Source organism: Acipenser ruthenus, chromosome 21, assembly GCF_902713425.1.
Source record: "Acipenser ruthenus chromosome 21, fAciRut3.2 maternal haplotype, whole genome shotgun sequence".
In the NCBI taxonomy this organism is placed as follows: Eukaryota; Metazoa; Chordata; class Actinopteri; order Acipenseriformes; family Acipenseridae; genus Acipenser; species Acipenser ruthenus.
In genome coordinates, this window is record NC_081209.1 from 9,816,372 (window position 1) to 10,969,804 (window position 1,153,433).

The 1,153,433-nt window shown below is 40.7% G+C and overlaps 26 protein-coding genes, 2 long non-coding RNA genes and 8 pseudogenes across 51 annotated transcripts; 15 read left to right on the forward strand and 21 right to left on the reverse strand.

Moving 5' to 3' along the window:
* Positions 1 to 34,327: 34,327 nt before the first annotated feature.
* LOC131699071 (transcriptional activator MN1-like) lies at positions 34,328 to 60,917 on the reverse strand. 2 transcript variants are annotated; one of them, XR_009308010.1, is made up of 3 exons: positions 56,210 to 60,917; positions 41,887 to 42,055; positions 35,312 to 35,426 (listed from the first exon to the last, which is right to left on the reverse strand). XR_009308010.1 is itself a non-coding variant. In XM_058994782.1 (2 exons), exons 1-2 carry the CDS (start codon positions 59,706 to 59,708, stop codon positions 35,242 to 35,244), a joined length of 3,684 nt encoding a protein of 1,227 aa, XP_058850765.1. In that variant the 5' UTR covers positions 59,709 to 60,916; the 3' UTR covers positions 34,328 to 35,241. The 2 variants fall into 2 exon arrangements, 1 of the variants encoding a protein (XP_058850765.1); XM_058994782.1 differs by lacking the exon at positions 41,887 to 42,055 and having other exon boundaries at positions 34,328 to 35,426; positions 56,210 to 60,916.
* A 36,171-nt stretch (positions 60,918 to 97,088) lies between these two features.
* Positions 97,089 to 167,761, reverse strand: LOC117428239 (phosphatidylinositol transfer protein beta isoform). The gene is made up of 11 exons (XM_058994783.1): positions 167,526 to 167,761; positions 155,851 to 155,881; positions 142,963 to 143,108; positions 139,146 to 139,237; positions 137,781 to 137,788; positions 136,498 to 136,572; positions 133,911 to 133,994; positions 123,346 to 123,423; positions 108,982 to 109,092; positions 108,293 to 108,415; positions 97,089 to 98,890 (listed from the first exon to the last, which is right to left on the reverse strand). The coding sequence occupies exons 1-11, from the start codon at positions 167,747 to 167,749 to the stop codon at positions 98,840 to 98,842; spliced, it is 1,023 nt and encodes a 340-aa protein (XP_058850766.1). The 5' UTR covers positions 167,750 to 167,761; the 3' UTR covers positions 97,089 to 98,839.
* A 17,630-nt stretch (positions 167,762 to 185,391) lies between these two features.
* LOC117428232 (tetratricopeptide repeat protein 28) lies at positions 185,392 to 630,817 on the reverse strand. 3 transcript variants are annotated; one of them, XM_058994784.1, is made up of 23 exons: positions 630,386 to 630,817; positions 598,423 to 598,701; positions 335,544 to 335,691; positions 329,587 to 329,859; positions 326,964 to 327,094; positions 280,742 to 281,249; positions 263,398 to 264,739; positions 261,629 to 262,152; positions 252,235 to 252,344; positions 250,920 to 251,049; positions 250,215 to 250,433; positions 246,939 to 247,104; positions 235,015 to 235,155; positions 216,528 to 216,669; positions 210,184 to 210,363; positions 207,420 to 208,146; positions 206,572 to 206,696; positions 197,326 to 197,557; positions 194,606 to 194,682; positions 193,219 to 193,242; positions 191,752 to 191,881; positions 188,682 to 188,789; positions 185,392 to 187,794 (listed from the first exon to the last, which is right to left on the reverse strand). In XM_058994784.1, exons 1-23 carry the CDS (start codon positions 630,413 to 630,415, stop codon positions 186,179 to 186,181), a joined length of 7,362 nt encoding a protein of 2,453 aa, XP_058850767.1. In that variant the 5' UTR covers positions 630,416 to 630,817; the 3' UTR covers positions 185,392 to 186,178. The 3 variants fall into 3 exon arrangements, with proteins under 3 accessions (XP_058850767.1, XP_058850768.1, XP_058850769.1); XM_058994785.1 differs by lacking the exon at positions 193,219 to 193,242; XM_058994786.1 differs by lacking the exons at positions 598,423 to 598,701; positions 630,386 to 630,817 and adding an exon at positions 449,124 to 449,940 and having other exon boundaries at positions 185,393 to 187,794.
* A 600-nt stretch (positions 630,818 to 631,417) lies between these two features.
* Positions 631,418 to 646,291, reverse strand: LOC117426121 (mitotic-spindle organizing protein 2). 4 transcript variants are annotated; one of them, XM_034925483.2, is made up of 5 exons: positions 645,976 to 646,125; positions 644,903 to 645,093; positions 644,274 to 644,422; positions 638,544 to 638,729; positions 631,418 to 633,629 (listed from the first exon to the last, which is right to left on the reverse strand). In XM_034925483.2, the coding sequence occupies exons 1-5, from the start codon at positions 646,018 to 646,020 to the stop codon at positions 633,466 to 633,468; spliced, it is 735 nt and encodes a 244-aa protein (XP_034781374.2). In that variant the 5' UTR covers positions 646,021 to 646,125; the 3' UTR covers positions 631,418 to 633,465. The 4 variants fall into 4 exon arrangements, with proteins under 4 accessions (XP_034781374.2, XP_034781373.2, XP_033899330.2 ...); XM_034925482.2 differs by having other exon boundaries at positions 638,544 to 638,732; XM_034043439.3 differs by lacking the exon at positions 645,976 to 646,125 and adding an exon at positions 646,132 to 646,291 and having other exon boundaries at positions 631,419 to 633,629; positions 638,544 to 638,732.
* Positions 646,292 to 648,169: 1,878 nt separating this feature from the next.
* Positions 648,170 to 674,784, reverse strand: LOC117427729 (uncharacterized). 3 transcript variants are annotated; one of them, XR_009308011.1, is made up of 9 exons: positions 674,449 to 674,774; positions 667,258 to 667,456; positions 662,578 to 662,768; positions 661,013 to 661,189; positions 659,670 to 659,825; positions 655,446 to 655,583; positions 654,054 to 654,146; positions 651,429 to 652,262; positions 648,170 to 648,560 (listed from the first exon to the last, which is right to left on the reverse strand). XR_009308011.1 is itself a non-coding variant. In XM_058994789.1 (8 exons), the coding sequence occupies exons 1-8, from the start codon at positions 674,461 to 674,463 to the stop codon at positions 651,864 to 651,866; spliced, it is 1,368 nt and encodes a 455-aa protein (XP_058850772.1). In that variant the 5' UTR covers positions 674,464 to 674,784; the 3' UTR covers positions 648,170 to 651,863. The 3 variants fall into 3 exon arrangements, 2 of the variants coding, with proteins under 2 accessions (XP_058850772.1, XP_058850771.1); XM_058994789.1 differs by having other exon boundaries at positions 648,170 to 652,262; positions 659,670 to 659,820; positions 661,008 to 661,189; positions 674,449 to 674,784; XM_058994788.1 differs by having other exon boundaries at positions 648,170 to 652,262.
* A 5,146-nt stretch (positions 674,785 to 679,930) lies between these two features.
* LOC117428396 (neurofilament heavy polypeptide-like) lies at positions 679,931 to 691,252 on the forward strand. Its single transcript, XM_034047358.3, has 4 exons — positions 679,931 to 680,784; positions 686,615 to 686,814; positions 688,076 to 688,200; positions 689,105 to 691,252. Exons 1-4 carry the CDS (start codon positions 679,971 to 679,973, stop codon positions 690,687 to 690,689), a joined length of 2,724 nt encoding a protein of 907 aa, XP_033903249.3. The 5' UTR covers positions 679,931 to 679,970; the 3' UTR covers positions 690,690 to 691,252.
* Positions 691,253 to 699,612: 8,360 nt separating this feature from the next.
* On the reverse strand, positions 699,613 to 719,712 carry LOC117428397 (THO complex subunit 5 homolog). Of its 5 annotated transcripts, none has more exons than XM_058994795.1 (20): positions 719,645 to 719,712; positions 718,829 to 718,995; positions 717,904 to 718,047; positions 716,259 to 716,372; positions 715,590 to 715,687; positions 715,142 to 715,288; positions 713,604 to 713,718; positions 712,756 to 712,888; positions 712,374 to 712,451; positions 711,881 to 711,921; positions 710,293 to 710,392; positions 708,262 to 708,370; positions 706,550 to 706,651; positions 705,850 to 705,946; positions 705,064 to 705,178; positions 704,271 to 704,374; positions 702,671 to 702,758; positions 701,162 to 701,277; positions 700,359 to 700,549; positions 699,613 to 699,946 (listed from the first exon to the last, which is right to left on the reverse strand). In XM_058994795.1, exons 2-20 carry the CDS (start codon positions 718,922 to 718,924, stop codon positions 699,883 to 699,885), a joined length of 2,052 nt encoding a protein of 683 aa, XP_058850778.1. In that variant the 5' UTR covers positions 718,925 to 718,995; positions 719,645 to 719,712; the 3' UTR covers positions 699,613 to 699,882. The 5 variants fall into 5 exon arrangements, with proteins under 5 accessions (XP_058850778.1, XP_058850779.1, XP_034758084.2 ...); XM_058994796.1 differs by having other exon boundaries at positions 705,064 to 705,175; positions 718,829 to 718,953; positions 719,517 to 719,670; XM_034902193.2 differs by having other exon boundaries at positions 718,829 to 718,953; positions 719,517 to 719,670.
* LOC117427795 (acyl-CoA dehydrogenase family member 11-like) lies at positions 719,694 to 732,364 on the forward strand. 2 transcript variants are annotated; one of them, XM_058994800.1, is made up of 15 exons: positions 719,694 to 719,759; positions 721,312 to 721,616; positions 722,670 to 722,902; positions 723,543 to 723,642; positions 723,725 to 723,842; positions 724,756 to 724,898; positions 725,464 to 725,613; positions 725,700 to 725,794; positions 726,884 to 726,983; positions 727,700 to 727,840; positions 728,139 to 728,231; positions 730,210 to 730,317; positions 730,751 to 730,922; positions 731,139 to 731,205; positions 731,604 to 732,364. In XM_058994800.1, the coding sequence occupies exons 2-15, from the start codon at positions 721,329 to 721,331 to the stop codon at positions 731,728 to 731,730; spliced, it is 1,935 nt and encodes a 644-aa protein (XP_058850783.1). In that variant the 5' UTR covers positions 719,694 to 719,759; positions 721,312 to 721,328; the 3' UTR covers positions 731,731 to 732,364. The 2 variants fall into 2 exon arrangements, with proteins under 2 accessions (XP_058850783.1, XP_058850784.1); XM_058994801.1 differs by lacking the exon at positions 719,694 to 719,759 and adding an exon at positions 719,766 to 719,862.
* Positions 732,365 to 733,596: 1,232 nt separating this feature from the next.
* On the reverse strand, positions 733,597 to 778,531 carry LOC117428094 (myotubularin-related protein 3-like). Of its 3 annotated transcripts, none has more exons than XM_058994790.1 (20): positions 778,333 to 778,531; positions 764,339 to 764,411; positions 759,768 to 759,857; positions 758,924 to 759,040; positions 757,436 to 757,518; positions 755,855 to 756,021; positions 755,379 to 755,475; positions 754,612 to 754,725; positions 753,883 to 754,085; positions 752,946 to 753,077; positions 752,477 to 752,588; positions 751,912 to 752,107; positions 751,515 to 751,700; positions 750,741 to 750,911; positions 749,878 to 750,023; positions 745,444 to 746,905; positions 744,537 to 744,647; positions 742,099 to 742,187; positions 739,969 to 739,995; positions 733,597 to 737,660 (listed from the first exon to the last, which is right to left on the reverse strand). In XM_058994790.1, exons 2-20 carry the CDS (start codon positions 764,339 to 764,341, stop codon positions 737,489 to 737,491), a joined length of 3,678 nt encoding a protein of 1,225 aa, XP_058850773.1. In that variant the 5' UTR covers positions 764,342 to 764,411; positions 778,333 to 778,531; the 3' UTR covers positions 733,597 to 737,488. The 3 variants fall into 3 exon arrangements, with proteins under 3 accessions (XP_058850773.1, XP_058850774.1, XP_058850775.1); XM_058994791.1 differs by lacking the exon at positions 778,333 to 778,531 and adding an exon at positions 766,960 to 766,980; XM_058994792.1 differs by lacking the exon at positions 739,969 to 739,995.
* Positions 778,294 to 797,544, forward strand: ascc2 (activating signal cointegrator 1 complex subunit 2). Of its 4 annotated transcripts, none has more exons than XM_034046686.3 (19): positions 778,294 to 778,314; positions 780,914 to 781,012; positions 781,566 to 781,724; positions 782,296 to 782,466; positions 784,295 to 784,424; positions 784,976 to 785,043; positions 785,704 to 785,817; positions 786,541 to 786,653; positions 787,013 to 787,087; positions 787,421 to 787,528; positions 787,808 to 787,879; positions 788,961 to 789,035; positions 789,458 to 789,656; positions 791,362 to 791,567; positions 792,001 to 792,120; positions 792,243 to 792,473; positions 793,917 to 794,007; positions 796,037 to 796,131; positions 796,811 to 797,544. In XM_034046686.3, exons 2-19 carry the CDS (start codon positions 780,932 to 780,934, stop codon positions 796,980 to 796,982), a joined length of 2,280 nt encoding a protein of 759 aa, XP_033902577.3. In that variant the 5' UTR covers positions 778,294 to 778,314; positions 780,914 to 780,931; the 3' UTR covers positions 796,983 to 797,544. The 4 variants fall into 4 exon arrangements, with proteins under 4 accessions (XP_033902577.3, XP_033902576.3, XP_033902578.3 ...); XM_034046685.3 differs by lacking the exon at positions 778,294 to 778,314 and adding an exon at positions 778,994 to 779,121; XM_034046687.3 differs by lacking the exon at positions 778,294 to 778,314 and adding an exon at positions 778,996 to 779,121 and having other exon boundaries at positions 787,811 to 787,879.
* A 147-nt stretch (positions 797,545 to 797,691) lies between these two features.
* Positions 797,692 to 808,457, reverse strand: LOC117428096 (RING finger protein 215-like). Its single transcript, XM_034046688.3, has 10 exons — positions 808,083 to 808,457; positions 807,083 to 807,226; positions 806,101 to 806,172; positions 805,482 to 805,567; positions 804,550 to 804,604; positions 802,753 to 802,857; positions 802,382 to 802,498; positions 801,707 to 801,841; positions 801,279 to 801,381; positions 797,692 to 800,771 (listed from the first exon to the last, which is right to left on the reverse strand). The coding sequence occupies exons 1-10, from the start codon at positions 808,344 to 808,346 to the stop codon at positions 800,749 to 800,751; spliced, it is 1,104 nt and encodes a 367-aa protein (XP_033902579.1). The 5' UTR covers positions 808,347 to 808,457; the 3' UTR covers positions 797,692 to 800,748.
* A 6,463-nt stretch (positions 808,458 to 814,920) lies between these two features.
* LOC117428238 (SEC14-like protein 2) lies at positions 814,921 to 859,422 on the forward strand. Of its 2 annotated transcripts, XM_058994802.1 has the most exons (13): positions 814,922 to 815,167; positions 818,832 to 818,960; positions 821,989 to 822,064; positions 830,423 to 830,466; positions 839,508 to 839,570; positions 839,989 to 840,177; positions 840,988 to 841,083; positions 841,632 to 841,692; positions 842,533 to 842,616; positions 843,797 to 843,903; positions 852,677 to 852,816; positions 853,716 to 853,885; positions 854,501 to 859,422. In XM_058994802.1, exons 4-13 carry the CDS (start codon positions 830,455 to 830,457, stop codon positions 854,650 to 854,652), a joined length of 1,074 nt encoding a protein of 357 aa, XP_058850785.1. In that variant the 5' UTR covers positions 814,922 to 815,167; positions 818,832 to 818,960; positions 821,989 to 822,064; positions 830,423 to 830,454; the 3' UTR covers positions 854,653 to 859,422. The 2 variants fall into 2 exon arrangements, with proteins under 2 accessions (XP_033902984.2, XP_058850785.1); XM_034047093.3 differs by lacking the exon at positions 818,832 to 818,960 and having other exon boundaries at positions 814,921 to 815,167.
* A 2,188-nt stretch (positions 859,423 to 861,610) lies between these two features.
* Positions 861,611 to 868,059, forward strand: LOC117427911 (mitochondrial fission process protein 1-like). Its single transcript, XM_034046299.3, has 4 exons — positions 861,611 to 861,792; positions 864,264 to 864,391; positions 865,517 to 865,749; positions 866,690 to 868,059. Exons 1-4 carry the CDS (start codon positions 861,726 to 861,728, stop codon positions 866,763 to 866,765), a joined length of 504 nt encoding a protein of 167 aa, XP_033902190.2. The 5' UTR covers positions 861,611 to 861,725; the 3' UTR covers positions 866,766 to 868,059.
* Positions 868,060 to 868,876: 817 nt separating this feature from the next.
* LOC117428285 (zona pellucida sperm-binding protein 3-like) lies at positions 868,877 to 872,541 on the reverse strand. The gene is made up of 9 exons (XM_058995634.1): positions 872,437 to 872,541; positions 871,881 to 871,987; positions 871,361 to 871,452; positions 870,952 to 871,120; positions 870,555 to 870,630; positions 870,287 to 870,353; positions 869,922 to 870,041; positions 869,449 to 869,562; positions 868,877 to 869,094 (listed from the first exon to the last, which is right to left on the reverse strand). The coding sequence occupies exons 1-9, from the start codon at positions 872,539 to 872,541 to the stop codon at positions 868,877 to 868,879; spliced, it is 1,068 nt and encodes a 355-aa protein (XP_058851617.1).
* A 2,883-nt stretch (positions 872,542 to 875,424) lies between these two features.
* LOC117422813 (zona pellucida sperm-binding protein 3-like) lies at positions 875,425 to 880,185 on the forward strand. Its single transcript, XM_058994803.1, has 10 exons — positions 875,425 to 875,530; positions 875,793 to 875,977; positions 876,385 to 876,491; positions 876,862 to 876,953; positions 877,177 to 877,357; positions 877,819 to 877,927; positions 878,121 to 878,212; positions 879,032 to 879,117; positions 879,444 to 879,557; positions 879,949 to 880,185. Exons 1-10 carry the CDS (start codon positions 875,461 to 875,463, stop codon positions 880,107 to 880,109), a joined length of 1,197 nt encoding a protein of 398 aa, XP_058850786.1. The 5' UTR covers positions 875,425 to 875,460; the 3' UTR covers positions 880,110 to 880,185.
* A 17,220-nt stretch (positions 880,186 to 897,405) lies between these two features.
* On the reverse strand, positions 897,406 to 901,939 carry LOC131699072 (zona pellucida sperm-binding protein 3-like). Its single transcript, XM_058994805.1, has 10 exons — positions 901,792 to 901,939; positions 901,346 to 901,530; positions 900,669 to 900,775; positions 900,155 to 900,246; positions 899,746 to 899,926; positions 899,252 to 899,360; positions 898,959 to 899,050; positions 898,494 to 898,579; positions 898,019 to 898,132; positions 897,406 to 897,661 (listed from the first exon to the last, which is right to left on the reverse strand). Exons 1-10 carry the CDS (start codon positions 901,859 to 901,861, stop codon positions 897,444 to 897,446), a joined length of 1,254 nt encoding a protein of 417 aa, XP_058850788.1. The 5' UTR covers positions 901,862 to 901,939; the 3' UTR covers positions 897,406 to 897,443.
* A 7,942-nt stretch (positions 901,940 to 909,881) lies between these two features.
* Positions 909,882 to 914,732, reverse strand: LOC117428286 (zona pellucida sperm-binding protein 3-like; annotated as a pseudogene).
* Positions 914,733 to 919,823: 5,091 nt separating this feature from the next.
* LOC117428289 (uncharacterized) lies at positions 919,824 to 923,210 on the reverse strand (annotated as a pseudogene).
* Positions 923,211 to 926,133: 2,923 nt separating this feature from the next.
* On the forward strand, positions 926,134 to 930,901 carry LOC131699073 (zona pellucida sperm-binding protein 3-like). Of its 2 annotated transcripts, none has more exons than XM_058994806.1 (10): positions 926,134 to 926,241; positions 926,498 to 926,682; positions 927,056 to 927,189; positions 927,585 to 927,676; positions 927,900 to 928,080; positions 928,543 to 928,651; positions 928,845 to 928,936; positions 929,756 to 929,841; positions 930,158 to 930,271; positions 930,665 to 930,901. In XM_058994806.1, exons 1-10 carry the CDS (start codon positions 926,172 to 926,174, stop codon positions 930,823 to 930,825), a joined length of 1,224 nt encoding a protein of 407 aa, XP_058850789.1. In that variant the 5' UTR covers positions 926,134 to 926,171; the 3' UTR covers positions 930,826 to 930,901. The 2 variants fall into 2 exon arrangements, with proteins under 2 accessions (XP_058850789.1, XP_058850790.1); XM_058994807.1 differs by having other exon boundaries at positions 927,083 to 927,189.
* A 1,497-nt stretch (positions 930,902 to 932,398) lies between these two features.
* Positions 932,399 to 936,513, forward strand: LOC131699177 (zona pellucida sperm-binding protein 3-like). Its single transcript, XM_058995635.1, has 9 exons — positions 932,399 to 932,653; positions 933,503 to 933,609; positions 934,054 to 934,145; positions 934,369 to 934,558; positions 934,830 to 934,938; positions 935,035 to 935,126; positions 935,389 to 935,474; positions 935,838 to 935,951; positions 936,296 to 936,513. The coding sequence occupies exons 1-9, from the start codon at positions 932,399 to 932,401 to the stop codon at positions 936,511 to 936,513; spliced, it is 1,263 nt and encodes a 420-aa protein (XP_058851618.1).
* Positions 936,514 to 946,813: 10,300 nt separating this feature from the next.
* LOC131699074 (zona pellucida sperm-binding protein 3-like) lies at positions 946,814 to 951,348 on the reverse strand. Of its 2 annotated transcripts, none has more exons than XM_058994808.1 (10): positions 951,135 to 951,348; positions 950,710 to 950,894; positions 950,070 to 950,176; positions 949,557 to 949,648; positions 949,150 to 949,330; positions 948,656 to 948,764; positions 948,364 to 948,455; positions 947,903 to 947,988; positions 947,429 to 947,542; positions 946,814 to 947,069 (listed from the first exon to the last, which is right to left on the reverse strand). In XM_058994808.1, the coding sequence occupies exons 1-10, from the start codon at positions 951,223 to 951,225 to the stop codon at positions 946,852 to 946,854; spliced, it is 1,275 nt and encodes a 424-aa protein (XP_058850791.1). In that variant the 5' UTR covers positions 951,226 to 951,348; the 3' UTR covers positions 946,814 to 946,851. The 2 variants fall into 2 exon arrangements, with proteins under 2 accessions (XP_058850791.1, XP_058850792.1); XM_058994809.1 differs by having other exon boundaries at positions 951,156 to 951,342.
* A 7,849-nt stretch (positions 951,349 to 959,197) lies between these two features.
* On the reverse strand, positions 959,198 to 963,851 carry LOC131699178 (zona pellucida sperm-binding protein 3-like; annotated as a pseudogene).
* Positions 963,852 to 968,941: 5,090 nt separating this feature from the next.
* LOC117428294 (uncharacterized) lies at positions 968,942 to 972,357 on the reverse strand (annotated as a pseudogene).
* A 2,919-nt stretch (positions 972,358 to 975,276) lies between these two features.
* On the forward strand, positions 975,277 to 980,053 carry LOC117427704 (zona pellucida sperm-binding protein 3-like). Of its 2 annotated transcripts, none has more exons than XM_058994810.1 (10): positions 975,277 to 975,384; positions 975,648 to 975,832; positions 976,206 to 976,339; positions 976,735 to 976,826; positions 977,050 to 977,230; positions 977,693 to 977,801; positions 977,995 to 978,086; positions 978,909 to 978,994; positions 979,311 to 979,424; positions 979,817 to 980,053. In XM_058994810.1, the coding sequence occupies exons 1-10, from the start codon at positions 975,315 to 975,317 to the stop codon at positions 979,975 to 979,977; spliced, it is 1,224 nt and encodes a 407-aa protein (XP_058850793.1). In that variant the 5' UTR covers positions 975,277 to 975,314; the 3' UTR covers positions 979,978 to 980,053. The 2 variants fall into 2 exon arrangements, with proteins under 2 accessions (XP_058850793.1, XP_058850794.1); XM_058994811.1 differs by having other exon boundaries at positions 976,233 to 976,339.
* A 1,331-nt stretch (positions 980,054 to 981,384) lies between these two features.
* On the forward strand, positions 981,385 to 985,764 carry LOC131699179 (zona pellucida sperm-binding protein 3-like). Its single transcript, XM_058995636.1, has 9 exons — positions 981,385 to 981,447; positions 982,643 to 982,749; positions 983,197 to 983,288; positions 983,512 to 983,692; positions 983,984 to 984,092; positions 984,286 to 984,377; positions 984,640 to 984,725; positions 985,089 to 985,202; positions 985,547 to 985,764. Exons 1-9 carry the CDS (start codon positions 981,385 to 981,387, stop codon positions 985,762 to 985,764), a joined length of 1,062 nt encoding a protein of 353 aa, XP_058851619.1.
* Positions 985,765 to 996,908: 11,144 nt separating this feature from the next.
* On the reverse strand, positions 996,909 to 1,001,675 carry LOC131699075 (zona pellucida sperm-binding protein 3-like). Of its 2 annotated transcripts, none has more exons than XM_058994813.1 (10): positions 1,001,570 to 1,001,675; positions 1,001,125 to 1,001,309; positions 1,000,168 to 1,000,274; positions 999,654 to 999,745; positions 999,245 to 999,425; positions 998,751 to 998,859; positions 998,459 to 998,550; positions 997,997 to 998,082; positions 997,522 to 997,635; positions 996,909 to 997,164 (listed from the first exon to the last, which is right to left on the reverse strand). In XM_058994813.1, the coding sequence occupies exons 1-10, from the start codon at positions 1,001,637 to 1,001,639 to the stop codon at positions 996,947 to 996,949; spliced, it is 1,254 nt and encodes a 417-aa protein (XP_058850796.1). In that variant the 5' UTR covers positions 1,001,640 to 1,001,675; the 3' UTR covers positions 996,909 to 996,946. The 2 variants fall into 2 exon arrangements, with proteins under 2 accessions (XP_058850796.1, XP_058850795.1); XM_058994812.1 differs by having other exon boundaries at positions 1,001,549 to 1,001,675.
* A 10,505-nt stretch (positions 1,001,676 to 1,012,180) lies between these two features.
* Positions 1,012,181 to 1,048,345, reverse strand: LOC131699180 (uncharacterized; annotated as a pseudogene).
* Positions 1,018,498 to 1,023,263, forward strand: LOC117963195 (zona pellucida sperm-binding protein 3-like). Its single transcript, XM_034902304.2, has 10 exons — positions 1,018,498 to 1,018,604; positions 1,018,861 to 1,019,045; positions 1,019,446 to 1,019,552; positions 1,019,948 to 1,020,039; positions 1,020,263 to 1,020,443; positions 1,020,906 to 1,021,014; positions 1,021,208 to 1,021,299; positions 1,022,119 to 1,022,204; positions 1,022,521 to 1,022,634; positions 1,023,027 to 1,023,263. The coding sequence occupies exons 1-10, from the start codon at positions 1,018,535 to 1,018,537 to the stop codon at positions 1,023,185 to 1,023,187; spliced, it is 1,197 nt and encodes a 398-aa protein (XP_034758195.2). The 5' UTR covers positions 1,018,498 to 1,018,534; the 3' UTR covers positions 1,023,188 to 1,023,263.
* LOC117963172 (uncharacterized) lies at positions 1,026,444 to 1,029,510 on the forward strand. Its single transcript, XR_009308012.1, has 5 exons — positions 1,026,444 to 1,026,920; positions 1,027,121 to 1,027,212; positions 1,027,965 to 1,028,050; positions 1,028,853 to 1,028,966; positions 1,029,254 to 1,029,510. It is a non-coding gene; the product is annotated as an uncharacterized LOC117963172 (long non-coding RNA).
* LOC117969388 (zona pellucida sperm-binding protein 3-like) lies at positions 1,037,551 to 1,042,046 on the forward strand. The gene is made up of 10 exons (XM_058994814.1): positions 1,037,551 to 1,037,665; positions 1,037,926 to 1,038,110; positions 1,038,680 to 1,038,786; positions 1,039,208 to 1,039,299; positions 1,039,526 to 1,039,706; positions 1,040,092 to 1,040,200; positions 1,040,401 to 1,040,492; positions 1,040,872 to 1,040,957; positions 1,041,320 to 1,041,433; positions 1,041,791 to 1,042,046. The coding sequence occupies exons 1-10, from the start codon at positions 1,037,596 to 1,037,598 to the stop codon at positions 1,042,006 to 1,042,008; spliced, it is 1,254 nt and encodes a 417-aa protein (XP_058850797.1). The 5' UTR covers positions 1,037,551 to 1,037,595; the 3' UTR covers positions 1,042,009 to 1,042,046.
* A 9,629-nt stretch (positions 1,048,346 to 1,057,974) lies between the features above and the next one.
* LOC131699076 (zona pellucida sperm-binding protein 3-like) lies at positions 1,057,975 to 1,062,737 on the reverse strand. Its single transcript, XM_058994816.1, has 10 exons — positions 1,062,631 to 1,062,737; positions 1,062,190 to 1,062,374; positions 1,061,685 to 1,061,791; positions 1,061,197 to 1,061,288; positions 1,060,793 to 1,060,973; positions 1,060,222 to 1,060,330; positions 1,059,937 to 1,060,028; positions 1,059,032 to 1,059,117; positions 1,058,600 to 1,058,713; positions 1,057,975 to 1,058,211 (listed from the first exon to the last, which is right to left on the reverse strand). The coding sequence occupies exons 1-10, from the start codon at positions 1,062,698 to 1,062,700 to the stop codon at positions 1,058,051 to 1,058,053; spliced, it is 1,197 nt and encodes a 398-aa protein (XP_058850799.1). The 5' UTR covers positions 1,062,701 to 1,062,737; the 3' UTR covers positions 1,057,975 to 1,058,050.
* Positions 1,062,738 to 1,083,194: 20,457 nt separating this feature from the next.
* Positions 1,083,195 to 1,087,904, forward strand: LOC131696708 (zona pellucida sperm-binding protein 3-like; annotated as a pseudogene).
* A 9,538-nt stretch (positions 1,087,905 to 1,097,442) lies between these two features.
* Positions 1,097,443 to 1,101,932, forward strand: LOC117428293 (zona pellucida sperm-binding protein 3-like; annotated as a pseudogene).
* Positions 1,101,933 to 1,117,619: 15,687 nt separating this feature from the next.
* LOC117427611 (zona pellucida sperm-binding protein 3-like) lies at positions 1,117,620 to 1,122,389 on the reverse strand (annotated as a pseudogene).
* A 16,636-nt stretch (positions 1,122,390 to 1,139,025) lies between these two features.
* On the reverse strand, positions 1,139,026 to 1,143,521 carry LOC131699181 (zona pellucida sperm-binding protein 3-like; the record flags this gene model as incomplete). Its single annotated transcript, XM_058995638.1, has 10 exons — positions 1,139,026 to 1,139,281; positions 1,139,569 to 1,139,682; positions 1,140,047 to 1,140,132; positions 1,140,646 to 1,140,737; positions 1,140,931 to 1,141,039; positions 1,141,425 to 1,141,605; positions 1,141,838 to 1,141,929; positions 1,142,350 to 1,142,456; positions 1,143,018 to 1,143,202; positions 1,143,461 to 1,143,521. Coding segments are annotated over 10 exons (1,245 nt in total), but the record flags the coding sequence as incomplete, so codon positions are not given.
* An 8,036-nt stretch (positions 1,143,522 to 1,151,557) lies between these two features.
* LOC117422810 (uncharacterized) lies at positions 1,151,558 to 1,152,657 on the reverse strand. The gene is made up of 3 exons (XR_009308076.1): positions 1,152,576 to 1,152,657; positions 1,152,091 to 1,152,204; positions 1,151,558 to 1,151,813 (listed from the first exon to the last, which is right to left on the reverse strand). It is a non-coding gene; the product is annotated as an uncharacterized LOC117422810 (long non-coding RNA).
* Between the last annotated feature and the right edge of the window lie 776 nt (positions 1,152,658 to 1,153,433).

Genomic DNA, 1,153,433 nt, shown 5'->3' on the forward strand with positions numbered 1-1,153,433 from the left:
TTAGGAAGTGGGAATACCAAAAACAGTAACCACATTTTTATTCGAACTATGAAGCCCAATAACTGTGAACTATATTTGTTAGGCTCAAAATATCACAATATAAGATTCAATCAATTATTGTTATTATTATTATTTATTTCTTAGCAGACGCCCTTATCCAGGGCGACTTACAATTGTTACAAGATATCACATTATACATTATTTCACATTATACAGATATCACATTATTTTACATACAATTACCCATTTTTACAGTTGGGTTTATACTGGAGCAATCTAGGTAAAGTACCTTGCTCAAGGGTACAACAGCAGTGTCCCCCACTGGGGATTGAACCCACAACCCTCCGGTCAAGAGTCCAGAGCCCTAACCACTACTCCACACTGCTGCCCTTGTTGTTCAAAGTACAGTAAGTTTAATTCCTACCTTACCTGTATCTCAACTGTTACCAGCATCTCTCAGATCAAAGATCAATCATATCAGACATTTCTTAGATCATTGTGTAGTTACCTACCCTCTGGATCTGTTCGTGAGATTGCTTTACAAAGAGCAATGGTTCTTGAGGAAATTGGATCATTTTAATGTATAAAAACATGACAATACTGATATAGTGTGTATGCTGCTTCCTTGTCTGTTGAGATCTAAACAGACAAACCATGCTGGGTACAAAATAAAGCACTTTTACAATGTACCAAAAACAAAAAAGAGACATAATATTTCTCAGAATATAAACAGCATTGAATGCAACTCAAACGTCCTACTTATTATGTATTTACATTAATTTACAGTGCTGATAGTTTCAATACGTCTCATTTATATATATAAAAAAATGAATATAAACCATTTTTAAAACCATATAGGACACAACATGAATTGGCATTACTTACACATGTAGTTGGGTAATGCAGTGTAGTACTGGGAGGTACATTTTAAGTGTTCATTGGTTATAGATGTAGCTTTGTAGATATATTTTATCTTCCATTTCAAGCATTAAAATGGAAAAAAAACCATTAAAACTTTTAGGTTTCATTTCAGCATTATTCACAGGATCCAAATAGCTTATAGTTCTGAGGTTACTGTAAGGAAAAGCATCTTCCTCAATGCAACAGCACGTTGATCCATGCTCATACATTAGCAAGCTGGTATATATAGAGCAGTCCTATGCATTTCCAAGCACTCTATGTGAATACAGAGTGCTGACTGCACTGGAGCTCTGGTCTAGTGCAGTGGAACCTTTTTAAACATGATTAAAACAGCGGTCAGATTCTGGGGAGAGTGACCCAGCAGTGACCCAGCACTGTCGAAATACATCAAACAAAGCAAAGGTGTGTGGGTGTGTGTAACATCTTGATTTAGACTTGAATTAGCTGTGGGAAGTCTTTTAAGAGAAAGCTCCTCATGTCAAGAGTATAGATGTGGGTGTGTAAGAGGACACTTCTTAACAAAGGTGGGGGAGGCATGTTATTATATAAACAAATTTAAAAACTCCTTATAGCCTGCTAGTTACAACACTGAGAAGACATCCACACAAAAAGACTCTTAGAAACATTTGTCTAAATGTATAACTAATTCTATGTCTTTTAATTGTTTAGAGTTTTGGCTGGAATATAGGTAGAGTTTATGATTTACTTAAAAAACACAAAGATCACTCCTTATTTTGACTTCTGTTTCCCCTGTTCATGTTGCTGTTTATTGTATTTTGTAGCAATAAAGGTACTGCTTCAAAACGGCAGAACTTTTGGGCAGTACCAGAAAGAACTGGTCAATTCTCTTTTCACACGGTATAATGAACAAATGCCCTGCCAAACACCTATTTTAGTCTGTCTACAAAAAGCATGAAAATAAAAAAAAAAACACCCAACAAACCGAATCACTACAATCATTGCATAGGTATTATATAACATGTTGTTTTTACACTAAACTGTGCATTTCTTAAATATATATATATATATATATATATATATATATATATATATATATATATATATATATATATATATATATATAAATAAAAAAATGAGTGAACCAATAGTACAGCACTTCACCAGTCAGGGACATGACATAAATGACGTAAAGTTTGTAGTATTAGAACAGCTCAAATTAGACAATGCAACATATAGAAGAATAAAAGAAAGTAAATGGATAAATAGACTGAACACGATTATGCCAGTGGGACTCAACAGAAAAGAATGAACTAATTAACTTCAATAAATATATAACATTTAAATAAATAAACAAAATTCATTCAAAAGTTGTGCATGCTGATGCGCTGGGAAGGCCAAATCTAGACTGATCCTCAGAGCCAGCATTGCATGATATAATAAAAATATAAGTTTATATAAAGTAGTGTTAATTAGAATTAATACAGATTCAAAGATAGAAGTAACAATGATGTCACAAAATATAGAACACCATTACATCATGTAAGAATAAATCATTGATTTGAATGTAAACAATAGCAAATAGTTGTCATGCCGTCAAAAACCTATAAATACCTCCAATGTTTTGATTCAAACACAGGCTCCCTTGAGAAAGATATGTACAACATATCGAAACGTTGGGCAGCTGGCTTTTGAGCTAAATATATATATATATATATATATATATATATATATATATATATATATATATATATATATATATATATATATCCACATCTGTATTTGAGAGAGAGATAGTCAGATGAAAGTTGCCTTTCACCAAAAAAAAAAGAAAAAAAGGCAAACGAACAAAATGAGTCCAATAATGGCAATAAAAACATTACTTCCACCGGAATAAAAATAGGAACTCTATGACTTCCAAATATGAAAACCATTGAGCCATAGTTTAAATGGGAAAAACAAGCCCAAAAATGTCTAATGCAGCCAAGGAAAATGTTCCTTCACCCTGACGGAGTCGGGCCCTTTTTTAAACAGTGTTTCCTGTCAGACTCCCTCCTGGAGACAGTGCCTCACGCTCTCAGTCTGTTCTCAGGACTTAACCCTCAACTTGACTAACTGGGAAGACAAAGCACCACACATAATATTTATAAAGACAAAGACTTTTACATCACGTCAAAAAGACTGAGCTCAGTAAGCTGAGGTGGCTTTATCAGGACTCCACCAACAACCTGGCAAAATAAATTCAACAACAGTGTTTCAACAGCTAGGCCTGTGTTCATTAATAGCATGTATTTCAATCTGTGTGGTCTACTATATTGCATGTGTATAACACATTGTAATAAATACATGCATAAGAAAGCTGTAAACATCCACAATGTAGTGTTCTGTGTGTATTGGGCTTTATGTTTTGGAATTTCATTATTGTTCAGCAACTTACATGTACACCTTATCTTATGCTTCTGTTTTTCAAATTGATAATAAGTGGTGTGCAAATCATTTATAAATTAATAAATGTGAGACACATTAACCAAAATGATTTTATCAGGGGCTTATACTAACCGACTCCCATTATATTCTGTCACGGACATTTCAATGTGGTGATTATAAGCAGAGGGTGACATTAAGAGGGGTGATATTAAGCGGTTTTAATAGAAAAATGTTTTTAGAGTCACTAGCACATAACGATCATTACACGTTCATTCAACAAGTATCTACAAAGCTGTGTGTATACTGGCTATGATTTTCTGAACCAGTCTCTTATGGCAAGACATTACCTGCCACTAGTTTCTTACCCACTTCTCAATGAAAACAACGAGATGAACCTTGTTTTTAATGCTGCCGTCCACAATGAAACAACCCACTATTACTTTTTGTAACTCTTATGATGTCATCAATAGCCACTGTATGTCGTGCTATGAATCACAACCTTGATGCTGGAGCTCAAGAGCCAATAGTCCCTAATTAGACCCCTTCAAAGATTTCCACCACTTCATTAGTTAATGTAGTCTGCGCGTCAGAGGAGGGGACGTCTGTCTCTGCAGTGCGTGGAAGGAGCATGTCAGTGAAAGAAGAGCGTGCCTTGTATATCAAGACATTGAAAAAGATGACAGAACATGGCAGAAATGCTTACCTAAAGGATGGAACATTTCCAGGATTTGTTTGCTATCAGAAGGAAAGAGTGTAAAGTGATTAATTACATGAGGCAGCTTGGTGAGTGTGCAGGGAATCCAGGTTTGGCAGACACAAATTACCCGGGTGATATTTCTTGATTTTAGTTTTAAACTGCTTTATACATTTCTAATTTTCAAATATAAAAAAAGCTTCCAGTTAATTATACAGCTTTTTTTTTTTTAAATTAAATCGCCAATTATTTTTCTTATTTTTTTCTCCCCAATTTGGTAAGCTCAATTATTGTTTTTATTTCACCCAGCTCACCGCGCTGACTCGGGAGGGACGAAGACGGACACACGCGTCCTCCGAAACGTGTGCCGTCAGCTGTCCACTTCTTTTCACTCTGGAGACCCGCCATGCAGCCACCACAGAGCGACAGCATCGGAGGACCACACAGCTCTGGGCAACTTACGAGCAGGTCCGCAGGCACCCGGACAGTCTACAGGGCTCGCTGGTGCGCGGTGAGCTGAGGACATCCTGGCCGACCTAAGCCCTCCCCCCCCCCCCCCCGGGCAGGATCCGGCCAATTGTGCGCCGCACCCTGGGAACTCCCATCCACGTTCAGCAGTGGAATTGACCTTCAGGCTATAGGGAGCTTCCTGCACTCCATGCAAAGTGCCTTTTACTGGATGCGCCACTCGGGCGCCCTTATACCAGCTTTCTAATTTAAAAAATAAATAAATAAATAAATAAATAAATAAAATACTTGTGGTATAAATATGAAAGCAAATTTGTTCCATCATCTTTGGCATACCCCTACTCAGAGGTCCAGATAAGCTGCGTACCTGCCGTTTTTACACACTAAATTTAAATTTAATACGTAAAAATATGCACGGCAATTTTGCAGCACAGCTTGTCTGCCTCCCTCCCACCTCCCCTAAAACTTCCACTAACAACTACATCTCCCAGAATACAATGTCTTGAGTTACTAGGAAACTGTGCACAAGAAAAGCCAACCCAACAAACATTATCCAATCTCTGGCTAGCCCTGTTGTAGCCAATCAGAATAAGAAAAATTCAAAGCTACACAGGTTGAAGCGTAAACACCCCAGTCCAGCTACAAATCCATCTGGAACCATCTTCAGAGGAAACCGCTAAAAAGAAAAAAAGGTGCCTATAATATTAAACAAACCGTTTTATAACTTACGAATGCATTACATTATTTTATTTATCTGTATGGCTTTATATTAAAGTTTAACATGTTCACTGAGTTTAAGAATTTAAGCCTTTGTAAAACCTATGAACACACATGCCTTTAAAAGAAGTGATCACCTAGGCTTTAAAACATTTTCTTATTAGCAGTTTAAGATCGTTTGGCTCTTTGCTTGTAAATTCTACTCCAATTTGGAATATGCAGATAGATAATTGCTCCTCCTTCCTGGAACCTCATCACATGAATTCCTGTGTCGTAGTTCACAAATCTTTAGGGACATTTTATAAAGACAGTTTAATGACTGTTTTTAAATGTTTATTAATATTCACTTTTGTTAAACAGAGTTTTGAAAAATGAGACTAATAAACTCTCTCAAAGTAGAAACTTTTGGGGATAGTAAATATGTTTTGCACCTTTAAAAGAGCAATAAACAAGCCTTTAAAATAACTCAGGCTTCTTACTTCTATTCAGAGAAGGTACTTTATCACTGGCTGGAACTCATTTGTGGAGAAACAGTTCAAGAGTTCTCTCTTAGACCTTTAACAGTTTCAATCTTGACACCTTTTCAAAGGGTGATGTGTGGTGGCTGCGGTCAGAGCTGTTGAAATGTCTGACCACTGGATGATGAATTATTTGAGTGGTGAGTACCGAGCTGTGATTCTTAAATATTGTGCAGAGATCCTTGCTGCTCTTGGATGCATAGTGTATTTTTGCAATCAAGATAGTGTTTGTAATACATACAAATACAGTTTACTTCTGCATCCAAGTCACTTGATTTATCATACACTACCATAAATGTTTTATGGGGATATACAGGAAAGAACATTGACAAAGTAATAAGCCAATACTTTTCTATTACAGATCTGGTTACAGCCAGTGGTGTTGCTAGGATTCATACAACACAACTCAGCCGTCACCACCCACCAAGTGTAATGTATGCATTATTATACAACCAACAACCGGACACTGCTCTCACACTGTTATTTTTCAATAACAGAATGGAAAATAAAAGCACGTCTGAGAGATGAAATCTATTCTAAAACCACTGTAATTTAATTATTTCAGTGGACCACAAGTCAAACAAAGGTAAATAAATAAATAAATCAAAGTAATAATGGCATTGCTGTGGCATTTTCCTTGGTAATAATGGAACTCCCCTCTCAAAATTTATTTACTGGGGAGTTCCTTATTACCTCGTAACATGCCACAGAAATGCAATTATGTCTTACTTTTATAAATATATCATGTCTGATGTAATAATGTATCAATAAACAAAATTGAGAAAGTTATAAACTAGCAGGGCCACACAAGATCCGAATGGTACTACAGTGTAGAAAATTGTCCTTCTGAAAAGAAAAAGAATAGTGGTAAGCATTTCAAACTGGCCATGAAATTTGGTAGATTATTTTATTAGTCTTTAAAATCTTAAAATGAATTGACAAAGTCAACCCTAACCAATTATTTAAGCGCAGCATAGAAACCAGGACCAAAGGACCCAGTTAGAAATTAAATGGGGATAGACTTGCATGTGAAGTTGCATGCCAGCAGAAAGAGGAAAAGGTAAACCTTGTAACTACCCTATAAAAAACAATCACCCAAGAGACTATCTCTGTTCACCATCCATCCATCAATCCTTTACTGTACATCCACCACCCCCAACACACCCATGGATACAGCAATATTGGTGGTGTTCAAAAACAATGCATTTTAATAAAAATGAATTCAGTACTCCAAGAAGCTGATATGTCGTTCATTCTAGCTCCGTTATACAACATTAGCAAATCCCCCAATTCAGCATAGGAAATCCTGAGACCATCCTCTCTTCAGCACCTTAGCCGTGACCGCGACTCGAGTTAGACGAGAGACGGTGCTCAGCCACAAATCCACTAATGTAGCATGCCTAATCACACAGGCCCTGGCTGCCCAGAGCCTCCCCCAGGTACGCTTCATTGGGGTTACAATAAGACATTAAAGCTGCTGTTTAATGCAGCGACACAAATCTGTTCTGAATCATTACTGAGGGAAGCCCCTCTGAGCCCACACTGTGAAGAATCTGTCTGGGAGATTACTGTCTTACAACTCGTTTGACATTTCCAAAGACTGAGGATTGCGCTATAATTACTGGGCTCTCTGAAGGGTAGGAAAGCTCTCCCTCATGGAAATGCAGCATGAACCGGTGTGTTAAATAGGCCCCTGTTCCCTTAAGTTATAGCATAAGGAACTTCATTAATAGTTGAGTTCATTACTGACGGAAGTTTGGCCTACTCTTAGATTTTCTAATTCTGAAAAAGCCAAAACAATTGAAAAGTAGATAACTGCATTTAATTGTGTGAAAGTTGACTACACTGATGTAATGCACGTCTACAAGTCTTATCAACAGAAATGACACATTTCAAAAGTTCACTTCAGGTATCCATGCCCACTGCTGGGTTTCAGAGCATTTTGCCCATGACAAGAATGAGATTGCTTGTGTTTTAGTTTGGTGACCACACAAAAAGCACATAGTAAGTGCTACCTATAAACAATGTGCATGTGTATTGTTTCTCACATATACTGTACAAATAGCATACCTTGTGGAGTCTATGCTACGTCACGTCAAAGCTGTGATCAGCTAAAATTATCTTTACGAGGAACAATGTCTTTACTGCCAGTTGGCCCACATTTTGGTAGTTTCCCCATCTGCTCTGTGTTTGCTACATGCCTAGGGTCACAGTCATGAGCATCCATTTATTTAATTATTATTATTATTATTTATTTCTTAGCAGACGCCCTTATCCAGGGCGACTTACAATCGTAAGCAAATGATTCGCAAACAGCATTTGGATTTGTGAGAAGAACCCAAATATCCTTTAACCTAGCAAACTGTTTTCATTTACAGCATTTTTTAAAAAAGTGTTTAGCAGGAAAAATAAATGGTGTTAAATGACTCCACTTGAGTTTGTTAGTCACACTGCACTCTTGAGTAAACTTTGAGCAGGCCCAGCATAATTCAAACATCCCAGCTAACTGCTAACAGATCACCAGGGACCTCTCAGAAACGCAACTCCAGTAAAACTCGTCAAAACACATTGTCGCACATGATTGCAGGCAAACAGAATCGGCCTGTCTGAAAAACATCAAAAAAGACTGAACACTGAGTCTAATGCAAATTACATTTTCTATTGCGTTCAGTAATGTTGGAACATTAACAATGCATCAAAGCTTTGCGAAATTTGATCAAAATTATTATTATTATTATTTTTTTTTAAATACAGTGAAACATTGCTGCAAGGCCAATCAAGGGTCCAAAAAATAAAAAATTGTTATAATTTACTGTTTTGGTTTCTAATACTTATTTTATAACATAAATCAAGCATGCTAATGAGTTACATCATGTTGCAACCAAGTATTGAGAAGAGTTTGGTAGTTTACAGCATGTGAGAGGTGAGTTAACAGTGGTTTGGGAAGGCTGTTGGAGGTCTTAATATTGAAGGTGGCCATAAAACAAGGTTTTGTAATTACTTTATTGTCAATGCAATTTCTCTGATTCCCAAGTTATTGTTTTACCTTTAAAAAATACAAAAAACAAGTTTGTTTGCTTTCTGGTTACATCCTGTGATGTAAGCCACTCCAGACCACGTGACTTGGATGTTGCTGCTTTGGTTCTCAATCCTTTATAAAGTCTGTACATTACACCTTGTTGGTTTTCAAACACATGCATACTGCACAAAAGGTTTCAATTCAGAAACTCATATACCTGTCACTTTTTTCCGTATGTTTATTGGTTTTGTAGTTTGGGCATATTCACAAATTAGTGAATGCAAGCAATTATTGATCAACAGTAATTTACATATTAAAGTAATAAAATGCATTCCTGAGTATTATAGGGTTATTAACTATCAGCCATGCAGTCAAAATGTGAAAAGGGATCGTGTCGCTAAAAACATGATTAAACAAATTACATAAAGAATCGTCTACTAGGAATGGGAAGAGAGAGAGGGAGAGAGAGGGAGAGAGAGAGAGAGGGAGAGAGAGAGAGGGAGAGAGAGGGAGAGGGAGAGAGAGAGAGAGAGGGAGAGAGAGAGAGAGAGAGAAAGAGAGAGAGAGAGAGAGAGAGAGAGAGAGAGAGAGAGAGAGAGAGAGGAGGAATACAAGTGGTCGGCATGTGGGTGTAGGAAAAAAAATACTAAATAAATAAATAAATAAAATAATTAAAAACTAAAGTTGGTTGATAGGATGAGAGGTCAGGGGATATGTGGAAGTTTAAATTCCCGAATATATAAGAAAAAGGCATGCCAGAATGAGTGACGTTTTTCATCTACCTGTCACTTTTTAATCAATTATTATTATTATTATTATTATTATTATTATTATTATTATTATTATTATTATAGTGCCTTTCAAAATTGCATAATCTGTTTCCATCCAGCAGACGGACAGTAATATTTTGGATATGATGCAATATTTGGATAGGAGATTAAAGTATATTTTGAGCCAGAATCATATTGTCATTTTTTGTTAACACTCATAACGCTCCGAACAGTTATGAAAATCGTTTCACGTTGAGCATTTCAGAAGATCTTAGGAGCCCATGGTAAGAAATGAGAAAGCTTTTAGGTTTTTCTTGTAAAATTCTAGCAGTGTAACAAAGAAAACCAAATCCTTTTTAAAAAAAATAAGTAACCTTATGTTGCTACAAGAGAAGTAACGGTTTGTCTTCTAGGAAGACACAGTGGCAAGCCAGTTTCAAAGGGGAGATGAAGCTGGAGTCCCTGCAGCTACAACTTAATTTGAGAAATGGACAACAAACTATGCCTTCTATTTAAAGAAAACTGTGAAGGGAATCAGACACACTTTCAAGCTGTGCTGGTATGGTGACATATCTGCACAGGTTGGAACACTTGAGATTGCTCCTTCTATTCTTGCCATTATAGAACTGTGTGGTATGAATCATTGATATATGCAGATGTTAAAACAAAGCTTTGCTGGAACTGGTGAGCAGTGTGGAGTAGTGGTTAGGACTCTGGACTCTTGACCGGAGGGTTGTGGGTTCAATCCTAGGTGGGGGACACTGCTGCTGTACCCTTGAGCAAGGTACTTTACCTAGATTGCTCCAGTAAAAACCCAACTGTATAAATGGGTAATTGTATGTAAAAATAATGTGTAAAAATAATGTAATTGTATGTAAAAAATAATGTGATATCTTGTAACAATTGTAAGTCGCCCTGGATAAGGCAGGGAACCAAATATAGCAGGGAACCAAACATGAAGACAACAACTGAAACTGTGTCTATACAACAGCATCTTAAAGTCACATGACAGGTCAAAGTGAAGGGTGCCGTTCGATTATGCCCAAGGATTTTCCATGACTGATGAAGTCACTGGTTTAAATGGTTTATGGGATATTAGCACTAGTAGGTGTGGTGGATTTGCAGACTCATAAGCTCCACTCACAGGGATTCTTAATTAAGACTATATTGAAAACAGACAGCAAACAATTACACTTTAATATTTCAGCAAAGTGATGCAGGACTTTATGCAAGAGAAAAACAACTGATGTGCTGAATCTGTGAAAATTTAAGATTTGAACACCGATTCAACACTTTGAGTTGTTTGTTCCTAATTAAATATTAAAAGACTTTGGATACAGTATATCTGTTTTTTTTAGGCTTATACGCTTATGTTGTCTTAAATGACTTCCGATTCTGTGCAATCACTCAGTGGTGACTCTGAAGTAGCTCAGACCCCTGTACCCAAAGCCTATAAAAGTGTTTGTTGTTGGTATTACCAGCTAACTGGCTTAGTGGTTAGCAGACGTGCCTTTCGAATGGAAGGCGGAGGGTCTGATTCCCAGCCAGCAGCCAATGAGCCAATAAATACATTTTAAATAGCAGTGTGCTGTTGGCCGCCTGCTTGTATAGAGGGGAGGAAAATCTTACTTGCTCGCTTCAAAAAAGAAAGAATCACAATGTTGACATGAACTCCAAGCACTGAAACTGAAAAGAATATTGTTACAGTTATATAGGTTTGATTATGATTTACACATAACCTGCAAGACTATAATATCTACATTATATATAGATATCTAATGTGAAATAACTAATCTGAAATCTCAACATGCTGCTGGTCATACAAGTTGAGCTACTGTATTGCTGTTAAGGTAACAAACTGCAGGAATCGGTACTCTGAATAAACATTTAGTTTGAGTGTGAGAACATAAGATTTATTGCAGATTTTCAAAACAATTCTAGACAACATAATTGCTGTTATCCAATGCCTCAACACCCCCTGTGCATCAAGACTACTAGACCACAGGAGTAATGTTGTCAATAGCATTGTGTTTGAAATAATTCTATATCCTGAATTAAGGTTAAAAAAAGAAAGCAAGTGAAGAAACATTCTCTGCACAACAAACATGGGACATATTACCAGGGTTGGGGTCAATTCGAATTATATTGCCATTTCCGATGTTTGTTTGTTTGTTTGTTTGTTTTTTTATTCAGTTTCCAATTCCAATTTCTTTCGAAGGAATCAGAATTGGAATTTATATAATTGTTGTGATTGTTCAATTGCTTTCATTTGAAGCCAATTTAATTGACTAACAGTGACTTCAATTTAAGTAGTGTGAATACTGCTAATTGCAATTTTGATCAATGGTGTGTTGGAATTGATTAATAGGGAAATGGAACTGGAATAAAAAAAAAAACAGGAATTGACCCCAACCCTGGTTATATAGTTTATACAGCTAGAAATAAAGTAGAGTTTGACGCATTGGTTAGCACTCCATTAACGAAATAGGCTTCTTACTTGTTAGTATAATCTAGTTTATCACTGGCTTTCATGTGACAAAGGATCAAGAACACTTTAACTGCTGCTTCCTGGCACACCAACACCACCTGTGCAACACATGGTAAGACTGCAGCTACACCACTGGAGTATAGTTGACCTACAGCTCAGCGAGTTTTAAGCTACCATCAGCAGCTTCTAATTTGCAGTTGCAACTCCCTATTTAATTACACACACCGACCTGCATCTGCATCATACGCAAGTGTAGGACCCTGGTTTTGCACAAGCAGAATACATGCAGATTCTCAGAGAATGGGTATTTCATCAGTTCTTTCTAATATAAACAAGAGTTTGGGATCTGTCTCCCCCTCCCATTTGCCCCGGAGATAACAATAATTACAGTTTTCTTTGTCAACAAATAAAACTAAATTCAACATTATCTAAGGCACAGATGTCAAAGTTCACTGGTCAACTTCCAGAAAAAACAATGGCTATGTCTTTCTTATCTAAGTGCTCTTGTTTTCTTTGTTCAGTGTGGAGGTTCTGTTGAAGGATATGGGATCTCTTTGTCAATGGGCCAAAGAAGAATTAAAACTCAAACTTTCTCAGGGAGATGAAAACGTTGAAAACACTTGTAAGAAGAGACATAACAATTGCGAACCTTAATGGAACATAATGGGGTCTATTATAATTATCTAAACAGTAATGGTCCCAAATGCCGGCGCCTTCAAATTCTATAAACCTGTTTTTAGGATCCTCATCCACACATTTGGCTGTAATCTGATAAACTCTCAGTTTTATAAAGAATATTTTTAATCACTTTGCACAGGCATGCACTGGTCACTGTATTTTTTATTGTTATTATTAATGTTAAACAGCAGGTTAGCTAGCTGAGCTAGGTGCATCTGAAAAACACATTTCCTTAATCTCATGTGTCTGTTTCTTACCTCAAACAAGTTGACGGATCAAGCCTCAATAGTATGCAAGATATGTTGGCTCAAACAGGACTGCAAATATAACATCACAAAAACAGACTCTTGTTAATTTGCCGTGCTTTTGATGAAGTTGTCTTCCAATGTCAACATTCAATCTATACACCATTCTGCAAGGTATTAATAAATGCATTCCTGGTTGATAAGCTACTGTCAACTGCTGTTTCTGAGGATTGCTTTGTAGAAACTAAAACAGCGGGATGCCATTCACCATATCAAAGTCCTTTTCCTTGTACCAAGTCCTAGTGAGGGGAAGCTGGCTGGGGTAGCCACAGGCTCCCCCAGAGTACACTACACTCTTGTTAATCCAGCCTGCTCACCCCATCCCTGCACACAATGGCCTTCAAAACTGACCCCTCCTGTATCTAGCTCTCAGATGCTGCCTTGCTCTACAGTGCCCCCATCCCCTGGTACTTGATTTCATAAAGAACAGGGTTGCTTTTTTCCCTACCATGTGGAGCGGCACACAAATAAATCTTTTGTAGATGCTTTCTGTAAGCCTTGGGCTGTAACTGATGACCCACCAGGAGCATTGGATCAAACACCAGAGAGTGTAGCAGGAGCGAAGTTCAGACCCTGACTTGTCTCTTTCATATTTATTTATAAGGCGGTATTATGTCAACCACATTTACAAGTAGGCTCTGTTGATGGCATATAGAAAGCTGCTTAACTTAACTCCAGTACAGTGTCCAAATCTCTACATAAGAGATCAGATATATGGAGCGCTTACAATTCCTCCAATGTGGCTTAAACTCTTATCGTTTTTTGAAGAATAAAGTAAAGGTAGCTGAATCTGCTGATCTATAAGTGATATTATTTAGTGCGGTTAAAGGCTGCTTACATTGGCAGACCTAAAATCTATAGAATATCTAAACAATGGGTCCCGATTAGAGGGCATTACCGTCTGACAGCTGACCACGGTGGGAAGGTAAGATCTTAGGCCGCAAGGGAGGGCACTACCATACATACAAGGTAATGCTCCACAATTAGGGTTTTATTGGCGCTTAGAAAATGGTATACAGTGTCTTTAAGTTTTTTTCAGTTTTTTTTTTTTACATTTTAAATATCTAATTTACAGATTTATTGACCTTGTTTAGCTTTCCATCCTTTTTATAAAACTAGATGTTATAGTTCCACAGTCCACCATCATATGGTGCAGTTTCCCAAGTTCTGATGTTTCTAATATATATTTTTATATCATATCTTTGGCTATTATTGGCGGTTTTAAGATCCAAAGCTGTTCAGATTAAAATGTTCAATTGGGGCTTTGTCCAAGGTGGCCTTGGGTAACGTATTGGAAAACAGTGGCCTGTATTCTAACTTGGGTCCACTGACCTCCAGCAGTGGCTCCACAAGAGTTTTCATTCTCAGAAGCTTTTCAGGCTTAACAGCCTTCCAGTATATGGACAAGGGTTACCACCACTCTGACCCAATGGCTCTTGGCCACAGAGCATACTGCATAAGACATTAAGGGGCTGATGTAAGTAAGGATAGGCGTAGTGAAAATAACTGTGGCTGCAAAATCGAAATTGCCAAGCAGGCAAGGCAATTAGATTGCACTGCGGCCGATGTAAGCTTAAGAGCAATGCAAATTACTCAACACACACAAATAATGAGCTGCAATCATGATAATGAGGGTCACATGAGTGGTGCTTGTGCATTGGGCTATTTAGTGGCCACACTTACAACCCAGAGATGAGGTGAGTTAAGAGTACAGAGAGCAGTAGGCGTCGTATGAGATTTGTGGAGCATGAAAATCAAACCAAACCAAAAAATATGTCAGAGGAAGGGCAGCAAAGTCCTCTTGGTGCAGGGAAATGAAAAGAAAAGTTTTCTGAGGCACTGAGAGTCCTTATGGCTGAGGTCACTCAGCATGAAATTGAGTTGTGTTGTTTTATACAGCTCTTAATTACTTACTCGCTTCTACAATAGTTTGCACCTTGTAAGGTGAGGTGTAAAGTTTTTGGAGGGTCAGCAATTGCCCAAGTGCAAGGCAAAATCCTTACATCTCATTATAATGTTTGCACCCGATTAGTACTCCCTGCCCAATTCCATGCTCTTCTCTTCATTTGAATACATTTCAATATAATTTAAATGGATTAATGATGACAAAGTGCTAATTTGACAGCGGGTGCAGAACGGCTGGTGAAAACCATTCTTTACATATGCATCATTTTTAGTGGCTGCTAAAATCCCACTTTACATCCACTAAACACGGTTTGCATGTGCAAAACGTCACTTTTGGCCGTAATATAGGTGCTTTGCAGCCGCAAATCATTATGCACATATCCTTACATCTGCCCCTAAAACTCTATCCACCAACAATCAACCATAAGCAAAATGTGTGTGACATAAATCAACAGTATGAACAAAATAGTATTGAATACAACATGCCTATGGATGTTTTAATACAAATTGTTTGCATTTAAGACTGTCATTAAGTGTCATTAAGTGTGACATACAGATTAAGAAACATATGGAGAGAAAGATAGCCCTGCATAGCCCCAAAATCTAAAACGCTCAATAACGTATGCTAAATAATGTTAATGCCAAGTTTAAGCAAAACTGCAAAAGCGGATTTTCAGATATATATAAAATGTGAATTAAGGACGTCCGACTTCCTCCACTACAGTATATCCCTGTCGCCGGGTTTTTCATCCCCAATAACAAAACAGTAAATTTAGAGTTTCTGTTACTGTAATAAAAAATCCACAGCCAATTGACTGTTGCTACAGTGAAATCCATTGTTACAATGTTCAGTTTGTTTTGGCAGAAACCTGCAAATACAGTATGTGTTCCAGTTCACATAAACTGCCGAGTACCAGATAAACGACCCTAGTCAACTGTGTGACTATACCCTGTCATATCTGGGTATCGTATTTTTTAAAAATTGAATGCAGTGGTTCAGAGATCAACTGGTTTGTCTGATGTAAGATCAAATTCCCCATCAAAGGCGATCGTTTTATCACTGTGAAAAATCAGTAATTCTAGGAGTTTTAGCTGTCCGACAGCGTCAGACTGTGTGCGTGAGGGGGAGATTGGTAGACATTCGGAAGCTGGATTGAATTTGCTACGCATCAGCCAATTAAAGCCAAACAGAAAACATTGCAGAGGGAAAAAAAAGGCAGCCAGTGTTGTTGTGAAACAGGCCCAGCGGGGTCCATCCAGCAGGATCCGGCGACCTAATCTTTGGTAGGCTGCTAGCCTTCATCGTTGAGCTATAAATCACAATGAAGGATACTTCTTAACAGCTCAAATCAAGATAAAATGCCTTAATTATCACCTTAACAGCCACTTGCACTGTCCCCAGGCTGTATTTCACACAGAAGATAGCCCTGCTCTCTGCGACATGTTTTATTGCTCTGTGACAGTATGGCACTCCAGAGTCTGACTTCTTGTGTGTGTTTTCACAAGGAGGAAGGTGACTTTCATTGCGCTGTCACTCAACATGTCTCAAAAAAGGGAAACAGGAACTACCGGCCTGGTCAGGTCACAAATTAAGAGTGAGAGGTTCTCCTCCCAACTCCCCTTTTCCTACACCCCACACACTGACGCCTAAAGGCCCAATGATCATGCCAATTATCAGCACTTAATGACTTTTCAATACCCCTCTTTTGAAAAGGAGAGCAAAGAAAGAAAAAAACCCTCACCACAAAGCCACCGGCAGCCCTTGTACTCCCATTCAGAAACCTCTAATGCCCGCAGAACTGAAAACCTAAATCTGGAACTTTTCATCAAGTGTTGACAAGATGGGGAAAAGTTAGGTTCATAACCACGGCTGGGGGTAAAGGGAGTCTCCTTTGTGGAGGGTATTTGGCACTCATTTCAGGCAGGGCCTCTGTCATTTTGGCAGCCTGGATGTGCATTTCTTTCTTCTAGAATACTATTGATTATGTATTTGGCCTGGCCAGCTGGGTAGCTTTTTCTTTTCTTTCCTTTCTTTTTTACAAAGCAAAAAAAAAACAAAAAAACATCCCCTGGGCTTAATCCCAGAATCTCTGCCTGTGAATGTGAATAGGCCTTTGGGCCTCCCCCCTGCCTCCCCGGCCTAGCCTTAGCACCTGGGCTACTGTCCAGCCAGTGAAGCCAGGGCCTTGGGGCTCTTTTCAGAGCGGCTCGCGGGAGACCCCCCTTCCTCCCCTCCCTCTTGAAGAGAGCAGCACGGGCTGAATGGGAAACAAACAGGGTCTTAAAGACCAAAGGAGATAAAGGCATTTCCTACATGAAACAATAGGTATCTGTTTGAATAGAGGGAAACATTTATGAGGACACCTGCTTCAGAGTGGAGGGGGAGGCAGTTTGAGGGAAGGGAGTATGCAGAGCGGCACAGTTTGTGCTTTAGGACCTTTTAGTGTCAAGGGCTGAATGTCTTTCTCAAAGTACCGATAGTAAAACTTATTTAAGCTCTCTGCTACACTGAAGAATAAATGTCTGTCCTTTCTTTTAAATTAAACAATTTTTCAATGTGAAAAAAAGAATATATATTTGGCTGGTTTCACAGACCCTGGTTTGCTCTAAATTTGGACTACCTTACCTAAGAGAAAGTATGCCAAAGATGTGTGTGAATTTTAAACCGATCATTTTCTTTACTTGAAATGTAAGTAATATAAAATAGAATAGGCTGCAATTTTTGCATCACCCTGTAGAATTAATACATTCACAGCAAAGCAAAGGATTTATTGGCTACAGAGGCTACAATGAATCAGGTGTCACAGTCCAAATGGACTATTATGAAGACATGGGCCATACTTTAATTAAGACCGCTACGGTTAATAGACATTTTCGTAGGGAGGGTATATTACATATGTAAAATATATTCTGTATGTGTTATGTATAGCTTCTTTACCGCCATTTTTAGTTTTTTAAAATGACTGTTCGTGGTTAGTGCAATTTTTTTGCTCATCATCGTTGTTTGAATTCCATTCATTTTCAATCCTTAGTTAAACAATTTGGGCCCTTTTCACAAAACTTTAAGGACTGTTTTAAGGTATGTTTTGTTTTAAATCCAATTTTGATTAATTCAGTCAAGTTTGCAGTTCATGAAAACGTGTTATACTGTTTTAGAGAGGGTTTCTTAGTTTCTACCCATTTTCAAAGAATTAACCTAAGAGTGTTTATAACACTATTAAAAAAATAGTTCATAAAACGGTCCTTAAACAGTCCTAAATGAGCCCAATTTATGCACTTCCAACATCCACCAACAAACTACCAAGGTTAAAAACCTGTACTCCCAGTGGCAGCAGTTTTTATATTCAGGTGGCCACTTTACCTGTTCAAATATTTACTTATTTTTTATTAAAGTTGAATTATTGAAGAGGAATCAATTTCACAAAAAAAAGAAAGAAATTAGAATGTATTCTCATGTCTCAAATAACTGTTACTTAAAATACAAACACTCATGAACTGTCCCCACTATACAGTATAAGGCAAAGATGTGCATTCCTCAGAGCCTCTTGTTTCTTTGTCCTGATACACTTATCCAGGTAGAAGTCACAGGCAGAGGTATAGCCACTGGTGCTTTATACTTTGACTGTTCTCACACCAAATCAATGTTATCACACAGCTCGGTCTCAAGGCTTTTTCAGAATGCTGGTGTAATTAGTCATAAACCTTGTCTACATACATCTCAGCTGGTTGTGTCTGCAGTAGATCCTCACTATAGCGCTACCCCAGGCACAGCTCTCTTTTCCTAGAAACCACACCCTGCATTAATACCCACACCACATGTTCAGAAACACAAAATGAAAGCCATGCACACATTGTAATGAAACTCATCACAAAATCACTGGGTTTCTTTAAGACACAACTTGAGGTGAATCAGCTACTTCGGATCGGAAAAGCAAGGTGGGTTGAATGACCTCCTATGTTTCTTCAACAAAAGGAGTATCTGCCAACATTGAAGAACATTCACCATCAAACCATCAACAGTTTCATCTGGATAACCTGAAGTGTGGCTATATACATTAAAGAACCTACTATGTTATTTTTTTAAAAAAATCTTTTTTTCTATTCATTAAACAGTACAGCTGAATAGTAATTTATTCAAATATTGTGACAATGTGACCTTTCAACTCTGCCAGCCGTGCCCTTTCTGTTTCTCTAGATAGATAGATAGATAGATAGAGAGAGAGAGATAGAAAGAGCAGGGTTGAAAGGTCACATTGTCACAATATTTGAATAAATGAGGTGGACTATTTGGCTGTACTGTTTAATGAATAGAAAAAAAGATTTTAAAAAAATTACACAGATTTAGAGAATACTGATAACTCAGTATTGGAGCAACATAACCCAGAACCACTCTCAAGGATTGCACACACCATTAAATATTAAGAGACAAGTCATTCAAATGACATTTGAAGTTTTTTTAAAAGACCTTATCCACCAGAGAATAAGAATGTTTTATTAACTCAAAATGAACTGTACTGCTTCAGTTGACAAAACGAGGCCTAGATGCCTATTGGTCCTAGCTTTGGTCCTCCTTTAAACAACCATTATTTCTATTAGTTGTTAATAGTTAGCCAATTAGTTGAGATAACAATCAAAGAAACTACAAAATGGGGCAATTAAAGTGTTGTAAATTGCCTCCCATGTAATTAAAAATGTGCTACTTGTAATGCTGATCCAATTGTGAGGGCCTGCCTGTTAGCACATCACTCTTCACACATAAACACAATGCGAGAACACTGTACATTGAATAATCACTAGAAAGTGTAGCACTGCGCCAAACATCTGTCAAAAACCCACAACACAGATGAGCTGGATAGCATCAACAACATGACTAGGCAACCCAATCTACAACCTCACCACTGTGTGAAGAAGTGTCTACTTCCCTCTCCACTTAATTCCCAAGTCCTGGTTTCTGTGCTGTGCTTAAAGTATTGTTTAGGGTTAACTTTGTCAACTCCATTTAAGATTTTAAAGATGTAAAATTATCCCCCACCCCACCCCACCCCACCCCATCCACATCTAATTCTTTGTTGTAAGCTAAGTAGAGTCAGTTCTTTCAGCCTACTTTAGGAGCTCATTCCTTTAAGCCCTGGGATGAATCTGGTTGCTCTCCATTGGACACTCTCTAGGGCCACAATGTCCCTTTGGAACTATGGTGACCATAATTGGACACAGTACTCTAAGTGCGGACTCACCAGTGCACTATTCAATGTCATCATTACTTCTTTTGATTGTGTACACTTATAGCTATACACCCAAGCATTCTGTATATGAATACCCTGTAGTGATTGGGGAGTAGGTCACGTGACCAAGTACTTTCTAGAATCTGGCTGAAATAAAGGTTTACGACAGCAGTGCAGTTTATTATAAATCATGTATAAGAAACCAATCACTGCATGCAATGATACAAAAAGTGACACCCTTCACACAACATATATTATTGCTGAGAATCACATGGTATGTGTTTACTATTTAATTAGAGCTGTTTTTGCATTATAGTAGAGAATCTATCAAATCAAACACTTGGTCACAAATCCGAAGGTAAAAGGTATAAGCTGCAATGTTGACTTGGTTTCTTGTAGTTTTACCACAGCACCGACACACTTGTTTAATTAGACTTACTGCAGGGTCTGATTTCCAAATCAGTGTGTACTTCAGCATGTGTATTTTAATCATATATTTGAAAACCATAAAATAACTTGCTGTCCAATTGTAAATATGCCCCTTTACAGTTTTACTGAAGCATACTATAGTATTTGTTCTTACAGGCATTTTTTCTGCTTCTGGTTTTGAACAGATCAGCTGTTGTTTTTTTTCACATCTCTTGCAACCTTTCTCCTTCAGGGGGTAGGCCTCAGTCCCACGGGGAAACTAACAAAACATCTCTGTGTGTTTGGGTAGGCTGGTGGGGGGTTAATGAAAAGCCCTACCCCAGGGACACTTCCACCTTATCTGAGAATCATACATGTATTGAAGAATCTGCTAATGTACTCCATCTAGATTCGCTGAGGTCAAGACTTTTCAAATTCTTTCCCTCAAAATCCTCCTCGCCAACCGCAAACACACAATGCTGTTCAAACAATGGGCTCCGCACAAAGAACAAATTTACACAGTAAAGTTTTCTTGAAAGAAAAAAGGAACAGTCTGGAAGAATTCCAAGTTTTTTTTTCTTTTCTTTTAAGAATGCCACTGTGAAATGGCTTGAGAATGGAGCTTGGAGAATAAAAATCATGAGCGACCAAACCAACCCCCTGCCCCCCTCCCAAAAAGAATACAACTTTTATAATTAAAAACTCAGTTCATTCACATTTCATTGTACGCCGGGAATGAGGAATCTCCATGCTTTTACAAGCTTGTTTATAGTTATGTCATTATAAGAGAGGGCATAGTACGTAATGTAAATCTCTATCACACAATCTCCAGAGTAAAATATACATTAAAGTCTGTGTCGTTCAACCATCACTCATTATCAATGTTTTTTTTTTTTTTTTTTTAAATCAACACATCAATATGTGACATGACCTTATATATATACTGATGATCTTATAAAAATATATATAAAATTGAAAATTAAAAATACAGGAGAAATGGGGGGTTGGGGGGGGAGAGGGCTTCAGTTGCTAAATTCTGTTTCCGTCAGCTAGCTCTGAGGTTTTTCACATTTAGACTGCAGGTCCCACGGTAGTGTCACTGCCTCCCTGAACAACTTAGTTTTGTCAGCGCCTTGCTGTTTCATTTAAGCCCTGTCCACACTGTGCCTTTAAACCATATTTGTTGCCTTTAAACCGTCTTAAAGGTCGATCTCTTTGCCTTGGCAGAGACGATGCATTGCCCCCTGTGGTATCTCCTACACCACTTCGGCGGTCCACTCGGCGTTGACGCCCTCCCAGGATGGCTGTTCTCCCCGTGGAGCGTTGATGTTGTACTGGAGGCTCTCACGAAGGCCCCGTTTGAGCCTATACACTCCATAGAGTTGAAGCATCTGTCTATGAAGACAGCCTTCCTCTTGGCTATCACCTCCGCTAAGCGGGTCAGTGAGTTGCTGGCGCTGTCAGTGCACAGCTCCTGTATGCGTATTTGAGATGATGGCAGCAGGGTGTCACTTGGTACAAACCCTGCTTTCCTCCCCAAGGTGATTACATCCTTCCACATGAATCAGTCTGTGGAATTTGAGTCTTTCCATCCACCTCCGTTTGCTTCGGAGGAGGAGAGGAGATTGAATTTCCTCTGCCCAGTGCGGGCATTGAGGTGTTACGTGGATAGGACAAGAGCTCTGCATCATACTGATCAGCTCTTTGTCTGTCACGGTATACGGATCTTAGGACAGCCTCTCTCAAAGCAGCAACTGTCGCATCGGACAGCAGACATAGTCTACGCCAAATACATTCTCCAGGGTCTACCACTTGAATTTGGTAGATCCTTCCTTGCCTTCAATAGGCACGAGGGTCCTTGAGGTTGCACGCTTGCACCGCTAACCTTGGGTTACACGGTTCTGATGCATCCCTCGTATGCTGCCGTTCCTTCTCCCTCATGATGGCTCTGGTATACATTTCCCATACCATATGTTGTTGGTGGTCGACTAAACATGAAACAGTACTTTAGTGTGGACGCTTTGAACTGGATTAATTCAAACATTTTGAGTACGGTTCTCGAGATTGGTTATGTAGTGTGGACAGGGCTTGCATGAGCTGCTTACAAAATTCTAGGAAAAAACACTCTGACTCTACTAAATCTGAGACACAGTTCTGAATATACTAAATCATATGATACTTGCAATTTGGAAGTGTTTTTGTTTATTTTAGCAACATTTACAATAAGAACCACCTCAAAAAAGTATGTGTATTATTTTGGGCACAGTAACTTTGGAGCTGGAATACATTTTAAGGTATATTGCATTATTTTATTTAAAGCACTACTGGAAGTAGGTAACAAACTACTATAGTTATCTTCAAGCTTGTTTACGACATATTAACTAATATGCTTGTCAAAACAGCTTTTTTTTTGTTTTGTTTCCCCAGAATTGTTACACCCATTCCCGTAGTATATGGAGATTATTATTACAAGAGGTCTCAGCTGCTCAAACTGTGCAAAATGATTTCTGTTATAATACGAGATGGCCTGCACACAATGTAATAACTTTTTATAAATCCCAAAACGATTCTACTCATGAACTACTATACATTAATATCACAATATAGTATGTATCTATGCACTATTCAGGCTGCGATACGATATGCATAACGATACATGGTCCTGACGGGCTACTTGTATGATGCATAAGAAATTCAAATGGCTATTTAATGACTATTCAGCATCAAAAACATGAGAAGATAACCAATGTAATTATGATTTTATAATACTGCCATTTCCCCCTTTCTATACACCTCAAAAGTCCTGTACTTGCTTATTCCTAGTTCTGCAGCTAATTTAAGAATCAGATCAATTCCCTACTCTGAGCTTTTGACACTGTACTGGTAGCTGGTTTTGTCTCACATATTGATTACCAATAGCTCCCTGCACATACTGGCATTGCAGAGGAGGCCCCAGCTGTCTGTGATGGCTACAACAGCTGACACTCCAATCAACCAATAAGGATCCATTAACCCTTTCCTTACAGGGGGCACTGTTTTAATGAACGGCACAATGGCAGCCATTTATACAGCTATCAATTAGGTGATTCCTTTAAATATACCAGTACTTCTCATCACTGTTTCATCTCTCTTTCAGAAACTCTTTAGTGGAATTTTATAAAGTGGGGGACATTTTGAGAATTTCTCTTTTGTGTCGTTTGTCTTACATGTTGCACAAATGTATCTTTTGCTGCTCAAGTTCCCGAAATATGGTATTAGTTTTACCATGTGTTACTTAGGTAGTGGTTTTCGAAAAAAAAAAGTTTGAGTTATATATCAGATTCGATTGAGAAGAAAATGAGCTTCTGAAACATTGTTATGAGCAGTACAACTGTGACTTCAACAGCCACAGTTTCCCAGTCCAGATCTTTGTGTACCAAGTTCCTCATCACAAACGGGTCAAAATGGCCGGAAAGAACAATGACGTTTCAATCTAGGTTGCTTAGGTCATTAAAATGCAACAGACCTTAATTGCTATGTTACTTCATTCCAGTTTCAAGCACGCATTTGTCTATAACATGATAATTCCTGCTATAACAGCTTTGATTGAGCGTTGTATGGGATGAGTCAGGAACGCAGTAATAGCCAATACATTCACATCAAGGTTTTCCTGTTTACACCACAATGCTAATTTTTCACGTGTAAAAAAAAAACTAACTGGGTGTCTGAGAATCTAATAAAACGGTACCTTTTCCATTCATACACAAAGCAACTCTAAAATCATAAATAGTTAGCATAAATTAATCGAGAATAGGAAAAAAATTCAAACAAAGCGCTATAAATATCCTGCGTTTGGGGAATGTTAGTAGAATGCTTATGTTTTCCAAATACACTGACAACTACAAACATATTACAAATATACACTTGTTTCTATAATAAAACCTGTATCTCGCTAGTGCATGTTTAGCAACGACAACAAAAATGTTTTTTTGTTGTTTTTTTTTTTTTTTGCAAACTGCTATGTGCGTAAATATCGGATTTATTGGGTTTTAAATTCACCTGTGTGTAACTGTAAACGCTTCATGTTTCTTCTTTTTTCCATTCCTAGGGATGCCAACTTATTTTCTGATATTGAGAGTTGGGGTTGGGCATTCCACAATTAACTCCCAAATAAGTGTCAGGTGTATTTGCTTTAATATTCATCAAATGAAATATAAATACGTTTGATAGGATGTAAAATACGTGCAAATGAATGTTTACGTGGTCAAAGTAGATAATGTGTTTATATCATTATTAGTAGAACCCTCAAATGTATAACTGTTACAAAGTTCACAATTTTTACTAAAAGAATTGAGTTTTTAAAAAATCATTTTACATATTTAATATTCTAAGTCTTTAAATCATATCATATCACAGCGCACTCACACACACACAAACCTTTACTTTCTTGTCAACAGCTTCGACATGGATTAATTTTGAACCTAGTATATGGCCTCTTCACAACCATCTTTTTTGAAACATGTAGAACAATACCTGGAGCTCGAGCTGTCAATTTGCAGCCTCTCAGTGGTTTCCGGCAGATGACAGGTGTTCATGACGAGATGATAGTCTTGGAATAGTCAAACGCAGGCAGGTTGGTAAAAACACTAACAATTTTAAATAATTTCAGACATTTTAAAGTTGTTATAAAACACATATCGGTGGTGGTTTTGTTTGAACTACGGAAGCGCATCTTGGTCCTGAAATTAATTTCAGCAGTAGCCCTACACGAATCGTGTTTATGTGGATGAAAACCGTGTTGGTTAAAACAGTTTCTGAACCCCCCCATACGGAAGAAAAATATATGTTTAATATATTATTTAAAATATATTGAATGACAAAATAATATATTCAAATGTTAAGTGGATAATATATGTAAAAAAATATTAAATACATTTTTAATATATAGAAATTGGCCGGATTTCATATATGTAACAATACAATAACAATATATGAAAAATATGTAGTTAAATTATAGTTTTCATACTTTTATAATATATTTATAATATATTGATCACATATGAAACATACATTTAAAATGTATGTATTATATAGTATGAATACATGGCATATTGCATGTTTTAATACTACTCATATATGGAAAAATGTGAATTTACATATGTAAACATGTGATGCAGGAAAAGAGTAATACAAATTGATCACTTCACATGCAATAACAGTTTGCAAAGTTTTGTGGACTGCTACAGTAGTACGATAAATAAAATGCACCCATTTTATAAATTTATAAAACTTTATTGAACAGTTATCAGTTTGAGCCCTCATCTGAGCGACTGCAAAAGTGTACACACAAATCTTGTTTACATCTTGTTATAAACAGAGTTGGAGTTTCACTGAATTACTTAAAAAAAAAAAAAACATTACTTTCATCCCCTAATATTTCTCGGATATACACATGTACATTATCACTATAGATACAATAACACTACTGTAAATTAACACTATTTCTTACGGCAAGCCGAATCATCATTTAGAGATACCTTTAAATATTTGAAGGTATCTCTAACTGGCAGTTTGGCCCTGTAGCTCGCCAAACAGACATATTGAAATATTTGAAGATATCTTAAAATAATTGAAAACCATAGGAAACCATGGTAAAAGTAAGGTAAATCAATGGTAAAAGTAAGGTAAATCAATGGTAAAAGTGCAAAAACATTACAATAAAGTCAACAGGGAAAACTTCAATAAGGGATGTTTCATTTGTTTTCGAAATTAAACATCTAAATAAAATACAGGGGAAACCTAAAACAGAACTAGAACTACCACGCAGTTTATGACTTTTAAACCCAGTACCAGTATCAGTTAGTATCATTAAAGCCTTGTGTATTTTTGTGTGCGTTTTTCTTTATTGCATACCTAAGTTCAGCTATTTTCCCATTAATTACAGAATCAATCTGTGATTTGGTGGCAAGTGGAAATTTCATCAGAGTTGCAGCTGAAAAGGAAAAGAAAGTTTTTAAAAAATGCATACTTGAGATATAACATTCAAAAGCACTATATGAATCACCATTTTTTGCAAGTTAAAAAAAAAACAACAATTGTACACTCTTACTACTGACCAACTCAGTTTGTTTCGATGTTTGAATGCTAAGAAACCCATTTTTATTGAGAACTAAATGTAATTCTTTAGTGTTAACCTATCCATATTCAATTGTCAACCATTAAAGTAGTGAGTGCAGGACAAAGCCTGTTCATAGTACCATACATTTATTTCTTAATTCTTTAGTTAATGCTGAATAACAGCGCAATGTGAAGTAGTGGTTAGGGATCTGGACTCTTGACCAGACGGTCGTGGATTCAATCTCAGGTGGGGGACACTTCTGTTGTACCTTTGAGCAAGGTGCTATACCTAGATTGCTACAGTAATTATAGTATATATATATATATATATATATATATATATATATATATATATATATATATATATACAGCTCTGGAAAAAATTAAGAGACCACTGCAAAATTATCAGTTTCTCTGGTTTTACTATTTATAGGTATCTGTTTGGGTAAAATGAATATTTTTGTTTTATTCTATAAACTATTGACAACATTTCTCCCAAATTCCAAATAAAAATATTGTCATTTAGAGCATTTATTTGCAGAAAATGACAACTGGTCAAAATAGCAAAAAAGATGCAGTGTTGTCAGACCTCAAATAATGCAAAGAAAATAAGTTCATATTCATTTTTAAACAACACAATACTAATGTTTTAACTTAGGAAGAGTTTAGAAATCAATATTTTGTGGAATAACCCTAATTTTCAAGCACAGCTTTCATGCGTCTTGACATGCTCTCCACCAGTCTTTCACATTGATGTTGAGTGACTTTATGCCACTCCTGGCGCAAAAATTCAAGCAGCTCGGCTTTGTTTGATGGCTTGTGACCATCCATCTTCCTCTTGATCACATTCCAGAGGTTTTCAATGGGGTTCAGGTCTGGAGATTGGGCTGGCCATGACAGGGTCTTGATCTGGTGGTCCTCCATCCACACCTTGATTGACCAGGCTGTGTGGCATGGAGCATTGTCCTGCTGGAAAAACCAATCCTCAGAGTTGGGGAACATTGTCAGAGCAGAAGGAAGCAAGTTTTCTTCCAGGACAACCTTGTACTTGGCTTGATTCATGCATCCTTCACAAAGACAAATCTGCCCGATTCCAGCCTTGCTGAAGCACCCCCAGATGAGTCCAATTTTCAGCTTTGCCCAACACCTGGTCGTCTAATGGTTAGATGGAGACCTGGAGAGGTACAAGCCACAGTGTCTCGCACCCACTGTGAAATGTGGTGGAGGATCGGTGATGATCTGGGGGTGCTTCAGCAAGGCTGGAATCGGGCAGCTTTGCTCTGACAATGTTCCCCAACTCTGAGGATTGTTTTTTCCAGCAGGACAATGCTCCATGCCACACAGATGGAAAAGGATAAAGCAAGTAGCTTAGTGTTTAATTTATTAAAGCTGTTCAGTCATAATACGATAGTATATATTCTAAACCTTTATTTTTATTTTATAGGAACAAGGAACAATCAAGTCATGCAGAAACAACGGTGAGTAAAGTATTTTAACCTAGGCTGTTCATAATATAGGGACAGTTAAAACCTGTTAACATGATGGGAAAACAAGTAAAATAACGGGAACTACTCTTTGTTTTGTACAAAATAGATTTACAAATGATTTAGGATTAATTCTGAAGGAAGTAGTTAATTTTCAAACAGCCTTGTTTGGTAGTTGATTGCACATTACTGTGTGGCTATATTTGTACTTTGTTAAATGCAATTGATTTACTGTTTATGTGTGGGTGTGCATCTGTAGGGTTCTTTAACACATGACGAGATTCGTACTGTAAGCAACACTGAAGATGATGACAGTCTAGAAACTGATGAAGACGTTGATGTACCAGAATCCAGTAATCTAGTAGAAGAACGGGAACCTGAAATAACCCCAAGTGAACAGGAGAATGCAGATCTTGAGTCAATTACCACGGTAAAGTGCTAGTAATTTTTGTTATTATGTGCTAATGTAGTATAATGTGTAATGCTATATAAAGTAATATATCTAATAGAAACTTTTTTTTTTAATTTAAATTTTACCTTTTTGCTGTTTCCGTTAAAATAAATGTGACCATTTAAAGCTATAAACTTCTGTATACAGGCACAAATGCAGGAATATGTTAATCTAATAGTTGCTCATGAATTATAATAATTTATCTGTTCAATACTATCATGTTTATTTTAGAGCTTTTACAAAACACTAAATAGAAACAATATAATCGCAATACATGTATATTTGTAATACTATAAATGTAGATTTAATTATAGCCTTACCAAACGTTTAATTGTTAAAATACATAAATATGTTAATGGAAAAATAGGAATCAATCATGATAGCTTTGAAATTGAGTTTGATGGTGCTATGATATGAGACAAGTATGATGGCATAGTGTAATTTTCCCATTGCTTGGGGAGAGCCACAAACTGTATAGGATGTAAATGTGCATATTTTTAAATTACAGGAACAGGACATTGAGAATCCTGGCAGTGAACCTTTTCATTCTCTCGATGAATCTACACAAGAAAAGTACCTGCAAGAGGTTTGTTTATATTATTGTGTCTTACCCTATAGTACCCACGGCATAGTGTGTTTTAAATCAGCATTCTTTTTAGTGGTAATGAAGGACACTTTCCTCTTTCTTCAAAAGAAAAGGATCATAGAAAGTTGGCTAAGGGTAAATTTGTTTTGGGTGTAATGTAGATTTAAAGATGTGGACTTGTATAAAAACACTGTACTGTAATCTCATTATAATAATGTAGCCTTACAGAACTGCACACAAAACCAAGCTTGTAATGTGACTTTTTGTATTTCAGTACTGTGGATATAATTATAGGATGAATATGTGCATGATATAAAATACATTTCCTAAAATATATAATAAATAATAACACTTTCCCTGTTTCAGGATGACAAAGTGTATTCGTCTCAACAACAGAATGGCCTGCTGCTCATGGCATTGAAAATGAAGCACAAGCTTACCAAGGAAGCAGTCTCTGACATGCTGGACATTATTAATCTATTGGCTGGTAAAGACACTGTACCACAATCTTGGTACCACTAAGAAAAACAGTTTGAAGGTTTAAAAGATTTTCTAGAAATACATCATGTTTGAAATTTCTGTGAATCTTACTTAGGTAAAGAAACCTCTGAGAAATGCACTTACTGTGAGAAAGAGTGGATAGAGCAAAGGAGTCTGAAAGAAGGAAACTTTTTCTTTCATTTGCCTTTACATGCACAGATCAAAGCATTTTTAGAGGACCCTGAATTGTCACAAAAGGTAGTAAGAAATAGACATGGCTTCCAGTCACAGACATTCTGTGACATAACATCAGGTAAAAAGTATCAGGATCTGTCATCACACTGAGGAGACTCTGTCAGTAATGTTCAGCTGTGATGGCTTGCCTGTGTTCAAGTCCTCATCTTTTTGTGTGTGGCCAATACTGTGTGTAATTAATGAGCTTCCAGCAGCAGAGAGATTTAACCACATTTTCTTAGCATCTCTGTGGTTTGGATGTAAAAAACCTGACATGTTGGTCTATCTCCAGCCCTTTGTGTTTGAATGTAGAGATTTGGCAACAGAGGGACTATTGTGGGTGAACCCCACAACAGGTGAGAACACTATTACAAAGGTAATCACAACTGTAGCAGTTTGTGACACTGTGGCCCGTCCAATGCTCCAAAACATGACTCAATTTAATGGAAAACATGGCTGCGGCTTTTCCTTAGACAGTGGAGATGTGGTTCCCAAGAATAGAGGAACTGTTCGTGCCTACCCATATAAAACAAATAGTATACTGAGGAATGCCCAGGCAACCTTACTTAATGCTGAAGGTGCTGTTCAGTCTGGAAAATCAGTGAATGGAGTAAAAGGGCCAAGCTTGCTAGGTCTGATCCCACACTTTGACATTATCTCCAACTTTGTACCTGACTATATGCACTGTATTTTGCTTGGTGTCTGCAGGCAAATGGCAACTTAGTGGTTTGATTCTCAGTACCATCAATATCAATTTTATATTGGATTGCAGATAAATAAAATTGACAGCAGACTTCTTGATATTAAACCACCAAGCACCATTTCAAGAGTTCCTCGTTCAGTTACTTTAAGAAAGTACTGGAAGGCACACGAATGGTATGCCTGGTTAATGTTTTATAGCATACCAGTTTTAAAAGGGATTCTGCAGGGAAGATTTTTTTATCACTGGTGTCAACTAGCAGAGGGTGTTGCCACCCTTCTACGTGAGGAGGTAACATCAGAGGATATTGAACATTGTGAGAAGATTTTTACTCACTTTGTTGTTCTGATGGAAGACTTGTATGGCATTGAACATGTTACTTACAATTTTCATTTAACACTGCATCTGGCCAAGAGTGTCTGTGATTGGGGACCACTTTGGGCTCATTCAGCATTTGCATTTGAATCATATAATTCCGCCTTGCTTGATTTTGTAAGGGGATGCAAGGTGTACCACAGCAAATGTGCAAAAAGTTTCTATTGGAGAAGACTTTGCCATTGTATGGAAGAAGAGCTATTGTGTCTGGGGCACCCATAGAACCACTTTTCAAGTCACTAATATCAAACAAGAAAAATGTTTCTGAATGTGAAAGGTTTGGAAATATTGTAGCATTAGGTAGGCCAATTGTCTCTATCGTGGGGCAGGAAATGTTGGCTTTGTACTCCGTGACAGATGCTGTTCTCACAAAAATGCTAGCAAGGTACTATTTGCGTGTCATTGTGAATGGGGAGATAATACATTCCAAAGACAATACAAAAGTAGAAAAACGTAACAGCTACACTGTTCAGCCCCTTGATGGTGAAATCTTTGTCATTAAAACTTTTGTGGCACTTGACTTCAATGAAGGACCAAAGTGTTTTGCTGTTGGATGGTTTCTAAAAAGGAGAATGTATCATTTTTGCAGTGACCACCCAATAAAATTGTCTCTATTGCATGTCATTGCAGTTGATAAAGAGACAAGTCATCTTTCTGCAGTTAAGTGTGAGGAAATTTGAAGAAAGTTTAAGCTGAGAATTTGAATAAAAACCTTGTCAAGTAACTTGTTAAATACCTTTTGGCAATTTGCAAAAGCTAAACCAAACCGATTTGTCAGTACATGAATACTTTTTACAGTCCACAGTGGTTAACTTTTCTTTTTAAGTGTTTGCTGATAACTTGTGACATGTACTTTACATATAACAAAAATGAATGTGTCAATGTGAAAAAAACAAGTTAGCCTCAGTGCCCAGCCGTTTAAAGAGGAGTTATCAAACAGAAGCTAAAGTTAGAAGAAATCATTGGGGCAACCTTGGGACACATGAAGCAAGTAGGCACAACTGTTACAGTGGTCGGGGCCAAGGTTGCCATAATTTTCTTTGAACTTGGCTTCTGTTTTTAATAACAGAAGAATGCAAAAGGGAGATAACAAAAACAGAAGCCAAGTTTTACAGAAGCAAAGAAAATTTTGGCAAAACCATTAAAACATTATGCTGACTTTATCATTGCAGACCACTGCAAAATGTTGCTGTGTTAACGTTGTCCTCGTGAGACCAGGCTTTCTAGTTACAAAGTGCAATGCCCTTAACAATACTCCACACAGGCGCAATATGTAAAATGTAAGTTTACTAACAATTAATCTCGATTGTCCATTTCTAAAGATAATTTACCTGTAATACAGAATGGGGTTGCTTTGTGCTATTCAAAGAGCATCCTAATGGAAAGAAAAAAAATCTAAATAACGGCAAGGCACTTTTTTACAGTTCTTATTCCTGCTTGCCCCTTTTGAAAGCAATAAATGTGATTATTTGTATAAGAGGTCCGGCTTGCTGACTGCTTGTTTATGCCAACTGGTACACAGATAGTGACCAGGCATCCTGCATTCCTTTTGCTATGAAAATGTTCTTTCAGATCTTACACTGTATAGATAGGAACTCCCGTTCTCTCACCACGGCTAACTTGGTTCGAGGAACTACCGTTCCTCTCGATTTATGCTTATAAAAACGCCACAGGTACAATAATTGTAATAATGTTGTAGATAAAAGGCAGTTGTTAAAATTCTTGTTAAATTTTAGCCTCTGCTTATACATGTTTCAAACTACCATGTGTTTTTTCTGTGCAATGTATTTGACCTACAAATGTACAATAAACAGTAAGAAAGTCTAATGTTTTTCATGTTGTTTTTTTTAAAGCTATTATTTGCTTTTTTATTTTATTTTTTAAGTGATATGCAGTTAAAATTCTAGCTCTGGCCCACATGCAGTATAGTATGTAGTTTTTAACTGGCTACTAAGGTTTTTTTAATTATTACTTTGTAATATATAATGAAAATCCCATATTGCTTGGAAGATGCCATCATTGTTACCCTACGTAATTTACATCAGACTTTAATCGCAAAAGAACTTGACCAAACTGTCTTTGTTTTAGGGTGAGGTACAGTATTCCACTGAGAATTTTTAGAATTGATATATTACACAGTACAACATGCATGTTGTTTCTCATACCCAGCATAACCAGTCAGCACAAAAGCATGCATACAAATCAATGTATTTGGCCATATATTTTGTAAAAGGTATTTTGACATATATGATGAATGCGTATGCCAAATATATGGACATTAAAGCAATATATTTAAAATATATGAACCAGTACTTCAATATACATTTCCATGTATTATAAATATATGGTTCTTCCGTATGGGCCAACACGGTTTGACTAGACTATGTAGACAAGTCTTTCTAAGAAGACATTACTTGTAGTCCAAACGTCTGTCAATGAATTGAGTTATTTTAGTATTTTTAAATTAAGCACTAACTTAGTGTTTAATGGTTATGGATCATTTTAACAATTAATTGCCCAGTTTGTGACATGAAAATAAACACCATCTTATTATGGAAGCCCAATTTTATTTTTTGGGGGAAAACAGTATATTAAATATAAAGACATCAGCAAAGCCACAAAGATATACAATAGCCACCATTAACATCATATTTATTGTTATTTAGTTGCTCAATGAAACATATACAGATATATACAATATGCGTGAATACAGAAGACTGCACTTTACGTATTATTTAAAAAAAAGAAAAAGAAAAAATAACACTCAATTTTATGAGTTATTGTCACAGTCTTCCAAACAATCATTTCAGAATTCAAATTCAACAAAAAGAAAATGTAAAGATTACAAGATTGCCTAACACACAGCAAATTTTATTTCTTATTTTACATGTGCAATACCGATACCTTTTTTGAAGAGAGTTATCTAGCCAGTATTGATTACCAGTGTTTGATCGGTTTTCTATGTGAACAACGTCAATATGTTTTTGGGTTACACAGACGGCAATAAGAACATAATTTGAAAAAAAAAAAAAAAAACTATTATCCTATTCCAAAGAAACCCCAAATTAACTAAATCCAACAACTACTGACTGGTACATTTCAGTGAGCTACAGTGGTTGTCTAAGTAGCAGGTGCACAACTAAGGGTATACATGTCTTGAACTCACGTGAACCCTGAAGCCACCAAATCAGATTGATTATTCATTTCAAAGAGCCATGCATTTTGAAAGGCAAGCAATCTATGAAGAGGTTGAAAGTGAGTATTGCTGTTCTACCCCCATGAACATGGGAATATGTTCTTCAGATCCATACAGGACTGTAAACTTTTAGGGCCATATTTTAATTTCCTCTATTCTTTAATTCCTGTAACTCCTGTTATATATATATATATATATATATATATATATATATATATATATATATTTTTTTTTTTTTTTTAAGAAGAAACAAATCACATTAATGTAACAAGATGAAAAACAAAACACCTTGAAAGTGCTTCAGAGAACTTTAAATATATTACTTAGTTGTTTGGTTCTAGTTTTGGAAAATTAACAGGTGTTTTAGATATTTAAAAAAAGGAGTAAATGCTTAATATGCCCCTTAAAGTCATAATCAAAATGTTTCTGCATACGCAAAATGAAAACTGATATGTACAGCTGATAGATGTTTTATTAAGTCCAATGGTTAATTCATTTTGGCCAACACTCCCTTTTAATAGGGCTATAATGTACCCAACACAACTCTATAAATATCATGTCATATAAATTTGTATAATTAAAAGGTTGGGCAATTTTACAGTTGGCCAACAAATACTTTATGTAACCCGATAGTGTATTTAAGTGATAGATCTTGGGGAGCAAACATATGTATATATAAAAAAAGAAATAATTAAAAATGTTTTAAAAATCCCCCAATGCAACTTTGCTCAATCGATAATTAAATCCGATAATTAAATACATGAATATAATTCTTTATTTCCACCAGCGGACATCCATCTTTTACACTTGCACCTATTGACATTAACCATTATTAATGCCACCCTTTGACAATAACATTGATGTACATCAAGTGCCAAGAACCATAATAAGGGGTTTATTAGTCCAGCTATCCCAAGAAAAAATTGAAAACGTAACACTGGTAACATACTGTGGTAGAAGTTTTTTTTGTTTGTTTGTTTTATATATAAAAAAAAAATGTTGAGGTTAACGGGTCTGAATGCCACTCTGCAGTTAGAAAAGTCCACCTGACTGTAGCGTCCATCTTCTTATTATTTGTATTGATTTGCTTTTCTTTCTTTTTTTATTTTTATTTTTTTAGAAAAAAAAAGAGTCATTTTAGTCAGGTCAGCGCTGCCACAAAGGTCCCGAAGCGGTTGGAGATGTCTGAGTGCAGTGACCTCCAGGGTGGCACTGGTGTCCGGCCCTTCGACTCGCCCATGTCTTCGTTACAGTGGACCGACAGACACTGAACATGGCTTCCATTCTGGCCCGCTGCAGAGGGTTTGTTCTGGGGTAGGTCTTGGGCTGCACAGAGAAAAAAAAAAGAAATGGAAAATTAGTAATGAGTACAACACAGTTCATGAAAACCTTTTTGATTGTTTAAAGCTGTATCCACACTGGACGCGAGTGAATAATTTAGAAGTCACTGCAGTCAAATGGGAGTATCCACACCAGCAGCAAGCGATGTCGCTTTGAAAATTTTCCATGTCACTAAAATAGAGCCTGTTTCTATTTTTTTTTTGTGCGACTGGAATAAAACTGACCAATCAGAAGCAAGGCTAACACCCTTGACACACGTCAAAACACACGCCTCAAAACATGTCACGCCTCAAAACAAGTCACGCCAAGTTAATCATGGACGACAAAAAATTAATTTATGAGGTGCAGCAGTATCCAGTATTATATGATTGCAAATTGAACGACTACAAAGACACCCAGAAGTAAGACAATGTCTGGGTGGCTTGCAGGCGGTGCATTTAGAGACATTTTCTTTCTGATTATGCATGTTGCATAAAATTAAGTTTATTAATAAGCAAAAATAAACCAGATCATACATGCAGTCTACATATTCAGCATTTAAATAAAAAAGTGCACTTTTGCTGGCTTTTAAAAATGACACAAACAGTCCCACATTCACATAACTTGAACATGTGACCCAATTTTAAGATGTGGCTTTTTTTTTTTGGTTTGTTTGTTTTAATGATAAATAATGTTTTGTTCATAAATTGTTCTGTGGCACAAATCCGTGACAAGAAGAAGGTCTTTACATACGCACAAAGTGAAGTTTTGTGGAGATTCACCAAACAAACAAAAATATTATCGTGGTCATACTGTTCTATGTGTTGTAAAACATTACCAAGCTCATACATAGTTTTGAAGATTATGAGCCGTATTTATAAAGCATTTTCTATCAAGTTCACCGGACTGTTTTAAAAGGAAAAACTAAATAAAAGTAAATAATAATACAAGGTAAGTGCATAATAACACAGATTATAATAATAATAATAATAATAATAATAATAATAATGTTGCACTTTAAAATACTTTAAAAACAAAACAAAAAATACTACGACTACAACTGTACAATTACTACTAATAATAATGATGATAACAATAAAACTGTTGGCTATATAGGGATGTTCAATAACTCATCTATAGATTTTACAAGTCCAACCTTTATTTTACAACAGAGCTGCCGGAAGTCAGGGTGGTAACCTTTTATCAAAACAAGACCTGTTTTGGAATGGGACAGCCCATCTCTAGTATGTCCAATAGGAATGCATGTGTTTATTTCCAGTCTTTTGGATCGTTTCCAAGTCCCATCTTGTGTGGATTGACATTCAGCGACTTCGCTCGCATCACTCTGTCCAGTGTGGATGCAGCTTAAGAGATTAGTTTATAGTCAAGTGTTGTTTAACATAAGAGAATGCTTATAAAAAGTCCCTAAAAAAAATTCCTTATTATTTTTGGAATAAAGCCCTTAATTTTCTAATACCATTAGAAAACTCAAGTCTATTTCAATATAACTGAGGGCCAATTCTATAACTTTTTAGAAAAAATATTTTGATTATAAATTCATGCAATAAATAGATGATTAATGATGATGCGTTTATCGAATCCACATAAAAAAAAACAATCCACAATTGAACTTAGATACTTTAAAATAAGTTTCAATTCACATGTTTGTAAAAATAAATGATCATCATACATCTGGCATTACTTCAGTGGAATTTCATAGGAAATAATATTTGATAATTCTGTATATCATTTAATCTGAATTTCCACTACTTATAACCCAATATTCAGTTGATATCCTTTTTATTGTACAAATGCAACATGAAAAGCACCAAAAGTATGACTTGAATGATACAAGTGAGTCCTGCAATACTTTCCAACATATGTTGTGTGTGCTGTTCTTTAGAAACACAGGCACATTGGCAGCAGGTGACACACAGAAGACACACCTGTTGAAAGAGGCATGCTGAGACTGGTAGTACTGAATATATACAAGCCAATGTAAGGAACTGGCACCAGACATGTGGCAGGTTACCAGTTGCTTTGTGTATGAAGGACCCCAAGCCACTCAACATAATATTACCATTTCTTAAGCCATCAGCTCAAAGGAAGGTGCCCTTATTAACTCTTGCATAACACTGGCCACTTCTCTAGCTGTGAAGTATTTATGCAAACCTAAGGACCCATCTGGGCCTTCAGGTTGAAGCCTACTGTGACATAATTGTCAAACTCTGATGCTTAGAAGTCAAAACCATTGATCTCTGCTGGGGTTAAACAATGTTTCAACCCCCATTAATGTGCCAGCATTATAAAAGGCTTACTGAACATACAAATCCAAGAGCAACCTCCCATTTATTGAGCACTTAATGTATTGCAAAGTGAAATCCACTTATTTGTTTGCTTGTTGGTATTATTGCTATCCTGTTCTTTCTTCTACTGCATATCTTACTGCACTTCCAGTTAAACCTGGGCATACTGTATTTATCTACTAGCATCAACGTTACTATAACAGTTTAAAATCTCCTACCATTGCATGCAGTTACAAAACAAAATACAACTGGAGACTAGAAACAAAATGGACTGTAAACAAAGTGCAACTATGTAGCAGTGTATAGATGGATTACATTTTGGTGTAAAATCATGATTGTGTGACACTGCAGCTTTAAGAAAAATAAATGTATAGCCATCTGGCTTCAAAAATCCTAGTTGTCAGTGAAGAAAAGGACAACTAAACGCAATTCTCTTGTGAGACTTAACGTTCCACCCAACATGGGGATTCTTTCTTTGTTTCAGCCACACATAGCCAATGTTGTATAAATACTTTAGGTCCAACCACAAGAGCATCTGTGGTATTCAAAGAGAACTGTGTTTTTGCATGCAAGCACTGCTGTGCAAGTACTGCTAGAGAGACATGCAGCTCCTTCTCACTGGGGCTTAGAAGAGCCACATAGGCCATGCTGAATGGTTTCTATAGGGACTTTTTCACCAGCAACTAAAATGCTATTCAAGCCAATGTGTGGTTTTATCTATTTGTATTGCTTTTCAAGTTGTCAGCAACTATGACTTACCCACTTGGGCTATCCATTTTCCACTTTTCTGCGTTCTAAGATAAAACACAGTCCTACCAGGTATCAAAAATGCATACAGTGGCATCTTTCTGAACTGCTAAAGAAATCAAAAGATTGCCAAAGTGTAATGGAGATTGATGCCATTAACAGCCTGTGTCTATGACTAAAAACTGCTGGTACGAGGTGAAAATTAATACACGCAGTATCTTCGCAAGATCGATGACTAGAAATTGCTAGCATAAACTATATATACAAATATAACTTGTCATATATACTTTTCTTCAGAATTAAGGCTGCAGAATTAAGGCTGCAGTAAGCAGGCTAAAGAATGCTGAGGCTCATTCTAGTTTAATAAAATATAAAGCAAACTTGTTTAGGTGCATTGATATATTAATATAGTATATACTCTCTGTAAGTCGCCTTGGATAAAGGCATCTGCTAAATAAACAAATAATAATAATAATAATAATACTGCATGGAAGATGATGTTTTATTACTTATCTTTACTAATTTTATTCAATGGAATTTGTGTTTCAAAAAATGTAAACACTGATAACCTCCTACTGCTGCAGGGTCACACAGTACCTTTGGCTCGATATCAATACATGTGTAAAAATGCAGAGAGAAGCAGAGGGAACTACAATTCATTTCACAGTTCCTCAAACACAAGGCATTAGCTCAGTTAATCTGTTATCAGGAGACATTTGGAAGGAAAGCCTACAGCTTCATGTGCCAAAGTGCAGAATCCCCTTGTACTTTCCTGGTTCAAATACACACTGCTGCAATTGCACTGCAACAGATTACAATGTTGCTAAGTATTCATGAAAATATTCAGGGTCAATACTGATGCCAAATATACTGTTAAACCCTCTAATTGAAAACAGTGGTCCACAAACCAATTACAGACAGTGTTTAAAAAGTGTTGTTTTTAAGACTGATTCACAATGTATGAACGGACATGGTGTGCAATCTTTTTTTAAGCATTTTCTCTTATGTTTACAAAATAAGAGAAAAACGGATTACATTTAGACCAAAATATAAAGACATTACCAGTTTAAGTCTAATATATCCATCCATAACTTCACTCAATCATTCTGCAGTAAAATGATAAGAACTCAAGTGTACACTGATGAAGGCATGTTTTGGCTACTTGTCTTAGTCTTACCTTGTAAAAATACACTGGTAAACAATAACGGATTGTAGAATGTCCTACACTATTACCATTTCCCAAGACATGTAATGAAGAACAGATATTTGTAACAAATATAAACCAACTCCCAAAGCACAATACAATACACATGTTATTCGGCTGAAGCCTGTTAGCAATCCCAACAACCTAGAATTTACAGTCAGGTATCCTTTTAAAAAAAAAAACCCTTAGTGTACTTTGCAGTCTAGTTATTTACAGCAGTTTGGCCTCTAACATCAACACGGCTACAAAATTGAGCCTGGGGATCCTTCTAAAAACGTCCTACTACCAGGCCTCCTACAGGAGTGTTAAACCAAGGATTATTTTGTTGGGGTTGTAATGCATGTGCAGCTGGCTTCTGCACTTTAGTACTATCAGTTTGAGTTCCTGTAGATTTTAGCTTGTGCATTTAGGGCAGTGCTGAGCTGTGAAAGGGCAGCGTTAAAGTATCGTCTGTACGTGCCTTTGTCCTGTCACAGCTAGTGCTGGCCAGGGCATAACTAGACACTGGTGTCAGCGAAGCGCTATCCAGGGAAAGCAATAGGAAATGCATGACTAGGCCTCTGCTATTATTTATTTTTTAGAGGATTGCTTTACAGTAAATAAGTCAGTTAGTCGCAGTTAATTAAAACAGCTTGATTTAAAAAGCCTGAATGAGGTTTTTTTTTTTGGTTTTTTTTTTAAAGATTTTTTTTTTATTGAATACTACTACAACTACAGGACAACTGATAACTATGCTGACTTCAATAACCATCTTTATTATTGTTGTTGTTATAAGGATTATTATTATTATTATTATTATTATTATTATTATTATTATTATTATTATTATTATTATTATTATTAATCATAACTACATATTCATAATTATCAAACATATAACTGGAATATTTTCAGAAATTCAGTGACAAACATTTTGACTTTCTTTTTTTAGTATTTCTAAATTCAGCACTATTTGAGTGTTTAACAATTACGGATGAGAATTTCTGTAATTCAAATTCTGCAATTAATAATACGCTCCTCACTTATTTACAAAGACGGATTCACTTAGACTCTTATTAAACTGCCACCAGTAACACCAAGCCAACAACGACAACATCAACATGGCTTTGGTTGTGCTGCATCTGCTCACACACAGCCCTGCTCTGGTAAAGGTCAGAGCCCAGACTGTTTCGACTCCTCTAGATTTCAGCCGGCCCGAGGAGATTGGAAGTGACGGGCAGGAGGTGAAGATCTCTGGAAAGCCTGTGAGCCGGGGGGCTCGTCCCTTACACTTCCCTGAGTGGCCTGACAAAGCGCCAGCCCCTGCTCTGCGCCGCGCCCTGGCCTATTCATTGAGCACAGCATGGGCCCAGCAGGCAGCGGCCCATCCTCAATAGCTAGCCATGCGTTCAGCAGAGCCCCTGACTGCCAGCCACTGAGCCAGCAGCTTGCAGCCAACCAGGGCCAACGTATTTCCTTTATCCTTAGAATTATTATTAGTTGTAGACTACTACAACTAATACGACTACTACTAATAATAATATTACAAATAATTAAACTACTAAGACTACTTTTCTGTGGTACATTTGTTTTATACCTCCAGCACAGTTTTTTGTATCCTTATTGTATACCCAGTTAGCAGGCTAATTTACAGTATATTTCACATACACTATATTCAATATACAGTATATGTAGCCGTCTTTAAACAGGTTCTCTGGACTGGCACAAGCTGCGCCCTCCACTATATAGCAATAGTCTACGATAGTGAAAGACTAGAGGTTTAAAAACTGCAATAGGAGTTTCCCCGCTGCTTCAATAACTATCTTGAAAAACACTGTACTTACTTACTGTATCTTTCATATACACTATACTGAATATACACCCCCCTCTCCTTCTAATACATTATCTGGACTGAGACAAGCTGTGCCCTGCATAATCACAGTTAGCCAACTATTAAAAATAGGAAATTACGTCCTTTGATAACATCCTATCCAAAAAGGTGATCTGAATAGAGGGCATCTCATAAATGGGGTCAACTTTTATATTTAAAATGCTCGACTGTTGCTTTCTACACCTTCCCATTTACTGCTGTGTCAATTACTATATTCAAAATAAAACTTCAATGTTCCATACAGTGGGCGATTGCGCTTGTGCATTAAACTCAGCTCCTACACAAAGAAGTTAGAAGCAGAGAGTGGTGGAAATGTATCAATTGAACTCTACTACTAACTTTAATAGCTGTGGTGTTGTTTTTCTTTTCTTTTTTTCTCCGTTGTTAACTTGAAATATCCTCCCAATCCTCTTTGGGGTCTCCAATGTAATCTTGTTTTGTTTTTCCCCCAGAAGTTGCAAACTCCAGCTAGCAGCATTTACTGTGACTCCCTAGCAAATTTTCTTCCCTAAAATCAAAAGGAGTGCAGTCAATCGCACCGCTCCACACAGCGAAAGACATACTACAAAATAAAGAAGCAATTTACATGTCAGCATGCTTCATTTACACTGCAGCTACAGGCAGGCAATTCCTATTACAAGCTCAAAGCTAAATCTCTATTATTTGGACTGCATTTGGAGATGTAAATGTGACTGGTGCTCTCCCATGTGGAATGGGACAGATTGCATGTCTCATACCGTTTATGATATATTCACTCTAAATAACTCATTAGCTACATTTCTGTGAATAAAGACGGTTTTGTTGAATTAAAGTTTAATAGTCATGGAACTGCCAACAACTATTGTTTGGTTTCTTTACCAACTGTCTAGAAATATTTCATCAATAGCAAACCGTAATTAATCTGATGTTTTTAAATCAAGTCAAAGCTGTGTGTGCAGGGCCCAGTATTCAATAAAGAACAAACTGTGGATTATCGGTCTAGCTAGCTGTCAGTATTAGCAATAGACAAACAAATAGCATGTACTTTTTCTTGCTATTCTGAACTATTTACAGTTTTATGTATATGGCCATGTATAGTATATGTCAGTATATATGTGACACAGCTACATGCAATTTACATGCTTTAAATACAATTGAGAAATACTAAAAGCACGGTTCTTCACACTGAAAAATGTATTACATTTATTTTAATATTTCTGAATTTAACACTGTTGAGTGTTTAATAGTTGTATTTTATATGCAATAGGCTTTATTTTTAACTAAAGATACATCAATCCTCACATGGCAAGGAATTAGCCAAAATGTTAGTCTCCTTTGTCTTGTAGTTTTAGTATGAATTTAGTTTGAAACTCAGTAATCCAGTAAGTGCTGCGACTGTTGACTACCAGGACATACTGAACAACTGGAACTCCTTTTTAATATTAGTCTGCCTCATTTGCTTATTTGCAAAGGATATTATTACACAACCAAAGCTGTGGTTCTTTATTTTAACGCCTTAATTGTCATTCTGTAAATATATATACTGTATATATATATATATCATTTTTAGTCAGTATGAATGTGAATGATAACAATTTTCTAAAATATTAAATATTGACACTAGATTTAAAAGGCTGGGTTTACTATTGAAATGTGACTATAAAATCATTCCATAAAATTAAATAAATATATACATAGCTTTAGTTTTAGGTGTAAACTGAGTTTTTTTGTTACTGCATATCATAAGAGTCTGCATTTATTATTTTTTGTATTCTGTGAACGTCAGCAGAAATCTGTACATCTGAAATTAATCAAAGTGTAGTAAGTATAAGAAATCAGCTGGAATCGTAATATGTCTGATAAATATCTAATTCCAATGATCCTGCAAGTAAATAATATCTTGAGTGGAAAATGAAAACATGTCTGGGTACTATAAGCAATTTTACCACGACCAAAATACCTTTACTACCTTTTTAGAAAATAACACTGGTGAACATTCAGTCTAGGCGTTAACACTGTAAATCCTTATAGTTTTAATGATTCAGTTTAGGTTCAGGGAAAAATCAATATCATTTTTATTAAGGTTTAGCTTTTAATCTTTTTATACAGGAAGTTAATGTACTACCCCAATCCCAATAAAGACTATGTCCATATCAAGCACACGCACATGTAATTTGAAGTATACTTATGTCAACCTAATTTCTAGTGTTTTCTTAACACAATGCATTTGTTTGTGACTGAATGCTACTGTAGAATTATAAATAGTACTTCATAACACATGACAGTATTTACTGTGCTTTTACTGAAAGGCTCAAATACAACATTTAAATAAAGCAGAAAAATAAAAAAAATCTCAACAACTTCAAGCCCATAAATTATTTTTTAAAGCTTTGAAGAGCAAGCCATTACCTTAGCAAAACTAAAAAAAAAATGTAATGATTTGAATAAAACAGCGCACACTTGAGCAAAAACCTCAATAATCTCATTGTGAATCGTTGTAAAGACAGTCGCCCTCTAACGGTTTCAGTACTTTCATAACACAGTTCGAATTTCTCTCGGGATAGTCTTTTGACATAACAATTTGAGACTCACAACTTCCAACAGGTGATAGCTTTTCCATGCACAGTGCTGAAAAACAACAAACAAACAAACTTATCAGAGACGAGGGAATGATTTCGTTTTTGTCTCCTCTCCCCTTTTTAAGCCCCCCAGAGTGTTAGGTGTCAGCCCAGGGCTTGTCGGGTAAGCCTGTGGGTATGACAACTAGCCTTTCTGCCTGAACGCTCCCTGAAAGGGGCCCTCTTCCCCATCCCTATTCCCAGGCTCAGCGGTCCTGACGTGAGGTTACAGCCTTTTTGTGTGCGTTTCTTTTTAAGACACAGTTAACCCATTCAACTCCCTCTCCAGTCTGGAATGCAAAGCATTGTTTAACCCAGCTTCCATTGAATATCTCACCACTTGCGGTCTCAGGTGCCTAGCGAATAGACACAGTTAATGCATTCAGCTGTAGAGATTATCGAGGGGGGGGGGGGGGGGATAAAGTCAGCCATCAATTTAACTTTCCTTTTAAATATTGTTGTATAACAATTGTCTTCTTTTTTTATTGTTACTATTACCATCTTAAGAAAAAAAGCAACAATTAGATAATGATAACCAAACCAATAAGATGAGTGACATATTGCTATGCTTATACCTGACAGGCACCAAAGAATTTTTCCAAGGTAAATCTCCATGCTGCTTTTTACTCACTCTTGAGTTTCTCATACAGTAACATTATATAAAACTAAAAAGTGTTTCTGTAACCATTGTGCACATATTGCTGCCTTGCAGATTGTATTCCAAGGATTGTGCAACAGGCTGCGATATAAAAAGCAAAGGTACAGGGGCGCGTCTTTGTATATGAATGTCAAAGAAGCAAGTTGATACATGTGGTCAGTATATATATATTTATATGGGCTTATTTTGCATTTTAAAGTATCATTTTATCATGCCCTTCTGATCACTACAATAGTTACATGACAACTTTTCAAATAACCACCAACACCATTTGTATCACTTTTCATAACACCATAACAAATAATAACTTTGAAAAGTTGCCAATTCCAGCCAGGGTTGTCACCACGAATTAAACAATTGCGGTTGTCTTCAGTACTACATAAGATTCATTATCACACAGGTTTTGCCTAAAATCTGTTAAATTATCACTGCAATACAACTACCTTACTCCAGAGCCTGACAATTCAGGAAGCTTACTAAAGACCCTCTCCTTTGTGCAGGGTCTGGCCATTCAGGAACAGCTTTGCTTGTTTATTTTTAGATTTGTATATACTCTTCTATGTAACATCAATATGTTTAACTGACTGATTTTCAGTTTTTTTTTTAAAGCCTGTGCTATTTAAGATTCAAATATCGTGCAAAACTTTACTCTCAGACTCTTGTGATGTGAAAGTACTGCCACACAGCGGGGACGAGTCTTTGTGAGTAAACAAGGGTATATATATATTTTTTTTCTTTTATGTGAAAAAAGATGGGCATCGTCTATAATGAAAAACAGTTGAGAGCTAGGGCTCAACGTGCACCGAGTGCCTCAGGCATTAATTCAAATAGGTCTTCTGATAGAGGGGGCTTTAAAACTTCACCATGCAGGAGCCAATCAGTATGAAGAAGTGGAAAAATATGTATCAACTTTATATAGTTTTTTTTTTTTTTTTACTGGGACAGTACTGGGAAAAATTACCATGTTTTTGTTCATATAAGAAATTCTAAATTTCAAAAGGAAACCAATGCACAAATTACATCTGAAATAAATCTATATTATCTAATGTTATGGGGTTTACTCCCAATAGATTATTTTAATGTAATATGGTAAGGATTATACTTTTGTTTTCCAGATAATTCCAAAATAAATATATTTATTTATAGCCATATATATTTTATTCATTCTTTAAAATACAACAAATTCTTCCACAAATATTGAGAATGACTTCTACTTGAAAAGCTGGTGTAAAAACAGTAATATTTGCATATCAGAACTTAAATAAATTAACCCTTTTCAAACGTATTATTGTTTTCCCTTTTCACATGAGAGCAAACAAAACCTACAATTGACTTACTGACTCATTAAACAAGTACTCAATAGAAAGAAAAATAAATCTAATCTGAGATTGCAGGTAGGAAAACACCTGCCTAAAACCTACAGTATGTAGCTGGATCAAAATCTTTCTTAAACCAACATCTAGCAAATTCTTAAGCCACGTTTGAGTATGTGTTTACAGTGCAAGCTACTCGATTGAATTGTTAAACTACTTAGAATTTCCTGCGGTAAAAAAAAGCCCAATAGCTACAGAATTTGCAAGTCAGTGAACTGTCAAACAGAAGTATAATCTAGTTTACACATTAGAAAGCTCAAAATGATGTACAACCCCCTTAATAAAACCATGTGCAGTCACTGCTCTTGTGTATGATATAATTATGATTTTTAAACTTAACTCATTAACTCTTCAAGATACACAGACCACTGGGAATCTCAACACATTTTGTGAACACGCAGACACACTCTGAAATTAATTAGAGGGAGGTGGGTGGGTATAAGACCCACAAAACTGTGTCCTTTGTATGTTCTAGAACTAACATGCTGGAGATATTTTTATATCAGATCAAGATAATATCATAAGATTATGTTTAAAAAAAGCTTACAAACCCTAACATGGGTGTTTTAATAAAATCACAATTGATAAAACATGCAGTTATATTAGGAAAAACCACAGTAGAGCAACAACAAGATGGAGATGTAAGCCAAAACTATAAGAAGTCAAGCAGACACACTTTCCTTTCATCAGACTTACAAGGACTTACATTTCTTTAATAAAGTGTATTGTGCCGTTACATATCTATTAAACTCTCATAACAGCCAGGGTAATAACACTACTTATAACACTGCCACAATAAATCCCATATAATATCCTTCATTAAAGACAACTAAAAACTAAGACAGCTAAAAGTGTGTTACTTAAATACTTGCCAAACAGCTGTCAACATATTGCACAATACACCACAATTTATAATCCATAAACCATAAGAGTAAAATACAAAAGCTAGCATCTATTGTAATCCACTTTCCACTAAAACACTAATATATGATATAAACTTAGCGAAATGCTTAGAGCCCAAAATTTAAATAAGAATTTAGTAGCTTTTAGCTATTAAGATATGGACTGACAGACACAGATTTGCTACTGTAATTCAAATAATGTTAAACATAATCCAAGCACTTTACCAATAGCCTTTTTTCATACAGACTCTCCTACATAACTAGAATATGAAAGAGAAACAGTATTCACTAAAGGAAATTTTGCATCGCAACCCAATAAAACAATCAGTAGTTTACTAATGAACAAGTAAAAATCTTACCAGATTATCAAATCGTAGCCTAACACACTGCCTTGTGAGTCCAACTACTAAATATTTTTCTTAAAAAAAACAAACACTAAAAGTATGCTACCAAAACTGTGGACGCCACTTCAAAAATCTCCTGGAGCTATTTTGTACATCACATAACAAGGTGAACATAAAAGATGAAGGTGATTCTTACATCACACTACAATTCACTGACACTGTAATTGAGTATTTATATTCAGAATAAAAGAGCAATTTAAATGTGGCGCTGTCTTACTGGGTATATCAAGGGCATTAAAACAGGTGGCTTTTCACTAGTAAATGACCTACTACTGTTCTTTAATCCTGATTATTTAAAGGATCACAAAAGCTGGCTCATGATGTGTTTAAAGCCGGAAGCCACAGGTGTCTATAAATTTAAAGCCCCATTTTCCAGGAGCGAACACTGACAAAGGTTAGATCTTTTCCTCTGCTGGCTCTTTGAGTTTGATGTCCATTGCAGTCCCCTCCGGACAATTACTAGGAAATCTTAATTAAGTTCTAAAAAAACAAAAGGCAATTTTCTTCAGGAGCAAGTCAATAGTCTGCATGGATAAAGCCTTTCATCCATTAATTGAAGTGAGTTGTATTGTAGTCTTCTAAGGCTTGGCTGCTGCTGTAAATAGTCCTTCCTTGACACCAGGCCACCCCCAGTTCTCACTTTAATATTGATGAGAATATTAATGACATTTTTAATGCAATATCTATCATTTTTTGCAGAAAAAGTATTATTACATTATTGTTTTTGTTGACTGACAGTAAAAACGCCATATGTGCTGTTTAATTGTTGCTATCAGTTTTCATATCTCAATGGCTTACAGGCATTTTAAAATTCAAACTGTGCTTAATAATATAAATGAAGTAATGATATTTAGGTTCAAAGAAAATTGTTATTAATTAAGAAAACTGAAATTGTTCACTTTGTTGCAATAATAATAACACTAATAGTATTATTTGAGTATACAGTATGCATCTAGCCAACTGGGGTGGTATTAATACAACCAGTAACACACTTTAATTTACAGGAACATGTATGCACGCCAAAGGCTGTTTCATTTTTAAAATGTCAAATCACATTTCTTTAGAAATCTAAATGCTAACATGCTTACAAGTTGTCAGCACAAAATATCAATAAAACAAATGTGATTTCAATACATTCCCTAACCCAATATATTTCTTTGTTGTCATCCGCTCCCACACAAAGGAACAATTCTGATTACTTCATCTACCTAACAAGCAAGACCAGTGGGACTTTTCAGTCAATAAAAATGTTACAGTCCTATGAAATTATCTCCAAATCAGTTTATTTAAAATACCTTGCCCCATTGCTTACCAGACAGCTACAAATAATAATCTACAATAATTTCAAATATGTCTGACACAAAATATATGTCATGCTGTGCACATCTGTTCCAAGTTCCAACTTTATTAACCTAAACCCATGTTTGACTCATTAATAAACAAACCTACTACCTTAATAAACAAAAACAGAACACCATTGTCTTGTTAACATACTCTTCATGAGGCTAACTTCACGTTAAACTAAGCTGTGTTACAAAATAACAGTTAATATAATTCTACTTCTACATAACGCTGGGTTTCAATTAAGATGTCTTATCTTAGCCGGGATCCACTTTTTATTATTATTTTATTTTAAAGAATAATAATTAAAAGCTGAAAATCGATATTCAGCTCCCGATGTTCGAAGCTGTCGGGGTTTCAGAGCACTTTCAGCAGCCTGTTCGTTATACTTCCATCCCCACGGGTGACTGAATTTGGACTATACCTGTAGGTGAGTGTTAACCTTGATGTAAACCATTCCTAAACACTCCACACAGGCAAAACATCATGCCTCCTGCACACACACCCAGAAGCCTTCTCCACTAATCCTCTGCCCTGGGCTTATTTAAACAGACAGCCAAGTGGTCTTCTTATTAGTTTGAAAAGCAAAATGTAGTATTGTGCCAAGAACTTTATGTAACAAATGCACGGGGGAGCTGAAGGAACATGTTTGATACGGTTGCAACTGAAATCGCAGGAGGTTTTTTGGTATGTCTAGTTTGCAGTAATAAGGGTTCATGATAAGAGGTTTAGGGGATGACAGTGGATGTTCGCTTAATAAATTAGTAAAACAACTTCCTAAGAGGCAGTGACCCCATATTGTGTTAAACGGGGGGGAGGGTTACATTGTTTAAAAGATCATTTGTTAAATGTTATCAGTATAATGACAACAAAAAAAAACACAATTTGGGGAAGTGTTGGTAATGTTTTGCTTCCTAACCTATGACAGAAAATTGATAACCTCCTACTGCTGCAATTTGTTACATGACTGGAGAATGTCTTTTTGGCTCACAGATTGGCATTGTGGCAAGCAGGTTTTAAGGAACACGCCCCTACATATAAAATATCTGTGGGAATGTAAACAAATAGGACTGCCAACAAGGCTTAGAAAAGAACGTTGTCTACGTTTTTAGTTCTTATATCATGTGGTTTGATGTTTAATCTTCTGAATGAGTGTAGGCTAAACTATGGACGGATATAGTAAGCAGACACTGAGGAATTATCATTTAGTGTCGTTGTTGTGTGATTTTGACAAGCAGCAGGGTGTTTTAACGGGTCATCAGAAAGCAATTGAAAATGTTTTGATTACTATAATATATTATACACGCTCTTGTGGTAGTTGGGCAAGACTGGCCAAAAAAAGGTCTGTTTGGAGGACCACAACTCATTAACGAACTGTGTATAACACTAAAAAGAGTTTTATACGTTATCCCCATTGTATTCTGCACTGGGAGTATTGCATGCTAATCTGTCCTCATAAATAAATCCACAGGATTAGTCCATTTGTCTTGGATGTACAGTTCAAATCAATGGAGAATATCGCATAGCTTATTTGGCAATTGTCGTGACTTCTACGGTTATTGTGAAATGTCCTTAAGCAGTCTAAAGTAGTGCCTTTTCTATATTAGGTAAATGTAATATCAATCATGTATAACTCAACGAGGAAATTAGCATTATGCTGGCACGAAAAATAATGAAAAACAGACTTCAGTATGTTTGTATACATTACACAAGCCGTTTGGTTTTAAGTTATAACTTAAATTAAATGTTCAGCTTTGCTCCGTTTAAAATATAGAAATCAAACAACAGGTAAAAGCTGTGTTCGTAATTCTTCAACCAAATTCTAGTGTTGTTTTTGGATTTAAAAAAAAAAGGTTTAGCCAGTGAATACGTGGACAGCGCACACTGAATGACTGCTATAGAAATTCTCTTCTTACCGAGTGACTTGGATGAAATATATAATTCCACACTTGCATAGACTTGTTGGTATAGTTTGTTTTTCAGCAACCACACCTATCGACGTTTTCTGACAGGTGCAGTCTTGGTTAAAACGGCAATGTGTTGATTTCCCTTTAAAATATAAAGTTTCCTTTCAGTTGCAGCAGGATACAACCCTAAGCAGCCATAACGTAACATATGTATTGTCCTTACAAAAATCATTCAGTAGTACCCAAATGCACATTATTCAAGACATCTGCATTGTAGCCTAGTATATATTATCTAAAAATGTAGTTATGTAACTTCTCCTTTTTGTATCTTATAATCCATACTGATATTATTATTATTATTATTATTATTATTATTATTATTATTATTATTATTAATAAACCAAACGCCAATGAATAAGAAATATAAACCTGTAGGAATGGTTTAAAGCATGATTCTTGATTTGACACATTTTCGAATTCATAGATTTACACCAAAAGTATGAAGTGTAAAATCGATTTGAAGAGTTACTACTCTTAACTAAATCGATTTTAATTGTCACGTCGAATCTTTAACTTTCGTAGTGAAAAAACTGATCTGATTTACGAAAACGCACATTTTATTTGCCAGCTCCGATATATTTTCAGTAAACAGTAAACATTTCCAGTAAACACATACAGATATTTATTTAATATACAGAGTTCATATATTCTATTAAATTAACATTTATTTTAGTTACTGATAATAGTATTAATCACCTTTAATTTACAGTTATGGTTGTATTTCAGCAGTCGAATGAACAAACTAAACGTTAATGTATTACCTGTAGGAAAACAATTATAGAGCATCTAATAAATAAAGTATGAAGTGTTGATGTGCGTGGTAAACAAACACCAATTCCGCTGGAAGGGGGCAGATCCCTTAAATGCTAAACGATTACTGCACCTTGAAAAAAAAAATCCATTCCCACCTGGGAAGCGTTAAATTACTTTTTTTTTTTTCTTAACCATTTTGTTGCCGGGTCCTTGAACCCTTAACAAGAAGTATTTCACACTAAAATAAATTATATTAATGGTTCACAATACAATTATATAAAATTATATAATCTTACTGAACCTATTTATCAAACAATTGATTACTGTAGTTTGTGTTTGTTTTAGGATTTAAATAGCATTACCAATTGCTGATGCGGCTTCCCGATCGTTTCCAGATGAAGGAGAACGCCGTGCAGGTATTTACATTCCGCTCGCCCCTTCTTAAAAAATGCCAGGAATCTCTCTGTCATTCTCCTAAAATGCTTCGACTGGTTCCGGCTTGAGGTGAACTCTTACATCTGACGGCAAACCAAGCTATTACACACACACACACACACACACACACACACACACACACACACACACACACATATATATATATATATATATATATATATATATATATATATATATATATATATATATATATGACATCGTATTTATTAACTAAAAATAAAAAGTTACCGTTAAATCAGTTATAATTTATGAAATAAACACTACCAAATGATAAAGAATGCGACCTTTAAGTTGCTACACAATTTGTGACTTAAGTTTCATATAAATACACAGGAGCTATTGGTCATAAAATGGTGCAAAAAGAAACATCGAATGTTCCAGTAAATTAAAGCAGGTGTAAAAAGGCGTAATACATAGACCTAGTTAATTGTATAGCTTACTTAGGGCCTAAGTAAATTATGCGATTTGACTGTATCAAATTGTTTGATACCTTAAATAAGCGGTTTCCATAAATATTGGAATACTTTTCCGTGTACCTTTCAGTGAAAAAACAGTGCTATGGGCTTGACTTCGCATGCATGAACTTTAAATATTGATATTATATTATTAATTTTTTCAGTTTTCACGAAAATTCTCTCCTGCCTGTATTGACGTACCTACTCCAACCTACCAAGACTAGATTGCTACCAGCAAAAGTGGCACATGGATAACAAGTTGGGTTAATTGACAGAAATCAACTGCCCCTTCTATCTTCGCCAATTTTAACTGTTGATAAAACACCACACAAGCCCTCGTGAAAAGAGAGGCGTTTTCAGGCAGTGCAATTTGCTTATTTATTTGGTAAGATTTGTTATCCTCTGTGTAATCTTGCAGGTCGTTTACTGGGAGGCCCTGTCAATAGGCAGCAGTGCATTGAGCAAAATAAACGAGATTACCCACTAATGATAGCAGTTGATACTACCCAGCATATTGTTAAACGCGGGTTTCTAAACAAACACGAGCAAGCAGTAATTGTGCTTGTGCTATTTATCCCAAACCATAGTGTGTGTGTGTGTGTGTGTGTGTATATATATAATGAATGAGTGTACTGTAAACTTCCCATGACAATCTTGCACCTTTTTAAGATAGGTAAAAAAAAAAAAAACCCTTTGCTATGTGCGGCACTTAGAGGCGAATCTGACAGGAACTGTGATTTGTGCTAACAAGCTATCGATCGCGCCAGCCCGAGATGTTGTACACAAGAATTTAAAAAGAAAGGGGGAATGCGAACAGTGCAAAAGGGATGCTGTGCTGCTCCATTTAAAAATGGAAAAGAAGAGAACAAACCAATGCATGTCCTTGCACCAGGGCGAAGCGGCGAGAATGCTGATGCGCTGCACACGGTCTGTACTGCATGTTAAACACTCCGGCATTAATTCTGAACCCTTCTCTCCCCCCAGAGCAGAGCGTTAAACAGAACAAAGGAACAAGCAGCGGGGGCTACCTAAAATAGCATATCAAGAGCCAAATTATGTATGTCTACCCCCCCCCCCCCCGTTTTTCTACTGTACTCTCCTATCCCTCTCCACTTCTGTTTCACCGTTTTTAAATTAAAGGGAAGTTACAGCCTTAAAAATAAATCACCGTGATATCGAATAGAAAATAAATACAGGGAAAAACGTCGAATTATGTTGGCGCGCTTAAGTGTAAGCTATGATGCGCGGTACACAAATGTGATGTGCACTAACTCTGAAGAATTAAAAACACCGTTTGCGTTATCAAGCTTTACATAGTCATATATTGGAATAGCTAAACTTATACATTTACCATTTATAAAGATGAGCTATAGGAACCGCCAAAAACTGCACCGGCAAGAATTCTTAGTTACAAGCAATATTATTCCTAATGCTGTTTTTCAAGGCGAAATGAACAATAAAATTAAGGATTCATTTTAATGTGCCTGTTGTTTTATTAATGTGAAGCTATTTCCCAAAATATCACATATAATCTTTTTTTACTATTATTATTTTACAGTGGGCTACATCATGTGCATTGATAAAAGTACCTTACGTTTAAAGGGTTTGTTTTTATTTTGATACCCCGTTCCTTAACAGAAATCACGCATTTCAAATTTAATGTGCAAGGAAACCCAGTGAATGAATCATGACCACGAATCCTGTTTAGCAGATTGATCCCATTATGTTCAGGTAATTTACAGTACTGTTTACTGCTATAAACAAGAAGCCGATTTAGGTCTGTGTTATCCCTTTTTACACCCAGACAAGAAAGCACTGTACAACCAACACTAAAAAAGAGGTCGTGTCCCCATGTGCCTTGTTGAGAAATTAGTAACATCTATTACAAAAACAAAAACCCCAAATCATTATATATATATATATATATATATATATATATATATATATATATATATATATATATATATATATATATATATATTCTAAAATGTTATTTACATCTTCTAACGTATTTTTTAAATACAGTCCAGGATAATAATAATAATAATAATAATAATAATAATAATAATAATAATCAGATGTGAACTGTTAATTGCTTTCTAGGAGCCTGACCTGGGTAACGATAATTTGTTTCACTCCCTCGGTTTCTGCTTAATATACAAGTACCTTTTAAGGTCGTGTGCAGTGCTGACATGATTTCAGACACTGTTGATTCCAGTGTTATCTAGTGCTGTATATAGCCTGGTATCTTAAGAGCTGTTTTACACCAGGAATAATAATATTAATAATAATAATAATAATAATAATAATAATAATAATAATAATAATAATAATAATAAAGTAGTCGTAGTAGTAGTAAATATGAATCATGCTATGCTGTAATTTACTTACAATAGAACTAGAATTGATGTATATTTTAAAAACATGTAAAACGCAAACTCCTCTAAATTGTACCATAATCAAACTAGTAAGAAAAAAAAAGTATATGTTTAAACTTGGACAAATTAATACATTCAATTAGTGATATCTTAACTGCACGAGTGCGTATTTGGGGTATTCACTTTTAATTTAACATTGACAAAGGGGGGTGAGGGGCTAAACATTGATGGTTTTATTAAATACCTTAATCGCCAACAATGTGGTCGTTAGAGGTAAACTAATCCTGTTCTATTTAAACTGTTTCAAGCAATGCACGTTATCCAATTAGATTATCTGGAGTAATAACAAATACAAACCGAGATGCCAAAATGGCAACAGGAAAAGCAAACACCCCGCTGAGGAATTACATTTTCAATGCATTGGTTCTAAATGTTGCTTCTTTTTTTTTGGATCCTGAGATCAGCAGGTCTGCTGATTAATTAAGGTCTGACATACTGAATAAACTTTTTTTGTTGTAATTAATAGTTTTGTTTCTAACGTTTTTGTGAAGACAAGTAATTGTTCTCTAACCTAAAAACCATTGTTTACATCCAAACTAGTTCTCTGCAAATAAAAAGTAATTCCCACTAAAAATGCTGGTTAAGTCCCCTGACCTTCAGTCCCAGCGTTCAGCGAGGTTCACACCAGCATTTCAGACAATGATTATCCTACCTAACCTGCAGATAAACTCCTGTTAATTTACTGATAAAATACCCCCCTCTCCCCCCCCCCATCTCACACTCACTCTCTCTCTCTCTCTCTCTCTCTCTCTCTCTCTCTCTTATGAGAACAATTGCTGCTTTCTTTAGGAACGGGGCCCCACTCATATAAGCTAACTGCAGTCTGCATCGCTTTATTCCCGTCTGTCTGTTCAACAGAGAAATTACTAATACGCAAAACCTTTCCCAATTACTCAATAGAGAGCAGTATAATGTGCACAGGCCGCTCAAAAAGCTATGATTCCAAGAAGTCACAATTAAAGTATTTACCACCGACGAACTGTCCAGAAAAATAAACTATTAACAAACTTTATTCTTATTTACATATCTTGCAAAACAATGCCGTGAGCAGTAAAACTGTAAAAATGCGGTATGTAGGTTCCTATCAGAAAATTGTTTAGAATATATTTTACACAATTACCAGAACCATTGCTTCCAATTGCTTGTACACAAAAACGATGATTTTTTTTTAAATTATTATTTCAGTTGTTACTGTTTTAAGTAAGTCGACTTTATCATTTAGAACCGTCATTGCCTGCGGAAGGCATTGCATACAACCGTCACGAGTTAAAAAAAAAAAAAAAAGCCTCTTATCTATTAAAAGGAACACAGCATTTACCTTCTTTGTTGTTATTCTGAGGTTTTGTCTTTTCCCATGGTGCCATGGATTTGTCATCCTCCTGGCCCTCCATCAAGGACTTATCATTGGGAATATACCAGGTAGCATGTTGCTCTGCCATCAGTGAGTCAAGGTCAATAGTGCTCATTGCGTTTTTGCCACCGTCCGTGACACAATTGACCAACTCATTATCCCCGTTCTGGCTGGGGCAGTCTGGCTTTTTGTTCTTCATAGCAAGAGGCTGGTCTTCCGATATGCTGAACTGTTGCCTCTGGAGTTGGATCTGTGCTTGGAGGATCTCTAAAGGGTGAATCTCATCCTGCGTCGATGTGCTAGACGGGGTGCGGACCTGCTCCATGCCCGGTGTACCAGGGTGGCCGCCCCCAGTGCTACTGAGCCCATAGCTGTCTGGGGTAGAGGTAGTGTTATTTAGCATACCAAGACCCATTTGTTTCTGCCCGTTAAGCAGTCCATGGTCACCTCTCTGTATTTTTGGGGAGCTGGTGACCAAAGGGCTCCTGTTAGGTTTGGATATGTTGTTGTCTGAGCTAGAAGACACCTCATCTTCATTGCCATAATTTGTGCTCACATCATCTGGAAAATCAACATGAGGTGAGCTACTGTCCGATTTTGTTACACTTTGAATCCCACTGTCCAAAGAGGACATGAGGTCCGGCTGGTCGCTAAGCAGCAAGTCACTTCCCTTTCCCCAGGAGGGGGATGTGAGGGGCTTATCATGGGGGGTTCCACCACCCCGCTCTACAGCACTTGTTGGTGGGCCCTGCTGCCCCGGACTTACTACCGGGTTCCCGCAGTCAGAGGAAAATTTGTCAAAAAAAATTCCTGGGCTCACATGCCCACTGTCCCTTTTTCTTCTCCCCCTCCCCCTCCCACTCCCACTCCCTGTCACCGACTTCCCTTCGTTCGCTGGGGTTGCGTCCATATTGTAGTTTGGGGAGAGGTTAGCTTCGCCTTGGGTAGGCTGATTTGTGCCACTTTGACCTGAGGGCTTGCTGTTACTATTCCCAGCGCCAGGCATCTGACTGTTCTGAGAGGCACCGCTCTGGAAATATTCAGGCCCACTGCTACTGTTGCCAGTGGCTCCAGCATTCGTGCTATTTATGTCCTGCTCAGTTTGACTCAGCTTTCGCTTGCCTTCATTTTGGCTTTTCTTATTAAATGTAACATTGAGGTTAGGGGCACCCAGGCTGGCAATCATATTCTGGCAGGCTGTCGAAAGGGCAGCCAAGCAGCTCTGTCCAAACATGTTATCTTTTGCATTGGTCTTACTAAATGACCCCAGTGAAAGTGCCCCCAACTTACTAACAGAGGAGCGCTGGCCTTGCTGAAACTCAGATTGGGGAGGATAGTTGCCTGGGGAAGCATTCACACCTGGGGGGTTGTTGTGGGGAGCTCCTGGTCTGTTTGCCCCACTGAAAGGGAAACCCGACTGTGCCCCCATAGGGGGCGTGGGGAAGTCCGGGGGTCTTCGGTCTAATGGTGCATTTGGGAGCCCAACCCCAGCCCCGGGAGACTGCATCTGGGAGAGGTTGCCCATATTATTTCCAAACTGCATGCCAGGGGAATGCAAAGCCTGTACATGTCCATCTCCTGGCATCCTCATAGGTTCTTGCATGCCCATTCCATTGACCCCAGGCCGAAAGAGCATATTTGAGCCATTCTGCTGCATATTAATTTCATGTGGGCTGGCCTCCCCCGGTACATTGGAGGTGCCCATCCTGCGCTGCAGCATTTCTCCAGGAGGGTGGGGGCCTGGAAACCAGGTATTCTCCTGAGCCATGTGTGGGTTCTGGGAATCAAAGTTCGCCATCCTTCCCCCACTTTCCCTTTCAAAATTTGGCTGAGGCATATTTCCCACTTGGCCTCCGTGCACCATGCTGTTTTGACTGACATCTCCATGGTGACCCAACTGCTGGAGACTAGGCTGCCTCATTCTTTGCTGTTGGTTTCTGGAAGCCATTTGTTTAATCATCATTGCTGCATTTTGGCGTTGCTGCAAAGACTGCTGATCGGGGCCTGCATGCTGCAGAGGGGGACCTGGTGGGAACCCCTCTGGAACAGGAGGGGTAAACTCCCCAGGAAGACCAGGGTAGGCAGATGGAGATAAGTGGTTTTCCATGCCCGGCGGGTTGTGCATGTTGCTGTTCCAAGTAGCACAGTTCTCAGGGTTGTGGTTATTTGGAAAATCAAACCTCGGTCTCTTTGCCACATTCAAATAGGGAGTGTCAAAGTGTTGCAGTCTCTGGTTTGGTGGATGCTGAGGTGGCTGCTGCTGCATATTAAACATAGGATCACTGTAAGGATGCATACTTCTGTTCTCCAGTCTGTGAATGGGGTATTCAAACTGGTTATGTTGGCCTGGCATCATCACCCCGTTGTCTTGCAGGTTAGGGTTAGGAGCACTGGCCTCGGTAGGCGGTTGCCTAGGGATGGCTGGAGGACAAGAGTTTTGCCTGGCCAGCAAGCCCCCCTGCTGCTGCTGCATCAATGGATGCCTTGCGTTGATGCCAGGCTCCATTCCCACAGACATCTTTCGAGTGTTTCCAAACCTCTCAAAGAAAACGCCATGCTGCTGCTGGTGGTGGACTTTAGAGATGCCTGGCATGCCTGGTGCTCTTGGCATAGCTGGATTGCCAGGAAAGTTGCCACCGGGTACCTGCCTGCCAGCCCCGTAGTGAGGAAGCTGTGCATCAGATTCTGATGGGGAAAACACTGGCATATCAAAGTGTCCTGAAGGGGTCTCGCTGGGGTAACTGTATTCCAAGGTTTCCACACCAGCTTGAGCAGGCATTCTCCGCTGCTCAAGACTGTGGGCATCCGATGAAGTGGTGGACGGAACGCCATGGAATGAGGCAGCCCGGTTTGGTGATTGATCTAACGGGAGGCAAGGAGCCGGGACTGCGTGGTTGGTGGCTTGGGAGTTATGGTGCTGAAACTCAGGCATATTACTCGGCCGCTGGTGCCCAAACCCCTCACCTCCTGCTCCTTGATTTTCTGCCATGGGGTCAAAACCCTCCGCAAAGCCCTGCTGGGGCCCCATGCTGCTGCTGTTGTAGCCCATAAGTCGACCTCCATGCAGGCAAGATGCACTGGGATCAGGTCCACTGAAATTGCCCCCGAAGTGGGGGTGGTGTTGGTGGCCATGAGGGTGGTGGCCATGAGGGTGCCCGTGATGAGGTTGCTGGTTGTTAAAAAAGCTGTGCATGGGTTGCTGCTGCAGCCCCCCTGCGTGTATTTCATTATGTCCCCTAGGGTGAAAGCCGTACTGCTCCCCGTTTAGGTTCATGTTCAGTCCCAGCATTGGGGGCTCGTTTAAAGTGCCCATGCCTTGTTCCACGGCTCCAGGCGGACCTGAAGGGTGGAAAGTCGGGTTCTTGTAGTGGGCGCTCATGTTCAGTCCAGGCTGGTTAAAGTTTCTCTCTCCGTGGCCAACGTTTCTGCTATTGATCTGATGCTCAAACTGTTCAAGCCCAAACATACTTCTCCGGGTTCAATACCGCATGACAGCCAGCTTGCCCTGCAATAGCTGGTCTCGCAGAATATATCTCTCCCCCCGTGGGCAATTATTTAAAAAATACACAGTTTAGAAAAAAATCTAAAAAGGGGAAGGGAGAGATTTATAATAATAGAAAATAAATCCAAATATTAATAGTCGTTTTAAACGAATTCTTAAATGTAAAGTGTCTGTAAACAACTCACCATGCCGATTACATTTTGCGGCGCTGCAAACGTCTGTATCTCTCAATTGTATGTAAGCATTGATTTGTAATATTCTTATTGAAAAAAAAAAATTAAAATATGTACTTATACGCAAACACCACCAGTGCAGTACTCCCGTGTAACAAAGTTACAGTTCAGAAGGAATAGGATCCCGCTTTCGGTGAATAAATTCAACTTTGTAAAATCATGAAAACAAACAGCCTCTTTTTATGCATTTATTTATTTTTAAGTATTCCTGTAATTTCGTATTTTCCAGTATTACTCTTCGTTGCCCTTAGTAAAAGATAAAGTTTATTTATTTTTGTTGTTGTTGTTTTTTGTAATATGCGCTCATCTTAGTCCAAATTTGTATTTCAAAACACAGTGCATGGATGTGTAGTAAAACTTCAATGCATGAATACACTTTTGCAATGCTTCTGCTGTAGCCCAGATTTTCAGTCTTTATTCCAGGTGATCCGAGTTGTCAAAAGCCCCGTTGTCCGTACCTTGGGGTCTCAGTCAAAGCGTCCTTGTTACTTTCCACCCAGTCTTTCCGAAGCTGCACCTCTGGTGCAAAACGTTCTTATTAAATCTCAAAACGCTTGACCAGTTGTTTCCATTTTGCAACTGATCAATTGGAACAGTCATTTACACATATGACTTGCCAGTCTTTTAATTGGCGATATTTCTGTTTGATCGGCAAAAAACAAACACACACACAAAATATCCCTGTGTCAAAAAGACCAAGCAGCCGCTTTTATTTTTCCACTGCTGTGTAGATAGAGCCTTGATCATATTATCCGTGCTATTCTGGTGCCGGTCAGCTGCCGCTTATGTGCTCATGATCACTTGCAGAGCTCTTGTGTTCAGTGTCTCTTTTCCTCTTGACTCTTACTGATGTGCCCCCTCCAGTAGGAGGAATTCTGTGTGAGATCAGACTCTCCCTCGCTCTCACTGTGAGACCATCGTGCAGGATAAGCAGCAACAAGTTTTACATTTCTGCAATCAATTTCAACCATTAGCTTTTCACCAATCGTAGCCCGCATGTCCCTTGTTTAGGGCGGGACCAGCTCTTAAGGTGGTCTAACGAAGCTAACGCACTGAATTAAAACATCTTTTTACAAATCAGCTTAAAAAACTAAACTTCCCCCTCTTTCGCGTGTGCATGTCAGGTGTTTTTTATTCTCAGTTTTTCCTCATATGTTCATGGCTTCCTTACCGACTTTTTTTGAACCTCTTTACTAACTTTATATTGTATGTTTTATAACGTTGTATATTCATTTTTTTTTTTACTTTAATGCAGAATCTTATTTATGAAAATAATGTGCGGTTGACAAGAAGCCTTTCAGTAATTTAGCCAACATTTATTTTCAGAAAAAAAGCTAAACTGTGTTTCTTTTAAACGACACCGATCTACCACAGAAAGGAAATGCATTGCCATTAAGCATAACAATTGCTTTGATTAAACTAATGTTCAGAGCCAGTGCCTTAGCTTTTACATTGCTAATGTACTTTAAACACTGCATTAGCATTTTCCATTTAGTTTAATTAAGACATTTGCATAATTCTGTTTACCTTTTAAATGAAACGCTTTCAGTGTGATTTATCTAAAAGCATACAGCAGGACGGGAGCTGCCCCACTATGAACGATTGCACTATGTACATGATCTTTATAGAAACTTGTCTTTTTTTTTTTTTTAATACATTCATTGATTACAAACACTTTTCTATTCTTTGGCGAAAAAAACAAAAATGTTTACCATTCGCTTCTTTTGCCGAGCCGAATGGAAGGGATATTTTAGCGTGTCGATGACTTAATAATTGTTTATTTTAAAACGCAATATATGAATAGATAAGGACTGTGATTAGATCACACATCACATGCTTTAACACCGATGCAAGCCAAGCTTAAATAGAAGCAACAGACGCATGTAATGTGCTAAAAACAAGACCAGTCTGTATTTAGATAAATATAAAATGATACCGCAGGAGCACATCAGTATTTTAAATCAGCACGCTTGTGTCGGAAATAAATATATACTGTGTACATTTTACGTGGCTACATATCTGCAAGATGAGACGAGCTCCCTTTCTCCTCTGTACACTGAGGGTCATTTGCCAAACTGCAGCCTGCTTAAGCTTGGCGAGTAACGGTTACCCCCAACCTCCTTAGGACATCAATTAGTCTGCAGGGGCCAAGGAGTGGAATTGTGTTGTGATAGCAGAATCAATCGATGTAATTTAATATCTGCTCTGCACTTTATGAAATATTTATCACAATAATCTTAGTTAAAATGTTTAGACCTTTCTGAACTCCACTGGGGTTGAAATCTATCCTGCAATTAAGGAGGAGAGACTTTGAAATTAAATAGTGCAATGAACTCTTTAAGTGTGATCGCAAAGAAAAAACAAGAACAACGTAGACTACTTAGGGGAAAATGCCTTTTACAGTGCCACAATGTAAAACAAATCAACGCGATAAATAAACCACGCAACATTTTACAGTTGGTTAAGACCGGTTTATTTTGCCTATTGTATTATTTGAACATTGTCATCATTGTTAAACGTTTCTTTTAATAATGCCAAACCCAATAATTTGAAAATGAAAAGGTGACTATTTTATGTTGAAACACGTGTAGAATAATATGGAAATAAATACGTGTCAATTTGAATTATATGTGTTCTGTATCAAAAGTAAAAACGGGATTTTTAAAAACATTTTACGATACAAAATCCTCAGAGCAGAGCTCTCTCATTCACAGAGAGAGAGAGAGAGAGAGAGAGAGAGAGAGAGAGAGAGAGAGAGAGAGAAAGAGAGAGAGAGAGACCTTTAAAACGGGTGCCTTGGTGCATATCATAATAAAATATACAAAATCCAAGAATGAGAACCGTGAAATACATCAGGGTGTTTGAAATACGACCACAGTGACATCGAAAAATGGCAGAACGGTTGAATAAAAGTGTGTAAGAGTAGGCTTCTATCACAGGAGGTGAAGGGGGTTATTTGTGTATTGCGCTTGGTTTTTTTAAAGGGGTTTTTTTTTTCCTACAGGATCAGGATGCTGGGCTGTGATTAAATATTGATTTTATGTAATTAGTTTTCAAGTGAACTATCCTCCTTTCTGATGGCTCAGAGATTTCAGAACCACAAAAGAAATGGAATTGGACATGGAAATTATTACTTAGCAAAGTGACAGTGTTACGCTGGCTTTCTCTGGTGGATAGAGTTAAATGGTTATATATATATATATATATATATATATATATATATATATATATATATATATATATATATATATATATATATATAGTATTTAAGCCTACTCAAAATATTTGCAAAAACGAATACAAACAATTAATATTAAACCGTAACATTGACATGGAGTAAAATAGCATCCATTCCAATCCCATATATTCGTTTATTTTTTATTTCTTTTTGCTTCAAATGAGGTTTTTAAAACTGAGCAACACGAATGAATAGATCTTTTAAGCAACAATACAGTCCCAAATTATATAGCTCATTATCAGTTCTGTAAGTCGATTTCTTTGTTTCTCTTTGCATGCATTAATGATTTCTTCTTCCTTACATTTTTGTTAGAAGTCAATTGAAAAGAACCCCCTTTCACTCGAGTGCCTGACACTCTGACTGTGTGCTGCTGCAAAGGGATTTCTGCGAGATGATTTTTTTTATGAAACAGACACAGTGCCACCTAGCGACCAATAATAAAACTCACATTTAGTGCCTTGTTGAAGTGGCAAGACACACACACACACACACACAAAAATGCAGAAACCTAAATGTTAACTAACCGATGTACCAGTCTAACTAAGTGTTAACTTTTTTCCAGCAATACGCTTATGTTCTGTTTGTGAAACAGTCAACAGATATTGGATACTCGCTCCATACAGTGCTACTGCATTACATGTGTAGGAAAAGTACGCTAGTTAAGCGCAACGTCGCATTATTCAATTTTACAACCTAATGTAAAACAGCTGCGCATTTTACCATTCAGAGTATAGATGTACATTTCAGAAAGAAATGAATTCAATAAAATCTATGACGAATACGTTTCTTTGGCTAACTCTGCTAACCAATCTGAAGATGACTGTGTACTGTATTGGGACATACAAAACGACTTAATGAATACCACATATACGTTTCAGAATGACAGGGGGTGCGAGGAACTTCAAAGTAATTGCTATAAAATAAGGACGCTGGTAATAGTAAGCAGGATTTTGCCATGTATCCATTTGTACATAATTTTCAACATATCCATTTAAGAATCAGAACAGAATTTTATGTAAGGCTATGTGGTTCTCTATCGAACAATAAACCATTCCCATACTATTAAAAAAAAAAAGAAACAATAGGCCTACTTCATGTTTTATGGAGAGGATACCAAATAAACGCGCTACATAGCCTACATCTATGTGCGAGTCCTATTCGGCTGAACTGAAAAGTGCCCTCCCAAATCAGCACCTTGAACTCTTTGGTATTTTTACATCTCTGCAACACAATTCGCTCACCGTTTTCAACTATGACAGGTTAAAAACGCGATATTATTTAAATTTGCCAACAGTATTTTAATTAAGTGTAAATATTTTATGAAAGGAAGTTTTTCCTTTAGGGATTTATAATTCCGAATTACAGTTCGGTTAATATGGAAACGTAAAGCAATTCCAATCAATCAATCAATCTATAAATAGGTAAATATTCACTGTTAACACACTAGTGATTAAAATAGCTGTATATTAATACCATCTTTATATCTTACTCTTTACTGAGCAAAGACTGCAAATGATGCAGTAAAATAAAATATAAACTGATATAACCTACACATTAAATAAATAAATAAATAAATGTAGTCCTAATTATTGAAAGAGGAAATTTCGTTATATTTTGAATACAATTATAAAAGTATTATTGGGAAATTAATTCACTGCTACCAAGAACGGCTTTATTTATTTATTTATTTATTTATTTATTTATTTATTTATTGAGTGGTAACTAATTAATACCAAATGTTCTGACATTTTTAAAAACCATTAACACTTCTTTAATACTTTCATAAATGCTACAATATTTATGTTATTAGACGTTAAGGATCAAATTCCAACTTAGTGTGGGAAACGGTTTAAGAAATGAAAATGTACCTACAACTGAGAATTTGAATACTTTTATATTTTTGATTAATTTAAGATGGTGTTGATAAAATAAATGTAAAATATATATATATATGAAACTCAAAAGTGTAGTACCCAGTGTTATGTAAAGCTAAAGTAATTGCTTAATTTGCCTTTTAAAAATAAAAGCAATCATTGTGCTGCAGCACCCATATGACAGATACTGCAAGTTTCATTCTCAACAGTAGATGTAGAATTCTGTGTAAGTTTAGGATTTTGACCCTTGACATCTTCTCCTGTTTTGAGCCATGCTGTGTGCTCACTCAACCTGTCCTGAGAATGCTTTACTACCCAATTCTCCACACAGACCCGAATGAACCTGCTTTACTGCTCATTCTCCACACAGACCTGGATGAACCTGCTTTACTGCTCATTCTCCACACAGACCTGGATGAAGCTGCTTTACTACCCATTCTCCACACAGACCTGGATGAAGCTGCTTTACTACCCATTCTCCACACAGACCTGGATGAACCTGCTTTACTACCCATTCTCCACACAGACCTGGATGAAGCTGCTTTACTACCCATTCTCCACACAGACCTGGATGAAGCTGCTTTACTACCCATTCTCCACACAGACCTGGATGAACCTGCTTTACTACCCATTCTCCACTCTGAGACCTGGATGAAGCTGCTTTACTGTCCATTCTCCACACAGACCTGGGTGACGCTGCTTTACTACCCATTCTCCACACAGACCTGGATGAACCTGCTTTACCACCTATTCTCCACTCTGAGACCTGGATGAAGCTGCTTTACTGTCCATTCTCCACACAGACCTGGGTGACGCTGCTTTACTACCCATTCTCCACTCTGAGACTTGGATAAAGCTGCTTTACTGTCCATTCTCCACTCTGAGACCTGGATGAAGCTGCTTTACTGCCCATTCTCAACACAGACCTGGATGAATCTGCTTTACTACCCATTCTCCACTCTGAGACCTGGATGAAGCTGCTTTACTGTCCATTCTCCACACAGACCTGGGTGACGCTGCTTTACTACCCATTCTCCACACAGACCTGGATGAAGCTGCTTTACTACCCATTCTCCACTCTGAGACCTGGATGAAGCTGCTTTACTGCCCATTCTCAACACAGACCTGGATGAATCTGCTTTACTACCCATTCTCCACTCTGAGACCTGGATGAAGCTGCTTTACTGCCCATTCTCCACACAGACCTGGATGACGCTGCTTTACTACCCATTCTCCACACAGACCTGGATGAACCTGCTTTACTGCCCATTCTCCACACAGACCTGGATGAACCTGCTTTACTGCCCATTCTCCACACAGACGTGGATGAAGCTGCTTTACTACCCATTCTCCACACAGACCTGAATGAACCTGCTTTACTGCCCATTCTCCACACAGATCTGAATGAACCTGCTTTACTGCCCATTCTCCACACAGACCTGGATGACGCTGCTTTACTACCCATTCTCCACACAGACCTGGATGAAGCTGCTTTACTGCCCATTCTCCACACAGACCTGAATGAACCTGCTTTACTGCCCATTCTCCACACAGACCTGGATGAACCTGCTTTACTGCCCATTCTCCACACAGACCTGGATGAAGCTGCTTTACTGCCCATTCTCCACACAGACCTGGATGAAGCTGCTTTACTGCCCATTCTCCACACAGATCTGAATGAACCTGCTTTACTACCCGAGTGTTTAAAAGGTTGGGCACCCTGTTCTAAAGTATAACAACTAATGATATTCTAATACATGATCTCTCTGTGCCAGCTGGGGTTAAGGAGTGGTTCTGCTAGCTGAGAAAGCAATGGTACCTGAGAAGCGTTACATCTGACCCTGGCCATTCAAATGCAAACCATGCTCTAACTGAGTTCCTCAAGAGGATTTCACACTTACACACGAGTGTAACTAACATTGCCTGCACAGCATTGTATTTAGAGTGACTTTCTTATAAGACTTATATAAGTGACTCCTCTAAAGAAAAGAGAACAGGAAGAATTTGATTAATTAATAGGGTCTGCCGTACTGTCACAGCCATTTGTAGTGTGGCAAAATACAGGCAAAGCTTCAGTGAACCGTTTGCAGAGTGGCAAACTACATACAGAGTTTGAGCCACCATTTGTTGTGTGTTAAAATAGATACAGAACCATTTCAATTTGGAAAGATAAGTTTAGTTGCGGCAGCAGCAAAAAATATGTCCATCCATTGGCTTACAGAAAAGAAAACCTTACAAAGAGTTTAACTGAAAAAAAGTGATTTAAATAAATAAATAAATAAATAAATAAATAAATAAATAAATAAAAACTACTATGTACGGTTGATTAAATTTGAGTAAATCTGTTAAATAAATCTACAAAAAATATATTTATAAAGCCAACATTTAAAAAAGCAGAAGATAAGAAAATGACCACTGTATTTGTTTAGAAATAAAACACTGTTTAATTAAAAAAATAAAAAATAAAGTTGTTTGCTGAAAATAAATAGATGGTGCTTTCAAGTTTAATTTTAGACATATTTGGTGTTTGATCTTCTGGTCAACTTTTTGTGTTGGGGGAAAAATGTCTAAAAGCAATTTAATAATAATAATAATAATAATAATAATAATTATTATTATTATTATTATTATTATTATTATTATTATTATTATTATTATTATTATTATTATTATTATTATTATTAATAATGATTTTTGTCAGCACATCTAGGTTTAGATTCAGATTCAGGTCACTCCCACAAATATTTACATAAGATCATAAGAAAAGGAACAAACAAGGGGCCATTCAGCCCATCAGTGCTCATCTGGTTCCTAGCAGCTGATTGATCCCAAAACATTGTCAAGTCTTGTCTTAAAGTGATTCAGCATCAACCACATATCTTTATACGCACCCCATTATCTGTGTAAAGAGGTTTTTCATCCGCATCATTTCCAAATGCGTCCTCTGGTTCTGGTTTCTATGCTACACTTAAAGCATTGACTAGGTCTAACTTTCTTTTGATCTGTACTGCATAATGAAACAGCAGGCTTCCATCCAAAACATATCAAATCAAGAACTTCAACCTCCATCACAATTAGGGAGCAGTGAAAACACTAACAAATGTAAAAGGGGTGTGTCCAATAAGGCAGAGACAGGAATGGAGGAACCCCATATTCCAGAGAATAAATATATGGTGGTAGATCTTTAGAGCTTTAATTTCTTTGGTATAATTATTGTATAACCCCTTTGGTCACTACATGCACCATTGTATCATGTTAAGTTTTCTATATATGTATCTATTTTACAATGCATATAGGTTTTTTTAAAAGTTTTGGCAGGGCAACACCATAGAGTTCACACACACACTGATAAAACTCTAAAAACTTAACAAAAAAATGTGACTAAAGTGGACAAGGAGAACAAACATTTGTACTAACCTGATACTCCCATAACTACACTGTGTAACACAATTTTTGTTCCTGGGTAGTAAGTGTTATTTCCTAATTGCTTATGCCTCAAAAGTATAGAAAATGGCTATTATTCCCCACAAACTTTGCTTTTGTGACCAGGACAGTGATATTTTTAAATTCACCTATTTCCAGTGAGAAAACAGGCGAATTTGTGTCTTTTCGTTCACATAAAGTCAGAAAAAAACAACATATGAATCCAAATTAACATGTATTTATACTAAAGTAATACAAAAATGACTACAAAAGATTTAGAAGTGAGTAGTTTTTCGAGATTTACGATTATATTGTAAATCACTTTCACGAATCAGCCCCCAAATGTAGTCTCCCATCATGTTCTCGTTATACTGTCCTTGGTAGCGGCGTTCAAAGTCCAGTATATCCTGGTGGAAGCGCTCGCCATGCTCCTCTGAGTACGCTCCCATGTTCTCCTTGAATTTATCAAGATGAGCATCAAGGATATGGACTTTGAGGGACATCCTACAGCCCATTGTGCCGTAGTTCTTCACCAGAGTCTCAACCAGCTCCACATAGTTTTCGGCCTTGTGATTGCCCAGGAAGCCCCGAACCACTGCGACAAAGCTGTTCCAAGCCGCTTTCTCCTTACTAGTGAGCTTCTTGGGGAATTCATTGCACTCCAGGATCTTCTTTATCTGTGGTCCGACGAAGACACCGGCTTTGACCTTTGCCTCAGGCAGCTTAGGGAAGAAGTCTTGAAGGTACTTGAAGGCTGCGGACTCCTTATCTAGAGCTCTGACCAATTGTTTCATAAAGCCCAATTTGATGTGCAGTGGTGGCATCAGCACCTTCCGGGGTTCCACCAGTGGCTCCCACTTGACGTTGTTCCTCCCCACAGAGAACTCGGTCCGCTGTGGCCAGTCCCGCCTGTGGTAGTGCGCCTTGGTGTCCCTGCTGTCCCAAAGGCAAAGATAGCAGGGAAACTTGGTAAAACCGCCTTGGAGACCCATCGGGAATGCCACCATTTTGAAGTCTCCTATGACCTTGATGCCATCTCAGAAAAATGCAGATATGTATCCACTTAGGCAGCTGGAACTAAACTGAACTGGTGGGCTTAAGGCCCCTGTATTTATACTACTATTTATATTACTGGAAAGTTCTACCGGAAGTTACTCCAAGTTTACTCAGCACTGAATCTATCTGGAATGTTCTGGAAAATAGGTAAATCTCAAAATATCACTGTCCTGGTCACAAAAGCAAAGTTTGTGGGGAATAATAGCCATTTTCTATACTTTTGAGGCATAAGCAATTAGGAAATAACACTTACTACCCAGGAACAAAAAAAAAATAAAAAATTTGTTACACGGTGCTATCAAAGGCTTCTCTCTAAATGAAGTCTTGTTGCATCCCATAATTTACCAAGGTATAGTACATCATGGTAAAAGCAAACTGTAAATACTGCTAACAAAATATCAACTGTGCTATTCAAGGAGGACATGAGCATGTTCAACCACAGTGAAGTAATTGTAACTAACACAATTCCATACATCTTTGCATTTCCATTAGCTGCATAACTCTCAAATGTGCAGTTTTTAAAAGAAACGAGCGTTATAGAAAACATGCATTGCATTTTAAACCATGAGATTTCATACTACTCTCAGTTAAGGAAATCTTGGTTTGCAAGACATGTCTTACAGGAAGATGCTGCTTTATTTCCTTGGTTATTTCACCCAAGCAGTGTCTTCTGGGTCAAAGCATGTTGCTGGCTGAAAGCATGTCAGTCAATTGGGGAAGCAGTTGATTGGTTACTGACATGAAATTAGCCAGTGAAGGGGTGGGGACAATTTTACCCTCCAGGTGAGATGACCGAGGAAGTGCAACACAGTCTGAAAGCATGGCTTGCAAACATGTTTTAAAATGAAAACACATGTTTGCTAAAACATGTGTTTCTTTCAGCACATATGAGACTTATATAATAAATGGATGTGCACGGCTGGGAATTTTTTTGGAACTATTTTGTTAGCTTCAGTTACTTTAAAGCCAGATGGCCCAGTCAAGTTCAATACTACAGAAAAGAGATTTAGATGAGCATTAAGTTATTATTTTCTATGAAAGGCATCTTGTTCAGCTATCAATGGGGGAGTTTCCATATGTGTTCTAATTTTTCTCCAGACATTGTGCTTGAGCCAAATGAAAAATGCCTATACGTTTCGGGTTTCCATTGGCTCAGTTTATTTTACTCAAGAAGACCCTCTTTTCACCTGATGTCATGCAAATGAAGGGGAAAGGAGGAGGTCGATATGCAAATTAGCCATGCGTAGCGTTCTCCTGCTGTTTTCACAGACAGCTCAAGAAAATGTGGTTTTCAGCCATGGTGATCTGCAATAGCTGGGTTGGACAGTTTCATTATATACCTCAGGTTCGTTATTTTCTTTTTTCTTTAATTAGTCGTGTGATAAATTAGTTGATATATTATTCATTACTAACGACATGCCACTCCACCAATGGGCATTTGAAAAACAATTTGGGCAAGAGCAGTAAAACACATTCTTAAACAACCAGGCATGAGGCATTTACAAATCACAGCTTTATTACATGAGCTTAACAATGTGCTTTAAAGTTTCACTCAAACAAGATGCCACCTGACAACCATGGATTTCCAGGTGAGATTCTCTCAGTGCGTGCAAACCGGCGGAGACATAGGATTATAGAGATCTGTGCCAGCCACCTTCCATGTATGCTCCCAAGGCTGTCTGGATTGGGAGCAGTTGACGTTTTCACGTGAAATGTGGGTTTCCATGTGAGAATGGGCGTGGATTTCCTGTGTTTTACGTCATGCTCACGAGTAAATGACATTTAGCCTATCCCTCTCTGTGGTCGTTATTTTTGGCCACAAACCTGATCCTCTCGAGCGGTTCTCTGAAGCATTGACGCGCATCGCCACTTCATGTGTAAATAACCACACATGATGGCAGCATATCCAGATCACACTCTCTCCTGCAGTGTATCCAGATCACACTCTCTCCTGCAGTGTATCCAGATCACACTCTCTCCTGCAGCATATCCAGATCACACTCTCTCCTGCAGCGTATCCAGATCACACTCTCTCCTGCAGCGTATCCAGATCACACTCCCTCCTGCAGCGTATCCAGATCACACTCCCTCCTGCAGCGTATCCAGATCACACTCCCTCCTGCAGCGTATCCAGATCACACTCCCTCCTGCAGTGTATCCAGATCACACTCCCTCCTGCAGTGTATCCAGATCACACTCCCTCCTGCAGTGTATCCAGATCACACTCCCTCCTGCAGTGTATCCAGATCACACTCCCTCCTGCAGTGTATCCAGATCACACTCCCTCCTGCAGTGTATCCAGATCACACTCCCTCCTTCAGTGTGTCCAGATCACACTCCCTCCTGCAGTGTATCCAGATCACACTCCCTCCTGCAGCAATGCTGGTTTTCTGTTCCCACAATACACCACTCATTTCAATCAGAGCACCAGCATTGTTGCAGAAGAAAAGTTCAGTTTCTCCTCGCGAACATGAAAAATGTAATTTTATTTTTTTTTTTTTTATGTTGTAATACATTTATACAGCAAAGATAAATGAATGTGTTTATTGTAAACACTTTGGGGGGTTTTGTAACACTTTAAATGTTTAAGGGCTGTAATGATAAGAGTTGTTTCTCTTATTCATCAGATTGAATAGCGCTTTGAAATATGAGAATTAACATCTAACCCTCTCTAAAACAATTGAACAAACTACAAACTTCATTTGATTAATGCAAATGAGCTGTAAAAAACAGTCTAACAAAAAAAGATACATAACAAATAGTCCTTAAAGTGTCAGTTAGGAACACAGAAATGAAATTAAGAGCAGAGAAGTTAAAGAAATAAGAAAAAACGAATGGTAAAACACAGTAATGTAACTCCATATTTTGACACGGGAAACGGCAAAATTACATTCCAAATTAACCACAGGGAACTTCCACAGGGGCCTCACAACTGTCATCTTTTAGGGATCTTTATATAAACTTGTACATTACAGAAATATTATTTGGTTATCTTTCCTCCATGGCAGATAATATTTCTTGATTGCTTTCCATATGCGGTTCTTGTTTCTCCATTTTTATGGATTACAACAGAAATGTAAACTCAAATCTTATAGTATAATAGTATACAATTACCTTGTTAAAAATATATATATATTTTTGTAAAGTAGAATGGGAGGTACAGTGTAAGTAATAGACACCTAGATAAACAGATATTTAGACAGCAGTGTGCTATTTAATGGTTTTGGAGCGGTGGAGTCGTGTGTGTGTATAATCTGGTAATTGTCAAAGGGGGATTTTTTGCTGGTGTAATATCTCTTGTCCTGTTATTACTGTGATTTATATACATGTTATTGAATGAATCTGTTCTTTGTTCACCAGCAGCAATTATTAGTTAATTCCGAAAGGCTGTTGAGTCAAGCAGGAGTTCAGTATCGCTCACTGTGAACAAGGATTCATTCAGCTCCGGGCAATTAGTGTCTTTTCAGCAGTTTATAGAGACTGCAGCCAACTTTATTATTATCATCATTATCATTACTATTCAAAAACTGAAAACGAGAAGTAAAGTATATGGAGATAATCCCTCAGTTTCAAGTATAAATGTGCACCAATGTTACTAGGTTGGTCACTTAGTGATTTTGTACAATGCTGTGATAAAGCAAACAAAATATAGATCCTATGCATAAGACCCATAAATGCCCATCCGGTTCCTAGTAGCTGATTGATCTCAACACTTTGTACAGTTGGGTCTTAAAGGATCCCAATGATTCAGTATCAACATCGTGGCGAGGTAACCCCTTCCATACCCTCACCGCTCTGTGAAGAAGCGTCTCCTACCCTCTGTCCCAAGTCTGTCGCCACTTCATTTCCAACAGTGTCCTCTTGTCCTGGTTTTTGTACCGTGCTTAAAGTATTAGTTAACTCTTTTTAAGATTATAAAGACTTCAATTAAGTATTAACTCTGAATTCTTCTTGGTTCTAGGCTAACTATTATACTATATTATGGTGTGTGTAATCATTCTGAGTGGTTCTTAAAATCATGTGAATTTTAAGCTCTTATAGTCGCATTATTTTAATGGAATGAGGTATTAGTCCCAGCATTTAGGATTCTCCAGACAAGCTCAAAGCCAGGTGAAGGCAGGTTTAAAGAAACATGATAACTCAATATTGGAGGAGCAACACACAGAACAATTGCAAACATCAGAAAGTAGTACGGATAATTAAAAAAAGCAAAATAAATTACAATTATATATATATATATATATATATATATATATATATATATATATATATATATATATATAAACACAAGCTGGCACACAAAAGGTTTTTTTTCATAACTTTTGTTTGCATTGCATATTCAGTTTCAGAATGACTGTCAAATCTTAATCCGCTACCAAATAAGTATATAGCAATTTAACCAGAATGAGGACCATTTCTAAAAATATAAAAATCTCCAAACAACCGTAAACAAAGGCATCTCTGTTTTAAAACTGAATGCAAACTGGATTACTTCCAACATTCATAAGACTACAATTACCAGAAAAGGGCAGTTTTGCAAAAACAAAAATATTTCACACACCCAGAGAGGTACAGTACATTTTACAAATGTAACTTCTTTTGCAGTTCGTTATTGCAAAGTCTTGCTTCCAGTTCTCCTTTAGCCAGTGCACCTCGACTCCTCAATGTCCTTATCTAGCTGTGCCAGGCGCAGTGCTGTGTGAAAAAGCCTCTAGGTTCGAAAGAGCTCTTCAAGATCCGTGTTAAAGTAGCTAAATAGCTAAATACCTAAACATCCACATGGTGTTTGATCAGCAATGAAACAGGTGTCAATCATACCTGATGCTTCCCTATTGTATACCAGCATCTCCTCCCCAATCAGTCATGGCATGCCATCATCTCAGCTGGTCAGAAACAACCGAGAGTGATTTATTACAGTATTTTGTGAGCCCCTGAAAAAAAAAACACTGTGAAAAGGAACATACCAAATTATAAAATCACTTGTCACTTTGCATCTCTGTTGCAAGAAAACCATTCGCACATGGTAAGCAGGCTACAAATAATGAGTAACAACACATGGCCGATTAGCATTATAATGGTCACAATTTGTCACAAAAGGGATTCCCACCCAATACACAGTTGTCACAGAACACTTTCTGGCATTTTGTTCATCATTGTTTTTCTATAGCAGCAACACAAGACAAAGACTTTTTAAGACAAGTAGATAAGTGCTACCTTCAACTTTATAACAACCCTGTATAGTGTGTAGTATAAATGTGTGTGTTTTGGTTGCATGCTGGTTTAGCCAAGAAATACATTGGAAACCACTGCTCCCGTATAACAGAATCTTGACATTACTTGTAAAAGATACCCGCTATGCCAAATTAAAGTCTTTAAATGACCCTATTATTGTAATGGCTTGGCATCTTAGCCTATTGAATGGAAAGGCAAAGGCTCCAGCTGATGTTATTAACACTAACCCTAACCCTATCTATCTAGCCGGTCTGCTATCTTTCCAGACCCAGGGACTCTCCGGGTGAATGCCCGTCTCCTGCTGCATGGTCATGGGGGAGATTCATTACACAATACCTAGTCACACCTGTTCTGTGAGACAGCTTTATTTACATTAGGTGGGCAGTTAAAACAGGGTTAAAAATAAGAAATTCTGTTACAAAGTCAGGGATCTCCCATTAAAGAAAAACAAAAAAACGTTTCTTTAATCCCCTGAGCAGACGGTGACTCGTATGGTACTGCATTCTCCTCTCAATGTCAGGCGATCAGGTTTCCAGTTCATTTGAAATGCACAGACCAGGAACAAAGTCCTCTTTGTCAAACAAGAATAAACTCCCCACAGATCTGAACAATACAGCAGAGTTCAAATTGTTAAATGATTTAAGTATTATTTAATGAATACATTTTCACAAAGTTATTAAAACACAGAATACTTGTTACCTTTTTTTACCCTGGGAAGTCCCATATTGAATTTTAGCTTGATAAGGTTTCCAGAATCAAGCTCAAGTTCAGGCAATAGGAGAATCTATAAGACAACAAAAGCAACTGCAATATAATCTGAAACCTGCAATTACAACAGTGACATCACTTCATTTTAAGTTGTTTTTTTATATTCATAAATAGCATTTAAAAAAGAACAGGTACAATAATTATTATTTGTGTTCAAAAGAATTGGGATCAAATTAAAATGGGGCAGCAGTGTGGAGTAGTGGTTAGGGCTCTGGACTCTTGACCGGAGGGTTGTGGGTTCAATCCCCAGTGGGGGACACTGCTGTTGTACCCTTGAGCAAGGTACTTTACCTAGATTGCTCCAGTAAAAACCCAACTGTATAAATGGGTAATTGTATGTAAAATAATGTGATATCTGTATAATGTAAAATAATGTATAATGTGATATCTTGTAACAGTTGTAAGTCGCCCTGGATAAGGGTGTCTGCTAAGAAATAAATAATAATAATAATAATAATAATAAAATACAGACAGAACCTAAGTAGTTTTAAATTGAGATGTTTGTTTCTACCACACTAGATGGCGTACAGTAAAACCCATCGTATACAAATCTTTCATGCAATGTTTTTTGTCGAGTCAATCAAAATTAGTAGCCGTATCTCTAAAATACCCAAATTCTTGACTTTGCAAAATTGCTGTTTCAATTTAAATCATAATAAAGCATTTAAAAACTGCCTTGCAATACAAAGCAAGGCCCCAAAAATGGACATACTACTTCATCTGATTCGGACTATGGAGTGTTATTTGCCCAGGTGAGCATGGAATTGAATGAACCAGCAACACAGCCTCAAAAGGATTTCTAGGTGCTGTAAACGGGTTGCTGGGCAACACAAGGTCCCTGCCAGTTTTGCCTCTCTAGCCAGTGGCAGAAATAGGTTACTGCCTGAAATCTTGTGTGGTATCACAATATATAACTTCCCTCAGTACGCATTATCATTACTCTCTCTGTAAATAAAGTGGCTCCATTATGTTCTAAACGTTTACTTCAATTTGTGCCCTCTTGTCCTACACTGTGCTAAGTTTGACATAGCGACTTGGGTTCATTTATAAATTAAGAACACTTAATGGTAGTACAGGATTAACTCTTGTTAAACCAAAGCATTTGTGGCACAGTTGTAACTCTAAGTAACAGAATACTGTGATTGAAGCAAACCATGAATACAAAGTTATAAAATATTATAACATTGCATGTTAAATCAGAGGTGTACTGTGGACATTAAATAATATTATTTTGTATTAAGGCAATATACAGAGAAGTATATTGAAATACATTTCTATTATGAATGATTTCCACCCTAGGTAGGGATTGTTACAATATCATAATATATAAATGCCAATGAAAATTGTTTTGCAGGCATACAATTATTGTGGAAAATTAGTGTCACTTGCTGGCTGCAGCAAACAGAGAAGGAGGACAACCCCCACCAAAAAAATAACTCAGAAGTAATTGAGGAAATAAAGTAATGTCTTATCTGCTCCTTAGCTTCCCTGCTGCTACCCTCCAGTATAAACCAAATAGCTAATTGGCTGCAGCTCCATTTATTTAAGTGGGAATTTAATCAGTAGAAGTCAAGTCATATCTCAGCACAGAGGCAATAAGGAGAGAGGGAGAGAGCCAGGCTGAGAGATTTACACAGGATTAATCAGTGCTCTGCTTATAAAGGCAGCCCCTCAAATCTCATTTCCATCCCCCAGGAAAGATAGCTGCAGCTGGGCCTGGACTGGCTCGTGGGTGGGAACCACTGGAGACAGAGCAAGAGAAGTGGTACGATACACGTTCAGAACATCTGTATTCATCCAATAAGTTAGCCGTTGGCAGTCAATTGCTACCATTGCATTAGTATTATACATTAATTTAAATAATGTAAACCCAGGATATTTTTGTGTCCCAGAAAAACTATGCCAAACTCAAATCAGTGGGTATTTGGACTTCAGTTTAGGTCACTTCATGGTTTTACATGATATCTACAAACAACGTTACCTGCTTATTTTACATATTAAACTAGAAAGAAAATACAATTGTATGCATTTCCAACATGATACACTAATAGTACGTAAATGTTGACACCCTAACTCATTTTCCCAACGGTGTACTAATGTCTAACATCATTAATGTGGTATGCATTGATCATAGCCTGTAATTTCAATAGATAAAACGCAATGCACCTATCAGACAGTTTGCTTTATGTATTTGGAAAGCATCTCATAAAAATGCTAAACTTGTATTTTCTTCTCCAAAGTTGTAGGGGTAGAACGACTACTGATTTGAAACAGTAGAAGGTCGACTATTTTGTGCTACCCTGAATAAGTAGTAAATAGTAAAGTGAAGATAATGTATTTTGAAGCACATTAATAATGATTGAACAAAGAAATGCGGCTTGCCAACTTTAAGACATTCATGTAAAAACAAGTATAAAAACAAGAGAGATTGAGCACTGTAAAGTAATGGTTAAACTCAGATAACCAATATGTTTTTAACACCCAAACGGTTGGTTTACAAGAACCTCCAGGCAAAGGGTGGAGTGAACAAAAAAAATAAAACTTCTTGGTTAAGTAGACTTATTTCTTCAGGGAAGTTTTTCACATACTGTAACTGTCAGATGTTGTGCATCCAGCAGGTGCACATGTATGCTCTACTGGTGCTTCAAGTTGAGGGAATTGCTAGTTCCTGTTTAAGCTTTAGAATGCATGCATGGCTCCCTTAAGAACAAATTAATCACTGTGCGATTCACTCCCATGCTGCCAAGGGAGTTAAGTGCAAGTTTCCTCAGCACAAACTGCTGCTTCATGGCCATAATTACAATAACCTTTTGGAATTCAACCAGCAATTTGTTCATTTTGATTGCATAAGAATGGGTTCACCACTCACCTGCACCACTCCTACTGCTAATTATCTTCCCTAAGAAAGAGAATATTGGCACTTACTAATTACTCACTAATTTGAGCTTTTCTAAAAAAAAAAAAAAAACTTAATGTGTCCATTGTGCAGGAACAGTAGTTATTTTTCATAATTGAAAGCCGTTAGGGCAATTATTTAAGCAATTAGGCAAGGCGGGGCAAGTTCAGCCACTTCCCAATATCCCACAGCACAAAATACTCAGGAAGGTCTTATTATGATTGTAAAATTGGCCGATACGGTCATCAGTTATTTAAAAATATATAGTTTGATTTACACTATGCTTGTGTGTGTTCCAAAAGTGTATTTCTTTATATTTCAATGGCCAGCTTGTTGCTATGACCATAACCGTTTCATTAACAAAGATTCATTTGGCTAATTACACCTGGAATGAACAGGAAACATCATTGTTCTTTGTGGGCAACTCAGAAACAATTTGTATAAAGACTTTGTTCTTCTGTGTTTGTGTATTCCCTCACTCATTGACTCCTTTCTGCGTTTCCCACTTAGAAACATTATATATCCTCTATGTTTTCTTTTTTTTTTTGCTAATTGTAGAAACATATTTACATATTTATTATTACCGTAAACACAAACATGCAGCAAAACCTCGTTTCACACACGCGCACACACACCGACATACCCACTGGTATTGCAATTCCAAACAGACGCTTGGCATTACCAGTAACCTTGCACAACTTTCCATCATTCAGCCCAGGTCTCAGTGCTCACTTTTTGGCTGCATTTATAACTATAAGGGCTTTGTGGACAGCCTGACATGGCATATAACACTTTACATTTGTTGACATTAAGTTTGATTTCCCGTGTTTCTGCCCAGTTCTGTACGCAGGCTAAAAATAAACTTGCTCCTATTTTGATTAGCTTAGCATTACCCACATTTAATGTAGCAACTTTAAGCATGTTCCGATATAATCTTAGATGAAGTCGTATATCCTCAATATATTACCAGCTAATCAAACAGAGTTTATTATCAAATTATAAAGTCAAAATAAAATAAATCTACTTGACAAGTACTCTGTACCTAATTGAGTCGGGCCATGCTTAATTGCATTGAGAGCCAGGGATTGTGGTGGCCATGGAAGATGCCTTAAGTTTTTGTCACCCTGATCAAACCATTTAGACATTGTTCTTGCACAGTGAAGGGGTGCATTCTTATTTTGAAAGTAGCCATCGCTACCAGGGTACAGGTGCAGCACTGTTGGGTGGACTGGATCCTCAACAATGCTTCAGTAAACTATTGCATTGGTTTGGTCATTGAACGTAATCAAGGGACCACCCAGGGTATACCAGGAGAACATGCACCACACCATCCAGTCAGGTAGATGGGTCCTGAAAAAGCACCCAGGCAGTGCAATTAGATGTCCATGTACATTGAAATCAAACTAAAAGGTACTTTTCAACTAAACAAAGACACGATTGCGCCACTGTGTGTAAGGGAGCACAGCTTTAATAAAACAAACAGTCTGACTAAAATAAAGTTTCATAAATTCCAGAACCCATTCAGGACTCCTCATTGTAAAAACATTTCAAGCTACTTCTTATTTTTGGAAGTCGTTGCTCAGCTGCCTTTGAAATGTTTGGAGATTTCAAATTTTCAAAAAGGCAAAAATAGACGTGGAATCCGAACACTTAATTGGGCCTTGAGCTCCCTTTCGATGTGCTGCTGTTGAAAAGATCCAAATTGCTATTGACTGTCCCTCAGGCCTCCTATATGGAAGAGATGGAGAAGCTTGATAAAGTGCGTTGGCTTGGCAGGATCACTTTGAGTTGCCCAAAGCTTTCATCAATGACAGCTGAACCCTGGTAGATTGAGAGACGCTCCTATCTGAAGCTTTAGCCCTGGTGAGGAAACATGGGGCGACACTAAGCTAACACTAAGATAAAATACACAATAGCTAATAAATAGTTTAAATTAGAAAACAGCACAAAAGTTAACACATCTATGCATGAATACATTAAATAGAGCATGAACAGAGATGAATTAGGATTGACTATGCCAGCAGATCAATTGATGTAATGGCAGGATCTCAGAGCTTTATATTATTAGACAATTATACATGTTAATATGATGTTTAAAGACTGTCTTTTATTGCTATAAGCAGTTTGGGTAAGAGGATAGCAAAGTTGCACAAACGCTGCAAAATTATTTCTGTTATAAGAGACACACAGCACATATTAAAGTCGTTGCAGCCAACAAAATAATTGTACAAATCTTACCTGTTGTGAACTTCCATTCACTATAGGGTGTGTCTCAAATCTATTGTCATTAAAGAAATATAAGTTATAGCAAACATGTATTTTAATTTTAAAACATGATCTGTGGTACACTTGGTTGAATGCAACTGTTTGAAAACCATGCCTTACCAGCTGGTGTTGCAATTCCTTGGTCATTCCACCTGGAGAGTTAAACTATCCCCACCCCTTCTTGTCATAAACCAACCAGCTGCTTCCCGTATTGACTGAAATACTTTGCAGCCAGGAACTTGCTCTGATCCTGAAGACAACATCTTAATGACCTTGGAAGTCCAAGACAAGGCAAGGCAAGGAAAAAACTTTTATTAAGCTAATGAAGTACCAGACGACATGCTTTAAAACTAAAATACATGTTTGCACATTTGAGTGCATACCAGAAAGATTGTACTCTTGAACTTCTATTAAACATAAAAAAGGATTGGTTTTTTTTACTTCAGAACTATGTTTCTTGCATGTGATGGGACAACACCAAAGAGCTTTGTGGCCCTGGGATCCAATGAACAGCGACCAGACTAATCCCAGGATTTAAAAGGACTGAGCTACAAAGAAAGACTAAAATAATGGAATCTATTTAGCCTGGAACAAAGAAGAATCAGGGGGACATGATTGAAATCTTTAAAATGTTGTAAAAGGAGTTAACATAGTTAACCCAAACTGATACTTTAATACGCAGTACAAAAACCAAGACCAGACGACACAGCTGGAAAGAAGTTGGGTAGACTTGGGACAGAGGGAAGGAGACCATTCTTCACACAGTGTTGAGGAGATGAAATGGACATGTTGTTGAGACAGAAACATTTGGATCCTTTAAGACCCAACTAGACAAAGTTCTGAGATCAATCAGCTAATAGGAAGCAGACAAGCTTTGATGAGCTGAATGACTTCCTCTCATTCAAAAATGTTCTTATGTTCTTCTATACACAGGATAAGATGTACTGGAATTGTGATAAACAAGGATTTGATGTGAAGACTTGATACTGAAGATTGTATTCCATACAAATACAGAGTTGTTTAATTCAGTTAACCAATGGGTTCTGTATTGGGTAAAGCACAGAGGGATCGGGAATGCAGTTCTTCATTACGTTTCAAGCCACACCACCACCTCCCCACCCCACATTACTGAACAAACATATGGTACAAACACAAGAATTTCATATACCATTCAATTACTGACAAAATTGGCAATTGCCTATAAGAAAATGCTGCCAGTGAAATGTAGAAAAGCTTAACCAAAGCCACATATAAACACAAGGCTTAATATTCTTTACAAAGAGTAATGGTCAAACTGTATCTAGCATTTTCCAGAAGGGTTCTGCATTAGTGACTGCAGTAGGGTCTTCTTATTAACAATGAGAGGCTGGAATGAGATAATATACCACTCATCGCATCCCAAACACTATTATATTTCAGTATTATATATCATGAAATAAATGTGACAAGCTAAGCCACCAAGTCTTGGGGGTTTGTTTTGGCTGACTGTTTACTGGAAATGCAAGAGCTAGTTAGATACATGAGTGACACTGTTGTTGTACTAAGCTTTCAAGCCAGCTTAAGTGGATGGAACATACATTTACAATGATAAATATTTACTGCATCTCAGAATACCTGGAAATATGATAAAGATAAACACAAACTATGGTATGCAATTGTCAACCATTTGGCATCTTCTGAGTGGGGATTGGGTTGTTTAAATACATGCAATATAAAATAATATCCAGATTTCCTTTTTGTTTGTTTTGATTTACAAAGCAGGACCAGTTTAACAGGAGTAATTTGATGTTGTGTCCTAAATGCATTCAATATAGTAAGTATACAGTGGCTTTTTACCTTCAGATAAACTGGGAACTGTTACTTAACCACCAGCTGCTGAACAATATCATTAGTAAATGTTTCTTCTGTAATCTTTGTACACAGTAAGTGCTGTATTTCTATTTTGTACTGCAACATTGACCAATCATCTCCAGAAACACTGGCATGTTTATTTGTAATTATTAACATCAAAGCCCAACATAAACATTTACTAAGCTATAACAAAATAAATAATAGCACCAATAAACATCCTTACATTGTAATCACATTTCTTACATTTCCCAGAAATACTATTATTTACAGGGCACTGGGTCCCCAAGAGTATGGAGCCAGGTTAACCAATGGCCATCACAGGTTTTCTAAATTTCTAACTACAAGGCCAATGGGCTCACCCATGCGTGGGGACAGAGAAAGAGAAATATTTGGAATAATGGTGCTTACATGAACTAATATTCCACAAGATAGCTCAATATTTCACACATCTTATTCGGAATACTGCTTACCTCATTCTGAATATGCTGTTTACATGAGTGGAATGCTTACTGCAAACACTCAGAATAATGGAATATTAGCCTGCCTGTAAACGTGCTAACCACCTAAATCAAACTTCTCTTCACTAATCTGAAGCTCCTAAAGTTAGGTTAGGTAGATTACTCAAGACATATCATGGTCTATGAAACCAACCAAATACAATAGCAAAACACAGCCTCTACCTTTAACCATCTAATTATTGAATAGAGGTCTTTGGTGTCTATTGAAGCTACTATTTCTAGACACATTTGTTAACACCTGAGAGCAAAACTTTTATCCCATTAATTGACCTTTTCAGGATGGCACCTGATCTGATAGTCACATCACATTCCGCTCCAGGGCCCGTAGCTGCCATGCAAATAGAGCACTTTGCGTCGAAACGAAATTGCTGATTTTATTCTAGTGGTTAACAGTGTGCCGGTGCAGGTGATCAATAAACAGACAGACAATGATAATCCAGGTGCAATGGTGTTTTATTTTATAATCCAATTGCCTGATGGCGAAACAGCAGTAAATAATAACAATGAGAAGCAGTACAGCTGTGTGTTGCTTTACTGTATTCCGCGGGTTGGTCCCGAAATAATAAACAGTCCCTATCTTTTACACCCACAGGTAACACAAAACACAAACACAAGTCCACAGTACGTGCTCTTAGTGCAATTACAGTTTATTGTGCAAACACAGTGAAGTGTTGTCCAGGATTAGTGCTGACCTTTGGCGACAGCTCCGGATCGTGTTTCAGCCATCTGAAAATACTGTTTGTTATTATTTTGACAAGACAAGAAACAAACAAAACACTCACAATAACAACACAGGTTTCTCCTTCCGGTTCACGTTTAACCATTACAAAGGAACAGATTACATCACTCCGTCCCCTTTGGTACCATCTATCATGACCTCTTGGTTAACGAATGCATCCAATCCGCGGCCGATGATTGCCCTTCCTGGTCGATGATTTAGTGTACTGGAGCTCCGCCCCCTTTCTAGATGACCAACTTCCGCCTAACCCTGGAAATGAATTGTCTGCCCATCCAGTCCAGGGTACTCTGTTCCCTTTACACAGTGCCCTCACAGGTCAGGAGGGAGATGTATCACCAAGAATCACTTTGTCTCTGTCACAATTCTTAATGCCCAATTACTCCCTACCTGTCAATTGTGATTTGCTGATCTGCTGAAATGTCAACCATGCAAACCATCTACACAAAGAAATGTAAAGGGAAGGTATACTTAGTAAAATGGCATTTTAATAAATGGTTCTCCAGGTAATGTGAAGTGTGACATACAGATGGCCATCTCCACTATATCCCCTTTGCAGAGGATTTCATCCCCAGTGGGTTTCACAGTTTCCACTGTCAGTAAATGACAGTACAATTACAGGGAACTTAAAGGTAAAAAGATAACTAAGCATCAGAGGCTAAGAGTGTAGTGGAGCAGGATTTCAGGTCAGGGTTGAGATGTTCTCTCTCTGACACCAAGTTCACATGCTCAGAAATAATTTTAAGACAGCAATACACTACGATATATTTTAAAACACAAATGTACCTCATAGTTTGGGCTCTGCAGTGCTTTTCCAGGAGTTTGTTTGGGTGTGTTGGGGTGGGAGGGTTCAGTCAGCAAGGCAGTTTGAGACACTCAGGGAGGGGCGGAGAGATCGGAGCAATGGGGAGACACCCAGAGCTGAAGTTTTTTGTTCACTAATTTCCTGCCCACCCTTAACTTGGAAGAATCAAAACAGAACACTTGTTTGTTTGTTTTCATGCTGCACACCCTTAAAAATACATGAAAACGTAAGCAAGCACTGTCAGGTTTACAGTTTGCTTTCTCCAACGACTTGTTCAGACAGTGAGCACTCTGGCCTGTCTGCTGTCTTCCAAAAAAGGACAGTAAAATATCCTGATGTACTGGCGCCTCAGTGTACCAGGATGTTATTCTGGTTACAAAAACAGAAAGTACATACTGTACCGGAGAATTGGAGTTTCACAGTTTGCAAATTTGCCAATCGTTGTACATAACGACTAACAGTAAAAGAAAGTAAAATCTCTATTGTCCGAACTAACTGGTACTAGTGTTCAGATAATCAAATTGCCTGGATAATTGAATTACTTTCCTAATCAAGAAACCTCAAAAGATATAATTCAACCCTAATGTAATATAGTACTGAACTGTTCTGTAAATAGTAGAGATTGAGGACTTAAAGTTACAGAACACCCTGCAAAGTTTACAAGGAACACATTCTGTTACCTTTGCCATGTTTCAGCATTATATTTTTAAACATATTGGTTAAACACAGATTTTATTCTTTGTACATCATTCAAGTTTAGTCCAAGCCATGCTTGATTGGAATGAGATCTGCAGAGTGTGGTGGCCAAGGAAGAGGTCATGCTCCTCAAACCATTAACACGCACAGTTCTGGAAAGCAGTGATTAAAAACTCAGATCTCTTTGTATCTTCATCAGTAAGTCAGTAACACAACCAGCAGTTAACTTAAGACTGCTAACAGCTGCCTATAATCCTTAAAAATTATAGACAGAGGCCGACGAAGCAGTTTAGCAAAGGAGTCATGTTGCTTTTAATGGCTGTTTTTACACCGGGTTGTGTAGCAGGATCAAGGTATCAAGGAAATCAAGCACAGTATGAAAATTGTAATGAAAGATGTGATTTAACACTGATTGCATCTGCCACTGATTAGCTTATCATTGTATATACATTACACACAAGTAATTTTTAGCTAGAATCGTGAGTTTTGTTTAACTTTTTGGAGGTAGATGAGTGTTGATTTGTAACCCTACTGTGACATATTACAGTGTAATACATATAGTCAGTGCTTAATTTGTAAATAAAGAGGTGCCGGGGCGCAAGCAATGACAATATTACCGTCCTTAAGAGCCGCACATTTAAAATCACAACACGTTTATTCGAAAGGAGTATTGTACGTACTAGTGTTAGATGTTTACATTCATGTATTCTACATCATATACAAAGTAGTAGCACGTGCAGAAAAATTAATTAAAGGCAACTGCAGGACAAATTATATATATATATATATATATATATATATATATATATATATATATATATATAAAGCCTGTATACATGTTTTGTTATGGTTTTGCATTTAAAGGATTTAAAAAACAAATAAATTAAAAGGCATTCAGAGGACTCCAGTAGGACGACATTGATTAAAAAATACGCACCCCAACACAAACATTGGTTAGACCCACGGTCTGCACTATTATCAGCGATGTGTATGCAACATTACAAAAACGATTAATGAAACTTAGGCTAAGTAGTTGCTCTCTTATTATGTTTTTATTCTCTATTAATTAAATTATATTCATTGAAAAAGGCAAGAGAGAATTAGATCGTTATTATTTTTATTGTTTTGGTTTAATATAATATATTGAATACATGGGCACTTCATTGTACTGGTCAATAGTTTGAATTAGAGCCAACAGCATTATCACCATGACTTGTATACTGTATGTTCCAGTTAAAATAGAAGTCTAACATGCAACATTATATGTATATAGTAAATATGGAGTGGAGAGGAGGGCTATAGTAGAAAATTATTGACCCAAGGGAAGCCTATTGTTACCCACAGGGGGCTATAATGCCTGAAGCCGCACCCTGGAGGTAACAATAGTCTTCCCAAGGGGCATTTATTTTTCCACTATGGCTGAGTCTGCAGTACATATTTAATATATGAATCAGTCAAGAAAAGTAGTGTGGAGTAGTGGTTAGGGCTCTGGACTCTTGACCGGAGGGTCGTGGATTCAATCCCAGGTGAGGGACACTGCTGCTGTACCCTTGAGCAAGGTACTTTACCTAGATTGCTCCTGTATAAATGGGTAATTGTATGTAAAAATAATGTGATATCTTGTAACAATTGTAAGTCGCCCTGGAAAAGGGCATCTGCTAATAAATAATAATAATATATATTTTGTTTAAATATTTTTTATCTTTTGTCACATTTCAGGCTTCAAACATAAAGATATGAAACTGTAATTTTTTGTGAAGAATCAACAACAAGTGGGACACAATCATGAAGTGGAACGAAATTTATTGGATATTTCAAACTTTTTTAACAAATAAAAAACTGAAAAATTGGGCGTGCAAAATTATTCAGCCCCTTTACTTTCAGTGCAGCAAACTCTCTCCAGAAGTTCAGTGAGGATCTCTGAATGATCCAATGTTGACCTAAATGACTAATGATGATAAATAGAATCCACCTGTGTGTAATCAAGTCTCCGTATAAATGCACCTGCACTGTGATAGTCTCAGAGGTCCGTTTAAAGCGCAGAGAGCATCATGAAGAACAAGGAACACACCAGGCAGGTCCGAGATACTGTTGTGGAGAAGTTTAAAGCCGGATTTGGATACAAAAAGATTTCCCAAGCTTTAAACATCCCAAGGAGCACTGTGCAAGCGATAATATTGAAATGGAAGGAGTATCAGACCACTGCAAATCTACCAAGACCTGGCCGTCCCTCTAAACTTTCAGCTCATACAAGGAGAAGACTGATCAGAGATGCAGCCAAGAGGCCCATGATCACTCTGGATGAACTGCAGAGATCTACAGCGGAGGTGGGAGACTCTGTCCATAGGACAACAATCAGTCGTATACTGCACAAATCTGGCCTTTATGGAAGAGTGGCAAGAAGAAAGCCATTTCTTAAAGATATCCATAAAAAGTGTCGTTTACAGTTTGCCACAAGCCACCTGGGAGACACACCAAACATGTGGAAGAAGGTGCTCTGGTCAGATGAAACCAAAATCGAACTTTTTGGCAACAATGCAAAACGTTATGTTTGGCGTAAAAGCAACACAGCTCATCACCCTGAACACACCATCCCCACTGTCAAACATGGTGGTGGCAGCATCATGGTTTGGGCCTGCTTTTCTTCAGCAGGGACAGGGAAGATGGTAAAAATGATGGGAAGATGGATGGAGCCAAATACAGGACCATTCTGGAAGAAAACCTGATGGAGTCTGCAAAAGACCCGAGACTGGGACGGAGATTTGTCTTCCAACAAGACAATGATCCAAAACATAAAGCAAAATCTACAATGGAATGGTTCACAAATAAACATATCCAGGTGTTAGAATGGCCAAGTCAAAGTCCAGACCTGAATCCAATCGAGAATCTGTGGAAAGAACTGAAAACTGCTGTTCACAAATGCTCTCCATCCAACCTCACTGAGCTCGAGCTGTTTTGCAAGGAGGAATGGGCAAAAATTTCAGTCTCTCGATGTGCAAAACTGATAGAGACATACCCCAAGCGACTTACAGCTGTAATCGCAGGAAAAGGTGGCGCTACAAAGTATTAACTTAAGGGGGCTGAATAATTTTGCACGCCCAATTTTTCAGTTTTTTATTTGTTAAAAAAGTTTGAAATATCCAATAAATTTCGTTCCACTTCATGATTGTGTCCCACTTGTTGTTGATTCTTCACAAAAAATTACAGTTTCATATCTTTATGTTTGAAGCCTGAAATGTGGCAAAAGGTCGCAAAGTTCAAGGGGGCCGAATACTTTCGCAAGGCACTGTAGCTGATACAGCATATGTAAATAAATAAATAAATAACAGAACATGTTTTTGAAGTTCATACCCTATAACTAGCAAAGTTTTTCTTCATCTCCGCCTGGTTTGCCGACTGCTGCATAATCCAGTTTATATCCCGCCCGTCATATTTGTTTTTGTCGAATTGCATTTGTTTGAATTTCAGAAAGTCAGAAAACAGTGACAGTGACGTTTTAATCACCATTTTAATGTTCGGAGCATCTTTCTTTTGCAGTTTTGTAATTCATTTTCTGTTAACTCACTGAATCAGTGTTCAGCCATTTTCTCTTATGAAGAGTGCAGGGGAGACAGGCAATCCATTTAAAAGGGGCGGGACTGACAGCGATGTTAACCAATCACATGACAGACAGAGACTATTGACTAGTGGTGTAAGGCTATTAGGGCAATAGTTCAATCTATTTTTCCTCCTGTGGTGAGATTTTAACCAATCACAGGCCAGGATTTCCAATCAATGATTTATTTATCTATATATCATATTATGATACTTTCAATAAGTTGGCAGGCACAGAATCCTGACCTTCTCATCCAGCAGTTTTCGTGGGTTCTTTGCAGAGATCCAAAAAGTCCTAGAATACCACAATAGCCAAGGTCAAGGCGCCTATCTGCAATGCATTAGTCCTGATGACCTGGGAACCCAACAACACAGGAAGCAACACAGATGTTGTCTGAGACTCCTGAAACTCCCTGTAGTCGAAGGTGTTCTGACATGAATTTCAAAGGCCAGAGAGCCATTAGTTCTGCTCTACAGACTTTCGAGAAGACAGTATGTTGAGGTCACAAGGGTCATTGCATTGTGCCAGTTATAACAGGTCTCAAATGTTTAAAAAAATAAATACGTCATGCAAACATTTTCATTTTTAAGCATGATGTCTGGTATTACACGAGGAGAAATCTCTGTTTGCATGCTTTTCCAGTAATCTTTCACCTCCCAGGAGACCCAGGAAGTGTGATCGTGCTTAATCCTTGAACGTCTTCTTTCCTGTCACTATCGCCCAACCTGCTTTACAACCTCTTCAGTGGGCCTGCGGGTCTGTTTGTGCTTTTGTATTTCAATTTGATCAAAACCGTTTAAATGAAAGTTAGATTTTTAACCTTTATTACTGTATGCGATTCTACTGCTGATATTGAACCTTTATTACTGATAGTGCTCATCAGAAACACTCGGCTGTTTGTTGGGCCTGCTGAGCTTCAGTTATTCAAGCTCGGAATGTTGCGCTTAATTCCACTTCCTGTTTCGTAGTTCAGAGTCCAATGGTCTAGCTGCAATCTGTAATGGATTTCCTCCTACAGGCTGATGAGTTAATAACACTTAGGCCTCGAATACAGAGCTTGCTCTTTAATTGAATGGTAAGATGTTCGTCTTTGTACTGTGAGGTTAGCAGTTCACGTCCCGCCATCACCTTTCCATTCAATTCAATGGAGTAGTGGTTAGGACTCTGGACTCTTGTCCAGAGGCTTGTGGGTTCAATCCCCAGTGGGGCACTGCTGCTGTAACCCAACTGTATAAATGGGTAATTGTATGTAAAAATAATGTGTAAAAAAATAATAATGTAATTGTGTGATATCTTGTAACAGTTGTAAGTCGCCCTCGCTAAGGGTGTCTGCAAATAAATAATAACAACTTATCTAAAAGATTTGACTTATTCACAGTGTTGTATTTGAAGTAATAAAAGAGGGAACCATTAATAACATTCGTGAAGTTAATAAGAGGTAATATGAGCATTGGTTGGCACTTCTTTAAAGTAGAAGTCTGACAGTGGGTAAACTGAATTTTATTATTAAAACAAATAAACCACCTTGGCTGGAGGAATATTAGGAGCTTGATAATCAGCAAGAAGGACCAATTAAATGATAGCTGGGAGCTCCAAATACAACCACACTGCCTTCTTTTATCAAACTCCCAGCTTTCTTTGGTCTTTGCTTTTCAGCATTCAAACCATCGTCAAGCTGAGACCACTTAGAATATCCGAGAATCTGATGCACTGGATCCTTTCCTTTTATTAAAGCTTTTTCTTTTAAAATTACCAATAAGAAGATTGTTAACTGCTTAAGAAACCTATACATTATCATGCACTGTGCTGTACTTTATAACATATTGGCTCTGGGACACACTTGATTTCAAGGAGAACTTTCTGTTTATTAACTTAAAAGAGCACTTACTAACACGCTGTTATAAATTTACAAAACAAGACATCACTTGTCCAGTTCCTACTAGCTGGTTTATCATATAATTTTCCCCTCAATAATAGTTCTACTATGTTATTATTATTATTATTATTATTATTATTAATTTCTTAGGAGACGCCCTTATCCAGGGCGACTTACAATCGTAAGCAAATACATTTCAAGTTGTAGTTGTAGATGGTTGTTACATTATAAATACTGTCAGTTATTGAAACTATTTCACAATAGGTCAAAAGGTTTAGCAGCATCTGTCATCCAAAGGAACAAAATACCATAGCAACCGGGCCTTCACTTGGGGCCTGTACTGCTGACCCTGCCCTACGAAGACAGGAAACTGTTCTGTGAATCGCTGTGGCACAATGCAGAGAGAAGGAAGCGGATTTACATCATCCGTCAACCCAAAATAACTTTAGGAGAAATTATCCTGGCGATTACAGTGCGCATTTCCAGGCCAGCATGTGTCACGAAGCTGGCCTGCACATCCTCCCATGAAAATGTACCAGTACACCCAAGACACTCTTTATTTTAGTCCTATTTAAAAAGGGGCCACATAATACTGAAGGCTGGCTTTCTTTGTCTTTAAATCTTAATTTCGCTGAAATTAATACTTAACTATTTACTAACATATTAACAAATGTGCATAAGAGCAGCAGTTAATAAAGTACCCTCTTATAAACTAGTTAAAGTTCAGCTGAAACTGATCAGCCAACATTAGATCCCTACTTCTTTGCAGTCATGTGGTTGCTGAATCACTTGGATCTATTAACACAAAATGAACAACATTTGTTAACAGTTAATAAACATGTGACCCATTTTTCTTATGAAGAAAGTCCTTAAAGACAATAGCCTTGTCATGGAACACACTTGAGAACTCTTTAGACACCGATCACTGTGCAGCACACATAACATTCCTCCAGGGCCTTGCACCAGCGCTTCTTTTTTTGTTTTCTTGACCTTCCCTCTGAGAAACACAAGCTGTCTCTGAGCTGTACACACAGGCTTGTCCAGCCGTTAGTAATCCCCTCTCTGCTGAAACAGCATGCTCTGCTTAACTTGGGCTTGTCTTTAATTCCACAGAATAGAATTATATGAACTGACTTGACAAAAGTAGATCAAATGACACTTTATAAATAAAATATAATTCAAAAAAAGATACAGTACAAAAAAAATAAATCTTAAATGTATTTGCCCTTGTTTGGGTCTCAGCTGTTTTATAGTTAAATCGTGGAAAAACAAACAAGGTGGTGCTCTTGTGAGACACTGGAGTAGAGAATTTATGAATGAGAGGTCATTCGGCCCATCAGTGCCCATACAGTTCCGAGTCACCGTTTGATCCCAAAACTTTGTCAAGTACTAAAGGACCTCGGTGATTGAGCACAACATGACTAGGTAACCGATTCCAGAGCCTCACCACACTCTCCCCCCCACTTCATTTCTAACCTAACCCCCTGGTACTGGTTTCTGTACTGGGCTTGAAGTACTAGCTAGGGTTAAGTTAGTCAACTTTTAAGATATTAAAGGTTGTGTCAAACAAATAGACATATTATATATCTATCTATTGTGCCAATCCCTGCCCCCCTGCCAAGAAAAACAAATCCCAGGTTAACTATTTTGATGTTCTTTTTGATGTAATTTAAGCATTTCGCAGAAGATTTATGCGTTTCAATTATGTTTTGTGAAGCATTTCTTTTATATTTAAAATGAATTACTTTTAGCTCGAGGCTGATTGCTAAATATTATGCCATGTGTGTACAAGCATTTTCAGTTAAGCATCTGTATTTTATATTCATGTCCAATATGAAAAATGTAAATGCACTTCAAAATCACAGCCATGTATCTTATTAGCCACACAGTCAAATGAGGAAGTACAATACAGGATATGTATATATAGGATATTGGGTGGTTTGATAAACTAAAGTGTTACAGAAACGCATTACGTTACCTTTGCTGTGTCCCGTGTTGTCCGAATCGCAGGATTATATTTTTTAAACATATTGCACATCATGGGTCATAAATCAACTGGGCAATACATGTCTCAAGATTTACTTGGGAGCGCTCGCCAGGAGAAAATAAAGTTCCGTCCAAGGATCACAGTGTATCCAGACCACCCTCCTTCCTGCAACAATGCTGCTTTTCTGTTCCAACAATATGCCATTCATTTCAATCAGAGTGCCAAGTAGTTCACTAGTTTATTTAGCTATGATCCATGAATATAACCCAATTGGGAATATGTTAAAAAAATATATCATAACCATATTAAAGTAGCTTACAATGTATTTTTTCACCTTTCCCTTACAATCACTGCGAGTCATTTTACTCTGCCTGTAGAATTCCTAGCTTCCGACTCCTTTCAAGTACTTTCTGATTCCAAAGAAATCCCATGGCGATGTGACGTTTAAACTGTCCTCATAGTACTGTGGAATCACGCCAAGACACACAGGGTTACAATTAGGTACTGTGTACCAGTTTACAGTGAAATGTGTCCTTACTCTTTGTTTCATATATTTTCTCTAAGGGAAAGATGGAAAAATAAAAATGACATTTGAAGAGTCTTAATTGCAGATTATAATTAGATTGTTTTCTTGAAATAATGCATAAAAAGTTGCATCGGTTAGTAAAACCACTTTTACAGTAGAGTACACTAGATCTCGGGGAAATGTAAACCAGTTTGAATATAAGCAAGATCTGTCAACCGCTAAAGCTACATGTACAAAAGAAACATATTGTCCAAAATTACTGAGGGCTTTAAAAGGACTAAAATGCATTTGTGTATGTGTGCCCTGTGCACACAAACCATGTAATCCACCCTAATCCTTTAGCATTGATCTCCTAAACTTTGAGCAGCCACCCACTATTTTGTCATTTGAAAGTCATTCTAAAAAGAGACACCATGCAAGGTCTTTCAGTTATGACATAGTGTGCATGCCCCACTAGTTTCTTAACTACGCAGATTCAGGGATCTCAGTCTGGTTTTCCAAGACTGCTTACAGCAGGGACCGTTCCACAAGTCTGCACAGCACAGCACCAGGATCACACAACAGACTGGCCTGGAAATGGGAGGAGCCTTTCATTGACTAAAACGATGCTACAGAAAACAGTGTTACCTCTACAATATTTTAAGATTATGTTACTTAATCACCTAAACAAGGATTGGATTTCTCCTGTTTCTAAATGCTTACTTGTGCGATCCAGTTAGTCAGTTGAGACTGGAAAAAAATATATATTTGAAACAGTTTGTTCTGAAAACAAAATAAACTGAAACGTCAAACTGAAAACAAGCTAGTCACTGAGATACACCCCATGCCACGGCTGTCAATACAAAACTAGAGGCATCAGGAATATAAGATTAGATCCCATTGACCTAGAACCACAGTATGCACATGTAACAATGTACATCTGACAGATGCCTCCATATTCTGTGCTGAAGAATGACCTTACCAAGTTCAAAAGCAATTGGATAAGTGGTCAATTTAAATAAGTCCAGCATATGAATTGGATGGATTTCAATCATTCCCCAGCTTGGATCTTCTGTATTACATGCATATAGTGGCACACATTCAGTCAGTTACCAAAAGATTCAAGTCAAACTTTTATGGTTCAGTTGTGTTAAAAATAAAATACAAAAATAAAAAAGGAGGTCACCCTCTCACACTACCTTCGTTCTGCATAAAGTTATTCCTTATAGATGGCATGAAAGATTATTTAATTGACAGCAATTAAATTTGTTAAATTGTTTGTTTTTCTCTAAGACATTCGTACAATTAAAATAATTTTTTGGGAACCTATTATAAAAGTGACATCCAAAATAAATAAACATACTTAAGGTATTTTTGATGGAATTAACTTGTCTATTGTCACATTGCAAATATACCCTTTGGCAAAATTCCCCATCTTTTAGACCTCTGTCCTTTACTTTCTGAATATTTTTGGTGCCACTATCAATACAATGTGGGACCTGGAACTGGATATTGTATATGGATATTGTTTTTGTTAGTTTGATAAGGTTAGTTTCCAAAAATACCAGAGGTAAACTTTGTTCAAAATAAATCCCAAACATGAAGCTTACTCATTTTCTTTCTAGTTATGTAAACTTTCTATTCAGCTAGAAAACTTTCAAAAGACTCTTCGGGTTTCTCTGTTTCACTGACAGAAATAGTTTCTGTTGAAACTTTTTTGGGGGTTTGTTTTTGTCTCTCTTGGAAAAGGCAGTGTTGCGTGAGAAAGCAGAGATGTGGAATCGGCATTCTGAAGTGTTGTGAGCCAGCTTGCACTGTGATGCCCGCAGGCAAAGCTTTTGTTTTGAAGCTGCATTAATAAACAGTGCAAGCCACTCTCCCGGTTTCACTTGCCGATCCATGCCTCGGCCTGTTGCAGAAGCCAGATGTGCCAGTGGCTGTGATTATCACCTTTGTCAGAACGCATTACATACAGATCAATGGACAAAAGGGTGGGGGTTCAGCTAAGCTGTGCGAGTATCTCCAGCCAGCCATTTCTGGATTAACAGGCACAAGGAGATGAGACAGGAAGAGCTTTTTTTCTTTTGGAGATACCACAACGCTGCACTTCTTTTAAAAAAAAAAAAAAAAAAAAAACTGCAAATGTTACTTAAAAAATTGGTTATTTTGAATTTCGTGATTTATTAGCATTAAAAATAAAACCTGCTTCATGACCATATTTCATGAAGAGATCATTATCATAAGTTATTGATATTATTAATCCAGTTAATCAGACATTTCAATTAACACAGAAACTAATTTTAGAAACTGGTGTCCAATTTCTACATCTTGGATCTCACCGTTTCTAAATGTTTAGATTCTTCTTTGATTTCAAGGTGGGCTGTGGGTACAAAAACAATATTATGATATTATGCTGTAAAATCTACATTCACTTGTGTATTAATATTATTTAAAAAAAAATGTCTAGAATAAAAATCTGAAATCTGGGGTAAAGCAACTTTTTGTTTTGACAGTGGGCACAATTTGTAGCTGTTACAATGGTCTTTTACCAGATTTTCAAAACTCTGAAACACACTTACCTCACTGTAGTCTTCCTAAAATATGATTCCAGAAAGTGTCATTGTGCAGCCACTATCCAAATTGTTTTGAGAATATGCAAACAGAATGTACTTTTCTTGCTTACGACACACCACCAAAAACAGTAGCAGGCTTTAAGTGTGCTTAAACAGAGCTTGTTTCTTCTGAAAACAATTTAGATTCATCAAGAACAAGATCAGCTGGCATGGTAACCATTCATTCTCTCTGCTGTCGTAAAGATTTACAATGCAAAGCGATGGATATTGCACTTGATTTGTTAACGTTGTCTTCACAACAATCAGAGTTGTGGCACAGCAGGCTGATTTCACAAGCCTATTATGCCTCTGCCTACCTGTGTTAAAGGCTGCCACCTTTAAATGTGTAAAATCCTCTTTAGTTTACTACCAATACACGTTTAGAATAATTAACTATATTAACTATAAATATATATCTACCCTCATTGTCTTCCGGTCCATTATTAAACAACCTAGCCGTTCTCCATGCAAAAGTGAATTTCTTTACATATTTGCCACACCAACACTGGTACACAAGACTTACTGATAATTAGATGACAGGAAAAGCAGAAGTTTCAATATTTTTCCTTACCAGATTTCTTTTTTTTGTAAACCTTACTAAAGTGTATAATGCACCGATTAGCAGTGAATGTTTAAGGTTAACATTTGTAAGGCGATTTCATTTTTTTAAATTTAACATACCATTTTTTCTTTTTGAGATGACCTTGCTGCCAATGTGCAAATGTGAATGTGAAAAACTTACCTGTGTTTCAATGCAGATTGGGTCTCCCTAAGTGAAAGGAGTTTCACAAACTAGCCTCAGTGTAAACCAGTACAAAACCACCAGTGGGGCCCAAGCCTAATTAAGAAGTGTTAGGATTGCAGTCCATTGGAGTACGATTGCAGGCAGCTCCTTCGTGTTGCCCATACAATCTCCCTAAATTCCCTTGTTGGAAGCTCAATGTAGTCTCAAACTGGAACACAAACTATGACTGTTCTTTGATTTGTGGCAAAGGAATAATTTTTAATCATATGTACGGTGGGCTGTCATTAAACTAAGGCATGAAGGAATGAATACGGTAATTGCTAGGTTATATTTCGTAGTTATTTATGGGTGCAATGTTTAAAAAAAATAACCGGCAAACAAATAACCTACAGTTCTGAAGCAGGACAAAGTAAGGAAAACAGGCAAAAAAAAGTGTACTTTGTGTTCAAATTTATTAGATATTCAGTTTAGTTCCATTGCCTATATCTCTTACAGCTCACAAGTGAAACCGCAAAAAAGAAAGTGTGACATTTTACAGTCGCTACAAATTTCCCCTGAATTTCCACAGATGATTGAAAAAAACAAAAAAAAAAACATTTAAAATTATCCACAGTTCAGAAAATTAACAGTAGTCAATTTTGCAAGTAAGGTATTTTTTAATCATGATTATACTGTACATTTGCCACCCCCCCACCCCCAGAAAATGATGCTGTACAGAAAGTAAACTCCGTTTTTCAATGAGGTCAAGAAAAGGCGATGCCCTGCATATCTCATATTCCAGGGATAGACATACCTCTGATACTGATGAATTGGAAGTTAGTGAACATTAATACACCACTTTTATTACTGCTCACAGAGCTAGCTGTATCATCTGCATGGTAACAGGTATGACCCAGTGAGTGGCACAACTTTAGAACACCAACTGGACATCACTGCAGCTTGTAAATGTGCCACAGAAATTAAAATAAAAAACATCCGAGAAAAAAGACGTGCAAGTGCCTATAGCAATTATCAAATGCATGTTAAATTGAGATAAACTGCTACTAGATTTATAAAGAACAAATAAAATGTCTATCCCTAGACTCTCTCCCTTGTTGCGGCACATTGTAAATGAGCAAGGAAGAAACAGCAGGCTAGGTTTGAACAAGCAGCAGATTTCTGTCCCACATATTGGTTTCCTCATTAGATCCTTTCATAAAAGAGGATAGCAAGGAAGGTATGAAAAGATTAAATGTATAAGTCAAGCACTGCCCTGCCACGAAGCATGTCTCCTTTCAATTTATTGAAATAATAATGTTATTAAAAGCTGGAGGATCTTAATTACAAAAAAGTTTCAGAATATTTGCCCGAATAAATATGTAAAATTCAGCTCTAATGAACTTGATCCCACAGGGGGGCAGAATTACAACGCCTGGAGTCATCAGCAGCAGCATTTTGTAAGCAAAGCGCCTGTGAAATTTCTTATTCCATCATATGAAAAAATAATACAGCTTTCAAGAATATTTTGAGGGCAAGTGCTTGAGATAAAGTCCAGCAAAGAGAAATACAAACAAGCAAAGGCTAACCCTGAGCGCTTCAAACCTCGTTAACTAGGCTTCACTCGTCGCAGTACTTTCACGGTTTCCTGACCCAGCAATCATTTAACTGGACTCTCTCTGGCTGCCCAAGGCTACTACACGAGTGAAGACTCAAAGCTTCAGGCCATCGTCGGCCTTAACTTGCATCCAAAGGCAGAATAAACAGAAATACTTTCTAAGCTAGAGAGCACAACCTAACAAAAAGTCAGGTCTTCAGTATAACTGTAAAGCTGACATTTAAAACCTGGATTCAAAACAGAGATGGTGATAATATAAGGGGGGGGGGGGTTAAAAACAGAAATTAAACATGAAAACTGATGACATAGCAGACAAAAACAAGAAATAAAACATCAAAAAGGGGGGAAAAAATTGGTCCAAAACCTGGATGAGAAGATCTTACCAATTAGTATTTTTTGTTGCTAAGTGCATTTTATTTCTCTTAACGGGAGTCGTTGGATTGTTTTGAATTTAAAATGCTGCCCCTGGTATTTACAGTGAGTATTTTTTTCTATAGCTTTCCGCATTGTGAGGTCAGGTACAGTACTGTCGATCTCCTGTAACAAACCCCTAAATAATGTGAGAAGGCAACCGCCGTGAGCGATTGTCCTCATTCTGCGTTTGCTGCACTGGTTCCTCGCACTTGACCTTGTTTCCGAAGCTGTGGAGGGAAAAAAGGGAAAGAGAAAAAGGGAGAAGTGAGTTCAACATCAATCTTCCTAATGTTCTGTACTGAAAAAGACCGTCTGTGATCGAGCTCTTGGTGTGCTATATTGTTAGCAACTGGCAAGGTACATTTAAGCCTTGGTCACCAAAATGAGGCCCCGCCTTCCACATGAATAGCTGTCTGTGGGGCAACATGAAAAGCCAATAGAAGTATCAGAACCTAGAACTACAGTTTTATTTATATCCTTTAAACGTCGTCCTTATGGTGCCACCTGGTGAGGTCAAAGCTTCAGCAAGAGGGATCGTATGGTTAATTGCTTGAAGAATGAACATGTAAAGGTGGGCCCAATTAATCCTTACTGACTCTCCCCCAGGACACTCCTGCCTCCCACTTACAAGAAGGCCTTGAGTGAAAATGATAGCCTTGTGTAGCAGAGACTCTGACTACGCAGGAAAGTGTTATGATATAGGCCTTAGGACAGAAACAAAATGTGGGACTGAATTTTTGAAAATCTTTGTAATAAAACAAAATGTCTCAAGCAAAGGGCCTCATTTATTAAGACTTGCTCCAGTGAAATATTTTCTCTTTTTCATAGAATTTATCTCAGAATTTAACTTTGCATTGGAGCAATGTGGTGCAGATGGAGGCTGAGCACTCTCACACAGTACAGACTCTTTTCAAGAACAGAATTCCATTTGCATGTTAATCAGTGTCATTTGTAAAATCTGGAGCTTTTACTGTTGAGAACCAAACATGGGCTAGCAAGCCTCCACAACATGTCAAGCTTTGCAAGGAGACTGTAAGCATGAGTGAGTGCTGTCAACTGGGTCTATTTAAAACATAAATAGCATCAAATGCTATTTTAATGTGTATTTTTCTTGTTCCATTTTATACATGAAATCCTTCAGAGTTGTTCCGAGTTCTGCTCCTAAAATTCTGAGATTTAATTAGTACCCTATTGAGGTAGCTTTCAGCTATATTCACTACACGTTGAGGACAGCAGTCTTCCCATTTCACAATACTATGTGCTGATGTCTGCCTTCTCTATGCTGAAATGAGGAAATCAAAAATTAGCAGTCAGTCAGCAGTGCATTTAGCAGCAATCTACAGATTAACACTCCACAGTTTAACACTCCATTTGAGAGCTACCTAACCTTTCAGCACGTTCAAAAATAAAACATTAAAATGGCATTTGAAGCTATTGACTCAAACAAATTCTGCCGAAATAAATAATTATTAAATGTGAGCAGAAAGTAGTTGTGGGATTACACTCTCGTTATTTGACAGTAGCTTAACTAAATACATTTATGTTCTCTTTCATCTCAAAATAGCAGTCTGTCGAAATGAAATGTGTCATATGTAGCATAACAAATTGCCCGTAGCATATTACAAGCCAATTTGATGAAAAATCCTGACATAGCCTCCTTTAATGAGTGCCATTAGTACAAGGACAGGCTCTCTAGATAACTGCAGTTAGATATATTATTTGTAGGCTCCAAAGATACTTTTGAAACCAGAATATCTCCCCCCCCCCCCCCCCTGCATCAAAGGGTTTATGATCTGTTAGATTAGAACATAACAAAATTACCAATTCAGCCCATTTATGCTTCTCTTTTTCCTAGTAGCCAATTATCTCACAACTTGAAGGTCGGGTCTTAAAGGATCCCAATGATTCAGCATCAACAACATGGCTAGGTAACCCATTCCATACCCTCACCACTCTGAAGGAGTATCTCTTACCCTCCATCCCAAGTCACACCTCCACTTCATTTCTAACTGTGTCCTCTGGTCCTGGTTTCTATGCCGAGCTTAAAGTATTGGTTAGGATTAACTTTTTCAACTTATTACGATTTGGATGCATATAAGCATTTTACCCACTAAGGGCAGCAGTGTGGCGTAGTGGTTAGGGCTCTGGACTCTTGACTGGAGGGTTGTGGGTTCAATTCCTGGTAGGGGACACTGCTGCTGTACCCTTGAGCAAGGTACTTTACCTAGATTGCTCCAGTAAAAACCCATCTGTATAAATGGGTAATTGTATGTAAAAATAATGTGATATCTTGTAACAATTGTAAGTCGCCCTGGATAAGGGTGTCTGCTAAGAAATAAATAATAATAATAATAATAATAATAATAATAATAATAATAATAATAATAATGCATCTTAATTATGTTCTTCATTGCCCAAAAACACTACATATCAAATTTGTATTTAAATCAGAATATATCCTTGCTAGTTAGAAATTATTTTAAAAGGACTAAAGAGTTAATTCTAACCTGGGTCAGAATTGACCCCAAGTTTAATATGGGTTAAAAAAAAAACTCCTATTAAAAAAAAAATACAAGCAAGGAGAATAAATCAAGTTTTACAAAGTTGAACAGGCTAAATGAAGCAGTCAACATTTCTGAAAAATAATTCAGCAGAAAGTAACACCCACTATATTGGGAATCATCCAAAACAGCCCACCTTTCAAATGAATGGAAACATTGTCAAAAATAAAAAGGCAGGTAGCTTTGTCAGAATTATACCAGAAGGCATCCAGATAGTATAGCATTCATGTCTTTAAAAGGAACAATACTGTTTATAAAAGTGGTCATGCTTAATTTCATTTCTTGACAGGTGAATAAGGTGAGCAAATTATGAAATGAGGCAAACAGAAGGGAAGATGGCCACCACCTGGCAGTGACACTGAACTGCACTCGGTGACAACCATGGCAGCATGAAATGGGCAAAAACAATACGCCGCAATAAGACAGGAAATCGCCATGTTGTGCATGAGCAGGTATAAGAGGAGAAGTGGAGTCAACAGTAAGGGAGAATTCTGAAATAAATAATCAAATAAAGCATGACTTTTAAATACTAATAAAAATGTGGACACATACACTGGAGCTAAATGATAAATATGTAGTCATGCTACATATAGAACTTTGTATAAGTTGCTGCACCAGCAGATATCTGCTCCGAGAGGTCAGAGTGGGCTTACTGGCTGCTGTGACCCAGAGCGGGAGAAAAACTATGCTGAAACAGCACCTTATACTATATGCTTTAATAATATATAGTGAGGCAAGTACACCTGATTAATGTGAAGTCATACCCACCTGATACAAAGAGCCATCTCATACAAAGAAACATCAGATGGCTGTATCACATCAATATCAAGCTCTATTATACATTATATTACTATAACCCCTGAACATGGTATTAGTTAACTATAATTGAATTAATTTAAATGGGCCAGCTGCATCTGATTTAAGAATCTTGCCTCAGTTATCAATATTTTCCCAGATACTTCTTCCTGTACCTAGAATGTATTTATTTAATTATTACATTTATTGGTAATAAACACTGAAATTCCCAGGAAATTGTATATAAAACAGGGGTCTACCTAAATCGCGATTTCGTGGAAAATCGGTAAATTAAGGGGTCACCGTGAAATTCATTCAATTCTTTTAGGGGTCAATGCATACCAGACAAGTACGGAGAGAGAAGAAAAAAAAGAAACCTTGTTTAAATGAACTACTGCACAACGCAAGCGACGCAAACTACGTATCTTCCTTCTGTAGATCGGCTTTTTTTTTTATTCCTTTGCCACCCTGTGTGCATTGCACTTAGGCAAAATACTCTGTTAATACAAAAAATACTCTGTTAACGTTCAAATGACAACGATGTTTTAATCGGCCTATTAGTGCGTCTGTACTGGCTTTTCTGTGACCTGTACTGTACAGTAGGGGGTGGGACAAAGTCAGTGCTGCATTGTTTTGATTTTGGTTGCTAAAATCTAGTTTTCAGCATTGGAGGTAAAATACCAGAAATGGACGACAAAGCAAAAAAAAAAAAAAGTATATTTCGATTGATGATCGTGTCAAGATATTTCCCAAATAAACTGTACATGCAGATGGAGGTAATTGGCTTGCACATCTTGTAATGTGTCTTTGGAGAAAATACGATCAATCGCTATTTAGCTTCAGAATCACACATTAAACAAAAGGCTACTACAGAGGCTGCTGGACAGAACGTAAAATAAACAGCTTTCAGAAAACAAACTGGATAGTCAGCGCAGACAAAGTTTTCCTGACGGTTGTAGCCAAGTTAAATCAGTACTACAGGTACGATCCAGCACAGCCACCTCGCTTCAAACAACCTGCTGCTTACTTAGTAAGAATTTTAGACCAGAATAGGCACGTTTTCTTTGTTTTGACTCAGTACTAATAAAATAAATTATTGGATGGGACAAATAACATGATAAAGAACGTGCTGCATATATTGCCTTTATTAAAGTATGCCAGATGCACTTGGGTAACCGAGTTTCTAATCGATTTCCACATCTGTATAACTTGGCAAAGCTTTGCCTTACACTTCCAACCAATTCAGTCGATGCAAAACGTGCAGTCTCAGTGTATGGGCAAGTCCACGCCAGACACAGAATGTCGGCAGCAACTGCTGGGGGACGTTGCATGCTTGCCTTTTTTTTTTTTTTATAAATTTAGTCATCGCCAATTATTTTTACCCCGGTTTTCACCCCAATTTAGCATGCCCAATTATTATCTGTATCCCCGGCTCACCGCTCGCAACCCCCCCGCCGACTCAGGAAACGGAGGCTGAAACACGCGTCCTCCGAAACGTGCTCCTTCCAAGCCGTCATTTTTCGCACTGCAGATCCACAGCAATGCTACCAGACCTATAGTGCCGGAGGACAACACAGATCTGGCGGCTCCACTGCAGAGCCACAGGCGCCCTATCGGCCACAGGGGTCGCTGGTGCGCGGTGAGCCGTGGATTCCCCTGCCGACCTAAGCCCTCCCTACCCGGGCAGCGCTCAGCCAATTGTGCGCCGCCCCCTAGGAACTCTCGGTCACGGTCAGCTGTGACATAGCCTGGATTCGAACCAGCGATCTCCAGGCTATAGGGCACATTCTGCGAGGAGCGCCTTTACTGGATGCGCCACTCGGGAGCCCACTGCATGCTTGCCTTTAACAAATGACAGCACTCTGTTCCAGTAAGGAAGCAAGTACCACTATTTTTATATTGTTTACTTAGATTTATTTCATGTTTAAAAAAATATTAACTATGCAAATAAAATGTTTGCTATATATAGATAGATAGATATATATATATATATATATATATAGATATATATATATAGATAGATATAGATATAGATATAGATAGATATAGATATATAGATAGATAGATATATAGATATAGATATAGATATATATGAGAGAGAGAGAGAGAGAGAGAGAGAGAGAGAGAGAGAGAGAGAGAGAGAGAGAGAGAGAGGTACCACCTCCACACACTTCCATGTATTAGGGTCCAGCTCATGAACCTATGCGGACAGACAGAGAGAGAGAGAGAGAGAGAGAGAGAGAGAGAGAGAGAGAGAGAGAGAGAGAGAGAGAGAGAGAGAGAGATTAACATAAGGAAATGTACAAACAAGAGGAAACCATTTCGGGCCCATCCATGCTTGAACGCTTCATGGTAGCCGATTGATATCACAACATTTGTCAAAACGGGGTCTTAAAGGATCCAAGTGATTCAGCATCAAGATACCTCTAGTTGCTACTCAGAGGGTACTCCTACCAGAACACAATTGAAATCAAGAAAGCAGAGGACTGTCCCCATAAAGTTGACAGTACAACTTGACATGAAAAAACAATGTGGACCCTTATACACAAAGTGTCCATCCATCCCACTCTTGAACGCTATACCTATACCGATTTTCACCAAACTATCACCATATACTCACTCCTAACATCTTCAAGTATAATACTGCATTTGTATAGAACTTAAGAGTTCAAGTGAAAAAGATTAAGGACTTGTCTCCCAGTGCATTACTAGTTCAGGCTTTAAAATCTATTTTCTTAATAGTATTCACAACATTGAGCCCGATTTTGAACTGCAAGACAAAGCATGGCTTTCTATTTAGTACCCAATCACGCCCTGCGCTGTAGGTCACATGGTAACAGATCGCAGGGACCACTATAATTCTACTAATGCTAATAAGAGGCAATACAGTGGATTCAAACTATTGGTTAAAACTCCTTCAAAATTACAATTCATAGAAAAAATGTGATCTGTTTGATTTGCAGTCTGAAAACTGAACGGCTTTACATAGAAATACTGTAACCATCATTACTTTGAGCAGGATTTCTAAGGTTACTTGAATCTATCATGTTGCTTGTAACCTGTTTTTTTTTTTTTTTTAAAACTGCTTGACCCAGCATTGACCCAATATGACAGTACACCACACCATTTAGTGCCCAACATGAAAAAGCCCGAGATGATACAAGATTGCAAACATATGATTCAACTTGAATTGAAAACTGCAGGACCAGCCGGGGTTCCAGCCTCAGCAAGAAAACACATACATGTGGAAATCGGCACAACGTGAAGAAACACAATTCAGAATCATCTGAAACGTCACGCATACTGCTTCCACTCCTTTCACAGGGATCAAAAGGTTCACAGGTCGAACAATTAAGCCCCTGTAAACATTTCACAGGGGCATGTTACTTGTGTTAACCATGAGGCTGTGGCATGTAAACCTGCCTCGAGAGAGCAAGCATATTGCTTTCCCAGACCAGTTATTCTCCCATTTCCCTGGCCTGGGTTAGGAGGAGTTTCCTTATAGCGTTCCAATTTAAATTGTTCAGTTTCCAAAAGTGTAAATGCATCATGCTCTCATAGTTGAATGTACTGTAGACTTTTTCTAGTGTAATGTACTAATCCAAACCACAGTAAATCAGAACAGATATATAACCTGAACCATGCTATCATAATGAAATGCATGCCTTTAGCAGCTGTAGAAACCAAGCTAAAACTATCCTAGTCCTACCATATGTATGTAAAATATTTACAGCTTTTAAATATATATATTTTTAAAGGTGTATTACTGTAGATGACCTAGTATTAAAACATTAAAATATAGATTTTTAGTACTCCAAACAAATTATAATTTGAACAGGGTTTGAATTAGTGAGACTCGAGTGTACTTATTTTAAAATGTATCAGTAATTCAATTATATCTTAGCTAGGTAATTGGCCAGATTTGTATTGGAATACAGGTCAGAAGTTGCCAGCTAAACAGCCAGGAAGGACACACATATGAATAATGTTAATGAACATTAACAAAATCAACTAATGCTTTTCAGACTGTAGTCAATCCTTACAAATGCTGGCCTGCAGTACTTTTTTTTATTTAAAGCGTTGTTCTACATTGCATCAATATTTGGCTTTACAACAGTTTAAACTTGTGCTGTGCATTATTTTCTATTGTTTTCTATATCAATAGCACAAAGACGATTTAAAAAATATATACCTTATACTAGAAATGTATACCATTAAGTTAAAATACATTTACTTTAATAAATAAAAATCTATCTATAAAGCAATTAGTGTGATCACACAGCTGACTACAGCATTCTCCTAAAGCATTTCTTAGGAGAATTTCTAAGGATAACAGTAATAACATACCATTTTGTCTCGCCACTATTTAAAATCCCAGTGACAGAAATGGAAGCAAAATACCTGCGCTTGCAGAGTAGGGATAATTGTGATTGTTTGAAATGAAATGCTCATCACCAATGCGTTGCGTTCTGATCTCCCTCCTCCTTCCATAAACTTACACAGCCTGCCTCTGAACCTACAGAGGACTCTCCTAATCATCCGCTGCCGACGTTCCTCGAACAGAACCCTTCTTACGCATCTAGACGTAAAATAAAACTGTCAGCTAGCAATCACAAGCCTTGAAGTGTAGCTGGGTTAGTATGGACAGAGAAGAGAACTGGAGCGACGAATGCCTGTGGAGAACTCATCCCCACTGGTGCCGGAGCCCAGTTCATTCATGGGTTAGTACAGTTTCTATTGTGGCAACACAATGTGGAAGGAAAGCAGCTGGTAAAATAACATGCATCTGCAATGGCTGGATTAAATATTTCAAATGAGTTGGCAAAATGATTAATAGAATGCTGTGATACAGGCACCATGAGACAGCGCAAGATAATGTCATGCGTTTCTTGTAAACTTTGCAGGGTGTTCTGGAACACTAAGAGTCTCACACACACACAGATAGAGTGACAATGTTGAATGTTGGTAGTCTTGGAATGTTGTGGCCCAATATACCTCCATCAATTTCACTGCAATGTTGAAAAGTGACTTCTTTCTAACCACAGCATTTGCTAGGCTAAATTAAATGTTCTAATGCTTTCCTTTCACTTTTGTGGTGACACAAGTCAAAATCTAATAACCGGAATAGCATATTCATTCCACCTTTAGGTTTACTTGTACCAATGTCAGTGGTACGCTGTGTGGCCTAGCTCCTTTGTGGAATGAATAGACTTCTGCATACATAGATCTAACCATACACTTGATTCAAAGGGAAACAATATATTTATCATAGCAATTACTTTTGTAGAAAACCCAAAGACATGGGGGACTTTTATAAACTACACAAAACATTTCTTAATGTAAAAACCAAAAGTTAAGAGGAGGAACTATAGGACTAATTTGACAGAATTGAAATTGGAAATTGAGAGAAATGCTTCAGAAATATTGTTCCCCTTTAGTTTAACATCAGTATTATTATATTAAAAAGTATTATTAGCGTAACAAAATTAAAGTCTACCAAAAGTGCACTCTGCAAAGGTGTTGGTAAATGTAACATCACGCCACTAAATCCATCTCTAAGTAAAGCCGGTCTTCCTAGTACTATGTCGAAAGGTGGTTCTACACTGGACAGGAGCAAAACATTCCGAAGCGACTGGGATAGATGAGTGTGACTACACCACCACCAGCGATGCCAGCAGCCAGTCTTGGTGGCGTGAGTGTGCCCACATGAACAGAAATAAATGTCAACAAATTCGACACAGGTCAAAACACAAATCCATGTGGCACATGGATGACGAGAGACTGATTCATGAAGTGCAGCGGTATCCTCTGCTCTATGATTGCTCATTAAATGCAAATCAAGACAAAAAAGGGCAATACCTGGCAGAACATCGCAGGCATTATTGGTGTGTCTCGTAAGAGCATTTAATATATCTACTGCAATTAAATCAGGAAGCCTTTCTAGAACCCCCAGATCCACCAGTGTATAAAAACCTAAATATATTCTTTGTCATATCATAACATTAATACCAATATTTTATTAATCATGTGTACACTTTGGACTCTCCTTTTTGGCACTAAAGAGATGCATGGAATCATACAGAAATAAATATGGACAGGCTCACGTGAAAGATTCCCGCCTTGGAGCGTTCGCGTTTGATAAAAACTCACTCACATCCAGTGCAGAACCGCATTAACTGAAGTCTTTCTTCCTAGCTCCAAGTGACTGACACCTGAGCAGAGTTGTTACTGTCTTAGCCAGCTAATAAAAAGGGCCTTTCAGGAATTCTGTACCTCTTCAAGCTCTTTTTGTGTCTCGTCCTCCATTCTCCGGATATCCGCCATCGTCAGCTCAACCCATCTGTCAATCCAGCAGAAGAGCTGGCGATGGAAGTTGGTGAAAATCCTCTTCTCTTGCTGAAAGTAACAACATGAAGGAAACGCAACATTACACATGGGTTCCATTTACCAGAACAAAGCAGAATTCAAATGAAATACCTCGAGTTAAAATAACTCAAATACGACCCTCACTAGCAGAATCAAGAAAGACAGACGAGGAGAACAACAGCTCTGATCTCTGTGGTCAAGCAGACGCAACTGTGTAACCCGCAGCTCTGTATTCTGACAGTGATAGACTGCATGCCCATACCAGAGGAAAACCAGTGCACATACAGAAGTCTCTCAATTGTACCACAGCACAGTACCTCAAAGATTAAAACTGTGTGTATACAAATGTAGTTTATAGAGAAATGCAATTATGAAACATGAAGAGGAGTCTGATACAAGTCTGGTTAAGAATGGTGCAAAATCAAGATTGGTACCGTGTTCACACTGTAGAGTGTGACAGACAGACGTATTGAATAAGGATCCTTAAAACTCAACTGCGTGCATCAGTACCATGCCGTAAAAAAATAATAACCAGAAACAGATTTTGTGTGTGAGGTGTAGAAAAGAAAAAGGAGCAGCTCTTCAAGAGACATTACCTTGTGGATGAAGTGCTCAATTTTGTTCTGCAGGCCCCACCACTTGAACTTGACAGTCACCAGCTTGTAAGCACACATTCGAGGACAGTCCTGGTTGCCAGCTAATTCTTTCTGTTAACAGGGAAAGAAAACTACAGTTTAAATGTTACAGAAAATGTTACAGCCCATGACGTATGCTGGTCAGAGCTGAGGGTTTACTGATTTGCAGCTGGACTTGCTGGTTCTTGTGTGAGAAGCAGGCTCAATAAAAAAATAGGTCCATTAATTCCTTTACCGTAAAGTTCTAAAAAGTAACTGTTTGTACATCTTGATTGAATCTATTGTGCACAAATCTTGTGCAGGTTTTATATGCCTGCTGGGTGCCCAGTAAGTGTAAATAAGTGTTCCAATAGCTGGCTTCAGCAGCGATAACATTTGTAATCCTGTTCTCTCGGACAGTTTGGTGTCAGTAGCATGATAAGCTAGATCACCATGACCAACATTCACAGTACTGTAGAAAAACAGCTTGTAACACATGATTATGCGTAGCTTATCAAATTCAGAGAACTAGTTCTCAAGATACAGCTTTCAACAGGCCAACCAAACAAATCTGTAAAAGTAGGTTTTGACAACACATTCAAATACCTGTGCCAAATTCCACAACAATTGTGGTCCTCAAGACTGGGAAAAATGCAAGCGTGAAACACATGCCTCCATTATATCCAAATGCACCATATATTGTCTCGTGTGTATACATATCACTGTATATTGTGAAGTGGGGTGATCATATTGGACTTTTAAATGACTACATCAGACATGAGGGGTGTTTCATTCAGAATGAAGTTATGGAACGGGCTACCTAGTCATGTTCTTGAGACAGAATCACTTGAATCTTTTAAGACTCAACTTGACAAAGTTTTGATAACAAATCAGCTACTAGAAACCAGATCAGCTTATAAAGGCTGACTGGCCTCTCATTCATACATTTTCAAATGTTCTTACATTAACACCAAATCCCCTTCATTTTGACTAAAAGGAGGGCAAAAAGGAGACATAAAAGGAGGGCAAAAAGTGTTGAAGATCTTTTGCTACTTTTTAAAACAATGTTTCAGATTTAAAACATTGGACCATTTCTTCTAGGTATCTAATTTTCTCTACAGAATCTTGAGCCCGATTGCAGCTAGACTGTTGGAGGGAACCTGGTAGTTATTTGATACCAGGAAGCAACAGATGCAACTATCTTTCAAATAACTTAAATGAACAAAATACAAGCTAAAGACCAAATCAATATTCAAAACAGAGGAAAAATGAGGGCCAAAGTGCTAATAAAAGTAAGAAAGTGGATTTAAGCCCCCAGATTGTTTCAGTCTCACTGTCGAAGAGGTCTTGGTAAAACATGAATTTAACAATTCATCTTATTCAAATGCCCTTCGATTTTCCCTCGAGCAGCAAGATGATTGGAGGTTAACACTGTGAGATGGCTCAGACATTGTAAACCTATTTGTGTTGCATTTCTCTCTTTGCTCAGGAAAAAACTATCAAAAAAGCTATGAAATGTGGAAAATGAAAGCTGTAATGGGATTTACCTGAAAAGTCATATGATCAGAGCTACTTTTCGGATGGCTTTGAATTGTTTTGCTACATTGTACAGACTTCTAACAAAACCAATAAAAAACACAAGTTAGATTTTGAGCATGTTAATGGCATAACAGTGCACATAACTTTGATGAGCTGCCCTGCTTAAAACTTTAAAAATGTATCTTGTTTTTTCTTCAGGTTTCATTTACACCTTGCCCCCACGTGTCAATGAATGGTTGTATAAACAATCTTAATAATCTCTAGACAGCCCTTCATTGTAACAGGATATCATTTTATACATAGCTGGTTCCACAAGCCCCTATTAGCACTAACCAAGTGAACATTAGATAGTCCAAGATCAGTGTTAATCGGAGTCTGTAAAGGCAGCTCATAAGAGTATCATATAGGGTTGTTGTATGTATATTTCTGTAGTGGGGTGAAAATCAGCTTGTATCTTAAAGCACCCTATACTGTATTCATTTTTTTTTATAATAGTTCAATCGATACAGAAAAGAGACTAAAGCCCCCCGTAAATATAAATGAGCCAATGACCTTTTATAACTATTTTATTTAAGATCAGAATTAACTTGACTGCTTCGGAAAACTGTCTGGGGCACAACGAACAGTATTCATCCTGTCGCCCCCACCTCCCAGTAATAATTTCTCTTTCTTTATTTAAGTGAATCTGTCAGCTCAACACTGAGATTCCACCTTGAGGAGAAGGAACTGCATCTTTTCTTTTACAAATAAAAACAACTGACATGACCTCTGTAGGCCTCAGAGGTACTGTCTAGAAGACAAAGTAAAGTTGTCGGAGTGATCTTTTACCCTGCAGTGACTTCTGTTGAGTAACTGCCTGTATTTGATGGCAGCAGAGGATCCTAACAGGGCAGAGAAGCACAGATGAAAAGAGACAGTTACGAGTGATGACATTTCCTCCTCCAACACTGCCCCAGACTGCCGAATGTCTGTTTCCTTTCCGGGTAGCTGGCTTGTTGCCGGTGAATATGTTTTATTTTTTTCTCCCTCTCTCTGTCCCCCCTTCCTTAGATAATTTTGGTAATTATTTAAGTGGGTTTGCTTTGGCAGAAAATGACCAAGAGCAATGTTAAACACCGCTGGCACTGTAGTGTTAGAATTTAAAGATGTATGGTGGATACACTAGTGATTTTCTGTCAAGGGTTTATTCTACCATTCTCTGATCTCTAGATTAGATTTTTCCAGGCGGTTTTGTCAATGAATGATTATTTCCAAGCCGTTAAACAATCGGAAAAGGTGGCAAACCTGGCACAACTGGCTTTGGGTTATCTCATTTTGAAATGTCCAATTAGTTTTAAAACAGTTGAAATATTTAAGGCTGCTTGAAAGGCGTCCTGCAGTTCAATTTATTTTTAAACTGAAAAAATGTGTGCGATTGTGTGTTGAAACTATCAGTTCTGTAGATACTGCCTATGTAAAGTGATCAGGAAAACAAAACCACCACCCAGAGAAAAGGTGATCCACATTTTCTGTTTTGCAATCCTCAGCTTTGACCATGCTTTCAGAGGACATTCAGACCCCTTTGACAGCTGCAGTTGTAGCAGGGTGAAATGCATCAGTTTAGCTACTAGAATACTAAAAGAGACTAACTGTACACATCCCTCTGTAGAAACACCTCTGACATGCATCTTTGAATACACTCGAATAGCTGGTTTTACCTTACCCAAGATAACATTAGGAAGTTCAAGATTAGTGCTAATCAACGTATGTGAAACCAGCCGTAAGCATTTAACACTTGGAACATGTTTAAATATTTTACTACTGTGTTGCTATCCAGAGCTGCAATTTTCAGTTTGGTAGTGGCTAGTTGCATTAACATAATAACTGTTATCCATACAAAATTGGACTGTGCTTTTCCAGTTACTTCATACAAAACAAAAAGAGTTCAATTACTTCAGATTGATATACCCATCTGCACTTCATAGCAAATTCAAAAGGATAAAATGTCCAGCAAATAAGAAGCCACTTTGTGTGTATAATACCTCTTTTCTACCAGTCATTTCATTACCCTGCAGCCAGTCAGACCTTATCTTATACCAATTGTCAGGGTATCAATCTGCTCATTTCATAATGTCTAAATTACAGGCTGACCTCTAACCAGAGGCTACCTGAACAAAACCATACATCTGAATCATTGCAGGAACGATTGGGAAGACCAGGTATCCATTTGTGAGCCAGGCTGATCATATTAAAAAACGTTAGTCAAAAACAAAATTTGAACAATAATAGAAATTATGAGTAAGAAAATAACCTTGTCTAGCAAACTTTTTAGCCTACAATGTCTGTAGTCAGTCAATGTAGCTCTTATTTCTACATTGGATAAAAGGTATGGTCTGCATTTGCAGCCATTACAGTGAGATTATAACTAGGGGTGTTAGAGTTTAAATGATTGCCAAGTGTTAAACGTTTAGAAATATGCCTAAACTTTTAACCGTTGTCAAAAATATGCAGGCCAAATGCAAGTGTTAGCCTTAGTATACACAGTAGTATGTGTAAGGCAATTTATTTCATATTCAATATTTATTTACAATCTTTTCAATATACAATGAAATGCTTACACAATTTTGCAGTCATAAAAAGGGATGGGCGCTTTTTCTGATGGCTTTTTTGATTACAAACATTCACAATAAATGTAAATGTGTTTCATCCTGAAGTTTAAATGTACTATACCCCCATTTATTAGCCAGCTTTAGTGGGAATTTGTGTGTTTAAAAGAATCAAAAACTTCCACTAGGGAGTCTTTTTCTTGACATGTTGCGATTTGGCACTGAGGCTGAGCTAGCCACTTAGCACTAACTCGAAGTACTGGAGATGATACAATTGTCCCCATATGTGCTTTCATTGTCTCAGCCTTTGCTCTGCAGTTTGGGATACTACACCTTGTTTTATTTTCGCAGCATTGAGCCAGATTGATAAGGAATGGTGTAAAATGGTCCTTGCTAACAAAACACCGATTCCAGTCTCAGTAACCTTGAAGCTATTGGCTATTTCCAGTCTTGCTTGCATTGTTTATGCATTCTTTAAATATGGAAATGTAATTTGAAACTTTGTTTAAAGCATTCAATATAAAGACCAAAATTAAATACACTTTTAGAACACTGAAATCAGCAAGAGCAGCTTTTTATCCTTTTAGAAGTGTGCAAGAGAGCTTTTCTAAAGCTTACTCTTATACCCTACCGAATTAATTCTATACATCTTTTTACCAACTGGGCCCGGTGGGGAAATGCAGCCAGTGTTATCACAATGACCTGTCTTGAGGGACAGCCGCCTGGAGCAGTAAGATAATACCTGTAGGAGACTGAGAAAACACATTGGCCGGTGCTCATAGACGTCTCTGCTTCCTATCCCACTATTCTCAAAGAATGCGCCTCCCTTGTTTGAGTTTTCTTTTTTTTTTTTTCTTTTTTTTTTTTAATTAAATGCCATTTGAAAAAGCACACAAGGCGGACTGCTCCTGGGCTAAACAGAGGCGAGTACCCAGAGGAATGAGGGAGCCAGTTAGAGCAGGTTTCTTTTACACCTGGTTCCACAATGAACCAAAGGGCTCCACAGTTGCCCTTTGGTCAATGCTGTTCACTGGAGTCCTGCTGCATGCATCAAGCTAGAGAATAATACGTAATTCCCAAGCCTAGGAGGGTGTTGCTCGTAAGCCATCTACAGACAGAGCATATCATTTCAACCTGACTCAAATTTAAATAGTTTCTCTCTCTCACTCTGGCTGGCTGTGTGTCACCACAGAAAAACAGCGATAGTGAATCTGTGCTTATGAAGTCCAGTCACATATCAGAGTGTGTGTGTGCTCAAATGCAAAGCATGTAACTGGTGCAGCTTAATTATTAAGATACACAAAGTGCAACTTTCCTGCTCTAATTGAGCGATACACTATAAACTGCAGTACATTTACAATGAAGATAAACTTTTTTCATGTCCAGCAGTAAACTGTGAAACATCAATGAAAATGTTCATGTACATTAAAAAAATATATACAGTATAATATTTCTCATTACCTTTGCAGCACCTATTGTAGATTATGTACAAAAATTAAAAGATGATTGATTGATTGATTTTATGGCCGGGGGTGCAAGAAATTGCTCAGCGCTTTCATTGAAGAAAAAAAAGCAACTAGTTAACAGGGATTTAGATGAAAAAAACAAAAGGTGCACCAAAACGCTCAACACCTCTGCCCTATTTAAAACCTAGCCCATAATTAACACTCATTTTAAATGCATTTAAATCCTTCGGTATGTAGGCTAGTACTTTCATGACCCTCAGCTTCTGCTCAAAAATGTGCCAGTATCTTCATATGGTTCCCTGCACAATTCTGGTGACTTGGTGCCTCTGAAAGGTCAGCTGATGCAATTGTTTTCCTTGGCTTTCATGTTTCTTATTTTAAATGGAATTCAAAAGGTCCAAATCATGTTTTCATTTAAAAATGGTGATCGTGTTACTCCAAAGATATGTGAAAAGGGGCCCGGAGGAAAGTAATGCATTTTTGACTATGTTTGGTTACATTACCAGGCAACCTGCCTTCCCAACCCATGGATCTAGTTTGCCTTTTGTATTTGCAGCAATAACCTATTTTTCAGCTGTAAATCTTTCTGGTTGATGTGGAAGACAACTATATGTAATTTAATCTAGGTTTTTATTCCATAGGGGCTTAAGCCAAGACTCCCCTCAAGCCTATTTGAGTGCTTTGTCTTTTATGTGGTTTGAGTGAGGCTAGGTGTCAAGGATTACATGCAAAAAGTCAAATGAGTTGCATTACAAATGAATAAAAAACCCACTCCTTATGAGTGCACAGAATGTGTAGCAAGCACACCTCAATCGATCAGATTTATAGATTATTCCCTCAATCCCAGTTCAAATGTATGCAGCATGGTTAATTATTCCATTCCCAGCTTCCCGAGAATTAGCCTAAAAAGGTGCCAAGTAGCAAACAACTAGCCCCGCTCATCCACCACAATATAAAACATTAGCTTAGAGGCTCTCATCAGCCTGGCCAGTGCAGCAAGTTACCAATGGTCTTGAATACTAAGAACATTTAAGAATGAGAGGATTGGCCAATGCTCGTCTGATTATTAGTAGATAACTGATCGCAAAACTTTGTCAAGTCTGGACATAAAGAACCCCAATGATTCAGCATCAACAATGTGGGGTAACCCATTCCATACACTCATCGCTCTCTGTGTAAAAAGTGTACCCTGCCCTGTGTTCCAAATAAATACTGTATTTATGATAACATTTGAAGCATTGCCCTTTTATTCCCCACTAAATGGCCCCTATCGGCCTCCAGCCAAGATCAGTAACTGCACCATAAGGACTGGAATCAGCACGCCCATGATCCTTTGATTGACCCTGCATGCAATAGTACCGTTACTGCATGAGCCACTAAAGAGCCCTTTAAATAAAATACAATAAATGAACCACAGTACGTCATGAAGTGGTCTGCTAACGAACTATTTTGTTAGTGACAAAAGCTCGGCAAGGGGCATTCCTGGAGATATAAGAGTCAATGTGGAATTTAACTTACCACCAGCTGACATTAATGACTTCAAACTAGCTATCATGTATAGCGATTAACATGCAAGATATCCTTAAGACACCCAACCTAAACCTTGAGCCATAATTTGGTTTAGTAGGCGTCTACATCCTTTGAAATTGATGTTAAGATTTGCATTATGCTTTAACACTAGAAGCACTAGGTCGGTCCATTTGACCGTTTTGGGTTTTAAAATTTAAATTACTCTGCGTTCTGGAATGTAATGGAGTGGAATACTACAATGCCACAAAGCTCGGTGTGGATGTGCTGTACCAGATGGCATGACAGTATTCAGTCAAAGGCGGATCTCGTCGGGGGCCTGTGGCTGTATTTTAGAACAACATTTTGGACCCGGCAGCCATCAAGGCGCATGTTTTGTACAAGGAATGTACCGGGGAAAACTGCAACAGGAGGGACTTCATCTTGCAGTTAGCCATGGAGCTTCGGCAAGCACATATGGATCAGAAAAGGGCAGAGACAGATGCCCCTTCTGGCAGTGCTGCAGCCGCTGCTCCCACATGCAAGAGGAAACAATGCCAGGTTGCAAAATGCAACGACAACAGAACTTTGGATGTCTGTGCCAGTTGTGGAAGGGCAGTGTGCAGTAAATGCTCAGGGAAAGTGGAGGAGCGTGTATTGTGTGTGGACTGTACAGGTTAGAAAGCTACCAGGTATGTAGGCTAAATAAATGTTAAATAGTTTATTGTATTATAGTTATTTATGTTTTGAAGTAGTGCATTACATACTATTTTCGAAAAAAAAAGACCTTTATGTTATTTTTACAAACAAATGAAATGTTTATACAATTTCGTATGTACAGAGACACGTTACAAAATAGTTACTAGTGAAATGTTTATTTTATTTATGTTTTATGCAAGTTTTTCTTCTTGTGTACTGTTCCTTTTGAAAAAAATATTTTGTTTTGTTGTTCGTTTAAATATGGTGTTTCTGCTATGCAAATGTTTGATTTGATGTTCATAAATAAAACTTTTGCCGTTTTATACAATCGTTTGTCTTTCATTATATTACAGCCGTTTAAAAAGCTACCGGTTAAAATGACCGGTTTGGCGCTTCTAGTGTTAAGTAGAGGTATTACGAGAAAGGCACCAGCAGCTACAGACTAGACGGACATTCATGGTTCCAAGGTTCTCAAACTGCCTGGAGGTGCCCCTGTACTATAAAGGTTTAATGTAAGTTTATACATTGTGTGCAGGGTCATCTTGTGCAGCTCAAACTAATCCTTTGTTTTAGAATTAGACTATTCTGTGTTCTATGCACAGAAGGACGTAGGATAAAATATACTGGAACTTTGACAAATCCTTAGCAGTGATTGATTTCTTTCTTCTCATAGAGGACTTCTAATGGATAGCGTTTGTATCACAAGGGCTCTCTCTCACCACAACCGTGAAAGGCGACCTTAAAATCAGTGTTTTACAAATTATGGCCAACTTTGTGGACCTCTGTTCTAGAACCACTGATGCACAATTTCTAATCCCCAACATCCATTTAAATAGATAAACATTAGGGCTGTCGCTGAATCACACAATGCGGAAATCCCTGCCTAAAACATCACCATAATAATACAAATAAATTGATTTACTTATCACAATTGATCGTTTATTTTAAAAACATTTTAACGTTATCGAATATTGTTAAATATTCGATAGCAGCAGTGTGGAGTAGTGGTTAGGGCTCTGGACTCTTGACCGGAGGGTTGTGGGTTCAATCCCCAGTGGGGGACACTGCTGTTGTACCCTTGAGCAAGGTACTTTACCTAGACTGCTCCAGTAAAAACCCAACTGTATAAATGGGTCATTGTATGTAAAAATAATGTGATATCTGTATAATGTGAAATAATGTATAATGTGATATCTTGTAACAATTGTAAGTCACCCTGGATAAGGGCGTCTGCTAAGAAATAAATAATAATAATAATAATAATAATAATAATAATTATATAACAGTTCAGCAAAGCTTAAGTTATTGCAGTAGGTAGAAAGTGATTTTAAAACGTAAAACCACTGTATGTTGGACCCGAGGAGCTATTTGTATTTGCATATGCATATGAACAAAGGAACACATTAGCTACTCAAGTAAACCAAAACAGCTAACCCAAGTGGGTGGTCATCAGATGTGTCTGCAATGTGCAAAAAAGTAACTGTTGTAAAAGATTATTTATTTTAAACTGCAACAGTAAACAGCTTAAAACTTTTAAATCCTGGACATTGGCTTCAAAGTGAAAATACTTCAGTGTTTACCTAAAGGCTTTCTCAGTAAATAGCCTTTCTAGGGTCAAAAAGGCCTTTAACAAAACCAGCTTCTTTTGTGTCTGAGGTAGGTAGGTAGGTACGTACGTTTGGGTGTGGTATCAATTACTTCAACTCGCAGCCCCTCCAGGGAAATCAATGAATATAATATCCGTGTGCATCAGCCCAGAGTTCCATGTAACCTAATCCTGCTGCTTGGAGAACGGGTTGCCTCGACAGCAGAATTGTGCTGAATGCAAGCTTTGCCAGTCTTGTAATTTGTGGTTGCATGGCTGGTTTTAACTTGTGTTTACTGCTCGCTGCCAAGCAGAAAACACACATGCTTGCTTGATCACAGCTATCCCTCAAATCTGTTTACAAAACATCTCCACTTCTGTATAAGGCTTACAATTTGAAGTGCTTTGGGAGGAACCACACAAGTGCTAAGTGGAAATATACAGAATACAGTTTTTATGCTTGAAAACTGAACAAAACCTTTAGTTAAATTAGGTACTAAGGTCAGTATCAACCCTGCACAGAGGGAGTGATCACATATGAATAATATTTTACACCAAACAAGTCTATAATGAGGCTTATTCCTCATTGCTATTATGTCAATGTAAATATGGAATGCACATTTATTACTTTTTTTTTTGGTTCCACTGGCATAAACAGTGGAACCTCTTGGCTTTCTTTGATATGAACTGTTATATCAAACTGTCCATAACAGTTTCAGGAATGTCAACACGGCAATATAAATTCTGTTTAATTTCCTAAATGTTTAAACAAATTTTAGTAACTTTAATAACTAATCATAAAAGCCATCATGAGAAGCCTCCATCAGAGTGCTGTTACATTCTATGATACACTGCAACACTAATGTGGATGAGACTACACGTGTACAACATTAGTGTGTATATGGAAAAGACTTAACACTCACTTGGAAGAAGTTTGGACTTTCATCTATGAACATATTTCAAACTATTTAATTATTTAAAATCTGACCCCCTACTCTACAGCACATTACCGAAGTAGCCTATATCCCTGGTGCCAACGTATGTACAGTACAATATATTATGTGTGCTAAACGTTTGGAGGCTGCCGGCATGTTCAGATTACATTTTAAAAATGTACATATTTGCCTACAAAACCTCAGTACTGCTTCCATTTTAATGCTGTTTCTGTCCAGTAACGTCTTCACTTCATAAATCCATCTCTGCACTTGCTATTAAATTGGGATTGCTGTCAGCAGTTTTGAGAAACACATGTCAATCTGAGAAGATGTCCCTCCAAGGGGCCACAGTGCAGCTTCAACAAAGGCAACATATCTTAAACTGAAGGCAACCCAACAAGCACACTGGCAACTGTTTGACATGCCCTGGAATTGAAACCCCAGAGTCACTGGGTATATTCAAACCAGGCTAACAATTCAAAAGTTAAAGCTCAGCACATGAGAAATACTCAGCACTTGTTTCAACACAGCCTTGGAAAAATGTTGGATTACTATTTTTCAGTAATCCCAGACAAGGTAGGGTTCCGAGTCCGTACATGCAAAAAGGAACGAGGAGTGGAAAAATCTCAAAAAAAGGAAAGGTTACCAGGTCACTCTTAAGAAATGCTAGCTTGCAGTAAACCTGCATGTTTTTTTTTTCCTTTTTGGGTAGGATTTCTTTGGTAAATGTTTGCTTTTGATTTCCGATTTCGGTTTCTGGATCATGTAATGACAGTGTTTCATTTGTTTTTGCTCATTTTAATAGAAATGGCTTAGCTCATAGAAACAATAAAACTTATAATTAGGGCTTCTATTTTTCGGGTTTTATTAATTGTATTTCAGTGCTTTCGTTTTTGATATACTGTATGAAATTAGTGTTTTCGGTTACTTTCAAAAATACTAGAGCGTTTTAATTTTTTCTGTCAAAATATGTATAGCAGTAACTCAACAATACTTGCACACTTAAGTCGTACCTTCTTTCCTTTGATGTCTTTCACAACGAAATCCCCTATGGTCACGGGCACATTCTTCTAGGGTTTTTGTGTGTAGGCATTTTTGTACATTTCAACACAATTCTGCTTTAAATCCTCTGTATCTTAACTGTAATACAGCTTTAAATCCAGCTAACAAGCCTCCATCCTAATTGTAATCTCGTTTTAAATTTTGCAAGTGGAGTCTCCAATAGAAATGTAGGAATGTGCCGTCACTCAGTAGTTGGGGTGGGTTTAAAGTATTCAGAACGAATCAATGATAGATGAAAGTCAGGAAGGCAAGACATTGCCCAGCAGCACTGGGAAATGTATTTATTATTATTTTTGTAGTAGGTTTTATTTATTTTTTTAAATGGGAAAAGGGTAAAGTCAACATGAATTGATTAACCATTTCCACAGTTTTTCCAATTTTTATTGGCTATCCACTGATTTCATTTATTTTTTTGTATCGGGGATGTTTCTGTATCGGGTTTCATTGGTTAAATACAAAAATATGGATTCATAATGCAAATTGGAGTTTATAATAATGTTCTAATGCAAAGTGCTATGATTTCATGCAATGCTATACATTTTGTTTCTGTAAAATAAATCTGGATTCTACCTCTGGGGTGCACTCTAGGGACTTGGCTAAACTTGGTATTTGATGTTTAGATACAAATGAACACAAGTCTAGACTTAGTCTGGTGCTAAAATGGAAAAGAGCTGTATATTTCAAAAGCCATTTAATCCAATGCACCATCCATCATTTCTTACCTCTTTGTATCGCAGTTCAAGTGATTATTTCACACAGGACACTAAATCCAGCCAGTGGCAAAGAACGTCTTCAATGTTATTACTAAAGATTTTTTTTTAAAAAAGGCACTACAGATTAGCAGGAAGAATAAGGTTATCAAAGAGTTCTGCAACTTGAGGGAAAAATAAAAAATGTAAAAATAATGTGATATCTGAATAATGTATAATGTGATATCTTGTAACAATTGTAAGTCGCCCTGGATAAGGGCGTCTGCTAAGAAATAAATAATAATAATAATAATAATAATAATAAAAACAGCCATAAAAAGGTAATTGCTTTTACTATGGTTTGTCTGATTGAACCCAAAGATGCCTCAGCAAACCTTTATCAAAAGCTGAGTGTTGGTGTCTGTATAATTTGTATGTTTTAAATTTGAAGGGCGAAATATGCTCCAACTTATCTGGGGAAAATGAAATCGTCTTAAAGTTACAGAATCACAAGCAGAGATCTGTTTTAAGATGGTTTATCTTTGTTTTTTTGAGTCAAAGGGCGTCAAATGCAGTTGAAAGATTTGAAGGTCCTTTTTATTCAGTTCTGTGTTTTATAGTTAAAATCCCTCTGCTGTGTATTCTTATTTCTTAGTTATAGCTTAAATCATTTTTTACTTGGAATACATTAGATGCGACTGGTCACAGTTATGAGTAATCAGAGGTTGAGTATTCTTATTTATTCTTGGTATATTTGAATATCTTATTATTCGAAATTCCCACCACTTTATATATCACACACAACTCCCATCTAGCCTGTCAAGTACAAAGTGTGAAAATCAATAGAGCATACTAAAATGTTTAAATCTAGCACTTACATTTTTTATATTTCATTATTAACATAACGGGATCTCAAGAACCCATAGCCTCAAAGGTACAATTAATTAATCATTTAATTTTCAACAAGGCTCGGGGAGAATGCCAGCGCTCTCCATTTCACTTGACAAGGACATTGTTTGATGTTTCGATCAGAAAATTTGAATTTCCAGCGTGTGAAAAGTTATCAGCACTAAAAGGGGAACTTTACATTAAACAAATCCAACATCAAAACACTAAGGATGACATTTTTATTCAAAAAAGGAATATTTCAGCAATTCAAAGTATACAGATTTTCTCTGAACATCTGGGGCATCTCGATAGACAGGGACGTCATTTAAAATAGGAGGAGGTGCCGTGCAAGAGGAAGACGGTTCCAATGAAACTTAGCATTTTCAAACTACTGTTTTGAAAATGTAAGGTTGAATTTAGGACAAGGTTTCAGTTGCTTTATTCTAGAACGCATGGGGAAAAGACTGCAAAGCCACTGTAAAATCCTGATGTAACTATCTGTAAAGGGGACTAGCCATGTATACCAGTCATTGAATAAATTGTGTGTACAATGCATTTTGTGTCTATTGTATGTAATCCCATCATATGATCTGAACACTGGCTAACCATTTCCTTTTACAGTTGATGCTACATGTATTGGCAATTTTTTTGCGGAGTATAAATAAATAAATAAATAAATAAATAAATAAATAAATAAATAAATAAACAAACAAACACCAGAATGCCTGGCTTCTAGAGTGCCTAGTCCTTTGGTTTTCGGAGGGCTAGGCAACCCCAAGCCAATTTATTTTTAACTCCTGGGCAGAGCCCTTGCTTTGTAAACCCAATGTAAAATGTATGTGGAAAAATAAAATGAACCATCACAGAGATTTAAACATGCAGCCTGGAAACAATAGGCCCTATTCACAAAACTCTGAAGACAGTTATACGGAATAGTTAAGGACTGTTTTCGTAAATATGGCACTTAATTTTTTTGTAGATAACCCTGATAATGCAACTCGACTGAAAGAATCATAGAAAACAGCTGTGTTTTAAAGAAATGTGGCAGTGAAACGGTTACTTTTTACAGTGTGCATGCTCTGCTAACGCTATAACAGCTCGTAAACCAGCAGTTCAAACCAAAGGAGTCTCCAAGCAGGCACTTATTCCAGCACTCGGCTGGGGTTGACAGTGCAGATCTTCTTGTGTGCTAATCTAGCCTCCTCTCTATTAAACCAAATTAGCAGTGAAAAAGAGGCAATTTGTCTTCATCAAACCAGAGTGTATAGCTCTGCCATTCACACTCTCCACCTCCCTACCCCCCCACCGCCCCACATCCAAGAGCTGTCTAAACTCCAGCACGTTTTAGCGGTGAGGATTTCAGATTAAGGCTGCAAGGTTTGTTCACAATACCTTCCAGTCCGGCCCCAGGGGTCCTCTGCCAGTCTTGACTGACTGAAATAATGCTGGGTCCTCGTCAGTTTTGTAATCCTGCAAAATAAACAAAGTAGTGATTGAGAGCAGTTTAAATACAGGCCTACCAGGGCACCACCATATTCCATTATTTCACTTCATAAATGTTTAATAAGTAAAAGCAATGCTGAAAAATAAACAAGTCCCCCCTTTTTAAATTCTAGCATTTTAGGAAAACAGTAACACACACATTCTTTATCAAGACAATCTTAATAGTGATTCATTCTTGGTGGTCACGAGACAAATCCCACCTTCAAATTAAACAAGTTGAAGAAAAACAGAGAAGCATTCTTACTGGTGTGCCGTAAACAAGTGTTTAGTCTGCAGCAGCTATTAGAAATCCATGCTATTTATTATTAACTGCCTCTGTATGAAAAGTCCACAATATATTCCGAGCTGGGAACAGGGCTGCTTCAGAACAGTCATTACCATGAACCCTGGTTTCATATCCACAGGGCACTGTCCACCCATGTTCAACACACAATGACATGAATAATGACAGATCACACAAACAAATGCGTGCATATATTACACAGAGAATTGCTGCAGCATAGTCAAACAGGGCAGCAGGGTGCAGGGCAAGCCTTAATGAGAATCATGCCACCATCTATGCCTTTCATTATGCTGCAGAAAAAAAACAAAAAATTTAGCAAATGTCTATCAAAAAGATCCTGCGGTGTTCGAACAGAAAATGAGCTCCTGAAGCTCAGAGTACTTATAAAAGACACAAAAACCAAGGCTTTTAAACACAAACAAGAAATGACATTACCTTTCATTAGCCAAACATTCTCACAGTCTTAGTGTTTGGCTGCTTGCTTTTTTTTTCCCCCCAGTTTGACTCCAGTAAAGCTGTTTATTCTGCTACAGTCATGTAAAGCTACGTTTCCACTGCCCAATGTTACCTTGAGACGAGTAATCGTTTTCACCGACAGTGAGGCTCAAATATTAAGGATTACAAGTTATGTTACACATATTAACCCTTTGCAGTCCATTTATTAAGTGCGTGTCAGGTGCGTAAGGTCTAATTTATTTTCACACGCGCAGTTAATTTTAGACGTGCTGTTTAAAAGTATTTTTTTTTCCCCACAGTCAAACGGGTTTAAAAGGCCCTGCATATCAACAAAGCACTCACTAGGCATCTCCAGCCCCGCCCCACCCTTTAGTTCGCTATAGCTTTCACATATGCTAAGAAATAAATAATAATAATAATAATAATAATAATAATAATAATAATAATAATAGTCGTACATACCGATCAATCATCTCCTGATCACTCATTTTATCACCAAACGCTTCAATAATGCGATCCAAGTCATTATTTTATTACTATAACATCTGAAAAAAGCTCTGCAAATGTCCGTGATATTCTCTGAGCGCTGATGCAGTCACAGCCAGCTTGTTTCCTTATGGCTGCCGTTATCTGATGCCAGGGGCAAGTATGACTATTCATGAGATACGACCTTATTTTTTTCCCCTGCTTGGCTAGGCTCCTGTCGCTCCCACTCGGCCACTGAATGGTTTTCTTTTTCTGGAGAAAAAACGACTAGAAACCCATTTTTTGCGTCTTTTTGATGATATCGGACAGGGTCCGACATTGGACCGGATAGGAATAATTGCAATGTCGGACCAGGTCCGACATAGGACCACAAAGGGTTAATGATAAATAATTAAGACTTCTCTTTTTTGTAAATCAGCTTTTTGAAAGTTGTTTAGGATTTTGACCCTCAGCCCCATGACGACATCTCCTGTTTTGAGCCGTACTGTGTGCTCACTCAACCTGCCCTGAGAATGCTTTACTACCCATTCTCCACACAGACCTGGATGAACCTGCTTTACTACCCATTCTCCACACAGACCTGGATGAACCTGCTTTACTGCTCATTCTCCACACAGACCTGGATGAAGCTGCTTTACTACCCATTCTCCACACAGACCTGGATGAACCTGCTTTACTACCCATTCTCCACACAGACCTGGATGAACCTGCTTTACTGCCCATTCTCCACACAGACCTGGATGAAGCTGCTTTACTACCCATTCTTCACACAGACCTGGATGAACCTGCTTTACTGCCCATTCTCCACACAGACCTGGATTAACCTGCTTCACTACCCATTCTCCACACAGACCTGAATGAACCTGCTTGCAGAGGGAGGGGAAGGCAGTCAACAGAACAGGACATGCTCATGAAGAATGGGGTTGATAACGGGGCTCTTGGCAGTGGAAACAGCTTAAGTCAGCTGGAAGACCTTGATAACCTCTCCCCATTCACTTCCTGTGTTACAGGTATAAGAGCCCCATCTGAACACACATAGATTCCTATACAGCCTTTAAAAGATGCTACGATGCTACAATATGACGGTACCAGACATGTTCTCTGGGTTGATTGGGGCCTGCCACCTTTTGTTGGATACCCAATTTCACTTTAGATAAAATAATTTACATTCTAGTCAATTTGAAATACAAGCAGACTTAACTTAGTGGAACATCTGAGATATTCCTTTTATCTACTCGTTGTATCAGTGAGACTCTAGTAATAGAATAAGGGAGATTTAAAAGCCTCAAACACAAGTGACCCAGAAGTTGTTGGCATAAAAGTTTTTTTTTTGGTTTGTTTTGCTTTGTTTAAAACAGCCATGCGCTTCCAAAAAAAATAGGGCATCTGCCCAGGTTTCTAGGCAACAAATGTGCATTTTGAAAATATTTTGGCCTTTTTATGGAAATTGGACAATTTTCCTGCCTTTTCCTTAGCAATTTAAAAAAAAAAATGTTCAGATAGTTGCCACTAGCTGCAATCAACAAACAAAAACTACTATTTTTCCAGCTAAAACTAACAAAAAAACAGGCAAAGTCAACCGAACACACCATGAAGATGACAAGCATGAACAGGTGAACTGTGGATAACATCTGGACAGTTGCATAAGGGTAGCAGAATTCCTGTAAATTGTGACAATTTACAGGAATGTTATTTGGCCATCAAAACTTTTTAAAGACATGCACTTTTGAGACCAAGTTTGGGGTGGGGGTGGGTGTTTAGTAAATGTTTTATGTAAAGCAATGTTGAATTTGTTCATGGCGAGGGGCCTTGTTATTTTATAATGTCAACATACTGAGAGATTACACCAATAACTTTTTTTTTTTTTTTTTTTTAAAGGAGTTTGCTACAGAAAACAAATGTAAAAATATATACAAATCATTTTTTACAATATAATATGCTAGATAAGTATTTGCTAGCGATTGCTATTTTGATGGCTGTTTTCTAGAAACAGACAATGGTATGAAAACTATCAAAAAATGTGTGACATCCCTCCCAAAAAGTGCATTTTTTTGCTAATGTTTTGGCTAGAAAATGCTTGAACAAATATACAACACACCAGGGGGAGTATCATTAACATACCCTGAAGTGTGGTTGGGATATTCATCCTTTGGCAGAGTTGCCTTAGATTAGAACCTTTGATCCGAATGAATAACATATTCCACATTCATATTCCACAGATGTACTTAATTGAGAATCAAAATTAAATATTTCCTCCGTGTTGTGCTTGTTGTATAATATAAAAGAAACCAAATCAAAAACTACAAAACTAAAAGAACATCATACTAAGTGCTGAATCGCAATACAATGCAAGTCTTCTGAAACGCACACTTGTTCCTAGCTGCAATGAGAATCACTTAGCAGCTCTAGACGTGACATGACCCCTCCAGACAAAGTGCACCATTTTTACCTGTGTTAGATGAAGGCAGACTGGCACACATTTTTATTATTCCAGTATTTACTGCAAAAGAGCAGTAGTGTGGAAGAAGACAGCCTGCTGGCTTAGTTAATATTCCGTCTTGGTCAGGGGCCGGAGGGGGCCCTGGCTCCTGGTTCATCGTGCTTGCCACCAGCTGTAGACTTCTCCTCTCATTAGCTCTGTTGGAACTGGGCTTAATATTTTAGAGACACTGCTAATTGCAATGCTGATCAATGATTTGTTGGAATTGATTAAAGGGAATTGGAATTGAAAAAGAGGAATTGAACCCTGGTTAAAACAGGTTAGAATACAACCCACTGAGGGGTTAACAGCTCATTAAAGGTTGTGGTGAATTGTAAATAATTACAAACTAAGCTTTTCTCACCCTAATAACTATTAAAATGCATTAAATACTGTATAAATGTCCTATGCACAGCATTTTGAAGCATATCATGCTATTTCTCCCTGCACCAAAACACTACCCTTCAAACAAGAATGTATATGCCAGGATTAAGATTTCTACTGTTAATAAAATGGCCACGCTACATGTAGTTCTGTTAGTACCACCCCTGCTGTTACTACAGACCATAACGCTCTTTCAAATGTAAGGGAGGGTTCCAGTTATGAAACAGCAGCCCATTTCAAAAGAAACAAGGTGAAGTAGAAAAGCAGTAATTCCACCATGTAGATCTACACATGCATGATAACACCATGCAAAGCAGCTGTATAAACTAGCTTCCATTAACAATCAGGTATGTTTCATCCTTCACCTAAGCGCCAGTATTGCAAGCCCTTCATTATCATCCCCAGTTGAGCTCCCACATGGGTTTCTTATGGGCTTGTTTTTTTTTTTGGCCACATTATTCATTTTTTATAGGCTAGGGGAAAAAGAGTCTTTAAAATGAACTGTTACTCCAGGGCACCTATTTTTAAATAAATCATGATATGCCTCAAGCAAAATTGTTTTTCAGGGCTACTTGACAGGGGGGGGGGGGGGGGCAAAAGAACACAAAAAACAACCCAATATTCTGTTAATAAATATTGTTTATGGTTGGCAAGCTGGCTTTATAAGAAAGACAATTTGTTATAGGTATGGCGTATCCAATGATTAACTAAGAATCTGCTAGTTCGTGCATCATATGCATACAGACAATTTGCCCTTTAATTGTGATAATAAACTCATTGCTGGCATAGCTCAGTTTTAGCCTGTGGCATTGCCTTTGGCTGAAATTTATCAGCACACTATAGTAATGAACACCCCCATTCACCTGCATTACTGCTCTCTTAAACACCTAGCTACACAGATCGGGGTATATTTATTCCAAGTATAGTAGACCCCAGTGTTATATTAAAACAAATCCCAACAAATCAGAAAAAAAATATCCATTACTTCTATTCCTTAGTGAATGTTTCTTTGTTTGAATGTTAGATACACCAGCATACTTTTTATTTTTTTTTTAAATTGGCAGTCATACTAAAAGAAACAAAGATTCTGACAAACTTTTCAACTAGAAGTCTCTCAATTGTTTTAAAATGAGAGAGTATTACTCGTCAAAACATCACAGAAGTGTAATTTAGTCTTACTACAGCTTTTTAAAAGTGTATAAACGGGTTTAAATTTCAAGAACACAAAGGTCTCTTCAGGTGAGGATAAGAATATCCAGAGATATTTAGAGTGCAGATACTGAGCCTACTTCTCTGATCTCAACTACCTGTCACACTATGTGGTGAAAACGACAACCACCTTGATTTTTCACAGATCCCCAGCTGGATTAAGAGAGGGTGAAAGCTGTGGCATTTATAACTGCCACCATTTATATTCGGGGGGTTCAACTTTAGCAAAGTGTTAAATGTTTAGAATTTTGCCCAAACATTTCATCGCCAAATATATCAAGTCAAATATAGGTGTTAGTCTTGGTGTTTGCATAGCTGTAAGGTTACAGAGTAGACCCATTAATTTCATATTCCATATTTCTTCATAGATTTCCCAGATACAATTAAATGCTGTGCACACGCAGTCTTAGAGAAATACATCATACAGTCATTTATAAAATAGTGACGGAGCATTTGAGATATACTGCTCAAGGTGTGTTTTCAGACAATATTAGCTGACTTGTAAAACAACTATAAGAAAAGTAAATATTTGGAGAAAAGTCACAGCTGCATTCTTAATAGGGTTTAAAATCAGGTGAAAATATTGTCCTCTACAATAGAAAACCACACACAGGCTTCTAAGAATCTGAAATGTTAAATATTTGTATAAAAAGCTAATTTATCAAATTATATCCAAATGCATTTCAAAATAGGAGGCTCGGAAAGTATAAGTTTAGTTATAAGTCTAGTTAAGTTTGGTGCAGTGTGACAGAGACAGACAGACAAATTAGCAATTGACAAAATACTGCGCCTCATAAACTACACTTGTGTCTCGTCAACATTTCACCTCTGAAAAAGGACCACAAGAAAAGGACTCAATTCAGTAACATGAATGTAATAGTAGTAATTCAATGCAAAAAACAGTTTTTCATTTGGCAAAAAAAAAAAAAAAATCTGTGACAAAGATAAACATGATGGTGTTTTATTGCAGTATACCAAAAAGCTTGTATGCCGTTTCCAACATGATTTCAATAATATATGTTTGTACTGGGCTCATTTGCTTGAAAATTATTTCCAAACTTTGACCTCTCTGATGTTAATTGCATGCACATCTTTGCATGCACAGTAAATTGCACCCTTCCCAAGGGAAGCTCTCTGTACACAAATCATGCAAAACTAGTACAATCCGAGTGCTGGAGCTCATTAAAAAAAAAAGGTTCAGGTTTAAATTTGCGGGTCTGAATCCAACGGATATGAACTGAATCTTGTGTACAATAGACGTTTTGTTTTATATATATATATATATATATATATATATATATATATATATATATATATATATATATATATATATATATATATATTATATAAAGGGGAGCAGATGGATTTCATTATGTTTTTGAAGGACTAAGGAAGGATTTCTCAAGTTTTCAGTGGCAAAGTACGAGAACAAAAACTAGATTATAGGATTGATCTACTGTGTTTGCTTCAGACAACAGACAATATGGGAGAAAAACATTTGAGTCACATATTTTCTCATATATCTGTAGAACCGCTTCTCCAAATCACCATGAAAAGGTGGTAGTATCATTATTAGCTAATCAGGAATATCAGATTTCAGGGATATTTGTATGTCCATTCATCTGTCAGTCTGTATGTCACACTTATATTTTTGCATACATCTGCAGAATTGCTTCTCAAATTGCAATTAAACATGGAATTGCCAATTCTCATCCTGTACTATTCTGTATAGGACTGCTAATGTGTCATGGTCCTCAATTATCATACTGATAGCTAATCTAGAATTTACAGCCATGTTACATACATTTTTTGTATTTTGTAAAGATATCTGATTAGATAACAAAGAAACTGGTTGCAGATGTCACCTCTAGAATGACCAACACAAAAAGAAATACACTACCCTGCAACTACTATTGAGACAGATTACACTGTAATGCCCCCAAAACATATTTTACACTAACCCAGAACGACTGTGTGGAACAATTTTAAAACAGGTTTCTTGGGCTCCCAAGTGGCGCATCCAGTAAAGGCGCTCCGTTTGAAGTGCAGGATGCACCCTATAGCCTTGAGATCGCAGGTTCGAATCCAGGCTAAGTCACTGCCGACCGAGACCGGGGGTTCCTAGGGGGCGGCGCACAATTGGCCAAGCACCGCCCGGGTAAGGAGGGCTTAGGTCAGCAGGGGAATCCATGGTTCACCGTGCACCAGCAACCCCTGTGGCCTATAAGGCGCCTGCGGTTCTGCAGTGGAGCCATCAGATCTGTGTTGTCCTCCGGCACTATAGGTCTGGTGGCCTCGTTTTAAATGGGGACGGCCAAGACGATCTGCATCGTTATCATTGTGTATTTTGGAGCATTACTGCAATAGCATGTACAGCCAAAAATATGAATGTGACACTTTTCTATTCGTTTACTCTGTGCCTTTACTGCACAAGTGAACTCAACCAACATATACGTCTGCTTATGCAGACAGGCAACAAGTAGTCATAACCAGTAACATCTCCGAACAGATACAAAGTAATACTGTACTGATGCCATTTCTCCAGGCAGTTTCACCTGGAACAGAACAGCATTTTAAGACAGCAATCTGGCATTTTTAAAACAGATGAGCAATGTGCTTTTAAGAGCTAAACATTCTCCAACATTATGTAACACGGAAGGCAACTAGGCAAAGCAAACAGCTAAAAGTTCTTGGTTTTGTAAAACGTACACTTAAGTGACAACCAAGGTTTTAAAATCAATTGTCGTACCTAGCAGCAATCACTTGCCAAAAACCTTTCAATTGGATATTTTGGTTCTAGCTTGTTTTTTTAAAAAACTTCAAGAAATGACATGCCTTTATATTTTACTGCAAGGGGGTACTGTTATTAGGTAGCTCACCTTAAGTACAGTAGACATTTACCAACTGGGACCCTGTTCAGATTAAGAAACACTGAATGGAAATTGTACAATACTAACGCCTTGCCTAGTCTTTGTTTTCAGTTTTTGGTAAATGTATTTATTTAAAATTTGGAATCGCCACTTATTTTCTCCCCAGTTTCGAAAGCCCAATTATTATTTTTATTTATTTATTTCAACCCAGGTCACCGCTGTTGATGAAGACGGACACAAGCATCCTCCAAAACGTGTGCCGTCAGCTTCTTTTAACTCTGCAGGCCCTCCATGCAGCCACCTCTGAGCTACAGCGTCGGAGGACCACGCAGCTCTAGGCAGCCCGATATGTATGAGCCAGAACATTTACAGAATGACTGTCCTTTTGGCACAACTCAGTTCAAGGTGTAAAAAAAGTATTTTGTTACTTCTCATGACATTAACGGCGCTCTCAGAAGGCATGTTTTAAATTTTTTTCTCATTTAAGACCACTAATCCTACCACACTTCTTGTTTAAAAGTGAACAGACCATCACCCGAGTAATATGCAGCATTATATTCTGAACATCTTGTTTCTTTGCAAAATCTGTAGCAGTTAATTCTCTTAATTCAGGATCTAATGAATATGTATATAAAACACACTAGCTTTCAAAGGCCCTTTATCAAGTGTGAAGTGGAAACTAAAGGTAACTAAAGTTTCTCTTACAGGTAAGTAAAAAACAAAAAGTGATCTCTGTATATATGGACAAGCACAGCTTCTCTTACTCTGCCATTTATTGTATGGATATTATATATTTTCATAAACCTATAAAGTTAATAAAAAAAAAAAGGTTAAGAATTTGTGGTACTTTATTTATTTATTTTTTTTAAGTTTAGTCGTTGCCAATTAGTTTTTATTATTTTCTCCCCAATTTGAAATGCCCATTTATTTTTAGGCTCAGCTCACCGCTACCACCCCTGCGCTGACTCGGGAGGGGCGAAGATGAACAGTCGCTGTCCTCCGAAGCGTGTGCCGTCAGCCGCCCGCTTCTTTACACTCTGCAGACTCACCGTGCAGCCACCTCAGAGCTACAGCGTCGGAGGACAACGCAGTTCTGGGCAGCTTACAGGCAGGCCCGCAGGCGCCCGGCCAGTCTACAGGGGTTGCTGCTGCGCGGTGAGCTGAGGACACCCTGGCCGACCTAACCCTCCAACCCGGACGACGCTCGGCCAATTGAGCGCCGCCCCCTGGGAGCTCCCGTCCACGGTCGGCTGTGGAATAGCCTGGACTCGAACCGGCGACATCCAGGCTATAGAGCGCATCCTGCACTCTAGCGAGTGGTTTTACTGGATGCGCCACTCGGGAGCCCCCCGTGGTACTTTATTTTTTAATCTAACTTTCAATATCATGTATACATTACCAACTGGTCTGCCCAGATGGTGCTCTTTCTGCATTGAAATCATTTCGGATTGCAAAATATATTCCAAGAGGCCAAGACCCAGGTCAATTATTTTTTTGCACATTTGAAACCCTTTATTTTGTAATTTTTTGATAATTTCAGTGGAACAAAAACTATTTTGGTTAAATAATAATAATAATAATAATAATAATAATAAAATTATTTTAACTTAATACATTTAGCAAATTAGCTAAAATACAAGCTAATATTTCTGAATAAGTAAATCTTATGATAAACCCTTTTTTCACTGATCGTACACTAAACAGAGTACAGTTCAGCACAAACCTGCCTGTCGATACAGACTTTACTTTTGTGCAATACATCCTAGATTATAGATAACAGCCTAAATTAATATGAAAATGTAATACCCATAAAGCAATAAATAAAGTTCTTTGTTGCCATACAGCATTAGCTATATCGTTGTAGTGAATCTTATAACAAAAAGGTTTGTAAGGAGCTTCCTGGCCTGAAAACCAGTGTAGTAGAATGGATACAAGGCAAACACTGTGCCAAGTGCATTGCTTGTGGTCAATTAAAAGTATTTGGTTTGCTAACTCAGTGCTTTGTATTGTGCCTGGGTAGGGATCATATTGACTTAAAAAAACAATACCTATTATAAAAAAAGAGACAGCCTGGAGAATGGGCATTATCTTGAATCGGACTAAATCACTGCACTAGATACAACATGCCACAAGGTGGCATCAGAACATGCTATCATTCTTACTGCACTAGGCCTGCTGTGTGAACAAAACTGCTGTTACATATAAATATTAATATTTATATGTGTGCGAAAATAAATTGTAAAAATATTTGTCTATAACAGACTAACAAACATTTTATTATACTTACTGAATGTTCGACTTGACTTCTGTCTGCAATATCAATAGGTACCACCTCCACACACTTCCATGTATTAGGGTCCAGCTCATGAACCTATGCGGACAGACAGAGAGAGAGAGAGAGAGAGAGAGAGAGAGAGAGAGAGAGAAAGATTAACATAAGGAAATGTACAAACAAGAGGAAACCATTTCGGGCCCATCCATGCTTGAACGCTTCATGGTAGCCGATTGATATCACAACATTTGTCAAAACGGGGTCTTAAAGGATCCAAGTGATTCAGCATCAAGATACCTCTAGTTGCTACTCAGAGGGTACTCCTACCAGAACACAATTGAAATCAAGAAAGCAGAGGACTGTCCCCATAAAGTTGACAGTACAACTTGACATGAAAAAACAATGTGGACCCTTATACACAAAGTGTCCATCCATCCCACTCTTGAACGCTATACCTATACCGATTTTCACCAAACTATCACCATATACTCACTCCTAACATCTTCAAGTATAATACTGCATTTGGATAAAATCTGATACATTGTATACACTTTTTTTAAAAATACACTGATCATTCTGTCCTACCAAGAGCCAAATTTACTGTTTTAGACATACAAAAAAGTACAATAGGATAGGTTTCGCTGCATTTTTATTTTACTGTATTTATTTCCATTTAAAATGGTAAACCAGTTCAATATTTTCTAAATTATGCTCATTCCTATTACCACGATACCTCCGGCTATACAACTGGAATGTAAATTTCTAACCTGCTTATACCATACTTGAAGATAAAACATACAACATTTAAAATACAACTCGCATCATGCGGTTATATGTTTTTATCTTCTGCAACACAGAAGAAATTCCAATAAGAAAGAAATTCCAAAGGGATGCCTAGGGATCACAAGATTGTTACCGCGAGTCTTGGGGATTTCTAATAGTATTATATGCAGTGATCAGTGTCAACCTTGAGCTAACATTCAACCTTGCTGAGATGCTAAATGTTCACATCATGTCCAGATTACTTGGAAACTATTGTAAATGGGGCAAAATATATAGTTACATTTTATAATACTGACTGGCTTAAGGTAGGGGAACTGAAGAGTATGTATTTAGAGTATGCTCTAAATGAATGTATTGTTTGTTGAGGTACATTTTCCATCATTGCATAACCAGGAAGAACACATGTATATGAAATGATAGGGCCATCACACTCTGCATGGTGAACCACTACCTTTATCATAGACATCAAGCCTACAACAGACATTTTTCCTTGTTCAAACAAAAAAAAAAAAAACACGATCAGGTTTAAAAGTTGTGTGTGTTATTGCTTACGATTGTAAGTCGCCCTGGATAAGGGCGTCTGCTAAGAAATAAATAAATAAATAAATAAATAAATAAATAAATAAATAAATAATAATAATAATAATAATAATAATAATAATAATAATAATAATAATAATAATAATAATAATAATAATAATAATAATAAGGGGCTCCCGAGTGGCGCATCCAGTAAAGGCGCTCCTCGCAGGATGTGCCCTATAGCCTGGAGATCGCTGGTTCGAATCCAGGCTATGTCACAGCTGACCGTGACCGAGAGTTCCTAGGGGGCGGCGCACAATTGGCTGAGCGCTGCCCGGGTAGGGAGGGCTTAGGTCGGCAGGGGAATCCACGGCTCACCGCGCATCAGCGACCCCTGTGGCCGATAGGGCGCCTGTGGCTCTGCAGTGGAGCCGCCAGATCTGTGTTGTCCTCCGGCACTATAGGTCTGGTAGCATTGCTGTGGATCTGCAGTGCGAAAAATGACGGCTTGGAAGGAGCACGTTTCGGAGGACGCGTGTTTCAGCCTCCGTTTCCTGAGTCGGCGGGGGGGTTGCGAGCGGTGAGCCGGGGATACAGATAATAATTGGGCATGCTAAATTGGGGTGAAAACCGGGGTAAAAATAATTGGCAACGACTAAATTTATAAAAAAAAAAAAAAAAAAAAAAAGAGAAAGAGAAATAAAAAAAAATAAATAAATAAATAAATAAAAAAATAATAATAATAATAATAATAATAATAATAATAATAATAATAATTATGATAATAATAATAAAAGGACATTGGAGCCAGATTGGGAAACTTTATCAGGGCAATGGCACACAGATAGATTTTTGTCTTCGAATTCACATGCATCTATGTTCTTTCAAATATTCTTTCAAATATTCTGATATTTGTCCTCAGCACTAAAGAAAATAACATTTCTTCACACCACTACTTTCCCATCGCACTACAAACGCCTCCTGCCCAACCAATAAGCACAGACAAAGTATAACATGCCAAAATCTGATCAGAATGAAATGTCGGCCAATCAACATGAAGTGGTTATAATGACATTAATGCTGGCCAATAGCAGAAATAGAAGCAGTATGAGGAATCAGAATGCAAGCAGCATCAACTGCGCTGAATGAAAGATGAACATATTTCTCATTATGTATCCTCATTAGCATAACAATGCCCCACTACACTTCTCATTTTCAGTGTTTGGAAAAGCAATGACCAAGCCCATATACACACACTTAACCTGGGAAGCAAGAAACAGGAAATGAAGGTACTTACATTTTCTACTGTGCCCATGTCAGGTTTGTGCCATGTTTCAATCTTAATAAAGAAGTCATCTTTCATATACTCATTCTGAAACACAACACAATAAATGTTGAATATTAAACAAGACATACTTTGCATGTAATGGATGAATCACAAACTTAATGTTTTGAAATCCTCTCATGTTGTAGTAGTTCCACTAGATTTCCCCCCACCCCCACCCCCACCCACCCATGCAGGAAATCTGAAATTATCCAGGTTAAAAATATAGTAGCACTACATATTTATAGTAGCAATACAAAATCAAGAATGGGGTGTAAACAAAATAAAAAGGTTGGTTACTTAGAGAGGTACTGTATTACTACATAATATTGATCTTTCGTTTATTTTCATCCTGTTTTTGGTGTCAGAATATAGCTGTTTTTTCAGTATCTCTTTGGATCATGCAATTTACAGTGAACTTTTCAAAACAGAAGTCTTTCAGTGTCACTGAACCTAATGTTAATTTTATATTTTCTAGAAGTCTGAGATGGAGACAAAGTAAACTATTGAAATCAACTGTTCTTTACACTGGTTATAATGAAACAAAATATTAAGACATATATGCCAAGCGACTTCATGATAGACCAGTATACTAAAACAATTAAGATGGAGTAAATATATTTATTTCAGTAGGGCTTTGTGTGTGCTGTCGCAGCAACTTTCACAAGCCTCATAAAAAATATTAAGACTTAACAGTGCATGTAAGAATTGTATTTGTGTTTTTCCAACCTCAAATGAATGCAACAGACCGAAGGAAGGCTATTTGTCCATACATTTAGTGATGGAACCCTTAGAGACCATTACAGCTGTGCTTTTCATTCTTGAAGGGGGCCAGGCTTATGCCAACCTCACACATTAGTTTGACACTGAAATGTTCACAAAACGGAAAGTAATTGTGAAGTATATGGTTTCAGGTGGATGGAAGTGCAGCAACATGTAAAAACTGTAGGTACACCAATAGAGCACCAGGCACTTAGGACTATTTTTACCTTGACTACAAATAAAAGTAGTCATTCTACCCTTACAATACAGATTTATTAATTATTTTATTGGTGCAAGATAGAGGCATGGCATTTATTGCGTGAATTACACACACATCAGACCAGTCTGATTGTTTAACCTTTGCGCTATGATCTCTCACACCTACACCTGCGCATGGAGGCAGCACAGTTCTAAAAAGGTAATGGTTTGGAGAAGTTCTTTAAATATTATTTATTTTTTTAAAGAAAGACTAAGTTAGTTATCAGGCTACTCACCGTCACAACTGAAGTGAATGGAACAAGCATGCAATAAAAAAAATAAAAAAAGACAAAAAAAAACAACCATTAGGTATACATCATACATGAAACAAATATCAGAATACATACACAATAAATCTGCTTGTTATTTTAAACTGGGCAGCATAAACAAGTATCTTTGATTACAAATACATTCTGTGGTTTCAAACCATCAAGCCTTAGTGTTACAGAGCACCCTGCAAAGTTTACAAGAGACACATTACTTGACCTCTGCTGTGCCCCGTGTTGTTTCTATCGCAGCATTATATTTGCAAACGTATTGCCGAATCTTTTTGAAATTATTAATCCCACATCATGGGACATAAAATCAACTGGGCAAAACATTTCTCAACAACAAAAAAAAAAATTTGAGAATCATAGTGTATCCAGATCATGCTCCCTCCTGCAACAATGCTGAGCATGAACTGGAATATGTTGAATAAATAACTAAATAAAATGCTGCAATATAGACAACATGGGATACAGCAACATTGCAGGGGTTCTGTAACACCTAAAAGTATTGCATTATAATAATGAATGCAACATGTTAGTTTCTAAAAGAACTGGTAATAGTAAAACTCAAATTCAGTAACAGTGCTTTGCAAACCCCAGCAATTAACATGGTGCAGACTGAAAGCCGGACAGTGTTTAATAATAAGTTCTTCTAAAACACTGCAGCATGTCAGTGGTCTCAATAATCAGAGACATGTAAAGCTAAAACAGCAGCTATACAACCACAAGCCAAAGGAGTTTGAAGACAGTACCTGTGGACTGACTATTCTGTTGAAACCACATTAACTTTGTTCTGCTATCTTACAGCATCTACGATTACAAAAAAAATTCTAACCCACATAGTGCATCTCTAGAGAGACCAAGATGTAAATTCTGCACCTCCCAAGACAAGTTAAAGGCTCTCTTGGTTTCAAGGTGATAAATCTCAAATCTGCCTCAAAATTCCCTCAACAGGCATCACATTACCAGTTTATAAGAACAGAGGACACTTCGGCAGTTCAGTACAATATTTTTAAAAAGTACTATTTTCATGTTGCTTTACAGAACTAAAAATTCTAGAGCTCTGTTCAGCCTTGATTGGGGAGAACTCCAATCACAATGCAAAGAACTTCCAGGTGCATACTTTAAGCAAGGACTGTCACATGTGCCAACCATACAGCCAATCATATTAGTACTGATGGCTCTAGATAAAACGATGTAGAGCCTCCTCCATGAAATCCTTGTTACCAGGAATATGTATCCACAGGAGGAAGGAAGACCTACTCTTGTATGACCTGGCTTAAAACATTACACACTGATAACTAACATGAAGAATGGTTCTGAAGAACCTACTTGTTCTGCAATAGGGATATGCATTCCAGGCCTTCTCATGGAACACCAAGGCGCCTTCCGGTGCAATCATCTTGACAAACCCGGGGACTTTACTGCGAGGAACACAAATAAAAACACAACACTTACAGTTACTAATACCAGGATTCACGCAAACATGGGCACCTCTGCTACATCTCCATAGCCTGGGCTATGCATACCCAGATATTTGAATTGGTCACCTGAATGAGTGAGGGGAAGTTTGTTACACAGGACTGGGTCTAACTGTACAGTGCCATTATATATCCCATTAGTACTAGTATTCACAAAAAAAAAAAATCATAAACGTGTAAATTACTATTACTGTACCTATACCTCCTTTCAATCAACCTACGAGGAGATAAACATTAAGAATTACAGGCAGTCCTTGCACAAAAAGAACAGATTTATATAAGATCTGAATGAGGTACACAGATAGGCTTTCACATTCACTATTACAAAACAATAAAATCACATCACTGCTGCAATGACTTACACCCTCCTCCCTTCAAAAGATTAGCTTCAAATTACATTTTTTTTTATCACACCCCCCCCCCCCCCCCTTTTTATGAAGCTTACATTCATTCCAAGAGGTTCTTATTTGTTTATTTAGCAGACGCCTTTATCCAAGGCGACTTACAGAGACTAGGGTGTGTGAAATATGCATCAGCTGCAGTCACTTACAACTATGTCTCACCCGAAAGACAGAGCACAAGGAGGTTAAGTGACTTGCTCAGGGTCACACAATGATTCAGTGGCTGTGGTGGGATTTGAACCGGGGACCTCCTGGTTACAAGCCCTTTTCTTTAACCACTGGACCACACAGCCTCCTTATTGTAATTACTTAGATATAGAGGTGTAACAGTACACCAAGTTATAATGAGAGCAAGAATATAAGACCATGAAAAATAAATTACCAACAAGAGGAGGTCATTCGACCCATCTACCCTTGTGTGGTCCCTAGTAACTGATTGACCTCTTAAAGATCCAAGGGATTCATTATCAACAGGACTAGGTAACCCATAACCTGGTCCTAGTTTCTGTGCTGCGCTTAAAGTAAAGGATAGTGTGAACCTCACTTCCATTTAAGATTCCAATTAAGTCCCCCCCACCCCCAATGTCTTTCTTTCTATACTATTTAAAAAAAACAAAAAACAAAAACAAAAACACACATTTCTTTAAGAACCACCTTTTGAACTACAAGTTGCTAGTAGTGCTTTTGGTCCCGTTTCACAATATAAAGTGATATATGTAAAGAAAGTCACTATTCATCGATAGACAAATAAGGTGCTTTGACCCGAGCTCGGGAGCTGCTCTACTTTTCTTGTTGCCTGTTGTAGACATATCAGGCTAGATCAGTCAAAGTGTCTTTATTAAAAAAGCAAGACATTTTCTGGCTTTTCACTCTATAGTGGCTGGGCATGCTGAATTAGGGTTAATTGGATTTCTCTGAAAACAGAAAACCACAGAGGTCATCATCTGCCTGACAAAGCAGATCACTTATCAAACAGTCTCCTGCAATTCAACTGTATCCTAAAGAAAAAGGGGGGGGCTCAACACTGCACAGAAGATGCTTCACTTGAGGTGCACTATTGTAGGATTTACATACATTTGCTCTTCAAATGCGACACGTGGCACATCAGTATTCACCCTGCTGGGGAAGAGGATCAGGATGGAGAGCAATCAGAGCAGCATCACTCCTGGAGTAAGACTCGCCCTTAGCAAAGTTCAGCACTAGCTGGAGGATTTTAATTCCACTGGAAGTCATTTTTTGGAGTGTCTGGTTCTCCAAAAAAAACTTTACAAGTGGAAACTTTCTAGTTATGCAGGACTAAAAGTTATTATACGATAATGGTCACATCTAGAGCCATACTAAAAAAAATACTTTGCGTAATTGCAAAATGCGATTTCACAGTCAACATTTTGTATATGTTAAAAATAAATAAATACATATTCAAGCACATACAGGGTCCTCATAATTGTGTAATACGCACACAGTACCTGTTAATTTAAAAATACATTCTGCATTTATCAGATTATAGCTAAATACAATCCAAAACGTTTACTGGAGGCTAAGAGAGTATGATAAAGCTTGATGATCACAATGATTCCATACACTCACTACTCTGTGTAAATAAGTGTCTCCTACACTCTGTCTCCATTAACACCTTTCTATTGTACAATTGAATTTAAAGAATTGCTAATAGTCTGTGCACTTAACAAGAATAGACTACACACTGGTGTGGGTACTTGGTATCTATTCCTGGTATACAGAAATCCCTGAAGAATCAAAGCAAGACTAAAAAATGTTGTTCAGATTAAAGAGATTCCCGATTGGTGTTTAAAAATTGATACATTCTATCACATTATCCAGAACCTCAAAAAACACAAAAAGAGGTGAATTTAAGACACGAGACAAATGTTTTGGATAGTGACTTCAGCACTGCTACTGCATTACCTTGGGATGTACAGCAGAGGACATTGTGTTCCAAGATTCCTTCAAGCCCAAGGAGTGTGAAGTCAGAAAAATGTGCAGAAATATTTTTTCTGGTGGGGCTGGGTAACAAAGCACTATACACTACCCTTCAACATGTATTGGGAAAGCTGAATAAATGCAGAATGACTGGGTGGGGCATTTGTTGCCCATTTTATCCAACTCACACCATTTATAACTAACGTGTCATGGAATATCTGCTACGACATGAAACGTGGAACCAGTCCTGTCTGTCACCATTGCAGAATTTTCTGGGGAATAAAATGAGAAACAAATGTCCCACCCATTCTGCAAACGAAAAAGAAATATTGTGAAAACTTAAAAACATTGCATACACATACAGAGGGTCCTCTGAAATGGCACACTCCTTGAAAGATAACAAATATTTGCATAAAAATCAAAACGTTTTATTTATAAGGTTATATCCAAATGCAATCTGAAACATCTGTAAAGGTTGGTAAAGATTGATGCAAAATGAAGGTCGTGTTCACAGAACTATATAAAAATACATCAGAACAGTGCAACTCTGTTAAAGGGATACTGCATCTTCAAAGGGAAGATCATTCCTCCACACTTTCTCCAGTTTTTTAATGACAACTTCATTTAAATTAGAAGCTCAGTTTACTCATGTATATTTCCCTTTCATTTCCAGTACTTCGAGTTCAAACTCTGACTCACTCCTATACACTGAATCACCATATGAATCACAAACATTTTCCAAAAGGGCAACATTTAAAGAGACACCCATTAGGCAGCCTACATACTGGCGTGATAATACAAGCCCTGCAGACCTCAAAGGATTATTCACAACAGGCTGGCGCCATCAGAATAATATTTACATTTTATATGCGGATATCATTTTTGTTGTACGAAAAAGCATCTTTATGTGGCTACTTCATTGCTCTTGTTGAAAGAACATTATTGCACATTGGCTACCGAAACTTTTCAACTGCAAATTCAGGAGCACAAAAGCACAGTACTCTTTACTGCCGTGCCCCTCTGAATACTTCTCCATCAAAGTCTTCAGATTCTGAAACTCGCCAGACAGTTCTGACCATATTTCTTCATAACAGGATTGGCAGTGCTCTGAGATAACAAAGTTAACCCTAACCAATAATTTAAGCGCAGCACGGCAACCAGCACGAGAGGACAGTTGGAAATTAAGTGGATCATTTGGCTTGCCATAGATTTCTATACATTTTAGGTAAGACTTTGTGGAACTGTTTTGCTAACTATGTACTTTAAGGACTTGCTCTGCCTTTAGTATATGTGCACACCAAACTGCATTTTAAATAAAAGAAAAATTACCTCTTTAGATGATAGATTTTGTGCGTATACTGTCCCTTCTCGCCTTCCTTTTCGTAGGGTTCATTTTTTAAAACTTCAATGCCTTCGCCGCCTCCAGTCTCATTTTTACTTGCCTCCGCCACAGAAAACAGCTGCCCAACTTGATACTGAGAGAGGAGATAAGGGAAGAACGTTACTGACTGTGAAACACAAAAGGTATTGAAAAATGCCCAGGCTGTGGGCTGATTCTGTAGTTAATAGGGGTGTAACTCTTCATTGTATAGCGATAAATTATGATACTTTCTTTAAATTTTATGTCATAACAGAGGTATGTATTGTTTGTATTGTGATACAAAACCAAAAGCACAGCATAGCTCATTGTAGTTAACCAAGTGGTTCTTGAACTAATAAATGTATTTTACAGTGTGTATAAATACATACAGTTCTTAATTCACCGACTGCATCTTTTATCAAAATAGCCCATAAATAAAATGATCATAAGATCTTATTATGCATCATACAAATAACCCTTCAGGACCATCACATGTATCGTGATACATGTTGTATCACAACCTGAATATCACGATACACCTAGGAGTGTCAGATAATTTTATTTTAGCCTACAGCGGAATACTTGGGGGGGGGGGGATAAAACCTCATTAAAAGTAAACAAGCAAATAATTTAAATGACCTTCAACACAAGTAAAACTAAGTCAAGTATTACCTTCTTCAGTGTACTAATTACACTGAAGACGGCACAAGCCAAAACATTTGCGTACTTGACTTCTTACAGTTCAACCTTAGAGTGTTTAAGTTATGGAGGACCAATGAGAATGCTGCTAATACTTCAGCATTTGAAAAGCCTTGGTTAGTGCAACCCTGGTTATGGGTCAGAACAGACTAATTGGGCATGGCACACTACATGCCAAACAGGAACATGTACTGCTTTTGTCCACACATTCTGTATAGTGCAATAATATAAATCAACAAGTAGCAATGATGAGAAGCGCTCAATTTCTTAATCGTGACGGACAATCAGACAGGAACTGCCATCACTTCCTCAGTTTCCAATTGCGATTTTGATGAGTCAGCCCTGAAGTGCAGCTTCAGCATCACACCCGACTTCACAAAAAGAACACTTTCCTGACCAGTTCAAGCTACAAGCTGCTCCTGAAACGTATAGCACTTTCCCACAGGTTCAACTCTGTGTGATGCCGAGACGGGATCCAATCCCCCTGCTAGGTACAGAGTCCATCAGAGACACAGAGAATACTGCAGAAGCTGCTAAGATGCTCCTACTGGGACGAGCTAAGCAGTTTATTTTGCTGACGATTTAGGTTTAAGAAACATCGGGATTGGCATAGTGATTTCATATCATAACTCAACACTGTGATGACCTTGGGAGAGATTTAGGTAAGGAATCTGTTATTCTTGCAGCAACTTTGACTGTACAGTATTTCTGTACATTCACATGCAGAGCAAGAAACTGCAACATAGCCAAATGTATGGCATGACAGTGTCTAATAGCAAGGGACTAGCGTTTCAACACACCCCTATTAAAACCTGAAAGTCACACACTATTTTCTTGTTGCCTGTGTTAATGTATGCAGCAGCGATAAGTTATTATTTTTCCTGAATAAAATAAGCAAATTGCCTACACATTTTCGACAAAGAATATTCGACTCTGCTGTTTTGAGTAGAGTTTTCTATAGTACTAATGCAGTCGGCAGTTTTTAATTATCTTTCCTAGATCCGTACACAGCTATACATGCTTCAGATGGTATAAGCCTGTGTTGAAAAAAATCTGTACAGGTGTTTCCTTAACAATGCTGTCGACAATACAATATTTAATTTCGGTTCTGCTTCCCAAGCTGTAAAGCTTCAATGCGTAATTTAAAACCAACTACTGCTATAGTAGTAGTTCCAGGAGCTTGTGATCTGGATTTCAGACATGGGGCAAACAGGTCTCAATAAGAAGAAAGCACAAATGTGTCTGCAGCAAAGACTTCTCTTGAATTAAACAACATTTGGGAAAGAGATGATGTAATTCTATTTTAGTGTAAAACTGAAGAGTGCATCTTCGCACCAAAAGTATAGTAAAAAATGACCTCCCTTACAAAAAGAAACACACACTTGCAGTAGTCTAAACATTTGGTTTACTGTAGAAATACATACTGTGACATATGAAGAGTTTTTCCTCCATCCCCATATTCTGATACTCTCAACAGCTAGGTAACATAGAAAATTACAAACATATAATTAGAGGATATTTTTCAATTATCTAATGTAGGCTATGTGTACTGTACTAATAAAAGGACTACATCTTTGATATTAGGATTATTAATAAAACAAACTACATTTCATTCATCAATGGACACAGTCACACACAGCGACAGGAACACACATTCATACTGGATAACGAACAGAACTTAAAGCATCTTAACGAACAAACTGTTTCCAACTCATTTTTATTGTTTAAAATGTTATTAGCTCCTATAGAAAATCAGACAGGTATAATTTAAAGTTTTCTACCTGTAGTCTATGAAACAAAGTTAATCTTTTGTTCTGCTATCAATAATCGATGTAGTTAACACAAACACCATTTTAACTGAAGATAAAGCAGCATTTTAAATTTACAAGAGTAATCTGGTTAAAAAGCTTAACACTGGGCTTACCCTGCACAAAGCATTGTATTGTACACATCAGAACAAGCACACATACAGTATTGATACAGTAAATAGGCTTTCAAGAACCTGATTACTTCAGGAAATTTTGTTGTTGTTTAAAACACAGCAAATTAAATCCCAATCACCCATTCCCCAATTACAAAGCACTCCGTTTGCAGCAAGCCCGTCGTCCCGTCAAAACTGCTGAATATAATTCCTCCCAGAGCAGTTTTAAAGGGACTGCACAGTACTCTCTCAGGCTAGATTTGACACAAACATGTTCAGTCTGGCAGAGGGAGGTCTACAACCTTCCAATGGGGCCCCATCGTCTACAACCACAGTTTAGAATTAAATAAAATCATACCCTTCAAGACTACAGCCTCATCAAGAAACAAACAAACCCTCTAGTAGGGGTGGAACGGTACACTAATGTCAGTACAGTAATACGATACAATGCCTACTGTATCATGATAGGTGCGACGGTCCTGATAGGCTACATGTAAGACGTGAAATCAGATCAAATAGGTCGTTTACTGTAACACTGGGCCATTTTGTTAGACAAAAATGAAACGGAATTGGGAGAGTATGTATTCATACCAGCGATAACATACACATTCTTCAAAGAATCACTTGGTGAATTACAAGGAGTTATGTTGTGCTTTTGGTCTTGTATCATGATAGAAGTGAAGCAACCTCTGTTACAGCGTGGCAGCGCTCCAGATAAGGCTTTGGGTGTGGGAGTAACTTACCCTCTAATTTGAACACAGAGAGTAAAATGTATTTTCAGGGGGTAAAATGCAACATTACCTTGAAGTCAGCCTTGAAGTAATCACCATAGAAACTGTACAATCTAATGGTAATGGAGTAGGCATTAAAAAAGAGCCTTCCATTTTAAGTGCAATGTTACTTTGAACTACTGTAAAACCACGCGTGTGTTCTACAAGGTTCTTTATCGCCTCAGCGCATTTCTTTCAAGGCATCACCCTGACTGCAAATTAATTAAGTTACTTATATTTTAACATTAAATTCTTATCAGTGAACATGTTAAAACTTCAATATAAAGCCATACAGATAAATAAAGGCACCTTTTTTCTTTTTAGCGGTTGCCTATGACGATGGTTCCAGTTGGTTTTGTAGCTGGACTGGGGTGTTTACGCTTCAACCTGTGTAGCTTCGAATTTTTCTTATTCTTTCTGTGATTGGCTGCAAAGACAACAGGGCTAGCCAGAGATTGGATAATGTTTGTTGGGTTGATTTTTCTTGTGTACAGTTTCCTAGTAACTGAAGACATTGTATTCTGGGAAATGTAGTTGTTAGTGGAAGTTTTAGGGGAGGTGGGAGGGGAGGCAGACAAGCTGTGCAGAAAAATTTTATGCGTATTTCAGATTTTTAATGTTTAAAAACAGCAGTACCTGTACACAGCTTATCTGGACCGCTGCGGTACGGTATATCATGGAACGGAATTATTATGATTCAACAATACACAATAAATCGTTACACTCCAACATCTTGGTGCTGATAGGCATTATGATTGATGAAGCCCACACTGCTGTTCAGTCAAGCAAGAATAAAAACCAGAACGTTTTTAAAGCATGCCCAAGGACAACATGTAAGGGGAATGGTATATCAGATCATTTATTTTATTTCATTTTAACCTGGAACTAAAATCATCTGAGAATCACAGAATACAGCTGTTCACCAAATACTAAGACACTCATCTACCAACTGCCAATCCCTTTGCTGTTTATGCACATCTTCAGTTACCTACAGTAGTTGTTTTTATCTTTCCTTAACACAATATTGTTCTGCATCTTCAGCTATTTGCAGCTGCTGCCTCTCATTATTATTACTGACCATGCAGTTTCTTGTGGTACTGTAGAAGCAACAACTAAAAGGTGCGGATCCTGTTTTTCTTTACTTCTAAAATAAAATGAATTGTGGGGGAAATGTATTTACAGTTGGGTGGGGAGCATTTCAGATGCTAGAAGAATATTTGCTTGAGTGCTACATTTTCAATCAAAAATAACTATGTTTAGATTACTTCATATAACAGTGTTCACAAATGATTGTATCAAAGATATGCAAAGGAAACCAACACAAATGACATCTGAAATAAAAAATGAGCATTCTACTGCACAGATTACATGTTCTTCTACTTTCTCTAATAGGTCACTTGATGCAGCATTATGTTTATTTTACTTCACTGTAATATGGTATGAATTATACTATTGTTTTCCAGCTAGTTCAAAAAGGATTTTTTTTTTTTTTATATATTTTTCAACGTGTGTCCCAGCTCAGATGCACATTAAATGTTACATTTTAATCACTGCATTTAACAGAAGTTTAAACTCCCATTTCATTTTTACCCACACAGTGTTCCGCGTTTCCGGTTTATTCCGAATTAACAAAAAATTACAGTATTTTTTTTTTTTTTAACTAGACTAATTTTTTACTGATTTATACACAATATTTGTCTATTATTCAGTATTTTCCCGGTACTATTTTCTAGGAAATAAACAATATTTTGATTAAAATGCTGTTTTATTTTGACTCTGACATTGTAACAAGCAGCCCTACACTGTATCCTAGGATACAGCAGACGTTTAGATGTCAGAGGATCAAATAACATTCAGTCGTGGTTCTGACACTTAACAAACACACTATCACCTGATTATGTTGTCCAATCAAAGTCTGATTATTGTGGCAATTGCTGGGCGTAGCAACTACAAGCTTGATCAAAAACTAAATTGAAATACTTGCATGAAAATATATTATTTTCAGTGGATAAAGAATGGGGATTATGAATATTCAAAAATGAATGTTTCAAAGTATACAAAAGCAAAAATAGCAGTAGTGGGTCAGATGAGACAGAGCATGCATAGCACTGCAAATACTGCTGCATTGAGGTACATGTTCGCACTGACAATAAAAGAACATACTGAAAAATAAGCAACACATTAAACTAAAACAAGAAAGTGAACCGAGAGACAAGCAATCCATTTATGCGGCTTTTACATGCACTTTAATCAAAAGAGAGCGCAGAATGACTGTTGATGAGTTTGTCAGAGCGTTGTGCTTTGGTGGACAGCCACTGTTTATTGCAGAGGTGTGTATTGGTGACTTCATGCAACAGTACTGTCCATTAAATAAAACACTACCTAACGCCGACAATCTTAATCGTAAATATCTAACAGAAAATGGTGATGCTTTAGTTTAAGCTAAATGGAAAGCACTGATGTAAATATCCAGTGTGATTTTGGACACGTCTCCCGATGGCTTGCACTGCCCAGTTCTGTCAATTTTCTTTTTATGATTTCAAGGCAAATAAGCGAATATACCTGGCTTGTTTTGTGCTTATGTCAAGTGCATACCTTCTGTAGATACTATTTCTGTCAGCATAGCAATTTCCCAAACGTATCAGCTAAATTGGGAAAGTGTGGCTTTGACTTGCACAGATTGTGCTTCAGCAGACATGCCAGGGACATTAAACCTAATGAGAAACCAGAACTGCTACGCATCATATTCCACATGTAAAGTGTGTATACCAAGATTTTTTTCCACCGTTTTTTTAAATTAGAAAGTTTTACTGATTTTATCCCCATTTTAATATATATTTTTTAAAAAAAATCCCGGGATTTTTTTTAAAGATAAAAATAAAAAATGCGGAACACTACCCATATTGTACTTTCTAAACATCTGTCCACCCAATGTAAATAGAAGGCACACCCAAGCAGCTTAGCTTTTCTGGCAGGACTCCTGCACCTGCTAATAGGATCACTCATTTTAAAACAGCTGTAAACAGTCTTGCCATTGGGCAAGGTACTACTGCACTGTATGTACACTGCAACCTGCCTGCTTATGAACTCGATACAGGGTCAACTCAAAGCATGCAAAACAAAAAACACAGCACACCTGTCGACCACTCATAACTCAACTGTACTACAGAATTGATAGGACACTCTATAGAATTGAGTGGCTACTGGGGTAGCACCGAATAGTCAACTAGACGAATAGTAAAGTGACAGTCAACCTCAGACAACGGTAATCGACTAATCACAAATATCGGGATTGTTAATAGTAGGGCTGTGTCCAAAGGTTCGAAGGTACGTTCACTAGCCAGGGATTCTAAGATTATTATTATTTTTTTTTTTATTATTTATTTATATTTATATAGCACCTTTGACCAAGGCGCTTTACAATTATTAAACTAAACGGTACAATCAAGAGAAATGGCTGAAGGAAGAAGGTATGTTTATTGGGCAAGGGTGAGGAAGTAGAGAGTGGTGCTACTGTGAGAACAGAGGCTAGGGCAGGGTTGGGCAAGCAAGCAGGGTCCTGACCGGGGGTTAGGGGCTAGGGCACGCAGTGGGATAGGCTAGGGTGAAAAGATTTTAAGGGAGGAGCGAAAACTGCGTAGTGTAGGTGACTGTTTTATATTGAGTGGGAGTTTATTCCAGTGAAGGGGAGCCAGGAGGGAGAAGGAACAGAAACAGGACTGGGCACAGGGCGAGGGTGGGACCGAGAGGGATAACAGAGTTTGAGAGCGTAAGGGACGGGAGGGAGCAGAGGAAGTGATAAGTGCAGCCAGGTAGGGTGGGGCGAGACCATGGAGGGATTTGTAGACTAGAGTAAGGAATTTAAATAAGCAGCGATAGTAAACAGGGAGCCAGTGTAGCTAGAGGAGAAGAGGGGAGGTATGAGAGGAGCAGGGGAGGTTGAATATGATACGGGCAGAGGCGTTTTGAATTTGCTGTAGTGGTGTTAAGGTGAAGGAGGGAAGGCCAAGGAGGGGGGAATTGCAGTAATCGAGACAGGTGAAGATGAGAGCATGAACCAGGAGTTTAGCGGCAGAGAAACCATTTTAAACCTTCGAAGGTTCGTCAGACAGGTTCACACACTATATATTTATTTTATTTTTTTCTGTTAACAGAAACTGTTTGACAATGTGTGAATACTATAAATCACACATTAAATGTCACTCGGATGCAAAATTCAATCTTTTGATTTGTCTAATGCATATTACATAAACAAAAGTTGTTATTAAAATCCGCTACCAAATCGTTACGTAGCGACTTTACATGGCACTGCTGCAGTGTATGGAGCAGGGTATAAAGTATCCAAAGCAGTGGGCTCGTACCTCTAGGCTGTATTGCTTCAGTAAAATATGCACTGAATACCTACTGTACAAGATAGTGTAAGAGAAGTGCTATGGTAGAATATGTTTGAAACATACAAAATATATGCAAACACTAATAATTTTAATTTCGAAAACAGAGCCCCGTCCACCCCTCCCCGCTCCAGCTCGTGTTATCCAGAAGCAAACCTTTAATTTCTTCATTGGCCGTCTTGATAGCAAAGCGTTGTAGTGTGCGTAAGGCATAAGCTGTATTGAAAGAAATGCCCAGATGACCAAAACAAAAAAGTTGAATCAGCATAACCAATCACTGAGGTCACTCGACAAGCGTAAGTTCATATTATTTAGTATTATTCATATTTTTAGTAGTAGTAAAATGTGACTGATAACCTGCTTGGAACGATGACTGTTAAATAAAGCTTTGTCCGCTGCAGTTGGTGCTGGTCCAATGCTTACTGTATATATCACAAGCAGGCTCAATTACGTGTAAATAATAGGATTTTCAATCAAATAAACTAGTACCAAAAAACTACAGCCTTCTCCTCAAAAAGACCCAGTAATATCTGGATGACACGGTTTAAACTAGGATTTAAAATGTTTACATATTCAAAAATAGGGCATGTTTGTAACCCATCAAGAAAGCCATTTAAGGAAACTATCACTTTTTACAAATTACTGCAATCTGCATTTGTGTACAAGACTATGAAAAAACACTGAACATTAAATGAATTGGCTTGCACTAACACAATGGGTCAAAACCTACACTCTGCCTGCATATTTTTGACAACCATTTATTTCAACAGCTCAGAGAAGCTGAATCTTAGGTTTTAGAATAGCCACATAGCAGGTGTGCATGATTCCACTGCAGTGAATCTGATTGGCTTATTAGCAACACCTGGTTTGTGGTGGTTACAAAAATAAAACACAAGCGAAGAGAAGAAGTGTCTTCAGTAAGAACAGAAAAAGAAAGTTGATAACGAGGTAATTGTATATATAAAAAAAGACTGCATTTAATTGCTTTGAATGAATAACTAACTGACACATTCTCAGCACTTACTGAACTTAAATGCCCTTGGATTTGAAGAGTAGAGCTGTTTAAAAGTACAGCAATGTTCAAGGTTCTTCTAAAGCTACTGTACTAGAAGAGCTGGAAAGTTAACTTGGTGTAACAGTTTGTGTGAGGAGCTGTATTAGCAGGCTTATCACCAGCCTCATTATACTGTACATCGGCAATCTTATTATACAGAGGTCTCGTGCCACCATCTGATCTTATACACGGGTCTCACGCCACAGCCATGTACGTTAATTAACATCTGGAACAAAGCCCTAGACTGGGAGAACCTTTTCAAGTATCCCAACTTGCTTGACTACAGCATGCTAACTGTAACTAGGTGGTGTGCTTAAACTAAAAACAAAAAAAAGGTGTGCCAATACCGAAATGTAGTTCAACCACATGGAGATGGTTCCAGTTTATGAGTAGGCTGAGCAAAGTTCAAAATCACAGTGAAGAGATACTGAGGGAGGTTAATACTCAGACACCACTATGCACACAGGTTTCAATATGTGCAGTAACAAACTCCTTAAATGCTGTAATACTGATCAACAGTGCAATGAGATAATTGCCATGTATAATCCATTAATTGGTGCTGTTAATACATGTCTTGAGAATGACCCATATTGAAGTGAATACCACTGTCAGCCTAACTACAATTGATGGTACATTATATCAATTTAACAGTCATTTTATCATTAACATTATGGTAATTATTTCCCCCATTGTTGTCTATGTAAAAATATCAAAATGTGTGTATTCATGTATATTCCACAACAAAACACATTCAAATCCCAAGTTATTCAGAAGACACACTTTATGAATCCCAGCAATAAAACACTAAGCAGCACAGTATGGCGTGTGTAGTGCTATGTAGCTTTATTACCCTTGCCTTCACCTTTAAACAGCTCTACGTACAGTACTGCAGCTGTCCTTTATCACTGCTAACACAAAGGTCGTCTCTGATAATACAGCACAGCAAACTCATTCCAGCTCTGGAGGTAGACTCTCAAACTCAGCAAGTCCATGGCACGAACTCCTAGTCAAGCTCTTTTCCAAGATTACTTTGTAGAGCTGATCAAAGTACAAAGCACCCATTTATTTTTTGTCCAAGGCAATTAGGACTGGGTGTGAGTTGCATCACCTTGGTTTATTCTCCTCTTTGCTAAATCAGAGGTGAGAAGCTTGGGCCAGCTGAGCCATTCAAAACATCCAGTGTATGAGGAGCCTCCTTTCTGAAATCTAATTTACACCTTTGATATGAAAAAATACAACAATCCAACAGACATTTTGGAGCAGAAGGCAGATTGGATATTTCAGAAGAATTCAGTAGGTAGGTTTTCAGTGCGTCAGTATTAGCCAAGAAAAGATACATGGCAGCGGTAAGGCACAAAGTCATTGCATAACACAGCAGACTACAGTTTGAGAGTGGCCAGATATGGATATTGCAACTCAATGTTTGGTGCCACTGTATGCAATTAAATTTGGAACATGCCCAAAAGCAGATACATTTGCCATCAATACTCCGATCGACAACTTTTCTTCTATAAAATAGTATTTAATGGCTCGAGTGACAGTCAATCGTCCATTGTTCTGTATATACAGACATGCTCAAATTTGTTGGTACCCCTCCACAAAAAACGAAGAATTCACAATTTTCTCTGAAATAACTTGAAACTGACAAAAGTAATTGGCATTCACCATTGTTTATTCCATATTTAATAGAAATCAGACTTTGCTTTTAATTTTTTATTCAACATAAAATTGTAAATAATAAAACAAATGAAAATGGCATGGACAAAAATGATGGGACCACTAACCTAATATTTTGGTGCACAACCTTTAGAGGCAATCACTGCAATCAAACATTTTCTGTAGCTCTCAATGAGACTTCTGCACCTGTTAACAGGCCCACTCTTCCTGAGCAAACTGCTCCAGCTGTCTCAGGTTTGATGGGTGCCTTCTCCAGACTGCAAGTTTCAGCTCTTTCCATAGATGTTCGATAGGATTCAGATCAGGACTCATAGAAGGCCACTTCAGAATAGTCCAATGTTCTGTTCTTATCCATTCTTGGGTGCTTTTAGCTGTGTGTTTTGGGTCATTATCCTGTTGGAGGACCCATGACCTGCGACTGAGACAGAGCTTTCTGACACTGGGCAGTACGTTTCGCTCCAGAATGCCTTGATAGTCTTGAGATTTCATTGTGCCCTGCACAGATTCAAGGCACCTTGTGCCAGGCACAGCAAAGCAGCCCCAAAACATAACCGAGCCTCCTCCATGTTTCACTGTAGGTATGGTGTTCTTTTCTTTGAAAGCTTCATTTTTTTTGTCTGTGAACATAGAGCTGATGTGACTTGCCAAAAAGCTCCAGTTTTGACTCATCTGTCCAAAGGACATTCTCCCAGAAGGATTGTGGCTTGCCAATATGCATTTTAGCAAATTCCAGTCTGGCTTTTTTATGTTTTTCTTTCAAAAGTGGAGTCCTCCTGGATCTTCTTCCATGGGGCCCACTTTCGCTCAAAAAGCGACAGATGGTGCGATCAGAAACTGACGTACCTTCACCTTGGAGTTCAGCTTGTATCTCTTTGGCAGTTATCCTTGGTTCTTTTTCTACCATTCGCACTATCCTTCTGTTCAATCTGGGGTCGATTTTCCTCTTGCGGCCGCACCCAGGGAGGTTGGCTACAGTTCCATGGACCTTAAACTTCTTAATAATATTTGCAACTGTTGTCACAGGAACATCAAGCTGCTTAGAGATGGTCTTGTAGCCTTTACCTTTACCATGCTTGTCTATTATTTTCTTTCTGATCTCCTCAGACAACTCTCGCCTTTGCTTTCTCTGGTCCATGTTCAGTGTGGTGCACACAATGATACCAAACAGCACAGTGACTACTTTTCTCCATTTAAATAGGCTGAATGACTGATTACAAGATTGGAGACATGTGTGATACTAACTAAAGAAACAAATTAGTTTGAAATATCACTATGACCCAATTATTTATTATCTTTTCTAAGCGGTACCAACAAATGTGTCCAGGCCATTTTAGAATATCTTTGTAGAATAAGCAATAATTAATCTCTTTTCACAGCTTCTTTGCTTTATTCTATGACATACCAAAGGCATGCAAGTATACATGATAAAATAGCTTTTAATTTCATCACTTTTCAGGAGGAATGAAGCATTATTTCAATGAGCTGTAAGGGTACCAACAAATTTGAGCACGTCTGTATAAGAAGGCTGTTATCCTTACATAAGGCAATTTGTCTCAGAGTAACACAGTAGTCACCAGTTTTCATCCCTATAGCTAAATATTATACAAAGAACAACAAAATATGTAGAACAACTCAGACTCTGAGGGTGCTAGAGCATTAAAACTAAGACATTAAAAACTGACAAAGTTTTTTGTTTCAACATTACTGGAAATATTCACATGAAATATAGATGCTGACCTTAGTAACTATACAATGTGAAGTCACTTATTTAATATTCAGTGTATTCCATATACACATTCATATTGTGGTTATTTATTTAAACTATCAGAGTACTTCTTGAAATAAACCAATCTAATGTTAGCCTCTCCTCAGTAAAGTATTATTATGGAAGGTCTGTACTGTATGTATGTAATTGACAGATTTCTTTATTTTTGTGATAGGTATACCAGCTGGAATCAGACTTTATGGACTTATTCAATAGAAAAATAGGCAGCATTTGAAGTTTGCACAGTAAAATAAATGGAGATAAAACAGCATAGAGGGTTTACCACTTACCAAAAAGTTCAGTTAAACTGGTTTAATGTAAAATACCTTTGATCACCTCACACTAGACTATTAATACATCTTTCTGCTAAACAAGCACAATGTTAATTACTTTTTTTGTTTGCCATTTCTCTACTATATTCATAAGGGTACTTCATACATAAGGGTTGAGTATATGTTGGCACCAACTTTGACTAATGAACAAAACTTAATCATGAAAAGCTTCTCTTTGGATGAGAAGAAAGAATATAAAATCAAAATCAAGTACAATTTAAAAAACTCCATAGAAAGAAACAACTCACCTCCTCCACTGAGCAGGGCAAAATTACACGGCTGGAAGGGAAAAAGAAAAATATGTTAGTTACATGAACAAAAATACCTAAAGTGCCACAATGTGAATGTTATTTTAAAATATTGTATTTTCAAGGAAAATAGGGGTGTGCATAAATGTGTTATGGCAGGTAAATTACTAGGGATGCAACATTACACTACTGTCACGATACTTCTGATATGCAGGTCACGATATGATATGTATCGCGATACATGTGATAGTCTTGATGGGCTACTTGTATGATGCACAATATGATCAAATGATCATTCAATGATGGACTATTTTGTTAAAAGACTAAATAAATTGCATATGGCGAGTTTGTATTACCAACTATAAAAACACACATACTCTTCAAGAACCACTTCGTGATCTCCAATGATTTTTGTTATGTTTTTGGTCTTGTATCAAAGTATCATGATTCATGGACACACTCAATAGTGCCACATTTTGAAATACATTGAACAATCCAAACACTGTCAAATTGTCACAGGTGCTTTTAAAACTCTGATATGAAGACTATCTCAAATGGGTTTGAAATGTCATCATGGAATCATGGAATACCACTGATGTACCAAATGTAGACAAAGTCTGAGTCGTGGGCATCACATCATCCAGAATTAACTACAGTAACATGTAATTACATCATGTGCACAACTGCTGGTCATGTGACCACTTGGTGTCTAGAACAGCGACAGCGACCCTATGGCACGCGTGCCCAGAGTGGCACGCCGAGTGAGCAGTTATCTGCTTTATTTATTTATTTTTTTTTTTTTTTGCACGCCCTCTGAGTGGCACTTTGGAAAGGCAGTCAGTTTGATTTGCAAGGACGGCCCCGCCCCCAGTAATTAAGCAGCGCTATCTGTAGCCGTTATTATCTACACGTTCATGGTTGGCTGTTTATGCTGCTGAGCTGCTTTATTCAAGTACCCTGGGAACAGAAAGCTGATCAAAAACAGCAAGTCTGTCCTATGGAGGATCAAATGTAATTGTGGTCAGCTATGGATGTGTCAGCGGGACACGCGGGGAGGAAGGCATCGTTAGCCTGATGGTCGTAGCATTTTACTGACCGTCATCTGCTGTACTAAATGGAGAAATGACCACAATCTTTCATACTTTACACTAGGGGTCGCGGGTCTGCGAGCCTAAAATAGGTTGAAATTACATAACCAAGCACATTCGGGCTTACGTCTTTTTTAAAAAGATGTACAGCTTTTCGCACACGTGTTAATGTGCAGTGCAAGGTCTTTTGCAGGTGTCACTGGCGGCAACACGTGCATTGAACTTTAAAGCAAATGTCCCACGCAGTTTTGATTGTCAAACCTTTCCCTTGTCATAAGTACCGAAAATATATTTCACTGTCACATACTCGTATCTCAAACTATGTAATCTTTGTTTGATGCACTGTTTTTTTTTTTTTTTTGTTTGTTTTTTAATACTATTTTAATCTTAATTACGGGTCATACTGTGGTATGTTACCCCTCTTCATACAGTGGGGAAAAAGCAGGTTGTAAATTCTCAAAAATCAATCGTCTCAAAATAAATTATGCCTCTGATATGTAGAGTACATTTGTGGATACTCCTTTTTTTTCAAGGTAGTTTGACACCACAGAAATCTTTTTCTAATAAGTATGTTATCTGCTACTCGCCTTTTAAATAGTTATTTTACAAAATGTAAAAGCAGTAGATATGTTTTATGTAAGTAAATATACAGTTGGAAAAAAATGACGGTACAGCGGTAATGGCTGCCACTGTGTGCAACTGCAAACAAAAAAACAAAACAATTATGGCCAGGGTTACTGGTGCAGCGTGCCAATTGAGCAAACGTCTTATATTTATTGTATGATGCACTGTGATTGTTGCTTTTACTGATGTTTAGCATTGTAATTCTAAACTTAATGCGTCATGAAATGTGATTTATGTATTTTACGGTAGTTTAGCAATATAATATTCAAATTATGTATTTATTGTATGATGCACTGTTATTCTTTTACATGCTGTGAAGTGCTTTGAGATGATGTTCTACTATGAAAGGTGCTATATAAAATTAAGATTGATCTTACTTGAATAAGGATTAAAGAGTCATTGTCCAAAATATATAGAGGGGCATATGCAAAGGTTGATGGGTCCCTGTGAGGAGCACTATCACTATTGCTTTTTATGTCTGTAAATTTACAAAAAAAAGAATGTGCAGTGTACTTAGGGACAGGGAATGGGGAATGTAAGGGAATTGCTTAGGACAGGGCTCCCGAGTGGCGCATCCAGTAAAGGCGCTCCTCGCAGGATGTGCCCTATAGCCTGGAGATCGCTGGTTCGAATCCAGGCTATGTCACAGCTGACCGTGACCGAGAGTTCCTAGGGGGCGGCGCACAATTGGCTGAGCGCTGCCCGGGGAGGGAGGGCTTAGGTCGGCAGGGGAATCCACGGCTCACCGCGCATCAGCGACCTCTGTGGCCGATAGGGCGCCTGTGGCTCTGCAGCGGAGCCGCCAGATCTGTGTTGTCCTCCGGCACTATAGGTCTGGTAGCATTGCTGTGGATCTGCAGTGCGAAAAATGACGGCTTGGAAGGAGCACGTTTCGGAGGACGCGTGTTTCAGCCTCCGTTTCCTGAGTCGGCGGGGGGGTTGCGAGCGGTGAGCCGGGGATACAGATAATAATTGGGCATGCTAAATTGGGGTGAAAACCGGGGTAAAAATAATTGGCGACGACTAAATTTACAAAAAAATATAAAAAAAAAAAAAAAGGAATTGCTTAGGACAGATTGCAAGTTCTCAGGGACAAGCGGAAATTATGGGAGGTGAGGGGAGACCAGCATTAAGTGCCCAGTGAAGTATACAGGGGAACAGGAGTGGGATGGGGTTGAAGAGAGAGGGAGTGTATGTTTGGTCTGGCAGTTATGATGGGGATGGGGATATGGATGGGATGGGGGAGGGGATGTGGTGGGCAATATTAACTGTGGACATTTTTTGTTAGGTATGGCACCCAGCAAATATCTGCAATAGTGGGATAGCTGTTCATGCTGAAAGCTGCTGTTGTATAGAGATCTCTTCTGGGGAGATAGTAAGACAACCTGTTTCAGTGTGCTTCTATGAACCACGGGTTGAAAAAATGTCAGCAGATATTCAGCAGCAGAAGTCCCATTAGTCATAGGAATGTAAATATTGTTCCCCCACACCTGCTCTCCAGACAACAGAGGGGGGGGGGGGGTTCAGGGTTTGGGGAGGTTGCGAGGGGATGAGGGCTGAAGGAAGGGTTCTGTCCTAGTTCATGTAATGTTCTTGATTATTTTGTATCGTGGATTGCTGTTTTTTTGGTATGTTTGCTTAATAAAAACTTAATTACAAAAAAAGGAAAGTAAATATTATTTTAAAAAGTTACCGTTTAGCCGCCGGATAACCTTTTACACCCCTAATTAATCATTGGCACCCTTGGCACTTAGTGATGTATATTTAAAAAAAAAATCCAACTTTGGGCACTCCAGCTAAAAAAGGTTCGCCATCCCTGGTCTAGAACATCTATTCTTACCAAACTGAGTACACCTCAGGAGGTGAAAACATGTCCAGTCCCTGGTATTACAGTATCAAATCTCTATTCTAATCCGGGTACTCCTTTCCCTTTTAACTCCAAGTCTTACTGCAATAGCTTACCAGCAGCCAAGCTTGGCGAACATCCATTTTCCAGAATTTCATAAGACGTTTAGAGACAAAAACCAGACCTCTGCCCCCTGGGAAGTTCCAGTACCAAGAAGGCAGGGATTCATTAGCTGACAAACCCTGGGAAAAGCAAATGACTCCATAGTGAATGAAAAAAGGCTGAGCTTACTCACTACTCCACAGTGGTGTGTAATCAACAATTTAACCAAATCCCAACCCATCCATACATACATACATAATTTCAACTCTCACCGTCTTGCAAAAGTCACATGATTAAACAATCTATCTTGATGGCCAAATGTTCTGTTTCTCAAAGTTAGATGCCAGGTCTATTTTTGGAAAGCGTTTTCCTTGTTTCTGAAAATACAAACATCCAAACAAATGATGCCAACCTTTTTGTAAATACAACATGCATGATCTGTAAGGCAGCCCTTCATACAGCAGAACTGGTCATAAGGCAGTAAGGTAGCACAGCAACATTTTTATGGGTTTCAGAAATAGGACGGATCAATTGTGCGCATTTTATCAGTATAAGCAAGCAACCCTTCCTTAATTTCACCCTCTTAATTTTAATCTATATTTTATTAACACAAGGACATGGCCACATTTGGCAAAATAGAGTGCCAGCAGCAAGACTTTACTTAAATCCCTTTCAGTATCACCTCTGTATGAACAGAATGGTCCTGCCTTCTCCAAACAACCACCAGTGAAAAGTATGTGGCACAGGGCCAAAGGCAAGCCTTTATAATCTGGACCCAGCTTTCAGTTTCCGTCTTTTCAGTTTGATGAATGTGTGATGAAATTCAAGTACAGATGTGACTCTTAGGACACCAGTAACAAACCCTTACAACTGTGCTTTTAAGTTCAATAGCACAGTGCCAGAACAAATCAATGGTTCTGTACAACCTGCAATGTTTCATTGGATCACATACATCAAGCTACGATCCAGCGGCACTTAGACTCAGACAGCAATTAAAAACGAAAAAGGTTGCGGATAGTGCATTCTTTCAAAACGGAAAAATTAAAAATAACTTTCTGAAACAGAAGCACGTGACAACGTAGTAATGTTAAACATTATTAGTTTCACTCAAGACCGACAGCTACAGTTGGGACTGATTTATACATTAAAATACATTAACATAGCAGATTACTCTTGATCTCCGCATCACCATCCTGTATTTGTTCACAAACGCATACTCTAACTTTAAGAAGCACAACCACAGACTACATTCTTGACAGTAAGTTAATATATATAAGACACATTTTTTATTTCATTAAAATATTATCATTTTGTTATCGTGGGGTCCCAATCAATACATAAGTTGATTATTATTGCTATTGTTACAAGCCTATTTATTTATTTAATTGTTTTAATTAAAAAAAGGTCTGAACGAGAAACATTTTAAAAAGCTGTAAGGAGAGGCTCATCACAGCTAGTCTGTATTCACGTGTTTTCTATTTATTCATTTTCATATGCTTAATTACTGGTACTGCGGTAAAACTTAGGGCAGGCTGATGTGACCAGCTCCATTCAGAGATGCGTTTAACCCAAGTACCAGTGTAGCTATTGGATTTGTGAATAAGACATTTAACATCCTAAAAATTAGACTAACAATTATGATAAACACCCAAACTAATCATGTTAAATACAAAACCCATATTGTGACATCCCTAATCACATAATAAACAAATGTACAGCTTTATTTCATGGATCACAATAATGATAAGGTTCAAAGGCATCACACAACTAGGGCACAATCAGAAGAGAGAAGTGCATTCTAGAGGGTAGAAAGCTAGAATCACACTAGGGTGTCCATCAGACTTGATTACAAGTCTAAAAACAAGTTTCTGGCACCACACAAGAATGAAGGCATTCCCCGACTGCTGAATCAGCAAACTCACAAGTTTTAATAAGACATTTGTTTTATTATATTCTACTCCTCCTATGTCTTTCAGAGGATAAAAGATCAACAGTTAATCAACCTGACAATTGAATCACAGAGGCTGTAGTTTTAAACAAAGCCGGTTTGCTATGATCCTGCACCAGTACTGCAAGTGATGCACTGTTGGCCTTTAATATGTAATGCAGTTAAGCTTTTAAATTTAAGGACAGTTTTATATTTAGGGTTATTCTGATATGGAAAAGATGGAAAGATAACACTAAAAACACTATTGTACATCCTCAGCAATAGTTTAAACCCAGCTCCGGTCATGAGTGAAATGAGTTTGGTGATGCAAAACCATCACAAATTTTAGCACATTTGTCCTACTTTAAATGACGGAGTTGTCAGTTCAGAACGGAGGTGCTATCTTGTGGTACCTGCGGGTTCAGCCCGACTGCAGCCAGTCTCACGCCTTTCAACACCATGAAATCCACAGCAACCAAAAAGACAGACAGTTACACAAGGCTGCAAGCAATCGGTTGTACATGAAGCGCATGTGCTTTGGATCTGTGTGCCATACACTGGAAGTACTGTAGTAACACAATTCTGTTGGTTTGTTTTTATTGGCATTTTTATAGAGTCATTCTCTGCAAGACTATGCAACATACTAAAAATTGTCTTTGGCAAATTGAATCATCTTTAAAATAAAGTTAAGAGCATCAATAACAAACAAACATTTAGAAAAAACATGTTATAACCAATATCTGTTGTATGGTGTGCTGTATAAGGTTAGTTTTCTTAATAAACATCAGCTTGTAAGTTGGTCACTTCAGGTAGGTCTATACACTGAGAATACACCATCTCACTGCAAAGATGAAGAGGCAAAGCAATTAAAACTATTGTGTTCAGAATTTAAACAGTAGTAATTAATACAGTAGGTATACTCATTTGCAATGCTAGGCCTGAAAGACCTTTAGACCTCCAAAACAAAAAAACTGGCAGAGTAGTTTTAAAGGGGGGCTGGTCTCAAGAGGAGCTTAACTATTGTATTGTATTTGGAAGTTTTGGGCTGATTAGACTGGATCTTGAAAATAAGTTGTCCACAAGTTGAGAGGTTGACCACAGACTGAAATCAAGCATGGTTCCTGCACACTTAAACCACATTACTGTTTTATGTTGCAAGCTGTGCATGGCAACTGATTTAAAAGAACACAGAGTATGATGACAAAGATTTCAGCAATAGTAGTTTAAAAAACGGAAACACAAATAATTGACTGCTGTTGTACTCAACTCTGTGCTTGTTCTAATTTTGGTGATTAAAGAACAGTTAATCATGGCATTTATTGAATTTCTGGGGAGTAGTAGCGCTCTGCTACTCCCACCACACATGCAAAATCCAGTGCGAGTGCTGCGATCAGACATTAATTAAAGAAAGCAGGGCGCTTTATAGCAGGGCACACATGCAGCGAAGAATTTGGTAGGGACCGGAAAAAGTTCCTAGCTATACTTTTTTGAATCATCTTTTTAAATCACTGCACCACAGACACTGCTTTATTTAAACTAAGTATAAATGTAAAAAGAAAAATTAAAAAAATTAAAATCCCAAACGGCACAAACATTTAATCCCCTCCCCCCAAAAAAGCATGTATAGTTTCTTGATGCATTGTATACCACTATATTTGAATACAATATGTACAATTTGAAATAAGTACATTTTAAAAATGATTATACTGTACATACTAAATCAAGTGAATTTTCATTAACAATGTGTATGACAGTGAAGAGCACTGTTCCCCCAGCCGGGATCACACATACAGAGTACTTAACGTTTGTATTGTCTCTATCCTAAAAATCGAGACAAACAAAATAAAAATAAAAAAGCAGCTATGGAAAGATACCATCATTTCTTGAATAGAGAGCTCAGTATGTTTATTTATTCTTGTTCTCCAGCGTTATTTCCACAGGAAATCCTTGTTCTGAACAGCCGTCTGTATCCCAGGACAATGAGCATATTTTTAAAATGAACTGCCGCACAGAGCAACCACACACAAACAGTGGGTGGAGATTTGCAGTTGCAGTAGTTTAGACTTGTTTATTGCACAATAAATAAATTGGTAAACTGTGACACAGACAGTAGAGTTAGTTTAAAGAAGAATTATGAAAACAGCTCCAGGGGTGTGGAATTCACATCGCCCGATGCCTGGGGCAACATGATTTGTCTGAGGAATAAAGTTTTTTTTTCTCTTACTATGTACTTTCTGTTGCTAGAAAAACACTCTCGAGTAGATTTCTAGAGAGCCACACAGGTTTCTGAAAACTTAGAGTAAATAATGGGGTTCCAAAAAATGTTGCGTTACATGTCCCCACATGTTGCTACAACTGTTTAAATAATTCACCTGTCATTTTTCTTTTCATTGTTAACATCCTGACAACTTTTTACACTTATAAAACATTTTCAAAAGGTCCGCTGTAGTGCACGGATAGTGTAAGGATTATTGCCCACATTGTCAAACAGGTATCCCCTCAATAACAATCCATGATGTGGTACGGAACAGAAAAGCCAGAGCACTTATGATAGAAATAAATGGTGATTTAGAGAACAGATCTCAAACCCCAGTGCACTAGATTGCACATTTTGAAGAGAGCTTTGAAAACAAACTTTAGTTTTAAGTTTTAAGTTAGAAGTGTAAAGTTGTCTGGATGTTAACAATGAAAAGAAATTACAGGTAAGTTATATAAACAGTTGTAGCAACATGTGGGGGTGTATATCACTATTTTCCAGAACCCCACTACTTACTCTCTAATTGCAATTCTCCATTGGACAAGAATTTATTTATTTATTTTTAATTCCACACCCCCGAGCTCATAATTTTATACTTTCATAGCATAATGCCCATATTGGATTTGAACACACAAATTAAACAGAGGTTGATATTTGTCACTGCCCTTTAATTGTGTATAATTCTGCTACCTCCCACCACTAAGGCTGAAGATGGTCTTGAGCAGACTGTGTAAAAGTTTTAGAGCAGAGTATAAAATCTAGTGCAGATCACATTAAAATAAAAGTAATGTTAGATACTGTTTAATTTTCTAAATGTTGAAAAAACTTTACAATTTAACACATTTAAACTTATTGGCAATTTTTGGAACCAATCAAAAAAGCCATCATGAGAAGCCCTCCATTGGAGCGAGATTACATGTTGTGTATGAAAAAGATGAAGCACTGAATAAACCTTACACTTCACACATGCTACACTAACCCTAAAGCTGACCTCTATTTGACAGGCATGTCTTTGATAATAGTTAAATGTTTAGGAACAATTCTAAACATTTAACCTCTAAACTATTAGCATCCCAAAAATAAATCCCATATAATTTTATAGAGAATTTCCAGACACCCCTACTGCGAGTGAAAGCCCTTCAAACACAACAATCAGAAGCAATATAAAAAAAAAAAAACCTTGGGGAATGAAGAGGCCATTCACCCCATCAAGCATTAAAACGTCAACTGATAAGAGTTTAATTAGGGAATATTTCAAATGTACATTTTATTAGAATAGTCAGTGCGTGGATATAAATGTGAGTAATATACCATACCGCATTATTTAGTCATGCTTTTTCACAATGGGACAGATTTATTTTTATTTGCAACAACTTAGGCACACTATTATAGGACAAATATAATTGAGTTGCAGGTTATTTGGCACCTTAAGGACCATTTCAGATTGCGCCCTGCTGTGTCCTAAATGATTTCACTGCACTTACAGTACAATCCTTATACTGTAGGCAATTATTAGATCTATTCAATTATTGAACCTGGACTGGACCTTTAAAGCTGGCTCTACACCTGCAGTCATTTTGTTGTGCAACTCGTTCCCTAAAAGTTGCAAGAAACAGCAGTCCAGCCATCTGCCACCTGCACCTGATTCAACTGAAACAGCAGACAACCTATAACTGGACACATGCAGCTTGTTGAGAGGATTGCTCAAAAGCAGACCCTGGATCTGTATTGTACAACCAGTACCATACCTGCCATCCAACTACCACATTGACATCCACTACTCAACAAATACAAAGAACCTGCTTCAGCTTACACTGCAAACCCAGAGCACATTTGTAACACAAGAAAAACACCTGACACTGTCAAAAAAAAAGTATAATGCCCAGGAACCAAGATTTTAGAGTTTAAATATTCTTTCAATAGTAAAATAAATATCATAATTTAATTTTAATCAGCTAATAATGTTCAATACTATTCCATATTAGATGGAAGGTTAAAAAAGTAACACACCACAGGGGGGTGCAATTCATATCGCCAAACGCTCCGGACAACAAGTTTTGCTGTTATACTGTGCCCGAATGTTGCCCTCCCAAAAAAAAAAAACATCAGGGTATGAAACCAGGATCACCTTGCTGCAGCAGTGTTCCAGTTAGCCATCATGGGACAAGATGTTAGACAAGGAAAAATAGCTGTAAAATGTTGTACACTGTTTTAAAAAAGTTTATAATAAACAAAAGAAAAACTAAAAAAAATGCAGAGGAACTTGACAGGTTATACATACAACCTTTAAAAATCTGTGGCACAGCAGTTACAAAACTGAAAGAACATCAAGAAAAACCTGAATGTACTCACTTACTAGCAAATATGTTCCGAACTGCACTGAAAGGAACATTTCCTTTAAGTATGTTATACATTTGTTGAGGTGGGGGTCACAGGAACATTGTGTTTCTTCAAGAATTTAGTGAACCAGAAGCTACAAGGTTAGATCAGTCCCTGTTAATCACTAATTGATCGACTGATTGAGTTCACTGTTAAAACCAAAATCATACAAGTTATATTCTACTTTTTTGTGTGCGTCTTATGCGATGGAGGGGGCAAGTAGATTTTTAAAGGATAAGTAGATTGACATCTTAAACACAGACATTTTAATATAAGGAATCTGGTTTGACACAACGTTTAAATAAAATTCAACACAAATAAATAAAATAAAAAGTAATAATTAATAAATAAATAAATAAATAAATAAATAAATAAATAAAATCACTGAAAACCAGTTCCTTTTTTAACAGCTAAAACCAGGTCGATAAATTAATCTTAACTGTATCTGGATCTAAACCGATTCAAAAGCAGTGAAAGGCATCAGTATTTCATTCAAGGTAATTTTCAGTGGCTTCCTCAAACCTCTTCTTACACAAGTTCTGATCAAAGTACAGACTCTGACGGTACCAAGTAACTTAGTCATAAACACAAACAGCAGTATTAAGAAATATCTTTGCTTTTTATCTTTGTAATTTCCTTCAAACAAGATCAACTCGTAACTAAACAGGACAGAAATTAAACCACGTTACATTCGTTGTCTACAGATACAAAGTTAATATATAATGTTCTACCCCCAGAGGTTATGTTTAAATCATCGAACTACATTCTTTCAACAATACTGGTCAGTGGTGCTAGGCTTTTCAGCAATTCTGTACTGTAGTACAAACGAGGATTAATCACGGTAAACAACCACGACCTTATCCGTATATATCGTGGTTTAATCCTGATAAAACAAACTATTAACCAGGCTAATGACCCAAGCAGTCCGCCAACAGGCTTCAGTCTGGGTGTCCCCTAAATGTCAATTACAAACTTTGGAATCAAGATAATGCGCAACTTGTTTATTGTAATGTTCATTAATAATAACGTTAGTTATTTAATTCAAAATGGGCATTAATGGTATTTTGGAGGGTTTACATGTCCTAGCTTACTGACAGCTCCACTTTATCGTTTATTAAATACTGATTCTCAATACTTCACATTGTTTCTTGGTATTGAAATGCCGTAGATCGTTTTCTCTCAACTATCTACCTATACAAAACCCCAAAGAGAATTTTAACAAGGTGCATTCAATCCCTGTCACTAGTACAGACCAGGCCCAAGAAACCGGTAAAATATACACCCAAGCTACACCCTGGTCATTTTACACCAGTTAAATCGTCTGCAACAAACTAAGGACGCCGGAAACGTAACAATCACGAATATAAATAACATACACTTTTTTCTTTTTTTTTAATTAAGAAAAAAACTAAGACTTTAAAAGCATTAAAAACCGTAAAACATTACACTCACTATTCCTTAATCAGCACCATCTTCTCTTCAGCGACTGCGGCTGCGCGGACCCTGACGTCACCGTGCTTTATCAACAACCGCTTTATTCCGCCCCCTGTCCCTGCGGATTGGTCAGGCGAGGAGCTGCTCAGCGGGAATTCTCCAGTGAGAATTGGGGGGAACACAATTCCCAGTGGGTGCCACCTTTGTCTGTCAAAGCTTCGTGTCTCATCTCGTTGCATCATGTGAAACTGGCTCCATTTTGGCTCTAACTATTCACTATTCTGTAGAAAATGAAAGCAATTTGAGCCAACATGGCAAACACAGTAATTCAGTTTCTCAACATTTATTTTTATCACCCCTTGCCTCCCACTGTTGACAGTCACGGCTATCCAATCGAATGAATGGCAGCTCGGTTTTATAAGAAGGCGTGGCCACACTGTGATTGGACAGCTGAGATTGAATAGGAAAACGTTTTTGCGTAGACCACTCAAACCGCATTTGAAACATAAAAATTGGTATCTGGATTTTTAGTTCTAAAGTGTTTGTGTGTGTTTTTTTTTTAAATTAATATGCATTTTTTTATATTTTAAAAATATACAAATATTATTTTTCGCCCTCCTACGGTAATTTGTTTAAACACCCATCTGCATAACCTGAACTATCAATTCATAAGCCTCTATATTAATAATAAAGTTATATGTGTAAATGGTATCAGAAATAGATATGCAAAATAAGGCAGTTAGGCTTCGTGTTTTGCACTGTGCTAGTAACTATACATTTAACGTTATTTTGTGCAGTTTCATTTGTTTCAGTTGACACACATAAGAACATAAGAACATAAGAAAGTTTACAAACGAGAGGAGGCCATTCAGCCCATCTTGCTCGTTTGGTTGTTAGTAGCTTATTGATCCCAGAATCTCATCAAGCAGCTTCTTGAAGGATCCCAGGGTGTCAGCTTCAACAACATTACTGGGGAGTTGGTTCCAGACCCTCACAATTCTCTGTGTAAAAAAGTGCCTCCTATTTTCTGTTCTGAATGCCCCTTTATCTAATCTCCATTTATGACCCCTGGTCCTTTTTTCTTTTTTCAAGTCAAAGAAGTCCCCCGGGTTGACATTGTCTATACCTTTTAGGATTTTGAATGTTTGAATCAGATCGCCGCGTAGTCTTCTTTGTTCAAGACTGAATAGATTCAATTCTTTTAGCCTGTCTGCATACGACATGCCTTTTAAACCCGGGATAATTCTGGTTGCTCTTCTTTGCACTCTTTCTAGAGCAGCAATATCCTTTTTGTAACGAGGTGACCAGAACTGAACACAATATTCTAGGTGAGGTCTTACTAATGCATTGTAGAGTTTTAACATTACTTCCCTTGATTTAAATTCAACACTTCTCACAATATATCCAAGCATCTTGTTAGCCTTTTTTATAGCTTCCCCACATTGTCTAGATGAAGACATTTCTGAGTCAACATAAACTCCTAGGTCTTTTTCATAGTTCCCTTCTTCAATTTCACTATCTCCCATATGATATTTATAATGAACGTTTTTATTGCCCGCATGCAATACTTTACACCTTTCTCTATTAAATTTCATTTGCCATGTGTCTGCCCAATTTTGAATGCGGTCTAGATCATTTTGAATGACCTTTGCTGCTTCAACAGTGTCTGCCACTCCTCCTATTTTTGTGTCGTCTGCAAATTTAACGAGTTTGCTTACTATATCAGAGTCTAAATCATTAATGTAGATTAGGAATAGCAGAGGACCTAATACTGATCCCTGTGGTACACCACTGGTTACCTCACTCCATTTCGAGGTTTCTCCTCTAATCAGTACTTTCTGTTTTCTACATGTTAACCACTCCCTAATCCATGTGCATGCATTTCCTTGAATCCCTATTGCGTTCAGTTTGAGAATCAATCTTTTATGCGGGACTTTGTCAAAAGCTTTCTGGAAATCTAAATAGACCATGTCGTATGCTTTGCAGTTGTCCATTTTCAATGTTGCATCCTCAAAAAAGTCAAGTAGGTTAGTTAGACATGATCTCCCTTTCCTAAAACCATGCTGGCTGTCTCCCAGGATATTGTTACCATATAGGTAATTTTCCATTTTGGATCTTATTATAGTTTCCATAAGTTTACATATAGTAGAAGTCAGGCTTATTGGTCTGTAGTTACCTGGTTCAGTTTTGTCTCCCTTTTTTTGGATCGGTATTACGTTTGCTATTTGGTAGTCATTATGATAATCTATTGCTTGTTATGGGTTATCAAACATTTTAAAGTTTAAGTGTTTAGTCATTTGTAAATAAGTCAAGTCAAAAAAGCATCATGTTTCTTTTTTTAGATTATTTTTATTAGTGTATTTGTTAAGTCCATCCCAACATGTTTGCAATGTGTGCTTCGAGTCTTGCAGTGCACGTGTATTGCAGTCTCGTCCACTTCATTATTCTGAGAATGTAAAACTAAAGCCAATGGCAGCGACCCTGCGCCTAGCTCAATTGTTAAAAAGAGCTCAGCCACAGCCATAATGAATACGTACTGGAACTGTATATAAAAAATAATTTAAAAAAAGATCAACGGCAAAATCCTGTCATTTTTATTGAGAAAAATAAAACAGATGCTTTTTGCAAACGTGCTAAGTAATTTACTTTGTATTCAAACGTATTATACTTTTTTTCCAGTGATCCTCTCAAAAAAAAAAAAAACGTGGAGAGCCACATAAGTAACTACAAAATCATCAAAGGCCACAGGTTATATTCACTGTGATTCCCATATAAAGTATTTTTCTCTCCTCTCTTACAAAATCACAGGGTCTTGCCTTAAACCACCTCTTCAACAGTCCTGTAGGTCACAATAGCCTCGGCTGTAAGTCTAAAGTCTCACTAGGAAGTATCCAGTTTACTTGGAGACAGAAGGAGGCCACACTGAGGGTTGTGATAGGGTTTACTCAATGGCATTTTAGTCATAATACCGCACTTCTGCCTGGTAAAATATGCAGTGTTTGACACCCAAGATTAGACAGGTATACAGTTCAAAGATGTTCTGGGAGAAGACAAACCCCTGGGTTATTTATTTACTAGTTTTGCACTCTCTAGTGTGCAATTTGCATCATTTTTGTCAAATGAAAGAAGTCGCTATAACTAGGGGCACATTCCTTTGTCTCCTCTAGAACAGCAACACAGTGTTCTCCCTCACACCACTGACCTCCACCACTCCCACTGGCATTTACCCTGGAAGAGCAGAGGAGAACAGGTCTTTTTCATATTCATCACCTCTCAATGCTAAACACCATACTGGAGACTGAAATTGTTCAAAGATGGCACTCACATTAACCCTTTGAGTCGTAAATTATTTTTGTTGCACTGAAGAACAGGAACTCCTTTATTGAGTATACAGGAGAACAGGTCAACTCATTTTTGTTTTGCATATATTTCTACACTAGCTCAGACAGGGACCCAGGAGTCCCGTCCGGTTCCAACGTGATTTCCGATGGCATGTGTTAACATATGGCTCTAAGATAAGGGAGCTTGAGGTCATGCCACCACTGAAAGGGTTAAAAAAAAAATCTTGGAAAAATGACCTTAAAAACTAACAAGATTGCACAAGTGGTCCTACATAGTATCAAATATACTATATTAAAAAATAATGTGGAAATAGACTAGTTAATTTCAGGAAATCTACACCATGGTTGTTCCATTTTAAGTGATACAACTTCCATAGTAAATATTTATAACTCAACCAAGGTGTTGTTTTGATCAGTCTATACCCTACCAGGAAAAGGCACAGCTGGATGTCAGTGGATCAGTATGATGGAAACAGTTGATGACCATGACATATGTTAACAGTATGCACAGAATGGCATAGAATAAGAATTACCAAGTCTCATGACAATTGGTAAGTGATCATCCAGATAATAAAATGTGTGTGGGATGGAGGTGAGGACAGACACCCCAATATATCCCCCAAATCTAATAACTTTTCAACAACGTGTGCAACGTAGTTTTAATAGTAAGTTTCATGATGACTTGAGAAGTTATTCTCCAGAGAAATTGAAAAATGTGTGAAGTGTGATGTACTGTACCTCCTCATGTCCTGGGTCTACAGGGAGTGGTGCAGTGTCTCTAATGCCCCTGATGGTTATAGGGAGGCAAAATCTGCAGGGAAGGTTTCTCCTCATCGCATTACAGCAGGCTATTGGCCAGGCGCCCAGTGAACTCAAGCAGACACCTGCAGGTCTCTCCTTAGACATCGGTAGCTTACTGACATCCTCTTTCAAGATCCTGGGTGTAGAAGCAATTAGCTTGGTCATGGGATCAGAGGACACCTACTGACCTTCAGTTCTCCTGAGCAGTTGTGGGGAATTTCTGTGGCGAGAGAGGATAATCAGACATTCTAAACTGGGGTGAAAGTAAAGGAAAAAATAAATGTGCTACTCTTACAAAAAAAAAGAAAAACGGGGATTACTTAGGTTGTAAAGCCACGCTGTATTTTTGATTCAATCTTCCCCTTGATGAGCAGTAGATTCATTGCTTAACATTACCCAGTAATGCATTCAGTTCAAAGGCTGCTGTAGGAATTACCTTGAGGAACAACTGAAGCAACAGCCATCTGCTTTTTAATGTTAGCTTGCGAGGTTCGGGGGGCGTGAAGCTGGGGGGGCTGCTAATCTCTAATCTTTCAATTTTCTAATCTCCAGTTAATTAGTTCTATTTACTATTTAAGACCTGATCACCTGCACCTTTTCTGTCTAGTGTTTCGTTTTTCCTCCTCCTCCCCTCCTCCACCTTCTACATGCCTTCGCATCGGTCATCTCTGGGGGGCAAGTGAGGCTCACTTCCCCGACCTCAGGGCTAGGCAGCCGCCTCCCTTACCTTCAGGGGTTCTCACCGCGTGAGTCAGAGCGGACCCCCGGCCAAACTCTGTCCTGTCGCAGCTCCTGCGCTCATCTCACTCGAGGCTCTCTTCTATTCTGCCTCTCTTCAGGACGTGGTCACTCGTGCCGAGTCCTATACTAACCTCAATGCTCTGTCCTTATTTTCAGGTCCCAGGCAGCGTGATGTCTCGGCCAATCAGGGGTTTTACGAGCGCCCCTTACATAAGCCTCAAATGCTGGGTACCTCTCTCATCTCCTCCCGAGGGGTGGCTTTTCAAGTCTAACCCTCATATGTGTTTTCAGGTTGCCGGGTCTTCCGCCCCTGGGATGTCGACAGCGTCGGCCCCAGTCGACGACCTCTTTTCTATCCCGTTTCCGGTTGCCGGGTCCTCCGCCCCTGGGATGTCGACAGCGTCGGCCCCAGTCGACGACCTCTTTTCTATCCTTTCCGGTTGCCGGGTCCTCCGCCCCTGGGATGTCGACAGCGTCGGCCCCAGTCGGTGACCACATTCTGTCCTACTAACTGCTCCTTGCTGCTTCTTCTGCCTTATCTTTCCCCCCAGCTCACGCCCAGTGAACCACAGAGTTAGATCTGATTTGTAGACATCCTGTCGACACGTTACAACCAAAGCTGCAGGCAGTAGTCTGTGAAATCACTGGAATCTGATGATAAGAGAGATGAACTATTACTTATTACTCTGTTTCAGTAGGATTCTGGTAATTACACAGCTGACTGCAGTACTGATGTTATGTTACTACGAGATACATGAATTTAGATGTGCTTGGGTGCGTTGGTGAATACTGAACACCACTATGGTGGCAAGAATGAATATTTATTAAGTTATCTCTGACTTCTTTGCCCCCTGCAGATTCCTCCAGATTTAGGATACCAGTAGATGCAGTAGTAAGTGTCAGCAGTCTTGCCTGTCTCCACTCTCCCCTCCAGCCATACACTGCGGCTAATTATATATCAAGGAAAGAAACAGTATGTGGCAACAATCAGAAACCAAACAGAGTTTATCTTGGGTTTTGTAACTTGCGTGTTCATTATATATGGCAATTGACCCCTTACACATACGAGCATTACAGTTCCTAATCCATATGTAATTGACATATGTACAACAATGTCTTCTACATACATGTGGGCTATTGTCGATCAGTTTTATTTGAGTTCACATAAGATAAAATATATGACTTAGATTAATTACATATATAAAAATAGGCAACATTTTTCTTTACTGTTTAAGTATCCACTGTTCTATATAAGTGTACACTACAATTGTGAAAAAAAAAACAAGAACGTTTCCCCCAGTAAAGCTTTACACTTTAAATTCTATTTTTAACGAAAATATCTAATTAAGGACGTAGCTTCCATTCTTAGTGGTACTCGAGTGAAAGCTCCTTAACACTGACAACAGTAAAAAACAAAGAAAACGACATTTAAATGTGTCTCTTTATCTACAGTACAAAAAAAATCAACCCACCTGCCAAATAATAAGCCACGAATCAGCCTGCCTTTCTAAGAAGTGTCATCCCTCAACACAATTTGAAAGAGATTAATAAACTTCTTTGATGTTTCTTTTTTATGTTCTGTGTTTAATATGGCTGTCTGGAAAGCAACAACTTACGAACGAGAGGAGGCCATTCGGCCCACCAAGCTCAATCGGGTCCTGATAACTGTTCGATTCCGGAACTAGTCTGTTCTTAATGGATCCAGCATCAACAACATGACTAGATTATAAATGGATTATTCTAGTTGTGCCTTGCTGGCCTCTAAATTTCCCATTGGTGTTTTTCACACCTTCAAAGTTTCAAGTCAGTACAAGTAGTCCAGGAGATATTGTATTGTATTAGGCATCGGTCAGACAGACTGCTCTTTGGGCTGTTCCCCTGGAAACCCTTCTTGTGTTGGTTGTTGCTTTTTTCTTTTCTTTTGGTGCTTAGATTTGTTTTTAGAAATTAAGCATTTATACTGCTCCTTCCTGGTATCTAATAACTTCCTGTGCTGCAACCAAGCCATGTGACCACACAGGAAGTCATTAGATAACAGCTTTCAACAGCAACTTGGTCATTTATCCTGTTGTAAAATAGACAAGGAAATAACCAATATATTTCTCCTTGAAATAGGTGACAAGCACCTTCCATACAAGCACCTTACATTCCTTCCCCTCAATGTATACATTTATTTGCATCTAGCGACAGCTAACTAACAGTATCACAAAAGACAATACTTGCCTCAAACAATTCCACCTCCATTCTCATCTGATTTTAGATTCCTGGGGGAACACATTTAGTTGTTAAAATATAATGATGAGAATTAAATAGGTCCCTGCCGCTGTTTATAAATTTATCCATATGAGGGAAGAACTCATTTATAGTTTGCCCCCAGGTAAAGAACAGCAATTTAGAAGGAGCACTCTGTTTCAAAGTCTGTGTTTTTTATTGTACAGTAACATTTTATTTACTTAATTTATGCTGGATACTGCATATATTGCTTTTTCTCAATTCAAGATGCAAAACATGACAACAACTAACGGAGTCCCTTTTTAACATTATTGTACAGAGTGCTACATTTATTACATATATTTTATCCTTTTAAATTTTGCTGGTACAAATATTTTAATATTCTAACAAATACTGCTTGAAATGTCCATTTTCATTCATAACAATTTCTAAATGAATGAAAAATATATCATGCAAAGTAAACCAATGCATAAATGATGTCTGAAATAAAGTATACATTCTTCTGTACAGATTTTTTTTTTAAAAACTGTAATATGGTTCGAAATATACTTTTGTTTTCTAGTTAAAAAAGCTGCTTACTCTTAATTCAAAACAGTTCTGAGATCAACCACCCACTAGGAACCAGACGAGCTTAGATGGGCTGAATGGGCTCCTCTCGTTCGAATTTGTTTTCTTATGCATGTCAAAACATCAGTGCAATCAGGATGCAGAGGGTGGTGTAGGTGCAGTTCAAACAAAACAAAAAGAGTCTCAAATGGTGTCTTTAACCCGCAGGGCCTTTTGATATTTCAGGCAAATCATTTACACAATGATGTACATTGAAATCAAAGAGACCATATCAACAGGTAAGTAAATACAAATACTAAGTGTGTATCCAGACATGGTGCGTGATGGGGTGGTGCAGTAGGGTTGGGCTGTCAGGGTGTTTTTGCTTCATGGGCTCCCACCGCTGTCTGTGCACAAGAAAATAAACAAACAGCTAACAGCTCATTACTTACCAAGAACCAAAAACAAGGGGAAGTATACTACCAGACTATTCTCTCAGTGTGTCGCCGCCTCCAGTCGCTGCAAACTACACAGCTGATCACAGTAAAGAAGTCCGGGTTCTCCACAGATTTGCCCCGCAGCAAGATGGCCAACTTCTTGTCTAACGTCCGCCCCTACGGTGACCCTTGAGCCGGTGTGTCTCCTGTTGGAGATACTTCTAGCCTTGCCTAGCACCTTCTCAGGTCAGGAGGGAGATTTGCAGCTCAGATTCATTCTCTTCCTGTCACATAACCCACCCCTTAGAATGGAGCCGCAGGCACACTCAGCTAACCGTAACATCCCCAACTGCACCCCTCCCCCGGAAACAAAAAGTATTTTGATGTTTCTTACCTACACAATGCTTCACTTGGAAGGTGGCGGGCTGGAGCACCAGGTACCACCATGTTATACAGGCATTCGTGTCCTTCATCGTGTTAAGCCATTTTAAAGGGATGTGGTCTGTAACTAGGAGGTCAAGTGAGATGTTGTTGTAAAACTCTGCAGCTGATGCATAATTCACACACCCTAGTCTCTGTAAGTCACCTTGGATAAAGGTGTAAATAAACAAAGAATAATGAACGACCTAATAACCTGTCCATCACTGAAAGGATGCCCCTGCCCCATGCAGGCCAAACGGTCCTGAAATGAAATAATCCATCTGGGGTGGAGAAAGCTGTTTTTTCTTGAGACTCCAGAGTCAGAGGAATCTACCAGTACCCTTTCGTCAGGTCTAGGGTTGAGATGAACTGTGCTTGTCCCAATTTGTCGAAGAGCTTGTCTATGCGAGACATAGGGTAAGCATCAAATTTAGAGATTACATTCACCTTTCTGAAGTCTACACATAATCGAATGGTGCCATCCTTCTTGGGCACAGGCGCAATTGTTCCCTGATCTCAATCTTAGGTGTGATAGCTGGCTCAATTCCAGGGCCGAAATCCTCCTGTGTTTGAACCGGGGAAATGAACAAGATTTCTCGTTCCCGCCACGGTTTGAGGAGGTTGATATGATAAATTTGTCTTTCATTTTGGCAACCGGGTGGTCTGATTTCATAATTTACCTTACCTATGGCCCTGATCAGTCCCTGCCATTTAGCACACAACTTAGACTCAGATGAGGGAAGCAACAACAGTACTTTGTCTCCAGGTCGGATGTTCTGAATTCTTGCATTTTTGTTGTACAGTTGCTGTTGACAATGTTGAGCCAGTTTTAAATTCTCATGGGCAAGTCGCCCCACTAATTCCAATCGGTCTCTGAGGAGTATTACATACTTGATTGCACTTTTGGAGACATTTTTAAATCTCCCCCCCCCCCTCTCTCACAAGATCAACAATACCTCAGGGCTGTCTCCCATACAGCAGCTTGAAGGGTGAAAACCCCATAGAGCTCTGCAGTGTTACTCTGTATAGCAGGTGCCCGGTTATGATGTAGTGAGGATATGTGAACAGCCGATTGCTGTCAACTTCCTTCTCCTCAATATACCAAACCTGCCCCCCAATGTGCACCAGAGTGAGGCTGTTGCTTTGTGTCCACTCCAGGTCCACATTCTGGTTCCAAAAAGATTCATTCTCTCCCTGTCACACTGACTGTCTAGAATTTAGCCATTGGCTAAACTGATTGTAAATAAACTAGAACATAAGGCCATAAGAAAAATTACAAGCGAGAGGAGGCCATTCTACCCATCTAATCTTGTCCGGACTTTGGTAGCACTTTGATCTCAGAGCTTTGTCAAGTTGGGTCTTAAAGGATCCAAGTGATTCTGCCTCAACACCATGACTAGGTAGCCATCTCTGTGTGAAGAAGAGTCTCCTTCCCTCTGTCTATCTTCATTTTCCAATTAATATAAGACCATGAAACTAAATATGAATGAGACCAATCTAAATGACCAGTTATAACATATTTGTTTCAGTTGCCACGGTACCCAGTCCTGTGTACGCTATTATTCTGGAAGGGTCTTTAGAATACTGATTGCTCAGCGTATGAATATTGAGGAGCTGCTCTTTAGTTCAAATTGCTTGCCATGTACAGTATGTAACACAGGCTAGATAAAAGAGCTAACATCTTCTAGTGATCAGACACTTCCTTTTAAAAGGATCAGGTTTCCTTTTATTTTGCTGGCAACAAACTGCTGTGAACTAGACAGTGCCATCGCTTACTAATATAAATACACTTGGGCTGATCTGTCCTACATTATGTCTATGGCAGGAAACAAAAGAGCAACCCCTGAACAACACTAAAAATGATTGCATCATATACCCTGTGTAAAAGTATGACAAACGGTATATGTAAGGTTGTAAATACAAACCTGGGAGTCCTGACAGTACTTTACCTTTTAATATTATAAGCACTAATGCGATTTTGCCATACCTCTGATTACCTGGGATTTTTCATTACGCTTGCGGTTAGTCTGTATTTGCTGTTGCTACTGTGAAACCATCTTTACCAACGGAACATACTGTGAATTAGACAACCTAAGGAGGGGAAACTGCTTTTCAAAAGAACTCACTCAAGAAATAAGGATTAACATTGCCCTCTAGTGTCTGATAAAATGTGAATTCCTGTGTTTAAAAATAAGACATTTGTGGTAAATGTATTCAGCATTTAACGTGTCCCACACTGAAATGTACAATAAAATATAATCCATTCTTGTTTGTCTATGTATTCTACCACAGTTCATCTATGAACTCTGCAAGTTCACAGTCAAGTTTCTTTATGTTCCCTCAAGTGCAGCTTTTGTGATACAGACTTCTTCATTGCAACCTGTTTGCCACTAAGTAACCAAAAGTAGTTTGTTCTCTACATGTACATCTTTAAAGAGACACTTTGTATCTACATCTTCATGACACTTTATATTACATGTTTAATATCCTGTGTGTTCTCTATATTCTCCATGCTTGTTTCTGTTCACATTAGCAGGTATACAATCTATTCCAGCAAAAGCAACATCTATAAACAGCTGAATTTCTCAGTTGGTTTAAAGGCAGTTACCACAAAGGTTGTGCAACTGTAATTATTGTCCCCTTAACAACTGTGTTTTTGTATAAAGATTTTCCATGTAATAAATCCCATTTGCACAGGTGACAGATATTGCAGTTACACACTCCTATGGTCAGTTTCTTAAATCACCTCACTCCAGAAATGCAGCTTTTTCAGATGGTTGAAAAGGGTATTGTTGGAGAAGTTACAATCTAGTTACAAATAGTTACTTCTCAGGCACAGTTTATATTTTACAGAGATATTTTCTTTTCAGTTTGGTTATGCTGCAGCTTGAAATATTCTTTGAAGGTCTACCTATTGAACCCACTCAATCCCTCCTCGGATGCCATTTTCTATCAAGAAAATAGAAACAGTACAGTCAGGTGACTTGTAAGGTTTGACTTGCACTGTTGAAGCGCTTTCTGATTTCCACGTTATGCATTAGCCATAGTCCCTTTTTAAATGTAATTTAAAGGACCTACATTGTTTTTTTCACATCAAATGTAATCTATTTCCTGTCTGACAAAGGAACCATTACTGTTACAAGTTACTGAACAATATAATCGGATTACAATGATGGATTAATGTAATGCATTACTCCCCAACATTGGAAAAGGGATATTTTTGCTGTAATAGTTAGCAAGCATGGTAATTAATGAAGCAGAAACAACACTAGATAATTACAGAGGACACAGACAGTAGGCTAGCCTATTATAGAAGTATTAAATGGTGTATCCCTCAGATCAAGAGGAGATGTTGGTCAGAGCTTCCACACACTGTTGGTTGACACAAAATAACCAAAAGTAGTCTTGTGGCTCTTTTAAAGGGAAGCAATCGTACCGTCAAGTAGCATTTCTGTCAAATACTGAAACTACACATTGTTATGCAGATGGACCTCAATGTAACTGTTTAATTGATTGGTGAATTGTCCAACCAATCAGCTCCTGTTTCCGACTATTCCAGACACATTCTTGCATGGCTGGAATAGAGGGAGATAGAGAATATTAACCATATCCCTGCCAAACTACAACAAAACCAAAATAATAAAAACAGAAACAGTAAGCCCTGTCACAAATCCTTAAAAGGTGTACTTCAATTCTCTAAATAAAAAGAAATGGGGAAGCCTGAATCCAAATCCTACAGTATAGGTCTTCAAAGTGATTTATTTTACCATTACCGACCTCACAGAGATTAGTATTTTGAGAATAAGCCAAGGTAGACCCTTCCATTTTACCTGTATGCAGACCCCTAGAGTAAAAATACTTAGCTAATAAAATAGTTTCATACAGTTCCTCTGCCATGCACATACATTCTTTATATAGGTCTGAAATGTGCAGTTTTGAAAGAAACACATGTTTTTTTCATTTTAAAACATAATATCTGATACTCTAGGTTAAAGAAATCTCTGTTTGCAAGCCATGCTTTTAGACTGTCTTGCACTTCCTGGGTCATTTCACCTTGAGGGTACAATTGCCCAGACTCCTTCACTGGCTTCTTTCCTGTCAATAACCAATCAGCTACTTCCCCTAATGACTGACATGCTTTCAGCCAGTAACATGACCCAGAAAACACTGCTGGGTTGATTGGATGGCATTGCTTGTAAACAGAGGTTCCTTTAACCTAGAGTAGTACCAGCTGTTTTAAAATTAAATACGTTTGCTCTATCATGTGTATCTTTATAAACTGCACATTGAGACCTCAGTAGTGTGCAAACGTAGTAGAACACCTTAAGATGTGTCATTTATATCCTTTATAGATCTACCTGCATGAAAACCTCTGAGTGTGAGAATTTTGGTCAGTAATCAGTGAGTGATATAGAAACAATAGGCACATGTGTGAAAATGTCAGTCCACTTTGTGCTTTAATTAGGAATCTTAAACAACATCTAAAAAATGTCTCATGCATTTTATCATTTGTGCCTATGTGTTCCTTTTTTTCTTAATATTTTTAATGAATTGCACATGTGGCCTATAAAGTCATCAATTAAATTAGACAATAACTAATTTTGCCCATTTTCAGTTAGAGTTAGAACTAATCAAAACTACAGAAGCAACGGGGTGTCTAATACATTTGCACACTGTGGTATCTATTGGAAGTTCAACATGGGAAAGATGTATGGAATTCTTTTGTTAGCACTTTATACACGACTACTCTTCTTTGGAAGAACTGATGTCTTCCACTGGAACAGCCGACTGCGGGACCCTGTCTAGTTAGTCTTGAAAATCTTAACACAGTGGTTGACAAAACAGGCTTGAACACAGGCTGCTGATTTGCTAGTTTTCAACAATACACAGAGCTGTGCATTTAAAAAATATATATATACAGTAAATAATGTGAACAGTTGGTGGTTTGTTAGTCAAACTTTCCTTTTAGTCTGCAGTTAAGTGTTTGTGCTTTTGATAGCTGTGGTAATATTGACCCTTGGGCATGCCGTGAAATCTAGTCTGGTGCATCTCCTGTTTCTGTTATCAGTTCACCTGTGTCATAGATTGTGAAAGCGCATTGACCTTGCCTGCAGTGCTCTTAACTACACCCATAAGGAGGTATAACCTGGGCTGGTTCATCTTATTCAAGCAATTGATCTATTCTAAAGAAGGAGTTACAAAAGGGCATTTCCTAAAGAAAAGGCATGCCAATGATACATAGCTGCAAACAGCTATTCATGATTCGGATTGGGGCATGTGCAATGTGTTTATTTATAAAACATTGTTTACCAGGTTAAAAGGGAGAGTTTTCCAGTGTTATATTTTCTTAATTAAAAATCAGGGTTTTTAAACTAGACTTATACTACATTAGATAAATATTTAGCAGAGTATTCTGTGGCAGGAAACATTGAAGAACATGGAATTTGTTGGAAAGTCCTAAAATACAATGTTCTACAGCACAGTGATCTGAAATTGTAACCTCCGAGACACGAGACTGATGGATTCTAGATGAAAGTTGCTTATGTTCAAAATAAACATGAGCAATTAATGCACCAGATTGAGTACATGCTTTTCAAAAATAACACGCTGCAGCATGTGTGCGTTTCAATAGCCATAGAGGGTAAAATAGCAAAAGAAATATTCTAACTTGCTCATTTTAAAGCATACATAACCTCCAGCTAAGATGATTTCGCCCCTCATTGAGGGAGGTGCAGGGTCCTTTTATGGTCATACAGAACACATATCGAAGTACCACAATGTACTGTAGTAATGAAAGGAGAGGATGAAAGCCATAATGGGGTCTATGGACAGAATAGTTAATCAGAGGAGAATTTAGATACTGCCCCTGGGCTGACTGTGAGCCAGCAAGGGACCAACCGCCCCAACATTCCTGATGTTTAAACAGTCTTTCTACATTTTTTTTTTGGATATTTTGGAATCCACAAAATGAGTGTATTAAAGTAATGGTTCGTAAGTTGAGTAAATCAGTGTTTTATTTTGTTTTATTTAAATTAAATAATTTGTTTTAAATACACCTGCTTTTAAAACCTTTTATTTGAACCCAAGGGTATACAAAAGGAGTTTGTATTTGCAAAGCTGGAAAGTGCCTTAAACACATTTTTTGAAGATGATTCTAGTTTTTTTAAACTTCAAACTTTTGGAATATAGGTTGGAGATTTGATGCCTTCCCTGGGGGGCGACCAGGTAATGTAGATTGTAAATATGCTGCCTGTCGTCTAGCAAATCTCTCTGCAAGACCCTGAAGCACATCCCTGTGGGTGGTGTCGTCTGATATTGCAAGATCCAAGCATAGGAGGATTTTAAATATCCTTTTCATTTGAAAAATAACCCTTTTTATAAATTCTTTCATGTATGCATATTTTTTGGGGGGATAATTACCTTATTTGATTTGCTCTGTTATCGAGTCATCATTTTTCTTTAAATCTGCCTTTACCAGCTTTTAAGCTGCTTTGAGCTAGTCTGGAGAACCCTAAGTTCTGGAACTAAACAGCCTTCCTCATTCCATTTACAAGGCGACCTTTCAACTGGCAGCCCCACCTACTTTCTGTCTATTTATGGAGGCTGGCAGAGTTGAATGGTCACATTGTCTCCTGATTAGAATGGAATGAGGAAAGCTGTTCAGTCCAGGCACTTCAGATTATCCAGACAAGTTAAATGCAGCTCAAAGGCATGTAAAGGCAGATTTAGATATAAATGAGACTAACTTAATATTGGAGCAACAGGACCCAGAACTACAGCCTTGCTACCCGGCCCAAGCCCGAAGGGACCCGACAATAAGTGCCAGGTTCGGGTCTGGTCGGGTCGGGTGTAGTTTGTATATTGTAGTTTGGGCTCGGGTGGGGTCGGTGTGTTATCAGTGAGTGAATTATGGCATTTTTAATTTGAAGTGAGTATTTTTTTTCTTACTCTGTGTGCAAGTGGTTCCTAAAACATCACTTCCTAAGTTTTTTGCCTGTCTAAAAATATCTTGAGTGAGTGAAGCGCTGCCGTGAGTGGCAAGGACTTCTAGTGTGCACGTCAGTTAACCAAAAATTTGTATGAAGGAGAGATTTTCTACATAAAAAATAGGGAGGCTAATGGAGTAAAAAAAAAAAACAACAACCAGTCAACAGGAGAATGTGTAGCAGTAAACTGTTATCGCAAATCAAAAAGACTAGATATGATTAATTTAGAGTGATTTTTTCAGTATTTATTTACGTTTTAAATGGAAATCGTGAATAGACTCTACACGGAAGGTATTTAGTTTCAATAGCGTATGTTTGGAATTATGATATTTGTGGAGCTGGCCGGGTTGGGTTGTGTTCGGATTTGTTTGGTCAGGTCAGGTTTGGATCGGGTTTTAAATTTAGGCCTGAGCAGATCTCTACCCAGAACCACTCAGAATGATTACACACACACACACACACACACCATAGAATTAAGGGAAATATAAAATGGCACTTCATGACATTTGAAGCTAGTACTAATAAAAAGTAAAGACCTTGGTCACTCCAACACTACATTGTTTGTGAAAAGCGTTTGATAATCATTTTCTATTTTACCATCATTTACATAATTGACTAATATAGTTTAATGAACACACCTCTCCTGCAGCTTCTATAACAATCCCTATTACAGTTTTCAAATGAAATGGGATTTTAATTAATCATCTTTTGAATGCATCCTTGCTAACTCCTAAATGCCATTCTCAATATGTAAATTATAATAACATTCCCCTTTAGGTCACCTATTGCTTCTCGCCAAGTGTTTAATTACAGTAAACCAAACTATTTATGCATGTGCTCAGTGTTTTGTTTTATTTGCTTTTTTTGCAAATTAACTAATCACAATTCAAACTTTTAAAATCACCTTGCATAATCATGTCCTCTAATCTAGATGGATGTAATAAACATTTGTTTCCAATTTATTTCATGTTTCAACATTAGAATGGAAACATCCTTCAAGTAATAATTTGTCTATATGTAGACTGCTTATGAATACTAATCAACACAATCTAGTATTTGTAAATGTTTAACTTTAAGGAGCACAAAATACTGAAAACAACACTCCTTTTTTACTATTGAGCAGACTTGTGTTCATTGAAACACTGTGAAACCTGTTCATTGTCGCTTTAATCACTATACCATAACATGAGGAAAGCCAATGAGTTGGATGAAAAGCAGACCTATCTGGTTACACTTTCTCTTCGATATCTCACTTATGGAGAGGTTGACAGCAAGATTGCGCCAGGCCAGTGCTAATACCTTAACTACATGGTCTACTGCTATCATTCTTATTAAAGACCTTCATTTAAGTTTGGGACCAACAACTCACTAGAATATATATATATATATATATATATATATATATATATATATATATATATATATATATATATATAATTTGTTTTGTATAATGGTTTATTATGATTTTTAATGTATTTTTATATTGCGCTTTATTTATGTTTTTATATATGGTATGTTTTTTTTACATATTTACATATTCAACTTTTTCTCCCCCCCCCCCCTCCATTGTAAAGATTAAAAATAAAAAATTGTTTAAAAAAAAAAAAAAAAGAAAAGCAGACCTATCAACTGGCATACAGAGAGACAGGGGGTGTCCATATACCCATTGATTCTGATACCCTTAATAACTAACGAACTTCCTGAGGTGACTCACCCTGATAACTCTGCCCTCCTAATCCTCGGGAGTGCCAGAGCCAATGCAGCCGTGCCTCTACCTGATGAGCAAGGCACCCCTTCAAACTCAAACCCTAAACATGCTTGCTAATTAGAAATATCCCGACCCCCAGAAACATGAAGAGGGGGACTGGCAGTGGATCGCTCATGTGGCAAGTATTTAAACATTTAGGCTTTGTGCACTCATGTAAAATCTTTCTTTGACACAGCAACGTTGAAGAGACCATACAACCTAGAGGAGCTCCAGGCTGTTTCTGTTTCTCTTTACAAAGTTGACTAGTCGAGCTTTAATGGTACTTTTGATGGTTAAGCTTTCAAACAGCCAGTTTTGTCAAGCGTTTGAAGGAATTAAAGTTAGGTACAGTAGTACTGAAGTGAGATTTTCAGTGTTTACTTTGAAGGGTGAAAAACACATGGTCATTTTAGAAACGTGAAGTAAATGTCTCTTTTGTAAATGTAACATACTTTTTCTTCTTTTATAAACCAGAACATTGGTTGATTAGTTTGATATGTAGTCTTAATATTGTGTCCAATTTTAGCATTATAATGTAAAATTGTACCATCCTGAACTGCTTTGATAACAGTTCCAGTGTGTATGGTAATATATAGAAACAGACCTCCATATACAAGAGGGTTTACTGTGAGCACCGGTACACAGCTAAAGTCTATCAAAAATACAGCTTCCAAAATTAATGAACACAAATATAATAGAGCAAACGAATTCAATTTTATTTAAAACATTTCTGATAAATGACTGAGAGATGTAGATGTTGTTGTTGTTTTTTTGTTTTTTTTTAGGAAAGTCAACATGTTTGCAAAAATGTGTGCTAGAAAGTCATACATAGTAATTTTAACATTTAATAACAGGAGAATCCATGCTTTTATATAGACACTTAAATCACAAGAAATCAGGCCAAGTGCCCTTTGCAATTTCAATAAAAATATGAAATCCTTTTTTTTTTTTTTTTACATGATACAGTTTTTTTTTTAATAATATAAAAAAGTGTAATACTGCTTGGGAAACACAGAATTTTAAATTACAAAAACCAAAAACAAAATAACAAAACAATAAAATAAACAGAGCCAAGTATTGTAAACTTGGTCTGCACAAACATACATGTTGTGAAGAAATACTGATCAGTATGTAGGTCTTCATATTAACATAAGTGGCTTCTGGCCACAGCATGGTCACAGATGACAAAGACCAGATTTAAAATGTGTGTATGCTGTCCGTAAGACCTGATAGGGTTAAATACCCTTTAAATACACGTGCTGAGTTCTGCTTTGCTTAAATACCAAGGTCTTTTATCAGCTTGTCCACTCTTAAATTTCCTGGTTTCAAATGTGTGAAGAAAAGTTCTATTATTAAAAGAAACATGGAAAAACTTTTGTGATCGTCCATGTACAAGAGTCTCATTGGTCCACACAGGATCTCAACATTTGGAAGATGGGAAAAACCTTCCGGGTGAGAGGAACTTGTAGCCATTTCCCGATGGGAGTCTGAGAGGCCTCCCTCCTGGACTGCTGCTTGCAGGTGCAGAGGGTGAGGGAGCGACCACCTTATTAGTTTCCGGCCTCTTGTGGCCATTTGGAGGATTCTTCTGCGGTGAGGTAAGCTCCACCTGCTGTATGGCTAGTTCTCTGAGTTCAAGGTTGTTCGTCCCTTTCTCCCTCTTGCTGTGCCTGGGAGAAAGGTTCAGCAGACTCAGAACATCTCTTTTGGAGGCGCCAATATTCCCTCGCAATGCTCTCACTGGCCCTGAGGGGTGCTGAGAAGTGTTGGTCCAAAATGTTTTGAGATTGTGAATGGCCTGCACCTTCTCGTCGAGGGCTGCCAGTTTGAGCCTGTCCAGGTCAGGAGCGTCCGCCGGACTGGAGCGTGCTGAGCCAGTGGAGGAATACGACAGATCTGGAGACGGGTTGCTTACGGAAGGGGACTGGTGACCTGAGCTGGGGGATATGTTGCTGGGTGACCTCGATATGTGGGTGCTGTATGGAGAAGTTGGATATTTCAGCTTGAACTGGGCTAAGGAGTGGGGATCAGTCGTCGGTGATGGTTGACTTGATCCGTCTTTGAGGGACGTTTCAGAGGTGGCTGGGCTGTTGTATCCTGAACTCACCTTCTGAAGGGAGGAGGTTCTCGACGGGGGTTTGGGCCTCACTGTGACCGGAGACGACTGACTTTTCAGGCTGGCGCTATGCGGCCTGCTGAAAGCACTCATTTCTGAGGACCTGAAAGCAGAGCCACCTGTGGGTGTGGAAGCACCACCAATGGGTTCACTGACACAACTTGTCTGGCTCCCACTCCTCTGAAGACACTCGACAGCAATGAGGTGGCTCTGAGTTTCTTCCAAAATTTTCTGAGCTAGCTCTTGAGGGTCCAGCTTGGTGGTTTTCTCTTCCTGGGACTTGACTGTGCTATCCGTTTCAGTGCTGGATTGGTCTGACTCCCCAGTATCTGAACTGGGCAGCTTCCCGACCTTCTGGAAGGGCGAGTTCTGACTGGGAATCAGAGTCATTTTAATGGGAGAGGTGGGAGTGCTGACACTCCCTCTGGAAGACACGGACGCGCCATAGCAAGCTCTGGCCATTTCTGACATCCTTTCATTCCCTTTCAGCAGCTTGTGGCTGGCTGGCAACGGCAAGGAGTCTGAATTGCCAGCCAAAGGTTCATTGCTGATGATGGAGAACCCTTCATACTCCTCGTCGTCTTTGTTGGCTGTAATGTTGGCGTGGGGAGAGGATCTGCTTCGTGGCACTGATGTTTTCTGAGAATAAAACATTTTACCCCGTTCATAGTCTTGCCTTCCCCTGTGGCTCATGTACTCAGAAGTGCTCTCAGCCTTGGACACAAAACTCATTGAGGAGGCGATGGAGCTCAGGCTGTAGACAGAGATAGCGTCTGAAGCCATGCTGTCAGGGCAGGTCGGTGAGAAGGGCGGATTGGGGTACCCCAGGGGCATGGGGTTGGAAACAGACTGAGCTGAGGCCAGGGACTCCAGAGACGAGGAGCTATCAAGGCTGAGGCGTTTGGGCAGCTCTGTAGAATCTAAATGAGAAGAAAGTAAGATCAGTACAGCAAACACATGTTTTTCTTTATGAAAGTAAAGTCTGGTAGTTCTACTGCTGGTTTATAAAGATGAATGCAGGGTAACTCACACACAGTCCTGGATTTCAGAGCTCAATCAAATGAGCCCTTGTCCACACTACCCAAATAATGTACCATCAACACACCTTGAAACCACGTGATTGCCATTTACTTTATTCACAATCGCATTTTCAAAATGTGACGATTGCTCCTGATGGTGCACAAATTCCTGACACCTGGTCATTTCAATACTTAAAAAGGACTGGCTTCAGAACTAGTAATACAAGTCATGTTTTCAGACTTGCCTTTGTCAATATTCAGACTATAATTTCACACACTGACATAATTTACACATTATATAATATGAGCTTTACTGAAATCCAACGGACACTTAAACCAGACGAAGAAGTTTGATGGATTTATCATCATCTGCAGAAATGACATTTTTGCGCTAGAAGAAATTCCAGCACTGACATCAGAAATCAATACAATTATTTTGCATGTTACACAGGCATGTTATTATTTATTTCTTAGCAGACGCCCTTATCCAGGGCGACTTACAATTGTTACAAGATATCACATTATACATTATTTCACATTATACAGATTTCACATTATTTTTACATACAATTACCCATTTATACAATTGTTTTTTTTTTACTGGAGCAATCTAGGTAAAGTACCTTGCTCAAGGGTACAACAGCAGTGTCCCCCACTGGGGATTGAACCCATAACCCTCCGGTCTAGAGTCCAGAGCCCTAACCACTACTCCACACTGCTGTTACACTGCCAGTGAAGCATGCATTGACGACTTAGGTGAAATTATTTTCAGTAGTTTGTTGCCTTACCGAAGAGAGCCAAGAGCGACTGCAGAGCGAAATGCATGGTCCTGCGGTTAGCTTGTTTCCCGGTTTTCAGTACAACTTCCTCCTGTCCAACCTCACACAGGTCAAAGCCTACAAAGCAGACGGGAACGTTAGTCTGAGGGTAACTGGCAGGCATTCATAGCACCGCCTCACTCTTCATTAAAACACAGCTCTGCAAGAGAAATCAGAGAAGCCACGCTATTGATCTTGTGGAATATGATACACTAGCTTTTTACCTACTGTTAAGCTGCAGCATTTCCTATAACAATTGAATTCAATTTTACATTTATAGTTCATCCTTTACATCTCAAAGCCCTAGTTGATCACATGTAAAACCTTTTAACAAATGGTACAAAATTGCTATTTTTACGGTGGGAATAAAACGCTAATTAATAACAATTACATTTTTTTCAAAAAGATGAAAGTGCAGATTTACACTCTGGGATAAGGAATCTGCACCATCAGATAAACAGGCATTCGCCAGAAAAAATGTCAGTGCTGTACAATGCTTACCTATGCTTACCATGCTTTCACTATGCATTACAATGGTAAAGATTTATAAGGGTAACTACAGTAAACCCGGGATTAATCAAAGCAATCCTGAAAGACTGGGGTGCGTCTGGGTATTTTTGGTGGTTAGCCCACTCTTCCATCACATCCTTTGGTTTTGCTGAGATTCTGACTGTCCATTTCGCCTATTAGCAGCAGCAGACAGATCTTGACACACAGGACAGGTCCCTCTTCATATTTCTCACACTTAAACAAAAGTTGACATGCACCCCAACAGCAAGATTGCAGTGAAGTCACACCACCACACGGCACCATTTCAACATCAATGCTGTCACGTGTGGCTAATTGTGGTCTCATACTGCCCCCTTTTACACAGCAAGCTGGCAGGGTACTACACTTTTCTCAGCATTGTGTTTTAAGGCACTGTTGTGAATTTCTAGTTAAATCAGATCACACTACATGACGGGCCAAATCCTTTTAAACCAAGGTAATTAATGTTCTCCTCAAAATGCAAAATGTTTTTTTTTTGTCTAAGCAAGACTATTGCAGTTTTTTAAGGGAAAAGGAAACTGACCATAGTTTGGGAATTGTACAAAATCTTTCCTGTCTCATATTTCATATTAAAAATAGCTGAACCACTAAAAATAGCTGAACCAATTCATAGGCTTTTCAGATATCCCTTAGATATTGAGATATCTGAAGTCATATACATGTGTACATAACAGTACATGTACATTTTTAAAACCACCAAAAAGGATAAAACACCAATAAAACCAGCCCCCAGATTGCACATTCATTTAGGCAGTGTATATTTGAATTTTACTGCTTTTCTTCCTGTGAAAGCCCCCCCTTTCCCTGTTCTGTCCTGAAACTCCCGATGTAATCGACTGGACAGGCCAGCTGTGCCGTATAGGTTAAACAGCAGCTGCTCGAGTCATGGAGAAGACTCAGCAGTGACTGCACCAAACGGGAGAGACTGACAAATCCAATCTCCTTCCTGTCGCTACTGATTTAGGACTTGAGAAGTTCATTTGGAACGGCCATCATTCTAATCATTTTACTGAGTACCGATTGATGCCACTTGCGTCACACAGTGTATTCTTTCAACACAAATTAAACTGGGTTCATTATCTCCAAGCACATGACAATTTGGCCCCTTTTGAGTCATTTCCTGTGCCGTTATTGGAGTGGAAGGAGGTAATTGCTGCTTTTTCTGGCTGTTTGTCATATTTTACAATCACATATATAGCTGGGTTTGGTGGCACAGCTGGCCAATTGACTAGACTTTTAAGCATGGTGGTTTGGATTCATATCTGGCCACAGGGGTTAATTTGTAAACAAAAAGGTACTGGATCTTAGAATTATAGAAGCAGAATATCATTTTTGTTTCTAGACCTAATGTACTGACCTTGGTTTACAGCAGCTCCCATATATACTTCAAGTTCTCATCTGCTTGGGTTTCGTGCCTTATTGTTTGAACAATACCAGCGGCGGCAGACTAATGTGAGGAACCGGAGCAACGATACTGTTGTTTTTAAGAACACTAGATTGCCGTTTGGGGTGTAAACATTTTTTATCCTAAAATATTCCATTACAGTACACTTTTGTCATTCAATTCACAGAACAACAACAAAAGTTTCTGGGGGGTTTTTTGTCATCATTTTATTTTATCATTTGAAAACTGTTTCATTGTTACCTGTCAGACAAAAAAGTACTGGATCTGGGACAAATGAACCCCTGGTTAGAAGTACATTTGGTGGTCTCCACTAAGCCCCAGTGGACATTAGTATACCCACATCACAAACATTAATACATTCCTGAATGTGTATTCTGTAGGATTTACTGTTGTTGTTTATGTTTATCGTTAGCCACTGTGAGAACTACCTTGGTGTTGTAATAGACTCTGTTAGCAACCAGACAGTATAGGTAGAAAGGAAACAGAATGCTTGGTTATGTAGTCAAAAGTGTAGAATACAAATCAAATGAGGTTATGATGTGGTTGTATAATGCCATAGGGAGGCTGTACTTAGAATGCTCCAATACAATCCACCCATAACTATTAAACACTCAATAATGCTGAATTTAGAAATGACAAAGAAACTTAATAAATGTAATGACAAACGCTTAAGTATATAAGACTATACGTTGTTCTCAATGCTCCAGTTTACATGGGTTTTTACAGCTATTCTTATCGTAAGAAAGCGAATGACCCTGCCTTAAAGTCACGCTGACCAAAGGATGTTCTTTTACTGTTTGACGATGTATTCGCGTGTCATGACTGTAGAGTCGATTTTCCTGTGCATGTAAACCCAGTCAATGTCTTCAATTTAAGGAAATTTAAAGACATCCAGAAAGACTTCATATTGTTTTTCCCTCAAAAGGACAACTTGAAAACTAAATGTACTATATACAAATTACCATCAGTGAAAGTTGGCCACCTTTGTTTAGCAAAAGGACAGTCTATTTATGAGAATGCCCATAGACACAGTACACCATTGGTTGATCGCCTATAAAAGCTCTATTGTAGAGAAGGCCACTGTACCTAGAGCTGCGAGAAACTCGTGACAGCCCGGCAGCCTCCAGAGCTGTACACTGATGGACACCTGGATAGGAGTGGAGGTGAAATCGTGCTCCTTGTCCCCGGCTTGCAGCTGAACCAGGACCTGATGAAGCTGGAGAAGAGAAGAGAGGGGCTGTCATTGACCTGGAACAACACACCATTCTAAATGCAGGGCTCTCCCTACAGCAAAGCATAGTGACCCACTGCCCAACAGCCCAAAACCAGCAGTGGATCATAGGCTAGTCATCTGGTATGTTTCTGTTACAGATTTCAAGTGGATCACACAGTTAAGACATATATATATATATATATATATATATATATATATATATATATATATATATATTTGTACAAGTGCAGTGAATAATTGTATCATCCCCATAACTATTAAAGACAGCTGAATTTAGAAATACTAAAAGAAACTCAGAACAAGACTTATAGTGGAAATGTTTGTTATTGAATTACCAGATCATAAAACCAAAGATTGGTAAGAAAAAAATGGTTCCATTCATAACCATTGGGTATTGAATAATATATCTTATCCAATACCACCTTCTTGTTTAGATTCCCTTTCTAAATCACTTTCTGTTTCAGTCATCACATCCTGATGACTTTTTAAAACTCATACGTTTAGATGACTTTAGTAAGGCTATCCATGGTCTTAGTAATTCCAAGAACCTGATTAAAAAGGTGTGAGGGCATTTAGTTCTCGAGCTCCTTCACTTTGGAACTCACTTCCAGGTTCTAATTTGAATTCTGAGTCAATCAATACTTGACCACTTATTAGCAAGCAGTTTAGAGCTGTTTTGTTGTTGTTATACTATAGGATGCTTGTACATGAAGAACATAAGTACATAAGAAAATTATCGAATGAGAGGAGGCCATTCAGCCCATCTAAGCTTGTCCGGTTCCTAGTAGCTGATTGATCTCACAACTTTGTGAAGTTGGGTCTTAAAGGATCCAAGTAATTCTGCCTCAACAACATGACTAGGTAACCCATTCCATACCCTCTCTGTGTGAAGAAGTTTCTCCTACCCTTTATCTAAGTCTATCTCCACTTCATTTCGAACTGCGTGTTCTAGCCTTGAGTTTCTGTCCATTACATAGTGTTTGTCAACTCCTTTTAAGATTTTAAGACATGTCCCCCTTATTTTTTCTTGGATAAATTCAGTTCTTTCAGCGTAGCAAATTCCTTTAAGCCCTGGGATCAGGCTGCTTTGTTGGACTCTCTCCAGGGTCACAATGTCCGTTTGGTACTGTGGTAACCAGAATTGGACACAGAACTCTCAGCACACTATAGAAATAAAACTGGTTTGGTATGGTACTGTATATCTAATATATTTCATACCTGTGCACATTTGCTGATTAATTGTGCTGTTAAAAGAGATACATTTGTAGCAAATTCAGTTTTAGCAAAAGGTCAATCATGTTTTAGTTAATGAAACTTACCATTCCCACCATATCTTTAACAGCCTTCAGATGGCAGGTTAGGAAAGAAAAAGAGAAGAGGCTTTAGATTCATGCGCTGGTTATTCACAGCAAGATTAGCAAATGAAAGCAACAGTGCATGCATACACTCCAAGCTCCTACACTCCGAGCTCTTACACTCCGAGCTCCTACACTCCGAGCTCTTACACTCCAAGCTCATACACTCCGAGCTCCTACACTCCTACACTCCGAGCTCCTACACTCTGAACTCTTACACTCCGAGCTCCTACACTCCGAGCTCCAACACTCCGAGCTCTTACACTCCGAGTTCCTACACTCCGAGCTCCTACACCCCGAGCTCCTACACTCCGAGCTCCAACACTCCGAGCTCCTACACTCCGAGACACTGCAAATTATTATACATATTATATCAGCTCCTGTCTATGTTCTTATCTTCTCTAAAGGGTGGATACAATAACAAATACAGCACCCCTGTTTTATGGTGAAATTCAATCATACTTTTCAGAGGTGTGGTATATATTAAATAGCATATAGGGTGACTATAAAAGCTGAAGCACCCTATACTATATTTTTTATAATATATAGTTACATTATTAAGACTAACCTTCATGTGACTACAGTTCTATCTGATATATACTACCTGATATAAAAACATTTCAGATGGCTGAATCCCATCAATATCAGGGTCTACGGTACCTATTTGATATACTGGCTTCACTGGTGTGGTGAGAGACTAGCCTTGCGACACAGACAATATACATTTAAAAATGCAGCATAGTTTATCTTTCTTGTGATTTGCCGTTTCCTCAGTTTTCAGCTGCATCGTGTTTAAGACGGTTGCTTGTGGCTGCCGGGTCTGCACCCACCCTCTGTCCAGTTACCCTACAGCAGTGTAACTGCAACCTGGACTGAATTTGCCCCTCAGTAATATACAAGTGTGGATGTATCCATGCACAGTAGAGTTTCTCTCTTAATACTGCAGTCTGACTCTACCTATGTTTAACAATAAAACTGAACACGACAGTTGAAACTGTAACTATTTCTTCTTGTATGTTTGCTAAGCTTTATTTTGACTAATTATTTTATATGCCAGTTTAAAACAAGCAGGCAGGCTGATTATCAGGGTCTTTCTTAATGGTCTTTTGATAAACACTTTCTGTAACTGAATAACACCATTCAAGTTAAAATTAGTAGCATGATTAAGATTTTTAAAGTCAGAAATACATAGTTTAAAAGGTAAGTGGTTTACAGTTTTGCAGATGGAGAGGTTTAGTCAAGCTAAAGTAAACTGAGGGTTTTTATTAAGGGAACCATACGATATATTATCAACGTGACAGTAGAAAAAGAGGGGCTTTGAAAGCAGCAGCATCTGATTCGGGGCTCTTACCCGATTGATTAGCTGTTCTCCAGTTTCTGAGGCGCTGATTAGCTTACACAGTGCCTGAAAGGCAGGGTGTGGCAAACCTGAGGAATCAGAAAAACACATTGTAAAACAGGAACTGCATACTGCTACAGCAACATCAATCAGAAAAACAGCAGTGTAAAATAGAAACACTACTGCTATAGCAACATCAATCAGAAAAACACATTGTAAAACAGGAACAGCATACTGCTACAGCAACATCAATCAGAAAAACAGCAGTGTAAAATAGGAACACTATCGCTATAGCAACATCACATATTGTCTGCAGCATCTCAAGCTGCCAGTCATTCATAACGTGTGTGTCTCAACCAAATATTCACATCTTGTATCACCTATGACGGAAGATAGATAAGAAACTAAGACATCACAGACAACCCATTTCAAAGGCTTGCTACCAAAGTCCGTAATATGTGGCTCTTGGAGCATAAATGTAAACAGATGCGTCTTTTCCAGGGCTGGAGGTTTCTGTGATTTGTCTGTTGCTTGTTTTTCCAGGGCTGGAGGTTTCTGTGATTTGTCTGTTGCTTGTTTTTCCAGGACTGGAGGTTTCTGTGATTTGTTTGTTGCTTGTTTTTCCAGGGCTGGAGGTTTCTGTGATTTGTCTGTTGCTTGTTTTTCCAGGGCTGGAGGTTTCTGTGATTTGTCTGTTCCTTGTTTTTCCAGGGCTGGAGGTTTCTGTGATTTGTATGTTGCTTGTTTTTCCAGGGCTGGAGGTTTCTGTGATTTGTCTGTTGCTTGTTTTTCCAGGGCTGGAGGTTTCTGTGATTTGTTTGTTGCTTGTTTTTCCAGGGCTGGAGGTTTCTGTGATTTGTCTGTTGCTTGTTTTTCCAGGGCTGGAGGTTTCTGTGATTTGTCTGTTCCTTGTTTTTCCAGGGCTGGAGGTTTCTGTGATTTGTCTGTTGCTTGTTTTTCCAGGGCTGGAGGTTTCTGTGATTTGTCTGTTGCTTGTTTTTTCCAGGGCTGGAGGTTTCTGTGATTTGTCTGTTGCTTGTTTTTCCAGGGCTGGAGGTTTCTGTGATTTGTCTGTTCCTTGTTTTTCCAGGGCTGGAGGTTTCTGTGATTTGTCTGTTGCTTGTTTTTCCAGGGCTGGAGGTTTCTGTGATTTGTTTGTTGCTTGTTTTTCCAGGGCTGGAGGTTTCTGTGATTTGTCTGTTGCTTGTTTTTCCAGGGCTGGAGGTTTCTGTGATTTGTCTGTTGCTTGTTTTTCCAGGGCTGGAGGTTTCTGTGATTTGTCTGTTCCTTGTTTTTCCAGGGCTGGAGGTTTCTGTGATTTGTCTGTTGCTTGTTTTTCCAGGGCTGGAGGTTTCTGTGATTTGTCTGTTGCTTGTTTTTCCAGGGCTGGAGGTTTCTGTGATTTGTCTGTTGCTTGTTTTTCCAGGGCTGGAGGTTTCTGTGATTTGTCTGTTGCTTGTTTTTCCAGGGCTGGAGGTTTCTGTGATTTGTCTGTTGCTTGTTTTTCCAGGGCTGGAGGTTTCTGTGATTTGTCTGTTGCTTGTTTTTCCAGGGCTGGAGGTTTCTGTGATTTGTCTGTTCCTTGTTTTTCCAGGGCTGGAGGTTTCTGTGATTTGTCTGTTGCTTGTTTTTCCAGGGCTGGAGGTTTCTGTGATTTGTCAGTTGCTTGCCACAACTGTTTGCAGTTGTAAACATTGTCATTTCAGGACCACACAGGATGCTTTGGGCAATGCAGCAACTGCGCTTCACTATCATGATGAAGTCATTGAGAGCCTTCTGCTTTCCAATGATTGTTTCTTAATAGTTTTTCACAGCTCTCTCCCAGCTTATACACTATAGCTCAAACATCATGTAACCACATACAAGGAGATTCTCATTTTATTTACAGTACATTCTAAAAGATAATGTAAAATATTCGAAGTCCAGAATACAAACATTATATACAAACAGTGCTATGATGAATGCACTTTTTTTTTTGTATTCTTGATTTCAGTGTTAAAATGTATAGATGCATTACCTACAGTATTAGCCAAAAAGCTGGTCATTACACCTGAAGAGTTTGGTATGGGTATGGAATATCCTAGCCATCTTGACTGATTCATTCTTGTTTAGATTCACTTTGTATATCACTTTCTGTTTAGTCATCCTGGTGACGATTTAAAACTCAAAAAGTTTAAACGCCTCAATACAGCTCTTGAACACGCCTTTCCTCCGAGTACAGCTGCTATACTTGAGTGTAACTGTTAACCTGTCCCCCTGCAAACAATCTGCCCCAAGTTGATGTAAGAAATCCATCAGTAAGAAATACCACTCAGAACAAATGTATTTCAACTGGAGGTGTAGCAGGGGAAATGTTAATGGTTACACCCTGGTGTACCAATTGTACGTAGAGAGAAGAACTACATTTGAACCTAAGAAAATGAAGAGTAGGCTAATTAGCCCATCTATCCTCCTCCAGTTCCTAGTAGCTGATTGATCTCCAAACTTTGTCAAGCTGGGTCTCAAAAAAATCAAAGTAATGCAGCATCAACAACATGACTAGGTGAAGATGCATTTGAGAGCTCTATAGAGGCCATAGGGGTCCTTTTCCAGTTAAAAAATATGACCAGGATGTGACCTGAAACAGAAAATTATATACAAATTGATTCTAAACAATTCTAAATAACCATGCAAACTGTGCTATGAGAGTGCTCCCCCTGGCTGGGGCAGGTACTGCAGGCCGGGGCAGTTACCTAGCAGGGACTGCAGGGTGGTGCTGCACTGCTGCAGGCGGTCCCCGGGGTCGGCGATGGGGAAGAAGACGGCGGCGGGCAGGCCGGTAGCTGTGGGGTCCAGGCGGAAGCCCACTGCGGTCAGGAGAGCCTGCCAGCCAGGCACCCCGCCCACCTTGTTCTCCACACTCTGTTGGGACGTGTACATGGAATTGCGCTGGCCATTCTGGATGCGCTGCAAAGACTTCTCCACCTGTGAACATCAGACAGGTAAGCAACCCACACTGCTGCAAATACCATCCACTAAACCACATGAATGTGTTTAAAGAAACACCCTTTAGCCACAGGTTTTCATTACCATTGACACAGTACTGTTTATCTATTTAGAGGTCTTGTCATTTCACTGTTAAAAAATATACATACGTGTGGTCTCATATCCTCTTCACAGGGGATTTCATCCCCACCAGAGGGTAATTCATGTCAAAACTAAAGATCATTTTAGCAATGTGCCACCTACAAAATAATATGTGTGTTCTTTTAACCCTTTAAGGACCGGGATCGTGTTAACACGATCATAGTGAAATGGGCTTCTAGGACCGCGATTGTGTAAACATGATAAAAAAGCACTTCGTTTTGACTTGATTTGGACTTTGACTTACAGGGCCACCGTACTTTGCAGTACAGGCTTGAAACACATATCATTGGATAGGGGAGGGACTGACGTTCACTTGCTGAGAGGGGCATTTAGTGTCTAAGGGGCAGAGACAGTTTACAGCAGCACGGCAGAGGCAAGAGCAGAAAAAAAAACATCACAGAAACTTGTTTAGAGCTAAAAGCGGAAAACACTGTAAATCTGATGTATTTGACTTATAATTATATTTGAACATGTATTCTGTCTCATGTGTTTTAATATATATGTTTTTACAACATTTATAAATATCAAGAAACAAGCTGATATAAGCACATACTATTTCATGAACTATAAATGTATCAGGTATGTTTTTTTTACTTATTATAATAATGGAATGAATAACTATTATTTTATTTATAAATATTTATTTTGAGAAAATAAATCGAGAGTCGTGTCCATTATTGCTTACTTTCAGGAAGTATTGTAAGGTCCCTCGGGTCATAGAATAACGTGTTGTATACATGTATCTCTAAGCAGAATACATAATAAAAAATAAGTGTTCTGAAAAAAAGGACACCATTTACAAGATGCTAATGTAAAAAAGAGATTTTTTAGATATAGGAAGAGAGTCAACTACAGCCAAACAATGCCTGGTCCTGGGGGAGCATCCCACTGAAAAATGCTTGGTCCTGAAAGGGTTAAAAACACACCCAAACCTGGTCACATTTTGATGTTGGAGCCAACCAAGTTTGATGGGAACGTATGAAAAAAAAAAATCTCCTAGCTAGGAGAAAAAAAGTCCTACGTAGGAGGGATGGGGTAAAAGCCGGAACGTGCAGGAACGGTAATTTAATGAATTCAATTGCTTTAAAAAACAGCATAGAAAGTTACACACACGTGAGGAGAATATTTTAACAATCAGAACCGATTAGTAACGCGCTGTCATTAACCCGTTCCAGGCCAGAACCCTCTTTTTATCACCAAAAACCTCCCGGAACACTGGGTTCCGAAGCTTCAAAGACGACGAAAATTATACACACAATACAACTAAGTGAGGACATCATAATACTGTAGCGTGCACGGGGGAAGGCAGCAGTAGTGCTGGTAGGTGACGTAATCACACACAGAGACATAAGCCCGATATACGCTCCCCGTACTGGAGCCGGCTCTTTTGTACAGCGGTATCGGCGCTATGCTTCAGTGCGAGAGGTCCCGGGTTCGCGCCCGCCCTCCGCCTGTGTGTGGATTTCCTCGCTCTGTGTGATGCGCCTGCCTGCGGGAACCGAGAACGCTACATTGGTGTCAGAAGTGGACGCAGGTACCCCAGCACGCACTCGTCGGACTGTAGCCTGGTTAGCAAGTCCAGGGCGGACTTGAGGCTGGCAGGGGAGAGTGTAGCGTGCACGGGGGAAGGCAGCAGTAGTGCTGGTAGGTGACGTAATCACACACAGAGACATAAGCCCGATATACGCTCCCCGTACTGGAGCCGGCTCTTTTGTACAGCGGTATCGGCGCTATGCTTCAGTGCAAGAGGTCCCGGGTTCGCGCCCGCCCTCTGCCTGTGTGTGGATTTCCTCGCCCTGTGTGATGCGCCTGCCTGCGGGAACCGAGAACGCTACAATACTATTGAAAAAACCCACCAAACCGACCTTTAACTGCCCATTCCGGGTAATAAAACAGTGTATTTATTTTGTTTGTATATGATCTCTCTCTCTCTCTCTCTCTCTCTCTCTCTCTCTCTCTCTCTCTCTCTCTCTGATTAATCTGATTAAGTTAAAGATTTGAGGTTGTTAGCACCAGGTTCTTTCATTTGGGCCAGAGGATAAGGTCTTGACCAAGTACAACACAAACACATAATAAAAATGCCAGGGATGTAAAATAGTCAAATTTATTTAAAACACAATTTCGTTTCAATTCTCATATTGCACAAACTAGTGTTATCTGTTAGTTCCCTTTCAAGTCGAAAATAACCATCAAGGTATGGGATATTGCCATCAGGCAGTAGGGATTGGCTGAGCTTTATAGCAAAGCTGCCGATAGTCCTCCGCGCGAGCTGCCATGTAAGCCCGCCCCCCTGGGAGCTTACTACACGCAACGCGCGGAGAGTCACTTCCTCTTTTGTCTTCAGCATCGGTAGCGGTAGGTACTAGAGCTTGTAACTGTCTGTACTCATTGAGCTTAGGCTTGAGAAGCTGGTTTTTGCCCCTTCTCCGAGTTTATTTCAGTTGCATTTATTGCTGGTAAATTGGTTATATAATTGTGTATATATATATTTTATATATTACTTTATATATCCTTCCACGCTTTGCTTCGGCATCGCGTTTTTGTTTAACCTCGTGGTCTTCGTCTTTTCTTTATTAGTATATTTCTAATATGTAATTGTGTGTTTTTTGGGTTTTGTATATATATTATATATTTGTTATATATATATATATATTTTATATTGCAGCCTCGGTCTTGCCTGGCTAGACCGCGTGTGTATGTGGAGTCTGCTCTGCAGCCCTCTATAAATCTTCCACTGCTGTGTGTTCCCCACCGCATGGTAGGTGTATGGTTTGCCCTACAGTCATTCATACAGTACACTAAGCACTTGCTGCAGCGTCCCAAAAAAAAAAAAACCCTTTTCACCATTAAGCACCAAGGTAAGTATTTCACCAAATAAGACACTGTACCAGCACTAGCGTCTCCGATCTGCGGGTCAGCTGACGCTTAGGCGTCTCGTGCTAGCGTGAGACAGTGTCGACGCCGACACTGTCTGGGCTTACTAAAGACCCAGCTTGCCCCAATAAGCAGTGCAGGACCACAGAGATGCACCTGAAAAAAGGGTACTCTGCGGCCACGGAGACAGTCAGACTGTCTAATATAGCCAGTCTACTGACGGTTTACCAGGCGGCACTCCTTCGAGACCTACCTGAGTGCCCTTCTGCAGCCCTCAGAAGCGAGCTAGGCACACTCAGTCAGCTGATGGTGAAGCTAGCCCAGCTCAACGCGCGGGCTCAGGGCAGGAGCATCGCGTCTATGGTGGCCAGAAGACAGCTCTGGCTCTCGCAGGCGAGAGTGCAGGAGCCTGACAAGGCCCCTTTGCTGGATGCTCCGATTACACCCGGACACACATTTGGTCCGGCGGTGGAGGAGATGTTGCAATGCTCCGTCAAGGCGTGGGAGGTGTCGTTGCAAATGGCTAAGATGTGGCCAAATAAACAGTTCCAGCCAAAGCGGCCTCAGGAACAGCCATGGTGTAAGATACCGCCACAGCAGCAGGTGCAACCACGGGGTAGTAGGACCTCCCCCGTAGGTCCATCAGCGTGCGGCCAGCCTGGGTTTGCAAGACCGCGGCGTGTAGAATGGCGCCCTAGAGGAGGTGGCAGGTCACATCCTCGTGGCTCTGGCCAGGCCCCTCGTGAGCGAGCACAGCCAAAGCAGCCCTGAGGCATCCAGGCAGCTGTTAGCCCACCCTTACACTGTTCCAGTTCTGGCAACAATGCACCAACGATATCTGGGTGCGCAAAACTACATCCACTGGGTACACCCTTCAGTTCCAGTTAAAGCCTCCCCACTTCAGGAGGGTGGTCGTAACTGCAGTGAAGGACCCGGTTCAGTCCTCAGCTCTGAATGTGGAAATACAGGCATTGCTCAGGAAGCGTGCCATTCAACAAGTAGACCCTGCTCTGATCGACCAGGGGTTCTATTCCAAATACTTCCTAGTGCCCAAAAAGGACGGCGGGTTCCGCCCTATTTTAGATCTGCGAGTACTGAACAAATACCTACGGCGGTTATCGTTCAGGATGCTTACGCACAGGCACATCATCCAGTCAGTCCGACACGGCGACTGGTTCACCACCGTGGACCTGACAGATGCGTACGTTCCCATCTGCCCGGGTCACAGGAAGTATCTGCGTTTCGCATTCCAGAGCAGGGTGTACGAGTTTTGTGTCCTCCCATTCGGCCTGTCACTAGCTCCTCGAACCTTTTCCAAATGTATGGATGCCATTTTAGCTCCCTTGCGGGCTCAAGGCATCCGACTGCTGAACTATCTGGATGACTGGCTCGTCTGCGCGCAGTCGAAGGAGCAGTTGGCACAGCACACAGTGATGGTCTGTAACTAGGTCTGAAGGTCAATTCAGAAAAGAGCCGCCTCGTGCCGAGCCAACAGACCGAATTCTTGGGTCTGCATCTGGACTCAGTGTCCATGGAAGCGACCCTGTCGACACAAAGAGTTGCCTTGCTGGAGCGGTGCCTCTCCCTATTCAGGTTGAGAGAAACAGTCAGCATGGAGCTGTGTCAGCGCATGCTGGGGTTGATGGCTGCCGCCTCGCAAGCCCTTCCTTTGGGCTTACTACACCAGAGACCTCTGCAGGCCTGGTTCAATGCCTTCGCGTTGCATCCGCGGAGGGACAAACACCGCAGGTTGAGGGTATCCCGAACCTGCCGGGAAGCACTGCGCTGGTGGAAAGTTCCGTCGAACATCCGCCAGGGCGTACGCTTGGGTCCCATCTTCCGAAGGTAAGTCATCACAACCGACGCTTCCAACCAGGGTTGGGGAGCAGTCTGGAACAGGACAGGGACACGTGGAGTGTGGTCAGGACCCTGGAGGTCAGCCCACATCAATGCTCTGGAACTCAGAGCGGTGGACCTCGCCCTTCGGCACTTCTTGCCAGTGCTTCTAGGCAAGCACATGTTAGTGCGGTCAGACAACACCACGGTAGTGGCGTATATCAACCGCCAGGGCGGCTTGCGGTCTCCCGGTCTTCACCAGATGGTAACACGGCTGTTCTTTGGGCACAACCGCTTTTAGCCTCTCTGCGTGCGGTTCACCTACTGGGCAGAGTCAATTACGCAGCGGATCTCCTGTCCAGAGGAGGTCCTCTTGCAGGCGAATGGCGTCTTCACCCTCGGGTGGTAGAGCGCATTTGGGAATGGTTCGGCACAGCGCAAGTCGATCTCTTCGCTTCGCGAGAGACCACACACTGTCCCCTATGGTTCTCGGTGAAGGACCTCGACAGCCCCCTAGGAGTCGATGCACTGGCTCACGAATGGCCACCAGGGCTCCTGTATGCATTTCCACCGATTCCGATGCTCCCCGCCTTCTTGGAGAAGGTCAGGGTAGAACAAGCGACAGTGATTCTGATCGCTCCTTGGTGGCCTCGGAGAATATGGTTCCCGAGTCTGGTGCAGTTGTTGCACGGTCGCCCGAGGGAGCTCCCTCTGCGAGCGGACCTGTTGTCCCAGGCCCAAGGAGGGCTATGGCACCCAAACCCCAAACTCATGCAGTTATGGGCTTGGCCCCTGAGCGGGAGCGCCTGTCAGCCTTAGGGCTTTCGACGGCGGTTATATCGACCATTCAGAGTGAGAGAGCGCCCTCTACTAGGTCGCAGTATGCGTATAAGTGGCAATTGTTTCAAAGTTGGTGTCTGGCTGAGGGCCATGACCTGGTCTCCTGCCCTATGGCAGTGATATTACAGTTTCTGCAGAAGCTGCTAGATGAAGGGAAATCTCCCTCTACACTTAAAGTGTATTTAGCCGCCATATCGGCTTGCCATGTACGCATTGACGGGTTATCACCAGGTTGCCATTTTCTGGCATCTCAGTTTCTGAAAGGCGCAAGATGCTTGCGGCCTCCATGGACAACCAGTTTACCGTCATGGAGCCTTGATGTGGTTTTAGAAGCCCTTACCAAGGCACCGTTCGAGCCTCTCCACAGTGTGGATATGAAGCTCGTGTCTATGAAGACTGTGTTTTTGCTATCAGTGGTATCAGCAAAAAGCGTGGGCGAGTTACATGCACTTTCGGTGCATTCATCATGTACTCGTTTCGCAGGAGACGGTTCTAAGGTCTCCATGCGTCCAAATCCAGTCTTTTTACCCAAGGTCATATCCCCGTTTCATATGAACCAACCAGTCGAGTTGATATCGTTCCATCCTCCTCCTTTATCTTCCCTGTGCGGGCATTGAGGTGTTATATTGACCGCACAAGGACTGTGAGGCAAACAGAACAGCTGTTCATATGCCATGGTTCTAAGACTTTGGGTCAGCAGTTGTCTAAGCAACGCCTTTCCCATTGGATAGTGGATGCTATTAAGTTAGCATATGATTCTATGGGCCTTCCGCCACCAGGGCAGTTGAAGGCACATTCCACTAGGCGTATGGCAACATCCTGGGCCCTCTTTAGAGGGGTGCCGGTGTCTGACATTTGCGCTGCAGCCAGTTGGGTTACACCGCATACTTTTACGAGGTTCTACCGGTTGAATGTACTGGAATCCTCTGCTCCACTATTTGGAGCATCTGTGCTACACTCTATGATGCCTCAGGATGCGGACATATAGAGTGGTTGATTAGATGGTGTGACTATTCCACCTTAGGACAGGTGTCATTGCGAGCATAGACGCTGAGGCGCAGCTCCGCATATGCGTAGATGTACTGCCTACGCAGTTGCGTTATGACGTAAGTCTGTCCTACTGCCAAGAATCCTCCCTCGCGACGGCTTGGGTACACTGTTCCCATACCTTGATGGTTATTTTCGACTTGAAAGGGAACGATAGGTTGCGGATGCAACCCCGGTTCCCTGAAAGAGACAATAACCATCAAGCCGCGTGGTCGCTCCGGAAGCCTTCACAGCCTGAAGAGCAAAAGAGGAAGTGACTCTCCGCGCGTTGCGTGTAGTAAGCTCCCAGGGGGGCGGGCTTACACGGCAGCTCGCGCGGAGGCCTATCGGCAGCTTTGCTATAAAGCTCAGCCAATCTCTACTGCCTGACGGCAATATCCCATACCTTGATGGTTATTTTCTCTTTCAGGGAACAACTGGGGTTGCATCCGCACCTATCGTTACAGAGTTTCAGCCAAATACTTCAATTCGATACATTGTTTCAAGGGTTCAGTCGTGCTTTCTCAGGCATTACACTGCTACATAGTTTAATATAGCAGCAACTCATTTAGAGCAAGAATACATGGTTTCATTTCTCTCTCGTATTCAGACAGTAGGTTCCCAAATTAAACACAAACATGTTAGGTTTATTTTATTTATTTATTTATGCATATGACACACAATGTAAAAACGAATTAATTTTTTTGAAGAAGAAAATGGAGAATGCATCAAGGTTTCTGTATTTGAAGTAACCCTGCATAATATTAAAATCTAAACTGTTTTGCTTTGTTTGCTCGTTTTTCCTTACATGTTGTAAACTACCTAATTGTAAGATAGTGTGTTTGCTTGCCTTTGCACTGAATTGCATTGTATCCATTTTGTATCAAATATAGCCTATGTACATATATGAATGTGTTAAATACATTTAAATACTTTTTTTTATCATTGTAAGTAAGAAAAACAAAAAAATTGTGCAAAAAATAAATGTTGTTTTACTGTTGCAGCTATATATATGTGTTATTTTTATTTTTTAATCACATATAACTGTTACAGTTAGGGGCTACCAGCAATTCTAAACAATTCTAGAGAGAGAGAGAGAGAGAGAGAGAGAGAGAGAGAGAGAGAGAGAGAGAGAGATCATATACAAACAAAATAAATACACTGTTTTATTACCCGGAATGGGCAGTTAAAGGTCGGTTCGGTGGGTTTTCTCAATAGTGTTACGATGTCCTCACTTAGTTGTATTGTGTGTATAATTTTCGTCGTCTTTGAAGCTTCGGAACCCAGTGTTCCGGGAGGTTTTTGGTGATAAAAAGAGGGTTCTGGCCCGGAACGGGTTAATGACAGCGTGTTACTAATCGGTTCTGATTGTTAAAATATTCTCCTTGCGTGTGTGTAACTTTCTATGCTGTTTTTTAAAGCAATTGAATTCATTAAATTACCGTTCCGGCTCGTTCCGGCTTTTACCCCATCCCTCCTACGTAGGACTTTTATCTCCTAGCTATGACTTTTTTTTTTCTCATAGCTAGGAGATAAAAAGTCCTAGCTAGGACTCACCGTGCAGCCGTCTCAGAGCTACAGCGTCGGAGGACAACGCAGCTCTGGGCAGCTTACAGGCAAGCCCGCAGGTGCCGGGCCAGACTACAGGGGTCGCTGCTGCGCGGTGAGCTGAGGACACCCTGGCCGACCTAACCCTCCCTCCCCCCGGGCGACGCTCGGCCAATTGAGCGCCACCCCCTGGGAGCTCCCGTCCACGGTCGGCTGTGGAATAGCCTGGACTCGAACCGATGACGTCCAGGCTATAGAGCGCATCCTGCACTCTAGCGAGTGCTTTTACTGGATGCGCCACTCGGGAGCCCGACAATGGGAACATGTTTAAAGTAAAGGTGTGCAGGGTAACTACAATGGCTCATATGAGAATTATTTTCCAGTGATCTACTTAAGAAAATACTAAAACACTACGTAGGACCCTTATATATGTAAAAGTCACATTAGAAATCATCTAAATCATCGTTCTTCGATTGTATTAACATATTGTTGTGTGTATTTGTAAAACATGATTGATGTAAAAGTGCCATTTTTACCGTGGTATATAAACGCTCTATTTAAGTGGCAGTCATGTTAACTGAACTGTACTGTACTGTACTGTGGGTCTCTCACGTTACCTAGCTTCTATTCTGTGGAAATAGTAAGCCTGAGCAAGCATGTAGTGAATGAATTACACAGCAGTACAGTGGACAGGATGAGTCAGCACACGATGGGAGTGGCTCTCTTACCAGGTGCAGCAGCACTCTCAGAGAGTCTCGGGCTCGCTCGGGGTGCTGTAGGATCTCACTAAGAGCCTGGCCAATCAGAGAGGAGGGGCTGTTCAGCTTCACGTCACTCCCAATGAGCATGAACCCTGCAGAGCGAGCGAGAGGGAGGGAGGGAGACTCTGTCATCAGACACACCCTAGCAGCAGCTTAACGTTAGAACACCTAACCTCAATGTAGCAATAAATACATACATGAAATGTTTGACATCTATCCCCCGCCACAGCTGTATGTACATGAGAGCCATCAGTTTTAAAAATCACCATGACCTACATCCACAGTATGTAAAAATGTGACATACAAACAGATGCGCTATCGATATATCCAAGAATGTCCAAGTTTCATTAAAATAAGCCTCCATATACCCCCCAGATTCTGACACAACCAAAAACTTGTGTTAAAGACTGCCCTTTGCAAGTTTCATCACACTTGGACAAGCGTTTGTGTAGATATATGTATTATTGTAGCCACCTCCACTATGCCCCCTTCATCAGGGACATGCACACCCAGATGGGAGTGTTACATAAGAAATGTTGGGAAAGGGAGGAGGCAGTTTTACCTGTCACTGGCAAGTACACTCATTTTAACTGATGCGACTTCATATAGTAAATGAAGCATCTGACTCAGTGTAAAACAGTGCAGCTAATCTAATGATTTATACTGACGATTCTGAAAGAGTGTCTGGTTAAATAAGCTGAGGGAAACCATTCAAGTTCTTCATAATACATAATACATAGTCCATAATACAACTTGGCCTATGGGCACCTGGACAGGTGTCAATAAACAGTATTGCAAAGGAAAAATGGCCCTACCTGCCCAGTTGGAAGGGTGCGAGAACTGCTTGCTGCTCTGGACAGTCTTCATGGCGTCAGCTAAGGCAGCACTGGCCTTCATTCCATTGAGGAGGGCCGAATAAAAAGAATGGACGAACATCTTGGAGGCAGCCACAGGGACCGACCACAGAGACACCAAGACACACTGCGCCCCAGCAGCCAAGAAGGCCCGAGTCAGACCGATAACCCCGTCGGCGGTCACTTTGCTGTTGGATTCTTGGTAGGAGCCCAACACCACCAGCTTGACCGGGAGCCGGAGGTCCAGAATATCGGCCGCTGTGAGCAGGAACTCCTGAAGTGGAGGGCTATCTGTGATGCTCTCCACATCGCTGGCATCGTCCTGCATCCTGAGCGATTCCGGGATGGTGTAGCTGTTCCCGTACGAGCCTTTACCACCTCCCCCACCCGAGGAACTGTCGCTGTTTGGCGTCAAGACCAGCGCTGCCAGCTTCCAGGACATGTGCGTGGCAAAGTGAACGCACTCTGCCTGACTGAGCGCGCTCATCACCCTCTCCTTGGTTGCTGCTGGACCCACGAGAGGCTGGCACCCGAGCAGCTCCGACACCATGTAGGCCTCTTCCTCGGCCGAGGGCATCGGGCCCCACAGCCAGCGGTCCATTATGGAGGAGGGCAGCTTGGGGTTTCCAATGACAGCAGCCATGGAGGTAGGGCTGGAGTAGGTGGGGGCATTCTTCTTGGAATGTGACTGGGAGAGAGAGAGAGAGGGGAAAGCAGTTTATAAAACTGTAACTTCTTACCTGTTGAAAGACCTTGTTGGAGGCATGCAACTAATGTATTCTTCTACTTGTTTCAGATCCAGTTTCACATTCTTGGTGACTTTTAAAAGAAGCTTAAAGGACCCCTGCTTCAAACATGTCCCATCTCTATGTACATCTGGTGCAGGATGACAGGCTTTGGATAGTGGTATGGATTCTGATTTATTTCAGTTAATTTTACAGCCTGATATTTCGCTATAAACATTTAACAGGTATTGAAGACAGGATTTTTCATTAAAACTAGAATATCATCTGCATACAAAAGTAATTTAGCAGGTGCACTAAATTGAATGTAGTTTAGTCGGTGAATATATTATTTCTTCCATCCACTAGGGGAAGAGTGTGGCACTGTGACATGTTTCCAAGGCCAGGATGTGATGAATGAAACAAAAAGAAAACATTATTCAAGATAAATGTGATATTTCAAACCCATACCAAGCTCTTTACCACACTTTTACACACATACACATCAGTCACTTTTTACCGCCCTTGTATTTAAAAAAAAAATCAATCCCCATTATATATATACAGACGTGCTCAAATTTGTTGGTACCCTTACAGCTCATTGAAATAATGCTTCATTCCTCCTCAAAAGTGATGAAATTAAAAGCTATTTTATCATGTATATTTGCATGCCTTTGGTATGTCATAGAATAAAGCAAAGAAGCTGTGAAAAGAGATGAATTATTGCTTATTCTGCAAAGATATTCTAAAATGGCCTGGACACATTTGTTGGTACGCCTTAGAAAAGATAATAAATAATTGGATTATAGTGATATTTCAAACTAATTAGTTTCTTTAATTAGTATCACACATGTCTCCAATCTTGTAATCAGTCATTCAGCCTATTTAAATGGAGAAAAGTAGTCACTGTGCTGTTTGGTATCATTGTGTGCACCACACTAAACATGGACCAGAGAAAGCAAAGGAGAGAGTTGTCTGAGGAGATCAGAAAGAAAATAATAGACAAGCATGGTAAAGGTAAAGGCTACAAGACCATCTCCAAGCAGCTTGATGTTCCTGTGACAACAGTTGCAAATATTATTAAGAAGTTTAAGGTCCATGGAACTGTAGCCAACCTCCCTGGGCGCGGCCGCAAGAGGAAAATCGACCCCAGAGTGAACAGAAGGATAGTGCGAATGGTAGAAAATGAACCAAGGATAACTGCCAAAGAGATACAAGCTGAACTCCAAGGTGAAGGTATGTCAGTTTCTGATCGCACCATCCGTCGCTTTTTGAGTGAAAGTGTACTGCCCAGTGTCAGAAAGCTCTGTCTCAGTCGCAGGTCATGGGTCCTCCAACAGGATAATGACCCAAAACACACAGCTAAAAGCACCCAAGAATGGATAAGAACAAAACATTGGACTATTCTGAAGTGGCCTTCTATGAGTCCTGATCTGAATCCTATCGAACATCTATGGAAAAAGCTGAAACTTGCAGTCTGGAGAAGGCACCCATCAAACCTGAGACAGCTGGAGCAGTTTGCTCAGGAAGAGTGGGCCAAACTACCTGTTAACAGGTGCAGAAGTCTCATTGAGAGCTACAGAAAACGTTTGATTGCAGCGATTGTCTCTAAAGGTTGTGCAACAAAATAATCGGTTAGCGGTCCCATCATTTTTGTCCATGCCATTTTCATTTGTTTTCTTATTTACAATATTATGTTGAATAAAAAATCAAAAGCAAAGTCTGATTTCTATTAAATATGGAATAAACAATGGTGGATGCCAATTACTTTTGTCAGTTTCAAGTTATTTCAGAGAAAATTGTGCATTCTTCGTTTTTTGTGGAGGGGTACCAACAAATTTGAGCACGTCTGTATATATATATATATATATGTAACTGTGTCTGGGGGTCTGTGGTCATTGCATTCTTACCTTGTAACATAACACAACAATACCATGAACCCTGAATTATTACATCTGGGTCATTTGTAAACTATGAAGAGCGGGCCTGAGCGACGGGCCTACCTTGGCGGTGCTGCTGAGGGATTGGATGGAGGGGATGGCGATCAGACTGAACCGCTCGTACAGATACTCATTGGAGGAGCTCCCCTTGAGCAGAGCGAAGGGGATGAGGTACAGCTCTCCCTCCAGGACCAGGATGAGCTGCCGGTGGCGACCCACAGGCCCACTGGAGTGCATCAGACCCTGGGGAGAGGAAACACACAGCTTACTGTGCGTCAACATCGAGAGCAAACCCTAACAAACAAGTTAACAATGCACAAGAACAAACTATTAATAAAACTACACCCAGTCACTGTGCAACGTTGTTATGCTTAAGATGACAAGTTGGCATCATGGGAGGTCCTGGCAACTGCCCTTATCCTGTAAGAAGTACTGATTGCAATTGTTCTGTTGCACCCATATTAATTGGTTTCCCCAAAACTGTAACTAGATTTCAGTTAAATTCAGTGTTGGTGTATTTTAAGAAAGTCATGTGTGACTGTCAACTCTAGAACGTTGTAGTACAGTATAGTATAGAGCAGCAGAGGCTGTGTGGTCCAGTGGTTAAAGAAAAGGGCTTGTAACCAGGAGGTCCCCGGTTCAAATCCCACCTCAGCCACTGACTCATTGTGTGACCCTGAGCAAGTCACTTAACCTCCTTGTGCTCCGTCTTTCAGGTGAGACGTAGTTGTAAGTGACTCTGCAGCTGATGCGTAGTTCACACACCATAGTCTCTGTAAGTCGCCTTGGATAAAGGCGTCTGCTAAATAAACAAATAATAATATAATAATGACAGACTTGTATATCAGCAATGAATAACGACTAAACTAGGTTAAAAGCAAAACTTCAGTAACAAACAATAAAATGAAGTGAATAAAATGAAGTGAATACATGAATGGTATGGTGAATGGTACAGTGAGGAAATAAGAGCCATTTACAAAAGAAGTCGTAGTCTTTAGACTGTGGATATACAGTACCCTGGGAAGTGGGCCAATATCACGAATCTGCTTTTACACAGGTCCCCAACAGCCATCAGATAAACAGAGTTTTGCAGTAAGTAACCAGGATGTGAATTTGCATCTGTTCAGCTGCACTGGGCCTGTGTGTGGCTGCATGGCCTACCTTCTAAATTAAATCCAGGTGACATTCTGTTAAGCCAGAAGAATCCGTCCTAATCAAACACCTGTTATTTATTACCATGCCTGTCTTCCTCTGGTCTCTTTCTATTATCTTCTACCTGTCTGGGCACCTGTGTTGAAATTCTACTGCAGCCAAACCATGACACACAGTTGCTACAGGAGTTCACATGATTGGTATGCTTGAGAACCAATAAAGAAAAATGCAGAGTAACACTATTCACATCTCAGCTCTTCAGATCCCACTGTCAAACCCATGACCTCCTTGAAGCAGAGGGGTCACCACACTGGCCCATTTCCTGTATTGCCTTTCACATGCAGTCAGTTTACAGATCAAGTCATTTGTCAGGGCGTGAGCAGAATCTCCTAACTCGCCATGGCGGGGAAAGAGGATCTGGGACCAGCACTATTTCTTTCTATCCCAGAAACCCCCTCAGGAGATGGTATGATTATGCCAGCTCTGGTGTGACAGGGGAGATAGGAGCAATGACACCACCAAGCCTTGGGAGTCTTTTCTCAGAGCGAGCCTCGTTCCGTCCTGACATATTGTTTACAAGCAGGATGTCTCCTCGAGGATCTCAGTATCTCAGTCTTGCCCAGGGTGAACCAGCTTGCGTGCACCGCAGCTAAATTCACCATTGCCAGCTCAGATCTGAGTGGGCTCTGCAGGCAGCAAGCTGACATGTTCCAGCGGCATGCCAGGGGCGCTAAGCCTAGCTGTTTTGGAGAAGTCGTTTTTTTTAACAAATTCAGTCCCGACTTCCTCCCACTGGCAGCAAAAGCCGGGGGGCATGTGGCCAGTCTAGACCTGAGCAGAACTGACATGTGCCAAGGATGGTTGATTTTTCTCCCGTCGCAGCTTAATCCACCCCAGAGATTCACATTTTGTTTATTATCTGGTGTGCTGACAATATGCACTTAATTAAATACAAACTATCAAATACAAACTATAGGAAATTAAGTCAAGCAGACCTTTTTCAGGGTTCAATTAATTCGGCATTAGTTTAACTTCTGTCTACCCGTTGAAAATAAACCCACAGTGTCTTAAGTTTCTTACTGTTTTACCCTGTGTATATTTCATTTGTACTGTATGATACTGGATTGCAGAATACACTAACCATGCATTGCCAACTATACTGTCTCCAGCATGTGGAGTAGTGGTTAGGACTCTGGACTCTTGACCGGAGGGTCGTGGGTTCAGTCCCAAGTGGGGACACTGCTGCTGTACCCTTGAGCAAGGTACTTTACTTAGATTGCTCCAGTAAAAACCCAACTGTATAAATGGGTAATTGTACATGAAAATAATGTAATTGTATGTTAAAATAATGTGATATCTTGTAACAATTGTAAGTCGCCCTGGGTAAGGGCGTCTACTAAGAAATAAATAATAATAATGTATGTTTGCCCTTGACAATGCTCTCCCAAACACTGTTGTGTGTACTCTCCCCTAATTTAACCAAATCTAACAGTTTATTATTATCTGTTCATATATCAGATCCCCTTTATCATGCTTTTACCATGGCAGTAAACCATTATAAGGAGACTGCCTATGAACTAATTGAACGTCCTTGTATTTAAAGCACTGACAGTCATTGCTCTCCGAGATAGGAGACCATGCGATCCTTTGTGTGTCTGTCCTCGTTTTCCCAAACGCATACAGACGAGATAGTGGTGAAGGAGCAATCTGTTTCTATTAAAACATGTGCAGGAAAGACACCAAAGAGAAATCCATCTCTAAATGAATAAAGCAGGATGGCTATTTGAAATCCGAGGCTTGTTCCTGTTAATAGCTGCTCTGCGGGAGGCCCTGGCTCTTCAAGTCTACGCTGAGCCCTGATGAGTTATTTGATTTGCTAATTTTGTTCTCTTTTTATTCACCAGAGCGACAGTTAATTCCAGTAAGGACCCGCAGCGCTGCTCTGGGCGAGACTAGGATGCTGCTTTCTTCCCTCTCCCCAGGTGACGGAGCTGCAGGGGGGACGACCGCTCCAGCTTTGTCTCCTTTCCTTGGCTCCCAACTATGACAAGGTGTCTGCCTTTCCAGATATAACACATCCTGCACCGCAGGCTTCAGACTGCTTCGTATGCACACCGGCTGTTTGCTTGTGTTTCACTGAGTTCACCCTTAGATAATAACATCATGTATATGTGTTCCTTTTTTAAAAAAGGACAACAGAGATAGTTGCCTGAACCATGGTAATGAAAATGAAACTGGTTAAAATGGATATAAGATTATTTATTCAGTTTCCAGAACTCAACAACAAGTGCAGGATAATATCAGTAATGTTTGGAGTCATGGGTAGCCACAAGCACCTAATATCAACACTAAGATCTAGAATCTTGCCCAACCTGACAAACTGAATCACAACAGCATGCAGCTGGTACATGTTACAACAGAAATGAAATTACTGTACATAACAATTAATCAGTCTTGTGAGAGACAACATAATGTACTACATATTCCAATTTATATGTTTCTGGGTTGCATTTTATTTCAGTTTTCTAACAATGTAATTTTGCAGAGCAATTATATTAGCAACTACAAAGAACACATTTTATATTTATACATTTTAGTTTCTTGATAACATACCATAACGATGCTTACGCACATCTTGAATTTCATTATTTGAAAGGGGTTATACGAAGTTCAGTGATGTTTTTAAAAAAAGAATAATCCTCTATACCCATAAAAAACGGAGTGCTGTTTTGGAATAGAAAGCAATAGGAAACCACAGTGAAATGCAGCCATCTAGTGGCCTCTCTCTCTCACTGCATCTGGTAACTGAAACAATGGTCTGGCCACGCAAATGTGCAGATGTTACATTAAGAGTATTATTAAAACAGGAGGGGTGGCGTGTAAACACTTTTACTCATAGGTGTGTTCTGAGAAATAAGACTTTTACTAGAAGTCTGTCAAATGTGTTCCTACACAGGTGTATTTTATTCACCTGCACTGGGTTGCAGCTGTAACGAAGCTAAGTTTGAACTGAGGCCTTGCATGTGCACCTGAGCCCTGCTGTTTAGGCTAGTGCTTGTGTTGGGCTATCTAACCTTCATTTTCTTCTGACCTGCTGTCTGTTTATGCACCTTAGTGTCCTTTATGTTCTACCGTTGTAAAGTAGGCTATTGACCATTTTTGACCAAAAGATTCTGAATCTCTTGATAAAATACAATAAACAGTAACCTGTCCCCCTGCAACATTCGCCCCCACTGGATGAACTGAACACCACATGTGTTCTATGTGGTATTTCTTCCATCCAACAGAAGCAGAGGGTTAAAGGGGGGCAGGTTAATGGTTACACTCTGTTGTACCAGCTGTACTTAGAGTTAAGACACGTTTCAGAGCTCTATAGAGGCCACAGGGGTTATTATTTACAAAATTAATGAAACAGAAAGCTGATATGTAAAGTGACTCCGAACAAGAAGTAGTTCTGGGATTTCCCATAACCACATCAAGTTGCTTTTTATTGCGTGAGCAAACTAGGTTTCAGCTTCTTCTTAAGACAATTTCCACCAAAGACACGACATCTATATTGCATTGCCTTGAGGAAATGTTTAGAAGAATTTCAATGGCAAATCAAATTGTAACCGCTCAGATAAATGCAACAGTGACTTTGTTTCTCAGCTTCGTTCAGTGGCTGTTTAAATGATACGTGCTCAAAAGCTGGAAACTAATTTGTTCAAATTGTATTTTAATAAAATGCAACAGTCATGACCCAGAAATGGCTTGTTACGTATTATGTGATTCAAAAGCAATGAATTATTAATATATAGTACAGTACAATGTATTCAGAAAGGATAATTATTAAATGGTAAAGCAATTACTCTGAAATGACTACTCAGCTATGCAATTAATTGCATTTATTATGAAGTGTGTTTTGAACTTTATTACAAATACAGAATACACTATAGAGCAGTCCTTATTTTTCTGCCAGTTATCAAGTAGGTAAATGTAAGGATATTACCTGTCTGTATAACCCTCTATACAAGTAAACACATCACATGTAAGGTGTTGAATACAGTGTTTGCTGACAGGCTTGCTCATGGTACACACCAGCAGTTTTTTTTTTTCTGACGATACAATACTCCCTCAATCGCACCATTGTAATGTATCAGTCTGTTTGCACCACTGAATCATTCAGAAATTGGAAATCATGATGAGAGGTATTTGTTGTGAATTTTCAAAGTTACTGATGGGGAACCAAAGCAACCACTCCGTGTTGTTGATTGTGGTGAACTCTTGCCAAATACTTAGATAATGCCGTCACATTCTCAGTGAGAAACCCAGTCATAATGGTGTAGGTCTCTGTTTTACAACAGCCGTTTAACATTGCACATAGTTACTGGTACACCTGGTCCTTGCTGGAAACACTGGTAATGGAGATGAAAAGGCTGAAAACCACTGGTCTAACATATTTGGTATAGTTTGGGCAGGAGGATCGTAAAGCAAAGTTCAGCTGCTCAAACTGTGTAAAATAATTTCTGTTGAAATAAAAGACCCTACAAACAACTTATGAATTCATAAAAACTACTACTAAACTCTGTAAAGTGTTTTTTAACTGTAGAATTGTGGAGTCTATGTTCTATGCAAGGTATTTACATCTCCACAGAATAACATGTACAGGATTTGTTGATTTCTCATACATGATTTATATTAATGTTGCAAATAATGTAGCACACTTTGATAGAGGAAGCCGTGAACATAGAACTGAATCTACTGAGGGAAGACAAACAGATCTTATAACTACAAATTTTGGTCAATATGAGATTTTATTATTTATTATTTCATTTTACACATATAAACAGTAACATGGAAATCCTAAACGGTATATTTTAAAACGCAACTTGTTGAAAATGTGTTTGTTATATTTTCATCATATAATATCTACCTATATTCCTATTAAATTAGGGGTTTTCGGAACAAGGCCCAGATTTTTATAGCCCCCAAAGCTGCAATCACTCCACAAGAGGGAGCTGTAGTGTGGGATCTGACACAGAGCGAGAACTGGACTGCTTAGCATCTTTGTCAATATGTACAATTAGTATAAGGGTGATTAGGGCACTAAAGAGTTAAACAGGATTACTGTTTAACTCTTTCAGCAATGCTGGCTACAGTGACACCTGGTGGTGAACAGCTGAACTACAAACCTTATACAGCCAGGTCCAGAAACTAAAAACCCCAGGGGGACCTGAACCACTGTGGTGGTACAGACGAGCATGGGCTGGACTTACCCCTTCCATGGGTGCGATGAGGAGATCGTAGAGGGCTCTCAGAGGGGGCTTGTTCAGGGAGCTCTGGCTTCGAGGGAGAGAGGAAGTGTCTTTCACTGGGGACATGGTGTTACTGAACAGACTGGTCATGCTCTGACAGCTCCTGGAATACAGCAAGGGAGACAGAACAGGAGGAATGAAACAAAGTGTACATGTTCACTGGAATAAACTAGAGGAAAAAAAGAGGTGTGACATACATCCCCCTGCCACTGCTGTACATTCAAAATGAGAGCTGTCATTATCACAGAAGAGTGGATTCCCAGGACGTACAACAGTATGTATGGAACAGCACAATACGATGCTCCCAATCATGCAAAATAATGCTCACTTTCATCATCAATTTAATAAGCAGTGAAGAATGACCGCCTCCACTATAGCCCCCTCTGGGGGATAATGATTGTAATACGGGGTTGTTTCCTGTTAAATTAGATTAATGCAAAACAACAAACATCATTTGGACAATGCTCTCCACTTTTTAAATTACTGTTTTGCTTCTTGAGCTATAACAAGGACTGAAGACAGTGTTATAACCCCCCACTGGTGCAAGCAGACCAGTACAGTACTATTGAGTGGCAATGACAAGCAGGTTTTAAGAGAGAAGGAAGAGATGACTGCCAAAGTACAATTGTACCTTGTTTTAGCATTTTGAAGTTATGGATGTCAGAAATGATTACGAATAATGGCCAGAATCTCATTTGCAGCACTCCATTGTGGTGAATTTCAAAGTTTACAAAATACTTCACGGTGTTACTGAAGCATGGCAATAAGATGCAATATATTATTTTGTAAAGTTGCATTTCAAGTGAGGCTTGGTCCCTCTTCACTGAGCGACGTTAAATACACTGTTTGAGCATTGTAAAGAAAAAAGATCTAAAGTCTACAATGAGATTAGTCAGTCGCACATTAAACCTGATTGAAGTATTCCTTCCCATTACCCACAGAAAATAGAAGAAACAACTGGGAAATGATTTTCAGAGCCTTATTAAATTACACCTAATCTCTGAATCAGTTGCCAATGTGTTACAGGCTTTATCCAGCCACACACAGTGCCGCTTTGTTTCAAGACTGGGTGCCTCTGTCAGCCCCATGGGACCTGCAAAGCTGCTTAACCAGCTAAACAGCTGAGCGCTCTGCACATAGCACTGAGCTGCAATCTGGTATACAATGTGCTGCAAAACAAGGAGAAGTAGTGTCTTGGAACTAGGACAGGTTGGAAGAATATAGCAGGGATTCCACTCTCCCAATCTCAATGCAGGCCAAATCCCATATGTTTCACTGCAGTCAGCCGACCGCTTTTTTTCACACTGCAGACTCACCGTACAGCTACCTCAGAGCCACAGCATTGGAGGACAACGCAGCTCTGGGCAGCTTACAGGCAAGCTCGGAGGCACCCGGCCAGGCTACAGGGGTTGTTGGTGCGCGTTGAGCCGAGGACACCCTGGCCGACCTAAGCCCCACCCCCCTCCCCCGGGTGGCGCTTGGGCAATTGTGCGCTGCTCCCTGGGAGCTCCCATCTACGGTCAGCAATAGAATAGCCTGGACTCGCACTGGCGACCTCCAGGCTATAGGGCGCATCCTGCACTCCACGCGGAGTGCCTTTACCAGATGCGCCACTCAGGAGCCCAACACTAAATTAATTATTGGCCATAAATATTTTCATAAATCTGCACATACTGTCCGTTCACTATATAGGTCTCACAGGAACAGTTATGGAAGAAACAGACCATAATGCAAACACGTCTTCATTTTAAAACATAACCTCTGATACTTAATTAGGTAAGTTCTTCCCTTCCAGGAAATGTGTCACAACTGCACTTCCTAGGCTATTTCACCACAGCAGCGTTGTCAGGGTCAAGCATCTTAGTCTAAATGTCAGTCATTAGGGGACGCAGCTGGTTGGTTACTGACAGGAACGAAGGCTCTCAAGAGGTGGGGACAGTTTCAATCTCCAGAAAAAATGACCAAGAAAGTGTAAGACATTCTGAAAGCAAGGCCTGTCAAACAGAGATTTCTTTCAAAGCTACACATTTAAAACCAATATAGGGACCCATAGTATATAGCGTGCGTTTCAAACTTATGAAATAATTTTGTTAGTTACAAATACTTTATCAGCCCACAATGCGCAGCTCTCAGCTGAATGTTCAGGTGTGTCTTGTCCAGTGTTTAAAGCTCCTATAATTTGGGCCACTGTCACACTGTTTTCTTTCCATTCCTGGAACACCATGCTGGTCAATGCAGCCACTGCTTTGAGAGAGGGATACACAGACACCCACGACTATGCACCTAATAAAGTGACTGAGCTGTACCAGAATTGCTGCTGAACTTGTTTATTTAGGGCTAATCAATATCACATACAATTGCAGACATTAAAAGAGACTTCTAGTCGAAACGTTTGACATTGATTTAAAGTTTATTTTAGTATTTCTAAATTCAGTCTGAAAGCAACTGAAAGCAACTGTCCTTTTGGATGTGACATTAAGAGAATTGCTTATCCAACAGTGACGAACATTAGCTAGGGTATGAGAATCTGGGTTTACATTTTAAACAGGAATACAAATGAAGCAGTATAGTATGTCACTTGCTCCAACTCAATTACATACAGTAATCCTTTATAAGGACCTTATACAATGAATTATTTTCTGTTTCTCCCGTCACTGCTTCACACACACACAGACATAGACAGACACACACACACACACATACACACACACACACACACACACACACACACACACACACACACACACTTCACACTGTGTCAGTTTGTTGAATGACAGATCGTCAGACTGCAAGACACTGCGTCATGCTGCTACAGCAGCATTTGGCAGGCCCGCTTAGAATCTGACGCCATGCTACCAGACACAGTAATAAAACCCACTGTCAGGACAGATGTAGCTCAGTTTAACTAAATTCTTTATTGTTTTGCATGGATGGGAAGTCATTGAGACTTTTATTTCCCAAGGGGGTGAGATAGCAGGAGCACGCATTCACACTCCTGCACAGTGTCAATAGCACTGTCAGTCACAGAATAAATATTATAAATAACAGAAAATAGAAAACAATTCAAATGGCAGAACAGTCGGCCCTTTGTTTACCCTTGCGCGCCACCCTGGGTCATGTTTGATTGGGCCCCCCTCTCCCTATATGTTTTAAATGGAAAAAAAATATTTAAATATATATGTCAGAACCTAATTAGATTAAACCAGAATGATGTTTTAGCAGCAGTTTTAGTTGTAGTGATTGTAGCTACAAAATAATTTCATAAATGTTACCAGTTGTGCACATCAATTTGGTCCAGGTTTGATGACATACCTGCTGTTGTTAAACATGATATCTGGTACTACACTTGGGTAAAGAAACTTCTGTTTGATATCAGTGCTTTCAGATAGATTTGCACTTCCTTGGTCATTCTGGACGGTGACATTTTCCCCACCATTCCAACAGCTTTGTTCCTGTCAATAACCAATCAGCTGCTTCCACTGTGCCACTATGCCAAGCTATGCCACTGCCGACCGTGGACGGGAGTTCCCAGGGAACGGCACACAACTGGCCAAGCGCTGCCCGGGTGGGATAGGGGTTAGGTCGGCTGGGGAGTCACACCAGCGACCCCTGTTGCTGGCCTGGCGCCTGCAGGCCGGCCTGTACGCAGTTCAGTATTGCGTGGTTCTCTGACCTGTAAGTTCTTAATATGGCTGCATGGCAGGCTTGGAGAGCAAAAAAAAGCGGACGGCTGACGTCTTCGTCTCTCCCAAGTTCTGGGATTGCAGCGGTTAGCCAGGTTGAATAATAATTGGACGTTCCAAATTGGGAGAAAATTGGAAAATAAAAATAATTGTTAAAAAATTTGAGACCTATATAGTGAAGGAAGATTTATGAGTTTATTTTGTGAGCTACAATTACTTTGAACGCCTGTCTCTCTGGGCCGTTGAGAAATAATTAGAAGTCAGTGAAGTGGACAGGTGATAATTATTAGGGGCTGTACCATACAATAAGGCAGGGGTGGCTGACATGCTGTGTGTGCATTATACTGCATTAATTGCTGGAGGACACTGATTAATATAACAAACGATGCATTCACAAGGATATAACAATGCATTTCAACCACTTTTGCGATATACAATATGCTATGATGTTATCTGAATGAACGGAAAAACTAAATCTATGGAAATGGGGGAGGATTTGGTGTCTTAATATGACGCAAGAAAAAATTCTCCTTAAACACAAATTTACGAACAATGCTGATCCAGTTCCTAGAAGCTAATTGATCTCAAAACTTTGTGAAGTTGGGTCTTAAAAGGATCCCTGCATCAACCACATGACTAGCTAGCTCATTCCATCCCCTTCCCACTCTCTGTGTGAAGAAGGGTCTCATGCCCTCTGTCTTAAGCCTCCACTTCATTTCTAACTGTGTTCTCTGGTCCTGGTTTCTGTACTGTGCTTATAATATTGATTAGGGTTAGCTTTGTCGCCTCTTTTAAAATGTGAAGACTTTGATCAAATCCCTCCTAATCCTTCTTTCTTCAAGGCTAAATACATAGCAATTGCCCCACAATAGTTGCAGTTTCTTGAAATATTTTGAGCAATTTTAAAGTGTAATTACTAATTTTCCAAATCTTACATAATGTGCAAACCTGTATCTATTCTTTAGATGGAAATAAGATCAACGTTGTAAAAACAATGCTACGAAACAACATGGGTGGTTGGTACATAATAATAGAACAACAGCAACCAAACTTAAACACTTTAGTGGTTTTTTAAGCCAAGGCAGGCAGTTGTTATGACTGTATTGAGGTTTTGCAATGCTGAAAAAAAATCTAGAAGCAGCATCACTGTTCATTTCCTTTGACACTAAAGTCTAAGTTGAGCCACAGTCTGAAGTGAAAGGCAGGGTTTTATGAAACCACCATCCAATGGGCCAGTGTAGTCTGTTTTATTAAATTGCAAGAAAATTAATTCTATTGCCATCTCTTTTAAGGCGCCTATCCTTCTCACACAGTGTTAGACAGACTACCACAGCACACGTTCTGATCTCCAACACTCCACATGTCTTGTATAAATTAGTCATCTTCTGGTGTTTCTCTTACTATAAATTTGCTCAAGCTGAATGAACAGCTGAAGCAATGCTGCCCTTGTCTGCCCCTTTCATGTATCATTACAAAACGACAGCATGCCTTCATGGTTTCTATCAACTCTTGTTGCCAGCTTTTTTGCTTTCTCCAAAGAAAATATGAGCTTCTCTTTGAAACCCGCTTTCCAGTTCGCCCTTCTGTGCGTCAAACACACATTCAGCTGTAGGAGGTTATGATTTATATTCTCAAGACTCTTCTAAGACAGCAATAACATCAGAAATTAATCACGTTTTCCCCGTACTAAAAACATTATAACAAAAGAAAGCTATAGAGCTGATGTTTTCCACACAATGTTGTAATATATGTAATCAAATACAGTATATGTGAACTATTTTTAAACTATTCAACCTTACACACCCTCCAAGTGTAACAATCTGTTCCTCTTGCAAGTAGTGGCTCTAAGGTGGTCCCTGAAAATGATGCCTCTTGTCACGGATAGCTTGGGTGGTAACGTCAGACCCAAAAGAAAGAACACAACAGGCAGTACTGAGAGGAATAAATGCACTGCGGTGTGTTTTAATTATAAATAAAAAGTTCATACAAAACAAAACACTGAACAAACAAAATGGCACGTTGGCCAAAATAAACAGACAGACAAAACAGACAGTGGACAAACCCCAAATAAGTATCGTGCAGATCCTCCCGTATGAGTAGCAACTGTTATGATACCCTTCGTTTTTATTTCTCCTCTCTCCTGTTCTCCACTGTGAACACACCAACCCCGAGTGAGTGATTCGTGCATCTATATATACAGCTGTGCTAATTAATCATTCACTTGAAACCCAGCACGTGAACTAATTTGTGAAATCCTCGTAGCCACATAATAATATACATTTTATCTGCACGTGAAGTGATTGTGCAATCCCCGTGCCTAAATACAACTATATTTTTTAAATCACTCGTGCTACACAGCCCACCTTATACTCTGTGCACCAATACATACACACCAACAATAACACACCACATAAAACATAAAACACAAAAATACACACAGGGATGGGGCACCCCGCCACACTGCCGAACGCAAAACCTTGGGGACCACGCGGTTAAGTGCCTTTGACTTTCGTTACATTCCATGTTTTATTTCAGAAACTAAGTTTGCTCCTCATAATGAAAAATAAAAAAAAAATTGCCATTGAAGAATAATATACAAACTAACAACAACCAAAATAGTGGTAAAGATAACTGAGGTTTCAAGAAATTCTGGTGAACAGAATTGCAACTATCTTCACAGTGTTTGTTGTTTTGGTATCTATTATAAACCCTTATAAGGAAAAGAAACACCATTTCAATATTGAATCCTATTAATGTAATGGAAAGCAAGCACTAGTCACCAGATACATGGGTATAATTGTATGTAAACATTAGAAGTAAAAAAACATGAAACTTGGATCAGAACCCAGTGCAACCCCACACTAGAGCAATATTAAGCAGCACAGAGACGTGGCAGACATCTATAGCCCAATGTGGGATTGGCAAGGTGGATATCTTCTGAGACAGGGGGCTAAGCACTTTATAATCCACACACCCTAATGGTTTTCAAAGTGTCTGGCAGCTACCATAAATACTTAAAATGTCACTGCAGCCAAAAACAACTTCCCTTTCATGCCACGTTAATCCAGCTGCCTGGAACGATGACAATTAACTTTTTTTATTTTACAGGAACCCTCCTATCCTCATCATAAAAATCAGTGTATTTAAAAAAACAAAAAATGCTACTAAACTACAAATGTACTTCCTGTGCAACAGGTATTAGGACACCACCTGACCCATCATCCAATCTTTGTTTTCAATATCAATTTATTTCTTGAGGAATTTTTTTAACCTTTGCATTTCACAGCAAAATGGATCTGGCTGGCTGCTACAGTCTGACATTAGGTCAATCAGAGTTATTGACAAATGGCATTTACGGCACAGACATCACAAAGGAGAATTCAAAAGGGTAACTCTGGCGATTTTTTCCAAAAAAAAACAAAAAACATTTCAATGAAATCTATGGAATTTAGATTCAATTCTGATTATTTAGTTAACAAACTATATTGAAAATACACTTATAATATATCAGCAAAGAAGACATTTTCATCCTTCTGACTGGGTCCTTTTGCAGTTACTCAAATGCAACACACAATTTCAACAGGAATAAAAATACATTTGACTTTATTATAATGACAAAACATACAACGCTATAGAACCCTTGCCTCCTGGTACCTCAGCACACATAGTCTGACTGCAGTGAAGTGGGGAAGCAGCTGATTGGTTATTGACAGGAAAGCCATTGAAAGGATGGGGACAATGTTACCCTCCAGGTGAGATAACCCAGGAAGTACAGGATAGTCTAAAAGCACAAGACTATCAGAATGCATTGCTATTAAACAGGTTTCTTTAACCTACAGTAGTACCGTATTTTCAAAGCATTTCCTCTATTCCATAATTAACTCCACTATTTTTAAAATAAGAAACAATTAGTGCTCAAGAGAACTTGAAACCTATAACTTTATAGATTTGGTTCTAGTTTTGTAAAACAAATGGGTGTTTTACCTCTCAAAGAATAGGAGTTAATTAAAGACTGACGTAAACGCAATGTGACCCATCGTTTTAAAATAAAAATACATGTTTAATACTGTATACCATTTCTTTCAAAACTGCACATTTGAGATGTATAATGAGCTGAAATGCAGGTAAGAATTATGGAATTATTGTGTTCGCTACAATCATTATGTTTTCTAAATTAACCGGTTTACTTTATTGTGGTGCGAATTACAGTTTGGAATAAAGAACGCAACTCATCTATCCCACTGTCTAATTGCCTTTGTAATTCCCAGCCTTCCATTCTCCCCTCAGCTCTGCCCTGATATGTACACAGCGGGCAATTAGGTTTAAGAGTCTAAGGATTACACACCACGGAGGAGTGGCAGTTTCCATGGCGACACACACACTGACTACACCAGCAGAGACTGGAGCCACACAGCTTAACCCCTCTACCCCCTGTCATTCCTCAATATTAAAATGCCATCAATCTGCAAGGCCTCCTGCTTCCTTCTCCCACACACTTTGTCCCGATTATTGACGGTAAGCTTTGAAAGGTAATTCATAACAATATCTGAGATTTCAGAAGTTAATACTAAATTATCAGGTTAATATTCATATTATTATTATTATTATTATTATTATTATTATTATTATTATTATTATTATTATTATTATTATTAATTTCTTAGCAGACGCCCTTATCCAGGGCGACTTACAATTGTTACAAGATATCACATTATTTTTACATACAATTACATTATTTTTTTACACATTATTTTTACATACAATTACCCATTTATACAGTTGGGTTTTTACCTGAGCAATCTAGGTAAAGTACCTTGCTCAAGGGTACAGCAGCAGTGTCCCCCACCTGGGATTGAACCCACAACCCTCCGGTCAAGAGTACAGAGCCACTGCTGCCCTAGGTCATCGGTTTTAGGGGGTGGTGGGAATATGAGAACAATACACATTCTGAGGTAAAATAATAATAAAAAAATGCCTATTATTTGAGAGTTTATGATTGAGTTTCAATTTATGTATTAAATTAAGATTACAATTTTATTTTTAAATATCTTTTTTTTTTTGGTTTGGTTTTTACACAGAACACAGTACCTGTCAAAATAACATGTGTACACCCCTGTTTCATCAATTTTAATATTTCAAAAGTTAAAAGTCACCCACTAGTAAATATTTCTGAAAATGTAATAGTTACGGGCAGAAAAGGATCTTGTCTGAAATTCGCTCTCCTGATGCAAGGGGCTGCTGAAACCAAGTAAGAGCTCTGCTTCACCAGGATTGGGGAGCGTGACTTTAACGGCTGACATCTTGGTAAGGGAAAGCAGCATGAGTCTTTCAGGCTCCGTAACTCTAACCAGCCCTATTGTAAGCACCTGAACAGGTAGCACTGGTGCTTGGAGTACTTCAGGGAAGTGCTGCTTCAGGGCTCAGAGTTGGGAAGGAGACCTGAACAAGGGTGAACGGCTTATTTTTAAAATCCTGTGCTGTCTTACAGAACTCTGTTATTTGGATACAAACCACTACAAAGGGGACTCCTCTGTGCTGTGATCAGGAAAACCACGGAAGGACCACAGTGTTGTGAGCAACCTGGGAAAGAACCTTTGAAAGATGGGCTGTATAAATATCTTTAATAACGTGCTGCATTTCGACAGCGAAAACAGGATTGAGAAAAACTCACTGTAAATATGCGTGCGCTCATTTGCTTACCCTGTGCATTGTTGTTGAGGTCACATTATTTCCACGATACCCAGCCAGTAATATCCAACAGTTTCCCACCAAAAATAATATACTGCAACGACTGGCAGGCTGTCACTTCATTAGGTTTAATATTAAAAGCAGAATGGTTACACTTGTTACACCACTAGATGGCACAGGTGAACTTTGCGTGAATAAAGAACAAAGCATGTGTTAAGAGCTGGAGAGGACGCTGCTGCTGTAGGACAGGTCACACATCGGCCTTTTCTACCTGTCTTGATAAATTCTACAGAGTCTCTCAGTCTGGGATTACATTGACGCAGGCCGGTTTGCAAATCTTTTCTCTGTGTTTTAAAGATTTGTGAAGCTCTGGTAGGCAACACGCCCCAAGATAGCTTCTTATATCAGCAGAGCTTGTTAAATTCCAGCTAAAGTCATTATGTCTATATTAAAATCATGATTAAAACATCTAACTTATCAGCCAAAGCGTCTTGAGACACTTGGGCTCAAGTTTCCTTTTGTTTAAAAGTTGATCCTGGTAAATCTGCGCAGTCATTTTCCTGTGCCCCCCCTGGTTATACTATATATTTGCCACAGTTTATTTGGATTTGCCATGATCTTTTAACATGTTTTACAGTGCTTACCTCTGCTTTACCATGTTTACACTTTGCAAAGCTGGTAAACTTTTATAAGGGGCAGCAGTAAAATGACTGATATAAAGACATTTTAACTGAGCTAGCCTACATTACATACAGTTGTAGTCAAAAGTTTACATACCCCAGTGGAAATTTATAATTTCTAGAAATTTCTCGAAAACAAAGAATATTAGTAAAAATCTTTTGTAGCAAAAGTTTTACTTTTGTGGATGAGGATAAAAAGTTACATGAAATAGATGTCTACAATTATTTAGTTCAGCAATTTTTTTTTTTTGCAAAATTCCAAAAATGCTAATTCAAAAGTATCCATACCCTTTGATGCTATGATAGTATTGTCTCTTTGTTAGTCCGCAGCTTAGGTGTTCAACTTGACTCGGAGCTTTTGTTTGAAAAACATCTCTCTTCAGAGGTAAACAGTGTTTTATTATTTAAAGAACATTACCAGAGTGTGTCGTTTTCTGCCCCCTAGGGATGCTGAGATTCTTGTCATGCATGTGTTACGTCTCGGTTGGATTTTTGTAATGCTCTTCATGTTAATCTTCCTGCTCACTCTTTACATCGATTGCAGACTGTGCAAAATGCAGCAGCAAGGGTTCATACCGGTACCAAGTGGACAGAACACATTACTCCGGTCCTTAAGCGTTTCCTTTAACATATTGCTGTTGACCTACAAGAATTTGCACAGTCAGGGTCCTAGTTATATAATGGATCTTCTTCGCCCTTACATCCCTGGGAGGCAGCTTAGATCCTCTAACTCTGGATTGTTAAAATGCATGCTTCCAAAACGTGTTATGCTCAGAGGGCGTAGTTTTAGCTGTGTTGCTCCTTTTTTTTGGAACTCACTATCAACTTTCATTAGAGAATCCACAACAGTAGGCACATTTAAAAATACCCTTAAGACACACTTATTCTCTGCTGTTTTTTTTTTTTTTTTAACTATTTGACTCTACTGCAGTCTGCACTGTTTATTATAACATACTGTACTTTTATGATGATCGATTTTGCCTCTATATTTACCCATTGTATTGTATTTTATTTATTTAGGTATCTATATACTTTTTTAACTTATTAAATGTTATTCATTGTGTTTTGTAATGTGGCTTTGTGTTTGAGTGTCTGAGATTGACTGCCAAAAATATTCAAAGTGAATTGGCTGTAAGTGGGACTGGGGTTTTCATTTCAACCATAGGTTGAGTATTGCATGGTGACAGTCTCAATGGTCGCAGGGAAAGGAAAAAGCCACTCTTAGGAAAACGACACAAGGGCAGTCACTTAATGATTTCAAAACATCTTTTGAATGATGGATATGAGTTCTGGTGAAAGGCTTTGTGGCGTGATGAAACAAAAATCGAGCTATTTGGTCACGTTGAGTGATTACGTTTGGAGAAAGTCAGATGAGGTGTACAAAGAAAAGAACACCATACCCACTGTCAAGCATGGAGGTAGTAATATCCTTCCATGGGTCTGTTTTTCCTCTAATGGCACAGGAAATTTAGTGGTGAAATGGATTCCATAGCATACCAGAGCATGGCCAATCACCGGAAACGCTCTACAAAACTTGGTTTAAAGCACAACTGGATGTTCCAACATGACAACGATCCAAAGCACACATTAAAATTTACTTCAGAATGGTTAAAGAAGAATAAAATCAAGGATCTGGAATAGCCTAGTCAAAGTCCCGATCTAAATCTGATTGAGAATGTTTGGTATGCGTTGAAGAAGGCTGTGCACAAGAGAAGTCCTCGGAATTTGAATGAACTGGAACAATTTTGTGTTGAAAAATGTTCAAAATTACTAAAGAATCATGCCAAAAGCTCATTGACAAATACCCTAATCGTTTAAAAGAGGTTATTATTGCTAAAGGTGCCTCAACTAGCTATCAATTTAATTGTCCTTCTCTGTCTTTTCAGTGTCTGTATACAATATGCATAACATTAAGGTACAGGGTGTTTAGAGTTCTTTTAAAACAAGGGACAGTTTACTTGCTTCCATTCTTAGTCATTCTCTCGCACCCTACAAAAGTAACAGACTCTTTTAATGGTTAATATTACTGGTTATTGCCTTTGGTGGCAGCATATGATTCAGCAGTCTACATAACAAAAAGCGGCACCCATCTATAATCATTCTGGGTATTTGTTGTTGAGTGAAAGTTAACACACTTCCGGAGTCAGCTTTTAATTCAATCAGTAATACATCCAAAGGGAATGCAGAATGAGTCGGTACTTCTGGGTGAACAGATACAAAATGATTCCCATGTGTACATGGTGTAGTGCTTCACAAATTCTGCTTTGCCTTGTCTTGCCTTGTCTGGTTTTCCTTAAATGTAAACTAATTAAAAACTGGTGTGCATTGTTTTGCATACGACAGATGCATAGAGTGAAATATGGAATAAGTGGAGTCCTGCATTCGATTAGCAAAGAAAGTTCCTTATAATATAGGAATGTTGGCAACCTTAGATACAGATTCAAAATGAATAAGTGACACTTAAAAAATGTGTTAACGGTTTTCTTATTCTGCATGGGACAGCTTTCAAGCAACAGTCCTTTGTTTTGGGTTCTCACCACTTCTTCCTCTGCTTTGTGTTTTGTCTATAGTTGGGCCCAGTTTGCCTGAGCCAGCGAAATCCCCAAAACCCTCCCTCTACCCTCTGTACGGAGAAGAAAATGATGTGTGAAAAGGGATCATTGACATGTTTCACACCATCATATATCTGAGCAGCGACAGCAGCAGTCACCAGAAGTCCAAAACGGATGGCTCTGTTCCCGCTAATCCAGTCCCAGGACTTGGCTTGGATAACAGGCCTCCATGGGAAAGCAAACAGACGTTAGTCAGCTTGACAGGCACAGAATGAGAGGAAATTAGGGCTCTCTGTTGAAAAAGGGAAGAAGAAAAGGCAAGAAGGAACTGCGAGTTCAAGAATGTTTTTAAGATTTCATTTTTTTTTAGCTGAACAACAAATTCAGGTAAGTAAACACGTAGGCGGCACACTGCGCTCCAGCTTTTCAAAAGAGAAGTGGCTCCTTCTCTATTATACTGATTCAGTGCCCCACAGAGGACATTACAAGGTCATAATTGGTACATCCTAAAGGGAGGCCCTTTGGTCAGGACCTCACAAGTGTAGCCAGCTGCCCTCATCTTATCAAGATAGTCTTGTACATCTGACTGTGTTCAAAGCTTACTTGAAAGCCAATTTAACTGCTTCTTACAATGATAATGGTTCCTGAAATTAGTTAACCAAAATATACTAGGACTTTTTCTGCATTGTGAAACTGGTATTGAGGTGTTCAGCACTGATACTGATCATAAATCATGTATAGCTGTGCATTGGTCATACGCAACAATCATTTTTGAATTGCATTTTTCAATTACATCAATCCCTACAACAGGTCAGTGGGCATCTCCCGATCCCACAACTCAATTGCCTCTTTACTCCCAGGAGCTCTACAGAGGATGTCACCGAGCTACCAGCCTATGGAAGACAAAGGCCAGCCCTGCAGGTGTCTGCTTTGAGTTTACCGGGTGTCTGGTCAGCAGGGCCTGCTGCAGTGAGATGAGGAGAAACAAACCCTGGCAGTTTTGCCTCCCTAACAGACGGCAGCCCCACAGCCAATGCAACACTCCCTCTGGAATCCCCAGCGAAGACTGGTGAGTTCGCACAGCCGGACAGGAACCCACGCTCCCCGGCTGTATAACTTACCCCCCACACCACACCGCCGTGTCTACCAGGTGAGCCGCTCTGGGACGCAAGTACACCACAATTCAACTGAGGCGTTTAAAAAAAAAAATAACTAGATTAAGTTAATACGCTGTGTGTAGGGTGCCTAAACTGCATAAGAATTGGTTATAAATAGTTATGAATGAACATAGACCTTCTACAGAGAGTATAAACTGTACAAGCTCCTGTTACTGCCTGTGATTCACTGAAAGGAGAAAATTAACAGGCAACATGAAATAAACAAATCCTCTGCCTAGGGGCAGACAATATAGAAAGGCTGAATTACCATCACAAGCCATGCAGAACCAAGATCTCTTAAATGTTCCCATTCCCTGCATTACCAATGTAAATGATGCTTTGTTTCCTATTTTAATTTCCTCCTGAGTGTATGTCCGGAGTTTTAATCACTTTACTTTACATTATCACACTAAGGTAGCAGACTACTCCCGGGTATACCTGTGAAAGTGCCTTGACGAATGGTATTAAAAAATATGGGCTTGGGGGCTCCCGAGTGGCGCATCCAGTAAAGGCGCTCCGCACGGAGTGCAGGATGTGCCCTATAGCCTGGAGATCGCAGGTTCAAATCCAGGCTATGTCACAGCTGACCGTGACCGGGAGTTCCTAGGGGGCGGCGCACAATTGGCTGAGCGCTGCCCGGGTAGGGAGGGCTTAGGTCGGCAGGGGAATCCACGGCTCCCCGCGCATCAGCGACCCCTGTGGCCGATAGGGCGCCTGTGGCTCTGCAGCGGAGCCGCCAGATCTGTGTTGTCCTCCGGCACTATAGGTCTGGTGGCATTGCTGTGGATCTGCAGTGCGAAAAATGACGGCTTGGCAGGAGCACTTTTCGGAGGACGCGTGTTCCAGCCTCCGTTTCCCGAGTCGGCGCGGGGGTTGTGAGCGGTGAGCCGGGGATACAGATAATAATTGGGCATGCTAAATTGGGGTGAAAATCGGGGTAAAATAATTGGCGACGACTAAATTAAAAAAAATAAATAAATAAAAAATATGGGCTTATTAAAAAACATTTTAATAAGCACATAAACTCAATTACTAGCTGAATTAACCTCTCACCAAACCATGGGAATGCTAGAGCAGTGTATAGGGAAATGTTGGTGGGTCTATCTCGATTCTAAGCTGTGGGTAATACAAAGACATGAGAACTTGAAGAAAGTATGCCATTTTGTGACACTACAATCATATGAGTGACATTCATCTCCCTGATGGCTGTAAATACTTTGACATCCAGACAGACTGAGTCTGATACTCTAAATGGATTGTGCTTAAGGATGTTACAAGTTTCATCACATTTAGACAAGCAGCTCTCTAGATATATGTAAAAACGTAAGCATGAAAGACCGTCTGACAGGTAGACGGCCTCCATTTACCGCCAGATTATGATACACTCAATGATGTTTGGACAAGCCGTTCTTTAGTTATGGGCAAAACCCTGAAGTGTGACATAGGTACACATGCATGCCTGTCCAGCCATTGACCTGGCACATGGTAATTTAAACAGGACTGGCTTTCCACTGGCTTTGGTCTGACTAGATATCTATCATAGAAGGTGTATGCTACACTACAAGCTTTTTGCATTGCATACATCAATCCACAAACTCATCAGCGCTGTAGCTGTCCACCATGACTGTCTTACTAACAAACCTGAAACAAAACCAAAAAGAGATGTTCCGTAAACTGTTTCCTCTAATGGTACTGTTTATAAATCCCCCTAATGACTCATTAAAGTGTTCCCTTAATGAAATCTGCAGATGAAAAATATCCATCTGGAGTGTACTCATCAGTACTGGAGACTCTGCACGCAGGTAATGAGAAATCAGAGCAGGATGAATAGCAACAAAGCCGTTTCTCAATGAGGCTCTAACCATCCATTTATATATGATCGAGCACCCGTAGCTGTTTGGAAATGATCCTTTGCTTAGGTTTGAAACAGCTAATGGGACATTTACCAGCGTTCATTTAGAAAGCCCTCTTGATTTAATTCACTGGCCTTTCTTTAACCACAAACCCTGGGTTCAAAAATATGGAACACAAGTGAAGTGAGTGCAATTTAGCGTTCAGATTAATCACACAAGCAATACACAATCTAGTTCACAGGTAGAGACTTTCTGATATTAAGTGCCAGCTCTGAAATACATTCACATTGCATAGTTACGCTTTTTTAAGGTTCTGACACCACTGTTAACAACAGCAGCAGTGCACTAAGTGTCTGTCCAACTCCATTTTCTATAATAACGCACCCACAATGCATTTTCTCCCTTGGGGTTGAGGTAAGACATCACTTTCCAAAATGCTTAACCCTTAAAAGCTGTATTGGAAGAATATATATATATATATATATATATATATATATATATATATATATATATATATATATATATATACAGTATAAGAGATCATTACACAGCCCCCAATTACGGTGTCAGAATGTTTCTCATCACAATAAAGAATGTCCTAACCAAGTTTCATCCTAATTGGGTAAACTGTTGATAAAGTGTGCAAAACATTTGTACGGTCGCCTCCACTGCATCACAGTTGGGACATGCATTCCCAGCGGGGGATAAAAAGAAGTAAGAGAATATATTTGATTCAATATGTAAAAATTGGTTTCATGCAAATAAAATGTTAGAAGGAATTCTGTAAATGACTGTACTCTTCTAAATGACATCTAAATGCAATTGAAAATAACTTCAACCCTTTTTTGTACATTACCAAGGAACTACAGAAAAAACGTTTAAATTTCAGGACAAAAATCTCAACCTACTGTAGGTATACCCTAAATTACTTAAATAAACTAATGTTACCTCCTTCCTGGATTCAAAGTCATTCTAGCTTATTAGTTCAATACATTTTCTCTGCCATGAACATCCATTCATTATATAGGTCTCAAGTGAGCAGTGTTGAAAGAAACACATGTTTTAACAAACACGCAGCTTTATTTTAAATCATGATATCTGCCACTACACCAAGTTAAAAAACAATCTCTGTTTGCAAGTCATACTTTTATACTGTCCTGGGTCATTTCACCTGGAGGTTGAAATTGTCCCCACCCCTTCAATGGCTTATTCCTGTCAATAGCCAATCAGCTGCTTCCCATATTGACTGACGTGCTTTCAGCCAGTAGTATGACTCAGAAGACACTGCTGAGGTTAAAACGAACAAGGAAGTCAAGCCGTAACAGACTTCATGGGGCCAGGCAGGCAGACTGGGATTTTTCTAGCTCCTATGTAGCTAATGGTATTGCAAAATGGGTAAGATTTATAGAATCCTTTTGGTAGCTACTTTAATCAGTTAATGATTTGAAACCTGAAGGATTCTGTATCTCGACTGCAGGATTTGTGAACCTCTGTAAAGCAGTTCCTGCATGTGACATGACCCCCTCACAGCGCATTGTAAAAGAGACTATTAGTATTCATGATGCCTTCACTCTGTTTTGATTGTACTTGTCTACCAAGTGCACTCACTACTCGAGTGACTAGGCACAGCCACCCACATAACAATGGGAGACAAAGCTTTGCATGTGATCCACTCTGAGAGAGACTCGACCGTACCTGACACAGTGACTGATAGACTGCAGCCTCAAGTGCCACCATTTCTTATTGTCATTACTTCTATATTTATCTCTAAAAAGCAGGTGACTGCCAGCTGTAATATGGAAGGATGAGGATGACATCTAAACGTATTATCATCCCTATGAATTTGGTACCTAGATTTAATATTCTATTAGCTGCTGTTTGACAATCACAGTGCTGCTCAATGTGTGCTTTGCTACCCCTGTTTTTTGCTGGCTATATTAGTGATGTTGTTCTCTGTTGAAGAAGGAGTGGGAAGGTCGCTTGACTGACTGCTGATGCATGGTTCCTCTGTCTATCATAAAGTGTCAGCAATCAAATAATAAGCAAGTCTTGGATCTGACTGTTTACAGTTAGTGTGCGTGTTCATTGAGACTTTTTTAAATAAAGAGTGCCAATCCTATCCAAATTACTACCTCTGAACGCATAACCCTGATAAAGGCTGTTTGTCAACTCCTAGTTTTACGTTGAGTGTTTGAATTTATAACTTCACTCCAGTGTTATCACAAAAGAATATACCATTCATTCCTCTTAACCAGGAATCACTCAGGAACAAGCCAATGTGTGTTCATAGCAAATTAAATTGCTCATACCAACTTAATGGAATCTGACAGTACACTAGGTTAAATATCTCTCTGTTTGCAAGCCATGCAGTCCAGCACTTCCTGGGTCATGTCACGTTTCCCCAGCCCTTCTTTCCTGTCAGTAAACAACTAGTTGCTTCCCCTAATGACAGACATGCTTTTCAGCTTTGACCCCAAATACACTGCTGGAGTTAATGACCAAGGAATTAAAGCAGTAACAGACTTTATTGAAGGCAAAGCAAGTAAACTGAGACATTTCTTTAACCTAATGTAGTGCCAAATGCCATGTTTTAAAATAAAATAAAAACAAATGCTATAACATGCGTTTCTTTCCAAACTATACACAGGAGACCTATAAAGTGAATGGAAGTGCATGACAAGTACGATTTATGGAATTCTGTATGCTACAATTACAGTAGCCGAGTTTAATCACAAGTGTTTTCTACATGTCAAAGCCCAATTAAATCCACTCTGCTGGTTGCCTAATCCCACAGTAGCAGTGGCTGGATGCTCCTACTCTCACTTTCCTGTGTACCTGTTGAAAAGGTTGTTCCTGCTGACCATTCTGAGGAAGCCGGTGGGGTCGGTCACAGAGTTCAGCTTGTTGTGAAGCTCCTCAAACTGCTGGTCCAGCAGGTCTCCTGCCTCACTCTCTGTCTCACTGCTGGAGCAGGGCCTAGTGAAGACACAAGCCAAGGGACAGAGTGAGGAACAGACTTCAGCATACCTGAATCACACCACCCTCACTGCATCCCTGAATCACACCACCCTCACTGCATCCCTGAATCACACCATCCTCACTGCATCCCTGAATCACACCATCCTCACTGCATACCTGAATCACACCACCCTCACTGCATCCCTGAATCACACCACCCTCACTGCATCCCTGAATCACACCATCCTCACTGCATACCTGAATCACACCACCCTTACTGTATATCTGAATCACTGACTGCTGTGTCTAGCTGTGGTCCTTGTTGACTACAGTGGTGTGGTGTGATATCAACGGAAAGTCATTCTATGGATAATATTGTTTCTGGAAATCAAGACAAACACACCTTAGTAGAACATGATTTAATGAATAGATTTGTAAGACAATTGATCAATACATATTTTCGGTGATCGTAGACCCCCACATATACATATGCCTAGGGGCAGCTGTAAAATCGTAGAAGAGGAAGGTTGAGGGATGGAGATGCTAGCACAAGCGCTGTTGGCTGGCTGGATTACTGGGAATGTATACCCTGAGGGAAGTGACACAGCTTTGAGTCTGTCTCTCCCCCAAACTATTCTTAAGATTCAGTGGAGATTAGGTACTGTGGGATAAAGAAGCTAACGCATTCAGAGCTAACAAAATAATTCCAATAAATTTGACTTATTATGAATTACTGTAATTGCGTAGAGCTCACATTTTCCTGTATAAAATATTCACATATTCAGATATTCACATATACATGCACATTTTTCAATGGTGTTTCTCAACTGGTAGAAAATAATCCAATTGCAGACTCGAAGATATTTAATTGTTGTTGATGATTGTTCGTATTCGTTCATACAACAGAATATTAATATTAAAAATTAATTAAAAATTAATATTTAAAAAAAAACACACACACACATTACAATAGGTAATTTCATGGGGTAGCAAGTTTATTTTACTTTTGATTTTTTACTGGAATGTGATACGAATTATACTTCTAAGCTAATTAAAAATACAAAAATATTTGCATATTAATTTAATTTTATATCCAGCTTCTGGAACTGCCTGGAAAAAAAAGTGTGTCTGGCTCCTTTGTGCAGTGGTTAGTGCTATGAACAAAGTACTAGCGCTGTGGGTGGAACACATTCAGCCAGGGACTGCTTTTAATAATGCACACACAGAAAGAGAAAGACAGAATACAAGAACCTGAATAAACAGTGAATAAGAAATGACATGACAGGGTGGCCTATGTGTGAGTTCTAGTGCGAGCTGAGGAGCTCAGGAAACCACTTGAAACAGACAAGGAGTTTAAACACACAACAAGGGAAAGCTTTGTTGCCATCTGTTCCCCATCACCCCTCAAGAACTCCAGTTCTTTAGCTTTTATAATATGATCCCATGGAAGTTTGTTTTATTGTTTAGTTTACATTGTGGGTTTCTAAACTGACACCACAGTGAACCTGAGTTGGCTTGGGTTTGGGCTTTGAGGAAAACCGCTTTGACAGAATAGCACAACCAACTGTGTGGTATGGCTCATCTTCATCAGCTGTGCTTTTATGTTTACTTGTAACAAGGGAAAACATTTTCCCAAGCTGTGAAAAGGGTGTGGGTAATCCACTGACAAACAGAGAGATACAGGAACATACAGAGCCAAACCTGACAGATAACTGGGGAATCATAGTATTAGTAATAAAAGTGTATGACCTCAACATTACTGCAGGCCAAACTAAGCTGGAAAGAGCCTGTTTGATCTGTGTTCAATTGTTTTAGTGTCGTTCAGAACAAAAACAAAGCTTTATTGTCAAAATGAGGAGAGCTGCTGAGATGGCAATTCACAGGAGCGCATGCAAACTGGTTTGAGATTCAGTCCAACAGCAAACTAAAGCAAGTATGGCCACCAAATGCTTACTCACAATACAGGAGGTCGAGTAGAAGGGTTAGGAAACTGATCCGTGTTGGATATTTTCTACGAAAACAAAGCACCAATTTGTAAAAGTGCAGTGGTCTGGATATTAAAATTCATTAACTGAACATGCAGGCTTTCCTTTGATACACTGACAATATAACATAAAGAACCCAAATACAAAGGACTACAGCTAGTGGTTAAGCATGGAAAGAATCAGAATGGTCTGAGGGCTCTAGGGAACATGCTTTATTCATTTCATTTAATGGGAGCTGGAAAGAACGTTTTAGGAACTTGGAAGCAATTTACATCTAATTCCCTATAAGTGAGATTTCTTTTGTTACATTGGGAAATTCCAAAATTTAAATACCCACAGCTTGCCCCCATACAGTTTGCTTCAATTATGTTAAAAACAAATTCTTAGTCATTTTAGCTGACAGCATAGCTCCATAAAAGTTTTCTGCCACGCGCATCCATTCATTATACAGGTCTCAAATATGCAGTGTTGAAAGAAACCATATTATAACAAACATGTATTTTCATTTTTAAAAATCTGGTACTACATTAGGTTAAATACATCTCTGTTTGCAAGCCAGGTTTTTAGACGGTCTTGTACTTCCTGTGTCATTTTACCTGGAGGGTAATACTGTCCCCTGATTTAGGTGTTGTGAGTGGAAGCTTTAATGAGCCTTCCATTCTCACAAGCACCAAACTTGGCATGGAGTGGCTTTTTTATTTAAACAAGCATTTCATGTAACATTATAGCCTATTTATTTGTTATGTTAAAATGAATACACAGGCTGTAGCTGCATAACATCATTATGTTAATAACCCTGCTGGTTTGTGTGATTTGTGACAGCAGGCATATTTACCCTGCAGAGAACCACTGGATTTGATGCCAAATCTTGGCATGGCTCCCCCGCTGCCAGTTTCTGCCCAGGGGGAAGCTGAGTAAAAATGAAGACCCTGGTCTTTCTCAGCAGGAGATAAGGCTTGTTTGAGACACAGATAATCTCTTTTCCATAGTCCCCTGGTGCGTTTGGAGACTGCATGTTTATCAATGCAGCACACATGGCAGAGTGCTGCTAATCCATACACATTCCTCTAATGACTGCACTGGATGGAGCCCATGCCGCACTCATCTTCCATCTATTAGAGAACCTCAGGTTTTGTGATGTGGTTCCTGTCTCTTAGTAATTACACACATTTCATAGGCCCCTGACAAAAATAAGATGGGTTTGAGATGCAGACCATTGGGACCACCAAACAAATTTCACGTGTGAACTGAGCTGTATTGAAACACAGGCCTCCATAGGGAAAAGGCATAGGGGTAGTGAATTAGCCTTATATCAGAGTTAAAATGTCATTCAAATTGCTTTTTGTTACATTCCCCTGATTATTTTATGGGGTTCTTAATGTGAGCGGTTCTGAGTCCTGTCGCTCCCACATCGTGTTCTTATCGTTCTTCTCTAAATCTATGTTTACCCAACTCTGAGATTGCACCGGGACTGAACAGCCTTCCTGTTCCATTCAAGTCATGTGCCAATGTGACTGATCCGCTCACCCCAACTACTATATCAAGACAGAGAGAGTAGGGGGCTGACAGAGTTGAAAGATTACATTGTCACATGATAGGAATGGAATGACTGTTAGTCCCAGCACTCTGGATTCTCCAGACAAGGTAATAACTCAGTATGGGAGAAACAGAACCCAGAGGCACTCAGAATAATCACAAACACCATACTATAGACACGGAAGTATAAAAAACTCAATTCAAATCACATTTCCAACGACTTACTCTTTGTACTCAATAATGTATATTTTGACTACAAATCAGCTGCAAATGCATGGTACTAAACATATAAAAGCGCACTTATGAAAATACATTGAATAATGATTGTGACAGAGACAGAATGATTCTTGGTGATAAATCTCCCTCCTGACCTGTGAGGGCGCTGTGTAAAGGGAACACATTGCCCTGGACTGGATGGCCAGACAATTCATTCCCAGGGCTAGGTGGAAGTCAGGCATCTAAAAAGGGGGTGGAGCTTCGGCAGCTGCGGATTGGAGGAGCGGTTGCAATCATTAACCAAGGGGCCGTGATTGATGGTACATAAGAGGATGTAGAAAGGTGACCTGTTCCTTTGTATGGTTAACGCTGAACCGGAAGGAGAAAGTAATTGTTATCGTGAGTGTTTTGTTTGTTTTGTCTTGTCTAAAATCTACTTGTTTGTTGTTAATAGACGGCTAACACGATCCAGAGCTGTCACTACAGGCCAGCACAAAACCCAGACAACACTGCACTTGTTCGTGATAAATTGTATTTTCACCACGAGCACTACAGCACTCACTTTGGACTTGTGTTGGCAATGTGTTAATAACCCAAAAAAAGATTCTTCAGCTAATAGATACATTTCCCCCCAAATCCAATTTAAATGCAATAAATATTCAATCAGAAATGGTATGGTTTTTTTTCCCACAGTAAAGGACTTAACATCTGTTCTGTGATAGCAGATTTGGCAAGATGGAGAGAGAGAGAGAGAGAGAGAGAGAGAGAGAGAGAGAGAGAGAGAGAGAGAGAGAGAGAGCTAGCGAAGAAAAGAATAAAAGGAACAAGAAAAATGTTTAAAACTAGCATTGTTTTTATCAGAAATTGAAGTGTTTTCTAAAGAGGTCGTTAATTAAGATAACATGGGATTTAAGAAAGGGTAGGCACTAATCAGGTTTGTCCCACTCAAGCCTGAGGAGTTGAGATGTTGAGGGGTTGAGGTGCTCAGTACACAAGAACACTCCTACAAGCATCGCTACACCAGATTCCAGAGCCTGAATCCCTACTAACTCACATTCCAAGATGCTTAGGATCCAATATTGCCACCGCTAGTGGTTTGAGGTTTGGTGATTCACACTGGGAATGTTACCATATAACCTATATTTAGGGGCCTCATTCAAAACTGGGGACCCTTATGCATTGATCGTGTCTGTATGTCTGTCACATTCTAGAAGCACAAAAATGGCCTTGATTTTGCACCAGCCTTCATCAAACATTTATCATGCACTCCTAGCCTATACATACTTCAGACTGAATTTGACTATAATTGGTCTAGTATACATGCAAACATTACACCTTGCAATTTGGTCTTGGCTAACTGGAATAAAGAAATGAATGTACTGAGCTGAGGGTGGTGCTCAATTCAAACGGTCTGGGTTGTTCAGATTCTCCAGGCTCACCAAGATAAAGACCTTGGTGTTGTAACACACTCATCGCTGCCAGCAACCACACAGTGTGGGGAAGCAATCAAAAAGGCAAACAGAATGCTTGGGTATACAGCCAAAAGTGTAGAGTACAAATCAAATGAGGTTATGATGAGGTTGTATAAAGCAATTGTGAGACCCTACTTAGAGTAATGTGTCCATTCTGGTCACCACAGCACAAAAGGGACACTGTGGCCCTGGACAGAGTCCAATGAAGAGCAACCTACGCTTAATGGACCGAACTACGAAGATAGGCTGAAAGAACTGAATCTATTTAGCCTGTAACAAAGACGAATCGAGGAAGACTTGATTGAAGTCTTTAAAATCATAAAAGGAGTTGGAAAAGCGAATCCTAAACAATACTAAAAACCAGGGCCATAGGACACAATTGAACATTAAGTGGAGACAGACTAAGGACGAAGGGTAGGAGACACTACATCACACAGGGAGGGGTGAGGGTTTGGAATGGGCTACCTAGTCATGTTGAGGCAGAATCACTTGGATCCTTTTAAGACCAATTTTACAAAGTTCTGCAATACATCAGCTACTAAGAACCGGGGCTTAGATGGGCCGAATGACGTCTTGTTCATAAATATTCTTATTTTCTTATGTTAACCATCCCTCATATGAAACACACAATACAGTAAAACACAGCCACAAACCAAAGTGATAACAATCTGACATTCAAAATAGGTCATTCAACATCCTATTAAAAGCAATTGTTTGCTGAAAGAAACACACATATGTACTTAGTTACTAAGGTTACAGAATGGTCTTTCATTTCATCACATGACCTGAGCTGGATGAACACATTTGTTTCAACAAAACTGCCTATTTAAATTTAGATGACAAGGTAAACTTATTTCTCTATTTTTAGGTCAAGAATGTGCAAAATGCTCTTCTGACTCAACAGGGTAAATAAATCACATTGTTTTACTGGTTGAACTTGAGTGCTGCTCCACAGAGCCCCAGCTGTTCATTAACTGAATCAGACTTGAATCTCCTGAGGTCCCTGGAATGATACATTTCAACCTCTGGACAGACTGCACTCAACAAAATGGTTCCTGCTGCTGGCTTTGGCCTAAGATTCTTTTAGGTCTTTTCATCAAGACTGCCATAACATGCAGATATGTAAAAACGATGCAGTGTTCTACGGTGTTGTTCATGTAAATATGCGAAGGTATACATATGAAAATGTGTCTACAAATATTCCCGAAAGAGTAGTATATCCTGTTTGACTTCTATATGTTAAACATATTTAAAAATAGGAGCGTGGTTTAGGACTGCCAATAAAAAGTTGTAATGTACAGAATCGTATCAATATGAGACTAGAATAGTCCAAACACAAAGATAGTCAAGTTCGAAAACAAAGATTGTTCAAAAATGTGTCTAATTTCATCAACTGCATTTTATTGGAATTTTGTATAAATGGAAATCAGTTGAAATTATAGTAACCTTGGTGTGTGGTTCTGCCCCATCTCTCAACCTCCCTATTTACACCCAGGTCACACCCGTATTCCCCTTTTTGTTTAAGAAGCACAGTACTGTGTTTCTTTTTTGTTTTTAAAACATTCGCTCCAAACAAGCCCGATCGAGACCCTTACAATACAAACAGAAACCATCAGAATGAAAATAGGGGAGCAACTGAGTCAATTTGAGAAGGACACCAAACCAATGAATGTGGAACAGGAACCGACAAGTAGTACAGCTCTGAAAGCAGACGGCACATGTAACAATCACAGGGGGGCAGAGTCCATCACTTCAAACAGGACATGTTGCCACCTCAACCGCCACAGCTCAACCGAGCTTCAAAAACACACCATACCCACGAGTCCCGCCCCCGGGATACAAAGAACCAAAGAAATTAAAGTTCCTTCGGTCATACAACCAATCTCAAGACACTGACGTACCAACAGATCACTGCAGACTGCGGAAGGACACGACACAATTTAAAAAACAGGAAAAAAAGAAATAAGAAAATAAAAAAATAACATAAAACAACTCAATGAAGCACTGTATATAAATCTAATATGCCACAGCCTAAGTGAAAATATCGGATTTATTTTTTCCTTTTTAGCCTAACAAGGCTAACTTGTAAAATAAATTAAATATTGTCATTTGGGAAATGTCATATCCTCTCTATCTATGTTAAACAGATCCAGAAAACACACACACAGATTTCAGAAAGAATGCATAATGAATGCAAAGACAAGCTTTATAATTTGGTGCGTGTATAAGGTGATCTGTGTAGTGAACTCTGCACTGAATGCTTAACATTCCACTGATGCTCTTTGTTCAATTTGTGCGGCGAAATGAATACTAAAGCTTTAAATCCAAATCTCATGAATACAGTGCCGCTGAATATAAGTGATGAGGTCCCGTCGTTCCCTGGCACACTGATCTCATGATGTATTTCAGTGAATAATGAAGGATCTCTCTTGTGGGTTTCAGAGGTGGCATATTGCACCCGGTGAAGTGGAAAAGAGCTCCCGGCATCCTATCGAACCACTCAATGATCCTTTAATACAGCAGGATTAAGCCAGCCAACTCTCACAATCTCATCCCTCCTGATTAATGAACTTGGAGCGTGAAGAACCATTTTTGAAATATTAATCAAATAAATCAGTTTTCCGACAATTCCGTGCGGAAATCCCTTTCATTGCTTGTTATATTTGCAAAAGATCCCTTAAGAATGACTTGTTCTCAAATTAAAACTGCTATCTGTTCTGTGTTGATGTGAAAACGATGTCATTATGTGTCGATCGCTTTCACTTCAATGGTACAATCAGACCGTGTGATCTACGGCACAGAAGATTACTTCTTTCTTTTTAGCAACCGGATAGATTATCTCTATGTCCCAAAATCAATACACAAACAAACTGTTTTTATCTGCTTTGTCTGGAGAATCATAAATGCTGGGACTGACAAGCCATTCAAAATCACTCCCTCTCCCTGTCTTTATGTATGTAGAGTAGGTAAGTGGGGCTAAGAGGGTTGAAAAGTCACATTGTCACATGGTTTGAATGGAATTAGGAAGGCTGTTCAGTCCTGGCTCTTAGGATTCTCCAGACAAGCTCAAAGCAGCTCATAGAAGCTCAAAGGAGGGCAGACTTAGAGAAACATGTCAAGGCAATATGGGGACAGCATAACACAAAACCACTCAGAATGAGGCAAACACCATCAAATAGTAAGGGAAATGTTAAAAAAAAAAAAAAGCACTTAAATTCACATTTGAAGCTACTACTATATATAATGTAATTTCACGGGACAGGAGCAAGGGCTGTGAGAGGTAAGCCCTGGGACTTGAAAAAGGAATTCTGTGCTTGTGACTTTAGGAAGATGACAGGTTTTTCCTTTGGCTCGCGGAGAGCCGTCCTCACGGAGGTGAGACCAAACCGATCGGCCTCCATGGCTGGGAAGCAAGAGTTACTTCCCCCAAGGTGAAAATGAAGAGGAGGATAGAGGATACATTTGTGAAGACTAGAAGTCGCTCCGACTAACAAGGAATGCCTACGCTTAGGGAGATCGGCCTTCCTCTCGGCGGTTGAGGCCAGTTCGGCTGCGCCTAAGGTTGGGAAGTGAACGTCACTTACCCCCAGAGGGAGACCGTGCAGAGGTGGCACAGCGTTTTGGAAGAGGAGGGGAAGAAGGTGGAAAATGCAAAAAGCAAGACAGAGAATGAGTGTTTGACCCAGGGCTTAAATAGGTAGGTTAATTGATAGATTGGCTGGATGGACTAGGTAGGAGCACCTGCTCCTGCCCCCCAAACCACACTCAATGGTTACAATAACATTGTTTAGTGTCTAACATTTTTTTTATTCTCAATTAATGTATTACTTATTGCAGCTTTACTGTTATCATCCATCGATTATTATAATAACTACTATACTACAATTTTGCATGTGACTTGGGTCAGCTTACAAATATCTGGCATGTGACCTAGGAAAGAGGCCCTCAGCAACAGTGCCAGTGTTTGTTCTGTACTAATTAAAAACAGTAATAGATTACAAAGCAGGAAGTGAGGCACAATACCCGCGCCAACAGAATTAGCAACAGTTGTCTATTGTTTATGTCACGCTCCATCTTATGCTAATTTCAATTTCTACCTCTTCAAGACTGGTTTAAAATATTATATTAGCGTTGCTTTTTTCCGGTGAAGCATATGAATAACATTTAGTTTCCAAAATTCGTTTCTTCACCGTCCAACACTCTTCTTAAAAAAAATGCCACAACTGCGTTTTCCACATACCTAGCAGTCAATTCAGTGTAAATGCACATTATTTACTCTTAGCCTCAAATACAGCTGCGTTATTTCATTTACATGGTACAATATTACTCATTTGACACCACCAGTTTTAAGCAAAGTAACTTTATAACTAATGACTTTAAGTTTTCTGTTTACAGGGACTTGATATTGCATTGACTTTTTACATCATGTAAAACGCAACTCCAGATTAATAAGAGACCTTTAGTTTCCAACAGGGAATATCACAGCATGAAAAACAAGATACCAGCATCAGAAAAGGGGGTCCAGTCGCTCTCAGGGAACAATGCTAATTCCTTTTGCAATACATAAAGACAATAATTCCACACAGCTGGGAACCTACAGTGGCACATTCATACCACACCATAAAGAAATGAAATTGCTGCCGGTGTTATAATTGGTGTATTGGGCTTGGCTTCTAATATGACAGTAATATACAACAGGACAGGCTCTGAATATCAATCCCTGTGGACCTGAGGTAGGTTCAGCTTACAGTTTCCAACTGGACACAATACCCCAGGGACCGTGACCGCCTCTTTCTAATACTGTCTCTCAGCGCCTGGTCCCTTCCCTTGGCATGCTCTGCTGTAAATACACGCTCGGTGCCTGAGGGCTATTGGAACAAACTGACTGAAGCAGATTATCCCACTTCTAACAGTGGCAAATAAAGCATGTGCAATGCTTAACTTGAGAATTGGCTCAAGAGAAGAATGGCTTTCATTTTCCTTTGCTAGCAAAAACCTTATGAGAGTATGTCAGCGACAGGCATATAGCCACTTGTGTAAATGCAAGCCTGTAGATAAAAAATCAGAGCTATCAATTAGATCACTATCCACTGATTGCGAGGGGTAGTTAACTGTAATATAGCTTTGTGCGTGATACTATAGGAGTACCCGCATAAAAATGTTTTAGCAGCTGTCGCGGCCATGATTGTACTTACATCAACTATATGTGGTCATCAATCAGGAAACCCGGACGGAGCACGCAGCCCGGTTTGAAAAATACATTGTAAAAAAACATAACAAACTGGATTATTCCCCGGTTTAGCAGTTCATTTTGAAATTCCAAAGAAGCGCAAACTATATACAGTCAGTTTTCTTCAATGTGCACAACTTATTTACATGTTGTTTGCCAGGAATACAAGCTTGTCTATGGCTGAACAACTACGATTGCAAGTATTTAATTAAAGTATTTTTTGTATAAACCTCCTGTGATAGAGAGAGAAAGGATCGATGCTGTAAATCTCCCTCCTGATTAGAAAAGGCGCTGTGTAAGGGGGAAGGTATGCTGCCTCCTAGATCTACCACCTCGGTGGTAGGTGGAAACCAGAAGGTGACCATATTAGGAGGGGCGCGTAGCTGCAAGTACTCAGGACGATTCCATTGCAGTCAGCTGCGGGGCAGCCCTCTATTGGAGAAACCATGGCGACGCGTTGACTGCAGGGAGGAGTTTGCTGGGTACAAAGGGGAAGCAACTACGTCAAAACCTCCCCTGTATTGTTTTATGGTTTTTGGATTACATGTGTTTTGTGTTGCAGAGGAGGAGTGAGCCGCGGACCGGCAATATATAGAGCACGTCCCTGCACTGCACAGCACCGCACCATGCTTCTCAGGACCGAGAGTGTGTGGACGGACAAAGTCCCGTTTTTGTTTACTTTTTGTTTTTGCCGTGTATAGGGGGTGGACTTATTTGAGTTATTGTTATTATTTTTATTATTATTAAAACATGCAGACTGTTTTGGGAGAAAGACAGTGTGGACCTGATTTATTCACTGCACCGCTGCACCTGACCACACCTCCCCATTTTCGTTTTATATGTTGCATTTCACGGGGCTCTATATATAACTAAACTCCAAAACAACTGTTTATCATTTTAAAAAAGCCAATTTGTTAATACATCTAGTAAAACTAAAGCAATTAACCAAAATATATAGTATATACATATATATATATATATATATATATATATATATATATATATATATATATATATATATATATATATATATATATATATATACAGTATATATATTTCTTTGCTTGTGTAAGTGTGGTAGAGTAGGTGTTCCCGACCTTAATTTAGAGTCTTTAGGACCCTGGGTGGGGGGTGTGGGGTTGGGAGACATCTACTACTCCATCTTGGTGAGGGTGGCTTAATTATTATTATTATTATTATTATTATTATTATTATTATTATTATTATTATTATTATTATTATTACTGTACATCCTTAATTGCATCTCCTTATCTCTTCAGATTCTGATACTTTCAAACCCCAGTCCGTTTGCACTGCACACTACTCCCAGCTCTCATGCTTGAGATGTCTGCCCACACTGACCTGGTGTAGTGGGACTCAATGCCCAGAGCCTCCCTCACATTGCTGATGTACTGTTCCAGCGTGGAGCTGCTCACACTCTGCAGGCTCATGCTGCTGCTCTCGTGGGGGTCGGCACTGCTCTCCACCAGCCCCTCTCCCAGGTACACCTCGTGGAACTTCAGGATCCCTGAGGGAACAAACACAACAGGGAGCTACTGTCACACTTCAGTGTCCGAGACATGACTCAATCCACATCCGGGGCAGGCAAGTGGGAGCCAGAGCCAAGCATTCTCTGAATTGTGCTCAAGGCTCCTAAGAGCACTAACAAAGAGATAAGTCGAATGAATAGGCTTGGCAGGAGGTTTTCTTATGCTCGGAGACCAGTGGACAGACCTGTCTCAATATTACTGAAGTCAGATGCCGGCACATTCTAAAGGGACAGATTTGTGTAACACTTTACATTAAGTGTATCTATTTACTCTGTATTTAAATAGTAGTTATGTAGTAAAATACATGTGCACTTGCACATAGTTACAATGTCATTATGCATCGTTACAATGTACTTAATGTATATTTTAACTCTAAACCCAACCCTAACCCTTTTCTGATACAATTGTGTACTTACTTATATAGGGGAAAACCAACTTGACAAAATTTGGAGCTCAATCAGCTACCAGGTACAGGACAAGCATAGATGGGCCACATGGCCTCCTCTTGTTCGTAAATGTTCTTATGTTAATTATTAGTACAGTCTTCAGAGGTTTGGGGTAATCAAAGTTTTTACTATATAGGGCTCCACTCACTTTGTTAAGTTTAAAATAAACATGTTTGGGATAATTTACTTTATTATGCTACTTTCAAAAATACCTCTGATCTCTGTTATGAAAACATATGGCACAGGTTGCAGTACTATATAATGTAGTCTTCAGCACTTGAAATGGGCTGCTACTTACTACAATATCCCAAGAGACGTTCCAGACGCTCTTTTGTGAAATGTGGTAGCTTTATTTTCATTTGGTGAGAGTGATTACACTGATAGTCTTAAAACAGCATGGCACTGTTTACAGTGCGCACCTGTTTCTTGTTTGCTTTACTAAACCAGAAAATCTCCACGGAGATCAAAATGTTTTGCCTCCAGGTGGTTCTTTAATTAATTAAATGGCAGGTTTGTAATAAAAACAAATGCTAATTTTCTTTTATTTTTACCTAAAGGATTATATTACCTGGCTGACTAAACATTAAGTTTAAGTACATTTTCCCATACCCAGGCCATTTGGTTAATATTACACAGGGAGCAATGAGAATTAACATTAGCAGTAATGCAACTTTTAAGCTGAGGGAACACAAAGCCACTGTGTGCCTTGGAACATGGTTCAGGAGACTAGGTTTCAGGCCACTGCATGGCACACCAGGGGAGACTTGGGGTTTGATACAGCACAGTTGCCTCAAACTAGGTGCCCTAGAACCAAGTTACAAGCTACTGTTCCTGAGAAAGTGTCTTTGTGTTCCCTTAGTTTATAAGTTAATTGGTACAGTTGACCCTGTCTCTTATTCTATAAGAGTGTCTTCTTGTTAGCAAAAGTGAGAAGTGTGAAACAAGATGACACACTTATACCATAAGAGTACAGGGTCAACTGCACATATGAACTTCTATTCAAAAAAAGAATACAATACATAGTTCATGCCTTAACTGGCATACTGTATGGAAAAATCATTTTGATGTTTTTTTTTTGGTTTACAATGATAATGTAAACAACTTTGCTGTTGTAGAACATATGTCTAAAATTAAAGACAGCAAAGCAATGTGGTGTTCCATTGGAAATGCACCACAAGACTGGCACTAGACACTTCCAGAGGATGTTGCAGGGTTTTATTAAAGATATTTGCAATCTAGCCTAATAAACGCTTATTTAGTCTGTAGCATCTCCAATAAATTTTAACCAGAGCTAAAGAGGGTTCTGTAGTATGGTACACAGTGTCCCTTCTTGTGTTCTTCATCTCCTACACTGCATCATGCAGGCATAAAGTTGGACACAGAAAAAGGATAAAGTTCTATGAAGATTTTCCCTACAAGTAATAAGTCTGTTTGCTATCAGAGTTGTTTTACCTTTAATGAAATTACCAGACGGTATATTTGCAATAATGAACTTCTCTGTTGCCACTTGCTTATTGTTTCCATGTGTATTGAATCCTATGTAAGTCATTTGTCCTACATTGCATTTTTTTTTAACAACTTCATCTTTAAAAAGTTGTATGAGTTAAAAAGTTCTTATAAGAGGTTCTTCTAATTGATGTCCCTCCTGTAATAATCAATGGTTTCTTTAGTAATTACCAAACACCTTCAGGGTAAATGAAGCAAGTAGACCCTGACTTTCCATTCCTAACACAGTTCAATGCCTTCTTCTCCTATGGAGAAAATTACGCAGGACTGTCACTCACATCTGTAATGCTAAATTACCCTAAGAGCTTTTGCATTATACATAATACATCTCCGGCTGTGAATGCAAAATTAGAGCTTGAAAGTTGCACCAGCGCTGCAACCAGTCCTGGGTTTCAGAACTCCACTTGTTAGGTATTGAAATGAGCACATGCCAGGAGTTTAAACAATCAGACTCCTGGTAAATCTGCTCTCAACGGATCACACTTCTTATCACAGCTTGAATCAGTCCGTAGGTTTACTGACAGAAGTTGTTCATGCAGCTATAGGGAGGGACCATTTGCTTAGCATCAAACTACTGGATCTTTAAACTACTGATTATTTAAATAATATACTTAGTTGAAGTTCTGAAACCCAGAGTTTCCAGCCATGGTTTCAGAACCATAACAGTAACACCCTGACCTACATCCACTGAATGCACAAGACAAACAGACAGAGATGACTCCATCAACCCCAGATACTCTCATAGCTAAACAATGTTCTAAACACATTTCATCAGAATTGGCTATGCGCTTCTCTAGATATATGTAAACATTAATGTGTGACATAAAGACAGACAAGCACTTCTCTAGATATACTTTAAGATGTATGTGGATTATACAGACAGGCTCCGATATACTCCCAATATCTTGTGCATCTCTCTAAATAAACGCTCTTAAGTATGACATACTTGTGGCTGTCTGCTCTATATTCCAGTCGCCATGGATAATAATTGTCCAGATTAAAAAACAAAACATATAAATGTTTTCCATGAAAAAGGCCCATTTTCTAAGCTGTCTCGAGTGTGTCTGCATCCACACTGTAAACACAGCAGCACACAAAGGACCCAAGAGAGTGGAGAGGATGAGGCCCTTGCTTACCTGCCCCAGGCGCCAGGAGCCAGCTGTAGAGATAGCCGGCTGCCAGAGAGTAGTAGAGCACCAGCCCCCGCTGGCTGTTGACCGTCTCCAAGATCTGGTCGATGGTCACTGGGGAGTAGGGGTCCGAGTCCTGCTGACCGGTCTGCCGTTCTACCAGCAGGTCAACGAAGGCCCGAGTGCGGCCTCTCTCGGCCACCGCCAGCGCTTCGTCATGGTGACCTAGTCAAAAACAAAACCATTCAATACAGAGGCATAAACAAACCAACACTCGGCCAATTACCCAGGATAGGATGCTAAACAGAGGTCCTGTTCAAATAAACTCCCACCATTTTTGTATTTGTTATTATTATAAATATTTCTGATGTAGAATAAGATTTTAAAAACACAAACAGTTTCCGAGAAGGCAACGCTGTTTATGTCCTATCACAATACTGTACATTAACTTCCTGTATTACTTGTAGCATCAACAACATGGCTTGATAATCCATTCTATACCCTTTAAAGATGTGTCTCCTGCTCACTGTCCTACTGTAAGTCTATCTCCATCATGTCATTTCCAGCTCTGGTCCTGGTTACTGTGATGCACTTAAAGTACTGGTTAGGTTAACTTTGTAGAAGGAATTCTTTCTTAGAGTAAAACTGAACCTGGGACACAGTGCTAAAGCATGACTTTGGATTGTACTGGAAGAAAGAAGCCGTGCATACCGAGGGTCACAAGAACACGCTGCAGTGCTTGATAGCAGGATGTTTGAAGATCAAAGAGGGACAGCTTGTAGTCAGTGCTGTGCTGGGCTTCATGGCGAATCGTTTCAAATAATGCTGATGCTCGATAAAGCTACACAAAAAAAAAGAACAACAGGGTTAGGCTTTACATATTATATGCCCTAGGCAAGGAGGAGAATACTTTCAGTAATCCCATGCAGACACAAAGGCATGCAAAAGTTGTGCAAGAATAAGATAAGCAGTTCTGCAGTTTCTCCACCAGAGGGTAACATCTCTCCTCTGGAAATTACTAATGTTGTGGGAGATCAAGATTTCAAAAATGGCTGCAGTTTCTCAGAAGTCCAGCCCAGCTGTGAACTCTTGATGCCGAGGGCACTTTTGTGTATGTAAACACTGACTTATGACGTTGGCTATTGGTGAACTCCTCTTTTCAAAGCCAGGCTAAGAGTTAACTTTCTGGGAGCAAAATTAACTCTGATGGTTTGTAATTTGAAAGGATGGCTAAGAGGCTAGTTGGCTTAACTCAGATTCATTGGCAGTTCTTCACTGTTGCAATGTGTCATTTTTTTCTAGCAGTGTTGCAGGTATAGCAGACGCAGTATATATCTTTAAGATACTGCCAAATCTAGATGACCTGTACAGAACAGGGTAACATGAACTTGTGATGTCCTGTGATTGACTGTGCAGTATATCAGACCTATTGTAGTTAGCTGTCAGTTAGCTAGCCATTAATAGGAGCATCCTTGTGGACCACTGTGTTACCCACATTAAGGGATGACAGAAGACAGCTGCTGATTGATCTATGCATGGTCAGAAGTGTCGTTGATCAGGGATGATGACTGATCAATGCGTGTCCGGTTCCTAGGACTGATTGATCCCAATGACTCAGCAGCAATGAGGTTTGGCACCCCATCCCAGACACAAGTGTCTCCTGCCCTCCACTGTCCTAATTCTGACTCAATTTACAACCATGTCCCCTCTAGTCCTTGATTAAAGTCTTGAAAATCTTAAAAAGAGATGACAAAGTTAACCCTAGCCAATACTTTAGCACAGGAACCAGCACCAGAGGACACAGTTGGAAATGAAGTGAAGATAGACTTAAGACTTAGGACCAAAAACACATCTTGTATAAGGACCATGTGCTTACACGTGTAGTCACATGTTATTGTTCTAGGCTAAGTTTCAGTTCAGTAAGGTTCAGTTTCCTTGTAAGAATAGTGGATTTGTTCTGCAGGATAACGACAAGAGCAGAAGTACAGTTGTAGCATATGGCAGCGTGCATGCAGCTGGCTGTTACCTGGTGCTGGGCTTCCTCAAGGTTCCTGCTGGCCCACAGCGAGAGCCCCAGGCGGTGTCGGATTTTGGCCTCATCTTCCCTCCGGCCCAGCTGCTCCGCCAGCCTCAAGCCTGTTGGAGAGGAACCATTCCGCTTAATGATGAGACTAAAGACAAAGCATTTTAAAGGGCCGTTTGTCAAGGCAATGGCTACCTTCACATATCATTGCTACTGAATACTGCAGACTTTCAAAGCCCACCCCCTTCTCATAATGAAATGTCATATTTCCTTTTGTGAGGTTGAGATCCTGTAGCTAATGGGGATTTTATAATATTGATGCAGGTCTTTATTCGAGGGGAGGAAAAGAATCGCCTGCCAAAAAATGTAAAAGAAAAAATTCCTTTCTGAGGAATTATTCTGATGACTTTTTTGACAGCTCTGTGTATTAAAATGCATTGACTGGAACAGCTGTACCAGACACTTAAACTGCTGGTTTGTTTGAGTCGCGTTCGCTTCAGAAGCAGTGTGGGATTGTTTCTGGTATAAATGCTTTCTGCTAACATGTATCCAAGTCAAAAGGGTTTAAATTAAAAATACATTCATTTAAGATCATCTTTTAATTCAAACTAGACTGGAAATCCAACAGGACTCGACACTGTACAGAATGCTTCCTATTCAATATTTAATGTAAATGGATTCATCAACTATATCCAACAGAAAATACTGTACTTTGAATAAGGGTCTATGATATGGGAACTGTGCCTACAAGTGCCAAAAATAAAATATATACTATGGAAGTTGTTTCATCTTCAGTTAAACTAACACAGGTTATATTTACAGAAATTAACTTAATATTGCCATATTTTTTATTTTGCCCCAATGTAATCTGAATCTTATGTGGGCAACTTGTGAAATTTCGGCCATTTTAAGGTCATTTTTCCTACCTGGCATTCATTTGTTAATGTGAGCACCATCTTTGGATAACTTCAGATAAATATTTTAAATTATTTTGCTTAAAGATTATTATTATTTATTTCTTAGCTGACGCCCTTATCCAGGGCGACAATTGTTACAAGACATCACATTATACATTATTTCACATTATACAGATATCACATTATTTTACATACAATTACCCATTTATACAGTTGGGTTTTTACTGGAGCAATCTAGGTAAAGTACCTTGCTCAAGGGTACAACAGCAGTGTCCTCCACTGGCGGATTGAACCCACAACCCTCCGGTCAAGAGTCCAGAGCCCTAACCACTACTCCACACTGCTGCCCACCTTTAAAATTGATGCAACTGGAAAAACAACCTTAAAATAAGCACAATTGCACAAGTGAGCCTACATTCAATGCACATGTAGAAACATAAGAATGTGGAAATAGTCAACATCATTTCTGCAAAAATACCCCTATGGTAGTTCCATTAAAAGTGAAACAAATTCCATAGTAAATGTTTCATTTCTGTCAGTAAAAATTCCCTTCTTATAGACTAAATAAACGCTTTTAGTCCATTTTGATTATTGATGACAATGGTAGCTGATTGTGCTCCTTTAAATCTCTCAACTCTAAATAAAGACAACGGAGCATGTCCTTGCAGACTGGCTTCCTATGTAATCTCAGGGAATGCGTTCATGTTACCCACACACGCACGCACACACACACACACTCACACACACACAAAGACAGACCTTGTGAAACCTTGTCATCATTAATACCTTTCAAAGAAATCTGCTGCCGCTGCATGTGGGGCAAATTATAAAAACAAAACAGGGAGCACCAATCCTGATTTTATACTTATAATGTAGTGTGTGTGAAATAGTGAAACTCGAGAAGAAAGCATTTGAGTTTCAATCAATAGAAAACCATCAAGCTGGATCAAGGTGGCTGTGTGGTCCAGCGGTTAAAGAAAAGGGCTTGTAACCAGGAGGTCCCCGGTTCAAATCCCACTGCTAAACTGCTAAACTACTTCACCTCAGAACAGCTGTGCAAGCCAAACGGCAAAACTGGCAGATACAAATATTCATTTACAAGGACGAAGACACCCCCTATATCCACAGAATCTGATATACTCAATAACACATGCTAAATAATGTTAATACCAAGTTTAATGATAAGTGGGTTTCCAGATATATGGAGAAATGTGACTTGTGTACCACAGTACTCTCTCTCTCCCCCCTGAAGGATTATACGCTTTTTATAATATAGCTGTGACACTGGTCTTACCATAGAAGAGGGGAGACTGAATTCAAGTCACTACCTCTATCCCAATTTAAAAGAAATGGAATTATTATTTATTATAACCTGCAATTACCTTGTTCTAACCTTTGTACATACACATTGTACATTAATAAAACCTAGTCACCAAGAAAGAAAAACAATCCTAGTGTCAGGTTCTCCTGCATTGCTGCTGTTTATGATCAAAGAAAATCCACACAAACTAAAAAAAAGGTTCACTTACTATAGCTTCCAAAATATGATATCTTCGCTTCAGCAGAATTTTAAAAGCACCCTTGTCGATTTAACTGTCCAGAATGCTGACATATAAACCCTTTTGTATTTATGAGAACAGCATCGCGGTCAAATTCACTTGAAATGAACTAGGTTGAAGAAATTCTACTCTTGATAAATCTGCTTTTTTGTATCCGTGAAAATCATGACATAAGCGTATGGCTCTGTTTCAATCTACTGTTTTCTCCTCAGTAAGTACAGTAAGGTACAGCATATAACTATTCTTGACATCTTACTATAATAGAAGATTTATAAGACTTCTTTGGAAGATCAGAGATCAATCAATTTTGAGTAACTCTATAAAAACTACTAATATGAGATATGAAATCCATATTTTTTTTTGCTTAAAACAAAATGAATTATCTTATCAAGCTATTCTATTAGGTGTTCTTCCTAAAACAGCACAGGCATTAAACCCCTGTGCAGAATACTTACTAGCTTTCAAATTATACAACAAACAGACACTGTTCTCCCATTGCTTTCTGTGGAGGTCAGCTGTTCTGTTATTGCTCAATAACGGAACAGCAAATAAAGCACGGCTGAGACGTACTGTAACACTAAGTCGTGACACCTGTTATAAAACCAGCGTCTCGTTGTATAGTACCAGCCGAAGGCAGAGCAAAGTGAACATGAGCTGCTCAAACTGTGCAAAATGATGTCTCTTTCAGCTGGACAACAAAAAATAAGACACCATATACACACACACAAAATATTATAAATCCCCCAAACAACGTTGTTGTATTTTAATTTTAGGAATTGTATGTCTATCCCCGTGGTGAAGTCTATACACAGATGGCCTGGAATTTGAGCACATCTTTAATGGCAGATGGTTGCTTTCTTATGCTTTATATACTCACTACAGTATTAGTATTAGTAGTAAACATGTATTTTAAACCATTTTCAAAAAGCTGCAAAAGAACAAAAGCCCTTGACACTCAAAGTGTCCCTCAGAAAAGCTGCCCACACAACGATGAAGGAGCCAATGTAGAGCTGGAACTCTATTCCTCTACACCTCTGAGTCCAGCCTTCCAAATGCAGCGCTGATTAGCTCTGGTTTCATTGTGTGGGCTCCTATTGAACACAAGAACATTGCTCCCAGTTACTTAACTTGACATTGGGTTCTGTATCGATGGTCCCTCCATTTCTAAGTGCTGAGTTCATCTAAATAACAAAATTTGAGAATATATATTCATCAGGGAAGGAAGTGATAAGGAAAGCCAAGGAAAACAAATACCAGGCGTGACTGTGCTGTGTTCCAAGCACAGGCTTGACCAGCTGGTAGCCTACAAGAAACACTCCCTCAGGTTTATGGCCAACCGAAGTCAGCAACACCAAATGCTGACTGCTGCTAAACACAATGTTTGGTATGTGTCACTGAGGGTAATGCATAATTTTGACTGCCAGCAATTTAAATGTAATTGCATATGAAATAAACATGATCTCATGTTGCATTAATCTGAACCAATGGTGAGTTGGACAGACAATCCTTATGCAGTAATAAGATATGATCTAGTACACATGGTGACTCAATTCAAGGCCGCATGCACTTTTCCCCACTGTGTAAAACTAGATCTTTAAAAAGATGGCAAATAAAATGCTTGAGAAAGTTACTACGATAAATGTTATTATCCATACCTACAGCTATGGCCAAAAGGTTTGCATCACCCTATAGAATTAACACATTTTGCTTCATAAAATCAAATGAAACCTGCTGAATAATGTTACGTTAACATATTGAATTACATACTGCTTTGTAGTTTTCCATCTACTTAGAGGAACATTGAAAAATGTGACTGTGGCAGGGACAGGGTTAATGTCTTTGCCAGCAACCACAGGTGTGGCCTCTCTCCAGTTAGTGCAGATTGGTACTAACTGGGGAGTGGCCATCTGCATAAATGCATGCAGAAATCCTTTGTCTGGGAGAGGGAGTCTGGTGTGCGTGCGTGCGTGCGTGCGTTTAGCTCTGTTCAGTGAAGGCGAATGCCCAGCCTGACAGCAGTTTTTTGTGTACATTTGTGTATTTTGTTTAAACCTTTTTGTCTTGGCTCGTGTGCCAATTTATTTGTTCCTGTGTTTTGTTTGTGTTATTTTGTTTATTAAATGTGTGCTTTAGCACTTACACTGCAGCTTTCTTGCCTCGGAGTCTCATTCTTGTCGCTACCCTGCCGCTACATTTCGAAACCTAACATGAAATACTGTACTACTATTATGGCTTCCGGTAGACTTTTGCGATATAATGTAGTAGTTTCTTTGATTGCATGATGTTAAATAAAAAATCTTAATTATGTTCATATAGTGTTTTTTTCTTTTTTTAAATAATGTCTTTAGCCACAGCTGTATTTCTCACTCAGTAGTGCTGAATTTAGAAATACTAAAAGAAACGTCAAAGACAAACCTTTTGACTGGAAGTCTTTTTCAGTGTTTTTAAATACATTGAAAAAGACGATGCATCTGTTGTATTTATTAAGTCTCTTTTACTATGAAAAATCTAAGTGCAAAACTTCAGCTTCATTTTTCAGTAGGTGAGGGCCTTCATGTTAGGATAATATACCTGGGCACATCCCATTGGTCAAATTGGTAGATTATCTGTTTACAAATTAACCTTTAGTTTCTCTTTCCTGTTTCACAAAACCTGTGCTTTTAGACTCCTGCTTCAGCAAGCAAGCTGGCCGTCGAGCGTATGGCCCTTTGAGGGTTAAGAGTCTTGTATTGCGACACATTTTGCACTCCGGTAAGAGACAATGCGGTAGTCATCAGTCATAAAGGAAATAGACTTGATCTCTACTGTACGTATGAATGTCGACTACATTTTTATATTACAATAAAGGCTCTTTTGAATTGTTTATTAAACAGATATTAGTAGTTTGATCCACTCATGAGCACCTCAGTTTATAATGAGCTAAGACATTTGAATAAATTATGACATCAAAAAAATATAAAAATGTAATTTAAATAATTCTTTATTGAACTGAAATTATACCCTGATAAAAGTTTACCACGGTAAATTTGGACAACACCTTTCCCAGGCTTTATTTTTATATTATGCATTTGAGCTAGTTTGTCTTGTTTTTCTTTGTTTTACTATTCCTCTGTGCTTTACAATGTTTACCCATGCTTTAACTGTGCTACACCAGTGTAACTGCACGACAGTAATGCATTTTCTGTGTTCTTTGAATAACCAGGAGGTCAAGGACTACTCAGGTCCGCAAAGGAATCAGGTCTTAGTGATAGGGGTGTGTGTACAAAAAGGCAGACATGGGCACAAGTGAGTGTGTGGAGACTACTGTAAATTCCAAGAGAATACCTTAATGTTACTGAACCCCTTGCAGTGCTGACAAGAAACACAATACTTTACCTTTGCTGCATCCCACGTTCTTCGTATTGCAGAAATAACATTTTTCAACAAATCCGATTTTTATTCGTATATCATGGGCAACCAAGGCATTCATTTTTTTTCTTCACATTTTTACTCGGGAACATTTGCCAAGTTAAAGATATTTTTTATTCTCTGATTTAAATTAGTTGTTGCATTGTGGGAACAGAAAACCAACACTGTTGCAGGAGGGAGCATGATCAGGATACACGACAATGCTTAGCACAGAAATTCTCTCTCACCCGGCAAGTACAAATTGAAAAATATATTGATTTATCAAAACTATCAGGATTATGTTTAAAAATAAAACGCTGCTGTATGGACAACACTGATCACAGTAAAGCAATGTGTGTCTCGTAAACACGTAGGGGGTTCTGGAACACTCAAACAAGAACCACGTTCCTTTACACAAGCACTTCATCTCACCAGCAGGGGTCAGAATTAGGACGTCTGATTTTTGTGTTTTACCTGATTTAACCCGATTCCCCCCCCGCCCCGCCCTTTTTTTCTGCATTCGGGTTAAACCAGAAAACTCCCCGAATAGGCACATACTGTATATGAATACAGTTGTCACAGTTGTCTGTGATTCAAATGCAACAGAGCAGAACTGGCACCGATAATGGTAAGCTGATTTACCTATTACAAAAATGTGGCTTCTTTGTTAATTTTTTGCTTTTTCAATATTACAGCAATACAGCTTTAAGGTTTTTCTTTTTTTGTGCACTTTTCTTCCCAGTTATTTGTTTTATGAGTGTGTGTTTAAGCCAAGAGCATTTAGATGTAACAGTCGGTCATTTCTCTTTGTAAAACAGCATGGAGTAAAGTTGTTTAGTTTTCCTGTATGTTCTGTGTGCAATTATACTTGCAACTCCACTACAAAATAAAACTTGATTGGAATGAAGAAATGCCTCCATATACAGTATGTGTGTTTGTGTGAGATAGAAAGAGAGAGAGAGAGAAGGGGGAAGAGATAGATGTCGTCAAAAGTTTCCATATGTGGGAATACACATATGTTGGGGATTTAAACTGTTGACGACAACTTTGTTGTCAACACTTGGTGCTTAAGCATTTGTTTATTTCTTTCCAAATAAAACCTGAATATTTATTCTTTCTTGATTATATATAAAAAATATCCACCCGATTTTTTCATTAAATAATTCTACCCGATTTTTCAAAAAAGCATTCACCCGAATTTGGAAAAAAATGTCACCCGAAAATCAGACGCCCTACTCATAATCCATAACAGCAATGCATTACACACCCCTGCCCACTACACACAGTTAGGAAGAATTAATGAGGAGCATTAAAAATGGTACACTGCCCTATTGCAACATCTATCATTGAAATGTGATGACCTTTAATATGTTTAGTAATTTCATTTCTGATTCCAGGCATCTTTAAAAAGTAATCGCAATCCAGCTGCTGCCAAGGCAGTCATTGTGAAATGTGTAGACTCCGGAGTGATAAACGACTAAGGGCTCCCTGTCCCCCAAGGTCACATGCAATAGATGGATCAAAACCTGACAGCCTGCTGTACTCCAATGCCAATCTACAACAAGTACCGCAATCGGCTGCCCAATGCACTCAATGGACGGGGAAAGGAGGATAACAACCGCTTTGAAAATGATCAGATAATATCTAGAGGAAATCGGAGAAGCCATGGTGAGTTGCTACACATTTTAATGATCTCACTAATTATTATAATTATCTTATTTAATTGAATTAAATGTTTCTAATCTCAGTAATTAGTGTAGCTGGAATTACATTTTTGTGGTGTTTTGTTACGACGTTTTTTCAATTTTCTTAAACGGGTTACAGCTAACAAAATGAAGCAAATCTTACTTGGCATTCACAAATGTTTTCTTATAGATATCAAATGTGCAGCTTTGAAAGAAACACATGTTATAGCATTGCAGTAGAAATCTGGTACTACACTAGGTTAAAGACATTTCAGACATGCACTTCCTTGAGAGTGAAAGTGTCCCCTCCCCTTCACTGTCGTCTTTCCTGTCAATAACCAATCCGCTGCTTCCCTCATTGACTGACGCGATTTCAGCCAGTAACATACTTTGACCCAGAAGACACTGCTGAGGTGAAGTGAACCAGTAACAGATTTCCTCAAAGTAAGGTAAGTAAACTGGGAACTTTCTTTTACCTGGTGTATTATCATGTTTTTCAATTGAAATACAGTTTTGGTAGATGTGTTTCTTTCAGAACTGCACATTTGTGACTCATCCAATAGAAAACAGGTAAGATGTGTGGAATTATTTTATTAGCTTTAATGGTTAATTCGTTTGTGGTTCAAATCATGTGTCCAAAATGATCGAGTGTTGAGAATTTGTTCACACCGCTGGGAGACGGGAGACGTCAGATACAATTCGATGTGTTCAGGCTAAAGGAAAACAGAAGGTGTGCTCCAATCTCCCAGCTACCTGAATACATTCTCAGCAAATTCCCCATCTCAACACAGCTGTTGCTGCAGAATCCATTTCTACACGATAAATCAGAGTTTACAACCTCTGACATTTTTCAAGGCAATTTACACTACAGACACACAAAACAATGCTATGCCTGGGGCTTGTAATGCTATGCCTGGGGCTGGTAATGTTTTATTCAGTCCGTGGAACTCCCCTCTGTCCTGCTACTCCAGTATTAAATTGAGGAATGGCTTGTGATGGGAATGTTAGCTTTAAATCAGGGTGCAACTCTCATAACCCTCGTTATTACAGGACTGATTGAACCGAGGGCACTGGGGGTCAATATACTGTAGTACAGCACTCCAGTGAATTAAACTACAAGGCTGGGGCTGGTTAGTGCAGTAAATTGAGCAAGTTAAGAGTCTCCATCAATATTTCAGTTATTTAATTTTGACTTGGATAAAACCACATAAGTTCAAATATATGTAAATTATATGTGCAAATCATCTCACAAGTGCAGTTTTATGCCAAAAAGAATCACAGGAATGATGAACAACTGTGTGGATATCAGTTCTTTATTTTACCCCCAAAATGTATTTTTATTTGACTATATTACTCCATTATAGAAAACAACAACTACTCTTAATAACCAGTAGAACATGACTGGAGATTTTGTTAACCAAGAACCCTGTCATTTGAGCTGTAGTGTAAAGTATCTGGAAAAACTACTGCCCATGCAAAACAACACATTCCTTTAAAGTGCATTGAGCTCACAAAATAATTCCAGTCAATCCTACCTAATTAGCACACATTGTTAACATCATATCATTGTAATGTTTGTTTTTCTGCACACCTTTCCGTTGTACTTCATGAGGTTAAATGAAGGAACACAGAGACATTGAAAACACACAAGTCATTCGAAAGGAAGTGATCGATTACTGTGAATGAAAGCAGTAATTTTACCTAAGTTTTATTTTTATCTTATACAGGAAAATGTGAGACCTACACAGTAATGGTAATGCATTGGTAATGGATTTTTTTTGGCAATCGACCACTAATATTTGTGGATATAAAGTATTGCACAGTATATATATGCATATATTAAACGTACCTTCTTGTAAGTACATCACTGCTTGGGAGTAGTTTTGCAAAGCATGGTGGGTCCTTCCTAGACTGCTGTAGGCCACGGTTTTGGCCACCAAATCGTTCATTTGGGCTGCAATGCTCAAGTGCTGCTCCTGGTAAACCACGGCCCTCTCAAAATTCCCCAGCGACTCGTAGGTGAGCCCCAGGTTCCCGTAGGCCCGTCCCTGGCAGGTGGGGTTATTGGTCTCCTCTGAGATCTCCAGGTCAAGCTGGTGGTACTGCAGGGCTGTGTCGTACTCGCCCATGTGCTGATAGACCCCGCCCAGGCCACAGGCGGCGGCGCTCTCCAGGATGCGGTCTTTTACCTCGCGAGCGATGTTCAGTTGCCTCTCCAGGCAGGAGATGGCCTGCTCGTAGTTTCCCAGTTGGCTATGCAGACTCCCCAGCTCCCCGTAGGCCTGCGCCTTGTTAAAAGATTCTCCAAGCTCATGAGCCACCACCAGCCGCTTCTCAAAACACACCAGAGCCTGCTGCAGACTTCCCATCGCCCTGCCGAGACAACACGGCAGGTATGTATATTTCCAATGTGTTTGCAATCATTTCAGTAGTTCTGTGTAATGTTGCTCCAATACTGAGTGTTTCTCTAAATCTGCCTTCACCTGGCTTTGAGCTGCTTTGAGCTTGTCTGGAGAATGCCAAGTACCGACACATTGTCATTATAGGACCTTTGAACTCGGCTAGTCTCACTAACTCTACGTTTATAAAGACACAGAGTAGGTGGAGCCAAGTTGAGAGATCACATTGTCACGTGATTTGAATGGAATGAGGAAGGCTGTTCAGTCCCAGCACTTAGGATTCTCCAGACAAAAGGTCGATTTTGAGGAAGAAAAACTCAGTATTTGAGAAAGAGAAGACAGAACCACTCTGAATGATTCTACACACCATAACATAGTAAGGGAAATGTAAAAAAGAAATACAAATGATATCTGAAGCTTCCGACTCTTTAAAACTAGCAGGAAAAGGCACAGTTGTGCATTTTAGAAATGTGCTAAATACTAAAACACATTGAATTACTCCCACATGGATGTTGAGTAATGCACGAACAATTATTAATAAACAAACAGCATTTTCTGTGCAACACACTTGAAAATTGATGAGTCCATTGTTTCAGTTAAATTAAAAGTATCAGAAATAAACAACATCAAAATACCAAATTACTGGTACAAGTATTAATGTTATTTTTAGTATTTAAATAATGCCTAATGTGGTTACCTCTCAGTTCAATGGTCAGATGTAGTTGTGTAAAGTGTTAATAAAACCATTGGCTGTTTGTACATCTTTCAATACTATTTTCATGCATAACTAATACAGTTTAATGAACAAAAAGAAACATCTGCAACATCTGCATTGTCAATATTGGAGTATGGTCACCATAGGCAACAGTACAGCACTGATCTGAAGTCTACAGTGGGCTACACTCTTCTGGGTGGTCACCATTCCTCAATGAATACCAGCTTTTATTTATTCAGCAAAGTGGAAATCTGCTATTAAGACCAATAGTCATAACTTACACAATCAGATCTGCTGTCTTGCCCATTGTGACTGAAACTGAGATGCAGCTGTTATATATTGCAGAATAGTTGGAGCCAAAAAACGGTTCTCACAATTTTAAGCTTCATATTTGGCAGTCAATCTAATTCTTGGAATTTCAGCAGCTGCTACCCACCATTGCGTTTTTGTTTAAAACAGAATTATTATTTTACAAAAAAGCGCGTATCATTGGAAGTCACTTACCTGTGTCCATTTCCAAGCCCCCGGTAAGCCTTTGCTTGATCTTGCATGCGGTTCAGGCTTTGTGCCACAGACAGATATTGTTCATAGTACTTAATGGCTTCCTCATAATCACCCAAGGCCTCGTAGCAATCCCCAAGATTCCCATAGCCCCTCCCTCGGTCCAGCACAGCCTCATTCCCGTTCAACTGCTGTAGCATCGCCAACTGCTGCTCAAAATACCCAATGGCTTCTTCCATGACATTCATGTTCATTTTGGTGATGCCCATGTTCCCGTAGACCTGGGCCTCTATACTCGGATCCTTCAACTTCTGCCCCAGTTCTAGTTGCTCTTCATAGCATTTAAAGGCCATAGTGTACTTCCCCAATGACATATACACAGCGGCAAGATGCCCATGTGCTTTGCATTCCCCCTGTATGTCACTCAGTTCTTGATAGACCTCCAGCTCTTGTGTGTGGTATCCCAAGGCCTTATCGTATTTCTGGATCAACCTGTAGGCGGCACCCAAGGCTGCATAAGCACTAGCCTCAAGCTTCCGTTCCTTGACCTGATGGGCCAAAGCCAGCTGCTGCTCATAAAACTTAATTGCGCCATTCACATCTTTCTTACACACAAAGATATCCCCCAGGTTGCCAAGTGCCCGAAACCTAGCCTGTGAGTTGTTTAAGGACTGGGCCAGGGAGAGGAGGTATTTCTGGCATTCTTCTGCTTTGTTGTAGTTCCCAAGAGCCTTGAACGCTAGGCCCAAGTTGCAGTAGGCCTTTGCCTGGCTCAGTTTGTCATGCAAGTCCTTAGCTAAAGCCAGATCCTGCTCGTAGAACTTCACAGCCTCTTGGTAGTTCCTGAGGCAATAATGGGCATAGCCAAGGTTATGACAGACCTTTCCTTCGCTTTCCATGTCCTGTAGTTCAGCAGGCAGCCGTAGGTACTGCTCATAGTAGGGCACAGCCTGAAGAAACTCCCCTCTGGAGCAGTGGAAGTTGCCCAGGTTGCTAAGGGCCCGGGCCTCGCTCTGAATGTCACGCAGCTCTCTGGCAATGTTGAGGTGGTTTTGGTAGTGCTGTAAGGCTCTGTCATGGGCTCCTAAGGCCTGGTAGGCTACTGCTAGATTCCCATGCGTAGAGGCTTGCGACGCCCGGTCATTCACCTCCATGGAGATCTGCAGCTCCTGACGATGGTACTTGACAGCTTGGTCGAAGATTCCCAAAGCGTTAAAGGCATTCCCCATGTTGCCATATGCCCTACCTTGGGCGGCATAGTCACTGAGCTCCTGAGCGATGGAGAGATGAGTTTTGTGGAGTTTCAGTGCAGTCTCATAATCTCCTTTCATCTGGTGGATGATACCTGTACAAAGAGACAACACAACAGTGTTATATGAAGGTAAACACTCAAACCAATCACTCAGTAGACAAGTCAGTTGGCTGTCATTGACAGCTAAAAACTCAGTATTTTGTAAAACAGTATCAAAGTAATATGCATTTATTCTGTACTTCTTAACCTTACTATATGTTAAGGTTTATCCAGTGTTGTTGTATAAAAGGAAATACTAGCTGACTTTAATCTTATATAATGCATCCTTGGAGAAAACCAGATGAGAATATCACGTAACTAATAAAATACAACGAATGACTAAAATCCAATACAATATTTCTCATAGCAGTTACTCTTCAAAATCAACCCCTCAAAACTGTTACATTATTTTATATGCTTTGCAGCATTGTGGTTATTTTTGAAAAACAACTTTCGAACAAACTAATTAATACAAAGAGGACTGTGCTATACACATACTCGAGTTAAACATTAAGACTTACAGCATGCTGATAATTAATAAAGTTTTCTCTGTGCAATTTTGTCTTTCAAATGGCACATCACATGGATACTCCACAGTTTAAAAGCTTATGGAGACGAACTCACAAAGCTAAACAACCTTTAAATAAAAGAAAAATGAATACTGTACAACTAATGGATACTTATTATGGAAAATGTTTTGAGGCAACAGTGGTTGAAACATTAATCTTGGTTACTGCCATTGAGCCACTGACTCCCCTGTAATCTCCTTTCCTCCTCCCTTGCAGCAAAATGGTATGTTTAAAATAATGTGGATCAGCAATTTGCTGGCATCTGCAAATAAAAAAATGACCCAATTGCTGAATTCCAGATCCATTTAGTGGGCACTAATGTGTTGGTAAAGTAAAATATCTACAGATATCTGCTTTGACCAAAATGTGTGTTTTGTACCTTTGTTAGTTCTTTTAAAACAAGTGTAATGTTTGTCTTTTTTAGCAACGGCTTGGTCAGCAACCATTAGAAACATGCTAGAAATAGCCTGAAGTGCTAGGAAGCTGTCCAGATCAAGTACCCATTCATAGCTGCAAGCACAGGGTGGGGTTTACACACAACTGTGTTCATTTTAATTATCTAAACAGATCTTAAAGGAACACCCTCTTATTGTCCTATTATCTCTGCTGCTGTTTCTGCTTAGATCATTATGTACCAGGCTTATTAACTAGCGGGATTACTGAGTTTTACAAATAACCAAGGGGTTTGCAATGATAATTTCTGGAGCCCGCCCAGACTACAGGAGTCGCTGGTGCGCGGTGAGCCGAGGACACCCTGGCCGACCTAACCCTCCCTCCCCGCGGGCGGTGCTCGGCCAATTGAGTGCCGCCCCCTGGAAGCTCCCGTCCTCGGTCGGCAAAGGAATAGCCTGGACTCGAACTCGCGACGTCCAGACTATAGGGCATACCCTGCACTCCACACGGAGCGGCTTTACTGGATGCGCCACTCGGAAGCCTTTCGATCCCATCTGCAACTGTGAGTGATGTTAGTAATGTAAAATATACATCATAAAAAGGACAGAAAATACTGTATTTTGCAAACCACCTGAGAAATTCTAAACAGATCTTGAGGCTAGAAATGTACATTTTAGCTGGAATAACTGAGACTGATAGAGAACACTTATAACAGGATATTAACAAGATAATGCTTAAATACTCTCACCCTTTAACTCCCCCTTATAACTAAAACAATATAAATGTAATGGTGCTGATATTAAGATCTGCAGCTGTTTATAACATTACAATAGAGCCCATCTGTATATGAACAGTCAGTCATCTACAGACATTACCAGCTGGTGGAAAATTCAATTCATTGTTGTTGCCAACTTTCACACTGATCAGCCCATGTTGTGAGCCTGTTTTCATTGGTCATTTATTTAATACTTGTAGAAAACTGGGGAGAACCTGAAAATGGAGATATCTACCTCATATGAACATCATAAAATTTACGAACAAGAAGAGGCCATTCAGCCCATCTGTGCTTTCCTAGCAGCTGACTGAGCTCCAGACTTAGTCAAGCTTGGTCAATGATCCCAATGATTCAGCACTTCACTAGGCAGTCCATTCCATACCATCACCACTCTGTGTGAAGAACTATTTCCTACCCTCTGTCCTAAATCTATCTCTACTTAATTTCCAACTTTCCTCTGCTTCTACAATGAAGTCTTCCCTAATTCTTCTTTGTTGTAGGCCAAGTAGAATCAGTTCACAGTGAATTCCTTTAAGCCCTGGGATTAGTCTGGTTGCTCTTTTCTGGACTCTCTCCTTGGCCACAATGTCCCTTTGGTAATGTGGTGACCAGAAGCAATTCTCTAAATAAGATCTACATTACCGTCCAACAGGGACTTGAACCCTGGACCCTCACATTAAAAGTCTGATGCTCAAACCCTTATAAAAGTTTACCACTGTACATTTCCACATTTCCAATGCTTTTCCCACGATGTTCCATGTATATTATGCTTTACCATACCTTGCTGGGACTTACAATGCTTTTACTATGGGAAACTTTTATAAGGGACTGAGCTATCAGGGCTGTGGCTGAGCTGTCCTCGTCACTGGGGATATGGTGCCCAGAAGCAGCATGTAGTCTCCTAGTTTCACCAATAAAAGATTGGGAAAAAGTGATGGAGTCAGTCCTATAGATATGCTTGTAAACAGCAGCATGCTGGTGTGCCGCAAGAGCGCATGGCAGCTGTATTCCCATCCCGCGAGGCAGCATGATTACACAATGACACCGAACCACAGGAATTCTGCTCAGACCCCAGTGACAGCCCCGCAAGGAAAGAGGGAATACACAGCCCATCCTCCAGAGAACAAAACACATTTACTGAGCTCTGCAGAGATGCATCACTTACTGGGTGGTTTAAAACAAGGAAATAAAGCAATTTAACACAGATTTTTGTTCCACACGGGTTTAAATAATTTATACACTTCCTATTTGGCTAGCTGTCCATATTTGTTTTGGTGTCTGGGGCCCTAGAAACCCATGCTAAAAACTCACGGCTGTTGTGTGTGTGTGTGTGTGTGTGTTTGTGTAATGGAATGATATTTCAATGTGTTAAAATGTGTATAACAGAAAATATATCCTGCTCTGTAGGTTAGTACATCTAAAGTTAATAAAAAGTAATGAGTAAGGTAAAGCATTTCTCTTTATATTTTTGGTCCCACGCAGGTCACATGACACATTCAAAGATCTTGAAAAAAACTTTTTTTCTTTACATTTATACCGTAACTTCAGTTCACTCAACCAAAGGTTAAACTGATACAGTAGACAAACATTTCAGCTAGTGCCTTCATCATTTCAGTTTTGCCTCACATTTACATACATACTGTATTAACTAATTTCTTTACTTAGAGGTGAAACTTTTTCTTTAAACAAGCATATTCAAATAAAGTCTCTTGGGGCCTAAAATACTCAATGTTGGCAGAGCTTGCAAAACCAACCAAGCTTTAAGAAACATGGGTTCATTTGCAGGTTGCTGACAAACTTTGGTTCAGTACATAATTTCCTTTAATATAAACATAAACGTGTCATACAAACTTTCTTCCTGTTTGGTGCCCTGACCCAGAATTGTGGTAATCGAAAAGCTCTTCAGACAGTTATGTTAGATGCCCTGTGACACCACCACCGATCACAGCCAATTCTAATGCCACTTTTGCTGGGATCTCAGCCAAGGTCCCTGCACGTCTTAATCACAGCCAGACAATACAACCTTATCTATCAGTCATTTTATGAGCTCGCAGAGCCTCCACCACTTTCTGCATCTGCAAAGGTTTTGGCATGTTTACAAATCAGATTCACAGGCAATCAGAATAATGACTCATCCCTGCAGAGTTCCAGCTTCAAAAGAAAAACAGATTAATGGACCATGGACAGCTTTAGTAGAGATGCATATGCAAAGTACATTAAGATGAACCGAATTAAACTTCAGGCGTCTGAGGTAAGGATTGAGTTTTGATCTGATACTCTCAATAACTAGTGCTAAAGAATCCCCTAACCAGGTTTCATGACAACTGGCTACACGTCTCTCTAGATAGATGTAAAACTTGAAGTGTGATGCACAGGACACACAGACAGCCTGCACGATTTCCCTGTTGCCGGGGACTTGAGTCAACTTTGAGTCTGTAATGCAAATGCAAAAAAAAAAAATACAAATGGTGTTTTTGAGGAAGCGCATTGTGTACCTGTGAACTGTGACACATGCAATTAATTTTAAATTGTCAAAGAAAAGGAACACAACCACAAATGGTAAAATACATTAGACATTTTAGAAGTTGTTTAAGCTGCCTAATTAAAGCACAAAGCAGTCTCACATTTTCACACAAGAGTGCCTATTGTTTCTATATCACTGATTCCTGAGCGGAAATTGAAATTCTCACACCCTGAGGTTTTCATGCAGGTAGGTATATAAATGATATACGTGACAAATCTTGAGGTGTTCTAATACATTTGCACACAACTGTACATGTCACAAAAAATAAAAACAAACTGTGGTCTCCTGTGGCTCCACTCGAGAAAACACTGCAGCCTGGAGGCCAGGGTGAGTCACGGGAGCATGGTTCGAAGTTCTGATCTTGGAGGGGACCCACAAGGTGGACTGCTTTTGCCACCAGGGTTTGGCAGGGACCAGAGGTCACCCAGTGATCACCACACCTCCTCATTTAAGTGGGTTGCAGTGGTGAGGCGTCATTCTAATTGAGCAGTTCAGATTGGGTAGATAAAATTGAAAAGTACATTGAACCAATCATTGGATCGACATGGTGTCATGAACCCTTATTAAGGTGCGTCTCTTTCAGAAAGCAGCGTGTGGAATCATGTGCGCAGTGTACTGATTTGACCAGCAGTGGGACATGGGTAGAAGTTGGAGTTTGGTGTAGCAATGATTTACACAACAGTGCTAATATAATTTTGCTATTGCTGTTTGTTTCGGAGTTTGAAGGAAATACTGTGTTTTGCCTGTTACTACTATTGAGTTGTGAATAAAGAGAAGTCTAATTTCATTTTAAATCAGGACTTGACTGAGAAGGGCTGAGTTTGCCTAGCTGGACTGACTGCTCTGTTTACTGCAGATCTCGAGGAGCTGGACAAAGATCGCCTAACTTAATCCATGCATGAGGTTTTAAATCCTCAGCTTCCCAGTGATTTATGTCTGCATGGGCTGCATTTAATCTCAAACTAATTAAAACCATGTCCATTAAGCAAATCAATGAACCCGCCTATCGGTGTCGTAAAAGGCTTCCAATCTCCAAAATAATAGTGAAACTTACTTATAACCATTAAAAAAGTGCTTATCGACCGGTGGTCTTTAAAAGCAAGTGATAAAATGTGGGAAATATACACTATTAGTAGAGAGATTGTATGCTAAAGTGCAAGACTTCGTGTGAAAGTAAAAACAAACATACATCTAGCACTGAGGCATATTTTTGAGTCCTGAAATTAATCTTATAGGCTGATTGCGAACAGTTTTGTAACACAGTTGTAATGTCCCAATACTTGTTGGAGACACCAGGTGACAATGTATGCTATTCAAAATTGTCACAAATGGGTGGGGGGTGTACTAGTTCCCTACTCTATCTTCCTAGCAGGCTGCAAAACTGAGCACCAGTCGTTATGACACCAGCGTTGATCCTCTTCACAACCAAGCCTCCTGTTTGGCTTTGCAACTCCTCTGATCTCCCCCTTCTTAATTCCAGACGTCATGGCCCAACCACCAACGGCATTCTGTACTATATCTTCCAGAAAACACTGTAAACCACGGGGAGATATTTAGCAAGGGCCCCTTCACAACTAGGCAAGTACAGCTAGCTGGGGATTCCTAAACAGGCCAGGCCAAAAACTAGTGCAGAAACTACAGGGGCTGGCATGACTGGACACTCCTAAAATCTGCCATGTAGTTCTGTTGGGGCTACCTTCCCAAGACTGCTACAAAACATTAAAGGAAAATATTAAACAAAATGCAAGTACTACATTTAGCTAATGCGTGCTATTCAAAAAAAACTTCAGACTTCCAACAGCCATCAAGGCCTGTCGCCTTACCTCAAAACAGACTCAGCAAAGATCAAACACAGAGATCTGGAGCTGAGTTATACTTAAGCAAAACATGTCAGAGTTATCGCTTAGAGAAAATCTCTACTAGATATGCAGGCAACTCAACATGCCCATTAGGACTCGGAGTTTCAGCCACTTTTCGACAGCTGCTATCAATTCCGATCCCTCTCTGCAACCTCACGATTACATTTTACATCAGACTGGAGACGGAACTTTCACTAGCTTTCCTTTCTTCCTCCATCCCGAGGCATGCTGATGTCTTCCCCTTAAAAGACTGGAATTTCATTTTCCTTAGAGGAGTAAGAAACATGAGCTATTTCTTATTTATTCACAAATTCCTCCAGACAACCCTTCTTGAGTTCCAGTTACTTACACGGAAACAATGAAAATACTTTTAGTGTTGGATTGCCTTGATTTATGGGTGGAGGGAGATTTCGTAACTGAAACAAGCTTTTTCTTCCAGGGTTACAGCTTTGAATTCATTGTTCTGACAGGATCATGCCAGCTCTGTCTGAAACTGGAGAAAACTGCAGCGCTTCAGAAGAAATCCATTTACATGGACAGATACAGATAGACTGGCAGCAATTCCTGGCAGATTCAAGTATACTCAATGTGCTGCTGTACAAGAGTCCTAGTCATTTCTCTGAAGAGAGGGCTACAGCATGTACCCAGAACAAATCTGGACCAGCTCCATATAAAACACAGCTTATCATTTAAACTGTCAGTCTCAATTTGAAGACTATCTGCATATCACTTTATTGTGATCGTCTCTCAGCATTGTATCCAGTCCAATACTGTGTATTACAGCTGAGGGATTCATCTGTGATGAAAGTATTAAAATGAAACTTACTACCACCTCCATTTTCACAATAATTAATGAGCAAGCAGGCATTTTATGATAAATGCAATTGTAATGAATAATTCTGAGTGACGTAGCTCTAATTTGTACTGATGTTTCATATGAGCTGGGAATGTGTTTTGAACTGTTTTGAAAAGCCCAGCTCCTTATCCAAGTTACCTGCATTTCTAACAAGCGTTCGCAATAAAGACAATGCTTTGCAGTACTTTACTGCACTGTACTTGCCTTCACATTCAAAATGCTTGTTCTGTTTTAAGTGAGTTGATTAATTTCGTATCTAAATGACCTCTGAGGGGAGGCTTAGCAAATTGAGGAGTTAGGTGAACTCATGCTCTGATTCCTCTCTGGTGTGAAGGGGAGCCACACTCTCATTATAAAGTCCAGTCTGAAAATGGTATTACTATGCATGGGAAATACCCATTTAAGCAGGAGCGACTACATAGTATCTTTTAGAATACACTAAGACTAGTATGAAATGTAACATTAGGAAAATATAAATTAATCTTTTAAAGTGTTACAGAACCCACATATTACTTAACCTTTGCTGTATCCTCCAATATGTTTTTTTTCCCAACATATCCTAGTCTGTTTTCATATCTTTATTCACACATCACAGGTAAATCAACTAGGGAATTGCTTTTCTTCAGCTCTTACTCAGGAACTTTCGACATCGCAGTGTCTCCAGATCATGCTCCCTCCTTCAACAATGCTGGTGCTCTGGTGCCTCTAATACAGTAAATTGGCTTCTAACCAGACGCAGTGAAATCTCATTAAACTGGCCTTCATTAAAATGCACAATGTGTTGCATCTGATGGGATGTATGGGTCCCAAGGGCAGCGTGTAAGAAGACTATAATTCTATAATCACAAAATGCATTTAATGAGCTCAGACATATCATAAACATATATTATTATATGCACTGTTACTGTGTATTGAGACACAGGTCTTGCTCTTATGCTGAAGAGGGAAACAAAAATGAAAGCTGCATTTACAGTACTGTATCTGGAACGAACAGAGTTGTGGATGATGTCATGGAATCTTTGAGTACCATCTGCTTCTAAGAGGTCAACATGCTGTAAAAAAAACACACACATGTCCTGTCCCACATCCAGCATGTTCTTGAGGCACATATATTGCTGGCAAACTTCCCTTCGTCCATATAACTACACTTGCCAAGGAAGCTTAGTTATCCCCCCTCAATCATACAGTATCATTCAAGGAGCAGCTGGCTATTGTTGCACTTAGGATTTGCTGCTCAGCACTTTTTAGTGAACATTTTGTCTTAAAAAAAAGATAAATGTAGGGCTGAAGTTACTGTTGACTCACCACTGAGTGGCTGCCGTCGAACTCAGTAGTCTCCATAGCAGGTCACATTTCGCAGAAACGGCTGAACTGAAAACTACCTTTTAATAAAAGATGAGTGGATAAGTAAATACTATTGATGTCTCTGGTGTTTTTTTTCTCCTTACCCCCATTGGGATTACTAGTTAAATCAGAATAGATTATGTTTGACAACAGGTACTGTAGTACCAAATACAAAATCCTGTTCTCAATTACAAGGTCTTGTGTCCTTCATGAAACAATAATGTAGCTCTTTACATAAGAACATTTATGAACAAGCGGAGGCCATTTGACCCATCTTTGCTTGTCCAGTTATAGTAGCGGATTGATCTCAAAATAAGATAACAAGAGGTAGTAACAAAAAGTCGGGTCTTAAAGGATCCCAGTGATTCAACATTGTCTCTGTCCCCTATCCTCTTTCCTAAGTCTCCACTTCCAACTGTTATACCAGTACATTGCTTAAAATGCATATTTGGTTGCAATTTGGACACACAGCATCACAGCAATACAACTGAGAGTGAAATAGTTTAACAATGGTTTCCATATTCCATTCTGCAATCCATAAACATAACTATTTCAGACAGTGTGGTTTGAGTGGGGAAGCAAAAATACATAAACTATGTATTCTGACACTTATGCTAACTGTAATATTTGTGTGCCACTGTATAGTTCAACGATTTCCTGGAGACATGCACTAAAAACAAAGCTATGACAGGAATGTAAATATTTGTAAACCAATATATACAAGCAGTATAGTCTTTAGGGGCCTTTGGCAAAACATGATCCTGACACAGCGCTCACAAACAGCAAAGCGATCAATACAATCTCATCCGAGGTGCTAAAGGTCAACCCTCACCTCCACATGAAAAAGCAATACAATACCATCACACTTACTCATCCTCCTTTTGAGACAGCTACATGGTTATTTTATAAATATATATGAAAGACACTCTCTAGATAAATGTATCCTTTAACCTATAATTTGCTTCCCTGTCGCTGATATTGACAACAAGACCACCCTCATAATGCATGATGAAGATGTGCCCTTAAGTTATGTTTTAGTATCTGCCATGCATACTGTTTGTATGTCTCCACACAGTGTCAGTTGGTTGAAACCCATCACAACCCCTCCTATAAGCAGACATTGCTTCCTACTGCACTTCTCTACAGTCCTTATGTAAGGGTATTGCAGAATCTTAGAGTCCTAATATAGATGGCTTTTTCACTGTCTTTGTTAGAAATCATTATTAATAAGGGGGAAAGTAAAACTTAAATCCATACAACGAGTCATACTGTACATGAGTGGGCTTATTGAAACTCATTGAGCGGATATCAACTGACATTTTTGCAGGGCGAGAACCAGATAACTGATTGACACGATTTTTATTCTGCGGACCTCTGTTAAATATGAACTGATTCATTACATCACCCTAGTGCCTTGCTTGGAGCCTTATGTCTGTAGCTGGCTACCCAGTAATGTTTCTTGACTAAAGCGTTTCTGTTTGTATTTGTTCTGAGAAATGGCAGAATTCAATGTCTTACTGCTTTTTAATAATAACATTTTCTCATTGTATGTTATGGTAAATGTCTGAACATTGGCAAATCTCAAGATTTACTGGTAAATGTCGACATTTAACATGAGGTAAAAATGTCGGAAATCGGTTGCTGATTGCTCCTCAACAACATGATACTGTTTATGCCATATTCACAAAAGAAAGCAAAACGCTAATGTTACAAATCCTTAAATAAATGCAACTGGAAGCATTATTTCAGAGTTCCAACAAGCACTGGAGTTGTGTTACAAAACACCACCTTCATGCAATTACTGTTTAATGATGCTGAGTCGACAACATTTAAAAATAAAATATTATCAATCTGAACATCAATACTATTAACACTCAGTCTTGTTTTATTTGCTTGTGTAAAAAACAAAGCAAGAACAACAACTAGCCAGTAATTAAAAGAATGGTGCGGCCGCCACCCCTCGCCATCCTGCTTTATCTTCATTATTCAGCAGCTGACGAATCAGCTATTAAAAGTAATTAAGCAATTCATCAAGTCTGTTTCAATTACAGGCTCATGACAGAACCAGATTCCAATCATGAGATGAGAATACCACAACCACAATTGCTCAAATACAGTACAGACAGTATCCTCGAACACTGTCACATCATTAGAACAACAATGTTCATGCTGCCAATGAAGGCATTTGCCAACATGTCTATTCATGCGGCTTTCATGTACTTTCAAATAGCGGCCCAGAAATATTTAGCTTTTTTTCAAACGTTTCCCTCTGGGGTCAAGTAATATATGAAAAAGAAAATGTTGGCAGCATCAACCTTACCATATTAATTAATTAAGATGGTGGCATAGAAAGCATTTGCTGTAGAAATTATTGGGAACAAATATTCAAATAAACGCTGCTTGAAACGGATTTGGCTACAAAGATGCTCGTATCCGTTTATATAAGAGAATTCACAAATGAATGTATGAAAATACATCACGCAAGGAAACTAATAAACAACGTACTGTGAGAAGAGTTTCTCTTCTTTCACAGGCAGTGAGGTGCCAGGTTTATTTTACTCCAGAGTTTAGTTTTTTTTATAACTTACTATGGTATGAATTATACTTTTGTTTTCCAGCTAATTCAGAATTTCGAAAGAATATTTGAACATGAAAAACAGATGTTCATTTGAACACAAGAAATATGAGCACATTTATGAGCCTCAAAAAACACGCACATTGTTAAATAACCTAAAAGCACAGCCGTTGTAACCAGTGGTGTAGTCCTAATTCCAAAAGTACCGGAACGCCAACAAAATATAGATTTCTTAAACAAAAATGATACAAATTCCTGTTTTATTGGTTCATTGAGCTTGAGGTAACATTTAATAGGTAATGCATGCATCTCGCATGCGACTTTTATAGGCTACTCCCCTAGTCACTGCTGCCAGATTGGCAGTTTTCCAGCATGTTTTGAAAGCATCTTGCGGGTAAATATTGATGGTCTAGTTATTTTTATCGTGCATGTTCTTTTTCTATTCCTTTCGATTATGAGGTTATCACCAGTGCTGAACTTCAATCACCACAACGTCCTGTATAGTATATCACGTCCTCCCCATCATGTCTTTTTTCTGGAGCTCTGCATCCAATAAAATTATGAATCACACAAACGCTGTTATTTTTTATTCATCACCAATTTCAGAACTGTACAATGCCACTTGTTTTTTATTTATTTTTAAATAATGTATCCACCGACAGTTCTAGACAATTAAATTTTACACGACATTCTGAATACATGTTTTTTCCTGGACCTACCGCATTTCTGGTCACCTCGTTACAAAAAGGATATTGCTGCTCTAGAAAGAGTGCAAAGAAGAGCGACCAGAATTATCCCGGGTTTAAAAGGCATGTCGTATGCAGGCAGGCTAAAATAACTGAATCCATTCAGTCTTGAACAAAGAAGACTATGCACTGATCTGATTGAAGCATTCAAAATCCTAAAAGGTATTGACAGTGTCGACCCAGGGGACTTTTTTGACCTGAAAAAAGAAACAAGGACCAGGGGTCACAAATGGAGATTAGATAAAGGGGCATTCAGAACAGAAAATAGGAGGCACTTTTTTACACAGAGAATTGTGAGGGTCTGGAACCAGCTCCCCAGTAATGTTGTTGAAGCCGACACCCTGGGATCCTTCAAGAAGCTGCTTGATGAGATTCTGGGATCAATAAGCTACTAATAACCAAACGAGCAAGATGGACCAAATGTTCTTTTTATGTTCTATTTGATCTCATCAGTTAAGAAAAAAGACAGCGTTTCTGGTACTGTAAATTGTGAGAAAAAAAACAAGCAAAGCAGATAAATAAATACATAGTTTATCACATTACTGTGTTTTTTTAAAATAAATGTGTAGAACTTGTTTATGTTTTTGTAATATATATTAAATCTTAAATGTAAGTGCGGTTTTTGGCTGCTTTAAAAAAAAAAAAAACACAATTTGGCTACTTCATCAGCATTTTTACTAAAAAACACTGTTAGCCCTATTCAATTTTAGTACTGTAGTTTGTAATAGTACTGTAGTTTGTAATTCCTAATGTTCTCTTCATTGCATCACAAGGACAACTGACTGAATCGTACAATTGTGCGGGAATCAGCTGTGTGACTCTCCAAACATTTAAAATACGTGCTGGTTATGGGAGACGGAGACTCCGATTCGTGTACCATCAGTAGTGGCACATAGGGAATCTGGTTCCTAATGCCTATTCAATGGCATGGTACAGAAAGACTATTTTGATTCAGAGATTGCATCGACTGTACCACTGGTTGTATTTCATTAGGCTTGTGACTCTGCTTTGGTTTTCTACACTGTGCTGCTAGCGTTGTTTTCCAATGTGTCTGCTGCATTTCTTACACAGGAATGCCATCTTCAGTCTCGTGTCATTAGAACAACACAAAAAAAGATTTCAATAATGGAAATCAATCAGGCGTAAGACTGAAGGTGCTCTGTGCTTCCCTCAGCCCATTAGATACACACTTGTGTACTTAACACTTGACAGCACTGTTATTCTCTACATCAATAGACTCTCCCTATTCTATACTACTTGGTCAACAACAGCTTTTATTATGACCACACTGCAGTCAATTTTCTCAAACAAATATCACGCACATCCAATTAAAACAACTGTAGGCTTTTCAGTCAAATGGCAATTCTCATGTCAAATGTGATCTCTTCACTGCCATAATAGTATTGTACATCATCAAACCATTCAACTCATCCAAGTAGCCAGTTGTTCTCAAAACTTATTCAGGGTTGAACTCCAGTGATTCAGCATCAATGACATTGCTGGGTAACCCATTCCACACCCTCACCGCTCTCTGTGTAGAAAAAGTGTCTCCTTCCCTCTGTCTTAATTCCCAACTATGTTCCAGATCCAGGTTTTTGTGCTGCATTTAAATTATTGGCTAGGTTAACTTTGTCCTTTAAAGATTTTAAAGACTTCAATCAAGTGCCAGCCTTGCGTGTTGTATTCCACCACACATCACAAACAAACCCCTTTCATGCCATTAACCATACCATATTGAGCTTCTGCTGTACTTTATGATAAGTTGTACAGTTGTCATATGACATGTAACATATATAAGAGAACTGGAAAGAGGTTCCAAGCTGCTCAAACTGTTTGTTTGTATGATATCTGTACACAGGATGAGCTGCACTAAAATTGTGTCGAATCTGTAACAATGATTGGTTGATTTCTTATACGTGATTTATAATCTCTCAGAACTCAGAACTCCTTCAGAACTCCCCGGTCCCATATCTCAGACACTGAATGGAATTCCATGTATCAACCTTGTCCCTCTTTTGTATGGAAGTGAAGATGGAGGGTTATGATTAGAAACCCTTCTAGATGGATTTTGTAATTTGGATACCCAGCGTTAACTACAGTATACTTACACTTTTCTTACACCATGTGATACTGTGTGTTATGTACAGTAGTCAATATTGGTACATTGCAACTACAGTGTAAATAGGTACCTACATACTGTATATTTTAAAGTTTATTGACAGCAGTATATATTATATTCAAATATGTGTGTAACTTCTACTCGTTGTCAATATCATTCTCAGTCTAAAACCCTGTATAAATTCTATGCATTTATAGATCCCCAGCCTCAACAGCTTCTCCATTGATGAGCACTAAATCACTGCACCAAATTTTAATTACAAATACTCTTAAAGTATGATTAAGTTAAACATAATTGCTTCTCTGAAATCCCACGTGTTGCCTGTGGGGGGGGGGGGGGGGGGGGGGGGGGGAGTCATTTAAAGCTCACTGATGAAGTTCTTCACAGCTGAATCCCAGTTTAATGGACTCCAATTAGAGAAGTCCACAAGAAGAATGGCCGGATCCAGAATGCAGCATTTCACGACTAAACACTTTTCAAAGCAGATTTACATATTGCTGGCTGAAGGCACTGGCCTCTTGCTTCAACCGGAACAATAACAATTCATTATATTTGAATAATTTTGGGGTTATGCAGTTCTGTATTCTTTTTTTAATGACCACCCAGAATTATTAACTATGAGTAATGAAATGATGTCTGCAGAAAATCATGTTTCAAGAGGTATTGGAAAAATAACCCCATTCAACTAAACCGAGCAGTTGACCAGTCTTGTTCTTAGGAATGCCTTTTATGATGTATTACAGTGTTATAGGACACTGAACGTGTGTGAGGGAATGATGGCACAAGTAGAAGTGAACCGACCAAGGCAGGAGGTCTGTTTGCACACTATGACTGTCTACAGTCATACAAGTGACAAAACCCAACTATAATTCTCTTCATAAGAAACTGTATTTAGTACATCAGCATTGTCACTGGAAAGAGGGGAAAGGTTTGTGAAAAGAACAGTGGCAGAGATACAAGGTCAGTTTTGAAGACTTTGAAGTTGATCCCTGAGTGGTACCTCGGGTAAGATTTCTCAAGCAGGTGATGTCAACCGTACCGATATCGAGAATAAAGAGGAAACTATGAAAGTATTGAGAATAAAAAAGTCAATATGATACGGTTGATGTCATGAATGCGGTCTGTCGTGTGTTGTTGTGATAAAGCACACAGAACTGACACTCCGATTTGCTAGATGAGAATATTTAACAGCTTTTAATAATGACCGTTCAGCTTTGCTTTCACCATCAAGCAGCTGAAGTGAAGGATGTTGAAAGCTCTTGAGGAAGAGCGATATGCATTATTAATAACAGCCATCTGAGCTCTCCACCAAAAGACACTTACAGATAAACGAGGTCATGTGAACAATAAGCCCAGCCATGTATTAATCTACTAGAAGCTGTTTTAATGCCTAATGTACATTGTTCATGCTTTTCTGAGTGAAGGAAAATGTTGTTGTATCCTCACACAATACATTAAACAATGCAGTGCTATGCGGTTTACCGCAATAAATAAAATGAATAGGTAAATGCAATTTAGACATGGGTTTTAGAAACTAGAAATATATGTTATTTAAAAATTATTACTACAGTTGAAATGGCATATGGTGTTAAAGGACACATTACGGAAAACTAATATTCATGAACGAATTTACAGGGGTGTCAGTAAAAAGTAATGGGCAAGAAAAGAGTATATTGCAACAAAAAGACAACGCTTAAAGGGGTTGGTATCTAGTAGCATACAAGGCTGAAAACAGCACTTAGCGTGCATGTGTGGCACTACAATACTTGCAGGTAGTCTGCTACACCCACACTTACTTCAAAGGTTATTTTACCTGGAGAGCAAAATTCTCTCCACCCCTTCAACACCTTCTTTCCTGCAATTAACCACCCAGCTGTTGCCCCTAATAACTGACTAGTCATATCCTTTGACCCCAAAGATATTAGAAACTACCTAGGAAGTACTGGTGCAACTCTATCTGATACTAAGGTTTGCAAACTGAGAGCTTTCTGTAACTTATTATATACATTTTCTTTAAAAAACTACAAAAATAAAACTACAAAACTTTCAAAAACTGCACATATGAAACCTAACAAATAGAGGTGCACAACATTTATAAGATTCTTTCATTACCTATTAGCTTTTTAATGCAGAAGAAAGATTTTTTTTGTCGCACACAATCAAACCTATGAATACTGAAACCTATCTGATAGAGGTGTACACCCCTGGTAAATGTCTTTCAGTGCCACTGTATTTCTAGTCCATATGAGTGTCTAATGTGCAGTAAGGCTGAGGGTGTGGATTTGCTTCAGCTCACCCAAGTTGGAGGATGCCCTTCCCTCTGCGGCGCGGTCCTTCAGGCTTTCTGCAATGCCCAGCTGCTGCTCGTGGTATTGCTTGGCTCGCTCCAGGTCCTGCATGCAGCGGGCAGCGTGGCCCAGGCCGGCATAGGCCCGCATCTCAATGGGCTGCTCCCCGAGCTCCTGGGCCAGCTCCAGCACGTGGTTGTGGTAGGACATGGCCTTGTCAAAGTTGCGGCGGTAGTGATAAGCGCTGCCCAGGTTGCTGTAGGCCCGTGCCTCCTCCCGCTTGTTCCCCAGCTCCTTGGCGATTTTCAGGTGCTGCTCGTGGCACTGCACGGCGTTGTCGAAGTCACCCATGGCAATGTACACCGCTCCCATGTTGCCCAGCTCCCGCGCCTCCGAGAGCTCATCTTTGGATTGCTTGGCGAGGAGGACGCACTGCTTGTGGCTGGCCAGGGCGTTGGGGTAGTCCCCGATGGCTGTGTAAACATGGCCCAAGCTGCTCAGCGCCGAAGAGGCTGCCTGTGAGCAACAAAACAAAATGCCCAGTTAGTTTCAAGACCATACACACTCATATTGCCTTAATGGAATGATGTTATAATAATTTATTCATCAGAAAAGCCAAACTTGGTCCATTGTTGTCAATTTAACTTGGTACCAAACTTAGTTATCACAGAAATAAAACACCAAAAACACAATCATCAGTGTGTTTATCACAGGGGCGCATGTTGCATTGTCAGGATCTTGTAATATCTCTGGTGACAGATGTGGTAACCCAGTAACAGCATGCTGCCCAAGTGCACAATAAAAGGAATGCTGAATGCATACAGGGTGATTGGTGGCTATATACACCACCTACGGTTTTTCACTTTCCAATTGCTTCGGTTGTACCCTGCCGTTGTACATTTACCTGATCATTACATTTCCTACTAAGTGGACCATTTTATAATCACCATGTACAGCTATGGTCAAATGTTTTGCATCACCTAGAATTTTAGGATTGAGACATAATTAAAAAAACAAAAAAAAAACAAACTATATGAACATAATTTTTGTACAGTATTTCCAAATGTCACATTTTTATTTTTTTGTAAGTATATGGAAAACTATAAAGCGGTGTGTAATGCAACATGTTAACGTAACATTATTCAACTGGTTTTAATTTGACTTTAGAAAGCAAAATGAGTTAATGCTATAGGGTGATGCCAAACTTTTGGCTGTAGCTGCACATGAACCATCAGACTGCTCCAGGGCGTTCATACTGGGTGGCCAATCCACAGTGAGAGGGAGCACTGACCACGACAAAGCAAACACTGCATCAGACAAACTCTTTCCATTCATTTATTCTTTGTTGATGTCTAAATGGTTGTATCAGCAGTCAAGTCTACTACAGCAGACAGTCGTGATGTGGAGACGGGGAATATAAACAGGGGTCGCCCTCTTAATTCACAAGTCTGTCTAGGTCCAGATATGGTACAGAGCGGATATATCTGTATACATTCACGTTTACACAGCAATTACAAACTGCAGTACTGTTAGAAGGTATTGTTTGTTTTTAAAGGGGGTTTTATTTAAAAAGAGACACATTCTTAAAATATTTAAGCTAGATAGCATATAAGGTTAATACAATCTACTGTGGCCTGGCTTTGAAGTCACAAAACCTACACACAATTCTCAACAAATTCCAGTGCCAGGCTGTCTCAAAAAGGGAGGCCATGGATTGGGTGGGCAAGGAAACTTAGCTGTTCCCTGGCCCCCTAAGAGGAGGGTTCCTCAGGGGCTGGTTTGAAAAATGCAAAAGCTTTCAAAATAAGGATGTTTACTACAATCAGCAATATAAAGCAGCAATGTCAACAGAATCAGTCAGCAGCAGCCCCACGTCTGTTATTCAATGTATAGAAGTTGTTTACGGGATACATTTTGGTTTTTTTTCTATGATAAATGGATATGCTTTCCCTTCTACATGACATTTATAAACCTTTATATTGGAATCCTTACAGATTATCCTGTTAGTCATCTGTTCCAAATACTAACCAAGAGTCCCATTAAAACCAATGTAGCTAATGCAATCCGTCAATGCTTGATGTGGTAGATGCATGGGGCTGTACATTTTACGACTTTACAAACTGTGTCAAATACAGGCCCATTGTGTTTGGTTTTGATTGTATATAACATTTTCTGGGAGTTTATCTGTGTTTATTAACAACAGGTAAAAAAAAAAAAAAAAAACAGTGAAAATGATTTCCTCGATTCCAGGTAAACGTCAGGGGTAATACAGGGGGTTGTCAGAAAAGCAGCTCTATGCTTCTATTCCTTGTGAGTGCAAACTGTATCGGAATTGAAGTTCAGTATACTAAACAGACACTTATTACACTAAAAACACATTCTGTATTTACATACATGTATCTACGAACGTAAAGTCATAGATTATCTTCGTGTAAACACGTATTTTCACTTGAATGCGCCAAATTTTAGGTAAAAATCGATAAATACCGAGCTACAGTTTGTAAAACCTAGGAATTGTTGGGTAAAAATCTGTAGAATAAAGGCCTTAGGTATGGGGTGTTTCAGGTTCACATAACTATTACCCTAAACTATCAGTTCAAGATATTTGCTAGCAAGAGTGCTGTTTAACAAAGCTTGAAACTGGGTGCCACTTTGATCTTGTACAGTCAATGACAACTTTGATACATCATTTGTCAATAACTAATCAGCTTTCCCATCTCACACGAGGATTGGTATGTTATATCTGCTGGCGTGATTAGTTACTTTTATAATGTCAATAAAACGTAATTACTCGTACATTGATTAGTTAACAGCAACTGCACAGGGGCGAAAACAGAAACATAAATAATAATACTAATAAAAAACAAACAGATGTGTCCTGGAGATACATTGACCTGCAAGGAGCGGGTTCATTTGTGTGTCGTATTATTAAGGTAATCGTATTATTAAGGTAATCTTGACAATAGATTGAAAGATCCTGTTCAGTAGATTACATGCACACACAAAATGCAAGACATAAAATACAATACCAAAAAAGTGAAATGCAGATTTATCAAATGGTGCAACAGCAGAGATTAAGAGCACAGGCTAGTTGAATGTAATGACTTCCTTAGTAATATATTGCTTCAGCTGACGTTTTTGGCACAGTTTTGAGGATCACTGCGCTAGTGCCTCTGACACTAATACACAAAAATGACATATTAATGTGCCAGTATGACTGGTGATTGAAAAACTTGGAATATATTAGTGAACCACATCTCTATTAAATAAAAGCTCAATTTTGATGTACCACAAAAAAAAAAAAACATAAAACCCACTTTAATTTCCAATTTCTCCAAATGCTAAAGATTCCATAAGATATTTCATGCATTCCCCACACAATCAAACTGATTATGCACCATGGGACAGCACACCTGCCAAGATCATTCATTGTCTCCTGACCGTCTCCTTGACTGCTGTGCTGGTGGCCATTTTTCACCTTGGACATCCCTGCATTTCTTAAACTTCTTGTTATGGGCCTTAACCTAAATTGCCACAATTCCCAAAACTAATCAGTCACATATTCCTTTGGGGTTTTGGGACTGGCAGCTGTTTAACATTTCTCCAAAACATATTTCTTTTGTTATTGTTTGTTCCTTAATCCTATAGTTTTTATAATTGTTTTAAGATGCTGCAGAAGGTTCAATGCAAGAGCCAGATATTTGGAAAACGCTAAAATGAAAGCTGGGTTCAGTCTTCCCTGGAATATCTCCACCACAAACACAGGAGGCCTTCTCTCATAATCACAGATTACACTACGTTGTTTATTGTCCTTCAACAGTCACTGTATGTGTTGTGGTTGTAGGCAGCACATCTAAATCAGTCATGGTGGGATACCAGCCGAATCCCTACCAGTAGCAAATAAACAGGACTGTAGTGCTCATTGTACGTGGAAAATATTCTGAATTGGGCAATGTAAACAGGGTGTATTTCTTTTCTCTTTCTTTCCAAATCACATGGAGACACGACTTTAAAACTGATTGTGTTTACAAAGTTAGGTTTCCGGTGAAGTGATAATTTCATTGATTTGAAAGTCAAGTTTCATAAACTGCTTTAGAAACACTAAAGTTTATCAGCCAAAAGCTTCCACAAATCATTGGGAAATAACGTTAAAATTGTGTTCTAATCACATTTCCTATTTTGAACTGTTCTTCTTAACTAGCGTTGGTTCGCTAAATATATATTATTAAAGAATACAATTGTTTACTTATTATTCTATAATGGGTGTAATACATATGTGATGTGTGTAGCATTCTTGTACAATAGTCAATTGTATTCAATATTTGTTGTAATTTTCACACATATTTGGTATGTTTTTATATAATGTATTCCAGGTAAAACAAAGTTTTTTTTTCTTGGTGATACTTAAGAGGCATGGATGATACATACACTATCAAATAGTGAATAGTGCTACATTTAGAAATACTAAAAGAGACTTCATTAATTCAATGACAAAGGCTTCTGCTGTAAATGTTTGTCTTAAAACATTTATATGTATTAAACTTTTTAGTATTTCTAAACTTATGTGGACTGACATAGTCCTATAAATTCTAATTTTTAGGCAAATATTTTAAACATTCCCTTAAAAATCTGACATTTTATTTTATTCAAAATGACGGTTTGCAATGCTGCACATATTGTACATTGACAAACACTGAACATAAATAGCAGCATTTCTACCACCTTGTTCTTATAGAATGTGACATCTCAGATACATTTTGTCCGGGCCTATGGCAACTTTCTCCTGCCTTGGGAGCTGTTTCAGTAGGGCCTTAATTTAATGCTGGTCTTTAAAGTTCCAGGATGTATAGCACCTGGAGCCCCTACTCTATCTACCAAACAGACACTGCTTCTTTTAACACAATGCTGCTCATTTACAACAGTTATGCCCAGGGGGACCCGACTCCGCAAAACTGAGAAGCTAGTTCAGTTCCCACTGCTCTGCATGACTCATTCCAGGGCATATTTTAAGCATTGACAACCAGCTGAGGTTGTAGCGTGTGCCTGTATTGTGATGTCATTCCAGCCCCAGGCTTGTTGTGAACTGGATCTGCAAAGGATACATCTGATTGCTTTTTAGGTTCCAGATGAACCAAGTTCAGGTGAATGAAACCCTGTGGAGAGCACTTGCCAAAACCATCAAAGCTACTGACATCAAACATCAACTAATTGGTTTGTTTGAGGCCAGACAGAGATAATTGGAAGGGTTTTTGCTGCAGAATATTGAAGTTGGAGAGAAGTCCCATAACAGCCATTATTGACCTGCAAAATACCTTATTAAAAGAGCATTGAACATCAACCTCCTTTTCTTAGTATACTGTACATACACTTATTGTATCTGTGCCCTGCCTGTAGTTCTTTTAAGATTTTAAAATAAGTTTTCTTTTAGCATTTTTATTGTTCTACTGTAAATAGGCCTTTGCTTTTTTAAATTTACTTTTTCAATTTAATTTTTAATTATGGATAAACAGATTTTTTTTCAAGAACTACTCTGTAGCAAAATATAGTTAATACTTCCTTCTTTCTGGTATTATATCACTTCCTGTGGTAAGAGCCAATTTCCATGGTGTGGCCAATTGGCTTCACTCCTATTGTCCCAGCCTTACTCTGGTATGTCATTTACATTCGGTATACAGCAAAACCTCACTATGGCCAGTCAGGGGCAAATCAGGACTGTAAAAAAGTCTTGCGAGGTGTTCTTATATTAAGATGGCCTCAAAGCTGCATCCCTGCCTTAAAGCGAGGTTTTACTGTAAATATGGCAGACTGGTTCAGGGAATGCATTATGATCAACACATCTCCTGCTAAGTAACGGCCAGTAATTCTGCCATTTATTTCAGAGACCGTGAAACCAGTGAGCACATCTTGTGTTAACAGGAAGTGATTTGTGGCTTGTACAATGCTGCTCATAATGGCCAACCTTTAGCTCAGTGTATTTGGCCGAAATGAAGCTGAACACCTTAACATTTGAGAATATTGTGTTTACCGTGAAGCAGTTCAAGAACTGAGGAACAAGGATGTATACAGTTGTGGGGAAGCATTAAACCCTGATTCCAAGCTCTTGTGGTAGTTGCCCTGCGATGCTCAGCAGTATCAGTCAATAGCATGGACGCAGAACAAGCCTTCTCATCTTTTCATAATGTGCTGCTCGGGGATAACAGACTTTGCATCAAAAGTGGCAATCTCTCAATGTATAACTTGTTCCAAAATCACAACTGTGTATAAAAGGGAATTGGTCAAAAAGGATCGCCAAGTTATTTATTTTTATAAAGTTTAAAGATAAACACTCACCCGTTATGTTTGTTTTAAAAAGTATCTTAATAAAATAAATAATTCAAAAGATAGTTTACTTGTGCAAGGAAAAGAAAACTATATTCCATTAAACGTTTTTTGTTTAGTGGTGATATTACACTGTTATAATATACTGTGTTAAATAAATGTATATTTCCGTTCACATTCTGTTGTCGTTACACAATTCTTTTTTAGCGTGACTGTGCCGTGAAATATGTATACTTTTACCATGACAAAATCGTATCCCTAACAATAGTAGTTAAGGACTTGTAACAATATTAGTGAGCCTGCACATCCTGTTTGTTCACTCAGTTGACATCTGTCATAAAATCAATATTAAAAAAACGACTTGCTGCTGCTATCTGGAGAAACCAGGAGGCCACGTCACTGACTTGCAGATATCTGTAATCAATATGTTTAATCAAAATGAAATGCAGTTAATTACTCTGCAAATATTTTACCCAGGGAAGCCTTCGAAATAGTTTGTGACTTCCACCAGCTGGTCCTGTGTCACATTCACAATGTAATACCAAGACACTCATTATTGGATTAGTGTTTACTTGGTGCTTCTACATCGATCACTTCTACATCTAGGTTTTATAATACACCTTCAGTCAGGTACAGAAATATAAAACAACAAAACGTACACTGTAATTAACATCAGCGCTTATTAGAAAATATATCCAGACGTGGTCACAAAAGATCAGTAAATAGTGGGTTTTTTATGCTGTTCAATTTACTATTGTCAACTTGACTTTTAACATTGTTTTGTGTTTTGAATCAAAACTCATTACCTGGGTTGCAGTGGTTATTTCACCTTGGGGTCAAGGTTCAAATCTGGCTTCACAATAAGCATGACTAGTCAAAACTGGTCATTCTCTGGAAACAATGCTGGCAGCTTTCGTGACCACCAAACTGATGTACAAGTTTACTGTGGTATTCCGTGGCATAAGCATGTAAAGTATACATGCTAGTACAATAAAACAAGCATCGTTTAACAGAAAAGCTTTGTTCTTCAAACAAATGAAAACCATGACAAAAACATTTTAAATGTGTGTTATTGTAAGGCTGGATAATCAATAACTGCTGAATTAGAAATACTAAAATAAACTAAAATTCAATGCCATACAGCGACATCTGAAAAAGACTTCCAGTTGAAATGTTTGACATGGAATTGCAGTTTCTTTTAGTATTTCTCAATAGTATGGAGGAGAATGCACTGTAACCAGAAACATGTCCACACAAATTTGCTATGATAAAAATTACAATATGCTTTTTTTGGGATCATGGAGGTTGTTCAGAGAAGAGTAAGGTTGTAATAATGCACAGCGTCTGTTTTTTTCTGAGTGTTCATTTTTTATTTTAAAGAAATTAAATCCACATAATAAACACAACACTGGGCTGACAGCTGCAGGAAATGGAAAAAGAACAGCAGGCCTTGTTTCTGAACAATTTCATAACAGAGTCCCACCAAAAACCAGTCCAGCCACTAATCATTGGATCTGCTCTTTTTATACAAGCGACACAGAGACAACTGCAGCGGTTGCAGAGCCGTTTTGACATTTTCACAGATTGGAGAAAATGAAATGTCAGAAATGAAATGTACAGGATTGCAAAGAGGTCAAAGTTAAGGTCCGCGTCACATTTTGCCAGATCAGGGTCTTTAAACCTGTCTGCATCGCAAACAGTTTCTATAGGGAAATCACTGCATTAGCTTAGTGTGAATGTATGTGTTCCTTGGAGGAAGCCTATTTTCAAAGACAGGAAAAACAAACATTCTCATACTCTGCAGCCCAATTTCCTTAGCTAACTAAAGTTGCAGCCAATATCGTTATACACCTTATTTTTATCATGGGAGTTTCACACTGCACAGTGCAGAAAGCAATGTCTTTCAATGCCTCAATGTATCATTCAGAAGCTCAGTCTGAGGCCTCCAGTTTGCTTTCAAATTAGAATTCTTGCCACGCGGTTACGACTTACTGCCACACATACATGTCGGAATTGAAAATGTCCCGGGGTGTCCTTAGGGTGTCTATACCGTTCGATTGCTTGTGTCTGGATAGACACACACACACACACACACACACACACACACACACGCACACACACACACACGCACACACACACGCACGCACACACAGCAGAATATTTAGCTAACTCCTTCCTCATGCCCAGCACCACTGGGAACCCTAAAAGGCCAGCACGTACAGCTAATGCATTAAGTAAATAGAGGGCAGCCTCTTTGGAGCTAGAGCATCGCTCAGATTGCTGGCAGGCGTCTTGTTTTTCCTGGGAAAATATCAAACAAAATGAATGCTCGTCAAAAACCCAGTGCAGCTACTGGCAAAGATATAACTTTTGGAGGTGAGAAGAAGGGGGGTGAAGGAAGCTATACACCTATAATTATGTCATTTATCTCACTAACTAGAAACAGATTCCTGTGCAAGGTTAAGCCATGGTAATAAAATATTTGAAAATAACAGCAAATTGGATGCTCCACAGAGTTCTTTGTGTTTTCCTAGCTTTTGACCAAGTAAGACGGGTAGCTGCTACCTTATTTGTTTCAAAAGGCCAAGCAAACTTAGAAGGGAGGAGATTTTGGAAGGGAGGAGAGTGCTTTTCTCAACCCATTGAACCTCCTTGAAGACCAAGGGCATTGCTTGGTGGCTAAGAAAGGCTCCTATAAATACCGTACAATAACAAATTCAGATAGCTTTAAAAAGCAGCCAAGTAAAGCAGCCTACAACTGACAATGACATGCAACTTTTAACAGCTGTGGAATTTAAGTAAGCAGATTAGAGGGGAACTGTCTAAATCAGTGGTCTAATATTAAACAAACTCACAGCGAATTAGCATACAACCGGTTTGTCATTCCTTTGGGAATAACGGTATTTATAATGCTGCTGTTGTGTTGGCACTATCACAAAACAGCATGTCCTGGAATCCAGCACTTGTAAGAGCACTATTCCATATGTGAAATTCAATCATTCTCATTTCACAGGAGCTTAGTCTAAAGTGGGGTTTGCCAGTCCACAAAACACATCCTACATGAGCCAGTGGGAACACACATTTCAAAAACAAAGTATAATTTACCAGAAAGAGGGATACTGGCTTTCAGCTGCGCCATGGGGCCAGGTGCGTTCAATTAAAAAAGATATTGAGTGATATTATTTAAAGCAGGTATGATATTATCTGCGTGATCAAGGTATTTGCTTGCTACTGTATTGATTAAACATAATTAGAATGTATTCTGAAATACAGAACAGTACAAAAATAGAGATTCAGAGAATCCAAACTTTGGGTTTTTAGGGACGAACACCACAAATCTGACAATTGTTAAAACCGAAGTGAAGGGAGTGAAGATTTAATCAAAATCTGCTTTAAAGAGATTTCATGATGGAAAATATCCACCAACACATATTTAATGTGCAGTAACATAAGCTTTTACTATGTTGCCAACTAATTAACTCCCAGCAATGCAATGAGGAATAACTATTCAGAGTTTAAACAGAAGGTTGATACCAAGGTTGCCACATTTCATCATTATGGATTGCTTGCAACCTAGTAACATGGTAAGAACATAAGCACATGTACAAACAAGAGGCCATTCAATTTGGTCCTCGTATCGGATTAATCTCCCATATGATTGATGGGAGGCCTTCAAGACCTGCTAGCATCATGTTAGTCCTTCAAGACCTAGCATCATGTGAGGCCTTCAAGACCTAGCATCATGTGAGGCCTTCAAGATCTGGCAATATGGGAGGTCTTCAAGACCTAGCATTATGGGAGGCCTTCAGACCTAGCATTATGTGAGGCCTTCAAGACCTAGCATCATGTGAGGCCTTCAAGACCTAGCATCATGTGAGGCCTTCAAGATCTGGCAATATGGGAGGTCTTCAAGACCTAGCATTATGGGAGGTCTTCAAGACCTAGCATCATGTGAGGCCTTCAGACCTAGCATTATGGGAGGCCTTCAGACTTAGCATTATGGGAGGCCTTCAAGACCTTCTACATAGGAAGTCTTACAATCCACTTAAAAAGTGAGGCCAGGACTAAGGTGATAAGTTCACATTCTCAAAAGGAGTTGACAAAGTTAACCAATACTTTAAGCGCAGCACAGTAACCAGGACCAGGGGACACAGATGGAAATTGAGTGGAGACACTTCTTCACACAGAAAGTGATGAGGTTATGGAATGAGTTACCTAGCCATGCCATTGATGCAGAATCAATGGGATTTGACAAAGTTTTGAGTTCAGCTATTAGGAACCCGACAAGCACAGATGGGCCTGATGGCCAATCGTTAGTAAATTCTCTTATATTCTTATAACCAAACTACTACTCAGCTAGTCTTACATGGAGCTGCTGTGTGCACCAAAACCAAACATTTCCTATCTCCAACCTTGTCTGGCCTAAATGGCCACTTGTATCTAAAATATTGTTTTTCTGTTCAGTAGTGAACAGCAGTTTCAATAAGAACTACATTCACCTTTCCCCTTTTTCAACCTGTCTCTGCAACACGTTGTTTATCGGACCCCTGCTGCTTCACACTGGCTTGTACTGTTTCAGTGTGAACCCTGAGAGAGAGAGAGAGGTTGGAGTTGACAGGCTTACACAGACAGAAAGCATCTCAAACCAGAAGCGTTCCATTATACTCATTACAGGCTACAAAGCTGATATAAAACCATGGGTAACGACAGTTTGTTGGGATTCATCAGAATCACATGGAGGTGCTTTTGCCTTTGGGTTTCTATTTAGCTTTACGCAGTAATAAATCAGTCTTATCATTTGCAACCCGCCCACCAATCCATGAATCGCACATTGCACACACTGCACACATACAGGAATCTTACAATGCACAAAGTTTAGTAATTTATGGATCTGTAAGCCTTTCATCAAGTTAGTATTCGTGTAACTTATGAAGCTGTGACAGGGAATGTGATAATGCACACGATTCTAACAAAGTTAACCCTAGCTAATACTTTAAGAAAAGCACAGAGACCAGGACCAGAGGACGCAACTGGACATTTAATGGACTTAGAACAGAGTGTATGAAACACTAAAGCAGAGAGCAGGAGCCACGCTGTTGACACTAGAACAGAGAGCAGGAGACACTTCTTTACCCATAGCGTGGTGAGTCATGCTGTTGACACTAGAACAGAAAGCAGGAGACACTACGCTGTTGACACTAGAACAGAGAGCAGGAGACACTTCTTTACCCATAGAGTGGTGAGCCACGCTGTTGACACTAGAACAGAAAGCAGGAGACACTTCTTTACTCACGAAATGGTGTGCCACATTGCTGATGCTGAATCATTGGGATCTTCTAACAACAGACCAAGTTTGGATCTCAATCAGAAACTATGAAATGGAAGAGCACTGAATTGCTTCATATCGTTCATAAAATGATCTTATGTAAAATGACAGTGTTTTGTGACGATGAGTCAGGCTGAAATTATAAGTACATCCATGTATTATATATCGGAGAGATCAAACCACAAGACAAATGATCACTCTACATTCATCAGAATCCTTGAGCTTTTACAACATGTATCTACATAACATATAGTAGAAAGCAAGCATATTTCTATAAATCTCGCATTGCATTAGAAATGATTCTCTGAAGACGGTATAAGAATGTGTAAAGAGAGAAGCGAGCTGGTAATACTCTTGACATTCAATCTATGTACAACAAGTCCCTTAAGTAAGATCAGATTGGATTGCAGGTTTCATGCAATGTGTTCTAGCTAGCTGTCTCTGTTAATTAGAAACATGGAAAGAAAGGGCATGGAAATTGCCCAGTGTCTAATAGCCTGTGAGCTGTACAATCATCCTGGCACTTTTAATTTTATTTCAACTTGCCCCTTTAGGTTGGTGGGTTAAAGGATTCACTAAGATTGGAGCATTAACCTGATTATTTAGTGCCATCTCCAGCTAACAGCTCAGAAACGCTTGTAGCAGAGACATGCATTTAATTATCATGATGGGAAAAGTTGTATTTTAACAGAGGCAGCATACTAATACCAGTTTTCAAAGGCGTGTTTTTGTGGGGGAATTACCCTACCAGCTTTTTAGTGCAAGATCAGTCAATCTAGAATAGTGTTTCCAGCCTTTTCTGAGTTCTGTTATGGGGTTTCCACACAGACCAGCGTTGTATTAAAAACAATTGCAAACTGCAGTCACAGTAGAAAATACATCTTTAAAACTCTTCAAACTATTTGGATAAATAACAACTATGATTAAACGATTACTGATTGCCATGTTATTTTTGGTAGCCTCAGTTAAACATTCATTAATAGATTAAATCGCTCTGTGACCTATTTGGAGCATCTTGAGCTACCCAGTAACATGTGCTTCCTGTTTATTTTCTAAATGCATACATGATATTACTATGTATAATGATATTAACATGCACGTTGTCAGTTATATTCAAAGGCATGTGTGAATATACTGGTTGCTGATTGCACCTGTACAAAAACATTGTAGTTAAGCGGCATACAGATGTGTTTGTTGAGATGGGCAGCAGATAATTTAAAAGCACATAAATAATGTGTTTACACTCTAAACCTGTCAATATGCAATATAACAACCTCCAGTGACCACCCCTATCGATTTGCAGCACTAGAATGTTAGTCAGCTAGTATGAAACCCTTTCACTTCTAAAGCTGGCTTGTGAGGCACATTGAATAAAACTACTGGCACCGCTGTGTTTAAGGAACAAACACCCGTATTTCATTAAGTCAACTTTGCCTGTTTGTGTTTCTTCCGCTCAACATTACCGGGCATTAGCTTTTGTGTGTCATATTAAACACAACAAGAAAAGCGAATGCTGGCTGGCAAATGCATTTTAATCAGTTTAATTACTTTACTTTTCATCATCTCTGTTTAGTTTTGTGAACTGTTGTTTCGCTGAGCCTTGATTAAAGAAAAAAATGGAAATACAATTCATTGTTCATGTTCAATATTTACATTAAAATACGTCTGCAGTAACAAAACGCAGAATTTGAAATGGCCACAAAATGGCAGGTCTGTTGACTGCAGCCAACTCCTCGGAGAGAGATCATGCCCTACAAAAAAAAAATATCTCATTTGATTTCCCACAAAGCAGCTGTTATTGTGTTTTATTTTGTGGCTTTTTAAACTAAATTGCTAGTTAATCACTTTTCACAGTCTAAATGAGCATGGGAGGGAAATGTTTATTGAGTAGTTTACCAGAATAATTGATGTCACCACCCACTCCTCCCCACGCCTCCCAGTGCATGCAGAGTGGCTCCATTGCCTCTTCGCATTGTACAGTCTGGGGAATCTGAAAGGGTTAGGGACAGGTCATTACAAACCTGTGAGGTTTTTTACTTCGCTGTTTATTAATAGTACTGCGTCTTTTCAAAATCCACCTTTACTCCCCTTTCTATATGAAATGCCCAATTCAAAAAGCCTCCTAAACGCTACAACCCTATTCCCACACAGGAAGACTAAAGATCGTTGTGTAACCTCCGTACCCACTTCCCTGCCAAGCTACTGAACCCTGAAGGCAGCCTGGGAAATCTCCAGCTGGTCTTGTTGGGTGTCTGACCAGTAGTGGGCACTGGAGCGTGATAAAACAAACATTTCTCATCTCATTTTCCCACTCTAACACCATAGGACTGCAAAAGCCAAGGCAGAGCCACGTGGGTCCACAACAAAGACACAGGACAGTTCAAATCCACGCTTCCATGACTCATCCTGCAAACCTCAGTGCTGTTCTTAGTGGAGCCAGTAGAGACCCCTTCTTTTGGTCAATTCATACTGTATGCTGTAACGTTGTCTTCCATACTGACCTTTGCTGCAGTTCAGGACTACAGAATGATATGCAATATTCTTGGCTCTACTAGCTGTTACCTCTCTGCTCTAGAAAATAATTGAGACTCCCACCACGGACATGCGTCTCTTATTACGTATGCAAATTTGCCAAGGCAGGTCATTTATAAAGAGAATGGTGGTGTATAAAGTTCACAGCCTGGTTAAAAATAAACTGGTTACCATTGCAGTCATCCAGCAGCAATGGGCTCCGGTTTGATAAGCTAATAGCTCACTTTAAGCTTTCAGCCATTTTTCCTTGATGGGAGCATAACATTTTAAAATGTATTTGCAAAGCAGTCTCATTACACACATGTTGCTCTGAATACACAAGAAGGCTTTACTGTACTTGAGGAATGGGCTGGTGGGCAGTAAGAAAATGTTTCTTCACAGTAATCAGCCCAGCCTGGCTGCTCCTCTTCATTAAGTTCAATAAGACGAGAAACTTACTCAATTATTAATCTCTGCAGGTCTGAACCGCTTGTTGTGTGAATTTCAGCTCCATATTTAATTTCATTTTGAGATGTTTTCAGAATGTAACCACTTGACGTTCACTGAATGTATCACATACTGTATGTCCTCCTTGAATAATGCAAAAACATTTTCTTCACTCTTTTAAGATGCAAATATTTCCCTTGAATTAACCTTGATTGTTTTAATTAACTGGTAAATGGACTTGCAATTGTGCAAGGGACTATTGAAATGATTAAAATCCTTATCATCTACCATTACTGAGCAGCTTTGCTTTGTTAACATTGTAAATCCCAGTCCCATAAGGAAGCAAGCAGCTTGAACTGAAAGGAGATAATGATGGTGATTAACTTTATGAACACAGGTGAATCGCTTTGACAATTATAGCCATTAGTTATGTAGCAATCAAAAATAAAATAAATCCGCTTTAAGACCTTCCAGGAAAAATATGTATAACGGGTAGCAAATAAAGCTAACATGGAGCAATATTACTGTAAACTTTCTTGACAAGTCCCTAACACTCTTGATAAGCACCCATCTCCACCAATCTTGACCTAAAGTCCTTTCATTACATTAACATTTACAATACTGATATAACCCTTAACCCTTATAACCCCTATTCTTGTCCAAGACCCATCTCCAGTTTTGGTCAAAATCTGATTGAGTGCACCAGGAAATGTTGCTATGCTAACTGTGGATCATATTGTTATTGCATTATCAATGGTGTGGTAACTGAATCGAGAAGTACAGTACATACAATACAAGGCTGCATTAGTTTCCCAAAATGCTTTCTGCTAATAAGTTAATGAACTAGAACCTTCCTATCTTGTCTTTGATAATTGTGGGGCTTGTGAATTGAAGGCACAGGCTAGAGTCAGGCACAGTACAGGCAAGCACCTTGAGAAAGACATCTCACAACTCTAGTGTGCAAGGTTAAGGTAAATTCCAATTTCATTTCCAATTCCTTTTTAAAATCAATTCCCAATTCCAATTCCCATTCCCTTTTAATCAATTGCAATTCTAATTCCAAATTCTAAATCAATTGATGACATAAGTTTTATTATTAATATGACATAAGCTTTATTAAGCAAACATATATAACTTGTTAAACACATGTACAGCTTGTCAACAACACATGCAATTCCACAATTACAATACAAGAAACGATCAAATCAATTCAACTTGCTGTTACAACGAATCATTATGTGCTGCTCAAATTTAGTGTCAGGTGACACCTTTCTGGACGGAAGATGCTAAAAAGCTTCTCAACAGGCGCTGATGAAGCAGGTATCACCAGGTGCTTGGTACGGCTACAGTACCTGTGTTTGTGCATGCGTTTACAAGTTCTATATACTGTATGTTTAATCAATAAAGCCTATGTCGTAAAAGGATATGGAATTGATTCAAAGGGAATGGGAATTGGATTTGAAATTGGGAATTGATTTTAAAAAAGAATTGGAAACGAAACTGGAACTGACCCCAACCCTGCAAGTGTGCACACCTCAATCTTGACCTGAGCCCCACCATTCAGTCCAGAGCTTATCCCAAGCAGACACATCCCATTGTGCACAATTATATCAGCTTGCTATTTATTGAATTAGCCTCATGTTCCACTGTCCCTTGGGGATTGGTGGACTTCAATGGATCATGGATAAAAGCAACAGGAAGGACAACTCTTGTAACCTACAAGAACTGTACAGTCCTTTGTTAAATAAATAAATAAATAAATAAATAAACATCCAGAGTATGGTAGTCTATCCATTGTCAGTGTGACTTAAAAACTGTAAAAGAATGACAAATAAACAGTGTTAAGTAAATATTCCTCCAGAATACATACAGCCAGAACAAGATGCCTTGGTCATGTAGTACAATTCCACCTGTCATTGAAATACCACTGCAATGCATCTGGAGGTTCCCAAAGGAGTTCAGTGGGACTGCAGTACCAGCCCCTGTATTTACAAATGAAAAATAATCACGTTTCATAGCAGCTTACTGTAGATCCTACCAGCCCCCAAAAATCCATAACAGAGCCACTCCATCCCCAACCCCCTCTTTGCAAGTACTGTGAATCATAAATGGCTAATTAGTTGGACACCTTGCGTTTAATTACTGTGTAATTAACGTCGTGCCAGGGCAGTGGTGTAACTTCCAGATGTCAGGTCCTATTATTAAACTGGGCCAATTCTGAACCTGATGAAAGGATTAGACACAAACTGGGATGAGGATCAGAAACACAACAGACAGGCAGATTAACAGATAAAAACAGACAAACAGAAACGCAAGAGTCTAGTAACACACCGATTAAAAGATTACAACCCATTTGTCATGTTTCTGAAATCAATACATTGCTAAATAATCTATCAAATAAATTCCGGGCTTCTGCAACAACAGAGATGACCCATTGCTACACAGAAGCAGTTCACCTTACTGTATTTGTAACCGTTACCAGTTGTCAGCTCAAATTGATTTTAGGTCAGCGTTACCTTGGCTGGATTTCATGGCAGGCCGCAGAAATGAGAGAATGGTGCACTGGCTTGGAAAGATACCTCCTTGATTAACAGAACTTCTACTGAAATGTTACATGTCTGACCTGACAGGAGATAACTGCTCAACATTTCAAACCTTTTCCAGAGCACGCTGGTAAATCAATAAATGCCCCCCAGAGCTCTGAACTCTGGACGAACCTATCACTACACTATGGTTTATATAGGAGATAGGAGGTAAAGTGTGCAAGGAAATGACTACTGAATAGTTCAACCTTGCGACCATTAGAGCAGGTTGAAAGAGGCCATGAGAAATAAAAAATACCCTTCTAGGTGTATTTAATTGTGGCTTGCTAAAGTAACAGGTACAAAGGGCCATTCCATTTCTTACTAACACAGATACATCGTTGATATCTTAATACAAAAAATGTTGATCCTCTAAAAGTCTTGGGTTTACCAGGGATCTGATATTGATGAGATAAATCCAATGTCACACATAATATGTTTTCACTGAACAGAGAACCAGCTGATAAATCCATATGATAACATACTGTATGGTTTATTAGGGCTTAGTTGAAAGATAAAAGAAAATAAAGCCCTTACTCTCAACTGCCCTGCTCTCTGTTTTGGCAGTTATTTATTTTCATTAAAATGGTTCAACCAGGATGAAACCATTTCATTTCAAGAGGGTCCTGGGGAGAAAGCAGCAAGACACAACATAAAAAACATGACTTGGTATTTAGAGGTGTAATGATACGCTAATGTTGTGATTCCCTATCACAATATGCAGGTCACAACATGATATGTATCACGATACATGTGATGGTCCTGAAGGGTTACTTGCATGATGCATAGAAGATCAAATGATCATTTAATAATGGACTATTTCATTAAAAGACAAATATTTAATGAGATAAGGAGAGTATGCATCCATACCAACCATAAAACATATGTATTCTTCATTTAAGAAACATTTGGTAAACTACAATAAGGTAGGTCATGCTTTTGGTCTTGTATTACAATACAAGCGATGCTATTACTTTACGATAAATTGTGTAATGAGTGTATCATGATTCATTGATACAGAAAAAATCATGACACCCCTAATGGTAAAAAGAGTATGCAAGACAACACAGAAACAATACATCATTAAAAACGCAGAGAATTTGGTCTTATTCTTCCAACATAGAACCTGAATGGTAAAAGGTAGAGAAACAAACATCCACTCTTTATATTTAAAGTCAGTTTTGAGAACTGAATGACAAGACTTAATTGTTTTAAATACACTTGTTATTGCTTGTAGCACACAGTACATTACAATACTGTATCAACCAACTGTGCCACCAACAGCAGTATCATCAGACAATGGCAGTGCACAAGCAGGCTGTGTTCCAGCTCCCTTACTCATTCATTAGATTCACTGAACCATCTCAAAAGGGCTTGATGCTGCTACATTGCAAACAGCTGCCTTGCAATAATACACTCGGGGCTTCATTAGAGAAGGAAAAGGAGCCAAGCATAGGGGGAGCTCTGTCTAACACTCACAATAACCATTATACTCGATAGACATTTTACAATAGGAGGATGTTTGTGTGTGTAATCATTTATGCCAATGCTGTGTGACAAAAAGACAATATGCGTTTCCCCACTGGTAAATGCTTAATATTTCATACCTCGCTGTCATTAAGTAGACAAAACAAAGACATTGACAGTGCTTACTGTGGGTAATGGTAACAGAAGTAGGCACTTTGAACTAAACTGGATCTCACCATGCTTATGCACATAAGGAGAATGCACTGTCCAGTGCTGGTCTTCACAGACACTACTCCAGGATTTGTTTTTTAGACTGACTGGAGAAAGTACATTATGGAGTAGGATTGGTTACTTTGGGTGTGTCAAGTGGACTGACTTCTCCAGAGTGAAGAGAAAGACAGCAGGTCCACCATTCAGTAACATCAGACCGGACTCCTTTAAGCATTGCTATCTTGCTATGAGGCTGCTGCTTTCTTACAGTCTTCGTTTGTTATCATCCTTTAACACTGAACCCATACAGACAGATCTGTATTAAGTACACCACTTCAGACACCTGATGTTGCCTCACATGGAGCAATCATTGTACACTTGACTTCTAAGAAATTATTTTAAAGCATATGGAACCTAACCTAGGACTGCATTTCAATTATGGCAGCGCTATCCTTATAGTACCACATAACAAAACAAACAGCATGTGTGCAAGATGGGTTTTTACCTTCTATGCAGTGTTGGCATTGAGTAATTGCACCGCAGCTGTTGTACTATAAGAATAGCAGTGTCATCACTAAAACGTAATCTCAGCAGTGTTTTAGTCTCTATAAATAGTACTGTATTTAACTACACATACTATACTTCAACACTATTGTTTAATACATTTCCCTTTAGCAAAACAATAGGATCATCAGTTCTGTGTCCTTTTTAAGGAACTAACTTCCTTTATTGAGTATCCTTCCCTAGACGCAAGGTGGGGGTTCCTATCAAAGGATGGTAGATTAAAATACAATGGAAAAAATGAGATTGTCCATTTTACAATTCGGGTCAAGGGAGTTCATTCTGTAGCTCAGCATGGCAACAGGTGGAGTCCTACTGTTAGCCTTATGTCTCAATGTCTGTGTCATTAGAGTTCTATTGCCAAGCTTACAGCTATGGCGAAAGGTTTTGCATCACCCTCTATGTAGAATGAACTAATTCTGCTTCATAAAGTCGAATGAAGCCTAATGAACAATGTTACGTTAACATAATGAATTACACAACTCTTTGTAGTTTTCCATATACTTAACAAAAAACTGATAAAAAAGTGACATTTTGAAATTTAACATGAAATACTGTACTACTATTATGGCTTCCGGTAGACTTTTTCTGATATCATTTGTAGTTTCTTTGATTACATGATGTTAAATAAAAGATCTAAATTATGTTCATATCGTTGTTTTTTTTTTTTTTTCAATTATGTCACAATCCTAAAATTCTAGGTGATGCAAAACTTTTGTCCAAACTGTAGGACATCAAAGTCTGTTCTTAATACAATTCCCCACGTCTCCTCCATTAGCCTATTTCCTGCTTGTGTGGTGCCTGGGCTAACTTGTTAGAATACAGTTGCTCTGAGCCTTTCAAATTAATAAACCAATTCAGAGGTACAGTCAGCTGTGGTCTCAGTGGAAACCTTTAGAATCAATGCATGACGAATCTCGCTCTGTCCGCCGAGTCTGTGGGACGCAGTCAGCTTGCTGTCCAGTATGCAATGTTAGAAGTCCCAATTATGCTGCATTGGTAATACATTGGTAAACAAATGCAGAGTTTCTCTGAATTCAGCTGTTTAAATTAGGTTTATTTTCCATAAACTGTGCTTGTCGCATAAACAGAATACTGCATGAAAGCTGATGGAGTGATGTGGTTATTTCACTCAGGAGGATGTCTGGAGGCATCATCCCACCGGACCCCTCTGAGGGCTGCACGGTTATTCACCCATCCTCCTCATTGGTGGAATTACAGTGTTCCATGCAACTTCATGAGGGATCTTAAAACATTTGTAATTCGGATGATAATTGAAAACGCCATTGCCTAATGTCAACATGCTCAGTCCACAAATTCTTAGCAAATAAACCCAGGACAAGCTTGGCGTTCCTGAAATTGGGTAGGTAGACAGAAGATTATGATCTGTTTCTGGTTTATTAGGTTGTTTCTTTGATTGTAATAAACATTTAGTATAGCTTATTATTAATAATTTAACCGAGATTCAGATAGAAAAAGGAGCAATTGACCACTGTGGGTATCTTCTTTCTTTGACCAATTCACAATTTTCAGCTGAACTGGAAAATGAATCAGTTAAAAGATATAACGGATGACATCATAGAAATGTTTAAACAAATATAAAATGTTGTGAAAAAATCCTAGATAGCTCTCAGAGCAAAAATAGGGTTGTAAAAATACACAGGATTTGAAGAAAACAAAATGGGAATACAAAAAGCTCTTTCGGGGCGCTGTATGGGTGACCGCAACATTACGGGTCATTCATCTTTTACAAGAAAAAAAGACTTGAGACTTGAACCTAAACTAGTGAGTCGGATGCACTTTGCACGTGCGATTAAATGAATTAATGACGGACTCGGGAAGGTATTCATTAACTGTGTCAGAACTCTGTTTCAGGTGAGTGCTCAACAGAACTCTATGTACACATCCACACTACTTGTGACTGATCTCTTTAAACACTTCATTGGTGCTTTTAATAGAAAAAATAGTCCATGTTGTATCATGTGATTTACGATGCTCAAACATTATAGCCGTGTTCATTAAAACGATGCAGTTTCTGATTAAATGAGCTGGGGAAGATGGATAGGAGACAAGGACATTACTGGGTAAGTTTGTATTTTAAATACATGTTTATCATGATTATTATTATTAGGAAAAATATACATTCAGCATTAGCAGCCTGACTTGGTAACCCATTCCATACCCCTTGCTGTTTAAAAAAAAGCCTCCTCAGCACCCTCTATCCTAAGCCTGAGGTCCTGGTCTCTGTGCTTAAAGTATAGGCTAGGGTTAACATTGTCAACTCCTGTTTCATAGCTCATTCATCTCCATAACTCATTGCTTTCAGCCCTGGGACTCGTCTGGGAGCTCTTCGTTGCACTCTCTACAAGGCTGCAATGTCCTTCTTGCAGTGCAGTGACCAGAATTAAACATAGTATTCTAAGGGTGGTCTTCCCAGTGCATTTAACAGCCCAGTCATAATCAAGCATTCTGTTTGCCTTTATAATTTCTTCCCAACACCAAGGTCTTTCTGGTGGCAGGTCTGTTCTATTTCCATCCATTTGAATCCTACATTTCTGTGACGTGTAACACATTTATTAACATACAATTTAACCCGTACAAACAGATGCCTCCATTACGGGGAAAATAATACTTTGGGATTTCAAGTACCGGATTGGAAACCACGGGATGACTTCAGCCAGAAATTCATACATATTGATTACAAAAAAAAAAAAAAACTGATTAACACATTTTGCTAGGAGAGTAAACATAAGGACTACAAATATCTTCTGGTTGGAAGCTTGGGGGCAGGGGCATAACTCCACTGAGGATCATATCTAGCTTCCTTAACAGGCGGGAAATAATAGGAGCCTTAAGAATTAGTGAGCCAGAAGATGTGTGCCACTTTCTGACAGATTGCAGCACTATGCATATTTTATGACTTCTATTAAAAAATGGTTTCAGTGGTGTAGAGGAGGTAAATCCTCTTGAGATCTGACTGGATAGCTCTAAACTGATGTATGACTTCATTTAAATCCTCTACTAAATCTTAATTATATTATAGGAGGCTGTGTGGTCCAGTGGTTAAAGAAAAAGGGCTTATAACCAGGAGGTCCCCGGTTCAAATCCCACCTCAGCCACTGACTCATTGTGTGACCCTGAGCAAGTCACTTAACCTCCTTGTGCTCAGTCTTTCGGGTAAGACGTAGTTGTAAGTGACTCTGCAGCTGATGCATAGTTCACACACCCTAGTCTCTGTAAGTCTGCTAAATAAACAAATAATAATAATAATAATAATAATAATAATAATAATAATAATAATAATAATAATAATAATAATAATAATAATAATTGCAACTGCTTTACATACACTTGATGACGTTCCAATATGCCGTATAGGCTGGACTGAATACAGCAAAGTAAGAGGCTGTCTACAAAACCCTCAGTATTGAACGGACTAACACATCTTTAGTAAGCAGGCCATTGCAGTTAAAGCAGATGGGCCTCAATCTTGGAAACATACAGATAACACAATTACAATACAGGGGAGGCCTAAACGGTCAGGACAGGCCTAAGAGAAATGTCAACTCTATCGATAAAGCCGTTTTGTATTTGTCTGTCAATGAAAAACAAGAAAATGCAGTCCCTTGTATTTGAAAAACACAGAACACAACTATCCTCTTCTCAGCCAAAAAAATCATCTAATTTAGTTTTACTTTGACGCGTTACAAATATTATACACAGTATAATACAAATCACAGTATAATACAAATATTTGTTTCTGTTATATTAAAACTGACTAAAAATCAGCTCAGCTACCTCTGTGCTCAAATGTTCCAGAAACACAAGTGAGATTTGGGATTGTTTCTGTCACATTTTTTCATGTTATTCTGAATTTAGTCTGAAAAGCTAATCATGGTTAACATAAATTCAAGTGTCTGGCTAGTCTTTAAATACTACATATTTACTCTTACATTAAAGTGTGTGACAAACAGCACGGCAAAGACGTTGTCTAATAATGAACCGGAATGCCATTCCGTAAGTATGCGATTGCAACGTAATAGAAAAATGCATTGGGGTTAAAATGCTGCCTGATGTTTCTAGTTCATGGATTTTACACACGTTTATTACTAGTTTACTAAACAGCGGCATTTACCCGGTTAAAGGTGCCAGCCTTCATAGTATGTGAGTTGGTCACGGGGTTGTGGTTCGTTGTGAATTCGGCATAATTAAGAGTAAACAGTAGTTTAGTTTCGTGCAGTTAATGTAAATATTTACAGAGGCCCTACTCTGAAGTGTGAGTACAGCACAGGCTTACACTGAGGATCATTTGTGAAGCTGTAAACAGGTTTAGTCACTGTTGTTATCATGTAAATAAAGACACACAGAGTAAATATACACTACCGGTCAAAAGTTTTAGAACACCCCCATTTTTCCAGTTTTTATTGAAATTTAAGCAGTTCAAGTCCAGTGAATAACCTGAAATGGTACAAAGCTAAGCGGTAAACAGCCAGAGGTTAAAAAAAAAAGTTTAGGTTACCAAAAACTGAAAAATAATGTACATTTCAGAGTTATACAAAAAGACCTTTTTCAGGGAACAAGTAATGGGTTAACAACTTACAGCTGTTCTGCAGCAATGGAAGTAAATTAAGCCTTGAAAGTTGATGCTAACAATTCCTACAGGTGTCCCAACTTTTGTGGATTACTTACAAACCCTCTGTCTGTATAAAAGCAGTGTTGGAACACCTCTTAAGCATTATTTGGACAGTATTGTACTGCAGGAAGTAGTATATTGCTCTCATAATGGCGAGAAAAAGGCAATTAACAAAGGAAGACAGACAGACCATTATAACCCTTAAAAGTGTAGGTCTTTCCTTTAGAGAAATTGCAAAGAAAGCCACGGTGTCAGTGAGTACAGTTTCCTACACCATCAAAAGGCACTTGGAAACTGGAGGAAACTCTGACAGGAAGAGGTCTGGCAGACCCAAAGCCACAACAGAATCAGAAGACAAGTTTCTGAGAGTCAACAGCTTGCGTGATAGGCGGATCACAGGACAACAGCTTCAAGCACAGCTTAACACTGGTCGAAGTAAGCAAGTCTCAGTTTCAACTGTGAAGAGAAGACTTCGAGCTGCAGGTTTGACAGGTCAAGTGGCAGTAAGAAAGCCATTGCTAAGATGGCAAAATAAGAAAAAGAGGCTTGCCTGGGCCATGAAGCACCGCCAGTGGACTACTGAAGACTGGAAGAAGGTCTTATGGACCGATGAATCAAAATTTGAAATCTTCGGTTCATCACGCAGGGTTTTTGTACGCAGTCAAGTAGGCGAAAGGATGGTTCCTCGGTGTGTGACACCAACTGTCAAACATGGAGGAGGAAGCATGATGGTCTGGGGCTCTTTTGCTGGATCCAGAGTCGGCAACTTGCACAGAGTGAGTGGCACCCTGAACCAAAACTGCTACCTCAGCATTTTGCAGCGCCATGCAATACCCTCTGGTATACGCCTAGTTGGTCAGGGGTTCATCCTACAGCAAAATAATGACCCAAAACATACCTCCAGGCTATGTCAGAACTACCTTAGAAGAAAAGAACAAGACGGTAGGCTTCAAATCATGGAATGGCCAGTACAGTCTCCAGACTTAAACCATCGAGCTGGTTTGGGATGAACTGGACAGAAGGGTGAAAGCAAAGCAACCTACAAGTGCAATACATTTGTGGGAACTTCTGCAACAGTGTTGGGAAGAACTTTCCAAACAATATTTGATTTCCATTGTAGAAAGAATGCCATGAGTGTGTTCGGCTGTTATATCTGCAAAAGGTGGCTACTTTGATGAGTCAAAAATTTAGATTAAATTTTGTTAAACAAAACGATTCCATGATTTCTTTTTTATCTCCAATTGTTTATTTGTTCTATGCTTTAATTTCAGAGTACATTGAGACATTAAACTGCGTAAATTTCAATAAAAACTGGAAAAATGGAGGTGTTCTAAAACTTTTGATCAGTAGTGTATATGCTATAGTCCAATGACTATTGCCCAAGCAGCTAACATTTAAATAAACTGCATGCAATATACCTCAGCTAGTATACAATACCTAGTGCAGAACAGCTGTCACTATGCCATTTACAGCAGGACTAGTCTTAGCATTTGCTACAGCAACTTTAACTGACTGACTCTACACATTTCCACACTCAGTTCCAAAACCCAATTGATTCTTGTTCTACTTAATAATCCAATGCTTCCCACTGTGTGTCATCTTCCCAACCACCCGGTATTAAATCCCAGGCATCCTGATGATTACATGTGGGCGTCGTGATGGAAACTCGGAATGAGGCTCGCAGAAGGCTCCTGGCCAGCGACAAGCCTGTCATTGGTTTCTATGAAGTCGCAAATATTGCAAAATTCGCAATAGCGTGACCACTGAAACCAAGTCTGGGACCTGGGAACAGTTTTTTTTTTTTTTTGCTGGCTTATTATATATTACTATAATGCTTTATCTAGCAGTCTAAAACCTTGACCTATATCTATTTATGAAATGTGAGGGGGAGTAGCAGTGGCTACAGTCAGGCATAGGATACGCTTCCCCGCACTGCTCTACAATGACACCTCTATCCTGTCCTGAACACACCCTGCCATTCAGTCCTGAGCCCCTCTGAACAACACAGACAAGAGGAAGATGGCACTCATAACGCGCCCGAAAAAAACGAATAATTTTATGATAAGCTTCGAGGCATAATGGAATACAGACAACACAGTGTAGTTTTCCTATTATTACGCACACCTTTTCACAACCTTTAGAAGCATCGAGGCATTCATAGGATGCATGTTATATACAAGGTGTAGTGTACTTGAACGCAATTTACATGGGTATCATAAGTCACAACCTACATGAATACTAACCTGTTTTTCTTGCTTCAGCAAAAGCTGATGTTACAGTTCAGCATTTATTTATATTTCAGACAAAATATAAAACAAGGGTACATGCTTACATTGTTAATATAGCGCATATATATATATATATATATATATATATATATATATATATATATATATATATATATATATATATATGATTGATGCTACTAACTATTATTTCTTTGCTTTACCCCTTATACCAGGGGTGAGCATAGTCAAGGTGTGCACGTTATACAAGGAATGTTAAATGAAGCCACTCAGTCATGTGCACAATGAATGGGATGTGCACTATACACGTGGTGTGTGTTATAATTGGAAGAGTACGGTACATAAGTTAGAGATACTCTTTCAAACTGATCTGTCTTCAAGTATGACTTGATGACTGGGAAAACCCAGCACATCCAACTGAGGGCGATAGAGACTGACAGTTTCCACTTGTAAGTATGACTGAAACCCTGGTGATGGGTATGAATGAGAAGTGAATTAGCCCTGCAACAAAACTAATTTACAACCCTCAGAAACCAAAAACCTGGGAGTTTGAAATAGCATGTAAATTAGAGATTGAAATCTGCACTTGTATGAAAGCAATTTTCATTACTTCGGGTCACTGAGCTCTCAGTTACCTTTCCACACTCCACCTTCATTAAAAGGCCCTTTTCATCGCTGTGCTAGTGATACAAACCAGCACACTACATGCAATCCTATTATAATTACTGACACTGTAACAAGCACCTGATCAAACAGACAACCGCCAGGCTCCAGCGGGCACATTTTAATGAGGAGGAAGAATACCTGCGAGGAAAACAATTTGAACAACACACATCTTTATTAGAACTGGGGGATCTGAGTAATTTCCTGCCCTTCAAGTCTGCGTTTAGTGTATTTAAGACTATTTAACAGTAATATTCCAGAGCAGTTTAACATCAGCAGTAAAGTCACGCCGTTTCCGAGTAAGCAAAATCAGAGCTGAGTCGCATTTCTGCTTACAGAGATTGAGATGCTTACACTTCCTGCTGACGGTGTTTAAATGTCCACTGGGAAGGGCCCCACACTATCTCAAACTCAGTAGTGTTGCTTGCATTTAGGTCTTAGATCAGGTCTGTTTGTCCTTCATATGCCTGCTAACAAACTACCAAATTATTTGAAGTACAAGAGAGCTGGGAGACTTTACGTGGAGGCAATTCCATCACAAGACTTGTATAATCTGTTTCATTCTGGATACCCAGCAGCGATCAAACTACCAAAGGGGAATCAATAACACAAACCAAAAAATGGATACAAAAATTAATTTAAAAAAAAGCATGCACATACAGAAAGTTGTAATCGCAAGTATCTGAAAGATTAAAAATAAAACCAGGACTAGGAGTATAAGATAAAAGTTTGCAAAAGGTGCAAAATCAAGGCTGTTATCGTACTCACCATGTCGAGTGTGACAGACAGACAGACAGACACCATCAGCGTATACCGGTCCCCATTTTTTTAATGAGGACCCTAAAAATCCATGACAAACAATCCTATCTTGCTACTAAAAAGTTGTACATTTGTAGGTGTCTTCCACAGAGGCATATCCTGGATATGTAAGATGTTCATATACTTGTATGATTGCAGATGTTGGTATTGTGTTTTATGTAACTTGCTTTGTCCCTCTTCACAATGGGATGCATGTTGGACTGCAGCTTGACAATATAATCAGCCAAGACAGGTCAACAGTTGCACAGATTGGTAAAGCTGTTCAGCAGACAGGCTGGCATATTGGTCAGGCTAACACCTCCCAGAACTTAAATCTTCATCAAGGTGCAAGTCAGGGGAGCAATAAACTCAGATTAGACCTAGGTTCTAGACACCACACAAGCTGGCTCCAATTGACATGTGCATCGCTTCAACTGTAATGCATATCCAATACTAGAGAGGAGGCTCAGATGGTGCTGCATCCCACCCATCTATACACAGCCCTACACAGCCAGTCTCTACAAGACAACTGTCGGTCATGGATGCAAAAACAGGGCAAGCAAAACTAAATCCATAAAGGACATCTTCAAATATCTGAACTACCGTATCCTGTGTATCCCATAAAACTATGTTGAAGCCAGGTTGCCCTATAGACAAGTTTCAATTCTACAGAAAAAAGCTCTGCACAAGAATCAAATTATTTATTTTCTCTGATGGGCATATTGTTTTACATTTAACGTGCAGCTGGTTTATTTCTCTCTATCTGCAGGTTAACCTCTTGCTCTGGGTATCATGGTCCACTGCTGGTAACCAGCAAGGGTTGGAGATCCACAGATAAACCAGTGCTTGTCACTGCTGGAATTCACAAAAAGGCTGAGTAGATTTTAGTTTATATTAAGACAAACCATTACAAGGGGTAGGCCCTGATTCTGTTCTTGCATTCAGGACTGTGTTCTGGTTGAGTCTTCTCCCTCACTTAAAGTGTCACGATACAGTGACTGGAGACCCAATTATGAAAGGTAAATATAAGCCTTCTTTTGAGAGAGTGTCATAGACACTACAGTATAACCTTTGGAAATACCATTCTGCCTCAGAGGCAATCCATCTTCCTGCAATACTGGGGTATTCACTAGATATCTTAAACCTGTTTGTTAAATGTAATTACAAACTTGTGAGAAAATACAAAATGGGATTTTGAGAGAAGCCCGTAAAATAATCGAGGCCCTCTCTCAGAACCAAGGACAAGCACCAGGGCTTTCTGCAGCAGGCACTTTTAACCCAGTACTTATTGTCAGTCTGAAACCTGTGGGGGATGTTGATGCTCGAAATCTGGCAGTGCTTCCCGTTGTGAGGAAGAAGCTAAACACTAGACTAGCAGACTGTAAATCCACTGTGAGGAGAAAACTGACAAACTGCTCAAACTGTGCAATCTCAGAAACTGCCTCAGTAAGCGTAAATGGTGCCAACACCATGTACTGTATACATATTAATGGGATCTTGTGCAGCTTTTTTAGAAATGAGCAGACACAAATATGAATGGGTATCATGCAGAATACCCTAGGCATTTAGCACAATGTTATTCTTCTGGATTATAGCTCAAAAAAAAAAAAAAACACACTTCCTGCCATAGCTGTAAATTCAACATGAGAGCCATCAGTTTGATGAAGAAGCCGATGACCATGCAACAGTATGTACAGAATAGTATAGAATAAGACAAGCCAATAATATTGTTATCACAGTTTGCTAAGCGGTATGAAATACAGACGGTTGGCTTGAGAGACAGACGCTTCACATATTCCCACAATCTGATACTTATGCAAAATAATGTTAATACCAAGTTTCATAACAATTGGATACGTGGTTCTCCCGATATATAAAACATGTGTCATTGAATACATGTATTAACCAACCATCAGCTTCCCCTAATAACTGACCTGCGTTTTTACCCAGAAGACATTGCTGCACTGTCTATCCATAACTTAAAACACTCAATCTGAAAAAAAAATGTGTTTACTTCGCTCAGTTCTTCCAAGTTTGACCTGAAAATAAGTGTCCCACAATAATGTTCAGTTTTATTAAAACAGGCTTTCTGGGTTGACTGGTTATTTTGTCATGTACTTTATTTCAAAAGAAACCAGACCTTGAAGGCTGTCCAGTCTGTATCCATACCCTAAAGGCAGTTTAAATGCTTACCTCAAGCTTACTCAAAGACTCTTTGAAACCATCTTGTCACTAAACAAAACTGGCAGATTCCCTCCCATGTTTTCTACAGTGCCGAAACACATTATCAATGGAAGAGAGAAGCAATAGAAGGTGGAGGTGCAGACACCACTGCTTGCTTAACCATTAAAGTTAGATAAAGGTACTACCGGATTATTGGAGAAGTTGCTTGGTACACAAAGACAAATCTGGAGTATGGAAGGTGACATTATTGTATAGATTTCAAAGCGTACATAAGCTTTTTGAATCTATTAGATTGCACTGAATAAATAAACTAAACCCTGCACCTTTCAAACACTTTCTTTATTACTTAAAATAAACGTGTGCTGTCAGCTGCCATCATTACTAGAACGCATAGGTAATTGTATGGGTAATGTGGACCGTAAGTCTTTACGACTAAGCTGCAATGGGAAATTCTGAAGAGTTACTACCTCAAGTAGACTGAATCCAATCATGTTATTTCTTTGAGGTTAGTGGAGATACAATCCCAAGCCACACTGATGTTGATTTATTTTCCTGCCGCTCACGCGAAGCGCATGGGCTAACTGCAGGAAACACTCTTTGATGGTTCTGGGGAGGTTATGCTGCCAAGATGAGATGCTGTGTTCTGGGTTAAAGGACAAGCCAAAGTATAGTGTTGAAAATTATTTTCAGAGGAGTGGGGAGAAACAAATAAAACAGTTAAATGAAGCATATAAAAAAAAACATTACGGAAAACGTGATGAAAAACCTAAAGTCTTTGGTGGGAATGCAGAAGTAGAATATGGGACAAGAGAGCTGGGAAGGAAATATGCAGTGCAGTCCATGCACTACCTCAAAATAACCCATTTATTATTAGTAGGGCTTTATTTGTTTCACTGTAAAAAATGGCTTACTTCACGGTCTCAAAACCAGTATTTCAAGATATTTCACGATTCAGCATAATATTTATTAAAGCAGAAAAAAAATTGCGTTGTCACATTCAAAATGTATTCTTTTCTCTAGAGTTATTATACAGCAAATGTTCCTAAATATTTAAATGCTTACCTGAAAAACTAAATTTTAGAATATTTAATTTTTTTATTCTATTTCTTTCAGAAATGGGAATTTAACTGGAAAACTATGTTACACGGCACTGGGTTCATTTCACATGATAACTGTGAAAACACATCTAGCCCTAATTATTACAGGTACCTTGTGCATTTCAGATCCCTGTGCATTTCAGATACAGTAGGCCTCTGCTCAGCACATTACAGGCTCCTTTAACGCAGCAGTTATCTATAGTTAGTGCTTCCAGCAGTGTAGTGCAAACAATACATACATGGGGAACCAACATAATAATACAGTAACATCCCTTAGAAAACTTAACCACAGTAAATCTGCATGGAATTTTAAAGTTCCCCCTTGCATTTACTATGGTTTACTATAAATTTACCATTTTTGTATATGTTTTACCATACCTTGCTGTTCTTTACAATGCTTACATATGCTGTACCATGCTTTCGCTATGCTTTACTACACGGTGTTATGCTTTTACTGTGGGAAACCTTCCACAGTACATATAATAACGCTGTCAATGAGGAAGAGCAAAGCTCACCAGAATCTTGTTGAGGTGCATTTTATGTATTATAATATATGGTAACAGAAACATTTCTTCCTCAGAGAAAATGGAGAACCTAGACCAGCGGTTGTGTATAGACACCTGCTTGATGTACTCGTATATGATATGAAAGCTTCTTTGTCTGTCGACACTGGCAGTAAAGTGGCTGTGAAATGTGAAATTAATTTAAAATCAGATCCGGGAAATGTGTGAATCCCCACCAGTGTGAGATTGTAGAAGTGGTACCTGTGGAACACTGTTAATGGTTAACGCAGACAATATTGCATCGAGGGTCGCAGATACAATCCCCAGGGAGTTCTGACTCAACCTCAGTGAAGATCTAAAATGAGAATTGATACGAGTAAAATATGATCAGAAAAAAAAAAAGATTAATGATTTTAGAGATACCGTCAGGAAGATGCCTGTTTTTACACAAACATAAAAACTAGTGTGACATTTCCTGCTTTTTTAAGATCATATTTCTTTTCTAAACCCTCAAACTGAGGATTTACACTGTGCGAAGCGGCTGTTTCTTGGTACCATTCACTTCAGCTCCATGGTCTAGCCTCATTCTGATAGACACAGGCACAGAAAAGCAGCTTAAACATTCGAAAGCTACTACATGGTATTGTTACTCAAATAATCTGCCAAACCATCAAGAATCAAACAAATTTTCAGAAAAAAAAATAGTGGTAGTGTTGCTAATGCTAAAATAAAGGTTTGAAAAGGAGTTTAAAGACTCCTCTAACTGTTTTTGACACTGCCTTTAGTTAGAAGGACCACTGTTCTTTATCTGAACACTGGTCAATTTGTCATTGAATTTAGTATGTCATATTTCCACCAGCACCATGAACTCAATCTCATCTGGTTCCAATACCAAACCGGTTCCATCTGCAGTCTACAATCCAATCTGCAACTGGACAGTAGACAAAAGCCTGCAATCCTAACTGGGCTGACAGAGTCCCAACTGAAACGGATTTGATCTTGATCTGCTTCTGATGGAAGTGAACACGTCTGATTACAGATCACTTTCAAGTCCCGGTAGCAGTTGGAAACGTTTCAGTTTCTTGTAATGTTTAAAACTATATTAAAAAATGTTTTATTCATAAAGCACTGTGATACATTTCCAGCTGGTAAAATAAGTTACAAAAGTACTATACATTTAAACAAGTTAAAAGTGTAACTTCTGTATAAAAAAATCAATGAACATGAAGTAAATCAAAGTCTCTTAACAGATCATTATTATTAATCTTACACCAGTTCATAAAGTACAAATTAATAGAGATAATAAAAAGCATGCACTGTACTTCCTGCAACGTTGTTCAAAATGGTATTTAGGTAATTTAAGGCTGATAGAAAGGTGTTTTTATTGCCAAGATACTGAAGTGCCAGACACTAATCCTCTAACGAAATGGCTCTGCTGTCAGACATTCCAACACAAGCCAAGGGCTACAATCTTCCTTTATTTTAAAGATTGTAACAGCGCCACAAAGCCAACAAAATCATTTTGTAGGTCAAAAAACTTTTCTTCCTGGCAGTCAAACTACAGCAATACCATTGGATTAAAACTCAGGTAAATCACAGGAAGTGATTTAATACCAGGAAGCAGCAGCAACTTTCATTTCTATAGCATTGTTTTTGTAATGTCTGCATATTCCAAACTGGGGAATCAATGATAAGTAAAGCTGGCATTAGATCATTAATATAGACCCCGCTGTATTGTGATATATTGAGACTTCAACTGTGACATGATACATAACCAAACCCACACTTCAATGGTTAAGACAATTATATTTGATATGAATAAATGTCCCACAATATCTCAATTATTGCATCCCAGTATATAGGCCATTGTGGCAGGATAGCAGCAGAGGGAAGACTCAGAGACAGAAAATGCAGTGAAACCAAAATATTTTAATAAACAAAACACAAATAAAAAGACAAACACAAAAACAGGCTTGAAACAAACTTTATAAAGAAAACACTCACCCACTAACATACCCAACCACTCCCTTTTATACAGGTGCCTGGGCTAATTGGGCAATTTGCACCTCATTAGCCCAGGCACATTCCACACATTCGTCACACAAACTCACTCACTGAACCACACCCCAAACTCACTCATATCCACTCTAAACAATACAAAAAACACAAAACCACCACAAAATAGGCTGCACCCCATCACAGCCATACAAAGAAGTCCACTGATACACTAACGTCGCAATATCATGCTGTTATACCTCTTGCACAAATGGGAGTCATCCTGCTGTTAATGATTACAGTAGATCCATGTTAATTGCAGTTGCAGTTTGATACAATTAAGTACCGGTATGTATCAAAAACAAAGATGTGCATTTTGATAACGCTGTTCTTATGCTTCATTACAGTGTGCAATTATTAACATCCTTGTAATTGTAGCTAACAAAATACTTCCCTAATGTGCTCTGCCATGAACATCAATTCATTATACAGGTTTCAAATGTGCAGTTTTAAAAGCAACTATATTTTTATTTTAAGACAGGATATCTGCTACAACTCTAGGTTAAAGAAATCTTTAACTGCAAGACATGCTTTTAGACTGTCATTTCAACTAGAGGTTGATATTGTCCCCACCCCTTCACTGGCTTCTTTCCTGTCTGTAACCAATAAGCTGCTTCCCCTACTGACTGACATGCTAACATGACCCAAGACACTGCTAAAATGACCCAGGATCCGCAAGAGCAAACAAAAATACGGCACAGAAACTAAGAGCTTCCTTTAACCTAAAGCAGTACCACATATTATGTTTAAAAATTAAATTAGAAGTGTGCTATAACATATGCTTCCTCTAAAACTGTGCATTTGAGACATCTTTAGGTAATGGAAGGGCAAAACAGGATATTGGTATTATTTTGTAAAACCCATGCAAAGCAACAGTGAATACAAAGGAAAGCAAACTGGAGAAACAGAACTATCGAATCGTGTGACATTTGTATGCAGTGATGGACTGTCATCCCCAAGCAGTATAGTGGTTTGATAATAACAGAAGCTTGGCTTATTAAAGTGCTGCTCCAGTGCACAGTAACGAATTGGAAACGCAGTCATTATAAACATATAAACCTATGAGATGCAGCAATTATAAACATCTTCAGTATGGTAGTTGATATCAAGTGCCAATCAGTCTCCATTGCCTGCCAGCTGCTCATTAACTTTCACCAAACACTTCAGTACACAGACCCAGTCTGCTGTTGATTGACTAATCACTCATATATGTGTTCATTTCATTTGCAAAGAAGACTTCCATAAGTGTTACTCATTATTCCAGGAAAACCATGGAAACCATAGAAATCCGTTTCCATATCCTGGTACAAGCAAATTAATGTGTCAATACAGGTTTATGTATTTGTATTTATTTATTTATCTATTTTTTTATTTGGGGTGGGGGTAAAAATAATAAATATACCCTTCTCCATTGACAGTAATTTGGATTAAAACAACAACAACGGCAACAACACATTACAACTTGTGTCAAAGATACTTCATCTGAGTGCTGTACACATACAGTACTGGACACAAAACTGCTGGTTAAAACACAGGCCCAAACAATTGGCTGAAACATACTATATTGCAGGGGTAACATAAATAAACAACTTTTTGAGTCAAAGGTATCTCAGTGTGCTGTAATATCGTACACAAAACGACTGTTATAAAAGACTGACCCAAACAGTTGCTTAGGCCAGATACAAACACATCAATAAACCTTTATTCTACGCAGGTCACAATAGCTGCTGTAACCATAGACAACAGCTATCTGCAACAACACAATAACACATGTTGGGGAAAATGTACTAAGCTATACTAGGGAAAGAGGCCATCAACTTCATTAAGGTATAAGTGAACCAGATGCTTAATAACTGGGAGGGTATGCCTCTATATTTGAATAAACTGTGATGGATGGAAGCTAGATGGAAGGATGGACGGCTAAATCACACACAAACCTGGCGATATAAATTGATATCACTCTTCATTTTAGACAGATAATAAGTTGCTGTCTAAAGGGAAAAGCAGTATATTAAAATGATAAGCATGTCACCTTGAGAAACGGGTACTTCAGATTAAAGGAAAATGTGCATAAATATATCATTTTGAGAGCCCAGATTTGTACGATGGTATAATGTATTTCTTTTGACGTGGAAAAAATTGCAAGTGCTTCTTCACATTTTCAGCTGTGTAGATATTCTGATTCATAGTTGAATATAAGGCTCCTGTTGCTTTGTAGTTGAGTAGAATGTACAATGAGCTCAAAATGTAGCCTAAAGTGCCTACGGAATAAAAATTAAAATCACTCATAGGATAAGATTCTTTCTCTTTTATTTCAGTTCAACTAATTATTCTTTTTTTTAATACAAGTTTACCACTGAATTTGCTTGATTATTTTGCAATTCTCCCATATTTTTTCCATGATTATACTATGTATGTACCATAGTTTATCATGGCTTGCCATGTTTCTTAATATGCTTTACCATACCTCTCTGGATTTTACAATGCTTACACTTTCACAATGCTTTATTATATTATATAGTTCTAGAAATAAACAGCCTACCTTCTAGACTCTACCTTCTACCTATGTCCCAGTTGTTAAGTGCAGCCATGTGAAGCAAGGCACAGTATACTAAAATGATTCTTTCAATCTGTTCATCTGTCAAGGTCAGATAATAACAGTAAAAACAGAGTTGGGTGTAAACTGTGTCTGACTATCCATGAGTCCTCGACGGGCATCAGAACGCCAACCAGTTTTTGTTTTTTTTCACAGATTTAGAAATGATCTACAATAATTTTGAATTGGGTGCAATTGCATAGTTATGGTCATCAGAAGAACAGAAGTTACGATCGAGAGGAGGCCATTCACTCCATGAATGTCCACTCTCTCCACTCTCTGTGCCTCCTGACCTGTCTGTCTCCACTTCACATTCTCTGGTCCTGGTCAACAACATGAGTTACTAAATGAACAAGAAATTGCCTGCGATCATCCAGGTATTAAACAGAACTTAAAAAAAGAGAACAGGTTGTAAAAAAGAAAGAACAATATAAGAAACACTACAAAACAATAATAGCAGAAACACTCAAGATGATGAAGAAATTGCATCTGCGAGACAATCCCAGGGCTACCACTTTATACAAAGAAGCACATCCACGGTGTTCTCAATAGCCCGTTCAAGTAGAACCATTTGACTGTACCTGAACTGCTGAGCATTTACTGGGTTTAAATGCATCCCTTTAATGAAAACCTTATCCACACCTATATCACCTGATGTCGCTATCTGACAACCCCAGGGTATACAATTAACATGGACTTCCTAACCCCCCCCCTCCCATTTGTCTAAGTGACAGCTAGCTATCGATCTGCCAAGAACAGGATGCAATTCCAACCTTTAAACTACTCCTACGCTACAGGCACTGCTAAACAGATCTGGAAACCAGTCACTTAGGAACTCAATACACACGGAATATGTAATGCGCTTTGATCTGCTCTGTTTCAGTGCCAGCCTATGCAAATGCTCCAGTGCAGCTCCCCATGCTAGGTCTTTGAACAACTGAATACTGTGGGGGTCAAAGTGAAGTGAAGTCTTGCTATCTACAAAAATCAAATACATCTATGTTTAAAGAGGAACTACCTTAAAGAAGTATTTCAAAATACAAAAGCATACATTTTTTTACACATTTTAGTTTTTGTTATGTGAATAAAAAAAATGATAGGTGTCTCTTTATGAAAGAAATGATCTAAGACAATGCACTATAAAGACAGCAAGTGAAACACTTGTTAGAATTGTGTTACCAACTGTTAAGTCAATGAATTGCAGCTATTATAGAAGTATCTTTTTTTGCTGTAAAGCACATCTGCTTTTTGAACGTTTTGTTGTTTGTATTTATCTGTGTAAGAGTGTGACTGTTGAGAAGTTGATTTAAAAATGTGGTGGGGGAACAAAACATGCACAGTAGCAGATTGTTAGAATAGATTGTTCCCTATTACGAGATCTATGAGGATAATAATTTCCCAGCGCACATGGGTGTGATTTGCTGGTACCTGCCTGCATAATTGCTCATAAAAATCAACTAATTTAACCAGCCTAAAAACCTGAAGCATGTGTGATCTACATTACATAAGAACATAAGAAAATGTATTAACGAGAGGCGGCCATTCAGCCCATCTATGCTCATCCAGTTCCTAGTAGCTGATTGATCTTAAAACTTTGTCAAGTTGGGTCTTAAAGGATCCCACTGATTCAGCCTCAGCAACAAAGAAGTAACCCATTCCATATCCTCCCCCTCTATGTGAAAAAGTGTCTCTGTCCTATGTGCACTTCACTTCCAACTGCATCTTCTGGTCCTGGTTTCTGTGCTGCTCTTGGAAGTATTGGTTAAATCCTCATTGCAGAGGAGTCAGGATTCAAAGACTGGCATAGAAAACTGTGAAAAACTGTTTGATTTGAAATGCTAGGAAGAAAATTAAAGCATCATGTGACCCCAAATGATATTTTTACAACTGTGGCCCTTCTCAGATGTTTAGGATCACTTGTCCAGTAAAGAGAAACATCAAGACACGTACACGTTTGTGTTCTGTAAGTAGATTCTGTGTATCATGTGTAAGCATGTGTATCATTCCTGTTCGTTATAAGACCTTTTTCACTCACGGAATACCAATGTTATCTCGCTGGCTGCCTTTGCAGACTGCATCGACTATGACAGCCAAGGTGCCAAACTGCAATACTTGTTAACCGTCACCAGTGCCTGCCATAACTATCACTCTTTTGTGAAAAACCATTTCTGAGCAGGAAGATTGGTTTGCCCCTGTGTATCTGTAATGGCTCTCAAATGGTTGGAGCTGTCTCTTCAGAGCTCACTAGCTCAAGGATAAACGTGTCATAAAATCCCTAAATGCTTTTTGTAAGAATACTATTTTCATTTCTAGGACCTCCTACACATTTTTAAGAACTGTCCCTGGGTATCGTAAGTGCCACGTTTCCATCGGCACCACGAAACCAGTCTGTAAAACTCAATCTCATCTTGTTCCAATATCCAACTGGGGCTGCAGCCGGTTCCATCTGCAGTCTACAATCCAATCTGCAACCTGACATTACACAAAAATTAACATGTATCTCGTATTTCTAATGGAGTTATTTCTAAATGAATTCACCAGTCTCCAATATTTATTTGTCAGTAAAATATATTCACAGCCCTCATGTCCTATCTACTGTACATATTGTTTTTCTGCAGTCAGAGAATTCAAACTAGCCTCTTACTGTATGTCTATTAGACTCATGTTAGGTAGCTTCCACCATCTGTGCTGGAAAGATCTGCCAGCCTGCAATTCTATCTGGGGCTGACAGAGTCCCAATTGAAATGGATTTGATCTCAATATCTGCTACTGATGGAAACAAAGCATTAGAACATAGAAAATGTACAGACAAGAGCAGGCTATTCAGCCCATTGAAGCTCGTTACTTAGCAGCTGACTTAGTAGTAGAACTTAGTCAAGTTGGGTCTCAAAAGATCCAAGTGATTCTGCCTCAACAACATGACTAGGTTGCCCATTCCATACCCTCACCACTCTGTGTGAAAAAGTGTCTCCTTCGCTCTGTCTTTCTCAGCCTAATTTCCAACTGTGTCCTCTAGTCCCGGTTTCTGTACTGCGCTTGAAGTACTGGTTAGGGTTAACTATGACTATTTTAAGATTTTAAAGACTTCAGTCATGTTCTCCACACTTCTTATTTGCTTAGAGCACTAAAGGAAGCCAACAACATTCAAGAATGCTTTCATAAATATAAAGCTGTTAACTTGTGAGTTAAAGCTTTGTAAATAGGACCAAATATGCTATGCTGCATTTGTTTAATGTCAAGAAGGCTCACATATTCTGCACATAAGACTATAGAGAATGTAGGAATGTACAGGAATTGCTTTTTAGCGTGGGGCAGGTTGGACTCCTCCCTCAAGTGCAGTAAGCTGAGAGGTTCAGCTACAGTCTTCAGGGAGCTTTCAACTGCCCTGTTGCGTTAACACTCCCACATCGACCGTGGGTGTTCAACTGTGATCTTCTAATGGCAGCCCTGGTTTCATGTCAGTTGATGCTGCCGTAAGATTCATTCTTGTGTCAAAATCCCTTTGAAAGTGTGGAGACGTGAAGGCGGCGGGGATGTGCCTGCCTTGCCTCTCTAATGGCTTGGTATGTGTGTGAGTGCGCTGTAGCTGTCAGGTGGATGTGAGGCTCCACAGGGAGCCTCTTGAAGCCTCCGCTGTCAGAGAAGCCATCCACCTCACTGACAGTGTCTCCTTGATCAGCCCATGTGCACAGGAGCCGATTCCTGGCTGTGAGGTAATACCATAGTGCACTTCAGTACACTCACACAGCACTGCTCACTCACTGTTACATACTGGGAACAAGGAACCGGATAAGTGGAAGTCACCACGCCAACATATAAAGGAATGATAACCCTTTAGAATTGTCTAACCTATTATTAGCACAACATCTTTCCCTTTTCTTGTGCTGAGGTGGTTCTTTGTATTAAGAATCTGGGACTGTAAGTTTTATTGCTTCCTAGTCATGTTGTTAAATCACTTGGATTATTTAAGACCCAACTTGACAAAGTTTTGAGATCAAAACCGGACGAGCATACATACATTTTGTTCTATTACTGAAGCTATACAACCCAGATTTGAGGCCATTCCCACCTGGTAGTTGACTGCGTGGGAAAGAGAAAGTCTGCATTGCAGGCGAGGTGGCTACTGCAGAGACAACTACAAGGTAACCCCCCATAATTAGGGTTTAATGCAATTAGAATTGACAGGTTCATTTATCTGTTAAGAGTTTTGCTTTCTTTCTGGTTTTCTATCTGAAAGTTATGAGGTAATCTGCTGTGTGGTAGTGCCTTGCAATAGAGCTTCTTGATTGGTGGATGAAAGTTCTGAGGATTCAGATATCAAATAACAATGCACACACGTGTATTACTATTGACAATTCTGATGCAGCAGTTACCAAAGTACAGATATGAACTTGGTAAGTTATCTATTTTTATGACCTAAACTGTGGTGGATCCTAATACAGTATACTCTTTGACTTTATATTAATCCTGCTGATCCATTTTAACAGAACATTCTGTGAGGTCCAGGTAAAATCGTGTTTAGAAATTTTAGGGAGGCAGTACAGTATTTAGATCTGCCATGGCTCAGATTATTAAAATAGATTTATTTGTTTCACTGCTAAATCATAAATACTGTTGTGGGTTCCTTACGTTGTTCTACATGGTACGTTTATTTATTTATTTTTATTGCTACTTTGCTGCATACTGTATTCCTATTAAACAAACTTGTTTTAGTTCACTTTCACCTTGTGCCTTTCACAGAATAACACATTTGAACAAAACTCTTTGAAAAATACTAAGCTATTGCAACTGTAATAAAAGTGTAAGTCATCTTTGAATTAAACATTGTAGTTGTTTTGTTCTAGTGTTGTAAAATAAACTGTAGTTTACATTGTAGTTGTTCTCCTTTTTGCTAGTAAAGACTAAGACTAAAGAATAGGATTTTGATGCCTGTAAAGTATATTTAGGTAACCTGGTTGATGTCTGCCTACAGTAACAGTGACCCATTATAACGACTGTTTCACTGGTTTCTCTGATGTCTTTCTAAAACCTCTACAAGTACATGCATTAGAAGTCCCTAGTCACAAAGACACCAAACACTGGAAAAAAACAGTGGTTTTCAACTACCAGTGTTTCCAGCAGGGACCGCCAGGTGTACCAGTAACTATCTGCAATCTAAATCCCGATTGGCACAGGACCTAAAAATCACCACAAACAGGTGGTTTCGGAATTTGTAGTGATATCTGTGAAATTTAGTCCTGTGAGAACCGTCCATTTCAGTGTTATGTTACAATTGATATAGCATTTCCGAGGTATTCACCTCAAAGCAATACCAGCCTTCGCAATAATAAACCACAATATAATATTAAAATTGATACGATCTGTCCTGAGATTCTACAGTTCAGTAAAACACAATGATTGGGCATAACCAAATTAGGGACGGGCGAAAATAGAAACCGTAATTGGTGACTGAATGTTTTTAACGGTGCATTTGAAGATATGTATGGAAATACATCTCACCCAAAGGACGAATGGTTATTGTAGCCTTTGGATAAGAAGGTACAAAGAAATGAGTTATTTACACCTGATTCATTCTTTACAAATCATGAACAAAAGCGCCCTCTCTGGCCCCAACATTGCATTTCATTTTAAATATACCGACTTTCGTTGATAAAAACTAATCCATGTCTGGGAGGTTACTTGATGTCCTCTGCTTTTGACCAACTCTGAGGACACCTGCTTTTTAGCCCCATGCAAATCATGCTTTAAACGGCTGTTGTAAAACCGAGACCTATAAGTACTCGACATGTTTGCAATGAAAAACAGGAGGATGGCCTTGGGAATTCTAACTGTTATTTTATTTAACTGCATAGTAGTGTTTCTAAATGTGATTGTGAGATGAAACAGCACAGTTCCTAATAGGGTGATTTCAAGTTCATTGCAAGAGTGTAGTTCATTTCTACTTACAGAAACATTTTTATAAATTATTACCCATCTGCAAAAAAACTCCATCCCCCAACGAAACAAAATCCTGGCTATGCCACTGGACACGCATTAAAAGTAGAAGTACCAAAGGGAGCTTAATAAACTCAATGACTGACATTTCAACTAGAAGTTTTTTTTCAATGTTTTTGTCTCTACATCCACAGTATGGTTCACAAATAATGTTTGTCAATGCAAATACAATTCAACCACACAGCAGTGAATACAAACTGTGAGTACAACTAAATCAATAAGGCTGCGTCAAGCTAAATGAAGTCCTTGTAAAAATATAACAGCCAAATGGACAAACACATTATGGTAATGAATATCATGCCCTAAAATGTCCTTATCAAGTTTCAGTTTCAGCTGGATCAGCAGCTCTTTGTCCTTACCAGGTGTCTTAGACTAGCAGCTCCATGGGGGCCTGCTTTGAAAGTGTTTACAATGAACTCCAGTAAATTAAAGGGTTTAAGCAAATTTTATCACAGTTACTTATGGCCTAGGCATGCACAAGAGCTACAATGGACACACTCTGTAATGAACCCACTGGCAATCCACAGACGCTTGTAGCTAACTGCTTTGGTACACAAACCATATCCACATCTTTAAAAAAAATAAACAAGTTAATGAGACATGCAGAAGGGTTTTAAAACTCCAGTGAAACCTAATTAAACCTGTGCTTCGGGTTACACGGCCGTGCCAGACCCCTGCAGCCCCTTGGCTGGTGCCGCTGCCTCCCGACGACGTCGTTCTCTGGCAAAGGCCTTTCACACAAGCTCTCAAATTATTATAGCTAGTTTATGATTTTCCATCATTTGTCTGCTATTTTTAAAATCCAGGGCTGTAATCGACGGCGTCTGAAGGCCTCAGAGACAGGAGAACCATTACACTGTCGAGTTTCTGTGGTAGTGATGGTATTTGGAAGTCAGGGATTAAAGACGCAGTAAAGTCTGTTAGAGTGCACAAGAGAGGGGGAGGGGAGGGAGAGTGAGGCTGGCAGGAGGGACCGTCTTACTGTCAAACGAGAAACACACTGCTTTACTTTCCTTCAGAACATTTCTTCCTCCCTACAACTTGTCTTTATCTGTGGATATCTTCTTAAAACATTTAATATGAAACTTAAATGCATGTTCATCTAGGAAGCACCACAGAGATAGAATTTACCGACAGGAGGCCCACACAGTTTTACTGGTTAGCACTGCAGTGGTAGTTATCTACGCAACACTCAGATTTGACAGTTTGTTTTACAGGAGGCCCTGTGTGTTATGGTGTAGGATTTCAATATTAGGTTCAAATTCTTAAAAAGACACTTTGCTGATATAGCCTGCGTTATATAGGCCTATGGTGGCAGACTCTGGCAAAGAATTGCTCCTGAATTCAAGGCCAAAGCTTATTTACACAGCGTAGAACAGAAATTGAATTAAACACCATGTTGAGTAACTGGACCAGAATGATTGAAAACATAACGTTTGAAGAGGACAGGAAAAAAACATTTTTGATAAAGTAATTTAATGCTACTGATGCTTCAATTACATACTATAGTAAACATTAGGATTTGGTTTCACTAGTTTTGAACTTCCTTACCTAAAATAACTTTAGATAGTACAAGATTAGTGCCAATCGTAAAAATCTACATATGCATGCTTCTGAAAATGAGAACATAGCAAAACAGAAATTACGTCCGTGTAAAACACTATATAATCTGCTGATTCTTAAAATATATATTGTTTTCACTGTACAATTCAATTAAAATCTTTCCAATCTTAAAAAAAGTACGATTTGGTTGTAAAATATTTTCCAAAAAATGTATGTTCTGTTGCAGTTCAATTCATTGTGGTAGTGACAGGGTTAAAGTTCTTTGCTGGTAATCGCTAGCCTAGTGCAGCAGGACTGCCAAGCGCAGGCCCCAACACTCACTCACAGCCACTGCCTCCTCACGCTGCTCACAGGATTGCTTTTCACAAGGATACTTCTCCAATGATGGTTTTAATAAAGTATTTACCACTCTCAGCCTTGAATTTTAACAAGAGCAACTCCTAACAACCTTTCAAATCTCCGCACTGCCAAGGAACACAATGCTGCCCACTTCAAACAGCCAGAAATAACTTATATCGGAAATTACCTCACTGCAATAAAATATGAATTTAGGTTTAAAAAATTATATTAATATTTACTAATGCAACTATATAATAATAATCAGCTATCTGCATTAAAAAAATAACTGGCCACACTTGACGCCAATATATTTATATTTTCCCCACGTTAAGAGAGAACGGTGACAGTGTGGTCAGGATGATGATATCAGGAAGCACTAAATGATTTTCTTGTGGTACACATTCAAGAAGGACATCCAGGGATCTCAGTTTTTACACAAACCATTTGGTGGCTTCTTGCCACTTTAACATTTAATTATATCAGTTGTCTGGATAATACATTTAGAGAGCTTGAAATAAATAGAAGAAGATTATTATTATTATTATTATTACAATGATTTCTGCCTTTTATAGTAATTGACATAAAGGAAGGGGATTTGCACTTTTTTGTTTTTTACAGGTTTTTAGGTTAAAGAAACAGTTTTTACAATTTTAATAAAATGGGGTTTAACCTGGCACTGTTTCCAGGTGTACATAAACAGTAGCGGAGAATCAGGGAAAACTGGGACCTAACTTAGCAACTAACAATAAAACATGAATATGCTTCCATTTAATTCAAGAACAAGTTTCATTTCAGATTGCTTTCAAGTCAGTCCTAGTGACAGACTGAAATGTGGCATTAGGCAAATATAGAATTACAATTTAATGAAGTACTGAATACAAAAGCAAACAAAAACTGAGAAAAGAGAATGGTTTGCTATTATTTGGAAGCCTAAAAGCCTCTAACAGCCATCCTTAAAATTGAATCCCGGTCAAACATTAAGGCTAATGATAAGGACCGTATATCACTGCAAAAAGCCAAAATGTTTATCAACTTGACTTTTTATTTGTTTAACCACATCACAAGTGATATCCTATGAAAAAAAATGACTGCTGCTTAGTACAGGAGTCGTTTCTAAGAGTATTTCGTTTGCTGTGGTTCTCTATTCTGTACTTCAAAGACAAACGGCATAAAACAGCAATTGTCAGATCAGTTACAGCCTCACGGTAGAACTGTCTTTGTCATTCCCCGAGTACAAGTAGTAGGAACTCAGTATCTCAACTTTGCTGTGATAGTGCATGTGTATTAACACCCCTGAAACTGACCCTTGCTTGAGTCTTACTTGCTCCAAGCATATTTTACCTGGGCCTGGAATAGCAAGCCATTAAAGACCATTTTAAAAGCCACTGTCTACAGTGTGTTAGCTTTACAGATACAGTATTATAGTATAAAGATAATACACTCTAGACTATTTAGCTGGGAACAAAGAAGAATTAGGTGGGGCATGATTGAAGTCTTAAAATCTTAAAAGGAGTTGACCTAGTTAACCTGAACCAATACCAAGCATACTACAGAAACCAGGAACACAAGTGGAAATTAAGTGGAGATAGACGTATTGTAAGACAGAGGGAAGGAGACACTTCTTTACACAGACAGTGGTGAGGGGGGTATGGAATGGGCTACCTGGTCTTGTCATTGAGGCAGAATCACTTGGATCCTTTACCTACTACAAACTGAGAAAGCTTGGATAGGCCAAATGGCCTCCCCTCATTCGAAAATGTTCTTATGCTCTTCTGTACATATACCCGAGAGTTATATAACTATATAAGTTATTATATAACTTGTCCTAAAGGATGTCCTCAGCAAGTTATCTAGATATATGTCAAAGTGTGACAGACTCTGTATGAAAGATCAGGGAATTACTTTCAAATGTATTTCTGCCAATGTATTTTTTCGAGGCAAGTAAAACATCCATATCTTCAAACCCTAAGATAAAAGTATAAAGTCAGTGCAGACAAGCAGTTTGGTTAAAGCCTTCATCAATGAAGGCATTAGCTGGCCAAATAAGCTGCCGAGTTCTCATTGTCAGTCAATGCACGTGGCACTGTGGATGATTAATTCAGTAACAGCACTGCGAGGTTGAACCCGGCAGGCCTACCTCTCTGTCCTTCAGCTTCATGGCCAGGACCAGCTGGTGCCGGTGGTTGGTCAGCGCCTCGCGGTAGTTGCTTTTGGAGAAGAATGCCGATCCCAGGTTACCGTGGGCCCGACATTCGCCCGTCTGGTCACCTGAAACAATCACAAAACACAGTGAGCTCCCCTCTACACCTGTGCAGGTCAACCGGTCACACAAGGAACACAAAGAAACAAGGAGAAACAACATGCAGACGATTCCTTTCGGAGAGTTCATCTTGTACAGCTTAGAGAGAAACTTTGAATATGGGTTTTGTGAAAAAAATAAACTCCAGTGTATTCCTCCCAATTACTTTGTTCACTGCTGTCAAGCACAAAAGTCAAGAAACTGATTTCTTGAATGTTTAAATTTTAATATTAAACTTTAACATAGTTTGAATATTGGTACCCACTCAAATAACCTACAAAAAGACCCACTCTAGCAGAGTACATGTGTACAACACTACTGTGTATATAATACAGATATGGGCAAAAGTTTAGCATCACCTGATTAAATTAATTAATACTGCTTCATAAAGTCAAACGAAACCAGATGAATAATGTTACATTAACATATTGAATTACATACCGCTTTGTAGTTTTCCATATACTTAACGAAAAACTGACACAAATTTTAAAAATGAGATGTGACATTATGTTCATATAGATACTGTGCAAGTGTCTTCTCTAGTGTGCTGCTATATGTGAGAGAAGTCTACTTATATTAGTTTCTTCAGGTAATATTTCCAAGCATTTCCTCCACTCTTTATAGCTCTAATTTTTAAAAAGGAGAAAAATGATGTTACTGTTACAACCTTGAGATAACATGGAATAAATAACTTAGTTGTATGGTTATAACCGAGAATAGGATACACTACAGACTGGAGTAAACGCGTTGAAAATATGCCCCATTTAAGAAGCACCTGATAGTCGACTAGAAAAGCGACAGTCGACCTCAGAAACTGGTAGCCGACTAATCACACACTTCAATTTCAAAGCAGCCGCAGCACCAACACAAAAATGCTACTGATGTATGGCAAACTATCAATATTTTAATTGTATTTGAATTATTATTATTATTTTATTATTATTATAATTGTGAAGGGTGCGGTTTCACATCCATGCAGTGCAGTTGCAATCCATTAACGTAAAAATGACATTTTAGAACAGTAAAAAAAAAATTCAAAGCAGTTTTAAAATATAGTTCACAAAACCGTATGTAGACAAACAGAGCACCAGACATTATCAATTACATGTTTTTTTTAAAGTGGCGACTAGCAGACGATTCGTATCTTGACTATTCTACTCAAATATGTACTCGTTCTAGCCAGCAGAATGACTACTTCTGCATTGGGCAATAGCTATGAAATATGTATTCAAGAAGATCACTGTTGTTATAAATGGAATTGTATATTTAAAGGTTTCATTAGGAAGGCTATGATGATATTCGATCTGGTCTGTAATGAGACACGGGTTTGCGTTGAATCAATGCTGCACATAATCAGCACACTGCTTCCACTGTATAAGTCATTCAGTGAAAGAGAAAATATCACTGGTGCTAACCTTTAACACCATCGTGAAAACAGCCTTCGTGAAGTGAGTGTGTAGGATCCTGGGGAAGAAATGACTTCAAATTGCACTGTGTTTTCAAATCACTAACAGGCCAGCACTTATAAACCTGCTATTATGGTGTTTAAATCCTCAGTTACATGTATATTTTAGGAAACGCCTTAACCTACCAGAAATAACACACTCTAAGCCACATGAAATCCGAGCTCAAACAACTCCTTTAAAAACGGCTTTAGATGTCAAATCCTGGCTTTGTAGCTTCTTCATAGAGTCATATGTTGAGGTACTTTATGTTTTTTTAAAAAGATTCACCATCTGGTATTTTCTAGTAAACTAGTGAAGCCTATTTATTCGGTCTCTTCTGGTCAAGAAGGTATTTGAACCCCAGCTCTCAAACCAAAGCATAGTAAGAGAGTGTGAGTTTCAAATGAGGTCCTAATACTATATTGCTGCCCAGGAAATGGATTTGAGTGTGGCAACATAATCTTAAAGAGCAACTTGACATGGGTATGAAATATCACTCACAATTTATTTTAAGTGGCAATTAATCAAGTTTAGTTTATTTATGCCACTCAAAATAAAGAGTCTTATGTATTCTTCTTGTATCATTTTCTGTTTCAGTCATCACATCCTGGTTACTTTTTAAAAAGTTTAAAGCAGCCCTGTGGCCTCAATAGAGTTCTCCAACATGTCCTACCTCTAAAAACACCAGAGTGTAACCATTAACCTGTCGCCCTGCAAACACTCTTTCTCTAGTCTACACAAAAAATGCATATGTGAGAAATGCATCATATGACACATGTTGTACTTCATATATGAACAGCAGCATGTTAATGGCGGCAGGTCCTATTGAGGACACAAGGGTGCTTTAAGCGTTTTTAAAATGTCACCAATATGGGACGACTGAAACAATACATGATATACAAAGCGATTCTAAACAAGAAGAAGAGTGAACTAGTCAACCTGTCATTAAATAATACAATTAAACTAACAGAAAGCACAAGTCAGGTTCCAAGGTTGCAACCGACCATTTAGCTTACCTAAAGTCTTTGCTACTTCCAAGTCCTGCTGCATGTAGCCAGTGCTCTTCTCTGTGTTTCCCAGCGACCAGTACGCGCTGCTCAGGGCTGAGAAGACAGACCCGCGCAGCTTCAGGCTGCAGGTCCCGATCTTGAGCGCCGCCTCCAGGACGACAACAGAAGCGCCGTGGTGGGCGGCTGTCAGGAGCTCCTGGCCAATCACAGACACCACCACGAAGGGGCTCTTGTCCAGCTTCATCTTCTGGAGCTGCTGGTACGTGGGCTCCAAAGAGTCTGCAATCAGGAGACAAAAGAGATGGAGTCATGCTTCAGAAGAATGCAAGAACATCATGACATTTATGAACCAGAGGAGGCCATTCGGACCATCTATGCTTGTCCTTAAAGCCGACTGATCTCAAAAAGTTTTCAGGTTAAAGAATCCTAATGATTCTGCATCAACTGCAGGGCTATGGAACCCATTCCATACACTCAGCACTCTGTGTGTGAAGTAGTGTCTCCTAGCCTCTGTCTAATCACCTCAATACAGGGTGTTAATTAGACTGTGCTCCCAATTAAAGGGGTCCCTTCATTTGGTAGCTATCTATGAAAAGTTCTTTAAAATACAATGTTTAGTGTTGGTGTGTAGTTTCATCACATTGGAGGGAGCGGAAAACCTGAAGAGTAAAACAATGAACAGCACAAAAAGAAAATGACCTTACATTTCAAAACCATTTCAGCAGAACTGCACAAAAAGTCACATACAGTACAGTAGCTGCATAATTCAACTGTCAGAATGTATCACCTGTTCATGTTTTAGCTGTACCTTATTCACTGTACTTAATGTGCTTTCAGAAAAGCTCTAGGTGTCTGAGTAGTAAAGTGAGGGTTTCTGTGTCTACTATTCCAATACGAGTATTTCTGACAGCATCAAATTGAAGAATGTATTGGGCAAATGATTGGAGTGCCATGGCCTGCTACAGTCATTCTGCATGGTGAAAGCTATGCAGCAGTGTGCCTCTGAGTGTGCTTTTTAAGTGCTGGGGGCCTACCAGTAAATAATCAATCTTACTCAATTGGATGCTTTAAGTCAATTACGAACTGTTTAGTCCAGGCTTCCTAATTTTGTCAATTCACCTATAATTTATTCTGGTAAATAGTCAGACATTATTGATTTAAATAATACACAGCATGAAGTTTCCTAAATATTTTAAAATTTAGAAAAAACAAACACTACATGGATTTTTGGACAGTAAGACTCTGTTAGCAAACAGATATTTTATCAGGGCTAGACCACCAAGGACTTTGCATATATGTGTGATTTCAGCACACTACATTGTACATTGAGTTACGTTGCAGTGAATGTATCAGTAACCTTCAACAGGGGTATTTTGTTGTTTCTGCCTTTAGGCTACAAAAGGCTTCCAACTGTGCCACAGTACAGTATGTTGCACTGCTGCCCACTGTTGACTCAAACTGCAGTTAACCTTGACTCTTCAAACCTCCCGACATGCATTCAAAATGTGTTAAATGGGTTCAACCATAACCCCCCTTCCACTTGCCCTTGTATGTAAAGTCTGGGTGGAATTGTCTCCCCCTGTGAAACACTATGCCCCATTTAGTTTAGGTTACAAACCTTGGTTTGTGTTAAAATTGAAAATTGCCCATTTACAAAGCCTTGGTCAGTCTCCCAAAGTATGGTTCAAGCCTACAAGGTACCTTGTTTGTGTAACTGTCCTTTGGAGGAGGAGCTGAGAGAGACAAAGATGGAGGAGTCGTGAGGGAATGTCTGTGCTATATGTAGTTGTATGCCTAAACAGCTTGTAATGGGGCTCTACATGACACTTAAAATAACACCATAAATCAAATGGAAACACTTCAAACGCATAACAGCACCCAGCCTCCTAAGCATGTACTAAACCAACCTTACAACGAGACGACAGGCGTTCAAATACCAGAGACAAATAAGAGGGCTCTCAAAACCACGTTATAGGTTGAGGCAGAGTCTGTATAATGAGCAGTTCAAATGTGTTACTAGCTTCTTCACAAGAACGAGGCCTGGTGGTGATAACTATAACACCTAACTTATGGCGCCTCTTCCAGGGTGCTAAATGATTACTTGCTTCCCTGCAGCCTGTGAAAATAATATTTACCAGGGAGAAAACTGAACTCAGGCATCATTTCCTCTGTTATGTGGGTCAGCTCCAGTCTTTCAATTCACACGTTAGTCATTTGGTTCAGAAATTCATTTTTAATTTCAATTTTACACCACTGGACTGGAACTTGGCAGATTTTTCAGTTGACAACAATTCATTTCATGAGCACAAAGCTTCTTTTGTTCACGGTTTTAGGCATGCCATCTAAAAAGTGTCAGTATCTTTTGAAGTTCAGGAAGTAAATTGTATAATTATTTATTTTATTTATCATTATCTTCAATATTGGCTAAATGTGTTTTTATTCTGCTACCAAAATGTAAAGCTGGGGGGCGCTGTGGCACAAGGAGGAGCTTGCCTTGCCTGAGTGCCATTGAGTCAGAGGCTGAGCTCAGACTTTTCGGACAGTGCTGGGGAAGTTACTTTTAAAAAGTAATCCTTTACAGTTACAAGTTACTTGAAGAAAAATGTAACTAGTTAAAAATAGTTATTTCTCAGGCACGTTTACATTTTATAGAGATTTTTTTTTTCGGTTTGGTCAGGCTGAAGCTCTAATAAATTATTTGAAGATCCAGTTATGTGACATGTAGGGTTTGACTTGCACCATTCAAGCCCTTTCTGATTTCCATTTGTTTTAAATGTAACTAAAAGTAACTACGTTGTTTTTTTCACATGCAATGCATTACCACATTTTGTTACCTGTCTGAAAAAGGAACCATTACAAGTTATTGAAAAATGTAATCAGATTACAGTAATGTGTTACTCATCACCACTGAACTTAAAATCAGGTTCATCAACTCTAATCATGTTCACTTTGTGGCATTGAAGTTTATACAGTAGGTGTTGAAATATAGGAGAACTAAATTAACACAAGCCATAAAAAGAGACTTTCAATTCCTGGGAGGTAATCCTAGGTTAACTTGAAGTGTACTGCACTAACACAAGTGTGTAATCAGCATACACTCGGCCATGCCTGTGAAAACAAAAGCTACTGTATCAGAATCATCACCATGACCTACATCCACTGCAGGTGCATATACAAATGCATCACAAACACATGGACCATTGCCTTCATATAGCACCAGATTCTGATTCTCTCAGTAACCTGTCCTAACCAAGGTTCTTCAGGATAAGCGTTTCTCTGGGGAAAAAAAGGAGTGACATATGCACCTATGGGAGCTTCCACTATAACCCAGTCATGGAATTATAAATGGTTAAGTGAAAACGAACACTAATACTGTAAATTCTAATAATATGGTGCCAAAATAATACACACCACCAGTAAATTCATACAGCACAGACAGCTTGGACTAGTGGTGCAGCGAGCTAACCTCACTAGTATCTTACTTTCACCTCTGGAGGCCTGGGTTCAAGGTCTATTGACTTGATACAGATCCTTAATGAAGTATATACCACAGTATCTATTAAATGTTTATAGCCTTCGTAGTTATATGGAATTTATGATCCTGCTGCTCATTATCCTTGCACTGAATGTGAATCCTGGTTTTGCACGGATAATGAGTTCTGGATTCCTTATACAGTAGGGCAGTTAAAGTAACTTGAAGAACAGCAATGGTGGGGCAAGGGCATCAGTCACGCGGCAGGGCAATGAAGCAGGTAGAGCTGGCACAAAATGTTTAAACAGCCATTATCCTGTTAAAATGGAGGGTCGTGGGTTCAATCCCAGGTGGGGGGACACTGCTGTGGTACCCTTGAGCAAGGTACTTTACCTAGGTTGCGCCAGTAAAAACCCAACTGTATAAATGGGTAATTGTATGTAAAAATAATGTGATATCTTGTAACAATTATAAGTTGCCCTGGATAAGGGCGTCTGCTAAGAAATAAATAATAATAAATAATAATAAAATAATTATTAAATTATTAAACAGTTCCATACATTTTCTCCAACATGCATATCCATTTATTATATCGGTTGCAAATGTGCAGTTTTGAAAGAAACACATGTTACAGCAAGCATGTATTTTCATTTTAAAACATGAGGTTAAACGAGGTTAAAGGTTAAAGACATCTCTGTTTACAAGCCATGCTTTAAGACTTCCTGGGTCACCTGGAGGATGACATTTTCCCCACCCCTTCACTGGCTTCTTTCCTGTCATTAACCAACCAGCTGCTTCCCCTATTGACTGATATGCTTTCCGCCAGTAACATGCTTTGACTCAAGAGACATGGCTCAAGAGAAAGTGAAGAAGTAACAGACTTCCTGGAAGGCAAGGTAAGCAAACTGAGAACTTATTTTAACCTCATCTAGTACAAGATTTTTGTTTTAAAATGAAAACACAGTGCTGTAACATGTTTTTTCTTTAAAAAAACTGCGCAATTGAGACCTATGTAGCTAATGGAAGTGCAAAATGGGTACAAAATATGGAATTATTTTGTTTGCTACAATTACTTTAACAGATTTTGCGTTATCAGCTTATATTTAGGCTTGCTACTTTTCGATATCAATTGGTAAAGCTCGTTAAATGTCGAATTCCCAAAAAATATCAGTTAGACTGAAATAAATTTATATATTATTATTATTTGTTTATTTAGCAGACACCTTTATCCAAGGTGACTTACAGAGACTAGGGTGTGTGAACTATGCATCAGCTGCAGAGTCACTACGTCTCACTACGTCTCACCCGAAAGACGGAGCACAAGGAGGTTAAGTGACTTGCTCAGGGTCACACAATGAGTCACTGGCTGAGATGGGATTTGAACTGGGGACCTCCTGGTTGTAAGCCCTTTTCTTTAACCACTGGACCACACAGCCTCCTATATGATAAACGTCAGTAAAACCACTCGCTATTTTTTATTTTCTTTACCAATAATCATCATTTAAGAATGCGCTCTAGTTTGTGTAGTTTTTATACTTGCTGTTTGTCCCGTCTCCGTTCCACTCTGAATGGCTGGGGGTCGCTTTCAGTCATCTGAGTGGTCCGTTAGTACTGTAGTTTCACCTTGTCCTGACAGATCTCATTGACTGAAGCAGTGCTAGAATGCTCTCATTTGCCAGCTACAGCATCCGTCATTCAAAGCGCCTACTTTGAAATTAGCGGGTTAAGGTGTACGTAAGCTTTTGCTTTAGGTATTCGGTGACAGTTATTAGTTTGATTTAAAAGGGGGTGCAAGAGAAAAACATTTAATGAATATTGTGCACAATACCCTAGCCGACGGCTGAAGTCTCTGCGGCAGGATGAAGCGGGCCCGTCTGCCTTGCCTTCCAGTGACTCTGAGTCTGGCTATGGTGAAGTAGGAAAGGGGGAGCTCAGACTCAGAATAATAAGTGCAAGTTAGTTCCGTTCAACTAGCTAATGTTTTGTTCTGTGCATATTATTTTTACTCATAAATTTATGCTATAAAGGTCTGTGTAATACACTTTTATATGCTGCGTTTACTACGGTTTATTTGAGACCATTTTTAAATGCATAGCTCAGCTGTGATCAAACTTTACTTCAATTAGAATGTTGGTAACCATGGTTTTGTTGCATGTTGAATATGATAAAGGGCTTTCGCTAAATGAGATGTTTTTCAGATGTTTTTTTTTTTTTGAAAGCACAAAGGTCGACTTCACCCATTCTCTGCTTGAATTGAAAAATAAAGATCGAAAAAAATGGTAAATTCTTTATAAAATAAATGTTGATATTAAACGTTGATTTGGCAAAAAAATGAAAATCAAACAGTAGCAAGCCTACTTATGTTATACACTTTCAGGCATTTTCACTTTGAGTACAAAAATGAATTATAATGAATGTTTTTTTTTTAATTTGTCTGGTTCTTGAACACAAAAACTGAAATACCCCAGCTCTGGGTGCCCATGCCACCTACCTCGTAAAGGGGACTTCATGGCAGCCTCCACCATGCCAACCAACAGCTGCAGACTCTTGGGGTCCTGAGCCAGGCCCGAGGCAAACGCTGCCAGCGCGTCTGCATGGCGCCCGAGGTACTGGAGGGCAACACCCTGTCGGAAATATGCCTGAAAACAAAGGGAGAAAACTCAGTGTTAGTCATTAGTAAAGCTTAAGCTTGGCTATTGTTGGGAGCATTAATACAGGCATAATACAGTTGTTTTGGCTTGTGAGCAAAATCCACACGGATTAATTAAAAACAGTCCAGTCGGGGTCTGTGCCAACAGTCGGACAATCAGGCCTTCCTCTTCCGCTCTATTTCTAATTAAGCATCTACAGGTTACCCTATGTGTACATTAAAACTCAGAAAAGGAATACATGCCACCTAAAGATGCAGCGCAGTAAATACAAAGCCAAGACTTCACTGTTCTGATGTCATAGTGTGGTAATTCACTGTTCTGATGTCAGATCTATGAATTATTAACTTCACTGTCAATTGAGCCAACATAAGTTGATTCGTTCAGAACCAAATGCGCCATGCATCTACTCATAAACCTACAGTAATCCTAACCTAAAATAAAATTTTACCCCAAATCTTTAACGTAATGTCTAACCTTAAAAACACTATTAGTTTGCTAAATTGCTTGGAATATTATTCTCTATACAACACATGCTAGTAAAAGTGTGGATGCTCCCACATTTTGCACTGGATGAATCAACAACATGCTGATAGCACAGTATGAGCTGCTGTTGAATGCTTACAGGCAGTAAAACAGTCAGCAAATGTTTATTAATTATTAATTAACACATCTTTATCAAACTTTTTCCTTCCATCTATAAAAAAATAATAATAATCTTTCCAATCCAGCTCAGTCGTTCTCCTTCTAATGTAAAAAACAAACAGGGGCAGCGGTTTTTACAGAATACCTCAATTAGTTATTTTAAATCACTAGAGCAGATTGCAAATGCAGTATATATACAATACATGGCAAAGTTTTATTTTTCTACAACATAACAGTTGAGTTAGTAGTCTTGTAATAACTGCCATTCACACATTTATAACAAATAATTGACTGATGCAATGTCCATCTGGCTGCCAAAGACAACAACTCTAACTTGCTTAAGATGTCACAATTAGGCTTTTTTTTAAAGGCAAACACAGGCCTTCATGTTGTTTTATGCTACAGAGCATACAGTTTTGAGCAGTTACCATATGTTACCAAGATCATAAACCACATAAAAGGTTAAACGCACAACATCTTAAATTCCTGTGAAGTACAGAGATCAACTATAGATTCACAGGCTTGTTTTGGGCCTAAATTCCCTGTACCTCTAACACCATCACCTCCCTCCAGTAAAACAAGACTGTATTCTGACCTTAAAGGAGTGCCAATCCATATTTACTGTATTACTTCTCATCAGCATTAGCAATTTTATACTTCTGTTTAAGATCTTTTTGTATTTTATACTTCAGTATTTCAGACCATGTTATATGAAAAGTACTGTATTCCTTCGAATTTAAGACACGCTTTTTTAACAATTTTTTGCTTCTCAAAAATTGCCTGCGTCTTAAATTCGAGTACAGTGTAGTGATGCGTGTATTAAAATCACCAACAAAAGACGTGACTACCCGAGTACACAAACAGCAACGTGACTGACTGCTGAGAAAAGACAACAAAGACATCACTGCCCGAATACACAAGCAACAACGTGACACTGCTGGGAAAAAACAAACCAAGCTTCCTGAGGAATTCCAAGAGAAATGTTTACAATTTCAGCATTTCTAACAAACAATACCAGCTTGGACAGATCGGAAATGCTGATCAGACCCCATATTTTTCGACATGCTAAGCAATGTTCAGTGTTGTTGTGGTTGCTGGGTTACATGTTGTCTGATGCTGTGGAGTGTTGTGTCATGCTTGCTGTTGCCAGGATGTGTGATGTCGTGAGTGAGTGGTGGTGTGTGTACGACAGAGACACCATCTTAAGTATTATACAGAGCGCAGCACAATAAAGGAGCTCCATGGTTAATCTAAAACAACACTGTTTTGTGTCAGTTTTGTACAATACAGCAGTGTAATTCAGGTTGTAAATGCATATTTATTTGATGTTTTATTTTTTCCTCAAATTGAGGGTGGTAAATTTGGGCTGCGTCTTAAATTTGAGGGCGTTTTAAATTCGAAGGAATACAGTAACTGCTGCTTGACACCAAAAGTATCAGGATGCAGCCGTTTATCTATAGCATTGTATTAATGTTATATCTTGATAAAGTGATTAACTAAAATATTCCCAATAAAAAGGGAGCAGTGATAATGTAGCTAATAAAGGGAAAGGAAATTGATTTCAAAGCACTGGTTTAGTAGAGTACTCTAATAAAATGTCCCTGCAGTCTCATAGTAACAGGCGAAAATCTACCTTTCTGATCAAAAAGAGCTCTGAATGAGAGCACACAATTTACACACAGTTTGATCCCAATAACAGAAAACTAACCACAAATGAGCCAATAATCAAGGTACATTAACTTGATATTATTGAAACTGTTTTCAAATGAAATGCAACTTATCTGTAATTAGCATCTAACAGTTTTTCATTAGACCTTTCAACCCCCACCCCCACCCCCCCGCTGAGAAGAGATTAGGCAAAATCAGACATAGCACAGAGAATTTATGAACATGTATAATTAATTTCCCTTCCATTAGGGCCAGACTTGATAAATTGGATTGGAATTGGATTGCGATCAAATTCATTTCATTAACCTTTGCTCTAACCGTGTTATTATTGAACCATGCAGGCCACCATACTGGCATACCCAGTTCAATATTAATTAGATTCCAGGTGGTCTGAATCCAAACCAGAACAAAACGAAGCCAAGGGTGTAATGCCCCAGGGAGAAAGACATTTCAAACCACTTCTCTCCTTGATTAGATTGATTGTATGACTGCTCAAAAAAAAAGGGGGGGGGGGGGGGAATAAATGCAATGGTTTTAATTGACACATTCAGAGCCTGTTTACAAGCTACACCACAAGACTGTTTAATATTCAACAGTGTTAAACTGACAGATTCCTCCACAGATTATAATAAAGTTCTATTAAAAAAGAATGTTGTAAGTACATTTCATCACAATTGGATAAGTACATCCATTATATCTCCATCACTGGATAAACATACCTTGTCATGTAAGAATTTAGTTTAAGAGAGGTTATTACTCTTTTAACAACCCATTGGAGCCTGAGAGGAAAACGTGACGATAGGATATCTAGAAATGCATGGTGCGAATTCCATTCACCTGCAGTAATGTTTCATGTGGTGGTGTGCCATCATCATTTCACCTGACAGGCATCCTTTGTGATAAGATGAATATCTGAGTTGACTTATTGGAGCATCCACCCTGTTAAAGGAATGGAATACTGCAACAGGGATCCAGTAGATATGTTTTTAGAACATGCTTTTTCAACAGCAGTCTGTTTTTTACCTCCCCAAGACACTGGGAAGCTGGTATTTATTCCTAGTTACTGTCATGTGAAAACTGCTTCAGCTATAAATGTGTCAGAAGAACTCAGAAATATTACCTTATATTTAAACTTCAGCAATGGTGGCTATATCGTGGGGTGAAGCTCAATAACATTTGTGCGCATGACATAACTGTTCATAACTGTGTGTTTGTTTGTGTGTGTGCTGTATTGAGAGCATCACTCATACTGAACTTCTCCAAGGCCTAACTTTGATAGGAAAGAATGAAAACATCTAGAAAGAGCTTGCTGAGCTGAAACCTGTACTTCTCAGGCAGGTTGTGGCAGTGTGGCAGTGTGAAAGCCACGTAATACATGATTACATGATTAAGCAGGCTCCAACCACAGGTGTATAAAAAGGGCGATCACGGGTGTTAGGTTGGAATTAGTGGAGACATAATGTTGGTGATAGAGGCGGAGGTTTGTGTTTTGTGTTGCTGTGCTGTGTTTATGTCTGTGAGTTTTGCAGACCTTTTGTTTTGGCCCTTGTGCCATTTGTTTTGTTAATGTGTTTTGTTTAGTGTACTGTCTTTGTTTGCCATTATAACTGTTATTAAACGTGTGCATTCACGCTTAACCTGCAGCTTCTGTGTCTGAGTCTCGTGTCCTGGTAGTAACAGCTTTGCCAGAGATGCTGTTCTCTTCACACAGATATTACAGTTTATACAGTTACATAAAACTAGGCAGATTAGAAACTCCTTCACAGATCCTATTGCCAAGCGTTGCCTTGACAGATGAATGACATGTTGTGCGTTTCCATTAGGAATTCCTGCGTTTTCTCAAGGGGCTAACGGCTGTGACTGTATGACGTCGATATGATTCCATTGTTTTGTGAGGCATTACACTAGGCTCCTAGATGCCTGGATCATTCTGAGTATAAAAATAGTGAAGGCACAAATATTCACACAAACACTGCTTGAAATGTATCTGGTAGCAAAAATGTCATAATCATTCATAATTTATAAATGACTGGAAAGGAAATCAATGCATACATGTCTGAAATAAGTAACACGCATTATACTGCATAGAACAGTGCTTCTCTCTTTTGAATCCACCTTTTTGTCCTTTAACTGTGTAACTTTATTGAATTGCAGACGAGGCTACAGTCAGGCACAGTGCTCAGGAAGCGAGTGCACCTCAATCCCAACTTGAACCCTTTCACTGCAACTGAAATAAATCATCTGTACAACATTGATGGGCGGTTAAATTGTAAAGCTGAGACAACCAAACTGATTTTTCTAAAGGTATTTTTACCAGTAGAAAAGATCAATATTCAATGGAAATTAAACATTTCTGCAAACCTTACTTCTCAAGCTTCATCATAATAATTAAACTGTGTTTTGCACAAGTCATTCAAACTTTTACTAAAATAACATAATGCTGTGATTGGGATGTGACAACGCATTTTGAATAAAGGTTGCTGTATTTCAATGAGACCCCACTGTCTGGAAATAAATCACTTAACTGTTAAAACTGGAGCCTTTCCAAAACACTACAGAAAACAAATGGACAGTGTGATGATCAGCAGATCAGGCACAGTGTTGAGTGAGAATGCCCAAGAGCTGAGTAAAAGCTAATATCTAATTATTAAAAACACTTGATAACTACCGGGACTGAAAATGCAGCTCTCCCAGAAAGTACATTCCAGGGAGGAAATGTTTTCCTAAGCTGTAGAATCAATAAGTACAGTTCTTCTGCATTTTCAATAATGACAAACATGTCTAGTCAGACAAGCCCTGAAATACTACTTAACGCAACAGAAATGAAGCTGCTATGGCTCTGGGTATGTCTGTGCTTGCAGGGCAATAAACAAAATGCTGGAACTGGAGTCAGGGCACACATGTCACCTCCTCTTAATGAAAGTAAGCAGATCAGCTCCCTAGTACGGCCATACTTCTCTGCCACACCTCCACACATGTTTTGAAAAAGGCCTACCTCAAGCCTTTAAATGTCCTCCTATATTTACATCGTGTGGTTCACGGTACTGGATAACTGTGCAAGGGGAAACAGACAAAGACTTCTAAAAGCCAACTGTTAGCGCTAACTTTTCAGCAGGTCTGGTTACCAACACTGACTGGCACCTGTCAGCATTTGTAGTAGCTGTGGGACGCTGACAGCATGCCACTCATTCCGATAGCCTACTCAGAATCCACACTTGTGCCACCAGTTAAAGAATCTTGTTAGCAAAGTGTAGACAGATTTATAGCCAGCTGCTGGGCAACACTTTGTGCACTGTGTGGTTCCTCTACTTTGCATGCATTCTTCCCCTTTCTTTGGCTTCTTAATGTTGTTATGCGTTTGGAGGATGGCCTGTTCCTCCCAACATGACCTTACAAACAATCTTCCAATACTGTGGACGTCCATGACAATGCAATGGTTTGGTACTGGAACAATGGTAGCACAAGGGCAGCTGCAATAGTGGCATCACTGTGTTGAACTTGGGCGCACATGTATGGATGGTCTTTATATGAAATAACTTCATCTCTAGGCTACATGTTGTATTTAAATCAACAATGTACTTGATTATACCCAATCCCAAGGGTCTATAGAAGTCTCTGATAACCCTTTGGAGAAGTAGGTACAGTAGTTAGAGTGGGGTAGATCCAGACAGACTTGGTCAGTAAATAAGGGCCCTGCTTATACTTTTCACAAGAAAAACAGCTAAAATATCAAAAGGATATTTGTTATGGGAAAGGTTCATAGAACCCTACTCTAACTTCTGTATAGAACAGTACTGTATCACTTACTCACTAAAGCATTGCTCAAATAAAGAACATTCCACCATAGTTGATTCATGCTATTCTACCCTATAAAAGGTTGTATTATTATTATTATTATTATTATTATTATTATTATTATTATTATTATTATTATTAATAATAATAATAATAATAATAATAATAATAATAATAATAATAATAATAATAATAATAATACAATCTACAGTACACATTCCCAGTGGCATTCGACAAATGGCCCAGCCAGTCACATTAAAAGCACCAATCTTTCACAAACAATCAATTTGCAGCAGCAGGAGCCAAAGATAATTCAACACACGATCCCCTGTGCTGCATGAAAATGCTTCGATGCTTGTCAAGTCAAGGGGGGGGGGATGTGACTCGTTCACAATTTAATTATTTCCACATGACTGGTGCAGTCACCTACCTAAAGCACTCACTAACCAAAGTAGCATTCTTTTGTATAATTATTTCCATTTCGGTTACCTCAGGTCAGTTTGCAATAGGGCAGGAACCTTGAAGGAATCTGTTTATTGGCAGATATTCACATAATTAAAGAACCACATAGGTCACGATACAGTACAACAGGACACTTTTAGCTTGGGACTACTACAATTAGCACCCAGTTAATCCACAGTTACAGAGGATGGGTTATTCCTAATAAAAATCAAACATCTGACTAAAGACAATGAAATCAGATACTCCTCAGCAGAAATTAAAGGACCCGGAACGGTCACTTTAAAACAACAAAATGGATGCAACAAAACACAAAGCTACAATCCCCTCTCATTTAATGTATTGTTGTTTAAACTAAGTGTAAAGAGCATAATTGTTAAATACATTTTCTCTGCCATGCACATCCATTCAATATATCGGACTTAAATGTTCTGTTTTCAAAGAAACACATGTTATAACATTTTAATTAGATCTCTATTTGCAAGCCTTGCTTTTAGAACCACCCCGTCAGTGGCTTCTTTCCCCTTGACTGACATGCTTTCAGCCAGTCACATGAAATGACCAAGGAAGTAAAGCAGTAACTTCCTGGAAAGCAAAGCAAGCAAACTGAGAACTACTTTAACTTAGTGTAGTACCAGACGCCTGTCTTAAAATGAGAACACATGTTTACTATAAAACGGGTTTCTTTGCAAACTGCATATTTGAGACCTATGAAGCTAATGGAAGTGCAACATTATTTTGGTAGATACCATTTTTTTTAATACATATATTGTAAAGAAAATGTGTATACATTGCAAGTATAAATTCACATTAAATACAGGCATACAATGGCTCAGATTAAGACTAATCAAGTAGCCTAAAAATGAACTTAAAAAAAACAAAAACTTGAAGCCAAACTTCTCTGCAATCCTCCATACAGACTGACATTACACTGATGATGCCCAGATATATATAAAAAAGGCCACAATTTCAGGTTGGTTACTGTGGTAACCCTCTCAGGCACCAGCAAGCTCTCTAAATGTCCTCACTACACAGAAAGGGGCAGTGTTGTTGCACAAGCAGATTGGAAATGCCATTGTGACCGCGCTCTGCATTACAGGACTGTCATTCCACATTGTCCATCAGATATCAACTGCGATGAAGCAAGAGCAATGGAGGCTCATTTCAACCCTCAGACACTCAGAGCTTCACTGATTCCCTACATTACATCTCTGAGAAAATGGGAGACACACTGGCAGGTACAGAATGTATTTTATATATTGTTTTTTAAGATTTGGTCATGAAAGTAAAGAGACACTGGTGCTGGCCACAGTCAGGCATAGTGCCCGGTGTCACAGGAAATTGGTTGACCGGGAAATACGTTGAGATCATCTATACTGCGCATGCGCAAATTTCTGAATTTAAAGGGAGGGTTTGTCTCTGAATTCAGCCAGTCATTGATTAGCTTTTTTTGTTAATGGAGCAGATAAACGTACAGCTTAGTTTTACTTTTCCATTGCATCAGCTTTTTTGCAAATTGAGCACATCCAATTAGTGTGTCTGTGTGTGTAAACAGAGCCATTTAGTTCTTCAGCTGGTGTACAAGTTTACAAATATTTATAAATGTGGAAACACTAGGCCAGGTTGGCAATTGTAAAATAACAGATATCAAAGCGGAGTACAGCCTGCGCCGCTTTATCGGGACGCCTTCTCGGGAGAAGTAAAAATATCCTGAATAAGCGACTGTCCCAATTAAACAAGAGGCATTAGAGATGACATTAGTCACACTTTGTTTCTAAATGAAAAGAAATAAAATAAAATCACAGTATGATTAAATGTTAAATACATAATAAAAAATCTGAGTCAATTGTTTTTTTTATTCCTAAAATTAATCGCTGTTTTTTATTTCTACATGAAGAATTAAATCACATCTTATCACAATGCGAGTCATCTGTGATGTTGACACGCCAACTTTCTTTGCAACAGCAGCCTGAGAAACCACAGGAGACTCCAGCTCCTTCAAGAGTTCAACGTGGTCTAAAACTATGCAAAACGCCTGGGAAGGTCTTATTTCAATGGATATGGTTCTCAAACGCAACCCATTTTAAATCAATTGAATATATATTCAATATCTATTATCTGGCAGGTATAAAACATGCTTCAGGCTTTAAAAAGTTTTTTTTTGTACTGGACGACATATGCATGTTAGCATCTCCCATTGTGATAATGGCCTCTTGGCTGAAATCTGTGAGGTTCGTAAGCATTATTTTAGCTTTTCCCAAACTTCTGATACTGCTTTGAAAACCTCAGAACAGTAGAGTGGCCACATGGCTGGAGGTTCCAACAAATAAGTTCCTTTGGTTCTACTCAAATGTTGTTTCAAAATAGCCAAATGTTCTGTCAGTGCTCTACAGCCCTACAATAACCAACACTTGGGCAACAAGCTAACCATGAACACAATCTGAGTGTCTTTGAAGGCAGCTTCTGCAGCAGAGAGTCTCTGGCACATACACACCAATAGTGATCTGTCTTTTGCAGCTGCTCGAAGCAGACAACCAGGCATAATGGATCTTTTCATGGGCAACTCAGTGCGAGTAAAACGCTAAAAGAAACATTTTATAAACAGGACAGCTTCCTCTGTGTTGGGGCTCACTCCTCATTAATTCAGATTATTATTCTTCAATTGACTTCCAAGGTCAAATGCAACAGGGATGTATTGCCTTTCTATGGCTCTTCGAGATCTGTTTTTGTTCCTGCAGGAAGTTTTTGAATGGAATTAGATATCAGGTCTTGGGATTTGCTGCCATGCTAAAAGAGAAGGTCACCAGCTATTAATCTAATTGAAAAGCATTTGTCTTCTCTTTGAACAGCAATTCAAAGAAGCCAAAGTCCAAAAAAGGCTGTGATGTCGTGCTAAGCATCCAGAACTTTCAACATTCATTCATAAATTCCCCCAGAAATGGTGTTGTAATACAGGGACTTAGAAGGCCACGTCAGGAAGGTAAGAGTCTGAGATAGGCTAGGACGTTACTGTAGAGAGACAAGGCCAGCTACTAAGGTAATGCCCGATAACCAGGGTTTTATTGAGGTATGAAACTGACAAACAGTGGCTTTATTGTTATTCTTCCCATTTTCCAATCTCTACGTTTATTTGCCTTTTTTTCCTTCCATTTTGCTTTTTTAAAGCTAGACGTTCAATCAGAAAGTTCTGCAGCCAACTACCGTGTGGTAGTGCCCTGCTACGATTGCTGGATGACCGAGTTTCAGATAAGTTAATATGCCCGGTTGGTGCTGTATTTTACAGGTAGCTCTTCTCTACTCACTGAACCTAATCTATAGGCTGCGATTATTAGGGACATAAGGATTGTTTACATTATATATCATATTGTAATTGAGGTTTGTATAGTGATCACAACATAGCTCATTGTAGTTAATTATAAAAAGTGTGTTTTATAATTATATTATTATTTGATCATATAATGCATTATAGTAGGACCAGCACGTGTACTGTGATACTGATACTATCGTGACACTAGTGTGTCAGCACCCACACAGTGATTTTCAGATCATTTATTTACTACTGTATATCAAATGTCATTATCCAAAACATAATAAGGATAAATTATTAATTTATTTTAAATTACATCAGGAAGCTGATTGCAGACATTTGAGGACAATTAACTCTTTCACACTCACAGCATTGCCTGCAAGCTTCAAAGAAAATACACACTCCCCTAATAGCTCAAACGACTGAAAGAAACTGTAGCTGAAACCAAGAAACTCGGCATTGTTTGCACCTTTTGGCAAAATCAATACGAACTACAAATCAAATCGGATGTAAGCCTTTTCTTTGGTGCACAAAGGTCATACACCTTTAGGCATAATCAATTTAGTGTATTAGTCATCATAGCTCCTAGGTTTGTAAAAAGAACAGTTGCTACAGTAGACATGATCATTAAGACGGATACAGCATAGATATATTTCAATAGAAAGGTTGTGGGTATAATGAACAGAAGCATAGCCACAGGCTATTCAGGAGGAAACCATGGTGGGTGCTGGAAGATTCCATTGTCATTTAAAGATCATAACAGCCCAGAAACTGAAGGCCAATGGAAGGAACGGCTCACTGTTCTTTTATTATTGTCCCTTGGTGACCCAATTGTAAAAAATAACAATATTCCCATTTCAGACAGTGAGTCGTATGAGATTTGACATGAAACCAAAGTGATTTTTATAAACCAATACGTTTACCTTTGGTGAGTCGACATGTTGTTCAGATCGCAGCAATATATTTTTCAACATAATTGTTTTGATATCATTATTCACACATCACAGGTAAATCAACTAGGGAATTACTTTTTCTTACAACTTTTACTCAGGAACATTAGCCAGGAGAAAGGTCATTTTTCTTTTAAATGTTGCAGTGTATCCAGATCATGCAGGAGGGAGCTTGACCCTGATACACTGCGATCCTTATAAGAGAAATTCTCCTTAACCATGTTGAGAAATGTACTGTATTCTATTCTGCAGTGGATTTAAGACTCATGATATGAGAGTAAAGATTTCAAAAGAGATGACAATATGTTTAAAAATGTAACGCTGCAATACGGACAACACAGGACACAACAGAGGTAAAAGGCATAGGTTACTACCCCCCATTTGCTTTGACCCATAGCTTTTCTCTAATTTGCAGATTGTAGGAATTAAGGGAGACGAACAATAATGTGACCAAAGGGAACGTCATGTGACCTCCATGATTCCTATGGCAATTTTATATAAAGAAAGTTACGAAAAAGACTTGCATTGTTAGAGGTTTGTGAGACATTTAGATAAATTGCCCTTTACATATCTTAAAAGATCACAAAGAGAAGCTAGGCTATAGGAAAGCTGCATAGGGAAAGATCTATATCCACACGTGATCAAGGACAAAGGCCTGTGGGCTGTCTTACTGTATGCCATTGCTGCTGGAGAGAAATGCTGAGGTAAAGCCGTGTGAAAGACAGGTTTAGGAGCAGGGGGCTTGGTGCCAGGGCTCTCAATTTCCCCTAGCTTGCAGATGCAGCAGCTTTGCCTTATAAGGAACTCTGACCCTGAAACACCAGATGCTGTAATGATAAAAAAAAAAAAAAAAAAAAAAAAACAGCTGAGCAGCACTGAACACGAGGCGGGCGAACATTAATTAAGTCCTGCATTAATTAGTAATTACTAATTACTACATTAATTGGCACCAAAGTATAGGCTATCATTGATATTCGTCAAAATGTACAATTCCACAGCTAATGCAATTCTCAAAGTGCAATTCTCAAAGTAAATGTACTCATTCACTCAGCGGGTTCTCTGTATCCTTGTTAATGACTCTAAGCATTCAGCAAGCTGACTATGGCAATACAAAATGTACAGAATCTGTGATCAGGTCCCCTTAATCATTACTGTACACTAAAACAGAATTGTGCACTTCAGTTATATAGGTCTCATGCGTGCAGTTCTAAAAGAAGCAAGTTATAGCAAGCATATTGTAATTGCTTTAAGAAATGATACCTGGTACTATATTTAGGTTAAAGAAAGCTCTCTATTTGCATGTCTTACTGTCATGTAGTCCGTTACATCAGCACTTCCAGGTCATTTCACATCAGCAGGTCAAAGGATGCTGCTGACTGCAAAGCATACCAGTCAGTTGGCTAACAGCAGCAAAGAGCTTTCCTTAATGGGTCCTGTATGCATACCCGTATGATACCTGTATGATACATCTTTTAAAATGAATACATATTTGCTAAACACATTCTTCTATAGAAAACTGCAAACGTGAGACCTGCATAGTGAGTGGAACGCATCATTTGTAAGATTTATGGATTGATTTCATCTGCTGTAACCCTTTTAAATACCAGGCTAGCACTTGGTACAAACAAAAATGGCATTCATCTTCCAAGGTTGTGAGCTGCTGTGGGCAGGAGTTCTGTCAGGTCCTCATAGCTGTTATTAGGGTAGGTGAATCTCAAATCTCACAGAGCTAATTGAACCATAAAGAACAGAGACAGAGGCTGATTAAAACGGTGCGTTAGAGTGATTAACCTTCCTACGACTGTAAGTCGCCCTAGATAATGGCGTCTGCTAAGAAATAAATATTAATAATAATAATTCTCGAACAGCTATCAAGGCAATCCTGGGACCTTGGGATTTTTATAAAAGCAATTGTAGAAGCCAGAAAAACAAAACAAAGTTGTTGTTTCTTCTCCAGCTCCTTCCAAGCTTTAGGTTATTGTAGCTCCACAGCAGGGTCGCTGGAATGCAGAAACACAGATCCAAACCGTGATTACAAGAGAAATGCATTTTAATTCAGAACACGTGTGTACTGCCCTGTAGGTCTATAAATACTCAGATCAGTCCTCACATATTGTACTGCAGTGCTAATTAAGCATCTGACTTCAGATCCAAAACTTTCTGTTTCAAAGCCTAAAGTCCCTTGGCAGTGGGCAAACCAGAGAATGCATCTGAATCTCAACAAACAATTTCAAACAAACTGCAGACCAAGAGGGGAGAAAACTGACATCATAACTAAAGGACACAGCTGGAAATAGACTTACAGTAGAGGGTAGGAGCCCCTGTTTTTACACAGAGGGTGGTAAGAGTATTAAATTGGTTACCAAGCCATGTAGTTGAGGCTGTATAAACCCAACTTGATGAAGTTTGGAGATCAATCAGTTACTAGGAGCAAGACGAGCATTGATATTCTGAATTGCTATGACGTATGCAAGTGTTCTCGTGTTCTTTGAGAGTAACACAGATGTGCTAAGGTAGACTTTTACTACTGCTGTAATACCCTGTGGGTCTGCCCTGACTCCCTGTGCAAAAAAAACATGACTAGTGTATTACTGAACAATAGAGGTTTGCACTATAAATAGGAATTACTGTACATGGAAAACAAAGATATTGGGACACACCAGAAAACTTGAGATCAACAGCAATAGGCCAAATTGAAATTCAGTGTTCTTTAAAATCCACAAATGTTGTAAAATATCTGTATCTATGACAACACCTTTCAAAAGGCCAGTTTCACACCAACACCCGCGACTCCAGGTACTGTATATATCTGCAGTCTGCCAGCCTTAAGAAATAGTATTTTGCATTCAGGTAACATATATTGTACTGCCAAGAGATTCAATGACTAACACGCTATTCCATTACATCTAGTACACAGTGGTTTTATTTGACCAGTATTTCCTGATCTCAGAATTATTCTCCATGCTGCACATTCCTGGGAAATAAAACTCTTGTCTCAGCAAAACCGTTGCTGGAAAGCCTTGAAACAGCTGACAACACCTTGACACCGAGTCTGCCACTGTCTTTCCGCAGGGCAGGTTTGTTTTGCTGTGGTACTGTTGAGAATTGAATCTTTCATGGTGCTGTAAAATGAACATGTAAAATGTATTTGTCTTCAACATGTCACTTCCTGACTGGATAGTAGTTATTCTTGTTGTACTTGGGAAGGGAGAAGTACAAGGACTAAGCATAGATCTAAAGGGGTTATAGTTAATAACACAATGCCATACACCCTACTGCTGTGCACTTCCATTTACTAGGTCTCACATGTGCAGTTTTGAACTTGTACGTTCATTTTATTAAATTAATTTGGAATTGTACGAGTTTTTACTTTCAGGTATGCTGTTAAATTTCCTAGACCTTCTTTAGAGTCATTAACCAACCAGCTGCATGCTTTAAACCCAGACACACTGCTGAATGATCTAGGACAGGAGTCTCCAACCCTGGTCCTGGAGAGCCCCTATCCAGCAGGTTTTATAGGTGTCTTTACATCATCAGTGGCTGAAGATCTGGAACACATGTTAATCTAGACTAATTAAGCCAATAATTGGTTCAATTAAGTAACTGAGAGATTGGTTGAAATGAAAACCAGCAGCCACAGTACCAGGGTTGGAGACCCCTGACCGAGGAAGCACAAGTGTAACAGACTGCCTGAAAGTAGACTACAGACTGGTGCTGTGCCAGGTATCACTTTTCAAAATGAAAACACGTTTGCTTTAACAAGTGCTTCATTCAAATTGTACATCGTGAATGTAATTATTTCAATAGCCAAATCACTTAAAAAAAAAAAAACATTCTCTCACAGGTCACACATTGCTTTGCTAGTGATGCTTTTGTATTTCAGACTGTTTTCATTGTGACTTGGGTGAAGCATATTTTCATGCCCTTCCTGCTCACTTCCTGTGTTGCAGTGTAATAATTGCCTTCCTGAGCCTCACAGTCACGCTCTGTGCTGCTCATAGGAAACTAGAATTTGGGGTCAGATGGGGTCAGTAACACAGAAAGCGAAGAGGAAAACAAGACCTTCCGACTACCCCTCACAGTCTTGTGGAAAGATAAACTATGTCGACGTGTAGATAAAATCTGGATTACACAAACTCGCTGATTTATGTTGCTATGGTACTGACCCACTATAACGCACGCTACAATAAAACAGATTCATCTGTTAAACAAAACATTTTCATAACAATGGTTAACATTTCTACAGTACACAGTCAAGAAAAGAACTAGGTTCCCTCTGTGCAATTCCCATCAGTATATTGTAGTTCAATGATGTTCCATTTTGTTGCCTTTTCAGTTGTAGACGCAAGAGTCATTTTAAAATGCATCGGTGGAAGCCAAAAGCCTCTTAAACTACCAGGTGGGTTGGAAAAACAAACACGTAACCATTTGACTTTTATATACAGACCAACTTCTGGTACTCTGTTCTCAAACCTCAGGTTTGTCTCATTTCACAAATTTGACATTTTTACTTTTGTGAAAAATGTGCACCTCTTTTTGCAAATGGAAATACATGTCTGTTTACACTTTATAACATTGTAACACAACTTGAATTAAACACCTCAGGGTATTCTTTTAAGTCCTCAGAGCTGTTTCCTGTTCACCAAAGGGCCTGAAGCTGTGTCATTGTGCCTCATCTTTCAAGAGCTCCGCATTTACAAGCACAGAAAGTAAAAGTGTTCGCTCAGCCAACTGAAGCAGGAACGCCACAGCGCTGCTGGTATAATGTGTTGAGGACTGCAGCTACGTTTGTCAGGTAACCTGCTGCGTCATTACACCACAGAAAGAAACCTTAATTAAAACTCCCATGTTATCATAAAAGCCATCCATTCAATATCAACGTTCGTCCTCATGAATATTAATTGGAGCTACAGTAGCAAGCTAATCAAACACTATTCATCTATTTGTAGTTCTGTTTTCAAAGCCAGTTAATTTCAACATACAGCCTGGTGGCTGTCACTTTATCACCACTCACCAGTTGTCAGAAACTAAATTATTCCGTACAAGCGGAAGTAGATTTCTCTCTACGGAATATGCAAATTAAGGCTCAAAGATAACCTGAAATAGAGAACAGTAAGAAGCAGGAGATTGTGGTGCATTCAAAACTGAAGGAGTTAAGTGCTTTGATCATACATACAGTAAGAACATAAGAACAATGATGTTCATTTCCTATTGGCCAATTATTCATTTCATACCCTCAAAAAGTACCCTCTCCTAAGTCTTTTAATCACGTTAATCTCCGCCTAATAATGTATAACTACCAGCAGCACAACGCAGCCAGCCATTGCCCTTCATCACAGCTCCAGGTCTGTATCATCAGCAAGGCCTCAGTTTACAAAACTCAATCTACAGTGCACTGTGAGATCAATGTTCAAGGTTTAATTGCTTAAACAGACAGATCTAGCTGTGTTTTGATCCTAGAGGATCCCAGTACTGAAATATTTAAAACGAAGGATCATTATTTGAAATAAAATATTCATGTTAAAACTTTCTAGTGACTGGTAAACAGGCGCTTTCAGCTGCAGATCACTGCAGTGGGGCTTCATCTTTCCATGTGTTATATTCATACATTTGTAAAGGCTATTCTTCAGCTCAGCTACTGCTAACAGGCACACTGTCCTGTTTTATTAAATCATGATGGGTAATGAAGTAATAAAGCAATACAGTAATGAAGTAATAAAGCATCTGTTTAACTTGCATCAATCTACAGAGAAACTCAAACTGGCACCACAAAATGTTTCACACACTGTTAGTTTTAATATGCATAGTACTATATTACAAGTTTAATTGTGTAAATTATATATATATATATATATATATATATATATATATATATATATATATATATATCTATATATATATATATATATATATATCTATATATATATATATATATATATAATTTACACAATTAAACTAGAACTCCTCTGTTTGTATCCTGGGACACTATCACCCTTCATTTAAATGTGCTTTATTTTGCTCTTATCTGCCCCCTATTTTACTGCATTTAATCCTGTACTTCAGAATACTGTAATCTGCCAAGTGTTTAACCTGTAGTATTTTGTATTTAATCATATCCTGATGTAACTATCACTATTATCTGCTGTATTATTGAATTGTGGTTTGTCACACTTGTACTTTGCTTGAACAATAGTTATTGTATTTCTTGCTCTTATTGTATTACTTGTATTGTAACACTTAATGTATTTGCGTATGATTGTAAGTCGCCCTGGATAAGGGCGTCTGCTTAGAAATAAATAAATAATATATATATATATATATATACACTACCGGTCAAAAGTTTTAGAACACCCCCATTTTTCCAGTTTTTATTGAAATTTAAGCAGTTCAAGTCCAGTGAATAACCTGAAATGGTACTAAGGCAAGCGATAAACTGCCAGAGGTTAAAAAAAAAAGTTTAGGTTACCAAAAACTGAAAAATAATGTACATTTCAGAGTTATACAAAAAGGCCTTTTTCAGGGAACAAGTAATGGGTTAACAACTTACAGCTGTTCTGCAGCAAAAGAAGTAAATTAAGCCTTGAAAGTTGATGCTAACAATTCCTACAGGTGTCCCAACTTTTGTTGATTACTTACAAACCCTCTGTCTGTATAAAAGCAATGTTGGAACAGACTGTGTTACTACACCCTATGAAGCATTATTTGGACAGTATTGTACTGCAGGAAGTAGTATATTGCTCTCATAATGGTGAGAAAAAGACAATTAACAGAGGAAGACAGACAGACCATTGTAACCCTTAAAAGTGTAGGTCTTTCCTTTAGAGAAATTGCAAAGAAAGCCAAGGTGTCAGTGAGTACAGTTTCCTACACCATCAAAAGGCACTTGGAAACTGGAGGAAACTCTGACAGGAAGAGGTCTGGCAGACCCAAAGCCACAACAGAATCAGAAGACAAGTTTCTGAGAGTCAACAGCTTGCGTGATAGGCGGTTCACAGGACAACAGCTTCAAGCACAGCTTAACACTGGTCGAAGTAAGCAAGTCTCAGTTTCAACTGTGAAGGGAAGACTTCGAGCTGCAGGTTTGACAGGTCGAGTGGCAGTAAGAAAGCCATTGCTAAGATGGCAAAATAAGAAAGAGGCTTGCCTGGGCCATGAAGCACCACCAGTGGACTACTGAAGACTGGAAGAAGGTCTTATGGACCGATAAATCAAAATTTGAAATCTTTGGTTCATCACGCAGGGTTTTTGTACGCCGTCGAGTAGGCGAAAGGATGGTTCCTCGGTGTGTGACACCAACTGTCAAACATGGAGGAGGAAGCGTGATGGTCTGGGGCTCTTTTGCTGGATCCAGAGTCGGCGACTTGCACAGAGTGAGTGGCACCCTGAACCAAAACTGCTACCACAGCATTTTGCAGCGCCATGCAATACCCTCTGGTATACGCCTAGTTGGTCAGGGGTTCATCCTACAGCAAGATAATGACCCAAAACATACCTCCAGGCTATGTCAGAACTACCTTAGAAGAAAAGAACAAGACGGTAGGCTTCAAATCATGGAATGGCCAGCACAGTCTCCAGACTTAAACCCCATCGAGCTGGTTTGGGATGAACTGGACAGAAGGGTGAAAGCAAAGCGACCTACAAGTGCAACACATTTGTGGGAACTTCTGCAACAGTGTTGGGAAGAACTTTCCGAACAATATTTGATTTCCATTGTAGAAAGAATGTCACGAGTGTGTTCGGCTGTTATATCTGCAAAGGTGGCTACTTTGATGAGTCAAAAATTTAGATTCAATTTTGTTAAACAAAACGATTCCATGATTTCTTTTTTATCTCCAATTGTTTATTTGTTCTATGCTTTAATTTCAGAGTACATTGAGACATTAAACTGCGTAAATTTCAATAAAAACTGGAAAAATGGAGGTGTTCTAAAACTTTTGACCGGTAGTGTATATATATATATATATATATATATATATATATATATATATATATATATATATATATATATTCCCATACCTAAATTGAAATAAATGTAATATCTGAAGAAGAAAAATAAACAAATATCATTTACACATGGCTTGCCAAACTAAAAATTATCCAGACAGTTTGGAGACAGACCCAAACTGATGTTAAAGCCATTGATATGCAAGTGTTAATGCTGTACTAGTAAGAAAAAGTAGAAGAAAAATTACACCTATAGGTGTAACCCAAGTAAAAGTTATCAAGAACTGATTTCATACAATCAGGACAGAATTCACGTTGTAAAGTATTTTTAAACTGTATTTCCATCTACTTAGTGACGGAAGAATAATTAATTGACCTTACTGGTATAGAAAAACCAAAAGAAACAACAATTCATTGACAATGACTAAAACTGAAAGACACTGATAACAAAAGGTTATTGAATTTTCGTTTCTTTTAGCATTTCTAAATTCAGCACTGTTCAGCTCGCAGTGTCAGGGTGCAAGAATCGAAAAGGGTCTGCTTTTAGTTCTGTGATCCCTTTCCAACTTCTTCAAGCAAGCTGTTAAATAGAGCTGTTTTTTTTTTTTGTTTTTTTTTTTACAGTAAATTTCACCCACTTAGAAACTTGAGCCTTACTTCTATCTAACGTTCTACAAAGCTTCAGGCTGTTTTGTGAACATGTAAGATAAGAAAATGTACCACTAGAGGACGCCGTTCAGCCCCTCGAAGCTCATCTAATTCCTAGTAGCTTATTGTTCTCAAAACTCAAAAAGTTGGGTCTTAAAAGGATCCAAGTGATTCTGCCTCAACAACATGACTAGGTAGCCCATTCCATACCCTTCCATACCATTCCATACCCTCACCACTCTGTGTGAACAATGTCACAGTCAGATGACACAGTGATCACTATATAAACACTCAGTAGTATGAATTAAAAGGAAATTAGTCGATCTGAGCACAGCATAGTAACACTGCATATAAGCCCACATGCACTGTGAAATCAATTGCTTTATGGGTCAGTCACTAAGTTGATGAAAATGAAAGAATAAAAACACTTTGGATGAATCAAACATGAATATATTGGACTTTATGTTTAATCTATTTACAGGTATTTCATAATTACACTGAACAAATCCCCTAATGCAGAAAACTTAAGGGATGAGACTTTGTACAGGAAGATGTATTTTTAACTTGCAAACTAGTTTAAAACAAATCTGGCTTCTGAATGAACCTGATAGCAACTGAGTTAACCCTTCCTGTGGTTGTCTCGTGGTTGCTAAGCAACATAAAGGAATATAGCCTTATGACTTACAGCAATTTTGTTCTTCAAGCTCAACTGTGAACCAATACCCCTGATACCTTCATACAATAAAGGTTTGCAATTGTTTCGATATTTAGTTAATTAAACTGTGTTCGGAGAATTACAATTGTATAACAGCTTGCAACATAATTTACCAACTGTAGGCAAATAGTACTGTGTGTTAAATTAAATGGGGACTGTGATAGAGAAAGGATCGATGCTGTAAATCTCCCTCCCGATTAGAAAGGGCGCTGTGTAAGGGGGAAGGTAAGCTGCCTCCTAGATCTGCCACCACGGTGGTAGGTGGAAACCGGAAGGTGACCATATTAGGAGGGGCGCGTAGCTGCAAGTACTCAGGACGATTCCATTGCAGTCAGCTGCGGGGCAGCCCTCTATTGGAGAAACCATGGCGACGCGTTGACTGCAGGGAGGAGTTTGCTGGGTACAAAGAGGAAGCAGCTACGTCAATTCCTCCTCTTGCGCTGAGAAACTAAGCCACCAGCTGGAGCGTTGTGTTTTTTGGATTACGTGTTGTTTGTTGTGTGTTTTCAGAGGCGGAGTAGGAGCGCGGGACTGCAGCCACGGAGTCATCACAGAGCACTACCTTCCCTTCACCAACATCAGCACACCCCGTGTGGATTGCAGAGCACTTTCATGTGGGGCAGCCCCCTATTGGAGAAACCATGGCGACGCGTTGACTGCAGGGAGGAGTTTGCTGGGTCCACATTGTGGACACTTTCTGTTTGTTTTTGTATTTTTGTTTATCAGCCAGCTGTGTTCCCCCCAGTACCCTCGCTGGTAAAGGGGAGGTTTATTTTAATAAACACAGACATTTAACATTAGTATGTTGCAATAAATAGACTATGAAGAACTTCGCTTGAAAAGTCGTGTTGTTGGACAGAACATCTTCCAGAGTCATATGAACGAGAGGAGACCATTCAGCTCATCTACTCGTCCAGCTCTTAGTAACTGATTGATCTCAAAACCTAAAGGATTCAAGTGATTCTGCCTCAACAACATGGCTGGGTTGCCCATTCCACACCCTCACCACTCTCTGTGTGAAGCAGTGTCTCCATTTAATTTCCAACTGTGTCCTCTGGTCCTGGTTTCTGTACTGCACATAAAGTACTGGTTAGTGTTAGCTATGTCAACTCCTTTTAAGATTTTAAAGACTTCAATCGTGTCCCCACTAATTCTCCATGATAAAGTTCAGAAATTGGGTCAGCTACTAGGAACCTGATAAGCACTGTTGGGCCGATAGGCCTCATCTCTTCGTAAATGTTCTTATGTTCCTTAATTCCATTCATTCATCACCACACTGATTCAAACAAAGGTATCTAAAGACTGATTTATAGAGAAATTGTTCTGCCATGGTGTGGTGATTTAATCAGTTTCTATGATAAATAGGCTGGAGATAAACTATCCATGTATGTCATGCTTTCACATCTTCATCAAAGACAAATGACTATGGGTCAGGAACTGATATAATGAGTACAGCAGGCAACTGAAATTGAAACTCACAAAAGTTGAACAGAGTGCAATGCTTTTGTCCTCACAGTGAACATGAAAAGCCAGAGCTTTCAGTAACTCATTGAATTATTAAACTATGGACCACGCAGACAAAGCCCATAGCATGGCCATTCTTTTCTTACCACACTGTATTTCTGCCCTATAATGTCAGTTGTCCAAATGTTTTAGGTCTTTACTATTTAAAAATGCTCTTCTATTTTGTGCTCTCCCTTACTGGTCACAGAGGCTTTCATTACAATCCAATCTCAGATCTACAGTGTATTATAAATAACAACATGTTTCTTCCATTATGAAAAGAATAATTAAAAGATCTAAAAAAGTGTGTTTTTTTTCAAAGCCAGGTGTTTTTTGAAATACCACTGTATGCAGAATTATCAGTCTCTGCTTATAAGAGGCCCCGGACTGAATGGCAAACTCTGGAGCCCGCTGGCACTGTGTCTGCACTACATTTAAATTAAGAACATGAATAATATACACATTTATATATAAACCTAGTTTGAGCATGCACTTGAAAATCCCTTGTCAGAATTTGAACCAGATCTCAGAGGTGAAGGCCAATGGTATGCTAAACAAGGGCATTCCCAGTGCTGCTGCAGCAGCCACACAGTCCAGACCGTGCAGAGCAGTGCCGGTTTCAGAGAGAGGTGCTGTCACACACGGCAAGCACGCTGCAGAGATTTGACAGGAACAACACCATGATGTATGGAGCCATTTACTGAAAGACAACTCGGCTTCCAACGGGGTCAATGCAATAGACCAGACTATCTTCCAACACAGGATATTATTGTATTGGCCCAATACACTTTTTCAGATCCCAGTTTTATTAACTATTACACCATTTGCGCTACAAAGACAATCAAAGCTCTTGGTTATAAACCACGCCTGACTACCATGTAAACGCTGACTGGCAAAGCAGGAATTCTCACTTGAGCCTGGTTACCATAGGGGTGGGAATTTCGAATAATAAGATATTCGAGTATACTAAGAATATATGTTTAGAATACCCAAATACTCTAATTACTCATAACAGTGACAGGTCCTTAGAACCTATCAGCAGCAACCACACATAGGGATGCATAGATAAATACTGTACATCAACAGTAACAGAGAAGAAACATCTAAGGCATCTAATGTATTCAAAGTAGAAAATGATATAAACTATAAGTAAGAAATAAGAATATACAGCAGAGGCATTGCATGATGTGCTATTATTGAGCCAGCCCAGGGCTTCTTTGGCATCTTTGCTAATGCCTGCCTACGTTGATGCAGGATTGAATTTGTGCAGTCAAAACAAATGCACTTGGTCACCTCATTGCTTATCCTGGAAAATGACGGGGAATAATTGCAGTGGGTTCAGGAGAAATAGAGCTTCAATTCTTCTTATTAAACCTTCATAGCTGCTGCCTAAATGACAAACCTGCAGCATAAGAATAATTTCAGAGCTGCAGAGAGACACAGAAACCTTTATTTATACAATAACCTCGGGTTTTAATTAGGCAGCTAACAAAATCACCTGCACTCGTTAAAGAAACAGGATGTTTTACAACCACCCTTGTGGTTTACTGTCCTAAACAATTGTTTCGTGTTTTTCATTATGATACAGTTTACTTTGCTACAAGCAAATTTCCATTTCATTAAGAAGATGTTGGCAAAGGAAGAGGGCACAGCATAATATTTAACAGGGAAATTAACACGCTAACTTACACTATAGTAACGTAGCCAGCTAGGAGGCACACTAGTAATGATTTATTTAGGCCTTTTACACGCTGTTTTGCCACAAATAAAAACACATTTCATCCCTGGTTGTGTGCGCACATTAATTCCTAAGGCCCGTTGATATCTCTGGGCTCTTCAAAGTCTTTACTGTCATTGCAGACTACAGTGACACAAAGTCTGTTTTTATTAAAAAGGTGCAAATGCCTCTGTGATTTTTCAAGGCTGGCTATGGCCCTGCTGTGTACGAGTCGAATCACTTCATCAAAATTGTAAGTATTACATATTTAAGCATCAATATATCCAGATGCCTCCTTTCCACCTCACAGCAAGATTGTAATACAAATGGCTTTGACCAAACAGCTAGCCCAGTGCATTCCCTGTGTGCTGTGAGTGCATTGCCCTCTACTGCAATATTCATTACATTTAGTTATCCCCCCTCCTGAGGCCGCACTTAAATCATGTATCCACATACGTTTGAATTACCATAATCTCCTTTACCAGAATGAGCCTCTTAATGGTACAGAAAAAATATAGAACTCTGATCCACTGAAACATAAAACAGCAGCTGACCAAACGTCATTATCGTCCTAACAGAGGCCGCCTCCTTACAATATTCACAGCGAAGCAACACAAAACAGCTTCAAAACTGCAGTTCAAGGAATATCTAAAAGCAGGTTTGTAACCTGTAGTAATTTGCCTGTCCTCTGGGACAACTTTGTCGACACAATGTTGCATCTCCACTTCTCCCTGTTAACAAACTCAATAAATAAATAAGTGGTCTTGAATAATATATTGCTATACTGTTTTAAAGCTATTCCCTGCCAGTACTGCTCCCACTGTGAGAGCCAACAAACAGTGTCTCTGGTTTAAGTGGATACAGCTCCTGCTATCTGAGATGAGAACTTGCACTGACCCTCAGTAATTCTGACAAGCTTTACTGTCAATGCACTTTGGCTTTCGTTTTCTCTTTTCTCAATACAGAACATTGAGGATTAATGCTACCCAGCAGGATTCCGAGCAGTTCTGGGCATTCTTTCTTTCATCCCTGCAATCAGTGTGTTGTGAGATAAGGGTTGTAAGCTCTGCTCTTTAGTCTTCTCACAAGATTGGTGTCTTTGTCAAAGCCTCATTACCAGCCTTATGGAGATCAACACCAGCTAATCTAGGAAGAACTATAGCTATTACTATAGTCTCTATGCACACCACCTAGAAATGTAACGTTGCACACCAATTATACAATGTGCACACCATCTAGAAACAATGATACACACCAATCATACATCATACAATGTACATACAAGCAGCCACTGTAGGTACAAACACTGGGTACACTTTGACCATTTTCTAGATCTTGTTTCTACTATATATATGCTATTAGGGTGAGCAATGTAATCTCTATCACACTCATTTTCAGAAGCTAGAAATAACTCGAGTCACAGAGAGAAAACAAAACAGAAGTTGTGTTTGGCTAAACTTATATTTTCCTAAATCTCTGCTCTCTTTCCAACCATGTCTATCAAAATCATATCATTTAAAGACACGCTGAGTTATGATCAAAAGGCAATACAACACAACACTGTTATTCATAACTAGACACTGCGGTTTCTGTGAACCCCAGCTCAAAGAGATGGGTGATGTTACATTTCGCCTGTTTTCACAACACTCGCACTCTGAATGTTTGAGATATGAGCTGCTGAAAACATGGCCCTGGCAGATTTCTGTGTTCAGCTCACTACAGAGATAATAACAATTCACACAGGGCCTCATGTAGGTCACTTTGTGCAGTTTAACGTTAAACACTCAATCAAGAAACAAGACAAACATTTCGATTTACCGTGTTGTACATGATTGATCGTTTTCATTGTGTGGTTATATGCTATTTCACACACTGACAATGAATTCTCATCAGGAATGTCATGCCATTGTATTAGTACTATAAGTTTCTTTTTTAGTACCAATGCATTCACACTTAGCATCTACAATGAAACATTGATTGATTATTCTGTATGATATGACAAGTTACAAAATGATTCCAATGCCATTTACCTTAAAAGTCTCTGATTTTCTACTTTGGGCAATGTTTCCTATCTAATACATTTAGTAAGGAGGGGGGCAATTTATCTGAGATATTGTCCAAAGACAGCCTTCCACTGTCTGAAACCTTTCCAAAGCCAATAGAAACAGTAAAAGTGTAAAGCTAGACTGCCAAGGTTTGCCCTAAGCCGACACTGACTGACCTGTGGTGTCTCTGCCTGCATTAATTTCTACCTGACCTTTAACACACTTCATTCTCAGCTCTCCCGCATGACCAACCTGCCAGGCCTTCCACACAGCCTACCGTACACTTCAGGTGTCTTCACATCTGCCTGTACCGCTCTATCTCACAAAAGGTCACACGATCAACTTTTAAATCTTCACCAGATAACATTCCTGCTGACAGATACCTTTTTCTTAAATTGGGTGTCGGGGTAACCCTTCATTTTATGATTTGGTGACACCAGCGTACTGTTACATTCACTGGGAGGTAAGCAGCCATTCGTGAAGTTTTGTTTTTTGAAGGGATGGGAGAGGTTTAGCCATGTGCAATTTAACACCTGGAATGCTAGGGATTGGGAGTCTTATTTCCATCCCTGTTCTCTGGACCCTTTCAAGCCAGGTAAGTGGATAATGCAGTAATTGTTCATGTCAAGATGTATCACACCTTCATTATTTAAATTATCTTTTTTTTTTACATACTGTAAGATAGCGGGTTGTGAGAGACAGCAGGGAGGGGGTTAAAACCTCCCTGCGAGAGAAATGCACCGTTTTGATTTGTGTTGCTTTATTGTTTCATTTAATTTTCTAATTGATTTCTTAATTGTATTATTGTTTAGTTTAATTGTTTTATTATTAACTATCAACCGCACCTGGGCGTTATGGGAATTAGACCCAGGTGCGGGGTTTAAAAGGAGAGCAGGCAGCCTGCTCGAGGCTGCTGAGTAGAAGGAGGCAGAAGAGGTGCGCTGTCTCCGAGTAGCCAGAGGAAGAAGAAAAAAAGTAAGTGCGGTGTCAAACCGGTGGTTTTGAAAGGACGGGAAAACAGCTTAGCTGTCCCGTGTTAGGAAGGGTGTTCCTGAAAGTTGAGTTAGTGCTCCAAGAGGAGTTAGGTGTTTGTTTTGCTTTTGTATTTGTTTTGATTTTGTGTTTATTAAAATATAGCACGTCAGCGCTTGAAAACGCCATTTCTGTGTGCTGGGTCGTATTCTTAAAGGGGCAACGAACCCGAGCAAGGGCCGTACGTTTACAATACATACATATATATCAATACATGGGCTTTTTATGGAGGGTCCTACAGTATGTACTTAAGAAGTATAGTTTTTTTATTTTAAACTGCTAGAATCTTAAAATGATTTTAACACCTATATTGTTAACAACTTGTTTAAAAGACATTCCAAAACAAATACCCAGTATTTCAAATTGATTTTAAAAGGAAGAACCACCTGTATGTGTGTCAGCTTTTCACTTAGAAATGGACTAGCAATAAAAGCCAACTGATATACAGTAGTATGTATATGTACATCACAACCAAGCCAATACACCGTAAAGTATTATGTGAAGAGCTGACAAAAGATGTACTTAAATTCTGACTGGTCAACTCCTAAGTGAGCTGGATTGACTGCACAAATGGTGCAAAGTACTGTACTAGCATGCATTCAGCGTGGGGGGTTATTAAAAAGTAATCCGCTACAGTTACAAATGACTTAAACAAAATTGTAACTCTTCAAGTAACTTATTACTTCGAAAAACATGTAACTAGTTACAAATGCTTCTCAAGGGTGGCCAATTTCTGTCCTGGCAGATAACAATCGAGAAGGCTGATCCCAGTGAGATCTGCACAGAAGTAGCAGTGGTATCATTCAAACACTCTGCTTTCTTCTATTTGTTTTCCCTTTGTGTTGTTGTTGTTGTTGTTTTTAACCCTGAGAGAGCTGAAGGCCCTTGCTGGCTTCCATACAATGGGAAGTCTTGTTAAAAGCTCTTTTGTCACTTGTTAACAAAGGTTAAAACCACCATTTTTCCCCACTGGATTTCTGTCAGTTTAAGATAGAAAATAAAACAAAAATCTATAAAGCGCCAAGGAAAGAACAGGTTGAGGTAACCCAAGATGTTCAGCCAGCTTATTAAATTCACAAGGCTCCATATCCCAGTAATTAAAGGAAACCCTTGGTAACCCTGAAGAAACCTGATCTGGTTTAATAAATGTCACCCAACACCTGCCAATTAATAGCACTCTAACAGTCTTCAAAATGGTATCTACTGGTAAACCTGGATGATTTATACAGCAGTCGCTGAAGTAGGTCACCAGTTTCAAACTAGACTTTTTTTGTGAAAAAATAAAGCATCCCCAGGGATTCTTAGGGTAAGGTAAACATGAAGTCAGATGTAATTGAATGGGAAAAACAAGTAGTAAATTGAATGGGAAAAATAAGTAAATATACCTTACAGTACTTTAGAGTAGCAAGATAATACTAACACAGTACCATGGGCCTGTAAGATAATATTAACAACAACCCAGCACTAGTAGAACGATCAACTTCAATGGAAACGACTCTCCCACATTACTAGGGTACGCTAAATCAAAGAGTAAGCATTTATTATTATTATTATTTATTTATTAGCAGATGCCCTTATCCAGGGCGACTTACAATTGTTACAAGTTATCACATTATTTTTACATACAATTACCCACTTATACAGTTGGGTTTTTACTGGAGCAATCTAGGTAAAGTACCATGCTCAAGGGTACAGCCTATTTATTGGCCGGTAAAAACTGCGCCGGCCGCCTATTGGCAGCCGGTGCACCAGCTGCCTAATGGCAGCCGGTGAAAAAATACAGTATGGCGCCCCCTAATCAAAAGGGGGTGCCAACAAAAAACTGTAAATTAAATTTTCAAAACAAAGGGGGGGGTGGTGCAGAGCACGCCACCCAGAGCCCACTGGTCGACAAAAGCCGTCATGTCGCCAGTGGACTCCGCGTCGGCGTGCTCCAGCGCCACCCGGGAACGAAGGAGGGCCCTGAACATGGCCCCACAGTCAAAGAGACCCTCCCCGGTGATCTTACGCTTCCTGGTCTTGTAGATGGTAAGTTTGCCAAGAGCCAGGAGCAGATTCACCAGGAGGTCCCTCTTCCTGGTGGAGCCACGAACAGGGTGCCCAAAAATAAAAAGGGTAGGGGAAAAATGCAGCCAGAACTGCAGCAGGAGGTTCTTCAAGAACAAAAAGAACGGCTGCAGCCTGGCGCAAAGAAAATAAATGTGGAAAACCGACTCGGACTCGCCGCAGAAAGGGCATGCGGGGTCCGAGTCGGTGAAGTGACGCAGGACCTCTCCTGACGCGAGCGCTCCGTGTAGCACCCTCCAGCCCAGGTCCCCAGCGCCTCTGGGGACCAGCGGGGAGTACAAAGCCTCCCACTGGGGCCTCTCGCCCTCCGGGGGTTGGAGGGGCTCCCGCCAAGCGGTGTCTTGGCGGGAGACGAGGGCGAGGAAGTGGAGGGTGTGGAGCGCCATCGCGTACAGGGTCCTCCTCGACACGGAACGAAGGGGGGTCGAGGAGAACTGCGAGGTCCTGCTCAGGTGATTCTCGAGGGGAGGCTGAGGGGGAGCCCGATCCTTTGGTTTGATCAGCAGGACCGGAGAGCCGGGGGTAGGGAGGGACGATGGCTCCCCGGTCCTGAGGACCCCCTCGAGATACCCGACAGAGTCTGGGTGCAAAGCTGCTTTGCACTCCCGGATCGCTCGGCGGGCCGTTCTGAGGGTCCCCCGAGTCGCCCTGGCGACCAGCGACCCGGGAGTCAGCCACGCCGAGCGTTGGTGGTCCAGGAGATCCCAGACTCTGGTCACCTTGGCCGAGATCAACAGGCTCCGCACCGCGGGGGATTCCAACGCCTGCGCACCTAGATGGGGGTTGTGCAGCAGGGGCTCCAGAAGGAATTCCTCCACCTCGGTCGGAACCGCGTCTCGGCCGATGTCAAACATGCTCCGGGTCCTGAGCAGGTCCTGGTAAAAGACCGGCAGCTCGGGGAGACGGATTCCCCGGAGATCGATCCAAAAGAGCTGCCGGTCGTAGCCCAGGTCGTGCAGCTGGCGCAACAGGAGGGACGCCAGCGTGCACCACTGCGGGGCCGGGTCTGCGTACAGGAATCTCTGCAGCGTCTGGAGGCGGAAGGTGTGCACCTGGCTCTTGATGCACACCAACCCTTGCCCTCCCTCGGCCAGAGGGAGGCTCAGAACCGCCACAGAGACCCAGTGCTTTCCGGCCCAGAAGAAGTCCGTCAGCTTCCTCTGGACCCTGGACACAAACTCAGGGGGCGGGCTCAGGACGGTGAGTCGATGCCAAAGCATCGACGCCACCAGTTGGTTTATCACTAAAGCCCGTCCCCTGAAGGAAAGCAGTTTCAGCAAACCCGACCACGACCTCAGCCTCGCAGCCACCTTGTCCTCCAACTCCACCCAGTTGGCTGCGACCGAGGTCTCCGCGGGGCTCAGGTGGACTCCCAGGTATTTGAAGCTGTCCGCGCTCCACTGGAACTGCTGGAGCGCGGCAGGGAGGGAGTCCACCCGCCAGGGACCTACTAGTAACCCGGAGCACTTGTCCCAGTTGATCCTGGCAGAGGAAGCGGCAGAGTATACACTCTGGCAGCTCCGCATCCTCTCCAGGTCAACCGGGTCGGAGGCCACCAGGAGCACGTCGTCGGCGTATGCCGACAGGACCACCCTCGTGTCCGGCGCGCCGAGCGCCAACCCCGTGAGCCTCCTGCGAAGGAGGCAGAGGAAGGGCTCGATGCACAGCGCGTACAGTTGTCCGGACAGAGGGCAGCCCTGACGTACTCCTCTCCTGAACGCGAGGGGCGCGGTCAGGGACCAGTTGACCTTCAACAGGCACTCGGCAGAGGCGTACAGCATCCGGAACAGGCCGACAAAACGCGGCCCGAATCCGAACGCTCGCAGGGTTCCGAAGAGATACTCGTGATCCACCCGGTCGAACGCCTTCTCTTGGTCGAGAGATAAGAAGGCGACCGACCGACCGGTCCTCCTGCAGTAGTGCAGGAGGTCCCGAACCAGAAAGATGTTATCGAAAATCGTCCGGTTCGGGACCGTGTAGGACTGGTCGGGGTGGATCACGTCTGCCAGCACGGACTTGAGCCTCAAGGAGGCGGCCTTGGCCACGATTTTATAGTCCGTGCATAGCAGCGAGACCGGGCGCCAGTTCTTCAGGCAGCGGAGATCCCCTTTCTTGGGCAGCAGCGTAATCACCGCTCGCCTCATCGAAAGGGGCATCTCCCCGGTCTCGTAGGCTTCCGCCAGGACCCGCGCAAAGGCGGGCCCCAGCAAGTCCCAAAACTTTTTGAAGAACTCCACGGTCAGCCCGTCGATGCCCGGCGATTTGTTATAGGGCATCCGACTGAGGGCGTCGGAGAGCTCGGCCAGGGTCAGCTGGCCCTCGAACTCGTCCCTGACGCCCTCGCCGACCGTGGGAAGCCCATCCCACAGAACCCTGCACGCGTCGGAGTCGACGGGATCCGGAGAGAAGAGGTCAGAGTAAAAGGCTCTGGCCCTCTCGTTCACGCTCTCCGGATCCGTCAGAAGGGAGCCGTCGTCTGCCAGAAGGCAGGTGATGTTCCTGCAGTCTCCCTTCTTTTTCTCCAACGCGTAGAAGAAGTGTGAGCCGCGGTCCATCTCCCGAAGGAACTGGATCCGCGAGCGCACAAACGCCCCCCGGGACCGCTGGAGCTGCAGGTCCCGCAGGGTGCTCTTCTTCTCTACGTACGCGCTCTGCTCGAGTGGGTCCCCGCGAGCCAGGCGGCTCTCCAGACCGAGCAGCTCCCTTTCCAGCCGCTCGATCCGTGAGTCCCTCCGCCTGCTCGCGCCCCTCGTGTACTCCTGACAGAAGATCTTGATCTGCGCTTTCCCCACGTCCCACCACTGACGCCACGTGGGGAAGCGAGATCGTCTGCCGTGCCAGACCGTCCAAAAGTCCCGGAAAGACCGCTCAAAGCGCTCGTCCTCCAACAAGGCGTTGTTGATGTGCCAGTAGGCGGAGGCGTGCCCGACTGGCACCAGGGCCACCGCCACGGCCACCAGGTTGTGGTCCGTGAACGGCGCCGGCCTGATGTCGGAGGAGCGAACGCAGTGAGCGTGGTTCCTGGTGACATAGAACCTGTCGATCCGGGACTGAGACACCCGCCCCTCCCTCACCCTGGTGAAGGTGAAGGCGGGGACGTCCGGATGCTGCCAACGCCAGATGTCGACCAGAGAGAGCTGAGCGGTCAGCTCTCTCAGGGCTGCCGACGAGAGAGGGTAGTGCTCTTGCGCCCCCACCCTGTCCGCGGCCTCGAGGGTGCAGTTGAAATCACCCCCGAGGACCACGCACTCGTCGGCGCCGATGTTGCTCATGTAGGTCGACATCCGGCGAAAGAACTGGACCCTCGCCGGACCCGTGGACGGCGCGTACACGTTCACCAGGTGAACGATACTGTCGCCGTCCCGGATCCGGTGGTGTAACAGACGGCCCGGCTCGACGTCTACCACATCGAGTACCGTGGGAAGAAAGGACCCGGAGAAGAGCGTCGCCACCCCACAGGAGGTGCCGGTGAGATGGCTGAACGACACTCTCCCCCCCCACTCCAGAAGCCAGCTGGCTTCCGTCTCTGGAGTCGTGTGGGTTTCCTGCAGGAAGCACACAGAGTAACCCCCTTTTTTCAGGAAGGAGATTACCTGGGCCCTGCGGAAAGGGTCCCTACACCCGTTGACGTTCACGGTACCGATGTGATACATGATCCTCTGTCAGGAGTTGTCGGTGACGCTCACGGGAGATCCTGAGTTCTCCCGAAGCTCACCAACTGGTCGTGTAACTTTCGGGCCCGAATGTGCACGTTCGAGCCCGAAGTTTTGTTGGCGTGGCCGGCCCTGAGGAAGGACCTCACAGAGGTTAGGACCCTCTGGAAGTCCCCCCATTTGTCCAGGGCCAGCTGTACCTTGTCCCTGCGGTGGATGGTGGCCTCCAAGAACTCCAGGAGATCCGCCGCAGGGATGTCAGGGAGAGAGACGGACGGAACCTCCGAGCCCACGCTGCCCGTGGACTCGGTATCCTCCTCCCTCTCCCTCAGCTCTCCATCGCCCCCCTCGCGATGGTAAAGCACAACGCACTCACGTTGGTGGGTGAGCGCGTTGCGCCTTATCTTGAGCTTCACCGGTCCTCCCTGCGCCCCACCCCCAGGGGACGCGACGGGAGAGACCGGCGGAGGGACCCTCGCGGGGACCGTCTGCACCCTCGATTTCGGGGGCGCAGACGGGCGCTCGGCATACGCCGCCGAGCCAGATGGTTTGGTCCCCACTCTGGGTCCCTCCTTTGAGGTCCGAGGCACGGTCTCAGGCCCGTCCTCTTCCCTCGAAGGAAGGGGATCCACCCTCTCGGGTCCTTCCCCTCCCTCCCCTAGAGAAAGGGGATACACCCTTTCGGGTCCTTCCCCTTCCTCCGCATCAGTCACCGGGACCGCCTCGGACGATGTTTCCCCCCCGACGGCCGCACGAGGGCCAGAGCCCTCGTCGCCGCCGGAAAGGGAAGCCCGAGGCGGTTGTTGTTGTTTCAGGGGCTCCTCCCGCGCCCCCTCGGTGACTGGAACCGGTCCCTCGATGCTGGGTTGGGGACCGGTTTCTTGGCCCCGTTGCACTTCGGGGAGGGGATCTACCGTGAGGGCACCACCTTCTGCCCTCTCTGGTTCTTCCCCTCCCTTCCGCGCTCCGGAGACCAATGTAAGCGCGGGCTCCGCAGAGCCCGCCGCTGCCTCAGGGGGTGTTTCCTTCTCCCCCTCCGCGGCAGCACGAGGGCCAAAACCCCCGTCGCCGCAAGAGAGGGAAACCTGAGGCAGCTCTTCTTCTTGGGGGGGCTGTTCTTCCCCCCTATCCGACCCCTCAGCGGGGGTCGTTTGCATGGGCTCCGCGTTGTTTGCGGAGCCCACGCTTGCCTCGGGGGCCGGATCCGCCTCCTCCCCGGAGACGGGAGCCAGAGGCAGTTCTTGTAGTGGGAGGGGTGGTTCTTCCCCCCCCTCCGGCCCCTCGGCAGAGGTCGCCTGCATGGGCTCCGCGTTATCCACGGAGCCCATGCCTGCCTCGGGAGCTGGTTCCGCCGCCCCCACCTCGGCAACACAGGTTTCAGGACCCGTGTCGCCGTCGGAGGAAGGCGGTGCCCGAGGCAGGTGTTCTTTCGGGGGCCCCTCCTGCGCCCCCTCGGCGACCTCCTCTGCGGCCGGCCCCTCGATGGTAGAGTCGGGGTCGGCTTCCGAGGTCTCTTTTGTGACTGGGAGGGGATCTGCCCGAAGGGCTTCTTTTGCCCTCACGGGTTCCTCCCTCCCCTTTGGCCTCACGGCGGGGGCCTCTTCCATGGGCTCCGCTGCTTCTACGGAGCCCCGGACCGCCTCGGGGGATGGATCCTTCTCCCCCTCTGTGGCATTACGAGGGCCGGGGCCCTCATTGCCGGTAGAGGGGGGACGCCGAGGCGGTCGCTTTGGTTTTGGGGGGCCCTCTTTTGCCCCCCCGGGGACCCCCACCATGAGGACGAGACGTGTGCACTTGCGTGCACACGTGGGAAGACGCGCTTGCGCCCGTCTTTTCCCCCTGAGGCTGCCGGAGGCGGTCCCCTGCCCTGCCACGGCGACGGGGAGTCCACCTCCGGCAGTGCTTCTCTCCTCGCCCTCTGGGGGGAGGAGGTGTTTGGTTTTACGGGCGGCTTTGCCGCCCTGCCTCGCGGGGGGTGCCGTGGGGGGAGTCTCCTTATCAGGGACTCCCCCTGACCCACCGCCAGATGGTGCGGCGGTGGGCTTCGTCTCCCCCCGCTTGGCCTCCCCGGTGGACCTGGCCGCCACCTTCTTTTTGCGGCGGGCGACCGCGGTCCACTCGGCGGCCTTCTCCCCCGGCGCGCTTTCAGGAGGCGCGGAGGGTCTGGCCACCTCTCCCTTTCCCCCCTGAGATGTTCCTGGGAGGGGGGAGGGTGCTTTTTTGCCCCCCTCTGTGGGCCTTTTTGAGGGCCCCGGGGGCGAGGTGGACTCGGAGGGGCGCGGTGCGGGCGCGGGTGGCTTTGCGCCCTGCTGGAGCTTGGGGCACCTCTTTTTCTGGTGCCCCAGCTCCTTGCAGTGATAGCACCGCACCTCCTCCGAGGAATAAAAGATTACATAATTGGTCCCCTGAAAGGGGACCACAAAGTTGCCCTCCACGGCGTCCCTCCCCGCCAGGTGGATGGTCACCTGGCGTCGGAAGGACAGCACGTGGCGGAGGGGTTGGTCCTTGCACCCTAGGGGGATGGGGTGGATGCCCGTTTTTAACTCCCCTAGGGCCTGAAGATGGGGCTTCAGGAGGTCGTCCTTCAAAAAAGGCGGGACGTTAGAAAGGACGACCCTGCTGCCCAACCCCTCCAAGGGTTCAATGGGGACGTATATCCCCCCGACCGCGAGACCCCTCTCGATAGCTGTGTGCGTGGCGGCCTCAGATTTTAAAAAGAAGACGGCCTTGCCGTACATCTTTGAGGCCGCCACGATGGTCGATGGCCCGACCACCTTGGCCATGGCTTTCACCATGGCCTCTATCGAGAGGGTATCTCGGAGGAGGCACCTGACCCCGTGCCTCCTCGTCATATTTTTAAAGGGGGCTGCAGCCTCCCCTGCAGCCACCTGTGCCCATTTTTTTGGGGCCTGTGGAGCTTGCCCACTCATTGTTTAAATTTTTTTTTTTTTTTTTTTTTTTTTTTTTTTTTTTTTATTTAAAAAATAAACAAACAATAAATCAAAATAAAACAGAATTGCACACCCCTGCACTCCAATAGTGCAGGGGCACACAGAACACAAAGGTTTTTTTTTTTTTTTTTTTTTTTAATAATTAAATAAACCAAAAAAAGTAAAACAAACAAACAAAAAATTATTTATTTAGTTTTAAAACAACAAAAATAAAAATTCACACACACACAAAAATAAAAATAAAACAAAAAGCACAAAGGTTTTTTTTTTTTTTTTTTTTTTTTTTTTTTTTTTTATAACAAACAAACGTATTTGTTTATTTTTTAAATAAATAAACAAATACAAATCACACACCCCTGCACTCCAATAGTGCAGGGGTAAAAGAAAAATTCAGAAATAAATCAAAGTTTAAAACTAAACAATAGTTTTAAACTTAAAAGAAAATCAAAAATCAAACAAAGGGCAAACAAAGGAGCACATGGCCTGTGCTCCCTGCCTGCCCTTCCCCCACTCTGCACAAGGCAGAAGCAGGGGATTAAAACAAAATGATTTTTAAAACAAAAACTAAAACAGTGTAGTGATTAAAAATGATTTTAAAATAAACTTAAGAAAGTGCTCTTTAATAAAAAATTAAAAAGCAAAGAAATGAAACTAATTTAAATGGAGTAAAAATTAAAAGAACAAAACAAACAAAGGAAAAAACAAGCCAAAATGGCTGCCCTCCTACACTTGCAAACAAAGCAAGTGTAGGAGAACCAAAGAAAAAAGAAATAAAATGTGTTTTTAAAACACTAAATAAAAGTTTTGATTAACAAAAAAGGTGCCCTGCTGCTTTAGAAATAAGAGAAAATCAAAAGATTGTGAAAATAAAAAGATGAAAACACTGTTTTACAGACTTTTATCAGGAGCTCTCCTTACACAGGTCTGCTCTCGCTCAAGGGTACAGCAGCAGTGTCCCCCACCTGGGATTGAACCAATGACCCAATGACTACTCAACACTGCTGTACTCCACATTTAAATGCCCGTTAAACATTTTAACAAAGGTTTTTTGAGTCTTATAAGATACAAGAACGCAGGTACCTAGTTTTCAATCTAAGATGCCAATTAGCTACATATAAACAGCGGTGGCAGCTACATTTAAATTGTCTTTGTAGAAATCAATAGTAGGTGTCGCTACATTAGCTAACAATATGGTCAATTTCATTATGTGCACTAATTAGGGAAGGTAAAATACAGTCCAAGTATTGGGACAGAGTGACTAATAAATGCATTTTCTTGTTCCTATCTCTCAGTATAATTATGCTTGAGTTCAATTAGGTATTACAATCTTAAACCAATTTCATACCACTTTGAAAAATATATTCATTCTGCAATCTGTAATACAGCACGTATCCATCTGTCCCAATAGTTTTTGGAGGGCAGTGTACGGTTCTGTTCTTAAATACACAGGATGGAGTCATCACTGAAGGAATCTCTCCAGTTTAAGTGCTCCGTACCTGTTTTCTATTAAACAGCTGAACAAACTTGTGGTTGAATTCACAAAATACTGCAGCTGCAGCACATAATGGTTAAATCACTGGCTCTGACTTTAACTGCCAAAAGCTAATGCTTAACCATGGAAGTACTTTCTCACGGACTAGTGGGAAGGCTTATGCCAGTCAATTAGCATTAAGAAGACTGGATAACTAGCCTGCCGCATGTGAAGGGGTTGACAATCCCACACCGACCTAACCCTTCAAGTACATCTCTGCACAGCTTGAGCCAATTAAAAACTAAAACCAAGGCTCAGTACCTTGTCATCTTCATTCCTTAGCTCATACAGAATCGGGTACCAGTACAGATGAGCCAGCCAGTCATTCTCACTGACAGCTGACGGTCATCGGAGAATTTCAGAGATATAAAATTGCTAAAACGTTTAGATTATTCTGTACTAGCAACATCCTTTTAGAATCATTGTCAGTCCTTTTAGAATCATTGTCAGTCCTTTTAGAATCATTGTCAGGGTAATTAAAATGAAATCCAATTTGAAAGTCAATGCGTCATTTGCTTAGCAACAGGCTTAACAACCACGAACCTGGTTCTAAACAAACCAGCAACATGGCGTCGCCAGTGGTAAAGTTGGTTTGTTCGATATTCATTTGATATTTGCAACAGTATCGCCTAGACGTTTCAGACCAACTTTAAATGTGAAGCTGAGCGGTTAACCTTTCCTTTAACTGTACATGCTGTAAATAATTTGACTTATGACTTCTTTAAGAAGGCTAAAAATATTGTTCTCCTCTCCTCCTTCTCCTCTACTCTCTCCTCTGCTAAATGTGCTTATTTCCAATCTGTAATCCAAGCCTCCACTAACAACCCACGTAAACTATTCTCTACCTTCTCCTCCCTCCTAACCCCCCCTCCTCCTCCCTCCTCTATCTCCCCTGATGACTTTGCCTCCTTCTTCTCTTCTAAAATCTCAGATATCCGCAAACTCTTTAACACCTCTCCCTCCCCCGCACCCCCTCCTGCTCCAACCCCTACACCCACTACATCCCCTACTTACTCGCCCTCCTTCTCCACCTTCTTGCCCCTCTCAGACTCTGACCTCTCCTCCCTGCTCCAGGGTCACAAACCCACCACGTGTGCCTTGGACCCCCTCCCCACTCACCTCTTTCAAACTGCTGCTCCTGCTCTACTCCCCTTCATCTCCTCCCTCCTCAACACCTCTCTACTTTCTGGTATCTTTCCCTCTGCCTTCAAAAAAGCCTCCATCACTCCCCTCCTCAAAAAATCTACCCTCGACCCCACCTCCCTCCAGAGCTACCGTCCTTTCTCCCTCTTACCCTTCCTCTCCAAAACCCTCGAGCGGACTGTACACCGCCAGCTCTCTGCTTTCCTGTCCAACCACTCTCTGCTTGACCCTCTCCAATCTGGCTTCCGCTCTGCTCACTCCACTGAAACCGCCCTCCTGTCTGTCACCAACTCACTTAAGTGTGCCCGAGCTGCCTCTTTCTCATCTGTCCTAATTCTCCTCGACCTCTCTGCTGCCTTTGACACTGTTGATCACTCTCTGGCACTGCTCTGGCCTGGTTCTCCGCCTACCTCTCCAACCGCACTTACCAGGTAACCTGGCGTGGAGCAACCTCCACACCTCACCCTCTCTTAACTGGAGTCCCCCAAGGGTCAGTCTTGGGTCCTCTCCTGTTCTCTCTCTACACCCGCTCCCTGGGCCCCCTCATCGCATCCTATGGTTTCTCATACCATTTCTATGCTGATGATGCACAGATTTTCCTCTCCTTCCCCACCTCTGACTCCACCATCTCCTCCCGTATCTCTACCTGTCTGTCTGCTATTTCCTCCTGGATGCACTCGCATCACCTCAAACTCAGCCTCTCCAAATCTGACCTCCTTTTCTTTCCCTCCTCCTCCCCCTCCTCTGATCTCTCTATCTCTGTTCCTCTGGAATCTACCACACTCTCTCCCTCTTCCTCAGCTAAGAACCTTGGAGTCACCCTGGACCCCTGCCTCTCTTATTCCCAGCACATCTCCACTCTGGCACGCACTTGCCGATTCTTCCTGAGCAACATCCGAAGAATCCGACCCTTCCTCACCAACTATGCTACCCAGCTCCTGGTCCAGGCCCTGGTACTCTCCCGCCTAGACTACTGCAACTCCCTCCTGGCTGGCCTCCCTGCGTCCGCCACCCGTCCACTCCAGCTCATCCAGAACTCTGCTGCCCGCCTGGTGTTCTCTCTGCCTCGCTTCGCCCACGCTACTCCACTACTCCGCTCGCTCCACTGGCTCCCGATCACCGCTCGCATCCAGTTCAAGACTCTTCTACTAGCCTACAGATGCCTTGACCAGACTGCACCCAGCTACCTCCAGACCCTCATCTCTCCCTACACCCCCACTCGACCTCTCCGCTTCGCCTGCACTAGAAGACTAGCTCTACCTCCGCTACGCTCCCCTGCCTCCAGAGCCCGCTCCTTCTCCACCCTTGCTCCGCAGTGGTGGAATGACCTTCCTACAGATGTCAGGACTGCCCAGTCCTTGACCACATTCCGGCGCCTCCTTAAGACTCACCTCTTCAAACAGCACCTGTAGAACTCCCCTGTTTGTATCCTGGGACACTATCGCCCTTCATGTAAATGTGCTTTATTTTGCTCTTATCTGCCCCCTATTTTACTGCATTTAATCCTGTACTTCAGAATACTGTAATCTGCCAAGTGTTTAACCTGTAGTACTTTGTATTTAATCACATCCTGATGTAACTATCACTATTTAATCATATCCTGATGTAACTATCACTATTATCTGCTGTATTATTGAATTTTGGTTTGTCACACTTGTACTTTGCTTGCACAAAAGTTATTGTATTTCTTGCTCTTATTGTATTACTTGTATTGTAACACTTGAAATGTATTTGCTTACGATTGTAAGTCGCCTTGGATAAGGGCGTCTGCTAAGAAATAAATAATAATAATAATAATAATTGTTGTTTGTTGTTGTCTTTCATGTTAAGACTATAAATATATGCTTCAATATTTGACGTAGTTGTGATATTGTATGAACTTATCTGTGTTTCTGCTGTCAGGATTTTTATTGTGACTCAATAAAGACATTTTTAGTTGGAAATAGTGTGTGGTTGTTTTATTTTGAAGTTTTGTTTTTGGGGGAACCATTTTCGCGTGACACCGGCACGCTCGCTCTTCTATCACCCCCCCTAGCGTTCCGGTACTTCTAGATTCAGGACTCCACCACTGCATTACTATGTGTAGTTGTTGGTGTGTCTATGTACTATGATTGTTTGGCGACTTTTGCTTTAAAATAGCGACTTTCTGAGGTCGATCTAGCAACTTTCAGATCTGGCTGGTACACACACACATGCTGCTTGGTCCCGTAACTGAACACAGCAGGCAGGCTGCTACACACCAGAGCATCAGGTTCCCCATTAAAACCAATCCCGTTCTTATTTATACAATCACAACACTCATATTTACAATATACAAATCACAAAAGCCCCCTCCATATCCCCAGCCTTGCTACAAACCGTTATTAAAATCATATTAAATACAATACTGGTATTAAAAATACTACATTTACATTTATAACTTGCATTTTACTAAAAATGTAAATATAAAAATAACGAACTACAGTATTGAGCAAATAACGAAAAATTACAGTCCACAGGTTGAGGGTTTGGGGCTTCAAAAATGTTCTTTTAAAATGGTACAATGTTCTTCATTATATTTAGTGAAAGACTGGTGACAGCTGTGACAGCTATGCTGCGGGGGGGGACAGGGACTGAAATGAAATATCTGCTATGTTTTGCCTCAGCTTGTGTACCTATAAACGGTTGACCTAAGAAGTCATACTTACAATGAACCAGTTGTTTAAGCCCAATACATAGCTGATTCTTTCTAATCTCTTATGGTCTACATTTGCTCCTTTTTTCAATTTTCCTTGTTTCTACCCACTTTGAAAAGCTCAAATGTTGGCTCACCGCTGACACCCACTTACTAATCAGGAAGACTGGAGATCAACTCTCTTCCTGGTGTTAAGTCATTGTTTCACCAGCTGAACCAACAACCAACAGTACAAGATGTCCTGTACCCCACAGTAGTGTTCCACTGGGGAGCGCTCAAAGCGCAGAATCAATGAGTGACCCTGACTACCCACGACCTTACTGCTGGAGCTAACTCTGTATAACTGTACATATCCTCACCACAACTGTAAATTCCAAATGTGTAATACCAGCATAATGACAAAGCAGAGCACCATGAGTGTACAGTACTTACATATGATGGACAGCTTCCCCATATTCTGATACAACCTAAATAATGTCCTTAGCAAGATTCATTGCAATTGGATAAGTGAGTCTCTCGATATATGTAAAAATGTAATAGTGACATCCCTGTGGTGGTGTGGCGGAGTGTCCCGCCCCTATTATTATTATTTGTGTTATTTTTTGCGGTGCGGATAAAAGCGCAGCATCTTTTATTATTATATTTAAAAACCCTGTGAGGATGCATGGCTGATCAGCTACTGATTATTTAACTAGCTGACAGTCATGCATCCTTACCAAACGCGTGCAGACTCTGGCCGAGGGATAATAAGATAATTACCAACTAGTTAATCCCTCGGCCAGAGTATATAAACCTATAGCTCTCTGCACTCGGGGTTGAGTGTAGAGAGGAGAGTACGGGAGAGCGGAGAGAGAGAGCGCGAGAACATATAAAATTAACAATTGCTATATTTAAACAAATATACTTGTTTCTATTTTTTTGGCCATCGCGCCTTTTTGTTTTGTGTTTTGTTCATTGTTTAAATCTTTTGTTTTTGTTTATTTGATTAATTAAATACGCTGAACGCAATAGCATTCAGCTTCACCCGCCCATCCACTGTTGTTTGATTTCTGTACTTCCTGGTCCGTGACATCATCACACATCACCACTGCGAGCCAGACTGTCACAGGTGGATAATATTAGTTGTCCGGCCAATACTTTTTTGCAGGCGGAGCGTATTGCACGTGATTTATAACATGTATTCACAGGCATACAGAGCTCTGGTTTTAGACAGGGAGATCAGTGTCAGGTACAGAAGCACTATCTGAAACCCCCTTAAAATCTCTCTGAGACAAGAGACAGAATAAAGCATTGGGACTTTCCAAGATTTATCGTAATGGAATCTCTTGCTATCTCTTTGAACTTCCTCCCACACAGTCCCTCCGATATCATTTGAGCGCTGGGACCCGAGTGGTTCTGCTAAATAATTGATGATCAACTAATGAAATTCTGGAACCTCAGAGATATAATATTGCTTTTGTGGAATCCATCACAGAGCTTGTAACTTCACAAATAGGACGTGATTACTTATTGACACGCCCGTCAATACTTTAATGTGGGGAGGAGGCACCAGCTGTGCATTTGCAAGATATTTTAACCCCCGCAGTCTAACCAATCTGCAGATGCAATGCACAGTAAGGGCTGTGGCAGCTCACATTATCTACAATGAAGGACAGCAGTCCATGTTAAGGTTATCTTTCAAAGCAGGTTTTACAGACTGAATGTCATTAAAACACTGCGCCACACCAACACACCTCAGTTTAACATTCTGAACAGGATAGAGTAGTCTTTTTGTTTAAAACATAAACAACAACAACGATCTTTCCAACTAGGATATTATACCACGAACAAACAATTGAAAAACAACCAGCTTTCACACCGAGCAGTCTGAAACAGCTTGTAATTGAAATGAAGAAACATTACATTGAGGGTACTGCTTTCGTACACAATTTTAGCAAAAAATAAATACTGTCAAACCCGGAAAGAAAACCTGCCTTAGGTAGGCCACTGAGACACACTTAATACAAGCTATTTTTAAAAAGGCATATACACTAAAGCTTTGTTTGAAATTGTCACTCATTTTTTTGTTTACATGATTGCTTTCCTAGCTTAGCTGTATACTGTGTGAAATGGGCCAGGTGGTTTATAAAATGAATGGAATAGCTCCCTGACTCTGTGTATAAAGGCAATGTCTATGAAATACTCGTCAGTCATGCCACATCATCTGTAAGTACCTCTGCACTACAGAAACAGGATCCGGACAGTACAATATACTGTACAGATGGAGAGCAGTGTTCTGGTTCAAAGGACTATACCCACCTTCGTTTTTCTTTGTTTCCACTATTCCTTGTAAATACTGGACTGTGCCTGTTAAATCAGCCATTCAGCACTGGTTTATCATTGCACTGGTGATCAATATACTGGTTTTAAACTGGTCATACTGGATCGAAAGTGCAATTTGCACAATCGTGAAAAGACATTTAAGATATTGTGGCTATTTTAAGATATTAACCATTTTTCCCAAATGGAAGCATGTATTACACCATGCAGTGGTGTGTGAGTGTGTGTGCGTGTGTAACACTGATTCCCCAGCCAAGCAAGCTTCCATCACGACTGAGCTGGAGAAGTGTCAGCCGCAGCAGATTTTACAGGGTCGTCATTGTTAAACCATCGGAGTTCCGCCATTGTGCCCAAAAACATGTCATTCTGACATCTGCATTTCTCCCAGGAAGCACTGGGAGAGCTGAACTTTCACCCGGGCTGTTCATCCAGAAAACATCTGACCAAAGTGGGACCCACCAGCTGAATATAGATTCAAATAGCACAATCTCACAGCTCAATAGAGCAAGAACCTCCATATAATAGACTGGTCACAGACAGTACCACCAGTGTGCCAGTTTGAGCTTTCAGACTGTCACAGCTAATTTGAATAGACAGTGCGCACTTTCCTGACAGACCGCAGTACACGGCTTGCTGGCTTTGAAGTGGTAGACTCACAGCTCACCAGCCTGTGTCAGTATTCCCTTCGGAGTCTCCATATCCACTCTGACAACCATTCCTCTGTCAAAGTTAATGCCACTGTGGGCATGTTGACTGGCGACAGACAAGCTTGTTTTGACACGTGTGGGCAGAAGGTAGTGAAATAAGAGTCTTCGTAAGATACACAATGTAAATTACCAATCTTCTTTTAACCATCTTCTAGTCCCTGAGGCATAATTCAACAACAATAAGAAAAAGGACTTCAATCTCAACCAAGAATCTCTTGTGCTTAACAAATGGCATCACAATTCGATCAGTAGTTCTCTATACATGTAAAACTGTAAGGGCAACACATGTACAGGACAGACGGATGTATTTTGTATAGCTGCCTCCACTGTATCCCTGTTGTCTCTTTCTGTATGCTTTGTTTTCTCACCAGCATATTAACTGTTGCTACTTTTACTCTGAGTGCTATGTGCTTACTATGTGTTAGGGAGGCAACATTCCATTCAATTATTCATCAGGATCTCTAACAAAGGGTGAGATAACAGTTATCTGTTAATATAAACAGCTCAGACACACTTTTGAATTCTTAACCCCACGTATATATTTATGTAACTCAACCATGTTCCTGGTACCAAAAACGAAATGAAAGATCTGTCCAGCAATACATAATGAATTGGATATATGACATGTTAGCTTTGAGTCTGGATCGTGTACACAACATGCTGCAGAACATTGCAAACGTATCGTATCATAAGTGATACACTGATGGGCATTACAGAGCTGAATTTTGTTCTTGTTAGATTTGTAACCAGAGATACAAAATGTACTGTGGCACACACACTTTTGTAAATCTGGCCTAAATTGTCGTTTTTATTTCCACTGTGTGCAGCAGCAGGGCAGCACAGAGGAAGAAAAAGAAAAGGAGAAATGTGTTCCTCGCATCATGTGTCGCTGCCCGTCACGACTCAGCAGTATTAATTTCAAGCCTTTTAGTTAGAAATAAAGTAAGAAAGCACACAAGGCTGAATAATTGAACCTGCCTTGTATTTAATCCCCAATGTAAATTGCCTACTGTTTTACAAGGCATAATGGTAAGAAAATTAAACAGGACCTCAACTGCATTTCAGAGAGTCTCAACTGCTCATGCTTGAGGCATCAGACATGGAAAGCAATGACTGTTGTAATTCTACAAGATGTGTTTAAAACCCATGAACATACAAAGAAAAATCCACACGCTCATGATTTAAACAAGGAACAACCCTCTAAGGTTAAACTACAAAATGGAATAAAATCAGTTTAGAAAATGAGCACAAGACAAGGCTGTATTTTGAATGGAATATGAGAATGAAAGTAAAAAATAAGAAGCAACATAATTTTCCCCATTGTCTAGCAGTTTGATTCCTGGTTCCAAAAACCACCAAACTAAAATCTTATCTGTGTATAATTCAGCTCCTAGAAAGCCTGAAACGGCTTAAACTGCAATGGGGAGTTTTATCTCCATCCCTGACATAAAGACATGAATAACTGCACTGGCTGTATACTAGAACTGGAAGCAGGCTTATTCAGCCCTATTGCAGACCAGTTTACTGTCAATAACAACCTTCCTAGCTTGACAATCCATCTGTAGTGACCACCATTCCCAGTCTCCAATAGGAACCCTAGTCACATTTCTCTTGTCCTAGTTGCAGACAGATGCCTTTGTTTTCCTCTGTCTCCTCTTCCATTTATTTCTGATTACCTCTGCAAGGTATCGTTCTGTTCAAACCATTTCAAATCTGTAAATACATTCAGCTGGGCCCTCTGTGCCTTTTGTGCTGCAAAGACATTGGCAAAGAAGCCCAGGGAGCCCCAGTTGTACCAATCTAATTACCTCTCGTTACAGAGAAGAATAGGAAGAGCTTTACTGGCTAATTAAATTGTCAATCAAGCCCTGTTTTGTGACCTTATGCGTTCTGGAGAATGAAAACATGCATCCGACGCTGTACTGCAATATGTTTCATGTACACAAAAAGCTTGAACTCAAAGCCCACAGGCTTTCACATTAGAGATAACTTGATTTGTGCACAGGAGATAAATAGATCGCTGTACATGCAGGTCATAACATGCAAGACAGGGAGGGCTAGGAGTTTGAATGTAATGTGGTTAAAATATAGTGATGCTGGGAGGCCAATGTCACATGCATTCTCCAGACCTAAACTTAGAATATTCCATTTCCACCAATCAGGGGTGCCCAGTTCCGGCCCCTACAGAGGTTAAATTGGTTCAATTAAAACATTAAGAACATGTTGGTGCAAACAGCTGGAATTGAAGAGCTGAGTTTGCCCACCCCTGGGTTACAGTTCCAATAATCGTGCCATAATAATCATAAATGTGCTGTGCTGATGATGCGAAAACGGCTAACTCCCATTATGTGGGCTTCATGGTACCTTAGAAAAAAAATACACTCGGCAGAGCAGAAGCCAACACCCTGCCACAGTGTTAGTCAGCTTTGCACATCAAACGAGGATAAGGTAGCAAAACAGTAAGTTGTAAAATGGGTTGATTAAAGATACTGCCACAGTTCATTAAAGATTGAACTTTCTTTGAACGTACGTAGCCATGTGCCAATGTCTAAAAGAATGGTGTACATTAGTTGGCCGCAGTCACATTTAATCTTTTCCAAGGTTGGAAAATTGCATTGTTTCATGTATTTTCTTCATCACAGGGAAATGCAGAGAAACAGTCATAGTTGTGAAATTATTTACCCAGGAACTAACATGCAACATCACATTTCCATCTCGTTTTCCCCACTCTTTACAGACAGGAGAACTGAAGGACAAGGAGATGCAGGTACTTGCACAAGGTCACCCAGGAGCCAGTCCTTCAAACCACTCGACCAAACTGCTTCCTGCAGCCCACACTGCCTCCCTGATTAATAGCCCCACCATGATTAATGGACTCGTATCCCTGAAATGCCCGATAGCCACCGAATGAGGTATGGATTTAAAGGGAAGGTTGTGGCAGGAACCCATGTGGTGTATTGCTATTAGTATTCATAAAATCCCATTACATTTTGTGTGTGTCCTACACATGGCTGGCAGTGGCATTAGTGGCACAATGTCCTTAGGATCAAAGATCATCACATGTTCAATCCTCGTAGGTAAACGCTATATACTCCACCAATCAAAGTGCATCAATAACAAGCAGACCCCCTGCCACGGCTGTCAAAATGAGAGCTATCGGTATCAGGAGTAGATCACCATGACTGACAGCCCCAGTGTGTGGAAACAGATGTGTGACATGCATGTGTGCACAGACAGGTACCTCCATTCAACACAAGAGTCTGATTCTCTCAATTCTCTCAAGAAATAACTTTACCAGGGACATTGGAATTAGTTACATATGTCATCTCCTTGGTTCCACAGAGGGAGTGGTTTCTAGATATATGAGAAAATTAGGCATGGCATATTTACAGATGGATGAACAGGAGCCTCTATCCTGAAGGCCTCCACTATATCCCTGTCACTGCTGACATGCACCCCCCTTTGGGTATAAGAAAATATAATAGTGCGTTGTGTGTGGTGGGGGGAGTGGGAGTACTGCTTTGTTCGAGGTGCAGTCCCTGTTGGAAGTTAATCTATCAATTGCAAAGGTGCTGACTCCAGTTTCCCCCAATGGCTTGTCCCTATATCAGTACTGGTTCTATATCTTCAAGCTGTCACTTGAGTTTGCATCAAATAAGCTATGCGTCGGAGAAATACAAATTATACCGCATTTCAAAATGGAAGCAGTAGCACTGTTGCTATTTTTAATTAAAACTTAAGAAAATCAGGAGATCAAGACAAATTCCTCAATTTTAATAGAACATGATTTTGTGGAACAGACTTGTAAATACAATGGACAATGGAAGACAGATATTATAATTGCCCTCTGGACTTAGTGAGATGATCACCTAATTGATATTTTTATTGCGATCAGAGACACCGTAGAGGCTGCTGTAGAGGCGGAGGGGTGCTGATGCTAGCACTGGGAAAGTATTATAGAAATTAGTAGACTTACACCTTTATTTCTAAGCACAAACAGTACACAGTGCATGTTTCTAGGAAGAAAGCATTGGTAAATCCACTGCATATAAACATGTTTTTTCCATATGTTCAATTCACTTTTCCTGTTCCATCTGCATACTACTGTACTACGCTGTTAAGCAACTTCCCAACCAGAGACATGTAGTTTGCAAGAAGCACATTATGGTCTGAAATATGTTGCATGAAGTGGTCTGCTGAATGCACTCAATCATCAACTCTCTATTGCTCCCACTGTAGTGCTGCATAAATACTAAAACACAGGCTCATCTAAAAAGTAATTATATCTTTTTATAGCAATTGAATTGTATATCTAAAATATATTTTATTAAAACGGAAGCAAATGCATTTGCAGTCCATATCATAAATACGAATGTTTCATATCGAACATCTAAAAAGCTCTTTCAATTAATGTTCAATCGAAAGTTTCAAATACTTTCCCCTATAAAGAGTCATTTAATATTGTATTACTGATATCGAGACTGTGACCCTTATTATTTTCAACAGCCATTGGACAACAAAGAGATGCTATAAAGTCAAAGAGAAGCCGTCCTTTTTATACAGCCGCATTCATTATAGAACCTTAAAAATATATTGCTCAAATAAATTCTCTCCAATGATATAGGCCTTAGTCCAGAAAACAAATGTCATCTTCTTGTGTCCCTTGTGTATAATTAACAAGAATTTTCCAAAGATAGCCTGAGCCCCACCCCTTGTCGTTTACACTAAATTACTGCAGCCCACAGTCAAGTGTACAGCTGTATAAATTGACGAGTTCCACTGGGGTTTAATTATTTTTAAACATTGAGATCCCACATGGAATTATTCACATATTTCCTCACCTCGGTTTCCCCCCGTCCCTGCAGGAGTGACCGGAGGACATCAGGGGAGTCGTGTGTAAAGGTCCCCCTGACAGCGTTGGTAGCGGAAGGGGACCCAGTGGAGTCTGAATGCCTGGGCCCCCCAGCCACTTTCTCTAATCCTCTATGCATGAGGATGATCATCTAAGCAATCCCTCCCCTGCAGTGTCTGTTTAGCTAACTCTCACAATGCAACCAGTTTCCAACCCTTTGAGGCCTGAAGTAGTTTGTAACTGAATCTGACAGCTCGCTTTATCCCGGTACCTCGCTGTGTCTGTCTTGCACTCACAAATATGAAGCCTTCCCTTGAGATGTTTTTTTTTTCCTTAATTATTTCTTCCACCCCTAAAACTAGACGCTGATTAAACATGTGTTCATTCCACTGGTAAATATGAATATTAAAAGGAGTGCTAATGTTTTGAAATCTATTTCCTTAGCAGGTAAGAAAGCATTATATCATTAGCACACCTTTTCATATGTTGGTTCTTTGCTAGATTTTTCAAGGCAAAGACATGTTTCCTCTCCCCATTTACTTCATTTGTTACAACTAAATCTCACCAGACCCCACATAGTTTTCTATGGGAAGCATAAACCCTGAGTGAAAGACAAGGCTGGGCCAGGGCCCTACCCTTATAAAAGTCTCCCATAGCACAGCTTAGCAATATGTAATAAAGCACAGTGAAATGATAAAGCACTGATAGTAATTGTAAAGCCCAGAGAGGTGCGATAAAGCCTATTAAAAACATGGCAATCGATAGTAAACTAGGGTAAATGCATAGTATAACCATGGGAAAAGCAAGGGAAAACTGTGAAGTTGCCATGCATATTTACTGTGGATAAACATTTATACTTCCTATAACACAGGAAGTGAACCTATAGTGTTGCATCAGGAAAGAAAGGCAAAGTAAACAAATAAATATTAAAAACACAGAATTTAAGACCACTGTTGTATTTGTTAGGTAACATGTCTTTTTTTCCAGATACAAGCTGAGCTTCAAACACAGCAATCATTATCCTTGAGGGTTAGGGCTACCATTACTGAGTATCGGCTTGGCTACGGCTGCTACATTGGTATACTGTACCTTGAGTTCCCCTCATTCCCACAAGACAAATATCTGTGGCTGTCTGTTTTTCATATACTGTGCATCATTTTCACAGAAGAACAGGGCCTCAAAAAATCCTCCCTTAGATGCTTCACTGACCCTGCAAAGGGGGGCATGAAAGCCAAACCCTTCTAATGACTTACTGTCCACTCCTCCAGCAGCCAGATACTTTTCTTATTTGCAACAAGACATATACAGAGCGCATAGGCTATTGTGGGCAAGCCACACTCTTTCCAAAAGTAATCTAAATTAGATAAAAGAGTATACCGCTTTGTTAAATATGTTTATATAGACATCTGAATGAAAGACATTTTAAAGGTGGGCCTCTAAATGGCTGATGTCATATTGGTTTTGTTTCCTAGGAAACAGTAAGATTCACAGGTAATTGGAAGTCGCTACTACCCACATTAAAATATACAGTTGATGAACCCAATGTGCAACTTCAAAATGCATATATTTATTATTTTTGTTTTTAAAGTGGCGAGTAGTCGACCTATTTGACTATTTTTACCTCAACAACTATTTAACACTTCATAGACTTAATTTTATTTTTAAGAAACCAAGTCAAGTAGACCAACTTTTTATACAACCCGTGAGGAACTACTGCACAGTCCAAAACAAGCATGCACTGAGAACTACCACACAGTCCAAAACAAGCATGCTTTGAGAACCACCGCACAGTCCAAAACAAGCATGCACTGAGAACTACCACACAGTCCAAAACAAGCATGCACTGAGAACTACCACACAGTCCAAAACAAGCATGCTTTGAGAACCACCGCACAGTCCAAAACAAGCATGCACTGAGAACTACCACACAGTCCAAAACAAGCATGCACTGAGAACTACCGCACAGTCCAAAACAAGCATGCACTGAGAACCACCGCACAGTCCAAAACAAGCATGCACTGAGAACTACCGCACAGTCCAAAACAAGCATGCTTTGAGAACCACCGCACAGTCCAAAACAAGCATGCACTGAGAACTACCGCACAGTCCAAAACAAGCATGCTTTGAGAACCACCGCACAGTCCAAAACAAGCATGCACTGAGAACTACCGCACAGTCCAAAACAAGCATGCACTGAGAACTACCGCACAGTCCAAAACAAGCATGCACTGAGAACTACCACACAGTCCAAAACAAGCATGCACTGAGAACTACCGCACAGTCCAAAACAAGCAACCATTGGCTAATACACTCATTTCCTGCATGAGACATGGCCGTCACTAAGAACTTTGCAGTGGTGTGACAGTACATCATCATATGTGTGTGATGTTTTAATCCCCCCAATCCCTATTTAAACAACAACTGCTGACCTCCCCACTTAAGAAATTACAGCAGCCCCACAGAGTGCAATTGAGACCCATTACCTTGTTGATGAGATTGATTCCCAGACATAGAGACAGAAAGAGACCGATATGCACACTTGACCTCCAAGGCCAATATACTGTGAACCATTGTTTCGGAGCCAATGCCTCTGCTTGTATAACCATGCTTATCGTATCATGTACTGCAGAAGAATTGGCTGTTTTTCTGAAAACTGATTAGCAGTGTCTCAGTTGTGAGCAGCAATTTGTTAAAACTATTACAAATATTTTTTGTTGTTATCTCTGCTCAGCCAGTAACACTGGGACCAGGGCCAGTCACTTGACAATGAGCGCATTTGTGCAAGACTGGAGGGGGGCTGGATGAAACACTGTCATAGGCCAGGTGGCTATTATTTGTTCGCTTTAGAGAAGTGGAAAATATAATCACATCACCATTAAAAGAAAATCTCAAAACAAACTTTTCAAAGCCTACAGATGTTTATGTTTTTTTGATCATAACTTTGTTACAGCATCCTTGGCATCTAGCACTGCTCTGGTTCCTATGATGTAATACAGAAGACATTTAAAAGACATTTAAAAACACATTTCTCTTCCATAATGAGACATCTCTTTGGTTTAAAAGTATAACAACTAATTACAACTAAAACTAACTTGGTAGTTTTGTTTTGACAAAAAGTATAACTATTTCAAATGTCCACGTAGATATTTCATTAGGTTTACTCGTGAACTTGCATTTATCCAAAGGATGGTATGGATACAATACCCACCTCGAAAGGATGTAGGTTTCATCCATACAGTAATAATAATAATAATAATAATAATAATAATAATAATAATTTACAATTTCCTAGCTACAGCTATGAATAACTAGATTAGTCCCCCTGTCCCCCCTCCATCCAACTCTTTCTTTTAAAATTAGCAGTAGTCAGGTCTGGTTGGCCTGTTTATAAACGTGTCCCTGGTAATGTGAATAAGAGGTAAGACATTGGATTGTAAAGCCATGGTTAGCACGTCCTTAAGCCAATGCAATCCAGAGAGTTACATGGGGCAGCGTGGCTGCAGGTGCTGTAGTTCAGGGCTTCTTGTCATTCCCAGCCCTTGTAATATGGAACACCAAGCAACCTGAGCATCTCAGCAATAAAGTCACATCTAGCTTACACCTGGCAAACAAGACCCAGAAACTGGGTGTGAAGAGTAGCCAGATACAACGCTGAGCTGGGACACCAAAACGGCAGTTCAGGAGGATGGTCAATGAGATCCCTGGCGTGTCGAGCCAACGCATCTGCTCGCTAATTATGCTTATCTTGTTAGGTATTACAAATGGTTCCTTACTTAAAACTGATTAGCAACATCTCCAATCTGGGAGGCAAATTGATACACTAATCCTGGTATTTCCATCCCTCTGTCTGGTATGTGAGAGCCAGATTACTCAGATCTCTTTCTAACAACCCATATTCATTCCCACTCTGAGGGTGCGCTGCTGTTACAGGCTGGGCGGTATTTCACTTGATTGTGTTAAGAATATTCAAGAGATTTACTTGGATAGGAATGGTAATGAAGCATTTTAAGCCCTAGGCGCTATCCGGATGACAGTTTATGACAATGGTATGCGCTATAACTATGCAAAACAACCTCTTCTTCCTTTCAGATCACAGCTCATCAACAAGGAGCAGGGAGAAGCACAAGGTAACAGCTGTCAAAAACAAGAAGCCAGCAGGTATGATAATATCATTTGCTGTGCATAACAGCAAAGGAAAATCCCCTCCCTAATTATTCAATTCTGCTGCTAAGGAACACATTTATTAAAGGAGTGCAAACCAAAACGGAAGGTATTATTAGCACAAGGCACATTATCAATCCCATACCCCTTTCTCTATGTTGAACATGTTTTTGGGATATGAACATATTTCACATAGATGCCATAGACAGGTACTGCACCACATTCTGTGCGCGCTAATAAGAAAATGTGCCTTGGTTATTACTCAAGACAGGGTTTGTTTTAAAAGCATTTAATGTTACCAAAATTAGCACACGCAAGCGTGGTGGCTCCAAAAATTAACATCCTTTGTTTTTAATTTTGACAATCCACATCTGGCAATGACAGCGACTGCTGGCTCGCTGGGGTTCAGGCAGGGCAGTTGTGAAATCATTCACACTAGACTGGCTTCTTGCTGGTTACCCATCTGTTTTATTAATCTAGCACAGGTTCACAGCAACTGTGTTCATTAATACACAGTGTTACACTGCAGGTAAGTCATGGAGTTGACTGTTGTTGTTTATTGTGAAATGTACTGTGTTGTTTTTTTAATCTTTAATTAACATAAACAAACATGAAGCAGCATTGCATCTCTTGACCATTACAAAACTATAATATTAATGAACGAATTCACACTATTACACTACAGCCTAGGGCTGTTCCTAGTTAAACGTTTAAATGAGTATTTGTTAGCCAAGTGTTAAACGTTTGACAAAGCGTTTAACCCTTATCATATGCAATACCTCTTAGACTTAGTGTTTACCCTAGTAAAATGATTTCATAGTCAATATTTCTTCAGTCTTTTCGATATACAATTAAATGATGGGCATGTACAGTCTTCTACACAAATAGGCTACATTAAATGTACTGCATTTCTTGTGTCTTGAATCAACAGCTACATGTGCAACCAACATAATCCTCTGGCACATCACAAAACTGCACAACAAGGATAACAATCAACAATTAAATCATATTAAAAAAACTACAATATTTTAATGATTTTTTGCAGAGTGGGCCCTATCTAAATCAGTTATTCAAAAGTGCAAAAAAATAAATCAACACACTTGTATCGTTTTTGAATAATATCATTCCATTACATCTGACAACAGGGTAGACAACACACATCAAGATGTATAACAGCATGATTCTGTAGTTCAGAAACTCAAATAAAAAGATACATATTGTGGTCTGCTTTTGAAATAACTGTCCACACCAGAACCTAGCAACAACAATATATCAATTATCTAGCACTGCACAGATTAACAATCATATTTATTAGTAGCAGCAGTTTGAGAGGGAGTGCAGTCAGAAGCTGTTCCTGATTCCTGAGACACTAAGGGCCTCATTTACTAAAGGTTCTTAAAAGTAGCCATAAGACGTGTGTTAACACAATCCCATAACACGCGTCTTAAAACTATAAATAAGCTGGTATTTACTAATGTGAATGTCGCTTATTAAGACGCGTGCTATGGAAATCATTAGCACATTAGCACATATATTATCATATATATATATATATATATTATATACTATAATATAGTGTGTGGAACCTTATACATAATTCCGTGTGTTGAATTCCGCACGTTGTGACACCTTGTAAATGAACGATTTAGTGCGCTTTATTTGTGCATATAATTAGCTTAGTGAATAGAGCTGCCGTTGGTTCATTTTTGTGCTCTGTGTGGCTTCCCCCTGCCACGCAGTAATTCTGCTCATTTACTGCTGTTTAGTGAATGAGGCCCTAAGGGTTAAAACCACTGCGTGCAAATACAAATATTCCTTCCATAGATGAATTCTCCCTTTTAGACCGGTACAAAATCTAAGTTAAGCCAGCCCTTGATAATATTCAATGCAGTCTTTTTCATGCAATCCCTCTAGATAAGCATTTAAAAACCAGACCTTTCGACTTAGAGGTTCCCTGTATTTTCTACAAAGCTGTGCATTACTTCCTCTGCAGGAGTGCTATCTGGCATTAGTAATTGCCTCCTGTTTTATCCTTTCAATTACACCACAACTCCTGCATCCCAAGGGCCTTTCCTGCTGACCCGTGCCTCCCCACAGACCCAGAAAAGACACATCAGCGCATGTCTGAGTGTTTTCAGGGGGGCTGGGTCTCAGCCTCGTTAAAATTGGTTATCTTCTTGCCCATGTCCATTTACCCCTCAATTGCATCTTCTTTGTAGCCTCAAGCGTGCAAGGCTCAAAGCACTTTACTTTGACTTCAGGTTTCATTTTAATCACCGGGGTTTCAGAAGACGCCGCACGATTAATGGCTGGGGTTTTGTGCTACAGGTCTATTCATTAAGAGATCTGTCTTTATTGTTTCTAATTGAAATCATTTCGGCACATGTATAGCAAGAAACCTTGACGATACTCAAAGAAAGGGTATTCATTGATATAATCAAGATTGTTAAAAAATAAACCCATTTCAAGACAAATCTATTTTTAAATATTAAATAAAATGCACTAGCCCCCCCCCCCCATTGAAAATTCTCACAGTTTCCAAACGTGTGAACAATAAGCAATGGTGTCAAATGTTTTCTTTTTCATTGCAGCATAATGCCAATTTTTGACTTTTCGTTCACGGTAAAGACATTACAAAAAAGCAATGAAAAAAGGTGAACCCAACACTTTGTTGTTTCTCACCTATAGAGATAAAAAAAAACTAGCGTTTTGATACAACAAGAGTAAACACATATCAAAACCCTCCTGTTAACCCTGTGTGTATCTGTAATTCCGTTTTTTTTTTACCCCGGTTTTCTCCCCAATTTGGAATGCCCAATTATTATTTGTATCCCAGTTCACCGTTGCAACCCCGACACAGGAAATGGAGGCTGGAACAGGCGTCCTCCGAAATGTATTCATGCCAATCTGTCATTTTTCGCACTGCGGATCCACAGCGAGGCCACCAGTCCTATAGTGCCGGAGGACATCACAGATCTGATAGCTCCACTGCAGAACCGCAGGCGCCCTTTCGGCCACAGGGGTCGCTGGTGCGCCATGAACCGTGGATTCCCCTGCCGACCTAAGCCCTCCCTACCCGGGCGGTGCTCGGCCAATTGTGCGCCACCCCCTAGGAACCCCCGGTCATGGTCGGCAGTGACATAGCCTGGATTCGAACCTGTGATCTCCAGGCTATAGGGTAGAAGCAGGCTATAGAGGATGTGCTACTCGGGAGCCCGTGTATCTGTAATTCTAAATGTCCAATGCTTTATATACTGTAGGTTCCTTAAATTATTTTTCTTATCCCAGTCTATCTCCACTTAATTTCCAGCTGTGTCTTCTGGTTCTGGTTTTGGTGAACTATGTCAATGCCTATTCAAATTTTAAAGACTTCAATCAAGTCCCCTCTAATTCTTCTTTGTTCTTGGCTGAAAAGATTTAGTTCCTGGGTATTTTTTGGTGCTGTAGCTCAAGAAAGCAGGAATATTTGAAAGACCACATACAGTAATTCCCTAGACATTGTTACAGTACCTTTCCCACAGTAATAATGATTTTGTAACCAATTTTCTAATTGTAACTGCCAGCAATATTTGATGCAATTTACTCCAAATGCAGTGCAGTTTATACTAAAATGAAATAAAATTGACTAATATTGTGGAGTAATCTGAGTTTAATGAAACTGAAAATGAAATGTCATGCGTGTTAATTCTTCTTGTTTCACAGCTACTGTAGTCCTAGTTAAAATGCCGACTGCATAATAATTTCACAAAGTAAAATCTGCAGTAGTGGGTTTAAAAATAATTAGGGGCTTTAACTATCATTAAAACATTTTACATCATCCTTTGATATTTGAACTGATTAATTTTCCAATTTAACTTATTCAACGGATTCTTCAAAACTGTACATTTTTCAAAGAAAAGACCTGGAGCTCCAGAGTGAATGTCTAGGAGCTACCTGCCTCTGGAGTCCAGCCCTGCACAGACCTGGAGCTCCAGAGTGAATGTCAAGGAGCTACCCCTCTCTGGAGTCCAGCCCTGCAGAGACCTGCAGCTCGAGAGTGAATGTCATGGAGCTACCCGCCTCTGGAGTCCAGCCCTGCAGAGACCTGGAGCTCCAGAGTGAATGTCGAGGAGCTACCCGTCTCTGGAATCCAGCCCTGCAGAGACCTGGAGCTCCAGAGTGAATGTCAAGGAGCTACCCGCCTCTGGAGTCCAGCCCTGCAGAGACCTGGAGCTCCAGAGTGAATGTCAAGGAGCTACCCATCTCTGGAATCCAGCCCTGCAGAGACCTGGAGCTCCAGAGTGAATGTCAAGGAGCTACCCGCCTCTGGTCCAGCCCTGCAGAGACCTGGAGCTCCAGAGTGAATGTCGATGAGCTACCCGCCTCTGGAATCCAGCCCTGCAGAGACCTGGAGCTCCAGAGTGAATGTCGAAGAGCTACCCGCCTCTGGAGTCCAGCCCTGCAGAGACCTGGAGCTCCAGAGTGAATGTCGATGAGCTACCCGCCTCTGGAGTCCAGCCCTGCAGAGACCTGGAGCTCCAGAGTGAATGTCGAAGAGCTACCCGCCTCTGGAGTCCAGCCCTGCAGAGACCTGGAGCTCCAGAGTGAATGTCGAAGAGCTACCCGCCTCTGGAGTCCAGCCCTGCAGAGACCTGGAGCTCCAGAGTGAATGTCGAGGAGCTACCCGCCTCTGGAGTCCAGCCCTGCAGAGACCTGGAGCTCCAGAGTGAATGTCGATGAGCTACCGGCCTCTGGAGTCCTGGATGACTGCATGACTCACCCAGAACACCACGCAGTCATGCCTTTACCAGTTGAGCCAGTCTGGGACCCTACCTAGAAATGTTTAAGTGAGATAACTCAAAATATTCAAATAGTTTGATGCTTAATGGCATTTGAAACCATGGATAATTGCCCCAATTTAACACAGATCGTAATTTATCCCTTGCGGAACCCTTCTCTTGACACATCATCCTCTGGTCATGCATAATTGCTGCACTTTGTGATATGGACTGATGCTGTGTTTGATTAAGCTGGGGTTTCCTGTCATTCAAAGCATGCTGCACAGTCTGATCTATGCCAGGGAAACATTAGTACAGAACAGTGCCAGTGGTTTGCAAGAATGGATACCCATCGTGCTGTTTCGTGATCCCCAAATCCCATGCCCCCGTGGAGTTAAACACAACCCAAGCGGTATTTGTTTCTGGCACTTACAAACTCCAGCTTTGAAAAAATGCAGGTTACTTTTAAAAACATCCACAATCTAAGCTGCAGAATCTGGAATGCTGTCAAAATAGACTCCAGGCCTTCAGGTCTTACTTTCTGATGATATCTGAACTCATTACACTCACTCAATCCAGCTGCAAGTAATTAAATGTAGGCATCAGGGTTTGATCTATAAATGGAACCTACAAAAGCAATTTGCATAACTTACATTCAACTGGTAAGCAATGCCAGTCCAACTCTGATGTTAATTTAAAGGAACAGTGTTTATGCCACTCCAGGATGGCTGCTTAGAGCAAGAACAAAGGCCTTCCACTTTCAAGACATCTCCATTTCAATTATATCAGCTTTTATTTTCTACATGAGACAAAGTTAATTATGTGGGCAGTTACACGCTTTTCTCCATGTGCTCGTCTCCCTGCTCTTGCATGCAAACAGAAAGCCAGCCTGTTTCTGCTCAGAGCTCCAATGAGAAAACATCCCGTATTAAGGAAATACTGTATCATCCACAAGAAAGAAAGACAAAATCTGTTTAATTGGTAATTCACATTAAAAAGGGACTCAACTTCCAATAACCTCTTTGGAATGTGCGTGTTTAGAAGGCACTTTCATTTCATATCAATGGAATGCCCCCAGGCAGTACTGCTCTGTAGAGCCAAATGTATTTTTTGAAACAACAGGCATCCCTTATTAAGAATTGCTACTTCCCTGACAAGAAACGCATTACGTTACCTTTGCTGTGTCCCGTGTGGTCTATATCGCAATGTTACATTTTTAAACATTTTGCCAACTCATATCAAGGCTCATAAATCAACTGGGAAATACATTTCTTTACATTTACTTGTGAGTGTTAACCGGGGGGGGGGGGGGGGGGGATTATTTCTCTTCTGAACTCTGCAGTGTATCCAGTTCATGCTTCCTCCTGCAACAAAGCTGGTTTTCTGTTCCTACAACACACCACTCAGAGCACCAGCATTGTTGCAGGAGGGAGCATGTTCTGGATACACTGCGATTAGTAGAAAAAAAAAAAATCCCTAGTTGATTTACCTGCAGTATGATGTGTGACTAAAAATAGCAAAAATCAGGATTACGTAAAAAAAATATATATTGGTGCAGTATGGACAGAGGGATATAGCACAGGTAACACTTTAAATTGATTACAACAGAAATAAACCTTTTCACCATAAATTCTACTGAAAAGGCTGGTCAAATTTGTACTCATAAACTGGGTTTCATGCCCCCTCACGAAATAGAATTTCATGAACCCAATCATTACAAAATCAATTTAAAATGTGGCTGATGGCATCTAAACACACTAAGCCTGAGCTGCAACATTCAAATGAGTAAAACGAGGACTTGGGGATAGAGCTGGGGCCCAACACAGTGCTATGTGTGCTGTAATTGGGTTGAAATACCTCAGAACATTGTTTCAACGTCTGTAATGGAAAACAACCATACAAACAAAGTTAATTAGGCAACGCTCTGTCTGGAAATCATAATCCCAGTGATTTATTCCTTTGAAAATAATCATTTTGGAAGAACTAATAGAATTTAGCCAGTAGACATCTATTTTATGAATTGATGAGAGAAGCCGATACTGCAGAAATGAAGGCATGATATGCAATCTTAGTGGACGCTTGGCATAAGCCGCTATCTAGACATCTGGAATGGTGATCTATACTGCCGTTGGTTAAATGACTTCACAAATACCATATTACTCTGATTTCTGTTTAACAAAACGTCTTACCCACGTAGCATTCATGTTACTGTTATCTCGTTTATGTGTTTCATAACATCATTGAAACTTAGCCTCAAGTCTACTTGCTGAAGACTATCCCGGGTTCAGAATCTCACAAGGGCTTTTAGCATCATCAAAGAGTAAGTAAAGGGGTTCCAAAAAATATACCGGTACACGTTCCCAAATGTTTAAATAACGTAACGTTATTTTTAACATCCTGACAACTTTTTACACTTATAACTTTAAAGTCTGTTTCAAAGCTCTTTTCAAAATGGCCACTCTAGTGCACTGACAGTGCTATATTTTTTTTCAGTGTTTTTTTTTTTTTTAAATCAGTCTTCATGCAGTGATTTAGAGGACAGATCTGAAACCACAGTGCACTAGAGCAGCCATGGGGGGCGTATAACGCTATATTTTTCGGAACCCCGCTACTTACTCTTTAATGTGAGACTAAAGTTGAAAGAGAGACACTAATGAATATTACCTTCAACACCTGAGAGAGCTTCTCTGCTGACAATTGTGTGGTTAATGAGATGCATTGAGTTGAGTCTGTTTTTTTAAATTATTTTTGTAATTATTAATTACAGAAAAGAAACAAGGTAATTGTATTTAATACACATGTAATACTACATTTAAAAAAAAAATACTGCCTTTTAAGTGTTAAAGAGGAAATCGCTCATTTCTGAAAAGGCTATTGTCCTTGACAGCTTGGCATAGCAAACACTTGACCCTTGAACATTACAGGGTCTTTTCAACAGATCTAGATAACGGTGGATTTAAATAACTGTTTAGATAATTAATATCAGACAACTAAAAATAAATTGTTTGGAAAAAAATATGCTATTTAAATCAATTGAATAGACCCCCATATATTTTGAAGTAGCAGGGCACAGATCTTTCTTTAATAGGCTATTCTAGACCATCCTTAATAGTGTTCCTGGAATAATACACACAGGAATGCACGTTATATACCAGGAGTCCAAAGCACCACAACCTGCATTAATACTAACCAGTTTATCTTGTAGCTTTCAGCAAAAAGTTGATGTTATTTATATTTGAAAAGAAAATAGAACAAGTGTACAGTTTATGCTTAATTGATACACTGATAATATAGTGATAATATAGTATATACTTTTAAATCTGATTGATCCTACTAAGTGTTATTCTTTTCTTTACCCTTCTTGCGTCTGATACAAGAGGAGAGGATTATACGTTAGTCATGAAACAGCTTAGTCACGTGCACAATACACAGGGTGCACGTTATATTTTAACAATGATGGTATATTTAGCACAACAATACCAGTATATATTGGTGAGACTTGTAAAATACATGTATGCTCTAATATATTATACTATAGAGATTATCAATATTTAGGACCATTGAGAAGAATATATATTTTACCATGGAATATTATGGTGAAAGCATGACAAATTGTACAGTAGTAACGCATACTCAATACACATGACTTAGCATGGGGAAACTAAGATTACTGTTAAAATATACCACCTCAAGCGGTTTGTAATAATAACTGTACATACAAACTGCTAATACTGCATAGATTTCCTAAATTGTTTTTATCCGTTTTTTTAGTTTTTATATTATTTATTCAGTGCATTTTTTATGTTATTTTACACAACATTTTACAATAAAAATATATGAGAATTGCCAAGCTGCAACTGTGATGGGAAGATACTGGTAGTACTGGACCACTCCACACCAGAAAACAGAACAGGTTTACTTCTGTAAATACAGTACTCTTTAATGCCATTCTGTCTAACAAACACCTTACATAAAGCCATGTAAAGCAGAACAAACAGGATAGATATATCGAATTGGACAACTGCTTGGGCTTGTAAGAGTGTTCATAAGAGTGTTCCTTTATCATAATTCTATTTAGTGATACAACCTTGAAGTTTATTTTCTCTAACCAAAAGAGACTCCCTCAGCTAGGTCTGGAGGTTTTAATTTAATAATGTCCACTCTGACCCTTTACCTGACTCCTCTGGGGATGTCCACTTTAAAAGGACCAGTATTGGGCCCACCTGAATCAATAAAGCCTCGCTCAGAAACAAGGTTGCCCTCTGAGGAACTGTGGTAAGATGGACTCTCTCAGATTTAAATTACAACTGTTCCTCAAGCGCTCGGCACAAAAACAGTTTATTTTCCTCTTCTTGTTTAGTTCTTTCAGAAATATTTACAAAATAGAATATACCGGATAACAATACCAGTAAACCTTCATCTAAACCCTTTAATCCCTGGACATGCCTTGGTAACCCATATCCATTTAAGCACTCTTGAGACTAAACATGGTGCATGGTTCACAAGGCAATACCTGAAAATCAATTCTGATTGAAATGAACTGCAATATACCAATATTTGTCATGCAAAATCGTTTCTAAATTTAACTTGCATCGGTCACTGATCAATAATGCTTACCAGCTGTGGCACAGCAGTGGAAAGGGCCCCTTCCTCTGTTAACCTTTTGTATGAGGAAGTTGGACAGGGGACAAAAGAAATAAAGGAAAAGGACTCACCTGATGCACCTTTACACAACTGAACTATTTAAATGAAAAAAAAACTGCAAAACAAAAATGTTTTGTGCTTTATGCAGGGCAGAAAAAAGTTCACGCAGTGATTCAATTACTTTTAAAGAAATACTGCCTTTAAATTAACTGAGCATATAGATGGTTGTCAATCATCAACCATCCATTGCCTGGTTTACTCTGATAAACACAGTAGTGGTTAAAATTGTGAAATCCCTGAGTGACTTTAGAACCGATAGCGGTTGAATCCTGGAAAAGTTGATATAAAAATGATGCACATCTCAGATAATGATGTGTCGAACTGACCACATAGTCTTTTAAATGTGGGTCATTTGCACTGAACTCATTGTTCATCAATAGCAGATCCTTGGCCAAAAAAATGCTGGTTTTTAATAAAATGGAAAGAAGGCTTTTGGAAGGTTTGGGTGATTTCAATCTCCAAAGAAATGTCCTAGGAAGTGCAAGACTACATGAAAGTAAGGCAGCCAAACAAAAGTTCTTTAAGAGCATAAGAACATTTACGAACGAGAGGAGGCCTTTGGGCCCATCTATGCTAGTGTTCCTAGCAGCTGATTGATCTCAAAACTGTCAGGTTGGGTCTTAAAGGATCCCAGTGATTCATCAATCTAGTATGGTACCAAATATTACACTTGAAACTATACAATGCTGGCTTCTATAACTGTGCATATGAGGTATAAATTGTGAATATAAGTGCATGACAGGTAAAAGGCATGTAATTATTTCATGAGCTATAACCCCCTTTAAATGTACATGTTCTTTCACTATATATTAATAACAAAATTGTATATGAAAGGACTGACAAACACCTGCTGACATTTTCATTACTTACTGTTGCTGCCTACTGTGTATTAGCGTCGTCAAAGAAAATCTGTGGTTTCTCTAGTGAACCCCTGTGTAGCATTGCAATGCACAGATAGGAAATTAGAGATGTTTTTCAAAGATAGCACGAGTGAAGTAAGAGAATTGCCTGCGTGAGATCTGACACCGTGTCCTGTGGCTTGAACTTTTCACCGCCTTCACAATGCATGAGATTGGGGCTGTACATAATTGGCTGAGGTAGGCACCCTGCCACCACAGTAAATTGCATAATTAATAGGATCCAATGTAAATGTGTTATTAAAAGCCATCAAGCATTAAAAATGCCAATCATTTTGAAAAATAAATATATATGTCATAAAAAAACACATTTATGAATGACAAAATCTTATTTTAGTGCACAGAAAAAAAACGTCCAGCTTTAACAAATAAAGTACATGGATAATGGTAATGCTTTTACAAAAAAAGCAAAAAAAAAACATCAATATTTAGTTTACATTTCCACACAGCATCGGTATGCATATGCAGCAATTTAACCAAATCCAGATTCCTTCGGGACTGATTCACTTCCCCAGTTTATTTTCATGTGCCCTTGTGGCCTTAACCTCCAAATTGTTGACCAGATCTAAACATTAAAATGTCATGAGTCTGCAAAGCACAAGCGAAGCACCAGTGTTTTTAAAGGGACCAGCGTGAAGCAGACTGTTCCTGGTGCTGGCAGCAGTATGGAGTAGTGGTTAGGGCTCTGGACTCTTGACCGGAGGGTCGTGGGTTCAATCCCAGGTGGGGACACTGCTGCTGTACCCTTGAGCAAGGTACTTTACCTAGATTGCTCCAGTAAAAACCCAACTGTATAAATGAGTAATTGTATGTAAAAATAGTGTGTAAAAAATAATGTACTTGTATGTAAAAAATAATGTGATATATTGTAACAATTGTAAGTTGCCCTGGATAAGGGTGTCTGTTAAGAAATAAATAATAATAATAACCAAGGTATCGGACTCAGCTCATCCCAGCAGAAAGGGGTTAAGAACATTGTGGGTAGTGATCACAGCAAACTAGTCATTCAACCGCTGAATTCGTTAGCCCAGTGTGGAAATGGGGCTTATTTTTATAAGCAGGAAGCAAAAGGATTGTAAACTTTAAAAACACAGGTCATGAACTGCGGAGTGTAAACAAGCCAAGAGCTCACGTGTCTTTGAAAAGCTTCTCCACGTGGGTGAAGACTTTTGCAGCAAAGGAAACACCACAAGCTACCAGACCCAAGCCAGACACACGAAAAATAAAAGCAGGCAGCCGTCTGAACTTTGCTGATGAAATTTGTGTTTTTGGAGGGCGGATATAAAATGCTGTGTTTTTCACACAACACTAAGCCTTTTGTCATGGCTCTTCCAATGTGGGAATTTCAGTTTTTTTCTATCAATCTAACCACTCCAGTGGTTAATAACCTCTTCAGTCAGTCTACCGTGTTAAGTTTCCTATTGTGTATCAATTTTATGATGTATATACTGTAGAATTCTTTTAATGTTTTTGACAGGGCAACTTCTTGAATCCCATAGAGTTCACACAAACTGTATTGAAATTGTCTAGAAATTATTACGGAAGGACTTAAGTCTTGTACACAATAAAATCGCAGATGCTACAGTAAGTTGCCTTTAAGGTAATTAATACTTGATAAAAAGGACAGAGGGGCCCTCGGAAAACATTTCAGCCATAGCCTTACTTTAAGTGCTGGATAATTCAATTCAGAATTCAATACCAGTATTTTTTTTGTTAACACAAGATTAGTATCATTCATTTTTCAGAAAGAATGTGAAGTTCATGTCAATGCCTGGTGGGCTATAGCTTTCAAAATGGTAAAACATTCCACAGAAAACCATTGCGATTAATGAATAATCCATTCCTGCGTCCCTTTTCTTATCTGCGGGACAGGGAAAAATTATTTTCATCTGCCCTATCTTCAGCCCCCAGCAAACAGAAAAAATACATCAATAAAAAACAATACAAAAAAAAATAGGATCAATATGCAAACACATCCATCTGGCTTTAAAGTAAAATTGCATTTCAATTCAATATGTGGTGCATTGAGCACTGAATGTTATCTTCAACTTAATACTGTAAAAGGATCAGCATTACTATTTTTAAGTATAATATTTAATTTAAAACCTTTTGAATTTGGCTGAGGAATTCGACAAATACCGTCTGACAGTGGTGTATTTCGTCTTCTGTGCTGTAATAAGATTATTTAAATCTTCTTCACACTGCCTCTAATAAAACCAGATATATGATATATTGCACAAAGCCTGGATTTATGTATCCCTAACACATTAACTATTTCCACTGGCAAACCAGATCAGCTACTTTGTGTTATGTACAAAGGGCAGTTTTTACTTGGCCAGTTAAATATCAGAATGACACTCAGATCTGGCTAATGAAAAAGGAGATGAACCCAACAATGTTAAGTTTGAACATGACTCAGGTGACAAGTGGAGTGTCATATTTAAACATGTTTTTAACAGCTGATTTTGGATCATTACTTTCCTCAGATCAAGCTCTGTGTCTGCTTTGGCGTAATATGGAACAGCGATTCGCCTGGTTATTCTGTCGTTGGATTTGAATGAGATAGATTCCAAAATGACATCTGGTAAGAAAAATACTCACTCAGGAAGCCGAATAAGAACAGAATATTTGGTGCTAGATATCTCCACGCATATACAACTGCTGGACAAACAACATATATATATATATATATATATATATATATATATATATATATATATATATATATATATATATATACAGACGTGCTCAAATTTGTTGGTACCCTTACAGCTCATTGAAATAATGCTTCATTCCTCCTGAAAAGTGATGAAATTAAAAGCTATTTTATCATGTATACTTGCATGCCTTTGGTATGTCATAGAATAAAGCAAAGAAGCTGTGAAAAGAGATTAATTATTGCTTATTCTACAAAGATATTCTAAAATGGCCTGGACACATTTGTTGGTACCCCTTAGAAAAGATAATAAATAATTGGATTATAGTGATATTTCAAACTAATTAGTTTATTTAATTAGTATCACACGTGTCTCCAATCTTGTAATCAGTCATTCAGCCTATTTAAATGGAGAAAAGTAGTCACTGTGCTGTTTGGTATCATTGTGTGCACCACACTGAACATGGACCAGAGAAAGCAAAGGCGAGAGTTGTCTGAGGAGATCAGAAAGAAAATAATAGACAAGCATGGTAAAGGTCAAGGCTACAAGACCATCTCTAAGCAGCTTGATGTTCCTGTGACAACAGTTGCAAATATTATTAAGAAGTTTAAGGTCCATGGAACTGTAGGCAACTTCCCTGGGTGCGGCCGCAAGAGGAAAATCAACCCCAGATTGAACAGAAGGATAGTGCAAATGGTAGAAAAAGAACCAAGGATAACTGCCAAAGAGATACAAGCTGAACTCCAAGGTGAAGGTAAGTCAGTTTCTGATTGCACCATCCGTCGCTTTTTGAGCGAAAGTGGGCTCCATGGAAGAAGACCCAGGAGGACTCCACTTTTGAAAGAAAAACATAAAAAAGCTAGACTGGAATTTGCTAAAATGCATATTGACAAGCCACAATCCTTCTCGGAGAATGTCCTTTGGACAGATGAGTCAAAACTGGAGCTTTTTGGCAAGTCACATCAGCTCTATGTTCACAGACAAAAAAATGAAGCTTTCAAAGAAAAGAACACCATACCCACAGTGAAACATGGAGGAGGCTTGGTTATGTTTTGGGGCTGCTTTGCTGCGCCTGGCACAGGGTGCCTTGAATCTGTGCAGGGCACAATGAAATCTCAAGACTATCAAGGCATTCTGGGGCGAAACGTACCGCCCAGTGTCAGAAAGCTCTGTCTCAGTCGCAGGTCATGGGTCCTCCAACAGGATAATGACCCAAAACACACAGCTAAAAGCACCCAAGAATGGATAAGAACAAAACATTGGACTATTCTGAAGTGGCCTTCTATGAATCCTGATCTGAATCCTATAGAACATCTATGGAAAGATCTGAAACTTCTGAAAAGCAGTCTGGAGAAGGCACCCATCAAACCTGAGACAGCTGGAGCAGTTTGCTCAGGAAGAGTGGGCCAAACTACCTGTTAATAGGTGCAGAAGTCTCACTGAGAGCTACAGAAAACGTTTGATTGCAGTGATTGCCTCTAAAGGTTGTGCAACAAAATATTAGGTTAGCGGTCCCATCATTTTTGTCCATGCTATTTTCATTTGTTTTATTATTTACAATATTATGTTGAATAAAAAATCAAAAGCAAAGTCTGATTTCTATTAAATATGGAATAAACAATGGTGGATGCCAATTACTTTTGTCAGTTTCAAGTTATTTCAGAGAAAATTGTGCATTCTTCGTTTTTTTGTGGAGGGGTACCAACAAATTTGAGCACGTCTGTATATATATATATGATCCAGTGACCAGCCGAAAGTTCCCATTTGCAGCCTGTACAGCCATATCCTAGAACTTTACGTGCATGTGTAAGCAAAATTTACATTTTCATGTGTAAGCGCACATGATTAAGTTAAAATATGCTCTTTTTTCCATCTCAGTTCTCCAAAAATATGTAAGACAGCTCAGCACTATCCCTGCAGGCTGAATCTCAAAGGATGATTGGGTTTGAGGGTTGACATGAGATAAACGTAATAAAGGCTTCACTCATCCAAAATGCTGCAATACCTCTTAAATCAGCTGCCAGATCCCAGCCCCTGTCCTAAGAGGGTTCTGTTCACTTGTTTCCATTGTCAAACGCTTTTCTACATCAAAAGCTTTCAAAGATGTTGTGCTTGTGAATTTAAATCCGCAGCTGTAGAAAGGCTAAAAAATACAGACTGTGATCATCAGATGAAAGTACCAGTTATACTGTATATCTCGACTATGACTTTACACATAGTAAACCAGATCAATGAATATCTGAACTGCCTTATAACACACATGTAATTCCTGTTGACAATGATTTCAAATGTACTGTTATCCAAGACAAGTAAAATATATTTTTAGAACTAATGTGAAAGCTCTTATACTTTTTATAAGAGGAATATCTGTAGTACTGTATATATTTACTGTAAGGAAAGACTTAATAAACCAATCAGTGTGCCTCAAGACACTCTCCCGATGACAAGTTGCTTTTGAAAAGACTGAATAAACCATTTTAATTTAAGTTTGATGATGATGAGTTATCAGGTTACAAAACAATACGAATCGTTATCGATGCCAAGAAGGTGTTCTTTTAAGCAAAGTTCCTGTTCCTTTAGCTGGAGCATTTACAATGGGAAAAATCTGTTTCACCACAAGGGTGTTCCCTTAGGCGAAGTGTTCTCTTAGGAGGTGTTTCCAATACACGGAGACTACTGTATTAAAAAGGTAACAAATTATTGCATTGTTATTATATTCATACTTAATAAAGTGTTCAGCAATGAATGTAGTTATCAGGTTCACTTTATAAGGTAGCTTTAAAATATATTACAAAACACACACACAAACAGAATTGGATTTACAGTGAAATTGCCTTTGGGCAGTACAGAATCAATACACAAAGATGATTCCTCATACACAATATGCAGTAATGTCGCAACAACAATGGAATCATTTTAGTGCCAAAGGAATGATCTTCTATATGTCCCATGAACAGGAGTTCAGTAATATTAATTCTTCCACAGCTCCTGTATGTGTAGCCACCTTCAAAAACACTGAAACTACTGTATGCTACTGATGTCAATACTCCCAATTCTAAAATCAGCAATGCAAAAATGGTCTTGTGCTGACAACTGCGCAGACGGGAGGACTCCAGTCTTGTGCTGATAATTGCGCAGACGGGAGGACTCCAGTCTTGTATTGATAACTGCGCAGATGGGAGGACTCCAGTCTTGTGCTGATAACTACGCAGACGGGAGGACTCCAGTCTTGTGCTGATAACTACGCAGACGGGAGGACTCCAGTCTTGTGCTGATAACTGCGCAGACGGGAGGACTCCAGTCTTGTGCTGATAACTGCGCAGACGGGAGGACTCCAGTCTTGTGCTGATAACTGCGCAGATGGGAGGACTCCAGTCTTGTATTGATAACTGCGCAGATGGGAGGACTCCAGTCTTGTATTGATAACTGCCAGATGGGAGGACTCCAGTCTTGTGCTGATAACTGCGCAGACGGGAGGACTCCAGTCTTGTGCTGATAACTGCGCAGACGGGAGGACTCCAGTCTTGTGCTGATAACTGCGCAGACGGGAGGACTCCAGTCTTGTGCTGATAACTGTGCAGACGGGAGGACTCCAGTCTTGTGCTGATAACTGCGCAGATGGGAGGACTCCAGTCTTTTGCTGATAACTGCGCAGACAATGACTGTCGTGGGTCTGCGGGTCTACTCTGTGCTTCTTTTCATTGTATAAAAACAAAGATACCTTATTTAACCCATTAATGCAAATAATGTATACAGAAACATGCCCCCTGGTAGAGAAAAAAAAAATCAATTAGTGATATTTGCCAAAGTCACTGTTTGATTCCACTCTCGAAAAATAATTGGCAGGGCAACCCCAGAGTCTGGAACAGACGAGGAGGCTTGTGAATACAATCCTCCCCTTTATCCTAACAGTGTCAGACCCCAGAGTAAATGATCCAACAGCGAAAAACAAGCAAGTCAAGTGTAGACATTTTGGCTTCTGAGAAAATGGCACAAACTGACTAAATTGGAACGTAACTCAGCTACTTTAATACAGAAAAGCTTGTGCCAGGAAATAGCCAATCAGGTTCATTTCTGAATGAAATTAATTGAGATTGACAGTTTTGGAGCAAAGTTGTACTAAAAAAAAAAAAATGAATGGAAAATATTACCAATAAAAAGACTCAATTGGTATTGAAAAAGAGCAGCAGTCCTGCAGCAACAGAATGTAACAATGATAAACTATGAGCAGCATCAAGCACTGGCAGATCCCCAGACAGCAGTCAGAGCAGTCCCCTAGCTACACTCCGGAATAAGCCACTTACAAGTCCGTCCCGCATTCACTGTCGTGCCAACATTTGTTCCTGTCAATTCCTATTGCAGACGCACTCTGTATCAATACCGCACTCCAGTCCGTGTGACACACCTCCCCTGCGGCCCTGCTTTACCTCTCATTAGCCAATTCAGCCAATGATAGATAGATAAATAGATAGATATAGCATGTGCTATGGCACTGATCATGGTTCAGAAGATAACCTACAGTTCTAGTTGCCAATCATAGACATGTGATCAACAGTCAGGGTAGGTCTTTATAGGAGCAAGATCCAGCACCATCTAGTGAACACCTACTAACAATGCAAAGGAGATTTGATCTAGAGTAGCTGTTCCCTAGATGGTACTGGTGCTTGCTAAAATAAAGACACTTTAGCCGATCTAAAAAACTATAAAAATTTAATTAGAAGATACTTACTCTTTAAAACATGTGTAACAAATTAGATCTGATCGGCACAAAATAATTGCATTCCTTAAATTCAGCACTGTGATTGATTTGAGTTTCTCTCCAGTAAAATCTTTTTGGCTTCTGAGAAAATGGCACAAAGACTAAATTGAAACGTAACTCAGCTACTTTAATACAGAAAAGCTTGTGCCAGAAAATAGCCAATCAGGTTCATTTCTGAATGAAATTAATTGAGATTGACAGTTTTGGAGCAAAGTTGTATTAAAAAAAAAAAAAAATGAATGGAAAATATTACCAATAAAAAGACTCAATTGGTATTGAAAAAGAGCAGCAACAGAATGTAACAATGATAAACTATGAGCAGCATCAAGCACTGGCAGAGCCCCAGACAGCAGTCAGAGCAGTCCCCTAGCTACACTCCAGAATAAGCCACTTACAAGTCCGTCCAGCATTCACTGTCGTGCCAACATTTGTTCCTGTCAATTCCTATTGCAGACGCACTCTGTATCAATACCGCACTCCAGTCCGTGTGACACACCTCCCCTGCGGCCCTGCTTTCCTCTCATTAGCCAATTCAGCGGGCCCCACTCGCTGGTAGACTGCCTTCCAAGTCCAGCAGATAACAGCTAGACTGGGGTTACCTCAGTCTCCCACAGCTTTAACTACAGAGAAGCACCGAGGGCTGAGACGTAACACGCTATTAAAACCCATATGCTTATTGTTTTAATAATGATAATCTCTCATAAGCAGCTGCCTGGTCGGAGAACACACCCAAGAGAGACTCAGCTCTCATCTCACAAAGGGAAGCTAACCAATGTCGGTCTTCATGCTTCATGTTCATTCGTCTTCTCCACAAACAGTCACACGCACCAGCTGTTACACATCCAACCTGGCACTGCTTAAACGCTTCTGGAGCAAGAGGCCTGGATCATTAATCCAATTTCTAAAGGCAGACAATGGTCAGGTTGTTAAGTATAACCGATACCCAGAGTTTTGTGAGTGTGAGCTCTTGTACCATGAGAGCCAGTCCCTTAGGCAGACTTCAGCTGTTGTTATGTATGTACTGTATGCAGTTGTAGTGGCTCAAGGACAATCACACTTGACAGGGAGGGCAGTTGTTTTCTGCAAGGAAAAAACACCAACTTTGTGTAACCTTACACAACAATTACAAACAATTACTGTGTCCAAAAGGACACTGTGGCCCTGGAGAGAGTTCAACGAAAAGCAACCAGGGCTTAAAGGAATGAGCAATGAAGAACTGAAAGAACTGAATCTATTTAGCCTAGAACAAAGAAGAATTAGGGGGGACTTGATTGAAGTCTTTAAAATCTTAAAAGTAGTTAACCCTAACCAATCCTTTGAGCGCAGCACAGAAACCCAGACCAGAGGACACAGGTAAGTAAAGATAGACAGAGACAGAGAGTAGTGAGGGTATGGAATGTGCTACCTAGTCATGTTGTTGATGCTGAATCACTTGGATCCCATAAGTTTTAGATCAATCAGCTACTAATAACCGGACAATCACACTGATTACAAATAAAACTGGAGTCAAAAGCAGAGGATACTGGCTTGTGGGCAGTTCATTCTCCACACTGTCTATGACCTGGTGGTTACTGTATAACCTGCAGCACCACAATGAAATATTCACAGTTCAGCACATCTATAAAATCTAGTGCTTATACAGAGGACGAGCAGGGTGCACTAATAAACACACAGAGAAGACTCATATGATAATAGAATAATAAAAATAAAAAAACAAGAACATTCATAAATAATACATCTTAAAGTACAAAATAACCTGTTGCAGTTGTCAGTTTAGACCATTAGTCAGGAACTTTATTATTTGGCCCCATTCTGTGACAGGAGAGAGATACACACTGCTTCCAAGGTACATGAATCCTGGCTGTGCTCTCCACTCTATTGATGGTACAGGCTTCAGTACATCCATGGAATTTTAATAGGGGCCGGTACTGACAACGCTGGGGGAGATTTTAATTGAAAGATTGAGAAGTCAAGGAAGATAATTGCATCTTTAATGGGGATCAATTGCATCCCCCTCACATGAGAAGGGTGAATTCTGTGAGGGTACTTGCTAATCAGATCTTTACTTATTGATTTTGTATTGTTAGCAAGCTGTCCTTTTTCAGAGAATGTTTTTACCACCCAAACTGTCCTTAAGTTTGAATGGACTCTGAGCCTTATTTTTTATATACAGTTGTAAGGAGTACTAGCCAATGCTTTAAAATATATTTTCTTACCTCTTACTAGCGTATTTTCTTTTATGGTTGGAGTACCTCCAAAATTATTATTATTATAATTTTCTTAATTGCTTAAAAAAATATACAATCCATCATATTCTAGCATTAATGGACTATGGGATATGCAGAGTAAAATATGTATTACTGATATATATATATATATATATATATATAGACACACACACACACACTTAAACATGGACAATCAATGTGATTTCATAATTTTTTCCAGATCAGGCATACTTTATAACAGACATTTTAGAAGGAAGATTATAATTCCATGTCGTTATGACCCTTTTTCTGAGTGATTCTTATTGCAATTACTCAAATTGTTATAGAGATAGAGATAGAGAATGAAAGATAGATATATAGATATAGCATGTGCTAAGGCACTGATCATGGTTCAGAAGATAACCTACAGTTCTAGTTGCCAATCATAGACATGTGATCAACAGTCAAGGTAGGTCTTTATAGGAGCAAGATCCAACACCATCTAGTGAACACCTACTAACAATGCAAAGGAGATTTGATCTACAGTAGCTGTTCCCTAGATGGTACAGGTGCTTGCTAAAATAAAGACACTTTAGCCGATCTAAAAAACTATAAAAATTTAATTAGAAGATACTTACTCTTTAAAACATGTGTAACAAATTAGATCTGATCTGCACAAAATAATTGCATTCCTTAAATTCAGCACTGTGATTGATTTGAGTTTCTCTCCAGTAAAATCTGGGATTTATTTTTCAAGGTGACAGTTTAATTAGCCAACATTTTCCTCCCTGTCTCGAGTTTTGTGCAGGTCAAAAGGTAAAGACCAGTAAAAACTCCTATTAGAGCTATGTGTTGCTACATACTGGAACATTTCAAATCGATAGCTGGAAAATGTATTGCAATGTAGATGTATGATCCTTAGCAGCAAATACAGGGTTGGAAATGAACACTCAGTTCTGGGTTTCAGAATTACCCTTTAGATCTACTAATAAAATGACCTGGAGCCAGTCTGAACAATCGGACCCATGCTGAATCTGACCATACTTATCATAGCATGAAAAATATCCTGTTCGCACTGCCTATACCATGTGTGCTCATCATGTTTTTGCGAATGACGTAAATGGCAATCACATGGTTTCAACATGTGTTGCTCACACATTATTTAACAGGGGTCCGATTACTGAAACTCCTGGCTCCTGATCCTTTCAATAATATATTGCATTGAGGGTAGTTCAGAAACCTAGGGCTAGATGCAGGACGAGTGTGAGCTTCTAACCCTACAAAAAGGGCTGCCTGCAAAGTTGAAAGTTATTATCTTGGGCTGTGCAAATATTCCTATTCACTCCAGATCAGTGGCTCCCAAACAGTGAGCTAGGTCAGCTTACTACATGGACAAAAATAATACGTGCAATCAAAAATAATAATAAAGACAGTCTATAAAAGGAAATGACTGATGCTGTTCAATAATTAAATACCAGTAAAAGCTAACATTACGAGGTGATACAGTGCAGTGAAGTATGAAATTAATGATTTATGCTTTTTGAATGAACACCGTCGTCCTACAATATATAAACCTGGCATTCTGAAGACCACTTTGTGTTGTATTTTTATAGTGTTTAGTAATGTTTAAAAGGTAGTCAATAAACCAGTCTTGGGGGGGAAACGGTGGCAGAATTAAAAGACAGCAGTGTTTAGATTCACCAGAGATCACTACATGTTTTCTGTTAAACCTCTGAAAAAAAAAGAAGAAAACCTTCCTATAGTGGCTCGCTGTGCCTAATGGAGATCAAAAGGCGGGCCTCAGGTGAAAAACATATGTCTACCCAGCTCTAAAATACACAAGAAAAAAAAAAACGCATCTCACACATAAGGCTTTTCATGTAAAAAGCATTGTGATGTGTTTCACAGAGAAACGTCACTATCAAAGAGTCTTCTCTGTAAAAAAAAAAAAATCAAATGTAGCTTTTAAACTAGCTGCTGCAGCCCTCTCGTCTGATGCTGATTTTCACATTGGAGCTCGGGGTCTGAGGAACAAAATCCAGAATGCGCGCGTCGTGATAATATATTTTGTATCCATATCTTCAAAATATAATATAACCCTTAAACATGTTTACCATGAGGCTGTGTGGTCTAGTGGATAAAGAAAAGGGCTTGTAACCAGGAGGTCCCCAGTTCAAATCCCATGTCAGCCACTGATTCATTGTGTGACCCTGAGCAAGTCACTTAACCTCCTTGTGCTCCGTCTTTCGGGTGAGACGTAATTGTAAGTGACTCTACAGCTGATGCATAGTTCACACTCCCTAGTCTCTGTAAGTCACCTTGGATAAAGGCGTCTGCTAAATAAACAAATAATAATAATAACTATGCACAGTATACTTTTTTTTCCTCCCTTGCTTTTCCCATGCATTTACCCTAATTAGTTTTTTTTAATATGCTTTACCATAGCTCTCGTGGCTTTACAATGCTTACCTATACTTCGCCATGCTTTACTACACTCTGCGGTAAGCTTCTGCTATGGTCAACGTGTACAAGGGAAAACGTCAAGCCAAGTAGATATAGGTTTCGGCTGGTGCCTTCATCAGTGCTTACTTCTAATATACAGTCGCAGACGAAAGTATTTGGGCAGTTAAAAAAAATGAGACAAACCACAAATAAAGTGATTTCTATCATTTCTAATTTTGTTCTACTGAAAGATCTAAATTAAAGTGTAGATTCAGCTTTATAATAAAACAACACATTACATAACATGCTTAAAATAACTAATTTCATACTTTAGTATTTTGTTTGCCCACCCTTTGCCTGCTTTATAGCTTGCAGTCTTTTTTTGTATTTTGAAACCAGTTCCTGGCATCTTTCCGGAAATATTTTTTCCCATTCTTCAACACATACAGCTTTGAGTTCTGCAATCGACTTTAGTTTCCTTTTTGCAACAGCAGCCTTCAAGTCAATCCACAACATCTTGATGGGATTCAAGTCTGGGGACGGAGATCGCCAATTCATAACTGTGATCTTCCATTTTTTCAGAAATTCCTTTGTAGACTTCGCAGAATGCTTAGGATCATTATCATGCTGGAATACAAACCTCCGTCCAATAAGCCTTCTAGCACTGGATAATAAATGAGAGTGCAAAATTTCTATATATTTTGCAGCATTCATTAATCCTTCTAGAATACAAAGGTCGCCAGTGCCTGAGCAAGCAAAATAAGCTCATACGATCACACAACCTCCACCATGTTTAACACTGGGCATGATGAACTTTTCATTAAATTCTTCTCGTCTCTTCCTCCAAACATATTGTTGCTTTCTTGGTGAAAAAAGTTATATCTTGTCTGACCATAAAATTTGGTTGAAGAAATCATCAGGCTTCTTCAAGCATTCAATGGAAAACTACGCCAATCGCTTTCTTTTGTTTATTGTTTTTAACAAAGATTTGCATCTTGGTTTTCGCTCATGGACATTCATCTTATTAAGGTATCCGTGGCAGGGCAAAAGCCCTGCACGTGTGGAGGGCAGCAGTGTAGAGTAGTGGTTAGGGCTCTGGACTCTTGACCGAGGGTCATGGGTTCAATCCCAGGTGGGGGTCACATCTGCTTTACCCTTGAGCAAGGTACTTTACCAAGATTGCTCCAATAAAAAACCCCAACTGTATAAATGGGTAATTGTATGTAAAAAATAATATGATATTTTGTAACAATTATAAGTTGCCCTGGATAAGGGCGTCTGCTAAGAAATTAATAATAATAATAATAATAATGTTCTTCTTGTGAATCAGAATACATTCAGGTAAACACAGTTTTTCCTTTGTTCCTGGCAAAAGGACCACGCACTGTATTGTATATGCAAACACCATCGAAACAGTGTGCTAACACCAGAGTGAAAGGGAAAATTACAACTGGAAAATAAAAACAAAGAACAGCAAAACAGCATAGGACTTGGGTGAACTTAACAAGTTTAAATACTCACTAATTAACCTTACTCTTTAAGCTTTCTACACTTTACAACACTAGGATAAGTACATTCTGTTTTTTATTTTGCTAAATGTTTTCTTTAAACGTTTATGCTTGTAACTGATAAAACACCCATCATGAGAAGCCCTCCACTCGCAGAGTGCTGTTCCTTTTTTTACGACGCACTGCAACATTACTGTGGATGAGATAACATGAGCTCAACATGTGCTTGGGTACGGAAAAGACTTTGAATAAATACAGGATTTACAACCAAACACTGGACACATCCTACTATGCAAACACTACAGCATTTGACATGCTCGTCTTTGACAACTTTTTAAACAATTTTGTTTGAGCATTTAAACTTTTTAACTAATAGCATCAACTTCAATCTGTTTCAGAGAGATGGTGTATAACTCACTTAGTCTGATCTTAATGGGCTCTGGTCCTCTGTTGTCCGGGACGATTCATTCAACCCTTTCCACCTTACAAACTTCTGGAGCAACTATCAGATGTTTGTATTGTAGCTGTAGAACAGAGCAGTGCAGTCAACCTCTACTGTGTATTTCCTGCCTACTTTGTAGTGTCTTGAGAAGCCTTATTCGCTTCTTATTTCAAAAGGCTGTCAAATCCAGTACAGATGAAAACAATTGAGCCATTGATGGCCATTAATATATATATATTCAGAATTTTGAAAGAATAATTTGTAATAACGTTTCTTTCTTGTGTTTAGTAAGATGATACATGGTGTGTACATGTCTGCATTATTAATGACCAGGAATTCAAATATTAATACATATTTTAAGAGCTCTACATTCTTTAAAGAAGCTAACCATAATAAATGCTTGACAACAACATTTTTTTCCCTATATGCCTCCCTTACAGATAAACAAAGCACCACACATATTGAAAGATAACTGCAGACAGCTGTAATAATGAAATATGATCCCTGTATGTAATTCATATATCTGCAAACATTGTGTAATTACACCCCTTCAAATGCCTGGGAAACGATCGAGTCTGTAGGTTATTATACTTGCTCATCTGTTCCTGTGTTTTATAAAATGAATGTCACTGCACACCAGCGGCACATTATTCTACACTGTAGCACCCAGCAGCGCCAGTGTCAAAGCCATTCATACTGCAGGGGGGAGGGGGAGAGAACAAACAGGAATCACTGCAAAAGGGTTGGGTTTAGCTTTATACACCCTGGAAGATAGATTACATTTCCCGCTCAAGAAAAAGATGAGAGCCATTTATTTATTGATGTTATTTAGCACAAAATGGGTTTCACCTACAATTGTTTTCCAAAGGTTAGCTGTGATGGAGAGTGGGTGAGAGAATGCTTTTAGAGAATGTCAGAATTATCGTAATGTAATATTCATGTTGACTGGATTAACATTATATTTAATTTTCTGTTTCAGTCATCATGACTTTTTAAAATTCAAGTTTAAAGCACGCTTTGAATGAGGTTCACAGAATCCTGTCTCAAAAGTAAGTACACCAGAGTGTAACCATTAGCCTGTGTCTCTGTAACACTCAGCCCTTGGAGGATATAAGAAATATCCCATTCGCACTCTGCAGTAGTGCTTACTGATGCAGTGTTGCAGGGGGCAGGTTAAACTCTGGTGTACCAGTATGAGAGTTGTGTTGAGGCCACAGAGGTGTGTTAAACCTCTCAGTTTTAAAAACTCACCAGGTGGCTGAAACAAGATTATACACAAAGTGAACCTTAACAGAAAGAATACATTACTTCAAGTGTTAAGAACACCCTGCAAAGAAATTCATTCCATTATCTTTGCAGTGTCACCTGTTTTCTATATCGCAGAGTTCTATTTGTGATACTCTTTTACATTTGAATCACACATCATGGGTAAAATCAACGTGGCAATATTACTCCCTACAGCAACAATGCTGTTTTCCTGTTCCCACAATACCACCAGCATCGTTGCAGGAGGGAGCATGACTTGGATACACTGCGATGAACGTTGCATTTTTCCTAGTTGATGTGCAAATAAAAATATCAAAATGCATTGAAAAAAGAAATTTCTGCACTGAATACAGAAAAGCTAAAGCAATATGTTTATTGTAAACACTGCAGGGGGTTGGTAACACTTTAGAATAAATCTTTACATTATCCATTCATATCAAGTTGCTCTGTATAATGTATGACCTTCAGAGTACCAGTCTCTTGCTACTAAGGGTGGTTGCCATAGTTCTAGCAAGGAGACACTGTGGTAATTTATGGTTTTGGTGACTCATACACTTCTAAGCCTCTGCATTACAGTACTGTATTGTAGTAAACCTCTTTTTTTAAGGCAGTTGCGTCACTCTTAGCATAACCTCATGTGGAATTCACTTAACACATTCTACTTGGTCATACCATCCTGATGAATTATCCTCATGAATTATATATCCACTCCACATCCATTGTGTATTGTTGAATCATGATACTTTGTTACACATAGCACTGCATATTTACTTGCAGTCCTCTATATGGTAACGAATAAACATTATTTACAGTCGGTATAAACTCTGAGTTCCCTGTTAATGATCTTCTTGTACTGTAGCTACATTCAAAGAAACCCATCTAGACTACCAGATGCTTCGTGTTACATACAGAATCACCACTTGCATACCAGGATGACGTAACTTGTGTGTATCGTTTCACGCCTAACAACAGAGCACAGAAACCACAGTGCATTTTACTGATTTCTATATTAGTAGTTACATAATCCTTATTAGCGATTAATGTCATCCACTAGTGTGCTCGCATTAAATACCAACATTTCTAGCAGTAACTTCATTTTAGTAGGGTTCCCGAGTGCCTAAACTACTGTAATGGATCACTGGTATTTGCTTTTGGTCGGTACTTCACTCAAACACTCCAGATCAATAGCTGCTTCTGGTACCGAGTAACTTAATGTGTTGCAGTTCAAACTGACTCTGGTGCTCTAGCTGCATTAAAGTGAAGAAGTCCTAATCTGAAATCTACTAGGGGGAACCATACTGGATTGCTTTGTGTGTGACAGACACCAGTGATAGAGATTTGCACACAGGAATGACAAACAAATCGGCAGCTTTTCTATTGGTTAAAACAGCAATGGTTAGCAGTAGCAGGTTGCCTTTAAGTCTCAGTAGCATTAGCTTTGTAGGAGCTGTTCCCCAATGTAGTAACAGTCTCAGATCCACTCAAATAATAAAAAGACAAAACTTGGTGTAAAAAAACCATCACTGCCCAAAAATTACTGGAAATGGCCAGAGGATTAAAAACAACTCTGTCCGCCCCAAGTATTGGAAACATTGCAACCAGTGGCCAAAGCTTAACTTAATCCTTCAAGGGTTTTTACATAGATAATTCTAATGGCCTTCCAAGTGCTTGGCAACTCACCAAAAGCCAAAGTTGTCACTGCAAGCAAACCCTTGTACTGTAGCTATTTTTACGCAAAGCTAATAAGCAGGACCAGAACAAAACATCTTGGCAAAACAGGTTCTTAATTAAATGGGAATTCACTGCTCTTTTTCTTGTGGGAAGGTTACCAGAGAAACTGGAAAAAGGGGCAGATTATCTCTCGCTGATCCTATTTTATAGGCCAACATAATTGGACAGAAAATAACTTTAATCTGCCCGAATTGAAACGGACAACTGTTCCTGTCCATGCACTGGCCACAGCTGGTAGGGCTGATGGGAACTGAGTGATAGGTACATGGTGGGTGTGTCTAATCATAGCATGTGATACTATAATCAATCCCTGATTCTCTGCAATAGGTGGTAAAAGTCGAGTCATTCCCACAAAAACAATACTGCAAATGTGTGAATGAAGCGATTACATTTCACATGTACAACAGTGAGTGTTTTTCGCCTTATTAATCGGTCTCCTTAAGACCAAGTGGCTTTGTGGTTTGCATTGAGTTGCATGTGTGATGGCTTTGATATCCAACTGGGATGACTAAGCCTGTTATGATGGCCTGAATGAGTAATTCATTATAGGCTCAGCAATTTATCTGAAGGAGTGATAAAATCAAGTGAAAAGAAAAAGTTGGTATGAGAATAGGGATAGTGGGTTTACCCTGTTGTAACTTCCCACATTGAGCTGGAATATGGTTTTACTAGTTTTCTCAATAGACACCATGCAGGTTAATTCTAATAAGTGCATAAGATCATACAAAAATGTACGAACGAGAAGACCCTAAGCTCGTCCGGTTCAAACAGATGATTGATCTCAACTTTGTTAAGGTAGCCATTCCATCCCCTCCCCACTCTCTGTGTAAAGTAGTGTATCCTTCCCACTATCTTAAGTCTATCTCCACTTCATTTCCACCAGTGTCCTTTTGTCCTGGTTTCTGTGCTGTGCTTAAAGAATTGGTTTGGGGAAACTTTGTCAACTTCTTTGTTCGAGGCTAAATAGATTCAGTTCTTCCAGGCTTCTTAGCTCATTCCTTTAAGCCCTGGGGTTAGTCTGGTTACTTTATGTTGGACTCTCTCCAGGGCCACAATGTCCCTGTGGTGATCAGAACTGGACACAGTACTAACTAAGCACCCAATTGGTACAGGTTTAGAGCAATTCGATTCATTTAAGAGTTGAGACAACAACAACAACTTGCCTTTATTTTCTTGACTCAGCATAACCAGGTCTTCAATCAGCATTACAGTTTATTGAATCAACATGACCAGTTAAAAACAGCACCACAAACAGCTCTGACCTGGACCCACCAGTACAGGCCTTTGCTTTACACAGTTAAACACTCAATCATAAATTCTGAGGTAAAACTACCTACTAAACTACTAAGAAACTTGACTCAAATCCATTTCTTCTAAGCCAACTTTCCTAACTGCCGGGCAATACTGGTGTGTTGATCTCTGTCTTGTTTTGCTTTGTTCTATAAAGTACACATTTCAAACAGCTGTATTGTTTTTCAGACTCTTCATCATTCGTTTTTCTTCTTGCTCTCAATTTCCTAGACTCATTTAGTCTCTTTCTAATTTGCCAAAAACATTAATTTTCTTTGTAAGACTTCCAAGATCTAAGCAAGAGAAGCCTCAGCATTCCTGCAGTTTTCTTTTCTTCTTTCAGGGTGTACGTCACCAGCTGTTTTCAGTTTTCTCTTAGGAAGAAAAAAAATCTTTGTTTACTGTTTTCTGTCTCGTGCTTGCTCTATGAAAAACAAGTCCACCGGTGCTGTCCGCACTGGGAAGTATGCTTCTAATTTAAATAGGGTGAAGGTTACTCAGGTCCATGGAGATCTTGGTGACCATAAATAATTGTGAAAATAGTGGGGCATCTATCTGTATATACTGTATATTTCAGCATTGTTCAAATAGTACACAATATGTATTCATACTGACTAAGATTCATATAAACCTGTAGTATTATGTATCACTGAATGGATCATATTTAACAATACTTGATAAAGAGTAGTGTATACTACATCCCCATATTGTCCCAGTAGTCTTTTTATAACACACTGTTCCAAGCTACTGCTTATAAACCATTGCATCTGAGACAATTAATTTCAATAAATCTGGTCAAAACTTGGCTGGTAAAATAAGGGAACAGTTGGTCAATAGCTCCCTGTGCATTGGGTCTAATTTCTCTAGTGAGGCAGTTACACTGTTTGAAGTGTGCAAGAACAAGTTGGAAATGAACAAGATGCCTGCCACTAGAAACTGAACACCACAACACAGCAACGCAGCCCCGCCAGCCCCTTGGCTTCCTGTGTTCCTCCGGCCAAGAGAAACGCTGGAGAATACGTCTCTGGGAGAGTCACGCTCTGCACAGCTCCACTGCCTGAAATAAAAAGGTGTCCTCACAATTCGAGGCTCTTTCAGAGAAGAGGTGAGTCTGATAGTTTCTGTGATGTTTATAAAGAGCCCACCTACATTCTCTTGAATAATGATTACAGATGTACAGAAAGAGTAGCTTTACAGAGACCATATGTATTGACTCCCTCAGGTTTAGGATACCCAATCAACCATTTAGTAACCTGCTGTAATTAATTATAGTAAGTTTCAATGACAATACTCACGTTTTAGTGAGTGTCCAAAATATGAACAGCATTACATTTAGTATATTTAAAGTTCAATAAAGCACAGACACAAATATATGAATACCACCTACCAAGGTTGCCAACTGTCCCTAAATCTACAGACAGTCAGTAAAAAAAAAGATACTTTTGAACACTACCCGTAAATAACTAAAAATGTCTGAGATTTTGGATCGATATAAATGATGGTATTTGTATTGCTTTGTGGCTTTCCCAATCAGCTCGAATGACATATACCTACACCTTATGTGATGGCAGTGAAAAGTATCGAAAGAAGAATGCAAATGAACAATACTGTGCTGAAATTAGTATGCGTTCTTCAACCAAGTAGCCACAGCACAGCAATCTCGGGAGACTTCTTCCAGCTTGCAATGCTTTCCCCACAGATTGTTCTTGGAAATATGCTGGATAGCCTAGAAATGTAATGTATTCAGTATCAAGAGTGACTTGATGGATGCTAGACGGGATCTAGCAGCTGATGAATAATTACACAAAGTTGTGCTCTTGTCTACACCTAGTGGATAGCCACGATTTCCTTCACTTGCCAGGTCTGCCATTAATATAAGGGCGTCTGCTAAGAAATAAATAATAATAATAATAATAATAATAATAATAATATGTTGACTTTGCCACACAGTACTGCAGAATTCGTTTTTTTCTCAGATGAACCTTGTAAAAACAAATGTAAGAAATCAACTGTCTACAGACATTATAGACTGAATTCTCACTAACAAGACCAGCTTCAGACCAACGAAACAAATGATCCAATCTGCAAATTTGAACTAAAGAAATGCATGTACATAAAAACAATGTATTTTATTGTTTCTGATTTTTTTTTTTAAACGATGACTGTAAAATACAATGTCAGTGAAAAAAGGCCACTGTAAGTCTGTATGTCAGTAAAAACAAAATTGCAAGGTTGGCAAGCCTGCGCCTTACTAAAAACTATAAACCAGAGTTTCTACAGTCCTCATTTTGCTGTGCTCTTATTGTCTGTAGTAATGTTAATAAGTTGGTCAATAAATCAGCCCCGAGGGAAACATGTTGTCAAAACATGTACAAGCTTGTTGCACACAAGTCTGGGGGATACATGTTGCCACTCTTCTCAACATATCACTTTTAACTGATCAACTGATCAATGTGAGAGGGTCTCATTTTTACCACCCACTTCAACACCCAACAATAAGCCCTAACCACTGCTCCACACTGGGCAGCAGTGTGGAGTAGTGGTTAGGGCTCTGGACTCTTGGGTTCAATCCCCAGTGGGGCACTGCTGCTGTACCCTTGAGCAAGGTACTTTACCTAGATTGCTGCAGTAAAAACCCAACTGTATGAATGGGTAATTGTATGTAAAAAAATAATGTGGTATCTTGTAAAATTTTTTTAAAAATCAAGTGGATTTTGGACTGGAGAGTCAAGGCTATGGACCTTGACGTTTTCAACCCAATGTTAAAACGTTAAATCAATGTATTGGGGCACGTTTTTTTAAATGGAAAAATGGGGCATTTGTGGTGATCCCATTCTCTATTGCAGAACCAGTTTTTGGGTGTTTTTTTTTTGGGGGGGGGAGCAGAAATGTTCCACCCAGTTGTTCTGCACTGATAGAAAGTAACATCTGGGGTACTGGTACCACTAAACTTGTATAACAGATTTAAATATTTTACATAAGGAGAGATTATCAATTGAGGGATACCAAGTTATTTAGTAGGGTCCAAGTTGGGGAAAATAGAAAATACATGACTCCCAGTCACATGCCCTTTTGTTTCGCTTTGGAACAGAACTGTTAATTGAGTTCTAGGCTCTAGGCCGCAGTGGCACCAGAGCGCTCACCAGATCTATTACTGCAACCAATCACTCCACACACAACATTATAAATCAATTTAAGGCCTCGAAATATTGAATCTACATGTTTTCCAAAGTAACTCTGTGGTGCTACAGTAATGATACAGTATTTACCAACGCGGTCTGTCTGCCTGGTGTTTTTAATTTAATAACATTCTTTAAAAAAAAAAAAAAAGCAGTAAGGTTTATGTTTTATTCAGTTCCGTCTGAAACACCAGCTTCGGGCACGACACAGGAACACACAGACACAATATTGCTCAAGTGTTCTGGAGAAGAGAAGAAAATGTGTTTTTTTTTTTTTTTGAAGATTAGCCGTTAAAACAGAATTGGAAAATGGGTGATCCAGCTGTTTTGAAAACAGTGCTGCAGCAATAAGGCAAAAGACTGACAAGAATTATTGAGTATTTCTAGGTGCTGTCAAACATTGTTATTCAATGTGACTGCAGCACTGCAATAGAAATGCCCTAGGCATTATTTAATCAACAAAGTGCAATAAACAGTACCTGCTTCAATACTGTGACAGGTATCCAACATTTTCTAATATACCAGAATTCCCAGCAAAAAGTGTGTGTGTGTGCATCTGCGTGTGTGTGTCTTTGCGTGTGTGTGCATCTGCATGTGTGTGTGTGTGTGTGCACGTGCGTGTGTGGTTTAAAACTTGCCATCTTTTGAAACATTTATTTGCTTATCTTATCTGGCTGCATCTTAAAGGGTACATAAGGACCTTTTTATTTTATTGTGTTGCATGTTCCCATGTGTTGCTACAACTGTTTACGTAAGGTGTGTGTAATTGTTTTAATTTTTAATTTTTTTTTTTACATTTTGACCACTTTTTTATACTTTTAAATTGCATTCCCTGCCTCAAGATGGCTTCCCATGTACCCGCATGGACCTATCATCCTCCTGCTCACTGGTAAATCCATCTCAGTTCCATATTATATTTGTTTATTTAGCAGATGCCTTTATCCAAGGCGACTTACAGAGACTACGGTGTGTGAACTATGCATCAGCTGAGGGATTTGAACCAGGGACCTGGTTACAAGCCCTTTTCTTTAACCACTGGACCCCACCCCGTCTTCCTCATATGTGAGCAGGAGGGTGATGGGAAATGTAGTTCTGAAAGGTCTAATCAAGTATATGGGAAGCCATCTTGAGGCAGGGAATGCAATTTCAAAGTTTAAAAAAGTGGTGAAATGTAAAAAATAAAAAAATTAAACAACACACACACCTTACGTAAACAGCTGTAGCAACAAATGGGAACATGTAACACAATAAAATAAAAAGGTCCTTATGTACCCTTTAAAATCATCCAAACTGCAACAGTAGTATGATCTACACCACAGACCGGTACACTATGGACAATGTAAAACCTGAGGTCTACAGTAACTATGCTGCCGTTTGAGTTAATTCTCCTTCTTTACGCACAGTTTGTTTTCAACCTTTTTGAAATCGACCATGTCGAAATTCAACCATCTGCCACCAGTTAGTGCTGACTGTGGGGGATTGTGATGCACTGTATGACTTGGTTCTGCACAGGTCAGTCAAACCTTAAGCCTTGATTGAATACCAGTGGTCAGATTGGTAGGTAGAAAAGTGCTTTCAGATAGGTAGCATGACCTTTGTATAAAGAAGCCTGAAAACAGATGACTTTCATTTATTCTCACTGCGAAATGGACTCAAATGGGCGTACATATCACCAAAACAAGCCACAGGTTTAGTTACCCCAATTAAATATTTAGTTGTACTTGATTTGAATCCGGTATTCTAGTTGTTGCTTGCAAGTCATACTGCCATTATTCCCAACCTCAGAAACTCTCCTGACTGGAGCCTGTCAACACACTCCAGTTTAAGGATGTGAGGTAATTCCAGTGTGGTCTAATATAGAATCCACAGCAATAAGACTGATTCTGTACTAATACGTCAGATCTTATTGAGATTTCCTATGAATTAATAGTGCAGGATGATCATGGGTTTGTCAGATCTTATTGTGATTTCTTACTAAATAATAGTGCAGGACGATCATGGGTTTGTCAGATCTATTGGGATTTATTACTAATTAATAGTGCAGGGCAATCATGGGTTTTTCATGTTCGAATATTCTTTCAAAATCGAAACAAATCATTCTGCATTAGCTGGAGAACTAAAGCATAATCCGTACTATACTGCAGTAAAAACAAAAGGTCTTTCAGGAGTAAAATAAACCTGCTTCAAATGACTTATTTAAGAAAGGAGAAACACTCTTCCGTACAGTAGAATGTGTGTTATTCATGTCAGACGATTTATGCATTGGTTTCCCTTGTGTGATACCTTTTTCATTTCACTCTGTCATCTGAAACCTTTCAAGCAGCTTTTGAATATTCAAATATTTGTCCAAGCACTACAAATTAAACACAACATGTGAATATTTTTTGTATTTATGTTATTGCCTGCAGTCAGGTACACCCATTAGATCTCAACCCTGATCCCAGTTTCTGCATCCAGTCGTGAGAAGTCCCTAAACTGAGTACTGTCTCTCTGTGGTATTTGCTCACTAGTGAGACAGTTACTGTATTGTCGGTTGTAGTTGTTCAGCTATTCATGTATAAATAAAACTCCCTTGATATCCTCACATGACAAAAGATGTTTAGATGTTCAATGACGTGGCAAAAAGCTGTATCTAAGACACAAGGAACAGAAGAGACTGCACTGAGTTGAAAAATGAATCCATTTCACTTTTTTACAGACCAGATTTTGAAGCAGATTGAAACGTGGCATGTAGACTAGGCTGAAAAATCGAATCAAGACATATTCCAGAGTGACCCGAATGTTCAAACCAGACCTCAGATCGGTGGGAGATCAGTTCAACTCACACCTGCTGGGGAGCAGGCCTCAGATAGGGTTTCTTTTTTGTTTTCATTCATTGTAGTGTTCTTGTCTTTTTCTAGTGTGAACACAGCTTAAGTGATTAAGTGCTGTTCTGAAAGCAGACTCTGTTGAGTCCCAGTTTCAGGATTTAAAAAAACAGTGACTCTGTCACTATCAATAATAATAAAGAACACACAATCACGTCTTGCAGGAGGGCTGGTAAAACTGCACCAGGTTAAAGCTGGAAGCCAATTGCTGTTAAAAACTTGGCTCTGATAAAAGCCCCAGTCACTGGAAACATAAAATCACAATAAAGCTGACAAGAACAGCGAGGTGACCCTGGGAATAGTGCGCATATACGTGCTTGGAAAAGGAATTGCAGGAGCAGATGATTTAAGCTTCGCTCACTACCTGCTAATTTAATTGAAAGACCTTCTATTGAATCAGCAGAACGTGAAAGCATTTAAATTAAAATGGTTCAATCGTATATCAACCAGTAACATGTAAATATAAATTTCCTGTGAACTGTTATGGAAGGGATTTTATGTAATCTCTGAACCAAGGGTGAAGGCAGAAGGCCATACAAACAGGATCACAGCTATTCTATTCTACAGTATGCGATTGCATGTCCCTAACTACTCCCATTAATGAATTCCCAGTCCTCTATTCTGAATGGATTTATCTCCTAAATTAGACTGACCTCCAATACCGTGACACCCCATTCCTCCTTTTATTTCCAAATCCTAAAAGTCAGATGTTTAATCAAATATTCAGAGCCTGTAAAATATCTATTAACCGATTAATCCCATCATGATACATATGGAGATTGTAGAAGTATACTACTCAAAACCATTCAGTAAAATACACTTTTACATTAAAATGAAGCTCTGTAATAGACGGACAAATCCAACCTTTAGCTCAGGTAGATTCAATTGAGCAACTAACAAAAACTGAACCGATTAAAACCTATATTCCTGTGTACATCCAGTGCAGGATCTTAAAGCTGTTTCCGATTCCATTGGGAGGCATCTTTCCGAACTGCTTGTCTTTTATTGACTACTTTGAATCCTACTGTAGGTTCACAGCACCACACAATCTCATGGTTTTGGAACAATCTGCCCTTCCATAACTGTAAGGCTTGTTCACAGGTTTCTTTTTACTGTAAAATCTGTTTGCAATTTGAGAGGGCTACAAGGAACATGCTAGATAAATGTTATTGTATCTTCGAGTGGACAGAATTACACTGAACAAGGGTGAACTCCAGTTCAGTGTAGAGCAGAGATGAACCCTGGGACACGGGCAGGAAAGTCGAGTACAGCGAGGTAGCACAGTGCATTAATCTGTTTGGCACCAAACCTCCTAGGGCCTGCATTTTAATACAACAATGAATACTGTTTTGTGTTTTAATACCATAAGGTTTAATGAATCCAAGTGTACTTTTTATTAAAAAAAACACTAATAAAAACACCCCATCATCCATAAAAGACCTTAACACACTACTTAGAAATCACTCAATAACAACAGCGGCACCAAAGATTAGATACATACCATTACTGTAGCACAAAACACCTCATCAAAGTTCTATTAAAAAATGAATCGCTGCACCAGTGGATTGGGAGAACTTGCCTTTTAATACAAGTAATGTGACAGTGGCAAGATGAACGGTTGGTTAGGCAGTCAGACCACGCGGTTTCATTTGCTGTTCTCCCTACAATATATCAATGCCGAGCCGTCCAGTTAGAGCTGCAATTTAACACTTGTACACTGGTTTTTATTTCTTTTTCAGTGAGGCAAAAATATTTGTAAAACAGACCACAAAAAAAAGCTTTTTAATTGTTTCCTCGCTGCTACTGCTCTTGGAGATAGCGGTTCATAAATGTGCAGATTCTGGAGGACTGAATAAGCAATACAGTTGGTATTATATTATGTTGATCTCTTGATAGCTGGGGCAGCATGGCTAAGCATCTCAATAATACCAAATGTCATCCATTTGTCTCATAACTTAAGTGGTGTAAGTTATCTTCATTCAATCACATTTGCCTCCATTGGCTTCTCCCCACAATCGTGGGCACAAGAAGAACATGCTGAGACGTACAAGTCCAGATTATATTCATTATGGTTTTGTCTTAAAATGTTGGTTTTTATGAAAAGTGACAATGACAATGACTACTGAACAGGCAGCCACATATTTGTGTGTTTCCCCTGACTGGAACAACAGTCCTAGGAATCCCAGTTGTTGTGCTGGTTTTGCTAAATGGAGTACAGAGATCCCCTAACTGATTTGAGGTTGGAGCGATGTAGGGTAGGTAAAACATTTATAAGCACCGAAAACATTTAGAAAAAACATTGTCAAAACTTAAACTCAGGTCTTCAAAATCGAAAGACAGGTGCATTAACCCCCATTCACCATCAAGCCCTTTCCCATCTCAGTTTATAATTTCATTCAGAGAAACACCAGCAAACATGCAGCGATCAACCCTCAAATCAGAATCACAAGTTAAAAAGAGAACTGGCCTAAGCATTTTTATTTTGCTATTACAGGAACAGCTTGCACAGAGCAGTGAGTCAGTAAATCAAAAACAGCCCACAGATGGACTGCACTCACTGGAAATTACCTTCAACCCCTTAATCAAGTGTTTGAAATAATTACATGAACAGCACCACATTCTTGGTCTGCTTTTATTTTAGTACAGTAGAGGACAACTGGCTTTCTCTCTTTCTTCAGCTGGCCATGCTGGAGTGCGGGGCTGCCAGCCGTGTTACCATTGCACACGGTCAGGTGCATTAAAGGAAAAGCTCTTTTGTTTCTGCAGCCCCTCAAAATACATCAAGCTCAGTGTTCTTCAGGGCATCCACACAGAAGAAAGCAGGCACTGCATTTCTGTGTATTTACCTTGTGAACTGGTCTGAAATGTTGGGTTTTAACAGCTTTTACCTTTTAGGTACTGCAATGCAATGCTGCTTGTGGTCAGCTAGTTAAGCTGCATTAACTAGCTGATAACTACAGAAGTTTAAACTAATGGAATAACATTGAAGGTGGCATCATTTAACACATGTGTCTATTTGTTTATTGCAGTTATTTTCTTTGTCACAGCAAAAGGGTATATGCCAGTGTGTTTCTCATAAGGGAATGAGAATATTTCTCTCTTGACATTTGACAAACTACTTACTAGTGTAAGTAATTCTAATTCAATATGCATTTATCAAAAGCCACAGAGATTGACAGCAGAGTGGCAGATTGCAATGACTTAACTACATTTACTACTAGATTAGTATCACCGTATTAGTGATTATGAATAGCAATCTGGTATCCTGGGCATAATTCCATATTTCCCGAATTCCATCATGAGAACAACACAAAATGTGGACACCAACTAAGCCAAAAAAAGACTTCTATCTCACGGCAATGCAATCCGGTTATCTATCTGAAATCAAAGTGCAATGCTTTCACACTGCTGCATATCCAGCGTCTTTAAGTTCACTATTCTCTATTCTCTACTTAATCAACCCCCCAAAAGGACAAAACTCCATTGCAATTACCTCCAAAGAAGCCCATTACGACTATGTTGACTGTAACGCAAACCTCAGGCCTGATCAGCCCAACAGATTACTCTGCCAGGAGCTCACTGGGGGGAAAGGAGACTTTAATACACCTTAGCTCAGCTAACATGCAGGAACCTTTCATTTCAGGAAGATCTCCCCAGAGGAGCACACACAGAATGCACAATTCATGTACATGCTGTGAAAATACTCAGACACAAGGACTAGCTGAAAATCAGCCCTGAGAAGTATGTATTTTATTTGTTAAAAAAACATAGACGTTATTTTTACTTTCTATCTTTTAAATCCATTAGCTTGACTAACCAAAACTATTGTTTTTTTAAACGATTATTCTTCCATTAATCTGCCTTTTAAATCAGATACAAGTCAACTATGTTGGCAGGATTTCTACACCTTAACCCCATCTAAAACTGTGGAAAATGGGCCTGACTCGCTTTATAAACAGCACATGTTTATGGTTGTTGGACCTCAGAAAGCAGACAGAAGTCATTTTAAAGCGTTACAGAAAATTGTGCTGGAACTCTAACAATGCAGATGCTATAGGCAGGTCTCTTCAGCAAGAATCTACTTGGCCATAGCAACAGAATTATATCCAGAAATGTGAACGTGGGGGCAACATGAAGCCTGAAGTAGGCATTTCATTAGTGACCTACAGTTGTTTCTTACATGTTTGTGAAACTCCAATAAGACCATTTATGGTGAAGCTAATCCAGATGAGTGAGGGACCTATTGACCTTGCATACTACCCTTGAACTCCAACGCTGCCATTACTCTTCACACTGGAATCCAAAGCGATTATCTCCTCCCATCACCATTTACAAAAGGAGTAAATCCAATCTAAAAAGGAACATGCTTTCCCCAACAATGCCCTGTCAGTGGTTTTGAAGGATTGCAACCAAACAGCATGACAGCATGCATCAAACGGTCCACATTATTGCCTGGAATATATAGTTAACAGCAGTCCTTTAATTATACATGGCCTGGTCTGCTCAATGTACATATGCTTGATACATATGCTCCATCTTTACTGGGTGTACCCTGCCTCTAAGAACCTGATCTTGGGCTTTTCTATGATGTCATCCTTTGATGTTGTAGTTGATTAATTCTACGATTCAACTGCAAAACTGTGGATTCATCAAAGAAACCACAGTAAAGGAGTCCACAGTAGACAACCCCTCTAATTGCAAGTGCTCTGACAGAGAATCAGTTAATTACAAAGGTGTCATTCGTTCTTATTTAGGGATAAACAGCGATTTATAATGAGTTTCGATAAAATTAGACATTTTATAAACAGCATGGAGTATTGAGGTTATAATTGACAGTTCCTGTGCCTGTGTGTGGTGGAGTATGACAGATAAAGTATTTTTTGTTGTTTATTCCTTGTAGAGCTAACATATGGTCACCAAGTTACAGAAGTTCTAACAAAAAATAAACACCAATGACTTCAATTACTAAATTTTGAGGTAAAACTATAATACATGACTGATGTACAGTAGTTTCTTCCAATAGTGCCTCAGGTGACTAGGAATAGTAAAACGGGTCAGGGTAAAGGGTGGATCCCGTTTGATTTCAATGGCTCAATGACATGTATGCATTCATTTATTCATTCATTCATTCAAACAACAACTACATACAATACTCTTCCACTTTCACGCACCAACCTTGTTTCTGTGGAATAGGACAGACCTGAGGAAAAAAATAATAATACCTACAGCATGTAATGACCATTCATGCAGTGCCTTTATACCTTTCAGAGGCATCTGCATTCCCCTCCAGTTCTGCAGTTCGTCTGACTGTTTAAGTACAATCTGCCACAATGATCTGTACATGCAATGCTGACATTCAGCTTGGGAAAAATGAAAGGATTATTGCAGACATTGCAGTCATCTTAATCAACAAGGCTGAGCTGCACTGCTCCAAGCTCCCTCCCATTTACACTCAGAAAGATCTAGAAGCGTAGCCGGAAGCTGCAAGACCCCAAACACATGACAGTAATTGACAGTGTTTGAGGTCTGTTTACCCCAATTACCAGGAGCCCAATACTCCTATCATTCCAAAGAGATACAGCATCACTCTTCACAATGCCACGGTCCACAACTCCTCAGAGGAATGTGGACCCTTAAAAACGGTATAATTAGATACAGGGTAAAAAACCCAGGAAACTGCCATACTAAATCAGACACACTCTGTCCTGCGTGACCCCTTCTGTACATAGCTGCCTGGACCATCAAAAAAAAGGACAGTGAAATTAATGTCTGTTTGCAATTACACTTTGAGAGTCCCCAGTCAAAACCTTTCACAGGACCGATGCACTGAACATCTCCCAATGCCTTTTAAGTTTCCATCAGGGGAAACTTCTGTTCTGCCACAGCAAAGTAAGTCCCCTTCCTGTTCAGCAGGTATCAGGCCCCCACAGAAAATCCTATTTACAGAGAAAGCTAGAGTAAGGCTCTGATGGGGTGGGGATCACAATACCTGCTGTACAGAGCTTCCTCTGCTTCAAAATGAAAAAAAAAGTTATTAAACCATGACAAGTATTTATTGAAAAGGATGTACATGGTTGCAATTCAATAGCATGGCTCTATGAAAACTACCATGTAAACGTAGTTGTATTTATATTACAATTGTACAATACTATGTTGGAAGTTTCAGCAGTGACAGGTTGGATAAGGTTTTCAATAGGACAAAAAGCTAGACATGTTTGATTTAAAGTGCCTTTACTATAAGCGATTGTTGACTATGTCTTATATTGACCCAATTGCTGGGCTGTGGCTTAACATACCAGTTGTAAATATACTGTAATAAGATACCAGCAAATGCATGTTCCGGTTCAAAAATCTTGCTGGCATTTCCAGCAGTGTTGTAGCAGTGTTTTTTGTCTGCTTTTGTTTAATAAATACAAACTAAAACTCTGGCCTCGCAGTGCTAAATACTTGACATACCATTTTGTAAACGTGGGATTCTGGGTCACTGAACTGCAGTTTGGTAGAAAAGAAAATAACTGACATCCTTTCACCTGGTTTCTGGCACGAGAAAGCTGAATTTCAGTCAAAGGTTCAGGCCACAAGGGGGGCACATCTGAGATGTTCTTACATTACAGGCCAGGGCAAGAGATGAGTCAAAGTCACCTTTTTGTATTTATGGAGATATGCTCCATTACATACAGCTATTTTCCAGCTGTAGAGTTTACACCATATTTTGTTGTCCTTTTCATGGTACTACACAAAGTATGTTCTATGAGCGATTTCAACCGGAAATGGTATATCCAGACTGGTTTGAACAAAAGTGCATTCATTAACAAACATTGGGGGTATAGTTCAGCAGATACTCAAATACAAATTGACAGCAAGTAAAGGGGTAATGATCAAGCCCTTTTCATACCTCCTCTGCACCACAGTGGACTAGATTAGCTAAGAAGTTACTCCCCTGTTTTCTTTTTAAAGGCCAGCAAGCTGTTATTGTAAGAAAATTAAGCAAGAAATAAGAGGGGCTCTTGAATTAACACACAAATGGTTGGTTTCACAGACTGTGATTAGTACTAATCATGGATTGCTTTACCTAAAATAACATTATGGAGTCCAAGATTACTGCTAATCTATGTCTTGTGAAACCAGCCATACCATCTTTATTTTAAGTTTGCAATGTCTTATAAACATGACTGAAACACAGCATCACAGTAAATAAGGTTTAGGTAAAGTTCCTGTTAGCTAATGCAGGAATCGATAATGTGGGGGTATTAACAATTGTGTTGGCCTGAGTGGTCTTCGTATGTGCCGTATATTCTGTAGCAGTTGTGCATCCTTTGTTAGAGAATTGAGCATTTAATAGGCCACCACTCCCCAAGATCATACATTGAACATATTGGATGATCATTTATCTATAATGGGAAGAGTAGGGAAGATTTATTCCATGTCTTTACATTGATCTGTAGCAATTGTGCACCCTTTTAGCAATGGATCATTTGGCAGACGATCCCAAAAAGTATATTCATAAAAACAACCTTTTTACAACAGTTTCAAATGTGTTTTTTTTTAATTACTTGACATAAAAGAGAAAAAGCAGGGGCACACATGCAAGAGTCGGAAACAGAAGGTCCTTTAGGGTTTAAGAAGAAAACTTCAAACAATCCTATAAAACATTTCTTTAAAAAAAAGGCCAGATCAATTTCTCTCCCATTTGACTCAAATGTGGCTTGAAATGTGTGCGTTGGCATCTGTTTAGTGTAAATTGGCTTCATTTGAACCACCTGCTTCTGCACAGAATGTCATTCTTATAGATTTTAGGTTGTTTAGCACTGCAGGTTGTTTTTTGTCTTCTAGTAAAATTGGCAGAACATTTTATTAAATCACAGCCTACATCTTTATTTTAAGTTTCTATGGTCTTGTGCAAGGTGTAGACCGATAACATTTCCATATACACTCAACTGGCCAACAGAAACTAACCAAGTGTGACAGTTCTTGAAGGCCATCGTTTGCAATGTTTACACGTATGGTTGGCCAATCTTTTTTACTCTAATCAAATCACACAGCCCGTGAGGAAATTTATTGTAAAATAACCAAAATGAAGGATTTCCTAAACCTCTCAGGGCAGCAATGTCAGCTGCAGACAGACAGGCCTCAAACTTCATTCTATCGAGTCTCGGGAAGGCTTAGAGACTATTTTTCATCATTTTCCCTTGACATGTTTGGTGTTTGGATAAAAAGGATGTGGCCCGTGGGATTTGTGCTCTACAGGCAATGTGAAAAATAATGGCTGCTACTGCACTCTATTAACGAACAGCTCCTCTTGGTCTACAGCAGATCAATACAAACTGAAAGCCTGGTGCTGGCATTTCAGAGATCCAAGGAATAAGAAAACCATGGATTAAATAAAAGCAGCAATAGCCTTTTAAAACTTCTATAGCACAAAATTGATTGATTTTATGTTTATATAGTAATCGCTCTTGGAGAGTTAAATTGACATTTTGAGGTTAAGGAATCCTTCAAAAGGTACTACATCTAAGGTAGAGCCATCTAGAAGTCATACTTTATACAGTACTTTATGAACATACAGCTCAGAGATTAACAAAAAACAGAATAAAGCAAAAAAACATGAATGCAGTGCTTTTACAGGGCATAAAAAGCCATTATAAATAAGTGCAGGATATATTTTTAAAACTACAGTGCAGGAAGTACAATGCAAGAAGCAGATGAACAAAAGATGGCAAAACACACAGCTGCACCATCGCTCCCACCCACTCCCTACACCAAGTTCAAATACTGTATCACTAGGTCAGACTGACCGAGATCCTTCAAAACCTTATCACCAGATATAATGTACTGTTTTTCATTACACAAAATGAATTGATTTTCTAAGAACCCCTTTGTTCCCTCAACTTGTGGTATAAATAGAATAAACCACAACAAAGGTTTACAGGAAACAATTCCACACAAGCACTCACAGGATACATGGTTTACAATATATTTCTGACAACAGACCCTATAATCCACATCGAAGAGTACTGAAACCACATATTGTGCTAAGTCCTTTGGCCCCTAGTCATTACCCTAAATGTGCCCTTCATCCCTTCAACTCTCATTAGAATAACAACATGTACACGTGTTACTTTGCAGTACCTGTGTTACTTTGCAGTTTTATGTTACTAGACTTACTGTACAGTAGGTGCCTTCATTTTCTGTGTCTAAATTCTTGTCCCCCTGACGCTGCCAGTGGCCTATTATGTACATCATCTGCGATGTGATGTGCGATGTTGGGTCTGTATTTTCTGCCTGTCATACAGCTACATTTTCACAGAGTACACATAGACAAGGTGCATACTGTTCAGAGTAAAGATACATGCACTGTAAATCATGCAGACAGGCTTTTTTCTTTAGTAATCTCTCAGGACATTCCTAGCTTTTTCACTATAACTGTTATAGTCCTCCTGGTTAGGTTACACGCACAGCATTTTAATACTGCTTCTCCTGCATCGTCCTTTCATTTTTCAAGGCTCCTGTGAGACAAGATGGCAGCGCAATTTATTACCAGAACTCACTGAAAATTAAGGTGGAACCTTTCTCTCGCCCGTGTAATGCTGATGAAGGCTTTTCTGATTAAACGCTGTAGCTGTCACATGAATAACTTTTTATTACATCTTATACATTAAAATGGCTTCAGGAAATGACCTGAGTTTTGGCACATCTGTCAAACCATCTACTAGATATGGGTAACTTTATATTTAAAATGACGCAAGTAGCAGCTATATAGTTGGTGAACATCCCCTGTTTTTTTGTACCACTCGTTACCATTACAATCTCCCGTGAACTATGGAAACACAATTGTTTTGAGAATGCCATCAAAGTCATCTCACTTGCTGCTTTTTTTCATGCCTCCATTTTATCTTCTAAACATCATATTAAAGAGTGCTCCGATGTAAACAAAAAGTCCTTCTCAACAACCTGGCGGATGTTTTCCCTGTTTCAGCAAAAGAGGTGGCTGAGAAGGACAGCTAATGCTCCCAAAGGATGTCTTGAAACCACCAGAGGCTCGGATGTTGTTAAACCAAACATGTGAGGCTCAAGGAATAGTAACTCAGAGGTGAATCCCAGGAACACCAGGACAAAAGGCTGGTGAGTTTAACAGTGGCAATATTTCTGCTTTCAGGGAAGGTATTGAAAGAGAAGTGCAGTAAAGATTTAGAACCTGCTTTCCAGTGCTGTAGGACTCGAAACCGGATTTTAAAGGTCTTGGACTCGACCTGTCGGGACTCGGTCTCGGTCTCAGACTCGGCACCTCAGGACTCGATGTCTCGGCCGAGTCCACAGAACAGGATCCAGTCAAATTAACCTTTCACACAAATTCATTTCTTGCACCTACCAGTTTGCAATACAATGTGTCTCTGTTATCTTTAACACAATTGCTTACAACCAAGAGTAAAGCAGGTTATTTTTTACTAAATAAAATCATATTACAGATAATGAAAAATAATGATCCTTTTTCCAGTTATTGCAATTAAAATTGTGTGTGTAGAGAGCTATGTTCTTACCGAACATTTTTTTTTTTTTTTTTTTTTTTCACAATCCAAAATTGCTTCATTGAATTACGGTCCTGGGTTAAACCAAAGAGTTCCTATATAGACAAGAAAGTCAACTCCGCCTTTTCTTCCTTCCTTGTCGAAGCGGTGCATCATGGGAATCCAAAGAGTTCCAGTAGCGACAATGTAAAATCTGCCTCATTTCCTATTCCAAGCCTTCTCTTTTTAAAATGATTGCATTTTTAAACATGATTCACCTAGACTTATTTAGAGACACCCCTCCTTAACACATACGTGTTATTATTTCTACAATCAATGTTTTCACCTGGCCTGACAAGAGCCCTTTATCGCCGAAGTGCTGTCAGAAATTGCCACTCTCATGCATATTCATGAGCAGTCAAGACATTTTATATATATATATATATATATATATATATATATATATATATATATATATATATATATATGCTTTGAATCTGGTGAAGTAAAGGGCGTCATAAGCGATCATTCTCAAACTGTCTCCCTGTGTTACAGACGAGAGGGTCTCACACTGCTGCACGTTCTTTTGATGGCTGATGGACGGTCAAAGATCTTCAAGAATTCTCCACTAGTGATACATTTGAACAATTTCTCTATTTGTCAAGTGGAGCATGGCTTGATCCAAAAGAGCTATTTCACTGTCGGATTGAGATCATTTACGCAACATTAACCAATGGAACCAATGCTGTGTCACTGCTGCCCAAAGACAGAATCTATAACCACAGACATTTTCAACAGGCAACTAAGCTTTGTGGAGGGTGCTTCAGACTCACCAGATAGATGCATTGATTAATTTAACCCCATGTCTAACAGAGAGAAAAACTGGATAACTTCCACTGTGGGTGGAACACTGTATAATGTTATTTCTTCTATAAAAATGGCAAGTCCCACCCAGTAAAAAATATATATTGTAAGCATGTGACAATTCTCATTATAGTGCTTAGATCAGGGCCACAACCACAAGACAAGAGAGCAAAGCAAGTGTCTCCAACGGCAATCTGATCTCACTTAAGCATGTGTTTATTATAGACTATATTCATGTTTTGACTCTCCCGGGGTCTGTCTGTAAAACAGAGACCCTCAGATATAGCTCTGGTTCAGATTTCATAACATTAATTCAAAATTGGTTATGGAGAAACCATAAAATCTAAACTAAACGACAACCTTAAATGTCATGTACAGCCCTGTTATTAAAATCTAAAAATAGGATCCACTGATGTGATGGGCTTCTCTTGAAAGAAACAGAGTGATAAATTCCCCCTGCTGGTTTTACAACGAGCAGTAAAACACCTTTTCACCCTGGCTGACATGCAAGAGAATTTCAGAGATGGGTTTTAGGGTATGCACAGTTCTATTTGTATTTATGTTTAAAAAACACAAATAAACCACTTTCAAAATCTTATTTGCAAACATCACAGTTGGAAAGTCATTCGATTTCTTGATGCACTGTATTATGAAAGTTGATGCCGATAAAAACTCCATTCTTATTATGAGGGAGTTTTGTCAAGGTGGGGTCCCCGAGTGGCTCATCTGGTAAAAGTACAGCCGCGTGGCGTGCAGGGTGTCTCAAACAGCGCAGGTTCACGTCCTGGCTGTGCAAAGTCGTTGGTCTTTCCCGGGGATTCTAAAGGGAGCGTCACATTGGCTCTGGCGCTCCCGTGGGTTTGGCAGGTGAAACCGACAGGGACTGTTTCTCCTCATCGCACTCCAGCAAACCCTGCTTGGCTGGCCTTTGTCAGAGATTGGTAGCTCCCTGACATTTGCTCTCAAGTTCCTTGGTGTCAAAAATGGAAGCTGGCTTGGTCGTGGGATTGGAGGACGCCTACTGAACCTTCAGATCTCCTGAGCTGTGTAGGGAATTGCCACAAAAAATTATTGGACATTACAAAATGGTGAGAAAACCGGGGGTAAAATAATTGGTCACAGTAAATTTAAAATAAATAAATACATTTAAAAAGTATTTTGTCAAGGTAGGAGGCGAATGAAGGCACAAGGTGAAACAGTTGTCTACTTCATTTTAAGCTGCTATCGATACATCTAATGATAGACTGACATACCATTATTTTAAAGAGATATCGGACCATTTTGCTTTTAGAGGGACCTCTAATTTGATCACATGAAAGACTGGACAGAAAAAAGCTGCTTTTCTCCAGTGGCCTTTTATAATGACCCTATGCCAATTCCCTAAGCTGGGTCTGAGTGTTCAATCTAAAACAGTTTATGTGAAAAGACTGGCAGCTGAAACAAAGCATGAGCTTAGGTGACCTTAACTCTTAACCAGACAGATGATTTTCTCTAAAACACCAGCCCCTTTTCAGAATGTTACTGTTCATTCCCTCTAAAACAAACCCTGAAAACAAAGACATGACCAATGTCAAAGTTCTAGGTAGCCATTTTAGCTACAACATAACCTAAACTGCACCACAAAGGTTTCAGGGTTAAGGGACCAGTGGTTAAAATGACTTTTTGCAGCAAATGCATGCTCTTGTTTATGTTCTAAGTGCCATATATTGAGAATGTAGCTGAAAAGTTGCTGTAAATACATATTGTTTTCTATTAATATTAGAAACAATATTAGATAGAGGTTTAAGAACCAGAACTTTCAACCTATTTGGAAATACATAAACAAAGCCAATCATTTACTGTTTTATTTTTTAAAGCAAATTACTACAACCTGTATGAGTATAAAATACATGTGTACAACACGTGTGTCTGGAATTGAAATGTCTCGTCAATTGAAAGTTCGTCTTAGCGAGCACAAAAGCTCAATACGACGTAAGGATCAAAGATCTCCGATTGCTAAACATTTTGATGACTTTAAACACAATATACATTCCTTAAGATGTGTGGGTATTGAAAAAGGACTGGTAGGTAGAAGAGGTGGCGACATTAATAAGAAACTCTTACAACAGTAATCTTTCTGGATACTAACCCTAAATACAATGACACCTCATGGTATGAATGAAGAATTTGATTTAACTTTGTTTTTGGGTTGACTAATGTGAAAGATATAATACACTGATGTTTTAAACCATTGGTTAAGAGTGTAAGAGTGGTGATTGTTTGCTTTCTTTTAAACACTGAGGACGGCTTTTTGTGAGTCGAAACATGTCTTATTTTTGTTCTCTGCTTTTAACTAATAAATATGAATTAACTAGAACAACGTAACGTTGTAGTTCTTTGTGTGCGGATCCGTACTTTTGCATCACTAGACTTTTTTGTGGATTTACGCATCAAACACATCCTGACTGAAGAGTTTGAACAAACAGCGTGAGGTAATAACTTTTTGGAAAAATTATTGAAACATACACTCAGTGAGTACTACTATATTAACACTGTATGTATATATTTGGTTTTAACATTAAAATTCAAAAAAATGTAACCATTGTCAAAAAACATTTAACCATTGAAAAATATGTCTATATTAGAAGTTGTCATTGGTTTAAGCTTCACGCTATTAAGTTATAGAATTCAAAATCTAAAACCTTCAATAAGCCCTTCATAAGATCTGAATTTCCAACATTATTTTATGAAGGCAAGCTAATTTTGAAGCCTGAAGGAAACATTGATTAAGTTGGAAAATCATTAGCCTTGTAATTATGGTCTGTGAAAAAATGCACAGCACCTGTTTTACCTTCTGAAGGCTAAACTCTTCATAATAAATGGGCAAGTCCACAGTAACTGCTTGTGCTATCCAATTCTTCTTTCACTGTCTTCTGCCACAATTCACAAGGAGGCATAAGTTGCTACCAAAGCCAAATAAATACTCACAGATGCGCCACTTAAGGGTTTACAAGTGAAGTCCCTTATATCTTCGCTGGCATAATCTCTGTAGTCAAATGTTAAGCTATGGAGTTATTAAATTGTCAAGTTTTGGAGGAAAAAATGTAAGCAGATGACTTCCTTCCTGTAGGGCAAGTGTTAAACAGAACGGGCTTGTTTAGAAGGAAGCATTAAATGGATGAGAGACTTGCCACCAAAACAGATGTTGTCTTTCAGGCTCCATTCAAGTTAATGTGGCTGCCAGGGAAATCTAAGCACATCTCCTCTTAATAATACAGTTCCCAAAGCAGGGAGCAGGAGATTGAAGATGATTTTCAGCTGAGCCCCAGTAACACCATGCAAGCTCTTCCCTCTTGAAAACATGCAACCAAGCCTTCAACTGGATTACACTGTTGAATATCCACCTGTGACAAAAGTACACATTATACTTAAGGGGATTATAGCAGTGTAGCAAGCTTCCTGATTTCTTGCATCGTAAATTACAGCTGCATTAAGGGTGATCTAGCTCAGCTAATAAGTGAGGTCTCAGAAAGAAAGAAAAAAACAACAAACGTATCAGACGAACAGTTCTCCATTTTGTTTTCAAGATTCTCCTGTCAGCTCCTGGACAAGGTAAATGTAAACTTTAATATATACTGACTTTTATTAATACTGTTGATCATAGGGGTGACATACACACCATATAATCTCACAGTTAGGTGTACAACTTTCAATTTACAGCTGGTTTCCTTGAAGCTCCTTTGGTTTTGTATTTGGCCCATGCGACTATGTTTTCATAATCTCACCACGTTAATACAGATATAAGCAACCCCCCATGGCTGAAGATGAATACAAATGCAAGACGTGGAGCGAAGACGTTGTGATAGTGAAATTGTCTTCAAGAAAGATTAAACAATCATATAAAAACCTTGTAGTTGGGATTTTAACTTTCTTATATCACTTCCTCTCTTCATATAAATAATCCAGCACACAGTCATTACACCTACCGCGCAAGGCCTTCCCAGTTGTAATTTCCCTATAATTAACTACCACTCTGCCAGCCTCTATCACAGACAGGACAGACTGCACTGTGAACACTACACCAGAGAGGGACTGAAAACGTATTACCTGATAAACACATATTAACACAATATTGCGTTCATTACAATTGCCATTTCACAACTACTACAAATACAGTTCTTGGCTGTGCTTTGTGTTCATTACCTCAACATTTGTCATTTCTGTAAAGCTTATTCATGCTTGTGTGATGTCACCACAAAGCCAGTTGCCTTTTAATAGAAGTTGGACAACAACCATACAGACACGTCAAGCATATAAAAGGAAAGGCCCATTTATTGAAATAAAAATCAAGGACAAAAACTTTCACCTTCACAAAAGAGATCACGATTGTCTTCTCTCTCTCTCTCTCTCTCTCAGAGAGAGAGAGAGAGAGAGAGAGAGAGAGAGAGAGAGAGAGAATGCTGTACTACTTCCCAAAACTGAAAACAGATTCTCTGTTTTAGTCATCCTAGTTTCCTTCGACACGAGCCTTACTGGTGTGCTCAAACAGCTGTTCACCATTGCGTTACTACAGCTCATTAAAACCTCTTTTGTCCAGCCACCGCTTCGAATTAGACACGCAAGTCAGTTATTGTTTAGGCATTACAAAGACTCAGCAAACACAGTCAGGGCCGAAGAGACTCACCAGGCTTGCTTACTCTTTAACCCTGAATAAATAAACAATCGAGGAGTCCTCTTGGGCCTCCTGCTGGCTGTCTCAGTGTTTCCCGAAGAGTCAACGGCCTTCAAAGGGTCACACAGCCAATAACTAAAACTGCAGCATGCACAGGATTCCCAAACTCAGAACCAGCCTACAAGGTGTGTTTGGTTTCTTGTTTTAATATCTCTGTAATCATCTATTGCCTCAATAACTTAGTCTATAACTTACCTTTAAGTGTTTTGAGGAGTTTTTATACAGAAATGTGTGTCAGTTGGTACCCGTTATTTTATAATTTGTACATACATGGCGGAAAAAGATGCAGGGTATAAACAATATCAGATAGATTTTAATTAAGCCAAATAGGATACTACATTAACATAAATTCTTTAACAACCCACCACCCTGTCAGCAGTTTCCAAACACAGTCGATTGGCTGATTTAATCTTTAAGCTTAGATCTCCTACACTGTATACTGTACAAAGCCAATATGTTAATGCCAGCGGTCTAAAGAGGATACACTTTTTTGTTCATGTTGTGAATCAACTGGAAGAAAAGCACCTATTATCTAAATACCTAGACAGGTGCTATATTACAACTGAGACATGAAACCTGTATACCAAATGTGCCCTAGCTTACTTTAAAAAACAGTACCATCACACAGCATAAGAAAATGCCTCCCATCCGCACTGTGTTGATAAATCATGTATGCAGGCTATTTGCTCAGAAACAGAGCTTTCAAAAACCAGGCACATAATCTTTGACACCACTAGCAGAATCGTGAGATTCTTACACATGCCAACAATTACATTTAAACGTGGCTACTGATAAATAATTCAGCTCTGTTCTCTTACATAATTCAGCAGTTGTACTTTCCCAGCAATGCCTGTATTCATGGGATATGTATACAGCAGACAAGTTCAGCTTGCACTATCTCAGCTCTGTTCTTTAACATAAGGACACTGCATTTTAAACACAACATATCTCATGCCTTTCTCTGCAACAACACACTATGCTGAGTAACCACATTGTGAGATAAAGTAGATATCGTAGTGAAAACCAGGCTTTAAAATTCATGTTGCATATCAGCAATCCTATCACCAGCACTCACCCTTTGTTTGTTCAACCACTACACTATAACCAGTTATAATACGGCATCCCAGTACCAAATCATGACAAGTGCTTCAGGTTGCATGGTCATATTCTGGATTAAAGTATAAAAAAACAAGAAAAGAACGAAAAAAAAAAACTTCAACACAAGAAGGGGCAGTGACAATGTTGATATCACTAATAAAAAGGTAAATAAATGGCATTTAAAGCCCTATATCACTTGATAAAATGTAATATTAGGCCTTGTAATTGGTTGTGTTTGTATACTGTGCGTGTGTGTGTGTGTGTGTGTGTGTGTGTGTGTGTGTGTGTGTCACAGTTTAGTAAAAATGGGCAGGGCAATGTGTTTGGAGATAGTCCACCATTTTAAACATTTAGGCTTCTATTACACCCGGCACATCAATCAAGCCTTTATTTTGTTCTCCCTTTTCCTGCCAGCACTGGGGACACTCGTAAATTTCAGATCCACATACTAGACTCCCCGTTCTTTCCGTGTATCCATCTCCTCTCCCCCAAACCAACTCCAGTATCAAGGGATGTGGGCAAGAACAGCTGATTACTCAGCCGTTTCTTGCTCAGCATTCCGAGTTATAAATATGGCAGCATGCCGCACAGCAGGTGCTATTTACAGCGCACAGCACACCACTGGATTCAATTGCTATTCTTGCCTGACCTGTGACTTCAAGGGGAGGGTGAGAATTAAGTGTTGTTTATTACTGCCTCGTATGCCTTTCTGAGTTATTGGAATCATTTAAGCCCTCACCGTAAGAAAACTTCAGCCTCCTGCCTCAGCTGTAATTTCCCAAACTCAGCATTGGAAGTATCCACCTTCGCATAGACGCAGCAATAAATCAATTGATCAATTATCGACTGCAATGACTACAATTACTGATCGCAATGGATTTTATTTTGCAAGCCCCAATTTAACATTCATTGATCAATTAATCGCTGTGGTGCCCTATTTCAAGCCACACACATATTATATTTCTTGCACATGCATGTTTTCAATTGTATTACATGTTATTTTTGATCATGGCTTTTGAATAAGTGTTTTCAATGCTTTGCTCCTTATTAATATCTGTCCGTTATTCGATTAGGAAATTGGTTTCTGTGTGCACATTTAGTTTGGTATCTTCTTTCTGATACCCGCAAAAAGAACCAGTAATAATGGTTCAAAAATTCTATTCCAAGCTTGCAAAAGGAAAAACAAGTGTTTACAAGGTAAATACTGGGTGCATTTACAAAAAAAAACAAATATTTAATAAAGCATATAACACTGAATTAATTTAAATGGATTAAATGTGATAGTCTTAAGCTACAAGTGAACATGTCAAATTGATTCTCTTCATCTAAGAAAGACATTCACATTCTACACATTTTGGGCAAAGCCTTGGATTTTGCATGTTATATTTTTCTGTTATTTTAACTTGGTTTTAAAGCGAACATTAGCATATAATTAGATGTACTGTGGGAGGCATAGCAAATGCAATTGAATGCATTTTTTCTTTTGCTTCCTTTCGAACACTGAGGTTTGAATGCCAGCACAAATCTCTCTCTGAAAAGCAGTATATTTGCTTTGGAAATCCCGATAAATCGCCTGTGAAATCTGCCAAAATCACCACCCAAAGGGACTGAAACACTAAACAGATAATCGCAATATTATTAATAATGTGTTTATTGAAAAGGGTATAGTCATACCCTTCTAAAGGTTTGCCACAGTAAAAGCAAAGCAAAATGTAATAGAGCAAAGTGAAAGCATGGTTAGAGTTCTCACAGCCACCATTACATGAATCAATTTTGGAGGGTAAAATGAAGATGCCACTTCTGGCATTGTTTTTTTGAAAAAAAAAAAAAAAAAAATGAATATACTTAATCAGCAAATTCACATGCATTTTCAATTCCATTTAGCATTTTGCACACTGAGTACTGTGAATATAAATTCCAGATATGAGTATGTTGTGCCAGATGGTATATGCCAGAATACTAAAAATCTCTCTGTAGTATGTAGCTTGGTGGAATTCTCCCAAAGGACAGTGTAGGAGGCTTACAAACTGAACTTCATTTGTTTACATGGGATTCCAGCCCATGTACACTATTTATCAGCACTCAGTATTCACAATACTACCAAAATGTGTATGTTAGCAGGGAATTCTAGAGGAATGGCTGAATACTGTACATATTCCACATACTCAAGTGCAGTAGTGCAGTATGCAGAATATATTGTCAGTATAAACATACCGATTGAGGATATTTGGATTACCTGTACACACACTTAACATTCTATTACCCTCATAAGAAAAAAGTTAACATATTATTGGGGTATTAATACAGTAGCATACAACTGCATGCATAGCAAGCAAAAATAACTTCAATACACAAGTCAGGCCTCCTTAGAAATATGAGCTGTTCAAACCCAGCCCAGGTGCACAGTCTTACCCCTAACACCATGTCTAACCACATGAGGAATCAGCTAGCTTCATACATTCCACGAAACCTGCTGCACATTTGTATGTAATCCTTTCTTGGCTTGCGGTAGAAAAAGGAAATTATCTGTAATAGCGAAACAATTTTAAACCTATGAGTTATGAAAGTAGTAACAATATATGCTTTTTCAAAGTGGTGCTGGGGCTTCACACACTCATTGAGGTGCAGGGTGAGGACAGTGCTGGAGACAAGAGCATCTACAGCTGGCAAAGTTCAACCAAAGGGTAAGAAGAATGAAGGCCTCCTCCTCCTCGCTGTCCTGGTAATGAATCTAATCACAGGCTCAAGCACTGGCTCCCCTGGGCCAGCTTACTGCACACCCAGCATCCTCCTGGCCTTCCCTGGAACTGCACAACTGAACATATTGCCCATACATATTTACATAGAAGAAATCTCCACAAATGTTCATTGAGAATCACCGTTATTAATGCTGGGACAAATTTTGGAATATTCAAACAAACACTGGTTGAAAAGCTATACATGTTCAAATTGGTTCATATATTACAAATGCTGGTATGACTAGAAAGATGTTATGCAGTGGAAACCAACCCATAAATGAAATAAATAACACCCAATCATGCTGCAGTACAGAAGAGTGTTTCTCTCCTTTCTTTAACAGGTCATTTGAAGGGGTACTGTGTATGTCTCACTGCAATATTGAAAGAACTAACAGCTATTTACATTAATGAGGATGAGCTTAAGGTTGGCCTGTGTTGGTCTGCTGGCTGCTCATATTAAAACATAACTAGCTGTGGTAATATAATAAATACTGTGCTGGATAACAATTATTTTGCTTAAATCTGTATTCAGAAAAGTCTGATATTCAGAAAGTTAATACACAAGCACGCAAATAAGGCTGCCTAGACGAAGTAAGAAATTCATTTTAAAGCCTGTATCACTCCTTTCGGAAATGTGTGTTTAAATATTTTGTTTTAAATGAACCAGCACTATTACATATAAATGATACAGAATTACTAAAGATAAAAACACTCACGAATATTAATAGAGGGATATTGAACGAGAACACTTTCAGCTGCCTCTCACAGTCAGGAAAGGAGCTAGAACTGCTGACTGCAGTGAAATATGTATGTGTGAATATATAAATCAATCTGTACACGGGTATTGGAATTTACATTTCCTTTTCCACACCCTAACTGAATTCCTCTACTGCCTTTCAACTTTTAGATGCTCGTTTCTGATATGCATAAATCCTTCAGAACTGTGCCTTATAGAAATGACTCCAGAACTGTTTTCAAACACAGCCTGGGACTGGAACTCCAGACATACAACGAGAGCTTCAAAAGGGAGACACTGGGAGAGGACCAAAAGGAAAGAAAGTATGCCTGGCTTCCCAAATATGGAGTATTTGAGTTATTAGTGTAATCCTTTATTAAGTACTGGAGCAGATGCGCTGCTGCAAACTCAATAAACGCCCCCTAAAGCTTCTGTATTGATCTCCACTTGCATTCTCTTGGTTCATGAGAAGGCTGTGAACAGAGATAAAACCTAACTCGAAAAGGCCCAATCAATTATTAAGCCTTTCCCATCAGGCCAGCCACTGGGCTGTTGTCGATTTTTATGAATTATAACATGCAAGCTACATCCTGTGCAAAATAAAGGTATTTTATTGTTCCTACTGCATGTTAAATCTAAGCCTGCATAGAGTTGTAAGAACATGGTTTTAATAAAGGAATTCTTATATTGTTCATATGTAGATGGATTGTGAGCTGCTACCTGTTCTGAATTGTGCCCCCAGCTTTGTGATGTGAATGCATGTACAGCTGTGGCCAAAAGTTTTGCATCATCTAGAATTTTAGGATAAATATATATATATATATATATATATATATATATATATATATATATAAATGACATCACAACCAGAAGCCATGATAGTAGTAGTACAGTATTTAATGTTAGATTTTCAATTTGTGTCAGTTTTTCATTAAGTATATGGGAAACTACAAAGCGGTGTGTAATTCAATATGTTAACGTAAGATTATTCAGCAGGGTTCATTCGACTTTATGAAGCAAAATTAGTTAATTCTATAGAGGGATGCAAAACTTTTGGCCAGACCTATACTGCACTTTGGACTGAGCAAATAATCCCAAACAAGACATTGTGGAACATGGTAGTTCAATGTATGGCACTTGCCACATTTCCATCTGTGAACCAGTCTGTAAAAGTCTGATCTGATCTCGTTCTAGGAATGATAGATTCCATTTAATTTCCTGAACGTCGACTCTTTAGGATTAAACATATTTAATCGTTTAAACTTTAACATATTAGGAATGTTTGTAACCAATCAAAAAAGCCTTCCTGAGAAGATACTTTTAGTACTGATACTTTTTATGATATATTACAACATTAATGAGGATTGCATGGAAAAAGACTTTGAATGCATATTGAATAACCGTTGGAAAAGAAACTTAATAAATGTAATGACAAACGTATATTTCTGAATGTAGCACTATTGAGTGTTTATGGTAATAAATAACGTTACACTGCATGCATCCTACTGTCTAAACACTGCATGACAATGGTTAAACAGTCAGGAACATTCGCAACATTTAACACTTAAAAAACATTTAAACTGTAAACTATTAACTTCCCTATCTCGTTCCAATAGTGGCGCCGGTTCTGCTGTCTATAACAATCCTCTCAGTTGCGATCCTTGTTGAGATGGAAACAGTAGTGTAAGTGCACATGATAAATGGCTTCACTAGTCAAAGTGAAAAGGTCTGTAAAACTAAATGATCTTCAGCATAATGATAAGGGACTTGTTTATTTATGTTTTTAAGATCTTCCTCTCTGAACATTTGTTACTATTTAATGGCCTTCCGGTTTAAGCGCCCGCCATACTCTATAAAACACAGCCACAGATTCTAACACATTTTTAATCACGCTTTTTATTTTCCTTGGCTGGGTGGCAGCCCCCACAAAAGAAAACATTATTTACAATACCAAGAAAGAGGAAACCCCAACATATAACAAGAGAACTGGAAGGATTCGTTTTAATACACTGTTTGTGTAGTCTTCAATAAATAAACCATACAGTATTCACACAATTAGCACTGCACTGTGTTTCCAAATAATGTCTTTTACATGAGTTAAGCTTACACCCCGAGTCATTTTCATCGCACGTGTTATATAGGAATGTTACAGCAGACAGTCTGCTTTTAAATGAAAATACGATGATGATCTTCCATCATTATCATGGAGCACTGAAGCCTGGGAAAAGCCACAGTGCCAACACTAAGAGGAATTAAGATACTGGACTGATTTCTCATCGCTCTATCCAACACACAGACCCCCAGTCATAAATCAGAATATTTTCTATCACACGCTGGGTGGTGCAGAATGCAGAACTAACTCAGCTGGATACTCCTGACAAGATTATTATTATTTCTTTTTTTATTTTCTTTTTTTTATCTGAATAGTAGGTCAATAGGGGACATGTGAACAAAAACAAAGCATCCTTGTGTTCAGTTTGTAAGGGGAATAGATTGATAGAATAGTTTGTAAACATGAATTTAAAAGCTTGTTCCTAGCTTTCTGACACACACCCCCCATTGTAAAGTTGAATCCGCTATGGATCTCTCTAGATGAAATGGATCAGTAGACACAATATTAACCAGGAGACTGTATTTCACTGTCACAGTTTACATTTATTCCATATATGTGGAGAACTACTTGTCCAGCTGTCATGAAACTTGATACTAACGTTATTTAGCATAAGTTATTGATGATACCTCATTGTGGGGGTATAGGGGGTGTCTGTCTGTACATCCATCCATCCATCTGATGACATAGTTAACCCTAACCAAGTGCAGTACAGAAACCAGGAAGAGGACACCGTTGGCAATGACGTCGAGACTTAGGACAGAGGGAAGGTAACACTTAAGAGTGAGGGGATGGAAAGGGTTACCTAGTCATGTTGTTGAGGCAGAATCATTTGTATCCTTTAAGACCCAACATGACAAATGTGACCAATCAGCTACTAGGAACCGAACAAGCTTAGATGGGCCAAATAGCCTCCTCTAGTTTGTACAGCAGTGTGGAGTAGTGGTTAGGGCTCTGGACTCTTGACCGGAGGGTTGTGGGTTCAATCCCCAGTGGGGAACACTGCTGTTGTACCCTTGAGCAAGGTACTTTACCTAGATTGCTCCAGTAAAAACCCAACTGTATAAATGGGTAATTGTATGTAAAAATAATGTGATATCTGTATAATGTGAAATCTTGTACCAATTGTAAGTCGCCCTGGATAAGGACGTCTGCTAAGAAATAAATAATAATAATAATAATAATAATAAATGTTCTTACGTACGTCACACTTACATCTTGGGAAAACCGCGTATCAACTTGTCATGAAACTTGGTATAAACATTACTTAGCATAAATTATTGAAAATATCAGATTCTGCAATATATATATACATTCCATACAGATTTCCCATTCACACAAGACACTAATCCCAGGGGCTTGTGGGATTGGTCGAATGATGGGCAATCTACACTTATCCTGCATTGTGACTGGACTGAATGACAATCCCTTTACAGCACTTGTTGATCCCACATGTTGTAGTCTGAATAGTATATACAGCCAGCTTATTTCTATCATCTTTTACACAACCTTCTCTGGGTTGCTATTCTTACTTCCACCCCTGCACTGCAACAAATAAAATATGCAACAGTGCACTTTTCTGTAAGTTAGCATTTTGTAACATGGATCTGTATGGCTTTTGAATTGACATACTGTAATACTGTTTATACTACTATAACTATAATACCGTTATAGGCAGTTGATACTTTGACAGCTCAAACTAAGTCCAGACGTTATATACAAATAAAAAAAGAAAATACATAAAAATTCCTATAGTTTTTTTTTTGGGGGGGGGGGGGGGTTGTTTTGTGTGTGTTTTTTTGTGCATATTTAATATAACATGTAGATTTACATTTTATCCATTTTGGCCAAAACATTGTTTTTAGACCATACTCCTCATTTACAGTGAAGCGTTTCCCCTAATACAGTGATTGTGTATCTGCTGTTAAGCTTTCGCGCATGCTTGTTTGATGTTTGTCATTCTATTGGAAAGAAAACGCAGCTTAACACCAAACAGTATATTACATCTTACAGGACCTGAGCACAAAAAGCCCTGGGCTGCAGACTCACACGCAAGCCAAAACTTCCATGCGTGCCGCTATTTGTTTTAGAGCTATTAAAAAACATATGTTCATTTTTATCTTTAGCTGTTCGCCCCCCGGTGGGACTCCGAAGAATTGCAATTTTTGTTTCTGTCTAATTTATGTATGTCTAGAAATATATGTTCGTCATTTAAATGAGGGCCAGTGGTGTTTTAAAGAAACAGAAAACGAAAGTTTTTGATAATGGTAAGCATTGGGGAATATAGAGAATACTTACCTAAAATATGTTCTGAACATGATCGTTACAACGTATTTATGAATGCATATACGAAGCTCAGTATGGCAAATGCACAAACACTACAAGCAATAGGCTTACTGTATAGATATGAAATATACTGTAACAAAAAGCTACAGCATCCACAATGAGGGCTTTAGACAGAAATTAGCATGATGCAATACTGAATAGGACGCGTCTCTATGGTGCAGGTACAATGACACCATAGGACACTAGTACAAGTACAAAAAAGACACCTCACATTTTCAAAATTATTATAACATTATACTATATAATAAAGGGTACAAATTATCTCCATCGCTAAACAAATTTGATTAAAAAGTCACGGAGTTCTCAATAAAACAAACTGTACACGGAAGTTCATTCCGGGATCGGGTGCTGTGTTACAGCCTTTGCAATTAAATTCGTACACAATCCCTTTATCTGTGCTTTAGCTTCAGTAGAGTAGATCAAGGGAATTGCATATCTGAGCAAAACCTAGAATACACCTTCTGAAATTGAAACTGTTTTTCATATGATCTTGTGAACCGAGTAAGGGCAGGTGTTGTATGATGTATCAATCTCGGTGTCAAAAGCCTCGGGCAATGAAACATCTTATCTCTACAGTTTAATTTACCCCGAAGGCAACGCCGTTCTACACCTTGCCAACACATGCTCACATCAGGGCTTTATCATAACCTTTTCTATATGAGCCAAATACTAAACTCTGCTTCTGACACGCTGTAGCTCCGAGAAATACAAGAACACCTAACGCCGGTGTATAGCTATTCCTATACATCGAAAAGGTTAAACATCTGTCCGCATTAATATCTCAAATAAACCCTTACAAAATGATTTAATTCTATATACTTGCAACTTAAAACACTGTTGTAAAGCAGATTCCCCTCATCGATTTGCTGTACATCTGTCTTGAACACAGGGTTGCCAATTTATTACCCGTTATCAGACCTTGACAGGCACAAGTATTGTTAAAACCAATAAACCAAAAAAGCAAGCTGAGTACCTATCGACTACGTCACTTCACTGTAAAAGACATTAATCAATAATGCACAATCTGTGAGGAATCCGCTGCATCTTCCAAGAGGCAATCGATATGTTAATCTGAATGAAATTCATTTAAAAAGAAAACTGACCTTCTTCCGGGGCTGCCATTTCATCATATTTGTAAATCAAAAATGTATAGCATCAAGATGTTATATAGGCGGTGGATTTAGATTCAATGGAGTTGCTATTGCAAGTCATGCTGCGTGCTCCTTCAGTTTTGCAGCATATTTTTTAAAGAACAGAAGCAGATCACGGGGCAAACAGATTGTCGGTAAAAGTGTTCTTCTGGAGTCAAATTAGATCCAACGGATAGAAATGCACTTATCGGAAACTCCGCAAACTATGTTTCTTGTTACAGTGTTGCATTGCTAAATACGCTTCGTCTGTGTAACAACTAAAATGCAAATGTTAGGTTGCAAAGTCCTTTATTAAATGTAACCAGACAGTGGCTTTTCGTTTAGAGTTGCAGTTAAATAGAGGCTTTTACTTGTTCATAATATATCACAAAAATAAATAAGAATTCCAGTACTCCCAAATCTTTCTATAAAAAAAGCGGACCAAACACTTCGCTTGGTAACACTGCACGAGTACAGTAAACAAAACTTCCACCTCTGAAGCAGTTTTTATTTCTTCCTTGGAATATTTCAATTACAATCCCAACGATCTGTTATATAGCCATAGGATTAATTCTCAAGTCCTTGGCTGCTGTTCTTGAAGAACATTCCGTGCAAAATGCAACTCCTAAAGAGCGCCCCTGAAAACGGCAGTGTAGAGTAAAAAAAAAAAAAAAAATGGAAAAAAGCAGAGAAATCCCAGGAATTTGTGCGAGAAAAGCTTGAAGGATATCCTGCAACAGCAACAAAACTGGACTCTACTACACTAATCACTTCCTTCCCTTCTCCAACACACACACATACTGCACTGATCTAACTGAGAGAGAGAGAAAGAGAGAGAGAGAGGGGTTGAGCGAGCAAACCAACGGGGTCCTAGTGCCCGTAGATACAGCCGCGCATCTAGTACTGTACCCATCTTTGGATATGTCCAAAACATTCATACCATTTGGCTTTAGTTTTACTCCATCATTTTTTTATTAACAGGCTGCCCTCTGGTTTGCTGCCAAGGAGTTTTATAAATGATCCAATAGGCACATTTACTGCAAGTGCCAAAAAACCTGGTACATACAGTTAGGGCATTTTCACAAATGCATCCTCATACACATCAACACTGGAGAAGGCATTAGCCAAAATGGTTTACTTGAATTTATAAGTTTTCACACTGAATTTATGATTAATGAACTATGGCTTGTTACTGTCCAAAATACTGCACGTTTATGTTATAAATAGAACCAGTTCAAACACATTTGATGTTAGGGGGAGGGAGTACAAATATGTTCTGCCAAGTGCAGTGGCAACAGATTGAGGGGCAGCAACCAAACAGTAAATAATCACTGATGACCAGGCAAAACAACAGGGACATGAAGAGCAAGTCCTGAACGTCATTCCCTGCTCCGAGTCTCCTGATTAAAAGGCTTGGTGTGGACGATCCCAGATGTTCCCATATGTTAGCTAAAACGAATCTCCTGCTCTCCCTCAACAACCATTCCTATTACAGTCTGGTGTTCCTGTGCCTTTCCGTCATGTCTGCAATCACTCGGTTCTTATTGCAATTAGACAAACACTAGGTTTAGTTTTAGATAGCTTCTTGTGAAGATGCTTTGACTATGAGTTCAGGACCTGCTCGTGTTCTAGCTGCCATAGACAAAACCAATCAACCACTGTGTTTTTGTGTTGGTAGGAACCAGCACTATCTAGTGCAGTATTTTTTTTCTTCAGTAAAACTAAAGGAAATTTGGTCCAATGTGGCCGATCACAGATGGTGTTGGCTCTTACTTCTATAAAGACACTCTGGCTGACACACCTGCTTGCTACCTGCTTGCTAGTGATACGAAATTGTATTGAAAGATAATTACAAGTAATACAAAATATTAACACATGCAAATGTTTCATGATGCTGGCCAATGTTGAATATACATATATTTGCTTGCATGTAATTTGACAGTTTGAAAAAAAATTAAATTATATATATATACAGTACTGTGCAAAAGTTTTAGGCAGGTGTGAAAAAATGCTGTAAAGTAAGAATGCTTTCAAAAATAGACATGTTAATAGATTATATTGATCAATTAACTAAATGCAAAGTGAGTGAACAGAAGAAAAATCTAAATCAAATCCATATTTGGTGTGACCACCCTTTGCCTTCAAAACAGCATCAATTCTTCTAGGTACACTTGCACAAAGTCAGGGATTTTGTAGGCATATAGTCAGGTGTATGATTAAACAATTATACCAAACAGGTGCTAATGATCATCAATTCAATATGTGGGTTGAAACACAATCATTAACTGAAACAGAAACAGCTGTGTAGGAGGAATAAAACTGGGTGAGGAACAGCCAAACTCAGCTAACAAGGTGAGGTTGCTGAAGACAGTTTACTGTCAAAAGTCATACACCATGGCAAGACTGAGCACAGCAACAAGACACAAGGTAGTTATACTGCATCAGCAAGGTCTCTCCCAGGCAGAAATTTCAAGGCAGACAGGGGTTTCCAGATGTGCTGTCCAAGCTCTTTTGAAGAAGCACAAAGAAACGGGCAACGTTGAGAACCGTAGACGCAGTGGTCGGCCAAGGAAACTTACTGCAGCAGATGAAAGACACATCATGCTTAGTTCCCTTTACAATCGGAAGATGTCCAGCAGTGCCATCAGCTCAGAATTGGCAGAAAACAGTGGGACCCTGGTACACCCATCTACTGTCCGGAGAAGTCTGGTCAGAAGTGGCCTTCATGGAAGACTTGCGGCCAAAAAGCCATACCTCCGACGTGGAAACAAGGCCAAGCGACTCAACTATGCACGAAAACACAGGAACTGGGGTGCAGAAAAATGGCAGCAGGTGCTCTGGACGAAATTTGGATGAGCCAAATTTTTTAATATTTGGCTGTAGCAGAAGGCAGTTTGTTCGCCGAAGGGCTGGAGAGCGGTACACGAATGAGTGTCTGCAGACAACAGCGAAGCATGGTGGAGGTTCCTTGCAAGTTTGGGGCTGCATTTCTGCAAATGGAGTTGGGGATTTGGTCAGAATTAATGGTCTCCTCAATGCTGAGAAGTACAGGCAGATACTTATCCATCATGCAATACCATCAGGGAGGCATCTGATTGGCCCCAAATTTATTCTGCAGCATGACAACGACCCCAAACATACAGCGAAAGTCATTAAGAACTATCTTCAGCGTAAAGAAGAACAAGGGGTCCTGGAAGTGATGGTATGGCCCCCACAGAGCCCTGATCTCAACATCATCGAGTCTGTCTGGCATTAAATGAAGAGAGAGAAGCAACTGAGGCTGCCTAAATCCACAGAAGAACTGTGGTTAGTTCTCCAAGATGTTTGGGCCAACCTACTTGCCGAGTTCCTTCAAAAACTGTGTGCAAGTGTACCTAGAAGAATTGATGCTGTTTTGAAGGCAAAGGGTGGTCACACCAAATATTGATTTGATGTAGATTTTTCTTCTGTTCACTCACTTTGCATTCTGTTAATTGATAAATATAAACTATTAACATGTCTATTTTTGAAAGCATTCTTACTTTACAGCATTTTTTCACACCTGCCTAAAACTTTTGCACAGTACTGTATATATATATATATATATATATATCAGATATATCTGTGGCAGACAACAAGAACGGAGCGGAAGCACCTTCACACAGACTTGTGTCATTTCAATTAGAACCACAAATAATGACTGCAAACATCATAGAACTATAAGGGGCTTTAAATGTGTTAGTATGGCATGTCTAATGTACCGGTACAGTACCTACCCTATATGGATACTATCTTACAGCACAACAGACTTTCAGAGAGCAGCTTTATATACAGAACCACCATCAAGTGCTCAGATATCAAGCTTCTCGGCACACACAGTTTATTGGCTCATCAAGTTGGGATCACATTTCAGATAAGACACTTTTCTCCTGTCTTCAGATCCGGTTTTATCAGTCGTCCCTGTATTAGTGGTGAAGTAAGGCCTAGTCACTGACACAGAAAGGCCAGTTATAAAAAGGCTGGCTTAGTATTCGCCAAAGGATAAATTCAGGTCTATGTACCTTAATGTGAGGTCTGTATTCAAGTAGATCCGCGACACCCCTTTAGATTGTGCATAGTAAGTAGACACAGAAAGCAGACTTGTATTGGATTGCAGTGTATCTTTGCAAGCCTTGCGTTGCAGTGCCTCCTACTGGCTTGGTTCTCAATCTGTAAACACTGGAAGAAGAATTAAACACAGCATTCTAAGTGTGGTCTCACCCGTGCATCGTACAACCTCACCATAACCTTGTACTCAACAATAATACAGTCATGTAACTGTATTATATACTGTTTTATTAGTAATATACCATCCTTAAAAACAATCCAGCTATATTTGTTTTGTATTGATGGGTAACCTGTATTTAGACTGGTGTGATTTTCATTGAAAAGAGGGCAAAGGTTGCTGAAGAGGCTATCGTCCAACGACTGAGATAGACATCACCAAGTTAAATGGACCTTGCAGCTGAAGGGACTTCCAATAGGTGCTTCAGGGATGTTCGAAGGCTGATCAAGATTCAGGACGTTTAAAGCAGGTGATCTATAAAGCATTGTAGAAACTCAGTATGGTTTATGTCATGAATGGGTTTTCTTTGTGACGTGTCATGAACACTCCTCTCCTGTTTAAATGACCACACCCATATCTGATCAGGTAAGTTGGTCCCCTGGCTACCACACTTATTTACCCCTTAAAATGTTACAGAAGACCCTGCAAAGTTTACAAGAAGCGCATTACGTTACTTTTGCTGTGTCCCATGTTGTCCGTATCGCAGCGTTGTATTTTTAAACATGTTGAAATTGTAATTATTAATAATAATAATAATAATAATAATAATAATAATAATAATAATAATGATAATAATAAATTTTAGTTAATAAATTAACATTGCAAAACTGTTCTCAGCATCTATTTGGAAACGTTCACCATGAGACAAAAATTATTTCTTCTCACCATAGTTCCCACCATACACCACTCATTTCAATCAGAGAGACAGCATCGTTTAATGAACTGGATACACTACGATGTTTAGAGAAAAAAACTCCCTCGTTTATTGACCTATGGTGTGGGAATAAAAATATATCAAAACTTTTGGGAATATGTTGTGAATATGGACAACATGGGACACAGCAAACCTAAAGTAATGAGGTTCTTCTAAGCACTGCAAGGTGTTCTGTGCACTTTATCACACAGCCAGCACTGACATCACATAACTACAGCCAATGCTGGATTACAATCAGGGCAGTGCATCCTCATGGTACAGTCTTTGTGATCAGTGATTCAAAAGCACTGCAGGGCATTGATTCCCCAATAAACTACTTATGTTTATACTTCTTAACAACTTCTGAAGCTGCCAGGCTGCAAACCACGATAACTACATTTGGCAAAGTTTAAAGCTGGCTTCATTTTAATTTGCTGAGAGCTATACGAAGCAGCAAGCAAAGACTGCTTCTGACAGCCCTACTAAATTATTTTTATGTGCAGTGCAGTTACAGTTTAAGAATGAGAGTACTTTTCCCTGACGCATATATTTTTGTTTATGTTGTCATAGTTTACAAAGATGTATTGGGTGAATAGAACATAAAACCAGCACTGTCTTATACTGCAGGTGTAATAGCCAAAGCTTTAAAAATACATTGTATTACCTCTCGTTAGCATAACAACATTCTCTCACAAGTCTGTTATTGTCTTGATTGTTTGATTTCCACATTCACTTCCTAGTCATTTCCTGTGTTACAGGTAATAGGAGCCTACCTGGTCCCACAAAGAACGGACTACAAAGAAGAGCAAGGCTCAGGTAGGATTCTTTAACTTTGAGTCAGAAAAAATGTCTCTTTATCGCTTATCTGGTTCCAAGTGGCTGGCTGATCTTAAACCTTGCCGGGTCTTAATGGATCCCAGTGATTCGGCATCAACAACATGGCTAGCATCGCTAGGTCACCAATTCCACATCCTCACCACTTTCAGTGTAAAGAAGAGTCTTTAACCTTCATCCTAAACCTGTCTCCACCCAATTTCCAACTCTGTCCTCTAGTCCTGGCTTCTGAGCTGTGATTAAAGTACTGGCGGACTTTGAAGTCTTTAAAATCCTAAAAGGAATTGACAATTACATTTAGGCTGAACAAAATCAGTTCCCTCAACTGAAACCTAATTGTTGCCTGATCGTATGCATGAGTCTCTGCTGGTGCATACAGTCTGGTTCTGGTGGAATCTGGTGTCCAAAATTCCTCTGAAAGTAATCGCACTTCCCAGGGGGACTCGTGTTTAAATCAGCCCGGGTCACTGTCTCATTTGTATCTGCCAGGAAACATGAAAGTCATGAAAGATGCACACATGCACCTCACAGAGCAGGGGGTCAGCAGGGTGCACCGTGTTTTGAGTTGCTTCTCCTTGATAGTAGGGAACTAGGGCAGTATTACAGGCATATGGTTCTACATTCTGTATAAACTCCCCAGTTGAATCTGTTAGCTGATGAATGACACACACTCATCAACTAATTATGAGAAGACACTGTCTTTGTAGAAGGGGGAGAACAAAAATTAACCAGGCAGGCAGCAGTGGTGCTCATAAAAGCAATTTGATTCTCAAGTGGCCCTCTGACATTTTACTACTGTAAAGTAAATGCCCTGAAGGACTTTCCCATCAATTCCTCTCAAAAGACAATTAAAGTCTCTGATCTTTCCAGACGGAAAAAAGAGATGGATCAAATAGACCAAAATTAATTTCATAAAGTTTGCAATGTACGAGCAGTTACTTCGGTTTGACCAGGAAACCAAAAAGATATCACCAAAAAAGAAAAAGCCATTTGTAATTGGATTCATCTGCTACTGGACTGTGTTAAGAATCTGTGTTCTTAATCATGACTGGCTCTGACACTACAGTATGTGAACTCCTTTTAAACATTTACTCCAGTATGGGTAAAACTACAAATTCAATTTATAAACCACTTAATCATGGAAGGACATTACAAGGCACTTAAAATTATAGAAATTCAATTATCCAGCTTGAATTAATTAAGATTTGACAGAGTAGGGGTATCCCTGGTACAGAACTCCATGGCGGACAGTTCCAGAGATGGTGTAACAGTTGACACAATAGCCTCCTCTGAAGATCACCGCTGGTGCTTGGGGATGTAAGGGGTGACCACATCACAAATATAATAAGGCCAATATTCTGAAGTGCTTTACAGGTCAAAAGGAGCAATGCAGGACTTGGCTGGTAACTGAAGTGTCACACAAATAACAGGAGTCATGTGTTAATCTGCTTGGTGCCAGTCAGAATTCTAGTGGCAGAATTTAGGGCAATTCTATATTGTGGGTCCAGGTTTAGTAAAGCCCCAGTCACCACAAGTTGTATGCAGCTCATATCTGTGGTCAAGCATAGGGAAGCATGGCAAAGTCAGCAAAAGCCTACAGTGAAATACAACTGAAACATGGTTTCATGTAAAAGGAAAACAATAAAAAGACAGCATGTGGCAACAGCAGCAAGTTATGAATTTATAAAGTAAAAAATATTGTAGCGACGGGAGGGAAATGAAGCAGGCTCGCACAGGTACTGCAGGTTCTCGAATTCAATGGTTTATTGCAGGCAGGGATTCCATACTCAGCAAGTAAAGCGTGCTGCTTTCAGTAGTACAGGAACAGCTGAGTAACGCAGTGTTATACAGACTGTAGAAATAAAAGAGAAGCACACTGTCGGCCATGTGCCACACCATCTGAACTGCAGTTAAATCACACTGATTATCCACTAGCTCTCTAATCCCTAATCGCCTCCGCGCCAATGCCCTCACTCCCCTATATGCCCTCGTCCAATCCGCGCCCCCAGCACATCACCCACCAATCCCATGCATGCATGCATGATCTGCCTCACCAATCCCTCATTTTTCAATATGCAGATCCCTTTACTCCTTGCAATGGGGTCCGTCCGTTCTGCAAGCTGAGCTCATGGTTGGTGGAAATTCTCTCGCTTCTTGCATGACTGAACACCAGCAGTAGTAACTAACTTGGCTCTGGGCCAAAGAAGATTTTCGAACTCTGCGAACACACAATGATGTCCCATTGTAGTAAAGCAGACACCCGGGTCGTTACAATATCACCTAGAGTAAAATATGAATGATGCGTAATTACAGAGCGTCAGATTATAGCATTGATTTTCCACATTCTGAATGAAATATGTCAAGCCTTATCATTACAGAAAGTGGAAATAGAGTAGGGCCTTATCATACTGTGAGAAATACAGCTGTGGTTACACTTAAAAGCACTAAAATAAAGCCTATTTCTGACAAGATTATCTTGGACCCCTCTGCCACATTTTCAAAGTGTGTAAACATACTGTGAATACGGCCCCTTGAACTCAGTGCCTCAGTATCTGTGAGATGTTAACATATTGGCTTGCCCAGTAGTGTGTAATGGCACATTGAAAAACCTGGGCTCTCTCTTTATAGTTACAGCAAAAACCTAAAAAATGAGATTCAGGGTCTGATACTTCAGTTCTGTAAGAATGTCAAGTGTTCAGGTGCTTCACACCTGCCATGGAAGAGGATGTTATCTGACACAGCGCGTGTGGGCTGAAAGTCACTTGGCTCTGGGGTATTCAGGACAGCCCACGGTTGCCTTTTTGACAAGGCATCTAATTATAAGAAAAGCAAACATTGTCCTAGAATTGCACATCAAGGAGAGCCTGTCAATTGGATGTCAGGCCACATACTGTCCAGCATCTGTCACTGTGCAGTCTTACTCACTATTTAATTCAATACAACGTGGACATTCTGCCTTAGCGCTACAAAAAATAGATGAATATGGAATTACTTTGTGAATTTTAGTTTAAGTGTATACTTTAGCACTATATAGAATTGGCAGACCCTTTTAAACAGAAATATTAGCAGCCATAATCATAATGTCAAATAAAATCCCCAAATAAATTCTTACCAAATATAGAGTTCTGTCCTTTAAAAAGAGTTTCACAGACCCTGATTAGTGCTAACCTTGGACTAGTTTACCTAAGTTAGCTTTGAGTAGATTAGGGGTAATCAGGGTCTGTGAAACCAGTCATATACCAGTAGTATAGTGCTGTTAGTGTTGTGTAATATTTTGGTCAAAGTATATTTACTTAGACAATGGTTTTGGAAATGCCTCTTATTTGAGCGCTCGTAACGTCTCAGCGTATCCAGATTAGGGTCCCTTCTGCAGCAATGCTCAATGCTTCTTCTCTATGCTTAAGGACTCAAACTCCCAGAAGCCTCACCTGTGTTGGATGTGTTCCTGCAGTGTAAAGTGCAAGATAGAAAGTGGAAAAGACATTTGCCAATTTTATTGTTTACAAATGCTGTGAAAAAATGACCATTACAAATCATACACTTTTAACATATAGGAAAATGTTCAGTTTTGCAGGTCTACTCCAAAAACCGAGCTGCAATCCAAGCTTGTAGTCTACAGAACAGTATAATTATAATCTGGAATATTGTACTAGAAATATACCCAGAATTAAAGCAAAGAACTGAAAGAGTTTCATTACAATGAAAGGTGGGGCAGCAATATGTTTGCTCACACAGATAAGAAGTAAGAAGAAGCCTGGGTTATAACTCTTTAAAAAAAAGGCTTGAGGCCAATCTAAGACCCAGAAGAATGTAATTCCATTTGATGACAACTAATTCAAAGTAACAGGGTCGCCATGGTTCTTTGAGTAACAGGGTTGATGTGCACCACCCAGAAATGAGAAAGCTTAGTATCGCAGAATCATTTATTTAACTCAGACTCTTCACAGATCAATTCAGTAAGCCTACAGCCGAGTCACAAGGCATATAAGCTCCTTGCTCGATGTTCAAAGCGCTTATTGCAGGTGCCTATGCACTGGAGTGAGTCAAATGGGAGACTTACTGTAGCCACTGGGCAGACGGGCAATCTTAGCATTAAAGGCTTTTCTGGGGCTAAGTTCATCAGTGTGATTTTTCTTCCTTCTTCTTATCAAAGTGTTTGCGTTTCATTCAGCCCAGACATTCAGCTAAGCTAGAATCCACAGCGTTTTGGGTCTTTTTTTTATGAGCCTCAGTCACCACAAGTTGTGGCTGTAGCTCCTAATTAATTTGCTATCTCTGTGTAGCAGCTGAATCTTCAACACACGCGATTGGCTTTAGAATATGTTATAACAGGCACTGCAGCAGGGTTTTTATTCTAGTCCATGACAAGTGTCTTACTATTAACACCCCCCCCAAAAAAAACAAAAACAATCTCTTTATTAAAATATCAAGTCATGAGAGTTCTACAGAATTATTTTTGGTATCCATCTTGCAACAATTCAAATCCACTGACAGAATGCAAATTGCAGTGTTCCAAATTCAGTTGATTAATTTAGGTTAGACCATTCTATTTGCACAATAAATTGCACTTGTTATATAAGCAGAATACTTTTTCATGGAATAACTACATGGAATAAATATCATATGGGAGTGTCACAAAGACGGCCAGAGTGGGTGGCGTCAGACCAGAAGCAGGAAGGAATACAAACACAGAGACTTGGATTTTGGTTAGGCTGAGCGCGTGATCGCGCTCAGCATTTAATAAACAGACAGAAAATAAAAGGTTTGAAACACAAAAACACTGGACACGCAAATGCACACAGGGGCGGGGCACTTTGCCACATATACCCCCCCTTGTGCGCAGCACACATGGCCTCAACGGCCACCTCCCCCCTTAAATACCCAGCAGTCCCGGCCAAAGTCTCGGGCTGGGAAGGGAGGCTTTAGTGGGCCCATGGCTGGACATGCTGTCAGCTCCCCTGCCGGTAGTGGCACGGCTGACAGCATGCTGGTCCCGTCCTGCAGCGAAAAAGCTGCGGGGGCAGGTGGTCCCCCGACCTCCCCCTTCTTCATAGCCGGCAGCTCCCTCCTGTGGGGCTCCGGCCACAAGAACTCCTGCAGCGAAACTGCTGCTGGGGAAAGTGGTCTCCAGACCTCATCCCCCTTCTTCGTGGCCGGCAGCTCCCCTTTCTGGGGCTCCGGCCACCGTACTCCCTGCGGAGGTACGGGCAGCAGAGGCAGCTCCAGCTCCTCTGCTCCAGGCGGTGGCGGAGGCAGAGGCAGCTCCAGCTCCTCTGCTCCTGGCGGTGGTGGAGGCAGAGGCAGCTCCAGCTCCTCTGCTCCTGGCGGTGGCGGAGGCAGAGGCAGCTCCTGCTCCTCTGCTCCTTGCGGTGGTGGTGGCGGAGGCAGAGGCAGCTCCTGCTCCTCTGCTCCTTGCGGTGGTGGTGGCGGAGGCAGAGGCAGCTCCTGCTCCTCTGCTCCTTGCGGTGGTGGTGGCGGAGGCAGAGGCAGCTCCTGCTCCTCTGCTCCTTGCGGTGGTGGTGGCGGAGGCAGAGGCAGCTCCTGCTCCTCTGCTCCTTGCGGTGGTGGTGGCGGAGGCAGAGGCAGCTCCTGCTCCTCTGCTCCTTGCGGTGGTGGTGGCGGAGGCAGAGGCAGCTCCTGCTCCTCTGCTCCTGGCGGTGCTGGCTCCCTCTGCTGTGGCGGCTGGGCATGTGCGCGCCGTGCTGCCTTCAGCAGCATAGCGAGAGGCTGCTGGGGGACACCAGCATCCTGCCCTTCTCCCCCCCAAAAATTTTCAGGGGGTTGAGCCTGTAACCCCTCCCCTTCCGGCTCTTGGGGCTGAACCAGCAGGCATTTCCCCTCTGCTGGTGGCTTGGGTCCCAGAGCTGTGGAAGCCCCGACTTGCCTCCCTTTGGGCTGTGGACGCCCCGACTCCTCCCTTTTGGGCTGTGGACGCACCGACTCCTCCCTTTTGGGCTGTGGATGCACCGACTCCTCCCTTTTGGGCTGTGGACGCACCGACTCCTCCCTTTTGGGCTGTGGACGCACCGACTCCCCCCTCTTGGGCTGTGGACGTTCGGGCTCCCCCCACTCAGGCGTAGGACGTTCGGGCTCCTCCCACTCAGGCGTAGGACGTTCGGGCTCCTCCCACTCAGGCGTAGGACGTTCGGGCTCCTCCCACTCAGGCGTAGGACGTTCGGGCTCCTCCCACTCAGGCGTAGGACGTTCAGGCTCCTTCCGCTTGGGCTGTGGACGCTCAGGCTCCTCCCGTTTGGGCTGTGGACGCTCAGGCTCCTCCCATTTGGGCTGTGGACGCTCAGGCTCCTCCCATTTGGGCTGTGGACGCTCAGGCTCCTCCCATTTGGGCTGTGGACGCTCAGGCTCCTCCCGCTCGGGCTGTGGACGCTCAGGCTCCTCCCGCTCGGGCTGTGGAGGCAAAACCAGCAGGCATTCACCCTCTGCTGGTGGAGATGGGGACAGCAGGTACTCACCCTCTGCTGGTGGAGATGGGGACAGCAGGTACTCCTCTGCTGGTGGTCCTGCTACCTGGGCTGCTGTTCCATTTATGGTTGCCTCCAGGTAGCTGAGGACAAACTCCACACCTTCCTCCAAGGTGTTTGGGGTGTGTTCCTCCTGATATGCCTCCCATCTCTCACAGTCCATCATCCACAGAGCCCGGACGACCATGGGCAGAGACTGGGCCTCCAGCCCAGCATTCTCCAGGAACCAGCCCCGCAGTTTGATGGCGTCTTCTGCCATTGACTCTCTTTTTTTCTTTTTTTTTTCCCCCAAAAACAATATTTGTAATCCTTTTTTTTTTTTTTTTTTTTTTTTTTTTTTAAACAAAACCCCTCCTGGTCTGACGCTTGGAGGCGCGGCTATCCCACGATGACACCATGTGTCACAAAGACGGCCAGAGTGGGTGGCGTCAGACCAGAAGCAGGAAGGAATACAAACACAGAGACTTGGATTTTGGTTAGGCTGAGCGCGTGATCGCGCTCAGCATTTAATAAACAGACAGAAAATAAAAGGTTTGAAACACAAAAACACTGGACACGCAAATGCACACAGGGGCGGGGCACTTTGCCACAGGGAGATACTGAAATTGAAGAAGGGATCTATGAAAAAGACCTAGGAGTTTATGTTGACTAAGAAATGTCTTCATCTAGACAATGTGGGGAAGCTATAAAAAAGGCCAACAAGATGCTTGGATATATTGTGAGAAGTGTTGAATTTAAATCAAGGGAAGTAATGTTAAAACTTTACAATGCATTAGTAAGACCTCACCTAGAATATTGTGTTCAGTTCTGGTCACCTTGTTACAAAAAGGATATTGCTGGTCTAGAAAGAGTGCAGAGAAGAGCAACCAGAATTATCCCGGGTTTAAAAGGAATGTCGTATGCAGGCTAAAAGAATTGAATCTATTCAGTATTGAACAAAGAAGACTACACGGTGATCTGATTCAAGCATTCAAAATCCTAAAAGGCATAGATAATGTCGACCCAGGGGACTTTTTTGACCTAAAAAAAGAAACAAGGACCAGGGATCACAAATGGAGATTAGATAAAGGGGCATTAAGAACAGAAAATAGGAGGCACCTTTTTACACAGAGAATTGTGAGGGTCTGGAACCAACTCCCCCTTCAAGAAGCTGCTTGATGAGATTCTGGGATCAATAAGCTGCTAACAACCAAACGAGCAAGATGGGCTGAATGGCCTCCTCTTGTTTGTAAACTTTCTTATGTTCTTATGTACAGTACTTGTTATTGAGTGTCCAAAATAAATCCGCTATATATCGAGGGCCGCAATATAGCGAGAGACCCATAGAAAAACAAATAGGCTAACAAATATTGTACAACCACTCCCTCGTTTTATCGGGGGCATCAGGGTCCAATATAAATCCTCTACACAACCCGAGAAAAAGAAGCACAGCTTCTCCTCAACTTAAGTCTCCAATTAATTTAATGAGTCTTCCTCTCCTTTCTCAAATGCACAAACCCGCTGCACTGAAAGAATCCATTCCCAACATAGGAGGCTTGTTGCTAGGGAAATGATGTCACTGCCCTGTGACTTTTGCTAGTGCATTGCTGCACAAGTGAACACCTCGTTGGCTAAAATAAAAACCGCTTCAGTAGATGTTTAATTTGCTTTCTGTTATTGTGCAATGCATGTGTATATGATAACAGTACTATATTAATGCTTTGTTATTAATTGTTTTGTATATTTTTGTTTGTGATGTGCACTACGAAATAAAAATAACAGAAATTCTAAGTGAAATTGCTTATGTATATTGCAGCTAAGGTGTGCGCAGTTACTGTATAAATGGGAGCCAACTCCAGGACCATGATATATCCGAATCTGCAGTATAACGAGGGGTGGGTGTATGCTTATTTGGAAACAAAGCTTTATCTGTGGTGTTTCTGAATGTAGAGATTCAAGTTACAGCTTTGGATATACCAACCTATGTTTTTTCAATTTTCATGTATCAGTATCTGAATGCGCTTTCTTTGCAGATGCTTATCAATGGCATTCACATTATTCATTTCCCATGGTAGTGAAAAGGGTGAAAGCACAGTACTTGAGACTGAAAAACAAGGTTGATTAAAACAGCACTCAGTGAGGTGTAGTGATCTGAACAGAGATGGATTTAAAGACTGACAGGATCAATCCGGTCATTTCACTTTTCAAGAAAAAAATAAGCTCAAGGCACTTATTATTAGTCACAAAGTCCTCTTCTTTAAAGGATTTGAATGGCGGTGGTATTTAAATGCTCCAACGCTTAGATCAATTGAATAGACCGCAGTCTCTTTTTAAAATCACCGTGCATCTTAACGGCCTCCATTTCCCTAATGTGTCGGACGGCCCTTTTTCTCCACAGCCTTTCGTAGTCAATCAGCCTGTCGCTCCTGTCAATCAGGGTCACGGGGTCATGGGTCACATATATTCAATATCTTCCCTGAAGGGTAAAGAGCTTGTGCTTCTGGTGCTGGTGGCAATAATAATGTAAACCAAACCTGCATTTTGTTTAGCTTGGAAACTCATAATTTGAAGTCCCTGAAGGAAACCTTGGATGATTTGAAGAACTTGTGATCTACAGTATACAGGGTGAGTAAGCAACCAGTCTTATAAGCTCCAAGGAACCACAGACCATTTACATTGTAGGTTTTGGGAAAATGCTACATGGGAACAAGAAGAAACAGTCATTGTTTTAAGAGTTGTGACCAAAATCTATGATCAGCTGCCGGGAAGACGTGTCTCGACTTGACTAGAAGTCAACCAGATTCCAATCAAAGGCCACAGATAGCTGGAAAAGCAACAAGCTGTCTTTCAATGACTATAATAGTATAGCCGTCACTCCATTAAATCAAATACTCTTACCTAATGTGAATTATCGTCCGTTCATAGGCCTCACATTTTTCCTATAATCGCACACATAATGGTAAATGTGTATTTGATTTATAATGTTTGTTTTTGTTTTTTTTGTTGGAATTAATAAACAGAAAATTGCCCAGCGCTCTTGTACTCTTTTCAGTCTTGCTCTTCTGAGGGAAGTCACATGATGAGTGCATAGACATGGAGTGAAACTTGAGAATCACAGGAAAAGAAGAGATTGGTTATTATTATTATTATTATTATTTATTTCTTAGCAGACGCCCTTATCCAGGGCGACTTACAATCGCAAGCAAATACAAATACATTCAAGTGTTACAATATAAGTCATACAATAAGAACAAGAAATACAATAATTCTCAAGTGTGACAAACCACAATTCAATAATACAGCAGATAATAGTGAAAGTTACATCAGGATATGATTAAGTAGTGATAGTTACATCAGGATATGATTAAGTACAAAGTACTACAGATTAAACACTTGGGAGATTACAATATTCTGAGGTACAGGATTAAATGCAGTAAAATAGGGGGCAGATAAGAGCAAAATAAAGCATATTTAAATGAAGGGTGATAGTGTCCCAGGATACAACAGAGGAGTTCTACAGGTGCTGTTTGAAGAGGTGAGTCTTAAGGAGGCGCCGGAATGTGGTTACTGAGGAGCGCAAAAGCGTGAGCACTACAACTGCCAGAATGCATCCCTCATGCACTGGTTTCCCTAGGACTTACAAGTTTTCTGTATTTTATTCATTAAATGCTAGAACTAGAACAGGCCCACCAAAACACAGACCTTGGTGTTGTAATAGATTCATCACTGTCAGCAACCACATAGTGTGGGGAAGCAATCAAAAAGGCAATACTGAATGCTGGGGTATACAGCCAAAAGTGTAGAGTACAAATCCAAGGAGGTTATGATGAGGTTGTATATTGCATTGGTGAGACTGTACTTAGAGTAGTGTGTCCAAATCACCACAGCACCAAAGGGACAATGTAGCCCTGGAGAAAAGAGCAACCAGACTAATCCCAGGGCTTAAAGGACTGAGCTACGAAAGAACTGGATAGATTTAGCCTGAAACAAAGAAGAATTAGGGAGGGGACACAATTCGAGTCTTTAAAAGCTTAAAAGGAGTTGGCATAGTTAACACTTATCTATAATTTAAGCACAGTACAGACACCAGGACCAGAGGACACAGGTGGAAATTAAGTGGACATAGACATAAGACAGAGGGAAAGAGGCACTTGTTCACACAGAGAGTGTTGCGGGTATGGAATGAGATACTTAGTCATGTTACAGAGGCAGAATTACTTGGATCCTTTAAGACCCGACTTGACAAAGTTTGGAGATCAATCAGCTACTACAAACCGAACGAGCTTGGACGGGATGAATGGCCTCGTAGTCAGAAATGTTGAGAATAAAAATCTAACTTTCTCTAGAACAGTTGAAAAACGTTCCCTGGACTGCAAACTTGATTTAAATTAATCAGAATGTGCTTTAAAAACGGTCTTTAACCAAACATTCCTTAAAAGAGTCCTTACGTTTAGTAAATAGGACCCTAAGGTCCTTCATCACTTCTGCACCTATAACAGACCTTCAGTACCTTACATCATGCGTTTGAATCCCACATTCAATACACTCTGCTCCACTTTGCATTGGAAACCAAAGCCTTTTCTCCAGGATGTTTCCATTTTATGAAAGGGTTTCAACCACATGGGTGGAATGCTTCGTTGGGGGCACTGGCTTAGGTACAGTACAGTACTTTCCATTACTGATATTTTTTTTCTCCCAACTGCTTAACAATTTCTCTGTGGATTCAGTTTAGCAGTGTGGATTACCAAAGCATTGGGGATGTTTTGCACTGGTAAATTCATGTGGTTTAAACTTAGATCCCAGTTCCGCAGTCACAGCGGCCCCTGGTGAATCCAGGGCAGACAGCACAAAGCTCAAAACGCATCCTGTTTTGTCTACTGATGCCAAGCCCCGTGGTGATCTACAGCTATGGATACAAGGATTGAGTCATACTGTAATTAAAAAAAATATATAAAAATAATATATATATATATATATATATATATATATATATATATATATATATATATATATATATATATATATATAAATTACTTCTATCTTTTATTTAACATTACGTAATCAAAGAAACTACAAAATGACATTGCAAAAGTCTACCGGAAGCCATAATAGTAGTACAGTTTGTCAGTTTTTTCATTAAGTATATGGAAAACTACAAAGTGGTATATCATTTAACATGTTAACGTAACACTATTCAGCAGGTTTTATTTCACTTTATGATGCAAAATTAGTTAATTCTATAGGGTGATGAAAAACATTTGGCCAGAGCTGTATATAATGAATGGAGGTGTATTGGAGAAAATGTATGGAACTATATTGTTAGCTACAGTGAGTTCAGATGAAACCCCTTAGTGACATGAACACATTGTGGCCCAGGTTAAACATTATATATAGTTAAATAGAGCTGGTATTTAGAGCTGTTGTTTTATCATAACGTACATAGCAAATGGATTGCTATACAAAAGAACTGTGGGCTCAGTTGATGCTTCACAGCTACAAACCCCAATGAAATCATGTGAATCTCATCACTGAAAAGACAATGTATTTCTAACCATGAAATGCACAACTGATTAACTCATGCCATCAAAAGCCACCATAACAGCAAGCCAATACTCCTGCAGTTTGTGTAATTAATTGGTTTGGCTAATTGGTTCATTCCTTATAAACAGACTGCAACCTTCACCTTGAATTGTTAAAAATGACCTTTAGTTTCCTGATTTTAATGTAGAAAATCTAATGAGATAGCTCTGGATTTAGACAGGAATGCTATGAACAAGGAGATCAATTGGTCCACCAATGCTTGTCCAGTTCCTAGTTCCCATTTCAACAGTAATGTTTTTTTTTTGTTTGTTTTTTAATTACAAATGAATAGAGATCATCTATAAAAAAATACCCCCCTGTAGCAGGGTGGTAGAAAGCCCTGCTGTTTAAATGTATTATTTATTTATTTTTAGAATGGGGTACCCCTCCGCCCCTGTGCAGTGTATTGTATTGTTTTGCATTTGTTTGTTTTAGTTGTTGCAGTAGTAGTCGTATTATTATTATTATTATTATTATTATTATTATTATTATTATTATTATTATTATTATTATTATTATTATTGTTGTTGTATTTGTTAAAGTATACATGACGGTGAAGTGCCGTGGGTTGTGTTATTGTTTTGTTTAGTGACGGCGTAGCCGAATGTTTGTTTTTGTTTCATATTGTTTGGTAGTGTGGATGGGAAGCCCCATCCACTATTATAAAAACCTCGTGCAGAAAGTGGCCATCTCCCGAATTAATTAAATGATTAATTTGTTGCTAAATCGGGTGTTTTAGGAGCGGAGAGAGCGACAGGACCAAACGAAACATAATACAGGAACAGTGAAGGCTACTGCCCAGCCTGACCTGTGTTGTTTTGTGTTTCTGATTATTTTTGTTTAACATTTTTATTTTGTTCTGTGGGCAAGTGTTTTGTGTTAAAACCTTTTTTATTTATTTTTGTATTTAAATAAAACCGCGCAAGTGCCTTTAACTGCAGCACTGGTGTCAGTTTTGTTTGGATCCTGCATCTGGCCTGACGTCACGACTCAGCCAGCCTGCCACACCCCTTTTTTTAAAGTCACCTGAAGGTACAGTATATCCATTGAAATCCCATCCTGTAAATATTATATATCATATACATACAGTATAAGTTCAACATCCCCTCTGTTATCTGAAAAGAAACAGACACTCCAAATCATAGTGTCAAAGAAGGCCTGCCAGTTTGGGGTGGCCTGCTTCTGAATTGCAAGGGATTATGGTCCTGCCTCTGTGCTTTCTTTCTAGCTCTGGTGTGTTGTGCACGGGTAGCAACCTCTGTACTTCCAGGCCAGGAACCATTTAACCCCATTGACCAGGCCCTGAAATACTTAATCATTTAATTATGCTCATTAAGCCTTGAATTGACAATGGAGTGGTCAACCCATTTCCACTTCTGGTTTCATCTGTTTTTATTGTGATGCCTCGGACCGTTTCTAGTGACTTGGGGATGCTGTGAACCACCAGTGCAAAAACAAAACTGTAAATTTTTGCAGAAAAACGGAAGATGTACAAGAATAGTCAAGATATTATTGTAGCACTCCTAATCTGAGTTTCAGAATGCTGTCACACGCTGTGGGTCATTCCTGCTCAATTAGACGAAGAGGAGTGGCTCAACCCCCGACGTCAAGGACTGCAATTATTTATCTTTTGATGGAAATTAAACAAGCTTTAAACCTTATTAGTCCAGGTCATTCCCCACATGGAGAAGACTTAGTTCAAAGGGTCATCAATTGTGCATCTTTACCATGACTTTCTTACCATATGTGAGGCATGAGTTACAGTATGTATCAGCATGTACATGGTATGCAAACGCATGGAACCTCCATTTATTACTAATACATGTGTGACAGAGAGCGAATGAATCCTAGTCAACAGTCTCCCTCCTGACCTGTGAGGGCATGGTATAACACAAACAGTGTGCCCCAGACTGGATGGTTTGACAGTTCATTCCAGGGTCAGTCGGAAGTTGGCCATCCAGAAAGGGGGCGGGGCCACAACACCAGAAGCCTTAATGCAGTAGGCGATGTGTCAGTCACGGATTTGTGGATACATGATTGGACTCACCACCGAAGGAGGTGTGACTAAGGGTATTTCAGGGGATGTGACCAAGCAATCTGTTCCTTTGTTATGGTTACGGATGGACCTGTAAAAGGAGTACAGAGATAAGATAACCGTGAGTGCTGTCATTTGTTTGTGTTTATAACTGTTTCGGGACTGAAACCCAGCTGTGCAACCTACTCATTGCTGTGTAGATGAACGGTGCAAAACCGGGAAAAAGAAAAATAAAATAACTGTTTGCACCATGTGTTATTGTTGGAGCACAGTTTGCACCGTGTGTTATTGTTGGAGCACAGCATCACCTCTACACCTGCACACTACAAACCACTTTGCCACAGCATGTTATTAAAACATCTTCTCTTTGTAAACAGTGCTAGCAGTCATCATTATTTGATTTAGCTTTAAGCTTTTTTATTAAGATTTTTACTTACCTTCATTTTATATTGTCAGTGAAATTATTAATGTTGACAGCAGAACACATTTAAGGAACCTTTTAAAATAAGCCATTCTGAATGCCATCTTTTTAAAATCTGTAGCTCACTACACAGACTGGTGAGGAGCTCTTACTAATTTGCATGTGTCTGCCATTGAGTGTTTCCATTAACTCTTGACACCACTTCTACAGAATAACAGTATTTTACACTCCTGAGTTAGACTTCACACAGTGGAACATGAAGCCTGCAATTTCAGGGGTGTGCGCTTCACTCTGGAAGAGACAATAACACAGGCTGCTCTCAGTCTGTCTTCCCAGTTACTGGCGAAATCTGGTCAATAAGTATGCTTAGAGGTTACAGTACTTAACCATTATAAAAGATTAATGGAATTAATCCCTCATTAAAATGCATAGAGCAGTACAGGTTATAAGGTGGTGGGTTCTTGTTTTCCCATAATGCCCTTTCACTTGCACTTTATTTTAATTAAAAGCCAAACAGTGTTTCTGAAAGGATGAGGGTCTATTTTTTCCCCAGGTGTACCAAATCTAAGTAGTCCTACTTGTGCAATTTTGCTCATTGTGAGGTCATTTTTCCTACTTCCTGCATTTTTAACTGTGAGCGCCCTGTTTAAACAACGCCAGTCTTCAGCGTGATGCAAGACATACTAAAAGAGTATGCTGTTTAAAGATGGTGCTCACATTTAAAAATTGATGCAAAGTAGTAATCATAATAAACAAATGAGTCTACATAGCATTCGATACACATGGAAAACACTGGAACGCAACAAAACATTTTTGCACTATCGCATGGCAGTTCCATTAAAAGTGAAACAACTTCCATAGTAAATATTGGTGTTGTAACAGATATCGCTGTCAATTTTGGCCGTCACTTCACCCTCTCAGTCTTGTTGGTAAAGATAAATACTATACAGCTTTCATCGGAGCTGTATTCCAACTACAGCATTGTAAAGAAGGAGCCCTAGAATCTTTACAGTTTAATGCTGAAGGAAACAGAAGCACCACCGGATGTATCAAATATAACCCATAAGACTGAGTAAAAACATCAGGGAGCTTGCACCCCCATCTGTTCAGTGCATACTGTGAGGGGCCTCATCCCAAAGGGACTCAAATGGATTGAGATTCGATAATTGTGTAGGTTAAAGAGGCGGCTCACATCAGTCCCTGACCCCTGTGGATCAATGGATAGGCCCACCATCACTCAGAAAGAAATACTGCTTTGCAGGGTTGCATCTGCTTGGATATGCTGATAATTGCCACATGCTGCTGACTTTGCCAATTATACGCCTTACTGGATGAATTTAAATGATTCTGGGCAAGGCAAGCCAACCTACCACAGTTAAACATTGCAGACCACCTAGTCCTACACAAACATGTGATACAACAAGTACACCAACTATAACAACAACACATCTGGACTTTTAAAGAGCTTTGTGTGTCGAAAAACCTGAAGGTGTTGTACAGAACAAAACTACTGTTATAAAACACAGACCCAAACAGTTGCAAAGGCCAAATTACATTAATAAAAAATGCAATTAAACCAGCATTCCAAAGGCAGTCTGTAAACATGCAATAAACAGATTGGCTAATATATGTGACCCTGAATTATGCAATTACAACAGATTCTACATGTCATGTTATGTCAGATACACTGTATATGTTAATTGTAACAGAAAACCGTTCCAATGATATGACACACTTTAATAAGCAGAGTCACTTTAATAGAGAGTGAAATTCTAATACCTTCGGAGTCAAGGGATTTTAACACATCTGCTTGTTCTATCTCTGCCACGTCTTGTGCACACGAGGTAATGAGAGGTAGGTGTGGCAGTGGGGAGAACACAAGGCAACGTCACGTCTTGCTTTTACAGTCAGTGATTGCAGGTATTTGATATAAAGAGTGGACATTGGAAACTACATTGTCCTGAGGTAACTATACTGGGGGAGGGGAGGCTGTGTGGCCAATTGTTTAGAAGCCCTCTCACAGACCAGCTGGCTCTCATCGGCTCTAATGATTTACCATTGGGAAATATCATTGTCCATCTTTTTGTTTAGTTTTAGCTCTATAACTGACTGAAAAAAACACTGTACATTACCCAACCAAACCCCAAGGAAACCTTACTAATCCTTCATATCACCTTTGTAAAACATAAAGTATGTGAAAATAATGAATGATACATAACACACAAAATGGCCCTATTTTTTTTTTTTTATCTCAAAGCAGTGGATCAAAATACTCCCTGCTAACAAATTGAAATACAGTCAGGTGATTCACGTTCTTTGTAAGGTAAAGGTATAAAAAGGCTCATAAGTTTAAATAAATATTACAAAAAAAATGTATGACAACAGAATAGTTGTCATGCATTTTTACTTCTCCCATACACGTTTTTTCAAAGTGAATAACTATGTGAAAATCTGGAGTGATTGTGGAGTAGCAGAGAAACGGGTGGCACCATTTTATCATTCAGAGAAAACACTTTGATGGTCACTTTTGAAAACGCTGTAATTTGTTTATTTAGTGACTTTAACACCAATCACAATGCTTTCACAACCAGCTCCAGGCAGCACAAGTCATGTTTAACAGCCAATATTAACGTACGATATATCAAATTAGTTATTACAAATTGAACAGCTACAATCAGTAATTACTTTATAACATCAGACATTCAAATGCAATTATGTATTAACTAACACATGATTTCCTATTGCGTTTATATTGACCGTTAATTAAGATTCATCAATTCAACTTGAACAGGGCCCTTGTTTAAAAGCTGAATCTATAAACTACTCAAGTGGGACTTTACTGTCACATGTGGTAAAGGCTGTGTTTCTCATTGACTCTTTTTTCTTAAAGCAAATCTTTACATTGCAAGATCTTCATGTTTGCTAACTCACTACATTTATTATATATTCTTTATATATTCCTGACCTGTATGTAATTATATGTCTTTATTAATATTATTACTGGTCTCTTTTTAATGTGTAGTGAATCTTTTAGTCCTTCACTTTATGTTTTTTTTCAAATACAACACTTTAGATTCATTGCTGTATCCTGATACCTGTGCTGTAAATCACATGGTCTGATTGCAGCAATGTAATTGGACTACTACAACACAGGAAGTGATTAGGGAACAGGAAGCACATTTTTTAAACAATATTTAGTATGATACATTGGGCCCTATTTTCCGCTGTGCTATAACGATGTGGCATGACGTATTTTATTAAGGTCAAAAAATGATGCTACACTGTGTTTTTCGGAAAATATTACGCACGCCTTTTTACACATTTTCGAAGCATTGTGGAGTGCTATGGGCATGATGTATGTTACATACGAGGAGCACGGTGCACTTGAGACAGTTTACATGCTTATCATAACTCACAACCTGCGTGAACAAGAACCGGGTTTTCTTGCACTGCCAGCAAAATATGATGTCACAGTCAAGCCTTTATTTATGTTTTATGTGTGAGAAAGAATATGACTAAAACCAAACATTTTATATTGGCATTGTCTGACTTTATAACAAGTGTACAGTTTGCACTACATTTTTTTTTACCTACATATATGGCAATTTGTAACACAACTTAACAAGAAAAAATTGAAAATACAGCCCAGTGTCACAATCCTGCTTGTGTTCTTGTCGGTGATGTAATAATATCATAATTTCAGCTCATCTTCAGGAATAACAAGAACCCTAACGACCACTGAAAAGTGGACTAACACAACAAAAAATAAAATAGGTGACAGAGAAGTTTTCACCTAATCATCACAGTGTATCCAGTTCATGCTCCCTCCTGCAACAATGCTGGGGCTCTGATTGAAATGAGTACTGTGGGAAGCAGTATTGTTTCAGAGGGATCTGGGTATGCTGCAAAATGTATTACCCTATTCAGAGTCGGCAACATGTTTAAAAATCTAACGCTGCGATACGGACAACACAGGACACAGTAGGGGTTTTTCTTAAACAAGACAACTACTTATCAAGCAAAACATAAAACTACAAAGAGCATCCAAATCATTATGGAGGTGTGCCCTGTCAATCACCTCTTATGAGATAATGGCTGGGGCATGGCACAAGTACGATCAGTGCTCTTTTGTGAGAGTATTTATTATGGTAAAACCATCACAGCTGTCTGCCTGTCTTTAAAATCGTTGACCCTGAGCTCCAAGGCTTTATTCCAGCATCTTACAAAGCCTGGCTTTTAAAAGTCTCTTAAAATATTCAAACTAGATTAGATTTTCATTACAGAAACAGCTTGAACAAAAATAACTACAGATACCTTTTAAATGAAATCCCCCGATGAAAAAGGTTATTCAAACAGAACTGATTTTCTCACTCCTGCCTGTAACTATATGTATCTCCAAGTCTGCCACTGTTGTCATTATCTGCAAGATAACTGACCGTGACATCAGTTACATGAAAAGGTCAGCTGTCTGCAGGTGACGACCACTGCATAGGATAGTAATGCTTTTATAATCCAAGCTGCTGTTTAATTCGAGTTTCAAGATTCAAAAGTTGTGTTCGTTTTTGAGGGTATCTGCCATTAAGATAAAGACTGCTCACACACAAAGTTGTACTGTGACAATTGCATAGGTTGGCATTTCAGTCTGGCCATCTTACAAAAGAAAAATACCAAAAACAAACCTTAACTTTTTAAAAACATTTCTCCCCTCCCCTTGCCCCAGTGCCTGCTCTCTTCCACTCTCTAGAAGTACATACATTATACTTGCTGAAATGGAGTTCCTTTGTGTTCTGAGCACCAGGTACATGTGTGCTGGGTCCAATACTGTTTTCTATAGTCTGGGATTCAACTTTAACCAGACTTTACCCACACACATTACTCACTCTTGCTTTCATACATACACAACGTCTTGGAGAAAGTATTGAAACTCTCCTGACATGGATCTTCTAAAGCACAGAACCACTTCAGATGTTGCTTATTTGAAAAGGACTAATGGTAGTCGGTTTAAAGTACGAGTGATTCAGCCTAGTTTAAAGCCATGTCTTGAAGGAGAGAGCTTTGAGAGAGGTATGATATCAGGATGCTATATTTCATTAATGCTTAAACTTGAGGATTAAACACGTTCACATATTGGGAATGTTTATAACCAGTCAGGAATGCCATCTTGAGAAGCCCTCCACTACTATTATTTAAATCACTTCAGCATGTTTATGTGTATAAGACTGTGTGTTTGCATGATTGTATTGTATATGGAAATTAAATATTGAATATGAAATCAATTGTCATAAAATGTACACATTACCTAGTATTTGTTCTGCACATGTATTTAAATATATAGATTATATTATAAACGTCTAACATGTGGCTAATGTATGAACTAGTAATACCTATGGTGTGATAGTTGGGTGCCATATCAGTGGTAAGAGTAAGAGGGAGAGCAGAGAGCTAACCAGACATCCAAAACCATGTGGAACATGATACTGTAATAGAAAAAGAAAGGGAAAAAAATCCAGACCTGGCCAGCCTAAACATAGCATGAGTAATGAACCGAACTGTCAAGCCAAAAAGGTGCGCTGTGCGAAACAAAAATGTGAAACAAATTCTGCTATCGTTCCGGTGTACCCACGACATTTTACATGTACACGGTCAGTTAGTGGTATAAGCAAAAAAATAACATAAATAACTGAGGTTGCTCCTGCAACCCCTAGTGATCTGTGGCTACAGGAGCTCAAAACCTGCTGCCAGTTGCTTCTCGTAGTGTGGGACGAATATTGGGACTATAGGGGAAGGTTCGAGTACAGTGTAAGCCAATGTATTTCATATTCAATATTGCTTTTCCTTATACAATTAAATGTTCAGACAAACACTGCTTCAAATGTATTTGGAGGCAAAAATAACCATGTTTGTATTTGTGCATATAAACACATGTATTAATGACTGGATCAAAAGACACATTTGCAAGCGCCTGTCTAGAATAGTACTAGAAACCAGAACCTGGTCACAGTGAGATTTACTTGCCAGTAAATCTTTTATTAAAAAAAAATACTAAACCAAGGAGCTTCACTCCTATCAGAAATTCCTTGGGGGCTTTAAGACTCATTCTACACCTGATGCCACACATTAGATGTAAAATATGTGAATCTCTGAAGCAGCAGAAAGAGCTGTGTGTTTGGAACCAGCATCATATGTTGTGCTTCAATGAGAAGATTGGTTCAATTTGAACTCTTTTTAAAGCAATTAATATACATCGGGTGTGGATTAAAAAAGGCTTAATGTTTGTAATCTTTACAAAACCATATGTAATGCAAGACTCCAGTAAATATGTTGATGTATATGCCAATTAACTAAACCAGCAAGTGTTACACAAGGAACTACAATAGTACCTACTTGAAAGCCTAATTATTATACTACTGTATTCAATTCAACTGATGGGACTGGCTGCTAGTTTACCCTTTCCCCTGGCAGTTATTGCATCAAAGCAGGAATATCTAAAGCCGGAAGACATCTGAAGAAAAATGCATTCTCATCTTTCAACTAGCCTTGAAAAAAATAATCCTCAGTAGATTTAGGCAGTGGGGTGAAGGCTTTCAACATGCTTTTTTTCTTAAAACAGACTCCCAACTATGTAGCACCTACATTTACCTTAGAATACAGAACACATGCACCACCTGCATTTTCCTCATACAGAACACACATAATAGGATATTACCAGTGTCAAAAATTAAATACACTGTGTATCCCTTTAGTATTCCAGCATTCAGCATAACTGTAATTGTTTTTGAATTCTTAATAGCTATATGTACCTCAGAGGTCATTATCTTCTGAGATGCACATGTCTTAGTTAAAACTGAGGTTTATCTGCCCATAACCCAAGTCTTCCCATTTATAATGCAGTTAAAACAATTGAACCTAAGAAAACAGGTACATTTACAAACAAGAGGAGGTCATTCAACTCAGCTATGGTCGCCTGGTTCCTAACAGTAGATTATCTCAAAACATAGTCAAATTGGTTCTTAAAGGATCCCGGTGATTCAGCACCAACACCATGGCTAGGTAACCCATTCCATCCCCTCACCACTCTGTCTCCTAGGCTTGTCCTTTGATGACATGACACACTCTGCAATACTGTAATACTGATGTATTGGTAGGGGAACTGAAGGCATTTCAATTTACTACTCTCTCCTCTCAATCTCTGCCCTTGACCTTATGACAAATACCTAATTGTGCCTACGGCCAAAAACTACTGATTTAAGAGGTCAACCATTGAGATAATTTGTCAAATGTCAAATTTGTCACTGTCAACATGTCAAATGTATATTTCTATCTATAAAGATAATTATATCACTTAACAACTACTGGGGTTATATGTAAAAGTGAATGAGTGTGGAAGAGCAGTACAGTGTTTTCTCAAATTCTTTCAGCTGAGCGCACTGTGGGCAGCCACATTAAAATAGCATGATTGAATGCATTGCAGAAAGCGGGATGGAGTACTTTTTTTTTTTTCTTGTCATTCTTTTTTTTTTTTTACTAGATTTGTGGCTGCCTCCGCCATGTTTTATCAGGGCTGGAACACTGCTTTGTGTCTTTAAACAAATGAGAAAGGCTTTCTGCATAAAAAATGGATCAGAAATATCCGCTGCCTGCGAGCTGTTTTTTTTTTTTTTGAGTAAATCATCAAGCACCTCGAGCAGGTGCTAAATCAAACAACAACAAAAAACAGACATAAGTGTGAACAAAAACAAAGCATACCTGGGGGCATAATATAAGCAATTTTCATGGAAGAAGGCTCTATTCTAATGGTCTTAACATCACCGGTATCAGGGTGATGTTTTTAAGACTGATAACACAGCTCTAACAGCAAGCTCTTCACACCATATCTTAATGTTTTCATTGATCCTGACAGTGTTAAGAGGCATAGCACTGACCCCATAAAGCCTTATTTCAATGTTTCTGTTCATCTAAATCCCAGCAGTGTTGTCACCTCACCTGCCTCATGTTAAGAACCCCCCTACAAAGAGATTTCAGTTTTCATAATATATATATTTGGTTCAAAAAGTATTTATAAATTACAGTAGACTAAGTTCATAACTGATATTTTACAAATAACTTATATACATTTAATCAAACGTTTTTTTCCATTGGTATATTAAATATATGATCATTAAATATCAGTGTTTAAGAACGCAGGTAATCATTTATCACCTGAAATATTAAACAAGGTGATCAATAATCTGCATATTAATAGTGTATAATGAAACTATAACTGTGTATTCCTGATGAAGTGTGTATTTATTATAATTAGACGTGAACACCAGGATATTTAGATATTTATAGTTATTACAGGGGGAGTTAATTGAACCTGTCACTGGTTAGATCATTAGAATAGAGACCAGAACAGTAAAATGCATACATGGGAATATGAGTAGTGCTGTAATGTGAACGAAGCCTGAATGATACTTCATTATTAGTTCCACTTTTAATGGTGTAGAACTATGACAGGTGTGTTGTAATAAGTTAAACATACAAGAAATGATCTGCCGCATCGCATATATAACCTGAGGTTCATAAAACACTATTGTAATTGTGTGCTGTAATTTATGACTGTACTGCTGAGATCGCACCTAGAGTTCTGTGTCCTGCTCTGGTCACCACAGAACTGAAGGGACATTGTGATCATGGAGAGAGTCTAAAGAAGCTATGAAGATAGGCTGAAAGAACTGAATCTATTTAGCTTGGAACAAAGAAGAATCAGGGGAACCTAATTGAAGTCTTTAACATCTTAAAATGAGTTGACATGGTTAACCCAAACCATTACAGAAATCAGGATCAGAAGACACAGCTGGAAATTAAGTGGAGATAAACGTAGGACAGAGGATAGGTGACAGTTCTTCACACAGAGAGTGGTGAGGGGATGGAATGGGGTACCTAGTCATGTTGTTGAGGCAGAATCACTTGGATACTTAAAGACCCAATTAGACAAAGTTCTAAGATCAATCAGTTACTAGGAACCAGATGAGATTAGATGGGCCAAATGACCTCCTCTCGTTCATAAATGTTGTTATGTTCTTATGTATTAGATGAGGTAAAACCCTTTAATAAAAAAATAAAAAAACAAGGGTTTGTAAAAATGTCACCATTTCAAACTTTGTAGAGACCAGGACCACAGAACACTTGAGTAGAGATTGAATCAGGACTTTTTCATATGAAAGGGGTGGGTGTATGGAATGGGCTGCCAAGCCATGTTGATGCTGCTGCTGATTTAGTAAGATACTTCAAAAGACATCTGGATGTAGTTCTGGGATCAGTTAACTATTGTGAAAAGGACAAGCACTGATGGGCCGAATAGCCTCCTCTCATTCGTAATGTTTCTTATGGTCTTACAGTATCTGAAACGGTGGTTAGGCTGGCTAACACGCAAGAAGGCTGTTGTTGGTCTGGAATCAAATATATCTGTGTGCTCTATACTGTATATCTGGTAGAATTTGGTTTTCCAATTCCTAGTATGTATTAAGAGTCGCAGCAAAAAATAATGTCAACACAATTCTGAAAAAGGCAATTTAATACTGTAAGTGCATACTGATATAGAAGAGACAGGAGAAAGGTGGACTCCACAAGCTCAAATAGCTACAGCTTTTACATAGGGGGTTCTCCAGGTGTTACCAGTCATGGAAACTGTGTCTGAGAGCAATGGGGGACACAGACATGTGCATTACTCACATCTTGACAACACGGTAGGCATACTGTTTCCTGGTAGGGATACACACTTTCACCTAGGATGTGTTACGCATCTCACTGTACATAAATCTGCTTGAGAACAAAAATGGCAAGAACCCTTTGCTAGCTTCTGTTATGGTACGGGGGTCGTTCTCTTAACCAAAAAGCCACCCACCCAATCCTGAATGTATTTCTGCATGTTGTAAAGAAACAAAACAAATACTATTTGCAGGCTAAGGGTGATGCGCTGGTGAAAATGGATGGTGATACGCTTATCTGTTTGGGGGAGGTGGGGGGGCAGTGCAGACACTGCTCTCCTCACCTCAATTCCAGAGCTGTGTCAGAGAGGCACAGAGACCAGCAGGCTTCTCATTCATCAAGCAGTCGCCGCAGTCCGATGGAGAGATGGTCACACATTCAGGATTATCTCAGGGCTGCAGGTGTTAAATCCTAATTACAGTTATTTCTACGCACAGATAAAATAGGTTAATACGAGATAGAGATTAATCTGGATTAAATACAAACTCAGCCGATACTCCTGATTCCCCGGTTAACTAGCTTGTATTATTTCTTTAGAAATACTAAAAGAAACTTAAACGTAACGACAAAGGATTCGACCAGAAGTCCTTTTTCAATGTCTTCAAAGTTCCTTTCAATATTTCTAAATGTAGCACTATAGAGCATTTAATAGTTATGGATATAACACTTCTTTATAACTTTAGTATTCCAAAGAGAGGTAAAACTACTACTAATTTGACACAGTCGAATAGTTGAGGTAAATACAGTTTAACTAAAACTATTTATTAATGTTCTAAATGTCATTTATATGTAATGGGGAAGTTACATTCCTACAGGAGTTGGTCCAAATTGAATTCAAAATATCTAAATGATTAAAGAGAAATTTGAAAACAGAAATAGTGAATCACAAGCCCTTAAAAGCACAGTGTGTTTTGCAATTCCTTTGTATGTCAGGAATATGGTGTACAGTAAATAGCTGCCTACTCCATATAGGAATGTAGGTGAATAGTGTGTGAGTTAGTACACAATTAAACCCCCCTAACCAGAAATGGGTTACTTGTGAACAAAAACACAGCATCCCTGGGGGAATAACCCTGGAAAAGTTGACCATAGTGAAAGCATATCCACATGTAGTAAAGTATAATGAAGGCATGGTAAGGCATAGGTAAGTATAGTAAAGCCCAGGGAGGAATGGTAAGCATATTAAAAACATGACAAACCAAATCCACTGTAAAACCATACGAAAAGCATGGGAAATCAGCAAAATGACCAGGTAAACGTTTAGAAGGGAATGTAAGAGGAAGGGCATCTGTGATTGATAAAGTAAGGGAAAAAAAGATGTGGAAAGTCACCATAGCCATCTTAGGTCCCAGGTCATAGTGAAGGGTGCTGCTAGGGTTCTCCCTATGGTGGTGGAGGAATGACAATTGAAAGCTTAAAGTATAGCAGTACTATTTAAATTATATTAAGTTCAAGGGAAATTAATTTGTTAATTATACTTTATACAGTTTCCTCAATGCGTATGACATTCACGAGCAAATTTGTTAAGGTAATTATGATTTCAATAAAACTGAACTGGCAGTGTAGTTCAGTGTATTCCCATTCTGTTACATTAGTATCACATGTGCACAACTTGAAGTGCACTATCATTTCTTAATGTAATTCAGTGGGATATTCTTCAGTATAATTACATGCACGTACCAAGTGTTTCTTAGTCATACAGTCATGCTTTGGGGTGTCATTGTATAAGAGCAATAACACACTCCACAGTGTTCACATACGGTCCACAATCTGCAGGGTTAGGCTGTTTAATGGCACACCCCTGGGTATGCGGATAGTGAATCATATTTGAACACCCTGTCGTGTGTTATTGCTTTCATATACCGTAGTACTTAAATGAAACTGGACACAAGGACAGTGAAAACATTTACCTAATTTACTTTGTAGTTCTTCTATATATCTTACTATGGAATGTTTTATTTGTGTGGATGACTAAACAGCAGTGAGGTTAGAGAAAAGAAACTCCATGTCACATTTTACACTGTGAGCCATAGGTGGTTTGTTCCTAATTTTCTAAAGTAGCTTCAAAATACATTTTCATCATTTTTATAAATATCCCTTAGCCTTTGTACGATTTTTACAATCAATCATTCTGCTTGGTTATTATGCAGTTACTCAGATAAGGTGCTTGTACCCGGGAGCTGCTCTTCAGTTCTGGTCGTCTGCCATAAACATGTGCAACGTAGGCAAGATCAGCCAAAGTGTCTTCAAGTAAGAGCCAGCGCCATCTAGTGCTCAGCTGTGTACAGTACACTTGATCCCAAATAGCTGATCACTAGATAGAGCTGGCTCTGAGTTCTAACAAGACACTATGGCTGATCCAGCCTGTTATATACGTGTATTGCACTAGGACTGAAAAGCACCTCCTGAACTCAAGAACTTTGAACACAGACAAAAACGTGTATTGAGTATTGCATTAAGAACCACTCAGAAATATTGCAAACGTCATAAAAAGGCAAGGGAATGTAAAGTTACATGGAGCTACTCAGTTGCATTACTTAGACTGTGCAGTACAGAATGCACTTCTTCGAGCACTCACATGCTAGTCGTGTCAAGCACAGACAGCATGCTGACTGGAGGAATGAATAACCCTCACACACCTTTATAATGCCAACACAAACAGTGTCACTACAGCTTAGGAGCTTATCACAGAACATCAAGAACTCCACAAGGCCCTTGCAGCAAAGACGCTCTGATAAGCCGTTTACAATATTCTGCCAAGAACGAGTGCTGTAATTAAAGAAACGGCAATCGCATTAAACAGCACGTGGACTGAAGCCTCTGAAGTAAGGAAAACAATGCCCCCTATGGGCCCCAGTGGAAGCGTGGAAATTCTACGTACTGTACCACATTCCAATGCTGTGTGACCAACACTGCTCATTCCCCAAGAGATTTTACAAGCAGCCTGCATGTATTTATTTATAGTTTTTTTATTTTTTATTTAGTGAGTTAATGAAGCCCAAAACAGGGTTTAATATCTCTCACATGCCTGATAAGCCACTAGGCTAATTCCCAGCACAGTAATTCACTGTGACATCCTTCTATAGGTGAGACAGTCCATCATTCTCACGAGTGCCATAAACTATTTATTACATTTAATATGGCATATGGGAATGTCCCCACAGTGTTGCTTTGGATAAGAAAATAATGTGGGAAACACTAATTCCAACCAAAAGGCAATAAAATGTCTTTTTTTATATGCAGTGGTTGGCAGCTCTACTTAAAGCATGAGTTCTTCAAATGCCAGCAGCATACCAATAACTACTGTAGTCCGGATCTAGGTCTCAGACAGAAGGCAGCATCTAGCTGAGGAGGAGAAACAATGTTATAAGTAGGCCTATGCTTGTATATTTCATATTGCTCCACCACATTATACCCAGAGTTTGTAATTTACCTTGCACCAAAACCAGCTGATTTATATTATCTGCATCGCGGAGCAGGATTTAAAAGGTACAACCCCCTGAACTAAAACAAGAAGAATGAACAGTAACAGGGTTTCCCACTGATATGTTTGAAATGATGTATTATTAGACATAGTGTCCCGATGCTGTATTTCAGGGGCAGCAGCGGTTCATATCTCCGTACTACTCTTTATTAAGCCTGTGTTGACCGTCGCTAAGCAGTGCACAAAGCAGGGTCCTGTGCACAGGGCTCGATGAAGAACAGCACTCCAATCTGCTTTATTGTTAGCGGGGTGATAAATGAGATGTGACTGGGTAACTGGTAGCTGTTACATCAAGCAATCACAGAACAATATGGCATGTTGTAAACACTTAAACACAAGCCTCTATCCAAATGGATGAATTGTGTGTGAGGTGGCTTATAAACAATAGATTATTTCCCTTTTTAATATTCTATTATTTGTAATCTCCATGTTTAATTTGCTGTGCGTACTTACCATTTTTTACTGGAATAAGAACAATAAATCTACAAATGAGAGGAGGCCGTTCAGCCCATCTATGCTCGTCTGGTTCCTAGTACCTGATTGATCTTAAAACAATTGACACAGTGTCAACAACATGACTAGGTAACCCATTCCATATCCACACACTCTCTGTGTGAAGAAGTATCTCCTTCCCTCTGTCCTCTGGTCCTGGTTTCCTTGGTTCGTTCGCAAGGCTAATCTAAACACAAGCAACAAAAGTGAATGATACAGAGGACACATAATAGGATATTAATCAGGTAAGAAATGTAATGTTTGGAATATGTAGGTGTTATAAAGTGACTCCCCTGACTAGCAGTCAATGTTGATTTTGATTAAATAACACCATAGCCCAGAAAGTAATCGCAGGATCAATGTGAAGAAGTAGGGGAAACAAGAGTGTTGAGCAGATTCTGATCCGTTGAGAAAAGTGGCACAAATCTTACATGGTTCAATAAAGATACATAGCATGGCTGTCTGTACTTATGATCCAGACTTTTATTTAATAAAGGTATTCATGTTCATGTATACAGTAATATTAATAAATAACAGTACATGGGCACCACTTAAAGTATTGAGACAGATGACATATTCAGTTTTAAAAAGACTTCACCTCTGCAAATGGACCCTGTCTTACTGGAAGAAGAGATTCCAGGCCCAAGCTAACTGTCTCTATTCCTACTTGAACTTATACAAATCAGGGATTCTAGATCTTTGGAACCCAGCTCCACTGCACTCATTAAATATATGTATCATTAACCTGTTCAAAGTAATGAACAATGTAGCATGTAATTATAATAACCAGATATCCTTGGACCCCTTTGTAATGCATATTTTAAAAATCTGAATTCATAATTATGTTATACATATACTGACACAATTCTGCATATTATTTAGAACTAATCCAAGCACATCTATTCTACATTGAATTGAAAACAACTGGTCTTTATTCAACACTGAAAAATGGGGTCATTACAGATTCAATCAAACACTCAATGTTAGACCAGCTGCTTCTCACATACCGTTTGCTCCAGCCTCTCTGCCAATGGAAGTGTGTCCTTTTAGCATTCCAGTTCTGGAGTTCCCAAGATGCTAGTCTTGCTACTTTTTGTGGTCATAAGATTGTCATGCTATAGGCTATTTCATGCAACATGTGTGGCTCAGTATCTGAGAGGATAACTTGCTCTGGAACCCCCACACCCCCCCACTCCACAGTAGTGTCTTTTTAACTGAAGCACTCAATATCATTTTTTTTCTTTCGATACTTTTATGTTGAGGTGCTTTTTGCTTCAGGACCATGTAACGGGGGGGGGGGGGGGGGGGGGGGGGGGGTGTTACGTGTGTGGGTCAACACTGAATAATCGTGACTCAGAACAGAGCACTGGGTGCTGACACGCTGCACAGCGCTGCCACTAGGGTAAAAGCCATGTTAACCCTAGTGTCAGATTTAATAAAGCAAACAAAACAAAACAAAGCTAAAAATAAAGGTTTTCCACACAAGGCAAACGCTAGCCTCATTAAAGGAGACGTCCCACTCCAGGAACCTACTGCACTACGACAACAACCCTCTCTATACTGTTTGGCATCAACATCCCCTAAACTAACCTACTGCTGCTGCTCCCAAAGTCCCGGCCTCCTAGCAGTCGAAGGGTTATCCTACAGAGCGGACCCTCTCCTCCTCGATGTCAACAAAGCGCCCCTCTGTGATCTGTGGCGCAGACGCCTTTTGAACTGCGTGCAGCCTCCCCGGGCACGCTCCCCAGCCAATCCGGACCTCCCGATCAGCTCAGCGCCGGCGAGCCTATCTGCTCAATTAGTTGCCTAGCAACGCGTCTCTGGCAGCACGCATCCGCACAAGAACCAGCGACAGGGTTCTCCCTGTCACAGACCAAAACAAACAATGAATCTGCTTGCCGTTATCCATCCTATCTGTGACCTACCACACAGTTAGTGAGTAATTAGAGCCTGACATCTTCTAAGGATTGCAGTGTATCCAGATTACGCTCCCTCCTGCAACAATGCTGGTTTTCTGTTCCCACAATACACCACTGATTTCAAATCAGAGCACCAGCATTGTTGCAGGAGGGAGCATGAACTGGATACACTGCAACATTTAGTAGAAAAAAATGTCTCCTGGCAAATGTTTGCAGGTAAATTTATTTGTGAATACAAATGAATAAAATGTTCTTACCAACCTTGGTTATCACTGCTTTAAGAATAGTAATTAACATATGGTGTGTTAGAAATTACAAATATTTTCATTACATGTCTTTAAGAGTCAAAGCAGCATGACATTTTCACATGCACTGACACTTACAAATAAATCTGTATATAGAACGTACCATACAACATCATACTGCTTAAAGATATTCATTACACATCAATAATTGAAATATATGTTATTTTATACAGTAGTGTGCACATGTATTAGAACACCCCATTGCGTCTGTAGTTTTGATTTGTTATGCATATGAAATCAAACCACTGGAACTGAAAATCTTAGAAAATTGTCATAATAGACAAATTAGTGATTTAATTGATGACTTTAATAGGCCACAAGTGCAATTAATTTAGCCACAAATGGTAAAATGTATGAGACTTTTTAGAAGTTGTTTAAGAAGCCCAATTAAAAGCACCAAGTGGTCTAAAATTGTCATATGAGTTACTGTCTGGAAATTGAAATTTTAACACCCTGAGGTTTCATGCGGGTAGGTATTTTGAAGTTTGTTATTCCAGACTCAAGTATATTGAGTCTGGAATAACAAAGTATTGAGTACTTAGACTTCCTAACAGCTGTTTCTGTCTTTATTAAAGTAATTGTAGCAAACACCACCATGTACTTCCATGCATTTTATAGATCTCAGGTGTACAGTCTGGAAAGAAGTAAACTTGTATTTGTATTTTAAAAAATGATATACAGTACGGTACTACACTTCGGTAAAGAAATCTCTGTTTGCAAGCCATGCTTTCAGTTAGTGCTGCACTTGCTTGGTCATTTCACCAAGAGAGTGACATTGCCCCCAATCCTTTTCTTCCTGTCATTAACCAACCAGCTGCTTCCCCTATTGACTGACATGCTTCAAACTCAAACATGATTTCAGCCAAATACAACCCGGTACAAAAACAGTCATTAAAAACATAGTGTTAATAACAGCACACAATGAGAGACGATCAGGACTGAATGGCACACAGGGGGGGTTCATGTCCAGACTGAAGTGTGAAGGGGTGTTTTCAAGATGCATGCTGGAACTATAGAGCTATTTGTCCCTCAGTATTGATTTCACAAAAAGGGACTTGGACCCCGCCCTGCCCCTCCCTCATTTCTAATTACTATAAATAATAATAATTAGAAATGAAGAAGTACAGCCCTACTCCAACATTACACCAGCAAGTACAAACGGGCTCTTACAGTGGGGGTTATTTAAATTCCAATAAACCTTTTATTTAAATTCCAGTAAATGTAATTACCGTGCACCACACCTGCACTCAGAGCACTCAGTCAGGAGAAGTGACCGTGTCTGTGTTGTGTGTTGATCTTTGTATTATTATTTCAGAACTGAACCCTGTGGTTTATACGCTGGCAATACACATTGTTGTGTAGAGCCAGCATTATTATTTAACAGTCTCAAGCAGAAAAGAAAGAAAATAAAGGACTGTTTTGAACTGTGAGCTTTGTGTCTGTCGAGGCATTATAAAGGGGGACTGTGCGTATTGATGGATGACAACAATAAAAAGTGAATATTGTACAAGGCAACCATGCACCAAAATGTGAAGACACTATCTCAAACTATGAGTTCTGTCATCATTCATATAGACCGAAATTAAAACAAATCTGGCACTGAAACAGCCACAATGGAAGCCACATGACTTCTATAATTCAGCTAAACGACACTAACCGATTCAGCATGGATGGAGTGTTTACAACCCATCAAATATAAAAGCTACCTGACACCTCAGATGGTCTCCGAGAGGCTTTGTAAAACCGTGTGCTTCACTATCCATTGGACAATGCTTGCATGACAACGACACTATAAAACCTACCATAGCTGAGCGTATTAAATAACTTAACACCACATTGCAGTGATGTGAACTGATTGCCAAGAACTGCTGTTGACTGCCAACTGCATCTCAGTTTGGCTTGCATTGGAGCCTCATTTCTACTGAATATCTTCTGTGGGGTTTTTAAAGCAGATTTAACAGCACAATGGGAGATGTGAACCATGACCCATGGCTACTACCCAGACCTCAGAGACAGCATTATTATAATGCAAACCGACAACAGGGGTGGAAACATTAAGAAATGTTAAGGATAGGCTATTACAAACACAAAGACAAATACGAATGACTGAAACCAAAGCCTAATTTAGCACCCCCTCTCTGAAACAAAATAAAAATAAAAGGTATCTTAAATTTACTGTGTAATTCAATCTGTCTCTGCTCACTTTCAGAAACCAAGGGGTGAAAAGTTGAAATGGGTTTGGATAAAAGTCTTTTTTGCTGCTCTGTTAAGTCAGTAGCAGCTGCAATTTGACCCTGAAATCAATTCGCCAACTTCCTGCCTTAAACACAGAAAGAAGAAACCTTAGACACAGCACAGGGGTCAGTGCACAGCAAAGGGACCCCAGTTAGTCTCAGCAATGTACACTGTTACATTACTAGGGAAGCAATGGTATGGGAAGACCTGGCATTTACAGATCTGAATGGCAACGACTACTCTTACACCAGATACATTACTTGTTAAACTCTTTCAACACTGCAGTCCTGTAATGAGGTCTAGGGAAGATACACTAACTCCACTCAAAACTTTAGACTGCTAATTGTCTTAGGAAAGATGAATCCATCCCAAACTACAGGCTGCTATTAGTATAGGAAACTCCAGCAAATCTGATATTGCCCTTATAAAAGTTTCCTATAGCAAAAAGCATAGCAAATTGTAATGAAGCATAGTGTGTAAAGCATAGGTAAGCATTTTAAATACCAGAGGGGTATGGTAAAGCATATTAAAAGACATGCAAAACATAGTATACTATGGTTAGTGCATAGTATAGCAATGGGAAATCTGCAAAATGACTGTGGTAAACTTGGTATGCACACCCATATGGTATATATTACTGAAAGTTTCACTATCCAAAGTTTTATATATTACAGTAAGGCTAATTAACAGAAACAGAGAGCTTGAGTGATTCTGACACACTTTCAGCTCTTCACCCTGTGGACCAGCCTTGTTGTTTGTTAAACTGTCTGCACCACCGAGAACCAACTCTCTTCTCATGCCCATCGCAATTAATAATCTGTCACCAGCAACCCGGGAGAGTTTGTCATCTGTGGCAATGGATATAGTTATTCACAGACATCAGATATAGATTTTTCTAATCAGATGTGTATATATTTATTCAGCTGTGACAGACTGTGCCCAAGCTCAGAGCGCAGTGGCTCTTTCTCCCTGTCCAGTGATTCTCTTTCAAGCTGGGATTTGAAGTGATTGGGTCTGCTGTGACGCCCCCTATAGAAGTGACCAATAATATTATATTATTGGAAAAATATTGATTTCATTATTTTTCACTTACATGGCACAATGCAGAATACACTGTAGCTAAACACAATAAACAAGCAGACATTGTGGACCATGTGATTGGGCCACTGGATTGCTTGTGATGTCTCTGTTTGACTGAGCAGGTAATAAAAGGGGTATGTTTGGGTTTCACAAGCCCTCTGCACCACCAATTTGAGAACCCCTGTTCTAGACCAAAATCTGAAACAGATTTTATAAAGAAATCCATATAAAGACATACTGTGCTTCGCCTTCAAGGAGTCATAACAAGGGCTTTAAAATCCTACTTTTTACGTTAAAATCACTGAACCCGCAGGCTGCTCTGAAGATTGCTTCCTACAGTAGAACCTAATCTAATCATTTGCAGTCAGGCACATTCTCTTTTTGAAATTAGCCCACAGGAGTGAATCTGACCTACAGGACAGGAAGTGAATATGTACCTGAAAGAAAAGTGGCTTTTAATCGTGTTGCATTTAGATCTTTGACACAAAAAAGGGGAACTGTATCATGCTACTGGCACTAAACAAAAGGTTTTAAAGCCATTCATTAATTAGTTAATTTGAGTTCACTGAGACTAAGGTTAACATAGGTACTCTGCAGCAAGCTTGTGAATAAGATGGCTTAGGTTCACTACTTTTTGTATGTAGAGGTAATGGCAAGTTAAATGATACACTTTATTGGATTTTCTTTCTTCTGCTCAGCCAGTCAGAGGCGCACACCTGGTGGTTGCAACCAATCTGAATACAATCCTGACACTTGTAAGCACCTATAGCCAATTATTAGTGCTACTATGTTACTTGTAAACAATACAGGCAGGAAAATACAGCAGCCATGGAACTGTCCTGCAAACACTTATTACCGGACTGAAAAAATTAAAATCCACAAGCCATGCCTACTTGAAGTGCTGTAATATTTAATCGAAGGATAAGACAGTTACGGCATTGCTGCCACCAAGGTACAGGAAGAGCCAAATACACAAGGCTTTGATAGACATTTTTAGACCCAGTTGTACAATTAACTGTCACCCAGGACTCCACCCCCACTTTACTGCTAATTGTATTTCCCTGATATTGTGGCAGGGTCTCTGGCTTTGACTTCTGAGATTCCGGTTAGTAATAGTGCTCCTGCTGAACAGGAAACACTAATGAGACTCCACCAAACCTCACAGGGGGAAAAAGACCCGGGGATGACTGGATCGTTCAAATAGCAATGTCTGGTGCGTCAAAAGCACATGCACTGTAAGCAGTGCAGAATGTTCTGCTAAGTTTGCAAGCCTGTATGCTTCATTCTGTTTTTATTAATGGTGTCTTTTCAGACTATACATGGCAAATGTATTTTTATGTTATCTTTATTACTATTTTTTAAATATAATTTCCTCAGGCAATAATTCCCCATCACACCTCAGGAGAACTGAAGGTGAGTGGGTGTCACAACCAAGCCTCTTTATGCCCAGGAACTGGGCATCGGATGTTGGTGAGTAACACAGGTCCTGCATGTGTCTGCTTGAGCTCACCAGGGATGCTGAAGTGCAATGAGGTGTCCCTGCAGACTCCCTAGCCCACAGGAGCGCCAGAGCCAATGTGAGTCTCCCTGTGGACAGCTTCCCATTAAAAAATCAAATACACTTTAACATAATGTGTGTATCTTTCATGGGACTTCAAAGTGATAATATATATAAGATACTGTTTACTGGAATTATTTGTTTAGCTATTGTGGTAACGTGGCGGGCAGTCAAGACTGACTAGCGGCAGGAACAGCAAACACCCACAGACAGAGTTATTGTTCAGCGCCTTGGCGCACTTTTATTCTCACCAAATAAAACAAAACACAGGAACAAAGTAAATATTTGAACCAAAATACTATAAACCCTTTTTACAAACAGAACAAACCAAAAGCCTATCTTCACTTGAAGATACTAACTTCACTGTATTGAAGTCCCTAACTCACACAGGACAGCTAAGCTGTTTCCCTGTCTCAAATCTAGTTTATCAATTATTTTAATCCCTCTGTACTTACGTTCTCCACATTCAACACTCCTGCCACCTCCTTCTTACACTAAGAACAAAAGGACAATTTATATAGCACAGATAATTGCAAACACTCAGACAATTAACACCCTATCTACCCAATTAGACAGGTGTTTTTCCCTTTTCTGGCTCAATACGATCAGCCCTAAAGTCTTCCGGGAAATGTAGTTTCCCAGGCCACTTCGGCCATGACGCCTATCGTGAACTACAAGTTTTTCACCTTAACAGGGGAACATGGATCTTGTCAGCCTCAGACTGACATACTTATTAGCCCTCACTGCCCCACACTATATGTACTTGTGCATAGTTCCCTTCTTCAGAATTGTGTTTCTAAATGTTTATTTCCCAAAGCAGTTTCAGCTGCTACAACCCTCTGCATCATCGGTCAACAAGTAAACCTGTCCCACGGCCTCCCTTGTGAATGACGTCTGCAATACAATGTGTATTATAACTCAGGAAGCAAAGCAGAAAACGCTTTCCTCTTTCTCACATAGTTCTCTTTTTGTTATATTGATTACATTTTACATGCTGCAGGAAATACTTACCAGTACATTGACGTGAGTTTATTAATGGACAGCCTCCTGAAATACACTACGGTGTTGGGACACAGTGGTGAATGACGACTGCCAAGACTGCTACAGTGGTACCAGTTTGTCAGTCACCACTGGAAACCCATTTTTGGAAGTAAACTGAATATGCAGTGTGGAGTAGTGGTTAGGGCTCTGGACTGGAGGGTTGTGGGTTCAATCCCAGGTGGGGGACACTGCTGCTGTACCCTTGAGTAAGGTACTTTACCTAGATTGCTCCAGTAAAAATCCAACTGTATAAATGGGTAATTGTATGTAAATAATAATATGTAAAAAATAATGTGATTGTATGTAAAAAAAATAATGTAATATCTTGTAACAATTGTAAGTCGCCCTGGATAAGGGCGTCTGCTACAAAATAAATAATAATAATTATTTGAAACTGTATTAGTGTTCCGCAAGAACCTTTAAGAGAGTAGTGTAAGTAAAAGCTATTTTAAAACCCTTAATATTTATTTACCAGTTTCACAGTGATATAAATCGTATTATTGGCTTGGTGCCAAAGAGCAGAAAGACAACAGATGCCATCACGCACACAGCCCTGTTCAGAGTGTGCCAGCAACATCAAAACCAAGTCAACAGCTGGGAATCCCACCAGGGGCAGCCTGTGCCTGCTGAAAATCAAAACCTGCTAATATAAAAGCTGTGTTTTTAACAGTACACTTGTTCATAAATATATTTTCTATTTCCAGGCTTTTTGAAGCTTATGCGACCAAAATATCTAATCCTGTGTAGGTCAACAGAGCAAGTCATCGCAAATTCTGACATAAAACTAAAGAAAAAGTCAGGCAAACAAAGGTTTTGGCAAATACATGTACCTCTATTTGTTCTGGATCTGATATGTGCAAAGCTTACATTTAAATTAGGAAAATACTGAGCCCATGTTTTGTGGAATTTGTCATACCTCCTACTATACTGTGACAGGATGCGAGTGACGTGGTGCAATAAATACAATGTCCAAACCAGATTCTCCCAAAATGTCTGTGATTTATTTAATAAAGTTTATGAAATAAAATAACAAAAAGAAAAACACTCTTATCCCACGATCCTCCGTGCACGAACACTGTGCTCTGTAATTCCAGGGATTGTGGTGAGTGATGGGTGCCGTGCTGTGAGGGAAGTGCTCCGGGGATTGTGCTGGCTCAGTGGCTGCAGCCCCTCGCTCCTACTCCTCCGCTGTAAAAACACAAACACAGACACAGACAGCACGTAACACAAAATACAAATGAGAACAGCTCCGCCTGGTGGCTCATCTCTCTCAGCGCAAAAGCCCAGGTACTGACGTAGCTGCTTCCCCTTTGTACCCAGCAAACTCCTCCCTGCAGTCAATGCGTCGCCATGGTTTCTCCACTAGAGGGCTGCCCCGCAGCTGACTGCAATGGAATCATCTGGAGTACTTGCAGCTACACGCCCCTCCTAATATGGTCACCTTCCGGTTTCCACCTACCACCGAGGTGGCAAATCTAGGAGGCAGCATACCCTCACCTTTACACAGCACCCTTTCTAGTTGGGAGGGAGATTTACAGCATTGTTCCTTTCTCTCTTTATCACAAATACTCTTAGAGATAGCTCTGATACTCATATGAAGATGTAGCTGCACAATAAATTGTTATAAACCTGTATTATAAGGAACCGTACCAGTATGCTAACAATCTGACAACACTGTAGCTAACAAAATAGTTCCATCCATTTTCTCTGACAGGCACATCCATTCATTATATATGTCTTCAATCTGCTGTTTGGAAAGAAACACATGTTTTAGGAAAGATTTATTTTCATTTTAAAACATGATCTCTGATGCTACACTAGGTTAAAGAAATCCCTGTTTACAAGCTGTGCTTTTAGACTGCACTTCCTGGATCATTTCACCTGGAGGGTGAAAATGTCCTCACGCTTTCACTAGCTTCTTTCTGGTCAATAACCAATCAGCTGCTTTCCCTGTTGACTGACATGCTTTCAGCCAGTAACATGCTTTGACACTGCTGGAGTGAAATGACCAAGGACGTAAAGCAGTAGCATACTTCCTGGAAACCATGGCAAGCAAATTGAGAACTTTGTGTAGTACCAGATGCCTGTTTTACAATGAAAATACATGCCTTTCTTTTAAAACGGCACATCTGAGACACATGAAGCTAAGAGAAGTGCAAAATGGGTAGGATTTAAGGAATTATTGTGTTAGCTACAATTAGTTGTCTACTAATAGGTTTTAATGGGGATGGTGGTTATAAAACTATGAATGACAGGAACATACACAGCTATCTTTCTGAAGGAAGCCAAAAAAATAAGTTTCCTTCCTTTGTATCATAATGCCCACCGGAAACCTAGAAGGCAGGTGATCTTTTTTTCTACTGTTTTTTTTTAATATCTTAAACCAACATATTGTACATTTGTTTCTTACTCTCTTTCCACCTTAAAAGGCCGTTTTTGAAGCACGAGTGCAATGGCAAAGGCATATAAAACTGTAACAGCAATAAACTTGCAGGAAGGACCAGCCTAATAATGTTTCGGAGTAGCTTATTGATTGTCATACCATTAAAAATGAGTCGCAAAGGGCCTGTCCATTTGTTTTTTGACACATTCTGAAATATTTATGGTCAAACTCTACAGACAGTCAAGCAATGATCCTTACAACAATACTACTCTAGAGCAGAACAGAATGCAATCAGGGCAGAAAAATAAGATTGTCACACTGGCTTATTAAAACACAGCTAACTGCTAAGAAATAATTAAAGCTGTCGCACATTTCCGCAACCAAACTGGAGAGAGTGCCATGGAGCCGTCTTCACAGGATCACACCCCTGCTGTCTGTAAATGAGCTTCAGGAAGCACACAGCTGCCATGGCTGTACTTTTGGATTGATGGTAAACACCTCAATTCCACACCCCTAGTCACTTCTAAAAAATAAAGATTTTCCTTTCCCATTTAGTGTAGCGCCCCCTAATATGAAAATATATACGTTCCCAACTTGAAGTTTACACTAAACAAATTGTCAATGTGCAGGTTAAACAAAACCATATAAAAACATTCAAACAAACACAGCTTGAAATACATGCAGTGGCAAAAATTACCACGTTGGTATTCATTTATAAAACAGCATCACAAAGATATGCATAAATGACGTCTGAAATAAATAAAGACACATTCTACTGTACAGAAGAGTGGGTCTCCTTTCTTTAAGAGGTCATTTAAGAAGGTACAAGGCTATCTTTTTTTTAGTATAGTAGAAATACTACATTCATTTTCAAGCCTATTCAAAATTAAGAATGTTCAAATATGCTTACAAAAATATTTGACTACAGTATGAAAAAAGTGTGAAAAAAAAAGAGATATCCAGTATTTTAAATCTGATCCAACAATGACAAGATTGCTTGATGGTAGGCTGACATTTACTACATGGTTGCTTTAGAAATTGTGCTTCTCATAATGTAATGTCAGTACACTGACAGGATTATTTTAATAAAAATCACCTTCTTGAACCATTATAAAGATGATAATTTTTTGTATAACATTTGCAGTTTTCTTCTACCCCCCAGATATGAACAAGTGCCAATAAACACCTGCTTTAACACAGTCAAAAGGGTGCCAAGCCACCATGGGCAGCCAGCTGCAGCAATTCATTATAGAATATGCAGGGTGTTTAAATTGTTCAGCAGGGATAAGTGACCATTCCACATTGATTATCACCTCTGATTCCTTCAGGGTCTGGAAATCTACAGGGAAGCTGTGCTTCTAGTGTGGCTCATAGCCAGACCTGTGAGACTGCTCCATGTGAAACACCAGTGATGTGTGCAGTCTTGGATAGGGAAGCACCTGTCAACTGAGCACCTACAGCCCAGTCAGCCCTCTATGAAAGTCCATCAGATCTGTAGCTACCGTGACGGAAACAGATTTGCAATGACGTGCAGACTGGATATAAAATATAATATTATATAGTATAATATAATTCTGTATACTAGTACAATACATGGCATGGATTATGTTTGGATTTCAAATTAATCATGTGGGACAGCCACATGTATATTAAAGAATTGTCCTATCCATATACCTGGCTAAAATGCACAAGCTATTTCATGCTAAAGGGGCTTTGTAAACCCCTTTCCTTTTGTTAGCCTGTTTCCAGAACCTCCAGTGTGTGTCTCTACCCTACAAACATGGTCTGTGTCTCACTGTAGCAGTACCTTTAAAACCACTAATGCAAATCCAAATCTATATGGTTAAAGAATCTACTCATGTGGTTAAAGTTACGTTATGTCATGAAAAGTTAGCGGCATCTTGCACTGTGAAGACTTTGCTAAGCATACTGCTTATCATTTAAAACAGACTCATGAATCGTTGACATTCACATCATACCAAATACTTTAAGATGGAAGGAAACTTTGATCTAAAATCTTAGATGACGATATTTTAATAGAAAACGCCCGGTCTGAAGAATGCACCTCTCTACATCCATGACACCTGTTGGAATGGACAATCTCTGCCTTGTACAACATGCAGTCCCTTCAAATGAATTAGAGTAGCTACAGTATATTCTTAGTCATGGAAGGATATTCTAATCGCCCAAGGGCTTGTTTGTTATCGGGATGATCCACCCATGGCATAAATACTGTATATCATGATCTTTCATGACATATCACTATGTTTGTAGGATGAAATAATTTCAGCACATTCTCTTCCATTCACTTCCTCTGTGGGACCCCACTCAAGCTTTACACTCACTTTTAGCTGTCTGTATAAACCGTGAGTGGTCTGGAGTCCTATTACCTGTAACACAGGAAGGCATTTCAGCCAAATGTATTAAGGAATGGTAGGATATATGGCCGTCATCTGAGTAAAAGTAAAAATTAATCATGGAAAACAAAAAGGACAACTGGAAAACAATAAAGGAGGCTATTATGGTAATAGCAGGTAAAAACACGGTGATTTATAACAGATTCATAACATATCCTGCATGAGTTGTGACAGCAGGTGTTGTGAAGCTCACTGATGCAGTCGACACTTTTAGCAGCTGTCACTGTGGCATATGGTGTCGGCAGTGGTGTTGTGGAGTAATCAGGTAGTGGGGGAGGGAATAAAAAACAGACCAAACTAAACACTAGATAGTAAAACAAACAGGTTTGGAGTGTAAAATACAAAGCCATAGCTGTAAATATAAAAGCAGAGCCATCAGGATCATGTAAATAAGTAAGGGATGCCATGTAGCTCATCCAGTGAAGGTCTCACAGCACTGGTGCCCAGGGAGAGTCATGCAAGCAGGAGCTTGCTGATTGGAATACTGGCGTACTGAGTTGCCAGTCTTGGCTGGGGGCCCATAGGGAGTCTAGCTCTGTTTTGTTGTTTATATTTTTTTGCAACCACCTGTGATTTATAAAATATGCCTTTGCATTCAATACCCCTTTTAGCACTGGTAATATTCAGCTTCTGGCGAGACCCCCAGTTCTTTAACCAAAGAGACACTTTTGAGGCATTAGATACCACCATGTTCTAGCCCCCTGGGCATAATGAAATGTATGGATGACAGTATAATAATGCAATCTGCCCGTTAAAGGCTCAGCACTGCAACGATAGAAGCTGGTATTGTTCAACATATCGGTCAGGGGTACGATCCCCATCCCCCAACAATGTAAATTCCTCCTTAAGAGAAACAATGTCTGGTAAATGGCTGCCAAGGAAGCACAATAAGTTAATTTCATCCACTGCCAACATATCATACCACCTGCCTTCTCCATGGTGTTGCCAAGCAAGGCAGTGAGCCAGGACATGTTGTGAATAATGCTGAGGAAAGATTGGCTTGCAACTAATAATAATAATAATAATAATAATAATAATAATAATAATAATAATGACAAATGTTTTCTCTGGAGGCAACGCTAAATATGTGCTTTTTCTTTGCTGTGGTTTTAAGTTAAGGCATCTTATTAAAACCTGCAATGAATATAAAACTGCCGCTCTGGGCTTGGCAAACTCCACATGCCTGCAAATGTGCCAGATGCACACATTTTACAGCTAACAATGGAATCATATATCACAAGAATCAGTGCAGTTTTTCAAATAGATTCCAGTAGTTGGCGGAGTGCTAAAAAGTCAGACTTGACTTACCATAAAAGAAAAAGCAACCAAGTCTTTACATCTAGTTTTAAAATGTAGATGTGGCTCATTAAAACACAGTATTGCTTAGTAAAGCAGGCTAGGTCTTGCAGAACACAATCAAAAGAGTGTCTCACAATTAATCTGTCTCTCAATAACTTGATAAAGAATGTCCTAACCAAGTTTCATCACAACTGGCTCTTTAGATATATGTAAAAGTTAGACAAACATATGTACAGTATAGTACAGGCAACTCCACTCCATATCTGTTACTATGGCTATGCACTCCTTTTAGGTATTTCTTTAAAGACATACCAGTAAATTACTTCCTTTTTCCCCTTTTACAGCTGTTACTAAGGTCACAATAAGCTGCCACATGTATATTTTCCATGTTCATATTCACCGCCTGAAATTACATTGCATTCTCACTCTAGAGATGATCCACACACTGTGCTCTACAGGGACTCTGCTTAATGTTGGGATTAAAGTAACTGTGAACTTTAGCTTGTCTGTCAGCTGCAGCCCCCACTGGGTCCTCAGTAGCTGTGAAAGACTCCCGGGCAATCGCCTAGAAACTATTGCTGCAACCATTGGGAGCTGTCTTGTGTCAACAGTTCCTCCTGCTGTTTAAAGACCCGTGCGGCAGCCCTCCACACAGTGTCTGTCGATACCTGGGTCAGTCAGCTGTATCTTGCTAGTAGATGGTAAGAGCTTAGCTTTTAACCACAAGTCTGAGGCCAAATCAAGAAGGCAAATGTTTCTAATGCTGTTGTCAGTCCCTCCAAAGTGACTGGATATTCAGGACTTTGACCAGCTGACTGTCGCTGAGCAATGAGCAATTTAAATGTGCAATTCTCCTGCCTATATCTGCATGTGCTTTCTGTCCACTGGTTCTGAATGTGGAGGTCATTTTTTTTTTACTTTGTTTCACCAGTTATGATGCCAGTAACATGCCCCCGGTGGAAAGTGTGAACTCTGTAAATCACATTGCTCTTTGTTTCTATCTGTTTGCATTATTGATATATGTTTCCTAAAGCAGACGGTATTTCTAGATCAAGTGGAATCTTGGGAAAACTGTTCAAGAAAGTAGAAAAAAAAGTCTTTATGTGTTAACCTTTGGGCGCCATGTCCTTTTCAAAGTGATTATAGGAACTCAACAACATTGTTGTCATAGAAATGGATAAAGGTGCCAGCAGAAGAACTGTGATTATTAGTCCACCTTGTGTTGGAGCTGTAACCCATTTACATTTTTTTACATTTTTTTTTTTTTTTACTATTATTATTATTAGCATTATAATGTAACCCTATCAAATAGATGTTTCAGCTAGTGCCTTCTTCAGTGTACTTACATTATTGTGTGTGGAAGATATTTTGTTACTTATTCATGGCATGTAGAAATGCCATACACAGTGTTATAGATTAAAAGATGCTGCTGCTTCAACCCAGTATATAATCACTTCCTGTGCTGTAGGTCAATATTACTTAAATGCTCTATCTGAAATCATGACCTACAGCACCGGAAGTCGTTCGGTACCAGGAAGCCGCAGGATATGTTTTTGTTATTTTGTATTTGTATTGATAGGGTTGTGCAATACCTAAAAAAAAATCTGTAATTCCTGAAGCAGTGTATCACTGAAAAGCTGTCTAAATCAATAATACTAACACAAACACTTATTCTACAAAGTAAGACACATTATTGTAATGTCTTGATTATCACTCATTTAAATAATCACGTTGTTTAGTAAATTCCAATTGGTCGAAAAATGGGATACTTTAACTTATGATTTTTTTTTTTTAAGTGTTTAATTCACAAATCACTATAATATGGGGAGAGGACATCCTGTTGGGGAAAATCCATTCGGACTTGTTTTCCGGTGGTGTTGAGCATCTTCTATCAGCAGGAGAGGGTTAGGAGGGTTTCACCCCTGTGGTTCTCCACACGCTATCATCCAATACAACTATTGAATACTATTGAACACAGAAGCAAGGCTCACTAGCAGCAGCAATTAATAAACCGCGACTGTCAGGCAAATTATTTATGAACTTTTCACAGGCATTCTTCTCTTCCTTAAGGAGATGCAAGCGCATTGATAACATTAATGTATATGGTAAGGACTTGGCTGTAAAATGTTATAGTAGTGAATGAAGGGATTTGCAATTGCCTATGACTGATAGGTTTGTACAGATGTCATTTTAAGGGTAATCAATTCACAGTAAATATGATCAGAATCCATATTATGTTTATTGTAACATGCTTGCCCGGATATTTCATGAGACAGTGATAGGATATTCTTTAGAACAGGCTTTGCTGCCGATTTCTAGCTCCAAGGTGTTTTTTTTTTTGTTAGTTTTTTTCCTTTTTGGTTGTTCAATCAATTGATTTTACCCTCTTTGTGTGTTTGTCACTCTGGCCCCCAATTCCTGTTTAAACTAGTTTTTCACCAATGTCATTTACACATCAGAAACATAGACACTAAACAAAACGTAATTAATTATATGATAAACATTCGACTGAAGACAATGAGAAAGATTTCTAGTCAAAGTGTGTCATTACATTTGTTTCTTTTAGTATTTTTAAATGTAACATTATTGAGTGTCTACTAGTTATGGATGACACCTCACAAATAACAAAAAGACAATCTGCCCTATATTAAATGAAAAACATATATTTCCAATAAGATGTAATGAATAATGTAACATGTATCTAAATGACCTCATTAGCACACCGTCATTGCTAGTCATTCAGACCAACACAGTAAGCTGCAATTTCCTCACTACACTGCACACAGCAGTTTCCACTGGGCGGCACAACAGTGTAAAGATTTAGGTATAGCATAAAAGTGAACAGTACAAAGATTGGCTCCTCTTGAGTCAAACTGTAAATGATAAATAACACTTTATCCAAAAACAAACAGCACTGTCTTAGACAAAGATTGTCATAACACTGTCTAGGATGTAGGGCTGTCACGTCCAGAAATGATAGAATGGAACAAAAGAAAAGTTTGGGAACGAGAAGAGGCCATATAGCCTCTCATATTTTCCCCTACCAGGGGGATCTACTTTAAAAGGACAGCATCTAGTTGGTTTTACATTTTTTCCAGTGTTTTAGACTGAGCTATTTCATCTGGTAGGTTATTAAATGTATTTATAAAAGTGCTTCTGTTTTAAACTTACTTTAATCAAGCTTCCATTTATGCCTCCTCTGCTCTAAATTTGAAGCAGTTACTTGGGTTGACTACCATTTATGATTTTTTTTTTTTTTTAAATGTAGTCATTGCCAATTAGTTTTTATTATTTTCTCCCCAATTTGAAATGCCCAATTATTTTTAGGCTCAGCTCACCGCTACCACTCCTGCGTTGACTCGGGAGGGGCAAAGATGAACACACGCTGTCCTCCAAAGCATGTGCCGTCAGCCGTCCGCTTCTTTACACTCTGCAAACTCACCGTGCAGCCGCCTCAGAGCTACAGTGTCGGAGGACAACGCAGCTCTGGGCAGCTTACAGGCAAGCCCGCAGGCGCCCCGGCCAGACTACAGGGGTCGCTGGTGCGCGGTGAGTCGAGGACACCCTGGCCGACCTAACCCTCCCTCCCCCCGGACGACGCTCGGCCAATTGAGCGCTGCCCCCTGGGAGCTCCCGTCCACAGTCGGCTGTGGAATTGCCTGGACTCGAACCGGCGACGTCCAGGCTATAGAGCGCATCCTGCACTCTAGCGAATGCTTTTACTGGATGCGCCACTCAGGAGCTCCATTTATGATTTCTAAACTTCAATCAAGTCCCCTGTTCCCCTTATCTTTGAACCTGTCATAGCTCATAGGGTCAGCCTAGTTGCCCTTCTCTATACTCCTTCAAGTGCAATAATGTTTTTGTAGTGAGGTGACCACTGTGTTCTAGCCGGGGTATTATATAGGGTCAGCATAACTTCCCTAGACTTGAATTCCACACTTCATAATTTAAACTAACACTCTAGTCGCCTTTATCCTTCCCTGGTGAGTACCTCTATTTACACTGTGTGTCATTTTGAAATTCAGCACTGAAAGTATTTGTTTTTACACCGTCACATCCCAAAACAAAGCTTCAGTGACGAGCAAAGTAATCCAGCTCCTGAACAATGAGTGGAAAGGCCTGCTATAAAACAGCCGCTTTGTAAACTCGGGAATTGTGTGATCCCGCTGGGAGTCTGCCGTGTCGCTCCTACTAGTGATAGGAAGTGAGGAACAATGGCACACTTTTACTCAAGAGCCAGGGGGAAATGGCCAATGGCCAATATAGAAGAAAAACAACTCGAATAACACATGGCTGGTGTTTCAGAAAACAGAAGCAAGGCAGCCTCCTGGGAATGTTATCTTTTGTATATTTAACTCAGTTCACTTGCACCTTCAAAGGGTCACCGCAAGCTACCCGAATCAGTTCTAGGCTCCTCAAACCCGACCATGTAAGGGTGTCAACGGGGGTTTAAATACTGTGCAATCTTTTAGATGCTACAGATTTAGAGATCAGTTAAATGACTGGGATGTCCCATGTGAAAAATACATTTGTTTTTCTGTTACAACTTTTAAACACAGAATATCTATTCAAAATAAAATAAATTCAATGAGAAGCCTTGGTAAATATCTTTCATGCCATAATCTTAATGAATTTCTTTGGACGGCTGTAGAGAATTGGAGGGGGCTGTACAGCAGGTTATGTAAAAGATAAGTAACATATTATTCGATTTAGGCCATAGTTTATGTTTAGAATATATATGCAATGTAAAAAATGTAATCGAAAGGGCCATAATCTAAGACCATTCATGTGGATTGTAAACATCTGTAATTGATATGTCTAGAGGTTAAAACAACATAGCAGTAAACATTTCTACAGGACACTACCTATAATAGAAAACCATTATAGAATCATAGAATACAGCTGTGAATCAACTTAAGAAACTATCTGAAAGTGCGTGGTCTGTATCATAAATATGGGCACATATAACAAGATGGAATGTTCAGACACCTGTGTACATCCATATCAAGCTGAATCCTCAGGGAGGTAACCAGTGACTAAAGCAACCTGCACAAAGCAAATGCTGTTAGGAACCTGTCAAAGATGAATGACAGACAAACCAATTCAAATATTAATTCATAGAGAAAGAAAGAAAAAAGCTGTGGCAGACATGAATATTCATATTGGAGTTACTCCCCTGTCATTGCATCCTCGGACCAGGCAGGGTGGTGATGATGCACAAAGACAGTTTAGTGGCACCCTTATAAAGGTTCACCACAGTAAGCATAGCAAAGTGTAGTAAAGCATAGTGAAAGCATGGTATAACACAGACAAGCACTGTAAAGATCAGAGGGGTATTGTAAAGTATATTAAAAAATGACAAATTGCGTAAATACATAGTATAACCATTGGAAAACCATGGGCAGGAACCCAACATGAGATGAAAATACATGTTCAAAACTGATTTATAAACAATTACGTGAATTAATAATATTGAAACAATTGCAATTGTGTTGAAAATGATATTGTAGAAAGACAGAGGCAACAACCATAAGTAATTGTTGTAACACTGCAGTGTGTCAAGTAACACTTAAACAGCACAGTTAAACACAAGTACAGGCTTCAGAAGGGCTCATTTTCCTGCAAGTACAGGAAGTTACCTGCAGAGTTGAGGATTCCCCTGAATCAAAGTGAAAAGCAAAAAGATCAACGGCAGAACAAACAAGGCGCTATGTGAATGCTGTGATGCTCATTAATTATAAAGCCTTGCATTAGTACACTTTTAAGGGGTCCCTATTAAATGATAAATGATTTCTAACCTTTTAATAATGCAGTAGGCATATTATTCTTAATGGTCTGTGGAATATTATTTGTTTGTTGATCATGTAAAATAATTTCACTGTGAATGCCCTGCTGTGTGCACAGTCCTCTACTAAAGGTCTTTATATGCTAATAAAGATAATAAATTAACCATTTATAAATCTACGGTATGTTCACCAAAGTTATTTACATTACCATAAATCACTGAGGCCATTATCCAGCTAGATTCAGCTTCAGAATATTTACCAAATGAACCATAAAATATAATGTGAGATAAGCCCCCTAAATGGATACTGCACATGTGCTCTCACAGTACCTCCAACCATCATTGTTCAGATGGTTTACTCCACAGACAGCAAGCAGTCTGGATAGTGTCAGCTTGTCCACCCTTACCCAGGAATAAAGGCCCTCAAGATGACATGGTACTAAGCTCTTAAGAGCTTGCAAACTGCAAGCACTGCTGGAATTGTCTGCTTTTGTCGTTTCAGTGCACAAGGGATTTCACATGGCTAGAACCATGCCTGACTGCCTTTGTCTTCTGAAAGGTCATTCAAAACTATTAAACACTCAACAGGGCTGAATTTAGAAATGTTCAACGTGATCAAATTAAATGTAGAACGTTTTGACTAGAAGTCTTTTTCATTCAGTTTTTTTTTTATGTTTCTAATACTGTACAAGGTACACAAATCTAAATTTGCCATGTATATCTATGACAGGCACAATTCTAAACATTTAACACTTTGAAAATGTGTAAAAGCTTTGACTCTAAACTGTGAACACGTTCACTGTGATAGCTCAATTTCTGTGACTTTATATTTACTTTAAAGTGGCGGTCCTAATATCTGCAATACCTTACAAAGACAAAAAAAAAAAATACCCTGAATATAAGTCACCTTCAACTCTAAATAAATGAAACTACCAGAGGGCTTATTAAAAGCACCAGCATAGAACCTAACAACAAAAAACAGAAAGAGGAAAGAAAACATAAAGGAGTAGCAGTCTAAAGTTCACAGTTATGACTCACTGTCAACTACAAAACGCAACCCAATACACAGGACCTGCTCAAGGCAAGTCGGTTCACAGGTTGTGGGCTCTTCAATGCAGACATTAAAATTGAGGAAAAAATGGGCGATTGGCATATAACCAGCAAATGGCCATTACGTGCATGAAATGTATGGATACCCACATGGCAAAATCTGGTCTTAATGGCTGTTTACCAAAAAGAAAATGATATGTTGCCGACCAGTTTTGCAAAAAATAATATTTTTCAACACACACTATACACTGCTACTAAATCTGCCGATACCGGCATGTCTTTATTTGAGTAAATAGAAACAGTGGAGTGTGTGCAGTAATGTATGCTGTAATTAGTGAATTCTTTGGTGGATGATGTTTAAGGCTGCTGCCTGGCCTGGGAAAACATACCCAAGTCAGCAGAACGGCAGAGCTGTATTCTGTGAAGCGTGTTTTTTCTTAAACTTTAAATGTAAACAGTAAACCAAGCCATGTCATTACCCAGTACCCCTTCCCTTTCATCTTTCATTCATTCTAAATCCTCAGAATCCCATTCAGACCACACTAAGGTCCCTACGGCCTCCCTGCCTGCTGCATGAGGCCAAGACTGGCACTACTGTAAATACCATCAAATCACACCAATGCCTGGTCCAGATGTAGAGGGGGCCTGGCTCAATGCATATAGGTTCCTGTCAAATGTCCTTGAGTTGTATGTCTGTATGAACACTAATAGCTGAGGACACAGAAAGAATACCCTAGCCTGCCCTTCTTCAGTCCAAGAGAAAACAGTATATACAGTGACAGTATAAACTAGCCATTTGCTTAATATGTTTCAAAGTACTGCTACCAAATTATAAATGCACCCAAGGAATGTTCATAAAAACAATGTTCTTATTGAGACAACTCCTTCTCCGCCTGTACATTTCCCTAAGATCGCCCCTATAAACATATCCCACTGTACACCCTCCCCATTCACCCAGGTGATTTATGTACAAGAGCCCTACTTATAAGTAAAGAATGTATTTGAAATATATTACACTAACAAGAATTTAATAAGATATCATACAGGAAGACCTGGATCATGTCAGTCTCACCAGCCTTCATCACAAAGAGTACAACCCTAATGAGAGTGTTTTCAGGCACAGATGGACGCAATGAGTCAATGAGTTTGATTGGAATGGCTGCTCCAAAGGGAACGTGTGTGGAGTGCTTGGGAGGCTATGAGAACAAATCCATTATTCACCCATGATAGCCTAGCACAAAAGCTTTACTTCGAGTCGATGTCCTTCTGATTCTACCAATTTAACAGCTGGGTGAGCAGATGCACATGAAGGCAAAATAACTTTCTCTAGCGTTTCTGGTGCTGAGACTCAAGATTAGAATCTCCCGTGCCCTGGCAACCAAAACCAGTGGGCCACACAGCTTCACTGAGACTTCTTCAAATGATTGTGAGTCAGATGTGAAGCCTTTTTAAATTACTATCATGAGACACCTTGTTTATGAAAGAACATTAGACAGTGACATTTCCACCCATCTGTTATCAATAAATAATTGAAACATCTTATCGTTTCATGTTTCATGAAACAGAACGAGTCAAGGATAGCACAGGGTAGACAGAACAGGATTTGTTTTCGTATCGCAAAAGGTTCACTGAACTGTGAAGTAGAGAAATAGTGAACACTTATTTTTAATCTTTAATCCTTCTTATCAGTAATCCCTCGGTTTTGCTTGCTTTCAAGCTAATAAAGCACCAACAGAGCCACCGCCTATATTCATAGATAGAGATGACAAACTCATGATCCCACGAGAAAGAGGGTAAATTAAGACCAATGTCTCATAAAAGCACACCAGTCAATAGTGATGCAACACAAACAATTACAACTATGTTAGTTCAAGTATATGGGAGTTCAAGCATTTGAATATTAGTACCTAAAATAATTACATACATCCACACAGTCATATTACCCACTTTATCCGGATATTTTTCTTGGGAATTCAAAATGCTGCTGTTTCTTCATTCAGCTGTGCAAAGTGCACTGACAACACTGTACCCATGAGTACTAGATTTACAAGCGTGTTTTACAGCTCTTTAAACCTGCTTTGTCAAAACGATCAGGGTTAAAAAGCCTACCATGCAGACAGGACATTTCAATAAGGTGGCTTTAATCCAGTCGCATATCACACCAAAGACTGGTGAGAAAATATTAGGAAAGAATGATGTCAACCATGAGAAAACATGGCCCACTTTGGTTTGTTGAGGAAAATAGAATCCGACTTGAAAAATGTCTTACTGGACTTCAAATGAAATACATAAATTCTGTATCAACATTGACCTGCTCAATATCCACCAAGGGTGTCACATATCTCACTTTCTAACGATCCCTGTGATTATATATCTCAGAATGACACATATCTTCATCCCTAACTTCAAATCAAAAATCATATTGCTACGGTGAACACAGAGATTCTTAGATTTACAGATGACCATCGTTTATATATTGAAAACATAGGCAATTATTCACAATATTTTAAATTGGTGTTTTATTTTATTGTTCGGCCTAGCAATACAAAAACAGGATATCCTGGAGTTTCTTATTTTTAGTCAAGTGAAATGTACTACAATTTCACAAAAGAAGAAGTCAAGGAAGGCATTACAATATTAGTAACACCCAAGGCCCAATCTTTGAACCACAAACTAACCTTCAGATGTGCTTGTTATTTCTTTTAGGACTTTAAGAATTCTTATTACAAAATACAGTTTGGAGTAACAAGCCATGATGTGCCTTTATCTCTGCCAATCCCTCCCCCCAAACATCCCACCAAGACAAAACTTCCGAGCTGCCCCTTGCCAGCCTGTAATTATTATAAAAAATTAGCTCATCAATGGATTCCCAGTCCGTAATGGGTTTTGCAATTACATGGTGAAATCAATAGAATGCAAATGGAGCTTCTGGGCTCTTTCCTAATGAGAAATCTATGAAATGGCAACTGGGAATAGCGGGCTCATTTATAAAGGTAGTTCCCACAGAAATATTTTCCAGTTTCTAGAAAAAAAAAACATGAATGTGTTAATTGATCAAATACGGTAACCTAGAAAAAATGAAGCTGTTTTTCACACTGGGATGTCACGGTCTGGTGGTTAGGGCTGATGAAGACACGGTGCTTCTTGTTCTGCTTTTAATAAAATTAATCTGTCCAGCTGACCATGTCTTTTATGGTGTCTTTTGTTGCACACTTGGTAGAGCACTGTTAATCCTCTACTGTCTAAACATTTGTGTTTTCACAATAAAGATTTCAAACAAACAGTAAAAATGTACTGATAAGAATACTGACTTTCACAATATAAATCTGTAAGGGTTCAACACCATCCTGGGTGGACTTTTTAACTGTGATAGACGGCTGCAATGTCAGGCACTGGAGTCTGCATTTGTGGTTCTCCCCTATGTGTCTATGAGGATGGGGTATCATTGACCCAATAAGGTCCAGGAGGTAAATTAGTCAAGGAACCACACAGGCAGCAAATGAAGAAGAAAAAATTAATCCTGATCATTCATAATCCCTTCAAACGTTACAGTCTACACTTGAAAACCGTTTCTTTTCACCGTTGGACTGCAAAATGGTATGTTCCTTTGTTTTGATAAGTACATTAACAATAATACAGTTTTAGGTACTGGCATGCTTAGGTATAATTGTTCCAAACACATAGATAATATAATAGATGTCAGGTAAATGTTTGGGAAAAGTGGTCTCTGTATTCTTAGGACTTGGGGGTGGAGAGAGGGAAGAGGGAAATTTAATTTATTACAAGATAATTATACTCAAACAAGGAAAGACTGCTGATCTGTTTTGTATATTTTAGAAGTTCTGTGGTAATACTTTGGTTCAGACAGTCGCCATACATCCTACATTATGAGAAACCTATCTGTTGTAACAATAGCTGAGCTCTCTTAAGAAACAGCTTTGCATTCAGGAGACTAATGCCTGTACATTCCAACAGCGCTGGCCCTAATTTCCCCGAGGTCATTTTAACCAGAGTTTCTCTTTGTTCCATTCAACACATTCTGCATATGTAATAAATTAAGGTCATAGAGTGTAACAGATTTTAAAGAGACAACATCAATGTTACTTGTAGTGTAACAGTGTTTAGTGCTTTTTATACACAACCTTCTGAATCAGGAGTTCTTGGCCTCTCTTCAGAGAACATTGCTAATATATTTGCTCATCATGGAAAGCTAATTGAGGAATGGGTGCAATCAAAGAAAACAGCAGCACTTTGAGGCTCAATATTTCTGTTAACTGGGTGTATAACAAAATGCAAGGTCTTATGTAATGCATCCATTACTTTAAATCACTCAATCACAAGGTAGATGTACTTAAAAATAAACGTATTCAAATCGTTTTGACAAGAAGTATTTTTAATACAGATATGTCCCATCTTAGCATGCAGCCTGCACAATAAGACACCATAATAGCTACTCCTCTTAGTTCCAATGTGAATACACCTCACCCCTGACCTGAAAACACCTAACCCCTGACCTGAGCACACCTCACTCCTGACCTGAACACACCTCACTCCTGACCTGAACACACCTCACCCCTGACCTGAACACACCTCACCCCTGACCTGAACACACCTAACCCCTGACCTGAACACACCTAACCCCTGACCTGAGCACACCTCACCCCTGACCTGAACACACCTCACCCCTGACCTGAGCACACCTCACCCCTGACCTGAACACACCTCACCCCTGACCTGAGCACACCTCACCCCTGACCTGAGCACACCTCACCCCTGACCTGAACACACCTCACCCCTGACCTGAGCACACCTCACTCCTGACCTGAACACACCTCACCCCTGACCTGAGCACACCTCACCCCTGACCTGAGCACACCTAACCCCTGACCTGAATACACCTCACCCCTGACCTGAACACACCTAACCCCTGACCTGAGCAAACCTCACCCCTGACCTGAGCACACCTCACTCCTGACCTGAACACATCTCACTCCTCACCTTAAAACACCCCAGACTTGAGACCACCAAACTCATCAGGATTCAAGCACAGCTCTGCCACTTCACTTATAATAAGTTTTTTTTTTTTTTTTCAGCAATCTCACATATGATGCCTTATGTTGTCTTGAACTGCACTGAACAAAAAAAAACAACATTGGTCTACCTGAAAAACCTGTGATAAGGATAGCGCTGCCATAATTAAAATGTAATCCTGGGTTACATTTACTGCACTTCAGAACTTATGATTGAGTTTATGCAACACGACCTCTACTGCTTCCCTCAATAAGCTTAGTAGTGACAAAGCCAAACCTGAAGCTCTAACAACTATCCAATCGGATAGTTATTTCTAACCATATAACGCATAAAGCTCTGGAGCTTTCAAACAAACAAACAAATAAATGGCATGTCTTCCAAATGCTCAGTGTTAATTTTCCTTGAATGTTTTTTTCTCTAACCTTAGCCTCATCTATAACTCAAAGCCCCCCGACTCCCTGAATAAGTGCAAATGAATACTCAGTTTCCCTCTACTGGTTATGTGCTTCTCAAATTGTTACACAGAGGGAATTTGTGCTTTATAGCTGCTATTGCAGAGCAGACTCTGATTGGAAATTTAATAAGCTCGCCCTGAAGACAGCCTTGCAGTTCTTTACAGACCGAGAATTCAAATACGCAGGTACATAAAAAAAATAAATTGTTCCGAGCAAAACCTCAATGTTGCAGTAAATTAAAATGCCCGTTTTCATGTATTTTTTTTACATCTTGTAGTCATGCATTGCAGCAAGTGAAATAGAGTGCCTGTCTTGAAAATCAATTCTCTCATTAAGATTTTTTATTAGCTATATATTATTTTATGGTAGTGCTTCAGAGAAAAAAATAAAGAGCAGGAACTGAGTCTGGTTCCCCTTCATTACACGGCATTCTTTATCCTCATATTGGTTTACATTATTAATAGTATTTTCCCCACAAGACAAGCTGCAGACATCATAATGTCCCAGAGGACTAACAATCCTGTACTGTACCTAAGAAGATACTTAATAAAGAATACATTACAAGGTGTCACAAAGACAGCTGTAGTGGGTGACGTCAGACCAGAAACAGGAAGTAACACACAGAGACTTGGGGTTTTGATGAAGCTGTGCGCGTGATCGCGCTCAGCATTTAATAATTAAACAAAACAGAAAATAAAAGGTTTGAACACAAAACACACAGGACACGGCACTCGTTGCCAAAACAAAAAGACAAACAAAACGAACTATACCGACAAAACACGGTGAGCAGATTTAACTACTTATACAACTATTACCTCCGTCTCCTATCCCGTTCTCCACTCACCGAACACACAACCCAGAGTGAGTGAAAACATGCTGCTTTTATGCAGTTGTACCGAGACTCGATTGCTAGTCAATCATTCAATTGGAATCTCGGTACAACTGCACGTGAATTAATTAAGTGTACTCCCATGACCACACATTACATTTTAACCAGCACGTGAAGTGATTTGTGCCATCCTCGTGCCTAAATACAAATCTACATTTTTAAATCACTCGTGTTACACAGACCCATTTATATCCCGTGTACCAATGACTATACACCAACATTTACACACAACACGTAACATATAAACAAACTATGCACAAGGGCGTGGCCACATTGCCACACATGGGTACAGATGTAAATGTGTACCTATGAGAGAAACATTTTACTCTACTGAGATTCCTTGCTGACTAAATACAGTATCTTGGTATTCTCCGAATTCATACATTAATCATCCCTTATTCAATCTTATTCAATCTGCCACACAAGTGCAGTGGTATACCCAAACCCTTATAGTTTATCCTACTGTAATTTAGCATTTTCCCCATGCTTTTACCATAGTTATACAAAAATAATTAAATCTCTTCAGTCTAGAAAAAAAGAAAAAAAGAGGGGACATGATTGAAGTCTATAAAATCCTAGATAAAGTTAACCCAAGACACAACTTCAAATTTAGCACAGAGAGTAGAACAAGAGGGCATTCATGAATGATGGATAGAAGTTTAGAATGTAAGGAAGCCCTTTTTTTACACAGAGAGATATAAATGCATGGAATAGCCTACCAGGTGATACAGTAGGATCTAAAACACTGGGAATATTTAAAAAGGACAAGTCCTGTTAAATTATATCTTCCTAGTAGGGGCAAATGGGGGGCTCTGCTCGTTCCAAAACTTTTCTTCTGTTCTATGCATTGACCACAATTTACCATACCTCTCAGTACTTCACAATGCTTTCCCATGCTCTACCATGCCTTCACTATGCTGTATTACATTATGCTTTTACTATGGGAAACTTTTATAAGGGAAATAGTATCAATTTAATTGACAGAGAGCGAATTAATCCTAGTCAACAATCTCCCTCCCGACCTGTGAGGGCGCTGTATAATAGGAACAGCGTGCCCCGGACTGGATGGTTTTGTAGTTCATTCCAGGGTCAGTCGGAAGTCGGCCATCCATAATGGGGGCGGAGTCACAATACCAGAAGTCATCGGCTTAATGCAGTAGGCGATGTGTCAATCATGGATTAGAGGATACGTGATTGCACTCGCTACCGAAGGGGGCGTGACTGAAGGTATATCAGGGGATGTGGTCAAGCAATCTATTCCTTGTGTTATGGTTACAAACAGATGTACGAGGAAAAAACAGTGTATTAACCATGAGTGTTTGTGTTGTCAGGTCTAATAATTGTTTTGTTTGTCATTGATAGACAGCTAAACTATCCGGGAGCTGTTGCTAGAAGTCAGTTTCCAAACCTGGACTTCACTTCACCACTCTACACAATAACTGGATTTCACCACCTACACTAAGAGCACTCACTCTGGACTTGTAACCGTGTTGTGTTTGTGTGTGTTATATTCATGCCTTATTATTTCAGGACTGAATCCCATTGTTGAACTGTGCAATACACATTGGTGTGTAGAGCCCGTTCTTATTATTTAAGAGTTGCAGGAACGCAACCCAGCCAAATAAAGAGCTGTTTTTTACTGTGAACTGTGTTTATCATTATGGAGCACTGCATCACCTCTACACCTGCGTACTGCAAACCACTTTGACACACTACCACATGCATTTTTGCAATGCAAACTACTCTAGTGATTCCATGCCGGTGTGTATGGCACAGGCAACTCCAGTACATCCCCATCATTTCGTATAGTCCAGATGGATAATAACAATTTCACGTCGACTCAGTATAAATTTGTACACTCAATATATATATAGGGGACGGAGGGGGGTGATGCTGGGATGCCAGAATCACAGTCGAGCCCCCTTGAGGTGTTGTGGGCTAGTCGACGAAACACAGAGAATGGAAAGTGCCCACTTGAAGACCCCAGAGATGTACCCTACTTATCTCAAACCAGACAGTTGTCATGCTGATGTGCTGGGGAGACGGCACTGTGGTTGATCCCTGGAGCCAGCATCACAGCCGTTGTGTATGCTGATGCGCTGGGGAGGCAAAATAAGCTGATCCTTGGAGCCAGCATTACACTTCAGCCTTCAACACCATGCAGAAGGATATCTACATAATCAGATGGAAGGAAACACAAATGGATGGAGACGCAGATGGATCACATTAGTTTACTGTAAAGCTATGTCTTAGTTGGTGCTTATCTTGGCGACAGCCGAGTTCAAATCAGCATGATGTTTTAACATCTACTCTCATGTAATAGAAATCATAATTATATATATATATATATATATATATATATATATATATATATATATATATATATATATATATATATATATATACAGTAGATATATAGACATAGATATAGATATATATGTTGTGGTGGGACACAAAAAGTAAGGGTTTACCCAAGGGTTTACCCAAAAAGTAAGAGTTTACCCAAGGGTTTTCTATAACTCTGCATCTTCATTTAAAACGGTTTCTGGAATATGAGGTGTGGAAAGTGTGGTCGAGATGCTTAAATACAAAAAGCATTAACCGATAACTCATTTCTTACACTCTTACCTGTCCTTAAGGGGGCAACTACAATGCAAACTCTCATCAATCTGCAGCACCAAGTTCACTAATGATGCTGTGCATTAGTGATGCCGCAGTGAAGCATCACAATAAGGAGAGTCTTGATGCAGGTGGTGAGTTTAATCCTTCCAGTGCCCATGACGAGAGCGCTCATCATTGTATAGTGTCTCCCAATGTACCCATGATGAGAAACAGACCTAGATACACAGACAGTTATCTGTGTTCCTCATTCCGCTGGATTTTAATTGTATGCTGTAATGATAATAAATGCGTCACCCCTTTGTGGAAAACACCAGCACAGCATAGAGGGAAGCAGTGACAGCCTTACAGCTCTACCATCTAATTAAATAGACCACACTGTCTCGTTCTGGTCTCCTTGTTTACCGTTTAGATCTTGCTGGGTAGCTGACAGTACTGTTTCTGAAACGGAAGATAAAATGTAGGCAAAACTCTTCTGAAGTCACGGATAGCCCTTCTAAAATCAAAATGTTCACTGTACCAAATGACTACATAGTCAAATCACTATATATAATACAAACTACAGTGAAGTGAGATTGCAATCCAAATCAGCATAGCAGAATGATCATTAAAATAGAACTGTTTAATAGAATTGTTTTTTAATGCGGCGCAGCAGGACAGACAGCATTCTATTTCTGGGTCACAAAAAAGGTCAAATGATTAAACATTTTAATAGCCCTTTGCAGTGGAGGACAGACATGTAACATACTGGAACCCCCACCTATTGATTTAAATCAAATTGCATTAGGACTGCATAATGAAAGGCTTCATGAACATGTTCCATGATTTCAATCATTTCCAAACAATGCATATACCAGTGCCTTGACTTGAGCTAAAAACCATTATCAGATCCTGGAAGCTCAACATTAATCAAAAGGAATAAAGGCTAAATAAATGTCACTGTTCAATAATAATTCACTCGCGGCTGCCGGGACCTGTATTATATGTGGCTTGTGCTTCATTAAAGTTAACAACATGTAGGAGCCTCGGGTGGAACTGAAAATATAGGACCTGCGATGCATGTGGCAGCAGGTCTGAAACTCCCACATCCAGACGCTGGTAAATTACACCAGAGGGCAAGGTCTGCGGCTGGGTATTGATCACAATCTGATGCACTGCCTGGCTCCAGCTTTAAAGTGACTTTTTAAATTGAAATCTCACAGGTCACATCATCATTTTCTTATGGAAGCTTCAGTGCACTTTTGCTCCAAGTTTTTTCCCATGTAGTTTCTCTCCTATTATCCCGTTCTTTTGACTAATGTTCAGGAAAGGTAGGTTTGTATTGACACAGTAGATGAATAACGCTAATGTTATGTAGAAATATATGTATTTTTTTTTTTTTTTTTGTGAACAAAACCAAAGCACCCCAGAGGGAATAATGTTAGAGGAATGGGATCTCTAATGGACTAGTTTGTAAACAGTAAGTAAAATGGATTATGTGCAAAGCACAGGGTTTGGCAAACCACACGTGCTGTAGCTATGTATATACACAAACACACAAACTTTGGAAGTGTGTCATTGTCTAAAAAAACAAAACGTTCTAAGCATGGAAAAAAATGTTTGTTAACAAATACAAAACCAAATACAACATTGTGTGTATATTTCATATAGAAAAATGGCGATGCATGTAAGATGTCTGTCATTAAAAAAGATCCTGGATATTATGTTATATGCTTCCTGTCTCAACCTGGGCTGATCTAGCAGTGCAATACCAGTACTAAATATGTAAATGAAAGTCTATAAGATATTCTATTTGGAGGTGTAAATATAGAAATAAACTCAATGGCGTTCTGGTACTAAGCTTCATTAAAGTTAATGAAGCTTAGTACAAGCTTCATTATCAACTACTTTGAAAACTTAAGCTCCGTAATTTTTTAAGTAGCACCCACCAAAGAAAAAAAAAAGGAAAACATGAATTTCATTATAGGTATGTATAGGTTGTTTCTTACAAATTTTGTAACATTCATTTAAAGTTTTTTTTTGCCTTCCTGTAAAACAGAAAAAAGCCCCAAAGTGTCAATGGAGACAAAGAATCTCTTTATGTGTTCAAACTAATAAACGGGATACCATAAACAATACAAGAGGAATGAGAGCTCCAACATAACAGACACGGAAAACAAAGAAAGGAGGAACAAGACAAACTACATTAATTAACTTTCAGGGAGAAATGTTAGCAAGCTGCACAGCCCAGATGAATGATCTCATTTGCAATGAGCCCCGAGTGGCAGTCAAACAAATAACTGGGCAATTCTTCATTAGAGTTTAATCAACTTTTAGCCATTTAAGTATTGCTTATGGAAATGAGTAATCACATTTTAATAAAGGCTTCAAATCGAAAGGACATGTTAAAATGGAGTCATATATGGAATCATTATAATAAATTAAGTGGGTTACTTTAGCATTGCAGCAGATATGATGTATATAACTATAGGATAAAGGCAACTTGGGAGTGTTATAGGTGGGCATGTCCACAGGGGAAGGGGTTCCACGAGGGCTGGGATGGCCAAAGTTGTCCTGGTCTTTGTTCCAACCCTTTCCATTAAAAAACCCGCAGTCACTGTATAACTCGTAGAATAAAACGTATATGTAAGATCACTGTTTGTGTGATGTAAAAAAACTGAAGTTTGTCATAAGCAACATATGATTGTATGCACACTTCATTCATTGATGGGTTCAAGTTGCAAATTATATCATTTAATTCATGTATTAATTTTCAGTTCATATTCAGGTTGCAACAGCTGGAGAACGAACATTGATAAAGTGAGCCTTAACTGTGTCGTCTCTGGCTACATTTACAAAGACTTACAGCGCCCAGAATGGAACTTTCTAGAACGTTGATGTCATCATACCGTCATTGTAATATACTTTTGTAGAGTGTGGAAATGTGTGTTCCATGCGTGGAACACCCGGAGGGGGTAGGCCAGTGCCAGTTTGGTTCGACAGACATCGTCCCATGGGTAAAAATGCATCAAATTTAAAAGGACAAATTGAAGAATCATCATCAGACAGGAATACACTTCCTTATCCCCTGCTTATCGCACAACTTCAGAACAAATAAGACAGAGCCAATGAAACTCGGTATCAAAAAGAAAGAAAACAAAGCCAACCAGAGAAAGGGCACACAGCTACATCACTGCTTCCCCTGGCCTGTCAACAGCACATTATTAGGAATTTCACAACCTACTTCTCTGAATCAAAAACAGGTTCATCTGTTGTTGTTTCTTTACTGTACATTCTTTATAAATATAAATACAATACAGTTGAGATATACTGTACACACCTGATAAAAACACTGAAATGTCAGCCCCAAGCAGGACTCTCTATATGGGTACCACTTCATGCGGAGCGCCATTACTGGATATGCCACTTGGGAGCCAATCAGAGCTCTCTTTGAAAACTGATTTGGAGTAAAGAATCATAATTTTTTTATTATGGTAAATATTTGTTTTTTCTGTTTTGGTAAGGCTGTACAAATGGTTTTATTCAAATTACTGTGAAGATATTAATACGGATGATCACATTGCTGATGAGGGATAACCACATGAAACACATATTAACAATACATAGTTAAAAAAATAAACTTCAATGCAATCAGTAGCAGCAGAAACACTTAACAAATAATGATATTAACCATCCTCAGGGCAAGTAGAACAATCCTGGGGTTAACTCAGCTCACCATGATTAGAGTCGTAAAGTGTAGAATGATTCTGTAATATCATTCAAACACCTTCCAAAGTTGCTGTAATCACCCTTTTAAAACAATGCATGTATGTTCTTTTTATGATTGACACCCAGAATATTAGCATAGCCACCCCCTTAATTACCGTAACAAGATGACCCCCCCCCTGGCGCTACTGTGAAATTTGTTGTAAACCCATGGCATAAAAAGGACAGGGTCGAGTACATTTCTTTTCGGGAATAATAGCTCTACATTCATAGTGTGCTCCCTCTATTTCCTTTGCAAATGTAGCCAGTATTGGCTCTTAGAGTGGGTGGTTTCATTTTCTGATAAAGTAGCTTCAAACCTGTCCTGCCACTGCTTTTCAGCCCCCCACAATACCCAAGACCCGCAAGATAGAAACTTTTGCTTAAGTGAGTTATCTCCTGCACATAAATCAATAAATCAACCCAAATGTAATTTCATTAATTAACTTAGCTCTGAACCTCAATTAGTATTGCTCTAGGAGTAATACCCACAGAGAAACGATTATTATTATTTTTTATTACTGCTCTTCAATTTAAACCACCTACTCAAAGAACTGCCTGTTCCTTCAAGATTATTTGTTATCCCATAATTACTGTCCCTGGAAAAATAAATGTATAGGAAAGGGAATGGGTTTTCTTATTGGTGTGCAAAAATAACCACATCCATTTTAACGCAACAACATACATGTGCACCCCAATACAAATGTAGCTCTGGGGGTTGTTGTAGTTTTCACTATTCCTCAGCTCTTGTTGAATAAATGTCTTTTTCTTTCAAATAGCCAGTCTGCTATTTCATTCCATTGAAGAAGCCACTCCTAATATGAAAAGCACACCAGGAAATAAACCCTAAACCCACGGGGATGTCTACTTCAGCTGTTACAATCAAATTAGGCCAAAGTGCCAATAATTTCCATCCTACATCTGATAGTCACACAGTCCGTGCATCAAATACCAATTATTATTCCTTCTGGAAGACAACAGGCATCTTAACTGAGGCACAACGGGAAAAAAGTGTCTAATCTTCTGTTTTTCCTCAGTGCAGCTGCCGAACCACTAAAACGTGCCATTAAACCAATCTCTCCATTCCCAATCCCATCGCTGATTAATTGGGAGAGATTATCCTAACACAAATGTCTGCTTATTAAAGGGAATACACCTCTCTCGGGACCAGCTGTCTGAAGGATTTAATTTTTTTTTATAAAGAATCACTGGAGCAAGAAGAATGTTGGATGGAAAGAAAAGAGTCATCTTTTATTCTTCTATCTTTTCTTTACAGTTAGCATGGTCAATACACCAGTACAATGATATGCTGTGTAAACCTGTAATAAACTGAAGAGCAAATGATAACTGGGAGACACTTTATGAGACACACAAACTGGATGAAGGTTTTCCAGTGATTAACAGAGACTGCAATTTGAGAAGCAAACAGCTTCCTGAATCAAAGCATGTCACTACTGAAAAGAGGCTTCATTTAGAAACCCAGGTGACCACTGGTAGTAAACGAGATGGAACCCCACTTTTTCTCACCCCTTTGTCTACAATAGTATATTCGCACAGTCATTTCCAAACATTGAAAACTGGGTGGTAAAATTAAGAAGCCAAATCAAGTCGACAAACATTTTGAGTCACAACTTCATCAGTGCAGACTTGAAATGCTTCCCAAGAGATATTTGACCTGCAGCTACCTAGTTAGCTACATCCCTAGTTAACAGCTGCTACACTTTTCTTCATTCAAGCTATCCTTGGGATAGAGGGCACACATAATCCATAGTTTAAAATGTGTATAAAATCCACTGTTTTCAAAAAGGTCTATCTGAGGCAAACAGACACAATTAAGGCATAGGGGTCAACACTGTATTTGAGACTTTCACAGATTTTGAGGATGGTACAAAACTAACAAGTAACAATCATAACATTTATTACATTCATTTTAACATTACACGCATGGCTACAGACAGTGTTATAATAAGCATTCTTGCTATTTGGCTGGTGTTCTTGTTGGTAAACTTGGCTAGTTAAAGCAAAAAAAAAACTTGAAATATCAAACCAAACATGAAGCCCCCAACTGAATCTGTTCATCTTAGCTGAGCAAACATGCCTATCGAGAGTACATGTTGGTAAGCTGACATGGGTGTCCTGTTTTTACATGTTACATGCTCCTTGCTTCTCTCATTTACTGTTTTAAAGAAACAGCAGGCATGACAAAGAAGCTAGCCTCTTCTTTCAGATATATTGAGATGTGAGGAGGCAATTACTGTATCTACTGTTTTAAGTGTCTAGTTTAACGAGAGAATATAGGCACAGTAGAACATTTTGAAACCTGTGTTTGTGTGGGAGGGGGTGCAATTTGCAATTGCTTAAGCTGTGACTGGAAGCAGAGAACCTCACCTTCCAGTGTATTTTACTGTATCTTTGTAGCTGGAATGCAGCACCTTCAACAAAATACACACGTCAATAGATACGTACTGGACACACATACCTACATATAGTTCATAAATAAACCGTTAGGAAGTGTGCCACTGGGATTTGATCATCAACAAATGCTAAATAATGATATGACACTTTAATGAAACATCTATTACACAAGTACTAAAACAATGGTTTCCAGGAATAATCTTATCTATAAGACCTGTATGTAGTCGTAGATCTTAAGACACGTGGACTAAAACAATGGTTTCCAGGAATAATCTTATCTATAAGACCTGTATGTAGTCGTAGATCTTAAGACACGTGGACTAAAATGCTCAGCTATCCCTTTTAAACAGAAATGGGGAAACTTTCTGTCAAATTTACTTGGACAGACAGACAGCCTCTTTTGTGTAAGTTCTCAACACGCAGTACACACACTTCCCTAAATATTTGGATATACTGTACCTGAACAAATAAAAATCTCTTATAACATACAAGAGATTTTAATAAGCAGTCCGTACTACAAGTAATGGGGCAGGACAAGTAGTATTCATTTACTGCATTTGCAATCATACTGGGACATCTGTTCTACCAAAACTGTGTTTCTGCACAAACAACATGGCACGTGATCACAGAGACAATCAACACATACCCAGAGCCCAGTCATTCAGCATTTATTCATATGCCCCAATACTTGCTGGTACAGTAGAAATGTACCACCAATTCCTTTCTGCAAGATGAAATGTACTGTACTGTGAAAGCTCCTGTGACACAAAGACAGGGAGGAAAGATGGACACAGGCCATTAATACCCACCTGGAAATGCAAAGGGAAAGTGATGTTTTTCTTCTTGCAAATCTCAAGAAGTCCAGACTGAGATATCTTCCAAAGCTCCCTATGGATCCCGGACAGACTTCCCGCGGCAGACTCCCAGATCAGATCTCACTATCTTTGAAGTTGTTGGCTAACGGTGTGTTTTTACGGAAGTTAGCTTTAGGAAATCTTCTCAAGAAGGAGCTGACCATTTTGATGGATGCGTTTACTACCTGTTGATACTGTATAATATGTAAGGTATATATGGTTTAGTTCATAGGAATCCAGAGTTCCAAGTCTACAAACCAAGCTGAATGTATAAATCCAGGTCAAGCATAACATTGATAACGTCCAGAGCATGCCCTTCAGTATCTGGACATTTAAATGAAGCGCGCTATTGCAACCATTTATTGCAACCCCCTCTAAGGTTAAATGGATATTTTAAATATTAACTAGCTTATAAATACCCTATAAGAGGAATTGTGTGGTTCCTGGTAGCTGGTTGATCTCAAAACCTCAGGTCTTAAAGATCCAAATGACTCAATATCAATCTGATTAGGTAGCCAATTCTATACCATCAACAATTTGTTTAAATGTGTCAGACATAAAACATGGGAGACAGATCCAGTGTGAACCTTTTTCATGGCTCTTTTATATTTGTTTGTTTGGGAGGGAGGCGTGTCTTTTTCACCGTCTTTTGCTCGTGGTTGTTTATTGTACATAGATTAATTTAGATCTCCTGAACAAACTACATCCACAGTATGACAGAACAGCAGAGCAAATGTGAACAGGACGGATCAGCCAAAATAATTTGATTCTTCTCATAACACAGTTAAACAGACTATGAGAAATTCCAACAGGAGTAATGTATTTTTAATTGAGTTACTCTTTAATACTACCATATTTAAGACCACAAGAAAGCAACTTCTATTGTTTTTCACCATGTATATTTTTTGCGAGAGGCAAGCTGCTCCATCCCATTTCTCAATAGCCCCATGCTTTGATGTGTTCTGACCTGTGATCCTACTTGGCAGCTGATGTGCTTAGGGAGCAAGCCTTGCGTTAATCTGATTATTCTTTCCCCTCACACCATCTCTCCACTCCCCATGTCTCTCTGTTTAATCCCTGGCTGACTGGCAGCATTGGGAAAAGACGTCAAGAATGATTGAGGCTCCAGTGTGCAGGTCCATGTTGCTGGCCGATTATATTTATTCTCTATTATATTTGATCTGGCTTGTATTTCACCTCCATAGAGAAGAAAGCCTTGGAGTTCGATCCACTGGGATTGACTACATGCCCCTATGAGAATCACCTTTAACCTTCTGACACTACAGCCTACCCTTACCAGCTTTTGTCTCGCCCGCCATTTAAATTTAATGAAGGCAAGTTAAAGAAAAGTAATGCATTTCTGATTGCTCAGTCAGCTGAGATAAGCGATGAGCATAGGAGTCTGAACCAGAGCCTTGTGAAAGCTCATTGAACCAGATCAGATCAAGCACTAGACTCCAGTTTCATTGTGAAGTGGGCTTGCTCATTTGTATATGCAAACAGTTCAGGCACAAACATTTTCAAAAATAATTTTACTCCCAACCTTTTTCTGTTACTTTCTAGCTGTAAATACCAGTGTTAATCTTGCCCAACCAACACTGGAAATATGCAATGGATACATGTAAAGGTCTTTGTTTTATTTACTAATAAAAATCATTAAGAAAATCCATGAACTATAAATTAACATCAAGCAGATAAAAAGTCTGTATCATTTACCTCGGCTTGGTGTTTGTATTGCTTTGCAAGTGTACGCTTTCCATAATTAATCAACCAAGCTCTCTAGTTTCAAATCACGACAATATACAGTCTACCTCAATGATACGATCACATACAAGAACAGCATTTTATTCATTTTATCATATTTTTGGGGAAAAGCAAATTATTGACAAAATCCTGTTTAGCAGTGTTTATTGTTAGTCTGTTCTCTGTACTAGATTATGAGCACCCCTCTGCAGTACACAGTCGATTGCATTCCAGTTAGCCATGTCCTTTTCCGAATGCTCTGTATTCATTTACAGGTGAAAATAACTTTTCCTAAAAACTGGCTAAGTTTTTATTCCACTTTACTTATTATTACTGGAAGGATATCATGTGCTGTTAACTGCCAAGCAAAATATGCCTGCTTACTACTGCTTACTAATATGAATTGCTGTTTAATCCCCAATTGTTAGATTACATAGTTTAATTTAAAATATTGTGTTGCACGAGAATGTTCTGCCAATTGTTTAAATGTTGGCACTCAAGTCACTAAATTTTCATTTTTAAAATGCACATTAATCCTGTCTAGTTATTAAAAAATGGTATTGTACCATAGCTTAAAGATGGTAACTTACATTTCTACAGAGCAAATGTTTGGCTCCAGTTCAATAATAATGCCTAGCAGTCTCCTCAATTCCAAAAGGTAGTCGATCTGTCTAAATAATTTATAGTCCCTGAATACTAAACAGCCAGGCTTCAGATGCTGTTACCCCATCGATTCACTTGGGTATCATACACATATCACATACCTCTTAGCTGGTGCAATGTTGTTTTTTGGTTTGTTGGGGTTTTTTTATGACAGAGGCATATGACTACAGGTTGAATTTATTTTAACATGTTTCAAACAGCTCTACATAAAACCATACATATTCTGTTATTGAAGATTTCATAATCCAGTGCCAAGGTACTGGAGTTGTAAGATAATATTTACAATGTTCTATGAATTCTACAGCCTAGTTCTAACTTGTTCCACAGGACACCCTCTCAAAGCCTGGACGGGAGTTGTCGTGTTCCACCCAAATGTTCTACTTGACGTCTCTGGTGGATTGGGGGAGGATGGTGGTAAGTTAAATTAGAAAACTCCAAACCAGCAAGCCGCAGAGTTCTTTCATGCAAACCAAAGTCATTCAAACCTTTACCCTCATGAATAAAGAACTGTCTTCAGATCTACACTAATTACACTCTAGTTTTTAACCAAACAGAAAATAAAAATAAAACCCTTGTGAATACTTGTCAATGTTAAATACTTTCGGTATTTAAAGATTTTGAGATGAACAATTCATTTTCAGCACTTAACCGTGAATATCTCTCAAAAGAGGATTACATTAAAGCAGTAGATTTTGTTTTGAACTTGGATTGCCTATGTAAGCCCAAAGCATAAGACATATGTCGTCTTTTAGTTTTTAATCATAAACACGTTTTATGAGAAAGAGGTTATATTATTAATATTAATACATTAATATGATGAGTAAGGGCTGGTTCATACTTTTGTCGCAGATGAATGCGATAGAAGCTGTGCAGCTTCACTCCAACCAGGCAGAAAATGTTGAAATTTCTCAACATTATCCTCACTCTATGCGGTTTCAGGTCGCAGACGCATGAGAAAAGGCTGTACGACTTTCCAAAAAAGACGTTGCAAGAGTGTGGATGATGTAATTCCGACCTGTCGCTCAGAAATTAGATTTTTGGTGAACTTTTTTTAAGAACTGGTGTGCTTAACAAACAGTGGGAATGCACTTTACTTTTAAGCCAAACCTTATACATAAATGTACTTATTATATTATGTTGATAAATCTGTGAAAATTGTAAAATAACTCATCCTATGGCAGTCATGACATTCTAACCATGTGTATTTAGATTAGGTTTGGCTTACATGTTGTAAAAATGCCCCACTAAACTTAATATTTGTATTCTTTTACGGGTGTTCACCAGAATTCAGGACTATTGAATTCAGGATTATTCTTGTTATTCATAACTGCCTCACTCGCTATCAAACATAATTGCAACTGCTTTTTGATTACCTGCCCATGCTGTACAAAGTCTCCTGATCTCTACAGCGTTACAATATGTAATTCATAGAAACGCATTGCTTTGTCATAAATGCAAATGCCAAGAAGCAGAAAATAGACCAAACTGTAAAACATGTCTACAGTACACAGCCAAGATTCAAACAGCCTCAACAAATTCTGTATTCAGCCAGGCAGCCATTTTGTATTTTTGAGGTCAACAGCAGTCAAGCCAATAATCACACATATATAAACACCCCTTCAGGCATCTGCTGCGATCAAAATGAAGTTTAATGATCGTCCCACAGCCAATGACCAACAAATTCACAAGGTGCACACAAACAAAATTACAACCACCAGACAGCAGTCTTTAATGTGCAGCTTTATCAATCAAATGTGTAAGATATCATGGTCTCCCACCTGCAGCCAAGGGGCAATGATAATCAATAATACTTTTATAAGACACTTGATTGACTCCAATCCCCCCTTCCTGGTTCCACAGCAGATCTTTCCACCACTATCAGACTCACACACAAACACAACCTAGCTTCCCATGGTGTGACCTTGAAACACACCAACAATACCTGCCCGAACATGGACAGCAGAGCTGATGCTTATTTCATTAATGAGCTTCTATTGGTCATTCTTTCTTTTTTTCAGGCTTGGTTAGACCTGAATGCACTGACCTTTTAAACTGTGATAGTTAATCAGTAATCAAAAGCATGGGTACAAGTGGAGTGGCCTGACATGGAAAGGGAGTGCTGACAGAGAGAAGCCTTTTCACGTTTGAAATACCAAACTTTAATCTAGCTGGTATGATAACCCTTCTCGGATCTGGTCGGCACTCAAACCACAAAGCACTCCATACAGGTGAGATAAACTTACCAGGAGCATAGAATCCATGACAGAGCATGGATTCTGTGCTTAACTAGTGTCTCTTGATAACTTGATGATCATCTAGTTTTTATACATGAAATGCATTTTCTACATGCATTTCCTATATACAGTATTCTTTTACTAGGTGCATTTGATTTCTGTTCATGTTGCCTCCCTAAGTCCCACATTGAACATTTAATAATGCCACCAAGTCTATCAAAGCTGGAATTTTTAAACAAAAGTACTTTTATGTGGTCTAACAAGCGGTCCCATAAACCACTAATTTGCACAGCCAATTAACGCATACTGCACCACTCAGAGGTGCACTTTGTTCTGAAAAACGGTTTCAATACTATCATGCATTGGCATAACCAGCCGAATGGTGTGAAATAATTGCAAAATACGAACATTTAGAAAATGGCGGGATGTTCAAAAGATTAAAGAACCTATGTCCAATAACTTATCACTTCTTGAAGGCCTATATAGTTTGACATAAAAGGCTGCCATGCAACTTGCAGGCAAGGGGCCATTCCTGGCCTCACTCAAGAAGGCCCAGCTACAGGACTGAACAGAGCATAGTAATTAAAGACACAAAAGTCCTCACACCCATATATTCTTATTTCTAAAATATAACCCTCCAGGCCTACTTCAAGTATCCAATGTTGACCTTGTATCCCAGCAACAGAAGAGAAAAGAAAACACTTATAATTGAAAGAAAACACTGATAAGAAAACAATCGTAAAGCAAGCCTGCAGATGGGCAAGAACCTTCCCAGGTTAGGCATTAAATCAACCCCTTTCTTCTGTATATCTAATAAGTCCAAGGTTGGGAAGGAAAGTGGAATCAATCAAGGGAGAGGATCACTTTGAGGCAGGAGATAAGAGTCCTCCAAGCAGCCCGCCAGTGGCAGATAACCATCACCGTGCCCTGAGGCCTAATTGAGACTCTGAGAATCCATTCATAGGGAAGGAGTAGAATAGTCACAATCATTCTGCCTTGGTATAATGGAATACATGTCCGTTTATTCTTTGTTTCTGACCAGTAGCTGAGTGGAGATTTCCAAGCTGAGGAAAATCACAGCAAATGAACATTGTGTCAATCATACCTGTCACTGTCCTAGTGCTGACTTTGAATACTATCCTCCAGAAGTAATACACAATAATGCTACATTTAGAATTACAGTTAAAAGAAACTGACACTGATATCGTTTCTAGTTCCTTTTAACTATGGATACCAGCACCTCCAACCCACTCATTCACAACATGTCGCCAGCTCAGCTGGTCAGTAACTACTCACAATGTTAAAACTTGCTGTATAATGAACAGGTTTCACATTGTTCCAATGAAGGACCCCAGTCAAATACATCCTCCAAAAGGTGAGTGATGTATTACGGTATTGTGTGAGCACCTGAAAAAGAAATGTCCAAAAGGAGCAAGCCCAATAATAAAGTATACATACAAATACATAAAACATTATACAAACCTGCACAGGACAAAGCTGTGCTATTCAGATACATCTACTCATAACAGCCCCAGTTCCAAAAGCCTCTGCAATGTCAGTGCTTTGTTGTGGTGGTGTATCTCCTTCCTCCCAAACCTTCTCTATTAAGAGCCTATTCCAATCTCAGCAGGTCCTATTTCCATTAGGCACGGCACACTGTGGCTAGTTTTTTGGAGATGACTAAAACAGCAACGTTATACAAATAATACAAATAAACCTGGTTGAAATCTTCACCTACATATATTGTTCATGTTCATCTCTTTACTGATCTTTTGTAAAAACAACCTAGAGTCATTGCACCATTATAATAACTGCATGTGTAATTGCTCATTTAGTGAACCATTTACATTTTATCATTGGGTTTGGTTTGATTTGTATACCTATTACAAATACATATATTGTGTAGATACAGTGCAGCTGCATGTAATGCCCCCTACAATCTCCCAAAACATTTCTGTCTTATAATAAATACATGATAAAAAATGTCATTACTGCATGCCCACAGGCATGTACAGTAAAGGATCCTAGAATACTAAGGCATGCAATCTCCATTCCCACAAGCCGGGTATCATTCACTGCAGTGAGGACACACTCCCCTGATTCACAGCATCACAGTGAATCTACAAACCATTAGTCTGAGACTCAGCTTGGTACCCAGTGTCTTTGTCAAAACTTGGCAGCCGACTGATTACAAAACTTTGCCAAGTTGGGTCTTAAAGGTTCCCAGTGATTCAGTGTCAACAACACGACTAGGTAACCCATTACATCCCCTCACCACCCTCTGTGTGAAAAGCATCACCTACCCTATGTCCTAAGTCTATCTTCACTTAATTTCCAACTGTGTCCTCTGGTCCTGGTTTCTGTGCTGCTCTTATTGATTACGGATGACTTTGTCAATTCCTTTTAGCCAACTAGCTCCTAATATGCCCTCTCACACTTGAAATTGTTACAGAACATACTCCAAGAAACGCGTTAGGGAGCAGGGACTGGATAGGCTGTGATGTTAAGAAGAACGTTTCTCAGTAAAAGTTTCCCTAGTTGGTTTACCCATGATGTGTGAATAACAATATTAAAACAAATCAGACAGGGTATGTAAAATAACTTGAGGTAACTGAGTCCCTGAGCACTGCTCGCCCTCACCTCACACGCAGCACATATTAACAAATCATTAATTTCCCAGCATGCAGTATTCACATTAGAAGCTCCCTGCTGCTGATGTCAGCACTGCCCAGCAGCCAGTGACAGGTGGAGGCTTTGATAAATTGACCAGCCATTTTATGGGCTTCTAGAAAGACCTAGTAGGTGGTGAAGAAAAAGTTAGTAGGTATTCCTGCACTCACAAAAAAGAAAACATGAATCGTTCCTGCAATTAAAAATAATGTTCCTACCCTTTATTAGCTCCACTGCAATTTTGTGTAATCAGGTTGTAAGTGGTATACTTGTGATGAACATCCTTTGGCTATTTTTTTGTTTTACTTAAATCTGGCATATACAGATTATTCAAGTACTGGCCAACGCTTCAGATCGAAAATATTCCACTGACGCTTCCAGGAGTTTAGTTATAGGAAGCAACTACTTTTAATTCTACTAGGTAATGCCTGCTGTACCTCTTCATTTTAAACCCCAGTGTGGGGAGGTGTAAAAACTGCTCTAGGTCCTTGAGTTGAGCCCCAGACATTACATTTGATAACCCTGGTATTATTGTAAAGAATGTGCATGGTACCAACACATTATTAGAACAGCATGACATCATGGGGAGGAAAGAGCAGTGAGCATTGTTTATTATTATTTTTATTTCCAGGAAGTGTGGTGTGAGTTTTAGTCTACACACTTTTTCTCACCATCTAAAAATATCAGAACAGTTAGTTAGTTATTAGTTATGTTTTTTACGCATGGACTCTGGGAAGGACAACAACTGAATAAGCGCTTCTCTAGATAAAAACCTAAGTGTGACAAATAGATACAAGGGCTCCTCCACATGCACCCAAATACTATACAATATTTAATGTATGCATGAAACATTGACAACAGCTTTAAAAAAAAAGTTTTGGAACCATAATAAATATATTTTTCATTGATTTATTTTTTTCAATTGCTTTATATGTGGAAAAAATGGCATCCTCATATGAGGCTATCATGCATTTACGTCTTCCATATGTCCCCATATAAAGACGAGAAGAGAGTTTTTTTTATTATCCGTCCTCATATGACATCACCATGCATTAAAGGGTTAGTAAGTTCATTTAAATATCGTGTACTTCAATGTAATTTAAATTATGGACAGAAATCGCTGCATATAGAGATGTGTGTGTTTGACAAGGTTAAACCTGCAGCAGAAATACAACAGCCTCCTGCAGTATCACACTGCCTGGTAATGAATGCTAGAAATTATCAGAAATTGCTGCTCCATGTCTTTAACTTCAGGGTACAAGACTGCTTCGGAAAACTGTGAGAAGAAACTTTTTTACATAACTGAACCATAATAGAATATAATGCTTAAAACTATGAATAAACCCTTTGGGTAACTGTGTGAATAATTAGTTTTTTACCAGCCTATTCCTCCCTGAACAGAATGCTAAGAAGGTGACTTGTAACATGTGCCAAGATTGAACTAAACCTGTGTACTCTGCCTGTTAACAGCTGTCCAAATAATTGATTGCATCAAATCAGGTGCGTATGCCTCCACTATCAATTTGTGCTATCTAATTTCAACTGGAAAATGGTACATTCCCAATGCATTCAATAAACTTGCTGAAGCAGAACTCAATTATTGTTTCCTGCTGCTCAAACACTGACAATGCCATGCAAAAATTCTGTCTGTGATCATTATTTGTCACGGTTTCTTTCCGTTTCAGAAGTGCCATTCTTGCATTATGTGAGTTCAAGTTACTGTTTATGGGTGATAATGCACGCATGAGCTTTCACCTGTGATTTACATGTCAGCTGTTTCAAGTACAAAAGTACAAATTGTTAGAACTCTGCTGCTGTACAGACATCAGGCAAAAGACTCAACAATTACTACATCAGAAAATGATGTGGCAGCTAGCAGAGAAAGCTTTGCCTCAAGTCTTGACAGGTAGCTTGGTGATTTAACATTACCAGGTATTCCTCAAGCAAAATCATTTTCTCAGAGAGAAGTCCTTTCAAATGTTGTTTTACAGCTTTACATCTTTTCAAGACCTACAGTATAACTCTTTTGTTTGGGACTGTCACAAAGACGGCCGGAGTGGGTGGCGTCAGACCAGATGCAGGAAATAAACAGACAGAGATTTGGAGTTTGGTGAAGCTGAGCGAATGCTTTCGCTCAGCATTTAATAAACAGAACAGAAAATAAAAGGTTTGAAACAACAAAAACACAGGACACGGCACTTGAGGCCAAAATAAATAGACAAACAAAACGAACTAAACAGTGCACAGACAGACGAACACAACACGGTGAGCAGATTTTACTACTACTTCTTATTATTCTTTTTCCTAACATTTACCTCCGCTCCAATCCCGTTCTCCACTCACCGAACACCCAACCCCGACTGAATGAAAATGTGCATCTATATATACTGTTGTGCTGGGATTCAATTACTAATTAATTATTCACTTGAATCCCAGCACGTGAATTAATTCTGTGCAACCCCGTGCTCACATATTACATTTAACCAGCACGTGAAGTGATTTGTGCCCTCCTCGTGCCTAAATACAAATCTACCTTTTTAAATCACACGTGAAACACAGACCCGTTTATATCCCGTGTACCAATCTATACACCAACATTTAACACACGCAACATACAACACATAATAAGCACACAGGGGCGGGCTCACATTGCCACAGGGACCCATTGCAAAAATATAATATTAAAAAGCTTGAGTCTGTGCAAAAATGGGTTGTATTGACTGGCTGGAACTGGGATTCTACTTATGATAGCCTCTCTTAAACCACTAAGTGGCAGAAGGTCTTGTTTTACTGTAGCTCACTTCTGGAAGGTTATGCTTGCACTGTGTTCTACCTTTGTGTCAATCAGTGCTAGTAAAAGATCTGGATTAAGGGGTCTCTACAGAGCTGCTCTCACAAGCCTTCCTCAAAACCTTTGGCTGTGTCCGTATTCTGTGTTCAGCACAGTCTTGTGGAATGGCCTTCCGGATCCCAATGTGTCATAGTCAAAAGGTGCAGTTCAGTGTCATCTGTGCTTGAGATGAACTTCTTAGGCTGTAATAAACTGTGTAATGACATGCTTTTCTTGCCCTTATATATTTTTTTTGATGCATAGTAACTGTATTTAATTATTTTATTGTTGTATTTGTATATTTTATTCAGTATGTACTATTTAGGTCCCTCTTTGAGATATTGAGATGTACCTGTCTGGACCTGCGGGCACAAACTGAATAAACCATTTTCTTCATATACTTAAGTTCTGACTAGAAAAAGTCCATAGCCGTATGTCACACTATAACACAAATCTGCAATGCCTACCGTACAATCCATAAGTGTCAAGCTAACAAGGCAACAGAATCAGATACATTTTCTTAATCAATTCAAACTTTAAAAACAACATGCTCAGCAAGAAATGTTTTACATCAACATGCATGAGCTCGTTTTTCATTTTTCACAGTGCCCCGCCTATGGCAGGAGACTGAAGTCATCAGTTATAATGACTGCATATGCATGATGTAGATAGACACTTGATCAAAAACAGAGGGCAGGACAAGCATTCAGATTTGTAAGATCAATGAACTACTGCTAAAGGTAGACCATGTGTTCTTGCTAGTGTTATAGAGTTACACAATGGTTTAACTTCTCTCAGAAACTGTATTGCCTTAGCCTGTGTAAATAGGATCCATTGTGAAAGCTGTTAGGAATTAGTGAACATTAAATTTCTTCACTATAAATGAAAAGGTCGCTGTGAGTCGTGCGTGCACCTGTTTGTTACCATATAATTACACAAAAAAAAAAAATCCTTTCAAAGGCCACATTCATTTCATGCGTGTATATTCTGTGTACATTTATCATGACGGTTGGCAGAGTTTCACAAAATTCTTCAAGTGGTACATTTAAAGCTTTTGACATATGATGTTTAGAGAAGGATTTCTGCAATCCCATTGTGGATGTGCTGACTGCAATAACACAGCTGTCATGGGGAAGCTAACAGATGTAAAAATACTGTAAAATGAATAAAATCCTCAAGTGGGCTCATTTCAGTCAACATGTTCAGGAGGAACCAAAAGAATAAGAATTCTCTGGCATTTGAAAGATAGCGCCATCCGAGCACAAAACAAACCCAGCACCCTTGGGTGGCAGGGTACTTTGCCAGCCTTTTGGCACATCACACATTGCGGCGATGCTTGGCCCATTTCAGAAGGGATACTGGCGAAAGCAATTCAGCTGGGGCAACTGTTCTGTGTTTTTCTGACCTACACAAGTTTTGCCACAATTGAACGAGGCGTTCTCAAGATGTAGCTCATACAGGGCATCAAATAAAAACATGTTATATGGGTACATCGATTCTGTACCATTGAGCCATCAACACAGTCATTACAGCCTGAACACACACAGCTATAGCAGAACATGGAGCGTTTCAGTGGACCCAAGGAGTACCTTACCTTGAATGTGTTGATGTCATGCTCCGAATGCCTTAGGACATCTTTAAAACCTCTAGCTACACTCTCCCTCATAGAAAATCATGATCTGATACTTGTCTCCTTCTGTAGCATTGTATTTGGCAAGGCAACTAGGCTTTAACATTGGTTAAATAGGAAAAAATGCGTAAGATAAGATGACTAATGTAACAGGGCAAGCTGACAAGAAAAATGCATTATTCATGGTGGATATCTTCAAATCTCAATATGTATCTACTACAGAACCAGCCAAGCTGCTTAACCAAGTCTGAAGTACAGTGCTACAGAAGAGATGCAGAAACTAAGAGATGGTTATTTTCCATGAAGGGCTTTATTGCATCAGCTGTCATAAATAAACACATGGCAAGGAATAAGCAGTGAACAAAATCTCTGGAAACTTTGAGTAACATCAACAGGAATACCCATGTATGTACTTTGATAGGGAAATCAGACATGTGTTAGGGGGGGGTCAGAAAACAGTGCACACGTGGGATTTGATTCAGACAGCTGTTTATGTGCAATGTAACAAAGGGATGCAAGTGACTCTTGGCACCTCAAATAAAGAAGCTACATAAACTCCACTCAGGTGCCTTCCCTGGTGGCCAGACAGTTTCCCAGGGTTCTCTTGAAAAGATGATGTTGCATTGGACTTGTGTGTCCCATTGAAATGTTAATAAATACACAGTAAAGTCTCTGAGACAAAACTGCTGACTCGGTGTGTCTGGGCTCACAGGGCGGAGCTGAATATTCTCACAGATAGTTGCTGTCCGAAATGAAAAATATGATACTTGTGGGATCATGTCAGTACACTAAATGCATATGATAAATCCTGCATTGCTGTATGTGGTATACTGGGTTGCAGTACTTGTTGTAGAGTATTGCCTGTGCCAGCCATTCAGTAAACCTTGGCACCACTGTTAACCATGGTTATTTCCAGAAGATAAAATAAAAAGGCAAAATTATTGAAAATAATACATTGCTGCAATAATATGTCGACACGAAAGGTTAAGTGCACTATGGCATGTTTTGAGGCCTTCAAGTGTCTAAAGCTACAGATGAGCCCTGCATTCACCTGCCACAAAGCTACTTGGCGCTACAGTGTACACACACCTTCCCCTCTCCCGTCCAACATGTTTCACAGGCCCCGAGCTGTGTGCCCAGGCCCCCTGGCCAGTCCCACTGTGTCTGAGGGAGGGAGAAGTCCCTGGAAGCCTGGCTTCGACTCTGTCAGTCTCTTTTCTCTGTGTTTAATCAGGTTTCTTTTCTGCTGCTTCCAGCTGGTTTTTGACCTTGCTGACTTCAGAAAACTGATACCTCAACAGAGTTAGAAATAAAGTAAGAAAAAGTGTTTCAGTCAGTCAGGCCTGAAATAGAAAATTCAGCAGGGAGTGAAATAGCCACCTTTCCTTCGTTTCGCAAGCTTTTTTTTGTACTTTTTGTTGATGACATAATTATGGTTACCCATATAAAAAAACACGGTAGTATACTACAGTATCGCCAAAAAGCATAGTATGGATATCTCTTTGTAATTAGGAAAACTACATTTGTTTTGGTAGGGTTAAAAAAATATACTTTAAAAAAAAAATGTTGTACCTGGATAGGGACCCAATTAGGCATATTTAAAAGTAAAAACCTGCAGAAATGTCAATTGTTGACGAGATCCCCATTCAGGTTGTTATTTCTGGCAGGAATAACCGTCTTCCTCCAAGACTGCTACAAAAGTTGGGCTTATGAGTAACAGCTTCTAACAGCTGAATAATAGTAGCGACTGCTCAGAAATTAAGCTTTGGTGGCTGCTAAACTGGGCAGATAGACGTTTAATATAAAGAGTTTGCATTTGGTCTAAAGAAACAGCAACACATTACAATGATTGTTTTATGATTAAACTTAAGCTTTAAAAAAAGTGTAAGTAAAAGGATAGGTGATGATTATCTACTGCTCCACTGTTCCTGGTCATGTTGTTGATTCACAGAGATCCTTTAAGACCAGAAAAAGTACTAGAAGCCAAACAAACACTGATGTTCTTAAGTTTTAATATCGTTTTTTTTTTTTACTTTCACAGCTGTGCTCTCTCTCTCTAAAACAACGCAAGAATTTTATTAAAAAAAAACAACTTTATAAATCAATGGAAATACTATAAATTTAAAGCAGTTAAGTAGCATATTTTGAAAGTATTTACCCCCCTCCAGTCTATAATAAATCCCTGACACCACCCCTTCCCCCTTTACCAGGACAACAAGACCTTTCTAAGGTTGCATATTTAAAACCTCTTACCTGTAACCCAAATGTAGCCCCCAATCTACAATTATCAGTGCCTGATTTCCCATGAAGCCAAAGAAGTTCCATAGAGACCCATTGTGAATATGCATTATTTTAAACCAGCCTCTGCCTGAGCATTTTTAAGAATAGTAGGAACACTACTTGTATCTCACACTCTTCTTTGCCTTAGCTTTTTTTGTATCACTATAACAGCACAGCATTTGATCTTTTAATGCAGTAAAGTTAGTATAGCTTTTTAAGAGAGCATATTGTTTCTTTCATTGTATTTCTGGCTTGCATACAAAGCATAATGCAATTTTCAACTAAAACAGTTATGGCTGAGGCACACCCGGGGCGGTGATGGCCTGTGAGTCTAGTTTGTCTTGGCAGATACAGCACCACATGTCCACGCTTTTCCACTGGGTTAATTAGACTTCCAAAAGAAGTGGGATAAGAAGTGTTTGAAATGTACAGAAACTTGACTGGAAGAAGCAGGACATTGTAGCGGGCATCTTAACGCATGGAGATGTTAATGCATGGGGATGTTAACGTATGTCGCATTGGATATGGAATGATTTTTCTTCAGACAACACTGATTAAACCATTCTGAAAACACAAGAGATGGGGGTTACGCACTCTCTCATATTTGAATATGTCAGGGAGCTAACCCGTTCACCCAGCTGCATTGTATAAACCTGTATTAAGTTATACCCACACACACACCAAAGGTTTCTTGCCAGCCCCTAATATAACAGATTAATGTACTCTGAAACCACCTGCCATAGGATACATTTGTAGCAACTTAGTTAATGACAACTTTACATTTTGTGCGTGCCACTCATAAAACTGGTTTATGGGAAATGTATGGAAATGTATTTGTTTGTTTTGTAGATCATGTAAATTAAACATTGCTACCTGAGGTAACGGGACATTGTTGCTTGCATCGCTTGTCAGGTAATCCATTCCAGAAGTTTAAATCTGCTTTTGCTAAATGGAAGTTATACTCCTATGCCTGCTTTAATTACAAAAGATGGCAACAGTACAAACACACAAACTACATTGTTTGGTTCATAAGGAATCCAAGCAGGGCTTTACAAGTCTTAAAATAACGTTTGGATTTCACCCCCTGAATTTCATCATTCAAAACCTTGTTTATAAATGTACTGTACTTTCTCCAATTGACATGTTTGGTTCTTGCTGATTTTCTAAACATAATATCCCAACCTCTCCAGGTCTGCTCAGTGCCAGATAATGTGTTGGCACCAGGCCTTGTACTGCAAGGGGCCCATACTTGTCATCACATTACTTGATTTCTGTACTAGCTAGCTGGGATTCCATACAAGCAGAAAAGTGCTGAGATAGGACAGCACAGATAAAGAGATGACTTTGACATAAGCGGCTGGTTTCACAGACCCCGATTAGTACTAATCTTGGACTACCTCACCTAAGGTACGTGTCCAAGATTAGTGCTAATCAGGGTCTGTGAAACCAGCAGAAAGAGTTTTTGCTTCCACAAGGAAATGATGTAGTGGGAACTCTAATCAAATAGTAATCACATATGTTAATACCAGTTGCACTGTTGTCAATACATATAGATTTCAGTCAATCACTGGATCAATTGCCTGCTGTTTGTAGGCTTTAGGTCTTAAACTTCCTGAGCTGCTTGTCTTATAAAATTGCGGTGCCATTTGCAAAACCACCAGTCTGCTGCATTTAATGTTTCTATGTGTTAGCAAAAAAGGTGTGACTGGGTAATGCTACTGTGGCACTATTCTTACTCGCATTGTATTGCTGTACTGAAAGGTCTATTTGAAGTACATTGAGAAAGCTCTCTTTTTCAATGGCAGTGCTTCACACATCATCAAGTTCTTACAATTCAATCCTTCTGATGTTTGACACGCCACTCTTATCTCTAAAGCGATGGATTTATAAGGTTTATAATGTTTACATGGGTTGTATTACAGGGTTAGAGATTCACAGGCATACCAAGAGCCCCCAGAGATCAGTTGATTGAAATAGGATCATCAGGGGGCCCGGCTTCATAAAAAGATCCAGAAAAAGACTTCTCATTGGAACAGTGGTCCTCTTTAATAGTTTTACCTTCCAACAGTAGACATAGCCCTGGATTACACTGATGAAGACATACTTTTGTACATCATTTAAAGGTGTAACTAAGGCTTTAAACATATTATCTTTTGTCTCATAAGTGCATACAAATATTCACACAAATCTCCATCTGTGTTCCCAGAGGAGTTGGTTATTAAGTGGAGACAGATTTAGGATAGGATAGAGTAGGACCCACTTTATGAACAGAGGTGAGGGTATGGGATTGGTTGCCAAGCCACGTTGTTGATATTTCAATCATTGGGTTCCTTTAAGACCGACTTGACAACGTTTTGGAAACAATTCGCTACTAGGAGCAGGAGGAGCATTGATGGGCTGACAGATTGTCCTCTGTTTCTGATGCAAGTTCCCTTGGCTGTTTTTCCCACTATTATCCCTTGTGCTCAGATCCTACCTCAACTCTGTTATATAAGTTTGATGGAGATACTTGATTCCCTTTCCCAGTTCATTTGTTACAGGTTATAGGGTTAGGTTACATTGCCAAACGTGAGGAATAAAAGTCTAGGAAAGTTATGCTAAGACTATATAATGCTCTAGTTCAGTGGTACTCAACTCTGGCAATTAGTTCACTGTCTCTTAACAGCTTCAATTAACTACATCAGGACTGGAATGGATCACGAGGGCCAGAGTTGAGTACTGCTCTAGTTAGACCCCAGCTAGAATACTGTTTCCAGTTGTGGTCACCTCACTACAAAAAATACATTATTACACAAGAGACGGTACAGAGAAGGACAACTAAGCTGCTCCCATGACTCAAATGGCATGGGCTATGAGGACAGGTTAAAATATATTTACTTCAGCCTAGGAAAAAAGGGAAAAGGGGGACTTCATTTAAGTTTATATTGTATAGATAAAGTTAACCCACGTCACTGTGTCAAATTTAACTCAAAGAGTAGAACAAAGGGCATAAATGGAAGCTAAGTAAAAGTTTAGAACATAAGGTAGGAAGAACTTTTTTACATAGAGATTTATAAATACATGAATAGCCTTTCAGGTTAAGTTGTAGGATCTAAAACACTGGGAAAGTAAAATAAAAATATTAGATTATGTCCTATTACAGCAAATCCCCTTAGAAGGGGCAAATGGCATGCCAAGAGGGGATTAGTCTTGATTGGCCGAACATCTCTTCTCGTTCCAAAACTTATGTTCTGATGTATCCCGATACCTATAAAACACAAAGTGAATTTATAGTATTGTGGAAATCTGGCTTCAAAGAATGAAAGCTAAAATGCAGTCTAGAAAACAAAAAAACAAGGAACTTGTGAAAATATTCTGTTAATTGGCCTTGGTTACTGCAGCAGTTGTACCACCTTTCTGAGACAATCTAAAGACACTTGTCTAGTAGACAAATATTTATTTTTTATTGCTAGGGCAAATTCAAATACTTTTTATCCCCCTTTTTTCCAACATTATGTATCATGACTAAACAACAGGAAGTGAGTAACAGTGCACACCTGTGGTTCGGATCAGCAGGGGAGAATTGTGGGAAATAACTTTCCTTGTAGCAGACATTAGTAAGAGGTTAGAATATTTCCTTTGTCAAAGAAAAAGGTGCTAAACGCTGCCAGGTTTACCAGAAACAGGTTTTATTGCTTTTTACTATTTTATTTTATTACTTTTAACAGTTGAGATTTTGAGGGAACTGAATATATTTATCCTAGAAAAAGGAAGGACTGGATAAGAATGTATTTAAGTTATAAAATCCTAACAGGAGTTGACAAAGTTAAAGCTAGCCAATTCTTTAGGCATAGACCAGGACAAACTGACACAACTGGAAATTGAGTAGACAGCCTAAGAGACCCTTTTTCACACAGATAGTTGGAAGTCTATGGAATGGGCTACCAAGCCAGGTTTTCTTGCTCAGTCACTGGGATCCTTTAAGAGTCGACAAGACAAATTCTGGGATCAATCAGATTCTGTGAACGAGACAAGGGACTTTGTATGTTTTTATGTTCTTATGCTTTAGGTCTCAGGATAGAAATAAGATTTCCTGATACAGGAAAACATTAATACCTCATGAATGGACACTGGTCAGCCCTGAATCTCTATGCCGTGACTTGGTACTCCCTTTGATACATTTCTAGTACAGCTAACTTCCAGCTATGATCAACGTGTATTGTATTCAGTGAGAAATAGCAGGGCACGTCTGGAACTAAATCTTATTGAGATACCTTCGGGGATTCCTAAATTAAATTCCACTGGTATTAAGAAACAGGGTGACCAACCTTGGGAGTCTGAACACTCCACACAATAACTGAACTTCCCATTCATGAAATCTGAAAGCAGGTGTTTGGAGAAAAACTAATAAAAGTGCAGCTGGACGGGATGAATATGTACATGCTATACTGTACACTTGCATGCTACATTGTACACTTCAGGGTGCCAGGGCTTTAGGGGATTTATTAATACAATTCAGACTCAGACATTGTTTAAAATGTTTCAATAAGGCAGTCAAAAGTTTTATCACACCATAACTGCCATTTTTGGCAAGGCTGAGATTACATTTTTAAAGCTATTTTTTTGTGGTTTTAGTGGACAATGCATAGAAAAGTGTTCTTTGAGGCAGATAAAAAATTAAAATAGATTTCTTCAGTAGAAAGGAAAAACAGAAGAAGCATTTTGCTTTGCAGATATTGTGCAATATTGTTACTGTTAATATTATGGTCATTTCATTCACCATTTACGTAAAAATACTTGAGTTCTGATAACAAGCTGCTAATGAAAATTATGTCAATGTATCTTTCTGCAGAGCTACAATCCAAGGCAGATCATGCTAGATTCACACTTTTAATTTCACTCCCAATAATCAATATGTGCCTGACCTCCCCTTGTTGGTAATTGTTTTGTTGTTTTCAGAATACAGTGTTGAGAGTTGCGGGACAGCTGATGGAGAAATAGTGTATCGCTTCTAAAATGATTGATCTATCCTTAGATTTTTATTTATTCAACCAATAGTCATTTTCATGAAACTGTGCGTCTATATCGCAGAACTGAGTGCTGAGAGTTGCAGGGGAGCTGGAATAGATGTACAAAAGATGTATTGCTTCTAAATTGATTGATTTAGCCCTACAGATTCATTTTTGTAGTCGTATTTACTTAATTTATTATCTTAGAATGAGCCTCTAAGTTTCCAGGACTGCATTTGATTACTGCATTCTTTATAGTAGCCTGTTTATTACCTCCAACTGGATATTATTGAAAAAAATATAATTGGGCTACACTGCAGTGGGCTACCACCATTGGACAGCCTCTGCTGATTTGCAGAATCGAGAGAGATTTGGAGTAAATGTGCCCCCCTTTACAGGACTTTGAAACTTTGACAGCAGCACTATTTGGATTGGCATTCTCTTTTTATTTTTCGAGAGATGAAGCCTGTGTTTCTTTTCTGTTATGTATGCAAGTTCTCTTTGGGCAGGTTTTTTTTTTTCAACAAAAAGACTGAAGCTGCTTTTTTGTGCACAATGCACAATTATTCCACACAGAACTGTTTAAATAATAACAGAAACCCATTTTGAATAGTTCTTTTGTTTAAAATTCGAAGCTTATGTATGTGGGGTGCATTTGCACCCCTTTCTGCCTGCCATGTGAATTATTGTCATTGACGGAGGGTTACACTACCAACACAGAACTAACTGTGCAACAGTACTGCAACTGAGCACAACTTTACTCTTCAAAGTTGATACTGTAGTTAACAGAAACCCGTTTTGTATAGTTCTTTTGTTTAAAATTCGAAGCTTATGTATGTGGGGTGCATTTGCACCCCTTTCTGCCTGCCATGTGAATTATTGTCATTGACGGAGGGTTACACTACCAACACAGAACTAACTGTGCAACAGTACTGCAACTGAGCACAACTTTACTCTTCAAAGTTGATACTGTAGTTTGCACTGCAGAGCCAATTAAAACACAGACATGACAATAAACTAGGTAATGATGGGTCGATTTCATTTTCTACTTCAGCGCATTTTTAATAGACAAAGGCATTGCATTAAAAAACAAATGTTAAACCTCTGCAGATTCAAACAATATTAGTTCTGGGTTTAATAAAAAAAAAATATATCAACATGTGACGAAGTGCCCGCCCCTGTGTGTATTTTCTGTTATATGTTGCGTGTGGTGTGTTAAATGTTGGTGCATAGTCATTGGTACACGGGATATAAACGGGTCTGTGTAACACGAGTGTTTAAAATGTATATTTGTATTTAGGCACGAGGATGGCACAGCACTTCACGTGCAAGTAAAATGTAATATGTGAGCACGGGGAATTGCACTTTATTGATTCACGTGCAGTTGTACCGCGACTCCAATTGAATGATTGATTAGCAGTCGAGTCTCGGTACAACTGCATAAAAGCAGCATGTTTTCACTCACTCGGGGTTGGGTGTTCGAGAGTGGAGAACGGGAGAGAGAGAGGAGTTAAAATAAGTAAAAGCGTAAATGTAAGTGTTTGTACTCACCGTGTTTGTTTGTCTGTCCATTCACCGTTTGTTAAATGTTAGTGCGTTTTGTTTGTCTATTTATTTTGGCGCAAGTGCCGTGTCCTGTTTTGTGTTCAAACCTTTTATTTTCTGTTCTGTCAATTAATTATTAAATGCTGAGCGCGATCACGCGCTCAGCTTCACTAAAACCCCAAGTCTCTGTCGTTTTATTTCCTGGATCTGGTCTGACGCCACCCACTCCGGCCGTCTTTGTGACACGTGGTGTCAGAAGCGGGACAACAGCGCCTCCAGGACTCAGGCCAGAGCGGGAACCGCAGTTTTTTTTGGGGGGGGGGGGGGGGGATAAATAAATAAATAAAATAAATAAATAGTAAAGCGAGGATGGGGAGAAAGAGCTGCAGGAAGCAGCAGCAGCAACAACAGCTGCAGCACTCATCCTGCATGCCGGGCTGGGAGGAGGACAGCCACAACGGGGCAGGGTGCCTGTATACGCGGGCTCAGGGAAAGGAGCAGCTGTCACCCCAAGCATCAGTAGCCACCCCTCTACCCCCACTGCCACCGGGTTCCCCACCATCCCGGGAAATATGGGACTGGCTGGTGCACCCCGAGGGGAACTTCGCCAGTGACCTCCCCTGATTTATTAACACGCTGCGGATGCGAGATGGGGAACAATGGGAGGACTGGGAGCAACAGCACAACCCCGCATCAGTTCGTGACATTACCATGGTGGTGCTGGGGTACCTAGCTGCAGACATGGGAGGGATGCCTTCCAGTGAGCAAGAGGGAGAGGAGCAGTCGCTGACCTCTCCAGTACCTGAGTGGGAAGAGCCTGAGCGTCCACAGCCCAAGCAGGAGGAGCCTGAGCGTCCACAGCCCAAGCGGGAGGAGCCTGAGCGTCCACAGCCCAAGCGGGAGGAGCCCGAATGTCCTACGCCTGAGTGGGGGGAGCCCGAACGTCCACAGCCCAAGAGGGGGGAGTCGGTGCGTTCACAGCCCATAGAGAGGGAAGTCGGGGCTTCCACAGCCCTAGGACCCAAGCGGCCAGCAGAGGGAGAATGCCTGCTGGTCCCACCTCCACCAGCAGAGAAAAAATGCCTGCTGTCCCCATCTCCACCAGCAGAGGAAGAATGCCTGCTGGTTTCCCCTTCCGAGGCAGAGCCGCACCAGTCCCCTGCAAGAAAGGCAGAGCCGCACCAGTCCCCTGCAGGAGAGGCAGAGCAGCACCAGTCCCCTGCAAAAGGGGGAGACTACACGCTGCTCCCACCTCCGTCGCCAGGAGACTACACGCTGCTCCCACCTTCGTCACCAGGAGACTACACGCTGCTCCCAACTTCACCGGCAGGAGCAGAGCGGCAGGAGCTGCCTTTAGCTCCGCCACCTCCACCGGCAGGAGCAGAGCAGCAGGAGCTGCCTCTGCCTCCGCCATGTCCACCAGCAGAGTGTGAATGCCTGCTGGGTCCCTGTCCATCAGCAGAGGGTGAATGTCTGCTGGGTCCCTGTCCACCAGCAGAGGCTGAATGCCTGCTGGGTCCCTTTCCACCAGCAGAGGATGAATGCCTGCTGGTATCACTTTCCCCACCATCACGAGGAGAGGAGCGGGAGCTGACTCTGCCTCCATCACCATCAGGGGGAGAGGAGCAGGATCTGCCTCTCCCTTCACCAGAAGGACCAGGACTAGATGCTGGCGGTCCTCAGCAGCCCTTGCATAGGCTGCTGAGGGAAGCACGGGGAAGAACCGCCCGGCCGCAGAGGTCAAGAAGAGGGCCAACACCCGCACCCCAGCTTGTCCTGACTCCCTGCCTCACTTAGCCCAAGGATGCCTGCCTCGCTTCGTCTAGGGATGCCTGCCTCGCTTCGCCCAGGGATGCCTGCCTCGCTTCGCCCAAGGATGGCTGCCACGCTTCGCCCAAGTATGCTTGCCACGCTTCGCCCAAGGATGCCTGTCTGGCATCGCCTGGGGTTGCCTGTCGCTCTGCATCGCCTGGGGTTGCCTGTCGCTCCGCATCGCCTGGGGTTGCCTGTCACTCCGCATCGCCTGGGGTTGCCTGTCGCTCTGCATCGCCTGGGGTTGCCAGCCGCTCCGCATCGCCTGGGGTTGCCAGCCGCTCCGCATCGCCTGGGGTTGCCAACCGCTCCGCATCGCCTGGGGTTGCCAGCTGCTCCGCATCGCAGCAGGAAGTACTGTGGCCGGAACCCCACCAAGGGGAGCTGCCGGCCACAAAGGTGGTGGGGGAGGTCAGGACACCTGCTCCCACTGCAGCAGTTTTGCTGCCGGAGATCGAGGGGGAGGTCAGGAGACCTGCTCCCACTGCAGCAGTTTCGCTGCCGGAGATCATGGGGAAGGTCAGGAGACCTGCTCCCACTGCAGCAGTTTCGCTGCCGGAGATTGTGGGGGAGGTCAGGAGACCTGCTCCCACCTCAGCAGTTTCGCTGCCGGAGATCGTGGGAGAGGTCCGGAAGTACTGTGGTCGGAGCCCCACCAAGGGGAGCTACGAAGAAAGGGGGAGAGGTCAGGAGACCAGCATCCCCCGCAGCAATTTCGCTGCAGGAGTGGACTAGCAGGCTGTCAGCCGTGCCACTACCGGCAGGGGTGCTGACAGCATGGCCAGCCATGGGCCCACTGAAGCCTCCCTTCCCAGCCCGAGACTTTGTCCTGGACTGCTGGGTTTTTAAGGGGGGAGGTGGCCGTTGAGGCCATGTGTGCTTTGCACAGGGGGGGGTATATGTGACGAAGTGCCCGCCCCTGTGTGTATTTTCTGTTATATGTTGCGTGTGGTGTGTTAAATGTTGGTGTATAGTCATTGGTACACGGGATATAAACGGGTCTGTGTAACACGAGTGTTTAAAATGTATATTTGTATTTAGGCACGAGGATGGCACAGCACTTCACGTGCAAGTAAAATGTAATATGTGAGCACGGGGAATTGCACTTTATTGATTCACGTGCAGTTGTACCGCGACTCCAATTGAATGATTGATTAGCAGTCGAGTCTCGGTACAACTGCATAAAAGCAGCATGTTTTCACTCACTCGGGGTTGGGTGTTCGAGAGTGGAGAACGGGAGAGAGAGAGGAGTTAAAATAAGTAAAAGCGTAAATGTAAGTGTTTGTACTCACCGTGTTTGTTTGTCTGTCCGTTCACCGTTTGTTAAATGTTAGTGCGTTTTGTTTGTCTATTTATTTTGGCGCAAGTGCCGTGTCCTGTTTTGTGTTCAAACCTTTTATTTTCTGTTCTGTCAATTAATTATTAAATGCTGAGCGCGATCACGCGCTCAGCTTCACTAAAACCCCAAGTCTCTGTCGTTTTATTTCCTGGATCTGGTCTGACGCCACCCACTCCGGCCGTCTTTGTGACACAACATCAAAGCAGTTAGCATGAAACCAAGGTATAAAACTATACTGTTTGCATGCATGATACTAAAGTAAAGACATTGTGTTCCTTCAGCCACAGTCAAAAGTAAGAAGCGTTTGACAACATTGATTTCTAGTTCCAAAACAGTAATCTTATGAGTCTGAAGGTCCAAGTTCTTTGAATAAATAATACAGAATCTTTTTTTATGATAATACCTTTTCTAATTTCAGCCTATAAATCAGGCATTTCTTGCCCATTAGGACACACAATTCAATAATGTGTGTTCTGGTGCCTAAATTACTAGTCAAGAGAAGCATTGTAACTCACAGATATATGTATCTCTTGCTGTGAGAAGAGAACAGTGTAACTCATTTATATTTTACAAATCAATAGAGACAAGTGATAATCCAGCTGATTGCATACATACTGATATTTAAGAAGGAAGACAAGGTGGATCTCTGAAATCACAGACCCATCAGCATTGGCTCTACAGCATGTCAACTCACAGAATGAATCATAAGTGATTTACTTATTAAGAAACAACATTATAGGAGACGGCCAACATTGATTCTGAAAAGTCAGATCATGACTGACTAACCTGCTTGGGTTCTTTTAAAATAAATAAATAAATAAATATTGACCCTTTTTCCTATCAAAAAATATATATTTATATATATTTACCTTAGCCAAATAAAACTTACATAATAAAACACTAAGAGAACAGCTGCTCTCTATGTAATTAACTGCCCAGCTGCTCTGCTGCTACTGAAGAGGACGAATTCATGTGGATTGACATGTACAGCAAAACAAGAAGCTTTACATTTATTGTAATTTACATCTCAAAATCTAATTTATATTTACCTTTTAATCTGAAGAGTGCAGCACAAAAGACTAATCCTAAATCCTAAATCGAAGGCTGCAGGGGTCAGCGCTGGAACCCCTGCTCCTTCTTTCTACATAAATGATCGAGATAGGGGAATAATCATGATAATGTCCTCCTGTCTCCTGTATTCACAAAAGAAAACATTTTGAAGTTATTTTTTACAGATCATTTGAAGTTAAAATATGAATCAACCCTCAGATTTTCTTTATTCACTTTGGGTGAATTTTGTAGACAATGCTGTAGAACTCAGACAGCAATATTTTCTCAGAAAATAAAATTCAACAAGGATTCTAAGTGTTGCAATATGTTATACATTACTTTCCTATTAGCTCTTAAAATCCAAGTTTAAATCATGTAGCCAAATGTGCAAGGAATGAACCCAGGACTCTATTAAAACAGAGGCAAAATGAGAGTGTGTCACAAGATGGCTTGACTGCGGTGTGTAAGCACTGCTGCGTGTTTAATAATAAATAAACAGTTTGTATAAAAACAAAACACTGCACACAAAATACAACGGCCAGCCAAAACATACAAACAAACACACATGGAACAAAACAAACAAGTATTGTGCTGGTGTATAGCCAGCACGCGTAGCAATTGCTTATTTCTCTCAGTTTCTTTCTCTACTCACAACTCCTGGTCCGTCTCTGAACACGCAAACCTCGTTCAGCCAAAGCTGCAGGTTTTTATACATGTGACCCTTTCCAAATCTTAATATATAAAGAAGAAAGTTTGCATTCGGACCCCGCAGGAGCCAGTGCAACCAGACTTTGCATGGCCTCCTCTTTCATCCAGGGGAAGGTCGAGGGCTATGTTTGGATCCAAAGTTTTGACCCCTGGGGTACTTTATTTAGTAACCCCATTGCTGGATCACTGCAGTAGCCATGTATCTCAAATTAAAGAAACCCATAAAACCAAATAAATAAATAAAAAGAACAACATTTTAAAGTAAAAAAAAAAAAGGAAAGGGTTCCGAGCACATTGTGTGACACCCAAGATTGGTAACTTGTGGAAGCGACATCGTGGGAGAAGTATGAGTGGACAAGTACAACGCAGTTAGAAGCAGAAAGGAGGAATTACATCTTTAAATCCAGAGTTGCTTTAATCAGAAAACATTGCATCTTAAAGCCTTGCAGCTGCGTGTATTTTTCTGATAACAAGCTGAAACTCGGAGCAGCTGATTCAAATCCTGCGGCGTTCTGGGACACGGGGAGGGGCGGAGCCCGCAGCACAAACACAAACAAAGGCAGCCAGTACAACGCAGTTAGAAGCAGTTGAAAGCAGGTTGACAGCTGCAGAAGCTACACTAAACTTAAAAAAATGGTGTTCAAGCCAGTAATCTGTGACAATTGCATGATGTGGGAAATCCAAGAAAACCCAACAGAGCTCAACCAAGTTTGTGTAAAGTGCTGCACGATCCAGGACTTGCTTCAGCGATTAAGCCTGCTAGAAAAGGAGCTGGAGGAAATGAGACAGCAACAGGAGCTTGAGGAGCTGACACACCCACAATTCATGGAAGTCTGCACCCCTAGCAGACTGAAAGCCACCAGGGAGATGGAAGAGAGTCGAAACAGCTGGGTTCAGATAGGCAGAAGCAGGGAAAAAAAGAAACTTCGTCAAACACAACCACCAGAAATCCAGACATCCAATAAATTTGAGCCACTTCAACATGACCAAAACCAAACATCAAGAGAATGAAAGAAACAACATCCAGGACCAAAAACAAAGTACACAGAAAGAGTACTTGGAACTGCAAACAAAGGTAAAAAAGGAAGTTAGAAAGGCCAAGAGAGAGATAGAAATCAATATTGCTAAGGGGGCTAAAACCAATTCCAAAATATTTTTCCAATATTATAAGAGAACATTCAAAGAGGAGGTTAAATGTCTAAGAGACACAAATGGCAAAATCATAGATGAAGAAAAAAAATAGCAAATATATTAAATGATTACTTTTCACAGGTTTTTACAAAGGAGGACACAGTCAACATGCCCGACATGTCGACCTGTTCCTATCCAATTTTAAATAACTTTAGCATAACAGAGGCAGAAGTGTTAAAGGGACTAGGAGCTCTTAAAATAAACAAATCCCCTGGGCCAGATGAGATCCTCCCAATAGTACTCAAAGAAATGAAAGAAGTTATTTACAAACCGCTAACCAAGATCATGCAACAGTCTCTTGACACAGGGGTTGTAGATCAATCAGCAACTAGACAAGCTTAGAAAAGCCACTGGCCTCCTCTCGTTCGTAATTTTTCTTATGTTATTATGTTCTTATTAATTTCACATTGGCATGTGGGATCAGGTGGGTTCCTATTGAAACCAAAAACTTTCCCTTGGGACTTTTCCTAAAGCAAAAATAATATTTGGAAACACAGAGATCAACAGCAAAAGAATAAGAATGTAATATTGTTAATGACAGGTATGATTTTTTTTTTTATTTTTTACAAACCTTGATTATCTGGATTTTTTCAAAAGCGTACAGTGGTACTGGAAACTTAGTAATACAATCAGACAAACGGGAAGTCTTTTGTGAAGACTGAGCAACTCTTTCACCACTGGTCAAATCTGATGATCCGCTGCAGTGAAGTGACATGCATTTAAAATGTAGCTAGATCACATTTCTAACACTTTGGGAAACAAATTACTCAAACTAGAAGGGTCCGTAAGGTACTCAGAACAGATGTGAGTTAATGTGCTAGATACCCCGGAGGCAGTCCTGAAGAGTAGCCTTTCACCAGTTCCATTGGGACATTTCACTTAGGGGCTGGGCGGCACAGCAGACTAATCCACAGCCTCGCATGCTAGTCCCCGCTGGAATGCCTGGGTTTGAATGGGGCGCAGATCACAAGTAAAAGTTTGGAGGTCTCAAGTACAAGGTCAAAGTCTTTGCTCGAGGGCCAGGATTGAATGGCAGGCAGGGGGTGTTCTGTGAGGATCGAGGTGCACTCACAGAGACCTCATGGCAACTTTCAGAATCCATTAACACTGCATTTCACAAGCAATTCCATTTTAAACTGATAAAAATAAGAAGAAATGTCATTAATATCACACTATGACCCTATTTCAGGCCCCATTAAGACCAACAGAGTGCTTTGCAGTACGAGCAGAGCATCATCATTTTGCCCAACAGAAAACCTGCAATTCAAAAATATGCCATCACACTATGCTCAATTGGATTATATTACATTACATCAGATGCATGGTTCATATCTCACCAACTAATAGAACAGGCTGATTCGAATGGTTATGCATTTTAATGAGACTCTATCAGCAGAGTGTTTGAAACAGTAGTAAAATTGTTTTTTGCATTTCTTTATAGGTATCTCAGCACTGAACTCAGAGATGATGTAGCCAAACTAATCGGATTACACATCCAATATCAGAAATGCTTAAATTCTTATGAGTTTCATAAATTCAACTGAATAAGGTTTCCGTTTGTCTTTTCGAAGGTTTTTGTCAGTAGTTTGTTTTCACCTGAAAGCCCTTGGACAAGTTCCAAAAAGTACAGATGATTGTTGAAACATAATGCTAGGATTACAAAACGCTTACTTAGTCCTGTGTTCAACCCTTTACCCTGCTCACTTTTAATGAATGGCTACTGGATTTAACACGACTGAAAACCTGTTTTTACATTACAGGACTGAGAATTCCTGGGTCTTCCTAGATACTTATACAAAGGATTTTTTGTGAAGGCAGCAATCAGAAAATACAAAATATTGGAAGCATTGTTTAATTAAAGTAAATAAAAACAAAATAATAAATTGTAAAAAAATAAAATAAAATAAATGCATTTAAAGTGTGTCTTTTGTCTGACAAATAACTGAATTGAATTGAATTCTAATTTTGTGAATAGAGATTTTGTCAGTATTTGGACAAAGACAGGAAAAGTTGATTAAATGGGCATTTCAGCACATAGCTATTTTTTAGGGGATTTGTTTATAAAGGCAAAACAACACATTAACACTAGTGGTGACTGAAACATAACAGGAAGTGGTGCACCACCAAACAGGAAGCAATCTGGTAAGTTTGCTTTTAACTGTAGGACTTATGGTCTTGTAGGAGTATGGTCTTTACAAAAAAACTCACTATAATGTGGGTAAAATGAATGAGTTAAGGAAAAAAGGACACTATTAAAATATATTTTCAATATTTCTACATATGGAAAACATCTCCACTGAAACCTAAATTAACCAGTCACCAAAGGGAACATTTGTGGCTGCTCACTCAGTGGGAAATAATAACAGCCACAGTCAGTTTTTTACTGCATGTTTACAATGCCATAATATGTAATGAATTCCTATCATTAGGGTTAACAGACGTCCCGGGACAACTGGGATTGTCCCAGTTTTCAGCCTTAATCTTTTGTCCCGGTTCAGAAACAGTAGAACTGTCCCGTTTTTTTTCCTATTGTATTGACATTATCACATGTTTTTATACATTTAACATGTTTTGATCAGATGACAATAGAAAGGAAGCAATGAGTTGTGTATTGTGTGTTTGTAAGTGTTTGGTGGTAACTTGATTAGAGGTAGCCACCGAATGCTTAAAAACATACAATAAATACGCCCAATGATTGTGTTATTATATACAGTTATTTTAATGGTGTCAGTGTTGCAATGGTATCAATGAATTATTTCACTTTGAAAATCTGGTAACCCTACCTATGATGTACATGCAGCAATATATTACACTATTCAACAGAGATATTGCACCTTTAAATATGCTGCATGGCCAAGCAGTGCTAACCGGGCATCGATTTCATTCAATTGTTAAGCCGACAGGAAGAGTCCAGTCTGTTTCTTTGTTGGTACAGGAAGATTGGGAATTGAAAACCTGGCAACGAATTCAGTGGGAACACGCTTGGCTTCCTGATGTTCAAAATTAGACAAAATTATTCAAGAAATGAAAGGAAAAGCACACAGTAAATGGCAGCTCATCTTCTTTGTAAGGGCTGACACAAGGCTAATGTTTGAATTCTTTTCAGTATAGGTTCCCTACAGCTGCGGAAGATATGAGCCAAAGTGAAGCAAAATCGGGTAGGAAAACATGCAGGAGGATGTTTAATCAAGGAAAGCTGTAAGATTAGTAGTTTGGAAGCTCTATATATGTGAGAATCTGATACGCAGGAGACGTGGAGCAGGAGACGTTAGCTAAAGCTCCAAAAATGGTCTGGCTTAATTTACTGGCCCTCTAAACCTAATAACTCCATTACAATAGCTTAGAATTACTAAGTCATTTCTGTTCAGCCCTCTGACTGAGTGCCATGAGTTGCAGCCGATTATAACACAAGGAAATTCCAGGTACATATGTTACACCCTGTGGAAAGGATAGCATCACTGGCAAGGTGTGTTCCTCCCAGGAATCAGACCCACTTCTGAAGCGCACTTTTAATAATAAATAATAAAGCAATAAACAAAACACGGGAACAAAATAACAGAGGCACGGTGGCCAAAGCAAACATTTAAACAGAAATAATACAAACACTTTTAAATACACGTGGTTTCAGGCTGATCCGCTGCTTCCATTAAAACACGGCTTCATAAACTCCCCTAAACACCCACGATGCACCAACACCAATACACAATTTCTCCGTGTCCCACCCTCAACAACATTAATCCTAATATTAACACCCATGATTACCCTTTACAATTTACAGGCCACATTCCTGGCAGGGAGGAATTTAACCCCCTCCCTGCCAGCCCAATATTCCCCACACACCCACACCTGTGCACCGGCAGAGCTTTCACCCTGCCATACACCCAATCAAGCCTATTAGTTCTTACATCACTGAAACAACACAAACAGAGAAAAGAAAGACGGCTGCAGCAGCTGACCCAGACTACCTCACAGCTTCCCCCGACTGAAGACAGTCTAAGGAAGTGTCACTGAAACCTTTGCAGACCGTTTCTGGCCAACAGCTGGTATCATCATTTCAGTTTAGAAGGGCTCAGGTGCAGAGAACATGAAATGTCTGCTCCAGCCAGGATGAAATCATCTCCTCTCACTAGTCATAATACGAAATTCTGGAAGACCATACTATAGATTTTAAAAAGATACAGCCATTGCTTTTTTTTTGGCTTTTGCATTCAGTCCTCCCCCAAGTACAGACTGATTGTGCCAACTTGTGTGGTGGTGTTGTGCACTAATGCCCAGTGGGGGCTCGGCTGAGAGACCACCAAAACACATTCCACTTGTGACCTGAGATTTGAACCCAGACCACCACAGGTATAAATGACCAAAAACAAAAGCAAATCAACAAAAAGTGGAATGCCCTTTTCCGAGAATTAAAGGTTAGTTAAAATAGCTCAATTGTTAGCTAGTTGGCAATAATATTGATTAAAACAAATATTTATCAGTTTAAAAGCATGAGAGTAAATGCCCAATGTCCTTATAGATTGCACCTTATAAGAGTAACAGGCACAAGGTGTAAAAGACAGTTGCCCACACATACGCTTCGTGATCACTACAGAATTATGTCACGACAGGGTGTTGTGATGTGTTGAAATATCACAATGGCTGTGGGCATAATGAGGCATAAGGATATGGGACAATGTATTTCTTTATTCATGGCTAGCTTTCTAGTTACTTTTGATGGATGCCTCATTTTTTGTGACCTGCTATGGACATTATTTACCGTCTTTCAAGCACAGCTTTGGGGAGTATATGAAGAGCAGTAGATTGTATTGAATGGTTTGGATCTCCGCCGCTTTGCTCAGCTTTGACATCACTCAACCAATGGAATTTATACCCATGTGCTCCAGTCAGTAGGTGATGTTGGGAGAGGCCTCAAGGATGTAAATAAAAAGCAGGTGGTTTTCAAGTATTTTCGGTATGTATTTCTGTAGTGAAAGTACAGGTTAGAGTGGATTAATAAAGTCCCCATACATCATTCGTTGAATGTTAGTGTTGCATCATATTTACAAGCGGCACTCGGTTGTTTGTTGTACACACACACTTTTCATTACTGAAGTGAGTGACTCCCTGTTTAAACAAACCACTGAATTCAGGCCATCATTACATGCCGATCGAGAGATTTTGTGTGACAACATGGAGGCTGTGTTTTTGTTTATGCTTTTGGAAGAAAGTACTGTACGTAAGAGCTCGTCAAGCTCAGCTATGCTCTTTCCTGCAAAACCAGCAGAGATGCCATTTTGCTTTTTCTGCATTGCTAAATACAGTGGTGATGATCTGCAGTACCATGACAATAGATCAAAACATTTGGGCGATCTTCCGACCAGAAGGCTGGTGGGAACAACTGGAGTGGTCTCCAAATGACTGGATTAAAAATGTACGCATGTCTAAGGAGTCGTATATGCATCTTTGTCACTTACTGAGACATTTCCTGGAGTGCCAAAACACACAGGTGAGACGTTTGGTATCGGTGGAAAAATTAATTTGCAGTGTAGCGTTTATGAATACAAATTGTCCCATATTGTTTTATTTAAGTTGCAAAACCAAAAATACATTTTTTTTTTCCTTACAACAAAATAGTATACAACTGTGCTTTGATTAAATAATAAAAAAAGTTTATTATATGTATGCACTGTTTACCATTGTTATGAATTTATTACTCATCAATATTACAAAATCAACTTGGTTCATCACACACCTATATATATATTTTTAGCCATGAAATGTCTGATAAACAATTACATCATTAGTTGCGCAGAAATCCACTGAGCACCACCTGCGGTCGTGTTAGTGAGGTTGTAATACACACACACACAGTCAGTGCGCATTAACTAACCGAACTGAATTAATAACCACACTCGATACTTGCTCTGAACAGGATTAACTAGTGCGGTTGTCGCTGCCCTTTGTAACCGAACTGTGTGTGTATACAAACCGTATTAAGAGCAAAAGGAGAACTCACAACTGCATTTAGCTTGTGTGTGTATGTAGCCTAAGTGAATCATTTCTGTCAATAAATGCAATTACAGACATAAACTTCAGCAGTACAACAATGCTACAGTTTGACTACATTAACTAAAGATAACGTTAGTCTTGAGCAATATCATTAGTGGGCCTCTGTTCATTATTATTATTATTATTATTATTATTATTATTATTATTATTATTATTATTACTGTTGTTCTTCTTGTTATTTGTAGTATTAGTAATATTAGTATTATTGTATTTGTTGAATACAGTACCTAATCCCCATGCATTGTAGATGACATCACAGAGGTTTTGAGGTCAATCAGCTAGGAACCGGGTTGAACAGCCTCCTCTCGTTCATACATTTCCTGATGCTTTTTGAATACAAGTGCTACTGAAATGGCATTATAAAACGAACTGGAGCCACGACCATACCACCTTAAACCCTGTTCCCCTCGGTATGAAGGGCCGCCTCATAATGAGGAAACAACATATCTACAGTGCCTTGCGAAAGTATTCGGCCCCCTTGAACTTTGCAACCTTTTGCCACATTTCAGGCTTCAAACATAAATATATGAAACTGTAATTTTTTGTGAAGAATCAACAACAAGTGGGACACAATCATGAAGTGGAACGAAATTTATTGGATATTTCAAACTTTTTTAACAAATAAAAAACTCAAAAATTTGGCGTGCAAAATTATTCAGCCCCTTTACTTTCAGTGCAGCAAACTCTCTCCAGAAGTTCAGTGAGGATCTCTGAATGATCCAATGTTGACCTAAATGACTAATGATGATAAATAGAATCCACCTGTGTGTAATCAAGTCTCCGTATAAATGCACCTGCACTGTGATAGTCTCAGAGGTCCGTTTAAAGCGCAGAGAGCATCATGAAGAACAAGGAACACACCAGGCAGGTCCAAGATACTGTTGTGGAGAAGTTTAAAGCCGGATTTGGATACAAAAAGATTTCCCAAGCTTTAAACATCCCAAGGAGCACTGTGCAAGCGATAATATTGAAATGGAAGGAGTATCAGACCACTGCAAATCTACCAAGACCTGGCCGTCCCTCTAAACATTCAGCTCATACAAGGAGAAGACTGATCAGAGATGCAGCCAAGAGGCCCATGATCACTCTGGATGAACTGCAGAGATCTACAGCTGAGGTGGGAGACTCTGTCCATAGGACAACAATCAGTCGTATACTGCACAAATCTGGCCTTTATGGAAGAGTGGCAAGAAGAAAGCCATTTCTTAAAGATATCCATAAAAAGTGTCGTTTACAGTTTGCCACAAGCCACCTGGGAGACACACCAAACATGTGGAAGAAGGTGCTCTGGTCAGATGAAACCAAAATCGAACTTTTTGGCAACAATGCAAAACGTTATGTTTGGCGTAAAAGCAACACAGCTCATCACCCTGAACACACCATCCCCACTGTCAAACATGGTGGTGGCAGCATCATGGTTTGGGCCTGCTTTTCTTCAGCAGGGACAGGGAAGATGGTTAAAATTGATGGGAAGATGGATGGAGCCAAATACAGGACCATTCTGGAAGAAAACCTGATGGAGTCTGCAAAAGACCTGAGACTGGGACGGAGATTTGTCTTCCAACAAGACAATGATCCAAAATATAAAGCAAAATCTACAATGGAATGGTTCACAAATAAACATATCCAGGTGTTAGAATGGCCAAGTCAAAGTCCAGACCTGAATCCAATCGAGAATCTGTGGAAAGAACTGAAAACTGCTGTTCACAAATGCTCTCCATCCAACCTCACTGAGCTCGAGCTGTTTTGCAAGGAGGAATGGGCAAAAATTTCAGTCTCTCGATGTGCAAAACTGATAAGAGACATACCCCAAGTGACTTACAGCTGTAATCGCAGCAAAAGGTGGCGCTACAAAGTATTAACTTAAGGGGGCTGAATAATTTTGCACGCCCAATTTTTCAGTTTTTTATTTGTTAAAAAAGTTTGAAATATCCAATAAATTTCGTTCCACTTCATGATTGTGTCCCACTTGTTGTTGATTCTTCACAAAAAATTACAGTTTCATATCTTTATGTTTGAAGCCTGAAATGTGGCAAAAGTTCGCAAAGTTCAAGGGGGCCGAATACTTTCGCAAGGCACTGTACATGCCCTGAAATACAGTTTAAAAACAAAGCACAGGACCAAAAGAGGGGCACCTTGATTTGGATATTTGTGTGGGTTTATTGCATATTTGAAAAGGAAAAGCATCCATAACCTGTGCTATTAGTTTGCTATTTGGGATTGTGATTGATTTCTAAAGTACTAAGTCTGGTGCGAGTATATATAATTATACATTACAAAACACTCTGAAACAAATTAAACTTCAAACAATGATGAATGAGGAAAGAGCCATTGGTAACAACTATGACTATAATCTCTGCACAGTACTTAGTGCACATAAATATGACACCAAGTAGTAACTATAACCTTTTATTACAGGATCCTGCAGTAGTCAGGCATATAGTTTCATGGTACACAACATAAGTCCTGCTCTCATTTGTTCCAATGCAGTCTATAATTATAAATCAAGTATCTGATTGTTCATTAACTCTAACCCAGCACTGGAAACAGCCTCAGGAACCCTGTTATTAGTGGGTCGAGGGGACTTTACATTTGCAGATTCAACCCAATTAGTTCTACATACAGAAGGGAAATTTGCACAAGCAAAGGGAATGACAAACTACTGTTAACTCAACCTTGGCACAAAACAGGCAACCAAATACAAATGACTATATTTAAGGATATTATATCAGAATTGTCCGCACATGTTAAAAATGACTGATTTAGCGTATCTAGTTGTTATTTTAACCCTCTAAGAATAACTTTTAATTGCAGGGAAAGATAGTGTATGTTGGCCAATCTCTTTACCTAGTTAAGGTTTGTCATTTTTAGCACACATATTCAAGTTTTAACATCATTAACCACTTAAATTATGCAATTGCAACTTGCATCTCATTTGGCTCAGTTGGTCACATGACCAAAAATTGTTTGTGCTGTAGCCTGCTGGTCTATGTAATTAAATACTGTTTTTTATTACTGCAATTAAAGTGTGAGCATCATATAATGAATATGGTATTCAGATCCTACCTCTTAATAGATAATCCAGGTCAAGTTGAGGCTCTGTGCTTCCATGACCTTTCCATTACGAGAAGCTAGAATGGGGAGATTTTGAAGTTTCCCCTGTATTTGCTCATCATTACTATAAAATACCTTCAGTAAGCTAACTTATCTGGTAATAAAATACCCTAATACCTAATCTTTCATCAAACACCTTTTGTCTAGAATGTCCGTTAAATTGCAAAATCACAGGGTGTAGGATTAACACTTCTCAGTTCAGACTGCAGGTTACGTTTTGAGAGCCTGTTCAATCTTTAGCACACATACAGTATCAGGACTCTACTCTAGGGTGGCACTTAATAGCTTGGGATGCAGCATCTAGTGACTCTCAAAGGTGAACCCTAGTTATCACAAGGAAAGGGAAACTTGCTGCCAGTGAAATTTGAAATGCTTTTCATCACCTTCAAAACAAGGGCTTCCAAGGTTCATTCAGTGTCTGTGCATCTAAATAGTTTCTGCTTGCATGCCAACTCTACCTATCATTACTATAAAAGACAGAATCAGTTACAAGCCCTGCAGGCACAGTGTCGCTGCTGTAGCCACTGAGTTGAAGCAGACACACAGCAAGGTCTGCGAGTTACTGAATTCTTGCACTTGCATCTATTTCAGTATTTGTATTTGTGGATTTTCCTCCGTATGTACTGTTCTGGTCCATCCAAGCCATCATCAGTTCATTGAACAAGGTGCCCACTGGGAAAGTCAATTCGCTTTTCCCAGTCCTAGTATTACTGGTAAAGGATATAAAATGATATAGAATCATTGCTTCCTCCCTGAAGTGCAACAACATGAGTTCACAGAGAGTCTCCTTTTCCCAGGCGCAACCAGGAATTGGAATTGTGTTGTGCGTCTAAACTAGTCACATCCAGTCAACCATGCATAATGGATTAAAAAAACAAAGCTACCAGGATCATAATGCAACTACAGCTCTGCTCCTCCAAAACAGCATAAACCAGATACCGTGAGCTAACTTCGATCTTTTGCAAGGTTGTTATTTTTCTAATAAATACTCAAGAAAAACCTGAATTGCTTGTATTGTAAGACAACAATAATTCCCTCTGCAAAAGCATTTACAGTAGAAAGTGCAGGGACACCAAGATGTGTATGAGAAGACCTCCATGCTCAGTCTGACTCTTTGATAAACCCTGGCAGCTCAGGTAAACCCAAAGACTGCTGACATTCCATTGTGCACCCAGGGAGATTGAAGACTCTTGTGACTCATTATCCCAGTTTCTATAGACAGAGTCAAGCTGTTCTATTTTTAATCCCTTTGCTGCCATTGACATTTTACCAGACTGTTACTTCAGGAATGGCTTCAGATGTACTGTGTGGGCTGCTAAAAAAAAAAAAAAGATAAAGAAGAACATTATTACAGAAGAACAAAGATGACCCTGTAAGTGCTCCACATACAAAAACACTATGTCCAATTTAGAAGCAACTTCAAGACCCTTCCTATAACATAGTGTCCTGGATATTTGAGGATATTGAGCATTGTACCCGGTCTCTCTCCTTCAATTTACGCCATTCGAATATTCCTCCTGTCTCCCTCATAACTGATAAATAAAAATAGTTTCAGGTGCATCTGGATTCTAGCAGCTGAAATATAAACATTATACAACAGTCCAGGCTTAGCAGCATAACTTGTATTACATCTGTTATATTCACTGCCAGTGAAGCATACTTTTAATTTATTTATATGTATAAGCATCATACAATTTTATTATGATTTTATAATGCTGCCTAATAAAAGTTACAGTCATACAACATTTAATCGTCTTGTGCATAGCTCTAGTAAATATAACACAGTCAGTTTATTTTAATTTAGTGTGAACTGATTACTGTATTTTGATAATGGTTTTGGAGGAAACTGTCAGTCACAGAATACAAATTTCAGTATCTCCATTTATTAGCAGAGACAAGCGACTGCAGCGGGATAGATACTTATTCTCAAACGTGGTTTTGTTTCAATAAGGTATTTACAGTTTTCAGAGCGTTTTAAGTAAGTGAAAAAATTTATTTTTGTACAAACTAGATGTGCAATAACCATTTCTAAACACTGGCAGCTTACTTGTGCAATGTCACGTGAACTGTAGATATAAATGTATTATAAATAACATACATCTAGTGTTAAAATAGATTTTTTTATTATGCTTCTGCTCTATGTATTTGCGGGCCATGCCAAAAATCAATAATTTGATAAAGACGGTGGATTTGCACGGGGTACTCCAGGGAACCATGTTCACTCGTTTGGTTGGATTCCTCTATATTAGAATGAAACTGCAAGCTATAATCAGGATGCACAGTATGTGTCACATGTTAACACATTTTATTCACTAGGACTTATTCAGTCAAACCCTGTTAATATCACTTCAAAGGGACTCAGCATAAATTATTATAATTAGCAGAGTTGACTTCATCAGAAGTTCACCCATAACCTGGCACATAGACAAAGTTTTGATACCAGAAATATTCCTGTTTTGCTGTATAACTCAAATATAGTACTATACCAGTGGTGGCCAAACTTCCTGACCCCACGAGCCGCATACCAACATTTTCATATGGGCGAGAGCCGCAAGACACATACTGGGAAACATGAAATGTTTGCGAGCAAGACATTTGAAATACTAGCATTGTTTTAAACATTTTTTTTAATTCTCTCGAACATTATAACAGAACATTGCACTTGCTCTGTGCAGTAGTTGTGATCTCTTGATGGCAGATACACAAGAACAAGGGATAGAACATTGCAGTGCCTATGCAGTTTCTTTGTAATTTTTATTGTACTGTAGATCTACAGTGTATTAAACTTTAACTGTAACACACTGGTGTCTTTTCATTATTTCTGTTTCTGTATTACGCACTTTAAATAAAATATATTCAGTTATTATGAAGCAAAATACGATAATTGCCCTGATTTCACCAAAAACATCACATTAAAAAGACACATTTTTGTAAGGATTCTTTTTGACAAGTTCAGCCCTTGAAGATCTGAATGCTGGGTTTAAAAAAAAAAATGTTTTTTTTTTTTGTATGACTGCTCTGTGTATTAAATACTTTTGAGTTTGTGGATGACAAATGCACTGTATTTATTTTAAAAGGGATTACAGTACTTACTCAAGATGAGATATAAGATATGTAAATATAATATTAATTTTAGACCTGCAATATAACATTTAAACATAGATTCTCTAGTCTAGTGCCAACACTCGAGTTTTATAAAGATTAATTCATCTGAATAAGGTCGTTTGGCACGAGTGATATTCCATGACATACAGACGTGCTCAAATTTGTTGGTACCCTTACAGCTCATTGAAATAATGCTTCATTCCTCCTGAAAAGTGATGAAATTAAAAGCTATTTTATCATGTATACTTGCATGCCTTTGGTATGTCATAGAATAAAGCAAAGAAGCTGTGAAAAGAGATGAATTATTGCTTATTCTACAAAGATATTCTAAAATGGCCTGGACACATTTGTTGGTACCCCTTAGAAAAGGTAATAAATAATTGGATTATAGTGATATTTCAAACTAATTAGTTTCTTTAATTAGTATCACACATGTCTCCAATCTTGTAATCAGTCATTCAGCCTATTTAAATGGAGAAAGGTAGTCACTGTGCTGTTTGGTATCATTGTGTGCACCACACTGAACATGGACCAGAGAAAGCAAAGGAGAGAGTTGTCTGAGGAGATCAGAAAGAAAATAATAGACAAGCATGGTAAAGGTAAAGGCTACAAGACCATCTCCAAGCAGCTTGATGTTCCTGTGACAACAGTTGCAAATATTATTAAGAAGTTTAAGGTCCATGGAACTGTAGCCAACCTCCCTGGGTGCGGCCATGTGGCGGAGTGTCCCGCCCCTATTTATTATTATTTGTATTTTTGTTAGCGGCGCGGATAAAAGCGCCACGTCTTTTATTATTATATTTAAAAACCCCGTGAGGATGCATGGCTGATCAGCTACTGATTATTTAACTAGCTGACAGTCATGCATCCTTACCAAACGCGTGCAGACTCTGGCCGAGGGATAATAAAATAATTAACTACTAGTTAATCCCTCGGCCAGAGTATATAAACCTGCAGCTCTCTGCACTTGTGGTTGGGTGTACAGAGGAGAGTACGGGGAGCGGAGAGAGCGAGTCACATTTGGAAAAAACAATTGCTAAAACGTGCTGGATTCTCCAGCACGACACTTACTTGTTTGTTTGTTGATTCGTTTGGCCCTCGTGCCCTTTTGTTTTGTGTTTTGTTTAAATATTTTGTTTGTTAATAAATACGCTGAGTGCTACTGCACTCAGCTTCACCCGCCCATCCACTGTTTTGGTGTCAGTTACTTCCTGGTCCGTGACGTCATCCACTTCACCACTGCGAGCCAGACTGTCACAGGCCGCAAGAGGAAAATTGACCCCAGAGTGAACAGAAGGAAGTGCGAATGGTAGAAAAAGAACCAAGGATAACTGCCAAAGAGATACAAGCTGAACTCCAAGGTGAAGGTACGTCAGTTTCTGATCGCACCATCCGTCGCTTTTTGAGCAAAAGTGGGCTCCATGGAAGAAGACCCAGGAGGACTCCACTTTTGAAAGAAAGACATAAAAAAGCCAGACTGGAATTTGCTAAAATGCATATTGACAAGCCACAATTCTTCTGGGAGAATGTCCATTGGACAGATGAGTCAAAACTGGAGCTTTTTGGCAAGTCACATCAGCTCTATGTTCACAGACGAAAAAATGAAGCTTTCAAAGAAAAGAACACCATACCTACAGTGAAACATGGAGGAGGCTCGGTTATGTTTTGGGGCTGCTTTGCTGCGCCTGGCACAGGGTGCCTTGAATCTGTGCAGGGCACAATGAAATCTCAAGACTATCAAGGCATTCTGGAGCGAAACGTACTGCCCAGTGTCAGAAAGCTCTGTCTCAGTCGCAGGTCATGGGTCCTCCAACAGGATAATGACCCAAAACACACAGCTAAAAGCACCCAAGAATGGATAAGAACAAAACATTGGACTATTCTGAAGTGGCCTTCTATGAGTCCTGATCTGAATCCTATCGAACATCTATGGAAAGAGATGAAACTTGCAGTCTGGAGAAGGCACCCATCAAACCTGAGACAGCTGGAGCAGTTTGCTCAGGAATAGTGTGCCAAACTACCTGTTAACAGGTGCAGAAGTCTCATTGAGCGCTACAGAAAACGTTTGATTGCCGTGACTGCCTCTAAAGGCTGTGCAACAAAATATTAGGTTAGCGGTCCCATCATTTTTGTCCATGCCATTTTCATTTGTTTTATTATTTACAATATTATGTTGAATAAAAAATCAAAAGCAAAGTCTGATTTCTATTAAATATGGAATAAACAATGGTGGATGCCAATTACTTTTGTCAGTTTCAAGTTATTTCAGAGAAAATTGTGCATTCTTCGTTTTTTGTGGATGGGTACCAACAAATTTGAGCACGTCTGTACAAGGAGACTGTGTGGTCCAGTGGTTAAAGAAAAGGGCTTGTAACCAGGAGGTCCCCGGTTCAAATCCCACAGCCACTGACTCATTGTGTGACCCTGAGAAAGTCACTTAACCTTCTTGTGCTCCATCTTTCGGGTGAGACGTAGTTGTAAGTGACTCTGCAGTTGATGCATAGTGCACACACCCTAGTCTCTGTAAGTCGCCTTGGATAAAGGCATCTGCTAAATAAATAAATAATAATAATAATAAAACTTGCTTGAGTCGTTACATCAGCTTCTTTACTGAACTCTGAAAGGAGCATCTGCTAACTGTTTGGCGCGCTTTTAAAGAGGCCAGCTTGTTTCTCCTGAAGTCTGATCCAGGAGAATAATCAGATAAAAATGTGTTGTGATTTGTTTCACAAAGATGTTTGCGGTTGTTCGTCTTTACAGACTGTACAGTGCATAAGCGATTTGTTGCAGATGAGACAGGTTTACCACTGATTTCAGTAAAAGCAAACTCTTGCTGCCAGTCTGGTTTAAAGCCTCATACTTTCATTTATTACTCGTGGAGGGTTTGCTCAATGGCACTGTCTCCACGAAACGAACAAGCACTTAATTAAAAATTATGAAATTCACTTTCAACTGCACATCCGGCTTTCACTCGAGATGATCTAAATACGCATGCGCCGGTGTCGAAAGTCATCAAGTGAAGAAATGCCCTAGCAGTGAACATGCAGGCTCAAAGAAACAGGAGAGTCAAGGGGAGAGAAGAAAGAATAATAAAGACAAATTAATACAGAGAACAAAAATAATAAACTTGTTGCATTTATTTTTACTTTTCCTCTCTTCATTTTATTATTCTTTCTTCAGTTCATTCGAGCCGCAAAGTGTGCGTAACCCAGCATTTCACTGGAAGACGATAAGCTGTACACCTGCTGTTTTTACGTATTAAAAATCCAAAAATATGCATAGCAATTTTGCAGCACAGCTTGTCTGCCTTCCACTAACAACTACATCTCCCAGAATGCAATGTCTTCAGTTACTAGGAAACTGTACACAAGAAAAACCAACCCAACAAACATTATCCAATCCTGTTGTCTTTGCAGACAATCACAGTAAGAATAAGAAAAATTTGAAGCTACACAGGATGAAGTGTAAACACCCCAGTCCTGCTACAAATCCAACTGGAACCATCGTCAGAGGCAACCGCTAAAAAAAGTGCCTGTAATATTAAACAAACTGTTTTATAACTGTTTTATAACTTATTAATGGATGTCCTTATTATATGTATCTGTATAGCTTTATATTGAAGTTTTAACATGTTCACTGAGTTTAACAATTGAATGTCAAAATATAATGTAATTAATTTGCAGAGTCAGCGTGATACCTCGAAAAAAATGCGCTGAGCCGATAAAGAACCTTGTAGAACACACGCGTGGTTTTATTTTTTTATTTATTTCTTAGCAGACGCCCTTATCCAGGACGACTTACAATTGTTACAAGATATTACATTATTTTTTTTATACAATTACATTATTTATTTTTTCATATACAATTACAAATTATTTTTACATATAATTACCCATTTACACAGTTGGGTTTTCACTTGAGCAAACTAGGTAAAGTACCTTGCTCAAGGGTACATCAGCAGTGTCCCCCATGAGGGATTGAACCCACGACCCTCCGGTCAAGCGTCCAGAGCCCTAACCACTACTCTACACTGCTGCCTAGTTCAAAGTAGCATTGCAGTTAAAATGGAAGGCTCTTTTTTAATGCCTACCCCATTACCATTAAAGAGACACCAGTATTTATCGTGATTACTCATGACTTCAAGGCAATGTTGCATTTTACCCCCTGAAAAAACAATTTACTCTCTCAGTGTTAAAATTAGAGGGTAAATTACTCCCAGACCCAAAACCTTATCTGAGCACTGGATATGAATGAACACATAATTCTATTAGTATGTATACTGTTCCATATCCAGGTATGTCCCTATGTATTTGCAATGTGGATAACAATAATACAACATTTTCAGACTAAAAATAATGCAAAACGATGTTTCACCGAACAAATTACCTGGATCAATTAGCTCTGTCAGTTTCAAAATAGTTTACTGCTACTGCTACTTACTGTTTACTGCTATTTTAAAATTCACTATAAAAAAGAAATGTATACGCATTCACCAGACTGAGTGTTTAAAATTATTGATAGAAAATGAAATATCCTTCAGTAATCTAAATTATCTGGTAATCAAATACCCTAGTACTTAAATCTTTCTTTAAATGTCTAGACTGTCTTGCAATTTTGCAAAATCACAGGGAGTAGGATTAACACTTCTCAGTTCAGACTGCAGGAGATTGTTTTGAGAGCCTGCTAAATCTTTAGCAGACAGTATCAGGACTCAACTGTATGGTGGCATTTAATAGCTTGGGATGCAGTGTCTAGTGGCTTTCAATGGTGAACACTAGTTATCACAAGGAAAGGGAAACTGGCTGCCAGTGAAATTTGAAATGATTTTCATCACCTTCACAACAAGCTAATTTGTAATTTTTATAGTGGAAGTTTACAGATTTTCTTTTTTAGATTTTTCTTTTTTGAATCCTGTAAACTCTAATGCTCCTGCATGGTGAGGGGCAATGGCACTGGGTGCAGCCAGGCACGGTGGCTGCAGGTTCCATCAGACCTTCTTCTCACTGCTCTTCAGCCAAGCTCACCTCACCCTGACTGGAACACAATGCAGATCAGCTCACCTCACCCTGACTGGAACACAGTGCAGATCAGCTCACCTCACCCTGACTGGAACACAGTGCAGATCAGCTCACCTCACCCTGACTGGAACACAGTTCAGATCAGCTCACCTCACCCTGACTGGAACACAGTGCAGATCAGCTCACCTGACCCTGACTGGAACACAGTGCAGATCAGCTCACCTCACTCTGACAGGAGCACAGTGCAGATCAGCTCACCTCACCCTGACTGGAACACAGTGCAGATCAGCTCACCTCACCCTGACTGGAACACAGTTCAGATCAGCTCACCTCACCCTGACTGGAACACAGTGCAGATCAGCTCACCTCACTCTGACAGGAGCACAGTGCAGATCAGCTCACCTCACCCTGACTGGAACACAGTGCAGATCAGCTCACCTCACCCTGACAGGAGCACAGTGCAGATCAGCTCACCTCACCCTGACTGGAACACAGTTCAGATCAGCTCACCTCACCCTGACTGGAACACAGTTCAGATCAGCTCACCTCACCCTGACTGGAACACAGTGCAGATCAGCTCACCTCACCCTGACTGGAACACAGTGCAGATCAGCTCACCTCACCCTGACTGGAGCACAGTGTAGATCAGCTCACCTCACCCTGACTGGAACACAGTTCAGATCAGCTCACCTCACCCTGACTGGAACACAGTGCAGATCAGCTCACCTCACCCTGACTGGAACACAGTGCAGATCAGCTCACCTCACCCTGACTGGAACACAGTTCAGATCAGCTCACCTCACTCTGACAGGAGCACAGTGCAGATCAGCTCACCTCACCCTGACTGGAGCACAGTGCAGATCAGCTCACCTCACCCTGACTGGAACACAGTGCAGATCAGCTCACCTCACCCTGACTGGAACAAAGTTCAGATCAGCTCACCTCACCCTGACTGGAACACAGTGCAGATCAGCTCACCTCACCCTGACTGGAGCACAGTGTAGATCAGCTCACCTCACCCTGACTGGAACACAGTTCAGATCAGCTCACCTCACCCTGACTGGAACAGTGCAGATCAGCTCACCTCACCCTGACTGGAACACAGTGCAGATCAGCTCACCTCACCCTGACTGGAACACAGTGCAGATCAGCTCACCTCACTCTGATAGGAGCACAGTGCAGATCAGCTCACCTCACCCTGACAGGAGCACAGTGCAGATCAGCTCACCTCACCCTGACTGGAACACAGTGCAGATCAGCTCACCTCACTCTGACAGGAGCACAGTGCAGATCAGCTCACCTCACTCTGACAGGAGCACAGTGCAGATCAGCTCACCTCACTCTGACTGGAACACAGTTCAGATCAGCTCACCTCACCCTGACAGGAGCACAGTGCAGATCAGCTCACCTCACCCTGACTGGAACACAGTGCAGATCAGCTCACCTCACTCTGACTGGAACACAGTTCAGATCAGCTCACCTCACCCTGACAGGAGCACAGTGCAGATCAGCTCACCTCACCCTGACTGGAACACAGTTCAGATCAGCTCACCTCACCCTGACAGGAGCACAGTGCAGATCAGCTCACCTCACTCTGACAGGAGCACAGTGCAGATCAGCTCACCTCACCCTGACAGGAGCACAGTGCAGATCAGCTCACCTCACCCTGACTGGAACACAGATCAAGAAGAGACAGATCAAGAAGAGACAGACTGTGCTAATTGTGTGGGTGGTTTTCTGATTGGACTGACCTCCAAACTCATTTGAGTTGGATTTAAAACCAAGTCAGACAGAAGTGAAAGACATGAAGAGGCAAGCAAATAAACCTTAGTATGTGCCATCTAGCCCCAGATATTAGGATCTGCACTGTTTAGCAAAAGCAGCCCAGTTGTCATGTTTGATTTACAGTTGTGTACTGTGTTCTGTCCCCACTGATGCCCATACCTTCATTGAAATAGATCAGTTTTGTGTTGTAGCCACTTTGCTTTTGGAAGGTGGCAGTTACTGCTCTTTGTTTGATTTTTTCATCGAGTATAAGAAATGTTTTCTGCAAGTACAGTCTGTATGTCTCCCTAGGCACTCATGGAAAAGAAATTGGTTCATCTCAACAAGGTTGTTACTGCTTAAACAAAAGAAGGAAAAAAAGAAAAATATGTCATTTACAATGAAAAATGGGAATGCCTGATGATGTAAGACCCATTGCCTGAATTCACCAGGGAGTGAGTGAAAATCCTCTAAATCATTAAAGAAAAGAAAAAAAAGGAACCTTATTGTTATGCAGTTGGTTGTTTTGTTCGAATCCATACAGGACTGGTTACTGTGCACAATTATTTTAGCCTCTTTTTCTTCCCCAATTCTTAGAATATCCAATTGTGTTGCCTTGTCACAGCAATCCCTCAAAACAGCTCAGGAAAAGCGAAGGTCAGTGGACGAGAGCTCTGTCTGTTTGAGTTCACCCGGCACCTGGTCAGTAGGGTCCACTGTAGTGTGTTGAGGAGAAAGTCCATGACGATTTTGCCTCCCCAGCTGTAGGAGTACCAGAGCCAATGTGAACGATCCCCAGCAAAGATCAGCGACCTTGCACAGCCAGGACATGAACCTGTGCTCCCCTTCACTCACTCTGCACAACACGCAGTCATGCCTTTACCAGGTGAGTCACTCAGGTAAATAAAAACAGTGATGCAAATATTGCAAAAGTTGATTGAAACTAGTTATGCCTGTTACAGGCCCTCCTAGTCCAGGTCTTTGTTCCAACAATATTCTGGAATATTAAGTTGAACTAATTAAACTCCAGAGCAGGTTCCATCAGACCTTCTTCTCACTGCTCTTCAGCCAAGCTCACCTCACCCTGACTGGAACACAATGCAGATCAGCTCACCTCACCCTGACTGGAACACAGTGCAGATCAGCTCACCTCACCCTGACTGGAACACAGTGCAGATCAGCTCACCTCACCCTGACTGGAACACAGTTCAGATCAGCTCACCTCACCCTGACTGGAACACAGTGCAGATCAGCTCACCTGACCCTGACTGGAACACAGTGCAGATCAGCTCACCTCACTCTGACAGGAGCACAGTGCAGATCAGCTCACCTCACCCTGACTGGAACACAGTGCAGATCAGCTCACCTCACCCTGACTGGAACACAGTTCAGATCAGCTCACCTCACCCTGACTGGAACACAGTGCAGATCAGCTCACCTCACTCTGACAGGAGCACAGTGCAGATCAGCTCACCTCACCCTGACTGGAACACAGTGCAGATCAGCTCACCTCACCCTGACAGGAGCACAGTGCAGATCAGCTCACCTCACCCTGACTGGAACACAGTTCAGATCAGCTCACCTCACCCTGACTGGAACACAGTTCAGATCAGCTCACCTCACCCTGACTGGAACACAGTGCAGATCAGCTCACCTCACCCTGACTGGAACACAGTGCAGATCAGCTCACCTCACCCTGACTGGAGCACAGTGTAGATCAGCTCACCTCACCCTGACTGGAACACAGTTCAGATCAGCTCACCTCACCCTGACTGGAACACAGTGCAGATCAGCTCACCTCACCCTGACTGGAACACAGTGCAGATCAGCTCACCTCACCCTGACTGGAACACAGTTCAGATCAGCTCACCTCACTCTGACAGGAGCACAGTGCAGATCAGCTCACCTCACCCTGACTGGAGCACAGTGCAGATCAGCTCACCTCACCCTGACTGGAACACAGTGCAGATCAGCTCACCTCACCCTGACTGGAACAAAGTTCAGATCAGCTCACCTCACCCTGACTGGAACACAGTGCAGATCAGCTCACCTCACCCTGACTGGAGCACAGTGTAGATCAGCTCACCTCACCCTGACTGGAACACAGTTCAGATCAGCTCACCTCACCCTGACTGGAACAGTGCAGATCAGCTCACCTCACCCTGACTGGAACACAGTGCAGATCAGCTCACCTCACCCTGACTGGAACACAGTGCAGATCAGCTCACCTCACTCTGATAGGAGCACAGTGCAGATCAGCTCACCTCACCCTGACAGGAGCACAGTGCAGATCAGCTCACCTCACCCTGACTGGAACACAGTGCAGATCAGCTCACCTCACTCTGACAGGAGCACAGTGCAGATCAGCTCACCTCACTCTGACAGGAGCACAGTGCAGATCAGCTCACCTCACTCTGACTGGAACACAGTTCAGATCAGCTCACCTCACCCTGACAGGAGCACAGTGCAGATCAGCTCACCTCACCCTGACTGGAACACAGTGCAGATCAGCTCACCTCACTCTGACTGGAACACAGTTCAGATCAGCTCACCTCACCCTGACAGGAGCACAGTGCAGATCAGCTCACCTCACCCTGACTGGAACACAGTTCAGATCAGCTCACCTCACCCTGACAGGAGCACAGTGCAGATCAGCTCACCTCACTCTGACAGGAGCACAGTGCAGATCAGCTCACCTCACCCTGACAGGAGCACAGTGCAGATCAGCTCACCTCACCCTGACTGGAACACAGATCAAGAAGAGACAGATCAAGAAGAGACAGACTGTGCTAATTGTGTGGGTGGTTTTCTGATTGGACTGACCTCCAAACTCATTTGAGTTGGATTTAAAACCAAGTCAGACAGAAGTGAAAGACATGAAGAGGCAAGCAAATAAACCTTAGTATGTGCCATCTAGCCCCAGATATTAGGATCTGCACTGTTTAGCAAAAGCAGCCCAGTTGTCATGTTTGATTTACAGTTGTGTACTGTGTTCTGTCCCCACTGATGCCCATACCTTCATTGAAATAGATCAGTTTTGTGTTGTAGCCACTTTGCTTTTGGAAGGTGGCAGTTACTGCTCTTTGTTTGATTTTTTCATCGAGTATAAGAAATGTTTTCTGCAAGTACAGTCTGTATGTCTCCCTAGGCACTCATGGAAAAGAAATTGGTTCATCTCAACAAGGTTGTTACTGCTTAAACAAAAGAAGGAAAAAAAGAAAAATATGTCATTTACAATGAAAAATGGGAATGCCTGATGATGTAAGACCCATTGCCTGAATTCACCAGGGAGTGAGTGAAAATCCTCTAAATCATTAAAGAAAAGAAAAAAAAGGAACCTTATTGTTATGCAGTTGGTTGTTTTGTTCGAATCCATACAGGACTGGTTACTGTGCACAATTATTTTAGCCTCTTTTTCTTCCCCAATTCTTAGAATATCCAATTGTGTTGCCTTGTCACAGCAATCCCTCAAAACAGCTCAGGAAAAGCGAAGGTCAGTGGACGAGAGCTCTGTCTGTTTGAGTTCACCCGGCACCTGGTCAGTAGGGTCCACTGTAGTGTGTTGAGGAGAAAGTCCATGACGATTTTGCCTCCCCAGCTGTAGGAGTACCAGAGCCAATGTGAACGATCCCCAGCAAAGATCAGTGACCTTGCACAGCCAGGACATGAACCTGTGCTCCCCTTCACTCACTCTGCACAACACGCAGTCATGCCTTTACCAGGTGAGTCACTCAGGTAAATAAAAACAGTGATGCAAATATTGCAAAAGTTGATTGAAACTAGTTATGCCTGTTGCAGGCCCTCCTAGTCCAGGTCTTTGTTCCAACAATATTCTGGAATATTAAGTTGAACCAATTAAACTCCAGAGCAGGTCCTAATCACTTAATCATTTAATTATACAGCATCTAATAACCCTTTAAAAGAATTGCACCTACCCCTGTTCCATGGTACACTGTCCCCCGTAAATTCTGGTACAATTTACCTACATCCAATCATCTGTCGTTAATTCAAGTTAACTTAGAGTATCATGATGATAACGTTTCAGGTCAATGTCACCCATAATGTCTATATGTCTGTACCTTTTAGGATTTTGAATGCTTGAATCACCGCGTAGTCTTCTTTGTTCAAGACTAAATAGATTCAATTCTTTTAGCCTGTCTGCATATGACATGCCTTTCAAACCCGGGATAATTCTGGTCGCTCTTCTTTGCACTCTTTCTAGAGCAGCAATATCCTTTTTGTAACGAGGTGACCAGAACTGAACACAATATTCTAGGTGAGGTCTTACTAATGCATTGTAAAGTTTTAACATTACTTCCCTTGATTTAAATTCAACACTTCTCACAATATATCCGAGCATCTTGTTGGCCTTTCTTATAGCTTCCCCACATTGCCTAGATGAAGACATTTCTGAGTCAACATAAACTCATAAACCTAGGTCTTTTTCATAGATTCCTTCTTCAATTTCAGTATCTCCCATATGCTATTTATAATGCACATTTTTATTGCCTGCGTGCAGTACTTTACAATTTTCTCTATTAAATGTCATTTGCCATGTGTCTGCCCAGTTCTTAATGCTGTCTAGATCATTTTGAATGACATTTGCTGCTGCAAAAGTGTTTGCCACTCCTCCTATTGCAATGTTATTATGCATAGTTACAATGTACTCGATGTGTAAAGCATTTTGCATATATATAACTACACAATTGTATCAGAAAAGGGTTAGGGATAGGGTTATATCATGCAAAAAAGATGTACCATTCAGATGTAATTAGAGTCTTAGTGTAAAGTATTACCCATTCTCCTTGAAAAGACTCATAAGAACCATTATTCTAACACGTTTCTATGAAAGAAAATGACAGAAGCAGCTGCTTCTGTAATTTATAGAGGTGTCCTCAATTCTATAACATTGTATTATTCAAATCATTTTTTCTATATGCTGTTTTGGAAACACAGTATACAATTAATCATATAGAATTGTTTGAAAACAAACCTAGATAAAAAAAAATGTTAAAAAAAAGTCAGAGTAACTTAAAACCAATGGCTCACTGCTTATAAATATTACTATTTTCTTGGCTGTGAAATATCCCGGCCTTCATTTTAACATATTCTAGCTTCATGTTCTCCCTCTTACATTATTGTAGCAGAGGCTATTGGGGCTAAATATGCATATTGTACATAATAAATACCTCAAGGCACAAGAATGATAAATAACCTTGTGGGTTGCATCATCCTATATTGTATTTTTATTCAGATAATATCAGTGTGTTATGTATTTATTTATTTTTAAATCGCTGTCAGATGGGGTAATTTAAATGATAAATGTCAGTGGCTGTTACTTAAAGGAATAAGTAAGAAGAAGAACTCTTAACTGATTATAAAAGGCATGTGAGTTCGAGTCCCTGTCATACACCCATTGGTAATTAGTTATTTTTGTTAAACATTCTTTACAGATATTAAATTAGAGCACAAGTGGACATTTAACACTGTGCGTGTGACTGTGTGTGTGTGTGTGGGTGTGTGTGTGCCTGTGCCTGTGTCTCAGTGTGTGTATGTGCGTGTGTGTGGGGGGGGGGGGGTGTCTCTGTGGGTGCGTGCGTGTGTCTCAGTGTGTGTGTGTGTGGGGGGGTGTCTCTGTGGGTGCGTGTGTGTGTGTGTGTGCCTGTGCGTGTGTCTCAGTGTGTGTGTGTGTGTGTGGGGGGGTCTCTGTGTGTGTGTCTCAGTGTGTGTGGGGTGGGGGTCTCTGTGCGTGTGTCTCAGTGTGCGTGTGTCTCAGTGTGTTTGTGTGGGGGGGTCTCTGTGTGTGTGTCTCAGTGTGTGTGTGTGTGGGGGGGTGTCTCTGTGGGTGCGTGCGTGTGTCTCAGTGTGTGTGTGTGTGGGGGGGTGTCTCTGTGGGTGCGTGTGTGTGTGTGTGTGTGTGTGTGCCTGTGCGTGTGTCTCAGTGTGTGTGTGTGTGTGTGGGGGGGTCTCTGTGTGTGTGTCTCAGTGTGTGTGGGGTGGGGGTCTCTGTGCGTGTGTCTCAGTGTGCGTGTGTCTCAGTGTGTTTGTGTGGGGGGGTCTCTGTGTGTGTGTCTCAGTGTGTGTGTGTGTGGGGGGGTCTCTGTGTGTGTGTCTCAGTGTGTGTGTGTGGGGGGGGTCTCTGTGTGTGTGTCTCAGTGTGTGTGTATGTGGGGGGGTCTCTGTGTGTGTGTCTCAGTGTGTGTGTGTGGGGGGGGTCTCTGTGCGTGTGTCTCAGTGTGTGTGTGGGGGGGAGGGGTCTCTGTGTGTGTGTCTCAGTGTGTGTGTGTGGGGGGGGTCTCTGTGTGTGTGTCTCAGTGTGTGTGTGTGGGGGGGGTCTCTGTGTGTGTGTCTCAGTGTGTGTGTGGGGGGGGGAGGGGTCTCTGTGTGTGTGTCTCAGTGTGTGTGTGTGTGGGTCTCTGTGCGTGTGTCTCAGTGTGTGTGTGTGGGGGGGTCTCTGTGCGTGTGTCTCAGTGTGTGTGTGTGGGGAGGTGTCTCTGTGGGTGCGTGTGCGTGTGTCTCAGTGTGTGTGTGGGGGGGGGTCTCTGTGCATGTGTCTCATTGTGAGTGTGTGGGGGGGGATGTCTCTGTGTGTGTGTGTGTGTGTGTGTGTGTGTCTCAGTGTGTGTGTGGGGGGTCTCTGTGCGTGTGTCTCAGTGTGTGTGTGGGGGGGAGGGGTCTCTGTGTGTGTGTCTCAGTGTGTGTGTCTCAGTGTGTGTGTGTGTGTCTCTGTGTGTGTGTCTCAGTGTGTGTGGGGGGGGTGGGGGGTCTCTGTGCGTGTGTCTCAGTGTGTGTGTGTGTGGGGGGGTGTCTCTGTGGGTGCCTGTGCGTGTGTCTCAGTGTGTGTGGGGGGGGTCTCTGTACGTGTGTCTCAGTGTGTGTGTGTGGGGGAGGGGTCTCTGTGTGTGTGTCTCAGTGTGTGTGTGTGTGCGTGCTCAGGACTTGTTTTAATCACATTACTGTTAATGACTACCAAATCCATCCTGTTATAACTTATATTTGACTGGAATGGGATTAAAGGCACATTGCTGCTCGCTGGTAAAGTAAAAACATGCAATGCTGCCAACATGTACAATATCCCCAGAGGGTTTATGGGAATTTTTGATTTTATAAAAGCACAGGCCAGACAAAACAGTGAAGTCTGGGGTACAGATGCATCATCTCGTCGGACGGCCATCATCAGCTCCCACATTGACTGCTTGGCCAACTAACTGCAAAGCTGAACATGTGCTATGTCGGGTACTCATTATTACCATTGTAAAATGCAATCATGTAACCTACATATCTCCAGCCATGGCTGCAAGTACAAAGCTACCAGTATCATGGAAAAATAGGGCTAATGCCTTGCTGCTTGTATTCTCAATAGAAAACAATGCAAAAGAGTGCAGACGGGAATCAGTAATGCTGTAACATGTATAATGTGATCAAGTTGAGATTATCACACACCGTTTTCTGTGGAACTCTAAAATACTGTCGTACTACTGAAGATGTTGCATTGATTACCATAGTGTTCATTGATAAAACACTTATTTTCAACACATTGTGATATCAAAGGAAAGCTGTAAATGTTTGTGTTTGTATTGTGCTACCGTGCTTTATATTCAATACTGTACAGCAATGCACTTGCATGTAAACTTCCTAATTGTGTGCTTTTATTTCCCACTGTGATCCTAAGTGGGTAGACTTTAGTTGACTGGTAAATGTGAGTGATATTAACCAGAGTGATATTATCAAGAGGTGATAATAAGTGGAGGGTGACATTAACAGGAGTGATATTAAGCAGGTTTGACTGTAAAGATTGTTTTTTTTTGTGCCCAATTAATTTGCCCCTGAGTTTCTCCCCAATTTAGAATGTTTAATTATTTTTTTCCCTTCACCACAGCAATTCCCCACACAGCTCAGGAGACCTGAAGGTTCAGTGGGCGTCCTCCGATCCCACGACCGAGCTTCCTCTTCTACACCCAGGAATTGGAGTGCGGATGCCGGCGGAGCTCACTAGCGCCTGGCCGGTAGGGTCCGCTGTAGCACGACGAGGAAGATCGTCCCTGCTGGTTTTGCCTCCCTAATCCGCGGGTGTGCCAAAGCCAATGCAACGCTCCCTCTGGAATCCCCAGCAGAGACAGGCCACTTCACACAGCCAGGACACTCCCCTGTGCTCCCCTGACTCTACGCCCTGCAGACCAGACAAGGTGAGTCACTGGAGGACCCCACTGTAACAAAATTTAACTAAGCTAGGAGCAAAGTTACTTAGTGAAGGTGGATTTGTACTGTGCTGTTTATCCACTACCAAAGGGTCCCTTAGTTCAGGTCTGCTTTTCCTGAAACTTAAAGCTACATTACCTCATACAGTTGGTTGCAAATGTATTGCGAGACATCTTAAAAACAAACCCTGTTTCCTAATTCCCTGAGATCACCACGGCGGGAGCAACGTGTCAGGGTTATACTAAAGTCAAGCCTGCTGGGGAGTGACCAAAGCCCCAGGGACGCAGTAATAAATGAAAGACGGTGTATTCAGCACACACTTGTTCCAATTGGAATGCACTCTGCCCTTCTCCAGTATCACTGAGAAACACAGCCAGGAATGAGCTACAAAAAAGGCTGAGAGAAAATCTATTAAGCCTAGAACTAAGAAGAATTAGTGGAGACTTGATTCAAATTTTTAAAAACCTAAAGTGTAAAAGTTGACCCTAACCAATACTTTAAGCGCAGCACAGATACCAGGACTAGACACAGTTAGGAATGAAGTGAAGATAGATTAGGACGGAGGGTAAGAGATACTCTTTCACAGAATGGTGAGGGTATGGAATGGGTTACCTAGCCATGCTGTTGATGCAGAATCATTGGGATCCTTTCAGAACCTATAAAGTTTTGAGATCAATCAGCTACTTGGAACCGAGTCGAACGGGCTCCTCTCATTCGTACACTTCCAGTGTCATACTCTTCTTGGTGCAGAGTCTTCTCGAAAAGCCTCAAGTTTTTAACAGAAGTAGCCAACTAATAATTGTATCATGTTCGCTGGATTCTACATACTCTATCCATTATGTTAACTCCCGATGCTGCCGCAGATCATCAATCTATTAGGCTTAAACAAGAGCAAGGAAAAGGTGGCTGTGGAAATGTTTAACAGGAAAAAAAAAAACAAATCTTGAGCAGCAGTGGTTTGGATGGTTGTGTTTTTGGCCAAACAACCCATTTTAATATTATAATAATAAATGATCTATTGTACCTAATCCAAGTAACAAAAGAGACTAACCCTCTGATTTAATTCCTGTAGATTCTGAACAGTCGTGGATGTCGTGCAGCTCTGCATGAAGATCCTTTTGAATGCCAACAGGCACTCTATCAAGCTGCCATTGATTTAAACAAAGCCAATTGGTACAGGCAGTGGAACTCAGCACAACAAAGGCAACTAAAGCACAACATGAGTATTAGTCATTTCAAATTACATGACTAACTGTAATATAATCAGTAAATGTTTGGAAAATATATTTAATGAGCTTTTTGTCAATGTACATTTACTTGCATTTATGTGTAAAAATAGCAAAGATTAATGTTAGATGCTGGCCCAGTGTACCTTAACCTTTTTCCAATGCACTCATCTCCTGCCCTTTTAAGTGCAACGATGATGGATCTAATTAACAAACTTATGTTAGCACATCTTATGTCATGCAAATATTTCAGGTTGGAAATGCATGGGGTCTCTGCCATTCTTATATTAAAAACAACTACAACACAACCCATAAAATACTTTACGCTTGGGTGCCTTCTTACATTTGGACCTTGGAAGTCATTTAAGGCATGAACCAGGCTGACGTAATGTAATTAGCTGCAGAATGATAAGGTCTAAGCTGAACCAGCTTTGGGCTGAAGTGATCTAATGTACCGATATGCTGAAGCCTGCAGTGCCAGAATACTTTCACAGCACGTTTAGTGGTTCACCCCCTTCCTTTAATCTTGGGTTGCAGTGTCTGGAATATATCTGTATGCCAGCTTGTGCAAATGTATGCACGTAGTACTTATCATAGAGCAGTGCTGCCACCTGTAGTTCCTAACAGGCATTGCAAATGGAGACTTTCCCTTCAGCTACAAGTAACAAAACTAGAGGAACGTGAATGACTTCCTAATGAAAATTAACTTTTTCACAATCAATAGTGCCAAATTAAGAAATGCTAAAAGAAACTCTCATGCAATGATGAACGTTTCAAGATATAAGTGTGAGTGGCCAAGTTAATCATCTAGGCAAGAGTGTCACAATGAAAAGGTAGAAATAGCTAATATGAAGATGTGAGAAAAGAAAAGGTTTGGTAGAAAAGGGGAAAAGTCAAACAAGCCAGTGATGCGAGTGTGGGGGAGGAGGGGATGGTAGATAGTGTGAAGAGGGAAGTATTCTCTGGTACAGTGGTGTTCTTTTGTTAATTCCCAATGGACCTTCAGTTACTAGTTGTGCTATGGCTTTTTGATCTCTGTTCTTTCATTCATTGAGCGTTTGGGTTGCATATCAGACTGAGATGCATGCATGTAGATTGAAATCATGCTTGTGTTGACTGAAATACAACCTAGTGCAAGCAATCATATTTCTCTTGTGCAAATCTGATATCTACTGATTTGCCTACTGAACTGTACATTTCTTACAGAAATAATGGAAACCTAGGTGATGGCTTGGCAGTCAAACTTACCTTTGAGTCTTTAGTTCAGTCCCATGGTTATGTTTTGGTGGCTGTGGTAATATTGACCTGTGTGCAGGTCGCGCAATACAGTCTGTGGCAGAAACTCATTCCAGGCACTGAAAAAGACTTCTAGTCCAAATGTTTGCCATTGAATTTTAGTTTATTTTAGTAGTTCTTACGGTCTAAGGCCAGCGGAAGGATAGCGTGATTTAGTCAACTAAGAGCAATCTACAGTAACATTCCTAATAATAGCACATGTCCCCAAATAAATATCGTCCAAGTTTAGCCAATAAAAGCATCCTGTGCCCAATAAATAGCAGTTATGGGCGATACTGCGGATTCACTGTCTGGGTTCAATCAAACTTTATATCTCTATCACTGCCATTTGTTTACAGTGATGCCATCATGTAGAAATGAGACTATTTATGCACACAAATATTAACCAGAAACTAGAAATGGGGGTTTTGTGAACATAAACAAAGTATCCCCTGGAGCAGGGGTAAGGGTAATGGCATCTCTGACAGGACAATTTATAAAGATGAATTAAAATGAACACGTGGAAAAGACCTGTATCATTTGCATTTGGTAAAACAACATGGGCAGTGAAAGGGTTATTTTTTACTGGATGGCACTGGTAATAGAGCTTAACTGAGAGAATCATAGAATACAGCTGTGTACCGAATATTAAGACAATAACACAGTGTTCTGTCTCTGTATCCCAGACCTCAACATAGCAGCCATATCATCTCACTAACATAATCATTTTAATAACTATTCTTATATCACAAATGATGTTCATAGTCTACAGCGAACAATAAATACATAAAAAGAAAGCAAGCAGCAAAAACACATTGGTCTATATTGAACAGAAACACATTCCCCTGCCAAAGCAGAAAGCACCACTTATTTGTGTTCTGTTATGCTGTGCTGTACATATCACAGTGGTGTACAGTTTCTTCAACTTAATCAGAATTGTTTTGATATTTGTATTCACACATCCTAGGTCATAATCATTTGGGGAATAAAACTGTGAACATTCTACGCAGTGGTTGTGAATAAAACATGTTTTATACATTTGTCTTGTTGCATCCCCACCAATAGTCAGCAGTCATGTTTATAACAACCACAGCTTGTGTTTCTATAAATGTCCAGAAGAGGGAGCAGTTTGTAATAAGATGTGAGATGAAAGGCAGGTGAAGTAGACAAGGTCTCAATACAGCACTGAGCACACGAAGCTTAACCAACTACTGTCCAGTAGTACCTATATTATTTTACAGCTGTGTAACACCTGGTTATACCAACTATGAAACACACTTACTGTTCATGAGATAACCATTTGAGGAATGGCAATGTGCTACACAGTGTTGTTGGTGTTGAATTATGACACAAATCATACAGACCTCTGTTACGATACAATCTATAAAGTATCACAATTTATCGATTCCCTATGAATCAAACAGCTCTACTCTATACTACCAATGCTGCCTGAGAACCAACCCCTTGTAGATTGGAAGTGAAGGGGGAGGAGCCCTGAGGGGTAAGACTATATTGAAGGAACAGCAGACCTGAGGCCAGTTATAATTACAGCAGCATTGCTTGTATTCACAGTGGTATTCTGTTCAATTACAATTATAATCACAAGTATACTAAACAGTAACACAAACAACTACCCACATTAACATGTTTACTCTATGTATTCTAAATAACCAAGCAGTAATCACAGGTACAAATACACAAACATACTACATAACTTGTATTTTTTTCAAACAAAACAGAGTCACTGAAAGTGGTTGAAAAAAACTGCTTCTTGTTAGCAGACAAGATCTGGATAGCTGCTCACACTTTCTTTTGCAGTTTAATAAGGTTGACATAGTCTCACAAACCTCTTCACTGCTGACACAGTATTCCACAGCACCACTCCCACTCATTCAGACATCTCTCACACCCAACAATAGTGCCACCTTCAGGCATTATGTGGTATTTGTGAGAACACATTCTCAATTATTGCAGTAAATGCATAGAAGTTTGTAATAAAGCATTGTGAAAGCTGTATGGTGTATAGGATGAGGTGTATGGTAAAGCAAATTCAAAAACTGTGGTAAACGATGAAAAGGCATTGAAAAACTGCAAAATCACTGCGTAAATTTACATTGACAAACTTGTAAATTCTGTAAATTCATATTTTTGTGGGGTCGCAAAGATCACAGTTTTCTGGAGGGCCTGTTTGTTGACGTATGTGTTTAATTAGAACTATTATCAGGTTCTAAAATGTCCGTTATCACGGCAAAATAAACATTCTGTCAGTTTATAGAACGAGATAATCCAGCACCAGCCATTGCAGAGCTGGAGACCCAGCAACAACTTATCAAACGTTCTACAACACAAATAAAACACTAGCAATGACACCGAACTGCTGTGAGCCAGAATCACTGGAGTAGACGAGCATGTCAATGTCCAAGACAAACTATCACGCTTTTCTAATTCAACAGAGAAAAGGAGCCCTGCTGTAGTAAGTACAGGGACTCGGACGCTGTGACGCTGGTTTGTTTTCCTGCTCTGTCTGCAAATTGCAGGGCGCTGTTATGTCAAGCAGTCCTTGACTAAAACAGCTACTTGAGCGTTTTTCTCAATCGAATCATTTTGCATTTTAAAAAGATGTGAAATCAAAGGGAATTTTTCAAGTGCTTGGTTGAGGCTTTCGGGCTTGAATTTGAAGAGCTGAAAGCATTACCATAACAAGAGACCTTGGAGTGTTCTCTTGCCAAAATGCATTTAATTGCTTATATTTAAAGGGATAAACAAACACATTATTCTCTATTAAAAATATCCATTTCCATTTCAGAAGCGATAAGGTCGACAGGTTGAGGCTGAGAGAAACATTTCCCTGTGTCTGTACACCTCACCCAATCAAAGGCTGCATCAGAAATGAAAGGCTAGGAATTCTGTCTGAGGCACATTTATCACAGGTACTGTGGGAATACCCCAGCTCAGGGGCAAAGCTAAATCTCATTATGCAACAAGAAAAATGGGCGATTAACAGGTTAATAAACTAATAAACTGGAACCATGGTATTTATTGATTACATTTCTTTAAAACATTCACCATGAGAGATAAAACTGGGGCTGGAGAAACTCTTTTCACTGTGATCAGTTCACACCCAGGATTTAATTCACAAACATTCCAGAATCAAGATTTAATCCTTGAGTATTCCAGAATCAGAATTGAATCCTTGAGTATTCCAGAATCAGACCTGCATGGAAAACCAGCTGCTGCAGAAAGTCACATGGGTTGCTCAGTAGGGGGCACTCATCAGATGAGCTCAGCTTATGCCCCAGCATTGTGTTAGCATAGGGCCCCCGTGCTATAGTTTACTGCAGTAATTGTATCCTATGGTTATCATTGCATTTACCACAGTTTATCATGGTTTGCCAACCGCCATGTTTATTTTATTGTGCTCCACCATGCTCCCACTGTGCTTTCTTACATTTTGCTATGATTTTACTATAGTAAACTTGTATAAGGGAGGAGGTGCCATCCTTGAGATTAGACCTAAAAATACAAGGTTTTGTCTGTTCTGTGTACATTAAATATCCTATTGGGATGTTAACTACTTTCAAAGATGAAATAAAATACAGCATAGGTCAATAAAAACTGCTCACTAAACTAAATTCCCTCTTGATTTAAACAATTTTCCATTTCTTTTCATATTCCCCAAATCACCACCCCAAGTGGTTCTGGCATGTGGTCTCTGCCAAGCTGCAAAGTCATTAATCATTTAATCCCATCAACCTGCTGTCACTTTCCAAGCGGCATGGCAGAGTTTTCCATACCGCTGGGTTACCAAGAGCTTCAGAAATTTCATACAGCAAGCAGAAGAGAACCCCTTGTGATTGAGCATCAGGGTGTCCAGGGGCCGTCTGATACGTCTGAAAACCATTTTCCAACAACCAAAGAGGCTTTGTGATGTTATTAGGGATTACAGTTTGACTTTATTATATTATTTTTGGGTGGAAGCAAACTATAGGAGGCTGTGTGGTCCAGTGGTTATAGGGCTTGTAACCAGGAGATCCCCGGTTCAAATCCCACCTCAGCCACTGACTCATTGTGTGACCCTGAGCAAGTCACTTAACCTCCTTGTGCTCCGTCTTTTGGGTGAGACGTAATTGTAAGTGACTCTGCAGCTGATGCATAGTTCACACACCCGAGTCTCTGTAAGTCGCCTTGGATAAAGGCGTCTGCTAAATAAATAAATAAATAAATAAATAAATAAATAAATAAATAAATAATAATGCCCTTGCTTTCCTTTCTCCTCAATGTGGTTCATGTAACAGTGTTAGTGTTGTGTGACACTTACTGTAGATAACAAGTAAAATGAGTTTGTTGGTATCAAGCTAACCTCCAGTGTAATTCACATCACAAAAAAACACCTAATTTGGCACAATTGACAGTCTGTTTGAAAGTGGCAGGTTTTTAACACAGGTTGCCCATGCTTTGGCTATTACCATGGCAACCAAGCCAGCTCTTACATCACCCTCAGCAAAATGGAATTCAGGGGAGGAGGAAAAAAAACTTCTCTTAAGAAAACACTACTTCCTTCACTTCGCCCCTCTTGAGCTTGTCCCAAACAAAAACAAAAAGTACAAAAAGCGGGTGAGCCTTGCAGGGGACCCTCTTCAACCTCGGGAGGCAGAATGGCTGCCAGTCAGTCTGTAGGCAGTGAAAAAGGCCTGCTTGCTCTTGTCTGGTTCATCTGAATGACAAAGAAAACAAAGGATTCTTTATGCGGGCATCACACAAAAAATAATTCTACCCAGCCTACAGCAAACATCACGGGTTCTTTCACGAGATCACATTTTATTGAGTGCTTTTTTGTTACTTCAGTTTGCTTTTACTTCTGCATCCTTTCGGTGGACCGTTTCAAGAAAATGATTTACAGAAAGGAAGAAGCGAGAGCTTGACCTGGGGGGGGGGGGGGGGGTGGAGGGAGAGAAGATGCAGCGAAGTTTAGAAAACAGGCTGAAGTAAATAGCCTGCTCGCAGTTTCTCTTGTAATTGCAGATAATTACAGAGCACCGTATGCAGTGACCTATGATAATGAACTGAGCGAGAGGCACTGTGCCTCTATACAGGCTGCAGGCTCAGCTGTCAGTTACTCACATGTTGGCGCTTCAGTAACACAGGATGGGGGGCCTAAATATCTAAGTGGATTTGTCTTTCCCAGAACTGCCAAGTTTCTAAGGGCTTAGGAGGAGTAAAGGAATAGGTTAGACTCCACTGGGACAGTTCTTGGGCCGACCTTTGCTTCAGAACCAAAAGACGCTTCTGGAAAGGCTTGTACCAACATCTTGCCAACTGAATAGCGCCATTGAACCCTGCTTTGCGTTGCATAGCCAGGGAATGAATGACTGGCCCAAGATCTCCTTTCCCACTGGGAGATGGAGAATGGCTGCTGTCGGTATCCAGCCATCAGGTCACATTCCCTGCATAACGGAAAACAAAAAAGGTAGGCCTTCTGAAGCCTGCAAAGAGCAGAAGGCTACCCGAAGCTATGATAGTAGTACAGTATTTCATGTTAATTTTTTTCATTAAGTATATGGAAAACTACAAAGCAGTATGTAATTCAATATATTAATTATTCAGCAGATTTCATTCCACTTTATGAAGCAAAATACATTCATTCTTTTTATAACACCATTCGGTAGTTCAGGACAAACCTCCACACAGAGAATATGTATTGTATTAACTACTGGTGGTCAGTATGCATCTTTATAATGCACTTTAAAAGGCTCAGAGGAACAGTGTGTGTGTCACTAAAAATACATTGAGGGAATGTAAACAAACAGGAAATCCAACAAGCACTCTGATGAAGCAGAGTGTGCAGAAAGCCAAACTAGAAATATTGGAAATATAGGATGCAATAGAGGTTTAGGCTAATTAACAAAATGTATACACCGCATTAAGTGAAATTACAGTACTATGTGCTTCTCCCCAACCTCCACTCAATTTCCAAATTGCCTCCTTGCATATTACACAGCATTGGCACAGGAGACGTTTTACTGCTCTGTAAGGAAACAGCACTAAAAGAAACCAAGCTGTCAGTCAGAACTGACAGGTTTGAATATATTAACAAGAAAGCCAACTGTTTTAAAACACCCTTTTGTGCGTTTGTGAAAACCATGACAAAATGCGATTAGGCAAAAGCCAAATAATCCCTTATAAACACTGTGTCAGTTAAGGTAACTTCTACTGACCAGCGGTCCAGACTACAGAAAGAAGCCCGTGTGACAGAAAAAGAAAGGAAGCAAAGTCTACATCAAACAAAACAGAGCAGACTGTGTCCAAATCAGTGCGCTGGGCTTTCACCAGCTCATACTGTGGAGACGTGACAGGGACCCCTCTGCTGAAGAACCCAATGGGGCTCCAGCTGAGAGGGACTGAGACACCCTGAACAGCCTCAATATGATGGGACACTTCTCTGGTGGCTGACCCACGGGGGCTGTCCACTTGCCAAAAGTTGCTTTGTGGGTCAAGTTCTCTAAATCAGCTATAAGTAAAGTCTGCTGACCAGACTCTGTATTTTTTTTATTATTCCATCTTAACCACTGCACTTTGACCCAAATGCTAATTAAAAGATACAGTTGCCAATATGGTTTGGGATGGTGCAGTTCATTTATAGCAGCACAGTTTTAGAAATAATATTGTGTAGGAGTAAGAGGGATTTCAAACGTTATACACACCACTGTTACAAAACTGCATAGTACCAAACTTGAAAAGCTAAAACTGAAGTCATGTTCTTTTTTATATTAAAATACAATTAGTGTCTGCTAACTACATTCATTTACAGTTAATCCTTTTCCACACTGTTAAAGTGGTTATACTCACTGGCCGAGGAATAGGCGGTACAGCCAGTGCAACTGCACAGGGGCCACAGACTCAGAGAGAAAATAGATGAACAGTGGTACTATCCATCTCATTCATATTTGCAGATGTTACAGCCTTCATATTCGTATCACTGTGGCCAGTAATTCAAGTTTTAATCCTCTCTAAAACTTGAATTAAAATGAGCTTCCTCACTTTAATTCCCCCTGCAACTGTCTTGGCATAGAGGCTGATACTTGGCATTGTCTTATGTGTCGTCGGAGTCTCTTTTTCGCTCAATATTGCAAACCCGTTTCCCTCTGTCTTCAGTGAAGGTTTTGGGGTGCTGCTCAGCACAGTCTGTTGCAGTTCTATTTAGTGCACATGATTCATGTTGCTGGGTACCAAAATAAACTCAAGGAAATTAACATGTGTTAAAATTCCTTTCTGGGCAAAATTCTTCACCCTGTGAATTGATTTATGCGCTCGCAGAGTTGTGGGTCTGGTGAGTAAACTTGTTAGATTGTGATTAATAATAGTGTGGTGATGGATGTATAGAAGCACTCAAAATGCTATTCAAGTACTGTAGGTGAGTAGAAAACGTTCTTATTACTGAGAACTAAATACTGTTAAATTGACTTAAGTTTATAAACAAGTGCTGTTTTGAAGTTTTGGGGGTCCTGCACCAGGATCCATCTTTCTCTTCATCCACCACTGGTTAGACTGAAGCTAATTCAATAGTTCCATCGATCTCAACTGTCACACACTTCAATTTGCTATGCAAGTCTTGCATGTAGAGTTTGAAAAAATAAAAACACACATACTGTACGTTGACCTTGGTTGTGTCGGATTCTCTACAAAGATTCAAGTTGTTTTGTGAAGCTTGGTTATCGTGGTAACGTTAGTGGTGATTGGATGACGAACAAGCATGGACACACTTCAATATGAGTTAATAAAAATGGTATATAGTTATATATAGCTTTCAGGTGGACAGTGAAATCGTTCCCACGTATTTCCTGTCATTAACCAATGCTACCCTTAAAAGACCCCAAGGACACTGCCAAGGTGAGATGACCAAGAACAGTGTATTAATCAGATGTATTGCTATCGTGTCCTTCTGTCTGAAATGCAAAAACAATTGTGGTAAAGTACTTGACATATGTACAGTGCATACTATTACAGATCTATGTTTTGATTGTTGGGAACATCAGCTATGCTTCCCAGACAGTAAAGAAATCGATACTTTAAAACACGGGCGAAATCAATTCCAGAATGGAAAAGCACAATGTAATGTTTTACATTGGGAATACTCCCTCAGGGACGCAGGGCGGAAGAGCTCAATTAATTAAACATTTGGAAAATGAATCATTTGTCATAGTGATACCAAAAACGTCTAGTCTATTTAATGATTCGTTTTATTAAATATGACATAGCACAGTTGTGTGTGTTTTTGGTAATATATGGTACGTTTGTGTACATATACAAAATACACTTGTATATACAGTATATTACAAAATGAAACAGAAGCAAAGAGCATCTACAGTTACATAGAGAGATGTCTATCACAGGCTGCCATTCTGACTGCTATACGACAGTGTCAAAAAGACAGCAATATGGTTGAAAAGGTTATAAAAATAACACATGGGAGACGCACAGACAGCAAGGAATTCTACATGCTATAGATCATTATTAAAAAACGCCTGACATGTGGCTCAAGTTGTTAGTGTATCTAACTGAAGAGTCCCTTGCTACTGCTAAAGCAGTAATGTGTAACACTGAACAGTCAAATCACCAGCTCCTATACAGTGTGATGTTTCCCCATGGCAGCACTATGGAAGTCCACTGTGTACAGTACCTCCCAGAAAAATGGAGTAACGTTCACCTGATCCTTCAATAAATATCTTAAGAGAAGAACCAGATGATATTCTAAAAGGTATTGTATTGCATGAGACAGGGGTTCCCAAATTAGGGGCCATGGAAACCACGTCACAAAAAGACATTCCATAGTAATGGCTACAGTGCATTGCAGTAGGTCTTTTTGTAGACAGCATACATAACCTACATTTTATAACTCAAAATTCCATAAATCTAAATCTACCTCCATTAGCTATTAAGGTTTCATGTGCAGTTTTCAAAGAAACACTTGTTATAGCACACATGTATTTTCATAAAATATGATATCCGGTACTACTTTGGGTTAAAGAAAGGTCTCATGTCCTACGACTTGTTCTTGTGATATCTGTTTCACTTGCACCTCCTGGGTCATATTACTTCAGCAGTGTCTTCTGGGTCAAAGCATGTTATTGGCTGAAAGCACATCAGTCAATAGGGGAAGCAGCTGGTTGGTTGATGGCAGGAAAGAAGCCAGTGAAGTGGTGGGGACAATTTCACCCTCCAGGTGAAGTGAGCATGTGCAACACTAACAAAACAAAGGTTTGCCAGTGTTACCAGTGTTCTGTAGTACCATATATATTGTGTTTTAAAATGAAAATACATGTTTCTTACAAAACTGGACATTTGAGAAATTTATAAAAACAATGCAAGTGCACAACACACAGAGTTGGGCTAACTCGCTACTTAAGTAACGTGTTACTGTAATGATATTACTTTTGTCATTAACTTTTCTGTTTTGTAGATTTACATTTGTAGTCTTTTCTTCTGTAACCTCGTTGCGCCAGACTGCTCTAATGTCGTTGCCTCAGCACCAATGATGCGATCGCTTCCAGGATGTCTCACGCCAATAATAAGCAACAATTCTGAGCCTTGTCATTGAACAAGACTAGGCACTAGGAACTAGGAACCAAAAAATGTGTATCCCTACATGCCAATTTTGATGATACACTGGAAACACAGGAAACATGTCTACCGCCGTGTATTTTGAAGTTTAATAGGACAAGATTGAGAGGAGGCTTACTTGACTGTGCGTACCACTTTTATTTATTTGTTTGTTTGCCTACACAGTGGTGGCCCCATTTACTGCATCACCCCATCATTGTACTGCTTTATCACTGCACAGTTTGTTTTTCTGTAGACTTATTTGTTGTTGTTATTGCTGATTCGCTATTTGTGATTTTATTTCATTTTAATGTTTGTATGACTTTGCAAAATTCTTGAAAGTCAGGAAATATACAGTACATTGTTTATATGCCAACACTTAAATGTATTTATACTACAAAAAATCTCTCAGGAATGCAGAACTGAGCATGGTGTTTCTGAAGAGTTTTAATTCTGGTGGATCCAAGCTGAATAAGAATTTGCTGTCAAACAGCCTGCGGTATTCAGCTCCGAGGGAAGGAAAAAATGAGCTGGCGGAGATGACAAACAACCAGAAGACATCCATTTAATCCAAGAAGAAGGAAACTCTACCGCAGATCAGGGCAGCTGCTGGCTCAGGGTTTGGGAATGTGAGCTTCGGTGGGAAACATTACCAGAGAACGTCAAAGGCTCACACATTCATCAACCGCTGTTAATAGTTATTTACAATCACGCAGGACTGTGTACGAAAGAGTGATCCCAAGGTAGATGTGTATTTAACCGTTAAGGATCAGACTACCTGACTTCAGCCCCCTTTGATATTCAGCTTTGTGTCAAACTGAGTTTCTATGAACTAATGCAGATGTATTTATTCAGTTTCATTCCACAGTCAGGGGCGCTGGAACTAGTGGTGCTGGGGGTGTGGCATCATTACTTTAAGTGTAATGGACACTACAGTACAGTAGTGTTCAAACTCTTGCAAGGATCTCTGAATTATAAGCAAGCCCATCAGAATGGAATTAGCAGCACAGCGCTCCAGAGCAGATGATAAGGCCCTGCAGATCCCTAATGAGAAGATGGCAGCCCCTGCACTCTGCTTCAACATGTAACCCTGTGCAAAAACTAGAAGCTGCAAGCTGCTCTCAGAGGGTCCCCAGTAATGTCTGCAGCACAATAAGCTTCCCGGATACCTGGTGAATATACGGCTTTGAACGGGGGGCAGGGACAGTAATGCTTATATCTTCATTTCACTGGTTTCTAAGTTAGTATCATGGATGCAGCATGCTTTCTAATTTCAATATTTACATATTTACTTAAGATGTGTGTAGCCTGGGACTCTATTAGTCTGTTTAGCGTTTCATTCATCCCCAGATAAGGAAATTGCTACATAAAATTGATGATGACAGGTCTCTTTAGAACATTCACATCACAAAATTGGTATGTCATTTTGCATTTTTGTAATATTTATTTTTGTACCCGTTTTATTTGCACAATTCTGATTCAGTGACGTTTGTCTTGGCAAACATTTGTAGCGACTAGCAAGTTGTGCATTTTTCTGAATATGCACGACAGCATGCACAACTTAGCTGTGCATGCCTTTTTTTTAAGTGCACAAAATACGATATATCTCACCTTTTTTGAGTTTGCTAAATTAAAATGATTATACCATTTGTCACAGTTCATGCGCAGTGTTTTCTAATTCCAATCTTCCTGTTTTTTGTTTTACTGATCTACAACTTCATTTTGGTTGCAACAAGGGAGCTCAAGGGCACAACATGCTTGAGAATTATAGGGGCATTTGCCCCAAACTTGTCTTATGTACAGTATTTTGCATGCAATGTAAGAGCTCAGTGGAGCTGTATGGTTGTGATGCAAACAGCTGTAATAAGCACAGTACAGGCCAGCACAAATGTCACATATTGTTTTGTGATTGCAAACGGATATATGTTGTACAATTCTAATTGATCTTTAAAAGTCCCATATGCATCAAATTCATTGTGAAGCAGAAAAAGGCTTAACCTAAGAGAAAATTAAGCCTTGGAAATTGGAGGAAGGAAGTTTGAAGCCATAAAACCAGGCGCACACACACTAAATGATATGCTTTCAATAACAGATCTTACTGTAGAAATGGACTCCTCCTGGAGCCAAACACTCTCACCTTGACTAGGAGAAGACAAGCATTAGGGCAAACCAGAGACTGAATGCAAGCTGCAGTTAGCCGATTTTGTTCAATCAAGAAGATAATGTGAGCCCCTGCCAGCCTTTTTATGAGCTCTCTGATCGCTGCTGGCAAGCTCCCTGCTGTGGGTGCCCACTCAGGGTCTGGCACTGGACCAGCCAAATCTCCAATCTAACCAATCAGGGGCCAGGGCAAGAGCATCCACTCTTACATTTTTATTAGCCAATATTCTGTGCTTTCAGACTGAAAGGGCTTGTTAGGTGACATTTTATAGTTTCCCCCTTGCTGTGGGAAAAAAGTTGGTTCTGAGCTATACTATACTATAAATGTCAGAGTTAGATTTATTTTTTAGTACCTATACTTTACAGGCATATTGATTTAACATATGGCTGCAACTTCTTACACTCCTAGAAACTCTAAGATTCAGTACAAAAACAAAAAAACACAAAATCATTTTCCAGTATTTTAGGTAAATATTAGGTAGACAGAAGCTGTCTTTTTTTATATGTTGTTAATAGTGTTACCGGTAAGTACTTCTGTTTTGTGTGATAATGACATTAAAATACATATATTATTAAGGCTTAAATCTTAAAATGCACACACACACACACACACACACACACACAAACACATGCTTTGCAGTGCCACAGTCTTGTGGTCCAAATGGCTGGTCCTCCAAGAAATGTTCATATTTGGGATGTCACTGCACTTGTAAAAAGGATTGATCAATATAATATCATATGGAACAGGGCTTTTGTGCAGAGCATTCTGTTATGTGCCAATTCACTTCTATCAATACCAAACATTGTAATAAATTAACCTTCTCAATAGTCACAGTGGATTAAAGGAATGCAAGGAGCAAATAGAACGCTACAGGTATTTTGTACAGTGATCTAAGGCTCTGAGTAGGGTGATGTGTGCTATCAATATTGCCCCATATCTGCTATTTCAAATGGGTCAATGTAGCTGGGTTAATGGGATTATAAAATAACACTTAAGGGAAGCTGACAACAAAATCACATAATGACATGAAAGGTCATACATGGATATCTGTGGATGACAAGGATGCAGTGCTTGGATGTTGCCACTGTTATGTGACTAACAAGTAACGAATCCCCTAAATGCCAAAGGCTCCACTTTAAAACTTGGCATGCCAGACATTTGTGGAAAACTTGCTCTCTTCTGCAAGCATATGGATCCAATTTTCAAAATCCTTAACTGTTTCAAAAGTACTTTAACACACTTCATAGAAAATGCTTTGTCCATGCATTGGTTATTTGCCAGTGATATCAGGGTTTTACAGACAAGGATGAAAAACACAACCCTTTCTTAAATGTGCTTCACTCCAAAGGATTTTTGAATTTTAGAGATTTAGAAAATTGATTAGGTTAACCAGAAGAAACCTGAAGGGATCAGCCAAAACTGATGAAGGCATAAGCTGGAGCTTTGTCATTTTATATACCATAGTTAAAGTTAATGGGTCTTCACTTTTCTGTGTATCATTTTACCAGAATCCCTCAATAGAATTACAGCCTTATTGCACATTATTCTAGGAGTGTTGATGGGTCAGAATGAATCATTTAAACATTAGTGCTACATTTTGTAATTTCTCCTTAACAGTCAACTGTTGTTTAATATTTTAATGTTAGCCTAAAGTACAATGTAAAGGTTCATTTATTTCATATTCAATGTTTATTAAATAAAATAAAAAACGTTTCCCATATAAAATAATTAATACATTTAAACAAGTATTTTTGGCGAACAAAACAAAGGATCCTGGTAGCAAAATCAAATGTGAATGCCATGTCAGAAATCATATGTGAAAATTTAAATTGAAAGGAAATCTAAACACCCCCTCATAATTCTTAAGTTATCATTATTATTTTTACCATCATTATGGCCACTCATACCAATGAGTGTCCACAGTCCTCACTGCTTCATCTGTCATTCCTTCGACATCTGCTGCCACCACATTACAGCTAAGAACATACGAACATGAGAGAATCTACAAACCAGAGGAGGCTACCTCAACCAATGTGAGTTTCTCCAGTTCCTAAATAGCTGATTGACATCAGAACTTTGTCAATTTGGGTCCTAAAGGATCCAAGTGATTCTGCCTCAACAACATGACTAGGTAGCCCATTCCATACTCTCCCCACTCTCTGTGTGAAGAAGTGTCTCCTACCCTCTGTCCTAAGTCTATCCCCCCCTTAATTTCCAACTGTGTCCTCTGGTCCTGGTTTCTGTGCTGCGCTTAAAGTACTGGTTTTGTGTTAACTACAGTATATCTATTCCTTTTAGGGATTTAAAGACTTCAATCACGTCCTCCTAATTCTTCTTTGTTGTAACTTGAATACATTTTCACAAAACAACCCGCTATTTTGTGGACTGTCCAGAAAAGTTTAGAAAATAAGTTGAATTGCAAGTTTGTAAGTGGGTCAAATTTAATGTGAAACAAAATACTTACTGGGCGCTCATCTGTTAGCAGAAACTAACTTTAAAAAATATTTTTTATAGCCGTGTTAGTAACCTCGCTCCACAGTGAGAAATATACTGTCATATCAAAACGTTGTGTTTATATTCCCAGCATTCCAGTCATTTCACATTAGGAGGGTAGAGGTCAGTGTTGACAGCAGACAAGGTTTAAGCTTAGAGGTTAGCCTGAACATGATCACCTCCCACAGAGGACACACACCACACACAACAATCCTCAAGTGGATTACAGTGCCCCCTGCTGCTCAGAAAGGAATCCTTGACCTCTGTGGTTTAAGTGGCATTACCGTGAAGGCAAGCACAGTAATGTTGCAGCATCCTTTAAAACAAGTCCAATTCAGGAAGTTTTATTATGTTATGTTAATTGTAGTTTAAGAAAATAATTCCCTTTTACCGTTTTAAAAAATACAATATGTACATTTTAATATTGAATATTTCATTCCTCTGCAGCAAAACAGTTTTGCGTTTCCATTTGTTACAGAGGTGTGAAATGCGCAATTTTGAAAGAAACACATTTTATTGTCATTATCATGTTTCTGCTTTAAAACATATCTGGTACGACTTGGCTAAATAAATCTCTGCTTTCAGATAGTCTTGCACTTCCTTGGTAGTTTCACCTTACATCCACTAGGGGCATGATTCCAAAAGCTTTATTGCAGTCACAGGGGTGCTTTAAAAAGCCATCAGGGTGATCTGCAATAGATAAAACTGTGTACCTAAACAAGAAGTAGAATACATGTGTTAGGATACTTCTGATATTTCTAACCTATACTACCTGTTGTTTCACCCTGAAACATGGCACAGAGGCTGCTGCAGGTGCCAGATAAACTGACTTAAGTGAGGTTTATAATGGTCAAAAAAGAGGGGAAAACTCTTGAGTTATTGATACACAGTTAACAGTTTAATTCTTCCCTGGTAAGATCTTTCAAACACACCCTACTGAGCTTAATAAGCAGGAGATAACTATGCAATAAAACACATCACACACAGAGGATAAGTGCGCTACTAAAGAGCATGATTTGACTGAAACCAGCACTGGTACCTGTTCCAGTTACATGCTTTAGAAACACCATATTATTCATAAAGCACTTGACATGCCAGCAGAGAGGAGCGATTGTCCAGATTACAAGGTATCTTGGGAGGTCCTGGCCTTGTTCCTCTGGCCTGAACCCAGAACACACTCGAGCCATCTTCCAGATCACAACTGATCTACGCCATGCTGGGTTTATAAGCATCAGCCACCCCCATCTCTCTTGATCTGTCTGAACACAATATACAATCTTCACGACTGACATTTCTCTCCCTCCCACTCCTAGTTAACTACGGCAGTGCGTTTTCAGACTTCTTCTCTGTGTGACAGGCTTAACTTCTTATTGCCATGGAAAGACAATGGCAAAGAAAGCTGTGAAACAAGCCCCTGTTGTGTTCAGTTTTACTCTGAAGTCAATGCCACTGCACTGGTCCTTTGCCTCTTTTCTCCTGTAGACACAATTCGATTCACTTTGAAGATAGAAAAGGGGACATTAAAGCAAACTATATATTATATACAGGGTGATTATAAAGTAAGTGGGACACTTTAGTGTGGCTGCAAATGTATTTATTATATGAATGCACTTGCAGGACAGTGCTAGCAGTCACCATGCTGGCTTTTGTGGAAGGAAGGCTACAGCATACTGTGTGACTGGTGGCATCCCCTATGACCATATGTGCTACCTATGGGATTTCATTAAAGTGGTTATAGCCAATGAAAAAACTGTATTAATCTGACCTGCCGTGCAATTGCATTTAGTGTGTGTGTGTGTGTGTGTGTGTGTATGTATGTATATATATATATATATATATATATATATATATATATATATATATATATATATATATACAGTACCAGTCAGAAGTTTGAGTACACTTGCTAGAAATTAGGTTGACAATGTTTTACGTCGTATACGTTTCTGTAAATACTTGAAAATGAAAACACATGTTACAATATACAAAACAAAACATAAGGAGTATCAAAGCAATGTTCAAGAGAATTGAAAATTGTCTCTAAATCTTGGATTCCTCAAAATAGCCACCCTTTGCTTTAATAACAGCCTCACAAACATGAGGCATTCGGTTAATAAGTTTCAGCAGGAAATTCCCAGCTCTTCTGCAGCAATTCCCAGTGATGTAGGGCACTTGTGGGTAACTTTGCTTTGACTCTTCTGTCTAGTTAGTCCCATACAAGTTCTATGGGATTGAGGTCTGGGGACTGGGCAGGCCAGGTAATTAGATTGAGTTGTCCTTCACGTTCCTTCTTCGCCAGATAGTTCTTGCACAACTTTGAGGTCTGTTTCGGGTCATTATCTTGCTGAAGAATGAAGGACTGCCCAACTAGCCGTAATCCTGATGGAATGGCATGCCTCTGAAGTATGCTATGATAGCCATGCTGGTTGAGCTTGCCATGGACTTGGTAAAGATCACCAACTCTGTCACCAGCAAAGCAACCCCAGACCATGACACTGCCTCCTCCATGCTTGACAGTGGGAACCACACATGCAGAACTCATGCGCTCACCCTCTCTGCGTCTTACAAATACTCGGCGGTTGGACCCAAATATTTCAAATTCTGACAAATCGGTCCATAAGACCGACTTCCACTCCTCAAACGTCCAGTTTCTGTGTTTTTTGGCCCAGGCAAGTCTTTTCCTCTTATTCTGCACTCTTAATATATATATATATATATATATAATATTTGGTATTTTACAAGTTAAAAAATGTCTCAGTTTGCATGCCTTATTTTCAGGAAGTCTGTTTTACTTCCTAAGTCATTTAACCTCAGTTGAGTCTCTGGAGTCAATGTGAAACATGTCAGTTATAAGGGAGGCAGTTTGTTGGTTATGAAAGGAGACAAGGGGGTGGGGTCAGGTTCAATCTCATGTTTACCAGAACGAGCGTTTCTTTCAAAACTGGACATATGAGGCCTGTATAACAAAGTGCACAACAGGTCAGACTTTGTTAGCTACACTCTCTGTGATGTATTGTATAATTCAATAAGATAATATCCATCTAACCCACTAACTGCCATGGCAGGCAGTAGTAACACTAAACCACAGGAAACAAAATGGTTGCCATAAGACAAAAACAAAAGATAAACAGCCTCTGGCAGTCAAAGTGTTGTACTGTGAGCCTGGAGCCAGGCACCCTGATGTGTTTTCTTCAAGCTTGGGCACTTTTACCTTTGCTGTCTCATGAAAGCACAGCAATATAACTATGCTGTTAAAGGACTACAGTAAAACCGATCCCTTTGGGTCTCATTGTAATTTAATGAATGACGGGAAACCTCAAAAACAAATCACTCAGAGTGCCAGATATTGCAAGGAATTCTACTTGGACAGCCCCAGTTCACTGGCTTACAGTAACATTGTTTCTCTGCTCCTATCCACTGTACTTGCTATTGATATCCATGCAGTTCAAAGAGGAAGAGTCACTTTCTAAACTTCACGGCTTCCAGCAAGCTCTGCCAATGCTTCATAAAGCACACATGAAATATGGTCATGAAGAAAACCAAACATGATTGCAGTTCCCAGGCTTGGAGTCTGTTATGAGAAAGCATAAAACTGCAAAGTGAAACCACTCGTCTGAATAGGAAACAGCAATCTCTGCTTAAATATGGGTTGGAACTGGAAAAGCCGCGATGCAGACAATCTGTGTCCAGATCAAACTTGTTTCTTTTGTGACTTCAAGGTTGGAATGACCAGTATCGGTGCTTGAACCAATCAGAGCCCACATGTTCCTCTTTGCAGCAGAAAATGCAGGTGTAAGGCTCACCTGGGTAAACTTCACAATGAAAAGAAATTCTGACACACTAAAAGGAAAGCAGCAAAACTATACTTGTGAGAATGCCCATCAGTACAGTCATACTGCATGCCCTTAAAGAAACTGCAGTAATATCCCGAATAATCCAGTATTTAGTATTCAAATTCGTCATTTAGGTGAAGGTGGAATAAGTAGATTCTGTGTATATTTGTTCTGCTCAATGTTACAATGAAGGATCAAATCAGGCAGGCTCTGTGTAAAGGGCAGCCAGACTGCAGACCTGGAGCTGTTGCAGGTTTGTGTTGTCTAGGATGATAAAGCATTAACAGATGTATTGAATGGGTACTTCACACAGGCTTTCACCAGTGAGGACACTAAAACATTCTCCCACACACAGGCTTGATGCATTATGGGTAAATCAAACAGAAGTACAGAGGGGACTGGAAGGTCCTGCACTTTTATGTAACATCATGAAATCAAAGAAACTACAAAATTATACAGCAAAAGTCGACCGGAAGCCATAATAGTAGTACAGTATTTCATGTTAGATTTTGAAATATCATATTTTTCAATTTCTGTCAGTTTTTCATTAAGTATATGGAAAACTACAAATCGGTGTGTAATTCAATATGTTAAAGTAACATCATTCAGCAGGTTTCATTCCACTTTATGAAGCAAAATGAGTTAATCTATATGAGGGTGATGCAAAACTTTAGTCCATAGCTGTACTTCTATAGGGGTTCCAAGTCGGTATATCCTTTGATATTCATTTTCATTTTCACTGGTCTCAGGTCCCCTTTTTAAAACTTAAATCCCACTACATTTTATTTCTAGGCCAGTCAGAGATCTTAGAGCTCACAAAACACTGCTGTCAACAAAATAAAAGCTATGCTAAAAACAGGCAATTCAGCATAATTGCTGCAACTTTAGGGCTGGTTAACGAAAAACGACTCCATCTCCCCAGATTTTGATACTCTCAATAACCTGAGATGATAAACCAGTCGCCTCTTGCTAATCCTGTACCAAAGTTAAATAAAAACTTACCTTTTTGTTTATATAGTTGTGGCAGGCAGAAGCCTTGCTGCTGTAAATAGTGTGTGGGGGAATGATAGGGTTAAATCTGTCCCTGCCAGCAATCACAGGTGTGGCCATTGCCCAATGAGATAACCGAGTGCTGATTGGGGAGTGGCCACATGCATAAAAACTTAGCAAAAGCCTTTGTTTGTTTGTTTGTCTGTCTGTCAACGTGGTAGTGACGGCTAATGCCCAGCCTACAAGTGTGTTGTTCTTTTGTTTAAACCTTTTATTTTGGCCAGTGTGCCGTGTTTATTTTGTGTTATTTTGTTAAACAAATGTGCGCATACAAGCTTAAAACTGCAGTTTTCTGCCTTTGGGTCTAAATCCTGCCGGTAGCCAGCCTGGGCCATGACGCTACCCTGCCACAGTACCTAATACAGTTCCTTACAGAGCTTGAGAACTACAGTCATCAGTTCCATTTCATTTGTTGTATTTCTGCATGGTTAGTGGAGAAGTGTGTGAATGCTCTCCCATATCTGACAGAGTTGAGTAACATCAAGTCTCGTATCTCTGCTCTGCAATGGACAGCAGACAGCATGCTGGTTCCTGGCCCTGGAGACAGGGTTTGATCCATCTCTTCCTATATATCAGGGCTTCTCAAGCAACTGGTAGCAGCACTCCTTTCATGAAACAGCCTTTTAGTTCCCATATATCCTTTAGTAAGCAATATAAAAATGTTATCCTATTCACTTCTGAATGCGGTTTTATTTCTGACTGTAATAAAGACCACATGTTCTATGTATTGAACCCTTAAAAATGATGGCAACAATCTCATACTTTTTAGGGACCATTTGAAACCATTGCAGACATACTTCCTTTCCTTTAATCATAATAAATAACTGAGCAACAGATATTGTCAGTAAAACAACACTATCACTAGCAATAGACCCAGAAGTAATAGAAGCATTTATACAAAAACTTTACAGAGTGCTAAACTTCTATATAATCTTCCCAGACTTCAAATAACCTTTGTACAGTGTGAAACTGAGCCAGTGAAGCGATGGTTATCACTACCAAGAGGCATGGGTTGCAGCAGGCAGTTTCATATACAGTAGCAATGATTACACTAACCCTGTCCTTCACCAAGGAATCAACGCCAACCCAATCCTTGGTTTTCATGGAAGCTCTCCAGAAAGTAATTGAGTACAGTTAGAGTCAGTATGCTCCCACGTTCATAGCAGAGGAAACTGCCTCGCCAACTGTCAATCTGAGCATGCAGTCAAAGCAACTGCTTCCCGGCTAGTAACAGAAAAAATACATTAACCTAATCAAAAGCAAATATCCTCACAATCAATCATGACAGTAACAATAAAAAGTAACCTGTTCATCCTGGACTATGAAATGAGAAATTATGATAAACCAAATCGGCTCTATCACAGCCAGAGTGACAGTACGACAGGCCAATAGGAGGTCAGAGTGGCAGTGATAGACGTTAGGGCTAGCCAATAGGCGCTGGCATTAAGGGCAGAGTAGGAGAACTCGGAATGCAGGTCCCAACAGTGTAAACAGCAATTATAACAGGCTGCATGAGAGGGGAGAGGAGAATACAGAATCTGCTGTGTCCCTGGTGGCCACATTTGAGAAATGATGTGTGGTCCGGTGGTTAAAGAAAAGGGCTCGTAACCAGGAGGTCCCCGGTTCAAATTCCGGCTGACTCACTGTGTGACCTTGAGCAAGTCACTTAACCTCCTTGTGCTCCGTCTTTTGGGTGAGACGTTGTTGTAATTGACTCTGCAGCTGATGCATAGTTCACACACCCTAGTCTCTGTAAGTCGCCTTGGATAAAGGTGTCTGCTAAATAACCTAATAACAATATTGTGTTGATGATGCAGACTTACCTGTCCAGCAGTGAGTAATATAAAGATGTGTCAGTCCACTTCAAGCTAACAGAGGATGGTCTTTCAGCACAGCCTGGCTACTGCTTTCTAAAAGCTGTGCCAGTGCCAGCAGTTAAGATGTAACAAACCGCACAACAGCTTACTGAAACTTAAGAATCAAAGTTGCTCTCTGAATGTCATCATGCTGATATTAGGGGTTAAATTGGTTATGAAAAACATTTTGAAATTACCAGTAAGTTGTCAGTACAGTCATGTATCTTTTACTGCCAGATTCGACTGCCCCAGTATTTCAAATGCACACTGAAATGTCCCATGAACCCCAACCCTAAGCCTCATGCCTCCATATCAAACACCATTAATCAAGCAAACAAAAAAAACATTCATCAGCATCTGTAGGGAATCTCAATCAGGTCAAGAAGTGAAATCTTTCACTGCTTACCTAAACTAAGCAAATGAAGTGAAGTCCAGTGAATTTGCCAGTGCAAAAGGCTTCTTAAACACTTAAGCCTGAGCATTTGTGATCAGACTTTATATTATTTAGGATCTAACCCTGTGAGATGTGATGTAGCCAACCCCTGTTCTCTTTTATTATTTTTCTTTACTGTAACTGGCTCCCAGCAATATATGATCCAATGTATTTCTGAGATAACATCCCCATAATCACGCACTGGGTGCTCTTATACAGAAGTACAAAGCAAACCGCCAAAAATAAACAGTAAAGAGATGGACTATATGTTACATCTGTCCTACCTTAGGCCATTTGGGGTTGAGAAGCCTTGCTTTAATTGCGTCCTCCAGGGCCCACTCATACTCCTGGATTTTCATATAGGCCGCTGACCTGTTGCTGTAGAGGATGCAGTTTTGCGGGTCTGCCTCCAGGGCTTCTGTGTAGAGTCTGATCGCCGTGTGGAAATCTCCTTTCTGACATGCCTGGTTACTCTGACGAACCTTCTCAATAAAGTCAGCTTTGCTGAGGCTAGGCCCATCGCAGCTCCTAACTCCTAATGTCTTGGTTCTAAAGATTGAAATCTGGAAAAAAAAAAAAAAAACACAACATAAATACTTGTGGAACACTGCTGTAGGCAGGCATAGAGCAAACATTTCCAAAGTACATATAGTTATGGTTTTAAAAAGCATCAAACAGTTCACATGGAACTTCCATTTTTGGATTACCAGCTTCTTTTATACCTTCGACTATGTGGTAAGAACGTAATAATAAGAAATTGACAAACGAGAGGAGGCCATCCGGCCCATCTGTGCTCACCTGGTAGCTGATAGATCCCAAAACTTTGTCAAGTTGGGTCTTAAGGATCTAAGTGATTCATGACTTGGTAACCCATTCCATACCCTCACCACTGTGAAGAAGTGTCTCCTTCCCTTTGTCCTCAGTTTGTCTCCACATAATATCGCTTGAAGTATTGGTTAGGGTTAACTCTCAACTCCTTCTAAGGCAATATATATGCCACCTGTGGGACTACACTGCTATGTCATGCCTGCTTGTTCATTCACCAAGGTGTCATTTTACCTCCTCAGGATCACTGCCCGCTTTCTTCATGCATTTCTTAAATCAAGACTTGACTACTGTATGCTTTTTTGGCAGTCCTTCCAAAAACATCTTATCAGAATTATAATGAATTCAGAATTCTGAGGCCCAGGTTGTGACTCACAGCAAGGCTTATCATCACGTCACTCCCGATCTGCTTATACCAGGTTGCCTTGTCCCAGAGGACTGAGCAGGATCATTTTGTTCATATTTAGGGCTCTTCACAGCCCGGCACACTTTTCTCTGAGTTGGTAGAGTGTTATGCTCCTGGTCCAAGTTTGTGATTTGCTGAACATGACCTTCGCTGTGTTCCTTTCTTCTTTACCTCCACTTTGAGCTTGCTCTTTTAGTTGCTATGCCCCCAATCTATGAACATCATTCCCATGGGTTAATAGAAGCATCTCTATTTGAAGGTTAAAAGCCATATTCAGAAAACACTTCACTTAATTGTTAATACCCACTTAAGTGTGCTACTCAGTGTGAAAAATCATTAACGTGGCACACTTAATTGAACACTAACAATCAAGTACTGTTTCTGAATATGGCCGTAACACGTTTCATTTTGGCAGGGTCTAAAGTAGATGATGTTGTAAACCACTCTGAGCAATTGTAAAATGTATGCGAGGCACTATAGGCATATGAGACAGATTATCATTTGATTATTGATTGATTAGAATCATCCTGTATATGATTAGGAATAATTAGATACTAAAAAGCAGCTGTGTAAACGTTTAATCTCTCATCAAAAAATCAAGCAAGCAAAACAACAGATCTTCAGCACGATGTCTGGGGCTAATGCTAATGTTTATACTAGGCTGTGGAGACTCTCCGATTCCCTTTAAAGATGTTTGAAGTATTTCTGTATTAATGGAGTGGAATAAAGCATGATAATTACTCAACACAAAACAAATCCAGTGGTTGCTCTTGTTATTGTTTAAGTAGCAATCAACAACAATCTGACAGTGTGATTTTATACAGAACCCGCTGTGATCAAACCAACCAAAACCACTCCGATTTTCTTTACGATTATTTGTCTTTCCTCTTGATGTTAATCAATTTGATTTCACACAGGGATTGAACCTATGGTTAAACTCGACAAAGAAATACATATCCCATTGATTATCAAGATGATGGAAAGACAGAATGTATTCTTGTGAAATGAACAAATTAATTAATAGGCTTCTTTGGTTTAAAGTAATACCTGCCAACATAAAAAAACACCTTAAAGTTGAGACAAGCGACATTACAAGCAAACAAGTTTAGTAGCACGTATCCTTCAGCTTCTTATTCTAAATATATACTGCAAAACCTGGAACTAAATGTATATGTGAAATATTGCCATTTCATTTCTGTATGACCCAAGCTCCTCCGAGAGTAGCAGGTAACCCATTCCAAGGTCTATAAATCCTGTGAAATGCTGGTGTTTTACAGGTGTACAACACAACTGAGCAGCCAGATCTACATTGAGCTGAGAGGTAATGCAGTAAAGAACAGAGTGCCAATGTAACTTGCTAGCTGCTTGACATTGTTTCGCCTCTCGTGTCTAAAACATTGATTTACACATTCACTGGTTTGCATTTCTTTACAAGCATACTCTATCCATTTGAAAAGTACTTATAAAAGAGTATGTATTTGTTCTAAGTGTGACAGTCTAATTCATTCATTATGAGTACTAATGAAAACCTCATAACTGTGGTTGTATTTACCACAGTTTCTAAATGTAAACAGCTCACATAACACATTCCTTGGGTTTTTCATTTCCTAATGTTATCAATAAAATGTCTAAACATAAATTGTAATGCTTTTTTTCAGATTCATCAAAAGGGGATTAAAATAGCTCCATGATTTGTACGAGGGCCTGGAGTGCCACCCAGTTTGATCTCCAATAACACTGTTTTAGTACAATAATCCCAGAGACCCTCATAGGTCATTCCCAAGCGCTCAATTACTGTGGTGTTGATGATATAAAGCTTGAAATAGACTGCAAATGAATTGAAGAGGAGGTTGCAATTCTACACTTTTAACACACAATACAGATGCAATTTGAACAAGCAGCCATCTGTCTTCAAAACCCTTCAAAACATTTTCTTACTGAGCTTATCAAAATATGCATAGCTTGTCTTGCTGTTGATCTGTTTCCAAACTTTATTTTCACTTGAGTGAAGCTCATCTGGTTTCACTCTGCCCAATGCCATCAATATCAGGAGCTATCATTTTGTAATTTCTTTGATTACATGATGTTAAATAAAATATCTAAATATGTTCATAGATATATATATTTTTTAAATGAATGCCTCAGTCTTAAAATTCTAGGTGATGCTAAACTTTTGGCCTAGCTGTATAGCATAATTTAAACAGATTTAGACATTAGAAACTAGGGAACAGGAAACCCAAGTATGGGCATCCTGTTAAGCGACAGGTGGCTGAGTTGCTTGTTTCATTGATGAGCAATTAACTCAGCCACATACTATAAAAACACCTGGCAGAGAAGCCTGTTTTAGATTCAGGCAGCAGAAAGTGGCCTGCAAGGAGCTGCTATCAAGAGCCTGGTATGTTGCCGGTACAACTTGATGTTTATTTGTTACTGCTCCAGTGGGAGCAAGGCTTTTGTTTTCTGTTTTGCTTTTGTTAAAAGTGTTTTGTTTTTCTTTACATTCTTTAATAAAAGTGCTCACAAGAGCTGAGACTGCATATTTGTGTGGAGTGCCACACAGCCTGAGCACTAGGCTCGCAGCTCCACAGCCACCCAATACTGAAATGATAAGCTTTTTCCAGTAGGTTAAATTACATTCTCCATGTGGCAAGAACTTTAGAGATTACAAGAAGAATGTTAGGATAAATGTATATCAGCAAGTTCAAATGCAAGTGTTAACTGCTCAGTATAATATAGCTCCCAAGTTTCATCAACTGGGATGCTGGCCCCGACTGTGATTAACCTGACCTCTATAATTAAAACTGCATTTTGGAAAAAAAAAAAAAAAAACAACAACATTGGCTGATTTACAATTATACTTGCAACTTGAATTAAGAACCCATCAATCAATGGAGTGTAGATACTCTCTGACCTCTACAAACAAGACGGTCTTGTGGTTGACAACTGTGCAGACACAGAGGACTCTAGTCTTGTGCTTTGCACTGAGGCCAACAAGATTGACCTTAAACCAAATGTCACACTGAGTTTTATTTTGCGGGTTGTACAATGACTGTCACGGGTCTGCAGGTTTTAATGTCAGTTTGCCAGTCTGACCTGTGATTGCAGCTTGCTTAGGTGTGGTGGTGGAAAGACAGAGATCTATCCAATTGACGTAAGCAGTGACGGTGTTTAGATTATTAATACAGGGCCCTCTTGTGTAGCAAGTTCCTGAAAATCTAACATTTAACAGTGCATGTGTGCCTCTTTAGGGTATGTAAGGTTCGCTCCACGCAACATCTGAAAAATCAAATGCTTAGCTTCACTGGCAGCACAAACTACTTTAAAATCCAGTCCTATCATAAAAAATACACTGTATCCCTGCCAGCCCAATGTGCAGGTGAAATCAATTACTCCTGCATTAATCATGCAAGCGCTTGCGTGTCTGTGTTGAGCCCTATCGGTCGTTTGGACTGCAGTCAGAGCAGAGGTTAACCCTTCAGGACCAGGATTACTTGTTCTTAGTTCCTCCTCGATCTGGGCAGCTTGAACCTCATGAAATACAGCTTCAAATAGAAATATATACATTTGAATTCCAGTTGACGCTTCTCATCATTTTCAAAGCACAACATAAAATGATGTGGGAGAGAGCATCCCCTGCTCTTCTGTCACTTCAATAGTGTACTTGTTTATCAAGTTGTCCAGCGCTTATTTCTCTTTCAAACCCTATGCTACAGGGATATATAGGAGAAGGTAGGTCACAGTGTTTCAAAGCTCCATGATAGCATTTGTTTCATTAAAAGCCAGTAACACTGTTATTATCCTCTGTTTACATTGTGGGCACTAATACGTGCTTTCATAAGAAAGTTTACAAACGAGAGGAGGCCATTCAGCCCATCTTGCATGATCTTATAAATGTTAGGGGATTGAGATTTTGTACATAAATTGCTGTCACATGTTTCAATTAAAACCTTATTTTTAGTATTGCCAGTTTGATGATAAACTGTGCTTTAATAGCTCTTTTTGCCTTTGGTTTTAAAGACCTATAAAAAAAAATCCAGGCATGCTATACTCTTATTGTTATAATTGTATAAGAGTGTAATTTGAATTAATAGCAGTCACTTTAAAATAAAATAGTTGCTAGCTGTGATTTGTATATTAATGCAATGACATATTTTTAATAAGAATGCTTTAATTGGTTTATGTTATTTACATTATAACATGTATTTTAATATGCACGTAGTGAACAAAAAAATGGAAACACCAATGTAAAGTCACTTAATAGGGCATTGGACCACTATGGTATCCCGCTCTGTGGAGTTCTCGGCGGACCGTTTTTGATGAAACTGGCTGCTCACGCCCCAGGTTGAAATTTGCAGTCAATTGATCTGCAGTTGCTTGCCTGTTTTGCCTTGCACTTCAAATTAATGCACGGATATCACGATCCTGGAGTATGCGCTTCCGCCCACTGTTGCCCTTTGCTGATGATGTCTTTCCCTCGGAGTTCCATGCCGACATCACCTTAGACACCGTTGCTCGTGAAATATCAGCAAGTTCAGCTGTCTTGGTCACTGAAGCGCCTGTCAAACGTGCCCCAACAATCACCCCTCTTTCAAAGTCACTGAGGTCTCCTCTTGCAGCCATGCTAGCCATAATTATAGACAACCAGGCCTGTCCAGCATTTTTATACATGACCCTAAGCATGCTGGGATGTTATTTGCTTAATTAACGCATGAGCCACACTTGTGTGGAAGCCCTTGCTTGCAATATACTTGGTGTCCCTCATTTACCCAGGTGTTTCCATTTTTTTGTCCACTACCTGTACTTGTTGCTCTGACATTGCCTATTTAACTGTGTATAGGTGAGTGAATAAGAGCACATGGCTGTGATTGTATTATTTTAATTTATCATTTTTCAGACAGAACGAAATAAAAAGTTACCATGAACCCAAACCTGCGAGAGGGGATGCTGTTGGTTAAGAGAGCAAAGAGGCTAAAAAACACAGCACAAAAATTGATTATTATTATTTCCTTGTGGATCCATGTCTTTCAATTCCAGAAGAACCTTAACCTGTATCTGACAGGTCACATGACCGCAGAGATAATGAATATGGATGGTAGCAAAAGCACTGTTGGCTGACTTACTGTGAATGTATACCCAAAGGGATATGACATTGCTCTGCGAAAGCTACGAGGAATGCTTTCATAAACTACGCAGGGCAAGCATTGTTTATTTAAAAGTATTCCTGTGAATAAAAAAACAGTTTGATATTCATGAAAGCGTTGTAGACTGTGGTTAAAGAAGCAAACAATAGCCTCAGGCCGTTTCATGAATATCAAACCCCATTGTATTTATACACTTTAATATTCTTCAAGCAACTTCCTCCCATCATAAACCTGCCTGGTTACATGCCACTCTGGAGACAGCCCTCCTTTCACTGCTCAGCTGGGGCAATGACAGTGCAACAGGAGGCAATGATTACACAATGCACCAACGAGAAGTTATTACGTGTGAACATCTGGAAGAAATGAGTGGAGACAAATCAACTCACAAGAAAGAACACACATCAAATATGTGTCAAAGTATTCTAAAAAGTATCAAAAACATATTTGTGTCCCTGTATACAGAGATATATAATAATAGATGTGTACAAAACGTATTCCAGAACATAGGTGAAATCTCCACCATTAACTTTCATCGGGATTTGAAATCCTGCAATACCATGCCACAGTACACAAACAGCAGAAAGAGTCCATTGACAGCATAATGACAATAGCTTGCTGCCAACTGAATACATGATTCCACTGAAGCCACACTCAGAGTGGAAGCAGCATACACTCTAACAGGATTTTTCTTTAATGCAAAGGCTGGCCTTAAAGGAAAGACCAAAGCAGATGGACACACTACAGTATTTAAGTAGCGTATTTAGAGACAATCCTCTCTCTCACTAGTAAACCCTGATTTTATCCACTCGATTTTCCCTTCAGTTAATCGTTTAAACATGCATCTTGTATATTTCAAATATTGCAGTCTAAAGTCATCTGAAATAATCAAATATATCTGCTGTACACTTAATATTGAATTTATTCTATTCAGGTCATCTATATGACATACAAGAATGTTTGACCTTTTACCTCCAGGTCCTATTTGCAGTTTTTAGTGTTCTAAGAACTGATAAACGGATACATTTTACAGTGACTGAGTTAAGTACAAACTTGTTTCCTATCGCTTCTGAACTAAATCAGTAAAACAGAAGCAGGTCATGACAGTCATCAAGTAGCCCCAGCCAATGTTTTCACCTTTCTAAAGTAGGAAAGGATATACTGATTTAGAGAGACACAAGTGCATATGCTATGAGGATGCTGTTTGTGAAAGGTATTGGCTGCAGACACTGGAAAATACACGACTATGTGATGAAATGTTGAAGAGAATGGCTTTATCTCCTAGTAACATTACACGCTTTCCAGACTTTAGATTTCCCTTGCTTCAACAGAGGAAGTCAACTTATAGAAGTCTACTCAATTGACCCAAACAGTGGCAAATTTAAATACTAATCCCATTTAAAACGTATGTTAGGGCCAAACCAGGCATTTTACTTGAATGCAAAAAAAAATACCTTTAAGAGACCTGTCAGAGCTTTTGGATTAGTCCAAGTCCTCTTATTTTAAAGGTGTAAACGATGGCTGTCGTTAGATCCGATACCTCTAGGTCAATTCTAGACCCCATACTCGTGACAGGACAAAGTGAAGCCTGTTTTAATGATCTAATCAGTGGTGGTCAGGCCAATTGGACAGATAGTTTAATCGAATAGCCCCACACTCTGTCAGCTAGTTTCATGTGAAGATTGTAAATCAAGTGTTACTAAGCATGAATACAATAACACATCTTAATTACAATTTGGAAATACACCACCACATTGTAATGTGTCTAACCTTACCAGTTTCTAATATTCACAGTTTCAAAGCGTAACCCCAGCCAGCTAATCATAGCTGCTGTTGTATCTCCATACAGCCAATAAACAAATGGCAAATGAAATCAAGCTGGGCAGGCATCTCTAACCAGACAGAACAATAGGCCAGTGTGCGCAGTCTGATATAGTTTTGAAAGTGCCTAGTTACAACAACAAACACGATGCAATATAACGGTTTAGAATCTAAAATATAATTTTAATAAAGTGGTGAAGTAAAGATATACAAAGATGGATGAGTAAGGGAAGGTTTTTGAAATAGTGGTGCTATTTTGTTTATTGTAATAAAAACATGCAAAAGGATAATAAATGAAGGAACCTACAGTGCAAAAATAAAATACTCAACCCGTCAAAACAATGTCAGAAGAACGTTAGGCCACCATGGGCACAAATGTGATAATGATCTGTTCAACTGTTCTGGTGGATTACAGGATTACTGGGGTGGGGTCCTAAATAAAGAATATGCTTACTAGCATAACAATCTTGTCCATTTTGTCTGATAAACTAAAATAGTAGACACAAAGTGGTACATTTTCAAAGATGACAAGGTGTTTAGGGAGTGGTGTAACTTGTGCCTTTAGATGTTTAAACGAAGGGTCTAGTGTAACAGCCATTTTCAAAACCATCAAATAGCTGAACCGTACAGGTCTGAAAAATCTCAGTTATCTAAAATAATGAAGTCAGTCTTGTAAGATTGTAATGTTTTACATTAATTGTGACCATTTTAAAAACTCTTTAGATGGCAGAAAAGGGATAAATCATTAAGGCTCTCTCTGCAATTCTGCACCCAGCAAAATGTGCCTTTTTTTCCTGTGATCAGGATAAGATCTGGTTCTTTTGTGGTTCAAAGGGCCCCTGTGATCTCTGGCGGGTGACCCTTGTTTTCAAAGTGTTGTTTCCACTTTAAAAGCGGATTGTGAGCGCAGGTGCTAAGCAGGATCAAACACGAGAGAAACCGGTTCTTACACAGACAGCCTGGGCTACAGGTGTCGGCTGGTGCAACTCCAAGGAAGGGGGCTGGCGTTGTTCTATATTTAAACTCTGTAGACTTGTATTTTGGGCACTCTCACTTACTCACACTCAGTGTTTTTCCATCAATAAACCCCTGTAGGATCTGACCTGCAGCATTGTTCTGTTCAGGATTTCATGTGATTGCGTTTTGGATTTGCTTTGTTCCAGAACTAAACTGTTTTGATTGAAGATTATCTGAACAAGACAGAATTATTATTTTTAAGAAATAAATGAACCATACAGTCTTCTTGTTCTTTAGAATCACTGTGTATATCATCTTCTGTTTCAGTCATCACATCCCTGGTGACTTTTTAAAAGTCAGAAGTTTAAAGCTCCTCTTTGGACGCAAATCAGCTTAAAACATATCTCTATAGAGACACATAGAGACAATGCAGGTAGATGGTGTAAGTCAGGCCTCAAAAGCACAGTCAGTTTCCTCATTTAAGATCACTAAAGCTCCTGGGGTTTTTAGATGATAATGTTAGTACTGGGAGTTGTGTTCTGTTATTTTAGATGATAATGTTAGTACTGGAAGTTGTGTTCTGTTATTTTAGGATACATACAGATGCGTCCTATATATTCCTGTCACGGGTTGTTAATAAAATCATATTCACCCTATACACTGCATGAGCTTCCACATTCCAAAAAACATTTTCCCAGGTAAAGATCTGAGTTGGATCCAAAGTACCCTTCCCGAGTCCTGACACTGCAGCACCCTGAAAGAAAGCATTCTCCCAAAGCTACCTGAAGGACATGAAACACTCTTCCTTCCCAAGTCCTGACACTGCAGTGGCTCCAGGACCCTCCCACACGCTCTCCCGCAGAGGATTCTGGGAACCACACTGGATAATTATTTCCAGCTGAGATAGAAGAACTTGGAGGCAGCATGGGCACTAAATGAAACACAGACCTAGAGCTAAACAGAGCTCAATTTTCATTCAGAGACAATTGCTTATTGCTTGAGATTCAGGGTATAGAAGCCCCACAATCACGTATTGGGAGAAATTGTCTCGAGCGGTGGCATACCCAGCCTAAATGCTCCCAAAGATTTACAAACCATGTTTTGTTTATTTTGCAATATATATTCGCTTCTGTTCTTCCCTTTACCTGACGGTCTAGAGACTGTTGGCGTCTTTTGATCTTCTGTTACTATTATTTCTAATTGGTTGTTTCACTGTCATTCTCAATGATTATTAGTGTGGTGAACCTGTTGTGTGGAAATAATACAGAGGCGAAAAAGTGATTTCACCAAGCACCCATTTCCAGAGACTCTGCCAGGTCTAATCAACTATGCCTGCAGCACGGGGACAATTAGCTTGGGGAGAGACTCACCAATAACTTATAAATAGTTAGCTTGAGAGAGAACAGCAGGGAGGTTGGTAGCCTAGAGAGACACAGAGGTCTGTGACGGGGATTTTTCGAAATAAGGAGAGAATTTCTGGCATTATTTTGTTTAAGGCTAGACTCGGTTCAAAGCCTGACAATTAATCTAGTTTTGAAATCAATTCGAAACTTTGATTAAACTTGGACTGGGTACAGGAAGGTAGTCTGTTTTTCTATTGTTTTGCCTAGGATGGAGATCTCTTCTGGACAAATACTTTTCTCAAGAGGCTCAAATCCACATCACAGATACACGGTATTATCCCAGTCCATGTGTCTGCTTCCGGATCTCACACTGTCTTAAAATCTATGGCAGTGTAAATACTTTGAATGATTTGAGGTGTAACCATTAGACAGTTTTGTTACACTAACTTCAAACCACAGCTAAAATAGTATACGGATCACATTCACAATTTGTTGCTATATATCATTTCAGGATATTTTCCCTGCCAATAAAACAAGGGAACACAGGAAAACCCTGTGTAACTGGGATTTCTCCTAACTACTGCCGGCACAATAAAACACAATTAGAAAGAGTTGATATTGTTGATGGTTCAAATTATTATCTGTAGTATTGGCATTTTGTGTATTATTGCAATGTTATATGATGCCACTTGCACGCACAGTGTTTAAGTTTAGTATTACCAGGCTTTTTTTGTATCTCACAACCCAGCCCTCTGCACAGTCCAGGAACCACAGAGCAGTGTGAAGCAGAGTGCTTGTGTGTGGCGCAGGTAGGGACCCTTATACTTCGGATGAAGAGAGATTCAACTTTCTGTTTGAAATGACACTACCATAGCAGGGTTATATTAAAACAAGCCTAATAAATGCATGGCATCTAAATGAAGCTGCTGTTTAGACTAACAAAGACTGTCCAAGTATGACATATTGTATAAGATCCTTTGTGCAACAGCAGAGAATTTGAATCTGGAACTCAGATAACGTGATCTCCAGTTCAAACACTCTTGGGGTCTGATCATTCACAAAAAGAAATGCTGTCACTACTATCGAGCTCCGGTTGTAATGTCTGGATTCTGTTTTCTGGAATGACTGGAGAGCACAGTGGTAAAGCTGCTCTATAATCTCTATACAAAATACTGCAGACAAGGGCAATGCCATCTGAGCAAATTACTATGCTGGCAGAAAGAAAGAATGCTACATGTCCTAAAACTCAAAGCCAGTGGATCCAAAAAAAAAAAAAAAGAGTCAAACTGCAATGGAGAAGACACTTCTACAAACCATTACAGAAACAGCTGAAGTAAGAAACACACAGCGCATCAGCCATGTAAAGATGTGATGTACAGTGCATAACAAGTGGCCAGGTTAAAGGGTAAGTAGTGGGCTTCCGAAAAATATAGCGTTACACGTCCCCATGTGTTGCTACATATGTTTAAATAACGTACCTGTCATTTTTCTTTTCATTGTTAACATCCCTACAACTTGTACACTTATGACTTTAAAGTCTGTTTCAAAATGGCCGCTCTAGTGCACTGACAGTGTAAGCATTGTTGCCCACATTGTCAAACAGGTAACACAGCAATAACGATCCATGATGTGGTACGGAACAGAAAAGCCAGAGCACTTCCTACGTGTTTTTTTTCACTTCCTGCAGTGATTTAGAGCAGTGACGCTACATGTGGTGCGTATAGAGTCAGGCTCATTTGCATGTTAGCTTCAGATTTAGCTGTCAAAATTATTATTTTATTTTTTCAGATTTAATTGCTAAACGATAATGTTTTTCAGATGTTAGGTAAATGTTGACTCGCCAAGTCTAAAATAAATAAATAAATAAATAAATAAATAAATTTCACAGATTTATTTGTTAGAAACCCAGATTTAACATGTCAGCTAACTGTTGACTCGCACAGTGTAAAAAAAAGATTTATAGACTGATTTTAAATGTTGAATTTGTGATACATGTTTTCAACATTTATAAATTATATCTGAAAGTACAAATTTCAAAACTTTTAAGAAATTTGTACATTTATGTTTTTAGCTAAATCTGGACTTTCTGTAGTTAAATCTAGGTAAAAAAAAAACACCAGTTAAAACATAAAGTTTTAATATGTGTGTCAACGGGCAGGGGGGGGAGGGTGCTAAGAAAAGGGGGTGGCACATAAAATGTTTGTGCAATGCTGATTATGAGGACAGATCTCAAACCCTAGTGCACTAGAGTAGACATTTTGAAAATCGCTTTGAAACAGACTTTATAGTTGGGAATGTATAACACCACACTGATGTGCTGCCAGGGCCCCACCCGTTTGTAATATCAAACATAAAAACTAAGCTAGCACTGACTGTGTGTTTATATCAAATATACAACTATGGCCAAAAGATTTATATGAACATAAATGTGATCTTTTATTTAACATCATGTAATCAAATAAACTACAAAATATACCGCAAAAGTCTACCAGAAGCCATAATAGCAGTTCTGTATTTCATGTTAGATTTCGAAATGTCACATTTTTTTTTGGCAGTTTCTCATTAAGTATATGGAAAACAACAAAGCAGTATGTAATTCAATATGTTAACGTAACATTATTCAGCAGGTTTCATTCGACTTTATGAAGGTAAATTAGTTCCTTCTATAGGGTGATGCAAAACATTTGGCCATAGCTGTACCCTGGAATACACAATTCTGGTGCCACTAGTCTTGAAGCAGATTGACTTTGGACGGGACATTTATTTCCCCTTTTATCCTAAAGCGAGGTGGTTAGTGTTTGATCAGCCTGCTCTCGTCTTGCTCAGGAGAGCCAGTAGCCGTGTAAAGGGAGGAAAGCGTATCGGAGCTGTTCCCTCCAGGGGATCCAGGGCATTTTAAAGGACTAGGGATTTTAGAACTGCCAACCAACAGCCCAAATCAGAACATTCACAACAACTTATTTTTGCAGACCGTAATTACCATGCTCACTAATATAATGCATTTCACCATATACTTGCAAACGTGCATTGCTTGCTGTTGTATTTTTCAAATATTTGACTTGCTATTTACTTAATTGAAGTCTATCTTAATGCCAAAAAATGTAACATGCAAAATTAAATTAAGATTAAATTCAGACTCTATACAGACTCCTTACAGCAGTACCCTTTTAAAGTTGTTTACACTCAGCAATACCATAGAAAGCCCCACTCCCCCACTCAAATAGTCTGGACCAACATTCCAGTTGATGAAACTTGGGCCCCATGTACCCATCATTTAACAATCCCTGGGAACCCTTTCAAATGCACATTAGCCTGGAGTTAAATTAATTTACTTAATGAGATTTCTCTTTCCCCTCGATATCCATTGGAAACTATGAGAACATTCATTTTACCCAGTGCTGCAGCTCTTAAAGGCTGAGGATGATTCAGGCACAGTTGGCTGTTAGAGTCCAACATTGAGATAACAATTATATCCTTTTTGTAAGACAGCGCACAATAATAAGATCACTGGTTTCATCTTACGGCTTCACATGACGCTGCCATTGCATTGGTGTTTAGTGACATCCCAAGTGGGGTTTGGGATCACCGCAACAGAAAGCAATTTGGATATTAAATTGAGTTTTAGAGACGTAATTGACCTTACCACATACTGTGGGCAAATTTTTTGGCTAAAAATCAGACAAGTTATACTCACACGCATATACAAGGTTGAATGCCAGCTATGATGTTATTGAAAGCAGTTTGCTGCTAATTTGTTTCTAGCTGAAAGATACATAGCTATGCTGTGCAGGCAAACATCATGCCATTTCTACAAACACCCTGCTTTAAAATTGCTATCATTTACATGTTCCTCATGTTTAAATGTACACCCTGTTTAATATCCTATTATATGAGTTCTTTATAAATCTCTGTTGTTGTTTCTGCTATGTTTTTGCCATGCTTACTAAATAGTCCAATGTCTCAGCTGTTTTGATTTCCTGTCTATTATCACAGCACAGTGATTTTTAACAGAATGATACCCATAATCAACCTGACCGAACTGAATTTCAAAGCAAGATGGGTTTTTTTTTTAACATCTGGAAATGGAAAAGTCTCATGAATGTGAATATGGCAGCCATATCAGATCAAAGGTAACTACAGAGAAATATCCATGCAAATACGGTGGTAAACCACAAGCTATATATATAGGCAATGGTGGAGTTTGAGCACCAAGGATGCATTGCACTGCATTGCAAGACCAAAAACTATTGAAAGGGCCAGATTTAAAGCTCAACATTGTCACTAGTTTTGAACAAAAGCATTCCTGGTGCAGATGATGCATCTCTACAATTAAAATGAATATGTTAATGTGTCATTGATGTTAACAGTGATTACAATATGGCAGGGTATATTGGTAGTTGTAATGAATTGAGAGAATACCTACATGTACCCATTATTAAGACAATAACTCACAGTATCTTTATACCCAAGAACCTTAAAAGTCTTCAATTTGGCAGCCATATGAGGTGACGTTTAAAGTGACAAACGCAAACATAAAATTGACATAGGTGTCATTGGTTTAGTCTCACTTGCTTTCCAACTGTCTCCTACTCTCAAACAGGTTATACTCATCCAATCTGACAAGATACAGTACGTGGGGAAGTTGATAAACTTTTATTCAGTTAGCTCCATGCAGATAGTGACAAGTAAAACAACCCTAATATCGTTCGGGTCTCATTCCACATCATATTAAAATTTTATTTTATTCTTATAGAGTGTTTATAAGCACGTGACCCTCACAGAGCATGTGAGGTGAGGTTTAACACAGCCCCACTGATCTATGTGGTCAGAGCTCACTGCAACCCAATGATACACTCGTGAAAATAATGTGGTAAACCGCAAGCTATGTGAATATGCCATGCTAACAAGGCACAAACTGCCAGTCCATCATCTGTATCTGGTTTTGTTTACTGCTCCAAGGATAGCTGTGCCATAATTATAATTTAAATCCTAGGGTAAGAGACAAACACATCCAAGTCAAGGGAAAGGTAAGCAATGATTTGATAAACTTGCAGACGTATCAACAAAAACGGTCAATAGTCTGTCAAAAAGGTTCCTTTTTACTCTGTTGACCTACAGTTCCAAATGACCCTGCAGCTTTCATATGAGGAAATAGTACAAATTCCTGAACTGAAATTCAAACCAGCTTACCTACTGCTAAACTCTGGGCTACAGAACCAATCCCCCCTTTGAAGACAGAATTGTATATGAAACCATACAGAACAGCATCATGAAACTGGACTGTTGGGGGTGTAAGCGGTCTGGTAAACTCATTTTCAGATTAAAGTTACCCAACCCTGACAGCAACAAGGATGCATCACATTGCATGACCAAAAACCACTAAAAGTGCCCAGGTTTGCCTGCTATAAAGCACAACGCTGTCAGCGGTTTCGAATAAAAACAAGGCCTGTCTGGTGGGGATAAGGTACAATCGCATCTCTGGAATTCATAAATCTGTGTCTTTGATATTAATAGTGTTGAAACAATGTGGCCGTGAAATCCAGACAAGTCTCATTAAAAAAAAAAGGTATGTAGATATCTAAATTCAGCACCACCCGCCCCGCCCCCTCCTGCTCACTCGATCGCTCTGCAGAGGAAAAAAGAGGTATGTACACCCCCCCTCCCCCCACTCACTTGTTTGCTCAGTCTACAGGGGAAACAGTAAAAAAAGGGATGTGTATATCTTAATTCAGCATCTGCTGCTGCCACCAAAAAAAAACTCCCGATTTTGTACTCTCAAAAGTTGGCAGGTGTGTGCATCTGTGTGCTCTATAAAGGTTAAAACAATGTGGCAGTGAAACTGTCGCTGTAACTGGACAGCACTGGTAGTTGAAATACATTGAGAAAAATCAGACAATGTACAAAAATACATGATGTCTCTATACCCAAGAACCTTGAGTCTTCAATATGGCAGCCATATGACACCAGATATCAATGTCACAGTCCCCAAGACATTTAGCAAACAATGTAGTCACTACCACAAATGTGAGGCTTTGGCAGCTTTGTACAATTACTGTCACAAAAGGATTCATTTATCTCATACCATACCCATGATTGAACCTGAACTAGAGGATCATAGAACACAGTGTATCGAGTATGAAGCCAATATCTTCATTAGCGTTAGGTCTTTGTATGCATTTGACCTTTACCATCAAGAATCGTTTCCTAAAATCTATTTATAAATTCTAGAACGGGCAGGGTATACCTTGTTCCACACTTTATTAATGTTACCCACGTAATGTTATCCAATAATCTCAGGGGTACTTGAATAACTGTAGAGAAGGCTATTGTTAAAAGTCTTTTTTTGTCTAGCAAACTGACAGAAAATTGGGAAATAGACGATATCTAGACAGTGGATCAAATTACTGAAGGTCCAAATAGGTTACAGGCATTCCCGCGGCCATGCATGCGCTCATGAAACTGCATTTGAACAGCCCCGGTCCTTGGAAAATGTACTCAAAAACCTCCTTTATTTAATAAGGGGCACAGTTATGGCTGGAATGTTGCAGATACAGTTCAACCAGACAGACAGACATCTGCTCATAAAAGTTACAGGAAGCGTAAACATTACACATTGCATATTTTTTTTTTTTAGATATTTAAATCTAAGAGAAAAGGGTGAAAACCAGTTGTATGCATTTTTTTATTGTAAGTGATCACTAATTCATGTTATGGGCTCCAGTTGCATGTCGAGTCGTTTTTAATGTGCATGAGTTTGTTTTGGCCGAGTTTTCATGACGCATTAAATATAAGCAAATAGAAAATATTTTCTGGGATTAAAATAATTGCTGAAAGCTGTCAGACTTTCATATATATATATATATATATATATATATATATATATATATATATATATATATATATATATATAAAGCAGTAGTATAATTGTGATAATGGCATTGCTGTGGAATGTTCCCTGGTAATAATGGAACTCCCTCGTTCAAATTCATATTAATTATGACCTTGTGACATGCCACAGCAATGCCATTATCACAATTAAACTACTGCTTTATATATATATATATATATATATATATATATATATATATATATATATATATATGTATATATATATATATATATATATATATATATATTGTGAGCCAGCTCACAAGTTTAACACCAGGAGTTAACGGGCCAACAGGCTGCAGGTGTGGTTAGGTAGGCAATTTTGGCTTGACTATTGTTAGACTATCATTGGCCTTAATTGGCCCACACCTGTAGCCTGTAACAGCCAAATGCCTGGCTGGTAAAAGGGAGCATGGGCCGGCAGTCTGGTGGGCTGTTTGTTTTGTTTTCCTGCCTGAGAACCTCTGGGGCTTATCTACCACAAGACTGGAATAGAAGAACAGGAATCAGTGCCGGATAACGTTGTGGTCCTTTGCCTCTGCAATTCCCTGTTCTCTACAGGGGCTACGGGGAACGGCCGGTCCGCTGCTGGGATCCATGAAAGACTGGACTGCAGAGTACGGGTAGAAGAAGCCCAAACCCCCGGTGGAATGACCTATTCACCAACTGGACGTGGTTATTGGTCCAGTTGGTTTACGTCGGCATTTTTGTTTTGGTGGTTTTGTTTTGTTTGAACTCTTGTTTGAACTGTTTACTTTTGTTATGGACACGGCTCGATAACGCAGCCGACATTGCAGTATAGGAGGAAGCCTTATAAAATACTGAAATAAAAACGTGCTTTGTTTTGGAAACTCCTGTCTGTTTTCTCTGTGTGCACCCACCCGCTCACAATATATATATATATATATATATATATATATATATATATATATATATATATACTGTATATCTCATATACTATATATCTATAGTGAGGTCTAACTTTATCAAACTGCAGGAGATGAACTTGAAATACAGTTGACAACATCATTCTGCTCTGAAACAATTTACTGTGCATTCTTAATTTGCACCTCAGAAGTTACGTTTTCCACAGTCATGCAGGGTATTTTTTAGCAAATACATTATTCAAATCTATCCAATGCACATAACATCCTCACAGTCTCGGAATGGATTATTCTATAGGTTCAAAATAATCTAAAATCAATTTTATCCAAATTAAATCTGAAATGTATAAAGCAACAACACGCCTAAGTGTCAGACTAAACAGAGCTGTCTGACTAGCATGTACAATCACCAGGGACGTGGTTTTATTAACACACAAAAATTTACAGGAACACAGCTGGAAACAGGATGAACAACAGGTGCCCAACAAAAAATGTAGCATTTGGATCGCAAGCTCATCTTCTTAACAGGCTGCCAAGCACACAACACTCAGTAATTAAAATCAGGTCAACGTTGTGTCAGTTTTTCCATATCAAGATAAGATATCCAGTGCATAGAAGGGCAGATCTTTCTTTGAAATGCATGACGACATGTTCAATTTTGTTTTATTTCCTATATGTTTACATTTCAAGAATGAACATGTTAAATTATAACATTTTTCAAAAGTTTGTAACCAATGAGAAGTCCATCCATTTTTATTTATACATACAGGTAGTGGACAAAAAATGGAAACACCTGGGTAAATGAGGGACACTAAGTATATTGAAAGCAAGGGCTTCCACACAGGTGTGGCTCAAGCGTTAATTAAGCAAATAACATCCCAGCATGCTTAGGGTCATGTATAAAAATGCTGGACAGGACTGGTTGCCTATAATTATGTGCTAGCATGGCTGCAAGAGGAGACCTCAGTGACTTTGAAAGAGGGGTGATTTTTGGGGCACGTTTGGCAGGAGCTTCAGTGACCAAGACAGCTCAACTTGCTGATGTTTCACAAGCAACGGTGTCTAAGGTGATGTCGGCATGGAACTCAATGCCAGCAAAGGGCAACAGTGGGCGGATGCGCATACACCAGGATCGTGATATCCGTGCATTAATTTGAAGTGCAAGGCAAAACAGGCGAGCAACTGCAGATCAATTGACTGCAAATTTCAACCTGGGGCGCGAGCAGCCAGTTTCACCAAAAACGGTCCGCCGAGAACTCCACAGAGCGGGATACCATAGTTGCCCAACACCCTATTAAGTGACTTTACATTGGTGTTTCCATTTTTTTGTCCACTACCTGTATGCACTTTGTTTATAGTGAAAAGACTTACACTGTACACATGTGCCACACAAGGCTAATATCTGTATTTCAAACGTCCTATTGCTGCATTTAATTATAGAGTGGTCCATCTTTATTTCGCTATCTGACCTACACATAAAAAAAAAACATGAACTATTGAAAACAGCGATTTACTGAAGGGTCCTTATACAGTGATATACAGTGATATCTGGTTCTGCAGCCTGAAGTGGGTGTGTATGTGTTGAAGTGTACATGTATATCCATTGCTACAGCACCGGTGGGCCATGATGATGGATATCTCTTGTGTCATCTGGAAAGGGTTGCATGGTCTATGTCTTACCTGATGACGGCAGTCTGCAGTTGCTTGTGTTGTCTGGTTCCTTTGGCTGCTTGTGTGGGGGTGGGAATGTTTTTAACACTAACGGCATATTGCCTTGCTTTTGTGAAGATTAGTTCAACCCTAACTGCTGCATTAACATAGTTTTTTGCAATATATACAGTATATATATATATAAATTGTTCTGGGACAAATATCTGAATATTCAGACAAATATTTTTTGACATGTATTCGGATATGTATTCACTAGAAATTACAAAAAATACCTTGCACATATTTACCGCCTCACCAGAAGTTGCGCGAGAGTTTCAAATATGGCAAATGAAAAAGAGCCCTGTGTGATATGTGAGATTAATATAAAAAATAAAAAAACAGGATCAACACAGCAGCTCTTGAGCTTCTACTTAAAAGTTTTAGACAGCAAAAGGTAAACAAACCAGATTATGTGCGCACACGCATAGTGATCTCTATGGAAAGCCATCTGGGACAAATTCAAGCATTCAAAATCCTATTAAAAAATTCTGATTCAAGCATTCAAAATCCTAAAAGGTATTGACAGTGTCGACCCAGGGGACTTTTTTGACCTAAAAAAAGAAACAAGGACCAAGGGTCACAAATGGAGATTAGATAAAGGGGCATTCAGAACAGAAAATAGGAGGCACTTTTTTACACAGAGAATTGTGAGGGTCTGGAACCAGCTCCCAGTAATGTTGTTGAAGCTGACACCCTGGGATTCTTCAAAAAGCTGCTTGATGAGATTCTGGGATCAATAAGCTACTAACAACCAAACAAGCAAGATGGGCTGAATGGCCTCCTCTCGTTTGTAAACTTTCTTATGTTCTTATGTTCTTAAAAAAGCGTTGTGCTGCTTTAGAGAAAAAAAAAACAAGCATGTCATTCTGAAATGCCTCGCTTAAACTGTGCCCAACTTGCTGGAAATGTTATGCAGTGATTTTTATATAGATTTTATACATTATATATTGTTTGTTGCGACTTTGTAATGTGGAATGTAATAAACGAGAACCAAAACAGTGAGTTTTTTCCCCTTCATTTTACAGCGCCATTTCCACGTTTGTTTTATTTGAAGTGTTTAAAGTTAAATTTCAGTTTTCGTTTGCTTGTTCAGCTACAAAATACAATACAATACAATTTGCTTTTATATCACGCTCTTCATGCAGAGCATCCCAGGAGCTTTACAGTAAAAACTAAAAATAATGCAAAGCCATTGGCCAATCAGTCCAGCTCAAAAATAAGCTGATGAAAACGAATATGTTTTTAAAACTGATTTAAAAGATTCAACCATGCAGCATATCTGACAGAGACACAGGGCGGAACAACTAAAGGCCCTTGCTCCTCCTGATTTTAAGCGACTTGTTCAGCATTTACTGAGCTGCGACTAGGAGCACAGGGCATCACCAATTCCTGCAAATATTGAGGACCAAGGCCATGTAATGCTTTAGATACTGAGCAGAATTTTAAAATCAATCCTAAATTTAACAGGAAGCCAGTGCAGTAGTCCAAGAATCTGAGTGACATGTTGTGAACAGCTGGTGTGTGAGCATTCTAGTAAGCCTCATGTCATTACTTTTTGAAAACCTGTCTATGGCCACTGTTTACTGTGAAGAAACGGCAATGGCAAGGAATGAAAAATAAATAAATAAATAAATAAATAAAATGCAGTGTCAACTTTATGTACTATTTATTTCGGGAATAAACAAAACAATATTTAACTTGAGCTGCTATTTGGCATCCTTTGTTTTGTAGTTAATTCACTGAGGTAAAGTAAGGCCCACACAACATGTTTTTTACTCATGTGATATTTCTCTACTTTAACGTGTTACATATTGTAACGTCTTTCTGTAAAATAAAAGCACACACACAGGGGCCACGTCCCCTGCCTCTGCTGCTATGCTGTCTCTGCCTGCGTTCTGAGCAATATAATAGCTTTTATTACTTTTTGAAAATGAACAAATATTTAAATTACGAGCGAATATCTGAACATGAAAATCCTGTGTTCTTCCCAGCACTAATATATATATATATATATATACAGTGCCTTGCAAAAGTATTCAGACCCCTGACCAATTCTCTCATATTACTGAATTACAAATGGTACATTGAAATTTCGTTCTGTTTGATATTTTATTTTAAAACACTGAAACTCAAAATCAATTGTTGTAAGGTGACATTGGTTTTATGTTGGGAAATATTTTTAAGAAAAATAATAAACTGAAATATCTTGCTTGGATAAGTAGTCAACCCCTGTGCTGTGGAAGCTCCCAGTTTACACCGATGAAAGAAATTGCCCTAACGAGGACACAATTACCTTACCATTGGCCTCCACCTGTGAACCATTAAAGTTGCTGTCACATTTTCTGGATAAAAACCCCACTGTTGAATGATCATTGGTCAGGCTGTGAATCTGAAGGAAAATGAAGACCAAAGAGCATTCTACAGAAGTTAGAGATAAAGTAATACAAATGCATAGATTAGGGAAAGGGTACAAAATAATATCCAAGTGTTTGGATATCCCAGTGAGCACAGTTGGATCAATAATCAGGAAGTGGAAGCTGCATCACACCACCCAGGCACTGCCAAGAAAAGGCCGTCCCTCAAAACTCAGCGCTCAAACAAGAAGGAGACTTGTGAGAGAAGCCACAGAGAGGCCAACAATCACTTTGAAGGAGCTACAGAGTTCAGTGGCTGGGAGTGGAGTAATGGTGCACCAGTCAACCATATCAAGAGCTCTGCATAACACTGGCCTGTATGGGAGGGTGGCAAGAAAGAAGCCATTACTCAAAAAGTACCACCTGAAAGCACGTCTGGAGTTTGCCAGAAAGCATGAGAGTGACCCAGCTGCGATGTGGGAAAAGGTTTTGTGGTCAGATGAGACAAGATAGAGCTTTTTGGCCAAAACTCAAAGCGCTATGTGTGGCGCAAACCTAACACTGCCCATGCCTCAAGACACACCATCCCTACAGTGAAGTATGGTGGTGGCAGCCTCATGCTGTGGGGATGCTTCTCGTCAGCAGGGACTGGGCATCTTGTTAAAACTGAAGGAAGAATGGATGGAACAAAATACAGGGAAATACTGCAAGAGAACCTGCTTCAGTCCACTAAAAAACTGAAGCTTGGGAGGAAATTCACCTTTCAGCAGGACAATGATCCCAAGCACAAGGCCAAAGCAACATTGGAGTGGCTCAAGAACAAAAAGGTGAATGTCCTACAGTGGCCCAGTCAAAGTCCTGATCTCAATCCCATTGAGAATCTGTGGCACTATTTGAAAATTGCGGTCCACAAGCGTTGTCCAACCAACCTGAACAACCTGGAGCAAATCTGCCAAGAAGAATGGGCCAAAATCACTCCGACACTGTGTGCAAAGCTGGTACATACTTACCCCAAAAGACTTAAAGCTGTTATTGCAGTGAAAGGTGGCTCTACCAAATATTAATGTGTGGGGGTTGAATACATATGCAAGCAAGATATTTCAGTTTTTATTTTTTCTTAAGAATATTTCCCAACATAAAACCAATGTCACCTTACAATAATTGATTTTGAGTTTCAGTGTTTTAAAATAAAATATCAAACAGAACAAAATTTCAATGTACCATTTGTAATTCAGTAATATGAGAGAATTGGTCAGGGGTCTGAATACTTTTGCAAGGCACTGTATATGTGTATATATATATATATATATATATATATATATATATATATATATATATATATATATATATATATAATTTAGAAATACTGTATATATATATGACTTTTACAATTTAAAGCAACATGGCCTAACAGTGATTAACCAAATTTGTGAATTATGGGATGGTGAAATATCAAAAACCACCATTCTTTGTGTTGTAATGGGAAAAGTATTGTGAAAAACAAAATGACCACCATGTACATTTGAATTCCCAGCAAACACAATTATGGACAAAACCTAAGACTTGCAAGGTAAGGGTATCACTGAGTTGTCCTTGGTGGGACTTTTTGTTGTTTATTTTGTGCCATTTGGTCCAGGGGCTCTCTCAAGCAGAGACTGAAAAGTCTGACAGTGATGGTGGCTTTGTGGGGGCTAAACTCATTTGTAACCTGAGTCCTAGTCAAACTCAGCCTTCAGAGATAAAGAAACGCATGAGAGGCTAGTGATATACCATGCTTTCCAACAAAGTTGTGATATCATGTTTTGCTTACTTTTTAGGATAAATGCAAATTAACCAGCTGTAACAAAATACAGTTTATATGCTGCCTCTGTAGCTTAAAATACTATTACCATCTTGGAAACACAGTTGTTTTTTAGTTGTTTTTTATGACTTGTTGCTGCATTTTCTTCTGCCAGTAGTGCTAACTCACAGATTTCCTAATCTTCAAACACTGCCCAGGAAATCTAAAATGGTACCTTATCTTAAAGGATTTCCAGGTGGGCTGCCCTGAATACACGCAAACAATATTAAATCCCACATGACATTAAAGACTACCTTGTGATATCACAACAGTAAGGGATGCAGTCCCCACCTGTCCTCAGGTGTCCTCTGCATCACCCCAGTAACAAAGCATGCCTTCCAGGGACACAAGCACCAGTAGCTTGCACTCACATACACTTAAACAGCTACAGACAGCTATAACACAATTAATTACATTTCACCCCATGTTTGAACCCAGGTCTTCAGAGGTGAAAGGCTTGGGATATAACCACTTAACACCCCTACAAATCTATACTATAGTGCCTTATATTCTTTTTCTATTTTATTTTTTCCTTAGCACCAGGCTCGAATCTGCCATGGTGTTTCTCTACAGAGAACCCTGCTCACATATTTATCTGAAGCTCACTAGCTCAGAGTGATGTATACATGCCCGGCTCTTCAATTAGAACAGGATTGCACAGAACTGCATGCAGGATGTTGAATAAGCAGCTCAGAGATTGAGGCTCAGCCTCAGACCTGTCAGACTTAAATCAGACTTCTTCTTGTGAAGATCCACTCTGTACAGCCTTTTCTGTTTCAGTCATCACATCTTGGTGACTTTGAAAGCCTCAATGTAGCCTCAGTCGATGTGGTATTTTTTACATACCCTAGTGGCAGACTGCTGATATCTAGAGACTGGACATGCTCTATAAAGTCAATTGGTGTGCTTTTAAAAAGTCACCAGCCTGTGATGACTAAAACAGAAAATGATATACAAAGTTAATCTAAAAATATTTACCATTGTTGAGCAAATAAGATACTTAAACAGTTTGAAACAACAGTAGAGGAATCCAACTGCTGATAGAGTGCGTGGAGACCCATTTACACTGCCAAGCAGAAAGCACCTATCCGACTCAGCACTGCCACAAATATACACTGCTGGTTGTCAACGTTTCTCCGCTATCTCTGCTCAGTGTAACCGGTCAGTGGATCATCAAGACACACCAATTACAGAGATCTGTGCTCCATGCCCATCAGTTTAGCAGCTCCCACACTGCTGAAGCTATTTCAAAAGCATCTGAAATTTGGAAAATACCGCAGTGTAAAGTTCATGTGATAGCACGGCACAATGGAAGAAATATTGAAAAAACCTGTTGAGAATCTGAGCATTCACCACTGGCCTGTTCACCACTCTAGCAACTGAAGACTCAAATAGGAATGCAAGTCAGGAGACTACAGCAGGAAGCTGGCACGAGATGGAACAGTTCCTACTGCATGCTGGGCACATCTTATTGGACAGAAACACCCATGCCGTGCATATGTAGTCGGTTTTAAGATTTCTGTAACATTATAGGTGTATCAGTAGGGACTGACAGAAAAGGGGATGCTGGTATCCTTTGAAGAACTGACATGAAAAGTTTCTGCATCACCAGCATCTGATGTGATTTCATGCATCGTGGATTTGAAAAAACTTCTCTGCAAAGTATCTGACAAGAACAGTGATGTAAAAACTGAAAAGCACGCCAATGGAGGCAGCGGAAAGCACTTTGGATTCAGTCTGAACCACTTTACTGCACAGCTACACAGCTAAACCCAAGGCACAGACAGACACAACACTTCAAGCAAGGCGGAAGTTACTCACATAGTTTGTACATTTTCTTATGTTTTTTTATTGCACAAGACGTTTAATGTTTTCTTCAGGGGAAGAGGTTGGAAAAAGAATACTGTTTGGCACTCATGTTTAAGATGTCTTACGATCCTTCACTAAGAAACACTTTGAAACTGCATACTGCAGCTGCGCAAGCGAGTTGTCTAAGTAAATGTGTCTTGAAAAATGAGAGGTAAATATTAAGCCATTAGCATTCTTCCTGCTGAGAGCAGATCATGTGTAAACCTGAGCAGGCTACAGCACTTTGGATCTGGCAGATTTAGTAAGTGTTGAAAGAGAAAGCCTGATCAGCCCACGCTGGAGGTCATGGGGCCAGCTGAATCTATTCGAAAGGCTTCCGTTTTGTACCAGTTAGTGTGTTTTACCAGTCTTGTGTATTGAATTGTAACTTTTGCAACAGCCAATAGCAATACTAGCATTCATCCAGCAGCCAGAGATTAAGAATCCCACAAGAGGCTCCTCTCCAAACATGTTCAATGAGAAGAGAGATGCAGGTATGATAACAGGGCTCCATTTTAAGGCTTGTCCGTTTGCCCGTGACAGTAAAAAACTCTGTAAGAAAGCTGCCGCTTCCTGTATTGGTGTGTGCCGGCATCTATGCAGTGGTGGTAGCTGAAGATTATACAGGCACTGGGACGTCCCTTCTGTAATGTACATAGCAACATACCTCTTGTGCTTTACCAATCAAACTGCAGTTTCAGTCAGCTGCTCACAGGACTATTATGGGATGGAGAGCGTGTCTCGCTGTACCTCTGCGCGGGAGTTTACAAAAACATAAAGACTCCAGTCACAGGGATGCTTAATCATGTGCTCCAGTACTGTTTCATTCCTGTTTTATTTTCACATTTAGATTTGTTCTCAAGTTACTTTTTGGCATACGTATTCACATGTGTGCTTGTTTTCAGCACGTGCAAAGTAAGGAGAATTTGTTAGCCTTGATAAAAACCCTTCTGCAAGGACACAGGGAGACTAAGCAGGTGCCTTTTCTGCCAAGCGGCTCCACACTCTTGTACAGACCACCCTCCCCATTAGCAAGAGCTCCATTCATTTGCTTATTCAGTCAGAAGCACTGCCAGCCAAATGCACCTACTACAGTAATGCTTCTGCATAGTAAAGAAGCACTAGGGGATCTTTGCAGTAGGCACTGATACAGTAGGACCTAATCGTCAAACTTGCCTACTTATCTGACCTCTCGAAAATCCCAAATCGTCATTGAAAGTGATGGTAATGATTTGCCTCAGTGCCTGCTGCAAAGAGCTCTGTCCAAGATGTTTTACCCAAGCTCTGGTCCAACCCCCTGGCAGCCTGCCACACACTTCCTGTGGCCGTTGTCTGTACATATGGTAGTAGTAGTGTATGTGTACATTTTTGGCATTGGAAATCAAAAATGAAACAAAATAAAAAATAATATATATGTACAGTACAGAAGAATAAAAGAAAATAAATGGATAAATAGACTAGATACCAAGGTTTAAATAGAAAGGAACAGTAGATCATTACATCATTAGCTATATAGTGAATTACATCATAGACATTAGACTTAAAGATAAATAAATGTGTGGTTACCATGGCATCAAAAGCCTATAAAGAAGCTCCTGTGGTGCATCCGGTAGAGGCACTCTGCCCGGAGTGCAGGATGCGCCCTATAGCTTGGAGATCGCCGGTTCAAATCCAAGCTATGCCACTGCCGACCGTGGACGGGAGTTCCCAGGGGGCTGCACACAATTGGCCAAGCGCTTCCCGGGGCGTGGTAGGCGTTAGGTCGGCTGGGGAGACCTTGGCTCATTGCACACCAGCGACCCCTGTGGCTGGCCTGGGGCCTGCACGCAATTCAGACAGAGCTGCGTGGTCCTCCGACACTGTAAGTTCTGAATATGGCTGCACGGCGGAGTGGCACAGTGAAAAAAAAGCTGACAGCACTCGTTTCGGAGGAGTGCTCGTCTTCATCTCTCCTGAGTTAGTTCGGGGGTTGCAGTGGTGAGCAATTGGACATTCCAAAAAATTGGGAGAAAATTGGAAAATGAATAAAAATAATTGTTAGAAAAAAAAGCCTATAAATACCTCCACTGTGTTTTCAAACACACTTTCCTTTGACAAAGGTATGTTAAATATATCAAAGTTTCAGTTCTAAAATGTTTTCTTTTCAATATGGCAAATACATTTTCCAAAAGGAATGTAGATTTTGAGCCCAAGTCAATTCACTTTTAGCAGGAAAAAAGCATTTCAGAGAAATATCCATTCAAATCATGAATTAAATTCAGTGCAAAACTGTGGAGAAGTGTTATATATTTCAGTCTGGTTGACACATTGTTGAGGATTATTCACAATACAAACGGACCCATGTGAGCTCTGTTGAGGCCTGCTGTGCTTGTCAGATGAGTCAGTATTTTTTGGTTATGCTTTACCTGGGTCTTATTTGTACAACAAGATGATATAGCATATTGAATATATGCCAGTTTATTCCGTTTGCCATTAAAGCCAGAATTTTGGGTTGCAAGGTGGAATTGGATTTCATGTTTTGGCCACAGTGAATATTATCAATTTGTTACAGACTTTAAATAAGTGATTTGAATCCATACAGTACTGATACACACACATCAGTTTTACTTTGTGAAATATTTTTACTGTCTGTAATAAATGTGTGCTTTTTTATTTATTTTTTACAGTTGCTCTTACACATGAAGTGCCAGTTGTATCTATTGCTCTCCTCTATATCAAGCTAGCATTAAAAAACTATAATCTCTTTCATTGCATTACGACACTGTGGTAGTGTCTGGTTTATCACTATGTCATGGGCTTTTACAATACGGCTTTTATAATGCACTAGGTTGTACCAATTTTAAACCACAGTACAACAAACCCTCAATTCTCATTTTCATTTTCACCCTAATTTGGTTCACTAATTACCTACCTATTATTACCAAAAAATAAAGTGCACTGTTAATAACTCCTCAAACTGAGGGGGGGGGGGGGGTGGGGTGCAGAAAGGGTTCAGGGGGTCCTGAAACAACCTCATTTCTTACTTCTATACCTTCTCAATCAGTTGCAGTGAATATTTTGTAGAGAGACGTGTTATGAACGTCTACCTGATTATGAATAATACACCATTATTTTAATGTTAAATCAACACATCGTATTTCTATAATATATTATATAAGGGGGGAATAGTCACTACAAAGGGGGCTCCAGTTAGAAAACATTTGAGAGCCGCTGCTCTCCATATGTGGTTCGTGACAATTAGACAAGCAGTTTTGCAAACTGAAGCGTAATATACTTGGTGTTGGTACAGGCATGTAAATATCACCAGTGAGGATAAACAAGCATGTCAGCGACAGTCATCAGCTGGGAATTCAGAACAGACCACTCTTTGTTTTGTTCGTTCAAAACATACAGTATTTAGTTCTATATTTAGACACCAGCTTCTAACCACAAGCAACAAACAAAAGTGCCAATTATTTCTTTGGTAGAACCCCCCCCCCAAATAATTAAAATCATGCTGTAGTTGTTTTATTGTATTCTACTCTTTCTAAAAGCACAGACAGGAATATGAAATCGGATTATGAACTGGAAGATCACTGAACGTTTAGGGGTGGGGAATGGGAAACATGGGGAATGTTCTTCTGTACTGTTTTATTGTTTTTTATGTTCCTATAAAAAATGGACTGGAAGAGCTCAGAGGGAGTGGATGACGTTGCTGTATGAAGCCCAGGTTGTACATTCAGGCAGCACCTTGGTGTTTGGAATAGTGTGTGATTTGAGCGCTAATGGAAGGGGAGAGTCAGCAGGCTCGTTGCCATAGCGCTCCACCACACAACTCTGCTAGAACACCCTCTGCCAGTCCTGGGTCTCTCTCAAAAAGGAAAGAATGAGAGGCCAGTGCCAACGGTGCCACCTAACCCCCTGCTACCCATTTTATATGACATTTTTCAATGATTTCAATTTTATTTCAATTTCAGTAGTCTTTACCGTAACAATGTTATTTTTGTTTTAGTAATTTTCGTGTACAGTATACAACAATATATGGCAAATTTTATCTGAAGTGTGATAATGGTTTTTTTTTTTGTATTGTCCAGTTTGCTAGTTGTCTGTTACATAATTAGACTTTGTTGACAGATTAAATGGTAGCCATATCAGTCCAGAGATGACAGACAAAGAGAAGGAGAAATGTATCACGAGCTTTCAAGACTTCAAAGGTCTCTTCTTCAGGTGAAAGGAGGAAAGAGCTCCTTCCTACTTTCATCTGAAGAAGAGACCTTTGAAGTCTTGAAAGCTTGTGATTATTTTTTGTTTAGTTAGTCCAATAAAAGATATCACATCTCCTTCTCTTTGTTTATAATTATACTTGATATGCTGCAAATACTTCCCAAATTCAGGGCTGCACACACTGCCACCCCTGAGGGCCTTACACTTAGAGGTGTTCGGCATTTATAATATCATGTGCCTTATAGTACCCCCTGCATGTGTGCTTCAAAAGAACTGCAAAAATGTTGATGAAGGCCTCTATACATTCTTATTTCACTACAGTACTTTAGTACCTAACATTCTATTACAAAAAAAACCTGAAATCATACAAAATGCACATCTGTGAAAAATAACTGCAGCCCAGGTCACACTATAATTAACACTCCATGCCCTTTGACATCCACAAAAACTCTGGTCTGCTCACTCCACTGGTTCCCGATCACCGCTCGCATCCAGTTCAAGACTCGTACTCGCCTACCGATGCCTTGACCAGACTGCACCCAGCTACCTCCAGACCCTCATCTCTCCCTACACCCCCACCCGACCTCTCCGCTCCGCCTGCACTAGAAGACTGGCTCTACCTCCTCTACGCTCCCCTGCCTCCAGAGCCTGCTCCTTCTCCACCCTCGCCCCGCAGTGGTGGAACGACCTTCCTATGGATGTCAGGACTGCCCAGTCCCTGACCACCTTCCGGCGCCTCCTCAAGACTCACCTCTTCAGACAGCACCTGTAAAACTCAACTCTTCCCTTCTGGACAATCTAGCACTCTGTCCTTAATGCACTTTAACTTGCACTTACCTGCTCCCTATTTTACTGTATTTAATCCTGCACTTAACCCAATCTGTAGTATTTTGTATTTCACTTGCACTCATATCTAACCCTGATGTAACTATCAACACTGTTATCTGCTCTTGAACTGCCCCGATATCAAATCGTACTGTGTTTTGTATTTGCTTTTATTAGGACTGAAGTCATTGTATTTTGTATCTTGCTCTTAATTGTACTGTAATTATTGATATGTATTTTGTATACAAGTGAAAGTCTCCCTGGGTAAGGGTGTCTGCTAAGAAATAAATAAATAAATACATAAATAATAATGTATACAGTATTTGAGTTTGTTTTTCCATTTGGAGCCAGTGCAAGTACATCTTATCTGAAAGCATCTTGCATTGTAAAACATGTGGCCTCAGGCACTGCTAACCAATGATTAAATTACACTTAATACCATTGAGTTTGCACAAGCAATGTTATCACTGCCCTGCACCTTGAAGACCTTGGTTCTTGGCTGTTTATATCTTCTATTTGGAATATGCAGGTATTAAATGTCAACACTGTAATAGCGACTGCTTTCTAATAGCTTGGATGTGCTGTAGTTTAAACTGACTCTAGAGCGGCAAAGATGCTATCAAACTACGCGACCTTCAGCACAGGTACCAGGATGCTACTGTTTATTGCGCTGTATTTGAAATATTTGCAGATCCTGAATTAATGATAAAAAAAAGCATAAAACAAAAGAGCACGCTAAAAGACAGACGAGTTATAATAACGCTAAGAGATCATGCAAATTGATTTTTAAAGCATTGGTTAGCACCCCTTTAAAATAAGAATATTTCTTAAAATTTGACATCATATATATATATACAGATCGTTATAAAGGGGTTTAATGTCTATATGGCTGATCATTACGTTTGGGCAGATAAAATAAACCCGTGAGGTTAAAACAGATATATCAGTCATTGGTGCTGCCTACACTTATTCGTTGCTTTTCTAATTATGAAAGGATTGGAGACATCTGTATTCATACGAAAATAGAGTACAGGAAAAAAAAAACTTCTGTACGTTCAATAAAGTCTCTCTAATTTAATTGCCACACAAACTAAAGGAAAGTTTTGACAGAATTATAACGCCCGTATTTTGTAAATAAAATACAGCTTGTATGTGCGTTAAATAAGCACACCACACGCCATAGGAAACAACTGCAAACTATTTACCTTTTCTTTTCTTATTGCCTGTTTCTCCATCCTGGTTGTTTCTTGCTGTGATAACCAATTATAAAGAGTTTCAGCCCATGTTACTTTTCCACGGCAAAATAAACAGTTTACTCGCCGCCGTCCTTCTAAAATAATCGTGGAAAACCGTTATCCTGTGAATTCTGTACACTCCTAAGCTTTTCTCTGGGAAAAGTTCGCCATGTTGTGCGAGTTTTTTTTTTTTTCTTTTTTTTTTTTTCCTTTCTTGGCTGTGTTGCTACAGTAGATTCTTTCTCCCTCTGCAGGCAGATGGAAGGGATATTGCCTCAGCAGCGCAGGTTTCAGATGCTAGCCTTAACCAAACAATGAGATCAGGATACTGGAGTTGGGTTACGCGCACTTCCAGAATAACGGAACTACTTTCTCTGGACTCTGTTTAATCTTTACACTGCACTGCTTTTTTCTGCTTAATTGAACAATGGGTGCTATTGTGTTAGTTGAAGCTACAGTGTCCCAAAGTATTTATAAGTTTACACTAGCTTATTCCTTATCCTGTTTACTTCTGTTTGTCTGTTTATAGGGCATAAATCCTGCCTTTAACTTTCACAAAGAATACCGTTGACCAGTTTGGTTTGTTGCCATGTACCCAAGGGTCGTTATAGCTGTAGGAATATATATGAGCTATAACATCATGTGGACCTGATCAGGAAGCTGGTCCTCCTCTGTTCCATTGTCCACAGGTCTTGCCAGCCAATCCTTTGCTGTTGCATGTTCTTCCATGTCATCCATTCTCCCTGCTTAGGCTGGGACACCGCCTTGACACATCTCATCCTCGCTGCCTGCCTTGCACTTCAGTGTACCAGCTTCCTCCTTTCAGCTGGAGCTGCTTTGTGCCTCTCAAGGGAGCAGTCCAAAGCCTCATTTTCCCTGTTGTACTTGCTCCATGATTATTATTATTTATTTCTTAACAGACGCCCTTATCCAGGGTGACTTACAATTGTTACAAAATAACACAGTACAAAGTATCACATTATAAAATATAATATTATAAAATATCACATTTCAGATAAGAGCAGTTATAAAGTACAGTAAAATCAGTAGAAAATAAGATCAAATTCAAATAAGAGCAAAATAAAGAATACAGTAAATTACCTTTAAGAGCGAGTTTCACTAGGAGCATTAACATATGGTAAAAGTATTTGCTTATACGAGTAGTCCATTAAGAGTACGTAGTATGATAAGTGGATGAGAATGATTTCATATAAGAGCAATTACAAAAAACGTGAATACGGATACCTATAAGAGTAAAATCAAGTACCAGATACAGGAAATAATTATAAATATGATATCACTGATACGAAGGGCAGCCTTTGCATCTTTCATGCATCCTTTGCTGCCCCATTTCTCCCAGTTCTCACTACTAAGATCCTCCTGGGACAGTTGAAGGCTGGTGGAAATTGGAGAATGCTAGCAGATGTTGCTACAACTGCCCTTCGAGCTGACATTATCCTGTGGTCAGTCTCAGCACGTCTTGTTTTCCTGGTGGAGCTAACAGTGCCATGGGAGGATTCCAATATGCTGAGCTAGCTGCTGAGGTGGAGAGTCTGGGTTTATCCAGTGGAGGTGGAGAAGTGGGGGTGGAGAGTCTGGGTTTATCCAGTGAAGATGGAGAGTCTGGGTTCATCCAGTAGAGGTGGGTTGTCGGGGATTCATCGCACACTCCATGACCAGGCTTCTCAGAGATATTGGATTCAGTGGACAGGAGAACGAAGGCTCTATCCGAGGAGGCAGAGAAGTAGTAACTGACTGGTTCAGGAGGAAACCTCAAAAGAAAGGTGATGGAGGAAGTTAACATCAGTGAAAAATAATAGATGGGTAAGGTAAGTAAACTGGGCTGGGTTGGGTGGGGGTGGATACGGTGGTGCTGGGACAAGTGTTGTGGGCTAAATCGACAAAACACTGAAGACTGGAGGTGCCCATCTGTCAATCCCTGTGAAGTGCCCCACCTAGCCCATTCCAGACAGGGTGGCCACACTATGGTTTATCCCTGGAGCCAGCATCGCTGCCCCTGTGTGCTGATGCACCAGGGAGGGCGCAAATTAGCTAATTCTTGGAGTCAGCATTACACTCCAGCCATCAACACTGGGATGTCCTCGTTATCTGGCAGAGGAAAACCACTGGAGCCTCATATATGTGCGCAGATGTTTCAACGAAGCTACATCTTAGTTGGTCCCCACCACTACGATCTAATTTTATCTTGGCAAAAGCAGAGTCCAATATGCTGCCACCACCTTTGATCTACCAGGAGGTCTGGTAATTCTGCAATTTAAGTAACCAGTGTCATGACTACCTCGCTCCTTTTCGCTGTCTATAGCCCCTGTGATTAGTGATTGGACTGGTTTTATATAGTTCAGCTGCTTCGTTTCTGCTCCTCTACACTCCCATCCATCTATATACTGGGAGACCCGTCCCAGTCACAAGGTATGAGTCAGCATTCAGACTGACAGAAACCCACACACGTAACATTGCTTGTACCTTGTATTCAGTCAATCACCCCTCTACACCTGCCTCTCAATTACTTCTTAATCAAGAGATTGGAGAAGGAAGCTTATATATAACACAAGAACATAACAGAAGCATTTATATAAATAAATTGCTCCCTGAGCCTAAGGAACAATGCATTGTCAGGTGTCAGGGTAATTTCAGTAATATTTCTGTCTATGCTGCTGTCCCCAATCTGGAATCACGGGTGTGGAGGTGTGGAATAATGATAAGAGGTGCAACTACGAAGCAACAGAATTACAACCAGCAAAAACAAAACCTCTTTTCAGCTAGTTTGTTTTTTGTGTTACAGTTGTTTTATTCGTCTTATTGAACACTCCTTGTGCCGTTACACAACATGCTGTCAAAATACTGACTTGAACGTGACTAGCTAGGCAACACCGACCTAAGGGCTTCGTTTTTAAACACACTGTTTTGATATGTATTTTTTTTTAAATGTTGACGTATTGTCCAATAGAAATGTCTGGTGCCACAGACAGGTGGACGTGTCAGTCCTTGGGACAGACCGTTGCAGCGCAGAGCTGGACAGTGCGCTGTAATTAACTGGAGCTGTGCTGTAAGCTGCTGCTGCCTGTGCTTTTCCCAGACTTGTGCAGCCTGGAGGCGCTGGGCTGGCGAGGAGCTCGCTGGCTGGAGCTGTCACGCCCACTCCTCTCTGCTGGGACCTGGCTGCCACACACAACAGGGCTTGGCTTGTTTCTCACTGGGAAAGAAAACAAAACAAAGCAGGACAGAAAAATAACATTTAGTTTGTACATGTTTTGTGTTTTGTTTCAAATGTTCTTATGTCACGAATGTACATCTGTTCCCCACATAATTTTTTTTTTCTTTCTATTTTTAAGTCCTGGAGCCAGCATCACCTGAAGCATGCTTCTACAATACAAAAAATATCAAGGTATTTCAAACTAGAAGTGAAATAGATTTGTTTTTATAATTAAGTAGCCAAATATATTAGAGTTTAATACATTTAATTTAGATCTAGCACTGACTCTACAGTCACAGACCCATCCCCTTGTTTACTGTGCTAGGGCCTAACTGGAATGCTCTCTATGTATCTGGTAACTAACTCATCTACCCAAAACGCAAAGATGAAAAAGAAGATATGTTATTTTATGTGTACAGAGGGTCTAAAGTTGTATATATCTGGTCTGGAGTCCTGTGCTCCCTCAGTTTGGATCTTGCACATTCAGCTACCCACAATTTCTTCTGAGTTCATAGTCAACACAGTTCTGTGTTAATGATTTTCCCAGAAATTGACAAGTAGTTGAATTTGAAGTGACAAGTCATGACAAGGTAGTAAAACAGAAACTACTGTAATTACTGTAATATGGTCTTAATACAGTACTAGCATACATTTTAAATTAGTGGCTGTTTTGTACTTAGCTGACACTGCAGAATTGCTGGTTTTTATATCTGGCTTCTCTTGAAATTCTGCATAACCATTTCCAGTGTATTTTGTGAAAATATTCTATGATCCCCTATGGAACAAGGTACCAACCACCCACTCAAAGCAGTCCGGGTTGTAAGGCATTTTTTACCTTTATCAGCTTAAACATTGCATTTAAATATAGTTCCCATAAATGACAAATGGGCATTATGGTGCGTCTGCCCGTCACTCAAAGTTAATAAAACACAGTAAAATCACCCACAAACCGCATGCCAAATTACTACAGAAACAATCAACCACATGATGCCCAAATTCAGTACAATACTCTTCAATATGAGACTGATTCTCAAACTACCTGTACATTACTTGACAACACTAGTAACGGAATTTAACAGAAACAGCTCTTAACCCTAACCAATAGCCTTAGGACAGTGGTTATGAGACAATTCTTTACAAAAAGCAGTGAGGGGATGAAGAGGGTTACTTGGCCATGTAGTAGCTTATACTAAATCAACAGGATCATTTAAAACCCAACTTGACAAAGTTTTGAGATCAGCTACTCGGAACTGGACAAGCACTGAGGAGCCAAATGGGCTCCGTTCTTTTGTAAATTCTCATGTTCTTAATTCAAAGCGTACACAGTAAATACAGGGGGCATACATACTTCCAATACGAATATTTAGCTATGTCATCATAATGTGCGCATAACATTTTCACACAGAATAGTCACTGAACTCTGTTGTGTGGCTTTGCCAGTTGAGTTTGTGGCTGTTTGACCCAAATCAGTAATAATTATCTGTTATAGTGGGCATGTACTATGTGTCGATAAGTATCCCACGTTCCCTTATCAAATCCAGCATTTACACAAAAATCCATTGCATAAAGCATTGAGGAACAACAATGACATCCTGTTATAGTCTAAACAATCTGTATCATCAGAGGTTGTGCATGCAGTCTGCAAATTCAATATTGTGTCACTCCACATCAAATGGACCAATGGTCCCCACCTCACCATCTCAGATTCTCTTCATATCGCATATGGAAGTCCTGTACCTGGAAATGTTAGCTCCCAAAATATTAGCTCTCCACTCTTATTAGTTTTCAAGTTGGCCCCATGTTTCCAAGATCAGATCTTTCAAAGTATTCCAGATATCTTCTCTTTTTAGAAACTCCGCCTACACAATGCAGTGAGATCAGCGTGTGGATTCTGCTCAAAACCTTTACCCGAGTACGTCCAGAAAAAATGTCATCACAATTGAATATGCGCATCTCTATATACTGTATATGCAAAAACTTACTGAGACGTAGAGACAGACAGACAAACCGCTAGATTATGATAAACTCTTTAAGACATAAGGACCTGCGTAGCAAATTTTGTCAGAAATTGACAAAGGAATCTCTAGATAAATGAAAAAAGTAACATGCACACAGGCAGTGTCAGGTTTACTAGATTATGCAAAACTATCTAAAAAATAAATAAATACAGAAAGACAGTTAACAAGATTATGATACCTTCAATAACTTGTACTAACGAAGGTACTTGACAAGTTTAATCAAAATCAGACAAACTATCATCATTTACATGAATGTATTTGAAAATATCTACAGTAATTTTCCAGCAAGAAGTCAGTCAGGTACTAAAATAGCAGTTTATCTTTTGAGGAAATGATGCACCTCATGTCATTTAATCCATGTATTAGTTGGCTTTATTTCAATACAATATTATTCATATCCACCTCTAAACCTGTTAGCTTTGTTAACTCTTCATTGTTTCAATGAAAGGTTTACAGTAAATGCATTGAAGGTAAAACATTAAAAAAGTGCAATTGCGCCAAGAAAATCAGGTAGAAAAAACACAAATCACAGTAATTAGAACATTCTGATTACTGACAGACACAATACATAACTGCACACACAGTGAATCGGAAGCTTTGCACAAGTCCAATACTTTGAAATCCTGGTACTAATACTGAAACACATTTTACAAACAGATCTATGTATTATAAATACAGTCCAGTATCACACATAACAAAATAGAATGAATGGGATCTCACGTTCACTACTATAGGAGCTGGGATTCCAAATTATTTGTCAGCCCCCTGTTTAATTTTTAATTCTTACTGAAAGGGTTCAGAATGTATTGATTGGGAGGTATTGGACTTGCTTGAGGAAACATGAAAACCAACAAAAAGCAGCAAGATATGTGTCTATCAGAACTTAACACTGCACCAAAGATAGACGTGAAACTAGAAGACACACGAAACAGGGCGAGTACTCTGTAAGCACAGAAAGATTAATCTCCTCAGCTATTACACATAGTTAATAAGGAAACAACAGGCGTTTATTAGTTTATCACTGATGTATGCAGAGCATCCTGGGGTTGAAAAGTTTGTGTTACCAACTACAGAGGTCAACAAAGCCTGCATAGCAATTGCCTACAACAATGCTCTCCAGGATTCTTTTTTTTGTAATTATATGCATGTTAAATTAAAAGTGGTGTGCTGACTGCATATCTGTGAGGAAGAAATAACCAGCAGTTAAAAATGATTTGTATTAGAAAGAATCGTCGCTACTTTTTCAGCAATGGCTGCAAAAGGCCATTTTTAAATGTCCCGATTTAAAAACAATGCTGGATATTTCAACCAAATAATAATAAGCAAGACATGGTTTGACAAAAGCATGATTATGAATGTTTGCAATTATGTTTGACATTCATACAGTATATGAGGTATTTTGCACACTCAATGGATTCCAAGGAGACTGCGATATTAAGAGCAACAATCAACTCTCTCAGCCCATCCCTGACAGCCAGATCACACCAGGAACCAGAAACTACCAATTCTGACAACTCCTTCCACCTAAAATCCAGGAAAGCCTGTTCTTGACCACTTTATCAGTGTGTCCTCAACACAAGCAAATAGGGTGGGCTGCATTTAGATTTTTATGGGAAATTGTAATCTTGCTGAAGTTAATAATCAAGTAATGCGGAGGTGTGTAGATCTGAGAACCATTGAATATATTAAAAAATGAATACAAAACAGAACATTATTTAAGCAATAAGCCACAAGTGTGAATTGTTGTGCGTAACTAGACGATCTTCAGAGGTGAGGCGTACACAGACCCATACCTGTACACTGCTGTCTATTGTTACTTAATGTGTCAATACAGTTCAGTTTTAAGAATAGGATAAGGCAAAAACAAGTTCAGAACTGTGCACTGTTGGGAAATGCCTCTGTTGATAGAAAGCCAAACACAGAGCTCTGTTTCCCAATTACAGTTTATAAGACAACATCATTTGTTCTATTCCTTTTGTAAGCGATTAGTATTGGAGAAACTGATTAAAATACAGCTGTAATTTGAGTGAAGGGTGACAGAGCTGTATTTGTGTGGTTGGGCAGCTCTGTCTCAGCATGCTCCTCTCTATAAACCTGCTTGCCTCCCTTGTCATTGCAATATTTTATTAGAAGAGGTTAAAGCTAATGGAAACAAAGTTATACATTCTATAACCCTCTTGTGCATTGGCTGAAAACATCTGTAGGCTATACAAATACAAAATACCATGAAATGAAAAAACAAAACAATAAAATTAATGTAAAAAGAAAATGGAGGAAAAAAACAGAAATGTGACTTTTTTTGAACAAAAAAACCCATCCCCTGTGGCATAATCAAAGGGTAATGGCATATCAGATCGAATGGTTTGTAAACATGAAGTAAAACGGAAGTGAAAAAGTTCTGCATCACTGATACAGTATGTCCAGATGTTATATCAATGAAACAATATGGCAGTGAAATGATCTACTGTACACCACATGTAATGGAACGTTATGAAGACTCCCTACAATTACACTGTAGATATCAAATCTGTTTTCCAAACCGTTTATAATGGTAATGTTTTTGGCTAGATTGTAATTACTGTTAACACTTAGTTTATATGCTTTACATCCATGTTTTTGTGTACTATTTTCAATCTTTTTAGAAACTGAAACGCATACTTAGATTGTCAAACAACTAAGACAGCCACAGGGTTGAACCCACAATTATCCTGCTCCTGATGCTAATAGAAAGTAATCTAGCTGTTTTGTCAAAAGTGTTAAAATCAGTTTTCCCATGCCTCTTACTGATTTCCTAAATGTATTGGCTACTTTGCTAATGTAGCCTGGAGGCAAGTGTCTGGTTCCTAGTGCAATACCGGTCTGTACCAACCCCAGTAGATAAACTAATAAACGGAACCTGCAAAGGGTGCGAACAGGCAGCAAGAAAACTGGAAGGAACCAGGGGGACCTTGAGAGAGAGGCGAGCAAGCATCAGCAGGACCGCAGACCACCATCTTAGTGGTTAGTCTTGGAGGCCGAAGGGAAGAGGAAAAGGAGAGTGGTGCCGGGATTTTACTGTTCTTGGCAGAGACAAATGATTCTTCTACTTCAGGAAAGAAAAGAAACACAAAAAAACACATTAACAAAGAAAAGATAGCTACTGATGAACTGCATTGTTAAATCTACTAAACGGAGACTGCTTTAAATCTAATGCTTTCACTAAGACTAACACTTCCACATAAATTGTAACTTTCTTTAGCAAAGCAGACAGAATTAAAAGAACTGCAAGATCTTATCCAGTTTTATAGTATTTATTTTGAAACAGATACTTTACAGAAAAGACTGTAAATGCGCTGTGCTTAAAAGCAACATAATATAAAACATATAGTATTTTTTTAATGCTGCATATTTTGCAAGTTCACAGAAAATATTGCTCTTTTTTAGTTTGGGCAGTGTTGGAACCAGTTAGAACAATCCACCGTCTGTTTCTGCTTTGTGAGGAAATTATTATTTTGTATAGAAACCCCTAACTTGGCCATTCCCAAGTCCAAACAAACTTCTCATGGATCATCGATCAGTTCAAGGTGTAACTAACAGACATTAAAATGACATTATCTTTAATTGTATTTTTTTTTTTTTTTTTATATTTCCTACAAAATTCGATATAAAATTGTTCTGTATCATTCCCTATAGTAGTTTGTGCTCAGATCATTATTTACCATGCTTACTAACTATTCCAGATGGAATGAAAAACAACGTGTGCAACTGTCATTTCTCTTTCCTTAGAAACTGTAACTTTCCATAACCAGAGGGCAGAAATTACAGTTGTACTCAACACAAAAACATAGGGGTCAAATACCAAATGGGTTGTACTGAACTTGAGAACAGCTCTCCACGAAAAATACCAAGGTGTCGTGGGAAGCAATGCTTGGTAAATATAGTCAAAAGTGTATAAAATGTTAATGTCAAATACTGGAGTGCCACCTTGTGAGTTGTGAAGGGCTTCGCCACACAAATGAGTGCCTGTGTTATGTCAGGGTTTGTGTTTCCTGAGCCCTGGTGAAGGAATATTAAGCAGCCAAGTAACTTATCAAGTTTTAATTTTTAAAACCAGCTCACTTCAGAAATTCAGCGTGGTTTAAAAGGAAATGATTTAGTAAGTCTGGTAAATAACAATCCAAGCTGAGACATCAATAGAGAATGATAGAAACACACATATAAAAGAATACCTACTCCAAAAGCTGGACTAAAGTATAGTATAATGCATAATGCATTTCTGCATCAAAACTCCACACAAAGTGGCAGATCTCAACAAGACTGTTCAAAATAAAAAAAAAAGCACGAGGTGCAGGTAAAGAGGCTGTGTCTGGCCCTGAAATAAGTGTTGGTACACAATGTGATCTCGGCACAAGTAACTATGCTGCCTGTGTCCATTTTCACTGTGTACGCAGTCTTGCAGAAAGTTCTGTAACTGCTGCATACAGGTTTTTTATGTTGTTTTTTTGGATTGCTGCAAGTCCCCTGCAGCAAAATCTCACTGCGTCATAGGCGAGGCAATGCTAGACAACATACAGGTCAGACAATGGCACATAGCTGCATAGCGCAAAAGGGCTGAAGAACAGCGGACAAAAGAAGAGTATAGCTCATAGATTTGTATAAGGAGCATGAGGTATGGTACAGTGTGATGATGAGTCAAGGGGAAACCGCTTCAAGAGACAAGCAGACTCAGGCTATCGTGGTTTAGAAACATGAAGTTCATATGCTAACTAATTATTACTGCAGTAATGCTTCTACAGGACAGAAGTTTGATCATTAACAGTTTCTGAAATATGGTGGAGGGTAAAACACATTAAACAAATAAACAAATGTTTGGATAGTTCACCTATTTTCTGGAAGGATTCAATTATGTTGGTTACAAAATGATCATCAAACAGCTTGTCCATAAGAGACCTTCAATTATAGGACCTAGCTGTTTGGTTCTAGTTTTGTAAAATTAACGTATATTTCTTGTTTAAAAAAACAGTTAATTAAAAACTGGAGGAAAGGTTTGGACATGCCCAAAATCTCAAAGTGTGTTGCCTCAGCAGAACCCTAGTCACATGACTAGAGAATCAATGAAACATCAAGTAGCGAATCATAGAATACAGAGTACATACCCAATATTGCAATATGAAACCAAAGTCCCATGACCACAATATGGCAGCCATATGAGGTCACATGTCAAAGTGAAGGGTACCATTATATTCCTGAGTAGCTTCCATAATAGTAAAAAAAGTCAACTCAAACAATTTAGGAGATATGACCAACAGAAGGAGCAGCTGTGGATTTATAGAAATATCAAATTAATGTTCGTTCCTAAAGGGAGAGGGTATTTTGAGGAGAGAGCTGTGGCTGGTCTTAACTACCTTGTTTACACATTAGCGTCTGTGGCGGAGTGTCCCGCCCCTATATATATATATTTATTATTATTTGTATTTTTGTTTACGGCGCAGATCAAAGCGCTGCGTATTTGTTATTGTTTTTATAATTTAAAAACCCTGTGAGGATGCGTGACTGATCAGCTAGTGATTCATTTAGCTAGCTGACAGTTACGCATCCTTATTAAACTCGTGCAGACGGAGACCATCTCTCGAGTTAATTCATTGATTAATTGTTGCTAATCGGGAGATGGTCACTGTACATAAACCTGCAGCTCTCTACCCTCAGCGGAGAGTGTATTAGGCGTGAGAGCAGGGAGAGCGAGGAGAGAGAAAACAAAACTTCCAAATAACTGCTAAGCGTGCTGGTTTACACCAGCAAGATATTTATTTGTTTGGCCAACGCGCCTTTTTGTTTGTTGTGTTTTGTGTTGTTTGTTTAAACCTTTTGTTCTGGTTTATCGTTTAATAAATACGCTGAGCGTCGTAGCGTTCAGCTTCACCATCGCCATCCATTTTTTTGTTTCTGTTACTTCCTGGTCCGTGACGTCACCATACACACGTCACTGCAACAACAGCTCGGTCACAGCACCCTATTCATATAATGAATAGGGTGCTGTGACCGATGAATAAGCATAATGCTTTATTTCCAATGCACTCCAAGAAGTACTGGTGTGATAAAAAAAGGACCACTGCGTGCGTGCGTGTGTGTGGGTGTGTGTGTATATATATATATATATATATATATATATATATATATATATATATATATATATATATATGCACAGTAAAGATTATTTTTTAATTCAGAACAGAAGCAAGAGCTCTTTAGCACAAAACAATTGTGCTGGGACAAACATGGAATTTTTATGTTGGATATCCACTCAGGATTCACACAAGCATTCTCTTGTTCATTTGAAAAACATTATCAAATCCATTGGCAGAATTGTATTTATTTATTTATCTATTTAATCAGAAACAGACCCTGATTGACTCATTTGCCAAATCTGAAGAGGCGACTTTAGGTTGCGATCACAAGGCAAAACGCCTATTTCTGGCAGACACAGACATGTTTTTCAGCTGCTGAATACGTGTCAAGAAATGTGGGACAAATATAGATATTTGTCCCAGCCCTACAAAAAAACAGGGACCAAGATTATCATTATCAAGTGCATTGTGGTTAACAGAGTCTAAACGTGTATTGTATTACACATCTAGTGATATGAAAGAGTTGCTTTAGAACCACCAAGTCAGACTACACAGTGATGGCCTGATGTAGTTACAAAAGGAGCAATGCAGCCTGTCACTCATGTAAAACTGATTGATAATCACCTGATAGAATCTGACAATGTACTAATATCAAGAATTAAAAAGAAACACTTGCTGTGTTACAACCAGTTTATTGTGAAACATTAAAAGGAAAAGTTGATGGTAGCATATTTACTCAATTCAGAGTAAACCACGAGTTTCTGTTTTTTTTCTGGTTTCGTGCGCTCCGACAGGTTTATGACGTAGAGGCCCTAACCCCTTTTCCGCTTGAATCCTCTCAGCCTCTAAAGGTACGTAGCGTCGCACAGGCGAGTGTTGCTTTTCTGTTGTTTAAGCTACTCCCAATTGTATGTGGGAGTATACTACTCCAATCACTTGTATATCAGCCTAACTGACAGTTAAAGATCAGCAAAAATAATTCTATCAGAAATTCTAGGCTACATGTTTTCTGTTGATTTGTCCACTCAAAATCCTGTATGCCTTTATAACTGCACCTGTGTTATTTCTTCACATCATCGGGGCTATGGTATTTGTAGATCGCGTTATATTGTGGAGAATGGGTTCAACACCAAAAGGTCTTCCTGTATTATTATTAGTAGTAGTAGTAGTAGTATTGATAAGTAACAGCACTACAATTAAAACACGTTGACCATTTAAAACTGCACTGATCCCTCACACCTGATATTAATATTTGCTAACTAAATATATTCTATTGAGAAAGATACTTATTTATTTGCCAATCTGTATTTTTTATATTACATTAAAATCACCTGTTCTAAGAGATCTGGACTGCCCAGCATTTAAAACTAAAAAGCTTGCATTATAAATGCAATTTAAATTACTGTTTAGATTTAGATTACATGTCAGTAGCACTCCTCAAAAACCACTAGGTGGAACAAGTAAGTTGCAACAGTAATAGAAACTCAAAGATGATGTATGCCTAGTTATTTTTTGCAAGACACAGCTCTGGTCGTTAGGTTTTATTTCCATATACATTAAAACAACCATTAATAATTACAATGGATAACACAAAAAAAAATGATGGAAGTGAGTTTAAAGTAGATGCTGTAATGTGCAAACCTACTATTTCCTCATGACTTATTGTATTTGCTCATTAATCAATATGCCACAGACACCAGACAGCTGTGATGCAAAAATAAAGACGCATTTCACAACTCTTTCAGGGCTGATAGTTTGGTTTCTTTTGAATATTTCCAGATCATTAAGCGTTTAACTTGTAAAACTGTCAAAAAAATTTACAAAAGTTTTCTTAGATTTCGAAAATATTAAAAACAGAGGAGGAGGGAAAACCGAGTTCTGTAGCATTTAACTGTGCTCTTTGGCTGGTTTTGTGCCACTTCATTTATGTCTGGCAGAGAAGTAGAGCAGTTCAGAATAGGGTGCCAGTTAGTACTTCCCACACACTTGCAGAACAAAATCTATTTAGTGGTATATTAAATCAATTTAAGACCTGATGAAATGAGTGAGATCTGATTTACATGCAGTGTACAGCACGTGTGGATGAAGTTGTGGCCTCCGCTGGTTAGTTCGTAAAGGCGAGAGCTCAGCAGGTTAGTTTCAACGAAGTGCCAGTTTGATCACTGAGGTGGTCATGATCATTCTAAATGAGTTTCTTAGGGTGTGAGAATGAATTTATTCGCTTTCAAACGAAGGCTGTTTAACACACAGAGAAACAGGCCACCAGCTAACACCTCCATGGTATGTGACAACCGAATCTTGTGCCAGGAACAGCAAGCAAAGCCTGTCATGGACAAATATACAGAAGGCAAGAGAGACCAGGGAGCAGACAGGAATACCCACTTTGCGCTGGGATTTCACACGGAAACCCGTGGTTTGTTTTGAATTGAGTGATGCTTGTATATTAGCATGAACCTCTCCTTCAATAAAAAGGACGGAGTTGCTTGATCTAACCTCTTGATCTAAGTAACGCTTGATCTAACCTCTGGGCTCCGGCGTGGCGCTCTGTAACCCAGTGGAGGAACTCTCTCCTGCGGAGGTGTCAGCGATTCTCTGTCCAGCACTCATTGCTTTGAGCATCTGGAACACTGCCAGGGGGGGCACATTCATCTTTAACAGATCCACAATAATCCTGTTCGAAGAACAGTACGAGGAATGAAACGCACAATATAAAAAAATCTTACAGCACACTGTTAAATAATCTACTCGTTACTTCTACTAAAAAACAGCAGGTCAGCTGAATTATCGGCAATGTTACAAAAAGAAAATGGAAATACGTTGAGCAGCATTTACAGACAATCATATACTTGTACAATAATAACCCTTTGCAAAACAGTTCAAGAATTATAAAGGTGCAGAATTCAGGTCATTGTCCAACAGTAAAAGCCTGCTAGTTTAAACAAAAACCCCAACCCTTGAAGGCTTTGGTTAACCAGCTAAGAATGTCCATTTAGGCCATTAATGCTGAAGGTAATTGTAGCTAAAAAAAAATAATTCCATAAATCTTGTGACACTTGACTTGCACATCACTAATTAAAGTGTGTTTTGAGGTTTCGTATGTTTAGTGATCTTATAAAACGTCAGCCTATAGCCCTTCTACTGCATCACTCACTTGAAGACCTCCTGATCCACAGCAATGCCTGCAGCCTGTGTGAGCTCAAACAGGTCTGTCTCCTCTGCATTCAGAACTTTCTTTTTCTTCATGGCATATTTCTGGACATTGCCGCTGACTGTGGCGACCAGTGGCTGGGACTCCAGACCTGAGCCCAGTGCTGTTGGCTGCTGTGGAAGAGCCATTGGGATCTGAAAAAACAAAGCTTTGTTATTAATTGATTTATTCATCATGGGGGACTTCGACTTTCCAAGCATCAACCGGGACAACCCCACCGACTGTGCAGTCAGAGCTTGCAAAGGTGGAATGACAATTGACCAATCAGAAATGTCCCTACTAGTGAAAGAGCTTGTCAGATGACCTCAGGGTACATACAATATGGGATAGTTGAATTATTAGAAACAAGTGACCACAATAGCAAAACAGTAACATCATGAATTCTGGTCTACAGCTGTACAGAAGCCAACTTTGAAAGAGTTAGACAAAATGTGGTGAATTCGAGACATAATGGCATAAACTGTAAAGTTTCTTTACAGAGAAACAGAAAACTCATGGAAAGAAATGTATCTGAATCGTCTCCCTTTATTGCTTAGTACAGTGTATGGAATACGCCAGGCAGTAACTGTCTCTGCCTTCCAAACTGGTCTCAGCTGTGGACGGTTTATTGAAAATGTTACATTTGTTTAATTGGAAAAGTCATCAATGTCAGACTAATGGTCAGTGCAATACTTAATGATGTTTAAACATAGGATTACAAAAAATGGGGCCATCTATTAGTTATAAATTCAGGTCACTGGTATGACCCGAATGATAAACGAGTACATAGTTAAATACTTACAATTGTAATTATTGTTTACTTTTGAGTGATACAAAGTAATGTTGCTATTAAATACTGCATAACAAAATATATGTTTGCAAAGCTTTCAATTCATTTCAGTGCTGATGTGTGTGGAATGCTAAATGTTCACCGTCTTCAAATGTTTTCACATTTCATTCATATTGGCAAAAAATAACCCTACATCGGTAGCCTATAGTATTCCTAGACGCGTTTGCATATTTTTAGTTATACTTACAGTGGCATTCAGCAGCACTCTTACAACACAGCACAATATCAACATTTAACTGTAGCCTTTATCCTTTATATATACCAAGTCGTGTCTCATAACCGGTAGGTAATTACTGTATATCAGCCTGTTCATATGTCATACATTAATTTGTATTCACTGTACCTGTATATCTGCAGTGTGGAGTGATTTAGCATACAAAAAACTCCTTCCTCCCTGGAAACCGCCCCGGATTGAAACCAAACATTCACTTCCGCTGATGCAGTCTCCCTGCCATTCGAGGCCAATAGAATCACGAAACACAAACTCTTGAACATCTGTCAAATTCGGACTGTAGTATTTATTTATTGGGAAATGAGCGTCCACACTTGTTATATGCAAACGATAAAGAATAACATTGTGTCTTGAAATTTGTCACGTTCGTTTCACAGAGTCAATCTGCGCAGTCAGGCAGCCGAGTTTTCAAAAGTAGCTGCGCTACGAGGAATTATGTATTTGCTGATCATAATAAATATAACTAGTAATCCAAATACTGTGGAGTAATAGTGCATAATGCATTTGATAAACTTTTTTTCAAATTATTTAATCTGTGGTCTAATTTGTATTAAATATATGCAATGTGGTTTTGTAAGAACAACGCTTGCGGCTGGTTTCATAGACCCTGATAAGTACTAATCTTGCATTCCTTTATCTAAAACAACATTACTTTAGGCAGTCCAATATTAATTTGTAATCTAGTTCCATGAAAACAGCCGTAATGTGTACTGTTGCAGGAGTCGGGCAGTCTGCAGCTGGAAACAGTCAGCGCAGTTAGCGCGGTAATATGAACTAGAACGCAACCCTATTGTTATGTCTTCCACATACCATTAGAGGTCGGTATACACCACGAAATGCTTAGCAAATCACAGCCAACACTGTATTCCAGCCTAAAAAGGCCCCACAATGCTGAGAAAGTGGGTTTAATGCATGTCATTAAACACACATACATAATTAAGTACTGCCCAGAAATAAAATACTATAGTTTGCACACGTGCACCTTACCATCGCTGGTCTGTTTTTATAGTAAATGTATTAATACTACAGCAGTTAGCAACTTGAGCAAAATTGGGTTTCTAATGTGAAAACTATCGCAATACTATATCTTTTTATAGAGACGTAGTGTAACTACAAACATAGTAACACTATAGTTTACAATATATACTACATTAAAACTTTAGTTGCACTTGGTTAATTTGAACTGTGATATTCATTTGATATTTGCAACTGTAGCACCTAGACTTTTCAAACCAACTTTAATGTGAAGCTGATCAGTTGTGAATATTTTCTCAACCTTTGTTATGTCTGTGAACCCTTGCTTTAGCTGTGAATAATTTACATTGTCTTTTGTTTTAAGTGGATTCCATTTGGGAAAAATTGCCCAACTCCTCCTGCAGCACCAAGCAAGGAAGAGAGGACGTACAGAGCGAGACAGTCCCGAGGTTGTGGGATTAACACAATGAATAGTTCTAAACACAGCGTATGTTATGTTTAGAAAGAGCATTACCATAGAGATGCACGACTGAGTGAAGGCATCACCCAGCTTCCACTCTCAATTAAATCTAGTTAGAGCTTGGCTCTCCAAGCCCGAGTGCTTCATTGAACACAGTAAACCCTCCTGTCAAAGAGAAAGCTGCTGCTTACTGGAGCGTACCTGCCACGTCAGCCTGAATGCACCTTTATTGCGTTGTGGCCCCACTCAGTCTTTCAAGCTTCTGAAGCTGAAAATGTGTTTACTTTGCAAGAGCAGGCTGATGTACAATATTATCGTTTTAATGTTCAAACTGCATACAAAAAGCAGTGCAATGCATCAAAAGGGAAAACTTTTTTTTTTATTTAAACTATCAGGCCTATACATATTCCCTTTAAGATCTAGGATTAGTCTGCTAACCTGCTATAATGACACTTTCTTTCATACCAAGTGTTCTATACACTAGCCACTGGTTTAACAGACCCTGTAACAGTAAGCCATCCAAGATTGGTGCTAATCAGGGTCTGGGAAACCAGCCCTAGGTTATTTGACCTAAATAATGTTTTTGTTTTAATGCAACACACCTTGATATAGGAAAGTGGGAAAACCCAATGCAGACAGCCTAAAACTATGAATCGCCTTTTACTGTTGACTTACTCATATAGAATAGAACAAAATGAACTACAACAAAAAAAGAGCAGGACAAAAGATGTTTTTACTTGCAGATGCAAAGACAGCACCATTTATCTTGTTATAAAACTATACATTCATACATTAGAAGTAATAAGGCAAAGTTAAAAAATAAAATAAAGGTTCAGCTTATTTAAGTAAGCAAGACAGGCGGCTTCTGAACCACAATATTGCCGGTCAGTTCTGTATGCAACCTTTATTATCAAGGAAAATTCCTTAATAGCTATAAATACAGTACAAATCTATTAAGATTTACATAGACATCTGCCTCTTCTGCAAATACAACTAGTATTTATGTGGAGCATCTGAAGGGTTTAGTCTGGTTTATGATGGCCTTGTTTCCTTTTCCTGGAGAACTCTGTATGCCATTTACATTTCTAGCCAGGCACAGATGACCCTGTATACAAAGCACACAATTGTAAAATTAGAACTACAATTTGTTCACAATTTGTTGCACATCAAACACAGGTAAGCAAACTTTAGCACAATCAGACAGACTTTTCTGTGGACTCACAAACATGACATCCACTGTTGATGGAAAATATAAGATTGCTCTAGAAAATGGTACAGGGGCACCTAAAACAATTCAGTTAACCCAGGTTATAGCCACAATTTGTAATTGTGTAAAAAGTTTAATCTTTCACACTCAAGTCTTCTGCATTAGTTACCTTGCCTTCATGCTGTAGTATACAATATGTTTGTTTGCTATAACTAATACACCCCTAAAACATGTCCTATGAATGGCTCAACAGAATATTCAATTTACTATTCAGTTTAGTTAGACTTCTTTAGGTATGGCAGCTAAACTGTCCTAGTATTTTTAGCTGCAATATTGTTGATTGTGGAGTTTGTTCAGCATTTATCGGGTGGTTCAAAAGCCTCTAGCTAAAGAAAAGGCATGCAGTGTAGACTTGGCAGGTGGGATCGGTAGACATTAGGGAAGGCAATGGCATCACAGAGGGAGCTGCAACTACTTTTACTTTACGTCTCATTGCTTTGCAGCACATTCTTTTTTCAACTCACTGACTTTTGAAGCACCCTGTAAGTAACAATGTATATGCTTTACTGTGTTTCCTAGTGCTGGGACAAATGACCACAAATACCACATGTATTTTACTCCTGAGAGAATGAATATATATATATATATATATATATATATATATATATATATATATATATATATATATATTACTGTATTATGGTACGAATCCCACATGTTCCAATATTAATTTACATTTTGAAAGAATATTTGAACATGAAAACCCTTTGCTCGTTCCAGCACTAGTATTTCCAGCTACTCTGTTTTAATGCATGATGTGTAGGATCATTAATTAGCAATGAATATGAATACAAAAACAAAAATGAACTAGCATCCTTTGGTCAATCCAGTTTGTTGTGTTGTATGCAAATTAAAAGGCCAGGATGGGCAGATAAACTGAATTTGCAAATTGTAATAGTTAATAATGACCTCCATCTCCTGTCTGTTTTAGTTCCAGACAGTCACCTGAATCGCAATGTGTGTCATCAATATTCTGTCTGCTCTGTACATAGATTTGATTACATCTGACATTTACCAGTCTCTGCTGAAATTTGAGACAGTTTTATTTTATTATGAAATTATCAAGTGGGGACGACCTCTGAACTTGACACGGTAGAACTCAAACTGTGTTTTGGTGCTGAAACTTTTTTTTTTTTACAACATGTTCAACATGTAATCGTAAGTTAATTAACCTTTCATTAACAAATCAACTTTCTTGAAAGTCTCATCATTTTGCTATTATTTTCACATTTCCGTTACAAAACATACAGGGTTATATTTAAATGTTCTAAAAAGCTTTTTAACTCAGTAAGCTCCCCATTTGTGTTATATACCCTGGATTAGATACCCCTCATATTAACATAAAAAAAAAAAAAACGATGTGGAAAACACACACAGTGGAAAAGAAGAAAATGTTTAGGCTTTTGATCACTGAATGTACTGATATGTGAAAAGCCCAATAGGAAACTATGTGGGGACAGGTGGAGTCTTATTTTCTGTAACAAATGAATGGAATGAGGAGAATAAACCACGTACCAATTTGGCAGGACAAATGGGTTTAAGACAAGGTACGGAAAACATGTCCTACAAGAGCACAAGCAGTGATTGTTATATGTTTTTTTATAAAATGTAGTTTTTTAAAAAAGTCTCAAAATCATTTTTTTAATTGAAAAAACCATGCACAATGATCCTTGAAAATGAGGATGACATGAACAAAGACAGCAATCCATGGGGGCGAGACGAATTCTTATCACAAACAAAACGCAATGGAAGTGTGAATGCACCCTATAGAAGTACACACTCTTATTTACCCCTATGGTAAAATTAGTTAGTGTTACAGAACACACTGCAACTTACAATAAAGGCATTAGGTTACCTTTGCTGTGTCCCATGTTGTCCGTATCGCAGCGTTAGATTTTTAAACATGTTGCTGACTCTTTTGAAAAGTTTAAATCCCACATCATGGGTAAAATCAACTGGGCAATATATTTCTCAACATTTACTCTGGAGTGTTCGCCAGGAGAAAAAATAAATCTCTAAGGATTGCAGTGTATCCAAATCACGCTCCCTCCTGCAACAATGCTGGTTTTCTGTTCCTACAATACGTCACTCATTTCAAATCACCACCAGCATTTTGAAGTAGGGAGCATGAACTGGATACACTGCGATGTTTAGAAGAAAAATCTCTTTCTCCTGGCAAACTTTCCTGAGTACAAGTTGAAAAAAATTAAACATAAAATTCCCTAGTTTATTTACCTAGGATATATGAATAATAAAATATCAACACTATCGGGAAATATGCAGGAAAAAAGCTGCTGCGATATGGACAGCACAGGATATAGCAAAGGTAATGTGTTTTTTTTGTAAACACTGCAGGGGGGTCTGTAACACTTCAAAAACCTTTCACGGACACATTAGTGAAGAGGATTTCAGCAGACACCTGAGGGCATATAAGCGGTAAGAATTTACCATCAGATGCCTCCAAACCAATATTATAGAAACCAGTATGCACACATACTGGGCGTCTGCACACATGAGCCGCTACAGTAAGCTCACTGGTAGGCAAGGCACAATATCACTGAGAAAACCACAATGGGTCTTTGCTCCTGGGAATTGTTACAGAAAAAGATAAATAACGACTTGTACTGGAGTATGTCATATTCTAGACTAAAGGTTGTCTTTAATGCAATACAAAATCATTTGGAAGGTTATTTTCTTATAGTTTACCTGGTTTTTCAACTCCTGCTGGATCCCCTTTTGAATAGGAATCCAAAGTTACTATATTGTTAATAGTGTGGATGACATCTGCTTTTGCACAATAAATACCCATATATCTGGACGGGATGGAAAAAAGTGGCCAAACCTTTCTGCAGTATCCATTATGTTTCATAACTGTTGTTCTGCTGTAAAATAACTGGTATTGTCAAGAAAGTATGGACTTTTGACTTGCAGCACTGCCAAATTGGGAACAAGCAGTTTAGTTAGGTCCCAGTACCTACTTCAAAATATTATTAAAAAATTTGTTGTCACCTGCCTCTGTATTCAAAGGCTTGGAGTGGGCAGGAAGTTCCCAGAAACAAGGAGGACTGCTGGGTGCACAAATAATCTGACTCTCTTCTCCAGATAGAAACGGTAAGGTCTGGATCCTGACTGCTTTGTCTTTCAGTTTAAGACGATCCTCTGAATTTTAGTTTTGTTCTCCCCCTCAGGCTGCTCCTCAGCGTCCCGTTTCCCCGGGGACAAGCCTCCCTGCTCGTGCAGTTCCTCCGCAGGGTACAGGGAGGTAGGGGGACTGTCTATTTTGGGGAGATGGGGTGTGTGTTGAAGCTGCACCTCCACGATCTCCAGCGAGGTGATCCCTGCTTCGGCCCCCGCCCCCGTGCCATGTGAGGGTCCCAGAAAGGAGATAACGCTGTCCCCTCCCCCCTCGCTGTCCTGGGGCAGGGCGAGCTGCAGGGTCCCCCCAGTCTCCCCGTTCACTGCACCCTGCAGCATCTCCTTCCGCAGGGCTGCCAGCTGGGTCTGCAGGAGCTCCTGGTGCTGCCTCTCCATAGACTCCACCTGCAAGGGAGTGCAACCCAGGCATCAGACAGGGCTCAGTCTCTACTACTGGGTTAGGATAGCCCCTATCAGATGAACAGTCAAGTTAATTACAACAAAACAGTTCCATCTTGGGTTCTGGGACATTATTAACATCAATATTAAATATCTTTAATATATTTTATCATGGAACTAGAATGATATAATGAACAAGAGACCTAAAAGTGTATGCATTGGAATTAATTTTTATGCATTAGTTAAGTGTTATAGTAGGTATACCTGACTACCAACTAATTTAGCATCCCTGTGAGTGTCTGTAAAGTGCAATATAAATAACAACCATTTCTCTCTGAGTGTGTATTATACCTAAAGAATGAGATTGAGGTGAGGTTGGTTTAATGTAGAAGTTGTAGTACAATATAGAAACTATACATCATTCCAAAAATATGTACAAACAACACTGGGTTTCGAGTGATAGTTGACCATCCCGGGAAGGAAAGAAGGGTTTCAGCAATGAGAATCAGGAAAAATAGAGGTTTTATTTCTTTTTTTTCAGTGTTTCTTTTATCGTGTGGCAGTGCCTGCAATGCAGCTTCCTGACAGCAGTATAAACGTTTCTAACACACATGTGGTTGGCGTAGATCTTTCTTTGAAAGGTGGGACAGCAATGTTTAGTTAAAGGAAGTGAAAAAGTGAACCATACCTTTCAAACGGCATATAAATAATAGGCTCCAATGACAGAACTACAAATACAAAGAGAATATATATTTTCCAGCAAAAATGCGCCATTGCTAATAGGCAGGCTGCCAGACCCCCATTTTAGAAATTTTAATTCTCTTCTCGTACAGAAAGCAAAGACCTACATTCATCTTTGACATCTCGTGAATACGTTCTATCCTTTTGTCCTTGGTAATCTATGTGTGTTCACCATATAAAAATTCAGGAACGCAATGTTGAATTTAAACTATAAGAACATTTCATTTTTGTAAGTATTTAAAAAAACTTCTGATATTAGATGTGTTTTAACGGTTGTTAGGATAACGTCAAAATGTACTGACTACCTATAAAACAAATGTATACATTTTGTATCTGGTTCTAAAATATTACATATACATAGTTAAAATCCTAGGTTTGTCACATTACAATTAGAAGCATGTGTGCTATTGTCTAATCAATCATATGTAAACTGCAACACAAATAACGCACTATCCTGTATAAGAGGAAGACAAAAGGAATATTTGTATTCTGCTCAAAAGGCCTGCAACTACTGTATGTGCTTACTGTAGCTGTTCTCACACAGTACCCTTATAAAAATGTACCATGGCAAATGTGCACAATTACTTTGCTTATTTTCCATGGTTATACTATACATTTACTATAGTTTACTATACCTCTATGAGCTTTACAAATCTTAACTATGGTTTACCATCCTTTCACTATGCTTTATTAAAGTAAATTATGTTAGGGTACTTAAAGCCAATCGGGGGTGCTGTTTACTGTACATTATAGTTTCAACACGTAATGAAGGACAACAGGCTAGGAAGTATTCAGCAAAGACAAAATATTTGTCTTTTAGAGGTGCAATCAGCAACCAGCTTCCTAACTGACTAACAAACAGGTAATAATCCAAGATAATCATTGCATTGAGAGTACTTTCACATTCAAAACCAAAAGAATGTGAAGACCCTTCACAGCTGAAAATATAGTTAATGAGATACAAGCTGTTAAAGAAGAGACAGGGGGGCAAGGAAAATGTGTAATATAAAATTGTAACTGCATTTCTAGACTAGGACGAGGTGGCTACAGACTCACCAGCTTACTGATCTTCTGCTCAGTGTCATCAGCTGCCCGGTAGACTTGCAGTTCTTCAAACATCTTCACATTTGCTTGGACAAGACCAGCCACCTTGAAGGGGCAAGAAGAAACAGAAAAGCAGGAGAAAGTTTAGCATTTAGACATACAGGAGTGATAACTAAGGCATTAAAAAAAAAAAGGCGTTATGATTTTCGCAAACCAAAACCGATATTTTCCAAACCAAACGATACCAACAAAAGATGAAACCATACCGAACCTGATATGACATTTTCATACAATGAAAAAGCGTTAGCAGTCGGTGGCGTTTACAAGAAACACAGTACTTTACCTTTGCTGAATACCGTGATGTCCATATCGCAACAATCTTTCAACATATTCCTGGTAGTTTTAATATTTTTTTCAATCACACATCATAGGTAAATAAAACAGGGAATTACTTTTTTTTTTTTTTTTACTTATTTGGCAGGAGAAAGATTTTTTCTTCTAAATAATATTGCAGTGTATACAGTTTATGCTCCCTCCTGCAACAATGCTGGTGCTCTGATTGAAATGAGTGGTGTATTGTGGGAACAGAAAACCAGCATTTTTGCAGTGTGACACACTGAGATCTTAGAAGACATTTTTTTTCTCTCTTGGTGAACACTCCCGTGTGATTATAAAATGTAAGAGAGTCAGCAACATGTAAAACTATAACTCTGCGATACGGCCAATAAGGGATACAACAAAATGCAATGTGTTTCTTGTAAACTGTGCAGGGTGTTCTGTAACACAAAATAATTCCAGCAGCATTTCAACTAATATGTATTGACATCATTTCATAGGGCTCATGTTATACTGTTTGAAGCACGCACACATTATGAGAAAGGTGAATTTGATTTATTAATGATATTTTATTTAAAGCGATTAATGAAGAAAAGTTACTGATCGTTCCATGCAGACATTTTAATTCTTTATTTCCGGTCAACTTCAAGAGGTCACATAAAAAAATATCACAGGGTAACCAGTGCGTAACGCTTCTGAGAGTGGAGTTCTTTTAGTTAAACAAATGGCAAACTTTTACAATATTTCATTTTTTAAGAGTTTTTTTTTTTTTTGGAGGAATATATATTAAATAAATATAGTCTACATAAACAAAACATTCTTTATAGTTTTTCCTACAAGACTTCAAACACCCAGTAGTAGGCGTTCACTATTGTTCACCAAGAGCTATGAGAAAAATACAATTCAAAATCCAATCCACGTTTAACATAATGTTTGCATTTTTCATAACGGAAGAGGTGAGATGAAGGGATGGTAGTACATACTGGAGAATATTTTCTGGAATTATTTGGTAGCTCCATGTACTTTTAGCATTTCTTTCCTCCCTCCCTCCCCTCCACCCCTCCATACATGGTCCTTGAGCTCCTGGATCTCTGCTCCGAGTTTCTTCTCCACCTCCTCTTTCTCCTGCCGCAGTGCCTGGTTGTGTTGATGGAGCTCTATCAGCTGCTTCTCCAGCAAGAGGTTCTGATCAAGACTCTCCCCACCCTGAAACACAAATGTTTACTGTGTTACACCAGTGACCTTAGCAGGGACCCATTTTTTAAGGTCATTGAAGAAGAAATATCCCATCGGTAGTAATTCAAGCTACTCAAACACACTACTATACCTTCTACACTGTAACCACTCTGTAATCATGAAGCTACTCTGACTGAAATGAGTGGTGTATTGTGGGAACAGAAAACCAGCATTGTTGCAGGAGGAAGAGTGACACACCGAGATCTTAGAAGACATTTTTTTTATCTCCTGACTAAATGTTGAGAAACGTTTGGCCAGTTGATTTATGACCCATGATGTGTGATTATAAAATGTAAGAGTCAGCAATATGTTTAGAAATATAACTCTGCGATATGGCCAACAAGGGCCACAGCAAAACACAATGTGTTTCTTGTAAACTGTGCAGGGTGTTCTGTAACACTTCAAAGTACCTGTAATCTTCTGACAAGATCATTCTCTATTCCCTGCAGTAATAGGGTTATAAAGCCTTTACTGCATTGTCCCCGGCTGCCTTTGTCTGCACCAATCAAACGAATACATCATAAAAACGGATTGCACAGTGAATAAGCACAGTGGTATTGAGCTGTCTGGTGTTCTCAGAGGAACCGCTTTAATCCAGATATAGCGGACGAGTCTGTCGCAGCCTGTCCTGACAATCAAACTGCAGTTCCTTTCTGTGGGCTGTAGGTGCACAGCCCTCCCCATTAGCATGAGGAAATGTAATCCAGACCTTCATTTAAGTGCTGCTGAGTCACTGCTCCTTCCTGCCAAGCTGGGTTAGCCCAAGGTTGCTCATATCACCTCTGCTTCTCTTTCAAAGTAAAATATTGCCTCTCATCCTCCCTGCTATACTATAAGAGTCTGCAGAGTACAGACACATTAGCTTATCAAATCCAAATCAAAGTCTGAAGCTTAAATGTTTCTGAGGGATTACTTTACAAAATGTGGCTGGAAAATGTTTCTTTTTTTATTGGACAAGAAACATTAAAAAGGGTTTGTGATACAAATTCCAGATTGCAATAGCTCTACAAAAGTCATTATAATATATTGGTGAATCCTATTAAAATGTCATGTAAAATGTGTCACTGCTAGTACCACAACTTTTATAATGGCCCACTGTGCAAAAAAACTACCCATTATCACAAAAAGTACTATATCATATATAGCACAATATTGTCTGTAATATTAAAACATTAGCATGGTAGCTGCATAAAGGAACACTGTGCACCTGAAGGATAGCCTACTATAGTAGTGTTCACCTTCCCACTATATAACAATTCAAGTTTTCATCAGATGGCCATGGACAGAGAGATTTTGTGAATGTAGCTTCTTTTTTTCATTTTCATCTGATATGCAATCTTCAAAAGCAGTCTAAAAAGATTATATGTTCTGTGGATACTTTTAAATCATAGGCATGTCTGTATTGGAATTTATATATTTTTAAACACAGCGGTGTTACATTAGCTTGAGCAGACGACTCTTCACTTAGTTTACAGGTTCAACCTTGCCCATGTCTCACCCTGTGCTTATAAAATCACCAAACAAAACTATGCAAGTAAAGATGCTAGATTGTAATGGAATCATTTATTTTAATTAAACAATAAAAGTTGATATTTAACATTAGTCAGTGATAAAACATAGAATTACTAACTGTTACTGCCATTCAAATGTTTATCGAAATCAATGTTATGAAGACTCTCCAGAATTGGTAATGTCACAAAACAAAAAGCAGCTTTTTTTTTTTTTCCAACCATTACCCGCTCTGTAATGATACTGGTTGTTTTCATTACCTGCTCTGTAATTATACTAGTTGTTTTTATTACCTGCTCTGTAATGATACTGGTTGTTTTCATTACCCGCTCTGTAATGATATGGTTGTTTTCATTACCTGCTCTGTAATGATATGGTTGTTTTCATTACCTGCTCTGTAATGATACTAGTTGTTTTCATTACCTGCTCTGTAATGATATGGTTGTTTTCATTACCTGCTCTGTAATGATACTGGTTGTTTTCATTACCTGCTCTGTAATGATACTGGTTGTTTTCATTACCTGCTCTGTAATGATACTGGTTGTTTTCATTACCTGCTCTGTAATGATACTGGTTGTTTTCATTACCCGCTCTGTAATGATACTGGTTGTTTTCATTACCTGCTCTGTAATGATACTGGTTGTTTTCATTACCTGCTCTGTAATGATTCTAGTTGTTTTCATTACCTGCTCTGTAATGATATGGTTGTTTTCATTACCTGCTCTGTAATGATACTGGTTGTTTTCATTACCTGCTCTGTAATCATACTAGTTGTTTTCATTACCTGCTCTGTAATGATATGGTTGTTTTCATTACCTGCTCTGTAATGATACTGGTTGTTTTCATTACCCGCTCTGTAATGATATGGTTGTTTTCATTACCTGCTCTGTAATGATATGGTTGTTTTCATTACCTGCTCTGTAATGATACTAGTTGTTTTCATTACCTGCTCTGTAATGATATGGTTGTTTTCATTACCCGCTCTGTAATGATATGGTTGTTTTCATTACCTGCTCTGTAATGATATGGTTGTTTTCATTACCTGCTCTGTAATGATACTAGTTGTTTTCATTACCTGCTCTGTAATGATATGGTTGTTTTCATTACCTGCTCTGTAATGATACTGGTTGTTTTCATTACCTGCTCTGTAATGATACTGGTTGTTTTCATTACCTGCTCTGTAATGATACTGGTTGTTTTCATTACCCGCTCTGTAATGATACTGGTTGTTTTCATTACCTGCTCTGTAATGATACTGGTTGTTTTCATTACCTGCTCTGTAATGATTCTAGTTGTTTTCATTACCTGCTCTGTAATTATATGGTTGTTTTCATTACCTGCTCTGTAATGATACTGGTTGTTTTCATTACCTGCTCTGTAATGATACTAGTTGTTTTCATTACCTGCTCTGTAATGATATGGTTGTTTTCATTACCTGCTCTGTAATGATACTGGTTGTTTTCATTACCCGCTCTGTAATGATATGGTTGTTTTCATTACCTGCTCTGTAATGATATGGTTGTTTTCATTACCTGCTCTGTAATGATACTAGTTGTTTTCATTACCTGCTCTGTAATGATATGGTTGTTTTCATTACCTGCTCTGTAATGATACTGGTTGTTTTCATTACCTGCTCTGTAATGATACTGGTTGTTTTCATTACCTGCTCTGTAATGATACTAGTTGTTTTCATTACCTGCTCTGTAATGATACTGGTTGTTTTCATTACCTGCTCTGTAATGATACTAGTTGTTTTCATTACCTGCTCTGTAATGATACTGGTTGTTTTCATTACCTGCTCTGTAATGATATGGTTGTTTTCATTACCTGCTCTGTAATGATACTAGTTGTTTTCATTACCTGCTCTGTAATGATATGGTTGTTTTCATTACCTGCTCTGTAATGATACTGGTTGTTTTCATTACCTGCTCTGTAATGATACTGGTTGTTTTCATTACCTGCTCTGTAATGATACTAGTTGTTTTCATTACCTGCTCTGTAATGATACTGGTTGTTTTCATTACCTGCTCTGTAATGATACTGGTTGTTTTCATTACCTGCTCTGTAATGATACTAGTTGTTTTCATTACCTGCTCTGTAATGATATGGTTGTTTTCATTACCTGCTCTGTAATGATACTGGTTGTTTTCATTACCTGCTCTGTAATGATACTAGTTGTTTTTATTACCTGCTCTGTAATGATATGGTTGTTTTCATTACCTGCTCTGTAATGATACTGGTTGTTTTCATTACCTGCTCTGTAATGATACTGGTTGTTTTCATTACCTGCTCTGTAATGATACTAGTTGTTTTCATTACCTGCTCTGTAATGATACTGGTTGTTTTCATTACCTGCTCTGTAATGATACTAGTTGTTTTCATTACCTGCTCTGTAATGATACTGGTTGTTTTCATTACCTGCTCTGTAATGATATGGTTGTTTTCATTACCCGCTCTGTAATGATATGGTTGTTTTCATTACCTGCTCTGTAATGATACTAGTTGTTTTCATTACCTGCTCTGTAATGATATGGTTGTTTTCATTACCTGCTCTGTAATGATACTGGTTGTTTCTTCATACAGTAGGTTCCCACTCTCTTCATCGGGGTCCATGAGAACCAGCGTCTGTCTCCCTGAGGACTGGGGGCAGGGCCCCACTGTCTCCTCCGCTCCCACTGTAATCCCATTGCTCACACTGCTGTCCTTTAAGAAAACAAACACGCTTAGCACTGGGGCATCTACACCCTGTACCCTGCTACTATAGATGTGTTTTCTAATGAAATGGTCTTCACACAAACACACAGGGACGTATATTTACGTGCTATTAAATCACTTCCCTAAAAGTTCTGCTCAAACCATTTTGTTGTCTTTGGTATCAAAACCGGTTACTTTCTTGGATAGAAAATAAATACCACTCAAATACACTAAATTTTGGTTACCAACACTTATTATTACTCACATCTATCATACCTAATTATATTTATAAGTGGTTAACTTACTATGTCGAAGTGCAGATGTCTGGCTACTGCAGGACTGAGGAAAGAAAACTCAGGTCCCATTGAAACTGCAGTGCTGTAAACAGAACCCTGGCAGGTGAACTATGTACAGCTGTGTAACTATTCTCAGGAATTACAACTGCCATACTTGCATACGATTCCTGTCTTTCCTTTTATGGTTTCATTATCCAAATCCTCATTTTCCTTCACATACTGGCTAACTGATTTTGCTTTATGTCCCACTGCAGCTTCACAAAAAACACATTTAGGTTTTCAATCTGATGTTTTCGATAACCAATGTTATTTTCTTCCCTGGTCACTGAATGCTACCCTGCCCCTCACACCTCAGTATCTCTGCTAGAAGCCTAACCTGGATGCAGCTAACATGGGTGGTATGGCATCTCCTGACTTGTGTGGCTTCAAGCTGCACCACTGAACTTAATTTAAATTGGCATTTTTTCTAACAACCATTACAAAGAACGATAGAAACATCAAAGCAACACAAATACAAAATATTTCAATGGGGCTGTTAAAATATGTATTCATCACTAAGTAAATCAGATTTGTATGGTGAGTAGCTGAAACATTACACAATTGTAGCAATGAATCTGCCACTGTGCAGCCATCATGCCGCTACAATGTATCATAATTCCCACATCAAGGAATGGAGGAGGAGGGTGTAATTCAGCTTTCAATTAAGGAAACTAACTAACTAACTAACTGTAGACCTTTCGGGCTACACTTACCTATACGTGTCATTTTTTAAGTGTCTGAATGGGGTCATTATCCAGGATTTTTCTTACAATATTCTGAAGCGGTTGGTCCACTTCAGCTGGCATGACTCCAAAGTTCTAGGCCAGTCAGAACTGTCAACACTACATTGCCTTACCTTACCTTAGAGACTTCAGTGATGAGGGTCTCTGTGCCCGTTGCTGTAGCAATGACAGTCTGTGCTAGGACTGAGCCAATGGTGCTGTAGTCTCCGTTTGAGCCGGCTGTGATGGCGAGACCCCCATAGGCTTTTGGGTGGGCCTCCGCACTCTGTTCATAATACTGCCTGCTGTTCACCTCCTGGGTAGGGAAGACAATATGGCAGTTCTAGTCAGATTTATTGCATACATATCTAATAACATTATCACACACATTGTGATTACCATACCTTTTTTTTTTTTTTTTTTTTTTTTTCTTATAAATTTAGTCGTCGCCAATTATTTTTACCCCGGTTTTCACCCCAATTTAGCATGCCCAATTATTATCTGTATCCCCGGCTCACCGCTCGCAACCCCCCCGCCGACTCAGGAAACGGAGGCTGAAACACGCGTCCTCCGAAACGTGCTCCTTCCAAGCCGTCATTTTTCGCACTGCAGATCCACAGCAATGCTACCAGACCTATAGTGCCGGAGGACAACACAGATCTGGCGGCTCCGCTGCAGAGCCACAGGCGCCCTATCGGCCACAGGGGTCGCTGATGCGCGGTGAGCCGTGGATTCCCCTGCCAACCTAAGCCCTCCCTACCCGGGCAGCGCTCAGCCAATTGTGCGCCGCCCCCTAGGAACTCTCGGTCACGGTCAGCTGTGACATAGCCTGGATTCGAACCAGCGATCTCCAGGCTATAGGGCACATCCTGCGAGGAGCGCCTTTACTGGATGCGCCACTCGGGAGCCCCCTGTGATTACCATACCTTTACCAAAACACACTTCCTATAGCACCCTTTAACTTAAAATAAAGCAACTTAAATTATTAAATAATTAACCAAAATAAACCAAAATAACCCTTTTATGCTGCTATTTACTGCTTGGAGCAAACAATACTGTTCCGTATTGTTAAAATAAATAAAATAAATAAATAAAATGATGTTACAATTAGCACAGGTTCTTAAAGTGGTTTTGATTTACCTACTTTATGTAATGCCACTTTGTCAACTATTAAAAGTAATAATTATAAGTTAAAGTATTTTGATATACCAGTATTATTATGTATGAACATAATTAAGAACACAAGAAAATTTACAAAACACGAGGAGACCATTTGGCCCATCAGTGCTCACCCGATTCCTACAAAACGCTGCCAATTTGGGTCTTAAAGGATGCCAATGACTCGAAATCAACAGCATGGCAAGATAACCCATTCCATACCCTCACCACTCCTTGTAAAGAAGTGTCTCTACCCTCTTCCAAGTCTCCACTTAAGAGCAAATGTCAACTTTATGCAAGCAAGGTTAAAATAAACTCTTTCCTTATTCACAAGAACAACATCTGGAAGGTGGTGTGTGGGTTTCTAAAGTGTGTTTTGCTGCCCCTGTGTGCCCGGTACCTGCGTGATCTGGATCTGGAAGGTGGTGTGTGGGTTTCTAAAGTGTGCTTTGGCGCCCCTGTGTGCCCTGTACCTGCGTGATCTGGATCTGGAAGGTGGTGTGTGGGTTTCTAAAGTGTGCTTTGGCGCCCCTGTGTGCCCTGTACCTGCGTGATCTGGATCTGGAAGGTGGTGTGTGGGTTTCTAAAGTGTGTTTTGTAGTGCTTCACAGCCTCATCGCGACGGTTGAAGCCGTTGCGGCAGCGGTAGCAGTGCCAGTGAGCTCCTTTAAACTTCTTTTCCCCCTTAATGGTGCCCACGATTTCACAGTGATTACAGCAGCGCAGCACCTTCAAGCCTAAAGAGCAGGGAGAGATACAGAAGAGCAGAGATTCAACACTGCCAACCATGGCCCATAGTCAGAGACTTCACTCTCACTCCTCCCACAAATACGACTGCAGCGGAGGTGTGGCTGGAGGGCGAGTGTATAGTTTAAAATTACTATTTTTTTTTTTAAATTCAAAACCAATTTTTAAAAATTTTAAAAAAAAAACTATTACAAAACAATAACTATATACAGTACAAAGCTCATAATATTACAACAGAGATACAATTGTTATAGAAAAAAATAAAAATAATGATTAAAGTCAGTATGATCAGATGCTTGGCTATATCTTGTTGAAACTGCCTCTTTTCTCCTTCTTTAACAGTAGTATTTGTTCTTCCAAGTCATATATTTGTTTGTTATGAGTGACATTTAAGTAACATTAAAATTAAATACAATTGCTCCTCAGAAAGCATTTGTGGCCTTCCATAATAGCTAGGGACTAGATGCAGTATCCGTATCAATTGAGAAAAAACCTCTTGGAAAGTTGCTTTAAAAAGTCAGTGTTGCTGAGTAAAACAATTAAAACACCCACCACCTAGTCGCCCTTTCTGTCCTACTAAAGAGAGGGGCCGTGACCCCCCTGGCCCCGGCATCCCTGAGATGGGTAATTTCCATTCTCAACGGAGCATGATCAGATACAATATTGATACAGGCATCAATGAATTGAAATAAACTAGCGGATACAAAAATGTAGTCTATACTCGAGTAACTCTTATACCTGGCCAAAAACATCTAGAGGTTCTTAATGCGCCATTGGTCTCTCAAATGTAACTCTTCTAAAAATTTTGCAACTGAGATAAGAATATGCTGTTTGTGCTATTGATCTGTCAAGTTTCGGGTCTATTACAGCATTCAAATCTCCACCTAATACCAATTGTGATTCATCCACCTCTAACAAACTATTACATTAAAAACAAGTTTGTCGCATAGGTTCATCAAGGGGGGCCAGTTTAACCTTTTTCTTCTCACCATGCGACTCTTTTCCAGGAGACAGACATAAATCTTTTCTCCAAGTTTTTTGGTGTTAGCTTGCTCATTTTGTCAGCTTGAAAAACGAGTATGTATCGAGTTTAGTGGAGAAAGCTTCCATTAAGCTTGCAGCCCCATTCAGTCACGTGACATCTCCAAAACCAATTCATTTTTAATAAAAGCTGTTCCATACATATTAAACAGCAATCTGGGGACAGTTTACATTTGCACCTCAGTGTTCTGCAGAATTCATCACAGACCTCTCAAGCTTCTCTCAAATTGCAATCAGCTACAACATGATACCCTCTTCATTCTGCTTCTCTTTGAGGACTGTAAACCAGTGATGTAAACCTTTATGAGAGCTATATCACTTTGTTGAATGTATGGTCTGAGACTCAGTTTTAATGATCTAGGCTCTGCTGTGAGATGGAGCAGGTCCAGGGGAACAGCACACAAATTATCAAAGTAGCAGTCACTGACTGGAAGATTTGCTACTCCATTAACACGTCTGCATCTCAAGGTCTACTGAAACAAAGGCTCTTCTGGCTATTACATCACAACACGCAGAAGATAACTAACATGATACCGATTCCAATGTAATCATGTTTCAGACTGACCAATCCAAACCCTTGTCCACAGCCCAGACACACAAAACAATCATAGATAAGTTGGACTGACAAGCTTTCAATGTTATGATATTTACATTTTAAATTGTTTTATTCATTTTCTGAAAATGGCGGGGGAGCTGGGACTGATGTCTTAATTTAAATTTAATGATTAAAAGGTATTGTATTTACAAAATTCAGTAAGTGCCCAAAAAGTATTTAATCTCCATTATTTAGAAAAGGATTGCTCAGCACAAGTGGAGTCCGATATGTAAAATTCAACCTTCCAATATGTAAAATGTATTGAGTAGTTACTTATTCCTAATGTTACTTTAGGAAAAATATGTTAATAAAAATGTTAGAATTGAATTTAGAACATGGTTGTTAAAGGGAGGATATCCGCTAAATGGACATGGAGACTTGGTGGTCCAATGGTTAAAGAAAGGGGCTTGATACCAGGAGGTTCCAGGTTCAAATCCCTGCTCAGCCACTGACTCACTGTGTGTAACCTTGAGCAAGTTACTTAACCTCTTTGTGCTCTGTCCTTCGGATCAAATGTAATACCGAGGTCCTATTGTAAGTGACTCTGCAGCAGCAGTTGTTGATGCATAGTTCCCCCCTTAGTCTCTATAAATCACTTAGAATAAAAGAGGCTGCAAAATGACTAATTCATAAATATGTGTATTGAACAACTTTTGTTGTTTTCTGTTCTGGAACAGCACTATTGGATTTGATTTGATTTTGATTGTAGTTACAATGTAACCAGTACTGCTATTTCTCAGTCTGTGGTGCATATATACAATTTATACATCCAATCTTACAAAAATATGCTATACATATATAAATATATTTAAAAGATATTTCTGATTTATATTTCCAGTGACCTAAGATTTGCATATTAAGATTTTAGCATACAGATGCCATGTTTTTGTATAACTCAGGAAATTTAGTGACCATCATGTGAGCGTGTTTCAAGTATTTGATTATTTCTGGATGTAGATAGAAGCCAGGACCATGGAAAAATCAATGGCTATTTTAAAAGAATTGCTAGGGGCTCCCAAGTGGCGAATCCGGTAAAGGTGCTCCGCGTGGAGTGCAGGGGGCGGCGCACAATTGGCCGGGGCAGGGAGGGTTTAGGTCGGCCAAGGTATCCTCGGCTCACCGCGCACTAGCGACCCATGTAGTCTGGCCGGGCACCTGCAGGCTTGCCTGTAAGCTGCCTGGAGCTGCGTTGTCCTCCGACGCTGTAGCTCCAAGGTGGCTGCATGGTGATTCTGCAGTGTGAAAAGAAGCAGTCGGCTGACAGCACACACTTCGGAGGACAGCGTGTGTTCATCTTCACCGCTCCCGAGTCAACGCAGGTGTGGTAGCAGTGAGCCGAGCTTAAATAATAATTGGATATTCTAAATTGGGAGAAAAAAATTGCTGTCTGTTTTCATGATAACTGAAAATTCACTGTTTTAGACCTCTATACTAAAAATGCTTTTTTTCCCCATATTCCCACATATATTAAATCTTAATTTCATTTCAGCTGTAACTGCACAATACTGGGATAGCAAACCATCATCAAACCTTCCAGGGCTTTGAAGTGAACACAGCCCTACTAATGAGAAGGAACTGTCCACTCACCAGGGAAAGAGTAAGCATCTGTTTCAGTAACTGTGTCTATCAAGACATTTACTCACAGCTCTACCCCAGTAAAGCACTGGCCTGATCTCTCTGGCACAGTGGTTTGTGTGTTCTGTCTGTCTGCCTGCTTGCAGCGTGACCTTGGAGAATAATAGACATAAATCTAAAATTCAGAGGCAAGAGACAAACGTTTTAAACAGTGGCGTTGTCCTCATCTACAACACATTGCTTTCACTGGCAAAGCAATGTTTAGTGTTAAGATGAGGGACTGACAGCACTGGAAACTGACACCCTCTGTTTATATACCAATACTGAACAGGAATGCACAGCCACTTAGGGATATAATATTTTTTTATAGAAGTGATTTCTTTTTAAGTGATGCATTGCTTTTAAACAATATACACTTACCAAAAAACATTTGCACAAATGAATAAATACAGAACGCCTGGGTAGCATGTACTGCCCATTACATCCTCTTACACATCTAAAATTATATTTGCGGTTGCAATATATATAGCAAGATCAATAGAACAGTAAAACCTGTCCAAGCTTACGCTGAAAAACTTTTTTTATTTTGAAATATTTTAGTACATAATATACTTCAATAAGACTACAAAGAAACAGTAAATAATAATGCGCATCAAACATACTCAGTCAGACTCAGACACACAGCCTAATTTCTTCCCAAGATCCTTATGTAATTTTTTGTTAAAACTGCAGTTTAAAATGTAAAAGCTTGTCGTTGTAGGCTATACTAAATCACATTGCAGGCCTGCTGTATTTATTATTTACTACACCGGTATCTGATAAAAAGGTCCAAGAAGCACAGAATATGATTTGAGACAGAGCTTTTGAATTTGAAATTCATTGAAATGTTTTGTTTTAAAGTATCACCACATAGCATCTTTAGTACACCGCAGCTTGGATACAGCGTTGCTACGTCATTGAAAATGGCAGATAGTAATAATAATAATAATAATAATAATAATAATAATAATAATAATAATAATAATAATGGCAGTGAAACAGCGATTACAGATTATGGTATTTTATTAATCCGATCCAACGTGCACAACAAGTAAGATTTATGTAATTATTTTGTTAGCTAGAATTACTTTAATGCTGAAGGGTACTAAACCTTGCAGTAATAAAACTGTTTGAATAATTTATTGCCACTGTATGTTTGACGATTCCAATTGGTAATGTGCTACAATAGAATGAAGCCTATGTTGTAAGTTGACCCTACAGTACAGTACCTGCAAAGTCGATCCCCTTGTCCACGTGCTTGACTCTGTAGTGTGCCCGCAGGATGACCGGGTCCTGGTAGGCCTCTGCTATGCTGCAGAAGGGGCAATGCATGTGGTTCCCTTTAGAACTGGCAGCACACTTTTCATCCTGACACAGAACAGGGTTGTAGTTGTGCTCTGTGCCTTTGATCCTCACAGAGGGGTGTGCCTGGAGAGGGAGGCAGTAATAATTATACAAGGCCATCCTTTAAATATAAACAGCTTTTTTTCCCCCCTAGTCTGGTGCCTGTGAATTTAGTTTTGGTAGTGGAATAACGTAAACCGCTAAACTCATGTAATTTGTAACCCGTCCTATTCTAACCTAGGTCTCCAGAGTAAACGACAGTTACAGTTTGACATTTATTATATTAACCAACAGACCTGGTTAATCTTGAGATTAGCTGGCTGATTCTATTATTAATCAATTTGGGACTTTAATATTGTCTCACTCAGTAGTATTATTATTATTATTTGTTTATTTAGCAGACACCTTTATCCAAGGCGACTTACAGAGACTAGGGTGTGTGAACTATGCATCAGCTGCAGAATCACTTACAACTACGTCTCACCTGAAAGACAGAGTACAAGGAGGTTAAGCGACTTGCTCAGGGTAACACAATGAGTCAGTGGCTGAGGTGGGATTTGAACAAGGGACCTCCTGGTTACAAGCTCATTTCTTTAACCACTGGACCACACAGCCTCCAGTAGAATATGTTTTAACGTCAAAAAAACTAAACTTTTCTTCTTTACATTGCCGATACACATCATTGACATCACCTGGCTTGACTCAGCAGTTAAATGATCTAGCAGACATATGAGCACAACCAGTAATGGTATAACATGATAGATGTGTATCTAGAGCTGCAGAACAGTAATCTTGTAGCACATATGAACTGTTCTGGGGGGTGGGGGGTATTTAATGTCTGCCACTGTCACTTTCACATGGAAAGAAATGCAGGCGTGCACATTAGTTTCAGGCTTTGAATAAACATCCGCTGTCAAACAAAATATCTGTCCAGAAACATTAATGGACTTCCAACATTTGGAACAGCTGTGGCACTAGATTTGCCTCCAAAAGGTTTGTACCTGAATATAGAACGTGGATGGAGTGAATCATGCTAAATTAGGAAGTGTTGTTGAACACCTATATGCTTGGATGGAGAGCTTGGACTGCTCAGTCCCCTAACTGTCGTGCAACACAATGGTAAAAACATATGTCATCCTTGCACCTTCCATCGCCATGGGTGTGAAATGTTCTAACCAGAAGTATAGATTCTATTATTTTCTGTTGCAACGAGGCACATATCGCTCGTCACATCGTTTCTCATGTGTTAATGCATTGGCCATTAAAATGAACATTGTTTGCCATGTTATATGTAAGGGATAAAGCCGAGAGTTCATTGTACAGGGGTAAATGATCATTATTATTATTTATTTCTTGGCTGATGCCCTTATCCAGGGTGACTTACAATTGTTACAAGATATCACATTATTTTTACATACAATTACCCATCTATACAATTGGGTTTTTACTGGAGCAATCTAGGTAAAGTACCTTGCTCAAGGGTACAGCAGCAGTGTCCCCACCGGGGACTGAACCCACAACCCTCCAGTCAAGAGTCCAGAGCCCTAACCACTACTCCACACTGCTGAAACCTACAGTACATGTGTGTTATCGTCACAGCAATTTATTTTACATAATACAGTTCATTTATTACAATATTTACCCAAAATAAATGTACAGAACTAATGACTTAATGCAGTTCAGAGGAATACATAGAACAAGCTTTTGTCTTGTGCAAGGTAAGCATAGTTTTCCAAAATATTGAATCTTTACTTTTTTAAAGATAATTCACAGTTGTTAAGAATGTCTTAAGTTTCATCAAAAATCCCTCTCTCTGCACACCCCTAGTAACTGCCGCAGCCAATGCATCATAAAGGTTTCTTCCCAGCTGGTATTCACATCCCTTTTTGCAGTCTTATTGACTGATGAACTTGCAGAGGTGTACAGTATAATGTTGCGCTAATTAGGCATTTTTCCTTTTATATAAAATCATGAATATAAGACTTGCAATAAAAAGGACATTTCTTTAAATTGTAGCAAATATTAACACTTCATTTGAATGATTTCTAATCATCTGCCAGTGAGATGTAGCCTATATTATTACAGGGATTTACTGGAGGTGCCAGTAGGTCTGTTTATACGGAAATCAAACATTTTTACCTACTGTATTTTATTGACTCAATTGTCTAACTATATTAGCTAAAGATCTTTTTCATACGAATATCCAATTAACCATATGACCCATACCATATCCTGGTAACTATACTTAGATGCCTCTTAATCCAATTCTGAGCAATGCATAGACCACGTTTCTGCAGCTCGACAGAGCTGGCCCTGCAGCTATTGATTGAGCCTGCTGCTGATGCAAGGGAAGGTTGCTGCAGTGTTGAACGCTGCCAGCCTCATTACAGGACAGGCAGCAGGGTCCCGAGATGTTCAGCTGGCAACCTTACAAAACTCTTTCTACACCTTCTTTTACTCTCAAATTCTGTACTTAAAACATTCACCATCCTCACCATAACACTGACCCTACCAGCTTAAAATGTATGTATTTTTCAAAAGGCAACACCAAATTCAACTAACCTGTTTATAAAGCCTTACTAAAAAGGTTACATTATTTTTGGATTGGAACCTGTGCCTGCTTTTATTAGCTCTACCAAACATCTATCCTGACAGCACATCTCAATGACAAAGTCATTACAGTCTGTAAACCCCAAGATAAAACTTACAGTAAGTAAGCACTTTCTGGGTGATAGAAACTACCGTATTCCTTCGAATTTAACACGCAGCCCAAATTTAGCACCCTCAATTTGAGGAAAAAATAAAACATCAAATAAATATGCATTTATAAAGATACAACCTCAATTACGCTGTTGTATCGTACAAAACTGACCCGAAACAGAACATAACATACGCATATGGCAATTACTCACACCTGTTTTTCTGTGAACTGTGGTATTGCTTGGCATGTCGAAAAATAACGGGGTCTGTCCAAGCTGGTCCTCTTTTTAGAAACGCTAAAATTGTAAAAGCTTCCTTGAATTCCTCAGGAAGCTAATGACTCTTCTTTGAAAATGGCTGCCTGTATGTCATGTGTGATTCACGATCAAACAGTAATGTTTTGGTTTGTCTTTTCTCAGCAGTAAGTCACGTTGCTGCTTGGGTATTTGGGCAGTGACGTCTTTGTTCGTCTTTTCTCAGCAGTCAGTCACTGTTTTAGTACTCGGTGAATCACGTCTTTTGTTGGCGATTTTGTACTCGAATTTAAGACACAGGCTATTTTTGAGAATTAAAAAATGGTTAAAAAGTCTTAAATTCAAAGGAATACGGTATAACTTTTTGCAATCAAGGACAAAAGGTCACAGTCTTTTTTTGATGCCATATAATTGTTTCTTGGGATTTGTATATTACTCAGCAGTCTTGAGAAATAATGGTACCTGGGAAACCATGGATCTTTGTGCGGGAGTGCTGTAGGAGTTATTTCCTTTAAATAAACAACAGAATCTCTAATTTCAATGCCATGGGGTTTAAGTACAGCTGATCTCTATCAGTCAAGAAGCTGTCTGTGTGGCATTAAAAAAGCTTCAGCATTAATAATAAGAATAATAATGAGTACCTAAAGCGGTTGTAGCTAACTTTCAATACTTGTGGTGCACTTCCATTCACTGCAAAGGTCTCAATGTTCTGATTGGAATGAAACACAGGATATCGCTAGGTATGGGGCGGTATACAATTTGCACGGTATGAAACTGTCAAAAGATACCATGGTAACCTTAATATCACGGTATACAGTACATCACGCTATTTATAAAATGAAGGCTTATTAAATGGGGAAATACTACTGTAAATTACTTTACTGTCATTCGCAAAAATAACACGCTGAAAAAAATTACACTTCACGGAATGATTTAAATTTTGGCTGTTTTATATTTTAATACCACAAAAAACTGAACAAAGACAATCAAAATGTACAATCAGAAATTTCTATCTGCTTATAGATAGATTTTATCGTATCGTCCCACAAGAATATTTCTGTGCATACCTATATAGCCTATATAGCAGTCAATGCAAGTGTCACAGGATCAGTGACACAGCACTAACTGTCTAATATAATGCAGGAAATGCAGCTCACTTGAGAACACAGCGACTGCACTGCACTATGCAGTTTGCATCAAGCACAAACATTTTTTTTCTGTACAGTTCAGTAATAATGATTGCAGGGGAATATATTTCCTGTAAAGGTTTGTGAGTATTTGATCTGCACATGCAGTCAATTATAGTGCAGGTGGGGGAGTGAACGTGCGTAGAGATTAAGTGATACAGGGCATGCAGTGTGGAGAGCCCTCCTGCTTCACACCAGTCAGGGTTTACATTAATAAGAAGCAGCCCCAGCCCTTTTTCAACAGCTCACATAAACTATTTGAGAATCAGACCTCATGTTTTCAGTGTTATGGAAACTCCTCTACAGAATGCAAAATGATGATCTGTGGCCTAACATACCATATACCTGTATTCTCATTCTTTTTATGTATCAAGTAGAATGCATGGGAAATATGTTTCAACCTAAATCAAACAACTGAATTCGGAGGTATTACTTTCCTTAGATCAAGCTTCACAACTGCGTAGCAGCACGGCATCATTTGGAACAGTGTGTTTCTCCCAGTCTGTCTGTCTTTGGATATGAATAAACGCAAGATAAATTAGAAAATTAGATCCTGTAAAACAAAATATTCATGCAGCAGCACCGGGCTTGAAAAAATGTACTGATGTTACAATAGATCTCTCCACACTTGTTGTATACAGATGGATTATAGGAGTCTCTAATTGAACTGTCAATGATTGTCAAGTAAATATTAACAATTGTACTGCCACTTTGTCTTCTGATACAGATGACACATTTTTGTACATGTCATTTTATTCACATTTTTCACCAGGGAACATATATCCAGAGCTATAGCCAAAGGTTTGCCATCACCTAGAATTTTAGCACTGAGACATAATCAAAACTTTAATAAATTATATGAACATCGCATAATCAAAGAAACTACAAAATGATATTGCAAAAGTCTATCAGAAGCCAAAACTGTAGTGCAGTATTTCATGTTAGATTTAGAAATGTCACATTTTTCAATTTGTCAGTTTTTCATTAAAGTACTATATATGGAAAAGTACAAAGCAGTGTGTAACTCAATATGTTAGCATAACATTATTCAGCAGGTTCTTTACCTCGATGGGTGTAATCCATACAGTCATTATTATTTCAGTAGCGGGCTGTTGTGACAAATGCATCGTGTGCGTTTTTCACATAGGAAAACCTGTGACCAGTGAAATTATAGCAATATATATTAGGTAACATTTACTGGAATTACTTGTTAGCACCATGTAATTTAAGTAAAGTATGGCATTCATTAGTCCTTCCCCGACCAATCAAGGGGACAAATGGTCAGCAATGCACCACACCAGAGTGATACCAATGACACCCCTTTCACTTTACGATCAGTGCTCTCTGCTGTAATCCAGAATCCCTTTCAATTCTATGTTCATCTCCTGGAGGTTCACCCCTTTAATCTCTTGAGCACTTAATGGATGCATCACCTACTCTGCTATTTTCCCAGGAGCTACCAGTCTTGTCAGTTCCTGTTACTCTCAATTTACGCTCCTGTCGTCGGTTTTGCTGCAGTCATGGCACCCTAGGCTTAGTTTAGCACAACCTTCGCCCCATCTGTCTTACTGCATCCTGGATTTACTTACACACACAATGATTCACAGGACACCGCAATCACATACAGTACTACCCCAGCACACCGACTACTCTATCTGACAGCGCATTAAAATATCTGTGCAAAACACTAGAAACCAAATGGCTTGGCCCAAATGCTTATACACCGTTGGATTTAATCTGTATTTGTTATTGTTTATAAGTGCATCAAACCATCTCCCCTTCTTAATTCTGCAATCTAATGTTACTTAGGAACAATCAAGGAACATCATCCTTTCCATTAATACTAATTCGCAATTGGTCCAGTACACACTAGGAACGCAGCTGCATAAGAACCAAGTCGCATGATGTTGATGTTTACTTAGGAACTAAGGAACAAGCATGTGTCAATATTACAGTAATGCTGAACCTTATGTGGCAGTGAAATTACTCATTTTTACAGGACAAGATCAGTAATGGAACTTAATAGAGACAAATCTTACAATAGAGATTTTAAGACAATAATTCATGATGTCAGTATGGCATCCATGTTATGTCAGAGGTCAATGTCATGCTAACAAACAAGTTTAGCATACAGGAGCTATACAACCATGAAAATAACATGTCACTTCCCTTAAATCTGAGATATGCGGCTTTGGCAGTGTGGCAGATACAGCTTTGTAAAATACTACCACAAAAGGGCTTATTTTTCTTGAATGACATCCACGATCCCACATGATGCCAATATCTGAAAGTGTTAGGTCTGTAGCATCCGGACACCAGAAACTCACATGACCACAACATATCATCTGAGTTTACAAGTCAAAGTGAAGGGTGCCGTTACATTTTCCAGAAGACGTTTTCAGAAAATTTTAAAAATGAAGTAGTGATCTAAAAATGGTACAATTTTGGTACAAGACAATTACGTATAAGCTCTCCTCACATGGATGATTAATAAACAATAACAAATGTAATTCAGTGTCTGCCTATATAAGTTGCATACAGTTTTTGCTATTTTATTTTAATTGATTTGTTGACCTTCTTTAGTCAGTGCTGAATTTAACGATACCCCCTAGTGGCGAGTATACGGACACTGCAATCTACCAACACCTGACAAAATACAAGGCTGTTAGGGGTCCATCTTCAAGTCTACACAAACCGTGTTACCGAAAAGAAACAAGTGTTTTCCTTAATTGCCCTTACTCACGCTTTCCTAGCGATCACCGGGGCAAAAATGAAAAGGTGTCGAATACTTTCAATAACCTCACTTTACACTCTCTAGCTGTATTGTAGAAATGTAAACACAAAGAGTGGCCTGTCTGCAGAACGAAGCAGAAAAGTATTCAGGCCTCGGAAACCTATACCGTGTTACCCCTGGAGCCGGGGCTCCAATACTCACGATAAATGCTGCCATGTTCCCAGGGTAGTGCTGTAATGGAATCCTGTGGCCGGGGTTTAGTCGCTTTTTCTCGGTTTAAACCAGCGGAACATAGCGCCCATAGGGACAAGTTTCTGCGCTGTTCGTCATCGGTAGCTGTACACAAACGTCGCCTGCGGAGAAGAGCCGTCTTAGTTTACGACAGGATTGTAGGGCGCTGTGAGGGGTAAATGGCCGTAAATTGCGTTACTAAGGTGATTTCAAGAATGTTGACTGTGTACACATACAGGACCAACATTTTCTTAAATTACCCCAAATATTAAACGTAAGATAAAACAGGTCGGTTTACAAAAGCTTCCGGTTGATTCAGACACAGTATCTTAAATGTACGGTGTAATATTATTTTTTTTATTTTTTTTAAAGCACACAGATAAAATAAATAATTAAATTTGATTGTAATAACAAAATGCACATTATCCTGTTTGTAAACAAGTGAGTCGATATTATATAATTAATACATGCGATGATACATTTTGTGTGCATTTCATTCACAGTTTTTTTTTTCATGTTTTAAATATGTGGCATGGTCAGTAGGATTAAGTAGACCTAGTCAACTACCTACTAGGACAAAAATAGAACAGGACTTCATCTGGTACACAAAGAAACACGCATATATTCATAAAGCAAATGTCAATTTGATCGCTTGTAAAATACTGACACTTAATATACTCACCAGCATAGGTGAGGTACATCCATTCATCTTATTCTGGCACTTACACTGTTATCTGCTGTATTATTGAATTGTATTTTGTCACACTTGGACTTGCTTGAACCAAAGTCATTGTATTCATCATTGTATTTGTCTTGCTCTTAATTGTATTATTACTTGCACTGTGATTCTTGAAATGTATTTGTTTACGACTGTAAGTCGCCCTGGATAAGAAATAAATAAATAAATAATAATAATAATAATAATAATAATAATAATAATAATAATAATATTCACCCTTACAGTGTTATAAACCCAATGTTTCTGGGCTTTGTAGTCTTTTAAATGGTGTCGCGCATACCCGAATACTGTGGTTGCGGTCACGGAAATCATTCTGCGCAGATTATGCACAGAATCTGCGCAGAATGATCTCCGTGAACGCACCCAATGTTTCAACTTGTAGTTTTGTTCGGTGAGATACTTTTGGCTGTGCATGTGATACAGTCGTCAGCTGGAGGCACAGACTGAAGTTTGATTACACCGTGTAACAATTTTTTTTTTTTTTTTTGTTCCTGGGTAGTAAGTGTTATTTCCTAATTGCTTATGCCTCAAAAGTATAGAAAATGGCTATTATTCCCCACAAACTTTGCTTTTGTGACCAGGACAGTGATATTTTGAAATGTACCTATTTTCCAGAACATTCCAGATAGATTCAGTGCTGAGTAAACTTGGAGTAACTTCTAGAACTTTCCAGTAATATAAATAGTAGTATAAATACAGGGGCCTTAAGCCCACCAGTTCAGTTTAGTTCCAGCTGCCTAAGTGGATACATATCTGCATTTTTCTGAGATGGCATCAAGGTCATAGGAGACTTCAAAATGGTGGCATTACTGATGGGTCTCCAAGGCGGTTTTACCAAGTTTCCCTGCTATCTTTGCCTTTGGGACAGCAGGGACACCAAGGCGCACTACCACAGGCGGGACTGGCCACAGCGGACCGAGTTCTCTGTGGGGAGGAACAACGTCAAGTGGGAGCCACTGGTGGACCCCCGGAAGGTGCTGATGCCACCACTGCACATCAAACTGGGCCTTATGAAACAATTTGTCAGAGCTCTAGATAAGGAGTCGGCAGCCTTCAAGTACCTTCAAGACTTCTTCCCTAAGCTGTCTGAGGCAAAGGTCAAAGCCGGTGTCTTCGTCGGACCACAGATAAAGAAGATCCTGGAGTGCAATGAATTCCCCAAGAAGCTCACTAGTAAGGAGAAAGCGGCTTGGAACAGCTTTGTCGCAGTGGTTCGGGGCTTCCTGGGCAATCACAAGGCCGAAAACTATGTGGAGCTGGTTGAGACTCTGGTGAAGAACTACGGCACAATGGGCTGTAGGATGTCCCTCAAAGTCCATATCCTTGATGCTCATCTTGATAAATTCAAGGAGAACATGGGAGCATACTCGGAGGAACAAGGCGAGCGCTTCCACCAGGATATACTGGACTTTGAACGCCGCTACCAAGGACAGTATAACGAGAACATGATGGGAGACTACATTTGGGGGCTGATTCGTGAAAGTGATTTACAGTATAATTGTAAATCTCGAAAAACTACTCACTTCTAAATCTTTTGTAGTCATTTTTGTATTACTTTAGTATAAATACATGTTAATTTGGATTCATATGTTGTTTTTTTCTGACTTTATGTGAACGAAAAGACACAAATTCGCCTGTTTTCTCATTGGAAATAGATACATTTCAAAATATCACTGTCCTGGTCACAAAAGCAAAGTTAGCATAAGCAATTAGGAAATAACACTTACTACCCAGGAACAAAAATTGTGTTACATAGTGTTATTAATATGTGGCAGCTTGCCTAAGTTCCGCCAAGACACCTTATATTGTTGCATCACAACACTCACCTCCCCCGGTTTTAATTTAATGAGCTGTTTTGTTTTCAGACAAAAGGTACTGCAATTACAATACGGAAGCGTGTTTGCTGTCTGGGGTGTATCCCAGGCGATGATGATATACAGGTATGTCCGTATGTACCTATATTACACTTCATATTTTTCCATTGATTCTGTAAAAACCGCTTTATCCAATAGTGACTAAACTTGGTATGAACCTTGTTTAGTTTAAGTTATTGAGAGAATTAGGTATATTGTAGGGATATATTTGGGGGGTGGGTCTGTCCATACAATTTATGAAACACTGAAGGGGTTGCACCATTAATGCACCTTATTGTCCCACAGTTGTCATTTAAGTTGATGAAAATGTCATGAATATTCATCATTACATACATATCATTACATAGCACAGTGCATCTGGGTACACCTGCTGCCACTGCAGACATGACAAGGTTTAAGAATATGCACTTTATCTACCGTAGAAAAGGAGGTTCACTCTTTAAGTGGTTGTGCCTAAAAAAAAGAGTTACACAGATCATACCTGCCATGGAATTCTATTGACTGGACAGGTGTCAGGTGTGCACTTTGGAAAGAAACGTGATATTGCAGACATGAGTTTTCATTTTAAAACAGCTGCTTGGTTACTAACAGGAAAGGTGGCCTGGAAGGGGTGGGGGCAAGAGTGGAAGAGTGTCTGGAAGCAGAGCCTGTAGTCAGATAGTGTAGATCTAGATATCATGTTTTAAAAGGGAAATGTATGTTTCTTTCAAAACTCCACATTTGAGATCTATATAGTGAATGGATGTGCATGGCATGAAACATTTATTGAATGATTTTGTTGCTTACAGTCACTTTAACTATTACTGTCAGATTAAGCGATCTGCGTCTTGTTAATTACACTTGTTGACCTAAACTGATGCTGAGATTCTGATTTGCAAATCCGCTCTTCCAGAATACAGTCCTGCCCTCATCACAGGGAGCACGCCTTCACAAACAGCTCCTTCAGCTCAATGTAGTGCCACTGATTTGCCAGTTTCTATAACTGTAGCTAACAAAATAGTTTCATATATTTTCTCTGCAATGAACATTCGTTCATTATATAGGTCTCAAATGTGCAGTTTTGAAAGAAACACATGTTATACCAAACATTTATTTCTATTTCAAAACACAGTATAACATTTAAAATAGCATTAAAATAAAGGTAAAATGGCAGATTATGGTAAAGATACAATTTGACTTTCGTTTCTGTTAGTATAAGCTGATGTAATCAATGGTAACTCAAAAAATTAATAACCTGGAAAAAAAAAACATTTGACCAATTTTGAAGAATGTGATTTTTAAACAATTTTATATCGAAAAATTAAAAAAAAATCTCAGTTCATTTCAAGGCAGCAGAACCTATCCTTTATTAATCTTTGATTAATAGAGTTACAAGCCAGACATTTTAATTATTCAAGAGGCCCAGTGCTTTATCACCAACCAGATGTACAAGATATAATGAGCACTGTCCCTGCTGTGAGGTGGTGTGAGCACTCTATTACCCTCCCTGGAGAGTCAGTGAGGTGGTGTGGGCGCTCCAGATCTGCAATCCTCCTTATGCCAACTGCTTTACTGTAGCAGGATTTAAGCTCAGCCACTGGGGTGCCACCTCTCTCCTGATTCTTACTGCTAGTGTGTCGGATGTATCTTTTACTGTTCTTTTTTCTGGGAGGGGGTAATGCTCACCAGACCCTTGTAAAAGAGCGCCACACCTTTGATCTGTCAATTTGACCTCTTAATTAATTATTTGACTAATGGAAGTTGGATTAACACAGCTTGGGTTGCTGGGATAGTATATGCTGTAATACTGCACAGTCATTCTGGGCCTGTGCTGATATCCTGCATTATATGTAAGGTTATACTGTTGATGACAGGGAATGCATTACAATGCTGTTTTTCATGTAAAGCAAGAGCCGAATTTAAGAATACATTGATTTCACTAGTACAAGCCACTGAAAAAAAAAGCAGATTTGTATTTAGTTTTGGAATAGGAGATGGTTGCAAGAAATGTGTTGGGTTAGTTTATGGCATTTTTTTCATTCGTCCATAGGATTGTAAAGTATTATACTGCCTGCTGTTGTGGAAACGTTGTTTCTACCTGAAATGAAGGAAGGTGTACCGAAAAAGTTGCATTCTCTTGTTTCTAATGTTGTAATAACGACCGCAATTACTCGTCATGAGTAATATAATGCAAACGCGTCGACCGGCGCTGGATACAGAACACGAGTCCTGTACCTTAAGACCCGCGCTAGTACAATATTGAGGGTCCTGGTCCTAAACCTTCGCTAGCCAAGTTAATTATTTCCGCAGTTGCTGCATGTATACGCACAGGAACGTGGAGAGAAGAAGGTGCGCCAGGGCTGCCAAAGCAGAGGCTTTACTGTGTGATAGACTTTTCACAATATTTGCCATTATTGATTCATGTCGTTTTATTTATATGTATGTATCTGTATTGTTATTTATACTGCAAACCTGACCAGGTAGTGTGTGTCACTAATTCGTTACATTCCCTTTAAAAACAAACATTCATAACAGCAATAAATACAACTATAAAAACTGACACAATTGCACAATGTGAAAATTGATCAAAGCAATATTATTTGTAAATTGATGGCTAGAGTCGTGTTAAGTATCACTACACCTCACAGTTTGACACGGTTTGAGTCATACGTCCTGTATCAAGAATGTACCAATTGCCAGTGAATCTAAATGCCTGATTGATTTTCTCACTCAGCACAAAAAATGCAGCAAGTTTTTTGAAGGGTCGTTGCACCTTTAAGAGGAGCTGGTTCCAATTTTTTTTTCGTGTTCTTGCTGAGTTGCTGAGGTTTTCACACCGCAGTATAAAACGCTGCATCTTCCCTCTGCTTGCCGCAGTGCTCCTGAGCCTCAGAGCAGAGATGAGCTATACTTTGGACTCGCTTTACAACACCCCCGCCTACCGCAAGGTGCTCGGCGACCCGCAGAGAAATGTCTCCAGGTCGACCGTCTCCCTTGCTTCTAGCGGCTTCCACTCCCAGCCCTGGTCCCGGGGATCCACCACTTCCTCGTACCGTAGAGGAGTGGGCGGCTACAGCCAGATCTCCTCCACGGACAGCCTGGACGGTTTCAACGGAGAGCCGCGGTCCCGCAACGAAAAGGAAATGCTGCAGGCTCTCAACGACCGCTTCGCCGTCTACATTGACAAAGTGAGACAGCTGGAGATTCAGAACAAGAACCTCGAGGCTGAGGCAGCCGCCCTGAGGCAGAGCCAAGCCGGGAAGTCGGCTATCGGGGAGCTCTACGAGCGGGAGATCGGCGACTTGAGGGGCATCCTGGTGCAGCTGACCAACGAGAAAACCCAGGTGCAGCTGGAACAGGAGCACATCGAGGAGGACATCCAGCACGTCAAGCAGAGGTTCGAGGATGAGGCCAGGGCGCGAGAGGAGGTGCAGGCGGCAATCCGGGCAATGACCAAGTACATCGACGAGTCCGGGTTGAGCCGTTTGGAACTGGACAAAAAGCTGCAGTCCCTCCAAGAGGAAGCCGCTTTCCTGAAGAAGAACCACGAAGAGGAGGTGGGAGACCTGCTGTCCCAGATCCACGGCTCGCAGGTCACTGTAGATGTGAGGGAGTCCGTCAAGTCAGATGTCACGAGCGCTCTGCGGGAGATCCGAGCACAGCTGGACGGGCACGCTTCAAAAACAACGCAGCACGCCGAGGAGTGGTTTCAAGGTGAGCGCCCTCCTCTACCCGAACCCTACCGGCTGTGCTTTTGGTTATAATAATATCTGTTAAGAACTTGTTGCATTTAATGTAAAGTTTTGGGAAGTTAAGTTATAGTCTATGGAGGTGTTTAAAAGATGTGTGTGGCATTGTTTGGTTAAAAAAGTTGTTAGTTCAGTATTATAACGTTTGTGAGCAAAATGTTTTGCCCCACACGCCCAAAACGGTGTCTGTCTCTTCCACAAAATGGTATCCTATATTTCAGGTGATATACTGTCCTTCTTTTTTCAAATGTGTAGTACGGTCCCCATTAATTCTTTATTTTTGTATTATTATATCTCCTAACCTTGACTGTAACACCCACATCCATGGAAAAGCGGGGTTTCCGCAAGGATGTTATTAAGGATTGTTTTTCAATGTCAACTGTTTGGAAGGCTTTGGTTTGAAATAATGTTCACATTACATAACCGATATTAAATTATAGTTTATACAAACCGGTATTTTAAACTAGCCTATATATATAGCGGTTAATTGAGCGCATTTTCAGCAGAACAGAAACTTCTAGAAATGTGCTATGCTGACTGTCGACGGATGCAGTTGGGCTCTACAGAGTAGTGCAAATTGAGCACTGGTGTTCACTACTGGAAACATATTAACTACTCTTACCACTTGAAAGGCATTAAAATGATTAGAAGGCAAGGGCAAACGTAATGGTAGATTCATTTCCGATGTATTTATTTATTTTTTAATTTAAAGTTTTCTTATAAAATGATAATGGTCCGACATTGAATTGTGTTAATTTATCAGCATGATATACTTTTATTATATTTAATAGTAATATCATTTTAATATAGTCTTTATACGGTTTTCCAATTGTGTATATTTTAAACAATACCATTAACAACCGCATTTTATATTAGTGTAAATCACGTATGGCCTGAAACAACAAATTCAGACTTAAGTCTGTTTTCATTTATTAATGTAAAACCAAAACTAATTTTTTATATATAAATTGACGAATATGCTAAATCGTTGATATGTTGAATTCTAAAGAAATTACTTTAAAAGTAATTATTACACACTAACATATCAACAATCTCTGTTTGTACAAATAAAAAAGCATAGGAACAGATTTTATATGGCAGCAATAAGACATTATTATCCGTATTGTACTGAGACCGCACCAGGGAGATCGCCAATTACCGAAAGGCACATTCTCCTCCTCGCGCGCGCGCCCGCTCTCTCTCTCTCTCTCTGCAGTGGGGACTTTGCACTCAAGTTAGAGCTGCAGGGCTCGGTGAGTCAGCGAGTGAGTGGAACTCCGAATTACCTCCTCGGGGACCACGCTGCTCCTGCAATAGGGACACAACTAGCGCATTATGACGGCGATGCAACACAGCAACCACTGGATGACGTGTGCAGAATTCAGCACATTTAGAATATACCAAGGAAACTATGTAGCCACATAGTGCCAACAATTACATAAGAATAAATGTCGATTTAATAAAACAGTGTTGCATACTCTTTAGGTGTGCAGTTTATTGAAGAATGTATATTGTGATGCAGTTAATCAAGTAATTTATCCAGGTAATACATTGCATAGAACTACCTCACTAATAACTGGTTTCTTTTTTCACAGCAGAAAAATGAGCAAATAATAAATATGTGGAATACAGATTTATTTTCCAGGACTGTAGAGAAATGGAAAGATTCTTAGTAAGAAAAAAAGCTTAGGTCTGAATGAGGGTTTCATCTAAACTTATGAAGCTGAATCTGGTGCAGTGCAGCTTTCTTAATTATCTTGTATGTCATTATTTTTACAGTGCGACACACCCACTGTACAGTACAGAGCTCTGCAGTGCTTTGCTGGGGCTGTAACCTTCCATTGCAGCAGCATTGTTCACCATGCTGAATACCCAAGCACTTCTGAGATCAATCAGCTAACAGGAATCGGTCGAGCACTGATGTCTAATTCCTCTCGTTGTTCTTATTTTCTTATGGTAATTGGAATTGTGGCCAGCTATCACAGCACAAATAAGACTGCAAACCTGTAACTTCAGGGAATACCCCCAGTGAATTTTAGCCTGCCAGATCTTAGTGTAAAATAACAACATGCAATAGTCTCAGTCCATCTAATAGCACATTTAACTAATGTCCCTTTTGTAATGAACTAAATAACAGCAGCAAAGAAATCTACCCAAGACGGTCATCCCATCCCTACTTTGCAGTTTCACTACCTCAACCTTCTTCTGCTACCTACAAACTCAACATTTCTCCTCAGATTCTATACTGTTTTTTTCTTTTAATATTGTAATATTTGTTTTATTTTCTAACCTCCATAGCAGACCCTCTTTCACGCCACTGCATTGCAGTGTGCACTTAACATGACACTCATGAGCTTATTCCCTGAACAACTGGAGCAATTTATCAGGGGCACAAGCCAGCTTAACTACCACCAAAAGCACTGAAAGTGTTCAGTTACCTAAATTGAAAGATTCAGGGTGGGTTAACCTTTAGCAAACTCAAATCAGGATTATTGAGGTGCATTGGTAACCCTATTAGTCCCTCTTATTCATTCGCAAAAAAAATGGTAACAGAGCTGTATTGCCATTTTCTTAATTTTATTTTTTATTTATCCAGGTAAAAAAATAAACAATACTGAGCAAATTTTATTTTCAGATGTGACCTGGATGTTCTCATGTTTTCAAAAGTGTTGAAAACACCCTCTACAGAATTCTAGTTAAACAAATACTTTTCAAAGTATAGCCCTTTAATGAATTCTTATCCCCTGTACTTAACACTAGGGGGAGCCCTAAACACCATCTCCTGTACAGACAGCTGGGTGAGACTGGGACTGGAGTTCAGTTTGTGTTTGTGTTTAGTATGTGTGTGTGTGTTTGTGCATGTATACCTGTTTTTGTAATGAAAAGTGTAAAATAAAACTACATGATAAGCCCTTGAAATGTTTTGGAAGTGTGTAAATATGCGTGTGCATGTGGGAGTATGTTTACATTATGTTGGCATAGCAGTGTATGCACGTGTGCATGTTTGTGTGTGTGTGTGTGTGTGCACTTGTGTATGTGTGAACATATTTATCCGTATGTGGATGTCTGCTTGCCTGTGGGACTGTGTGTGTGTGTGTGCATGCGTGTTTATTTGTGCATGTGGGTATACAGGGTATTTTATTATGATTTGTATGGATTTCAAAAAATGCTTTTTTTATAGAATCAGTGACATTGAGTGTAGAATATTATGATACGTACAAATACCATTAAAAAGTACTGTTATGTTGGCTTTTTATGATTTCTATGAATTTCAGATGAAACTTCGTAGTAAAATAAAAAGAAGTACCTTTTATTAACTTTAAAATACAAAACTCTATACAGACTTACAGAGAACACTGAACAGCATTAAGGGTGTAATGAGTCATCATGTAAAGATTCACTGTGATACTTTCTTTAAATTATATCGTATCATAATCGAGGTTTGTATGGTTTGTATAGCGTTGTAGTTCACCAAATGGTTCCTGAATGAAGAATAAGTGTGTTTCATAGTTAGGATGCTACTATCTCATTTCATGTTTGTCTTTTAACAAAATAGTCCATCATTAATGATCATATAATCTTATTACGCATCATACAAGTAGCCCTTCAGGACCATCACTTTTAAGTTGATGTATATCGTGTCTCAATCTGCATATCGCAATGTGTAACATATCGTGACATAAGTGTCATCCTTATACCTTTAAACAGCAATGTGTGTGCAACTCCCTGGAAGACAGAAGACATGTGCTAGATTTCTAGAAGCCCCTGTCACATGTACAGAATGTACTAAAGATTACATCAAAATGTGTAATTCTGTTAAACTTTTTTTTTTTGTGTGTTATAGTTTATATGATAAGAGAAAATACTGAAACTTTAATACCAAATGTTAACAGTACAACATATGCAATATGAAAATAATAATTAATTCACTACAGTAATGTTAATAATAACAATAAAAGCAAAAGACTTAAGTTTTCTCTAATTTGGACTTTCCCTTCAGGCTTCTATCTGACCCTTAAACTAGCATGTAAAACTCAATCTCATCTCATTCCAGCATCAAACTGGGATCACTGTCGGTTCCATCTTCATCCGGTCAAAGTATAAATTCCTTTGGTCTACCACACTTTTTCCCCCCTGCTAGTAGAAGTCATAGACAGCCTTCCGTTCTGCCTGGATGTCCTAACTGGAGCTAACGGATTCCTAATTTAACCCAGTTCGGTCTGCGGATGATGGAAACGAGCAGGGCTGATTCAGATGTCCTTCAGTCCCCGTGGTAGATGGAGACAAGGCATTACATAGTGCAATTTCCTACTACAATCAGAGGGGTTGTTTGAGTTAATGCTTGAAAAGTATCACCTTCCTTAAATGCATTTCTAATGCTGTTGTACCAAAATATTCTCTGATAGTCAAGATCATGTCAGTCTCTTTAATTCACTTTTTTTTAAAAAATGAAATCTGTTAGTTTGAACCAGATCAACTCGCACTGGTTCTGTATTACACCTGATTTTCATTAGTTTCATTGCTGCTAAGCTGTGTCTTATATACACCTCTTCTATGTAGTTTTTTTTTATTTATTTATTTTTTTAATAGAATTGATGTTACTGGTAAACACAATGGTTTGACATGTTTTTGCTGTTGCATGTCTCCTTATCCCTGCCCTCCTCAGACCTCATTTAAATATTCCTGTACTACCTTCAGTATTCTCAGCTGATTCGTTGGATCCATTTTTGCTCAGATGCAGCCCATCCCGTTTGCAGAGGATCCGCCATTGCAGGTTTCCCAGTGTTTCATATTTCTGAATGTCATTCAGGTTTCTGATCTGCTTCTGTCTGTGGGGTCCTGCACGTGCCACTGGTAATGTTTGAGAAAAAGATACCCTCTGTTCTTTTTGATTTGGGACACTATAACGTCAATTTTATACTCACCAGCTGCCCTGTTCCTGTCTGACAAGTCTTCTGGAAGTTTTAAAGTTGCAGTGAATCCCAGAAACACTTCATATATCATAGAAAAGCTATAACTAGCACACCGAAAACCTCAGTCCATCTATGCTTGTCCAGTTCCTAGTAGTTGATTGATCTCAAAACATTGTCTTACGATCCAAGTGATGCGGCATCAACAAAATGACTAGGTAGCCCATTCCATACCCTCACAACTCTCTGAGTGAAGTTGTGTCTCCTCTCTCTCTTAAGTCTGTCTCCACCTAATTTCCAACTTTGTCTTCTGTTCCTGGTTTCTGTACTTCACTTAAAGTATTGGTTAGGGTTAAGAAATTTGTCAACTGATTCATGGTAGTTTCGCTACATTGTATCTGCAGATGTAAACACTGCAGTGACAGTGGAGTTTTGCAATAGATTTTTAAATTTGATTTTGTAAACATTCCCTTCCATGCATAGCTTTTCAATATATTTCAATACACAGAAAATATTTTAATTAAACAGCTTTACGGGAGAAACTGTTATCAAGTTGTCCCTGTTTCTCCAGTGTCAGCTACAATACTTCCCTGGCATAAGGGCAGCAGCTCTCCCGACGAAATAGCTTGTGTCACTGTGGGGTGGTTTGAATCCATAAATCAAATAGTTAATAATAGGTTAATCATCACAACGATTATAAAAAATAAAAAATCAAACCATAATTTTAAACAATTTAAAACAGATGCTTCAGACACTCCTCTGAAAAGCAAGCTATTTGGAGCTGATGTATTGGCCGTTTAATGGCTTACCTATAACCACGTCGGGAAGTTTACAGGCTGGGAAGTATTGTAGCTGACACTGGCAGTGTGTTTTGTGTGTTGGCAGCGCGTCTGGACAAGTTGTCAGAGGCAGCAAAGTACAACAGTGATGCCATTCGTAGTGCCCAGGACGAGATCTCGGAGCATCGTCGCCAGCTGCAGTCCCGCACTACCGAGATGGAGACACTGAAGGGGACCAGAGACTCCCTGGAGAGACAGCGATCTGAGATAGAGGATCATCACCATGGAGAGGTCACCTCCCTACAGGTAGGGGTCTCCCAGTCCCTCATCTCTATCACTAAACCACACTGCCCCACAGTCCCTCAGCTCAATCACTAAAACACACTACCTCCCCGGTCCCGCAGCTCAATCACTAAACCAGACTGCCCCCCTGTCCCTCATCTCTAATGACCTGGCCACACTGCCCCCGCAGTCCTTCAGCTCAATCACTAAACTACACTGCCCCCAGTCCCTCCGCTCAGTCACTAAACCACACTACCTCCCAGTCCCTCAGCTCAATCACTAAACCACACTGCCCCCCAGTCCCTCATCTCTAATGACCTGGCCACACTGCCCCCCCAGTCCCGCAGCTCAATCACTAAACCACACTGCCCCCCAGTCCCTCAGCTCAATCACTAAACCACACTACCTCCCAGTCCCTCAGCTCCATCACTAAACCACACTGCCCCTCAGTCCCTCGGCTCAATCACTAAACCACACTGCCCCCCCCAGTCCCTCAGCTCAATCACTAAACCACACTGCCCCTCAGTCCCTCAGCTCAATCACTAAACCACACTGTCCCACAGTTCATCAGCTCAATCACTAAACCACACTGCCCCTCAGTCCCTCAGCTCAATCACTAAACCACACTGTCCCACAGTTCATCAGCTCAATCACTAAACCACACTGCCCCTCAGTCCCTCAGCTCAATCACTAAACCACACTGCCCCTCAGTCCCTCAGCTCAATCACTAAACCACACTGCTCCACAGTTCATCAGCTCAATCACTAAACCACACTGCCCCACAGTTAATCAGCCCTAGCCTCTAACGACTTGGTCACAGATCCGCCCTCAGCTTTACCCACAAGGCCACACTGCCACCCTCCAGTCCCTAAGCTCTAAACACTTGGCCACACGTCCTCCCTCCCAATCCTCCAGTTTGAAACATTCTGGAATAAAGGTAATTAAATGAAAAGCACAGATGCAATTCAAGTGGTTTAAACATGATTGGTATGCTTATTCTTGTTAACTCCACCCCAAAGGCAAACTGTCACCAAGGAGTGACTGAGGGTGTGATGTACAAGTAACAGGGTTCTTTAAACCTAGTTTCACTAATTTTTAGGTAAGCTCTTGTTATACAGCTGCAGTATCTTTTGAGTACTGCAGGGTCATCTGAACCATCTGTAATGGCTTTTTCAGCACTTAGCTGGTAAGAATTGTACAAGGCTTCTGAAACCTGCAGTGATAAACGCACCCAGGGGGTTCCATTCCTATTCGTTTTGCTTCAGACATGTGTGTACCATTTCAGGAAACCATCCAGCAGCTGGACAACGAGCTGAGAAGTACTAAGTGGGAGATGTCAACCCAGCTGAGAGACTACCAGGACCTGCTCAATGTGAAGATGGCCTTGGACATCGAGATCGCAGCTTACAGGTTCATATAAACTGAAACCATTCATGCACGGTCATCTAGAATAGTACATTGCTTAAACTGTAGGCACAGAACTGAAGCTTCATGTGTAAAAATATAATTTAGACCCGTATTTATGAAACTTGATACAATCACAGCCCATCAAAAAAAAAAATCTTGGTTTCAAAAGTTTTCTAATGCTCATGGCTCAGCTGTCACAACTGTATTCCATTCCTTCTATTATAGTAGGGGTATGCAAAAATGTTAGATTTGACTGAATCAAAAAATTCCACCAAAAGAAACCATAGCTGCAGAATTTTGCATTGGTGACACAGTGCCCTAAGTTAAAACCTCAAAGAAAGAAAATAAAGCCATATTACTATTTCTACTTGTTCAGTGCAAGAGCAATTTATAAACTTGTTTATTTTATTATTATTATCATTTTTGTTTTTTAATTTATTCGTCGCCAATGGTTTTTACCCCAGTTTTCTCCCCAATTTGGAATGCCCAATTACTATTTTTTATCCTGGTTCACCGCTGCAACCTCCCGGCGCGTCGGGAAACGGAGGCAAAAACATGCGTCCTACGAAACGTGTTCCTGCCAATCCGTAATTTTTCACACTGCGGATCCACAGCGAAGCCACCAGACCCATAATGGATCTGAATGGCTCCACTGAAGACCCGCAGGTGCCCTATCAGCCACAGGGGTTGCTGGTGCACAGTGACCTCCCTACCTGGGCGACGCTTGGCCAATTGTGCACCACCCCCTGGGAACCCCTGGCTATAGGGCTCATCCTGCACTCCACGTGGAGCGCCTTTACTGGATGCTCCACTCGGGAGCCCCTATAAACTTGTTTGAATAAATGGTGTTATATAAATGTTTTTAGATACACCTATGCAGAATGACAAAATGTTTTTCCACTTACAGGAAACTGCTGGAGGGTGAAGAGACCAGATTCAGCTCTGGGCTGGGTCCATATTCCTACATCGAGAGCCATACTAAAATTGCAAGCTCACCACGCCATCTCAAGATCAAAACTGAGGACAAGGTTAAAGCAGCAGAGAAATCTGATACTGTCATCGTAGAGGAGCAGACTGACGAGACTCAGGTGGAAGTGACAGAGGGTGGGGAGGAGACAGAGAAGGAGGGAGAGGCAGAAGAGGAGGAGGCTGAGGAAGAGGTCAAATCAGAGGGAGAGAAGGGAGAGGAAGAAGAGGGAAAAGAGGGTGAGGAAGAAGAGGGAGAAGTGGGGGGAGAAGCTGAGGAAGGAGGAGAAGAAGCTGCAGAGGAGGATGAGAAGGAAGCCACATCTCCAGAAGCTGAGGATGAGTCCAAAGCTAAGTCTCCCGAGGCAAAGTCTCCTGAAGCAACATCTCCTACTGGAGAAAAATCCAAGTCACCAGAGCCAAAATCTCCTGAAGCAAAGTCTCCTGAAGCAAAATCTCCTGCAGAAGATAAATCCAAATCCCTGGAGCCAAAATCTCCAGTGGAGGAAAAAACAAAATCTCCTACTGAGGAAGAAGCAAAATCTCCAGCTGAAAAATCCCCAGAGGCAAAATCCCCCACAGAAGAGAAATCAAAATCCCCTGAGGCAAAATCCCCCACAGAAGAGAAGTCTAAATCCCCAGAGGCAAAATTACCTGCAGAAGAGAAGTCTAAATCCCCAGAGGCAAAATCCCCCACAGAAGAGAAGTCAAAATCCCCAGAGGCAAAATCACCTGCAGAAGAAAAAGCTAAGTCCCCAGAGGAAGAGCAACCCAAAGCCAAGGTGACACCGCCCAAAGAAGACAAAAAGAAGGAGCCAGAACCTGAGAAAGAAGAGAAGCCCGAGAGCAAGAAGGAAGAGAAAGAGAAACCAAAGGAAAAGGAGCTTGTGAAGAAGGCAGAGACAAAGGAGGAGGAAAAGGAGAGCAAGCCAGCTGAGTCACCCAAGAAAGCACAGGCACCCAAGATACCCACTAAACCAGAGGAGAAGGAGAAAGAGCCTGTAAAGGAGAAACCCAAACCTGAGGCCAAGGCTGACGAGAAAGAGAAGGCTGCCCCAAAGGTTGAAGAAAAAGAGAAAGCTTCTCCCAAAAAAGAGGAAAAAGAGAAAGCCACCCCCAAGGCCGATGAGAAAGAGAAGTCTGCCCCAAAGGAGGAAGCAGTCAAGACAGAAGAAAAGGAGAAACCTAAGAAGGAAGACAAACCCAAGGAAGATGTGAAGCCAGTGGAAAAGAAAGACGAAGCTAAGAAAGCTCCTGAGAAAGAAGAGAAGAAACCAGAGGCCAAGAAAGAGGAAAAGAAGGCAGAACCCAAGAAAGAAGTGAAGAAAGAGGAGACAAAAAAGGAGGAGAAGAAAGAGCCCAAGAAAGAAGACAAAGCCAAACCTGAGAAGAAGGAGACTGCAAAGTCTCCCAAAAAGGAGGCGGCCACAGACACCAAGACCCAGAAAACAGAGAAGTCCTCCAGCACTGATGAGAAGGAGACCAAGACTTTGGAGAAGTCTGGAGAGGAAATAGCTAAGAAGTAAGATACAAGTGACAGAATTATGGGTGAATGGTAGGGGAAAAAACACCAAAGAACAATAACGGGGAGGGAGGGAGAGGATAATTCAGTATCTAAAAGACACTGAAAAGATGAGCCCCTGCCTTTCAAAGCCAGGCAAGTGAGTAAGCAATATTGTTTCTCTAGCAAATAAATCATGATGGACAAATATGTTACGATAGCTTATATATATATATATGATTCTAGTGAATGCAGAATGCTTTTGTTACACTTGAATGTGATGACTGCCCTAACATTAAGTGCATTTAATATCAATCCAGGTGGTCAGAATTACAGAAACTGAGCTGAGCCTTTAAGTGTTGTATTGAAACATACAAAAGAGTTCTATAGAAATATACATAAATATATATATATGTAACTGCAGGAGATTTAAGGTAAGCACTTGTGCACCGTTACACAGTTTCCAGGTTGGTTTCAAAGCAGCAATGCACTTACTACAGCCACAATAGATCAAGAAACAAGCACTGACAAAATGCTAAGAATATGCAGTATAAAAATGAATCGCTAAATAAAGAATGGAAAAATGTACCTTGTGTCTGACTGTGTGTATCAATGATTGAATGTTTTTTACTGCAATCGTGGGGCCCATCTGAAATATTCTACATATATTTCACACTCATGGGTATTATGTTTATGTAGTGAACAGGTCTAGAAAGTAATAGTACTCCAAACTAACATGTTTCTAAGTGTTCGGTGGCTACTTCTAATCAAGTTGAGGGTGTATTTCTCACACACTCTTTACTGTGTCAGGCCTGCGAGTGAAGCACAGAGATTGCAAGAGGAAATGCACTCTCAACTAGATTAGAGGTAGCCACCAAACACTTAGGATGGGTCATGAAATCTAAATAAAAAAAGACAAATGAAAAGCAGACATTAAAGTATGTAATATGGTTATATTGAGCCTGTTGTGGTTTAAATATTAAGAATGCTTTGTCATTGACATTCTGGGTGTGTGATCTAACATTTGTAAGTGTTGTTGCAGCTATCAAGTGTTGTTGGAGCAAAGAAAATCTTGAAAAATGCCAGAGGGTACTTCTAAAGACCTTGGCATAAGGGCAGCTAGGAGGTATACCCAATATTTCACAATATCTCAGAATGAAGAGAAAAAGAAAGCAAATTGCAACATTTGCTCATCAGTGCTTTCCTTTCATAGCAGTACTACAAGTTTATTGTATCATCTTAGTCGCAAGTAATTATATATCTTTTTTATTCAACATATTTCTTTCAACCAGTATTAGAAAATGAACAGCTATATGGTACCTTTTCTTCATCTAACTAACTAAAAAAAATAGCACAATAAATTACATTTCTCTTCAGCTACCTATATAAAATAGCACTGAGTAATTTACCTTTGTTTGTCTGAAACTTGAAAGCTTACTGTACACCAAAAACAGATCAATTGAAAACGAAGTTAATATTTTAAATGATATAGTTTGGCTTCCAATTTCCAATTCTTTATCAAACTAGCAAATTACACATAAGTAAATATATGTACATTAAACATTAGTTGGCATTATGAAACTTTTGCAGTAAATAGCACTATGTTAATACTTTGTAAATGTCTTTCAATATAATTTCATACCACTAGCAAACAGGTGTGATTAATCGATTTATCAATTGCATGGATCGGATGATTCAGCGATCAACAGAAAATGTCAAGATTAAAAACCCTAATTACGACACATGCATTTTTCAAAAATAAGTATTTTTCTAAATAAAATCATTTTTAAAACAATAGGGTACTTTCAATTACTGCAAATGCAGTTTTTCACTTTGTGCTATACCGAGGGTATCCCCCGATTAATAAACAGAAAAGCTAGTCAACACACTAAATTAAATTCTCAGCATCACACTGAGAAACATCCAACAGCTTAACTTGACACAACTTTTATTTTCACAATTTCTAATGAACTCAAAAATTAAACAAAACATACATGAAAACAACATTTAAAAAGAAAAGAATTGGGGTAATTTCTGAGTAGTTACTATATTCAAAACAACCTTTTTGTTTAATAATTAAAGCATTTTTTATATATTTATAGGTTATCAGCTATTCCACATGCTGAAATGCCACGTTCCTGAACAGATAAAGACACCAACAGCAACAGCATTGTAATGAATAGAGGCAGTCAGAAAGTGGGTTGGGTTTGAAACTGATGGCACAGACTGGAGCACAATAAAGATTTTAGAAATCTCTCTTCATCTGTTTCAGCACAAAAATATCAAGACAAATTGAACAAATTAACGCAACAGACTTTTGGGTTTACATTGACTGTTAGGACTGGACAGAGCATTTGGCCAACTAATGCCCCCTTGGTAAGTGAGTCTGAATTAATAATACTTTTCCAAGGTGAAAGGTATTTAGAATGAGTCCTGTCCAGTGTGGGGGAGTAACACGTTACTATAATCTGATCACATTTTCCATGGTTCTCTTTTCAGACAAGTCACTAGATATGGTAATGCTTTACATTTTATATAAAAACAATAATGTAGTTACTTTTAGATAGATTTGAAGAAAGGACCACAGCTAACATAACATGGAAATCAGAAAGCGCTTGAAGATTGCAAGTCAAACCTCTACATGTCACATGAACACACAAGAAAATCTAAACTATGTCTTGAAACCTGTAACAGATTTTAAAATTTTAAAATTGTGATTTCACTTCTGATGGAAAAAAGATTCTAAGTACACAACTATAACTGAGATGTAGCTGTGCTGCTATCAGGGAAATTATGTTTTATTGGCTGGGAAAGGGGCTACAAAAATGAACAGAACTGACCTCACCTGACCTGGTGCAAGCAAGAGTTGTCTGGTCAAAATGTTGCCGACACACACAAAGATAAGCCAGCAACTAAGCTTTGATCATTATTTAATTTCTGCTTATAACTAGGTGCTACATTATTATGTCTAAATGATAATGTTTAAGCAATGTGCTCCTTCACACACAGAAATACATAATAATGTATTTTCCTTACACTGCCCATGCTCTCCTCCATCATTGTGGAACAGTGCAGACACGCTCACTGTCTGGGTTACTGGAGTCCATGCAGCTGGGTGTGCAGGCAGCCTCACTGTCTGGGTTACTGGAGTCCATGCAGCTGGGTGTGCAGGCAGCCTCACTGTCTGGGTTCCTGGAGTCCATGCAGCTGGGTTTGCAGGCAGCCTCACTGTGCCTGTCACGTCACACTGGAGAGCTCTGAGAGGTCCCAGCTCGAGTGAGTGCATTCCACACTCAATGAATTCGGCAATTCAAAACTCTGAAGTGTACATTAAAGCATTAAAGGTTTGCCCATAATTTTAGTGCTAAAACATGAACACAAGCTATCTTTTAAAGCAATGTTTAATATATACCTATTAGACCATGGGCCCACACATTTTGACATTAGGGTATGTGTTAAATATATCAAATGACTTTTGTGTATCATGTTTAAAAGTAGTTCAAAGTGATGAGTTCATTTAATGTGTTTGTTTTGCACTGAAAGGGATTGTTTTTGTTTGTTTTGGTGATTGTGGTTCACTGGGTATACCTGTTAAAAAGGTCACTTATATAGCAAAGAAGTGCATTCAGGTTTAGAAGGACAACGGTTCACAGGTTGCCAGTTTTACCAGGTGAAACTGGTCCTAAATTAATTGGAGCACTTCAGAACTGTCACATCACACTATAGTAGAGGGATCTACTAATGAGAATGAGCTGGAAGGACCAATGTTAAAAGTGGAATGACTCTGAAAAGTGGAAGGGCTAAAAGATACCTTCCTATGTTCTAAAAGTAAAAAAAAAAAATCTTGAGTGAAATTCCAAATAGATAAATTCAACATGACGCAGAAACCCAGAATACTTCTTTCACGCTTACTGTGAATAAGAAACCCTTTCTCATCACGTCACAGTCCAACCACCTCGTTTTACATTGTATATATCTGTCTGATGAAAGTCAATAACTGGCTCTGGGTTTAGGTGACTATGGGCTGTTGTTCTGGAGAATAAGCTTGCAGATGAATACTCCCTAAAGGAATTAAAGCAGTTGTCATGGAGGAATTTCCACGTCATGCAGACGACACTTTAGAATCAGAACAGTCCTGGCTGCCCATGGTGGATCAACACTAGTGTTTTTATCTATTTGTTTAACACATGCAAATGCTGACTATTGCTTCGAATACTTGTTTATAGGTACCCCTGAGGACTTAGGATTTGCTTGTGTTTGTGTATTAAGTTGTCAATTCTCAATGCTGCAAAATGAATGGATTGAAATAAATGCTGAGGAGATTGTAACATGGAGGACATTCTGTTTCGGACTCTGCAGTGGTCGTGCATCACACATCACTGCCCTTTACTCCTGGGGTAAAGAAATATCTGATGCTGTGGTGTACACACACAGGGGGTTAACTTCAGATATTCAGCAAACTGCGTGCATTTGGGTTAACGTGCTATTTTTGTACCAGACTGGCAAATGCAACATCCAAATGTAGGCAGCAGCATGTCCCAGGGGCTTGGAACACAACCCATAGGTTCAGTTTGTATAGTCTCAGGAAATCGGTCAAGGATTTGAACCATGTCTGAGGATATGTTGTTGACTAATTGGGTAAGCCACTTTGGGAGAGATTTATCAAGGTCTTAAAGTACTTTACATCTCTCTCTTGCTCCAAAACAAATCTGTCCCTTACAGCTTTGTCACATTTTTTTTGTCCACAATAATCATAATCAACAGTCCTTTGCTATCAATTCCAGTTCCCTACATGTTAAAAATGCTCAGTTTCATCCAATAATAATTTTATTTTCTGAAGCGTAGTTACAACTCTTCCCGACAGGGATTTGATTCTTTTGAATCCCCAGATATTCCCTGCATGCCTTATCTTGATGAACTCAGCAGCTGTGGCAGGTTGCTCCTCTTGAGTCCCATTTGCACTCTTGTGTTCATGTATACCGATACTCCGCTCTCTAACACATCAGAATCTAATGAGATGAGCCGCAGGCTTGCTGGTACACCCTGTACCAATCACACACATATGAAACAAATGCACTCCTGTCTCATCATGTACAATAGAGGCTTAGCGGCAGTCAGTAACAAATGCTGCATGAAAACAATAATGTTAAGCAGCTCCAAGGGTTCTTTTCTGTGATTGTTTTGTCCTCTTACCTGCGTGTGATGTTTGTTATTATCCCTCACTAGGGATGGAAGCCATGGTAAAGGCTATATAGTGAAGGAAGAAATCGTTGTTCTATACATGAAACTTGGTATTCACATGGTTTAGCACAGGATATTTAGACTGTCAGATTGTGGGATATATGGGGCATCCATGCAGCCGTCCACCTTCCTGTCACACATCTTACATTTTAGCACATTCCTGGAGAATACAATGATCACACTCTACAGACTGCTGAGCTATATCATGGTCATCCACTTCTTCAGCACACTGATAGCTCTAGTTTTGAATTTACAGCCATGGCGGGCGATGTATGTTACTGGAACACCTGTTGAAGTTACTCAGATACTGTTTGATAAGTCTGTGATAAAGTGCTATCACCTGAGTTCAGGGACAGCAGTTCTAGTGGCCTGCCAAAGATACGTGTAACACAGGCTAGATCCGCCTTTACAGAATACAGCAGCTTCAAAAACCTAAAGCCTCACCATGTTATTATACTCAACTAATTGTATTTATGAATACAATTAGTTTTAATGTAGTATCTACTGTATTATATTGTACTGATCACTGCACCACATCATTACATAACAGGTCAAAACACTGTACACATACTGTAGTGTTCTCTAAATGCCAGAACAATAGCACATTATCAACATGCTGTCTAATTGTCCTGCTCATCCCTTACAATGACCTTAAAAGAACTTGTATAAAACACGTCAATCGCAGATTTAAAGTGCTGTGTAGTGGGCTGGAAAGCAGCTGAGCGAGACACATTGATTGATAAAAACCAGTATCAAAATAACCAGCTCGAATATTTCATTCTGCTGATACTAAGCAGACGATGAAGGTGACATTGACAGACGTGACAGAACTCAAACTAATGGCAATAGAAAAATCCAGCCGACAGGCGTTATCAAGTGGAGTGATTTATTGTTTCACACACCTTCTGTAAGTCTAAAAGGAAAACCGCCAAGGATTTTTACTCTCTTCTGTTTCACATTGTGCACTGCAATGCACAGAGCCTGCATGAGGAGGTGGGTCACTGCTTCTTTAAGGTCCTTAAACTCTTCTGTTTCACATTGTGCACTGCAATGCACAGAGCCTGCATGAGGAGGTGGGTCACTGCTTCTTTAAGGTCCTCTCAGGAAGAGGAGTTCGTGGGTTGCGTGATCTCCCCGAGCTCCAGAGGTTGTTTTTTTGCTGAGTCAGTGAGCGACTGAGCTGAGCTACGTCAGAATGCAAATCATGAATGGTGCAGTGCAGGGCTATTTTTATCTCTTGTCTGTCTCATGGGTGCAGGGAGAGAAGGAGAGAAACAGCAGCAGCAATTTGAACAAAGCCCCACCTGAGTCTGAATCCTACTTTTCAAATGAAATGTTTTGTAGTCTCAAATCAACATAAAAAAATAAAAAAACGGGTCTCAGTAGAGAGCTGATGTATATTTATATTGTCTCCAGTATAGAAAGGAGCAGGCAAATAGATAGAAAGTGGGCTTAATATTGAGCTGATCTTTAGATAGTGCTGATCACTAATTATTTTAGTGCACAAATCAAGTTATTACTTGTGGTACAAAATGCAAGTTATAGTATCTATGGATCTTGAAATGCTTGAATAACCATTGAAGTACATCAAGGTAATTGAGGGAAAGGATGACTTGCAAAATGGGCCAGTTTTTGTCCATACTCAAATGAAATAAGCAATCATGTACTGTGAGGGAAAATAACATGCCTTTCCTCACCATCTGACCACCAGTCCTAGATGACAGACAGGTCTAGCTGTGATGGAGTGGACTGACGATCATAACCAGCAGGTGGACTGCTTAACAGTTGTGACCTTGCTGGTCATCGGAGTCCCACCCAGTATCAAGAACAGTCTCACTGCAAATCTCATAAGACCAAGCTGGTTCAATATCCCACAGCATGCACTCACCTCAACAATCAGACGGCACACACTCTGCAGTCCCTGTTTCACCGAGACAGGTTCACTTCTAGGAACTCCTTTGGTTTGCTGTTTTATTAGGTGTCAGCTCCATTTTTTGCCAATACTGTATCTGTCCCTATGCAAGTCTGCTCTTGTTGCACTTTCAGTGGAACCCTATTCCAAACATTATGAAATAGCAGCCTGTGGGCATCACAGTAAGTGGGTTAAGCAGCACTATCTTTGTGACGGTGCCACTGGTCACTGGGTTGACAAACAGGTTAACAGAGGACAGTTCCTCACACAACTTGACAGTGGAATTTGACTGCATGTACCGGTACTTATTTTTATCAATTTCCACAGTAAAACGTTTTTCTTTTATAGTTTTGCTTTTGGTGAAGTTATTGAGAAAAAATCTGGTAAAGAATGAATTAAGAGTTTAGGCCAAGGATATATATAGATATATGCATATATAAAACCAGTGCAGTCACATTGAGAAGGTCCTTATATAATTGTACAACACCTAAGCTGTAATAGTTTATAGCATCTACTGTACATTTTTCTATATAATTTATTAAGTGTAATATTGTTCAGTGAGGTGGATTTTAAGAATGTGAAACGGTGAATGTTCAGGTTTAAAATATTTGTATACAAAAACGAGTTCATCTGATTATAGCCAAATACAGGAGACTAGGAGTGCACGGTAATATTTTGATGAAGATCGGAGAAAAATCAAGGCAATTGCGGTGCTCATCGTGTAGATAACAAAATGGATGGAACACCACATAAAAGGCCCAATTTGATAAATAAATAAAGAAGTGACTTTGGCATACCTGCTGAGCAGAGCACACAGAGAAGGCAACAAAAAAATGACCCCTCTCAGCTGTGAATATAAAACAAGCACAATCTGTGACACTGATGCCAAAATCAGAGGCATCATGATCATGAAACGTTTGATCAAAATGAGCTACATACACGGCAGACAGTAAACAATCACAATGCTCTAAATATATGAAAACCAATGGCCACACTGTAGATCCCCAGATTCAGATACTCCCTATAACTTGTGGGAAAAAAAGTCCTTACTTCATCTTATGTTATGCAACACACATATGTACATACAGGCACCTCCACCACAAAAGACATGAATCCTACGCAAGAGACAACCTAGCCAAGGTAACAAGCACTTTCCAAACACCACGTGAACAACGCTGATGCTGGGAGCGGCCTGTAAGATGCCAAGAGATTCACATTATTACAAGAGAAAAGTTGCAAAGTGTATTAAAAGACTACACTGTTAGAGTGTTGTGATGCTAAGATCACATGGAGAAGACAGATTCAGGGCAGGACAACTCAGAAAAGGAGGGGACACACACACACACACACACATTGAAGAAATAACCCAATTAATTCCTGCTTCATGTTCCTGGTTAAAGTACACAGAGCCAACAAGATAATTCCTGTAGCGCTATACTGGATTTTTATATTGGGGGGAAAAAAAAAAAGACATATCCTTGCAGACATTTCAATCCCATTTCTTCTGCAATTCGATGTGCTTATTTTGAAAAGGAAAATGGGAGATGGATGAAGTGATTGCAATACATATTACTCAATGGACTTTAAAAGGTGTGACAATGAGGCACAGACGAATTTCATTCCCAGCCCACGGAGCAACGATCACAAGCCAGAAATGACCTAGATTACAATGCTCTCAAGAAATGTCACTAGATACAGCGTATTTAAAATGGGAAGTAGAAACAGTACAAGGCCGCCTTCTATATGCATGTTACTGTGGATATGCATCCTTGTCATGAAATGATGGAAGGAGAAATATGAGGCAAAATGATTTTATTAATAAATGAAAATACAGAAGGAGTTACATTTCATACAAAAGCAGACTGAACTCTCATAGGAAGAATGGAGGCCAGATTTATCCAGGTCCACTAAACTAAGAGCAAGCAACTCAGAAAGAAAATTGATAGGCTCATAAATGGGCTCCAGTATTTGCAACCTTGGTTTTCCTTTCACATAAAGTGGTGCCACTTGCACTTGGACCCTGATGAATCTGCCCTGCCCCGGTGTGGATCGCTGCCCTGCAAACTCATCTGTGGTTGAAGAAGCCCTGGGGGTGGTTGAATTTGAAAGGCTTCAGCCGATTGGGCCCACTGGAGGAAAAAGAAGCGATCAGAGCCTGGAGCAGTGACAGACAATCCACATGCCTGCAAGATTACTGGTGTAGTCCTCTACAAATAAACTAAATGCCTTTTTCTGGCAACTATAATCTTAGATGTTAGTACTGCTGTGCAGAGAGAGGTTAAGAATGGAGATCCAGATCTGCTCCAGATGACAGAAAGAATAAATGTATAAAATGTAATTTTCTTTAAATAGATTGTTATATACTTTTTTATAAATCACATTTTATGAAACTGAATGTCACAGAAAAAAATATGATGGAAAAACGTTCAAGAAGCTATTGTTTTTGATAGGTCAACCAAAAGTTGTAAGATGTTAAAACACAGATTCTGAATAGAAAGGTGTGCAGTTTTCCCACACTAGGAGACACAGGACATCACTGACCGGACGGTACGCAGACACATCTTCTCTCGGGGGAACTCGCGTGGCCCCTCCACGCTCTCATCCTGGCTCTCAGTCTCCAGAAACACGTCCAGGCACATGCACAGCCGCTGCAGCTGATTGGTCAGGAGCTGGTACCCGGGGCGGGGCCCACGCAGCTCCCGGTGGAACACATTCACCTCAGCCTCCATCGCCTGGAGAGAGACAGAGACAGAGAGAGAGAGAGAGAGAGAGAGAGAGAGAGAGAGAGAGAGAGAGAGAGAAGAGAGGACACAGTTAAGAGTCTGATTGAGAAGTGCTCAAGACTGAATTTCAACCTCTATTCATTATGCTACAATACTGACCCCTAAAGCCAGGTACCAAGCAAATGTTGACTCATGTCAAGTATCACTGATCTAAGTCTAAGGCACACTTCAATTGCCTGAGCCCTCATGACAGGTAACAGTGCAGCAGACTGACATATCAGGGTTTAAAGCTATAGCTATTCACAGTGGAATACAATGTTAGGATAAGGGGAGCAATCTCACATACAAACAGGCATCACTGAACTATACAATGTTCAGAATGATTTAATACACATTTCAAAATTCTCAGAAAGACTGTAGTAGTTATTTAAACAATTCTACTAAATAAATGATTACAAGCAAGTTGCCCTAAATGTATTTTCTTCTCTTTCTTGGATGTATAATAAACCTGCACTGGTCCAGTTATGATTTGGCTCTTGCTCTTGGTTTTGTTACATGACTGTCATTATGCTTATTATCTGCTCTATTCAATGATGCAGTATCAGCCTGTGTGTTTGTTACCCGCAGATTGTCGTCAGTCCGCCCGCTGCGCTCTCCTTTCCAGCTGAGTGAAAGACTAAAGAGGGGGGGCACGGTCGAGTAGCGAGGGTTCAGGACCACCGCGGCCTGCAGCTTGGCTGGGGGAGTAAGAGGAGACACATCACTGAGTGCACACAGATTTCAATACCTAGGAAAGCCCTTGTTCAAATGTTTATACAACTATGTTGTTGACGGATTAGGACTTAGCAATCAGCCTCCTGCTACATCTGCACTGATCAGATCAGACATAACAGGAGTTATCCAACCATGAGCAAGTCTCACTCAAGATTGCATGCCTTTAATTTAATATGTGTGTGTTTGGAGGGGGGGGGGTAATACTATAGCTATAGAAACTCAATTTAAAAATGATGGTCTGATGGATGCTTATCTATACAAAATAATGGTTTCTGCTTTATTCTAGCCAAAGATGTGCTGTAAATGCCCGGAGTGTACTGGTTTGCATTTGCATGTACCAGTAGTATTTTCTGTCCTCCAAATACGTCTATAAAGTCAGCCTTTTGTAATTCGTATTAAAAGAACAATCAATTAATCATGTGTGCCTGAGTTCTAGTACGTACAAACATCAGAATCAAGCAGCATAGATCAGATTTTTTTTTTTTTTTACAATATCTGCAATGCAGATACTGGTTTGCAGTATATTTACGGTACTGTACTTCCTCCAGACACAATTTCAGGGTTCTTCTTATTGTTTATTCCTAAAGTAATTGGTTTTGTAGTGACTCAACTCGTGTGTGTCTGTGTGTGTGTGTGTGTGTGTGTGTGTGAGAGTGTGTGTGTGTGTGAGAGTGTGTGCGTGTGTGTGAGTGTGAGTGTGTGAGTGTGTGAGTGAGTGCCAGTCTAACCTCTGCCCCTCTCGATGAGAGCTGTGAAGAGGAGGTCAGTCTCCTGTACCAGCCCGCCCGTGCGCGCGCGCGTGTGTGTGTGTGTGTGTGTGTGTGTGTGTGTATGGGAGTGGCAGGCTAACCTGTGCCCCTCTCGATGACAGCTGTGAAGAGGAGGTCAGTCTCCTGTACCTGTGTGTGTGTGTGTGTGTGTGTGTGTGGGGGGGGTGTGTGTGTGTGTGTGGGGGGGGTGTGTGTGTGTATGGGAGTACCAGGCTAACCTGTGACCCTCTCGATGAGAGCTGTGAAGAGGAGGTCAGTCTCCTGTACCTGTGTGTGTGTGTGTGTGTGTGTGTGTATGGGAGTGGCAGGCTAACCTGTGCCCCTCTCGATGAGAGCTGTGAAGAGGAGGTCAGTCTCCTGTACCAGCCCGTGTGTGTGTATGGGAGTGCCAGGCTAACCTGTGCCCCTCTCGATGAGAGCTGTGAAGAGGAGGTCAGTCTCCTGTACCTATGTGTGTGTGGGTGTGTATGTGTAAGTGCCAGGCTAACCTGTGCACCTCTCGATGAGAGCTGTGAAGGAGGTCAGTATCCTGTACCAGCCCGTGTGTGTTTGTGTGTGTGTGTGTGTATGGGAGTGACAGGCTAACCTGTGCCCCTCTCGATGAGAGCTGTGAAGAGGAGGTCAGTCTCCTGTACCAGCCCGGCCTCCAGGACTTGTTGGGTGTAGGGCAGCTCCTGGAAACAGTCAGAGTGGGGTTAACATACTGCATTCTGGGTTCATCAAAGCTTATGCATTGAATCTGAATTCCAAGACATGATTGAATGGCTTCCATAGCCTGTGTTCCTTTTTTACATTTGCATGAGAATTCCAGTCAGAATGTTGACACATTTCCCTCAATGCTCCTTATCTTTTGTATTATGTTTCTGATACTGTGGTATATCTTTGAAGTTCTTGCAGCATTTAGTAAAGTATTAATGCATTCTCGTCCACACTGCAGTCAAATGGCAATCGAGGCAATGAGGCACATGCATAACTATGAATCTTCTGAGAGATCCGAGTACAATGTTCATTACATGCAGGTCATACAATGAAAGGGTTTACAGAATGCAGGCAAACCCATAACAGTACAGTTTAAAAGGAATCTTAAAAGGTGCTTAAATACAGTAGAGTCAGTTATCCAAACTAATTGGGACCAATACTAGTTTGCATAATCGATTCTTATGAAAAATCAAACAGGTATTAATAACAATTACTGTAACTTTAATACCGTATAGAATAAAGGTAACACACATGTACTTAGTAATACCTTTAGGAATCATTAAACTTCAAAAATTCAGTACATGTTTCTATACTTTGATGCCTGCTGTTAAGGCATTGTAATAACGTGCAATTGAAATGAATAAAATAAAGGTTCTTAGCTGCTCAATAACATCTCCAGCAGAATCTCCAGCCCTTACTGACCAAATAGAATATTTAAAAAAAATCAAGTACAAGGTGACTGTTTTAATTTGCTTAACTGCAACAATTTAAATTCACACACTGTTTCATCTAAGGTTTTGGTGGTCTGAATAATTCTGCAACTTTCATTTGCCTCAGTCTGCTGGTCCTTTTTTTGACAACTAAATCTCGTAGCTGTTTTAGCAGCAGAAGCTGTGTACGTAATACATCACGCTAGTAATGGATCACGTGATTACAGGTGCGTTCGGTCGATTAGACAGTACGGTTGATCAAAGACAAGATAATTATACTCTCTCTACATACTGCATACTCCTCATAGGTGCCTCTCCTGGGCATCCCCATACAAACCTTTTCTCTCTCTACTGCATACTCCTCACAGGTGCCTCTCCTGGGTATCCACGTACAATCCTTTACTCTCTCTATATACTCCTCATAGGTGCCTCTGCTGGGCATCCACGTACAATCCTTTACTCTCTCTACATACTGCATACTCCTCATAGGTGCCTCTGCTGGGTATCCCCATACAAACCTTTACTCTCTCTACTGCATACTCCTCACAGGTGCCTCTCCTGGGTATCCACGTACAATCCTTTACTCTCTCTATATACTCCTCATAGGTGCCTCTGCTGGGCATCCACGTACAATCCTTTACTCTCTCTACATACTGCATACTCCTCATAGGTGCCTCTGCTGGGTATCCCCGTACAATCCTTTACTCTCTCTACATACTCCTCATAGGTGCCTCTGCTGGGCATCCCCGTACAATCCTTTAGACTCTCTCTACATACCGCATACTCCTCGTAAGTGATGGTACTCCACTTGATCAACCTTGAAACCACCTTGGCTGGGAAGAGACTCTGGCACTCGCTGGACACTGGCAAAATGCTGTGCTCTGAAACAGAGGTACAGGAAGACAGGACATCAGTAACTTTCACTGTGGAAACATGGTCTTAACCATGTTCTAGAAGAAAATATTATCTGACCAAAAACATCAAATAAAAGGATCAGCTATACAAATATAGGACAGCAACAGGGATAGCGTTCCCTGCACGTTTTCCATTTTCCGCAATCATATTTGAACGACAATATACAAGCTAGTTACAGTACTCTGGCTGATCATGGTAAACTACATGAACCATTCGTTTTACAGGACTGTGAAACGTTAATACAGGGGAACTACAGTGAGCCTAAAACATAATAAGATGTACACTATGGGCAAGGGTTCATTCATAAATAAAAAGGTACCAGATCTCAGAATGTGCATGTTTGTTTATAGACCGAATGTACTGACCTCAATTTACAGAAGCTTCCATATTATATATATATATATATATATATATATATACACATACACATACATATATATACACATATATATATGCTTCAGGTTCTCACCTGCTTGTTGGCTTTGTGCCTTATTGTTGATGCTGACCTTTGCCATGCCATGTTTAACATAATCTTTTGGTTTGAACAGAACCAGTGTCAGGTCGACTAACCTGATAACCTGATGAACAGGAGCGAGGACCCTGTTGTTAAGAGCGCTATTCTTTTGGGGTGTAAAACAAAGCGTTGGTACCTTACCGAGGGAGGCAAACTGCTTGTGCAGAGCCAGGCGGGACTCCAGACGGCTTTTCAGGAGCTTCATGGTGGCCTCCATGTGGCTGGCACTGAGCGAGCTGCCTGTGGGGCCTGCCTGCTGCACACAAACACAGACACACTGCCTTCAATAAACAGCCTGCTTTTAACCTTCTAATACAAGTACAACTCTGTTTCAGATCCCTGGCAATCCAGGAGATTCATCTGAACCCAACACACACATCAAGAACGTACCTTAATGATGGCCACATAATGTTTAAATAAATGTAAAAATACAGAGCCACTTTCGGGGAAAGTTAAACTAATTAAACAAGGTATGCTTCTGGCTAAGAAAGAAAGAAATATGTCAGCGGCATTTATCCCAACCACAGCTGCAAATACAAAATACAAAAGCAAACCACAAAACTCTACATCCAGCACAAGTAAATATAGCCTCAGATTCTGATACACTCAATAGGTTGCGCAAATGTGATCAGAAAAGGACATGCAGTTCTGCAGAAATGTGTGTCACACACATACAGTAAGTAAAGTACATACGGTAGCCTCCACTATATCCTTAATATAGAATAATATAGAATAGAATAATACCACATAGAAAAGGGCATTAAGACATCAACTTAGAGGTTACAGTCACCACACAATGTATGCCTTTGCCGTTCCATAAAAATTGGATGTAATCTTGCTCTGGAGTCTACTGGGAAAAGGGTAAAAAAGAACACAGGGTCCCAAGGCGATATGCTGGCTGTGGGTGAGCCTGCCCAGGAGAGTCACCTCGGGTCTGCCAGTGGGGAATCGCAGCCCCCCCAGGTTCTGAACCCAGGTGTAAGGGTGACCCAGCTCAGCCACATAGTCACCGAACATCAGAATCCTACAAGAGAAGCACAAGAGTCAGAGGCTGGCTGTGTCCACTTTATCAGCCTGTACAGCTAGCATGATTCACAGTGAACCTGCATCAAGATACTTTACATATGCAGAATATATGTTGATAGATGTGTATACAGAAATGAGAGAAAGCTTCTATTTCTGTCACAGAAACCAGACCCCCCCCCCCTTCCATATTTTATAATTATACACTTTAGTGCTAATCTTATAGAAGATGCTTGAAATGACATGATAATTCTGTTTTTAAATTTATGACAGGGAGCCAATACAAATCCGCTACCACTACCGCGTGTACTAGATCTCACTTTTTAAATAAACAATTACTTAAAAAAATCTCAATTATTTAGTGCCAAAGAGACTTTACAACTATAATACAGGAGGGAAAAATAAATCAAATACAAAAACATGCAGACAGTGTAAACTGAATGTGAAGGAACATTAAGCAATGTATATGACACATAGTATAAATTGCTACATAGCATATTCAGCTGTTATGTGTGTTTATTACAGTGTCTATTTTGTTGTGTCAATGCGGTCTGGAACGGCTCATGTCCTGTCAGCTATCCACCTCCCCTGCCCCCCTCCTTACCCGACTTTATCAAACTGGTAGCGGTTGGCAGGATTGGGGGTCTCAGTGCCTTGGTCCCCAGGGTACAGACAGTTAAGTAGGGACTCTGGGCTCAGAAGCTCTCTGCACAAGAAGAACATTCAATTTTTTAGCAAATATTCTAATAAAACAAAAATAAACCGACTTTCATAATATTTCCAATGCACATGCAAAACGTACAGCCATGCAGGCAAAGCATCAGCAATGAAGCAAACATGCTCTCGCACAGACAGCAGGTTTCTTGCTGAAATGTGATGATAACTGTGGCTAGAAAGAGAGTGGCAGCAGGAACAGACACACACCTCTAAATACACCTGCTTAGTTAAGATCGTCTCTGAAAGTTTGAGGGTAATGCTTGTAAAACTTTAAAATGGCCTTTTGTTTTTTAAATAGAGTAATAGAGTCCATTTATATTGCTGCAAAACACTGTTTGTATTAAGAGTGAAGGCAATATAACCTCCTGGGCCCTCTCTTTCCTATGGGCACACCCCACACTGTGAGCATATCCCTCCTACCCTGCACTGACTAACCCCACACTGTGAGCACATCCCTCCTACCCCACACTGTGAGCACATCCCTCCTACCCTGCACTGACTAACCCCACACTGTGAGTACATCCCTCCTACCCTACGCTGACTAACCCCACACTGTGAGCACATCCCTCCTACCCCACACTGTGAGCACATCCCTCCTACCCTGCGCTGACTAACCCCACACTGTGAGCACATCCCTCATACCCTGCACTGACTAACCCCACACTGTGAGCACATCCCTCCTACCCCACACTGTGAGCACATCCCTCCTACCCTGCACTGACTAACCCCACACTGTGAGCACATCCCTCCTACCCCACACTGTGAGCACATCCCTCCTACCCTGCACTGTGAGTGCATCCCTCCTACCCCACACTGTGAGTGCATCCCTCCTACCCCGCACAGTGAGTGCATCCCTTCTACTCTGCACTGTGAGTGCATCCCTCCTACCCTGCACTGTGAGTGCATCCCTCCTACCCCACACTGTGAGCACATCCCTCCTACCCTGCGCTGACTAATCCCACACTGTGAGCACATCCCTCCTACCCTGCGCTGACTAACCCCACACTGTGAGTACATCCCTCCTACCCTGCACTGACTAACCCCACACTGTAAGCACATCCCTCCTACCCTGCGCTGACTAACCCCACACTGTGAGCACATCCCTCCTACCCTGCGCTGACTAACCCCACACTGTGAGCACATCCCTCCTACCCCACACTGTGAGCACATCCCTCCTACCCTGCACTGACTAACCCCACACTGTGAGCACATCCCTCCTACCCTGCGCTGTGAGCACACTCCCTCCTACCCTGCACTGACTAACCCCACACTGTGAGCACATCCCTCCTACCCTGCACTGACTAACCCCACACTGTGAGCACATCCCTCCTACCCTGCACTGACTAACCCCACACTGTGAGCACATCCCTCCTACCCTGCGCTGTGAGCACACTCCCTCCTACCCTGCACTGACTAACCCCACACTGTGAGCACATCCCTCCTACCCTGCACTGACTAACCCCACACTGTGAGCACATCCCTCCTACCCTGCACTGACTAACCCCACACTGTGAGCACATCCCTCCTACCCTGCACTGACTAACCCCACACTGTGAGCACATCCCTCCTACCCTGCGCTGTGAGCACACTCCCTCCTACCCTGCGCTGATGGCCCCGGACAGCTCAGTCCCTGCCGTCACTTTCACTTTCACCGTCATGATGTCGAGGTTCATCAGGTAATAGAAGAAGAGGTGCAACACACTGCCATCTGGAGAGAGAGGAGAGCACACATAATTACAATAGTGTATCAATTAATTCATTAAAAAAACAATAGCAAAAAATAAATCAAATCAATCAAGTAACCAAACTACCGCCTGCCCTGCTTTCTTTCACTCTTGTTCGTTTTTATAGCGCTTGAAAACATATATACTAAACTCCATACTAAAATAGATACCTCTGCATTAAAAAAAAAGCGAAATATGTTTAAACCTTATGTACTCATGTACCTTAGGTTTTGTCAGATTTTCCAACCTAGCAATGACTTTGACACCATAAGCAGTATAAAATGTGCCATCCACACACACTCCCTCCATCAACTTTATTTTTAATTTGCTCTCCCGTCTTAACCCTTTGCGGTCCAACGTCGGACCCTGTCCGACATCATCAAAAAGACGCAAAAAACGGGGTTCTAGTCGTTTTTTCTCCGGAAAAAGCCGGGAAAACCATTCAATGGCCGAGTGGGAGTGACAGGAGCCAAGACAAGCTGCAAAAAAAAGGCGTATCTCATGAATAGTCATACTTGCCCCTGGCATCAGATAACGGCGGCCATAAGGAAACAAGCTGGCTGTGACTGCTTCAGCGCTCAGAGAATATCACGGACATTTGCAGAGCTTTTTTCAGATGGTATAGTAATAAAATAATGACTTGGATCGCATTATTGAGGTGTTTGGTGATAAAACGAGTGATCAGCAGATGATTGATCGGTATGTACGACTATTATTATTGTTATTATTTATTTCTTAGCATATGTGAAAGCTATAGCGAACGAAAGGGTGGGGCGGGGCTGCAGATGCCTAGTGAGTGCTTTGTTGATATGCAGGGCCTTTTAAACCCGTTTGACTGTGGAAAAAAAATACTTTTAAACAGCGTGTCTAAAATTAACTGCGCGTGTGAAAATAAATTGGATCTGACGAGCCTGACACGCACTTAATAAATGGACTGCAAAGGGTTAAATATGCTATATGTTGATCCAGATTATCTCAACTGCCTAAAAAAAAAAATGACGATGCTCGTGAATTCAGAAGATATTTTGACAGAAGTCTTGATGCATAATAGATGTGAAACCAAAACAAGTGAACAAAAAATTCGTGACCAGGGATATGTTAATAAAAATATCAAAACAAAATCACAGTTTTACTGCAGGAATATATTGAACAAAGCAGGAAACTAGGGAAGCCAGCTCAGTAACACTTCAAGACTGCACCAATACTGTATTTATTAGACATCCTGACTAAGCTTCTATATTGCAGAGTTTGGATTCTGTTAATTTCTGCACAAAGCTCTTTCCAGGGACCCATTGCTGAGTACAAAAAAAAAAAAAAAAAAATTACAGCCGCTGATGGATTGCTGTGTGAAGAAATCTCTGCACTGGAATACAATATCAGCAGAACAGCAGGATCCAGGAGGGGATTCAGTTACTCCTGCAATGCAGAGCTCTTTGCTTGCTCGCTCTGACGCACCTTCATTATCAGCAGCACATTAACGTTTTATTAAGCTGCTCTCACGCCACAGCAGCTTCTCTGCAGCTGCACCAACCCTCCTCTACCAAAGGGAGGAGCAGAGAGGTAAGGGAGCCTGCCGCTGCAACTGCCTGCCCCTCCCATTAAAGATGAAAAGAACCTCATTATATAGGAACTAGGCTTGAACTGAAGTGCCTCCTGCCTCCTGGACTCCCTGTTACGAGATCAGCGGATTTGCCTAGCAAAGCAACCTGTATTTCGTGAGGGTTTTGAAAAGTGTTTTATTGTTATCACTGTCTGTTGAAACAACGGCTTCCATTTTTGTGAAACCTGGATGCACTAACAGTGTTTTGAATACCACCTCTCTCTCTCTCACATTACACCTCTACCAGCGGATTGGAAAACCCCTTGTCCCCTGTATAGGAAGGAAGTGAACAGTGTTCTCGCTCACCTTTGCACTGGAGGTCAACGCTGACAGACAACGGGTGGCGTTTCAGCATCTCCTTGCGCTTATCATCCAGCTGAACACCCAGAGTGGGCCGGCGTCGCTTCTGCAACCAATCACAGCAAAGAAAAACTCTTACTTCAGCTCACACACACACGACTGCTTTTTAATTGGTGTCTTTTTCCTCCTTATACTTTTAATCTCCTCTTTGTTTGTGTAAACTGTTTGCCTTTAATGTCTCCACTACAATAAGAATCAGCCAGAACTAGTACAAGGTTTGTTTTCTGGATTCAAGACCAAAGGGATTTGGAATAAAAAGCTTTAGCTCAGAAGGATATACGTGATCCATGGTACATTCAGCTGTAGCTAAGTGGTTCTGCATTTAGGAGGGGGGGGGGGTGCTTTCTTGCTCTCTACCCTGGCCTGACCCTGTTTCAGAAGTGTGTACGTGACTGAGCGGGAGTACACATCAGTTTCTTACTGCAACACTGATTAGGGCGTTTTGTCAGTTTTTTACATTTTCATCACTCATGTTAGGATATCATTGTCAAAGGACATAGGACAGACGGACGTCCGTCTGTCTGTATATCACACCTCACATTCTTTCATAGATCTGGAGAACCTCTAATCCAATTTTCATGAAACTTGGTACTAACATAATTTAGCATATGTTACTGCGAATCAGATTCTGGGGGTATTTGGGGGTGTCTGTACGTTTGTAGTACCACATTGTTTTGAGGATTGATCTTAACAGTTAGAATGATACATACTGTCGCAGTTTTAAAATTCTGATTGTCTACAAACAAAAACATATTAACACTGCTAAGCTTTTTGGTCCAAGTGAAATATAAAATAGCCAAAGTTGAAAGCAAGTTTCCTTTTTAAATTACATTTGTTGTGCTTTGTTTGGGCATTACTAACATTTTGAAAGTATTTATAAATGGATTTACACTGTGCTATTAAGGTTACCTTGGTATTTGTTTTTTCAGTTATCATACCGTGGATATGTTACACCGGACCATCCCTCACTACACTCCAGGACCTCCCTACACAGTATTGATGCCAAATACTATAAACTGCAGCTAGTCATCCCTGGATCTAACATGGTACATCTCAGCAGATATCCTCCCTAAATATTTTCAAATAAATACATACATTTCTAAAAACAGCTATTGGAAATGATGACTTTAGGATTTCAACAAGCAGGGCAATACACAGATACTCAGCTTTTCTGCTGTTCAATCTTACTTTACATTACAAGTTTACATTAACTTCAAACAAATGGACACTGCGACATCTAGTGGTTGACAGTTGTAAGGGCATGTAGATTTTATCTACTGCGAGCAGAGCGTTTTGTTCTGGTTTCTTGGTAATTTAGCGCTGTGCAAGGTGAAGGGCTATGTCTACAGTAAGGCAGGGACCATGAGAGCCTCTCCTCTCAGCTCTGGAAAGGGGTAATATCAAAGAGGAAAATATGTTTTTTTCTATTTATTTTAGGTTGCTTGTGGGTTTAAAGATAGATGTTTATACTTTATCTAACAACAGTAATTATTTTCTATGAGACAGAGTATAAGATATTTCTAAACACACTCACAGTGTTTTGTTCCTCTTCAGCATCAGAGTCACTCTCATCATCTGGAAAGGAAGGGGCCCATTCATTAGACTGCTTGTAACACTCGATTCAAACATTACATGCAAGTGAGTGTCAGCTGGATGGAAAATCGAAACGTTATCATCATTACTGCTGCTACATATACAATACAGGCTCTTTGCTCCAATGCAATAGAAGGGTGCTCTCCACTCCAGCACTGTCTCCGGTACAATACAAAGGGGCTCTGATGTGGGCAGCAGTGTGGAGTAGTGGTTAGGGCTCTGGACTTCTGACTGGAGGGTCGTGGGTTCAATCCCAGGGGGGGACACTGCTGCTGTACCCTTGAGCAAGGTACTTTACCTACATTACTCCAGTAAAAACCCAACTGTATAAATGGGTAATTGTATGTAAAACTAATGTGATATCTTGTAATAATTGTAAGTTGCCCTGGATAAGGGCGTCTGCTAAGAAATGTAATAATAATGTTGCAGCTCACCCTGGGAGTCCTCTGGGGGTTTAGAGAGGGCTTTTGCTTCATTTACATCTCCAATGATCGAGACCGACAGCTTCTTATCTGAAATACACAGGAGAACTGTAAACAGCTAAAAAAAAAATAATCCATTCCCTTCTCAAGAGGGAAAGTAATGCAAGGATGAGAATGAGATTCAAACACTGCCTCTATTGGACACTCTGCAGTAACTCAATGATCTTTATTTAAATCTGCATTAAGGCGCTTTTACCAGAGTTCAGGAGCAGCGCTTCGGTTCTAGTGACGTCGTAGACGTTTATACCATAGGCTAGATCAGCCCAAGAATAAATAAGTATCTACTGCTGAGCAGTGTATTACCAGCAAAACAACAGAAATTGGTGTTACTTACCACAAGCCTGCCCATAAGCGTTGGCCTGGACTAGCAGCACGTAGAGGGGTGGGGGCAGGTGCCTCGCCACCTCGTTCTGTTTCTGAGTCTGTTCAAAAGGCATAGACAGGTAGTCCTGTACTGGCCGGGAAGCCTGGAGAGAAGGCAGAGTGGGAGAGGCTACCTATATGAGCAGGGCTCAAAATTATATATATATATATATATATATATATACACACACACACACACACACACACACACACACACACACACACAATTTTGCAAAAACAAGTAATACCAACTTGTATTTGCTGTTGAACATCTATAAATCTTTGTTTTCCTTTTTTTACACTGCCCTTGTGGAGTTTAATACTTTTGCATCTACAAAATACACAGAACAGAACATTTTCTTCCAACTTAAATTCTCTCTTTTCAGCTGCTGTTTACTAAAACATAAAATCTTTTCAATTATCTTTAAGAGGTTTTTGTTTTTATTAATGTAATGACAAGAAAGACGTGTTGGATGGGTCAGGACACACACTCTCTCCTGGGGAAATTGCAGAGAAGGTGCATTAAAAAGATTTACTTAACCTCGTACAGTACCAGATAATATTTATCTTTAGAACTGCACATCTGAGACCTACAGAATCAATGGCAGTGCAGGCCAGGCAAGATTTACTTTGTCAATTACATCCAGCCTGCTCAACCCAGTCGCCATGTTCTAACTATGTTTGTCACCCAAAGCAACTAAAAAGAATGATAAATAAGAATAGAAATAACATTCTAAAACAAGTCGTCAAGAAAGAAAAAGGTGGTATTTAAGAATGGACACAAGCTAATAATTGATAGGGGGGCGTGTGGTGTGGCACCTGCATGATTTCGGTGAGCCGGGGCTGCAGGCTGCTCAGATACTCCTTCTTGATCTCAATGCTCTTCATGATCTTCTCCTTGCTGGCCAGAGACTCCTTGTACTTCTCTGCCAGCCTGCATGACACAAACAGGGAGCTGGTCAGGACTCAAGGGCAGCTAAGGCAGTGAGCCAGCCACACACACCCCATGAAGACGCGCTGGTAGCCCCTGATATTACTCAACAACATTAGGATGTATATTCCCCTAAAGGAATGCTTATCTTATCACTTTGTATTATCAACATCATCATTGTTCCTCTAGCTGTGTTGTGCTGGAGGCCTTTTGGATCTTCACTACTGTTAAATGCGGAACTTTGAGATTAATAATTGCTAAACTGCTACTTTCTGGTACCAGATCAGTCCATGTGCTGTAGGCCACGTGATGTTAGTGTAGTTTACCACTGAAGTAAATGTGACCTACAGCACAGGAAGCAATTAGCTACCAGGAAGAAACACCAAACTAATTGTTATGTTATATTGTTTTAGGAATCAGCATCTAGATCTAGAAAAGGGAGGCCAGTGAATGTTGCATGTGGTATTGAGGTGGAAAGAAGATTTCAAAGACTTGCTTTGCACTCTTTAAGGGATAAAGTAATAAGAGCTTTGATGTGCATATGATGTACTGGGATTCTAGACTACCTCAGTAATCAATAATCCCAGAACAGGGATACAGTTCTGAACTGAAGATGTTTACAGACTGGAACTTTATTACTTTATCATGTGTCGTATTTAAGCCTCATTTATCAAAGCAGGAACAATTTCAAAGCTAAATTGTCCCACAACCAGAGTGAATCCAGTCACTCAGTAATGTCTGCGCCATGGTTCTCAGAGTGGGAGTATCAAAAGATTTTAGGGGGTTGTAAATTGACCACATATACTTTTAAAGACTGCTATGGAAGTCATTCATGTTATAATGTATGGGTTTTTGTTTTGCTTTATTATTCATGTACAGTATTTATTTTTTATTTTTATTTAGTAGTCACCAATTAGTTTTTTTGTAGTTTTCTCCCCAATTTAATAGTGTCCAATTTTTTTTGTTTAGCTCAGCTCACCGCTACCACCCCTGCGCTGACTTGGGAGGGCGAAGACGAACACTCGCTGTCCTCCGAAGCGTGTGCTGTCAGCTGAGTGCTTTTTTTCACACTACAGACTCACCATGCAGCCACCCAGAGCTACAGCGTCGGAGGACAATGCAGCTCTGGGCAGCTTACAGGCAAGCCCGCAGGCGTCCGGCCAGACTACAGGGGTCACTGGTGCGCGGTGAGCCGAGAGCACCCTGGTCGACCTAACCCGCCAATTGTGCGCCGCCCCCTGGGAGCTCCCATACTTGGTCGGCAAAGCATGTACAGTATTTTCTGCATATAAAAATAAATCTACATTTAGGTATATATCAATAATATATTACTAATGGCAATTGTGCACAGGGCATTCCCAGCAGACCCAAGGGGTTGTAAAGCATTGCTATAAAGAAGTGGTCAAAGTTGTGAATTTGGCAGTACCTCTTCCTCTGCTCCAGCTCCCAGTCCAGACGGCACAGGGTGAGCTGGTGTGGGTCTGCACCTGAGATCTCGGGTCGGGAGATCTCTGGGGGGGCGTCCCGTCTGAACTCCTCCACACCCACCAGCTCAATCTCCTCGTGCTTGGACCTAGGAGAAACACAGCAGGGTTACAAACACACACACAGCACAGCACGCACACACACACAGTGCACAGCCCCTCCTCCAACACAAACCAAATGAACCCATTCACAGTCATCCTGTCTTTTCACCAGCAGACCTGCCTACTTAACCCTGGAGAAGAGGTTGTGTAATTAGGCAAACTATCCCCGAGATGTCCCTCTCTAACCACAGGAGTGCAAAGCCCAACACTGCGATAACTCATACTGCACTCCCAGCGGCAATGTGTTTACCAAGCGAGTCGTCTCCAGACTGTGAGAGGGGCACTCACTTGAACTCCAGGCACTTGTTGATCTCTTTCTGCAGGTGCATGACCTCATAGAGAAGGTTCTGGAGCTGGAGGTGCAGGGCATCCACTCTCTGCTTTGCCTGCAGAGGACGAGAAAAAGCAACATGAGGACAGGTCAGGAGGACATGTTTTGACAAAGGTAGGACAAAAAAGACAGGAAGTAGCTGTAGACAGTAAGAACCAAGAGGCTGCTGACAGGCAGGGGGGACATTTCCCAAAACCTTTAACCTATCGTAAGAACAACAATGACAAACAGCAGAGTTTCCCACAACTCCAAATGCAGTTTGACTTCTACTCATTTCAATCAGACCAGCAGCATTGTTGCAGGGTGGAGCACGAAGTGGATACACTGAGAGGTTTAGAAGAAAATGTGATGCTTTCTTTACATGCTACATCGTATCGTAACAGAGGTATTTATTGTTTGTATTGTGATTTAAGACCAAAAGCTCAACATTGCTCATTGCTTTTCACCAGGTGCTTCATGGGTGAAGAATAAGTGTGTTTTATAGCTGGTATGAATATATACTCTCCCTTACTTTTGTTTTCATCGTTTAACAGAATAATCCATCATTAAAAGGGTCTTGTTATTGTTAAGTATCCCATCAGGAGCATCTCCATTGTTTCTTCCTGCGCACCACTCCTCAGCCCTACCTCATGGGTTTGATCCCGGCCCTTCTTAAGCCTCATGTGAGCCACGCGGTTCAGTTTCTTCAGCGTCATGAAGTGGATGCAGCTCTGCATGCGCCGCTCCTCCATCTCGGCTGCCTGAAAGATAGAGAGAAAGGCAGGACTGTAAATCGAGCCCAGATCAGCTTCAACTAGATCACAAACCAACTGCAACCCAGGACAACACAGCCCAGATCAGCTTCAACTAGAGCACAAACCAACTGCAACCCAGGACACAACACAGCCCAGATCAGCTTCAACAACACCACAAACCAACTGCAACCCAGGCCACAACACAGCCCAGATCAGCTTCAACAACACCACAAACCAACTGCAACCCAGGCCACAACACAGCCCAGATCAGCTTCAACTAGAGCACAAACCAACTGCAACCCAGGACACAACACAGCCCAGATCAGCTTCAACTAGATCACAAACCTACTGCAACCCAGGCCACAACACAGCCCAGATCAGCTTCAACTAGATCACAAAACTACTGCAACCCAGGCCACAACACAGCCCAGATCAGCTTCAACTAGATCACAAACCAACTGCAACCCAGGCCACAACACAGCCCAGATCAGCTTCAATAACACAACAAACCAACTGCAACCCAGGACACAACACAGCCCAGATCAGCTTCAACAACACCACAAACTAACTGCAACAAAGGACACTACACAGCCCAGATCAGCTTCAACTAGAGCACAAACCAACTGCAACCCAGGACACAACACCACAAACCAACTGCAACCCAGGACACTATACAGCCCAGATCAGCTTCAACTAGAGCACAAACCAACTGCAACCCAGGCCACAACACAGCCCATATCAGCTTCAACTAGAGCAGAAACCAACTGCAACCCAGGCCACAACACAGCCCAGGCCATGTGGGAGGGCAAAAATGAAATATCAGGAAAACTACAAATATTTTACTGATATTTTTGGTGTTGATATATGTTTCGAAACTACAGTGTAACAAATAGGGCTCCTAAACTGTACTGGCAAGCTAATTGTTTTAGTATGTTCATATTTAATTAAAACCAAGCTCCTAATCAACAAAAATATAACACGGTAAAGCACCGAACAGTACCCTTTATAGCTCTAGCTTGTCTATGCCTACACTATGCTCAGAATTTGTGTTGTATTCAATGAGCCCAAAACGTTAAATGAGTATACAAGTATTAATGTGGGCAATGTGTACATTATACATGCCACTGTAGCTGAAATGGGTTTAACTTAACTCAAGGAGGAAAATAAAAATAAATGTAAAAAATAAACACACAACCTCTAAAAATGTGTTTTGCTTTTGGTTTAGACTTTTGTTATCTTCTTGTTTTTCTTGCAGGTTGTGTTTCGCTCTGTATCTCCTGCTTCAAACTGTAATGCTGTTGAAGTCACTCGAGCAAGTCTAGATTAATTCAGTCTAGGGAGTGTTGTGAAGGAAGGATCCTGGCTTACGCTGTCCTTGATTAATTCAGTGTAGGTAGTGTTGTGAAGGAAGGGTCCTGGCTTACACTGTCCTTGATTTATTCAGTGTAGTGAGTGTTGTGAAGGAAGGGTCCTGGCTTATGGTGTCCTTGATTAATTCAGTGTAGGGAGTGTTGTTAAGGTAAGGGTCCTGACTTACGCTGTCCTTGCTGCCGCTGCTCTTCAGTTCGTGGATCTCAGCCATCAGTCTGGTGAGCATCTCGCAGGTCTGCTTGTAGAGAGTGTAGTCCTGGGCAGGGTTTCTCATCTCCAGCTCCACCTCCTCACTGTACACCCGCGCCTCCTGCAAACCAGCAACCAAGTATGACATCCAGCTGCACACACGCCACCGCACTGCCAACCCCTCCATAAGCTCTAACTGCTTCCTTCCAAGTGCTTGATCCTATTAACTAAGCCACCCTGCCTCCATCTCAGTCCACCAGCCACACTGCCTCCAAGCTATCACTGTCTCAGGTCTATCAACTACTGTAACAATGATTATTATTATTTTTTTATTATTATTATTTATTTCTTAGCTGACGCCCTTATCCAGGGCGACTTACAATTGTTACAAGATATCACATTATTTTTACATACAATTACCCATTTATACAGTTGGGTTTTTTATTTTTACTGGCGCAATCTAGGTAAAGTACCTTGCTCAAGGGTACAGCAGCAGTGTCCCCACCGGGATTTGAACCCACGACCCTCCGGTCAAGAGTCCAGAGCCCTAACCACTACTCCACACTGCTGCCCCACTGCACCCAACAATTAAAGGGATATGCAGAGGTGTATAGTCAGGTGACTGAATTACTTGTAGATGCAAAATATCTGACATAATTGTGCCCTCCACCCCTAATTCTTGCCTGTGCCTGCCCTATTGTCCACCCTACATACATGGTGTGGGTGGATAGGTAGGTGTGTGTGTGTGTGTGTGTGTAAGGATTGCAATGAATTATGCATACTGGAGATGAGTGTATGTAAGTGTCTGTATACATAATACACATCTCTGAATATCACTTAATTGTCTGTAGCAGTGTGTGCTGAATCTCTTTCCTTCCCTCTAACCCTGCTCACTCACTCACCTGGTCCCCCTCTCCTCTCATCCTCTTCCCTTCTGGTGTTCCGCCCTCGTTCCGGATCACCTTGGGCTTCCTCTTCTTCAGAGCGTCCACTGACATTCCTGCTGGCTCCTGGTGCGAGAGGGGCTCTGAGAGACAACCAGGCGTTTAAACAAGTGTGTATTGTGCACCTGCACACAAGTAACAATACAATAAGACAATACAAAAACAATACTATACAGCTTAAATAGGAGAAAAAGTGGAGCGGCCCAGCTTTGTCCCCTGTAAATGCAACCCCCTTTAAGCTAATGTAAACAAACTGGTACACCAACAAGATGAAACGCAGGGGTGTGAAATATGAAAAAATAAAGTGAACAGTCAAGGTGGGAGAAACGTCTCGGTTCTGAATCGGTTGTTTAACCACTAAGTACCAAATTAATTTCTTTGAAAAAAAAATCACAACACAAGCTGTATTTATGTAATTTGATACATTTCATGTAAGCTCACCTTTTAAAATACAACCAATTAAGATATTTATTTCACAACCCTGTCTGTTTTTGACAGCAACAATTCTGTTCCAATCAAGCCAATGGTGTTTGTTAGTTATAGAACATAAAATTGCTACAAAAATAACACCTGCCCGTTATACGATGCAGCATTCAAAACATTGCAAACTCAGCCTTAGCGTAGTTAACCCCAATTCTGCACTTACAGTACTCAAAGACGTTAAGTTAGCGGGATGAAATACTGCTTCCAGATGACTCTGTTGAGATAAACTACTTGAAAACAGACGTTATCTCCTCAAATTAAACAGTAAAAGTCAGTCGCACAATGCTTAACTCAACCAACATGGACGAACACACTGCGAACTCCGAACCGGAAACAGAACACTACACACAGCTGCAGAGTGTCTTTCTGCCCGCTAGAGGGTGACATACTACGGCTTAGAAACTTGGTAAGTTGTGCAAAATATGTCTGTATGGACATTTGGTCCTATTTTGTTTTTACACAATAATGTGTATTTTTACACAATAAATGAAGACTTATTTTAGAACAAGGTCATTAACGCTACGTTTGTTTTAGACTATAAACTCCCTTTGAATAATACTAAGCGTTGTCAAAGGAACATTATGAACTTTAGCCTACATCTAACAACACTTGTTCATGTAAACAAGTTTAACGTTAGCGTTGTTTTGCACCGTTTACATTAGTTTCAACGTATTTATTTATTCAATTAAAGTTCGCACAGTTTGGTGTGATATACAGTATTTGACAGGCTGTCACAAACTAGAGTCGCCTTGTGCATTTTGTGAAATAAAAAAATCAAAAAGTAATTTTATGCATGTTGTAAATAAGGCACTGTATTTGTTATTGTAAACGCATTTTAAAATACATTTTCCTACATTTAGCTGTATCCACGATGGTGAAGTTGGCTTCTTATTCGCCAGCTTCTTATCTTATTCGCATTGCAAATGTAACACAAATTGAATAAGTAGCTGCGGTATTTCAGGGGTTAAATCGCTCTGGGCCACTTATTTCAAAGTTGATTCTTTTGGATAGTTTGTCTAGTCTAGTTTGTGTTTTTGGCTAACATGCCAGCTTGCTATCTCTGACACGTTTGCCTGCTGTTTTCCTATCAAAACCCATTTTGGGCAGGGATAAATACACATGGGGGTCGTAGAGGGGTTCCACCTCTGAGAATCAACTTTGAAATAAGTGACCCAAAGAGATTTAACTCCTGAAATACCCCAGCTACTTATTCAATTTGTGTTATATTTGTTGTATACGAATAAGAAGCTGGAATGCAAATAAGAAGCTGGCGAATAAGAAGCCATCTTCAGCATCGTGCTGTATCCTTTCTCTCTTTTCCAGGGGCTGCAGTGCCATCATGCTAGATTAGTTTCCCACCCTAATTGAATGCATACATATAAATACACCTTATAAAGAGATCAAAGTACAGTCAAATTAGTTGAAAAAAGTGTAGGGCTCAGGTGGGGTCCTGTTACTATCATAGGAAGTGAACATATTGCACAGTGGAAATGAAAATGAGTTTTACTTGAAAAAACAAATTAACAGCAAAACAAGTGTGAATTGTGCAGATGTGCTTTAAAACCTTCATTATTGCACCATTAATGTAGTGCAGTGTTGTTTTTCTTATTGAGTATTTGCACGACTGATAATGAGGGGTAGCCCCAATTAGAAAAGTGACAATTGACCTCAGAAACTGGTAGCCGACTAATCGAAGGTTACATGATTGCAAAGCAATCGTGACATGCGGTTTCAGATGGAAGATGCCGATACGGTTGCAATGCATTAACATATAAATGACGTTTTAGAACATTAAGTACGTTCACAAATAGAGGACCAGACACGGTCAAATACATGATGTAGTCATATGTGTTATTAATAAGTGGCGACTTGTAGATCCAATTAAACTATTTGACTCTAATTAGTAATCGTTCTACCCTTACAATAATATATCAAGGTTGTGTTTTTTTTTTCTGCAGTTAACTCGAGTGTAAACATGGTCCAGAGTCTGCTGATTGCAGTCAGGATGGCCAGGCTGTCTCGAGGCCCCTGCGTTGGGGGCTGGGAGAGGGTGAGGGGACTGTCCTCTAGGCACTCAGCTCTCTGTGCCCCGCAGAGAACGGTGGAGATGAGGGAGACGGGAGCAGCAGGAGCAGAGGACCCCAGCTCCCCATTCTCCAGGTCCCTCATTGGAACTTTCTTCCAGGACCAACCACTGCTGGGGAACCAGCTCTTGGAAGATGCCCTGCTCCAGGGCTATTTGAGGAGACATCTCCCCCCTGAGGTGAGGCTGTAGTGCAGCCTGGCTTTCCCACAGAACATCCCTTAGAAAGGTTTCCCATAGTAAAAGCATAGCAAAGGGTAATAAAGCATGGTTAAGCATTGTGAAGCCCAGAAAGATATTGTAAAGCATATATTAAAAGAACATGGCAAACCGTGGTTAACTGCATGGTTTAAGCATGGGAAAAACTGAATTACAATTACACTGCAAATTTACAGTGGTAAACTTTCAAAAGGGATTACCAGCATGGGACCAACAACAGAAAACATATACAGCATATGGTACACATGCTAGTGGAACTCAAGGTGTGCTATTGTTGTTAATAGGGTTTGATTTTAATGATTTAAACAGCCTGCTGCTGCTCATAGTTGTATATGCCTACATGCAGGTTATTGATTATGGTGACGTGGTAATAGCCAAGGTTTATAAAGCATGTTCTACCTTCAATAAGGATAACAGCATTCTCCATTATTGTTTCTGTTGATTTTGTTACCTTCCAGATTTGGACTTGGATAAAGCCCATTTATCTTGCCACAACACTCTTCAGTTCAGTCTTGTTTCCACCGGTCATGGTTGGGAGAGTACTTCTAGTTTGTAGCATTGTGGCTTCACCAGAGTATAAAACACTCAAAGATCATCAACAACAAAAAAGAAGGGGCTTGTTAAAATGTTCTTATGCTAATAGGAGGAAAACAAGTATTTCCAAAGTATTGGCTACTGATTAATCATTACATATTTTAATATAAACCCAGAACACAATGTTGTAGTTTTGAAGGTGTAATTTAGAGGAAGTTGTTGATGCGGTTGGGACAGCATGGTTCTGTTCTGTTGCAGTTCCTCCTGGCGCGCAGTAGAAGTGTGAAGGTGTGATGTGGCTCAGGCACTGGGGGAGGTGTGTTCAAAGGTGTGATGTGACTGTACTGTGTGTGTGTGCTCTGGTGCTGGGGGAGGTGTGTTCGAAGGTGTGATGTTGCTGTTTGTGTGTGTGTGTGCTCTGGTGCTGGGGGAGGTGTGTTCGAAGGTGTGATGTGACTGTACTGTGTATGTGTGGCTCAGGTGCTGGGGGAGGTGTGTTCGGATCTCGAGTGCTTCTCTGAGAGGCTGTGCAGTGAGATCCAGGCACTGGGGCGGCAGTGTGAAGAGACTCCCCCCCGGCTGCAGCACTATGATCCCTGGGGGCGGCGCGTGGACCGCATCATCACCTGCCCTGCCTGGGGCCGCATGAAGGAGATCTCCGCAGAGGAGGGGCTGGTAGCCGCAGGCTACGAGAGGACATACGGGCAGTGGAGGTAACAAAAGAGAAAGAAAAACGTGATCTAAACATGTTACATGTACAAACACAGCCTTAGAAAACATTTTCCACCCCTTTTTATTCCTGTTGCTAATAGGTCCTGTTGTAACAGAAATGGGGTGTCAAGTTAGCCCCAGTTTTGTATAACTTGGCCCCTTTAGTAGCTATCACATCTTTATCCCAGGTTGGTTGTTTTTGTAACTATAATGTTTGATCAGATTAAACCTTGAAGCCTTGGTAATTACACTTTGAATACAAATACTCTATTAGTAAGTGCCACTTCATGTCTCGGATGATAGTTCTAGATTAATAGCGTATTGCTCTTTTTTTGGAGCCACAACCTGCCAAGTTTAATTGCTCTGCAAAGAATATTTGTTCTACAACAGATGCAGTTATCATCAGCATATTGGGAACAATAAGAGGTTGTTTGGCTCATCAAGACTCGAGCATTCTACCTAAGGGAACCCAATTCCATAGTGCAGAATCAAATTATTTTTATAATTTAGATGCTACTCCATCATATGGTAAACTCTTCCATGCATTCATTACTCTTTGTAAAAAGTGCTTCCCTTCTGTCCTGAGCTCTGTTGTCCTCCTCTCTGTGTTAACCTCAGTTACCTGTCCTGTGTTTCCTGCAGCCGTGTTTACCAGGTGTCCAAGCTGTACCTGTACTGCCCCTCCGCCGGGCTCTTCTCCTGTCCTCTAGCCATGACTGACGGGGCTGCCAAGATCATTGAGGTGAGTGATGGTGTGTAAATCACCATGGGACACACAGGAACTGTTCTCTATCTGTTCTTAATACAGGCTGGTTCTCTTTCAGTCGATTGGTGTCTCTGGCCTGCTGGAAAAGCCATTCCGACAGCTGACCTCTCGTGACCCCAAGCGTTTCTGGACCTCGGGCCAGTGGATGACCGAACGCAAGGGCGGCTCTGATGTCGGTGGGGATCACTTTAAAACTCAGGAGAGAAGAACGGTTACAAACGGAGCCCACTTCAGCAATTCATTATATTAATATTTCATTTGATGCAATATCTCACTAGATTACAACTTCCCAACGAATCCAAATGCACCACACTTATTTTTATATAGGTTCCAAAAACTGTTGCAACCTATAATTTTTATAATATAGTTATGACGAGACCTTTCATCACATTAGGAGAAGCAGTAAAATGACATGATGTTATGTACTCATGAAAGGACATTTCAATAGCTCTCTCGTGACAGTTACTGCACTGATATTAAAAGTTTAGGATTGATAAGATGTGCTGTTTTACAACGCGGTTTATGAGAAGTCATGGTTCTTCACTATTCTTTTAACTCCTTAATAAGGCTTATTCTAGTGAATTGTTTTATGACAGTTATGTTTGTAACATCCTTCCCTCCACTGCTGTAAATACAGTACATTACCATGACCTACATCCACTGTATGCTCATGTGCCCCGATAAAAGCACTGCGGTATGGTGTGCAAGGTGAGTCATACAGCGCAGAGTCACTGGTCTTCACTTGATATTCTGAAGGGAACGTCGCATTGGCTCTGGTGCTCCCATGGGTTAGGGAAGCAAAAACGTCAGGGGCTATTTCTCCTCATTGCGCCACAGCGAACCCTGCTGGCCAGGCGCCCAGCGAGCTCAGAGCGGACACCTGCAGGGCTGGTCTTTGTCATCCAGAGGCTGGTAGTTCGCTGACATCTGGAATAGTTATAAAATAATATAATTATTTATCCATTGATATGTTAGAACCAAGCTATGAAGAAGGGGAAGAACCAAATGAAAGTCGGTGTGTAACCTAGAGCCAAGGTGGAAAGAGACATGGAGGATATACAGTGTAACTGTGAGCGGTTTTCCTTTCAGCCAGTGGGACAGAGACGGTGGCAAAGCCCCAGCCAGACGGGACCTACCGGCTCTACGGCTTCAAGTGGTTCACCTCTGCCACCGACTCGGACATGACACTGACCCTCGCCAGGGTGGTGGACAAGCACGGGGAAACCCTGCAGGTGAAGAGCTGGCTTTAAACGGCAACAAACCCAAACACAAAACAGATGCTAGCAAGATAACCCCTGAGTCGTTACACTACACTGTATTGTCTTTGGCTGCCTCTGTTTTGTAACAAAAAAAATGTACGTGTAATGCATACAATAACGTGAACACATCTTTTTATTGTGATATTGTGGTGTGTGAACAGTGAAAATGAAGTCGTTCATGTTGTGCTTATGGTTATACAGCAGTACATACAGGTAGCACTGCTTTTATTTTTTAAAGTAAGACAACAAATTGCTGCCGCTGTCACAGTGCCATAGCCTCATATTTCAGAAAGCATTTGAGCTGGTGGCTTCATATTTGCAATTATAAATCCTGCACGCTTAATGTGTTGCTGACCATGTCAATGACCATGCCTGTGATGTTGCTGCTGTAAAATAAGCCATTTCCCTCACAGTCCATTATATTTTGATTAAGTAGTTGAAGTTACACCACAAGAGGGCTTTTTTGGTTAATTGAATATTAAAATTATTGAATAAGTGATTGCAATGCTACAGTTTGCGTGTGTGTTTGTGTTCTCAGGGCAGTAAAGGGCTGTCTCTGTTCTACGTGGAGGTCAGAGATGAGCAGGGCAATCTGAACAACATCGAGGTGCAGCGGCTGAAGGACAAACTGGGCACCAGGCAGGTCCCCACTGCGGAGCTGCTGCTGGACGGGGTGCGAGCCCAGCGGGTAAGAGCCACCATTGCACATTAAAATGTAGAAAGTGGCCACTCTCTGAGGGATGTTGATTTCTCTTTGCCTCACCCTCGCATTAGATCTCTGAGGAGGGAAGAGGAGTGGCTTCTATCGCCAACATGCTGACGATTACCCGGATCCACAACGTCATCTCTGCAGTTGGGTGCATGAGAAGGTAGGTGTCGAGAGAGCAGTCACGATGTAAGCATGTCACTCCGAGGCAATGAATCCTGATGGGGTGTGGTGTGGGATAAGCCACGCCTCGTGTGTTGTGAGTTAGAGGCAGTGGTGATATCCCACAGCACACACACTGGAGTGCTACTAGTAAATATAGATAGAATGGCCCAATATTTAATTAAAGGGTCTATTAATACTAATGTGGGTAGTTTATAGCACAGTTTATGTATCTATTAACAAGACATTTGTGAAACTTTATAAAATACTTTAATATGTAGTGACTGTATATTAGCAGATGAACTGGAAATGTATTGTTGTTATAAACAATAGAATATGTAATAAATTGTATTACGGATCCATATAGGAAAAATAAATTGACTACAGCTGCACACTCTATACCAAGTTGATGTTCAAAATACATTTTACGCTGCTGTTTTAAATGTAAGCTTTTTGTTTTTAATCACGTTTTGCAACGGCTAACATGAAGCTGCCAACAGGACCGTGGCCAATCAACTTAATCAGCTTCCATTATGATTCATCATTGGCAACTGTTCCCTGCCACAAAAATGTACATTTCTAAACCTGTGTGGCTGCGGCTTCTCATTCTACAGAAGATTACGTATTAATGGCTTTTCTATGGCTTTTCTGTGTTGAAATCGGTATTCTGCTACACATTGTCAGAGTCCTGTCCTAATGCAGAGAACCTCACTCATGGTGTAGACCTCCTACAGTCTGGGCACAAGAGCATTGAGTTTCATGGTTTCACAACTGCTCTGAAAACCATAAAACAACTCAACTCATTCTCTCTTTGATAGAGGCTGAGGACTGAACAGAAGGGTAGTCTTCTACTGCTCTCTCTCTCTTTCTGTCTCTCTGGCAGTAATGATTACACTGCTGAAGGCAGCAGCTGAAATGTTTGTCTACTTTAGTTTCTTAGAAGTTTGACCTCAGCTTAATTGACTGCAAATTCTGTTTTGAAAATGGCATAATACAACCGTTTTACTGTTGGATTGCTTAATTCCTGCCTTCTAATTTGGAGTTTTTTGAAAAGAAGTCTTACTGAAGCCGTGTTGCTGTCTTCCTGCAGGATAATTAACTTGGGTCGAGAGTACGCCACCAAGCGCGTCGTGTTTGGAAAGTTCTTGAAGGAGCATCCACTTCATATGCAGACCATGGCGAGGATGGAGGTAGAGTGCTGTCTGGTCTAAAGAGGAAACACTTTGATTCCATTATTCAGTGCTAACTGAACTGTGGGAAGCACAGAACATAGGAACCTAGGAAACGTTATGAAGGAGAGGCGGCCATTCAACCCATCAGTGCTTGTGGTTCCTAGTAACTGATTAATCCCAGAACTTTGTCTAGTTGGTTCCTAAAGGATCCTAGTGATTGAGCATCAACAACGCTATCTCCACATGATTTCCAACTGTGTACTCGTGACTAAAGAATTGTTATGTCATGAAAATGTTACACTGAATATTTGATAAGTGCTTTATCATTTAAAACAAGTTCTATTCATATGCTTGATATCGACCAAGTAAATGTCAAGACAACACAAAAGTGTTTAGCAGCAGTAGAAAAAATAAAAAAGGATAAATGTGTTTTATGGATACTATTTAGTGCCGGTAAAAACATTGTGTAACCCAGGTACCCATGTTAAATATTAAATAGGTGTATTAACTAGGTGTCTAAATCTAGTTTATCACCACTAATGTAAGTCACCCTGGATAAGGGTGTCTGCTAAGAAATAAATAATAATAATAATAACAATAATAATAATAATAACTAATGACATTTTGTTCTCTTTACTAGGAAAGTTCCTTTAAAATATAGGGACATCTGAGATTTGACCCCTAGTTGCTGTAGCTGTGTTGATTGTGTCTCTGTGTGTGTGTGTGTGTGTGAGGTGGAGACACGCGCTGCCTTCCTGCTGCTGATGGAGCTGTCTCGTCTGCTGGGGAGGGAGGAGACAGGCTGTGCATCTGAGCTGGAGCTGGACATGCTCCGACTGCTCACACCGGTCGCCAAGCTGTACACCGGCAAACAGGTACCAGGAGCAGGGAGGGACACATTACACACAGCAAGCTGAGTGACTTTAAAATTGAGACAACGCCTGTGATGTGGCTCATTGTTCATTCTGATCTACCTGAAAGAATTCCTGTGTGAGTGCTTGTTGTGGTGAGTGCAGGGTGAGTGCATGTGCACAAAGTGAGGTGGCATAATGTCTTGCAGTGTGTTTGTGTGTGTGAGTGTATTTGTTTGGAAGGGGGCAGTATGACGCACAGGGAGGGCGGAATGTGGTACAGTGGTGATGCTCTCTCTCACAGGGCGATGTCTCTCCTCAGGCGGTGGCGGTGATTTCGGAGGGGCTGGAGTGTTTCGGGGGTCAGGGCTACATGGAGGACACCGGCCTGCCAGTGCTGCTGAGGGATGCACAGGTAGGAACACCTGGAGAAACAACTTGAAATAAAGGAGAAGAGTGCATACACTACAACTTAACAGAGGACCTTTTATATCAGAGTTACTCCATTTATTGTGCTCGCTACAACAGAAACGCTCAGGGTCAATTGTGATAACACCGTGTAACAATTTTTTTTTTTTTTGGTTCCTGGGTAGTAAGTGTTATTTCCTAATTGCTTATGCCTCAAAAGTATAGAAAATGGCTATTATTCCCCACAAACTTTGCTTTTGTGACCAGGACAGTGATATTTTGAAATTTACCTATTTTCCAGATAGATTCAGTGCTGAGTAAACTTGGAGTAACTTCTAGAACTTTCTAGAACTTTCCAGTAATATAAATAGTAGTATAAATACAGGGGCCTTAAGCCCACCAGTTCAGTTTAGTTCCAGCTGCCTAAGTGGATACATATCTGCATTTTTATGAGATGGCATCAAGAGGCTGCAAGCATCCGGCAGACACATTTTGCTATGTCTGCGGCCAATTTATCAAGACAAGAGCAAAAAAGTACTCTGTGGAAGCATCTGCTAAGATGTGTGAGGCCTACAAGGCATATTTCGGCATGCCTGTCGGGGATCAAAACAAACCCTGGGCACCTCATTTCACCTGCGAGCACTGCAAAAAAACTCTGGAAGGTAAGATGGACAATTGTTGCTCGGAATTTTATGTTATAAAATTTGTTAAAATTTTTAAAATTGTAAAAGTTTTTAATTTTAAAATGTTTTACAATTTTCAATGTTATTGAAAAAATATATCATATATGAAAAATGTTGCGAGAATCTCTTACACATTAGTCATGGGTGAAATAAATGTATTTTTGTAGGATGGTACAGAGGGGAAAAGAGAGCCATGAAGTTCACTATCCCAAGAATTTGGCGGGAACCCACTGACCACTCAAGCAACTGCTACTTCTGCATGGTGGACCCTTCCAAGCGGACCGAGTTCTCTGTGGGGAGGAACAACGTCAAGTGGGAGCCACTGGTGGACCCCCGGAAGGTGCTGATGCCACCACTGCACATCATACTGGGCCTTATGAAACAATTTGTCAGAGCTCTAGATAAGGAGTCGGCAGCCTTCAAGTACCTTCAAGACTTCTTCCCTAAGCTGTCTGAGGCAAAGGTCAAAGCCGGTGTCTTCGTCGGACCACAGATAAAGAAAATCCTGGAGTGCAATGAATTCCCCAAGAAGCTCACTAGTAAGGAGAAAGCGGCTTGGAACAGCTTTGTTGCAGTGGTTCGGGGCTTCCTGGGCAATCACAAGGCCGAAAACTATGTGGAGCTGGTTGAGACTCTGGTGAAGAACTACGGCACAATGGGCTGTAGGATGTCCCTCAAAGTCCATATCCTTGATGCTCATCTTGATAAATTCAAGGAGAACATGGGAGCGTACTTGGAGGAGCAAGGCGAGCGCTTCCACCAGGATATACTGGACTTTGAACGCCGCTACCAAGGACAGTATAACGAGAACATGATGGGAGACTACATTTGGGGGCTGATTCGTGAAAGTGATTTACAGTATAATCGTAAATCTCGAAAAACCACTCACTTCTAAATCTTTTGTAGTCATTTTTGTATTACTTTAGTATAAATACATGTTAATTTGGATTCATATGTTGTTTTTTTCTGACTTTATGTGAACAAATTCGCCCGTTTTCTCATTGGAAATAGGTAAATTTCAAAATATCACTGTCCTGGTCACAAAAGCAAAGTTTGTGGGGAATAATAGCCATTTTCTATACTTTTGAGGCATAAGCAATTAGGAAATAACACCTACTACCCAGGAACAAAAATTGTGTTACATAGTGTAATAGGGAAAGACAGACTTTTGCATTATAAAGGGCAGTTTCAATTTTAGCACTGATCCCAACCATGCCCCTGCATATTGAAGTTTTGTGAAAGGAAAACGCATTTTTTTTGTTCTATGTTATACTTGATGTCCTTTCCTCCCTCCCTCCGCAGGTCCTGAGTATTTGGGAGGGCACGACCAACATCCTGTCCCTGGATGTCCTGCGCTCGCTGGCAAAGAGCCGGGGCCGGGTGCTGGAGGCCTTCTTCACAGACATCAAGGTGAGCGACCATCAGGATAGATGGGTGGAGGCTTGTTAGCACAGGGAGTATTTGAAACACTTCCATTGAACTATCTCACAATCTTGTATCGCAGAGCCTTCAAAAGACTCTGAGGCAGATAGCTGGCTAGGGAGAAGCTGGGTTCTTTAGTAAAGTTCCAAGATGTCTCCCAGGTGCCTGTAAATGAAATTGATATTCAGGGGTTGGACAGAAAAATGAAACACTTATGTAGCACTTCTGGGCGGTCTCTGACTCTAATATATACAAAGGTTGCATCTCGCTGTATGAAGATCTGACAGACCTGATGGCTGAAAGTAGGCAGTCGGTTTTTGCATTAATTACTGATGTTTTACCAGAAGCAGTCACACAACCTGACTGCCCATGGTTGACTGTTATTGCAGGCGTGTCTAGCTTGTGTTCTGCTCTTTTCCAGCGGAAATTAGAAGCTGCGTCAGTGAGGCCAGCTCTGACCCCAGCGATGAAGGCAGTGGAGAGCTCCCTCCACAGGCTGGGCCAGTTTGCACAGGTCTCCTCAGAGAGGGGCCCAGACTTCATGCAGCTCTCAGCCCGAGATTTTGCTTACAGCCTGGCCCGGATCTACATGGGTATGAAATCTCAATGTTATGGCTAAAGTCAGTCCTGCAGAGTGTGGCTCTTATACTCATTGTGCAGGGAACATTCCACCCAGAGCAGAGGGAGGCTCTTATACTCACTGTGCAGGGAACATTCTACACAGAGCAGGAGGGTAGTGTACAGTACAGGAGGATGAAGGTTTGTTAGTGCCAGGCAGGCTCACTGTGTCTCTCTCTCTCTCTATCTAGGCACTCTGTTAGTGGACCATGCTGCCTGGGAAGGAGCCTCACAGTCTGACCTCTGTGCTGCCCTAAGGTACAGTATGTGTCCATCGGAATGTCCTGCTTCAAAGATTATCATGCATTCAAACACAATAAACAAGAGAGAAAAGCAACACAGAATTACAGAAAATGTTTGTGTTTAGTATTACTGGTTCAAAAATGTCAACCAGTGGTGTTTGTAGACAAAGATGGAATCTTTGGAGAAATAGCCTGTTAAGAACATGGATGCATCATAGTCTTGTTGTGCACTTACTGTTTGAGAACATGTTCAAACAGCAATTGTAATGTAATATACATGGTCATCCACAGCATGATACAATATATTCCAAATGATATGCATCGTGCTTATCCTGCTGCTCCTTGCACAGTGTTGTTTATATATACACACTGTACTGTGCATTGTGCTCATGATGTTGTGTTACCTCCCTGCAGGTGGTGTGAGCAGGATCTGTGCCCAGTTGTTACCAAAGAGAAAACGGGTTGCTATAGCCGTGACTCCTCCGCCATGGATACTGCCTTGGTGTATGAGGGGAGCCCCGTCGTCAAAGGAAGACTGTAATACACCCAGCACACCCACCCCTTCACTGCCTCCAGACAGGCTACAATGAGAGGGGAGTTCACAGAGTACTGCTGTGATACAGATACAGTGCTAAACAGGAACTCTATACAAAGAAAAATGAAGAATCTGTTTACTGGGCAGGGTAAAGTAGCAGCTAAAACAAACACACACTAAAATAATGACACAGGTCTAGCGCAGGCTGATTGTTTTTTGTTTGTGCGGATGCCCCCCCTTTTACTGGAATCCTCAGTTTAGTTTTCTCTATATCCTGTATGTATTTCATACAGCCTTATTTAGCCAAGGCTTGTGAAACGGGTGACATAGTTGTAGACTTGTGTAGGGTTTCTGTAAAGGTGCACGTGTTCTATATGACATAATATCCTTTTTTTATCTACAGAGGCACTGCATTGTAAATTGTTAAATTGACAGGTTTGGGTAGAATTATATTCATTTTTCCTACCCTGCAGTAGTAACCTGGGTCTGCTTTTATGGATCACACCGAATCCAGCATGTTGTTTTGTCATTTTTCTTCTTACTGTCTTGATGATTTTTATTTTTTGAAGAAGAATCATCATCATCATGTAAACTTGATGCCTCAACTAAATGCAAAATAAACAGAAATAAGTAAATATCATTGCAGGGTGACTGTGATCTGGTGTTGGGCTATTTCAGTGTGAGTTTATGCTGTTATTAATCTTGCCAAGTGTATTTGTGACTAGTGTAGTTGGTAGAGGAATGGGATGGCAAACAGAGGTGTTTTAGGAACAGTTATCACTGCTGAATAAAAAGAACACATTTATTTCTTGACCCCATCATATTCACGATTAAATATACAAGATCTTTCCGTCAGAATGAGTCATGTGACCCATTTTTCCCCCGGATTAAATATAATATAACAAATGCGTATTAGCTACCTTTTAATTCATCCTGTTAATAGCAACAGGAGCATGTCTATTTGAGGGTCTTTTTTAAGCAGGGAAGGCATCTAGAATTCTACAGCCTCTAGAGAACCCAGTTCTGTATAACCATTCTGGGTGTGACTCAATCTGCTTCACAATCCTTTTTGCAGAAACTTTGTATGAGAAAGACGATTATAGCATTTAGTCATGTTGCAAACATTTAGCATATGTATATACCGTACTTCAAAAGGAAGGCCTTAACATCAATTCCTTTCCTTTTTAGCTTTATTACTGGGTCTATTTCAAGTACAACACTGTTGATGAAATACTGCAGCCTGGTTCCTTTGCTGTAGGTCACCTGGTCTGGTAGCAGCCAGACCACTGGAATGAGTTTGAACTTCGACAAAGGAAGTGATTAGGTACCAGGAAGCAGCAGTAACCTTTTTCTATGTTGCTGTCTTGTAAATAGCTGTATATATCAAATTGAATTATGAAATACAAGCAAAGAAACAAGCGATGAACAGAGGAAAAGGAGTGGGAGGTAGCAACGACATTGCTAGTGCTAATAAGGGATAAACTTTGGTTTGCAAGAAGTGTTAAAAACATGTTATGAATGCTGTGTTTTAAAGTGGTTGACTTCCAGAGAGGAAAACAAACAGCTAAGTGCTTTATAATCATGAATCCAGTTTTCAGTTAACAAAATGTATTATTTAAGAGTGATCTCATATAAAATGTAAAAAAATGGGTTTCAAAGCCTTGGTTAGCATTCCAGCACTGAAGCTGCCTAACCTGCACTTCTTCACATTAAGAACAATTACATCTTTAGCTGCTCACCAATTCTGGAGTTCCAGGAGAACTTGCCACCTGTTTTTTAGGCTACCACAATGCAAGAGAAGCTGTGCCCCTAAGCCTGGGTAACCTCTACCAACACAGTGCCACATGAAAAGAAGTGTCAAGAGACAACCCATTCAGATTAGCAAATGCAACACGCAGATGCTAAACATGTATTTATTTAGATTGTTTGAATCTCTACAACGTAATGCTCTTCAAAGAAAATTGAACAAAAACAATATTTATACTGAGCAAGGAGCATTTCTGTTGTTACAGGAAAAGAGTTATGTACAGCTACAAATTTCTCTTTACAAAGAGAAAGAAAACTTAAAAGTGCTTTAAATGAAAAACAAGAATAAAAAAAAAAAACCTTGACAAGATTGCTGTGGAAGAATATGCACAGGAAGAATCACATTCCCAGGAACCCGTATTATTACCAATTGGCACCTGTCTCTCTCTCTCTCTCTCTCAGGAGAAGTTTCGACCCCAAACCCTAGCCTTTTTTAAACCTCTCTGGGACTTCCTTGCTGAAAAGCTAAAATGCTCTGTACATTAAAACTCCATAAAGATAAATAAAAAAAGGTGCAAACTGGTGACACCAAAGCCAGCTTCCATTCAGCACCACCCCATTGTGACAAAAGGACTTCTTTCTGAAATACTAGGTTTCCCTGGGCCACGCACACCTATTCTTGGAACCATAACTTATTTTTTTTTAGAGAAACCTAATTTAAGCCAAGATATTTATCCTAAAATGTGAGTTATTTTGAACACTACTATGCAGGCCCACTGGATTTAATGTAATGGAACTGAAATCAAGCCATTCTTTTCTCCACTATTTTGCCCCCCCTTCCCATCATGATTCCTTAAACCCTGTTCCTCAAAATTGAGAGTTGAGGGAAGGGGACTGGAGCAGCTGGATACAGTGGTGTGAAGTCTCTCAAATACCTGTCAAACAAAAGCAATTGATATTTCTTTGGTGGGATAAAAAGAAAACATAGTTCTAAGTAGATTTTTTATTATATATATTTTGAGATTTCTTTACACAGTTAGAACCACAACGGTTAACTTTGTTGTGTCTCTCTTATCTGTCACTACAGGGATTTTGTGCAATGATCCTGCACTCCCGTCCACAAAACCAATTTTAAAACATGCATCTGATTTGAATCAGTTTAGGTTACCAGTAATAATCCCTTTAATTAATGATTGTTCAATTATTGTACATGAATCTGGATGTAGTCCCCAAAACATAGAGGTCAGTATCTCCCTGAAGAAGCTTGACTCAAGTGCCCCTCCTGTTTCTCTTTTCAGTGACTGGTAATGCTTTGTTTCTGAGACTGGGCTTCATTTTAATGATTGGCTGCTCTTAATACCGACACTCCAAAAAATCACATCCACCCCGAGAAAATGCTGCACTAAAAAACGCCACCCACACTATAGCTGCCACTGTCTTATTCCAGATCCAAGTCCCAGTGTTGTTTCTTCGTGAATTCAAACAATTCTGAAAAATCTTCCCCTTTTGGCAATCTGGCACCACATCTGCTTTATTAATAACAGTTCCACTGTGAAACAGAGGGGCTTGTGATTTACTCTTCATTAAACACAGAACTCAGCCAGGTGTTTCTGTGTAATCAAATAGGTGAATGCGCTTATGTATGGGTAAGTACTTGTATGCAGGAATATTATTTAAGAGAGAAATAAAAAAGTGAAAATCCATTAGAAATCAAATTACAAGGCTTGCTTGCCATGCTCTATAAACACCCTTCTTGCAGTAGACTTTAGCTGTAGGGGCACTTCTACTCAGAAAACCAAAGGAGCAACTACATCTTCTCAGAATACAGCGTAAAAAAAAAAGCATTTGCACACCCATCTTCTGGCATTCAAAAGACTGGGCTGCACAGTTAAAAGGTGTCAAACAAAACAATACTTCCACCCCACTGTTGTGACTAACACAACCCATACTTTACACTACTTTCATGTCCTGCTAATGCACACCTGCTACACTATCTCCATCTATCTGCATTAAGCACCATGATCTGCACCAGTCCTCCTTTCAGCCCAGAGCCCATTCTAACCAGCACTGAAACAGGAGAAGCTTGAGAAAACAGCCACGAGGAGTCAAAGCCACAACACAGGGAGTCAAAGCCTGAACAGGAATGAGCAAGAAGTATTCAATTTACTGCTAGTGTTGCAGTAGCCCACGGGGAGAGGATGGTATAGTTGACCAAGAATGGTCAAAAAAATTGCCAAAAGCTCAAATAACAAAACTCAAAAGAGAAAATTGCTACGTGATAATGAAAATAACTCATCTTTCTTACTCCATGGCTCTCACCCTTCCTGATTATCTTACTGGATTTCAAGTTATTTAAAAACATATGAAGCTGTAATCTTTTAACCATATGATGGGAATGATTACACAAATCTGACTCCCGCACCGACGATTCCCCCAATTATGAAACAGATCCTGTCTCATCCTAATAAAGTTGTATTTACTGTTAATTAATTGTATTACTGCTACTACTGCAAACCCAGCTGGGTAGGTCTGCTGCCAATCCAACTCTGCTCCACACTGCCAAGAGTTCTTACAAACTAGGGATGGCATTTAAGGTGCTTGTATATGACACTTTTTGGATACGTTAAATGCTATATGCATGTACATGTGTAGACCTTTCTGTTCTGTTACTTGTCCCTGACCCCAGTACCTCCCTGCTGGGAGAGGTGGGACTGGAGTTTCCTGGGGAGGTGTCTGTCTCTGGGCTGTTTTACTTTCAATGAGGAAGGTACTGCTTTGACCACAAACAGGGTACTGTAAAATAAAGTACATTTCTTTAAAGTAAATGACTTGTATCAAGTTATATTTTGAATAACGCTGTGTCTGGGTTTAGTGAACACTGCCTCCTGATTCATGCTCTCCATTGCAGGTATGAGGGCACTATCCATTCAGAGTGCAGATTCAGAGTGAACATGCATAGAGCTTTGTAAAGGGACATTCATCATACACGTGTGTGTACGTCAATCTGTACAATTTGGAAATGTATATCCTTTGACTGGACATCATGCTCTATCTACTGCCTTGTACAATATATTTATATTTACATACTGCATAGAGGCGTAGGATATTTTATAATTTATTATTATTTTATTTTTTAAAAACTTTTAATAGCTTTAATGTTCAGTATTTGTTTCAGGCGGGAGAACTGATCCTAAACGGATTATGTTCAAACCTGGTTCAAGCAGGGTTCAGGTAACACTTTTTCAAAACCAAGCTTGCAACTGTGACCAAATCAAAACTGCACAGCCCTGGACAATGGGTGTATGCCAGTTCCACTTCAGAAGGGCCTGACAGGGGTGTATTTTCACTCCTGTAGTTCATATATGTAATGTCCCCAAATGATTCTAATGGCAGCCGATCTTCAGTCAAGTGTTTTCCATTTCTGCTGCAGCCTCATGTTTTTGTTTTTACACAAAATAAGATGAAACACTACTTTCCCTCAAATGACTAGGTACTGTATTCAATTTGAACAATTCCAACAGCTTTTGCGAGATCAGGGTATATAGTCACACAACACATATAAAATCCAGTCCATTTTCAACTCAATGGGCAAAGCACTGCACTCAACAGGTTTCTTAAAAATACTCCTAATGTGATCGGAGGGTGCTTCAAAGTTCACTGTGAAAAGTAGCATAAATTAAGCAACCTCCTGCCTCTGTAGTGACCGAAGGGGTCTTTCTAGCCTGCTTTACACCAGCTTGACATTTCCCAAAACATAATCCCCACCCTAATAATAACTCCAGCAGTTCTGTGCACAGATCACTCATCGTTTCGCACCAAATATCCAAAGTGCTTAGCCTTTTTTTTTTTTTTTTTCCCCATACATGGCCATTTGTGTTTTTGTAAAATATATAATCTTATTTTCATATTTTCTTTCCAAGGTGACTCTGTCCGGCAGCAATGTGCGTGTTTGTGGGGGTCATGGGGAAAAGCTCCCTTCCTCACCCCAGCCTCCGGTCCACAAGGCTGGGTGCAGTCTCTAGTTGGAGCTGGCAGCGATGGGCTTCTCCAGTTCCAGCTCCAGGGTGGTGCTGTGGGGTTGCAGGCTGCCATAACAAGTCATGCACACACGGCTGGGCTCAAACAACTGCTGACTGGGGACTGGGATCTTCTGGTCGCAGCAAGTGGAGCAAAACACGTTTCCACAGTTCCTGTTTCAAAAGAGGAATGATTTAGTTTCAAATATGGAAATTGATTTTTTAAATCTAAGTGTGTGCTCTTATTTCTGCCAGGAAGTCTTTTTATGGCTCTCTACAAATCTCTGTTAAAACCGAGAGGAAATCCATCTATACTTACTGTAATTTTAGCTAATAAAAATGTCATTTTGCACTCTATTTGCTGCATAGATCTGAAATGTGCAGTTTTTATAGAAACACAGCAAATAAGTATTTTCATTTTAAAACAGGACACCTGGTACTATACTGGGTTAAAGCAGCTCTCAGTTTGCTTGTCTTGCTTTCCAGGAAGTTCGATACTGCTTTACTTCCTTGGCCATTCACCTCTGTCTTCTGGGTCAAAGAGTGTTACTGACTGAAAGAATGTCAGTCAATAGGGGAAAAGAGGTGACATAATTGAAGGGAAAGAAACTAGTGGGGGTGGGGACAATTTCATATGACAGGTGAAATCAGCCAGAAAGTACAAAGGAATGGCTGGCAAACTTAGTGTAGAACCACATTTCATGTTTTAAATTGAAAATACATGTTTGCTACAACATGTGTTTCTTTCAAAACTGCACATCTATTAATATCTATATAATGATTGGATTTGCATGGTGGAGAAAATGTATGGGATTATTGTGTTAATAGTTTACAAACTATACTGCCTAAATGCCACTTATTCCATGGGGATACTTACTGATGGGGAAATGTGTGATAGAAATAAAGCCATTTGTTTCTAGTCTGATAAGTCTTCGTAATTGAATTGCACCAAACTGTATTTTGTAGTTTTAAAACCTCAAAATGCAGGTTTAGTAGGAAATATTTTATTAGTAATTAAAAACATTCCCACACACACAGAGTGACTCAATTCCAAGCAATGCAGTGTGGGGCAGTGGCAGCTCATTTTGAGTATATGGATATACTTGTGGGGTTGCTGCTTGTACACAAAACAAAACTCCCCCCAAACCTTTAAAACACTAAATAGTGCTGAATGTAGATGTGCAGGTGCTCCTCCCAATCTGAACTCCAAATGAAGACACCGAGAAAGACTTCTAGTCTAAAAGTTTATTTTAATATTTCTAAAAAAACACAAAACAAATCTTGCAAAATATTTCTTTCCTTTCTATTTAATAGAAATATATTGAGGGAGATTAAATGTCTGGGTTATATTTATAAAAAAAAGAAAGATTGTACATATTTATTTAATATGAACCACAACTTCAAAAAATGTGGTATTAACTGATGCAATCTTTTTTTAAATACGAGCCAAAGTTACTATGAATTGAATCTATTTGGTATGGATGACCAGTCGTAGTACTCAACAGCCCCCTAATGCACAATGGAAATGCCCCCTCTGGATGCCCAGCACAGCAGCCAAGCCAGATCTTTATGGGTTTTCCAGTAAACGAGTCTGTGGTACAATTCAGTTCAATGCATGCAGCACAGAATGAAACATTCAGCACAAGACGGGCAGTCATGCACATGCAGGAGGGGTGATCTGGTGAATAATAACACTGCAGCAGCAAGGGCTCCCGTCATCTCACTATTTTGCAACAGACTGTCATAATCTTTTTATACTCCAGGTTGATACAATGGTTAAATGTAGTAATTATGTTTCTGTTGCTGTTTTAAGATAAATAAAAAGGTCAAAAGTTGGGTTTGAAAGTGTTCATAAATGGAGAAAAAAAAACCCCACAAGTCTCACATCAAAAGAACACATCAAACTGACCAAGAAATGCCACCTTTACATCGCCTTCAAATGTAATGTCAGCGTGCAAATACAGAAATTGATCCATTAATGCCCCCTGATTGTCCATATCAAAGCCACATTAGGTGCCTGTGTGACTATGCTCTTCATAAACATTTTGGGATCTCTGACTCAATACCAATATGATTTGACGTACAGGGGCGATGTGTTGCATGCAGATTTGTAATCAGCTGCCAGGACTGTAATCCTTATCTGGGAATTGCTTAAAAATCACATGGAGCCACATTTTCCATCTTATTAAAATGTAAGTGTATAGCTGAATCAAATGATCTTCAGAAGACATTATTGCTGTCCTTCCTATACATTTAAAAAAAAAAGATGAGTGGACCCTGCTTATTAAAAGAGAGCCACAGGGTGTGAGTGAAGGCTATCACTGGGGATGAAAATTAAATCAAAACAGCTTTGCAGAAAAGGAAGGTTAAAACAAAACAAAGCAAAAATAGGTGTTAGAATACATTTGACAAAAACAATGCTGAAATAAAAAAAAAAATGCATGAGTGAAGAGACAGAGAGGACTGATGAACAGATTCTCACCAGACTTTCTCAACAGGCTCCCTGTCCCTGTAAGGAAGAGGGGAAACAGTGGACAGGAACACCGGTCAGAAGGCAGGGCCAAGGCTGGGCAAAATACAGGCCAATGCTCAGATCATCTCCATGATACTGGACAGTGCGTGCTTTTAGAATAAGCTTGTTCCTTACAGTTTGATCCTTATGAGGTCCATATCATTTTTGCTTGGTGGATATGTGTTTACAGGTCTCTAATATTACCCTCAGAACAGTAATGGGGGACTTTCCTCTAAAATGCCTGCATGACCACTTTTCTAAAGTCTACAAGCAGATAAAAAAGGTGCTTTTTACCAGATACAATTTTTACCTTGACTTGACATGTCTGCACCTATCTGGCTATTGCTAGATATCTGTTACACATCCACCAAAAATGATAACAGCAAACGGTAACAAGATTATAAAATATACCTTTTCTTCATATTACAAATTAATTCCAGCTGCAGTTTGATTTACTTTAACTTCTGCCGATAAATAGACATCTGCAGGTTATTTTTTTTTAAAGAAATTAATAATAAACTGCCCCCAGGAAAAGCAATAAAAGTATTTTTTATTACAAAAAACAAAACCTCCATTTAGGTGGAGTAAATCCATCACAAGGATTAAAGTGTTTCATTTGTCCAGAAGCTTCTTACTTGGCCTGTTCTCTTTGCCCATTTAAGGAACCAAGATGAAAAGACGCCTACAGCACTTCATTCTCCCAATGCCCACTATCTATCCGTTAAATCAATCCATTCATTCAAAGCACTATCCAAATATTCCACTATCCTTTCATCTATTCATCCACTAGCTGAGTTTCCTTTTCCCTGTACGCTTTACCCCCTCTAGTGCGCTGTTCACCATGGCCTCTTTCAATGTGTGTGATCTATTCAAAGCACTCCCTCCTGTCTGTTCAAAATGCCTTTCTACCCATCCTGCTGTTAGAAGCGCTCTTGCAGGCTCTTTTAAATGATCTCTCTCGTTCCATTCATCCCTCTTACCATGAAGAGCTCAACCCATCTTGAGTACTCAAGTCAATCATTTGTGCTTCATCCACCTACAGCCTATGCTTTAACTGGAGAGTTACTGAAATGCTTTTAAAATCTGCTTTCATGGATTACATATATTTTACTATTAAAGCAATCAACTAAATATTTGGGTTTCATGACTATGAAACTTGTAGCTATTAAAATATACTTTTTAAAAAGAATATTGGCACTCATAGGCTGGTGATTTGTGAATAGGGTCTAGTATTAAAATGCTAAGAAAATTGTGGTCTTATTAAGAATGCTCTCGGATGAAAAACGAGGCATTAATTAAACTGGGGTTTCACAGTTCTCGAACTGCTAATCAAAAAACACGTCTGTCAGTCACTAACCAAGGATGCGAATAACACATTACAGGTGCTCTATGAAAAGAGCAGACAGCATGACCTAAATCTACGACAACATGTAGAATAGAAAATGCAAATGTGTCCAGATAAAGCCTTGGCTAGCTTGGTACACAGGTGTCATTACTAGGGTATAACAACCACCAATTTGATGAGTCCAATCGGTAAAAATAGTCAAATAGTTGACAAGTCGTCAATTACCATTAAAAATGCACTGTTTTATCCTGTTTTACCCAGCCTAGACCAGGTGACGCACGAGACCCAGGGCAGCAAGGAAATTATTCAATTCAGGAGCGAGAGAGGGGGAGTCAGGAATCATGATGGAAATCATTGCTGCCCGTGGTTTGATAGAAGACTTAAACTAGAAGGGAGACTGGGACAGATGAAGTGTCATGTTTAACATTCAAAGCGGAACATTTGGAGGAATCAAATCAAATAAAAAAAAAAAAAAGAAGAAATAAATAGAATGGCTGTGAAGTGTGACTTAAACAACTTTCTAATCTTTAGTTCAGAGACAGGAGACTGTGAACCAGTATTCAGAACAGAGAGAGCAGAGTACTGGGCCTGCACATTCAGCACACAGTTTGGTAATGGGGATTCTAAAATAACTAATCTGACAGCCACCTCCAGGTTAGAGATCTTGTAACCAGTACATTCAGTTTTAGCCAAGTGGAAGACTAGAGGGATGGAGAGTTGAGACTGGGAGTTGTGGAAGTAGGAGGTTGCCATACCTGCAGTGGTGTTTCCTGCTGGCCAGCCAGAACCTGCTCTCACACCCATAGCACTGGGGAGCCAGGTGGTCAGGGTACCACCGAGTCACCTGCAAACACAAAGCAGGTACTAAGCAAGCATGTACCTCCCAGCGGACAGCACGGCACGCATGCTGAGCTAACTGTGCATTTATATACACTACAGTGCTTGGATTCATTCACTTTTGAGCAAAATAGAACCTGCAGCCCTGAAACACTTACTGAAATGTATTCTGCTGCTCATCTATGCAGTGTTTGACAAGCTAGACCAGTAAACTGAAAGCCCCACCTCAGCAAACTATACTTATCAATAAATCCCAACAGAAACCAATAAAATTACCCACAGCATTAATTAGGGGTGTATCAATTCACATAGAAAACCGTATTAGTTTCACTTGTTGATTTGATAACTGATGTAGTCACTCTGGGTAATGAGCGTCACTTTTACCGTTATCTAGTAAAGTCTCATTCTTTTCATTTTATATTAACGATTGATTTTGTGTATTATTACTGTAGGACTGAATACGATAGACGGGCGCTGCTTGGGTTAGTTTTATTCTGTATTCGGATGTCCCCTTTTAAGTTAACTTTTTTTTCTTTTTATTCAGCATAGCCGGCAACAGTTTCAATAAACATAACACTTCAAATTACAGACATCGTACAATGACGAGTTACACAATCCTTCTGAATAAGCTTAACAGTGCTAAACAAGGGACCCAGACGCTCCTAGCTTACCAGAGCTGAGGCTTACAGTTGTCAAGTGACCAGAATAGACACTCACACAAAAAAAAAGATGGAAAAAAAAAAAAAAAAAAAAGTAATGTTTGTCCTAGCCATAAATTGCTGGACTAACTTAGTAATGTGTTTTAGTACCCTCTAGAGCAGGGGTGATTTTCAGCAGCTGAAACCTTGTGTAATGTTTACTTCAAATCCCTTTATGGATGTGGATGTAAGTGACATTTCTGAAGTGGGGTCATTGTTTAATCTGGATTGTGTTGAACTGGAAATGGAGATTCTTAATCTTCAAAACGATATTCAGTTGAAAGCAAGATACCCAGTGTCTGGCTTCTGGACTTTAGTAGACAAGGACAAATACAAAAATCTATGCACAACAGCAACTTGGTTATTTGGTTCCACTTATCTACATGAATCTGCCTTTTCAGACATGAACTTTATCAAAAAAGAACTTCGAACCCGCCTGAGTGATGAGCATATGATTGACTCCATCAGGATTGCACTTTCTAATTACAAGCCAGATTTTGTTGGGCTGGTAGACAGCATGCAGTGTCAAGTCTCACATTGAAAACAAGGTAAGATTAACATTTCTCTTTATTTTTAGCTTGAAGTTCTTTGAGGAGTGGCTTGCAAATGTTTTTGCAAATCCGAAGTAGCTCTTCATAGTAAAAAGGTTGGCGACCCCTGCTCTAGAGGGCAACAGCACTTACTTTGGGTTCGTTGCAATTGAGAAAATGTGTAATACACAGCTGGGGACTATCTGGAGCTGCTTAGTTTACTGCAATTTGTATTAACTTGCGTACTAGTGTAGTACCATCCTCTGTACTAACCACAGGATCATCCCCAGTTAGTATGCTCCTTTTATATATTTAAATATATATTTATTGCATTTATATAGCGCTTCTTATACAAAAGTACTGTACAGTACACAGCAGTAAAAAAAGAACAAACCACAATACATTTGTATAGCATGTGACACATACATCAGCCAAGTCAGACCATTTAAAGTATACACATAATACAAAAGCAGCAATTCTAAAGTTACATTAAAACCCACCAAGAGAAGAAAGCCATTTTATAAAAGTGCTTTTTTAGCCTGGACTTGAAAACTGTAACAGTCCCAGCTTCTCTGACAAACAAAGGCAGGGCATTCCATAATTTAGGAGTTTTACAAGAAAAAGTTTTAGTTTGTTGCAATTTACCCCAGATGATTAAAGCCAACAGTACTTTGTTATTCTTGTACACACCTTACTGTTAAATTGTTAATTATTTCAATGTAAATAAAGCATGAAAATGAATGAATGAAGCACAATTCAATGGCTAGGAGGCAGAAGCAACTGCAATTTCAGGCTACAACTTAAATATGCTTAAACTTAAAAATGAAACCATTACAAAACGTGGCTTAACTGCAAAGTGCTGGAATTCACTGGCTAACATTACCAAGGTCTGAGGCCATATTGCTTATTACTACAACCAGCTTTTAGCCAGAACAATATTTTTCTTAACCTCATGAAACAGAATACCTTTTTGAAACCTTTTTGTTAAAGGAGTGACAACCAGGTATCAAGTTAAAGTATTAGGCTAGGCTAAATCCAATGGGAAACAGTAGCTACATTCTGGACTAGAAGATCCCCTCCAGCACATTGCTCCCACTGCAGCAGTACACCCTGATATAGCACTCTCACCTCAGTGTCCTGTTTATCTACTTGCTCCCAGCTGGCCTCAGAGAAGAGCTCCGTGCTGCAGCGAGACAAGCAGCTCTGATCAAGGTTGTTCTCTGAGTCTGGTGTTGAGGTCTGCAACAAAGGAGAAAGAGAGAGCTTTGAAAGCTGCCACGAGACAGGAGGCAGAGTGTTACAATGTATAGTGCGTGCACCTAAACTGAACAACCGCCAGGCCACAACTTACTTTTAGAAAGAGGATTTTAAATAGTAATTCATATTTAATATTCAGATCTGGGGTCATTGAAAGTGGCTTATTTCAAATGAGTCAGAAGAATTTGTTTTTGGATCACTAAACAGGAAATGCAAAGCCAACTGCTGCCTCTCAAATGCGTTGCCCTCTCCAATTGCTTTAAAATGGTTAAATAAGTGTATGTGCCCCTTTCTGTGTCAAACGGAGGTAGAATAGATTGTAAACCTGCAAATATTTATAAACCGCTCTCAATATCCCCGTCCACTAAATCTTTGAATTTACAATATAGTGTTTTCCAAAACCAGAAATATGATTGTTCTGCACGCACATTTACTAGTTAAAATCAGTAGAATAAACTTACAAATCTAGCGCACACAAAAGGGGGGTCAGTTGTAATTTATTGCTATGGGGCATCCTTATGATCTTTATATAAATCAACTATACCAATTACTTTCCCAAAACTAGCTGTAGTATTTAAAGCATTCAGTGAGAGAGCTTCCCTTATGAGTATATTTTTTTGCATTCCCTTTAAACATTACACTCACATAAGACTGAAACAGTCTTTTTATTGTACAAATTGTTAAGAAAGAAAGACTGTCTTTAATCCCACTCCATAGTGCTGAGATGGATCACTTCAAGCCTACACTCTCTCAATTCCCCTCCCAGGCTGTGCCTCACCACTTCGTCTCCTGTGTCCCCATTGATCCTCAGGGAGTTGTTGAAGTGCTGGCTCTCCAGCCGGCTCCAGAGCTCCTGCACCTGCTTCTTCAGAGTCTCCACCTCCAGTTGGTGTCCTGCCTCGATTTGCCGCAGCCGCTGCTGGATGATGTCATTGTAGACTGCCAGCCCATCGTCGTCCAGGTGACTGCGGGCTGGCTGCTCTGGGCTGAGGGGAGGTCGTCCCATGAAGCCATGTGGGCACCGGTGTTGACAGACGGAGCTGCCGCTGCCACGAGCATGAAGGGCCTGGGAGCCACAGCTGGCTGCTGACATCTGCCGGCTGAGAGAGACCCGTTCCCCGTAGGGGTAGTGACCGTTGATCCGTGGCAACTGGGGGGCCCAGGGCTCCCCTTCTGAGACCTCTCCATTGCAGACAGGCTCTTCTTTCCGGAATTCGCCAGCAGGGTTGGGGAGCAAGGCACTTTGGGATAACCTGTGGCCACCATTTAAAGTCCTTGGGGTGTCCGGTTCCGTCTGGGTCTCCCTGCTCCCTTCCCCTTCAGGGCAGGGCAGTGGACTCTCGGCCCCGTTAGACAGCCTAGAGGAAAGGCAGGTGGTCAGCACCCCCTCTTGCCTCCCCCCTTCCTCTGTCAGAGTCTCTGTAGAGCTCTCCATCAGCGAGGCTCTGTCCTCCAGCCTCTCAGGAGCAAGAGAGGGAGGGGGGCTATGCTGGGGTGTGGTGTAGTGGCTCTCAGACTCATTCGATTCCTCGGATACTGCCTGGCTGTAGCCATTGGTAATAGTCCTAAACACAGGACCACTCAACCCAGGCAGGATTGGAACCCTGCTGATAGAGTTTGAGAGTCCTGCCGGCTCCTGAGCAACATATGTCCCTGGGGATTCAGAGTTATGGTCACGAGCAGACTCCTTGTTTTCCAGGGCAGGGAGTGCAGGCAGCAGGGGTGGGGGAAGTGGCAGGGCTGGCAAATCCTCTTGCTGTGGTTTGTCAGTAGAGTCACTCTTCATCTCTTTCTTAGGATCCTCTGCTCCACTCTCCTCTTTTGTCGCCTCATGAAGGATGTTTTCCATCTGCCCCTCGGCCACTCCTACCTCCACTAATAACTCTGCCTCGAGAGTGCTGTCCATCGCAGGCCCACTGGCTCCTGGTTTAGCTTTCTGCCACACGGTTGGTGTGTTATCCTGTAGGGACCCCTCCTCGTCTTCCTCGTCTTCTTCTTGCTCTCCTCCCCTGGGCCCTACTTCCCTGGGATTGCTGGCCCTACCCCCTGCAGGGGGCCCCTCCCCCTGATCCTGCCTGCCTCCCCCCTCAGGCCCCACCGCGATGTTGAGTTCCATTGAGCGGCAGTGGTCCTGCCACTTTTCATTCAGACTCGGGTCACTGGAGCGCCGGTTAGGAGCCAGCGAGCCGCCAGCCTCGCAGGCGCTGGGCAGATTGTCAAAGGACCTGGTTTTTGGGAGCCTGCCGGGGTACAAAACAAAAAAAATAAAACAAGCAATGTTAAAACAGGAGGGCAGTATATAGTGTGCATTACACTTCATTAATGCAGCAGTTTTCATTAACCAGGACCTGAGGACACATCTGGAAATGAAGTGGAGATATACCTTGGACAGGGGAAAGGAGACAGAGAGTGTTAAAGGCATGGAATTAGTTACCTTGTCATGTTGTTGATGCTGAATCACCTGGATGCTTTAACTTGACAATGTTTTGAGATCAATCAGCCACTAGGAACCGGATGGCCAAATGACCTTCTCTTGTTTGCAGATTTTCTTATGTTCTAATTCAGAATGACTTCAAGGTAATTGGGTTTGCATTTTTTATGCCGATTTAGAAATAGAATTCAACTACAGGCTGTATTCATAAAACATTTACCACCATGCTAAGTTAACACTACTTTTTTTCCTAAAAAGAAAACCAAAACGCTGATGTTCCCAGTAAGATAAATTAGGAATATATGAATATGACCTGTATGACCTTTGAATGTTTATTAGTTGTCCACATATCCATAGACTAAAGACTACATTTCACCACTGCATCGGATTTGTAATTTTTTCCTTATATTCTTTTTAAAATGACAATACATATTTTAAATACTACGTTTGTTGTAAGGTCAGGCAACACACATCAATCCACATTTACTAAGCTTCCCCACCAGTGCAAAGCTTATACAATTATAATCTAAACAGATAAATGCATTCATTGTTAATGGCACTAAACTAGAAAATCATCACGTGTTCCTGAACATGCTATAGCATTTACAGCAAAGTACATTACTTACTGTTGCTGTCTGCTTGTTTATGTAAAATCAATATCTTATATCTTTTGCAACTTAATCACTATTGTTTTTATATTTTTATTCACAAATCCTTGGTCGACTTATATGATATTGGGTGCAACCATGTCTGTCTAAATGTCACTACATCTGCTGCGTTATGTAACTCAACAATCATTCAATAGAAAATTAAAAAGGATTTTTGTGCAAGTGACTAATAACTATTTTTTAGGTCAAAAACGAGAAAAGTAAAAGCTATTATTTAGTATTTCTGTGATAGAACTAGGACTCTCTTAGCTAAGCTGTGCATGTTCAAAAACCACAGAGGTAGTAATACTAATTAATATGTTTTGTAATATATATTGTTAGCATGGCTACACGTGACCCGCTCCAATTCAAATCAACACCAATACAGTCATTTCGAATTTTAAACAAAAAACACCCTAAAATAATCTTTGCACGAACAATGTAAACCTCAGTTTTGCAAAGAAGTATTTAACAATGGAAACGAGCAAGGCTTTGAAGATTGCACACACCCTCGGATGGTGAATGACGATTTAATGACACTGACCGAACAAAACAGTTCCAGTAAATCTGACCTAAAATGTATTGCCATCATTTTTATTTTAGCATTTTCCTACATGAAAGATGATGACATTATGGAAAAGGTGAATTAGACATCAGTGAAGAAAAACGGCCGATCGCTCCGTGCCGATACTTGATGCTGCACTTCCTGGTTCCCGTATTCTACTTCCTGTAAAGGAGCGCAGTCGAGTTTGAAAACACTGTCATGAGAAAAGCAGCTACAGGTGACTGGGAGAGCGAGCCAAGCTGTGAAGCTTTCCTTCTTGCAAAGGAAATACATGGCCGGCATTTATAATGTTTTTCAATTACATTAGATATCATTACATTAAATACAGGTTTAACAGAATGTGTGCATAGTTTATATGGGAAAATGTGACATCTATGAAGTGATGTTAATGCATATTAGGTTCAATTTACTGGGGTTATTTTGTTAGTTCTGTGTAGTTTTTGGCTGAATACCACTGCTGGAGTACTAGCTTGTGTTATGAGATATTTTTACCCCAGCTTTTGTTAGAGTGATTTCTATTTCTGCTTCAAAAGACAAAGTGGAATACAGCTGAATTAAATTAAACATATAAAACGCAGAAAACATACTGGTTCAAAAAATCTTCTAACTGTATTGTACCTCCAAGCACTCCAGATGGATCTGTATTAAAATAAACCTGCTGGAGTCAATAGGAACGTTTTTGGTAAGAGGTAAAAAAGCATGCTGATGATAATAATACTACTACTAATAATACATCTGCTGGTTAATGTGGATGTCTTCATGAATTGTTGATTATGAACTGCTAAATTATGCTGATTTAATCTGTGAAAGTGAGTGGTTTTGTACTAAAATCAACAGCTGGTTTCACTAACCCTGATTAACTGAGACTACATCGAATAAGGTAGATTAGTGATAAATTGGGGTTTAAAGTAATTGTAGCTAACAAAATAATTCCATAAATCTTACCAGTCGAGCACTTACACTCACTTTATAAGTCTCAAATGTGGAGTTTTGAAAGAAACACATGTTATACAGGTGCTTTCAATTTAAAACATGACAACTGGTACTATACTAGGTTCAATAAAGTTCTCAGTTTGCTTGCCTTGCCTCCCAGGAAGTCTATTACTGCTTTACTTTCTTTGTAATTTTACTCCAGTTGTGTCTTTCGGGTCATAGCATCCAACAGGCTACAAAGCTTGTCAGTCATTAGGGGAAGCTGATGATTGGTTACCGACAGGAAAGAAGGCCCCAAAAGGGATGGGGACAATTTCCCTTTAGAGGTGAAACGATCCAGGAAGTGCAAAAAACATGTCTTTAACCTAGTGTAGTACCAGATAGCAAGATTTAAAATGAAAATGCATGTCTGCTTAAACATGTGTTTCTTTCAAAACTGGACACTTGGGATCTATATAGTGAAAGGATGTGCATGGTGAAGAAAATGTATGGAACGAGTTTGTTAGCTACAATTACTTTAAAAGGCTACACTGTCTATCAACACATGCATGCATCAAGTCTATCACAGCAAACCCCCTCCCCTTGCCCTCAATCTGGGGTTGTCTTACTTCACAGAGGTCAGGGCTGGAGGCTCACCTTCCCAGGGGTTGATCCTCAGAGGTGGAGCCTGGGACAGGGTACGGTGCGCACGATTCGTCAGTGGGGGTGGAGGGGGAGGGGTTCGGCAGGTAGACCGCACTCCACAGCATCAGGTTGCGGACATGGCACACGGGGTGCAGCACCTGCGACAAGGAGAGCCAGCGAAGCAGTTAGGACACCTTCCTGCAGCACTGGGATAATGAAAGGGGTTTATAGGATAGTGAACTCATGCGACCATCAGTTTTGTTTTAGGCGTATGTTTCTGACCAATGCTTTCACAACCTCAAAAACTGATCAAATTACAATTGTCAGCTACAAATATAAACACATCTGAAAAACAAAAACAAGGTTTTCCGGATAAGTTGGAACTCAGGCGAGTGTTTTTATGACCGTCTCCCTGGGATTGTAGTCCATTGTATAATTAGTTCTACTGCTAGCAATGATCTAAAAACTTCAAATCCTTCACTGTTTTTACGAGTAAGTGCATGCAACAATGTGAGCTCAGATCAGCGTTGCACACTCATGATTTCCTAGACATCACCCTCTGGCTTAACTGAATCACTAACTATGCATGGGGACCTTAAAATACTGCCTATACTATTCTATTCTTTACAATCATATACTATACATTATACAGTTCATCAGCCAATCAACTTGCACAGTGATGGTGTTAACTGGCGACAAACATTCTTTATGACTCTAAATGAGTAATTTATTTCGGGGGAAAAGGCATGATAAAACATGGATTTGCAATTCAAAATAAAAATAAATGGAGGTCATTTGGTGCTCTAGCTCTGGCTATACTGTGCTTGTTGAAGCATCACTTTAAGGCAGCGTGGAGCAGCCTGAGAGGGGCGCACCGTTTCTGAGTGGGAGGAGTACAGCATGTTTCGGAAGGCCCTGTTGGCGGGGCGCAGCAGGGACCACACGGAGCAGCTCCTCTCCTGCGTATGCCTGTCCTCCCGCTCCTTGCCGCTGTTACACAGGAATGTCCCAAACAGACAGGAGTAGGTGTGCTGCACCAGCTTTACCTGCAGACAGGAAACAAACAGGAAACTGAGACTGAGCCAGTTACATCTACCCCAGCTACGCCTGTCATTTCAAAATTAGAGCTTTCTATATTATGAAAAGGTTGATGACCATGACACATAACAGTATGTACAGAACAGCATAGAAAAATAATTATTAATGAAACCTTTAATCAAAATTTGAAAAGCGATTTTAGAGATATATGCAAAAATGTGGTTCTACCGACAGCTGGGGGACAAGACAGACACCTCCATATATCTCCAGAATCGGATACTCTAAATAACTCATGCTAAATAATGTTAACAAGTTTCATGACAATTGGATAAGCAATTCTCTATATGCAGAAATGTAAGTGTGACCTACAAATGGACTGCCAGACACCGATCCACTCTCTTCAATATTTATTGATGTGCAAGTCAGATGCACGGCATATTATGTGCGCCCTCAGTCGTAAGGCAACCCCTTTGTTAAGGCCACATCTTTGACATTCGCACTGTGTGGACATTTGTTCTGGCTCTCCCACTATAACTCCATCACTGGGGATATGCATGCCCTGTGGGGGACAGAAATCAAAGTGTACAATTTTCACAAAGACTGTGCCTCACCAGGAATGCCTCGTTGAACTCGAAGGAGCAGGGGAACTGCCTGTGGAGCTGGTGCACGCAGTCCAGCCACTGCAGGAACACGGGGCAGCGCTCATTCAGGTCGTCGGAGTTCTCCCCGTGGCCACAGCGATCCGCAAACTTGTGCCCGAAATCCAGCCACTCCGTCTCCACCAGCACCTGAAAACCCTGCAGGGAGAGAGGAAAGAGTGAGGGTTGCTATACCACCCGGGGTTGGGGTTCAGTGGCTCCCCACTATTACACCTCATCTTCACTAAACAAATTTCAGCAGCTTTTGGCATGCGGCAGCAATTCTAAACACACTAGTCTGTCATGTTACCAAACACTCTGTATGAACAGTGTAGCGTGAATGTGTTACTCGGCCTGCGTGCAGACCTACCTCGATGGTTCTGTAAAAGGGGTCGAGCAGCAGCTTAGACAGAGACACAATCTGGGGGGTGCGGTCCCAGCCATCAGAGCAGTGCACCAGCACCGGCCGCAGGTCCCGGTCCACCGCGTTCACCACCAGCAGAGACGCCTTGAGCAGCACAGACAGGTGCTGCAGCCACTTGGTGCCCTCCAGAGCAGACAGCCAGCTGTGGGGAAACACAGCGAGTGAGTCAACCAGCAGGAACACCCCGCTGGACACGATAATAAAATATATAAAAGAAAAACTCAAAATGTTACATGTGTCGGATATATAAACTCGCGTTCATGTACAGCGCTGCAAAACAGAAACAGGAGCAATCTGTATTCCTATCTGACAATTCGATTGCAAGAAAAGGACAAATACTCAGCAGTGTGCTTCAGTTACTCGTTTTTTGGAAGCCTAGGTCCAAAAGTAAAAAGCGCCCTTGATGTAACAAGCAGTTATATGGAGTATAGACTATTAATGTGAATTAAGTTATTGTGTGACTTAAGACAGCATTAAATGACTGTAGTGACACACGCAGATTTGAACTTACTTTGCAGGATCTGGCATCTGTGTACAGAGCAATCGCAGGGACTGGAAACTCTTTCGGATGGAATGGATGTTGGCCATCCCCATAAACACTACTTCACAGTTGGGATAGTACTCTGGAAGGGAAGAGGAGAGAAACTCTAAGTCAGGTGCAAAGGTAAATATCTCAAAAACAAAAAGTGACGTTCTACCAAAGTATGGTATTCGTATTGGGTCACAGGTCCAATTTGCACTGCGTTGCGAAGCAGATCTATGGAAAAGTAATTCTCTGAATGGAGCTGTTTAGGAGGCAAATGTGACTCAATATTACATTACACAGCCTTACTAGAGAGCAATCCCATAATAATCAATACAGTGTTGCCATATTCAGTTGGTCACAAGGAAGGAATCTGCTGCAATATCAACACAATTACATTTAAAATCCTCAGCTTTAAAGCACACAGTAACTCTGGAGTCAGGTAGTGCAGGCTCACCTGGGCACTCACAGCCGCCCCCTTTCGCTCTGTTGGCGACGGCAGCAGCGTACGACCTGGCATCGAGGATGAGGAGCTTCTGTGGTTGGATGGCCAGTGACTCCACTCCAGTGCTGTGCGTCATTGAGGCGTCTGAAAGGGAGACAACTCTCATTAACAGCAAGCAAATCAAATCAGTAGACCAGCTGACCGAATATTATATATCCTATTATATGTCTGTAAAGTTACTCTGTGCTGAAAAAGTAAGTATATTGCAAACCTTGTTATGCAGCATCTGGGATATATAGCAAATTACAGATGGTAGCATGATAAAAATTGTCAAGCCACAGCTAATACAGCCTAGTTTGATACAATCTGTTTTTAACAAGTGAGCTAACAAGTGTAGTGTAACATCACAGTGGAATGACAAGTTGAAAAATCCATTGGTGTCAGATCCAGTCGACCCAAGTAAATCACAATCTGGGGGAGCTGCCCACTGAACTAAACTGTCGAGTCATACAGGTGCACTGACTGGGGACAAACTCCGATTGAGACATTCTAGTCTCATAGGGGCTACCCCGGTGGCATGGAATATACCTACACAGCCTCTGCAACAACCGGAACATATTCTCTTTCTGTAGTTATTTTAGGCACTGCTCTTGCAATGAACTCTCTCCAGTAGCTGACTAAGTGAATTAATATAAAGTTATATCATTAAAAAGTTGCCTGGCTGTTCAACACAGCAGACAGCAGTGGGTCTCTGATCCCTGATGCCTGTCCATTACTGTGAGCAATTTATTATCTGCGTTTTTCACCACTGTATGTCACAAACAGAAACTCAATTTTTTAAAAACTCATCATTTCCAAAGTTCACTTCATTATCATATACAAGTTATGAACCACACACACTGCATCTCAAAACTTCTCTCCTGAGAACGTTAGAAAAGTCCAAACTCACCAAACTCCCCGTCTGAGATGTCTGTGCCGTTGCTGTAGTCCCGGAGACAGTTCCCGTTGGCGAGGTGCTTGCTGGAGCTGCAGTCGATGGCACAGGCCTTGGCGATGGACTGGACCAGGTGCTCATCGTCAGCATTGCGCCACCCCCACCAGCTGACCTCGGGCTGCCCGCAACGGGCAATTACTGCCCCCGTGCTCTGGTGCCTAAAACACACACGTTAAAAAAGGGGGCTCAGCACCCTCTTCGCCTACTGTTCCCCTGCTGTCCCTTACACTTCGTGTTGTGGTATTGGGATTTTCAGGTTTTGTTAACATCAGATGCAGTTTGGAAATCTAAATCTCTTCAGGCATTTCTAATAACTTTAACTTGCACATGCACTTCTAATTTTGCTATGCTGCTATCTTTTTGGTAAATCCAATAAAGCTCCCTCTTTTTCCTGCCACTGTGCTTAACAGATCAATTAAACCTAATTTTATTGTGATTTTACCAGACCATATTTCCAAATCAATCCGAAGCACGTCTTAAGTATTGCCTTTGAAGGTTATGCGGAACAATATCATTCAATAGCACAACATTCTTAATGTTTATTCCTGTTTCTATTTTTGTTTTCTAAGCCGCTTGTCCTGCCACAATGCTGCAGGTGTTTTGTCAAACTCAAGATGAGATGTTGCATGGATGATGGTGTATAAAAGAAAGCTGGGGATCTTGAAGATTCCCTCCCCAACGCACCTGTACACCACAGCCGGGAATCTCTTCCAGGACCTGAAGCCACCCACGCTCTCCAGCTCCTTGTCTGTGATCCAGGCTGGCACAAGCAGCAGCTGGGGATAGCTGGCACACAGCCTGCCAGCGCCAGGGACAAGCGGAAGACAAAAAACAAGAGACAGTTACATAACTGACTGACCGAAGACCAAGGGCACAGAGAGGGCAGAGGCTGCTAAAGATAAAGGAAGGATCTGTTCCCAGCAACCAGAAACAAAAAGCAGTATTGTTTTTCGATTAGGAGGGTATATGGCCTGTATCAAAGCAAGTAGTGTCAACTTGTTGTGTCAAGCCTATGAGGAGACAAATAGACTGAATCAGACATAATTGAAGATAAAACACTCGCCAACATACAATCAGTACTAATATTATTATTCAATAAAAATAACACTAATCTTAATATTTATAGTAGTATTTATTTTAAAAATATACATGCATTTTCAGGCATAGTGATGTGCAGCAGTGATCATCCACACAGTCCAGGTTTCAATCAGTAACTAAATATCTGTTATTTACAGCTCTTACATGTTATTGTTTCTTTTGTGTGTTTTTTGGGCAGTTTGTTATCTTGCAAGTGAATCAAACATCCATCCTCCCCACCCCAAAGTCTGTTTTCAACACAATAAAAAGGGCACCTGAGATACGGTTGCTCACGCTAAGAATAAAGAATTGTAAAGCCTTGGTATGACTTCTTTGATGCAGCCCTAATATGGAAAAGTGCTGGAAAACACTACCTGTATTTGTTGTTTATTTCCGTTACCCTCCATGCATTCTGCAAATCGAAACCCATTCGCTCCACTTCATTCTTAAACCTTGAGGTCACGTGCTCTCCTGAGGGAGAACAATGCACGTAATGAGATTATAACAACAGAACCTGGGTTTGAATGCCAGATATCCAATGATCACCCTCTTGTATTGTGATTGTGCATCTATAAATGATCAGACACTTCTTCACACAAAGCATGGTAAAGTTATGGAATGTTTTTGATGTTGAATCACAAGATCAATCAGCTATTAGGAACCAGGCGAGTATTGAGAGATTCCCCAAACTAACTTAAATAGTTTCATATTCACAGCACAGAAATCACAAAAGAGCGGTGAAAAGGGAAAACATGAGGGATCAACCACCACATTTTATTTTATAAAACTAAATTAATACGGAGTTCATTTTTAAGGCGATTCAGTTCCTTATGTTTCATCGAGCTGGTACCTGGCCGGCAGAGCTGCCCATGCTGCTCCTTCTCCCCAGCATACACCTCCATGCACCAGGCATGGAACGCGAAAGAGAACAGCTCCTCCAGGTGCGAGGGAGGACGGATCCCACCGTTCAGCCTCTTCAGCCACTCCTGGCACTGCTCGAAGGTGGAGAACTGACATCTGCAGGCAAACACACCATCAAAGCAACTGAAACATTCACCTGACTTACTCATTCATTTCTGACCATTTGACTCAAGTACAGATACTGCTCACATTTCATTAATCATCCAACCTCCTAATGGTCTTGTTCAATCACATGCCATAAGGATGAGCACATGCCTACTGGTTCTTATAACTGGAAGGTCAAAGGATTGAAGGTAAAGCAGTAGTTTTCAACTCTGGTACAAGATTTTTTGTTCAACCAGGAACCAAATACTTATTCAAACATGTTTTCAAGTGCACATATAACACCGCTTACAGACATAATTGGCCAGTTTCAACAGCAGTTAGATACTGTATCACCAGACTGCAAAATACAGTGGTGCACAACTCAGGTTATGGAGGGCCAGTGTCCCTCCTGGTTTTTGTTCTAACCATACCCTAAATTAGTTAATTGGACCAATTAAGCTTCTAATAAAAGTCCAATAAAAGTACTTTAGGATGCACTTGGAATAAAAACCTGCAGGGACACCGGCCCTCCAGGACCTAGTTGTGCACCACTGGCAAAATACATTAAAAGAAAAATGACAAACACAAACCTGGCCTATTTGTTGAAAATGTGATCAATGGCAAATGGGTGTTGTAATACACTGTACAGTACAAGAACACGTGTGCCTTAGGAAATAGACATATACAGTTTAACCCACTTAAATGTATAACCGATTTAAGTGTTTATATACTTAAAAGGGGCTGGTGATCTGCAATCCCAATACATATTATAAAATATTACTGCACTGGTAAAAAAATGCATCATGTTATGTAAGTATTTAGCATTTCTTTGAGGCTTCACTTAATTCAGGTCAACAATAATTATTTTACTTGAATAAGAAAACACAGCACCATCAGTTTATAACGCATTTTACTTTAACATACAGTAAATGATAAATAATGCACAGTGATGCACTTTCAAGAATTAAATGAAAATAATTATTACTTAAATGCTGTATGTATATCACAGACAATTCTGAAAAATGTAGTCATTCAAGTCTCTTCACAGACAGAAATCATTATCGACGTACCTGGAACAAATGCCGTGCTCATTTTAGCACATCATAGTCCTTTACACTCTCTAAATGAAAAGTTTCCTTTTTTGCAGGAATGTACTGAAAGCGTTCATGTTCCTGAGACCAGGCCTGTGCCTGTTCACATCAGTTCACAATGTATGTTAACTGTATAAAAAGCTATCAAAAACGTTTCAGCGCTCTACTGTAAAACAGGAATATATACTTACAATATTACACTTAAACGGGGTACATTTAATGATGCAGCATTGGTGACGGTTTGGGATTTTTGAGATATACCAGTGGGGTAGACTGTATGTAGATATAGTAAGCATCTTTTTGAGATAAGCCATCCCCCCTCTACGACTACATACCTGATAACTTTACAGTCTTTGCAGATCACATGAAGCTGGAACATATCTCGACACTCCACACACTCTATCAGCTGCAACGGGACCTTTGGGAGAGAGGACAACACACCGAGTTAATCATACTGATGAACCTCTCACGAAACTGTAAGAAAGCTCAATACAAGTAGTTTATGAGAGTGTAAAATCAATAAATAAAACAAACCTAATTGAGACAAATGTTTCAACAAGAAGTCTGTCATCTGTGTTTGACAAAGACGACTCGTCAAAACTTTGTCTGATTTTTAAAATCAAGTTTCTATTTAATTTCACATAATATCTCATGATTGTAACCCATAGATTGAAGTGTAAAATACATGACAATGTTGTGATAAATCACTGATCAGTAAAACAGGGGCTGAGCTGGAAAATCAGGATGAAGAGCAGGGTTACAGTATTTAAAAGAATATTGAAATAACAACCAGCTTCAAAACTGAATGTCAACCAAAGCCCATCAATAACGGCACAATGTATTGCAGTTTAGCATGTATAATCTTCTGTAAAAGAACAGAACATTATAAGTTACATTCACAGCGTCATACAGTTCCTGTTGTAGACTTATGTAACAAGAAGTAATTATGCACAAATGTGAATCACAATCATGTTGCCCAAATAAGATCACAAAACCCTTGGAGGTTATCTGACCTCCCCCCCCCCCCCCCCCCAATCAGTTAGTTGGAGTTAGACCTTAAACCAAACCCAGCATGTTGAGCAGAGCTGGCCCCATGTTCTACCTACTGTATACAGCCTCTTTACAGTGCAGTATACTGTGGTGATTTCTTTCAACGTGATTTTAAACCAGCCACTGTAGTCTTGTGCTGCTATGACTTATTCGCTTGTTTGAAGTGCTCAGTGTTAGTCAGGTAACACACAATTGAACTCCATGCAGCAGCTCAAGAACATTGTGAGATTTAGCACGCCATTCCTTTGCACAAAACTAGTCTGGATACTGTTTCCAGCTGGTATGGTACTTACTGACACTTCACAAGAACAAGTTTGAGAATAATGCTATAGGAAGAAAAGAAGACCACAGTATCAAAACAGTAGGATGATATTATACACCTCATAATGGTTGTTTTTCTATTCAATTTCTCATGAGACACTATCCTACCTATAACTTTCCACCTAACCACACAATCACATTGCTTCCCTCCCAGCCCCTCGACTCTAACCACTAAGCCACACTGCCTCCCTCCCATTCCCTCTACTCTACCCACTAGGTCACACTTCCTTCTAGTACCTGAGCTTTAACCATCTGACATCAATGCCTTCCATCCCTCAGTTCCAACCATAAGATCCACTGCTTTCCTCACAGTAGGAAAAACAGCCTCCCAGTACTGAGTTCTAACCATTATGCCTCCCAATCTTCTACTTTACAAATTCAAACTTTCATATCTAAAGTACTGGGCTGCAGATGAGGGAATAAAACCATGTGAAGACAGATAACACACTTACATTGACCACAGACTCCTTGAACTTGATGTGCAGCCTGTAGTTAGACATTGCAATGATGGCATCCTCTGCCCTCCCCACATACTCTGTGAACTCTCCATGCAGCTCAGGAAAAGGGACCTGCAAACAGAAACAACCACAGCACAGGACTCAGACTCTTAATAAAACAATAGTTACAGCCAAACACATCCTGTAATACTACAGAAACTGCAAACCATACACCCATAGAAGCAAGTGGTTCTCCTGGAACCAGACTGGATGCTTTCTTTAAACTAGAACGTTGCTATATTAAATCATGGTAACATATTAAACGCTTTCAACACTGCAAACTTGTAAAGTAGTCTAGGATGAATGACACCACTCAAAATGACAGGCTTATTTATGCAGTCACTTAAAACAGTTTCATTACTTATCTACTCCATTGCTGACCGCCGTGGAGATAATCAGCAAACGTGTGAAGTGTATGTTTAGATACAAATGCTGTTACAGGACTTCTAGTGAATGTTAACGGGTGAAAACCTCCTGGATGGCTGCAGACAGACAGCCATAAAGAAGGAGGTCAAACTCATCTAAGAAACCCCCCCAGGGTGAAGACTACACCTACAACATTTCAACTTTGCAACAAATATTCCCTGGAAATGCATTCTAATGCAGACTATTATAAACATCATAACGCATAGTAGGCCCCATTGTTAGCAACTTAAGACTAGCGCTTAATTCCAATGAACTTCACTGCAGACAATATTCACCAGGTATGGTAGAACCGAGAAGTGCATTGTGATGCTATGTGTTTACTGGCTTGCTAATGAATGTGTTGACAGCACCCTCTCTCAGTCTGCCTGCTTACCTGCAGACTCTCCTCCTCCAACACTGGGTGTTTCCGGGGGAAGATCTGGTTCGCCTGGATACACTCCAAGCTCTGCTGTCCCTCGTCATCCTGGGAAAGAAACACAGTGGAGTGAAATCAAGTGTCAAACTCAACTCTTAACTAGGGGAGGTGAACATGCCATCAAGAGACAGCCCTGGCTAGCTGTAGCTGAATCCTTTATTCTAAGGTTAGCATTTTAGGTTAATAGCTTTAGAATCTCTTATACCATGAAGGGCATCATTTTGGCATTCTGTTTTCATCAGGTAGTGTAAACTGAAGCCTCGTCCTCTGTGCTTACCAAGACATGCAGAAAGGCATCATATTTGTGCAGGGCAAGACAGCAACGTTCAAATACGCCAAGAAACCTTGTATGAAATGAAGCTGACCTTGCAAATTAGAAAAATAATTTTATACTCTAAGAACATAAGAAAATGTAGCAGACTGGTCTCAAATCCTTGTCAAGATGGGTCTTAAAAGGATCCCAGTGATTCAGCATCAACAACATGACTTGTTAACCCAATCCATACCCTCACCACTTTGTGTGTGAAAGAGTGTCTCCTTCCTACCCTCTGTCCTAAATTTATTTTCACTTAATTTTCAGCTGTGTCCTCTGGTCCAGGTTTCTGTGCTGCGCTTATAGTATTGGTTATGGTTAACTTTGCCAACTCTTTTAAGATGTTGAAGACTTGAATCACACTCCTCCTAACTCTTCTTTGTTCTTTGCTGAACAGATTTAAGCCCATCTGTACATCTCATTACTTCAAGCTCTGGGACTAGTCTGGCTGCTCTTCGTTGAACTCTTGCCAGGGCCACAATGTCCTTTTGTTACTGGGGTGACCAGAACTGGACACAGTATCCCTACCATCTCTATGTCGCTGATCATTCTGGCTGCGTGGGTTGAATCTAACTGTTTAAATACCATTATTGATAATGTGTAATCACTGTGATTGTGATTTTGCTTGGTAAGTCAATTACTGCTGATGACATGGGATTAATGAAGTATAGGCAACAAACCTCTGAAATGGTTTACTGTGTCTGAGTTGTGGAAACATTCAGAGAAGATACTCTAAATCCAGTTTACACCAAAGCATAATTTAAGATCCATTCAGGTTTAATGGATTGTAAACATGAAATAAAATGAAAAAATCTCTGTCCCATCCTGAGCCCAAGAGACTTGAGGAGTTTCAGGCCCTCTTTTATTCTGCCTCTTTCCAACTTTCTGAAGGGGCTTCTGGTCTAATCAATCCAGGGTGAAGGTTATAGCAACCAGGTTTTTTTTAGTTGCAAATACAGTGCTACACCATTATAACATGACCTGTTATAGTGCGGAATCGGTAATAATACGGTAAGGTTGTGGCTCCCATTTCCCCCATAATGCAATTTGACTCGCAAACACTGGGTGAACATTCCAGACATACAGTACGAAGCATGGTAGACAGTAAAAAACGAAAATCTTTCTCTGTTAAAATGAAACTCGATGTGGTGGACAGAGCAAGAAAAGGTGAAACGCAAGCAGCAGTTTCAAAAGATATAAAGAGGTTTTCTTGATAAGATCCTCCCAATAGTACTCAAAGAAATGAAAGAAGTTATTTACAAACCGCTAACCAAGATCATGCAACAGTCTCTTGACACAGGGGTTGTACCGACAGACTGGAAAATAGCAAACGTAATACCGATCCACAAAAAGGGAGACAAAACCGAACCAGGTAACTACAGACCAATAAGCCTGACTTCTATTATATGTAAACTTATGGAAACTATAATAAGATCCAAAATGGAAAATTACCTATATGGTAACAATATCCTGGGAGACAGTCAGCATGGTTTTAGGAAAGGGAGATCATGTCTAACTAACCTGCTTGACTTTTTTGAGGATGAAACATTGAATAATTGCAAAGCATACGACATGGTTTATTTAGATTTCCAGAAAGCTTTTGACAAAGTCCCGCACAAAAGATTAATTCTCAAACTGAACGCAGTAGGGATTCAAGGAAATGCATGCTCATGGATTAGGGAGTGGTTAACAGGTAGAAAACAGAAAGTACTGATTAGAGGAGAAACCTCAAAATGGAGCGAGGTAACCAGTGGTGTACCACAGGGATCAGTATTAGGCCCTCTGCTATTCCTAATCTACATTAATGATTTAGATTCTGGTATAGTAAGCAAACTTGTTAAATTTGCAGACGACACAAAAACAGGAGGAGTGGCAAACACTGTTGCAGCAGCAAAGGTCATTCAAAATGATCTAGACAGCATTCAGAACTGGGCAGACACATGGCAAATGAAATTTAATAGAGAAAAGTGTTAAAGTATTGCATGCAGGAAATAAAAATGTGCATTATAAATATCATATGGGAGATACTAAAATTGAAGAAGGGAACTATAAAAAAGACCTAGGAGTTTATGTTGACTCAGAAATGTCTTCATCTAGGCAATGTGGGGAAGCTATAAAAAAGGCCAACAAGATGCTCGGATATATTGTGAGAAGTGTTGAATTTAAATCAAGGGAAGTAATGTTAAAACTTTACAATGCATTAGTAAGACCTCACCTAGAATATTGTGTTCAGTTCTGGTCACCTCGTTACAAAAAGGATATTGCTGCTCTAGAAAGAGTGCAAAGAAGAGCAACCAGAATTATCCCGGGTTTAAAAGGCATGTCGTATGCAGACAGGCTAAAAGAATTGAATCTATTCAGTATTGAACAAAGAAGACTACGCTGCGATCTGATTCAAACATTCAAAATCCTAAAAGGTATAGACAATGTCGACCCAGGGGACATCTTTGATCTGAAAAAAGAAACAAGGACCAGGGGTCACAAATGGAGATTAGATAAAGGGGCATTCAGAACAGAAAATAGGAGGCACTTTTTTACACAGAGAATTGTGAGGGTCTGGAACCAACTCCCCAGTAATGTTGTTGAAGCTGACACCCTGGGATCCTTCAAGAAGCTGCTTGATGAGATTCTGGGATCAATAAGCTACTAACAACCAAACGAGCAAGATGGGCTAAATGGCCTCCTCTCGTTTGTAAACTTTCTTATGTTCTTAAAAGAGGGCTGCTCTAAGAAAAAAATGTGCTGCGCTAAAGAGTGAGACAAACTGCTGTGTTAATGTGCTGCTGTGAGAGTGCAAGACTGTTTGTTGCTTTTGGTGTGGCCCAGGCTAACAGGGGCCAAGAATAATCGTCCCAATAAACAGTGGATTCGAGTACATGCAAATTGTGTGTGTCTCCTTCCTTCATTTTCCACCGTATGCTACAATATTAATTTGGCTTGTGGACATTGTGAATCATTTTGGGAACAAAAATGCCAGTCGTCTCCTAATTATGGACCCTGACAACCGCATAATAACGGGGTAGCACTGTACATACCAAATTTAAACTGGTTGCGATTTTGGAACCACTTGCAAATGTCTTTGATAAACAGTGAACAGTTGGCTGGTATGTATTTTTGGGAAGATTTAGCAACCTGAAGACTACACGGGGCAGTTTGGACCAAACTAATCCTGAAAGCGACTCTTACAAACTAACTTAATCCTGAAAATGACTCTTCAAGAATACTACACACAAAATGGTGTCTAGTTCATGAGTAAGCAACACTGAACATCTATAACTTTGGAGATCCAATTATGCTTGAGGCTCAAGCCACTGTTGGCTGGGCTGAAACAACTGACAAAAACCAACACTGGGCCAAAGAGGACTTAAACCCAATGATAAAGAATGATTACAGAAACAAGCCAGATTTAAACTGTGTTGTCCAGTTATGACAGACTCAGCTTTAGCCTGACTGTGCCTGGCTTCTACTCATAAACAACGTTCCTCTGTATTTACTACAAAAAAGATTAGTGCAGACCATTGCTAGAGAACCTGAATGAATGTACAGCAAATTGTGCTGCCTGCTGAATCAGTGTGATCGCAGTGTGTCTGGCCAGGCCTGACATTTTGGATGAACATGCCTGACAGCACAGTGTGCTGAGAGCCAGTCAGCGACGCTCTGCGTCCCAGGGAAGCCAGCCACACAGAAGGGCTGCAGTCAGTGTACTGTGTTCAGCAAATTACAGGCCAGCTCGGCACTCTTGCCACATAGCCTCAAGGTTAGGCACACAGGGCTCTTTTTCACATGTATTCTTTTTTTTGTAACATTATATATTTTTTTTAACTTGTAGGTCATTCTAGATAATTGTTAGAACTTGGACTGACCGAATGTGTTTTGTTCAAAAGACAGATAGAGGGAGGCAGGCTGGCTAAAGCAAAAAAATTAAAACCTACATGATTAAAAAACACATTTATTTACACAAAAGTCACGTTGCTTCCATTATGGCTTCCAAAACAGTTTCCAGATCCTCAAATATAAAAGTTGCAAGCTGAAATATTTGAGGATATATCATCGGTTCTGCTATATCCTGTTGTAGGGTTTCTGGGATTCAAACTAATGGCTCTATGGTAGACTGCAGCCTGAAGGCAGCGCTACACTAATACTTTTAGAGTCAGTATCATATTCTTTCAGAAATATCAATCTTTACAGAAAGGCATTACTATGGAGAGTGGCTCACCATGCCCCGCACCACAGAGTGTCTGGATTCCTCCTGGGAACAGCTGCCTTCTCAGCTCAATCTCACTCTCGATCTGTGGAAGGAAAGAAAGCAGGGTCAGTGAAAGATAAATGACAGAACCTAGACAGGGAACCAGAGGGCACCTCACAACACAAACAAATCCCTGCTCTGAGGAAAAAATGACCTACTTTAAGGAGTGATGAAACCAAGGCTTTCAAACCAGTTCTCTTAGACCTAACTGGTATCACAGAGAAACCATGAAAATGGTCTTATATGGTCAAAACTGTAAAAAAAATACCAAGAGATGAATGAACCTAACATTAAGGCTACATAATCAAAGCTGTATTGCACGGTCATATGAGGGCGGGTGTCTCTGTATGTGGGAATATCGGCTCTGGTAGAAGTGAACGCACCAAGGCTGAAACGCACAGGTCTGTTTAAGAGCTGGGAGTACCGATATAAGCCATCACCAGATCATCGCAGTCCTATACATCTATTATATACTGCATTATTAATAAAGGAGTTAGAAAAACAGCTAGATTTGTTTTCTAATCATTACCAAACTATTTATTCCAATGTCAATTTTTACTAAAGAGGGAAAACTTTGGGAAAGGACTTTGCAGTTGAATAGAATTTGAAAAGGTGTTTCGGGTATGATTTTAAGCAGGTGATGTCAACCATGCCGATACGGAGAGCACAGCACAGTGAAAAATTCAAGTGTCGCTGCTGATGTCATGAATTGGGTTTCTATGTGATGTGTCGTGAAATACAGAATGTGAAACGTGCGCTCCGATTGGCTGAAAGATCCTGAGCAGTATGTAATGGTAAAATAACAACTGCCATTTCCAGGGTCAAGTAGGGACTAAACAATATAACCTAATCAGAGTTTTTGTATTTTCAAATAGAATTTCTATAGTAAAAATATATACATAGCTGTATTTAAAAAAAAAAAAAAAAAAAAAAAAATTATATAACTTGCAATTATACATATATATCGATATCGATATCGATATCGATATCGATAGAGATAGAGATAGAGATAGAGATAGAGATAGAGATAGAGATAGAGATAGAGATAGAGATAGAGATATAATTGCAAGTCAAAGTATGAGGGCTAGCCAGCCTGGTTCATGCTTCACGCTCCGATATAAATGGTCCGAGACAGTGGCCTCACCCAAAGGTTTGTGATCATCTTTTGCTGATGAGTCTGCAATCTAGAAAGGAACCTGCCTTTACATTTAAATGCAAAGCATATTTGTGGCTACTGGCAGCCTAGTAAATTTGCTTAATGATTTGACTCTTCAAAGACGAGCAGTGACAGTAAATCTTGGTAGAAAAATTCAATTTGGCCATCCAAAGATCAACATGTCATATTCTAATTTATTATCGACACGCTCACTTAAAGTCCTTCTCAACCCTCACTTTTCTGAACAGGGGTGATCGAGAGGGTTTTTATTTGGGAAAAAAAGGACCATCCAAATAAAGATGTGATTATCTACAAAGACCAAACAATGGGATCGGTGGAGCCGGATCATGAGAAGGTGTTGTACTAAGCGGATCTGGATCAGGCTCCACAGATCTGTAATCTTGATCCAATCCTTGAGTCTTGCAAGGCACACGCTGCAACTAGGGAAACTGACCAACATGAACATGTGTGGTGCGTAGTTTAAAGACCCCGGCTGTATAATTTGTATACAGCCTAATATTGGGAAAAATGTCAAACGGGTGGACAGAGATAGGAGGATGCGCTAGTCTTGCACAATTGCACTCATTAAATAATGCAAGTCCTGGTAACTGTATCAATTAGTTTCATTTTCATATTAAATTAAAACAGTAAACTTGAAACACTACAGCAACATTACCTTTGTGCTTGTTTTTATACAAAAACAATTACCTTGTGCAAACAATACTTTATTACCAAGCTCTTTTTACACAATTATTATTCCAAATAAATCAAGATACATCGCTTATTAAAAATTATTTTGGCTGTTTAAATACATAGCGCAGACTCGTGCCCTGCTTTTTGTATTTTGTTAATGAAAGTGTATCAATGGTCCAAAAACTCTAGGCCACGTTTTCAACAAACATTACCGTACTATGTTGCCTAAAACATAACACAATATATTTATAATACAGCTGAGATCTGACCTATAAACAACAGGAACCCATTTAAAGTTTGGAACTCAATGTAGCGGAGTGTTGTTTACATTAATGTATTTTATTAGAGGTCTGAGATTCAAGCTACATCTGCTCTTCTGCAACTCCAGCTTTTTCTTATACCAATACCACTTAAACAGCAAAACAGTTTTTTTTATCTTAACTATTTAAACTGTTCTAGATATATACATTTTAAGGGGAATTCTCATACCTCCAATTCAATTTGCATTTTGCCACACTTGTTCTAGCTTTTAGAGAGCACATTTTAACATGACAATTGGAAGGTCTCAAACCTCCACTGGTATAAGTAGTTCAGGATGAAAGTGTTGCAGCTCTTAATAGGCCTGCTTATTGACAGATAGTTTTAGAATTGGGCATTTTAGATTAAGCCTCCTCTCCCCTTTGTGCTAACCTGGAGAATTAATTTGTATTGTACTCATTCTAGTAATAGTACTCAAACTCACCAAACAGAAATGACAGCTGATTATTATTTTTTATTATTATTATTTATTTCTTAGCAGACGCCCTTATCCAGGGCGACTTACAGTTGTTACAAGATATCACATTATTTTTTTACATACAATTACCCATTTATACAGTTGGGCTTTTACTGGAGCAATCTAGGTAAAGTACCTTGCTCAAGGGTACAGCAGCAGTGTCCTCCACTAGGGATTGAACCCACAACCATCCGGTCAGGAGTCCGGAGCCCTAACCACTACTCCACACTGCTGCCCCTGATCTGGTCTGGTTTTCTAGTTCTGATGAGTCCGTTTTGAAAGTCTCTCTGGGAAAGATCACACAAGAAAACAAATATGTATTTAGAGATTTGCTTTTTAGAGACTCCAAGGAAAGACTGTGGAAAAGCTGAAGATGAGATCACTTCGAACCATTCAGAGTTTAAAAGCACATGCATGTACACATCTCTTTGCTTTTCATATTTGGACTGTATTCGAAACACAGAACAGTTGGAAGGAATGTTTTGGTCATGTGGCTAGTTATTGTGATGCATTGAAGACTTTATGCTTGTGTGTGTCTATAACATTTTCTTGTTTAGATATTTATTTGGAAGCTTCCAAGACTTATTTCCTCTGACTGACTTGTTGGATTCATCTACATTACAACTGTGTGGTAATGAAATAGGCATCTTTTTAAACCACAAACCGTTCCCCCATAATACCCAATTAATACCCACATGCATTTTTCAACAAGCATTTCTGTACATGATGTTGAATAACAGTGCACTGTTTAGGTCTTAACACTAGTGGAGAATGAAACACGCATACCTATTGGCTAGGATCGTGTGATTTGCCATGACAATTCGAAATAATAAGAACATAAAGTTTACAGCTTATTGATCCCAGAATCCCATCATCACATCTCATAATGGCGGTGAACCTGATAGATTTTCAGTCTAGAATTACACCAGTATTTATTGCTATTTTCCTCTGCTCACCCTTACTGCTTACTAAATATATTGATAAATATATTTATCTTGCTGCACAAAGTTAGGAATTGTTTGACAAAAACCTGAATCAGACACAAGTCAGCGAGCAATTTGCTGTTTCCCATTCTTGTGAGTTGCTTCACCATTCTGTTAAATAATGTTCATGTATTGTATATTGCTGCTGCATTTTGTAATGTGTGTAAGGGTGCTGTGTTAATTTAGTTTGACAGTGTTTATCAACGTTATGTTAACCCTAAGTAACACCCATTCTTTTTGCCTCTGCCCTCGTGATGGCCTGAAACATGACCAGTAATACATATGTATTTATTTATTGATTGATTTATATTGTGTCTGGTGGCTAACTCCGTCATAGAGAACACTTTGACTATAAGAACACTTCGCTTGCTTCCAGAGGGGTGTTCTCTTATCCGGAGACTACGATATTACTCATTATACACCTTGTTCTGATACTCTAATCCACAACCTGTTCAGTTTACTTCAGGTTGTAGTAAGACTAAAGACAAGATTTTTTTTTTTCTTGAACGATATGTCCCAGCTAAATATAACCAAGCGAGTTAGACACCCAAGATGAACTGTGTGGAGGGTTTGACAATCAGCCAATTGGTGAAGCCTATTCCTTGGTCTCAAGATAATTGTAACTCTCACGTTCTTTAAAGCATTTATTAATAATACCACTAACTTGATCCTAAACCCTAGTATTGAACTTTTTTTTGTTGTTGTTGTAATGCAACTAAGGCTAAGGAGTTACCTGGTATTTGAGTATTTTTGTCCTGTAAAGTGCTTCGAGATACACCTGTATGAAGGGCGCTATATCAATAATTTTACCACTGTCACCCAAATTTAAGTATTCTGGTATTTGCACTGAAAAGGCATTTGTATCATAATAAAAATGAAAATAGTTTGCAATCTTCATTTAATGCCTAGTGAGGCCAGCCTTAAAAATGTGTTTGTTTCTCCCATAAGGTAGGCAGGGATTACATTTTTTTTTTTTTTTTTAACAATACAAGGTTACATGTGCATACATGAATCTGTTATACTTTGTGATTTGACTGATGTAAATGAAACTGTATACTCAATGTCCTAGACATCATAAGTAAAATCTAATTCTACACTATATTTTCATTAAATGTTGTATGTAAAGGTACAATCCTATACAATACTAACACTTGAATATTAACCCTATACTGCTGAATGTTGCTGCAGAGTTTGAGGCACTCGGTATGACTCAGTCAATTTCAAGTATGTTCCTGCAGGCTTCTCGTCTCTGTACTTCAGAGTTGTGCTAATAGACAGTTTCTAAATAAAATGGAAACACATGGATTAGGCAGGCAAAGAACTGGCAAAAACCTATCATTTAAATTTTGCAGGAAAAAAAATAAAACAGATACAAAATGACAAGCAATGGGAAACTGCTCGCCAAGCCAACCTTTGAAATTGTGTTTGAGTTTGTACCCAGCTGAAGCTGCAGCTCATCGGTAACACAGTCTTTGCCTGCTGTACTGTCAGTCTGACCTTTGGAGTTCAAAAACATCAGCAGTAAAATAAAAACAGCCAGGCCCGTAATCACTTGATCAGCTCTACCAAAGGTTCATTCAGAAACGGCTCACCCTTGGCACTATCAGCCTTGTTGTGTAAAAACAGGAAACACTCCAGCAATGCAATGGGAGGAAAATTATCTGATCCAAAACTCCTAGAGAAAGGGCTAAGTCATAATCAGCCACACTGCCCCTCTTAGACATCCACCACAGCACAGAGAAGCCTTGCAGAGGAACACTGAAAGGATTTAGTTATTGGGAATTAGAAAAGTTAAACATTGAATTTAGTACATTGGCTATTGCTGTCTAATACAGTAGGTCTTGTGATGAATTTAAGAACTTGTGAAATGGACTTTATTGACATTCCCTGCTACGACTGGAAATTCAAAATGAGAGGAATCTCATGAAGAAGCTGACGATCATGACGTTTATTACCAGAATGTTCACAACAGTAAAGAATAACAACGAGCAATGAAAGGTTTAATGACATTTTGATAAGAGATTCTCCAGATATATTAAACAGACAGACGGATGAATAGAGAGATAGAACCTCCATATATCCACAGAATCATACTCAATAACTTATGCTAAATAAAGTTAATAGCAAGTTTCATGACAACTAGATAAGCGGTACTCCGGAGAAATGGAAAAATATCAAGTGTGACAGTGAGAGGTAATAATAAATAAAGTACATAGCTGTGTGAACTGTAGTGTCTGTGCACACAATCAAACTCATGTAATTGTTTATGAAGGACTGCGTACTGCAGGAGAGTGGGTAGGGGTATGCTACCAGAGCGGTGCACATTACCAGAGCTGTGGTGGGTTATCAGGACTTATGCAAATCTTCAGAGCTGTTTTAAGTTACTGATGCATGTGTACATTGACAGAGACCTGTGTTGCGTCAGCAAGACCTATGCATATTGCTATAGAGCTGTGTTTAATTACCGAAGCCTGTGTTTGCAGAGATGTTCTGAAGCATGTACTGCAGTCGCAAGACATGCTTCTGCCTGGGAGGAGCCAGCAGGAGTCTTTGGAGAGCTGATAAATAATAAATATACAGGGGTTTGAAAGCATAGCTTGTCATGAGGCTGTCTGATAAACAATGTTATTGCAAACATGTATTTTCATTTTAAAACATGTTATCTGGGACAGCACCCGGCAGTGCCTGGAGAGTTAACGAACCAGCTGCTACCCTACTGACCGACGTGTTTTGAGTCAGTAACATGCTTTGAGCCCAAAGACACCACTGAGCTGAAAAAACCTAGGTAGTGAAACAAAAGCAGACTTTCTGCAAGAAAGGCAAGCAAGCTTAGAGCTTATTTATCTTAGTGCAGCACCACATATCACCTTTCAAAATGAAGACTCGTTCTTTCAAAACTACACATTTGAAACCTACTGTTTATTGAATAGAAGTGCACGACAGGTAAGACTGATGGAATAACTAATATCTAAAATCAAAGTAAGGCTTCTTACTTCATGTGAAATAGGTCATACACACCCCTCTGTAGTGTGTAAGGCAGTATCATGCAGAACAAATCTAAATAGGTACATAAATCCCCCAGTGAGCAGTGCATGGGGAAGTTAAAGGGTTACTTTTGCCTTGACCTGTGTTGTCCAGATCACGGCAATACATCAACACAATCCTGATGGTTTTATTAACACGCAAATCACCTGGGGAATACATTTCTCAGCTTCTTATGAACATCGTACTGTATTCAGATCATGGTCCCTCCTGCCACATTGCTCACAGCAATCAATCCGCTCACCAGCATAGTTACAGGAGGGGGCATGCACTGGATACACTAAGATGCTAACCAGAGAAATCCTCCTCTTTCTCCTTGCGAACGCTCTCGGGTAAAACATATTCAATTATGAATCTACTTACAAACTATGATCTTTAAAAATAAAATACATCAAAACATTCAGGATAAAATTCAGTGAAATGAACAAGAAACAGCAAAGGTAAAGCAATGTGTTCTAAAAACATTGCAGGGTGTTCTGTAACACAAAGTCTTTGTAGAGCTGGTGTCACACCAAGAAGAAAATAACAATTTGGATCAGCAAGTAGCTCCATTCACATCCATTCCACCCAGGCAGCATCACTTTACTAGTAGGACTTTCATAAGGGTGTAGTCTTCATGTGACACATAGTGGCACAACCAGATAACAAAGACCGCCTTATCAGGGACAGACACGCTGTTAGTCACATCTGCTGCAGTGTTCTAGATCACATATTCAACTCAAAACAGCTTACCATGAACATAAACAAAAATTATATTTATTAGAACAAGCTAGGTTCAGATGATGCTTGAGACAGGAAGACCAGCACAGTCAAAGTGCAGGTCTACACAGGAGTTAAACTAGAGAATCACAGAATAAAGTACAAAGCCAATCTCTCAAAGCGTAAGGTCTTTATTATGTGGGTGGAAAGAAAACAGTGACATGGCAGCCATCCTTACGTAGGTCACAAGTCAAAGTGAAGGGTACTGTCACATTTTGCTGTTTTGGAAACGTTTACTTAAAACACATTGTTGACAATTAGTGATCTGTTACTTGTATCTCTGTCATTGTGCCACACAGTACCATGTTGTAAGATCATCTCCTCTGTAAAATAATACCTCTAGTTTTACTTTGACAAGTTACAAATATTTACAATCACACCAATGCAGATGAGTGCATCGGTAGGCTACTGGTAGTTTTAAATCCCCATCAGGTTCCACTGCTCTGTACTTATAGAATGACCGTCTTCAGTCAAGTGACATCATATACTGCAGTACAATAAGTGTTACCGTTTACAGACCTTCAGAAACTAACTACAGCAACAGCATGTGTTTAAAACAAAATTAAATATATACAGTCACGTGGGATGTTGCCTTAATTATTATTATTATTATTAGTTTATTTAGCAGACGCCTTTATCCAAGGTGACTTACAGAGACTAGGGTGTGTGAACTATGCATCAGCTGCAGAGTCACTTACAATTACGTCTCACCCGAAAAACAGAGCACAAGGTGGTTAAGTGACATGCTTAGGGTCACACAATGAGTCAGTGGCTGAGATGGGATTTGAACCGGGGACCTCCTGGTTACAAGCCCCTTTCTTTAACCACTGGACCACACAGCCTCCTACGCTCACTACAGCGCTTCAGTGCAGGTATAGCTCTTCACACAGGCTGTTTCAATGCTGGCTTTTGGGTTAAACGTACTGTGAACATACTTAACCAAGATTAGCATTACAAAAATACTAAAACTGTGTAACTGTTATAGAAAATGTTGGATTCAAAAACTGGGCCTGCAGCAGAGTTATTGGTGTACAGGTTACGATAAAAATCATAAAAACTGTGATTTCATTTATTTGTGTCTCTCACTGCCATCCTTGTTGAACAACTGCCAGCTTTTCTGTTATAAAAGAAAACATTAGTGTCAGCTCTCCGTTTCTGGTTTCAATCCTGTAATGGAACAAAGCCCTGCGATTAGTGATGCTTACATCTGGCACAGACACCTGCTTTCTCTTACTCTCTACGAATGACCCCAATTCTAAAGCAACAAGGAATTCCACATCTCAGTTTTATTTTGAGAGGTAGTCGTGCGCTCAAAGGCCCTTCTAAATAGAATGTGGTACAATTATAATGTTATTTGAAAATTGTACATTTTATTTTATGTTTTTGTAAAAAAAAACACAAGTCTAGAAATCTTGTTATAGTGCTAAATCCATCTGTATATAATTAGGATTACTTCATCAATACCCTGTGCAATTAACAACCTACAGTAATTTGGATTAAAATGGGCCTTGGGTATGGTGGAAGTAACAATAAATTAAACTGTGAAAGCCAGGCAAACATCAACAGCAAAACTTAACTCTGGAAATTAAAACTGTCAAACTGAACTATGCCAAATGTTAAATGTTAAATACCGAATTGACATATATTGACAAAGCTCTATATTTAGAAAAAGGGAAATACAACATTTTAAATATATTGATTACAATATAATGTTCTCATTTCTGTCCAGTCTACTCAAACTGTATGCCCAGAGTAATTGGGCTTACACTTGTTTCAAACAATGAGAAACCTGGACTGAATTGCCAGTCATGTATTAAACATGTTCAATGTATGAATAATGCATGTGTTCCCCATTTTTCAAATGTAAATGCATTTGTCAGCTTCATTGCATTTTTTAAATCATTTTAGAAAGCATCAGACACTTCGTTGTATTTCAGGATGCCAACTGATGACCAAGCTGTTTTATTTTGGCTACAGATACAACATTAAAAGTGAATACTTAGGTGTGGAAGTTTCACAAAACAAAGCTCACCTTTGTTTTGTTTAATATTCCCATTACTTTGAATAATTTATTTAGGCTTGTATATGCAATTTTAGGATGCAAACTATTTTAAGCATCTCTCGTCAGAAATTGCAAACAAAATATCCCCATCGAACATGGCTGTGCAATGTTTCTTACTCCGACAAAGTTTTCCTGATCCAAAGCATGTGCAAATTCACACCTTAGTGATGAGGTGGGCGTGCACAAAACTCATGCACCACACAGATTATTGACAGATAGGCTAAACATCCCTTCAGTCATGTAAAGGCCTTCTGCTGCGCCTGTGTCTGTCTGTCTGTCTGTCTATAGACAACCTACACCCCCTATCACAGTGTGATACAGGCCTGCAATTTGCTATTCTCACTGAACCCACGCAATGACCCAGTTTTGTTCAAATCCAAGACAGTGTATCATATTCAAGTCTGTAAAGTAGTTCATACTGTATATAGTCATAGTATTTTAGGGCATCCCTGCTCATATTCTGGTGTACTGATAATCAACACTGTTTAGCCAATATAACAAATCAGTTAAAAGCAGTCCAATAACCCCACACCCCAAATTAAAGCCAAGAAACCGAGCTATCAGATAACTCCAGCCATCGATGACTTTGAACGTTCAATCATAAATCACACACACATTGGTACTAAAGATTTTTTTTCTTTTTTTTAAATGTACCCACAAACATAATATACATTTTGGAAATAGAAACCTTCACGTACAACGGTGAAATACATACACCAACCCCTGGTTATATCGCCCCCCGCTATACTGTGGATTCGGATATATCATGGTCCTGGAGTTGGCTCTCCATTTTTACAGTCTAACTGCACATACCTCAGCTGCAATATAGGCAATTTCACTTAGAATTACTGTTTGTTTTATTTTGTACTGCACACCACAAACAAAAATATACAAAACAAAACAAAGCATTAATATAGTACTGTTATCATATACACATGCATTGCACAATAACACATAGCAAATCAAATATCTACTTGCTGAAGCGGTTATATTTTAGCCAACAAGATGTTCACTTGTGGCAGCAATGCACTAGCAAAAGTCACAGGGCAGTGACGTCAGCTCCCTAGCAACAAGCCTCCTATGTTGGGAATGGATTCTTTCAATGCAGCGGGTTTGTGCATTTGAGAAAGGAGAGGAAGATTCATTAATTGGAGACTAACTTGAAGAGAAGCAATTACCCTCCGCAGTACGAATTAAAATGGTGTGCTGCTTTTTATACAGAAAATGAGGAAAAGCAGGTTGCGTAGAAGATTTATATTGGACCCTGATGCCCCCGATAAAACGAAGGAGTGGTTGTACAGTGTTTGTGAACCTATTTGTTTTTCTATGGGTCTCTCGCTATATCGCGGTCCTCGATATGTAGCAGATTTATATTGGACCCTGACACCCACGATATAACACGTTGCAGTATGGGACTGGGAAAACTAGTCTAGGGTGACTCTAACACTTAGCAATGGTAGAGATTTAAGTGGGATTCCAATCCATAAGAAACAACCGATTACCCAGTCTGCAGCTATTAATCCAGCAAACAAATCTCTAAGGACGTCCACATAGTCTGAAATTCTCTTTTCACACAGTTGGATTTCCTAAGTACTCGAGATCTCTGAATGTGATGAAGTAACAGAATTCTTTTGTGCTATTCAAGGGCCTTCCCTTAAGAGACAGCCACAATAAAAACCAGTCCGGTATTAGGGGGGCTGCTTCAGCCTATATTTGGGACTCTAAGAGCACCACTTGCTGTGTTCTAACAGGTTGAGAAGAGTAATTGATGGCAAGCTCATTCACTGCTAGTCTATTTGCTCCTTTCCTTTTTGAAAGGGAATTCTAATTAATGAAAATTCTCCAATTACGTCAGGTCTCTTACAGCTCACCAGAAACTCAGCTGACAACAACACATATCCTCACACACAAGATAAATCTCCTTCTAGCTTTACATGTTTGAATAGAGTATTTTAACTGAACAAAATGAAATCATTTTGTTAACATACAATTCATCATTTATTTCATGCTCATAAAAGTCAAGGGACAACTACACAAGCTGCAGTAAGGTGTGGTACCAGCATCCACCTTAAACCTCACTTGAACTTCCCTCACCGCCTGTCTTATGTCACACTGTAACTCACTGAATGGTTTGTAAACATGAAGTAAAATGGAAACGGGAGAAAGATCTGTATTAGTTAATAATTTAAAACAATGTGGCAGTGACAGTGCTAATCTTTACTGGACAATGTTAAAGAATACAACTGTGTACCAAACATGAACACAATAATTAAAAGTGTACGTTCCCTATACAGCTGACATTTCCAGTAAATTCATGTGAACCTCATAAGGCAGTCATATTAGGTCAGAGATCAAGGATATCTATACTTCTTTCAAAGGACTATATTGTGTTTCCCCATATGAATGTCAAACAATCCACAATACAGTGTATCATTCTTCTGCAGTATCCACCTCAAAGTAAAATTAAAAACCATAGTGGCTTCGTAAAAGCAGAAGTGAGGAAATCAGTTATTTAGTAATTTTGTCTGACAATGGCAGTTTAACTGAAGTAAATCGGGCTTCTGTGGAAAGCAAAGAGATAGTTAATGGATTCCTGCTTTTAAAAGATCACAATTAATGAGATGACTGCACCTGTAATGAGGTGCACAGGGACAGTGTTTGTTGTGTTGCTATAGATACTGTAATAATAAGGCAAGTTATTTTAAAAGTAGTTTGACCTGAATACAGGCTTTTAATGAAATAGCAGATTTTCTTCCCTTCTCTTCATAATGAAGTTTAATGGCAACTTCAATCGGGAATGCAGGCGAGTGAATGAATGGAGTATTTACAGATTCAGAGACGGTTAAGATTAAAATATACCTTATGTCACACAACATATAAATCTTCATAGTCTCTGCCCTTTAATATTCCTTCACCAGGCAGCATGCCTTTTGGAATCTTAATGCTAGCAATCTCATTTTAAAGATCATGTCTCCCATAGCCTAATTTTACTGAAAAATATGAAAAAAAAAGTGTCAATCGGTTGCACAGACCCTCACTGTAATTTACACACAAATGCACCCTCTTTAGAGGGGCCAAAACAGCAATGAATGCTTTCAAACCGAAACAGAGTGGAAGCCTTGTTCTCAGTAACACATCTTAAGATCTATCAATCAGGTAACTCATCTACCACATCTATTTATATTTATTATTATTTCTATTGTACTTTTGTATTCATTTCTAACTGTACATGAATTTCCACAGCAGTAAAGGACAGGTGTGTAGAAATAGAAGTAGTAACTATTATTGTAGTAATAAATATGGTCTCCAGTCTATTGCTGCCGAGACCATTACATAACCACCAGTATCTCTACAGGCGGAACCAAGCACACCTAAACATGACCAGCATGGACTTATTAATTCACCAATGATTACATGTCATTGTTTCATGCACATTGCACCACTGGCATGCTGATTGCTGTTGTTGTGTTCTTGTTAAACACTGTTGATGTACACCTGCCAACTGAGTACCTGAAATAGCCCTCTACAAAGAACAGATCTGGAGTCTTTCCCATAACAGAAACTGCAAAAGAATCAAATCATGACTGAAACAGAAACAGAATGTATTGCTGAATACATTGCCAGGGGTGGCATCCTCCTAACAATAAATCAATCAGACATAGGAGGTCTGTCCTTTTACTGAACTACCAAGATGTTTGTGCTGCATTCCCACACGTGGTTCCAATTGTGGCCAATTGAAACGGTTGTCAATAAATGTATATATTTCGTTATAATGATGGGCGCTATAGCGAGGGTGTACTGTACGTACATAGTGCATTCGTCTCAACTGTCATGCCACTGGCATATCATTTTAAATACAAAAGCACTTTATTACGATTCTTGTAATACCAGGGATTCCTATAAGCAAACAAGTGATTATGTGCAATAATGGTACTATGCACCTATCTGAACCTAGCCTTTGTGTGCATGCAAGAAACATACGTCGTATTTCTAACAAACTTCCACCCTCTTCCTATGATGTACCCTGTTACACGTCTTTTTCTACAAAACCATTCCTGCATATTTATATTCTACTCTAGCTCCCAAACTACGAACCGGCATCTCTACAATCTACACCAACTTGAAAAATCAACCAAGAACTGCCTCATGCATCGTCTCCATGTTGTTGTTTAGAGACTTATATTTTCACATTGAATGTTCCTTTCTGTGTGATGTCAGTCTAGATGTTGTGATTCTGCGTTTCTGTTTTTTTCTGTACTAGTCTTCCGTGTCATTTTTCTTGATTTTCCTAGGGTAACCTCTCGAACCCCGTTCAGGTCGCGCCGGGGTTGCGTTGCAAAGTGTTATCTGTGTGTAAAGCTGTAATCCTCGCTAAGACTCTCCTATCACAGGCTCCTGTTGTTGTTGTTGTGAGATGGAGGGCGGACCCCCCCGGCGGCAGGAGGAGGCCGCAGCCCGATACACCGAGCTCAGAAGGTACCCTAAAAAACTCACCTTTAGGGAGCTCCGGGGAACGGTCAGTTGGGTGTTCCGTCGACTTTCCGTGCACTGATTAGCAATCAGTAATAAATAATACAATAAATAAATTGTCCGCTCCGGCGCTCCTTCACTTAGTCCCGGACCCGATCTGATCCACCATCGCCGCGTATCTAACAGAGCCTAGGGAACGTGACGCAGGACGTAGGAGAAGCTAGGATGCGTCAGCACGCAGATATGGGCGCGAGCTCGTTGCAGATATAAACATTGATAGCGTGTCACTGTCTGTATACTATGTAGGAGAACTCAAGTAATGTAACTGAGAGAAAACATGTAAAATGTAGTGTTTATCACACTAAAATAAGCAAGGATCCTAACTGCATTTTAAATATAAACGCTCTCAAGACCACAATACTGTTTTGCTATGCCAACTGCAGTGTTGACAGCGTTTTGTCATTTATTTTCACTTTGTGTGGCTCTGAATTCTGATGACTTGATGGTATTTGATTTTTATAATATTGTTTTTGTGTATTCGATTTAATTGTTAAAGTTTTTCAAAAAGTAAAAAACACTGTGAAGCTTGTAATCAATTAAATACAATTCCTTAATAAAAATAAAATACATGGGCGTGGCTAAGATTTATAAACAAAACGTAATGGGCGGTGCTATGGAATAACGTGCTACACGTAAGAGGCGAGGCTATCATTCAAAACAATATACACGTTTACATTGGGCGCCGGAAGCTTCCTGTTTGCTGCACCGAAAACGAAAGTAGAGCTGGGATATAAATCTATTTCTTCTATTCAGGTAATAGGTCGACATACACCACTTGATATGTTTTCTTTATTGACTTCATTGGTTATATATTGTTGAGAGAAGGATTTCACTTACAAAAATGTTATATTACTTGTGCTGGACTTGCCGGTTGTGTTGGTGACTGTAAAACTATTTTCAGTTTGGTAGGATTTGAGTACTCTATTCTGTACTTTATACAGACATTCATTATACGTAATTTTATGTCTCAGAAAACGTAAGTAGGCTTCATTATGGGGAGTGGTATAGTAAGTCACTGGAATCTAATTATGTGTTTGAAAAAATACTGTTACCTGTAACGAATTAGTCATCGCCCTGCATGGGTAATGTTTAGAAAAAAAGAGGGGAGGGCTCTTTTAAACCAGTCCAGGTGCTGGCGTCTTCATATTTCCTCTGATCAACTGATATTTTGTTAACGTTAAGATTGTAACCAAATGGCAGACTTGGCAGTAAGCTTACTGTATATTCTTCAATCCTTTTTACTGTAGTTGAACTTGAAGCAGTGCAATTTCTTCCACCTCTCACTAAATAACAAGTTGTGTTTTAAAAGGTCAGTAGTACAAACTAAAGTAGCGTACTAACGGGATGACCCCGTGGTTGTGCGGAGGACAGCACTGACAGTCCAGGGTAGTTTCAATCGTAACGAATCGAGCGCCTCCATAGTTTGCAGGTTAGGTTTTAAGTTGTTCTCAATTGCAACTAACACAACGTGTCAGTCGTCTGCGCCGTAGAGCATTGTAAAGCAAGATATTAAGTTAGCCCAGTGATTCTTTAGACTAAGACTTGTACTAACGTGTTATTCATAGTAATGCATCCCCTTGATGTGTGTTTTGTACATTTTAAGCAAAGCGGTTATCGCGTTAAACATAATTCTGAACACAAATAGGAGGCTGTGTGGTCCAGTGGTTAAAGAAAAGGGCTTATAACCAGAAGGTCCCTGGTTCAAATCCCGGCTCAGCCACTGACTGACACATTGTGTGACTGAGCAAGTCACTTAATCTCCTTGTGCTCCATCTTTCGGGTGCGACATAAGTGACTCTGCAGCTGATGCATAGTTTACACACCCTAGTATCTGTAAGTCGCCTTGGATAAAGGCGTCTGCTAAATAAACAACTAATAATACATTGACGTCATTTCAATTCCGTCCATTATAACTGCTGATACTTTTAAAAAACATTTCTGCTAACTGTTGATTTCAACAACTATTCACTCAGGTACTGAATGTCTTTATATTGAGTGTTATAGACATGCAATTGACACCTTGTTATATATCTCACTTTCTTCAGTGCTGAAAGGGTCATTTAATATCATCTTTTAAAATATGTTTTATTTGAAATCGTACTATAAAAAGCTCCTATTGTTTTCACTTGAAGTATATTATTGTAATAATACAATAGAGAATAGAATGAAGAAAAATGTAAGAACACGCCTAAAATAATAGACCTTTAAAATATGCAGTACCAGAATGCAGCACTTCTCTTACTGTGCTGTCCCCACCCACACACTGCCATTTCCCATACATGAAAGAGAAGGGTCAGTTTAACCCTGAGGTCTGTACTAAGATTGAGTTCAGCTAATACAGAGCTGGAGATGACCTGCAGATGGTACCATACTAGCTTGTACTCGCCTTAGTACAGATTTAAGGACTCACAAGTTTGTTGCAATTGACCAAAAGGGATTCAATTTTTCACTAAGGCACACATCTCTAAACAGGAAGAACGGGGGTCTCCAGTGAAAAAAGCAGGAAAACAACCTCTTCAGTGCTTCTTTTTACTCTCCTCTGCAGGCACAGACAGAGGCGGCCATGCAGAAAGCTCCACTGGATGAGCTGCAGGTGACGGAGAGGGATGGGTGCACAGGGAGGGAGCGCACACTGTCAGCACTGGTGAGTCAGGACTGCAACACAGTGTCTACTTTCCACACACATGACATCTCTGTGATTGTCCTGTGATTTTTTTTTCTTTTTTTTTTCTTTCAATAATTTTCAAAAATGCTGATTTTTTCACAAATGCATTACTTCATGTTTACAAATGGTTTGATCTGTCTGATATGACATTCCACTTTAGATTATGGCCCAATATCTTTTAGTTTTCTTTTTTTTGTCATACAATCTTTCATTTCTTGCTTTACCTTGAAGTTTAGTCCTATATAGAATCATGGTGGTTCCACTCACTATTCTAACTTGTTAGGATTAGCAGCTGTGATACACTGTGTACAGTGCAACCCGCCTTCTCTTATATCCCTCTTACACACCTAATCCTGCTAACTATTCTGTGTAAGACGAGTTTCTGTATAATTCCAATTACCTTAAGGGCTTTTTATGTTTTACTAGTACCTGCAGTGTCACACCACACAGGGCAATGAGATTTTCTCAAGAATCATGTAGTCCTTTAACTCAAGCTGTTGTGTCACACGAACGCTGTGATCTGCCGTTTCAGCACCCTGAGAGGATGGAGGAGCGCTGCTTTGTGACGTACAGACCCCCAACACTAGAGGGCTCCCCAGCACAGGTGGAGGAGTACCTGGAGCAGGCCCAGTTCATTGCAGAAGACTTGGACTGGCTGCTGGCTCTTCCACACGATAAATTCTGGTGCCAGGTAACATCGATATCTTTTAAGTAGTGCATGGACAAATATTTCAATATCCATACAAACAGTGCCATCCTCAGTGTACTTTTCAGCTAGTACCAGGTTTGCCAGCTTGACTTTATATATACAGCTAATTGTGTTTTTAAATGGTTCTACCCACTATGTTTCTTACAAGTTGTGGGAAAATTAACAGTATTCAATTCCACCTAGTAAAAAGTGGCGCAAACATTGCCCTGGAGCAATGTGTAAGGCTTAGCAATCGGAATTCATTTTTCTGTTGTACATTGTTATACCTGGTCTGTTTTACCATCTTTATTTGGCCTGTATGTATTGGAAAACGGTTTATTCTAAAAAGTATAATATCAGAGGCTTTACAATCTTTTTTTATTACCTCTTATTTGTATTTTAACGTTATCACTGGCCCTGGTTTCTTGTGCTGAAGATCTGTAGGATGTTAGCTTGTTTGTTCTGATGCTGCTTTCTAACGTATTCACTTCATGCAATGAGACGGGGAGTACAGGAAGTGATTAGATATTGATGACGGGGAGCCCATGGGTTCATCCTGCTGTTTGTGCTGCAGGTGGTGTTCGATGTGTCTCTGCAGCAATGCCTGGACTCATACCTGCGACTGGCTCCCCGGGGACTGGACTGTAACCTGTCCACATCACCCAGGGTCAGCGACATGCAGAGGCACCTCCATCGCTGTGTCTTCATGACCTTTCTCAGGATGGCTACTCACAAGGAGTCCAGGGTATGGTGTGTGAGTGTGTCTGTGTGTGAGTGCATCTCTGTGCCTGTCTGGTCGGTTGTGTGGACTAGTCTAGAAATTCATTTGTACAATTTAGCCTGTTATGGTAACACACTGTTGTCATGCAAACACTTCAGATGGGCTAAAGAGAAAGAAGATCAATTATATTATTAATGTAACAACTCGGTTTTGTGATTTAATTAAAACAAATTACAACTGCACATAATGTGCATCTTGTACATTTGCCACTGCCAGAGGTAGGCATACTTTCCGTCTTTAGTTTTTCTGAATCATACATAACTATGTTTTTGTATACTTTAGAGAATAATTTCCTTATCTGCAAATATTGACAGGTATGCTTTTCAATGGCTAATTAGGTTCAATCGTGGTTTTGCCATCAGTGTAAGATCAAAATGTATTATTGGTTGCTGCAAGATATTTTGAATGGACGCTATGAATCAAGTTATGTCAAATGTTAAGTGTAGCTTGTATTTGTCTGTGTTAAGAACCTGTTTAATGTTAGAAAACCAAGCATTCTTTGTTTCTATGCTGGAAAGCAGTTCCTCTCAGAACTGAAAGCCCTTTTGTTTGTTCTGTTTTCAGTTCTTTACAATGTCAATTTCAATGCATACGGATTCTACTTCATTTATATATTTACCTCGGGTTTGGAATTGAAAATCAAGGTTGATTAAGCCTTAATCCAACCCTGCGTGTTAGCATTGCCAGTGTTATCACTGGTCCCCTTACCTTTGAGATGAATATCTTTTTATGTTGTATTACTTATTTCTTTTTATTTTTTATTTGGCGATATGAAGATATGTTGCTAATGCTAACCCCAATGCTAACAAGAGATTAGAAAATTGATCTCAAAGTGTTGATTATCAGTTTGCATGCATTAGTCACCCACGGCTTTACCTTGTGATTGCTCTTTTGTAATGTTTGTGCCCTCAATAAAGTTTGCTTGGAGAAAAGAACAACAGAACAAACTTTCTCATCAGTCTTTGCTCTGTTTGGCTGAGCCTCACACACGTTTATTGTATCAGCCATAGCAACGTGCTCCTGATACAGTTAAGGGAAGACGTATACATCCACCACAGTCAATAAGGAAAAGTGATGGCAAAAATTATAATTATATCAGATGTAATTACTGTATGCTTGGCTAAGAGTATTGGTAGTTCTCTAATTAGTGCCTACAATGGCAGATGACTGTTATGATCTGTAATATAACAATGCTGATGTATTGGTAGGGGAACTAAAGTCCTGCAATTCACTACCCTGTGCTCTGAATCTCTGCTTCTGTGCCATTCGATAAATCTGTGTTTTGATTTCATTTAGGAATACTGTAGTTTGTTAATTGTCGAGAGAGAGTAGTAATCATGCCCTCAGAGCTACTATACTGTACACACATGTGCCTGTGACAGTAGATGAAAGACCCTTTTAAACAGTGTAAGAATGTAATTGCAGCCTAGTATGCCCCAGCTGGGACACGCTGCCTTTCTATAATTGGTCATAAAAAAATACTGTAAATACTTTACCACTGAAATGATACACATCAGTAAATCCCTCTTGTTACTGACGAGATACTGAAACTAATTTGTTTAATTAAAAACAAATGAGCTTGTAGCATCCTAGTCCTACAAATCAGATTAGATCCAGGATTTTTTTTTATTTTTTATTTCTTTAGCTTTTTTTTGCAGGAACAAGCATGACTTCAGGGGTTTTCTTTTATTTTTTATTGCTCTTATCCATTCTCTCTCCCAGATTTCCCTCTGGCGTGACAGCAAACAGTAGCGGCTGTCAAAGCGTTTGTTTCTTTCTTGTTTTTTTTCAGGAACATTTCCTCTCTCCTGCTGTATTTGGAGAGATTATTTACAATAACTTCCTGTTCGACATCCCCAAGATCCTGGACCTGTGTGTGCTGTTTGGAAAAGGGAATGGAATGCTTCTGAACAAAATGATTGGTCAGTGACCACCAGGGGGAGGGGGGGACCCTAATAAATACAGCGGCCAATCAAGAAATGTCTTGTTTATTGCAGCAAGAGGTGACAGGCTTTCAATACAGTTTTTGTTAAGATAGTATTAAGCATCCTCGTTAGGGGAGCATGTGTGAGTTTTTGTTAGTATAGTATTATTCAATCAAGGTAACAAATACAAAAGGCAGCGGGGAACAGGGAATGTTAGTGGTGTCTAAGTCTTTTCTAGAATGTTGATTCACACACACACAGAGCACGTGGGATATTAGTCCAAAGAAGCAGTATAATGAATACCTGCGTTGTCTTCACTTACCTGCATAGCACAGCAACTGCTCCGATCAGGAGCTCGCTCTCTTGTTCCATGAACAGCACTCTGCACTTTCACCTCTGCTGTCTGTGTATACATTATCCAAGGAGCTGGGAATTGTACAGAAAATCATACAATGATATGATTTGAAATCACCTACATACTCAGACTGTTGTGGATGCTCTGGGGTTGCCCCTTAGATCCTATAACTGTGCTTTCTTATATATTTCAGAAAACATCTTCACTCAGCAGCCTGGTTACTACAGCGACCTTGACGAGACTGTGCCCACAATACTACAGGTACACAACAGTGAGACTGGGGAAGTGTGACAGGGTACACCCCGCCCCTTTGTGTAGTTTGTGTTATTTTGTATTGTAGTTGGTGTATTAAGATTTAAATGTATTGTTTAGTATGAAATAAACACCATGTTTTGTTAATTATTTTACAGCACGGATGGGGTTAAAATTCCCCACTCGTGCAGAATGTGACCATCTCCAGGTGATTAATTTACTACTAAACTGGAGACGGTCACGTGTAAAAAAACCCACAGCTTTTGCTGAACGGGGTTGGTTTTGGTTCAGAGGTGGAACGAGAGACATGAGTTACGAGTGAAGTTAAATACCAGAGAAAACGATTTATGTTCGTGCTGACTTTAAATCAGCATGTTACTTGTTTCTGTGTTTGTTCACGGTTTTGTTTTGTCTGTTTATTTTGGTCGCTGTACCGTTTTGTTTTGTTATTGAAAAGTGTTTTGTTTTATGTTCAAACCTTTTATTTATAATAAACCCACACATCAGCGCTTCATACCCCAGTACTGTGTGTCTCTCTTCCTGATCTGACGTCACCCACAAGCCATCCTTTCCACAGGAAGGGTGGGCAATGCACAGCTAATATGATAAACATCGTTCAAATGCTGGTTATGCAAGTAAGTAAGAAAGTGCCCCTCTCTGTCTCCTCAGGTGCTGGACACTATCCTGCAGAAGTGTGGGCTGCAGACAGAGGGAACCTCCAATGGGCAGCCCCTGAAGCTGGGGGCACAGAGTGCTCCTGGACCCATGGACATGAGTGTGAAGGTAACTAGGAACTGTTCGAAGTTCTACTAGCTTAATAAATTACAATGAAGTCTTTCCAGCCAATAATATATGTTCTTTTTTTCACTACAAGTGAATGACAGGAACCTTAAATAATCATCCTATTAAAAAAATAATTAGATCACTCTACTTCTTGTGTGTCAAGTAATGAAAGAACATGACAAAATCTGTTTTAATGGTTTAAAAAAAAACAACATAACTTTATATCACAAAACAACACAACTTTAGAGAGGTCAGATAGAGGTTTGCATTTCTGCTGTCGTACTACGTGATCTCGTCAGATCTCAGAAGCTAAACCAGGTTGATCCTTCTATGAGAAAAAAATCAGGTGCTGCAGAGAGTCGTGTTTGTATGAAGTCTTCAAAATCTTAAAAGGAGTTGACAAAGTTAACTCTAGCTACTTTAGTGCAGCACAGAGACCAAGACCAGAGGACACAGTTCAGTTGGAAATGAAGTGGAAATCAAGGGTAGGGGTGGTGACAGTATGGAATGGCTTCCCAGCCATATTGATATTGAATCACCAGGTTCCTTTAACACCCAACTTGACAAAGTTTTAGGATCAGTAAGCTGCTAGGAACCGAATGAGCATTGATGGGCCGAATGGCCTCCTCTCATTCATGGCCCCCTCTCATTCATACAGACACTCTTAGATGTTAATCTGTCTACTTCTCTCTGTCCCCCTGTGCTGTGACTCCCCATCTGCAGGACTTGGTAGATCTGGTGCTGTACCTGTGTGACACCTGCACCACTCTCTACTCCTTCCTGGACATCTTCCCACCCGCCAGCACCACCTTCCAAAAACACAGCTTCCTCCTCCGGTGAGCGGCAGTGCACCGTGCCAAGCGGCATGCAACCTGGGGACTGCATCTTCAGGGATAAATCCAGTCACGTACCTATTTGAGACATACATAAACACAACGGTGCACTAAAACAATGCATTGATTATACACAGCAACATGCACACACATACCCATGAAGAGCATCCTCATGCATGCTTGACCCACGCAAACACACAATCACACATACAGGAAATCTCACACATTCATGCGCATGCACTTCCATAGAGGCATGTATGACACACACACACACACACTTGTTGTGAATTTGGGTAATACATCATATCTTACTTGGACATTAGTGGTGCAGCCAGTGAACACATTCTCGTTATTATTTCCAGGCTGGCTTCTTTTTATGAGCTTTGTGTTCCTGAGCTAGAGAATGCAGTGAGGAAGAGAAAGTTTGAAGAGAAAAGGTACGTTAAATAAATGTATTGTGATACATGCAATGGTCTGCATTGTAGGATGCATACATAAAATGGTCATTAATAATACCACTTGTGATGCACTATAAAATATTTTAAAAATATCATTAATAAATTATAGTAAATTCTATAATAGTCACCTAAATGAGGCAGCCACCTGCTTTCACTTTCCAAAAAACAATATTACAGATTTTTCCAATACAAGGGAAAGACCCTGTCTGCACAAAAAAAACAGCCACGCGTTTTCAGTCCCTTTGGTGTCTAGTTAATTCAGGTTTCACTGTACGATACTAATGTTGCAATATGTCCTGCTCCTCCCCTCAGCCTGCAGGAGGACCTGTGGAGGAGGCTCTCTCACTCACGCAGGAAGATGGTTGAAATCAGCCACCTCCTGATCAACCACACCTGTCTGCAGCCCATTCTGGAGAACAGGTGAGAGCAGATTACAGCAGCAGTAGGGCATGCATCCAGTCCTGCAGAGCTCTGTGAAGAGCCTTTATGGTACCAATGCTATTAATACATAGAAGTTAGACCTCACCTGTATAGCAGTTTCCAGGGTTATTATGAGCTTGGTCACATGTGAGCTTGCTATGTAGACCATATGGTTAATGAAGCTCACAGTAAAAGTAGAATGGATCTGATATTTCTGTATCTGGATCAGTACTACATGGGCTCAGTACAAAGCTGATTTTTCTTTCTGTTTTGTTTCAGCAGCTCAGAGACTATCCAAGTGTTTGTTGAAGATTTCCTGCAGCTCTTCACAGCTCTCCTTCAGGAAAAGAGGTAACAGGGTCAAGGAAGTACGGGCTTCATATTTACAGGGTTATATAAAAACTGCATCTTAAATGTGTTGATGCACATGTAGGTTAATGCTGTATACAGGCAGTGCACCTATTGTTTTGAAGACTGACAATTACAGACTTTGGTTTTCCCTGTACATGGAGATCTTATACAAGTTTGTTATTAGTTGTGACCTATATTTACATTTTCTTGCTGGTCTCTACTTAAAAAGCCCCCTGCCTCAGTCTTCTGTCTTTCTATTCATCAGAGAGCCCTGGTGCTACGTCACTACCTGCCAGTAAGCAGCAATGCTAACTGCACTGCAGTGACTTACACTAGTATGCTTTACTCCACACACTTTAAAATATACACATTGTAGTTTTGAATAAACCTGAGACAGAAGAGCTACCCTGTCAAATGTTAATGCTTTTAGTATTAGACTTAATTTTCCAGATGGCTGAAGGACAGAGTGCTTTAGTGAAGCATCTGCTGCAGTGTTTTGAGTTTTTTCAATCAGTCAAAATGTTGAAAACTGCAAAATTATTCTTCAGATCCTGTATGTAATTTGTTTTAACAGTGAACATGTTTTCACCCTTTAAGCATAGTGATATGCACTGAACCCCTTATTCAGCTATAAGTAATTCAACTCAGTTGCAACATCATTGTTTTATGAAAATAAGCTACAACTAGTGCAGTACTAGGAAGTGTATTATCATGAGAGGATTCACAACAGTTCCAGTTGTTTTATTTTGTGTTACCCACGAAGAACCATTGTGTTTGCTGTTTATAACACATGTAATTGGACATGAAGTCATGATGATGGGTTCAGTTAAGTCACTTGTTTGTGATTTACAGACTGTTGCAGTGGGGAGCTGTGAATTTGGCAAAACAGTTATTGTGACGTAACTGTTACATTGAAATAGGAAACATTAAATACGCATTGAAACACCCATCCCTTGCGGGAGATACAAATGTACAAGAAGCTCAATAGAATAGCTCATCTAGTAAATATTATGTATGATGCGTTGTTCAGTAATGTGCACTGCCCCCTACCTTTCTCTCTCTCTCTCCTCTCTTTTTTAAGATTCCTTGCGGACTATGACGAGCAGTTTCCTGTAACGGATGATGTCAGCTTGTTACAGCAGGCTTCCCCACTCCTGTATCCTTGATCTGCTGATATGATACTGTCTTCTCAACAGCCAGTTCACACTGTGCAACATGAGTCGCATTTGAAGGTGGACGGTGACAGTGAGATGGGGGGGGTGTCCTTTTCCCAGCAGCCAGGGGGCGGGGTACAGCTTTTGGGCAGTAAATGTACAGCCCCCAGTCGTTTTAAATTTCCTTGTAAATGGACAGCAATTTGGGGTACCACTGTTCTTGTTAGACGCGTTACTCATGTAAATCATTTGCATATATTTGAAGACTTGTGATTAGACATAAAAAGTTAGCAAGTGGTCTCAGTGGAGTAAAGCTCTAAGCATTTACCACTTAGCTAAGGTTTACATTTGAAACCATTATCCCCCCTGCTTTCTACTTCTTTCACCTCTTTCTACTGGAAAAGCTTTAACCCTGTACCCTCAGAGATGAAACCAGGGCCTCGTACATCCTGCAGGGGATTGACTGTGCCTGGGAGAGCCTGGGGAGGAAGAAGCACAGCCTGCCTCCTGTCCGCTCAACCCCAGCTCCAGAGCTGAGCAGCGAGGCGCGCTCGGAGAGAGAGGGGCCTCAGGGAGCCACGGGCGGGACTGGAGCCCAGCAGGAATTCTACAGTGAGGATTACGTGAGTGTTTTAGGACAGCGTCTTCTGCGCTTTGTGTTCTGGGACTAGCACAGTTGTTGCCATTCTTTGTTATGGAAGAACAGAAAGATCAAGGACTGGATAGTTTGTGGTTGCATTGTAGTAGACAGTGATAGTCTAAACCAACATCCATTCTAAAATTGCCACCTGATCCCATCTTTCAGGAATGATGTGCAATTCAGCTCCATGAATAATGATGCTGTTAACCATAAAGCAGTTACTGTGACTTATACAGGGAGTGCTATGGAGAAGGGAAACCTCCATAAATGATTACAATACAACCTCTGTACATTTAAATATACAATTTACTGTTGTATTAGTACTGTAATTATACCAGGTATAGGGGGCTGGGTAGTGCATTTTGACAACTGGGCAGAAAGTTGCCAGGGGTGAATTTTAAAGCAGTCAAGATTGAAATGTGTTCTAGGGTTTACTAGAATAGGCAAGTGTCCATAAATAGGCTATGGGCTGGTTTCACCGACCCTGATTAATCTTAGGCTAACTTACATAAGATAATGTTAGGTAGTCTAGGATTAGTATTAATAAGGGATTAGGTTGTGGCTGGCCGAATTCTTGTGTTTTGTTGAACTACCAGTTATATCAAGTTTGGGTGTTGCTGAGCTATACAGGGTGATGTGTGGAATTGACTCCTGTTCTATGCTGTATTGATGGTATTGTATTGAGTGAGCTGTGCTGTATTGATGGTATTGTATTGAGTGAGCTGTGCTGTATTGATGGTATTGTATTGAGTGAGCTGTGCTGTATTGATGGTATTGTATTGAGTGAGCTGTGTTGTATTGATGGTATTGTATTGATTGAGCTGTGCTGTATTTTATGGTATTGTATTGAATGAGCTGTGCTGTATTGGTGGTATTGTATTGAGTGAGCTGTGCTGTATTGATGGTATTGTATTGAATGAGCTGTGTTGTATTGATGGTATTGTATTGATTGAGCTGTGTTGTATTTTATGGTATTGTATTGAATGAGCTGTGCTGTATTGGTGGTATTGTATTGAGTGAGCTGTGCTGTATTGATGGTATTGTATTGAGTGAGCTGTGCTGTATTGATGGTATTGTATTGAGTGAGCTGTGCTGTATTGATGGTATTGTATTGAGTGAGCTGTGCTGTATTGATGGTATTGTATTGAGTGAGTTGTGCTGTATTGATGGTATTGTATTGATTGAGCTGTGCTGTATTGATGGTATTGTATTGAGTGAGCTGTGCTGTATTGATGGTATTGTATTGAGTGAGCTGTGCTGTATTGATGGTATTGTATTGAGTGAGCTGTGTTGTATTGATGGTATTGTATTGATTGAGCTGTGTTGTATTTTATGGTATTGTATTGAATGAGCTGTGCTGTATTGGTGGTATTGTATTGAGTGAGCTGTGCTGTATTGATGGTATTGTATTGAGTGAGCTGTGTTGTATTGATGGTATTGTATTGATTGAGCTGTGTTGTATTTTATGGTATTGTATTGAATGAGCTGTGCTGTATTGGTGGTATTGTATTGAGTGAGCTGTGCTGTATTGGTGGTATTGTATTGAGTGAGCTGTGCTGTATTGGTGGTATTGTATTGAGTGAGCTGTGCTGTATTGATGGTATTGTATTGAATGAGCTGTGCTGTATTGATGGTATTATATTGAGTGAGCTGTGCTGCAGTGTTGATTGCTCTGTGCTGTATTGCAGGATCCGGGGGCCCCGGGGTGTGCACTGAGCGCTGGGGAGCTGGAGTCCCTGGTGTTCCAGGTACGAGACCTGCTCCCTGACTTGGGGGAGGGCTTCATCATGGCCTGCCTGCAGGAGTACGGCAACAACTCTGAGCGCGTCATCAACAACATCCTGGAGGGCAAGCTGTCCCCCAGGCTGGAGAAAATGGACCACAGCCTGCCCAGGTGATACACAGACATGCAGACTCACACAGACATACAGATTCACAGTCACACCCAAACACTCATAGACACACAGCAGGGCAGCTGGCAGTCAGCCTTTCTTCACAGGTGCATTTATCCCAACCCTGGCTGAACTGGCTGTGAATTTGTAATTTCAGGCTTGTATGGCTCTGTCACAATAATGAATAGGGAAAACCCATTTATAATTACCATATTTACTTTTGTTGCCTGTTTTACAGCTTTATTACTACAGTAAATATAGTGGTATCCCTAAACAGGTAATAGTCCACTGCAAATATGTTCCAATAATCGTCCCCTCTTCACAAATGGCAAAATAATTTTAACTAAGCATTCTGTCTGTATAGTGCAGTGTTAAAATGGGTTTCTGGTATTTCACAATTAACTTTTGAGGTGTCTACTGATTCCCACCCTTCAGACCTGTGAAGGAGCAGCTGCCGGAAGTCCTGAAGTCCAGATCCAACGTGTTTGACGATGACGAGTTTGACGTGTTCACCCGGGACGTCCTGGACACATCACGCATCTGGAAGGGCAGGAGGTGAGAGCGAGGGAGAGGCGGGGCTGTACCACCCTAGCTATGAGAAGGGGAGGGCTGGGCTGTACCACCTAAGTCGGTGTATAAAAAGCCACTTGTCGACAATGTTTTGTGTTTGTCTGCAGGCAGGGGGAGAGTGCCCGCGCCCTGGTGAATAACAAGCAGCACGTGGAAGAGCAGAGGGGGCGCTATCGAGCCTACGAGGTGGTGATGGAGGAGGTGCCCGTGGGGGAGGGGGAGGAGGGCGGAGCTGCATTCTACAGTGAAGACTACGATGATGAGTATGATGATACGTACGATGGTGGCCAGGTGGGAGCGAACGACCTGGACGAGGGCAGCGAGCTGCTGGCCCGAAGGTGGGTTCAAACAGCTTCAACGGGGCACTGCATTCCACTGCCCAGTGATTCTACAGGTTCTGCATATACTACATTCAACTAGTATGTAGTATAATAGATATATATTTAGCAAACGCTTTTATCCAAAACGACTTGCAGAAAATTAAACAAAATATAAAAGTATGTCAATTACAGGCAATAAAAATGTAAATAAACACATATATACAATATATACATAATAATTATAAATAAATAATTATAAATAAAATAAAAAAAATGAAAATATATGTAAATATATATAAATAGGAATTTACAAATAAATTTAAAATTAAGATTGAATAAGTGGGTTTTGAGAAGACAGTGAAAAGCAGTGAAAGACTGAACAGTCCTGAGGGTAACCGGTAGCTGGTTCCACCACAGGGGGACGAGGGAAGAGAAGGTGCAAGCACGGGAGGAAGGAGAGTGAAGAGAAGGCATAACAAGTCGGCCAATAGAGGATAAACGGAAAGGGCGAGAGGGAATATAAGGAGACACGAGGGATTGGAGATAGGAAGGGGCAATATGATGAATAGAGCGATATACAAGAGCAAGGGTCTTAAATTGGATGCAAAGCGAATAGGTAGCCAGTGGAGAGTGCGAAGCAGAGGGGTAGCGGGAGAGTAGCGGGGTTGGGAGAATGCTGCTCATCTGGTAGAATTTTGAATAAGTTGAAGAGGGTGAATAGCCGAAGCAGGGAGACCAGCGAGGAGAGAGTTACAATAATCCAATCTAGAAAGAACAAGAGTTGAGTGGAATAAGTAGATTAAACAAGGTGGATTCTATGGATTATATATACTGTTCAAGAATAGTCATAGTCTTAAACTAAACATTCTTGAATGTTTTTTCTTTTACAAGAACTCAAACTGCCGGAAGCAACGCCCATATTTTCAGTCATAATGTCATGCAGCATAGAAGCATTGAGTACAAAAAGTATTCACCTATCGTTGTGTTTACGCAGTGTGTGCATCTTTCCTGTAGAGCAGTGTGAGATCAACAATGTTTAATACCTGTTAGGCAACATTTATAACAAGAGTGTGTTTTTTTTGTTGTTGTTGGTGTTTATGTAGGCTTGACTTTAAAATGTGAGCCACGTCCACATTGAAACCTTTTCAGCAGTAACTATCTCACACTCATCCTAAACTGTATAAACAGATTAAATACGTTAATAGAAACTTTTGTCTTTTTTTAATTAGATTAAATGATGTCTAATCAGGACCCCACATTACAAAAAGTGCGAGAATTACACCCTCAACTTGATTAGAGAGCCACTGAACACTTACAAACAGATTATGCTTTTCTGCTCATGGCTTTTCAGTACTCCACTCCTGCTAGAACACTGAGGTCTGCTATATCAAGCTCAATTACTAGGACTAGGCCTCCTGTAGCCCTCACGGCTGTCTCACTGCTCAGTACTGCCCCCCACAGGCCCTTCACCATCCCGCGGGTCCTGCGTGACGGGAGGGAAGAGGAGGAGCTGAAGGAAGAGAGGGATTACGAAGAGGAGGAAGAGGAGAAGGTACAGATTTACTTTTCATAGATAGGAGAATGTGCACTGCACTGCTGCAGAGGTCTGGACTACACGACCTGCATGTGAAGAGATAGCACAGAGCAATACACTAGAGCAGGTTAGGTTTCTTATTGTAGTGTCACACTGGGAGGCAGACTGCCTTACAAAATGAAATTGTAAATCTCTTTTTTTTACACCCATACCAACAAGGGCTGTAGGCTGCATGAGCCATTAACTTAGTCGAGCTACCAATAAATAGCTCTGCTAAGTTTTACTGAAGTTTAACTCGTACAGATTATAACCCCAAGGCTTTAAAATCCAATGTCAACCTCTGAGATTTATCTAGTGAAATATATTCATAGGTTAATTTTTCTGTCATACAATAGTTCACGTCCTTCTAGTGTTGCAGGTAATAGGACTCCCCCTGACCCCTCACAGTTTCCTATGGGCAGCTTAGTCCTGTAGTGAAATAGTTTGAAAAACCAAAATCAACAGAAGTAGTTAATGACTAGTGAGGAAGGCTGCCATCTGTACATGTGTAAGCTGTGAACTAACATGGAGGCGTGGACAAGTCAATACCATTTATCTCTGGTTTGTTTTTGTTTTGTGTGGCAAGTGCGCACTGACTCAGTGAGATTACAGTTCATTACTAAATAACCCATCTTTGTTTCACGAAAGACTGGATGTAGTGTGCCAGTTTCTCTGTTAAAGAACTACCGCCTCAATGCTGAATCAGGCTCCAGGCTCTTCCCACCAAATGAATACTCTGAGACACCACATGTGGAAAGGAAATCTAGAGATTGTCTTGCTTGTTTTTCAGCTGTTTTTCTTTCGCATGACACTACCATCTCTGTAAATTGAAAATCAATAATTATAAAATAATAATAATAAAAAGCTTTTATTTTATTTAAAGGTATGTTCTTGCTAAAATAGTTTTGGCATCCTTCTGCAGTGTGGAAGTACTGATGGAATAAAAAGGGCAGTCAGTATGTGCTTAACTTTGTGTTGTATTCAGATTAGCCATGTGCTTTTCTGCATGCGCTACTCCCACCACACTGCTTGTTACCAACGGGAAGGGCTGTTTAATCCCCAGACTGTTAGCTATTGGGTTATTTATTTTTTTTATTAAAAATTTGGAATTGCCAGTTATTTATTCTCATTTTTCTCCCCAATTTGGAAAGCCCAATTATTTTTTTTATTTCAACCTGGCTCACCGCTGCCACCCCCGCGCTGACTCGGGAGAGACGAAGACGGACACACACGTCCTCCGAAACGTGTGCCGTCAGCCGTCCGCTTCTTTTCACTCTGCAGGCCCGCAATGCAGCCACCTCCGAGCTACAGCGTAGGAGGACCACGCAGCTCCGGGCAACTTACAGGCAGGCCCGCAGGCGCCCGGCCAGTCTACAGGGGTTGCTGGTGCGCGGTGAGCCGAGGACACCCTGGCCGACCTAAGCCCTCCCCACCCGGGCGGTGCTTGGCCAATTGTGCGCCGCCCCCTGGGAACTCCCATCCACGGTCGGCAGTGGAACAGCACTGGACTCGAACCAGCGACCTCCAGGCTATAGGGCGCATCCTTCACTCCACACGGAGTGCCTTTACCGGATGCACCACTCGGGAGCCCCCGGTTTATTTTTTTAATAACATTCATTTTCTTGAAGTGGTTTACATATTTCCAAAAAATATGTAATGGTGGCAGCCTTTCCTGTGAGCGTACTGGGTTTTTGAGAGAAAAGAAAAGGCTTATTTCCCAGGATCTGTTTATAGTTAGTATTTCAGTTAAAAAATAAAACCAGATTTTATCCCCAACATGTAAAAGAAAACATCTTGAAAGTGAAACACCTGAAAGTTATCATTTTGAAATGCTCTTGTGCTTGTTCCAAATTCCATAGGTGGGTAAGCTTTGTCCTACTATACTGCTTTTTAAAAAATTATTTCACTGCAAAGTTATTCTTAATCCAGAAAAACCCAAATACCGTTATCCAGAAATATACACAAACAGTGACTTTCTCAGTTTAAAAAGAAATGTGTTTCCCTGCAGGACAATGCAGTTACGAGGGACCAGTTTGTTCAGGACCCTGCAGTGCTGAGGGAGCGCGCTGAGGCACGGAGAGCTGCCAACTACAACAGGAGAGGGTGAGGAACAACACTTATTGCAACACCCTTCCCCCCCTCTACTGCCACTAGAACCGCAGTGGCTGCTAACCCTTAATTACAACCATATTGAAATAAATACGTAAGCACAGATTTTTTTATGACAGACTACTATGTTATAAAATAAATCCACAAGATGAATTCTAGTGATAAAACAAAGTGAGTCACATGACATGCATAAATTGCTATATTTTACCTTGATACATTTACATTAGGAAGTACCTTGATACGGGGCTCAGGCAGAACTTGCTTTAAACTCCAACAAGACATGTTCATGATAACACTCTGCAGACTAAAATCAACTCCAGATTGCCATGAAACTGAAGGTGGCCAAATGCAGATTCAACGCCTTCATTTTAGTTGCCATGTAGAGCACTGGAAGCACTCTCTGTAAATACTTACTACCTCTTATACCCACCTGGGCCTCCAGTAAATCTGTGTGCAAAATCTCCATACCCCAGGGCTTATAGTGCTGCCCTCATTGCCATCACTGTCATTGGATAGACAGGCGCATCACAGAATGGCTGGAGCAGCACACAACAAGAATTGAAACGTGTAAAAGGGATACTCTCTGTTCTGCACACGTTGGCAGAGGGGATGAATCTGTTTCTTTTGTTTCATATATTCCTTGTATGAGTCCTCTGTCCTCATGTCTGTTCAGATTCAAAGCCGACACGCCAGGAAGTGCTGTGGGTGCAGCAAAGGGGCGGGGCCAGAGCAAGGAGACCGTGCAGGAGCGCCGCAAGAAGGAGGCCAACAAGAGCGGCCGGGCCAATCACAACCGCCGGGCCATGGCAGACAGGAAGAGGAGCAAGGGCATGATCCCATCATGAGGGCTGCTACAGGATGGGCCCTGCTGGAACCTGCATCTCCTCCACACAGCACAGACACTCCAGCAGCTCTACATCCTGAGAGCAGTGGCAGTAAAACAAAGAGGGGTTCCAGCTGAGATGAACTGTGAGCAACTTGAGTTCTCTCACAGCCACATTCTTTATTGATTTTGGGGTTGTATGTTTTGTGTAGGAGGCAGCTTGGACTAGTGGTTAATGCTGAGGACAGTGTGCTCCAATGGTTAGAAATGAAGGATTTGAGAAAACATAGTCTGAAGCCACAGAGCTGTGGGCTAGAAGGCAGTGGCTTACTTGTTAAACTGGCCTGTTGGAAATCCCAGTGCATCCAGTCTCCAACAGCATGACTCCGTACTGGAGACCGGGCTTTTACATGAAAATTTAAACTGTTCCATTTCAATGAGAATAAGGCCAGATTCTGGATGTAATAAAATGAAAACAACATGTTTTTCATGTAAAAAATGCATTTATTTACAAGTGGAGTGGTGTAAACATTTCCATTGTCTATTGTCTATCAATATTACACAATAAATGTTGCGGAAGAGTCTGGCTGGGGTCCAATCTGAGACTATGTTCCTGGTGCTATTGCTTTGGAGGGGTTTAGACAGGATCGACAGAGTGGAAGCAGGTTGCCTGGGTAAGCGTTCTTCACACACTCCCTGTACCCTAAACACAGCAACACAGCAGCCAGACATGCAGAAAGATCTTTTAATAAGCCTCTGTAAACATGTCATGAAAAGTGCTGACGATTCTTAAATACACTTTTACACTTAAAATTTTACACTTACATATGGTGTGTGCTTACTATATTGTTTAATCGGAAATCAGACATGGTTGATAATCCAGTTAGTTTACATTTTTCAAAGATAGTCTTCAGGACACAATCTTCCTCCATTTTAAAACCTGCTTCCTACAATGTGAGGCACAAAAGCACCTGCTGTTGCTGTTGCTGTACTTGCAGAAGATTTTGTAAGACTGAAATGTGATTGGAAACACAGAGGGTTGTTGGAAGGTGTTAAGCTTCCACAGTATGTAAAAACTATTTCAAGCACTAGAAATCCATTCATTACAATTTCATTTTGATTCTGTAAAGCAGTCTGCTTTCCAGTGTGAAACTACAATAAGAAACATAATGTGCTCTAGTGCATTGTCACGATGGGAGGTATAATGGTGTTCTTTCTCAGAAATAGTTTGTGTTAAATGATTTTGGCTTCTTTCTAAGTGAGTTTTCAGTCATACAATTCCATGCAGTTACAGTGTAGTGGTCAGAGTACGAGGTCCAGGACTAAAGGTTATGGTTTCAGACCACAGAAAACCATTCCATAATGTTTGCTACACTGGTAAGTCATCAATAGCTGACTCATGGCAAGCCCAATATTTTTGTGGTGATGGATCTGCCAGGCGTCTGTCATAATAATTTATTTAACAACATTTGGAAGTCCTGACATGCAATTAGGTTTAATATCATTGACTAATGAAACAGAAAACTTTACATATATGAATGGAAAGGGCAGTGCAGAAAAGAATGTGGGTTCAAGCTTGGCTTTGGTCACAGAGATCTGTCATAGTAGCAGTCATAGTCACAATTACTTTAAAAATACATCCATCTACAATTGGTTCCAATGTAGTACCTGTCCTTTGAAATGTAATCTTTAAAGGACATTCTTAAGTATATACATTTGATGCCCCTTTAACTGTCATGCTGTTTGGACAAGCTGTATTAGCTCCAGTCCTAGTCATTATGGAACAGCAGAAACTCAAGTCACTTGCTAACTGAAACCAACATTAGTCAAGATTATATGCACTCCCTGGTACAGAGGGACTGGAACGTTAACGGCTGGCACATGAATGTAAAGCTCTGACTGCATTGTGAGAATGTGTGTTTTTCACCAAAAACGGTATGGTGGGAACAGGATCAATTCATATTTTCATGGGATGACCTTTTCACGTTAAGAAATTATTTTGAAAGAAATGTACAGCTGAATATGTCACCCCTCCGGTAAGAGATAGCATGTGCATGTGCATTATTAGCCGAACATTGTGCCATAGTGCAAGTTTGAAGTTCAAGATACCTATAGCAAGAAGTGCTGCAGTCGTACACCATCACACAGTGGAGGAGCAGAGTCCCTCTTACAGGCTCCTCACCCTGAAGCACAATCACTATTAGGGAAGCTCTAGATACTGTAGGTTGGAGCGAGTGACTTTGAAACACACACACACACGTTAGGATATACTGGAAGGATGACTTCTTGTTATTTTACATAGTAACTTTGCCTCCATTTTTTTACATATAAAGATAAATTCACATCATATTGACATGTTTAGTGCAGGGACACTGAATTCAGCCCGGGACTGGCAATATCCTGTGGCAGGATCACATAGGAGCAATTTACATGGTAACATCAAGCAGTGTTAATACACCATAAGGTGGTTCTGTATGTTCATTTAGGTGTACAAGTTTGCATTTAAATAAAGGTGTACAAATCCCTAATAACAGATTCTATATTCACAAAACTTCCTGGCTATTAGCAGATCTCTGCATACAAACTTTTTTCTTAATCAATCAAAATAGAATTTAAAGAGAACACAAGTTTCAAATCTGTAATAAAATATACATTACACAATGGCAGGGATCCTTCTCCTATTGATTTCAATGGGCTATGTGACATAGCCATGACAACTTGTCAGGACATCATCAAGGTTCTATTTAAACCTATTTTTAGTTGTTGTCAGTTTCCAATGACCTCAGTAATCTCAAAATTGGCTTCACCTGGTGCCTCACAACACACCTCGAGATGCAGCAATATCCCACAATGACTCTCGCCCGGTTGTGCCATATTGCTTCATCTCAAAGAGTGTTAATTGAATGGTACAACAATGTGTGTTGAATTTTGTCTACTTGTGTTAAACGCTGCTTGATGCTATGCAAAAAACACAATGACCATCACTGGTCTAATATTTCTGCCATACTCTTAGTAATAACATTAGTTATTGTGCGCTTCTCTATTGAGAAAGTTGGGTAACACAAACGAGTTTCCTAAAAAGACTTTGTTCTAATAAGAACATTTCAAAAGCTGAGAAGCTGTTAACAGACACCTTACACTATTACACTATTCAACGATTCGGTCACCTGGGGCCTGTTTTTGCATTACTAAATATCCCTGAATAATCTCTAATCACATGCAACAGATTTTAATAAGCAATCCCTCCCACACATGCAGTGGTAGCCTAAACATTATTGGGCGGGATATTTGCTCTTCACTTTACCCCCAAAAAGCATTTCTAAATCAGTGCTGATTGTATTAATTGTATCAAAATATTGTACCTTTCTTATTGTAGTCACATTTTAGGGGTACCAAAAAAAAAAATCTAACTGTCTCACCCAGTCATTCTGTCCCAGTACTTGGTGGTGGTGGGCAGTGTACCTAAATGCATGTGAGAGATGGGCTTGTCTCTCTTGCAGAAGCTGACAGAAGGCAACTTTAGAGGGCTGCTCTAAAGAGCCCTCAGAAGTCTTCATTGTTAGCGCTTGTTAACAAAATCAAACAAAGGCTGTTGCCTTTTACACTGTCAATAGGAGCAACAGAGGGCTGCTGCCTAGCACTGTTAGAATCCGAGTGAGAGGAGTGGGTCCCTCCTCACACAGAAGCCCTCGGAAGCAGGTGCTGGTCCCAGAGACGCACGGAGAGAGACAGCCGGTGAGATGAGTTGCTTGATCCCAACTTCATTTGCAGCCTGATTGGAGCTGAATTCAGCTGTCTGTGGAGTAATTGCCTGGAAGTACAAAACAATTAGCATGTTAGTGATATACATCTTTTTTACTAAATTATAGTTATCAGTAAATGAAAAAGTTCACTGAGACATACTCTGCAGTATGTATTCTGACAGACAGTCAAGCACGTCTCCATATATCCCCAGATTCTGGTATGGCAACAACTTGCATTCTGAACTATTTAATCAGATCAATAAAAGTAAAGACTTCAGAGCCTAGCAACATGCAAACATGAGCTGGCTACGAAGTAAAGAAGTACAAGCGGTCTTGAATAAGAGGGGAGCGGATATGCTTTTGTACACCTGCTGCATTCAAGTTCCTTTACCAGTAAAAATGAACTGCATTACTGCCACATTGTTTTAACCACTGAACATACATGGCTGAGGCAGATTTACTTGATGCTTACAAACGACCCCCCCATATGGATGCTTCTATTATGTGAAAAGCAGACAATATATTGTGAAGTATTGTAAGGCCCATTGGGAAATACAGCCTTGTGGATTGCTCACCCAGTATGCTTCGCTTGCAGAGCGGGCAGGTCTGCTGCAGGAGGAGCCAGGGATCGACACAGTCTCTGTGGAACTCGTGAAGACAGGGCAGCACCCGTAGACACTGCACAGGGGAGCAGCACACACATGCACGCACACACACACACACACACACACACACACACACACACACTGTACATCAGCAGGGATAGAAACGGACAGCAAGAGGCACATGCCTGCCACTGACACAAATCTGCTCAAATATTTCACTGCAGAAAGAAACTCCCTGCTGATTCTTTGAAGGTAGAATGGGGATACTTTTTTTTCCATGTTCAAATACAATCTAATTAAAGTGAATACCAATTTTAAACAGTTAAACACATCTACCTTTACAGTAAGAATTTTGTTTAAAATGTCGTTGTCAGATGGGTACATGGTTTGGGTGTAACCTGTTTTTTGTGAAACTGCTCCAGACACACGGCACAGTTCTCCGTCTCTCCTCCCTGCTCCTGCGCACCCAGCGGGTGATACTGTCTGGTTTTCAGAGCAGCCAGATGCTTCACAATGTCGTGTTTTGGGTGTAACTGAAAACAAGAGGATTAGATCCCAAATAAAAAAAACACTATTGTGCCACCCAAAACAACTATACCTTCCTATAGTATGAAGTAAACTAGTGCATTTGGGTGGTACTATATATATAAAGAAGAAAGTTTGTCTGTCTGTCTGTTCCTTTATGCATTCGGACCCCGCAGGAGCCAGTGCAACCAGACTTTGCATGGCCTCCTCTTTCATCCAGGGGAAGGTCCAGGGCTATGTTTGGATCCAAATTTTTGGGATGACAGTGTGGGCTAGACAGGATTGTCATTGCAAAAGCACAATTCTTTTGCAATTCCTTCAGTGCAATAAGGTACTGTGTGTGAAGAATTTGTAAATCAATTTTAGTATCAAAACCACCCTTTGCATTTGCCTTGTCTAATAAATTATAAACGGAAATTAAACCTAATGACTGACCCAGTAGCAAGTACTGTATGATGTAATAAATTAATAAATAGAACAGCATGTTGGGGTTCAATAATGGCACACCCTGGGTGTATTTATTGAAGAGACCTAATTGATAAACGTACCTCCATATCTTCATTTGATTGGTAATGCCTGTACTGCCAGCGAGCCTGAACTACGACCCCAGTGCACAAGATCAGAGCTACCAATAGGATAGTGTTCCAGAGCTGCTGGAGGTATTTCTGTGAGAGAAAGAAAAAAGAATCCACTGTAATCCTTAATGCCAGTAATAGTGAATCCATCTGGCGCTGTCCATTCATAACTAAACGACAGTCCAGCAATACCAAAACATGACCTATTTACTACCACTGTGTGGGACATTTGTGAAGTTAAATCAAAACATCTTTAAAAGACTATTCTTTCATTTTCAAGTCCTGTCCATTTCACAGTTTATTTTAAATGAACTGCGTACTCCTTGCTTCACGGCTTTTCTTACCTGGACCTGTGAGTTGGTCTCTCCAGTGCAGATCACGCCCTGCCACTCCCCGTACAGCCCGCTCCGGGACCGGCCGCAGCTCGACCACAGGGTCAGCGTCGCCCCCTGCAGCACAGGAGGGGCACATCAGAAGAGCTACACAGCTGGGGTTCACTTTGTCAAAATCAGCGTATCTCAACAATGCTGTTGTTTAAAATGCAGACTACATCATTTTTACAGATGCAAATATATTGGAGAGACCCGCAGGCGCTGCTAGATGTTTGACTTTGATGATCTTGGTACACAGTACTTCTACTACTACTGCTAATAATAATATAATAGTAATAATACGAGGCACAAAGTATTAGTTCAAGGACTGATCTTTCACCTGATAATCTAATCTCACAACTTCCCCAGGTCTTGCAGTCTCATGCTGTATTAGCCTCCAGACAGCATGATTAGTCACGTCTGGCTTCAGGATTTCATACTTCTCAGTCACTGATAGATGAAATGGTAGCCGTATCAGTCCAAAGATGATTGACAAAGAGAAGGAGATGTGACTAAACAAAACAAAAATCACAAGCTTTCAAGACCTCAAAGGTCTCATTTCAAGTGAAAGAAGAGACCTTTGAGGTCTTGAAAGCTTGTGATTAAGTATTGTTTAGTTAGTCCAATAAAAGGTATCACATCTCCTTCTCTTTGTCTATAATTCTCAGTCAAATCTTCATCTCTGAAAGCGTATATCAAATGGCTTTGAAAGCCAGCAGCTTGCAAGTATTTCTATCAGTTATAATAGTTTGCACTATGACAGTCCAATGAGTTAATTCTTAGAACATACACTGCTGTGCAAAAGTTGCATTTTTCTACTCTGATGTATTATGAGTATTAACAATTTACTCAAAGCCTCCTCTAGTGTTTTCTACTATTATAACAACCTTGACTTGCATAAAGAAGAAAAACATTGAGTGAAATAGCTTGCATCACTTGATTTTCAAGATGTGGTATCCGAAGCATAATCAACAAGTACAGAGAAACATCATCTGTAATTGACAAACCCAGGACTGGAAGACCCAAAAAGCTGTCTAACAAGGATGAGCAATACTTGAAGATACTATCCTTAAGGAATAGAAAAAAGACAAGCATTGAATTGACAGAACTGGCAGAAGGCACAGGTGTCGTTAGTGTTGTGGAGAAGTTACAATAAAAATTATTTTAAAAAATAAAGCAAATAAAAAAGAGCTCAGTCCTGTTTCCTTTGTAAACATCTGAACTAAAAGTAGCCTAATAATTTGATGTCGTCAATTCAAGTTCTGTACGTGACTCGCCCCACTTATTAAGAGTACTACAAACACTGCTTCTGTATGTGACTCGTCCCACTTATTAAGAGTACAACAAACACTGCTTCTGTAAGTTACTCGCCCCACTTATTAAGAGTACCACAAACACTGCTTCTGTACGTGACTCGCCCCACTTATTAAGAGTACCACAAACACTGCTCTGTACGTTACTCGCCCCACTTATTAAGAGTACCACAAACACTGCTTCTGTATGTGACTCGTCCCACTTATTAAGAGTACAACAAACACTGCTTCTGTACGTGACTAGTCCTGCTTATTAAGAGTACAACAAACACTGCTTCTGTACGTGACTAGTCCTGCTTATTAAGAGTACCACAAACACTGCTGCTGTTTCAGTGCTACTCTTCAAGCCACTTACTAACTTTAGTAAAGGAGATGACCTGCACTTGAGGCAATTATTGATATAGAAATGTAAATATAATATATATATAGCTATTTTCTTAGCTCCTGATTGTCTCACCAGATTATCTTGGAGGATAGATTTATAGGTGATTTTTGCAGTTGCTCGAAGACCTCTGCAAGGGAAGAGAAAAAGAGTAAGCCAGGTGTTCAAATAACTGACCCCTCACACAACAGCCCCTGATCAGGACCTCCCACAAAACAGCTCCTCAAACACACACACACCCTGACCCTACTTATATCACACCCTTCCCCAATTATGTAAGCATACAGTCAATCATTTTATATCATGATATGTTTAAAATACAGCGCATTAATGTATACCCTTATTAATCCTGGTAGTAAGATTTTTTACAAAGACATACTGAAGGTCAAAAATAAAAAAGGGAGTAGCCTTTTCCCAAAGGTTATATTTCTTATATCAACAATGCTTTACTGGAACCTTCAATAAAGATGTTATTTTAACATGACAGTATAAGGGAACAGTTTTCTTAAATATGCAAAAAAATTATTATATATGATAAAATAAATAAGGGTACTGACCCTTTTATAACGTGGTGGTGGAGCCACTGTGCCAGATTATTGCAATGTGAAGGACTCTGTCCAGATGTGTTGGAACAGACTTTTAACAATAGGATGCTAATTAATCAATACCATGTCCAGTTAAAAGAGTATTCTGGAGCTAGCATTGTAGCACCCTGATCCTATGGGTATTATATGGTATGTATTAGCCAATCTGCTTTGTGGCTTAAGGTTTTAGAAAAAAATCTGAGCAGCAACCAATAACATACAATGCCGTTTTATTTAACAAACAGCCTGAATGATTATTTCTAACTAATATTGACTAACACGACGCACATGAAACAGAAATCATTTTTGTACACTTTATCTCCTCTTGAATGATTAATTAGTTGATCACTTTTTACGTGACCGAGGTATTCAGTTTTAATTTAACAGGTGTTTGTTTAAATAATGCGAACTGTCAGGTTTTACCTCAAGAGGGCGCCGATAAGTTTAGTGACATTTTCTGATGTCTGAATCACAACTACTGGCTTGGAGAGCACCTGGGAGAGGTCCATCTGAAAGTGAAAGAGCAATAAGCAGATCAGACAGGGAGCCAGCTAGCTGGGCTCAGAGCTCACATTCCCTGGGAGAGCAACATGGGAACACACTCATTCCCAGGGCTATGTAGTGACAACAGCTGAAAGAAAACAAAAAGTGCAGAGCAAAACTGCCTTGTCTGAATTGATTTTCATCCAGGAAGAGACCGTCCAAGAGTGGACCTGGTTTGGGCTATCCATTCTGAAGACACATGTGGAGGCACCATAAGCTTTAAGAAGAACTGTGGTTGACATCTGAATAAATCTGAACAAATCCACTAAATTTGTGTCAATAAGGCAAAAGAGTTTAAACAATAATGTAATCTATGCCATTGATATATATATATATATATATATATATATATATATTTGCATGACCCCTCTTTGTGCAACAGTTCCTGAGAATTAAGCTCTTTGATCAACCTGCTGTGCAATGGGACTTATATTCTGTGTTAATCTTGGGATCCCTGGCATGACAGTGGTTTTAGATCATGGGGTTGAACGAATGATACCTCTCTGATGGTGTTCTGGTTCAGAGCCAGGATGAGCAGGGCAGAGGCTCCCAAGACAAGGGCTCGCTTCATCTGCAAACAGAAACACACTGAGTGAGAGCAGAGCACACAGCAGGGGAGGGGAGTTGGGAACATCAAAAACAGAAACACACTGTGTAACAGCATATAGCCATCTAGCATGTCCCTGTACTACTATTTATTTAAAAAGCACAGCTGCAAAGATCATTCCTAACCAACCTTATCTATCTGTTCAGTCAGTTTATAAAGCTCTAAGGACATGCAGTATAATTGTATACTGCATCTCCCTAAAACTTTGGTGTTTATCAGGATAAGCAGCATTTTCCACACATCTGAGTGAGAGTAATCCAGCTCGATTGTCACATGTGGTAGATCTCTGTCATCCACGAAATGAGGTCACATTGCTTTGGCTATAAATATAACCTTTCATTGAGCTAGAGTTCATTGTGAACTCATTTCAAGCTCTTTCCAAATATTTCCAATCACACATCAATCAAAAACACAGTACAATTACCCCCAGGTCATGAGATGAGCCTGTGGCCCCTGATATTGGCAACATTTAGATTTCACACCTTCAGGAGTCCAGCCGGTGGGGGTGTGTATAGATGTATATAGTTTTGTGATTAACTGATTTGGTCAAGTGTTTGAAACAGAACAGAAAGAGAGACACAATCAGCACATCAGATAGGTGGGGAAACAGCATGGATAGGAAATGCCACCCTGTGCTTATTAGGCTCAGGGAAAACAAAGCCACTTTTTCTGGAACAGTGACTTGAATCCTGGTTCTAGGAGACCAGGAGACCTAGTTTTAGACAACCTTGCTGTATCAAACCCCAAGCCTCCCCTGGTATGCCATGCAGTGGCCTGAAACCAAGTTCCAAGCCACACAGTGGCTTCGTGTTCCCTCAGCTTTAGAATACAATAAGGCAATGTTACAGAATGACCGGCACATCTCTCGGTTGACCTTGCTGACAACAGCAGCTGCAAATGTCTCCTGGCTGCCTCTCTGTGCCTCTGCCTGCTCCACTTCCACAGGGACCAGTCCGATCCAGGGCTCTGCTGCCTCTCTCTTTACTGGGGAGTCCTGCTCCTGCCCCTCATCCACCACCTGAAACACACAGAGCAGCTCAACTCAACACAGGCTCATCTCAGCACACACTGAGGGCTGATCTTGTGCAAATCGGAATCCTCCTGTTCACATTGGTTAACGTGTCAAAGAAAGGGAACAAATGCAAATGGGGCTACTCCACCCCGAGTCTAATCAGCCCCCAACATGCTTGTACTGGCTTAGATGGAAATGAGGCAGAGAAGTTAGTTTTGTTATGGGATCTGATGTACATTTATTATTATTATTATTATTATTATTATTATTATTATTATTATTATTATTAATAATAATAATTGTTAATAAGATATTGAATCGAGTATTTGTATGGACAACAGTTAGGCGTGGAATAGCCCTGCGTTTGTTTAAGGGGTGGTGGCACAGCGCTTCATTTGTTTTTATTGGGATGGAACTACCCAGATTCATTCAGGGAGTGGGTTGAAAAGCTGCATTGGTGCTGGAGCCAGGAATACAGTTAATGCCTACATGGCTTGTTCGATGTTTTGGGTTATTTGTAACGTGTGTCACTACTCTACTTGTCCAGTAACAGATTTGTATTTTTAGAAACACGTATGGCTACCATTCCAAAGGGAGATGAAATTGCCCCACTTCATCCTTCTTAGTTCTATGTGATTGTCCATTGTCTGTACTTTTTTCACTATGATTATTAATAGACCTTGTTTGTGCTTTTACCGTGCAATACTGCTGAAAATGCTGTTAAAATGCATAAACTGGTTGGTCTCAATCGGTTTTTAGTATTTATATACATATACTATTTTTTAAATAATATGTAGCAATATTTTAGAGTCCACTTTAATATGCGTAGTACAAGTACTGTTTAAAAAAAGAAACAGCTTACAAGAATCAGACTCCCTTCGGCGAGTTCCTGGTTTTGTTCGAGTCCCTTGCTGTCGCTGGCGGCGGGGGTCTTTTCCAGCACCGCCCCCTGCAGCCGGTACCCGGGTCGGGGCGTGCCGGGCAGGTCCCGCAGGAACACCTCCACCAGCGCAACCCTCTCCCCGGACACCCCCGGGTTTGACCGCAGCGACGGGGCTAACAACAGCACCGAGACGAGAGACAGCCCCCAGCAGCAGCTCTCCACAGCCATGGCGCTTCGAGACATGACTACAAATAATAATAACAATAATCAACACATTAAATAATAACAAGATCACCTGAGCCCTGACAGAAAGTCTTCCCAGCTGTGTGTGTAAACAAGGCGACCGCTTGCGCGTCACTGCAGCGACGAGGGAGGGCGGGGAAAGATGGTATAAGCCGTCAGAGGAGAAACTCAAGCGAACAAGGGAGGTCAATGCGCCATCTGCTGGACATGAATGCTCACTACATTTGTGGAATGCTCACTACATATTTCTGTAATCAATAAATCTGCATGCTTGGATGGCGTTTGCAACTACAGCCACCATTTCTCTTATATTAGCCGACCACCCATCGCGTTTACAGGCAAACCCAAGTAGAAAGGAAGTAAACATAGATAGTAACAGTAGAAGTAAGCTCACTTTACAAAAAAAAAAAAAAAAAAAAAAAGATGCACTGAATGAATTTCTTTATTATCTCCTGCAGACTTCACGTTTAACAGGTGAAATTCTATAATGGATGGAGTTTTAATTAGTTAAACAATTTAGAACATGGTTGGAACAAAGACCAGGACTGGAAGAGACAACTTTGGCCACCCCTGGAGTAAACAAATACAACGAAACCAGGACCTGTTATCTGAATAGGCGAGTATGTTGAGCACTGTATTGCAGGGATAGAAACAGGGTCCGTTCCTATCGGTGTGTTCTAACATTACGAGCCTGCACCCCAGTGAAACAGCGAGGCAGGGCTGTACTGCTTCTATTACATTCATATCTGTGTGTGCTACATTTATTTGTATGACTGAGGAAACCTGTTGAATTTCACCCATTGCTCACTGTAATTAATACATTTATTAAATAATTAGAAAACAAAATCTGATTCAAGAGAGACTGGGTGCAAATGCTTAAAAACTTAGCTGAGGTAAGAATGCCTTTTCGGGCAGGTTGTGGTATGAAGGGCACAGAGGAGAGGGGAGGCTCTAGCTACTGAAGCCCTGGTCACTTCTCCCAGCCAGGATGCCTGTCCGTGGGGGTGGAGCGTCATTCCCTTTGGAAGCAGGATCTCCAGTGGCCCTGCTGCCTCTCTCAGTCATGAATCAGGGATTGGCATGAAGTTAGCTTGGCATACACCGTACCTTATCATACACAGACCATTACTGTCTACAGTGCTTCTCTCTTCCAAATGACAGGCTTTCCTTGGTTACTGTTGATGCCCAATTGCATTTGGTGAACTCAGTGTATACTGCACTTCAGAAATTACCTGCATTAAATCTAATTGTCTATATTCTGAATACTGGAGCTGATGCATTATCATATTGTTCCTATACTAGCTGAACAGCAGGCAACATATAACCCACTAACACTGGCCAATTCAAAGGAAGCTGTTGAATTATTTACAGAAACCAAGCACTCACAGCCTTATCTATTCAATGTGACAATTAAACGGTTGTGGCTCGGGGTCACGAAACTGCAAGAGAAATGAAGAGTTAGCTTGGCATATCCCATACCATACACAGACACTTACACACTGCTTGAGTTTAAAGACTACTGTCAGCTGAACACCACTCAAAACTAGACAGATCAAAAGGAAGCTGTTCAATCACAGCGACCTTGTGCTTGCTTTGTGTCATTTTAGAAGTGTGGGTCTGCCTGACAACCTTTTGCAACCTTTAAATTATAGGCAGAATGTTCGTGGGGCTCAATCCTAGAGCAAGAGTCTAATGAAATACAAAACATATTTCTACAAGACGGCACTCTACAGGAGCCAGACATTCAATTATAAACCTGATCATCTTCAGTGGTGCCTTTATCTGAATAGCCTGGCAGCCTTGCTTAACCAGTTCATCGTCTTGTTCACAAAGGTGAAGTGTACTTGTTATCCCTACAAAGTGACAAGACCATCTCAGTACTTGTGCTGATTCTTGCCAAGTGGTGTGCTTTTTAGGAAGATGGTATAAAAAGATAAACAAATTGAATATTGCTTAATGAGATTAGAAAACATAGAGACGCACAGACACATACACGCACACGCACATGCACACACACTAGTGTTCTGGGGGCGGCTGCAGGTTAACACTTGATAGTCTATGGGATTGAAAGTACTATGAAGCAGTTTTTTGTTTCTTCATTTTAAGGTTCTTGATTAGATGGCAGTATGCTGGCACCTCATCACACACTCAACAACACGACAGAGCCAGCGGCACACAGCCCAGCCCTGCTGCTCATCACACATTCAACAACACGACAGAGCCAGCGGCACGCAGCCCAGCCATGCTGCTCATCACACACTCAACAACACGACAGAGCCAGCGGCACGCAGCCCAGCCCTGCTGCTCATCACACACTCAACAACACGACAGAGCCAGCGGCACGCAGCCCAGCCCTGCTGCTCATCACACACTCAACAACACGACAGAGCCAGCGGCACGCAGCCCAGCCCTGCTGCTCATCACACACTCAACAACACGACAGAGCCAGCGGCACGCAGCCCAGCCCTGCTGCTCATCACACACTCAACAACACGACAGAGCCAGCGGCACGCAGCCCAGCCATGCTGCTCATCACACACTCAACAACACGACAGAGCCAGCGGCACGCAGCCCAGCCCTGCTGCTCATCACACACTCAACAACACGACAGAGCCAGCGGCACGCAGCCCAGCCCTGCTGCTCATCACACACTCAACAACACGACAGAGCCAGCGGCACGCAGCCCAGCCATGCTGCTCATCACACACTCAACAACACGACAGAGCCAGCGGCACGCAGCCCAGCCCTGCTGCTCATCACACACTCAACAACACGACAGAGCCAGCGGCACGCAGCCCAGCCCTGCTGCTCATCACACACTCAACAACACGACAGAGCCAGCGGCACGCAGCCCAGCCATGCTGCTCATCACACACTCAACAACACGACAGAGCCAGCGGCACGCAGCCCAGCCCTGCTGCTCATCACACACTCAACAACACGACAGAGCCAGCGGCACGCAGCCCAGCCCTGCTGCTCATCACACACTCAACAACACGACAGAGCCAGCGGCACGCAGCCCAGCCCTGCTGCTCATCACACACTCAACAACACGACAGAGCCAGCGGCACGCAGCCCAGCCCTACTGCTCATCACACACTCAACAACACGACAGAGCCAGAGGCACACAGTCCAGCCCTGCTGCTCATCACACACTCAACAACACGACAGAGCCAGCGGCACGCAGCCCAGCCCTACTGCTCATCACACACTCAACAACACGACAGAGCCAGCGGCACGCAGCCCAGCCATGCTGCTCATCACACACTCAACAACACGACAGAGCCAGCGGCACGCAGCCCAGCCCTGCTGCTCATCACACACTCAACAACACGACAGAGCCAGCGGCACGCAGCCCAGCCCTGCTGCTCATCACGAACTTAAGCCCCTCAGTGTGGTAGAGGCTGAGCCTGAGAGTGAAAACATTTTACTCTTACAATGCTATTAGCACATTTGTTTCTGAAAGCATTGTAATAAATGTGTTACTAACATTGTAATGAATGTGTCATGAACGTGTTATTGATATTGCAGCACATGTGTTACTAACAATGTAATGGATATGTTAATAACATTGTAATAAATGTATTACAAACATTGTAATGAATGGTCAGATTTGCTGAGCTGCTCAGAGTGTGCAGGGATAACTTGGCAGAGCAACCCCAGGTGAAATCAATAGAACCCTCTCCCCTTTCCCTCTGATTACTGACCGCTCCAGTGTGCTGAACCCTGTCCCCTTTCCCTCTGATTACTGACCGCTCCAGTGTGCTGAACGCTGTCCCCTTTCCCTCTGATTACTGACCGCTCCAGTGTGCTGAACGCTGTCCCCTTTCCCTCTGATTACTGACCGCTCCAGTGTGCTGAACCCTGTCCCCTTTCCCTCTGATTACTGACCGCTCCAGTGTGCTGAACGCTGTCCCCTTTCCCTCTGATTACTGACCGCTCCAGTGTGCTGAACGCTGTCCCCTTTCCCTCTGATTACTGACCGCTCCAGTGTGCTGAACGCTGACCCCTTTCCCTCTGATTACTGACCGCTCCAGTGTGCTGAACGCTGTCCCCTTTCCCTCTGATTACTGACCGCTCCAGTGTGCTGAACGCTGACCCCTTTCCCTCTGATTACTGACCGCTCCAGTGTGCTGAACGCTGACCCCTTTCCCTCTGATTACTGACCGCTCCAGTGTGCTGAACGCTGTCCCCTTTCCCTCTGATTACTGACCGCTCCAGTGTGCTGCTTGTAAGGGAGAGCTGATATATGACTCATTGCCCTGCTACCTCGACCTGAGGAAACCAGAATGAAGAAGCCACCACCAGTGGGTAAGATAAAGCTTCTTCTCTTATTAATCAAATCTGAATGAATGAATGAATGAAGCTTTCCTGTCACTCAGATGTGTTGGTGCGTCTGTTCCACAATTCCACAAAAAGAAAAAGGTGGATCACCTTCTTAAAAAATGTGTTTTTGCTGTACTGATATTATTTTGCAGATAGCAGAGACTTCTGAAGTATGGGACAGCTGTGGCGCTACATCAGTTATTTAGTCAGTATTTTTGACAGTGATAGTGGTTATTAAATGTTTAACCTCTAGGGGGTGACATTATACAAACAGAGGTTTTCATTTCAACTCATCGTTATTGTAAACAGGTTACTGTAGATACAAAATTAGAGCTTTCATTATCATATATAGGCAAACAGACATGTTCCTCCTCTTGTGCCCAGATTGTGATGCTAGCACAATGTCCCTGCAATGACAGTGCTACCAATTAAATTACTTTCAGTGCCAGGGCCTTCAGTTACTTGTCCATTTACTATGTACCTCAGTACCTGGTATTATCCAGAGTGCACGAAGACCGGCAAAAATGAACTGTTCTTTGATTTGGTAGCTTAGCCCTTTTATTTACAGTAGCTGTGTTTGCACTGCATTGCTTGTAAGCTGGTGTGTTAAGCATGCATATTTTAGAAGCTAGCTGCTTTACAATCATTATCTGGGGGCTGGAATCGGTTAGTTTTTACTTCTTCCTCATGGCTGTTTTTGCACAAACATACAGTTAGTGACTGTATGTTTGTGACTTTTGGTGCATTCTTGGCCTCAATGAAATGAGATGGATATCTTAATTGAATCTAATACATTGAATTGAAATGCATTGATCCAGTTATTTTCAATGGGCCACTGTACCCTGTTGAGTGAGCCACAATTGTCATACATCATGGTGACAGGGATGCTTAAAAAGAGAACTTTGTTTTCTCACAAAAGATTCATTAATTTAGCTGAAAGCAAACTATAGTAAAAAGCAAACAAAGAAAACAGTTCACTCTTTGTAAAAAGCCTATTATGATACTGACGCCAGATTGGCTGAGGTATTGAAAGCTATATCTTGGAAAACATTTGATTAAACTTGCACAGAGGTACTTTGTACAAAGTTATTCCAAATCAATTAAATGTAAGTTGTGACTCCTGATTAGCTAATTTACTTTATGAAGGATATATCTTGTGGGGCACCTGTCCGGTTTTGCTGTAGATGTATGTCATGGTGACCTGTGAATTACATGGTGCTGACACCTATAACGCTTTCATTTGGACAAGGACATAGATAATAATGCTGTCTATAGGGTCACCATGAGCAACGAAGGCCGCACTGGTTAGACGTGAAAAGTCTGCAAGGTGCTGAAGTTGTTCTAGGGAAACAGAAAACAAGTCTACTGTCCAGAATCCAGAATGACAAACTTCTGGATCCTCTGGAAACAGCAGTAATTTGCACAGTCTTGGATACAGAACCTGCCAACTGAGCACCTACTGCTGTCTTGACCATCCTGACTGAAACTGGCTCAGTAGAAAGAGACAGCTTTTACATGACAGTATGAAAACCTAAAAAGGGTGCGTTTGTGAACAAAAACAAAACATCCCTGGGGACATGCTGTTTACTGGACGAATCCTGTGTGGAACCTAATGGAATGAACCATAAAATACAGCTGTGAACCAATGTGTTCATAAACAAGCACTGTGTGTGGAAAGTAATGTTCATTATGTGCTCATAATTATGAAACTGTGCCGAACCTGTGTGTGTAAAATACATTTAATTAATTACATTTAAGGTTTCATAAGAGCATAGTCGTTGATAGGTGAAATGGTAGCCATAACCTGTTTATCAACACTTAAATTCCTAACTGTGTCCTCTGGTCCTGGTTTCTGTGCTGCACTTAAAGTAGGGTTGTCAGCTACAGTGCTTTAATATTTTAAAGACTTCAATCAAGTCCCCCCTTCAGTCTTCTTCATTAATGAATCTGTTCTAGACCAAAGTAGCTCTATATGAAATCATATATTTGTTTAAAGTTACGCTTTCTGATAGAGCCCAGCAGTAGAATGATCTTGCACTTTTAAATGTGTGGTTTTAATCTTACACACATCTCCGTCTCTATATGTGTTATTTAATCTTGGAAAGCAAACTGTCAAATTACATAAAAGTTGTATTACAACACCAGGAAAATCCCTGATACATAAATACAAACGCGCACTCAGCAGTTCCCTGGTTATGATGTGAAAACTTGACGTGACTTTAAATCTCTGTCTCTTTAAGAGGCCGTACCTTTACGAACTGACAGTCTCGCAAAAAAACAAACGAAGCGCCCCGAGGTGCAAACCAGAACCAGAGCCAGGAAGGAGAGAGAGAGAGGGAGCTGATGCTGTACGGACCTGCACAGTGAAGACAGAGGAGAGAGGCGCTGACTGTACAACCGCCTGCTTGCTTTGATCAAAACAGGGTGTCATTTTGAAAAACATGAGCGGACGGGTCGGCGACGTGAGCCCAAAGCAGGCTGAAGCGTTAGCACAGGTAAGATGATATCTCATTTAAAACACGCCTTTTCTATTTTTTTTAAATATATTTGCTTAGCTCCATGCTAAATAAAGCACTGCGGGTATAACGAACGGAAATGTAGGTTAACCATATCACAAAACACGCAGTAATGCTATGCAAAAGAATAAAGTTTCCATGTACGGTTTGATGCCACAAGCTAGTATCATGAATATGTCTACTGTTGATTTTTTTAGACAGCAGAGCTGAATGTGTATGTATTTATTATCGTATACTGGCTAACAGAAGGATCTAACATAACACATTTCTGATTGGTAAGGAGGAATACAGAAATATTATTTCCATTCAGTCCTGCAGAACGAGCAAACTGCACTAGTGTCTACAGTTTGACTTTGAATACACCGTGTAACAATTATTTTTTTTTTGGTTCCTGTGTAGTAAGTGTTATTTCCTAATTGCTTATGCCTCAAAAGTATAGAAAATGGCTATTATTCCCCACAAACTTGCTTTTGTGACCAGGACAGTGATATTTTGAAATTTACCTATTTCCAATGAGAAAACGGGCGAATTTGTGTCTTTTCGTTCACATAAAGTCAGAAAAAAACATCATATGAATCCAAATTAACATGTATTTATATTAAAGTAATACAAAAATGACTACAAAAGATTTAGAAGTGAGTAGTTTTTCGAGATTTACGATTATACTGTAAATCACTTTCACGAATCATCCCCCAAATGTAGTCTCCCATCATGTTCTCGTTATACTGTCCTTGGTAGCGGCGTTCAAAGTCCAGTATATCCTGGTGGAAGCGCTTGCCTTGCTCCTCCGAGTACGCTCCCATGTTCTCCTTGAATTTATCAAGATGAGCATCAAGGATATGGACTTTGAGGGACATCCTACAGCCCATTGTGCCGTAGTTCTTCACCAGAGTCTCAACCAGCTCCACATAGTTTTCGGCCTTGTGATTGCCCAGGAAGCCCCGAACCACTGCGACAAAGCTGTTCCAAGCCGCTTTCTCCTTACTAGTGAGCTTCTTGGGGAATTCATTGCACTCCAGGATCTTCTTTATCTGTGGTCCCGACGAAGACACCGGCTTTGACCTTTGCCTCTGACAGCCTTTGACAGCTTAGGGAAGAAGTCTTGAAGGTACTTGAAGGCTGCCGACTCCTTATCTAGAGCTCTGACAAATTGTTTCATAAGGCCCAATTTGATGTGCAGTGGTGGCATCAGCACCTTCCGGGGGTCCCAGCCATACTCATCATACTTCAAGGCGTTCAGCAAGGTCTTGATGCTGTTGTAATCCTCTTTGAGGTGCACCGAGTGAGCCAGGGGAAGAGACGAGTACTTGTTACCATTATGGAGCAGCACGGCTTTGAGGCTCCTGGATGAGCTGTCAATGAAGGACAGTATAACGAGAACATGATGGAAGACTACATTTGGGGGATGATTCGTGAAAGTGATTTACAGTATAATCGTAAATCTCGAAAAACTACTCACTTCTAAATCTTTTGTAGTCATTTTTGTATTACTTTAGTATAAATACATGTTAATTTGGATTCATATGATGTTTTTTTCTGACTTTATGTGAACGAAAAGACACAAATTCGCCCATTTTCTCATTGGAAATAGGTAAATTTCAAAATATCACTGTCCTGGTCACAAAAGCAAAGTTTGTGGGGAATAATAGGCATTTTCTATACTTTTGAGGCATAAGCAATTAGGAAATAACACTTACTACCCAGGAACAAAAATTGTGTTACGTAGTGATATCAGAAACCGCGGTGCAATATACATGGCAGTTTGACTTTAAACTGTGAAAAGGCTAACACAACTCTAGCATCGTGTATGAAAAAGAGAAGCCAAGTACAGTAGCTGCTTGCTGGTCGTGTGCCCAAAGTCTCAAGTTCTCATGGACTAAAGCAACACAAAACAAATACAGCCAGCCTCCCCATTCAGGGTTCAGATTTCTGACAGAAGAATAGCGACCTTGTTCTTCAAAACAGGCCCAAACAAGTGCAACCTATTATTAATATTATTATTTGTTTATTTAGCACAAGGAGGTTAAGTGATTTGCTTAGGGTCACACAATGAGTCAGTGGCTGAGGTGGGATTTGAACTGGGGACCTCCTGGTTACAAGCCCATTTCTTTAGCCATTGGACCACACAGCCTACCTATGTTAGAGTATGGATGTTTATGCAAATTCCAACTTTCGACTCTCAAAAAAACAGGCCCAATCCCGCTTACTATACACGGACTTGGCAACTCTTTCTCGCCGTGCACGAGTTCGGTATATCCCCGCCCATGATAGGAAAACAAAAAAACTGTATTTATAACATTTAAACACACAAACACAAACCAAACATAGCCGACAAATGCATTCTAAAAGATTTCTCCTGCATTGATAAAAAATCTATGCTAGGTCACAAACAGATGTGAAAGTAAAACAAAAAATCTAAAGAAATCATGTTCTGTGGAAGGTGGATGTAATAATATTGACAATGGAGCACCTGCCATATGTAGCACATCCTTTATGTAAGGCCTGTCTGCACACAGCGTCCCTGACATTTATTCTGCATTGATAATCACTGATTCTCCTCTTCAGTCCATATGGCACAGCCAGACAGCAGATCTGTCACACTTTGAAGGAGGACTGACCTTTAGTCACTCAGCAGGGGCTTCCGTATCCAAGACAAATCTCCGTCTCTGTCTGGAGTCTCCAAAGTGCCTTGTCAGGTCCGTGCCGTCCTCGCTGCTGTGCTCTGCAGTCATGTTTGTTTAAGTGAAGAATTAGGGGGACATGACTGAAGTCTTTAAAATGTGTAAAGGAGTGTCCTGTCCTTGCATTGATAATTGAGGTCTATTGAACTCTGGAATAACAGCCTTCCAAACTGCAGTGTTTCAGAATGACAAAGCGCTGTGTTGTTCTTAGAATTTCCCTCCCCTTCTTCTACAAGAGTTTCATTGAGGGCTTTGCAAAGCAGTCTCGGTGCTGGGAGAATGAGCGCACAGCACGGCTCAAATCATAGCTTAAAGTGGAGCTGGGGTCAAAGATCCATCCCATTCCTTCAGTACTGTAACAGAGCCCCCAACTCTCCCTAAATCTGTACCGCTATACTAACAGAGCCCCCAACTCTCCCTCAATCTGTACTCCTCTATACTGTAACAAAGCCCCCGACTCCCTCAATCTGTACCCCTCTATACTGTAACAGAGCCCCCAACTCTCCCTCAATCTGTACCCCGCTATACTGTAACAGAGCCCCCAACTCTCCCTCAGTCTGTACCCCTCTATACTGTAACAAAGCCCCCAACTCTCCCTCAATCTAGCAGGCACCCATTGAAGTTACAAAACTTGAAAGAAACAACCTTTAATTCAAGGGCTCTGATGTATTCTTAAGATGTATGTTTCTAGTTCTGTGACACTGATTGGTGTTCTTTTAAGAAAGAATGGTGTTAATGACATTGTACAGTGAATAACGTTAAACCGCACATGTAGGATCACCTTATAATACATTTGTGGCTTTAGCCACTTGTGTTATAAGGTCATCCCCACTAATTATTACATACAATACAACAACTGAACCCTGCTCTCCCATTGTTTTCTAAATCAAGGAGCATCTCTATAATTAAAGGCAAAGTAGTAGATAAAACATTCTTCATTAATGGTGAGGCAATACCAACAGTGTCTGAGAAGCCAGTGAAGAGTCTTGGGAGATGGTACGACGGGGATCTAAAGGACACAGTTCGTGTGGGAGAAGTTAGACAACAAGCAGTGGAAGGGTTGAAGAGCATAGACAGCTGCGCTCTACCAGGTAAACTAAAACTCTGGTGCTTTCAGTTTGGTCTACTGCCGAGGTTGCTGTGGCCACTGACTGTGTACGAGGTTTCTTTGACAACAGTAGAGAAGCTGGAAGCTTTAATCAGTTCATACATCAGGAAATGGTTGGGAGTTCCACGCTGCCTCAGCAGAGTGGGACTTTATGGTAAAGGAATACTGCAGCTACCAGTCTCTGCTCTAACCGAGGAGTTTAAGTGCGCCAAGGTCAGACTGGAAATGACATTAGTAGAGTCACGCGATAAATGCATAAGGGAGGCAGCACCTGTGTTGAAAACTGGAAGAAAGTGGGCGGCAAAGAAAGCTGTGGAAAGGCTGCCCTTCGAATTGGTGATATCATGGGGCAAGTTCAGCATGGAAGAGGGGGTCTTGGTTTCAGTTCAGCTCCTCCTACATGGCACAAGGCAGCCCCAGCTCAAAGGAGGAAGCTGGTGGTCAACGAGGTGCAAAAGCAGGAGGAGAGGATGAGGTGTATAAAGGCCATTTCCCAGGCCAAGCAGGGAGAATGGATGAGATGGGAGAGTGTGGAACAACGCAAGATTGGCTGGCAAGACCTATGGTCAATGGAACAGAGCAGGATCAGTTTCCTCATCAGGTCAACATATGATGTTCTCCCATCACCACAGAACCTAAACCTCTGGGTAGGAGAGGATCCCTCATGTCCTTTGTGTTCATCACCTGCAACATTAAGGCACATTTTGACAGGATGTAAGGTGGCTCTTAGCCAAGGACGGTTTACTTGGCGCCATGACCAGGTGCTGCGATGTTTGGCCTTAGCATTGGAAGACAAGCGTAACATGACCAATAAGTTGTCACCTGTTCCATCAAAACATTACACACAAAAGACAACATTCCTCCGCCCAGGAGAGCAACCACCAAGAAAAGGTGTTAAAACCAATCCTCGCCCAGGACAACTGGAAGCTGCTAGAGACTGGAAAATGCTGGCAGATGTTGGTCAACGGCTTATTTTTCCACCTGAGATTGCCACCACTAACCTTCGACCAGATATTGTCTTGTGGTCTGGATCAGCACGCCTTGTTCACCTGGTAGAGTTAACAGTGCCATGGGAGGATGCTGTAGATGAGGCGTATGAGAGGAAGAGACTGCGGTATGCTCAACTAGCCACTGAAGCGGAACAGCGAGGATAGAGAGTTCGGGTTTACCCAGTGGAAGTGGGTTGTCGAGGATTTGTGGCACACTCTACAACCCGGTTTCTCAGAGACGTCTGATTCAGTGGCCAAGAGTTGCGTCGCACAGTGAAGAACTTATCTGAAGCAGCAGAGAGGAGCAGCAACTGGCTGTGGTTGAGACGGAAAGATTCTGGCTGGGGATCTCAAGCACAATAGAAAGAAAGAAACGCTGATGTACAGGTAAGTAAGCTGGGCTGAGTTGAGTGGGGGACGGAGGGGGGTGATGCTGGGACGCCAGAATCACCGTCGAGCCCTCTTGAGGTGTCGTGGGCTAGTCGACGAAACACTGAGGATGGAAGGTGCCCACTTGAAAACCCCAGAGATGTACCCTACTTAGCTCAATCCAGACGGTTGTCATGCTGATGCGCTGGGGAGGCCGCACTTTGGTTGATCCCCGGAGCCAGCATCGCAGCCGTCGTGTGTGCTGATGCGCCAGGGAGGCAAAATAAGCTGATCCCTGGAGCCAGCATTACACTTCAGCCATTAACACCAGACAGAAGGATATCTACATCATCATATGGAAGGAAACGTAAATGGATGGAGACACATATGGATCACATTAGTTTACTGTAAAGCTACGTCTTACTTGGTGCTTATCTTGGCGAGAGCCGAGTTCAAATCAGCATGAAGTTTTAACATCTACTCTCGTGTAATGGAAATCATTATGGAGGTTAGCCATGCTGTTATAACTCAGTAAAGGAAAGGACTGCTGCTTGCTAATGAAACCACAGGGATGCTGGAGCCCTTCTCTTTAAAGGTTAACTCTTTCAGTGGAGTAAAATGATTATTTCAGAAAACCAGTCAATAAATAAATAACTTGAAAAGCAGTAGTATAACAGTGCTCTGTGGCATTGCTGTGCCGTGTTTCTTGGTAATAATGCAACTCCCCTGTTCAAATAATACACTTGACTTCTGGCCTCAGGCTTTATTGACAAGGGAGTTCCATTATTACCTTGCAGCACGCCACCGCAATGCCATTATCCCATGAGTGAGTCCTGCAGTATCTGCTATTGATATCCCAGCAGCTAAATGCTGTTATGTAGCTGTTTCAAGAAATATTTATAATTGTTAAAACAAAAACTATATGCAGTATGCTTCTTCCATTGCCTTATCGGTGCCATTGTGTGTTTGGTTCTTTGTTGTGATTCATATAGTGAACTTTGGGTATGACAAGCACATTTACTGCTGTTTTGTCTTTACATTGGTCATATTTTAAGCAATGCTAAATACACTTTTTTTATGTGAAGGTTTTTATGCTTTTGGGTTATGTCAGTGTTATTGTATTTTGTGGTTTTCATACAGGGATAGAAAATGAGTATGTGCACATGTACCTAATGATAACACACTAGAACTATAATAATAATAATAATAATAATAATAATAATAATAATAATAATAATAATAATAATAATAATAATAATAATAAACCAGGAGCAAGAAGTGTAATGTAAGACAGAAGTAGGACAAAGGTAAAGTAGGGTGTGGATGGTGTTCTTTTTTTTTTGTTTGTTCCTGAAGGGTTACATATCATTCGTTAGATGTGTATCACCAGAGGAACGCATAACCAACAGATTTGCATACAAGGGAAATTCTCCATTAAAATAACACTTGAAATGTATTTGCTTACGATTGTAAGTCGCCCTGGATAAGGGCGTCTGCTAAGAAATAAATAATAATAATAATAATAATTAAAATAGCAAGCTGGCTGTGAATGGTCAATACAACAGTCCTGTGAGATGAGAGTCTCTTGATTGCTCAGTAACACTCTCTCCTCTCTCCTCTCTCCTCCTCTCTCTTCTCACTCTCTGCCCTCAGTTTCGAGAGAACATCCAGGACATATTACCCAGCTTGCCTGCCCAGCATGACCACTTCCTGCTGCGCTGGCTTAGAGGTTAGTTTTCCGTGTCCAATTTCCTGTCTGTAATTAGCTGTCTGGTACACAACATGAAACAATCCACCACAGCCTTAAATTGCTAACCCCGACATTTTCCCAAAAAACTGTTTCATGAATTTTGTTTTTCACTCAATTTTTTGATTGGTAATAAACACTAATACATCTTGAGGACATTTTAAACAAAACAAAAAACAAATACAAAGGGCCTTGCTAACAACCTATCCTGTTTAAACTTGTGTTTTTTCTGTGTATTTTACATGACCTTTGATTGAGAATCCTGATCTAGATATACATGTATACAGTTTACAGAGCCCCTCCAAACCTTCTAGAATCACAGTAATCACTCTGGAATGCCTGCTCTTCCATAGCCCTGCCCCTTTACCTAAGACTGTGCCTGTACTGAGTTTGCAACAACGCTCCTTGCTTTTTTGCTTGAGTAGCTGAGCTGGTACACAATGCTGGCCTCACCGCTTGTTCTTGAACCTTGGCCTATGTTCATGTGTTCGTTTGCATGAACTGTTTCAAACAGTACAGTACACACTGTTATCAGGGGCACAACTCAGCCACACAGTGAAGAATCCCTTATTCAGCGCCCCGGTAGTGGGGCTCTCTGGCCTTCCACAGAGACAGGACGCTGGTCATGTGAGAACAAGGGGAATTCACAAAGGCAAAATTTAAAATAAACAGCCTAGGAACTGAAAGTGAGTTTAGCTAATAAAATAATTCCATTAATCTTCCAAATGTCCAGTTTTGAAAGAAACACATGTTATGGTAAACATATATTTTTGTTTTAAAACATGAACTTGGCTGAAGAAACTGAGAACATTCTTTAACTTAAAGCAATTCCAGATATCATGTTTAAAGATAAAAATACATGTTTGCTATGATGTGTGTTTCTTTCAAAACTGCACATTTGAGACGTGTGTAGCTAATAGAAGTGCAGAACAGGTAAGACTTATTTTGTAAACTGCAATTACAATTAGTTATTTTAAGAAACCAAGTGTGAATGACACTTTGAAGTAAAATGATTTAACTACACACGCCAAGATTGCCTTACATAATAAACACAAGGCTTTACCAGGATGTTGGACGTCAACCTAGCCTGCAGCTCCCCCAAGCTTCAGTATAGTTTGTTTTGCTGTACCCATTTCCTCTAGCAGTTGCAGACAGATTAACTGTGAGCGCAGAGGGGCTCTTCTATAACAAGGTCTTGTGCTTCCCTCCCTGTGATTGTGAATATGTGCAAGCGGGATAATCTCCACAGATTTCAACTGTGCTTCAATCGCTCTGCAAAAAAACTGACAATCAGACATCTGTTTCCTACATTCATCAGGGCTGAAGACATTTTAGCCAATCAGATTATTACACAACAAGGACAAATCCGCTGTGTAATCATTTTAAACAGTTAGTATTATGCAACTGTACGGATAACCCACATGTCTACAAACAGACCCCAGACACTTTTAAGGCCTCCAGAGGTGAGCAGCATGAAAGATGAGTGGATTGGCCTGCTGGGCCCCGCTGTTCTGATGCCTACTTTCCAGTCACTTCAGCAGATCCATCTGAGCAAGTCAGCCTCAGCTAAGTCTGTGGCCATATTCCGTCAACCCCCATTTCCAGCAGAAACGGAGAATACACTGTGCTTTGAATTGTTTATGTGAAGGGATCCAGTGGTTTATTAATGGCAGTCATCATGAGTGAAATAACCACAGCACTCTTCGTTCATGGATTCTGTTTATATAACAAGAATAATGTATTGAAACAGCCTTTAACAGAACATGAGAGGGAGAGAGGGAGAGATGGAGGGAGAGAGAGAGGGAGGGAGGGAGGGAGGAGAGGTTTCTTCCCAGGCCCAGCTGCAGATGACAGTGTGGTGTGAAAAACCAACTGTTCTTAAAATTAATGAGTGGATTTTTCTTTATGAGCTACAGCACTGGTCTGTTTGTGTTCTGTTTACATTAAAACCTTATACTCTAGGCCCATGGTTCTCAACCTTTTTTTAAAACTGAACCCCTTCTGTCTTAAGGTTTCAGTTCAAGAACCCTTTACAATTTTTGCTCTGCTGAATGGTACCACAGTTGCAATAAAAGGCAGAATTATCCGATTACAGTTTTCCCCACCACTGTTTGTTTAATATATAATTTATGTTTCAACAGTTTGGCACTGACAAACTGCTGGGTTAGGACAGAATACCAAACAGTAGGCTTAATTATAACTTTTAATTACAGGTCTTTGGAGGCACAGAATCAAAAGACAGTATCTGGGAATCTCTTCACTTTCTATTATAAATAATCCAAAATAGTCTGCACTGTAAATGTTTATCACATTACCATTTACTTCTTGTCTCAGCATAATTATGTGTGTCATTTAAAATGTTTACAATATCAAAAACATTAACCTCAAGATAAAACTATAATAACTAACAATGATAAACTTTTTTTTATTAAAGCCAGCAGAAAAATGATCTAAAGGGACTGGGTATAACTGTCTGTCGTTTTGCACTTTCTGTAGACTCTTTTGTGCTTACTTCCTTGGTTTTTCTTTTGCAAGTATGAAACGTATAGATTTTTGACTCGAAACGCTACACAGGATAATCTGGATGTACTCTATCAAACACCGAAAACAATTCAAGCAGCTGCAGTTGCTGTTAATAAAACGCAGCTGTGCCTAATAAATAAATAAAACAAAAACCATCAAAGTAACTATACTTCTGAAAGATACAGAAAGATTGTGCTTCACTGATTAGTATTCAATTATACGACGAGTTCAAAACTGCAAAGTTCATGAGCAGCACAGAGTGCTGTCCATAGGCAGAATTGGCAGACGCCTGCTTCATCCAACCTAATTTTGGAAATCTGCTTAATTGAAATCACGCAAGCTTCAAGGTGGATGATCATTTTAAAACTATACTATACTAACCAAAAATCCAATATGTATGCACAGGGGTTAGAGGTAATATATGATACAGTTAAAAAAAAATCATTATTTTCTTTTACTTTCATTTTTTATTTTTGCATTTCTGTGTCGCAAGAGCCAAATGCATACCTGTCGTTTCCTGATTTCTGCATACCACCACCGACCAGTACATTTCTTTTGAGAGTCTCTCTCTCTCTCTGTAACACGGGGTCTGATGAGGACAACCAGGTTATTGTTGACTCAGTTGTTTGCATATTCCGTACTGTAAAGACATCAACGTTACAAAATGAACATTTTGTCCTGGAGGTTGTAGTCGAATAGTGCTGGGACTCCGCTTGAAATATATTTGTTGGCAAAAAATCTGAATTTGTTCATATAACAGAATTTATAAATTTGTGGGCAACGCCTACCCCCCAGTTGTTCTGAATGTATTTGTTTGCCCCAGTACAGAATTTATAAATGACTGTATCAGAAAAATATGCAAATGAAAACGAATGCATAAATAAAGTCTGACATAAATAACCCACATTCTGCTATTCTTTAATAATGTGATGGGCACCAGATTTATTTGTGGTATAATAGTTTCTGGTTCAGCATCGTAATCTAGTCACTCTCCGTTATGTCAGGGGAGCCTGGGATGGGAGTGGTTGGATAAACGAATGCTGACTGTAGGCTAAATGGATTCAGTTCCCTTAGTCTTCAGAACTCATTCCTTTAAGCCCTGGGATCAGTCTGGTTGCTCTTCGCTGGACTCTGTCCAGGATTCCAATGTGCATCATCATAACCTCCCTGGCTGTGTACTCTGCACTGTATAACTAAGCATTCTGTTTAATTGCTTTTAATTGGTCTTTCTTGTGGCTGGCTTGTTTCTGTTCTGTACCAGCCATTTCTTGTTGAGTCTTACATTTCTCTGATCTTTATATTTAGCAACAGTAAGTTTAATTTGCCACGTATCTGCACAGTTCTGTGTGTGCCCAAAATCATTTTGTATTTCCTGGGTTGATGAAAAAGTTTCCCAGCCATGTGCAGATTTTACAAGCTTGCTGGTTGATTCCTATCCACTGTATGTCATTAAAGCAGAGATAGAGCAGGGTCCTGGTACTGATCCCTGCAGCATACCACTGAGTGCATGGACCTCCCTGCTTCCTGTGTTTAACCAGCTATACTCTGTTGTGGAACTATTATATACAGATGATCCTTTTTTTGCAACTTGGACCTTTTTTGTCAATATTGCATATGAATATGGCTGATCCAGCTTTGTTATGATCAGAATGAATATACAACCCATGATCACACCACACAATATAATTCAGGGTCACTTTTACAGTATAATTTTACAGTGTTATTTACATGCTTTCAATTTTTATTTCAGTCCACATGCATAGCAAACTACTCAGCAATTCTTGTTCCCTGTTTTCCTACATACTACTTTCATCAGTGACCAGAGTTGGCCCCCCTTTATTGGAGGCTCAGCTGGCCCGTGATGACACCTTTAGCCAAAGTTTTGTGGATTAGAACCAGTTTTACCTCGGTTGTTTGTGGTTCACACCTATGATTAAAATCAGCATTTTAAGCAGAGATAACTCATGCATAAACAAGGGTCATCCGCCAGAGATCACAACTGCTCTTTGAACCATAAAAAAAAAAAGTTTTATATCATGACTGTCAGACATGCAGGGACCTTTGACTGCATGCAAAGTTGCATGATTCACTGGTTTGGGCTACGTTAGGTAGAAGACTGAAAAGCCTTACATTAAACACAGGAAAATCACAATGTTCAGAGATGGAGCCTCAATGATTTCTTACTTCATTTAAAGGGATTGCAATTTATATAAAACCTTACACCAGAACTACTAACAATTGACAACACCACCAGTTAAGGAAATGTAAAAAAGAAATGAAAATGACATTTGAAGCTTATTAATGTCAGTGAAGTATTTCTGTAGAAATCTTCAAGAGCTGACAAGCTTGGGTTTCTGAATGAAACGGGGCCCGTTTAGCCCCACTTGTGTCTCGTTTTATTTCTCTTTTTATCCCATCTCTATACAGAAGATCCTTTTTGTAGATATCACGTTGTACAGCTGGTCTTATTTTTTTGTAACTTCTGTTTGCGTACCAGTTTTTAGTCCAATCTGTAACTGGAGTTTGGTTGGCTCCATGTGTGGATCGCATGCCCTTTGCCTGAGTGACAGGGAGGAGGTTGTTTTTCACTTGATAAAAACAAAGGTCATTGTCCCGAGGCTTGCGATAAGATTAATATATTTGGCACAGTCCAAGTGGAGCAGTGTTTGTGGGGGTTGAAAGATAAGCCACTCTAGCTCGGGGTCAGAGGTCCTCAAGTCCACCCTGTGGTCTCTGAGGTGTGGTCCCTGTCTGTAAACGGGATCAGTCTTTTGGGAGAAAATGTGCCAAAATATACTGTTTAATATTGTTATTAACATTGAATGCCCAGTTATACCTGTACATATCTGTGTATCACACTTATGTTTGTTGTGGTGAGGGAACTTAATTGGGCGTTCTGAATTACGGAAAACATAGGGGGTACACCAGACTCATTTTACTATTTATCAGACTGAACCGGATTCAAACCAGGCACAGTATGCTGCAGGGTAATGTTGTCAGCAAGTATGCGATACACAATAGTTAAAGTGTAGTAAAGTGGGACTACTTTTTTCTATGGGTTTTTTTTTATGCTTGTGTGACAAAGTGGCTAGTGAAGGGGAACAGGTGTAGCGGTGATGCGATGCAGGAGTGACTGGCAGACAACGGTATCCAGTGAAAAAGGTGCTTTAATTATAATCCAGGTCTGGTGACCATAAAATAATAAATCCCCGGCTATACACAACAATGTTTAAAGCGCGGGGATAACAAAAAACAGGGCACAGTCCCGAACAAAACACAAGACGCTGTCACCAGTCCTGGGTGAGTGCAGACGTGCAGGTGCTCGGTGTAGACACAGGTTGGGTGGTGTGTAGTGGTGCTCCGGATAGTGCTGACCCTGTTTCGACAGCTCCGGAGATGTGCTTTAACTGTCTAAGTGAAAAACGCAGACAATTACCAATACAAACACAACACGTATTTTCCCTTTTTAACTACTGAGAGTTCCTCTCTCGCTCCTTCTCTCTCCAAACGTTTACTCAAATGAAGGAAACGATCAGCGTTACCCTGGCCCCTATATGTAATCCCGCATGATATCTAGGTAAACGGTTGCAGCTGCCTTATTACTTGCAGCTGCCCCTCGTTTACCTTTCAAGTCAATACCGTCTTACAACAGAGTCTCGCTTCTTTCCAGGCTGACCCATTTCCCGGTCCCGGAAACGAACTGTCAGGCCAGCCCTTCCAGATACTTCTCCTCCCGTTCTTTAGCGCCCTCACAGGTCGGGAGGAAGTTTTATCACCAGAACTCTTTGTATTTCTGTCACAGCTTGTCATGCATATTCATAAACCTGTTCCTACATCTGAACCTGATGAACCAATCAAAATTCTGAACTTTGTGACTGGAGTCGGGAACCAATGAAATGTTTCTGATTGAACAGGCTGGATTTTAGCAGCCAATGTTATAAATTCAGAAGACATTCTGACGACATAAAAAAGGGGAAATGAAAATAGCTAGTCAACACTAATTTTATGACCAGCGATATGTTAAAATAAAATATCAAATATCAATCACAAATTATGTTGAGAAAAATATTCCAAGAACATAGACAACAAAGCCGAAAGCTAGAGAAAGTAATGCGTTTTAAAAGCTTCAGTCTGTTCAGTAACACTTCAAGGTCAGGAGCCTCACCAGAGTGTGTCTGACTGTGTAGATTAATTCCTTATCTGTCTGCATTGTTAATGATTTACAGTCCATATCTGGAACCCTGCTTATCCATTGTCTTGAAATGTGGTATTAACATGATTTTAGAATGAGTTATCGTCATGAGACTTAGTTCTTCTTCTTCTATGCTATTCTGTACTCTTCTTCTCTGTATCATGGTCATCAACGTTTTCATTATACTGACAGTTGAATTTTGAATTTACACTCGTGGTAGGGGATGTATGTTGCTGACATAGTTATTTCTGTTTTTAATCACGTACTTGGAACTTCCCTTTAAAACGTTTGAGCTCAGCAAGATTCATAGCAACATGTTATCTTCTAAAGACCACTGAAGATGCTTCTAGTTCCACACAAGGGCTCTTTGCCTCATCAGTGTGAGACTAAAGATAAGAGCGAGACTAACTTGATTATTAGTCTCACCATGCTGAGCTCAACATTTTTTTAAATACGTTTCAAGGATGTAAAGAAAAACAGAAACAAAACAAATTGGGGAGGGGGGGGGGATAACTTGAATGATACGTAGATGAGAGAATTATTCCATTTGTGTACACCCTATTTATTCTATCTTTAAACAGAGTAAACTGCCCGTGATTTGTGGAGTAGTGTTTCCTGGCTGTCGGTCTGGAGTAAGCGCTCTAATAATCACCTTTGTGATGTATTAGGCTGTGGGTGTCAGGCTGGCGTAAGCCAGGGGTGGAGGTGGGGGGAGTGGAGGGGAGGCTGGTATTAGCATGCATATCCCTGACGGCTTCCGGATGTATTAAAACGAGGAATGATGTAAGTTCATTATGAGTCAGGGCCTCGCCACAGGGCCTTCTTACTGACTCCAGACTCATTAAAAGCCGGATCTTGAGGAATAATAAGAGATCAGTTTATATAAAAGGCAGCCTGGCTGGAGTGATACTGTATTCACAAACAGGCCATTGTGAAGCAGTGTCTGGTTTCACTGTATTTTTGTATGTTTTATATATATATATATATATATATATATATATATATATATATATATATATATATAAAACACACTTTAGTAGTGACTAGTTGACTATTGTTACCTTGTCTATTTGACTGGCACATAGGTACTCGTTCCACCTCTATATTGCAGTGTTCCTTGCTGTACGAGTGGCCCCTGGTCTTAAAAAGGTCGAGAAACACTAAGGTAGACAAAAATGTTAAGTACATTTGTTAAGATACAGCGGTTCTGAATTTTAATTTCTTAATCAAATTACTTGGTGAAGCCCTTATGAACGTTTCCCACAGTAAAAGCATATAGGAGTATAAAGGCATAGTTTAAGCATTGTAAAGCCTATAGAGGTATGGTAAAGTACTTACTCTGGGAGGGTAAACTTTGGTAAATGCCTTTGGAAAAGCATCATTAACATGGTAAACTTTAAGGGAACACGCAAGCAATATGGAGCACTCAAAGCCTTTGTCCTGTGATGAATGTGTCCTTTCACAGAAATTTATACAAACAAGGTCAACTTTTATATGGTCTAGTACAGTACTTGTAACCTGTTTCTTCTGTAGAAAGCACAGTTTATTTCTTTGAAATGTGCAACATATTTGGACATATGCCCAAGGAAACCCCACGCTAACTGAAATGTTCCTTTTGTTCCCAGCCAGGAATTTCAACATCCAGAAAGCAGAAGCGATGCTTCGCAAGGTAGGAAGTTCTGCACATTTTTACTTTGTGTATTGAGATCTGTGTTCATTTATTACTGTGAGAAACACTAAAAGGAATTGCAACTAACAAAATAATGCCATAAAGCGTACCTGTTGTGGACTTCCATTCATATGCAGGTCTCAAATGTGCAGCTTTGAAAAACACATAGTATATTGAAAATGTTTGATAATGGATACTGCATTAGGTTAAAGACATTTCTGTTTGCACGCCTTGCTTTCAGTTGAGGTTGCACTTGCTTAGCCATCACCTGACTTTCCTGTCATTACAATGACCCTGGTGGTACAAGTGTAACAGAGAGAACAAAGAAGAGTTATGGGGGATTTGACTGAAGATATCTCAGATGGAGTTGACAAAGTTAACCCTAGCCAATACTTTTAATTGCAGCACAGAAACCAGGACCAGAGTTGGAAATTAAATGGAGATAGACTTAGGACAGAGTGAAGAAGACACTTCTCCACACAGTGGTGAGGGGATGGAATGGGTTGCCTAGTCATGTTGTTGAGGCAGAATCCTTTAAGATCCTTTAAGACCCGACTTGACACCTGGCTGGGACTACACTAGGTTAAAGGAAGATTATTATTATTATTATTATTTATTTATTAGCAGATGCCCTTATCCAGGGCGACTTACAATCGTAAGCAAATACAATTCAAGTATCACAGTACAGATCTCCATTTGCTTGCCTTGATCTCCATTTGCTTGCCTTGATCTCCATTTGCTTGCCTTGTCAGTCAATAGGGGAAGCAGCTGTTTTTTTAACCTAGTGTAGTACCACATTTTTTAAAATGAAAGAATATTTTTGCTAGCATGTGTTTCTTTTCAAACTGCACAGTTTGATTAAGCCATGCATGACTGTTGTTGCATATCAAAAACTTTAATTCATCAAAGCAGACTTTAAAAAAACATTCTTAAACTACTCGTGAGTTAAAGCTTTTGTCCATTGTCTTCAAATTTGGGAGTCTTAAAAGAATGAACAGTTTGTTTAAACTCCCTCTATATGTCACAAACACACTTTATATATCCTCTGCCCATTTCCACATATACTGTACCCTTTATTTCATGTTTGCCAGTACCAAGTTGTACCTTTTTACAAGATCAAACAGATTAGAAGTCTCATTTTTAGATGAATCGGACAACAGTTTGCCAATTTAATTACCACCAAATGATAGTGTTGCATTACCCTGTGCAGTGTTTACAAGAAGCATAATACTTTACCTTTGCTGTATCCCAGTTAACCCTATCATAGTATTCTTTAATTGTATTGCTGATAGTTTTCATATTTTTTTTCATTCACACATCATAGGTAATAAATAAATGATGGAATTAGCTTTTTCAACTTTTACTAGAGAACGAGATTTTTTTCTTCTAAACATCACAGTGTATCCCATTCATGCTGCCTCTTGCAACAGTGCTGGTGCTATCATTGAAAAAAGTGGCGCATGGGAACAGATAACCAGCATTGTTGCAGGAGGGAGCGTGATCTGGATGCACTGCGATCCTTAGAAGACCATTTTTTCCTTGGCGAATGCAGCAGAGTAAATGTTGAGATATTGAGCCCAGTTGACTTGTTACCTATGATGTGTGATTATAAAATGTCAGCAATATGTTTAAAATGTAACCCAAGAGAGTGTGGTTTCTTCTTGGAACCATTGATAACCAGGCCTTGAAAAAGCCTTTATTGTTCATCTGTGTTGGGCATTCCATATCTGCAATCCATGCAAACAGCTCTATGTATTGACAGTGTTGTTGGGTTTCTGCAGTTGTAATGCAGTCATGTGGTTTCAAAGCACAAAATCAATACACTTTACTTGCTTAGCCTCTGATGTCTCAATTGCAAATCAGTTACAAAATCCTTTTTTTGTTTTAAGCACCTTGATATGGAATAACAGAGCAACTAAATATATGGAACTATTTTGTTAGCTGCAGTTATTTTAAGATGTGTTGATAATGCCACTTAGATTAGATTATATATTCCAGTATAGGGGACTTGCAATATGAAAATAAATGTAATGTAAGAGTAAAGGGAAGATATGAACCAGATGTAATTTCAGAGGGTGTGATTATACCATCATAGTTTGACCTTAGTAAATTAACCACAGTGGAAAACAGGTTCCATAGCTAGAACGGAGATGGGCTTGGTAAGGCTTAACAAAAATGACATTTGAAGCTACAAAACTGCATACAGTTCACTGCGTACACGTGACTGAAAGAGCTGAAACAAGCCCTACCCTTGTCTAATAAATTGTATTGTATTTTGGCTATTTCAATTTTAAAACAACATGCATATAAAGATCAATATGCATTTATAAGGGACAAGGTTTTAAGGGCAGCTATAAAAGGGTCATGAGCACTGGACCGTGGAATATCTGTTAAAAGTCTTTCATGTGGTGTGAGTTGATGATTATAGCACCAGTGTGGTATCAGAATTTGCTTCCATGTGAAATTGCTGCAATTTTTCCCCCCGGAATATTAAAAATAAACATGTTTCCTTGTGAAACATGAATTTTGAAATTTTCCTTGCTATATTTAAGGCTGTCTGATTGCATTGAGGGTGGTAAAATGGCAGGATCTGTTTGTAAGCTATAGAAGAAGGTTTTTTTGATGTTACAACTGGACACTAAAACACATTAAAACCTGAATATGTAAAAGCAAACAAAACACTACCACACTACGCTTCAAAGCAAGGTAGGCTTGATGCAGATGGAATGGATTTCCCTTGAGTCAGACTGCACAAATTCACAATTAGCCTGAAGAGGCCGGCCCAGCCAAGCACTTGCAGACACAGACAGAACTGTGCTGTCTAACCCAGTAGCACAGCTCTGAATTGAAGCCCAGGCCTCCAGTGGTAAAGGAGTGAATTCCCTTCTGCACCAGCTAGACCCTCACAGCACTTGACATTCAGAAAGTCGTTCCCCTGGCTGAATTGCGTCACAGAGCTCCTAATCTCCTGTGTGCTGCATAGACAGATCCTAATTCCAGGGCATGTAAGCCTTGTGATCTGCTTTAACTCAGGCATGTTCTTCAGTTTGCTACAGCAAGCATTAGCAAGTAATCACTGCAGCTGCAGAGCACCGCACCTTGCGCTGACGTCCCTTTGAAACATTGCTGCATTTTTGAAAAACATGTCGTATCACACATGTATTTTTATTTTAAAACTTGATATCTGGTACTACCTGCTTACAGGAAGCGCTCAGTTTATATGCCTTATTCTCGGGTTATCTGTTTGCACTTCCTGGGTTATTTCACCTGAGCAGTGTTTTCTGGGTCAAAGCCTACTTGTGACTAAAAGCATGGTTATTGACAGGAAGGAAGCCAGTGAAGGGATGGGGACAAGTTCATCCTCCAATTGAAATGACCCAGGAAGTGCAAGGAAGTCTAAAACCCTAGTGAATAGACGTGCATGACAGACACATGTTAAGGAGCAATATTGTTAGCTTCAATTACTCTAAATTACAGACAATCTGGTTAATCACTGATAGTAATGATATAGCTTTGTAAAAAACATGGTTAACCACATTTAAATGCATGTGGAAAGTGCAAAATGTACTTGGGTACTTGCCAGGGTTGTAGCAGTCGCTCCTATATAAAGTGCAATGCCCCCTGCAAAGGTACTACTGTGCAGTCCACTCAATGCAAACAGAGTTAATGTGGATGTTACTGCAGCAAAATGAGCAAAAATCTACTACAGTGAAAACACTGCTTGCAATGTGTAGCTCATTAACATCAAATGGTTCCATAGGTTCCAGTGATTAGAGACTTGCTAGTTTAGTAACTGGTGTTTCAGATATGATACTCACGGGAGTCCAGGTTTGTGTCTGGGCTGATCTTCACTGGAGATTCCACAGGGAGCGTCACTCTGAATCTGGCTACCCTGCTGGTTAGGGAGACAAAATCAAAGGGGCCCACCTTCTCATATAGAGGGCACCCCGCAAGCTCAAAGCAGAAACACCTGCAAGGCTGGGCTTGGTCTGCCAGGGGCTGGTAGCTGTCAAGCGCTCGGGTGGAGGCTTGGCTTGATAGGGATCAGAGGTCATGAACTGATCTTCAGTATTCCTGAGCTGTGGTAGTGAGGGGAGGAAAACAGGGGTAAAAAAAAGAATATTACACTCTGTGGCAGTCTGGCTCGCAGTGGTGAGGGTGATGACGTCACGGACCAGGAAGTAACTGAATCACAACAGTGGATGGCGGGTGAAGCTGAGTGCAGTAGCACTCAGCGTATTTATTAACAAACAAAATATTAAACAAACCAACAAAACACAAAACAAAAGGGCACGAGGGCCAAACGAATGCACAAACAAACAAGTAAGTGACGTGCTGGGTAATCCAGCACGTTTTAGCAATTGTTTTCCAAATGTGGCTTTCTCTCCTCTCTCCGCTCTCCCGTACTCTCCTCTACACTCTCAACCCCAAATGCAGAGAGCTGCAGGTTTATATACTCTGGCCGAGGGATTAACTAGTTGGTAATTATCTTATTATCCCCCGGCCAGAGTCTGCACGCGTTTGGTAAGGATGCATGACTGTCAGCTATTTAAGTAATCAGTAGCTGATCAGCCATGCATCCTCACGGGGTTTTTAAATAATAAAAGACGCGGCGCTTTTACCCGCGCCGCAAACAAAAATACAAATAATAATAAATAGGGGCGGGACACTCCGCCACACATGCCCCCCCTTGTGCGCAGCACACATGGCCCCAACGGCCACCTCCCCCCTCAGTCTTAAAGTCCCGGAAGAGGGGGAAGCAAGTTACTTCTGGGGGGTGGCCATGGTGGAATCTCTGGCACCCCCCCATTCTTCGTGGCCGGCAGATCCCTCTTCCGGGGCTCCCGCCACACTCTATCCTGCCGCGAAAGTGCGGCTGGGGGAGCTGGTCTCCTGACCTCTCCCCCCTTCTTCATGGCCGGCAGTTCCCCTCCGTGGGGCTCCGACCACATGATCTCCAGCCGCGAAAGTGCGGCTGGGGGAGCTGGTCTCCTGACCTCCCCCCCTTTCTTCATTTCTGGCAGCTCCCTTTCATGGAGCTCCGGCCATCGTGTAGCGACCCCAGGCGAAGCAGGATCCCTGGCGACCCCAGGTGAAGCCGGACCCTCGACGACCCCAGGCGAAGCAGGATCCCTGGCGACCCCAGGCAAAGCAGGATCCCCGGCGACCCTAGGCGAAGCCGGACCCTCGACGACCCCAGGCGAAGCAGGATCCCTGGCGACCCCAGGCGACGGCAGCAGCGGCGGACCCTCGGAAGGCGACGGCAGCAGCGGCGGACCCTCGGAAGGCGACGGCAGCAGCGGCGGACCCTCGGAAGGCGACGGCAGCAGCGGCGGACCCTCGGAAGGCGACGGCAGCAGCGGCGGACCCTCGGAAGGCGACGGCAGCAGCGGCGGACCCTCGGAAGGCGACGGCAGCCGCGGCGGACCCTCGGAAGGCGACGGCAGCCGCGGCGGACCCTCGGAAGGCGACGGCAGCCGCAGTGGACCCTCGGGAGGCGAACTCGGGAGGGGAGCCCCTGGCCATGGAGGCGGCAGCGGGAGCTCCACTTCTCCCTCGTACCCTGTGTCCTGTAGAGAACAAAAGGCAGCCCCAGGCGATGCAGAACAGCCATCCCCAGGCAATGGCAATGGTGGGAGGGGAAAGCAGTCCTCCCACAGCGGCTGAGACGGAACCAGCAGGTATTTACCCTCTGCTGGTGGAGCTGGGAGTGGCAAGCAGTCCTCCCACGGCGGCTGAGGCGGAACCAGCAGGTATTCACCCTCTGCTGGTGGAGGTGGGAGGGGCAAACAGTCCTCCCACGACGGTTGAGGCAGAACCAGCAGGCATTCACCCTCTGCTGGTGGAGGTGGGAGGGGCAAGCAGTCCTCCCACGACGGTGGAGGCGGAACCAGCAGGCATTCACCCTCTGCTGGTGGAGGTGGGAGGGGCAAGCAGTCCTCCCACGACGGTGGATGTGGAACCAGCAGGCATTCACCCTCTGCTGGTGGAGGTGGCGGAGGCAGAGGCAGCTCTTGCTGCTCTGCTCCTGGTGATGGTGGAGACAGAAGCAGCTCCTGCTGCTCTGCTCCTGGTGGTGGTGGAGACAGAGGCAGCTCCTGCTGCTCTGCTCCTGGTGGTGGTGGAGGCAGAGGCGATGGGGCGGATGCTGGCCACTCAGAGGGAGGCTGTGGCGGTTCTGGCTCCCTCTGCTGTGGCGGCTGGGCTGGTGTGTGCCGTGCTCCCTTCAGCAGCATAAATAGAGGCTGCTGGGGAACATCAGCATCCTGCCCTTCTCCCCCCCAGAAAAATTCAGGGGGTTGAGCCTGTAACTCCTCCCCTTCTGGCTCTTGGGACTGCAGCTTGGGTCCTAAGGCTGTGGAAGCGCAGACTTCCACCTTTTGGGCTATGGACGCACCGACTCCCCCCTCTTTGGGCTGTGGACGCACCGACTCCTCCCTCTTGGGCTGTGGACGCACCGACTCCTCCCTCTTGGGCGTAGGACGTTCGGGCTCCTCCCACTCGGGCGTAGGACGTTCGGGCTCCTCCCACTCGGGCGTAGGACGTTCGGGCTCCTCCCACTCGGGCGTAGGACGTTCGGGCTCCTCCCACTCGGGCGTAGGACGTTCGGGCTCCTCCCACTCGGGCGTAGGACGTTCGGGCTCCTCCCACTCGGGCGTAGGACGTTCGGGCTCCTCCCCAGGCTGTGGAGGCGAAACCAGCAGGCATTCTCCCTCTGCTGGTGGAGACGGTAGCGATGGCTCCTCTCCCTCTGATGCTGGAGATGGCAGCGATGGCTCCTCTCCCTCTGATGCTGGAGACGGTAGCGATGGCTCCTCTCCCTCTGATGCTGGAGACGGTAGCGATGGCTCCTCTCCCTCTGATGCTGGAGACGGCAGCGATGGCTCCTCTCCCTCTGGCGCTGGAGACGGCAGCGATGGCTCCTCTCCCTCTGGCGCTGGAGACGGTAGCGATGGCTCCTCTCCCTCTGGCGCTGGAGACGGCAGCGATGGCTCCTCTCCCTTTTGTGCTGGAGATGGCAGCAGCAGGGTCTCTCCCATATCCGCAGCCAGGTAGTTGAACACCATGGCTGCGATGTCTGGGAGGGAAGCTGGGTGGTGTTGCTGTTCCCAGGCCTCCCAGCGCTCCCCATCTCTTGCCCACAGGAGGTTGATCACAGCAGGGAGGGCGTCCACGATATCCCTCTCAGGCTCCGCCAGCCAGTCCCAGATCCCCTCTGAGGAGAGTGGACCAGTCCGCCTCAGAGGATGCAGAGGCAGCTCCTGCTCCTTTCCCTCGGACGGTGGTGGTGGAGGTGAAACCAGCAGGTATTCTTCCCCTGCTAGTGGAGCCATTGGCTGTGGACACTCGGCCTCCCCCCTCTTGGACTGTGGACGGACCGACCCCTCATCCTCCGGTTCCTGCTCTGGGCCATCCTCCTCCCATATGTGCGCAGGATGTGCGCAGGATTCAGACTCCTCCCTCACCTGCCATGGAGGGGGTTGGTCGGGTGCTACATGCCCAACCTCACCAATGGCAAAGCACCATTCCTCACCCCTCAGACAGGTGAGGCAGACGTCCAGCACAGCAGAGACCCGGCGGGACTTGCGACCAGCCCCGCGCTGTTGCACCTGCTGCTGCTGTTTCCTCCTTCTTCCCATTATTTAGTTTGGGAAAAAAAAAACGAACAAACAAAAAAAACGCACTTTTCTGTCCTGGTCCGGCTGTTGGAGGCGTTGTTTATCCCACCGCTGCCACCATATGTGGCAGTCTGGCTCGCAGTGGTGAGGGTGATGACGTCACGGACCAGGAAGTAACTGAATCACAACAGTGGATGGCGGGTGAAGCTGAGTGCAGTAGCACTCAGCGTATTTATTAACAAACAAAATATTAAACAAACCAACAAAACACAAAACAAAAGGGCACGAGGGCCAAACGAATGCACAAACAAACAAGTAAGTGACGTGCTGGGTAATCCAGCACGTTTTAGCAATTGTTTTCCAAATGTGGCTTTCTCTCCTCTCTCCGCTCTCCCGTACTCTCCTCTACACTCTCAACCCCAAATGCAGAGAGCTGCAGGTTTATATACTCTGGCCGAGGGATTAACTAGTTGGTAATTATCTTATTATCCCCCGGCCAGAGTCTGCACGCGTTTGGTAAGGATGCATGACTGTCAGCTATTTAAGTAATCAGTAGCTGATCAGCCATGCATCCTCACGGGGTTTTTAAATAATAAAAGACACGGCGCTTTTACCCGCGCCGCAAACAAAAATACAAATAATAATAAATAGGGGCGGGACACTCCGCCACACACTCAGAACAAATTCTTAAAACTGGTCTGTAATAAATGTATTTGGGGTGTAAATACATTGTAATGCATGGGGTTACAAATGATCATGGGAAATGAATGGTGGGAAATATTTCATGCTATTGAAAATAGATTTCTTTAAAAAAAAAAAAAAATTTAAATTTAGTCGTTGCCAATTATTTTTTATTATTTTCTCCCCAATTTGAAATGCCCAATTATTTTTTAGGCTCAGCTCACCGCTACCACCCCTGCGCTGACTCGGGAGGGGCGAAGATGAACACACGCTGTCCTCCAAAGCGTGTGCCGTCAGCAGCCCGCTTCTTTACACTCTGCAGACTCACCGTGCAGCCGCCTCAGAGCTACAGCGTCGGAGGACAACGCAGCTCTGGGCAGCTTACAGGCAAGCCCGCAGGCGCCCGGCCAGACTACAGGGGTCGCTGGTGCGCGGTGAGCCGAGGACACCCTGGCCCACTTAACCCTCCCTCCCCCCGGGCGACGCGCAGCCAATTGAGCGCCACCCCCTGGGAGCTCCCGTCCACGGTCGGCTGTGGAATAGCCTGGATTCGAACTGAAAATAGATTTCTAAACAGCCACATGGATGTTATGGGGTTTGTTAAGGTGCCAGGTATATTGTAGCCGTTTGTGACTGTGTGTGAATGTGTAGGAGCAGGCCTCAGGTTAGGAGGCTGTGTTCTAGTGAAATGCATGTGTTGGATTGTAATCAGATGCAATAATGTGGTGTTGTTGTTTTCAGCATGTTGAGTTTCGGAAGCACATGAAGGCAGACACAATAACTACAGACTGGCAGGCTCCTGAGGTAAGGGAGAGGGACTGGCGTGATCAGGGGTCCCTCAGATTGAGAGGAGCAATGGGGGTGGAGTGCCTTGGGTTTGCAGTCCAGGGTTAGGATTGCATTATCATCTTGTTTTATCAGAATCAGAACTGAACTATGCTCCCTAGACACATTAAATAAACAATAAAAGACGTTCAAAGCATAACAAAATAGTCTGTTCAAATTGATCAAATAAATTATAATATTGTGTTTTGTTGGAAAAGAGAGTGGTGAGGGTATGGAGTGGGTTACCCTAGTCATGTTGCTGATGCTGAATTACAGGGATCCTTTAAGACCCAACTTGACAACGTTTTGAGATCAATCAGCTTTGAGGAACTGGACTAGCACTGATGGGCTGATCAGCCTCCTCTTGTTCTGATGTTTGTGTGTCTGTGTTGCTCAGGTGATCGAGCGCTACCTGTCGGGTGGGATGTGTGGCTACGACAAGGATGGGAGCCCTATCTGGTATGACGTGGTGGGGCCCCTGGACCCCAGGGGCCTCCTGCTCTCCGCCTCCAAGCAGGACTTCCTCAAGGCCAAGGTGCGAGATTGTGAGAGGCTGCAGAGGGAGTGCAAGCGGCAGAGTGAGCAGGTATGTTACAAGCACCATTTACATAGGCCAGAGAGCATTGCAGTGTCTGTGTCCCGTAGCTTTATGATTGCCTGCTTGTAGTGGCTGTGTCCCGTAGCTTTATGATTGCCTGGTTTATTCTGAGTTGTGTGGCTCCAATATTGAGTTTCAGTCATTTTGCTGGGGAGTTACTGACTTGTTGGGAATTGGAAGCTGTATTTAATGGATACCCGGCTAGTGTATTAAAACCAGCACATGTTGCCAGCTGTTAGGTAGATTTAAAGGGATGCTTCATACTGTATACATTTTCAGTAAATTCCTTACCTGTTTAATATCCTAATATAAGTGTTTTGTAACTTCAAGTGAGGTGGTTTAAAAAATGACCACTAGTGGTGTGCAGCTTTAATTTCATCCCCTTCTGCAAACTGCTCCATTTAGTTGCTACAGTTGCAAGGGGGACAGAAATTACAGTTGCGCATCACTTGTGCTCGTTTCTAACACCACCTCTTAAATTCAGCTTTTAGAAAGGCTATTTAGAAGCAGCCCAGAGGTTAGAAAAAGGACATTTGTGAGTAGGCCTGGTAAGTAATGGTTTAAGAAGAAATAGCAATAGAGACAAAACACACATAACAGGATATTAAACGTAAGAGATTCAATATAAAATGTAGATGGTGTAAAATCGACTGACTTTAACATGTTGTAATAAGGGAATGTGAAATTATGATGATTATCTTGAACTGGTGAAAAACAGCAGTGCCGGTGCTTTGTGCCATTGCTTTTCTCTGTGGTGCTGTGTCTGTCTCACTGTGTGTCTCTGGGACTCTCTTCCAGCTTGGACGCCATGTGGAGTCCATCACCATGATCTACGACTGCGAGGGTCTGGGGCTCAGACACCTGTGGAAGCCGGCCGTAGAGGCGTATGGAGAGGTACAGGCACACACTGCCACAACATCTAATCACCACGCTTCTCCAGCTGCTGCACGCCTCCCATTACTGACTTGGGCCTATAGCACAGGAATGTGGCCTGCTTGGAAATAAGCTACTAAGCTACTAAATAAGCTGGACTGCATTTCATTTTATGGAAACTGACTACTTAAAACTTAATTTCTTGTGCTGTCCATCACCACTGCTCCATCTTGACAGCTGATTTGGTCAAAATAGAGTGTCTCTCTACCACATGATGGCTTAATAAAAAGCACAGGCTTGTTTACTGTAAAGAAACTGTAAAACCTGTCTGCACATTTTATACTGTGTTTAGTGTTTTTTCAGCAACACTACATTAACCAAACTACATACATGTCAGCTTGTGTGTTTTGTAGTAAACATGGATCAGAAGTGAATACATTAGACTAGCATAGCAATATTTTGTTACACACATGTCTATTTTCCTATAGGATTTGCAGTCGTGTGTTATAGTTCAGAAGCTCACATAGCTGGCAGTGCAGCGCCATCATGTCTCTCTTCTCTCTTGTCAGGTTCTCACCATGTTTGAAGAGAACTACCCTGAAGGACTGAAGCGGCTGTTTGTGATTAAAGGTACACTCAGTGACACTGTTCCCCGGGCTACTCCTTGGCTTGGCTGTAGAGCCTCTGAGCTAACCCTACATGATCCCAGCCTATTTACAAAAGCACTCAATATCACAGTGAGGTTTTCCTCTGAGCTAACCCTACACGATCTCAGCCCATTTACAAAAGCACTCAATATAGACTACTGTAAACTACTTTATACTGCAGTGTCTTTTATTAGGCATTTACAAAAAACTGAAAACTATAAAGCAAACTGTACACTTCTCAGATAGCAGCTATTTAAAACGATTTTCATTGTTATATTCATGCTGCTTTTTTGGAGCTGTATCATATCTTTATATGTGTTCTAACTTGCCATGTTTTGACTATGGGATCTGTTTTGCAGCATTAAAATTACTGTTGCTAATTATTTCATACATTTCCCATACCAACCACACCCATTAACTTCACAGGTCTCAAATGTGTAGTTTTTAATGACATGTTTTAACAAACGTATATTCATTTTAAATCGTGATATATGGAACTACAGTAGGTTAAAAAATATATAATCCCCTCTTTTTGCAGGACTCCCTTTCAGATAGTCTTGCACTTTCATGGTCATTTCACCTGGAAAGTGAAATTGCACCTACTGCCTCTTTTCCTGTTAGTAACCAACCAGCTGCTTCCCCTAATGACGACATGCTCTGCAGCCAGTAATATGCTTGACCCCGAAGACACTGCTAGGGAAGCAGATGCCATGTTTTGAAATACAAATACTTGTTTGTGATGTTTCATTCACATCTACACACTTGAGACCAGTAAAGTCCATAGAATTGCCATTTAACAGGTGTGTCTGTGTTCCTGTCTCAGCCCCCAAGCTCTTCCCTGTGGCTTACAACCTGATCAAGCACTTCCTGAGCGAGGACACGCGCCGCAAGATTATCATCCTGGGAAGTGAGTACCTGTGTGCCTTCAGCATCCAGTCAAACAAGGGGAGCCAGGTGTGGGTACCTGTGTGCCTTCAGCATCCAGTTAAACATGGGGGGCCAGGTGTGGGCACCTGTCTGCCTTCAGCATCCAGTTAAACATGGGGAGCCAGGTGTGGATACCTGTCTGCCTTCAGCATCCAGTTAAACATGGGGGGCCAGGTGTGGGTTACAGGAAATGTGAGCTCTTCCTAAGTAGCTGTGGGTGCTCATGGGATTGAGGGAGCTGCCTGCTGTGAGGGGACACGGATGGCTGCTACTTGATGTGCCAGACTGTACCGGTATGGACAAAAGCTTCATAAAGTCGAATGAAACCTGCTGAATAATGTTACATTAACATATTGAATTACATACACTGCTTTGCAGTTTTCCATATACTTAACGAAAAACTGACAAGAATTGAAAAATGTGACATTTAGAAATCTAACATGAAATACTGTACTACTATTATGACTTCTGGTAGACTTTAGAGATATCATTTTGCAGTTTCTTTGATTGCTAGATGTTAACTGATATATCTAAATTATGTTCATATAGTTGTTTTTTTTCAATGACGTCTCAATCCTAAAATTCAAGGGTGAGACAAAACTTTTGGCCAAAGCTGTAGACAGCGCTGTTGTCCCTCATCATAACAACAAAAAATGAAAGTGGGGCATCCCTGACTGATGTCTTTAGAGAATAAGAATTGAATTCACCGTTTACTTATGTAGTTGAAAGCAGATTGAAACCAGTCCTGTTTGTTTCCATTGGCAACTGACAAATATCAAGCTGGATTGATTGGTGTTCACTGGCAGAAATAAGTCTGCCCTTATAAAAGTTTACAACAGTACAGTTGCACGGTATAGTTGCAGTTTTCCAATGATTTCCCCCTGGTTATACCATAGTTTGCCATGTTTTTTACTAAGCTTTACCATACCTCTCTGGGCTTTACAGTGCTTACTTATGCTTTACCAATGCTCAAACAATACTTTACTACACTTTACTGTGATCACATTTTATAAGGACTCTGACTCACTCTGATGGAGGATATGACAAAATGAGTTTGTGGCTGGGTGTAGATTGCCCCAGTTTGATATTGGAATGAGATGAGTTTTATATGATTAAACGATTGATAAAGCCGATGTGTGACTGGCCCTGTGTCTGCTCAGGTAACTGGCAGGAGATTCTGCTGCAGTACATCGAGCCGGACCAGCTGCCTGCCTGCTACGGAGGGACCCTCACTGACCCTGACGGAGACCCTCGCTGCAAAACCAGGGTGAGTCCGCGTTAGAGCAGATCAGAGCATTCTTTACAGTGAGAGCGTTCAAATAGGCAAACACTGCACGTCTGCATTGGCATGGAACACCCTGCAAATGTATGCTATTAAAACTAGGTGCCATTGTCATTCCTGAAACTTTGAAACTAGACGATTCTGCCACCAAAAAACACAAATATTCTGTGCTGTTTACCTGTGGCATACTTGTCAGGAATAGGGTTCCCTACCTTTAAATGGTACAGAAAATACTGTTTACAGATACCTGTCTAGGCACGCTAGTCTTGGATCAAGGTAATCTCCTGTAACAGGTGGTGTTTATAAGAGTGCAGCTCACTCCCTCTGTCTAACTTCATTCTCATTCTCACAAGGCCCATATTGTTGATCTTTTTGTTTTCCAGATTTTTCTTTTCCCTTAACTTAGGCAAAGCTGCCACACTATAAGTTCACTTCCTTCCTGTATTACAGGCAATAGGTCCCTACCTGAGCCTAACACTAGCCTTCTATGGGAGCCTTTTCTTGAATGTAGAGAGAAAGCAATCGCTTCCATCAATGTGTTGTGTTGTGGCAGGATAGCCAGGCTTCAAAAAGATCACCAGCTAACCAACATGGGGTTTGTGATTATGTTATTATTTAAGGACTCAAGTATTGTATTTTATTGAATTAATCTTCTTTAATTTCTATCATAATATCTCAGCCAGTGAGATATTTCAGTTTGTGTTTTGTTTTGCAAGTCCACAGTGACACCTTTTGATCACGTACTGCTACTGTATTCCAAGGATTTATTTGTTTAGAAATGCTAGAGAGACGAGTAAAAATATCTTTATAGATGCATTGGTTTGTTTGCTTGTTTATTTATTCATGGGGTGATTCTGTTTGTGTCAAATCTTTGTGCTTTGAGATCAATTATAAATGATGTATGTATATTCTAAAACATTTACTGGGGTGCGATATTTGCTGCTCCTTCTTGCTTACATCTTGAAATACATGCACAAGATTTGAACGAGGAATTCATCCCACAGGTACAATGGTATCAATATTTACAGGGTGGCCTATTTGTTCTTTATTTTACCCACTTACATAGATTTCTGCCATGCCACTGGTATTGCTATCTCAAATGACATTCAACAGCGTAACAGACAGTTGGTGATATTTGATATGCAAATCACGTTAAATAATGTGAACAACCAAATGGTGTCTAAACTTTGAACAACCTTTATTTATTTGCTTACTTATTTATTTAAACTGGAAACGGTTGCTTCCCAATTAATTCAGAAAAAGCCCTTTCCCAGTGGCACAAGCAAACCAGACTGGTGGTATATATCCCATGGGCCACACCAGAACCAGGCCGTGACACTTCTCTGAATCCGGCCCTGGGCCGAACCAGGCTATTGTATTTCATTTCTTGTCAAACGGGATGCGTTCTTGCAGAGCTCCGCACATCACTGTAGTCTGGACAGAACATGCTCTGCTCTGAGATAAAGGTGAAACGTGCACAAAACAAAGACGAGCATAACAAAAGTAAACTCATACCTACCAATATTCACTTTAACTTAGGCATACCTTTGAGTCCTTAAATGAAATACTTTTTTTTTTTACAACAATCCTCTTCATTCTTCCAGATGCAGATCAGCTAATAAAACCAGTGAATTGTAGGAGGCACTGGGATTATCAAAGGCAAAGCATTTCACTGCATTAAAACATGATGTTTCTACCCTTAGATACTTTGATAAAAATTGTACCGCCCAGAAGTGGGGCCTCTCGATCACCTAGCGAGACACAGGGAGTCATGTTGGATCTTACCTGTGGGAACCACGTCTCCCGGCGGACTAAATAAGGACCTATGTGAATATGTGCTGCTTCTAGCTTCTATAGAGACCCCTCTAGAGACCTATATAGAGACCCCTATAGGACGATGTTGCTTCATTATAGTTTTATAGTATTAGGAATGTATCTATGCACACTGCCCTACAGCAAGTATTGGGATAGTAAGAGATCCAGTCAGCAAGTTGTCTGAGGGGTAAAAGGATCAATAGGAGCCCCAGCCCCGGTCATTCTGCATTTACTCATCCGCACCGATGCTTGTTGAGGGGAGAGTGTACTGTATGGAATCAGGGCACAAAGAGATCTGGGGGAAATTGTCGAGCAAAAGCAAAACTCATTATTTGCCTTTTATTTCCTGTGCAGCAGATATTAGGACCCAGCCTGAGCCTTAAAGTTTTATTTTGTAATTCAGAATTCTTTTTTTTCCAATTGCTGCAGATTTCACTATATATATATATATATTTGTGTGTTTGATGTTTTCAAGGCCTCACTTGCGCTCCATTGAAACTAAAGCTTGGCAAATCTTTGCCATTTCAACACAGAGCATTGCCAGCAATAACAATAATTATAAATATAAAGTGCAAAACAGAACCAGTGATTTCACTGAATTTTGATATTGCGCTTATTTTGGCCAGCTTAGACGTTCCCACATTAATGGAAATGAAGTGGGAAAGTACTTCCCTCAAACTTGTAACATTGTGGCTGGATAACTGGGCTTCCCAGAATTGATCATAAACTTTGGAACAAAAAGATCAATAGCAAACAATAAGATACGATAAGAATATTCTGGTAATTATAGGTGAGTGCATGTTTTAAAGCCTTGGTTATTACCGTTTGTTTAACTGGTGAGTACGATGCCCTCGGATTAAACTTTTATGAGAGCCTCGACCTGGGGGCCACTTGTATTTACACGTCCATTCAATAGCCAGCTATCTCTAGACAGGCCTCACAGTACATCATACACAGTTTTATATACATTATTGTATCATGGCTGTGGTCAAGTTATTATATCACAGCAGGATGCTAAGATTAAGGCCCACTTTCGGACTCGTGTCAGTAAAGTAAACTTTAATAAACTGCACAGAATTAGGCTGATTTGCTACCTTAGTAACATAATAGATTGTGTTTGTATTGCCTGAATCTCTCAACAAAGCAGGGTTGCTAATTTAACATCTAACCTTAACTGATCCATCACAAGACCTGACCTTAACTGATCCATCACAAGATCTAACCTTAACTGATCCATCACAAGACCTGACCTTAACTGATCCATCACAAGACCTAACCTTAACTGATCCATCACAAGACCTCACCTTAACTGGTCCATCACAAGACCTGACCTTAACTGATCCATCACAAGATCTAACCTTAACTGATCCATCACAAGACCTGACCTTAACTGATCCATCACAAGATCTAACCTTAACTGATCCATCACAAGACCTGACCTTAACTGATCCATCACAAGACCTAACCTTAACTGATCCATCACAAGATCTAACCTTAACTGATCCATCACAAGACCTGACCTTAACTGATCCATCACAAGACCTAACCTTAACTGATCCATCACAAGACCTAACCTTAACTGATCCATCACAAGACCTGACCTTAACTGATCCATCACAAGATCTAACCTTAACTGATCCATCACAAGACCTAACCTTAACTGATCCATCACAAGATCTAACCTTAACTGATCCATCACAAGACCCGACCTTAACTGATCCATCACAAGACCTGACCTTAACTGATCCATCACAAGATCTAACCTGATCCATCACAAGACCTGACCTTAACTGATCCATCACAAGACCTGACCTTAACTGATCCATCACAAGACCTGACCTTAACTGATCCATCACAAGACCTGACCTTAACTGATCCATCACAAGGACAGTTTTGCTCTTATTGAAGCAAGTCCATTTTCCTGCAGACGTGTTGAGGGTTAACAGTGCTCATTCAGTCCACTCTGCATCATCTTTTCAAATCTTTTGCTCGCTATTTCTCCTCCTCTCCTTTCACCCTTCTAATTGTGTATCATTGCCCGAAACACAGTTAACTTTTTCTCACAGAAATGTCACATTTTGTTTATGGCGGCATTTTGGATTTCGTTTTCCTTCATGATCTTGTAGTGCTCTCGAATTGGTCATTTCAGAGGACTTTATGATTAATTTGTCTGTTCCTCTTTTAATTGCCGTCCTAAGAAGTTGCTTTTTCTCTCTTTTGAACAGGCTCTCAGCCTTGACCCCTCTTGCAGTGTTTCTCCTCCTCAGAGGTTGCAGTGAATGCATGCAAGTCGTTGTTTTTTACAAACACTCCTAGTATGCACACAGTCTTCAGCACCTGGCTGTTGGTACCTCTTTTTAGTCACAATCCTGGCTTCCAGGCAATTAAATGCTTCCTCACTTTTATGTCCTATTTTGCCTTTTTCTCCTGTCTCCTTTCTTTGGAGTCAATGGTTATCATTTAAACTGCTTTGTGAATGTTGTTTTTACAGATCTGTTGAAGTGTTAATTTGAATGTTCCAGGTGATTTACACTGCTGCTGTTGTGGAAACACCATTCTCCACAGGACAATGAAAGTAGCAGGTGGAAATTACAGGCAACAAGGGCTGGGGCTGTGTCTTAATTTGGTTCTTAAAGGATCCCAGTGATTCAGGCTTGGCAACTCTGCAACATTCATTTTGACATATTTAGCTCAACACTTCATTACTGAAAATATGCTGCACATTCCTACATGTTATAAAAAGTTAGTGTAGGCATTGATAGTATGTTAAGACGTAGGCTGGGACTACCACCACTTTCATTGAGTGCACTGTAGCTGGGCACACAGTGTTCCACAGGGACACACTATTCAAATCGCTTGGGAATGTTTTTCCACAACACTTTATAATTGCCTTGTATATTAATACAGATGGCTTGTAGCTTCTATTTAGAAGTGCATTGCCTAGCTTCAGGAAATCATTTTTATAAGCTGTATTGCACAGATAGATTACAAACACAAATTAGTATTTCATTGTGGCAGTTGTAAGTGTTTTTGATACAGTAGAATCTGTTCTATCTGATTTAATTGGTTCCAGGGGTCCATCGGATATGTGAAAATATCGTATCTCAGAGGGACTCGTTATACTACATTGTAGTTGCTTAATTAACGACATTGTGTTATAAATTACAATGTCAGGTACAGGTTTGTCTAAATCACCATCGTACATGTGTTCATCTTTTTAACGGTAGGGAAATGCTACGAATCCCTTGCTTTCTTGTTTTTATATTGAACATGGTTCAACTGGGCAGGTTGTTTATGTGAAGTGACAGCATGTCAAAAGTGAAACGCAATTCCCAAAAGTCTTTTTTTAATCTGCAACTGAATCCATTCTGTCCTGCTAAGAGATGAATAATAAAATGTGCATTGATCAGTTTCCATCTGTACCGTTCTGATTGTAGCGGCATGTGTATATGACACATGCCAGAGGCCCTTCAGTTAGTACAGGGTATTGTATCTTACAGGATCAGATGTGACAGGTTCTACTGTATGTGTTTTTTCAGATGTTATCCAATCCTTTACTAACAGTGACTGGGGTGTAACAGTAGATGTGTACTATATAATGTATTGATGCTTGAGACATGATTTGTACATTGCCTTGAAAAAGACTGAAAAGTGTCTGGTTTGATTGCTAATAAATTCAGTTGGGCACATCATCAAGAATGAGGCTGGGTTCTTTCTGTGGCCAGTTATTGTAGCTCCTTTGCTACAGATTCCTGCAGCGAGGTCAAAACTAAAAGAAAGTAGTTTAGGTAGGACACACTGGAAATTGATTTAACACATTAAATGTTTAAACCAGGCTCTTAGTTTTACCTCCCGCGTTTATGGTTTAGTGTTTGGATTGATATTAACCATCCACCCCCAACGCTAGGCTATTCTCTGTAAAGGTACATCAGGCCAGTACAGCAGGAATGAATGCTAGACTAAGATTGTGACAGAAAGGTAATATAATCCCTTAGATGCGATATGAGCGGTTGAAATGTTCACTGGCAATTAGATTGTAATTCAAGAAGATTGAACTCTCTCATAGTTTTCTTTACTCCTCTTCAAAAGCAAACTGTCACAAAGTACAGAAGAAAACCAAAATTAAGACCACATAAAAGAGATGACTGAAATGTCTGTACTTTTGAAACTTGTATTATATTAAGAAATGGTGTACATGTTTAACATGGAAAATAATATTAAGAAAAGAAACAATAAGCCAGGAGAGCTGTGTTTCTATTAAAACCCACAGTGTCAGTTCTGCACATCTAGCAGGCTGTGTAAAAAAGTTCTTAAGTATAAATACTCCACAAATTAAATGCAACTCTAACCCTGTAATTAAGCCTACGGTAGACGATCAACTTGCACCGCCTTAGACTTTAATATTAATAGGTAGTTCTACAGCCAGTACCGTATTTAAAAAAGTGTACACCTCAAACTAAAACGATAGGAATCATGCACTGAGGTTCAAACACAAATCAACGTATTCTACTGTCCTATTCTTTTGTATTTGTTCATAAATGCAAGAAAGGTGGAAAATGAAAACTCAGTGCGCTTAACAGGTGTGTGGTAGAATACAGGGCTAGAATACAGGACTAGAATACAGGGCTAGAATACAGGGCTAGAATACAGGGCTAGAATACAGGACTAGAATACAGGACTAGAATACAAAGCCAGATTACAAGACTAGAATACAAGGCTAGAATACTAGACTAGAATACTGGACTAGAATACAGGGCTAGAATACAGGGCTAGAATACAGGGCTAGAATACAGGACTAGAATACAGGGCTAGAATACAGGACTAGAATACAAAGCCAGATTACAAGACTAGAATACAAGGCTAGAATACTGGACTAGAATACAGAGCTAGATTACAGGACTAGAATACAGGGCTAGATTACAGGGCTAGAATACAGGACTAGAATACAGGGCTAGAATACAGGACTAGAATACAAAGACAGATTACAAGACTAGAATACAAGGCTAGAATACTAGACTAGAATACTGGACTAGAATACAGGGCTAGAATACAGGGCTAGAATACAGGGCTAGAATACAAAGCCAGATTACAAGACTAGAATACAAGGCTAGAATACTGGACTAGAATACAGAGCTAGATTACAGGACTAGAATACAGGGCTAGAATACAGGGCTAGAATACAAGGCCAGATTACAAGACTAGAATACAAGGCTAGAATACTGGACTAGAATACAGGGCTAGAATACAGGGCTAGAATACAGGGCTAGAATACAGGACTAGAATACAAAGCCAGATTACAAGACTAGAATACAAGGCTAGAATACTGGACTAGAATACAGAGCTAGATTACAGGACTAGAATACAGGGCTAGAATACAGGGCTAGAATACAGGACTAGAATACAGGGCTAGAATACAGGACTAGAATACTGGACTAGAATACAAAGCCAGATTACAAGACTAGAATACAAGGCTAGAATACTGGACTAGAATACAGAGCTAGATTACAGGACTAGAATACAGGGCTAGAATACAGGGCTAGAATACAGGACTAGAATACTGGACTAGAATACAAAGCCAGATTACAAGACTAGAATACAAGGCTAGAATACTAGACTAGAATACTGGACTAGAATACTGGACTAGATCACATGACCAGAATACAGGGCTAGAATACTGGACTAGAATACAGAGCTAGAATACAGGACTAGAATACAGGGCCAGATTACAAGACTAGAATACAAGGCTAGAATACTGGACTAGAATACTGGACTAGAATACAGGACTAGAATACAGGACTAGAATACTGGACTAGAATACTGGACTAGAATACAGGACTAGAATACAGGACTAGAATACTGGACTAGAATACTGGAGTGATTGCTTTTAAAGACAGTGCAAAACAACAGAGTTCTGAATCACCCTGTTTTCAATCCAGACCTTATAAAATACAGTGTGGTCAGACAGTGATTTGATAATATTGCCATAGAACAGAGAATTAACAGGAGTCATCAAGTAGCGCTTTATTTTTTGCTTGCATTATTCATACAGATCATTTTTAAAAGTTCCTACACAATTTGGGCTCCTTTGGTTTCTGTCTGTCTGTCTGTCTGTCTTCTTTTCATCTCTCTTGACAAACAAGATCAGGAAACAGCTCTGCATTCTCGGTTGGTTTAATTTTTAATTTAATTCTTTTGTGTGTGTATGTGTATGTGTGTGTATATATCTATAACTCAAATACCACAATAATACTACAAGGGCAGCAGTGTGGAGTAGTGGTTAGGGCTCTGGACTCTTGACCGGAGGGTTGTGGGTTCAATCCCAGGTGGGAGACACTGCTGCTGTACCCTTGAGCAAGGTACTTTATCTAGATTGCTCCAGTAAAAACCCAAGTGTATAAATGGGTAATTGTATGTAAAAAATAATGTGTAAAAAAAAAAAAAAAAAGATAATGTAATTGTAAAAATAATGTGATATCTTGTAACAATTGTAAGTCGTCCTGGATAAGGGCATCTGCTAAGAAATAAATAATAATAATATTAATATGCAGCACTCTAAGTTTGGGTTTGATTAAATGACATTCAGCTGAAGAATCTGAGCCAAGTTTCTCCAAATCTATGCAGGGGGATTAGTTCATTTTCATTCAATAGCTTCTTAAAAAAAACTAAATAAAGTCATTTTGAATATTAAAATAAGAAGATATTTGCAGCTGTAGAACATAAGAAAAAAACTAGAGGAAGCTGTTTGGCTCATCAAGACTACAGGAAACAGTACTGTGTGATAACTCTGCGTTTGTTTTAAACACAGTACAGTGTTTGGTAACGCTGCGTGGGCTCATAGAGCAGTCTTGTGTTTTTACATTTGGAAGTGGAATTGAGTTCTATTCAATATAGTTGTTCAGCCTCTTCATGCAGTCAGCTCACTGCTGCCTGTGTTGTGTTCCAGGTTAAGTACGGAGGGGAGGTACCTCAGTCCTACTACGTGCGGGTCTCCATCAAGCAGCAGTACGAGCAGACTCTCTGCATCAGCCGCGGCTCCTCCCAGCAGCTCGAGTATGAGATCCTGTTCCCTGGCTGTGTGCTCAGGTGAGTGGGGCTTTCCCTTCCCCATCCCGACCGCTCAGGAAAGGGGAGCAGCAATGGAGCAGAGGCTCAGCCACATGCAAGCAAGCGCGTCTCAGGCCCGACCTGGGCACCCCCTGCCTGCTATTCACTCTGGGGCAGCTCTTCACAAGTCACTGTTAATTACATTGTGTGGTGCTTTTGTAATGTGGGCTAATGTCCACTGGGAAGCATTTCACTGAGCTGGACTGGAACCCAGGCCTGCAGCGCTGAAGGGCACACAGCACCACCTTCTGTGCAGTTAGAAGACATACACAGCATATTAAAATATATATTGGGCCATTTGGCCCATCAACGATTGTCTAATTCCTAGTAGCTGATTGATCACAGAACTTCACCTCCTTACACCTTCTGAGCAGTGAAAAGAGTGTTCATATGTAGCATCTAACATTTGAAAATGTTTCTTTATTTTTTTTTAAATCCTGAATGCTGCCCCTGAGCTTTAGGTTCTATTAGATTGCAAGATCAAGCCGTGATGAGCTTATTACTGATTTCCATATACTTTCTATAGGGGGAATGAATCACCCTGATGGGGACGAGTTGTAGAGCTTCCTTAGGAATCCTAAAGTATAATGTAATAGGAATCAATGTCCCCAGAAAGAGAGCAGTACTGTGTGTGTGTGTGTCGGAGCAGTGTCTGATGTGTGTGTGTGTGTGTGTGTGTGTGTGTGTGTGTTGGAGCAGTGTCTGATGTGTGTGTGTGTGTGTGTTGGAGCAGTGTCTGGTGTGTGTGTGTGTGTGTGTGTCGGAGCAGTGTCTGATGTGTGTGTGTGTGTGTGTGTGTGTGTGTTGGAGCAGTGTCTGATGTGTGTGTGTGTGTGTGTGTGTGTCGGAGCAGTGTCTGATTGGTTGTCGGTTTGCAGGTGGCAGTTTGCCAGCGAGGGGTTGGACATCGGCTTCGGGGTCTTCATCAAGACGAAGGTGGGGGAGCGGCAGAAGGCGGCCGAGATGGTGGAGGTGGTTCCAAGCCAGCGGTACAATGCACACCTAGTACCGGAGGACGGCTCTTTCACCTGTCAGGACCCAGGCATCTGTGAGTACACACACTGCTAGGTGCTGGTACACTTGGCCTGCTGTTTTCTAATTGATAAGGTGAGCAGACACCTGCAGGACTGGCCTCTGTCCTCCACGGGCTGGCAGCTCACAGCATCCACTGGAGAGCACCGTGGTGTTAAGAGGTGATTGGATGTGGGAGTGTAGAGCACCCACTGACTGCCAGTTCTCTTGAGGCTTTGTGGCGAAACATAATTGAACACCAAATAAAAACTGTACAATTCCTGTCTCCTAGTAAAAACACCCCTATTGTTAAAGTTAACCCTTTGAGGTCCATTTATTCAGCGCCGGCCAAAACAGGTTTAAAAGGCACTGCATACCAACATGACACTCAGCACTGCATCTCCAGCCCCGCCCCACCCCTTGTTCGCTGTATTTATCACATATCTCTTCATAGTCGTGCATACGGATAAATCCTCTTCTGATTTTAAAAAGCAGGGTCTGGACCGAAAAGGAAAAATTTTAATGTCGGACCTGGTTCAACATAGGACCGCAAAGAGTTAAGTCAGTGCATGGGGCCAGTGTTTTTATAAATGTACTATGCTACACATGACACAAGAAACGCAGTAGTTAAACCAGTGTCTCTGCTCCCCAGATGTACTGCGGTTCGACAACACTTACAGCATCTTGCACTCGAAGAAGATCAGCTTCTCTGTGGAGGTGCTGCAGTCAGACAACGGCTCCGTATCCAAAGCCCAGGAGCCCAAGGGAGAGGCTGGGGAAGAACTCGCAGCCAGCAGCCAATAGAAAGAGGAGGAGGAGGACAGGACCCAACTGCAGGCAGCCCCGCCCCGCTTCTCCCCAGATCAGGACGCGCCACCCTCTGTACTCACTGTATTAGACAGGGAAGCCTGGCCAAATAGGTACTGCCCCCAAGCTGGGGTGGGGGGTCGATAGTTTTGACAATTGCTAAGTGCTTCCTGAGCTGAACTCGGAAACGTATCTGTCCAGATTGTTCTATGTGTAACCTCGGTGTGGCTGGCACCCCTTTCTATAATGCTCATTAATGCCACATTTTGACATGCAGTATAATTCTGTTACTGTGTAGTTAGTGCACCATCTAGTGATAAAAACGTTTAGTGTTTCATATTTACACTTTTAAGGCACAGAGATACTATTTAACGTATAAATGTACTAGGACTTTGGGGTTAGTGCCCTCAAGCTTATTTCCCCAAAAAAACATTCCAATATCTGACCAATTGAACTCTTTGCTTTATACTTACTATAATTATCCCACTGACAGGGACCCATTCTGTACATGGATTGTATTTACATGGTAGCTCATGTGGTGGCACTTGGTACGGGCATTCCTGTGCACATGTTCTTGGGGATGTTGGAGTCACTGTGTCCCTGTTGTTCATGAGTTCTTATCTCTTGATGAAGAATGTGAGGTATGTTCATTGGATCTAATCATTGGCAGCTCAGTCCTTTTTAAATCACTGAATCCGACCCTCCCCTCTGGCATTGCCATTGTACAGATTACATGCACTGCTAGAGGTCTGATTTGTAAAACCCTGCTACACCAATTGTAATGATCTGAGCAGCTATACTTAGATACACCAGTGTCTATCTCAATTGAATAGACCTGTATTACATGCCCCGATGTATTAATTGGGTAACAGTACCTGCTTTTTCAGGACACTGGCACTTGAATGGTTGAACAATTGAATATTAAATATGGGACTGTTTTTATCCAGCTTTGATGATTATAGTCATGGTTACCTATACGAATGTGTTCTCAATGAGAGGAGGCGATTAGACCCATCAGTACTGTGTTCCTAGTTGCTGATTTATCCCAGAACTTTGTCTAGTCGGTTCTTAAAGGATCCTAATGATTCAGAAGCAACGACCTAACTTAAACCCATTCCATACTCTCAGCACTCTCTGTAAAGTATACATTGGACTGGACTCCTGTTATGAGCTGCATGTAAAAAACAGTATGCAGCTGTCTCTCGGGTACACGCTTCACTGTAGTACACCCCCCTCTAGTGGCGTACTGTGGCATAATATATACTGGAGCTAGAGCAGTCCTCATAATACGCACTGTATTGCTATGTTTTCTGTCTGCTGTATTATATTAGAGAGCAGTTTGTAGAAGGTCCTGTGCACACCGTTCTGTACATAGAGGGTTCAGGACCTGGCAAGATGTTGGGTGAATTACAGGTATACAGTTTTGGAAAAATGAAAGCACATTTTAACATGTGTTAAAAAATCACTAAACTCAGTAAATGTAGGTTCAAATAAAAAATCATATCACATTTATACTTAAAAATGGTGAAAGTAATTGAATATATTCACAATACAAAATACCTGGTTTTGAAAATAACCCCTTTAGTGTTCAAAGTATTTCTCTTGTTTAGAAATAGGTACGTTTCAGGTAACTTTCCGCTGCTATACGCTGTACCTATAAAGTCCAGAGAATACGCTGAAAATAAAACTGATTGTACTGCGTTAACCCTTTATATCCTGGATACACCTGCATCCTGGATACATCTGCTGAGAACTGTGGCAAAAGATACAGAGATAGTTGTCCAGACTGCTAACTAATGGAGCATCTTAAACTATTGGGTGTCAATACTGGATCCACTGGAACACCAGCAGAGTTACCAGTGAACCCAGGATTAAAGGGTTCAGCCAACACAATCAGTGCAGCCTAATGCAGTTTGCACAGGGTGTACAGGACCTACCTGTATAGAGCTCCAGTACTTGGTGGAGTGGAGTGTATATGCTACTTGATTGGAGAAACCTTGATCTTTTCCCCATGTGTGGCCATCGTCTCATGGCATGGGCTGAAGCTTATTGACCGGCCTGTTGCTAGAACCATTTATTTGTTGGCCAGTGAATTCTTGTACATGTATCTTGCAATGTAAAGCTTGTGTAATAACATGTGTTCTTAGCTCTCAGTGCCGTATGGGTTTGCTGTTGATTTTCGTTGTTTTCTAGACTTTAGTAAATACCTTCTTTGTAACTGAGTATCACCTGACAGTTAGGTCACAGCAGCCTATTTGTTCCGGACACTGGCACCTCAGTGGTTGAACATTGTTAAATACTGGGAACTACTTCTTCAGGTTTGATGAAACTACATTATACTGATGCGTTATTAACCAGAGAAACCGATTAGATCCATCAGTGCTCGGTTACTTGCAGTAGATTTATCCCAGTCAGTTTTTAAACCAATGATTCGGCAGCAACAACGTGCCTAAAAACTCATACTCTCGCCACTCACTGTAATGTATACCCTGAGCTGGGGATGACCATGTCACTCTACTTGATATTAAGGTACCTTTTTAAGATGAGAAAAATAAAATAAAAAAAATCAACAGCAAAACAATCCTACTTGTTCCGATGATTAGAAAATGTTTTTCAAAGGTTATTACACCTTTCAGAAGAGTGGTGAAGTGAAATCACATTCAGTGGCTTTTAATTCATGGTTTGTTTACTGCAGGGATAATTGCAATGTTTGTCTTTTAAAAGCACATTCCAAAAAGCTACCCTAATAATTGATTATCCCCATGACGGGGATATAATGTAGTCTGGAGATGCATGTATTGTATGTATTTATTCCCAGTAAAGTATATCCCATTTTTTAGCTCTATCTTGAGAACTGCTCATCCAACAGGGATGAAACTTGGTATGGACATTCCTTATAAGTTTTGCATTAGAGTTTTGTCTTGGGGTTAGTTTAATTATACCTGTGCATTTGTTCTAAAAGGCTGCATGCTGTGCTCAAGGGGACTTGCTTTTTCATGGTACTGAACCCTTATGGTATTAATATAACAGTCGGGTATAGATTACTGCAGTACATACCCGTGCCTTGTTGTTCATTTTTCAATTGTTTTATATCATGTTCTGCAGTATTCACCAAGCCTGTGTTAAATGTATATGCAGTGAGTGCAGGTTGAAATTCAAATAGGGTCAGGTTTGAGCTTTGAAATCTGAACTGGAAAAGTAGACTGTTCTGATGGTCCCAAACTGAGTCTTGAGATATGCAAAGGGTATGTACATTGAGGCTGAACCCACATGTAAGAGAAATAGATAAAACATATATTTTGGAATACTATATAGGGTCCTGGTCACAAAACTGTAAGGGATGTTTTTTTTTTAAGTACTGTTTTTGATTATAAACATTGTTATATGTTAAACAGCGCTTTGAAAAATGTGTTATAAACATGTAAACTCTCTAAGACAGTTGAAAAAGGTGTCATGGTCTTAAAGTGTTATTTGATTAATAATTCTTTAAAACAGTCTCGACACTTTAAAATCTTTGTTTAAGCATTATTCAACTACATAACATTGAAGTACTGAATTTTGGGTTAGGGTTAAGGTGGAAAGTGACAGATATCAGTAGCTTCTAGAGCATGTTACCATAGCCTTTACCTGATCTGCATGTTCCAGTATCCCCAATCAACCAGGCTTTGTGTTTCTTTTTTTTAAATGTATTGTAGTTTTGGTTTATTTTGTAACTGCTGTCTTTTGCGCACTGAACAACAACACATGTTTAAAACAATGTGTACATACAGCATTCCCGGGCTGAAAGGACTGTTTGTCCATTCCTTAGAACCAGGCTGCAGCGTGTGGGAAACGAGGTATTAATCAAGGCGCTCTGTAAGGTAGCAATCCGTGTATATGCCTGCAGTCTGGAAGGGTGCAGGTTCATGTCATGTTGATTCAATCACGCACATTTTAAATAATTGTATTCAATATATGTTATTGTGTTGGAATTGCAACGATATAGATAAATATCTTATTGGTAATATTAGTGTTATTTCCATGTATATGATAGAAAACCAGATTTTCAGGCCTAAGAATATATACACAGCCTTAAAACAAATATGTAGTTCCTGTTTGAAACACCTGGATTTTTAGGGGTACCTGATGACCAGGTACAGCTACAAATGCCTTCTGAAAACCCCAAGTCTGCATTACTGTAACCAAAGCACTTCTCTGTGTTACTGGACACAATTACACTACAGGATAAAAATGGGACCCCCGGCCTGTTTCTTTATCGGTTGACAATACTGCAATGTTAGATGTATTGTTTTAAGTATAAGACATGTTTATCTCTCTCCTCACTGGTACAGTCCTCATCTCCCCTCTTGTTTATTGTCTGGTGTGCTGCACGTTTGGATTGTTAGTTTTGTACAGCTGCGTGTTGTGCACTACAGGGGCAGAGCGGGAGCGACGTGTTTTAATGCTCTATACTGAGGGGGCAGGATGACAATACTGGAGAACTGAACTTAACTGCTTTCACGCAGAATCCCAGTTAAAATCCAGGAAACTGCCAAACGTTTCAACACTTGAAAGGAATTCTTTTTTTTTAATGTAATTGAAGGATCTTGTTTTTTGCCTAGTGCAGACTGAAAAGTGCTCAGTGAGCAATCGTTGTGATTCCTTCAGATTACTCTTAAGTGTATTTTCTATTCAGATTCTATTTGAATGTTAACACGTAAATGCTGTTTACATAATTTGTGAGAAACTATGCCTATTATACCTAATAAAACCTACACAATGTTATAATTGAGTCCCAGTTGTCTTATTAAATCTACACTATTACACCATAATAGTATTACATGGTATTGCTCTTAATCACCTGGAGAATGGAATCTAGCAAGCAGCTACTTCCCCTACCTCATGACTGAAGTGCTGTTCAGCCAGTGCCATGCTTGGACTGTGAACACTCTGCTGAGGTGAAGTGGTGGAACTAACAGAGTACTTGAAAGTAGGAGAGCTTTCACCGAACTGGTATATATACATGTGTCTCACAGCTGTGTGAATTGAAACACAGAACAGGTGAGGTTTACACTATTATATGTTGGCTTTAACTGCTTTAATGTCCTACGTGCATCAAAAGGGAGTTTCATGTGTCAGGAGGGGTCCTAATACCTGTTGCACGGGCACTCAGTCTGCATTGAGGTTGCAGGTTGAAAGGACATCACCAGAAGTTGTATTACACCTTTTAAAAGAGTAACAAATATGAAATTCATAATATCAGTACAAAGGAAGCGGGTAAGAGGTAAAGACACACACTGCTATCAAACGCTGTGGTGTAGCAGGATAAAGGAGTATCGGCAGGGGTAAGTCATTGAGAAAGGCTTTCAAAATGCCCTACGTCTTGAAAGGTTAGAAGTCGTCCCTTGTCATTGTTTTCCATTCTGTTTTTGTAAGGAAGTTTACTTCCTGTGTTACACGTATTGGGTCCTCATCTCGGCCTCACACGTACATGTTCAGTGGTGCACAGGTGAAGTTTTAAAGTTGGCAGATTAGGACATTATAATATATATATATATATATATATATATATATATATATATATCTTGTCTGTTGGTGTTAATTTCAAAACAGGACATCTGTTTTCCCCGTCACTAACCCTTACAAAAATACCCTTTAAAATTCATATAGCAATCCTTTAAAAATGATGTCCTTGGCAACCCTTTTAAAATGATGATGTCATTGGTCATGTTGGTGAATGACTCTGTCATAGTAAAGCTGTGAATCTGGTATAATATTGCGTTTCTTCTTCAATGAACTTTTTCAATCGGTATGATCCTCAACTTTAATCTAGGAGTAACACGCCAAAACAGCTTTCTGCACAATAAGAGAGCAATCCAGTATTCTTAAAGGCAGTGACGTGTGGAAGGGAGAGGGGGCTGGGTGTGCTCCTGCCTTCCTGTCCTTATGCCCCAAAAATGCCCTTTTTCTCAGTCATGCAATGCTTGAAAAGTGCCCTTTTTTCTCAATCAGCCCCTGCCCTTTTAATGTCCTCTGCATGTTACTGCTTAAAGGGTATCTTCTACGGAAGAGACCAAATACTAAATAAAGGTTTGTCAGCATTTCTTAATTATATTGTGGAGATGAATCTTGTTTTCCTGTATATGGAGGTGTGTACAGTACTAATACTATGGAAATGCCACCAGGATTAACGAAGGGCAAAGGCATGTATATTTTAAAATAACATTTAAGCAGCATGACACACAGCAGTTACACATGCATAAGTATTCAGATATACCTATGAAAATACTGAAAAACATGACAGAGTTTAGCAAAAACATTTCCATAGATGTATAACTTGCATGGTTTTGAGGACATCAGAATCCTGCACTGAGGGAGGACATTTTGAAGGAATGTCTGAAAAAACACATTTGTGTCAGAAAGTGACATTTTTGACCCCCTTCCAAATCCTAATTATTATTATTATTATTATTTCTCCGATCTCTTTGAGGTCAAGTATAGCTTCTTTTTTTCTTGCTGTAGTCGTACATGCCTGCCTTCACCTCCTATTGACCTTGACTGTACTGTAAAGAACACACAGTACAGCAGTAGGCACGCTACTGCAATACATTGTCATGCTCTTACATATAACAGACACAATATTAATGATACTCTTACTCCAGGCACTGACACTAGGTTGTGTTTTTTTGGAGGAAGTCACGATATTTAACCGCTGTAAAAAAGCCTCGTTGTGTTTGACACGCACTAAATAATATAGCAGCACAGTCTGCAGCTGTTACTGTAACCCGGAACTGGAGCATCTTTAGCTAGGGATCGTCGTGAATTTCACTTGCATCACCTTTTGTTGATGTTGCTTTTGAATAAAAGAAGGGCTATACTTACTCCACTTCAAATTGAATTAAAAATATATATTATACAGTAAAATATGATATTGTTTGTTAGTAGCGTTTAATCAGTTAAATAACAGGTTCAACTTTTGCCAATTTATCACGCTAGTAAATTGCGGACGGTCCCTGGTAATTGCGAAGTGCCCCTCTGAGCGTGTTAGAGTTTCTGTACTGATTCGCACAGGGTCACTTTCTGGACTAATCATGGACTCGAACCCGGAGCACAGCAAGGAGGTTGATATCTACCGCGACACGTGGGTCCGCTTTTTAGGTGAGTCGGATTTGAATGGTTTTGTTCGACGTGATGAAGTTTATTTCTTAAAAAAAAAAATCAATCTAAACTTAAATGTCGTGCTTGACCGTGATTAACTATTGGAACAGCTCAATATAAAGTAGCACATATGAAAATATGCGTGCCTGTATCGATGCTGTCTCAAATGTGTATGCATATCAGAGACACAGTTTAAAAGAGACTACATATTAATGTAAACCAGATTTCTATAGAAAAGAAACGATGCATTGTTTTGCCATAGTAGTTACGCGTGGAAGTGGAATACCAATACCTAAAAACTTTGTTTTACTTGGTTCTATAAACAAATAACTATTTGTATAAATTAAACGCATCAACAGGGAAAACATATGTTAAAATGAATCACAGATCTTTCATTTTATGTTTTAAGGCGACAGAGACAGCGCTGCGAGAGCTTGTTTGACCCGCATACCCGGGTAGCGTCACTCACTCATTCATTAATTCTGCACAGGAGGTCCGGTTTCAGAAAATAGTCATTTATTTAAATATGTATTTAAAAATGTATTTTTATTTACGACATGAAATATTTAATGAGATATATATAACTAATTTATTTTAAACAAATTATTAAAATCTAGATATGTGTTACGTACTTAACTTACACTCTGTCAACTCTAGAATTTCCCCAAATACCTCTAAGAAAAAATTTAGTATGAGGGCTCAAGTTCCTGTTTTTCTTATTGTAAACACAAACAGTTAGGCTGGTGATATGTGCAGTATACACTGAATCTTTTGAAAATGTGTGTTTCTTATTCTGGTTAAATGCATAAAACTCTTAGGCACACGGGATATGCATTTCACAGGAATCTACTGCATGTGCATTGTCGTAGGAAATGTGCTTCACAAGTTAACAGGTATATGCAATTATCATGTATGCAATTCATTGGGATACACTGTATCTGTATAATTCTTAAACCTTAAACCTCCAGTAATATTATATTGGCACACCATGGTTACACTGTAAAAAAACAAATCTATAAATGTAGTTTTTTTTCATCATTTTCCAGAATACATATTCACTGACTGGCACAACACTTAAACACGGCTCTTACAACTAAATGGATTTCCTGTGCAGCAGGTATTAGGCCCCCACCTGTGCCTCTCACTCAGATTCTATGCAGCACAGACTCTATGTTGTCCTAGGGGCCCTAATACCAGCAGCACATGAAGTGATCTTATACTGGGCAGTCAAAGTAAATCGAACGTCTGGAGAAATCAGTGGTGGCAGCTGCCAACTGGCATGATGTCACAGCGCATGGACTTGCACATTATGAATACATCTTAGGGAACAAAATGCTTTAGACAGAAAAAAAACCTTTAAAAACTCCTCTAAAATGAAAAATGTACCTCCAGATTGCCCTGAGCTGAAACGTGACAGGGGAGTGTATAGGGCAAAGCCTGAAATAGTTATCTTTTTTTTTTTTTTTTTTTTTACGAACTTTTTGCTTGCTTACTTGGTTACAATACTGATAGGAATGTATGCTGTGAGTCACGCAGAACCTGTAGCACTACTTTGCTATTAAAAATATGAACAACTAATAAAAAAGACAGCTTTATCTTGCAGTTAGTCAGAGCCATGGGTGTTTTTTATTCTATTCATTAGGAAAATGTGTGAGCATTTGAAATTCGAAGTCATAACAAAGTGTACGACATACAGGTGTATGTTTCACTGGGGAAAGTGGTAACAAACATGTTTGATTAAAACAGTTTAGAGAATCACGCTAAATCAAAAAGCAACCTTTACAACATACAATAGTTCCAGTTTTGTCCCAGGTGTTTTTTTTTTCTTCTCTTCTTGGGATTATTGTCCTATCTCTTCCTATAATGTAGTATGTCATTCCTTACACCCTGATGCAGTTTCTACAAAAGGGGCCAATGCTAAACAGGGCCTACATTTTGCATAACTTACCCCCTTTTGCAGATATCGCAGTGTTATATACTTTTCTATGAATTTGGCTGTGCTTGTGTATGTAAAATGGTTTTCTTCAGATATACTAATGCAGAACAGCTGGGGTGGAACATTTTGGGTGGAACCCCCAGAGAGAGGTTTCTATAGTGTTGACAGCTAAGCCTGGTATGCCAATGAAATGATCAAAAAAGCATTGCAAAGTGTATGCCAACAGTGGTTTGAGCTGTTGTCCTTTCCTGATATGACGTGACACTATTTATTCTGGAGCTAACATCAAGTGAATGATGTCCTTATGCTCCTGTGGGAAAATTCAGTATTTATTGTATTGATAAGAAATACTGAAAATAAGGGAGAGGGGGAACAAGACAGAAGCCCCAGTGTGGAACTCATCTCAGTATAAGATAGGAGTGCATGCTGTAATCTTTTGTCCAGTAAAGCCCTGTTTATTTGTTTGAAACATAGCATAACCCTGGGCTGGGCTCTGAGTAATAAGAGAAGTGTGTAACACTGTGTCTCTGTGCAGGCTATGCCAATGAGGTGGGGGAGGCATTCCGTGCCCTGGTGCCAGTCGGGATGGTCTGGGCTAGTTACGGGGTCGCCACGGTGTACGTGACAGCAGACGCTGTGGACAAGGGCAAGAAGGCAGCCACGGTGAGTTCACTTTTTGGTTTTATTTTTCAAAACAATTTTTACAAATCTGAAAACACAGGACTCTCAGCAATCGTACTCACAAGTGTTTCAGTATGTGAGCTATAAATCCTGGCGCACTCTGTCTCTTATAAGTGTGCAGGGATTTAAAGATCACATTAAGATTGCTATCTCCCTCTGGTACAGGTAGCAGCAGTGGGAGAGAGCCTGTTTGCACACAGTGACTAAGCTATGAAGGGTCAGAGTAAAGACAGCTTTAAATACACACTGCAGCCTTCACTTGGATTCCTTGAATTCTTCCTATACTCTCCCTGTTGCTTTCTACAACGCACTAACAATATTTCACATTGGACTGCAGTATTTCTTTTTTTGTACCCTCCCTCCAATATTATTACCCTTGCAATCTGATACTCACTCCAGCCCGACCTGAATTAATCTTCAGTATAAAAATAGGCTTCTGCATTAAACATTTGCAATCACCCAGTTTATTCATTTAATAAACTGCATACAGATATGAGTGCTGGTGATGTGACATATTTTCATTCAGATTAGCAATGAACATGGTAACTTTGAACTGACCTATATCACAATTCCTTCAGCCTGACACACCACCCCGATGGGGTAAAATCTGCAAAACAAAATTCCAACCGCTGACGATGGCTGGAGGCTGATTCGTGCTGGAACACACGCTCTGTGCCGGCACTCGTGTGGGTTTGTAGACATCGTTCAGCCCGCAGAATGGGAGCTCTATAAGTCAGCTGTGTGATGTTGAAGTGTGTAATTGTGGTGCAGAATACAGGTTATGGAGCAATAATGCTGTATTCTGTAGTATTTCATTCAGCTTTATAAGTCCCATTGTGTCATTGTATAAGGCTTTAAAAACTGCCATTTGACAGTCACAGATAGACAAGCATTCTTAATGAAGAGAAGCCTCAAGACAGCAGGCTTGACACCTTAATCTAGGAAGCTTCACAACATGGTGGCTCAGAACTTTCTAGACCTCTGTGAGCCCACAACGAGATAACTACCTTACCTTACCTGGCATGCAAATTCCGCTGAAATTATGACCAATAACAAACCTGAATCACACTTCAAAACTATTGATACATCTCTCCTCTCCCCTGGCAGGAACACGGGGACGGGCCAGGGAAGACTGCTCGGGTGGCGGTGGCTGTGGTAGACACCTTTGTGTGGCAGGCCTTGGCCTCCGTGGCCATCCCGGGCTTCACCATCAACCGTGTGTGCGCCGCCTCTCTCTACATGCTGGGACGCACCACGCGCTGGCCCCTCCCCGTCCGCAAGTGGACCACCACCGCCATCGGCCTGTCCACCATCCCCTTCATCATCAAACCAATCGACAGGTGAGCTCCCAACTCCCAGCACTCCTGCTTTCTTACAGTCAAATACATTTTAGAACTACTGGGTTTCAATTTAACCCTCTGTTAGCGGCAATAATTGAGCTCGCATGGAAGACAGAAAGGGTTGCACCCCACATACATAAACGCAGTTAACTTAGAATTTAAAGCAAAAGAATGAGACAAAACTGGTTTATATTATTTAAACAGCTCTGTATTGAATAAACATTCTTGTGAAGTGCTAAAAGAACTTTGCAGACATCAAAAAGTAAAATAGGCTCCGTCCCTTGAAATAAAAAAAACTACGGCAATCCAAATAGTGCTGTTATGACAGTTTCAGTCCTGTATATGGAGTATATTTACTTCCCCTCAGGTATCGATTCTACAGGTCAGCAGAGGCTGCCCATTGGTGGTAGCCTAGTATATGAAAGATCAAAATAAAATCATATAAAATCAGAATAAAATCATATTTTGTTTTTAATAATGTACTACAGGAGGTAATAAGCATGGTACTGTAAAGAATACAGTAATCAAATACATTGCTGGCGTTTTATTAGCATATGCACCCCAAAAATGTACCATGTGCACTTTGAAGAAGGATGTGCTTGGTATCAAAAACAAGGGAAACGATTAAAGTTGAGTCACATGTAAAGATATCCTGTGATCTTAAACACGCTGGGATGCACTTACACCCCTTCCCGCTGGCGAAGGGTTAAGAAAATAAGAAAATATACGAAAGAGAAGAAGCCATTCGCCCCATTAACGCTAGACTGGTTCCTAGAAGCTGGTTGATGCTAAATCTTTGTCAAGTCTTAAAGGATCCCAATGATTCTGCATCAACAGTGCATCAACAGTGTGGGAATGAATTGGGCTGCGAGTATTACAATAACATGTTTTATTAGGATGTAAGTAGAATGCCCCCTCCTCTCTCTCTCCACCCCTCCAGGTCTGTAGACTTCCTCCTGGACTCCAGCCTCCGGAAGGTGTATGGCGGGGGTGGGAGTGGGAAGCACGATTCCTAGTGAAGAGTCTGAACTCGGGGCCCCGGAAGCACAGTGCAGCTCCATGGGACCGGGGAGACCCAACACAGCCGCTGCTGTCTGACAGGGTGGCTTCAGGACTATGGGACATTGCAATCAGCTGACTGAAAAACACAGGGAGCACTGGGTGTGGGTGTTTGTATTTCATCAACTCAAGGCTCTTGATGAACAAGGGATTTTATTTACTGTGTAACATATGTATTAGCTGGACAACTAGCACTGGCAACCAGACTACTCCCCCATGGCTGGGATCCAGTGGATGCGCACTTAGATTTGTACAAGTGGTTGTATTTTATTTATGTTTGCTTAACTACTGCAAATGAGCCATAAGGGGTGTATTTAATGATCAGACTGTAGTGGAATCAAATACTGCTGCCCTTTAATTCAATAACAATCTCACTTTACTGAACAGAAGTCCTCGAGGGGAGACAAAGCTTCCCCTGATGCAGAGGCAAGCATTCTAGCTGCTGAGCTTCGTATTTTAACACATGGCCATTTCAGAAGCACAGGAAGGGGGCAGGCAGTCACTGCAGCCTCAGTACGCCCCCCATTACAAGCAGGTTTATGAATTAGTTTGGTGGTATTAAGATCCACCTCTGTTAGATCATTAAAATGTACCCCATAATGTATTAAAAGCCATTATTCAGGGGATTAAACATGAAAATGAGAAACTCAATCCATGCACCTGCACTACTGTTGTATGTATGCAGAGATACATTGTAAAAAGCATATATTGTTTATGGGTATTGTATACAATGTTCCCCCAGGACATAGCACAAGACTCCCTAATTGCCCCTGCTTTAGACTCCTGTGCGACACCAATAGGACCTGATGAGCCAAAGCTTGCAGGAAATGACTGGGATTTGGGGCCAATACAGTTCTGTTAAGGTATTCAGACACAGCCAAACTAAACCACAATGCTACTGATGAGTTAAGAGTTCAAATAGATTTTAACACTTTAGTTAGCACTCATTTAAATAAACACTGGGACCTACTTCCAAAGCATTTACTTGTTTTATTTAAAAGGAGAAAATCTTTTGACAAGCTGGCATCAGTATTTAGTGTTTTTTCATAAGTATGTGAACCATGTACATTGAAACAACCACCAGCTGTCTTATCCCTCAGTACTGTTTTCATTTTGTGACCATTACATTTTTCTATTTTAAATGATGCATTAGACTATATGCTTTGGCAGTGTGCCCTACTGTGATGTCTGTAATGGTAGTTCTGAGGATTGTCAGGTTGTTCCTAATAAAATGCTCTAGTTTTTTCTCAATCATGAAAACCTTGTACTTTCTGCTGGTGCTGCAATGCATTAGGCCATCCCTGCCTGCAGCAGCCCAACATCTGCTCTCAAGTCACCAACACATGCCCATTGTGATAGGAGGGGCTTACAAAAGTCTTGAAGCCCAATGTTCTGTGACAGGAGTCTGGGTTTCAAATCATGATTGAGGTTTTCAAGCAGGACCCTTGCTCCTATAGCATTTATTTTGGCTATAACAATTTTAAAGCAATTATTTCTTTCACTTTAAAGTTTGTTTTTATCCCCATAAAGAGAAACCAATATCTATTTGTAATTTCTCCTGTTTGTGAAATTACTGAATAGTTTTAAAATTTGTTTTGCTTTTACATTTAGTTAAATCCTTTGTAGATTTGACAGTACAGCCCAGAAAAAAAAAAAAAAAAGCCTTTATGAAAAAACCCAAGTTATTTACAGTACATGCATCCATTCAGTTACAAGATTGAGTAAAAGGTAGAGGTGCAGAATGATGAATTGCAAGCAAGGGGTCAAAATAAAAATACTTTAATAGTCTTTAAAGCATTAACTAGCAAGTGGAGTAGGACATTTCACCATGTAGCAATTTCTACCTGCACGGGATTAAAAAATAAATTGAAATTTTTGCTAGTGTTCAAGAGGTCCGCTGCACATTCAGGCCTGCTTTATTGAAAAGCTTTGTAGAAAGGGATACTTTCACTTAACTATAGTTAATGCTAAATAATTGGCAAAATGACAGAAGCCCTGTACTTGGTTACACAAATGACAGACCAAAGATTCTTAAACGTAGCAATTTTATTTTGCAACATACATAAAATCAGAATTGCTGTGCTGGCAAGCTGCTGGAAACCGTGCCAACTGCTGTGTGCATTTCATCAACGGGGACAGGAACGAGGAGCTCACTGCTGGACTTGGAGCAGAGTCTGGGATGACGCCACACGCACATGTAGTAGCCCAGAGACAGGGCTCCCAGGACAGCCATCAGGAGCAGGGGAGCAGCTAGAACAGGCAACCAGGATACAGCCTGCTGGGGCTCTGGGAAGGAGGAGAGCCGGAGGAAAGGGTTAGGAACAGGAAGGGCTCCCAGTGCAGCTACTCTACAGTGCCCAGGAGCAGTTTCAATGAGGGTCTGTTACTTCAGGACCTGCAGGTAGGCAGACTTGGGGCATAAGTGGTAGGAGAGTGCCTTTGTTCCACTACTAGAAGACATTAGTTTAGTCCTAGTTTCCTAGGGTGAAGTTATAGTTATATGCCGTGGACTGGAATGGCAGAAATTGTACAATGCAGGTTAAGGCAACATGACTGCAAGGGAACCTTTACTGTAAAAATGAAAGTCAATGCCATGCAAGCCAAGTGTACATTGGATTGGAGACTTCAGTTTGAACTCACCCTCCAGTGACAGAGCAGGGCTCCTCTGGTAGAATTCCTGGCTTCCAGCAGACAGTTCCTCAGGAAGGATCCTCAGGGGTCCCAGCACCACAGTGTGTCTCAATCCCTCTTCAGCTGCTCAGGAGAAAGGGAGCCTTGTTAGAAACAGGACTTGCTGCTTTACAGCAATGCAGGCAGGCAGGCTGAAAGGTTGCTGGTTAAAACAAGACAACTGATGCCAACAGGCTATTGAGCAAAGCATCAAGAGAGCAGGCAGGTCCTTTGGAAACCAGCTTTGTGGCCTACAGGTCATTGAGCAGATTAGCAGCAATACCTCCAGCACCTGATCTGGTTGGGAGGGGGAGCGCTGCACCCCTACGTGAGCATCCTTTGTTAGCTGCCATACAATTTTAGAAGTCACTCACCTTTGTAGAAAAGTCAAGTTAAACCTCACAGCTACATTTACATTATATAGACATAGCAGAACTTAGTACCTGTGTTCCTCCTCTTCCTCAGATTGCAGTTGGAGGTACAGCAGTTGCACACAGAGCTCCGACCAGGGTTATCCAGGAGCTCCCAGCTGGAACACAAGAGCAGGACACAACCCAGGGACACTGCAACACACTTCTACACAGAGCAGTATAATGAAGTTAATCCTTGACCCCCACCCAGTTACTGGCATGTCAATAATTCTCCATACAACTGTAAGGAGGCATAGAACTGATCGTGCAGATTAAGAAACTCAACCAACACCAGTGACCCAGGACAACTGGACCTCACAGCCCCTGCACTCCCCTTGTACAGAGAGCAGCCTCAGCAGGGTCCAGTCCTTACCTCCTGGTTCTCTGGTTGAAATGACAGGCTTTCTTGGTGGGGTCATTGAGCTGTGCAGGGTCCCAGGCCAGCAAGTGGCAATGGATATAGACCTAGGAAATAATTTGATAAAAAAGGAACACTAATAAAACCAACAACATTTGCTCTAGAAACCAAATTGTTTACAAAAAGGTTATGCACATTACAAGCACCACATCAGATACTGAAAGAATTCATTAAACAAGTAGAGAATCTTGGTAACTAGCTGCCCTGAGACTTCCAATACAACACAGATTAACCCATCAAATACTCACATCTGTATTCAGTTGTGTAAACCTGAAGGCCTGGACAACCAGATGGATCTCAGAGGTCTGGACTCTGGGCACAAACCTGGAGTTGCCAGCCGGTCCGTCTACTTCCTGTGTTCCAGGGAGACTTCCTGTACAAAATTACATTCCAACCCTTTGTGTGCACTAGTGGAAAGTTTGAACTTAACTTGGGGCTGGTTTCCACAAATCATGGACAGCTTACCTAAATTAAAGCCCAGCTACAATCTATGCCTTCCCAGTTTAGTTCAGCTGAGCTTTTGCCATGTTCACAAAGCTGACCATTCAACACCCATTCCTAAATCCAAGCAGGACTGTGCTCCCAAGTGCTAAACATTCAGATTTAAATGTTGCCTTTACTACACAGCTTGCAGTGAATATCTACCCGTGGTTGGTGATGAGCGGGTAGGTCTGGCTTGAAGGGCTCAGCTCTGGAGTGCTGGCAGCAACACACTCTTCCATGTAGACCATCAGCGACATGTGGAATTGCTGCTTCACTGCAGCCGCGATGTTGATGGGGGACCCCAGGAAGAACATACTGGAAGTGCGTGGGGCTGAGAAGTCACGAAGGAGAGGAGCATGAGAACAGCAACCCACCCAACTCATCTCACTAGCCAGCGCAGAGCAGCGCAGCATTGACCAGCACCAGAGAAATAGATCAAAATATTGTTCTACTTGACTAGAGGAAGTGACCCAATGAGCACCACAGGCTGCTCCCCCTGCCAGGTTAGGGTTGCACTGGACACCTTTCTAAGCTAATAGACCAAGTGTACATTGCAGGACAGCAAACTCACCATTCATAATCCCCATGGTAAACTCCAGCTTCCCAAACCCAGAGGCATCCCCAAGTGCAGGGTTATACACTGGAGGAGTCCAGCCAGCAGGTCTGGAGAACACAGGTAGAAAGCTTTAGTTAGAACAGCAACACACCAAAACAATTTGCATTCAGCAGAAGACACTGAATTGTAAACAGTTTATTGGCAATATTTAATGCAAACTTACTCTTGCTGCCTTCACAGTAAGGAAGCTGGTCCAGAATTCCTAATGCAGTAAATCATTTGATTTCACAGAAATAGCTTTCAGTGCCATAAAATGGGTCTTTAACTGCTCCCCATTAAAGGCAATAACTCCAAGTATATAAAATACAGTAAATAGATTTTGTGAAATTTAGTTCTAAAAAATAATCCACAAATTAGATACTGTTAAATCAAGTGTCAGACATTATGCAATACTCAATTGAATGCATGAACAGCCCAGAGGCTTAATACATCTTCACAGGAGTTACAGCATGTTTAAGCCAAGTCCAGCACTCACTTGGTATAGGTGCACACAATAGCCTGATTGAATGGAGTCTGGTAGAAGCCTCTCTGGGTGGGCTTGTAGGTCAGCACATTCATGTAACTGGTAACATTGGCAGTAACCTGGGCAAGACATGGATAAAAAAAAAAAAAAAAAATCACTGTTGAAGACAGATTTAAAAACACTTGATCTGCAGTTCAAAAGGAAAGACAAACCATTAATCTTTAGAAAACTGGTTATAGTATACTATGTGAACAGCCCAAAAACGATGCATTTAGTTAAAAAAAAAAAAAAAGCGTAAATACTCAAGTCATTACTAATATACTGATACCAATACAACGTTTGTACCAAGTCATGTAGCGCATCCTAGCTTTAAAGACATTGTTAAACATACGTTTTAAAAAGCGTTGTTACAGCTAACCAATATTGTATAAACCCTGCAAGAAAAAAAAAAGCTTCCGAATACAATGTGTATTTATACAAGCGTGTACAGTTTAATAAGGTGCAGTGCAATTTCAGTTCGAATGCTTCTTACGTGAACCTAGCATACAAGCCCTTAGAAGCCACTTACCATGCGCATGAAGCGGCAGTCCAGCAGCCCGTACTGGAACACCACCATGTTATTACCGGCGCTGCTGCTGGATGGAGGACAGGGTCCCAGCAGGAGGCCACTCATACTCACAGCTACAGTGGAAACGGGTTTGGAATAAAGCGGAATATGCAACCATTTTATTTTAGGTTTCATGTAATGCAAAGTTTTACCTTATAACTATGACTGATGTTTAAAATAGCCAAGTACGCACTACTAAGTGTTGCACAAGAGAACATCATATCTGGATATCAGTAAAACGAGTGCGTTAACACACCCACATTATGTACCGGTACAGTCAGTACTACCAAAACATAAGACAAAAAACACACTAACCCCACGAGTAGCCTACATTACTTTCCTGCGGTGCAGCAAACGGTACACAGCAACGCGCAAGCACAACACATATTGCCTTGTTAACACTCCAGGTTTCGTTGCACCGGCTATGCGTGAGTTCAAATTTAACTTAGTTATACAGCGCAACTATTTACTAACTTTAACAAATGACCTTATTAGAGGCTTCCCGTTTTTCAGATTGCTCAGGTGCAGCCCGGTCAGACTGACTGGAGCATCATTAGTACAGTATACCACGCTGCGCTCAGCTTTGTGTGGCGGCTGATACAAAACATAATGAACGACTATTAAAGAAAGGTGGTGGAATCACATTTACTGATTTTTAATACTAAATATAGTATATGATATTCTAAAATATGTACAATTCATAATTCAGCTATATTCACATTCAGAATGGCATTCAATATTTAGATTTATTACATTGTGGGTTTTAGTATTTATACAACTGTTAACACAAATATTCTGAAATAAATAAATAACATGGCAATGACATTCATTGCCCATTCTCAGACATTCTTTGTATATTTCAATATTTCTGAAGGTATGTATTTTGATAGGGAAATAATGTATTATACTGCCACTAAAACACACCATTTTATTATTCTAAAGTCCATACTTATGGACTAACCAACCTTAAAAGTAGCCCGTCTAAGCAAATGTAAAAATAATCAAATGAAAACATGTTTAAATGAAACAATGCTTTTCTACATTGAGGGATTTTGACTTCATTTGTAATTCTTGTCATTTAAAAAAAAAAAGTAGATTTTTCTCCTTATAGTGGACACATTAGTTTTGATCATTCTGCACTTGTCGAGGTTGTTATACAGCTTTTACTGCATAATAACGAGGGATTGTATGAACTATTTATCCATGTTTGTCCTGCAGTCCCATGCAATACAGTTCCATGTCTCACATCTGCGATCCTTTATTTCAGCAGACAGTGAAACAGGCCCTCCAACAGGAAACTGTTTGCTGCCATGGTTGCCCAACGCATCAGCACTGATTTTGGTGGCCAGTTTGATTCCTCTACAGTGCTGGACAGCAAAATGTAATTGGAATGCTTTAAGATGGGTAACTTCACACTCAAATTATTTTTCCAGTTGAAGGCTGTTGGAACAAATTATTGTTAAAATAGTGCGGTCTACAAATAAAGTAGTGCTTTTTTGTAGACATGAAAATAATTGAACCCAAAAGAAGCTATAATTTAATATTAGACTTAGTTATGCTAAATGTAATTTCCTAATCTCATCTTTAGTTGTCAAGTACAGATGTCAATCTTGGTGATTCATACCAAGTTTTAGGTTCAGACTTAGACAGAAAGTAAACATTTAGTTGGGACACCTTTACATTGTGGCAACCAGAAACTAAATAAATATTATCCAATAAAAAGTTAACTAGCTTAAACTGGTTGTCAAGAAACTAGTTTCATAAACCCAAGCTTTAGTGATCCTACAAAACTACTTTAGTTTATCTAGTTAGAATTATGGGAAGAACTGCCACTACACTGGTTTTTGTAAGGGTTTCTACAGAACCCATGTACCATGCCTTTTTATTGGAGAATAGTTTATTATTTTTATTGAAATATTTTATTATTTTTATTTTTTACTTTTGCTCAGACAGGCTTCTTTTAAGGTCAGTTATACCATAAGTATGGGCTTTAGAATCATAAAATAGTTCATTTTAGTGGCAGTATAATACATTATTTACCTATCAGTCAGAAATGTAGAAATATACAAAGCATGTATGAAATTGTGCAATGAACGTCACTGCCATAATTTTTATTTATTTATTTCAAAATATTTGTGTTAACAGTTGTCCAAATAGGCTACTGAAACCGGCAACGTATTAAATTCCATACTTGCCAACATTTGGAAACTGTTCAGCGGGACCCTTGTCCCCGGTGTGGCGGTGGGTCTTACGCATGATGCACGTGACCAGCATGGCAGTAAACACAGGCAAAAATGAAGCGTTCTTACCTTTGTATACCGGTAAGTTAGTGATCAGCAGATGTGTCAGCGGCACGAAGAGCACGGCGTGTGGTTTTCTCTAACTCAACTGTGCAGAATACATGAATTTTTTTCTGTGTGTAAATATCGGGACTTTCTTCCTATGCATCGGGACGCGGGACATTTTCTAGGAAATCGGGACTGTCCCGACCGTATAGGGACTGTTGGCATGTATGAAATTCTGAATACAATTCTGAATATGAATATAGTTCAGTTATGGCAAAAATTCTATTTTAGAATATCATATACATATTTAGTATTATCCAGGGCGACTTACAATCGTAAGCAAAAACATTTCAAGCGTTACAATACAAGTAATACAATAAGAGCAAGAGTAATACAATAAGAGCAAGAATTCTTTAATTGTCGTTCATTATGTTTTGTATGAACGCACGTATAGACGGTGCAACGAAACCTGGAGTGTTAACAAGGCAATAAGGTCTGTCCAATTTTTTAATTGATGTTAACTGTTTAGTATTTTTTTCTCTTGGAATGTGCGTGATATACGCAGGCACCCGCGCAATGGCACGACTCGTCACACCTGTGTCAGTGGTCCACTCAGTGTTAATTGCCAAATCACTCTAATTAATGTCACTAGAAAAGCTCCTGAACGGTAGTGTTTGGTAGGTAACTGTTGGTTTGAAAGATGATGGCGGCGTTGTGGAAATGTGTCGTGATTGCGCTTTGCTGTGTACCGTTTGCTGCACCACAGGAAGGTAATGTGGGCGACTGGCGGGGTTAGTGTGTTGTGTGCCTTCAGTTTCGTTAGTACTGACTGTACCGGTACATAATGTTGGTGTGTTAACAGACTCGTTTTATTGATATCCAGACATGGTATCTCCTTGTGCAACACTTAAAAGTGCGTACTTGGCTATGCAAAGATCATTCATAGTTACAAACGTTGTCCTTGTTACATGAAACCTAAAGTTAAAATATTTGCGTGTTTTTACTTTATTTTTAAACCTGTTTCTCCTGTAGCTGTGAGTACAGCCTGCGGCGTGGACTCGGTGGCTGTGAGGGTGTTGTTGGATTACTCTCGACCGGCGTTGCCTCTGGACCCGAGTGGCCTCCTGCTGGGACCCTGTCCTCCATCCAGCAGCAGCGCCGGTAATAACATGGTGGTGTTCCAGTACGGGCTGCTGGACTGCCGCTTTATGCGCATGGTAAGTGGCTTCTAACGGCATGTATGAAGTGTTTGGGCTCAAATTACACTGTATTGCACAGAACATGCTTGTATATGCATTGTAATTTAATGAATTTTCCTGCAGTGATTATGCAATATTGGTTTTGGCTGTAATAGCTTGAAGTGTATATTTAATTGATGCTAGGATGTGCAGGACTAAATGATACAAATTTTGTATTGGCAGCTTTTGTAAGGGTAATGACTTGAGTATTTGCACTTTTTTTTCCTTTAAACAAACTAAATGCATTGTCTTGGCTTTGGGCTGTTTGACAGGTGGTGTGTGTTGTAACACCAATCTTGTGGAGGTGTGTCTTGCCTTTTGAACTGCAGGTCAAGTGTTTAATCTCTGTTCAGTTTTTTTTTTTTTTTAATCCATGTCTTGCCCAGGTTACTGCCAATGTTACCAGTTACATGAATGTGCTGACCTACAAGCCCACCCAGAGAGGCTTCTACCAGACTCCATTCAATCAGGCTATTGTGTGCACCTATACCAAGTGAGTGCTGGACTTGGCTTAAACATGCTGTAACTCCTGTGAAGATGTGTTAAACCTTTGGGGTATTGAGTCATACATGTCTGCTTGACTTAATGGTCTCTAATTTGTGGCTTTCCTTTTGAGAACTCTTTACAATCTTTTTTTTTTTGTGCCTTTTTAATGGGGAGCAGTTATTTTAACCTATCTTATGGCACGAAGTAATCTGTGCAAAATCAAGTGATTTACTGCATTAGGAATTCTAGACCAGCTTTTTGCCAAGTTTGCATTAAATATTGCCAATAAACGGTTTACAATTCAGTGTCTTCTGCTAAATGCAAATTGTTTTGGTGTGTTGCTGTTCTAACTAAAGCTTTCTACCTGTGTTCTCCAGACCTGCTGGCTGGACTCCTCCAGTGTATAACCCTGCACTTGGGGATGCCTATGGGTTTGGGAAGCTGGAGTTTACCATGGGGATTATGAATGGTGAGTTTGCTATCCTGCAATGTACACTTGGTCTATTGCTTTAGGAAGGTGTCCAGTGCAACACTAACCTGGCAGGGGAGCAGCCTTTGGTGTTCATTAGGTCACTTCAAGTCAAGTAGAAAATGTTTTAATTTCTCTGGTGCTGGTCAATGCTATTCTGTCCTGGCTAGTGAGATGAGTTGGGTGGGTTGCTGTTCTCATGCTCCTTTCCTTGATGTCTCAGATGACTTCTCAGCCCCACGCACCTCCAGTCTGTTCTTCCTGGGGTCCCCCATCAACATCGCGGCTGCAGTGAAGCAGCAATTCCACATGCCACTGATGGTCTACGTGGAAGAGTGTGTTGCTGCCAGCACTCCAGAGCTGAGCCCTTCAAGCCAGACCTACACACTGATCACCAACCACGGGTAGATATTCACTGCAAGCTGTATAGTAAAGGCACAATTTTAAATCTGAATGTTTAACACTTGGGAGCACAGTAGTCCTGTTTGGATTAGGAAGGCGTTGAATGGTCAGCTTTGTGAACATGGCAAAAGCTCAGCTGAACTACTGTCCATGCTGGGAATGCGCAGATTGTAGTTTCAAATGGACTGGTTCTTTATCTAGTTTCTAATTGGTTCACAGACCCTAATCTATCTTTAGGGAAGATGAATAACATGATTGGTGTTAACGAGGGTCTGTGAAACCAGCCCCAGTTTAAGTTCAAACTTTCCACAAGTGTAGTCTTGTGCACACGACTAGGGTTGGAATGGTAATTTGTACAGGAAGTCTCATTGGAAGTCTTGCTCACTACTTCCAGTGGTTGTCCGATTGTCCCCAGTCCTGGTGAGTGCCTCCCCCTGCTCAGTGCTTGTGTTTCTCCTTGCAGATGCTTTGTAGACGGCCAGGCTGGTAATTCCAGGTTTCTGCCCAGAGTCCAGACCTCTGAGATCCGTCTGGTTGTCCAGGCCTTCAGGTTTACACAACTGAATACAGATGTGAGTATCTGATGGGTTAATGGTGGATTGTATTGGAGGGCACAGGGCAGCTAGTTAACAAGACAACACGTATCTGAAGCTGTGCTTGTGGTGTGTAATACTTTTGCAAGGACAATTCAGAGCTGGTAATAAGATGGTGGCAGTTCGAGCAATTTTAATGTCTGGGAGTTTTATTTTAAATCCGTTATCCTAGGTGTATATCCATTGCCGCTTGCTGGCTTGGGACCCTGCCCAGCTCAATGACCCCACCAAGAAAGCCTGTTCATTCAACCAGAGAACCAGGAGGTAAGGACTGGACCCTGCTGAGGCTGCTGTCTGTGCAAGGCTGTGAGGTCCAGTTAACCAACACTAGTCACCCAGGACTATTAATTTCTTAGATGCCGTTATCCAGGGCGACTTACAACTGTTACAAGATATCACATAATTTATATACAATTACCCATTTATACAGTTGGGGGTTTTACTGGAGCAATCTAGGTAAAGTACCTTGCTCAAGGGTACAGCAGCAGTGTCCTCCACTGGGGATTGAACCCACGACCCTCTGGTCCAGAGCCTGAACCACTCTATTCTGTTGTGTGGAGAATTGACATGTGTTCTCACTGTTGGGTAATGGTGTGCATGTCCCTAGGGCAGGGTTTCCCCAGTTCTGGTCCTGAGATTCCCCATGTGTCTGGTTTTCATTTCAATGGAGTTCTGAATTACTTAATTGAACAATTCATTGGCTTAATTAGGCCTTTGTAATTTTGTTTAAGCAGTTGGAGATTTCAAGTTAACTATACAATTTTAAAAGTAATTTAATTGTTAACTTTTTAGCAGATGAGAACAATAAGGGTCTAAGCACATCGTTTCAATTAAGGGTTTGACTTAAATTGAGACACTGCAGACACAGGGGTCCCCCAGGACCAGGATTGTGGGAGGAAACCCTGCCCTAGGGAACTACTTGTGCATCCTAAACAAACCTGGTTGTTGTGGGAATTTCTGTGCGTACAGTTCACTCCTGCATTTTTACCTTCATGTAGTGGGTGTAAAAATATGGCCAAATTGTACTGCTATCAAGTAGTGTATTGAAATGTCTTTGGGTTCAGTGTTCTGCTCGTGTTCCAGCTGGGAGCTCCTGGATAACCCTGGTCGGAGCTCTGCGTGCAGCTGCTGTACCGCCAAATGCAATTTCAGGAAGAGGAGGGACACGGGTACGAATTCTGCTATATCTCTGTAATGTAACTGCACAGGTAGCTCTGGGATGTTACTTGGTTTTATTTACAAGGGTGAGTGACTTTAAAATTATGGCATCTAGCAAAGGATGCTCGCATAGGGGTGCAGTGCTCCTCCCTCCCAACCAGAGCGTGTGCTTTGTCTTGGTGCTACTCTGCTCAATGACCTATAGGCAAATTGTTTTAACCAGCAACCCTACAGCCTGCCCCCTGCTGTAGTGACTGGTACTGCATAATGCATTGCTGTAAAGCAGCAATGCATTATGTAGCCTGTTTGTAGCCAGGCTCCCTTTTCTCCCGAGCAGCTGAAGAGGGGCTGAGACACACTGCAGTGCTGGGACCCCTGAGGATCCTTCCTGAGGAACTGTCTGCTGGAAGCCAGGAATTCTACCAGAGGAGCCCTGCTCTGTCACTGGAGGGTGAGTTCAGCCTGCGGTCTCCAATCCAGTGTCCACTTGGCTTCCTTGTCAATGGCTTGTATGGCTGTGACTTTGTTTACAGTACAGGTTTCCCTGCAGCAGCGCTAAAGAATTTGGCATGTGGTGGTGGTGGTCTGTTTCTACCCAAACCTTAAAGTCCACAGCATAACTACAATTTTGCTGCATAAAGCTATTGCCAAACTTTAGTGTATTCTAGTATTGGAACATAGGGCCTTTGCCCACCCCTACTAACCATGTCCCGAGGTGTCCTTCTGCAGGCCTGAAAGTAACACACTCCTGTTTGATTCTGCCCCTGGGTACTGGAGACAATGGCTGTACTGGGAGCACTTCCTGTTCCTAACCCCTTTCTCCTGCTCTCTTCTCCCCCCAGAGCCCCAGCAGGTTCTGGCCTGGCTGCCTGTCCTGGCTGCTCCCCTGCTCCTGATGGCTGTCTTGGGAGCCCTGTCTCTGGGCTACTACATGTGCATGTGGCATCATCCCAGACTCTGCTCCAAGTCCAGCAGTGAGCGCCTTCATTCCTGTGCCCACTGAAATGCAGTTGGCATGGTTTCTAGCTTGCCAGCACAGAAATTGATTTGTATGTTGCAAAATAAAATGTCTTCATAGAGCCTCTGGTCTGTCTAATTTTGTACCATTGAGTAACTTAGAACTGGATGTGTAGACATTTTAAGGGAATCAATGCTATTACTGCTGAGAATAAATGCTCACCCATTTAAGTAATCTGATTGGTGTATGTAGCAACCCTTACAAATACAAGTAGTGGCATTTGTGTCCCAAATTGAGGATGTTTTGATGGTGAAAGCTTAGTTTGACTGTTCATTGAACAGTTTTAAGCTACTGCTTTTTATTGTGGTGGCTTTTTTTTTTTTTTTTTAAGGTTTGCCAGAATCTTAAGGTCACCCAACTAAATTTTATTTTTGTCCCAAAAGACTTTGATTTGAAAACGTGGTAAGAATCAAGATTGGCAGAACTGCAGGTCAAATACTATGTTAGCATTGCTTCAAAGAAGCAATGGTAACACTTTGGACTGTGGAAATGCAAGTTTGGTTTGAGGATATTTGTAGATGGCACTCTTAACATCACTATCTTTAGTTTTATTGATCATTCCAGAGTGATTCCTACCAAGTGAGGGATGCTCCTTCATGGATGAATCCCTTGAACTGGAAGCTGTGGGTGGAGTAGAATTGGGAGGACTGGATGCAGAAAGGAAAATAAAGCTTGGAAAGCTGTGGTGTAGTGCGTCATTCTTGTCCAACAAAAATCATCCCATAAAAGTAACAATGAACATTTTAAAGAAACACCTTGGTCAAGTAGACAAGTTTATTTTCTGGCAGAATTACACACTAGCATCAGTTGGTACTTCCCCAGGTGCACTTTTAGGCCAGTGGCTCCAATCCAGTCCCGCACCTCCCTCAGGTTGGCACTGGTCTCCTCATAGGGCGCTGCGTGGATGAGCAAGTAATCTAAGCAGACAATACAGGCTGAGCAGGGATGCCACTGAGGACGCTATCCATGAGGCACTCAAAAGTGGCAGGTGCGTTGCACAGCCTGAATGGTATCACTGTAAACTGCCAGAGGCCACACCCTGGGAGTCGCCCATGGGCTGTCAGATGTCTCGATCACATGATCGGCGGCTATATCCTGGATGATGGCCTCCCTCTTGGCCAGCGGAAGCTGCCCGGCACGCTCCCATGGTTGTGGTGCTGGACCAACGCAGTCTGCGTGCAGCCCTTGGCCTTCAGGGCAAAACAGGCCTCATACTCCCCTAGGAGCCATCCCAGTATGTGGCTCTGCTTACCATCGTGCCCCTCCATGCTGCGCTGATGGAGGTTCTCCATAGCTTTAGACTGCAGCGAAGGGAGCTGTTGGACTGGCAGATGGTAGTACTGAGCTGAGCGGTCCAGCCATTATGTTGATGGGAAACCGGAGCTGTTGAGCAGGTTGGCTGATGAACAGGTGGCGAGATGATGATTGTCGGGGCGATGCCCCTGGCTCGGCAGGCTTCCCCCTCCCCCGGGTTGCAGTGGTAGTGGTTTGACACCCCCCCCCCCCCCCTTTGTACCCACAGCTGTTGCTGTCCCAGGTCTAGTGTAGCTCACGTGGCCATTAGGACATCAGCCCCCAAAATGCACTTCTCCTTGATGTCCGAGAGCCAAACTGGGTGCTGGTGCTTGATGCCCCCCAGGCTAACTTTGATCTCCTGGAGGCCCAGCCTGGGCTACCGCGGCCTGTCTGTGAACAGCATAAGGATCTGTTCTAGGCGGCGGGCTGCCTGTACAGCCTTCCCTGATGTCTTCAGCTCCACTAATAGGACGTGCCGCTGTAGTTCTCCCGGCATTATCCCTCCCTATTTTGTCCCTCACTTCGTTGGACAGTTCTGGGTATGCTTTGTGTATTAATATGGTTACTATAATAAATACTATAACACAGCGGTGTGTAAATGCACCAGAAGTAATTGAGGTAACAACGTAAGCCACCAAAACGTTGTATTATTATTACATTTCTTAGCAGACGCCCTTAATAAGGCGACTTACAATTTTTATAAGATATCGCATTACTCTTGCATACAATTACCCATTTATACAGCTTGGTTTTTACTGGAGCAATCTAGGTAAAGTACCTTGCTCAAGGGTACAGCACCAGTGTCCCCCACCTGGGATTGAACCCACGATCCTCCGGTTAAGAGTCCAAGGCCCTAACCACTACTCCACACTGCTACCCACATACGCCTTCAGTCTCTCCTGTCAGACATGCTAACTAACATAAAAAAATAAATCTCCAAATTAGGGCGGCTCCTTCAAGCTGTACCGTTATGTTATTCTTGTGTGCTCCCCGCTGTGTGTTATCTGGTATGAGCATGCGCGCTGCTGTTAAGTTTGATAGCCCTTTGAATGAAGAAGCGCGAAACTATTAAGTAGCATACTGTAATGTTAGTCACAATGGCAGACAAATGAAGAAGTAGACAATAGGAGGGGGTGGGGTGTCCGGTATTTTTGTATCTCAAAGGTGGCAACCCTAGTTGTATTGGCAGCAGTATAAGGGTAATTACGTGTGTTTGCACTCTTTTCTTTAAACAAACTAAAAATGCATTGTTTTGGCGTTAGGCTGACATGCGGTGTATGCTGTAACCCCAGTCTTGTAAAGGCTGACTGGAGGTGTGTCTTACCCTTGACCTGCAGATCAAGTGTTTTAAATCTGTTTAACACTGACTTTTATCCATGTCTTGCCCAGGTTACTGCCAATGTTACCAGTTACATGAATGTGCTGACCTACAAGCCCACCCAGAGAGACTTCTACCAGACTCCATTCAATCAGGCTGTTGTGTGCACCTATACCAAGTGAGTGCTGGACTTGGCTTAAACATGCTGTAACTCCTGTGAAGATGTGTTAAAAGCCTCTGGGCTGTTAATGCATTCAGTTGAGTCTTGCATCATGTCTGACACTTGACTTAACAGTATCTAATTTGTAGATTTTTTTTTTACTACATTTACAAAATTTATGAACTTTGCTATTTAATTGTGGCATTGCCTTTTTAATGGGGAGCAGTTACTTTTAAACCCAGTTTATAGCACTGAACATCATAATCTGTACAAAAATAAAATGACTTGCTGCATCGATTTCTGGACCAGCTTCCTTGCTGTGAAGGCAGCAAGAGTAAATTTACATTAAATCTTGCCAATTGTTTACAAATTTCAGTGTCTTCTGCTGAATGCAATTTGTTTTAATGTGCTGTAACTCCTGTGAAGATGTGTTAAGCCTCTGGGCTGTTCATGTATTCAATTATTGAGTATTGCATAATGTCTGACACTTGACTTAACAGTATCTAATTTGTGGATTTTTTTTTTTTTTTTTTAGAACTACATTTACAAAATCTATGAACTTTGCTAATTTTTATATAATTGTGGTGTTATTGCCTTTAATGGGGAGCAGTTATTAAAGACCCATTTTATGGCACTGAAAGTAATCTCTGCAAAATCAAATGATTTCCTGCATTAGGAATTCTGGACCAGCTTCCTTGTTGTGAAGGCAAGAATACATTTGCATTAAGTATTGCCAATAAATGGTTTACAAAATTCAGTGTCTTCTGCTGAATGCAAACGGTCTTTGTGTTGCTGCTCCAACTAAAGCTTTCTACCGGTGTCTTCTCCAGACCTGCTGGCTGGACTCCTCCAGTGTATAACCCTGCACTTGGGGATGCCTCTGGGTTTGGGAAGCTGGAGTTTACCATGGGGATTATGAATGGTGAGTTTGCTATCCTGCAATGTACATTTGGTCTATTGGTTTAGGAAGGTGTCTAGTGCGTCACGAACTTGGCAGGGAGCAGCCTGTGGTGCTCATTAGGTTACTTCCTCTAGTCAAGTAGAAAATGTTTTAATTCCTCTGGTGCTGGTCAATGCTGCTCTGTCCTGGCTAGTGAGATGTTGGGTGGGTTGCTGTTCTCATGCTCCTCTCCTTTGTGTCTCAGATGACTTCTCAGCCCCACGCACCTCCAGTCTGTTCTTCCTGGGCTCCCCCATCAACATCGCGGCTGCAGTGAAGCAGCAATTCCACATGCCGCTGATGGTCTACATGGAAGAGTGTGTCGCTGCCAGCACTCCAGAGCTGAGCCCTTCAAGCCAGACCTACCCGCTCATCACCAACCACGGGTAGATATTCACTGCAAGCTGTATAGTAAAGGCACTATTTAAATCTGAATGTTTAGCACTTGGTAGTCCTGTTTGGGTTTAGGAAGGGGTGTTGAATGGTCAGCTTGGTGAGCATGGCGTAAGCTCAGTTGAATGAATAACTGCCATTGCTGGGAATGCACAGATTGCAGCTTGGGTAGAGTTATTTTTAAACCCAGTTTATGGTACTAGGTTTTGTCTTGTGGCTGTTTGGATTGACTCCGGTCCTGGTGAGTGCCTCCCCCTGCTCAGTGCTCTTGTTTCTCCTTGCAGATGCTTTGTAGATGGACAGGCTGGTAACTCCAGGTTTCTGCCCCGAGTCCAGACCTCCGAGATCCGTCTGGTTGTCCAGGCCTTCATGTTTATACAACTGAATGCAGATGTGAGTATCTGATGCTGTTTTTGTAACTTCAATTTAGAGGTTCTAGAGCAAATGCTTCTTTTATTAATGTTCCTTTTTGTTTAAATTACTTCCTAGGTGTATATCCATTGCCGCTTGCTGGCTTGGGACCCTGCCCAGCTCAATGACCCCACCAAGAAAGCCTGTTCATTCAACCAGAGAACCAGGAGGTAAGGACTGGACCCTGCTGAGGCTGCTCTCTGTACAAGGGGAGTGCAGGGGCTGTGAGGTTCAGTTAACCAACACCACAGGGACCCAGGATGAGTTTCTTACTCTGCACAATCAGTTCTGTGCCTCCTTACAGTTGTATGGAGAACGTCATTGAAATGCCAATAACTGGGTGGGAGGGGGGAAAACCAACTTCATTATACTGCCCTGTGTAGAAGTGTGTTGCTGTGTCTTTGGGTTCAGTGTCCTGCTCTTGTGTTGCAGCTGGGAGCTCCTGGATAACCCTGGTCGGAGCTCTGTGTGCCGCTGCTGTACCTCCAACTGCAATCTGAAGAAGAGGAGGGACACGGGTACGAATTCTACTTTCTATATAGTTTACACAGGTGGTGTGTGGGGTTTTATATTTTTTTTGGTACGGTTTTAAATTTTAACTTCTATGGTGAGTGACTTTTAAAATGGATGGCAGCCAACAAAGCATGCTCAAATAGGTCTACCAGAGCCTGTATTGCTAAAGAACCATTCCCCCTCCCAACCAGAGGCTGCTTGCTGTCTTGTTGGTACTCTGCTCAATGGCCTGTTGCCATCAGTTTTGCTTCTCTTGGGTAGTTTTCATCCAGCACCCTTTTGGCCTGCCCCCTGGTGTAGTGACTGGTCCTGCATGCTGTAAAGCAACAGGTCCTGTTTTCTAACCAGGCTCCCTTTCTCTTGAGCAGCTGAAGAGGGACTGAGGCACACTGCAGTGCTGGGACCCCTGAGGATCCTTCCTGAAGAGCTGTCTGCTGGAAGCCAGGAATTCTACCAGAGGAGCCCTGCTCTGTCACTGGAGGGTGAGCTCAGCCTGCAGTCTCCAATTGTGTGCACTTGGTTTGCATGGCATTAACTTTCATCTTTACACAACAGGTTCCCTTGCAGTCATGTTGCCTTAACCTGCATTGTACAATATCTGCCAAAACCCATTCCAGTCCACGGCATATAACCGTAACTTCACCCTAGGAGACTGACTAAACTTAATGTTTTCTAATAGTGGAACAAGGCACTCTTACCCTCCCATGCCCCATGTGTGCTTCCCTGCAGGTCCTAAAGTAACAGACCCTCATGAAACTGCTCCTGGGCACTGTAGAGTGTAGCTGCACTGGGATCCCTTCCTGTTCCTAACCCCTTCCTCCCCCAGAGCCCCAGCAGGCTCTGGCCTGGCTGCCTGTTCTAGCTACTCCCCTGCTCCTGATGGCTGTCCTGGGAGCCCTGTCTCTGGGCTACTACATGTGCGTGTGGCGTCATCCCAGACTCTGCTCCAAGTCCGGCAGTGAGCTCCTCGTTCCTGTCCCCGTTGATGAAATGCACACAGCAGTTTGCACGGTTTCCAGCAGCTCGCCAGCAAGGCAATTCTGATTTCTTGTATGTTGCAAAATAAAATGGCTACATAAAGACCCTCTCCTGTCCTGTGATTTCTGCCACCGAGTAACGTTTTTGTTTTCATGCATCCAACATCTTTCTGCCGGATAATTGCTCCCCTTGCGTAACAGGATTGGTACAGGGCTTCTGTCATTTTAGTTTAGTAAATTTACATTTAGCATTATGTGAAAGTTACTTCTACAAAACCAGTAAAGCTGGGCTAAGTTTGATTGGGCATTAATCTGTACTGGGCAGATAGCCACCAGGGGCACTGGAGAAATAGTGGCTTTTTTTTTTTTTGTGGGGGGCACTATCTAATGGTGTCTGATATTTAACCTGGGTACTTGTGTACCTCTTAACATTAGCTGGGAGAGCTTTCAATTTGGTTTTGTAGTTCTGTGTGGGGAGAAATGTTGCTGGACCTGTTAACTGCTGCATGGTGCAATTTCCAACTCCATTTCTTGCTAGTTTGAAAGACCATTATAAATTCCTTCCATTTCAACCCCTTGTATGCAATGTATCCTTCTGGTCATCTCTATACCTCTTGCTCACTAATCTTGTAACTGAATGGATGCATGTGTGTTTTTTTTTTAAAATTTATTTTAAATAGGCTTCTGGGCTGCACTGTCAATTAGCTGCAGGGGATTTAACTAGGACTGTAAAATTGACAAGCAAATTTAAACTATCCAATATTGCTGTAAAATTGTTCATAAATAGAGTCTCTTTGGGGACCAAAACAAACGTCAAAGTGGAAGAAAAGAAATTGGTGAAACACATGTTCTAGGACCAAGCGTTCAGTGTGAAAACCTCAATCATTGTTCAAAGCACAAACTCCTGTTGGGTGAGTTGCAAGACTACAGACATGTTGCCAAGCAAAGGTGGTGGAGAACATATCTTTGAGTCTGATGGTGCAATTCAATTGAACCTGGAGCTGTGCTGTTGAGCCTGACAAACACTCCTCAGAGATCAAGCTCCACGTTCCCTGTTTATTGCATTAACTCCCCCAGGTTTTTGTTTGTTTGTTTTCCACCTACGTGGGAAGTCAATAGAATTTGAGAAATCCTGGATTTACAGACGTGCTCAAATTTGTTGGTACCCCTCCACAAAAAACAAAGAATGCACAATTTTCTCTGAAATAACTTGAAACTGACAAAAGTAATTGGCATCCACCATTGTTTATTCCATATTTAATAGAAATCAAACTTTGCTTTTGATTTTTTATTCAACATAATATTGTAAATAATAAATCAAATGAAAATGGCATGGACAAAAATGATGGGACCGCTAACCTAATATTTTGTTGCACAACCTTTAGAGGCAATCACTGCAATCAAACGTTTTCTGTAGCTCTCAATGAGACTTCTGCACCTGTTAACAGGTAGTTTGGCCCACTCTTCCTGAGCAAACTGCTCCAGCTGTCTCAGGTTTGATGGGTGCCTTCTCCAGACTGCAAGTTTCAGCTCTTTCCATAGATGTTCGATAGGATTCAGATCAGGACTCATAGAAGGCCACTTCAGAATAGTCCAATGTTTTGTTCTTATCCATTCTTGGGTGCTTTGAGCTGTGTGTTTTGGGTCATTATCCTGTTGGAGGACCCATGACCTGCGACTGAGACAGAGCTTTCTGACACTGGGCAGTACGTTTCGCTCCAGAATGCCTTGATAGTCTTGAGATTTAATTGTGCCCTGCACAGATTCAAGGCACCCTGTGCCAGGCGCAGCAAAGCAGCCCCAAAACATAATCGAGCCTCCTCCATGTTTCACTGTAGGTATGGTGTTCTTTTCTTTGAAAGCTTCATTTTTTCGTCTGTGAACATAGAGCTGATGTGACTTGCCAAAAAGCTCTAGTTTTGACTCATCTGTAGCCTTATAATATATTAATATTAGTTTTTTTGAATTTATTATTTCTCATATAGGTCACGTCGACAAGATAATGTAGGGTGTTCCCCACGCATTATCTTCTTTTTTTTATATAATATGCACGTTATTAGACAAGACCGATAGTTACACAAAATATATACCACTGGTGTACATATTACACTCGGTGAGGATTCGGTCAATCGCCGAGAGGAAAAAAAAATCGGGATTTGAGCATTTACAAATTAGCAAAGAACGAAATGAAATGTTAATTTGGTCTTTGAGTAAATTATGTTGCTCAAATTGCGAATATTGAATGAACAGGAAATCCGTAAGTTTCATTTATGAGAGACACGTCATAGATTTATTATTTAAGTATTTATTATTTATGCAGGAAGTTAGCACAACCAATTTAGCAGGATAGTGACCTCAAACACTCAACTTCAAGCGAATTTGAAATAGCGTTTGTAATGTTCTCGCATTGTTATTTAGAAATTACCGTTTTTGAGGAAACAACTAAAAAAAGCAACATTATTCATATTATAAGACTATTGTATACAAAGTATTTAAACTGCAAAATCAAATGTCTAAACACGTTCGTCTAATCACTGTTTTATAAGAGAAAGAAAGAAAGAAAAAATATGCTAATTGAACGTTTAATGTTCTCATAAATTATAGAAAGCGGTGAACTACCACTTTTTAGAAAACGGGGTATGCAGACCCCATCAGCACCAGACAGTGGCTTGTGGAATAAAGACGGAGACTGCTTGACAACAAGAAACCCTTCTTAAATGTTTTTATTTTAGATGATGACAACTTTGGTAAATGAACATTTTCAAAATAAACCATATTGAGAGCACTGAGCTTCTGAGCCTCGTTTTATAACACCGTTTTAATTGTTTAGATAACAACAGTCAGGTCAAATTAGGAGGCTGTGTGGTCCAGTGGTTAAAGAACTAGGCTTGTAACCAGGAAGTCCCCGGTTCAAATCCCACTTCAGCCACTGACGCATTGTGTGACCCTGAGCAAGTCATTTAATCTTCTTGTGCTCCGTCTTTCGGGTGAGACGTAGTTGTAAGTGACTGCAGCTGATGCATAGTTCACACACCCGAGTCTCTGTAAGTCGCCTTGGATAAAGGCGTCTGCTAAATAAACAAATAATAATAATAAATTAAAGTAGTTCAATCAAATTAGATACATATAAGAAACCATAATGAGAGCTCATTAAAAAAATCCCAGTTTAGATATAGAAACATAGGCCTACACATCACTGTATTGGTATTTGTTTTTGCAAGACGTGATGCTGTGGCATTTAGAAATGCGTTGCACGCCCTCGCGCACAGAAGCACTTCTTTGTTTGACAGAAGTTGTTGCACTTGAAAGAAATGGAGCCTTGAATCCTCAAAATCCGTTCATGAACTGTGCATTTTCTCAAAGCACATTCACCAATTTGATTATATCTCTTTACTCAAAGACCGAAGAAGCTGTCTCTTCTTTTATGTTTCTATCTTTGCTTGTTTGATATTTTCCATTTTGCACTTTGACCAAAATAATTTGCTCAAAGACCGAAATAACCTTGCATTTCGTTCTTTGATAATAAATGCTCAAATCACGAAATGTTATTTGTGTCAGCGACTGACACAAATAAGTGTGGAGTGACTGGAGTGTGCGTGGTATAGGCAGGCACCCACGCAATGGCACAACTCCTCACACCTGTGTCAGTGGTCCACTCAGTGTTAATTGCCAAATCACTCTAATTAATGTCACTAGAAAAGCACCTGGACGGTATTGTTTGGTAGGTAACTGTTGGTTTGAAAGATGATGGCAGTGGTGTTGTGGAAATATGTCGTGTTTGCGCTGTGCTGTGTACCGTTTGCTGCACCACAGGAAGGTAATGTGGGCTACTGGCGGGGTTAGTGTGTTTTGTGCCTTATGTTTTGGTAGCACTGACTGTACCGGTACATAATGTTGGTGCTATCCAGACATTATGTCCTTTTGTGGAACACTTAGTAGTGCGTATTTGGTTATTTTAAAGAGTATTCAGGTTCAAAATTAAACCTTTCATTACATGAACCCTTTAACAAAATAGTTGTATGTTCCGCTTTATTCCAAACCCGTTTCTCCTGTAGCTGTGAGGTACAGCCTGCGGCGTGGACTCGGTGGCTGTGAGGGTGTTGTTGGATTACTCTCGATCGGCGTTGCCTCTGGACCCGAGTGGCCTCCTGCTGGGACCCTGTCCTCCATCCAGCAGCAGCGCCGGTAATAACATGGTGGTGTTCCAGTACGGGCTGCTGGACTGCCGCTTTATGCGCATGGTAAGTGGCTTCTAACGGCTTGTATGAAGTGTTTGGGCTCAAATTACACTGTATTGCACAGAACATGCTTGTATATGCATTGTAATTTAATGAATTTTCCTGCAGTGATTATGCAATATTGGTTTTGGCTGTAATGGCTTTAAGTGTATATTTAATTGATGCTAGGATGTGCAGGACTAAATGATACAAATTTTGTATTGGCAGCTTTTGTAAGGGTAATGACTTGAGTATTTGCACTTTTTTTTCCTTTAAACAAACTAAATGCATTGTCTTGGCTTTGGGCTGTTTGACAGGTGGTGTGTGTTGTAACACCAATCTTGTGGAGGTGTGTCTTGCCTTTTGAACTGCAGGTCAAGTGTTTAATCTCTGTTCAGTTTTTTTTTTAATCCATGTCTTGCCCAGGTTACTGCCAATGTTACCAGTTACATGAATGTGCTGACCTACAAGCCCACCCAGAGAGGCTTCTACCAGACTCCATTCAATCGGGCTATTGTGTGCACCTATACCAAGTGAGTGCTGGACTTGGCTTAAACATGCTGTAACTCCTGTGAAGATGTGTTAAAAGCCTCTGGGCTGTTAATGCATTCAGTTGAGTCTTGCATCATGTCTGACACTTGACTTAACAGTATCTAATTTGTAGATTTTTTTTTTTACTACATTTACAAAATTTATGAACTTTGCTATTTAATTGTGGCATTGCCTTTTTAATGGGGAGCAGTTACTTTTAAACCCAGTTTATAGCACTGAACATCATAATCTGTACAAAAATAAAATGACTTGCTGCATCGATTTCTGGACCAGCTTCCTTGCTGTGAAGGCAGCAAGAGTAAATTTACATTAAATCTTGCCAATTGTTTACAAACTTCAGTGTCTTCTGCTGAATGCAATTTGTTTTAATGTGTTGCTGATCGAACCAAAGCTTTCTACCTGTGTTCTCCAGACCTGCTGGCTGGACTCCTCCAGTGTATAACCCTGCACTTGGGGATGCCTATGGGTTTGGGAAGCTGGAGTTTACCATGGGGATTATGAATGGTGAGTTTGCTATCCTGCAATGTACACTTGGTCTATTGCTTTAGGAAGGTGTCCAGTGCAACACTAACCTGGCAGGGGAGCAGCTCGATCGGCGTTGCCTCTGGACCCGAGTGGCCTCCTGCTGGGACCCTGTCCTCCATCCAGCAGCAGCGCCGGTAATAACCCGGGTTCGCGCCGCCCTCCGCCTGTGTGTGGATTGCCTCGCCCTGTGTGGTGCGTTAATCGAGATCGGTACAATTCAGAATTCAGCTATATTCATATTCAGAATGGTATTTAATACATTGTCGGTTTCAGTATTTCTACAATTGTTAACACAAATATTTTGAAATAAGCAAATAAAATGGCAGAGACGTTCATTGCCCGTTCTCAGACATTCTTTGTGTATTTCTGAAGGTATGTCTTTTGATAAGGAAATAATGCATGCAGTATACTGCCATTTAAATGCACTGTTTTATGATTCTAAGGTCGATACTTACGGTATCACTGAACTTACAAGTAGCCTGTCCGAGCAAAAGTAAAAACAATAAAATGAAAACATGTTTAAAATATCCAATGCCTTTTCTACATTGAGTGATTTTGATTTAATCGGTAATTCTCGTAATTTTCAAAAAAAAAAAAAAAAAAACTTGATTACACCCCGTTCATTTTTTACGTTCTCATAGCTGCGTCTATATGTATACAGTATGCACCAATGGTATTGTGTGCAATTGCCTTTCCTGTCTACTAATAACGTGCAAACTATAAAAAATATATACAGCTCTGGAAAAAATTAAGAGACCACTGCAAAATTATCAGTTTCTCTGGTTTTACTATTTATAGGTATGTGTTTGGGTAAAATGAACATTTTTGTTTTATTCTATAAACTACTGACAACATTTCTCCCAAATTCCAAATAAAAAAAAGGAAGGAAAAAGTACAAACTATTCCTGGAAAGTCTAGACGGCAGCAGGAGATTGAACGCTTGGTTAGAGAAAGGAGACAGCTGAGGAACCAATGGAGAAGAGCAGAACAAAGTCAGAAGGAGGGACTCAATCTCTTACAAAGGGTCATAAAAGATAAGCAGTGCTGAGCGCCTACGGAAACGCTACAAAAAGAAGGAGCGTGCGAGAGCTAACTTTTATAAAGACCCATTCAAATTTGTAAAGAAGTTATTCACCAGTGAGAAGAATGGCACACTAAAAGCATCTAAGGTCGAGCTGGAGAGATATTTGTAGGAAACACATACAGATTCAAAAAGGCAGGAGCCTATGTCAATTCCATCAGACATCCCACCTATCAATCCACCAGAATACCAAATGGAGGACTGTGCACCTAAGTGGAAAGAAATAGAGCAAGCTGTGAAAAAAGCAAGGGCTTCATCATCTCCAGGGCCTAATGGAGTTCCGTACAGAGTGTTCAAGAGTGCTTCAGGAGTTCTACGAATTCTGTGGAAATTGATGAAAGTGGCATGGGAAAAACAGGTTGTACCAAGAGCATGGCGCCGAGCAGGTGGAGTCTTTATACCTAAAGAAAAAGATTCTACAAGCATCAGTCAGTTTCGTCCCATTTCCCTATTAAACGTAGAAGGCAAGATTTTCTTCAGCATTATTGCTCAGAGATTGTCATCTTCAGAATTCAGCACTACATGGCAATGCCTAGAGGTTGGAATAATGGCAGGATGCACCATTTCTCCACTGGCTTTTACCATGGCAATGGAAGTAATCATTAGGGCATCAAAATGGGTAGGTAGTAGCGCTTGGCTTCTGGAATGTGACTACCACCAATTCGAGCATACATGGATGACATGACAACCATGACTACAACAGTAGCCTGCACTAATCGATTATTGGGCAAGTTAACCAATAACATTGAATGGGCACGAATGCAATTCAAGCCCACTAAATCAAGGAGCATCTCTATAATTAAAGGCAAAGTAGTAGATAAAACATTCTTCATTAATGGTGAGGCAATACCAACAGTGTCTGAGAAGCCAGTGAAGAGTCTTGGGAGATGGTACGACGGGGATCTAAAGGACACAGTTCGTGTGGGAGAAGTTAGACAACAAGCAGTGGAAGGGTTGAAGAGCATAGACAGCTGCGCTCTACCAGGTAAACTAAAACTCTGGTGCTTTCAGTTTGGTCTACTGCCGAGGTTGCTGTGGCCACCGACTGTGTACGAGGTTTCTTTGACAACAGTAGAGAAGCTGGAAGCTTTAATCAGTTCATACATCAGGAAATGGTTGGGAGTTCCACGCTGCCTCAGCAGAGTGGGACTTTATGGTAAAGGAATACTGCAGCTACCAGTCTCTGCTCTAACCGAGGAGTTTAAGTGCGCCAAGGTCAGACTGGAAATGACATTAGTAGAGTCACGCGATAAATGCGTAAGGGAGGCAGCACCTGTGTTGAAAACTGGAAGAAAGTGGGCGGCAAAGAAAGCTGTGGAAGATGCAAAGGCTGCCCTTCGAATTGGTGATATCATGGGGCAAGTTCAGCATGGAAGAGGGGGTCTTGGTTTCAGTTCAGCTCCTCCTACATGGCACAAGGCAGCCCCAGCTCAAAGGAGGAAGCTGGTAGTCAACGAGGTGCAAAAGCAGGAGGAGAGGATGAGGTGTATAAATGCCATTTCCCAGGCCAAGCAGGGAGAATGGATGAGATGGGAGAGTGTGGAACAACGCAAGATTGGCTGGCAAGACCTATGGTCAATGGAACAGAGCAGGATCAGTTTCCTCATCAGGTCAACACAGAACCTAAACCTCTGGGTAGGAGAGGATCCCTCATGTCATTTGTGTTCATTACCTGCAACATTAAGGCACATTTTGACAGGATGTAAGGTGGCTCTTAGCCAAGGACGGTTTACTTGGCGCCATGACCAGGTGCTGCGATGTTTGGCCTTAGCATTGGAAGACAAGCGTAACATGACCAATAAGTTGTCACCTGTTCCATCAAAACATTACACACAAAAGACAACATTCCTCCACCCAGGAGAGCAACCACCAAGAAAAGGTGTTAAAACCAATCCTCGCCCAGGACAACTGGAAGCTGCTAGAGACTGGAAAATGCTGGCAGATGTTGGTCAACGGCTTATTTTTCCACCTGAGATTGCCACCACTAGCCTTCGACCAGATATTGTCTTGTGGTCTGGATCAGCACGCCTTGTTCACCTGGTAGAGTTAACAGTGCCATGGGAGGATGCTGTAGATGAGGCGTATGAGAGGAAGAGACTGCGGTATGCTCAACTAGCCACTGAAGCGGAACAGCGAGGATGGAGAGTTCGGGTTTACCCAGTGGAAGTGGGTTGTCGAGGATTTGTGGCACACTCTACAACCCGGTTTCTCAGAGACGTCGGATTCAGTGGCCAAGAGTTGCGTCGCACAGTGAAGAACTTACCTGAAGCAGCAGAGAGGAGCAGCAACTGGCTGTGGTTGAGACGGAAAGATTCTGGCTGGGGATCTCAAGCACAATAGAAAGAAAGAAACGCTGATGTACAGGTAAGTAAGCTGGGCTGAGTTGAGTGGGGGACGGAGGGGGGTGATGCTGGGAGGCCAGAATCACCGTCGAGCCCTCTTGAGGTGTCGTGGGCTAGTCGACGAAACACTGAGGATGGAAGGTGCCCACTTGAAAACCCCAGAGATGTACCCTACTTAGCTCAATCCAGACGGTTGTCATGCTGATGCGCTGGGGAGGCCGCACTTTGGTTGATCCCCGGAGCCAGCATCGCAGCCGTCGTGTGTGCTGATGCGCCAGGGAGGCAAAATAAGCTGATCCCTGGAGCCAGCATTACACTTCAGCCATTAACACCAGACAGAAGGATATCTACATCATCATATGGAAGGAAACGTAAATGGATGGAGACACATATGGATCACATTAGTTTACTGTGAAGCTACGTCTTAGTTGGTGCTTATCTTGGCGAGAGCCGAGTTCAAATCAGCATGAAGTTTTAACATCTACTCTCGTGTAATGGAAATCTTGTCATTTAGAGCATTTATTTGCAGAAAATGACAACTGGTCAAAATAACAAAAAAGATGCAGTGTTGTCAGACCTCGAATAATGCAAAGAAAATAAGTTTATATTCATTTTTAAACAACACAATACTAATATTTTAACTTAGGAAGAGTTCAGAAATCAATATTTGGTGGAATAACCCTGATTTTCAATCACAGCTTTCATGCGTCTTGGCATGTTCTCCACCAGTCTCTCACATTGATGTTGGGTGACTTTATGCCACTCCTGGCGCAAAAATTCAAGCAGCTCGGCTTTGTTTGATGGCTTGTGATCATCCATCTTCCTCTTGATCACATTCCAGAGGTTTTCAATGGGGTTCAGGTCTGGAGATTGGGCTGGCCATGACAGGGTCTTGATCTGGTGGTCCTCCATCCACACCTTGATTGACCTGGCTGTATGGCATGGAGCATTGTCCTGCTGGAAAAACCAATCCTCAGAGTTGGGGAACAGTTAGGGCTCTGGACTCTTGACCGAAGGGTTGTGGGTTCAATCCCCAGTGGGGGACACTGCTGTTGTACGCTTGAGCAAGGTACTTTACCTAGATTGCTCCAGTAAAAACCCAACTGTATAAATGGGTAATTGTATGTAAAATAATGTGATATCTGTATCATGTAAAATAATGTGATATCTTGTAACAATTGTAAGTCGCCCTGGCTAAGGGCGTCCGCTAAGAAATAAATAATAAATACCAACATGGGCGTCCAACAGGAAAGTGTTAGCTGCCCAATGCAGCAACACAATGGATTTGCTGTACAACAAAACTGTCTCCAGGGGGAGCCAGCTTAATCCATCATTTCTACTGAAGATACCTTTCTGCCTCCAGCCCCAATTTTAATATACAGGGATCCATCCAAGAAGGAGCATCCTGCACCATGTAGGGATCTCCCAAAATTCTGGGATTCAATGAATTAGAGATACTGAAACACGGACATCAAACCTGTTAATTTTCACATATTAATCCAGGATTTCTCAAATTTTATTGACTTCCCACGTAGGTGGAAAACAAACAAACAAAAACCTGGGGGAGTTAATGCAATAAACAGGGAACGTGGAGCTTGATCACTGAGGAGTGTTTGTCAGGCTCAACAGCACAGCTCCAGGTTCAATTGAATTGCACCAACAGACTCAAAGCTACGTTCTCCACCACCTTTGCTTGGCAACATGTCCGTAGTCTTACAGCCAGATGTTCAGCAACTCACTCAACAGGAGTTTGTGCTTTGAACAACGATTGAGGTTTTCACACTGAACACATGGTCCTAGAACATGTGTTGTTTCACCAATTTCTTTTCTTCCACTTTGACGTTTGTTTTGGTCCCCAAAGAGACTATTTATGAACAATTTTACAGCAATATTGGATAGTTTAAATTAGCTTGTCAATTTTACAGTCCTAGTTAAATCCCCTGCAGCTAATTGACAGTGCAGCCCAGAAGCCTATTTAAAATAATTTTTTTTTTTAAAAAAAAAAAAAAACACACATGCATCCATTCAGTTACAAGATTAGTGAGCAAGAGGTATACAGATGAGCAGAAGGATACATTGCATACAAGGGGTTGAAATGGAAGGAATTTATAATGGTCTTTCAAACTAGCAAGAAATGGAGTTGGAAATGGCACCAGTTAACAGGTCCAGCAACATTTCTCCCTGCACAGAACTACAAAACCAAATTGAACGCTCTCCCAGCTAATGTTGAGGTATACAAGTACCCAGGTAAAGTATCAGACACCATTAAATAGTGTCCCCCCCACAAAAATAAATAAGCCACTATTTCTCCAGTGCCTCTGGAGGCTATCTGCCCAGTACAGATTAATGCTCAAACTTGGTTAACCCAGCTTTACTGGTTTTGTAGAAGTAACTTTCACTTAATGCTAAATGTAAATTGACTAAACTAAAAATAACAGAAACCCTGTTATGCAAGGGGAGCAATTATCTGGCAGAAAGATGTTGGATGCCCTAAAAACAAACTCAGGATAAAAAAAAAATGTTACTCAGTGGCAGAAATCTCACAGGACAGGAGGGTCTTTATGTATCCATTTTATTTCGCAACATACAAGAAATCAGAAATGCCTTGCTGGCGAGCTGCTGGAAACCGTGCCAACTGCTGTGTGCATTTCATCAACGGGGACAGGAACGAGGAGCTCCCTGCTGGACTTGGAGAAGAGTCTGGGATGATGCCACACGCACATGTAGTAGCCCAGAGACAGGGCTCCCAGGACAGCCATCAGGAGCAGGGGAGCAGCCAGGACAGGCAGCCAGGCCAGAGCCTGCTGGGGCTCTGGGGGAAGAGAGAGAGTAGGAGGAAGGGGTTAAGAACAGGAAAGGCTGCCATTCTCTCCACAGTGCCTAGTAGCCAATTCAAGTAGGGTTTCTTCCTTTAGGACTTGCAGGGAAGCACACTTGGGACATTGCACTCCCCTACCAACCATGTCCATTTGTTCCACTAGGAACATTAAAGCTTAGTCACGGCTTTGTGGCAATTCAAGTTCTATGCTATTGACTTTGCAGAAACACAACATGCATTAAGTTCTTCAGCACAATTGTAGGGGAACCTCTACTGTAAAGATCAGGTCATGCAAGCCATGGACAAGGAAGCCAAGTGCACACTGGTTTGGAGACTGCAGGCTGAGCTCACCCTCCAGTGACAGAGCAGGGCTCCTCTGGTAGAATTCCTGGCTTCCAGCAGACAGCTCTTCAGGAAGGATCCTCAGGGGTCCCAGCACTGCAGTGTGTCTCAGCCCCTCTTCAGCTGCTCAGGAGAAGAGGAGCTTGGTTAGAAAACAGGACCTGCTGCTTTACAGCATGCAGGACCAGTCACTACACCAGGGGGCAGGCCAAGAGGGTGCTGGATGAAAAACTACCCAAGAGAAGCAAAACTGATGGCAACAGGCCATTGAGCAGAGTACCAGCAAGCAGCCTCTGGTTGGGAGGGGGAATGGTTCTTTTGCAATACAGGCTCTGGCAGACCTATTTGAGCATGCTTTGTTGGCTGCCATCCATTTTAAAAAGTCACTCACCATAGAAGTTAAAATTTAAAACCGTACCAAAAAAAGTATATAAAACCCCCCACACACCACCTGTGTAAACTATATAGAAAGTAGAATTCGTACCCGTGTCCCTCCTCTTCCTCAGATTGCAGTTGGAGGTACAGCAGCTGCACACAGAGCTCCGACCAGGGTTATCCAGGAGCTCCCAGCTGGAACACAAGTGTATCACTTAAATCAAAACCATTATTTGAACTAATGTGCTTAAACCTTTAATTGTCTCCATCTCTTAAAAAAGCACTAATTAAGTTACTTCAAAATTGTAGTTGGATTAAAGGCCTAATTGAGCAATTGAGAACCAAACCAGACACAAGGGTCCCCCAGGACCAGGAAACCCCACCTTAGGGACATGTGCACACACCTCATTTCCTCCAGTTACCAACAACTGCAAGAACACATTTCAATAATTTCGCCACACAACTGTAAGGAGGCACAGAACCGATTGTGTCCCTGTGGTGTTGGTTAACTGGACCTCACAGCCCCTGCACACCCCTTCTACAGAGAGCAGCCTCAGCAGGGTCCAGTCCTTACCTCCTGGTTCTCTGGTTGAATGAACAGGCTTTCTTGGTGGGGTCATTGAGCTGGGCAGGGTCCCAGGCCAGCAAGCGGCAATGGATATAGACCTAGAAAATAATTTGATTAAAAAAGGACCACTAATAAAACTAACAACATTTGCTCTAGAAACCAAATTTACAAAAAAAAGTTATGCACATTACAAGCACCACATCAGATACTCAAAGAATTCATTAAACAAGTAGAGAATCTTGGTAACTAGCTGCCCTGAGACTTCCAATACAACACAGATCAACCCATCAAATACTCACATCTGTATTCAGTTGTGTAAACCTGAAGGCCTGGACAACCAGATGGATCTCAGAGGTCTGGACTCTGGGCAGAAACCTGGAATTACCAGCCTGGCCGTCTACAAAGCATCTGCAAGGAGAAAGAGCACTGAGCAGGGGGAAGCACTGGCCAGGACTCAGGGACTGCAGACAACCACCAGAAGAAAGGAGCGAGCAAGACTTCCTGTGTTCCAGGGAGACTTCCTGTACAAAATTACATTCCAACCCTTTGTGTGCACTAGTGGAAAGTTTGAACTTAACTTGGGGCTGGTTTCCACAAATCATGGACATCTTACCTAAATTAAAGCCCAGCTACAATCTATGCCTTCCCAGTTTAGTTCAGCTGAGCTTTTGCCATGTTCACAAAGCTGACCATTCAACACCCATTCCTAAATCCAAGCAGGACTGTGCTCCCAAGTGCTAAACATTCAGATTTAAATGTTGCCTTTACTACACAGCTTGCAGTGAATATCTACCCGTGGTTGGTGATGAGCGGGTAGGTCTGGCTTGAAGGGCTCAGCTCTGGAGTGCTGGCAGCAACACACTCTTCCATGTAGACCATCAGCGGCATGTGGAATTGCTGCTTCACTGCAGCCGCGATGTTGATGAGGGACCCCAGGAAGAACAGACTGGAGGTGCGTGGGGCTGAGAAGTCATCTGTGACATCAAGGAGGGGAGCATGAGAACAGAAACCCACCCAACTCATCTCACTAGCCAGTACAGCATTGACCAGCACCAGAGAAAGAGATCAAAATATTGTTCTACTTGACTAGAGGAAGTGACCCAATGAGCACCACAGGCTGCTCTCCCTGCCAGGTTAGGGTTGCACTGGACACCTTTCCAAGCCAATAGACCAAAGTGTACATTGCAGGACAGCAAACTCACCATTCATAATCCCCATGGTAAACTCCAGCTTCCCAAACCCATAGGCATCCCCAAGTGCAGGGTTATACACTGGAGGAGTCCAGCCAGCAGGTCTGGAGAACACAGGTAAAAAGCTTTAGTTAGAACAGCAACACACCAAAACAATTTGCATTCAGCAGAAGACACCGAATTGTAAACAATTATTGGCAATATTTAATGCAAACTTACTCTTGCTGCCTTCACCGTAAGGAAGCTGGTCCAGAATTCCTAACGCAGTAAATCATTTGATTTCACAGAAATAACTATCAGCGCCATAAAATGGGTCTTTAACTGCTCCCCATTAAAAGGCAATAACTCCAATTATATAACAGTAGATAGATTGTGAAATTTAGTTCTAAAAATAATCCACAAATTAGATACTGTTAAGTCATGTCAGACATGATGCAAGACTCAATACTTGAATGCATCAACAGCCCAGAGGCTTAACACATCTTCACAGGAGTTACACCATGTTTAAGCCAAGTCCAGCACTCACTTGGTATAGGTGCACACAATAGCCTGACTGAATGGAGTCTGGTAGAAGCCTCTCTGGGTGGGCTTGTAGGTCAGCACATTCATGTAACTAGTAACATTGGCAGTAACCTGGGCAAGACATGGATAAAAAGATTTAACACTTCATCTGCAGTTCAAGGGTAAGACACACCTCCAGGTTAGCCTTTACAAGACTGGGGTTAAGGCACACACTGCATGTCAACAGCCTGAAGCCAAAACAATGCATTTAGTTTTTTATACTCTTTTCTTTAAACACACACACAAGAATTTACCCTTATTTACTTCTAAGCAGACATCCTTATCCAGGGCTACTTGCAATCAAACAAATACATTAAGAATCACAGTACAAGTAGCCTAATACAATTAAGAGCAAAATACATACAATGACTTTGGTTCTAGCAAGTAGGACAATACACAGCTGCCAATACGTTTGTATTGCTTAATTATGTAACACATACTAGCGTCAATGACAACTGAAATATACGTTTTTAAACATGCCTTTACAACCACAGCCAATATTGCATTAGCAGTGCTAGAAAAAGCTTCCAAGTACAAGGTGTATATTTATACAAGCGTGTACAGCGGAATACGGGGCAGTGGAATTAGAGCTCGAACGCTTCTTACGTGAACCCAACATACAAGCCCTTAGAAGCCACTTACCATGCGCATAAAGCGGCAGTCCAGCAGGCCGTACTGGAACACCACCATGTTATTACCGGCGCTGCTGCTGGATGGAGGACAGGGTCCCAGCAGGAGGCCACTCGGGTCCAGAGGCAACGCCGATCGAGAGTAATCCAACAACACCCTCACAGCCACAGAGTCCACGCCGCAGGCTGTACTCACAGCTACAGGAGAAACGGGTTTGGAATAAAGCGGAACATACAACTATTTTGTTAAAGGGTTCATGTAATGAAAGGTTTAAATTTTGTACCTGAATACTCTTTAAAATAACCAAATACGCACTACTAAGTGTTCCACAAAAGGACATAATGTCTGGATAGCAGTAAAACGAGTATGTTAACACACGAACATTATGTACCGGTACAGTCAGTGCTACCAAAGCATAAGGCACAAAACACACTAACCCCGCCAGTAGCCCACATTACCTTCCTGCGGTGCAGCAAACGGTACACAGCAAAGCGCAAACACGACATATTTCCACAACGCCGCCATCATCTTTCAAACCAACAGTTACCTACCAAACACTACCGTCCAGGTGCTTTTCTAGTGACATTAATTGGAGTGATTTGGCAATTAACACTGAGTGGACCACTGACACAGGTGTGAGGAGTTGTGCCATTGCGTGGGTGCCTGCCTATACCACGCACACTCCAGAAAAAACACTCAACAGTTAACATCAGTTAAAAAATTGGGCAGACCTTATTGCCTTGTTAACACTCCAGGTTTCGTTGCTGGAGTTCACATTGAACTTATTTATACAGCGCAATTATTTACATGTGTGCGCCTGCCTGCATTAACCGAGATCGCAAGGCTACAATATGTTTCTACATTCAATCCACAGCGACAAGGGACTGATGTTAAAACAAACAAACAAACAAACAAAAAAACCTAGACCAGCCTACAATTAAGCAATATATTTAATGTAAAGAAAACGTTCATTTCTTACTTTCTCAAGCTGCTTCTGTATGAACATCTTACAGTCAGAGTCACGATTCGGTCAGTCGCTGACACAAATAACATTTCGTGATTTGAGCATTTATTATCAAAGAACGAAATGCAAGGTTATTTCGGTCTTTGAGCAAATTATTTTGGTCAAAGTGCAAAATGGAAAATATCAAACAAGCAAAGATAGAAACATAAAAGAAGAGACAGCTTCTTCGGTCTTTGAGTAAAGAGATATAATCAAATTGGTGAATGTGCTTTGAGAAAATGCACAGTTCATGAACGGATTTTGAGGATTCAAGGCTCCATTTCTTTCAAGTGCAACAACTTCTGTCAAACAAAGAAGTGCTTCTGTGCGCGAGGGCGTGCAACGCACTTCTAAATGCCACAGCATCACGTCTTGCAAAAACAAATACAAATACAGTGATGTGTAGGCCTATGTTTCTATATCTAAACTGGGATTTTTTAAAATGAGCTCTCATTATACTTCTTATATGTATCTAATTTGATTGAACTACTTTAATTTGATCTGACTGTCATCTAAACACTTAAAACAGTGTTTTAAAACGAGGCTCAGTAGCTCATTGCTCTCAATATGGTTTCTTTAGAAAATGTTCATTACCAAAGTTGTCATCATCTAAAATAAAAACCTTTAAGATGGGTTTCTTGTTGTCAAGCAGTCTCCGTCTTTAATCCACAGGCGCGGCTCTGTCTGCTGATGTGGTATGCATATCTGTTTTCTAAAAAGTGATAGTTCACTGCTTTATGTAATTTATGAGAATATTAAACGTTTAATAACCATACTTTTCATTCTTTCTTTCGATTAAAAACAGTGATTAGACAAACATGTATTGACATTTGATTTTGCAGTTTAAATACTGTGTAGACAATCATTTCTAAATAATAATGCGAGAACATTACAAACGTTATTTGAAACTCGCTTGAAGTTGAGTGTTTGAGGTCACTATCCTCCTAAATTGTTTGGGTTAACTTCCGGCATAAATAATAAATCAATGACGTGTCGCATAAATATAATTTACGGATTTCCTGTTCATTCAATACAAAACATTTTAAATAGGCTAACATTTCACGTGGCGGAGCTATGCCACCTGATAGGGTTTATTGACAGAGTTAGTAAACATATACACATGGAGAGAGGGGCTCGATAGACACGATAAACAGGAGGGGGGCCACCGTCTTTGAGGTGACCCGACATACGAGAGGGGCACAGTCTCTGAGGTTACCCGACATACGAAGAGGCTCGCGAACCGGAAAGAAAACATGAATTAGTATTGATAACACAAAAGAGGTTCCGGCTCTTCCTGACCCAACATATACAGTAGGGGGGTTCCGTCGCTGAGGAGACCTGACAAACAGGAGGGGGGCCACCGTCTTTGAGGCGACCCGACATACCAAGAGGGGCACCATCTCTGAGGTTACCCGACATACGAAGAGGCTCGCGAACCGGAAAGAAAACATAAAGTTAGTATTTGTTAAAACATATAATGCGTGGTGTTCCGCCTCTTCAAAGCCCAACATAATAGAAGGGGGGTTCCGTCGCTGAGGAGACCCGACAAACAGGAGAGGGGCCACCGTCTTTGAGGAGACCCGACAAACACGAGGGATGCCACCGCTTGGGGACCCTCACATAGAGGCATCAGACCTGAAAGAAGAATCCCAAAAGAAACATACATGCAGATGGAAGGGTTTGGCCGGGGGTCCCCTCTGACTCATGGAGAACCCTCCTCTATGAGGTAAATGAAGCGGAGCTTAACAAAGGGTTGGAGAAAGTGGAATCACTAACCCCCCAAAAGATGGACCCCCGGCTCCCCGCTGACGCAACATGAAGAAAAAAGAGAGAACCGCCAATGCATAAGAAAGAAGAAAAAGAGAAAACATTTAGACGAAAGAAAACAAACACTTAACGTAACAAAGGGGTTAGTAGACTGTACCCTAATGACTATGTGAAGACCCTCTGCACAGTGGAAAGAAAAAAAACCCTTTCTTTAATTTTATTTCTTAGGGGGAAATCTTTGGTGGCTCAGGCAGAAAGGTCGTCCCCACTCAGGACATACTAGCAATGGACTGATGTGCGGAGGATATTTCAGATGATGAAGAACGAACATAACTTTCAACTGCTGATGAAGTCCAGCGCCCCATATTTTTAATTAAATGCTGGTTAATGTTGGCTTTTGCGGCTGAAGTGGCTGCCCCTATTCTAAATGAATGAGGAGTGTAGAATTGCGAAGGAAGACCTGCTCTGGATACCACGGTGGAAAGGTGTGTTGAAAACCAATGCCTTGATACAATGGACCGGCTTGAATTGATAAACAAAGGGTCAGAGGATGAAATGGCTTTGCGTTCTGCAATGTACTTCAACATGGAAGTGAAGGGACACAGAGGAGAGTTGATCTTAGAAAGCTGAATACATTGTCCTTGCCGCAGTTGATCTGTTTTTGAAATGCGAAGAAATAAGATGAAATGAGAATCTGGGATGAGCTTGAGGTCACTGCAGCGGATACCTAGGGTAGGAAAGCTGGCAATAGAAGGAACTGTATATTCAGAACATCTCAAAAATCCAAAAAATGCAGATAGACATATGACTTCCATAGTTAAATCATCAAATGGAGAAAAACAGCCGTGGCGGAGAATTGAAATCAATTTACTGAGAATGTCTATAGCAATAGGCAGGCGAGCAGAAGAAGGAGCCGGAGAGCACTTGGAAATTCCTCGTAAAAGGAGACGAACCGCTGGAATTGATAATAGAGTTGGGGAATTGGTGGACATCAAACGAAATTGATGCTGAATTCCTGACAAATATAGTCTGATTGTAGCTGGTGCCAGATGTAGAGAGTCCTTTGCATGCACTATGAACGCCATGATCCAGTCCTGGTTGAATGAAGTAGGATTAATCCTGCTTTGTAAACAAAAAGTTACATAACATGCCCAACCTGTAGAGTACGAGGATCTGGTAGATGGGGCAAGTGCTGATGCCATGTAATCTTGAGCTGAATTAAGAAGTTTATTAATAGTTGGATTTAGTTGAAAATCAGCTGATTGAACTGTGGCGTTGCTGCTGGATATTGCAGAGCTGAGGGCAGCAAACTGTGGAATTTGGAAATCTGTAAACGGGAAAGAGCATCAGCTGCATTATTAAAAATGCCCGGTAGGTGGCGAGCTTGTATTAGGAAGTTATTAGAGACTGAAATCCATACTAGCCGCCGCAGCAACTGCATTATAAGAGCGGAGGAGGTACGTCCTTTATTTATAATATGCACTGTAGTTGAATTATCACAGTAAAATAGTACTGATTTCTTAGACCAGAGATGACCCCATAGCTGGGCAGCTGCTACTATTGGGTATATCTCTAGCAGAGCTGTGGATTTTAGATGAGGAGATATGTTCTCGATTTCCTCAGGCCATGTACTGCAAAACCATTGATTATTAAATAGACCTCCGAATCCCAGAGATGAGGCATCAGTAAATAAAGCCATATCGTGAGGAGCTGAAATGGAATCATCATAAAACATAGAGAGACCGTTCCAGTGCTGAATAAGCGCAGACCACATTTTAATATCTTTCCTAGCTTCTGAAGAGATATTTAAATAGGAGTCCAGATTTTTTGCTGTTGATGCCAGCGCTAGCAGCCGAGATATAAACGTCCTCCCTTGTGGAATGATACGTATTGCAAAATTAAAGTAACCCAGCAATGAAAGCAGTGCCCGTTTTTTAATTGTTTTACTGATCTGAAAATCCTGAATGAGCAAACGAATATGGTTAAGTTTAGACTCAGGCAGGCGGGCTTCAAACTTTTCTGTATCTAGAATGATTCCAAGGAATTCCAAAGAATGAAGGGGACCGATTGATTTTACTTCTGAAAGCGGAACGCCAACTTCAGAAAATAAGCTTTTAAGATTGGAAATCGCTTCTGCTGGTGCATCTGAAGGAGGAGAAATTACTAAAAAATCGTCCAGCAAGTGGAGCAAGAACGGGACATGATAGACATTAAGAAGGATCCAGCATAATGCTTCCGACAGGGTATCAAATATCTTCGGGCTGCTGCGGCAGCCGAAAGTCAATTGAGTGGCAAAATAAAACTTCCCTTCCCAGCATATACCGAACAGGTGACGGAGAGAAGGATGGATTGGCATTACTTTAAATGCGTCTGATATATCTGCTTTTGCTAACCAGGAACCACGACCTGCTAATTTTATTGAATGTATTGCATCTGCAATAGTGATGTAATGCAGGGAAAATTGATCTTGGGGAATTAATGAGTTAATGCTGCTGGTGCTTGACCCCCGTGGTGCTGATAAATCAATGATGAGACGCTTTTTTCCTGACATTTTCCTCGTGGCAATGCCGATAGGATTAATTCTATATATTGGAAAAGGAGGAAAAAATGGACCGACTATAAATCCTTTTTAAATTTCTTTTTCGATGAGAGACTGCACTGATTGTGGATCTTGAGTCGCTGAATAAAGATTTTTGCTTTGGAACGAGGAAGAAGGAATTTGAGTAAGACCGGTTGAAAAACCATTTTTTAATCCGTCGATCAGGTAATTAATTAAGTTACTGTCGGGATGATTCTGTAATTTACTTGATAACGCCAGGATGCTTATAGGAGTAAAGACGGTGAGCATCGGGGAAAGTCACTTGCGTTTTAAAGGGCAGATTGTATTAGCGTGAGCGTCACCGCAATTGCTGCACATGTGGATAAAATTGCATTGCCTATTCGAACAGAAGTGAAATTGCATTGAAATTGTTGCAGATTTGTCTTCCTCCTGAAAATATGATACTGCGCCCGTATTTGTCTTTCCTTGTAGATTGATCGAGGGTAGCTGAAGAATGTATAGGATTAGGTACTGAAGATCTGTATGAATTAGCGGCGAAACCGGGTGCTTTAGAAGTTGATGCAATTGCAGCTTTAGGGCAGAGGGCTGTTGAATGAGCTGTTGAAGCGCAGACCCCACATGCATTAGCCCTTAAACCACCAAAAATTCTATTAAATAGATCTGGATCAGGTTTTGCCCAACTGATGATGTGATTATCTGCTGCCAATATCGCTGCTGCTTTTGCAGAGAATGCTTTATGATACTCATAAAACATAGTCCCTCCGTATCTGACAGACAGCTCCACGATGTAATATTCGTAAGATTCCAATTCAGCTCTGCGGTTAGGATATACCGAGCATAACACATCTCTGAATATGGAGAAAGCAAGGACAAACTCCCCTAATGTAAGATTTTTAAGCAGTCTGGGATCTCTGGATTTTAGAGTTACCGCCAATTCTCCACAATCGACTACTCTATGGTCCAAGAATTCCGAAGTCGTCATTAATAGTGAAACAAGATTAATGTCCTTACCTTCGAGAATGACACGTCTGATTTGTGGAGAAATAGTGTGACGTCTCGCTGCAGTTGGAGAGGAGGATCCGTATGTAGATGCAGTAGCGAGGTTGTATATTGGAGGATCTGCTTCGCTGGCTGAAATTAGGGCTGGACCGGAAAAAGCTGTAGGCGGCGCTGCAGCATTTGATGCTGAAATTAATGACTGCGCTGTAGATTGTTTTCCCTGTTCCATAACAGACACCCTTTTTTCTAGATCCGACAGTTGAGAACTGACCGAAGATAGAGTATCGGGAAAAGGCTGCATAAATGATTTTATCTCGTTGAATATTTGCGAATGTTGGATTTCAATGGCTGGCTGCTGGTTAGCGGTGCTAGTTGTGGGGGTGGTTAGATCCAGAATAGACTGCCTGCTGTCTGTTTTAGGACGCTGAATGGCTGGGTGCGGCTGATTATGTTTTTTCGGAGGAAAGACTGGTTCTGCTGAGACTGAATTGCAATAGAGAATGAAAAGAGACTCTGTATCACTCCCTGCCGGAATCGCATTACCATTTTTAAGGAGGGTTTTTATCAATTTATTCATGGGCCAGTCCTTCCAAAACAATCGATCCGGAGGGGCGTCCTGAGGCCGAAGACGCTTGGATCGCCGCAGATTCGATGTTTGGGTGGCAGGAACGGTAGGCAACATTTGTACTGGAACCTGGTCGAGAGCCTGATCAGGAGCCTGATCAGATGTAACCGAAATAGAAGGGGAGAAAAAACGGAGACTGGATGTACCCTGGATTGAAGCTGAAGGAGAATGATCTGTTAATGACAGAAAATCCTGGGAATCCTCTGAATCCGATGAACTGCTGTAAGTACTCCATTATTAAGGTACGCAGATGTAGATAGGTCTTGAAATTGCTTAGGTTAACGCCAAAAATGAAAAAACACAAGACAGCGAGGTAGAGGTGACTAATGTTTAAATAAGGCAGGTTTAATTGATGACAGCAGATGATAGGTTGTTGGTGCCTAGCTCCGCCCCCTGAACCCCACCTATAGGTTAACATGTGTTAGCTGCCCAATGCAGCAACACAATGGATTTGCTGTACAACAAAACTGTCTCCAGGGGGAGCCAGCTTAATCCATAATTTCTACTGAAGACACCTTTCTGCCTCCAGCCCCAATTTTATTATACAGGGATCCATCCAAGAAGGAGCATCCTGCACCATGTAGGGATCTCCCAAAATTCTGGGATTCAATGAATTAGAGATACTGAAACTCGGACATCAAACCTGTTCATTTTCACATATAAATCCAGGATTTCTCAAATTCTATTGACTTCCCACGTAGGTGGAAAACAAACAAAAACCTGGGGGAATTAATGCAATAAACAGGGAACGTGGAGCTTGATCACTGAGGAGTGTTTGTCAGGCTCAACAGCACAGCTCCAGGTTCAATTGAATTGCACCATCAGACTCAAAGATATGTTCCCCACCACCTTTGCTTGGCAACATGTCCGTAGTCTTGAAGCTCACCCAACAGGAGTTTGTGCTTTGAACAACGATTGAGGTTTTCACACTGAACACATGGTCCTAGAACATGTGTTGTTTCACCAATTTCTTTTCTTCCACTTTGACGTTTGTTTTGGTCCCCAAAGAGACTCTATTTATGAACAATTTTACAGCAATATTGGATAGTTTAAATTTGCTTGTCAATTTCACAGTCCTAGTTAAATCCCCTGCAGCTAATTGACAGTGCAGCCCAGAAGCCTATTTAAAATAAATTAAAAAAAAAAAAAAAAAAAAAACCACACACACACACATGCATCCATTCAGTTACAAGATTAGTGAGCAAGAGGTATAGAGATGACCAGAAGGATACATTACATACAAGGGGTTGAAATGGAAGGCATTTATAATGGTCTTTCAAACTAGCAAGAAATGGAGTTGGAAATGGCACCAGTTAACAGGTCCAGCAACATTTCTCCCTGCACAGAACTACAAAACCAAATTGAAAGCTCTCCCAGCTAATGTTGAGGTATATAAGTACCCAGGTAAAGTATCAGACACCATTAAATAGTGTCCCCCCCCCCACAAAAATAAATAAGCCACTATTTCTCCAGTGCCCCTGGAGGCTATCTGCCCAGTACAGATTAATGCCCAATCAAACTTAGTTAGCCAGCCCAGCTTTACTGGTTTTGTAGAAGTAACTTTCACTTGATGCTAAATGTAAATTTACTAAACTAAAAACAGAAACCCTGTTATGCAAGGGGAGCAATTATCTGGCAGAAAGATGTTGGATGCCCTAAAAACAAACTCAGGATAAAAAAATGTTACTCAGTGGCAGAAATCTCACAGGACAGGAGGGTCTTTATGTATCCATTTTATTTCGCAACATACAAGAAATCAGAAATGCCTTGCTGGCGAGCTGCTGAAAACCGTGCCAACTGCTGTGTGCATTTCATCAACGGGGACAGGAACGAGGAGCTCCCTGCTGGACTTGGAGAAGAGTCTGGGATGATTCCACATGCACATGTAGTAGCCCAGAGACAGGGCTCCCAGGACAGCCATCAGGAGCAGGGGAGCAGCCAGGACAGGCAGCCAGGCCAGAGCCTGCTGGGGCTCTGGGGAGGAGAGCAGGAGGAAAGCGTTAGTAACAGGAAGGGCTCCCAGTGCAGCTACTCTACAGTGCCCAGGAGCAGTTTCAATGAGGGTCTGTTACTTTAGGACCTGCAGGGAGGCACACTAGAGTGAAGTTACGGTTATATGCCATGGACTGGAATGGGTTTTGGTAGAAATTGTACAATGCAGGTTCAGGCAACATGACTGCAAGGGAACCTGTAGTGTAAAGATGAAAGTTAATGCCATGCAAACCAAGTGCACACAATTGGAGACTGCAAGCTGAGCTCACCCTCCAGTGACAGAGCAGGGCTCCTCTGGTAGAATTCCTGGCTTCCAGCAGACAGCTCTTCAGGAAGGATCCTCAGGGGTCCCAGCACTGCAGGTGTGTCTCAGTCCCTCTTCAGCTGCTCGAGAAAAGGAGCCTGGTTAGAAAACAGGACCTGTTGCTTTACAGCATGCAGGACCAGTCACTACACCAGGGGGCAGGCCAAGAGGGTGCGGGATGAAAACTACCCAAGAAGCAAAACTGATGGCAACAGGCCATTGAGCAGAGTACCAGCAAGACAGCCTCTGGTTGGGAGGGGGAATGGTTCTTTAGCAATACAGGCTCTGGCAGACCTATTTGAGCATGCTTTGTTGGCTGCCATCCAGTTTAAAAGTCACTCACCATAGAAGTTAAAATCGTACCAAAAAAAAAAATATATATATATATATAAAACCCCACCTGTGTAAACTATATAGAAAGTAGAATTCGTACCCGTGTCCCTCCGATTGCAGTTGGAGGTACAGCAGCTGCACACAGAGCTCCGACCAGGGTTATCCAGGAGCTCCCAGCTGGAACACAAGAGCAGGACACTGAACCCAAAGACACAGCAACAGACTTCTACACAGAGCAGTATAATGAAGTTGGTTTCCCCACTCCCACCCAGTTACTAGCATTTCAATGAAATTCTCCATACAACTAAGGAGGCACAGAACTGATAGTGCAGATTAAGAAACTCATCCTGGGTCAATGGTGTTGGTTAACTGGACCTCATTTGTACACCCGCTACATGAAGGTAAAAATGCTGGAGTGAAATGTATGCACTGAAGGTTCCATAATATACGCAGGTTTGTTTAGGATGCACAAGTGGTTCCGTAGGGCAGGGTTTCCTCCTGTAATCCTGGTGCTGGGGGTGGGGGGGGGGGGGGGTCCCTTGTGTCTGCTGGGTCTCACTTAAATCAAACCATTATTTGAACCAATGTGCTTAAACCTTTAATTGTCTTCATCTCTTTAAAAAAAGCACCAATTAAGTTACTTCAAAATTGTAGTTGGCTTAAAGGCTTAATTAAGCAATTGAGAACCAAACCACACACAAGGGTCCCCCAGGACCAGGAAACCCCACCTTAGGGACATGTGCACACACCTCATTTCCTCCAGTTACCAACAATTGCAAGAACACATTTCAATAATTCACCACACAACTGTAAGGGAGGCACAGAACTGATTGTGTCCCTGTGGTGTTTGTTAACTGGACCTCACAGCCCCTGCACCCCTTGTACAGAGAGCAGCCTCAGCAGGGTCCAGTCCTTACCTCCTGGTTCTCTGGTTGAAGGAACAGGCTTTCTTGGTGGGGTCATTGAGCTGGGCAGGGTCCCAGGCCAGCAAGCGGCAATGGATATAGACCTAGAAAATAATTTGATAAAAAAAGGAACACTAATAAAAACCAATAACATTTGCTCTAGAAACCAAATTGTTTACAAAAAGGTTATGCACATTACAAGCACCACATCAGATACTGAAAGAATTAATTAAACAAGTAGAGAATCTTGGTAACTAGCTGCCCTGAGACTTCCAATACAACAGATTAACCCATCAGATACTCACATCTGTATTCAGTTGTGTAAACCTGAAGGCCTGGACAACCAGACGGATCTCAGAGGTCTGGACTCAGGCTGGTAACTCCAGGTTTCTGCCCAGTCCGTCTACAAAGCATCTGCAAGGAGAAAGAGCACTGAGCAAGGGGAGGCACTGGCCAGGACTCAGGGACTGCAGACAACCACCAGAAGAAAGGAGCGAGCAAGACTTCCTGTGTTCCAGGGAGACTTCCTGTACAAAATTACATTCCAACCCTTTGTGTGCACTAGTGGAAAGTTTGAACTTAACTTGGGGCTGGTTTCCACAAATCATGGACATCTTACCTAAATTAAAGCCCAGCTACAATCTATGCCTTCCCAGTTTAGTTCAGCTGAGCTTTTGCCATGTTCACAAAGCTGACCATGCAACACCCCTTCCTAAATCCAAGCAGGACTGTGCTCCCAAGTGCTAAACATTCAGATTTAAATTGTGCCTTTACTACACAGCTTGCAGTGAATATCTACCCGTGGTTGGTGATGAGCGGGTAGGTCTGGCTTGAAGGGCTCAGCTCTGGAGTGCTGGCAGCAACACACTCTTCCATGTAGACCATCAGCAGCATGTGGAATTGCTGCTTCACTGCAGCCGCGATGTTGATGAGGGACCCCAGGAAGAACAGACTAGAGGTGCGTGGGGCTGAGAAGTCATCTGTGACATCAAGGAGAGGAGCATGAGAACAGAAACCCACCCAACTCATCTCACTAGCCAGCACAGAGCAGCACCAGAGAAATAGATCAAAATATTGTTCTACTTGACTAGAGGAAGTGACCCAATGAGCACCACAGGCTGCTCCCCCTGCCAGGTTAGTGTTGCACTGGACACCTTTCTAGGCCAATAGACCAAGTGTACATTGCAGGACAGCAAACTCACCATTCATAATCCCCATGGTAAACTCCAGCGTCCCAAACCCAGAGGCATCCCCAAGTGCAGGGTTATACACTGGAGGAGTCCATCCAGCAGGTCTGGAGAACACAGGTAGAAAGCTTTAGTTAGAACAGCAACACACCAAAACAATTTGCATTCAGCAGAAGACACTGAATTGTAAACAATTTATTGGCAATATTTAATACAAACTTACTCTTGCTGCCTTCACAGCAAAGAAGCTGGTCCAGAATTCCTAATGCAGTAAATCATTTGATTTCACAGAAATAACTTTCAGTGCCATAAAATGGGCCTTTAACTGCTCCCCATTAAAAGGCAATAACTCCAATTATATAATACAGTAAATAGATTGTGAAATTTAGCTCTAAAAAATAATCCACAAATTAGATACTGTTAAGTCATGTCAGACATGATGCAAGACTCAATACTTGAATGCATTAACAGCCCAGAGGCTTAACACATCTTCACAGGAGTTACAGCATGTTTAAGCCAAGTCCAGCACTCACTTGGTATAGGTGCACACAATAGCCTGACTGAATGGAGTCTGGTAGAAGCCTCTCTGGGTGGGCTTGTAGGTCAGCACATTCATGTAACTAGTAACATTGGCAGTAACCTGGGCAAGACATGGATAAAAAGATTTAACACTTCATCTGCAGTTCAAGGGTAAGACACACCTCCAGGTTAGCCTTTACAAGACTGGGGTTAAGGCACACACTGCATGTCAACAGCCTGAAGCCAAAACTGCATTTAGTTTGTTTAAAGAAAAGAGTATAAAACACACAAGAATTTACCCTTATTTACTTCTTAGCAGACATCCTTATCCAGGGATACTTACAATCAAACAAATACATTAAGACTCACAGTACAAGTAGCCTAATACAATTAAGAGCAAAATACATACAATGACTTTGGTTCTAGCAAGTAGGACAATATACAGCTGCCAATACGTTTGTATTGCTTAGTTATGTAACACATACTAGCGTCTATGACAACTGAAATATACGTTTTTAAACATGCCTTTACAACCACAGCCAATATTGCATTAGCAGTGCTAGAAAAAGCTTCCGAGTACAAGGTGTATATTTATACAAGCGTGTACAGCGTAATACGGTGCAGTGGAATTAGAGCTCGAACGCTTCTTACGTGAACCCAACATACAAGCCCTTAGAAGCCACTTACCATGCGCATAAAGCGGCAGTCCAGCAGCCCGTACTGGAACACCACCATGTTATTACCGGCGCTGCTGCTGGATGGAGGACAGGGTCCCAGCAGGAGGCCACTCGGGTCCAGAGGCAACGCCGATCGAGAGTAATCCAACAACACCCTCACAGCCACAGAGTCCACGCCGCAGGCTGTACTCACAGCTACAGGAGAAACGGGTTTGGAATAAAGCGGAACATGCAACTATTTTGTTAAAGGGTTCATGTAATAAAAGGTTTAATTGTGTACCTGAATACTCTTTAAAATAACCAAATACGCACTACTAAGTGTTCCACAAAAGGACATAATGTCTGGATAGCAGTAAAACGAGTAGGTTAACACACCAACATTATGTACCGGTACAGTCAGTGCTACCAAAACATAAGGCACAAAACACACTAACCCCGCCAGTAGCCCACATTACCTTCCTGTGGTGCAGCAAACGGTACACAGCAAAGCGCAAACACGACATATTTCCACAACACCACTGCCATCATCTTTCAAACCAACAGTTACCTACCAAACAATACCGTCCAGGTGCTTTTCTAGTGACATTAATTAGAGTGATTTGGCAATTAACACTGAGTGGACCACTGACACAGGTGTGAGGAGTTGTGCCATTGCGTGGGTGCCTGCCTATACCACGCACACTCCAGTCACTCCACACTTATTTGTGTCAGTCGCTTACACAAATAACATTTCGTGATTTGAGCATTTATTATCAAAGAACGAAATGCAAGGTTATTTCGGTCTTTGAGCAAATTATTTTGGTCAAAGTGCAAAATGGAAAATATCAAACAAGCAAAGATAGAAACATAAAAGAAGAGACAACTTCTTCGGTCTTTGAGTAAAGAGATATAATCAAATTGGTGAATGTGCTTTGAGAAAATGCACAGTTCATGAACGGATTTTGAGGATTCAAGGCTCCATTTCTTTCAAGTGCAACAACTTCTGTCAAACAAAGAAGTGCTTCTGTGATCGAGGGCGTGCAACGCACTTCTAAATGCCACAGCATCACGTCTTGCAAAAACAAATACCAATACAGTGATGTGTAGGCCTATGTTTCTATATCTAAACTGGGATTTTTTAAAATGAGCTCTCATTATGGTTTCTTATATGTATCTAATTTGATTGAAGTACTTTAATTTATTATTATTATTTATTTATTTAGCAGACGCCTTTATCCAAGGCGACTTACAGAGACACGGGTGTGTGAACTATGCATCAGCTGCAGTCACTTACAACTACGTCTCACCCGAAAGACGGAGCACAAGAAGATTAATGACTTGCTCAGGGTCACACAATGCGTCAGTGGCTGAAGTGCGATTTGAACCGGGGACTTCCTGGTTACAAGCCTATTGCTTTAACCACTGGACCACACAGCCTCCTAATTTGACCTGACTGTTGTTATCTAAACAATTAAAACGGTGTTTTAAAATGAGGCTCAGAAGCTCAGTGCTCTCAATATGGTTTATTTTGAAAATGTTCATTTACCAAAGTTGTCATCATCTAAAATAAAAACATTTAAGAAGGGTTTCTTGTTGTCAAGCAGTCTCCGTCTTTATTCCACAAGCCACTGTCTGGTGCTGATGGGGTCTGCATACCCCGTTTTCTAAAAAGTGGTAGTTCACCGCTTTCTATAATTTATGAGAACATTAAACGTTCAATTAGCATATTTTTTCTTTCTTTCTTTCTCTTATAAAACAGTGATTAGACGAACATGTTTAGACATTTGATTTTGCAGTTTAAATACTTTGTATACAATAGTCTTATAATATGAATAATGTTGCTTTTTTTAGTTGTTTCCTCAAAAACGGTAATTTCTAAATAACAATGCGAGAACATTACAAACGCTATTTCAAATTCGCTTGAAGTTGAGTGTTTGAGGTCACTATCCTGCTAAATTGGTTGTGCTAACTTCCTGCATAAATAATAAATACTTAAATAATAAATCTATGACGTGTCTCTCATAAATGACATTTACGGATTTCCTGTTCATTCAATATTCGCAATTTGAGCAACATAATTTACTCAAAGACCAAATTAACCTTTCATTTCGTTCTTTGATAATTTGTAAATGCTCAAATCCCGTTTTTTTTTTCCTCTCGGCGATTGACCGAATCCTCACCGAGTGTAATATGTACACCAGTGGTATATATTTTGTGTAACTATCGGTCTTGTCTAATAACGTGCATATTATATAAAAAAAAGAAGATAATGAGTGGGGAACACCCTACATTATCTTGTCGACGTGACCTATATGAGAAATAATAAATACAAAAAATCTATGGTTAATAAGAATGGCATGTGCATTTTAATATTTAGTAGCAGCTGTTTTTATTATCTGGATGGATACTGTCTAATTCTTTATATTGTATAATTATTGTATACATATTTATAAATGTGTTAAGTTAATCATATTGTTATTGCTCTTCAAAAATTCTGATTTGAACCAACACTACTGAAAATAACTGGAAGCAAAAATCTGTCAACTTGTGAAGAGGTTGAAACTTACAGCATCTCTGCAGTTTGAACAGGCAGGCTATGAAACCAATGTAATACTATTTGACATTGTCTGCAATCCATTGTTTCAGCTGATAAAGGGGCTGCTAACACACTACCAACATAGGCATCCAACAGGAAAGTGTTAGCTGCCCAGTGCAGCAACACAATGGATTTGCTGTACAACAAAACTGTCTCAATGGGGAGCCTGCTTAATCCATCATTTCTACTGAAGATACCTTTCTGCCTCCAGCCCCAATTTTAATATACAGGGATCCATCCAAGAAGGAGCATCCTGCACCATGTAGGGATCTCCCAAAATTCTGGGATTCAATGAATTAGAGATACTGAAACTCGGACATCAACCCTGTTCATTTTCACATATACAGACGTGCTCAAATTTGTTGGTACCCTTACAGCTCATTGAAATAATGCTTCATTCCTCCTGAAAAGTGATGAAATTAAAAGCTATTTTATCATGTATACTTGCATGCCTTTGGTATGTCATAGAATAAAGCAAAGAAGCTGTGAAGCGAGATGAATTATTGCTTATTCTACAAAGATATTCTAAAATGGCCTGGACACATTTGTTGGTACCCCTTAGAAAAGATAATAAATAATTGGATTATAGTGATATTTCAAACTAATTAGTTTCTTTAATTAGTATCACACATGTCATTCAGCCTATTTAAATGGAGAAAAGTAGTCACTGTGCTGTTTGGTATCATTGTGTGCACCACACTGAACATGGACCAGAGAAAGCAAAGGCGAGAGTTGTCTGAGGAGATCAGAAAGAAAATAATAGACAAGCATGGTAAAGGTAAAGGCTACAAGACCATCTCCAAGCAGCTTGATGTTCCTGTGACAACAGTTGCAAATATTATTAAGACGTTTAAGGTCCATGGAACTGTAGGCAACCTCCCTGGGCACAGCCGCAAGAGGAAAATCGACCCCAGATTGAACAGAAGGATAGTGCGAATGGTAGAAAAAAAACCAAGGATAACTGCCAAAGAGATACAAGCTGAACTCCAAAGTGAAGGTACGTCAGTTTCTGATCGCACCATCCGTCGCTTTTTGAGCGAAAGTGGGCTCCATGGAAGAAGACCCAGGAGGACTCCACTTTTGAAAGAAAAACATAAAAAAGCCAGACTGGAATTTGCTAAAATGCATATTGACAAGCCACAATCCTTCTGGGAGAATGTCCTTTGGACAGATGAGTCAAAACTAGAGCTTTTTGGCAAGTCACATCAGCTCTATGTTCACAGACGAAAAAATGAAGCTTTCAAAGAAAAGAACACCATACAAACAGTGAAACATGGAGGAGGCTCGGTTATGTTTTGGGGCTGCTTTGCTGCGCCTGACACAGGGTGCCTTGAATCTGTGCAGGGCACAATGAAATCTCAAGACTATCAAGGCATTCTGGAGCGAAACGTACTGCCCAGTGTCAGAAAGCTCTGTCTCAGTCGCAGGTCATGGGTCCTCCAACAGGATAATGACCCAAAACACACAGCTAAAAGCACCCAAGAATGGATAAGAACAAAACATTGGACTATTCTGAAGTGGCCTTCTATGAGTCCTGATCTGAATCCTATCGAACATCTATGGAAAGAGATGAAACTTGCAGTCTGGAGAAGGCACCCAGCAAACCTGAGACAGCTGGAGCAGTTTGCTCAGCAAGAGTTGGCCAAACTACCTGTTAACAGGTGCAGAAGTCTCATTGAGAGCTACAGAAAACGTTTGATTGCAGTGATTGCCTCTAAAGGTTGTGCAACAAAATATTAGGTTAGCGGTCCCATCATTTTTGTCCATGCCATTTTCATTTGATTTATTATTTACAATATTATGTTGAATAAAAAATCAAAAGCAAAGTCTGATTTCTATTAAATATGGAATAAACAATGGTGGATGCCAATTACTTTTGTCAGTTTCAAGTTATTTCAGAGAAAATTGTGCATTCTTCATTTTTTGTGGAGGGGTACCAACAAATTTGAGCATGTCTGTAAATCCAGGATTTCTCAAATTCTATTGACTTCCCACGTAGGTGGAAAACAAACAAACAAAAACCTGGGGGAGTTAATGCAATAAACAGGGAACGTGGAGCTTGATCTCTGAGGAGTGTTTGTCAGGCTCAACAGCACAGCTCCAGGTTCAATTGAATTGCACCATCAGACTCAAAGATATGTTCCCCACCGCCTTTGCTTGGCAACATGTCTGTAGTCTTGCAACTCACCCAACAGGAGTTTGTGCTTTGAACAATGATTGAGGTTTTCACACTGAACGCTTGGTCCTAGAACATGTGTTTCACCAATTTCTTTTCTTCCACTTTGACATTTGTTTTGGTCCCCAAAGAGATTCTATTTATGAACAATTTTATAGCAATATTGGATAGTTTAAATTTGCTTGTCAATTTTACAGTCCTAGTTAAATCCCCTGCAGCTAATTGACAGTGCAGCCCAGAAGCCTATTTAAAATAAATTAAAAAAAACAAAAAAAAAACAAACAAACACATGCATCCATTCAATTACAAGATTAGTGAGCAAGAGGTATAGAGATGACCAGAAGGATACATTGCATACAAGGGGTTGAAATGGAAGGAATGTATAATGGTCTTTCAAACTAGCAAGAAATGGAGTTGGAAATGGCACCATGCAGCAGTTAACAGGTCCAGCAACATTTCTCCCCACACAGAACTACAAAACCAAATTGAAAGTTCTCCCAGCTAATGTTAAGAGGTACACAAGTACCCAGGTTAAATATCAGACACCATTAGATAGTGCCCCCCACAAAAAAAAAAAAGCCACTATTTCTCCAGTGCCCCTGGTGGCTATCTGCCCAGTACAGATTAATGCCCAATCAAACTTAGCCCAGCTTTACTGGTTTTGTAGAAGTAACTTTCACTTAATGCTAAATGTAAATTTACTAAACTAAAATGACAGAAGCCCTGTACCAATCCTGTTACGCAAGGGGAGCAATTATCCGGCAGAAAGATGTTGGATGCATGAAAACAAAAACGTTACTCGGTGGCAGAAATCACAGGACAGGAGAGGGTCTTTATGTAGCCATTTTATTTTGCAACATACAAGAAATCAGAATTGCCTTGCTGGCGAGCTGCTGGAAACCGTGCAAACTGCTGTGTGCATTTCATCAACGGGGACAGGAACGAGGAGGTCACTGCTGGACTTGGAGCAGAGTCTGGGATGACACCACACGCACATGTAGTAGCCCAGAGACAGGGCTCCCAGGACAGCCATCAGGAGCAGGGGAGCAGCCAGAACAGGCTGCCAGGCCAGAGCCTGCTGGGGCTCTGGGGGAGGAAGGGGTTAGCTACACTCTACAGTGCCCAGGAGCAGTTTCATGAGGGTCTGTTACTTTAGGACCTGCAGGGAAGCACACATGGGGCATGGGAGGGCAAGAGTGCCTAGTTCCACTATTAGAAAACATTAAGTTTAGTCAGTCTCCTAGGGTGAAGTTATGGTTATATGCCGTGGACTGGAATGGGTTTTGGCAGATATTGTACAATGCAGGTTAAGGCAACATGACTGCAAGGGAACCTGTAGTGTAAAAATGAAAGTTAATGCCATGCAAGCCAAATGCACACTGGATTGGAGACTTCAGTTTGAACTCACCCTCCAGTGACAGAGCAGGGCTTCTCTGGTAGAATTCCTGGCTTCCAGCAGACAGCTCTTCAGGAAGGATCCTCAGGGGTCCCAACACTGCAGTGTGTCTCAGCCCCTCTTCAGCTGCTCAGGAGAAAGGGAGCCTGGTTATAAAACGGGACCTGTTGCTTTACAGCAGGCAGTACCAGTCACTACACCAGGGGCAGGCCAAGAGGGTGCTGGATGAAAAACTACCCAAGAGAAGCAAAACTGATGGCAACAGGCCATTGAGCAGAGTACCAACAAGACAGCAAGCAGCCTCTGGTTGGGAGGGGGAATGGTTCTTTTGCAATACAGGCTCTGGCAGACCTATTTGAGCATCCTTTGTTGGTTGCCATCCAATTTAAGTCACTCACCATAGAAGTTAAATTTAAAACCATACAAAAAACTACACACCACCTGTGTAAGCTATATAGAAAGAGTAGAATTCGTACCCGTGTCCCTCCTCTTCCTCAGATTGCAGTTTGAGGTACAGCAGCTGCACACAGAGCTCCGACCAGGGTTATCCAGGAGCTCCCAGCTGGAACACAAGAGCAGGACACTGAACCTAAAGACACTGCAACAGACTTCTACACAGAGCAGTATAATGGGGTCATTGAGCTGGGCAGGGTCCCAGGCCAGCAAGTGGCAATGGATATAGACCTAGGAAATAATTTGATAAAAAGGAACACTAATAAAACCAACAACATTTGCTCTAGAAACCAAATTGTTTACAAAAAGGTTATGCACATTACAAGCACCACATCAGATACTGAAAGAATTCATTAAACAAGTAGAGAATCTTGGTAACTAGCTGCCCTGAGACTTCCAATACAACACAGATTAACCCATCAAATACTCACATCTGTATTCAGTTGTGTAAACCTGAAGGCCTGGACAACCAGATGGATCACAGAGGTCTGGACTCTGGGCAGAAACCTGGAGTTGCCAGCCGGTCCGTCTACTTCCTGTGTTCCAGGGAGACTTCCTGTACAAAATTACATTCCAACCCTTTGTGTGCACTAGTGGAAAGTTTGAACTTAACTTGGGGCTGGTTTCCACAAATCATGGACAGCTTACCTAAATTAAAGCCCAGCTACAATCTATGCCTTCCCAGTTTAGTTCAGCTGAGCTTTTGCCATGTTCACAAAGCTGACCATTCAACACCCATTCCTAAATCCAAGCAGGACTGTGCTCCCAAGTGCTAAACATTCAGATTTAAATGTTGCCTTTACTACACAGCTTGCAGTGAATATCTACCCGTGGTTGGTGATGAGCGGGTAGGTCTGGCTTGAAGGGCTCAGCTCTGGAGTGCTGGCAGCAACACACTCTTCCATGTAGACCATCAGCGACATGTGGAATTGCTGCTTCACTGCAGCCGCGATGTTGATGGGGGACCCCAGGAAGAACAGACTGGAAGTGTGTGGGGCTGAGAAGTCACAAAGGAGAGGAGCATGAGAACAGAAACCCACCCAACTCATCTCACTAGCCAGCGCAGAGCAGCGCAGCATTGACCAGCACCAGAGAAATAGATCAAAATATTGTTCTACTTGACTAGAGGAAGTGACCCAATGAGCACCACAGGCTGCTCCCCCTGCCAGGTTAGGGTTGCACTGGACACCTTTCTAAGCCAATAGACCAAGTGTTCATTGCAGGACAGCAAACTCACCATTCATAATCCCCATGGTAAACTCCAGCTTCCCAAACCCAGAGGCATCCCCAAGTGCAGGGTTATACACTGGAGGAGTCCAGCCAGCAGGTCTGGAGAAGACAGGTAGAAAGCTTTAGTTAGAACAGCAACACACCAAAACAATTTGCATTCAACAGAAGACACTGAATTGTAAACAGTTTATTGGCAATATTTAATGCAAACTTACTCTTGCTGCCTTCACAGTAAGGAAGCTGGTCCAGAATTCCTAATGCAGTAAATCATTTGATTTCACAGAAATAACTTTCAGCGCCATAAAATGGGTCTTTAACTGCTCCCCATTAAAGGCAATAACTCGAAGTATATAAAATACAGTAAATAGATTTTGTGAAATTTAGTTCTAAAAAATAATCCACAAATTAGATACTGTTAAGTCAAGTGTCAGACATTATGCAATACTCAACTGAATGCATGAACAGCCCATAGGCTTAACACATCTTCACAGGAGTTACAGCATGTTTAAGCCAAGTCCAGCACTCACTTGGTATAGGTGCACACAATAGCCTGATTGAATGGAGTCTGGTAGAAGCCTCTCTGGGTGGGCTTGTAGGTCAGCACATTCATGTAACTGGTAACATTGGCAGTAACCTGGGCAAGACATGGATAAAAAAAAAAATCACTGTTGAAGACAGATTTAAAAACACTTGATCTGCAGTTCAAAAGGAAAGACAAACCATTAATCTTTAGAAAACTGGTTATAGTATACTATGTGAACAGCCCAAAAACGATGCATTTAGTTAAAAAAAAAACCCCGTAAATACTCAAGTCATTACTAATATACTGATACCAATACAACGTTTGTACCAAGTCATGTAGCGCATCCTAGCTTTAAAGACATTGTTAAACATACGTTTTAAAAAGCGTTGTTACAACTAACCAATATTGTATAAACCCTGCAAGAAAAAAAAGCTTCCGAATACAATGTGTATTTATACAAGCGTGTACAGTTTAATAAGGTGCAGTGCAATTTCATTTCGAATGCTTCTTACGTGAACCTAGCATACAAGCCCTTAGAAGCCACTTACCATGCGCATGAAGCGGCAGTCCAGCAGCCCGTACTGGAACAGCACCATGTTATTACCGGCGCTGCTGCTGGATGGAGGACAGGGTCCCAGCAGGAGGCCACTCATACTCACAGCTACAGTGGAAACGGGTTTGGAATAAAGCGGAATATGCAACCATTTTATTTTAAGTTTCATGTAATGCAAAGTTTTACCTTATAACTATGACTGATCTTTAAAATAGCCAAGTACGCACTACTAAGTGTTGCACAAGAGAACATCATATCTGGATATCAGTAAAACGAGTGCGTTAACACACCCACATTATGTACCGGTACAGTCAGTACTACCAAAACATAAGACAAAAAACACACTAACCCCACGAGTAGCCTACATTACTTTCCTGCGGTGCAGCAAACGGTACACAGCAACGCGCAAGCACAACACATATTGCCGTGTTAACACTCCAGGTTTCGTTGCACCGGCTATGCGTGAGTTCAAATTTAAGTTAGTTTTACAGCGCAACTATTTACTAACTTTAACAAATGACCTTATTAGAGGCTTCCCGTTTTTCAGATTGCTCAGGCGCAATCCGGTCAGACTGACTGGAGCATCATTAGTACACTATACCACACTGCGCTTGGTCAGACTGACTGGAGCATCATTAGTACAGTATACCACACTGCGCTCAGCTTTGTGTGGCGGCTGATACAAAACATAATGAACGACTATTAAAGAAAGGTGGTGGAATCACATTTACTGATTTTTAATACTAAATATAGTATATGATATTCTAAAATATGTACAATTCATAATTCAGCTATATTCACATTCAGAATGGCATTCAATATTTAGTACATTGTGGGTTTTAGTATTTATACAACTGTTAACACAAATATTCTGAAATAAATAAATAACATGGCAATGACATTCATTGCCCATTCTCAGACATTCTTTGTATATTTCAATATTTCTGAAGGTATGTATTTTGATAGGGAAATAATGTATTATACTGCCACTAAAACACACCATTTTATTATTCTAAAGTCCATACTTATGGACTAACCAACCTTAAAAGTAGCCCGTCTAAGCAAATGTAAAAATAATCAAATGAAAACATGTTTAAATGAAACAATGCTTTTCTACATTGAGGGATTTTGACTTCATTTGTAATTCTTGTCATTTAAAAAAAAAAAGTAGATTTTTCTCCTTATAGTGGACACATTAGTTTTGATCATTCTGCACTTGTCGAGGTTGTTATACAGCTTTTACTGCATAATAACGAGGGATTGTATGAACTATTTATCCATGTTTGTCCTGCAGTCCCATGCAATACAGTTCCATGTCTCACATCTGCGATCCTTTATTTCAGCAGACAGTGAAACAGGCCCTCCAACAGGAAACTGTTTGCTGCCATGGTTGCCCAACGCATCAGCACTGATTTTGGTGGCCAGTTTGATTCCTCTACAGTGCTGGACAGCAAAATGTAATTGGAATGCTTTAAGATGGGTAACTTCACACTCAAATTATTTTTCCAGTTGAAGGCTGTTGGAACAAATTATTGTTAAAATAGTGCGGTCTACAAATAAAGTAGTGCTTTTTTGTAGACATGAAAATAATTGAACCCAAAAGAAGCTATAATTTAATATTAGACTTAGTTATGCTAAATGTAATTTCCTAATCTCATCTTTAGTTGTCAAGTACAGATGTCAATCTTGGTGATTCATACCAAGTTTTAGGTTCAGACTTAGACAGAAAGTAAACATTTAGTTGGGACACCTTTACATTGTGGCAACCAGAAACTAAATAAATATTATCCAATAAAAAGTTAACTAGCTTAAACTGGTTGTCAAGAAACTAGTTTCATAAACCCAAGCTTTAGTGATCCTACAAAACTACTTTAGTTTATCTAGTTAGAATTATGGGAAGAACTGCCACTACACTGGTTTTTGTAAGGGTTTCTACAGAACCCATGTACCATGCCTTTTTATTGGAGAATAGTTTATTATTTTTATTGAAATATTTTATTATTTTTATTTTTTACTTTTGCTCAGACAGGCTTCTTTTAAGGTCAGTTATACCATAAGTATGGGCTTTAGAATCATAAAATAGTTCATTTTAGTGGCAGTATAATACATTATTTACCTATCAGTCAGAAATGTAGAAATATACAAAGCATGTATGAAATTGTGCAATGAACGTCACTGCCATAATTTTTATTTATTTATTTCAAAATATTTGTGTTAACAGTTGTCCAAATAGGCTACTGAAACCGGCAACGTATTAAATTCCATACTTGCCAACATTTGGAAACTGTTCAGCGGGACCCTTGTCCCCGGTGTGGCGGTGGGTCTTACGCATGATGCACGTGACCAGCATGGCAGTAAACACAGGCAAAAATGAAGCGTTCTTACCTTTGTATACCGGTAAGTTAGTGATCAGCAGATGTGTCAGCCACACGAAGAGCACAGCGTGTGGTTTTCTCTACCTCAACTGTGCAGAATACATGAATTTTTTTCTGTGTGTAAATATCGGGACTTTCTTCCTATGCATCGGGACGCGGGACATTTTCTAGGAAATCGGGACTGTCCCGACCGTATAGGGACTGTTGGCATGTATGAAATTCTGAATACAATTCTGAATATGAATATAGTTCAGTTATGGCAAAAATTCTATTTTAGAATATCATATACATATTTAGTATTATCCAGGGCGACTTACAATCGTAAGCAAAAACATTTCAAGCGTTACAATACAAGTAATACAATAAGAGCAAGAGTAATACAATAAGAGCAAGAATTCTTTAATTGTCGTTCATTATGTTTTGTATGAACGCACGTATAGACGGTGCAACGAAACCTGGAGTGTTAACAAGGCAATAAGGTCTGTCGAATTTTTTAATTGATGTTAACTGTTTAGTATTTTTTTCTCTTGGAATGTGCGTGATATACGCAGGCACCCGCGCAATGGCACGACTCGTCACACCTGTGTCAGTGGTCCACTCAGTGTAAATTGCCAAATCACTCGAATTAATGTCACTAGAAAAGCACCTGGACGGTATTGTTTGGTAGGTAACTGTTGGTTTGAAAGATGATGGCGGCGTTGTGGAAATGTGTCGTGTTTGCGCTTTGCTGTGTACCGTTTGCTGCACCACAGGAAGGTAATGTGGGCGACTGGCGGGGTTAGTGTGTTGTGTGCCTTCAGTTTCGTTAGTACTGACTGTACCGGTACATAATGTTGGTGTGTTAACAGACTCGTTTTATTGATATCCAGACATGGTATCTCCTTGTGCAACACTTAAAAGTGCGTACTTGGCTATGCAAAGATCATTCATAGTTACAAACGTTGTCCTTGTGTTACATGAAACCTAAATATTTGTGTGTTTTACTTTATTTTTAAACCTGTTTCCCCTGTAGCTGTGAGTACAGCCTGCGGCGTGGACTCGGTGGCTGTGAGGGTGTTGTTGGATTACTCTCGACCGGCGTTGCCTCTGGACCCGAGTGGCCTCCTGCTGGGACCCTGTCCTCCATCCAGCAGCAGCGCCGGTAATAACATGGTGGTGTTCCAGTACGGGCTGCTGGACTGCCGCTTTATGCGCATGGTAAGTGGCTTCTAACGGCTTGTATGAAGTGTTTGGGCTCAAATTACACTGTATTGCACAGAACATGCTTGTATATGCATTGTAATTTAATGAATTTTTCTGCAGTGATTATGCAATATTGGTTTTGGCTGTAATGGCTTTAAGTGTATATTTAATTGATGCTAGGATGTGCAGGACTAAATGATACAAATTTTGTATTGGCAGCTTTTGTAAGGGTAATGACTTGAGTATTTGCACTTTTTTTCCTTTAAACAAACTAAATGCATTGTCTTGGCTTTGGGCTGTTTGACAGGTGGTGTGTGTTGTAACACCAATCTTGTGGAGGTGTGTCTTGCCTTTTGAACTGCAGGTCAAGTGTTTAATCTCTGTTCAGTTTTTTTTAAATCCATGTCTTGCCCAGGTTACTGCCAATGTTACCAGTTATATGAATGTGCTGACCTACAAGCCCACCCAGAGAGGCTTCTACCAGACTCCATTCAATCAGGCTATTGTGTGCACCTATACCAAGTGAGTGCTGGACTTGGCTTAAACATGCTGTAACTCCTGTGAAGATGTGTTAAACCTTTGGGGTATTGAGTCATACATGTCTGCTTGACTTAATGGTATCTAATTTGTGGCTTTCCTTTTGAGAACTCTTTACAAAATCTTTTTTTTTTTTTTGTGCCTTTTTAATGGGGAGCAGTTATTTTAACCCATCTTATGGCACTGGAAGTAATCTGTGCAAAATAAAGTGATTTACTGCATTAGGAATTCTAGACCAGCTTCCTTGCTGTGAAGGCACCAAGAGTAAGTTTGCATTAAATATTGCCAATAAATTGTTTACAATTCAGTGTTCTGCTGAATGCAAATTGTTTTGGTGTGTTGCTGTTCTAACTAAAGCTTTCTACCGGTGTCTTCTCCAGACCTGCTGGCTGGACTCCTCCAGTGTATAACCCTGCACTTGGGGATGCCTATGGGTTTGGGAAGCTGGAGTTTACCATGGGGATTATGAATGGTGAGTTTGCTATCCTGCAATGTACACTTGGTCTATTGCTTTAGGAAGGTGTCCAGTGCAACACTAACCTGGCAGGGGAGCAGCCTTTGGTGTTCATTAGGTCACTTCAAGTCAAGTAGAAAATGTTTTAATTTCTCTGGTGCTGGTCAATGCTATTCTGTCCTGGCTAGTGAGATGAGTTGGGTGGGTTGCTGTTCTCATGCTCCTTTCCTTGATGTCTCAGATGACTTCTCAGCCCCACGCACCTCCAGTCTGTTCTTCCTGGGGTCCCCCATCAACATCGCGGCTGCAGTGAAGCAGCAATTCCACATGCCACTGATGGTCTACGTGGAAGAGTGTGTTGCTGCCAGCACTCCAGAGCTGAGCCCTTCAAGCCAGACCTACACACTGATCACCAACCACGGGTAGATATTCACTGCAAGCTGTATAGTAAAGGCACAATTTTAAATCTGAATGTTTAACACTTGGGAGCACAGTAGTCCTGTTTTAAATTAGGAAGGCGTTGAATGGTCAGCTTTGTGAACATGGCAAAAGCTCAGCTGAACTACTGTCCATGCTGGGAATGCGCAGATTGTAGTTTCAAATGGACTGGTTCTTTATCTAGTTTCTAACTGGTTCACAGACCCTAATCTATCTTTAGGGAAGATGAATAACATGATTGGTGTTAACGAGGGTCTGTGAAACCAGCCCCAGTTTAAGTTCAAACTTTCCACAAGTGTAGTCTTGTGCACACGACTAGGGTTGGAATGGTAATTTGTACAGGAAGTCTCATTGGAAGTCTTGCTCACTACTTCCAGTGGTTGTCTGATTGTCCCCAGTCCTGGTGAGTGCCTCCCCCTGCTCAGTGCTTGTGTTTCTCCTTGCAGATGCTTTGTAGACGGCCAGGCTGGTAATTCCAGGTTTCTGCCCAGAGTCCAGACCTCTGAGATCCGTCTGGTTGTCCAGGCCTTCAGGTTTACACAACTGAATACAGATGTGAGTATCTGATGGGTTAATGGTGGATTGTATTGGAGGGCACAGGGCAGCTAGTTAACAAGACAACACGTATCTGAAGCTGTGCTTGTGGTGTGTAATACTTTTGCAAGGACAATTCAGAGCTGGTAATAAGATGGTGGCAGTTCGAGCAATTTTAATGTCTGGGAGTTTTATTTTAAATCCGTTATCCTAGGTGTATATCCATTGCCGCTTGCTGGCTTGGGACCCTGCCCAGCTCAATGACCCCACCAAGAAAGCCTGTTCATTCAACCAGAGAACCAGGAGGTAAGGACTGGACCCTGCTGAGGCTGCTGTCTGTGCAAGGCTGTGAGGTCCAGTTAACCAACACTAGTCACCCAGGACTATTAATTTCTTAGATGCCGTTATCCAGGGCGACTTACAACTGTTACAAGATATCACATAATTTTTATATACAATTACCCATTTATACAGTTGGGGGTTTTTACTGGAGCAATCTAGGTAAAGTACCTTGCTCAAGGGTACAGCAGCAGTGTCCTCCACTGGGGATTGAACCCACGACCCTCTGGTCCAGAGCCTGAACCACTCTATTCTGTTGTGTGGAGAATTGACATGTGTTCTCACTGTTGGGTAATGGTGTGCATGTCCCTAGGGCAGGGTTTCCCCAGTTCTGGTCCTGAGATTCCCCATGTGTCTGGTTTTCATTTCAATGGAGTTCTGAATTACTTAATTGAACAATTCATTGGCTTAATTAGGCCTTTGTAATTTTGTTTAAGCAGTTGGAGATTTCAAGTTAACTATACAATTTTAAAAGTAATTTAATTAACTTTTTAGCAGATGAGAACAATAAGGGTCTAAGCACATTGTTTCAATTAAGGGTTTGACTTAAATTGAGACACTGCAGACACAGGGGTCCCCCAGGACCAGGATTGTGGGAGGAAACCCTGCCCTAGGGAACTACTTGTGCATCCTAAACAAACCTGGTTGTTGTGGGAATTTCTGTGCGTACAGTTCACTCCTGCATTTTTACCTTCATGTAGTGGGTGTAAAAATATGGCCAAATTGTACTGCTATCAAGTAGTGTATTGAAATGTCTTTGGGTTCAGTGTTCTGCTCGTGTTCCAGCTGGGAGCTCCTGGATAACCCTGGTCGGAGCTCTGCGTGCAGCTGCTGTACCGCCAAATGCAATTTCAGGAAGAGGAGGGACACGGGTACGAATTCTGCTATATCTCTGTAATGTAACTGCACAGGTAGCTCTGGGATGTTACTTGGTTTTATTTACAAGGGTGAGTGACTTTAAAATTATGGCATCTAGCAAAGGATGCTCGCATAGGGGTGCAGTGCTCCTCCCTCCCAACCAGAGCGTGTGCTTTGTCTTGGTGCTACTCTGCTCAATGACCTATAGGCAAATTGTTTTAACCAGCAACCCTACAGCCTGCCCCCTGCTGTAGTGACTGGTACTGCATAATGCATTGCTGTAAAGCAGCAGGGCCTGTTTGTAGCCAGGCTCCCTTTTCTCCCGAGCAGCTGAAGAGGGGCCGAGACACACTGCAGTGCTGGGACCCCTGAGGATCCTTCCTGAGGAACTGTCTGCTGGAAACCAGGAATTCTACCAGAGGAGCCCTGCTCTGTCACTGGAGGGTGAGTTCAGCCTGCGGTCTCCAATCCAGTGTCCACTTGGCTTCCTTGTCAATGGCTTGTATGGCTGTGACTTTATGTTTACAGTACAGGTTTCCCTGCAGCAGCGCTAAAGAATTTGGCATGTGGTGGTGGTGGTCTGTTTCTACCCAAACCTTAAAGTCCACAGCATAACTACAATTTTGCTGCATAAAGCTATTGCTAAACTTTAGTGTATTCTAGTATTGGAACATAGGGCCTTTGCCCACCCCTACTAACCATGTCCCGAGGTGTCCTTCTGCAGGCCTGAAAGTAACACACTCCTGTTTGATTCTGCCCCTGGGTACTGGAGACAATGGCTGTACTGGGAGCACTTCCTGTTCCTAACCCCTTTTCTCCTGCTCTCTTCTCCCCCAGAGCCCCAGCAGGTTCTGGCCTGGCTGCCTGTCCTGGCTGCTCCCCTGCTCCTGATGGCTGTCTTGGGAGCCCTGTCTCTGGGCTACTACATGTGCATGTGGCATCATCCCAGACTCTGCTCCAAGTCCAGCAGTGAGCGCCTTCATTCCTGTGCCCACTGAAATGCAGTTGGCATGGTTTCTAGCTTGCCAGCACAGAAATTGATTTGTATGTTGCAAAATAAAATGTCTTCATAGAGCCTCTGGTCTGTCTAATTTTGTACCATTGAGTAACTTAGAACTGGATGTGTAGACATTTTAAGGGAATCCATGCTATTACTGCTGAGAATAAATGCTCACCCATTTAAGTAATCTGATTGGTGTATGTAGCAACCCTTACAAATACAAGTAGTGGCATTTGTGTCCCAAATTGAGGATGTTTTGATGGTGAAAGCTTAGTTTGACTGTTCATTGAACAGTTTTAAGCTACTGCTTTTTATTGTGGTGGCTTTTTTTTTTTTTTTTTAAGGTTTGCCAGGATCTTAAGGTCACCCAACTAAATTTTATTTTTGTCCCAAAAGACTTTGATTTGAAAACGTGGTAAGAATCAAGATTGGCAGAACTGCAGGTCAAATACTATGTTAGCATTGCTTCAAAGAAGCAATGGTAACACTTTGGGCTGTGGAAATGCAAGTTTGGTTTGAGGATATTTGTAGATGGCACTCTTAACATCACTATCTTTAGTTTTATTGATCATTTCAGAGTGATTCCTACCAAGTGTGGGATGCTCCTTCATGGATGAATCCCTTGAACTGGAAGTTGTGGGTGGAGTAGAATTGGGAGGGCTGATGCAGAAAGGAAAATAAAGCTGTGGTGTAGTGCGACATTCTTGTCCAACAAAAACCATCCCATAAAAGTAACAATGAACATTTTAAAGAAACACCTTGGTCAAGTAGACAAGTTTATTTTCTGGCAGAACTACACACTAGCATCAGTTGGTACTTCCCCCAGGTGCACCTTTAGGCCAGTGGCTCCAATCCAGTCCCGTACCTTCTTCAGGTTGGCACTGGCCTCCTCATAGCGCGCTGCGTGGATGAGCAAGTAATCTAAGCAGACAATACAGGCTGAGCAGGGATGCCACTGAGGACGCTATCCATGAGGCACTCAAAAGTGGCAGGTGCGTTGCACAGCCTGAATGGTATCGCTGTAAACTGCCAGAGGCCGCCCATGGGCTGTCAGATGTCTCGATCACATGATCGGCGGCTATATCCCGGATGATGGCCTCCCTCTTGGCCAGCGGAAGCTGCTGAGCACGCTCCCATGGTTGTGGTGCTGGACCAACGCAGTCTGCGTGCAGCCCTTGGCCTTCAGGGCAAAACAGGCCTCATACTCCCCTAGGAGCCATCCCAGTATGTGGCTCTGCTTACCATCGTGCCCCTCCATGCTGCGCTGATGGAGGTTCTCCATAGCTTTAGACTGCAGCGAAGGGAGCTGTTGGACTGGCAGATGGTAGTACTGAGCTGAGCGGTCCAGCCATTATGTTGATGGGAAACCAGAGCTGTTGAGCAGGTTGGCTGATGAACAGGTGGCAGATGATGATTGTCGGGGCGATGCCCCTGGCTCGGCAGGCTTCCCCCTCCCCCCGGGTTGCAGTGGTAGTGGTTTGACCCCCACCCCCCCCCCCCTTTGTACCCACAGCTGTTGCTGTCCCAGGTCTAGTGTAGCTCACGTGGCCATTAGGACATCAGCCCCCAAAATGCACTTCTCCTTGATGTCCGAGAGCCAAACTGGGTGCTGGTGCTTGATGCCCCCCAGGCTAACTTTGATCTCCTGGAGGCCCAGCCTGGGCTACCGCGGCCTGTCTGTGAACAGCATAAGGATCTGTTCTAGGCGGCGGGCTGCCTGTACAGCCTTCCCTGATGTCTTCAGCTCCACTAATAGGACGTGCCGCTGTAGTTCTCCCGGCATTATCCCTCCCTATTTTGTCCCTCACTTCGTTGGACAGTTCTGGGTATGCTTTGTGTATTAATATGGTTACTATAATAAATACTATAACACAGCGGTGTGTAAATGCACCAGAAGTAATTGAGGTAACAACGTAAGCCACCAAAACGTTGTATTATTATTACATTTCTTAGCAGACGCCCTTAATAAGGCGACTTACAATTTTTATAAGATATCGCATTACTCTTGCATACAATTACCCATTTATACAGCTTGGTTTTTACTGGAGCAATCTAGGTAAAGTACCTTGCTCAAGGGTACAGCACCAGTGTCCCCCACTTGGGATTGAACCCACGATCCTCCGGTTAAGAGTCCAAGGCCCTAACCACTACTCCACACTGCTACCCACATACGCCTTCAGTCTCTCCTGTCAGACATGCTAACTAACATAAAAAAAAAATCTCCAAATTAGGGCGGCTCCTTCAAGCTGTACCGTTATGTTATTCTTGTGTGCTCCCCGCTGTGTGTTATCTGGTATGAGCATGCGCGCTGCTGTTAAGTTTGATAGCCCTTTGAATGAAGAAGCGCGAAACTATTAAGTAGCATACTGTAATGTTAGTCACAATGGCAGACAAATGAAGAAGTAGACAATAGGAGGGGATGGGGTGTCCGGTATTTTTGTATCTCAAAGGTGGCAACCCTAGTTGTATTGGCAGCAGTATAAGGGTAATTACGTGTGTTTGCACTCTTTTCTTTAAACAAACTAAAAATGCATTGTTTTGGCGTTAGGCTGACATGCGGTGTATGCTGTAACCCCAGTCTTGTAAAGGCTGACTGGAGGTGTGTCTTACCCTTGACCTGCAGATCAAGTGTTTTAAATCTGTTTAACAGTGACTTTTATCCATGTCTTGCCCAGGTTACTGCCAATGTTACCAGTTACATGAATGTGCTGACCTACAAGCCCACCCAGAGAGACTTCTACCAGACTCCATTCAATCAGGCTGTTGTGTGCACCTATACCAAGTGAGTGCTGGACTTGGCGTAAACATGCTGTAACTCCTGTGAAGATGTGTTAAGCCTCTGGGCTGTTCATGTATTCAATTATTGAGTATTGCATAATGTCTGACACTTGACTTAACAGTATCTAATTTGTGGATTTTTTTTTTTTTTTTAGAACTACATTTACAAAATCTATGAACTTTGCTAATTTTTATATAATTGTGGTGTTATTGCCTTTAATGGGGAGCAGTTATTAAAGACCCATTTTATGGCACTGAAAGTAATCTCTGCAAAATCAAATGATTTCCTGCATTAGGAATTCTGGACCAGCTTCCTTGTTGTGAAGGCAAGAATACATTTGCATTAAGTATTGCCAATAAATGGTTTACAAAATTCAGTGTCTTCTGCTGAATGCAAACGGTCTTTGTGTTGCTGCTCCAACTAAAGCTTTCTACCTGTCTTCTCCAGACCTGCTGGCTGGACTCCTCCAGTGTATAACCCTGCACTTGGGGATGCCTCTGGGTTTGGGAAGCTGGAGTTTACCATGGGGATTATGAATGGTGAGTTTGCTATCCTGCAATGTACATTTGGTCTATTGGTTTAGGAAGGTGTCTAGTGCGTCACGAACTTGGCAGGGAGCAGCCTGTGGTGCTCATTGGGTTACTTCCTCTAGTCAAGTAGAAAATGTTTTAATTCCTCTGGTGCTGGTCAATGCTGCTCTGTCCTGGCTAGTGAGATGTTGGGTGGGTTGCTGTTCTCATGCTCCTCTCCTTTGTGTCTCAGATGACTTCTCAGCCCCACGCACCTCCAGTCTGTTCTTCCTGGGCTCCCCCATCAACATCGCGGCTGCAGTGAAGCAGCAATTCCACATGCCGCTGATGGTCTACATGGAAGAGTGTGTCGCTGCCAGCACTCCAGAGCTGAGCCCTTCAAGCCAGACCTACCAACCACGGGTAGATATTCACTGCAAGCTGTATAGTAAAGGCACTATTTAAATCTGAATGTTTAGCACTTGGTAGTCCTGTTTGGGTTTAGGAAGGGGTGTTGAATGGTCAGCTTGGTGAGCATGGCGTAAGCTCAGTTGAATGAATAACTGCCATTGCTGGGAATGCACAGATTGCAGCTTGGGTAGAGTTATTTTTAAACCCAGTTTATGGTACTAGGTTTTGTCTTGTGGCTGTTTGGATTGACTCCGGTCCTGGTGAGTGCCTCCCCCTGCTCAGTGCTCGTGTTTCTCCTTGCAGATGCTTTGTAGATGGACAGGCTGGTAACTCCAGGTTTCTGCCCCGAGTCCAGACCTCCGAGAACCGTCTGGTTGTCCAGGCCTTCATGTTTATACAACTGAATGCAGATGTGAGTATCTGATGCTGTTTTTGTAACTTCAGTTTAGAGGTTCTAGAGCAAATGCTGCTTTTATTAATGTTCCTTTTTGTTTAAATTACTTCCTAGGTGTATATCCATTGCCGCTTGCTGGCTTGGGACCCTGCCCAGCTCAATGACCCCACCAAGAAAGCCTGTTCATTCAACCAGAGAACCAGGAGGTAAGGACTGGACCCTGCTGAGGCTGCTGTCTGTACAAGGGGAGTGCAGGGGCTGTGAGGTTCAGTTAACCAACACCACAGGGAACCAGGATGAGTTTCTTACTCTGCACAATCAGTTCTGTGCCTCCTTACAGTTGTATGGAGAACGTCATTGAAATGCCAATAACTGGGTGGGAGGGGGGAAAACCAACTTCATTATACTGCTCTGTGTAGAAGTGTGTTGCTGTGTCTTTGGGTTCAGTGTCCTGCTCTTGTGTTGCAGCTGGGAGCTCCTGGATAACCCTGGTCGGAGCTCTGTGTGCCGCTGCTGTACCTCCAACTGCAATCTGAGGAAGAGGAGGGACACAGGTACGAATTCTACTTTCTATATAGTTTACACAGGTGGTGTGTGGGGTTTTATATTTTTTTTGGTACGGTTTTAAATTTTAACTTCTATGGTGAGTGACTTTTAAAATGGATGGCAGCCAACAAAGCATGCTCAAATAGGTCTACCAGAGCCTGTATTGCTAAAGAACCATTCCCCCTCCCAACCAGAGGCTGCTTGCTGTCTTGTTGGTACTCTGCTCAATGGCCTGTTGCCATCAGTTTTGCTTCTCTTGGGTAGTTTTCATCCAGCACCCTTTTGGCCTGCCCCCTGGTGTAGTGACTGGTCCTGCATGCTGTAAAGCAACAGGTCCTGTTTTCTAACCAGGCTCCCTTTCTCTTGAGCAGCTGAAGAGGGACTGAGGCACACTGCAGTGCTGGGACCCCTGAGGATCCTTCCTGAAGAGCTGTCTGCTGGAAGCCAGGAATTCTACCAGAGGAGCCCTGCTCTGTCACTGGAGGGTGAGCTCAGCCTGCAGTCTCCAATTGTGTGCACTTGGTTTGCATGGCATTAACTTTCATCTTTACACAACAGGTTCCCTTGCAGTCATGTTGCCTTAACCTGCATTGTACAATATCTGCCAAAACCCATTCCAGTCCACGGCATATAACCGTAACTTCACCCTAGGAGACTGACTAAACTTAATGTTTTCTAATAGTGGAACAAGGCACTCTTACCCTCCCATGCCCCATGTGTGCTTCCCTGCAGGTCCTAAAGTAACAGACCCTCATGAAACTGCTCCTGGGCACTGTTGAGTGTAGCTGCACTGGGATCCCTTCCTGTTCCTAACCCCTTCCTCCCCCAGAGCCCCAGCAGGCTCTGGCCTGGCTGCCTGTTCTAGCTACTCCCCTGCTCCTGATGGCTGTCCTGGGAGCCCTGTCTCTGGGCTACTACATGTGCGTGTGGCGTCATCCCAGACTCTGCTCCAAGTCCGGCAGTGAGCTCCTCGTTCCTGTCCCCGTTGATGAAATGCACACAGCAGTTTGCACGGTTTCCAGCAGCTCGCCAGCAAGGCAATTCTGATTTCTTGTATGTTGCAAAATAAAATGGCTACATAAAGACCCTCTCCTGTCCTGTGATTTCTGCCACCGAGTAACGTTTTTGTTTTCATGCATCCAACATCTTTCTGCCGGATAATTGCTCCCCTTGCGTAACAGGATTGGTACAGGGCTTCTGTCATTTTAGTTTAGTAAATTTACATTTAGCATTAAGTGAAAGTTACTTCTACAAAACCAGTAAAGCTGGGCTAAGTTTGATTGGGCATTAATCTGTACTGGGCAGATAGCCACCAGGGGCACTGGAGAAATAGTGGCTTTTTTTTTTTTTTTGTGGGGGGCACTATCTAATGGTGTCTGATATTTAACCTGGGTACTTGTGTACCTCTTAACATTAGCTGGGAGAGCTTTCAATTTGGTTTTGTAGTTCTGTGTGGGGAGAAATGTTGCTGGACCTGTTAACTGCTGCATGGTGCAATTTCCAACTCCATTTCTTGCTAGTTTGAAAGACCATTATAAATTCCTTCCATTTCAACCCCTTGTATGCAATGTATCCTTCTGGTCATCTCTATACCTCTTGCTCACTAATCTTGTAACTGAATGGATGCATGTGTGTTTTTTTTTTAATTTATTTTAAATAGGCTTCTGGGCTGCACTGTCAATTAGCTGCAGGGGATTTAACTAGGACTGTAAAATTGACAAGCAAATTTAAACTATCCAATATTGCTGTAAATTGTTCATAAATAGAGTCTCTTTGGGGACCAAAACAAACGTCAAAGTGGAAGAAAAGAAATTGGTGAAACACATGTTCTAGGACCAAGCGTTCAGTGTGAAAACCTCAATCATTGTTCAAAGCACAAACTCCTGTTGGGTGAGTTGCAAGACTACAGACATGTTGCCAAGCAAAGGTGGTGGAGAACATATCTTTGAGTCTGTTGGTGCAATTCAATTGAACCTGGAGCTGTGCTGTTGAGCCTAACAAACACTCCTCAGTGATCAAGCTCCAAGTTCCCTGTTTATTGCATTAACTCCCCCAGGTTTTTGTTTGTTTGTTTTCCACCTACGTGGGAAGTCAATAGAATTTGAGAAATCCTGGATTTACAGACGTGCTCAAATTTGTTGGTACCCCTCCACAAAAAACAAAGAATGCACAATTTTCTCTGAAATAACTTGAAACTGACAAAAGTAATTGGCATCCACCATTGTTTATTCCATATTTAATAGAAATCAAACTTTGCTTTTGATTTTTTATTCAACATAATATTGTAAATAATAAATCAAATGAAAATGGCATGGACAAAAATGATGGGACCGCTAACCTAATATTTTGTTGCACAACCTTTAGAGGCAATCACTGCAATCAAACGTTTTCTGTAGCTCTCAATGAGACTTCTGCACCTGTTAACAGGTAGTTTGGCCCACTCTTCCTGAGCAAACTGCTCCAGCTGTCTCAGGTTTGATGGGTGCCTTCTCCAGACTGCAAGTTTCAGCTCTTTCCATAGATGTTTGATAGGATTCAGATCAGGACTCATAGAAGGCCACTTCAGAATAGTCCAATGTTTTGTTCTTATCCATTCTTGGGTGCTTTTAGCTGTGTGTTTTGGGCCATTATCCTGTTGGAGGACCCATGACCTGCGACTGAGACAGAGCTTTCTGACACTGGGCAGTACGTTTCGCTCCAGAATGCCTTGATAGTCTTGAGATTTAATTGTGCCCTGCACAGATTCAAGGCACCCTGTGCCAGGTGCAGCAAAGCAGCCCCAAAACATAATCGAGCCTCCTCCATGTTTCACTGTAGGTATGGTGTTCTTTTCTTTGAAAGCTTCATTTTTTCGTCTGTGAACATAGAGCTGATGTGACTTGCCAAAAAGCTCTAGTTTTGACTCATCTGTAGCCTTATAATATATTAATATTAGTTAATAGATGTCTGATTTTTTTGAATTTATTATTTCTCATATAGGTCACGTCGACAAGATAATGTAGGGTGTTCCCCACGCATTATCTTCTTTTTTTATATAATATGCACGTTATTAGACAAGACCGATAGTTACACAAAATATATACCACTGGTGTACATATTACACTCGGTGAGGATTCGGTCAATCGCCGAGAGGAAAAAAAAATCGGGATTTGAGCATTTACAAATTAGCAAAGAACGAAATGAAATGTTAATTTGGTCTTTGAGTAAATTATGTTGCTCAAATTGCGAATATTGAATGAACAGGAAATCCGTAAATTTCATTTATGAGAGACACGTCATAGATTTATTATTTAAGTATTTATTATTTATGCAGGAAGTTAGCACAACCAATTTAGCAGGATAGTGACCTCAAACACTCAACTTCAAGCGAATTTGAAATAGCGTTTATAATGTTCTCGCATTGTTATTTAGAAATTACCGTTTTTGAGGAAACAACTAAAAAAAGCAACATTATTCATATTATAAGACTATTGTATACAAAGTATTTAAACTGCAAAATCAAATGTCTAAACATGTTCGTCTAATCACTGTTTTATAAGAGAAAGAAAGAAAGAAAAAATATGCTAATTGAACGTTTAATGTTCTCATAAATTATAGAAAGCGATGAACTACCACTTTTTAGAAAACGGGGTATGCAGACCCCATCAGCACCAGACAGTGGCTTGTGGAATAAAGACGGAGACTGCTTGACAACAAGAAACCCTTCTTAAATGTTTTTATTTTAGATGATGACAACTTTGGTAAATGAACATTTTCAAAATAAACCATATTGAGAGCACTGAGCTTCTGAGCCTCGTTTTATAACACCGTTTTAATTGTTTAGATAACAACAGTCAGGTCAAATTAGGAGGCTGTGTGGTCCAGTGGTTAAAGAACTAGGCTTGTAACCAGGAAGTCCCCGGTTCAAATCCCACTTCAGCCACTGACGCATTGTGTGACCCTGAGCAAGTCATTTAATCTTCTTGTGCTCCGTCTTTCGGGTGAGACGTAGTTGTAAGTGACTGCAGCTGATGCATAGTTCACACACCCGAGTCTCTGTAAGTCGCCTTGGATAAAGGCGTCTGCTAAATAAACAAATAATAATAATAAATTAAAGTAGTTCAATCAAATTAGATACATATAAGAAACCATAATGAGAGCTCATTTTAAAAAATCCCAGTTTAGATATAGAAACATAGGCCTACACATCACTGTATTGGTATTTGTTTTTGCAAGACGTGATGCTGTGGCATTTAGAAATGCGTTGCACGCCCTCGCGCACAGAAGCACTTCTTTGTTTGACAGAAGTTGTTGCACTTGAAAGAAATGGAGCCTTGAATCCTCAAAATCCGTTCATGAACTGTGCATTTTCTCAAAGCACATTCACCAATTTGATTATATCTCTTTACTCAAAGACCGAAGAAGCTGTCTCTTCTTTTATGTTTCTATCTTTGCTTGTTTGATATTTTCCATTTTGCACTTTGACCAAAATAATTTGCTCAAAGACCGAAATAACCTTGCATTTCGTTCTTTGATAATAAATGCTCAAATCACGAAATGTTATTTGTGTCAGCGACTTACCGAATCGTGACTCTGACTGTAAGATGTTCATACAGAAGCAGCTTGAGAAAGTAAGAAATGAACGTTTTCTTTACATTAAATATATTGCTTAATTGTAGGCTGGTCTAGGTTTTTTTGTTTGTTTGTTTGTTTGTTTTAACATCAGTCCCTTGTCGCTGTGGATTGAATGTAGAAACATATTGTAGCCTTGCGATCTCGGTTAATGCAGGCAGGCGCACACATGTAAATAATTGCGCTGTATAAATGAGTTCAATGTGAACTCCAGCAACGAAACCTGGAGTGTTAACAAGGCAATAAGGTCTGCCCAATTTTTTAACTAATGTTAACTGTTGAGTGTTTTTTTCTGGAGTGTGCGTGGTATAGGCAGGCACCCACGCAATGGCACAACTCCTCACACCTGTGTCAGTGGTCCACTCAGTGTTAATTGCCAAATCACTCTAATTAATGTCACTAGAAAAGCACCTGGACGGTATTGTTTGGTAGGTAACTGTTGGTTTGAAAGATGATGGCAGTGTTGTTGTGGAAATATGTCGTGATTGCGCTTTGTTGTGTACCGTTTGCTGCACCACAGGAAGGTAATGTGGGCTACTGGCGGGGTTAGTGTGTTTTGTGCCTTATGTTTTGGTAGCACTGACTGTACCGGTACATAATGTTGGTGTGTTAACCTACTCGTTTTACTGCTATCCAGACATTATGTCCTTTTGTGGAACACTTAGTAGTGCGTATTTGGTTATTTTAAAGAGTATTCAGGTACAAAATTAAACCTTTCATTACATGAACCCTTTAACAAAATAGTTGTATGTTGCGCTTTATTCCAAACCCGTTTCTCCTGTAGCTGTGAGTACAGCCTGCGGCGTGGACTCGGTGGCCGTGAGGGTGTTGTTGGATTACTCTCGATCGGCGTTGCCTCTGGACCCGAGTGGCCTCCTGCTGGGACCCTGTCCTCCATCCAGCAGCAGCGCCGGTAATAACCCGGGTTCGCGCCGCCCTCCGCCTGTGTGTGGATTGCCTCGCCCTGTGTGGTGCGTTAATCGAGATCGGTACAATTCAGAATTCAGCTATATTCATATTCAGAATGGTATTTAATACATTGTCGGTTTCAGTATTTCTACAATTGTTAACACAAATATTTTGAAATAAGCAAATAAAATGCCCGTTCTCAGACATTCTTTGTGTATTTCTGAAGGTATGTCTTTTGATAAGGAAATAATGCATGCAGTATACTGCCATTTAAATGCACTGTTTTATGATTCTAAGGTCGATATTTACGGTATCACTGAACTTACAAGTAGCCTGTCCGAGCAAAAGTAAAAACAATCAAATGAAAACATGTTTAAAATATCCAATGCCTTTTCTACATTGAGTGATTTTGATTTAATCGGTAACTCTCGTAATTTTCTAAAAAAAAAAAAAAAAAAAACTTGATTACACCCCCGTTCATTTTTTACGTTCTCATAGCTGCGTCTATATGTATACAGTATGCACCAATGGTATTGTGTGCAATTGCCTTTCTTGTCTACTAATAACGTGCAAACTATAAAAAATACATACAGCTCTGGAAAAAATTAAGAGACCACTGCAAAATTATCAGTTTCTCTGGTTTTACTATTTATAGGTATGTGTTTGGGTAAAATGAACATTTTTGTTTTATTCTATAAACTACTGACAACATTTCTCCCAAATTCCAAATAAAAAAAGGAAGGAAAAAGTACAAACTATTCCTGGAAAGTCTAGACGGCAGCAGGAGATTGAACGCTTGGTTAGAGAAAGGAGACAGCTGAGGAACCAATGGAGAAGAGCAGAACAAAGTCAGAAGGAGGGACTCAATCTCTTACAAAGGGTCATAAAAGATAAGCAGAGCTGAGCGCCTACGGAAACGCTACAAAAAGAAGGAGCGTGCGAGAGCTAACTTTTATAAAGACCCATTCAAATTTGTAAAGAAGTTATTCACCAGTGAGAAGAATGGCACACTAAAAGCATCTAAGGTCGAGCTGGAGAGATATTTGGAGGAAACACATACAGATTCAAAAAGGCAGGAGCCTATGTCAATTCCATCAGACATCCCACCTATCAATCCACCAGAATACCAAATGGAGGACTGTGCACCTAAGTGGAAAGAAATAGAGCAAGCTGTGAAAAAAGCAAGGGCTTCATCATCATCTCCAGGGCCTAATGGAGTTCCGTACAGAGTGTTCAAGAGTGCTTCAGGAGTTCTACGAATTCTGTGGAAATTGATGAAAGTGGCATGGGAAAAACAGGTTGTACCAAGAGCATGGCGCCGAGCAGGTGGAGTCTTTATACCTAAAGAAAAAGATTCTACAAGCATCAGTCAGTTTCGTCCCATTTCCCTATTAAACGTAGAAGGCAAGATTTTCTTCAGCATTATTGCTCAGAGATTATCATCTTCAGAATTCAGCACTACATGGCAATGCCTAGAGGTTGGAATAATGGCAGGATGCACCATTTCTCCACTGGCTTTTACCATGGCAATGGAAGTAATCATTAGGGCATCAAAATGGGTAGTAGGAGGAGAGCGCTTGGCTTCTGGAATGTGACTACCACCAATTCGAGCATACATGGATGACATGACAACCATGACTACAACAGTAGCCTGCACTAATCGATTATTGGGCAAGTTAACCAATAACATTGAATGGGCACGAATGCAATTCAAGCCCACTAAATCAAGGAGCATCTCTATAATTAAAGGCAAAGTAGTAGATAAAACATTCTTCATTAATGGTGAGGCAATACCAACAGTGTCTGAGAAGCCAGTGAAGAGTCTTGGGAGATGGTACGACGGGGATCTAAAGGACACAGTTCGTGTGGGAGAAGTTAGACAACAAGCAGTGGAAGGGTTGAAGAGCATAGACAGCTGCGCTCTACCAGGTAAACTAAAACTCTGGTGCTTTCAGTTTGGTCTACTGCCGAGGTTGCTGTGGCCACTGACTGTGTACGAGGTTTCTTTGACAACAGTAGAGAAGCTGGAAGCTTTAATCAGTTCATACATCAGGAAATGGTTGGGAGTTCCACGCTGCCTCAGCAGAGTGGGACTTTATGGTAAAGGAATACTGCAGCTACCAGTCTCTGCTCTAACCGAGGAGTTTAAGTGCGCCAAGGTCAGACTGGAAATGACATTAGTAGAGTCACGCGATAAATGCATAAGGGAGGCAGCACCTGTGTTGAAAACTGGAAGAAAGTGGGCGGCAAAGAAAGCTGTGGAAGATGCAAAGGCTGCCCTTCGAATTGGTGATATCATGGGGCAAGTTCAGCATGGAAGAGGGGGTCTTGGTTTCAGTTCAGCTCCTCCTACATGGCACAAGGCAGCCCCAGCTCAAAGGAGGAAGCTGGTAGTCAACGAGGTGCAAAAGCAGGAGGAGAGGATGAGGTGTATAAATGCCATTTCCCAGGCCAAGCAGGGAGAATGGATGAGATGGGAGAGTGTGGAACAACGCAAGATTGGCTGGCAAGACCTATGGTCAATGGAACAGAGCAGGATCAGTTTCCTCATCAGGTCAACACAGAACCTAAACCTCTGGGTAGGAGAGGATCCCTCATGTCCTTTGTGTTCATTACCTGCAACATTAAGGCACATTTTGACAGGATGTAAGGTGGCTCTTAGCCAAGGACGGTTTACTTGGCGCCATGACCAGGTGCTGCGATGTTTGGCCTTAGCATTGGAAGACAAGCGTAACATGACCATTAAGTTGTCACCTGTTCCATCAAAACATTACACACAAAAGACAACATTCCTCCACCCAGGAGAGCAACCACCAAGAAAAGGTGTTAAAACCAATCCTCGCCCAGGACAACTGGAAGCTGCTAGAGACTGGAAAATGCTGGCAGATGTTGGTCAACGGCTTATTTTTCCACCTGAGATTGCCACCACTAGCCTTCGACCAGATATTGTCTTGTGGTCTGGATCAGCACGCCTTGTTCACCTGGTAGAGTTAACAGTGCCATGGGAGGATGCTGTAGATGAGGCGTATGAGAGGAAGAGACTGCGGTATGCTCAACTAGCCACTGAAGCGGAACAGCGAGGATGGAGAGTTCGGGTTTACCCAGTGGAAGTGGGTTGTCGAGGATTTGTGGCACACTCTACAACCCGGTTTCTCAGAGACGTCGGATTCAGTGGCCAAGAGTTGCGTCGCACAGTGAAGAACTTATCTGAAGCAGCAGAGAGGAGCAGCAACTGGCTGTGGTTGAGACGGAAAGATTCTGGCTGGGGATCTCAAGCACAATAGAAAGAAAGAAACGCTGATGTACAGGTAAGTAAGCTGGGCTGAGTTGAGTGGGGGACGGAGGGGGGTGATGCTGGGAGGCCAGAATCACCGTCGAGCCCTCTTGAGGTGTCGTGGGCTAGTCGACGAAACACTGAGGATGGAAGGTGCCCACTTGAAAACCCCAGAGATGTACCCTACTTAGCTCAATCCAGACGGTTGTCATGCTGATGCGCTGGGGAGGCCGCACTTTGGTTGATCCCCGGAGCCAGCATCGCAGCCGTCGTGTGTGCTGATGCGCCAGGGAGGCAAAATAAGCTGATCCCTGGAGCCAGCATTACACTTCAGCCATTAACACCAGACAGAAGGATATCTACATCATCATATGGAAGGAAACGTAAATGGATGGAGACACATATGGATCACATTAGTTTACTGTAAAGCTACGTCTTAGTTGGTGCTTATCTTGGCGAGAGCCGAGTTCAAATCAGCATGAAGTTTTAACATCTACTCTCGTGTAATGGAAATCTTGTCATTTAGAGCATTTATTTGCAGAAAATGACAACTGGTCAAAATAACAAAAAAGATGCAGTGTTGTCAGACCTCGAATAATGCAAAGAAAATAAGTTTATATTCATTTTTAAACAACACAATACTAATATTTTAACTTAGGAAGAGTTCAGAAATCAATATTTGGTGGAATAACCCTGATTTTCAATCACAGCTTTCATGCGTCTTGGTATGCTCTCCACCAGTCTCTCACATTGATGTTGGGTGACTTTATGCCACTCCTGGCGCAAAAATTCAAGCAGCTCGGCTTTGTTTGATGGCTTGTGATCATCCATCTTCCTCTTGATCACATTCCAGAGGTTTTCAATGGGGTTCAGGTCTGGAGATTGGGCTGGCCATGACAGGGTCTTGATCTGGTGGTCCTCCATCCACACCTTGATTGACCTGGCTGTATGGCATGGAGCATTGTCCTGCTGGAAAAACCAATCCTCAGAGTTGGGGAACAGTTAGGGCTCTGGACTCTTGACCGAAGGGTTGTGGGTTCAATCCCCAGTGGGGGACACTGCTGTTGTACGCTTGAGCAAGGTACTTTACCTAGATTGCTCCAGTAAAAACCCAACTGTATAAATGGGTAATTGTATGTAAAATAATGTGATATCTGTATCATGTAAAATAATGTGATATCTTGTAACAATTGTAAGTCGCCCTGGCTAAGGGCGTCCGCTAAGAAATAAATAATAAATACCAACATGGGCGTCCAACAGGAAAGTGTTAGCTGCCCAATGCAGCAACACAATGGATTTGCTGTACAACAAAACTGTCTCCAGGGGGAGCCAGCTTAATCCATCATTTCTACTGAAGATACCTTTCTGCCTCCAGCCCCAATTTTAATATACAGGGATCCATCCAAGAAGGAGCATCCTGCACCATGTAGGGATCTCCCAAAATTCTGGGATTCAATGAATTAGAGATACTGAAACACGGACATCAAACCTGTTAATTTTCACATATTAATCCAGGATTTCTCAAATTCTATTGACTTCCCACGTAGGTGGAAAACAAACAAACAAAAACCTGGGGGAGTTAATGCAATAAACAGGGAACGTGGAGCTTGATCACTGAGGAGTGTTTGTCAGGCTCAACAGCACAGCTCCAGGTTCAATTGAATTGCACCAACAGACTCAAAGCTACGTTCTCCACCACCTTTGCTTGGCAACATGTCCGTAGTCTTACAGCCAGATGTTCAGCAACTCACTCAACAGGAGTTTGTGCTTTGAACAACGATTGAGGTTTTCACACTGAACACATGGTCCTAGAACATGTGTTGTTTCACCAATTTCTTTTCTTCCACTTTGACGTTTGTTTTGGTCCCCAAAGAGACTCTTTATGAACAATTTTACAGCAATATTGGATAGTTTAAATTAGCTTGTCAATTTTACAGTCCTAGTTAAATCCCCTGCAGCTAATTGACAGTGCAGCCCAGAAGCCTATTTAAAATAATTTTTTTTTTTTTTTTAAAAAAACACACATGCATCCATTCAGTTACAAGATTAGTGAGCAAGAGGTATACAGATGAGCAGAAGGATACATTGCATACAAGGGGTTGAAATGGAAGGAATTTATAATGGTCTTTCAAACTAGCAAGAAATGGAGTTGGAAATGGCACCAGCAACATTTCTCCCTGCACAGAACTACAAAACCAAATTGAACGCTCTCCCAGCTAATGTTGAGGTATACAAGTACCCAGGTAAAGTATCAGACACCATTAAATAGTGTCCCCCCCACAAAAATAAATAAGCCACTATTTCTCCAGTGCCTCTGGAGGCTATCTGCCCAGTACAGATTAATGCTCAAACTTGGTTAACCCAGCTTTACTGGTTTTGTAGAAGTAACTTTCACTTAATGCTAAATGTAAATTGACTAAACTAAAAATAACAGAAACCCTGTTATGCAAGGGGAGCAATTATCTGGCAGAAAGATGTTGGATGCCCTAAAAACAAACTCAGGATAAAAAAAAAAATGTTACTCAGTGGCAGAAATCTCACAGGACAGGAGGGTCTTTATGTATCCATTTTATTTCGCAACATACAAGAAATCAGAAATGCCTTGCTGGCGAGCTGCTGGAAACCGTGCCAACTGCTGTGTGCATTTCATCAACGGGGACAGGAACGAGGAGCTCCCTGCTGGACTTGGAGAAGAGTCTGGGATGATGCCACACCCACATGTAGTAGCCCAGAGACAGGGCTCCCAGGACAGCCATCAGGAGCAGGGGAGCAGCCAGGACAGGCAGCCAGGCCAGAGCCTGCTGGGGCTCTGGGGGAAGAGAGAGAGAGTAGGAGGAAGGGGTTAAGAACAGGAAAGGCTGCCATTCTCTCCACAGTGCCTAGTAGCCAATTCAAGTAGGGTTTCTTCCTTTAGGACTTGCAGGGAAGCACACTTGGGACATTGCACTCCCCTACCAACCATGTCCATTTGTTCCACTAGGAACATTAAAGCTTAGTCACGGCTTTGTGGCAATTCAAGTTCTATGCTATTGACTTTGCAGAAACACAACATGCATTAAGTTCTTCAGCACAATTGTAGGGGAACCTCTACTGTAAAGATCAGGTCATGCAAGCCATGGACAAGGAAGCCAAGTGCACACTGGTTTGGAGACTGCAGGCTGAGCTCACCCTCCAGTGACAGAGCAGGGCTCCTCTGGTAGAATTCCTGGCTTCCAGCAGACAGCTCTTCAGGAAGGATCCTCAGGGGTCCCAGCACTGCAGTGTGTCTCAGCCCCTCTTCAGCTGCTCAGGAGAAGAGGAGCTTGGTTAGAAAACAGGACCTGCTGCTTTACAGCATGCAGGACCAGTCACTACACCAGGGGGCAGGCCAAGAGGGTGCTGGATGAAAAACTACCCAAGAGAAGCAAAACTGATGGCAACAGGCCATTGAGCAGAGTACCAGCAAGCAGCCTCTGGTTGGGAGGGGGAATGGTTCTTTTGCAATACAGGCTCTGGCAGACCTATTTGAGCATGCTTTGTTGGCTGCCATCCATTTTAAAAAGTCACTCACCATAGAAGTTAAAATTTAAAACCGTACCAAAAAAGTATATAAAACCCCCCACACACCACCTGTGTAAACTATATAGAAAGTAGAATTCGTACCCGTGTCCCTCCTCTTCCTCAGATTGCAGTTGGAGGTACAGCAGCTGCACACAGAGCTCCGACCAGGGTTATCCAGGAGCTCCCAGCTGGAACACAAGTGTATCACTTAAATCAAAACCATTATTTGAACTAATGTGCTTAAACCTTTGTCTCCATCTCTTAAAAAAGCACTAATTAAGTTACTTCAAAATTGTAGTTGGATTAAAGGCCTAATTGAGCAATTGAGAACCAAACCAGACACAAGGGTCCCCCAGGACCAGGAAACCCCACCTTAGGGACATGTGCACACACCTCATTTCCTCCAGTTACCAACAACCTCAAGAACACATTTCAATAATTTCGCCACACAACTGTAAGGAGGCACAGAACTGATTGTGTCCCTGTGGTGTTGGTTAACTGGACCTCACAGCCCCTGCACACCCCTTCTACAGAGAGCAGCCTCAGCAGGGTCCAGTCCTTACCTCCTGGTTCTCTGGTTGAATGAACAGGCTTTCTTGGTGGGGTCATTGAGCTGGGCAGGGTCCCAGGCCAGCAAGCGGCAATGGATATAGACCTAGAAAATAATTTGATAAAAAAGGACCACTAATAAAACTAACAACATTTGCTCTAGAAACCAAATTTACAAAAAAATGTTATGCACATTACAAGCACCACATCAGATACTCAAAGAATTCATTAAACAAGTAGAGAATCTTGGTAACTAGCTGCCCTGAGACTTCCAATACAACACAGATCAACCCATCAAATACTCACATCTGTATTCAGTTGTGTAAACCTGAAGGCCTGGACAACCAGACGGATCTCAGAGGTCTGGACTCTGGGCAGAAACCTGGAGTTGCCAGCCTGTCCGTCTACAAAGCATCTGCAAGGAGAAAGAGCACTGAGCAGGGGGAGGCACTGGCCAGGACTCAGGGACTGCAGACAACCACCAGAAGAAAGGAGCGAGCAAGACTTCCTGTGTTCCAGGGAGACTTCCTGTACAAAATTACATTCCAACCCTTTGTGTGCACTAGTGGAAAGTTTGAACTTAACTTGGGGCTGGTTTCCACAAATCATGGACATCTTACCTAAATTAAAGCCCAGCTACAATCTATGCCTTCCCAGTTTAGTTCAGCTGAGCTTTTGCCATGTTCACAAAGCTGACCATTCAACACCCATTCCTAAATCCAAGCAGGACTGTGCTCCCAAGTGCTAAACATTCAGATTTAAATGTTGCCTTTACTACACAGCTTGCAGTGAATATCTACCCGTGGTTGGTGATGAGCGGGTAGGTCTGGCTTGAAGGGCTCAGCTCTGGAGTGCTGGCAGCAACACACTCTTCCATGTAGACCATCAGCGGCATGTGGAATTGCTGCTTCACTGCAGCCACGATGTTGATGAGGGACCCCAGGAAGAACAGACTGGAGGTGCGTGGGGCTGAGAAGTCATCTGTGACATCAAGGAGAGGAGCATGAGAACAGAAACCCACCCAACTCATCTCACTAGCCAGTACAGCATTGACCAGCACCAGAGAAAGATCAAAATATTGTTCTACTTGACTAGAGGAAGTGACCCAATGAGCACCACAGGCTGCTCTCCCTGCCAGGTTAGGGTTGCACTGGAAAACTTTCCAAGCCAATAGACCAAAGTGTACATTGCAGGACAGCAAACTCACCATTCATAATCCCCATGGTAAACTCCAGCTTCCCAAACCCATAGGCATCCCCAAGTGCAGGGTTATACACTGGAGGAGTCCAGCCAGCAGGTCTGGAGAACACAGGTAGAAAGCTTTAGTTAGAACAGCAACACACCAAAACAATTTGCATTCAGCAGAAGACACCGAATTGTAAACAATTATTGGCAATATTTAATGCAAACTTACTCTTGCTGCCTTCACCGTAAGGAAGCTGGTCCAGAATTCCTAACGCAGTAAATCATTTGATTTCACAGAAATAACTTTCAGCGCCATAAAATGGGTCTTTAACTGCTCCCCATTAAAGGCAATAACTCCAATTATATAACAGTAGATAGATTGTGAAATTTAGTTCTAAAAATAATCCACAAATTAGATACTGTTAAGTCATGTCAGACATGATGCAAGACTCAATACTTGAATGCATTAACAGCCCAGAGGCTTAACACATCTTCACAGGAGTTACACCATGTTTAAGCCAAGTCCAGCACTCACTTGGTATAGGTGCACACAATAGCCTGACTGAATGGAGTCTGGTAGAAGCCTCTCTGGGTGGGCTTGTAGGTCAGCACATTCATGTAACTAGTAACATTGGCAGTAACCTGGGCAAGACATGGATAAAAAGATTTAACACTTCATCTGCAGTTCAAGGGTAAGACACACCTCCAGGTTAGCCTTTACAAGACTGGGGTTAAGGCACACACTGCATGTCAACAGCCTGAAGCCAAAACAATGCATTTAGTTTGTTTAAAGAAAAGAGTATAAAACACACAAGTAATTTACCCTTATTTACTTCTTAGCAGACATCCTTATCCAGGGCTACTGTAGCCTAATACAATTAAAAGCAAAATACATACAATGACTTTGGTTCTAGCAAGTAGGACAATATACAGCTGCCAATACGTTTGTATTGCTTAGTTATGTAACACATACTAGCGTCAATGACAACTGAAATATACGTTTTTAAACATGCCTTTACAACCACAGCCAATATTGCATTAGCAGTGCTAGAAAAAGCTTCCAAGTACAAGGTGTATATTTATACAAGCGTGTACAGCGTAATACGGGGCAGTGGAATTAGAGCTCGAACGCTTCTTACGTGAACCCAACATACAAGCCCTTAGAAGCCACTTACCATGCGCATAAAGCGGCAGTCCAGCAGCCCGTACTGGAACACCACCATGTTATTACCGGCGCTGCTGCTGGATGGAGGACAGGGTCCCAGCAGGAGGCCACTCGGGTCCAGAGGCAACGCCGATCGAGAGTAATCCAACAACACCCTCACAGCCACAGAGTCCACGCCGCAGGCTGTACTCACAGCTACAGGAGAAACGGGTTTGGAATAAAGCGCAACATACAACTATTTTGTTAAAGGGTTCATGTAATGAAAGTTTTAAATTTTGTACCTGAATACTCTTTAAAATAACCAAATACGCACTACTAAGTGTTCCACAAAAGGACATAATGTCTGGATAGCAGTAAAACGAGTATGTTAACACACCAACATTATGTACCGGTACAGTCAGTGCTACCAAAACATAAGACACAAAACACACTAACCCCGCCAGTAGCCCACATTACCTTCCTGTGGTGCAGCAAACGGTACACAGCAAAGCGCAAACACGACATATTTCCACAACGCCGCCATCATCTTTCAAACCAACAGTTACCTACCAAACACTACCGTCCAGGTGCTTTTCTAGTGACATTAATTAGAGTGATTTGGCAATTAACACTGAGTGGACCACTGACACAGGTGTGACGAGTTGTGCCATTGCGTGGGTGCCTGCCTATACCACGCACACTCCAGAAAAAACACTCAACAGTTAACATCAGTTAAAAAATTGGGCAGACCTTATTGCCTTGTTAACACTCCAGGTTTCGTTGCTGGAGTTCACATTGAACTTATTTATACGGCGCAATTATTTACATGTGTGCGCCTGCCTGCATTAACCGAGATCGCGAGGCTACAATATGTTTCTACATTCAATCCACAGCGACAAGGGACTGATGTTAAAAAAAAAAAAAACCTAGACCAGCCTACAATTAAGCAATATATTTAATGTAAAGAAAACGTTCATTTCTTACTTTCTCAAGCTGCTTCTGTATGAACATGTTACAGTCAGAGTCACGATTCGGTCAGTCGCTGACACAAATAACATTTCGTGATTTGAGCATTTATTATCAAAGAACGAAATGCAAGGTTATTTCGTTCTTTGAGCAAATTATTTTGGTCAAAGTGCAAAATGGAAAATATCATACAAGCAAAGATAGAAACATAAAAGAAGAGACAGCTTCTTCGGTCTTTGAGTAAAGAGATATAATCAAATTGGTGAATGTGCTTTGAGAAAATGCACAGTTCATGAACGGATTTTGAGGATTCAAGGCTCCATTTCTTTCAAGTGCAACAACTTCTGTCAAACAAAGAAGTGCTTCTGTGCGCGAGGGCGTGCAACGCACTTCTAAATGCCACAGCATCACGTCTTGCAAAAACAAATACAAATACAGTGATGTGTAGGCCTATGTTTCTATATCTAAACTGGGATTTTTTAAAATGAGCTCTCATTATACTTCTTATATGTATCTAATTTGATTGAACTACTTTAATTTGATCTGACTGTTATCTAAACACTTAAAACAGTGTTTTAAAACGAGGCTCAGTAGCTCACTGCTCTCAATATGGTTTCTTTAGAAAATGTTCATTACCAAAGTTGTCATCATCTAAAATAAAAACCTTTAAGATGGGTTTCTTGTTGTCAAGCAGTCTCCGTCTTTAATCCACAGGCGCGGCTCTGTCTGCTGATGTGGTATGCATATCTGTTTTCTAAAAAGTGATAGTTCACCGCTTTATGTAATTTATGAGAATATTAAACGTTTAATAAGCATACTTTTCATTCTTTCTTTCGATTAAAAACAGTGATTAGACAAACATGTATTGACATTTGATTTTGCAGTTTAAATACTGTGTAGACAATCATTTCTAAATAATAATGCGAGAACATTACAAACGTTATTTGAAACTCGCTTGAAGTTGAGTGTTTGAGGTCACTATCCTCCTAAATTGTTTGGGTTAACTTCCTGCATAAATAATAAATCAATGACGTGTCGCATAAATATAATTTACGGATTTCCTGTTCATTCAATACAAAATATTTTAAATAGGTTAACATTTCACGGGGCGGAGCTATGCCACCTGATAGGGTTTATTGACAGAGTTAGTAAACATATACACATGGAGAGAGGGGCTCGATAGACACGATAAACAGGAGGGGGGCCACCGTCTTTGAGGTGACCCGACATACGAGAGGGGCACCGTCTCTGAGGTTACCCGACATACGAAGAGGTACGCGAACCGGAAAGAAAACATGAATTAGTATTGATAACACAAAAGAGGTTCCGGCTCTTCCTGACCCAACATATACAGTAGGGGGGTTCCGTCGCTGAGGAGACCTGACAAACAGGAGGGGGGCCACCGTCTTTGAGGCGACCCGACATACCAAGAGGGGCACCATCTCTGAGGTTACCCGACATACGAAGAGGCTCGCGAACCGGAAAGAAAACATAAAGTTAGTATTTGTTAAAACATATAATGCGTGGTGTTCCGCCTCTTCAAAGCCCAACATAATAGAAGGGGGGTTCCGTCGCTGAGGAGACCCGACAAACAGGAGAGGGGCCACCGTCTTTGAGGAGACCTGACAAACACAAGGGATGCCACCGCTTGGGGACCCTCACATAGAGGCATCAGACCTGAAAGAAGAATCCCAAAAGAAACATACATGCAGATGGAAGGGTTTGGCCGGGGGTCCCCTCTGACTCATGGAGAACCCTCCTCTATGAGGTAAATGAAGCGGAGCTTAACAAAGGGTTGGAGAAAGTGGAATCACTAACCCCCCAAAAGATGGACCCCCGGCTCCCCGCTGACGCAACATGAAGAAAAAAGAGAGAACCGCCAATGCATAAGAAAGAAGAAAAAGAGAAAACATTTAGATGAAAGAAAACAAACACTTAACGTGACAAAGGGGTTAGTAGACTGTACCCTAATGACTATGTGAAGACCCTCTGCACAGTGGAAAGAAAAAAAAACCCTTTCTTTAATTTTATTTCTTAGGGGGAAATCTTTGGTGGCTCAGGCAGAAAGGTCGTCCCCACTCCGGACATACTAGCAATGGACTGATGTGCGGAGGATATTTCAGATGATGAAGAACGAACATAACTTTCAACTGCTGATGAAGTCCAGCGCCCCATATTTTTAATTAAATACTGGTTAATGTTGGCTTTTGCGGCTGAAGTGGCTGCCCCTATTCTAAATGAATGAGGAGTGTAGAATTGCGAAGGAAGACCTGCTCTGGATACCACGGTGGAAAGGTGTGTTGAAAACCAATGCCTTGATACAATGGACCGGCTTGAATTGATAAACAAAGGGTCAGAGGATGAAATGGCTTTGCGTTCTGCAATGTACTTCAACATGGAAGTGAAGGGACACAGAGGAGAGTTGATCTTAGAAAGCTGAATACATTGTCCTTGCCGCAGTTGATCTGTTTTTGAAATGCGAAGAAATAAGATGAAATGAGAATCTGGGATGAGCTTGAGGTCACTGCAGCGGATACCTAGGGTAGGAAAGCTGGCAATAGAAGGAACTGTATATTCAGAACATCTCAAAAATCCAAAAAATGCAGATAGACATATGACTTCCATAGTTAAATCATCAAATGGAGAAAAACAGCCGTGGCGGAGAATTGAAATCAATTTACTGAGAATGTCTATAGCAATAGGCAGGCGAGCAGAAGAAGGAGCCGGAGAGCACTTGGAAATTCCTCGTAAAAGGAGACGAACCGCTGGAAATGATAATAGAGTTGGGGAATTGGTGGACATCAAGCGAAATTGATGCTGAATTCCTGACAAATATAGTCTGATTGTAGCTGGTGCCAGATGTAGAGAGTCCTTTGCATGCACTATGAACGCCATGATCCAGTCCTGGTTGAATGGAGTAGGATTAATCCTGCTTTGTAAACAAAAAGTTACATAACATGCCCAACCTGTAGAGTACGAGGATCTGGTAGATGGGGCAAGTGCTGATGCCATGTAATCTTGAGCTGAATTAAGAAGTTTATTAATAGTTGGATTTAGTTGAAAATCAGCTGATTGAACTGTGGCGTTGCTGCTGGATATTGCAGAGCTGAGGGCAGCAAACTGTGGAATTTGGAAATCTGTAAACGGGAAAGAGCATCAGCTGCATTATTAAAATTGCCCGGTAGGTGGCGAGCTTGTATTAGGAAGTTATTAGAGACTGAAATCCATACTAGCCGCCGCAGCAACTGCATTATAAGAGCGGAGGAGGTACGTCCTTTATTTATAATATGCACTGTAGTTGAATTATCACAGTAAAATAGTATTGATTTCTTAGACCAGAGATGACCCCATAGCTGGGCAGCTGCTACTATTGGGTATATCTCTAGCAGAGCTGTGGATTTAGATGAGGAGATATGTTCTCGATTTCCTCAGGCCATGTACTGCAAAACCATTGATTATTAAATAGACCTCCGAATCCCAGAGATGAGGCATCAGTAAATAAAGCCATATCGTGAGGAGCTGAAATGAAATCATCATAAAACATAGAGAGACCGTTCCAGTGCTGAATAAGCGCAGACCACATTTTAATATCTTTCCTAGCTTCTGAAGAGATATTTAAATAGGAGTCCAGATTTTTTGCTGTTGATGCCAGCGCTAGCAGCCGAGATATAAACGTCCTCCCTTGTGGAATGATACGTATTGCAAAATTAAAGTAACCCAGCAATGAAAGCAGTGCCCGTTTTTTAATTGTTTTACTGATCTGAAAATCCTGAATGAGCAAACGAATATGGTTAAGTTTAGACTCAGGCAGGCGGGCTTCAAACTTTTCTGTATCTAGAATGATTCCAAGGAATTCCAAAGAATGAAGGGGACCGATTGATTTTACTTCTGAAAGCGGAACGGCAACTTCAGAAAATAAGCTTTTAAGATTGGAAATCGCTTCTGCTGGTGCATCTGAAGGAGGAGAAATTACTAAAAAATCGTCCAGCAAGTGGAGCAAGAACGGGACATGATAAACATTAAGAAGGATCCAGCATAATGCTTCCGACAGGGTATCAAATATCTTCGGGCTGCTGCGGCAGCCGAAAGTCAATTGAGTGGCAAAATAAAACTTCCCTTCCCAGCATATACCAAACAGGTGACGGAGAGAAGGATGGATTGGCATTACTTTAAATGCGTCTGATATATCTGCTTTTGCTAACCAGGAACCACGACCTGCTAATTTAATTGAATGTATTGCGTCTGCAATAGTGATGTAATGCAGGGAAAATTGATCTTGGGGAATTAATGAGTTAATGCTGCTGGTGCTTGACCCCCGTGGTGCTGATAAATCAATGATGAGACGCTTTTTTCCTGACATTTTCCTCGTGGCAATGCCGATAGGATTAATTCTATATATTGGAAAAGGAGGAAAAAATGGACCGACTATAAATCCTTTTTAAATTTCTTTTTCGATGAGAGACTGCACTGATTGTGGATCTTGAGTCGCTGAATAAAGATTTTTGCTTTGGAACGAGGAAGAAGGAATTTGAGTAAGACCGGTTGAAAAACCATTTTTTAATCCGTCGATCAGGTAATTAATTAAGTTACTGTCGGGATGATTCTGTAATTTACTTGATAACGCCAGGATGCTTATAGGAGTAAAGACGGTGAGCATCGGGGAAAGTCACTTGCGTTTTAAAGGGCAGATTGTATTAGCGTGAGCGTCACCGCAATTGCTGCACATGTGGATAAAATTGCATTGCCTATTCGAACAGAAGTGAAATTGCATTGAAATTGTTGCAGATTTGTCTTCCTCCTGAAAATATGATACTGCGCCCGTATTTGTCTTTCCTTGTAGATTGATCGAGGGTAGCTGAAGAATGTATAGGATTAGGTACTGAAGATCTGTATGAATTAGCGGCGAAACCGGGTGCTTTAGAAGTTGATGCAATTGCAGCTTTAGGGCAGAGGGCTGTTGAATGAGCTGTTGAAGCGCAGACCCCACATGCATTAGCCCTTAAACCACCAAAAATTCTATTAAATAGATCTGGATCAGGTTTTGCCCAACTGATGATGTGATTATCTGCTGCCAATATCGCTGCTGCTTTTGCAGAGAATGCTTTATGATACTCATAAAACATAGTCCCTCCGTATCTGACAGACAGCTCCACGATGTAATATTCGTAAGATTCCAATTCAGCTCTGCGGTTAGGATATACCGAGCATAACACATCTCTGAATATGGAGAAAGCAAGGACAAACTCCCCTAATGTAAGATTTTTAAGCAGTCTGGGATCTCTGGATTTTAGAGTTACCGCCAATTCTCCACAATCGACTACTCTATGGTCCAAGAATTCCGAAGTCGTCATTAATAGTGAAACAAGATTAATGTCCTTACCTTCGAGAATGACACGTCTGATTTGTGGAGAAATAGTGTGACGTCTCGCTGCAGTTGGAGAGGAGGATCCGTATGTAGATGCAGTAGCGAGGTTGTATATTGGAGGATCTGCTTCGCTGGCTGAAATTAGGGCTGGACCGGAAAAAGCTGTAGGCGGCGCTGCAGCATTTGATGCTGAAATTAATGACTGCGCTGTAGATTGTTTTCCCTGTTCCATAACAGACACCCTTTTTTCTAGATCCGACAGTTGAGAACTGACCGAAGATAGAGTATCGGGAAAAGGCTGCATAAATGATTTTATCTCGTTGAATATTTGCGAATGTTGGATTTCAATGGCTGGCTGCTGGTTAGCGGTGCTAGTTGTGGGGGTGGTTAGATCCAGAATAGACTGCCTGCTGTCTGTTTTAGGACGCTGAATGGCTGGGTGCGGCTGATTATGTTTTTTCGGAGGAAAGACTGGTTCTGCTGAGACTGAATTGCAATAGAGAATGAAAAGAGACTCTGTATCACTCCCTGCCGGAATCGCATTACCATTTTTAAGGAGGGTTTTTATCAATTTATTCATGGGCCAGTCCTTCCAAAACAATCGATCCGGAGGGGCGTCCTGAGGCCGAAGACGCTTGGATCGCCGCAGATTCGATGTTTGGGTGGCAGGAACGGTAGGCAACATTTGTACTGGAACCTGGTCGAGAGCCTGATCAGGAGCCTGATCAGATGTAACCGAAATAGAAGGGGAGAAAAAACGGAGACTGGATGTACCCTGGATTGAAGCTGAAGGAGAATGATCTGTTAATGACAGAAAATCCTGGGAATCCTCTGAATCCGATGAACTGCTGTAAGTACTCCATTATTAAGGTACGCAGATGTAGATGGGTCTTGAAATCGCTTAGGTTTACGCCAAAAACGAAAAAACACAAGACAGCGAGGTAGAGGTGACTAATGTTTAAATAAGGTAGGTTTAATTGATGACAGCAGATGATAGGTTGTTGGTGCCTAGCTCCGCCCCCTGAACCCCACCTATAGGTTAACATGTGTTAGCTGCCCAATGCAGCAACACAATGGATTTGCTGTACAACAAAACTGTCTCCAGGGGGAGCCAGCTTAATCCATCATTTCTACTGAAGACACCTTTCTGCCTCCAGCCCCAATTTTATTATACAGGGATCCATCCAAGAAGGAGCATCCTGCACCATGTAGGGATCTCCCAAAATTCTGGGATTCAATGAATTAGAGATACTGAAACTCGGACATCAAACCTGTTCATTTTCACATATAAATCCAGGATTTCTCAAATTCTATTGACTTCCCACGTAGGTGGAAAACAAACAAAAACCTGGGGGAATTAATGCAATAAACATGGAACGTGGAGCTTGATCACTGAGGAGTGTTTGTCAGGCTCAACAGCACAGCTCCAGGTTCAATTGAATTGCACCATCAGACTCAAAGATATGTTCCCCACCACCTTTGCTTGGCAACATGTCCGTAGTCTTGAAGCTCACCCAACAGGAGTTTGTGCTTTGAACAACGATTGAGGTTTTCACACTGAACACATGGTCCTAGAACATGTGTTGTTTCACCAATTTCTTTTCTTCCACTTTGACGTTTGTTTTGGTCCCCAAAGACTCTATTTATGAACAATTTTACAGCAATATTGGATAGTTTAAATTTGCTTGTCAATTTTACAGTCCTAGTTAAATCCCCTGCAGCTAATTGACAGTGCAGCCCAGAAGCCTATTTAAAATAAAATTAAAAAAAAAAAAAAAAAAAAAAAAAAACACAACACACACATGCATCCATTCAGTTACAAGATAAGTGAGCAAGAGGTATAGAGATGACCAGAAGGATACATTACATACAAGGGGTTGAAATGGAAGGAATTTATAATGGTCTTTCAAACTAGCAAGAAATGGAGTTGGAAATGGCACCAGTTAACAGGTCCAGCAACATTTCTCCCTGCACAGAACTACAAAACCAAATTGAAAGCTCTCCCAGCTAATGTTGAGGTATACAAGTACCCAGGTAAAGTATCAGACACCATTAAATAGTGTCCCCCCCCCCCTCCCCAAAAATAAATAAGCCACTATTTCTCCAGTGCCCCTGGAGGCTATCTGCCCAGTACAGATTAATGCCCAATCAAACTTAGCTTTACTGGTTTTGTAGAAGTAACTTTCACTTGATGCTAAATGTAAATTTACTAAACTAAAAATAACAGAAACCCTGTTATGCAAGGGGAGCAATTATCTGGCAGAAAGATGTTGGATGCCCTAAAAACAAACTCAGGATAAAAAAAAAATGTTACTCAGTGGCAGAAATCTCACAGGACAGGAGGGTCTATGTATCCATTTTATTTCGCAACATACAAGAAATCAGAAATGCCTTGCTGGCGAGCTGCTGGAAACCGTGCCAACTGCTGTGTGCATTTCATCAACGGGGACAGGAACGAGGAGCTCCCTGCTGGACTTGGAGAAGAGTCTGGGATGATGCCACATGCACATGTAGTAGCCCAGAGACAGGGCTCCCAGGACAGCCATCAGGAGCAGGGGAGCAGCCAGGACAGGCAGCCAGGCCAGAGCCTGCTGGGGCTCTGGGGAGGAGAGCGTTGGGAACAGGAAGGGCTCCCAGTGCAGCTACTCTACAGTGCCCAGGAGCAGTTTCAATGAGGGTCTGTTACTTTAGGACCTGCAGGGAGGCACACTAGAGTGAAGTTACGGTTATATGCCATGGACTGGAATGGGTTTTGGTAGAAATTGTACAATGCAGATTCAGGCAACATGACTGCAAGGGAACCTGTAGTGTAAAGATGAAAGTTAATGCCATGCAAACCAAGTGCACACAATTGGAGACTGCAGCTGAGCTCACCCTCCAGTGACAGAGCAGGGCTCCTCTGGTAGAATTCCTGGCTTCCAGCAGACAGCTCTTCAGGAAGGATCCTCAGGGGTCCCAGCACTGCAGGTGTGTCTCAGTCCCTCTTCAGCTGCTCGAGAAAAGGAGCCTGGTTAGAAAACAGGACCTGTTGCTTTACAGCATGCAGGACCAGTCACTACACCAGGGGGCAGGCCAAGAGGGTGCGGGATGAAAACTACCCAAGAGAAGCAAAACTGATGGCAACAGGCCATTGAGCAGAGTACCAGCAAGACAGCAAGCAGCCTCTGGTTGGGAGGGGGAATGGTTCTTTAGCAATACAGGCTCTGGTAGACCTATTTGAGCATGCTTTGTTGGCTGCCATCCAGTTTAAAAGTCACTCACCATAGAAGTTAAAATCGTACCAAAAAAAAAAAAATATATATATCTATAAAACCCCACCTGTGTAAACTATATAGAAAGTAGAATTCGTACCCGTGTCCCTCCTCTTCCTCAGATTGCAGTTGGAGGTACAGCAGCTGCACACAGAGCTCCGACCAGGGTTATCCAGGAGCTCCCAGCTGGAACACAAGAGCAGGACACTGAACCCAAAGACACAGCAACAGACTTCTACACAGAGCAGTATAATGAAGTTTCCTCCTGTAATCCTGGTGCTGGGGGGGGGGGGGGGGGGGGGGGGGGGTCCCTTGTGTCTGCTGGGTCTCACTTAAATCAAACCATTATTTGAACCAATGTGCTTAAACCTTTAATTGTCTTCATCTTTTAAAAAAAGCACCAATTAAAGTTACTTCAAAATTGTAGTTGGCTTAAAGGCTTAATTAAGCAATTGAGAACCAAACCACACACAAGGGTCCCCCAGGACCAGGAAACCCCACCTTAGGGACATGTGCACACACCTCATTTCCTCCAGTTACCAACAATTGCAAGAACACATTTCAATAATTCACCACACAACTGTAAGGGAGGCACAGAACTGATTGTGTCCCTGTGGTGTTTGTTAACTGGACCTCACAGCCCCTGCACCCCTTGTACAGAGAGCAGCCTCAGCAGGGTCCAGTCCTTACCTCCTGGTTCTCTGGTTGAAGGAACAGGCTTTCTTGGTGGGGTCATTGAGCTGGGCAGGGTCCCAGGCCAGCAAGCGGCAATGGATATAGACCTAGAAAATAATTTGATAAAAAAAAGGAACACTAATAAAAACCAATAACATTTGCTCTAGAAACCAAATTGTTTACAAAAAGGTTATGCACATTACAAGCACCACATCAGATACTGAAAGAATTCATTAAACAAGTAGAGAATCTTGGTAACTAGCTGCCCTGAGACTTCCAATACAACAGATTAACCCATCAGATACTCACATCTGTATTCAGTTGTGTAAACCTGAAGGCCTGGACAACCAGACGGATCTCAGAGGTCTGGACTCAGGCTGGTAACTCCAGGTTTCTGCCCAGTCCGTCTACAAAGCATCTGCAAGGAGAAAGAGCACTGGAGCAAGGGGAGGCACTGGCCAGGACTCAGGGACTGCAGACAACCACCAGAAGAAAGGAGCGAGCAAGACTTCCTGTGTTCCAGGGAGACTTGCTGTACAAAATTACATTCCAACCCTTTGTGTGTACTAGTGGAAAGTTTGAACTTAACTTGGGGCTGGTTTCCACAAATCATGGACATCTTACCTAAATTAAAGCCCAGCTACAATCTATGCCTTCCCAGTTTAGTTCAGCTGAGCTTTTGCCATGTTCACAAAGCTGACCATGCAACACCCCTTCCTAAATCCAAGCAGGACTGTGCTCCCAAGTGCTAAACATTCAGATTTAAATTGTGCCTTTACTACACAGCTTGCAGTGAATATCTACCCGTGGTTGGTGACGAGCGGGTAGGTCTGGCTTGAAGGGCTCAGCTCTGGAGTGCTGGCAGCAACACACTCTTCCATGTAGACCATCAGCGGCATGTGGAATTGCTGCTTCACTGCAGCCGCGATGTTGATGAGGGACCCCAGGAAGAACAGACTGGAGGTGCGTGGGGCTGAGAAGTCATCTGTGACATCAAGGAGAGGAGCATGAGAACAGAAACCCACCCAACTCATCTCACTAGCCAGCACAGAGCAGCACCAGAGAAAGAGATCAAAATATTGTTCTACTTGACTAGAGGAAGTGACCCAGTGAGCACCACAGGCTGCTCCCCCTGCCAGGTTAGGGTTGCACTGGACACCTTTCTAGGCCAATAGACCAAGTGTACATTGCAGGACAGCAAACTCACCATTCATAATCCCCATGGTAAACTCCAGCGTCCCAAACCCAGAGGCATCCCCAAGTGCAGGGTTATACACTGGAGGAGTCCATCCAGCAGGTCTGGAGAACACAGGTAGAAAGCTTTAGTTAGAACAGCAACACACCAAAACAATTTGCATTCAGCAGAAGACACTGAATTGTAAACAATTTATTGGCAATATTTAATACAAACTTACTCTTGCTGCCTTCACAGCAAAGAAGCTGGTCCAGAATTCCTAATGCAGTAAATCATTTGATTTCACAGAAATAACTTTCAGTGCCATAAAATGGGCCTTTAACTGCTCCCCATTAAAAGGCAATAACTCCAATTATATAATACAGTAAATGGATTGTGAAATTTAGCTCTAAAAAATAATCCACAAATTAGATACTGTTAAGTCATGTCAGACATGATGCAAGACTCAATACTTGAATGCATTAACAGCCCAGAGGCTTAACACATCTTCACAGGAGTTACACCATGTTTAAGCCAAGTCCAGCACTCACTTGGTATAGGTGCACACAATAGCCTGACTGAATGGAGTCTGGTAGAAGCCTCTCTGGGTGGGCTTGTAGGTCAGCACATTCATGTAACTAGTAACATTGGCAGTAACCTGGGCAAGACATGGATAAAAAGATTTAACACTTCATCTGCAGTTCAAGGGTAAGACACACCTCCAGGTTAGCCTTTACAAGACTGGGGTTAAGGCACACACTGCATGTCAACAGCCTGAAGCCAAAACAATGCATTTAGTTTGTTTAAAGAAGAGTATAAGACACACAAGAATTTACCCTTATTTACTTCTTAGCAGACATCCTTATCCAGGGATACTTACAATCAAACAAATACATTAAGACTCACAGTACAAGTAGCCTAATACAATTAAGAGCAAAATACATACAATGACTTTGGTTCTAGCAAGTAGGACAATATACAGCTGCCAATACGTTTGTATTGCTTAGTTATGCAACACATACTAGCGTCTATGACAACTGAAATATACGTTTTTAAACATGCCTTTACAACCACAGCCAATATTGCATTAGCAGTGCTAGAAAAAGCTTCCGAGTACAAGGTGTATATTTATACAAGCGTGTACAGCGTAATACGGTGCAGTGGAATTAGAGCTCGAACGCTTCTTACGTGAACCCAACATACAAGCCCTTAAAAGCCACTTACCATGCGCATAAAGCGGCAGTCCAGCAGCCCGTACTGGAACACCACCATGTTATTACCGGCGCTGCTGCTGGATGGAGGACAGGGTCCCAGCAGGAGGCCACTCGGGTCCAGAGGCAACGCCGATCGAGAGTAATCCAACAACACCCTCACAGCCACCGAGTCCACGCCGCAGGCTGTACTCACAGCTACAGGAGAAACGGGTTTGGAATAAAGCGGAACATGCAACTATTTTGTTAAAGGGTTCATGTAATAAAAGGTTTAATTGTGTACCTGAATACTCTTTAAAATAACCAAATACGCACTACTAAGTGTTCCACAAAAGGACATAATGTCTGGATAGCAGTAAAACGAGTAGGTTAACACACCAACATTATGTACCGGTACAGTCAGTGCTACCAAAACATAAGGCACAAAACACACTAACCCCGCCAGTAGCCCACATTACCTTCCTGTGGTGCAGCAAAAGGTACACAGCAAAGCGCAAACACGACATATTTCCACAACACCACTGCCATCATCTTTCAAACCAACAGTTACCTACCAAACAATACCGTCCAGGTGCTTTTCTAGTGACATTAATTAGAGTGATTTGGCAATTAACACTGAGTGGACCACTGACACAGGTGTGAGGAGTTGTGCCATTGCGTGGGTGCCTGCCTATACCACGCACACTCCAGTCACTCCACACTTATTTGTGTCAGTCGCTGACACAAATAACATTTCGTGATTTGAGCATTTATTATCAAAGAACGAAATGCAAGGTTATTTCGGTCTTTGAGCAAATTATTTTGGTCAAAGTGCAAAATGGAAAATATCAAACAAGCAAAGATAGAAACATAAAAGAAGAGACAGCTTCTTCGGTCTTTGAGTAAAGAGATATAATCAAATTGGTGAATGTGCTTTGAGAAAATGCACAGTTCATGAACGGATTTTGAGGATTCAAGGCTCCATTTCTTTCAAGTGCAACAACTTCTGTCAAACAAAGAAGTGCTTCTGTGATCGAGGGCGTGCAACGCACTTCTAAATGCCACAGCATCACGTCTTGCAAAAACAAATACCAATACAGTGATGTGTAGGCCTATGTTTCTATATCTAAACTGGGATTTTTTAAAATGAGCTCTCATTATGGTTTCTTATATGTATCTAATTTGATTGAAGTACTTTAATTTATTATTATTATTTATTTATTTAGCAGACGCCTTTATCCAAGGCGACTTACAGAGACACGGGTGTGTGAACTATGCATCAGCTGCAGTCACTTACAACTACGTCTCACCCGAAAGACGGAGCACAAGAAGATTATGACTTGCTCAGGGTCACACAATGCGTCAGTGGCTGAAGTGCGATTTGAACCGGGGACTTCCTGGTTACAAGCCTATTGCTTTAACCACTGGACCACACAGCCTCCTAATTTGACCTGACTGTTGTTATCTAAACAATTAAAACGGTGTTTTAAAATGAGGCTCAGAAGCTCAGTGCTCTCAATATGGTTTATTTTGAAAATGTTCATTTAACAAAGTTGTCATCATCTAAAATAAAAACATTTAAGAAGGGTTTCTTGTTGTCAAGCAGTCTCCGTCTTTATTCCACAAGCCACTGTCTGGTGCTGATGGGGTCTGCATACCCCGTTTTCTAAAAAGTGGTAGTTCACCGCTTTCTATAATTTATGAGAACATTAAACGTTCAATTAGCATATTTTTTCTTTCTTTCTTTCTCTTATAAAACAGTGATTAGACGAACATGTTTAGACATTTGATTTTGCAGTTTAAATACTTTGTATACAATAGTCTTATAATATGAATAATGTTGCTGTTTTTAGTTGTTTCCTCAAAAACGGTAATTTCTAAATAACAATGCGAGAACATTACAAACGCTATTTCAAATTCGCTTGAAGTTGAGTGTTTGAGGTCACTATCCTGCTAAATTGGTTGTGCTAACTTCCTGCATAAATAATAAATACTTAAATAATAAATCTATGACGTGTCTCTCATAAATGAAATTTACGGATTTCCTGTTCATTCAATATTCGCAATTTGAGCAACATAATTTACTCAAAGACCAAATTAACCTTTCATTTCGTTCTTTGATAATTTGTAAATGCTCAAATCCCGTTTTTTTTTTCCTCTCGGCGATTGACCGAATCCTCACCGAGTGTAATATGTACACCAGTGGTATATATTTTGTGTAACTATCGGTCTTGTCTAATAACGTGCATATTATATAAAAAAAAGAAGATAATGAGTGGGGAACACCCTACATTATCTTGTCGACGTGACCTATATGAGAAATAATAAATACAAAAAATCTATGGTTAATAAGAATGGCATGTGCATTTTAATATTTAGTAGCAGCTGTTTTTATTATCTGGATGGATACTGTCTAATTCTTTATATTGTATAATTATTGTATACATATTTATAAATGTGTTAAGTTAATCATATTGTTATTGCTCTTCAAAAATTCTGATTTGAACCAACACTACTGAAAATAACTGGAAGCAAAAATCTGTCAACTTGTGAAGAGGTTGAAACTTACAGCATCTCTGCAGTTTGAACAGGCAGGCTATGAAACCAATGTAATACTATTTGACATTGTCTGCAATCCATTGTTTCAGCTGATAAAGGGGCTGCTAACACACTACCAACATAGGCATCCAACAGGAAAGTGTTAGCTGCCCAGTGCAGCAACACAATGGATTTGCTGTACAACAAAACTGTCTCAATGGGGAGCCTGCTTAATCCATCATTTCTACTGAAGATACCTTTCTGCCTCCAGCCCCAATTTTAATATACAGGGATCCATCCAAGAAGGAGCATCCTGCACCATGTAGGGATCTCCCAAAATTCTGGGATTCAATGAATTAGAGATACTGAAACTCGGACATCAACCCTGTTCATTTTCACATATACAGACGTGCTCAAATTTGTTGGTACCCTTACAGCTCATTGAAATAATGCTTCATTCCTCCTGAAAAGTGATGAAATTAAAAGCTATTTTATCATGTATACTTGCATGCCTTTGGTATGTCATAGAATAAAGCAAAGAAGCTGTGAAGCGAGATGAATTATTGCTTATTCTACAAAGATATTCTAAAATGGCCTGGACACATTTGTTGGTACCCCTTAGAAAAGATAATAAATAATTGGATTATAGTGATATTTCAAACTAATTAGTTTCTTTAATTAGTATCACACATGTCATTCAGCCTATTTAAATGGAGAAAAGTAGTCACTGTGCTGTTTGGTATCATTGTGTGCACCACACTGAACATGGACCAGAGAAAGCAAAGGCGAGAGTTGTCTGAGGAGATCAGAAAGAAAATAATAGACAAGCATGGTAAAGGTAAAGGCTACAAGACCATCTCCAAGCAGCTTGATGTTCCTGTGACAACAGTTGCAAATATTATTAAGACGTTTAAGGTCCATGGAACTGTAGGCAACCTCCCTGGGCACAGCCGCAAGAGGAAAATCGACCCCAGATTGAACAGAAGGATAGTGCGAATGGTAGAAAAAAAACCAAGGATAACTGCCAAAGAGATACAAGCTGAACTCCAAAGTGAAGGTACGTCAGTTTCTGATCGCACCATCCGTCGCTTTTTGAGCGAAAGTGGGCTCCATGGAAGAAGACCCAGGAGGACTCCACTTTTGAAAGAAAAACATAAAAAAGCCAGACTGGAATTTGCTAAAATGCATATTGACAAGCCACAATCCTTCTGGGAGAATGTCCTTTGGACAGATGAGTCAAAACTAGAGCTTTTTGGCAAGTCACATCAGCTCTATGTTCACAGACGAAAAAATGAAGCTTTCAAAGAAAAGAACACCATACCTACAGTGAAACATGGAGGAGGCTCGGTTATGTTTTGGGGCTGCTTTGCTGCGCCTGGCACAGGGTGCCTTGAATCTGTGCAGGGCACAATGAAATCTCAAGACTATCAAGGCATTCTGGAGCGAAACGTACTGCCCAGTGTCAGAAAGCTCTGTCTCAGTCGCAGGTCATGGGTCCTCCAACAGGATAATGACCCAAAACACACAGCTAAAAGCACCCAAGAATGGATAAGAACAAAACATTGGACTATTCTGAAGTGGCCTTCTATGAATCCTGATCTGAATCCTATCGAACATCTATGGAAAGAGATGAAACTTGCAGTCTGGAGAAGGCACCCATCAAACCTGAGACAGCTGGAGCAGTTTGCTCAGCAAGAGTTGGCCAAACTACCTGTTAACAGGTGCAGAAGTCTCATTGAGAGCTACAGAAAACGTTTGATTGCAGTGATTGCCTCTAAAGGTTGTGCAACAAAATATTAGGTTAGCGGTCCCATCATTTTTGTCCATGCCATTTTCATTTGATTTATTATTTACAATATTATGTTGAATAAAAAATCAAAAGCAAAGTCTGATTTCTATTAAATATGGAATAAACAATGGTGGATGCCAATTACTTTTGTCAGTTTCAAGTTATTTCAGAGAAAATTGTGCATTCTTCATTTTTTGTGGAGGGGTACCAACAAATTTGAGCATGTCTGTAAATCCAGGATTTCTCAAATTCTATTGACTTCCCACGTAGGTGGAAAACAAACAAACAAAAACCTGGGGGAGTTAATGCAATAAACAGGGAACGTGGAGCTTGATCTCTGAGGAGTGTTTGTCAGGCTCAACAGCACAGCTCCAGGTTCAATTGAATTGCACCATCAGACTCAAAGATATGTTCCCCACCGCCTTTGCTTGGCAACATGTCTGTAGTCTTGCAACTCACCCAACAGGAGTTTGTGCTTTGAACAATGATTGAGGTTTTCACACTGAACGCTTGGTCCTAGAACATGTGTTTCACCAATTTCTTTTCTTCCACTTTGACATTTGTTTTGGTCCCCAAAGAGATTCTATTTATGAACAATTTTATAGCAATATTGGATAGTTTAAATTTGCTTGTCAATTTTACAGTCCTAGTTAAATCCCCTGCAGCTAATTGACAGTGCAGCCCAGAAGCCTATTTAAAATAAATTAAAAAAAACAAAAAAAAAACAAACAAACACATGCATCCATTCAATTACAAGATTAGTGAGCAAGAGGTATAGAGATGACCAGAAGGATACATTGCATACAAGGGGTTGAAATGGAAGGAATTTATAATGGTCTTTCAAACTAGCAAGAAATGGAGTTGGAAATGGCACCATGCAGCAGTTAACAGGTCCAGCAACATTTCTCCCCACACAGAACTACAAAACCAAATTGAAAGTTCTCCCAGCTAATGTTAAGAGGTACACAAGTACCCAGGTTAAATATCAGACACCATTAGATAGTGCCCCCCACAAAAAAAAAAAAGCCACTATTTCTCCAGTGCCCCTGGTGGCTATCTGCCCAGTACAGATTAATGCCCAATCAAACTTAGCCCAGCTTTACTGGTTTTGTAGAAGTAACTTTCACTTAATGCTAAATGTAAATTTACTAAACTAAAATGACAGAAGCCCTGTACCAATCCTGTTACGCAAGGGGAGCAATTATCCGGCAGAAAGATGTTGGATGCATGAAAACAAAAACGTTACTCGGTGGCAGAAATCACAGGACAGGAGAGGGTCTTTATGTAGCCATTTTATTTTGCAACATACAAGAAATCAGAATTGCCTTGCTGGCGAGCTGCTGGAAACCGTGCAAACTGCTGTGTGCTTTTCATCAACGGGGACAGGAACGAGGAGGTCACTGCTGGACTTGGAGCAGAGTCTGGGATGACACCACACGCACATGTAGTAGCCCAGAGACAGGGCTCCCAGGACAGCCATCAGGAGCAGGGGAGCAGCCAGAACAGGCTGCCAGGCCAGAGCCTGCTGGGGCTCTGGGGGAGGAAGGGGTTAGGAACAGGAAGGGATCCCAGTGCAGCTACACTCTACAGTGCCCAGGAGCAGTTTCATGAGGGTCTGTTACTTTAGGACCTGCAGGGAAGCACACATGGGGCATGGGAGGGCAAGAGTGCCTTGTTCCACTATTAGAAAACATTAAGTTTAGTCAGTCTCCTAGGGTCAAGTTATGGTTATATGCCGTGGACTGGAATGGGTTTTGGCAGATATTGTACAATGCAGGTTAAGGCAACATGACTGCAAGGGAACCTGTAGTGTAAAAATGAAAGTTAATGCCATGCAAGCCAAATGCACACTGGATTGGAGACTTCAGTTTGAACTCACCCTCCAGTGACAGAGCAGGGCTTCTCTGGTAGAATTCCTGGCTTCCAGCAGACAGCTCTTCAGGAAGGATCCTCAGGGGTCCCAACACTGCAGTGTGTCTCAGCCCCTCTTCAGCTGCTCAGGAGAAAGGGAGCCTGGTTATAAAACGGGACCTGTTGCTTTACAGCAGGCAGTACCAGTCACTACACCAGGGGCAGGCCAAGAGGGTGCTGGATGAAAAACTACCCAAGAGAAGCAAAACTGATGGCAACAGGCCATTGAGCAGAGTACCAACAAGACAGCAAGCAGCCTCTGGTTGGGAGGGGGAATGGTTCTTTTGCAATACAGGCTCTGGCAGACCTATTTGAGCATCCTTTGTTGGTTGCCATCCAATTTAAGTCACTCACCATAGAAGTTAAATTTAAAACCATACAAAAAACTACACACCACCTGTGTAAGCTATATAGAAAGAGTAGAATTCGTACCCGTGTCCCTCCTCTTCCTCAGATTGCAGTTTGAGGTACAGCAGCTGCACACAGAGCTCCGACCAGGGTTATCCAGGAGCTCCCAGCTGGAACACAAGAGCAGGACACTGAACCTAAAGACACTGCAACAGACTTCTACACAGAGCAGTATAATGGGGTCATTGAGCTGGGCAGGGTCCCAGGCCAGCAAGTGGCAATGGATATAGACCTAGGAAATAATTTGATAAAAAGGAACACTAATAAAACCAACAACATTTGCTCTAGAAACCAAATTGTTTACAAAAAGGTTATGCACATTACAAGCACCACATCAGATACTGAAAGAATTCATTAAACAAGTAGAGAATCTTGGTAACTAGCTGCCCTGAGACTTCCAATACAACACAGATTAACCCATCAAATACTCACATCTGTATTCAGTTGTGTAATTCTGAAGGCCTGGACAACCAGATGGATCTCAGAGGTCTGGACTCTGGGCAGAAACCTGGAGTTGCCAGCCGGTCCGTCTACTTCCTGTGTTCCAGGGAGACTTCCTGTACAAAATTACATTCCAACCCTTTGTGTGCACTAGTGGAAAGTTTGAACTTAACTTGGGGCTGGTTTCCACAAATCATGGACAGCTTACCTAAATTAAAGCCCAGCTACAATCTATGCCTTCCCAGTTTAGTTCAGCTGAGCTTTTGCCATGTTCACAAAGCTGACCATTCAACACCCCTTCCTAAATCCAAGCAGGACTGTGCTCCCAAGTGCTAAACATTCAGATTTAAATGTTGCCTTTACTACACAGCTTGCAGTGAATATCTACCCGTGGTTGGTGATGAGCGGGTAGGTCTGGCTTGAAGGGCTCAGCTCTGGAGTGCTGGCAGCAACACACTCTTCCATGTAGACCATCAGCGACATGTGGAATTGCTGCTTCACTGCAGCCGCGATGTTGATGGGGGACCCCAGGAAGAACAGACTGGAAGTGTGTGGGGCTGAGAAGTCACAAAGGAGAGGAGCATGAGAACAGAAACCCACCCAACTCATCTCACTAGCCAGCGCAGAGCAGCGCAGCATTGACCAGCACCAGAGAAATAGATCAAAATATTGTTCTACTTGACTAGAGGAAGTGACCCAATGAGCACCACAGGCTGCTCCCCTGCCAGGTTAGGGTTGCACTGGACACCTTCCTAAAGCAATAGACCAAGTGTACATTGCAGGATAGCAAACTCACCATTCATAATCCCCATGGTAAACTCCAGCTTCCCAAACCCAGAGGCATCCCCAAGTGCAGGGTTATACACTGGAGGAGTCCAGCCAGCAGGTCTGGAGAAGACAGGTAGAAAGCTTTAGTTAGAACAGCAACACACCAAAACAATTTGCATTCAGCAGAAGACACTGAATTGTAAACAGTTTATTGGCAATATTTAATGCAAACTTACTCTTGCTGCCTTCACAGTAAGGAAGCTGGTCCAGAATTCCTAATGCAGTAAATCATTTGATTTCACAGAAATAACTTTCAGCGCCATAAAATGGGTCTTTAACTGCTCCCCATTAAAGGCAATAACTCGAAGTATATAAAATACAGTAAATAGATTTTGTGAAATTTAGTTCTAAAAAATAATCCACAAATTAGATACTGTTAAGTCAAGTGTCAGACATTATGCAATACTCAACTGAATGCATGAACAGCCCAGAGGCTTAACACATCTTCACAGGAGTTACAGCATGTTTAAGCCAAGTCCAGCACTCACTTGGTATAGGTGCACACAATAGCCTGATTGAATGGAGTCTGGTAGAAGCCTCTCTGGGTGGGCTTGTAGGTCAGCACATTCATGTAACTGGTAACATTGGCAGTAACCTGGGCAAGACATGGATAAAAAAAAAAAAAAAAATCACTGTTGAAGACAGATTTAAAAACACTTGATCTGCAGTTCAAAAGGAAAGACAAACCATTAATCTTTAGAAAACTGGTTATAGTATACTATGTGAACAGCCCAAAAACGATGCATTTAGTTAAAAAAAAAAACCCCGTAAATACTCAAGTCATTACTAATATACTGATACCAATACAACGTTTGTACCAAGTCATGTAGCGCATCCTAGCTTTAAAGACATTGTTAAACATACGTTTTAAAAAGCGTTGTTACAACTAACCAATATTGTATAAACCCTGCAAGAAAAAAAGCTTCCGAATACAATGTGTATTTATACAAGCGTGTACAGTTTAATAAGGTGCAGTGCAATTTCAGTTCGAATGCTTCTTACGTGAACCTAGCATACAAGCCCTTAGAAGCCACTTACCATGCGCATGAAGCGGCAGTCCAGCAGCCCGTACTGGAACAGCACCATGTTATTACCGGCGCTGCTGCTGGATGGAGGACAGGGTCCCAGCAGGAGGCCACTCATACTCACAGCTACAGTGGAAACGGGTTTGGAATAAAGCGGAATATGCAACCATTTTATTTTAAGTTTCATGTAATGCAAAGTTTTACCTTATAACTATGACTGATCTTTAAAATAGCCAAGTACGCACTACTAAGTGTTGCACAAGAGAACATCATATCTGGATATCAGTAAAACGAATGCGTTAACACACCCACATTATGTACCGGTACAGTCAGTACTACCAAAACATAAGACAAAAAACACACTAACCCCACGAGTAGCCTACATTACTTTCCTGCGGTGCAGCAAACGGTACACAGCAACGCGCAAGCACAACACACATTGCCTTGTTAACACTCCAGGTTTCGTTGCACCGGCTATGCGTGAGTTCAAATTTAAGTTAGTTTTACAGCGCAACTATTTACTAACTTTAACAAATGACCTTATTAGAGGCTTCCCGTTTTTCAGATTGCTCAGGCGCAATCCGGTCAGACTGACTGGAGCATCATTAGTACACTATACCACACTGCGCTTGGTCAGACTGACTGGAGCATCATTAGTACACTATACCACACTGCGCTCAGCTTTGTGTGGCGGCTGATACAAAACATAATGAACGACTATTAAAGAAAGGTGGTGGAATCACATTTACTGATTTTTAATACTAAATATAGTATATGATATTCTAAAATATGTACAATTCATAATTCAGCTATATTCACATTCAGAATGGCATTCAATATTTAGTACATTGTGGGTTTTAGTATTTATACAACTGTTAACACAAATATTCTGAAATAAATAAATAACATGGCAATGACATTCATTGCCCATTCTCAGACATTCTTTGTATATTTCAATATTTCTGAAGGTATGTATTTTGATAGGGAAATAATGTATTATACTGCCACTAAAACACACCATTTTATTATTCTAAAGTCCATACTTATGGACTAACCAACCTTAAAAGTAGCCCGTCTAAGCAAATGTAAAAATAATCAAATGAAAACATGTTTAAATGAAACAATGCTTTTCTACATTGAGGGATTTTGACTTCATTTGTAATTCTTGTCATTTAAAAAAAAAAAGTAGATTTTTCTCCTTATAGTGGACACATTAGATTTGATCATTCTGCACTTGTCGAGGTTGTTATACAGCTTTTACTGCATAATAACGAGGGATTGTATGAACTATTTATCCATGTTTGTCCTGCAGTCCCATGCAATACAGTTCCATGTCTCACATCTGCGATCCTTTGTTTCAGCAGACAGTGAAACAGGCCCTCCAACAGGAAACTGTTTGCTGCCATGGTTGCCCAATGCATCAGCACTGATTTTGGTGGCCAGTTTGATTCCTCTACAGTGCTGGACAGCAAAATGTAATTGGAATGCTTTAAGATGGGTAACTTCACACTCAAATTATTTTTCCAGTTGAAGGCTGTTGGAACAAATTATTGTTAAAATAGTGCGGTCTACAAATAAAGTAGTGCTTTTTTGTAGACATGAAAATAATTGAACCCAAAAGAAGCTATAATTTAATATTAGACTTAGTTATGCTAAATGTAATTTCCTAATCTCATCTTTAGTTGTCAAGTACAGATGTCAATCTTGGTGATTCATACCAAGTTTTAGGTTCAGACTTAGACAGAAAGTAAACATTTAGTTGGGACACCTTTACATTGTGGCAACCAGAAACTAAATAAATATTATCCAATAAAAAGTTAACTAGCTTAAACTGGTTGTCAAGAAACTAGTTTCATAAACCCAAGCTTTAGTGATCCTACAAAACTACTTTAGTTTATCTAGTTAGAATTATGGGAAGAACTGCCACTACACTGGTTTTTGTAAGGGTTTCTACAGAACCCATGTACCATGCCTTTTTATTGGAGAATAGTTTATTATTTTTATTGAAATATTTTATTATTTTTATTTTTTACTTTTGCTCAGACAGGCTTCTTTTAAGGTCAGTTATACCATAAGTATGGGCTTTAGAATCATAAAATAGTTCATTTTAGTGGCAGTATAATACATTATTTACCTATCAGTCAGAAATGTAGAAATATACAAAGCATGTATGAAATTGTGCAATGAACGTCACTGCCATAATTTTTATTTATTTATTTCAAAATATTTGTGTTAACAGTTGTCCAAATAGGCTACTGAAACCGGCAACGTATTAAATTCCATACTTGCCAACATTTGGAAACTGTTCAGCGGGACCCTTGTCCCCGGTGTGGCGGTGGGTCTTACGCATGATGCACGTGACCAGCATGGCAGTAAACACAGGCAAAAATGAAGCGTTCTTACCTTTGTATACCGGTAAGTTAGTGATCAGCAGATGTGTCAGCGGCACGAAGAGCACGGCGTGTGGTTTTCTCTAACTCAACTGTGCAGAATACATGAATTCTTTTCTGTGTGTAAATATCGGGACTTTCTTCCTATGCATCGGGACGCGGGACATTTTCTAGGAAATCGGGACTGTCCCGACCGTATAGGGACTGTTGGCATGTATGAAATTCTGAATACAATTCTGAATATGAATATAGTTCAGTTATGGCAAAAATTCTATTTTAGAATATCATATACATATTTAGTATTATCCAGGGCGACTTACAATCGTAAGCAAAAACATTTCAAGCGTTACAATACAAGTAATACAATAAGAGCAAGAGTAATACAATAAGAGCAAGAATTCTTTAATTGTCGTTCATTATGTTTTGTATGAACGCACGTATAGACGGTGCAACGAAACCTGGAGTGTTAACAAGGCAATAAGGTCTGTCGAATTTTTTAATTGATGTTAACTGTTTATTATTTTTTTCTCTTGGAATGTGCGTGATATACGCAGGCACCCGTGCGTGATATACGTCACACCTGTGTCAGTGGTCCACTCAGTGTAAATTGCCAAATGACTCGAATTAATGTCACTAGAAAAGCACCTGGACGGTATTGTTTGGTAGGTAACTGTTGGTTTGAAAGATGATGGCGGCGTTGTGGAAATGTGTCGTGTTTGCGCTTTGCTGTGTACCGTTTGCTGCACCACAGGAAGGTAATGTGGGCGACTGGCGGGGTTAGTGTGTTGTGTGCCTTCAGTTTCGTTAGTACTGACTGTACCGGTACATAATGTTGGTGTGTTAACAGACTCGTTTTATTGATATCCAGACATGGTATCTCCTTGTGCAACACTTAAAAGTGCGTACTTGGCTATGCAAAGATCATTCATAGTTACAAACGTTGTCCTTGTGTTACATGAAACCTAAAGTTAAAATATTTGTGTGTTTTACTTTATTTTTAAACCTGTTTCCCCTGTAGCTGTGAGTACAGCCTGCGGCGTGGACTCGGTGGCTGTGAGGGTGTTGTTGGATTACTCTCGACCGGCGTTGCCTCTGGACCCGAGTGGCCTCCTGCTGGGACCCTGTCCTCCATCCAGCAGCAGCGCCGGTAATAACATGGTGGTGTTCCAGTACGGGCTGCTGGACTGCCGCTTTATGCGCATGGTAAGTGGCTTCTAACGGCTTGTATGAAGTGTTTGGGCTCAAATTACACTGTATTGCACAGAACATGCTTGTATATGCATTGTAATTTAATGAATTTTCCTGCAGTGATTATGCAATATTGGTTTTGGCTGTAATGGCTTTAAGTGTATATTTAATTGATGCTAGGATGTGCAGGACTAAATGATACAAATTTTGTATTGGCAGCTTTTGTAAGGGTAATGACTTGAGTATTTGCACTTTTTTTCCTTTAAACAAACTAAATGCATTGTCTTGGCTTTGGGCTGTTTGACAGGTGGTGTGTGTTGTAACACCAATCTTGTGGAGGTGTGTCTTGCCTTTTGAACTGCAGGTCAAGTGTTTAATCTCTGTTCAGTTTTTTTTAAATCCATGTCTTGCCCAGGTTACTGCCAATGTTACCAGTTATATGAATGTGCTGACCTACAAGCCCACCCAGAGAGGCTTCTACCAGACTCCATTCAATCAGGCTATTGTGTGCACCTATACCAAGTGAGTGCTGGACTTGGCTTAAACATGCTGTAACTCCTGTGAAGATGTGTTAAACCTTTGGGGTATTGAGTCATACATGTCTGCTTGACTTAATGGTATCTAATTTGTGGCTTTCCTTTTGAGAACTCTTTACAAAATCTTTTTTTTTTTTTTGTGCCTTTTTAATGGGGAGCAGTTATTTTAACCCATCTTATGGCACTGGAAGTAATCTGTGCAAAATAAAGTGATTTACTGCATTAGGAATTCTAGACCAGCTTCCTTGCTGTGAAGGCACCAAGAGTAAGTTTGCATTAAATATTGCCAATAAATTGTTTACAATTCAGTGTTCTGCTGAATGCAAATTGTTTTGGTGTGTTGCTGTACTAACTAAAGCTTTCTACCGGTGTCTTCTCCAGACCTGCTGGCTGGACTCCTCCAGTGTATAACCCTGCACTTGGGGATGCCTATGGGTTTGGGAAGCTGGAGTTTACCATGGGGATTATGAATGGTGAGTTTGCTATCCTGCAATGTACACTTGGTCTATTGCTTTAGGAAGGTGTCCAGTGCAACACTAACCTGGCAGGGGAGCAGCCTTTGGTGTTCATTAGGTCACTTCAAGTCAAGTAGAAAATGTTTTAATTTCTCTGGTGCTGGTCAATGCTATTCTGTCCTGGCTAGTGAGATGAGTTGGGTGGGTTGCTGTTCTCATGCTCCTTTCCTTGATGTCTCAGATGACTTCTCAGCCCCACGCACCTCCAGTCTGTTCTTCCTGGGGTCCCCCATCAACATCGCGGCTGCAGTGAAGCAGCAATTCCACATGCCACTGATGGTCTACGTGGAAGAGTGTGTTGCTGCCAGCACTCCAGAGCTGAGCCCTTCAAGCCAGACCTACACACTGATCACCAACCACGGGTAGATATTCACTGCAAGCTGTATAGTAAAGGCACAATTTTAAATCTGAATGTTTAACACTTGGGAGCACAGTAGTCCTGTTTTAAATTAGGAAGGCGTTGAATGGTCAGCTTTGTGAACATGGCAAAAGCTCAGCTGAACTACTGTCCATGCTGGGAATGCGCAGATTGTAGTTTCAAATGGACTGGTTCTTTATCTAGTTTCTAATTGGTTCACAGACCCTAATCTATCTTTAGGGAAGATGAATAACATGATTGGTGTTAACGAGGGTCTGTGAAACCAGCCCCAGTTTAAGTTCAAACTTTCCACAAGTGTAGTCTTGTGCACACGACTAGGGTTGGAATGGTAATTTGTACAGGAAGTCTCATTGGAAGTCTTGCTCACTACTTCCAGTGGTTGTCTGATTGTCCCCAGTCCTGGTGAGTGCCTCCCCCTGCTCAGTGCTTGTGTTTCTCCTTGCAGATGCTTTGTAGACGGCCAGGCTGGTAATTCCAGGTTTCTGCCCAGAGTCCAGACCTCTGAGATCCGTCTGGTTGTCCAGGCCTTCAGGTTTACACAACTGAATACAGATGTGAGTATCTGATGGGTTAATGGTGGATTGTATTGGAGGGCACAGGGCAGCTAGTTAACAAGACAACACGTATCTGAAGCTGTGCTTGTGGTGTGTAATACTTTTGCAAGGACAATTCAGAGCTGGTAATAAGATGGTGGCAGTTCGAGCAATTTTAATGTCTGGGAGTTTTATTTTAAATCCGTTATCCTAGGTGTATATCCATTGCCGCTTGCTGGCTTGGGACCCTGCCCAGCTCAATGACCCCACCAAGAAAGCCTGTTCATTCAACCAGAGAACCAGGAGGTAAGGACTGGACCCTGCTGAGGCTGCTGTCTGTGCAAGGCTGTGAGGTCCAGTTAACCAACACTAGTCACCCAGGACTATTAATTTCTTAGATGCCGTTATCCAGGGCGACTTACAACTGTTACAAGATATCACATAATTTTTATATACAATTACCCATTTATACAGTTGGGGGTTTTTACTGGAGCAATCTAGGTAAAGTACCTTGCTCAAGGGTACAGCAGCAGTGTCCTCCACTGGGGATTGAACCCACGACCCTCTGGTCCAGAGCCCGAACCACTCTATTCTGTTGTGTGGAGAATTGACATGTGTTCTCACTGTTGGGTAATGGTGTGCATGTCCCTAGGGCAGGGTTTCCCCAGTTCTGGTCCTGAGATTCCCCATGTGTCTGGTTTTCATTTCAATGGAGTTCTGAATTACTTAATTGAACAATTCATTGGCTTAATTAGGCCTTTGTAATTTTGTTTAAGCAGTTGGAGATTTCAAGTTAACTATACAATTTTAAAAGTAATTTAATTGTTAACTTTTTAGCAGATGAGAACAATAAGGGTCTAAGCACATTGTTTCAATTAAGGGTTTGACTTAAATTGAGACACTGCAGACACAGGGGTCCCCCAGGACCAGGATTGTGGGAGGAAACCCTGCCCTAGGGAACTACTTGTGCATCCTAAACAAACCTGGTTGTTGTGGGAATTTCTGTGCGTACAGTTCACTCCTGCATTTTTACCTTCATGTAGTGGGTGTAAAAATATGGCCAAATTGTACTGCTATCAAGTAGTGTATTGAAATGTCTTTGGGTTCAGTGTTCTGCTCGTGTTCCAGCTGGGAGCTCCTGGATAACCCTGGTCGGAGCTCTGCGTGCAGCTGCTGTACCGCCAAATGCAATTTCAGGAAGAGGAGGGACACGGGTACGAATTCTGCTATATCTCTGTAATGTAACTGCACAGGTAGCTCTGGGATGTTACTTGGTTTTATTTACAAGGGTGAGTGACTTTAAAATTATGGCATCTAGCAAAGGATGCTCGCATAGGGGTGCAGTGCTCCTCCCTCCCAACCAGAGCGTGTGCTTTGTCTTGGTGCTACTCTGCTCAATGACCTATAGGCAAATTGTTTTAACCAGCAACCCTACAGCCTGCCCCCTGCTGTAGTGACTGGTACTGCATAATGCATTGCTGTAAAGCAGCAGGGCCTGTTTGTAGCCAGGCTCCCTTTTCTCCCGAGCAGCTGAAGAGGGGCCGAGACACACTGCAGTGCTGGGACCCCTGAGGATCCTTCCTGAGGAACTGTCTGCTGGAAGCCAGGAATTCTACCAGAGGAGCCCTGCTCTGTCACTGGAGGGTGAGTTCAGCCTGCGGTCTCCAATCCAGTGTCCACTTGGCTTCCTTGTCAATGGCTTGTATGGCTGTGACTTTATGTTTACAGTACAGGTTTCCCTGCAGCAGCGCTAAAGAATTTGGCATGTGGTGGTGGTGGTCTGTTTCTACCCAAACCTTAAAGTCCACAGCATAACTACAATTTTGCTGCATAAAGCTATTGCTAAACTTTAGTGTATTCTAGTATTGGAACATAGGGCCTTTGCCCACCCCTACTAACCATGTCCCGAGGTGTCCTTCTGCAGGCCTGAAAGTAACACACTCCTGTTTGATTCTGCCCCTGGGTACTGGAGACAATGGCTGTACTGGGAGCACTTCCTGTTCCTAACCCCTTTCTCCTGCTCTCTTCTCCCCCAGAGCCCCAGCAGGTTCTGGCCTGGCTGCCTGTCCTGGCTGCTCCCCTGCTCCTGATGGCTGTCTTGGGAGCCCTGTCTCTGGGCTACTACATGTGCATGTGGCATCATCCCAGACTCTGCTCCAAGTCCAGCAGTGAGCGCCTTCATTCCTGTGCCCACTGAAATGCAGTTGGCATGGTTTCTAGCTTGCCAGCACAGAAATTGATTTGTATGTTGCAAAATAAAATGTCTTCATAGAGCCTCTGGTCTGTCTAATTTTGTACCATTGAGTAACTTAGAACTGGATGTGTAGACATTTTAAGGGAATCCATGCTATTACTGCTGAGAATAAATGCTCACCCATTTAAGTAATCTGATTGGTGTATGTAGCAACCCTTACAAATACAAGTAGTGGCATTTGTGTCCCAAATTGAGGATGTTTTGATGGTGAAAGCTTAGTTTGACTGTTCATTGAACAGTTTTAAGCTACTGCTTTTTATTGTGGTGGCTTTTTTTTTTTTTTTTTTAAGGTTTGCCAGAATCTTAAGGTCACCCAACTAAATTTTATTTTTGTCCCAAAAGACTTTGATTTGAAAACGTGGTAAGAATCAAGATTGGCAGAACTGCAGGTCAAATACTATGTTGGCATTGCTTCAAAGAAGCAATGGTAACACTTTGGACTGTGGAAATGCAAGTTTGGTTTGAGGATATTTGTAGATGGCACTCTTAACATCACTATCTTTAGTTTTATTGATCATTCCAGAGTGATTTCTACCAAGTGTGGGATGCTCCTTCATGGATGAATCCCTTGAACTGGAAGTTGTGGGTGGAGTAGAATTGGGAGGGCTGGATGCAGAAAGGAAAATAAAGCTGTGGTGTAGTGCGACATTCTTGTCCAACAAAAATCATCCCATAAAAGTAACAATGAACATTTTAAAGAAACACCTTGGTCAAGTAGACAAGTTTATTTTCTGGCAGAATTACACACTAGCATCAGTTGGTACTTCCCCCAGGTGCACCTTTAGGCCAGTGGCTCCAATCCAGTCCCGTACCTCCTTCAGGTTGGCACTGGCCTCCTCATAGCGCGCTGCGTGGATGAGCAAGTAATCTAAGCAGACAATACAGGCTGAGCAGGGATGCCACTGAGGACGCTATCCATGAGGCACTCAAAAGTGGCAGGTGCGTTGCACAGCCTGAATGGTATCACTGTAAACTGCCAGAGGCCGCCCATGGGCTGTCAGATGTCTCGATCACATGATCGGTGGCTATATCCCGGATGATGGCCTCCCTCTTGGCCAGCGGAAGCTGCCGAGCACGCTCCCATGGTTGTGGTGCTGGACCAACGCAGTCTGCGTGCAGCCCTTGGCCTTCAGGGCAAAACAGGCCTCATACTCCCCTAGGAGCCATCCCAGTATGTGGCTCTGCTTACCATCGTGCCCCTCCATGCTGCGCTGATGGAGGTTCTCCATAGCTTTAGACTGCAGCGAAGGGAGCTGTTGGACTGGCAGATGGTAGTACTGAGCGGTCCAGCCATTATGTTGATGGGAAACCGGAGCTGTTGAGCAGGTTGGCTGATGAACAGGTGGCGAGATGATGATTGTCGGGGCGATGCCCCTGGCTCGGCAGGTTTCCCCCTCCCCCCGGGTTGCAGTGGTAGTGGTTTGACCCCCCCCCCCCCCCCCCCCCCCTTTGTACCCACAGCTGTTGCTGTCCCAGGTCTAGTGTAACTCACGTGGCCATTAGGACATCAGCCCCCAAAATGCACTTCTCCTTGATGTCCGAGAGCCAAACTGGGTGCTGGTGCTTGATGCCCCCCAGGCTAACTTTGATCTCCTGGAGGCCCAGCCTGGGCTACCTCGGCCTGTCTGTGAACAGCATAAGGATCTGTTCTAGGCGGCGGGCTGCCTGTACAGCCTTCCCTGATGTCTTCAGCTCCACTAATAGGACGTGCCGCTGTAGTTCTCCCGGCATTATCCCTCCCTATTTTGTCCCTCACTTCGTTGGACAGTTCTGGGTATGCTTTGTGTATTAATATGGTTACTATAATAAATACTATAACACAGCGGTGTGTAAATGCACCAGAAGTAATTGAGGTAACAACGTAAGCCACCAAAACGTTGTATTATTATTACATTTCTTAGCAGACGCCCTTAATAAGGCGACTTACAATTTTTATAAGATATCGCATTACTCTTGCATACAATTACCCATTTATACAGCTTGGTTTTTACTGGAGCAATCTAGGTAAAGTACCTTGCTCAAGGGTACAGCACCAGTGTCCCCCACCTGGGATTGAACCCACGATCCTCCGGTTAAGAGTCCAAGGCCCTAATCACTACTCCACACTGCTACCCATATACGCCTTCAGTCTCTCCTGTCAGACATGCTAACTAACATAAAAAAATAAATCTCCAAATTAGGGCGGCTCCTTCAAGCTGTACCGTTATGTTATTCTTGTGTGCTCCCCGCTGTGTGTTATCTGGTATGAGCATGCGCGCTGCTGTTAAGTTTGATAGCCCTTTGAATGAAGAAGCGCGAAACTATTAAGTAGCATACTGTAATGTTAGTCACAATGGCAGACAAATGAAGAAGTAGACAATAGGAGGGGGTGGGGTGTCCGGTATTTTTGTATCTCAAAGGTGGCAACCCTAGTTGTATTGGCAGCAGTATAAGGGTAATTACGTGTGTTTGCACTCTTTTCTTTAAACAAACTAAAAATGCATTGTTTTGGCGTTAGGCTGACATGCGGTGTATGCTGTAACCCCAGTCTTGTAAAGTCTTACCCTTGACCTGCAGATCAAGTGTTTTAAATCTGTTTAACAGTGACTTTTATCCATGTCTTGCCCAGGTTACTGCCAATGTTACCAGTTACATGAATGTGCTGACCTACAAGCCCACCCAGAGAGACTTCTACCAGACTCCATTCAATCAGGCTGTTGTGTGCACCTATACCAAGTGAGTGCTGGACTTGGCGTAAACATGCTGTAACTCCTGTGAAGATGTGTTAAGCCTCTGGGCTGTTCATGTATTCAATTATTGAGTATTGCATAATGTCTGACACTTGACTTAACAGTATCTAATTTGTGGATTTTTTTTTTTTTTTTTAGAACTACATTTACAAAATCTATGAACTTTGCTAATTTTTATATAATTGTGGTGTTATTGCCTTTAATGGGGAGCAGTTATTAAAGACCCATTTTATGGCACTGAAAGTAATCTCTGCAAAATCAAATGATTTCCTGCATTAGGAATTCTGGACCAGCTTCCTTGTTGTGAAGGCAAGAATACATTTGCATTAAGTATTGCCAATAAATGGTTTACAAAATTCAGTGTCTTCTGCTGAATGCAAACGGTCTGTGTCTTCCTGCTCCAACTAAAGCTTTCTACCGGTGTCTTCTCCAGACCTGCTGGCTGGACTCCTCCAGTGTATAACCCTGCACTTGGGGATGCCTCTGGGTTTGGGAAGCTGGAGTTTACCATGGGGATTATGAATGGTGAGTTTGCTATCCTGCAATGTACATTTGGTCTATTGGTTTAGGAAGGTGTCTAGTGCGTCACGAACTTGGCAGGGAGCAGCCTGTGGTGCTCATTAGGTTACTTCCTCTAGTCAAGTAGAAAATGTTTTAATTCCTCTGGTGCTAGTCAATGCTGCTCTGTCCTGGCTAGTGAGATGTTGGGTGGGTTGCTGTTCTCATGCTCCTCTCCTTTGTGTCTCAGATGACTTCTCAGCCCCACGCACCTCCAGTCTGTTCTTCCTGGGCTCCCCCATCAACATCGCGGCTGCAGTGAAGCAGCAATTCCACATGCCGCTGATGGTCTACATGGAAGAGTGTGTCGCTGCCAGCACTCCAGAGCTGAGCCCTTCAAGCCAGACCTACCCGCTCATCACCAACCATGGGTAGATATTCACTGCAAGCTGTATAGTAAAGGCACTATTTAAATCTGAATGTTTAGCACTTGGTAGTCCTGTTTGGGTTTAGGAAGGGGTGTTGAATGGTCAGCTTGGTGAGCATGGCGTAAGCTCAGTTGAATGAATAACTGCCATTGCTGGGAATGCACAGATTGCAGCTTGGGTAGAGTTATTTTTAAACCCAGTTTATGGTACTAGGTTTTGTCTTGTGGCTGTTTGGATTGACTCCGGTCCTGGTGAGTGCCTCCCCCTGCTCAGTGCTCTTGTTTCTCCTTGCAGATGCTTTGTAGATGGACAGGCTGGTAACTCCAGGTTTCTGCCCCGAGTCCAGACCTCTGAGATCCGTCTGGTTGTCCAGGCCTTCAGGTTTACACAACTGAATACAGATGTGAGTATCTGATGGGTTAATGGTGGATTGTATTGGAGGGCACAGGGCAGCTAGTTAACAAGACAACACGTATCTGAAGCTGTGCTTGTGGTGTGTAATACTTTTGCAAGGACAATTCAGAGCTGGTAATAAGATGGTGGCAGTTCGAGCAATTTTAATGTCTGGGAGTTTTATTTTAAATCCGTTATCCTAGGTGTATATCCATTGCCGCTTGCTGGCCTGGGACCCTGCCCAGCTCAATGACCCCACCAAGAAAGCCTGTTCATTCAACCAGAGAACCAGGAGGTAAGGACTGGACCCTGCTGAGGCTGCTCTCTGTACAAGGGGAGTGCAGGGGCTGTGAGGTTCAGTTAACCAACACCACAGGGAACCAGGATGAGTTTCTTACTCTGCACAATCAGTTCTGTGCCTCCTTACAGTTGTATGGAGAATGTCATTGAAATGCCAATAACTGGGTGGGAGGGGGGAAAACCAACTTCATTATACTGCTCTGTGTAAAAGTGTGTTGCTGTGTCTTTGGGTTCAGTGTCCTGATCTTGTGTTGCAGCTGGGAGCTCCTGGATAACCCTGGTCGGAGCTCTGTGTGCCGCTGCTGTACCTCCAACTGCAATCTGAGGAAGAGGAGGGACACGGGTACGAATTCTACTTTCTATATAGTTTACACAGGTGGTGTGTGGGGTTTTATATTTTTTTTGGTACGGTTTTAAATTTTAACTTCTATGGTGAGTGACTTTTAAAATGGATGGCAGCCAACAAAGCATGCTCAAATAGGTCTACCAGAGCCTGTATTGCTAAAGAACCATTCCCCCTCCCAACCAGAGGCTGCTTGCTGTCTTGTTGGTACTCTGCTCAATGGCCTGTTGCCATCAGTTTTGCTTCTCTTGGGTAGTTTTCATCCAGCACCCTTTTGGCCTGCCCCCTGGTGTAGTGACTGGTCCTGCATGCTGTAAAGCAACAGGTCCTGTTTTCTAACCAGGCTCCCTTTCTCTTGAGCAGCTGAAGAGGGACTGAGGCACACTGCAGTGCTGGGACCCCTGAGGATCCTTCCTGAAGAGCTGTCTGCTGGAAGCCAGGAATTCTACCAGAGGAGCCCTGCTCTGTCACTGGAGGGTGAGCTCAGCCTGCAGTCTCCAATTGTGTGCACTTGGTATGCATGGCATTAACTTTCATTTTTACACTACAGGTTCCCTTGCAGTCATGTTGCCTTAACCTGCATTGTACAATATCTGCCAAAACCCATTCCAGTCCACGGCATATAACCGTAACTTCACCCTAGGAGACTGACTAAACTTAATGTTTTCTAATAGTGGAACAAGGCACTCTTACCCTCCCATGCCCCATGTGTGCTTCCCTGCAGGTCCTAAAGTAACAGACCCTCATGAAACTGCTCCTGGGCACTGTAGAGTGTAGCTGCACTGGGATCCCTTCCTGTTCCTAACCCCTTCCTCCCCCAGAGCCCCAGCAGGCTCTGGCCTGGCTGCCTGTTCTAGCTACTCCCCTGCTCCTGATGGCTGTCCTGGGAGCCCTGTCTCTGGGCTACTACATGTGCGTGTGGCGTCATCCCAGACTCTGCTCCAAGTCCAGCAGTGAGCTCCTCGTTCCTGTCCCCATTGATGAAATGCACACAGCAGTTTGCACGGTTTCCAGCAGCTCGCCAGCAAGGCAATTCTGATTTCTTGTATGTTGCAAAATAAAATGGCTACATAAAGACCCTCTCCTGTCCTGTGATTTCTGCCACCGAGTAACGTTTTTGTTTTCATGCATCCAACATCTTTCTGCCGGATAATTGCTCCCCTTGCGTAACAGGATTGGTACAGGGCCTCTGTCATTTTAGTTTAGTAAATTTACATTTAGCATTAAGTGAAAGTTACTTCTACAAAACCAGTAAAGCTGGGCTAAGTTTGATTGGGCATTAATCTGTACTGGGCAGATAGCCACCAGGGGCACTGGAGAAATAGTGGCTTTTTTTTTTTTGTGGGGGGCACTATCTAATGGTGTCTGATATTTAACCTGGGTACTTGTGTACCTCTTAACATTAGCTGGGAGAGCTTTCAATTTGGTTTTGTAGTTCTGTGTGGGGAGAAATGTTGCTGGACCTGTTAACTGCTGCATGGTGCAATTTCCAACTCCATTTCTTGCTAGTTTGAAAGACCATTATAAATTCCTTCCATTTCAACCCCTTGTATGCAATGTATCCTTCTGGTCATCTCTATACCTCTTGCTCACTAATCTTGTAACTGAATGGATGCATGTGTGTTTTTTTTTTTAAATTTATTTTAAATAGGCTTCTGGGCTGCACTGTCAATTAGCTGCAGGGGATTTAACTAGGACTGTAAAATTGACAAGCAAATTTAAACTATCCAATATTGCTGTAAAATTGTTCATAAATAGAGTCTCTTTGGGGACCAAAACAAACGTCAAAGTGGAAGAAAAGAAATTGGTGAAACACATGTTCTAGGACCAAGCGTTCAGTGTGAAAACCTCAATCATTGTTCAAAGCACAAACTCCTGTTGGGTGAGTTGCAAGACTACAGACATGTTGCCAAGCAAAGGTGGTGGAGAACATATCTTTGAGTCTGATGGTGCAATTCAATTGAACCTGGAGCTGTGCTGTTGAGCCTGACAAACACTCCTCAGTGATCAAGCTCCACGTTCCCTGTTTATTGCATTAACTCCCCCAGGTTTTTGTTTGTTTGTTTTCCACCTACGTGGGAAGTCAATAGAATTTGAGAAATCCTGGATTTACAGACGTGCTCAAATTTGTTGGTACCCCTCCACAAAAAACAAAGAATGCACAATTTTCTCTGAAATAACTTGAAACTGACAAAAGTAATTGGCATCCACCATTGTTTATTCCATATTTAATAGAAATCAAACTTTGCTTTTGATTTTTTATTCAACATAATATTGTAAATAATAAATCAAATGAAAATGGCATGGACAAAAATGATGGGACCGCTAACCTAATATTTTGTTGCACAACCTTTAGAGGCAATCACTGCAATCAAACGTTTTCTGTAGCTCTCAATGAGACTTCTGCACCTGTTAACAGGTAGTTTGGCCCACTCTTCCTGAGCAAACTGCTCCAGCTGTCTCAGGTTTGATGGGTGCCTTCTCCAGACTGCAAGTTTCAGCTCTTTCCATAGATGTTCGATAGGATTCAGATCAGGACTCATAGAAGGCCACTTCAGAATAGTCCAATGTTTTGTTCTTATCCATTCTTGGGTGCTTTGAGCTGTGTGTTTTGGGTCATTATCCTGTTGGAGGACCCATGACCTGCGACTGAGACAGAGCTTTCTGACACTGGGCAGTACGTTTCGCTCCAGAATGCCTTGATAGTCTTGAGATTTAATTGTGCCCTGCACAGATTCAAGGCACCCTGTGCCAGGCGCAGCAAAGCAGCCCCAAAACATAATCGAGCCTCCTCCATGTTTCACTGTAGGTATGGTGTTCTTTTCTTTGAAAGCTTCATTTTTTCGTCTGTGAACATAGAGCTGATGTGACTTGCCAAAAAGCTCTAGTTTTGACTCATCTGTAGCCTTATAATATATTAATATTAGTTTTTTTGAATTTATTATTTCTCATATAGGTCACGTCGACAAGATAATGTAGGGTGTTCCCCACGCATTATCTTCTTTTTTTTATATAATATGCACGTTATTAGACAAGACCGATAGTTACACAAAATATATACCACTGGTGTACATATTACACTCGGTGAGGATTCGGTCAATCGCCGAGAGGAAAAAAAAATCGGGATTTGAGCATTTACAAATTAGCAAAGAACGAAATGAAATGTTAATTTGGTCTTTGAGTAAATTATGTTGCTCAAATTGCGAATATTGAATGAACAGGAAATCCGTAAGTTTCATTTATGAGAGACACGTCATAGATTTATTATTTAAGTATTTATTATTTATGCAGGAAGTTAGCACAACCAATTTAGCAGGATAGTGACCTCAAACACTCAACTTCAAGCGAATTTGAAATAGCGTTTGTAATGTTCTCGCATTGTTATTTAGAAATTACCGTTTTTGAGGAAACAACTAAAAAAAGCAACATTATTCATATTATAAGACTATTGTATACAAAGTATTTAAACTGCAAAATCAAATGTCTAAACACGTTCGTCTAATCACTGTTTTATAAGAGAAAGAAAGAAAGAAAAAATATGCTAATTGAACGTTTAATGTTCTCATAAATTATAGAAAGCGGTGAACTACCACTTTTTAGAAAACGGGGTATGCAGACCCCATCAGCACCAGACAGTGGCTTGTGGAATAAAGACGGAGACTGCTTGACAACAAGAAACCCTTCTTAAATGTTTTTATTTTAGATGATGACAACTTTGGTAAATGAACATTTTCAAAATAAACCATATTGAGAGCACTGAGCTTCTGAGCCTCGTTTTATAACACCGTTTTAATTGTTTAGATAACAACAGTCAGGTCAAATTAGGAGGCTGTGTGGTCCAGTGGTTAAAGAACTAGGCTTGTAACCAGGAAGTCCCCGGTTCAAATCCCACTTCAGCCACTGACGCATTGTGTGACCCTGAGCAAGTCATTTAATCTTCTTGTGCTCCGTCTTTCGGGTGAGACGTAGTTGTAAGTGACTGCAGCTGATGCATAGTTCACACACCCGAGTCTCTGTAAGTCGCCTTGGATAAAGGCGTCTGCTAAATAAACAAATAATAATAATAAATTAAAGTAGTTCAATCAAATTAGATACATATAAGAAACCATAATGAGAGCTCATTAAAAAAATCCCAGTTTAGATATAGAAACATAGGCCTACACATCACTGTATTGGTATTTGTTTTTGCAAGACGTGATGCTGTGGCATTTAGAAATGCGTTGCACGCCCTCGCGCACAGAAGCACTTCTTTGTTTGACAGAAGTTGTTGCACTTGAAAGAAATGGAGCCTTGAATCCTCAAAATCCGTTCATGAACTGTGCATTTTCTCAAAGCACATTCACCAATTTGATTATATCTCTTTACTCAAAGACCGAAGAAGCTGTCTCTTCTTTTATGTTTCTATCTTTGCTTGTTTGATATTTTCCATTTTGCACTTTGACCAAAATAATTTGCTCAAAGACCGAAATAACCTTGCATTTCGTTCTTTGATAATAAATGCTCAAATCACGAAATGTTATTTGTGTCAGCGACTGACACAAATAAGTGTGGAGTGACTGGAGTGTGCGTGGTATAGGCAGGCACCCACGCAATGGCACAACTCCTCACACCTGTGTCAGTGGTCCACTCAGTGTTAATTGCCAAATCACTCTAATTAATGTCACTAGAAAAGCACCTGGACGGTATTGTTTGGTAGGTAACTGTTGGTTTGAAAGATGATGGCAGTGGTGTTGTGGAAATATGTCGTGTTTGCGCTGTGCTGTGTACCGTTTGCTGCACCGCAGGAAGGTAATGTGGGCTACTGGCGGGGTTAGTGTGTTTTGTGCCTTATGTTTTGGTAGCACTGACTGTACCGGTACATAATGTTGGTGCTATCCAGACATTATGTCCTTTTGTGGAACACTTAGTAGTGCGTATTTGGTTATTTTAAAGAGTATTCAGGTTCAAAATTAAACCTTTCATTACATGAACCCTTTAACAAAATAGTTGTATGTTCCGCTTTATTCCAAACCCGTTTCCCCTGTAGCTGTGAGTACAGCCTGCGGCGTGGACTCGGTGGCTGTGAGGGTGTTGTTGGATTACTCTCGATCGGCGTTGCCTCTGGACCCGAGTGGCCTCCTGCTGGGACCCTGTCCTCCATCCAGCAGCAGCGCCGGTAATAACATGGTGGTGTTCCAGTACGGCCTGCTGGACTGCCGCTTTATGCGCATGGTAAGTGGCTTCTAACGGCTTGTATGAAGTGTTTGGGCTCAAATTACACTGTATTGCACAGAACATGCTTGTATATGCATTGTAATTTAATGAATTTTCCTGCAGTGATTATGCAATATTGGTTTTGGCTGTAATGGCTTTAAGTGTATATTTAATTGATGCTAGGATGTGCAGGACTAAATGATACAAATTTTGTATTGGCAGCTTTTGTAAGGGTAATGACTTGAGTATTTGCACTTTTTTTCCTTTAAACAAACTAAATGCATTGTCTTGGCTTTGGGCTGTTTGACAGGTGGTGTGTGTTGTAACACCAATCTTGTGGAGGTGTGTCTTGCCTTTTGAACTGCAGGTCAAGTGTTTAATCTCTGTTCAGTTTTTTTTTTAATCCATGTCTTGCCCAGGTTACTGCCAATGTTACCAGTTACATGAATGTGCTGACCTACAAGCCCACCCAGAGAGGCTTCTACCAGACTCCATTCAATCGGGCTATTGTGTGCACCTATACCAAGTGAGTGCTGGACTTGGCTTAAACATGCTGTAACTCCTGTGAAGATGTGTTAAACCTTTGGGGTATTGAGTCATACATGTCTGCTTGACTTAATGGTCTCTAATTTGTGGCTTTCCTTTTGAGAACTCTTTACAATCTTTTTTTTTTTTTGTGCCTTTTTAATGGGGAGCAGTTATTTTAACCTATCTTATGGCACGAAGTAATCTGTGCAAAATCAAGTGATTTACTGCATTAGGAATTCTAGACCAGCTTTTTGCCAAGTTTGCATTAAATATTGCCAATAAACAGTTTACAATTCAGTGTCTTCTGCTGAATGCAAATTGTTTTGGTGTGTTGCTGTTCTAACTAAAGCTTTCTTCCTGTGTTCTCCAGACCTGCTGGCTGGACTCCTCCAGTGTATAACCCTGCACTTGGGGATGCCTATGGGTTTGGGAAGCTGGAGTTTACCATGGGGATTATGAATGGTGAGTTTGCTATCCTGCAATGTACACTTGGTCTATTGCTTTAGGAAGGTGTCCAGTGCAACACTAACCTGGCAGGGGAGCAGCTCGATCGGCGTTGCCTCTGGACCCGAGTGGCCTCCTGCTGGGACCCTGTCCTCCATCCAGCAGCAGCGCCGGTAATAACCCGGGTTCGCGCCGCCCTCCGCCTGTGTGTGGATTGCCTCGCCCTGTGTGGTGCGTTAATCGAGATCGGTACAATTCAGAATTCAGCTATATTCATATTCAGAATGGTATTTAATACATTGTCGGTTTCAGTATTTCTACAATTGTTAACACAAATATTTTGAAATAAGCAAATAAAATGGCAGAGACGTTCATTGCCCGTTCTCAGACATTCTTTGTGTATTTCTGAAGGTATGTCTTTTGATAAGGAAATAATGCATGCAGTATACTGCCATTTAAATGCACTGTTTTATGATTCTAAGGTCGATACTTACGGTATCACTGAACTTACAAGTAGCCTGTCCGAGCAAAAGTAAAAACAATAAAATGAAAACATGTTTAAAATATCCAATGCCTTTTCTACATTGAGTGATTTTGATTTAATCGGTAATTCTCGTAATTTTCAAAAAAAAAAAAAAAAAAACTTGATTACACCCCGTTCATTTTTTACGTTCTCATAGCTGCGTCTATATGTATACAGTATGCACCAATGGTATTGTGTGCAATTGCCTTTCCTGTCTACTAATAACGTGCAAACTATAAAAAATACATACAGCTCTGGAAAAAATTAAGAGACCACTGCAAAATTATCAGTTTCTCTGGTTTTACTATTTATAGGTATGTGTTTGGGTAAAATGAACATTTTTGTTTTATTCTATAAACTACTGACAACATTTCTCCCAAATTCCAAATAAAAAAAAGGAAGGAAAAAGTACAAACTATTCCTGGAAAGTCTAGACGGCAGCAGGAGATTGAACGCTTGGTTAGAGAAAGGAGACAGCTGAGGAACCAATGGAGAAGAGCAGAACAAAGTCAGAAGGAGGGACTCAATCTCTTACAAAGGGTCATAAAAGATAAGCAGTGCTGAGCGCCTACGGAAACGCTACAAAAAGAAGGAGCGTGCGAGAGCTAACTTTTATAAAGACCCATTCAAATTTGTAAAGAAGTTATTCACCAGTGAGAAGAATGGCACACTAAAAGCATCTAAGGTCGAGCTGGAGAGATATTTGTAGGAAACACATACAGATTCAAAAAGGCAGGAGCCTATGTCAATTCCATCAGACATCCCACCTATCAATCCACCAGAATACCAAATGGAGGACTGTGCACCTAAGTGGAAAGAAATAGAGCAAGCTGTGAAAAAAGCAAGGGCTTCATCATCTCCAGGGCCTAATGGAGTTCCGTACAGAGTGTTCAAGAGTGCTTCAGGAGTTCTACGAATTCTGTGGAAATTGATGAAAGTGGCATGGGAAAAACAGGTTGTACCAAGAGCATGGCGCCGAGCAGGTGGAGTCTTTATACCTAAAGAAAAAGATTCTACAAGCATCAGTCAGTTTCGTCCCATTTCCCTATTAAACGTAGAAGGCAAGATTTTCTTCAGCATTATTGCTCAGAGATTGTCATCTTCAGAATTCAGCACTACATGGCAATGCCTAGAGGTTGGAATAATGGCAGGATGCACCATTTCTCCACTGGCTTTTACCATGGCAATGGAAGTAATCATTAGGGCATCAAAATGGGTAGGTAGTAGCGCTTGGCTTCTGGAATGTGACTACCACCAATTCGAGCATACATGGATGACATGACAACCATGACTACAATAGTAGCCTGCACTAATCGATTATTGGGCAAGTTAACCAATAACATTGAATGGGCACGAATGCAATTCAAGCCCACTAAATCAAGGAGCATCTCTATAATTAAAGGCAAAGTAGTAGATAAAACATTCTTCATTAATGGTGAGGCAATACCAACAGTGTCTGAGAAGCCAGTGAAGAGTCTTGGGAGATGGTACGACGGGGATCTAAAGGACACAGTTCGTGTGGGAGAAGTTAGACAACAAGCAGTGGAAGGGTTGAAGAGCATAGACAGCTGCGCTCTACCAGGTAAACTAAAACTCTGGTGCTTTCAGTTTGGTCTACTGCCGAGGTTGCTGTGGCCACCGACTGTGTACGAGGTTTCTTTGACAACAGTAGAGAAGCTGGAAGCTTTAATCAGTTCATACATCAGGAAATGGTTGGGAGTTCCACGCTGCCTCAGCAGAGTGGGACTTTATGGTAAAGGAATACTGCAGCTACCAGTCTCTGCTCTAACCGAGGAGTTTAAGTGCGCCAAGGTCAGACTGGAAATGACATTAGTAGAGTCACGCGATAAATGCGTAAGGGAGGCAGCACCTGTGTTGAAAACTGGAAGAAAGTGGGCGGCAAAGAAAGCTGTGGAAGATGCAAAGGCTGCCCTTCGAATTGGTGATATCATGGGGCAAGTTCAGCATGGAAGAGGGGGTCTTGGTTTCAGTTCAGCTCCTCCTACATGGCACAAGGCAGCCCCAGCTCAAAGGAGGAAGCTGGTAGTCAACGAGGTGCAAAAGCAGGAGGAGAGGATGAGGTGTATAAATGCCATTTCCCAGGCCAAGCAGGGAGAATGGATGAGATGGGAGAGTGTGGAACAACGCAAGATTGGCTGGCAAGACCTATGGTCAATGGAACAGAGCAGGATCAGTTTCCTCATCAGGTCAACACAGAACCTAAACCTCTGGGTAGGAGAGGATCCCTCATGTCATTTGTGTTCATTACCTGCAACATTAAGGCACATTTTGACAGGATGTAAGGTGGCTCTTAGCCAAGGACGGTTTACTTGGCGCCATGACCAGGTGCTGCGATGTTTGGCCTTAGCATTGGAAGACAAGCGTAACATGACCAATAAGTTGTCACCTGTTCCATCAAAACATTACACACAAAAGACAACATTCCTCCACCCAGGAGAGCAACCACCAAGAAAAGGTGTTAAAACCAATCCTCGCCCAGGACAACTGGAAGCTGCTAGAGACTGGAAAATGCTGGCAGATGTTGGTCAACGGCTTATTTTTCCACCTGAGATTGCCACCACTAGCCTTCGACCAGATATTGTCTTGTGGTCTGGATCAGCACGCCTTGTTCACCTGGTAGAGTTAACAGTGCCATGGGAGGATGCTGTAGATGAGGCGTATGAGAGGAAGAGACTGCGGTATGCTCAACTAGCCACTGAAGCGGAACAGCGAGGATGGAGAGTTCGGGTTTACCCAGTGGAAGTGGGTTGTCGAGGATTTGTGGCACACTCTACAACCCGGTTTCTCAGAGACGTCGGATTCAGTGGCCAAGAGTTGCGTCGCACAGTGAAGAACTTACCTGAAGCAGCAGAGAGGAGCAGCAACTGGCTGTGGTTGAGACGGAAAGATTCTGGCTGGGGATCTCAAGCACAATAGAAAGAAAGAAACGCTGATGTACAGGTAAGTAAGCTGGGCTGAGTTGAGTGGGGGACGGAGGGGGGTGATGCTGGGAGGCCAGAATCACCGTCGAGCCCTCTTGAGGTGTCGTGGGCTAGTCGACGAAACACTGAGGATGGAAGGTGCCCACTTGAAAACCCCAGAGATGTACCCTACTTAGCTCAATCCAGACGGTTGTCATGCTGATGCGCTGGGGAGGCCGCACTTTGGTTGATCCCCGGAGCCAGCATCGCAGCCGTCGTGTGTGCTGATGCGCCAGGGAGGCAAAATAAGCTGATCCCTGGAGCCAGCATTACACTTCAGCCATTAACACCAGACAGAAGGATATCTACATCATCATATGGAAGGAAACGTAAATGGATGGAGACACATATGGATCACATTAGTTTACTGTGAAGCTACGTCTTAGTTGGTGCTTATCTTGGCGAGAGCCGAGTTCAAATCAGCATGAAGTTTTAACATCTACTCTCGTGTAATGGAAATCTTGTCATTTAGAGCATTTATTTGCAGAAAATGACAACTGGTCAAAATAACAAAAAAGATGCAGTGTTGTCAGACCTCGAATAATGCAAAGAAAATAAGTTTATATTCATTTTTAAACAACACAATACTAATATTTTAACTTAGGAAGAGTTCAGAAATCAATATTTGGTGGAATAACCCTGATTTTCAATCACAGCTTTCATGCGTCTTGGCATGTTCTCCACCAGTCTCTCACATTGATGTTGGGTGACTTTATGCCACTCCTGGCGCAAAAATTCAAGCAGCTCGGCTTTGTTTGATGGCTTGTGATCATCCATCTTCCTCTTGATCACATTCCAGAGGTTTTCAATGGGGTTCAGGTCTGGAGATTGGGCTGGCCATGACAGGGTCTTGATCTGGTGGTCCTCCATCCACACCTTGATTGACCTGGCTGTATGGCATGGAGCATTGTCCTGCTGGAAAAACCAATCCTCAGAGTTGGGGAACAGTTAGGGCTCTGGACTCTTGACCGAAGGGTTGTGGGTTCAATCCCCAGTGGGGGACACTGCTGTTGTACGCTTGAGCAAGGTACTTTACCTAGATTGCTCCAGTAAAAACCCAACTGTATAAATGGGTAATTGTATGTAAAATAATGTGATATCTGTATCATGTAAAATAATGTGATATCTTGTAACAATTGTAAGTCGCCCTGGCTAAGGGCGTCCGCTAAGAAATAAATAATAAATACCAACATGGGCGTCCAACAGGAAAGTGTTAGCTGCCCAATGCAGCAACACAATGGATTTGCTGTACAACAAAACTGTCTCCAGGGGGAGCCAGCTTAATCCATCATTTCTACTGAAGATACCTTTCTGCCTCCAGCCCCAATTTTAATATACAGGGATCCATCCAAGAAGGAGCATCCTGCACCATGTAGGGATCTCCCAAAATTCTGGGATTCAATGAATTAGAGATACTGAAACACGGACATCAAACCTGTTAATTTTCACATATTAATCCAGGATTTCTCAAATTTTATTGACTTCCCACGTAGGTGGAAAACAAACAAACAAAAACCTGGGGGAGTTAATGCAATAAACAGGGAACGTGGAGCTTGATCACTGAGGAGTGTTTGTCAGGCTCAACAGCACAGCTCCAGGTTCAATTGAATTGCACCAACAGACTCAAAGCTACGTTCTCCACCACCTTTGCTTGGCAACATGTCCGTAGTCTTACAGCCAGATGTTCAGCAACTCACTCAACAGGAGTTTGTGCTTTGAACAACGATTGAGGTTTTCACACTGAACACATGGTCCTAGAACATGTGTTGTTTCACCAATTTCTTTTCTTCCACTTTGACGTTTGTTTTGGTCCCCAAAGAGACTATTTATGAACAATTTTACAGCAATATTGGATAGTTTAAATTAGCTTGTCAATTTTACAGTCCTAGTTAAATCCCCTGCAGCTAATTGACAGTGCAGCCCAGAAGCCTATTTAAAATAATTTTTTTTTTTAAAAAAAAAAAAAAACACACATGCATCCATTCAGTTACAAGATTAGTGAGCAAGAGGTATACAGATGAGCAGAAGGATACATTGCATACAAGGGGTTGAAATGGAAGGAATTTATAATGGTCTTTCAAACTAGCAAGAAATGGAGTTGGAAATGGCACCAGTTAACAGGTCCAGCAACATTTCTCCCTGCACAGAACTACAAAACCAAATTGAACGCTCTCCCAGCTAATGTTGAGGTATACAAGTACCCAGGTAAAGTATCAGACACCATTAAATAGTGTCCCCCCCACAAAAATAAATAAGCCACTATTTCTCCAGTGCCTCTGGAGGCTATCTGCCCAGTACAGATTAATGCTCAAACTTGGTTAACCCAGCTTTACTGGTTTTGTAGAAGTAACTTTCACTTAATGCTAAATGTAAATTGACTAAACTAAAAATAACAGAAACCCTGTTATGCAAGGGGAGCAATTATCTGGCAGAAAGATGTTGGATGCCCTAAAAACAAACTCAGGATAAAAAAAAAATGTTACTCAGTGGCAGAAATCTCACAGGACAGGAGGGTCTTTATGTATCCATTTTATTTCGCAACATACAAGAAATCAGAAATGCCTTGCTGGCGAGCTGCTGGAAACCGTGCCAACTGCTGTGTGCATTTCATCAACGGGGACAGGAACGAGGAGCTCCCTGCTGGACTTGGAGAAGAGTCTGGGATGATGCCACACGCACATGTAGTAGCCCAGAGACAGGGCTCCCAGGACAGCCATCAGGAGCAGGGGAGCAGCCAGGACAGGCAGCCAGGCCAGAGCCTGCTGGGGCTCTGGGGGAAGAGAGAGAGTAGGAGGAAGGGGTTAAGAACAGGAAAGGCTGCCATTCTCTCCACAGTGCCTAGTAGCCAATTCAAGTAGGGTTTCTTCCTTTAGGACTTGCAGGGAAGCACACTTGGGACATTGCACTCCCCTACCAACCATGTCCATTTGTTCCACTAGGAACATTAAAGCTTAGTCACGGCTTTGTGGCAATTCAAGTTCTATGCTATTGACTTTGCAGAAACACAACATGCATTAAGTTCTTCAGCACAATTGTAGGGGAACCTCTACTGTAAAGATCAGGTCATGCAAGCCATGGACAAGGAAGCCAAGTGCACACTGGTTTGGAGACTGCAGGCTGAGCTCACCCTCCAGTGACAGAGCAGGGCTCCTCTGGTAGAATTCCTGGCTTCCAGCAGACAGCTCTTCAGGAAGGATCCTCAGGGGTCCCAGCACTGCAGTGTGTCTCAACCCCTCTTCAGCTGCTCAGGAGAAGAGGAGCTTGGTTAGAAAACAGGACCTGCTGCTTTACAGCATGCAGGACCAGTCACTACACCAGGGGGCAGGCCAAGAGGGTGCTGGATGAAAAACTACCCAAGAGAAGCAAAACTGATGGCAACAGGCCATTGAGCAGAGTACCAGCAAGCAGCCTCTGGTTGGGAGGGGGAATGGTTCTTTTGCAATACAGGCTCTGGCAGACCTATTTGAGCATGCTTTGTTGGCTGCCATCCATTTTAAAAAGTCACTCACCATAGAAGTTAAAATTTAAAACCGTACCAAAAAAAGTATATAAAACCCCCCACACACCACCTGTGTAAACTATATAGAAAGTAGAATTCGTACCCGTGTCCCTCCTCTTCCTCAGATTGCAGTTGGAGGTACAGCAGCTGCACACAGAGCTCCGACCAGGGTTATCCAGGAGCTCCCAGCTGGAACACAAGTGTATCACTTAAATCAAAACCATTATTTGAACTAATGTGCTTAAACCTTTAATTGTCTCCATCTCTTAAAAAAGCACTAATTAAGTTACTTCAAAATTGTAGTTGGATTAAAGGCCTAATTGAGCAATTGAGAACCAAACCAGACACAAGGGTCCCCCAGGACCAGGAAACCCCACCTTAGGGACATGTGCACACACCTCATTTCCTCCAGTTACCAACAACCTCAACACATTTCAATAATTTCGCCACACAACTGTAAGGAGGCACAGAACTGATTGTGTCCCTGTGGTGTTGGTTAACTGGACCTCACAGCCCCTGCACACCCCTTCTACAGAGAGCAGCCTCAGCAGGGTCCAGTCCTTACCTCCTGGTTCTCTGGTTGAATGAACAGGCTTTCTTGGTGGGGTCATTGAGCTGGGCAGGGTCCCAGGCCAGCAAGCGGCAATGGATATAGACCTAGAAAATAATTTGATTAAAAAAGGACCACTAATAAAACTAACATTTGCTCTAGAAACCAAATTTACAAAAAAAAAAGTTATGCACATTACAAGCACCACATCAGATACTCAAAGAATTCATTAAACAAGTAGAGAATCTTGGTAACTAGCTGCCCTGAGACTTCCAATACAACACAGATCAACCCATCAAATACTCACATCTGTATTCAGTTGTGTAAACCTGAAGGCCTGGACAACCAGACGGATCTCAGAGGTCTGGACTCTGGGCAGAAACCTGGAATTACCAGCCTGGCCGTCTACAAAGCATCTGCAAGGAGAAAGAGCACTGAGCAGGGGGAAGCACTGGCCAGGACTCAGGGACTGCAGACAACCACCAGAAGAAAGGAGCGAGCAAGACTTCCTGTGTTCCAGGGAGACTTCCTGTACAAAATTACATTCCAACCCTTTGTGTGCACTAGTGGAAAGTTTGAACTTAACTTGGGGCTGGTTTCCACAAATCATGGACATCTTACCTAAATTAAAGCCCAGCTACAATCTATGCCTTCCCAGTTTAGTTCAGCTGAGCTTTTGCCATGTTCACAAAGCTGACCATTCAACACCCATTCCTAAATCCAAGCAGGACTGTGCTCCCAAGTGCTAAACATTCAGATTTAAATGTTGCCTTTACTACACAGCTTGCAGTGAATATCTACCCGTGGTTGGTGATGAGCGGGTAGGTCTGGCTTGAAGGGCTCAGCTCTGGAGTGCTGGCAGCAACACACTCTTCCATGTAGACCATCAGCGGCATGTGGAATTGTTGCTTCACTGCAGCCGCGATGTTGATGAGGGACCCCAGGAAGAACAGACTGGAGGTGCGTGGGGCTGAGAAGTCATCTGTGACATCAAGGAGGGGAGCATGAGAACAGAAACCCACCCAACTCATCTCACTAGCCAGTACAGCATTGACCAGCACCAGAGAAAGAGATCAAAATATTGTTCTACTTGACTAGAGGAAGTGACCCAATGAGCACCACAGGCTGCTCTCCCTGCCAGGTTAGGGTTGCACTGGACACCTTTCCAAGCCAATAGACCAAAGTGTACATTGCAGGACAGCAAACTCACCATTCATAATCCCCATGGTAAACTCCAGCTTCCCAAACCCATAGGCATCCCCAAGTGCAGGGTTATACACTGGAGGAGTCCAGCCAGCAGGTCTGGAGAACACAGGTAGAAAGCTTTAGTTAGAACAGCAACACACCAAAACAATTTGCATTCAGCAGAAGACACCGAATTGTAAACAATTATTGGCAATATTTAATGCAAACTTACTCTTGCTGCCTTCACCGTAAGGAAGCTGGTCCAGAATTCCTAACGCAGTAAATCATTTGATTTCACAGAAATAACTATCAGCGCCATAAAATGGGTCTTTAACTGCTCCCCATTAAAAGGCAATAACTCCAATTATATAACAGTAGATAGATTGTGAAATTTAGTTCTAAAAATAATCCACAAATTAGATACTGTTAAGTCATGTCAGACATGATGCAAGACTCAATACTTGAATGCATCAACAGCCCAGAGGCTTAACACATCTTCACAGGAGTTACACCATATTTAAGCCAAGTCCAGCACTCACTTGGTATAGGTGCACACAATAGCCTGACTGAATGGAGTCTGGTAGAAGCCTCTCTGGGTGGGCTTGTAGGTCAGCACATTCATGTAACTAGTAACATTGGCAGTAACCTGGGCAAGACATGGATAAAAAGATTTAACACTTCATCTGCAGTTCAAGGGTAAGACACACCTCCAGGTTAGCCTTTACAAGACTGGGGTTAAGGCACACACTGCATGTCAACAGCCTGAAGCCAAAACAATGCATTTAGTTTTTTATACTCTTTTCTTTAAACACACACACAAGAATTTACCCTTATTTACTTCTAAGCAGACATCCTTATCCAGGGCTACTTGCAATCAGCAGTGTGGAGTAGTGGTTAGGGCTCTGGACTCTTGACCGGAGGGTTGTGGGTTCAATCCCCAGTGGGGGACACTGCTGTTGTACCCTTGAGCAAGGTACTTTACCTAGATTGCTCCAGTAAAAACCCAACTGTAAAAATGGGAAATTGTATGTAAAATAATGTAATATCTGTATAATGTGAAATAATGTATAATGTGATATCTTGTAACAATTGTAAGTCGCCCTGGATAAGGGCGTCTGCTAAGAAATAAATAATAATAATAATAATAATAATAATCAAACAAATACATTAAGAATCACAGTACAAGTAGCCTAATACAATTAAGAGCAAAATACATACAATGACTTTGGTTCTAGCAAGTAGGACAATACACAGCTGCCAATACGTTTGTATTGCTTAATTATGTAACACATACTAGCGTCAATGACAACTGAAATATACGTTTTTAAACATGCCTTTACAACCACAGCCAATATTGCATTAGCAGTGCTAGAAAAAGCTTCCAAGTACAAGGTGTGTATTTATACAAGCGTGTACAGCGGAATACGGGGCAGTGGAATTAGAGCTCGAACGCTTCTTACGTGAACCCAACATACAAGCCCTTAGAAGCCACTTACCATGCGCATAAAGCGGCAGTCCAGCAGCCCGTACTGGAACACCACCATGTTATTACCGGTGCTGCTGCTGGATGGAGGACAGGGTCCCAGCAGGAGGCCACTCGGGTCCAGAGGCAACGCCGATCGAGAGTAATCCAACAACACCCTCACAGCCACCGAGTCCACGCCGCAGACTGTACTCACAGCTACAGGAGAAACGGGTTTGGAATAAAGCGGAACATGCAACTATTTTGTTAAAGGGTTCATGTAATGAAAGGTTTAATTTTGTACCTGAATACTCTTTAAAATAACCAAATACGCACTACTAAGCGTTCCACAAAAGGACATAATGTCTGGATAGCAGTAAAACGAGTATGTTAACACACCAACATTATGTACCGGTACAGTCAGTGCTACCAAAACATAAGACACAAAACACACTAACCCCGCCAGTAGCCCACATTACCTTCCTGCGGTGCAGCAAACGGTACACAGCAAAGCGCAATCACGACATATTTCCACAACGCCGCCATCATCTTTCAAACCAACAGTTACCTACCAAACACTACCGTCCAGGTGCTTTTCTAGTGACATTAATTAGAGTGATTTGGCAATTTACACTGAGTGGACCACTGACACAGGTGTGACGAGTTGTGCCATTGCGTGGGTGCCTGCCTATACCACGCACACTCCAGAAAAAACACTCAACAGTTAACATCAGTTAAAAAATTGGGCAGACCTTATTGCCTTGTTAACACTCCAGGTTTCGTTGCTGGAGTTCACATTGAACTTATTTATACAGCGCAATTATTTACATGTGTGCGCCTGCCTGCATTAACCGAGATCGCAAGGCTACAATATGTTTCTATTATTATTATTATTATTATTATTTATTTCTTAGCAGACGCCCTTATCCAGGGCGACTTACAATCGCAAGCAAATACAAATATCTCTACATTCAATCCACAGCGACAAGGGACTGATGTTAAAAAAAAAAAAAAAAAACCTAGACCAGCCTACAATTAAGCAATATATTTAATGTAAAGAAAACGTTCATTTCTTACTTTCTCAAGCTGCTTCTGTATGAACATGTTACAGTCAGAGTCACGATTCGGTCAGTCGCTGACACAAATAACATTTCGTGATTTGAGCATTTATTATCAAAGAACGAAATGCAAGGTTATTTCGGTCTTTGAGCAAATTATTTTGGTCAAAGTGCAAAACGGAAAATATCATACAAGCAAAGATAGAAACATAAAAGAAGAGACAGCTTCTTCGGTCTTTGAGTAAAGAGATATAATCAAATTGGTGAATGTGCTTTGAGAAAATGCACAGTTCATGAACGGATTTTGAGGATTCAAGGCTCCATTTCTTTAAAGTGCAACAACTTCTGTCAAACAAAGAAGTGCTTCTGTGCGCGAGGGCGTGCAACGCACTTCTAAATGCCACAGCATCACGTCTTGCAAAAACAAATACAAATACAGTGATGTGTAGGCCTATGTTTCTATATCTAAACTGGGATTTTTTAAAATGAGCTCTCATTATACTTCTTATATGTATCTAATTTGATTGAACTACTTTAATTTGATCTGACTGTTATCTAAACACTTAAAACAGTGTTTTAAAACGAGGCTCAGTAGCTCATTGCTCTCAATATGGTTTCTTTAGAAAATGTTCATTACCAAAGTTGTCATCATCTAAAATAAAAACCTTTAAGATGGGTTTCTTGTTGTCAAGCAGTCTCCGTCTTTAATCCACAGGCGCGGCTCTGTCTGCTGATGTGGTATGCATATCTGTTTTCTAAAAAGTGATAGTTCACCGCTTTATGTAATTTATGAGAATATTAAACGTTTAATAACCATACTTTTCATTCTTTCTTTCGATTAAAAACAGTGATTAGACAAACATGTATTGACATTTGATTTTGCAGTTTAAATACTGTGTAGACAATCATTTCTAAATAATAATGCGAGAACATTACAAACGTTATTTGAAACTCGCTTGAAGTTGAGTGTTTGAGGTCACTATCCTCCTAAATTGTTTGGGTTAACTTCCTGCATAAATAATAAATCAATGACGTGTCGCATAAATATAATTTACGGATTTCCTGTTCATTCAATACAAAATATTTTATTGAAGTTTGTATTTCACTTGATGCCCATTTTTAACACCCCGCAATGAATTGCTATTCACTGATTAAGCGCCATCTTCAAAATCGGTTTGTCAACTGCGCATTTCCTCAAAGCACATGTCGCAATTATATCGCTTTACTCACAGACCAAAGAAGGTGTCTCTCCTTTTGTGTTTCCGTTCTTTGCTTGTTTGGTATTTTCCATTTCGCAATTTGAGCACCATAATTTACTCAAAGACCGAATTAACCTTTCATTTCGTTCTTTGATAATTTATAAATGCTCAAATCCCGATTTTTTTTTCCTCTCGGCGATTGACCGAATCCTCACCGAGTGTAATATGTACACCAGTGGTATATATTTTGTGTAACTATCGGTCTTGTCTAATAACGTGCATATTATATATAAAAAAAAAGATAATGCGTGGGGAACACCCTACATTATCTTGTCGACGTGACCTATATGAGAAATAATAAATAAAAAAAATCAGGCATCTATTAAATAATATATGGTTAATTATTTTTTTCTTAGCATGCCATGTGCATTTTAATATTCAGTAGCAGCTGTTTTTATTAATAATCTGGATGGATACTGTCTAATTCTTTATATTGTATAATTATTGTATACATATTTTTAAATGTGTTAAGTTAAACATTATTATTGCTCTTCTAAAATTCAGATTTGAACCAACACTACTGGAAATAACGAAGCAAAAATCTGTCAACTTGTGAATAGGTTGAAACCTACAGCATGTCTGCAGTTTGAACAGACAGGCTATGAAACCAATGCAATACTATATGACATTGTCTGCAATCCATTGTTTCAGCTAAGGGAGCTACTAACACACTACCAACATAGGCATCCAACAGGAAATTCACGGGGCGGAGCTATGCCACCTGATAGTGTTTATTGACAGAGTTAGTAAACATATACACATGGAGAGAGGGGCTCCGCCTCTTCCAGGCCCAACATTTACTTGATTGATAGACACGATAAACAGGAGGGGGCCACCGTCTTTGAGGTGACCCGACATACGAGAGGGGCACCGTCTCTGAGGTTACCCGACATACGAAGAGGCTCGCCAACCGGAAAGAAAACATAAAGTTAGTATTTGTTAAAACATATAATGCGTGGTGTTCCGCCTCTTCAAAGCCCAACATAATAGCTGAGGAGACCCGACAAACAGGAGAGGGGCCACCGTCTTTGAGGTGACCCGACAAACACGAGGGATGCCACCGCTTGGGGACCCTCACATAGAGGCATCAGACCTGAAAGAAGAATCCCAAAAGAAACATAAATGCAGATGGAAGGGTTTGGCCGGGGGGTCCCCTCTGACTCATGGAGAACCCTCCTCTATGAGGTAAATGAAGCGGAGCTTAACAAAGGGTTGGAGAAAGTGGAATCACTAACCCCCCAAAAGATGGACCCCCGGCTCCCCGCTGACGCAACATGAAGAAAAAAGAGAGAACCACCAATGCATAAGAAAGAAGAAAAAGAGAAAACATTTAGACGAAAGAAAACAAACACTTAACGTGACAAAGGGGTTAGTAGACTGTACCCTAATGACTATGTGAAGACCCTCTGCACAGTGGAAAGAAAAAAAACCCTTTCTTTAATTTTATTTCTTAGGGGGAAATCTTTGGTGGCTCAGGCAGAAAGGTCGTCCCCACTCAGGACATACTAGCAATGGACTGATGTGCGGAGGATATTTCAGATGATGAAGAACGAACATAACTTTCAACTGCTGATGAAGTCCAGTGCCCCATATTTTTAATTAAATACTGGTTAATGTTGGCTTTTGCGGCTGAAGTGGCTGCCCCTATTCTAAATGAATGAGGAGTGTAGAATTGCGAAGGAAGACCTGCTCTGGATACCACGGTGGAAAGGTGTGTTGAAAACCAATGCCTTGATACAATGGACCGGCTTGAATTGATAAACAAAGGGTCAGAGGATGAAATGGCTTTGCGTTCTGCAATGTACTTCAACATGGAAGTGAAGGGACACAGAGGAGAGTTGATCTTAGAAAGCTGAATACATTGTCCTTGCCGCAGTTGATCTGTTTTTGAAATGCGAAGAAATAAGATGAAATGAGAATCTGGGATGAGCTTGAGGTCACTGCAGCGGATACCTAGGGTAGGAAAGCTGGCAATAGAAGGAACTGTATATTCAGAACATCTCAAAAATCCAAAAAATGCAGATAGACATATGACTTCCATAGTTAAATCATCAAATGGAGAAAAACAGCCGTGGCGGAGAATTGAAATCAATTTACTGAGAATGTCTATAGCAATAGGCAGGCGAGCAGAAGAAGGAGCCGGAGAGCACTTGGAAATTCCTCGTAAAAGGAGACGAACCGCTGGAATTGATAATAGAGTTGGGGAATTGGTGGACATCAAGCGAAATTGATGCTGAATTCCTGACAAATATAGTCTGATTGTAGCTGGTGCCAGATGTAGAGAGTCCTTTGCATGCACTATGAACGCCATGATCCAGTCCTGGTTGAATGAAGTAGGATTAATCCTGCTTTGTAAACAAAAAGTTACATAACATGCCCAACCTGTAGAGTACGAGGATCTGGTAGATGGGGCAAGTGCTGATGCCATGTAATCTTGAGCTGAATTAAGAAGTTTATTAATAGTTGGATTTAGTTGAAAATCAGCTGATTGAACTGTGGCGTTGCTGCTGGATATTGCAGAGCTGAGGGCAGCAAACTGTGGAATTTGGAAATCTGTAAACGGGAAAGAGCATCAGCTGCATTATTAAAAATGCCCGGTAGGTGGCGAGCTTGTATTAGGAAGTTATTAGAGACTGAAATCCATACTAGCCGCCGCAGCAACTGCATTATAAGAGCGGAGGAGGTACGTCCTTTATTTATAATATGCACTGTAGTTGAATTATCACAGTAAAATAGTACTGATTTCTTAGACCAGAGATGACCCCATAGCTGGGCAGCTGCTACTATTGGGTATATCTCTAGCAGAGCTGTGGATTTTAGATGAGGAGATATGTTCTCGATTTCCTCAGGCCATGTACTGCAAAACCATTGATTATTAAATAGACCTCCGAATCCCAGAGATGAGGCATCAGTAAATAAAGCCATATCGTGAGGAGCTGAAATGGAATCATCATAAAACATAGAGAGACCGTTCCAGTGCTGAATAAGCGCAGACCACATTTTAATATCTTTCCTAGCTTCTGAAGAGATATTTAAATAGGAGTCCAGATTTTTTGCTGTTGATGCCAGCGCTAGCAGCCGAGATATAAACGTCCTCCCTTGTGGAATGATACGTATTGCAAAATTAAAGTAACCCAGCAATGAAAGCAGTGCCCGTTTTTTAATTGTTTTACTGATCTGAAAATCCTGAATGAGCAAACGAATATGGTTAAGTTTAGACTCAGGCAGGCGGGCTTCAAACTTTTCTGTATCTAGAATGATTCCAAGGAATTCCAAAGAATGAAGGGGACCGATTGATTTTACTTCTGAAAGCGGAACGCCAACTTCAGAAAATAAGCTTTTAAGATTGGAAATCGCTTCTGCTGGTGCATCTGAAGGAGGAGAAATTACTAAAAAATCGTCCAGCAAGTGGAGCAAGAACGGGACATGATAGACATTAAGAAGGATCCAGCATAATGCTTCCGACAGGGTATCAAATATCTTCGGGCTGCTGCGGCAGCCGAAAGTCAATTGAGTGGCAAAATAAAACTTCCCTTCCCAGCATATACCGAACAGGTGACGGAGAGAAGGATGGATTGGCATTACTTTAAATGCGTCTGATATATCTGCTTTTGCTAACCAGGAACCACGACCTGCTAATTTTATTGAATGTATTGCATCTGCAATAGTGATGTAATGCAGGGAAAATTGATCTTGGGGAATTAATGAGTTAATGCTGCTGGTGCTTGACCCCCGTGGTGCTGATAAATCAATGATGAGACGCTTTTTTCCTGACATTTTCCTCGTGGCAATGCCGATAGGATTAATTCTATATATTGGAAAAGGAGGAAAAAATGGACCGACTATAAATCCTTTTTAAATTTCTTTTTCGATGAGAGACTGCACTGATTGTGGATCTTGAGTCGCTGAATAAAGATTTTTGCTTTGGAACGAGGAAGAAGGAATTTGAGTAAGACCGGTTGAAAAACCATTTTTTAATCCGTCGATCAGGTAATTAATTAAGTTACTGTCGGGATGATTCTGTAATTTACTTGATAACGCCAGGATGCTTATAGGAGTAAAGACGGTGAGCATCGGGGAAAGTCACTTGCGTTTTAAAGGGCAGATTGTATTAGCGTGAGCGTCACCGCAATTGCTGCACATGTGGATAAAATTGCATTGCCTATTCGAACAGAAGTGAAATTGCATTGAAATTGTTGCAGATTTGTCTTCCTCCTGAAAATATGATACTGCGCCCGTATTTGTCTTTCCTTGTAGATTGATCGAGGGTAGCTGAAGAATGTATAGGATTAGGTACTGAAGATCTGTATGAATTAGCGGCGAAACCGGGTGCTTTAGAAGTTGATGCAATTGCAGCTTTAGGGCAGAGGGCTGTTGAATGAGCTGTTGAAGCGCAGACCCCACATGCATTAGCCCTTAAACCACCAAAAATTCTATTAAATAGATCTGGATCAGGTTTTGCCCAACTGATGATGTGATTATCTGCTGCCAATATCGCTGCTGCTTTTGCAGAGAATGCTTTATGATACTCATAAAACATAGTCCCTCCGTATCTGACAGACAGCTCCACGATGTAATATTCGTAAGATTCCAATTCAGCTCTGCGGTTAGGATATACCGAGCATAACACATCTCTGAATATGGAGAAAGCAAGGACAAACTCCCCTAATGTAAGATTTTTAAGCAGTCTGGGATCTCTGGATTTTAGAGTTACCGCCAATTCTCCACAATCGACTACTCTATGGTCCAAGAATTCCGAAGTCGTCATTAATAGTGAAACAAGATTAATGTCCTTACCTTCGAGAATGACACGTCTGATTTGTGGAGAAATAGTGTGACGTCTCGCTGCAGTTGGAGAGGAGGATCCGTATGTAGATGCAGTAGCGAGGTTGTATATTGGAGGATCTGCTTCGCTGGCTGAAATTAGGGCTGGACCGGAAAAAGCTGTAGGCGGCGCTGCAGCATTTGATGCTGAAATTAATGACTGCGCTGTAGATTGTTTTCCCTGTTCCATAACAGACACCCTTTTTTCTAGATCCGACAGTTGAGAACTGACCGAAGATAGAGTATCGGGAAAAGGCTGCATAAATGATTTTATCTCGTTGAATATTTGCGAATGTTGGATTTCAATGGCTGGCTGCTGGTTAGCGGTGCTAGTTGTGGGGGTGGTTAGATCCAGAATAGACTGCCTGCTGTCTGTTTTAGGACGCTGAATGGCTGGGTGCGGCTGATTATGTTTTTTCGGAGGAAAGACTGGTTCTGCTGAGACTGAATTGCAATAGAGAATGAAAAGAGACTCTGTATCACTCCCTGCCGGAATCGCATTACCATTTTTAAGGAGGGTTTTTATCAATTTATTCATGGGCCAGTCCTTCCAAAACAATCGATCCGGAGGGGCGTCCTGAGGCCGAAGACGCTTGGATCGCCGCAGATTCGATGTTTGGGTGGCAGGAACGGTAGGCAACATTTGTACTGGAACCTGGTCGAGAGCCTGATCAGGAGCCTGATCAGATGTAACCGAAATAGAAGGGGAGAAAAAACGGAGACTGGATGTACCCTGGATTGAAGCTGAAGGAGAATGATCTGTTAATGACAGAAAATCCTGGGAATCCTCTGAATCCGATGAACTGCTGTAAGTACTCCATTATTAAGGTACGCAGATGTAGATGGGTCTTGAAATCGCTTAGGTTTACGCCAAAAACGAAAAAACACAAGACAGCGAGGTAGAGGTGACTAATGTTTAAATAAGGTAGGTTTAATTGATGACAGCAGATGATAGGTTGTTGGTGCCTAGCTCCGCCCCCTGAACCCCACATATAGGTTAACATGTGTTAGCTGCCCAATGCAGCAACACAATGGATTTGCTGTACAACAAAACTGTCTCCAGGGGGAGCCAGCTTAATCCATCATTTCTACTGAAGATACCTTTCTGCCTCCAGCCCCAATTTTATTATACAGGGATCCATCCAAGAAGGAGCATCCTGCACCATGTAGGGATCTCCCAAAATTCTGGGATTCAATGAATTAGAGATACTGAAACTCGGACATCAACCCTGTTCATTTTCACATATACAGACGTGCTCAAATTTGTTGGTACCCTTACAGCTCATTGAAATAATGCTTCATTCCTCCTGAAAAGTGATGAAATTAAAAGCTATTTTATCATGTATACTTGCATGCCTTTGGTATGTCATAGAATAAAGCAAAGAAGCTGTGAAGAGAGATGAATTATTGCTTATTCTACAAAGATATTCTAAAATGGCCTGGACACATTTGTTGGTACCCCTTAGAAAAGATAATAAATAATTGGATTATAGTGATATTTCAAACTAATTAGTTTCTTTAATTAGTATCACACATGTCATTCAGCCTATTTAAATGGAGAAAAGTAGTCACTGTGCTGTTTGGTATCATTGTGTGCACCACACTGAACATGGACCAGAGAAAGCAAAGGCGAGAGTTGTCTGAGGAGATCAGAAAGAAAATAATAGACAAGCATGGTAAAGGTAAAGGCTACAAGACCATCTCCAAGCAGCTTGATGTTCCTGTGACAACAGTTGCAAATATTATTAAGACGTTTAAGGTCCATGGAACTGTAGGCAACCTCCCCGGGCACAGCCGCAAGAGGAAAATCGACCCCAGATTGAACAGAAGGATAGTGCGAATGGTAGAAAAAAAACCAAGGATAACTGCCAAAGAGATACAAGCTGAACTCCAAAGTGAAGGTACGTCAGTTTCTGATCGCACCATCCGTCGCTTTTTGAGCGAAAGTGGGCTCCATGGAAGAAGACCCAGGAGGACTCCACTTTTGAAAGAAAAACATAAAAAAGCCAGACTGGAATTTGCTAAAATGCATATTGACAAGCCACAATCCTTCTGGGAGAATGTCCTTTGGACAGATGAGTCAAAACTAGAGCTTTTTGGCAAGTCACATCAGCTCTATGTTCACAGACGAAAAAATGAAGCTTTCAAAGAAAAGAACACCATACCTACAGTGAAACATGGAGGAGGCTCGGTTATGTTTTGGGGCTGCTTTGCTGCGCCTGGCACAGGGTGCCTTGAATCTGTGCAGGGCACAATGAAATCTCAAGACTATCAAGGCATTCTGGAGCGAAACGTACTGCCCAGTGTCAGAAAGCTCTGTCTCAGTCGCAGGTCATGGGTCCTCCAACAGGATAATGACCCAAAACACACAGCTAAAAGCACCCAAGAATGGATAAGAACAAAACATTGGACTATTCTGAAGTGGCCTTCTATGAATCCTGATCTGAATCCTATCGAACATCTATGGAAAGAGATGAAACTTGCAGTCTGGAGAAGGCACCCATCAAACCTGAGACAGCTGGAGCAGTTTGCTCAGCAAGAGTTGGCCAAACTACCTGTTAACAGGTGCAGAAGTCTCATTGAGAGCTACAGAAAACGTTTGATTGCAGTGATTGCCTCTAAAGGTTGTGCAACAAAATATTAGGTTAGCGGTCCCATCATTTTTGTCCATGCCATTTTCATTTGATTTATTATTTACAATATTATGTTGAATAAAAAATCAAAAGCAAAGTCTGATTTCTATTAAATATGGAATAAACAATGGTGGATGCCAATTACTTTTGTCAGTTTCAAGTTATTTCAGAGAAAATTGTGCATTCTTCATTTTTTGTGGAGGGGTACCAACAAATTTGAGCATGTTTGTAAATCCAGGATTTCTCAAATTCTATTGACTTCCCACGTAGGTGGAAAACAAACAAACAAAAACCTGGGGGAGTTAATGCAATAAACAGGGAACGTGGAGCTTGATCTCTGAGGAGTGTTTGTCAGGCTCAACAGCACAGCTCCAGGTTCAATTGAATTGCACCATCAGACTCAAAGATATGTTCCCCACCGCCTTTGCTTGGCAACATGTCTGTAGTCTTGCAGCTCACCCAACAGGAGTTTGTGCTTTGAACAATGATTGAGGTTTTCACACTGAACGCTTGGTCCTAGAACATGTGTTTCACCAATTTCTTTTCTTCCACTTTGACATTTGTTTTGGTCCCCAAAGAGATTCTATTTATGAACAATTTTATAGCAATATTGGATAGTTTAAATTTGCTTGTCAATTTTACAGTCCTAGTTAAATCCCCTGCAGCTAATTGACAGTGCAGCCCAGAAGCCTATTTAAAATAAATTAAAAAAAAAAACAAACAAACAAACAAACACATGCATCCATTCAATTACAAGATTAGTGAGCAAGAGGTATAGAGATGACCAGAAGGATACATTGCATACAAGGGGTTGAAATGGAAGGAATGTATAATGGTCTTTCAAACTAGCAAGAAATGGAGTTGGAAATGGCACCATGCAGCAGTTAACAGGTCCAGCAACATTTCTCCCCACACAGAACTACAAAACCAAATTGAAAGTTCTCCCAGCTAATGTTAAGAGGTACACAAGTACCCAGGTTAAATATCAGACACCATTAGATAGTGCCCCCCACAAAAAAAAAAAAAGCCACTATTTCTCCAGTGCCCCTGGTGGCTATCTGCCCAGTACAGATTAATGCCCAATCAAACTTAGCCCAGCTTTACTGGTTTTGTAGAAGTAACTTTCACTTAATGCTAAATGTAAATTTACTAAACTAAAATGACAGAAGCCCTGTACCAATCCTGTTACGCAAGGGGAGCAATTATCCGGCAGAAAGATGTTGGATGCATGAAAACAAAAACGTTACTCGGTGGCAGAAATCACAGGACAGGAGAGGGTCTTTATGTAGCCATTTTATTTTGCAACATACAAGAAATCAGAATTGCCTTGCTGGCGAGCTGCTGGAAACCGTGCAAACTGCTGTGTGCATTTCATCAACGGGGACAGGAACGAGGAGGTCACTGCTGGACTTGGAGCAGAGTCTGGGATGACACCACACGCACATGTAGTAGCCCAGAGACAGGGCTCCCAGGACAGCCATCAGGAGCAGGGGAGCAGCCAGAACAGGCTGCCAGGCCAGAGCCTGCTGGGGCTCTGGGGGAGGAAGGGGTTAGCTACACTCTACAGTGCCCAGGAGCAGTTTCATGAGGGTCTGTTACTTTAAGACCTGCAGGGAAGCACACATGGGGCATGGGAGGGCAAGAGTGCCTTGTTCCACTATTAGAAAACATTAAGTTTAGTCAGTCTCCTAGGGTGAAGTTATGGTTATATGCCGTGGACTGGAATGGGTTTTGGCAGATATTGTACAATGCAGGTTAAGGCAACATGACTGCAAGGGAACCTGTAGTGTAAAAATGAAAGTTAATGCCATGCAAGCCAAATGCACACTGGATTGGAGACTTCAGTTTGAACTTACCCTCCAGTGACAGAGCAGGGCTTCTCTGGTAGAATTCCTGGCTTCCAGCAGACAGCTCTTCAGGAAGGATCCTCAGGGGTCCCAACACTGCAGTGTGTCTCAGCCCCTCTTCAGCTGCTCAGGAGAAAGGGAGCCTGGTTATAAAACGGGACCTGTTGCTTTACAGCAGGCAGTACCAGTCACTACACCAGGGGCAGGCCAAGAGGGTGCTGGATGAAAAACTACCCAAGAGAAGCAAAACTGATGGCAACAGGCCATTGAGCAGAGTACCAACAAGACAGCAAGCAGCCTCTGGTTGGGAGGGGGAATGGTTCTTTTGCAATACAGGCTCTGGCAGACCTATTTGAGCATCCTTTGTTGGCTGCCATCCAATTTAAGTCACTCACCATAGAAGTTAAATTTAAAACCATACAAAAAACTACACACCACCTGTGTAAGCTATATAGAAAGAGTAGAATTCGTACCCGTGTCCCTCCTCTTCCTCAGATTGCAGTTTGAGGTACAGCAGCTGCACACAGAGCTCCGACCAGGGTTATCCAGGAGCTCTCAGCTGGAACACAAGAGCAGGACACTGAACCTAAAGACACTGCAACAGACTTCTACACAGAGCAGTATAATGGGGTCATTGAGCTGGGCAGGGTCCCAGGCCAGCAAGTGGCAATGGATATAGACCTAGGAAATAATTTGATAAAAAGGAACACTAATAAAACCAACAACATTTGCTCTAGAAACCAAATTGTTTACAAAAAGGTTATGCACATTACAAGCACCACATCAGATACTGAAAGAATTCATTAAACAAGTAGAGAATCTTGGTAACTAGCTGCCCTGAGACTTCCAATACAACACAGATTAACCCATCAAATACTCACATCTGTATTCAGTTGTGTAAACCTGAAGGCCTGGACAACCAGATGGATCTCAGAGGTCTGGACTCTGGGCAGAAACCTGGAGTTGCCAGCCGGTCCGTCTACCTCCTGTGTTCCAGGGAGACTTCCTGTACAAAATTACATTCCAACCCTTTGTGTGCACTAGTGGAAAGTTTGAACTTAACTTGGGGCTGGTTTCCACAAATCATGGACATCTTACCTAAATTAAAGCCCAGCTACAATCTATGCCTTCCCAGTTTAGTTCAGCTGAGCTTTTGCCATGTTCACAAAGCTGACCATTCAACACCCATTCCTAAATCCAAGCAGGACTGTGCTCCCAAGTGCTAAACATTCAGATTTAAATGTTGCCTTTACTACACAGCTTGCAGTGAATATCTACCCGTGGTTGGTGATGAGCGGGTAGGTCTGGCTTGAAGGGCTCAGCTCTGGAGTGCTGGCAGCAACACACTCTTCCATGTAGACCATCAGCGACATGTGGAATTGCTGCTTCACTGCAGCCGCGATGTTGATGGGGGACCCCAGGAAGAACAGACTGGAAGTGTGTGGGGCTGAGAAGTCACAAAGGAGAGGAGCATGAGAACAGAAACCCACCCAACTCATCTCACTAGCCAGCGCAGAGCAGCGCAGCATTGACCAGCACCAGAGAAATAGATCAAAATATTGTTCTACTTGACTAGAGGAAGTGACCCAATGAGCACCACAGGCTGCTCCCCCTGCCAGGTTAGGGTTGCACTGGACACCTTTCTAAGCCAATAGACCAAGTGTTCATTGCAGGACAGCAAACTCACCATTCATAATCCCCATGGTAAACTCCAGCTTCCCAAACCCAGAGGCATCCCCAAGTGCAGGGTTATACACTGGAGGAGTCCAGCCAGCAGGTCTGGAGAAGACAGGTAGAAAGCTTTAGTTAGAACAGCAACACACCAAAACAATTTGCATTCAGCAGAAGACACTGAATTGTAAACAGTTTATTGGCAATATTTAATGCAAACTTACTCTTGCTGCCTTCACAGTAAGGAAGCTGGTCCAGAATTCCTAATGCAGTAAATCATTTGATTTCACAGAAATAACTTTCAGCGCCATAAAATGGGTCTTTAACTGCTCCCCATTAAAGGCAATAACTCGAAGTATATAAAATACAGTAAATAGATTTTGTGAAATTTAGTTCTAAAAAATAATCCACAAATTAGATACTGTTAAGTCAAGTGTCAGACATTATGCAATACTCAACTGAATGCATGAACAGCCCAGAGGCTTAACACATCTTCACAGGAGTTACAGCATGTTTAAGCCAAGTCCAGCACTCACTTGGTATAGGTGCACACAATAGCCTGATTGAATGGAGTCTGGTAGAAGCCTCTCTGGGTGGGCTTGTAGGTCAGCACATTCATGTAACTGGTAACATTGGCAGTAACCTGGGCAAGACATGGATAAAAAAAAAAAAAAAAATCACTGTTGAAGACAGATTTAAAAACACTTGATCTGCAGTTCAAAAGGAAAGACAAACCATTAATCTTTAGAAAACTGGTTATAGTATACTATGTGAACAGCCCAAAAACGATGCATTTAGTTAAAAAAAAAAAACCCGTAAATACTCAAGTCATTACTAATATACTGATACCAATACAACGTTTGTACCAAGTCATGTAGCGCATCCTAGCTTTAAAGACATTGTTAAACATACGTTTTAAAAAGCGTTGTTACAACTAACCAATATTGTATAAACCCTGCAAGAAAAAAAAGCTTCCGAATACAATGTGTATTTATACAAGCGTGTACAGTTTAATAAGGTGCAGTGCAATTTCAGTTCGAATGCTTCTTACGTGAACCTAGCATACAAGCCCTTAGAAGCCACTTACCATGCGCATGAAGCGGCAGTCCAGCAGCCCGTACTGGAACACCACCATGTTATTACCGGCGCTGCTGCTGGATGGAGGACAGGGTCCCAGCAGGAGGCCACTCATACTCACAGCTACAGTGGAAACGGGTTTGGAATAAAGCGGAATATGCAACCATTTTATTTTAGGTTTCATGTAATGCAAAGTTTTACCTTATAACTATGACTGATCTTTAAAATAGCCAAGTACGCACTACTAAGTGTTGCACAAGAGAACATCATATCTGGATATCAGTAAAACGAGTGCGTTAACACACCCACATTATGTACCGGTACAGTCAGTGCTACCAAAACATAAGACAAAAAACACACTAACCCCACGAGTAGCCTACATTACTTTCCTGCGGTGCAGCAAACGGTACACAGCAACGCGCAAGCACAACACATATTGCCTTGTTAACACTCCAGGTTTCGTTGCACCGGCTATGCGTGAGTTCAAATTTAAGTTAGTTTTACAGCGCAACTATTTACTAACTTTAACAAATGACCTTATTAGAGGCTTCCCGTTTTTCAGATTGCTCAGGCGCAATCCGGTCAGACTGACTGGAGCATCATTAGTACACTATACCACACTGCGCTTGGTCAGACTGACTGGAGCATCATTAGTACACTATACCACACTGCGCTCAGCTTTGTGTGGCGGCTGATACAAAACATAATGAACGACTATTAAAGAAAGGTGGTGGAATCACATTTACTGATTTTTAATACTAAATATAGTATATGATATTCTAAAATATGTACAATTCATAATTCAGCTATATTCACATTCAGAATGGCATTCAATATTTAGTACATTGTGGGTTTTAGTATTTATACAACTGTTAACACAAATATTCTGAAATAAATAAATAACATGGCATGACATTCATTGCCCATTCTCAGACATTCTTTGTATATTTCAATATTTCTGAAGGTATGTATTTTGATAGGGAAATAATGTATTATACTGCCACTAAAACACACCATTTTATTATTCTAAAGTCCATACTTATGGACTAACCAACCTTAAAAGTAGCCCGTCTAAGCAAATGTAAAAATAATCAAATGAAAACATGTTTAAATGAAACAATGCTTTTCTACATTGAGGGATTTTGACTTCATTTGTAATTCTTGTCATTTAAAAAAAAAAAGTAGATTTTTCTCCTTATAGTGGACACATTAGTTTTGATCATTCTGCACTTGTCGAGGTTGTTATACAGCTTTTACTGCATAATAACAAGGGATTGTATGAACTATTTATCCATGTTTGTCCTGCAGTCCCATGCAATACAGTTCCAGGTCTCACATCTGCGATCCTTTGTTTCAGCAGACAGTGAAACAGGCCCTCCAACAGGAAACTGTTTGCTGCCATGGTTGCCCAATGCATCAGCACTGATTTTGGTGGCCAGTTTGATTCCTCTACAGTGCTGGACAGCAAAATGTAATTGGAATGCTTTAAGATGGGTAACTTCACACTCAAATTATTTTTCCAGTTGAAGGCTGTTGGAACAAATTATTGTTAAAATAGTGCGGTCTACAAATAAAGTAGTGCTTTTTTGTAGACATGAAAATAATTGAACCCAAAAGAAGCTATAATTTAATATTAGACTTAGTTATGCTAAATGTAATTTCCTAATCTCATCTTTAGTTGTCAAGTACAGATGTCAATCTTGGTGATTCATACCAAGTTTTAGGTTCAGACTTAGACAGAAAGTAAACATTTAGTTGGGACACCTTTACATTGTGGCAACCAGAAACTAAATAAATATTATCCAATAAAAAGTTAACTAGCTTAAACTGGTTGTCAAGAAACTAGTTTCATAAACCCAAGCTTTAGTGATCCTACAAAACTACTTTAGTTTATCTAGTTAGAATTATGGGAAGAACTGCCACTACACTGGTTTTTGTAAGGGTTTCTACAGAACCCATGTACCATGCCTTTTTATTGGAGAATAGTTTATTATTTTTATTAAAATATTTTATTATTTTTATTTTTTACTTTTGCTCAGACAGGCTTCTTTTAAGGTCAGTTATACCATAAGTATGGGCTTTAGAATCATAAAATAGTTCATTTTAGTGGCAGTATAATACATTATTTACCTATCAGTCAGAAATGTAGAAATATACAAAGCATGTATGAAATTGTGCAATGAACGTCACTGCCATAATTTTTATTTATTTATTTCAAAATATTTGTGTTAACAGTTGTCCAAATAGGCTACTGAAACCGGCAACGTATTAAATTCCATACTTGCCAACATTTGGAAACTGTTCAGCGGGACCCTTGTCCCCGGTGTGGCGGTGGGTCTTACGCATGATGCACGTGACCAGCATGGCAGTAAACACAGGCAAAAATGAAGCGTTCTTACCTTTGTATACCGGTAAGTTAGTGATCAGCAGATGTGTCAGCCACACGAAGAGCACGGCGTGTGGTTTTCTCTAACTCAACTGTGCAGAATACATGAATTTTTTTCTGTGTGTAAATATCGGGACTTTCTTCCTATGCATCGGGACGCGGGACATTTTCTAGGAAATCGGGACTGTCCCGACCGTATAGGGACTGTTGGCATGTATGAAATTCTGAATACAATTCTGAATATGAATATAGTTCAGTTATGGCAAAAATTATATTTTAGAATATCATATACATATTTAGTATTATCCAGGGCGACTTACAATCGTAAGCAAAAACATTTCAAGCGTTACAATACAAGTAATACAATAAGAGCAAGAGTAATACAATAAGAGCAAGAATTCTTTAATTGTCGTTCATTATGTTTTGTATGAACGCACGTATAGACGGTGCAACGAAACCTGGAGTGTTAACAAGGCAATAAGGTCTGTCCAATTTTTTAATTGATGTTAACTGTTTAGTATGTTTTTCTCTTGGAATGTGCGTGATATACGCAGGCACCCGCGCAATGGCACGACTCGTCACACCTGTGTCAGTGGTCCACTCAGTGTTAATTGCCAAATCACTCTAATTAATGTCACTAGAAAAGCTCCTGAACGGTAGTGTTTGGTAGGTAACTGTTGGTTTGAAAGATGATGGCGGCGTTGTGGAAATGTGTCGTGATTGCGCTTTGCTGTGTACCGTTTGCTGCACCACAGGAAGGTAATGTGGGCGACTGGCGGGGTTAGTGTGTTGTGTGCCTTCAGTTTCGTTAGTACTGACTGTACCGGTACATAATGTTGGTGTGTTAACAGACTCGTTTTATTGATATCCAGACATGGTATCTCCTTGTGCAACACTTAAAAGTGCGTACTTGGCTATGCAAAGATCATTCATAGTTACAAACGTTGTCCTTGTGTTACATGAAACCTAAATATTTGTGTGTTTTACTTTATTTTTAAACCTGTTTCCCCTGTAGCTGTGAGTACAGCCTGCGGCGTGGACTCGGTGGCTGTGAGGGTGTTGTTGGATTACTCTCGATCGGCGTTGCCTCTGGACCCGAGTGGCCTCCTGCTGGGACCCTGTCCTCCATCCAGCAGCAGCGCCGGTAATAACATGGTGGTGTTCCAGTACGGGCTGCTGGACTGCCGCTTCATGCGCATGGTAAGTGGCTTCTAACGGCATGTATGAAGTGTTTGGGCTCAAATTACACTGTATTGCACAGAACATGCTTGTATATGCATTGTAATTTAATGAATTTTCCTGCAGTGATTATGCAATATTGGTTTTGGCTGTAATGGCTTTAAGTGTATATTTAATTGATGCTAGGATGTGCAGGACTAAATGATACAAATTTTGTATTGGCAGCTTTTGTAAGGGTAATGACTTGAGTATTTGCACTTTTTTTCCTTTAAACAAACTAAATGCATTGTCTTGGCTTTGGGCTGTTTGACAGGTGGTGTGTGTTGTAACGCCAATCTTGTGGAGGTGTGTCTTGCCTTTTGAACTGCAGGTCAAGTGTTTAATCTCTGTTCAGTTTTTTTTAAATCCATGTCTTGCCCAGGTTACTGCCAATGTTACCAGTTACATGAATGTGCTGACCTACAAGCCCACCCAGAGAGGCTTCTACCAGACTCCATTCAATCAGGCTATTGTGTGCACCTATACCAAGTGAGTGCTGGACTTGGCTTAAACATGCTGTAACTCCTGTGAAGATGTGTTAAACCTTTGGGGTATTGAGTCATACATGTCTGCTTGACTTAATGGTATCTAATTTGTGGCTTTCCTTTTGAGAACTCTTTACAAAATCTTTTTTTTTTTTTTGTGCCTTTTTAATGGGGAGCAGTTATTTTAACCCATCTTATGGCACTGGAAGTAATCTGTGCAAAATAAAGTGATTTACTGCATTAGGAATTCTAGACCAGCTTCCTTGCTGTGAAGGCACCAAGAGTAAGTTTGCATTAAATATTGCCAATAAATTGTTTACAATTCAGTGTTCTGCTGAATGCAAATTGTTTTGGTGTGTTGCTGTTCTAACTAAAGCTTTCTACCGGTGTCTTCTCCAGACCTGCTGGCTGGACTCCTCCAGTGTATAACCCTGCACTTGGGGATGCCTATGGGTTTGGGAAGCTGGAGTTTACCATGGGGATTATGAATGGTGAGTTTGCTATCCTGCAATGTACACTTGGTCTATTGCTTTAGGAAGGTGTCCAGTGCAACACTAACCTGGCAGGGGAGCAGCCTTTGGTGTTCATTAGGTCACTTCAAGTCAAGTAGAAAATGTTTTAATTTCTCTGGTGCTGGTCAATGCTATTCTGTCCTGGCTAGTGAGATGAGTTGGGTGGGTTGCTGTTCTCATGCTCCTTTCCTTGATGTCTCAGATGACTTCTCAGCCCCACGCACCTCCAGTCTGTTCTTCCTGGGGTCCCCCATCAACATCGCGGCTGCAGTGAAGCAGCAATTCCACATGCCACTGATGGTCTACGTGGAAGAGTGTGTTGCTGCCAGCACTCCAGAGCTGAGCCCTTCAAGCCAGACCTACACACTGATCACCAACCACGGGTAGATATTCACTGCAAGCTGTATAGTAAAGGCACAATTTTAAATCTGAATGTTTAACACTTGGGAGCACAGTAGTCCTGTTTTAAATTAGGAAGGCGTTGAATGGTCAGCTTTGTGAACATGGCAAAAGCTCAGCTGAACTACTGTCCATGCTGGGAATGCGCAGATTGTAGTTTCAAATGGACTGGTTCTTTATCTAGTTTCTAATTGGTTCACAGACCCTAATCTATCTTTAGGGAAGATGAATAACATGATTGGTGTTAACGAGGGTCTGTGAAACCAGCGCCAGTTTAAGTTCAAACTTTCCACAAGTGTAGTCTTGTGCACACGACTAGGGTTGGAATGGTAATTTGTACAGGAAGTCTCATTGGAAGTCTTGCTCACTACTTCCAGTGGTTGTCTGATTGTCCCCAGTCCTGGTGAGTGCCTCCCCCTGCTCAGTGCTTGTGTTTCTCCTTGCAGATGCTTTGTAGACGGCCAGGCTGGTAATTCCAGGTTTCTGCCCAGAGTCCAGACCTCTGAGATCCGTCTGGTTGTCCAGGCCTTCAGGTTTACACAACTGAATACAGATGTGAGTATCTGATGGGTTAATGGTGGATTGTATTGGAGGGCACAGGGCAGCTAGTTAACAAGACAACACGTATCTGAAGCTGTGCTTGTGGTGTGTAATACTTTTGCAAGGACAATTCAGAGCTGGTAATAAGATGGTGGCAGTTCGAGCAATTTTAATGTCTTGGAGTTTTATTTTAAATCCGTTATCCTAGGTGTATATCCATTGCCGCTTGCTGGCCTGGGACCCTGCCCAGCTCAATGACCCCACCAAGAAAGCCTGTTCATTCAACCAGAGAACCAGGAGGTAAGGACTGGACCCTGCTGAGGCTGCTGTCTGTGCAAGGCTGTGAGGTCCAGTTAACCAACACTAGTCACCCAGGACTATTAATTTCTTAGACGCCGTTATCCAGGGCGACTTACAACTGTTACAAGATATCACATTATTTTTATATACAATTACCCATTTATACAGTTGGGGGTTTTTACTGGAGCAATCTAGGTAAAGTACCTTGCTCAAGGGTACAGCAGCAGTGTCCTCCACTGGGGATTGAACCCACGACCCTCTGGTCCAGAGCCCGAACCACTCTATTCTGTTGTGTGGAGAATTGACATGTGTTCTCACTGTTGGGTAATGGTGTGCATGTCCCTAGGGCAGGGTTTCCCCAGTTCTGGTCCTGAGATTCCCCATGTGTCTGGTTTTCATTTCAATGGAGTTCTGAATTACTTAATTGAACAATTCATTGGCTTAATTAGGCCTTTGTAATTTTGTTTAAGCAGTTGGAGATTTCAAGTTAACTATACAATTTTAAAAGTAATTTAATTAACTTTTTAGCAGATGAGAACAATAAGGGTCTAAGCACATTGTTTCAATTAAGGGTTTGACTTAAATTGAGACACTGCAGACACAGGGGTCCCTCAGGACCAGGATTGTGGGAGGAAACCCTGCCCTAGGGAACTACTTGTGCATCCTAAACAAACCTGGTTGTTGTGGGAATTTCTGTGCGTACAGTTCACTCCTGCATTTTTACCTTCATGTAGTGGGTGTAAAAATATGGCCAAATTGTACTGCTATCAAGTAGTGTATTGAAATGTCTTTGGGTTCAGTGTTCTGCTCGTGTTCCAGCTGGGAGCTCCTGGATAACCCTGGTCGGAGCTCTGCGTGCAGCTGCTGTACCGCCAAATGCAATTTCAGGAAGAGGAGGGACACGGGTACGAATTCTGCTATATCTCTGTAATGTAACTGCACAGGTAGCTCTGGGATGTTACTTGGTTTTATTTACAAGGGTGAGTGACTTTAAAATTATGGCATCTAGCAAAGGATGCTCGCATAGGGGTGCAGTGCTCCTCCCTCCCAACCAGAGCGTGTGCTTTGTCTTGGTGCTACTCTGCTCAATGACCTATAGGCAAATTGTTTTAACCAGCAACCCTACAGCCTGCCCCCTGCTGTAGTGACTGGTACTGCATAATGCATTGCTGTAAAGCAGCAGGGCCTGTTTGTAGCCAGGCTCCCTTTTCTCCCGAGCAGCTGAAGAGGGGCTGAGACACACTGCAGTGCTGGGACCCCTGAGGATCCTTCCTGAGGAACTGTCTGCTGGAAGCCAGGAATTCTACCAGAGGAGCCCTGCTCTGTCACTGGAGGGTGAGTTCAGCCTGCGGTCTCCAATCCAGTGTCCACTTGGCTTCCTTGTCAATGGCTTGTATGGCTGTGACTTTATGTTTACAGTACAGGTTTCCCTGCAGCAGCGCTAAAGATTTTGGCATGTGGTGGTGGTGGTCTGTTTCTACCCAAACCTTAAAGTCCACAGCATAACTACAATTTTGCTGCATAAAGCTATTGCTAAACTTTAGTGTATTCTAGTATTGGAACATAGGGCCTTTGCCCACCCCTACTAACCATGTCCCGAGGTGTCCTTCTGCAGGCCTGAAAGTAACACACTCCTGTTTGATTCTGCCCCTGGGTACTGGAGACAATGGCTGTACTGGGAGCACTTCCTGTTCCTAACCCCTTTCTCCTGCTCTCTTCTCCCCCAGAGCCCCAGCAGGTTCTGGCCTGGCTGCCTGTCCTGGCTGCTCCCCTGCTCCTGATGGCTGTCTTGGGAGCCCTGTCTCTGGGCTACTACATGTGCATGTGGCATCATCCCAGACTCTGCTCCAAGTCCAGCAGTGAGCGCCTTCATTCCTGTGCCCACTGAAATGCAGTTGGCATGGTTTCTAGCTTGCCAGCACAGAAATTGATTTGTATGTTGCAAAATAAAATGTCTTCATAGAGCCTCTGGTCTGTCTAATTTTGTACCATTGAGTAACTTAGAACTGGATGTGTAGACATTTTAAGGGAATCCATGCTATTACTGCTGAGAATAAATGCTCACCCATTTAAGTAATCTGATTGGTGTATGTAGCAACCCTTACAAATACAAGTAGTGGCATTTGTGTCCCAAATTGAGGATGTTTTGATGGTGAAAGCTTAGTTTGACTGTTCATTGAACAGTTTTAAGCTACTGCTTTTTATTGTGGTGGCTTTTTTTTAAGGTTTGCCAGAATCTTAAGGTCACCCAACTAAATTTTATTTTTGTCCCAAAAGACTTTGATTTGAAAACGTGGTAAGAATCAAGATTGGCAGAACTGCAGGTCAAATACTATGTTAGCATTGCTTCAAAGAAGCAATGGTAACACTTTGGACTGTGGAAATGCAAGTTTGGTTTGAGGATATTTGTAGATGGCACTCTTAACATCACTATCTTTAGTTTTATTGATCATTCCAGAGTGATTCCTACCAAGTGTGGGATGCTCCTTCATGGCTGAATCCCTTGAACTGGAAGTTGTGGGTGGAGTAGAATTGGGAGGACTGGATGCAGAAAGGAAAATAAAGCTGTGGTGTAGTGCGACATTCTTGTCCAACAAAAATCATCCCATAAAAGTAACAATGAACATTTTAAAGAAACACCTTGGTCAAGTAGACAAGTTTATTTTCTGGCAGAATTACACACTAGCATCAGTTGGTACTTCCCCCAGGTGCACCTTTAGGCCAGTGGCTCCAATCCAGTCCCGTACCTCCTTCAGGTTGGCACTGGCCTCCTCATAGCGCGCTGCGTGGATGAGCAAGTAATCTAAGCAGACAATACAGGCTGAGCAGGGATGCCACTGAGGACGCTATCCATGAGGCACTCAAAAGTGGCAGGTGCGTTGCACAGCCTGAATGGTATCACTGTAAACTGCCAGAGGCCGCCCATGGGCTGTCAGATGTCTCGATCCCTCTTGGCCAGCGGAAGCTGCCGAGCACGCTCCCATGGTTGTGGTGCTGGACCAACGCAGTCTGCGTGCAGCCCTTGGCCTTCAGGGCAAAACAGGCCTCCTACTCCCCTAGGAGCCATCCCAGTATGCAGTGGTACCGGGTTGCAGTGGTAGTGGTTTGACCCCCCCCCCCCCCCCCTTTGTACCCACAGCTGTTGCTGTCCCAGGTCTAGTGTAGCTCACGTGGCCATTAGGACATCAGCCCCCAAAATGCACTTCTCCTTGATGTCCGAGAGCCAAACTGGGTGCTGGTGCTTGATGCCCCCCAGGCTAACTTTGATCTCCTGGAGGCCCAGCCTGGGCTACCGCGGCCTGTCTGTGAACAGCATAAGGATCTGTTCTAGGCGGCGGGCTGCCTGTACAGCCTTCCCTGATGTCTTCAGCTCCACTAATAGGACGTGCCGCTGTAGTTCTCCCGGCATTATCCCTCCCTATTTTGTCCCTCACTTCGTTGGACAGTTCTGGGTATGCTTTGTGTATTAATATGGTTACTATAATAAATACTATAACACAGCGGTGTGTAAATGCACCAGAAGTAATTGAGGTAACAACGTAAGCCACCAAAACGTTGTATTATTATTACATTTAATTAATAAGGCGACTTACAATTTTTATAAGATATCGCATTACTCTTGCATACAATTACCCATTTATACAGCTTGGTTTTTACTGGAGCAATCTAGGTAAAGTACCTTGCTCAAGGGTACAGCACCAGTGTCCCCCACTTGGGATTGAACCCACGATCCTCCGGTTAAGAGTCCAAGGCCCTAACCACTACTCCACACTGCTACCCACATACGCCTTCAGTCTCTCCTGTCAGACATGCTAACTAACATAAAAAAATAAATCTCCAAATTAGGGCGGCTCCTTCAAGCTGTACCGTTATGTTATTCTTGTGTGCTCCCCGCTGTGTGTTATCTGGTATGAGCATGCGCGCTGCTGTTAAGTTTGATAGCCCGTTGAATGAAGAAGCGCGAAACTATTAAGTAGCATACTGTAATGTTAGTCACAATGGCAGACAAATGAAGAAGTAGACAATAGGAGGGGATGGGGTGTCCGGTATTTTTGTATCTCAAAGGTGGCAACCCTAGTTGTATTGGCAGCAGTATAAGGGTAATTACGTGTGTTTGCACTCTTTTCTTTAAACAAACTAAAAATGCATTGTTTTGGCGTTAGGCTGACATGCGGTGTATGCTGTAACCCCAGTCTTGTAAAGGCTGACTGGAGGTGTGTCTTACCCTTGACCTGCAGATCAAGTGTTTTAAATCTGTTTAACAGTGACTTTTACCCATGTCTTGCCCAGGTTCTTGCATCATGTCTGACATGACTTAACAGTATCTAATTTGTGGATTATTTTTTAGAGCTAAATTTCACAATCTATTTACTGTATTATATAATTGGAGTTATTGCCTTTTAATGGGGAGCAGTTAAAGGCCCATTTTATGGCACTGAAAGTTATTTCTGTGAAATCAAATGATTTACTGCATTAGGAATTCTGGACCAGCTTCTTTGCTGTGAAGGCAGCAAGAGTAAGTTTGTATTAAATATTGCCAATAAATTGTTTACAATTCAGTGTCTTCTGCTGAATGCAAATTGTTTTGGTGTGTTGCTGTTCTAACTAAAGCTTTCTACCTGTCTTCTCCAGACCTGCTGGCTGGACTCCTCCAGTGTATAACCCTGCACTTGGGGATGCCTCTGGGTTTGGGACGCTGGAGTTTACCATGGGGATTATGAATGGTGAGTTTGCTGTCCTGCAATGTACACTTGGTCTATTGGCCTAGAAAGGTGTCCAGTGCAACACTAACCTGGCAGGGGGAGCAGCCTGTGGTGCTCACTGGGTCACTTCCTCTAGTCAAGTAGAACAATATTTTGATCTCTTTCTCTGGTGCTGCTCTGTGCTGGCTAGTGAGATGAGTTGGGTGGGTTTCTGTTCTCATGCTCCTCTCCTTGATGTCACAGATGACTTCTCAGCCCCACGCACCTCCAGTCTGTTCTTCCTGGGGTCCCTCATCAACATCGCGGCTGCAGTGAAGCAGCAATTCCACATGCCGCTGATGGTCTACATGGAAGAGTGTGTTGCTGCCAGCACTCCAGAGCTGAGCCCATCAAGCCAGACCTACCCGCTCATCACCAACCACGGGTAGATATTCACTGCAAGCTGTGTAGTAAAGGCACAATTTAAATCTGAATGTTTAGCACTTGGGAGCACAGTCCTGCTTGGATTTAGGAAGGGGTGTTGCATGGTCAGCTTTGTGAACATGGCAAAAGCTCAGCTGAACTAAACTGGGAAGGCATAGATTGTAGCTGGGCTTTAATTTAGGTAAGATGTCCATGATTTGTGGAAACCAGCCCCAAGTTAAGTTCAAACTTTCCACTAGTACACACAAAGGGTTGGAATGTAATTTTGTACAGGAAGTCTCCCTGGAACACAGGAAGTCTTGCTCGCTCCTTTCTTCTGGTGGTTGTCTGCAGTCCCTGAGTCCTGGCCAGTGCCTCCCCTTGCTCAGTGCTCTTTCTCCTTGCAGATGCTTTGTAGACGGACTGGGCAGAAACCTGGAGTTACCAGCCTGAGTCCAGACCTCTGAGATCCGTCTGGTTGTCCAGGCCTTCAGGTTTACACAACTGAATACAGATGTGAGTATCTGATGGGCTAATCTGTTGTATTGGAAGTCTCAGGGCCGCTAGTTACCAAGATTCTCTACTTGTTTAATGAATTCTTTGAGTATCTGATGTGGTGCTTGTAATGTGCATAACCTTTTTGTAAACAATTTGGTTTCTAGAGCAAATGTTGTTGGTTTTTATTAGTGTTCCTTTTTTATCAAATTATTTTCTAGGTCTATATCCATTGCCGCTTGCTGGCCTGGGACCCTGCCCAGCTCAATGACCCCACCAAGAAAGCCTGTTCCTTCAACCAGAGAACCAGGAGGTAAGGACCGGACCCTGCTGAGGCTGCTCTCTGTACAAGGGGTGCAGGGGCTGTGAGGTCCAGTTAACAAACACCACAGGGACACAATCAGTTCTGTGCCTCCCTTACAGTTGTGTGGTGAATTATTGAAATGTGTTCTTGCAGTTGTTGGTAACTGGAGGAAATGAGGTGTGTGCACATGTCCCTAAGGTGGGGTTTCCTGGTCCTGGGGGACCCTTGTGTGTGGTTTGGTTCTCAATTGCTTAATTAAGCCTTTAAGCCAACTACAATTTTGAAGTAACTTAATTGGTGCTTTTTTTAAAGAGATGAAGACAATTAAAGGTTTAAGCACATTGGTTCAAATAATGGTTTGATTTAAGTGAGACCCAGCAGACACAAGGGACCCCCCCCGCCCCCCCCCCCCCCCCCCCCCCCCCACCAGGATAACAGGAGGAAACTCTGCCCTACGGAACCACTTGTGCATCCTAAACAAACCTGGGTATATTATGGAACCTTCAGTGCATACAATTCACTCCAGCATTTTTACCTTAATGTAGCGGGTGTACAAATGTGAGGTCCAGTTAACCAACACCATTGACCCAGGATGAGTTTCTTAATCTGCACTATCAGTTCTGTGCCTCCTTAGTTGTATGGAAAATTTAATTGAAATGCTAGTAACTGGGTGGGAGTGGGGAAACCAACTTCATTATACTGCTCTGTGTAGAAGTCTGTTGCTGTGTCTTTGGGTTCAGTGTCCTGCTCTTGTGTTCCAGCTGGGAGCTCCTGGATGACCCTGGTCGGAGCTCTGTGTGCAGCTGCTGTACCTCCAACTGCAATCTGAGGAAGAGGAGGGACACGGGTACGAATTCTACTTTCTATATAGTTTACACAGGTGGGGTTTTATATATATATATATATATATATATATATATATATATATATATTTTAGCTCAAAGAGCCAGCTGCCCAACGTTTCGATATGTTGTACATATCTTTCTCAAGGGAGCCTGTGTTTGAATCCAAACATTGGAGGTATTTATAGGTTTTTGACGGCATGACAACTACTTGTTATTGTTTACATTCAAATTCATGATTTATTCTTACATGATGTAATGGTGTTCTATATATTGTGACATCATTTTTACTTCTATCTTTGAATCTGTATTAATTCTAATTAACACTACTTTATATAAACTTATATTTTTATTATATCATGCAATGCTGGCTCTGAGGATCAATCTAGATTTGGCCTCCCCAGCGCATCAGCATGCACAACTTTTATATATATATATTATATTATATTATATATATATATATATATATATATATATATATATATATATATATATATATATATTTTTTTTTTTTGGTACGATTTTAACTTCTATGGTGAGTGACTTTTAAACTGGATGGCAGCCAACAAAGCATGCTCAAATAGGTCTACCAGAGCCTGTATTGCTAAAGAACCATTCCCCCTCCCAACCAGAGGCTGCTTGCTGTCTTGCTGGTACTCTGCTCAATGGCCTGTTGCCATCAGTTTTGCTTCTCTTGGGTAGTTTTCATCCCGCACCCTCTTGGCCTGCCCCCTGGTGTAGTGACTGGTCCTGCATGCTGTAAAGCAACAGGTCCTGTTTTCTAACCAGGCTCCTTTTCTCGAGCAGCTGAAGAGGGACTGAGACACACTGCAGTGCTGGGACCCCTGAGGATCCTTCCTGAAGAGCTGTCTGCTGGAAGCCAGGAATTCTACCAGAGGAGCCCTGCTCTGTCACTGGAGGGTGAGCTCAGCTTGCAGTCTCCAATTGTGTGCACTTGGTTTGCATGGCATTAACTTTCATCTTTACACTACAGGTTCCCTTGCAGTCATGTTGCCTGAACCTGCATTGTACAATTTCTACCAAAACCCATTCCAGTCCATGGCATATAACCGTAACTTCACTCTAGTGTGCCTCCCTGCAGGTCCTAAAGTAACAGACCCTCATTGAAACTGCTCCTGGGCACTGTAGAGTAGCTGCACTGGGAGCCCTTCCTGTTCCTAACGCTTTCCTCCTGCTCTCCTCCCCAGAGCCCCAGCAGGCTCTGGCCTGGCTGCCTGTCCTGGCTGCTCCCCTGCTCCTGATGGCTGTCCTGGGAGCCCTGTCTCTGGGCTACTACATGTGCATGTGGCATCATCCCAGACTCTTCTCCAAGTCCAGCAGGGAGCTCCTCGTTCCTGTCCCCGTTGATGAAATGCACACAGCAGTTGCCACGGTTTCCAGCAGCTCGCCAGCAAGGCATTTCTGATTTCTTGTATGTTGCGAAATAAAATGGATACATAAAGACCCTCCTGTCCTGTGAGATTTCTGCCACTGAGTAACATTTTTTTATCCTGAGTTTGTTTTTAGGGCATCCAACATCTTTCTGCCAGATAATTGCTCCCCTTGCATAACAGGGTTTGTTATTTTTAGTTTGCTAAATTTACATTTAGCATTAAGTGAAAGTAACTTCTACAAAACCAGTAAAGCTGGGCTGGCTAACTAAGTTTGATTGGGCATTAATCTGTACTGGGCAGATAGCCTCCAGGGGCACTGGAGAAATAGTGGCTTATTTATTTTTGTGGGGGGGGGGGACACTATTTAATGGTGTCTGATACTTTACCTGGGTACTTATATACCTCAACATTAGCTGGGAGAGCTTTCAATTTGGTTTTGTAGTTCTGTGCAGGGAGAAATGTTGCTGGACCTGTTAACTGGTGCAATTTCCAACTCCATTTCTTGCTAGTTTGAAAGACCATTATAAATTCCTTCCATTTCAACCCCTTGTATGTAATGTATCCTTCTGGTCATCTCTATACCTCTTGCTCACTAATCTTGTAACTGAATGGATGCATGTGTGTGTTTTTTTTTTTTTTAATTTATTTTAAATAGGCTTCTGGGCTGCACTGTCAATTAGCTGCAGGGGATTTAACTAGGACTGTGAAATTGACAAGCAAATTTAAACTATCCAATATTGCTGTAAAATTGTTCATAAAGAGTCTTTGGGGACCAAAACAAATGTCAAAGTGGAAGAAAAGAAATTGGTGAAACACATGTTCTGGGACCAAGCGTTCAGTGTGAAAACCTCAATCATTGTTCTAAGCACAAACTCCTGTTGGGTGAGCTGCAAGACTACAGACATGTTGCCAAGCAAAGGTGGTGGGGAACATATCTTTGAGTCTGATGGTGCAATTCAATTGAACCTGGAGCTGTGCTGTTGAGCCTGACAAACACTCCTCTGTGATCAAGCTCCACGTTCCCTGTTTATTGCATTAATTCCCCCAGGTTTTTGTTTGTTTTCCACCTACGTGGGAAGTCAATAGAATTTGAGAAATCCTGGATTTATATGTGAAAATGAACAGGTTTGATGTCTGAGTTTCAGTATCTCTAATTCATTGAATCCCAGAATTTTGGGAGATCCCTACATGGTGCAGGATGCTCCTTCTTGGATGGATCCCTGTATAATAAAATTGGGGCTGGAGGTAGAAAGGTATCTTCAGTAGAAATGATGGATTAAGCTGGCTCCCCCTGGAGACAGTTTTGTTGTACAGCAAATCCATTGTGTTGCTGCATTGGGCAGCTAACACATGTTAACCTATAGGTGGGGTTCAGGGGGCGGAGCTAGGCACCAACAACCTATCATCTGCTGTCATCAATTAAACCTACCTTATTTAAACATTACTCACCTCTACCTCGCTGTCTTGTTTTTTTTCGTTTTTGGCGTAAACCTAAGCGATTTCAAGACCCATCTACATCTGCGTACCTTAATAATGGACTACTTACAGCAGTTCATCGGATTCAGAGGATTCCCAGGATTTTCTGTCATTAACAGATCATTCTCCTTCAGCTTCAATCCAGGGTACATCCAGTCTCCGTTTTTTCTCCCCTTCTATTTCGGTTACATCTGATCAGGCTCCTGATAAGGCTCTCGACCAGGTTCCAGTACAAATGTTGCCTACCGTTCCTGCCACCCAAACATCGAATCTGCGGCGATCCAAGCGTCTTCGGCCTCAGGACGCCCCTCCGGATCGATTGTTTTGGAAGGACTGGCCCATGAATAAATTGATAAAAACCCTCCTTAAAAATGGTAATGCGATTCCGGCAGGGAGTGATAGAGATTCTCTTTTCATTCTCTATTGCAATTCAGTCTCAGCAGAACCAGTCTTTCCTCCGAAAAAACATAATCAGCCGCACCCAGCCATTCAGCGTCCTAAAACAGACAGCAGGCAGTCTATTCCGGATCTAACCACCCCCACAACTAGCACCGCTAACCAGCAGCCAGCCATTGAAATCCAACATTCGCAAATATTCAACGAGATAAAATCATTTATGCAGCCTTTTCCCGATACTCTATCTTCGGTCAGTTCTCAACTGTCGGATCTAGAAAAAAGGGTGTCTGTTATGGAACAGGGAAAACAATCTACAGCGCAGTCATTAATTTCAGCATCAAATGCTGCAGCGCCGCCTACAGCTTTTTCCGGTCCAGCCCTAATTTCAGCCAGCGAAGCAGATCCTCCAATATACAACCTCGCTACTGCATCTACATACGGATCCTCCTCTCCAACTGCAGCGAGACGTCACACTATATCTCCACAAATCAGACGTGTCATTCTCGAAGGTAAGGACATTAATCTTGTTTCACTATTAATGACGACTTCGGAATTCTTGGACCATAGAGTAGTCGATTGTGGAGAATTGGCGGTAACTCTAAAATCCAGAGATCCCAGACTGCTTAAAAATCTTACATTAGGGGAGTTTGTCCTTGCTTTCTCCATATTCAGAGATGTGTTATGCTCGGTATATCCTAACCGCAGAGCTGAATTGGAATCTTACGAATATTACATCGTGGAGCTGTCTGTCAGATACGGAGGGACTATGTTTTATGAGTATCATAAAGCATTCTCTGCAAAAGCAGCAGCGATATTGGCAGCAGATAATCACATCATCAGTTGGGCAAAACCTGATCCAGATCTATTTAATAGAATTTTTGGTGGTTTAAGGGCTAATGCATGTGGGGTCTGCGCTTCAACAGCTCATTCAACAGCCCTCTGCCCTAAAGCTGCAATTGCATCAACTTCTAAAGCACCCGGTTTCGCCGCTAATTCATACAGATCTTCAGTACCTAATCCTATACATTCTTCAGCTACCCTCGATCAATCTACAAGGAAAGACAAATACGGGCGCAGTATCATATTTTCAGGAGGAAGACAAATCTGCAACAATTTCAATGCAATTTCACTTCTGTTCGAATAGGCAATGCAATTTTATCCACATGTGCAGAAATTGCGGTGACGCTCACGCTAATACAATCTGCCCTTTAAAACGCAAGTGACTTTCCCCGATGCTCACCGTCTTTACTCCTATAAGCATCCTGGCGTTATCAAGTAAATTACAGAATCATCCCGACAGTCACTTAATTAATTACCTGATCGACGGATTAAAAAATTGTTTTTCAACCGGTCTTACTCAAATTCCTTCTTCCTCGTTCCAAAGCAAAAATCTTTATTCAGCGACTCAAGATCCACAATCAGTGCAGTCTCTCATCGAAAAAGAAATTTAATTTTTTCCTCCTTTTCCAATATATAGAATTAATCCTATCGGCATTGCCACGAGGAAAATGTCAGGAAAAAAGTGTCTCATTATTGATTTATCAGCACCACGGGGGTCAAGCACCAGCAGCATTAACTCATTAATTCCCCAAGATCAATTTTCCCTGCATTACATCACTATTGCAGACGCAATACATTCAATTAAATTAGCAGGTCGTGGTTCCTGGTTAGCAAAAGCAGATATATCAGACGCATTTAAAGTAATGCCAATCCATCCTTCTCTCCGTCACCTGTTTGGTATATGCTGGGAAGGGAAGTTTTATTTTGCCACTCAATTGACTTTCGGCTGCCGCAGCAGCCCGAAGATATTTGATACCCTGTCGGAAGCATTATGCTGGATCCTTCTTAATGTCTATCATGTCCCGTTCTTGCTCCACTTGCTGGACGATTTTTTAGTAATTTCTCCTCCTTCAGATGCACCAGCAGAAGCGATTTCCAATCTTAAAAGCTTATTTTCTGAAGTTGGCATTCCGCTTTCAGAAGAAAAATCAATCGGTCCCCTTCATTCTTTGGAATTCCTTGGAATCATTCTAGATACAGAAAAGTTTGAAGCCCGCCTGCCTGAGTCTAAACTTAACCATATTCGTTTGCTCATTCAGGATTTTCAGATCAGTAAAACAATTAAAAAACGGGCACTGCTTTCATTGCTGGGTTACTTTAATTTTGCAAAACGTATCATTCCACAAGGGAGGACGTTTATATCTCGGCTGCTAGCGCTGGCATCAACAGCAAAAAATCTGGACTCCTATTTAAATATCTCTTCAGAAGCTAGGAAAGATATTAAAATGTGGTCTGCGCTTATTCAGCACTGGAACGGTCTCTCTATGTTTTATAATGATTTCATTTCAGCTCCTCACGATATGGCTTTATTTACTGATGCCTCATCTCTGGGATTCGAGGTCTATTTAATAATCAATGGTTTTGCAGTACATGGCCTGAGGAAATCGCGAACATATCTCCTCATCTAAAATCCACAGCTCTGCTAGAGATATACCCAATAGTAGCAGCTTCCCAGCTATGGGGTCATCTCTGGTCTAAGAAATCAATACTATTTTACTGTGATAATTCAACTACATTGCATATTATAAATAAAGGACGTTCCTCCTCCGCTCTTATAATGCAGTTGCTGCGGCGGCTAGTATGGATTTCAGTCTCTAATAACTTCCTAATACAAGCTCGCCACCTACCGGGCATTTTTAATAATGCAGCTGATGCTCTTTCCCGTTTACAGATTTCCAAATTCCACAGTTTGCTGCCCTCAGCTCTGCAATATCCAGCAGCAACGCCACAGTTCAATCAGCTGATTTTCAACTAAATCCAACTATTAATAAACTTCTTAATTCAGCTCAAGATTACATGGCATCAGCACTTGCCCCATCTACCAGATCCTCGTACTCTACAGGTTGGGCATGTTATGTAACTTTTTGTTTACAAAGCAGGATTAATCCTACTCCATTCAACCAGGACTGGATCATGGCGTTCATAGTGCATGCAAAGGACTCTCTACATCTGGCACCAGCTACAATCAGACTATATTTGTCAGGAATTCAGCATCAATTTCGCTTGATGTCCACCAATTCCCCAACTCTATTATCAATTCCAGCGGTTCGTCTCCTTTTACGAGGAATTTCCAAGTGCTCTCCGGCTCCTTCTTCTGCTCGCCTGCCTATTTCTATAGACATTCTCAGTAAATTGATTTCAATTCTCCGCCACGGCTGTTTTTCTCCATTTGATGATTTAACTATGGAAGTCATATGTCTATCTGCATTTTTTGGATTTTTGAGATGTTCTGAATATACAGTTCCTTCTATTGCCAGCTTTCCTACCCTAGGTATCCGCTGCAGTGACCTCAAGCTCATCCCAGATTCTCATTTCATCTTATTTCTTCGCATTTCAAAAACAGATCAACTGCGGCAAGGACAATGTATTCAGCTTTCTAAGATCAACTCTCCTCTGTGTCCCTTCACTTCCATGTTGAAGTACATTGCAGAACGCAAAGCCATTTCATCCTCTGACCCTTTGTTTATCAATTCAAGCCGGTCCATTGTATCAAGGCATTGGTTTTCAACACACCTTTCCACCGTGGTATCCAGAGCAGGTCTTCCTTCGCAATTCTACACTCCTCATTCATTTAGAATAGGGGCAGCCACTTCAGCCGCAAAAGCCAACATTAACCAGTATTTAATTAAAAATATGGGGCGCTGGACTTCATCAGCAGTTGAAAGTTATGTTCGTTCTTCATCATCTGAAATATCCTCCGCACATCAGTCCATTGCTAGTATGTCCGGAGTGGGGACGACCTTTCTGCCTGAGCCACCAAAGATTTCCCCCTAAGAAATAAAATTAAAGAAAGGGTTTTTTTTCTTTCCACTGTGCAGAGGGTCTTCACATAGTCATTAGGGTACAGTCTACTAACCCCTTTGTCACGTTAAGTGTTTGTTTTCTCTCGTCTAAATGTTTTCTCTTTTTCTTCTTTCTTATGCATTGGCGGTTCTCTCTTTTTTCTTCATGTTGCGTCAGCGGGGAGCCGGGGGTCCATCTTTTGGGGGGTTAGTGATTCCACTTTCTCCAACCCTTTGTTAAGCTCCTCTTCATTTACCTCATAGAGGAGGGTTCTCCATGAGTCAGAGGGGACCCCCGGCCAAACCCTTCCATCTGCATGTATGTTTCTTTTGGGATTCTTCTTTCAGGTCTGATGCCTCTATGTGAGGGTCCCCAAGCGGTGGCATCCCTTGTGTTTGTCGGGTCTCCTCAAAGACGGTGGCCCATCTCCTGTTTGTCGGGTCTCCTCAGCGACGGAACCCCCCTTCTATTATGTTGGGCTTTGAAGAGGCGGAACACCACGCATTATATGTTTTAACAAATACTAACTTTATGTTTTCTTTCCGGTTCGCGAGCCTCTTCGTATGTCGGGTAACCTCAGAGATGGTGCCCCTCTTGGTATGTCGGGTCGCCTCAAAGACGGTGGCCCCCCTCCTGTTTGTCAGGTCTCCTCAGCGACGGAACCCCCCTACTGTATATGTTAGGTCAGGAAGAGCCGGAACCTCTTTTGTGTTATCAATACTAATTCATGTTTTCTTTCCGGTTCGCGAGCCTCTTCGTATGTCGGGTAACCTCAGAGACGGTGCCCCTCTCGTATGTCGGGTCACCTCAAAGACGGTGGCCCCCCTCCTGTTTATCGTGTCTATCGAGCCCCTCTCTCCATGTGTATATGTTTACTAACTCTGTCAATAAACCCTATCAGGTGGCATAGCTCCGCCCCGTGAAATGTTAACCTATTTAAAATATTTTGTATTGAATGAACAGGAAATCCGTAAATTATATTTATGCGACACGTCATTGATTTATTATTTATGCAGGAAGTTAACCCAAACAATTTAGGAGGATAGTGACCTCAAACACTCAACTTCAAGCGAGTTTCAAATAACGTTTGTAATGTTCTCGCATTATTATTTAGAAATGATTGTCTACACAGTATTTAAACTGCAAAATCAAATGTCAATACATGTTTGTCTAATCACTGTTTTTAATCGAAAGAAAGAATGAAAAGTATGCTTATTAAACGTTTAATATTCTCATAAATTACATAAAGCGGTGAACTATCACTTTTTAGAAAACAGATATGCATACCACATCAGCAGACAGAGCCGCGCCTGTGGATTAAAGACGGAGACTGCTTGACAACAAGAAACCCATCTTAAAGGTTTTTATTTTAGATGATGACAACTTTGGTAATGAACATTTTCTAAAGAAACCATATTGAGAGCAGTGAGCTACTGAGCCTCGTTTTAAAACACTGTTTTAAGTGTTTAGATAACAGTCAGATCAAATTAAAGTAGTTCAATCAAATTAGATACATATAAGAAGTATAATGAGAGCTCATTTTAAAAAATCCCAGTTTAGATATAGAAACATAGGCCTACACATCACTGTATTTGTATTTGTTTTTGCAAGACGTGATGCTGTGGCATTTAGAAGTGCGTTGCACGCCCTCGCGCACAGAAGCACTTCTTTGTTTGACAGAAGTTGTTGCACTTTAAAGAAATGGAGCCTTGAATCCTCAAAATCCGTTCATGAACTGTGCATTTTCTCAAAGCACATTCACCAATTTGATTATATCTCTTTACTCAAAGACCGAAGAAGCTGTCTCTTCTTTTATGTTTCTATCTTTGCTTGTATGATATTTTCCATTTTGCACTTTGACCAAAATAATTTGCTCAAAGATCGAAATAACCTTGCATTTCGTTCTTTGATAATAAATGCTCAAATCACGAAATGTTATTTGTGTCAGCGACTGACCGAATCGTGACTCTGACTGTAACATGTTCATACAGAAGCAGCTTGAGAAAGTAAGAAATGAACGTTTTCTTTACATTAAATATATTGCTTAATTGTAGGCTGGTCTAGGTTTTTTTTTTTTTTTAAACATCAGTCCCTTGTCGCTGTGGATTGAATGTAGAAACATATTGTAGCCTTGCGATCTCGGTTAAGGCAGGCGCACACATGTAAATAATTGCGCTGTATAAATAAGTTCAATGTGAACTCCAGCAACGAAACCTGGAGTGTTAACAAGGCAATAAGGTCTGCCCAATTTTTTAACTGATGTTAACTGTTGAGTGTTTTTTCTGGAGTGAGCGTGGTATAGGCAGGCACCCACGCAATGGCACAACTCGTCACACCTGTGTCAGTGGTCCACTCAGTGTTAATTGCCAAATCACTCTAATTAATGTCACTAGAAAAGCACCTGGACGGTAGTGTTTGGTAGGTAACTGTTGGTTTGAAAGATGATGGCGGCGGTGTGGAAATATGTCGTGATTGCGCTTTGCTGTGTACCGTTTGCTGCACCGCAGGAAGGTAATGTGGGCTACTGGCGGGGTTAGTGTGTTTTGTGTCTTATGTTTTGGTAGCACTGACTGTACCGGTACATAATGTTGGTGTGTTAACATACTCGTTTTACTGCTATCCAGACATTATGTCCTTTTGTGGAACGCTTAGTAGTGCGTATTTGGTTATTTTAAAGAGTTTTCAGGTACAAAATTAAACCTTTCATTACATGAACCCTTTAACAAAATAGTTGCATGTTCCGCTTTATTCCAAACCCGTTTCTCCTGTAGCTGTGAGTACAGTCTGCGGCGTGGACTCTGTGGCTGTGAGGGTGTTGTTGGATTACTCTCGATCGGCGTTGCCTCTGGACCCGAGTGGCCTCCTGCTGGGACCCTGTCCTCCATCCAGCAGCAGCGCCGGTAATAACATGGTGGTGTTCCAGTACGGGCTGCTGGACTGCCGCTTTATGCGCATGGTAAGTGGCTTCTAAGGGCTTGTATGTTGGGTTCACGTAAGAAGTGTTCGAGCTCTAATTCCACTGCCCCGTATTACGCTGTACACACTTGTATAAATACACACCTTGTACTTGGAAGCTTTTTCTAGCACTGCTAATGCAATATTGGCTGTGGTTGTAAAGGCATGTTTAAAAACGTATATTTCAGTTGTCATTGACGCTAGTATGTGTTACATAATTAAGCAATACAAACGTATTGGCAGCTGTGTATTGTCCTACTTGCTAGAACCAAAGTCATTGTATGTATTTTGCTCTTAATTGTATTAGGCTACTTGTACTGTGATTCTTAATGTATTTGTTTGATTGCAAGTAGCCCTGGATAAGGATGTCTGCTTAGAAGTAAATAAGGGTAAATTACTTGTGTGTTTTATACTCTTTTCTTTAAACAAACTAAATGCATTGTTTTGGCTTCAGGCTGTTGACATGCAGTGTGTGCCTTAACCCCAGTCTTGTAAAGGCTAACCTGGAGGTGTGTCTTACCCTTGAACTGCAGATGAAGTGTTAAATCTTTTTATCCATGTCTTGCCCAGGTTACTGCCAATGTTACTAGTTACATGAATGTGCTGACCTACAAGCCCACCCAGAGAGGCTTCTACCAGACTCCATTCAGTCAGGCTATTGTGTGCACCTATACCAAGTGAGTGCTGGACTTGGCTTAAACATGGTGTAACTCCTGTGAAGATGTGTTAAGCCTCTGGGCTGTTAATGCATTCAAGTATTGAGTCTTGCATCATGTCTGACATGACTTAACAGTATCTAATTTGTGGATTATTTTTAGAACTAAATTTCACAATCTATCTACTGTTATATAATTGGAGTTATTGCCTTTAATGGGGAGCAGTTAAAGACCCATTTTATGGCGCTGAAAGTTATTTCTGTGAAATCAAATGATTTACTGCGTTAGGAATTCTGGACCAGCTTCCTTACGGTGAAGGCAGCAAGAGTAAGTTTGCATTAAATATTGCCAATAATTGTTTACAATTCGGTGTCTTCTGCTGAATGCAAATTGTTTTGGTGTGTTGCTGTTCTATCTAAAGCTTTCTACCTGTGTTCTCCAGACCTGCTGGCTGGACTCCTCCAGTGTATAACCCTGCACTTGGGGATGCCTATGGGTTTGGGAAGCTGGAGTTTACCATGGGGATTATGAATGGTGAGTTTGCTGTCCTGCAATGTACACTTTGGTCTATTGGCTTGGAAAGGTGTCCAGTGCAACCCTAACCTGGCAGGGAGAGCAGCCTGTGGTGCTCATTGGGTCACTTCCTCTAGTCAAGTAGAACAATATTTTGATCTTTCTCTGGTGCTGGTCAATGCTGTACTGGCTAGTGAGATGAGTTGGGTGGGTTTCTGTTCTCATGCTCCTCTCCTTGATGTCACAGATGACTTCTCAGCCCCACGCACCTCCAGTCTGTTCTTCCTGGGGTCCCTCATCAACATCGCGGCTGCAGTGAAGCAGCAATTCCACATGCCGCTGATGGTCTACATGGAAGAGTGTGTTGCTGCCAGCACTCCAGAGCTGAGCCCTTCAAGCCAGACCTACCCGCTCATCACCAACCACGGGTAGATATTCACTGCAAGCTGTGTAGTAAAGGCAACATTTAAATCTGAATGTTTAGCACTTGGGAGCACAGTCCTGCTTGGATTTAGGAATGGGTGTTGAATGGTCAGCTTTGTGAACATGGCAAAAGCTCAGCTGAACTAAACTGGGAAGGCATAGATTGTAGCTGGGCTTTAATTTAGGTAAGATGTCCATGATTTGTGGAAACCAGCCCCAAGTTAAGTTCAAACTTTCCACTAGTGCACACAAAGGGTTGGAATGTAATTTTGTACAGGAAGTCTCCCTGGAACACAGGAAGTCTTGCTCGCGCCTTTCTTCTGGTGGTTGTCTGCAGTCCCTGAGTCCTGGCCAGTGCCTCCCCCTGCTCAGTGCTCTTTCTCCTTGCAGATGCTTTGTAGACAGCCAGGCTGGTAATTCCAGGTTTCTGCCCAGAGTCCAGACCTCTGAGATCCGTCTGGTTGTCCAGGCCTTCAGGTTTACACAACTGAATACAGATGTGAGTATTTGATGGGTTGATCTGTGTTGTATTGGAAGTCTCAGGGCAGCTAGTTACCAAGATTCTCTACTTGTTTAATGAATTCTTTGAGTATCTGATGTGGTGCTTGTAATGTGCATAACTTTTTTTTGTAAATTTGGTTTCTAGAGCAAATGTTGTTAGTTTTATTAGTGGTCCTTTTTTATCAAATTATTTTCTAGGTCTATATCCATTGCCGCTTGCTGGCCTGGGACCCTGCCCAGCTCAATGACCCCACCAAGAAAGCCTGTTCATTCAACCAGAGAACCAGGAGGTAAGGACTGGACCCTGCTGAGGCTGCTCTCTGTAGAAGGGGTGTGCAGGGGCTGTGAGGTCCAGTTAACCAACACCACAGGGACACAATCAGTTCTGTGCCTCCTTACAGTTGTGTGGCGAAATTATTGAAATGTGTTCTTGAGGTTGTTGGTAACTGGAGGAAATGAGGTGTGTGCACATGTCCCTAAGGTGGGGTTTCCTGGTCCTGGGGGACCCTTGTGTCTGGTTTGGTTCTCAATTGCTCAATTAGGCCTTTAATCCAACTACAATTTTGAAGTAACTTAATTAGTGCTTTTTTAAGAGATGGAGACAATTAAAGGTTTAAGCACATTAGTTCAAATAATGGTTTTGATTTAAGTGATACACTTGTGTTCCAGCTGGGAGCTCCTGGATAACCCTGGTCGGAGCTCTGTGTGCAGCTGCTGTACCTCCAACTGCAATCTGAGGAAGAGGAGGGACACGGGTACGAATTCTACTTTCTATATAGTTTACACAGGTGGTGTGTGGGGGGTTTTATATACTCTTTTTGGTACGGTTTTAAATTTTAACTTCTATGGTGAGTGACTTTTTAAAATGGATGGCAGCCAACAAAGCATGCTCAAATAGGTCTGCCAGAGCCTGTATTGCAAAAGAACCATTCCCCCTCCCAACCAGAGGCTGCTTGCTGGTACTCTGCTCAATGGCCTGTTGCCATCAGTTTTGCTTCTCTTGGGTAGTTTTTTCATCCAGCACCCTCTTGGCCTGCCCCCTGGTGTAGTGACTGGTCCTGCATGCTGTAAAGCAGCAGGTCCTGTTTTCTAACCAAGCTCCTCTTCTCCTGAGCAGCTGAAGAGGGGCTGAGACACACTGCAGTGCTGGGACCCCTGAGGATCCTTCCTGAAGAGCTGTCTGCTGGAAGCCAGGAATTCTACCAGAGGAGCCCTGCTCTGTCACTGGAGGGTGAGCTCAGCCTGCAGTCTCCAAACCAGTGTGCACTTGGCTTCCTTGTCCATGGCTTGCATGACCTGATCTTTACAGTAGAGGTTCCCCTACAATTGTGCTGAAGAACTTAATGCATGTTGTGTTTCTGCAAAGTCAATAGCATAGAACTTGAATTGCCACAAAGCCGTGACTAAGCTTTAATGTTCCTAGTGGAACAAATGGACATGGTTGGTAGGGGAGTGCAATGTCCCAAGTGTGCTTCCCTGCAAGTCCTAAAGGAAGAAACCCTACTTGAATTGGCTACTAGGCACTGTGGAGAGAATGGCAGCCTTTCCTGTTCTTAACCCCTTCCTCCTACTCTCTCTCTTCCCCCAGAGCCCCAGCAGGCTCTGGCCTGGCTGCCTGTCCTGGCTGCTCCCCTGCTCCTGATGGCTGTCCTGGGAGCCCTGTCTCTGGGCTACTACATGTGCGTGTGGCATCATCCCAGACTCTTCTCCAAGTCCAGCAGGGAGCTCCTCGTTCCTGTCCCCGTTGATGAAATGCACACAGCAGTTGGCACGGTTTCCAGCAGCTCGCCAGCAAGGCATTTCTGATTTCTTGTATGTTGCGAAATAAAATGGATACATAAAGACCCTCCTGTCCTGTGAGATTTCTGCCACTGAGTAACATTTTTTTTTTATCCTGAGTTTGTTTTTAGGGCATCCAACATCTTTCTGCCAGATAATTGCTCCCCTTGCATAACAGGGTTTCTGTTATTTTTAGTTTAGTCAATTTACATTTAGCATTAAGTGAAAGTTACTTCTACAAAACCAGTAAAGCTGGGTTAACCAAGTTTGAGCATTAATCTGTACTGGGCAGATAGCCTCCAGAGGCACTGGAGAAATAGTGGCTTATTTATTTTTGTGGGGGGGACACTATTTAATGGTGTCTGATACTTTACCTGGGTACTTGTATACCTCAACATTAGCTGGGAGAGCGTTCAATTTGGTTTTGTAGTTCTGTGCAGGGAGAAATGTTGCTGGACCTGTTAACTGGTGCCATTTCCAACTCCATTTCTTGGTAGTTTGAAAGACCATTATAAATTCCTTCCATTTCAACCCCTTGTATGCAATGTATCCTTCTGCTCATCTGTATACCTCTTGCTCACTAATCTTGTAACTGAATGGATGCATTTTTTTTTTTTTTTTTTTTTTTTAAATTATTTTAAATAGGCTTCTGGGCTGCACTGTCAATTAGCTGCAGGGGATTTAACTAGGACTGTAAAATTGACAAGCTAATTTAAACTATCCAATATTGCTGTAAAATTGTTCATAAATAGTCTCTTTGGGGACCAAAACAAACGTCAAAGTGGAAGAAAAGAAATTGGTGAAACAACACATGTTCTAGGACCATGTGTTCAGTGTGAAAACCTCAATCGTTGTTCAAAGCACAAACTCCTGTTGAGTGAGTTGCTGAACATCTGGCTGTAAGACTACGGACATGTTGCCAAGCAAAGGTGGTGGAGAACGTAGCTTTGAGTCTGTTGGTGCAATTCAATTGAACCTGGAGCTGTGCTGTTGAGCCTGACAAACACTCCTCAGTGATCAAGCTCCACGTTCCCTGTTTATTGCATTAACTCCCCCAGGTTTTTGTTTGTTTGTTTTCCACCTACGTGGGAAGTCAATAGAATTTGAGAAATCCTGGATTAATATGTGAAAATTAACAGGTTTGATGTCCGTGTTTCAGTATCTCTAATTCATTGAATCCCAGAATTTTGGGAGATCCCTACATGGTGCAGGATGCTCCTTCTTGGATGGATCCCTGTATATTAAAATTGGGGCTGGAGGCAGAAAGGTATCTTCAGTAGAAATGATGGATTAAGCTGGCTCCCCCTGGAGACAGTTTTGTTGTACAGCAAATCCATTGTGTTGCTGCATTGGGCAGCTAACACTTTCCTGTTGGACGCCCATGTTGGTATTTATTATTTATTTCTTAGCGGACGCCCTTAGCCAGGGCGACTTACAATTGTTACAAGATATCACATTATTTTACATGATACAGATATCACATTATTTTACATACAATTACCCATTTATACAGTTGAGTTTTTACTGGAGCAATCTAGGTAAAATACCTTGCTCAAGCGTACAACAGCAGTGTCCCCCACTGGGGATTGAACCCACAACCCTTCGGTCAAGAGTCCAGAGTCCTAACTGTTCCCCAACTCTGAGGATTGGTTTTTCCAGCAGGACAATGCTCCATGCCATACAGCCAGGTCAATCAAGGTGTGAATGGAGGACCCACCAGATCAAGACCCTGTCATGACCAGCCCAATCTCCAGACCTGAACCCCATTGAAAACCTCTGGAATGTGATCAAGAGGAAGATGGATGATCACAAGCCATCAAACAAAGCCGAGCTGCTTGAATTTTTGCGCCAGGAGTGGCATAAAGTCACCCAACATCAATGTGAGAGACTGGTGGAGAGCATGCCAAGACGCATGAAAGCTGTGATTGAAAATCAGGGTTATTCCACCAAATATTGATTTCTGAACTCTTCCTAAGTTAAAATATTAGTATTGTGTTGTTTAAAAATGAATATAAACTTATTTTCTTTGCATTATTCGAGGTCTGACAACACTGCATCTTTTTTGTTATTTTGACCAGTTGTCATTTTCTGCAAATAAATGCTCTAAATGACAAGATTTCCATTACACGAGAGTAGATGTTAAAACTTCATGCTGATTTGAACTCGGCTCTCGCCAAGATAAGCACCAACTAAGACGTAGCTTCACAGTAAACTAATGTGATCCATATGTGTCTCCATCCATTTACGTTTCCTTCTATATGATGATGTAGATATCCTTCTGTCTGGTGTTAATGGCTGAAGTGTAATGCTGGCTCCAGGGATCAGCTTATTTTGCCTCCCTGGCGCATCAGCACACACGACGGCTGCGATGCTGGCTCCGGGGATCAACCAAAGTGCGGCCTCCCCAGCGCATCAGCATGACAACCGTCTGGATTGAGCTAAGTAGGGTACATCTCTGGGGTTTTCAAGTGGGCACCTTCCATCCTCAGTGTTTCGTCGACTAGCCCACGACACCTCAAGAGGGCTCGACGGTGATTCTGGCCTCCCAGCATCACCCCCCTCCGTCCCCCACTCAACTCAGCCCAGCTTACTTACCAGTACATCAGCGTTTCTTTCTTTCTATTGTGCTTGAGATCCCCAGCCAGAATCTTTCCGTCTCAACCACAGCCAGTTGCTGCTCCTCTCTGCTGCTTCAGATAAGTTCTTCACTGTGCGACGCAACTCTTGGCCACTGAATCCGACGTCTCTGAGAAACCGGGTTGTAGAGTGTGCCACAAATCCTCGACAACCCACTTCCACTGGGTAAACCCGAACTCTCCATCCTCGCTGTTCCGCTTCAGTGGCTAGTTGAGCATACCGCAGTCTCCCTCTCATACGCCTCATCTACAGCATCCTCCCATGGCACTGTTAACTCTACCAGGTGAACAAGGCGTGCTGATCCAGACCACAAGACAATATCTGGTCGAAGGCTAGTGGTGGCAATCTCAGGTGGAAAAATAAGCCGTTGACCAACATCTGCCAGCATTTTCCAGTCTCTAGCAGCTTCCAGTTGTCCTGGGCGAGGATTGGTTTTAACACCTTTTCTTGGTGGTTGCTCTCCTGGGTGGAGGAATGTTGTCTTTTGTGTGTAATGTTTTGATGGAACAGGTGACAACTTATTGGTCATGTTACGCTTGTCTTCCAATGCTAAGGCCAAACATCGCAGCACCTGGTCATGGCGCCAAGTAAACCGTCCTTGGCTAAGAGCCACCTTACATCCTGTCAAAATGTGCCTTAATGTTGCAGGTAATGAACACAAAGGACATGAGGGATCCTCTCCTACCCAGAGGTTTAGGTTCTGTGTTGACCTGATGAGGAAACTGATCCTGCTCTGTTCCATTGACCATAGGTCTTGCCAGCCAATCTTGCGTTGTTCCACACTCTCCATTCTCCCTGCTTGGCCTGGGAAATGGCATTTATACACCTCGTCCTCTCCTCCTGCTTTTGCACCTCGTTGACTACCAGCTTCCTCCTTTGAGCTGGGGCTGCCTTGTGCCATGTAGGAGGAGCTGAACTGAAACCAAGACCCCCTCTTCCATGCTGAACTTGCCCCATGATATCACCAATTCGAAGGGCAGCCTTTGCATCTTCCACAGCTTTCTTTGCCGCCCACATTCTTCCAGTTTTCAACACAGGTGCTGCCTCCCTTACACATTTATCGCGTGACTCTACTAATGTCATTTCCAGTCTGACCTTGGCGCACTTAAACTCCTCGGTTAGAGCAGAGACTGGTAGCTGCAGTATTCCTTTACCATAAAGTCCCACTCTGCTGAGGCAGCGTGGAACTCCCAACCATTTCCTGATGTATGAACTGATTAAAGCTTCCAGCTTCTCTACTGTTGTCAAAGAAACCTCGTACACAGTCAGTGGCCACAGCAACCTCGGCAGTAGACCAAACTGAAAGCACCAGAGTTTTAGTTTACCTGGTAGAGCGCAGCTGTCTATGCTCTTCAACCCTTCCACTGCTTGTTGTCCAACTTCTCCCACACGAACTGTGTCCTTTAGATCCCCGTCGTACCATCTCCCAAGACTCTTCACTGGCTTCTCAGACACTGTTGGTATTGCCTCACCATTAATGAAGAATGTTTTATCTACTACTTTGCCTTTAATTATAGAGATGCTCCTTGATTTAGTGGGCTTGAATTGCATTCGTGCCCATTCAATGTTATTGGTTAACTTGCCCAATAATCGATTAGTGCAGGCTACTGTTGTAGTCATGGTTGTCATGTCATCCATGTATGCTCGAATTGGTGGTAGTCACATTCCAGAAGCCAAGCGCTCTCCTCCTACTACCCATTTTGATGCCCTAATGATTACTTCCATTGCCATGGTAAAAGCCAGTGGAGAAATGGTGCATCCTGCCATTATTCCAACCTCTAGGCATTGCCATGTAGTGCTGAATTCTGAAGATGACAATCTCTGAGCAATAATGCTGAAGAAAATCTTGCCTTCTACGTTTAATAGGGAAATGGGACGAAACTGACTGATGCTTGTAGAATCTTTTTCTTTAGGTATAAAGACTCCACCTGCTCGGCGCCATGCTCTTGGTACAACCTGTTTTTCCCATGCCACTTTCATCAATTTCCACAGAATTCGTAGAACTCCTGAAGCACTCTTGAACACTCTGTACGGAACTCCATTAGGCCCTGGAGATGATGATGAAGCCCTTGCTTTTTTCACAGCTTGCTCTATTTCTTTCCACTTAGGTGCACAGTCCTCCATTTGGTATTCTGGTGGATTGATAGGTGGGATGTCTGATGGAATTGACATAGGCTCCTGCCTTTTTGAATCTGTATGTGTTTCCTCCAAATATCTCTCCAGCTCGACCTTAGATGCTTTTAGTGTGCCATTCTTCTCACTGGTGAATAACTTCTTTACAAATTTGAATGGGTCTTTATAAAAGTTAGCTCTCGCACGCTCCTTCTTTTTGTAGCGTTTCCGTAGGCGCTCAGCTCTGCTTATCTTTTATGACCCTTTGTAAGAGATTGAGTCCCTCCTTCTGACTTTGTTCTGCTCTTCTCCATTGGTTCCTCAGCTGTCTCCTTTCTCTAACCAAGCGTTCAATCTCCTGCTGCCGTCTAGACTTTCCAGGAATAGTTTGTACTTTTTCCTTCCTTTTTTTATTTGGAATTTGGGAGAAATGTTGTCAGTAGTTTATAGAATAAAACAAAAATGTTCATTTTACCCAAACACATACCTATAAATAGTAAAACCAGAGAAACTGATAATTTTGCAGTGGTCTCTTAATTTTTTCCAGAGCTGTATGTATTTTTTATAGTTTGCACGTTATTAGTAGACAGGAAAGGCAATTGCACACAATACCATTGGTGCATACTGTATACATATAGACGCAGCTATGAGAACGTAAAAAATGAACGGGGGTGTAATCAAGTTTTTTTTTTTTTTTTTTTTTAGAAAATTACGAGAATTACCGATTAAATCAAAATCACTCAATGTAGAAAAGGCATTGGATATTTTAAACATGTTTTCATTTTATTGTTTTTACTTTTGCTCGGACAGGCTACTTGTAAGTTCAGTGATACCGTAAATATCGACCTTAGAATCATAAAACAGTGCATTTAAATGGCAGTATACTGCATGCATTATTTCCTTATCAAAAGACATACCTTCAGAAATACACAAAGAATGTCTGAGAACGGGCAATGAACGTCTCTGCCATTTTATTTGCTTATTTCAAAATATTTGTGTTAACAATTGTAGAAATACTGAAACCGACAATGTATTAAATACCATTCTGAATATGAATATAGCTGAATTCTGAATTGTACCGATCTCGATTAACGCACCACACAGGGCGAGGCAATCCACACACAGGCGGAGGGCGGCGCGAACCCGGGTTATTACCGGCGCTGCTGCTGGATGGAGGACAGGGTCCCAGCAGGAGGCCACTCGGGTCCAGAGGCAACGCCGATCGAGAGTAATCCAACAACACCCTCACAGCCACCGAGTCCACGCCGCAGGCTGTACTCACAGCTACAGGAGAAACGGGTTTGGAATAAAGCGGAACATACAACTATTTTGTTAAAGGGTTCATGTAATGAAAGGTTTAATTTTGTACCTGAATACTCTTTAAAATAACCAAATACGCACTACTAAGTGTTCCACAAAAGGACATAATGTCTGGATAGCAGTAAAACGAGTAGGTTAACACACCAACATTATGTACCGGTACAGTCAGTGCTACCAAAACATAAGGCACAAAACACACTAACCCCGCCAGTAGCCCACATTACCTTCCTGTGGTGCAGCAAACGGTACACAGCACAGCGCAAACACGACATATTTCCACAACAACACTGCCATCATCTTTCAAACCAACAGTTACCTACCAAACAATACCGTCCAGGTGCTTTTCTAGTGACATTAATTAGAGTGATTTGGCAATTAACACTGAGTGGACCACTGACACAGGTGTGAGGAGTTGTGCCATTGCGTGGGTGCCTGCCTATACCACGCACACTCCAGAAAAAAACACTCAACAGTTAACATTAGTTAAAAAATTGGGCAGACCTTATTGCCTTGTTAACACTCCAGGTTTCGTTGCTGGAGTTCACATTGAACTTATTTATACAGCGCAATTATTTACATGTGTGCGCCTGCCTGCATTAACCGAGATCGCAAGGCTACAATATGTTTCTACATTCAATCCACAGCGACAAGGGACTGATGTTAAAACAAACAAACAAACAAACAAAAAAACCTAGACCAGCCTACAATTAAGCAATATATTTAATGTAAAGAAAACGTTCATTTCTTACTTTCTCAAGCTGCTTCTGTATGAACATCTTACAGTCAGAGTCACGATTCGGTCAGTCGCTGACACAAATAACATTTCGTGATTTGAGCATTTATTATCAAAGAACGAAATGCAAGGTTATTTCGGTCTTTGAGCAAATTATTTTGGTCAAAGTGCAAAATGGAAAATATCAAACAAGCAAAGATAGAAACATAAAAGAAGAGACAGCTTCTTCGGTCTTTGAGTAAAGAGATATAATCAAATTGGTGAATGTGCTTTGAGAAAATGCACAGTTCATGAACGGATTTTGAGGATTCAAGGCTCCATTTCTTTCAAGTGCAACAACTTCTGTCAAACAAAGAAGTGCTTCTGTGAGCGAGGGCGTGCAACGCACTTCTAAATGCCACAGCATCACGTCTTGCAAAAACAAATACCAATACAGTGATGTGTAGGCCTATGTTTCTATATCTAAACTGGGATTTTTTTAATGAGCTCTCATTATGGTTTCTTATATGTATCTAATTTGATTGAACTACTTTAATTTATTATTATTATTTGTTTATTTAGCAGACGCCTTTATCCAAGGCGACTTACAGAGACTCGGGTGTGTGAACTATGCATCAGCTGCAGTCACTTACAACTACGTCTCACCCGAAAGACGGAGCACAAGAAGATTAAATGACTTGCTCAGGGTCACACAATGCGTCAGTGGCTGAAGTGGGATTTGAACCGGGGACTTCCTGGTTACAAGCCTAGTTCTTTAACCACTGGACCACACAGCCTCCTAATTTGACCTGACTGTTGTTATCTAAACAATTAAAACGGTGTTATAAAACGAGGCTCAGAAGCTCAGTGCTCTCAATATGGTTTATTTTGAAAATGTTCATTTACCAAAGTTGTCATCATCTAAAATAAAAACATTTAAGAAGGGTTTCTTGTTGTCAAGCAGTCTCCGTCTTTATTCCACAAGCCACTGTCTGGTGCTGATGGGGTCTGCATACCCCGTTTTCTAAAAAGTGGTAGTTCACCGCTTTCTATAATTTATGAGAACATTAAACGTTCAATTAGCATATTTTTTCTTTCTTTCTTTCTCTTATAAAACAGTGATTAGACGAACATGTTTAGACATTTGATTTTGCAGTTTAAATACTTTGTATACAATAGTCTTATAATATGAATAATGTTGCTTTTTTTAGTTGTTTCCTCAAAAACGGTAATTTCTAAATAACAATGCGAGAACATTACAAACGCTATTTCAAATTCGCTTGAAGTTGAGTGTTTGAGGTCACTATCCTGCTAAATTGGTTGTGCTAACTTGCTGCATAAATAATAAATACTTAAATAATAAATCTATGACGTGTCTCTCATAAATGAAATTTACGGATTTCCTGTTCATTCAATATTCGCAATTTGAGCAACATAATTTACTCAAAGACCAAATTAACATTTCATTTCGTTCTTTGCTAATTTGTAAATGCTCAAATCCCGATTTTTTTTTCCTCTCGGCGATTGGCCGAATCCTCACCGAGTGTAATATGTACACCAGTGGTATATATTTTGTGTAACTATCGGTCTTGTCTAATAACGTGCATATTATATAAAAAAAGAAGATAATGCGTGGGGAACACCCTACATTATCTTGTCGACGTGACCTATATGAGAAATAATAAATTCAAAAAAATCAGACATCTATTAACTAATATTAATATATTATAAGGCTACAGATGAGTCAAAACTAGAGCTTTTTGGCAAGTCACATCAGCTCTATGTTCACAGACGAAAAAATGAAGCTTTCAAAGAAAAGAACACCATACCTACAGTGAAACATGGAGGAGGCTCGATTATGTTTTGGGGCTGCTTTGCTGCGCCTGGCACAGGGTGCCTTGAATCTGTGCAGGGCACAATTAAATCTCAAGACTATCAAGGCATTCTGGAGCGAAACGTACTGCCCAGTGTCAGAAAGCTCTGTCTCAGTCGCAGGTCATGGGTCCTCCAACAGGATAATGGCCCAAAACACACAGCTAAAAGCACCCAAGAATGGATAAGAACAAAACATTGGACTATTCTGAAGTGGCCTTCTATGAGTCCTGATCTGAATCCTATCAAACATCTATGGAAAGAGCTGAAACTTGCAGTCTGGAGAAGGCACCCATCAAACCTGAGACAGCTGGAGCAGTTTGCTCAGGAAGAGTGGGCCAAACTACCTGTTAACAGGTGCAGAAGTCTCATTGAGAGCTACAGAAAACGTTTGATTGCAGTGATTGCCTCTAAAGGTTGTGCAACAAAATATTAGGTTAGCGGTCCCATCATTTTTGTCCATGCCATTTTCATTTGATTTATTATTTACAATATTATGTTGAATAAAAAATCAAAAGCAAAGTTTGATTTCTATTAAATATGGAATAAACAATGGTGGATGCCAATTACTTTTGTCAGTTTCAAGTTATTTCAGAGAAAATTGTGCATTCTTTGTTTTTTGTGGAGGGGTACCAACAAATTTGAGCACGTCTGTAAATCCAGGATTTCTCAAATTCTATTGACTTCCCACGTAGGTGGAAAACAAACAAACAAAAACCTGGGGGAGTTAATGCAATAAACAGGGAACGTGGAGCTTGATCACTGAGGAGTGTTTGTTAGGCTCAACAGCACAGCTCCAGGTTCAATTGAATTGCACCAACAGACTCAAAGATATGTTCTCCACCACCTTTGCTTGGCAACATGTCTGTAGTCTTGCAACTCACCCAACAGGAGTTTGTGCTTTGAACAATGATTGAGGTTTTCACACTGAACGCTTGGTCCTAGAACATGTGTTTCACCAATTTCTTTTCTTCCACTTTGACGTTTGTTTTGGTCCCCAAAGAGACTCTATTTATGAACAATTTACAGCAATATTGGATAGTTTAAATTTGCTTGTCAATTTTACAGTCCTAGTTAAATCCCCTGCAGCTAATTGACAGTGCAGCCCAGAAGCCTATTTAAAATAAATTAAAAAAAAAACACACATGCATCCATTCAGTTACAAGATTAGTGAGCAAGAGGTATAGAGATGACCAGAAGGATACATTGCATACAAGGGGTTGAAATGGAAGGAATTTATAATGGTCTTTCAAACTAGCAAGAAATGGAGTTGGAAATTGCACCATGCAGCAGTTAACAGGTCCAGCAACATTTCTCCACACACAGAACTACAAAACCAAATTGAAAGCTCTCCCAGCTAATGTTAAGAGGTACACAAGTACCCAGGTTAAATATCAGACACCATTAGATAGTGCCCCCCACAAAAAAAAAAAAGCCACTATTTCTCCAGTGCCCCTGGTGGCTATCTGCCCAGTACAGATTAATGCCCAATCAAACTTAGCCCAGCTTTACTGGTTTTGTAGAAGTAACTTTCACTTAATGCTAAATGTAAATTTACTAAACTAAAATGACAGAAGCCCTGTACCAATCCTGTTACGCAAGGGGAGCAATTATCCGGCAGAAAGATGTTGGATGCATGAAAACAAAAACGTTACTCGGTGGCAGAAATCACAGGACAGGAGAGGGTCTTTATGTAGCCATTTTATTTTGCAACATACAAGAAATCAGAATTGCCTTGCTGGCGAGCTGCTGGAAACCGTGCAAACTGCTGTGTGCATTTCATCAACGGGGACAGGAACGAGGAGGTCACTGCCGGACTTGGAGCAGAGTCTGGGATGACGCCACATGCACATGTAGTAGCCCAGAGACAGGGCTCCCAGGACAGCCATCAGGAGCAGGGGAGTAGCTAGAACAGGCAGCCAGGCCAGAGCCTGCTGGGGCTCTGGGGGAGGAAGGGGTTAGGAACAGGAAGGGATCCCAGTGCAGCTACACTCTACAGTGCCCAGGAGCAGTTTCATGAGGGTCTGTTACTTTAGGACCTGCAGGGAAGCACACATGGGGCATGGGAGGGTAAGAGTGCCTTGTTCCACTATTAGAAAACATTAAGTTTAGTCAGTCTCCTAGGGTGAAGTTACGGTTATATGCCGTGGACTGGAATGGGTTTTGGCAGATATTGTACAATGCAGGTTAAGGCAACATGACTGCAAGGGAACCTGTTGTGTAAAGATGAAAGTTAATGCCATGCAAACCAAGTGCACACAATTGGAGACTGCAGGCTGAGCTCACCCTCCAGTGACAGAGCAGGGCTCCTCTGGTAGAATTCCTGGCTTCCAGCAGACAGCTCTTCAGGAAGGATCCTCAGGGGTCCCAGCACTGCAGTGTGCCTCAGTCCCTCTTCAGCTGCTCAAGAGAAAGGGAGCCTGGTTAGAAAACAGGACCTGTTGCTTTACAGCATGCAGGACCAGTCACTACACCAGGGGGCAGGCCAAAAGGGTGCTGGATGAAAACTACCCAAGAGAAGCAAAACTGATGGCAACAGGCCATTGAGCAGAGTACCAACAAGACAGCAAGCAGCCTCTGGTTGGGAGGGGGAATGGTTCTTTAGCAATACAGGCTCTGGTAGACCTATTTGAGCATGCTTTGTTGGCTGCCATCCATTTTAAAAGTCACTCACCATAGAAGTTAAAATTTAAAACCGTACCAAAAAAAATATAAAACCCCACACACCACCTGTGTAAACTATATAGAAAGTAGAATTCGTACCTGTGTCCCTCCTCTTCCTCAGATTGCAGTTGGAGGTACAGCAGCGGCACACAGAGCTCCGACCAGGGTTATCCAGGAGCTCCCAGCTGCAACACAAGAGCAGGACACTGAACCCAAAGACACAGCAACACACTTCTACACAGAGCAGTATAATGAAGTTGGTTTTCCCCCCTCCCACCCAGTTATTGGCATTTCAATGACGTTCTCCATACAACTGTAAGGAGGCACAGAACTGATTGTGCAGAGTAAGAAACCTGGTTCCCTGTGGTGTTGGTTAACTGAACCTCACAGCCCCTGCACTCCCCTTGTACAGACAGCAGCCTCAGCAGGGTCCAGTCCTTACCTCCTGGTTCTCTGGTTGAATGAACAGGCTTTCTTGGTGGGGTCATTGAGCTGGGCAGGGTCCCAAGCCAGCAAGCGGCAATGGATATACACCTAGGAAGTAATTTAAACAAAAAGGAACATTAATAAAAGCAGCATTTGCTCTAGAACCTCTAAACTGAAGTTACAAAAACAGCATCAGATACTCACATCTGCATTCAGTTGTATAAACATGAAGGCCTGGACAACCAGACGGATCTCGGAGGTCTGGACTCGGGGCAGAAACCTGGAGTTACCAGCCTGTCCATCTACAAAGCATCTGCAAGGAGAAACACGAGCACTGAGCAGGGGGAGGCACTCACCAGGACCGGAGTCAATCCAAACAGCCACAAGACAAAACCTAGTACCATAAACTGGGTTTAAAAATAACTCTACCCAAGCTGCAATCTGTGCATTCCCAGCAATGGCAGTTATTCATTCAACTGAGCTTACGCCATGCTCACCAAGCTGACCATTCAACACCCCTTCCTAAACCCAAACAGGACTACCAAGTGCTAAACATTCAGATTTAAATAGTGCCTTTACTATACAGCTTGCAGTGAATATCTACCCGTGGTTGGTGATGAGCGGGTAGGTCTGGCTTGAAGGGCTCAGCTCTGGAGTGCTGGCAGCGACACACTCTTCCATGTAGACCATCAGCGGCATGTGGAATTGCTGCTTCACTGCAGCCGCGATGTTGATGGGGGAGCCCAGGAAGAACAGACTGGAGGTGCGTGGGGCTGAGAAGTCATCTGAGACACAAAGGAGAGGAGCATGAGAACAGCAACCCACCCAACATCTCACTAGCCAGGACAGAGCAGCATTGACCAGCACCAGAGGAATTAAAACATTTTCTACTTGACTAGAGGAAGTAACCCAATGAGCACCACAGGCTGCTCCCTGCCAAGTTCGTGACGCACTAGACACCTTCCTAAACCAATAGACCAAATGTACATTGCAGGATAGCAAACTCACCATTCATAATCCCCATGGTAAACTCCAGCTTCCCAAACCCAGAGGCATCCCCAAGTGCAGGGTTATACACTGGAGGAGTCCAGCCAGCAGGTCTGGAGAAGACACCGGTAGAAAGCTTTAGTTGGAGCAGCAACACAAAGACCGTTTGCATTCAGCAGAAGACACTGAATTTTGTAAACCATTTATTGGCAATACTTAATGCAAATGTATTCTTGCCTTCACAACAAGGAAGCTGGTCCAGAATTCCTAATGCAGGAAATCATTTGATTTTGCAGAGATTACTTTCAGTGCCATAAAATGGGTCTTTAATAACTGCTCCCCATTAAAGGCAATAACACCACAATTATATAAAAATTAGCAAAGTTCATAGATTTTGTAAATGTAGTTCTAAAAAAAAAAAAAAAAATCCACAAATTAGATACTGTTAAGTCAAGTGTCAGACATTATGCAATACTCAATAATTGAATACATGAACAGCCCAGAGGCTTAACACATCTTCACAGGAGTTACAGCATGTTTACGCCAAGTCCAGCACTCACTTGGTATAGGTGCACACAACAGCCTGATTGAATGGAGTCTGGTAGAAGTCTCTCTGGGTGGGCTTGTAGGTCAGCACATTCATGTAACTGGTAACATTGGCAGTAACCTGGGCAAGACATGGATAAAAGTCACTGTTAAACAGATTTAAAACACTTGATCTGCAGGTCAAGGGTAAGACACACCTCCAGTCAGCCTTTACAAGACTGGGGTTACAGCATACACCGCATGTCAGCCTAACGCCAAAACAATGCATTTTTAGTTTGTTTAAAGAAAAGAGTGCAAACACACGTAATTACCCTTATACTGCTGCCAATACAACTAGGGTTGCCACCTTTGAGATACAAAAATACCGGACACCCCATCCCCTCCTATTGTCTACTTCTTCATTTGTCTGCCATTGTGACTAACATTACAGTATGCTACTTAATAGTTTCGCGCTTCTTCATTCAAAGGGCTATCAAACTTAACAGCAGCGCGCATGCTCATACCAGATAACACACAGCGGGGAGCACACAAGAATAACATAACGGTACAGCTTGAAGGAGCCGCCCTAATTTGGAGATTTTTTTTTTATGTTAGTTAGCATGTCTGACAGGAGAGACTGAAGGCGTATGTGGGTAGCAGTGTGGAGTAGTGGTTAGGGCCTTGGACTCTTAACCGGAGGATCGTGGGTTCAATCCCAAGTGGGGGACACTGGTGCTGTACCCTTGAGCAAGGTACTTTACCTAGATTGCTCCAGTAAAAACCAAGCTGTATAAATGGGTAATTGTATGCAAGAGTAATGCGATATCTTATAAAAATTGTAAGTCGCCTTATTAAGGGCGTCTGCTAAGAAATGTAATAATAATACAACGTTTTGGTGGCTTACGTTGTTACCTCAATTACTTCTGGTGCATTTACACACCGCTGTGTTATAGTATTTATTATAGTAACCATATTAATACACAAAGCATACCCAGAACTGTCCAACGAAGTGAGGGACAAAATAGGGAGGGATAATGCCGGGAGAACTACAGCGGCACGTCCTATTAGTGGAGCTGAAGACATCAGGGAAGGCTGTACAGGCAGCCCGCCGCCTAGAACAGATCCTTATGCTGTTCACAGACAGGCCGCGGTAGCCCAGGCTGGGCCTCCAGGAGATCAAAGTTAGCCTGGGGGGCATCAAGCACCAGCACCCAGTTTGGCTCTCGGACATCAAGGAGAAGTGCATTTTGGGGGCTGATGTCCTAATGGCCACGTGAGCTACACTAGACCTGGGACAGCAACAGCTGTGGGTACAAAGGGGGGGGGGTGGGGGTCAAACCACTACCACTGCAACCCGGGGGGAGGGGGAAGCCTGCCGAGCCAGGGGCATCGCCCCGACAATCATCATCTGCCACCTGTTCATCAGCCAACCTGCTCAACAGCTCTGGTTTCCCATCAACATAATGGCTGGACCGCTCAGCTCAGTACTACCATCTGCCAGTCCAACAGCTCCCTTCGCTGCAGTCTAAAGCTATGGAGAACCTCCATCAGCGCAGCATGGAGGGGCACGATGGTAAGCAGAGCCACATACTGGGATGGCTCCTAGGGGAGTATGAGGCCTGTTTTGCCCTGAAGGCCAAGGGCTGCACGCAGACTGCGTTGGTCCAGCACCACAACCATGGGAGCGTGCTCAGCAGCTTCCGCTGGCCAAGAGGGAGGCCATCATCCGGGATATAGCCGCCGATCATGTGATCGAGACATCTGACAGCCCATGGGCGGCCTCTGGCAGTTTACAGCGATACCATTCAGGCTGTGCAACGCACCTGCCACTTTTGAGTGCCTCATGGATAGCGTCCTCAGTGGCATCCCTGCTCAGCCTGTATTGTCTGCTTAGATTACTTGCTCATCCACGCAGCGCGCTATGAGGAGGCCAGTGCCAACCTGAAGAAGGTACGGGACTGGATTGGAGCCACTGGCCTAAAGGTGCACCTGGGGAAGTACCAACTGATGCTAGTGTGTAGTTCTGCCAGAAAATAAACTTGTCTACTTGACCAAGGTGTTTCTTTAAAATGTTCATTGTTACTTTTATGGGATGATTTTTGTTGGACAAGAATGTCGCACTACACCACAGCTTTATTTTCCTTTCTGCATCAGCCCTCCCAATTCTACTCCACCCACAACTTCCAGTTCAAGGGATTCATCCATGAAGGAGCATCCCACACTTGGTAGGAATCACTCTGAAATGATCAATAAAACTAAAGATAGTGATGTTAAGAGTGCCATCTACAAATATCCTCAAACCAAACTTGCATTTCCACAGCCCAAAGTGTTACCATTGCTTCTTTGAAGCAATGCTAACATAGTATTTGACCTGCAGTTCTGCCAATCTTGATTCTTACCACGTTTTCAAATCAAAGTCTTTTGGGACAAAAATAAAATTTAGTTGGGTGACCTTAAGATTCTGGCAAACCTTAAAAAAAAAAAAAAAGCCACCACAATAAAAAGCAGTAGCTTAAAACTGTTCAATGAACAGTCAAACTAAGCTTTCACCATCAAAACATCCTCAATTTGGGACACAAATGCCACTACTTGTATTTGTAAGGGTTGCTACATACACCAATCAGATTACTTAAATGGGTGAGCATTTATTCTCAGCAGTAATAGCATGGATTCCCTTAAAATGTCTACACATCCAGTTCTAAGTTACTCAATGGTACAAAATTAGACAGACCAGAGGCTCTATGAAGACATTTTATTTTGCAACATACAAATCAATTTCTGTGCTGGCAAGCTAGAAACCATGCCAACTGCATTTCAGTGGGCACAGGAATGAAGGTGCTCACTGCTGGACTTGGAGCAGAGTCTGGGATGATGCCACATGCACATGTAGTAGCCCAGAGACAGGGCTCCCAAGACAGCCATCAGGAGCAGGGGAGCAGCCAGGACAGGCAGCCAGGCCAGAACCTGCTGGGGCTCTGGGGGGAGAAGAGAGCAGGAGAAAGGGGTTAGGAACAGGAAGTGCTCCCAGTACAGCCATTGTCTCCAGTACCCAGGGGCAGAATCAAACAGGAGTGTGTTACTTTCAGGCCTGCAGAAGGACACCTCGGGACATGGTTAGTAGGGGTGGGCAAAGGCCCTATGTTCCAATACTAGAATACACTAAAGTTTAGCAATAGCTTTATGCAGCAAAATTGTAGTTATGCTGTGGACTTTAAGGTTTGGGTAGAAACAGACCACCACCACATGCCAAATTCTTTAGCGCTGCTGCAGGGAAACCTGTACTGTAAACAAAGTCACAGCCATACAAGCCATTGACAAGGAAGCCAAGTGGACACTGGATTGGAGACCGCAGGCTGAACTCACCCTCCAGTGACAGAGCAGGGCTCCTCTGGTAGAATTCCTGGCTTCCAGCAGACAGTTCCTCAGGAAGGATCCTCAGGGGTCCCAGCACTGCAGTGTGTCTCAGCCCCTCTTCAGCTGCTCAGGAGAAAAGGGAGCCTGGCTACAAACAGGCCCTGCTGCTTTACAGCAATGCATTATGCAGTACCAGTCACTACAGCAGGGGGCAGGCTGTAGGGTTGCTGGTTAAAACAATTTGCCTATAGGTCATTGAGCAGAGTAGCACCAAGACAAAGCACACGCTCTGGTTGGGAGGGAGGAGCACTGCACCCCTATGCGAGCATCCTTTGCTAGATGCCATACAATTTTAAAGTCACTCACCCTTGTAAATAAAACCAAGTAACATCCCAGAGCTACCTGTGCAGTTACATTACAGAGATATAGCAGAATTCGTACCCGTGTCCCTCCTCTTCCTGAAATTGCATTTGGCGGTACAGCAGCTGCACGCAGAGCTCCGACCAGGGTTATCCAGGAGCTCCCAGCTGGAACACGAGCAGAACACTGAACCCAAAGACATTTCAATACACTACTTGATAGCAGTACAATTTGGCCATATTTTTACACCCACTACATGAAGGTAAAAATGCAGGAGTGAACTGTACGCACAGAAATTCCCACAACAACCAGGTTTGTTTAGGATGCACAAGTAGTTCCCTAGGGCAGGGTTTCCTCCCACAATCCTGGTCCTGAGGGACCCCTGTGTCTGCAGTGTCTCAATTCAAGTCAAACCCTTAATTGAAACAATGTGCTTAGACCCTTATTGTTCTCATCTGCTAAAAAGTTAATTAAATTACTTTTAAAATTGTATAGTTAACTTGAAATCTCCAACTGCTTAAACAAAATTACAAAGGCCTAATTAAGCCAATGAATTGTTCAATTAAGTAATTCAGAACTCCATTGAAATGAAAACCAGACACATGGGGAATCTCAGGACCAGAACTGGGGAAACCCTGCCCTAGGGACATGCACACCATTACCCAACAGTGAGAACACATGTCAATTCTCCACACAACAGAATAGAGTGGTTCGGGCTCTGGACCAGAGGGTCGTGGGTTCAATCCCCAGTGGAGGACACTGCTGCTGTACCCTTGAGCAAGGTACTTTACCTAGATTGCTCCAGTAAAAACCCCCAACTGTATAAATGGGTAATTGTATATAAAAATTATGTGATATCTTGTAACAGTTGTAAGTCGCCCTGGATAACGGCGTCTAAGAAATTAATAGTCCTGGGTGACTAGTGTTGGTTAACTGGACCTCACAGCCTTGCACAGACAGCAGCCTCAGCAGGGTCCAGTCCTTACCTCCTGGTTCTCTGGTTGAATGAACAGGCTTTCTTGGTGGGGTCATTGAGCTGGGCAGGGTCCCAAGCCAGCAAGCGGCAATGGATATACACCTAGGATAACGGATTTAAAATAAAACTCCCAGACATTAAAATTGCTCGAACTGCCACCATCTTATTACCAGCTCTGAATTGTCCTTGCAAAAGTATTACACACCACAAGCACAGCTTCAGATACGTGTTGTCTTGTTAACTAGCTGCCCTGTGCCCTCCAATACAATCCACCATTAACCCATCAGATACTCACATCTGTATTCAGTTGTGTAAACCTGAAGGCCTGGACAACCAGACGGATCTCAGAGGTCTGGACTCTGGGCAGAAACCTGGAATTACCAGCCTGGCCGTCTACAAAGCATCTGCAAGGAGAAACACAAGCACTGAGCAGGGGGAGGCACTCACCAGGACTGGGGACAATCAGACAACCACTGGAAGTAGTGAGCAAGACTTCCAATGAGACTTCCTGTACAAATTACCATTCCAACCCTAGTCGTGTGCACAAGACTACACTTGTGGAAAGTTTGAACTTAAACTGGGGCTGGTTTCACAGACCCTCGTTAACACCAATCATGTTATTCATCTTCCCTAAAGATAGATTAGGGTCTGTGAACCAATTAGAAACTAGATAAAGAACCAGTCCATTTGAAACTACAATCTGCGCATTCCCAGCATGGACAGTAGTTCAGCTGAGCTTTTGCCATGTTCACAAAGCTGACCATTCAACGCCTTCCTAATTTAAAACAGGACTACTGTGCTCCCAAGTGTTAAACATTCAGATTTAAAATTGTGCCTTTACTATACAGCTTGCAGTGAATATCTACCCGTGGTTGGTGATCAGTGTGTAGGTCTGGCTTGAAGGGCTCAGCTCTGGAGTGCTGGCAGCAACACACTCTTCCACGTAGACCATCAGTGGCATGTGGAATTGCTGCTTCACTGCAGCCGCGATGTTGATGGGGGACCCCAGGAAGAACAGACTGGAGGTGCGTGGGGCTGAGAAGTCATCTGAGACATCAAGGAAAGGAGCATGAGAACAGCAACCCACCCAACTCATCTCACTAGCCAGGACAGAATAGCATTGACCAGCACCAGAGAAATTAAAACATTTTCTACTTGACTTGAAGTGACCTAATGAACACCAAAGGCTGCTCCCCTGCCAGGTTAGTGTTGCACTGGACACCTTCCTAAAGCAATAGACCAAGTGTACATTGCAGGATAGCAAACTCACCATTCATAATCCCCATGGTAAACTCCAGCTTCCCAAACCCATAGGCATCCCCAAGTGCAGGGTTATACACTGGAGGAGTCCAGCCAGCAGGTCTGGAGAAGACACCGGTAGAAAGCTTTAGTTAGTACAGCAACACACCAAAACAATTTGCATTCAGCAGAACACTGAATTGTAAACAATTTATTGGCAATATTTAATGCAAACTTACTCTTGGTGCCTTCACAGCAAGGAAGCTGGTCTAGAATTCCTAATGCAGTAAATCACTTTATTTTGCACAGATTACTTCCAGTGCCATAAGATGGGTTAAAATAACTGCTCCCCATTAAAAAGGCACAAAAAAAAAAAAAAAGATTTTGTAAAGAGTTCTCAAAAGGAAAGCCACAAATTAGATACCATTAAGTCAAGCAGACATGTATGACTCAATACCCCAAAGGTTTAACACATCTTCACAGGAGTTACAGCATGTTTAAGCCAAGTCCAGCACTCACTTGGTATAGGTGCACACAATAGCCTGATTGAATGGAGTCTGGTAGAAGCCTCTCTGGGTGGGCTTGTAGGTCAGCACATTCATGTAACTGGTAACATTGGCAGTAACCTGGGCAAGACATGGATTTAAAAAAAACTGAACAGAGATTAAACACTTGACCTGCAGTTCAAAAGGCAAGACACACCTCCACAAGATTGGCGTTACAACACACACCACCTGTCAAACAGCCCAAAGCCAAGACAATGCATTTAGTTTGTTTAAAGGAAAAAGTGCAAATACTCAAGTCATTATCCTTACAAAAGCTGCCAATACAAAATTTGTATCATTTAGTCCTGCACATCCTAGCATCAATTAAATATACACTTAAAGCCATTACAGCCAAAACCAATATTGCATAATCACTGCAGGAAAATTCATTAAATTACAATGCATATACAAGCATGTTCTGTGCAATACAGTGTAATTTGAGCCCAAACACTTCATACATGCCGTTAGAAGCCACTTACCATGCGCATGAAGCGGCAGTCCAGCAGCCCGTACTGGAACACCACCATGTTATTACCGGCGCTGCTGCTGGATGGAGGACAGGGTCCCAGCAGGAGGCCACTCGGGTCCAGAGGCAACGCCGATCGAGAGTAATCCAACAACACCCTCACAGCCACCGAGTCCACGCCGCAGGCTGTACTCACAGCTACAGGGGAAACAGGTTTAAAAATAAAGTAAAACACACAAATATTTAGGTTTCATGTAACACAAGGACAACATTTGTAACTATGAATGATCTTTGCATAGCCAAGTACGCACTTTTAAGTGTTGCACAAGGAGATACCATGTCTGGATATCAATAAAACGAGTCTGTTAACACACCAACATTATGTACCGGTACAGTCAGTACTAACGAAACTGAAGGCACACAACACACTAACCCCGCCAGTCGCCCACATTACCTTCCTGTGGTGCAGCAAACGGTACACAGCAAAGCGCAATCACGACACATTTCCACAACGCCGCCATCATCTTTCAAACCAACAGTTACCTACCAAACACTACCGTTCAGGAGCTTTTCTAGTGACATTAATTAGAGTGATTTGGCAATTAACACTGAGTGGACCACTGACACCGGTGTGACGAGTCGTGCCATTGCGCGGGTGCCTGCGTATATCACGCACATTCCAAGAGAAAAACATACTAAACAGTTAACATCAATTAAAAAATTGGACAGACCTTATTGCCTTGTTAACACTCCAGGTTTCGTTGCACCGTCTATACGTGCGTTCATACAAAACATAATGAACGACAATTAAAGAATTCTTGCTCTTATTGTATTACTCTTGCTCTTATTGTATTACTTGTATTGTAACGCTTGAAATGTTTTTGCTTACGATTGTAAGTCGCCCTGGATAATACTAAATATGTATATGATATTCTAAAATAGAATTTTTGCCATAACTGAACTATATTCATATTCAGAATTGTATTCAGAATTTCATACATGCCAACAGTCCCTATACGGTCGGGACAGTCCCGATTTCCTAGAAAATGTCCCGCGTCCCGATGCATAGGAAGAAAGTCCCGATATTTACACACAGAAAAAAATTCATGTATTCTGCACAGTTGAGTTAGAGAAAACCACACGCCGTGCTCTTCGTGTGGCTGACACATCTGCTGATCACTAACTTACCGGTATACAAAGGTAAGAACGCTTCATTTTTGCCTGTGTTTACTGCCATGCTGGTCACGTGCATCATGCGTAAGACCCACCGCCACACCGGGGACAAGGGTCCCGCTGAACAGTTTCCAAATGTTGGCAAGTATGGAATTTAATACGTTGCCGGTTTCAGTAGCCTATTTGGACAACTGTTAACACAAATATTTTGAAATAAATAAATAAAAATTATGGCAGTGACGTTCATTGCACAATTTCATACATGCTTTGTATATTTCTACATTTCTGACTGATAGGTAAATAATGTATTATACTGCCACTAAAATGAACTATTTTATGATTCTAAAGCCCATACTTATGGTATAACTGACCTTAAAAGAAGCCTGTCTGAGCAAAAGTAAAAAATAAAAATAATAAAATATTTTAATAAAAATAATAAACTATTCTCCAATAAAAAGGCATGGTACATGGGTTCTGTAGAAACCCTTACAAAAACCAGTGTAGTGGCAGTTCTTCCCATAATTCTAACTAGATAAACTAAAGTAGTTTTGTAGGATCACTAAAGCTTGGGTTTATGAAACTAGTTTCTTGACAACCAGTTTAAGCTAGTTAACTTTTTATTGGATAATATTTATTTAGTTTCTGGTTGCCACAATGTAAAGGTGTCCCAACTAAATGTTTACTTTCTGTCTAAGTCTGAACCTAAAACTTGGTATGAATCACCAAGATTGACATCTGTACTTGACAACTAAAGATGAGATTAGGAAATTACATTTAGCATAACTAAGTCTAATATTAAATTATAGCTTCTTTTGGGTTCAATTATTTTCATGTCTACAAAAAAGCACTACTTTATTTGAAGACCGCACTATTTTAACAATAATTTGTTCCAACAGCCTTCAACTGGAAAAATAATTTGAGTGTGAAGTTACCCATCTTAAAGCATTCCAATTACATTTTGCTGTCCAGCACTGTAGAGGAATCAAACTGGCCACCAAAATCAGTGCTGATGCGTTGGGCAACCATGGCAGCAAACAGTTTCCTGTTGGAGGGCCTGTTTCACTGTCTGCTGAAACAAAGGATCGCAGATGTGAGACCTGGAACTGTATTGCATGGGACTGCAGGACAAACATGGATAAATAGTTCATACAATCCTTCGTTATTATGCAGTAAAAGCTGTATGACAACCTCAACAAGTGCAGAATGATCAAATCTTAATGTGTCCACTATAAGGAGAAAAATCTACTTTTTTTAAAAAAATGACAAGGATTACAAATGAAGTCAAAATCCCTCAATGTAGAAAAGCATTGTTTAATTTAAACATGTTTTCATTTGATTATTTTTACATTTGCTTAGACGGGCTACTTTTAAGGTTGGTTATTCCAAAAGTATGGACTTTAGAATAATAAAATGGTGTGTTTTAGTGGCAGTATAATACATTATTTCCCTATCAAAATACATACCTTCAGAAATATTGAAATATACAAAGAATGTCTGAGAATGGGCAATGAATGTCATTGCCATGTTATTTATTTATTTCAGAATATTTGTGTTAACAGTTGTATAAATACTAAAACCCACAATGTACTAAATATTGAATTCCATTCTGAATGTGAATATAGCTGAATTATCATATACTATATTTAGCATTAAAAATCAGTAAATGTGATTCCACCACCTTTCTTTAATAGTCGTTCATTATGTTTTGTATCAGCCGCCACACAAAGCTGAGCGCAGCGTGGTATACTGTACTAATGATGCTCCAGTCAGTCTGCCCGGGCTGCACCTGAGCAATCTGAAAAACGGGAAGCCTCTAATAAGGTCATTTGTTAAAGTTAGTAAATAGTTGCGCTGTATAACTAAGTTAAATTTGAACTCACGCATAGCCGGTGCAACGAAACCTGGAGTGTTAACAAGGCAATATGTGTTGTGCTTGCGCGTTGCTGTGTACCGTTTGCTGCACCGCAGGAAAGTAATGTAGGCTACTCGTGGGGTTAGTGTGTTTTTTGTCTTATGTTTTGGTAGTACTGACTGTACCGGTACATAATGTGGGTGTGTTAACGCACTCGTTTTACTGATATCCAGATATGATGTTCTCTTGTGCAACACTTAGTAGTGCGTACTTGGCTATTTTAAAGATCAGTCATAGTTATAAGGTAAAACTTTGCATTACATGAAACCTAAAATAAAATGGTTGCATATTCCGCTTTATTCCAAACCCGTTTCCACTGTAGCTGTGAGTATGAGTGGCCTCCTGCTGGGACCCTGTCCTCCATCCAGCAGCAGCGCCGGTAATAACATGGTGGTGTTCCAGTACGGGCTGCTGGACTGCCGCTTCATGCGCATGGTAAGTGGCTTCTAAGGGCTTGTATGCTAGGTTCACGTAAGAAGCATTCGAACTGAAATTGCACTGCACCTTATTAAACTGTACACGCTTGTATAAATACACATTGTATTCGGAAGCTTTTTTTTCTTGCAGGGTTTATACAATATTGGTTAGTTGTAACAACGCTTTTTAAAACGTATGTTTAACAATGTCTTTAAAGCTAGGATGCGCTACATGACTTGGTACAAACGTTGTATTGGTATCAGTATATTAGTAATGACTTGAGTATTTACGGGTTTTTTTTTTTTAACTAAATGCATCGTTTTTGGGCTGTTCACATAGTATACTATAACCAGTTTTCTAAAGATTAATGGTTTGTCTTTCCTTTTGAACTGCAGATCAAGTGTTTTTAAATCTGTCTTCAACAGTGATTTTTTTTTTTATCCATGTCTTGCCCAGGTTACTGCCAATGTTACTAGTTACATGAATGTGCTGACCTACAAGCCCACCCAGAGAGGCTTCTACCAGACTCCATTCAATCAGGCTATTGTGTGCACCTATACCAAGTGAGTGCTGGACTTGGCTTAAACATGCTGTAACTCCTGTGAAGATGTGTTAAGCCTCTGGGCTGTTCATGCATTCAGTTGAGTATTGCATAATGTCTGACACTTGACTTAACAGTATCTAATTTGTGGATTATTTTTTAGAACTAAATTTCACAAAATCTATTTACTGTATTGTATATACTTCGAGTTATTGCCTTTAATGGGGAGCAGTTAAAGACCCATTTTATGGCACTGAAAGTTATTTCTGTGAAATCAAATGATTTACTGCATTAGGAATTCTGGACCAGCTTCCTTACTGTGAAGGCAGCAAGAGTAAGTTTGCATTAAATATTGCCAATAAACTGTTTACAATTCAGTGTCTTCTGCTGAATGCAAATTGTTTTGGTGTGTTGCTGTTCTAACTAAAGCTTTCTACCTGTCTTCTCCAGACCTGCTGGCTGGACTCCTCCAGTGTATAACCCTGCACTTGGGGATGCCTCTGGGTTTGGGAAGCTGGAGTTTACCATGGGGATTATGAATGGTGAGTTTGCTGTCCTGCAATGAACACTTGGTCTATTGGCTTAGAAAGGTGTCCAGTGCAACCCTAACCTGGCAGGGGGAGCAGCCTGTGGTGCTCATTGGGTCACTTCCTCTAGTCAAGTAGAACAATATTTTGATCTATTTCTCTGGTGCTGGTCAATGCTGCGCTGCTCTGCGCTGGCTAGTGAGATGAGTTGGGTGGGTTTCTGTTCTCATGCTCCTCTCCTTTGTGACTTCTCAGCCCCACACACTTCCAGTCTGTTCTTCCTGGGGTCCCCCATCAACATCGCGGCTGCAGTGAAGCAGCAATTCCACATGTCGCTGATGGTCTACATGGAAGAGTGTGTTGCTGCCAGCACTCCAGAGCTGAGCCCTTCAAGCCAGACCTACCCGCTCATCACCAACCACGGGTAGATATTCACTGCAAGCTGTGTAGTAAAGGCAACATTTAAATCTGAATGTTTAGCACTTGGGAGCACAGTCCTGCTTGGATTTAGGAATGGGTGTTGAATGGTCAGCTTTGTGAACATGGCAAAAGCTCAGCTGAACTAAACTGGGAAGGCATAGATTGTAGCTGGGCTTTAATTTAGGTAAGCTGTCCATGATTTGTGGAAACCAGCCCCAAGTTAAGTTCAAACTTTCCACTAGTGCACACAAAGGGTTGGAATGTAATTTTGTACAGGAAGTCTCCCTGGAACACAGGAAGTAGACGGACCGGCTGGCAACTCCAGGTTTCTGCCCAGAGTCCAGACCTCTGAGATCCATCTGGTTGTCCAGGCCTTCAGGTTTACACAACTGAATACAGATGTGAGTATTTGATGGGTTAATCTGTGTTGTATTGGAAGTCTCAGGGCAGCTAGTTACCAAGATTCTCTACTTGTTTAATGAATTCTTTCAGTATCTGATGTGGTGCTTGTAATGTGCATAACCTTTTTGTAAACAATTTGGTTTCTAGAGCAAATGTTGTTGGTTTTATTAGTGTTCCTTTTTATCAAATTATTTCCTAGGTCTATATCCATTGCCACTTGCTGGCCTGGGACCCTGCCCAGCTCAATGACCCCATTATACTGCTCTGTGTAGAAGTCTGTTGCAGTGTCTTTAGGTTCAGTGTCCTGCTCTTGTGTTCCAGCTGAGAGCTCCTGGATAACCCTGGTCGGAGCTCTGTGTGCAGCTGCTGTACCTCAAACTGCAATCTGAGGAAGAGGAGGGACACGGGTACGAATTCTACTCTTTCTATATAGCTTACACAGGTGGTGTGTAGTTTTTTGTATGGTTTTAAATTTAACTTCTATGGTGAGTGACTTAAATTGGATGGCAGCCAACAAAGGATGCTCAAATAGGTCTGCCAGAGCCTGTATTGCAAAAGAACCATTCCCCCTCCCAACCAGAGGCTGCTTGCTGTCTTGTTGGTACTCTGCTCAATGGCCTGTTGCCATCAGTTTTGCTTCTCTTGGGTAGTTTTTCATCCAGCACCCTCTTGGCCTGCCCCTGGTGTAGTGACTGGTACTGCCTGCTGTAAAGCAACAGGTCCCGTTTTATAACCAGGCTCCCTTTCTCCTGAGCAGCTGAAGAGGGGCTGAGACACACTGCAGTGTTGGGACCCCTGAGGATCCATCCTGAAGAGCTGTCTGCTGGAAGCCAGGAATTCTACCAGAGAAGCCCTGCTCTGTCACTGGAGGGTGAGTTCAAACTGAAGTCTCCAATCCAGTGTGCATTTGGCTTGCATGGCATTAACTTTCATTTTTACACTACAGGTTCCCTTGCAGTCATGTTGCCTTAACCTGCATTGTACAATATCTGCCAAAACCCATTCCAGTCCACGGCATATAACCATAACTTCACCCTAGGAGACTGACTAAACTTAATGTTTTCTAATAGTGGAACAAGGCACTCTTGCCCTCCCATGCCCCATGTGTGCTTCCCTGCAGGTCCTAAAGTAACAGACCCTCATGAAACTGCTCCTGGGCACTGTAGAGTGTAGCTGCACTGGGATCCCTTCCTGTTCCTAACCCCTTCCTCCCCCAGAGCCCCAGCAGGCTCTGGCCTGGCAGCCTGTTCTGGCTGCTCCCCTGCTCCTGATGGCTGTCCTGAGAGCCCTGTCTCTGGGCTACTACATGTGCGTGTGGTGTCATCCCAGACTCTGCTCCAAGTCCAGCAGTGACCTCCTCGTTCCTGTCCCCGTTGATGAAATGCACACAGCAGTTTGCACGGTTTCCAGCAGCTCGCCAGCAAGGCAATTCTGATTTCTTGTATGCTGCAAAATAAAATGGCTACATAAAGACCCTCTCCTGTCCTGTGATTTCTGCCACCGAGTAACGTTTTTGTTTTCATGCATCCAACATCTTTCTGCCGGATAATTGCTCCCCTTGCGTAACAGGATTGGTACAGGGCCTCTGTCATTTTAGTTTAGTAAATTTACATTTAGCATTATGTGAAAGTTTCTTCTACAAAACCAGTAAAGCTGGGCTAAGTTTGATTGGGCATTAATCTGTACTGGGCAGATAGCCACCAGGGGCACTGGAGAAATAGTGGCTTTTTTTTTTTTTTGTGGGGGGCACTATCTAATGGTGTCTGATATTTAACCTGGGTACTTGTGTACCTCTTAACATTAGCTGGGAGAACTTTCAATTTGGTTTTGTAGTTCTGTGTGGGGAGAAATGTTGCTGGACCTGTTAACTGCTGCATGGTGCCATTTCCAACTCCATTTCTTGCTAGTTTGAAAGACCATTATAAATTCCTTCCATTTCAACCCCTTGTATGCAATGTATCCTTCTGGTCATCTCTATACCTCTTGCTTTCTAATCTTGTAATTGAATGGATGCATGTGTTTGGTTTTTTTTTTTTGTTTTTTTTAATTTATTTTAAATAGGCTTCTGGGCTGCACTGTCAATTAGCTGCAGGGGATTTAACTAGGACTGTAAAATTGACAAGCAAATTTAAACTATCCAATATTGCTGTAAAATTGTTCATAAATAGAGTCTCTTTGGGGACCAAAACAAACGTCAAAGTGGAAGAAAAGAAATTGGTGAAACACATGTTCTAGGACCAAGCGTTCAGTATGAAAACCTCAATCATTGTTCAAAGCACAAACTCCTGTTGGGTGAGTTGCAAGACTACAGACATGTTGCCAAGCAAAGGTGGTGGGGAACATATCTTTGAGTCTGATGGTGCAATTCAATTGAACCTGGAGCTGTGCTGTTGAGCCTGACAAACACTCCTCAGTGATCAAGCTCCACGTTCCCTGTTTATTGCATTAACTCCCCCAGGTTTTTGTTTGTTTTCCACCTACGTGGGAAGTCAATAGAATTTGAGAAATCCTGGATTTACAGACATGCTCAAATTTGTTGGTACCCCTCCACAAAAAATGAAGAATGCACAATTTTCTCTGAAATAACTTGAAACTGACAAAAGTAATTGGCATCCACCATTGTTTATTCCATATTTAATAGAAATCAGACTTTGCTTTTGATTTTTTATTCAACATAATATTGTAAATAATAAATCAAATGAAAATGGCATGGACAAAAATGATGGGACCGCTAACCTAATATTTTGTTGCACAACCTTTAGAGGCAATCACTGCAATCAAACGTTTTCTGTAGCTCTCAATGAGACTTCTGCACCTGTTAACAGGTAGTTTGGCCCACTCTTGCTGAGCAAACTGCTCCAGCTGTCTCAGGTTTGATGGGTGCCTTCTCCAGACTGCAAGTTTCAGCTCTTTCCATAGATGTTCGATAGGATTCAGATCAGGATTCATAGAAGGCCACTTCAGAATAGTCCAATGTTTTGTTCTTATCCATTCTTGGGTGCTTTTAGCTGTGTGTTTTGGGTCATTATCCTGTTGGAGGACCCATGACCTGCGACTGAGACAGAGCTTTCTGACACTGGGCAGTACGTTTCGCTCCAGAATGCCTTGATAGTCTTGAGATTTCATTGTGCCTTGCACAGATTCAAGGCACCCTGTGCCAGGCGCAGCAAAGCAGCCCCAAAACATAACCGAGCCTCCTCCATGTTTCACTGTAGGTATGGTGTTCTTTTCTTTGAAAGCTTCATTTTTTCGTCTGTGAACATAGAGCTGATGTGACTTGCCAAAAAGCTCTAGTTTTGACTCATCTGTCCAAAGGACATTCTCCCAGAAGGATTGTGGCTTGTCAATATGCATTTTAGCAAATTCCAGTCTGGCTTTTTTATGTTTTTCTTTCAAAAGTGGAGTCCTCCTGGGTCTTCTTCCATGGAGCCCACTTTCGCTCAAAAAGCGACGGATGGTGCGATCAGAAACTGACGTACCTTCACCTTGGAGTTCAGCTTGTATCTCTTTGGCAGTTATCCTTGGTTTTTTTTCTACCATTCGCACTATCCTTCTGTTCAATCTGGGGTCGATTTTCCTCTTGCGGCCGTGCCCAGGGAGGTTGCCTACAGTTCCATGGACCTTAAACGTCTTAATAATATTTGCAACTGTTGTCACAGGAACATCAAGCTGCTTGGAGATGGTCTTGTAGCCTTTACCTTTACCATGCTTGTCTATTATTTTCTTTCTGATCTCCTCAGACAACTCTCGCCTTTGCTTTCTCTGGTCCATGTTCAGTGTGGTGCACACAATGATACCAAACAGCACAGTGACTACTTTTCTCCATTTAAATAGGCTGAATGACTGATTACAAGATTGGAGACATGTGTGATACTGTGGCAGAATGAGGGTACTGCCCTATGTTTATAGTGTGGGTGTATATGTGTGTTTTGTAGTGGTGGTGGGTAATTAAAGGGTTAATTCACTAGCACTTTAAAAACATGTGAGAATGTGGTGGAGGGTTTAATTGATTAAGTGGGTGTAAATTGCTGCACAGGTGTGTATATAAGGGAGCACTGAGAGCACAGGTTTAGTTGGTGTGAGGATTCTGGAGAGTGTAGAGGTGTTCTTTGTATGGGCGAGATCTGTTTTTGTTTGAACTGTTTATTTTGTTGTGTTTTGTTTAATAAATACGCGCTGTAGCGCTTTCACCTGCCGTCTGTCTCCGAGTCTCCCTACCTTGCCGCCTGTCATCCTGTGACATTGTGGTGTCAGAGTGGGATTAAAGCGCCTCCCGGAGACTCGGAGCAGAGTAGGTGTTTTTTTTTTTTGTTTAAAAAATAAATAAATAAATAAAAAAAAGAAAAAGAAAATGGAGCTGGCCCAGGAGGAGGCAGATGACAATTGGGAGCTATTTTTAAAAGGGCTCGCAGCAGAGTTGTGCCCTGGCTGTGGGGCATATGGGCACACAGTGGCCATCTGCCCCACCCAGTATGAGGAGGAGGAGGAGCTGCCGCTGCAAAAGTCCAGAGGGGAGGAGCCAGTGCGTCCTGTGTCCGGAGGGGAGGAGCCAGTGCGTCCTGTGTCCGGAGGGGAGGAGCCAGTGCGTCCTGTGTCCGGAGGGGAGGAGCCAGTGCGTCCTGTGTCCGGAGGGGAGAAGCTGAAAGCCCAAACCCCTATTTTTTTTGGGAGGGACGAGGGTGTGAAGCTCAGGCTCCACAGCAGCCGCTGTTTTTGCTGCTGAAGGGAGCCCAGCGGAGACGCCCGCCACCAGCCCTACCCCCGCTGTCGGAGGAGCCGGCAGCGCCACCAGCCCTACCCCCGCTGTCGGAGGAGCCGGCAGCGCCACCAGCCCTACCCCCGCTGTCGGAGGAGCCGGCAGCGCCACCAGCCCTACCCCCGCTGTCGGAGGAGCCGGCAGCGCCACCAGCCCTACCCCCGCTGTCGGAGGAGCCGGCAGCGCCACCAGCCCTACCCCCGCTGTCGGAGGAGCCGGCAGCGCCACCAGCCCTACCCCCGCTGTCGGAGGAGCCGGCAGCGCCACCAGCCCTACCCCTGCTGTTGGAGGAGCCGGCAGCGCCACCAGAGGGAGACGAGCTGCTGTTCCCGCTTCCACCATCAGAGGAGCTGGAGCAGGCTCTACCTCCTGTTGCCAACAGGGAAGAGGAACTCTGGCCGCTGCCACCCTGGCCGGAGGTTCCTGCACTGTTGGCCACGCCCAAGGTTGCAGTGCTGTTTGCTGCTCCACCTGAGGTTGCTGTGCTGTCTGCTGGTCCATCTGAGGTTTCTGTGCTCGTGCCGCTGCCAGCCACGCCGGAGACTCCAGGTCCAGCGCCAGCGGTTCCGGAGGGTCCAGCGCCAGCGGATGGACCCAAGCTAGTGCCTGCGCCGCTAGGGGCGGCCAACCTGTCTGGGCCAGCTGACAGGTATCCAGGAGGGACCCAAGAAGGGACAATAAAGACATTGGGTTTATGGGGTACGCCGGGGGTTAAACAGGCACCCCCTTACATAAGCCCAGGGGTCACCACGGGGGTTAAACGGGCGCCCCTTTACAGAAGCCCAGGGGTAGTCACGGGGGTTAAACGGGCGCCCCCTTACAAAAGCCCCATGGAGGTGAAGGAGTGCTGGGGAGTGTTGGGGCCAGCAGACTCCAGACGGCAGGGTGCACAAGGGGGGAGGACTGGCCCTGCCCGTCTGGTGTTTGACAGGGGTCGGCGGGTCCCCAACATTTCCTCCCACAGTCCCTCCCTCCCAAATCTTGTGGAATGGGGGAGAAGGTGGCCCGTTGAGGGTCTGTATGTGCTACGCACATAAGGGGGGAGGAATGTGGCAGAATGAGGGTACTGCCCTATGTTTATAGTGTGGGTGTATATGTGTGTTTTGTAGTGGTGGTGGGTAATTAAAGGGTTAATTCACTAGCACTTTAAAAACATGTGAGAATGTGGTGGAGGGTTTAATTGATTAAGTGGGTGTAAATTGCTGCACAGGTGTGTATATAAGGGAGCACTGAGACCACAGGTTTAGTTGGTGTGAGGATTCTGGAGAGTGTAGAGGTGTTCTTTGTATGTGCGAGATCTGTTTTTGTTTGAACTGTTTATTTTGTTGTGTTTTGTTTAATAAATACGCGCTGTAGCGCTTTCACCTGCCGTCTGTCTCCGAGTCTCCCTACCTTGCCGCCTGTCATCCTGTGACAGATACTAATTAAAGAAACTAATTAGTTTGAAATATCACTATAATCCAATTATTTATTATCTTTTCTAAGGGGTACCAACAAATGTGTCCAGGCCGTTTTAGAATATCTTTGTAGAATAAACAATAATTAATCTCTCTTCACAGCTTCTTTGCTTTATTCTATGACATACCAAAGGCATGCAAGTATACATGATAAAATAGCTTTTAATTTCATCACTTTTCAGGAGGAATGAAGCATTATTTCAATGAGCTGTAAGGGTACCAACAAATTTGAGCACGTCTGTATATGTGAAAATGAACAGGGTTGATGTCCGAGTTTCAGTATCTCTAATTCATTGAATCCCAGAATTTTGGGAGATCCCTACATGGTGCAGGATGCTCCTTCTTGGATGGATCCCTGTATATTAAAATTGGGGCTGGAGGCAGAAAGGTATCTTCAGTAGAAATGATGGATTAAGCAGGCTCCCCATTGAGACAGTTTTGTTGTACAGCAAATCCATTGTGTTGCTGCACTGGGCAGCTAACACTTTCCTGTTGGATGCCTATGTTGATAGTGTGTTAGCAGCCCCCTTATCAGCTGAAACAATGGATTGCAGACAATGTCAAATAGTATTACATTGGTTTCATAGACTGCCTGTTCAAACTGCAGAGATGCTGTAAGTTTCAACCTCTTCACAAGTTGACAGATTTTTGCTTCCAGTTAATTTCAGTAGTGTTGGTTCAAATCAGAATTTTTGAAGAGCAATAACAATATGATTAACTTAACACATTTATAAATATGTATACAATAATTATACAATATAAAGAATTAGACAGTATCCATCCAGATAATAAAAACAGCTGCTACTAAATATTAAAATGCACATGCCATTCTTATTAACCATATATGATTTTTTGTATTTATTATTTCTCATATAGGTCACGTCGACAAGATAATGTAGGGTGTTCCCCACTCATTATCTTCTTTTTTTTATATAATATGCACGTTATTAGACAAGACCGATAGTTACACAAAATATATACCACTGGTGTACATATTACACTCGGTGAGAATTCGGTCAATCGCCGAGAGGAAAAAAAATCGGGATTTGAGCATTTACAAATTACAAAGAACGAAATGAAAGGTTAATTTGGTCTTTGAGTAAATTCTGTTGCTCAAATTGCGAATATTGAATGAACAGGAAATCCGTAAATTTCATTTATGAGAGACACGTCATAGATTTATTATTTAAGTATTTATTATTTATGCAGGAAGTTAGCACAACCAATTTAGCAGGATAGTGACCTCAAACACTCAACTTCAAGCGAATTTGAAATAGCGTTCGTAATGTTCTCGCATTGTTATTTAGAAATTACAGTTTTTGAGGAAACAACTAAAAAAAGCAACATTATTCATATTATAAGACTATTGTATACAAAGTATTTAAACTGCAAAATCAAATGTCTAAACATGTTCGTCTAATCACTGTTTTATAAGAGAAAGAAAGAAAGAAAAAATATGCTAATTGAACGTTTAATGTTCTCATAAATTATAGAAAGCTGTGAAATACCACTTTTTAGAAAACGATAGGTTGCGGATGCAACCCCGGTTCCCTGAAAGAGAAAATAACCATCAAGGTATGGGACATTGCCGTCAGGCAGTAGGGATTGGCTGAGCTTTATGTCAAAGCTGCCGATAGGCCTCCGCGCAAGCTGCCGTGTAAGCCCGCCCCCTTGGGAGCTTACTATACGCAGCGCGCGGAGAGTCACTTCCTCTTTTGCCCTTCAGGCCTCCAGAGCGACCTCGCGGCTTGATGGTTATTTTCTCTTTCAGGGAACCGGGGTTGCATCCGCAACCTATCGTTCCCTTTCAAGTCGAAAATAACCATCAAGGTATGGGAACAGTGTACCCAAGCCGTCGTGAGGGAGGATTCTCGGCAGTAGGACAGACTTACGTCATAACGCAACTGCGTAGGCAGTACATCTAGGCATATGCGGAGCTGCGCCTCAGCGTCTATGCTCGCAATGACACCTGTCCCAAGGTGGAATAGTCACACCATATTGTACCTACTCTAGACGTCCGCAACCTGAGGCGTCATAGAGTGCAACACAGATGCTCCAAATGACGGAGCAGAGGATTCCAGCACATTTAGCCTGTAAAACCTCATGAAAGTATGCGGCGTAGCCCAACTGGCTGCTGCGCAAATATCAGACACCGGCACCCCTCGAAAGAGGGCCCAGGATGTCGCCATACCCCTGGTAGAATGCGCCTTCAACTGCCCTGGTGGAGGAAGGCCTGCAGATTCATACGCTAATTTAATAGCATCCACTATCCAGTGGGAAAGGCGCTGTTTAGACAGCGGCTGACCCAAAGATCTAGAACCATGGCATATGAACAACTGTTCTGTCTGCCTCACAGTCCTTGTGCGGTCAATATAACACCTCAATGCCCTCACAGGGCAGAGCATGTGTAACCGCTCTTCCTCTGGGGAAGAAAAAGGAGGAGGATGGAACGCCATCAACTCGACTGACTGGTTCATGTGGAACGGGGATATAACCTTTGGTAAAAAGGCCGGATTAGGGCGCATGGTGACCTTAGAACCGTCTCCTGCAAAACGAGTACAAGAAGGATGCACTGACAGTGCATGTAACTCGCTCACGCGTTTTGCTGATACCACAGCCAGCAAAAACGCAGTCTTAATAGATATGAGCTTCATATCCACGCTGTGGAGAGGCTCAAACGGCGCCTTGGCAAGGGCTTCCAGCACCACATCAAGGCTCCACGACGGTAAACTGGTCGTTCTTGGAGGCCGCAAGCGTCTTGCGCCTTTCAGAAACTGAGATGCCAAAAAATGGCAACCAGGTGATAACCCGTCAATGCGTACGTGGCAAGCCAAAATAGCGGCCAAATACACTTTAAGTGTAGAGGGAGACTTACCCTCGTCTAACAGCTTCTGCAGAAACTGTAATATCACTGCCATAGGGCAGGAGACCGGGTCATGGCCCTCAGCCAGACACCAACTCTGAAATAATTGCCACTTATACGTATATTGCGACCGAGTGGAGGGCGCCCTCGCACTTTGAATGGTCGATATAACCGCCGTCGAAAGCCCTAAGGCTGACAGGCGCTCCCGCTCAGGGGCCAAGCCCATAGCTGCATGAGCTTGGGGTTCGGATGCCATAGCCCTCCTTGGGCTTGGGACAACAGGTCCGCTCGCAGAGGGAGCTCCCTCGGGCGACCGTGCAACAACTGCACCAGACTCGGGAACCAAATCCTCCGAGGCCACCGAGGAGCGATCAGAATCACTGTCGCTTGCTCTACCCTGACCTTCTCCAAGAAGGCGGGGAGCATCGAAATCGGTGGAAATGCGTACAGGAGCCCTGGCGGCCATTCGTGAGCCAGTGCATCGACTCCTAGGGGGCTGTCGAGGTCCTTCACCGAGAACCATAGGGGGCAGTGCGTGGTCTCTCGCGAAGCGAAGAGATCGACTTGCGTTGTGCCGAACCAGTCCCAAATGCGCTCTACCACCCGAGGGTGAAGACGCCATTCGCCCGCAAGAGGACCTCCTCTGGACAGGAGATCCGCTGCGTAATTGACTCTGCCCGGCAGATGAACTGCACGCAGAGAGGCTAACCGCGGTTGAGCCCAGAGCAACAGCCGCGTTACCATCCGGTGAAGACCTGGGGACCGCAATCCGCCCTGGCGATTGATATACGCCACTACTGTGGTGTTGTCCGACCGCACTAACACGTGCTTGTCTAGAAGCACTGGCAAGAAGTGCCGAAGGGCGAGGTCCACTGCTCTGAGTTCCAGAGCGTTGATGTGGGCTGACCTCCAGGGTCCTGAGGCAACTCTTTGTGTCGATAGGGTCGCTTCCATGGACACTGAGTCCAGATGCAGACCCAAAAACTCGGTCTGTTGGCTGGGCACGAGGCGGCTCTTGTCTGGATTGACCTTCAGACCTAGCCGCTGAAGATGGTCTGTAACCATCACTGTGTGCTGTGCCAACTGCTCCTTTGACTGCGCGCAGACGAGCCAGTCGTCCAGATAGTTCAGCAGTCGAACGCCTTGAACCCGCAAGGGGGCTAGAATGGCGTCCATACACTTCGAAAAGGTTCGAGGAGCTAGAGACAGGCCGAATGGCAGGACACAAAACTCGTAGACCCTGCTCTGAAATGCGAAACGTAGGTACTTCCTGTGACCTGGACAGATGGGAACGTGAAAGTACGCATCTGTGAGGTCTACGGTGGTAAACCAGTCGCCCTGCCGGACAGACTGGACAATGTGTCTGTGCGTAAGCATCTTGAACGACAACACCCGTAGGTATTTGTTCAGTACACGCAGGTCTAGAATAGGGCGGAGCCCGCCGTCCTTCTTTGGCACAAGGAAGTATTTGGAGTAGAACCCCTGGTCGGTCAGAGCAGGGTCTACTAGTTGAATGGCACGCTTCTTGAGCAATGCCTGTATTTCTGCATTTAGAGCTGAGGACTGAACCGAGTCCTTCACTGCAGTTACCACCACTCCCCTGAAGGGGGGGGGGTTTAACCGGAATTGAAGGGTGTACCCGGTGATTATAGTTTTGCGCACCCAGATGTCGTTGGTGCATTGTTGCCAGAACAGGAGCTGTGGAACAGTGTAGGGGTGGGTTAACGGCTGCCGGGGTTTCTCAGGGCTGCTTAGGCTGCGCTCGCTCACGAGGGGCCTGACCAGAGCCACGAGGACGTGGTCTGCTACCTCCTCTGGGGCGCCACCCTCCGCGCTGCGGTCTCGCAAATGCTGGTTGGCTGCGTGCTGCAACCCCCGATGGGGCGGTTTTACTGCCCTGTGGGTGCGCCTGCTGCTGCGGCGGCGCCCTGCGCCATTGGCGCTCCTGCGGCCGCCTTGGCTGGAAAGGCTTGCTTGGCCACATCTTAGCCAATTGCTGCGACGCCTCACGCGCCTTGACGGAGCGTTGTAGCATCTCCTCCACCGCTGGGCCAAACGTGTGCCCCGGGGATATAGGAGCATCTAACAACGGGGCCTTATCAGGCTCCTGTACCCTGGCCTGTGAGAGCCATAGCTGCCTCCTTGCTACTACTAGGGAAGCAATGCTCCTGCCCTGTGCTCGCGCATTTAGCTGAGCCAGCCTGACCAACAGCTGTGCAACTGCACCCAGCTCGGTCCTGAGCCCGACGGGTGGGGACTCAGGCAGGTCGCGAATCAGCGCCGCCTGGTAGACTGTCAGGAGGCTGGCCACGTTGGACAGTCTAACTGCCTCTGTAGCCGCGGCATAACCCTTTTTTAGGTGGGCCTCCGTAATCCTACACTGCCTGTTAGGGCAGGAAGGGTCCTTAGCCAGCCCCGAGTGTCGGCGTCTTTACTAGCGCGGCGAACGCGGCGCCCACTGGCGGAAACAACGCCAGCCCAGCTTCGCTCGCCCCGTGCATGGTGAAGGCCGAAGCCTTGCGAGAAGTCGCAGGGGCGGAGGCCGGTGCTCCCCAGGTGGACTGCACCTCCTTAATAAAATCCGGGAATGCCGGGAGCATCCTGGACTGAAGGGGCGGAGCCGATGGCAATTCAAACAGAGAGCGACGTGTTGGCTCTGATGCGGGCCAGTCCACGCCTAGATGGCGGGCTGCCCTCTCCACCACTGACCAGATAGGGTCATTAGTATCCAGCACTTCAGGGTCGTCCTGCCCAGAGTGCTGGGATGCCACCTCAGGCTCTGTATCTTCAAAGAGCGGGTCTGCATCAGATGCGTCCCTTGAGACAGCATCGGCGTCCCACTCTACTTCCTGGGGAACTGGTGGAGGAACCATCGGCTGACTAGCGCTGGGTCCGGTAACCATTTCTGGGGCCCGAGGCGCCACGTTCGCTAGAGTCATGAGGAGGGATTGTTGTCCCATCATGAGCTCCATGAACTGCGACATCTTGGAGGTGAGCTCAGCCACCCCAGATGTGTCTTGATGCTGTCTACCCCTTCGAGGGGAGCGGGAGTGTCTTCTCCGGCGAGGCGATCGAGATCTGGATCGCGACTCTCGACGGGGGCGAGCCCCGCGAGAGGAGGGGCTGCGGGAACGTTCCCGAGCACGCCTAATTGGAGACCTTTGACCAGCTGTAAGCTGGGAAGATGGGCTCATAGGCTGAGACGTCGCCGGCAGCGACACGATAGACGATGGTGGGGCCGAGACGGTGTGGGATGAGCCCGAAGATGGGGAACGACCTCCCACCGCCTTCCTAGCTCTCTGGCGTAGGGTGCGTGTTTGAAACCCCGCACATAGCTGGCAGTATGCCCTGTCTGCCAGGGCAGATGCTGCATGGTCCGGCCCTAAACATGCGACACAGTCCTCATGAGGGTCGCTGGCAGGCAACTTGGCCTGACAGGTCACACAACGGTGGAACCCAGACATATTGACGTCAAAGACGAGAGCGAGGTGCGCGTCGTCGAGCGCCGAAGCGCTGGGCACCAAGCTTCAAGCACCTGATGTGCGTGCGTCGAGCGCCGACGCGTCGAGGGTGCGTGCGTCGAGCACCGAGCGCCGAAGCGTCAAGCACCGAGGTGCATGCGTCGACGTCAAGGGTACGCGCGTTGAGGCGTCGAGCGCCGAAGCGTCGAGCACCGAGCGTCGAGCGTCGAGCGCCGAAGCGTCGAGCGTCGAGCGTCGAGCGCCGAGGCGCCAAGCGCCGAGCACCGAGCGTCGAGCACCGAGCGTCGAGCACCGAGGTGCGTCGAGGGTGCGTGCACCGAGCGTCGAGCGTCGAGCACCGAGCGTCGAGCACCGAGGTGCGTCGAGGGTGCGTGCACCGAGCGTCGAGGCGCGTGTGTCGAGCGTCGAGGGTGCGTGCGTCGAGGCGCCAAGCGCCGAGCACCGAGCGTCGAGCGCCGAAGCGTCGAGCACCGAGGTGCGTCGAGGGTGCGTGCACCGAGCGTCGAGCACCGAGCGTCGAGCACCGACGTTGATAGAAACGTGCACCGAGCGTCGAGCACCGAGCGTCGAGCACCGAGCGCCGAAGCGTCGAGCACTTAGCCCCAAGTGCAGAAGCACTAAGCACCAAGCGCAGAAGCGCTGCACAAAGCGCCGAAGCGCTGCACCAAGCGCACAAGCGCTGACACCAAAAGCGCCGGAGCGCGAGCGCCGGAGCGCGAGCGCCGGAGCGCGAGCGCCGAAGCGCGAGTACCAAGCGTGGAACGCAAGCACAGACGCCTAAGCGTCAGCTGACCCGCCAAGCGGAGACGCAAAGTGCTGGTACAGTGTCTGGTGCTGTGCAATACCTACCTGAAGGTGCTGGGGATTTTGCACGTTGGTGGTTGTCTTCCTCTGTATAGTGAAGGGAAAAACTTTTTTTTTTTTTTTTTTTTCTGTGTGGACGCTGCAAAGGAAAAGGGAGTGTAGTGCAATACCACGTGGCGGGAACGCGCCGCGGGGGGGGGGGGGGGGGGGGGGGGGGGACTGCAGAGCAGACTACCCGCACACACACACGGTATAGCCTAAGCTACCCGCACACACACACACGGTATAGCCTAAGCTAGACCGAGGATGCAATTGCGCGTGGCCAAGGCCAACGCAACACGCGTCCGACACACAATGTAATATATAAAAAATATATAATTACACAATAATACAATATATATAGAATATATATATAAAAAACCCACACAGTAAATAATAACAGAACAGAGGAAAGACGGGGAGACCACGAAGAACGCAATGCCGAAGCAAAGCGAAAAGGAATATATAATGTAAACACAAAATATATTCTAAAATAATACAATACACAATAATAACAATAATAACAATAATAACTGAAATAAACTCGGAGAAGGGGGAAAACCAGCTTCTCAAGCCTAAGCTTAGTGACTACAATCAGTTAAATTAGCTCTACGTCCCACCGCTACTGATGCTGAAGGCAAAAGAGGAAGTGACTCTCCGCGCGCTGCGTATAGTAAGCTCCCAAGGGGGCGGGCTTACACGGCAGCTTGCGCGGAGGCCTATCGGCAGCTTTGACATAAAGCTCAGCCAATCCCTACTGCCTGACGGCAATGTCCCATACCTTGATGGTTATTTTCGACTTGAAAGGGAACGGGGTATGCAGACCCCATCAGCACCAGACAGTGGCTTGTGGAATAAAGACGGAGACTGCTTGACAACAAGAAACCCTTCTTAAAAGTTTTTATTTTAGATGATGACAACTTTGGTAAATGAACATTTTCAAAATAAACCATATTGACAGCACTGAGCTTGAGCCTCGTTTTAAAACACCGTTTTAATTGTTTAGATAACAACCGTCAGGTCAAATTAGGAGGCTATGTGGTCCAGTGGTTAAAGAAATAGGCTTGTAATCAGAAGGTCCCCGGTTCAAATCCCACTTCAGCCACTGACGCATTGTGTGACCCTAAGCAAGTCATTTAATCTTCTTGTGCTCCGTCTTTCGGGTGAGACGCAGTTGTAAGTGACTGCAGCTGATGCATAGTTCACACACCCGAGTCTCTGTAAGTCGCCTTGGATAAAGGCGTCTGCTAAATAAACAAATAATAAATTAAAGTAGTTCAATCAAATTAGATACATATAAGAAACCATAATGAGAGCTCATTAAAAAAATCCCAGCTTAGATATAGAAACATAGGCCTACACATCACTGTATTTGTATTTGTTTTTGCAAGACGTGATGCTGTGGCATTTAGAAGTGCGTTGCACGCCCTCGCGCACAGAAGCACTTCTTGTTTGACAGAAGTTGTTGCACTTGAAAGAAATGGAGCCTTGAATCCTCAAAATCCGTTCATGAACTGTGCATTTTCTCAAAGCACATTCACCAATTTGATTATACCTCTTTACTCAAAGACCGAAGAAGCTGTCTCTTCTTTTATGTTTCTATCTTTGCTTGTTTGATATTTTCCATTTTGCACTTTGACCAAAATAATTTGCTCAAAGACCGAAATAACCTTGCATTTCGTTCTTTGATAATAAATGCTCAAATCACGAAATGTTATTTGTGTCAGCGAATGACCGAATCGTGACTCTGACTGTAACATGTTCATACAGAAGCAGCTTGAGAAAGTAAGAAATGAACGTTTTCTTTACATTAAATATATTGCTTAATTGTAGGCTGGTTTAGGTTTTTTTTTTTTTTTTTTTTTTAACATCAGTCCCTTGTCGCTGTGGATTGAATGTAGAAACATATTGTAGCCTTGCGATCTCGGTTAATGCAGGCAGGCGCACACATGTAAATAATTGCGCTGTATAAATAAGTTCAATGTGAACTCCAGCAACGAAACCTGGAGTGTTAACAAGGCAATAAGGTCAATTTTTTAACTGATGTTAACTGTTGAGTGTTTTTTCTGGAGTGTGCGTGGTATAGGCAGGCACCCACGCAATGGCACAACTCGTCACACCTGTGTCAGTGGTCCACTCAGTGTAAATTGCCAAATCACTCTAATTAATGTCACTAGAAAAGCACCTGGACGGTATTGTTTGGTAGGTAACTGTTGGTTTGAAAGATGATGGCAGTGTTGTTGTGGAAATGTGTCGTGTTTGCGTTTTGCTGTGTACCGTTTGCTGCACCGCAGGAAGGTAATGTGGGCTACTGGCGGGGTTAGTGTGTTTTGTGCCTTATGTTTTGGTAGCACTGACTGTACCGGTACATAATGTTGGTGTGTTAACCTACTCGTTTTACTGCTATGCAGACATTATGTCCTTTTGTGGAACACTTAATAGTGCATATTTGGTTATTTTAAAGAGTATTCAGTTACAAAATTAAACCTTTCATTACATGAACCCTTTAACAAAATAGTTGCATGTTCAGCTTTATTCCAAACCTGTTTCTCCTGTAGCTGTGAGTACAGTCTGCGGCGTGGACTCTGTGGCTGTGAGGGTGTTGTTGGATTACTCTCGATCGGCGTTGCCTCTGGACCCGAGTGGTCTCCTGCTGGGACCCTGTCCTCCATCCAGCAGCAGCGCCGGTAATAACATGGTGGTGTTCCAGTACGGCCTGCTGGACTGCCGCTTTATGCGCATGGTAAGTGGCTTCTAAGGGCTTGTATGTTGGGTTCACGTAAGAAGCGTTCGAGCTCTAATTCCACTGCACCGTATTACGCTGTACACGCTTGTATAAATATACACCTTGTACTCGGAAGCTTTTTCTAGCCCTGCTAATGCAATATTGGCTGTGGTTGTAAAGGCATGTTTAAAAACGTATATTTAAGTTGTCATTGACGCTAGTATGTGTTGCATAACTAAGCAGTACAAACGTATTGGCAGCTGTATATTGTCCTACTTGCTAGAACCAAAGTCACTGTATGTATTTTGCTCTTAATTGTATTAGGCTACTTGTAATTCTTAATGTATTTGTTTGATTGTAAGTAGCCCTGGATAAGGATGTCTGCTAAGAAGTAAATAAGGGTAAATTCTTGTGTGTTTTTATACTCTTTCCTTTAAACAAACTAAATGCATTGTTTTGGCTTCAGGCTGTTGACATGCAGTGTGTGCCTTAACCCCAGTCTTGTAAAGGCTAACCTGGAGGTGTGTCTTACCCTTGAACTGCAGATGAAGTGTTTTAAATCTTTTTATCCATGTCTTGCCCAGGTTACTGCCAATGTTACCAGTTACATGAATGTGCTGACCTACAAGCCCACCCAGAGAGGCTTCTACCAGACTCCATTCAGTCAGGTTATTGTGTGCACCTATACCAAGTGAGTGCTGGACTTGGCTTAAACATGCTGTAACTCCTGTGAAGATGTGTTAAGCCTCTGGGCTGTTCATACATTCAAGTATTGAGTCTTGCATCATGTCTGACATGACTTAATAGTATCTAATTTGTGGATTATTTTTTAGAGCTAAATTTCACAATCTATTTACTGTATTATATAATTGGAGTTATTGCCTTTTAATGGGGAGCAGTTAAAGGCCCATTTTATGGCGCTGAAAGCTATTTCTGTGAAATCAAATGATTTACTGCATTAGGAATTCTGGACCAGCTTCCTTACTGTGAAGGCAGCAAGAGTAAGTTTGCATTAAATATTGCCAATAAATTGTTTACAATTCAGTGTCTTCTGCTGAATGCAAATTGTTTTGGTGTGTTGCTGTTCTAACTAAAGCTTTCTACCTGTGTTCTCCAGACCTGCTGGCTGGACTCCTCCAGTGTATAACCCTGCACTTGGGGATGCCTTTGGGTTTGGGAAGCTGGAGTTTACCATGGGGATTATGAATGGTGAGTTTGCTGTCCTGCAATGTACACTTGGTCTATTGGCTTAGAAAGGTGTCCAGTGCAACCCTAACCTGGCAGGGGGAGCAGCCTGTGGTGCTCATTGGGTCACTTCCTCTAGTCAAGTAGAACAATATTTTGATCTATTTCTCTGGTGCTGGTCAATACTGCTCTGTGCTGGCTAGTGAGATGAGTTGGGTGGGTTTCTGTTCTCATGCTCCTTTCCTTGATGTCACAGATGACTTCTCAGCCCCACGCACCTCCAGTCTGTTCTTCCTGGGGTCCCTTATCAACATCGCAGCTGCAGTGAAGCAGCAATTCCACATGTCGCTGATGGTCTACATGGAAGAGTGTGTTGCTGCCAGCACTCCAGAGCTGAGCCCATCAAGCCAGACCTACCCGCTCGTCACCAACCACGGGTAGATATTCACTGCAAGCTGTGTAGTAAAGGCAACATTTAAATCTGAATGTTTAGCACTTGGGAGCACAGTCCTGCTTGGATTTAGGAATGGGTGTTGAATGGTCAGCTTTGTGAACATGGCAAAAGCTCAGCTGAACTAAACTGGGAAGGCATAGATTGTAGCTGGGCTTTAATTTAGGTAAGATGTCCATGATTTGTGGAAACCAGCCCCAAGTTAAGTTCAAACTTTCCACTAGTACACACAAAGGGTTGGAATGTAATTTTGTACAGGAAGTCTCCCTGGAACACAGTAAGTCTTGCTCGCTCCTTTCTTCTGGTGGTTGTCTGCAGTCCCCGAGTCCTGGCCAGTGCCTCCCCTTGCTCAGTGCTCTTTCTCCTTGCAGATGCTTTGTAGACGGACTGGGCAGAAACCTGGAGAAACCAGCCTGAGTCCAGACCTCTGAGATCCGTCTGGTTGTCCAGGCCTTCAGGTTTACACAACTGAATACAGATGTGAGTATCTGATGGGTTAATCTGTTGTATTGGAAGTCTCAGGGCAGCTAGTTACCAAGATTCTCTACTTGTTTAATGAATTCTTTGAGTATCTGATGTGGTGCTTGTAATGTGCATAACCTTTTTGTAAACAATTTGGTTTCTAGAGCAAATGTTGTTGGTTTTTATTAGTGGTCCTTTTTTATCAAATTATTTTCTAGGTCTATATCCATTGCCGCTTGCTGGCCTGGGACCCTGCCCAGCTCAATGACCCCACCAAGAAAGCCTGTTCCTTCAACCAGAGAACCAGGAGGTAAGGACTGGACCCTGCTGAGGCTTCTCTCTGTACAAGGGGTGCAGGGGCTGTGAGGTCCAGTTAACAAACACCACAGGGACACAATCAGTTCTGTGCCTCCTTACAGTTGTGTGGTGAATTATTGAAATGTGTTCTTGCAGTTGTTGGTAACCGGAGGAAATGAGGTGTGTGCACATGTCCCTAAGGTGGGGTTTCCTGGTCCTGGGGGACCCTTGTGTGTGGTTTGGTTCTCAATTGCTTAATTAAGCCTTTAAGCCAACTACAATTTTGAAGTAACTTAATTAGTGCTTTTTTTTTTTAAGAGATGAAGACAATTAAAGGTTTAAGCACATTGGTTCAAATAATGGTTTGATTTAAGTGAGACCCAGCAGACACAAGGGACACCCCCCCCCCCCCCCCCCCCCAGCACCAGGATTACAGGAGGAAACCCTGCCCTACGGAACCACTTGTGCATCCTAAACAAACCTGGGTATATTATGGAACCTTCAGTGCATACAATTCACTCCAGCATTTTACCTTCATGTAGTGGGTGTACAAATGTGAGGTCCAGTTAACCAACACCATTGACCCAGGATGAGTTCCTTAATCTGCGCTATCAGTTCTGTGCTTCCTTGGTTGTATGGAAAATTTAATTGAAATGCTAGTAACTGGGTGTGAGTGGGGAAACCAACTTCATTATACTGCTCTGTGTAGAAGTCTGTTGCTGTGTCTTTGGGTTCAGTGTCCTGCTCTTGTGTTCCAGCTGGGAGCTCCTGGATAACCCTGGTCGGAGCTCTGTGTGCAGCTGCTGTACCTCCAACTGCAATCTGAGGAAGAGGAGGGACACGGGTACGAATTCTACTTTCTATATAGTTTACACAGGTGGTGTGTAGGTGGTTTTATATCTTTTTTTTTTTTTGGTAAGATTTTAACTTCTATGGTGAGTGACTTTTAAAATGGATGGCAGCCAACAAAGCATGCTCAAATAGGTCTGCCTGAGCCTGTATTGCTAAACAACCATTCCCCCTCCCAACCAGAGGCTGCTTGCTGTCTTGTTGGTATTCTGCTCAATGGCCTGTTGCCATCAGTTTTGCTTCTCTTGGGTAGTTTTCATCCCGCACCCTCTTGGCCTGCCCCCTGGTGTAGTGACTGGTCCTGCATGCTGTAAAGCAACAGGTCCTGTTTTCTAACCAGGCTCCTTTTCTCGAGCAGCTGAAGAGGGACTGAGACACACTGCAGTGCTGGGACCCCTGAGGATCCTTCCTGAAGAGCTGTCTGCTGGAAGCCAGGAATTCTACCAGAGGAGCCCTGCTCTGTCACTGGAGGGTGAGCTCAGCTTGCAGTCTCCAATTGTGTGCACTTGGTTTGCATGGCATTAACTTTCATCTTTACACTACAGGTTCCCTTGTAGTCATGTTGCCTGAACCTGCATTGTAAAATTTCTACCAAAACCCATTCCAGTCCATGGCATATAACCGTAACTTCACTCTAGTGTGCCTCCCTGCAGGTCCTAAAGTAACAGACCCTCATTGAAACTGCTCCTGGGTACTGTAGAGTAGCTGCATTGGGAGCCATTCCTGTTCCTAACTCTTTCCTCCCCAGAGCCCAAGCAGGCTCTGGCCTGGCTGCCTGTCCTGGCTGCTCCCCTGCTCCTGATGGCTGTCCTGGGAGCCCTGTCTCTGGGCTACTACATGTGCGTGTGGCATCATCCCAGACTCTTCTCCAAGTCCAGCAGGGAGCTCCTCGTTCCTGTCCCCGTTGATGAAATGCACACAGCAGTTGGCACGGTTTCCAGCAGCTCGCCAGCAAGGCATTTCTGATTTCTTGTATGTTGCGAAATAAAATGGATACATAAAGACCCTCCTGTCCTGTGAGATTTCTGCCACTGAGTAACATTTTTTTTATCCTGAGTTTGTTTTTAGGGCATCCAAAATCTTTCTGCCAGATAATTGCTCCCCTTGCATAACAGGGTTTCTGTTATTTTTAGTTTGCTAAATTTACATTTAGCATCAAGTGAAAGTTACTTCTACAAAACCAGTAAAGCTGGGCTGGCTAACTAAGTTTGATTGGGCATTAATCTGTACTGGGCAGATAGCCTCCAGAGGCACTGGAGAAATAATGGCTTATTTATTTTTGTGTGTGGGGGGGGGGGACACTATTTAATGGTGTCTGATACTTTACCTGGGTACTTATATACCTCAACATTAGCTGGGAGAGCTTTCAATTTGGTTTTGTAGTTCTGTGCAGGGAGAAATGTTGCTGGACCTGTTAACTGGTGCCATTTCCAACTCCATTTCTTGCTAGTTTGAAAGACCATTATAAATTCCTTCCATTTCAACCCCTTGTATGCAATGTATCCTTCTGCTCATCTCTATACCTCTTGCTCACTAATCTTGTAACTGAATGGATGCATGTGTGTGGTTTTTTTTTTTTTTTTAATTTATTTTAAATAGGCTTCTGGGCTGCACTGTCAATTAGCTGCAGGGGATTTAACTAGGACTGTGAAATTGACAAGCAAATTTAAACTATCCAATATTGCTGTAAAATTGTTCATAAATAGAGTCTCTTTGGGGACCAAAACAAATGTCGAAGTGGAAGAAAAGAAATTGGTGAAACACATGTTCTGGGACCAAGCGTTCAGTGTGAAAACCTCAATCAAAGCACAAACTCCTGTTGGGTGAGTTGCAAGACTACGGACATATTGCCAAGCAAAGGTGGTGGAGAACATATCTTTGAGTCTGTTGGTGCAATTCAATTGAACCTGGAGCTGTGCTGTTGAGCCTGACAAACACTCCTCAGAGATCAAGCTCCACGTTCCCTGTTTATTGCATTAACTCCCCCAGGTTTTTGTTTGTTTGTTTTCCACCTACGTGGGAAGTCAATAGAATTTGAGAAATCCTGGATTTATATGTGAAAATGAACAGGTTTGATGTCGGTGTTTCAGTATCTCTAATTCATTGAATCCCAGAATTTTGGGAGATCCCTACATGGTGCAGGATGCTCCTTCTTGGATGGATCCCTGTATAATAAAATTGGGGCTGGAGGCAGAAAGGTGTCTTCAGTAGAAATGATGGATTAAGCTGGCTCCCCCTGGAGACAGTTTTGTTGTACAGCAAATCCATTGTGTTGCTGCATTGGGCAGCTAACACATGTTAACCTATAGGTGGGGTTCAGGGGGCGGAGCTAGGCACCAACAACCTATCATCTGCTGTCATCATTTAAACCTACCTTATTTAAACATTACTCACCTCTACCTCGCTGTCTTGTGTTTTTTCGTTTTTGGCGTAAACCTAAGCGATTTCAAGACCCATCTACATCTGCGTACCTTAATAATGGAGTACTTACAGCAGTTGTCATCGGATTCAGAGGATTCCCAGGATTTTCTGTCATTAACAGATCATTCTCCTTCAGCTTCAATCCAGGGTACATCCAGTCTCCGTTTTTTCTCCCCTTCTATTTCGGTTACATCTGATCAGGCTCCTGATCAGGCTCTCGACCAGGTTCCAGTACAAATGTTGCCTACCGTTCCTGCCACCCAAACATCGAATCTGCGGCGATCCAAGCGTCTTCGGCCTCAGGACGCCCCTCCGGATCGATTGTTTTGGAAGGACTGGCCCATGAATAAATTGATAAAAACCCTCCTTAAAAATGGTAATGCGATTCCGGCAGGGAGTGATAGAGAGTCTCTTTTCATTCTCTATTGCAATTCAGTCTCAGCAGAACCAGTCTTTCCTCCGAAAAAACATAATCAGCCGCACCCAGCCATTCAGCGTCCTAAAACAGACAGCAGGCAGTCTATTCCGGATCTAACCACCCCCACAACTAGCACCGCTAACCAGCAGCCAGCCATTGAAATCCAACATTCGCAAATATTCAACGAGATAAAATCATTTATGCAGCCTTTTTCCGATACTCTATCTTCGGTCAGTTCTCAACTGTTGGATCTAGAAAAAAGGGTGTCTGTTATGGAACAGGGAAAACAATCTACAGCGCAGTCATTAATTTCAGCATCAAATGCTGCAGCGCCGCCTACAGCTTTTTCCGGTCCAGCCCTAATTTCAGCCAGCGAAGCAAATCCTCCAATATACAACCTCGCTACTGCATCTACATACGGATCCTCCTCTCCAACTGCAGCGAGACGTCACACTATATCTCCACAAATCAGACGTAACATTCTCGAAGGTAAGGACATTAATCTTGTTTCACTATTAATGATGACTTCGGAATTCTTGGACCATAGAGTAGTCGATTGTGGAGAATTGGCGGTAACTCTAAAATCCAGAGATCCCAGACTGCTTAAAAATCTTACATTAGGGGAGTTTGTCCTTGCTTTCTCCATATTCAGAAATGTGTTATGCTCGGTATATCCTAACCGCAGAGCTGAATTGGAATCTTACGAATATTACATCGTGAAGCTGTCTGTCAGATACGGAGGGACTATGTTTTATGAGTATCATAAAGCATTCTCTGCAAAAGCAGCAGCGATATTGGCAGCAGATAATCACATCATCAATTGGGTAAAACCTGATCCAGATCTATTTAATAGAATTTTTGGTGGTTTAAGGGCTAATGCATGTGGGGTCTGCGCTTCAACAGCTCATTCAACAGCCCTCTGCCCTAAAGCTGCAATTGCATCAACTTCTAAAGCACCCGGTTTTGCCGCTAATTCATACAGATCTTCAGTACCTAATCCTATACATTCTTCAGCTCCCCTCGATCAATCTACAAGGAAAGACAAATACGGACGCAGTATCATATTTTCAGGAGGAAGACAAATCTGCAACAATTTCAATGCAATTTCACTTCTGTTCGAATAGGCAATGCAATTTTATCCACATGTGCAGCAATTGCGGTGACGCTCACGCTAATACAATCTGCCCTTTAAAACGCAAGTGACTTTCCCCGATGCTCACCGTCTTTACTCCTATAAGCATCCTGGCGTTATCAAGTAAATTACAGAATCATCCCGACAGTAACTTAATTAATTACCTGATCGACGGATTAAAAAATGGTTTTTCAACCGGTCTTACTCAAATTCCTTTTTCCTCATTCAAAAGCAAAAATCTTTATTCAGCAACTCACGATCCACAATCAGTGCAGTCTCTCATCGAAAAAGAAATTAAAAAAGGATTTATAGTCGGTCCATTTTTTCCTCATTTTCCAATATATAGAATTAATGACTATCGGCATTGCCACAAGGAAAATGTCAGGAAAAAAGTGTCTCATTATTGATTTATCAGCACCACAGGGGTCAAGCACCAGCAGCATTAACTCATTAATTCCCCAAGATCAATTTTCCCTGCATTACATCACTATTGCAGACGCAATACATTCTATTAAATTAGCAGGTCGTGGTTCCTGGTTAGCAAAAGCAGATATATCAGACGCATTTAAAGTAATGCCAATCCATCCTTCTCTCCGTCACCTGTTCGGTATATGCTGGGAAGGGAAGTTTTATTTTGCCACTCAATTGACTTTCGGCTGCCGCAGCAGCCCGAAGATATTTGATACCCTGTCGGAAGCATTATGCTGGATTCTTCTTAATGTCTATCATGTCCCGTTCTTGCTCCACTTGCTGGACGATTTTTTAGTAATTTCTCCTCCTTCAGATGCACCAGCAGAAGCGATTTCCAATCTTAAAAGCTTATTTTCTGAAGTTGGCGTTCCGCTTTCTGAAGAAAAATCAATCGGTCCCCTTCATTCTTTGGAATTCCTTGGAATCATTCTAGATACAGAAAAGTTTGAAGCCCGCCTGCCTGAGTCTAAACTTAACCATATTCGTTTGCTCATTCAGGATTTTCAGATCAGTAAAACAATTAAAAAAGGGCACTGCTTTCATTGCTGGGTTACTTTAACTTCGCAATAAGTATCATTCCACAGGGGAGGACGTTTATATCTCGGCTGCTAGCGCTGGCATCAACAGCAAAAAATCTGGACTCCTATTTAAATATCTCTTCAGAAGCTAGGAAAGATATTAAAATGTGGTCTGCGCTTATTCAGCACTGGAACGGTCTCTCTATGTTTTATGATGATTTCATTTCAGCTCCTCACGATATGGCTTTATTTACTGATGCCTCATCTCTGGGATTCGGAGGTCTATTTAATAATCAATGGTTTTGCAGTACATGGCCTGAGGAAATCGAGAACATATCTCCTCATCTAAAATCCACAGCTCTGCTAGAGATATACACAATAGTAGCAGCTGCCCAGCTATGGGGTCATCTCTGGTCTAAGAAATCAATACTATTTTACTGTGATAATTCAACTACAGTGCAAATTATAAATAAAGGACGTTCCTCCTCCACTCTTATAATGCAGTTGCTGCGGTGGCTAGTATGGATTTCAGTCTCTAATAACTTCCGCAATACAAGCTCGCCACCTACCGGGCATTTTTAATAATGCAGCTGATGCTCTTTCCCGTTTACAGATTTCCAAATTCCACAGTTTGCTGCCCTCAGCTCTGCAATATCCAGCAGCAACGCCACAGTTCAATCAGCTGATTTTCAACTAAATCCAACTATTAATAAACTTCTTAATTCAGCTCAAGATTACATGGCATCAGCACTTGCCCCATCTACCAGATCCTTGTACTCTACAGGTTGGGCATGTTATGTAACTTTTTGTTTACAAAGCAGGATTAATCCTACTCCATTCAACCAGGACTGGATCATGGCGTTCATAGTGCATGCAAAGGACTCTCTACATCTGGCACCAGCTACAATCAGACTATATTTGTCAGGAATTCAGCATCAATTTCGCTTGATGTCCATCAATTCCCCAACTCTATTATCAATTCCAGCGGTTCGTCTCCTTTTACGAGGAATTTCCAAGTGCTCTCCGGCTCCTTCTTCTGCTCGCCTGCCTATTTCTATAGACATTCTCAGTAAATTGATTTCAATTCTCCGCCACGGCTGTTTTTCTCCATTTGATGATTTAACTATGGAAGTCATATGTCTATCTGCATTTTTTTGATTTTTGAGATGTTCTGAATATACAGTTCCTTCTATTGCCAGCTTTCCTACTCTAGGTATCCGCTGCAGTGACCTCAAGCTCATCCCAGATTCTCATTTCATCTTATTTCTTCGCATTTCAAAAACAGATCAACTGCGGCAAGGACAATGTATTCAGCTTTCTAAGATCAACTCTCCTCTGTGTCCCTTCACTTCCATGTTGAAGTACATTGCAGAACGCAAAGCCATTTCATCCTCCGACCCTTTGTTTATCAATTCAAGCCGGTCCATTGTATCAAGGCATTGGTTTTCAACACACCTTTCCACTGTGGTATCCAGAGCAGGTCTTCCTTCGCAATTCTACACTCCTCATTCATTTAGAATAGGGGCAGCCACTTCAGCCGCAAAAGCCAACATTAACCAGCAGTTAATTAAAAATATGGGGCGCTGGACTTCATCAGCAGTTGAAAGTTATGTTCGTTCTTCATCATCTGAAATATCCTCCGCACATCAGTCCATTGCTAGTATGTCCGGAGTGGGGACGACCTTTCTGCCTGAGCCACCAAAGATTTCCCCCTAAGAAATAAAATTAAAGAAAGGGTTTTTTTTTCTTTCCACTGTGCAGAGGGTCTTCACATAGTCATTAGGGTACAGTCTACTAACCCCTTTGTCACGTTAAGTGTTTGTTTTCTTTCGTCTAAATGTTTTCTCTTTTTCTTCTTATGCATTGCCGGTTCTCTCTTTTTTCTTCATGTTGCGTCAGCGGGGAGCCGGGGTCCATCTTTTGGGGGGTTAGTGATTCCACTTTCTCCAACCCTTTGTTAAGCTCCGCTTCATTTACCTCATAGAGGAGGGTTCTCCATGAGTCAGAGGGGACCCCCGGCCAAACCCTTCCATCTGCATGTATGTTTCTTTTGGGATTCTTCTTTCAGGTCTGATGCCTCTATGTGAGGGTCCCCAAGCGGTGGCATCCCTTGTGTTTGTCGGGTCACCTCAAAGACGGTGGCCCCTCTCCTGTTTGTCGGGTCTCCTCAGCAACGGAACCCCCCTTCTATTATGTTGGGCTTTGAAGAGGCGGAACACCACGCATTATATGTTTTAACAAATACTAACTTTATGTTTTCTTTCCGGTTCGCGAGCCTCTTCGTATGTCGGGTAACCTCAAAGACGGTGCCCCTCTTGGTATGTCGGGTCACCTCAAAGACGGTGGCCCCCCTCCTGTTTGTCGGGTCTCCTCAGCGACGGAACCCCCCTTCTATTATGTTGGGCTTTGAAGAGGCGGAACACCACGCATTATATGTTTTAACAAATACTAACTTTATGTTTTCTTTCCGGTTCGCGAGCCTCTTCGTATGTCGGGTAACCTCAGAGACGGTGCCCCTCTCGTATGTCGGGTCACCTCAAAGACGGTGGCCCCCCTCCTGTTTATCGTGTCTATCGATCAAGTAAATGTTGGGCCTGGAAGAGGCGGAGCCCCTCTCTCCATGTGTATATGTTTACTAACTCTGTCAATAAACACTATCAGGTGGCATAGCTCCGCCCCGTGAATTTCCTGTAGGTGAGGTTCAGGGGGCGGAGCTAGGCACCAACAACCTATCATCTGCTGTCATCAATTAAACCTACCTTATTTAAACATTTGTCACCTCTACCTCGCTGTCTTGTGTTTTTTTGTTTCCTCCTCCTCCCTCCTCCTCCTCTAGCATCTCAACCGCCTTTGCTTCGGTCTCCTCTGGGGGGTTAGTGATTCCACTTTCTCCAACCCTTTGTTAAGCTCCGCTTCATTTACCTCATAGAGGAGGGTTCTCCATGAGTCAGAGGGGGCCAAACCCTTCCATCTGCATGTATGTTTCTTTTGGGATTCTTCTTTCAGGTCTGATGCCTCTATGTGAGGGTCCCCAAGCGGTGGCATCCCTCGTGTTTGTCGGGTCTCCTCAAAGACGGTGGCCCCCCTCCTGTTTATCGTGTCTATCGATCAAGTAAATGTTGGGCCTGGAAGAGGCGGAGCCCCTCTCTCCATGTGTATATGTTTACTAACTCTGTCAATAAACACTATCAGGTGGCATAGCTCCGCCCCGTGAATTTCCTGTAGGATGCCTATGTTGGTAGTGTGTTAGTAGCTCCCTTAGCTGAAACAATGGATTGCAGACAATGTCATATAGTATTACATTGGTTTCATAGCCTGCCTGTTCAAACTGCAGACATGCTGTAGGTTTCAACCTATTCACAAGTTGACAGATTTTTGCTTCGTTATTTCCAGTAGTGTTGGTTCAAATCTGAATTTTAGAAGAGCAATAATAATATGTTTAACTTAACACATTTAAAAATATGTATACAATAATTATACAATATAAAGAATTAGACAGTATCCATCCAGATTATTAATAAAAACAGCTGCTACTGAATATTAAAATGCACATGGCATGCTAAGAAAAAAATAATTAACCATATATTATTTAATAGATGCCTGATTTTTTTTATTTATTATTTCTCATATAGGTCACGTCGACAAGATAATGTAGGGTGTTCCCCACGCATTATCTTTTTTATATATATATATATAATATGCACGTTATTAGACAAGACCGATAGTTACACAAAATATATACCACTGGTGTACATATTACACTCGGTGAGGATTCGGTCAATCGCCGAGAGGAAAAAAAAATCGGGATTTGAGCATTTACAAATTATCAAAGAACGAAATGAAAGGTTAATTCGGTCTTTGAGTAAATTATGGTGCTCAAATTGCGAAATGGAAAATACCAAACAAGCAAAGAACGGAAACACAAAAGGAGAGACACCTTCTTTGGTCTGTGAGTAAAGCGATATAATTGCGACATGTGCTTTGAGGAAATGCGCAGTTGACAAACCGATTTTGAAGATGGCGCTTAATCAGTGAATAGCAATTCATTGCGGGGTGTTAAAAATGGGCATCAAGTGAAATACAAACTTCAATAAAATATTTTGTATTGAATGAACAGGAAATCCGTAAATTATATTTATGCGACACGTCATTGATTTATTATTTATGCAGGAAGTTAACCCAAACAATTTAGGAGGATAGTGACCTCAAACACTCAACTTCAAGCGAGTTTCAAATAACGTTTGTAATGTTCTCGCATTATTATTTAGAAATGATTGTCTACACAGTATTTAAACTGCAAAATCAAATGTCAATACATGTTTGTCTAATCACTGTTTTTAATCGAAAGAAAGAATGAAAAGTATGGTTATTAAACGTTTAATATTCTCATAAATTACATAAAGCGGTGAACTATCACTTTTTAGAAAACAGATATGCATACCACATCAGCAGACAGAGCCGCGCCTGTGGATTAAAGACGGAGACTGCTTGACAACAAGAAACCCATCTTAAAGGTTTTTATTTTAGATGATGACAACTTTGGAATGAACATTTTCTAAAGAAACCATATTGAGAGCAGTGAGCTACTGAGCCTCGTTTTAAAACACTGTTTTAAGTGTTTAGATAACAGTCAGATCAAATTAAAGTAGTTCAATCAAATTAGATACATATAAGAAGTATAATGAGAGCTCATTTTAAAAAATCCCAGTTTAGATATAGAAACATAGGCCTACACATCACTGTATTTGTATTTGTTTTTGCAAGACGTGATGCTGTGGCATTTAGAAGTGCGTTGCACGCCCTCGCGCACAGAAGCACTTCTTTGTTTGACAGAAGTTGTTGCACTTGAAAGAAATGGAGCCTTGAATCCTCAAAATCCGTTCATGAACTGTGCATTTTCTCAAAGCACATTCACCAATTTGATTATATCTCTTTACTCAAAGACCGAAGAAGCTGTCTCTTCTTTTATGTTTCTATCTTTGCTTGTATGATATTTTCCATTTTGCACTTTGACCAAAATAATTTGCTCAAAGACCGAAATAACCTTGCATTTCGTTCTTTGATAATAAATGCTCAAATCACGAAATGTTATTTGTGTCAGCGACTGACCGAATCGTGACTCTGACTGTAACATGTTCATACAGAAGCAGCTTGAGAAAGTAAGAAATGAACGTTTTCTTTACATTAAATATATTGCTTAATTGTAGGCTGGTCTAGGTTTTTTTTTTTTTTTTTAACATCAGTCCCTTGTCGCTGTGGATTGAATGTAGAAACATATTGTAGCCTTGCGATCTCGGTTAAGGCAGGCGCACACATGTAAATAATTGCGCTGTATAAATAAGTTCAATGTGAACTCCAGCAACGAAACCTGGAGTGTTCACAAGGCAATAAGGTCTGCCCAATTTTTTAACTGATGTTAACTGTTGAGTGTTTTTTCTGGAGTGTGCGTGGTATAGGCAGGCACCCACGCAATGGCACAACTCGTCACACCTGTGTCAGTGGTCCACTCAGTGTTAATTGCCAAATCACTCTAATTAATGTCACTAGAAAAGCACCTGGACGGTAGTGTTTGGTAGGTAACTGTTGGTTTGAAAGATGATGGCGGCGTTGTGGAAATATGTCGTGATTGCGCTTTGCTGTGTACCGTTTGCTGCACCGCAGGAAGGTAATGTGGGCTACTGGCGGGGTTAGTGTGTTTTGTGTTTTGGTAGCACTGACTGTACCGGTACATAATGTTGGTGTGTTAACCTACTCGTTTTACTGCTATCCAGACATTATGTCCTTTTGTGGAACGCTTAGTAGTGCGTATTTGGTTATTTTAAAGAGTATTCAGGTACAAAATTAAACCTTTCATTACATGAACCCTTTAACAAAATAGTTGCATGTTCCGCTTTATTCCAAACCCGTTTCTCCTGTAGCTGTGAGTACAGTCTGCGGCGTGGACTCGGTGGCTGTGAGGGTGTTGTTGGATTACTCTCGATCGGCGTTGCCTCTGGACCCGAGTGGCCTCCTGCTGGGACCCTGTCCTCCATCCAGCAGCAGCGCCGGTAATAACATGGTGGTGTTCCAGTACGGGCTGCTGGACTGCCGCTTTATGCGCATGGTAAGTGGCTTCTAAGGGCTTCTATGTTGGGTTCACGTAAGAAGCGTTCGAGCTCTAATTCCACTGCCCCGTATTACGCTGTACACGCTTGTATAAATACACACCTTGTACTTGGAAGCTTTTTCTAGCACTGCTAATGCAATATTGGCTGTGGTTGTAAAGGCATGTTTAAAAACGTATATTTCAGTTGTCATTGACGCTAGTATGTGTTACATAATTAAGCAATACAAACGTATTGGCAGCTGTATATTGTCCTACTTGCTAGAACCAAAGTCATTGTATGTATTTTGCTCTTAATTGTATTAGGCTACTTGTACTGTGATTCTTAATGTATTTGTTTGATTGCAAATAGCCCTGGATAAGGATGTCTGCTTAGAAGTAAATAAGGGTAAATTCTTGTGTGTTTTATACTCTTTTCTTTAAACAAACTAAATGCAGTTTTGGCTTCAGGCTGTTGACATGCAGTGTGTGCCTTCACCCCAGTCTTGTAAAGGCTAACCTGGAGGTGTGTCTTACCCTTGAACTGCAGATGAAGTGTTAAATCTTTTTATCCATGTCTTGCCCAGGTTACTGCCACTGTTACTAGTTACATGAATGTGCTGACCTACAAGCCCACCCAGAGAGGCTTCTACCAGACTCCATTCAGTCAGGCTATTGTGTGCACCTATACCAAGTGAGTGCTGGACTTGGCTTAAACATGGTGTAACTCCTGTGAAGATGTGTTAAGCCTCTGGGCTGTTGATGCATTCAAGTATTGAGTCTTGCATCATGTCTGACATGACTTAACAGTATCTAATTTGTGGATTTTTTTTAGAACTAAATTTCACAATCTATCTACTGTTATATAATTGGAGTTATTGCCTTTAATGGGGAGCAGTTAAAGACCCATTTTATGGCGCTGATAGTTATTTCTGTGAAATCAAATGATTTACTGCGTTAGGAATTCTGGACCAGCTTCCTTACGGTGAAGGCAGCAAGAGTAAGTTTGCATTAAATATTGCCAATAATTGTTTACAATTCGGTGTCTTCTGCTGAATGCAAATTGTTTTGGTGTGTTGCTGTTCTAACTAAAGCTTTCTACCTGTGTTCTCCAGACCTGCTGGCTGGACTCCTCCAGTGTATAACCCTGCACTTGGGGATGCCTATGGGTTTGGGAAGCTGGAGTTTACCATGGGGATTATGAATGGTGAGTTTGCTGTCCTGCAATGTACACTTTGGTCTATTGGCTTGGAAAGGTGTCCAGTGCAACCCTAACCTGGCAGGGAGAGCAGCCTGTGGTGCTCATTGGGTCACTTCCTCTAGTCAAGTAGAACAATATTTTGATCTCTTTCTCTGGTGCTGGTCAATGCTGTACTGGCTAGTGAGATGAGTTGGGTGGGTTTCTGTTCTCATGCTCCCCTCCTTGATGTCACAGATGACTTCTCAGCCCCACGCACCTCCAGTCTGTTCTTCCTGGGGTCCCTCATCAACATCGCGGCTGCAGTGAAGCAGCAATTCCACATGCCGCTGATGGTCTACATGGAAGAGTGTGTTGCTGCCAGCACTCCAGAGCTGAGCCCTTCAAGCCAGACCTACCCGCTCATCACCAACCACGGGTAGATATTCACTGCAAGCTGTGTAGTAAAGGCAACATTTAAATCTGAATGTTTAGCACTTGGGAGCACAGTCCTGCTTGGATTTAGGAATGGGTGTTGAATGGTCAGCTTTGTGAACATGGCAAAAGCTCAGCTGAACTAAACTGGGAAGGCATAGATTGTAGCTGGGCTTTAATTTAGGTAAGATGTCCATGATTTGTGGAAACCAGCCCCAAGTTAAGTTCAAACTTTCCACTAGTGCACACAAAGGGTTGGAATGTAATTTTGTACAGGAAGTCTCCCTGGAACACAGGAAGTCTTGCTCGCTCCTTTCTTCTGGTGGTTGTCTGCAGTCCCTGAGTCCTGGCCAGTGCCTCCCCTTGCTCAGTGCTCTTTCTCCTTGCAGATGCTTTGTAGACAGCCAGGCTGGTAATTCCAGGTTTCTGCCCAGAGTCCAGACCTCTGAGATCCGTCTGGTTGTCCAGGCCTTCAGGTTTACACAACTGAATACAGATGTGAGTATTTGATGGGTTGATCTGTGTTGTATTGGAAGTCTCAGGGCAGCTAGTTACCAAGATTCTCTACTTGTTTAATTAATTCTTTCAGTATCTGATGTGGTGCTTGTAATGTGCATAACTTTTTTTTTGTAAATTTGGTTTCTAGAGCAAATGTTGTTAGTTTTATTAGTGGTCCTTTTTTTATCAAATTATTTTCTAGGTCTATATCCATTGCCGCTTGCTGGCCTGGGACCCTGCCCAGCTCAATGACCCCACCAAGAAAGCCTGTTCATTCAACCAGAGAACCAGGAGGTAAGGACTGGACCCTGCTGAGGCTGCTCTCTGTAGAAGGGGTGTGCAGGGGCTGTGAGGTCCAGTTAACCAACACCACAGGGACACAATCGGTTCTGTGCCTCCTTACAGTTGTGTGGCGAAATTATTGAAATGTGTTCTTGCAGTTGTTGGTAACTGGAGGAAATGAGGTGTGTGCACACGTCCCTAAGGTGGGGTTTCCTGGTCCTGGGGGACCCTTGTGTCTGGTTTGGTTCTCAATTGCTCAATTAGGCCTTTAATCCAACTACTATTTTGAAGTAACTTAATTAGTGCTTTTTTAAGAGATGGAGACAATTAAAGGTTTAAGCACATTAGTTCAAATAATGGTTTTGATTTAAGTGATACACTTGTGTTCCAGCTGGGAGCTCCTGGATAACCCTGGTCGGAGCTCTGTGTGCAGCTGCTGTACCTCCAACTGCAATCTGAGGAAGAGGAGGGACACGGGTACGAATTCTACTTTCTATATAGTTTACACAGGTGGGGGGTTTTATATACTTTTTTTGGTACGGTTTTAAATTTTAACTTCTATGGTGAGTGACTTTTTAAAATGGATGGCAGCCAACAAAGCATGCTCAAATAGGTCTGCCAGAGCCTGTATTGCAAAAGAACCATTCCCCCTCCCAACCAGAGGCTGCTTGCTGGTACTCTGCTCAATGGCCTGTTGCCATCAGTTTTGCTTCTCTTGGGTAGTTTTTCATCCAGCACCCTCTTGGCCTGCCCCCTGGCGTAGTGACTGGTCCTGCATGCTGTAAAGCAGCAGGTCCTGTTTTCTAACAAAGCTCCTCTTCTCCTGAGCAGCTGAAGAGGGGCTGAGACACTGCAGTGCTGGGACCCCTGAGGATCCTTCCTGAAGAGCTGTCTGCTGGAAGCCAGGAATTCTACCAGAGGAGCCCTGCTCTGTCACTGGACGGTGAGCTCAGCCTGCAGTCTCCAAACCAGTGTGCACTTGGCTTCCTTGTCCATGGCTTGCATGACCTGATCTTTACAGTAGAGGTTCCCCTACAATTGTGCTGAAGAACTTAATGCATGTTGTGTTTCTGCAAAGTCAATAGCATAGAACTTGAATTGCCACAAAGCCGTGACTAAGCTTTAATGTTCCTAGTGGAACAAATGGACATGGTTGGTAGGGGAGTGCAATGTCCCAAGTGTGCTTCCCTGCAAGTCCTAAAGGAAGAAACCCTACTTGAATTGGCTACTAGGCACTGTGGAGAGAATGGCAGCCTTTCCTGTTCTTAACCCCTTCCTCCTACTCTCTCTCTCTCTTCCCCCAGAGCCCCAGCAGGCTCTGGCCTGGCTGCCTGTCCTGGCTGCTCCCCTGCTCCTGATGGCTGTCCTGGGAGCCCTGTCTCTGGGCTACTACATGTGCGTGTGGCATCATCCCAGACTCTTCTCCAAGTCCAGCAGGGAGCTCCTCGTTCCTGTCCCCGTTGATGAAATGCACACAGCAGTTGGCACGGTTTCCAGCAGCTCGCCAGCAAGGCATTTCTGATTTCTTGTATGTTGCGAAATAAAATGGATACATAAAGACCCTCCTGTCCTGTGAGATTTCTGCCACTGAGTAACATTTTTTTTTTTATCCTGAGTTTGTTTTTAGGGCATCCAACATCTTTCTGCCAGATAATTGCTCCCCTTGCATAACAGGGTTTCTGTTATTTTTAGTTTAGTCAATTTACATTTAGCATTAAGTGAAAGTTACTTCTACAAAACCAGTAAAGCTGGGTTAACCAAGTTTGAGCATTAATCTGTACTGGGCAGATAGCCTCCAGAGGCACTGGAGAAATAGTGGCTTATTTATTTTTGTGGGGGGGACACTATTTAATGGTGTCTGATACTTTACCTGGGTACTTGTATACCTCAACATTAGCTGGGAGAGCGTTCAATTTGGTTTTGTAGTTCTGTGCAGGGAGAAATGTTGCTGGACCTGTTAACTGGTGCCATTTCCAACTCCATTTCTTGCTAGTTTGAAAGACCATTATAAATTCCTTCCATTTCAACCCCTTGTATGCAATGTATCCTTCTGCTCATCTGTATACCTCTTGCTCACTAATCTTGTAACTGAATGGATGCATGTGTGTTTTTTTAAAAAAAAAAATTTTATTTTAAATAGGCTTCTGGGCTGCACTGTCAATTAGCTGCAGGGGATTTAACTAGGACTGTAAAATTGACAAGCTAATTTAAACTATCCAATATTGCTGTAAAATTGTTCATAAAGAGTCTCTTTGGGGACCAAAACAAACGTCAAAGTGGAAGAAAAGAAATTGGTGAAACAACACATGTTCTAGGACCATGTGTTCAGTGTGAAAACCTCAATCGTTGTTCAAAGCACAAACTCCTGTTGAGTGAGTTGCTGAACATCTGGCTGTAAGACTACGGACATGTTGCCAAGCAAAGGTGGTGGAGAACGTAGCTTTGAGTCTGTTGGTGCAATTCAATTGAACCTGGAGCTGTGCTGTTGAGCCTGACAAACACTCCTCAGTGATCAAGCTCCACGTTCCCTGTTTATTGCATTAACTCCCCCAGGTTTTTGTTTGTTTGTTTTCCACCTACGTGGGAAGTCAATAGAATTTGAGAAATCCTGGATTTATATGTGAAAATTAACAGGTTTGATGTCCGCGTTTCAGTATCTCTAATTCATTGAATCCCAGAATTTTGGGAGATCCCTACATGGTGCAGGATGCTCCTTCTTGGATGGATCCCTGTATATTAAAATTGGGGCTGGAGGCAGAAAGGTATCTTCAGTAGAAATGATGGATTAAGCTGGCTCCCCCTGGAGACAGTTTTGTTGTACAGCAAATCCATTGTGTTGCTGCATTGGGCAGCTAACACTTTCCTGTTGGACGCCCATGTTGGTATTTATTATTTATTTCTTAGCGGACGCCCTTAGCCAGGGCGACTTACAATTGTTACAAGATATCACATTATTTTACATGATACAGATATCACATTATTTTACATACAATTACCCATTTATACAGTTGGGTTTTTACTGGAGCAATCTAGGTAAAGTACCTTGCTCAAGCGTACAACAGCAGTGTCCCCCACTGGGGATTGAACCCACAACCCTTCGGTCAAGAGTCCAGAGCCCTAACTGTTCCCCAACTCTGAGGATTGGTTTTTCCAGCAGGACAATGCTCCATGCCATACAGCCAGGTCAATCAAGGTGTGGATGGAGGACCACCAGATCAAGACCCTGTCATGGCCAGCCCAATCTCCAGACCTGAACCCCATTGAAAACCTCTGGAATGTGATCAAGAGGAAGATGGATGATCACAAGCTATCAAACAAAGCCGAGCTGCTTGAATTTTTGCGCCAGGAGTGGCATAAAGTCACCCAACATCAATGTGAGAGACTGGTGGAGAGCATGCCAAGACGCATGAAAGCTGTGATTGAAAATCAGGGTTATTCCACCAAATATTGATTTTTGAACTCTTCCTAAGTTAAAATATTAGTATTGTGTTGTTTAAAAATGAATATAAACTTATTTTCTTTGCATTATTCGAGGTCTGACAACACTGCATCTTTTTTGTTATTTTGACCAGTTGTCATTTTCTGCAAATAAATGCTCTAAATGACAAGATTTCCATTACACGAGAGTAGATGTTAAAACTTCATGCTGATTTGAACTCGGCTCTCGCCAAGATAAGCACCAACTAAGACGTAGCTTTACAGTAAACTAATGTGATCCATATGTGTCTCCATCCATTTACGTTTCCTTCCATATGATGATGTAGATATCCTTCTGTCTGGTGTTAATGGCTGAAGTGTAATGCTGGCTCCAGGGATCAGCTTATTTTGCCTCCCTGGCGCATCAGCACACACGACGGCTGCGATGCTGGCTCCGGGGATCAACCAAAGTGCGGCCTCCCCAGCGCATCAGCATGACAACCGTCTGGATTGAGCTAAGTAGGGTACATCTCTGGGGTTTTCAAGTGGGCACCTTCCATCCTCAGTGTTTCGTCGACTAGCCCACGACACCTCAAGAGGGCTCGACGGTGATTCTGGCCTCCCAGCATCACCCCCCTCCGTCCCCCACTCAACTCAGCCCAGCTTACTTACCTGTACATCAGCGTTTCTTTCTTTCTATTGTGCTTGAGATCCCCAGCCAGAATCTTTCCGTCTCAACCACAGCCAGTTGCTGCTCCTCTCTGCTGCTTCAGATAAGTTCTTCACTGTGCGACGCAACTCTTGGCCACTGAATCCGACGTCTCTGAGAAACCGGGTTGTAGAGTGTGCCACAAATCCTCGACAACCCACTTCCACTGGGTAAACCCGAACTCTCCATCCTCGCTGTTCCGCTTCAGTGGCTAGTTGAGCATACCGCAGTCTCTTCCTCTCATACGCCTCATCTACAGCATCCTCCCATGGCACTGTTAACTCTACCAGGTGAACAAGGCGTGCTGATCCAGACCACAAGACAATATCTGGTCGAAGGCTAGTGGTGGCAATCTCAGGTGGAAAAATAAGCCGTTGACCAACATCTGCCAGCATTTTCCAGTCTCTAGCAGCTTCCAGTTGTCCTGGGCGAGGATTGGTTTTAACACCTTTTCTTGGTGGTTGCTCTCCTGGGTGGAGGAATGTTGTCTTTTGTGTGTAATGTTTTGATGGAACAGGTGACAACTTAATGGTCATGTTACGCTTGTCTTCCAATGCTAAGGCCAAACATCGCAGCACCTGGTCATGGCGCCAAGTAAACCGTCCTTGGCTAAGAGCCACCTTACATCCTGTCAAAATGTGCCTTAATGTTGCAGGTAATGAACACAAAGGACATGAGGGATCCTCTCCTACCCAGAGGTTTAGGTTCTGTGTTGACCTGATGAGGAAACTGATCCTGCTCTGTTCCATTGACCATAGGTCTTGCCAGCCAATCTTGCGTTGTTCCACACTCTCCCATCTCATCCATTCTCCCTGCTTGGCCTGGGAAATGGCATTTATACACCTCATCCTCTCCTCCTGCTTTTGCACCTCGTTGACTACCAGCTTCCTCCTTTGAGCTGGGGCTGCCTTGTGCCATGTAGGAGGAGCTGAACTGAAACCAAGACCCCCTCTTCCATGCTGAACTTGCCCCATGATATCACCAATTCGAAGGGCAGCCTTTGCATCTTCCACAGCTTTCTTTGCCGCCCACTTTCTTCCAGTTTTCAACACAGGTGCTGCCTCCCTTACGCATTTATCGCGTGACTCTACTAATGTCATTTCCAGTCTGACCTTGGCGCACTTAAACTCCTCGGTTAGAGCAGAGACTGGTAGCTGCAGTATTCCTTTACCATAAAGTCCCACTCTGCTGAGGCAGCGTGGAACTCCCAACCATTTCCTGATGTATGAACTGATTAAAGCTTCCAGCTTCTCTACTGTTGTCAAAGAAACCTCGTACACAGTCAGTGGCCACAGCAACCTCGGCAGTAGACCAAACTGAAAGCACCAGAGTTTTAGTTTACCTGGTAGAGCGCAGCTGTCTATGCTCTTCAACCCTTCCACTGCTTGTTGTCTAACTTCTCCCACACGAACTGTGTCCTTTAGATCCCCGTCGTACCATCTCCCAAGACTCTTCACTGGCTTCTCAGACACTGTTGGTATTGCCTCACCATTAATGAAGAATGTTTTATCTACTACTTTGCCTTTAATTATAGAGATGCTCCTTGATTTAGTGGGCTTGAATTGCATTCGTGCCCATTCAATGTTATTGGTTAACTTGCCCAATAATCGATTAGTGCAGGCTACTGTTGTAGTCATGGTTGTCATGTCATCCATGTATGCTCGAATTGGTGGTAGTCACATTCCAGAAGCCAAGCGCTCTCCTCCTACTACCCATTTTGATGCCCTAATGATTACTTCCATTGCCATGGTAAAAGCCAGTGGAGAAATGGTGCATCCTGCCATTATTCCAACCTCTAGGCATTGCCATGTAGTGCTGAATTCTGAAGATGACAATCTCTGAGCAATAATGCTGAAGAAAATCTTGCCTTCTACGTTTAATAGGGAAATGGGACGAAACTGACTGATGCTTGTAGAATCTTTTTCTTTAGGTATAAAGACTCCACCTGCTCGGCGCCATGCTCTTGGTACAACCTGTTTTTCCCATGCCACTTTCATCAATTTCCACAGAATTCGTAGAACTCCTGAAGCACTCTTGAACACTCTGTACGGAACTCCATTAGGCCCTGGAGATGATGATGAAGCCCTTGCTTTTTTCACAGCTTGCTCTATTTCTTTCCACTTAGGTGCACAGTCCTCCATTTGGTATTCTGGTGGATTGATAGGTGGGATGTCTGATGGAATTGACATAGGCTCCTGCCTTTTTGAATCTGTATGTGTTTCCTCCAAATATCTCTCCAGCTCGACCTTAGATGCTTTTAGTGTGCCATTCTTCTCACTGGTGAATAACTTCTTTACAAATTTGAATGGGTCTTTATAAAAGTTAGCTCTCGCACGCTCCTTCTTTTTGTAGCGTTTCCGTAGGCGCTCAGCTCTGCTTATCTTTTATGACCCTTTGTAAGAGATTGAGTCCCTCCTTCTGACTTTGTTCTGCTCTTCTCCATTGGTTCCTCAGCTGTCTCCTTTCTCTAACCAAGCGTTCAATCTCCTGCTGCCGTCTAGACTTTCCAGGAATAGTTTGTACTTTTTCCTTCCTTTTTTTATTTGGAATTTGGGAGAAATGTTGTCAGTAGTTTATAGAATAAAACAAAAATGTTCATTTTACCCAAACACATACCTATAAATAGTAAAACCAGAGAAACTGATAATTTTGCAGTGGTCTCTTAATTTTTTCCAGAGCTGTATGTATTTTTTATAGTTTGCACGTTATTAGTAGACAGGAAAGGCAATTGCACACAATACCATTGGTGCATACTGTATACATATAGACGCAGCTATGAGAACGTAAAAAATGAACGGGGGTGTAATCAAGTTTTTTTTTTTTTTTTTTTTTAGAAAATTACGAGAATTACCGATTAAATCAAAATCACTCAATGTAGAAAAGGCATTGGATATTTTAAACATGTTTTCATTTTATTGTTTTTACTTTTGCTCGGACAGGCTACTTGTAAGTTCAGTGATACCGTAAATATCGACCTTAGAATCATAAAACAGTGCATTTAAATGGCAGTATACTGCATGCATTATTTCCTTATCAAAAGACATACCTTCAGAAATACACAAAGAATGTCTGAGAACGGGCAATGAACGTCTCTGCCATTTTATTTGCTTATTTCAAAATATTTGTGTTAACAATTGTAGAAATACTGAAACCGACAATGTATTAAATACCATTCTGAATATGAATATAGCTGAATTCTGAATTGTACCGATCTCGATTAACGCACCACACAGGGCGAGGCAATCCACACACAGGCGGAGGGCGGCGCGAACCCGGGTTATTACCGGCGCTGCTGCTGGATGGAGGACAGGGTCCCAGCAGGAGGCCACTCGGGTCCAGAGGCAACGCCGATCGAGAGTAATCCAACAACACCCTCACAGCCACCGAGTCCACGCCGCAGGCTGTACTCACAGCTACAGGAGAAACGGGTTTGGAATAAAGCGGAACATACAACTATTTTGTTAAAGGGTTCATGTAATAAAAGGTTTAATTTTGTACCTGAATACTCTTTAAAATAACCAAATACGCACTACTAAGTGTTCCACAAAAGGACATAATGTCTGGATAGCAGTAAAACGAGTAGGTTAACACACCAACATTATGTACCGGTACAGTCAGTGCTACCAAAACATAAGGCACAAAACACACTAACCCCGCCAGTAGCCCACATTACCTTCCTGTGGTGCAGCAAACGGTACACAGCACAGCGCAAACACGACATATTTCCACAACAACACTGCCATCATCTTTCAAACCAACAGTTACCTACCAAACAATACCGTCCAGGTGCTTTTCTAGTGACATTAATTAGAGTGATTTGGCAATTTACACTGAGTGGACCACTGACACAGGTGTGAGGAGTTGTGCCATTGCGTGGGTGCCTGCCTATACCACGCACACTCCAGAAAAAAACACTCAACAGTTAACATTAGTTAAAAAATTGGGCAGACCTTATTGCCTTGTTAACACTCCAGGTTTCGTTGCTGGAGTTCACATTGAACTTATTTATACAGCGCAATTATTTACATGTGTGCGCCTGCCTGCATTAACCGAGATCGCAAGGCTACAATATGTTTCTACATTCAATCCACAGCGACAAGGGACTGATGTTAAAACAAACAAACAAACAAACAAAAAAACCTAGACCAGCCTACAATTAAGCAATATATTTAATGTAAAGAAAACGTTCATTTCTTACTTTCTCAAGCTGCTTCTGTATGAACATCTTACAGTCAGAGTCACGATTCGGTCAGTCGCTGACACAAATAACATTTAGTGATTTGAGCATTTATTATCAAAGAACGAAATGCAAGGTTATTTCGGTCTTTGAGCAAATTATTTTGGTCAAAGTGCAAAATGGAAAATATCAAACAAGCAAAGATAGAAACATAAAAGAAGAGACCGCTTCTTCGGTCTTTGAGTAAAGAGATATAATCAAATTGGTGAATGTGCTTTGAGAAAATGCACAGTTCATGAACGGATTTTGAGGATTCAAGGCTCCATTTCTTTCAAGTGCAACAACTTCTGTCAAACAAAGAAGTGCTTCTGTGCGCGAGGGCGTGCAACGCACTTCTAAATGCCACAGCATCACGTCTTGCAAAAACAAATACCAATACAGTGATGTGTAGGCCTATGTTTCTATATCTAAACTGGGATTTTTTTAATGAGCTCTCATTATGGTTTCTTATATGTATCTAATTTGATTGAACTACTTTAATTTATTATTATTATTTGTTTATTTAGCAGACGCCTTTATCCAAGGCGACTTACAGAGACTCGGGTGTGTGAACTATGCATCAGCTGCAGTCACTTACAACTACGTCTCACCCGAAAGACGGAGCACAAGAAGATTAATGACTTGCTCAGGGTCACACAATGCGTCAGTGGCTGAAGTGGGATTTGAACCGGGGACTTCCTGGTTACAAGCCTAGTTCTTTAACCACTGGACCACACAGCCTCCTAATTTGACCTGACTGTTGTTATCTAAACAATTAAAACGGTGTTATAAAACGAGGCTCAGAAGCTCAGTGCTCTCAATATGGTTTATTTTGAAAATGTTCATTTACCAAAGTTGTCATCATCTAAAATAAAAACATTTAAGAAGGGTTTCTTGTTGTCAAGCAGTCTCCGTCTTTATTCCACAAGCCACTGTCTGGTGCTGATGGGGTCTGCATACCCCGTTTTCTAAAAAGTGGTAGTTCACCGCTTTCTATAATTTCTGAGAACATTAAACGTTCAATTAGCATATTTTTTCTTTCTTTCTTTCTCTTATAAAACAGTGATTAGACGAACATGTTTAGACATTTGATTTTGCAGTTTAAATACTTTGTATACAATAGTCTTATAATATGAATAATGTTGCTTTTTTTAGTTGTTTCCTCAAAAACGGTAATTTCTAAATAACAATGCGAGAACATTACAAACGCTATTTCAAATTCGCTTGAAGTTGAGTGTTTGAGGTCACTATCCTGCTAAATTGGTTGTGCTAACTTCCTGCATAAATAATAAATACTTAAATAATAAATCTATGACGTGTCTCTCATAAATGAAATTTACGGATTTCCTGTTCATTCAATATTCGCAATTTGAGCAACATAATTTACTCAAAGACCAAATTAACATTTCATTTCGTTCTTTGCTAATTTGTAAATGCTCAAATCCCGATTTTTTTTTCCTCTCGGCGATTGACCGAATCCTCACCGAGTGTAATATGTACACCAGTGGTATATATTTTGTGTAACTATCGGTCTTGTCTAATAACGTGCATATTATATAAAAAAAGAAGATAATGCGTGGGGAACACCCTACATTATCTTGTCGACGTGACCTATATGAGAAATAATAAATTCAAAAAAATCAGACATCTATTAACTAATATTAATATATTATAAGGCTACAGATGAGTCAAAACTAGAGCTTTTTGGCAAGTCACATCAGCTCTATGTTCACAGACGAAAAAATGAAGCTTTCAAAGAAAAGAACACCATACCTACAGTGAAACATGGAGGAGGCTCGATTATGTTTTGGGGCTGCTTTGCTGCGCCTGGCACAGGGTGCCTTGAATCTGTGCAGGGCACAATTAAATCTCAAGACTATCAAGGCATTCTGGAGCGAAACGTACTGCCCAGTGTCAGAAAGCTCTATCTCAGTCGCAGGTCATGGGTCCTCCAACAGGATAATGGCCCAAAACACACAGCTAAAAGCACCCAAGAATGGATAAGAACAAAACATTGGACTATTCTGAAGTGGCCTTCTATGAGTCCTGATCTGAATCCTATCAAACATCTATGGAAAGAGCTGAAACTTGCAGTCTGGAGAAGGCACCCATCAAACCTGAGACAGCTGGAGCAGTTTGCTCAGGAAGAGTGGGCCAAACTACCTGTTAACAGGTGCAGAAGTCTCATTGAGAGCTACAGAAAACGTTTGATTGCAGTGATTGCCTCTAAAGGTTGTGCAACAAAATATTAGGTTAGCGGTCCCATCATTTTTGTCCATGCCATTTTCATTTGATTTATTATTTACAATATTATGTTGAATAAAAAATCAAAAGCAAAGTTTGATTTCTATTAAATATGGAATAAACAATGGTGGATGCCAATTACTTTTGTCAGTTTCAAGTTATTTCAGAGAAAATTGTGCATTCTTTGTTTTTTGTGGAGGGGTACCAACAAATTTGAGCACGTCTGTAAATCCAGGATTTCTCAAATTCTATTGACTTCCCACGTAGGTGGAAAACAAACAAACAAAAACCTGGGGGAGTTAATGCAATAAACAGGGAACGTGGAGCTTGATCACTGAGGAGTGTTTGTTAGGCTCAACAGCACAGCTCCAGGTTCAATTGAATTGCACCAACAGACTCAAAGATATGTTCTCCACCACCTTTGCTTGGCAACATGTCTGTAGTCTTGCAACTCACCCAACAGGAGTTTGTGCTTTGAACAATGATTGAGGTTTTCACACTGAACGCTTGGTCCTAGAACATGTGTTTCACCAATTTCTTTTCTTCCACTTTGACGTTTGTTTTGGTCCCCAAAGAGACTCTATTTATGAACAATTTACAGCAATATTGGATAGTTTAAATTTGCTTGTCAATTTTACAGTCCTAGTTAAATCCCCTGCAGCTAATTGACAGTGCAGCCCAGAAGCCTATTTAAAATAAATTTTTAAAAAAACACACATGCATCCATTCAGTTACAAGATTAGTGAGCAAGAGGTATAGAGATGACCAGAAGGATACATTGCATACAAGGGGTTGAAATGGAAGGAATTTATAATGGTCTTTCAAACTAGCAAGAAATGGAGTTGGAAATTGCACCATGCAGCAGTTAACAGGTCCAGCAACATTTCTCCCCACACAGAACTACAAAACCAAATTGAAAGCTCTCCCAGCTAATGTTAAGAGGTACACAAGTACCCAGGTTAAATATCAGACACCATTAGATAGTGCCCCCCACAAAAAAAAAAAAAAAGCCACTATTTCTCCAGTGCCCCTGGTGGCTATCTGCCCAGTACAGATTAATGCCCAATCAAACTTAGCCCAGCTTTACTGGTTTTGTAGAAGTAACTTTCACTTAATGCTAAATGTAAATTTACTAAACTAAAATGACAGAAGCCCTGTACCAATCCTGTTACGCAAGGGGAGCAATTATCCGGCAGAAAGATGTTGGATGCATGAAAACAAAAACGTTACTCGGTGGCAGAAATCACAGGACAGGAGAGGGTCTTTATGTAGCCATTTTATTTTGCAACATACAAGAAATCAGAATTGCCTTGCTGGCGAGCTGCTGGAAACCGTGCAAACTGCTGTGTGCATTTCATCAACGGGGACAGGAACGAGGAGGTCACTGCCGGACTTGGAGCAGAGTCTGGGATGACGCCACATGCACATGTAGTAGCCCAGAGACAGGGCTCCCAGGACAGCCATCAGGAGCAGGGGAGTAGCTAGAACAGGCAGCCAGGCCAGAGCCTGCTGGGGCTCTGGGGGAGGAAGGGGTTAGGAACAGGAAGGGATCCCAGTGCAGCTACACTCTACAGTGCCCAGGAGCAGTTTCATGAGGGTCTGTTACTTTAGGACCTGCAGGGAAGCACACATGGGGCATGGGAGGGTAAGAGTGCCTTGTTCCACTATTAGAAAACATTAAGTTTAGTCAGTCTCCTAGGGTGAAGTTACGGTTATATGCCGTGGACTGGAATGGGTTTTGGCAGATATTGTACAATGCAGGTTAAGGCAACATGACTGCAAGGGAACCTGTTGTGTAAAGATGAAAGTTAATGCCATGCAAACCAAGTGCACACAATTGGAGACTGCAGGCTGAGCTCACCCTCCAGTGACAGAGCAGGGCTCCTCTGGTAGAATTCCTGGCTTCCAGCAGACAGCTCTTCAGGAAGGATCCTCAGGGGTCCCAGCACTGCAGTGTGCCTCAGTCCCTCTTCAGCTGCTCAAGAGAAAGGGAGCCTGGTTAGAAAACAGGACCTGTTGCTTTACAGCATGCAGGACCAGTCACTACACCAGGGGGCAGGCCAAAAGGGTGCTGGATGAAAACTACCCAAGAGAAGCAAAACTGATGGCAACAGGCCATTGAGCAGAGTACCAACAAGACAGCAAGCAGCCTCTGGTTGGGAGGGGGAATGGTTCTTTAGCAATACAGGCTCTGGTAGACCTATTTGAGCATGCTTTGTTGGCTGCCATCCATTTTAAAAGTCACTCACCATAGAAGTTAAAATTTAAAACCGTACCAAAAAAAATATAAAACCCCACACACCACCTGTGTAAACTATATAGAAAGTAGAATTCGTACCTGTGTCCCTCCTCTTCCTCAGATTGCAGTTGGAGGTACAGCAGCGGCACACAGAGCTCCGACCAGGGTTATCCAGGAGCTCCCAGCTGCAACACAAGAGCAGGACACTGAACCCAAAGACACAGCAACACACTTCTACACAGAGCAGTATAATGAAGTTGGTTTTCCCCCCTCCCACCCAGTTATTGGCATTTCAATGACGTTCTCCATACAACTGTAAGGAGGCACAGAACTGATTGTGCAGAGTAAGAAACTCATCCTGGTTCCCTGTGGTGTTGGTTAACTGAACCTCACAGCCCCTGCACTCCCCTTGTACAGACAGCAGCCTCAGCAGGGTCCAGTCCTTACCTCCTGGTTCTCTGGTTGAATGAACAGGCTTTCTTGGTGGGGTCATTGAGCTGGGCAGGGTCCCAAGCCAGCAAGCGGCAATGGATATACACCTAGGAAGTAATTTAAACAAAAAGGAACATTAATAAAAGCAGCATTTGCTCTAGAACCTCTAAACTGAAGTTACAAAAACAGCATCAGATACTCACATCTGCATTCAGTTGTATAAACATGAAGGCCTGGACAACCAGACGGATCTCGGAGGTCTGGACTCGGGGCAGAAACCTGGAGTTACCAGCCTGTCCATCTACAAAGCATCTGCAAGGAGAAACACGAGCACTGAGCAGGGGGAGGCACTCACCAGGACCGGAGTCAATCCAAACAGCCACAAGACAAAACCTAGTACCATAAACTGGGTTTAAAAATAACTCTACCCAAGCTGCAATCTGTGCATTCCCAGCAATGGCAGTTATTCATTCAACTGAGCTTACGCCATGCTCACCAAGCTGACCATTCAACACCCCTTCCTAAACCCAAACAGGACTACCAAGTGCTAAACATTCAGATTTAAATAGTGCCTTTACTATACAGCTTGCAGTGAATATCTACCCGTGGTTGGTGATGAGCGGGTAGGTCTGGCTTGAAGGGCTCAGCTCTGGAGTGCTGGCAGCGACACACTCTTCCATGTAGACCATCAGCGGCATGTGGAATTGCTGCTTCACTGCAGCCGCGATGTTGATGGGGGAGCCCAGGAAGAACAGACTGGAGGTGCGTGGGGCTGAGAAGTCATCTGAGACACAAAGGAGAGGAGCATGAGAACAGCAACCCACCCAACATCTCACTAGCCAGGACAGAGCAGCATTGACCAGCACCAGAGGAATTAAAACATTTTCTACTTGACTAGAGGAAGTAACCCAATGAGCACCACAGGCTGCTCCCTGCCAAGTTCGTGACGCACTAGACACCTTCCTAAACCAATAGACCAAATGTACATTGCAGGATAGCAAACTCACCATTCATAATCCCCATGGTAAACTCCAGCTTCCCAAACCCAGAGGCATCCCCAAGTGCAGGGTTATACACTGGAGGAGTCCAGCCAGCAGGTCTGGAGAAGACACCGGTAGAAAGCTTTAGTTGGAGCAGCAACACAAAGACCGTTTGCATTCAGCAGAAGACACTGAATTTTGTAAACCATTTATTGGCAATACTTAATGCAAATGTATTCTTGCCTTCACAACAAGGAAGCTGGTCCAGAATTCCTAATGCAGGAAATCATTTGATTTTGCAGAGATTACTTTCAGTGCCATAAAATGGGTCTTTAATAACTGCTCCCCATTAAAGGCAATAACACCACAATTATATAAAAATTAGCAAAGTTCATAGATTTTGTAAATGTAGTTCTAAAAAAAAAAAAAAAAATCCACAAATTAGATACTGTTAAGTCAAGTGTCAGACATTATGCAATACTCAATAATTGAATACATGAACAGCCCAGAGGCTTAACACATCTTCACAGGAGTTACAGCATGTTTACGCCAAGTCCAGCACTCACTTGGTATAGGTGCACACAACAGCCTGATTGAATGGAGTCTGGTAGAAGTCTCTCTGGGTGGGCTTGTAGGTCAGCACATTCATGTAACTGGTAACATTGGCAGTAACCTGGGCAAGACATGGATAAAAGTCACTGTTAAACAGATTTAAAACACTTGATCTGCAGGTCAAGGGTAAGACACACCTCCAGTCAGCCTTTACAAGACTGGGGTTACAGCATACACCGCATGTCAGCCTAACGCCAAAACAATGCATTTTTAGTTTGTTTAAAGAAAAGAGTGCAAACACACGTAATTACCCTTATACTGCTGCCAATACAACTAGGGTTGCCACCTTTGAGATACAAAAATACCGGACACCCCATCCCCTCCTATTGTCTACTTCTTCATTTGTCTGCCATTGTGACTAACATTACAGTATGCTACTTAATAGTTTCGCGCTTCTTCATTCAAAGGGCTATCAAACTTAACAGCAGCGCGCATGCTCATACCAGATAACACACAGCGGGGAGCACACAAGAATAACATAACGGTACAGCTTGAAGGAGCCGCCCTAATTTGGAGATTTTTTTTTTATGTTAGTTAGCATGTCTGACAGGAGAGACTGAAGGCGTATGTGGGTAGCAGTGTGGAGTAGTGGTTAGGGCCTTGGACTCTTAACCGGAGGATCGTGGGTTCAATCCCAAGTGGGGGACACTGGTGCTGTACCCTTGAGCAAGGTACTTTACCTAGATTGCTCCAGTAAAAACCAAGCTGTATAAATGGGTAATTGTATGCAAGAGTAATGCGATATCTTATAAAAATTGTAAGTCGCCTTATTAAGGGCGTCTGCTAAGAAATGTAATAATAATACAACGTTTTGGTGGCTTACGTTGTTACCTCAATTACTTCTGGTGCATTTACACACCGCTGTGTTATAGTATTTATTATAGTAACCATATTAATACACAAAGCATACCCAGAACTGTCCAACGAAGTGAGGGACAAAATAGGGAGGGATAATGCCGGGAGAACTACAGCGGCACGTCCTATTAGTGGAGCTGAAGACATCAGGGAAGGCTGTACAGGCAGCCCGCCGCCTAGAACAGATCCTTATGCTGTTCACAGACAGGCCGCGGTAGCCCAGGCTGGGCCTCCAGGAGATCAAAGTTAGCCTGGGGGGCATCAAGCACCAGCACCCAGTTTGGCTCTCGGACATCAAGGAGAAGTGCATTTTGGGGGCTGATGTCCTAATGGCCACGTGAGCTACACTAGACCTGGGACAGCAACAGCTGTGGGTACAAAGGGGGGGGGGGGGGGGGTCAAACCACTACCACTGCAACCCGGTACCACTGCATACTGGGATGGCTCCTAGGGGAGTAGGAGGCCTGTTTTGCCCTGAAGGCCAAGGGCTGCACGCAGACTGCGTTGGTCCAGCACCACAACCATGGGAGCGTGCTCGGCAGCTTCCGCTGGCCAAGAGGGATCGAGACATCTGACAGCCCATGGGCGGCCTCTGGCAGTTTACAGTGATACCATTCAGGCTGTGCAACGCACCTGCCACTTTTGAGTGCCTCATGGATAGCGTCCTCAGTGGCATCCCTGCTCAGCCTGTATTGTCTGCTTAGATTACTTGCTCATCCACGCAGCGCGCTATGAGGAGGCCAGTGCCAACCTGAAGGAGGTACGGGACTGGATTGGAGCCACTGGCCTAAAGGTGCACCTGGGGGAAGTACCAACTGATGCTAGTGTGTAATTCTGCCAGAAAATAAACTTGTCTACTTGACCAAGGTGTTTCTTTAAAATGTTCATTGTTACTTTTATGGGATGATTTTTGTTGGACAAGAATGTCGCACTACACCACAGCTTTATTTTCCTTTCTGCATCCAGTCCTCCCAATTCTACTCCACCCACAACTTCCAGTTCAAGGGATTCAGCCATGAAGGAGCATCCCACACTTGGTAGGAATCACTCTGGAATGATCAATAAAACTAAAGATAGTGATGTTAAGAGTGCCATCTACAAATATCCTCAAACCAAACTTGCATTTCCACAGTCCAAAGTGTTACCATTGCTTCTTTGAAGCAATGCTAACATAGTATTTGACCTGCAGTTCTGCCAATCTTGATTCTTACCACGTTTTCAAATCAAAGTCTTTTGGGACAAAAATAAAATTTAGTTGGGTGACCTTAAGATTCTGGCAAACCTTAAAAAAAAGCCACCACAATAAAAAGCAGTAGCTTAAAACTGTTCAATGAACAGTCAAACTAAGCTTTCACCATCAAAACATCCTCAATTTGGGACACAAATGCCACTACTTGTATTTGTAAGGGTTGCTACATACACCAATCAGATTACTTAAATGGGTGAGCATTTATTCTCAGCAGTAATAGCATGGATTCCCTTAAAATGTCTACACATCCAGTTCTAAGTTACTCAATGGTACAAAATTAGACAGACCAGAGGCTCTATGAAGACATTTTATTTTGCAACATACAAATCAATTTCTGTGCTGGCAAGCTAGAAACCATGCCAACTGCATTTCAGTGGGCACAGGAATGAAGGCGCTCACTGCTGGACTTGGAGCAGAGTCTGGGATGATGCCACATGCACATGTAGTAGCCCAGAGACAGGGCTCCCAAGACAGCCATCAGGAGCAGGGGAGCAGCCAGGACAGGCAGCCAGGCCAGAACCTGCTGGGGCTCTGGGGGAGAAGAGAGCAGGAGAAAAGGGGTTAGGAACAGGAAGTGCTCCCAGTACAGCCATTGTCTCCAGTACCCAGGGGCAGAATCAAACAGGAGTGTGTTACTTTCAGGCCTGCAGAAGGACACCTCGGGACATGGTTAGTAGGGGTGGGCAAAGGCCCTATGTTCCAATACTAGAATACACTAAAGTTTAGCAATAGCTTTATGCAGCAAAATTGTAGTTATGCTGTGGACTTTAAGGTTTGGGTAGAAACAGACCACCACCACCACATGCCAAAATCTTTAGCGCTGCTGCAGGGAAACCTGTACTGTAAACAAAGTCACAGCCATACAAGCCATTGACAAGGAAGCCAAGTGGACACTGGATTGGAGACCGCAGGCTGAACTCACCCTCCAGTGACAGAGCAGGGCTCCTCTGGTAGAATTCCTGGCTTCCAGCAGACAGTTCCTCAGGAAGGATCCTCAGGGGTCCCAGCACTGCAGTGTGTCTCAGCCCCTCTTCAGCTGCTCGGGAGAAAAGGGAGCCTGGCTACAAACAGGCCCTGCTGCTTTACAGCAATGCATTATGCAGTACCAGTCACTACAGCAGGGGGCAGGCTGTAGGGTTGCTGGTTAAAACAATTTGCCTATAGGTCATTGAGCAGAGTAGCACCAAGACAAAGCACACGCTCTGGTTGGGAGGGAGGAGCACTGCACCCCTATGCGAGCATCCTTTGCTAGATGCCATAATTTTAAAGTCACTCACCCTTGTAAATAAAACCAAGTAACATCCCAGAGCTACCTGTGCAGTTACATTACAGAGATATAGCAGAATTCGTACCCGTGTCCCTCCTCTTCCTGAAATTGCATTTGGCGGTACAGCAGCTGCACGCAGAGCTCCGACCAGGGTTATCCAGGAGCTCCCAGCTGGAACACGAGCAGAACACTGAACCCAAAGACATTTCAATACACTACTTGATAGCAGTACAATTTGGCCATATTTTTACACCCACTACATGAAGGTAAAAATGCAGGAGTGAACTGTACGCACAGAAATTCCCACAACAACCAGGTTTGTTTAGGATGCACAAGTAGTTCCCTAGGGCAGGGTTTCCTCCCACAATCCTGGTCCTGAGGGACCCCTGTGTCTGCAGTGTCTCAATTTAAGTCAAACCCTTAATTGAAACAATGTGCTTAGACCCTTATTGTTCTCATCTGCTAAAAAGTTAATTAAATTACTTTTAAAATTGTATAGTTAACTTGAAATCTCCAACTGCTTAAACAAAATTACAAAGGCCTAATTAAGCCAATGAATTGTTCAATTAAGTAATTCAGAACTCCATTGAAATGAAAACCAGACACATGGGGAATCTCAGGACCAGAACTGGGGAAACCCTGCCCTAGGGACATGCACACCATTACCCAACAGTGAGAACACATGTCAATTCTCCACACAACAGAATAGAGTGGTTCGGGCTCTGGACCAGAGGGTCGTGGGTTCAATCCCCAGTGGAGGACACTGCTGCTGTACCCTTGAGCAAGGTACTTTACCTAGATTGCTCCAGTAAAAACCCCCAACTGTATAAATGGGTAATTGTATATAAAAATAATGTGATATCTTGTAACAGTTGTAAGTCGCCCTGGATAACGGCGTCTAAGAAATTAATAGTCCTGGGTGACTAGTGTTGGTTAACTGGACCTCACAGCCTTGCACAGACAGCAGCCTCAGCAGGGTCCAGTCCTTACCTCCTGGTTCTCTGGTTGAATGAACAGGCTTTCTTGGTGGGGTCATTGAGCTGGGCAGGGTCCCAGGCCAGCAAGCGGCAATGGATATACACCTAGGATAACGGATTTAAAATAAAACTCCAAGACATTAAAATTGCTCGAACTGCCACCATCTTATTACCAGCTCTGAATTGTCCTTGCAAAAGTATTACACACCACAAGCACAGCTTCAGATACGTGTTGTCTTGTTAACTAGCTGCCCTGTGCCCTCCAATACAATCCACCATTAACCCATCAGATACTCACATCTGTATTCAGTTGTGTAAACCTGAAGGCCTGGACAACCAGACGGATCTCAGGTCTGGACTCTGGGCAGAAACCTGGAATTACCAGCCTGGCCGTCTACAAAGCATCTGCAAGGAGAAACACAAGCACTGAGCAGGGGGAGGCACTCACCAGGACTGGGGACAATCAGACAACCACTGGAAGTAGTGAGCAAGACTTCCAATGAGACTTCCTGTACAAATTACCATTCCAACCCTAGTCGTGTGCACAAGACTACACTTGTGGAAAGTTTGAACTTAAACTGGCGCTGGTTTCACAGACCCTCGTTAACACCAATCATGTTATTCATCTTCCCTAAAGATAGATTAGGGTCTGTGAACCAATTAGAAACTAGATAAAGAACCAGTCCATTTGAAACTACAATCTGCGCATTCCCAGCATGGACAGTAGTTCAGCTGAGCTTTTGCCATGTTCACAAAGCTGACCATTCAACGCCTTCCTAATTTAAAACAGGACTACTGTGCTCCCAAGTGTTAAACATTCAGATTTAAAATTGTGCCTTTACTATACAGCTTGCAGTGAATATCTACCCGTGGTTGGTGATCAGTGTGTAGGTCTGGCTTGAAGGGCTCAGCTCTGGAGTGCTGGCAGCAACACACTCTTCCACGTAGACCATCAGTGGCATGTGGAATTGCTGCTTCACTGCAGCCACGATGTTGATGGGGGACCCCAGGAAGAACAGACTGGAGGTGCGTGGGGCTGAGAAGTCATCTGAGACATCAAGGAAAGGAGCATGAGAACAGCAACCCACCCAACTCATCTCACTAGCCAGGACAGAATAGCATTGACCAGCACCAGAGAAATTAAAACATTTTCTACTTGACTTGAAGTGACCTAATGAACACCAAAGGCTGCTCCCCTGCCAGGTTAGTGTTGCACTGGACACCTTCCTAAAGCAATAGACCAAGTGTACATTGCAGGATAGCAAACTCACCATTCATAATCCCCATGGTAAACTCCAGCTTCCCAAACCCATAGGCATCCCCAAGTGCAGGGTTATACACTGGAGGAGTCCAGCCAGCAGGTCTGGAGAAGACACCGGTAGAAAGCTTTAGTTAGAACAGCAACACACCAAAACAATTTGCATTCAGCAGAACACTGAATTGTAAACAATTTATTGGCAATATTTAATGCAAACTTACTCTTGGTGCCTTCACAGCAAGGAAGCTGGTCTAGAATTCCTAATGCAGTAAATCACTTTATTTTGCACAGATTACTTCCAGTGCCATAAGATGGGTTAAAATAACTGCTCCCCATTAAAAAGGCACAAAAAAAAAAAAAAGATTTTGTAAAGAGTTCTCAAAAGGAAAGCCACAAATTAGATACCATTAAGTCAAGCAGACATGTATGACTCAATACCCCAAAGGTTTAACACATCTTCACAGGAGTTACAGCATGTTTAAGCCAAGTCCAGCACTCACTTGGTATAGGTGCACACAATAGCCTGATTGAATGGAGTCTGGTAGAAGCCTCTCTGGGTGGGCTTGTAGGTCAGCACATTCATGTAACTGGTAACATTGGCTGTAACCTGGGCAAGACATGGATTTAAAAAAAACTGAACAGAGATTAAACACTTGACCTGCAGTTCAAAAGGCAAGACACACCTCCACAAGATCGGTGTTACAACACACACCACCTGTCAAACAGCCCAAAGCCAAGACAATGCATTTAGTTTGTTTAAAGGAAAAAAAGTGCAAATACTCAAGTCATTACCCTTACAAAAGCTGCCAATACAAAATTTGTATCATTTAGTCCTGCACATCCTAGCATCAATTAAATATACACTTAAAGCCATTACAGCCAAAACCAATATTGCATAATCACTGCAGGAAAATTCATTAAATTACAATGCATATACAAGCATGTTCTGTGCAATACAGTGTAATTTGAGCCCAAACACTTCATACATGCCGTTAGAAGCCACTTACCATGCGCATAAAGCGGCAGTCCAGCAGCCCGTACTGGAACACCACCATGTTATTACCGGCGCTGCTGCTGGATGGAGGACAGGGTCCCAGCAGGAGGCCACTCGGGTCCAGAGGCAACGCCGATCGAGAGTAATCCAACAACACCCTCACAGCCACCGAGTCCACGCCGCAGGCTGTACTCACAGCTACAGGGGAAACAGGTTTAAAAATAAAGTAAAACACACAAATATTTTAACTTTAGGTTTCATGTAACACAAGGACAACATTTGTAACTATGAATGATCTTTGCATAGCCAAGTACGCACTTTTAAGTGTTGCACAAGGAGATACCATGTCTGGATATCAATAAAACGAGTCTGTTAACACACCAACATTATGTACCGGTACAGTCAGTACTAACGAAACTGAAGGCACACAACACACTAACCCCGCCAGTAGCCCACATTACCTTCCTGTGGTGCAGCAAACGGTACACAGCAAAGCGCAATCACGACACATTTCCACAACGCCGCCATCATCTTTCAAACCAACAGTTACCTACCAAACACTACCGTTCAGGAGCTTTTCTAGTGACATTAATTAGAGTGATTTGGCAATTAACACTGAGTGGACCACTGACACACGTGTGACGAGTCGTGCCATTGCGCGGGTGCCTGCGTATATCACGCACATTCCAAGAGAAAAAAATAATAAACAGTTAACATCAATTAAAAAATTGGACAGACCTTATTGCCTTGTTAACACTCCAGGTTTCGTTGCACCGTCTATACGTGCGTTCATACAAAACATAATGAACGACAATTAAAGAATTCTTGCTCTTATTGTATTACTCTTGCTCTTATTGTATTACTTGTATTGTAACGCTTGAAATGTTTTTGCTTACGATTGTAAGTCGCCCTGGATAATACTAAATATGTATATGATATTCTAAAATATAATTTTTGCCATAACTGAACTATATTCATATTCAGAATTGTATTCAGAATTTCATACATGCCAACAGTCCCTATACGGTCGGGACAGTCCCGATTTCCTAGAAAATGTCCCGCGTCCCGATGCATAGGAAGAAAGTCCCGATATTTACACACAGAAAAAAATTCATGTATTCTGCACAGTTGAGTTAGAGAAAACCACACGCCGTGCTCTTCGTGTGGCTGACACATCTGCTGATCACTAACTTACCGGTATACAAAGGTAAGAACGCTTCATTTTTGCCTGTGTTTACTGCCATGCTGGTCACGTGCATCATGCGTAAGACCCACCGCCACACCGGGGACAAGGGTCCCGCTGAACAGTTTCCAAATGTTGGCAAGTATGGAATTTAATACGTTGCCGGTTTCAGTAGCCTATTTGGACAACTGTTAACACAAATATTTTGAAATAAATAAATAAAAATTATGGCAGTGACGTTCATTGCACAATTTCATACATGCTTTGTATATTTCTACATTTCTGACTGATAGGTAAATAATGTATTATACTGCCACTAAAATGAACTATTTTATGATTCTAAAGCCCATACTTATGGTATAACTGACCTTAAAAGAAGCCTGTCTGAGCAAAAGTAAAAAATAAAAATAATAAAATATTTTAATAAAAATAATAAACTATTCTCCAATAAAAAGGCATGGTACATGGGTTCTGTAGAAACCCTTACAAAAACCAGTGTAGTGGCAGTTCTTCCCATAATTCTAACTAGATAAACTAAAGTAGTTTTGTAGGATCACTAAAGCTTGGGTTTATGAAACTAGTTTCTTGACAACCAGTTTAAGCTAGTTAACTTTTTATTGGATAATATTTATTTAGTTTCTGGTTGCCACAATGTAAAGGTGTCCCAACTAAATGTTTACTTTCTGTCTAAGTCTGAACCTAAAACTTGGTATGAATCACCAAGATTGACATCTGTACTTGACAACTAAAGATGAGATTAGGAAATTACATTTAGCATAACTAAGTCTAATATTAAATTATAGCTTCTTTTGGGTTCAATTATTTTCATGTCTACAAAAAAGCACTACTTTATTTGTAGACCGCACTATTTTAACAATAATTTGTTCCAACAGCCTTCAACTGGAAAAATAATTTGAGTGTGAAGTTACCCATCTTAAAGCATTCCAATTACATTTTGCTGTCCAGCACTGTAGAGGAATCAAACTGGCCACCAAAATCAGTGCTGATGCGTTGGGCAACCATGGCAGCAAACAGTTTCCTGTTGGAGGGCCTGTTTCACTGTCTGCTGAAACAAAGGATCGCAGATGTGAGACATGGAACTGTATTGCATGGGACTGCAGGACAAACATGGATAAATAGTTCATACAATCCCTCGTTATTATGCAGTAAAAGCTGTATAACAACCTCGACAAGTGCAGAATGATCAAATCTAATGTGTCCACTATAAGGAGAAAAATCTACTTTTTTTTTTTAAATGACAAGAATTACAAATGAAGTCAAAATCCCTCAATGTAGAAAAGCATTGTTTCATTTAAACATGTTTTCATTTGATTATTTTTACATTTGCTTAGACGGGCTACTTTTAAGGTTGGTTAGTCCATAAGTATGGACTTTAGAATAATAAAATGGTGTGTTTTAGTGGCAGTATAATACATTATTTCCCTATCAAAATACATACCTTCAGAAATATTGAAATATACAAAGAATGTCTGAGAATGGGCAATGAATGTCATTGCCATGTTATTTATTTATTTCAGAATATTTGTGTTAACAGTTGTATAAATACTAAAACCCACAATGTACTAAATATTAAATGCCATTCTGAATGTGGATATAGCTGAATTATGAATTGTACATATTTTAGAATATCATATACTATATTTAGTATTAAAAATCAGTAAATGTGATTCCACCACCTTTCTTTAATAGTCGTTCATTATGTTTTGTATCAGCCGCCACACAAAGCTGAGCGCAGTGTGGTATACTGTACTAATGATGCTCCAGTCAGTCTGACCAAGCGCAGTGTGGTATAGTGTACTAATGATGCTCCAGTCAGTCTGACCGGATTGCGCCTGAGCAATCTGAAAAACGGGAAGCCTCTAATAAGGTCATTTGTTAAAGTTAGTAAATAGTTGCGCTGTAAAACTAACTTAAATTTGAACTCACGCATAGCCGGTGCAACGAAACCTGGAGTGTTAACAAGGCAATATGTGTTGTGCTTGCGCGTTGCTGTGTACCGTTTGCTGCACCGCAGGAAAGTAATGTAGGCTACTCGTGGGGTTAGTGTGTTTTTTGTCTTATGTTTTGGTAGTACTGACTGTACCGGTACATAATGTGGGTGTGTTAACGCACTCGTTTTACTGATATCCAGATATGATGTTCTCTTGTGCAACACTTAGTAGTGCGTACTTGGCTATTTTAAAGATCAGTCATAGTTATAAGGTAAAACTTTGCATTACATGAAACCTAAAATAAAATGGTTGCATATTCCGCTTTATTCCAAACCCGTTTCCACTGTAGCTGTGAGTATGAGTGGCCTCCTGCTGGGACCCTGTCCTCCATCCAGCAGCAGCGCCGGTAATAACATGGTGCTGTTCCAGTACGGGCTGCTGGACTGCCGCTTCATGCGCATGGTAAGTGGCTTCTAAGGGCTTGTATGCTGGGTTCACGTAAGAAGCATTCGAACTGAAATTGCACTGCACCTTATTAAACTGTACACGCTTGTATAAATACACATTGTATTCGGAAGCTTTTTTTTCTTGCAGGGTTTATACAATATTGGTTAGTTGTAACAACGCTTTTTAAAACGTATGTTTAACAATGTCTTTAAAGCTAAGATGCGCTACATGACTTGGTACAAACGTTGTATTGGTATCAGTATATTAGTAATGACTTGAGTATTTACGGGTTTTTTTTTTAACTAAATGCATCGTTTTTGGGCTGTTCACATAGTATACTATAACCAGTTTTCTAAAGATTAATGGTTTGTCTTTCCTTTTGAACTGCAGATCAAGTGTTTTTAAATCTGTCTTCAGCAGTGATTTTTTTTTTTTTTTTTATCCATGTCTTGCCCAGGTTACTGCCAATGTTACCAGTTACATGAATGTGCTGACCTACAAGCCCACCCAGAGAGGCTTCTACCAGACTCCATTCAATCAGGCTATTGTGTGCACCTATACCAAGTGAGTGCTGGACTTGGCTTAAACATGCTGTAACTCCTGTGAAGATGTGTTAAGCCTCTGGGCTGTTCATGCATTCAGTTGAGTATTGCATAATGTCTGACACTTGACTTAACAGTATCTAATTTGTGGATTATTTTTTAGAACTAAATTTCACAAAATCTATTTACTGTATTTTATATACTTCGAGTTATTGCCTTTAATGGGGAGCAGTTAAAGACCCATTTTATGGCACTGAAAGTTATTTCTGTGAAATCAAATGATTTACTGCATTAGGAATCTGGACCAGCTTCCTTACTGTGAAGGCAGCAAGAGTAAGTTTGCATTAAATATTGCCAATAAACTGTTTACAATTCAGTGTCTTCTGCTGAATGCAAATTGTTTTGGTGTGTTGCTGTTCTAACTAAAGCTTTCTACCTGTCTTCTCCAGACCTGCTGGCTGGACTCCTCCAGTGTATAACCCTGCACTTGGGGATGCCTCTGGGTTTGGGAAGCTGGAGTTTACCATGGGGATTATGAATGGTGAGTTTGCTGTCCTGCAATGAACACTTGGTCTATTGGCTTAGAAAGGTGTCCAGTGCAACCCTAACCTGGCAGGGGGAGCAGCCTGTGGTGCTCATTGGGTCACTTCCTCTAGTCAAGTAGAACAATATTTTGATCTATTTCTCTGGTGCTGGTCAATGCTGCACTGCTCTGCGCTGGCTAGTGAGATGAGTTGGGTGGGTTTCTGTTCTCATGCTCCTCTCCTTTGTGACTTCTCAGCCCCACACACTTCCAGTCTGTTCTTCCTGGGGTCCCCCATCAACATCGCGGCTGCAGTGAAGCAGCAATTCCACATGTCGCTGATGGTCTACATGGAAGAGTGTGTTGCTGCTAGCACTCCAGAGCTGAGCCCTTCAAGCCAGACCTACCCGCTCATCACCAACCACGGGTAGATATTCACTGCAAGCTGTGTAGTAAAGGCAACATTTAAATCTGAATGTTTAGCACTTGGGAGCACAGTCCTGCTTGGATTTAGGAATGGGTGTTGAATGGTCAGCTTTGTGAACATGGCAAAAGCTCAGCTGAACTAAACTGGGAAGGCATAGATTGTAGCTGGGCTTTAATTTAGGTAAGCTGTCCATGATTTGTGGAAACCAGCCCCAAGTTAAGTTCAAACTTTCCACTAGTGCACACAAAGGGTTGGAATGTAATTTTGTACAGGAAGTCTCCCTGGAACACAGGAAGTAGACGGACCGGCTGGCAACTCCAGGTTTCTGCCCAGAGTCCAGACCTCTGAGATCCATCTGGTTGTCCAGGCCTTCAGGTTTACACAACTGAATACAGATGTGAGTATTTGATGGGTTAATCTGTGTTGTATTGGAAGTCTCAGGGCAGCTAGTTACCAAGATTCTCTACTTGTTTAATGAATTCTTTCAGTATCTGATGTGGTGCTTGTAATGTGCATAACCTTTTTGTAAACAATTTGGTTTCTAGAGCAAATGTTGTTGGTTTTATTAGTGTTCCTTTTTATCAAATTATTTCCTAGGTCTATATCCATTGCCACTTGCTGGCCTGGGACCCTGCCCAGCTCAATGACCCCATTATACTGCTCTGTGTAGAAGTCTGTTGCAGTGTCTTTAGGTTCAGTGTCCTGCTCTTGTGTTCCAGCTGAGAGCTCCTGGATAACCCTGGTCGGAGCTCTGTGTGCAGCTGCTGTACCTCAAACTGCAATCTGAGGAAGAGGAGGGACACGGGTACGAATTCTACTCTTTCTATATAGCTTACACAGGTGGTGTGTAGTTTTTTGTATGGTTTTAAATTTAACTTCTATGGTGAGTGACTTAAATTGGATTGCAGCCAACAAAGGATGCTCAAATAGGTCTGCCAGAGCCTGTATTGCAAAAGAACCATTCCCCCTCCCAACCAGAGGCTGCTTGCTGTCTTGTTGGTACTCTGCTCAATGGCCTGTTGCCATCAGTTTTGCTTCTCTTGGGTAGTTTTTCATCCAGCACCCTCTTGGCCTGCCCCTGGTGTAGTGACTGGTACTGCCTGCTGTAAAGCAACAGGTCCCGTTTTATAACCAGGCTCCCTTTCTCCTGAGCAGCTGAAGAGGGGCTGAGACACACTGCAGTGTTGGGACCCCTGAGGATCCATCCTGAAGAGCTGTCTGCTGGAAGCCAGGAATTCTACCAGAGAAGCCCTGCTCTGTCACTGGAGGGTGAGTTCAAACTGAAGTCTCCAATCCAGTGTGCATTTGGCTTGCATGGCATTAACTTTCATTTTTACACTACAGGTTCCCTTGCAGTCATGTTGCCTTAACCTGCATTGTACAATATCTGCCAAAACCCATTCCAGTCCACGGCATATAACCATAACTTCACCCTAGGAGACTGACTAAACTTAATGTTTTCTAATAGTGGAACAAGGCACTCTTGCCCTCCCATGCCCCATGTGTGCTTCCCTGCAGGTCCTAAAGTAACAGACCCTCATGAAACTGCTCCTGGGCACTGTAGAGTGTAGCTGCACTGGGATCCCTTCCTGTTCCTAACCCCTTCCTCCCCCAGAGCCCCAGCAGGCTCTGGCCTGGCAGCCTGTTCTGGCTGCTCCCCTGCTCCTGATGGCTGTCCTGGGAGCCCTGTCTCTGGGCTACTACATGTGCGTGTGGCGTCATCCCAGACTCTGCTCCAAGTCCAGCAGTGAGCTCCTCGTTCCTGTCCCCATTGATGAAATGCACACAGCAGTTTGCACGGTTTCCAGCAGCTCGCCAGCAAGGCAATTCTGATTTCTTGTATGTTGCAAAATAAAATGGCTACATAAAGACCCTCTCCTGTCCTGTGATTTCTGCCACCGAGTAACGTTTTTGTTTTCATGCATCCAACATCTTTCTGCCGGATAATTGCTCCCCTTGCGTAACAGGATTGGTACAGGGCTTCTGTCATTTTAGTTTAGTAAATTTACATTTAGCATTAAGTGAAAGTTACTTCTACAAAACCAGTAAAGCTGGGCTAAGTTTGATTGGGCATTAATCTGTACTGGGCAGATAGCCACCAGGGGCACTGGAGAAATAGTGGCTTTTTTTTTTTTTTGTGGGGGGCACTATCTAATGGTGTCTGATATTTAACCTGGGTACTTGTGTACCTCTTAACATTAGCTGGGAGAGCTTTCAATTTGGTTTTGTAGTTCTGTGTGGGGAGAAATGTTGCTGGACCTGTTAACTGCTGCATGGTGCAATTTCCAACTCCATTTCTTGCTAGTTTGAAAGACCATTATAAATTCCTTCCATTTCAACCCCTTGTATGCAATGTATCCTTCTGGTCATCTCTATACCTCTTGCTCACTAATCTTGTAACTGAATGGATGCATGTGTGTTTTTTTAAAAATTTTATTTTAAATAGGCTTCTGGGCTGCACTGTCAATTAGCTGCAGGGGATTTAACTAGGACTGTAAAATTGACAAGCAAATTTTAACTATCCAATATTGCTGTAAAATTGTTCATAAATAGAGTCTCTTTGGGGACCAAAACAAACGTCAAAGTGGAAGAAAAGAAATTGGTGAAACACATGTTCTAGGACCAAGCGTTCAGTGTGAAAACCTCAATCATTGTTCAAAGCACAAACTCCTGTTGGGTGAGTTGCAAGACTACAGACATGTTGCCAAGCAAAGGTGGTGGAGAACATATCTTTGAGTCTGTTGGTGCAATTCAATTGAACCTGGAGCTGTGCTGTTGAGCCTGACAAACACTCCTCAGTGATCAAGCTCCACGTTCCCTGTTTATTGCATTAACTCCCCCAGGTTTTTGTTTGTTTGTTTTCCACCTACGTGGGAAGTCAATAGAATTTGAGAAATCCTGGATTTACAGACGTGCTCAAATTTGTTGGTACCCCTCCACAAAAAACAAAGAATGCACAATTTTCTCTGAAATAACTTGAAACTGACAAAAGTAATTGGCATCCACCATTGTTTATTCCATATTTAATAGAAATCAAACTTTGCTTTTGATTTTTTATTCAACATAATATTGTAAATAATAAATCAAATGAAAATGGCATGGACAAAAATGATGGGACCACTAACCTAATATTTTGTTGCACAACCTTTAGAGGCAATCACTGCAATCAAACGTTTTCTGTAGCTATCAATGAGACTTCTGCACCTGTTAACAGGTAGTTTGGCCCACTCTTCCTGAGCAAACTGCTCCAGCTGTCTCAGGTTTGATGGGTGCCTTCTCCAGACTGCAAGTTTCAGCTCTTTCCAAAGATGTTCGATAGGATTCAGATCAGGACTCATAGAAGGCCACTTCAGAATAGTCCAATGTTTTGTTCTTATCCATTCTTGGGTGCTTTTAGCTGTGTGTTTTGGGTCATTATCCTGTTGGAGGACCCATGACCTGCGACTGAGACAGAGCTTTCTGACACTGGGCAGTACGTTTCGCTCCAGAATGCCTTGATAGTCTTGAGATTTAATTGTGCCCTGCACAGATTCAAGGCACCCTGTGCCAGGCGCAGCAAAGCAGCCCCAAAACATAATCGAGCCTCCTCCATGTTTCACTGTAGGTATGGTGTTCTTTTCTTTGAAAGCTTCATTTTTTCGTCTGTGAACATAGAGCTGATGTGACTTGCCAAAAAGCTCTAGTTTTGACTCATCTGTAGCCTTATAATATATTAATATTAGTTAATAGATGTCTGATTTTTTTGAATTTATTATTACTCATATAGGTCACGTCGACAAGATAATGTAGGGTGTTCCCCACGCATTATCTTCTTTTTTTATATAATATGCACGTTATTAGACAAGACCGATAGTTACACAAAATATATACCACTGGTGTACATATTACACTCGGTGAGGATTCGGTCAATCGCCGAGAGGAAAAAAAAATCGGGATTTGAGCATTTACAAATTAGCAAAGAACGAAATGAAATGTTAATTTGGTCTTTGAGTAAATTATGTTGTTCAAATTGCGAATATTGAATGAACAGGAAATCCGTAAATTTCATTTATGAGAGACACGTCATAGATTTATTATTTAAGTATTTATTATTTATGCAGGAAGTTAGCACAACCAATTTAGCAGGATAGTGACCTCAAACACTCAACTTCAAGCGAATTTGAAATAGCGTTTGTAATGTTCTCGCATTGTTATTTAGAAATTACCGTTTTTGAGGAAACAACTAAAAAAAGCAACATTATTCATATTATAAGACTATTGTATACAAAGTATTTAAACTGCAAAATCAAATGTCTAAACACGTTCGTCTAATCACTGTTTTATAAGAGAAAGAAAGAAAGAAAAAATATGCTAATTGAACGTTTAATGTTCTCATAAATTATAGAAAGCGGTGAACTACCACTTTTTAGAAAACGGGGTATGCAGACCCCATCAGCACCAGACAGTGGCTTGTGGAATAAAGACGGAGACTGCTTGACAACAAGAAACCCTTCTTAAATGTTTTTATTTTAGATGATGACAACTTTGGTAAATGAACATTTTCAAAATAAACCATATTGAGAGCACTGAGCTTCTGAGCCTCGTTTTATAACACCGTTTTAATTGTTTAGATAACAACAGTCAGGTCAAATTAGGAGGCTGTGTGGTCCAGTGGTTAAAGAACTAGGCTTGTAACCAGGAAGTCCCCGGTTCAAATCCCACTTCAGCCACTGACGCATTGTGTGACCCTGAGCAAGTCATTTAATCTTCTTGTGCTCCGTCTTTCGGGTGAGACGTAGTTGTAAGTGACTGCAGCTGATGAATAGTTCACACACCCGAGTCTCTGTAAGTCGCCTTGGATAAAGGCGTCTGCTAAATAAACAAATAATAATAATAAATTAAAGTAGTTCAATCAAATTAGATACATATAAGAAACCATAATGAGAGCTCATTAAAAAAATCCCAGTTTAGATATAGAAACATAGGCCTACACATCACTGTATTTGTATTTGTTTTTGCAAGACGTGATGCTGTGGCATTTAGAAGTGCGTTGCACGCCCTCGCGCACAGAAGCACTTCTTTGTTTGACAGAAGTTGTTGCACTTGAAAGAAATGGAGCCTTGAATCCTCAAAATCCGTTCATGAACTGTGCATTTTCTCAAAGCACATTCACCAATTTGATTATATCTCTTTACTCAAAGACCGAAGAAGCTGTCTCTTCTTTTATGTTTCTATCTTTGCTTGTTTGATATTTTCCATTTTGCACTTTGACCAAAATAATTTGCTCAAAGACCGAAATAACCTTGCATTTCGTTCTTTGATAATAAATGCTCAAATCACGAAATGTTATTTGTGTCAGCGACTGACCGAATCGTGACTCTGACTGTAACATGTTCATACAGAAGCAGCTTGAGAAAGTAAGAAATGAACGTTTTCTTTACATTAAATATATTGCTTAATTGTAGGCTGGTCTAGGTTTTTTTTGTTTGTTTGTTTGTTTGTTTTAACATCAGTCCCTTGTCGCTGTGGATTGAATGTAGAAACATATTGTAGCCTTGCGATCTCGGTTAATGCAGGCAGGCGCACACATGTAAATAATTGCGCTGTATAAATAAGTTCAATGTGAACTCCAGCAACGAAACCTGGAGTGTTAACAAGGCAATAAGGTCTTCCCAATTTTTTAACTAATGTTAACTGTTGAGTGTTTTTTCTGGAGTGTGCGTGGTATAGGCAGGCACCCACGCAATGGCACAACTCCTCACACCTGTGTCAGTGGTCCACTCAGTGTAAATTGCCAAATCACTCTAATTAATGTCACTAGAAAAGCACCTGGACGGTATTGTTTGGTAGGTAACTGTTGGTTTGAAAGATGATGGCAGTGTTGTTGTGGAAATATGTCGTGTTTGCGCTTTGCTGTGTACCGTTTGCTGCACCACAGGAAGGTAATGTGGGCTACTGGCGGGGTTAGTGTGTTTTGTGTCTTATGTTTTGGTAGCACTGACTGTACCGGTACATAATGTTGGTGTGTTAACCTACTCGTTTTACTGCTATCCAGACATTATGTCCTTTTGTGGAACACTTAGTAGTGCGTATTTGGTTATTTTAAAGAGTATTCAGGTACAAAATTAAACCTTTCATTACATGAACCCTTTAACAAAATAGTTGTATGTTCCGCTTTATTCCAAACCCGTTTCTCCTGTAGCTGTGAGTACAGCCTGCGGCGTGGACTCGGTGGCTGTGAGGGTGTTGTTGGATTACTCTCGATCGGCGTTGCCTCTGGACCCGAGTGGCCTCCTGCTGGGACCCTGTCCTCCATCCAGTAGCAGCGCCGGTAATAACCCGGGTTCGCGCCGCCCTCCGCCTGTGTGTGGATTGCCTCGCCCTGTGTGGTGCGTTAATCGAGATCGGTACAATTCAGAATTCAGCTATATTCATATTCAGAATGGTATTTAATACATTGTCGGTTTCAGTATTTCTACAATTGTTAACACAAATATTTTGAAATAAGCAAATAAAATGGCAGAGACGTTCATTGCCCGTTCTCAGACATTATTTGTGTATTTCTGAAGGTATGTCTTTTGATAAGGAAATAATGCATGCAGTATACTGCCATTTAAATGCACTGTTTTATGATTCTAAGGTCGATACTTACGGTATCACTGAACTTACAAGTAGCCTGTCCGAGCAAAAGTAAAAACAATAAAATGAAAACATGTTTAAAATATCCAATGCCTTTTCTACATTGAGTGATTTTGATTTAATCGGTAATTCTCGTAATTTTCAAAAAAAAAAAAAAAACTTGATTACACCCCCGTTCATTTTTTACGTTCTCATAGCTGCGTCTATATGTATACAGTATGCACCAATGGTATTGTGTGCAATTGCCTTTCTTGTCTACTAATAACGTGCAAACTATAAAAAATACATACAGCTCTGGAAAAAATTAAGAGACCACTGCAAAATTATCAGTTTCTCTGGTTTTACTATTTATAGGTATGTGTTTGGGTAAAATGAACATTTTTGTTTTATTCTATAAACTACTGACAACATTTCTCCCAAATTCCAAATAAAAAAAAGGAAGGAAAAAGTACAAACTATTCCTGGAAAGTCTAGACGGCAGCAGGAGATTGAACGCTTGGTTAGAGAAAGGAGACAGCTGAGGAACCAATGGAGAAGAGCAGAACAAAGTCAGAAGGAGGGACTCAATCTCTTACAAAGGGTCATAAAAGATAAGCAGAGCTGAGCGCCTACGGAAACGCTACAAAAAGAAGGAGCGTGCGAGAGCTAACTTTTATAAAGACCCATTCAAATTTGTAAAGAAGTTATTCACCAGTGAGAAGAATGGCACACTAAAAGCATCTAAGGTCGAGCTGGAGAGATATTTGGAGGAAACACATACAGATTCAAAAAGGCAGGAGCCTATGTCAATTCCATCAGACATCCCACCTATCAATCCACCAGAATACCAAATGGAGGACTGTGCACCTAAGTGGAAAGAAATAGAGCAAGCTGTGAAAAAAGCAAGGGCTTCATCATCTCCAGGGCCTAATGGAGTTCCGTACAGAGTGTTCAAGAGCGCTTCAGGAGTTCTACGAATTCTGTGGAAATTGATGAAAGTGGCATGGGAAAAACAGGTTGTACCAAGAGCATGGCGCCGAGCAGGTGGAGTCTTTATACCTAAAGAAAAAGATTCTACAAGCATCAGTCAGTTTCGTCCCATTTCCCTATTAAACGTAGAAGGCAAGATTTTCTTCAGCATTATTGCTCAGAGATTGTCATCTTCAGAATTCAGCACTACATGGCAATGCCTAGAGGTTGGAATAATGGCAGGATGCACCATTTCTCCACTGGCTTTTACCATGGCAATGGAAGTAATCATTAGGGCATCAAAATGGGTAGTAGGAGGAGAGCGCTTGGCTTCTGGAATGTGACTACCACCAATTCGAGCATACATGGATGACATGACAACCATGACTACAACAGTAGCCTGCACTAATCGATTATTGGGCAAGTTAACCAATAACATTGAATGGGCACGAATGCAATTCAAGCCCACTAAATCAAGGAGCATCTCTATAATTAAAGGCAAAGTAGTAGATAAAACATTCTTCATTAATGGTGAGGCAATACCAACAGTGTCTGAGAAGCCAGTGAAGAGTCTTGGGAGATGGTACGACGGGGATCTAAAGGACACAGTTCGTGTGGGAGAAGTTAGACAACAAGCAGTGGAAGGGTTGAAGAGCATAGACAGCTGCGCTCTACCAGGTAAACTAAAACTCTGGTGCTTTCAGTTTGGTCTACTGCCGAGGTTGCTGTGGCCACTGACTGTGTACGAGGTTTCTTTGACAACAGTAGAGAAGCTGGAAGCTTTAATCAGTTCATACATCAGGAAATGGTTGGGAGTTCCACGCTGCCTCAGCAGAGTGGGACTTTATGGTAAAGGAATACTGCAGCTACCAGTCTCTGCTCTAACCGAGGAGTTTAAGTGCGCCAAGGTCAGACTGGAAATGACATTAGTAGAGTCACGCGATAAATGCGTAAGGGAGGCAGCACCTGTGTTGAAAACTGGAAGAAAGTGGGCGGCAAAGAAAGCTGTGGAAGATGCAAAGGCTGCCCTTCGAATTGGTGATATCATGGGGCAAGTTCAGCATGGAAGAGGGGGTCTTGGTTTCAGTTCAGCTCCTCCTACATGGCACAAGGCAGCCCCAGCTCAAAGGAGGAAGCTGGTAGTCAACGAGGTGCAAAAGCAGGAGGAGAGGATGAGGTGTATAAATGCCATTTCCCAGGCCAAGCAGGGAGAATGGATGAGATGGGAGAGTGTGGAACAACGCAAGATTGGCTGGCAAGACCTATGGTCAATGGAACAGAGCAGGATCAGTTTCCTCATCAGGTCAACACAGAACCTAAACCTCTGGGTAGGAGAGGATCCCTCATGTCCTTTGTGTTCATTACCTGCAACATTAAGGCACATTTTGCCAAGGACGGTTTACTTGGCGCCATGACCAGGTGCTGCGATGTTTGGCCTTAGCATTGGAAGACAAGCGTAACATGACCAATAAGTTGTCACCTGTTCCATCAAAACATTACACACAAAAGACAACATTCCTCCACCCAGGAGAGCAACCACCAAGAAAAGGTGTTAAAACCAATCCTCGCCCAGGACAACTGGAAGCTGCTAGAGACTGGAAAATGCTGGCAGATGTTGGTCAACGGCTTATTTTTCCACCTGAGATTGCCACCACTAGCCTTCGACCAGATATTGTCTTGTGGTCTGGATCAGCACGCCTTGTTCACCTGGTAGAGTTAACAGTGCCATGGGAGGATGCTGTAGATGAGGCGTATGAGAGGAAGAGACTGCGATATGCTCAACTAGCCACTGAAGCGGAACAGCGAGGATGGAGAGTTCGGGTTTACCCAGTGGAAGTGGGTTGTCGAGGATTTGTGGCACACTCTACAACCCGGTTTCTCAGAGACGTCGGATTCAGTGGCCAAGAGTTGCGTCGCACAGTGAAGAACTTATCTGAAGCAGCAGAGAGGAGCAGCAACTGGCTGTGGTTGAGACGGAAAGATTCTGGCTGGGGATCTCAAGCACAATAGAAAGAAAGAAACGCTGATGTACAGGTAAGTAAGCTGGGCTGAGTTGAGTGGGGGACGGAGGGGGGTGATGCTGGGAGGCCAGAATCACCGTCGAGCCCTCTTGAGGTGTCGTGGGCTAGTCGACGAAACACTGAGGATGGAAGGTGCCCACTTGAAAACCCCAGAGATGTACCCTACTTAGCTCAATCCAGACGGTTGTCATGCTGATGCGCTGGGGAGGCCGCACTTTGGTTGATCCCCGGAGCCAGCATCGCAGCCGTCGTGTGTGCTGATGCGCCAGGGAGGCAAAATAAGCTGATCCCTGGAGCCAGCATTACACTTCAGCCATTAACACCAGACAGAAGGATATCTACATCATCATATGGAAGGAAACGTAAATGGATGGAGACACATATGGATCACATTAGTTTACTGTAAAGCTACGTCTTAGTTGGTGCTTATCTTGGCGAGAGCCGAGTTCAAATCAGCATGAAGTTTTAACATCTACTCTCGTGTAATGGAAATCTTGTCATTTAGAGCATTTATTTGCAGAAAATGACAACTGGTCAAAATAACAAAAAAGATGCAGTGTTGTCAGACCTCGAATAATGCAAAGAAAATAAGTTTATATTCATTTTTAAACAACACAATACTAATATTTTAACTTAGGAAGAGTTCAAAAATCAATATTTGGTGGAATAACCCTGATTTTCAATCACAGCTTTCATGCGTCTTGGCATGCTCTCCACCAGTCTCTCACATTGATGTTGGGTGACTTTATGCCACTCCTGGCGCAAAAATTCAAGCAGCTCGGCTTTGTTTGATAGCTTGTGATCATCCATCTTCCTCTTGATCACATTCCAGAGGTTTTCAATGGGGTTCAGGTCTGGAGATTGGGCTGGCCATGACAGGGTCTTGATCTGGTGGTCCTCCATCCACACCTTGATTGACCTGGCTGTGTGGCATGGAGCATTGTCCTGCTGGAAAAACCAATCCTCAGAGTTGGGGAACAGTTAGGGCTCTGGACTCTTGACCGAAGGGTTGTGGGTTCAATCCCCAGTGGGGGACACTGCTGTTGTACGCTTGAGCAAGGTACTTTACCTAGATTGCTCCAGTAAAAACCCAACTGTATAAATGGGTAATTGTATGTAAAATAATGTGATATCTGTATCATGTAAAATAATGTGATATCTTGTAACAATTGTAAGTCGCCCTGGCTAAGGGCGTCCGCTAAGAAATAAATAATAAATACCAACATGGGCGTCCAACAGGAAAGTGTTAGCTGCCCAATGCAGCAACACAATGGATTTGCTGTACAACAAAACTGTCTCCAGGGGGAGCCAGCTTAATCCATCATTTCTACTGAAGATACCTTTCTGCCTCCAGCCCCAATTTTAATATACAGGGATCCATCCAAGAAGGAGCATCCTGCACCATGTAGGGATCTCCCAAAATTCTGGGATTCAATGAATTAGAGATACTGAAACACGGACATCAAACCTGTTCATTTTCACATATAAATCCAGGATTTCTCAAATTCTATTGACTTCCCACGTAGGTGGAAAACAAACAAACAAAAACCTGGGGGAGTTAATGCAATAAACAGGGAACGTGGAGCTTGATCACCGAGGAGTGTTTGTCAGGCTCAACAGCACAGCTCCAGGTTCAATTGAATTGCACCATCAGACTCAAAGATATGTTCCCCACCACCTTTGCTTGGCAATATGTCTGTAGTCTTGCAACTCACCCAACAGGAGTTTGTGCTTTGAACAATGATTGAGGTTTTCACACTGAACGCTTGGTCCCAGAACATGTGTTTCACCAATTTCTTTTCTTCCACTTTGACGTTTGTTTTGGTCCCCAAAGAGACTATTTATGAACAATTTTACAGCTATATTGGATAGTTTAAATTTGCTTGTCAATTTTACAGTCCTAGTTAAATCCCCTGCAGCTAATTGACAGTGCAGCCCAGAAGCCTATTTAAAATAAATTAAAAAAAAAACAAAAAAAAAACACACACATGCATCCATTCAGTTACAAGATAAGTGAGCAAGAGGTATAGAGATGACCAGAAGGATACATTACATACAAGGGGTTGAAATGGAAGGAATTTATAATGGTCTTTCAAACTAGCAAGAAATGGAGTTGAAAATTGCACCAGTTAACAGGTCCAGCAACATTTCTCCCTGCACAGAACTACAAAACCAAATTGAACGCTCTCCCAGCTAATGTTGAGGTATATAAGTACCCAGGTAAAGTATCAGACACCATTAAATATAGTGTCTCCCCCCCCCCCCCACAAAAATAAATAAGCCACTATTTCTCCAGTGCCCCTGGAGGCTATCTGCCCAGTACAGATTAATGCCCAATCAAACTTAGTTAGCCAGCCCAGCTTTACTGGTTTTGTAGAATAACTTTCACTTAATGCTAAATGTAAATTTACTAAACTAAAAATAACAGAAACCCTGTTGTGCAAGGGGAGCAATTATCTGGCAGAAAGATGTTGGATGCCCTAAAAACAAACTCAGGATAAAAAAATGTTACTCAGTGGCAGAAATCTCACAGGACAGGAGGGTCTTTATGTATCCATTTTATTTCGCAACATACAAGAAATCAGAAATGCCTTGCTGGCGAGCTGCTGGAAACCGTGCCAACTGCTGTGTGCATTTCATCAACGGGGACAGGAACGAGGAGCTCCCTGCTGGACTTGGAGAAGAGTCTGGGATGATGCCACATGCACATGTAGTAGCCCAGAGACAGGGCTCCCAGGACAGCCATCAGGAGCAGGGGAGCAGCCAGGACAGGCAGCCAGGCCAGAGCCTGCTGGGGCTCTGGGGAGGAGAGCAGGAGGAAAGCGTTAGGAACAGGAAGGGCTCCCAGTGCAGCTACTCTACAGTGCCCAGGAGCAGTTTCAATGAGGGTCTGTTACTTTAGGACCTGCAGGGAGGCACACTAGAGTGAAGTTACGGTTATATGCCGTGGACTGGAATGGGTTTTGGTAGAAATTGTACAATGCAGGTTCAGGCAACATGACTGCAAGGGAACCTGTAGTGTAAAGATGAAAGTTAATGCCATGCAAACCAAGTGCACACAATTGGAGACTGCAGACTGAGCTCACCCTCCAGTGACAGAGCAGGGCTCCTCTGGTAGAATTCCTGGCTTCCAGCAGACAGCTCTTCAGGAAGGATCCTCAGGGGTCCCAGCACTGCAGTGTGCCTCAGTCCCTCTTCAGCTGCTCAAGAGAAAGGGAGCCTGGTTAGAAAACAGGACCTGTTGCTTTACAGCATGCAGGACCAGTCACTACACCAGGGGGCAGGCCAAGAGGGTGCTGGATGAAAACTACCCAAGAGAAGCAAAACTGATGGCAACAGGCCATTGAGCAGAGTACCAGCAAGCAGCCTCTGGTTGGGAGGGGGAATGGTTCTTTTGCAATACAGGCTCTGGCAGACCTATTTGAGCATGCTTTGTTGGCTGCCATCCATTTTAAAAGTCACTCACCATAGAAGTTAAAATCGTACCAAAAAAAAAATTATATATAATTATATATATATATAAAACCCCACCTGTGTAAACTATATAGAAAGTAGAATTCGTACCCGTGTCCCTCCTCTTCCTCAGATTGCAGTTTAAGGTACAGCAGCTGCACACAGAGTTCCGACCAGGGTTATCCAGGAGCTCCCAGCTGGAACACAAGAGCAGGACACTGAACCCAAAGACACAGCAACAGACTTCTACACAGAGCAGTATAATGAAGTTGGTTTCCCCACTCCCACCCAGTTACTAGCATTTCAATGAAATGGGGGGGGGGGGGGGGGGTCCCTGTGTCTGCTGGGTCTCACTTAAATCAAACCATTATTTGAACCAATGTGCTTAAACCTTTAATTGTCTTCATCTCTTAAAAAAAGCACCAATTAAGTTACTTCAAAATTGTAGTTGGCTTAAAGGCCTAATTAAGGAATTGAGAACCAAACCACACACACGGGTCCCCCAGGACCAGGAAACCCCACCTTAGGGACATGTGCACACACCTCATTTCCTCCAGTTACCAACAACTGCAAGAACACATTTCAATAATTAACCACACAACTGCAAGGAGGCACAGAACTGATTGTGTCCCTGTGGTGTTGGTTAACTGGACCTCACAGCCCCTGCACCCCTTCTACAGAGAGCAGCCTCAGCAGGGTCCAGTCCTTACCTCCTGGTTCTCTGGTTGAAGGAACAGGCTTTCTTGGTGGGGTCATTGAGCTGGGCAGGGTCCCAGGCCAGCAAACGGCAATGGATATAGACCTAGAAAATAATTTGATAAAGGAACACTAATAAAACTAACATTTGCTCTAGAAACCAAATTGTTTACAAAAAGGTTATGCACATTACAAGCACCACATCAGATACTGAAAGAATTCATTAAACAAGTAGAGAATCTTGGTAACTAGCTGCCCTGAGACTTCCAATACAACAGATTAACCCATCAAATACTCACATCTGTATTCAGTTGTGTAAACCTGAAGGCCTGGACAACCAGACGGATCTCAGAGGTCTGGACTCTGGGCAGAAACCTGGAGTTACCAGCCTGTCCGTCTACAAAGCATCTGCAAGGAGAAAGAGCACTGAGCAAGGGGAGGCACTGGCCAGGACTCGGGGACTGCAGACAACCACCAGAAGAAAGGAGCGAGCAAGACTTCCTGTGTTCCAGGGAGACTTCCTGTACAAAATTACATTCCAACCCTTTGTGTGCACTAGTGGAAAGTTTGAACTTAACTTGGGGCTGGTTTCCACAAATCATGGACATCTTACCTAAATTAAAGCCCAGCTACAATCTATGCCTTCCCAGTTTAGTTCAGCTGAGGTTTTGCCATGTTCACAAAGCTGACCATTTAACACCCATTCCTAAATCCAAGCAGGACTGTGCTCCCAAGTGCTAAACATTCAGATTTAAATTTTGCCTTTACTACACAGCTTGCAGTGAATATCTACCCGTGGTTGGTGATGAGCGGGTAGGTCTGGCTTGAAGGGCTCAGCTCTGGAGTGCTGGCAGCAACACACTCTTCCATGTAGACCATCAGCGGCATGTGGAATTGCTGCTTCACTGCAGCCGCGATGTTGATGAGGGACCCCAGGAAGAACAGACTTGAGGTGCGTGGGGCTGAGAAGTCATCTGTGACATCAAGGAGAGGAGCATGAGAACAGAAACCCACCCAACTCATCTCACTAGCCAGCACAGAGCAGTATTGACCAGCACCACAGAAATAGATCAAAATATTGTTCTACTTGACTAGAGGAAGTGACCCAATGAGCACCACAGGCTGCTCTCCCTGCCAGGTTAGGGTTGCACTGGACACCTTTCTAAGCCAATAGACCAAGTGTACATTGCAGGACAGCAAACTCACCATTCATAATCCCCATGGTAAACTCCAGCTTCCCAAACCCATAGGCATCCCCAAGTGCAGGGTTATACACTGGAGGAGTCCATCCAGCAGGTCTGGAGAACACAGGTAGAAAGCTTTAGATAGAACAGCAACACACCAAAACAATTTGCATTCAGCAGAAGACACCGAATTGTAAACAATTTATTGGCAATATTTAATGCAAACTTACTCTTGCTGCCTTCACAGTAAGGAAGCTGGTCCAGAATTCCTAATGCAGTAAATCATTTGATTTCACAGAAATAACTCAGTGCCATAAAATGGGTCTTTAATGGGGAGCAGTTAAAGGCAATAACTCCAATTATATAACAGTAAATAGATTGTGAAATTTAGTTCTAAAAATAATCCACAAATTAGATACTGTTAAGTCATGTCAGACATGATGCAAGACTCAATACTTGAATGCATTAACAGCCCAGAGGCTTAACACATCTTCACAGGAGTTACAGCATGTTTAAGCCAAGTCCAGCACTCACTTGGTATAGGTGCACACAATAGCCTGACTGAATGGAGTCTGGTAGAAGCCTCTCTGGGTAGGTTTGTAGGTCAGCACATTCATGTAACTGGTAACATTGGCAGTAACCTGAGCAAAACATGGATAAAAAGATTTAAAACACTTGATCTGCAGTTCAAGGGTAAGACACACCTCCAGGTTAGCCTTTACAAGACTGGGGTTAAGGCACACACTGCATGTCAACAGCCTGAAGCCAAAACAACGCATTTAGTTTGTTTAAAGAAAAGCGTATAAAACACACAAGTAATTTACCCTTATTTACTTCTTAGCAGACATCCTTATCCAGGGCTACTTAGTCAAACAAATACATTAAGAATCACAGTACAAGTAGCCTAATACAATTAAGAGCAAAATACATACAATGACTTTGGTTCTAGCAAGTAGGACAATATACAGCTGCCAATACGTTTGTATTGCTTAGTTATGTAACACATACTAGCGTCAATGACAACTGAAATATACGTTTTTAAACACGCCTTTACAACCACAGCCAATATTGCATTAGCAGTGCTAGAAAAAGTACAAGGTGTATATTTATACAAGCGTGTACAGCGTAATACGGGGCAGTGGAATTAGAGCGCGAACGTTTCTTACGTGAACCCAACATACAAGCCCTTAGAAGCCACTTACCATGCGCATAAAGCGGCAGTCCAGCAGCCCGTACTGGAACACCACCATGTTATTACCGGCGCTGCTGCTGGATGGAGGACAGGGTCCCAGCAGGAGGCCACTCGGGTCCAGAGGCAACGCCGATCGAGAGTAATCCAACAACACCCTCACAGCCACAGAGTCCACGCCGCAGGCTGTACTCACAGCTACAGGAGAAACGGGTTTGGAATAAAGCGGAACATACAACTATTTTGTTAAAGGGTTCATGTAACGAAAGTTTTAATTTTGTACCTGAATACTCTTTAAAATAACCAAATACGCACTACTAAGTGTTCCACAAAATGACAATGTCTGGATAGCAGTAAAACGAGTATGTTAACACACGAACATTATGTACCGGTACAGTCAGTGCTACCAAAACATAAGGCACAAAACACACTAACCCCGCCAGTAGCCCACATTACCTTCCTGCGGTGCAGCAAACGGTACACAGTAAAGCGCAATCACGACATATTTCACACAACGCCGCCATCATCTTTCAAACCAACAGTTACCTACCAAACACTACCGTCCAGGTGCTTTTCTAGTGACATTAATTCGAGTGATTTGGCAATTTACACTGAGTGGACCACTGACACAGGTGTGACGAGTTGTACCATTGCGTGGGTGCCTGCCTATACCACGCACACTCCAGAAAAAACACTCACACTCAACAGTTAACATCAATTAAAAAATTGGGCAGACCTTATTGCCTTGTTAACACTCCAGGTTTCGTTGCTGGAGTTCACATTGAACTTATTTATACAGCGCAATTATTTACATGTGTGCGCCTGCCTGCATTAACCGAGATCGCAAGGCTACAATATGTTTCTACATTCAATCCACCGCGACAAGGGACTGATGTTAAAAAAAAAAAAAAAAAAAAAACCTAGACCAGCCTACAGTTAAGCAATATATTTAATGTAAAGAAAACGTTCATTTCTTACTTTCTCAAGCTGCTTCTGTATGAACATGTTACAGTCAGAGTCACGATTCGGTCAGTCGCTGACACAAATAACATTTCGTGATTTGAGCATTTATTATCAAAGAACGAAATGCAAGGTTATTTCGGTCTTTGAGCAAATTATTTTTAAACATAAAAGAAGAGACAGCTTCTTCGGTCTTTGAGTAAAGAGATATAATCAAATTGGTGAATGTGCTTTGAGAAAATGCACAGTTCATGAACGGATTTTGAGGATTCAAGGCTCCATTTCTTTCAAGTGCAACAACTTCTGTCAAACAAAGAAGTGCTTCTGTGCGCGAGGGCGTGCAACGCACTTCTAAATGCCACAGCATCACGTCTTGCAAAAACAAATACAAATACAGTGATGTGTAGGCCTATGTTTCTATATCTAAACTGGGATTTTTTAAAATGAGCTCTCATTATACTTCTTATATGTATCTAATTTGATTGAACTACTTTAATTTGATCTGACTGTTATCTAAACACTTAAAACAGTGTTTTAAAACGAGGCTCAGTAGCTCACTGCTCTCAATATGGTTTCTTTAGAAAATGTTCATTACCAAAGTTGTCATCATCTAAAATAAAAACCTTTAAGATGGGTTTCTTGTTGTCAAGCAGTCTCCGTCTTTAATCCACAGGCGCGGCTCTGTCTGCTGATGTGGTATGCATATCTGTTTTCTAAAAAGTGATAGTTCACCGCTTTATGTAATTTATGAGAATATTAAACGTTTAATAAGCATACTTTTCATTCTTTCTTTCGATTAAAAACAGTGATTAGACAAACATGTATTGACATTTGATTTTGCAGTTTAAATACTGTGTAGACAATCATTTCTAAATAATAATGCGAGAACATTACAAACGTTATTTGAAACTCGCTTGAAGTTGAGTGTTTGAGGTCACTATCCTCCTAAATTGTTTGGGTTAACTTCCTGCATAAATAATAAATCAATGACGTGTCGCATAAATATAATTTACGGATTTCCTGTTCATTCAATACAAAATATTTTAAATAGGTTAACATTTCACGGGGCGGAGCTATGCCACCTGATAGGGTTTATTGACAGAGTTAGTAAACAGTAAACATATACACATGGAGAGAGGGGCTCGATAGACACGATAAACAGGAGGGGGGCCACCGTCTTTGAGGTGACCCGACATACGAAGATGCTCGCGAACCGGAAAGAAAACATGAATTAGTATTAATAAACAAAAGAGGTTCCGGCTCTTCCTGACCTAACATATACAGTAGGGGGGTTCCGTCGCTGAGGAGACCTGACAAACAGGAGGGGGGCCACCGTCTTTGAGGCGACCCGACATACCAAGAGGGGCACCATCTCTGAGGTTACCCGACATACGAAGAGGCTCGCGAACCGGAAAGAAAACATAAAGTTAGTATTTGTTAAAACATATAATGCGTGGTGTTCCGCCTCTTCAAAGCCCAACATAATAGAAGGGGGGTTCCGTCGCTGAGGAGACCCGACAAACAGGAGATGGGCCACCGTCTTTGAGGAGACCCGACAAACACAAGGGATGCCACCGCTTGGGGACCCTCACATAGAGGCATCAGACCTGAAAGAAGAATCCCAAAAGAAACATACATGCAGATGGAAGGGTTTGGCCGGGGGTCCCCTCTGACTCATGGAGAACCCTCCTCTATGAGGTAAATGAAGCGGAGCTTAACAAAGGGTTGGAGAAAGTGGAATCACTAACCCCCCAAAAGATGGACCCCCGGCTCCCCGCTGACACAACATGAAGAAAAAAGAGAGAACCGCCAATGCATAAGAAAGAAGAAAAAGAGAAAACATTTAGACGAAAGAAAACAAACACTTAACGTGACAAAGGGGTTAGTTAGACTGTACCCTAATGACTATGTGAAGACCCTCTGCACAGTGGAAAGAAAAAAAAACCTTTCTTTAATTTTATTTCTTAGGGGGAAATCTTTGGTGGCTCAGGCAGAAAGGTCGTCCCCACTCCGGACATACTAGCAATGGACTGATGTGCGGAGGATATTTCAGATGATGAAGAACGAACATAACTTTCAACTGCTGATGAAGTCCAGCGCCCCATATTTTTAATTAAATACTGGTTAATGTTGGCTTTTGCGGCTGAAGTGGCTGCCCCTATTCTAAATGAATGAGGAGTGTAGAATTGCGAAGGAAGACCTGCTCTGGATATCACGGTGGAAAGGTGTGTTGAAAACCAATGCCTTGATACAATGGACCGGCTTGAATTGATAAACAAAGGGTCAGAGGATGAAATGGCTTTGCGTTCTGCAATGTACTTCAACATGGAAGTGAAGGGACACAGAGGAGAGTTGATCTTAGAAAGCTGAATACATTGTCCTTGCCGCAGTTGATCTGTTTTTGAAATGCGAAGAAATAAGATGAAATGAGAATCTGGGATGAGCTTGAGGTCACTGCAGCGGATACCTAGGGTAGGAAAGCTGGCAATAGAAGGAACTGTATATTCAGAACATCTCAAAAATCCAAAAAATGCAGATAGACATATGACTTCCATAGTTAAATCATCAAATGGAGAAAAACAGCCGTGGCGGAGAATTGAAATCAATTTACTGAGAATGTCTATAGAAATAGGCAGGCGAGCAGAAGAAGGAGCCGGAGAGCACTTGGAAATTCCTCGTAAAAGGAGACGAACCGCTGGAATTGATAATAGAGTTGGGGAATTGGTGGACATCAAGCGAAATTGATGCTGAATTCCTGACAAATATAGTCTGATTGTAGCTGGTGCCAGATGTAGAGAGTCCTTTGCATGCACTATGAACGCCATGATCCAGTCCTGGTTGAATGGAGTAGGATTAATCCTGCTTTGTAAACAAAAAGTTACATAACATGCCCAACCTGTAGAGTACGAGGATCTGGTAGATGGGGCAAGTGCTGATGCCATGTAATCTTGAGCTGAATTAAGAAGTTTATTAATAGTTGGATTTAGTTGAAAATCAGCTGATTGAACTGTGGCGTTGCTGCTGGATATTGCAGAGCTGAGGGCAGCAAACTGTGGAATTTGGAAATCTGTAAACGGGAAAGAGCATCAGCTGCATTATTAAAAATGCCCGGTAGGTGGCGAGCTTGTATTAGGAAGTTATTAGAGACTGAAATCCATACTAGCCGCCGCAGCAACTGCATTATAAGAGCGGAGGAGGAACGTCCTTTATTTATAATATGCAATGTAGTTGAATTATCACAGTAAAATAGTATTGATTTCTTAGACCAGAGATGACCCCATAGCTGGGCAGCTGCTACTATTGGGTATATCTCTAGCAGAGCTGTGGATTTTAGATGAGGAGATATGTTCTCGATTTCCTCAGGCCATGTACTGCAAAACCATTGATTATTAAATAGACCTCCGAATCCCAGAGATGAGGCATCAGTAAATAAAGCCATATCGTGAGGAGCTGAAATGAAATCATCATAAAACATAGAGAGACCGTTCCAGTGCTGAATAAGCGCAGACCACATTTTAATATCTTTCCTAGCTTCTGAAGAGATATTTAAATAGGAGTCCAGATTTTTTGCTGTTGATGCCAGCGCTAGCAGCCGAGATATAAACGTCCTCCCTTGTGGAATGATACGTATTGCAAAATTAAAGTAACCCAGCAATGAAAGCAGTGCCCGTTTTTTAATTGTTTTACTGATCTGAAAATCCTGAATGAGCAAACGAATATGGTTAAGTTTAGACTCAGGCAGGCGGGCTTCAAACTTTTCTGTATCTAGAATGATTCCAAGGAATTCCAAAGAATGAAGGGGACCGATTGATTTTTCTTCTGAAAGCGGAACGCCAACTTCAGAAAATAAGCTTTTAAGATTGGAAATCGCTTCTGCTGGTGCATCTGAAGGAGGAGAAATTACTAAAAAATCGTCCAGCAAGTGGAGCAAGAACGGGACATGATAGACATTAAGAAGGATCCAGCATAATGCTTCCGACAGGGTATCAAATATCTTCGGGCTGCTGCGGCAGCCGAAAGTCAATTGAGTGGCAAAATAAAACTTCCCTTCCCAGCATATACCGAACAGGTGACGGAGAGAAGGATGGATTGGCATTACTTTAAATGCGTCTGATATATCTGCTTTTGCTAACCAGGAACCACGACCTGCTAATTTTATTGAATGTATTGCATCTGCAATAGTGATGTAATGCAGGGAAAGTTGATCTTGGGGAATTAATGAGTTAATGCTGCTGGTGCTTGACCCCCGTGGTGCTGATAAATCAATGATGAGACGCTTTTTTCCTGACATTTTCCTTGTGGCAATGCCGATAGGATTAATTCTATATATTGGAAAAGGAGGAAAAAATGGACCGACTATAAATCCTTTTTAAATTTCTTTTTCGATGAGAGACTGCACTGATTGTGGATCTTGAGTCGCTGAATAAAGATTTTTGCTTTGGAACGAGGAAGAAGGAATTTGAGTAAGACCGGTTGAAAAACCATTTTTTAATCCGTCGATCAGGTAATTAATTAAGTTACTGTCGGGATGATTCTGTAATTTACTTGATAACGCCAGGATGCTTATAGGAGTAAAGACGGTGAGCATCGGGGAAAGTCACTTGCGTTTTAAAGGGCAGATTGTATTAGCGTGAGCGTCACCGCAATTTCTGCACATGTGGATAAAATTGCATTGCCTATTCGAACAGAAGTGAAATTGCATTGAAATTGTTGCAGATTTGTCTTCCTCCTGAAAATATGATACTGCGCCCGTATTTGTCTTTCCTTGTAGATTGATCGAGGGTAGCTGAAGAATGTATAGGATTAGGTACTGAAGATCTGTATGAATTAGCGGCGAAACCGGATGCTTTAGAAGTTGATGCAATTGCAGCTTTAGGGCAGAGGGCTGTTGAATGAGCTGTTGAAGCACAGACCCCACATGCATTAGCCCTTAAACCACCATTCTATTAAATAGATCTGGATCAGGTTTTGCCCAACTGATGATGTGATTATCTGCTGCCAATATCGCTGCTGCTTTTGCAGAGAATGCTTTATGATACTCATAAAACATAGTCCCTCCGTATCTGACAGACAGCTCCACGATGTAATATTCGTAAGATTCCAATTCAGCTCTGCGGTTAGGATATACCGAGCATAACACATCTCTGAATATGGAGAAAGCAAGGACAAACTCCCCTAATGTAAGATTTTTAAGCAGTCTGGGATCTCTGGATTTTAGAGTTACCGCCAATTCTCCACAATCGACTACTCTATGGTCCAAGAATTCCGAAGTCGTCATTAATAGTGAAACAAGATTAATGTCCTTACCTTCGAGAATGACACGTCTGATTTGTGGAGAAATAGTGTGACGTCTCGCTGCAGTTGGAGAGGAGGATCCATATGTAGATGCAGTAGCGAGGTTGTATATTGGAGGATCTGCTTCGCTGGCTGACATTAGGGCTGGACCGGAAAAAGCTGTAGGCGGCGCTGCAGCATTTGATGCTGAAATTAATGACTGCGCTGTAGATTGTTTTCCCTGTTCCATAACAGACACCCTTTTTTCTAGATCCGACAGTTGAGAACTGACCGAAGATAGAGTATCGGGAAAAGGCTGCATAAATGATTTTATCTCGTTGAATATTTGCGAATGTTGGATTTCAATGGCTGGCTGCTGGTTAGCGGTGCTAGTTGTGGGGGTGGTTAGATCCGGAATAGACTGCCTGCTGTCTGTTTTAGGACGCTGAATGGCTGGGTGCGGCTGATTATGTTTTTTCGGAGGAAAGACTGGTTCTGCTGAGACTGAATTGCAATAGAGAATGAAAAGAGACTATCACTCCCTGCCGGAATCGCATTACCATTTTTAAGGAGGGTTTTTATCAATTTATTCATGGGCCAGTCCTTCCAAAACAATCGATCCGGAGGGGCGTCCTGAGGCCGAAGACGCTTGGATCGCCGCAGATTCGATGTTTGGGTGGCAGGAACGGTAGGCAACATTTGTACTGGAACCTGGTCGAGAGCCTGATCAGATGTAACCGAAATAGAAGGGGAGAAAAAACGGAGACTGGATGTACCCTGGATTGAAGCTGAAGGAGAATGATCTGTTAATGACAGAAAATCCTGGGAATCCTCTGAATCCGATGAACTGCTGTAAGTACTCCATTATTAAGGTACGCAGATGTAGATGGGTCTTGAAATCGCTTAGGTTTACGCCAAAAACGAAAAAACACAAGACAGCGAGGTAGAGGTGAGTAATGTTTAAATAAGGTAGGTTTAATTGATGACAGCAGATGATAGGTTGTTGGTGCCTAGCTCCGCCCCCTGAACCTCACCTATAGGTTAACATGTGTTAGCTGCCCAATGCAGCAACACAATGGATTTGCTGTACAACAAAACTGTCTCCAGGGGGAGCCAGCTTAATCCATCATTTCTACTGAAGATACCTTTCTGCCTCCAGCCCCAATTTTAATATACAGGGATCCATCCAAGAAGGAGCATCCTGCACCATGTAGGGATCTCCCAATGAATTAGAGATACTGAAACTCGGACATCAAACCTGTTCATTTTCACATATAAATCCAGGATTTCTCAAATTCTATTGACTTCCCACGTAGATGGAAAACAAACAAAAACCTGGGGGAATTAATGCAATAAACAGGGAACGTGGAGCTTGATCACTGAGGAGTGTTTGTCAGGCTCAACAGCACAGCTCCAGGTTCAATTGAATTGCACCAACAGACTCAAAGATATGTTCCCCACCACCTTTGCTTGGCAATATGTCCGTAGTCTTGCAACTCACCCAACAGGAGTTTGTGCTTTGAACAATGATTGAGGTTTTCACACTGAACGCTTGGTCCCAGAACATGTGTTTCACCAATTTCTTTTCTTCCACTTCGACATTTGTTTTGGTCCCCAAAGAGACTCTTTATGAACAATTTCACAGCAATATTGGATAGTTTAAATTTGCTTGTCAATTTCAGTCCTAGTTAAATCCCCTGCAGCTAATTGACAGTGCAGCCCAGAAGCCTATTTAAAATAAAATTAAAAAAAAAAAAAACACACATGCATCCATTCAGTTACAAGATTAGTGAGCAAGAGGTATAGAGATGACCAGAAGGATACATTACATACAAGGGGTTGAAATGGAAGGAATTTATAATGGTCTTTCAAACTAGCAAGAAATGGAGATGGAAATTGCACCAGTTAACAGGTCCAGCAACATTTCTCCCTGCACAGAACAAAACCAAATTGAAAGCTCTCCCAGCTAATGTTGAGGTATATAAGTACCCAGGTAAAGTATCAGACACCATTAAATAGTGTCCCCCCCCCCCCCCCCCCAAAAAAAATAAATAAGCCACTATTTCTCCAGTGCCCCTGGAAGCTACCTGCCCAGTACAGATTAATGCCCAATCAAACTTAGTTAGCCAGCCCAGCTTTACTGGTTTTGTAGAAGTAACTTTCACTTAATGCCAAATGTAAATTTACTAAACTAAAAATAACAGAAACCCTGTTGTGCAAGGGGAGCAATTATCTGGCAGAAAGATGTTGGATGCCCTAAACACAAACTCAGGATAAAAAAAATGTTACTCAGTGGCAGAAATCTCACAGGACAGGAGGGTCTTTATGTATCCATTTTATTTCGCAACATACAAGAAATCAGAAATGCCTTGCTGGCGAGCTGCTGGAAACCGTGGCAACTGCTGTGTGCATTTCATCAACGGGGACAGGAACGAGGAGCTCCCTGCTGGACTTGGAGAAGAGTCTGGGATGATGCCACATGCACATGTAGTAGCCCAGAGACAGGGCTCCCAGGACAGCCATTAGGAGCAGGGGAGCAGCCAGGACAGGCTGCCAGGCCAGAGCCTGCTGGGCTCTGGGGGAGGAAAGCGTTAGGAACAGGAAGGGCTCCCAGTGCAGCTACTCTACAGTGCCCAGGAGCAGTTTCAATGAGGGTCTGTTACTTTAGGACCTGCAGGGAGGCACACTAGAGTGAAGTTACGGTTATATGCCATGGACTGGAATGGGTTTTGGTAGAAATTGTACAATGCAGGTTCAGGCAACATGACTGCAAGGGAACCTGTAGTGTAAAGATGAAAGTTAATGCCATGCAAACCAAGTGCACACAATTGGAGACTGCAAGCTGAGCTCACCCTCCAGTGACAGAGCAGGGCTCCTCTGGTAGAATTCCTGGCTTCCAGCAGACAGCTCTTCAGGAAGGATCCTCAGGGGTCCCAGCACTGCAGTGTGTCTCAGTCCCTCTTCAGCTGCTCAAGAGAAAAGGAGCCTGGTTAGAAAACAGGACCTGTTGCTTTACAGCATGCAGGACCAGTCACTACACCAGGGGGCAGGCCAAGAGGGTGCGGGATGAAAACTACCCAAGAGAAGCAAAACTGATGGCAACAGGCCATTGAGCAGAGTACCAGCAAGACAGCAAGCAGCCTCTGGTTGGGAGGGGGGGGAATGGTTCTTTAGAAATACAGGCTCTGGTAGACCTATTTGAGCATGCTTTGTTGGCTGCCATCCAGTTTAAAAGTCACTCACCATAGAAATTAAAATCGTACCAAAAAAAAAAAAAATTATATATATATATATAAAACCCCACCTGTGTAAACTATATAGAAAGTAGAATTCGTACCCGTGTCCCTCCTCTTCCTCAGATTGCAGTTGGAGGTACAGCAGCTGCACACAGAGCTCCGACCAGGGTTATCCAGGAGCTCCCAGCTGGAACACAAGAGCAGGACACTGAACCCAAAGACACAGCAACAGACTTCTACACAGAGCAGTATAATGAAGTTGGTTTCCCCACTCCCACCCAGTTACTAGCATTTCAATTAAATTTTCCATACAACTAAGGAGGCACAGAACTGATAGTGAAGATTAAGAAACTCATCCTGGGTCAATGGTGTTGGTTAACTGGACCTCACATTTGTACACCCGCTACATGAAGGTAAAAATGCTGGAGTGAATTGTATGCACGGAAGGTTCCATAATATACCCAGGTTTGTTTAGGATGCACAAGTGGTTCCGTAGGGCTGGGTTTCCTCCTGTAATCCTGGTGCTGGGGCACCAAGAAAGCTAAGGCTTTCTTGGTGGGGTCATTGAGCTGGGCAGGGTCCCAGGCCAGCAAGCGGCAATGGATATAGACCTAGAAAATAATTTGATAAAAAAAGGAACACTAATAAAAAACCAACAACATTTGCTCTAGAAACCAAATTGTTTGCAAAAAGGTTATGCACATTACAAGCACCACATCAGATACTCAAAGAATTCATTAAACAAGTAGAGAATCTTGGTAACTAGCTGCCCTGAGACTTCCAATACAACAGATTAGCCCATCAGATACTCACATCTGTATTCAGTTGTGTAAACCTGAAGGCCTGGACAACCAGACGGATCTCAGAGGTCTGGACTCAGGCTGGTAACTCCAGGTTTCTGCCCAGTCCGTCTACAAAGCATCTGCAAGGAGAAAGAGCACTGAGCAGGGGGAGGCACT

Bases quoted from the DNA above. Each gene is read 5' to 3' on its own strand.
- LOC131699071 (XM_058994782.1), bottom strand. From the start codon at position 59,708: ATGTTTGGGCTTGAACAGTTTGAGCATCAGATCAATAGCAGAAACGTT. The intron at 35,427-56,209 runs GTAAATGCTGTG...TTCTCTGTGCAG, and splicing joins TCAGAATAACAACAAAGAAG to CCCAAGACCTACCCCAGAAC.
- LOC117428239 (XM_058994783.1), bottom strand. From the start codon at position 167,749: ATGATGCAACGAGATGAGACACGAAGCTTTGACAGACAAAGGTGGCAC. The intron at 139,238-142,962 runs GTAATTTTTCTT...TGTTCCTCGCAG, and splicing joins AAAATCTATCATCTAAAGAG to TAAAGTCCCCGGGTTTGTCA. The intron at 108,416-108,981 runs GTAATGTCTCTT...TGTTACTTTCAG, and splicing joins TTGAGCACTTCATCCACAAG to CAAGAGAAGAGGATTTTCAC.
- LOC117428232 (XM_058994784.1), bottom strand. From the start codon at position 630,415: ATGGAGAAACAGGCAATAAGAAAAGAAAAG. The intron at 335,692-598,422 runs GTAGGACAGATG...CTTTGTTTTCAG, and splicing joins TCAACCCCAAATGGCCTAAG to GCATATTTCCGACAGGGTGT. The intron at 206,697-207,419 runs GTAGGGCCATTT...CTCGCTCTGCAG, and splicing joins GCACCCTTCCAACTGGGCAG to GGTTCATGCTCATTGGGAGT.
- LOC117426121 (XM_034925482.2), bottom strand. From the start codon at position 646,020: ATGTTGATATTGTGCTGTGTTGTAAGAGTGCTGCTGAATGCCACT. The intron at 645,094-645,975 runs GTAAGTATAACT...TTGTTTTTTCAG, and splicing joins GAGTGCTGCTGAATGCCACT to ATCCCAATGGCTCTTCCACA. The intron at 638,733-644,273 runs GTTAGATCAAGC...TCTTTCCTGAAG, and splicing joins CGCCACGCCGGAGCCCAGAG to TAGAAGAATCATTTGTCTCT.
- LOC117427729 (XM_058994789.1), bottom strand. The intron at 655,584-659,669 runs GTAATGAAAACA...TTTGTGTTTCAG, and splicing joins CCAGTATCATTACAGAGCAG to GGTGGGGAGAGTCTTGATCA. The intron at 654,147-655,445 runs GTATGGAGGGGT...TGCCCCTTCAAG, and splicing joins TCCAGGAGCTCAAGGACCAT to GTGGCTGGTCTTGTCCAAGC.
- LOC117428396 (XM_034047358.3), top strand. From the start codon at position 679,971: ATGAGCTATACTTTGGACTCGCTTTACAACACCCCCGCCTACCGCAAG. The intron at 686,815-688,075 runs GTAGGGGTCTCC...GTACCATTTCAG, and splicing joins GAGAGGTCACCTCCCTACAG to GAAACCATCCAGCAGCTGGA. The intron at 688,201-689,104 runs GTTCATATAAAC...TTCCACTTACAG, and splicing joins ATCGAGATCGCAGCTTACAG to GAAACTGCTGGAGGGTGAAG.
- LOC117428397 (XM_058994795.1), bottom strand. From the start codon at position 718,924: ATGTCAGTGGACGCTCTGAAGAAGAGGAAGCCCAAGGTGATCCGGAAC. The intron at 702,759-704,270 runs GTATGTAGAGAG...GACTGTTTCCAG, and splicing joins TCACTTACGAGGAGTATGCG to GAGCTGCCCTACACCCAACA. The intron at 699,947-700,358 runs GTCAGTGATGTC...TTTTTCCTCCAG, and splicing joins ATGTGTCTGCGTACCGTCCG to TGGGCCCAATCGGCTGAAGC.
- LOC117427795 (XM_058994800.1), top strand. From the start codon at position 721,329: ATGGTCCAGAGTCTGCTGATTGCAGTCAGGATGGCCAGGCTGTCTCGA. The intron at 723,643-723,724 runs GTGAGTGATGGT...GTTCTCTTTCAG, and splicing joins GGGCTGCCAAGATCATTGAG to TCGATTGGTGTCTCTGGCCT. The intron at 724,899-725,463 runs GTGAAGAGCTGG...TTGTGTTCTCAG, and splicing joins AGCACGGGGAAACCCTGCAG to GGCAGTAAAGGGCTGTCTCT.
- LOC117428094 (XM_058994790.1), bottom strand. The intron at 754,726-755,378 runs GTAGTGTTTTCC...TGGCGCTGGCAG, and splicing joins GAAATAAACAACAAATACAG to GCTGTGTGCCAGCTATCCCC. The intron at 737,661-739,968 runs GTGAGAATCTGT...CTTTTGAAACAG, and splicing joins GAGCCTGTTGAGAAAGTCTG to GAACTGTGGAAACGTGTTTT.
- ascc2 (XM_034046686.3), top strand. From the start codon at position 780,932: ATGCAGAAAGCTCCACTGGATGAGCTGCAGGTGACGGAGAGGGATGGG. The intron at 782,467-784,294 runs GTATGGTGTGTG...GTTTTTTTTCAG, and splicing joins CTACTCACAAGGAGTCCAGG to GAACATTTCCTCTCTCCTGC. The intron at 792,121-792,242 runs GTGAGAGCGAGG...GTTTGTCTGCAG, and splicing joins CGCATCTGGAAGGGCAGGAG to GCAGGGGGAGAGTGCCCGCG.
- LOC117428096 (XM_034046688.3), bottom strand. From the start codon at position 808,346: ATGTCTCGAAGCGCCATGGCTGTGGAGAGCTGCTGCTGGGGGCTGTCT. The intron at 807,227-808,082 runs GTAAGCTGTTTC...TGTGTGTTTCAG, and splicing joins CCGAAGGGAGTCTGATTCTT to GTGGTGGATGAGGGGCAGGA. The intron at 805,568-806,100 runs GTATCATTCGTT...TTTCACTTTCAG, and splicing joins ACCAGAACACCATCAGAGAG to ATGGACCTCTCCCAGGTGCT.
- LOC117428238 (XM_034047093.3), top strand. From the start codon at position 815,114: ATGAGCGGACGGGTCGGCGACGTGAGCCCAAAGCAGGCTGAAGCGTTA. The intron at 830,467-839,507 runs GTAGGAAGTTCT...TGTTGTTTTCAG, and splicing joins CAGAAGCGATGCTTCGCAAG to CATGTTGAGTTTCGGAAGCA. The intron at 853,886-854,500 runs GTGAGTACACAC...TCTGCTCCCCAG, and splicing joins CTGTCAGGACCCAGGCATCT to ATGTACTGCGGTTCGACAAC.
- LOC117427911 (XM_034046299.3), top strand. From the start codon at position 861,726: ATGGACTCGAACCCGGAGCACAGCAAGGAGGTTGATATCTACCGCGAC. The intron at 861,793-864,263 runs GTGAGTCGGATT...GTCTCTGTGCAG, and splicing joins CACGTGGGTCCGCTTTTTAG to GCTATGCCAATGAGGTGGGG. The intron at 865,750-866,689 runs GTGAGCTCCCAA...CCACCCCTCCAG, and splicing joins ATCATCAAACCAATCGACAG to GTCTGTAGACTTCCTCCTGG.
- LOC117428285 (XM_058995634.1), bottom strand. From the start codon at position 872,541: ATGAGTGGCCTCCTGCTGGGACCCTGTCCTCCATCCAGCAGCAGCGCC. The intron at 871,988-872,436 runs GTAAGTGGCTTC...TGTCTTGCCCAG, and splicing joins ACTGCCGCTTCATGCGCATG to GTTACTGCCAATGTTACCAG. The intron at 869,095-869,448 runs GTGAGTTCAAAC...CCTCCTTCCCAG, and splicing joins CCCTGCTCTGTCACTGGAGG to AGCCCCAGCAGGCTGTATCC.
- LOC117422813 (XM_058994803.1), top strand. From the start codon at position 875,461: ATGATGGCGGCGTTGTGGAAATGTGTCGTGATTGCGCTTTGCTGTGTA. The intron at 875,531-875,792 runs GTAATGTGGGCG...TTTCTCCTGTAG, and splicing joins GTTTGCTGCACCACAGGAAG to CTGTGAGTACAGCCTGCGGC. The intron at 879,558-879,948 runs GTGAGTTCAGCC...TTCTCCCCCCAG, and splicing joins CCCTGCTCTGTCACTGGAGG to AGCCCCAGCAGGTTCTGGCC.
- LOC131699072 (XM_058994805.1), bottom strand. From the start codon at position 901,861: ATGATGGCGGCGTTGTGGAAATATGTCGTGTTTGCGCTTTGCTGTGTA. The intron at 900,776-901,345 runs GTAAGTGGCTTC...TGTCTTGCCCAG, and splicing joins ACTGCCGCTTTATGCGCATG to GTTACTGCCAATGTTACTAG. The intron at 900,247-900,668 runs GTGAGTGCTGGA...TGTGTTCTCCAG, and splicing joins ATTGTGTGCACCTATACCAA to ACCTGCTGGCTGGACTCCTC.
- LOC131699073 (XM_058994806.1), top strand. From the start codon at position 926,172: ATGATGGCGGCGTTGTGGAAATGTGTCGTGTTTGCGCTTTGCTGTGTA. The intron at 928,081-928,542 runs GTAGATATTCAC...TTCTCCTTGCAG, and splicing joins ACACTGATCACCAACCACGG to ATGCTTTGTAGACGGCCAGG. The intron at 929,842-930,157 runs GTACGAATTCTG...TCTCCCGAGCAG, and splicing joins CAGGAAGAGGAGGGACACGG to CTGAAGAGGGGCCGAGACAC.
- LOC131699177 (XM_058995635.1), top strand. From the start codon at position 932,399: ATGCACTTCTCCTTGATGTCCGAGAGCCAAACTGGGTGCTGGTGCTTG. The intron at 933,610-934,053 runs GTGAGTGCTGGA...TGTCTTCTCCAG, and splicing joins GTTGTGTGCACCTATACCAA to ACCTGCTGGCTGGACTCCTC. The intron at 935,952-936,295 runs GTGAGCTCAGCC...TTCCTCCCCCAG, and splicing joins CCCTGCTCTGTCACTGGAGG to AGCCCCAGCAGGCTCTGGCC.
- LOC131699074 (XM_058994808.1), bottom strand. From the start codon at position 951,225: ATGATGGCGGCGTTGTGGAAATATGTCGTGTTTGCGCTTTGCTGTGTA. The intron at 950,895-951,134 runs GTTAGTGTGTTT...TTTCTCCTGTAG, and splicing joins TAATGTGGGCTACTGGCGGG to CTGTGAGTACAGCCTGCGGC. The intron at 947,989-948,363 runs GTAAGGACTGGA...CTTGTGTTCCAG, and splicing joins TTCAACCAGAGAACCAGGAG to CTGGGAGCTCCTGGATAACC.
- LOC117427704 (XM_058994810.1), top strand. From the start codon at position 975,315: ATGATGGCGGCGTTGTGGAAATGTGTCGTGTTTGCGCTTTGCTGTGTA. The intron at 977,231-977,692 runs GTAGATATTCAC...TTCTCCTTGCAG, and splicing joins ACACTGATCACCAACCACGG to ATGCTTTGTAGACGGCCAGG. The intron at 978,995-979,310 runs GTACGAATTCTG...TCTCCCGAGCAG, and splicing joins CAGGAAGAGGAGGGACACGG to CTGAAGAGGGGCCGAGACAC.
- LOC131699179 (XM_058995636.1), top strand. From the start codon at position 981,385: ATGATGATTGTCGGGGCGATGCCCCTGGCTCGGCAGGTTTCCCCCTCC. The intron at 984,378-984,639 runs GTAAGGACTGGA...CTTGTGTTGCAG, and splicing joins TTCAACCAGAGAACCAGGAG to CTGGGAGCTCCTGGATAACC. The intron at 985,203-985,546 runs GTGAGCTCAGCC...TTCCTCCCCCAG, and splicing joins CCCTGCTCTGTCACTGGAGG to AGCCCCAGCAGGCTCTGGCC.
- LOC131699075 (XM_058994812.1), bottom strand. From the start codon at position 1,001,639: ATGATGGCGGCGTTGTGGAAATATGTCGTGATTGCGCTTTGCTGTGTA. The intron at 1,000,275-1,001,124 runs GTAAGTGGCTTC...TGTCTTGCCCAG, and splicing joins ACTGCCGCTTTATGCGCATG to GTTACTGCCAATGTTACTAG. The intron at 998,083-998,458 runs GTAAGGACTGGA...CTTGTGTTCCAG, and splicing joins TTCAACCAGAGAACCAGGAG to CTGGGAGCTCCTGGATAACC.
- LOC117963195 (XM_034902304.2), top strand. From the start codon at position 1,018,535: ATGATGGCGGCGTTGTGGAAATGTGTCGTGATTGCGCTTTGCTGTGTA. The intron at 1,019,553-1,019,947 runs GTGAGTGCTGGA...TGTCTTCTCCAG, and splicing joins ATTGTGTGCACCTATACCAA to ACCTGCTGGCTGGACTCCTC. The intron at 1,022,205-1,022,520 runs GTACGAATTCTG...TCTCCCGAGCAG, and splicing joins CAGGAAGAGGAGGGACACGG to CTGAAGAGGGGCTGAGACAC.
- LOC117969388 (XM_058994814.1), top strand. From the start codon at position 1,037,596: ATGATGGCGGCGGTGTGGAAATATGTCGTGATTGCGCTTTGCTGTGTA. The intron at 1,039,707-1,040,091 runs GTAGATATTCAC...TTCTCCTTGCAG, and splicing joins CCGCTCATCACCAACCACGG to ATGCTTTGTAGACAGCCAGG. The intron at 1,041,434-1,041,790 runs GTGAGCTCAGCC...CTCTTCCCCCAG, and splicing joins CCCTGCTCTGTCACTGGAGG to AGCCCCAGCAGGCTCTGGCC.
- LOC131699076 (XM_058994816.1), bottom strand. From the start codon at position 1,062,700: ATGATGGCGGCGTTGTGGAAATGTGTCGTGATTGCGCTTTGCTGTGTA. The intron at 1,060,331-1,060,792 runs GTAGATATTCAC...TTCTCCTTGCAG, and splicing joins ACACTGATCACCAACCACGG to ATGCTTTGTAGACGGCCAGG. The intron at 1,058,212-1,058,599 runs GTGAGTTCAGCC...TTCTCCCCCCAG, and splicing joins CCCTGCTCTGTCACTGGAGG to AGCCCCAGCAGGTTCTGGCC.